At 54.1% G+C, this 1,123,732-nt stretch overlaps 23 protein-coding genes across 81 annotated transcripts; 10 read left to right on the top strand and 13 right to left on the bottom strand.

The window, feature by feature from the left end:
- Nucleotides 1-11,286: 11,286 nt before the first annotated feature.
- ACTG1 (actin gamma 1) lies at nucleotides 11,287-14,870 on the bottom strand. 2 transcript variants are annotated; one of them, XM_024104650.3, is made up of 6 exons: nucleotides 14,714-14,870; nucleotides 13,796-13,928; nucleotides 13,442-13,681; nucleotides 12,725-13,163; nucleotides 12,357-12,538; nucleotides 11,287-12,250 (listed from the first exon to the last, which is right to left on the bottom strand). In XM_024104650.3, exons 2-6 carry the CDS (start codon nucleotides 13,916-13,918, stop codon nucleotides 12,107-12,109), a joined length of 1,128 nt encoding a protein of 375 aa, XP_023960418.1. In that variant the 5' UTR covers nucleotides 13,919-13,928; nucleotides 14,714-14,870; the 3' UTR covers nucleotides 11,287-12,106. The 2 variants fall into 2 exon arrangements, with proteins under 2 accessions (XP_023960418.1, XP_008165885.2); XM_008167663.4 differs by having other exon boundaries at nucleotides 13,796-13,931; nucleotides 14,714-14,869.
- A 13,633-nt stretch (nucleotides 14,871-28,503) lies between these two features.
- On the top strand, nucleotides 28,504-35,459 carry FSCN2 (fascin actin-bundling protein 2, retinal). The gene is made up of 5 exons (XM_005282980.4): nucleotides 28,504-30,275; nucleotides 33,478-33,634; nucleotides 34,009-34,130; nucleotides 34,474-34,641; nucleotides 34,729-35,459. The coding sequence occupies exons 1-5, from the start codon at nucleotides 29,453-29,455 to the stop codon at nucleotides 34,932-34,934; spliced, it is 1,476 nt and encodes a 491-aa protein (XP_005283037.1). The 5' UTR covers nucleotides 28,504-29,452; the 3' UTR covers nucleotides 34,935-35,459.
- A 7,016-nt stretch (nucleotides 35,460-42,475) lies between these two features.
- FAAP100 (FA core complex associated protein 100) lies at nucleotides 42,476-59,316 on the bottom strand. Of its 7 annotated transcripts, none has more exons than XR_010591931.1 (10): nucleotides 57,795-57,908; nucleotides 57,265-57,459; nucleotides 54,774-54,892; nucleotides 52,540-53,504; nucleotides 50,688-50,841; nucleotides 48,917-49,701; nucleotides 47,191-47,338; nucleotides 45,273-45,389; nucleotides 43,723-43,812; nucleotides 42,476-43,268 (listed from the first exon to the last, which is right to left on the bottom strand). XR_010591931.1 is itself a non-coding variant. In XM_065563743.1 (10 exons), the coding sequence occupies exons 1-10, from the start codon at nucleotides 58,025-58,027 to the stop codon at nucleotides 43,143-43,145; spliced, it is 2,982 nt and encodes a 993-aa protein (XP_065419815.1). In that variant the 5' UTR covers nucleotides 58,028-59,316; the 3' UTR covers nucleotides 42,476-43,142. The 7 variants fall into 7 exon arrangements, 4 of the variants coding, with proteins under 4 accessions (XP_065419815.1, XP_065419817.1, XP_065419818.1 ...); XR_010591929.1 differs by having other exon boundaries at nucleotides 57,734-57,832; XR_010591930.1 differs by having other exon boundaries at nucleotides 43,723-43,809; nucleotides 57,734-57,832.
- Nucleotides 59,317-67,047: 7,731 nt separating this feature from the next.
- On the bottom strand, nucleotides 67,048-110,036 carry NPLOC4 (NPL4 homolog, ubiquitin recognition factor). Its single transcript, XM_005282977.5, has 17 exons — nucleotides 109,834-110,036; nucleotides 105,749-105,829; nucleotides 102,257-102,369; nucleotides 100,167-100,349; nucleotides 97,414-97,462; nucleotides 96,297-96,391; nucleotides 94,959-95,082; nucleotides 94,057-94,236; nucleotides 91,124-91,210; nucleotides 89,502-89,573; nucleotides 88,364-88,490; nucleotides 85,568-85,728; nucleotides 76,576-76,647; nucleotides 73,690-73,785; nucleotides 72,249-72,365; nucleotides 70,439-70,541; nucleotides 67,048-69,761 (listed from the first exon to the last, which is right to left on the bottom strand). Exons 1-17 carry the CDS (start codon nucleotides 109,846-109,848, stop codon nucleotides 69,604-69,606), a joined length of 1,833 nt encoding a protein of 610 aa, XP_005283034.1. The 5' UTR covers nucleotides 109,849-110,036; the 3' UTR covers nucleotides 67,048-69,603.
- A 1,660-nt stretch (nucleotides 110,037-111,696) lies between these two features.
- Nucleotides 111,697-118,200, top strand: TSPAN10 (tetraspanin 10). The gene is made up of 3 exons (XM_005283130.4): nucleotides 111,697-112,006; nucleotides 115,440-116,044; nucleotides 117,034-118,200. The coding sequence occupies exons 1-3, from the start codon at nucleotides 111,878-111,880 to the stop codon at nucleotides 117,356-117,358; spliced, it is 1,059 nt and encodes a 352-aa protein (XP_005283187.2). The 5' UTR covers nucleotides 111,697-111,877; the 3' UTR covers nucleotides 117,359-118,200.
- Nucleotides 118,201-119,333: 1,133 nt separating this feature from the next.
- PDE6G (phosphodiesterase 6G) lies at nucleotides 119,334-133,172 on the bottom strand. 5 transcript variants are annotated; one of them, XM_065563735.1, is made up of 5 exons: nucleotides 133,036-133,122; nucleotides 132,034-132,192; nucleotides 121,148-121,353; nucleotides 120,209-120,249; nucleotides 119,334-119,541 (listed from the first exon to the last, which is right to left on the bottom strand). In XM_065563735.1, the coding sequence occupies exons 3-5, from the start codon at nucleotides 121,291-121,293 to the stop codon at nucleotides 119,465-119,467; spliced, it is 264 nt and encodes an 87-aa protein (XP_065419807.1). In that variant the 5' UTR covers nucleotides 121,294-121,353; nucleotides 132,034-132,192; nucleotides 133,036-133,122; the 3' UTR covers nucleotides 119,334-119,464. The 5 variants fall into 5 exon arrangements, with proteins under 5 accessions (XP_065419807.1, XP_065419808.1, XP_005283033.1 ...); XM_065563736.1 differs by lacking the exons at nucleotides 132,034-132,192; nucleotides 133,036-133,122 and adding exons at nucleotides 122,019-124,026; nucleotides 124,267-125,088; XM_005282976.4 differs by lacking the exon at nucleotides 132,034-132,192 and having other exon boundaries at nucleotides 133,036-133,172.
- Nucleotides 133,173-133,272: 100 nt separating this feature from the next.
- Nucleotides 133,273-139,004, top strand: CCDC137 (coiled-coil domain containing 137). The gene is made up of 6 exons (XM_024104643.3): nucleotides 133,273-133,431; nucleotides 134,500-134,630; nucleotides 135,007-135,217; nucleotides 135,911-135,993; nucleotides 137,647-137,726; nucleotides 138,033-139,004. Exons 1-6 carry the CDS (start codon nucleotides 133,343-133,345, stop codon nucleotides 138,243-138,245), a joined length of 807 nt encoding a protein of 268 aa, XP_023960411.2. The 5' UTR covers nucleotides 133,273-133,342; the 3' UTR covers nucleotides 138,246-139,004.
- A 10,382-nt stretch (nucleotides 139,005-149,386) lies between these two features.
- On the bottom strand, nucleotides 149,387-161,571 carry GPRC5C (G protein-coupled receptor class C group 5 member C). Of its 12 annotated transcripts, none has more exons than XM_065563724.1 (6): nucleotides 161,246-161,559; nucleotides 159,586-159,717; nucleotides 156,265-157,321; nucleotides 153,465-153,559; nucleotides 152,558-152,704; nucleotides 149,387-151,611 (listed from the first exon to the last, which is right to left on the bottom strand). In XM_065563724.1, the coding sequence occupies exons 3-6, from the start codon at nucleotides 157,277-157,279 to the stop codon at nucleotides 151,579-151,581; spliced, it is 1,290 nt and encodes a 429-aa protein (XP_065419796.1). In that variant the 5' UTR covers nucleotides 157,280-157,321; nucleotides 159,586-159,717; nucleotides 161,246-161,559; the 3' UTR covers nucleotides 149,387-151,578. The 12 variants fall into 12 exon arrangements, 11 of the variants coding, with proteins under 11 accessions (XP_065419796.1, XP_065419799.1, XP_065419797.1 ...); XM_065563727.1 differs by having other exon boundaries at nucleotides 159,586-159,670; XM_065563725.1 differs by lacking the exon at nucleotides 161,246-161,559 and adding an exon at nucleotides 160,822-161,022.
- Nucleotides 161,572-172,383: 10,812 nt separating this feature from the next.
- On the bottom strand, nucleotides 172,384-178,903 carry GPR142 (G protein-coupled receptor 142). Its single transcript, XM_008167732.4, has 2 exons — nucleotides 177,784-178,903; nucleotides 172,384-174,312 (listed from the first exon to the last, which is right to left on the bottom strand). Exons 1-2 carry the CDS (start codon nucleotides 177,923-177,925, stop codon nucleotides 173,432-173,434), a joined length of 1,023 nt encoding a protein of 340 aa, XP_008165954.1. The 5' UTR covers nucleotides 177,926-178,903; the 3' UTR covers nucleotides 172,384-173,431.
- A 20,467-nt stretch (nucleotides 178,904-199,370) lies between these two features.
- Nucleotides 199,371-204,915, top strand: BTBD17 (BTB domain containing 17). Of its 2 annotated transcripts, XM_065563723.1 has the most exons (4): nucleotides 199,371-199,572; nucleotides 201,537-201,813; nucleotides 202,926-203,994; nucleotides 204,805-204,915. In XM_065563723.1, the coding sequence occupies exons 1-4, from the start codon at nucleotides 199,479-199,481 to the stop codon at nucleotides 204,901-204,903; spliced, it is 1,539 nt and encodes a 512-aa protein (XP_065419795.1). In that variant the 5' UTR covers nucleotides 199,371-199,478; the 3' UTR covers nucleotides 204,904-204,915. The 2 variants fall into 2 exon arrangements, with proteins under 2 accessions (XP_065419795.1, XP_023960408.2); XM_024104640.3 differs by having other exon boundaries at nucleotides 199,374-199,572; nucleotides 202,926-204,915.
- A 778-nt stretch (nucleotides 204,916-205,693) lies between these two features.
- On the bottom strand, nucleotides 205,694-234,745 carry KIF19 (kinesin family member 19). 3 transcript variants are annotated; one of them, XM_005283126.5, is made up of 20 exons: nucleotides 234,239-234,745; nucleotides 230,655-230,735; nucleotides 221,983-222,093; nucleotides 221,029-221,116; nucleotides 220,437-220,573; nucleotides 218,635-218,760; nucleotides 217,923-218,117; nucleotides 215,841-215,987; nucleotides 215,341-215,463; nucleotides 214,793-214,940; nucleotides 214,273-214,447; nucleotides 213,783-213,966; nucleotides 212,542-212,812; nucleotides 212,028-212,149; nucleotides 211,447-211,604; nucleotides 210,594-210,699; nucleotides 209,788-209,884; nucleotides 208,661-209,067; nucleotides 208,162-208,306; nucleotides 205,694-207,363 (listed from the first exon to the last, which is right to left on the bottom strand). In XM_005283126.5, exons 1-20 carry the CDS (start codon nucleotides 234,275-234,277, stop codon nucleotides 207,212-207,214), a joined length of 3,012 nt encoding a protein of 1,003 aa, XP_005283183.3. In that variant the 5' UTR covers nucleotides 234,278-234,745; the 3' UTR covers nucleotides 205,694-207,211. The 3 variants fall into 3 exon arrangements, with proteins under 3 accessions (XP_005283183.3, XP_065419794.1, XP_065419793.1); XM_065563722.1 differs by lacking the exon at nucleotides 208,162-208,306; XM_065563721.1 differs by lacking the exons at nucleotides 230,655-230,735; nucleotides 234,239-234,745 and adding an exon at nucleotides 223,302-226,149.
- A 5,343-nt stretch (nucleotides 234,746-240,088) lies between these two features.
- On the bottom strand, nucleotides 240,089-259,716 carry DNAI2 (dynein axonemal intermediate chain 2). Of its 4 annotated transcripts, none has more exons than XM_008167652.4 (14): nucleotides 259,585-259,716; nucleotides 257,859-258,049; nucleotides 256,183-256,344; nucleotides 255,903-256,024; nucleotides 254,665-254,807; nucleotides 252,695-252,808; nucleotides 250,226-250,365; nucleotides 249,791-249,913; nucleotides 244,664-244,887; nucleotides 244,034-244,169; nucleotides 243,301-243,447; nucleotides 241,929-242,153; nucleotides 241,062-241,106; nucleotides 240,089-240,216 (listed from the first exon to the last, which is right to left on the bottom strand). In XM_008167652.4, the coding sequence occupies exons 2-14, from the start codon at nucleotides 258,039-258,041 to the stop codon at nucleotides 240,208-240,210; spliced, it is 1,773 nt and encodes a 590-aa protein (XP_008165874.2). In that variant the 5' UTR covers nucleotides 258,042-258,049; nucleotides 259,585-259,716; the 3' UTR covers nucleotides 240,089-240,207. The 4 variants fall into 4 exon arrangements, 3 of the variants coding, with proteins under 3 accessions (XP_008165874.2, XP_023960405.2, XP_023960407.2); XM_024104637.3 differs by having other exon boundaries at nucleotides 257,859-258,046; nucleotides 259,585-259,710; XR_010591927.1 differs by lacking the exon at nucleotides 240,089-240,216 and having other exon boundaries at nucleotides 241,929-242,262; nucleotides 243,245-243,447; nucleotides 257,859-258,046; nucleotides 259,585-259,709.
- Nucleotides 259,717-263,067: 3,351 nt separating this feature from the next.
- TTYH2 (tweety family member 2) lies at nucleotides 263,068-305,535 on the bottom strand. The gene is made up of 14 exons (XM_065563720.1): nucleotides 305,342-305,535; nucleotides 286,800-286,972; nucleotides 281,823-281,934; nucleotides 277,854-278,074; nucleotides 276,484-276,579; nucleotides 275,242-275,314; nucleotides 274,459-274,528; nucleotides 273,849-273,904; nucleotides 273,236-273,328; nucleotides 272,757-272,849; nucleotides 272,463-272,605; nucleotides 270,871-271,056; nucleotides 269,850-269,928; nucleotides 263,068-265,574 (listed from the first exon to the last, which is right to left on the bottom strand). Exons 1-14 carry the CDS (start codon nucleotides 305,474-305,476, stop codon nucleotides 265,494-265,496), a joined length of 1,611 nt encoding a protein of 536 aa, XP_065419792.1. The 5' UTR covers nucleotides 305,477-305,535; the 3' UTR covers nucleotides 263,068-265,493.
- A 10,099-nt stretch (nucleotides 305,536-315,634) lies between these two features.
- RPL38 (ribosomal protein L38) lies at nucleotides 315,635-596,584 on the bottom strand. Of its 3 annotated transcripts, none has more exons than XM_065563718.1 (5): nucleotides 596,578-596,584; nucleotides 323,835-323,867; nucleotides 323,487-323,547; nucleotides 320,555-320,677; nucleotides 315,635-315,713 (listed from the first exon to the last, which is right to left on the bottom strand). In XM_065563718.1, the coding sequence occupies exons 2-5, from the start codon at nucleotides 323,835-323,837 to the stop codon at nucleotides 315,688-315,690; spliced, it is 213 nt and encodes a 70-aa protein (XP_065419790.1). In that variant the 5' UTR covers nucleotides 323,838-323,867; nucleotides 596,578-596,584; the 3' UTR covers nucleotides 315,635-315,687. The 3 variants fall into 3 exon arrangements, with proteins under 3 accessions (XP_065419790.1, XP_065419791.1, XP_008165873.1); XM_065563719.1 differs by lacking the exon at nucleotides 596,578-596,584 and adding an exon at nucleotides 547,744-547,748; XM_008167651.4 differs by lacking the exon at nucleotides 596,578-596,584 and adding an exon at nucleotides 324,083-324,184 and having other exon boundaries at nucleotides 323,835-323,868.
- SDK2 (sidekick cell adhesion molecule 2) lies at nucleotides 568,479-743,726 on the top strand. 12 transcript variants are annotated; one of them, XM_065563703.1, is made up of 46 exons: nucleotides 568,479-568,601; nucleotides 569,635-569,704; nucleotides 667,159-667,318; nucleotides 690,547-690,653; nucleotides 695,376-695,523; nucleotides 700,586-700,719; nucleotides 703,196-703,307; nucleotides 704,001-704,191; nucleotides 704,614-704,697; nucleotides 704,796-704,990; nucleotides 705,801-705,917; nucleotides 707,196-707,363; nucleotides 707,707-707,809; nucleotides 708,796-708,972; nucleotides 709,542-709,678; nucleotides 710,129-710,276; nucleotides 710,374-710,514; nucleotides 710,658-710,839; nucleotides 711,329-711,444; nucleotides 714,173-714,368; nucleotides 715,032-715,130; nucleotides 715,890-716,081; nucleotides 716,430-716,551; nucleotides 716,748-716,857; nucleotides 717,473-717,623; nucleotides 718,446-718,683; nucleotides 718,810-718,925; nucleotides 719,986-720,175; nucleotides 721,027-721,125; nucleotides 721,773-721,967; nucleotides 722,092-722,293; nucleotides 722,597-722,700; nucleotides 723,131-723,201; nucleotides 723,820-723,955; nucleotides 725,140-725,193; nucleotides 725,552-725,653; nucleotides 726,077-726,192; nucleotides 728,485-728,671; nucleotides 730,227-730,364; nucleotides 731,903-732,064; nucleotides 732,365-732,490; nucleotides 733,289-733,453; nucleotides 734,206-734,346; nucleotides 736,445-736,721; nucleotides 737,636-737,783; nucleotides 741,754-743,726. In XM_065563703.1, the coding sequence occupies exons 1-46, from the start codon at nucleotides 568,494-568,496 to the stop codon at nucleotides 742,105-742,107; spliced, it is 6,789 nt and encodes a 2,262-aa protein (XP_065419775.1). In that variant the 5' UTR covers nucleotides 568,479-568,493; the 3' UTR covers nucleotides 742,108-743,726. The 12 variants fall into 12 exon arrangements, with proteins under 12 accessions (XP_065419775.1, XP_065419780.1, XP_065419778.1 ...); XM_065563708.1 differs by having other exon boundaries at nucleotides 725,137-725,193; nucleotides 736,583-736,721; nucleotides 737,657-737,783; XM_065563706.1 differs by having other exon boundaries at nucleotides 725,137-725,193; nucleotides 736,583-736,721.
- LOC135974812 (serine/arginine repetitive matrix protein 1-like) lies at nucleotides 583,338-828,221 on the top strand. Its single transcript, XM_065563710.1, has 2 exons — nucleotides 583,338-583,363; nucleotides 825,215-828,221. Exon 2 carries the CDS (start codon nucleotides 825,605-825,607, stop codon nucleotides 828,122-828,124), a length of 2,520 nt encoding a protein of 839 aa, XP_065419782.1. The 5' UTR covers nucleotides 583,338-583,363; nucleotides 825,215-825,604; the 3' UTR covers nucleotides 828,125-828,221.
- CDC42EP4 (CDC42 effector protein 4) lies at nucleotides 754,844-773,030 on the top strand. 3 transcript variants are annotated; one of them, XM_042840969.2, is made up of 3 exons: nucleotides 754,875-755,093; nucleotides 764,970-765,174; nucleotides 770,017-773,030. In XM_042840969.2, the coding sequence occupies exons 2-3, from the start codon at nucleotides 765,123-765,125 to the stop codon at nucleotides 771,078-771,080; spliced, it is 1,116 nt and encodes a 371-aa protein (XP_042696903.2). In that variant the 5' UTR covers nucleotides 754,875-755,093; nucleotides 764,970-765,122; the 3' UTR covers nucleotides 771,081-773,030. The 3 variants fall into 3 exon arrangements, with proteins under 3 accessions (XP_005283028.2, XP_042696903.2, XP_023960403.2); XM_005282971.5 differs by lacking the exon at nucleotides 764,970-765,174 and having other exon boundaries at nucleotides 754,844-755,093; XM_024104635.3 differs by lacking the exons at nucleotides 754,875-755,093; nucleotides 764,970-765,174 and adding an exon at nucleotides 755,825-756,022.
- LOC101937238 (cleavage and polyadenylation specificity factor subunit 4) lies at nucleotides 778,937-786,635 on the top strand. Of its 3 annotated transcripts, XM_005282970.4 has the most exons (8): nucleotides 778,949-779,538; nucleotides 780,081-780,131; nucleotides 781,072-781,224; nucleotides 782,461-782,556; nucleotides 783,336-783,429; nucleotides 784,103-784,145; nucleotides 784,903-785,088; nucleotides 785,884-786,635. In XM_005282970.4, the coding sequence occupies exons 1-8, from the start codon at nucleotides 778,977-778,979 to the stop codon at nucleotides 785,950-785,952; spliced, it is 1,254 nt and encodes a 417-aa protein (XP_005283027.3). In that variant the 5' UTR covers nucleotides 778,949-778,976; the 3' UTR covers nucleotides 785,953-786,635. The 3 variants fall into 3 exon arrangements, with proteins under 3 accessions (XP_065419783.1, XP_042696905.2, XP_005283027.3); XM_065563711.1 differs by lacking the exon at nucleotides 783,336-783,429 and having other exon boundaries at nucleotides 778,937-779,538; nucleotides 782,461-782,530; XM_042840971.2 differs by lacking the exon at nucleotides 781,072-781,224 and having other exon boundaries at nucleotides 778,944-779,538.
- MTNAP1 (mitochondrial nucleoid associated protein 1) lies at nucleotides 786,767-795,033 on the bottom strand. Of its 3 annotated transcripts, none has more exons than XM_065563716.1 (5): nucleotides 794,863-795,033; nucleotides 790,505-792,094; nucleotides 789,926-790,033; nucleotides 789,375-789,491; nucleotides 786,767-788,091 (listed from the first exon to the last, which is right to left on the bottom strand). In XM_065563716.1, the coding sequence occupies exons 2-5, from the start codon at nucleotides 792,084-792,086 to the stop codon at nucleotides 788,063-788,065; spliced, it is 1,836 nt and encodes a 611-aa protein (XP_065419788.1). In that variant the 5' UTR covers nucleotides 792,087-792,094; nucleotides 794,863-795,033; the 3' UTR covers nucleotides 786,767-788,062. The 3 variants fall into 3 exon arrangements, with proteins under 3 accessions (XP_065419788.1, XP_008165865.2, XP_008165866.2); XM_008167643.4 differs by lacking the exon at nucleotides 794,863-795,033 and adding an exon at nucleotides 793,024-794,216; XM_008167644.4 differs by lacking the exon at nucleotides 794,863-795,033 and adding an exon at nucleotides 792,616-792,987.
- VCF1 (VCP nuclear cofactor family member 1) lies at nucleotides 795,039-808,183 on the top strand. Of its 3 annotated transcripts, none has more exons than XM_065563712.1 (4): nucleotides 795,039-795,394; nucleotides 798,485-798,581; nucleotides 805,240-805,302; nucleotides 807,543-808,183. In XM_065563712.1, exons 1-4 carry the CDS (start codon nucleotides 795,348-795,350, stop codon nucleotides 807,774-807,776), a joined length of 441 nt encoding a protein of 146 aa, XP_065419784.1. In that variant the 5' UTR covers nucleotides 795,039-795,347; the 3' UTR covers nucleotides 807,777-808,183. The 3 variants fall into 3 exon arrangements, with proteins under 3 accessions (XP_065419784.1, XP_065419785.1, XP_065419787.1); XM_065563713.1 differs by having other exon boundaries at nucleotides 795,148-795,394; nucleotides 805,243-805,302; XM_065563715.1 differs by lacking the exon at nucleotides 805,240-805,302 and having other exon boundaries at nucleotides 795,149-795,394.
- Nucleotides 808,801-822,816, bottom strand: COG1 (component of oligomeric golgi complex 1). Of its 2 annotated transcripts, XM_042840970.2 has the most exons (15): nucleotides 822,373-822,816; nucleotides 821,507-821,751; nucleotides 820,480-820,661; nucleotides 819,775-819,945; nucleotides 819,481-819,637; nucleotides 818,049-818,259; nucleotides 816,966-817,754; nucleotides 816,452-816,598; nucleotides 814,093-814,254; nucleotides 813,091-813,218; nucleotides 812,090-812,198; nucleotides 811,072-811,181; nucleotides 810,892-810,970; nucleotides 810,356-810,394; nucleotides 808,801-808,966 (listed from the first exon to the last, which is right to left on the bottom strand). In XM_042840970.2, exons 1-14 carry the CDS (start codon nucleotides 822,799-822,801, stop codon nucleotides 810,371-810,373), a joined length of 2,943 nt encoding a protein of 980 aa, XP_042696904.2. In that variant the 5' UTR covers nucleotides 822,802-822,816; the 3' UTR covers nucleotides 808,801-808,966; nucleotides 810,356-810,370. The 2 variants fall into 2 exon arrangements, with proteins under 2 accessions (XP_042696904.2, XP_005283179.3); XM_005283122.5 differs by lacking the exon at nucleotides 810,356-810,394.
- Nucleotides 828,222-847,930: 19,709 nt separating the features above from the next.
- Nucleotides 847,931-858,640, bottom strand: SSTR2 (somatostatin receptor 2). 2 transcript variants are annotated; one of them, XM_042840975.2, is made up of 2 exons: nucleotides 858,503-858,640; nucleotides 847,931-850,399 (listed from the first exon to the last, which is right to left on the bottom strand). In XM_042840975.2, the coding sequence occupies exon 2, from the start codon at nucleotides 850,314-850,316 to the stop codon at nucleotides 849,201-849,203; it is 1,116 nt and encodes a 371-aa protein (XP_042696909.1). In that variant the 5' UTR covers nucleotides 850,317-850,399; nucleotides 858,503-858,640; the 3' UTR covers nucleotides 847,931-849,200. The 2 variants fall into 2 exon arrangements, with proteins under 2 accessions (XP_042696909.1, XP_005283025.1); XM_005282968.5 differs by lacking the exon at nucleotides 858,503-858,640 and adding an exon at nucleotides 852,052-852,304.
- Nucleotides 858,641-868,099: 9,459 nt separating this feature from the next.
- SLC39A11 (solute carrier family 39 member 11) lies at nucleotides 868,100-1,123,176 on the top strand. Of its 8 annotated transcripts, XM_065563738.1 has the most exons (11): nucleotides 868,224-868,241; nucleotides 869,872-869,995; nucleotides 870,264-870,397; nucleotides 872,027-872,065; nucleotides 892,071-892,229; nucleotides 944,633-944,777; nucleotides 998,252-998,422; nucleotides 1,056,098-1,056,167; nucleotides 1,117,876-1,117,974; nucleotides 1,119,823-1,119,981; nucleotides 1,121,360-1,123,176. In XM_065563738.1, exons 3-11 carry the CDS (start codon nucleotides 870,290-870,292, stop codon nucleotides 1,121,436-1,121,438), a joined length of 1,029 nt encoding a protein of 342 aa, XP_065419810.1. In that variant the 5' UTR covers nucleotides 868,224-868,241; nucleotides 869,872-869,995; nucleotides 870,264-870,289; the 3' UTR covers nucleotides 1,121,439-1,123,176. The 8 variants fall into 8 exon arrangements, with proteins under 8 accessions (XP_023960400.1, XP_005283024.1, XP_065419813.1 ...); XM_024104632.3 differs by lacking the exon at nucleotides 869,872-869,995 and having other exon boundaries at nucleotides 868,100-868,241; nucleotides 944,633-944,756; XM_005282967.4 differs by lacking the exon at nucleotides 869,872-869,995 and having other exon boundaries at nucleotides 868,100-868,241.
- Nucleotides 1,123,177-1,123,732: the final 556 nt, after the last annotated feature.

Raw genomic sequence — 1,123,732 nt, 5'->3', positions numbered from 1 at the left:
ACTAGAAGTGGGGCTTAAAAATAAACAACCCCCCCCCCAACCAGAATGGAAATGGTTTCATGAATAATTTTGTTAATTTCTGTTTAAACCAATTTTTAAAAAAAGTTTAAACTTTCACCCAAAATGCTGGGGGGCGGGGAGAGGAATCAAACGTTGCAACTCAGTGCTGGTGCAGGAGGGCTCTTTAATATCACGCGCAACCCAGGGTGCAGCAAAACCCAGCTGGTGGCAGCTGAAGGGAGGAAATGCAAACTGGCCATAAGGCGTGCCCTTAATGGTGACTCCGGGAAGAACTTACCAAGGGACACCGGGGAGGCTCCGGGACAGGAGGCCTCACATGGAAAGTGGCCACCTCTATCTGAGAACTGGGCTCTAGTTCACCCACCGGCTACTGGGCTCAAGGCAGGAAGCACTGGTGGGATCTCTGGCAGGATGGTCCCAGGGGCTGAGCTGTGAAATCGACCAGAACCAGAAAGTGACACTTGTGCTCCCCCGTCAGTCTGTCTGTCTCCAGCTGGTGTCTTGTCTGATTATTGGATCGTCTCTTTGGGGCAGGGACTGTCTCTGTGTCGTTTGTACAGTGCCTAGCACCGTAGGGTCCTGGGCCATGCTGGGGTTCCTCGGCACTGCACTGGTACAGATAAAGAACAAACCAGCAATACGGCAGCTTTACCTAGCTAATGGGAGTCTCATGTCGGAAATTCTTCCTGCCCTCCCAGGCTGGAGCTCTCAGGAGCTGATCGAGTTGAGGGTGGTGCTTGAGTTGCTGGCTGTGTTGAACTCTCACAGCCCCGCAGAGATTTTTCTGTTCCTAGCACAGGGGTTGGCAACCTTTCAGAAGTGCTGTGCCGAGTCTTCATTTATTCACTCTGATTTAAGGTTTCGCGTGCCAGTAACACATTTTAATGTTTTTAGAAGGTCTCTTTCTAGAAGTCTATAATATCTAACTAAACTCTTGTTGTATGTAAACTAAAGAAGGTTTTTAAAATGTTTAAGAAGCTTCATTTCAAATTAAATTAAAATGCAGAGCCCCCCCGGACACTGGCCAGGACCCGGTCGGTGTGAGTGCCACTGAAAATCCGCTCGCGTGCCGCCTTTGCCACGCATGCCTACCCCTGTCCTAGCAAATAAATGACAGGCCAGACAGACAGACATTGGCCCAGATGGGACGCAGCAGCTGCTGGCTCCGTGTGACCAGTAGCTCCCAGGGAACCGAGTGGGAAATGATCCCTGGTCTCTTCTAAGTTACCCCTTCAAAATCTTTGAAAAGAGACCAAAAGAAAAAAAAAAAAAAGTCTAAAACTGCTCCCTGGAGCCGCGTGTGGGGGTACATCCCCCAAAAGCCGCAGCGGCTCTCCCCGGTGGGCACACTGGGATCCCTACAGACAGAGGCCAGGGCCAGCCCATTCGCCAGGCTGCCAAGCTGCAAACCCGCAGAACAGGCTCCAGCCCCCTGACTGTGGGAACGGAGCACAGGATGGGGGGGGGGAGCTGCAAGCGATTGGCCTTTGGTACGCAGGGCTCTGTGCTTCTTACCCGGAGCCGGGCAGGGCCTGGGAAGGGTAGGAGGCCAGGCTGTGGCAGGAGAATCGCTCCCAAGGGCAGTGCAGGAAGCAGGTGGCAAGGGAGCTGATTTTTATACACGGGGGGGCACCGCACCTCTCCTGGCACATCTGCGCCATCCCTGTGACCGGAGCCAGTGTCCCGGCTGGACCCCACCACATGCCCGGCTGGTACAATGAGACGCCACCTGGACCATCTCCCTTTACCAAGGCTGCACATTTTGAGCACGTTAAGCAGACATTGGCCTTTAATGTCCATCGGTGGCCAACTGGCCCCTTGGCGCAGCCCCCCCCCGCCCGCCTCCCCCACCCACCAGGACCTGGCACCGCGGGCCTTTGCTGGGCCGAAGCAGCCTCATTAGCGGAAGAGAATCGATATTTCCCTATAAAAGGGGAGAGCAGAATTTATTAGACAGACCACTCTGGGGCTCCACATGGGACATCTGGCTGCTGAATTCTCCGATAGGACAGGCCCTTTATCCCGAGACAAAAGAGAGGCCAGGCAGGGAATGCCGGCGCCGTGGGGACCCTGTCAGGCCCGGCGCGTTGGGAACAGAAAGAGCCCGGAATCGAGAGAGCAACGGGAGGCCGGAACACAATGTCGGGCTCTCTGCAGCCACTCTAATCACATTACCCACCGGCTTCTCGCACACAGCTCGGCTCCTCGGCCAGGCAGCCGTCACCACCGACCTGCTCTCCCGCCCGCCCACGCGCCCCGGCTCATCCAGCGGCACGCTGCTGCCAGGCTGCGGCGAGGAAAAGGTGCTGGGAGAACTTTCATGAAGCCAACTCTGCTCCGGGGATTCGCTCCCAGAACGAGCCCAGCGCTGACCCGAGCCCCGTCTGGTGAAATGACAGCGCACGCTCTCAAAGCCCCACTGAGAACGCCCGGGGACTCTTCGGCAGAGTGGGGTCACTGATTTTTTTCTTTTCTTTAAATCTTCCCGTCAGGCGAATGGTTAATATGAAGAGAGGAGGAGGAGAAGAATTCCACATCTCTGCAGAGTCACCGTTGGCTCCTGAACATCCTCGGGCACCGGAGCTCGGAGGGAGACGGAGAACGGCCGTGGCGCAGCTGGTGTCCACTGCCGTGACAACAGCAGGGCTTGACCCAGAGCCCCTGGGACCGCCCGCAGGAGGGAGAGCCATGCAGTACAAGGACTTAGGAGGGTCAGATCCAAGGTGGTGATGCTATTTTGACGCAGTCTTCGCTCAAGCAGAACTCCCAGTGACTCTGGGGAGGGAGGGGCTGAGCACCAATTGCAAGAGGAAGCGCGGCCTAGTGCTTATGGCCGGTGTTGAGTCTCAGGAGAGCCAAGCTCAACTCCCAGCTTCGCCACAGACTCACTCGGTGACTCCAGCCAAGTCACTTTGCCCAGATGGGTCAAGTGCTCCACCCCCGGCAGCGACAGCAGGGGCCAGACTGCCGAGAGCCCAGGGGTTACCTCTGAACAGAAATGAACAGTGAAAAAATGTCCATGTTTGTCAACAAACTCCGTTCCCACCCTGCGATTTGGCTTCAGAACCACAATTTTTCGTTTTTTGATGAAAAAACAAAAATGAAAAAAGAAAAAAAAAAAAAAGGAATCAGAACTATTTAAGGCCTTTGCCATTTTGACTTTGTGAATGACGGGCTCCCAGCTACTCGTAACACTAACGACTGAGTAACACCTCCAGACCTGGCCCTCACTACCTCTGCTCTGCATCAACATCCCTGATGTGCAACACGCTGAGCCAGTCCTCACGCTCACGGCCCATTTCCACGCAGGCCTAGCTCCGGTGCAGCGGCCGCGGGCCTTATTCCCAGGCTGTAGAATTGATTTGCGCAGGCAGCTCTGTCGTTGTCAATGGGACAATTTTCACGGGCTGAAACTCACCCAAGGAGTAACATGTCCACGCTGTCGCTAGCCAGCTGCCATTCTCACACTTGCTGGATTCGTTTGTTTTCACTCACCTCGTTTCCCTAAGCACCAAATTAGCCTGCAGGAGAACCTTTAACACCAGTCACCTCATCTCCACCCCTCCCCTCTCTCCCTAGTCCCATTTCTCACCCCACCCCTTCCCATTCCCCCCTCCCCCAATCCTGCCTTCTCTCCCTTCCCCTCCCCACGCCTGCCTCCATCTTCCCTCTTCCTCCACTGCCCTACCCCACCCCTCCACTCGCTCCCTTAACCTTTCCCCACTCTCCACCCTCCCCCACTCCCTCTACTCCCCATCCTTGCCTCTAGTCCTTCTCCCCACCCCCAACATGCCCACATAGCAGCAGCAGTCGCGATATTGATGCATTTCACTTCTCTCAGGACTGGGGAAGACGAGTCGCTCCGTTCCCGCCAAGGCCCTGGCAGGGCAGGGCAGGGCACCCACAAATTAGTGTTTGACCCTTACCGGGTGTCAAGGCTGAATCCCCACTCTGTCACTCCGAGTGCAGAAGGTGGGGGCCTGCAAGGATTTTAAAAATTAATACTGGCCACTCCGGGCTTGTATTACACTCCCAAGGTTACAGCTTCTCTCTGACCCTGGCTTGGTAAAGCCTGCCACCACCCAAATGCAAAAACCTCTTTGAACCCAGGAAGGAGCACTTGGGAATTCCTCCTTGTGGGGTACCCTCGAGTCCTTACACACACCCCGGGAAGAGCTGACAAAGAAAACAAAGGAAGTTAGCTGTGGGTATCAGCTAATCCAACAACATGCACAAACCTCTTAGGACACCAAACATCCAATCCTGTTCTTAAAAAAGGTAAATTTGATTAAAAACAAAAAGGGAAAAAATACATGTGGAACTCAGGCTTTTTGCTAGATCTTAAAAGAAACAATTACAAAGAGGTGACAAGCCAACAAAGGCATCGGGGGTTAGCACAGAGACCCACAAACCTTAAACAACAAACAGAAATAAACCTCATTGCGTCTAGCTAAACCTTCTGAGCTACTTACGCATTAGCAGTTCAGATCCGTAGTTCTAGGCATGATCTGATGATTTATGATCATACCTGGCTTAAGCTTTACACAGCATTCCTGCTGCCCTCTGTTCCCCTCTTTCCCAGACAGCAACACAGGGAACGTTTCTTTCCCCATTTTAAAAAGTTCTATCTTCCCACTGGCTCTTTTGGTCAGGTGCCCACTTTTTTCCCCCTTTACCTGGGGGACGTTTTAACCCTTTGCAGGTAAAGCCAGTAGAGAACAGCTACCAAGAGGGCTGGCTGGTGTTCATAAAAGGAAGCTCTTCCCCCTGCGCCACGCTTCATTTATCACATCCGGTTGATGTAATAGGTCCCTGCAGTTAATGGTGGCCACTATATGTCCCGGCAGGATTCTCCTTGTACCTGGCTCCTTTTCAGTGGAACTACTGCGGAGATGGGTGCTGGCCTCATGTTCTGTGAAACCCCTCGTGGGGGTCAGCCCTTGGCAGCCGCTGGGAGAGAGCGCCAGCCCTCACCCAGTGCCTTACAGAGGGGCCCTCTGCTCTCGCCGGCCCCTTGAGCCTCCTCATCTCCTGCGGCAGCTGTCGAGCCTTCAACAAATGCCGGGCCACGGCCTCAGGCCTGGCCTATTCCTCCCACAGCCCTGGGCGTCCCCCTCGGCACACGGGGCCGTGTTCTCCTGCTATAACATTAACCCGAAACTCACAAAATGGATTAAAAACTGGACAACTGATAAGTCTGAACAGGTACTGGTAACCAGGGAATCGCCATGGTCGGGCGTGTTACCAGTGGGGTCCCGTAGGGAGCGGTTCTTGGCTCTTTGCTACTTAACATTTTTACCAATGACCTGAGAGAAAACAGAAACTCATCACCGAGGAAGTTTACCGATGACACAAAAACTGGGGAGTGGGAGATAATGCAGAGGCCAGAGCCAGCTGGTATCGCTTGGTAACCTGGGTGCAAGCAAACAATGGGTGTTTTAATACAGCTACATGGGACTACACATCTGGGAACAGAGCGCTGGCCATGCTGCCCGGCTGGGGGGCTCTGCCCGGGGGAGCAGCGACTCTATCAAAGATTTTTTTTAGGGAGGGAATCAGTCGAACGTGAGCTCCTGGTGCAACACTGGCCAAAAGCGCCGATGGGATCGTGGGATGCACAAATAACAGGCTCTTCAGTCTAGCAGGGGAAGGTCTCACACCATCCTGCGGCTGGACGCTGAAGCTAGACCCAGTCAGCCTGGGAATAAGGTGGACATTTTTAACAATGAGGGTACTAACCACTGGAACAATTCCCCAAGGGGCCTGGTGGATTCGCCATCATGGGCAATTTTTAAATCAAGACTGGGTGTTTTGCTATAAGCTCTGCCCTAGGGATTGTGTGGGGCAGGTCTCCGAGTCTGGCCCGTGTTACCTAGGAAGTCAGACGAGGTGATCACATCGGCCCCGTCTGGCCTTGGAATGTAGGAACACAAGCTTCTCCAAAGTCGGGTCATTCCACTCTGCCCAGCCGACCCAGCGTGCATGGGGCCAGGTCTCCTGACTCCGCTTAACCTCTCCCCAGGACAGCTACCCCCTCAGACCCAGTCTAGCCCCAATTCCTGGCAGGGGTTTTAGCTGCTTGATGCACATTCTGGTTTCTAGTATATGTACTTAGATTGTCAGCTCTTTGTTCTGGGTTTGTACAGGGCCGAGCGTGATAGGGGCCTGGCCCATGACGGGCGCGCCTAGGTGCTATGGTAACACAATTAAACTGACATGGCTCAGACTAGTACAGAGCATTATTTGTGTGTCTTGCTGCAGTGCCTAAAGGAGCCAACTGAGAACAGGAACATGCAAGTAGCGAGACAGTCCCTGCCCTCAAGAGCTTGCAAGCTAACTGGCCAAAGCCAGGAGGACAAGCAATTGCTCCCAGTCAGTGGCTGCGCCGGGAACAGAACCCAGGTCTCCTGAGTCCCAGGCTAATGCCCTAATCCTTGGACCGTTCTGTTTAAGATCAAGAGAAAGGGTCTCTAGGACAGTAGTTCTTGAACGTTTGTACTGGTGACCCCTTTCACACAGCAAGCCTCTGAGTGCAACCCCCTTATAAATTAAAAACACTTTTTTGTATATTTAACACCATTATAAATGCTGGAGGCAAAGCGGGGTTTGGGGTGGAGGCTGGCAGCTCACGACCCCCCATGTAATAACCTTGCAACCCCCTGATGGGTCCCGACCCCCAGTTTGAGAACCCCCGCTCTAGGGCATAGTGCCTGGGTCCGGCCCTTAGACAGGGGAACGCCCACCTAATGCAGAGAGAAGCAAACAGCACAACCCCCCTTTCTCTGCAGGAGCCGTCACACACTTGTGTTAATTCAGGATTGGGATCACTAAGAAATCCCAGCATAGGGCCAGAACCTCAGCTGGCGTAAATCGGTGTAGCTCTACGAAGCCATGCAAGTCAACCGATGGAGCAGCTGTCCCACAGGAGTTAAGAAACTGCAACCCCCCCCACGTCGTTCTGAGGGCTGGCTCAGCGTATCCCTTCCCTCCCCGCCCCCTTGCCATGCAAACCCAAGGTGCCTTGGGAGGCCCCGAGTGCCTCACCCCCGTGGCATTGCCATATATGTCCAGCAAGAGAGCGACGGGCTGCGGAAAGCCGCCCGTGGCCGGAACGCCTGCAGCTCTAATTCGAAGGTGCCGGATGAGCTCACAGCTCACTGCTCTGGGATGCAGCGTACCGCCTGCTCTGAGTAACAGCCGCATCCTTCCGCTCCCACTGCATATTCCCCTGCAGACTTTCTTCCCTTCTTTTTTTTCCTGGAGTGATTAATGTGCAAACATTCTACCTAGGAGGTTAAGAACACTACATCATATCCTGGAATATGCGAACACTTGAAAGGGGATTTAGAGCTAAGGCCTTTGTGAATACATAGAAGCAAGCGACTGCCAACTAAAATTTCTCCAACAGACAGATTCCACTTATTTAGCTTGACATCTGTTAGGCATCCCGAACGGCATCTCTGAAGACTGAATTGTTTTTCCACGGCAGAGGAAATCTTCCTGCCCCGCAGAATCCAAACCCAGCCTTCCACTCTGGTTGGGCGTTAACCATCCCTCTTGTTCATTTTTCAGGATATTTATGGATGAACAAAACACCTTGACTCTTCCCCCCCAGCTCCCTGGCAAATCGCACAGCAAAAAGCCAACGTGAGACAGGTTATGACTCTATTATGGCACCAAACAGCTTGGCAAAAATTGCCACCTGGTCTTTTTCAAATCCACCCCCACAGTGAAAAGCTAGTCGGCTGTGCCAGTGGAAATGCCTAATGCACCAGACACAAGGCACTTGCCCCAAGCCCTCCAGTGGGACTCAGCACACAGCACAGTACATGTTCTTAGTTACTTTTACCCACCAGAAACAACTGGTTTCTCTTAACAGGTATGCAAGAACTCACTGCCACAAGTTAGAACGGAGACCAGGTGCGTAAGAGGAGTCAAAAGTGCGGGACTGCTCCCGTGTAGACACTCCCTTCGTCGACAGGAGGGGTTCTTCCGGAGGCATAGGTACTCCCCCTCCCCGAGAGGCGGCAGCTAGGCTGACAGAATTCGTCGTCTGCACCGGGGATTAATCGGCTTAACTACGTCACACAGGGGTGTGGATTTTTCACACCCGAGTGATGTAACGTTTTAGTGTGGACCAGGGCGAAGAGCTCTGGCTCTGGCAACCCTCATGCTCCAGGGCCCAGCTGAGCTCTAGCTAGTGGGAGTCAGGAAGAAACTTTCCCTGGGGGCAGGTTGCCTCATGCAGGGTTTCTTCCTCTGAAGCATCTGGTGCCAGCCACTGTCAGAGACAAAACACTGGACTAGAGGGACCCCAAGTCTGATCCCATCTGGCCATTTCTAAAACAGCGATGGACCAAGCCATGCTTCTTTAAGGTAGGATCTTGCATGGAAATACTTCCTGTTGAAAAGAAGCTGCCCCTCCCGTAGTGTTTTGTTCAGCCCGGAGATCTAAAAGCTTGGTTGGTTGGAAGCTCTCAGCACCCCCACCCCCATCAGGGAAACGGGCCTGGAAGTGAAGTTTTTAATTAACATTGGTATTTGTACCCAGCTGCCATCAGGAGACAAGACCAGCAGACTCAGGCAGGGTGCTCAGTCTCTCCACGTCAGCGGGGAGCCCCTTGCCTCATGGAAGCGATGAACTCCAGGGCACGTCCTTACAGCTGGGGCTTCACAAAGCATTAACCCCTCTCCCTGTTGCTAAGGGCCCGTAAGAATCTCTGTAATGCTGGGAAAGGCAAATGCAGAAAAGCCCTAGGCAGGAGGCCTTGGAAAGGGAGAATAAAAAAATCGAAGGAAATCAGAGGCCCCGGAGAACCTCCCAAACAGCGCCCAGGTTCTGGCTAGCAGTGAGTGACAAGGGCCCAGATGGCCCATGGAAAGGAGGAGCCCAAATACCTCTGTGGAGCTAGGCCAAGCAGCCTTGTTGAGTTCTGCTTTTCAAATCATGTGATTTCACTCTTCTCCTTAGCCTAGGATTCCAAAATAGCCCAGTCCGCTACCCCCGCAACCTCCACAATACCCTGCGCTTATTGCCCTCCCTGCCCCAGCCCCACTATACTCGTTACCCCACAATACATGCCCCAGGGGTGGCTGATCCCCACCTTACTTCTATTTGCAAAGAGAGACTCAGGCTTGGTCTACACTAAACCCCCAAATCGAACTAAGGTACGCAACTTCAGCTATGTGAATAACGTAGCTGAAGTCGACGTACCTTAGTTCGAACTTACCGCGGTCCAGACCCGGCAGGCAGGCTCCCCCGTCGACTCCGCGTACTCCTCGCGGCGAGCAGGATTACCAGAGTCGACGGGGAGCACTTCTGAGTTCGATTTATCGCGTCCAGACAAGACGCGATAAATCGAACCCAGAAGTTCGATTACACGCTGGTTCGGCGGCAGGCAAGTATAGACAAGCCCTAAGAGGCTGAGAAGCAGGCAGTTCATCCAAGTGCTATCGTACAAAACCCAACTGCACCGCTGATTTGCCACAGCAGCTTGTGTGCGACGAGGGAAGTTATGCTAGACTGTAAGCCCAGTTGCCATGGTGCTTTAACACAGCAGCACCGCTGTTTAACATTGAACCGCAAGGTTTTGCACAGTGGTACAGCAGTAATTAGAGAAGCAAATGCAAGAACCTAATTGCAGCTCTGCCACTGACTCACTGCATGACCTTCAGTATTTCAATTAATTAGCCTCTCTTCTTCTCCCCCGTTCAAGTTGAGAACAATACTTACCACGCAGAGATTTTGTACGAGTTACTGCTGTTTGTACAGCACGTTGAAATTTACAGCCCTCTGTCGAATGCTCCATGTTCTGGAAACCATCCAGTTTTCTACATGGCGCCTCTGCATATGGCTGAAAACTCATCTCTTTTGCAACAAGGCAACTGCCTGCCAACAGGAAACTCATGTCTGCTAAGCCCTAGAAGTGAGCTGCATATTTCAAACCCCATAGGGTTCAATCCATCAGAACTTTCAGCCTTATTTATGCTGGGCAAAACAAGGCCCAAACTCCTTGAATTCATCAACTTCCCCCGATCCTGCCAACGAGCAATTGAAGTTTGAGCCACATACAAACTGAAATGAGTTGTTTGCAGGATTCCACCTGAACACAGGCCAAGACCTGTACATGGGGCATCAAGGCCCCTAGCTCTTGCAACCATTACACATGCAGTAAAAGGAAGGTTCAGAAATTCCAGGCAGTGAAGCACATTAACATGTTTATACTACTTGAGACACCAAACCGCTCCTTTAAGACAAGGGGAAAGCTCTGAGTGATGCTCCCCAAAACCAGCAGCTGAGGAGTTTCTCTGATGTGGGAGGGGAATAATCAGGCATCTAGTTATTGCTCTGGGCACCAATATGGCAACAGCCTGAGTCATCACAGGGAAGAGTTGAGTCAGCACTGCTAGGGGGTTGGATTAGCTCTCCAGCCAAGCTCCAAGGACTGTGGTTCTGTTATGGTGCCCCTTTCACAGCAGGATCCCCCTGAATACTGGGGTGACCCAATCACCCCCTTTCCCACTAAGCTTAGGAATGGGTTAGTAGGGAGGAAGGGCTGTTCTAGATGCTTTCTTGCCCCTCCATTAGCTTTGAGGGGGAGTTAGTGAACTCAGGCTTGCTGGCCTCCACTCCTTTCTTCAAGAGCCACCAACTGATGTTAGTTACAGCGCTGAAGTCTTGTGTATCCTAGAGGCCTATTCACCCCGCTTTACTCTTTACGCAAAATTCAAGCTGGTTTAACAGCAGTTAGAAGCCATAATGGACATTCAGTTGCCCTTTCCCACTGCATAAGCCAGTAGGGCCTGATCAATGTTGATCAATTTTGCTGGTAGTGTCAGTTAGTGTCACTCAACCACAGAAGCCAGGGGATGTTTCTCCTACCTGCACTAGGGAAAAAGGGGGAGACTAAGAACTTAATTATTCTGAAGCCTGTCCATCTAGACCAAGGGAGGCTTGAGACATTGCCTAATTAGATTTTTCTTGGAAAGGAAATTCCATTTTTAGATCTCTAGTAGGCTCCTGCAAGCAAGATTCAAGAGGATCAAGTCATTGTCTGCACAACAGCTGGCAATTAAGGTAGGAAAGGAGAGGTTTGGCTTTAGAGCCAGATTAGGCCATGGAAGCCAGGTTTAGCTTGACAAATTGAGCATTCGAGGATGGTTGTCACAGTACATGTTTAACAAACCTTGCATACTACTTAAATCTAACCCAGTACTTGGGACTCCAAGATCCTTCACCCCTTCTGAAGAGACACACCCATGGAGTAGTTTACTGCAGCGCTTTATTTTTCCTTACACAATGATGTGTTGGGCATTACAATTTCTCAACTTCAGGATGACTTACAAATTTTGGTTTTCTACAGTCATGTGAGAACATTAAGGCAACATACAAAAATCTTACATAAATTAAACTTGGTGTAGAATTTACAGGTGTAAATGCAGAGTTTCAGCAACTCAAGTTGAGTAACTTTAGCCCCAAAGATGTTCTGCTGGAATACAGGAGGGGTAAGAAAATGAAAACTGGTTCATAAGGCTTGGATGTAATCTTTTCCAGCCTTGCTAGAACGGCAGCAACAGAAGTTAGTTCTCCGATGAACTCCTACCAGCCTCTATACAAAAATCTGGAATACTTAGCGCTGTGTGTATTGGATGTCTGACCTCCGATACCCTGTACAAATCAGTCTCAAGCCCTGCAGAGTTTAAACAAGGTGTCACTAGTCAATACTAGCCAGCTACCTGAACTACAGTGGCACAGGCCAATTCTCTTCCACAAATACAAGTTAACCTAGCAGTTAGGTCACAGGAGTGATGGCACCTGTACCAAGGTTTAGGTCAGATATGTACAGGGTATTATGCTAAAATGTACATGAAGGGAACAGTTAACTTGAATACAGGGTCAAATCAGTGACAGCTCAATCCAACACTGATCTTTGTCTCAGATACAGACTTTCCAAGGGCAAGTTTCTTTGAAAGAAGGCTTAATTCCAGTTTTATGAGGCTAGCATGAAGTGTATAAATTTGCCCAGGCAAAAGTATACTAGTGAAAATTCATGCAGCAAATGCTGTGCATCTGCTAGCAGTCCATTTAGAAGCATTTACGGTGGACAATGGATGGGCCAGACTCATCATATTCCTGCTTGCTGATCCACATCTGTTGGAAGGTAGAGAGAGAAGCCAAGATGGAGCCACCAATCCAAACAGAGTATTTACGTTCAGGTGGAGCAATAATCTAAAAAGGTAAACAAGAGGAGACATTAGTCAGTTGCCAACATTGCCCTTTCTAGATAGAGCCAATGAGTTATTGATGGTGACTATTCTTTCAGAGTTTTATTTACCTTAATTTTCATTGTACTAGGTGCCAGAGCGGTGATTTCCTTTTGCATTCGGTCAGCAATTCCAGGGTACATTGTGGTACCCCCAGACAATACTGTGTTGGCATACAGGTCCTTTCGAATATCTACATCACACTTCATGATAGAGTTGAAAGTGGTCTCGTGAATGCCACAGGATTCCATACCTAGAGACAGGATGGTCAGACTTTAGTACACAGGTAGTTACACCAACTACAGAGCACCATCCCAACCCCAGCTTTAGGTTGCAATCACAGGCTCACTGCAAAGGTAGCACTTGCAGTTAAGTGGTCAGTCAGCAGTGTTCCAGACAAGGTGGGATTGGTCCTCAATATGGTTTGGCAGATACTTACCCAGGAAGGATGGCTGGAAGAGGGCCTCTGGACACCTAAACCTCTCATTGCCAATGGTGATCACCTGACCATCGGGCAGTTCGTAGCTTTTCTCCAGGGAGGAAGAGGACGCAGCAGTGGCCATCTCCTGTTCGAAATCCAGTGCAACGTAGCACAGCTTTTCCTTTATGTCACGTACAATTTCCCTTTCAGCTGTTGTGGTGAAGCTGTAGCCTCTTTCTGTCAGAATCTTCATGAGGTAGTCTGTCAGGTCTCGGCCAGCTAAGTCCAGACGCAGGATGGCGTGGGGCAGAGCGTAACCTTCATAGATGGGCACAGTATGGGTAACACCATCACCAGAGTCCATAACAATACCAGTAGTACGACCAGAGGCATACAGGGACAACACTGCCTGGATAGCAACATACATGGCTGGGGTGTTGAAGGTCTCGAACATGATCTAGAAAGAGAAAAGTTGTATTTCACTACAACAAATAAATCTCTCAAACAAATGTTAGAAAACATGCTGGCATGCAAAAATTGATGTGTTGAGAAAGGAAAAGCAAAGAATGCAGGCAGAAATAGACAAAAAAACCTGAGACTTCAGGAAGGAAATGCCAGGAGTACAGAACCCTGAAAATATTGAAAGAACACTTGGTTTTTAAAAGATGTCAACTCAAAAGAGATGGTTTGAAAAACAGATGAGGATAGATCACAGTTGTACTGCAGCAAGTGTACCTGTGTCATCTTTTCTCTGTTGGCCTTGGGATTCAGGGGAGCTTCTGTTAGCAGAACAGGATGTTCCTCAGGTGCCACACGAAGCTCATTGTAGAAGGTGTGATGCCAGATTTTCTCCATGTCGTCCCAGTTGGTGACAATGCCGTGTTCAATAGGGTACTTCAGAGTCAGGATACCTCTCTTGCTCTGGGCCTCGTCACCAACATAGCTGTCCTTTTGCCCCATGCCAACCATGACACCCTTTAACACAAGGAGACAAGCTGTAAGTTTCAGAGAAACATCTGGCAGTATTCTACTAAAGACATCAGAATACTCTTCTTTTTAAATGAGACATTCCACTGCTTGGCTACTAACCTGGTGTCTTGGGCGTCCAACAATGGAGGGGAACACAGCACGAGGGGCATCATCTCCGGCAAAGCCAGCTTTGCACATACCAGAGCCATTGTCAATGACGAGCGCTGCAATTTCTTCTTCCATCTTGGAGAATCTGCTGGAGACAGGATAGCCTTTGTCAGCGAGACTTTAGGGCCAATGCTCCTCCCGTGCACCGCCTGCCACTTAGCCACTGGCCTCGGGACTCCACTCCAGCAGGCCAGGGGGGCTGGGCGGGTTCAAAGGTCACACTCCTAAATAATGCAGCCTGCCCCCCCCCCCCTATTGGCCACCAGAGGCTGCGCTGGCAGCTTCCAGGACCACGCAGGGCCCCACCCAGCACGTGTCAAATCAAAGCCGCGCTCTGGCAGCTCCCAGCAGCAGGGTCAGGGCTGGGGCCCAGGGCAGCAACCTCCCCTCCCCCATACTGCAGGGCGCCCCACCCAGAGCCCCAGGGGCCCGTTGCCAGGGCAACAAGGAGGCTGGTGGCTGCCCCGCCCCCTCCCACAGGGGCCATCCCAGCCCCGCCCGACGGAGCCTCTCCTGCGCCCGGCCAGGACCAGCCCCGCCCCAGCGCTTTCCCTAGCCCCCCCATTCAAATCTCCCGCGCCATGACGTCACCGCCAACAGGACCAATCACAGGCCCTGCCAGGCCAGGGCCCGCCCACGGCCTCGCGCCATTCAAACGGCTGGCCCGGCGATACCACCGCGAACCGGACCCCGGGGGGAGCGGGAGCGCAAGCGATGCCCACGGGCCGGCCGGGAGAGGACCCCGTGCCCGCCCCTCTGCGGCGAGGCGGCCGCAATGGGCGGCTCCCGGGCTCGAGTCTGGCGGTTGGGCCGGGTGCCCCGCGGGCGGGCCGGCCCAAGGCCCCGCTGGCCCAGGGGAGCGGGCCGTACCTGTGTGGAGGCGGCTTCTCTCGGGGCTGGGAGATGCGAGGCTGCTAGGTCCGCTGCCGCTGGCTGAGTGAGACCGTCCGGCGCTCAGCCCCGCCCTTTTATACCCGGGGGCGCCGGCCCCGCCTCGCCGGCCGAGAACATAGCCATATATGGAGATCTTTCAGAAACACGCGCTTCCATTGGCTGGCGCGGCCCAGGCCACGTGGGGCAGCTGGCAGGCCTGGCCCCGCCTCCCTTGCTCAGCGCGCCCCGGAATCTGCATCGAAAACGGGCCGGGGGAGGGGAGTTCGGGGGTGCAGCGGGGCCCGGGGGTCCCGTTCCCCCGGCAGCCGCGGCGGGGTGCGCCCTGCCCGGCCCCAGCGCAGCCCGGCCGCCGCCACGGCCGGAGCTGGGCGTCTCAGACACAGCTCAGCCCACTGCCAGCCCCCCCAGATCCTGCACCGTGCGCCCCAATAGCCCCCCCAGATCCTGCACCGTGCGCCCCAATAGCCCCCCCAGATCCTGCACCGTGCGCCCCAATAGCACCCCCAAACCCTGCACCGTGCGCCCCAATCGCACCCCCAAACCCTGCACCGTGCGCCCCAATCGCCCCCCAGATCCTGCACCGTGTGCCCCAATAGCCCCCCCAGATCCTGCACCGTGCACCCCAATCGCACTCCCAAACCCTGCACCGTGCGCCCCAATAGCACCCCCAAACCCTGCACCGTGCGCCCCAATAGCCCCCCCAGATCCTGCACCGTGCGCCCCAATAGCACCCCCAAACCCTGCACCGTGCGCCCCAATCGCACCCCCAAACCCTGCACCGTGCGCCCCAATCGCCCCCCAGATCCTGCACCGTGTGCCCCAATAGCCCCCCCAGATCCTGCACCGTGCGCCCCAATAGCCCCCCCCGATCCTGCACCGTGTGCCCCAATCGCCCCCCAGATCCTGCACCGTGCGCCCCAATAGCCCCCCCGATCCTGCACCGTGCGCCCCAATCGCCCCCCAGATCCTGCCCTGTGCGCCCCAATCGCCCCCCAGATCCTGCACCGTGCGCCCCAATCGCACCCCCAAACCCTGCACCGTGCGCCCCAATCGCACCCCCAGACCCTGCCCTGTGCGCCCCAATCGCCCCCCAGATCCTGCCCTGTGCGCCCCAATCGCACCCCCAGATCCTGCCCTGTGCGCCCCAATAGCCCCCCCAGATCCTGCACCGTGCGCCCCAATAGCCCCCCCAGACCCTGCACCGTGCGCCCCAATCGCACCCCCAGACCCTGCACCGTGCGTCCCAATAGCCCCCCAGACCATGCACTGTGCGCCCCAATCGCACCCCCAGATCCTGCACCGTGCGCCCCAATAGCCCCCCCAGATCCTGCACCGTGCGCCCCAATCGCACCCCCAAACCCTGCACCGTGCGCCCCAATCGCACCCCCAAACCCTGCACCGTGCGTCCCAATCGCCCCCCAGATCCTGCACCGTGCGCCCCAATAGCCCCCCCAGATCCTGCACTGTGCGCCCCAATAGCCCCCCCGATCCTGCACCGTGCGCCCCAATCGCCCCCCAGATCCTGCACCGTGCGCCCCAATCGCACCCCCAAACCCTGCACCGTGCGCCCCAATCGCACCCCCAGACCCTGCCCTGTGCGCCCCAATCGCCCCCCAGATCCTGCCCTGTGCGCCCCAATCGCACCCCCAGATCCTGCCCTGTGCGCCCCAATAGCCCCCCCAGATCCTGCACCGTGCGCCCCAATAGCCCCCCCAGATCCTGCACCGTGCGCCCCAATCGCACCCCCAAACCCTGCACCGTGCGCCCCAATCGCCCCCCCAGATCCTGCACCGTGCGCCCCAATAGCCCCCCCAGACCCTGCACCGTGCGCCCCAATCGCACCCCCAGACCCTGCACCGTGCGTCCCAATAGCCCCCCAGACCATGCACCGTGTGCCCCAATCACACCCCCAGATCTTGCCCTGTGCGCCCCAATAGCACCCCCAGATCCTGCCCTGTGTGCCCCAATAGCACCCCCGGACCCTGCACCGTGCACCCCATGGCACCCCAGGCCCTGCACTATGCGCCTCATGGCACCCCCAGGCCATGCGCCCCAATGGCAGCTCCAGACCCCACATCGTGTGCCCGAATGACACCCCCAGGCCCTGCACCATGCTCCCCATTGGGACCCCCAGACCCTGCACCATGTGCCTGAATGACACCCCTGGGCCATGCGCCCCAATGGCAGCCCCGGACCCCATATCGTGCGCCCAAATGACACCCCCAGGCCCTGCGCCATGCGCCCCAATGGCACCCCCAAACCCTGCACCGTGCGCCCGAATGACATCCCCAGGCCATGCAACGTGTGCTGCAATGACGCCACCATCCATAGCAGGCACTGGGTGCCCCAGAGGTATCAGTGCCCCGTGCCAGGCACTGGGTGTGGTGGCACTGTGTCCCAATGGCACGGCCAGCACATCCCAATGACACTCCCACCCCTTTCCAGCCCTGGCATGTCCGACCCACAACACACTGCAGTCGCGGTACGACCCCACCACACATCTTCATCCTAATGGTGCTGCCCTCATGTGCCAGCAACAACGCCATCCTCGAATCCCCCAGCGCCCCATCTCACTCTGACAGTGCCCCTGCCCCTATGCCCAGAGCCACCCCCCACTGCCTCTTCAGCCACATTCTCACCACAGCCCTGCAATCAGGCCCTGCAACGTGATGGCTTAATTCAGGGCAATTAGAGTCCTATAGTGCCTTTCCTTCCGATGGATTCCAAAGCCCTTGACAGGAGGGACCGGTGTCTCTAGATGAGGGCAGCCTAGTGTTTGCCTTGTGTTTAATATTGATTGCCATCTTCAAAGGGCTTTACAAACATTAACTAATTCATGTTTGGATTTGGTTGTTTTCATGGGCTCTTGGCGTGCCTCAGGGAGCCATTGCTGGGGACGAAATACCATGCAGGCGTCTCCTCTTGTGCATCACAGTTGCAAGATAAAGCAAATACCGAGTTGCTCGGGTTTATTCAGGCTTCAGTGCCCAGCCCTACTTTCGAGTGCAGTAGGCCCTCCGCTAGGAGATTATGGGAACATTGAATAAATATGGGTAATGGAGGACATGGCCAATGTAATTAAAAACCTCGGGGATGTGGAACAGGGAGTTTTGCGTAAATGTGATTTGATAAGCAAGGTTGTCCTGAATATGCAAAAAGCAGCAGTGACATGCAGCCACCTCTGGAGTGAAGGGTGACCCAGCAGGCCCAAGAAAGAGCATCGTTGTGCCCAAGCACATCAGGGTACAAAGTGTCTTGGATGTGTCCGTGCAGCCGGAGCTCAGCGTCTAACGCCTCTTCCCAGAGTAAGCCGGGGTACCCAGCGTAGCTACACGGATGGGAAGAGTTTAGCCTGACCTGCTGGGATCTGCTTCTTTGGTTCCAAGGAATCTAGGTCAGTCAGGCTGGGGAGATGATTACTAATTGTCAATTGAAATCTCTCCGTAGGATACAAATAGATAGACAGCGGGACGTGCGTACAGGGGCTGGAGAGAGAATGAAACGTGGAATGTGACTCTTCGCAGGGCTGTTCTGCCTGTTAGCCTATTGGCCGGGTGAGTCGGTATCTTTATCCCCACTTTACAGTTGGGTAAATGGAGGCCGAGAAAGGTGAAGCGTTTTGTCCAAGGTCAAAGGTCAGCAGGTGAGTAGCAGAGCTGGCGCCTGATGGCTAGTTACCACGGTCACCGCTCTGGCTTCAGGGCTGTCGAATGAAAACGCTGAACTGATTCCGGGCATGGCAGTGTGCGGACTGCAATCCTCTGGCCAGAGTGAATGCTCTGGAGGGGCAGCCCCCTGTATTTGTAATCTCACCTTTCTTAGTGCGGAGACTCAACCCCCGCGTGGAGAAAGGACCATGTCTCCTTGTCTCCCCAGCCCTGAGCACACACAGGTTGGTGCTACATCAACAAGTACCTGTCATTAGTGTTTAAGCAGGAAATGCAAGATTCATTATAGCAAGCCAGTGTCTACAAATGGAATAATACACGGCTGGATTAGGTGGAGTAGTGACCTACCGAGGAGTCGACAGTATCATCTCAGAGGGGGCGGAGCTCAGAGAAGTTCCTGGCACCAGGTATGTAGGGATCTGGGGTGGGGCTGGAAGTTTGGATGAGATCTTCAAACGGGGGTGGGGGGCTGTGTTCTTTAATATTAGATATTGCGTGATGAATAACCAGCTGGTTTGGCGGGCTGTCCTGTTGGGTTCCCTCTAACAATAGAAGAGGCTGTTTTCCTTTCCTGTTACAGCCCGGGACACCTCCAGTGCATCTAGGAAAAACACATAATCTTCCATCACTCAGACCCCTGGGCCTTGGGGGGAAAACGGGTTAATCACCTAGTTAGAGGAAACCGCCATTATTCATCGCCACAGCACTAAAAGGGTTTTACAGCCATACTCTAGAGGTGCTGATGGAAACCAGCTATGCCTGTCGGGGTAGAGCAAGGGAGAGGGGCAGCTGCTGCTGTTAACTGTTTTCCTGTCCTGGCTGAATGGCCTGCAAAACCTTGTTTGCAGACAAGGGCCTGGATAGCCTGTTGCACACAAGCAACACTAGCACCCGCCAGGCTGGGCCCTTCCCATCCCCACTTTCTCCCCACACAGCCAGCTAACCAGCCCTGGTGACTCGTCCCCTCCCACGGACAAATAACCTGTTTCGCTTCCTCTTGTCCAAACTAGAACGCAGATTGCCAGCCCCGCCAATCCCCAAGTAGTCAGTGTTAGTGCATCTGAGTAACTCCATATCAGATCCTGGGAGGGGCAGAATGACCCACTGCTGGGCAGAAAACTAATCTGCCTTTTAGACATACAGAGAACTGCTCAGATAACCAGTCTGACCTGCTGCCCCTTTACCCAGATCAACTTGGATACCACCTTCCCATCCTTTAAATCCAGTCCTCCTCGGATATGGCTACCTTCCTTCCTTCCCACCCTCCCCACTTCGGCGGGCTGTGGTACCCATCCTTCTGCTGGAGCAGTCAGGGGGCAAATGGGCATCAAAGGTGCCGCGGGGATATCACCACAACCCGCTGTCTGGCTCAAGGTTGTGTGTGTCATTTCTGCCGGGCATCAAAGCCAGCGACCCCAAGCTGTGTTAAAAGGACCTTGTCAAGGTTTCTCCTACTGCACTGTTGTTTTCTCCCTTCAGGGACCGAGCTTTTCCCTGCCATAGTTATTTAAAAAAGAAACAAGTGGCCAGAAATTTAGCAAGAATACAAACAAAATGTGTGACTTCTAGGTGGCCGGGCAGACAGCCTCGTTCAGCCTGCAGGGAACAGTGAGGGTGCGGCTGGGGTCTGTCAGGTGCCGTGTGTTTTTTCTGCATATTTGTCCCTTTCTGGCCACTTGAAGACTCAAGCTGCCGGAGGGTAAAGGGGAACTGCTTTCTGGGGCAGCAGGCCTGACACTGCGCCGACTTTGGAGATTTTCTTGCCATTTTTTAGAGGTTTTTATTTTGAAAACGAAAGCGTCATTGGTTCCCCCGCCCCCAAAAGAATGAACCAATGCCAGCAGCCCGGCACTCAATAAGAGAGAACCCCCCAATACCGTAACCGTGCCCAGGACGGTGCTTGTGAGCGACCCCACGGAACTAAAGGAGAGTGAACAGCTCACTTGAGGCTTGGAGCCAGTGGGGATTTGTGAACCCCCAGGTCCCAAACAGTGGCCAGGCGGGTGCAACCCCTGCTGAGCCGGAGCGCCAGGGCCAGGCAGCCCCTCAGTCAGCACGGGACATAACCCAGGCGCCTGCACAGTGCCCGTGACCCGAATGCTGCCTGCCAGCTGCTCCGCGCTGGTCGCTGCAGCCCTGGCTCTGTACCGGGCTGTGGTGGGGGGCAGAGCACTGGGGTCTGCATGGGGGGCAGGGGAGGAGCAGGGGCTCGAGTGAGGCTCAAGGGGCACTGGCCTGGCTGCTGCCTGGGGGAACCTGCCAGGGCTGAATTCGGAACCGAGAGCACGAGGGGCAGAACTGGGTCACGCTGTCCCTCCTCCCCCAGGGTATGGCAGGAAGGGTGGAGCCCTGACCCTCCAACCTACTATGGTTTGGGGTATGAGGGGCAGCCCCCCCCCCATGGTATGGGGTATAGGGGGCAGAGCCCCAACCCCCCGGTGTAAGGTATGAGGGGCAGGGCCTGACTCCCCCCCCCCCCAGTGTGGGGTATGAGGGGCAGGCCTCCCAGGAGCAGGGTATGGGAACAGCCCCACCCTCACCCCGCCGGTAAAAGGGAACCTGCACTGTTTCGCTCTGCCGTGCCGTGCCCAGCTGGTGAGGTCCCCGCCCCAGCCAGGCTCCCCCCGGAATGTGTCACTCGCCGGCAGCCTGACTGCATCGAAACCTCGTGGGTGTGGGTAGCAGGTGGAGCTTGCTCAGGTGGCACCAGGAGGCAGGACAGAGCCTGTGGCATGTCTATATTTGGTGATTTCAAGCTGCTGGCTGGGAGCCAGGCCTGTGAGAGCTGGGAACCACCCACACCTTGCAAACACACCCGGCTGGCTCCGGGCCTGGACTTTCGCTCCCCGCCTGGTGATGGGGAGAGATTGGGGGCAGATAGGTGCATTCTTAAAGCAGGCGTCATTCCAGCAGGGCCCTAGGGAACAGCCCCGGTGCCAACTCCCCAGGGAGAGCAATAGGGCACCCAGCTGCCCCCAACATCTCTGCCCTCCACAGCCTCAGGGGCCCCGTGGGTCACCATGACACACCCACCGGCCATGTCCTCTGCCCTACCAGGAGCTGGGGGTGGGGGGTGGGCAGGAGTCAGGGGAAATCTAGGGGTGAAGGAGATGTGGGGAGCGAGGGAGAGGCAGGACAGGGCCAGGGGCGATTTGGCAGGTGGCAAGGTTTGAGGGTGCGGGGGGAGATCTGGGGGTGAAGGTAGTCAGAGATTTTCGGTATGGGGGAGGGGGAGTCTCTTCCATTTGGTCCTTTCCTGTTTTCCCCCAGACCGTGCCGCACCGTGAGCTTTCCTGGGGCGCAGCGTATGGGCAGGCGATCCTTGTCCGTGAGCGCCAGTTTCTGTAGCGCTGGGAGAGGCGTTCCTCAGTGGCGGTGCAGAGCAGAGCCCTGAGCAGATGCCTGGCCCCTCTGGGGACAGATCAACTGGCACTTTGGAGGAAAGGAGCATCTCTTGTTCCTCACAAGACACCCGCCCCCCCAGACAGCCCCAGGCGGTTTGGGGGACTCTCTTTGCTGGAAGTAGCCATGTGATGGTGGGAGCATCGGAGCCACACAGCCCCTGATGTCTGTGTCACCAAGTTACCTGATCCCGCCCAGCCAGCCTCCCATGCCACCTGGCGTGCTTCCTGCCCAGCGCCCACCCTGCGCAGAGGCACCGTCTGCTCTCCCAGGCTTGCCTGCTTCCGGCTCTGCCGCCCAGCTCTGAGGAGGGGAGTGCTGACCCCGGCTCTCACCCAGGACACCTGGGAAATGGAGCTGGGTTGCTCTTCCCTGGGGCCTTGTGATTGCTCACCCCGTCCCAGACCTGGGCTTGCTTGCCGTGTGCTGGGCTGGGCTGCCTTGGTGCTGATCTCCAGGCCCTCCCCAGGGGCGCAGCTGGAGGGTTTGCTGCCCAGCCCACGGCTCTGACGGGCGGGCTCCCGGCGGGCACTGCATAGCCCTTGTGATGTGCAAAGTGGAGTCTAGCATGCCAGCTCCGTCCGGAGCCCCCCTCTGCAGAGGATCGCGTCCCCCAACTCTGAGCAGGGATATCTCGCTGCGGAGGAGGGGCCAGGCTGCCTGGAGAGAAGGAACCTTAAAGACACATGCTGAGCAAATAGCATTTCAGCGTTGAGTCATCTGCAGCTTCAGGGCCTATAGCCGGGGTCAGGAGGAAACTCCCTGCCCCACATCCATGGCTACACCACCACAGGCACAAACCCCCAGTGTGGCACCTAAGCAAGGGGGCCTTACGTGGCATCCCATTAGGCCATGGCAAAATGTTCAGCCCAGCTGTACGATGGGGTTTTTCCACCTCCCTCTGCAGCAGCCAGTGGCAGGACTCTGGGCAAGAGGGACCGTTCGGCCCCACTGGATTCCCCACTCACACGGCTGAACAATTTGCTTTGTGCTGAGCCTCGACTCAGCAGGGCCCTGCTCTCCCCCGCGCTGCAGCTGAGCAGGGAGGAGGAGGTCTGGCCCTGCCTCCCCTGGCTGGAGCAGCATCGTACATCAAATTGGCACGAGCCTGCACCCGTCGCCCGCCACAGCGATGCTGCCCGGGGGCAAGTCCGCCCCGATGCTGGGCGGCATGTTGGAGGAAGACTGGAGCAGATCAGGGCGGGGGATCCCCAGTGCCTCAGACAGGTGCTGCGAGCTGGGTTTTGCCCCCGGCGAACAGCATATTTCAGTTCTGCAAATGCAGAACAGCAGCAAGTCACTGCTCTCTGAAAGCCCCACCACCACGCCCCCTGCCCCCCTTCGGCGGTTTCACTGGCAGTTCTCCTCAGTGAGTCTCCCTGGGCCTTGGCTCCGCTGGGCGGAGCAGCCAGCTATTTAAAGACCATGCCCCAGTCTTCTCGCCAGCAGCTTTCCCCGCCACGAACAGGGGCTTTGTGTCTCCATGTTTCCCAGGCGGGGAGGGGCAAGCCACTCCTCTCTTGCTGCTCAGACCCCAGGAGCCAGGGAGAGACATGGGCAGGGGGTGGACATGAACTCAGGGCACTCTCCAAAGGCCTGGGGATGCCCCCTGGAACGAGCCACGGCCGGTTCCCACCCTCAGGAGGGAGGTTTTTCTCAGGTGACAGCGAGAAGAGTTGTCTGCCGAGAGATCCGATGGACGGCCCTGATTTTTTCCAGCAAGATGAGTGTTTACAAAGTGCCATCCAAGTGATTTCCCTGGGTCCCAGCCAGGCCAGGCCAGGCTGCCGCTCTCCCTGGCTCCTGTCCTGGGACAACTTGGGTGTCACTAACAAAGAGTGGAAATAGCTTGTGAGATAATCGCTTTGGGTGTAAATTCTGTTGGGTCAAGACGGGGTTAAGTCCTTGGGATGGAAGAACTGACCTGAACCTTCCCCTGGCCCAGAGCAAACTCAAACATTGCCAGCCTAGAGCCAGGACCCCAAACTCAGATGCCAGCTGTCAAGTGTGTTTAGAAAGAACCCCCTGTCCCCAATTTTGGGAAGATGAAAGCCCAATACCCACCCATGTGGCGTCTCTGCCAGTCTCCGCATCCCAGCCCAGGAGGTGTTGGGTGCTCACAAGAAAGCCAGACAGATGCACTAAAGTGGTTGGAAGGAGCATCTGAACTGACCCTTGCAGCCCATGTCCTGGGTTCAGCAAGGCCTGGTCTGCACTGCCTGGGCGTGGAGCCCTCTGTACCCTCATACGTGGGCCTGGCTGGGGGACGCAGTTCCACCTGGCTTTATCCTTCACACTGCGGGCAACGGGTGGCTGTAATGTCTGGAGTGAGTGTTCATGCCCATGGCTCTTTGCCTGGGACCAGGTGACCCCTGGGATGGGACCCACGTCAGCTTTGCATACTGGGCTGTGGAAGCTAAAGGCTGCCACATTAAAATCTCCACCCTCTCGTCTCTAGGGCAGTGCCCAGATGTGCTCTCAGCCGTGGGGCTAGAGGGAGGGAGGGATCGGCGTGTAGAATGCACTGATTTCCTGCCTGGGCCGCTCGAGTCCCACCACGCTATCAGCCTGCTGCCTTCAGCTTTCTGGCGTCTTCCTAGCAGAAGCATCAGATTGTAACAGCCGAGGTCCTCTATGCAGCCGGGAATCTTACTTCCAGGAACGCCTCCGATGACGCGGCCTCTTCCAAATGCCTTATTCATCGTGATGCAGCTACTGGCACCGCAACCCCCTTGACCTCGGTCTTGTGCCGATAGATCGATAGCCCTGGCTAGAGACCCAATGCAGGGAGGTGCCGCTCTGCTGTTGGCCCCCGCCCAGCTCTGTCCCGGCCCAGCTGTGCCGATGGCCTGGGGTTGCCCCTTAGCGCTAGGACAGAGCTAGCAGACACTGGTCACTGAGCCAGCCTGCGGGCCCTCACTAAGGCCGGCGCTCAGGGACGGCGGAGTCACTCCTGATTCACCCCCAGCCCCAGTACAGGGTCAGGTCCCCACTGGCTGGGTTTGCCTGAGGAAAGCACAGATAGAAATGATGTCTGAACCGCCCCAGAGCCGAGCCCAACCGCTCTGGTAAGCGTTAGCCGCCCACTTCCCAGGGGCCGGAGAGCAGAGGGCCGGGGGGGGCTGGGGCCATGGCCTAGGCAGGGTTAATACTTTGCTTCTGACCCTCCCCAGCCCCTCTGGGGTTGATGTTTCTTCGGGCTCCGGAAGCCAAACAGCGGATAAGGAGAGAAGCTCCAGGCCTCACCCTGAGCGGGGCCAAGCTCCCACAGAGCTGTAGGTGTTCAGCACCCCCAGGACCAAGCCACGTCCCCATCTAAGGACACTGCTCCCCTCCCCCGTTTGCAGAGACCCTCTGGCAGCCCAGGCACCCCAAGGGCTGCTGGCCATCAATCGCAGGCCCCTGGGGCTGGTAATTTTCAGGACCCACCCACCCTGGTTAACACAGAAACACATACACCAGTAAGGGCCCACCCAGCCCCTTGTGCATTACGTCATTTCTGGCCAGCCCCACCCCAGCCCATCCCCATTGGCCCAGCCAGCGTAGGGTCTGCCAGGAGGATTTCCCCAGAGCCTGATTCTGCCTGTGCGCCCCCCACCCCCGGCTGCACTTGGGGGAGATCTCGCTAGCCGAGCGCGGTTGGGCCTGCTCCGTGCATGGGTGGGAGCCCCCACGCCTCCTTGCCTCATTTGCACAAAGTGAACGGAAGTTTCTGGGTTGGTTTCACGCTGCCTTTGCACGGGTACAGATGGCTCCCTAAAACTGGGGGTTGACGAGACTAGAGGTGTTCTCACTGCTCCCCAGACAGCGCCCCCATCTGCGCCCCGCTCAGCTCCCCTCTCTCCGGGAGAGCGCCGCGCTCCCCAGACAGCGCCCCCCTCCGCGCCCCGCTCAGCTCCCCTCTCTCCGGGAGAGCGCTGCGCTCCCCAGACAGCGCCCCCCCTCCGCGCCCCGCTCAGCTCCCCTCTCTCCGGGAGAGCGCCGCGCTCCCCAGACAGCGCCCCCATCTGTGCCCCGCTCAGCTCCTCTCTGCTCACACAGAGCCTGGGGCCAGGGCACTGTAGTTTCGTGTGGAAGCCACCAGGTGGGTCCCTGGGTTGACACAGCACAGCCTGGTGCCCGACAGCCTCACCCCTGCTGCAGTGTGTGGCACATACAGGATGGCGCGCGGGGACCTCGTTCTGAGGACAGCCGCGGGGGTTTGCAACTCTTGCTACCAGTGACCTGCGCCCAGCTCTGAGGAGGGCACCAGGCCAGGGCAAAGAGGAACACAACGGGATTAAGGGGAAGAGCAGGGCACGTTGGGAACAACCCCAGCTCCAAACCAGTGACATGGGATGAGTTGCTCAGTTCTCAGCTTGTTGCTTCTGGAGTTGAGCTGGGGTGGGGGGTGGTTTGTCTCAGACTCTCTGGCCTGGGAGGTTTCAATAATTCACATATGCAGGAGACTTTATAGATGGTTTATAGATGGTTAGCTCAGGAATCGCTTCACCTGCCACAGAAATGCAGCCACTTCTGGGGTAGAACCCAGCAACGATTTAACAGCCACACAACACACCAGTTTAGGACAGGAAGTGAACCCTGGATCAGACACTGCAGGGGCAGTTTGGATTCCTCCACTGTAGGCTGGCTAGAAATGGGATCAACTAAGAGGTGGAAGAGGGATTTTTTAAACTGATCCCGCTCCTATTCCTGTCCAGACGGGGGCTCAGAAATGTGCCTTTTGCCATCCTTCCAGTGGGCAGGTGGCAGAGACGTCTTCACCCACTAACAATCCTTGAGAGGTACCCAGTGGGTGGGGGAAGGGAGCAGGCATCCATGGACAGACATGGTGAGGTGCCCGCCCAGGCGTGTGTGCTCACACCCATGCACACTCACCCTGCGATCCCAGCTACAAGGGACGGCGCTAGCTTGGTTTCTCCTGCGGCTCTGATTACCCACGGTCGGATTCTGCCCTCCGCTCCAGCCCAGCAACCCCACTGGCTCCTGGTGCTGAATTTGACCCATGTGCTTTTAGCCTCTTCGAGCCCAACAGAAACCCAGGTCCCTGCTCATTCCCTCCCCCTTGTAACCGGGGGGCGTGCTGGGGTGGATGGCGGGTGTGTCCGAGGAGCAGGGCTGGAGGGCAGCAGTCGGCCCTGTGAAACACTGGCGCGGCTGAGTTCCAAACATGCCAGCAATCCAGCGCTGGCCAGCCCCCAGCCCAGCCCGGAAACACAACCTGCCTGCCGCAGATACATTACAGCACCGCCTCCCTTCCAGCGGGCGTGACACGCGGCGGTTACACTAACCCGTGGCCGTGCGGCTCAGGTAACGTGCACCTGGCTTCAGGCAGGCGAGGAGCTGGCCGCGGGCGGCTGTAAGCGGAACCGCCAAAGAAAGCGAGAACTCAAGCATGAAAAAATTATTAGGCAACCAATCCCCGGGACCTATTTTCAGGAACAATGGCTGCCTCTTGGTCCCGCTGCAACCCGAGTCGCCCGTCAGCCAGCGGCTGCCCGAGCAATCAGAACCTGGGCCCAGACCAAGGGAGCTGCTCCCGGGGCCCGGCACAAAGGAATCGGCCCCTCCAGCTGAGCCCGACGACCCAGCAGAGCGTGGCTGAGTCCCTCGGCTTCCCTGCTGCCTACAGCGGTCGTTAGGGCAGCCCAAGGGGGTCCGCGGCGTGACCCCTCTCCAAGTGTGGCATAGCTTCCCCTTCAGCACCTGCAGCTTGGTGCCCAGCACTGGAGGTCCCGGCCAGGATCAGGGCCCATTGTGCTCGGAGCTGCACAAACTCACAGTAATAGACCCTGCCCCAAAGAGTTTAAATCGCAACAGAGATGGGCGGGAGGGGAAACTGAGGTACAGAGCAGCGCAGCGAAGTAACAGTGCCCCCCCACGGCGCTTGTACCCCATTCGGGAGGAGCCCATGGAACCCCCTGGCACCGCTGCAGGCTCAGACACCCACTGGTTTGGGCCCCCTCTGCGGGCCAGGGCCACCCCTGATCCCGTTGGAGCCTCTCCCTGAATCCAGTGGGACAAGGGCTTATCCCCGAGCAGCCAGCGTGGCCATGGGTCAAGCCGAGCTGCCCCACACGCAGCCAGCCCAGCTCCCAACACCGCAACCCACGGTGCTGCCAGCACTTCCGTGCCAAGATGCCCTGGCCCTGCCTCTGGGGTCAGCGCTTACCCTGCGCAGGGGGGCGAGCGGCCCCAGCCCGTCCAAACCCCACTGTGTGCGCCAGCCGGGACTCGCACCCCCAGAGCCCAGGGGAGCGACACCACAGGGCTGGGGACAGCCAGGCCAGGCCGGAGCGCAGGCCCCCTGGCTTGGCTTCATCCCATGCCCCCATGGGCCACCCTCCTCCCTATTCAGACCCTGCCGCCTGCCACCCCATCCACACCCCTTCTCCCCCCCCCCGCTCTTTCCTCATCACCGGCCGTAGCCCCTTCGGCTGCTCTTCTCCAACCCCCCCGCCCTCCCCCGGCTGTCAGGCTCCGCCTGGCTGCCAGATGGGGGCAACGGCTCAGCTGGGCTCACACCCCAGGACCACAGACATGGGCCCTCCCCCCTGCCCCAGGATGGCAGCCACGCCGGCCCTGGCCTTTTGCAGCCCTATGTCCCATTGCAAACTCCTCTCCAGCGTGCCCCCTCGCCCCCTGCTCCCACGGCCCCCGTGCTGAGGTGACTGTCCCCCGGGGTACTAGCTGCCCTTAGCCAGGTGGAGTTCTATGTGGGGCTGATCCCCTGCGCTCACGGCCATGGGGCAGCGCCGGGATCCTTCCTGGGCGCCGCCTGGGCCGGGGGAGGATTTGGAGCAGCAGGGGTTGCAGGACAGATGGAGGCCAGAGGCCCAAAGAGGGATAAACGGTTTAAACTAATCAAAAGGCCGGGCTAATTGTTAAGGAGCTTAACCAGCCAGCGTGCGGCTGGAGGTGACCTCCTGCCGAATCAGAGACGCCCGTAACCCTAGCCGGGTGCCCACGGGAAGGCAGCGCGGCCCCGGCAGGGGCGGATCGGGTTGCGGCCCAAGTTTTCCACCTGAGACTCGGTGGCACAGAGGAAGGTGGCAGGACCTGCCACCAGGGGAAGAGCCCGCCGGCCGCGGAGGGGGTCAGGGACGCAGACACCAGCCACGGCCCCAACCCCAGGCCGGCCCAGCGGAGCCGAACACCGGAGCACTCCATCAAAGGCCCATTGTCTCCCGCATCAACCCCCTCGCTTGTGTTCGCGCAAGCCCCACCGTTGGCTGCCGAGGGCTCGGAGCCCATTGAAATCCAGGCGAGCTCTGTAATCGTAGCTGGCCCTCACTAACCCCGGCTGCAGCGCGGAAGCCCGTGCGTTTCCTGGCCTGCACCCCCGGCCCGCCGGAGCGGGAGAGGTCAGCCGGAGCAGCCGCGCAGGGGCCAGACGTCCAGACCAGGTTGGCATTCCAGGCTGCAGGTTAGATGAAGGCAAGCGAGGCTGCGCCCGGCGGAGAGGGACCAGGAACTGGGGCAGCGGCAAGTCAGTGCGGCTTGGCCTGAGGCACTTGGCTCTAATCCAGGTCTGCCTGGGGCCGGCTGCGCGTGGGAACGAGTGTGCGAGCACGAACCCACCGGTGTCCTCAGCAGGGCTGGGAGAACCGCGACTTGCGCCCCACTCCCCGGGAACCAAGAGAAGATGCCAACCAACGGGATCCACCAGGTCTTGAAGATCCAGTTTGGCTTGATCAACTGCCAGAACCGCTACCTGACGGCTGAGAGCTTTGGCTACAAGGTCAACGCCTCGGCGCCCAGCCTGAAGAGGAAGCAGATCTGGACCCTGGAGCAGGATGAGGCCGACAGCTCCGTGGTCTTCCTGAGAAGCCACCTGGGCAGGTACCTGGCCGCTGACAAGGACGGGAAGGTGTCCTGTGAAGCCGAGAAGCCAGGCAGAGACGGGCGCTTCACTATTGTCACCCAGTCAGATGGGCGCTGGGCACTGCAGTCTCAGCCCTACAAGCGCTTCTTTGGGGGCTCGGAAGACAGGCTGTCCTGCTTCGCCCAGGCCGTCACCGAGGCCGAGCTGTGGACCGTCCACCTGGCCATCCACCCGCAGGCCAACCTGCTGAGCATCAGCCGGAGGCGGTACGCACACCTGAGCGCCTTGGAGGACGAGATCTCCACCGACAGCAACATCCCCTGGGGTGTGGACGCGCTCATCACCCTCACCTTCCAGAACCAGCGGTACTGCCTGCGGGCCTGCGACAACCGCTACCTGCAGAACGACGGCGCCCTGGTGCCGGAGCCCGGCCCGCGCACCGGCTACACCCTGGAGTTCAAGGCAGGGAAGCTGGCTTTCAAGGACTGCAACGGGAAGTACCTGGCGCCCATGGGGCCCACGGGCACCCTGAAGGCCGGGAGGAGCTCCAAGCCGGGCAAGGACGAACTCTTTGATCTGGAGGAGAGCCACCCGCAAGTGGTTTTCCTGGCGTCCAATGGCCGATACGTCTCCATCCGGCAAGGTAAGTGCCCCCCCTTTGCCCCCTTCCCTCCCCATGGGCAGCTTCCCTCTCTGGGGGGGAGGGTGCCCTGCCCCCATACACCTGAGCACCTAGAACCGGGAGATCCCGCTTCCTGGGTGCCACCCTGCCTGTTGCAAAGACTCTTCAGCCAAGCCGGCTTGGAGGGACCCGCCGGGGGCTCCGGGCCCTCTGGGCTCGTGCAGGTTCGGGGCTGCCTGGTCAAGGCTGTCCTGGCTCCTCCCCCTTTTCCCACCCCCCTCCCTTTCACAGTGGCATTTCAAGTGCACTCCCCACCCCTTCCCGAGCTCCCTCTCTGTCTGGGGTGGGGGCACGCCCCACTCACACTGGCAGCCCACGCTCGGGCCCAGCCCCCCCGGGGTCAGATTCCCAGTTAGCCCTGCTGTGGGCCTGGCTAGCGGGGGGCAGGGGCTGACACTCACCCTTTCTCCAGCTGCGCTCCTTAGTTGGGTTCTGCCCCATGGGGGCGGGTGCAAAGTGGCATTGGCTTTGCTAAGAGGGCGAGGGGCTCTCCTGCCGTCTCCCTGGTCATGAGCAGCCCCTCTGGCTGGCACCCACGCAGCGGGGTGGGGTGGGGTGGGGGACGCCAGTCGGTTCTTCAATAAACCACATCCCTGGGCCACCAGGAAGTGACCAGCTCGCTCCCTGCTGCACCTGGAGACCATCAGCCCCGGGGAATGTGGTGTTCGCTCCTCCCACGCAGGAGCAGCCCAGACTGGTCCTTTTGCCTGGTGTCCTGGTAGCTAATAACCCCTCCGTCCATGGCACGGCCCCCAGAGGGCCCCCAGGAGCAGTGACCCGTCTTACTCAGCATCCTGCCTGTCCCGGAGCCCACCTCAGCTCGTCTTTCTCCAGCCCTGTTTGCCACAGGCGCGAGAGCCGGGCCCAATGCACCTGGCCAGGTGCAGACTGTGGTTTCCAGGGGAACAGACGAGGGTTCTGCTGACAATCACTTTCCGGGCACCACAGCCCCATGGCTGCAATCCTCCCTGTGCAGCTGCTGTTGTTACTCCCAGGGTCTGCCTGCCAGTGCCTGGGGCCAGCGACAGGCATTTCAGGGGGCAGCGTCTTGAGCGAAGCGGGAGACTTTTCTCTCTGCAGAGCAGCTCCCTGCATGCTGAGTCCCCGCCGGGCCTTCCCAGAGCCCAGCCCTGGCAAGCCGAAAGGCTGTCAAAGGAGGCCCCCAAGCTGGTCCCTTCCCCTCCAGGAGCTGCCCTGGAGCCGGAGCAAGCCGTGCCCAGCCCTGGGTTGCCGGCTGCCCCGTGTGAACATGGGTTACGCTCACCCAAGTTAGTGCCGGCTGGAGGCCACCGCAGGCCTTTCGCCTCCGTCCTGCCTGAACTCCTGCAGATGGGCACTTGGCCAAACCCAGCCTGGTCCCGCTGTTTAAGGGGGGTGGGGGTCAGAGCAGTGGGGTCCGGGACATGGGCTGGCTCCCCTGTGGCAGTCACGGCTCAGGTCCATCCCTGGCAGATTTCAAGGGAGCTTGGGGGGGGGGGGGGCAACATGGGGCAGGCCCCCTGGTCTCCTAGCCAAGCCTGATCCCCCGACAGCCCCCACAGGGCCCATGGGGGGCCACGCCCAATTGGGGGGCTGCCCCTCCTGCCCCATCCTCCCCACCAGCGAAGGAGACCCAGGGGGCGGGGCTGCCTTTGCACCGAGCCGCCTCCTCCCCCCACCCGGTGAGTCAGGCTGGGCCATATGGGCCCGACGGGAACAGGTGGCAGCAGGCGACGCTCCCTCCGCCGAGGGGCGTGTGCAGGCGGCGCGTTGCTCGCTGCTCCATCGCCATAGTAACCCGGCCCCCCAGCCCGGCCTGCGCACCGCGCAGGGGTGTGTGAGAGCAGGAGTCTGGGTGTGTGTGCACAGGTGGTGTGGGTGTGTGTACACGTGAGTCTGAGTGTGTGTGAGAGAGAGCATGGATCTGGGGGGGGGGGTGTCCAGGTCTGAGTGTGTGCGCACATGGGGGTGTGTGTGCGTGGGGGGGGGTCTGTGTGCATGGGTACACATGGGATGTGTGTGTGTATAGGGGGATCTGTGTGCATGTGTACACATGGTGTGTGTGTGCACATAGATGTGTGTGTGCATGGGGGGAGTCTGTGTGCATGTGTACACACGGTGTGTGTGTGTGTGTGTGTGTGCACATAGATGTGTGTGCATGGGGGGCTCTGTGTGCATGTGTACACATGGGGGGGTGTCAGTGTGTGTGTGTGGGTCTGTGTGCATATGTACCCATGGGGTGTGTGTGAGAGAGCATGGGTCTCCCCGAGCCCCTCCTGCCAGCCGCGCTGCACGGCCTGGCGGTGGCGTTGTGCATGGGACAAAAAGCTGGCGCTGGAGGGAGACCCACCAAATTCAGGACCCTGGTGAGGGGAGACCCAGCAATCTCCCGGGGTGCGGCAGCCAGCCATTGCCTCGCCCTGGGCTGGCCTCTATAACCCAACCCTGTGCCCCCTACAAACTGCAAACACCTCCTGGGGGCAGGGCCCACAACCCCCGGGCTGCAGGCTGAGCGGTGGCTCTCTCGGGCACAGGCAGGGGGGCTGTAGGGCACCCCGTGGAGCGAGGGGCGGTGGGGCTGCCCCATGCAGCCAGCTAACAGCGCTGCTGCGCGCGGCCCAAGCGGCTTATGTGCGGGTGACGCTGAGGGCTGAGTTATAAATAGGGGGTTTGTGTTTCTGAATCGCTAAGCAGATGGAAACAACAGCAATCAGGTTAATGAGCCCAATTAGCGCCGATTGTTTGGGAGGATTTGCGGGGCGGGGGGCGCCCGCAGATCAGCTGCTCGCCCAGTGGAAAGGAGGGGTGAGCGGGGCGTGGCCGGGGCTGTGACACAGGGAATTAGGGCTCTGTGACCTGAGCGGTCAGCCATGCTCTGCTCGCCTGGCAGCAGGGGCTGGCGAGGCTGGCTCCTGGTGGGTGCCTTGCCGGGATGCTGGGGGGCTCCCCAGTGCCCCTCCGGCCTGAGCAGCTACACAACGCCAGCGAGACCCAAGGGAGATGGGGCTGTGCGTCCATATGAACAGGGGATGGGCCAAAAAGCCACATCCTTGTTCTCTATTAATCCTGACTGCAGCCCCTGCTAGCCCAACCCTGGGCTCTGCCTCCCTGCAGCTCTGCCGCTGCCCCTCAGTCCTGACCCCCAGCCTTGCCCCATGCCCTGCGGCCTCCTCGTTCCCTGCAGGTGTCAACGTCTCGGCCAACCAGGACGAAGAGATGACCCACGAGACCTTCCAGATGCAAATTGACAGAGAGACCAAGAAGTGCGTCTTCCATTCCAACGCGGGCAGCTCCTGGACCCTGGTGTCGCACGGGGGCATCCAAGTCACTGCCACCAGCGTGTGAGTATGCGCGCCGTCCCGCACGCTCCCCGGGCACACTCGGCCCGACTGCAGTGCTCAGCGCCACAGCCCCAGGGGGCACCGGGACAAAGGGAGAATCAGGTCTGGGGCCAGCCCTAGGGCGCTGAGTGGCAGAGCACGCATCATGGGAGTTGTGATCAGGCTGTAAAACTCACTGGGGTCTCTGGCTGCTGGAGCACTGTGCTGGGGGCAGGTGCTGGCACCTCCTGGCGGGTACCTGCCTGGGCCAGTCTGCTGGGTCTGCCAGGCACTGAGCACCAAGGAGATTAGCCGCTGCAGGTGCCCCTTGCCCTGCCCAAGCTGCCCCTTCCAGAGCCCGTCTCTGACTCGGGCTGTCTCACTCGCCCCCCCAGTGCCGCCAACAACATGTTCGACATCGAGTGGCGCGGCCGGCGGGTGGCCCTCAAGGCCAGCAACGGCAAGTACATCTGCGCCAAGAAGAACGGGCAGCTGGCCGCGGTTAGCGACTCCGTTGGTAAGTCCCGCCTCAGCCGGGGGGCGGGTGGGGGTGGGCAGCAGGAGGCCCTGCCGCGTCCCCGGGGCCCGGGGCTCAGCACCTACCGGGCCAGGCCGAGGGCAGCGTTGCTGGGGGGCGCTGGGTGAGAGGGGTTTGCAGCTGCGATGTCTACCCTGTGCCAGCGAGCTCCAGATGCTGCACCCCCAATGGAGGGTGACGTCCCCCTGGCTGTCAAGTGGCTAGGCTACTGGGCAGAGCAGGGGGTGCCTGGTGCCCAGGCCCTGGCAGAGGGGGTGGCTGTGGCCCCACTGGGCAGGGCTGCCTCGCGAGCTGCTGCCCACAGCCCTGCCGCGCTCCCCAGGGGAAGACGAGGAGTTCGTCCTCAAGCTGATTAACCGGCCCATCCTGGTGCTGCGGGGCGACCACGGCTTCGTCTGCTGCCACCGCGGCTCCAACCTGTTGGATGCCAACCGGGCCACCTACGACGTCTTCCAGCTGCTCTTCAGCGACGGGGCCTATCACATCCGGGGTGAGTGCCGGGCTGGGCCGGGCGGGGGGGGGCGGGCGCGGCCTGGCAGGGCCCTGCCCTCACCCGCCCCCTCCGCTCTCTCCCCAGGCCTGGGCGGCAAGTTCTGGTACATCGCCAGCAGCGGTGCCATCTGCAGCGACGGGGAGATGTCCGAGGATTTCTTCTTCGAGTTCCGGGAACGCGGGCGCGTGGCCGTCCGGGGGAAGAACGGCAAATACCTGCGCGGGGACACAGCCGGCACCCTGCGCGCCGATGCCGACTCCCTGCCCCGTGCCACGCTCTGGGAGTACTGAGCCCGGCCCCCACCCCTAGCACATAGACCCCTAGGGCCCACGCCCGCTAAGCCAGCTCGGCACGCGCCCAGCGACCCCTGCTGGGCTCTCACCTGCTGCGGGGCAGGGACGGGCACAAGGGGGCATGCCCCCCCACCCCCCGCCGGGCAGCCGTGTTGGGGTGGGCTGGTGGGAGGGGCTTGTGGGCTTGCAAGAGATTGACATGGTAGATGCCTGGTGTTAGTGCTGTCCTTAATCTCCCCCATTGTGGCGCCCACCCCCTCACCCCCCCCCTCGCTGAGCTCATTAAAATCCGGTTGAGTTGCACCCTGGGGGGGGGGTCGCTCGTCTTCCTTCACCAGCAGTGCCCCTCAGGGCCCCCGGCACCGGGCCGGCAGACACCGTCCTGGGACAAGGGGGCCCCGCCCGTGCCACCGAGCTGCCCCATGGCTAGTGCCGTGAGCCATAGAACCACAGCTGGGCGGGCTGGCACCAGGTCCCCCAAGGCATCGCCCGGCCTGGGCTCTGGGGAGGGATGGAGCTGCCTGCCACTCGCTCAGCCCCTCGGCCGGGGGCTCCTTGCCAGGCCCCCCCTGCTCCCCCAGCCCTGAGCAGCAGATTCTGCTTCCCTAGAGCACATTTACCAGCCATGCCTGGAGCGTGGGGGGAGGGGGATCGGGGCTGCGGAGGAAGGAGACTATGGGGGAAAGGGATTGGAGCGGGTGGGGGAGGGGGAAGGAATGTGGGCTGTGGGGGGAAAGCGGTGGGGGGGGCTGTGGGGTGGGAGTGGAGCCCAGGGATGGAGCGGCCCCAGTCCCAGCCCCTTCCTGGGCATGTGGGCAGAGTTAACCCTGCCCGAGGAATCCCAGCTATGCAGCTGCTGGGAGCTGGCCATACCCGGCGCGTCCTGCCCGCCCCACCCGCTGCCAGGGCTGCCCGCACTCTCGGCCCAGGGGCCAGCAACTGCCACGGTGGCTCCAGCCCAGAGGTGGCTGCACCCCGCTGGCTCAGCAGGCTCCGGCAGGGGGGCACTGGGAGGCCCGTGGCGGCAGGCGGCCCGGGCGCTGGGCTGTGGTGTCCCACGCGGTGCCGTGGCCACGCTGGGGAAGCCTACGGGCACCAGGCTTCCTTCAGGATCAGGCAGGAGAGATCCTGACCTGACTCCTCCCAGCCAGGGCGTCTCCTGCCCTGGGCCCCGCTCGGATCCGCGGCTGCTGCGAGCCAAAGCTGGTGCTGGCGCCGGGGCGCTGGAAATGCAGGGGCCTCACTGCCCAGCCGTGGCCCCGGGTCCAGAGGACAGCGCGGGCTCCGGCAGGTGCCACCGGCGCTGTTCTCCAGCCTGCCCCCTCGCTCGGCTGCCCCCCGGAATGGGCTCTTGGGGTCCCTGCGTGGGGCAAGCCCAGGTGCAGGGGGGGACAATGGGGAACTCACCATTTCCTGCTAAGCAAAGAACAGAGGAGCAGCAACAGGGGACGTGTCAACTGGAGCAGCTCCCCCAGCAGGCCGAGCCAGCGCCCCCTTCCCCGGGGTCTCCCCCCAGCTCCGCCAGCGCCCCCTCCCCTGGCTCTCCCCCCCAGCTCCGCCAGTGCCCCCTGCTAGCCCCCTGCCCCCGGCTCTCCCACCCAGCTCCGCCAGTGCCCCCTGCTAGCCCCCCCCAGGCTCTCCCCCCTAGCTCCGCCAGTGCCCCCTGCTAGCCCCCTGCCCCCGGCTCTCCGCCCCACAGCTCCGCCAGCACCCCCTGCTAGCTCCCCCCCGGGCTCTTCCCCCCCCAGCTCCGCCAGCGCCCCCTCCCCCGGGCTCTCCCCCCCAGCTCCGCCAGCGCCCTCTCCCCTGGGCTTTCCCCCCCCAGCTCCGCCAGCGCCCCCTCCCCCGGGCTCCCCCCCAGCTCCACCAGCGCCCCCTGCTACCTCCCCCAACTCCGCCAGCACCCCCTGCTACCTCCCCCCCGGGCTCTCCCCCCCAGCTCCGCCAGTGCCCCCTGCTAGCCCCCCCAGGCTCCCCCCCAGCTACACCAGTGCCCCCTGATAGCCCCCCAGGCTCCCCCCAGACACCCTGCACCCCTGGCTGCTCCCAACCCTGCATCAGGGGCTGGGGGCCCTGAGCTGTCACAAGGGCAGAGGTTATGGGGGCAGCTGGGGAGCAGCAGGCCCAGTGCACCGGAGGCCCAGCTGGTGCCCCCCCCCCCCTTCCTGGCAGCTGGCTGGGATAAGGGAGTGTGGAAACAGCAGCGGAAGTGAGGGTCAGAGGGAAATGGCAGGAAGAGCAGCTGGGGGGACGGGACCTTCCACAAACATGTCCCCCCCCCCTTCCCCTGGGGTGGCCAGAGCCAGCTTCACACTCTGAGTCAGGATGGGGTGGGGGGAGGGAGGGGATGCGTGGGGGGAGCGCAGGAGGGGGCAGGGGGAGGGAGGGGATATGTGGGGAGCTCAGGAGGGAGCGGGGGAGGGAGGGGATATGTGGGGAGCGCAGGAGGGGGGAATACAGGGCAGGGCCCATAGTGCCCCGGGGTTAGTGCGTTTGCCTACCCAGCCAAGTCCCAAAGCTCACAAGTGAAGTGAGTTGGGTGGGACTCGGAGAGCAGCCGCAGGCCAGGACCTGGCCAGGGCTGTGGGTCGGGATTGAGGGGCACTGGCGGAGCTGGGGGTGGGGAGCTGGGTCAGCTCAGAACAGACCGCAGGAGTCCTGACCCCCAGCCCCTCCAACCCCTAGCCCTTGTTTCCTGCCCCCAGCCTGCACCATCTCCCCGCCCCCCGGCCTGTAGCGGGAGGGTCCCCGTATTGGAGACCGCAGGGAGCAGGAGGAGCAAGGCTAGTCCCCAGCCCCGCCCTTGTGCTACTTGGCTGCTGCTCCCACCCCACCCCAGAGGCAGTTGCATGGTGTGGACACCGAGGAAGGACAGGGCCGCCCACAGCAGGCCCCCGGCGCTCTTCCTCCCTGGCCCTGCAGCAGCTGGGCCGAGCCTCATGTGGCTCCCTCCTGTGTGGAGCGAGGGGCCTTGGCCCTGGCAGGCCCATGTCCCCTGAAAGGCAGCCCAGGGGGGCAGGGCTCAGGCAGTCCGCAAAGGGCCGAGGGACACATCAGCAGCCCCTGGGCTGGGGGTTTGGGGCATCCCTGGGGGGGAACTGCTGGGCTCTGTGTCATAGCCCCTGCACGGAAGCCAGCGGAGGGAGATTCTCCTGTAGCTCAGCGGGCAGGGGCCGTGCCTGGGGAGAATCTGGGTCTGCCCCCGCCCCTGCCAAGATGCTCAGAGCAGCCCAGCTGGGTTCGCTGCGGCACGGCAGGGGTTAACGATCCAGCCGGGGCGGGGGCTGGGTGCCGGAGGGCGTAGCTCTGCCGCCCTCTAGTGGGGGTCCAGCGCACTGCAGCTGCTGGGCCCGCCCCATTAACCCCGCCGCGCCCGAGGCCAGCAGAGGGTCCATTGGGGGAGGAGCAGCTGGGCAGAGCCCCCCACCCCCCAGGCTGCAGGAGCTGATCCTGCCTCAGCCCAGCGCTGGGGGCCCCCCCACCCCCAGGGATGCTGTTTGCTCAAGCGCCTCCTGGCTGGGGCCCGTGGCAGCACCATGGGCATCGGGGCACCCGGGCACCCCTCACCTCATTGCAGGGCCATTAGCAGCCCGGGCCACGGATGCGCTGCCCGTCACAGCCCAAGGGTCTGGATAGAAAATCAACAGCTGCCCAGACAGGTGGCTACCCCTGGGGCTTCCCACCCTGCAGAGACACCTCACTCCCGACCCGCAGCCCCCATCTCTCCCAGCCCCGGGCACCCCACACCCAGCTCTGCTGGTCCCCCTCACTCCTGACCCGCAGCCCCCTGTGATCCCAGCCTCGGGCACCTCACACCCAGCTCTGCCTGTGCCCCTCAATCCCGACCCACAGCTCCCTGCTAGACCAGCCCCAGGCACCCCACACTCGGCTCTGCCAGGGCCCCTCACTCCCAACCAGCAGCCCCTGTGATCCCAGCCCCAAGCCCCCCGACCCAGCTCTGGTGGTGCCCCTCACTCCTGACCCGCAGCCCCCTGCTATCCCAGCCCTGGGAATGTAGCGCTAATGGGTAAATTACGATGAACAGCTTTGAGCCACCAGTGCCGGAGCTCTTTAGGAGCGGCTGGTCTAGGAGCTGCTTCTCGGGGTAACTGATTAGTGGGGAGCAGGCTGGGCTGTCCCGTCTCCCAGCAGGAGCTCGATCTCCCCCGCCACGAAGCCGCGCTCTACCCCACACTGCTCAGGGCTGGGTTGGAAGCTGCTCTGGGGCCAGCCCCTGTCACACAGGGTGAGACCTCTCCTCCCTGCAGGCACCTGGGCTGGGCCCCCAGGCTGCCGGAGGCCAGGGCCCCTCGGCTGGGGGTCCAGCTCAGTTACTTTTCCTGTGCCCTCTTCACTCCAAGCTGGGAACGGGAGTCCAGGCCCCCCTGGTCCGCTGGCTCCCAGCACGTCCACTGCTTAGACCTCTCCAGCCAGGCCTCAACCCAGCCCCAGTTCCCACCGCTGCCCCACTCCAGGAGCGTGGCCCGAGCCGAGCCAGAGCACCCCCCCAGCGCACTCCCTCCTGCTTTCCGGGCCAGCCTCTCTGCCCCGCAGCTAGGACACCTGCAGAGTGACTCAGCACCACCAGAGAATACAGCTCACCATGGGTGTGTCCCACCTGGGTGCATTAGCTTCCTGCAGCCTGTCCCCCCCCCCCCCCCCCCGTCTGTCTCACCCCCGCGGGGCGGCAGGCAGCCATACCCAGGGCAGGATGGGATGAAGGGGGGCTGGGATTCAGGAGAAACTGGCCCACGCCTGCCCATGCTGTGCAGTCTCTCCTCCACCTGCCCCTCCCCAGGCTGCCCGCACCTACGGGGAGGGGTCTCCCAAAGGGCCTGGCTGCTCCCCGTGTCCCCTTGCCCAGCGAGCCAGGAGCAGCAGTGACAGCAAAAGGCCAGAATGTCAGGCCTGGGGCGGGGGGAGCACCAGGAGACCCAGGCTGAGCTGCCCCCCGGGCCAGGTCACTGAGGGCTGGGGCCTAGCGCCAGGTGAGCCGGCAGCCCCCCAGGGACAGAGGGCACAAAGGACCTGCTCCCAGTGCAGCCGTGGTGGGGGTGCAGCGTGAGGACTAGTCATGCTGGGCCAGGCCTCACCTGGCATCTCCTAGCCCCGGGCAAAGCAGGGGGAAGCGCCATTGAAACACAAGATCCCGCTGGGCAGGAGCATGAGACCCCCAGGCGGTCCCCTGCCCTGGGCAGACCCTGCCCAGCACAACGCGAGGTCAGCGGGGGCTCTGGCTGCACCTGGCTGGATCCTCCCAGCTCCGCGGAGGGTGGGATCAGACAGCAGTGGGAAGGGGGACGCAGCTATATCCCTACCCCGTGCTGGGATGTGGCTCACAGCACCAGCGCGAGGGCTGCAGCGGGTCCGCCAGGCCGGCAACAAGGATCAGGCTGCAGAGGGCCAGCCCGTGGGGAGCGCGAGTGCAGGGTGCTCAAAGGCAGGGCAAGTCAGTACCAGCTGCAGGGAAATCACTCTGGGGAGGAGCGGCCGAGTCACACAGTGCCAGAACTCCCCCTGCTGCCAACCCAGCCGCAGTGCAGCTGCCTAGCCCCCGGCTGGCATTGCTTGGAAGTGCTCACAACTCCATTGACCGGAGCTGCTAATTCCACCGCTGGCCAAACCATCCAATCAGCTGGCAAGCCAGGGGCCTGGCTTGTGACTCTGTGGGGCCCTGGCTGGCACATGTCAGGTACGGGGGCTCTCATGGTAGGGAGGAGACAGCAGGGGTTTGCACCTGGACAACATCTGTATGCAAATAAAATCCCCTGGCAGGGCAGAGCCCAGCCTGGTACGCTGGTGCCCAGGGCAGGTGGCCACGGCCAAGGCTGCAGGGGAACAAGAATTAAGTTCTTCCTTTGGGGGGTGGTAATTGAGCAGGTGGAGACAAGCGGTTAGTGCACAGGGCCAGGGGCGCGGACGCCTGGGTTCTAGTCCTAGCTCTGCTACTGGTGTGGATGCGCGAACAAGAACGAACCCAGATTGACTCTCAGCTCCCAGGCTCGCGACCAGCCCATGAACGGCGCTGTCAGAGCAACCCCCCACCGGAGCCCGGGAGTACCCGGCCGCTCAACCCTCCCGCTGCAGGGGAGCAGGGCTCGGAAACCGTGTGAGCAAGCAGCTGCTCCCTGGCAAGGGCCAGCGGGGCGGGCAGCATGTGCTCTGCCCCCTCGTGCCGCTGACCCGGCCCATCTGTAAGCACGCCGTGCGCCCTGAATACAGCAGGCACCAGCAGCTCCGCAGAACTCGTCTCGCTGGGCTCGCTCGTCTCTGCCTGGCAGCTGGCCGAGATCCAATTAGGTTAGCCCTGCAGGGACTGAAGAGACCCAGAGACCCAGATCTGTCAGCTCTGACTCCGTACCACGCGCAGCGGAGAAGGGAGCGAAGGCAGCGGGGTGGATAATTACATCAGACAGAACCCAGCGCAGCCTGCCCACCATTAACCTTTCCAAAGCCCGGCCTGCTGCCCCCTGCCAGCGACACGGCCCCGGTGCCGACAGCAGCCAGTGTGGCCACGGGCTGTTGCCTCCTGCCACTGGCTCTCCTCTGCCCAGGGCCGGCCGTGCCGGGCACTGTGCGAGGCTGCCCACGAAGGCACGGTCACGGCAGCACAAAGCTCCCACGCTGCCGACAGAAAGGGGCAGTCAGGGCTCGGCTCGGGGGCACCCAGGGCCAGCTGCTGCGTTCGAGGTGAGGCGCAGGAGGAAAGCGCGTGTGCGCCCGTGGGGGGGTGTTACTTTGAGGCCACTGGGACTCTGGTGCCAAGGCAGCAGGCCCCAGCTCCGCTTTGCTTAGCCAAGGGGGGAGGTTCCCACAGCCCAGCCAGGCACCAGCCAGCCCTCGGCAGGGACAGACCCTCCGCCGCTCCCACCCCCTCGAACCAGGAACATCCTGGGCTGAGTTAGCCCTTTGCACGGCGCCTCCCCCCAACGCTGCGGGGTCGGGAAGCCGTGGGACGCTGGGTCAGACAGGACCAGCCAGGGGCAGTGAAGCGGGTAACACCTCACTCCGGCCAGGCTCGCTTTGTTCTCCGAGTTGAGCTGGTGCTCAGGGGAGGAAGCCAAGCCCTGGACGGGACGGGCTTTGTCTGGCAGGTGCTGAGCCATCACTCCACTCAAGTGTCCCTGCCCTGCCAGCACAGGCCCTCAGCACCCCCGCCCTGGCAGTGCCAAAGGGCATCACGCTGCCTGGCAGGCTGGGGAAATGGTGTGAGCGGCGAAGGATTCGAACCCAGGTCTGCAGAGGGCAAAGGCCGCCATCCCGCCCCTTTAGAGCCATGGCTTTTCTCCCCTGCCCCAGCTTGCCGCGGGAGGGGCAGCGGTAGCATGCTAGGGGCGCCAGGTCCCAGCGAAAGGCTGCTCGTGGTGAGTCAACACAAGCACTGCTCGCGGCCCGCCCAGGGCACAGTGCTCAGCCCGCGTGCTGGGGAACTGCCCCCGGCCTCAGCGCAGCGCAGCGCGGGGCAAGGCGCTTCGGAGGCAGCTTTCACCAGGGCGAGAGCTCGGCTGCGACGGAAAGGAAAGGAGACGGGCACAAGCTGAGCGGCAAAGGGTCGTTTTCAATGGCACACGACAGATTTACAAACACTGGGACGTGCTGGCTTGCCACAGCACGGCGAGCAGGACGAACCTGCCCCACGGAGACACGCGGCACAGCCTTTTGAGAAATGAAAAGGGGCCCTGCAGGTTGGGGGTGGGAACCCGGTGAGCCCGTCAGGCACCCTGAAAGCGAGACGCTGTAGGGAGGCATAGCCCTTTCTGGAGGGGGGGAGCCAGCCGGAAAGCACCGTGCGGATCATTCCCTGCGAAGATCCGAGTGCCCGGCAAGGGAGCCGGCTCCCACCGCTGTGCACAGCAAAGTCACGGCCATTGGCACGAGACAGAAGCTAAACGAGCACGTCGAGTACAACCCCAAACACGCCACCTACTCTGGCTGCCAGCCACACACAACACAGCTCAGCGACACTCCCGCCTCGGCCAGGAACTCTGGAGCCCTGGGAACCCCCCACGCTGCTTAAAACACATCCACAACACACACACAAAACCCCTGATCTCAGCCTCGGGCTCCCCACTCGGGGTGGGGACTTGCACTGCCTCTCCCCAGTCCTGGCTGGGTTAACGAGCATGCCTGGCTCTGCCCAAGCGAGCGCTGCCTGGAGCCCCGCGTGGAGCGCGCTGGCCCCAGCATCTCAGGCCGGCCCCGTGCTCACAGGAGGATGAGGCTGGGGTTGCGCAGCTGCCTGTAAACGTGCAGGAGCTTTTCCGCCGTGGCACTGGCGTCGTCCCCGAGGCACAGACGGTCCCGCAGGGCCTGCACGTCCTTTAGCAGCATCTGCCCGGCAGAGAGGAGAGGGGTTAGGAAGCTGGATCCGCCGCTGCCTGCCGGGCCCTGGCCCCTCCGCACAGGCGTCCTGCAGCCACACCAGGGCCCAGCTGCAAATGTCAGGGCAAGAGAGCCCCCGGCCTCCTGGCTAACACCCCCAGCCCCGCTGCCTCCTGGCTGCCAGGAGCCAAGCACTCAATGGGACCACGCCGCGCTGGGCCTGGAAGCCTCTGCCAGTCTAGTGTGTCAGCCTCTGCCGGGTCTGGCTTTGCTGTCCACGAGCAAGGAGCCCCGCCTGCGTGGGCCCACGGCAGGGCTCCGCTCGGCGCCTGGGCTCGGAGTTTCACGCCCCGCAGTTCGGGAGAGGGGCGTTCTGCCCCCCTCTGCGGCTACACAGACGCACTCGCCCACTGTGCAGATTACCCCCCGCCCGCTCCACGCGCCCCCCGGGAACACTGCCTACCTCGTGATTGGCTTGGATCTGGCACAAATACTGCATGCGGAGGTCAGGGGGACCGGAGCCCTGGGCCGCCTGCTCCAGCACCAGAGTCTGCTTCAGAACAGAGAACGTGGCATTAGAGGGAGCTGCTTTCGTGGCGCACTCGAGGCTGCCCCTAGGCAACGCTCGCCGAGGGGGGCAGCCTCGCTAGGCCAGACACCTCGGGCATGGCTACGGCACTGGCTGGAGTTCGGCCAGGCCTGATACTGCTCCTGTCTTGTTGGAACTCTGCCTGCCCGGGGCTGGCCTGCTGTTCCTAGCAGCCCCTCCCAGCCTCTCAGTGCCGCACCATTTGAAACACTCCCCCGCCCACCCAGCCTAGGTTTGAACGCATTGCAGCACCGACTCCCACTCCCGTAGCTGCGTCAGCCTCCAGGCTTTCCAGGCCTCGGCACTCCCCACTGACGGACCCCTCTGGCACCCTGCTCCGCCCACGGGGGCTGGGTATTTCTCGCGGCCTAGACTGGCAGGCAGGATCCTCGGGCACAGGACAGACCGTGGCACACACTGCAGGTGCCCTGCTCTGCTGCAGCGACACCCTCGTTCCCCACGGTCCCCCTCAGCCGGGGCTGCAGTGCTCCGCACCACGCTAGGAACTGACTGGCTGGTGCATCTTGTGCAAGGAAGCTGGGTCCCCGGGTGGCTACAGGTGCCCGGCTCCATTTAGTCACTGCCCTGAGCAGGGCCCACTCTTGTTTCAGGCTGCTACAGCCTCCAATGGTGATGGGGAGCGTGTTAGCCAGGGCCAGCCCAGTCACGCATTCCCCGGCCAGTGCCCCGCTGATTTCAAGCTGCACTGTCCAGTTCTGCCACAGGGTGGTGCCAAGGAGAGCCCGTGTAAAGCAACTGCTCCAACCCAAACTGCACTGGGGCCCCTCTGAGCCCAGGGCTCAGGTCGCTCTGCCTTTGCCCACGCTCGGCCCCTACACAGCCCTGGTTCTGCTGGCTGGTCACGGCCTGCAGGCAGCGCAGTTCCTTGGCCCTACAGCCCTGGCGGGAGGAGCAGCTGCTGCACTGTGGGCAAGGAGAGGCCACGCACAGCAGCTTATGCAGCAGGCTGGAGTCCGTTCTGGGGCCACGCTGGTGGCGAACGCGCCAGGTGTCCCATCCCAGCAGGCTTGGGGCCTGGGATGACCACGTAATAGCCGTGCAGCCACGGGAAGGCCTGCAGGCTGGACAGCGCAGCGCCATTCACGCTGCCCACTGGGAGCACATCCTGGGTGCATCCAGCACAGGCAAGGAAGGGTCGGACGAGCCCAGGCAATGAGGGTCAGAAGCAGCAACTCCAGAGAGCCGAAGGGCTGGGGGACGCCAAACCCCTCTGACTGGTACGACCCGGGGACCCCACCTTAGCTCAGAACCAGGCCAATGGCGTGACAGAGGCAAAGCTCACTCCCAGCTAAACGACCCCCAAAATAGAGGCGGCTCAAACAACCCCCAGGGCAGGCTGCAATGGGGCAGCTCCTAGCCGCTGCAAGCATAAGCCCCCTCTCTGTCGGGGGTGGGATCGGCACCTGGATGCGCCGGATCACGGCTTGATGCACTCTGCACATCTCTGCCAGAGAAGGGCTCTGCATGAGGATCTCCACGGCCTGGATAGGGCCCGCTGGGCAGAGATTGTTCACGGCCACCTGCAAGAGAGAGGAGATCCTCACTGCAAACATTGCCAAGCCAGAGGCGTTGTCTGCGCAGAGGGGGGGGGGGCAGACCCCGGGGGCACCCCCTCGGCCACACAGCACAGCTGTGGATGAGGAGGGTTAGATGTGGATCCCAACAGCCAGAGAGATCTGTGCTCTAGGGGCAGCGGCATGGGGCATTCATTCCTTGCCCCTCCCCGTCCATCGCTCATCTGCACTAGGAACACCTCCAGGCTCGCGGCAGCAGAAGAGGGGGACGATTCCCCCAGCCAGGCTGCCCTGGCCCAACCAACAACCTTAGAAGTAAAAGGTCGTTTGGTCTCCTGAACCGAGACTACACTGGGGCCTAGCTCAGTGCAGACTCATGGCATTTGCCGGGAAGCAGCGTGGAGCCCAGCAGGGGCAGTACTGCAGGAGGCCAGCAGGCTCCAGCCTGCCCGGCAGCGTATGAGATGATTCGATGGCCATTCCCCAACGGATTTAATCCGGGAGGCTTAGCCTGAGCAGAATTAACGCTGGCACTAATCACATTGGCAATATTAACGCTCTCATGCATGAAGCAACCTGAAGCAGGTCATCGCCAGCGTACGGCCAGCTGGGGCTCTCTCGCCGGAGGGTTAACCGGCCGTGGCAGGAGAGCCGGTTCGCAATTAGTCTTTTTCTTTTGCACTTAGAGAGGGATTTTCGCATTAAGGGAAAAGCCGAAGCAGATCAGACCTAAACCAGCATCCAGCCACATTTCCCCTCACTTTGCAGAATTAGCAAAGCACAGCGAGCCGGATGAGCAGCTAAAACCAGAGCTTTGCTGCTTCCCAGCTCCACGGATCCAGCAGCCAAGTCGTGATGCCGAATCAGCGGGACCGGGAAGGAGCAGCTGGGCTGAGCAGGAGAGACATCCTTATTCACACCAGTATTGGTAACAGCAGCCAGACTGGGGGGGCAAGCGCCGGGGGAGGCATGGAGAAGAGCCCTCCCAGAGCCGCTGGCTCCGTTCACATTCTAGCTCGGTGCCTGGCGTCTGAACTCCTCAGACACGAAGGGCCGTAGCCTTGGACCAGGCTGGGAGCGATCGTCAGCCCCACAGGCAGAAAGGAGGTTGTGGATTCTAAGGCATCGCACTGGGACCTGGACAGTGCCCTGCTCTGCCATGCACCTGCGTAAGCTTGGCCAAGGCGCCCACCTACCTGGCAGGGCTGGGCAGCGCTGGCACCACAGGGACGAGGGCCAGATAAGGCCACTGGCAGATCTGACGCATGGCTGAACAGACGCAGAGAGAGCAGGGCCAGGACAATCCCATGGACAAGGGGCTGTGTCCCCTTCGGGTCTGAGAAGTGAGGAACTCAGCTGACCCGTGGCCACCCCCCAGTCCCATAGGCAGCAGGGGGACAGCACAAGCCTTTGAAGAACCCGGGGGGCAAAGGAGGGGGAAACAGCCAGTTGGGCTTTCAACCATTAGCACGCCAGATCCCCAAACCCGGCAATGCAGCCAGGTCCATGCGGCTTTTCACTGACCCCCCCGGAGTGCAGCCCCTTGACGCCCATGGGCTTGGGCACCCGGTCCCAGGGGACGTTGCCAAAGGGCGTTTGTGAGAAGGGGTCAGCGCTTTGTCAAGCCCTGAGCGATGAAGGGACCTAGACCCTTCCTTCCCTCCCCACCGCAGTGGTTCCCTCTGGGCCTCCACAGGCAGAGCCCGGCCCCCGGCTTGCCATTGGCTGGTCCCTTGCCCCAGGACCCTGGGGCAGAAGCCGGCTCTTCAGGGGGATGGGTCGGGGGCTGTTTCCCTGCAGAGCTAACCCATTCCTTGCCTCTCGGACGAGCAGCTGCACCTCGCCTCCACGTGGGGCCAGGCCCCGCACTGCCGACACATCCTGGCTCCTCAGCGGCGCGGCCGCAGCGTTCTCCGCCAGCAGCCACCGCAGAGCAGCGCAGCAGAGCGGGGCTCCTGGGGGAAAAGGAGACAAAGCGGAGCCGGTCAGGTGGCTGCACACGCTTCCCTTCACAGCAGCAGCCGGGGTCTCTCCAAGCACGAGCCCGGCACCTCCCCCGCACCGCTGTCACGTTAGTCACACTACACGAGCCCACTCGGAGAGGTCTCCCCCGGGCACCCCGCCACGCCCCTGTGGCACGAGGGAGGGCGGCCACACACACCACACGACGGGCGGGGATCAAGGCCTCCATGAAACAGCCCCCAACTAGTGCCACAGGACGCCCATAGGAGCAAAGGAGACAGCAAGTCTGGGCCCTTGCGGCCGCTCCTTTCTGTCAGAGGCAGATCCTTCCCATCCGCTCTCCCCGGGGAAGGGGATCCGCGGACACAAAGGAGCTGCTGTGAGGGCTGGTTCTGTGTGGCCCCAGGACGCTTGCTCTGTTAGACACTTCCCCTCCCGCAGCCGAGTGCTGCCCTGTGGTTATGGGTTTCCACCGTCCCGTGGGAGACCCCAAGGTCTGATTTCTCACCCTGGGCTCTTGCGCACAGAGGCAGCGCCTCCTGGGGAGAGGAGAAGAGGGGATGACTGTGTTGCCAGCGTGCAAGGCACAGGAGTATGGTGGGGTTAACTCCACCCCAGGCCAATTTTAATTTCTCTGAGATCAGCGTTCGGCTCTGGCTAACGGCGCCACCAGAGCGAATGCTCCACGCACTGGCACGACGGACGGACCCTGCTCAGGAAGCCAGAGGGAGAGGCGCGTTGGCAAAGCTGTGCAGGCGAGGTCTGCATCACACCTGGACACACCCTGTGCAGTTCCTTCACCCTCACCCACGTTGAAACCCACTCCGTTCGGACACAGCTCTAGCTTACTCCAATGGTGCCGTCACCCCACCTCGCACAGCCACTTCGAGAGACTAATACAAAGGAGAGGGTGAGTCCTGGCATTGCCAACAGCCCAGCAGGAGACAGACTGCCTGCTCTTCCCCAGGCAGAGGGGTGGCGATCCCACGGACTGGCCAAGAAGAGATGCCACCCCACTACAGCAGGCCTGGATGGGCTCCAATAGGGGCAGCAGGAATGGAATTCCAGCCCCTGGTTTCCAGACTGGTGGGCTAGTCCCTGTCGGTGGGTGTCCAGGCCAGATCGCGCAGCGGTGGCAGTGCTGCACAAGGGAATGCTATGTCACAAGCTCACAATCCAGGGGGTCATGCCCAGGCACAAAGCATCAGCAGCACCAGGCAGCCGGCCTGGGTCTGGGCTTCTCGCTGCAGACACAGCTGGGACAGAGACCGACTCGGGCAACCCTCATTTGATCACTTCAGCTGATCCGCACAGGCGGTATTTGAATATTTGAACACCCAGGCAGGCCAGCCACGTAGCTCCCACAAGCCTCAACGTTCGTTATCCGTGGCCAAGCAGCCCCCCAAACAGCCCTGGAAACAAGACAAATCAAAGAGCCTCTGAGCGTCCGAAGGGAACGACTTCTGGCAAGCAATCACAGAGCCCAGCCCTGCACAGGGGGAACCACTGCAGCAAATCCACCCCAGGACAACGCTGCCTGGACAGAAACACGCACTAGGAGAATTACCAACCTTCACAGAAGCTCTTCAATGCATTTTTCAGCAGCTCCGATGACACCTTGATAGAAGCCACTGATGGGGGTAGATACTCATCTCCTAGGGCCTTGGGAAGCAGCTGGTCGCTGACTTCCACGCTGCTGGGGTCAGACTGCACCCTGGATACTTTCAGGAAGGTCTCCACCGGGTCTGACAGGGTGGCGATGGAAGGAGGGGCTCCAGGCACTGTGCTGTCATCCAGACGAAGGCACTGCAAGATGTCGATGGTGCATTTGCTCAGGGGCAGGCAGATCCCCTCTTTGTCTGGGGAAAGGCCAGGAGAGTCATCAGGAAGCAGGTCGTCCAGTGACTCATAGGAGTCCGACGCACTGTCCAGAATCTCTCGCAGGCTGTAGAAGAGAGCACAGGAGACGGTCAGAGGCAGCTCCAACTTGGGGCCTTCGGCTGAGCCAAGCGGCAGCGTCACCTCCCTCTTGCTCCCAGGGAGGAGCTGGTCGATTGGAAAGGTGAACGTGGTGGCCGAATCAACAGAGTCTTCGTCGAAGGCACAGGAGCTCGTGAACAGCTGAACGCAGAGGGTCCAGCCTTGCTCCAGGCTGCATTCGCTCCAGTTCTCCAACACGCAGGAGATGGCCCAGGTATCTCGGAGCAGCAGACGGCTCCAGCTGGCGGTAACAGTGCAAGTGACGGGCTTCCGGCCGTCTTGGTTGGACAGTAAGGCAGCACTCACATTCATCACCTGGTTCAGGCTCGTCAGCGCTCGGTTCTTCTGGTCCACGGCCTTTTTCAGGAAAGAAACTCTGTGGGGAGCAGGGGGAGAAGAGAGCTCACTTCCCGCAGAGATAACGACTTTGGGACATAGAGCTAACGAATCAGAAACGCAGCCAGGCGAGGTGGCCAAAGGCTAGCACACAAGGCTACACACACCCAGGGCAAGTGGCACTCTCACTCAGGTGGAGAAGCCAAACTTCCATGGATCATTTCATGAGCCCTTCTAAACTCCCCCGGATATCACTGCTCTGGAACTTCAACAGCCGAGAGCACTGGACAGGCTGAGTGCCCCGTCGTCCCCAGAACCCTCCTGGGACCTGGCCAGCCACAGCATTGCTGCTCACAAGGATTTGGTGCCCCAACTGCCCCCTTTCACATGGAGCACCAGATCAGCCTGGGCCCGTTCAGTTAACGCAATGCTAGCCAATCGGGGAGGCTGTGTGATCCCACTCCCAGCTGCTTCCCCGGGAAGGCTCCTGATTTCAGCTGTGGCGGCTACAGAAGCAGCTCACAGCAAAGGCAGGTACCTGGCGCTCTAGGAAACACGCGCACAAACCCCAAGGAGAGCGGCTGGTTTAAAATAAGGCACAGATGAACGTTCAGGCCTAAGGCACACATCTGCCCTGCACGGGATCCCCAAACGGGCATCCACTTTGGGATGCTTGGGAGTCACGGGCATCTTGCCCTCCCACCTTCTGTTGCAGAGGCTGTGAACACCAGGCCATTCTCGGCATACAAGAGCTCTCTGGTTTGAAGGGAAAAGGGCAGCGGGCAGCACTGGCTGCAAACAAGGCTTTTATTATCCCATGGGGCTGGGGGCTTCTTCCCAGGCTGTCTCGACTCCGAATCACTCAGGAAAGGCAAATGTTTGAGCACAGCAGCCAACTAATAAAAGCACTTTACAGCTAACCTCTGAGCCGGGAGCTGATGCAGGAGAATCTAGTTCACCGCCAATAAAACCAAGGAGTTCACAAGCTAACAGCCCACTCACACCCATTAGCACGCTGCCCTTTACCTCTCCGAGGCGTTGCCTATCCCAGACAGCAGTTCCTTTATCCTTTGGCCAGCTTTTTCTGGGGTCAGCCTGACGGGATGAGCGTCATCAGGACTACATAAGTCACAGCTCATCAGTCGGCCTTTAGCAGAGAGAGCCAGCAGCTCCGAGTCACCTGGAGAGGGGGACACGCAGAGAGAACCAGGTTAGCCGTCAGCAAACAGACCAGGACATCACACACAGCTCCCCGATGCGCACATTATTCATTCTGGCTGGGCCCTGCACCCAGCCCTGAGAGAGAGGAGCCATTCCCCCTGAAGATTGCAGGGACAACTGGGGCCCGCAGACTGTACCCGCCTCAGCAAGCCGGCTGGGAGGGGAAGCTGTGGTGTGAGGAGGCAAACGCCTTTTGCAGACAGGGCTGTGGGTGTAACTCTGCTGAGGAGTGTCTGATTAGTCCCTACATAACGAGACAGTCCTTTCCAGGAGCAGTTTGGGGACTGGGGAGTTACTGCTCCAATCATAATGCCATTACTACAGGCTCACCTCTCGCCCCCCCACACCCATCCAGGGCCACCCCAAAATACCAGGTGTCCTACAACAGGAATTTGGAGAGAACTGTAGACACAGACTGCGAATGACTGTCGACGGGCTACAACGGGAAACCAAATACACAAAACGTTACACGGCGTGCCCACAAAGAGTGCCCCCCAAGCCACCAGCCCCCTGCAGGCGGTTCCCGCAGAGCAGGTTCCTGCAGGCGGGATGCACTCACTCCGCTCCTGCCCCTTCCCTCACTCGCTCTGTTACCAGGGACACATGCATGGGAAGTGGCTCCATGCTGCCCACTGCTCCTTCCCTGCCCCAGTGACTTCAGGAGCCGGGCGGCGCCGCAGGATGACGACCGCTGCAAAATAAGCAGCTCCAAGGATGCAAAGAGTCTGTTTCCACGCAGGTGCCCTCTGTGATCAGGAGACACGCTCAGGCTCTGCGTACAACCAACCACTGCTGGGGCAGGCTGCTCCCTGAGTTCTGCAGAGGTGCCAGCAGCGCCCTGCCTCGCCCCACTTGTTCATGCTCTGGACGTTTGCTTTGGCAAATGCCACCTTACTCTCTTGCCAATTCTTTAGTGCCCATGTGTTCACAAAGCCACCAGCGCATGGGGCTCCAGTAAGAGCTAACAGGGCTCCCGAGCTCCTTCTCTGCCCCCATCTCTATGCATGGCAGAGAGCAATGAGAACCAGAGCACTTTGGACTGTCCCCAAAACGCTGCCCAGGCCTGGGTCTACAAAAGCACCCCACTTTGAGAAGGCAACCCCCCTGCTTCCCCAGCCCTCACTGGGAAGCAATGCATGGACACAGAGCTGTCAGGCAGAAGAAGGAAAGGAGCTTACGGACTCTGAACGGCTGTGTCTGGAGCTCTTCACTGCGGAGCCCTTTGTCCAGCCAGCCGCGGTGTTTGTAAATTGCCTTTTGGGAAGCTTTTCACTTAGGTCGATTTGGACTTGCCCCCAGCGCCACTCCACGCAGGATCCTACCTCTGACACAGACACAGCATAGAGAGCACAACCCCTCCGACCGTGACCACACCGCCTACTGCTCCAAGGTGGGAGAGACACCCACACAAGGGACACCACAAAGACAGCCACATGGGGAGTTGATCTCTGAACACACATGACATTTCCTCTCCCATCCAATTCCTGGCTCGGCATGCTTGATGTAAACAACTTACAATAACGAGGGTGAGCCAATGGAAGCCGGACCTTTAACGAGGAATGGTGGAGAGGTAGAAACGGGAATACGCAGTTAGGACAAAGCTATCCCTGCCCATTTCAGCCCCAAGAATGACAATTTTTTTTACTGCTGGCAGTACCTTCTGAGGCCCGAGAAGACAAGGAAAGCGCCACAACGCTACAGATACTTAAACTGGCTGGAGACAGAACGGGAGGCAGGACGTATGCAGTGTTATCTATGCTCTCGGGGTCGGAAGCGTTGCTGACCCAATCCAGGTCGACCGCGGAGATGTCCGAATGCGTGCTGTAATACATCCGGCTGCCGCCACCACAGGCGGCGCACAGGATGGGCCCTTGCAGGTAGTACTCCCTGACCTCTGGGACCTTGGCCTCTTCTCCCCGCTCTGCCTTCATGGCCACCATCTTGCCGTAGTGCCCGACCACCACAACGCAGTCGCAGCCCGAGTCTCCAAACAGCTGCTGGTCATCGGGATCGTCAGGGGCTTTGTGTTCTGTTCTCAAGGCTCCAATGAAGACAACAGGTTCTTCCAAATGGTGAAGGATCTTCACAGGCGGAGCCTGGCCTGCAACCTCACTGCAGGCGTCAACGGTTTCAGAAGAATTGAGGGCCTTCAGCGGCACGCAGCACAGCTGCCCGTCCGGGAAGCCACAGAGAATCATGGGAGAGTCGAGCATGGCAGCGTCTATGCCAAAGAGCAGGCTGAAGAGGGGCTCCTCCAGTGTGAACCCCCCCGAACACCACAGACCCTCCCCGGGCCCGGCTGTGCCTGGTGCGGACGCACAGCACAAGACAGGAAGGAAGTGCGAGGACAGCGCATCCCCGTCGTCTCCGGTTTGGTCGCAGGTGGAGAACCCCACTTGGCTGATCTGCCGACAGGGCTGGCTCTCCTGATCGGGGTCCAGGAGCACGTGGAGTTTCATCCACCACTGGCCCTGAGCCTGGGAGAGGGTGACGAGAACGTCGTTCAGCAGCGTGAAGGTGCACAGCGTGACGTCTGGGACGACGCAGGCATCGGTGTCTACGGGGAAGACGCTGGAAGGGCAAGCGTCCTCTTTGCCATCGCCATCAGTCTGCTTCATTAACCTTCAAGCAAACAAGGAAAAGCTTTCAGTCAAGCCACAGGGCAAAGCCAGCGCTTCCTTAGCTCGCCTCTCCCCCCCGCGCTTACAGACAAGCTTACAAAAGGAGCATCCGCTTCCAGGAACCGCACTGGGTGCCGTGATCTGGAGAGAGCAGGAACAGCCAGTGCTCCAGAGGGGCGTGTGGTTTGGAGCACCTTAACCCTTTCAGTAACTTCTGGGTGCATGAGGCCGTGATGGAGAGCACCTGACCCTGCCATCCCACTCCTCTGCTATCCCCCAACACCAGCGGCTGTTGGGTGTGTACATGCTGAAAGGATGAAGCAGGGGTGCCAGACACAAGGCTGTCTGCATGGGCGGTACCGGTCTAGTCACACAGCCTGGGGACTTTAGTGTCTAATCAATCACACAAACTGCGAACCGGCTAACCTAAGGGGAACCAAGAGCTTGTGCTTCGAGCTGACCCCTGGTGGGGTCAGATAGATTTTCCCCTTCTCCCAACATGTAGCACTGCACAGGGGGCTAGGAGCACGGCTGGGCTGCCTCTGAAGCCCCAGGAATCAGTCAATGCAAGACGCAAGTCACCACTCTCAACGGACTGGCGGTCTGACCTGTGGATGAGATTTGCTGCCGGGACAGTGCAAAACCAGCCTGGGAGCCGAGCCTTTTATGTTTTTTAGTGGATTTTAACAAACAGGCCTTGAAACAAGCAGACACCCACACACGAGGACGACAGCCCCATTGGGAGGGCCAAAACTCTGCCCCATCAGCTCCCCTAGGATCACGGGGAGGGGGCCACCCCCACCACTTATCATGAGTAAGTAAGGCATTGACAGTGACTAGACATCTGCCAGTGCCACCACCCTGATCTCTGGAGGACTCCTCCAACAGACAGCCTAGCATGGTGGAGAGCGCACTGCATGGGAAGGGCACCGCGAGACACTCCGCTGCCAGGGGTTTGGTTCTTTTGGGGCGACTCAGAAGAGCAGGTGTTTCCCCTCTGAAATGTGAACCCTGCTGCAGTTCCTTCAGGGCATGGTAACCGCACAACAGTTGGAGGCAAACAGGAGGAATGTGTAGATGGTCACATGGAAATCTTGGGGTCGGGAATGCTTGGAGACCACCATCCTTCAGGGTAACCCCTAGACTCCAGCCAGGTCTCGCTGCAGAGCGCCGGAAGCATGTGCCATTAAACCACCTGCTACCCTCGTTAGGACTTTAATGAGCAGAGACAAACTTCATTGTCCCTGCCAGGCTGCATCCCAAGTCTCACCTGCTCTGCTGGTCCAGGGATACACAGTAAATGCCGTTTCCGGCACACAGGATGTAGAGCTGCCTACGAAGGGGGAGGAGTTCCACGTGCCAAACTTGATCGGGAAACCTATAGATGGCCTAGATATCAGAAAGGGAAAGAGAACGTCAGTTTCATGCCGCAAGGACGGAGGCTGGAGGAAAGGTTGCTCCTGGTTTTTAAGCAGGCTCCCAGCTGCCCCTGCAAGAGCTCACCACAGGGACACAACTTATCAGAGCAGCAGCAAACAGAACCAAAAGGCATTGGGGCCACCTAGCCAATGCCAGCTATCACCATCCCGCCTCCCCTTAAGCAGCCCCAGGTCCAGCACCACCGCTGCAGTGTGTGAAGACAAGACCCGCGAAACATCAACAGAACTATGCCACTGACCCTGATGGAGGATCTGGCCTCTCGAGTCTCCCCAGTGCTTACTCGAGAACTCTATGTACAAGTACGGATGGGGAGATAACCGGCCAGCGCTGCATGAGGCACCAAGTTACGCTCAGCATTCCGTACATGCACTTGGACAAGTGATGCTATGTGAGAACATACATGTGTGACTGCACATATGTCAAAATTAGCCATTCAACACAAACATTTGCAACCTTCCTAGTTGCAAACTTCTCTCACATGAATACAGGAAACATTAGCAGGATCATATTTTCCCCTGGTCAGTAGCTGAGGATGCACATATAGAACAACTGCAAGTTAAAACAGCCATTTTCTGAATATACTAATTGCCAGGAGTAGAACCATTAATGGGTAATATTGCATGTGTATTTCCAAATTAAAAACAATCACTTTAAGACCTGGTTTGGCATTCTTCACTTCTAGTCTAAACAGTTGTGTAGTTGCTGCTGTGTGCTGTAAGCAGGTGACACTTCACAACAGAGGTGGCTGCATGGCTCTGGTGATGGAAGCAGTTGTAGCTTGTACAGTGTTTTGGGACAAGTGGTGCTATAGGATTGAAAGAGTGGCGTGTACACACACACACACACACACACACACACACACACACACACACACACACAATTTCAAAGCAAACATTCAGTGTTTTATGCTAGCTGAGGATGGAAAAAAGAAAAAATCAAAACCCAGAGACGACCTACTTCCGTGAGAAAGAAAAGACAGGTAGGAGGCTAATCCTGGTATCTCACTGACTACTTCCTTAGAATGATAAAAAGAATAAATTAAAAAAGATGACATGTCTCACTTGGTGCTAAAGCTGCTGCTTATCACAGCAAAGAAAAGGGAAAAATCCATGGCGCACAAAACTCAAAAATCGTCATCTTGTTGAAAAAAGGAAAAAATCTTTCAAGAATTGAATTAAATGGTTTGTCCCAGGAAATGAGGGAAAAGGTCAAAGAGCACCCTTGATTCACCAATGAAAAGGTTATTTGAAGCCATACTAATGTTTCACTGATGTCCAAACTCTGCTAACTGGACATACATGGAGCTAGACTTGTGAAAACGGATGGAGGAAGCCGGGTGGCTAGTCACTGGTGGCAGGAACTACGCCAAGATTTTCAAACCTGCTCCTAAGCAAGTGGTCTAATGTCACAAGTGCTGAGAACCCAGAGGTGCCCAATGACTTTGACGGGCACTCTGTAGTTCTGAAAATCAGTCCACTAGGACTTCGGAGCCAAGCTTTAGGCAACCACAAGGGCAAACCCTGCCCTGTGCCTTGATATGGAAAAGATTCTAGAAGCTACAGAAAGTCACTGACGTTTCAGCCATCCCCCCAGGAACAGAGGACATGTCTACATGAGTGCTCCCTGTGTGGCAAACGGGGGCGCAAGTCAACAGTGCCCCAGCCTGCCACACCGTTCAGCTGTGCGGATCCTGCTCCTTGTGACGCAGTCGGGAGCGGGGTGGATTGACCTGGGAATGTCGTTTAGATTTACTGGGCTGTCTGCATGGGGGATGGGATAGCAGGGATGACTTTAGGTGAGGGACGGTACCTGAGCCTGTTACCTGAGCCAAGAAGGGGATGGGGAGTTGACACCTTTGCCCGGGAAACTGGACAAAGGGAGAGCGCCTGCTGGAGGGGTTTTTGGTTTCAGTTTTGGGCTGGCTGGGAAGAGGCAGGGAACCCCAAGTCTGGGGTCTAAGATCCTTGCCCCCCAGAGGGACCTGGCTGAGGGGTCCTGGTTGTACCTACAAGCCCTGCTTGGGACTGTGTTCCTGTCGTCTAATAAACCTTCTGTGTCACTGGCTGGCTGAGAGTCCCGGTGAATCGCAGGAAGTGGGGGGGTGCCGGGCCCTGACTCCCCACACTCCGTGAGACTCCTACACGCGAAAAGTCCCTTAGTGTGCACTGACCTACTCGTACTGTGGTTTGCCCTTCTCTCAACGGGAGCCCGTCCCGTCTAACCTCAGGCTTTAGCCCCTCTCCGGGGCCCTGTTCTGGCTGCAGAGTTACCCCGGGGGTGGGCACCTGGGGGAAGAGCGGACGGCCCATCGCTGCGCTCACCTTCAGCACCTTCCCTTCCTGGTCATACACATAGACGAACTCGCTGCCGTTGGACAGGTAGACCTGGTTCTCGTGACACAGCACTCGGGGCTTGCCCGCAGCCAGCCCCCCGACCGGGCAGCAGAACCCAGCCAGGTAATCCACCTTGTGGCCCACGTGCGCCATCCTCCGGCCGGATGGGCAGCCGGTGCCAGCCTGGGGGGAGGGAACGGAGAGGGTTATTGGAAGGGGGGGCCCATCCCAGCGCCCCATGGGGGGGGCACAGAACTGTTCCAAGGGGTGCTGGGGGGAGGGGGGCAATGCCCCCCCGCTGCAGGGGGCCCCCCAATGCAACCCCCCCAGGGGCCCCAGCTGCCAACGAACAAACCCCCCGGGAAGGAGACGCCGCCCCGGGAACTGTCCCAGCTGGGGGGGGGGGCAGGGATCTATGGGCGGGGAGGGCCCCCCCCGCGCCCGCGGGCCCCCAAACCTGCTCCCCAGGGTCCCCTCCCAGCCCGACCCCCGCCCGGGGGCTTCGGGGCCGCAGGTACCGGGGCGGGGGCGTCTCCGCCTTACGGCTCCCTCCGCGGCCGCCGCAATGGGGCGGGGGGCGTTTGCGACAGGCCGTAAAGCGGGAAGGGCTGCAGGGGGAGGGGCTCGCTGGGACACCCCCCGGGGCGGGGCAGCCAGCGGCGGCTCCCCGGTGTAACCAGGGGCCCCCACTCCCCTCCCAGAGCCGGGAGAGAACCCAGGCGTCCTGGCTCCCAGCCCCACCCCACCCCATTCCCCTCCCAGAGCCGGGAGAGAACCCAGGCGTCCTGGCTCCCAGCCACCCCTCCCCAACCCCACTCCCCTCCCAGAGCCGGGGAGAGAACCCAGGCGTCCTGGCTCCCAGCCCCCCCGCTCTAACCCACCACACCCCACTCCCCTCCCAGAGCTGGGAGAGAACCCAGGAGTCCTGTCTCTCTCTCTCTCTCTCTCTTTCTCTCTCTCACACACACACACTCTCTCTCTAACTTCCACTCCCCTCCCAGAGCCTGGGAGCCAACCCAGGCGTCCTGGCTCCCAGCCCCCTTTCCAGGTAGTGCTGATCCAGGGCTCTGTTGAGTGCCCTGCAGTGGGGCTCAGAGACACGTCCAGCGCCACACAATCTGCAGTGTGAGCCCCACGTTATCAACCCCCCTTTTCTTCCAACACTCCCTGGAAGGAGGCACAGGACAGAGAGACCTGCCTGCAGGGGGGTGATGCCAGCCCACCCCCTTTGCACGGCTCTGGGGCACCACGAGGGGGCACCAAGCGACTGCCGCAGGGGAAGGGGCGGTTGAGGGCTAGCCTGAGGGAGGCCGCTGGTTGCCCTGAATGCAGGGAAGCCATGCTGTGAGCACAGGGCTAGCTCCAGCAGGAGCAGGGTTGGGAACTGGGCCAGGCTGAATGTTTCCAACACGCTCTGGCTGGCGGGAGTTCCCCTGGAGAGCGAGGGCAACGCAGAGCCCTGGGGAGGGCATAAGGCTAGGAGTGGGGAGTCCAGGGTCCACTTCCCAGCTCCAGCAGACTTGCTGTACAGCTTTAGGGACAGGCCCTTCCCTGCCTCGGTTTCCCCAGCGGTGGAAGGAATGAACCACCACCCTTTTGTGAAGCACTTGGGATCCACGGATGGCAGAGTGCCAAGCGGTAGCCCTCTGTTCACCCCAGCACAGGGGGGAGGCAGTGATGGTCTCCTATACACCCCACCACCACCCTGCCTGAGAAGGGACTTGAGTGGCTGGCCAGATCAGCCCCGGGCTGGCCTCACTGCTGAGATGGGGGCCAGTTAGTACTGCTTGTGGTGGGGATCTAACGAGGAGGACAATGACCTGGGGACGCCTGCCCTTGGCTGGATTTAAACCAGCAACCTAGAACTGAGAGGCCGGACAACCCACTGCCGGGCCCTTCCGCCCTCAGAACTCGGCGCTGGAAAGGGCTGGAACTAAGTCTCCGAAGGTTTCTTGCGAGAGCTCAGGCTTTTGCCTGGCTGAAACCGACTCAACAGCCTGCGTCACGGCCCTCGCGCCTGGCTGGCGTTCCCGTGCGTATGCAATGCAATGCTAGTGGTAACTAGCAGGGCGGAGGCAGCTGTCTCTCCTCCGGATCACAGCCGTGCTGGCCTCTGGCCGGCCGGGGGCGTTTGCTGACTTTTCTGTTACGATTCCAGCAGGAGAAAGTGGTGACGGTAACAGAAAAATCTTTATTTGAAGACGGTACACAAACTCCACCCTGCTGCGCCCTGGCCCCACGTGCGCAGGGGACCTGGGCCGCGCAGCAGGAAGGAACGCCCAATATACTTGTGAAAGCGAGAGAGCAGGAGCTTGGGATTACAGCCAGGCAAAGCGACAGGCGAGCCCTGGCCCGCAGCGTCCCCAGGCCTCTCCAGTTGCACTAGGGACTGGAGCGAGGCCCAGACACCGTTATTTCCTCTGGGTCCCCAGCCAGATTTGCTCCAAAATGCTGGTGCTTTGAGCTTCCTGCACCTCACGGAGTTGAATGAAACGCAGGCTGAGGGGGCCAGCGCCTGCAGCTCTCACCCCAGAGGGAACAGGCTGGGCGGCTGCATCGCTTGCTCGCCAGCTGCGGCGTATCAGGGCGAGTTGGCTACGTGGCAGCTTGGCGTTCCGCTGTCCCTGCTGTCCCCCCCGTCTTCCCGCTCATGGGTTCTGGCTCCTGCAGAGGGGCGGGAATGAAGCAAGCGGAACAGGCAGGTCCTTTAATTTCCAAGATTTTTTTGTTTGTTTGTTTTGCCTCAAAACTTGAACGTTCCAGAAACTAGGGCGTCTCCCCAGTGAGTGGCTGGAGGGGCAGCCAGCAATGTGGTGCGAGGGGCGGGTCCTCCCTCCCATTGAGGGAAAAAATCCAGGAACGACTCATTTCCCCTAGAGCCCAGCAGGTTAAGCCCAGCCCCCCTCCCGCCCAAACCCACCATGGCCCAGGCTTTCGGAACTGCCCGGGCACAGCTCGCTTGCACCTACAGTCCCTGCCCTCGCTAAGCGTGCCCACTGCTGGCCAGTCCCGCACCCCGTTGACGGGTTTCCTAGGGCTGCCTGTATATAAGGCCCTTCCCCGCACGCACCTGTGGCTAGGCCTGGCTGATTTCAGATTGGCTACCCCGGTTGGGTTCTCAAGCCCAGGGGAATGCTGCTGTGGGACATGGAGAGCAGGTCCGACTAGTAAAGAATTCTCCTGGCTGTGCAAGCGAAGGGCGAGCTAGGCTGACCTGGGCTTTGCAGGTGCCCACCAGCCTCCCCCACGCACCCAGGCCAACGCTCCCTCTCAGCCCCTGGCTCTGGTCCCACAGCAGCCTGGGCCAAGCAGGCCTCACAGTTTATTTTGTGCAGTGAGGAAATTGGGGGTATGGGGTGGACTGAGCCCAAGACCCCCTAAACTCACTCCACCTGCGAGAGGCAAGGGCCTGATCTGCTGTGCTGTCCAGAGCCAATGGGCACCTTTCTCCCACCGGCAGGTGGCAGCCCAGCGTCCCCCATCCCTCCAGCTCCCCTCCCACAAGCCCCAGCGTGTGCTTCAGTACAGCCAGCGGTGGATTAAGACCAGCTCGAGTCTGGATTCAAAGAAACCCATGCCCCCTGCAGCTCATGGCCCTGCTGCCTGGTCCCGGTCGGGGGCACAACACCCCGTCGGGGGGTCCAGGCGCTCCCCCCAGAACATGATCCAGTGGTGTCTGCCTGAGTCCACCCTGCTGGCACCACTGCAGCTGCGGGGCAGTGAGCGGGAAGTGCCACATCGTGCCCCACCTAGGAGCTGGTGCTGATTCAGAGGGCAGGGGAATGCCCGGGGGCCCGGCTCCCGACTGCAGCCATCTGCGGGGAAACGTCTCTTTAGGGAAGAAAGAAAGACACATGCAGCTTCTAAACGCATGGGAAAGTCCGCGGCATTTCTGGCCCCAGGGCGTGCAGCTGGGGCCGGCCCTACTGAGACCCATCCCCTGGTTGCTCCACGGGCTTCCGGTTGTTCCTGACCAGGACCCGGCGGCGTTTGGCGGGGGCCACCGGTTTGTCAGCCTCCGGCTGAGCGGCCCTGATCGGAGGCTTGGCCGGAGTCTGGCCTCGGCTCGTGTTCATCTCATCCACAAAGGCCTCCACCCCCTCGAAGCGGGTGGTCAGCTCCCCGAGCCGGCCCTTCAGCGCGTTGAATTCTTTGTAGAGGTCATCGAGGGCTTCGGAAAGGGATTTGATCCTATGGCGGGACAGTGAGGGAGGGAGTGAGCTTCCTCCCAGGCTTCACAGAGATGTACAGCCCCCCCCCCCCCCCCCCGCAACAATGGGGGAGCCCTTGCTGTCCCCCCCGCCCAGCACTGGCTGGTTCAGGCATAGCCAGGGCAGGCACCATGCGAGCTTCCCATCCCACCCCCTTGGCCTGGTCCAGACCAGCAGTGCCCTGTGGAGCCTGGACACGCGTCCATAAACAACTAGACCCCACAAACGCCTCTCACTTGGGCCCACGTCTAGAGTGGGACCCGGGCCCGGTGAGCTCCATGCCCGTCAGCTTGGGTCAGCATGCGGCCGGCACCGGCACAGGCTGGCGTTGGAGTTTCCCGGCGCCCCGGCTCACCTGCCGTAGTCGGGGAGCACGGTTTGGTGGTCGTACAGGAGCAGGTTCTTGATCTCCGTCACGATGGCGAATTTCCAGTTGTCCAGGACCACGGTGAGGTTGGCACAGCCCCTCAGGCTCACCTTCTCAGCTGGGAAGGAGACAAACCCAGGGGAGCACCTGGGCCCACGGCAGCCCCGGCTGCTGGGGGACCTGGAGCCAGTGACTAGAGCTGGGGAAGGCTTGCCGAGCCCACAGAACCCCTCCCCTCCCTGCCCCCAGGACCACGAAGGCTCCAGCTCTCGACTTCGGCCACGTTCCTCAGAGACACCATGATTCCCACGCCCATTGCTTGTCCCTAGCGCTGTCCAGCCGAGGCTCCCAAAGCACATCACAGATGCGCTGATTCCCTTTCCCAGCCCTGGGGGGGAGCACAGCTAGCGGGGAAACTGAGGCACAAAGGGGGAATGAGTAGGTTCAAAGTCACACAGCACGGCACTGGCGGAGCTACCCTGGAACCCAGGAGTCCTGGTCTGAGCTAGCGGCCACCTCTCCCTGGCAGAGCCCACAGGGACAGAGGTGACTTGGGGTCAGCTGGGAGCTGCTGCTCCGTGGCTGGGCCCCCAGCCCTGTGTCTGCAGCCACCCTGGGCCAGACGATTCAAGCCGTGCTGAGAGTTTGGGGGCGGCTTTACCTTCGGATCTGTAGTCCCATTCCGCCGGCTGCTGCCTCTGCTTTGCAGCATAGCTGAGAGCCACGCAGAGCAGGACGGGGAGAAACCACTTCATGGTCCTCTGGGTGCAGAAAGGGATTAGGGAGAGCTCAGTACAGACAGCCCCACCGGCCCTGCCCCGAGTGGGCCCCCCCCACAGGCCCTGGCCAGAGGGCACCCTCCCCACAACCACCCCCACCGGCCCTGCCCCGAGTGGGCCCCCCCAAAAACCACCCCCACAGGCCCTGTCAGAGGGCGCCCCCCGGCATCCCCATGGGCCATGCCCCAAGCATGTCTCCACTTTGGCTGCCTCCCCCCACCACTGGCCACACTCCCAGCGTGCAGGATGCCAACCCTTCAGGACTGTCCTGCAGCCACCGAAGATGAATCTTGAATTAAAGATTGCCCTGTGATGAAAGTTCCAGGAATACGTCCCTCCGGGGGAGGCAGACACTCAGATATTGGGCCACAAACATCTCTGGCCTTGGGCAGCCTTTGGCCTGTCCCCTCTGGATTCCTGATTTTATGAGCGTCCCACCCGTTAATCTCCTGGTGGGAGCCCTGCAGGAACCAGGCCCTGGGCACCGTGGCATTGGGCGGGGTAGGCAGGGGACTACCCCGGTGCTCAAAGTGGAATTGCTTCACACAGCAATTTCTGAGCTGCCTGGGGGGAGCTGGGGACAGAGCATTAGCCAGAGGCTGGCCGTGAAGGGCCCCAGGGTCCCTCGGTCTGTCGGTTCCCTTCCCAGCTCTCACCACCTTTGCTTGGAGACAGGATCTTTCTCTCTGCTCAGGCCCCTGGCTCTAGTGAGCTAGCAGAGGATGAGTGGCAGGGCACTGCCCCCGGAGAGCCCCCAGCCCTGCTAACACCAGGCAATGCTTGGCCAGGGCCTGGTCCCCCTTGGAGCACCCCCCCCCCCCGGTGCCAGCCCTGAGCCGCTCGTGTGGAACCCCTCACCCTAGCCAGCAGCTGAGACGTCACACAGCCGCCGAGTGCTCTGCCCCGAGCCAAGGGGGGCTCTGGCACGCACCGCGTGGGGAAGGGCTGGTGCCGTGTGTGAGCCAGGCCAGGACCAGCTAAGCCAAGGGGAGTTTTTCCCTCTCCTACCTGCTGCGCTGAGATCCTGGGCCGATGCGGAGAGAGGCAGCGGCTGCCCTTTCTAGTCTCGGCTCCCCCTTCTCTCTCTGGCTCCGAGCTGCCTCCCTCCGTCCCCTTTTAACACGCTGCCCTGGAAGGCGGCCAAGCCAGATGTGGGCCTGGCAGCTGTGCGGCTGATTGCAAACAGACCCGCTTGGCCTGCCGCGGGCTGCACTTTCCTGCTCCCTGGGGAAAAGGAAGGCATGGGCAGAGTGCGGAGCATGGCCGCGGGCCCCTCCCCAGGCGGTGGGAGCTGGCCAGGGAGACCGCACAGCAGCTGGCAACAGCAGGAGGTGCAGCGCTGCGGTTACCGCAGGCTTTGCTGTGGTTTGACTTCGTTCAGGGGGTGGGGAGGGGGCTCTCATCTCGCCTCCGCCCCAACACCAACTCTGGCCTTGGCACGCGGTCACGCTCCCTCCCAGGGCTCCAGTTAGCAGCAGCAGCGACCCTTTGCCCCTGCGCCAGGTACAGCACGGCCAGTGCAGAGCCAGTGGGGAGTCCTGGAGGAGCTGAGGCCGTTGTGAACCCCGATGATGCCGAGGAGGCGCAAATGGCTGGAACCTTGGGCTGGGGCCTGCTGGCAGGTTCCCAGGCTGGGCCAGGCCAGAGGGGAGACTCAGAGGGAGAAAGCCGGGGCTGCAGGAAGTGGGTGGGCACATCCGGAGCCAAGAGCCATGCCAAGGGTGGTCCCGGCTCAGAAGGGCTGCGAGGGGGGTGGCCTCTGGTCACTTGTGCTCTAAAGAGCTGTTTTGTAAGAACTCTGGGCCTCCTCTACAGCCTTTGCCCCGCTGGCCCGGCCGAGTCCAGGCTGCCTTCCGCAGCCTCATGCTCTGGAGAAGAGATGGTCCTTTGGTTCCTGCCCTCGGCCACTCCACTGACGTTCTAACAACGCCACATCCCACCCCAGAGGCAGCTGCATTTTGATGGCAAGGGGAGTGGTTCTCCTCGATGGCTTGTGATGCTGTGAAGCGTCTCGCTGCCTTGTCAGTTCATGCTGTGCCTTGAATGTTGATAGCGTTCCATGTAGCACCCAGAACTGACCCCGCCACACCCACTGCAGCCACGTCGTCACCTCTGTCCTGGGCAGAGCTCTGCATGCAACGGGGGCCATGAAATGACCAGGTGTCTCTCGGAGATGTGGCATGTGCTCACGGCAGCAGAGCGCCCCTCTCCCCGAGCCGATGCTGGCCGACAGCGGCCACCCCACACTGCTCCACCGCCTCCTGCCAGAGCGCCTCACGTGTCTGGAGGTGGCTTTTCCCATCAAGGGTTCCCACCACTGCTGCATCACCCCAAAAGCTGTCTCAAGAGGCACCATTTCACCTAGCCCTATTCGGAGCTGCTGTGCCCAGCGCTGGCGCCCGCCCTGCACTGCTGTGGGCAACCGGGGGAGTCCCGAGCATGGACGTGGCTTCGCAAAGGCCGGGTTCAGGCCTTTGTTCTGCATGAACCTTGGGTGCCCCTGGCGCCCCGCTGCAGCCCCCCTCAGCTCAGCTGCAGGGGAGAGCGGTGGTTGTGGGCAGATCAACAGAGTGCCCTAAATGATGCCCATGTATCTCGCCCCCCCCCCCAATCCAACCCAGGAGCCAAAACTTCCCAGGCACAGTTCCGCCCTTGGCTCCCTCCAGCGTCCCAGCGGAGCTCAGCTCTGCTCTCTGTGCGCAGAGGCTTGGTGAGCCGGGCTCCCGCCTGCACCGGGGATGCTGGTGGTTTACACATAAAGATCAGAGAAAAAAGCCACTTTCAAAATGCTTCCTAACTACTGCGTTGTGGCTAATTCAGTCAAGCTGGAGCAGGTGGTTTGTGGAGCAGCCTCCCTCGGACCAGCTGGATTGTAACCTCCAGTGGCCCGGTGCAGCCGGCGGAGCTGCAGCCTGGGCACCAGTCGCTGGCTGAAGGTGGCAGGGGCAGCGGGGAGGCAGCCGGGAGGAATGGTGCCTCGGTGGGTCAGCTCTGCCACCAGCCCTCAGGGTACAGCAGAGAGCCCATCGCTCGTGAAGGAGGGGTGGTTCCAGGCGCTCACGTCATGGCTCCTGGGGACGCTCTAAGTTCCTGCTCAAGCCCGTTCCCCGCCAGGGCCCAGCCGGTGAAGAAACCCCCGTTACGCTGGCAATTGGGGCTGGATTGGCCATAGCAGGCGAGTGGCGTAGCAGCGCGGTTGGGGAGCCCCCGCCACGCAGCAAGGCCAGTGTTCCTGTAGAGTTCCCACCACTGTTTCGGGGAGGGACCCTCCTTTCAGCATCAGGCCACGGCCCGCTGGGCAGAGGCCTGCCGAGGGCTGCCGGAGGAGAGGTACAAGTCACCCAACTTGAGGCCCAGGCCTGGTTCCTTTCAGGCAGCCAGGGCTTCTAACCCCTCCTGCGAGGGTGGCAGAGTCAGACACTGCCCCGTCTACTCAGCACGGGCCGCAGCCCCAGCTCCGCTCCCCAGCGCCGGCAGGTGGCCCGGGGCAGACTGAACTAACCGAGGAGCCCATTTTGTCACCCCAGCTCCGGCCCAGGGCCAGCCCTTTACCACCGCCAGCCGGCCCAACCCCGGCCACCACTTCCCTTTTTAACATGTCAGCTGACCCAACCGAAGGCCGGCTGGGACCGGCTCCCGGTCCTCGCTCCCTGCAGGACAGCCGCCTCCTGCCTTCGCTGCTGTTCCTGCCCTCGGCTGTATCAATCCTCACCTGCCGGCTCAGGGTCTCCAGCACTGCCAGGCACCTGCCTCCGAGCAGTCCTGGGCCCTGGCTAAGTAGATTTCGGCTGGCGCCCTGGTGGGGGGTGGATAACTAACCTGCTCCGGCTGCTCTCGCCCCACTGCACCATCCAGCGGCTCCATTCTGCCTCCCCTTTCCCCTCCTGTCCTGTGGCCATCCAGCTCAGGTCACTGCCGAAGGCTGTTTCCATTTGTGGTTACGCCACATACAGCAGGGGCCAGGCTTCAGGGTGTCAGACTGGCACATGAGCAGAAGTGGCTGCAGAATTGCTCCACCCAAACGCAGGACTCCTTGTAGCCCCTAGCAGCAGGTGAGCTGTCTCCCCGAGCCTCAGCCCCGTCCCCCTGCTCCCAGGCACTGCAGCCAGGAGGGTTGGATTGTTCCTTTACCTGCTGGACGAAGCTCCCTTGGGGCACGGTGAAGGATGCTCCTTGGGAGCCAGCGTAGGCCCCATGGGGACGCGGCTTTACGTGCTGACAACACAGGCCTGGCTCTCAAACCCCTCGTGTCCCCCCCAGCCTACACAGGCCCACGGCCTCACTGCTGCCAACTCCGCCCTGAGCAGCGGTGGACACAGGCAAACAGGTTGGAGGCGGAGACATCGGCTCAGCTCGGGTCCGAGAACCAAGCAGGATTCCGGGTCAATAAACACAGCAGAGGCCAGCAGGCGTGTTCACATTTCAGGTGCTTTTATTAGATTTTACTTGCAGGGCTTTAATGAAGAGAACTCCAGTCCACACCCAAGACACACACCTCTGCAAGCCGAAGAGCACAGAAAAGCAAGAGCAGCCCCCCCAGGGAGCTCAGGAGACCCCCCCACACACAAACCCAGTGCCGGACAGAGGCGCCTGCAATCGACTACTCTTCAAACAGCAGCAGGACGGCGCTAGGGATCCTTCAACTGCAAAGGGCAGAAACCACGTCACTCCTGCCAGCTGTTCATGGGTTGCAGCGAAGGGAGTGGGAGTGCAGGGATGAGCTGTGAGAAGTCAAACTGTGTCGTCCGCTTGCCCACCCTGCTACTGGCCTCCTGGAGAGAGGGGACCAGGGGAAAAGCCCCGCCTGATGGGGTACCAAGGGTCTGTTTGACCCATTATGATCAGCCAGTCCTAGTTCCCCTATCAGTCTGGGAGGAAACAAGCATGCAGCATTATCCTGCCAAGGGGACCCACTCCTCCCCTGGTTCTCTTTGGAGAACGAGAGAGAGGGCCTCTCTGAACAGCTGGGAAGGGGTTCCTTACAATGCAGCTCAGGAAACGTTGGGGCGTTTGAATGATTACAACTGGAGAGAGGCAGTGAACCCCAGGGGCCGGGTGCTGCTCCGGGAATGGCAAACAGGCCAAAGTTCAGCTAGACTCCGGGAGAGGGGCAAGGCAGGCTTTCGACTGGCACTGCCCCATGCTAACAGATGCCTCTAGCCTGGGCTCAGGGGCTGGCCAGCTGGGCTGTTATTAAGGTCACTAATGCGCAAGCAGAGGAAGAACAAGACCTGCAATTCTGCCCCAGTGTGGTTAAAAACAGCAGCAGCAGCTGTTCTAAATTTAAAGGGACAGCAGAGAGTGGTGATTTAGTGGGAGATCTGCCCCTTGTGGCCTGGCCCCCACAAGCACCCCGGCTGTGGCCCCCAAGGTCAGCTCTGAACTTCAGGCACTAGAGAGCAGCTAACAAGACTGGATTTGCTGTGAGGAGACCCAGGCAAGTTGGAAGGATGGAACATGTTTGCTATGGCGCTCAGTTCGCTCCAGGGGAGCGGATCAGCTGCTGCAAAGTAAGGTGTGGGGCTCTTCCCTTTGCTTGGGCACCCGGGCTCTGGCTGCAGGACTGGGGCTAACTACCAAGCAGCCGGCCCAGGCCTGGGGGGGTCTAATGCAGAACGGGTGCTGGAGCCAGGCCCTGCACTTGTTAACGCAAAGCAGACTTACGAGTTACATTCGCTTCCTAAGTGCCACAGCCTCACTCTGCAGAGGGGGGCCGGCCAAGGAAAGTAGCTCCCCCAGCGGCTGGCAGATGGAGGAGACGGCACTAAATGCAGTGGAAGGAGCGTGCACCCTGCGGGGGGCTGTGTCCTTAAGGGAGACAGGTGGGGTGAAAGGCTGCCTGCTCCAGAGCTGGGGCGCCTGTCCACCAACCGCTTTAACAAAAGCGATAAGCCAAGGTGCCAGCCCCATCTCTGCTCTGGGGCAGCGAGCTCCCGCTGCTTGTTCGTCGGCCCTTGGGAGATCTAGCCAGCGGGAGCGGACCCAGCCCTGCCCTGGGTGCCATGACGCTCCTGGAGCCGAGGAGCGACTGCCAAATCCACTTTGTGGAGAGGCAGCTCAAACTCATCTGCGCACCATGCTCCTGGGCTGCAGTGAGGGGTCACCCCGGAGAGACAGGGCTCCGGGGTACGCAGAGGGACGGATACCAAGCGCACGTCAGAAGCACTGTGGATGAGTGCTGGGGGTTGGCAGCTTTGCTTCTGGTGCTCGTTGTACGTTCTCCGGCTGTCGACCATTTAGTCAAAGCTGTAATTATGGTGGAGGCTCAGCCGAGTCCGGCACCGAGGGCTACAGAAAACCCTGGAGAAGAGCCAATTGCTGACAAACCAACCAGGCATCGGAGAAGGAGCGCTGGGGAGGGGGGACAGCGATCCCCTGCTAAGAGCGGCCTGTGGGACCACGCCATGCCTACAGCATCACTTCCTCCCAGGCCATCTCCCGTGTTAAGGTTGCTGGGACAGGGGAGCTGCACATCATGCAAGCTAATCGAGGGAGGTCAGCCCCTTGCTGCCATGCACCTGTGGAGATGGCCTGCCCAGCCACCCCGCTTTGCCTTGTGCCCCGGAGCTCGCTCAGCTCAGAGGGAGAAGCGGCTGCTGTCGAATGAGATCAGCACAAAGCCTAGAGATGGCAGGAGAGCCAGTCCCAGGATGACAGCGTAGGGGGATAGCCCGAGTCATGGCGGGGGGAGCTGAGTGTGTGGACACTGAAGCCAAGGGTCTCCTCATGCTGCTCTAACAGCTGAAATCCCACCAGCGGCCGGCCTGCCTCCCCTCCCTATCGCTAGGCCCCAGAAAGGACAGTGCAGAGCGCTCTGCAATCAGACACACAGACCTGGCAACCCACCCCCCTCTCGGTCTGCCCCTTGTGGCGCATCATTACGGGGGAGGAGGGCATGAGAAACCAGCCTGCTTTTTAAAGGGTTTGCCTCTGTATTTGTCAGTCTGCCCCGAGCGCCAAGCAGCGGGGGCTAGGTCCTGGGGAGGCTGCACATCTCGCAGTGGTCTGTGCCAGGCTGGTTCATGAAGGTGCAGTGTTGGCAAGCCCACATGGCCGAGGACGCAGCATGTGTTGAACTGCCCATGGCACCATATTCATGTAACCCTGAGAGCGGGACCCCAACCGTGCCTGTAAGGGGGAAACAGAGCAGAGGTCAAGGCTGGGAAGAGGGGAGGACTGGGGGCAGGAGGAGGTTCACATGGGAGTTTCTACATGTAACGCAACACTCCGGGACAGGGGAGTGGCAGGGCCTGACCCTGGGACCTCCGGGTCTAAAACTAGCAGTCTCCCCCGCCTCGGCTTAGACGCCAGAGAGGTTCATGCTACTAAACCTGCATTCCCCACGCCTGTGCCTGTGCCCAGCCCGCTGTCTGGGGTCTGGGCACTGCCCGGCAGACTGCTTGCTGCTGTGGTGTCACAACACCCGTCACAGGCAGCAGACTGAGGCAGACAACGGCACCCAGAGATTGCCGGTTCTGTCTCCCAGCTCTAGGATTGGCTCAGATAACTCAGCTCAGTCTAATCGTACTAAGACCAGCGACTCCAGGGCCACCTCCCTGCCACAGAGTGCGAGGATTGAGGGTCTCTGCTTCATGCCACAGCTCTCCGGTGGCGCTCCTGCCTTTGGCCCAGGAGATGGGTACTGCTTGGGCCCCCAGTGCTCTGAGCCCCTGCAGGCCTTGGGAGCCAGCTCATTCCCTGTGCAGGAGCACGGCTGTGCCACTCAGCTGGGAGCCCAGGCAAAGCACTTCGGTACTCCCCACTTGTTGGTCACAGGAGAACAGCAGGTAATTCTGGGGACTTACTACAGAGCTGTTCAATGGTGGCCCATTGCTCCGATTTCTTCCAGGTCTGTGCCAGCTCCTCGTTCCTGGTCCTCACCGCCTCCAGCAGCAAGCTGATGCTATCCTGTAGAAGAGAGCGCGTACGTCTCAACCAGCGCACACGGACCAGGGCTGGGCTCCCGCCCGCCAAGCTCCATAGTGAGTTTATTCCCCAGTGGCCGCTAGGAATTCTAAAAAACCCCTTTCGTTTGATATACCTATCTCATAGAGCTGGAAGGGACCTTGACGATCATCGAGTCCAGCCCCCTGCCTTCACTAGCAGGACCAAGTACTGTCCCTGACAGGTTTTTGGGTTTTTTTGGCCCCCTCAAGGATTGAACTCACAACTCTGGGTTTAGCAGGCCAATGCTCAAACCACTGAGCTATCCCACCCCCCTTTCACCCTTTTATAGAGGTGCCACTCTGGGGACACAAGCAAGCGGACACTCCCTGCCTGGAAGGGGCTAGTCAACAGCGTTTGATTGGCTTTATAAATCCTGCTTCTAGTTTCTCCCCAGGGCTGACATGTTCCCTGAAACTTGGCCAAACAGAAGCTAGAGCAATTAATTCAGGGCGTGTCTAGATCAGATCAGATGATCACAGTGCTCCCTTCTGGCATTATAATCTATACATGAATATATGTTGGAGCCAAGTCACTTGTTGCACCCCTCTGCACAGAAAAGTGGGCCAAAAGTGTCTGGTAACTGTATTAATGTTGTAAAATTTAGCAGGATTGGATGAAGCCACCATACACCTAATCAAGATATGGAGACTTTACTCAAGAGGTCAAGGGCTGGAATAGCAGGAGGGCTCGGACAATAGTTTTGAGGTGTATGGGTAGGTTTACGCAGGGGAAACTTGTACAGTGCCTACCTACATTAGGTCTGGCTCTAGCCATCACCACTAGCCCCTCATTTCAGGAGCACTAGATCACCTTCAGGGAGTTAAAACAGCCAGACCACTGGCCCCCCCAAATGGCAGCTTTTGCCCACTTCTGCAGTGAACCTGCAAGAGAGCGAAGGCTCGCTCACACTTTTATCACAAAGAAAAAAAAAGACTGGACAAAATTCCAAACACCACACACACAAAATCCCCCTGATTGGTCCTGATCTCCAGCTGCCCACTGGCAGCCCAGCTGTGCTACACATGCTCAGTTTGCGCAATTCTCAAAGCCTCTGGAAAACACATGGCTTTTCTTGTTGGTATGTTATTTAAAAATGGGAAAATCTGAGTGGTGCAGATGTTAAGGCAGGGCCTGATACGCAGCCAACTCCTAGTGCCAAGCCAACACAGCCAGAGCTGCAAAGACAGGAAGTAGTTGTCCTGGAAGAGATTTGGTGACTCTGATCTTGTTATCATTAGAACAGGAATTTCTGATTCCGATACTTTTAAACCTTTCCAGCTACCTGAGCCAGAGCCAAGTGGCTGTATCCAGCCTGGGACCCTGCTCACACAGCCACCCCCGACTCACTGCTCCCAGCCACGCAGAGGCTGAGCAGGACTTCCAGAACGCCGATAAATCTCGCCTCTTCCCATCAACCAAAAGGGTCACTGAGAAGGAAAGACAGTTGCCAAGCTGTATTTTCTCAGCAGGAACTACAGAGAAACCAGCCAACAAGCTGCGTCTGAGGACTCAGACTGGGCGTAACAGACGCACGGCGCTTTCCACTGCACATGCAACTGATGCTCCTGCCTTGATTCCTGAGGAGGAGACGCTTGGTGCTGGTCTGTAATGCGATGCTCATTGCAAGCCCTTTGTCATTAGCCAAAATCATTTTCTTCTATTACATACCTGCAGAGGCATGACCTCATTGGTGACCAGAAAAAGGAGCAGATGGAAATCAGAGATGACGTCTAGGAAAACAGAGGAAGTGTTTTGAGATAGGTACGTGGCCAAGCTGTGGAAGTCCTGCAGACATTGGAAAGGGGAAGAAAAACAATACAGAAGTCATATTTCCTTACCCCAGTGCGATAACTTGATTTTTCCATTCAGATACACTGACAAAGATGACACTGGTAAAATTCCTTCCTCTATCAATAGACACAGTTGCGATGCAGACTGACATCCTGAAATCAGAGAGCCTTGCAGACTGAATCGCAGCTTTTCACATTTCCAGAGAAAGGGAATCTGGAATGATTTAGACATCTGAAAGACCCCAGGGCAGAGAGAGCTGAGCCCAGACGCTGGAGCATCTCAGAGCCACGCCAGTTTGGGGCAGTGAGGGAACAGGGGCCAGGGGAAGATAATGCCCCAGTGGCATCTTGGTGCCCCAGTCAGGAATGAGTGAGCTGGCTAACAGGGTCATGCTCTCTGAAGCCTGCATCAGCCAATTGCGCTGAAGTGGAGTAGGCTCGCCAGGTGCGGAAGAGACCCAGGCCTCACAGCCAGGTGGAGAAGGCCAGGGTCAGGAATCCTTTAACTGTACAGTCACGCTGCCCACACAGCGCTTTGCAGAGCTGACTACTTCATTATACAGCAAAACCCCGGAGCTGCTACGTGACACGTTCCAGTTGCCTCTTTCACAGCTTCTGCAGGAGTTTGTGTTTGTGCAGGAACTATTCACTCCCGATTAATTTTACGTCCAACTATTTCAGAAGAAATCTTTGCTACTTTCCATGCCGATCCCTTTTGAGAGACAGACCCTTACTATTACCAAGAAACCAAAAATGCCCGCTGATTTGGCCGGCTCACATGTGGCTTGGGCAATTTGATAGCTGCCCCTTTCTGGAATGAGCAGTTCAGCTTTTTAAAACCATTCCCCAAAGCAACCAGCATTCTCGGTGTCAGCACTAAACCCAGGAGCCACTGTAGGCCCGGCATGTTGTTTGACCCACCCCTAGCAGTGTGGTGAAGCAGCGCAGTTTTGTCACAGACAGGATGCACTCTTCACTGATTCTTGATCAAACACACACCATGGAATTGGCAGCTTCTTTTTTAGAAGTTACTTGCAAGAGGCAATTCTTGGCAAGCCAAACGGCCTCATTCAGATCACGGGGACGGGTGGGGACTGGCACATCCAACAGGGGTGATTTATAGGGAGGTGCAAAGCATTCAGAGAGGGAAGTTTTGCTGAGCGTATAGCCAAGCGTGGCTCAAACAATGAGGAGACGGCTCAATGCAACAGCTGCTGCAGTCTCTACTGCCGTTCCCTTTCAGAGGGCTTAGCGTAAGGGAAACATGTAGAAGATTACATACACGTGTAGGACTGTACAGGTAGGAGACACACACTTACCTGAGTTTCTCCCAGCACGTCACGGTTCTCAATAGGGAACGGATTTTGAGAAATAGGAAAAGTGTAAACTGGATCCTTGGGGAAAGTCGTGGTAATCTAAAAATTCAAGGAAGAGCTATTAGAACAGGGTGCTGGGATGCCGAGTAGACAGGCCAGGCCTGGTTCACAGGCGCCGGAGACCTCGGCCCACTGCCGCCAATAGCTGAGAAACGCCACTCACCGCACAGCGCAGTGATCAGCCATGAGGGTCACAAAGTGATTATTATGTGGAACTTGCAAAGCCTTTTTCACATTTCAAAGGATATTTGATCAACACTTCCCTTTTTCAGGGCAGCCCCAGCACGGCCTCCAACGCTCTCCTGAAAACGTACAGGCTCACAGCCTGTGGAAGCCCAGACCTCCTCCCCACCCCGCCACTGATCTGACAGCTGTGTGCCTGATGCTGGCAATTCGGAACTGGCTCTTTTTAGGCACTGGAAGAATTCCACGGAGGAGGTTGGATTAGAGAGGAACGGGGAGGCATTGCTGAAATCTGCAGCTGGGACTTGGGGCAGTCTGAGAAACGAATAAAGAGTTCACCCAGATCACTTCTTTACATACAACTGTTTTCTCTGCACTGCAGGGCCTGCCCTTGAGCACAGCCCAAGGAAACAAACAGCATGAAACACTTAGGCCATGAGACCAGGCCCTAACCAATAGTCTAAGCTAGTGAGGTTACAGGAGCGCCCCCTCCTGGCTCTGAGCGGTTATCACCTGGACGGGGGTGCAGGCTTTGAACACCCTGGATAGAGGGGTGCTTTGTCACACCCAGCGTGCTGGAGAAGGGGAACTTACGGCAAGTGAACTGAATAAAAATACGGCTCCTTCATTTCTTGCCAAGGAAGATTAAGGAGCCAGAAAGTTGGTGCCTTATCGAGAACTTGGCTTTTGCCAGTTGTCTCAGTCCAGTCTGAACCCTTTCAGCAACACGAGGTGCTTCGTGCAGTGCACAGTCAATACAAAGGCACACTAGAAAGAGCAGCAAAAGCACTGAAGCGGATACCAGCTTTCATCCACATGGTAAGTGACTCCAACTGCTTGCGCATCCAAGGAGGACCTCCCGCCCGTCTCTAACCTCGTGCACCTTTCTGCCACAGGACTCGGCTCTTCCAGCAAAGGACGAGAGCCCTCTCTGATGCAGAGTTTCCCACAGTCTCCGCCTAATCCTGGAATCCCCTGCCATCGATACGCTCTTTGGTCAGCTCGCCCAGACCCCCCAATACCGTCACTGGATTGGCGGGGACTTTGCCAGATGCAGGAGAGAACATGGCTCAGAAATCACATGCATCCCATGCCAGCCAGCGGGCTCCCTAAGTTCTTACTGAGCCACGTAGGGCTCAAACAAACCCTTTGCCGTCCTCTTCTGGTCTTGTGCCTTTTGTTACATTGAGCTTTACACGCACTATCCTGGGACTCACTAATATTCCTCCTCTTTGCCGCTTACATCACTTGGAAGGGGGGTGGCAGGTGGGCCAGAAGAACGTGCGGGCCAGCAAGGTGCCTTCATCCTCTGATTCTATGGCTATTAAAGTCTTATTAAAAAAAACATGAGCTTTTCAATCAGGGATGTGTGCAGTTTGTAGCTGACATCAAAGATGCAGAAATAACATCCATTGCAATATTAACCAGAAAAATACCTGGTTAGGGTGTTTTTTTTTTTTTTTTTTTTTTTTTTAAGATGCTTCAGAAATTCAGATTTCCATCATTCCAGACTCCTCGTAAGTGCATGTTCTGTCAATCTGTTTTCATCTTAATTACACCCCAGGTAGTCCCAAACCAGATGCCTTTATTGCTGGGGTAATAAATACGTTCCAGTGCTGTCAATTGGAATGGAACGTCGACGGGTGCCACACAATGGGTCCCATTGTTCCAAACACAATATTTCACTGCATGAATCACGTGTCAAAGGCTTCAGCCCAAACACAGCTTTGATAAGTAACACACCCCACAGAAAAAAAACAACAAAGAGGAAGAGTGAGTGTTGGTTTCCAGTCCACCTGCTTCCCCACATCTGGGGTTTCCTGGGGCAGTGCTTGGGACATTTGTATTCACGCTAGCAGCAGCTGGAGTGGACCAGTTGCTTTGAATGGATTTAATCATTAGTGGCACCACTTCCACTCCTGCAATATTTTCTGTCATCTGAATTATCTGCCTCCCAGTCTCCCATCCAGGAAAGGCCCCCATTAAGGTTGAAAGACAGTGGCAGAGTTTTAACGCTGCTCCCAAGTGCGTTGGCAACACTTACTAAACAAGGCAGGGCTCTTAGACCAGTTGCCCTTCGGCTCCCAACACTCAAGGATGCATAGCCCAAGAAACAACGCTGCTCCCTGGGGGGACACATTCAGTGGTAGGCAGATGGGTCCTGAACACAGAACTGCAACTAGGAAAAGCATTAGGAATTGGCAATGAAGGAGCTGTAGGCCTTTTCATAGTACAAACCCAGCTTGCTTATCACTGGAATGAGCAGTGTTCTTAATCACTGCTACGAAAGAGACAACTGGAACTTTCTAATTAGCTCCCAATGATTTAATGCCCAGCATGTCCATGGGGCTTACTGCTTCCTTCATTTGATGGATAAATTCTGTTTCATAACAGCAATAAGACACTCCAAGCAGCGCCCTTTGGAGAAGTAAATGCATTTCTCTGGCATCACATCACCACCCACCCCAGAGTGCTGCACTCACGCTAAAGCGTGCTGCCTGTTGCACTCCCAGGTTTAAAGAAAGCAAACTCGAGTTAAAACCTTCAGCCCCTGTGGGCTTCTCAGAAGGTTCGGTGGTGCGAAAGGAACGCTGCCTCGATTCTACAGCCAGCTGCAAATGAGCAAACACTGCAGCGAATACTTACATCTATGATTAGATACTCGACAGGGAGCGGGCGAGCCAGCTGAGTGATCTCGTTGCCAAACTTGTCTATGTCCTGAAATAAGAAGAGCGCAGTTAATGAACTGGATGGGACTGGTGTAGACCATATGGATCCCTGAGCTGGAACACCCGGATAGACTGGGGGCTTCTAAACCATTGGGATTGTTTTTCAGATTTATGAAAGACACAGACAGCGATTCATTTTCCTCTGTCATTTTGTTGGGTGCTAAGTTACTGTTTGAAGGGCAGATGTGGAGCTGTCCCTGCAGATGAGGCAATGCTGGACACGATAGCTGCCCTTCGAACAGCTTCCCTGCTTCTCAGAGGATTCCACCCCAGGTCTCAGTTGACGTTTGAAGCAGACAAGCCAAAAGGTGCCGTGTTCCTAATGAAATGTCCCCTTTACACCACAGCTGGACACAAAACTGACTTTCTGCACAGGCTGAACTGTCAGGTCAACACGCTGGAGTCTCCACTCAAATTACCTGCACTTGCGCCCAGCAGGTCTATTCATGGCCATTGGAAAACCTGCCACTTTTTCTTAAATACACAGACCCGGAAAAACCATACAATCTGCCAAAGCCAAAACTTGTTTGGCTTTGTCAGACGAATTGAACATAAAGTTTAATTATGAAGAAAAACGGCCAGCATATGTTCATTAATCATGAAATGACAATTAGACTTGATTTATGTCAAACACGCTGAGTTCAAACAGCTTCCGAAATAAATGAATAAGAACTGACTCTTTTCATTACAGATTCGGTAAGAGGGGACTGTATTTTCTACCTAAATCATCCCTTCCCGTGATATAAATCATTCATTAAGCCACACACAAATCACACATCCATGATTTCCAGGCACAGACCTTACGGAAAAGTTCAGTTGCTGAGCAATCTCAGCGTGGCTGGGAGGCAGAGCCCATGACAGTTACAGACTCATACATGGCTCTCATCCTGGCACACACGCAGACCCATACATGGCTCTTGCTCCGGCATGCTCAATTTACTTCCTGGGGAACGCTGTAAAAAGGCCATGAAATTTGTCCCTCAGTCCCACTGCAGACAGAGGGGATGTCTTTTGGGGTTTGTGAAGCACCCCTAAAACAGAGCCAGCAAGCAAAACACTTCAGAGAGACACTCATGGACAACACCGTCCCTTTAAAAACTACATTTTCTGCCTTTGAATATGCTGCTACGCCCCTACTAGTAACATTTCTCAGTTACTCTAGTACAGTGATTCTCAACCTATTTACCACTGTGGGCCACATATGCAGCTGTCTATGTGTTATGTGGGCTGCAGCCACACAATATAAATATACTACCTGTATGGCCCTGAGGGTGTCACCTGGGCCGCAGCTGTGTGCTGATTGGGCAGCAAGCGGCCTGCAGGTTGAGAACCACCGCTCTAGTATTTATAGATCAGAAACATGCAGCACTGTGGCCAGCACCCCCTGCAATCGCTCCGGACGGTCCCCACACGCTCAGTCTGTCACATGCTCAAGCATGCGTTGGCACGCTACTTGGCTTGGAGAAGCCAATGGCACCCCTAACACCATGTGTCCCTGGAAATAGTTCCCCCTTTGTAGAAGCAACCGTCCCGTCTTTGAAGTTTCCTTTACAAGTAATTCTGATAAGAATCATTTCTCCTTGAACGTGACAGGTTGTTGGCCCAGTGGTTATTTTAGCAACAAGCCTGGTTGCTTGTGGCCTTAGATCTCCCTGGCTCTGACAGCAGCAGCAGGAGCCGTGGAGCCTGTTCAGAGGGATCACAGGGCCCGAAAGCCAGCCCGTGTCTAGAGCTCAGCAATACTGCAAGAATTAGGAATCAAATCCAATCAAGCTACATCAGTTCCCCAAACACTCTCCTGCCCCTGCAAGAAAGAACCTGCAACAACTCACACATAATTAGCCCATCTGGAATTCATTTTCAAATCTAATTAAGTTCTAATATGCAGAAACATTTTTCCAGCACCTGTTCGCTTTAATCTTCCCCTCTGGGGATTTCCATGTTAAAAGCCTTCTTTTTAATGTCATGCTACGGAGGCCTGAAAGATATTTTCTAAAATTGTTACTACCAAATTGACACCTTACATCCCCCAGCTAAAGGAAGTGTCTGTGCCTCCCTCCCCGTGGAACGAAGTAGGCACCTTCCTCCTCCCCACATGTACAGTTTTATTAGGCAGTTACATTTTATAGCTTAACAAATGTCAAGCTGGGAGGATTGCTACGAGATCACTCCAAATTTGGCAGTCGCCAGAGCCCTAGCAGCCTTTATCCACCATAGGACTCTGGGGTTCCCGGTGCCATGCAATGCCATGTGCTCTGCTTAGCAGCCACGGCTCCAAAGGGAGTTAATGACGCTCAAATTCTACTCACTGTCTGGACAAGAATCAAGCAATAGGCCCCAGAGGAATTGGGCAATGAATCATCCTAGAGACAGGAGTGGAGATCAGCTCCTGCAATCCCAACATTTTGAAACAGTTTGACCTAATGGTCCTGCAGCTTCTGTCTCCCAATAGGAAAATGATTAATCCACTGGCACGGAGAAATATGATTAACCAAGGAAGTTACTCTCAAGTTTCTCATGCTTCTGCTGGCAAGCTGGCTGCAGGCTTGCAACATGGAGAGGACAGCTCGCGAAGGGTTCAGATTCTCAGTCATGATGGACCAACGTACGTACCATCAGCCACCCACTAAGGGTGAGGGCAATACTCCAAACTCTCCTTTGCCACGATGCCTACAAAAAAACTTGACAGCAAATTGGACTGCTAGTGATCTGAGACCACCTACCACTGCCCAATATCATCCCACTTGTATTCCCCGCTCTGTCTGTATCCATCTATTGTCTCTTGTCTTACACTTAGATTGTCCTTGCAATAGGGACTGTCTCTGTGTTCTGTGTTTGTACAGCACCTAGCGCCATGGGATCCTGGTCCATGACTGAGGCTCCTGGGGTCTACATACAACAACAAATGGACCATGACTCCTTATTCTCCAAGGGAAGAACCTTTTCATATGGACAATCATTTACACCGATGATAGTCTCCCTCATGATCAGACCTTCCCTGAGTTGACGCTGCTTATGTTGCTTTGGAGTTAGACCAAGCTTATTTGGGTTTTTGAGTACACTGTGACTTAGCTCCCCCCTAGCGCTTTCCGCCTGTAGGTCTCCGAGTTACACTACGAAGGTAAGCATCATCCTCGTGTCACAGATGGGAAATCTGAGGCAGAGGTGAACGACCTGCCTACGCTCACACAGCAGGTCAGCGACAGCACTGGGAGCAGAACCCCGGAGAGTCCTGACTCCCTGTCCAGAGCCACGCTGCGGTCTCCCACAGGGATACTTCTGAGACTGAAGGGAGTCGCTCCCAGCTCCAACACGGACAGCTTGGAGAAGGCCAATGCAAGCGGGTATTAGTAGCATATTACATGCACATGCTTCCTCTTAGCACAGACCTAGGAACAGACTTTTCACTCCCAATCAAAATGGTATTCTAATGAGAACTCACTCACTCAAGACGCTGTAAAAATCCATGGGGCCTGCTTTTGATGATTTAATCTTAGCCAAACTGCTATGGGCACAGGACTCTACACTCAGGGAAGCTCCTCCCACAAAAGAAAGGCATGCACAAGAGGAGAACCTTTGTGGTATGAGGCTTGTTAAGATTAAGATGGAAACACCCCCCGGTCCATCTCTGGCCGCTCCCAAGCAATGGCCGGAAAGAGCAGCCACCACAGCACCCTTCTGCAGGTGTTAAAGGAAGAAGGAAAATGGGTTGCCGAGCACTCTTTTCTCCACTTCCGAGAACTTCCCTCCATCTTTCCGTTGCTCAGAGAATTCCCGTCATCATAACCTGCAGGGATTCCTCTAACGAAGGCCAGAGGTGCAGTTGTGTTGTATGTAACAATCATCAGACAGGAGGAGAGGGAATTTATATATTGAGCACCTGTAACGCAGTCCAGTCCGAGACTGGGATTGGGCTAGGAGAAACTGGGGTTGGTTATCCCGTCTGGCCTTAATAAAAAGTGGCAAAATGCTGTCAAGTCACTCCAAGAGCTGGATGGAGGGGTGTTTTCCAACTGAAACGATGCTTCTCGTGGCTGACGCTGCATGAGGCTGAGCAGTCGTCCAAATGCAAAGACCAAACCCACTGATCTCCGGCAGGAGGGGAAATGCCCCTCTTGTAACACAAGTGTCATTAAAAAGGGCTTCAATCTTTTCCCATCCCAGAGCAAGTTTCTTGGACATTAAAACAGCCATAAAATGTAACGCACTATAAGGATGACATCTTGTTTGTGCTGAGATCCCACGTCTTTGCCTAAAGTTCACCGGAGAACCAAGTCCCACAAAAGTACCAACCCATGACTACTTCGAAGGGTCTATAAAACTCAGCTCTTGCATTTTTTTGCTCCACCTGATGGACTGTTGAGACATCCATGAAATAAATCCAGAGCTCGAGTCCTGCAGTGCTACCACCGACTTCAAGACAGCGCTGCAGCCTGGGGTTCGCTGGGGTGTACAACAAAATGACACAGCTTGATAATGGAAAGCCATGAATTCTGCAGACTAGCTCAAGACAGCTTGAAGAGTTTGCGGCATTCACACACAATGCGCAGCAATGGACATAAGCACAAAGCACACAGACGACCGTAAGGATACATACACCATCAAATTTCCAAAGGTGTTGAGCACCCACAGATCCCACTCACTTCAATCCCATTATCAGGCCCCTAATGTTTAAGTTACATTCCTAGCTTAAACAAGATGGATAGATGCATTTATTTACTTCCCAGAAACACACAAAAAACAGTGAGGAGACAGAGGGCCAGGACTTCTAACCTATTAGGATAAACCCAAGCCTTCTGCAGTCTTGATACAAAGTGGAATCTTTAGCCTGCCCATACTGCTGGAAAATGAACTAAGGAGGAGGTTAACAATACCGTGGTCTCTTGTGCTAGAGGAGAGAACGGTTACCACCATAATTACAGCCATTGTGTGTCTGCCTATTGAGAAGAGAGGGGGCCTTTAGCAGATTTGCGTGGAGTTACTGTTGTTGAGAAGCGCTAACCAGTCTTTCGGCAACATCGTAATAACACAGAATGTTGCACTGCAACACCTGATAGTCCTCACTAATCCCGCACCTTGAACCGCTGGGTTTAGCAGTGGGATGGTTTTTCCTTTCGAGCTGATCACGATAAGAAAATTATTTGGCAGAGTAATTTATATTCCTGGTCCCGAAAGCCCCCGATTTTCACTCCAGAACACATTTACAGCTTTCACACTCCATGGACTGAATATCCACTCAGAGAAAGCGCCATGCTGCCAGTGCTAATGGGATGGTTTCTGAGAGTAGCAGGGCAAGAGGCCAATACAAAGAGAAAGGTAAAGACATACAGGAATCATTAGGCAAGCAGCTAAGGAAAAATGCTTTGGTTTATGAAACAGAGCAAATCTGGTGCCATCAGTTTTCCTGTTTTCATGATATTTAAGACATGTCTACAGCTGATAAACCATTGAGATGAGTCACACTGGTTCACGTGGGAACCTTATTTTCAGCAACAGCTGTAACACACTGAGGGGTATACTAGCCTCTGACCCCATTCCACAAATGCATCTTGATGTGCGCCATACAAGAAAGCCTTGATGAGTGAAGAGAGCTGTTATTTTGCCTTGAAGCACCTCTTTGCCTGCTTGCCAGAGTCCTCGAACCTGTAACACTCTCATTAATTTCTCCCAGCTGTATGGCTTTGATCCCTGACATAGGCTTCTATTTCTGCAGCATTACTAATTCAGAGACATTTCTTAAGTCATTTCAAAAGCAAAGACGACACATACTAAGAGTAAAGATACACGATCTTTTCCTTATGTGATGAGCAGACTGTAGTACACTTGCAGCTTTCTGTTTCTCCAGTTTTACATACATCACCTTTTCCTACTGGCAGGAATTTAAAACGCATCTACTCCTTTATGCAACTAGTGGAGACGGGAATTTAACAGTTCCTCCTCCCACATTCGGATGCTAAATTGTTCTATAAATATATTCTACACTACACAAACATTAGCTTCTTGGTTCTCATCCAACCATCACAATAAACTTACATTAATATAGCCCCTTTCATCCGAAAGTGCTTTCTCAAGCTGATCCACACATTATACATTATGGATGATTCTTGCTCACCAGTGAAACAGCCAACGGAGGTGAAATGTGGCAGCGACTTAAGAGCACACAGCAACCCTGCATGACAGCTTAGGGCAGGACGCAAAAGGCTGAAGGGTAAAGGTAGGCAGACTAATTATCAAGCTGGACAATGCTCTTGCTATTGTGCTGACAGGAGTGGCCAGGGTGTTACATTACTAACCCTCTTTGTCTTCTCACTGCAAGGCCAAACCTACTCAGGACGCTTGCTCCCAACAAAATGCTTAAGCAATGCTTTGCCAAGCTTGCTGTCACACACCCAGTGACTATGAGGTAGTGTCTCTGAGCTCAGGCCTTTTTGCATTTAATGAGACCCAAATGGTCTTTTAAAACCAGAAGTGACTAAGCTTCCCATCAGTTTAAAAATGTTCCAGAAAAAGTAAAGGTACTGCAGCCAAACATGTTTGAATTCAAAGGACAACTACACCCACCAGAGCGCTCCTCAAGCCTTCCCAAAGCACAGAATGAGAAAGACAATTATGGGTACGAGTTATAAAACATTTGAAATAAGCTGAAGACTGACCCAATGAATCACTGGTTCATGGAAATTTCCACAGAACGCTGAAGTAATCTGTGAGCATTTTGTTTACCTCCGTCAATTCGGGTTAAAAAGTGGAATTTAGAACTTGCTGGAACATACACTGGTTTCTCGTGACTCTGAATGTCTCACTAAAGTGCAGCACTACAATGCCTCTGGACCGGAGACATGGGCTGTGACCAATGCAATGCTCTTCCTGGACCCGAGCTGAGTCTCTGCTTTCCAAGATGGAACCCTGCATGCGGGGATCTGCAGTCAGCATGAGCTGCACCTTCACATTCAAGACAAGCGCAATTGCACCAGCTTTATTGACTCAAATTAGGCATAGCCCATGGCCTCCTGACAAGGTCCCAGTGAGACCTTCAGTTGGCCATTTGGGTACCCTTGGGGAATTGCCTGTATGATGTTGTGGCGGGGACTTAGAATCAGCTTCGTTGGTGAGAACACACTTTACAAGCAGCACAAGTGGGAAAAGACTGCTAGAGCGATGAAGAGATGTGGCTAGAAGGTGTTTCACAATTTCAGGTGGCATCAGGGCAAGCCAATAGTGTGGTATTGACAGGAAAAAAGCGCGCAGAGTAGCTCACCGATCAGCAATTTCCTCAGCACCACTTTGGGGCACACAGAAGTATTCCTGCAAGATTTGCTATCGGTGGTGTACGCTGCCCTCATTTTAACAGCGCCAAGCAAGGTAGCCTGGCCTAGCCGACACTTCTCAAATAGGAAGTGTCACAAGCAGACCAGATCGCAAACGTCAGATGTAAACAAAGATGAGAGAGCTGGCTTGGATGATGGATGGCCAATTCGTTGGCAAGCATCTCCAGTAACTTAATTTTCTCCATCCCTGTTCGTGAAGCACCAAAACACAGCAAACGGGATTTCTGAGAAGCAGAACCATTATTCTCACCGAGATCCTATTCTTACCTTTCCAACCCAATTCTGGAGAGGCAAGAGGTTTGAAAAACTCTAGGAACAAATATCTAAATGGAATACTCATCTCTAACAAAAGCTACAGAATCCATACATGCAGTAGTCCAGTTACTGCCAGGGCTTTTGCATGCCACACTGCACATACGGTTCTGATGGCCTAGTCCTCTTGTAGATTCCCGCTCTGAAAGTGGGTTGCCTCCACTGTGTGTCAGAAGGGGCTTCTGAGGCTTATCATGTGACCCAAGAGAAAGGATCTAATAGCAGACACTAACTGCAGCACCAGAGAGAGAAAAGACAGGGCTGTGGATTCATTCCCAGGGGGTGTTGTGAAAGCCAAAAGTATAACCACATTCAAAAAAGAACTACATAAGTTCATGGAGGGTTGGTCCATCAGTGGCTATTAGCCAACGTGGTCAGGGAGGCAACCCCATGCTTGGGGTGACCCTAACCCTTTGACTGCCAGAAGCGGAGAGGGGAAGACAGAGGTGGCTCTATTCTGTACACTCCCCTGGAAGCTATGGGACTGGCCACTAGCAGAGACAGGCTACTGGGTTAGATGGACCATTGGTCTGACCCAGTGTGGCCACTCTTATGTATTCCTGTCCCTGCCCTTTTTTTTTTTTTTAAATCTACTAACCCCTTCCTTCCCTGCTTTTGTACTCACAGGCTACTGGTCCCCTTTGGTTGGGGTATGGTTGGTGTCTCTCTCCTCTGGCTGGCGCGCTATTTGGGCAGACAGAGCCTTATTTTCCATTTTCCTGCTCAGTGTGTTATTGTCGAGTGCCTGATGCTGTTCCGTAGGTGTCTTATACAAGTATTACAGACGATAAATTCTCACCAGCTTGTTAGAAACCTGCTTTTATTTCGGCTTTAACTTGGTGCATCACTTTGCTTCAGTGCATACTGTGTGTAAATGTAATTGGGGAGAGGAGGAAGCAAATACACTCAGCGGGGGATTAAAAGTCAACAGAGAAGCGTGGCAGCCACTGCCAATAAACACAGAAGATGTGGTTAATTCAGAGTGCCTGCTACAGGCCCTATATGGATCACTGCAGACCTCATTTACAGGCTAGATAGCCAATGGCTACTACTGCACTGGAAACCAGAATAGCACTTTTAGGAGGAGGAAATGAAGCTTACACAATTACTTCCTGTGGACATGCGGTGAATGGTTACTACCAAAAATAGTTCAAAACCTCAAAGCGTCCTTTCACTGAGTTGGACACATCGACTTTTAGACCCTCAGCAGAACCAGCCCACATCGTCTCTTTCACACACACTTCAGCTGTTCTCTTTAGTCTTAACCCTTACCTTATAGAATACGTCAGGCACATATTGCTCACTGCTGGACTCCTTCGCGTAGCCGAGCTCTGGTGCATCCCGGCACGGCAGCAGGCACTCATCCCGTACCAGTGCCATGCACTGATTAGAGACTTGGTAACCCTCAAAGTGGACCTGGTTGTCGGGACCACCTAGAATAGAAAGTTACTTTGAAACCACTCCAGTGGAGGAATGGACTTATCCTTGTAAGTCACCACTGGACAGCATTATGGTTTAATCAGCCAGGTTAAACATGACATTGGTTTTAGATATTGACGCAAGTTGTGTGCATGGTTTGCTATATTAGGATGTACTTTTAAACAAGGATTCCCATAAATGTCCTATATTTACTTTATACTGCACCCTGCTTCAAAAGCATTTTCCCAGCCAAACTAATGGTATCAATTCCTGGGGTCAATGGGAGTTTTGCCATTTATTTAATTAGGCCAAGATTTCAACCTAGCGTCAGATCCCTCAAGCCTCCCTCTTCAGCAGAAACACTCTCCAAAATCAAAACCAGGACTATAGTCCCTGCTGTCCTGTTTTATTTCTGTGCACTAGGCATAAGGTCTACACAACAAATTCCAGGCTACAACTTGGGTTGATCACCTGGCAAACAGGACTATGTGCAAAAGCATAACATTTTCTCAGCCAGGAATGGATGGGTCAGGGGAATTTTGACACACAAAACCAGAAGCCAAGACACTAGCTTCAGGTGGTTTTGTCATGGATCAAAAAATCAGTGCTTTAATTTGGCTAGTTTAAGCATTAGCAGGCTGCCCGCTATTAGAACATGATGAGATATCAGAGAGAAAATCAGGCACATATAAATGGTAAGAGTGTGTTGCTAATCTGTGACGCCGGATGCTGCGAAGGGAAGTGAAATTAATCCATGCAGGGGATCTTAAAAAGGCAACGTGATGGTGCAAACCGCACATTTACATTTATACTGCATACAAGGAACAAACCAAGTGCTTGTACAGAAACCCGACGGGCTGATTTAACAGAACAGAATGAAATTATCTGGACCAGATGATCGGGAAAGGAAACATTCATTTCCTAGCCTCAGACTCCCTCTGCTCTGGGGCAAACACTCCCAGAAATGAAACGCGGGCCAAGACACGAGGAAGGCCTGAACAAAGGGAACCACCATTTCCTTAGTAAAACACCTTGTTTGAAAAGGGATATACACATTTATCTTGTAAGAAAAGATGAATGTGTTTAGCAGCCCGGAATGTGTGAGGCAGCTGTCTGGTCACATGGACCTTTTACTGAAAAAGGCCCCAGAAACATCTATAAAGCTTGGGGCTCGGAGGAGGCAATATCATATTGCACTTTAGTGCTTTACATTGGAATTCATGCTTTTTTCATTGTTTAAAATAGACCCCAGAACCTGGTTCAGGGAAACCTTAAACGAATACATCTGTGTCATCTTGGAGCTGAATGGCAGATTGAACTTTTAATGCTGTAATTTCCCCACCACATGCCAATGCCTCCATGAACTGGCCATGTGTATCAGAGTATTCTACTGTACTCTTCAGAGGACTGAAAAATTCTCATGTGACAGACGCCTGCAAGATGCTTTACTTTAGACATTTTATTTAGTTGACAAAAACATTTCACACACTTAGGAAGATTCTGAATTTCACTTGGAAGAGTTTTTCTAGTATCTGTTTCTCACTGATGGATACGCGAGGGAATTAAAGGTCCCTGGCTCTACAGTGAACCATCACAAGCAACTTCCAAGACCCCAAAATTCTTGTGTACCAGTACTGCAGCCTCCATCATTTCAGCTTACAGGGCCGGTACATAATACCCTTGGGAGCTAGAGAATGGTGTTCCTCAAATTGTCTAGAATACTCCGCCACTGTTGGGTAGCAAGAGCATGGGAATCAAAGCCACTTCTCATGCACAGCAGTGCTCTAACTGATACTCTGGCCTCTTCCAATGGAGCTAAACTTAGAAGAGATTAATTAGCATGGTGTAATGGACTGAGTACTGGACAGGGAGTACAGAACTCCGGAGTTCAAGTCCTGGCTCGGCAGCCCATGGACAGTCACCATCTCTGGGTCTCAGTTCTTAATGTGGCCAATACTCATTCCGTACCTCCCTGGAGAGAGGCCGCTGTTAGTGAGTGCAGAGTGCTCTGAAGATGTGACATGTGATGCAAGCACTAGGTATTATCATTCTGTTAGCTAGAAGGAACTAAATAAGAGATGGGGCACTTGAGAGAGAAGTGCCTCCCAGAGCCCAATTGCATTCAACTGGTTGAAAGCTGTTTTGTGAATCGGGTCTCGAGTTCCACAAGTCCACGCCCCGTAAAGCATGTTATGCCAGGGGCTCGGGCTACTGCTTTTTGTGGAGTCTCAAGAGCAGGTGTAACATTTAAAAAACAAACAGGCAGTCACCCTTTGGCCACACGGTATTTGTTGTTCAGGCTAATTTTTTTCACTCCTGGTTGAAAATTCTATGGAGGTGAAGTAAGAGAGTGTGTGTGGAGTGGGTCTATGGACACTCCATTGGTCCTAACTGCATCGAAGGGGCCTAGGGAAACAGTTGGAAAAAGAACAGTTAGAACACTGAGTAAGGGAAATCTATTTTATTTGATGGGCTTGAGAATGACCTAAAACTTGTTCCTAGGACTGACGGGAGACAGTTTGAAAGATTTCAGGTGGTCAGGACAGTCTGTAGCTTGATTGGGAAGAAGTGCATGTTCCTTTGGGGTGACCACAAGAGAGAATCCCAGGAGAAACGAGGGTTTAAGGGCAACTCTGTGCCAGTTTATACCTGTAGCCATAACAGTGACAAATTTGGATCCAAAGTGACCATCTGGAGACAGGCGACATATGTTAGGATGCCGGTTCTGAAAGTTTCCAGCAGTGATGCACTCTTCTGCACTTAAAAAATATGTATCCTAGGAAAAAATAAAAACAAACCATGGCAAGATGATGGAGCTATGAGATGTGCCCCACCTCCGTTTCACTGGGCTGCAACTGAAGATGCCTTGTTAAAAATATGCTTCTGAGTAAAGCATTTGTGAAAGTGGTGAATAGAATGCTACAAACAGAGGGCGTAAAGGACTGAATACAGGGGACTAGCAGTCAGGAAGGCCAGAGTCCTAATCCTGGTTCTGTCTGGGATGGTGTGGTCCTGGGTAAATCATTTCACCGCCCAGTGCCTCAGTTTCTCCATCTGGGAGACAGGGATAATATTGATCTACATCACAGGGACATAGGAAGGTTGAAGTTTGAAGATAAAAAGCACCATTCAGATATTACACTATACCAGGGGTTCTCAAACTGGGGGTTGGGACCCCTCAGGGGGTCGCGAGGTTATTACATGGGGGGGACGCGAGCTGTCAACCTCCACCGCAAACCCCGCTTTGCCTCCAGCATTTATAATGGTGTTCAATATATAAAAAAGGGTTTTTAATGTATAAGGGGGGGGGGTCGCACTCAGAGGCTCGCTATGAAGGGGGTCACAAGTAAAGACGTTTGAGCGCCACGGCACTACAAGCACTCTGAGGTTCAGGCAGCAATGCAGTCTCCACAGGAGGCAATGCTGATTCGCTCACCAAACTCTCACCCCTTACGTGAACGTGCGCCTGCTCCCTACGCTCTGCCAAAGTGCCTCAATCCATCGTTCTGTCTCAGGAGTGGGGGAAGGAGACTTTGTGCTGCTTCCTGTGCCTGTGGCGGGCTCCCAGGCAGCGTTCACTGATCACACTCCTACTCCTTCAAATGCCTCTGAAGACCCAGGTGTACCCCGAAACCTTGTAATTACAACAGACACACCCCATTCTACACTGCATTGGCTCAACTTGTGTCTTCCATTTCAGCGCCTCAGGGCAGGCTTCTGCTGGGCAGAGCGGGCATTTAGAATGCTCCATAAACAGAAAGTAATCACTGATGCTCTTGCTCCTCACCTTGTTTCTGCTGTATCGAACAGTCCCCTTCCGTGTATCTTCAGAGACCAGGTCCGTAAATATCCAGCCAACCTTTGAATTGAAACAAAACAAAACACACACACACCCTTTTTTTAAAAAGGGCAGTCTCTTTCACTCGACAGAGGTTCCTTGGACCTCCCTGCGAGGGCCTGCTGTGCGGCACCCGACTGAAATTACTCTCCCAGCTGCGTCATGCTCAGCCGAACACAACTTACACATCTGCAATGTCAGCTAGCTAGCCGAGGGGACTTGCAGTTCTTTATGTCTTGCTGGGGAACTTTTTCATGGAAAAACCTGGAGGCTGCACGCCTTCCTTCACCTCCCCCACAGCAAAGAGCCTTTTGCTGTGCAATATTCAGAGTGAAGCAGCATCAGCCACACCAGTGATCTCGTTTTCTGACACTAGCAGTCGCTCGTTAACATAAAGCTAACATTTCCCACTCAATTCTACTGTATCCCCAATCCCAGCCTGCTCTGCTCAGAGCAGCAATTTATTCATGCCTTTTCACTGCACATATACTACAGATACACTCTTTATTCAAATCCTCCCTTGCAACTCACTTCTACAATATCAAGCCATTCAACTAAGAAATGCGGTTACCCACTCGCAGGGAGGCCATGAGACAGATGAAGCATGCACTAGAGATCTGCAGCCAACAGTAACTATGCATTTTTAACCTGGGTGATTTCAACAGAACCAATGTGAGGACCAAAGGAAAAACTAGAGTCAAATAACATCCACAGATTCCTTGCTTCAGACACTGGCAGTAAGACACAGATTTTATCTTGAGAGAGCAAGAGAGCTCACCACAGACGTGCGAGTATGCCTGCCTCTGAGCAAGACCTCCAGCTTGAAAATATTCAGCATCAGAAAATCTCAGAACATTCAATACTTAGTGGTAGCATGGCATTGTGAGCGATACCCTCAGACAGCCTGGAAAATTAAGTATAGATCTGAAAGTCATCTGCATACAGAGGACACTGAAATCCATGTGTCTTGATTAAATCACTGACAGGTTGCAGATACAAGAGAAATAAAGGCCTAAAAGCTGAACTCCACATCTAAATTGTACACAAGATAATTCTTGCCACATATAGCCCCAAATGAATACTGAGAGATAGGCACTGTGGTTTTGACAGCTGGAATCTTGACCAAAACAAACAAACAAACAAACAAACAAAAACAAACAAACAAAAACTCCACAGAACATCTCAAAGAAAGAAGAAAATCCACAAGAAAACTCAAACCACAACTGTGCCAAATTAGCACCTGCCAGAGATGCTGCGGAATGTGTTTATCTGAGGGGAAAGCAAGGCGAAACTTCTAATCCCTTTGATGTCGTTCAAGACAGAGGATTGTTGAGTTTGAGCAGAACAGCCCTGCTGTACTGCTCAATATTTATGCAGAGAAAAATTCTTATTTTACTTTAACACCTACAAGCGTAAGAGCTATTGGCCCCAGTAAACATAAGCTAGATTTCACAATGTGCCCAGCCTTCATTTTACCCCGTCAAGCCAGGTACGAGAAGGAGTGACTGCTGCACAGAGAGACCCAAGAACCCCTTCTCCCAGACACACGTTAGCCAACAACATTTTGCTACCTTTCTCAGGCCAAGTTTTGCAGCAATCTCATCCACCACCTCGGCTTTCGGATCTTCTAGGAGCTCCAGGCTGTTCTGTGTACCAATCTGTAAGCAAACATCAAACGTTCAGACCAGTTCCTATCATTCTGACCATTTCAAGAGAGGCTGTCTAGTGGGGGAGGCAGGGGGCTGGGAACTCAGCTGCTGGGTTCCATTCCCAGTTCTACCACTGACTTGTGAGGACCCTGGGAAAGCCAGTTTATAGCCTCGGGACTCCTGTGAGGTGGGTTAGTCTGCAAAGCACGAACAAAGGGGCTCTATCTAGACAATTACAAATCGAGCCCATCACTATGGTCTCGGAGCACTTCTAGAGAAAGGCACAGATGAGACCATTTTTTGAATCCCTGTGCGACTTGGCAGGTCTGAGCTCACGTTGTTTGTTCGAACGTTAGAGCAGCACATAGGAAGGAACTTGGTGAATCCCAGAGCCCGCTCAGGCTTTCCTCCCAGCTCTGGAAATCAAGACTCAGCCATGTGGGTGTGCTTTCAAAGGCAGGAGTTTTTGTTGTTGGGTTTTGGGCTGGGGAGGAGGAGGACCGAGACGCTCTGCCAGACAGAAGAGCAGTGTTTTCTCTCTCCAGAACAGTGGAGGAAGCTGCCTCGCTTTTACCTTCACACCATCGTGGTGCTGGAAGAGACACTACAAGCTGTACTGGCTTCCAATGCTTGTGTGTGTCTCTAAAACGTATAAAGGGCTTATAATGACTGGCTGTGCTGGCATTTCATAAAACCAGCAGAGTTGTTAAACGCTTGAAAGGCTATTCACATACACATGCAGTAATCACTTCTCAAAGAGCTGAATGATACTTTCAGTACTGACTGTGACTTTACTCCTAGCGAATCCAATGACAAACCAGGATTCATGAAATTCACGCTCCATGCCTCCCTCCACAGTGTGTACATCTACATACTATGCCTAGCACACACTAAACACATACAATTTGAATTCACTATAGAGGGGACGTGAAGAGTCAAACTTGATCCAAAATCCATCCTTGGGAATGGCGGCTTTCTCTCTCTTTCTATGGTGCAATATTGAAACGGATGAAGATGCCAAAGCTTTAGCACTCAGCTTCCTAGATTGGGTGGATTTCAGGGAGATCTTTAAACATGTCGTGAAGGCAGTTGTGGCTTGACAGAAATAGGACACCTGCTGCTTTTCATGATAACCCTACGGGGCTCTTTAGTCCTTAAAAAGAGAAGTTAAATACTACTCCAGCTTCACTTTTTGTACCCTTACTTGCAGATGAAGCCTTGTGTATAATGCAGCCCTTCAGTGAGCACCTCCAATATCCTTTGCTAGTCTTAACACTGCTAAAGAGACTAAGGCTCCGTCTACACTACGGACCTTACAGAGGCATAGCTGCACCCTTGTAAGGTCTCCTGTGTAGCCGCTCTTTGCCAGCAGGAGAGAGCTCTCCTGACAGCATAACTACACCACCCCCAATGAGCAGCAGTAGCTGTTTTTGCCAGTGAAACTTATGTCGGTCCGGGGTGTGTTTTTTCACAACCTTGACCGACAGAAGTTTTACCGACAAAAGCGGTAGTGTAGACAAAGCCTAAGATCTGGCCGCTCAGTTCCATTCTAGATCAGTAGGAAGTCAGGCACTTACAAAAAATCACAGCCTAAGATTTCTGAATGCCCTTGCACACTGCGATCCTGAGGTACTATTCTTACTCTACACTATTATACAGTGTTGTTGTAGGTGTGTTGGTCCCAGGACACGGGAGAGACAAGATGGGGGAGGGAATATCTTTTATTGGACCAGCTTCTGTTGGTGAGAGACAAGCTTCTGAGCTACACAGACCTGGAGAAGACCACAGAAATTAGTCCAATAAAAGATATTACCTCCCCCACCTTGTCTCTCTATAGTGCTAGACATTTTCAATTACATCATTCAACTTACACAGCTTCAGCTTTTTAATGTCTGATTCAGTTATTAAAATCTATTTTATGTATTTGGTTTCGCTGGAACTATTCCTAAAACAGGCTGTGGTCCAACACTTCAAAGATAAGGCCAGAAGGGTTCTCAGGCAGTGACCAGCGCCACCTAGTGACTTTTACAAGCAACAAATCTTAAATCGTTATTTTCAAGTTCACTGTGTATTTATGGCCCTATACACAAACAAAAGACAACCCAAAATGCCACAGTAGAAGTTAAAATATGAAACTGGTGGTCAAGCTAGTGCACCGGACCAGTCTGCAATAAGGTGTTGGCCAGCTCATCGCCAAACTTCACAGAGTTTGAAACAAGAACAGCAGACAGAGACACAGCGTCAGGTAAACTCAAATGCTAATTTACACTCTTCTGAAATGCAGGCTACCGAGACAGTGTAAAGTTAAAACTTGAAATATTTTGCTCCAAACAGATCTGGCCACCCCCGCATAGCAACAGTAGATTTCTGCATGGCTGATTCTTACCTAATAAAGAGAAACAATGCAATGTTGACCAAGAATGTTGGTTTTGTAGACGTTTTTACAACGTTTAAGGGCAACAGAACTATTTCCATGAGCAGGTTTTGAAACAAACATTTCCCCCGAAGCCTTTTCAACCCAAACAATTCCACAGAGAACCTGACAGCGAAACCCATTCTAAGGAAGTCACTTGCAGTGTGTTTCCTTTTGCATTTCCCTGTGCTCGGGCAACTAAAATCATATAACACAAACAGCGAAAAGTAAATCTGAATGGTAATTTCAGTGGTAACAATCTAAGACGGCACTATTAATACAGACATTTATTCACAATATATGATTTTTATCTTGACAGTTTCCCTGTAGGATCTACTGCAGGAAACATCACGTGATTTCCTGAACAAAGTGGGTTCCACGTTCCCTGATCGCCATCTTTAAGAAATAAAGCTACGACATTCTTATGCTGAGTTATTTTTACCTGTGGAGGTTCATAGATGGCAGCTACCTCAGCCCTGATACCGAGGGGGATGTCCTTGTGCTCCGTATATCGTCCGTATAAGTACCCAAAATGCTGGTTCCCTGTCTTTCTCCAGAAGTCGAGGAAGCGATCTGCAAGCGTGTGGTTCTCAAACATTATGTTGTCAACGTGCCTGTATTTCTGTTAGATAGAATGCAAGAGTGCTTTAGGCCAACGCCCGGATTCCAGACCAATGTAATCAATTAGTTTGCCTACTTCCAGTCCAGTCACATCTCTCCAGACCTGCCTGGGGTGTCACCCAACAATGAAGGAAAAAGTCAGAATCCTGCTGGAGCAAGGGGAGGGAAGGGGAAGCTAGCTTGCTCCCTGCCTCATCCTTCCCACGACTGCTCTATCCCTCCCTGCTCCAAGCTCCTGCTGCAGCACCACACATCTCCCCTCACCAGAGCAGAACGCAGCGCAGGCAGGATGAGGGGAAAGCACTCCGAATACCCAGCACCCAAAATCAGTTCTGGCTTCTTGCTAGGACCAAACTCCCACAATCCTTTCTGACTGCAAAGCGTTGTGGAATTTCCATGGGTTGCAACAAGAAGTTGCAGGTGGTTTTTCGGGTCCCATGTGGACGGAGAGTTGAGAAGCACTGTCCCAGCTCAGGTCAGTGCAAATGTCCTCGTCACTATGGGGAAATGACTGAACCCAGCACGTTTCAGAGTCGCTCTCTGCAGCGGCTAAAGACATTAACCAGCCATTTCCCTAGCAACTGCCAATATGCCAAGGATCCCAGACTCCAAGATGGCTGCTCTCCTGGACGTTTTCTCTAGTTCAGAAATAAAAAAGGTAAATAACGGCTTCTCTGCGTAGAAGAACAAAGAGACCTCAGCACAGCCAATGCCAAGACTCACCTGTCTGTTGAGTGTGATAGCACTTGGCTGACACTTGGTGCAAATGCCTTCTGGCCAGGGAGGATGCCCCTCGCATCCAGATTTAATCTTGCAGCTGATGTTTTCCAGTGCAACGAACTTCCCCCTGAATAAATCGGAAGAAAGGTGGGTTTTCTTTAGCATATTAGGATACCTTTTGCCTCCTAGAAAGAATCTAGCAAGTCAAGCACCTTGTATGTAACAAGGCACAGAACAGACATTGTGCGCCGATACTTTGCACCTCTCTAGGACGCTGCAACTTGTCCACAGTCACACAGTAAATTCAGTAGCAGAGCTAGCAATGGAAGCCAGGAGTCCTGGTCCTTCTGCTCTAACTACTGGACAACTTTCCAGTAAGCTGATGGCGCCAGCAAAAGTGTCAGAAATGCAGATAAAAGTCATTTGGCTGTAGTTGAAACAGTTTATATTGCACATGGCAAGGAATGTGTTACACTGCACGACCAAAATTAGTTTCCTTTTTTGTGCATAAAATGTATTGCAAGCTGGAGTTCTCTTAAAATGAGAATCCATGCTTGAGTTTCACTTCAGCAAGACAACCTCCCCAGAGAACGAGGGGAAGGTTCCCCTTGTTTCCTCTTTAAAGGAAAGGCATGCTGGAATACGGATGGGTTCTCAGCCCTTAGCTCCAGGGAAAGGGACATTGTCCTTCACAGAATGCTGCGGATCGCGTCAGTTTGCGGCCTGGCTTTGGAGCCATAGGTTTGCATCTGACATCCACTGGCTATCTGAGTGGGAGAACTGCACAGCGTGTTCAGCACCTCCTCCGCCTAAGGTACTTACCTGGGCCTCATAACGGCATTATCTAAAGTATCTAAACTAGTAATGAGTTTATCCTCACAACCCCATGAGGGAAGGAAGTGCTGTCACCCGCATTTTGCAGGCAGAGAACTGATGCAGAGAGTCTTCCCAAAGTCACACAGGGAGTCCCTGGCAGAGGGGAACTAGGCCCCAAGGGAATCGGCGCTTTGATTTTCTACCAATCTTAGTACGGAACTGAAAAGCAGAAGTGGATTGTGGCTAAAAGCTCTCCTGATTCACCAAAGCACTGTCCAGCCCACCCTGAGGTCGACTCCTGCTTCTTGATCATACTGTGCCCTTTCTTCCTTCTACCTGATCTTCCTCCCAACTTCAGCAATGCTGCTTGCAAGCAATTACCTTGCCACAGTTTAAAGTGAAGCTACTTCTTAGGATTCATATTCCCAGGGTTACCATATAATAGCTATTACCAACAACATTCATGCAAGGTTTGTGTACTTTGTTGTAGCTACAAGGTTCCCTTAATTGCATTGAGTTTCTTACTTGTCTGCTCCTCCAGTCAGCTTCCTGATGTAGGCATGGAATGACATATGCTTCACAGGAGGTTCCAGATGGTTTAAATAATCTTCATCAAAAGGCTGCCAAAAACACCACACAAAGGAGAGCCAGGTCAGACACCTGTCTGATAATACATTGATCACTGAACAAATGGGTGTTCTAGATTCAACTTTCCACTGGCTCCCGGCGTGGAAACAATCAAGAAACTCTGGGCTTTTTTTCATGGCAGTTATGGTCTCATGCGACAGGTACAGTGGGACTTCAGTCTTTTTAATATTGCTTCATACTTGCTCAAAACACAAGATTTTCTCCACAAATCAGAGCGAGCCTCAAAGGCACAAGACTTTTTAAATAATGACAAATAAAAAGACCAGCTGATCTAAATGTTCTTTATGAGGTTGTTTGAACTCACGGGCTGGAGGAGACCACACTCATTTGAGTAGGCTTTTGGGGGGGAACCATTTCTGCACGCACCAGGCAAACAGTTGAGAGTATCTGTTATTGTGCAAAAAGAAGAACAGGAGTACTTGTGGCACCTTAGAGACTAACAAATTTGTTAGTCTCTAAGGTGCCACAAGTACTCCTGTTCTTCTTTTTGCGGATACAGACTAACACGGCTGCTACTCTGAAATCTGTTATTATGGTTATTTTCAATCTAAATAGGGTGCGGTGGAAATCTGAGGAGACGCATTGAGATCCCTCTGGGGGAGGGGAAAGGAGAGTGAAATGAACATAAGGAGAGGAACAGAGATCCAGAGTGAAAGTGAAGAGAAAAGAAAAAATCTCACACACAAAGGTTTGCCTGGGGGCTTTTTAAAATATTTTCTGTTAAATCCATTACAGCAGAAAAACAAATGCCTTAATCATGATAAATCCTAGGGCAGCATTATAGCCAAAGGACCAACTTTGTTTCTTTAGCTACTGTTGGTGTGAACAGGAGGCCTTGGGTAACATATCAGACGTCTGCCTCTCAGAAGTGCTACCATTACACAGGCAAAGCATCAAGAAGCGTTTAAGCAGGTACAGAGAATTTAGAGAAAAGTTTAACTTCAGAAAGTAACATAAATAAGAGATGGTTAACGTGTTTAGTTTGACTCCTTACCTCTAGTGGTACGCAATGCACACATTTACCCAAAGGGCCATGTCGACACCTGTGTGAAGAGAAAACAAAAGGTCACATTTAAAACGGGAAAGACACTCCGTGCCAGACTTTACAATCTTTGTATAGCGTAGAGATTTGGAATGTTTGGATAACCATTTGGGCCATGAGCATCTCCTGGTACATTATGAGATAGCCATGGGGGAGAGGAGGGAATCAAAAATAATTTCACATACATTGGGAGCAAGATCTTGGATTTAACCTACATTCTTAACACACTTGTTCCACTGCCAGACAGTTCCACTAGTTAAACACCTCTATGCCCAGGCGTCAGATTATAATCCCTGAATTTGTAGCACTCTAATTCAGGGCAGTGTTTCAAGCCAGAGACACGATGCTTTGTGGTGTGGGTGGGTGGTGGGGGGAGGCCGCATCACTTTGAAGAAATGAGGACCAACACACTCAGCCTTTATCAGGATGCTCTTGGAACACAGTGAAATATGCCCTTATCTAACTGACAAAATCCTGCTGTGCCAAAGTTAAGACAAGGAAAAAAATCCCCTTTTGCGGTGATCTCCTTAGAAACCACGGGAGCCCTGCCAGGGCATTAAGAACTGGTCAGTACTGGTTCTTAAGAGCAAACCCCAGCAGATGATCAGGGCTGTTGGCTCTCACTAGGAGGATATGGATGGGAGCCAGGGCAGCACTGCTTTTAATAAGGTTGTATGAACATTATCTCCCACATTAAAGGACCACTATGGGCTGCTAATGCACTCAGCAGAATGCCAGCCTCCCATCAGGTTTAGATTGATATGCAGCCACAAATACAGGCACAACCCTGGACATACATTTTTTATCATCATAAATATTTGTCATTGTGCTTCGACTCCCTGCTAAGAATACCTTTCTTCTCTTGAAAAATGTGGTCACGTTAAACCCAGGTTTTGGTTTGGGGTTTTTTTAAACCAAGAAGTGAAGAGTTTTGCCTTTCTTGTTTGAAGATGAATGTGCCATTTCCCTCATTTATCATCAGCTCGAAAAGGTTAGACAATATTTTCCATTTAAAGGCTACGCCTTTCTGATCTTCCCTTCTGCTGCAGCACTAAAGATTAAACCACGTGGGATGACAACATAACAGGGCCGGGTGGGGCATTCAGGTTAAAAAAAGTCCTGCTCGTCTTTAAATCTTTGCTCAACACCTCTGAGAAGTTACTTCACAAAGGGGGATCTAGTCCCAAGTCTGAGGGTAAGTGAAAATAGTAATTAGTGTTGGCAATTATTGCCATATATTTTCCCCAATTAATGCTACGTGACCAGCCAGGCCAAAAACATTTTGTTAAGGTGTGTTTAGATTTAAGGCATTATTAAAATACCTTAATGTTTATTTTTATGGGAACAAATACTACGTTGCTTATCCAGAGTTCCTCTCAGCCAAAACCAGGAGGCAGTATGGTCTAGCAGACAAAGCATTGGACTGGGAGTCAGGAGACCTGGGTTTTACTCCCAGGTCTGACACTGGCTTGCTGAGTGACCTTGAGAAAGTCACGTCCCGCCATGTGCCTCAGTTTCCCCATCTGTAAAATGGGGATAACGGTACCTGCTTTGTAAAGCACTTTGAGATATACTGATAAGCACTATATATAAGGGCTAGGATTATCTAAAAACACTTTATAAACACTACGTCTCAACTTTCCCGTTAGCTAAGCAGGTAACCTCACTTTATAGAAGGGTAAACAGAGGGCACAAGAAATTATTACAGTGACCCGGAAGGGAGCTAGGCATTGTGCCCAGGAGTCCTGACTCCCAGTCCCTGGGCTAGCCTGTAAATAACACTTCCACACACGCCTTTGACTCCTGTGGTTTTGCCGTTATCAAAACTGCTGGACCTGAGATGACAAAGGTTCCCAGCAAGTCCAAGAATGCATTCTGGAAGGGCCACACAACCCCCCCCCACCCTGGCACACAGGTATCTTGTAACAAGGGATAGCTGTGGTGGCTTAATCTGAGCATGAGGGAGAACATTAGTGGGCTGGGGGAACAACCAGAGCATCTGACCAAAGGCGTCCATGAACTATTTGCAACTGAGATCCTCTGTTATTCCTGGACGCCTAGGTAGCAGCCTTGGCTAAAAGGGATTTTTTCCATTTGTGGCTTTCATGTGGAATCCAGACTATGCCACAGTTTATCCACGCCTGTCACCTCGAGCCTGGATTAATGTAACACACACGATAGGAAATACACACAAACCATATGGAAACAGAAGCTACTGCAGAATGCAGCCCGCTGCTTATTAGGCAGGTGTCACACTGGGAGCATATTCCAGAATTGTTCCGCACTCTGCACTAACTCTCAGTACATGCCAAGGTGCTGATTTGAATCTGTATAGCTGTAAGGGGGTTGGGAACAGAGAACATCATCAGAGGCACTTCAGCTGGAGCCACCTTGGTTTAAACAGGAGGTGGCTGTCAGCAGGTCCTTCCAGGCAAAGGCCCTACAGTTTGGAATCTGCTTGCAGCCTTGGCTTGCCAGAGCCCAGATTTTAACTTTCTAGGATAACAGCAAAGTCTATTTTTCCTTGTGGGTATTTCAAAAGGGGCGGGGGAGCTAACGAGCGGTGTATGGTTTAGAAGGAAGGCCGGTCATTTAACACACTTACTGGTTATCCGTTTCGTACTGAACGTTATTTTAAATTTTGTTAAGCACCAAACGTGTGGTCGACACTATAGAATCTAGTCAGAAAACACAGTAGTATTTACAGTTGCTGGTCTCGATTCCTGTAAATCTTCCCATCCTGTTTGATTAGGTACTGGTCGATCTCATCTTCCACCACGTGAGGGACCCCCAAGGGGCGCAACAGCCCTTGGGACATAGAGGTGTCCATGTTCTCAGAGGAAGAGCCAGCAGGGCTCGAGGGGAAGAGGAACAACATATCACCATGCCTATGTGGGGAGAAAGAGAAACAAGCACTGCTTTGGAATGTGCCTAACCTCCTACATACACAGTGGGGCTACAGCTGTTAGGAAAGCGTCCGCTCTGTAGGTTAGGGTACAGTTCAACGTACATTACCTTCACCTTCCTTTCTTTCAGCAATAACTTGTTTGACCGTGATTTTCACTGTATCCACCCTGAGGAACCTACGGCTTCTGTCTGAGTTACCTGGTGAAATTTCTAAGCTTCCTTACTGGCATTTAACTATAAAATGTGCCTTCATTAATGCACATCTCCCACAGCTTCCCAGGTACCAGAACCTGAAATCTGGAGACACGAGTAGTATAAATGAACTAGCACAACACTAACAACTACCTTCCAAAGCCACTTCATTAGCTAACTAGTGCGCTTGCTGTTTTGCCCATTTGCATTAAGAAGTTGCAAGATGCCCTCAAACACTGGTGCTGAACTCTGCCTCTTAGCACCAGCAAAATAAAGAGGCACCTTTCACCAAGAACAGAGCCAAAGAAAAAGAAAGAACAGAGTGGAAGGGGTTAAAAAGAGAGAAACAACAGCTTCAGCAGGGCAAAGGGCTCACTAGGTTGCCTACACTTGTAGTCAGATGTCTTCCGAAGGCGTTTTGTGCACTATTAAGGAACACAAATGAGTTAGCTTTGTTTGGTGCCCTTCCTTTTGCACCAACACCCACACTAGAAAAGGTGATGGGCGGCTGAAAGAACATTACCAATAGTCTCTGACGAGGGAGGGCTGGAGCTCTGGCTCATTCTCAATGGACTCCGGCAGCAATGCAGCGTGGGTGGAGGAGTGCAGAAGATAGGGAGGAGGAAAAAATGATGCAATTCCCTCTTGGTCATAGAGGAGCAAAAGAGGAGTCTGGTACAGGCTTACTACAGCGGTGGGCAGCACTATAAAACCCTAAGCTAGGTGGCTACCGTGGGCTACCACAGACAGTAACTTTTGGTAGCCCACATTTCCACAATACTGCAACCAATCCAATCTGCCTTGTCACTAGTGACAGACCTGACACGGATGTGACGAAGTGGGGATTTTCCCTGGTTATGTTGTATGTGAGCCTATGTGAGTCTTACTGTTTTGCATGAATGCGGTGTGTGCCTCAGTTTCCCTGTGTATTGCACCAATGTCCAGGTGGTGGGAATAAGGGGGGCGACTTTTGCGGAGGCTGCTCCAGCTGCCTTCACCGATGCTCTAGCTGCCCTTTTGTAACCTGAGACCCAGGAGGGGGATGCGACCCAGGTGACTCTTGGCCTGGAAACTGAGACAAAGGCCGGAGGAGGAGCAATGGGCAGGGCAGGGGCCAGGCAGCTGGAAGTGAGTCAGTGTTGGCTGGCTTAGGGGTCAGGGGGAGGACCAGAGCCCTCAAGTCCCCCCCAAGATGGACTTGGCTGAAAGTCACTGATTTCTGTAATAGCACGCTCTGTTCTACGCTGTGTTCGTGTCGACTAATGAACCTTCTGGTTTACCGGCTGGTTGAGAGTCACATCTGACTGCAGAGTTGGGGTGCAGGGCCCTCTGGCTTCCCCAGGAGCCCCGCCCGGGCAGAGTCACCGAGGGAAGTACGGTGGGTAAGGGGATGCTGAATGCGCCAAGGTCAGACCCAGGAAGGTCGAAACTGTGTAGGCTTCTTGCCCTGGAGACAGTCTGCTTAGAGAGAGGAGGCTCCCCCCAGAGTCCTGACTGGCTTCATGTGGAGTAGCTCCAGAGCACTGACTCGGTGACAACGGACAATTGCAGGGAATACTGAAGCTCATAGTTTTGTCCATTAGTTACCACATAGGCGCAGAAGGGAGAAGTCAGACAGGTTTGCCAAAAGGGGTAAGGCACATTCTACTGTACAACGTTCTCTCTGCATCCCTGGTATTCTCTGTCAAGAACTTACTTGATTTTCAGTAGGTGAAGGGATTTGTTCTGTGCGGCTGTGATCTCACCAGTCCTGTTTCTATTGACGTACACAGAAAAGCCATTATTCCTGAAGCCAAACTCTTTTGCGACCTAGGAAATAAGAGATGAACGAGACAATACAAAACACTTCACATCTGTGTCCTCACGGTGGGGGAGAAAATAGGAAAGGGCTAGCAGAATTCTCTGCTACAGATATTTTAACTGAACCCATCCTCCGGTCGTGTAGAGAAGATTGTCAGGGAGCTAAAAAACACAAAGCCTAACAAGGAATTTACAAGAAAACAAGAGCAGACAGAAATATGGAGCTCTACTGGTCATAAAGACAACAACGAAAGTAAATAAAATACATATGTAACATTTATCAGAGGGGTAGCCTCAGATGGAGATGCATCTGAAGAAGTGGGGTTTTTTACCCATGAAAGCTTATGCCCAAATAAATCTGTTAGTCTTTAAGGTGTCACCGGACTCCTTGTTGTTTTCATATGTAACATTGAGTGTTTGCTATAAAAATAGGTGACCTTCACTTGGGGTGAGGAAGCATCAGTCACTATTATCCAAATCTCCACTCTCCCATGCCAGCTTCTGCGGAATACTGCACCAACCAAGTCACCTTCGCCCCAACCGACCCCAAACCCCTTTCCTTCCTCACATTCATCTCTGCTCTCATTTCTCAGTCACAATTTTCCACACAATCTTCACTCTCTCCTGCTCCCTTTTTCATTTCTTTACACTGTTGGCCATGTGCCTTTCTTTATGCTGGACTTTACGCTTGAAAAAGCCTCTTCCTTCAGACTACCAGACAGCTTCCCTTTCATCCTTTAAGTGCCTCAATTAAAACCTACTTTCTCTTAATCTTGCAATGCTGACTTCAGTTAAATAGCATCACTGCCCATTTATACATCTGATCTTTTAAGAGCTAGTCTATTTAAAAGCTGAGTTAGAAGTAGCCTGCTGCCCTAAGTCCCTATGCCAATTTCTGTAGCTTCATTTTTTTTATATATAAAAAATATTTCTCCCCCGTTGCTTTTGTCAAACCCACAGACAGAGGAAATGGACTACACACAAACAACAAGGAGTCCGGGGGCACCTTAAAGACTAACAGATTTATTTGGGCATAAGCTTCCGTGGGTTAAAAACCTCACTTCTTCAGATGGACCACGCACAGGACAGTCAAGTGCGTGATACACAAAATGCTGCCAAGCACACAAAGTAAAATGGAAAACAATAGATTACAGTTTGTTTTCTCTAACTTCTCAGTTATAGTGAACTGAGGTGTGAATTTTAGCAAAAGAAGGTAAGTTATTCAGAGGAATGCAATTTCTAAATTGTCCCTTTAACTTGTCTGAGGCGAACCATCAGCTCTTCAGGTCAGAGACCTTGTATATAATGGAGGAAGCAAATTCTACAGCTATGAAACACAATTACAGGTTTTCCCAAGTTTAAAGTTCTAACTTGAAGATAGACGGCCTACTGATTCTGCCCTTGCTGCATGAAGCAGAGGAATTCCCATACTAGATCAGACCACTGGTCCATCGAGTTCAGTAACCTGGCCTGGGATATCAGGTGTTATGTGCTCTGAAAGATGGAGTGCCAGGACTATTAAGTGCTTATGGCATATCATTTTGAAATTAATACAGTATTGTGCAGGATCAACTAAGAGGAGATCACAGGCCAGGAAGGAGTAAAGCCCTGGTTTATAAACCAGATCCTCAAGAATTAGCAAATGCTACAAAGAAAGTTATGACAAATACAGTGAAAAGGAGATTTGTGTTTTGAGCAAGGTATGTTTGAAAGTTCTTCCAATAAGCAGGTACTCCTTTAACAGAATTCTGCCTGTCCCTCATTTTCAGTCGACACAAGCTTTTCTTAAAGTGTCAAGAAAAGATTACATTTAATCAAACAGAAAAAGCTATAATCTGATGTTTAAATTACAACTGTCTAGTTAGATGTAACACTCACTATATATTGGCATTTGAGTAGTAAAATCTAAACCCATTAAGATTCAAGAAGCCTAGTCACTGATGTGTTACAGCCTGTAATGTCTCTCTCAGAATAAATCCTGTATCAGAAAGAAAAACAAGAGTATCTCCCCACAGCACAAATCTCAGAATGCTTAGTTCATCCTCCCTAGCAAGGTAAAGTGAAATCCAGGCAGTTTGAAGGGAAGGATTAAGAACACAATAAAACAAGATATTCCTCTTGCTAACAGAAAAGTGCTGAGCTTAAAGATTCCATGTTACTCCCAAGGTCCCAGGAGATGGAGAGGAGAAAAAAGATTGTAGGAGAAATGCAAAATATCTGAGATTCTTGCTCCCTCTAAACAATGAATTTGAGACACTAACTGTCTATGTCTCAAACAAAAGATGACCAACTGACACCCAATATAAAATTAATTCTATGTGCTCCTCACATTTCCAATTACGGGATTAGTTCCCCCAGCAATCTGTTCCTTAAAGACTACATACGGATCTCAAAAAGTTGCTCAATATCTTTCCTTAACCTCCAAAACTACGCTGGAAGAGCCCCTGTGACATGCAAAGAACACTGCAAGAGAAAACACGAAACAGTACTCAAGGAGCAAAGTAAACAGCTAACAGTTAATTTCCACTCAAATTACGTTTAGAAAGGCCAATCACTTGTGGCAGATATTGAATATTCTCTCTATATTTCCCATTTAATGCTCCCCCACAATCCCATTATTTATAGTATTTAACATAATGTTGTGTGTATACATTGTAATTCTTTCCTTTCAGCCTCCTCCTCAGGTCTCTGATTCATTCAGTGACATTGAATCAGGGTTGATGTTGGTGACATGACTGAAAGTATCAAGGTGGAAAAGGAATCAGATTAACTCCCTCTGCACACACTGTTTGCAACAAGGGGGATGGAACGTGAATGCATGTCAGTTTAATGCAGTTTTGATAAACTGTTATAGGATTTCCCTTTATTAATTCCTGTATAGATGTACAGACCAACCAATATACAGTCCAACCCATTTAAAAAACAAATCATGTCTCATCACCCAAAGTAACAGTTTTCAAACAGTGGAGTATAACTGATTTTCCAAGCAACCATATCTTAAACACCTTCTCAGTCACTGCCTTACCAGAATTTTAAAACAACAAAGAAAATGACACCTGAGAAAGTTGATGCAGAGAGGTTGAATTTGGAGGAGGGTGTCAAAACTGAGTTTATAACAGAAAGCCAGTTTCACTTTAACTGTGGAGAGATTGTTCTGACTAATGCATGCTGATCCACACAACTACCATCAGGCTATCCTGATTAGGTTGAGCATATATCATTCATTCAAGAAAGTCTCTGTGTATACACCCAGTAAGCTAGGTAGTTCCCAAAAGCACAGCCGTCCAGAGTGGCTAAATTCTGGGCAGGCAGAGCACTACCCTAGCTAGGCTCAGAAGAGAGCAGGGAAGCCGGCAGATAAGTGATGAAATGCTGAAAGCCAGGATACCTTTTTTAGAAACATTGCAACTGTTTCTCGTTTTGCTGCCGTGATGCGCTTCACCCCCTCCGGTGACTGGACACGGATTATCTGCGGAGAATTAAAAGGTATACCAGGTCACACAACAAAGCAATACCACGGCCTGTCCTGGTTTTGCTTCTGAGCAATAGAAGTTCCCCACTTTTGAAGACATGAAACAAAGCGAGTATCATCACAACCTCTCACCCTGACCACACCCTTTTCCCATGACTGAAGTCATTCTTAGTATACAATTACCGAATTGGGGGGGGAGGGGGAGTTTACCTACCATATCCAGAGTATACAAACCAATACTTTCATATTATTTGCTAGATGCATTACTCCAAGATGCAAGGCATTTTTATAAATAGATTTAAAAAGTCAATAATGGCACTGAGCTTACTTTTCTGATGAAACTTCTGGATTTAGACATGAAGCAAAACATGCAGCATTACTAGAGGATAACTCAAAGCTTTTATGAGAGCGGTTTAGTCAATCCCAGAATTTCCTTTACAGAGGAATTGGGCTAACTTGCAGTATTAAGGGTCATCTTCAGTTTTATTTCGTTTCAACAACATTACTGACAGTTGGCATCTCTCTCCAATAAAGAGAATTAAGTCATTGAGGCACAAGGCATCACTGGGGGACGTTAATAGAATTTCCATTGCAAGCCTCCATTTGAAATGGGAGAGATGAGTAAAGCCACCTGCTTTTGGGAAAAGGGGCCAAAGGCAACTGTTCCCATAAAGGCAGGCTTGGCTGTGCATCAGTGGCATAACCGTCAGTATGTCTTACACTTCTCAGGAGTGTGAAAGTGACTAACCTCAGAGCTGCTGCAAGCCCAGAGTACAAAGCAGCAGGAGGATATGCAGTGAAGAGCCAGGCTGCGGAGAGTGCTCTTACAAACACCAATCTGCCAATCTGAAGGACAGCAGTGCAGAGCTTGACACGTGACAGCAAGAGGCTGCCAGAGTGCTCCAGAATGCCCTCCTTTTATTTTCTCACGTATCACCGCTCCAATGTTGTGTGAGAGAATACATGGAACATGCTAGAAACAGGAAATGTTTGTAACAGACTACTCTTTCGTTTGAGTGCAAGTTGCTGCACTCTCTCTTCCCCCAGAGAGGTGTGCACAACACAGGTGAGGGCCAGATTCACAGGGCCGGCTCCAGGCACCAGCTTGCCAAGCAGGTGCTTGGGGCAGCCACTCCGGAGAGGGGCGGCATGTCCAGCTATTCGGCGGGAATTCGGCGGACTGTCCCTCACTCCCACTTGGAGCGAAGGACTTTCCGCCGAATTGCCTCCGCAGATCGCGATCGCAGCTTTTTTTTTTTGGCCACTTGGGGCAGCAAAAACCCTGGAGCCGGCCTTGCAGATTCATTACAACTATATTTCAGGGTGCACCTTAATGACTATGGGATAACCCCACCTTGCTTTGATTTTTCAAACACACATTGCATTTCCTGCTTGGAAAGCCCCCTACTTACATTTAATCAGCCTAAGAATGCCAAAACAAGGCTCTAAAGACCTTTTTAAATGTTCAAGCGTCTCCCACTTGTGGGGCTTACTGAGAATATTTGATGGGCTAATGGAACCCAGGCTGTTGAACACCCTGAAGCATTCTCTCTGCCAGTGGCTAAGAGGAGGATGTCTCCACACAATTCCCAGGTGGCACTGGAGCTAGCCAGAGATCAGAACAGACAATTGAATATTTAACCACCTGGCACTAGCATGGCAGCATACAGCTATACCACTGGGTCCTAACTCAAACCTTTTCTATAGCAATATATGACCAATCAGCTGTGTACCTTATTTTGGTGCATTCAACTCAGGACAGTGTTTCAAACAAGATCTCCAGCATCAATGTCACAGTAACTAACACGAAGTGTGTGGGGGAGAAGAGGAATACTTTGCCATAACCCAGTTAAAAAAAGGTGTTTTCTGCTGCTCAGGTGAGCCAAGAAAATGCTAAAAGGAAGAGAATATCAGTAACGTCCACATGTTGAGAGGAAGGCAGCTGCCAGTTGCTGCCTCACCATAAATGCCCCCGAGAACACACACACAAGGTCTAATAGGATCTATTTCCTGGATGATGTCACTGTTGGGCAAAGTCTTGCCTACAAGAGTAGCGTAGATGCTTGTGATTTTGGAAGTCAATGGAGACACTTTGTTTTCAACAGCAGGGCTTGCCTGGCAGCTTTAGAAAGAAAAATCTAAATACAAACCCTGTTTTGTTGCAAGGTTCCAGAATTTTTCAAACACTTTCAATAACTGTTTTGTTTTGTCAGTTTCTACACCCAGTTCTCCCTCCATTGGCAAGAGAATGACTAAGGGGGAAGAACACACCAGAGGCCAATGACTGACTGGGCTTCAGCATGCAACAAATGAAATCAATTGATTTAGCAGCCTAACAACTGGCAAATTACAGGCCTATTGAGATAGACCTTTACAAAGAGTAAAGGAACTGTGTTTATATGCAGTTCCAGTTAAACCAGTTTCTAGCATGGCTGATCAACTCATGTGGATGAAGCCAAACTGCATTCAAAGAACAGCATTCTAGCCTAAATTTTGGCTAAAGCAGGGATCGGCAACCTTTGGCACGTGGCTCGTTAGGGTAATCTGCTGGCGGGCCGGGACAGTTTGTTTACCTGCAGCGTCCGCAGGTTCGGCCCATCGCAGCTCCCACTGGCCGCAGTTTGCCACTCCAGGCCAATAGGGGCTGCGGGAAGCGGCAGCCAGCACATCTCTCGGCCCATGCCACTTCCCGCAGCCCCCACTGGCCTGGAAAAGCAAACTGCGACCAGTGGGAGCTGTGATCGGCCGAACCTGTGGACGCTGGCAGGTAAACAAACTGTCCTGGCCCACCAGCGAATTTTCCCAATGGGCCGCGTGCCAAAGGTTGCCGATCCCTGGGCTAAAGCCAGAAGGTAGCTTTCGAACAGAGTTTTAACATGGTTCTGCACCCATCCAAAGGGACCTTTGACTTGGGGGACTTTGGGGAATTTTCCCACTACCACTTCTGGACACCAGTATTTTCATCTCAGCGTCATCTAGACAACACGGTGGTAAACATACTGGCAGTTGCTCCAAAATTAGTACTCCCAACACTGCTAGAACTGGTGCTGCAGCACTGGTGGGAGAGTTTTAAGAAAAAGTTCAGAGTACACAAAGGTTTAGGCACTGTCCACACTGGGATCATAACTGTGCTATGAACCATCTTTGCACATGGTTGTCAATAGCAGTTTCCCTCACTAGTGCAGATACAGACTGTGGCATAACATGTCTGTTGTATGTGCCGGATGGAGATTTAGGGGGGGAAAGAGGGAGGTTACATTTAGTCTGATTTTGAATAAGCCTATCAAGGGCTCCAGGCACCCATGCAGACCATTTCATAGGGAAGATGTATTTTAATGTTTCCAGGGGATATTGTCCTTCTCCCCCAGCCCAATGGAACCACTACTTTAATAGACACACCACCATCCACTAACATCTCCATCTCAACCCCCACCCCACAACTTAAAAGCCGGGGGGGGGGTGAGAGAAGCCTTCAAATGGGCCCTAAAGTTTGAACAAAGTTAGGCTCTGCTAGAGCCAGGCTGGAGGAAAATGGGAAGAGGGTGAAAACGCCAAGATCTCTATGGAGACCGTCTCTTGGTGGGAAAAAAAAATCGACTTGTTGCTCCGGGGTGGGAGGGGTTGTGAGTGTTTTAGGAAGGCTTCAGGGTCTCACTTGACTGCCTCTGGGGGGAGGAGCCGCTGGACGGATTCCCGAGGCGAGACCCGCTCCGGGCAGCTGGGGGTCCCCTCCCTTGGGCTCCGCTGTTCCCGTCTGAGGGGTGGGGTGACCGGTGCAGGCCCCGGTGGATGCTGAGACAGCGGGGCCGGTTCGGTTCGGGTCCGGGGGGGCTCTCCCCGCTCCCGGCTCGGGGGCGCTGCCGGGCGGGGAGCGGCTCTCCCGGGGACGGGCCCCGCCCGGCTGCCCCAGGGACCGGGCCCGCCCCGGCCGCGGGGGTCCCCGGCTCGGCGCCCAGGGCCGGGCCGATCTGCTGCCTCATCCCCCCCCGGCCCCGACTCACGATGGTCTCCGCCATGGCGCTGCCGGCCCCGCCCGGCCTCCCGCGACTGCTCCCGGGAGCGGTTCCCGAGCGGCCGCCGAGTGCCCCGGCTCCGGCCTCCAGCTCCCCCGCTCCGTGCGCCGCGTCACCGGCCCCGCGGCCGCCAACCCCGGCAACAAGGTTCCGGGCAGGAACGGTTCCGCCCCCCCGGGTCCCTGCGGGGAGCGGTAACCCACCCACAGACCCTCCCACATCGCCCTCTAGTCCCGCCCCAGAACCCCTCCCCCCGGTCCCGCCCCAGAACCCCTCCGGGTACCCCACAGAACCCCTCCCCCCCGGTCCCACCCCATAACCCTTCCCCGGGTACCCCACAGAACCCCTCTCGCCCGGTCCCACCCCATCACCCCTCCGGGTACCCCACAGAACCCCTCCCCCCCGGTCCCGCCCCTTTGGGTACCCCACAGAACCCCTCCCCCCCGGTCCCACCCCATAACCCCTCCCCGGGTACCCCACAAAACCCCTCCCCCCCGGTCCCGCCCCATAACCCCTCCGGGTACCCCACAAAACCCCTCCCCCTGGTCCTGCTCCATAACCCCTCTCCAGGTACCCCACAGAACCCCTCCCCCCGGTCCCACCCCATAACCCCTCCGGGTACCCCCCAGAACCCCTCCCCGGGTACCCCACAAAACCCCTCCCCCCCGGTCCCGCCCCATAACCCTTTCCCGGGTACCCCACAGAACCCCTCCCCCCCCCGGTCCCGCCCCTCCGGGTACCCCACAGAACCCCTCCCCCCTGGTCCCACCCCATAACCCTTCCCCGGGTACCCCACTGAACCCCTCCCCCCCAGTCCCGCCCCATAACCCCTCCCCAGGTACCCCACAGAACCCCTCCCCCCCGGTCCCGCCCCATAACCCCTCCCCGGGAACCCCACAGAGCCCCTCCCCCCGGTCCCCCTACAGAACCCCTCTCCGGGTACCCCACAGAACCCTTCCCCCTCTTTGGATCTGATGAAGTGGGTTTTAACCCACGAAAGCTTATGCCCAAATAAATTTGTTAGTCTCTAAGGTGCCACAAGTACTCCTGTTCTTTTTGCTGATACAGATTAACACGGCTGCCCCTCTGAAACCTATACAGGTACAGCTACCCTGGCAAATCATTCCTAAGGTAAATCTGGCTTTAAAATTCCTAAGTCACTTAGGCACCTTTGAAAATTTGACCCTAAGAGTGGGATTTTTAAAGGCATCTAAGGGAATGAGGTGCCTAAATCTCATTAACTTTCAATGAGAGTTGGGTGCCCAACTGCTCTTTGTGCCTTTGAAAATCTCCTTATAAGTCACTTTTGGAAATTGGATGGATGCTCCTAAGTCACATAGGCTCATGTCCTTCAAGGTATTTAGGGAGCCAACGCCCACTGATTTCCTTAGGTGTGTTTGAAAATGGTACCAATGACTGCTAAAGAAATGCAAAGCACCTGCTTTCACAGGGCCAAATGGATGAAAGTGACGTCAGTGGGAGCACGGGTCAGCTCTCAGCCTGCTTCTATCCCCTGGGGATAGTAAATTTGACATCACTACCTACCTGCAACTGCTGCAGGTAAACCCCAGGCCTGAATAATGAAGCTCCGATTGCCTCCAGGGGAAGGACACCGCTAGAGAAAGGATGTTACAAAAAAATAAAATAAACTACAACCAGCCAAATGACAATAAGGAAGGATGTGGGGGGATCTCTTGAGAACCCTGTTCTTAGTAATCACCTGCCACTTACAGCCCTAACATGGTCACTTCATTTCTTTTTGCAGTCATTCATTTAATCAAATAACCTTGAAGTATGCACAGCTATGTGGCAAGACAGCTTCTTAGAAGCTCAAGAGCTGGTATGCTCAGGGCACGCAAGTCAGCGTGGGCCTCTTTAATTGCAGGGGCTACTTAAGCCATGAAATGTGACTTCTCACATGATAGGAGCCTGACCGAAGTGTCTGCCCAGCCCCAGAGCTCTGACTTTGCTGCTCACAGCGCCTCGCCTGTGGATCCTTCTGCCGGCTAAAGCAGGGGACGCCTGCAGCAGGATGACATCTGGATATGGCCCAGCAAGCACAGGAGAGAAGCTCTTCATGCTGGTCACCCCCTTTGCTACGCGGTTTTCCTTCAAGAAGGTGAAGGTGGAAGAAGATGAGAGGAGCCCCTTGTTACCAGAGGTAAACCCTGGGTTTGTGTTACACGCTGGCCTGGCTTTGTGCTTCTCTTTGGAGTAGGTGGGGGTCACGCTCTGTGACTCAGCTTAACTTCAAACCCGGAACTGATTTCAGGGGTCTTAGGAGCTCCTGAAAATAAAAGTCTGCAGTGTTCTTCGGGGAGGGAAAAATGGACGAAATCCTTTGGCCCTAAGCTCTGTTCTTCGTCAGGGAGGGGCACACCTGGAGCATCTCCACTGAAGTCAAGAGCCACTCCTGACTTGTGCTGATGAGCCAGATTCTTGCCCTGGCTTAAATCTCGAAGGTTACAACATGTTCCCAAAGTCATTCCCTCCCTTCCCCCCACCCCCGCAGTTCTGCTCTCCATCTGCTCCGTGCTTCCCTTCCTGTGCTTGCCACTAACGCTAATCACGTCTGGCATCAGGCTGAGCAAACTAAGGTGGACCTAGAGGCCTTGTTTGCCATGGGGTGTCATGAGGCTGGGTTCAGCTTTCTGTCTCCAGCACCTGGGCTGGGCCTGGGATGGAATTGGCCTGCCTACCCCTCTTCTGGTGGCGGCACAGGGTTCTTCCGCCCAACATCTGTCTGTCACTCAAACCCTTCCGCTGGGCTTCCCAGTGAGTTGTCATGACACAGAGGCCCGTTGGTGGTTCACTACTCTGTCAGCAAGTCCTAGTAGGCCTGACAAACTCGCCACACCTAACACTCTGCGGTCATGGTGCTTACCCAAACGCTGATGCAAGGTATCAAAGGCTGGCCGATGGCACGCTGGTCACTAGCATCGTAAAAAGAAGAACAGGAGTACTTGTGGCACCTTAGAGACTAACAAATTTATTAGAGCATAAGCTTTCGTGGACTACAGCCCACTTCTTCGGATGCATCACTGGTCACTAGCATCGTAGTGAACTGTCTGTACTGAGACTGTACAGGGAATTGTGTATCTGTTTGGAAAGAATGTTTTCACGTCTGGAACAAGGCAGAATGGGACAAACAGCTGTTCTGCCAGGCACAGAAAGTGTCATTTGCATATTAAGTCAGGTTGGGAGGGGATGTGAAACTGACATGGCAGAGCAGACTGGAGTGTGAACGCCAGGGGCCATCCTGACTGTGGGAACAAAGACAATAAGGAGATGCAAAGGAACATTTTGTTCTCCATTTGCTGGGGAAACCCCTTGGAGGGCGTGGGGAAATCAGGACAGCCTGGATCCTGGTATGACTGAAAATTGGCAGCTCGGTCAAAGAGGGAATCCTGGGAAGAAGCACTCCTGGACTGACTAGGAACGGGAACCACTAATCAGTTTGTTGTCTTTGTAACCATTCTCTTTCCACTGGCCGGGCCCGATCCGCATGTGACTAGGTCAGTCTCAGCTCTTTGTTCATAAACACATATTTGCTTTCATCATAACGAGATCACTGTGCGAAGTTATTACAAAGGTCCTGATCCTTGTAGCCACCCAGTCCCAGCTGTGTGTACGCTGTCTCTCCAGGGACAGCAGCCTTGGTGGTCACTGTGAGTGTCCAGTTCCAGGGCTGGACACTGCAGCAAGAGGCTTCTGAGGCATTCGGGGACTGGTGTATGCCAAGCGCAGAGTAAAGGCTGGCAGAGCTTCCAGGCAGATTGTCTGGGAGGCAAACAGGCTGGGGGGCTGACCCCCACTTTAGCACCAGCACGTCTCTCCCTTGCTGAAGCAGGGGGGTAACAAGGTGACCCACAGTCCTGGCGGCCCGAGGGAGCGTCCCAGTGAAATGTGGGAGCTTGGAAGGGAAGGCCAGAAGGGAACAAAGCAGAGCACTGTATTGCTCTGTCCTATGGCTCCTGAGTTTGACTGGGGGCAATGTAAGCAATGACTCACTTATGCTTGAGTAAAACCAATAGATCAGAGCAAGGTAAAGCAAAGCCACTGTCCACCATGCCACCCACAGGCCTCTGGGGCTGTCTACGGCTTCCACTTTGGCTTTTTAAAATGGACTTTGTATTAACAAACAGGTATAAGGCAGTAACCGCCTCGTGCAGCCTTGATCAATGCAAACCGGGAGAACCACCGCTAAAGAAACACTGCCCTCCTTCTGGTACTAGAGCAACGACTAGAGAACAGGCTACAGGGAACAGCCTCTTCTCTTAGCCGTATTGCAGCCCAGTCCTGGCCCGGACCCTGCAGTGCCCCCTCTCCGCCCCTCTTCGGAGCTCTGAAATCTCTCTTGCCACGGCTGCTCTTTTTCAGTTCAAGGTCTTTTCCCCTGCACCTCCCCATAGGTTTCCGCTGCAGCTAAGGAGCCTGGCTCCTTGTTTGCTCATGGCAGCGAGGGATCCCTGCTCCTGCTCTCCCAGCTCTAGCAACAGTGGTGAACCGCTGGTGCAAAACCAGACGGGCGCACTCATAGCTTTGGAGAGAATGGCCAGCGTTGGACACGTTTCCTTCTGGGGACTTTAAAAACACCAACCCTCCCCCCATCCAGAAAACTTGCAGGACATTTGGCCCTGGTCCCCTCCCCTTTGCTAACTACCCCATACCCGGGCCAGCTGTTGGCCCTATGCAGGATTGAACCTCAAATGTTCAAAAATCAGGAGATTGGCTGTAAAGTCAGGAAATGATGTAAAAATAATAGCTGTGGTGTTCTTTTATTGGCCTTCTGCTTTCTGAGCCTTTCGGGTGCACTGGGGTCCCATTTGGAAGTTTTCTGCACAGCCAGGAGGGCTAGAAACTTACTTTTCCTTTAAAGAATGAAGGCTGGAATCATCCCATATCCACTTGACTCCAGGAGCTGGGGCTTTAAGGAAACAATAATTATCATGAGATTCATGGCAAAATCAGGAGAGTCGACAACACTGCAAGTACGTTACTGCTTGCTGTGCCCGGGGACTCCTCACTCTTCTGACACACAACAGTCGGTATTTGAGAGCTTTGAAGTGGAGCGTTAGACCCATTTCCTACAGCATCTTGCACAATAGCTGCAGATTAGCGGAGAAGAGAGGCTGTTCAGGAAGCCCGGTGCTGACTGAATGGGGTGCCAGTTTTGCATGAGAAGGAATTAAATAGCTAAAAATCTAGCTCTTGCTTCTATGACTTCATAGAATGGCAAATCCAGATAGAGTTTGCATCTCTTCTGTACCCTGTTCTAGAACGAAGGGCTTACCATGCTAATGAAGGCCATTTGAAACGTTCGCTTCCTTAAGCAATAGTTGTGCTGGGGGAATCGATCCTTAACCCAATGCATTAACATCCTACATAATCCGGGAGGCTGCAAAAAACAACGTTTTGAGGGGGTGGGGGAAGCGACAAAGTTTAAGTGCAACCGAGAAAAACTTTAGCCAAGTCGGAATCTTGTCCAGGAGCCCCAGTGGGGCAGGGCTTCCCAGAAGAGAGGACACGCTTGGGCGTTTCTGCTCCTCACTGAGCCAGGAAATGATCTGTTCTCTCTCTCTCCCACCAATCAGGCACGCCGACTGGGCAAGCTGCTTTCTTCACCCAACGTCCCTGGCCCCCTGTTCTCTCCCGCTGGAGACCCAGACACTGGATTGCCAGAGAAGCACCCAGGACAATGGGATCTTCTGCCGCCTCCTGGCCACAACCTGGATTCCTGCAGCTATTGCATTAAGTACCTGACCTTCCTCTGGAACCTCTTGTTCTCTGTGCTGGGTTTGCTGATCTTGGCCTTTGGGATCTGGGGGCTCCTGGACAAGGAGTCCCTGGTAAGTGAGCGTATAGCCCACCTGGGCTCTGACCCCATGCTCTTCTTTGTCCTGGTGGGTCTGGCCATCAGCACCATCTCTCTGACAGGCTGCATGGGAGCCCTCTATGAAAACACCTGCCTGCTGAAGTTCTTTACTGGGGGAGTCATCACTTTCGTCATCTTGGAGATTCTCGGCGGGCTCGTACTGTATTCTCTGAGACACCAGATCAAGGGCTCCCTGCAGAACACCATGCTGGTGGCGGTCCTAAGGTACCAGGATGACCCAGATCTGAGATTCATCATGGACGAAGTTCAGATGGGCTTGCAATGCTGCGGCGTGGAGTCCTACCAGGACTGGAAAATGAACATGTGAGTACAAAGGTTTGGGCTACAGCCACGTGGTCTGGCTCACTTGGGAGGTAGTGGAAAATCTCGGCTTTGGGCAATCCATTGATCCAGGCTAGCAAAGCACCAAGTGCTCCTTGCATGCAGGAGAGACAGCATCAGCTGACTCAGCTCCTGGCTACAGGCTCATGCTGCAGCTTCCTAGGAGGTCAGGCTGAACACTGGCAAGAGGCGTGTTACAGCCACATGCCTTCAGCCTCGCTTGCAAAGCTCATGGAAACTTACCAGCCAAGGCACAATCTGCGCTCCCCCTCCTTTCTGTACTGGGAGCCAGGATAGATCTCCACAAGGCGGTTGTAAAGCACTCCTGGGCCTGGCCTCCGTAGGGCGGCTCCGTGTGGACTGAGAGCCAGGTGGGTGGACAGACACTAGAGGAAAGCTGTTGTGTTCCCGCGAGGAGTGAGCTGATGAGACTGGGCCATGGGAAGATGCTGGTCTACAGTGCTGGAGCCCCGAACTTCTCCACGTTCTCCTGCAAGGGAGGCTCTTTGCTTTGCTTTTTCTTCTTACAACCACCCAGAGAAACTGCAGGGCAGGGCAGAGCCTCAAGGCTCTGGGCCCTCCCTCTATGGCTTGGCTGGCACGTGCATTTGTATAGGGTGGGGAGTCTTTATCTCCTGGTGGGGTGTGGGAGCGGGGGTGGGCTGAGGAAATGACACCATTAAACCAACCTGAGAGAGGGGCTGGCAGGTAACGTTCCCGCTCAGGTTCCAACCGCCAGCCCCAGACTTGTGCTCCAGGTCCGATTCGAACCCAGTGCAGCTTGGCCCACGTAACAGAGTAGAACCGCTGCAGCCTTTCCTGGCCGTGGGAAATGGACCCTGAAGCTGCAGCTCAGGGGTTCTCTCTGCTCGCAGTGAGCAGCGCCGGCTGCGGCGATGGTGAGCACCAAAGCACTGGGGTCCTCCAGTCACCCCCCAAGAGACTGACGGATTCTCTTTGGTCCCTCGCAGGTATTTTAACTGCAGCTCCCCTGGTGTGCAAGCCTGCGGCGTTCCCGCTTCCTGCTGTCTGAATCCCCTGGAGAACGGCACCATCACAAACTCCCAGTGTGGCTTCGGAGCCCTCGGCATGGAGGAGTTTGCGGCTCAAAGTATCATCGCCCTCGGCGGCTGCGCGCCCCAGCTGAGCCGGTGGCTTCACGGCCACGGGGGGGTGCTGAGTGCCTGCTTTGTGTTTCTGATCCTGGTTGAAGTTGGAGGCTTCTTATTGGCAACCAAGTTACTGGCAGACCTGGCACTTGCCAGAGCGCGAGGGCGGCAGCCAGGGGCTTGGTGACTCGCCGCCCGAGGCTGGAGGTCAGGGCTGGATCCTGGGGTGGAGCTTCAAGCCGATGTGATAGAAACGGGGGCTCCGAACCGCTGTCCAGCAGGGCAAGATGGACGGGCTGGGCTCGCTGCTGAGTTCGGGTTCTCTGAGGCCTTGCGCTGTGGGAAAGGCTGTTTGGTAGAAGCTCCGGTGTGAATCTAAGCTGGGCTGGTTGTCTCGGCATGACCCCCTCGGTGGACACGCTGATTCCAGTGTGAAACGGCGCTATCGTTCCAGCTGGTGTCCCGTGAAAAGGGGGTGGAACCATGCCAAGAAAAGCCCCTCGTGCACTGGCAAGAGGGCCGCTGGTGGGAAAGGGGGTTAGTTCTGGGACTAGTCTGGCCCAGGCAGGGAACTCCACTGGCCCCACTGAGCCTGCTTCAGCGGCTCCCTGGCCTGCGGGAGATCAGAGTTGATCCCTCCGTGCCTGGCTGGAGCAGCAGGGCGTGCACAGGAGAAACAGCCCACCTGCACCTGACTGCTGCTAGGAGACCCTCTCTCAGCAGCTCTGACCTCTGTCACGGAGGGGGGAACCTCAGGCCTTCAGCTGAGTGCAAGGGTTCCTATGCCCCCCGTCTCCAGGCCCTGTGTGCTGCCTGCCTCCCATCTCCTGCTTGCTGTGGGGAGGCCGTGCCCTGCCCAGCTGGGGCTGGAAAGCTTTGTAGTTACCTGGCAAATAAATCTCTACCTGTACCATGGCTGTAGAGGAGGGAGTGCCTGGGAAGTGCCTCCCCCCCCCAGTGAGATACCATGCAGGGCAGGCAGAGCAAGTGAGCCCCTGAGGAGTGACAATCGCTGAGTCCAACTGCTCTGATCTCTAGAAACCAGCCTCAGCCAGGCCTTGCAATGAGATGCAGCCTGCAGAACAGAGCCGTGGCCCTGCTTGCCTGTGCAGAGCTGAGCCTTGAATGCCGGTGCTGGCTACCCCGGCCCGGCTGACTCAGAGGCTCCTAGCTGGCCTGCTTGGTGCAGCCCCTATGCTGCAGCATCCTCTGCCCCCGGTTCCGTCCCCTCCCGCCCCCAAGGGGAATCTCCAGGTGACTAATGTCTGCCCGGCCCCTGCAGGCTGTGAAGTGCTCAATTAGGGCTTTGTGCTGAGTGGGAAACTGGCCCAGCTGCTCCCTCTGCCTCGCCTCTTGGCACAGCTGTATCAATTATCCATGGGCAAAGGAGGCCGGGCTCCCAGCTCCCAGAGCCGCTTACACAAGCAGCATCTCAAATCAGTACCACAAAACACCCTGAACCTCAGCCCCCTCCTTTCACCCAAGCAGCGAGGGTTTATGCTACCTCTGTGGAGCCCACCCCCTGCAAGCAGGGAGTTCTCTGCTCCTCCCCATAGCTGGCTGCATTTCCCTGGGGCTGCCTGCTTCTTGCCTGAGAAGCATGTTTTGAGACAAGGGGCAGGGGAAGTTTTAAGGAGGAGAGCTGCCTGGCCTTCGGTGGGGATGTCTGTCTGAAAGCATTTTCACTGAGAAATGGGGAGGCTTGGGGTGTGTGTGTGTGTGGGTGATGCCTGGGTTTTGACAAGTGCTGGTAATTAGCCCGTATAATCCACCCTCTGCAGCTTATGGTAATGTAAAGCTACCCTGGCTCCTGCCCCCGCCCTAGGCATCTGTGAAGAACATCACACAGACAAGGTTGCTAATCCACAACAGAGGGAGGATCATTCTACACCTCACACTGCGGCCCCGGCTCCCCCCACTCCCTTGTTTGCTGAGTCTGCAGCCCTAGTGAAAATTCCAGGGCTTTCTAACAATTAGCACACGTTAAATGCCAAATCCCACTGGCCTGGCTCCAGCGGGCTGGGCAAGCTGAGAGGTGAGTGAGACTGGTGATACACAGCGTGTTTGGGGAAATCCCGGGTTAAGCAACACGTCCAAGCTGCATGGGAGAGTCAAGGGTGGCATAGAGCTGGCTCGGAAAGCCAGGTCAGACTCAGAGCAGATTCGGCTGAGCGTGTTTATTTTAAAGAGCTTGTTCAGGCTGGTCTGGTCACTAGCAGCGAAAGCGCTGCAGCCCCCTCTGTATAAATAGTGACAATCCGAGGGCTGCCATGAGACACACGCTCAGGGCTGGCTAGATGATGCCGTACTGCGCCAGCTCGTGGAGTTCCAGGTGACTGAAAGCTTCCCAGGGGCAAATCACGGTGATGTCTGAAAGGGGAAAACCAGAGAGAGGCAGGTGTCAGCGTGAGACAGGGTCTGGCTGCGGTCTGGGCAAAGCGCTCTCCCCAGCACTGCTGCTTGGCATTGTCCCTGCTCTGGGCGCCCCTAGTCCCAGTTGGCTCGTTCCATGCCAGCGCGTCCTGCCTGTCCAGTGGAGATCGGTGCCCTGGGGCTGGGCGCTGTTTACCCAGGGCAGAGCTCTCCCCCGGGCACTCTGCCTTTGTTCTGGAAGTTCATTCTCTGGTGCAGGGGGAATGGGGCCTGCAAAGGGGGAGGGACGGGGCGGCACAGGGAATTAAGGCACAAGTTCAAGTCCTGCTTTAGGCCATATGTGAAATTGACCCATGTGCAGTCCCTCCTGGTTCCATTTATCCACAGCAAACCCAGCCAGGGCTCAGCTGGCAGCCACTTCTCTGGAGGGGACCAAGGGGGTGGGAAGCTGCAGGTCAGGGCTGAGCGGGGGGGGAGTCCAGCACAAGCTGTGGTGGAAATGCAGAGGAGGTTCGATATCTGCACAGCTGTGAGCCTCTCCCCAGGGCTGAGGTGCCTCTGCAGAGCAGGGTGGGGGCGGCCTGGCCCCCGACGTTAATCTCTCCCTTTCATGTGCAACACATTCCCTATTTCCAAACCAGTCAAGCACCAGCTGCTCGGTTACCTGTTCCCAGCCCCTCCATGCCAGGGATGTCATCACCGAACCTGCAAGGAGAGACACCATTACATCACTCTCCCTGCCCTGGGCTCAGCCGGGAGCATCCCTGCCCACCCCCAGCGAGCTGTGACCCCCAGCTCTGTATGGAGGGGTGTGGGACGAGAGGCTGGACAGAGGGATCCTCTCCAGCAAATACCCCTCGCTGGCTTACTGGCCAGAAACCCAGCCTTGAAAGAGCCCATTGCCCAGCACCGTAGGGCCGTGGGGTGGCTGTGGTTTTGTCCCCTAAGAGAGAACTGAGCTCTAGGCAGTTCACTCCGGGTGTGGAGCCTTTGCCGAAGACCTGACGCCCAGTCTGCTCTGCAGAATCCCACTGCTGCGGTGTCCTGCATGAACTGCTGAGCCCCCACCTGGCTGCGTCTCCCTGGACGTGGTCAGCGAACGGGCGAGAGGGGTGAGACGACCTTCACGACTCTGGTTCTCGGTGCAATGGGTGGTCTCCTCTCATTTCGCTGCTGTTTGGGGCACTCCTTTCTCTTTGTTAAAGCCCCCACCAAGGTCTCCCTGCTCTGTTGCCAGTGGCTCCCCTCCATCCGCATTGTTGGGCTGTCCTGCCACCCCGACCCGCTCGAGTCCCCTCTAGCCTCACATGGGTTCCCCTAAAGACACTGTTCGGGGGGGGGGGGGGAAGTGGATGGGGGCAGGGCTCTGCTGTCAGACTGCCCCGCCCCTGAGCTCTCTGGGGATTAAATGCTCAGGGGTTGCAGCTGTTACAGCTGGGGGGCAGAGCCCAGGCCCAGAGGTTAGTCCTGGCCAGAAGGGGCTGGCGGTGCACTGAGCCCCTGGGCTAGGCAAGTCACCGTTAGCATCTTCCGGGGACTGCCTGCTCACCGGTACAGGGAGACCAGACTCTGCGAGAGCAGCACTCCCACCCTACGTGCTCACCCTTGGGTCCCCTTCTTGGGGGGCTTGCTCTTGAACTGCCTGGTTTGCCTCTGCTTGAATTTGGGAGGCCCTTTCCTGGGGGTGACTGGCCCTCCAGTCACCCTGGTGGCCGACTTGATCTCCAGCTTTGGGGGCTCCAGGCTCATGGCTGCGGTGGGGTGTCAGCTGCTGGTGCAGTCCCCCTGGCTCCAGGTCCCGGCTTCTCCCTACAAGTCACACGTTTGGAGGCAGAAAGAAGGAAAGAGAATTGGCCACGTGAGGGGAGCAAGGCGATGGTGGTCCCACGGTGCCTGCTGAGACGGGCCATCAATGCAAACGTACTACTGCCTTCCTGGGTGGGCTAGCGGCAGCTGGAAAGGATCTAGATGCCCAAGTCTCTGTGCCTGAACTAGACCCACCCCTCTTAGCCCAGGGTGTAGCAGCAGGCCCCGCAACCCAGCTGCTGCTAGAGGGGGGACGCAGCAGCACCCCAGCGGGTGTGGGTCACCCAAGGCTGCTCGCTCCTGGGAGCAGGGAATCTGGGTGCAAGATGGGTGGTGCATGGGATCACACCTCCCTCTAGTGGCTGACTCACTCACTGACAGCCTGTTACCGCTTTCGCTTGTGGGGCAGGGGGATGCGCTTTCTGGTGCGGAGCAATCCCCCCCCCCCCCCCCCCGTGACCCTGGATGGAGATTTTCAGTGCCCGCAAGGGGCCGTAGCTACCCAGCTCCTGGGAACGAATGGGAGCTGGGTGGCCAACCCCCAGTCAGCTCTGGCCTGCCTGCCCAGGGAGCTGGTGCATACAAGAGGCCAAGAACAGTGCTGGCTAGCTAGGGAGTGGGACGCAGACCCCTCCCATGCCTTTTAAACGAAAGCTTTAGCCACTCACCCGCCCAGAGAGGGCCAGGGCTCCGTTCCATGGCTCGGTGACCCACTTGCCAGGCCCCCACCCCTGCTGCAGAAGAAAAGCTCCTGCAACCTTGGAATGAGCTGAGCTCAGCCAGCTCTAAGCTCATTACTGCAAGGACATTGACATGGGACAAAGCGGGGGCTTTAGCGTCTATTTCTTTAAACAGCAAATCCCGGCAGTTCCAACCGTTTGCTCCTTCTCCCCCGACCTCCACCATCCCGACTCTCATTCCAGGCCTGGCGGGAACCTGGGGCAGAGAGGGCTGAATGAATCTGGGAGGCTCTTTGCGGGGTGCTGTTATTGCTTCTGACACTGGGTGCTGGGAGCAGCTGGCGTGCTGGCGTCCTGGCAAAGGGAAGATCTGAGCATGCAAGGTCAGCTCGGCTGCTGGGCCCAGCACTGTGCAGAGGTCTCTTCCCGCCGGTTCGTGTTCAGAAAGCCCTGGGATCACCCGCGGATAACGTGCCCCAGCGTGTTAACAAGGACGGGAGCAGCACCTGCGGGGGACTGAAATGTCCCTGCTGGTTTGTTTTAAACTGTGCGTTCGCAAGGACAAAACAGGGCCTTTCTCCCTGGGACTGCAGGCCCTGAAGTCTGTGCTCCAGGGCGCTGATCCAGCACATGTGTCCGTATGGGCTGCTGCAAGCACAGGAGTTATTGGGCCCAATTGAGCTAAAAGTCATATATATTCCAAAAGACAGAGATCCAGGTCTACAGATAACGCGTCGCGAGATTAGCATTTAAAATGAGCTCTCGGAGACAGTTCACTGTGGATGCTGCTGGTTGCATTTCCCTTCTCTTGGGCTGTGAAAATTGCCTAGTCGAGAGACAGTTTGATCATGTAATGAGACTGTCCCACAATACCTACCCCCCAAGGGCAGAATTAAGGTTACATGGGCAAGCTTAATTCTGGCATTTTCTAGCGTTTGAGGGAAAGGACGGAGCTGTTAGGAGATAAATATAAAGGGACACGATGAAAGAATACAACAGAATGACTGGAGAGAGAAGGCAGATAGGTGATTTCAGTGTATCCTTCAGAGCACAAGAAAAGGCCACTCAATCAGTGACAAGCAGCAGATTTAAAACCAATATGAGGAAAAAGTTTACACAGGGCCCAGTTATCCTGCAGAACTCATTGCCACAAGACCACTGAGGCCACAAGTTTAGCTGGACCCACAGAAAGGCTGAACACTTCTATGGGTAATGAAAACATCCATGAGTTAAACACAACCTCCCCCCTACCCAAAGTTTGGAAGGGCCCTAGCCCTTCATGGTTCAGGCCATGAACTGACCTTTGAAACGAGTAGGTGGAAATGTTATCCTAGAATTGCCTGGGGGCGGGGGGGGGGGGAAATGTTCTGAAAAAGCTGGGTCTGGCCACTGGCGTAGATGGATCCCTCCTCTCGCCAGCCTTAATGCTGTTCTTTTACCAGTAGCTGGGGGGGACACAGCGCTTTCACTATTAGTTCCTGTGAAACACGAGACCGGAATAACTGAGGGGAGTGCAGCATCCATGACTTCTCCTCCGGCCTTAGCGTCCGGCCTGATTGTACCTGGGAACCCAAACTCGCCTGCAGGTTGCCAGTTCTCATGATTTTATCACAAGTCTCAGAGCTGGTGTTTTTCTTAAAGCCCCAGGCCCCCTGCATCATGCCATTACGCAGGGATTTCAGCGTAGTAATTTTCTAGCAGTGGCATATGGAACACAAACCCTAGAGACCAGAGAAATAATGGAAAAAACCCTCTCATGATTTTTTTTTAAGCCAATCTTGTATTTTCTGGAGAGGGGAGGGCGCTGACTCATGGTTTCTTGAATGCTCGGGGTTGGTAAATTACTATCACTCCGTTGTTTCTAATGGTTTCTGCAGCAGTGTCAGTCTCCTGTCCCCAAGAAACGTCTCCGTTCCGGGGCGAACCAAGCAAAGCATCGCCCGTTCCAGTCACTCCCCAGTAAAACCACAGGCGATGTAGCAAGGCATATCTATAACTTGTGAAAGGAGAAATGGGTTTTTAAAGGCCAGATGCTGGTCTCCCAAAGCCTGTGGGCTAGTATGCTACCCCGCAAGCAGCCCTCCCCGGCTACTCAATAGCCTACTAGCCCCTGGGCATCGAGAGGCCAGCGTCTAGCCCCTACGGTTTATTTCTGGTGGATAAATGATGAGAGTTAGGAGGTGCCTCCAATGAAGCTTGGGTCTTCAACAGCGAGTGCGGTTATACAGCCCCTTACCTGGGAGGGATTTCAGTGATCCCCGACACAGCCACCTGTGCCGTTCCCAAACGCTGCCCCTTCGAAAGACTGTCCTCCCGGCTTCTCCAACGGCAAAGCATCCCCTTCACCCCACTCGGTGTTCTGTAATCAGGGGCATTCCCTTCCGTTACCAACGCCTCAGTGCGGGGCTGGGCTGGTCTGCCAGGCTGGAAAGGGACCTGGGGCTGCGAGTCAGGAGACTTGGATTCTAGCCTTGCCTTTGCCATATCTTGATTACGTCACTTCACCGTGCTCTCTACCCCGCTGGCTGGCTGGCGCATTCAGACTAAGCTGCGTGTGCTGTGCGGCCCCTAGCTCACCGGGGCTCTGATCTGGCCAAGGGCCGCTAGGTGCTATTGCAATGCAAATAATAAAGTTAAGCATAGGTGTAATCTATTAAGCAGTCTCCCGGGCAATAGGGCAACACGTGCCTGTTTGGAGGATCGGGACCAGGGTCAGCAGCTGTTGCAGGTCCCCTCTCTAGTAAGGCTTTAGTTTAACTAGTGTCTCAGAAACATTTGGGGACTGATCCCCAGCCACTGAAGGCAGTGGGAGTCTTGCCCTCAGCTCAGGGGCTTTGGAGCAGGCCCTCAGCACCTAATCCACAGCAAGCCAGAGGAAAAAACTCCTGCAAACAACAACTGGACAGATTTGTGTATCCTGCCTCCTCTGCAAATCCCCAGAGCAGCACCAATCTGAGTGGCCGGTCACCACTCTCCCTTTCAAAACAGTTTTCAACAAAACCAGCCTTTTTGCAAAAGGAACATTTCCCTTCTCTCTGAAATTTTCTATGACACCCCCCTCCCCCCAGCGCCATTTCCAGGATCCACCCACCCCACTTCGCAACTGGAAAAGGGGAAAGAGCAAAAACCCAAAACATTCCAGTTAAAAAGAATCCCATAAAATTCATGTTGTAAAGTTTTTCTTTGAAAATTCACCCATCGTGACCAACTCCAGTCCTGAGCCTTTGGAAACGGACCGAGCTGCCCAGAGGTTTGCTACGGGCACTCGGCGGCTCCTTCAGCAGGCTGGAAGTACGAGGACAACTTGGAGCACCCCAGCTATTATCTAGTTTGGTTCTTCGGTGCCTGTCCAGACTAGCTATCTTGGACCAGTTCATGCCAACAGTCTGATAAGATTCGAATCCGCCCCACATCGGCTAACGGCCCCACGGCCTAGAGTAATGACCCCCTTCGCCCCTCAGAGCACAGCGGAGGGACCGAGTAGGATTTTAAAGACCAAGGAAAGGAAGTACAGTCTCACGCAGGTGGCAGAAGTAGACCGAGACAGGGACGTGAGCGAGACGAAGGCTGGAGCACAGGCCCCTTACGTAAGACGCTGAAGAACAGCTACACTCGGTGTATTGAAAGCAGTGGGGATTACTTACCCTGCTGCAGCTGTTTCACAGGGCCAGCTGCACTGGGCTGGCACTAGCCCCAGCCACCTCTGACACTCCGCGATGGATCCGTGTCCTATAGACGACACTCTGGATGGTTCTTGCAGGCGGGTGGGTTTATTCTGCTCCTGGCTAATAGGATTATGACCCTTCCTTTAGAAATGGGTAAGCTGATCTCATTTCTAATGGTATGTACATCGGTCGGGGTGGAGGAGAGGAGCATGTGGGTGAGAGAGAGGGCATTGGGGTAATGCTATCGTTACACACTGTCCGCTCCCGCCCGTTTGACTGTGTATTTTATTGTCCCAGAGGGGCATTTGCTCGTCTCTCTGGCTCTGCGCAGTATTTCAGTGGGTGGTGTGTTTGGGGTAGAACAATTCCTAGCAAATAATTTATCGGCTGGATTTTGCCTCCCCTTCAGTTTAGAAGCTTGTTGTTGGGAGATCCCTGGCTGGCAATCAACGACCCGGGAGTTCTCATGAGCAGACTTCAGCCTGCAACTCGGCCGTCACAAATATCCCAGACAGCAGAGCTAGACTGAGCGCAGGATCCTCGACTGGCCCTTTCAGAACCTGCTGTTCCAGCTGCCAATTTAAAATGTGCTTTGCACAAATCTGCAATATTGGGGTCAAATGGGCCGATTCTCAGAACGCCCCTGCCATGAACCACATTTGCTAGAAGACCGTGCAAAGCGACTGCAATGGGGCTCAGAAAGTGGGCCCAGATCTTTGCAGTGTTCACCAAGCTCGGCCTATGGGCACATGACATTTCCCTTCTGACTCATTATGTGTATTGCCCTATGGTTAGAGGGCCCACCCATGGATCCTGGCCCATTGCGCTAGGTGCTGCATGCACGTGTATTCATCAGACAGTCCAAGGAGCACACAAGCGGAGCAAAGATATTCATTAATAGCAGATATAGTGCAATTAACGTGTGACAAACAAACCAGGAGACGAAGTCCCTTCCCCGAGGTTCTTATGAGACAGGAAACCCCATGATAACGAGGGATGGGCCCCAGATTCAGCCCATATGGATCCCAAGCTGCTGTTCGATCTTGAAAAGCAGTGAGGTCACCAAGGGCCTGGGACTCTGGCATGCTACCTCATCTGACAGCATCCTCCTGGCCGAGGCTAGCAAAGCTGTAAGAACCCCTCCTGTGCCGATGAAATCAATGGAAGCCACAGGGCCCCGAGCCACTTGGAAAAATCAGACTAGTTACTTAGCAACCAAGCATGGATTCAGGTGCCTACCTTTGCAAATGCTGGCCTTGGGTACTAATGCAAGGGGCGGGCGTTACTGCTGGGTCATTTGCTGTTTGGTATTCTTAGAACCCTAGGAATTGCCAGAGTGGGGCAGAAGAAAGGGTCCTCGTGGCCACTGCTAGGGTGCTTCAGAGGATGGCACAAGAGGCTACATAATGGGCAGGTTATTCCTTATCTGTCCACTGGGGAAGTTTCTTCCTATCCCCGAGTAGTGAAGCATGAGAGTGGTTATCCCTTCCCTATTTTAATCCCATCTACTGTCACGGCAGATGTTCCCCATTCTCCATAGGACTGTCTAATCCTTTTCTGACCACTGCTAAGGTGTTGGCCCCACTTGACAATAAATATCTGTGACAGGGAGTCCTAGGGGTCAACTGACTATCAAGTATTAAAAAAAAAAAAAAGTACTTCTTCTGATCCCTGCTCAATTTCTTGGCCCAGGTTTCCTGTGGAAGCCCCAGTTTGTCTGCTGGATGAGTATCATTCCAAAGCTAATCCCCTGGCACTAAAGCAATTATAAAAAGGCATAATCTCAGTACACTTTAATTGAGCTTCAGGCCCTTCCACTAATTACAATTAGTCAGGCTTCAGCCAATAGGATTATGCGAATCCAGGACTGTTTTAAGGACCCCAGCTGAACTGGTTACTTTTCTGATGAAGACAAGGACCCCATCTTGAGTTTTAGGAGTGCACACTGCTAAACAGCTAGCAGGTCTTCGCGGCACCCGACTTCATTAGCCAGATTCAGCAGCTGGGGGGGGGTTGGTTTCCGTCAAGACTTCATTAAGAATCTCAGACTCTGCAGCCAAGCGCAGCAAGGGCACTGCTCTGGCGGGCAGAGCTGTAGGGGGGCTGGTGCTTTCTGACACAGACCCCTTAGCAAATGGGAGGAAAATGCTGGCATTTAGCACCAAGAATGTGGAACAGATTCCTCCGCAGCCCCTCTACAGCACTCCAGGGTGCATGTGGAGGGGGAGCAGATCCGTGGGGCCAGGTGCGGCAGGAAATTCTATCGGTGCAAAGCACTGCACCACCCCAGGCAGCTCTGGGGCAGCTGCCCTGCCAGGAGTGGTACAGGAGGTGGGGCTCCACAGCACATGCCACTACAGAGCTTCTGTGCTGCACCAGGTGGCACAGCAGCCACTAGGCAGCTCTTGGAAGGTGCTGCAAAATAGAGCAGCCCTGCAGCTGCTCTTATTTATGCCTGCGCCATTTTGACCACCACAGCAGCCCCGAGGCACAAATGTAGCTTCAAAGCCACCCATGCCCCTTGCATGCCAGGCTATGCCTCCCGGAGGCAGGGAACAGACTCTCCACCATCCTCCTCCATTCATACAGTGCGCGTTCCCTTCACAGATGCACAAATCCCGGAAATGCAGCCACATCTAGGGGAGGAGCACCACAGCCATTTGCCAGCGAACCAGTCTCAGAGGAGACAGCGAAGTCTCTGTATGCAGTGGAAGCCACAGGGTGGATTTAAGGAGGCAGCAGGCAATTGTTCAATCGGAGCGGGACTCCCCAGCTAAAAATCACACACTGACCTAAGACCTTTACCAACCTGAGCGGTCAGCAGGCTGGTTTTAGATCCCACTTCAAAAACCTGCACCCGCAGCAGCACAGAGCCCCCTAGCACCACACTGGGGCAACGGCCCAGCACTGACCTCTGACACTACCTGGGTTTTCACTGCAGGTCCCCCATGCAAACGCGGATTACCCCTGCTCTTGGTGAGAGAGCCCGACATCCCATCGCACGGCTGCAAGCCCCTATTCGGCAAAGGCCGGCACTCCAGCTCTGCACTCAGCTGCAGTTTTGATTGTAAAATCCCCCAAGTTGCCTTTTGCTGTTTATTGAAATGTAATGTGGCTAAATGTCAAGTCATGCACATTGGAAAAAATAACCCCAACTATACATACAATATGATGGGGGCTAATTTAGCTACAACGAATCAGGAAAAAGATCTTGGAGTCATCGTGGATAGTTCTCTGAAGATGTCCGCGCAGTGTGCAGAGGCGGTCAAAAAAAGCAAACAGGATGTTAGGAATCATTAAAAAGGGGATAGAGAATAAGAGGGAGAATATCTTATTGCCCTTATATAAATTGATGGTACGCCCACATCTCGAATACTGCGTACAGATGTGGTCTCCTCATCTCAAAAAAGATATACTGGCACCAGAAAAGGTTCAGAAAAGGGCAACTAAAATGATTAGGGGTTTGGAAAGGGTTCCATATGAGGAGAGATTAAAGAGGCTAGGACTTTTCAGCTTGGAAAAGAGGAGACTAAGGGGGATATGATAGAGGTATATAAAATTATGAGTGATGTGGAGAAAGTAGATAAGGAAAAGTTATTTACTTATTCCCATAATACAAGAACTAGGGGTCACCAAATGAAATTAACAGGCAGCAGGTTTAAAACCAATACAAGGAAGTTCTTCACACAGCGCACAGTCAACTTGTGGAACTCCTTGCCTGAGGAGGCTGTGAAGGCTAGGACTATAACAGGGTTTAAAAGAGAACCGGTTAAATTCATGGAGGTTAGGTCCATTAATGGCTATTAGCCAGGATGGGTAAGGAAGGGTATCCCTAGACTGTTTGTCAGAGGGTGGAGATGGATGGCAGGAGAGAGATCACTTGATCATTACCTGTCCTGTTCACTCCCTCAGGGGCACCCGGCATTGGCCACTGTCGGTAGAAGGATACTGGGCTAGATGGACCTTTGGTCTGACCCAGTACGGCTGTTCTTATCTCTCTAACAAGCAAGGAAACCTCCAGCCCAGGGAAATAAATGTTACGTTCTCATCTCACAATTCAGAGCTAAGCCAGGCTGTTCAGTGCACTGGACTCAACTGAGATGTTTTGGGGGGAGATCTCCAGGTCCAAAGTGTCACTAGGGATCTATCACCCCCTTACAGAACTGAAAGGGGACCCACAATCAGCCGCTGATTTATACACTCTGCCCCCTGGTTCTACTGCAGTGAGAATGTCTGACCAGAAGAGGGTGGGATGGACACAGCCACCTCCGCAGAAGGAGTTCCCTCTCCCCTCCAGGAAGAGAAGAGAAACCCCAGTTGCTGTTTCTTCACAGGAGGGAACCTCCCCCATTCTCACAACCAGCTGCAAAGTAACAGGTGAGGGAGCAAACTCACTAAAGAGACAACAAAGTGAGGGCACTGCCTGGTGAACAGGGTTTTAATCGTGTGTGGACCAGTGTAGCTTCCCTTTACTAAGCGCTAGCAAGCCTGGCAGAGTGCAGACTAGATCATCAGTGCAGGCTCAGGCGGCCGCGCTAGAGCGCCGGTATTAAATCTTTGCTGCGAAGGGATACAAAGGGCCTCAGGTTTAGTGAGGCTTAGCAAGGTTCTGCCCTGTTGCTAACATGAGCAGATCCAGTTTTCTCCTTGCAGTTTATCCCATCTGCAGTCAATGGTCTAACGTACACACTTCATCCATCCAAGATGCAGATAAAATCCACGCACTCACCGCCCGGACTGGGGACTTTGCCCCGACTAGGCTGGGGTGCCAAAAGTCAGTTGCAGCCATCAAGGGTTAACCAGAACGAGCAGCATGGCAGAAGGCTGGTGCCATTGCTTGGTAGCTGCTGAAACCCCCTTGTACAAGGACAGGGACCCACGCTGAATACAGTCACCTCTGAGCCCAGTGGGCCAGCAAATCCCACTGGCCCACAGGAAAAACCATTTCCTCAGGAGGAGGATGGGACAGGTTACAAACCCCAGCGAGGCCTCCTCTGAGAAGAAACACTGGGCTCTGGCAGCCAACCCCATCTGAGAGGCCGACATGCCAGAAAGCCTCAACAACAAGTGCTTACAACATGCTGAAGCCTCTAACAAGTGTAGAAAGACGCAGCAAACAGGGTGGTTCTAAAGGGCTCCCAGGGAATCGGCGGTTATGCACTAGGCTCTTCACCTCCAGCCACCAAGCCGCTGGGTGAGGAAGCAGTGCTGAGGATCCGGAGGGGAGCCCAGCTGGCCGTGCATCAGGGGGGAGAGAGGACTATTTATCTAGTCTACAGCAGGGGTTTTAAAGAGGGCTAAGGGACTTAAACGCCCAGAGAATGTGGGATTTGGGTGCTGAATTCTTAGTCCCCTTTGGGGAGGGGGCGGGGCTCCGGGATCAGCCGGAAGTGGGGGCAGCCGGTCCAGATGTTAAACAAACGCTATTAAAGCAGTGTGCGTCAGGAGCGACTCCACTGGAGTAAGCGTGAGACAAAACGTGAAGTAGCAGCAGCTAGGAGCCCAAGTCACGGGCCAGGGCCCCGTCACGGTAGGCGTTGCACAAGCCCAGAACAGAGAGGCAGGCCTAGAAGAGGTTCCCATTTTTAAGCACACGGGTATGAATTTATTCTCACCGAATTTCCGCCAAGTACTGTAACTCATACCAATAAATAATGGCAACCCTTTACCAACTGGTCGTCAAACTGGGTTCTCAAGCTTAAAAGGAGATGGACAAACGATGTTAAATGAGGAGCCTTTTTGGAGAAGGGACAATAAATAAATCTTGGCTCGCCCGCTCTCTGGAGTTTGTAGTGCCATGGGAGAAGAGGAGCCATGCAGTGCAGGCTGTGAGCATCAGTCTTTCTTCATGCGGAATCTGATTTCCATCTTTAAAATCATTTTAATGTTCTCATCGTCTATGTGCTTTTCCACAGCTGCTAAGGCCTGTTCCCCCCCATCCTGGTAGTGTTTCTGCAGCTCCTCTACATATGCAATCCAAACGCAGTTGTGGCAGCCACTCATACAGCAGTTAGTGGGGGGAAGCAGCGTTGGGTGCTTGGAAAAGGGGGGCTTTGTGTCTTTCAAAGGCTCTGAGCCCCCCGCAGCGCAGGGCTCTCCGTCGCTCTGCTGGGGATCAGTCTGAGAGCCATCTCCTCGGGTGTCCGAATGGCTTAGATGGTGGCTAAAATCTGCTTTTGTCAGGTCCACGGAAAAGCTCCGAACGCTGCAGAAGCAGCTTTTTAGGTGGTCTCTGCGAGGGAGCCCGTCCCAGAAAGGAAACCCACATCTCTGCAGTCTCCAGCGCTCCGTGCACCTGAAGAGTTGTAGATTTACCTGGCGATTAATAACAAACTTACAAGAGATATCGAACGGTCACACGCCGAGGGCTCCGCACAACCGGGTCTGGTCCATCGTTCTGATGGCCATCTGCGCCAATGGGACTATCCACGTGGCCCCTGGGGTGGGCCCAGCAGTGCGCAAGGCTCACAGCCTCCCTCACAGTGCCCCAGGAGCAGCTCGGGTGCAGGGAGAAAAGCAGGATTCGGTCCACCAAGTGCACTCGATAACTCCGTATCGGGGATGGAGGAGATGGGTCCAAATACAGGCAGGAGATCCCTCCATCCCCAACCAGCCTCCTTCCCCTCCCCCTCATACAGCCCCCCTGCTCTAACCCCAGCCCCCCAACCAGCCTCCTTCCCCTCCCCCCATACAGCCTCCTCCCCATACAGCCCTCCTGCTCTAACCCCAGCCCCACAACCAGCCTCCTTCCCCTGCCCCCATACAGCCCCCTCCCCATACAGCCCCCCAGCTCTAACCCCAGCCCCCCAACCAGCCTCCTTCCCCTCCCCCCATACAGCCCCCTCCCCATACAGCCCCCCAGCTCTAACCCCAGCCCCCCAACCAGCCTCCTTCCCCTCCCCCATACAGCCCCCTCCCCATACAGCCCTCCTGCTCTAACCCCAGCCCCCCAACCAGCCTCCTTCCCCTCCCCCATACAGCCCCCTCCCCATACAGCCCTCCTGCTCTAACCCCAGCCCCCCAACCAGCCTCCTTCCCCTCCCCCATACAGCCCCCTCCCCATACAGCCCTCCTGCTCTAACCCCAGCCCCCCAACCAGCCTCCTTCCCCTCCCCCATACAGCCCCCTCCCCATACAGCCCTCCTGCTCTAACCCCAGCCCCCCAACCAGCCTCCTTCCCCTCCCCCATACAGCCCCCTCCCCATACAGCCCTCCTGCTCTAACCCCAGCCCCCCAACATCCCCCCTGCTCCAACCCTCCTCCCCCAAACCGCCTCCTTCCCCTCCCCCATACAGCCCCCCTGCTCTAACCCCAGCCCCCGGACCAGCCCCGGTGCTCACCTGGGGACAGGCCCCGGCCGCGCTGCTCCGCCCCGCCAGGCCCCGGCCGCACCAGGCCGCCCCCTGTAGTAACATCCCGGCTGCGGCGCCCTGACAACCCGCCTCGGCTCCGCATAACCAGCAGCTTCCTCAGCCAATAGCCACATCGGTTCCGCTCAGCGCGAACCAATAGTTGGAGGGGGGCGGTCCCTGGGGACGCGGGCCAATGGGAGAAGGGGATTGGAGGGGGCGGGGCTCCGGGGTCAGCCGGAAGCGGGGGCAGTCGGGCACGAGGAGGACTGGGAGGCGCACGTGGCTCTCAGTCCCGATGGGCAAACAGCCGCCGCCGCCGCGGGGGGTCCGGGCGGCGCCGGGTCCTTCGGGCCGCGGTGCTCGGGGGCAGCCGCGCAAGGGCAGGTCGGTGCCGCCCCGGGCTCGGTATCTGGGCTCGATGCGGGAGGGGGGGTGTCCCCTACGGGCTCTGCGGGGGCGGCCGATCTGCTGCGCCTGTCACCGCGGCGCCTGGTCCCTTCCCTCGACCTTAACGCGGCCCATCGCGCTGGGCTAGTGCGAGCTCCTGCCTAGCGGACATCCTACCCCCGCCTCCAGTGACGCCTGCAGCCAGCCTCTGAAGTGTGCGACTGGCGCCGCCTTATCGCCCTGGGATGCCCTCGCCCGCTCTGGGCCTTGCCTTGGGAATCTGCCTCCGGGCAGCCACTACACCCCTGTCCCCGCCACGTGTCGTGAATGTGGGACTCTTGTTTTACCGGCCGGTAAGGCAACACCCCCGTCCAGTCCCTGAGAAGAGGGGTGCAATGTTGTGTAGCTGTTGGGCCCAGGATAGGAGAGAGACAAGGGAGGGGAAGGTAATATCTTTTGTTGGCCCAGCTTCTGTTGGTGAGAGAGAGACAAGCTGTCAAGCTTACACAGGCGTAAGAACTGCCATAGTGGGTCAGACCAAAGGTCCATCTAGCCCAGTGTCCTGTCTTCCACCAGCGGCCCGTGCCAGGTGCCCAGAGGGAATGAACAGAACAGGGAATCATCAAGTGATCCATCCCCTGTCGCCCCTTCCCAGCTTCTGGCAAACAGAGACTAGGGACACCCTCCCTGCCCATCCTGGCTAATAGCCATTGATGGACCTATCCTCCATGAACTGGGCTGGTTCTTTTTTGAACTCTGTTATAGTCTTGGCCTCCACAACATCCTCTGGCAAGGAGTTCCACAGGTCAGCTGTGTGTATTAAACCTAGTGCAGAGCTCTGTAAGCTCAAAAGTTTGTCTCTTTCTTCAACAAAAGCTGGTCCACTAAAACATATTACCTCCCCTGCCTTGTCTCAGCGAGAAGAGGGATGGTCAGGTGGATACTGGGCCTCTCTCTTAGCTCAGACCCTGCCTCCCATTTACTTGGCTGTCCGTGCTGCAGCAGTGAGTTCTGCACCTTTCCCTGTCCCCGGCTTCTGACCTCGGTACGTCTCTTCCTTTTCAGCCAAGAGAAAAAGAAAACCAACTCAAAGCCCAAACATCTTGATGAGCAGGAAATCCCCTATCGGCTCCGGGAGCTTATGAAGAGCAGAGAGGAGATGAAAAACCCCAAGAGCAAGAAGAGAAGGAAAGCAGGTAAAGGCCAGCCTCCCTGGGACCTACCTTATTAACTAAAAGATTAACTGAAAGATCCCACCAAACACAGACTAGGCCTAGTTTACACCACTTACGTTGACTTCACTGAAAATGGGACATGGCCCCACCACAGGGGATCAGACCATAGGTCCCTCCCATTGAATATCCTGGTTCCAGTGGTGGCCAGTTCTGGCATAATCTGCCACCAGGTACTGTTCCTCCTACCCCATGTCCGTTGACAGTTGTCTCGTGCTCTGACACAGGAGGGTTTACAGCTCTTCTTAGGAACCAAAAAAATCTGAGTTCCAAATTCCCAGAGCCCACAGATCTTTCTTCTCCCTTCCTCTGGCAAATGCTGTTATGATCTTGGCTACAGTGAGCAAAAGGAAGCCTGCGGCCCCAGATCCTGCAGCCCAGGGTGATATTCCCGTGCCCAAGTTCAAGAGGCGGAAGCAAGAGTCGGTGTCGGCTTACATCCAGCGCATGGAGCAGGAGACCCAGCATGTCCTGTTCCTTACCAAAAACCAGCTGCAGCGCGAGCCTGAGACTGAGGAGCCGGCCCCAGAGAAGTCACAGAAGAAGAAGGAGTAGGTCTGGGGGTTAGCTCATGCGGAGGCCAAGGGAATGCTCCGATGTTGCTGCGTGGGACCCAGTCACGGCTCCTAGTGGCTGCGTGGGGCCCAGTCGCGGTTCCTAGTGGCTGCAGCAGGGGCTTGCCTGAGCAGCAAATGCAGAATCCGCTCCTGCCTTCAGAAATCGCTGCTTATCCTGTTGGCACTGGAGTTGCATTACTGAGGGGAGGGGAGGAGACCAAGCCAGTCCCCAGAGGGAGCAATTAACTGACACCAGCCATGGCAGAGACGGGTCCTATCCTCCCCCTGGGGCCAGTACAGGAACTTTCCCTCCGGGGGGCAGCATCGCCCATCATCAGCCATCCAGCAGCTGGTACTGAGCTCACGCAGGGCAGCCTGTGCAGACCCGCTCTGAGGAGGCTGCTGCACCTGCGTGATACCCAGAAGGCTGGGGTGGGGAGGGAGTGGAGTTCAGCTCTTAAAGGGATAGTGTCAGGTTAAAGATCAGGGGCCCTCGGTGCGCAAGGTGCTGCACACACAAGTAGTAAGAGACGCCCCCTGCCCCGGAAGCTCGCAGTCTGAGTCAGATTTAAATCCTGCAGATGGGACTGTTCTAATCAGAGCATTAGCACCCTTCCTCCCACCCCCAGCACCCTTTCATTAACAAGCTCTCCATCCCCTCTAAATGACCCATCTCGGCATCCTTAGATTTCAGAATAAACGACTGGAGAAAATGCGAAAGAAGCGAGAGGAGAAGAAAGCAGCGATGCTGGAGAAGGCCTTGTTCCAAGGTAGGAGCGGGTACGGATCGGCAGTCCTGTGCTGGCTTCGGGCTGGGACATGGAGCCCTGGCCCTTCGCCATACCCAGGGGGAGGGGTGTAGAGGAGGTTTGCGTTACCTGAAATTTGGTCCCAAGTTCTCTTGCTTCCTTGGCTCCTATTTTCCTGGCTCCGTGATGGGCTGCATACGCCCAGGGAGCTTCCTGGGAACACACTGTGGGGCCCAGACAATAGCTTGCTGATGGGGCAGTACTTCCTCCAGCCTGCCTCGCGAAATGCTGCCTGCAGATCCTTGTTAAGCTTGGGATTCTGCTTCACTCCCTGCGCTGTGCTGTTCTGCAGCGCTGTTCAAAGCGGCTCTCCCCAGAGGCGGCCGCATTTCCGTAGCAATCACTGTACATACTGGGTCTTTAAAGAGCTTTGGGGTGGTGGGAGCTGTTGGGTGTCTCTGCTGACTCGTGTTGACCTGAATTTGATGGGTTAGTTTTTATGGCTTGCCACTGATCGCATTCAACCAGAAGATTTATAGGTTTTTATCCAATTTAGACTACAGAGTTTAAGAACTCAGAGAGTTCTGTATTAGGAGAGGACTCTGGGGGTGCTTGGCAAGAACGCATACACTGAGGACAATACCAAATTGATAAAATTTTTATTGCCATTAACATAAAAATAAAGAATGCAATGAAACTTAACTGCAAAACTGTAAAAGAATTTCAAAACTTCTGGGGGTAACATTTTTATTATAAGTACCTTAACCTAACATACTCACACCTTTCCTCGAGAGCCTGGTAATAGGAGGTGAAGGACCAGCCTCACTTCTGGCATGCCTGATTACACGATGGTGCTGGCTTCCCTAATGGCTAGGAACGTTGAGTAGTTCTGCTGCACAAGCTGAGGTGACAACGTGATAGAAGATAGAATAGATAGATAGATGAAAAGCACTCCAAGAAACCGAAGCTCTAGGAGTTAAGAGCTTAGAATTTAGAGGAGTGAAAACTAACCTAACTTACTAAGAGCTCTCTTACAAGGTATTTTATAGGATCCTGCCCTATGTAATATAGGCCCAACCTACTATACCCACATCTTATTTCTGTACCCTAAGAAATTTATGGGGACCCTTCTCTTATAGGTTAGTGGATTATGACACTTACTTTCTAAATATATTAATAAGGATTATCTCACTCCAAAACTGCCAATCTAGGCTCTCTTGATGGCCGCGAGTTGTGGTGTACCCTGTAGTTACCAACCGGTTGCAGAAGCCGGATAAACCTGTGATGTGATGTGGATAGTTCCTCCCTTTGGTTCCCCAAAGTTCAGGGACCATTCTTATCGGTGCCAAGGGTTGCCAGCTTTTATGCTGACCTATTCATAACTAATTCTACTTTTTGCTGTAGAGCAGATTTTACAGGCCGATAAGTTTTGCTGAAATGCAAGAAGCCTATTATTACGCAACACATGTCTCAATGCACCCTAAATTCCAAGGAATTAATACTGATAAAATATAAGAATAAATGGATTAATTTTAGAAAACGAAACATGTTAATTAATACGGCTGGCTGGATTAGTAGGATAGAATAGCTGGCAAAATAATGCTATGGGCTACACTCGCACCACGTCCAAGATCTCGAGCAACATCCGTCTCCTCCCCTGCCCCTTCCTTTCAGATCCAGTCCAGTTTGGCGAGGTCGCCATGCAGCCGCCAGCGCTTACTGTGAAGCCCAGAAAGGGGGTAATCAAAGAGAAGGTAAGCTGTTGCTCCCATCTCATTTCAGCCCTGAGCAGAATTTGCAAGTTATGGGGTTGCCAAACTCTCTTGCTAGGGCCCTGGACTTGAAGCCAGCTCTCCGGAAGGACAAAAGCGGAGTGGCACCAACCTGCTGGCACCATGGTGCCTCTTGACAGTAGAGACTTGGAAGCCCCTGGCATCAGTTGCTGCCCTTTGGCAGGTGCCTTCTCCCTGCGCCCCGCTCTGCGGTGGGCTCCGTTCCTGGCATTGACCCTCTGTCCCTTAACGTGTCGAGTCTCAGCGGCTCTCTTTCCATTTCTGTAGGCTGGTCCGAGGCAGCTCCTGCTGACGGCTCTCCTGGCTCCTGGCCACGTGGCTCCTGCCTGCAAAGTTGCCCCCATGTCCCTCGCTCGCCAGCGCATCGTGGAGGAGGAGCGGGAGAGGGTCATCCAGGCCTACAGGAACCTAAAGAAACGCAAACAGCAGCAGGCGCCTGAGAGCTGCCTCGCGGGGGACAAGCAGGAGACGCCAGTCTGAGCCCTCGGGCAGCCAGTGCCGTCCTGGGGCGGAGACGTGGCTTTGGTCTCTCAGTACATGTGGGGATGCTGATGTGGTGAGAGGTGTCCTCAGGTGTTCCAGGGATCTGCTGTAGAGGGAGGAGCCCTCCCCAGTCAGTCTGACTGAGTCACCAGGACACAGGCCCAGGAGGATCTCTCAGCCCCTCCCGCAGTGTGTGGAGCACAAGGCTCTTAGCCAAGCACCCACAGCAGCCAGCCCCTCACCTGGTGCAACATGCTGCATCAGGCCCCAGAACTCTGCTCTGCCCCCTTCCTGCCAGAGCAGAACCACCTGGGACGGGAGGGTGCAGGTCACTCCAGCCCCCAGACCCAGCCTTTGGGATCCGCTCCTTGTCGCTCGCAGGCCCAGCCCAGAGGCGACACGGTGTTAGCGGCAGGAGGCAGGCACAGCGCCATGGCTTGGGCTCTGTGCGGAAGGAAGGGTAAAGGGAGGCGCTGGAAAAGCCTATTCGTGGCCATGTATCCCTGCTGCTCTCCGAGTGCTGCCTGCCTTCTCGGCCGGGGGAGCTCACTGGGCCGGCGCCCGGAGGTGCCGAACCCGCTGATACGAAACACTCGCGCTGAGCGGCCTGTTTGTGTCCCTTAGCCCCTCACCCTCACCGGGCACATGCAGGGCAGGCCCCCGGGGTGGCCGCAGAGCCGGCAGGCTGCTCCTGCCACCCGCAGCTTGGGAATGTTTGGCTGAAGGAGCAAACTGAATAAACAGCAGGAAAATGAATGGAAATCTCCCCCGCATTTCTTCACCCCTTTGAACCCACCTTTCCTGCCCCTAATCCCGGAGCAGGGGTCTGCTTCCTTCCCTGCCCTGCAGTAGCAACGACTCCCCGGCAGGTGGCAGTCTGCACCCAGCAGCATGCCCTGGCTAGCCAAGCCACTGGCCCCCTCCCCTTGACCTGCATTCCCCAACGTGGGCATGACTGCCGGCCTCTGGCAAGGGGAGACTATCACATGGATACTGCGCCCATCGCTGCAGCTCCCGCTAGGTGCACGGCTTGTTCCATAGCCCGAGGCAGATTGACCGTGCGCTAAAGTCGCTGCTTGAAACTCAGGACTCCTAGGCTCTCTTTGCCGCCTTGCTGGGCAACTGGTGGGCTGTGTGTGCCCGTGCCTCAGTTTCCCCATGTGCTATGGAGAAAACCAGGGTTTGAGTTGGGATTCCCTTAGGCAGGGTGTGGTCTGACCGTCACGGGGTGGTGCTAGACAGGGCAGCATGTCTTTGGCCTGCCCCCTGCAGGCCTGTCTGCACGCACAAGGGGGGCCCCCATCCAGACCCTGCCCCAGGTCGGGCGGAGTTCCTGCCTCAGCTGCTCCTGAGCCCTCTGTCTGCCTCCGTGCTGGACGCTCCTCCCGCAGCTTCTGCCTGTCGCTGAGGCTGGGGTCCCCTTACCCAGCACCTCTGCTCCCACCCAGAGAGGTGGGGAAGAGAACGGCTTTGGGGCATTTCCTCAGCAAGCCCCTGTTTTGAGTAGGTCCTACACGCATGCCGTTCCCAGCCCTCACCTCCCTGGTCCCTGAGGGGGTTCCCCATCAGTTTTAACAGCTTTTAGTTCCCCTGGGTTCCTCCCTTTCTAACCACTGAGCCTCCCCCATCCCAGCTCCTTGGCACCCCTTGCAGGAGCAGGGTGGCGAGGCTGAGCAGAGAACTCTGTCTGCATTCAGTGGGGCTGGGGCGCCCCCACACCATGGCGTTAGAGAGTGGATCCCGTTCTTGACGCCAGGAGTTCCAGTGCCCCTGGGGGAGGCGAGTGGCAGCTTGTTTGGGGGGGGAGAGGCTAAGCTGTTGGGTGTCCTGATGTTTGCTGGGCCAGACATCAGGCTGCCCTTGACTGGTCCCTGCTGAGGGCCCCCCCACTTGTCCCCCAGACACACTCCACCAAGGAGAGCACTCCCTGTTTGTTTGAACAGACGCTGAGGCCTTGTGCTGGGACATGAGCCGCGCTCCACTCGTCTCTCCAAGGGGTAATTATGGCTGGTGACGGTCAGGCTCTTTCCTGATGCGCTAATCACAGGCCTGGGCACTGCCAGCCCCGCCCCACAGAGACAGATCAGCTCCGGGGCTCAGCCCCTTGCCCCCACTCCCAGCCCGACTGCAGTGACCTTCCCTGGCCGGCGGGAGGCTCACGTTCTACCCTGGCACAGCCTGCAAAGGGTTGTGGTTGGAGCCTCTGCCCGCATAACCCGGAGCCAGCCTGGGCCTGGAGACGGGGGGCAGGAAGGAATATTAATCCCTGCCCCCTGGGGTGCTGGGTCTGCCTGCTCCATGCCCTATGTAACCAGCCTAGTGCCCCCAACCCACCTCCTGAGGTAGCATTGCCAGGTAAGGTAGCCCAGCAGCTGCCCCCCTTCCACCCACGTTCACTCTCTGCCCCACCCTACCCTTCTCCAGACCACGGTTCATGGGCTTGAAACTGCCCCAGGTTCCCCTGAGCCCGGGCAGCGTGCTGCACCCCCGCCCAGCACACTGCCGGAAGGAGCAGAACCTGGCTGCTGGGCGGATCTATGGCCCCCGAGGTTGGCACGTCAGGCCGAGCGCAGAGGGCTCCTGGCACAGCAGCTGTTTGTGACGGAACCGGCTGGGGGAATCCAACCGGCCCTGCAGCCACCTGGGTGGGGGGAGGATTATGGCAGGGTGGGGTCGGCGAGCAGAGGGCGCTTGGCACCTCCCTGGATCGGGCCCACCGAGCCCCTGCGCCAAACTCCGCTCTCCTGGGCAGTGTTCTTTGGCCATGGCCTGGGCCGGCCAGGCCCCCGCTACTTCCATAGCTCAGGCTGGCGAAGCCGCCGGAGTGGGAAACATCTTCCCCCTGCCCCTGCCTGTTTGTCTCGCTCTCTGGGCTGAGCTCCTGGGCCGTGCACTCAGCCCTGCCCTGCAGCCCAGCGGGGTGGGGCACCCGTCCCAAAGTCAGCAAGATGAAAATCTGGCAGCTGCTTCCTGTGTCATCATGGGGACTTGGCAAAGGTGCTGGGCCAGCGTGCCCGGGAGCCCAGTGAGAGGCCCCACACGCCTGGCTCCAGCTGATCCAGCCCCTGCTCTGTGTCTCTCTTTGCTGAGGGCTGGGACACCCCCAGGTGACTGCCCCCTGCCCTGCCCCATTGCAGTGACCAGCTGTGGCAGAGCAGCTCTCCCCCACCCCCCCCAGCACCGTGGGGATCTCCCGTGACTCAGCTGGGTCCCCCCCTTCCGCGGTCACCACTGTCCAAACTAAGCGTCCCAACCTGTCTTTACCACAACCAAACCCCTCCCTCCCGCCCTCTCTGGGCTATTCCTCAGTCTGCCTTCAGGGCTCAGCTTGCAGCCCCCCTGCAAGAGTTCCGCCCCAGCCCCTGTAGTCCAGAGCTAGGTCTTCTGCTTTCCCTGGGCCACTTCCTACTAAGCCTCTTACATTCTCCCCAGTCTCTTCCCTGCTTAAGCCGGGTCTCTCCCAGGCCTCCCTGCGCTGAGCAGCCTACCTGGTTCTCCCCCCACAGCTGGGCTTCATCCCCACTCAAGCCAGGCTCTCCCTCTCCCCTGCAGCCACCTTCTGCCCTTTATAAGGCAGTGCCCAGGCCCCTCAGGTGGGGCTTGTTCTGTAATCAGGTTGGCGTAGGCCCCGGCTCTGTTACTACCGAGGTTGGAAGCTCTTTGGGGCAGGGACTCGCCCTTGGCTGCGGGAGTTCCTGTGCCCAGCTCCATGGAGGGCCCCGACCCCGAGCTGGATCTACAGGACGCCTGCGATACACCTGACGTTTCCCACACCAGTGAAGCGCTCGCCCTACGTGACGGCTGGTTTCCTCACTTTTCCAGGGTCATTTGACTGATCGGGACCAGCCAGCTCTGTTCTTGTTGGGCCTTTGGGGAGGTTTCACCAGGGTTCATTGAAAGAGAGTTTTTTCCCGTGTCTAATGCAGCTCTAGAATTTGGCTGTCGTGTGACACGCCCTGTCCCGACACAGGGCTTGTGTCAGCTGGGAACAGTTCAATTAGCGCCCGGTGCTTGTGCTCTTGGAAGTGAAGGCTTGGTGCATCCCCCTTGGGCTCCTGGGCTCCCTGCACGCACCACTCCATAGAAGCCCCTCATTCCCCTGAGTTTTTACCTGCATGCGTCGGCCTAGCTCCCTGCTCGGTGCATTTCCATGCATGGTTTTATGTAGGGACGTTGATACCTCTGCAAACCTTACCGCTGCACTGCAGGAGGCCCGCAGCGAGCAAGGCCCCTTGAGCGAATACAGTCCCTGGGGCTTCAGCACCCTGGCTCCGCCGTGCCGGGGAGGGCCTGCCTGGCTCGGGCAGCAGCTCCATGGATCGCAGGGCTTGCTCTGTGCTGGGCAGGTGTCTGTCCTGCTTTCCTCTGCAAACCCTGGGTGAAGCAGAAGGGCCCCTCCCCCAGCCCCGGCCGCTGCAGGTGTTTGTACCAGGTGCAAACAAAGAGACCGAGTTCACCGGGAACAATTACAGGGAGCCCCAGGGGAGATGGAACTCGCTGCAGCTCTTGCTGCTCCTCCAAAGGCAGTTAGTGCAGAAGCAGAGCCAGCCTGGCGGGGACGGCCGGGAACGGCCCCCCCCGAGAGCAGCCTGCGCCCTCTTGGCAGGCTGGCGTGCGGCTGCCTTGCTCGTGGGGCTCTCAGCTCACGCCAGGTTTCCTGCTAATGCTCTGGCAGCTCGGTGGCTCTGGCAAAAGAGCTCGGGGGTGGGGGGAATTGCATGGCCCGGTGCAGAGGTACCCCGAGATCCTCCAGCAGGGGTCGCCCAATGTGAATGAAAAGCTGTGGACCCCAATAGCAGGTGCCCATGGGGTACGCTCTGCCAGCCACCTTGGGACCGGCCAATTCACTCGCCTGCTGACCCACTTTCTCCTCCAACAGCAACCAAGGATATAAGGAAAGAATCCAAAGCGTGGGCACTGGCCCAGAGCCAGGCAGTGGGGGCACTGAGCTCCCGCCCCTGTTGTGGTGGATTCCCCAGCAGGGGTCCCTCTTGGCAAGGGGAGTCGCTAGAAGCCAATTTGCTTCACCTGCTGCACCTGGACAAAGGCAGGGCTGTTCCGCCGACCAGCGGAGTGTCACTTTGGCTTTGCTCGCGGTGTTTGCACAAAAGATTTCCTGTTGGTGTTGATCTGCTCCGCAGCCCCTGCCTGCCTGGGTCTGGCCGGCTCTGACGACAGCATCGCGTCACTCCATTCTTGGGTTTTCTTTCAAACGGAAATTCAATGCTGGTGGAAGGTGCTGGGCGGACAGGCCTGCCGACTGGCGTCCTCTGTCGCCCCACAGATACAGGCTGGATAAAGCGGGTTGTGCCCAGCGCCGCAGGGCCCAGCTGCAGGGGCGAGTGGAATCCACATAGCTGCATTGTCCTTTGCATTCAAGCAACAGGAGCTTACGTTCAAGAGCTGTGATTTTTACCCAAGCACTGCACAACACCAAAAGCCGAGTCTGCTTGGAGCCACAACCTTCCACCATGGGGGTGACCTTTGGTCGCTGCAGCCGCGCTCTGCAATGGCCTTGCTGGACCCTGACATCTCAGCTGTGCCAACGGGGTGCCAGCTACTGCCCAGGTTTCCCTAGGACGAGCCCTTGGAGCTGGACTGAGACCCACCAGTGGCTTCAGGACCTTAGTTACATTCCGGAAGAGCAGCGGGCGGTGAAAGCGGCCAGGTCTGTGGGCTAATCTTCAGCCTTGGCCACACTCTGAGAACCCGGAGGGAAAATCCCCATCTCTGGTGGGCATTTTCGCACTGGAGCCAGCACTTCCCTGCCGCTTTGGACGGGGCCTCGCCTGTCATTACTGGGGTCGTTCCCCTGTGCCCCTCACTCTGCCCAGCGTGTCCAGGGGATTGGGTATGAAGCAAAGCCCCACTGGCCGCGACCCCGGGCTGTCACTGGCTGCAGCTGAGCTGCCCAGCGCTATGCAGATAGCCCCTGGGCTGTGCTGTCTGAGACGCCCAGAGACCAGGCTCTCAGCACAGGCAGGGCGGCCGGACGAGCCCCTCAGCCAGCTGGCTCATTGTTTATTCCCTTCCCTTCCGAGCCCCAGGCAGCCAGGCGCGCGGCCAGAGCCGTCTGTGCCACGCGAGAGGGCACGGCCAGGGTCCGCATCAGCTGGGCACAGCCCCCGCGGCCGGCGGAATGAACAGAGCGAGCCCTGCCTGCCGGGCGCGAGAGGAGCCGTGCTGTTCACACACCTCACCTGCTGGCAGCCCCGAGCCGTCTGCTGGCAGCCCAGGGAGCCCAAGGGCAGGCAGGACAAAGCGCTGATCGCCGTGCCCAGGAAACAACGGGCTGGGCAGTAGCCAGCGTGGGAGCCTCTGAGCGCTGATCTCCCCTGAAAAATCCACCCCCCGAGAGCCGGAGCTGCCAACCTAGCCCTACGTACGGAGCGTCTCAAGCGTCGACACAGCCCACGTCAGCCCGAGCCCTCCCCAGGCAGATTACGGCCTTTCTGAGCAGCTGCTGCAGGTCAAACCCCGCTGGGCTAGTCAGACCCATCTGGAGAGCGCAGGTTACCCCCACCCTCGCTGTATTTACCCCCGACGCTCTGGTCCGTCACTTCCGCCTGTCCTGAGCAGCCCCCAGGGCTGGGCCTGGCAGAGAAGGGACTGGCTAATAGCAGCGGTTGGAAGCTGGAGTCAACTACCCGCAGCGGGCTCCTTGCACCGAGCAGGGCTCTCTACCCCCGGACGCCCGTCCTAGATGTTAGCCAAGGCCCCCCTGGCCAGGAGGGCTCGGCCCGCCGCTGGGCCCGGTCCCAGTCCCACGCTCAGCCCCAGCTGGGCGTCTTGGCTGAGATCTGGCTTTGCGTGGCTCAGGGTGGAGGGACATAAACAGTACCACGAACGCCGCCCATGGCATCAAAGGCAAGCGCTTGGGAGTGCTGGAGGCAGCTGGGTTTCCCGTCCCCTCTGCCCTTTGCGCTCCCTGGATGGGCTGTTGGAAAGGCCAGCGTGGTTTGTTTATGAGGCCAGCTCGTGGCCACGAGGAGCTTAAACACACACTCGTTGCTTGGCTACCCCCATGCTGCTGGCGAGGTGCCTGGTAAACACCAGCTGGCTGGGGTGCGGGGCTGGGGCAATCCCATGGCAGCCCCCTCGTGAGCCTTCGGGCTGGGCCCGGGGCCTCGCCTGGCGTGCACCTCGCAGAGCTGGAGGCTGGGTAGCGGTGGGGAACGGAGCCGTGCTGCAGCGGCGGCTGGCTCGCAGGGCACTGTTCGGTTCCCCAGCTGCGGGATCCGTGAGGCTGGGAAATCAGTGTCCTTGCAAACTAGCCCAGGCGGGTCCAGGGCAGCCTGCACCAGGCAACTGACCTATGGCCTTTCCCAGCTCTGGGCTGTTAATATGTTACCAGAGCCACTGATAACTGCGAAATCCTCCCCACTTCCCATTTTCTGCCCTTCCCCCATGGGGCTGGGGGTGAGGCGGGATGTGTGGGTCACTCCGGGGTGGGCAATGCAGGGGCACATGTCCACTAGCCCGGTTTGCTTGTCGGCCTGGAGGGTTTAGCTGGGTGTAGTCAGCTGGTTACTGACTCAGATCTGGGCTTTCGGAAAGGGGGATCCAGAAATCCGTGGGGCCCTGGCTCCCAGCCCCTGCATGGTGGTTAGACCAGGGCCCCTGGGGTCATGTGGGGCCTGGGCTGAGTCTGGTTTGCCTGGCCAGGGCCAGGGCCAGGGCTGGTTCAGGATTTCCGAGTGCACAGAAAACAAAGCAGCCCCATGTGGCACGGTCCAGAGAAGAGAGCGGGAGTGAGCGCTAAGCAGAGAGAGAAGATGGGCGGAGAAGGGGGGCGGCTGAGTGACGCTGCGCAGTGTCGCACCACGTCCCCTCTGGAGGAGGGACCCGAGCGTGGGATCTGTGACCCTGGCACCCGCGCCCCTCTCACCTTTACAGAGTCTGACCCAGTGGGCCCAGGGGCTGCTCCTGCTGAGCGAATCCTGCGCCCCGTGGCTCAGAACCACGGGAAACCCACCAACTCCCACTCCTGGGCTTGTGGTGCAGATCGTGGGGTTAGTTCCAACCTACCCCACCCCCCGAGCACAACCATCCGCCCCAGCAAGCGGGGCCGGGCAGAGCCCTGGGGAGACGCGGAAGGGCCTGCGCTCCTGCCAGAGCTGGTGGGGCTACAGGAACGGCTGCAGGGCGAGGGGGCTGCCCCACTATAAACCCTGAGCTGCAACTAACCTGCAGGAGGCAGGGAAGGGAAAGCCAGAGGCTCAAATCGTGGCCAAGAGAGCAGCCCCCTGCCCGGCTTTGTGCCTTTCCTTTACAGACCAGCTGCTGCTGCCCCCGACCCCTCTGGGCCGGTCTCACCGGCGGGGGGGGACCTGCCCAGCCCCACTTCTGAGCGTGCCTTCAGCTCTTCTCTCAGCCTTTGCCCCCAGGGTTACTCAGTAACCGGGACACGGTCTCTGAGCAGACAGCCCAATCTGCACTGGCAATCGTGCCAAGAGTGGGCAGTGAGCGCACACACACCTCCTCGCACACGCAGGAGCGCCCCTTCCACCGCAGGACTGGGAGAGTGCGGGAGGGCCCTTGGGTGGGTGACAAGTGCCTTTGCAATGGGGCAAGTGCAGATAAGCATGTGCGCACTTGGCAGGCAGCTGTGTGAAAGAGCGATGGTGAGTGTGCCGGGCAGTGTGTGCACAAGTGTGTGTGTGTGTGAGCACGTGCAAGGGTGAGAGGGTGGGACAGAGTGTAGGCAGTGTGTGTGTGTGAGCAAGGGGCAGGCTGTGCATGACTGTGTGGGGGTGCAGTAGCGTGTACCTGCAGCACCAGGGTGTACGGCTGTGGGGATGTCAGACGTGCCCAGTCCACCCATAGCAGGCTACAACCCTTGCCCTGAAGCTGCCTATGAGGTGCTGTGCCCAGGACCCCATCCTGGTCCGTGCCCCTCCAGGCAGGGGCTGGGAGATTAACTGAACAGCCTCGGCCCAGAGCTGGGCCGTGAGCCGAACCCCAGGCAGCCCCGGACCCCCAGGCCCAGCAGAGCTCCGCTTTGGCTCGACAAGCCCGTTTCCTGCCTGGGCTCCTCTTATCTCGGTGCAGCAGCTATTGGCAGCGCGGTCGGACCCTGCATGCGCCAGGCTGACATCGCCTCTCACACCCATGCCCGGTGCCCTTCCTCTGCTAGGCCTGGCAGGTCTGCACCGGGAGCCAGAGGAGGAGGAGTCCGACAGGCTCTGCCTGGAAGCTGCTCCTGACCCAACGCCCGGTTGCCTGCTGAGAAGGGGTGGGCGCTCCATTGCCAGCAGGGGACACACTGGCATCATGCCCAGGATAGGTGGGGGTGGAACGGCTGCCCAGGGCTCTCGCCGCTGCTCCCTGCCCTGCGAGGGCTGCGTGCTATTGGCCGCAGTGCCCCGGTTAATGCCGCCCGTGGTACGGCCGCCCACGAGCCCCTTTGCCATCCTCCGGGCAGCGGGCTTGGAGACAGAAATGGCCTCTGGGGTCTCTCCTTGTGCGGCCCCAGGCCCAGCACACGGCTCCTCCCGCTGGGCCTAGCTGATGGTTCCTGGCTCTGGCATTACAGGGAAGGGCCCACGGGCACGTCTCAAACATGGAGCCACTTCACCTCACTGATCTGCCCAAGCCCGAGCGCCGCCTCCAGCACAAAGCCGTTAAGGGACTTGCCCCGGGGAGAGAACCCAGGCGTCCGGAGCCCCAGTGCCATGGGGTAAATACCTGACCGCAGTCCCTCCCTCTGAAATGTGGGTTCGACTCCGGCTGCCCAGGGGCTGACGAGCAGCTCCCCAGCCGCAAGGCCGGCTAACCTGCCTCACCCCCAGGGTGCCCCCGTCTCAAGGAGGAAGAGGTCGCAGGCTCACACGAGGCCTGACTGAGGAGCTCCAGGTGCTAAATAATTCATGGAGCCACTATTTGCTCAGGCTCCCGCTTCCTGCCTGGCCGGAAAATCACTGCAGAGGGGGAAAGACAATCCGGGCAGGAGAAACCACACCTGACCTTGGTACGTCCTTTACCACCCTCCCTCCCCCAGCTGGCTGGCCGGATCGCCCGCCCCAGGGACACAACATGCAGCCAAGCAGCTGCACCCGCCTGGCACCTCTGGGGCTCCAGTTCAGAACGTGCATGAGAACCGCCAGGGGAATGAGTTTGGTAGGTCTCAGCCCTGCTTCCCTGTTCAGGCCCGTGACCCGCACCTTTGCTCATCTCAGCCTGGCTAACGGCCTCCACTCTGCAGAGGGGCCCAGCAGGGGAGCTGCAGGTCAGGAGTGAGGGGCATCAGCAGAGGTGTGGGGATGGGGAGCCCAGGTCAGGGATACCAGGGGGCTGCAGGGCAGAATTAAGGAGTGGCAGAGTGGAGGGTCGGTGGCTGCAGGGTGCAGAGGGGTGGTTAGGAATAGAGGGAAATTGGGGGAGGCTGGAGAGGACCCTGCCTCAAAAAAAAAAAAAAAAGAGAGGAAGCCAACCTGCACTGTCCGGGCTCCCTGGGAAGGGCTGGGACACCCTGTTTCCTATAACCCATGGCAGGATCCCACCCCTGCCACCTGACTCATCCACATTCCTCCTGCTGCAGGCCAGCCTCCTGCAGGGCGACCCGGGGAGCAGGGGCAGGCGCTGCCTTCGCGGGAACGAGGCCGAGCCGTGCCGGGAAGGGACGTGCTCGGCGGCACCGCGACTCGACCCACGGAAGGAACAAATCGGGCCATGGGGCCAGCGCTTCCTGCGGGGGAACAAGACGGCGAAGGCAGGAAGCTCAGTGGGGTTTACAACCGGCCCCAGGAAAACGTCGTTGACTGGATGAATTCCACTAGGGCAAAGCAGGGGCTGTCAGAGGCTGCGGCTTGGCCCCTGGAACGGTGATTTCCCCTCAGCCCCTTGCTCCAGGCACTTGGATTCAGTCTGGCCCTCTGAGCTCCAGCCACCACCACAAGCAGCTCTTCCCCGCCTCCCCTTCCCTCCTATGTTATTGCGGGGGAGAGATAAGTGAATTCCCCAGGCAGGAACCAATTTTCCCCTCCTCCACTCAACTGGCCTGCAAGATGTCCCCATTCCCTCTCCCACTTCCCCCCCAGAAGACCTACATGTGCAATGCGCCCCCTCCCCTCCGTTTCACATCTATTCAACCGAAGCTGCCCTCTCCGAGCCGGACAGGGACCAACCACTGCACCACGTAGGAAAAACCAGCTTTATTCTGCAAACACAGTGACCGAAAAAAAGCCAAAAGTCACTTGAAAAGGCAAAGGGACAGTTCCGCGCTGGGGGAGGGGGAATAACATTCGAGTCAACAGCACGCTCGCTCCAGCACCCCTGCGGCCCTGGGTACCCAGTCTGGGGAGGATAATCCCTGTTCTCGGTGGCACTGCGGTGATCCCGGAACGCCGCTGCTGACACCAACATGGACTCGCTCCCCCTGGACGCCGGGGCGAACGAGAGCAGAATCTGGTCCTTTGCATGTCGGAGACCAAAGATGGTAGAGGGACTGGCCACGCCCACATGATGTAGGCCACGCCCATCCCATACAATTGCGGGATCGGTAAAAAATCAAATGATTTGACAGTCCCTGTAGGAAGGCCCTGAATGCGGCACTCTGAGAGGCTGGAGAAGAGGCCAAAGGGTTGTTCAGAGGGGGGAGGCGGACCAGGCTGTCAAGAACCCGGGACAGCCCTGGATCTCGGTCTTTCCTCACTCAGTCTCCTCCCCTTCCCCCACACCACGGCCTGTTTCTTGCCTCTGATCTCACTCTGTGCCAGGAGATCACTCGCCCTCTCCGCAGCCAGCGGCATGGGAAGGGGATCAGTGCCGTCATCCCTTCTTGGCAGATGGGGAAACTGAGGCACAGCAGGAGTCAGGGCTGGGTGAGCGCTGTGGTGCTGCTGGTTCCCCGGCCTGCATTCTGACCCCAGCCCCACACCTCCCACAGCTCCACGCCTATGGTGGAGGAGGGGAGGGATCCCGGGACAGCTGAAGCCAAGAGGAAGCCCTGGGAGACCATGGCAGGTCTCAGAGCAGCTGGCTGGCAGCGCAGGGTGCTCACAGGGTGGGAGGGGGACAGGACCTCAACCCCAGTTCTGCTCCACCTGCATATCCACACGAGTGGGCTGCCAGGTTTTGCTGCCCCTGCCCCCATGCGAGACCGTTGCCAGCTCCCCACACAGCACGCACCCGGCTGCAGCAGCTCCCCCAGGAGCCACCGCACATGTGCATGGGGCATCTTGCTGCTGGCCCCAGTCTGCACCTGGCTGGGGAGACCCCCGCTTTGAGCACCAGCTGGGGCAAGAGAACAGACAGCAGTTGCTGCAGAAGGGTCAGTTCCCATACAGCAGTGCAGCAGATCCGTGAGCAAACACCTCTATGCACCTCGCTCTCCAAACCCAGGACGGAGACGCCCGGGAGAAAGCACCATGAGGTCTCCTGCGTCAGCTGAGGGGCTTACCGAGAGAACGCGTCTCAGAGCCAGGCAGGGACCCAGCCAGAGCCTGTGCTCTCCTGGCCAAGACGTGGTGGGGAAGATACCACACGGGCTTTGCAACAGGAAGGAATGGACCCCAGGGCAGGGCCTGTGGAGGACGCCAGTCGTGGGACCCAGCTTCTTCCATGCTGGGCTGAATGGGCGTGGCTCTGGGGCAGGGAATGCCACGCAGCCCCTGGAGGGCCCCACACCAAGGGCAACATCGGGGAGATCTGTGTGGCTCTGTCCAAGGCAGGTCCCAGCCGAGACCTGCTCAGCTCGGCTCCCTGCAAGCGGAGGCTCCATCAGACAGAGCTGCTCGCCGGTCTCCCACGTGAAGCTACTGCCTTCGAAGCCTGCAGCCGGGTGGTTCTCCTGCACCCGGACACCGAGTGGCAGATTGTCCCGGGGCTTCAGGAGGGGACGGGGAGCGAATCGATGGAGCCAGCGGGGAGAGCGGGCCCTGCAGCAAAGCGAACGTGGCTCATGCAGCCAAGAGGCGATTCCCACGGGGACGAGGCGCCAGGCAGCACATGCTCACCGCTGCCAGGAGGGTGAACGCTGCCAACAGGGACCGTTCCCACGTTCAGGACCCAAGCCCCTGGAGTATCCCAGCTCATAGGCAGCCTGTGCAGTCCAGCGTCCCCAGCAGGAGGATCAATAGCACAGCGGGGTTGAGGGCCAAGCCAGTGTTTTGCAGTCTCTGGATTCCCTCTGCGGATGGCTGGGCGGGGAAGGAGCTGGATTCTCTCTCCTCTCCTGGGCTTAGACCCAGCCTGGCTGGAGGCTCTAGGATCAGTTCCCGTCGTTGGCCTTGGCTTGACTGTCCACGGGTGGGGAAGGAGACAGGTTCCCTCTTTGGAGGAAGGGGATCGCCGGTGATTTCTAGAGCAGCAGAAGCCAGGGCAGGGATCCCTACCACCTGCTCTTGCTGTACGGAGAGGGAGCCTAAAGCAGAGAGACGGAGATCAGGACTCCGCAGCCGGAGCGTAGACCTGGAATTCCCCTAGACATGGCCAAGTTGGAGTCAGCAGGGGTTTGCCCAACGGCCTCTCACTTTGTCACACGCCCAAGTCTGGGCCTTGGTTGAAGTAAACAAACCGATTGTTCTGAGAATCTAGAAACGAGCCAGTTCCTGGCCGGGACAGGTCAGACCCCATCAGAAAGGCAGCGATAAGAACCCCACGATGCCAAGGAGAATAGTGCGTTCTAGTCGCACGCAGGTGAGGGCTTTGCGGGGTTTCATCTTAGGGGGGATTTATTGGAGAGGGGAGAGGCCTGGACACACAAACCTTCGGCTCGCTGCATTCAGAGAGCAGGGAACAGCCCACTTCCACCGTCTCTGAATTCTAACGCAAGAGGGGCAGGGATGGGCTAGGGTTAGAGCCAGGACTCCTGGGTTCTATTCCAGCTCTGCTACTACTTGCAGTGAGGAGGTGGGCAAGGCCTGTTGCCTCAGTTTCTGCATCGGAGACACCAGTCCTGACCCCCCCGCGCAAGGGAACCGGGAAATCTCATCCCCAGCTGTGGAAGGAGGGTTTTTATTCCCAGACCCTTCGAATGAAGCATGATGGATCTCCGATCCCTGCAGATCCCCAGGCCAGCTGGGAAGGCTGGAGTTAACAAGAGGATGCAAGGACGATGGGTCCCAGTAGCAATACAATCCCTTGGATTTACACTCAGGAGGCATTTCCACCAGGAGCTCTCCAAACACCTTCACAAAGGGGGGTGTCTGTCTAATCCCTATTTAACAGGTAGGGAAACTGAGGCACAGAGCACGACGGCCCCATAGGGAGACAGTGGCAGTAGAATCCTCCGCCCCCGATTCCCAGCTCCCCCTGCTGTAACCACTCGTCATGCTGCCTCAGTGGCACAGCTCCACATTATCACAGACCTGGACGCCCTTGCCATCCTTCTGGGCTGCTGCGTGCCAGCTCTGTGCCGCGTAGGCATCCTCTGCGCGCAGGGTGGAGTTGGCACTGCTGGTCACCTGGCTGCTGGCGCTGGCCCGGGGGAGAATGACGTTGTAGTTGCCTTCGGACTGGAAACAGAACAAGTGAGGACAGGGCTGAGAAGAGACATGGCTGGCACTTCGGAGTGGCTTACCTACCCCCCAGCTTCCCCAAGGGTCTCCTGGCTTGCCACCCAGCCACCCAGCCCCACCCCTGCACCCAGCCCTGTCCCTGCAGGGAGGGGCTCTCCAGGCACCAACAGGGGCCATTCAAATCAGCTCTCACAGTCTAGGTAGAAAGTGCACAGCCTGTCCACTCACCTCCCTCATCTGCAATGGGGCTAGGGATGCCCAGGTAAAGAGCACCTGGTGCAACCCGCCCCCAGCCCAACCATGCCAGGCTGTGCCCGGCTGCACCCTAACGTGACGGGAATCTGGAGCAGCTCACGGCAGGGTGCTGGGGACCAGTTTCTTGCTCAGTTCACTCCCGTAACACAACCGAGATCAGGGCCCACCGTGCCAGGCGTTGCAGTCACCGCGTGGGAGACGATCCCTGCCCACACGGCTTCACAAGCTGAACAGGCCAGACAGGCAGAGGGCGGGAGGGGAAACTGAGGCCCAGAGGGAGGAGCGACTTGCCCAAGGAAGCTCAGCAGGCTAGCAGCAGAGCTGGGGATGGGACATACACCCCCCGGCGCCCTGCCTCGCTTGGCCACAGCCTCGTGTCCTGGCCGGACAGCGGGGCCTGTGCTGGGACATTATCCCGTCCTGCGCCCAGGGGATACCCAGGCAAGCAACCACCGGCTGGCTGACGTGGGGAGAACACACACACAGTCCCGGTCTGACTTACGGGCCCTTTGTGCATCAGAGCCATCTCCGTGGGCTGGAACACGCTCGTCACCAGCTGCCCGTTGTACCCACTATAAGGTGACACCGGTTTCTTGCCTGCAAAGAGAAAAAGCACCGGGCACGCTCAGAGGTGGAGTCAGATTTATTGGGGCTCTGAGCACAAAGAACATTTGGGCCCCCTGCATGCCGGGGGCAGAGGTGCCTGGCCAGGTGCCCATGCCCACCCACTTTAACATGGGCACAGTCGCCTCGGGCAGGCGTGGAGCAGCGGCGGCAGGGGAGCTGATCCAGCCTCTTCCCAGGGGGGCAGGGACACGGGTCAGGGGCTGTTCTCAGGCTCCCCCATCCAGGGCTCCCCATGGCAGCTTTTACCACTGCCCAGCTCCAGCTTTGTGGCCTGGCCAGGGGGTGGGGTCCCGGGGAAGAGGAGGAGCAGGGGACGGGGTCACAGTTCGGGCACCGGTGCTGCCCCCCCCCCCCCACGTCTACAAGGTTCTGGCATTCCTGGGACCCCCAAAGTGGCCGGGGCTCCTGGGCACAGGACCCATGGGCCCGTGCGTTAATCAGCCACTGGCCACGCTGAAAGGGAGTAGACAGACTTCTCTCCGGAGGGCAGGGACCTCCTGGCTGGACACCGGCATCGATGGCTGCGGTCTGACACAAGCCCACTGAAATCAATGTGCTGTTTTTCACGCTGCCTTAACAACCGGGCAGCCTTCCAGCGCGGGCAGGTGGCAGCACTCAGGAGGCGACATACAGACTGTTGAGTCATAGAATCACACAGACCTGGGGCTAGAAGGGCCCTTGAGAAATCACCCAGTCCAGCCCCCCGCAGCAGGCAAACCTAGACCACCCCAGTGCACCAGCTGGCTTAGGCCTGCTCCACGCACTGGGAGAGCCACGTCAGCGAGAGTTACACCAGTACAACCCCACGTGGGGCCGCAGTTACGCGGCGCTCCAGGGGCTTTATACTGGGATCTTTTAGGGTTATACATGGGACTGCCTGCGACAGCAGGAACTGGACTCAGGGACCCGTCTACTCCCATGTTCCTATCTTATTCCCCAGCGGGTACTGGTACCAGCACCTGTCCCGGTCTGACTACGGCCCCTCCCTAGACCGGTGTCATTAATGGGGTACAACGTGCGTGCGCAGACCAGCCCTACAGAGCAGGAAGCAAGGAGCTGTTTATGGCACCGCACGAACAAGCAGGTTCTAATGAGCTCACTCACAAGAGGGCCTCCCCCCGGGGGCGAGCAGCTGGGGGCTGGAGGCCAGGCTTGGTTGGCCCCAGTCCCAGCAGCAATTAAGTCACATGCAGTCTTAGCCAATCAGCCCCAGTCCATGTTAATTACACGCAAGCAATGGCTTGTTATCGTAGGGTCACCTGGGAGCTCTGGCCTGTGCACACGGCTGGTTATGGGGGGGCTGCGCACGCGTGGCAAACACAAGTGTGTTAGTGTAGGGTGGCTCGTGAGCCCTCGGTTACACGTGCTGCTTTGTTCTTGTCCGGCTTCTCGATGGAGCTGTGGCACCGCACAGGTTTGTTCTTGCAGGGTCTCCTGGACGTTGCTGGGCTTAGCGGGGGGAGGCCAGAAGAAGTAGCAGCTACACTCTCTCTTAGCGGAGGAAAAGCCCGTGAAGAACGCTGTGCTCTTGGCAACAGGCACAAGGGAGAAAACAGTTGGGCTCCCAGCTGTGAATGTCCCAGGCCAGCACGCAGCCGGTGTGTGCTTCCGGAACGACAACAATTGAAGTCATTATTTCAAACCAGTCCAGGTTGGTAGTGAGCAGATATCTGGCTGTTCCCTCACCAGATCCAAGCGCACAGGTGGTCTCTGTCCAGGTCCTGCTGAATGGACCGTGTCACAACAAACCTTCCCACCAGGGCAGGCTGCCTGGCTGACAACTGCTCCACAAAGAGGTGTTTGTATTGCTGTAGCACCTGAGGGGCCCCCCGTCAGCATCAGAGCTCCGCGGCGCTAGGCGCTGCACGCACACAGGGCCCTGCCCCAGAGAGCTCGCCGCCTAACACACCAAGACACTACCTGAGTGGAAGAGGCAATGGGGGTGAGGCGGCCCGAGGGGAGCAGGGAGAGAGACAGGCAGCTGCCCAGGGTGCAGCCTAGACCTACTGAGTCACACAATTAGAGAACATAAACAAACAAGTTTGATCTCAGTCACGCCCCCAGGCACTGGCCCCGCCACCCTCAGCGGGGGTAACATCAGACACGTGGGTATCATGCCAGACATAACCCTCCTCGTGCACCGGGGCCCGTAGCCTCCAGTTCCCTGCCAAAGCCACGGCTCACAGCCCGCTCTGTCCATGTGATGGGCCAGCTCTGTCAGCGGCAACAGCCCTAACACCACCGCTCCCTGGCCCCGTCCCAAATATTTGGCTAATGGAGACTGGGAATGGAAGCCGCCCTGTGTCGCAAAGGGCTCAATCCTGCACGGCGCCGAGCTCCCCCGAGAGGTGCTATGCAGCCAGCTCCCATGGAAGTCAGGCGGGCGGAAGCTGCTGAGAGCCGTGCAGGGCTGGGCTCAGGGAACAGCTCACAGGCCGGTCCCCTGACCCGAGGCTCGGCTCCCATAGGACGGTGGTGCTGTCGGGCAGCTCACGGAACACACGTCCGTGTGCACGAGCACATGTGCACACGAAGGACAGACCCCGAGTCAGCTGGAATGTGCCGCGACAGTGGAACCGCCACCACCGCACCCCAGCGGTACAATCACTCAGAGCCACGGCTGCCTCTCCGCCCCCAGTGCCCGCGGCCCCCTTGGCCAGAGCTCTCCTGCCTACCTGAGGCGGGTTCATCCATGGAGAAGGCCTTGTTCTCCACAAACATGCTCTGGGACTTCTGCTCCTTCAAGATGGTCTCATAGCCCACGCCCCTGGTCGGGTACATGTTGTCCTCGTAGGCCTGCTCTGGGCCCGGCCGCGTCACCTGGGAGACCTCAGGGATGATGTAGAAGAAGACGAAGACGCAAGCATTGGCCACCAGAGCAATGGCCAGTGTGGGGTCGTCCCAGGCCAGGCCTCCCCTCTGCTGGTTCCCGTAGAGGTACATGATGATCCAGACCACCCAGATGGTCATAGACAGGGAGGTGGTGAGGAGGATGAAGACGACGTGCTTCCTCCAGTGCTTGTAGCGGCCGCACAGGGCTGGCCAGGCAGTGGCGAAGGCGGCCAACAGGAGGAACATGACGAAGATGAGCGCCATGACGAAGTCCTCGTTGGCCACGGTGCAGGGGTCCTGGGAGGGGCCGTTGCTCCTCACCAGGGTGATAAGCAGCCACTCGGCGTTGATGATCACCTCCACCAGGGCCAGCAGAAGGGCCACGCCGAAGGTCACCCAGCCCTGCAGCCCATGGTTTCTCCTGGCCAGGAAGTTAAGGGTGAGGGCATGGGCCACCAGGCAGGAGAAGCAGATCCCGAAGAGGACCCCGAAGAGGAAGCGCCGTGAGGCGCAGGTGGAGAAGTCTCGCTTGACGATGAAGTCGAAGGTCAGGCCGAAGAGGCCGAACGTGCCCAGGAGGAAGAACGCCTGAGTCCCCACCAGGCTCTTTTTCCTGGGGTCCTGGGCGAAGGGCAGGCTGGCCACCAGGATGATGGCGAGCACGAAGCTGGTCACCGCCCCGAAGCTGGCCACCGCCTCCAGCACGATGCCCCAGGCCGCCGACAGGTCGCAGAGGTTGTAGTACAGCGAGGCCAGATCCGTGCCGCACCCGGACGGAGGGGTCTCCTGAGCTTGGCACACAGGGAGGAGGCTCAGCGGGAGCCACACGGACATCGGCAGGAACCAGGGTGCAGCCATCCTGGGCTGTCACGAAGGCACCGGGCGGGGTTCCCAAGGAGCCTGTAAAAATTGGACAGATGGCGAAACAGAGGTTGGTAACCTGAGAAAACAATTCATCAGCCCTGGAGATCGGGACCCCCCCAGGGGCGTGGGCCTGGGAGCCAGGCTGGAATCTCTCCAGCTGCTGACGCCTGTCCCGGGCTGCTGCTCAGGCTTGCGCCACGGCCTGCTGCAAGTTTCCCAGGCTCTCGGGGGGTCGTCTCCCTCTACCTGCCAGCAGCACCTGGCTCTTCCAGTCACCGAGCCCCGGCCTCCCTCACCTGCACGCAGTGCTTTCTCTAGCGTGTCCTGCAGGCCCAGGCCAAGAACCACCCGACTGCACCTTCGCCTCAAACTGCCTCAAACTTCCTGCTCTTCTCTGCCACTCGCTCTGTTTTTGGCAGACTCCGTATCCCCGGGATTCACACACTCCCCCACCTTGATCCCCGCCTCCCCCGTCACTTTCCCAGCTCCACTCCACCCAGTCGCTGCAATGTCACCGCTGTACTCTTCAAAATCAAGAGCCGTGACTTTAATACAATTGGCTTCTTTGCCGCCCTGCCCCTCCCGTCCCACTGGAAGTTACAGCGAGCTGGGATGCTACGGTGGCCGGTTTGCACCACCTAGTTAAGGCTCCTGGGTTTGCACCTTGCTCCTCCTGGATGTGACTTGGCAACTGTGTCCCCTCTCCAGAGTAGGGTGACCAGGTGTCCCGATTTTATAGGGACAGTCCTGATTTTTGGGTCTTTTTCTTATATAGGCTCCTATTACCCCTCACCCCCGTCCCGATTTTTCACACTTGCTGTCTGGTCACCCTACTCCAAAGCTAAGTAGGCCTGGCCCAGGCCGGTGCTTGGCTAGGAGACTCACAGTGCCCTAGGGGGAGAATCAGTAGAGAACCCTGGTACTAGGAGTGCTGAAGCGCAGCTGTTTGCGTGAGATCGCTTGCGATCACTGAAGATCACACAGCCTGGATGTCCTGGCCAAATCCCAGTCTAGGGGACTGCATCCTTCCTAAATCCCTCCCGCCCCGATCCAACCGGACGTGGCTTCCTGTCCTAAACGGGCCGAAGGTGCCTTGTTAAACGGCTGCTCTGGCTCCGCCCCAGAGGTGGCTGTGAATGATGGATTCATTCTCGTTGGGACAGCTTTCCCTGGACAGGCGCGTTATCGTACGGAGTCCGCCAGGGACGTTGCTTTGTCCTCTCCCAGAGGAGGAAAGCGAAGCCTGCAGGGGCTGGATGAATCCAAGGCCCCAAAGAGAGACAGTGGCAAATCCAGGACTCAAGTGCTCGGGAGATCCCGGTTCCCAGGCTTGTGCTCTGACTGGTTCGCCATCGGGACACACGGGGAAGCACTGGGGAGTCGGACTGATCCGTCCCTTCCCCAGGCAGCAGCTACGGAGCCTTTCCTATTCGGGAGGAACAGGCGCCACACTTAATCCTTTACACCCCAGGACAGAAAGATCCCTTCACTTTCACTTGTCTCCTAGCAGGCCAAACCCAGGCCCGGGGTAAAGCTCATGCCAATGTTTGCCCCACGTACGTCAGCCTGGCTTAGAATTTCCTACGGCTTGGATGCCATCACGCTCCAGGAGCTGGTTTGGCACAGTCTAGGCTGATGCCATTTTTCTCCAGACTTTTACAAGCAGCATGTTGTGTCCGGGGAGGGGAGCAAGGACAGAGCCTTGTGGGAGAAGGATCCGGCCTACAGAACGGGGCAGGTGGTTACTACTGGGTTCCACACGGGCTGGTTTCAGACCCAGGTCTGGGCAGAAAGGCCCCTATTCCTGCTTCCACCCTGCACCCAGCCCACAGGGAGATTTTCTTACCCCTCTAGTACATTGCAGGCCCCTCCCAAGCCCTTTCCTCCACTAGCTGGTCCCTCATTCCACCCATCCCCATCCCCCTCTCCCCTGCTCTGTGAGGCTCTGCATGAAGGACACATTTCTTTGTGCTTAGCACAAACCAGCCATGGGCAAACGTCTCTTTGAGGTTTCACAGCAGAATCGAGCCACAGAACGTGGGCGGTGAAACAAGCCTGACCCAGGCTCTGCGGGCAGCCCCCACTGCCCCCCAGCCTCTCCGGTTCCAGGCACCTCGTGCTCACACAGGAGCCAGGCAGCATTTCCGTCTCCCACCCCCTCCCCGGGGGGCTGGCTGTGGCCACCGCATCCATCCTGGATTGCCTGGGTCTGGCCATGGGGGTGGGGTGGATGTGTATATGACAGAGGAAAGATGGGGAGAAGAGAACCACGTCCCCTCCTGTCCCCATAAAACACCTACCGGGACAGAGCCACGGCCTCCCTCCACGCAGCACTTCCCTTTTCAGGGTGTGTCTGTCACTCCGCTCCTGATACAGCTGGGGAAACTGAGGGCCAAACAGGATAAGCCACTCACCCAAGTCACATGACAAGTCTGTGGGAATAGAACCCAGGAGTCCTGACTTCCAGCCCCTCTCCCGCGCTGCTCTAACCGACTAGCCCCCAGTCCCCTCCCAGAGCCAGGCTGAGAACCCAGGAGTCCTGGCTCCTAGCCCCCACTCTCCTCCCAGAGCTGGAGATGGAACCCAGGAGTCCTGGCTCCCAGCCCCTTCTGCTTTAACCACAAAACACATTTATCCTCTGAGCCAGAAATAGACCTCAGGAGCCTGGAGCCCCAACCCCCCTGCTCTAACCCACCAGCCTCCACTCTCCTCCCAGAGCTGGGGATGGAACCCAGGAGTCCTGGCTCACAGCCCCAGCCCCCCGCCCCCCACTCTCCTCCCAGAGCTGGGGATGGAACCCAGGAGTCCTGGCTCCCAGCCTCCCCCCTTCTAACCCACCAGCCCCCACTCTCCTCCCAGAGCCGGGGATGGAACCCAGGAGGCCTGGCTCCCAGCCTCCCCCCTTCTAACCCACCAGCCCCCACTCTCCTCCCAGAGCCGGGGATGGAACCCAGGAGTCCTGGCTCCCAGCCCCCCTGCTCTAATCCACCAGCCCCCACTCTCCTCCCAGAGCCGGGGATGGAACCCAGGAGTCCTGGCTCCCAGCCCCCACTTTCCTCCCAGAGCCGGGGAGAGAACGCAGGAGTCCTGGCTGCCACCCCCCCTTCCCCCCGCTCTAACCACCAGCCCCCACTCCCCTCCCAGAGCCAGGGAGAGAACCCAGGAGTCCTGGCTCCCAGCCCCCCTACTCTAACTCACCAGCCCCCACTTTCCTCCCAGAGCCGGGGAGAGAACCCAGGAGTCCTGGCTCCCAGCCCCCCCTGCTCTAACTCACCAACCCCCACTCTCCTCCCAGCGCCAGGGATGGAACCCAGGAGTCCAGGCGCCCAGCCCCCACTCTCCTCCCAGAGCCGCCCCCTTGTGCCCCAGAGCATGGCGCCAGCCCCCCCGGGACTGTCCCAAGCACGCCCAGGCGGCCCCTGCCCGTCCGGGTCCGTGGCACTGGGGGCAGGGGCCGCTCGCTTCCAGCGGGGGAACTTGCCCCATTGTTCGTAGCCGCCCCGGCAGCCGCGACCCGCTCGCCGCGGAGAACTCACGCCCGGAGATCCGGATCCGGGGTCTCCCCGCTCCCCCCGGGGGGGTTTAACGAGCCTCCGCTCCTGGGTCCTCCGCACCGCACCCCACGGCGAGGGGCGCTTGGGGCCCCGGCTCTCTCGGCTCCGGCTGGGGCGGGCTGGCTGCAAAACCCCGGAGCCTGCCAACTTCTGCCGCCCAGCGGCGCCGGGGGGCGGCCGGGCTCCTACCTGGGCGGTGATCGCGGCGTGCGCGGAGCCGGGATTGGCCCTTCGGGGGAAGCGGCCCCGCGCGGCGCACCCAGCCCGGGCCCCGGGCCCCGCTCCCCGGCCGGCCGGCGGGGGGCTGCTCGCAGCTCGCCCGCTCCGCTTCCCCAGCCCCCGAGCCCAGACTGCAGCCCCGCACCCGCCAGCAAGCGCAAGCCGCGGGGGACGGGGCGTCTCCTACCCTGAGACCGGGTCCGGGGGCTGCCTGCGCCCTGCTGGGCTGGGGGGGCTTCGGGATCTCCCCGCACTCAGCGCCTCGCGCTCCGGCCCTCGCCCACCTCGCCGCCGCCGGCTTGGCCACGTCACAGCTGATTAGCCCGGCCTGGGGCGGCCGTGCCCCGCACCCAAAGGGGTTTGTCCCTGGCCGGGGGGCAGAACCTGCGAACGCCGCGTCCCAGCAGGTCCAAAGTTTCGGGGCGTGTTCTGGACACACAGCAGCGGAATCCTAGGGGGGGGGGTCGGAAACCCGCAAATGGGGAACACAAGGAGAGCCCTCCCCCCCTCCCCCCAGCATGTGTCTAGCACCGCCACAGCTAGTGCCTTCCCCCGGAACAAATACCCTGGGCCCTGCTCATCCGCCCAGGGTTGACACCCTGCATGACTTCTCTTCCAGATAGGCAGTGATGGGGTGGGGGAGAACAGGGCACACATGGGGTGACAACACGGGACCCTGGCACGAGGGATGGGGGAATGCGGGGCACACGGAGACATTGGTGGGTGTGTGTGGGAGCAGGGGGAATGGGGGCACACACACAACCCCTGGCACCGGGGAGATAGGAGGAGTTGCGGGGAGTCCCTGAAATAGAGGGGGAGGGGAGAGACGTACACAGTGGGGGAATGGAGGGAGCCCCTAGTACAACGCTCCCAGGAACTGTGGGTGCTGAGCTCCCCCCCCCGCCCCGACAGATCCCAGGTGTATCCCGCTGGGGACCCACAACCAGAAAGCGTCAGCCTCCCCCATTGTCCTAGCCCCTCGTCTGTTGCTCTCTCGCTTCACTCTGCAATCGGCCACCGTCATCCACGGGAAACTGCAAAACGAAAGCCACGAACCTCCTCGCTGCCCATCATTTCTATAGGTCCTACAAAAACCCTCCTTTGCTCCCCCTGCAGACTGCAGCAGACGTTTACTCCGGCTATCTGCAGGCCTGCGCTGACATCGCAGTGAGGCGGATACACGAATGGCCCAGAGAGATACTGTGTAAACTTTCATCTGGGCTGGCAAAGGGGCTGTACAAAGTAGGTACATATGGCACCCATGGAATGCAGCTGACTCTGGGGTGGAGGGTAGCAGCTATATGACTGCTGGACAGCACATAACTGGGCGAGGGCCAGGGAGGGAAAATTTGGGGCAAAACACCAGTAAACACCCCTTGTCTTCCCCGCCATGACACCGAGTTGCCAGCACCGTTGAAGTGCATGACAGTCACTTGACGGACACCGGGCCGAGCAGAGCCTGTGGACCGACGGGGTGGGTGTGTCTCACACCCCGGGCACCTCAGCCAAGCTCAGCGGTGCGACTGTGAGCTCCTGTGTCGCGGGGCGGATTTGATGGCGCCCGGGGGATGAACACGCCCTTCCCCCTCTGTCCTTCTGCCCCGGCAGACTCCGGCTGGCGTGGGGCGGTTTCACGGCGCAGCAGGCCCTGCATCGCTGCTGGGTTACCGGGGAAGCAGCTGCCAGGCCGCTCCTCTAGTCAGCGGGTTCCCGAGGGCCTGGCTTGGCTCTGACCCCCCACTGCTGTCTCTGGGGAGGACTATGGGTACGAGGATGCAGAGGCAGCGTCTGAGAAACCCCAGGGGGCCCCATGGCTCCCGATCGCAGGGGGGAGGCCCCAGCCCTGCCCTCATGTACAAGGGGGAAGCGAGTGGAGCTGAGGGCAGAACTGAGCCCCCAGCGTTGACCCCACCTGGCCAGTGCCCGCATTGCCCTGTGGGGTGGGGACAATGCAGCTGGGGCCTCAGAGGCGATTCACCCCTCCCCCTCGGCTCCTGGGGCACAAGGGGGCGGCTCAGTGGGGCTCCAGGGACTTCCACGCAGGAGGGTCTCAGTCCTTCAGGAGTCTCCTGCTTCCCCCTTAGAGGCTTCTAAGCGAAGAGGAACCAGCCAGCAGCTGGGGGCGGGGGAGGCCGCTTGGGGAGATGTAGGTTCCCCAGCATCAATAAACCACTCAGCCCCCCGTGTTTGCACTCCCGACCCAGAGGCGCTGACCCCCAGGGCCACAGCTTCCACATCCCTGCCAGCCTGGGTCCTGGTGACCCTCCAGTCTTAGTGCCCTTTGGCCTGCTCCCCCCCCCCCCCCCCCCCACATACAGCCTGTCTACGGAGCCACCATGCTGTCTCTGGCATGTGGGGGATGGCGGGATTCCTGCAGGAGGTGGGGGGAGGGATGTGCCAGGGGGTCCTGGGAATGGGGTGTGCTGGGGGGGAGGGGCAGTAGGTATTAAGCAGAACATGTGCTTGGCTAACATGCAGACAAAGCTCTCAGAACCCCCACAGGCCAGGCGTAACGAGCGTGACAATCAAGGAGCTAACGGGGAAGTGGGGGGAATAGAAAGGAAATAATGTCAAATCCCCCATTAGCTCAGATGTCACCCACATACTCACGCGGCGCCGCACTGGAGCAAGTCTGTCCCGCGCTGGGCTGCCAGCCCCCAGCTCAGGGTTTCGAGGTTCCCTTGCTGTAGAGCGGGCACAGGAGGCCGGATAACCAGTGCAGCTCCTGCAATGGCCTGGGTGATCTGAGTGCAGACACAGGTCTGGTGGGTCCGCGGCAGGAGGAAGCGTTCACCACATCATTTGTTTGAATGCAAATAGTGAGGGGCTGAGGGGCTCAGGGATTGGGAACAGGCTGAAAGGGCTTTCACATCCGGCTAGGGGCACTCATGCCTATCAGTTGTTCCCAACGGGGGACTGTTTGGGTGCAATAAGCTGTTGGGGTCTCAGCCCAGTTCTATATAACAGATAAGCTACAGCCCAGTTGGTACTGATTGGTGAGCACAGGGGTGAATGGAGGCTGCACTACCCTCTCACCCACACAGGCTGAACGCTGGCAGGGGGCTGCGTGTGGGGAAAGCTCGGCCTGTGGCTGCCCAGGGCTCGGGGACATCACACTCCTGAGAATCAGGCACCTTCCCCCCACACTGAATGATTCAAGTCGAAAAGCAGGATAATTGAAAAAGTCCACACGTTCGTGTAACACGTTTGTAAAGTACAGGCCACGCCCTCGCTCCCGGCGAGCCACTTGGAGGATAACAGCCTACTACTGCTACGCATTAATGGAGTTACCCCGATGGCTCAGGTAGTAATAGACTCTGTGCTTCCAGGTGGAAAATCCCAGGTTCAAACCCTGCTGATGATCCCAGATGGGGAGTGTTGCAAAGCTGCCATGTGAATGGGAACACCCCCAGCTCTGGGGGGTGGCGCCTAGCCAGCGGTGCATGCAGCCTCCACTTACTGGGCTGTGAGTGAAGAGGCCCAAGAGAGCCCGGGTAGAGCCCTTTGCTACTGTCGCACGAGGCTGGGGGGCTCCTAGGAGCTGGGAAATGCTTGTATGGAAAATCACCTGACTGTGGAGAGCCTTTGGCAGGGCACAGGTATAATTAGAAAAGCTGGCCTTGGCAGCCGGCAGCTCTCTGCAGCGAGAGGCCAATCCAGGAAGAGCCCCTGGAGTGGGAAGAAAAGCCCGTTGTTGAAGGAAAAAGGGAGGTTTTCGAAGCCAGTACTGCTCTGCCCTGCGGTTAGCTGGGTCAGCGGCGCACGCTCAGCCCCAGGGGAAGGGAGAGGGAAGCCAGAACCACGCGAGGAACCCAGACAACCCGAGGGCTCCCAGTCCTAGGTGGATGTGCCCCTGTGGAACTGGTGGGGCCGGGGGAGTCCAGGGAGTCAAGGCTGAGCCGTGGGAGGCTGTAGGGTCAGATGCCCACTGCAGCACAGGATGTGGTAAACCATCACCGCTGCTATTTCGGGAGAGTGAGGCACGAGGGTGAAGGATTCAGCTGAAATTTCAACCCTACTATGGCAGTTTCTGCTCCCCCCCCCCCCCCCGGGGTTAGAGAGTGGACACACACTCCCTCCCTCCCCTCCCCTGTAATCCCTTTAAATTGAGACCGTTTGGCCAAGCAGAAAGTTGTTCTCAGTTCCCCTTGAAATCCCTTAATCTCCGGCGCTGTATTAGATTTCAAAATACGACTCGCTCTCCCGTGGTGCACTTTGGTTTGGTTTGGTTTTAAACAAGGCTTTGCTTTTAAGCAGGGCTTGAAATGCCTTTGCCTCCCCCATCTGCCAGGACTCCCGGCACAGATTGGTTAATGCAGGTGAGAAAGCAGAAACTGGAATCCAGCTATGCCCCCATGAAAGCCATCTAGGAATTCACCTGCGTCCCCAGGTACGTCAGAGTAGGACGAGTGGTGAGAGCCAGGGGAGAACTGGGCTCGAGTCCCAGCAGCGCTAGACGCCCTATAGGACCTTGGGGAAGGCCTCTCTGGGCCTCAGTTTCCCCATCTGTAAATGGAGGGATACTCCCCTACTTCACTGGGGGAGGGGGCTGTGAGGATCAGTCCATTCATGAATGCAGGGTGCTCAGACACTAGAGGATGGGAGCAGGGCATGGAGATGCCAATCAATAAATGAAGCAAATCAAGCCGTTATGCCAGCGGCCGTGAGAATCAGCAGAGATGGGTATTGCCAACAGCCCTGCCCGTCCCCAGCTCGGCCACTCATGGTGCTGGGGGCTTTGCTGTTGGTGCAGGGCAGGCCCAGACCAGACCAGGGTGCGGAGGTGGACGGGCAAGGGGGTGGAGAATCCAGGAGCGTGGCCCCCACAATAGCTGGAGCCCCCAGGGCCTGCACTTGTCACTGCCCAGAACAGGACGGGGCTGGATTTGGGGAACGGCAGAACCTGCTTCTGAACAGGGACCCCTGAGACATGTGGGGAGGCTGGTGGGACAGTCCCCCTGGGGCTGTGTGCGGATCGGGGGCACTGGGGGGGAGGGAAGACTGAGAGGGTTTGTGGGGAGAGGGAGGGAATCTGTCCGTTCCACCAAATAACCTTGCTGGGGCCCCGCATGTCCAGTCCTGGCCTAGGGAGCCAGCCCAGGGGTGGCAGGCGTCTGGGTAGCTGCATCTCCTCCCCCAGATTGAACTCCCTCCCCCTGGCCTAGGCACCGGGATGCTGCCCCCTGCCCCCGTGGCTTGGTGCAGCCCCGTGCTGCCCTTGGCGCTGAGCAAGGCTTTTGCCCAGTCTGGCGGCTGCTGCCTCCCCAGAAGGGTTTTGTCCTTGGCTAACAACAACAAACAGCACAATCTGGCCTGGCTTCCCTCTCCTGCCGGCCGTAAGTGCTGACCCATCACCCCGGCCCCGGCTAGCACCACACGCGGCTTCCTGAAGCTGTTTCCTTCCGCAGCCCGGAGCCCGGGTTTATTTTGCCAGAAGCTGACTTAGCCCTGCACCTGACACTCGGCCCGACCGGCGCCCCCGGCCGGTAAATTCTGTTCAGGGCCCTGTGTGGAGGCAGTGCGTCTCCGCTCCCGATGAGGGCGAACAGATGGCTTGAGAGGGACTGAGCGCCGAGCCAGGCTGTGCACTGAGGGATCGACCTGTAGCTCCTACCCACCAGCCAGAGGTCCAGCCGTCCATGGTGCCGCTGCTCAGAGACCGCGTCTAGGCTCCTCCAGGCCTTCCCCCTGCTGCTATCACAGGGGAGGCTTCACGCCCCATCTCTGGCCATTCACAACCTTCCTAACATGCAGGCCACCATTTGTATAGGTCCTTTACAAATGGGGAGGGATAGCTCAGTGGTTTGAGCATTGGCCTGCTAAACCCAGGGTTGTGAGTTCAATCCTTAAGGGGGCCATTTAGGGATCTGGGGCAAAAATCTGTCTGGGGATTGGTCCTGCTTCGAGCAGGGGATTGGACTAGATGACCTCCTGAGGTCCCTTCCAACCCTGATATTCTGTGATACAGAAACTATCACCCAATTCCCCCTGCTGAGCCCAGCCATCTGCTGGTTGGTGCTAGGGTGACCAGATGTCCCAATTTTATAGGGACAGTCCCAATTTTTGGGTCTTTTTCTTATATAGGCTTCTATTACCCCCCACCCCCTGTCCTGATTGTTCACACTTGCTGTCTGGTCGCCCTATCACCAGCAAGGAAAATACACAAAGAGATGCAAAAGAACTTGGAGCCATTGCCTAGCACCACGGGCTTGGGTTGCGGGAGCAACTGGCTGCAGGATCAGGCCCTAATAAGGAAAGAATTTCCTTTCCCTCTGCTAAGAAGGAGAGACTGAAAGGATTCACTCTGCTAAATCAAAACTGGTTGCTGGATTTCTTTGCAGGCTAAACTTTCCTCTCTAGTCATGCTGGTTTGGGTTTTATCTAGCATAGAAAATCAGCTAGCATATTCAGGCTTCCTGGCTCTTATCGGCTTGTGTCACCACTCCATTGTTATTTGAACAATTCCTTTGTTTGTTTTAAGCAAGCAGAAAGACTCACCTTCAGGAGAAGGTGATAACATTTTACTGTGGACGATGAGTGGCCCATTGCTTACATTGTGGATTCGTGGGCACATTCCTGTCTCAGCTGGGCTTGTCCAGAAATCAGCCCCTCGGTGGAAACTCACAAGCCTTGCAGATTTTCCTTCTCCTCTTGCAAAAACAAAACACCGTTGCTAAAACAAAGGGGCAGGGGGGATTGGGCAAAATTCAGAGTTATTAGTGTACTATAGGAGCACCCAACCGAGAGCAGGGCCCCGCTGCACAGGCATGGAAGGAGAACCAGTCCCTGCGCCAAAGGGCCTACAGTGTAAACACACAAAAGGGTGAAAAAACAGGGAAAAAGTGATGTGGCCAAGGTCACCCAGCAGGGGGGTGGCAGAGGCGGGAGTAGACCCCAGGTCTCATGAGCACCAGGTCAGGGCCTGAGCCACTGCTCTTGCTGCCTCCCCTCTGGGAAGTGCCCCCCTGCTTCTCAAAAGGTCCCCCCCACAATACAGTACCCCATAGCAGGCCCCCCAGACTCTCCATTGCCAGTTGCAGCTTGTTGACTTATCACTATAGCAGCTGTATTCATCAAGATGCACGCGCCCCCCCCTTCACCAGCACCTCGACCTGCACACGTGACTCGCCCCGGCCTGGTGCGGCACGGAACTGGACACAGCGCTAGCAAATCCTCTGGAAATGTTTATGAGATGCGGTTACTTCGCGCGGGCAGGCACCTCCTCCCAGCATTTCATAGCGAGCTAATCTCTTCACAAATGTCCCTCAAATGCCAAAATTAATGGGCCGATCACCTGCCAAATATCACTGGTTCACTCCAGGGCATTCCCCCCACCAGTTATATGAGTGTGAACAAGGGACAGGGCCGATTCCCAGACAGCATCGCACCATCGGCTTCAGCTAAGCGTCTCGCCCAGGGGTGCCAGCAGCAGGGCAAAAGCCAATGCCCCCGTAACCAGACTGGATTGATGTGCCGTGAGCAGCCGGTGAGGGGATCCTGGCAGCTGTTTATGCCAAGGCCCTGGGCTACCCAGTCAGCACTGGGTGCAGGACCGCAGGGCAGAGAGGGAAGATCGTTGGGTCAGATGCTGCTCTCACCGCTTCAAATCCGGAGCAGCCCGTCTGAAGTCCGTGTGCGGGCTGAGAAGCCCTTGTCTCTGATGGGTGCACAGCCAACCCCTGGCTCTGGTAGCCTCCTGTGGGCCAGGGCAGCCTGAGAGGAGAGCGGATGGCACACAAAACCCTGGATGGAGACTACGGACCTGTTACGCCCACGGCTGCCCAGGACTGGGTTAGGCGGGTCAGCAGGTCCCCTCTGCCCTGGGCATGCCCGGCTGCAGATGCCCAGGGGCACTGACAAAAGCAGGCATTGCCTTGTGCGTCCGGGTTTCTCCCACGGCTGGCCCCATGGGGTGTGGTAGCTCGCGGCAGCCCCGTGTGCAAGCAGGACTCCCAGGGTGCCGAGCTGCATGGTTTATGCAGACTTAACGTGGGAAGCACGGTCTGGCTTGGGGAATTACTCGGCGGGATTACGCTAAGGATCTTAAAGACGACTTAGGATTGGAAAGTGGGGCAGACAATCCTGGTGCGCTGCATGGCTGAGCGAGCCCACGGGGGCGGCAGGTGAGCTGCTCCGTACAAACCAAAATGCAGCTGCTCCCGATTTCCTCCCGCCCAGTCACAGCCCAGAGGGGCCAGGGCAAGACTCCATCAGCTACGCTTCCCCGTGACAAAGGCCATCCCGGGCTCAGCTCCAAGACAGGAGCCCTACAATGGCACCAAGAAACAGTGCCCCGATCCCACACTTACTCCAGTGTAACCCCCCGATGGCAGGAGAGGGGGGATCTAGTGCGTAGAGCCCGCTCCAGGCCTCAGCCCCCCGCAGCTGTAAACCAGGGCTAACCGCATGGGCCCTGGCGCACAGCGATGTGTGAGGCTAGACACATTAAAGAGTGTCAGGTGTCCAGATACCATGGTGATGGGAGCCTAAAGTACTACAGTAGGTGCATCCACAGTGTTCCTCTGGCTTCACGCTGGGACAGCAGAGACCGGGCCTGGGCTAGCATCCACCTCTGGATTAAATATACAGTGGGGAAAAATCAAAGCAATAATCACACATGGCATGTACAGAATTCCATCCATGCGGATCAACGCCCTTCACAACAGCCGCCTCCCTGCTGCAGGGGAGGCGTCTATCCCCCTTTCACAGAAGGGGAAACCGAGGCACAGAGCGGTGAGGGGGGATTACAGCTCTCGGGGCAGGGCCCATCTAGGTCCGACACTGAAGCCCCGCTGTCTTTGCAGCCCCACCTCCCACGGACACAAGCAGGATGATCAGGGAGCAGCTTTCTGTCTCCAACCCCATTAGGACCCGGCGTCTCATCAGCCCGGCTTTAGGGACGGCGGAAATGAGGCCCAGAGAGAGGACGGGAGGTGCCCACGGTCACTCAGGAGAGCCGGGCTAGTCCCCAGGTTTCTCAGCTCCCAGCCCAGCACCTGACCCATTGGGCCACAGTGTCTCAAAGGGCAACATCAGGCTCCACACGGCGCGGGCGGAGCAGCCGGTGCTGCGCTCCTATCCCAGGAATTTGGCCAGCTCCGTCCCCGCTAGCGAAGCCAGAGCCCAGCCTGGCTTTGGGAGGTGGAGACAGGCAGGGGCAGCTCCAGCCCAGGCCGTTTTGGGTTCAGGGGGCCCCAGCGTGGGCCTGGAATGACTGAGCGGCACTGGCCCTGGCCTGGCGGTTTTCGGGGGCTCACGAGGCGATGGCTGGCAGCTTAGCAGAGGCTGGCTCCACTTCACCTGGCAGCCGAGTGCTCCCTGCAGCCGCCCCATCACCAAGGTGACATCTGGAGTCCCGGAGATGGCACAGTGCCAGGCCTGGGCTGGAGGGGCACATGCCACTTGAAGCCTTAATTAAACGCCGGCAGGAGTGCTGGCACCTCCTGTCCGCACCTCGGCAGCTGCCTGTTTGCAGCGTGCTGGGGGGCGGGGGTCAGCGAGGGCTGCAGCTGGGTGTGCAGATAAATATAGATACAACCTCCGCTCCCCCGTCCCTGTAACACACCCCATCCCTCCCGCTCCTCCTCCGTCCCACCGCAATGCCGCAGGCCTCCCTCTTCCCAGGGTGAGGAGCCTTTAAACAAACCCTTTTCCCATAAAAAAAGCAGATTCCTGCCTTTCCGTGGGGGCTGCCAAGCCAGCCGCTGCTAAATATCCCGCAAGCGTCCTCCCTGCTGCGACGAACCGGCAGGAAAGACAAGGCCCTTTGTAAGGGCTGCAGGGCAGGGCTGGGATCAAGGGCGTCTCCTCCAGGGGGTGAGGGGCGGGGGGTTATGGTGGCAGGGCCGGATCCTCAAGCTCGGTGCACGGCGGTGCTGAGCTCTTCTGAAAATCAGGCCCTGTGGGTGGGTCCAGGGCGCCTGGGCTCCCTCCTGCCTCTGCCCCAGACTCACCACGGGGCAAGTGGGTCGCCAGCTTCTGCCCGCCACTCATTCATGTGTGGAAGGTGCTTGGTGAGCTTCCTCCGGAAGGTGCCAGGGAAGCCAAGGGGGCAGTTACTCGGCGTGGGGAACCTGCCCCAGCCCTGCTGAGGAACGAATGATAAAGGCACCTGCTGTTTCAATCCCAAACTATGCCCAGGGGAACGCTGTGCCCAGCACTGCCATGCAGCCCCCTCTGGGGTGGAGCGTGGCTGCTGTTTATCTGCCATGTCCAGGTGGTGGCAATGAAAGGGCCGGTCTGCGGGGCTGTGAAGGGACGGGTTTGGGCTGGGAGAGCAGAGCGCCACTGAGGGTGACATGGGGAGGAACAAGTGACTCATCCGTGCCCAGCTCCAAGGCAGGGGTGGGAGGAGGGAGGGGGTTCCTGCAAGGAGCGTCAGGCCTTGCCCTCCCTCCTGCTTCGCTGGGAGAACTGGTTCATCTGGCTGTCCCGGGGCTGCCGGGTCTCCTGCCCTCTGCTGGCAGCCGGGAGATGGATCGAGCTTTGGTCACCCCCTTCAGCCGTTGCCATTAGTGTCTAGGGAGACCAGCTGGAGACCCTCTGGCCTGGGAACTCAGCCCCCCACCCCCCCGAGACGAGGCCCATGCAATCGGGCTGAGCAGCCACGGGTGAAAAGTCAGGCCTGGATTCCCCAGCTGGCAGTGGGCTGGTGTAAAAGTCCCGGGGAGTGAGGGGGCATTGGGCTGGGAGGCATTGGCTTGAGGCAGACGGCAGAGGGGGAGCCCAGGGCGCAGGAGGGGTCAGTCGCTGGCACTGGGCTCTGGGGGGCAGGGAGGAAAGCTGGGCTCTGGCCAAGGCGACTCTGGGGGAACCTCACTCCCCCCCAACCTGAAACTGCGCTGGTGACGCCCCTCAGTCCTGACCCGCAGCCCCCTGGCTGTTCCAGCCGTGGGTCTCTTCTACCCCCCCCCCCCCGATCTGCCAACGGCTCACAGTCCCCACCCACTGGGGCAGGCCCCATGGGATAGGAGAGAGCTTGAGGGGGAACTTTGAAGCGAGGATTTTGTTATCGGAGGGTGACTTGTGAGCGCCAGGGCTGTGCCTGGTGGGTTATTGTGGGGGCATTCAGGGCTGTACATGGTGGCATGTTATTGTAGGGTCTCTTGGGCCTGTGCTTTATTATAGGGTCACTTGTGGGCACTGGGGCAGCCAGTCGAGGATGCGTCATGGAGCCAAGCCTGTGCGTTGCAGACCCATTCGGGCTGGTTCCATACAGCCTTGAGTGGGAGGGAGGCCAGACCCCCCCCGGCCCCCCAGGACACGGCGCCAGGTTCGCTCTGGGAAGAACGAGATCCAAAGCGAGCATTTTGATCATGACCTGGAGGTTTATTGGACTCGCCCTGGCAGTGTGGGCAGGGCCCTTGCCACGGCCCCACCAGCACCAACTCTGCCCCGCGCTCCCGGCTCATCCTTGGCAGCCAGCCGCCGTCCCTGGGGCTGCTGCCCGGCTTCCCCGGGGGAAGCTTTGATAGACGGTGGCGCTCACAGACGTAGCGCAGCTGGTCCCAGGGCCCCAGAACATCCAGCAACACCGGCGTCCTGCTGGCCGAGCACCGCGTGCGTAGCCCTTTGCTTCAGGAGCGATGGGCAATAAAGCAGCGAGAGATGAAATGCTCCGACCTGACTGAACTGGCATCTGGGGGGGCCAGAAGCGGCAAATGGCCGGGTGAGCAGTCTGGCCTAGTGGTTGGAACAGGGAACCGTTTGTCAGGATTCCTGAGCTCCATTCCCATCTCGATCACAACCTTGCCAGTAACTCTGGGCATGTCCTTTAGTTCCACACCATCTCGGCTTCCCCACCTGGCAATCAAACGTCCCTGGGATACGTGTTACAACCGCAGGGCCTCCTGTGGGATGCTAAGGGCTTAGCACCCCCTGCAGCATCCCCAAACAACAGTGCGTCTCCTCCCTCTGGGCCCAGGCATTAAAACAGCCTCCCCACAGCCTGACCCTTGCTGAGGTCCCGGATGGACCTGGTGGGAGACCGGCATTGGATGGAGCAGCCTAGTGCACTGGGCTTGGCACTTGCCCAGTATGGTGTCATGGGCACAGGATCGGGCCAGCCTGGTTCCCTTCCACAGCCATAACATGAGTTCACAGCAATCACAGATGCCTCAAGTCAGGCCACCAGCTCTGCGGTTCCTGCTCTGTTGGGGTCCCGGTACCAGCTGGCATCTTGCCCATTCCAACTAGTGCCAGCTGCCTCCCCTCCAGCCAGCACACTGTAACCCACCGCCTTGCCCTGGCTGCCGCACGCCCCATCTCGCCCTCAGCCCAAGCCCCTCGGGGACACGTGGGAACAGGGTAGCCGGGCTGCACATTCCGGTGACTGGGAACCCTTCGAGAGCAGGACCCCACCGACTCCGTTACCCTAAAGGGACACATTCTCCAGCAGCCCCAGCGGTTTCAGAGCCGAGTGCAGAAAGCCCCCGTTCGCGGGCGGCTGGCCGTGCCCAGTGCAGAAGGGACTGCAGGAGCGGATCACCTCGCTGGCCGTGCGGCGGAAGGTCTTGCTGACGAAGCAGTAGAAGAAGAAGTTGACGGTGGTGTTGAGCATGGCAATCATGTTGGCCAGGTTCAGCGCCATGTGCAGCCTCTGGTCGTTGTTGGTGGAGCCCATGTAGAGGTGGAAGAGGATAACGAACGTCCGGGGCGCCCACAGCACGGTGAAGACAGTGGTGACGGCCATCAGCATGGCGATGGTCTTGCCCACGCGCCGGCGGTGCCCGTCCACCCGCTTCCCCCACTTGAGCTTGCAGACGATGACGGAGTTGGTGGCCAGGAAGATGCTGCAGGGGACGAAGTACATGGTGAAGCAGTGAACCCACTTGAGGACCTTGTCCACGGTGGTGGGTGGTTGGGAGTCGTGCCAGATGTCCAGCCACCAGTAGAAGGGGATCCCGGTGGCCAGCGCTGTGCCGAAGACGGCAGCGATGATCTTCCGGGTGCGCTCGGGATAGGAGAGCATGCGGTAGCGCAGCGGGTGGCACAGCGCCACGTAGCGGTCGGCCGTCAGCAGCACGGTCACCCAGATGGAGGCATGGTTGGCCGCAAACTCCAGCACGTTGACGGTGTGGATGAAGGTGTGGGGCACCTCACGGGCCAGGATGGCCATCTGCAGGATGAAGCCCATGAAGATAATGATGACCTGGGTGAGGATGTCAGAGGCGGTCAGGGCCAGCAGGTACCAGTAGGACGATTTCTTTGTCCTGGCAGCCAGGCGGGACAGGGCGATGACCGTCAGGATGTTAACTGGAATAGGGACAAATCACAGGCGTGTGAAGGCGTTTGCCCAGCACAGAGGGAAGGTCTGAGATTGGCCGGATCTGGGGATGCCCGTGCTCCTAAAGCAAAGCATGGCTCCAGGCAGCATCTGGGGTAACCTGAGCATCTGCCACCCTGTCTCAAAATCTGCAGGGAGATGCCACCTGTGAAGTTACTGCTTGCAAGGTAACCCGGCGCTGAGCTGGAGAGAGGAACCAGCATCCTCCCCTCTCAATCTCGACATTCGCTGCTGGGTGCGGGGAGACTGCCAGCCCCTGCATTGCTATGGGGGGTGTCTTGGGCTGAAAGCCAAGTGCCAGGTGCTGGGAATGGGTCGGGGGTAAGCTGCACCTGGGGATGGAGGCTGGGCTGGGCAGCTATAAATACCACCGCGCAGGGCGCGTTTGCTGGTTAATCTCTCCTCTGGGTCAGCCTGAGAGATGCAGGTGCCGTCTGTCCCTGAAAGCTGCGGCAACTCCGCCTCTGCTCACCCAGGTTTGACGGCCCTTTGGGCAAAGCAAGCCAGGCAGAAATTAGCCAACCTTGGGGGGCCGCCCGCATGGTGCCCCCTCCTGGCAGCCCCCTCCTGGCAGCCCGCTGTAATTGCAAGCTCAGTGCACAGTGAGTGAAAGTTCAGGTCACCGTAACCTAGGAGAACAAACGTTGCTGTGCAAAGGTGCAAAGGGGAGACAGACAGACGGACTTAGTCCAAACAGGCCATAACTCCCGCTCCTTGAGTTATCTTGTGTCTCCCCCGCTTCTCCCAGGGTTCTTTCCCTTCCCACCTGATTTCTTCCCTTCCCCTCTCTCTCTCCTTTTCCCGTCTGTCTGAGAAGTGTCTGGCTTAGCCAGCCACAACAGTATATTTTGCAACAGTGCTGCGAGCCTCTGACCAGAAAGGCAGCGAAATGCAAGGTCCTAAACAGCCCGTCGCTGGTACAAGTTTGCCAGGTCTCAGGGTGGCTGATCAGATCGTGGGCTGGGCCTGGGGTTTCCCAGCAGCGAGGATGCAAGTGAGAGTTAACACCAGAGACTGAAGCTGCATTTTCTCTCATCGCTGTTCTTCTCTCTCCCCTTTTGTGGGTCTTTGTCTTGTTTTGTCCTCTAGGAAACGGGATGGGACTTTACCAGCAGCGCCAGCTCCAGCTCCCCTCAACTAAAGTCATCCCTTTCCCCAAAGACCGTTATTACCGTCTTAACCCCATCGAAGAGACGGTCGGACAAGGGGGGTCTTTGTAAAACCTCTCTCCAGCTAAAGGGAAAGGGAACAAGGGCTGTTGTCAGACTGAAAGCTTTACTCAACCCTTTCTATCCCAAAGGCTCTCACTGGTTTTCCTTCTTTTCTGTACCGTTACTAACAGGTGAAAAGGCTGTTCGACGGCGTGTTGCCATGGTGCTAAACGGGCTCAGGTCTCCGGGTACCAGCCCCCAGACTGGCACCGTTTAATGCTGGACAGTGACTGGGTCACGTTAACGCCTTTGGCTCTTTGGGCCCGCATATTCCATCTAAATTCACACACCAGGCCCTAGCCCGGCAGGTCGGGGAGGAAGCTACCGGCTTGCTGGGATGTAGCTCCACAGATTAGGGGCCTGAATCCCTCTCTTCCTGAGATCTGCCTGGGGTGTTAACAGGCCGGGGGTGGCACTTTGGGGGGCTCTCGGTGCCGCCTGTCAGCCCGAGCCCCTGGGATTGCCTAGGAGCTGGGGTGAGAGCCGCCTGCACCTGCCCCCTGGGGATCGGTTAAGCTGATCTCTGCTCAGAGGCTCAGTGACAGGCATGTTCCAGAGACTAACCCTGACCCAGAACCTCCCAAGCTGCCCTGGAGATGCCAGCCGCCTCCCGCTGTGTGTGCTCGCGGCTCTCCCCAGTGCCAGGCCCTGGTCAGCACAACAGCCGGCTCCTGCCTGGCAGCATCAGGGCTCCCTCCTTCCCCGGGGGCTGGCGCACGCCCATGCCCGCCGTCCCTGGGTGCCCGTGACCCATCATTGCAACTCCACCTGCTGGCGTGCGGGTGTGGTGGGGAGGCCCAGGGAGCAGCTGTGGATGCCGTCAGTGACTGGTATTGGCCTGGCACAGTGGGACAGTGCTGGCAGAGGGCGCTCTGGGTGCAGGAACGGAGGGGAGTTTGCAGCACGCGCCTTTCCGACATTCTGCCTGGCCCCATCAGTTCCTCCGCCCAGCGAGCTCTGAATTCACCCAGCAGGTGCTAACAGAAACCTACAAGGCTGCGAGTGCCCCTGGAATGGCCAGAGGATGTGATCACTACACACAGACCTTGCGATCCCGGCTCACCACTGAGACGTCACAGTCAAACAAGGAGCCGTCTTAGCTACCAGGCCTGCCTCTGCACAGCCTGGGTGGGTCTATGGGCCGGGGAAGGAGGCCCAATGTTACCCTGAAATACTCCCCTCACCAGGCCCTCGGCGCACTCACTGGAGCTGGGCAGGAGTTTTCCAAGGAAACATTTTTTTCCTTAGCGAAATGTCAATTCATCACAACGGAGCTGTCTGTGAAGGGGGGTCCCACCATCGCCAGAGGCGAATGTTTTTATAAAGAATGAAACGGGTTGAAATGGAAACAAAATGTTGCAAAATGATCAGAAGGTTTCGACGGCCCCGACCCGACGTCTCGGTTCGCAAAAACATCTGAGTTCTGGGACGGGGAAAAGCCCCCAAATGGCGAACACTCCCAGGCCGGGAAAACCACTTCCCACTCCGGCAGACCTAGCCCTTGGGGTGCAGCGGGGGAGTCACGGCTCAACTGGCCACAGGAGGGCGCCGGGACAGGCCAAACGCAGGGATGGAAATGGCAAACTAAGGCACCAGTGTCTGCTCTCCGTCCTGGTCACAGCTGTGCCCTCGGGTACGGGCCTGTGGCCTTGTGCCTCTCACAGGAGCTCAGCCCCTCTGAGCGAGGGCAGGATGTGATGCCCACACCCAGCATCCTCCCTGGCTACCCCCCAAAGGGGGCACAATTCTCAATGCCAACCCACCGGCCTGGGCGCCAGGGGGCCCTGGGGAGCCCAGACAGCCTCACACCCTCAGTCGCAGCACCCTCCTCTCCTCCCATGCTCCAGTTTGTGGGCATCCCTCGCTCGGGCTGCCCAGACCCCTGTATTGCCCCGGCCCATCACTCGTCTCTGCCCCAGCCTGATCCAGACACACAAGGTCAGCACAACCCCCCACTGAGATCAGGGGGCCCAAGCCACCCAGGATCAGCCCTGCTAGCTCCAGGGAAGGCCTTCAGCATACCTCTGGTGCCGTCAGCAGGGCGGAGGTCCCCTCTCCGCCTGGCCTTTCTGTGAATCCCCTGGGTTACGCAGCCTCACGGCAAAACGCACCACAGCCAATCATGTCCTTCCCCCCGGGGGTGAGGTGGCGGCTGTGTCTTGGGCAGTCCCGAATCAGCACCCGGCCCGATGGGGCAAGGGAACCCTCCCTCCCCCGTCCCAGCCTTACCAGGCAGCCCCAGGCCGAGCAGGACGCTGTAGTAAATGACAGGGATGATCCCCTCCACGCAGGGCGACCGCTCCTCCCACTCCAGCGGCTCGGCGTGGCTCACCCGGGCCCCGGCTGTGCTGTTGGGCAGCAAGAGCATCATCCTTCACCATCGGCAGCTGGCGGGGGAAAGTCAAGGGCATCAGAACACACTGCGGGCTCCCCAACCGCCTCTGCTTAGCGCCAGAGCGCTGGGCTCGAACCCTGCCCCAGGGGCATGGCCAGGCCCCAGCAATGCACCTCACACGGCCAAGCACACCCGGTGTCTCCGGACTGGAGTAGAGGAGTTACGTGAGCACGTGTGAGCACCCACGTGTAGGCGCCAGATGCACAATTCATTAGCTGCACACAGCATATTACAAAGTGGGCATTTCCCAAGCTAGCCACGGCCAGTGAAGCTTTGCAGTGATGCTAGCCACGGCCAGTGATGCTTTGCAGAACCTACAGGTCCCCAGTCCCAAAGGTTCCTTTCTGGAGTAATGGGCTGGTGGCCTAGGTCCAGCCCTGGGTGATCTTGGGCTTCTCCCCCTCCCTGTGGTACTTCCCCTCTCTGGGAGGGCTGGGGTTAAGCGCCCAGGCAGGCGAACACTCTCGCTGTTTATCTGCTCAACCCCGTTACCGACTGGGAGAAAACTGGATCAAACCACGTGTGCTGGGGATGCAGCTACGACTTCCCTAACGTCCCTGCCCAGCGCACGGTGCAGTCCTGCTCTGCTGCGCCAGGGACGCTCCAGCCATGCAGACGGAACAACAGCCTGTGGTTATTTTTAGCCTCATCTCGCGGGCCGGGAATATTTGCAGTGGGCGATCGGAGGCGGAGCCAACACAGAGAGCGGGGGGCTTATGACGGGCCCGATTGGAAGACGCCAGTGCCAGCGTTGCTGTTATTCACTCGAGTTACAAAGTGGTCTGCAGGGCCAGGCGGCTCAGGCCCCGGGTCGGTCTTGCAAGGGGCAGGGCGTGGGGAGGCAGATTGGGCCCCTGCAGTGTAGCAGCTCAGATTGACAGCTGGCTCCCCAGGTGCGAGGCCTGGACTGAGCCCTGGTGGGCCCGGTTTATTCACAAAACCACGGCACTTTCGCGATTGGCTGAGACAGGGGATTTTCTAAGCCAATCAGAAGGTAGCCCTGGGGTAAGGGACAGGTAAGTATCTGTCATTACTACAATCAGGGTGAGGTGCTTTCGGATTGGCTGGCCGGCTCGCCCCCCGCTATGCACCTCCCTTTGTTCTCACTGTAGGGAAGTCTAGTAGCGCAAAGTTAAGGGTGCCCGGCGGGATCTGGTGCCCTTCCAGGACATACAGCGCTACGGCCTGTGCCCAGACAATCCGCCCTCTGCCCTCTTCGAGCGATGCCCCAAGACGCCCACAGCACAACCCTGCGCTCAGCCTTTGCGATAGTGCTGGGAACAGGGCACGTGGCCAGTCTGGGATGGAGCCTAGCGCCTTCTTCGCACGTTTTGTGAAGTTCAGGTGAGCTGCACTGCCCAGCCGTGCCCCAGAAATAACCCCACACCTGGGGGATTTCACAATGCCTTTGGCTTACCCAGCACAACGCCCACACACCAGTGGCACGTCCGGCTGGCCAGCCCCATGGTGCACTACTGACCCACGCTGTCCAGCTCTGCTGAAGTGAGGCAAACGGCATGCCGAAGAGTATCCGGGCACCTGTTTCCTTCCATCACACGCACAGGGTTCAGGGCAGGTGCTCAGACCCCCCTGCCCCACTACGGGGCAGGGCCCCCCCAGATTGCCCTATATCACAGTCACAGCTCTGCCAAGCTTCGCCACCAAAGTCCTCTACCCACAGAGAGTGCCTGCGGCTGGAGAGCATGCAGCTAAGTCCCAGCGGCTCCTGCTAGCTCGCAGAGGGCAGAGGGAAGGTTGCTGGACCCATTTCTTCACCCTGTGGGGCCTGGTTTTCTGAGGTTTTGCAGAATGGGGCAGGCTGGAAGCACTGGGGATACCAAGGAGCGATCTTAACGCAGTGAATCTTATTGACTCCAGCCCAAGGTCCCAGCATGTGGTGGCCTCATGTCTGGATAATGGTAGCGCCCTGTGGGCCCCAACTGAGAGCAGGGCCCCACTGTGCCAGGCGCTGCACCGCCCCAGAGGAAGAGACAGTTCCTGCCCCAAGTTGCTCCCATTTGGCCTCTGAAACTGTCAGGGTTTCACACTTCAGGGTCTTGTCCTGCCTCCCGAGCGCAGGGAAACGAACAAGCCAGAAGTGTTACAGCGGAGAACCCATCACGTCAGCAAAACGCTTCAGCCGAACCCCAGACTGGAGCACGGCCCCTGCCAGAAAGGACCCCCCAGCAGCTATGTGCCATGGAGAATCCACCTGACACGCCACCTGCCTGGATTGCAACCAGCCACCAACCCGGGCAGGGAGAATGAAGGTAGATAGATAGATAGATAGATAGATAGATAGATAGATAGATAGATAGATAGATAGATAGATAGATAGATAGATGGGGTGGATGGAGATAGATAGATGGATAGATAGAGTGGGTGTATGGGGATAGATAGATGGATAGATAGCTGATGGGGTGTATGTGGGGATGGATGGATGGACAGACAGATTGCAGGGTAGGTGGGGCAAGAGAGAGAGATAGAGGGGTTGGATGGGGATGGATAGATAGATAGATAGAGGGGGTGGAGGGGATAGATAGATGGATAGATAGCTGATGGGGTGTATGTGGGGATGGATGGATGGATGGATGGATGGACAGACAGATTGCAGGGTAGGTGGGGAGAGAGAGAGAGATAGGGTATGTGTCAATCAAATCGGTAAATCATATCTGTATAATCCACCAGGCAAACTCCTAACCCTCCACTCCCACCCAAGAGATTCCTTTATTGACAAGCCGGTAAAATAGGACCCTCTCGCCTGTCTTTAGGTCCAGCCCTTCCCGCGGTGGGCTCTGGCGGGCGGGCTCCGGTCACGTGCCCTGGTCTTGTGTCCAGGGGACGCGTCTTCCCCTCACTCTCCCCTGCGCTCACCATCTTGCCCTTGGCTCTTTGACAGCAGCTGGCCCTCGGCTGCAGGGTCTCCAGCGCCCGCTAGACGAACTCCCCAGACTGCTCCGTGGGCCCCACCTGGATCCACGGGCTCTTACCTTGGTGCCCCTCAGCAGCGCCTGTCCTGGGGTCTCTCGCTGGCCTCACGCTACCCAAACAGCTGTCGTCACTGATCCTTGCTCCCCGAGGGCGCGCCCAAGCATCTCACCCCATGCACCGTCACCGGGGAAGTGTGTGCACGGGCTCCTGGCAGCCAGCCTCCAGGGGGAGCGGCTGGAGGAGATGCTCGAGCGTGTGTGTGTGTGTGTGTGTGTGTGTGTGTGTGTGGGCTGAGCTAATGAAGGCAGGGGAGGGAGCCCCTGGGCAGCGGCAGGGCAAGCAGGCTGGGGCCAGAGTAGCCAGGCTTGTCCCCCTGGGCCTGGGATGAAAGTCTCCAAAGGGTGGTGGGGGGGAGAGCTGGCAAAGCCCTGGAAGATGCCAGGGATCGGCCCCGCACTGGTCAGGCTGATGGGCATCAGGATCCCCTAAGCCAAGCCCAGAGCTCAGCTGACACCCGGGGAGCGACGCTGATGGGTCGCAGTCAGGCTGCCCGGTTTGTGCCCAGGCCCCGCCCTGGGGAGGGGCTGCCGTTCCCAGGGGCGTGGGGAGGATGGTGGGGGATTCTGGCTGCGCTCAGGGGAGTGACTCGCCAGGCTGCTGGTTAGGATTGTAGCTTTGGTAGCTCAGAGCAGCGGCCTTGTTCACCTGCCCTCTGGATGGCCCTCCTCCTCCGCTCTCCCTCTCCCACCCCCAGGTGCCCCTGCTGGGTTTGGGGGGGGGGGTCGTTGGGGCAAAGCGGGGGCTGAGACACAGGCACTGGAACCCTAGAGTCACAGAAGGGACTGGAGAGGTCGAGTGGAGCCTCCCTGCGCTGAGGCAGGACCAAGCGTTTCCCCACTGGCAAGGGCCTCCCGGAGCTCCCGTGCACCCTCCTCCCGCGGCAGGCTCAGCCAGGGCTCTGGCGCACACTCGTGCGCATCTGTGCAAGATCACACCCACCCGGCGGGAGAGCTCGCTGGGCGTGCGGAGCGTGTGCCCACCTTGCCACTACAGAGAGCTCAGCTGGCATGTGGGACCCCCAAACCAGGGTGCCTGGCCCCGCACCGAGCGCTCAGGCTGGTAATCCCAGTGCTCAGGTATGGAACCGGGCACTCCCAGGTGGGCTCCCCAGATTGAACCCTGGGTGCGAGGTGTATTCCTTCCCCACACACCCCGTGCACGTACCCACCGATCCCACCTCTGCGCCGACCCAGGTGCTGCACTGCATGCTGGGAGCTGGAGCCTCTGTGGCCAGCAGATCTGATTTAAAACTAACCGCAGCCGCCATCTGCTCCTCACTGAATACAAAGCCCTCGAGCTCCTGTCCGGTCACCAATGCATCTCCCACCCACAAGCCCCACATTGCACGAAAGTGACCCTGCTGTTATGTTGTTCTACATACAAAGAACAACCTTCCCTCTTCGGTTCATCCTAGTTAGCGGCGGGCTGATGCCCGGAAGCCTGGCAGGTTGCAGAGCTGTTCTCATGAGCCATGTACATAGCCAGTCCTTCCTCCAAGTCCTGCTAAGCCCTTCGCTCCGAAATACGTCCTGTGCCGGCAAGTTCCCCAGCCACGAGACGGAGCCCAGAATTCGCCTTTGAGCGTGTCACCCTGCCAGCAACGATGCTCACCTGACACTGTGCTGCCCGTCCCCTGGCAGGGGTGGGTCCCCCTGCTCTGCCCCACAGTCTCCCCAATCCTGAACTGACCCGAGTGACACCTGCCCCGGCACTGCTCACGGCCCCCCTGTCCAGCTCTCTGCATTAAACCATGTGGGGCCTGGCCCAGACCTTCGCTGTTCACCTGGGCGAAAAGTCGGCTCTTTGCGTCCGGCCGCCGAGCCAGGGTTTCATCCCTCCCAGCATGGCGGGTCAGGCCCCGAGTCACCAAACCACGAGCTTAGCCCCATCCCCAGTCCGGCCTCCCAGGCTGCCCCGCCGCCCTCGGCCCCGGCTGGACTGTGGAGTTCCAAGGACCACGTCTGGTGCCCGCTGCCCCTCGCCAGCCCTGAGATTAGCCTGTGCCAACAGGCAGCGCCACCCCTGGGCTCGGCAGCCCAGCAGCAAGGTTTAGCTAGGCTCCCAGCACCAGGGCCGAGGCTGGCGAGAGCGGGGGAGGTTCGGAGCCGCGCGTTCCCAGCACATTAGCGCTGCTTGGGTCCAGGAGGAAATAGGCTGGTTAATCAGTTGGGGGTTTATTGCCACGCTTTCCATCAATCTCCACCTGCCCATCCCCGGCTGTGCAGACCTCCCCCAGGCTGGCCCGGGCAGCGGGAGCGTGCCACCGAGGGCATTTCATCTCGGCAAGCCAGACCCCAACGCTTGTGTCACTCCTGCCCTTAACAGCTGCAGGCAAACTGGGGAAGCTGCAGGCAGGGGGTGTCCAAGATCCTCCCCCCCAGCTCTGCCGGTGCCCCTCAATCCCGATCCGCAGCCCCCCTGCTAGCCCAGCCCTGGGCTGCCTGTGAGCAGATTGCCAATCGTGCAGTGATTTTGTGGGGCACGTAAACGAGGTCTAGAACGCCCGCTCTTGCTTTTCTCTCTAAGCCGGGATTTGAACCCACAGCATTGTTAGCAGCTTGTGAGCAGCCCAGGGCGCTGATCTCCCAGTCTAGATGCACCGTGCTGGGGAGGTTGGCCCGAGTCACTCCCGGGCACTAGTGCGCCCTGCAGCTGACAGGCCCTTTCCTCTCTCCTCTCTGCCGCTGTCTCAGTGGCCCTGCAAGGGAGGAAACCCGAGTTAACGCCTGGTTACTTCTGGAGTCTTTGGCTAGCTGTTACAGTTCATTTGCCAGAGTCTATGCTCCTTTCCATTTCCCTCACTAGGATTTAACTTCCACTTTTCGAAGGACGCCTTTTTGCCTCTCACGGCTTCTCTTACGGTGTTGTTTAGCCACGGGGGCACGGTTTTGGCTCTCTTACGATGGTTTTAATTTGGGGGATACATTTAAGTTGAGCCTCTATTATGGTGTCTTGAAGAAGTTTCCACGCAGCTTGCAGGGATTTCACGTTTGGCGCTGGATCTTTTCATTTCTCTTTCACTAACCTCCTCGTTTGTGGGTAGTTCCCCTTTCTGACATTAAATGTTACAGTGTTGGGCCGCTGGGGTGTTTGCCCTGCCACAGGGATGTTACATTTCATTATATTCTGGTCACTATTACCAAGCGGCCCAGCTCTATTCACCTCTTGGACCAGATCCTGGGCTCCACTTAGGACTAAATCTACAATTGCTTCTCCTCTGGTGGGTTCCAGGTCTAGCTGCTCCAAGAAGCAGCCATTGAAGGTATCAAGAAACTTTCTCTCTGCCTCCCGTCCTGAGGTGACATGGACCCAGTCAATATGGGGAGAGTTGAAATCCCCCATTATTATTGAATTTTCTTGTCCTGGGGCTCCCCTCTCCGTCCCCACAGCCCTGTGCGATCCAGCCCCACAACTGCTGCAGAGCCAGGCAGGACAGCACGGGGTAAGCCACCAGCGACTGGCATGCTCCGAAGGATGCCGAATGCAAGGGGCTCTCAGCCCAGCCCAGCCCGGCCCTGCCCAGCCTGGCCAGGGGGAGGCAACTCCCATCTCAGATGGTTCCCAGAGACTCCCCGCTTGGCTCCTCTCCCCAAGCTTGTGCTGGTGTCCCCGGGGGCTACTGCTGAGGTCTCAGCTGGGGTAACCTGCCTGATGCACCCCCAGGTGCCCAGCCCCGTGGTGGGCACTTGGCTCATTAGACCCCATGGTTGGCAGCGATCCAGCCAGGCTGTCACCCCGCCCCGCCAGCTGTTGTTTTCCAGGCAGGCCGTTAAATGAGCCGTTGGCAAATGCAGCCTGAGCCATTAACCTGCAAAGAGCAGGCAGGGAGCGCAGCGTCCCCCGGCATCCCCCTGCGCTCCCAGGCAATGCAGGAATCCCAGCACGGCCCTGTTTGCGCACCCCCAGCCTCACTCGCTCCGCAGCAGATAGCATGTGTGCATGGGAGCTAATGCCGGCCATCTGGAAGGCCAAGGGTCAGCAAAGACCTCACAAGCCTTTTGTCCCCTATCTCTCCGTGCCTGCGTCCCCCGAGGAGGCTGGGCTCTGAGCTCAGCAGATCAGGTGAGGAGATATTTACACAAGCACCTCTCAGCTCAGCCATCAACCCCAATGGCCAGTGCTGGGGGTGATGCCACAGGCTTAGGACATATTGCAGCCAGAGCTGGGGAGTTCCTTGCTCACCATGGTGGGTCCAGCCGGAAATTCAGGGCCAAACCTCTTCTAGGAACTCAAAACCCACACGAGGGGAGCGTCCCCTGCTAGCGGCTGGGCGGTAGAAGAGGATAAGAGTTTACTATAGCTGTCAGCTAGTGGAGCTACTCCTTCAGACTCTGCTGTCAGCTCATTTAGGGTTGGTATACACCCAGCGAGCAGGTACTGCCCAGGTGGCAGCACCGTACGCTCCCTTCCCCCCAAGCCTCCATCCCCTGCACGGAGGCCCTCGAAGGAGAGGGGAGTTCAGTTTCCCTGCCCCATCAGCTCCTCATCCCCAGGCTGCCAGCAAGGGGGCTGGGTAATGCCAAGGGTGAGCCTGGGCTTGCAGTGTGGGCAAACGTCCACTAGGAGCCGCTCCGGCCCCACCCGGCAGTTCAAAGGGGAGTGGCTCTTTGCCCCTACGGCCCTGGCCAGGATTCGAACCTGCCGCCTACAGGGTCTATAAAGATTAGGGCACAATTCTGCTCTTCACAAAGAAGCAGAAGGAAGACGTGAGGGCCAGCTGGGATCTCAGGTCTCCCTTGGGGAACAGTCAGCACAGCTTTTGTACAAGGAAATCATGCCTCACCAGTCTATTAGAATTCTTTGCGGGTATCAACAAGCATGTGGACAAGGGTGACCCAGTGGCTATCGTGTACTTGGCCTTTCAGAAAGCTTTGGACAAGGTCTCACATTAAAGGATTTTAAGCAAAGTCAGCAGTCATGGGATAAGAGGGAAGGTCCTCTCATGGATCAGTAACTGGTTACAAGATGGGAAACAAAGGGTAGGAATAAAGGGTCAGTTTTCACAATGGGGAGAGGTAGATAGTGGGGTCCCCCAGGGACCTGTGCTGATCCACATATTCATAAATGATTTGGAAAAGGGGATAAATAGTGACGTGCCAAGGTTTGCAGACGATACAAAATTTCTCAAGCTCGTTAAGTCCAAAGCTGACTGCGAAGAGCTACAAACCTGTGAGACTGGGCAACGAAATGGCAGCTGAAATTCAAGGTTGATAGGTGCCAAGTAATGCACATCGGAAAATCCCAGCTATGCATACAAACGTATGGGGTCTAATTTAGCTGTTACCACTCAAGAAAGAGATCTTGGAGTCATTGTGGAGAGTTCTCTGAAAACATCCACTCAATGGGCAGCGGCAGTCCAAACAGCAAACAGAACATTGGGAACCATTAGGAAAGGGAGATGGGGGTCCCCGCTATACGTCTCCGTCATTTCGCGTATCCGGTGTTCATCAACAGGGGAACGTGTTCTGATACACGTCAGTCCTGATCCGCATCTCTGTCACTTCACCTTTTGCGTGGCTTTTCTTTGGGTGCTTCCCCGGGATTCAATAGGCACTGGCAGGGAGGGGGAGGAGCGGGGATGGGGCACTGTGACAATGCGGTTCTGGCGGAACCCAACTGAGAGTGCCAACTCAGGACAAATTGCTCAAACAGGGCAGTTACAGCCCAAGGCTGGGGTTTTTTCCACCTCTAAGGCAAACCAAACCAGCCAGACTAGGACTTCGGTCTCACCCCACTGGCTAACCGCAAGTCTCACAAGCAATCTCCTTAGACACCCCAGTTTCCCAGTATTACCACCAGTGCCACTTGTTATGGGGACAAATGGTTATGAAAACCAATACCCCAGTAAAAGAAAAAGGTTCTCCTGATCCCAAAGGACCAAGCCCCAGACCCAGGTCAATATACAAATCAGATCTTACCCACAAATCACGCTGTTGCCAATCCTTTAGAATCTAAAATCTAAAGGTTTATTCATAAAAGGAAAAAGATAGAGATGAGAGTTAGAATTGGTTAAATGGAATCAATTACATACAGTAATGGCAAAGTTCTTGGTTCAGGCTTGCAGCAGCGATGGAATAAACTGCAGGTTCAGATCAAGTCTCTGGAATACATCCCCCGCTGGGATGGGTCCTCAGTCCTTTGTTCAAAGCTTCAGCTTGTAGCAAAGTTCCTCCAGAGGTGTGAAGCAGGATTGAAGACCAGATGGAGATGAGGCATCAGCCTCATATAGTCTATTCCAGGAGTAAGAACACCTCTTTGTTACCTCCTTACAGCCAAATGGAGTCTGGAGTCACATGGGCCAGTTCCTGCATACTTCCCTGAGTTACAAGGCGTATCTGCCTTCTCTCAATGGATCCATTGTACAGCTGATGGTCCTTAATGGGCCATCAAGCAGGCTAGGCAGCGTTAATCTCAGCTTGTCTGGGATGTCACCCAGAAGCATAGCATAAGTTTGCCATACAGACAGTATAGAGCCAATATTCATAACTTTAACTACAAAACTGATACACACATATAGACAGCATAATCATAACCAGTAAACCATAACCTTGTCCTAGACACCCCATTTGACCCCCTTCATACAAGATTTGGGTGCCACTACAGGACCTTGGTTGCAACAATGATCTAGACGATCCCAGTTTATGTCAATAACGTCACACCCCCAACGCAAAATTGATGCAGGAAGGGATGACACAAACATCGCTGACTGCGTCCCAAGAGCTCCCCATCCTGGGTTCTGTCTCACTACAGCTAGTATTGGGTTAGAAGCCATACCAGTGTATAACAGAAATGGTTTATCAAAATCATGTTCAACCACATGAGTGAACCTCTTTACAACCTCAAGGTAAAACTTAGTTAGAACAATAGTGGATTGGATCTGCTCTGGCAGCATGGTTCCTGTATGTCTCATGTGATCTTGCCAAGAGCTAAAGAAAACAGCTACTTTATCCATACCAGCTCGGGCAAATGTTTGGAACCCCATTAACATCGAATAAATGCAGATATTAATGTTCTTCATAGTACAGGAATCTTGGCATTTAGCCATGAAAGCAATATGGTAGTGTGCCTCCGTCTTCCTTTTCATACAGCACATTAGGTCTGGAATGTCCTTTTCCCTGTGAAAAGTTCCCATATTGTTTATAGGCATTACCTGTGAAACACCAGTGTAACAAGGCCTTTTAACATAACGTGTGTTCTCATGTATTCTTTTTAACATGTTCAAGGGATTCTCCAAAAGATTAGACACATTGTACATTTTCACAGTTTGTGGCAATAGCAACACATTCATTACAAAATTTAGCAATAACAACAAGTTCATTGCAAGTGTCCATCTACAATCATGTTTGTCATGCCACCCCTTTGGCTCAACACCATTGGAGTTTGGGCATTTTAGGGTTAACCTGTGGCTTCCCTTTGCAAAATTCAGTGTTCTCTTTCCTCCTTGTCCTGCAGGATCAAACCCTGATTTCTCTTGCTCAACAGAATTCACTGGCTGATGGGGTGGGCCCTCTTTGCTAACAGCTATTAGCAAGTCCTTCCTTTCCCAGCCAGGCAAGTAATTTGCACTACCCCAGACCAGAGCCAGTCCACCAGTTTTCATATTCGTACCTGTTATCATTTCCAAGGCTGGACTCTGTCTTAAAGCGATACCACACAAATCCAAAGAGTCTGCGGGTGAGAGTTTGCTTGCTCTCCCCTGCATCCTCAAGCATTTAGCCATAAAACTGCTCTGCTCTGACACATCAGTAACCAAATCTGTCCTCAAACCCTGAAGCACAAACTGCTCATTTAAAGAATCAGAAAGGAGACATTCCTGTTCCAACACCATTGTCTCCCCAACAAGTTGGCCACACACAGCCACTTGGTTATAGGGATGCCTCAATTCCTTAACAACTTTTACTTCCTCTGAGACCTTCTCAAAGCTACCCACACTGGATCTTTTACAAGGAAAGTTAGTGGATCCCTTCACAACAGACAATTTTTGGCTGCTAGGAACTGAAACTTCCTTGATTAAATTACTCTCACACCCTTCAGTTGCAGGGAACTGCTTGCCCAGATTACCATGAGGATTCCTTTCTCCAGGAGCTTTTCTAAGCAGCAATTCACCCCTCACAGAAATTCTGCCCTTACCCTCTTCACCTAGGGCTTGCTCTAAAGGAACACTTTCCTGAGCAACAACAGACTCTGTCTGGGTTTTACTTGCATTCAGGATCACCTTTGGCCCATCAGGCAGATCTCTACACAATCCCCTTTCAGGCGAACCCATAGACTTCCTAGATAAAAGGTTAGAAATACTTCCCTTCTCTTTGCCACACACCAGCTTAGGAATTTTTTCCTTTTTGCTACAAGTTGTTAAACTGTCCGTAGGTACCACAACCAAATTACCTTTCTGCTCTCCTTGTGCCCTGGCTAGGGTATCACCCTGATCAGACAGAGTTGTTACACCCTTCTCCAACCACACATGAGCAACAGGCAAAATACAAGCACCAGAATTGTCTGGTCTCTGGGATTTTGCTAAGACACTAACTGGATGCAACCTAGTTACAGTGCCATTCTCCCCAGCAGATGCAAACTTAGGACCATTCCCTTCCTGGGCTTTAGTTGAATCCAGAACCAACTCTGAGACAACTGCACTATTCTCAACCATCACAGGCTGAAAGGCACCTTCTGTCTGCCCCACAGACAAAGAAGAGTTGGAGACGCATTTTCCTTTACTAGACATACGGTTTGGGATTTCATTTCCCTTGTCCCAGCACACCGGGCTGTTCACAGACAACTGCTTGGAGACTGGGGTAGCTTCCTCCATAGGCAAGTCAATACCCCTGACAGACACAGGCACATTTCCTTCACTGTCACTATTCTTCGCACAGGAAACAGATAAGGTATAGGGACACTCATCTTCCACTCTCCTTGCCTTCCCAAACTGCTGACTAGATAAAGCCATCAGCTCACAAGACTGCCTAGGCTCATCCAAAATCTCCTTGTCCTCCTCTCCCTTCGCTTGATCTAATTCCAGGTTTACTTCTGAGACATTAGATAGACATTCAGAAACTTCATTCACAGCCAAACAGCTACTTTCCAAAGACAAACTTTTGGAGAAACCCTCCATAGGCACAACCTTAGGATCAATCCTCTCCTGTGCCTGGTTTGTATTAACTTGACTGACCATAGCTTTAATATCATTTCCAATCATAATATCCTTAGGGATTATGTCTTTCACTCCCACAACCATGGTGCCCTCCAATCCCTTCCATTTCAGGTGGATTTTAGCCAAAGGCACCCTGACAAAATACTTAGATAAGGCTACAACAGTTACATCTTCACCTGGCAAATAATCTTCCTTCCTGACAAGACTTGCTTTAACCAGAGTAATATCTGCTGCGGTGTCCCTCCATGCCATACACCTCACTCCATTCACTTCTGCACTGCTAATAAACTCTGCGTTATTTCCCCCATATTTAGCTTTAATGTGAGTTTTAAGGTCAAATTCTTCCGAGACCACAGAAACAGCATTTGCACACAGGGCACCAATGCTGGGCTCTGTGTGGCTTGCCTGTGAGTTTACAACAACAGGGTTAGCATTGGCCCTGGCATTTGGGGTTGCTGGTTTTGGGCTGCCCTTCAGTGTCGGGCAGTCTGGTCTCATGTGGCCCAGCATACCACAGTGATAGCATGTAACCTGTTCCATCCTCGGATGTGAGTTCCTACCCTCCGGGCTCCCTTGAACTCCTTTAGAAGAGTCAGGTTTATTTTTAAATCCTTCCCTCCTCTTGAACTGGGGAGAATGGTGATTAGTTTTCCCCGGGGTTTTACACCCTTCTCGAGCCCTGTTTTGGGTATGGGCATCCGCAATCTCTGCTGCCCGTAGGACTGACTCAGGGTCCCTGTCACACACAGCTGCTCTCACATTGTCAGGCACAATGTCTAAGAACTGTTCCAAAGTTATTAAATCCAGCAGTTTTTCAAAACTCCCATGCGCCTTAGCTCCCATAACCCACTTTTTAACAAAACCCATCAGCTTATGAGCACATTCTACAAAAGTACAATCCTTAGACATTTTAAACTCTCTAAACTTAACTCTGTAAGATTCAGGAGTAACCTTGAACCGCCTTAACACAGAATCCTTAAACCGCTCATAATCTAAGGCTTCTTGTTCCCCCAAGTCATTAAACACCTCCCTGGCTTTTCCAGTCAGTCTGGTCAGCAGGACAGGCATTCGCTGACCCTCAGGGATCTGGTACAGATTGCAGAGGCGTTCAAAGGTAGACAAAAACTCCTCTATATCCTCAGTATCATTGTAAATGGGACACATCCTTTCCCAGTTTTTCTCATGGCGGGGGGGAAGTGGAGTACCAGGTGGGGATGACTTTCTCCGCTCTTCCATTACTTGGAGCTGAAGTCTGGCCGTCTCCTGTTCAGCAGCGAGCAGCTCTAGACGTCCCTTACGAGCTCTCTCTTCTCTCTCATCAGCCTCCTTCTTTCTTTGATCAGCTTCTTTCTCTCTCTCAGCAGCCTCTTTCTCTCTCTCAGCAGCCTCTTTCTCTAATTCTGCTATTTTTTGCTTCTCCAGCAATCGAAGATCTGCTAGCTTCTGTTCATGCTCAAATTGCAGTTTACTTGTCACCCTTTGCATCCTAATTTTTTCTGCCTCTTCTGCAGCCTCAGGTAAGGGCTGTGCTCTTGCCCCCTGATCACTGGCTATTAACAGATTTCTCAGTTCTTGATTTGTAGCTTTCTTTCTAAAGCATATCCTCTTTTCTGAACACAAATTTTCCAGGGCTTTTTTGCCAAGTCCCTCATATGCTCTTTGCTCAGCCATTGCAGCAGCTCTTTAACCAACAAACTCTCAATCCCAAAATTCAAATTTGGACAGCGTGGGGTTCTGACCCAAAGCTTGATTGACCTGGTTCTGTGGATCCAAGCACGACTACGCCACTGTGACAATGCGGTTCTGGCGGAACCCAACTGAGAGTGCCAACTCAGGACAAATTGCTCAAACAGGGCAGTTACAGCCCAAGGCTGGGGTTTTTTCCACCTCTAAGGCAAACCAAACCAGCCAGACTAAGAGGACTTCGGTCTCACCCCACTGGCTAACCGCAAGTCTCACAAGCAATCTCCTTAGACACCCCAGTTTCCCAGTATTACCACCAGTGCCACTTGTTATGGGGACAAATGGTTATGAAAACCAATACCCCAGTAAAAGAAAAAGGTTCTCCTGATCCCAAAGGACCAAGCCCCAGACCCAGGTCAATATACAAATCAGATCTTACCCACAAATCACGCTGTTGCCAATCCTTTAGAATCTAAAATCTAAAGGTTTATTCATAAAAGGAAAAAGATAGAGATGAGAGTTAGAATTGGTTAAATGGAATCAATTACATACAGTAATGGCAAAGTTCTTGGTTCAGGCTTGCAGCAGCGATGGAATAAACTGCAGGTTCAGATCAAGTCTCTGGAATACATCCCCCGCTGGGATGGGTCCTCAGTCCTTTGTTCAAAGCTTCAGCTTGTAGCAAAGTTCCTCCAGAGGTGTGAAGCAGGATTGAAGACCAGATGGAGATGAGGCATCAGCCTCATATAGTCTATTCCAGGAGTAAGAACACCTCTTTGTTACCTCCTTACAGCCAAATGGAGTCTGGAGTCACATGGGCCAGTTCCTGCATACTTCGCTGAGTTACAAGGCGTATCTGCCTTCTCTCAATGGATCCATTGTACAGCTGATGGTCCTTAATGGGCCATCAAGCAGGCTAGGCAGAGCTAATCTCAGCTTGTCTGGGATGTCACCCAGAAGCACAGCATAAGTTTGCCATACAGACAGTATAGAGCCAATATTCATAACTTTAACTACAAAACTGATACACACATATAGACAGCATAATCATAACCAGTAAACCATAACCTTGTCCTAGACACCCCATTTGACCCCCTTCATACAAGATTTGGGTGCCACTACAGGACCTTGGTTGCAACAATGATCTAGACGATCCCAGTTTATGTCAATAACGTCACAGGCACGCTCGGAGGAGAGGGTGGAACTGGGTGGCAAGAGGCGGGTCAGAGGTGAATAGGGGGGCAGGAAGAGGCAGGGTGGGCCATTATTTCTTATGGGGAAAAATTCCCCGTATCCGTCGCCCTTTTCAGGAACACAACCCTGATGTATACTGGGGACCCCCTGTAGCTAATAAGACAGAAAATATAATGCCACTGTATAAATCCCTGGGACACCCACTTATTGAATACTGCCTGCAGTTCCGGTCACCCCACCTCCAAAAAGAGATTCAGAATTGGCAAAAGTACAGAGAAGGGCAACAAAAATGACTAGAACAGCTTCCATCTGAGGAGTGATTAAAAAGCCTGAGACCGCTCCGCTTAGAAAAGAGATGGCTGAGTATGCTAGGGGTCTATACAATCACGACTGGCGTGGAGACAATGAACAGGGAAGTGTTATTGACCCCTTCACACAACACACGAACCAGGGATCCCTCATGAAACGAACAGGCAGCAGGTTTAAAACAAACAAAGGCGGTATTTCTTCACACAGCGCTCAGTCAACCTGTGGAACTCGTTGCCAGGAGATGCTGTGAAGGCCAGAAGTACAACTGGGTTAAAAAAACAAATTAGATAAGTTCCTGGAGGACAGGTCCATCTGTGGCTATTAGCCAAGATGCCCATGCTCTGGGTGTCCCTAAATCTCTGACTGCCAGACGCTGGGACCAGACGACAAGGGATGGCTCACTCGATAACTGCCCTGTTCTGGTCATTCCCTCTGGGGCGCCTGGCATTGGCCACTGTCGGCAGACAGGACACTGGGCTAGATGGACCATCGGTCTGACCCAGTGTGGCCGCTCTTAGCTCTCCACCCCCCCAAACCAAGCAGTGAATTAATCCCTTAGGCCCACAGCTGGCACCCACTTCGGGAAGGGGGTTTCTCCCACAGTCCTGCTGAAGTGGTTGCAGGTTTTCAGGAACCCGGAGGGAAGCAGGATGCTGTACCGGAGCTGGGGAGGGCTCCAGGGAGCGGTCTCCGGGCGCGGTGACCCTAGGCAGCACACCGGCGCGATTGCTCTGCATTAGCACCTCCAGCTTGTTGACTCAGGGTGCTTATCTCCAGCTGGAGGGGCATTGCTGGAACGTGCTGTCTCGCACGCCTGGGATGGTGAGAGCCACGTGGCAAGCGAGAGCACAGAGCTCACGTACCGTGGTGCTGGGTGCAGGACAAAGCCTGGAATGTTAACCCAGCCTGGCGCTACCCGTGATCCCCATGTGGCCTTGCTCATGCTCTGGCCCCGGGGAGCCACCCATGGGCGCTTTGCCATGCCCTGGGGACCCCGGCCCAGCCTGACTGCCAGACCCTGCTGCTCCGCCAGCCGGGCAGGACTCAAGTTTTGCTCAGGGTTGCAGTTGTAGCTCTGGCTTCCCTGCACTGTCCCCAGTGAGCACTGCCTCTGGCTGGCACAGGTAGTGGTGGCAGATCCCTCCTGATCCCCCCGCCAACACCTGCCCCGGCAGCACCTGGCCACGTACCTGCTGAGCCCAGGTGGGCATGAGCTCTGGTGCCGAGGTGCCCTCTGGTGGGCAGATGCATGCGCTGCACTCTAATGTTCTGTAGGTGCGGTTCACGGTGGCCGACCTTGCCAGCCTGCTGCCCTGAACCGGGCCCTGGCTGCAGCAGATGTACTCCTGTGAGTAGCGCTGCCGGATCGGGCCCTGCCTTTGAACGGATTACTTGGCTGCGTTTCCTTCCAGCCGCGCATCGGCACCGCCACGCGCCTCCTGCGCCGTTCCTGTTCAAAGCAAAACGACCCCCAGCAGCAGACTGAACCTGGGGCTGCCGCTCAAACAGCAGGAGCCTCGCACACCGGAGCCAGAGGAGCGACCCTGTTACCTGGCAGCGGTTGTAGGCTCTTATCCCCGTAGGGGACCAGCCACAACAGGAAGCTGTGACAGGCCCTGGGCTAGGAGCTGACAATCCATCTTCCCACTGCAGCTTAGCGGGGTCCCCTCCCCGAGCCCCATGGCAGACAGCCAGATACTCAGGAAGTACGTCAACATCTGCACAAGCAAAACATCTGGCAGCCCTGTATCTAAAGCCTCCAAGGATGCCCAGGACTGACAGGCCTTGGGGGGACGGAGCAGGGCTAACGGGGAATTCACGCTCTGCAATGGAGCGCTCCGAGGCAGCTGGGGGGACATGGGGCAGTGCCACCCAGAGCAGGAAGATGAGACCAGCTGCTCACCCCAGCTGCCAGGGCCCCCTCCATCTCCTGCCATTGGGTCACACCTTTTCAGGCAGCCTCACCCTGTGCCCAGAGGCTGGGCCCTGCTGTCCAGTGCTGAGGGCCTGCGGGGGTTCCCTGGTCATACAGACCCCTGGGCACGTTGGAGGCTGGGAGCAGAGGGTCCCCCCTGACCTGCAGATGGTGCCGTAGACTCCCTGGGCACCCCATGACGAGCTCCCACCTGCCTGGCAGAACTCGGAGAGCAGCAGCAGCTCACGGGCTCCAGCGGGTCTCCTTGTTGAGGCTGGATGAAGCAGGGCTGCCGTGACCGGGCGCTAGCCAGCGTTCAGGGCCCTGCAGGCTCAGAGCAGGAATCGCGGGTGCAGAATCCGGATTCCCTTCGGCCCGGTCTAGACCACAAAGCTGCTGCGAGTGCCCTAAAGGTCTGATTGGAAACTGAGTTAGAGGTGCCACGGCTGGGCCTGGGTGGACAGGTGGATTTCAGTGGTGAGCCGACGAGCGATCTGTTTAGAGCAAACCGAACAAGCTGGTCGTGGACCCAAAGCGAGAGCGGCCAGCCAGGGCTTTGCCCCCCTTCACTAACCGAGCTCCACATTGCAGCGTTGGCTCAACGGGTGCGTGTGAGTGCGTGGACGGGGCCTCGCTGCCGTGGGCTGAGTTACAGAATATACCTCACTCCCGTGAGCGGCGCCAGCCACATGCAGCAGAAAGCGGGTCAGGCCCCTCTGCCCTGGCCCAGGACTCCCACAATTGTCCCTGCATTTTACACCTAGGGGATCCCTGCTCCAATGCAACTCAGCTGAGTCCAGGTGGCTTTCCCAGGTGAGTCTGGGCCTCCAGCCCGTGGTGGGCAGCAGTTTCTGCAAACCTCCAAGGCAGCAGAATTAACTCACCATCCGTCTGGGGGGGTTCGATACGTCCAGGACCCCAAAAGGCGCCCCTCTGAGCGTAAATGCAACAAGGACTCGTGCTTACTGCTTATCCCAGGGTGCTTGCCTCCCCCCCCTCCCCGCGCCGCGCGCTCGGCTGCCTCTGGGGTGGAGCGCAGCACCCGTGGCAACGCCCAGTCACTTTGGACGGGGCCCGGAGAAGAGTAGCAGAGCCGCAGGGTGACGTCCGGCTAGCGGGAGCCTGGCCGGAACGCAGGGGTTCAGACGCCGCGGGCTCTTTAATGGCCGCTCAGGGTCAGGGACTCTGCCAAAAGTCAGAGCTGGGTGAAAGGGACTGGCTGGCACTTGGGGTGGTGAAATCTGGGCAGGCCTGGCAGAGCCATTGTGCCTGCTCTGCACGGCGGCCGGGAGGGGAGGGGGCCATACGAGGCTGGCCAAGGGCTCCATTGTCTTCTGTTACTGATCCGGAGAAACAACTGGCTGGTTGCCAGCGTGGGGAGGGGCAGGAAGGGGGGAGTGAGCGGGCAGCGGAGCCAGGCGTGAAGCGCACACCAGCCGGGCAGGGTTTTCACTTCACTTGGCAGCTTCGGACAAAAGCCGCACTGAAGCAGATGCCAGCTCTAATCCCATCAGCCCCGACAGCTACTCGATACATGGGAACGGGCTAATCTCTCCCCCCCCCCCCCCCCGTCCCGCGGCACCGGCCTGGACTGGCTGCTTGTGAGCGATGAAGGTCACAGCAGCTGTTCGAGCAGTGCCCTGGGGGAGTGGGGTGCGTGTGCGAACCATTGAAGCGGCTGTCTGTTCCCGTCCCCAGCCCCATGTGACTGCCAGCAAAGGCACATTCTGCTGATCCTGCTGGGGGCTGGGGGGGGGCAAAACAGGGGCCCCTTGAGCCAGGAGGAAGGGTGTCCTTGTGGATAAGGCACCGGGCTAGGCACCTGCTCTCCCATAGACTCCCCCTGGGACCTTGGCCACATCACTGCATCGCCCCCGGGCCTCAGTTCCCCCATCTGTAAAATGGGCAGAATCATTTGTATTAAAAAACTGGAAGAAGGGGTCCCCTGAACGGGATTAACAACCGGCAACCTGACAGGGCTCGGAATGTAACTGGGACCAGGGAATCGCCATGGAGCGGGCGTGGCTCCGGTGGGGTCCCGCAGGGATCGGTTCTTGGCCCTTCGCTATTTAACATTTTTACCAGTGACCTGGGTGAAAACAGAAACTCCTCGCTCATGAAGTTTGCAGGTGACACAGAAATTGGGGGAGTGGAAATAACGAAGAGGCCAGGTCACTGAGACAGAGCGATCGGCATCGCTTGGTAACCTGGGCACAAGCAAACAATGGGTGTTTTAATAAGGAGACTTGTAACTGTACACATCTGGGAACAGAGCACTGGCCATGCTGCCAGGCTGGGGGGCTCTGCCCGGGGGAGCAGTGACTGTAAAAGATTTGGGGAGGTGGGGGGGGAAATCAGCCAGACGTGAGCTCCTGGTGCGACACTGGCCAAAAGCGCTGATCGGCTCGTGGGATGCACAAGCGGGAATCTGGAGGAGGCGCAGAGAGGTTATGTCACCGTGTACTGGGCACTGGTCCGACCCCTGCTGGGATCCTGTGTCCAGTTCTGGTGCCACAGTTCAGGAGGGATGCGGATGAATCGGAGACGGGGCAGAGAAGAGCCACGAGAATGATCAGAGGGTTAGAAAACCTGCCTTGTAGTGACGGACTCCAGGAGCTCGGTCGATTTAGCGTAACAAAGAGACGGTTCGGGGGGACTGGATCCCAGTCTGGAAGTACCGACCTGGGGAACTTGGATAACGGGCTCTTCAGTCTAGCAGGGGAAGGTCTCACACCATCCAGTGGCTGGACGCTGAAGCTGGACCCAGTCAGCCTGGGAATAAGGTGGACGTTTTTAACGGTGAGAGTAACTAAGCACAGGAACGGTTCCCCAAGGGGCCTGGTGGATTCGCCCTCACGGGCAATGCTGCAATGAAGATGGGATGTGTTCCTCAAAGCTCTGCCCGAGGGATTGTTGTGGGGCAGGTCTCTGGCCTGTGCTCTGCAGGGGCTCAGAGGAGATGACCACAACGGTCCCGTCTGGCCCTGGACTCGATGACTCTCCACCTCCCACCTTGGCTCAGGCTGAGAGCTCTTTGGGGCAGCGCCCGGCCCAACAGGGCCTCGGTCTCAGTTTGCTCCCGTAATACACAGAACTAAGTAGGATGGGAGGGGGCCCCTCTCCCTGCTCAGCTAGCAGCCCCACCAGGTAAAGTGATACCGGTTCGTTACCTGGCCCTCACAGCACACGAAGTGCTTTGCAGATAAGGTGCCTGCCCCATTGCCCCAGACGGTGGGGAGAGGGTTACAGTGCCTGGGCTGGGGGAGACGGGGCCAGTGGGTCTCCCAGGCCGGAGCAGATGGGGACAGTTAGCTGTGAGGGCTGGAGGGAATGAAGGGGGCTGAGGGCATGGTGGGGGGGCTGAGTGGTGTGGGGTCTCCTGGGCACTGGAGTGGGGCTGGCCTGTTGTCTGACCTCTGGAGACCTGGACTTTCAGATTAGCCACCAAAGCGCCCCCCGATGCCGGGGAGAAAGCAGCGCCATCACGGCTGCCGGCGCCAGCCTCCAGTGCCGAGCTCTGCCGTCCAACGGGGGGAAGCAAGGACACGTGATCAATGGCCCGGCAGCCCAGGCCCAACCGATCGACCGGCTGTGCTTTGCCAGCCGCTCCGGCTGCAGCAGGACACGCTCACAGGAAGGTCAAACGCCTTGTGTCAGCAGCTAGTGCCCCTCACCCGGGCAGGCTGGCATCAGGCACACCTCTCCCGGGTGTGCAGTGAGGAGACCCATCTGCACGGCCCAGGCCCGTCCTACCAGGGCCCTGGAAGGAGAGTGTCGTGTGACGCCAGCGTGCTGGGCACCAGGCAAACGGTCAGCTGCCATGGGGGGGCCAATTCCTGACCCTGGCGTAAATCCGGAGCGACTCTGCTGACTGCGCTGCCCCGTGACCCTGGTGCAGACGGGCACGAGCCCCTCCAAGCCAGCGGGGCTGCCCGTGCGAGCTGTGCCCACGCCCGTCGAGCGCAGAGAGTGGGATCAAGTGGGAACACGCAGGGACGTTTCGTGGCCCGAACACACGTGGGCTGCCTGGCGCTGGCGGGGGGGGGGGGGGGCGCCCAGGATGACCCAGCCACCCCGGGGACGAGCTGCCAGCGGGTGGGCGGGCGCGCCACCGTGCTGAAAAGGAATCAATTCACCATCTGAAGGGGTTTCCTTGGTAACAGCTGTTGTCCGTTTCCACCAATCAATGGCGCGGGGCTGGGAGGGTCAGTGTCCTACATAAAGAGTCAGGGCGGCACATCACCCGCTCAGTGCCGGGCTGATTCCCTTTGCCGGGCGCGGGCAGAGCCATGGCTGGGCTGCTGGGGGCCAGGCCGGCCGTGCCCCGGCGAGGGGGCTGCAGCTGGGCCACCTTCCTGCTGCTCCTACTCCCCGTCCAAGCAGGTAAGGGAGGGCGCCTAGCTGCTGAGCTGTGGGGGCAGCGCCAGGGAGTGATGCGGGGTGGGGGGCCGGGGTGGGGCAAAGCAGATGGCTCTGGGGAAGGGTCCCGGCGAGCCAGACCGTGTTCCTGGCACTGCTGGGAAAGGGGCTGCGCTGGCAGCCAACGGGGGCCACAGAACAGCCAGACAGGGGCATCCACCTTGACGTCGCAACTTGGGCCATTCAGCTCTCAGCCGAGACCGCGCCCCAGCCAGGCCTATGGGCGCAGCGAATCCGCGCCAGGACGGAGCGGCCAGGCCCCGAGCTGCGGTGGGACGGGAATGGCCCCCCGCCCCTCCGGCCTGGCTTGCAACCAAGTTGCTAATCCCCGCTCAGTTGGGCTTAGTGGGGAGCTCGTCTGTGCGGGGAAGGGTAATCCGCAGGAGAACCGCCGACAACGTGGATTTAAGAGCTATAATAGCGGGCCAAATTCACTGCGGGTGCAAGCGGCTGCGGCTCCAGGGAAGTCAAGGCAATCGGGCCTGCCACGTAGGCCAGTGCCACGGGGTGGGGTGCCCGGCAGAGGGAGCGAATCCAAAAAGAGCCGACAGGCCCTGCAGTTGGCGCTCAGAGGCCATGCCCAAGTTGGGGGCATTTCCTGCTCTCCGGATAACAGCCACAAACCCAGTCGCCGCTGGCTTTTCGGGACGGATCCCCAAACAGCGCGAGTTCGCCAGGAGCGATTCCTCCCCCCAGCCCTGCATCTCCTCCCCTCCTGGCTGAGCAGCGGGAACAGGAAGCAGCTGGAAAGCAGCGAAGTGAAACTTGGCTCGGCCGCTGGTTTAATTCATCCCGTTAGCCAAGTGGCAGCGTTTTCATTGAGTTAATGACGGGCTGTGAATCAGAGTCAGGGGGGCTGGGAGCCAGCGCCTTGGGCTTAGCCAATACCGGCTCTGGTAGCCGGGGCCTGGGGGAGTGGGCTCCTGGGCTGCCCCTGGGCAGCCGGCACTTGGGGGGCAGCAGAAGTGTGTGCCGTGCTCCCAGTCACTCCACGGGCTGGGCGGCCAGTGAGCCCGTGGCCAAGGCAAGAGACTGGGCTCCTCTGGGAACAGGCCAGCTGCCTAAGCCGTTTCTTCTTGCCAGGGGGTTCCCCGCAGCTCAAGTGGGCTACCCAGGGGAAGGGCGCGGCCCCGAAGCCCCACAGTCGAGTAGCCTCTGGCTACCGGGTCTGGAATTGGAACCCGAGGCCAGCTGGCAATCTCCCAGCCCCTGCCAGTCCCGCACTGGCCTGAGCCAGCCCCGCGGGGGTTGGGAGCCGCGTGTCCCCGTCCCCGGGCTCGGATCGTGCTCTGCTGCGCACACGTTATGCTGATCTTCCAGGAGCTGTTCGGCAGGGGGCCCTTCTGCCGTCCGGGGAGAACGGACTCGCAGCACGATGATAACATCCCTGGAAGGGTTTCTCCTCCCACTGCCCCCCGAGAGACCCGCTCGGCACCCGCATCAGGGCCTGTGATCAGAGCCAGCTGGGACCCAGGCCAAGCCCAGGAATGGAACGGGTCATGCTGGCCCGTTGTGGTTCCTCTCAGGGCACCGGGGGGTGCGGGCTGAGTCCTCCGGGGCCGGGGAATGGCTGGACGAACTCCTGGGTCTCTTCCAGCCCTGACTTGGGGGCGTTTGTATCTCATCCTAGAGGACTGCAGGGGGCTGGGCCAGGGGGCCGTGAACCCTTCGCGAGCTGTGCAGAGGTGTTGTGGGTTACAGCACTTTGTGTTGGGGCTTCCTGTGCCTGCCCATAGCCCCCCATCACGTCCCCCCTGTGCCCATCCTCCTCCCCCCGCCCTTCCTCCCCCAGCCCCCACCAGCCATCGCCCCCAGGTGCCACAGCACCCATCGTCACGGCCTGGCCTGGCACCCGCTCTCCAAGACCACCCCCAGCCCCCTGCACATACCCTGCCCGCACAGCTCAGCGTGTCTGTCCCCCCGCACAGCCCAGAAAGTGGATCTCAGCGGCGAGGCCGCCGGGGCCACCATTAACCACTCGCTGGCGCTGATCCACCGGCTGCAGGAGCTGCTGCAGAACGGCAACGCCAGCGACACCACGCTGCGGGTGCGCACCGCCGGCTCTGACGAGGTCAAGGTCTTCCACACCCACCAGCTGCTCCTGGTCCTGCAGAGCGAAGCCTTCGAGAGCCTCCTGCACAACCAGACCGTGGTGACGCTGCACGAGCCGGCCGACAACGCCGCGCTCTTCGAGAAGTTCATCAGGTGTGTGTGTGTGTGTGGGGGGGCTCTGACTGCCCTGGGCAGGTTGGGGGGAACCTCCTCACACAGGGGACCAGGCCATGGGCACCACTCCCCCATCTGGAGAGAGGCTGGGCACAGGGAGAGCCGGACAGGCCTGATGCCAGCCACAAAATGAGCCAGGAAAATACTGGCAGAGGGGCTGAGAGAAGAAGGGAGGGAGGGTATCAGGGCTACAGGGAGCTGGGCTCAAACCTTCATAGGGGAGCTGTACAGAGATGTCCCAGTCTGCCCCAGACCACACCAACAGTTTAGTTTAGGGTGACCGGATGTCCTGATTTTATAGGGACAGTCCCAATATTTGGGGCTTTTCCTTATATAGGCTCCTATTACCCCCCACCCACTGTCCCAATTTTTCACACTTGCTGTCTGGTCACCCTTGTTTAGTTAAAAGATTGGAGATTATGCCAAAGAGAGACCTAAGGCTGGGATAGCAGGTGACCGTGGGTCAGGAATGAGGGTCACTGGAAGAGCAGTGTGTGGGGGCAGCCCAGGGCTGGGCTAGCAGGGGCTGTGGGTCGGGAGTGAGGGGCACCGGCAGAGCTGGGGAGGGAAGCCCAGGGCTGGGCTAGCAGGGGGCTGTGGGTCGGGAGTGAGGGGCACCGGCAGAGCTGGGGGAGGGGAGCCCAGGGCTGGGCTAGCAGGGGGCTGCGGGTCAGGAGTGAGGGGCACCGGCAGAGCTGTGGGGAGGGGGGAGCCCAGGGCTGGGCTGGCAGGCGACTGTGGGTCAGGAGTGAGGGGCACCGGCAGAGCTGGGGGAGGGGAGCCCAGGGCTGGGCAGGGGCTGTGGGTCGGGATTGAGGGGCCCCAGCAGAGCTAGGGGAGGGGAGCCCAGGGCTGGGCAGGCGACTGTGGGTCAGGAGTGAGGGGCACCGGCAGAGCTGGGGGAGGGGAGCCCAGGGCTGGGCAGGGGCTGTGGGTCGGGAGTGAGGGGCACTGGCAGAGCTGTGGGGAGGGGGGAGCCCAGGGCTGGGCAGGGGCTGTGGGTCGGGAGTGAGGGGCCCCAGCAGAGCTGCCCTTCCCCGTGAGGTGTGGGGAGAGCTAATGCCGGGGGTGTTGTGTCACTCTGCGCCCAGGTATCTGTACTGTGGGGAGATCTCCATCCTGTTGCACCAGGCCATCCCTCTGCACCGGCTCGCTAGCAAATACCGCGTCTCCACGCTCCAGCGCGGGGTGGCTGAGTACATGAAGAGCCACCTGGCGAGCGAGTCCAGCCAGGGCCACGTGGTCGGCTGGTATCACTACGCGGTGAAGATCGGGGACGCGGGCTTGCAGGAGAGCTGCCTGCAGTTCCTGGCCTGGAACCTCTCAGCCGTCATGGGCGGCGCCGAGTGGGCCACGGTGAGCGCGGAGCTGCTGGCGCTGCTCCTGGAGCGCTCGGACCTGGTGCTGCAGAGCGAGCTGGAGCTGTACACCGCCGTCGAGGAGTGGGTGGGCCGCAAGCAGCCCGAAGCCCCCGTGGTGGTGAAGGTGCTGCGCTCCATCCGCTACGCCATGATCCCCCCCAGCCAGCTGTTCCACCTGCAGAAGCAGTCGGCGGTGATGGTGCGGCACTACGGCGCCATCCAGGACCTGCTCTTCCAGGCCTTCCAGTTCCACTCCGCCTCCCCCATCCACTTCGCCAAGTACTTCGACGTCAACTGCAGCATGTTCGTGCCCCGCAACTACCTCTCCGGCTCCTGGGGCTCCCCGTGGGTCATCAACAACCCGGCCCGCGACGACCGCAGCACCAGCTTCCAAACCCAGCTGGGCCCCAGCAACCACGACGCTAGCAAGCGGGTGACCTGGAACGTCCTCTTCTCCCCGCGCTGGCTGCCCGTCAGCCTGCGCCCCGTCTACTCAGACTCTGTCTCCGGAGCCATCCAGTCCATCCGGATCGAGGACGGGCGGCCCCGGCTGGTGATCACCCCGGCGATGACCAGCTCCGACTTCGCGGGCGTCAGCTTCCAGAAGACCATCCTGGTGGGGGTGCGGCAGCAGGGGCGAATCTTCGTGAAACACGCCTACAGCTTCCACCAGAGCACGGACGAGCTGGCCGATTTCCTGGCGCACGCCGACCTGCAGAAGCGCACCTCCGAGTACCTGATCGACAACTCCCTGCACCTGCACCTGATTGTCAAGCCCGTCTACCACTCGCTGATCAAGGTCAGGAAGTAGCCAGGCGAAAAGGTGCTGGGGACTGGCTGCTCAGGGTGACCCCGTAGCCTAGCGGGCTGGGCCCAGACCCCTGGAGAGGGCGGCCTGTGCCCCGCGCAGAGAACCGCTGAGCTCACAAAGCTAGGGGTGGAGGGGTTCCTAGGTAGAAGTGAATTAAAGCAGCGAGATTGTTTCCAGAGATGTACCTGCTCCGCCCCTTCCGACTTCAGGGCCCCTGCAGCTGGGCGGGGGACAACCATGATGCCACGTCTCCCCCAGGCCGGGCTCTCGGGGTGCTGGGAGGGTCAGAGCCTGCGGATACAGGCCATGGAAGAGGTCCCGCCCCTTGGGAGCACACTGAAAACCAAGCCCCTGAGTGTCTCTCTTCAAAATTCAACCTCCGCCCCCACCCCCTGCCCCTTTAAAGCTAGTTCTGTTGTCCGCTGCCTGCACCCGTCCCCCAGCTCCCAAGAGGGTCCGACACACACTGGCACGCCAGGCTTCGAGCAGGGAGGGCTTGTCCGCACTGGCAGGTTCCACCGTGGGAACCAGCTGAGTCCCCACCCAACGCTCCCATCGCTGGCTCTCCAGGCGTCCCTCCGGGCCAGTCATCCCGGCTCCCGGCCAAGGCAGGCGGCGCGGCGGGAGTGCCAGCCTGGCAGTGCTAGTGCAGGGCACCCTGGTGGGGGTAACCGAGGGAATTCAGCACGTTCCCCACTTGGCTCCCCCCGGTTCTGCTGCACCTTCTGAGCCCCCCTGCGCTGCATCACCGGGCTGGGAGTTCCCAGCATGCTCTGCGTTCTCCTCTCCTCCTTCCAGGGACCTGACGGACAGACAGACACCGGCTGCTTCTCTTTGCCTCCCGGGCGATGCTCGGGGCCTCCTGGACAAACGCCACTTGCACCAACTTCCAAATAAACAGCCGAAAAAGAGCCTCTGGGTGGTGCTGCTTTCAGGGGGGCTGACTTGTAGCATCGCAGACGTTCCCTCTGTCGGGACGTCGGCCTGAAACACTGCTCACAACAGGTAGCAGGGTGACCTCCGGCCTTCTGCCCTGGGGGCTCACCAGTCCCTTCTGGCTTTGGGGCCTTTCTGATCCAGTCTGACCTGCCTCGCCCAGGCCAGAGCCCCTCACCCTGCCTGGAGCCCAGCGCCTCTCTCTGGTTCGAACGGTTCCCACAATTCTGGGGGCTCCCGCCCCAGTGAACATGGCAAACGCTGGGCAGACTCGCCTAGCACGGCACAGCCGGGAACGGGTCCCGCCTGGGGGTAAGGCTCATTTACGGAGGGGTAATACATGATGAACAGATGGTTCAGTTAACGGTTAAATTGTTAGGGGCCAAGGGACTGTTTATACCCATGTGTAACGCCTCGTACCGCTGGGCTTCCGGAGCCATCCGGAACGCACACTAGCCATGGCTGCTAGCGTCTAACAGGTAGTGCTTGTTATTAACCCTTTATACCCAGCGACCCACCCCGAGACACAGGGAGAGGTGACCAGCCCTGTGGAAGGGGCCGGGCAAGACAGTGGAATTAAATGACTTGCCCAAGTCACACAGTCAGTGGCAGAGGCTGGAGCAGAGCACAGGGCTCGTTGCCAGCTGGGTTGGCCCTCAGAGCGGGCCCGAGTTGGGTACTCGTGCCAGCCTCCCCAAAGACAAGGAAAACCAGCAACCGAATGCTGCAGAAGCACAGTGGAACCGGGCTGTAGAATCTCAACAAATCACTTTTAATTTAGCCTTAACAAGAGGAATAAAAAACAACATTGCCAGGTAAAAACCCCAGGTTTGGAGTCCCTGGACATACCCCCAGAGACCAGGGCGGCCCCAGCAGCCCCACAGCCAATGGGCCAGACCCAGGCGCTGAGAGCCCCTGGATTGCGCCCAGCAGTGAGTCCCCCTGCCCCAAGCCCCTGCAGGCTCTCAGGCCTGGCTGCAATCCAGTGCCACCCCAGCTGCAACACAAGGGCCTGATCCTGAGCGCTGCAGGTCCCGTTGGCCGTGCTAGGGCAGGATCGGGCCCCGGCCAGGTGAAGAGTTTGGCAACACGATTTATTGACAGCGTAACCAAGCCAGCACCAGGGTCCACACCCCTCCTGCCTGTTGGCCACGCCAGGGAGATCCCCTCCCTGCCTCCCCTCAGCCCAGGAGCTGGGAGGGCTGGAGACCACTTTGGGGGCACCCCCTGCCCTCCCCCCCAAGACACTCGCAGACAATCCTCAGCCACAGCTGGCCCTGGGGGAGCAGAACCGGGGGGCCCTGAACTCCCCACTGATGGGCCCATGCACCGTGGGTTCAATAAGGGAGGGCCGGGGGTGCCCCCTGCCAGATTCATGGCCACCAGCTTTCCAGCCACACTCCCTTTGCAGCAGGCCAGTCCTGCTGCTATTCTGCCAGCAGGGGGTGCTGCTGAGCACTGCGAGACCCTCCAGGGACTGGGATCTGCAGCCCCTGGGGAGCAAGGGAGTGACATGGGGGGCTGGAAGCCCGAGGCCAGCGGTGCAGGCAGGGCATCGGGGAGCTGCAGCACTGACCGGCCGTGCGGGGCACCCGTGGGGCAGAGCCCTGGGCGCAGTGCAGCCGGCACGGTGGGGTAGCAGGCAGGGGTAGATGGGTGGCAGCGGTCACAGGAAGCTCTGGGGTGCGTAGGGAGCGTGGCACCCCAAGCCCAGCCCATGCCCGGAAGCCAGTGGGAGGGGTGGGCGAGACCAGCAGTCCAGAGGGAAGGCACAGGGCAGCAAACCACAGGGCTTGAGCTGCATGGGTGCCTGGCGTCCGTCCACACGGGGTCAGCGGGATGCCTGGCGCGCCATTGCCCCCACCTGCCCCACGGCAGCTGAGGCGTGGGGCTGTGAACAGAGCGACCTGCTGGGAACAGGCGGCTGGCCACCAGCCGAGCCACTCTTCAGCTCCCCATAACCCTCGGCAAGGGGGACGCGGCGGTCTGAGCGCTTCCCGGGCGGAGACGGCTGGACGGAGGGGTAGAGAGAACGTGTCCAGACGGCTGCGGAAGGGACAGACTCCAGCAGCCAGGGCTGCGGGGCAGCCGGGAGGAGGGAGAGAATCGTCCGTCCATGAGAACTATATTGGTAAACCCCTTTCCTGCTGCCGGCTCTGCCCAGAGGAGCCCCCCCCCGGCGCCCTGCTCGCCCCACCAGCCCTGCAGCAGCTGGGCATGTACCCCAGGCCCAGGCCCTCCCAGTCCGGGGCTGTCTCCTCTCAGCCCATCAGTAGCGCCGGCTCCTGCCGTCCTTGGCGTAAGCATTGGTGCCGTTCAGCGTGATGTAGCTCAGGCGGGGGCGCTGGCTGGGCTGGGGGCCTTTCTTCAAGCTGCCGGGCTGAGGGAGGGGGAGCGGGAGAGACGCCGGGTCCCCCGGACCTGGGGGAGAGGGAAACAAACAGAAGAGGTTTGCAAAGCGGAGCCCGGCCCCGATCCGGGTCCCACGGCAGCTCCCCACCATGGGCCGCGCCCTCAGCACGGGACAGGAGGACACGCGACGGGCAACGTGGCCACAAGGGCGGTAGCAGCCAAACAGAAAGGGCCAGCAAGGCATGCTGGGAAAAAACAGCTCCTATGTAAAGGGCCGTGCTGGGCTGGGGAGACTTAGCAGGGCCTGGAAGGCGGCAGGGAAGGGGCCCTGGGGTGCGGCTGCTCCCAGCTCTGCTGTGCCAAGGGTCCCTGGCTTCCGTTCTCTTCTTCCAGAGCCACAGGGCTCGTTGCGGGAGGAGCAGAGAACTGGCCCATGACACAGCTCGTCCTGGGGGAGGGATTGGACAGGCAGGACTGGGGCTTTCGCCGCCCGCCGGCCTGGGGGCACCGAGGCTGGGGGCGGCGTCAGTGGACACAGCATGGCCAGCAGAAGGAGCTGGACGCTGCCCCCTGAGGTGGGGCGGAGGGACGCTGGGAGGGCAGCGGGTGAGCGGCTGGCTCTGCTGTGGGCTGGGCAGTGCCCGGTGTGTGAGCAGAGAGAGGGGCTGAGGGAGCTGCTCGGGCCCGGCCTGGGACACCAGGCCCAGTTCCAGCAAGCCAGGGTCCCGCTCTGCCTGCAATGGAGGTGGGACCCCATGCCCGTGTGCTGCCCGCAGCACGCTGCCACTGGCACCGAGGGGGATGCCCAGGCAGCAGTGACTGCGATGGCCGGGCGCCCTGGCCCCAGCCAGCCCGAGGCTCACCCACCTGCATGCTGGCTCTGCGGGAGCCTCCCTTTGGCTTTGCCAGGCGCCCGGGGGTGTGGCACCGGCGGCCCCCCCGCTGGCATCCTGTGCTCAGAGTTGCTCTCGAGAGGGCGGCACCGAGTTACGTTGGGCTTCGGTCCTGGGAGCTGCGGGGGAGGGGAGGGGGAGAAATGGTCACAGCGGCTCGGGGGCAAAGCTCAAACCAGGGGGCAGCTCGGTGACTTGCCGGAGCCCTGGGACCTGGATCCCAAACCCTGAGCCTCGGATCCAGGGTTACAGCTCCCCGCAAAGGGAGCCCAGCATGCAGTGCATTGTGGGTAAGCCGCAGGCTCGTCCCTGCCTGCCTGGCACCTGGCCCCCACCCCCAAACGCACAGCCCCAGCCCCTCCCCCGAGTCCACACAGACCCGCTCTGCTAGCGCGGGTGCCGGGGGGCTGGCCCCAGAGGGGCTCTGCGGGAGCAGCTCCTCGGGGATCGGCTGGCGTGGGGACGGCACGTACCCTGTGGCCGGTGACCTCGAAGGACCTGGACCGTCGCTTCCGCCTTTTGCCGTCCAGCGACTCCTCCCTCTTCCCCAGCTTCTTGCCACCCTTCTTGTGCCCCCGGAGCCAGGGCCCGGGGGAGTGGCTGGGGTGGAGGCCCTCGGCCCGCGAGGCCGTCTCCCCGGTGCTGCTGGACAGGTTGTCCTCGCTGGCGGCATGCTGCAGGCCGGGGCAGGGCGGGCGCCGGGGCGCAGGGGTCTCCGGGGAGAGGGGGTCTTCGCTCTCGCTCAGGGAGTGCAGCGACAGGCTGCTCCGCTCCTTCATGGGCTCCAGCAGGTGCAGCCGGTCGGACTCCAGGACCCGGGAGCGGCGCCGGGCAGCCTTCACTGCAATGCTCTTGGTGCTGCTCAGGATCTCCCTGCGCTCTGCAAAGAGCGGGCGCCGGCGTGAGAGAGCGAGGGGTCCCCCCAGTCGCATGGTCCAGATCGGGGGGGGGGGGTGGTTGGGCCCCTCCCTGAACCCCCCACCCGGATCTGCAAACTGGAAGCATCATACCCTCAGCCTCATCTTCACCGTGCCCGCAGTGCCCCTAATGCCCGGAGGGCAGACAACCCACATCAGGGAAGAGATCCATCCCCCCAGGGCTCTGTGAGCTGCTGCAGCATTTTGTGGAGGGGGGGGGGGAATGGGACAAGCACCGGCCACCCTGGACCCTGCGTTGGCTCCGTGGCTGTGATCGGACGGGCGGGGTTGGGGAGGGGAGGAAGATGGCCCATGGCCAAGGCCTGGGGCAAACACTGCAGCTGGTGTGCTTGGGCCGGCAACGCTACACGTCATAGTCTGCACCATACTGGGGGTCTGAGGCTCCCTGCCCAACCCCCTATCTCCCCACAGTCTGGGGGCCTTGCAATGGGATGGCCCCAAACCCAACCGAAGAGCGTCCCAGATGGGGGCAGCGTGCCGGACACGACCCCACCCCCACGTTACCCAGAAGCCCCTGACCCTTAGGGCTCGGGGGGCTCTAACAGGCCCCAGCGTGGGCAGCGGGAGCTGTTTGCCACTGCCTGGCACCGTCTGTGCCTTCCCTTCCCCAGAGAGGAAGTGACGGCGCAACTGGGCCCCACCCCGCCCCGAGAGCTCCTCACCGCTGCGCGTCAGGGCGACGTCCGAGCAGTTCTCGCTGCTGTCCGGGGAGGAGTTGGGGTGGCTCTCCAGGCAGGCCAGGCTCCCCTGGTGCAGGTACTGGGGGAGAGACGGGAGGTGAGCGCGTCTGGCCGCTGCCTGTGGCAGAGATACCTGCTAGCAAAGGGCGCTGCTCTGCACTCGCTGCCTGCCCGTTTGGGCTGGGATAGGACTGGCGAGGGCAGGGCAGGGCAGGGCAGGGCAGAAAGGCGGTAAAAAGCCCAGAGCCCAGCCCTGCCCAGGGTAAACCCAGAGCAAGCCCAGCCGGACGCCAGGCAGCGTGAGCGGCATCTGGCCAGGTTTCCATTGGATTTTTCGGTTCTGAATCACTCACACTCGGTAACCGTTGTCGAGCTCAGAGCCCCGGGGGGCGGGTTCTGCTCTAGGGTGACCAGACAGCAAATGTGAAAAATAGGGACGGGGCTGGGGGGTAATAGGAGCCTATATAAGAAAAAGACCCCAAAATCGGGACTGTCCCTATAAAATCAGGACATCTGGTCACCCTATTCTGCTCAGACAGTGAGGAACAGCTCCTGCCCCAAAGAGCTCCTGGGCCAAAGAGCCCAGGCTGACAAGGCGGAAACCGAGGCACAGTGACTTGCCCAAGGTCACCCAGCAGCCCAGTGGCGGAGCCGGCAGTAGCCCCAGGACTCCTGGCTCTGTGCAGCGCTCCAGCTACTAGTCAACGCTGCCTTTCACAGAGGCGCGTCCGTGCCCTGGGCCCCCAGCCCCTCCCACACCAGGGCCTTTCCCACGCTGCCCCACGCACCTCTTGGGTCACCATGCCGTTCACGTGGATCGGGGGCGGGGTCAGCACAGCCGAACTCTTGATCTGCCGCACCCGAGGGCTGGTCCTGAACACCTGGGCCGGGTCGCTGCCGGAGAGGGACAGACGCCCGTCACACCCAGAACAGAGAGACGGTGGGAATTCACACGCACGGGATGCTGTGCTGAAAGCGGCTAATGGCTCCCGTCAGGGGAGTCTTGGATCCAAAACCCAGCCCAGGCCTCGGGAAAGCCGACGGCTCTGCCAGCTGCCCCAGTGCAGGTTCAAGGAGGAGCAGTCAAGCCCACGTATCTAGCAAAGGCAGCAGCAAACTGGAGCTGCCGCGTGGCAGGGCAGAGCCCAGCCGCAGGGACAGACGTTTCCCTAGCTGCAAACGCGGGACTAGGCCGTGGGTTGCAGCCGGGCGTTGCAGCAGGACGCCAGGAGCAGCAGTGGCGTGACACGGGTGGGAAGCAGAGACAGAGTGGCAGGAGGGGCGGCCCTGGGGGTTTCTGAGCTAGGAAGCTGCCTGCAGCTCGGGGGAACAGGACAAAAACGTCGCTGACTCCGTGTCCATTTCTCCTCCCAGCCCCACACCTCAGGGAAGGGCAGCGAGGAGGTTCCCTTTGCTCTAAACGTGGCCTCTTAACCCCCCCGGCTCTTCCTCTGTGGGCCTAGCTGAGCCCGGCAGCCTCCTCTCTGCCCACCTGCTGCATCCAGCCGCTCGTGCCGCCTCAGGATCACGGGCAGACAGAGCCCGGGGCTGAGTCCTAAACACAGACACCCACGGGTGCTGGACTCTCCCCGGGCCAGACGTGTGGCGCTCGGCCCCTCCTGCCCCCAGGCGAGGCCCTACCTCTCTGCGTCCGGCACGAGGGGCGGCAGGGCGTGCCTGCGGGAGTCGCGCTGCAGCAGCAGCTGGTGCTCCGAGCCCAGCGTCCTCACGCTCTCCTGGTCGGAGTCCAGGGCGCTCTCTGCAGCCGGGAGCTGGGGGATCTTGGGCAGAGACGTGTCCTGCGGGGGAATCAGCCGCTGTTACGCCCAGCCCAGCCCAGCTCAGCCCAGTGGATTAGGGGTCCCCTGGGGGGCGCTGCAGGACACAGCCCTTCACTCACTGGTGGATTGGCTCTGTGGGGCTAGAGGGAACCCCTCCATATTGAGCCCCCCAACCCCCTCCCCTGGAAAATTACCTTGCTCTCTGATTGCCTCCTCCCAACACCCAGGCGCCCCCTGCTCCCCACTGTGTGTGCTGCACATCTGGGGGCTGGAAGCAGCACTCACTTTGCCCAGGTTGCAGCTGGTCACCCCCTCCTGGGCCAGGGTACATGAGGGCCCAGAGAGCACCCAGGGACCCGCTCTGTTTCCAAGGGGCGGAGCGATGTCCGGACCCCACGGGGTGTGAGTTGAGAGGGACGGACCAGCGCCCCCCACAGGTACCTTCAGGGCTTTGGCGGCCACGCGGTCCAGGCTGGCGACCCGGTCCAGGCTGCCCTCCTCCAGCTCCCGTAGGTAGATCTCATACAGCTCCTCCAGGTGGTGCGGGACCGAGAGGTGATATTCTGCCAGGGACAGGAGTAGATGGAAGGGGGGGGTGTCACAGACTTAGGGGAGCACCCCCCCTACCTACACAGGGCCCCCAGCCCTGCATTAATCCGGACACAGGTCCCTGGGCCAGAGGCGAGCCCGGGGGGGAAGGGGCTCGGGCCAGGCCAGCAGGAGACGGGGGCGCGCGAGATGACATGATCACGTCGCGACATGACATCACCACGACATAGCCCCGTTGCACGGCCACACAGCCTCGCCACGTCATGCCACGGCAGCAGCCCATTGCGACGCAGGTTCACGTCACGACAGCGCCGCGTTGCGATGTGACCCCACGGCACCGGCCCCAGGGCCCCGCAGAGCCCCCTGACCCCCCCCAGGGTCCCCCCGCCCGGGGGGGGGCCCGCACCGTGGATGATCTGCCTCTGTTGCTGGATGATGCGGTCGCAGAGGCTGCGGTGCTGCTCGAAGCGCCGCACCACGTAGTTCTTGTGGCGGATGACGTTGTCCTTGAGCAGGGCGCTGGACTGCATCTCCGTGTTCTCCAGCTCCAGCTCGTGCACCTTGCAGAGCAGACTCAGCACCTCGCGCTGCTCCTCCGAGCTGATCCGCCGCGGCAGCACCTCCTCCAGCCGCCGCCCCCGCTGGCGGATCTCCTTGAACCGCTTCTCCAGCTCCGCCTGCGGGTGCAGAGCAGCCCAGGGGCCGCGTCACGGGCCTGCCCTTCCCAAGGGGTCACAATGCCATGGACTGGACCCCTGGCCAGATGGACCCCGGCTTGCCCAGCCCCGGGCGCCCCACATCCAGCTCTGCTGGTGCCCCTCGGTCCCAACCCACAGCCCCTGCTAGCCCAGCCCTGGGCTCCTCCCCACAGCTCTGCCAGTTCCTCATAATCCCAACCCACTTCCCCTGTTATCCCAGCCCTGGGCTCCCCACACTCTGCCGGTGCCCCTCAATACCGACCCACAGCCCCCTGCTAGCCCAGCCCTGGGCTCCCCACACTCTGCTGGTGCCCCTCAATCCTGATCCACCGCAGCCCCCTGCTAGCCCAGACCTGTGCTCCTCCCCACAGCTCTGCCAGTTCCTCATAATCCCAACCCACTTCCCCTGTTATCCCAGCCCTGGGCTCCCCACACTCTGCCGGTGCCCCTCAATACCGACCCACAGCTCCCTGCTAGCCCAGCCCTGGGCTCCCCACACTCTGCTGGTGCCCCTCAATCCTGATCCACCGCAGCCCCCTGCTAGCCCAGCCCTGTGCTCCTCCCCACAGCTCTGCCAGTTCCTCATAATCCCAACCCACTTCCCCTGTTATCCCAGTCCTGGGTGCCCCCCCTCCAACTCTGCCAGTGCCCCTCGATCCCAACCCACTGCCCCCTGCTAGACCAGCCCTGGATGCCCCACACCCATCTCTGCTGGTGCCCCTCAATCCCGACCCGCAGCCCCCTGCTATCCCAGCCTGGACCAATTCTGACCAGAATCTGGCAGTCACAACAGCTGATGCCAATTGAGCGGTGGGGCGGGGGCGGGCTGGGGGGCGGGACCCAGCACTGGGCTGAGACCCACCAAACTCATTTCCCCCCCATCAGGCCCCAAATCCCAGTCCCACATCACCTCCCTCCAAGCTCTCCCTCACCCCCCCACCCCAGGAACCTTTTGCTTGCGCAGTTTCTTCTGCTCCCCCATGAGGGCGGCGATGTTCTCCCTGGCCGAGATCACGTCCTGCGGCTCCGGCGCGTCCGGCTGCTCGTCCCCGGTGTCCGAATCCTTCTCGCTCTCGTCCTTCCTCAGCTCCTCCCTGCACTTCTGGGCGCGGTGCCTCTTCTCCTGGTCCCAACTGGAGCCGCCAGCGGAGAGCGCGAGCGTCAGTCGCTGGCAGAGGGCAGGGCCCTGGGCCCCGGGCTATGCCCAACTGCTGACACGTGGCGCTCCTCGCCCACTGACACAGGGCAGTAAACCTGGCTGGGCATTACCTGGCTATACTGACCAGCCCCCCCCGCCGGCTGCTGAGCCAGGGCGATATCCCCAATACGCCCAGCCCGCCAGGCCCCCAGGCCAGTTCTATTATACAGGGAGGGGGGAGGTTTCCGGGAGCCCCAGGGACACCCCGGCTCTCTGGGGGGCTGGGCAGGGCCGGGCTTACTCTGCAATGGTCAGCAGGTGCCGGGTGCTCTCCATCTGGAGCTCCATGGAGCTGTTCTCCAGCTCCATCAGCTGGCGCCGCACGTCCATCTGCTCCTGGAAGGCGCCGATCAGCTGTTCCCGCAGCTGGTCCATCTCCTGCCGGTCGCAGAGGGAGCCGTGGAGCTGCACCTCGGCTGTAACACACCAGGGGTGGGTTTGGTCACCGTGGGGGCGCCTCCTGCCGGATATGGCACGTACAGAGCAGCCACCGTCCCTGGGACACTGCACGCATGGGGGCATGCAGGGATCCCTCCTGGGTCATCAGAACCCCCCTCCGCCAGGGAGGGGCGCAGCCGCTTAGGTGCCTCCACCGGGGAGGAGTCGTGGCTGGGAGCCCAGCCCTTGGCTCTGGCGGCAGCAGGGAGTGGTGCCAGCTCGGTGTGGCACGGAGAGGGCAGTGCGATCGGGCCAGGCGCAGCCCGTGCCCCACGAGCGGTGGCGGGCCTGCCAGCGGGGAGGGCCGGCCCCGTGGGCGTTACCTTGGATGTGGCGGATGTCGCCCCGGGCCGGGCGCGGCCCCTGCGAGTCGATCTTACACTTGAGGCGCTGGATCTCGCTGCGCAGGTCCGAGATGATGCTGGTGTACTGGGCAATGTGGTATGAGACATTGAGCAGGTTCCGCTTCACCTGCAGAGACAGGGGGCGAAGGGTCAGCGCGTCGGGGAGGTGATCCCCGCCAGCACCACACCCCGACCGCTCCTGGGGAAGAGGGATGAGAGGTCTCTCCTAGAAGGCAGGAGGGCGGCGTGCTGTGTGCCCAGGCGAGGGGGAGGATCAGGATGCCGGGTGTGGGGGAGGATTGGGGCACAGAGTGGGGGAAGGGAGGGCAGGACACCAGGTGCCCTGGGACGGGGTGCCGGGTGAGGGGATGGAGGGCGGGGCGCCGGGTGAGGGGATGGAGGGCGGGGCGCCGGGTGAGGGTGGACAGAGGGCGGGGCGCCAGGTGAGGGTGGACAGAGGGCGGGGCGCCAGGTGAGGGTGGACCGAGGACGGGGCCCCGGGTGGGAGGGCCAGGTCCCAGCCGTACCGTGGTTTTGATGCTCTTGGCGCGGTCGGCGTAGGTGAGGGTGCTGCGTGACTCCTCGAAGGCACTGCTGGCCGGGCTGATGTGCGCGATCATGACCGTGCGGCTGTTGCCCCCGAGGGAGTCCTGGTGGCAGAGGATTGTGGGGCTGGGTGTTTGCCGGGGCTGGAGGCTGCAGCCCTATCCCCAGCCCCTGCCCTGGAACGAGCTGGGCCCAGGCCCGTCTGCTCACCCCCAGCCTGGTGCTCTGGGCCCGCGCTGTGCTGGCCCCTTGGCCACGCATCGGTGGTCCGACCTCCCAGCATGCATTGCACCCTGGCTGACGTGGGCCAGGCTGAGCCGTGCAGAGCTGGTGCCGTGTGACCCATGCTGGATGCTCCAGCCCTGGGTCCCCTCCCCCGGCCTGCACCCAACTGCCCTTGGCTTGGTCCGGTGCCCACTCCAAGGGGCTGCCGATCGCCCTGCCCTGGCCCAGGGTCCGGCGGGCGCTAGTCCCGCTGTACCTTCAGGAGGCGGGTGAGCTTGCTGTCGCGGTAGTTGACGTACTTGGGGGCCCCCTTGTCGCTCAGGGCGTTGATGCAGTTCCCCAGCGCCAGCAGCGAGCGGTTGATGTGGGCTCCCTCCTTCATCCTCTGCCCGCGGTTCTGGGTCTGTGGGGGCAGGGCGAGGGCATGAGGCAGGGATTCGGGGCTTTGGGGGAGGGGCACGCGGGGCTTTGTGCATGGCCACGCCCGAGCCCGGATTACACCCCGGCTCGCGGGTGACTAGCAGCACATGGAAGAGGTGGCTTGGCCATAAGAACGTCCGGCAGAGCGACAGGGGCTGCGCGGGCATCGGGGAAGGCGCGGCGCAGGGCGCGGGTTCTGTACCTACTGTGCTGCCCACACGAGCCACCGCCGGAACCCCCTGCAGGGCATGGCGCGGCCAAGGGCCCCATCCTCCACTGGCAAAGCACTCGTGACTAGGGGTGTTCGGCTGTTTGGAAACATTCCCCCGCCCCTCCCTGCTTAAATGGCCTTTTTCTTTTTAAAGGAGAGAAAATCAAAGCCAACAGCCCAGCTCTGAGCAACAACAAGCCGGTGCAAACAAGCAACCCTACAACAACAAACCAGTGCCCATGAACAACCCTACAACATCAAACGAATACACACACGCAACCCTACAATAACAAATCAGTGTGCACAGCCCAGTGCCCACAAACGACCCTACAACAACACACCAATACTCACAAGCACCTCTAGCAGACCCCAGTGCGCAGTGCCAGCCCACCGCTTGCGGGCAGCACTTCCGTAACAGAACCTCTCCTAACCCAGTGCTGGCACTGTCCCCGCAGGTGCCACCTTACCACAAGCCGCAGGCGAAGTTACAACACGAACCAGCCAGGAGTCCAGGCATCTGACCTGGCCCCCTACGGGAAACCGCCAGAGCCCCCCTGAAATACATGCTGTGCCCAGTAAATGGAGTGTGGAAAAGGGGATTGGTCTAGAGGGCTAATCCCAAGCCTGGGGCACTAGGGGGCGCTGCGAGCTTGACTAAACCCGGGCAGCACCAGCTGGCAAAGTCCATTGTTCTGCCTGGCACCAGGACTGCGTGGGCAGAGCGGATCCGGGAACGAGGACTCCAGTCCCCCACGCAGCACCGGGGAGCGCAGCCTGCCGACGAACCCGGCACACGAAGTCGCCTGAGACTGTGACACATGGGGGCCCTACGCCCCAGGACTGATCCAGCCCCAAAGCTCCGGCGCCTGTCAAACATACAGTCTGACCCACGGCCCCCTGGAAGCGCCAATCACCGCGGTATCTAGGGGCCGAAGGTATCCATTGTTGGCACACCAAGCGGGAGGCAGCGCGTGTGTTGTCATGCCCATGAGCCTGACCTACTCCTGGTCCATCACCCAGCTGTGCCGGTGCCTCTCAGTTCCGACCCACTGCCCCCTGCTAGTCCAGCCCTGGCTCGCCTGTGCCCAGAGACTGGCAGCAGTGTACCCACAGCACAGCACAGCACACGGGGGACGTCCGACCTAGACCAAGGTGGATGCATTTGGCAGGCCCAGCTTTCCGGGCAAGGGATGGGTTCTCTGCCCTGCCTTTCACACATTCCCTCTCTCTCCATTCAGGACATGGAGGGGCCAGCCCCACGCTGCAGAGTTGGGGGGCTCTGGCAATTGGGGGGGGAACCCCTGAACCCTCCCTTCAGCGACTGATTGTGTCAGAGCCTGTCTCCTGGCCTCAGTGACCCCCTCGCTGAGATCTGCAAACCCCAACTTGCAGGGCAGGTCCCCGGCCCCGTCTCACAGACACAGCCAGGGGACGTGGCTCGACCGTGGCTGCACGGCCAGGCTGCAGCAGCCCTGGGATTAGAACCCACCATCCTGGCTCCCGGCCCCAGACCACGTCCCCTCAGTGCATCATGCAACTGCCACATCCCCAGCACCCGGGCTGAGCCTCTCCACCCCACCCGAGAGCCTGCCCACATCTCTGTACACCCACCCTCCTGGGCACCCCCACGGTGCGAGGAACTGTGCTCCCCCTGCACCGCCCGGCCGCTGGCACCGCCGGGCTCCCCCCGGAACCCGCTCTCCGTACCTGAGACGCCCTCTCGGAGCCAGCCAGGTCGATCATGAAGAGCCGTCCCACCCGCACCTCCTGCATGATGTTCTTGATGCGGCTCTTCTGGCGGACGGTGACCTGCAGCACGGCGTGGGACCGCGACGACGTCTGGTTAGCGGCCGTGGGCTCCTGCATCCGCTGCTTGTTCCCCTTCAGCAGTAGCTGCATGACCTGCGGGGCGGCAAGGAGGCGAGAGGGAGACGGTGTGCGGGGCGAGAGAGAGGCAGAGTGGGACACGGCCGGTCGCTCTGCCACCCAGCCCCTCCAGCAACCCGCTGCCCGTGGCATCCTCGCGTCGCCGCTGGGCACCCCTGCAGCACATCCAGCCTGTGTCCCTGAACATTCGTTCCCCTCTGTCCCCCAGCCCAGCGTGCCGGGTCAGTACACGCCCCGCCAGTGCCCAAACAGGGACCCTGGGTCCCCCCTTCACAGGATGTCACTTCAGCACCGTGGCAGGCTGTGGTGCCACACCAGGACAGCGCGCTGACAGGACTCGGAGGAGGGGACTGCGGGCAGGGCGCCCACGGCCAACAGCCGAACCACGGCTCGTCCAGACCCAGCTCCGCTGGCCCGGCATCCAGGCATGGGGTGAGTCTCTAGGCTCCTACACTCGGGGCCAGGAGAGGCTCTGCTGGGTGGGGGAGCTGCAGGATCGAAAGTCGTACCAGGGTCTGTGCCCCACGCTCACCTCCTTGGCGTTGATGGTGGAGACTTCTGTGATCCCCGCCACCTGGATCACTCCCTTGGCGTCCTCCCGCAGCTCCAGGAAGCCCAGTGACGGGTTGAGCAGGTCCCGGATCATCTCGTTGTAGATCTAGTCGTGGTGGGCGCAAGCGGGTGGGGGTTGGCACGGGGGAAGGAGAGCGGCAGCCAAACAACCCTCCCCCCATGCCTTTGGCCATGGCAGGGGTGAGCCATCCCATGCCAGCTGCAGGGGCACCACCTTGGGGCCTCCCCATGCCAGCCTCCCCACCCCACCCATCCGGGCTGCAGCAGATCACCAGGGAACCCAATGCACCCTCCACAGTCAGCCTGCCTTCACTCCCCATCAGCCCTGGCTGCCTGGTTCTTGGGATCAAGCCCTGCCACGCTGAGGCCTACAATGGGGCCAGCGTGGGACATGCCGAGGAGGGGCCTCACCTTCCCCCAAGCCGAGGGCACCCCCTCCTTGGGGGGGCCAGGCAGAGCGCCAGGCGGCAGCCGGGAAATGCAGCTGATATGCAGGGAAGGGCCAGGACACTAATAGCAGCTGGCGAGTGCTGCGTGTGAGCGCCCGTGCCCGCCAGCGTCTGCACCCAGGCACGCTGGGCACCGCTGGCTGATGGCTTAGAGGCTCCAGGGCCCCGGGCCTGGGCCTGGCTCCCAACCCCCCACACTACTAGGGATGAATCGCTCAGAGAAGGAACATGAGCGTCCTCTGCTCCTTGGCACCTGTGAGCTCCCCCAGGCCCAGAGTCTGCTCCCCACCCTGCCCTGTAGCAGCCCTGGCATGAGGCTCCAGGAGCTGGCACGCTGCCCTCAGCCCTGCCCCTCTGGACCAGGCTGGCGGCAGGACTGGGCTGGGTCCTGGCTGCACGAGGGAGCTGGGCGTGCCCCCGGTCCCTGCCCAGGCCCCGCTCCTGGATATTTATCCTCTCGGCCACCCCGGCCCGGTTGCCTGGCTCCCAGGGAGTCTTTGTGGGTGGTTCCTCCCCGGCAGCCTGGCTGCATGTGTCAATATTGTACTAGCCCGTGCAGGCAGTGAGCTGGCGGCGGAGTCCCCGCGCGTTACCATGGCGATTATCTGCCCGCTGGGCACCGAGCGGGTGCTCGCTGGACCACAAAGCCGGGCGACTGAGATGGGCAGGGGAGGCGGGGCGACCCCGGGGGCTCCGCGTCAGCTGGGGGAAGGGGAAGCCAAGTCCCCGCAGTCCCTGGCACCTCCCAGATCATACACATGAATGCACATTACACACCCCACCCGCCTGTCTGTACGCACGCGTGCACACACACTATGCAGACTCTGTGTATGAGCACCACACACACAACCCGCCTGTCCCCACGCACGCACACACTACACACTACACTCTGTATGAGCACCACACACACAACCCGCCTGTCCACACACACGCACACACTACACCCTGTATGAGCACCACACACACAACCCGCCTGTCCACACACACGCACACACTACACCCTGTATAAGCACCACACACACACAGTATATACAGACACAACCTGTAGGAGCGCCATACACACCATACACACACAACCCACCTGTCCATACATAAACACACTATACAACACACCCTGTATGAGGACCACACACACCATACACACACAACTCGCCTGTCCATACACAAACACACTATGCAACACACCCTGTATGAGCACCACACACACACAACCCACCTGTCCATATACACACACACTATACAGACACAACCTGTATGAGCACCACACACCATACACACACAACCTGCCTGTCCTTACACACTCGGGCCTTACCTCGAGATAGGACATGGACACCTCGTACTCCATGTCATCGCTGGTCTCCTCAATGGCTCTGAACAGGTCGTGGAGGGTGCGTGCATAGATGCCGGGCTCGTGGTCTGTGCCCAGCATGGTGTATGTCTTCCCACAGCCTGGGGGGGCAGCAGGAAGGCAGTGTGTGCTCTCTGCGGGGCAGGGGACCCCGTGGGTCCGTGCCGGGCGGGGTGGGGACGGGGCATCCCCCGCGGGTCCGTGCTGGACAGGGAGGGGACGGGGCGGGAACGGGGCATCCCCCGTGGGTCCGTGCTGGGTGGGGAGGGGACGGGGCATCCCCTGCGGGTCCGTGCCGGGTGGGGAGGGGACCCAGCCACCCGTGGCTCGCAGGCATCCCCTGTGGACACCTGCTTCATGCTGCCCCCTCCCCTTTGTGGCTCTGCACCGACTCCTTAGCAGGCCCTGGGTCCCTCCCAGACCCTGCCCTCCCGCCACCCCGGTGGCGAGGCTGAAACGCCGCCATCCTGGCCAGAGGGGCGGATGGCGACTGGCCCGTTCGGCTCCCTGCATCGGCCCCTGCGGGTGAGCGTTCCCAGTGCCGCGCGGCCCTTACCGGTGGGGCCGTAGGCGAAGACGGTGGCGTTGTACCCGGAGATGACGCCTTCGATCAGGCCCTTGGTTGTGGCGCGATAGACCATCTCCTGCAGCCAGAGAGCGCGGGAGGGTGACAGGCCCCGGGCAGGGAGGCGGCGCAGACAGACATGTCAGGATTCACCCCCCTGCCCTCCCCGTGTCCTGTCACCTCCCCACTCCACAACACCAAGGCAATTACCTTGGACCAACCCCCCTCAACTGAAAATGTGGAGTGCGCATGTACCATCCAGCCTCCCCCCGGGTCCCAGGCCCCTCCCCAGCTGTTCAACCGCTTTTACTGACCTTTCCCCTGCTCTACTCACCCACCCGCATGCAGCCACCCCTGGTGTGCTGGGACAGACCCAGTGCGCAGAGACAGAGCTCAGACCCTCCTGTGCCCCATGCCTTGGCTCCTGCCACCCAAGGTGCAGGAGAATCGCCACTAACGGGGGGGGGCAGTATAGGGCTGCTGACACACAGCTGGGCAGCTCTGATTCCATCCACTAGATGAGTTCCAATCCCCTTCCCCGCCACCCAGGGCCAACGAGGGGCTCAGAAACCTGCTGAAGGGCTGGTCTCTGGGCATTGGAGGAGGGGGGATGCACGGTACCCCCCCACACACGCTCTTCCTGCCCCCCCTTGTCTTGGCTGTCAGAAGGGAGCGGGGGGGCATTTGATGGGGGCAGCCTCTCCGGTGTCAGCGTAGTGTGGAAATTAGCATGAAATGGAGCTGCTGAAACCAGACCCAGGGCCTGGCCTGGCCTGGCCCAGCCCCGCTGCCCGGCCGCTGTGTCGCACAGATGGGGCGGGGGCAGAGGATTCTGGGATAGCAAGGCCCCCCACCAAGGGCCCCCCCAATCCTGCAGACTCGGGGCTGGGCGGCCCATACGAAGGGTTTGGAGCCTGGCAGGATTCCCAGGGCCCAGCTCCTCACCTGAGTTGCCGTGAAGTCGAAGGCCACGTCGAAGACGTAGGATTTCTCGCGGGAGCGGTTGGCTCGCAGGATGTCCTCGGGGTCCTCCATGGGGTCCATGAGCACCACCACCTGCCGGGACACCGGGTGCCAGGGGTCAGCGGGGTGTGGCCACGTGCCAGCCTCCTTTCCTGGGCATCTCTGGGATCAGGCCTGCCTGCCCCACACGCTGCGACCCGCACTCTCCTTGGGAAGCCGCGTGTCCCGGTGCAGCAGTCGGGGGGACGAGGGATGGCGAGAGGCTGGCACCTGGGCTGCGGCATGCGCTGGGCTGTCATGCACCTTCTACAACAGGATGGCAGCGAAACAAACCTCCACTGGGTCTCTGGGACAGCCCCCGGCTTGCCCCACTGACCAGGCTGGGCAGAGACCATCTCCCAGGGGGGCCGGCTGGGGCAGGGGGCCATTCCGCTCTGCGACAGGTAAGCAGCTCCTTGTGACTCCTGGAGAGCCCCTGACCCAAGAGACTCCCCAACAGGGGAGACACCCCGAGGCCGCACGCCAGGGGGAGGGGCCCGCTGGGGGCGCAGGCCCTTGGTGCCAGCTCGCAGCTACGTGGCCTGGGAAGTGGTGCTGCCCCAATCTGGGGTCAGTCCAAATGGTTTGTTTCCATATTGGCCATGTTTTAATGTTACATTTGGTTTATATATATAAAAACCACAGTCACTTTCCAAATGAAACGTCCGTTTGAAAACAAACCCTGGCAAAGCAGGACGTGTCGCTTTGGTCAACGCTTCTCCCCCGACATTTTCCAAAATGAATTTTTTGTCAAAACAGACACGAGTTTGAAAAAAGAAATTGGTTTAGTCAAAAAGGTGTTTTCCGAGGGGGATCTGTTCCGCTGACCGTTCCCCAGCCAGCTTCACTGCTGACATCAGGGGAGCGCCACGTGACAGCCGGCTCCATCACGCCCTCCGAGATGGCTGGGTTCCCGGCTCTGTCATGCCCCCCGCCCTGGCATGGCTCCATCACCCCCTGCCCTGGTTCAGCTCCCAGCTCCGCCATGCCCCCCCGCCCTGGCATGGCTCCCAGCTCCAGCATGCCTCCTGCCCTGGCATGGCTCCATCACACCTCCCACCCCGGCATGGCTCACGGCTCCATCGCCCCTCCCCTCCCCACCTTAGCACAACTCCCAGCTCCATGGTGCCCCCCACCCTGGTACAGCTCCTGTCTCCGTCTTGCCCCCGCCCTGGCATGGCTCCTGCCCTTCCCTTTCTCAGTCTCTGTTTGCTGCTACCCTCCCCTGGGGGCTCAGGGTTTGCAGCCTTTTAATAACTGACCTGATTCAGAGATGTGAGACGGGCTGGCCCCTGGGGGCTCGGCTGGCAATTAGACGGCGCTAACCTGGAGCTCAGCTGCACTCCGGGGAGATCTCTGCAGGCATGTACGGGGTACGGATTGTCTAGCAGGGACCGACCTCTGCTTTGGCCTCTCCTCCCAGCAGGGACAAATGGAGAAGGTAGATCCAGAAGGAGACGGTCTCCGCGCTCCCCAGGGAACGCTAGCCAGAGACCTCCCTGCTCCCGAATGGGGGTCACCCGGGAACTGGGCCTGCAGGTTAACGTCACTGCTGCTCTCTCAGGGGAGCTAGGAGATCAGGTTTGCCGGAGTGGCCTTTATTTAAAGATTAGCTGGGTCTCAGGTGTCGGCTGGGGAGACACTGCTACAGCTGGGTGGTGGAACCGAGTCAGGGCCCTGGAGCAGCAGCTCCGCTTTCCAGATGGCACCAGGCAGAGGAGAACAACGGCGGGGATTGCGGGGGGCTGCGGGTCCCAAGCAGAGCTGGGGCCGGAGGGTGCGAGGTCAGGACTGAGAGGCAACAGCAAGGGGCAGAACTTGGCTCCCTGGTCCAGCACGAGCCACACAGAATCCAGAGGCGAGTGCCAGGGGCTGCAGGCTCTGTGCGTTACCCAGCGTTCCTCACCCACCCAGCCCCCGCCAGGGAAACATTTATCCTCCTTTGTCCTCCTGTGAGCTCTGCTGCCCCCGGCTCCTGCTCCCGGGCGCGGCCCAGGGCTGCGGGGGAGAGGACAGGCCCATACTCGCTGCTGGGACATCCCTCCCCATTCACAAGGCACCTGGCTGTTTGCTGAGGCCCCACGGGAGGAGATAAGCTGTTCTTCAGGAAGGCGGAGGCTGGCTCTGGAGTGGGTGGCTTAGGGGGCCTGGCTGTGCCTGGTAGGGTGACCAGACAGCAAGTGTGAAAAATCAGGATGGGGGTGGGGGGTAATAGGAACCTATATAAGAAAAATACCCCAAAATCGAGACTGTCCCTATAAAATCGGGACATCTGGTCACCCTAGTGCCTGGGTCCGTTGTGGGGAGCCCAGCAAGGCAGATTGCCCAGAGCACTGAAATAAGGAGGAAATGCAGGGGGATGGGATGGGGGGATCCAGGGATCCCCGATGGCTCTAGGTCCAGGGATCCACTCCACTTGCATGCACCACACCAGTGGCAGCTGGGAAAAGCTGGAGGCCAAGGGTCCAGGAGAGTCCAGTGGCTATCGCCCCAGGTCCAGCTCCGGGGGCGGTTCCCCTGGAAATGCAGCCGCTGCCGCCTGGCATCAGGTTCCTCTTTGAACGGGTGGGAACGAGGCTCGGGTTGGGTTTCAGAGAAGGAGAGAACAAAACCGTCCTCAGAGCCTCTTGGCCGGGGCTCAGCGTAATCTGATCAGCAGCCACCAGCCCGGCCAGGCGAGGCACATGAGCGCAGCAGGGAAGGGGCCTGGCCAAGGGACCACCAGCCTGGCATCCCACCCCGTCGCCATCCCAGGCAGACGGCAGAGCTCCCCAGTGTTGGGGCAGGAGGTTTCAGAGGAAGCCGTAAGCCCCCAGCAAACACCCCCAGCTCTGCAGTGCTGCACAGGGGACGGCCCTGGAACCCCAGCAGCTGATCTGATGGTGCCCTCAAGCTGTCACTAGCATGCTCACCAGCATCCTGGCATATGCCAGGGCTAGTCACAGAAATGTACAACCCCTAGCTCTTCTCCGGCGCTTGCCATCAGTTGATCTCAATGCACCTTACAAAGGAGGCCGATATTTCAGGCCATTTTACAGATGGAATCTGAGGCACAAAGAGATGCAATGACGTGCCCAGGGTCACCCAGTGGGCGGGTGGTCAAAATGGGATTAGAACTCAGTTCGGTGCTCTAGCCACTAAAGCCTCCCTCAGCTTCCAGCATATCCTGCTGCAGCAAGTTCCAGAGGTTAACAACCTTCTGCACATAAAGTAAGCGCATACATACAGCGAGTCCCAGGCACTAACGAGCCCCGGCTCATTCTTACAAAGGGCTTGCTGTATCCATGCTAAGACTGTTGCCAAGGCAACCAAGAGATGGCAGCAGAAGCTACAGGGGTCTTGCGAGTACATCCCCCTCTGAGGTGTGGGGGATGGCCCGTCAAGCTCACAAGCTGGCGGGAGACAGTACTTGTGCCTGAGGTTGCGGGGGCTAAAATGCTTCAGGCCAGATTTCCAGCTGGCATCAGCCAGGGTCTCCAGCAGGCCGACGGAGCTGCCCCGCCTGACCCCCGCTGAGGTGCCGTCCCCTCCAGACTGACCCCTGCGGGGACAGCGGTGGGAAATGCAGGAGGCTGAGGGACAGGGCAGAGCGGGCGGTGGACGGGCTGCGGTGAGGACGTTCGCCCTGTGCTGGCTGCCAGGCCTGGGCGAGCCAGTACTGCCGGGACAGCGGCACAGGAGGGACGGGCTGCTCTCCCGTTGTGCCTCCTGAATTGGGGCATTGTTCCCGGGGCCAGGGCCGGCCCTTAACGAGCGCTTTGTGCACGGTGCCAAGAGAATCCAACTGTCCTCCCCTGCGCCGATCCGGGCTTTGATCGCAGTCCTCTGCGGGCCAGCGACACACAAAAGCGGCTCTGTGCCGCGCAGGCCGCCCCGGGCAGCGCCAGCAAGGTGCCCTCCACAGGGGGGACAAGCAGGGAGCACTCCCCACACACTCTGGCAGCAACACAGCGGAGGGAGTCGGGGTGGGGAGCTTTTCACGCTGGCCGGGGGTGCTCTCCCCGACTCTCCCCCTTGGCCATGCTACACCAGGGAGGGAAGGGCTGGATCCACCAGACCACCCGACCCATAGATGCTCCCTCCCCACCAGTCCCTGGCCCCTCCACGGACACTTCCTCCAGCCCCTTCCCCCCAACGACGATACGGGGGGGGGGGGCACACAGCCAGCGCAGCACTGCCCCCTTCCCCCGCCTCCCACTGCCTTCTCCCCGTCTCCCATTTCAATGCAGATTTTGACCTTTCCCGAGTGCCGGGCTGGCAGGCTGGTGTCTGTGTGTGTAACCCTACCCCGGGGGGAGCGGGGGAGCGTCACTCCACCCCACCTGCCCTACTTCCAGCCTGGCCAGCATCTCCTAGGTGAGAAACAGAGTGCCCCCCCCCACCGGGCTGTGGGCATCCCCCTGCCCCAGAGCCACTTACTGGGGTGCCAGGTCACCAGATAGGGGTTAACATCACTCCCCTCGCCCCAGCCCCTGGCATTCCTTCTATCGCAAGGACTTCTAGGGCTCCTGTAGTGTCCCGCTCTGCTTTGGTATTGTAGGGTCTCCCATAAGGACAGAGCTACGCACACTGGTTTGTTATTGTAGGGTCTCCCATAAGGGCAGAGCTACACCCACTGATTTGGTATTGTAGGGTCTCCCATAAGGGCAGGGCTACACATGCTGGTTTGTTATTGTAGGGTCTCCCATAAGGGCAGGGCTACACCCGCTGGTTTGTTATTGTAGGGTCTCCCAGGGTGGTGGGCACTGGTTTTTGTTATTAAAATCCACGTTTGTATTATAAATACAAAGAGGAGAAAGAAGTCCTGCTACCCGCCCCCTGCCCTCTAGCACAGGGCAGCGACAGGGCCCCGCACGCTGGCTCCCCAACAGAATGGGTTCAAGCAGGAACTAGCAAGGGCAGAGCTGGGCAGGACAGATCCCTGACACCATGGGGACGGCGGGGGCAGGATCAGACAAGCTGCAAGGAAGCCCCCGTAGCCCCCATGCCCAGGTGCTGGGATCAGGAGAGATCCTGTCCAGGCCCCCAGGCCCTGGCATCCCTGGTCCCCCCAGATCCTGACGTGGCAGCTGGGTTTGTCTCCAGAAGTTCCATTGCTTGGAGCCAGCGTTGACCCCCCCGTCCCCCGGCCTGCGCACAGTCGTTGCCACGGCGACTAGGTGCTCCGATAAACCATGCCAGTGCACGTCTGAGATAGCATTGTCCCCTGGCCGGAGCGGGGCCCACGCCGGCCCCTGTGCACCCGGGGGAGGGTGCACATGCTAGCCAAGGCAACCCAGAGAAGCAGCTTGCGTCTGACCTCCCCCCCCACACACAGGAGTGGCCAACACCCCCCACTCTCATCCCCCGCACGGCGCGGGCAGAGCCACGGGCATAGGATGGCTGCTTCCCCTGGCCTGGCCTTTGTTCTCGGTTTTACCAGGGGAAGAAAATCAGCCAAAGAGGCCCAGAAGGGGAGGCTGTGGATTTGGCATCCCGGTGAAGCAGGGGCGGGCACTCCTTGGAGGTCAGTGGGGGGCACTTTTTCCTCCTGGCTAGTGAACTCGGTTGTGCTGGCACCTCGATCCCAGACCCGTCGCAACCCCCTCCTATCCCAGGCCTGGGCTCCCCCCACAACACCCCGGGACGGACGTAGGGCCCTAACATGTCAGGTCACCTCTGTTCTCACTTGCAGCAGCCCCTGCTGGTCCAGCCCTGGACAACTCGCCGGTCCTCCAGCTCTGGGGCTGTCTAGGACAGACCCCACCCTTGTCCTGCCTGGTGCGCCGTGCGTGTGTGAACAGACTGTGCAGAGGAGACCACACGTGAGAGCCGGAGTGCTTGTGCAATAGGGAGCCATCCTGCCATGCCCTGGGAGCTGGAGGAGGAGAGGCCTTGGGGACGTGCCTACCCCCTGTTGCTGCAAAGAAGGGAACGAAGGAAGGGGAAAAGAAAGGCAGGAATCCTAGAGGGAAAGATGGGCCTGGGGATGGCACGAGAACATGACAGGGAACACGTTCCTCCCAGCACCGCCCCAAGGCACCCGCCATCTGCCCGATTCTTATCTGACACCCAGGGCCTGGGTAAGGCCGAGGGCGCCGGCTGCCAGAGCCTCGTGATTACAGCAGGGCCACAGGAAGTGTCTAGCTCTTGTGAAAACAAGGAGGGGGCCTGAGGCAGTCGCTTAGAGTGGGGACGGCCCCTGCATCTCCGTGGGGCATTACCTCTAAAACCGGCTGGTCTGGAGCCTGCCAACCTACCCCGCAAGCTGTGTAACCGCCCCTTCCCTGTCCCCATGGTCCGGGCATCAGCCAGGCCCTCCCTCGGGAGTTCGGAAATGTCCCATTGCAGCCTTTTTTGGAACAAAGCATTTCACGCTGCAAAGACCTTTTCCTTCAGAAACGGGTTACAGAAGGGAATCCAAGGGTGCGCTTTTGAAACAACGCCAAAAGCCAAACAAAATGCTGCTATTTTGACAAACCCAAACGTTTCAATTGCCCCCAGAGGAATTTCCCTTCACCGAGGCTTTGGGGATTTGGGAGGTTTTGCTCCGTTACAGAGCGAAGGCAGACGTCGAAATCCCCAAATCCTTTGTGAAACAGAACGTCCGTTGTCCCCTGCTGGCTCTGACAGACAGCCCCCTCTCCCCCCGCAATCCGGCGGCACCTCGAAGGGGGCCTGGTCTGCCCAGCTCCCCACCTGGTCAGCCCTGGGCCCAGCCGCAGCTCTACTTCCAGCCCAGCCAGTTACCATCTGCCTGGAGAGTCCCCTAACGCCGTGCTCAGCCCAGGTAAACACAGATGGCAGAGACAGCGCGGAGCTCACGGCCGCCTGCTCTTCCCGTAATTGCTCGAGGGGAGGAAAAATATCCTGCTAATAAACGCAGCTTAATTTCCTCCTGATATGAGGCCGCACTGGGGCTGGCGAGCGGTGACCCGGCCCCAGTGCTTAGAGCTGGATCGATAATGGAACGGCGCGAGGGGAAGCCGAAGGGTCAGACAGCGCCAGGGGAGATGGGAAAGGTTGATAGGCCCAGACCCTCAGCCAAGGGCCAGATCTGGGGAGTTTGTTCCAAGGGTTTCTTATACTAAAGAGCAACTTCAGTGCCATGAGCAACCCTCCATTAACAAACCAGCGCGGGCAGGCCTGGGGCTCACACGCCACCTAGGACAACAGACCAGCAGGGGCAACCTGGTGTTTCTGATGAACCCTACAACAACAAACCAGAGAATACCTGGTCTCCTATAGCTACAGGTGGGCTACCCAGAGCTATCACCTAAGGTCACGCAAGGCTCAAGAAGGGGGAAAGGAAGACGCAGCGGTTAATCTTTTCTCATCCGGCTCCCCGCCACTCCCCTCACTCATTGAAGGTAGGGATTGATTCTGGGGCCGGGTTCTGTTTCCCTCCCTTTCAGCGTTTAGTTTTGGCTATGCCAATGCCCGGTAGCTTCTGGGGGTGGGCGGCTGATCTGAATTGTGACTGATCAGGGTGAGCGATCGACTCCTCACTGAACCCATCACGAGACATTTTCCTTTATCATTTGCATCCTGCATTCCCACACGGCGTGAAATACACCCCACCCCTCCAACAACCTGCAGTGCTGGGCGTGGCACGAACACATTGTGAGAGACAGGCCAGGCCCCCAAGAGCTCACGCACTAACCAGACAACGGTGCGCTCAAGGAAAGATAACAGCCTCACTTTCACAGATGGGGAATCGGGCCCCCATCTCCAGAATCCCAGCCCAGTGCCTCATCCACGCTGCCGCCCTGCCACCCATGCCCCTGCTCGGCGAGCTGCGGAGAGCACGCGCAGGAATTGAGACAGGCTGCAGCTGACAACCGGGAGCAGGAATTGTAATGCTCCAAGGCAATTTGCCACGTCGGGGGGAGGGTCCCCAGGGTGCATTTAAAAACGCTTCTTCTTGGGAGGGGGTTTTACTGGCTGGTTTGGATTTTAAAGGAAAGCCAGAATGACCCCTAATTAAAGCCAGTGGCCCCTATGGGGTGGGGGGCTGCTGGAGTGCTGGGCAGTCCAGCTGTATTCAGATGCCCAGCAGGTGCGCTCTTTGTGGGCACATGGGCCCAGGGGGTACAATTCTACCTGGACTTCTCTAGCACCTTGGGAAGCAGGTGATTCAATGCAAAACTAGCAACACAGGAAACCGAGTGGACCGGCATGAAAACACCTTGCTCTCTGCTTTTTAAAGGGCATCGAGAAAAAGAGCTCCTGGGAGATTTTGCTTGTTGCATCCCCGTCTCCCATCACAACCCTTAGCAAGAGAGACACTGCCAAGTATCCTCCATTCACACCTAATGTGGGAAAGGGCAGCGCGAGCTTCCTCCGTACGCTGCTCTGCCAATGCACCTCATTCTTAGCTTGCAAGCCCCTCCTTGCTAGCCCAACTCTGCCAATGCCCCTCCATCCTGACCCGCAGCCCCCCAGCCACACCATCTTTTAGGTTCATTTCTCTTTAGACTGGACACCGCGGGCTTTGCCAAAATGCACCAGAATCACAGCCACTTACTCTGACCTGAGGTAGGATTTGAACTTGGATCTGCCAGGGCGATGTCCCCGACACACGGTGCCAGCAAGCCCCCCCGCTCGCCCACCTGCCCTGAATGCTCCTGCCCTACCTGTTCATCCACTTTATGAGCTATGAGAGTAGCTCCTTCCTCCAGCTCCACCATGCTGATCGGCCGGATCCGAAGGGCCACCTGAAAGAGAGCGAAGAGAGGGTGAGAGATGCAGGCGGGGAACGGAGCCGGTGGAGGGAAGGCAGAAGAGACGGGGAATCGGCACCTGCACGTGAGCCATGGTGCCGCCTGGCACGGAGAGTCTCTGAAAGTTCCTAGCACTTAGGAAGCCGGCTGAGTGCGAGCCGCCCACCTGGCGCAGCGACTTCGCTGCGATGTCCATTCCCCACCCCACGCCTCACCTGAGGCATCGCCTCTCTAGCGAGGCAGCGCAGAGGCCCTGGCGCGCCCTCCCCGATGGCCACGCATGCAGCAATTGCAGCTTTTTCCTGGAAGAAAGAAAACACCGCTGGGAGCAGATCAGCGGCTCCGGCTGCACACACCAGCCCTGTCGCGAGTTTAAAGGGACAGCTTCAGCCAGTCTGTCCACAGAGGGGCTTTTCCCTCCCTCTAACCCTGAGCTCTTCGCTGCCTGGCCAGCCGCCGGAAGGGCTGGGCTGCAAAACGCTTATCAAATCCATCAATTAGCGAAGCTCCCCGCTAGCTGTTTGATCCATCAGCCCAAGGTGCAAAAAAGTTTGGTCTGAGAGAGCTAAGGTGCTGACGGCTAGTGATTCCTGGTGCAGCCGTGCAAACCAGACGGGGCAGCCGTGTCCAGACCAGCTCCCCAGACACTGTGGCATCGGTTCCCTCCTTTGCCTCATTCACCCTGTGAACACGGCTGCTACTCTGAAACCTGTCACCCCGTGTGTGTTTCACAGCTGAGCGGGTCCCCTGCGTGTCTGGGGGAGAGTCTCTCTAACGGTCACGTTCCCTATAAAGGGACCAGGAACTTGGGAAGAGGCCGAGTCCCACCCAGAAAGTCCAAAGCCAAGTGGGGTCAGTTCTGGGCCCCCACTCATCACTGGTGCTAATGGGGGTGAGGCCTGGGCACTGAGGAGGGGAGAAGCTCTATATTTGGGAGGGGGTCAATTCAAGTACTAGTGGGTGTCTGAGCCCTGGAAGTGCCCGCAATGTGCCAGGTGCTGGCTGTATGCCAGGACACAGCGCCAAGCTCTTCATCACCCAGTGGCAACACACCCGGATTTGTAACCTTTTGTATCCTTCATGTTGAAACGGTCCCAATGAACATTACGTTGTTAAAGATAAAGATGCAATAAAACCCAACTTAGCTTTCAAGTTTGAGCCCCTAGGGCGGTCACAGAACATTTAGGTGATAGAGAACCACTAGGAACGAGCCAACCAAACTTTATTTAAAAAAATGATCCGTGAAGCAAACAGGTATCGATTTCCACATACATAATGCTACAGTTATACGCCCACTCAGCAATGAAATAGTCTATCAAGGGGGTCAGTCCCCTGACAACAGCGTGAAGTACAGTCTTATAATCCCAGAGCCTCACCGGATCCTTTGGATGTTAATTGGCGCTCACTTGCAATTTAGCAAAACTGCTCCGTTTCTACTCCATGATACTACTCATTCATATGAATCTGTCCTTTACTCTCATTCTGTCTCCACCACTGCACTTTATCTAGGTGAACAGCTGCATCAGCGTCCTTCCCACACTGCCAGCACCGAAGCATTTCAATAAAACATTCAAGATTCTCAACAACACTGCTTAGAAACCTTGCGTGAACAACTCCCAACCCAGGAACCCAACCCTGGGGCCCGGCCTTGCTAACTTGTACCTTCCCAGAATGCTCTGCTTCCAACTTACCTTCAACTCTCTTGCGCGAGCAACTCCAATTTCCCAGACTCCTCTGCACTTTGGCTGAGTTAGTCTCCGTCCCTAACGTCTACTTATCTCTTATCCCAAACCACCCGATAGGCTCCCCGCTGTAAAACTGGCAGAACCCATCCCGCGGCGGAAGCTTGGTGAGTAGCTAGGGCCACTACTCATTTGTAGCAAATACTGCATCCCCGGACCTGTGTGTTACCCCCACACCAGGCCTGGCTTCCTAGCGAAGTCCAAGCTGAGTTGGGCACTTAAACATCATCTATGTTAATGAAGCACGAGTGTGTGAGCACAATCGGTGGGCCGCGGCGCTGACCAGAATCTCTTGCATGAACAGATCAAGAAATAGCATCTTTCCAGCCACTGACGCACATTGGCACATGTGGGAATTGTGTGGGGAGCGTCACCTGAGCCCTGCTATGGGGGCAGCACCACAACTCTGCAGTGCAAACGGACCCGTGGGTTATTGACACTGACACGCTTACACAGAGACACTCCAACGCAACCGTACAATGGAGGCTGCCTCTCCCCACAACATATGAACCAAGACGGGGCTGGGGAGGTGGAGAGGGGCTGGTCATAAGAGCACGGAGATAAAAGTCCAGCCATATCATTATGCACTTTGGGAGATTACACTCTAGGGCATGCGCACCTACACACACACGATACAGCATCCAGTGCACACTTTACAACGTGCACTGCTTGGCCTCAGATCCCACAAGTGCCCCCAAAGGAAGTTGAGGACACTCTGTGTCATCCAATATTGGTTTCTTATTGTTCCTCTTACATTCTTTGCTCTGCAGTATCTTTCTCCTTCTGTTCTGAAAAACAGGAAACCTGGAGAGGCGCTGGGATTTTTTAGAAGACAGTTTTACTGCTCTCCAGTAAACAGTTCCTTTAAAAATACTGGCATCATCCTTTGGTTTGTGTGTGTGTGTAATGCTGCTGCAATTCATGACGGCAAACTGTAGGAGGACAAAGGCTGCAAAATCCAGTCCTAGGAGGCTATAGCAAGTACTCACAAACAAATATATATTGGTATAGTACACACACACTTGTGCGCACGCACACACACACACACTCGTGCACACACCAACTAGATTAGCCACATACACACGTTATTTTGCATATACGTGCACACCACCACCACGCTTACACAGTGGAGGTCTGTAGCACCGAGCATCTCTGATCACACTGTGCGGCTTTATTCCAGGTGTGTAAGAGCTCCAGAGGGTTACACACACACACACACACACGTGTCAATCGACGTACCGCTCTATACACCTGTATGTTACCCAGGTACGCACACACCCTTTCCCCAGCTCTCTGTGTACAGCAGCGGTAGCGTTTCAAGCAACAAAGGCACGATTACTACAGTTCCCAGAGAACCTGCCCAGCCAGGAACGAGCGTGGGGACAGAGGCCTGGCTGCAGCCCACTCATTACATACAAATGCAGCTAGAGACACTTCCAGACTGAGCAGGGGGCAAGGGAAGACAAGTGACTAGCGCCCACCTTCCCACCCCCAGCCGCTGAGGCCAACATGCAAACTCCAGCTTTGGCTCCCGTTCTGACCAGCCACCCAGCCCTTTTCACCCTGCCGGACAGGACGCGAGCATCATTAACCAGCATGTACTAGGTAGGCAGCGCGGAGGGGAATTTCCCACTCTCCCCGGGTTCCCTTGGTGTGCCCGCCGGGGCATCACTGGGCACAGTGGGCAGCCAGTCCCTGCCAGCCTTACTCCCCCCACCCTGAGTGCTAATCAAGTGACAGAAAAGAAGAACTTACCGTGAGTTGCTGGTCTCTGGACTCCTTCACCTCCTTCATGATCCTGGCAGGTGCACAGAGGGGCTAGAGGGGCGGGCCGGCAGCTGGCACAAGCATGGCTCTCCGGCCCCGCAACCGCCACTTCCCCCTCCACAGCCCTGTCACTTACATCGGCTGTTTCCTAAACAACCTGAGACTTAGGCTAATCCTCCCAGAGACAAAGGGTGGGGGGACCGCCAGCCCTGCCTGCCCCTTTCCCATCCACGGGCTCAGGGCCTTTTGTCCTCTCCACCCCCCTGGAGGCTACAGAGCCACGAAGGGCTGGGGTGCAGCATTCCTGCTCCCTTCGGGGAGCTCTGCCGCTCTCTCCAGCTGACTGGGCTGCGCTCAGGAGGGCCAGCCCAGCTCTGCCTTGCTGCTTTCGCTGCCTGCGGGATCTCGCCAGGTCCCCTGGAGATCTTTAAACTGTACACAACAACCGCAGCGCAGCCGGCTCCTGGTGACACCGGAGCACACAAGCGGCTGGGCTGGGCTCTGCTGTGCTCAGTCGCCCTCTGGCGGCAAGTATAGGGTGTGTGTGTGTGTGTGTGTGTGTGTGTGTGTGTGTGTGCCCTGCAGCTGTGCCACGGGGAGCTGGGCGTGGCATGGTGTGTGCGCGCGAGTGCCCTGCAGCTCTGCCACAGGGGAGCTGGGCGTGGTGGGTGTGTGTGTGTGTGTGTGCGAGCCCTGCAGCTGTGCCACAGGGGAGCTGGGTGTGGTGTGTGTGTGTGTGTGTGCCCTGCAGCTCTGCCACAGGGGAGCTGGGTGTGGTGTGTGTGTGTGTGTGCCCTGCAGCTGTGCCACGGGGAGCTGGGCGTGGTGTGTGTGTGTGCCCTGCAGCTGTGCCACGGGGAGCTGGGCGTGGTGTGTGTGTGTGTGTGTGCCCTGCAGCTCTGCCACAGGGGAGCTGGGCGTGGTGGGTGTGTGGGTGTGTGTGTGTGCCCTGCAGCTCTGCCACAGGGGAGCTGGGTGTGGTGTGTGGGTGTGTGTGTGCATGCCCTGCAGCTGTGCCACGGGGAGCTGGGCGTGGTGTGTGCACGTGCCCTGCAGCTGTGCCATGGGGAGCTGGGCGTGGTGAGTGTGTGTGTGTGTGTGTGTGTGCCCTGCAGCTGTACCACGGGGAGCTGGGCATGGTGTGTGTGTGTCTGTGTGTGTGCGCGCGAGTGCCCTGCAGCTCTGCCACAGGGGAGCTGGGTGTGGTGTGTGTGTGTGCGTGCCCTGCAGCTGTGCCATGGGGAGCTGGGCATGGTGTGTGTGTCTGTGTGTGTGCGCGCGAGTGCCCTGCAGCTCTGCCACAGGGGAGCTGGGCGTGGTGGGTGTGTGTGTGTGTGTGTGCGAGCCCTGCAGCTGTGCCACAGGGGAGCTGGGTGTGGTGTGTGTGTGTGTGTGTGCCCTGCAGCTCTGCCACAGGGGAGCTGGGTGTGGTGTGTGTGTGTGTGTGCCCTGCAGCTCTGCCACAGGGGAGCTGGGCGTGGTGGGTGTGTGGGTGTGTGTGTGTGCCCTGCAGCTCTGCCACAGGGGAGCTGGGTGTGGTGTGTGTGTGTGTGTGCCCTGCAGCTGTGCCACGGGGAGCTGGGCGTGGTGTGTGTGTGTGTGTGTGTGTGCCCTGCAGCTCTGCCACAGGGGAGCTGGGCGTGGTGGGTGTGTGGGTGTGTGTGTGTGCCCTGCAGCTCTGCCACAGGGGAGCTGGGTGTGGTGTGTGGGTGTGTGTGTGCATGCCCTGCAGCTGTGCCACGGGGAGCTGGGCGTGGTGTGTGCACGTGCCCTGCAGCTGTGCCATGGGGAGCTGGGCGTGGTGAGTGTGTGTGTGTGTGTGTGCCCTGCAGCTGTACCACGGGGAGCTGGGCATGGTGTGTGTGTGTCTGTGTGTGTGCGCGCGAGTGCCCTGCAGCTCTGCCACAGGGGAGCTGGGTGTGGTGTGTGTGTGTGTGTGTGTGTGTGTGTGTGTGTGCCCTGCAGCTGTGCCACAGGGGAGCTGGGCGTGGTGGGTGTGTGGGTGTGTGTGTGCGTGCCCTGCAGCTGTGCCACGGGGAGCTGGGCGTGGTGTGTGCACGTGCCCTGCAGCTGTGCCATGGGGAGCTGGGCGTGGTGAGTGTGTGTGTGTGTGTGTGTGTGCCCTGCAGCTGTACCACGGGGAGCTGGGCATGGTGTGTGTGTGTCTGTGTGTGTGCGCGCGAGTGCCCTGCAGCTCTGCCACAGGGGAGCTGGGTGTGGTGTGTGTGTGTGTGTGTGTGTGTGCCCTGCAGCTGTGCCACACGGGAGCTGGGCGTGTGAACTGCGTCTATGCAGCAAGTGGGCACGCGTGGTGCTGGGCATGAAGGGTGGCTGTGCGGGAAGTGCCTGGGTGTGGTGTCTACATTCTTACTGCAACCCAGGCCGCGTCTGCACTGCACACCGCTGGTGGCAGCGTGTAGGGGGCGTGCACAGCAGGCCGGGTCCACACTGCGGTGGGGAGCTACTCGCCTGTGACGGCTCCGGCTGCGGGGAGGCAGAGGGGCACTACGCTGCTAAAACCAGCCGTGTCCACGGGGGAGGCACCGCTTGGCCGTGCAGGGGACACACCATCTGCCCGGCTATCAATGTCTGTGCTGGGGAAGGTGCAGCATGTGCACTCCACACGCCGCGGTAAGATTGGTGCAGTGTAGATGCACCTTAAAGAGAGAGACCTGTGCTTTTGCATGCTTTGAACCTGTGCTTGCTCCCCTAGCTGGGGTTCTTCTAGGTTAAGACCTCTGGGGAAGGTTTATGTGTGGGGACTGTCAGGGGTGGACAGAGGGTTGGGCTAAAAAAGGTGTAAAAGTCACGAAGCAGCTTCCAGTGTAGACGCACCAGCCAGCGTCTGTGCAACGTGGAGAAACAGAATGGACAGATGCTATAAATCATCAGCAGGATTTAACCAATAGCTTGGAAGAACACAGCCCGGCCAGAATCCAGATGTACCAGAGGGTTTCAGACTCAGAAATCAAACCAGGCTCTTTTGAAATAAACAGAAACAGACATGTTCCTACAGAGGGAGGCAGCGGCTGTCCCTCCGCAGAGCCCCAGTTGGACAGGACGGTAGGAGGCGCTGTGGGGTTTGATTGGCACCCGTGTGGCCTGTGGGAGCTTCGTTAAAGGTGTCTATTTCAGCAGAAAACAGTGGCCATTTGCGGAGCTGGCGTCAAGCTCAGACGGAGGCGGGCAGGGCTGCGGGGTTAGATCACCCAGCGTTTGCGGGACAGCAGGTGAACTGGCTTCTGGGCAGAGAGTTTTATTTCCCATAAAATCACTTGGTTGGTTTCCCAAGCAGCAAATACATCCAGTGTCTGGGTGTGACGGAAAATTGAGGCCGGGCCTCTTGAGGGAATCAAAGATCCCCGGGCACATGTACCAAAAGGAGGGATCCTGTCCAAATCTCTCTCTGGACATTACAGGCTACTAACCTAACTTCCCCGGCAACCTCCATCAGACAAGGACTCTTCACTTCCTGCCCTCGGACTGCTGGGCTGGGTTGCTGTGCGCCTCGTTTCACCCCAGAGCTGGCCGCATCGCATGCGATCCCAGCAGCACAATCTGGGGGCTGCTCAGTCGCCCCAAAGTGCCGTTGGGTTTCTAGGGCGCCTGGCCTTGGAGCAGGAATTCGGCCTCACAGCCTCAGCGTCATCCCCCTTTACAGCAGGAGAAAGTGAGGCACAAGGAGGGGAAATGACTTGTCCAAGGGCACAGAGAGCGAGAGGCAGAGCTGGGTGTAGAACCCAGGAGCCCTGGCTGCCACCGCCCCTGCACCGCACCACCTATGACACTGGCTAAGGCCCGGGCGGCTGAGAGCTGGGAACGAGCATATTCCCAAGGGGAACACAGCTTTGCTGGGGAGGGATGAGGACCCCCCCCCTCCTTTCTTAGCCTGGGCTCCTTTCCCAGCTGTGGGGCCAGACCCCTCCCCTCAGGCTAGGGCAAGCAGGGGGGAGGGAGAATCCGCACTGGGGAGATTGGGCTAGTGGCTGAGAAACTGGTGCAGGGAGGGTCTCCATCTAGCTAGCTCATGCAGATTCTTTCTGCAGAGATACGGCCTTCCCTGTCCTCGCCAGGCTCGCAACCTCTCGATCTCCGCAGCCTCCTTTCCTCTGGCCTCGCCACGTGCTATCTCCCTGCTTGTCTCCTGTCAGTGATCCCGTCCCTAGCCTGGCGCTTGGAGCACGGAGCCCCTCCGCCAACTTGCCCTTCTCTAGCACAGCGGCTCTCAACCTTTCCGGACTCCTGTCCCTCGTTCAGGAGTCTGATTTGTCCTGCGGACGCCAAGTTTCACCTCACTTCAAAACTGCTTGCTCACAACATCAGACACACAAACACAAAAGTGTCCCAGCCACTTACTGACAAATCGCGGACTTTCTCCTTTTTACCACAGAATTATAAAATAAATCCAGTGGAATAGAAATACTGTCCTTCCATTGCAGCGTGTAGGACATAGAGCAGTACAAACAAGTCACGGTCTGTATGAAATTGTAGTTTGTACTGACTTCGCTAGTGCTTTTAATGTAGCCTGTTGTAAAACTAAGCAAATCTCTAGAGGAGTTGATGTCCCCCCAGCAGACCTCTGCGTACGTCCAGGGTATGCGTACCTGTTCTGTGTTTGTACAGTGCCTAGCGCACTGGGCCCCTGCTCCACGACTGGGCCACCTGGGGACTACGGTGACACAAAGAATAAATAGCAGCAATAACAACACTCAGATGGGAACAGGCGTGGGGCAGGAGGGGGGAGGAGCGAGGGGCCAGGGCTACTGAGGGACAGAGTCTGCTCTACCGGATGCAGTCAGGACTCCTGGGTTCTATTCCTGGCTCTGGGTGAGTCACTCCCTCGCTCCGTGCCTCAGTTTCCCCATCTGTACAAAGGGGATGACTACACTGACGTGCCTGAGAGGCCACATGGAGAAGGGGCTCTGTACAAAAACGCTGGGTGAGCGGCCCGGAGAGCTTCTTTCACTTTCCCAACTGCAAGACACTGGAAAGGCCTTTCCGCAGGGCAATGCACGGGAGCTCCGCAGCTCTGAGCTCTCCCCGCGGAGTAGCAGCTTCAGGAGAAAGCTCCTGCCCGGAGCAGACTGAAGTTACAGCCACGAATGTGCAGCAATCTCCCCATCCCTGCCTGAAGTTTCTAGCCAGGTGTGCACATTCCCGAAGCAGTGCACCTGTATTTATACAAGGGGGCTTTGCTTCTGCCATGATCATCTTCCCGCTACTGCTACACAGGCACTCAGTCCCCGCTTCTCCGGGTCACATGCACGCCTGCAGCCAAACACACACACGCGGTGCATCCTCGTACCCCTCCCCGGGGAGTATTCCAGCGCCTGGCCCCTTTGCTGTCAGCAGGAGAGTGGTGAGTGTGCCTGCGGCTTTGGAACCAGCCAATCAGTTCCACGACCGAGGCAGATCCCGCATGGATGAGTGTCCCAGGGGAACCTCGACAGACTAGACAGGCCGCCCCAGCTGGGATCGCTAGGCCTGGCGAGCTGGCGCAGTGGCTGCCAGGTGCATGGTGGGACAAGGAGAGGAGCCAAGTGTTTGACCAGGGCTGTTTGGCCTTTTGTCATGTCATAAAACCACCTGGTTATTGAGGGGAAGGGGAACGTCCCCTGCTCCTGTGGGCAGGTGGGTGAAGGAGAGCAGGCGGAACAGAACACGGCACAGACCTCCAGCGGCTGCTGCTGCGGGTCTGCGTAGGGGAGGCAGCACGGTCTCTAAGCAGACAGCGGCGCCCGGGGAATGGCTGCCCGCCTCTTCCATCGGTCCAGGACGCAAAGCGGATTGTGACATACAGATCCCGCCACCCTGACGTCTGTTGGACCCAACCAGACATGGCTTAAAATGCTGCAGTTTATTAATCCAGTCTCTCTTGTAGAAAAGATCCAAAGGGGAAAGGACCTGCACCGGTACGAGAATAAATGAAGTGCGACTGTGCGATCCACACGCCAGGCTCACTCCTCCTGCGGACAGAGAACAGGGGTTAGGCCAAGGAGGATCTCCTGGGGCCCAGAGTCTCTTCCCATAGACAGCATCCCAATGCCCTGCCAGCCAGGGGTGGGGGGTTCCAGATCTGTTACAGATGCAGTGAGCAGGCTCACAAGACAGCGGAGCTGAATCCACGCTTCCTCTTTCTGGCTCCACAGGCTATGCTGCGTCATCACGCAGGACGCCGGGGTCCGGGTCCGAGCACTGCACCGGCCCCACGGCAGCTGACTGAAGGGATGGGATGGGGGCCGCCTTAGAGGGGGCTGACTGCACGGAGAGGTAGTGTTAGCTGCTCATGTGCAAGGGGAGAGGGGAAGTTCATAGGGGAAAAAAGCAGCGGCTGAGAATAAAGGATTGGCCAAACCTGCCTGGTATCCTAAGGAAGGGGACCGGCCCCACAGCATATCCCGAGTGGGGCTGGTCGGGAGGAGGAAGACAGGCTCCTCCCCCTGAGAATACACACCTTTCAAACCCCTCCTTTCCCACAGCACCCAGGGCTCCAGCTACACTCTGGGCGCTGCCTTGTGAGGGGCCCAGGTACCCGGTTCCCTCTTGCGGCGCAGGCGAGACGGGCTCGCGCTCCCCAGCTGTGCTGCAGCATTAGGCTTTGTACGGCTGGGACAGGGGTGCCCCTAATTTTGGCTCCTGTGTGAATGTCACATGGGGATTGGCGTGTGACTGGCAAGCTGGGGTGCTCAGAGGAGGAACACTGAAAAACGCTACAGGGTGCAGTGGGGGGGCTTTTCAGGAGTCTGGGGGGGTAGAAACGGGGGAATCAGTCTACGGTAGGGAAAGGGGGTACCCTGGGGTGTAATCTGACCTTGTAAAGGTCCTCGTCCTCGTTTTCATCTGTAACTTCCTTCTCCTGAAAGGAACGGGGAGATTGTTGCGTTCCAAGTCCCCAGGCATGGAAAACCTGCTCTTACCGACCCTCTTTCTCTCTGAAACAGGCTCCCTGCCCAGCTCTGCGGCTTTGGCCTTTTATCAGCGAATACTTAGAAACGGTATAAAAATCAGCCCCCCGTTCTTGTGGAGTCTGTGCCAGCCCGGCAGAGCTCCCCAGAACGGGCAGCACACTGGGAAATGGGACAGTGCAGCTTCTCCATAGGAGTGCAGTTGATTCTGTCCAACAGCCTGTACTTTCAGGGGGGAAGCCAGTACTGGAGGGTTTAGTGAATAACTGCAGACGTTCAGTGACAATGGTGTGAACCATGCAGTGCCAGGCTCACATCCAGCAAACCTACAGGACACAGCTAAGTGCTTGTCAGAGGGTCGGGGTTCCCTGCAATGAAATGAAAGCAAAGGCAAACAGACCATAAGCCTGCAACAGCGGTGCGTTCCTTGGGCTCTCCCTGCCCTGCCATGTTCTCAGGCAGGAATCCTGTAGCTTGACAGCTGATATAAATGTCCCAGGTCTAAGACACATGGCAGGACTGGTAGGTAGGGAAATCACTTCTGACTTTTAACTGAGTCCACCTGATTTGGAATCAGCAAGTCCCTCATCACAGGGACCTAGCAGAGCAGAGCTGCACTTCCATGTGGTCTCCTCACAGCACGTGATGTGGTGCGTCCTTCCCCCGCCCATCCCGAGCTTATCTACTGGCCTCCTAGCCCCCAGTTCCAGGATGCAGCACCACGGTCAGACAGCCACACCCCATCCCTTTGGCAGACCTGGTCTCTGTGCTACCTGGGCTCTCGACAGCTTGGCTGCCCGCTCCTTCCTCCTGATCTCTGCTTCGATGATCTCGAAGAACTCCTTCTGGACTCTGGCCAGCTGCTCCTCAGGCTTCTCCTCCTCCGTCTCCACCTTCACGTCCTCCTCCTTGCCCTCGGCCTTGGTGCGCTCCTTCAGACGCATCTCCCGGTGCCGGGCCTCCAGGATCTTCTCTCGCTTTGTCTCTCGCTCAAACATCTGAGAGGCACAGGGGGCAGGAGAGGGCTAGGGCTCGGGCTCGGGGACCTGGGCCCCCAGCGACAGGGATGTGGGGAGGAATCCTGGCTCCTGAACTGAAGCAGAGCCCCTAGGAACCCATGCCGTTAGCCCCTCCTGCCCCACAGCAGGCCCCGCTGCTCTGTGCACACATTAGCCATGCCCTCGGCATGCCTGCAATCCCCCTCCCTCCAGGGATCAGCCACAGGTCTCCTTCACACAGCACGGGGCGGGGAGTCCCCGCGAGTGGGGTCTCTGGCGCTTTGGCCCCCGCTGTGACGCAGTTACATCCTGTCGGATTAGGGTGCCTCAGGATGAGCTCCAGGGCTTAAAGCTCAGCACCTAACCCTACTCCACGGGCCGCGCCGAGGAGCTGCCACAGCGGCTGGGGGTGCTCAGCACCGTGGAGAAATCAGGTCACTTACTTAGGAAGCCAAGTGTTTCCCCTGGTGTCTGCCACCAGGGGTGAGTCTTTGACTTAAAACTCCTCCACACGCCAGGGGAGTGGAGAGCGCCAGCCCCGCACAGCGCAGAGGCGGAAGGCTGGAGAACGCAGGGGTCCATGTCCCTGGTGTTAGTGAGACCTGGAATGCCACCAGAATGCCCCCCTTTTTGCAGCATGGGCCCAGGATAGCCTACCTCTGTACCCCTCCTGACACTGCACTGTCCTATTGCCAGAGAGACCCCGTGGGAAGCCTGGACTACACTCAACGCTGCACTGGTTTAACAGCAGGTTTGATTTGAAACCCATTTTCAAACTGGTGCAACGTTGTGTGTGGATGCTCTTACCTAGGTTAGCTACGCCTGGGGGCAAAGTGAAACCCACGGAACCAGACAAACAGATATAAGTGCATCCACACAGGGCTTTGCACTGGTTTAACTAAATCTGGTTTAAATCCAATTGAAGTTAAACAGGACAGCTTCTGTGTATCGATGATCTGGGTGCCCCAGAGCCGTACTCCCAAACCGCTAATGACAATCCATGCCAACCGCTTGCATCACGCCAGTTTCTATTGGCAAACATTACGAGGGCGACTGGAAGCGTCCGGGTTCAAAGCAGACCCCGAGCTCACCTGCGGCGGTGAGCGCAGCCAGGCCCACGCTGCCAGTCGCAGCACGAGACACTCACCGCCGTGGCCAGGTTCTTCTCGTTCCTCTGCAGGGTACAGAGCCCGGAAGAGACCTCCAGCAGGGTCACGGTGCCCAGCTTAGAACCACAGCCAATGAAACGCCCGTTGTCCTGCAGACGCAGGCTGAAGAGAGGCTCGTCACAGACCTGGGGAGGAAGGACCAGTTGGGGAGTTTACTGCCCATCACCAGAGAGTCAGGGCACCTGTGTCAGGGCAGGCTCGGCACGTCAGGACTGACTGACACAAGCGCCTCAGGCACTAGTCATTAATACTCGCTGCAAATGATTTTAAAAGATGTTATCACATACGTGTGACGTGGCCTAAATGGGGGAGGAGGGAGGCCTGGCTCCTGCAGACGGGAATGCCACTACGATGATGGACACATTGGAGACACGGACATTGCAAAAGCTTGGCGGGAACATTTCTTTCCTACAGGTTTGGGTTGCCCAAACAGTGAGACACTGGTGAGTGCCTGTGTATGCACCAGAGCTTAGGCTGACTACTTGATTTCCTCCACGGCCGGGCTGGCCAGGATGTGTTTGCTAACTCACTTCTGCTGCAGAGCTCAACACAGGCAACTCAAATCATTGCCGGGGTGCAGCCTTCCACCGGCCTCGGGAGAGGTCTGCGAAGCACCTACCACATCCCTGCAATGGTTCAGATCCCCGCAGCTCCCACCCAACGGGCGAGGAGGAGACACAAAGGTAAAAGAAGACGTGTTTCTGACCCAACCTTCACGCTGAGGGAGGGGTTGTTCTGTTTGAAGAGGAAGTCCCAGACATCAAGGGTCCCGTCCATTTTGGTTGTGAAGAAGACAGCTGGCCGGATGGTGCTCCAGCACCCATCTGTTAGGTAAGCCATGTGGTACCTGCCAACAAATCCAGCAGCTCTCAGAACAACTCATTCACACCATTTGGTGCTGAAGAATCCATGTGAAAGAGCTATGCTACATTGGAGTAAGTGCCACATAACATTCCCTGAGTGCGTAGCTTTTACACGCCATGCACTGCTGTGCTAGATACGCTAGGCAGCTGCCTCTGACATATACAGGGGCTGGGACATACAACTGGACACAGAGTGAACCCAGGTCCCTTCACTCCTGTTCTGCTTCTATCTTCACTACGTGGCTCTGCAGGGGGATATCTAAAGAAACCTAATTGTCGAGGGAGGAACAATTTCCTGCCACCACCACTCGCAGGGGCCGCAGGCAGGATTTCCAAAGCCCAGTGATTCAGCACTGAAGTGCCATTGAAATTAACTGAGAATTGTGGTCCTCTGTCACTGAGATGCTTCTGAAACCCCATCCTGTGCCTATAAATCAGGGACAGAAACAGTAAGTGCAAAATAAAACCCATCGCCTACTTGGTCCACATGATGGATGATTCCTTGCTGTCCTCAGACCAGATCCGAGCAGTCCAGTCCCCGACTGTCAGGAAATTCTTGGGGAAGAAAGGGTTCCTTGCCAGGGCGTAGATGGGGCCATGGTGCCCACTGTATGTGCCAACTATCTTTTCCGCAGGTGTCTTGGCCTTGCGGTTACAGGTGATCACCACGCCTTGTTCCGTCCCCACCATGAACTTGGTCGGCTGTGGTTGGAAACACAGTGGAACGCAACTGTCACTGGGTGTGGGGATGCTCTTCCAGCAGGAGAGGATCTCCCACATGAAGGGCAGGTCCTAGAAGGGGGTTTGTTCTCCTCTAGATGAGTGGAGGGCGAGGGTGTAGTTGGATCCAAGTAATGCCCGTAGGAGTTATGCGGGCAAACTTTCTTCCAACGTGCATCAAGAGGAGAAGTGAACCCGGCATTGAAAACTGGCAGGTGTACTATTAACTAGAGCGCTGTTGGCGAGATCCACTGTTCTAGGAACAAGCCCAACTCCGGCTTCCTGAAGCTGGCAAAAGTAGCGTGGAATCCGCTGAAGATCAAGTGACTGCCTAGAATACTGGCATTTCCCTAGACATGCACCAGCTATTGTTTTTGCCTACGCTTCATGTACTGTGTGTGTAAACGGAGGTTCATTTCTTGATGCCTTGCTGGAGAGATGGAGTCTCATCCAACAGGCCTTCCCCAGCCCTACATGGTCATAGACAGCTCGGCTCCTCTGTCTTCAGGGCTACACTTAAAGCAAAGGCACTTCCATGTTTGCTCTGCAGTGCCAGTGTCAAAGCAGCCCCCCAACTCTAGCCACTGCTGGCCTCATCGCTTTGTAACCACACAGAGCAGGATACTTATCAACTGCGGCCCCCCCACCGGCTCGACGCACATTCTCAACGACTACAGCACGGCTTGGCTTGCACCACAGAGATAAAGATGCTTATCATGGCTAGACCCCTGCTGGCTCTGGAGATCAGAGATCCCTTAGAGTCTCCAATCTGGTTTTTCCTGTCTCTGACAGCAACCAACTGCAGGGATAGCAGGGAAAGGGAAGCCAAAACACAACCCTGGATAATTGACACTTACTAATGGAGAACCCAGCAGGCTGCCCAGGGAAGAGCCCTGCGTATGCTGCAAATACTCTACTTTAGCAACAAACAACCATCTCACGCCATTATCACCCCAGTCTTCTAACAGAGACCTTCAGTTGCATGCCAAGATCAGGAGAAAATAATAAATTCCTGGCTTGTTAAGTGCTGGTTCCATGAAGGAAATCCATGCTGTGCGCAGAGATTACCACCTGCAGCATTCGAGATGCTTTCTGGCACTGGCCAGCCTCTCTCTGAAATCCAAGCAGATCTGTACACAACCCATGTGGGCCCACATCCTGCTCTCAGCACCGCTGATGTAAATCCAGAGTAACCCCATGGCAGCCAGTGGAGTTACTCTGAATGCAGACAGATGTGGTGCATGGTAATGAAGCATGTGAACGGTGTGGAAGCTCCGGCAATCGACAGGTTTGAGAAATATAAACCAGTGTGTCGAGAACCTGGTTTGCCTGCTGCACCCTATACAACGCCAGGACCGTATGAGATGTCATACTAACTGGGCCTACAAGTGTACCCTAGGCGATGCTGGCAGGCCAGGTGCGAGCTCATGCCAAGGTCCCCCGGTCTCAGTTGAACACTGACAAATACTTAGCAGGCATCTGTCTGGCTCAACGGAGTTAGTATTGTTAAAATAGGTATGAGAGTTTTACAAATGCATTTAGTGTTTAGACTTTATTGAATATTTGGGACTTGCAGCCGGCATTAAGCTCACTTATAGCATCCACATCCCCTATTGTAAAGTAATATTTGAGCAGTTGTATTGTGAACCTCAGTGACTGTGTCAATCACCAGACAGGAGAGAGACATTAACTAGTGTGACGGGTTGACCTTCAACAGAAGGTGTCATGCCCTTCCCAACAGGAAAAGTCCATCAATATCAGATGGGCTATTGTGGGATGCAGCAGCTGGAATTTCCCTACATACCGTCAGGGAGAGGACAAAAGACTTTTTCTGTTATTCTGCCTCCTCCCCATGAAGATAAGTCATGGCTCGGACTCCACCCATCAGCTGAGCTTTGCAACCAAAAGAGCAGGTGAAGAAGAGAATAAAACCCCTAATGAAGAGGAACTGATTATCTCTGTGCTGCGTGGGACTCTGGGGAGGCAAGTTTTTCTAGGCATAAGCAAGAGATCCCCAGCTGCGGAGACTGAGTTAGCTCTAAACAACACGTAGAGTTTGCTTATTATAGAAGTTTCTACTATCTTTTGAAACTTAAGATTGTAATTCATTTGTGTTTCTATGTCGACCTGCTTTCACCTTGTAAATAACCCTCTGGTTTCCTTTTCTGATTTAATAAATCTTTAGATAGTTTATTATAGCATTGGCTACAAGCGTTGTCTTTGGTGTGAGATCTAAGGTGCAACTGACCTGGGGTAAGTGACTGGTCCTTTGGGGCTGGGAGTAACCTGAATATTGCTGTGGTTCTTGGTGTAAGGGACCATCTATCGCAAAGGCAGGCTGACTTGGGTGGTGAGGCAGATCGGCGTACCCAAGAGAACTGTCTGTGACTCCGTGTTACGGCCGTTATAGTGCCTGGGGAGTTTGTACTTGGTAATTGGTTGGTGAACAATAAGGTGAACAATCATGCCCTGGTTCCTAATAGTCTGCCCTGAAATTGGTACTCACGCTCTTCAGCCCCTGCTCACCCTAACTGTGAGCTCAGCTGTCGGGAGTGTGTGAAAGTTCATAAGATGTCCCAGTAACCGGTAATAACAAGTGCTGATGGGGAAAGCTGCAGAGGCAGACAGACTGAATTAGTCCAAACACAAAGGCCTCCTGATATAGCTCAAGGACTGTGTTAAGATCATGCTGAGTAAACGAGAAAAGTGTGGAACCAGAAATCAGTGAACCACAACTGATGCGTTGGAAACTAGGCCTAACTGGTGGACAAAATAATGAGTGGACAGGCTATTCTGCCCATTACAGCCTTGTGGGGTCCTCGAAGAAAGACTTTGGGAGAAAAACAGTCTGCTGGAGTGAGCTTCACCATCATGGCTACCATCCCCACCGCCTCTTGGGACCCTGGACCACCTTAATTCTAATCCTGAGAAATGTCCTGGCCAGAGTGGGGCAGAGAGAGGGACTCAGCTGATGCCGCCACTTCCCCCTGGCTGAATCCCAAACACCATCTGGGTGTGTGTGTCTCTCCCTCTCTCCCCACACCTCCGTGTGTCCTTTTCCTTCCCTGCCTTATTTCTTCTCTTTCCTCTCTCTCTCTTTCCTTCTGTGTAATAAGAGTCTGGCTGAGCCATCCCAAGACGGTACATTTCACAATACTGCTGACAGCCTCTGACCAAAAAGGCAGCTAAACCAAATGCCCTAAACTGCTCCATGCTGGTAAAAGTTTGCCGGAACTTGGAGTGGCTGATAAGACCATGTTCTGTGCCGGTGTTTTTCCAGCAGCGAGACTGCAAGTGAGAGTCAACGTCAGAGACAGAAGCTGTTCTTTTCTCGCCCCCTTTTCCGGGTATCTGTCATGTTTCGTTTAATAAAGGAAATGGGACTGAACTTTAACAACAACAGTGACAATGCCAGCTCCAGCCCAGCTCAACTCACTTATTCTCTTTTCTCCCAAAAGAACAATTATTACCAGCTTTAATGCTGTGGGGAAATAGAGCAGGGGGGACCTTCTTTTTCATAGCCAGAGCTGTGAATCTGAAAGCCCCAAAATAAACCCTCCAACAGAGATCTGTTATGCTAACTACCCTTACACAAAGCAGTACAGGCCAGGGCCCAAGCCAGGGCCTGAACTAGACTAGACTGCACAATTCCCTGCCAAACGCGGTCAAGGGTCATGACCAGAGGGGAGGGGGGGCAAGGAGGGAAAGAATAACAAAAAGCCCCAGCAGCAGCACTAATGAACTATGTTCATGACTAATGAAATATAATAACCACTTGTGTGAAGCAATAGGTAACTTTAGCTAAATGCAATTTCTTGACTCATGCAGCTTCTCCTTTGGGTGATCTGTGACCCACTCCGTGATTCCAGCTATCTGCAAAAATAGCCAATCATAGCCTCTTTAGGCGTCCCATGGAAACCCCCCCCCCAAATCTTTAACCAAAAGACCCCGGAAAATAACACGTGTCTTGAGAAATGTACCCAAACTGGTGCCAAGTACCACCCCTGGGGAAAACCACCAAGCGCCCCTCTACCCAAATAAACACCCACTTCTCGGAAATTAATGAGGAAGGTACCAGGGGGGAAGGGGGGGGAACTGACCCCGACCCTAATTTCTTAACTTGCGATTTGGGGGGGGGACTGACCCCAACCCTAGTTTCTTAACTCATGACGTACTGTTTGTACTTTGCTTGTGGTTTAACGAAATAAAAACCCGCCTGCGAGCGGTCCTCGGTGTGTCAGTCTTTGGACTGCACCCCAGTGCACTGGTATGTATGTCAGTAAACTGGCCTCAGGCTTGAGTCTTTGAACTAAAATCACTGCGTGGGTGTCTTTGACCACGACAATGCCATCTAAGAGCCTGTCAAACAAGGGGGGTTCCCTTTAAAGACTCTCCAGCTAAGGGAAAGGGAACAAGGGCTGTTTTAAAATGAAAGCCTCATTTAGCACTTCAAAGGTTTTTACCGTTTGCTCTTCTTTGCTGCATCTTTAATAAAAGGTTAAAAGGATTCCTAACCGAGTGTTTACCAGAGTACTAAGCAAGCAAATGCCTCTGTATACCAAACCCCAGACCTCATTTAACACTGGTTAATGTCAGACAGTAATTTTGGCCCATTTATTCCATCTAAATTAATACAACAGACATGTACGTTCCCTCCTCCCCATCCCCTTGGCCACAACCCAAGCCGGTGCCTAAGGATTCCACCGCTGGGTACGTCTTCCCTGAAGCGTTGCATCCTGCCCACCATGCTTCTGGCCTAGCAGCACTGCACCCTTAGCCTGAGTGGGAAGTGACATGGGACGCCTGAGGTCTTTGGAACAATGGCTACCACAGGACAAAGCCTCCAACGTGAGCTCTGGTGGGAAAGACAGCAAGCGGCACTCACCATGGTTGGTTCAAACTCCAGCGCGATGGCTCCTAAAGCGTTCTCCAAGACTCCTTTCCTGCTGATGTCCATCACCAGTGTCTCGGTTGGCTCAGTCAGCTTACGGATATCCCACCACAGGACCTGGCGGAGGGGATGGGAGACATCAGAGCCGCTCGCTCTCATAATCCCCAGAGTGTCTCTCTCGTACAGAGATGCTGGCATTTTTACTACCCAGCATCAGGTAGCAGCGGCTCTGGACTCAAACACATGAATGACTGGACCTGCAATGGCAGGACACACGTACATCCACGCTTCCTCTCTGTGGGTGGGAGGCAGTAGAGTGCTCTCCTCGGAGCAGAGACTGTCAGTGCTACCAAGTCCAACGTGGCCGTTTGGTGATGCCAAGCGCTGGCCGTGCAGAGACCACAGCCCGCCTTGTCTCTTGGCCTTTACCTGCCCATCGGTAGAGGCGGAGAAACACTCTGTGCCAGTTTTGGATTGAAGCCAGATCATTCCATACACGGGGTCCCTGTGGCTGAATTCTACGGTGGAAAGCTCCACCGGCTGTCCTCCTTTCCTGGTGTCCCAGTAAGCTGTGAAGGGGAGGAGACTGTCAGTTGTCATATCCCCTGCCCCGCTCCATTGGTTGCAGTTCCCAGAGAGGACCTGGCGAATAACCATTTCCCCCCAGCGTTTTGGTTCTGCTCCACCTGGCTCCCCTGGGTTGTTTCTCCTCTCGGTGCTTTCTAACGGGATGAAGAGAACGTGGAGTTTGTCTTCCTTCGGCTATCACTTCAGCAGCGCCCCAGTGATGCCAGGAATAAGGAGCAGGGTTTGCGACTACCTGGCACTTACGTTGTGCATTTCATGGCAAAAGAGCCATCAAACCAGCCACTGATTTGGGCCTCGCCTACACTGGGGGTTTTTAGCTGCCAATAAACTGTTGCAACTCCTAGTGTGGATGGGCTGAATAAAGGCTAAACTGTGGGTTCCCCGGGGCAGCCTGAAGCTGGCGTAAGCAAGTCACTGATGCAGCTACGCCAGCAGCCAAAAACTCCAGTGTAGGAAAGTCCAAGTGTCCCAACTGCCCTTGGAGAGGCAGGGGATGACCACTATCCCCAGTAGAGATGTATGCAGCCACACCCCAGTTCCCATCTACTCCAGCTGGTGGTCTGGGTGCCTGGCCCTTCTAAATCCAGCCACTCCACAGCCTGTAACTCATGCACCCTCTAACGGCTCTGCAGGAGCACAAATCAGCGGAGGTCCTACGTAAACAGTGGGTGTTATAGACGCACATCTCTGCGTCAGACAGGCACAGATGCTGCTGAGGGGAATCTCTAGTGCAGCACAAAGGCAGCTTCCATTTTGGGTGTAAATGACTTGCCCGGCCCTGCTTTGGCCAGGATTAGGCATCCGGGTTGATTCTCTGCGGACGTGGCAGAGGGGCACTCGCTTGCTCTTGCTCGGTTATAATTAAACAATTGAATGTGACAGCTTGTGCTCTGCTGGGCCATCAGCTGCACGCCTGGGGAGCCCTGTGAAGGATGAGGTGAAATCGACTCTCTCTTCCATCACCTAAGGAGCGCATGATAATGCCCTTCTAATGTATGCCCTGCCAGATCAGATTGCAGCTGCAAAGGGCAGCGAAAACATAAAAATGAGCGTAATTAAATTGAAAGGCTTGCGTGGCTGAATAAACAATAGACTCTTACACGGATCTGGCAAAGGGGGAGCCTCTTTTAATGTTTAAAACAAGGGAACAAAAATTATTCTCCAAATGAAATGAAGGCAATTATTCCAAGCTTTTCTAATGCCACCGCTCACTTCCCGAGGCACTTCAGCGGGGAAGCGAGCAATAGCAGGTAACACTATCCACCAGCAGCTACCTGATACACAGTGTTCTGTACAGCACGTGGGCTCGACAACACAGCCTCCTGTCCTCAACTCTAGCCTGCTTGATGAGACAGTGTATCTACAGCCGTGCCGCCGGGAAGGACGCTCTGGTTAGCAAAGACATGCCCAGGGCATCGCCAGAGAGAACATTTGTGTTGGCGATGGTAGCTATTTGAACACAATGGATCAGAGTCATCCCAGGGTGGGGGACAGGGAGGTTCCCCCACTGATGTCAATGGGATACATCTGGGCTACTGCTGACAATAAATAAAATGTTGATGGGTGTTGGTGGACACAGTTCTGCTTCTAATGTCCACATCTCTCTCACACACACCCCTCCTGTCCCCACTGCACTGACTCCAGCAGGTGAGAGGCAGAAGGGACAAGCGCCCACAGGCAGACTGGATGGACACAGAGCCCCACCTGCCCATTCTCCATAATGGGGCTGAGTCACACTGGTGCCAGGGAGTGCGTGTAGAGGGCACAGGAAGCTCTTACTGACACTGTTTGGGCTGTACCTGTTTTATGGACAAGCATGAGCCTCTGGTCCCCAGGGACTGCTGATTTCACTAGCACTGAAGTTACTTAGTAATTCAGAACATTCCTCCAGCTACATCCGTGTCTGTTTCCCACCTGGAAAGTGCCTGACACGTTTTGAGGGATAAGCAGATGAAATGGCCACCTTTTTTTAAAGTGGGTGTTCTAGGAAATAACACAGCCTCTTCGTCCAGGGCGACCCACCTCCGCCACTGACAGAATTGGCTTCCCCCGGATCACAATCGCATCACGGTGAATTATCTAGCCACATAGCCTGCACGGCCACCACCTGCTGCCTAATCAGGTGAACGTGTGTTATCTCATGAGTCATGCCAGTCCCAGGGCTCCGATTCCAATTCAGTATTCCAGGCCTTGGAGCTAATGACACTAAGGAGTCTTTGTGCAGATTAGCACTGGAGCAAGGCTAGCGCAGAATTAAAATTAAGCAGTTCCCCTGGTAGTGTTGCTTTATATACAATCCATGTCCCTTACCGATCTGTCCATTATAGCATCCTCCAACCAGGATGTGAGAGTCTTTGGGGTTGTATTCCAGGCTCACAAGTGGGGATGATGGCCTGAGAACCAGGTCTGGTCTGTTGGGATTTTCTATCGGGAAGGGACAAAACAGAGAAAAGCAAAGTTTGAGTGAAGCCCAGAAGGAAAGTAACATTTCCAACTAATTCAGCTCAGGAATGCTGGACACTAGCCAGTGACCTCCAGCACCCATGTCTGCCCAGCATCAATGCTAGCGAGAGGCAGGGTAGAAACCATTACTACAATGTACTCCTCTGGAGTAATCTCTGTCTAGCACCTCTGCAGCACTCGTCACCTGAATTCTCTCCGTTGTACAGGCGGAGGTAGAGAGAGGAAATGACTTGCCCAAGGTATCACAGCAGCCAGGAAGAGAACCCAGGAGCCCTGTCTTCCAGTTCTGGGCCTGAAATAGACCAGCAATTCCTCTCTCTGTCTCAGATAAAAATGCACCTTATCGTCTCCCCCCAAAACAGACTATTAGCCATGCCATGTCTTGGGGCAGAAAGAGGAGGAGTGTTGCATTGAGTGCTCGCTTTCTGCCTCCATTCTGCAGGACTCTTCTCCCATTTAGCACCTTGCTTCTAAAGGGGAAAAAAAAGCAGATGGGACCATTACCGAGAAGCTCCGAGCTGCTGGGAATGCAAGTCACTAGACAGACAGCTGGGAGAAGAAGGAAGGTATCCAGCTCCCTTATCTGTCAGATTGGGGTTGCAGCCCCCTGTGGCTGTGAAAGGTCTAGTCACATGTGAAAGGATGGCGGGAGGAAGAGGTGTCCATTCCTCACACTCCACTGCCACTGCCCCGTTTGCTTGCCATCCTTTTGTTTTTCAGTGGTGGACTGAGTCCTGCTTCTAACGTCCACATCTCTCTCACACCCCCGTCCCGTCCCCACTGCACTGAAGTTCTATCCACCTGGGAAGTTCCACAGCAAGACCATTTTCCCAACCCAGGGCTTCTGTTGCTTCTTGTTTTTTAACAGAATGGGCAATTAAGTTACTTCAACAATCCAGCGTGTCTGGAAAGTGTAACTGAGCTCATTGGGAAAAGTGAGAAGGGCTCTATCCTGGGAAGCCAGAGAGTAAGGGCCGGATTTCCAATTAGGCACTGGGGGCGCCGGTGTTCTAGGGGCGCCTAAAAGTTAAAAGTGGGTTAAAAGTTAACACATACAGCTCCCCTGGGGGCGGCCAGGCTCCTGGTGTGGGTTGGTGGCTGCCCAGCGTGTGGGGCTGGAGCAGGGTGAGCATCCAAATTAGCCCGCCTGGGGGCGCTGTGAGCCGTGGCTGCTGAAGGTGCTGGCTGGGAGCATCCCAGCCCCTTCCCAATCTCAGCCACCCTGTTGCCTCCACCCCATGCCAGTGAGGGAGAGGGAGGGGCGTGGCCAATGCCTCATTCATTTACATGGGCAGAGCTGGAGCGCGGCTTCCGCGCCAGGCTGCGGGAGGGACAGAAGACACCTGGGGACTGCTCGCCATGAAAAAGGTACAGTCCGCCCCCCCCTTGCACCTTTCCTGGGGCAGGTGGGCTGCGCCCCGGCTCAGGCTGGGATTGCCATGCGTGGTGGAGGGTCTCGTGCCTTCCCAGGGAGGCTGTGTTTATATTTCTTTTCGTTTCATTTTTTACGAAAAACACCAAGGTCAGCTGTAGGCAGTGGGGGTCCTGAAGATGCTGTGCCTAGTGGCACGTAAGGTGTAAATCCGGCCCTGCAGAGAGTGGGTCTTTATAGGTTGTTTTCCATATTTTGGTCAGGGTTCAGATACCTTAAACCCCAATTCTCATTTCCCCATGTGTAAAACGGGAGTCAACCTCCTCTCTACTCTCCCCGGAGGGTGTTGTGAGGATTAGTTAGTTAATACTTTCAGAGCACTTAATAGACATGAAGGACCATGTTAGTGGCAAGCATGACTAACTCTAGCATTTTTCCTTCTTACCAAGATCCCATATGTATGACTCATAGCTCATATCTTTAGAGCTTCGTTGGAACTCCAGGCTGGAATAAGCTACTGCCAGCTTCTTGCTTCCATCTGGGTGCCAGGAGAGATGCGTGGCTGTCCTTTTGATTACATTTGGATCCCTTTTTGATAATAAAACAATAGCATTAACTTGCTAACAATTCTGTCATGCTCCAGGCTATGCAATAGTTGCCCAAGGGATGTGGCAGGAACCTCAATTAAAACAGGTTAAAACCCTTGAGTATTGATTACAGGAAACAATCCTGCAGTGGGTTGTGAAAGGAAGACCTAGATGAGCTAATAAACCTTTCCAGTTAGAAATTTATAGAAATTCAATTACATTCCGGAATCTAACTTTTAAAAGTTACTACTCAGGCCCTAACACTGAAAAAAATCTTCGAGAAACAAAAGAAGGAAGATTCCTTTGACACTGTGTGATACAAAAGATATTAAAACCTGGGATACTCACTGAAGAGCCCCATAATACCCCAAGTCCATTAGATCCTCCCCATATGAACATTATTTGACTGGTTTTTGAAGGACATGTTAATTACTGCTCAAAATACAGTGAAGGAAAAACAGTCTGCTTTCAGCAACAGAGGGTCCTGTGGCACCTTTGAGACTAACAGAAGTATTGGGAGCATAAGCTTTCGTGAGTAAGAACCTCACTTCTTCAGATGCAAGTAATGGAAATCTCCAGAGGCAGGTATGCTCCCAATACTTCTGTTAGGTGCCACAGGACCCTCTGTTGCTTTTTACAGATTCAGACTAACACGGCTACCCCTTTGATACTAGTCTGCTTTCAGTGATCGGAACAAATAACCAGAGTGAGGCGGGGCATTAAACTCTTGTAGTAATTGCCACCCCCAGAAGAATTGTTTGGAAATACCTAAAGGAGCATCTATATTTATATATTCCTCTCCAAGGATGAAATTGACAGGGTTGGTCCGAGTGCAGAGAGAGACTGTCTCTATCAGGAGAAAGGCTATACCTAGAGCTTCCATTCAAATAGCTGGGACGTCCTGCAGTTCATTCTGGTTGAGATGGACTGCGGCTAGGACCTGCTGCTTCAGTTACGCCTGCTCCTGTCAGCAAATGCAACTTAACAGTGCAGGCTTAACTGAAGTAGCCGCCTCAGCTGGCCCAGTGGTCAGTATGGACTGGAACAGAACAGCGAATGCGTAGAGCACAGCGTAGCACCTCCTGGCTGCCAATACCTGAAGACATTGATGGTTTTTGCAGACGGAGGCTCATCTGCTACGTCTGCTGTCTCCTCCTCGTCAAAGTACTCCTCGTAGATATTGATCGCATTGTTCTGTTTGATGCAATGTTCCATCAGCTGTGAAGCAAGCCATGCAAATAAGCCGTGATGTGACATTTGGGAAAGCTACGGTCTTGGGAGGACAGGCAGCAAGCAGAGCATGATGGGAAAGGGAGCTGTAACACACGCAGACAGGCAGAGGGGGAGGAAGGGACGGGACGGGACAGTGGCCTTACACTGCCGAGCTGTATGATGGTGTTGACATAGTTCTCATCTTTCTCCACTTTCTTCCGGAAGCGAATGGTCTGCTCCATCTCCAGCGGGTTGACGTCTTTTGGCCACCCTCCTTCCAAGTGGTTAACCCCCTCATTTTCCATCTCAAATCTCTCCGTGTTGACCTGAAGTGTTACACAAAGAGAGAGAGAAGCAAGATACAAAGCTGATGGGCTTGGTTTTTAAAGCTGCTCCGTGAGGTCTAGCATTTACTCCCTCGCTGATTCCAGATCCAGCCAGTGCTCAGACTACCAATCAAGATTTCCCCGGCTTTGTCAGTGCTGCAAACTCCACCTGGGTTCTCAAAACTCAGTCCTCTTCTCTCTGGTTCTTATGCCATCGCCAAGACTAAAGAGCCAACAGTCAGAATAGAACAGGCTGTTCAGTTACTGATGCACAAAGCAGACTGGAACCCTGCACACTCCTCTCCGGCTGCACTGCTCCTGCACGGCAAAGGGGAGTAAACACTATTTTCATCAGTGCCATCAGCAGATCTGACTTGAACACACACTCACGCAGATGGGGAGAAGCTGCCAGCATTACAGTCACTTTTCTGGCCATAACCAAGTGTTGAACTTGTAATCCCCTTTGTGGCTAACAATGGAATTATGGACAATCACTTCACCAAATGTCCGTAGTGCTCACTCAACTTCCATCTACTGGAGTGCACTGGGGATCATGTAGCATTACACCTTATAACTGAGCAATCCCTTATTGTGTATACTGGGCAAATTACAAGGGAGCACAGAGTTCTTCTGGGAATGTTAACAAATGGGACTAACAAAGTTGTTACTTTTATTACTCCGCACACAGGAAAAGGGGTTTCCAACGACGTGATTGCAAACGGGGCCAGCGTTGGAATGAAGAATTATTGGCTACTTCTCCACTGTTCAAACCCAAAGTAGCTTCTCACATCTTACCCAAGCGGAGCAGATTGGCTTTGCAAAGGATCAGTCCGACTCTGGGAGCTCTTAAGAAATCATTCATGAATCGTTTTCTTTATTTACCATCACTGACTGCAGAGAAGTGAGAACCCCCCAACCGCCCCCTTTTTTCATGGAATTCCAGGTTTGCAACACACTAGTCTCTTTCCTGCTATGGCAGTGGTTCTCCTCGGAGGATCTCAAGCCATGCTACAAACATCCACGGAGCCTCACACCTGCTTTCCTGTGAGGTAGCTAAGATCAAATCCACTTTATGTCTTAGCATCTTAGAGCTGCCAAGGTCACACAGCGAATCAGAACCAATAGAACCCTGTCTCCTGCTTTAACCACTAGACAAACTCCGAGCTCTTAACTGTCCTGCAGGAGACAGCAATGAAAACATTAGCTCCATCTTGTGAATTTTGGGATGGGTGAGAACCCGGAGATAATATCATTGCAAACTTATCTGAATACTGTACCATTATTACACCAGCAGCACCACTGTATTTCTTCCAGAGGAGATCTTGATACCTATATCCTCCTCCTACAAACGGGGTCCCAGAAGATCTCCAGTTTATCACTGACTACGGGCACCTTGCATTGTGGAGCATACCCAATTTTGCAACCACCTCAGCAACACATCCCTCTTATCCTGTCAGAGGGAGCCTTGCAAGCAAGTATTCATTAAAAGAGAGCTCTGTTTGCTCCAACTGTACCTCATGCTCTGACATATCACTGGCACACTGTATTGCAGCATCAATGGGGTCCCTCTCGATGAAGTTTGTGGCTTGGCTCGGGTCTGGCTGGATGTCCACGTTGGTCTCAGCCGGCCGGTCGGAGAAGTTGCATTGTCGGCCAAACTCGCTGCGCTTCTTCACATACACGTAGACGATCTCCATGGTGCCTGCTGAGGCGAGGGAGAAGGAAACGTTGCACCTTTGCACTGCTTCAAACTTGCCGTTTTACTGCTGTGTTGCACAGCAGATGCTCCATGGGGGACACAGAAAGATGTAGTCCCTACCGCAAGGGATTACACTCTGTGTTTAGAAATGATGAGAGAGTTTAAATTAGGGAACAATCCTGGACTGGATGATCCAGTGGGTCTTGCCTCTCTGATTTCTATCGCTCTGTTTTGTAAGCGTGTCCCTACTTCCTTAAATGGATCTAGCATGCAACAGGCTTTCCCACCATTTCCTTTGACCTATGATTGCACAGTCATGAGATGGGGGCCTTGGCCTTTAAAGAGCAACCCCTGGTCTACACGGTTTCCCCCCCATTTAACTATTTCAGTTGGGAGGCGGTGGGTTTTTTTATTGTTAAAACCATACACCCGTAGCATGGACGCAGTTATGGGAGTATAAAGGTGCCTTACGCTGGTAGAGCTTATTCCTCTAATCATGATTACAGGAGTGTTTACAGGAATAAACTGAGGCAAGCACCTTTATGCTGGTAGAACTGTGTCCATGCTAGAGGGTCAGACCTCTTTAAGGATACAATTTCAAACCAATACAGTTAAAGCAGCACAAACCTCTGCGCCCTCAGCCCCACACGTGGCTCCTAGCAGAGCGAACCCAGGAGTCCCGGCTGCCTGCCCCACTCTGCGCCCTCAGCCCCACACATGGCTCCTAGCAGAGCGAACCCAGGAGTCCCGGCTGCCGGCCCCGCTCTGTGCCCTCGGCCCCACACATGGCTCCTAGCAGAGCGAACCCAGGAGTCCCGGCTGCCGGCCCCACTCTGCGCCCTCAGCCCCACACATGGCTCCTAGCAGAGCGAACCCAGGAGTCCCACCTGCCAGCCCCGCTCTGCGCCCTTGGCCCCACACACGGCTCCTAGCAGAGCGAACCCAGGAGTCCCGGCTGCCGGCCCCGCTCTGCGCCCTCAGCCCCACACATGGCTCCTAGCAGAGCGAACCCAGGAGTCCCGGCTGCCGGCCCCGCTCTGTGCCCTCGGCCCCACACATGGCTCCTAGCAGAGCGAACCCAGGAGTCCCAGCTGCCGGCCCCACTCTGCGCCCTCAGCCCCACACATGGCTCCTAGCAGAGCGAACCCAGGAGTCCCGGCTGCCGGCCCCGCTCTGTGCCCTCGGCCCCACACATGGCTCCTAGCAGAGCGAACCCAGGAGTCCCGGCTGCCGGCCCCACTCTGCGCCCTCAGCCCCACACATGGCTCCTAGCAGAGCGAACCCAGGAGTCCCGGCTACCGGCCCCGCTCTGCGCCCTTGGCCCATGCACTGCCCCAGCAGAGCCCTAGTGCATCGGCGCCTGAGGGTGCCCGCTGTGCCAGGCGCTGCACGAGGGGCGCCCCAAGGCAGGGGGCAGCAGCGCTGGGTAGGAGAAAGGGGGGCAGGGCTGACGGGGGGGGGGCTGAGCCACAGGGCCCCTCCCTCCCTTACCCGGGGGGGGCCCCCGAGCCGCAGGGCCCCTCCCTCCCTCCCTCCCTTACCCGGCGGGGGGCAGATCCGCTCCGGGCCCGGCTCTCTGCAGCCGCGGGCAGCGTGTCCCCGTTGCCCAGCAACGCCGGCGGGGACTGCAAGCGGAGCAGTCACGTGACGGGCCGGGAGCCGCCGCCGCCATCTTGGGGGGGGGAGGGGAGGGGCAGAGCAAGGCTGTTACAGGAGGGAGCAGGGCGGGGGGGGGGGAGAAGAAGAAGGGGTATGGCTCATCCCCCAGTCCCCTCCTCCCCCAGTGCTACTCCCCCATCACCATGGCCTAGGCCCCTGCCCCCGCAGGCCCCACCCAGCCTGGCCTCGCGCCCTAGGCCTGCCTTGGGGAACACGCGGCGTGGGCTGGCTCCCGGCACGAGGCCTTTGCAGGCCGGGAAGAGTTGGTGGGACCAGCCCGCGAAGAGGCTCTGTGCTGCCCTGGGATGCAGCGGCTCCGACAGCCCCGCCTGGCCCCCAGACTAGTTACTGGCCCGCACTACGCCGGGAGGGGCGGGGGCCCCGACGGCTGCTCCGACGAGCCGCGGCACGGCAGGCGGGAGGGTGGACGGACGCGCTCGGCCAAAGCTGGGGGTGGAAGAGGCTAGAGGCAGCTCAGGCCGGAGTGCGTTAGGACTGCATGGAGGCCCAGGGCTGGAACAGTAGGGGACGTTACACCTTTGGACTGAGATACAGCGGCAGAGTAGCGGCTCCCTCTGTACCAGAGCACAATCCCCATTTACATCAGAAAGAAGGATGGTCGGGGCTCCGCCCATCTAGCCATACAGAATGATGATCACACACCCTTGGACCAGGTCATGACTCCTACCTTAGGAACCTAGGAGCTGAAAGAAAACTGGCTGCACGTTGGTGCACACGGACCGTTATTTTCATCCATTAAACGGCAGCCAAAATGTAAAACTCACTGGCGGCCTAGGGGAAAAACCCCCCACCACTACTCTGAGGAAGTTTTGATTGAAGTGAACAGCTTTCAGCCCAAGCCCACCACAGGGACTAGATCTCATCCCAGCCAGCTGTTCAGTGCATAGATGAGGGGCTTTACAAAAAGTCAGAGGGAAAAGCTGCTACTTTTTTTACATTATATTAATGATTTATTACAGCGCTGAGTGACGCAACAGCCATGTGCTGCCAACATTTATAAGCAGTTCCATTCGCTATCAAAACAGCCATTATCTACCCCCAGCTTATTTCCAGACACTACTGCAAGGAGCGGGGAGAGATGGAGCAGAATACATAATAAGGAGAGCTCAATGTGAAAACTAGATGGCATTGGAAACCATTCAGTAAAAGCATGAGTCACTGAAAGAATCCTGGGATACCAGAGGAGGAAGATGGAGAATGCTGAACTCTACTGCAACCCTTAAGACAGCACAGTCAATTCACCTGACACCATGGCTGTGGCTAAAATCGCTTTTAACAGCTAAAGGAGGAATGTGCATTGCCTACAATTTGCCATGGCCCCCTTTTTTGGGGTGCGTGGGAAAGAGCTGAAATCCCCCCACCCCTATTTTGTCAAATTTTTTTAATCCTGTTATTCAAAATTGTACTGTACTAATGGGATATAGAACCTTCCCACAGGTGACCACCTGTTCAAAGCTGTCCCAGGTCCGCAATGATCAGATGTTAACATCTGATTTCCTTTCTCCATAAGCAGCAGCTTGGCAATCAATAATGCATAGTTAGACTGTGGAACTCACTGACAGGGTATTGAAGCCAACAATTTAGCAAAATTCATGGAGGAACTGGACATTTATATTGATAACCAAAATATCCAGAGTTCCAATACTAAAAAAAAGTTTTGATGGAATAAGAATTTTTATGCTTCAGGACTTAGGCCAATCATGGTTAGATGTGAGGAGACTTCCTTAACGAGAAGATGATCTCACTGCATCTTATGGGGTTTCTTGCACGTTCCTCTAAAGCATCTGGTGCTGGCACTGTTAGAGAAGATAATGAGGCAGATTGACTATGAGTTTGACACAGTATGGGAATTCCTGGGAAAGGCACGGCTCTGTTTAGAGCTGCCCATTTAGTACTACCTCACAAAATCAGCCATTGTGATAGCCAGGCCTGCTGGCATGTCCAGCAGATAGGTCAAGAATAAAATGGGCCAGAGAGACTGAGCTGTCCTCAGACACCCAGGTCCCAGTTGAGGCACCACACCTACCTGCGTTGTAAACTGCTCCCTGGATCCCACATTCTGGAGCTTTTACTGCCATCCTTGTTAGCAGCAATAAAACCCAAATTTGATATCCTGGCCCTAAAAAACAGCTTTGGTAATAACCATGACACACATGGTGCCATTTCAGTCTTTTAAAAACCTAGATTAATATCCTTAGATACTGGCATGTGTCTAATACAATTTAAAAACTAAACATTTGCAACGCTCAAGTGGGTTCCGAACATGAATTAGAGGGCACTAACTGCAGTCGAGGTGTTGGGAGTGCGACCTGGGTGTTTTTAATTTAATGCAAATTAAATACATTGTGCGGTATCCATCTACAGCAGAACCTCAAAGTTACGAACACCAGGGTTACGAACTGACCAATCACCCACACACCTCATTTGGAACCGGAAGTACACAATCAGGCAGCAGCAGAGAGAGGGGAAAAAAAGCAAATACAGCACAGTACTGTGTTAAACGTAAACTATTACAAAATCAAGGGAAAGCAGCATTTTTCTTCTGCGTAGTAAAGTTTCAAAGCTGTGTTAAGTCAATGTTCAGTTGTAAACTTTTGAAAGAAGAACCGTAAGTTTTTGTTCAGTTACGAACATTTTAGAGTTACGAGCAACCTCCATTCCCGAGGTGTTCGGAACGCTGAGGTTCCACTGTATTACACAAACAAGTTAGACCATAAGGTGGCACTGCTCTCTGTATCAAGTAGCCGGGCTCTAGCATCCTTATATCTGGAAGAACTTTCTCATGCTCTGAAATTAAACAATTAGAGCTAGGCAAGTACTGGGGGGGGGGAAAGACCCTGCATTCCAGAGATTTTTTAAACAACTTTCGTTTAACTACATTTGTGTTCCTTGTAAACACTCTAGCAAATCCGTTTGCTGGTGTGAATATTTGCAGCAAAGGCAAACCATGAAGTGAATATTGTAGTCTATTGGCAGAAAGTCAAGTTCAAATCCACAGATCTATGTGGGTTTGAATAGCACTGTAGGACTAGGGCACCTCAACATTTAAATAATCCGTGCATGATTGTGAGCATTTGCAGCAGAAACCTGATTATAAATGAGTCAGTCAGGGAATGGAAGCAATAGCACGTGACCTGTGCCCAATCAAAAGACATCTTGGATTGCGGAGATAAAATACTCAATTCAGCATTTGCGGCAAACTGTTCCTGCAGCTAACTGTTGGCTGCAGTGTGCGCCCAGCTCTGGAGACCAGGCTAGGATAGACTGAACCCTCATCTATGCAAGTCAAGGAAGATGTTGGCAGACACCATCTTGCCCTAATAAGGATCAAAAGGAGATGAATGTTTAGTCCAAGTTTTTATTGTCTCCTTCCTGGAGGGTACATACAAATCAAGCCGGACTCCCAGTTCCTCCAAGGAGCCCAGAATGAGGTTAATTCACATGCGTTTAAAAACAGCTCTTCTACCAGTACTGTTACACTGAAACATTAAAAGCAAAAATGAAGATTTTCAACCATACCCTACCGCTAGTCACGCGTAACATGGACGTACAAACAATGTTATGGTGCCTGATATGTACAATTATCTTTAAAAGACCCAGGTAATAAAACCTCCACGAGGCGTCTGCATGCCTGGGAGGGCAGCTCCGCACAGTTGAGGACGAAGAGCCTGTTCAGTTTTAGCATCGCAACCACAGCGTTAGGCTAAGAAGAGCAAAAATGAATGCGGAAGGATAGCTCAGCACCAGCAGGGCAGGCTGGGCCAATGCCATCCAACCAACCTGGCACGATCCAGGGTTGAGAGTTTCTGTTTTTTTGTGCTTGGGTGGAACGAACCCTGGACCAATTGCTCTGTTCTGAGGTGGTGGCTGCAGGCTGGCTTTTCTCCCTGTTTGAGAGCACAGTCTTGTCGGGGGTACAGCTCCACAGCTTAGGAGGAACCATGATTCAAATTCAGTTCTGGTGCAAGCAGATGCAACCTCATTGATTTCAAATGGAGCTCAAATGCTTATGCTAGGGCTGTATTTAACCATGGGAAGAGGACGGACCCAGACGGATCAAGTGGGTAGAAAAATCTCTCTTTCCATCTGGGTCTTTTAATCCTGTGAATCCAGAAATTAGCATTTCTGCTGACTGCTGACTAGGTATTCTCTCCTGTCCCAAAGGAGAAGTGAGGAGGATGGCAAAGGGTGAACCTGTACTTTCTTTGATTATGGAAGGGAGAGGAGGTAACTGAGGTCTTGTCTACACTAAGAGAAAATAGTGTTGGCAACAGCTGTGTTACAAGACTATTGTAGCTAACAGGTTTCTCTGATCAGTGTGAACAGGGGAGTTTTCTTGAGAACCTTCTGTTGGGTTTAGTCTATAGCACTCTTTAGCTCAGCAACGTCCACACTCCTCAGAATTGAAAGAAGTGCCACATACCACTTGCTGCTAACACCATTTCAACGGCTGTGGGGACGGAGTCGCAGAGCTGCCACTTCCCACCACACGATGGGACAAAAGTGGCTGCTATCCGCCACGCTGAGTGGCAGGAGAAAAGGGCCTGAACGAGATGCAGCCTCTCACACGATTCTTAAAATTATCTCAGGGTTTGGATTAAAATATTTTCTAAATATTTGTTCTAGGAACAAAAAATCGGTGCCAAAAAAAATGACAAGACCTGCAAAAGATTTTTATATAAAAACCATGCAAAACCAAAAAAACCCTTCTAAAAAAGGCAAAAAAATGTGCTGTGTATGTCTGTTCTTTGGATAGTCGATAAAACCACTGGTGGAAAAAAGATACCAGCAAAAAATAATACAAGGACAAATAATTATTCTACTTACTGTGAAGTCTCGAACACCAGAGACCATCCTGGCTTATTCCAGTAGCAAATGGACCGCAGGACAGGTGAGGGGAAGTGTGTAGGTCTGGTATCATACATACCAAACAGGTGCTACAGAGAGTGTGGGGAGGATGCCGTCATGATGCAAGCCCACCCACTGGGACCCTCAAAAGGAAGCTGGAATCACTAGTGGTTGGTATTGCATTGCTGCAGGAGTGAGGAGCATCTCCCCACTTTGCAAGGTGGTTGTGCGCGATACTGAACAGTGGATGTGCCTGTGTTCTGTGTATTTGGACAGTGTACTGGTCTTGTTATTCACACCTAACTAGTTATAAAAGGAAGCCCGCCAAAGGCCCTCCAATACATAAAATAACCCCAAGTTGGTGCAAATAGGAAGCAAAGAGGGACCCACCCCATGCACAAAGCTGCTTCAGTCTTCAAATTGGCAGCGGCTGTCATGCTAGAAATGGCAGAGAGCCATATCCAGCCCCCCAGGCCGGCGAGGCAGAGAGGTGGCAGCACCTAGCCTGTTGTATCACAAGCCAGCTGGAATCCCTGCTCCACGCGGGGGATGGGTGGAGAGAGGGAAACCAGGTTTCAAGCGAAGGGCGTGAGGGACGTTAGTTGAGAATGGAGGCTGTGGGCACCGTCCCATGTGCACTTCAGAGAGGAAGACTAAACGTGAGCAAAAGCTGCCAGATGATACAGGAGGGATCTGCAGAGCACACGGAACATGCTCTGGGCTTCCAGCAACCATCAGCTTTTGACCTGCAATTTGTCCTTCAGCCAGAACCAGCTCCAGATCTCTCCTGTTGGCTCCTGTCCCTTCTCTTCTCCAGCAAGAGGCCTTTTTGTTTCATGCGCTTTCCAGTTGCCTTTGGTTTCCGTTGCAGAAATGCTGTTCATGTTTTCATCTCTTGGAAGTTGCTCAGGGAGAGCACGCGTTAGGCTGGGAATTCGTTGCCATAATGTCTTATATGCTCATCGTTGACAGAAAGATACGTAGCTCGCATGCTGGGAGAGTACTGTGGAGGAGAAGAGGGAGATTAAGAAATATGTTCTGGCTATGGTCAGTAATCAGGTGAGCCGCTTGGTAGTAGAAGCTGTGCTGCTGAACTTGGTAATGTCTGTTTAAGACCCCAAGTCAGTACAAGAGTAGGCTTCAGTTGCAAACCTATCTATCTGAGAGTTTTATTCTGCCACCCATCACCACAGTATCTGTGCAACTTCCACATGAAGTCAATAGCAACAGTGAAGTCCCAAGGGGATTTGCGGAAGTCTTTGCGTTTTAATTTTTGAGTTAGTCCTTTATTGATCGGTCAAGATCCCGTGAGTAAGAGGAATTTGATCCTATTTATGGGCAAGTTTCCTAGCCTGGTGAAATGAAATCTAAAGTGTTATCTGTAAAACGAGATTATTTTATTTATGTCTTAATTATCTAATTTTACCCCAATTCCAGCATTTCTTTTTCACTCTGCTGGGACAGCGAAATGAGATCACTCACCTTTGTTTTCAGATTTTCAGGCCCTAGCTCGGAAACTGAACTGTAAATACGGCAGGGGAAATTCTAAACCCTAATTAAAAAACTCCACCGCTCTCCCTTCAGTTCTTTAAGCCATAAGAAACCCGAACGGACCCAACGGCAGATGGGTGTGGGGTCTAAGCCACCCAGCAGTGCCTTAGTAATGAACGGGTCTCCTCCCCTGCATCATTTGCAATTTCGGCCGCCCAGGAGAGACAAGGACAGTTGATTTAGGTGGCTCACAGGTCATGGTACATGGAGGAGGAATTGATTTGAAAGTATTTTGTTCTACTTTTATTTTATGATGATAGCACCAAGCAGCCCCAGTGTATCCAAATGTTCCTTTCAGGTTCACATACTAACTGCGCTGAGGTGAAGGGATTTTAATGAGAGGTACCGTCACTCATTACAGTAATTCTGTCCTGACTATGGCAACACGTATCAGTGCTTGGTTTCCAGGTCTACCAAATACGATTTGGACAGTGGCAAGTTGGAGGGCAAAGGGGTACGCCTGCTGGGATGACCCCTCCTTGCAAAGAACTGTGCCATGCCGGGCTGCCCCCCGGAGCAGAACACACTGCACGTGACAAGAGGGAAAAGGCACAAATGCGATGCACAGAGTGTGTGCACCAATCACTGAGTGGGGCACTGAGGGAGAGGAAGAGGAATGCACCGAGACACGCCAGAGATAGTGTGAGGATGCCACGGCTCACAGAACTCCCTCTATAGGACGCAAGTTTGCCGGCTGACCTTCTGTTGAATTATTAGTACATGGAGATTACCAGTTCCAATTCTAGTTCCCATAGGATGAGACAGGCAGTGGGAAAAGGTAATGAAAGCTGGCTTCACACTCGCCACCAGACTAGCACCGACAGCTCCATCAGTGGGAGCACTGGACAGCTAACCCTGCTCTGAATAATCCTAGACATAGCCTAGGTCTGTCTTCACTGCAGAATTAGCAGGCTCTTACTCAGGTGTTGCCCCTCTCCCATCCACACACAAAACTCACTGACCCCAAGTTCAGCAGTGCTTCCAACCTGGGCTAGCTGGCTCCTCTGGGGCTACAAACTAAAACCCGTACTGGTCACCCGCCCACTTTGCAGTATGGACACAGGCCAAGTCATTCAAGTGCTTATAGTCCTCCAGTGCCTTCCCACAATTCCCCCCGTTTTCCCACAATTGTGAATGAATCAGAATGTCTTAGCACAAAGAACGATGCGATACCACAGAGGCCCTGAAGGTGCGCACGTGGGAGCGCAGAACCAGTGGAGGACACGGTAACTCCAGCAGGGCTTTGCAGTGTGGCTGCTCACACCTGGGGTAGGCCAACCTGGGCGTCGCTCGCCCGAGCTAACTCTGCAGTAGGACATGAGCATTGCTCCCAGAACCAGGGGGACTGGGGCTGGCTGCCCTGGAGCAGGTGCAAGGGTGGGAGATTTGAAGGGAGAGGATAGAGCAGACAGCCTCAAGAAATTCCCATCCCAACAACAATGCAAAAGGAAATTCTCTCCCCCATTTAGTTTAAAAGAGGGGGAGGGGAGGGAAAAAGGTCCCCACCAAGGCAAGGCATTAGGGAAGATTATTCAGGGTTTGTTATTTTGGAACTCAAAAGCTTGAAAGCCCTTCCTCAGGGACCTCAATTAGACTGTTCAGTGCAAGGATGGCAAAGAGCCGGGCGGGGCATGAGCTGGCCACAATGGCCTAGCGCCTAGCCATAGGCTACATGACACCGGCCCGGGGGGATTACAGCCAGAGATGGAGGTGTCTAATGGGATTTCATGGACAATGCCCATCGTCTTCGGGGGAGGGGGGGAGCAACCAATGCACGGAAGAATTAATGAATGATGATGCTATCGAGGCTGGAGCTTAATGATTTCTAGCAACCATTGAAAGGCACGTGCGCTCTAGAGGTCTGGGTTCAAATCCTCGAGTCAGGCTCCGAGGGTCAGATGAGTTCAGCAGGTCTCAGCCTAGTCCCCATTTGCAACCCCCCAATAAACCACTGCGCAGCAGCCTCTGCAACAGGGTCCGGTGAAGGCATTCTGGGGCCCTGGGCATGCTGTGGCCCCACCCCTCCCGGGGGCAGTGGTGGCCATTACACAAGCGCCACCTGACTGGGCAGGGCTGGCTGGGCCCTCTTTGGGCAGAGCTGAACGACAGGCCTGCATTTCAGCCGTTAACAGGAAGCCCTTACACCTAAACTGACACTGCTTAGTACAAAGTGCTCGCACAGCTAATTGCAAGCCGCTCTGGGCAGGTGCCAGATCTCCCTAGTCATCTAGAGCACCAGTGTCTGAGCAATTCCAAGGATGGAGGCTGTAACTCACTGCAAGGGGCATCCCCTTGGCACAGCATGTTCATTCCCAGAAGAAGCCGGTGGGGAGCAGCTCTGAGGAATATTGGCTGGGCAAAGAGGATCAGATACTTAAGTTATTTTCTAAAAATTCCTTCCCAGCGTTACTGCCACCTCCTCCAGCTAGATTTACTCCAGCTGGGCTCAACGCTCATCCTGGCTTCTGGTCATATTTCACTCAGACAGGGCAGGGAGGAGACTATTAAGGCAGAGAGAGGTGGAAGCAGTATTGGGCGGGGGGGAAGCGTCCCCCTTTTCTGTGGAAAGGGCATTTTGATGGAGATTTTCCAAACAGCCCCCTGATCAGTTTCAGTCCCTGGTTCTAGTTAGTTTCCCTTCCTGACATAGGAGCACAAGGAGAGTGTACTGAAGAACTCAATGGGTTGAGAAAATCTGGGAGCCCTCCACACAATCCAGGCGGATTCAGGCTTTGGACTGGTGTTGAGATACACAGAACCCCTGGGTCTGGCTCCAGAGCCCCTACTGTCAATGGTTTCCCATTTCTGTTCCAATGAAAGCAAAACACGTACAAAGAAAATATACAAAATGGCAGACAGGACAGCTAAAACGATGGACGTTATTAGGGGAACAAAATGACCATCCCAAAACAGAAAAGAAAAAAACCCCAAACTTACTCTTGATGGGCAACTTAGCTCCAAAATAGTTGATGCAAAAACAAAGCAAACATTAGCAGGCAAGATGTTTGTAAAGAACATTAAGCCAAACACTCCAGGTAAATGGAAACAGGTTTGGGTTACAGTGAATACATTCTACAAAAATCTTGGGAGAAACAAACAAAATTAAAAGATCAGAACCAAAGCAAATGAAGCAAAACTTGAGTTTGTCTTCTGAAATGTTTAGGACACCTCCCCCCCCCCCTTTTTTTTTTAAACAAAAAAGCCAATGCTTGGAGAAGAAATCTGTTAACGAGTTAGATACGGATATATTTGTTTTTAAATATGGCATCAAGCAGAAGGGCATGACAAGATGCAATAAAATGAAGCCATATGACGTATCGGTGATGTAGCTGGAGAGCCGTGGGGAATGAGTCACCTGCTTTTACATGAGCCATTTTCTCCCTCTTGCTCAAGTGGCGTATCAAGAAGTTCCACCTCCGAGTCCAAAAGGCGGGACTTCCTGTCCCAGCATTACATTTCTGAACGTGCCGATTCCTGGCTTGGGATTATCATTGCCAGAGGTACCGTGTTCAAAGGACAGGGTACGTCCATTAATGCCCAAGAGCAAGAGGGGCTGGAAGAGGAATTGTTCACGAGCCATTGTCACTAGCTCAGCAAACAAACCCCTTTGGTTTCTGATGAAGTGGAAGGATTCCCCATCACTTAGCAACACGATTAAAATAATAAAAACTGAGAAAGCAAAGAGGCCCTATTATAAAAACGACTTGGCTTCAGATGCCCATCGTACCGTAGGGGGAGGGGAGCCTCTTCCAATCAACGGGACATTTTCATAACGTGGGTTTCCACCGAAGAGCGCAGCCTGGTTCCTGCGGGGAGATGGAGGAAAAGCCCTTCAGAGATGGAGACCACACGTTGACCGAGCACCACCCCAGAAGGACAAGTCTGCTGAATGGACCAGATCTCCCAGGGCTCTCGTCTTTAGCAGCACCAGGGGGAGGGTGCGCCAATTCCCTCTCTCCTTGGGTCGGAGGACAGTCATGGAGTGGGATACCGCACCTCCATGCAAAGGGGATCTGGGACACTCCAGAGCCCTCTACAAACACTGGACTGGTTCTGGGACTGGTTGGAGGAGGAAGGCAGAGGGCTGTAAAGCAGACAAACAGTGGGGTCGAGAACGCCTTCAGCACTCATGGACGGTTGTGGGGTTTGCGGTTTTCTAGCACCGTGCATGCCACGGTCAGAGAGCTTTACACACTGACACCTATCAGTCCTCTCTCTCTCTCTCCTACTGAGGGGCCAACAAGGCGAAGCGACTTTCCCAAGGACGGGGACTCAATAGCCAAGTGAGGCACAGAACCCATCCCTCCCAAGCAGCAGTTCCCTGCCCCAGGACATCCCCCCAAGCGCTGAGCCTTCCCCCAGGGAGAAGTCAGCAGTGAAGCGAGACACAGCGAAGGAGGGGCGGAGAGGTGAGGGGGCCGCACCAATCTTTCCCAGGAGCCTTCTTCCTCTTCACACCAGATCCGAGCACAGGGCTCTCACCCTTCTGAGCTGGAGAGCTGTATATTCCCCCACCCCCCCATGGGGAGGGGTGCTTCTGTCTGTTGATGCCTTAAGGATCCGCTCTAAGCCTCCCCAACAGCCCCCCGAGGCCCCTCCAAGCAGCAGCCCCGGTGCCTCTAGCTGTCCCGCTGGGGAAGGACTGGAGTTTCTGAGCGTGCGGTTTTCACAGCCAGTCCATGAGCACCCAGCACCCCGGAGGGGTTCCCCAGCGGGCGAGGGGGGTGTTGAGGACGGAGCAGCCTTACATGTACTCAGACACTGGGGCATTGGAGATGGTCTGTGCTGGCGGGTGCAGGCTGGTCTGGCTGCCCAGACTGCTGCTGTAGCTGCAGAAGCTGCGGAGCTGCCCGCGGGTGGGGTTGTGGGTGGCGATGCGACGGGCCTGCGGGTTGAAGGGGTCTTCCTCGTCGATGTCGTCGTAATCCCGATCCCTGGAAGGAAGGGAGGAGGGGCAGCGCGGCCCGTTAGTCACCCTCTGGCGACGCGGGAGCACGGCCGGCCCAGGGGGGCAGCCCCCGGGGACGGTAAAGGGGCCTCTCTCTGGGCAGCCTCAGCACAGGCACCGTGACAAGAGCACGGCCGTGGAGTCTGAACCCGGGCCGAGCTCGCCCGGCCTCATGCCTGCTCTGTGGAGAACAGGACCCGCAAACCTGCCCTCCTCCCATCACCCCCGCTCAAACCCGCCCTCTCCCCGCCACCCCCGCCCCTCCCATAAACCCGCCCTCCTACCCTCACCCCCGCTCAAACCCGCCCTCTTCCCACCACCCCCGCCCCTCCCAATAAACCCGCCCTCCTCCCCTCACCCCCACTCAAACCCGCCCTCTTCCCGCCACTCCCCATAAACCCGCCCTCCTCCCCTCATCCTCACACCTCCCCTCAAACTCGTCCTCTTCCCGCCTCCCCCGCCCCTCCCCATAAACCCGCCCTCCTCCCCTCATCCCCACACCTCCCCTCAAACTCGTCCTCTTCCCGCCACCCCCGCCCCTCCCCATAAACCCGCCCTCCTCCCCACACCTCCCCTCAAACCTGTCCTCTTCCCACCCCCACCCCCCCTCAAACCTCCCCTCTTCCCACTCCCCCTCCAAGCCGTCCTCCTCCCGCTACCCCTCCACCTCCCCTTCTCCCCTCCCCTCCAAGCCACCCTCCTCCCGTCACCCCCAACCTCGCCTCCAACCTGCCCTCCTCCCGCCACCCCCGCCCCTCCCCATAAACCCGCCCTCCTCCCCTCACTCCACCTCTCCTCAAACCCACCCTCTTCCCACCCCCCCCAAACCTGCCCTCCTCCCGCCCCTTCCCTCCAAGCCGCCCTCCTCCCGCCATCCCTCCACCTCCCATCCAACCCGCCCTCCTCCCCTCACCCCCCCACCTCCCCTCCAACCCACCCTCTTCCCACCCCCCCACCAACCCACCCTCTTCCCGCCACCCCTACACCTCCCCGGGGAAGGCAGGGCCCCAGGGCTGGGAGAGCTGGCACAGGGCAAACCCACGGCAACTGGACGCCATGGCTTTGGAGGAAGGGACCAGCCAAGAGACATGACCCGGTACTGCCACTGCCTGAAGCGTTCAGGGCCCAGGCCCAGGCGGCGACGCTCCCCAGGATTCACCAGGAGCCAGAGGCAGCCAGTGTGCCAGGGAAAGGCGGCTCAGAGAGCCAGCTCCTAGGGCAAGGAGACACCGAGCCAGATCACCCACCCTCTGTGGGCACATACTCCCGGATGGTGCCTGGCCGGCCACACGCAGCATTACAGCTTGGCTCCCCAGAGCGGTGGGGAGCGAAACGACTCCCACTTTCCCCCTAGAGCGGGCACCGGCGGCGCAATCCCAGGACCGAACCCACCTGTCGGCAAAGTGCTTCCAGGCCCGCGGCGTGGCACAGATGAGAGTGGAGAAGGACATGGTGGCCAGAAGGGAGAACAACGCCAGATAGAGCAAGCCCTCCACCCCGTCGTAGCAGACGCCCATCAGCCCGTCCAGGTAATCCTGCAGTGGGGACAGACCACACCATCTTGCTCCTTTCCCCCCGTGCTCCCATTGGGCTAGCAGGCAGCACCGTGCCAGCCCCAGGGTGAGCCATGTCACGGGAGGGAAAGCTCCCCCCGCCCCGATGCCCTGGCAAAGACGCCCCACCCACCTTGTGCAGGCCCCGGCAGTCCAGCATGGCCGTCAGCTGGTGCAGGCTGGTCTCGGAGGAGTTCAGTAGCTGCTGGATTCCAAGCAGGTCTTTCTGCAGCCGAGAGAGGAGGGGCAAGGCAGAGGCACTGAGGCCAGCTGGTGGGCGTGTGGGGGAGGGGGGGCAGGAGCTGATGCACAGCGCAGGACGGGCTGGGGGGGGGGGGGGTTAGGATTGCAGGATTTAGGGTGGGGCTAGAACGCCTCCCTCCCCTCCCCGGCTCTCAGCCCAGGAGGCGCCGTGCCCGTCCTGCAGAGCGGCCGGGGAGAGGGCAGCCAGGTGCGCTGTGGGCTCAACGCTGGGCACACACGGCGGGTGGCATGCACCGCTGTGCAGAGGGAACGGGATGGGTTTCGGTTCCCGGTACGAGGAAGCACGGAGCAGCCTCTCCTCCCCACCGCTGCCCCGGATCTGACTGCCCAGCGCAGGCCCCGCCTTACCTCGGCCGTGGGGAAGAGGGGCACCGCAAACTGCATCAGGCCCTGGATCTGAATCTGCATGGTGGTGAGCGAGCGCTGGTAGATGGTCAGGGCCTGCATGGCAGAAAACAAGACCTAGTTCTATGGCACTGCCCATGCCACCCGCAGGAGGGCAGGAAGAACAACCCCCCCCTCGACCCCCACGCTGTCAAGACCCAAAGGCCAAGCCAAGCTGGGCATTGTAACCCTGGAGAGGAAAATCCAGCCCGTGCCAGCCATGCCCGTTCTGGGCCTGGGATCTGCAGAACAAGCCCGGGAAGAGAGCTTGATGCCTCGATTTTTCCACCCCAAGGTGCCTACGTGGACTTGTCTTGTGGCTGTGGTTGGCGCTGGCAATGCCTGGAGCACTGGGATACAAGGGATCGGGAGCCGCATTCCTGCCCCAACTCCCATAGGAGACACTGGGCTCCTCACCAACCCCTTCTCCACGCTGGCCCCCATCCTAGGCAGAGTCAGCCCCTGTCCTCCCACCCCCCGCAGGCACGGCAAGGGGAACACCCAGGCACGGGCTGGTTTCCTTTCTGGCGCTGGCCTCTGGGGAGAGGGGCTGCAGGAGGGGCTGGGGGCTCCGTACCTGCTGGAAGGGGTTGCTCAGGTTCTGGCTGCAGTACAGGTAGTAGTGAACCACTTCTGCAAGGCAAGCACAAGGGGAGACGTCGGAAACCAGGGGGACGTGCGGCCCGCCCCTCGTGGGCACCTCTCAGCCAAGCCAGAGAGATCCCTCCAGCCCTCCCAACAACCCACCGCAGCACCAACAGGGTACCAGGCCCCGCGGCACGGGAGCAGGGAAAGCAGCGTCTCTGCACAAGAGAACCATTCGCCTCTCCCGAGCGGCCTGGACGAGACGGGGATGGGCGGCTCTGCTGGTGGCTGTCTGCCATGGACGGCACCGGGCCAAGTCATGCTGCAACGTGCCCGCTGGTTTCAGCTCCACTCCAGGTGGGGACGCGAGCAGCAATGCAGCGTAACTTGCACCAATCTGGCGTAGCTGGAGAGAGCTATCTCTGCTTACACCAGGGCTGAGGTTAGCCCTCAAGGAATCCCCGATGGCTGCAAGTTACACGGCCCTGCCTCTTACCCCACTCGGCCACCCACGGGCGTCCCCGCAGGCGCCAGAGCCGCACCCCGCCAGGCACGCTGGGCCCGTGTCTAAGCGCTACGCACAAGAGAGGCGATTCCGTCACCTGCACTGAGATCGCCCCGAGTTAGGTTCATGATGAACTTGTCCGGGGCGACGCAGAAGTCACTGGTGCCCTGCAACAAGCAGAGAACACACGCTCACCGCACTGCCCGGCCCCTCGGAAAGCACCCGGGCCAGGGGGCAAAACGACAGCTGGTGGGGGGGGGGGGGGGGAGAGCACGTCGCTAGGAGCTGCCCCAGCCACAGCAGCTCCACCACACACAAAACTGGGCCCATTTTAACAGATGGTGGAGGACCAGTTTTATAGTGTCTGTCCCCTAAGCAGGTCTCCCCATGCCTCCCACAGCGGACACCAGCCCGATTCCTCTGGCCTCTCCGAACCCTATTTACACCCGTGCTCCGGCACCACCTCGTGCAGCCCCTCCTGCATGGTGCCGCCAGCTTGTGCGCACAGGGCCCCGTGCCCAGCGTGAGGGGGGAGCGCCCCTTTCGGCCACCACCACCCTCGGGATCTTGCATTTAGTCCCAGGCGCTGCAGGATTAGACCCCCCCCCCAGAGCAGAGCAGGGGCCGGTTCCTGAGGGGGGAGAAACCGACGCAATAGACGCCGCGCCCCTGCACCGCCGTGGGTCATCGCCGCGCCTGCTCGAAGCACGGGAGAGAGACGGGGATTTGGCAGCTGCATGCCAGTGAGGGCCCAGCTTCCCCAGGGAGTGGGCAGCAGCTGCGTGGTGTCCTAATGGGATCCAGGCCTTGAGCTACTCCTGCTAACACCCGCTTTGCGGCACACACTGCGAGGCCAGCCGCTCTGGTCCTTCTCACTCACCACAGCCGCAGACGTGTCCACAGCCAGGGAGGCCCAGCTGAGGATGAGCGTCACCAGCCCGCAGCACAACATCCTACGGGAGCAAGGGAGACAACTCAGTTACGGGGACCCGAGATCTCCCAGTGCCCAGGCCAGGGCAGGGGGCGTGGTCTCGACTGGACAGAACACGGGCTGGGCCTCTGCCACTGACTCACCAATGACCTTGGGAGAGTCACTGCTCCGAGTCCCCATCATGCCACGCTGCACCGGGGCCTTGCACGCTTACGTGAGCAACTAAGGAGTGGTGCAAAGTGGCACCAAGTGGCTCCAAGGGGAGCCCTGTGCAGCCAGATGGTCTAATGTGGGGACAGGAAACCCACCATTTGCCATTGAGAGAAGGCATGTGGCCCGTAAGGGTTCAGAGGTCAGGAACTTTGACCCTCTGCCCTCCTGCTGCTGGTGCACCCCACCTACCCCTTGCAATTCCAGGCTACGATGCACAATGGCTGCCGGGCCCTTGGCTCCTCATAACTCCTAGCACCCAGCAAGCTGCCCACCCCTGCTGGCCAGGGCAACCCCGGGGTCTCGTGTGCCAGGACTGGGCCAGTGGCAACAGCTGCTCTCCTCAGGGCTGGGCTGGCGATGGCCATGCAGGGAGAGCGCCCATGCTATGAGATTGAGGGCAATGCCCAGCTGCCCGCCTGGCCTTTTCCCCGTCTCCTGGCCAGCCAGCAAGTGACCCCAAGGACCGGCCTGTTCAACAGCTGAATTATTAACAAGCGCTGCAGTCGGGCTCTGGCTTTATCCCGTTTGCAGCTCGAGCTGCTGCGCTGCAAGGATCCATCCTGCCTGCTCTCCTGTCCCAGGCGGGCTCTGAGCCGGACACTCTGGTAGGGGGCGTCTGCCACGGGCGGGCTGGGAATTGCAGCACTGTAACGAGCCACCCTGGCCCAGTCTGGGAAGGGGTGCATGACTCTTACCGAGCACTGACTAGAACGGCGCTGTCCTGCTGCTCGCGGGGGGAGCTGACCCTTGGGCAGAGCAGGGCTCTCGGTGCTGCAGCAACGTCCATCTTGCAAGTGCGTCAGGCCCCCTGTGCCAACCCAAGGGAGGCAGGCGCAGGGCCAGTTCGAGGCCTGGGGAAGGGCAGGTGCCCATCTCCCCTCCCAAAGCTAGCAGCAGCCTCGGCGCAGCGCAGGAGGGCGGGGCCGGACGGGCAGTGCCCACCCCCCGCCAGACAGTGGGGCAGAGGTGGCTACTCACGTGGTGAGGAGGCACCTGGAGCGCTTGGCCAGCCCCAAGCAGGCGATGAGGCAGATGATCAGGTCCAGGATGAAGAGCAGGAGGTAGGAGAGCCACCTGGGCCCGGGGGAGGAAGGGGAAAGGCTGTCAGAGTCCCTGGAGGGCCATCTACCCCAGAGCCAGCCGCACTCCCCCGGAGAGGCCAGCACGTGAGCTGCAGCCGCAGGGACGCCAGGAGATGGGGCGAGATGGACTCTGGCCTGACCCAGTCTGGCTGTTCGTACACTCAGGGTGGGGACGGCAGGAGCTCTGCAGTCTCTGGCTGGATCTCAGCCTCTCCCCTCGATGGCAACAGACGTGCACCCGCGGCCCTGACCCGGCCGCTCTTCCATTGTGCCTGTCGCACGCTTCACGCCTCTGCCACAGGCGCTGGTTTCGGAGCAAGGGCTTCCCCCCTGCCACGGAGGCAGATGGGACGGCACTGGCTCTGGCAGGACGGGTGTACAGGCTGCCCACGTGGGCGGGGATGGAGGCGCATTTGGTCCTATCAAGTCCAGCACCCCAGGAGCCAGGCCAGGTCAGCTCCCTACGTTAGACCCCGAGGGGATGGGGTTTCCTCTGCTCTCCCTCGGGGGACACAGACTAGCTCAGAGCTGCAGGCACCTCCCCCTCGAGGTTCAGGCTAAACTCTCTGCTCCCCGGGTCAGACGCTGCATCGCTGAATACAACCCGAGCGCGCCGGGCAGCGACGGGGCTGAGCACACACGCCAATTACAGCCCCCGGGTGCAGCCAGTTCCCGACACCAGGCGCAGTGGGGCTGGTGGATACGGCTGCAGCAGCCCTCGTGGGGCACAGGCGGTGCTGCAGGCTGGGTCTGTGGGGAGCCAGCGGGAGCGCCGGTGCATGGGGGCAGGAGGGGAGCACACCCTGTCTCTCCCGAGGCGCAGGAGCCCAACGGGCGCTCCGGTTTCATTCTGGTTCGTTAACCCTGCAGGGGAGGGAGAAGTCAGCCCGTTTCTGCTCATTAGAATCTCTGCCCAGAGCCAAGGAGCCAATTAAAATCCTCAACTCCAGCGCAGTGGGGCGCACGCTGCGGACGGCTGCACTCACAGCTCCGGGGTCTGCTCCATTTGGCTGGGGAGCTCCTCCCCCCTCCCCCCGCAATACTCCCTCCCCTGCCATGTCTGCAACAGGACGGTGAAATCCCCAATCGGCAGAGCCCCCAATTCAGCAGTGTCATCACCACAGCAACCCGCCAGGGCACTGGACAGGAATTTACCCTGGCGCAGCTCTGGGCTCCTCCCCTACCCAGCCCCACGGTGCCGTGCTGGCCTGGCCCAGGTGGTGCAGTGCAGACCCCGATCCGCCCCCCCCCCCCCCCCCCGCTCACCTGTAATACTCCACGTAGCCCACCTGGCTGGCCACAGCCATCAGGTCAACGCTCACGTCCTGCCAGACCGGCAGCCCCGAGAGCTGCAGGACGATGTTGCCAGCCATTTGCTGCAGGAACTTCAGGGTCTGCACATAGTCGCCCCGCATGGCGAAGATCTCGTTCAGCCGAGCCAGGTGCTGCTCCAGCCCCACCTTCATCTGCACCGTGGTGCCAGAGACCTGCCCAGGGGAGAGGAGCAGGAACAGTGAGCGTGGCCCCTGCAGCCCGTGTGCTGCCCCATCCCACCCAGCGCTGGCCCAAGGGACCCCCTGCAGGACAGAGCCCGTGGGAGCGGTGCCCACCTCGGCGGGCTGTGCAGCGACGGAGAATCAACAAGCCGCTGACGAGCGACAGGAGCAGAGCTCTTCGCAATGGGGCGGGTTCTCCCTGATCTACGGATGGGGTCACAGAGCCCCAGGGACCTGCCGGGCGAGTCCTTGGGAACAGGCTCCGGGCGTGACTCAGTGCTCATACCAGAGCATCTGCTTCTCTGCCTCTCCAGCCCCGGCGCCCAGTGCACCCTGGGAACAAAGGGGCTCCTCGTACAGACATTTCCCCCACGCTGACCAACCCGACCCAGGGCAGGTCACGTTGCCCCAGTGGCAAAACTGCCGGTGCCCAGGTCGCCACCACGGGCGCTGGCATGACAGCGGGAGATCTGACAGACAGCTCGGCGAGGGCAAGGCCGGACGGCGTGGGCAGGAGAGGAAAGGCCTGGCTGGTCGCGTCGTGGCGCTCCCCCAAGCCAGGGGCAGACGCCACAGCTGGCACACCAGCTCCTGGGGTGGGAGCTGCCTGTGCCTTGGGGTGGGGAAATCAGCCTGTAGGGAGCAGCCCCCTCTGCTGGAAAACCTCCCAGCTCGGCATCTAGCGACGCGGTGCCGCAGAGAAGCAGTTCTGCAGCTGGGGTCTGACCTAGATCCGTCACTCAGCTGACTGCGACGCTGCCTCCGGCTCTGAAAGAAACCCGCCGCTCCAGCGGGGCCGGCTGCCATCTCCACGCGGCCTGCACAACGGCACCGTGCTGCGCTCCCCGGACGCCAGGCCCAGCACGAGGGCTAGACGCTCCGGGACCCGGTGCTCCTCCAAACAGAGGGAGACAGGACGGGATGGCATCACTGCCGAGTGCTCGTGTTCCTGCCCCCATGGCATCTCCAGGGGTGTTGCACCTGCTTAACAGAAGCAGCCCCCCAATTCGGGTGCCTCTGCCCAACCTGCAATGCCCTGGGCCTGGTTTCCAGCGCTCCCGCTGATTTCAGCTCCGTCCAGGTGGCTGGCCAGCCCCTGGCTCCCTGGGGGCTGAGAACATTTGGGAGCTTTGGCTTAGGCCACTCGTGTCGGTCACACGGCGTGTCGGGGAAGATGCAAGGCACGGAACCCAGGAGTCCTGCATCCCCCTCTCGGCTCACCCCACAAAGGGGAAACAGACACCAGAGGGGTCACTAATACCCTGTTATTTGTTGGTTTATCCGTCCAGGTGCCCCTACCAGCTCTCACCAACCATCGCCAGCCCGGACCCAGGCCTGCTAAGCACAGAACCAGCAACCACCGCCTCGGGCACCGAGCTCGGCTCTCCCGGGCCCAAGGCCAGCCCCGACAGCCTGTAGGGAAGGCAAGTACCATTCTACTCTGCAGCAGCTGGGGCAGGGCCTGCTGCCCCGCTGGCAGGCAGGCTGCCCTCCCTTCTACCAGTTCCATGGCCAATGGTCCAGAGCCTGCCAACAGAAATCTCCCCAGGTGCCATCTAACGGGCTGGCACAGGGCACCATGCCCTTTGCCCCACCACTGGGGATAAGGATGGCAGACCCTGTGCCTGCCTCCCCCCGTGCATGAGACTCCCGGGGATTCCCGGGCACGTTCCAGAGAGCCCTGTGGCCCCCGGGTACGTTACCGTGGGAATGAGACTGTGCCAACGCGCTGACTCGGCTGTCAGCGGCGCTGCAGCTGAGCCAAACTGTTTGGCCGACGCATCTGAGTCGTAGTCAGCAGCTCCCCTGTTACTCCCATCCTGGGCTCGCTCCTTCACCCTGCCTTCCTCACCCCTCAGCTCTGCCCCACAATCCCCACCGCTGCACTCCTCGTGAGCGGGGACCTCGCCGGGCAGATGTGCAGACCCTTCCCAGCCTCGTTGGCCATCAGGACAGACTATTCCGTGCACGGCCGTAGCGCCAGGACCCCGCTGCGCTAGGTGCTGTACAAACAGGTCCAAGATGGCGCGAAAGCTGTCTGAGGCAGGGATTGAGTACGAGACAAGAGACAACAGGTGGATCCAGACACACGAGCGGGGAGCACGGGGAGCCAGTACTGGTCGGCAGGACGCATAGTGCACTCAGCTCACCAGCTCCGGAGCCATTGCCAAGTTTTCCCACTGGCCTCCGAGCAAGGGGGCGTTCTGAGGAGGGCGGGGAAGGAGGATGAAGAGGGAGCTTTGTGGATGGTCTCAGGGAGCTCCTCCGAAGCTCCAGGGGCAGCGTGGGAGAAAGCACAAAGGGGCTGGTTTGAAAACGCAAGGGGGCGCCGGAGGCTGGGCTCATGGGCTGATAGCTCCTGAGAGGGAGAGTGGGGACAGACAGTGAAGGGCTTTGAACGTGGAGACAAGTAGTTCCGTGTGATGTGCCAGAGAAGAGGTGGCCGGATGCACAGAGACGGGTGCCACGGTCCAAGCACCAGGCTAGGAAAAGGATCGTGGCAGCAGCATTCAGAATGGAGCCGAGCGGGGACGAGAGAAGAGAGAAGAGCAGAGAGAAGGACGCTGCGGTGATCGAGATGCAAGCTGGCGAGTGCCGGAGCGAGAGGTTTCGCTGTGTGGATGGACAGGAAAGGCAAGGCCGTAGCTCAGGGACGTCAGGCAGGGAGAACTGGCGAGATTTAGACACAGGCTGGATGGGAGCCACTGTCGAGGGGTTTCAGGTGAAGAGGACACCCAGGTGCGGGCCTGAGTGACAGGCATGATTGATCAACACAGGAGGTAGCGGGGAGAAGATGGTGAAGAGCCATGCTGAGCTCGGGCGGGTGGCCGGACACCCCTGGGGAGCTGTCAGAGAGACAGGGCTAGATCTGCGTTTGGCCAGGAGACAGGCTGGAGCAGAGGCAGATCCGTGTGTCGGCAGCACAGAGATGGCAGCTGAACGGGGGTTTGCGGAGGAGATCACCCAGGTACAGAGGGAGGAGAGAAGGGGATGCAGGACAGGCCCCGAGGAACCCCCGCAGTGTGCCGGAGAGGGGATGACGAGGATTCTCCGCGTTACCCCCTCTGCCACGCCTGGCGCTGGTGGCTCTCCAGAAATGTCCAACGCCGGGAGCGCCGCCTCGGCCTACTCCCTCTCGCTGGGATAAACCCCTGGTTTTTCAGAGGTTTAATTTCTCAGCCAGCTTAGCAGCTGCAGGAGGGAGTGCCAGCGCAGCCCCCGCAGCAGAGATGCCAGCTGATCCCCGTAATCTCTGGAGGAACACAGCTGTCTCTAAGACAAGGCCCGTCCAAGAGACCCACCGATTAGATCATCCGAGCAGCTTAGAGCAGGAGCGAGGATGGAAAAACAGGTGAATGCAGCAAGCCCATGGCTGGTAGGAAAACATGGCCAGGCCAAGCAAGGGTCAAATCACTTTCCTGCTCTGTGCCTTGGTTAACGATACCCACCAGCTCTGTAACAGACTGAAGGCCGGGGACTGAGAGCCAGTGATGGTTTCTGCTACGTTAGCGTCTCATGCCTGGCGTCTTCCCAAAGCCCCACGTATCTGCCACCCAAGCTAAGGAACTCAGGAGAAGCATCTCACCCCGCAAGGGGCAGTCCTGGGCTCTCCCCAGGCCGCAACGACCGACCCACCAGCCCCAGCGCTTGCCAGGGAGCACGACCAACGGCAGCTGCTTCGGATGCGGGTGGAATATCCCACAATGCACCTGTGCGGCTGACCCCAGCAGGCCCTTACCAGTGTGTCGATCCCAGAGAGGGTGTGGTTGGCATTGTCGAGGGCATAGATCAGCTGGTACACCCCATCGTTGGTCTCGCTGTTCCCATAGAACCCGATGCCGACGGCAGCGCTAGGGACGAGAGAAAACGCAGGTTAGAGGAGAAGGAAACGGCACAGCTGGCTTGAGGTGCCAGGGGCATGTTATCCACTGCTGACCTGGCACTGCTGTAGCAGAGGAAGGCGAATGAAAGGCAGCTCTCTGAGCACCGTTACAGCACGTTTAGTGTGTGCACGAGACGTGACTCACCCCAGCTGGACGGGCCTCCTGGGGGGAGCGGCCAGTCCTGGGCCTCCAACACGGCCAGCTGTGCCAGCGACACCAACCCACTGGGAAATGGAATGAAGTCCCTGCAACTGCTCGCCAGGGCAGCAGGGTCCCTGAGGGTGCCACCAGGCTGTATCCAGCCAGTGCCCTCCTCCAGAACGGGGCGTCACCAGGAGTGGTGGCTCAGGGCTCGTTAAGGGGAGGAGCCGAGGCCAACTATACCATCGCTTCTCCCTGCCCACCCATGGGTTTGGTTCAGAGACATCAGGACTGAATCGCCCTCGGCCCTAGAGGCCGCTGAGCGGGAGAGCGAAGGTTTGCCCCATCGCTGCCCCGGCTGTACCTGCTCTGCGAAGGGAGGGCGTCGCCCGTCACCAGAGTCCTCCACGCCCCGCAGCAGCGCCGCTCACGGAGATCCCCACCCATCAGAGCTCCCCTTCGCCCCACACTGGGACTTCCTGGGGCGGGGGCGTCATTTACACGAATGGAAAAGCGGGGCAGGGCTGGAGGGGGTCCAGGCTTGAAACAAACTCAATCCTCGATACAAAGCCATCAATAGCTTTCAGTGCAGCCCAGAGCTGCCCGGCCAACGATCTCGTCGCCTGCCCCTGCCTCTCTCCTGCCCTTCCCCAGCCACCAGAAGGCGATCTTTTGCTCACCTGTGCACAGGGAGCAGGCCCCATTCGAGACACAGGCCGGGCAGAAGCAGGGTAGGAGATACCGGGCACCTGCAGAACTGTCAGTACTGCCCTGCGCACCCCGGCCCAGTGGTTCAGTTCCCTGTTACACGGCCTTGGGTGACTCACTAGGTCTCCGTGCCTCAGTTTCCCGTCTGCACCAGTGTGTTGTGAGGATAAATCCACTGGAGGTGCTCAGAGACTGCAGCCACAGCAGCCACAGAAATACCCGAGACCGAGCTGGGCACGAGCATTCAGGTGCTTCAAGGCGGAAGTGCCAACAGCCCCGATTTGGGTCCCAGGGAAGGCAGCGGTGCCCCTCCGGGTGGGTGAGAGGAGATTCTCTGCTCCCGCTGGGGCTTAGCGAAGCTCGAAGCCAGACACACAGGCTGGATTTGAAGCCAGCCCCTGCGAAGGCTGCGAGATTTAGGCCGCAAAGCCTGGCCAAACAGATTACGAGAATCTGTCAGAAAAGAAAACGCTGCCTCGGATGAAACCTGCTCCTTGGTTAATCCCCAGGAGGGGACAAGGAGTGAAAGCTGGGTCTCCCGCTAGCCCCTCCTCGGCCCTGCGAGCCAGCTGGCCTCTGGGACCCGGAGCAGAGCCCAGGAGCCATGCCACAGGCACCCGCTCAAGCTCCAGTGACGTCAGCTCTGCTGCCTGCCTCACAGATACCCCCAGCAGCGTCCCCTCCGCATCCACCCCGGTCTAAGTGCCGACCGCCGAGCCGAGCCGGGCGGACGAAGGGGTCTACGGGCTTTGCTCTTGTCCCAGGTGCTCCACTGTATCATGTGCACGCTTCTCCCTGCCCCCTAACAGAGCCATCATGCCTCCCCCAGGGTCCTGAGCGGGAAGGCAGGGCTATCTCACAGCACCGGGCAGCCAGAGAGCTGGGTTCAAGCCCCGCCTCCGCCTCGCCCGCCCCAGAAAGGCGAAGGGAGTTTCCGCTGGGTCGTTACAGGGTTTTGAGGGCCTCCCAGAGGGAGCGCAGGGCGTTATTGTGGCCTACAGACCTGTCTTGCAGGGGCCCGGCCGCCGCATGGGGTGAACCCCGCAGAGCAAGGCGAAGGGCTGCTACTGCTCCCAGCTGGGGAGCACGCACACCAAGGACAGGGCCCCCGATAGCACCAAGCCCAGCGGCTCCCGCGCCCTCTGCGCGTAGGCTAGGCTCAGGCTGGGCTGCTGGGACCGAGAGCCTGGGGGGGCCCTGGAAGGGAGGAGCGGCGAGTGCTCGGCCCGGCTCCTGGAAAGCAGGCCCTCGCTGCTCCCGCACTCCCAGGTGCAGCTATCAGCGACCATGCTGGACAGCAGCCAGCTCTCCCCATTAGCCTGGTAATGGCTGCGCTCTGCTCCAAAGAGGCTCCACTTAGCCATGGATGGGGGTTTGGGCGCCTCTGGAGGGATATAAAGCCCCGGCTCGGTCTCCTCCCCAAGCCACAGCACTCCACAGGCCCCCACGGCCCGGAGCAGCGCCAGCCGCCCCCAGCACTTCTAACGCGCACGGAGCGAGGGGCTCACAACCGCCACCTACGAGAGCTCTCCAGGCACCGGGCAGTGCCAGGGGACCCTAGCAAAGGGAGTGCTCCGACAGCCCCACCCGTCCCACCGTGTTCCCCCGGGGCGACAGAGGGTTAACACGCCCCTGGGAGCTGCGTTCAAATCTGCCTTTGCTCACCAATGAAATGACTGAGTCCTGCCCTAGTCCTTACCGGGCAGCTGGGTATTCTGTGCTCGGCAGAGGCCCAGCGCGGTCATGGTAGGGGATTGGGGCCCAGTGGCACAGCTGCGGGGTAGCCTGACACCAGAACGGCAGGGGATTGGGCACATGGGCTCGGCAGCTGTGGTGGAGCCGAACTTTGCAAGGGCAGGTGGTGCAGCACCCGCAGAGCCATGGGGCCACTGGCATGGCTACTGGGGGGGATGCCAGCTACAAACACCGCATTCACCCTAATCTACAACGCCAGAGCCCAGACGCGCTCTCAGTGGGGCACAGCTGCTGCCCGTGGCACTTGCGAGCCTCTTGGGAAGCCCCAGGGGAGTGAGGAAGTTGGGCAGCATTTGCTTGTCATTGGAGAAGAGGAAACGCTGATTCCTCTCCAAGCAGCTGGCAATCAGAGCCGAGCTGTCCCTGGAAGTCACATGGAGCGGTGGTGGAATGGGCCCAGGGAGTGGGGGGAGCCGGCTGTCACGGGAAGGGCATGCTGAGCTAATCAGCAGCGTTTGCTTCCTCTTTAGAGCGTGTCTATTGCCATACACTGAACGCTCTGTCTGGTCTAATGGGAGGGAAGAACCATCTCTTTCTTCCCTTCCCATGGGAGCGGATCACGCCGAAGCAATCAGGAGACGCCGCCGCCTGGGGCAGGAGCCCTGCCTGGATGCACTGAGAAGGGGAATCCCAGCAACGCAAAGCAGAGAGCAACAGAGCAGACCTAGCCCCAAGGACACTACCTGCGTGGTAGGGCGAGGACGGGCTGACGAACCGTCCGGATTTTGTCTCGACCAGCCTGGGCTGCTGGCAAATTTTCTTACAAGCTTCTGAAACCGGGGGAGGGCTTAAAAATGCCTCCGGTGAGGACATGCAACTACCAGGCAGCAGGAGACGGGCATCAGCTGCCCGCCCACCGCAAGAGAGCCAAGCGGCAGATTGGAGCAGAAGTGCCCAGCGGGTTAGCGCCGCAGAGCTGAGACGGCGCCATGCAGGGCAGAGCAGCGGCTGCGGGAGCGCCTGGGCCTCTCCCTGCCCCAGGAAGATTTAGATACAGACACGGACCCAGAACCGGATGAGCCACTAACTCCCCTAGAGCCCCCCCGTCACTCACTGCTGCCCTGGCCTCAGAGCCGTGCCACTCCTGGCCCCTCAGGCCTGCCGTGCCAAGCAGAGGCCAGTCGCGCCAGGCCATGCCAGTCACAGGGATGTTCTCTGCCAGCACCCCAGAATGGCACTACCCCCAGCAGGACAGCAGAGCCTCTCCCAGCCGCCTGGGATCCCTCCGGGGCCCACTCCCTGCCCCCCCATTTCTAACTGACCCAGCCTCCATCTGTAATTAACCCTGCACCTCCTGTGACCAAAGGCTGCCAGCTGTGTCAGGCTGCAGGCTGCCATCTGCTTCAGGACTGGGATTAGTGACCCCAACTCCCCGCTGCCCCCCGGGATTAGCCAGCACTTCCAGGAGGCCGCATGCACACGGGGCCCAGAGCCACCAGCTACAGCAGGGAGGGGAGGTGCAGCCTCCGCCTTCAGCCCCAGACCGAGGAGCCTACGCCCAGAGAGGAGCCATCGGTATTTAAGCCTCTGAGAGCTGGATCTAATCAAAGCGATTCACGTGCGCGGCTGGCCCACAAATCCAGCGCCGGGCGGGAGACGAAGCCTGGGTCGGAAGGCAGCTCAGCGGGGAGAAGAGGAGAATCCTGGGCACGCAACAGGGATGACGGGGAAAAAAAGCCGCCTGCCTCTTCCCCCTCCGCCAGCGACTCGGGCTTGGGGGCTAGCCGCCCCGAGACCCGCTCTGAAGGGAGCTGGGCTGGCTCACACAGGCACGCTCCTTCCCCTCTCCGGGCAGCCGCCTCCCCGGCTGCAAGACAGTCTGTGTTCCGCCCATCACCCCGGCACCTGGGCGGGTTGTGAATATCAACTGCTCGCGAAGCGCTCAGTGACGTGCCTCTTTTTCATCAGGTGTCCCACTAGAAATTCCTTCCCACCGAGCGATGCTGAGAACGGCCAGGAACCTCTGCCTGGCGCCTGTCCACTTGGCCTGGTCCCCTGCCTTTCCTGCCAGGACCTCAGCCGTATTCCCCCGGGAAGTGGTGTTTGCCCCTCCTCGATAGGTGGGGGACTAACCCAAGGGCACACAGCAAGTCAGTAGCAGAGCCCGGAATAGAACCTAGGAGTCCCAGCCTTACCACTGGGCCATGCTTCCTGTGGCCAGCGGCTGCGAGGTCTCCCCCAGCCCTGGCAGCTGGGCTCCGAAGGCAGCAGTCACACGGGACACTCACCAGCAGATGAGGCCAGCCACCACAGCCGTCCAGGTGACACAGCAGGAGTTGGGCCGCTTGGTCTCGGACTCCTCATCTCGTTTGCAGCTGCACAGGCAGATCAGGTAGATGGTGAGGAAGAGCAGGTTGAGGCCGAGGCAGACGGCAGCCACCAGGCCCAGGAACAGCAGGGACTAAGCAAGGGAGAGACGCCAGAGTCAGTGCACGCTCCATGCAGGCTGCACAGTACCACGGCTCGGGACGCGAGAGCAAAGCGAAGGCGCCCGAGGTCCTTGGTTTGCAGGCTCCCTAGAAAGGGCCAATGCCGGCAGGGGGCTGCTCACCACCATCCGCTGGGCTCCAGCGGTGACCAGCTCACACTCAGCACTGGGAAAATCCGCAGCCCCCTCCCACGGCTGCGAAGAGCAGCATTTGATGAAACGCCCCCGCCCCAGAGCTCCAAAGCACGAGGCATCTCCCAGCCCACGGCGAGCCACTTCTGGTCTAGGCGTGCCCAGCCTGGAGAAGGGGCCCGTTCACACACACAGCCCAGACAAGCGCACAGTCAGGTCCTCATACGGCGGCAAAGCGGTCAGAGTGGGGAGGTCTCTGACCAGAGCTGCCCCAGCCTAAGAGGCCGCAGCTCTGTCCTGGGCTGGAGAGACGATGCTGTAGAAAGCGCCCGATCCAGCCCTTTTAGCGAGACCTCCCCCAGCCAGTGGGCACCTCGAGACTCAGTGATCCTGGCCGATGATGGGCGCTTGCCCTCCCCAAGGGGGTACTCCGGCTGAGAGATGGGAGCGGGTGTGTGCGTGTGTGATGCAAGCGCTGGAGCCCAAAGCCCTCTCCACCCATGGAGCAAGGCCAGCCCAGGCAGCTGTCGTGCAAGCTGCCCGTAGACCATTCACCCTGCTAGCACACCTCGCCCGGCCCGTAAGGAACAGCCTCGGGACCAGGGGTGACGTGAGGTTCAATCCACGGCCAATCAGAGCCTATGGGACAGGGAACGGCCGAGGGGAGCTGCACCGAGCGTGGCAGACAGATGGGAGCAGCTCTCCGTCCCTGCCAACTGGGCCAGACCCAGCCGAGTAGCCTAGACGGGAAAGGCCCCTAATCCCACTGCACTGAGCCAGCCATGCCTCCGCCTCGGCTGTATTTAAAGCATTTGCTAGCGGTCAGCAAACATGCCTGTCCCTTAGTTGGTGTGTGCTGGGCATCGGGCTCTTTTCCTCGGGGAATTCACTTGGTGCATAGTTCACGAGCGTCCTGGTGCTGCCTCATCCCAGCCAGCTCTGAAGCCTCAGGGAGATTTCTGTGGGTGCACTCCTCCCCCGGGCACAAACACGCAGCCCTGCCAACTGGCACCCAGCACGCATTTACCCTCCGCCAGCATTCAAACGGTAACAGCATCACAGGGCTGGGAGGGACCTCGAGAGGTCGGCTAGTTCAGCCCCCTGCACTCATGGCAGGACCAAATACTGTCTAGCCCATCCCTGACAGGTGTTTGTCCAACCTGCTCTTAAAGATCTCCAATGCTGGAGATTCCACCACCTCCCTAGGCAATTTATTCCAGTGCTTATCCACCCTGACAGACGTTTTTCCTAATGTCCAACCTTGCTGCAATTTAAGCCCATTGCTTCTTTCCTCTCCTCAGAGGTTAACAGGAACAATTTTTCTCCCTCCTCCTTGTAACAACCTTTTATGTACTTGAAAACTGTTATGTCCCCTCTCAGTCTTCTCTTCTCCAGACTAAACAAACCCAAGTTTTTCAATCTTCCCTCACAGCTCATGTTTTCTAGACCTTCGATCGTTTTTGTTGCTCTTCTCTGGACTTTCACCAATTTGTCCACATCTTTCCTGAAATGTGGCGCCCAGAACTGGACACAATAGTCCAGCTGAGGCCTAATCAGCGCAGAGTAGAGCGGAAGAATTACTTCTCGTGTCTGGCCTACAACACTTCTGCTAATACATCCCAGAATGATGTTCGCTTTTTCTGCAACAGCGTTACACTGTTGACTCATATTTAGCTTGTGATCCACTCTGACCCCCAGATCCCTTTCCGCAGTACTCCTTCCTAGGCAGTCATTTCCCATTTGTATGTGTGCAACTGATTGTTCCTTCCTAAATGCATTTGTCCTGATTGAATTTCATCCTATTTACTTCAGACCATTTCTCCAGTTTGTCCAGATCATTTTGAATTTTAATCCTGTCCTCCAAAGCACTTGCAACCCTGCCCAGCTTGGTATCATCCACAAACTTTATAAGTGTTTGCTCTATGCCAGTATCTAAATCATTGATGAAAATATTGAACAGAACCGGACCCAGAACTGATCCCTGCAGGACCCCTTGATATGCCCTTCCGGCTTGACTGTGAACCACTGATGATTACTCTCTGGGAACGATTTTCCAACTAGTTTTGCACCCACCTTATAGTAGCTCCGTCTAGACTGTATTTCCCTAGTTTGTTTATGAGAAGATCATGCAAGACAGTACCCAAAGCCTTACTTAAGTCAAGATATACCACCTCTACACTACCCCTCTAGTCACAAAACTTGCTACCCTGGCAAAGAAAGCTATCCAGTTGGTTTGACATGATTTGTTCTTGACAAATCCGTGCTGCTACTTATCACCTTATTCTCTTCTAGGTGTTTGCAAATTGATTGCTTGATTATTTGCTCCATTATCTTTCCAGGTACTGAAGTTAAGCTGGCCTGTCTAATTCCCCGGGAGTTTCTTTATCCCCCTTCTTATAGATTGGCACTATTTGCCTTCTTAAAGTCCTCTGGAATCTCTCCCATCTTCCAGGAGTTTGCGAAGATAATCGCTAATGGCTCAGAGATCTCCTCAGTCAGCGCCTTAAGTATTCTAGGATGGGTTTCATCAGGCCTTGTCTAAGTAATTTTTAACTTGTCCTTTCCTTTCCTGTCAACTTCTCCCGGTCTCGTCTCACAGGGTACAGGTACAGTTACACTGCATACTTCTGAGGGAATTCTGTGCCAAAATATTAAAAATTCTGTGCACAATATTTTAAAATTCTACAAGTTTTATTTGTCAAATCAATGTGGAGGCTCCAGCCTGGCATTGGGGAGCACAGGCCACTGGTTGCACAGAGGTGGGAGATCACTCTGCGGCTCCCCCCCAGGACACGGACTCTGCAGTGAATCTGCACCCAACCCTGACACAGCTCAAGGACCGGGCCTGCCCCAGAAACACCCAGAGCCCTGCCCCTCCATGCCAGGTGTGGGCAGGCAGGCTCAGCAAGGCAGGATCCAGGTGTGGAGGGGCTTAGTGTGGGGCGAGACAGTTCTGTGTGGGGCAATCTGGGTGCGGGCAGCCAGGTGCGGGGGGGATCTGGATGCACAGGGGCTTGTTGGGGGTTCTGGGTGCAACAGTAATGGGACTCTGCAGGGGGTCCAGGTGAAGGTGGTTGGGGCACGTCAGAGTGGTCCAGGTGCAGGGGGAGTGGGGCTCATTGGGGGGTGAGGCTCAGTGGGAGGGACTGGGCATGAGGGGGTCTGGATGCACGGGGGTTGGGCGGATGGAGGAGCAGTTCCCTGTACAGGGATCCCTCCCCCTGCAGCTGAGGTGCGATGGGTGCAGGAAGCAGTGTGTGTGTATGTGGGGTGGGGTGTTTGCAGAGATTCCCGCAACTGGGGGAGAAATCTGGGGGTGGGTCTGACCCAGCCCCCGATGCTGTGCAGGGAACAAGGAAGTTCTGTCCTCCCTAGTCTAGCTGGGACTAGCAGCTGAGCCTGGCACAGGGTAGGAGCCACCAGCTGAGTCGTCTCCAGTCTCACCCCCTGCCCCACAGTGATATACCTCTCTGCTGGCTGCTCTGGGCACCTGAAACATACGGCTGGGGAGGGTCGCATGACCACTCCTGGGGCTTCCCTGTCAGAAAGTCATTTTTCTGCAGGGAAGCAAAGACATCTGCGGGGGACATACATTCTGCGGATGTGCAGTGGCGCAGGAAAAACAGGAGTAACTTGGGAAAACAAAGGGTGCTCTCGACTCAGGTTAGCAGCTTGAGTTCAAACCTGTAAGGCAGCTGGAGGTGGAGCTGGAGCGGCTACCTGGAGCTAAAAGCCATTGTGGTGTCTGTGCTGCTATTTGAACCCGAGTTCAGAACCGCCCTGTCTGCAGTGCAGACACACCCTAAACGGCTACGCCTTGCGCTGAAGCTCCATGCTACGCAAGCGCTGGCTGCCCAGGAAGCAGCTTTCCCTTGCTCAGCGGATGTGCCACATGCCGAAGTCTTGCTCCCCGCGTCCCAGACCAGCTGGTGGCCCAGCTGAGCACGGCAGCCGAACTGCCGTCCCGAGCACGTCACGCAAACAGTGACAACTGGCCTTTCCCTCCAGTCGCCTGGCTCTGTTTCCAGGTGCTCACCATGGAGTCAAGAATAACTGCTCCCAAGCCAGGGCCGGGGAGGTGGAAAAGTGCGGCCAGACACAGACACTGAAGAGCCCAGGCACAAAGCCAGGAATGCGCCCCAAGGTGCCTACTCACACCTGGCGGGCGATTTACCGGTCACCCCGTTACAAGGGGACGCCGCAGCCAGCATGAGAGGCAGCAGGCAAACACATGAACCCCAGACACCGGTTATCTTCCCTGCCCGGCTACCCCAAGAGCCAGCACCATGGCCCCCACTCCAGAGTCAGGAGCATCTCCTCCTGAGCCAGGCCCCAAGACATGGGACCCCCCCCGGGAGGTCACCTTCCCTTACAGATATTTATCCACCTGGCAGGCAGCAAGGCAGCTGAACTGCTCTTGGGCACTTGCTCAAATCGCCCGCCTGGGCCCTCCCCGCAGGCATCTCCGCCCAAGAGCGAGGAAGACAGTACCGAGCACGGCACACTGCTCAGTTCCTGCATGCAACGTATCTCACCCCCCTGCAGCCACAGCCCCCGCTCCCTACACACCCCCTGCAGCCCGGGCTGCTGCGATGGGCTCGGCACATCGTTCCGTCTTCAGCCGGCGCAGGATGTGCTTGGCAAGGCGCGCCTGTTTCACACATGGAGCCTCTGGCTCCCCTGGTTTGCGAGCTGCCAGTTCAGGGGGTCTGGTTCTGATCTAAGGCCTGCCACGTTGAAGGCACAAGAGCCTCCGACCAATCTCTGCCCTCAGCGGTCTCCATTAGACATCGAGTGAGACGCACGAGCCGATGACCCTCACCCCCCATTCGACATTGGGGAAGGCAGCGCCAGATGCATGGGATCTCCCCCATCCCAGAGCAACGCCACCTGCATCTCCTGTCCCAGGCTCTCCGGCTCAGCTGTTCCTGTTGCTTGTTCCTCCCCCCGGACTCCCCCTGCTCCTCTCCATTAGTGGCTGCATTAATACCACAAGCAACAGCAGGAAAAGAGTGAATCCGATGAGAGCCAGAGTTGACGCAAGTGAAAGCTGACACGTGACCAGACAATACCACGAGCATAACTGCCCCCAGCCAGTGCATCTGCTAGCTTCCCGTCCAGCAAATTTACCAAATCCAGAGGGCAGGTCACCGTCACGGGACCTAACCAAGACCTATCTTCTAGATGGAGGCCAGCAGGACCCATTCCCGGCCCATCCCGCATGAGGCATTCTTACTGGGTCACGTACGGCAGAACCCCTCTTTTACAAACTAACGGGGGATTGAGAAGTTCATAAAAAAAATTGACAGTCACAAAACAGAACATCCCCGAGTTCCAGCCGGCGCGCTGCGTCGCTGCTCTCCTGCCCGGCGACCACGGCGAAGCCACGGCCAGCGCACGGAACGCGAAGGGACGACGCCCTGTTCTCCACCAATGTCGCTGTTATGGGATTCCCCACCCCAGTCCTGGTCAGGAGAAACGATTGGGAGAGATGGGCACCTGTAAGCGTGGGGCTCACAAAATCGAGGTTCTGCTCGCAGATGGTTGGGGCTGGTTCTAGAGCAACATTTGTCAGGGCAGGGGGGGGGTTAGTGGAGGAGCAGCCTGTCTGGGACAGACCAGACAGCAGGGAAACACACAGTAACTAGGAGGCAAGAGCACATCCACTGGCTCCCGCTCCCCCGCCTTCCTGCCCCCCCCGCGTGACCCAAGGCGGGACTGTCCCCACTTGAAGGGGTGTCTCCTTTCACCAGGTGCTAAGGATTCTCCAAAACAGCAAGCACATATTAAGCGCCTCCAGCACGCTAATCACCCTGCAAGACAGACAGTGGCGCAGTCCCTGCCACAGACAGCATGCAATCCACCAGCTAGAGTGCTCCAAGAATCGGGCTCCAGACTTCCCGAAGGATGCCTGGAGAGGAGGGCGTATCTGGTTGAATTGCCTCTCGTTCGTGCTACAAGTCGGTTAGAGCGTGGGGCTGCTTCCTGGCTAGTTACAGGTTGCCATTAAAGAGATCGATTGACATCTTAATGGCTTGTATCATCCCCCTGAAGCACAGTGGCCTGCCGTGACCTTTTCAGTATTCCACATTTTGATTAAGTGGCGTCTCAGGCCCCTCTGTGCAGGCTGTTGAAGCCATAAAGCAGGGAGCGGGTCACTGAATTCGAAGAAGGGCAAAGTGGTCCCATAATTCAGGGAGCACATGACACATTAACAATAGAGGCCTCGTTCATTACAGGGCTGGACAGGGCAAGAATGGGTTTCTAGTGAAAGGGATGTAGACCCAGCGCCACTCATCCATCTTCCCCCATGACAGAGAGAGACTGTGTGTGTGTGTGTGTGTGTGTGTGTGTGAGTGTGAGAGAGAGAGAGAGATCCACACAACAATCTTTACACTAACGGTGGCTCACATTTGCAACGGTTCCAGTGTAAATGGCTGGTCACACAGCGAACCCCCTCCTGGATCGAGGGGAAGAGACGCACAGCCCCAGACCCAACACTGACTCTGCGCAGCTCTGCCTCAGTTTCCCCACCCATGAAGCAGGGCCAGTCCGTTCCCCGCCCGGCAGGGGGTGCGTTAGGGTGTGACTCTTGCTGTCCCTTTCCACCAGGGACTTCCCACCCCAGATTTTTGGTCCTGCGGAGCTCTCACCTCCCACCCAGCGTGGGGCCAGCCAGGGAGGAGATACAGAGCCAGAGCATCGTCAGCGCGTCGCGCGTATTCCACCGCCGTGTTTCCCGGAACCACAACATGGCGCCAGTTCCAGGGGGCTCCGCAGCCCTGGAGCCTTTCATGAAACTGTCGTTATGTGGCTGAAAGGAGAAAGGGCCCAAAACATCCCCCAGTGCAGTGTGTGGCCTCGGGGCAGCCGTGCTGGTCCCAGGATACGAGAGAGGTTACCACAGCCGCCTCATCTCTCTTTAAACTATCATTCAACTGCAGCCTGAAACGAGTCCTGGGGGAGAATCGTGGATTGAGCTTCCAAGCCCAGATGGGCCGGGGTTCCATGGAGCTGAACCTTCCGGTGTCAGCCACATGGGCCCCCCCTCCCTGCGGTTCTCCCCCCGCCCCTCCCCGCAGTGCTGTGGGAACTAAACACACGCTAACAAGTTGCAGACCCTGCTACTGCACCCCCCCCCCCCGCCTGCCCAGCCATTTCCCAGCACCGAGGGCTCCAGGGTCGTTAGCGGCCCCGCTTGCCTGCCAAGCCCGATCGAATCTAAGAGGCTGGCTTCGATTACTCCAGCTAATGCAGGCCAGAGCGCGGGAGGAGGCTGCTGGGGAAAGCCACGCTGCAGGGCTCTTTGTTAAGGAGTTCTCCGCCTGAGCGGAAAGGGAGAATGCACCAGCAGGAATCATTTCTCTCCGTAACGGGCAATTACTCCTGCAGTCCTAACGAACAGTGCCAGCGCCTCCCCGCCCAGGGCTCTCCATTTCCAGAGCTGTAATTCCCCTATAGATGGGCTGGCCCACGACAGCCATCACAGACATTCCAGCTTACGTGAGGGCCTCAACATGGTGATTCAAGCACAGGCCCCCACTGATCGGGGCCATCTTTACCAGGGGGTGGGTCACAGAGAGACGACAGGTCCCAGCATGCAGCGCTCCAGCTTGAGCGGAGCAGCGGATTGAGGGTTGCATGCTATGTCTGCCAGGGTCAAACCTCCATGGTCCAGATGTGGGCAGCTGAGATTCATTCCCACGCAGGGCCAATCGGGGCAGGCCCCAGGCTCCTGGCATGTTATCAACACAGGCTCCCTGCCCTCCACCGGGCAAGGACTTGGCACTGCCCCAGTGACCAGAACCTATCGAAGAAAAGGGAGAGGAGCGCATGGCATGCAATCCACACCGCAGAATGTACAGCTTCACCGAACGCTCAACCAACCTGCGGAACTCATTGCCAGGGGATGCCGTGAAGGCCACAGGTATAACTGGGCTCAACAAAGAATTAGACCCGTTCCTGGAGGATAGGTCCATCAATGGCTATTAGCCAAGTTGGTCAGGGACACCAGGCCATGCTCAGCGTCCCGAAGCCTCTGACTGACAGAAGCTGGGGCTGGATTGCTCAACGATTGCCCTGTTCTGTTCGTTCCCTCTGAAGCACCTGGCTCCAGCCACTGTCGGAAGACAGGACACTGGGCTAGGTGGGCCGTCCTTGTGACGCACAGCGGGCATCCCTGGAAGTTTCGTGTCCTCAGCCGGGCCCGGGCAAGGCCTTCCTCAGCAGCACCGCACGGCCCCTGCCACAGAGGCAGGCAGCAATCACCCTGCAGGGCGTGACCCTCTCCCAGGGAGGCATAGAGGGGAGCTCATCGCAGGACGGTCCCATGGGTACGGCACTGGACGGGGCCTCAGAAACCGCGGGTTCTACCCCTGGCTTGGCACAACCGTGGGCAACTCCCTGCCCTGCTCTGTCGGGTCTGCGAGCTCACTGGGGCAGGGACTCTCTCACCCTGCACACTGCAGCCCCCCTAAGGCATTACACTGGTGCAATACAAGTCCTGACACACAACGGCCCAGGCAGACGCCACCTTCCTTTAGCTCCCAGTTCCCCTATATTTAACGCCTCCCTTCCCGGGTCGGGAAACCTCAGAGCGTGACTGGCTGATGACAGCGACTCAGGTTAACTCCTGATGCTGACCCCCTCCAGCAGGGATCTTCTCCCACTCCCTTCCCCAGCCAGAGGCAGGCCCACGTCCTGCCTTTTTTTTTTGGTGCACTTGTCACTGCATATTTTTATTCCAACCTTTGTCAGCCGTTCACCTGCTCCTAGAGGCAGGGAGCAGCCGCAGCTCTGCACTGCTCCGGGGCAGCTAGCGAGGAACAGAGTGAGCCCAGTGACAAGGAGAAGGGGAAAGCAGCTCTGATCACCTGGCTCTCACACAGCGACAGCCAGTCTGGTACCGAGCGGGCAGCTTCCATCAGCCCGAATTTCCGCTCCTCCATCTCGCTTCCCGATAGCGGCTCTCTGAAGGGGGGACGCCCCCACCCCCTCCGGTTTCAATAAAGCCCCGTTTGTCCCGTCGGCTCCCCACCTGCTATTGCATTGCTGTTTTGCATCAAGGGAGGAGCTGGCACCAGCCCAGAAATGGCAAGGACCAGGGGCTCTCAGCTCATCGAAAGCCCCATGCTACGGACCCAGCTCCCAAGTCCTGGGATGATCGGCACGCGGACCGGCCGAGGCAGCATGTCGTTTTGGACTTGCTTTGCGGGTGGCTCTGGCCGTTACACAGCACTGCGAGTGGCTGGTGAGAGGCTCTTAGAATGGGTTAGACCAGCACCGGCCCTGGGCTCGGTGGAGCCGGTGCCATGGCAGGAGATGCATTAGAGGTGGGGGAAGAGCGATGCCACTGCTGCTTAGGACCAACCCAACCCTACAAAGCGTGAAAGCAAAGCTGCACCAGCGGGCCGGAAAGGGGAGAGGCAGCCGACAAAGTCACAGGCAGGAGAGGAGCTTGGAGCAGCTCAAAGCCGCTGAGCGGACTGAGCCGGATCCCAGCGGGAAGGGTGTGAAAAGGTGTCATTTGGAGGCAGGGACAATGATTAACCCGAGGTGACAGAGTACAGGGACCCGGCTTGTTCTGGGGACGTCCTTGGTCAGTTCTTTGCAGTGGGAATCCTGCACCCAGACTGGAACTTGCAACACACTCGCTGACCAGAGGGAGAGTGAGGCCCAGGTCCGTCCCTCCGTTAAAACAGAGCTTTCAGCGAGCACTGGGGCAGAGTCCAGGGGCTGGGGCTGGGATCTCTCCGTGAGGCTAGACCCTTGAACTGTGCTGAAGTCTCTATTAGAGAGAGGGTGAAGCGAGGGCCCCGCCTTGTACCCGGTGCTTTCACCTCTGGGGACCCCGGTCAGGAAAAAGAGCCCAGGGCTGGAAGAGCAGGGGACTGGGGGGTCAGGATTTGAGGGGCATCCGCAGAGCTGTGGGGGCGACCCGGGGCTGGAAGAGCAGGTGTGTGGGGGCCGCAGCCCAATCAATCCACTGCAGCCCTGGGATTGTGCGTTATGCAGAAACTTTTCCTGCGAGGACCTGGCTCGAGAGAGCCGCTCTGAACAGAGCAGCGATGTTCCAATCACCTGAGCCGCTGCCCTGGTTTCCGCAGCCCTCCCCCAGGCTAAGCCAGTGCCCCCCACCCACCCAGGGGGAAGAGTTTTCAAACACTTTCCCTGCAGCTCCCAGGGGACGTGGACCCAGCAGCCTGGTTGGCACAGGAAGTGACACAAGCAGCAGCGGACGCCCCCGGGGGCTGCCGGGCGAGCAAGTGCTCGCTGGGAGATTGGCCTCCGCAGATCCCCTCCCTCGTGGTGCAAGGGGCAGCCAGTGCGGCCTGGGCCCAGCCAGTAGCTCAGAGCAGAGCTGCGGGACGCTGGGGTTGCACAAGAAAGTTGTTCCCGCCACGTCCTCTCCCTCCCGCTGCACACGCTCCTCTGGGGGGAGGTGGGGCTGATAAACAGGGCATCGGGGTCATCCAGCAAAGAAGCGGCGGTTCTGTTGTAGAGCAGAGACTGGTCGTTCTTCCCTGGAGCCCTGGGCTTTCCCAGCTGGACTGGTACCCAGGCCCCCCCGGCACACAATGTCCAAAGGGAGTGAGACAGAAACCTGGCACATCGGGGGTTAGGACTTAGACCTCCAGCTACGATCGTCGGTTAAACCACGCCCGTGCCCATGCGAAAGGCGCGCCGTCACACCACGCAGTACTGCGTCGGCACCAAAGCGTGGCACAGGTCCAAGCCAATCCTCACACCCCTCCAGGAGAAAGGCAAGCCTCGCTGTGCCTGGGCACCACGGAACCGGTCTGCCCCCGGCCCCATACACATCTCCCCGGGCACCACAGGACCAGTCTGCCCCCGGCCCCATACACATATCCCTGGGCACCACATGACCAGTCTGCCCCCACCCCATACACATCTCCCTGGGCATCACAGGACCGGTCTGCCCCCCGGCCCCATACACATCTCCCTGGACACCACAGGACCGGTCTGCCCCCAGCCCCATATACATCTCCCTGGGCACCACAGGACCGGTCTGCCCCCGGCCCCATACACATCTCCCTGTGCACCACAGGACCAGTCTGCCCCCGGCCCCGCACACATCTCCCTGGACACCACAGGACCAGTCTGCCCCCGGCCCCATACACATCTCCCTGTGCACCACAGGACCAGTCTGCCCCCGGCCCCATACACATCTCCCTGTGCACCACAGGACCAGTCTGCCCCCGGCCCCATACACATCTCCCTGTGCACCACAGGACCGGTCTGCCCCCGGCCCCATACACATCTCCCTGTGCACCACAGGACCAGTCTGCCCCCGGCCCCGCACACATCTCCCTGGGCACCACAGGACCAGTCTGCCCCCGGCCCCGCACACATCTCCCTGGGCACCACAGGACCGGTCTGCCCCCGGCCCCGCACACATCTCCCTGGACACCACAGGACCAGTCTGCCCCCGGCCCCATACACATCTCCCTGGACACCACAGGACCGGTCTGCCCCCGGCCCCGCACACATCTCCCTGTGCACCACAGGACCGGTCTGTCCCCGGCCCCATACACATCTCCCTGGACACCACAGGACCGGTCTGCCCCCAGCCCCGCACACATCTCCCTGTGCACCACAGGACCAGTCTGCTCCCGGCCCCGCACACATCTCCCTGGGCACCACAGGACCGGTCTGCCCCCGGCCCCGCACACATCTCCCTGGACACCACAGGACCAGTCTGCCCCCGGCCCCGCACACATCTCCCTGGACACCACAGGACCAGTCTGCCCCCGGCCCCGCACACATCTCCCTGGGCACAGAGAGCCAGGCTCAGACTGGAGCTGGCAAACTCCCGTCTTTACGCCTGTGTTCGAAGAGGCTGTGTAGAAGAGAAACCAGATCCTCGGGGCGTCTGCGAAAGTCCCCCCAAGAGCACCGGTGTCGTGTGCCCGCAGCAGCTTCTGCCTGACGCGAGTGGACAGTGCTGCCACTGCCAGCGTACTCAGCCTGAGACCCAGTCCCAGCGCCAAGCCCTCGATTCCCGGCAGCCACAGGGCCAAACCCAGCCAGGCGGACGAGCTGTGCTCCTTTCAATGGAGACCTTGCCACAACCCTGCAGGACTTCCCCTCCCACCCAGGTAACAGCGCTGCATACTGGCTCATCCCCACTATGGCTGGCTTCCATTCCCCCCCCGCCCCGCCGCACGCTACCCCAGAGGTGGCCGCATTTCTGCACACTGCCTGTAAGGTGCTATGAAAATGTCATCCACGACCTACATCCCCAGCACCCCCCCTCCTCCCCACGAGCAGCACCGTGCACTCACTCAGCAGCAGCCGCTGGGCTCCGAGCAGCAGAAAACCCGCCCGACACCTTTGCACGGAAGGTGAGAGGGCTGCAAAGGGCTTCCTGTGCGCAGCTGTATTGTTTGAAGGTTTCCTTCCTGCCCGGCCTGGTTTGGCACAGCCATGCTTATTAGTGAGCAGATACGATCTTATCGAGGCAGCTGGAATCGAGTGCACCACCGGTTCCCGATGGCACGAGACCAAGCAGGAACCGCTCCCCCCAAATTATCGATGGCAGATAACGGGCAGCCTCCACAGCGCTCCCTGGAGAGAACCGCACGGGATTCAGAGCAAAGCAAGGGCTGGTGCGCTTTGCAGTTCTGAATACACTGCAGCCGACTCTACCCCATTGAGTAGCCCCTCCGAAAGGGCTGTGGGGTGCCGAATGGAGCCGGGAGGGGCGCTCCTCCTGGGGAGCGGTGGGTTCATGGTGGGGAGGATTAAAGAAGAAAAGTCATAGCCGTACACGTCTGTATGGTGTCTTTCAGCCATGAGTGCTTTGCAGACTATATGCAGGCAGCACCAGGGAAGTGCGGCCACCCCTGGGGAGGAGCGCACCGAATAGGGGTGCGAGCGGTGTGTTTTTAGCAGAGGACAGCGGGACAGGCCCCTAACTCATGGGGACTGGTGTCCACAGGCAACAGACCGGCGCTTGGGGCGGGGGGCAGAGCTCCATTTTGGTGGTGCTACAACTCCTCCTGGCTGGAACGGGCCCTGCTGCAGGCCGGAGTGGGAGCAGGCGGGGCCCTGCAGACAGGAACTAAGCCCCAGCGAGGGGGCTGGCGCACAGCGCGAGGGGGAGAACAGGACGGCTGCTCTGGCAGAGAAGCTGGTAACGCCGAGGCGGGCTCTACCTGGCTCGGTGGGCTAGTCCCTCCCGAGCTTACCTCGGCTTCCCGCACAGTGCTACATTCAGTGTCCACAGACCCCGGGACACTCTCCTAAGGGCGGCCCTGGGCTCCCAACGGATCTCAGAGCCCCTGTGCTCTGATCACCCAGAGCCGCTCCAACGCTGCAGGGCCAGGTCCCGAAGCCGGCAGCCAAGTCCCATGTCCACGTGGCACATCCTGAGCAGGCCTGTATCCCAGGAAGGAGAACTGGGGCCCACCCACCGCGTCAGGGACGGAGCCACACGCACCGGGAGGGAGGAGTTAGCTCTCGCCCGGGTCCACGCTCCAGCTGACCAGCACCTCATCCGCATCGGTCACCTTCTGGTTATAGCCCTGCAGGCCTAGCACCGCCAGCACCCCCCTCCATCAGCAGCAGCCCACACCCAGCCCCCCGGGGCCTGTCCAGCACCGATCAGAACAAGCGATTCCAGTCACAGGCACCCCACCGCCCACCTGGTAGCTACTCAGAGCCGTGCACTGTGCTGCCAGCGACCTCTAGCTGCTTACCAGCCCCCATTAGCTTCCTCACGCCGCACCACTTTTCCCTGGTGGAGAAGCTCATGGGAGGCAGGACCCCCACCCCAATGCACCAGTCAGGCTCCAAATTACCTTGTACCTTTTGTTAAACAGACACTCAGAGCCACAAACCAAGCCAGGGTGGGCACTAGGAGAGCACGGGGAACTTCCCAGCACTTCACCAGCACCAACGGCCGGGCATTTGCCCTCCACACAGCCCAACAGTGCTTGAAGGGACACGCCAGGCTACCCAGGTTGCTCAAAAAGAGCCATCTTTGCAGGTGTTTGTGAGCAACCCAGCAGGCGAAATCAACAAAGGAGGGGGGGAAGAACTCGAAGTGGCTTTTCCTCGCAGAGGGACCTGCTCCCTGCATTTCGCCCAGCCAGGCCGGTGAAGTGGACCAGTCGCATCCTGGTTCTCGTGCTCCAATTCTGACGTACCGACCCGCCTGGCCTTCCCGTATTGCGCAACGGCCAGACGGGGTCCCAGCGCGAGAGTCACTGCTCGAGCTCAAAGCTGAGATCCTTGGGTTTCAGGTGCAAATTCAAAAACAATGTTCTCAATTAGTCCCCCCCTTTCCCTCCCCCCACCAGCCATGCCACTCCCCATTTTGCCAACAGCCGCCATTCAAGCTGTGTGTGGAGCTAGCTGCCTTCATCTCCCAGACAGGTAGTAAGAAAAGGACGCATCTAACCCCACAGGCTTGTGCTTAAAGCCCTGCATTCAATTAGCACGGGTTGGAATCAGCAGGTTTTCCAGGGTAATTGGAAACCTTTGGCCACTCGCTGTCAATCATCGACTGTGTATAATTTTTTGCGTTTCTATAATGACTTGCAACTCAAAGTACTTTGGGAATTATGCCGAGGCGGCACCCCTGAAATGCAGCCACCTCTGGGGTGGAGGGTGGCAGTCAACCAGCAAAGAGTACAACAGCGTCATAGGAAGGGGGATAATGACAATGCAGTAACTTTTAACGTTTCATCCAAGGGCCCAGCCCCCAACAAACAACATGGCGCTGTCTGAAGGCCTTCGGAGACTCTGGGAGTCAGCGCCATTGGGTTTCAACCTGGGGTTCTCTCCCGGAGGTGACTGAGCTGTCCCCTGCCAACAAAGCACAAAAGCCAAGACGCTCTCTGTAGCACACTCACAAGGACAGGGCTGGCAGTGCAGGGCCAGGAGGGCTAGCGACGCACAGAGGAGGGACAGAGTAGCAGCCGTGTTAGTCTGTATCCGCAAAAAGAAGAACAGGAGGACTTGTGGCACCTTAGAGACTAACAAATTTATTAGAGCATAAGCTTTCGTGGACTACAGCCCACTTCTTCGGATGCATATATATATCCGAAGAAGTGGGCTGTAGTCCACGAAAGCTTATGCTCTAATAAATTTGTTAGTCTCTAAGGTGCCACAAGTCCTCCTGTTCTTTTTTTAGAGGAGGGACAGGTAGGACTGGCAGTGGGAGGGTGCGAAAGGGTCAGTCAGAGGGACGGAGCTAGTAGCAGGACCGATGGCTGGAAGAAGAGCTGCGCCATTGCCCACGTCCCCCGCTTTCCAGCATCCCTCGGTCACCGGCTGCATCCTCTGCTTTGCTTTGACAGGACAGAAGCCCCCCACGCGCCTTGCCGCACTGGAAGAGTATTGCGGGGGGGGGGGGGGCAGGGGAAAGGGGGTGTACAGTACAGTAGCTGCCCTGAGAGCCACTTGAAGGGGGCTCCAGAAGATGAACTCAAGTAGCCCTTGCACTGCACATCTCCTAACCGTGGCTAGGGGCACGTCCAGGGAGGCAGACGGCTACTCCAGCCGATCACTCCTTGCACCTACAAACGGTCTGAAAACACCAAAGGGCAGGAGAACACCTGGGCAGCTTCCCACTGGCCCCAAAACTTGTTCCATCCAAAACCTAACATTAAAAAGAGTGGCAACTCCCCTCTTGTGGGGTGTGTTCAGAGGAGTGCGACAAAGGCCCTGCTAGCACAAGAGAGCCCTGGTTTCTGGGTGGCACTAATGGAATCCAATGCTTTAGAGGCCCATGGCGAGCAGAAGAGAAGCAGTGATTTAACGCCCCTTTGTTTGCTTCCCTCCCCCTTCATTCACAGCAGAAAGACTGACTAGACAGTTGCCATTTCTGCTTTTCTTCCCAGCCTGGGGCAAGGCCTGGGTTGCAAACCCTGCAAGGGGATGTTTCGCTGGGAAGAGAAGAACTTTGCATTTTAAGAAACATTTTGCAGATTTTTTTCTCTCAATAACTAAGTTTGGCCAAACCTTTAATGTGCGCACTACTCCTACAACGCTGGCCCTGGCTAGCGGCTCCCTGCAGCCGCCGCACTCAGAGACACAGCGGAAACGAACAGAACAGGTTCCAACATTAACACAACCGAGTAAATCTCTGATTCTTGCACACAGGAAAGCGTGGTTAGCAGGCAAGAGCCGTTACCTTTGTAAATACCATTTCAGGTGACAACATAATCTGTAGGACTCGGGGAGGGGGCGCCATCCGTGGCCTAGAAATCTGTATTCTCTGCTTACCCTACAGGTTCTTCCCCAGCAGGACACCCCCCAGGAGATAAATATCTGCTTCCCCCCCCCCCCTTTTTTTTTAATAGAGCAAACAAAAGGTCCACATGCAGCATGAGTGTGGAGGAAAAAGGTACCTGGAAATTAGAAATTTTCCCATGGGAAACAGGGATGGATTCCACCTCCCCTACCCAGAGCTCCCTCTGATTCCCAGCAAATCCATTTTGTAGCCAGACTGAAACTTTCCAAAGGCGATTCCCCATCCCCCCCTCCACACAGCCCCACAGGCAAAGCCCGGCTGGGTTGGGAAGGTTCAGAGCCACGGCCAGGCTGGGGGCAGAGGCCGGATTTGGGGGAAGGCCTGGGATGCATTAATTTTATTCAGGTTCTTATTGGCGGTACCCAGGCTGCAGGTCGGGGGAGTGGGGGGTAATGAGAAGGGGCCAGCTACTGCCCTGCTAGGGCAGGAACGGGGAGCTCTGGGTACCAGTTTTCTGGTTGCTCCCCTACTGGGGGCGGAAGCTGCCATGGGTTGGCAAGGGGGTGGCTGAGGAGCGGCCGAGCCCGCAGGGTAGGGCGCATGCAGACTGCCCTGGGCACGGGGTTAGCGCGCCAGGGAATCCGCACATGCGGGCGCTGCCCCGGGGAAGTTGGCAGCACACGAGGGTGACCCCGGAGCTGCCCCCCAGGTTCGCAGTGTGCAGAGGGGGGGGGGGGGGGGTTACACAGGAGGAATGGCCCTGAGATGGCAGGTGGGAATTGACTGCACTGGGGCTTGCAATGCAGGGGGTCTGGGGGAGGCACTAAGGGGGTGGGGGAGAAAGAGACTGAGGGAGCAAGGGCTGAGAGGGCAGCGCATAAAGCTGGGGCGCAGGTGCCTGGGAGGGGGAGACGGGGGGGGGTCAGGTGCACGGGGGCTGCCGGGGAGGAAAGTCCAGGGAGAAGGGGAGCTGGGTGCACGGGGGCTACTGGGGGGAGGGGGGCTGGGTGCACCAGGGCTGCCGGGAGGGAGAGTCTGGGAGCTGCCGGGGGGAGGCGGGCTAGGTGCACGGAGGAAAGGGGGGGCCTGGTGCACGGGGGCTGCCGCGGGGAGGGTCTGGGGGCTGCCGGGGGAAGGGGGGGGCTAGATGCACGGAGGGAAAGGGGGGCGGGTGCCCGGGGGCTGCCGCGGGGAGGGTCTGGGGGCTGCCGGGGGAAGGGGGGCCGGGTGCCCGGGGAGGGAAGGGGGGCCGGGTGCCGCCGCGGGGAGGGTCTGGGGGCTGCCGGGGGAAGGGGGGCTGGGTGCACGGGGGGGAAGGGGGACCGGGGGCTGTCAGGGAGGCCGGGTGCCCGGGGGCTGCCGCGGGGAGGGTCTGGGGGCTGCCGGGGGAAGGGGGAGGCCGGGTGCACGAGGGGAAGGGGGGCCGGGTGCCCGGGGGCTGCCGGGGGGAGGGGGGCTGGGTGCACGGGGCGGAGGGGGACCGGGGGCTGCCAGGGAGGGAAAGGGGGGCGGGTGCCCGGGGGCTGCCGCGGGGAGGGTCTGGGGGCTGCCGGGGGAAGGGGGGCTGGGTGCACGGGGCGGAGGGGGACCGGGGGCTGCCGGGGGAAGGGGGGCTGGGTGCACGGGGCGGAGGGGGCCCGGGGGCTGCCGCGGGGAGGGTCTGGGGGCTGCCGCGGGGAGGGGGGGCTGGGTGCACGGGGCGGAGGGGGCCCGGGGGCTGCCAGGGAGGGAAAGGGGGGCGGGTGCCCGGGGGCTGCCGCGGGGAGGGTCTGGGGGCTGCCGGGGGAAGGGGGGCTGGGTGCACGGGGGGGAAGGGGGACCGGGGGCTGCCGGGGAGGGAAAGGGGGGCGGGTGCCCGGGGGCTGCCACGGGGAGGGTCTGGGGGCTGCCGGGGGAAGGGGGGCGGGTGCACGGGGCGGAGGGGGACCGGGGGCTGCCAGGGAGGGAAAGGGGGGCGGGTGCCCGGGGGCTGCCGGGCGCGGACCCACCTGCTGGTAGTCGGGCTGCTGCGGGCGGAAGGCGCTGGGCACGGGCTGCAGCCGCAGGTTGACGTGCGGGAAGCGGTGCAGCCAGGCGGCCCACCAGGGCGCCAGGTAGTCGGCGCGCGCGGCCAGCAGGGCCATGGCTCCGGACCGGCTCCTCCGCGCGCCCCGCTCGGCTCCAGCGCCCGGCCAGGCCCCGCCCACCCGCGCGCACCCGCCAAGCCACGCCCCCCGCGGGACCGCGCAGCCAGCCCCCCTCCCTCCCCCCAAAACCTGCTGGGTCCATAGGGGCCCTGCCCTTTCCTCGGCAACAGCTATAGGGGCATTGCCCCCCCCCCCCAGCCTGCAGGCTCCACAGGGGCACCGCCCTCCCTCCACCCTCCGCTCCCCACGTGCCCCACGGGGCACAACCCTCCCTGCGGGCTCTATGGGGCACCACCCCCTCCACCACCCGCTACCTGCGGGCTCTATAGGGGCACCGCCCTCCCTCCGCTGCCCACTACCTGCTGCGGGCCCTATGGGGCAGTGCCCACCGCTCCGCCGCCCACTTCCTATGGGCTCTATGGGGCACCGCCCTCCCTCCGCTGCCCGCTATCTGTGGGCTGTCTAGGGGCACCGCCCTCCCTCCTCCGTCTGCTCCCTGCGGGTTCTGTAGGGGCACCGCCCTCCCCCCTCTGCCCGCTACCTGCGGGCTATATAGGGGCACAGCCCTTCCAAAGACTGGAGCCTACATTTGCAAGCCAGGCCGGCGCAGAGTTTTCCCCGAAGAACGTTAGAGCCATGGGGAAAGCTGCCGGGGAGGGACATGGCCTGGTTTTAAAATGGGAGCTATAAAGGGCTGGGGTGGGGGGGATCCTTGTGCGCAGCGCTCAGGGAAAACGAGCTAGAATCCTACTCAGCTAATGCTGGATAATAATTAGGCATTCAAATCGGAGCTGAGAGCAGGCCCTGCTGCTGTACTCAGAGCCCGATTCAATCCCCACCGCTCCCACCAACAATTTGGGCAACACTGCAAAAATGCAACCCCCGGGGGGGCAGGATCAGTAGCTAGAGCACAGGCCTGGGGCTCCGGACTCCTGGGTTCCTCTCTGGATTCTCCCACTGACTTGCTTCATGACCTTAGGCGAATTGTTTCCCTTCTCTGGGGCTCCAGCACCTCCCCGTTTGTAAAAGAGGGAGACTGATACTCACCCCACAGGCCTGCGGAGAGGCTCCCTTCATGCCTGTCAGGAAAACACTCGGAAGGGCACAGTACGGCCACACAGCACTACCAGTGTCCCGGCTTCCATCACTCCTGGGCTGAGAAGTGACACCCCCTCTCTGCCCCCAAATGGACTGAACTCTAGTTTTCCTGATGCCAAGTGTGCTGGCTGCTTCCAAACAGTTTCTGAAGCAAGCAAACGGAGCTCAGAGCCTGCCCCTTTTCCCTCTAAGGTCCCTTTTTGACGCTCTGTACCTTGGGGGGACACCCTACACCCCCACATTCATCTTTATAAAATGATGGTGTGGTATCCAATGCAAAGTTTGTCACGTCAGGTGTCTTCGGGAGGCTCATAATGCACTGAGCATTGCTGTTACAGTGATGTTATAATGATATATGAGGCTGAAAATGTATCCTCATGGCTTAACGCAAGCCCAGGCAAAAACTCTCCAAGAGCAGAGGGGCAGTTCACACCTCATCAGGGCATGGATAGGACAAACCCAGCCCAGCCTCACAGGAACAATGGACACTGGCTTAGGCAGCAACAAAAGAATCTGTTAGACCCTCGAGGGAGTCACCCCCTTCCTTTGGGCAGTTTGGGACTGCGATGAGGTAATGCTCACCTGACGCTGAAGGGGGAGCGGGGGGACAAAGCCAAGAGGGAAAAAAGGGCGTGATAAAAGGAAGAGACGTTTGCCATGCTCTCTCTCTTCCACCTACATCTACAGACATCACCACCAAGCGACTGAAGCGCTGATCAAAGGCAAGAGCCTGGCTGCAAAGTAACCAGCGAGCCTGCGGTGAGAAGCATCTAAGTTTGTAAGGACATTGAAAGTGTTCAGCTCAGCTTAGAATGTGTTTTGCTTTTATTTCATTTGACCAGATCTGACTTGTTATCCTTTACTTATAATCACTTCAAATCTATCTTTATAGTTAATAAATGTGTGTGTTTTTTCTACCTGAAGCAGTGCGTTTGATTTGAAGTATGTCAGAGGCTGCCCTTGGGATAACAAGCCTGGTACATATCAATTTCTTTGTTAAATTGACAAACTTATATAAGCTTGCGGCATCCAGCGGGCATAACTGGACACTGCCAGACGGAGGTTCCTAGGGTTGTGTCTGGGAGATATTGGCTAGTGTCATTCAGTTGCACAATCCAAAGTGCAGCTCACATGCCAGAGGCTGTGCGTGAACAGCCCAGGAGTGGGGGTTCTCACAGCACAGCAGGGTAAGGCTGGCTCCCAGAGTCGAGGATTGGAGTGGCCTAGCAGATCACCGGTCCAGATAACACCAGAGGGGAACATCACACCCTTCCTAGCCCTCTGCCCCCCGGCTGCAGTGCGCAGCATTGGACCTTGCTTCTACCAGCAGGAGCAATGTTTGAATGAACACACATGTAAGTTTTTTCTCATCCTTCCTCTGGCTTGTCTTCCCTCTTTCTCATTCGGAATATTGACCCCTGTACATGGACGGTGGGTGAACCCTCTGTAGGGGAGGCTAGGCCCCTGGCCCTGCCCCTTCTGCCCAAGCCCCCCCATAGCTAGAGTGAGCCCCCTCCTGTGCCTGGAGGAGCCCCAGCTCCCCTGCCCCTAGCCAGCCCTCCCCAGCCACCCCAAGCCCCAACCGGAGTTCCAGCTGGCTTCAGGGGAGTGAGGGTGGGTCCACGGGGCAGAACCACAGCCCGGGGTAGGGGAGGTTTAGTTACGATACCCGCCGCCCTTGCCCCTGTGCGACAATGAGGTGGGGGTAGCTAAGGTAATTGCACCTGAAATGGTCTCAGTGCTGTTGCTGATGTTTGTATTTCATGCAGTGCTGAACGGTATGGTGGAAATTAACCAACAGCAATTAATTATCTGCCAGCCGCTTGCCCAGAGATACCCGCAGAAGGGGCTCCGCTAGAGGGCATGGGTTGATGCAGGAACCACTGGGTGACATTCTCCGGCCTGCATGCAGAGCTCAGACTAGAGATCACAACGGGCTCTTCTAGGCTTAAGTTGACAAAAGCCATGCAGAGGAAGGGGCAGGAGTCATGGTGCTTTTCAATACAAAGCGTTCGGATCTAAAGGTGCAGATCCCATTAAGCGCCGACTGACTCCACTGGAGCGCTCCCTGCTGAGATACACAAACATGACAGCAGAGAACGGAACAAGTGTCTTTCTTCCGGCTAATAGAGTCATTGAACTACTTATTTTATTTTTTTTTAAACAAAGAGCCCCAGGCCCCACAGGAGATGAGAGACTAGCAAAGACAGAGAGTTGCTAAGGGTCCGTGGGCAAAGAAATCCTGTGTAGGGAGGCAGGAGGGGACTAAGGCAAGAGCCTATTTTTGCAGGAAGAAGAGGTGAGATGAGGTGTTTCCCCAAAGACTTCGGACTCTCGCTGAGCGTTTGTGCCCTTCCGTGGCAGTGAAGTAGGATGACCAGGCTGCAAGGGTGAAAAATCAGGATGTGGGGGGGGGGAAGAAGGGTAACAGGTTGCCTATACAAGACAAAGCCCCTAATATCGGACATCTGGTCACACTACAGTGAAGTCACCACAATGAGACCTTGGCGTTAACATCTTGCAGAGGTGAGCGGGATGGAGGATTGCAACAGGCACCTTTGCAGTGGCTGGGGCAGATAGAGGCCCATTAATGGGCTAGCAGGGCCTGCCCGGGCGCTGGGGACACCTCCAAAAGGAGAGAGCGAGAAACCGCATTTAAAAAAAAACAAAACCAAAAAAGTAAAAGTGTTGCAGATTCTGCAGGAAACAAAGGGCAGGAAGGGCACGCAGGAAACCAGGAGTAGGCTTAGGCCAGAGTTTGCTTCGTTCTCATGGACAAAGGAGGTTTGGAAGGTTTTATCTAAATAAATTGTCTTTTGTTCTTTCCCTTGAAACTCAGGCCGTGGCTGTGATGGAAGAGTCTAGAGCCAGTGGAGACTTGGGAGGAAGGATGGTCCAGTGGTTAGGGCAGTAGCCTAGGATGCGAGACCCTGCTCTGCCATAGGCTCCTTATGTGAATCACTTAGCCCCTCTGTGCCTCAGTTTCCCCATCTGTGAAAGTGATAATAGCTCTGCCACCCAGGGCAGTTGGGAGGATAAAGACTGTAAAGGTTGTGAGATGCTCATCTATTATGGTAAGGAGGGACTCATCTGGTCTGCCTCAGAGATCTAGTCATGTTCTAGCAGCCCAAGGGTTGAGAGCCCAGACATCAGGGGAAGCGATTTTTATCTGAGTGCATAGAGATGGTTTTTAACACCTATGACTAATGCCGTGGGGCAGGTCAGGGTGTGAGAGCTAATCACAGAAATGGCCTGACTCCTTGACATCCTGCTCCTAAACTTAGACCAGACATTACCGTACAAATTAAGCCGAGAAAAGGGCTTTTCCGGTGCGAACGCTACCCTCGGCCCATCTTTTGCCACCATACAGCAGCAAGGGCAGGCAGAGACCCAACTGCTTAGCAAAAGCCGGGGGAGCTACAATTTTCCACAGGCACTGCATTAGCATAAGAGCCACTTGCACAGAATCATCGGCCAAAGCACGTTGCAGATCCCCTGCACTCTCGGGCTGGCTCGACTTGCACCCCAGTAGAATTCGGCCTGGTAACTACACCGATAACTTATGTACTAAACCCAGGACCCGGCCTGAAACATAGAGAAGCTTCCTTTTGCTAGTGTTTCCTCACGGCCCTGCTGTTTAAAAAGTGGAAGGCGGGCAGACTTGCATCAGCAGTGTGGTCCCAGGCCCGGTAGGACCGACAGGCCCAGCTCCAGAAGAGCAGTGTTTAGCTTTTGAAATCGGAGAATAAGACTGATGGTGCTTTGCAGATGGGGAGGGAGGAATGTGTGCAGGGTTGCCTGTCCGAGGCACCCCCCGTTTCATAAGAGCAAGGGCTGGTAGTTCCCACGCAGTCTCACACACTCACTAGCAGACTAAGGAAGACAGAAGTGTGTGTGGGGGTTAACTTCCTGTGCTGAACACTAATAGCTGGAGGGGGTAGCTCTCTGCTGTGGGGGTGAAAGCTGTTTCTAGGCCACATGGAAGGAAACATCACAGTGGATACAAATGAGCTTTACCTGCCATCTTGGCGTCCTTTGCTCGCACTTACTTACCTAATGAGTTCAGCTTGGCAGTGCCTTCCCCCGGGAGAGGCCTGAGATTGCAGATTCTGAATGTCACATTTTAGGCAGCTGATTAAACAAAGGACTTGTCCTTTACCAGGACAATGAGAAAATGCGTGAAATCAAAGCCCCACACTGGCAGGGAGCAAGTGCGTTATTAGCCCAGCCAGACCCTTGGAGAGGGGAGATGCTCTCAGAACCAATAACCTCCGTTTTGTAAAGGATCCATAACGGAAGCGGAGTTGCAGGGTCAGATGGGGGCAGGGGTTTTCCCCACAGGAAGGAGAGGTTAAGAATGCCTTGCAGTGTACACAATCCCATTTTACTCGTCTGTAGATCTCAAAGCACAGCAACAAATTAAATCTCAGACACAGACGGAAGGAAACAGCATTTGGGAATTGCTTTGCAGGGGGAGTTTGGGGTAGGTCCCAGGCTGCTCCAAGCCAGAACCATCCACTCTCACTGAGCCCTGGAGCTGGGAAGAGCAGAGAACACAAAGGGCCCATTCTAAGTCCTGTTTTCACCACCCCGTGATCACCTTTGAACTGGCACTTGCCACATCCTGAAGTCGCAGTTGAAAACACCACCAAGGACAGCTAAGAATTTTCTGAGGCTTCCTGCAGGGGCAGGAGTGATTCAGCTGGGCTGGGAAACCACAATTTAGCTGCACAGATAGTCCACCACGCCAGGCCTCAAAGTTCCTGCACCCGCCTACGGCCTCCACTCATTACATTTCCAGTTCCATGTGCCTTTTAAAGGGAAACAGAGACAGGCTCCCCCAACCTGGGCATCCGGCCTGCAGAGAAGACAGCATCTCTGGAACAAAAGCTGAAAAAAAAGGTCTGACAATTGGAGCCCGTAGTACACATCCCAAAGCATGTGAAAGCACACGCAGGGGGCTATGGTAGGTGAATGCGGGGAGGTGTGGCTCTGCTGAATATGGTTAAAAAACCATGTCTCCAGCCAGCTCGCATCCCAGGTGAATAACAACGGTCATTATATTATATATATATATATATATATATATATATATATATATATATATACACACACACACACACATACATACATATATATACACACACACACATACATACATATATATACATACACACACACACACACACACTAAGCCAGGGAAATGCCCAAACAAGAAACTTTGCTAATATGGGCTCTGTGGTCCAGCATCCTTTTAAAGCCAATCTCTGCAAGCTGTGACAAACTAGGAAGTAAGCAGTTAAGTCATTCAGCGTCTTATCTACACTCATTTGATCACCTTGTCCTAAAGATTACAGAACAAATCTAGTAGCTGCTATTTGCAGTCTTACACCATCCCTCACTGACTGCCCCCCTCCTCCAACTCCACCCTGAAACACATTAACACCAACCCCTAAAGGCTGGAGTCCAAGCGTGTCCACTGGCTGTTCAGGGAGAGAGCAGCGATTGGAAAGGATTGAGGAGTGGAGTAGAGGGGATGCTGCAGGACTTGCATGCTTGTTACAGTTTGCACTGGAAGGGGAAGGATCTACAGCATAGCTACCTTGGCTCAAAGTGGTTTTGCTTCTAAAACCAGACCGCACAAAGATCTTGAGACTCCACTGCCAGAAGCAATCCTGTCATGGGTGCCAGGAAATGAACCAGCCGACCCCATAAGTCTTCCTCCCCCACAACCTCTGAGTCACATGGTTCACAGTTGCCTCACTCCACTTGTATTGCTTCCTACACCCAGACCTAACTGTGTGTCAATTTCAAGACTCGGCAGCCGGATGTCAATCTCCAGGCTGATGTAATGAATGCGCGGTTATAACACCATTCGTCAAACGCTGGGCTGCTTTCTGAAAAATGGCAGTTGTCTGGCTAGCCAGATGGCCCTTACCCCTGCTCACTCCCACTTGCTCCTACACACCTTCTAATGCATGGTGTGTTTTATTAAACACACCATCTCGCTTGTGCTGGGATATTATAAACAGTAAATTACAGCAGTATAGAATATCTTCTATACATCATACCTGTGGTTCTACTGACAAACGCATCTAGTTTCTCATGTGGTTTATGTTGTCACCACACATCCTTGATAAAATACTGTCCTTTGTCATGGTTTATTCGGTATAGCTCTGTTCATGTGCATTAGTAATAGCCATACTTCTATCCGCAGACACAGTAAATTGGCTCTAAATCAGGAACTAGGACAGAAAAGAAAAAAAAAATCCACAATTCTGTGATTTTAGGGTTATGATTTTTCACCAAAAATTGTAACATTAATTTTAAGATCCCAGCCCTTTCTGTTGCATACATAAGGCCAGCCCCCAGAAGCACAGATCATGAGAGTTTAAGGATAATTTAACCCTTTAAGCGGTCCATAGCAAAAGGAAGGCAGTTTTAATGAGACACTGGAACAGAAACACTCACGCAAGCCCATTCAGAGTTCAAATACAGCAGAAAAACGCTGTCACAAAATGTGATGTAAACTGTGCTACTTCTCCAGAGACTATTGAAGTGATCTACCAGGGAGCACAGACTAACCATCCGCTCTGAGCTTTCCTGCTGTTTTAATGAGAACATGCCAGTCAGATGGGGACCATAGGATGGGAAGAACAAAAATGAATCTCTGGATGCAGAGACATTAAAATCAATCTAAAAAAAATGAGGAAGATTGTCATTGGTTCTTTTGGCTCCTGTAATTTTCTACTAGCCCGTGCAGATTCTCCATTTCACAGCAGCAGAACAGCCAATTGCTCCTAGGGACAAAATTAGCCATTCAATCTTCTGGCAAGTTGTCTCAAATTTTTCTCAGCTCCCTGCTCAAGATGCATGTATAATTTGCAAGAGACAAGGTTGGTGAGGTATTATCTTGTATTGGACAAACTTCAGTTGGTGAAAGAGATGAGCTTTCTTGCCTTTCTGGGGCACTTGATAGCTCATCTTTTGCATCAACAACAGTTGATCCAATAAGATATTACCTCACCCACCTCTCTCTCTCTCATCTCTTGGGACCAACAAGGCTACAACACTGCAAATATATTCATTTGCACTTATTATTGTATGGTGCCACCTAGTGGCATCTTGTACTACATCGGAGTTGCCCAACGATACTACTCAAACCATCAATTCTTTGGCAGCAGCACAGAACAGCTGGCGTGAAGGAGAGTGCTTTGGAAGCCTTCTTGATGGAATGCAGCATATGTGGGGAAGAGAAGAGGAACTGAACCTAAAGCACTGACCTGAATCTCCCACGGTGTGAGGTTGAGCCATCTCAGCTTAATCCACCCGGAAATTTGCACAAATCCAGCACACTGACAACAGGCAGATCCACTCTGCCTGCTGCAGAGAACTCCGCATCCGGGGCAGGTCAGTTATTCAGCTCAACCCGTCTCGCCAACCCACATTTGGCAAGAGAAGCTTCAGAACTGGGGCAGAGCTAGGAGGCACCCATGTGTGAGAGACATGGGACACTTAGCCCAGAGCTGTATCGGTGCTGGTGGAATCGACTGCCAGGGAAAGGCTCTTCAATGCAGGCCTGCTAGCACTTCAACCATCACTTATCTACCCCTTTGTTCTGCTAGACTAAGCTTAGCAAAAATCAAGCCACTCTGAAAAGCATTAGCACCAGAAGGTCGCTAAACGGGGGCTTCCAAACTGGTTGCAGAGACTGCTGGTTACATGGTGCTGGCACCTCCAAGGTCTCTGGCCGCTAAGCCATACTAAAAAGCTAAAAATACAACAAACCTCCCAGTTTGCCATGCAGTCAGCCCGTGTGCAGGGATGCCATGAGATTGCAAACCTGCATATGTTCGGGAGGGGAGGAGCCCATAGACACTTGCTAATCTGGGTTCAGTCTGTGCTACAGAAAACCACAAACGCCAGCGCTGAACTGTCAGAAAGTTCAGTACACAGAGCTCTGGGTGAGTAAACGTCTTAGGGCAAAGGCTACAAGACTAAACAAACATTGGAAGCAACACCCCTGTGCTTAATGTCTCTTAAGAACTTAAGGCACCATTGCCTTCTCAGCACGGGGATGGAAAGCTTGGCAGATCAAGGGGTTCTATCCCTTTAAAATCAAGTTGGCCATCTTCTTTCCTCAGTTGGAGAATGATTGGTACAGCAGCAGCCGCCGGATCCTGTGGGAGGGGAAACGGCCATAGTGCCCGTTTCCCGGCGAGTTTGAAGGCATCCAAGCGCTTTGCAGGTCAGGCCCTGAGAATGCAGCATTTTGTGCTTAACTGAACACTAGACAGGGGAACCGGGACTAACAGGGCCAACGACTGCAGCCCCAGCCCATGGGAAGGAAATCTCAGCATTAGAGCCAGTGAACCTGTGGGATGCGAGCCACGAGTGCTTTCCTTGGATGTTAGCACTAGCGTGGACACACTGCAGTCTACAGAGCTAGGCCTGGCCTACCCTTAGTTTGGCCAGCGTATACATGTCAGTTAGGCGCATGGGGGACCCCCCCCTCCCCGACAGCTCTGCCAGGACAAGCCCCAGTGCAGGTGCAGTTATACTGGCTCAAGGGTCTCTACTAGAAGGGTGGAACAATATAGCTACGCTGGCCAACTTTCTATCATAGGCAAAGTCTGAGATTGGTGTCAAGCAGCAATTTCCCACGCTGGTCTAGTGCCTTCATTTCTATTCACCTCTAGAAGTGCCGGCTGCACTGGGCAACAGAGACCCAGCACATTCGGATGCTGTTGATAAATGACAAGCAGACCATATGGCAGCTGATCACTTCATTTGAATAGACTGAGGGGCCGACCCAGCATGTGACCCATGTATCATTGGCCAGCAAGCCCTGGGCTACCACCTCTTTCAGTGGAGTCCAGGTGGCACAGGCTTGGCTTCTGCAGCTTCTCCAAACTGCCGTGGGGGAGCACGAGGACTCTAGCCATGCTCAGCTGGTCCAGAGCCTGCCCATTCGATGACATTCCTTTCGGAGCAGTTACATAAGCAGCAATAGGTTGGTCAAGTCATCCTTCAGAAAAGAGAAGCCAGACATGCGAGAACAGTTCCCTCTTTTATTATCATACATGTGAAAAGCTCTGGGCACGACTGGTTCATTTCAGCTCCTTCACAGCCAAACCTAAAGAGAAGGGAGGAGAAAAAAAGGTTGAGTAGCTAAAGAGAGACTGATCCTACTCATTATTTCTGCTTGTCTGGCTGTGAAACCCTGGAACAGTTGCACTGCATCCTGGAGACAAGCAGCTGAAATGACTGCAGTCCCCAATGAAAGGTCAGGAGTGGATTTCTCTGCCTGCCTAGAGCCTCCAGACTTGTGAAAAGGGTGGCTCGAGACCTTGCTCACACAGCTTTCAAAGCAAGAGCATTTGCTCAGTTGCTGCATGGCTAGGGCCAGATAGTCTGTTTCAGAATTAATACTGGGAAAGAGGCCACGATTTTAATACAGTAGGCGGGTCAGCAAACCCCATTGCTGGCCCAATGCAGGGCACTTAGCCCCCACACCTGGCATTCAGCACCGAAAAGCCACTTGAATTGGGCTGACACATCAAGAATGGTTCTGCTGATCTCTGCAACTCCATGGGATGGGCAGGGACGGTGTCCTTAGCCTGTTTGCCAGAAGCTGGGAATGGGCGACAGGGGATGGATCACTTGATGATTCCCTGTTCTGTTCATTCCCTCTGGGGCACCTGGCACTGGCCACTGTCGGAAGACAGGACACTGGGCTAGATGGACCTTTGGTCTGACCCAGTGTGGCCGTTCTTATGGCAACACCAGAGCCTCTCCTACTAGCAGAGGGCTGTAGCAAGAGGGAATTACCTCCTTCCCCGCTATGGGAATGGGACGGTCCCTCCATCATTCACTTCAGGGCAGGACTTGCAGTTCAACACTCTGCCCATGAGTGCATGTGACACCAGGGGCCCCTGGAGGAGCACTGCCAGAGTATCAGTGCTCTAGACTATCCTTTGGGTGTTATCAGATCTCTATTGCTGGGGCCTCAACCACCTCTCGGCTTGTTGGCTCTGGTTACCCCACATGTATCTCTCATTCACCCTTTTAATTGAAGACCATTACTTTCTGCAATGACCCCTGTGGTCAGCCTCATAGTGCCCTGTATTATAGCATCTCTCTTACTGCTCTCTTTAAAAAGCATCACTTTCATGACGTTACCACATGAAACCAGTGACTGCAGTGCTGGACACTTCCCTTTGTGCTTTGCCAGAGTCCAGGATCAGAGAACTGCCAGGAATAGGGGATTCACAGCCAGAAACAGCAAGCTCCCAAGACAATGGGATACGCACAGCATTCAAGTGGTATTAAAGTGAACCAAAATTAGACAGACAGGGCAACCCTGCCCGCAGTAGTTCTCTCTATGAGGTGAGGTTTAAGGCATAAGGGCCATATTTTGGAGCTGAATGAACACACCCTACACTCACCCATGCGGGATATCATTTGAAGCTTCTTTAATGTACATGTAGATGAGGTGTGATGTGAGGCTGTCAAATGGGGCCATAAGCCTGTAGGCACAGTGAAACAGTGGTACCCAAAGTGAGGAAGTCTCCTCCTCCGCTGTTCAAGAAACACTACAATGACTGACTATAGGTTTTACTGTTTAAGTTACACACCTTAATGTGGTGTTTACTGGTCAAAGATTGTCATTGGTTTTGCAAGGGCAATTTTCTCCCTACAAATAATGCTGCTTGGCATGTGACAAAAATGGCAGCTATCAACATTTTGCCATGTATTACGATGAATTGGTTTCATATCACATACTCTCAATTGTCCAAGTATCTCACAAGTGACTGCAATAGTCTGATATTTTCATTTCGAATTTGCTGACCAGATCAGCCTTACACTGAAGGTTGTGCAGCAGTAGCAGTAGACTGCATGTGTCCATAGTTTGTCCTGCAGAGTGGGTAGATACAATGTATGTGAATTCCTAATGTAATGCCTCTCCATTTGTAAGCTTCTGTACATACAACGCAGTGTCTAGTCTGTAATATCTATGCATGTAGTCCTAGCCTTTGAAATAGTCTAGAACAGCAGTTTTCAACCCGCAGCCCAATTAGCACGCAGTTGCGACTCAGATGTGTGCTAAAGGCCGGCGGGCCCCACGGGGTCTGGGTCCAGGCTGCTGTGTGGCTGCCCTGCCACCCGGTAGGGTCTGGGCTCCCTGCTGCCCGGCCGTCCACCCAGGGCTCTGCTCCTGGTCCCACTCTGTGGAGGAGTCCCTGTGTGGGAGGCGCTGGGCATAGGGGTCTGGGCGGGGAAGAGAGGGGGGGGACGCGGAGAGAGAGGGAGAAGCGACACTGTGGTTCTCAACCTGAGGCCCAGGTAACACATTGTGGGCTGCATATGCAGCCCACAATGATAAACGATTGAGAACCACTAGTCTAGAAACTAGCTTTTTAATTCAGTGACACTTATGCACAGGTCAGCATTAGTGTTAGAGATAACACATTCATATTATGAATATGCAAAAGCTAGGAGAGAAAGAAATGTCCTGAGAACTAGTAGTGAAGACAAAGTCCTCAAACAAGTCCTTGCCTCTGCACTGAAGAAGAATAAAGATCATGTTACAGCTCTTACTAACCACTGTCAGTACCAATGACAAACCCATTTGACCCTGAATCACATCCAGAGGTGCTTATCAACATATTATTGGCACATCGGATGTTACATGCAGTCAAGAGTTTACTGAAAACATGAGATTTGATAGCAGTGCACTTGATTTCTGATCGGATCCGTACCTTCTTTAGTCCAGCCAAGAAAGCGGACGTTTAGTCTAGCAAGGGAGGGACAATCATTGCAGCGGTCAGTCCACAAATTGCTTTCCACAGAGCCCTGTCCTTAGCAAACGCAGGGATGATGTTTCAATGGCAACTGTTCTTAGTTGCCCAATAGGACCTGTGCCTATGTCCCTCTTCCAACGCTGATGGAACAATGAGAACTGACACAGCTGAATTAGGGCATCAAGCTGAAAGAATCTGCGTGTTAAGAACATGCAACAAAGAAACCCCAGTGTGCACCAGAGATGCTGTGGCTGTCACACAAGTCATGGCTACAGAAAATTACACGCATTCAATGAATTGCCTGCTAAGTACTTGAGGCAGGCCCGAAAAGGATTTGACAACGCTAATTCTATAATCAAAGTTTTTGCCAGATACGACAACAGTAACTGTGAAAAGTGCAGAAAGTGCCAGACAGGATGTAAGGTTAGATACAGGCGTTACCAGATGACGGGTAGACACCCTGCTCCTCCATGGAAAAAGTTGAGAAACATGGTAGGCAACAAGCAGGCACTTGGTAAAATTACTCTGTGAATATGCAGCTGAGAGTGCAGGAGCACACCCGCTCCCTCTTGCTGGAAGCTTTTCCAATGGTGAAGCAGCGAAGTCCATCACCCGCAGAGCGGCTTCTTTAGCACAAGGCTTGTACAGTACTCACAAGGAAGCTTCTGCATGGTGTACGTGCCAAGATGACTTGTGTATCTCGGTGTAAAGGAACCGTAATAATTAGGTCCCTGATTCAGATATTTTGGTCCTTGCTGTTCGCTACTTTCCAAAAATGGAACACAGATAACATGTGGATTGAAACATGTAACCCTTACTAGCACAACTGACTAGCATCACTGCATACCTGTGCATGCAACTTTTGACACACTCCCTCCTGACTTCTGCTGTACACATATTAACAGATGTGACCCTGAGTCATCCATATTTTGTATTGGGAGAGACAACTGTTTAATGTTGTCAAAGCAAACTGAGCTTACTGCTTCAGCGACCTTGCCAAACTGGGAGAGAGATGGGCAAGCCGCAATTTCTGCAGCAAAGAAGTTGGTAGCAGTGCATGACCAGAGCAAGAAAGAAAAGGAGACCCCCAAAGACCTCAGTTGCTTGCACCTCAATCTAGCCATCAAAAAGCAAGTGTCACTGGCCAAACTCCCACCACGTCAGTAGTTTTGAAGAGCACGTCAAGACACCCTCTTGGCAAACAAAGATTTGGATGCCTCTGCACAGATATTGGATCACCACTGCAACATGGATGGAAAAAATGTGGATGAACTATTTCCTGTATTCTTCAACGCCCTGATGACATCTGAGCTTCAACAAGACCGTATTTGTGCCTCTACCAATAAGAGTTGCCAGACAATCAACTGTTTGTAGTCAGGACAATTTTCTGTAACCTACACACCCTTGAGAGAGATCATGATGATGAATGAGATGATCATGACGTTGACTAGAAATGTCACCGGTGCTATTACATTTCAATATTACCTGTACCAAATTTGTTTTACCCTTTAGATTGTTGTAATGATGCTTTGAGGTCAAAGAAACTCAATTTTATGTCTTGAAATAATACACAGTCATTAAACTAACAGAAACGAATGCAAATATTTCAAAGTCGTCATTTTAGCATGTTGATGGGGGTCATCATTTATCTGTTTTTATGATAACAGCAGTGCTTGACAGCACCACACATGCTACCTCATCTTAAACGAGACATCATAAGCTCTCAAACGAAGCCTGGGATGTGTATAGGTGTAGAGGGTACGGTAAGTTGACCAAATCAGTGGTGTCTGCTGCTCCCCTATTTCCTGTACTGTAGAATACTGTGAATCCCCACAGCTTACAGATCTGATCAAGCTGAGGGAATGAACGGTGAGCCAGAACGAAGGTCTGTGCTCCATAACGTAGCGCTACCCTACATCAACATGCGTGTATTCTTGGGCAGCTCTTGTATGCCCAGAAAGAGCCATCTCACACATCCCCCTGCTCAGCCTAGCAGAGGGAGGCTCTCAAACGTAGAGCAAACAAAGGGGGTCCCAAAGCCTCCACTTTCCTATCCCACTTCACGGCACAATGAAAGGGGCCAGCTCACCGGTAACTCTAGATAACGCAAGAGGCTGGTTATAAGTACTCCAAGATCTGAAAAAGCGCAATATAAAATCCAGAACTCAGTTACCTGGTGGCAGGGACTGCTTCAATTTCTCAGCCTTTTCCTTGTCTGTGATGACCAGAGTGTATAGGTACCGGCTGCAACGCACCTTAAATTTCACATTGTCTTTGTTCTTCTTGATCTTGACAGCTGCAGTAGAAAGAAGCTGGAGTTAGCACAGCATCATTAGTGCCTTACACACACAATAACTGTTGCAAGCCACTCCAGCCAGCCAAGGAAAGTCCCAGGAACCCAGTGAAAAAAGTAGCCCTCCCGGTATAAGGCCTTACACACCAGTTACTCTGCCTCTCAAATAAATAAGAGAGATAGTTTGAGTGTTAGGAGGTTGTATTTACCATTATGGTATTTTTGCACATAAATAACATTTAAAGCTCTAACACCATGTTTTACATACAATTCAAGTTATCCAAGGCTGCAGAAGGTGCTTTAAATCCATTTCCCCCCCCCCCCCCATCTTTGTCTTTTAGGACCAATTTAACTACACAGTTCCTTCAAATATATGAAACTGTGCTTCTTAGCCTCCTTTCTTGAAGGAGAGCATGGAAAAGCACCAAGAGTTCCGCTTTACAGAAGCTACTGGAGGTTTACAGAACCCAGAACTGGTTGAAATGCTTTTTAAAAACAATACTACCAGCCATGATAATGTTTCAAGTACTACACCATGCCCTCACCCACACAATGGGCTTTACAAAGCCTATTTGCAGGGATTTTTCCTCTTTGCTGCAGTGCAAGACCCACACAATGGAACAGTGTAAACAGGGCTCTCAAACTGGGCCATGACATTATGTGGGGCTCGTGAGCCGTCAGCCTCCACATTTCACCTCCAGCATTTATAATTGTGTTAAATATTAAAAAAAAAAAAGTGTTTTTAATTTACACTGGGAGGGGGGGGGGTTGCACTCAGAGGCCTGCTGTGTGAAATGGGTCACCAGTACAAAGGTTTGAGAACCCCTGGGAAACCATATACAAAGCACTGTCTATTCAGTTTGCTTTTAGCATTTGAAATTTCTCATTTTGCAATTATAGTCATCTTAGGTGCCACCTGAAACAATAGCAGGTACGACAATTACAGGCAGAGTGTGATTTAATGGTGCCCCTTTCAAAAGAATATGAAAAGCTTTTGATATTAAATCTGTGGCTGAAAGGCTAGATGGAAATCGACAAGAAACATGATCATACTATATTTGCAAATAGTTTCCAACATCACTTATTTGCCAAAACCCAAGTGCAAGGTTGTGTGTCCCTGTTCACCACATTCCCAGGAAGGGAAGGAGCTGCACTCCATACAGTGCCCCGATAGCATCAATTCTTGCAGGAGAAAGGAGTCCTGAACTTGGGTCATGACAAAATAATCACAAATGCAGTTTAAGAAAAAACAAATGAACATTGGTATCACCGCACAGTCAGGCTCTCTATTTAACAGACATTTCAATTAGCCTCTAAGTTATGAGCTCAGATGCTGCTAGATTTACTTAGTGATTGCCAATTCCTGGATAATGATTTTTGTAGCATTCAACACAAGATATGAGAAAAGTATTGTAATCTGCTCCCTATCTTACACCATTTAATCAAGGTCACCATGTTAAGTACCAATCCAATGAGAAAGTCCAGAGATGAGCAACAAAATGATTGAAGGTCTAGAAAACATGACCTATCAGGGAAGATTGAAAAACTTGAGATTTGTTTAGTCTAGAGAAGAGAAGACTGAGAGGGGACATAACAGTTTTCAAGTACGTAAAAGGTTGTTACAAGGAGGAGGGGAGAAAAATTGTTCCTGTTAACCTCTGAGGATAGGAACCTCTGAGGACAGGACAAGAAGCAATGGGCTTCAATTGCAGCAAGGGAGGTTTAGGTTGGACGTTAGGAAAACGTCCTGTCAGGGTGGATAAGCACTGGAATAAATTGCCTAGGGAGGTTGTGGAATCTCCATCATTGGGGATTTTAAGAGCAGATTAGACAAGCACCTGTCAGGGATGGTCTAGAGAATACTTAGTCCTGCCATGAGTGCAGGGGACTGGACTAGATGACCTCTCGAGGTTCCGTCCAGTCCTATGATGATGCTAAGAAACAGCTTTCAGATAGAGCTCTTCAGGGCAGGAAGTGCATCTTTACTTGATGCACGTACTACTACATATGAACCTTAAACAATTGGATAAGTCATTAACATTCATTTGTGTTGGGCTTCTGGGGAAGAACAGCCGCCCGAGCTTGTTACAAGTGGAAGTGGGTGGGTCTAGACCAGACTCAGGTTATGTCCCCTACTAGGACCAGGATTTACCCATTAGTAGCAGACGTAACAAGATTTTGTCAGTTATTTTTAGTAAAAGTCAGACAGGTTGTAGGCAATAAACAAAAATTCACAGAAGCCCGTGACCTGTCCCCTGGGGGTGAGAGAAACTGAGCACATCCACCGCTGTTCCTCAGGTAGGGGGCTGAAGCCCCAGGGGACCGGCCACCTGCTCCAGCAGCCCAGGGGACTGACAGCTGCTCCAGCTATGCCCCAGACAGAAGTAGTGACAGAGGTGCTGGAAAGCCATGGAATCTGGGACAGAATCATAGCCTTAATGATGCTGAATAGGATCTACACCGAGCAGTCATTCCTGGTAGGTCCTGGGTCATCTAACTTAGACTCTATATAGCTGCCCTTGGACACGAAGTGGTATCATGTGGGCAAGCCCCCGACCAATGTCTCACAGGCTGCAGGAGTCGAAGTCCCAACATTCCTCCCTAGCAACCATGTGGCCATAGATAAACATGTAAGCAAGCAGACATGCTGTGGGGCCCACGCTACGGTAAAGAGATTCCCTCCCTTCAACGCCTACAGAAGAAAACCCTCTTTAGCGTTCAACAGGAGATCGTTTTTTATAAGACAGATGGAAGCCACGCAGACACCACGTCGGGCTTCAACCCAGCACCGGGGCAAACCGATACTACTCACATTTTGCATCCTTTCTCCTGGCTGTGAGCAGGAAGTCTTTGATCTCTTCAATTTTGCGAGGCTGGAAATAAATAACAACAACAAAGACTCACTAGCTGAGCACAACTCAGCGTGGAGCCGTGGGAGACACGCCCTAGGCCTGTCAGCTGCCCCATTAACGCACCGCCGGGTGCTCACACCAGGGAAATACTCCGCCAGCCCCTCTGGCCCGTGCCCATCCTCCTGGGCACCGGGGGAGCCGGGCGCGAGCCCACGTCCCCGGCCCGCCTCCCCTCCCCACGACCAGGGTCCCCCCAGGGCCGGCCCACCCGTGACCCAGGCGCGCATCACCGCCACGTGCCGGCTCACCATGGCGACGGTCCGGGCTCCGGGCAGCTGCTGCCTGCGGGAGAGAAAATCCAAGATGGCGTCAGCGCGATGGGGGGGGGGAGCTAAGAACCCCCAAGTTCGCCCCTCCTCGCCCCCACCCCACCAACGGGCCCGCCCGCCTGGCCCCCCACTCGCTCCCCCATGTCCCTCATCCCCTCCACGGGAGCCCCCCGCCCGGCCCCGCCGAGGATGCCGGCGGATCCAGCCCCGCACCCCCGCACACTCACTCAGGCAGCCACAGACGCGGTGATAAAAAGGAACAAGTACTTCCGCATCCGGGCACTTAAACCAGATCCAGGCGGCTACGGGTGCCGAGAGCAGACAAAAGGCGCAGGAGGGCGCTCACAACAACGCAGTTGGGTAAGGAGAGCTAGCTAGCCAGCCAGCCAGAGAAGTGCTGGTTTATTTGGGAACCTAGGTTTCAGAGTAGCAGCCGTGTTAGTCTGTATCCGAAAAAAGAACAGGAGTACTCCGAAGAAGTGGGCTGTAGTCCACGAACGCTTATGCTCTAATAAATTTGTTAGTCTCTAAGGTGCCACAAGTACTCCTGTTTTTTTTTGGGAACCTAGGTTTAGACAGGAGTGTGTGTGAGGGGGTATTGCTGGCGTTTCTTGCTATTGTATTCATTGACATGAATAGCTAATGAGAGTGCTATCGATTGTTATTACAATTATACTCATTTTAATTAATGATAAACAATTAATTCACAACTCACGGTTGGGGGGGGGGATGTATGTTCCTTATCATATTTCCATTGCCGGTTAGTCCATGTCTACTAATGTTGCATAGCTCCCAGCTGGGGGTCATGGTCGACATGACCACATTTTTGTTAATACAGAGTTGAATGCCATGCACTGCAGTTCCTTGGCTGACTGTTACAATCTCTGTTTGCTTAGTGCTGTGATCTGGGTAATCCAAGATGTTATGGGCTGTTATAAAGAGGATGGGGATCAATTGTTTTCCATGTCCACTGACGGTAGGAAAAGAAGCAGTGGACTTAATCTGCAACAAGGCAGATTTATGTTAGATGTTAGGAAAAACTTTCTAACTCCTAAGGGTAGTTAGGCTCTGGAATAGGCTTCCCTAGGGAGGTCTTGGGGTCCCCATCGTTGGAAGCATTTAAAAACAAGTTGGACAGACACCTGGCAGGGATGGTATAGGTGTTCTTGGTCCTGCCACAGCTCAGAGGACGGGACTGGATGACTTCTCGAGGTCCCTTCCAGCCCTATGTTTCTATGAAACAAGAGGAGAGAAGATGCTTTTTTGTGGCTAAGGCAACCACAGAAGGAGCCTGGGTTCTGTTCTCAGCTTAACTCCAGATGTCCAAAATCACATAGTAAAAGTCAAATCCACCTGTTATATGCCTCAGTTTCCCCATCTGTAAAATGGGAGTAATGGCATTTCATATAGTGGCTGCAAGGCTCAATTCACTAATCTGAAGTCATCAGAGGGAAGCTGCTAGAGAAGAAGAAAACAGGGTGTGGTTAGGGCTATCATTATTTATCAGGTTTATTATAGCAGTACAGGGGGGCCACCTGAGAATGGGATGCCATCGTGCTAGGCACTGGACAGACAGAGTCAGAGAATCCCTGCTCCAAAGAGCTTACAATCTGAATAGAGCAAAGGGGAGGGGAAAGTTTTAGAACGTAGAAGTGGAGCCCATCTGTGTTTGTACAGCGCCTGGCACAATGGGAGCCTGGTCCATGACTGCCACTCCTAGGTGCTGCTGCAATACAGATTATAGGACCGAGTTGGTGGCAAACGTCATGTTAGGTCTGGTGGTGCCATTGTCTCCTTTTGACTTCTAAGGCAGAGAACCAGTGGAGTTTTCAAAACAGAAAATATTTCAGGCCTCCTTTATCCATTAGATTGGGCACAACTAGTTCCCTCCCCCACCGTGTAGGATGACCAGTAGCAAATGTGAAAAATCGGGACAGGAGGTGGAGGGTAACAGATATCTATACAAGAAAAAAAAACCCAAATCGGGACTGTCCCTATAAAATTGGGACATCTGGTCACCTTACCTGGCCCCAAGCTGTCCTGTTCAGGGCCCCCTTAAAAGATCCGCATGTCAGGGCTAGGGATGTAATTGAACAGTTCATCCACAGGAGGGAGCTTTAGCAACACTTTAGCACCTTGGCACAAAGTAATGTAAAGGGCAAAGCAATCTCGTTCCAGGTATTGCACTGGGGCATGACCCTGGGAAAGGTTAACCCTCCCTAACAGCCATTGCCCAGCCATGGCTTGCTTTGTCCAGAACAGTAATCAGGGTCCTTCCACACGGCATCCTCAATCCATCGTTCTGCTGCCATCCAAAGAGCAGCTGCGGACTGGGGCGGCCTCGTAGGGAAGCTGGATCATTTGCTCAGGGCAGCAATGCAGTGTTGATTTCTTTGTTGGGTTTAGTGCTTCGCTGGGAGTTTAGGGGAATGGGGCGGTAACAAGCCGACAGGCCCAGGGAGCTGTTTGATGCACACAGCAGGGGCCTGGCTGTGAAAGTGACATCCTCCAACAAGGGGATCACGTCAGGAATCTCTCCTGGGTGTGAGTTTCTCTCTAAGCACCCTTGCTCTGATTCTGCATTCTGGGATTTAGAAATGCCTGGAGCCCCGCTCCTGGGGGGACAAGGGTCCAGCTGGCTGTGAGGGGATTGGCAAGGGACAAGGGGAAGGAACAGACGTTTCACTGACAGTGTCTGTTGTCTGTGAGGCTGCATTGTTGAAAAGCTGCTTCTGCCCTCCTCTGTGGGATGCATTACTGAGATCAGCCCTCCCAGAATGGGGAGTTTTGCCACCAGCGAATGAGTCATGAATAAGTAGGAACTGCAGGGGGGGTGTGTTCAAAATAGCTGTCCAGAGGCTTCACCCACAATTCCTTTCCCTTCTGGTTGTACCTGTATTTCTTCTAATGCATCTGGAGAGACCCTGTAACCTGCTCCCTCCAAACCCCCAGTCTCCCCTCCCCCTGATCACTATGGGAAGGGGAGGGTGACGTTTGTTAATACTTCGCTTCTGCATCAGTTTCCATCCTTTGATCTCAAAGCACTTTACAAAAAAAGGCAAGTCTCATTGCCCTCCCCCCCCAGATTTCAGGTGAGGAAACTGAGGCCCACAGAGGTGACAGGGCAGGTCAGTGCTGGGAACAGAAGCCAGCGGGGCTGTGAGACCACAGCTCATCTGTCAGACAATTGTACCAGCCTGGAACGAGTGGGGGGAGAAGATTGAAAGCTCTGGCTTGGTGGCTCAGGCTTTGCTGGAGTGATTTCTCCTCTCTGCTCCCAGCCAGCCCTAGGAGGGAGAGACACAGACTTGTGTTTATCATGAAACACAGAAAGCTCCATGTGGGGGGGGGTCAGGCTGGAAGTCTGGGCAGGTGAGTTGGGACACTGGCGGCATAGTTTCCGCAGCCCTACAGCACAAGCTCCCCGCCCTCAAGACAGCACCAAGACTCCCTGTGAGCCGGAGCAGCCCCTTGGGCCAGGAAACTGGACCATGGCACGACAGAGACAGACCAAAACCAAGACACCAGCAAGGAACCGCTTTGAGGAACTTTGCACCCTGATCAGCATCTAGATGTGAGCTTTGCTCCAGCCCTTTTCTACGGTCTGGGTGAAGCCCTGGAGCCAACCCCTGCCTGTAATCAATCCATCCAACCTATCAGCTTTAGAGAAGATTGGATCTGGATCAGAACTTTTATCTCCACACTGGTTTTTCTACCATACCGATCACCAGAGCATCTGGGCTTTTCCCCTCTGGGCTCTTCCTTACAAATCCTGGTAAATATCTACCGCTGGGACAGAAGATAAATTAAACGGACATTTCTACAGATCTAGGAAAATTATACTGGAGCGAAGGAGAATTCATCTTCACTTTAAGGGACAAAGAATTTTCCTATCTATCAAAATGTGCCTGCGAGAAGGAACATTAGATCTACAGAAAGGGACAGACCCTTTCGACTAAGGGGCAGGGGGCCAGCCTATCTGCTTGTATATATCTTATGTTATGCAGCAGGAGAAAGGAAATCAATAGAGCTGTCAGGGCTGTAATGCATTCAGTATTGCAAACTCTCCGATCACCGGAATCACCAGATGGATGTTTCAAATTAATAAAAAAAAAAAAGGGAAGATAAACACCTGCCATGCCAAAGGGGAAGTGGGAACAGGAGTAAGTATTGGGGGAAATTAAAGGCCATAAATCATCAGAACCTGCCCAAAGTCCAGGACGTGTTATTTATAGGACAGTCCCTTTAAATTAAAAAAAAATTGCATTAGCACCACAGGGTCACTGGCTGTTGCAGCTCGGGCTTGAGCATGGTCTGTCCCTGTCAGCGTAAAGCCCTGTTTCTCAGCACCTACTTTTAGCTGTAGCATGGCAGGGAAAACCGGAGCCTGGGAGAGCCACTCCTAAGGGGTTCTAGGAGCCTAGGGAGCGTTAGAGCCTGCTGCCCCAAAACATAGGCTCCGAGAACTTGAGACACCAGAACGTTGCTGTGGGATATGATCAGGGGGCTGGGGCACATGACTTATGAGGAGAGGCTGAGGGAACTGGGATTGTTTAGTCTGCAGAAGAGAAGAATGAGGGGGGATTTGATAGCTGCTTTCAACTACCTGAAAGGGGGTTCCAAAGAGGATGGAGCTCGGCTGTTCTCAGTGGTGGCAGATGACAGAACAAGAAGCAATGGTCTCACGTTGCAGTGGGGGAGGTCTAGGTTGGATATTCAGAAACACTATTTCACTAGGAGGGTGGTGAAGCACTGGAATGGGTTACCTACGGAGGTGGTGGAATCCCTTTCCTTAGAGGTTTTTAAGGCCCGGCTTGACAAAGCCCTGGCTGGGATGATTTAGTTGGGGTTGGTCTTGCTTTGAGCAGGGGGTTGGACTAGATGACCTCCTGAGGTCCCTTCCAGCCCTGATATTCTATGATATACCAATAGCAGGGCTTTTAGCCTTCTTGCAGACCAGACACTAGAGGGCAATAGTGAGCAGGTCTGGTATTAGGCGCAGAGAGGGCACTGGTGAAGTACATTCCAGTGTAGGGCTCCGTGTCTGTCACGGCGGTGGTGGATGTCTCAGATTCCGTGACTTCTGTGACCTCCGTGACTTCTGCAGTGGCCAGTGTGGCCGAGCCCAGCGCCGCCCAAGCAGCTGCCTCCGGGGCCAACTGCTCACGTGGCCCCCAGCACAGCCACACCAGCTGCTGCTGAGCGGCCCCGGGGACAGCCACACCAGCTGCTGCTCCAGCGGCCCCCGGCAGCAGTCCCCAGGACAGAGCAGCCACGGTCCACAGCCCCCAGCAGCTCGTGCCGCTGGCCCCAGGTGCCCCTGCAGCAGCAGCGCCCCCACACCTCCCAGCAGCCTCCCCCCCCCCCCCCCCCGATTTAGTCACGGGTATTTTTAGTAAAAGTCATGGACAGGTCGGGGCTGTGAATTTTTGATTATTGCCCGTGACCTATCCATGACTTTTACTAAAATTACCCGTGACTACATTGTAGCCATAGTCATTGGGGGAGAAGGGACAGACCCGCGGACAGCAGGAAGAGGGGACTTGAAGATCATCATGGGGTGTAACTGATTTAAAGCGTGTTGCCACTCTCATTCTACCAAGACTGAGGCCCCCTTGTGCCGTGTGCTACATGGACTCCTAGCAAGAGAGAGCCCCTGCCCCAAACAGTCTAAATAGACGAGACAGACAAAGGGGAAACTGAGGTGCGGAGAGAGGGGACATTGCCCTGCATCAATGGGAACAGAATCCAGGTCCTAAGTCTCACTCCATTGTTCTGCACACTAGAGCACACTGCCTCCAAATAGACCGGAGGCATCATTTCAGGGTCTCGAGGGGGATCATAAAACCCAGGGAGGATATTTTGAAAGTCAGGTTAAATGTGAACATAAGAACGGCCATACTGGGGTCAGACCAAAGGTCCATCTAGTCCAGTATCTTGTCTCTGACAGTGGCCAATGCCAGATGCCTCAGAGGGAATGAATAGAACAGGGCAATTTCGAGTGATCCATCCCCTGTCGCCCAGTCCCAGCTTCTGACAGTCAGAGGTGTAGGGGCACCCAGAGCATGGGATTGCATCCCTGATCATCCTGGCTAATAGCCACCGAGGGACCTGTCCTCCATGAACTTATCTAATTAGTTTTTTAAGCCAGTTATGCTTCTGGCTTTCACAGCATCCCCTGGCAATGAGTTCCACAGGTTGACTGAGCGTTGTGTGAAGTACTTCCTTATGTTTGTTTTAAACCTGCTGCCTGTTCATTTCATTGGGTGACCCCTGGTTCATGTGTTATGTAGAGGGAGTAAATAACACTTCCATACTCACTGTCTCCACCTCAGTCATGGTTTTATACACCTCTATAATACCCCCCCTCAGTCATCTCTTTTCTAAGCTGAACAGTCCCGGTCTTTTTAATCTTTCCTCGTATGAAAGCTGTTCCATCCCCCTAATCACTTTTGTTTACACCTTCTCTGTACCCTTTTCAATATATCTTTTTTGAGATGGGGTGACCAGAACTGCAGGCAGTATTCAAGATGTGGGCGTGTTTATACAGTGGGATAATGATATTTTCTGTCTTATTATCTATCCCTTTCTTAATGATTCCCAACATTCTGTTCACTTTTTTGACTGCCGCTGCACATTGAGTGGATGTTTTCAGATAATTATACACAAAGATCTTTTTCTTGAGTGGTAACAGCTAATTTAGACCCCCATCATTTTGTCTGTATAGCTGGGATTATGTTTTCCAATGTGGATTACTTTACATTTATCAATAGGGCCCTACCAAATTCATGGTCCATTTTGGTCAATTTCACGGTCATAGGATTTTAAAAATAGTAAATTTCATGATTTCAGATATTTAAATCTGAAATTTCATCATGTCGTAACTGTGGGTCCTGACCCAAAAGGGAGTTGGGGGGTGGGGGGTTCACAAGGTTATTGTAGGGGGATTGTGGTATGGCCACCTTACTTCTGTGCTGTTGCCTTCAGAGCCTCAGCTAGCAGCCGCCACTCTGATGAGGGACTTTGTCAAAGGCTTTCTGAAAGGCCAGGCACACTGTATCCCCTGGATCATCCTTGTCCTTATGTTTGTTGAACCCCTCAAAGAATTCTAATAGATTGGTGAGGCATGATTTTTCTTTACAAAAGCCGTATTGGCTTCCCCAACACATCATGTTTCTCTATGTGTCTTATAATTCTGTTCTGATAGTTTCAACCAATTTGCCTGGTACTGAAGTTAGGCTTACAGGCCTACAATTGCCAGGATTGCTTCTGAAATCTTTTTTAAAAATCAGCCTTACAATCTTAAGTCATCTGGTACAGAGGCTGACTTAAGTGCTAGGTTACATACCACAGTTAGTAGTTCTGCAATTTCATATTTGAGGTCCTTCAGAACTCTCGGGCGAATACAATCGGGTCCTGGTGATTTATCACTGTTTAATTTATCAGTTTGTTCCAAAACCTCCTCTACTGACACCTCAATCTGGGACAGCTCTTCAGATTTGTCACTTAAGAAGAATGGCTCAGGCCTGGGAATCTCCCTCACATCCGATCCACCGCAGTGAAGACTGATGCAAAGATTTCATTTAGCTTCACCCCAACGGCCTTGTCTTCTTTGAGTGCACCGTTAGCACCTCGATCGTCCAGCAGCCCCATGGATTGTTTGCCAGGCTTCCCACTTACAATTTGCTTGGCTGTTAGTAGAGAATGAGCGGGGCGGAGCAAAGACACAGAAACTGTCACTCAGCAGCTTCCTGATTATTTTTAAGAGCTTGTAGCTGGAGAGCAATAACTGGAGCCCTCACGCTGCTTTACGAGGCAATAACCCCGCTCCCCGGCTCAGGATAATACCCGGTAGCCTCTCATGGGGACTGGCTTACGGCCCATTAACCATGGGGATGGGCTGTTATCACTCCTCTCAGCGGAGACCTTCACCAAGGGGCATGCGCTTGGAGCCAGTGCAGGGGCAGGGGAGTGGGAAATGTAGCAGGAGAATGGCGGTCCGGAGGATGAGCTGGGATGTCTCCCTTCCACCCCACAACTCCTGCAGCTTAGACCCAGAGACAGCTCTCAGACCCCCATTTCCCTGGTGACGTGAGAGGCTGAGCCCATCTGTCTCGCTCTGGCCCTTGGAGAGCTCCCAGTTTGGAGTGTGCCAGGATGGAGCCCCCCCCGTTGGTGCTGGAGCCGGAGCGCCCCCCTCTGCTTGTAGCTGCCGTCACCAGGAGCAAGGTGGGAACGGAGCTGGCCTGGATGTCGGAAGCATGAGCTGGGAGCTAGCGGAGGGACTGGAGGCGGGGTTGAGACTTGGGCAGCGGGGAGGGCAGAACTGGGTTACACCTGCCAGTCATCAGCCACGGGTGTGGAGGTCCTGGCCTGACACTTCAGCCTGGCAGGGAGGGAGCTTGCACCTTACCGGGACCCGGGTACAGGGTGGAGAAGAGCTTGGGGAAGAGACTGAGGTGGGAGGGGGTTAGGGATGGGAGGCAAATAGAGAGGTCACTGCCCTGGGGACGGAGGAGGCCGGCAGGAGTGAAAAGAGGAGACCAAAGGCACTGATGGTGTTGGCCCTGTGGCCTAGTGGTCAGTGCTCTGAGTCACCACGGGGGAGATTATGGGGGAGACCCTAAGCCCCGCCTAGCCTGACCCCAGCTCAGCTCCAGCTCTGCCATTCTGCCCAGGCATCTCAGCCGTCACCTGGGCCAGAGACCTGCCTCCAGAGCTGAGGATGACATGGGCATCTCCATGGGGCCAGAGAGGCCCACAGACCCATCTCTCCGGGAGAAGACAGACACAAAGGCGCAGCCATCCCTCATCTTAATGAGACTGAGATGAGCCTCGTTTGCTAATGAGGAATTTCATAGTCACAGCCTGACAAGTGCAGCCGCAGTGGGGACCGTGAAGGTCAGCGCTGTAAGGAGTGAGTGTGGCCAGCCCGGGCAGGGAGCTGCTTCTAACGCCCAGGCCGCAGTGCCAGGCAGCGGCTTCTTTCCCTGGGCCATGCCAGAGGGGTTTGCCGAGCCGCTGCTGGGCACGGCCAGGGGCAGCCTCTGCCTCTGGCCCGGTCATTGCAGCAGGTTGCCTGGCTCGGCTGTGCTAAGCGTCATATTTGGCACGAGCTTTCCTGGTGTGCACATGCAGTCTGTCATGGGATGAGCTCAAAGGACTTTGAAAACACCAGCAAACTGAACTATTAGACCCATTCGATGGATGGGGAAACTGAGATACAGCAAAGGCAGTGACTTACCAGGGCCACATAGTGGCAGAGCTGGGACTGGAATCCAAGATCTCTGACTGTCAGTTCCCTGCTCCACCTGTTAGACCATATTCCCCTCCCAGAGCTGGGACTTGAACCCAGGAGTCCTGACTCTAGTGCTAGAATGGTTAGAACACAGGGTTTTTTTATATTGATCTTCTCCTGTGACAGATGGAGTCTGTCGTTGAAAGAGGGACTCAAAGCACTTAGCAAAAATCATGGGTATAAAAACCACCGCTTCCACCGCTGAAACGCATCTGCCCCCGAGGCGGAAGCCACTGGCTGTTTCCCAGCACAACGTAAGAAGGAGAAACCTATGCCCAAGGTGAAATGTAGGGATGCAGAATGTACTGACGTGAGCTGGAATCCAGCCAGCCCAGCGAGGTTAATAATGCACTTATACAAAGCACTGCCGTGTCTTTAATGGTTGCAAGTGGTTAGAACTTCAGTTTTATGTCTCCTCCGAAGCAGAGCTCCTCGGGCAGCGCAGTGCCGCCTACCCCAGGATGAGGAAGCAGAAGAGCGTCGCCTACGGAGCGACTAACACCACTGCAGAGGGAGGTTTTCCATCAAGGTCTCCCCTCCAAGTACAGACCAGGCCTGTCCCTGCTGAGCTTGCGAGCCCAGATCCAGGCATGGGTGCCAGAGAGAAGTCAAAGGGGATGGGAAATGATTTTTTCACGCGTAATCTCTGCAACCAACGACACTTTGCTTTCCTTGTATCGATCGCCTCCGTGGCTCCTTCCCAGTCGTATCGTTACAGAAGGACTTTTTCAATTGGAACAAAATAGCTTCCCCTTGCAGAAGGAGAAAAGCCAGAACCTCCAAATAACATTGTAATAGATCAGGCAACAGCGAGGCTCTAAATAAACCTGGCAATAATTGTAACTGAAATTCAATTCCGGGCAAGAGGAAGCGGGGAGGGCTGGGCTGGGCGGAGCTGATCTTTCCTTAAGCAAGGCCATTTGATTTGCCGCCTGGGATCAAGCCAGCGCTGAAAAGCATTAGCTGCAGGGACTGGATGGCTCTGAGCTGTTGCAAGGGGCTTTCTGACCAAGCTCGCTGGTGGCCAAAAGTCATTGCCATTCTTAGCTCTTTGGTGACCTGTGTGGAACAAGTCTGGTGCGTCAGCCACTTCCTGGAGGACAGCGTCCACATCCCAATCACCAGCATGGCCTAAGCACTGACTGGCCCTCGTTGGCAGTCTCAGCTGAGTGGGTCCGTGGAGGGTGAGCTTGCCCCTCTTACCCTAGGAGAGTTTGTGCGAGGGGCTCCCTGGATCCCTCACGAGTGGCGCTGGCAAGGGGGAGCCCTCGAAAGGGAAAAGAAGATCACGAATGTATCTCACCCTCCCTTTTCTTTCTCCAGTGCACCCTCAGCCCAGGATGGGAATGTCTCCAGGTGCTAAAGGGTTAATCCCACAGTCTGTCTGGGTGAAGTTCTCCCGCCACGGGTGACCCAGAGCTGGGAGGGAGCCGCTGAGCCTGAGACACGAGACAGACGCATACCAGCACCCACCCAACCCACGCATGAGTGAACACCCACAGACGCACCCTAACCATCATGCACAATGCCAGGCACACACTAGTGTGCTGAAATTCACATCCAGATCCACAAGTGCAAACCTTCCCCGCCCCCGTGGAATGGCACCATTAAAGCGAGATTGCTGGAGCTGCAGTAATTACTGCTGTGTACCTTGGGGAGACATGCGCAACTCCCTAAAGCCCAGCTTTTCATTGCAAACCTATTAAACAACCGTGTTTAACAGAGAATGAGGGATAACGGCTCTGCAGAGACACCGCCATTGCATTGTCTGTGAAGAAAATCTTTGGATCTCGAATTCCTCTTTTCTCTGCACCCCGGCCTGCTGGATGGGAGCGTGTGCAGACGTGTGTGTGTGTGTGTGGTCCTTGTGCCTCCGTGTGCACAGTGTGTGTGTGTGTGTGTGTGTGGAGTCCTTGTGGCTCCGTGTGCACTGTGTGTGTGTGTGTGTGTGTGTGTGGAGTCCTTGTGGCTCCGTGTGCACTGTGTGTGTGGCGTCGTTTTGGCTCCTTGTGCATGTGTTTCTGTGCGTTTGCACATGGATCTGTGTGCATGAGAGTGTTCATATCTTTATGGGTGGGGTTTGTGTGCGTGTGTTTGCATATGTGTGCGAGTGGCACAGAGGGCCTGTCCAGTGTGTGTGTGTATGTCCAGCCACCTCTCCCTGCTCCCTCTCTCTCTAGTGCAGCTGTCGCCCTGCTCTGGGTGAGTATCACTCACGTCAATTGTGAATCATAAAAATCACAATTGATGTTTCAATGAGTTATAATTTATAGAGCAATTACCTTTAATTTCTCTTTTATTGTATTTTAATGGTTTGAAATTTCTTGATGAGATTTGAAGGCGCCGCTCCCATCCCGGGGCTGGGGAAGGGGCAAACCGCCCTCCCGATAGCCCCCATGTCCCAGTGCGGTGGGCTTGGCCCCACAGAGCCACCTTGTTACCCAAAACCAGCTAGATAATCTCCGTCTCCCCCATCCCCTCCCACCTGCTGAGTGTCAGCGTGTTCCCAGCATTGAGGCTGGCACTAAATTACCTTGCTAAGGGGAGGCTTTGGGATAAGAGAGCAGGACCAGGCTGCCGTTAATCAGAGCGCCGGCGGGGAATGGGGGAGCAGGGGGCTGGAGGCTGGTAAGATGAGGAAGCCAGTAAGGGGGGCTCTCCTCCCTCTCCTTGGCAGAGCCCAGCCGGAAGCTTGGTGCCAGTGTGGGGGGGCTTGAAGCGAGGCTGGCGAGGTGGCCAGGCCTGGGGGCACTGTGTAAGGGTGTCTGGGGAAAGACTTGGCCTCTGAGACACATGCAGCAGGGACAGAGGCTCACGACTTCCAAGGAGAGGAGGGGGAAGGCTGCCTGCCACCCTCGCCGTGCCCAGTATGAGCCTCCGACTTCCCTGGATCTTGTCCCGCTCTCCCGCCGGCCCCCGGCGCTGCAGCCCCTTTGCGAGAGTCCTGCCCCTCGTGTTGCTCGCCCCAGTCGCTGCTCTTGACAGTGACCCTGTGGAAGCTTGAAGCTGACATTGATCCCTGGGCCGCGTACGCTGGTTTGTTATTGTAGGGTCTCTCTGGAGCAGTAAAGTGCATGCACTGGTTTGTTATTGTAGGGTCTCTCTGGAGCAGTAAAGTGCATGCGCTGGTTTGTTATTGTAGGGTCTCTCTGGAGCACTAAAGTGCATGCACTGGTTTGTTATTGTAGGGTCTCTCCTGAGCGCTGGGCTGCTGTGGGTGCCCATGTGCAGACGCCTACGCCTGCTTTTCAGACACATTTAAAAGCACGATGATTGTGGAGCCAAACCCACAAAGCACAGCAGGCTCCTTTGAGCTGAGCTAGGAAGCTCGGAGCCCCACGTCCCGTGCCAGGCAGTGGGGCTAATACAGCTTCGGAGATCACAACGCTCAACTCTTGCTCCAGGGCAAACTGCTTTGAGCGGCTGCAACTTCGACAGCTTAGAGCTCCTTGCTTCGAAACAACTCTCTGCCTGGTGCGCTGGGGAGGAGGAACTGAGGTCAACATGCAAGAAGAGAAACAGGCCATGTGCCGGGCCGTGGCACTGAAATGGTTAAAACCCTGGGGGTGGGAGTGGGGGATGGAGAAATGCTGCTAATTGCCAGTTTGCAGGCCTGTGATATATTTTTCTCTCTCTTTCTCTTTCCTCACAGGTAGGGCAGGTGGTGGGTTTTCTTTAGCTGTAAGAGCCAAGCCAGATCTCTGGGCTATTCATCTGCAAAGCCTTCACTGTGGCCCCGAGGCACACAGATATCTGTGCCGGCCTGGGGAGCGGATCATGACCCAGACAGCCACCAAAACACGTTTGAAATGAAGAAGCAGGGGAAGGAAAATGGCAGTGACGTTTTGCGGAGCCGGTTGGGGCTGGGGGTAATCAAAGAGCTCATGTAGCGCAGGGCACAAAAAGGGAAAGGGACTATTGAGGATGGCTTGTAGGAAGCCTGGAGTCAGGTGGGCAGAGCCTGAACTCCTGGGTTCTGAGGGATAGAGGCAGGACTCTTAGATTGTGAATGGTTAGACCCAGGACGCCCCAGGTTCTGGGCCTGGCTTGGCTACTGGCTCATTGTGTCCTTAGACATTAGCATAGTTGGTGACAAAGTGGCTGACTCCTGGCGCCTCACTGTGCCTCAGTTTCCCCCACCTATAACATGGGAAGAATGATACTGGCTCAGCATTGGAAGGACCTTTGAGATGCTGGTGGAGGCCCATTATGACCCATCCTGCTTCGAATGGACAGAATAGATGTAGCCCAACTTCTGTGATTCCCCTTTCTTTCGCTCTCAGTCCCTCTCCCCTCCATGCACGTCTGACTGGAGCTGAGCGACATGTGGGATTTCTGAGGTCAACTCAATCCCAAAGGGAGCTTGGTTTGGAGCCTCTCCAATCTCCGGCCTCCCCAGAGCGGTCTGAGGCCAGTGCTTATAACCACAGAAGGGGTGTGTGTGTGTGTGTGGGGGTCATTGCAGGGCCTTAGGAGAAGGGCTGGGCTGGGGAGAGGCAGGAGAGGGTGCCGGGATCAGCCCCCCTCCCTTACATCGGGGGAAATACAGGCAAATCAAACCAACAGACAGGCCGATGGAGGTGCCAAATTGGCCAGTAGGTGTCAGTGTGTGTTAATAGATGGGAGCTGATTCCTCGGCGGAGTTGTGTGTGTGTGTGTGCGCGTGCGTGTGTGCATTGATCAGCAATGTCTGGGGACACTAGCACACACAGGCGTGTCCAGATCCATTCATCTGCCCTGCAAATGCGAAGTGCTCTCCCCACCCGTCCAGAAGTGAGAAAATATCCCATTCACTTTCCCGGGCCAGGAACAATTGCAGAGGAAATCTCCGTGAAGCTGGAGTCTTTGGACACTGACTCTGAGCCGGGCACAGCCCACGCCTGTGGGGCACAGCATGCCAGCTCTCTGCCCATGGCTGTCGCGACACACAGCCCGGCAGGGAGCACGCGCCCCCATCTACCTGCCGCCGGTAAAACGCGTTTGATGCTGTGGATACAAGGGGGAAAAGGCTGAGACGCAGCTAACTCCTGAATTTGAACCCAGGCCGCTGGTGGTGTAAGGCCAGGGCGTGCTATGCTCTGCCCCACCCAACCTCCCGGCCCACAGTGCCAGCGGTACCCTGAAAACGAGTTGGCCGCCCCCCCCCCCTTGCGGCCAGGGTGCCTCTGCTCTTTCTTCTCCCTCTTCCAGGTCTTTTTACACAGACGCCACACGCTTGCTCGTCCGAGTACAGCCCTTATTGGGCTCCGGGCTTATTCCACACAATCAGCTCAAGTTTGACGCTAGGGGGGATCAGCCCCTCTGCCCCCAAGGCACAAAAGCCGTCTTCAGAGTGAGAGTTCCCCGTAGGCTGTGGACAAGCTCTGGTTTACGGCGGCAATAGCAACCCTGGCAGCCCCCAGATCCAGGGGGCAGAACCAGAGGGAGCCCCACTCGTGGCTGGTTGGAAATGAGCGGGGGCCCCAGGAGCGGGGCAGCTCCCTGGCGGGAGTCAGCAAACACAGGGCAGGCGGGGCCCATGCCGGTAAGAGGCAGAGGGCCTGAGCGTGACCGTGACCGTCCTAGAGCAAACAGCCACCCAGCGAGGGAGCGAGCCAGGACCAGCGCGCGTGAGAGACAGGGAAAGCGATCCAGGGAGAAGGGAAGCAGAGAGAGGGGCGGACGGAACAGGGCCAGGCTAGAAGAGCAGCAGCGAGTGGGCCAGCCGCACGCTGGCTGAGAGGTTCACGCAGACAGACCCAGGACAGGAGGACACAGCGAGGGGAGAAGTCCCTGTGCAGTTGGTTTATGTTTCCAGACTCCCCCAGGAGTATTTCTGGTTCCGAGCAGCGCCTGGGGCTGCGCAGGGAGGAACAGGCTCAAGGAAGCCTGAGGGGATTTGGGCACCTACATTTGAAACCCCCCGTTCTCTGCTTGCGCAGGGCTGTGATCTAACCACCCATGGGGTGTAGTGGAAGATCATGTGAACTGAGGGCTCGGTCCTGGGGGCGTTCCAACCCTGCTCCAGCCAGCCCCGAGTGGAGAAAACACCATGGTGCCCCCGTACCAGAGGGATAAATAAATGGAGATATCCCATCTCCTAGAACTGGAAGGGACCTTGAAAGGTCATCAAGTCCAGCCCTCTGCCTTCACTAGCAGGACCAAGTACTGATTTTGCCCCAGATCCCTAAGTGGCCCCCTCAAGGATTGAACTCACAACCCTGGGTTTAGCAAGGTAATGCTCAAACCACTGAGCTATCCCTCCCCACAGGCAAGGCCTTCCCTGCACACGCCAAGCTTGTTCCATGATCAGACTGGCTCTTGGCTCGGTTTCATGGCGAGGTGACGGAGGTTTCCTCATGTTGCAGGCAGACTGTCTCTGGCCTGGCATCTGGAATCACAGTCCATCAGAAATCCTGACCCTAACCAACCCCTACTGCACACTAGGGGCATAAAAATCCCAGCCGTCCACCCAGCTTGAGTTCCCGCTTTGCCTGCCTTATTTGCCATGGTCTCCTGCCTGGAACGCTGTACCACCCACAGCGACATCTAGTGATTGAATGACATGCTGCAAGTAACCGTGGCATTGCTCGCCTCATTGTCTGTGGGGAGGGATTATAACATAGGGCTGGAGGCACTTTCAGCTGTTCAGACAAAAACTCCAAGGGAAACTCTAGCGATGGGAACCCACCTGAACGCCAACTGAAAAGGAATTTGCTGGACGCAGATGAATAAAGTTTATTAAGTGCAGCAACAGCCACTTGCTACTAATAGATCGGGGCCCCATTGTGTCAGGTGCAGCACACACGTGTAGAATAAAAACATCAGCCCCTGGCCCAAAGAGCTCCCAATCGCTGCTTGCATTACAGCTGATTGCAAGGGTTGGCCTGAGAATAAGACTGGGAGCCAGGAGCTCCTGCATTCGAATCCTATGCCTGACACTGACACTTGCCTGGGGCCTTGGGCACATCACTTAGGTCAGAGTTTTCAAAAGCAGCCCTTTCTCTTGCATGCCCGGTTTGAGAACCCCAGAGCCTGATTTCTCAGAGGTGTCCCGCCCCATGAGGCCAGCTGGGGCTGCAAGCACTCAGCATCTCTAAAAATCAGGCCCTGGGCATCCTCAGTTGGGTGAAGGGAGGCGCCCAGAATTTGGAACCATTGGCATTAGCCTCCGTGCCTTGATTTCTCCATTTCTCAGTAACACTGACCCGCCTCCCCTGGGAGCGGAGAATGTCCAGGAAGCCTTTGAAAGAAGCTAACACTATGACGAGTCCTGCAGGGTTTCAGTGCACGGGATTCTGGGGAGCGAACGGGCAAGCGTGGCTCACGCCCACAATGACAGATCGCAGAATGTCTTGCCGCGTTTACAAACTTCAGGCTGAACCAGCTTCCCTGGGTTCAGAGACCATCTCCCCGCTGCCCCTGCCGGCTCGAGGAAAGCACCAGAAAAGCACAGGGAGCTCCCCCACCAACCTTGTCCTCTCGTTCAAAACGGCCCGTCGGCGGCTCTCATTAGGGAGAAGAGAGAGGAATCAGAAAGCGCCGGCGTGGTATGAATCAGCACCCAACTGACCCACTTTCCCCACTGTCTCCAAGTTAGCGTATTGATAAGCGTTGACTGCCTCCCGTTCTCCTTGGTGAATAGCACAGAGGGGTGTCTCCTGGCGCGTTGCTAGCTAGACGGGCAAAAATAGAAGGCAGGGCCCTTGCAGCCAGCCAGCAGCAGCTCCGCGGCACGACGCTCGGTTCCAATTGATTACGGGGGCGCGCTGCGTGGCAGGAAAGAAGGCCCCCAGGTAAATAGAGCAGAGCCTGGAAATGGAAAAGGAACGGCGCCGGCTGCAATGAGCCGCAGCGCGGGGGACGTTTGCCGGGCTGGAGGGGCCGACGGGAACAAGTTAATAAGAACCATGAGAAAAGCAGCGGCCGGAATGATCTGGATCCTGGGAAGATGGATGGTGCTGGGGTGACGAATGCACACACCCGGGGCTGGGAATGAAAACAGAGAGCTGAGGGAGCCTGAGGGGCTGCGGGGGGAAAGGGCCCGGGAGTGGGGAGGGGTTAGTGGAGGAGGAGAGCCAGGAAGAGCTGGGCTCAGAGCTGGGGCGCGGTAGGAACCGCCGGAGCCAGGATCCGGATTGAACTGCCCGAGCCATCCGCTCACAGAGCTCCCTTTGCTGCGATGGCGCAGTCCCTTCACCAGGCCTAGAGAGTGTCTCCTGCCGCCCATCACCATAGCCTCTGGGAGCTTCCCATGTACCGTGATAGCAAGATCCCTGGGGGGCGCCCGTGTTGTCAGATGTTTCAGGCCCCTGAAAGCTCTGCTCAGTGTGGGGAACTAGTGGGCTATGAATGGAAGGGAAAGTGCAGGCGGTCCGAGGCTGTTCAGAGGGACCCAGGTCCGAGCTCTGGGCCGGCGTCCTTCTCCAAGGGCGGCTCGATCCAAAGCCGAGTGTGTTAAGCCACATGGTGCTGCCTGCAGATCAGGGTGTCTTTGCTCATCCCCTTGAGTCATTGCTCAGGGACGGGCTCTACATGCCAGATCCGTGCACCCCGGTGATGGTGTCACACCTGTGGGACTGGGGGGGCAGGGGGAGGGCAGGCTGGAGTGGAGAGGAGTGGGCTCGAGGGAGGATCAGCTCTGAATCAGTGGGAGCAGAAGGGTGAGGAATGTGAGTGCAGGTTACGCCAGCGCTGCACCAGTAGGAGGAGCTGCCCCCGTCGCCATCCCTGCAGCCGATGCCGCTCCGTTTCCAGTGCATTGCTGCATCGGGATCCACAACACGACTTGGGAGGAGTGTCCCTGCTGCTGCTAGCCTGGGCTCCCTGCCCTGGCCTGTCAGCCTGGGCTCCCTGTGCCCACCTGCTAGCCTGGGCTCCCTGCCCTGGCCTGCTAGCCCTGGGCTCCCTGTGCCCACCTGCTAGCCCTGGGCTCCCTGCCCTGGCCTGCTAGCCCTGGGCTCCCTGTGCCCACCTAGGCTCCATGCAGGAGCTTTCTCGTCGGCTGGCAGCATGTCCACAGGTTGCTTTGGACCCCCCTTTCTGGAGGGGAGGCCTGAGCTAACGGGAGGCCTCTCTGACACCCTCTGGACTTCTGACCAGGGTTGTGGAACAGCGGATTTAGGGACCAGCCCCAGAGAAGCCAGCCCAGGGCTGGGCAGCCGGGGAGCGATTCCCAGTCCTTGCAGCGGCCATGGGAGTTCGCCCCCACGTTTGATTTAAGGAGCTCCCGGCCCACAGCCGCTCCCCAGCCGGACATGGCGCCGAGCGCGTCGACAGCGCGATCCCAGAGATGGCGTCTTGCCCTGGGCTGAACGGGGAACAGCTGCCGGTGCCTCCCCGGGTTTAAACTTGGAGATGGAGGCTTGTGAAAGAGAGGAAGGGAAAGCACTTTACAGTGAAGGCTTCCAGCCAGGGCTGGCTGCCCCCCGCCCCTCCCCGGCGCAGTGCCCCAAGCTCCATGCAGCGCAGCTGGACTTTGCTTCCCGGCCTGGGTCACCTCAGCAGTTTCCTCCATGCTGTGGCCAGCTGGTTGCTCAATCGGGGGGGGGGGGGTTACATTTCCTGGAAGATTCCTGAGGCCAAGCTGGGACCCGGAGCCCAGCACTCGCCACCGCTGGCCCTGGCCCTGGGAATCCAGCGATTCCACGGGGGGCGGGGGGGGGGGGGGTTAGGTCTCTTCTTGCCCTCTCATCAATGGGAGGGACTGGGAGGAGCCAGGCACTGTATGGGCAAGAACTGTGCATGCTTCCTTCATGCAGCTCACCTGTGCCAGACCTGCAACCCCCTGCTAGCCCAGCCCCCAGCCCTGCTGGTGCCCCTCAATCCCAACCTGCCGCCCCCTGCTAGCCCAGCCCCCAGACCTGCTGGTGCCCCTCAATCCCAACCTGCCGCCCCCTGCTAGCCCAGCCCCCAGCCCTGCTGGTGCCCCTCAATCCCAACCTGCCGCCCCCTGCTAGCCCAGCTCTGGGCTCCCCCCATCCAGATCTGTTCATGCGCCTGAGTCAGAACTGGAATCCCCATTTAGCAGACAGGGAAACTGAGTCACCAAGCGGGGAGGTGAGGATAGAACCCATTTCCCCCAGCCCGGGGCCCTGCCTCCTCCCGTTGGCATTGCTGCGTTTCCTATCCGTGCCTGCAGATCCTCTAGGGCTCTGGTTCACTGCTCCTCCTTTGGCTCACGCGATAAATTGCCCTGTTTGTTTCGTTCTCCCTGAAGCACCCGGCACCAGCCGCTGTCAGGAGGCAGGATGCTGGGCTAGCTGGGCCATCTTCTTATGTCCCTGCTGCTCACCTGCCCCGGGCTCGCTGAGCTCTCTGCGCCGGGGCATGGCAGGTTACCGACACCCTATCGCGCCGGCTCTGGTCCTGCTCAAATCAGGGGGCAGAGTCTGCACTAACGTTTGCCCAACAGAAGCGGCTGCGGGAAGCATCACTCCAGACAGCAGCCCAAGGCAAACCCTCCGCGGATTAATTCTCACCTCACTCCCTCCCGCCTGGGCAGCAGTGTGACGCTGCCAGTGGCTGGCATCCCACCCCTTCGCGGAGAACGGGAAAGCTGCTAACAGGATTAAACAGACGCCCCAGCTGCTTGGAATCCCTGTTAGGCCACCGGTGCCCGCGGGAGAGGCACTTGGCCGCTCTGTGCCTCAGTTTCCCCTTTATAACGTGGGGGCAGTAATTCTTGCCAGGGGCCTGGCTTTGCCCAGCAGGAGGCTCTGGGTGCTGTGAAGTTCCAAGTGGCCCTGGAGTGCAGTGCAGTGACACCGTGGGGGCTGCTAGCCGGCCGGGGGGCTCTCACAATGCCCTTTATTCCACAGCACAAAGCCGGGGTGTGAGGCCTAACGACCAAGCGCGGGTGCAGTGCTATGGAGAAGCCGCACCTGGGCAGTGCACTGTACAGGGAGCCCCAGCTGCACCTGGCTGGGGACGAGCCATCAGCTCCCGCCTTGATCTCCATTCCCCTGCAGGGAGCGTGCTGATCATTACTACAGGCAAGTGCGTGGGAGGAGCATTCCCCGGCGGGGAGCTGGGCTGGCCAGAGTCACCGTTTGCAGGGGATTGAACCTGACTCTCATCGCTGAGAGCCGGCAGTCAGCTCACAAATTCTAAAGCGACTGCACCAGCGCATGGAGTCTTGTGGTGCCTCCCTCCTCTGGCTGGGGCACAAACTTCCTCTGGGGCTCGGGGGACTCCAGCAAAACCCAAAAGGCCCCCCCCTGGAGCCAGCGGGCCTTGGAGGCTCAGGCCCCCCTGGTGGAAGGCGGAAGTTGACCCTGTGTGGTGGAAGTTGACCCTGCCTGTCCCTGTCAGGGGACAGCGATCGCTGCTCAAACCATCGAAATATAGCAGAAGGGAGGTGGGGGCAGGTTCTAGGCCACACCCTCAAGGCACAGCCTAGCTGGAGAGGTGCCAGTGGTGGCTTTCTCTGCGCCCTCCAGATACGGGGATACGGCCTCCAGAATAGATTAGAGCAGCCCTGGGGTTGGTCTAATTTACTGCGAGCTCCCAGGGCTGCCTATGGGCTGTGCAGCCCCTACAATGTTCCATGTTACTCTTTCCCCACCCTGCGCCTTGCACCGGGGGCTGCCTAGGGGGAATTCTCCCCTGGCTACTTGCAGCCCCTTTCCCACCCCCGCGGAATGGCTCACCGGGGCCAGGACAGGGCCAAGCATCTGCTCCTAACTTCTCTCCCTGGAACACGTCTGTAGGGCTCTACGGCCGGGTGACCACGGAGCGGAAGCCATGGGAGATGTAGATATGGATGTCATTGGCAGAGAGCATTCGCACCAGGTAGGCAACTGGGGCTTCATCCCCAGAACCTCCAGCCAACGACCGGGCTGGTTCTCTGGGGACGTCCGATAAGGCTGGTCTAGGGCTAAGTAGCTAACAGTCATCCACCTCCCCAGAGGGAATGTCCACAAACGGAGACTGAGGGAATCGCAAGAGGGAGCCGGGCTGGGCTGCTAATATTAATGAGCAATACTTTGCCCCCTGAATGTCCTGGAGGCTCTCAAAGCAACTGTGGATGATTGCTCTGTCTCATGGCGCCCTGCAAATGTAGGTGAGCAGCATTAACCCTGTGATGGGTTGCCCCCCTCTTCCAGGGTGCCACCCGATGTACTGGGGTACCACTGAGCCTGCCTGTTGCACCAGCCTGGGTTCCCTTACATTGCCCTGCTGAGCCGGGCCCTCAAGCCTCCTCCAGCCCACACAGGCAGGGACACCCCCACCTGCAGAAAGACAGACGCTGAGATCAGCTCTGCCTGGGAACAGTCAGCTAGGGAAGTGCTCAGCCCTCAAGTGCACCCCCCCCCCGGGGTGCAAACCCCAAATTGTATTGTCTGGCGCTGCACAGCAAACGGCACCGCGCCAGCTCAGGACATTCGCCCCCTCCCTCAAGGTGGTGGAAGAGCTGCACAGTTTCTTGCCTCCCCAGTTATGAATTCCACAAACTGGTTTTAGAGAAAACAAAACCAAGTTTATTAACTACAAAGGAGAGATTTGAAGTGGTTATAAGGGATCGCAAACAGAGCCAAGCAGATTACTGAGCAAATGAACCAAACATGCAAACTAAGCTTAATGCACTAGAGAAACTGGCGACAAGTGGTAATTTCTGACCCTAAGTGTTGGTTTTGGCAGATTGCAGTCGTTCTTGAAGACAGGCGGCTCTTGCTTGTGGTTTAAAACTCCAGGTATTTCCTTCACAGACCGGACACCTTTTCCAGCCCGGGCTCAGGCCTTCTCCCTGCCTGTGTCCTTGTTTCTATGTTTCCAGCAGTCATTCTGGGTGGGGATTCAGTGAAGAATGAACACTGATTAAATCACTCCCTGGCCTTAAATAGGTTTTACATATGGTGGGAACCCTTTGCTTTCCAGTGTGGTTCCCCCCCCGCCCCCGCAGTGGAAAAATACTGGTATTCTATCGTGGTGTCCAGTACCAGGTGACATGATCACATGACCCTGCAGTGTCAAAGCAGTCATGAATCAAAGGCCCCATGTAGCATCCCAGGAAGGTGGGAGATTAGCATCTTCAAAGACCTATTGTCCTCCTTAATGGCCCATCCAGACTGATTGCATTCTGTCCAGTGGGCGTTCCCCAGGTGTGAACCCACTTGTAATTGATACATAATCAATATTCCTAACTTCCGATACAGAAATAATACATGCCTACAAATAGGATAATCATATTCAGCAAATCATAACCTTTCCAATGATATTTGAAGACCCACCTTGCATAAAACACGTCTTAGTCATGCCATATTCACATCATAACAACATCTCTATGAAGAATATGGGGCGTAGTGTCACAAACCCCACTCAGGTGTGGAAACTGAGTCACAGAGAGGTAACGTGACCTGCCCAGTGTTACACACCGGGTCAACGGCATTTCCTTGCAGTGGGATTGGCAGCAGGCAGGGGTTGTGAATGAAATTAGTTCCTGCACTAAAATAGAGCGCCCGATTATTCTTTATCATGCCCAGTTTTAGCATCAAGCTTCATGGTAATGATCCACTTTCCCAGCCAACACCTGCGAAGTGTCTGTTCAACGGGCCGGCTGGAAAACGGTCCCTCCGATTCCACATGCTTGTTGGGCTCATGGGGCCTGTCCCAGACCCTCTGCTGCAGCCGTGAGCACCTCATCACCCCGGACACGGTGCTCCCTCCAGTTGGTTAGAATTTGAGCCATTGCAAAGGAACGAGCCATTTACCCATGTAAATGCTCTCACACTGCACGCCTCTCACACAGGCCCGGCTGCATGCCCCACCTTAGCTCCAGGGCCCTGCTGGGCATTGACTCAGGGGGAAGAACGTACCAGCCATTCAACAAACCAGCTTCCTTCAGTGCCCTGGGGTTGGTCTCCCACCCAGGACTGGGCAGGTGCAGCCCGAATTCGCATGTCACAGCACCGCCGCATGGTGGCAGGGCGTTACTGCAGTCTATTGCCCTATTTCTGAGCATTGCTGCGTGATGATGGTTGATGGCACCAAGACATTCAAATTTTAATGACCCGCTGGTTTCAGCGCTCCCACTGAATTATCTGCTGCTTGAATTAAAGCAGGCAGGACGGCTCACTTGGGACAGGGGAGCAATCTTGCTGCTAGGGTAGACGGTAACAGGTTCGGGTCTCGTCTAGGTGGCCCTGCTGTGGGGAAGGGCGTTCTTTGGCGAACTGGTAGCTGCTCAGAATTTGAAAGGAGCAGAGTGGTAACCCTGCTGCCTGGGCCAGCATGCATCCCGGTGCCGCAGGAGCTCCCAGCCCGCTGGGCTGGGTGCAGCGTAGCAAGCACAGCCATCACATTGCTGGTGTGCAAGCCGTTGTGGGACACCTCGCACGTGCCAGATGCGAACGGGGCCAATGGCTGTTCTTTCCTTCCCTGTCAGGACGTGGTGCTGGCCAGGCGGTTCCGTGGCACTGCGCTCAGCCCGGACTCCGTTGCCTGGTTATTTCCCCCGGGTTGTGCCAGTTCTGCGTGTCGCCCGTTTGCACTGCCCACGCCATCTGGGTGGCAGGAGTTCTGTTCGTGTTCCTGTTTCTTGGCCTTTATGTAAACGGCGTGTGTGCAAAATCTGAGTTGATTGTTACTTTTTATTTGTATGGCTGTCACATCTAAGCGCCCTAGGGACCCGGGACCCCGCCGTCACAGCTAAGAGCCCCAGCCGGGGACCCGGGACCCCGCCGTCACAGCTAAGAGCCCCAGACAGGGACCCGGGACCCCGCCGTCGCGGCCAAGAGCCCCAGCCGGGGACCGGGACCCCGCCGTCACGGGTAAGAGCCCCAGCTGGGGACCGGGACCCCGCCGTCGCGGCTAAGAGCCCCAGCTGGGGACCGGGACCCCGCCGTCACGGGTAAGAGCCCCAGCCGGGGACCGGGACCCCACCGTCATGGGTAAGAGCCCCAGCCAGGGACCCGGGACCCCGCCGTCGCGGCCAAGAGCCCCAGCCGGGGACCGGGACCCCACCGTCGCGGCCAAGAGCCCCAGCCGGGGACCCGGATCCCACTGTGCGAGGCACTGCGCAGCCACAGCAAAGACACTGGCCCTGCCCAAAGCAGCTCACACACTGACTCTAAAGGTGGCCTGGGCTGGGAGTCCGGGACGTGCAGGGGGTTGACGATGGCCCAGGTAACCTTTCGGCGCCAAGCCTGTGGCAGCAGCGGCAGAAAGCACTGTGATGCAGCGAGACCCGGTGAACCAGGGAAGCTGGCCCTGCCTGTTCAGTGGGCTTCTGCCGCCCCCCCACCCCCGGTGTGAAATGTGCTTGAAAAAGAAACATAGGGAGGGGGGGAACCAAGCCAGACTGCAGGTAAAAGACCCCAGGGATCTAAAGAAAATAACGGCCCCTCCTTTCTCGCCGGCTGCTGGGGAATGTGTGTTCTGCACTGTTTAATGTGCAGCTCCCACGCACACTGGGAAAATTAAATTTAAAAAAAGAGAGAGATTGCTTAGACCAGGAAAATTAAAGACCCCCCCGCCTCCCCCCCCCCAGCCCTGTGACTGAAGGCTCCTTCCCTGCTGCAGCACACGTGATCACTCGCTATATATAACCACGTCTCCGTGCCCAACGGCAATGCTCGTTTCATCCCATTTAGATTAAAAGGTGGAATTTTCGTCGGGGCGCCTGCTGCTCCCGGCTGCGGCTGGATGGCGGAGATGCAAGGTGCTCTTTCCCTCTCACGCGCACACCTCCTCCCTGTTACTCCTGCCGGCTGTTGTGGCAGATCCCGGAGTCACCGTGGCCACCCGGATTTCTATCGCGGCTGTTCCTTATGGACCCTGATCCACGTTCCAGGCTGTTCTTGCTACTCCCCCATCTCGGGGGGCTCGGGGCGGGGGAAGGACCCACTGGAGCAAAGAGGGAGAAACGCGGCACTTTGCAGGGCACTCAGGAGGTGTCACGGGAAAGCGAGAAGGACCTGAGAGGTGTTGCTGCTGGAGAGGCCTGAATAACCCCCATGTAGGCAGCATGTAGGGTGGGAAGAGCCACTCGTCAGGGCCGGCTCCAGGCACCAGCGCAGCAAGCAGGTGCTTGGGGCGGCCAATGGAAAGGGGCGGCACGTCCGGCTCTTCGGCGGCGGGTCCCTCACTCCCTCTCTGAGCTGCCACCGAAGAGGAAGAGAGGGAGCAAAGGACCCGCCGCCGAATTGCCGCCGATTGAGCTGCCGAAGTGCTGCTGATTTCCGCTTCGCCGCTTGGGGCGGCAAAAAAGCTGGAGCCGGCCCTGCCACTAGTCCCTCGAGTCCAGGGGTTCCCCGCCAATGGAGCAGGCCCCCAGGGTGGGTCTCCAGCTGGTACCTCGTGCTCCCCTCCCGTTCACTGACGCATCTCTATGCTGGGCGGTGCAGAGCCGTGCTAGGTGCAGTGGGGCCTCACATCCCCTTGGCACCTCCAGGCATGACTGCCATGCTAATGACGCCAATGCCCGTGGCCCAGCCCATCCTGCCAGCTCCAGCACGTGGCGCCGGGTCCCGGCACTGGGCTTACTGCGATGAAACGGTTGCACTGACCCCGGCTCCCGGCTGCCTCCCTGCTCACAGGGGCCTGAAATGTCGCCTACCTCTGCTTCTCCGGGGCTGCGGAGACACGGCAACCTCCCAAACACAGAAGAACGACAGAGCCGTGGCCCAGGCCCAGCATCGGCAGCAGAGCCCAGGAGTGGGGGGAGGCCTTCACCTGGTCCCACTCAGCGCTCGTCGCACGACTCCGTGCAGGGCGGGGGTACCAGGCACGGCGGCTCGGCGAGCTCTCCATGGAGCCGGGGGGCTCCGTTCCCGACAGCAGGGGAGCACAGCCCCGATGCCCTTGTTCTGCCAAGACAGCAGGGTGTTCACAGGGTGCTTGAGCATTGCCTTTTAGCCCATTTCAGATTCTTCCCAGAGTAAATTCAGAAGTGACAGGCCGGGCTTTAGCCACGAAGGAAAGACTGGGACCCAAACCTCCCTGTGGGTCTGGAGAACTTTCACAGGGATTGAACTGGGGCCAGCAGCACTGAAAGAACGGGCCAAAGGCACAGACCGGTCAGAGATCTTCTCTGGTGCAGATCCCACCGGGCAGTTGATTTACAGTGGTTCACTCTGCCACCTGCCACGTACTAGGGCAGCCCCAGTGTTAGTGTCCTCCAGTGTTCCTGAGCTGCCTGCACAGGTGAGAACTCCCATTTGTCTGGCCATGGTAGCCTCTCTCTCTCTCCTGCTTCTCTCCCACCCTTCCTTCCTGGGCTTTTTTATCCACTTAGCTCCCTGGCCCCAGTCTGATCTGGTCATCAGGAACTGCTCTCCTGAATCGGCCCCTCCCCGGGGAACTAACTGCTTAACGAGTGACCAGAGTGCTGGTTCAGTTGCTGATTCCCAGCACTCTGTCACAGTCTCCCTGCTAGCTGGTAGCAGTAGTAGGCTGTTATTCTCTTTCGTGGACCAGCCACCAGGGGGGACACATAACACACACTGGGGTTTTAACCCAAGTCCATCCCAGTTCAGAGCAGAAGCCCGAGCAGAATCCAGCTACAAAGGGGGTATGCTGGTTCTGAAATCCAGGCCCTCGTGTGACGTTTGGGGCTTGGGTCCATCTCGGACACTCCCCACAAAGCAATGGGTCAATTTGCTTCCCACTCTAGGATGGATCAGCCCGTCTCAGGTGCCCCTGCAAATCCTCAGCTTGCCCATGGAACCCGGTCCTCCTCCCCGCTGCTTCCCCACACCAGCCTAACGAGGACACGTCATGCCAACACCTTCCCCAAGGCCTGGTGCAGATGGGACGAGTCCCCATCATCCCTTGTGTAATAGTCCTCTCCGTGCCTGGTCAGCGCCGCGTCCCTTCCTGCTCCCCGTGCCCGGCCCCAGTTCAGAGACACCTTCCCTCACTCCTGCTGCCAGGGCCAGGAATTCTGAGTGCACTGCGCTTGCAGGGAGCCGGTGCCGGGGGAGGGGGGCCGTTTTGACAGCAGAAGCCCCCCCATTTCTGATTTCTGTTTGTTTTAAATTGGAAATGGGCCCCGAGCCCCCAAACATGGGGGCAATTTGATTCAGGATCCTCACACTGCAGCTGCCCCCCCAGCCCATGACGGACCAAACCAAGTGCCCAGCTCACGGCACCAGCAACCAAGGCTGAACTCTGCGAGTTGGGCCCCATTCCTCCCCGGGGCGGTGGGGGGGGGAGCTGGGACCAGTAACATATCGGGGCTAAGGAACAGCTTACTGGGAAAGAAGGAAGGAGGGGAAAGGGACCCCCCACAACTGCTTGGCGGGGTCTCCCCAGGGTGCGTGTGCTGCATTCTGGGACTCGGACACCCCTTTTCCCGCACCTGTGGTGAGCAGCCAGCAACGCCCTCACCTCCTTCAGCTCCCCACATGCATGGGGGGGGGGGGGTCCCCAGAGCCTCCCTTGGTTCCCTTCCCCTCTCAGCAGCCAGTGGGAAAGGGCCATTCACACAAACAAAGACCAAATAGCAACCACAATAACTAATAAGCTCTAGTATGTGTAATAAGATTTCCCAGGGATGTGGCTTTCGCTGAGGAGCTAAATTCTCTTCTGCTCAATCCATTGTTCCTCGGGTATGTGACCTACTCGGTATTATTGCACGCCGGTTATTATTACCATAAATCCTTCCCGTTTTCCTCATTCCATTTACATTAAATATAGCTCCTGTGACGTTGCTCAAATTAGCTTGCAGATGAGGACGCTGTCTGCATTAGTTAAAGCAGACGTAACCACCAGGACAGAGGGCTGGGGGGCTGTGTGGAGCTGGCGTTTTGTTTTACAGGGGCGGGCGGCATTTCCATGGGGCTGCTGTCCTTGGAAGCTGGGCTCCTGAAGAAAGAGCCCCCGAATATTCAGGGAACCAGATATTTGAAAACCAGAAGGAACCGGTGTGATTATCTCGTCTGACCTCCAATAGCACAGGCCAAAGAACCTCCCCCAGCAATTCCTGCATCCATCCAGCCCATAGCTGACGGTTGAGCAAGAGAGGTTTTGTAGCTCACGACATCCAATTAAAGAGTTCAAGTGAGGGGGAATGCACCCAGGTCAGACCCTGGGGGAGACTGCGGGGAGCGGAAAGCAAAATCCGGATTATTTCTCCCCTGCCCTGGTCCTGACAGCACAGAGCAGAAACATTTCATTGATCTATTGAGATTAATAAGCAAAGTGACAAGTGGGGCCTCTGGGGAGCTCTGGCGCCTCAGACAATTGTTGCAAGCACAGTCAATCAATACAGGCGCAGCAAAGCCTCATCCAATGCCCTAGACCAGCCCAGCACAACAGCTGGCCGCTGAAATCGGGCTGACGACCTGGCCCCATGGACGTCAGAGGCAAAACTCCCATTGACTCCACCGGGGCCAGGATTTCACCCTGTGTCTGTAGCAAAGCCGCCTCCCAGAGGAGAGTTATTTGCTGCCCCTCCGTGGGCACGTCCCTTTATTTATTTGCCAGGCCGTGCCCGTTCCCAGCTCAGGTACAGGCCCTTCCCGCTGCTCCCGGGGCTTCGTTCTCTGCACTGACTGTTGGATGGGGGCCCCTGTCCGGTGGGGGTGGGTTGAACTGAGACCCAGCAAACTTATGACTCCCAACTGGGTTTGATTTCTTGCCCTAGCGACGGTGAGCGAGTGTCCTACCGACCGCTCCGTTCCCTGCCTCCCCGGCCCCGGAGACACCTTCCCCAGCCCTCAGGCCAAGCCGCTGCCTCCGAGAGCCACCTGGGCCAGTGGGGCCACCCTGTCAGCTGGGAGGCGCACAGGCCTACTTTGCAAGGCTCTGCTGAGAGTTGCCGGCTCGCCCTGTCTGGTCTCCTTCTGGTCAGTGGAAAGCACTTCATCTTCATTCTGCAGCTTGAGCCTCTGCTCCCAAACACCCTGTCAGGAGCTGTGCGTGGCCGGGCTGACCTTTCGCTCCGGGGGAGTGATGGATGGCTGCTCTCAGCCTCCACAGCCCAGCCATCCCTTCTGTGGGGGACCCCTCCTCCCTGCATACCACCCCCATTGCCCTCCGCCATCCATCAGCTCCTACCCACTGGCCAGAGAGAGGTGAGGGATGGAACTGATCTGAGCCAATCAGCTAAAATGCACGGGGTGGAGTGTGTGGGGGGAAATCCAGTGAGCAGCCCAAAATCCAGTGGCCCGAGGGAAGGTAGGAGGCTGAACTGGCAAATTGCATGGGGATGGGTTTCTCTAAAGGAGCTTGGCGGTTATTTTGGACCTGTGGCTTCGCACGACTGTAGGGATGTAATCACGTGTGAAATGTGAGTGTGAAAGTGAGTGTGTGCACAAGAGCGGCTGGGCGTGATGATGACTGTGCCTGTGTACGACTGACCATGAGTATGTGAATGAGGTCACGTGCCTGCGTGAGTGCATGTGGGGGTGAGAGTGAGCATGTGCACGAGAAAAGCTGCTGGGGAATGCAGAAAGATGAGTGTGAATGCAAGTGTGACTGGGAGTGAATAAGGATGTGTGTTTGTGCCAGTGAGGGTGTATGTAGCTGTGAGTGTGGGTGAGTGTGCGTGTGTGAGAATGGGTGTGTGCACAAGAACAACGGCGAGGTGAATGGGCCCGTGTGTGACTGTGTCCTCGTGAATGAGTGCCCATGGCTCTGAGTGCGTGTGTGAATGAGTGTGACTGTGTGGGGCTAGACATGATTGTGTGTATGAGCCTGACCGAGAGTTTGATGTGTGTGAGTCCATGAACTTGTGTGCCTGTATGTGCGTATGAGCATGTGTGAGCACTAGTGTGTTTGTGTGTCGCATGGTTAGAATGTGTGAGTGAGCAAAGAATCTGGCTTGGAGAAAGCTTCGGGGTCAAAGTGCTTCTTCCAACAGAGATTTTTTGGGTGGGCCGATCCTTTTCCCCCAAATGAGTTTTTGTAATTGCTTGATTTACTTAGCTCGACTCAGATTGGCCGATCTACTCGGCTGCCTTTTAATTGCTTGAAAAGTTATGCAGTGTTTCATGTTTTAAGGAGTGCTGAATTGTATAATTAAAACACTAACGGTGTTAATCAACAGTGCAGAAGAAAGACAGCGGAGAATTAAGCAGGCTTCTCGGCATCATAATAAAACCAAACCGGCATGAAGAGGGTCTGTTATGGAATCAATGCTGAATACTAATTCTCTGGAGTTTGGTGGGCTGGCGGGGGGGTGGGGAAGAGAGTTCTCGGAGACCCCCTCCCCACCAGCACAGCAAGGGAGTGAACGGCTGGCATGTGCTGCGGAGTTGAGCAGAAGAAGACTATTCGCATGAGAGTCAGCAAGCGGCTCAGGCATATGGTCGCGAACAGGATGGGACACAGAAATTGCTTTTAATGAGGGTTTTCTTTCAGTGGTGGAATTGTCCTTGGCACGCTGCGGCCCAGATGCTGCAGCAAATTGGATTGGGGTGGCGGTGGCTGCCAACTCCTCCTGCCCACTTTACACAGTGCTTTACGGGACCGCGCAGGCGGGCGTCCCGCCTCGTTCGAGCAGCTCCCCGTACTTGGGTCCCGCTCCCCCAAGGCGGAGCCAGCTGTCGTGGGAGCAGCGAAACTCAGGAGTCCCGTAGTCATGGCAGGAAGGGAGCTCGGGGGCTGGCCGAACACAGCACGCCTGGAAGGTTAACACATTTGGTCTAGTGGGCCTGCCAGGCCCACAGCGGAGAGTTGTCTCCATGTCTGGCCACCAGCCTCAGGATGGCCAAGTCTAGGAGCATCTCAGTGTCGTCTATTACAACGGCTGTTAAATAATAGTCAGACTTAGCGCTTCCCTAGCACTTGACTGTGAGGTGCTTTGTGAATATTAACCTGGTGAACGGGAAGGGCGGGTACTGCGGGGTGCAGAGAGAAGCTCATGACAGGGTTGAATCCTCAGAGGTTTGGGGGCTGGTTAGAACCTCTTGGCCTGCTTGGGACCAGAACCTGTTCATGACATGGGATGCCCTCCTCTGGCATCAGCTGCTGTCCGGGGTCCCAGCCCTCTCTCCTGTCCTCGGGCTCCTGGAAAGGACACGGGTCCTGTAAGAGGGGGCTCTCTAATCTAGTCAGCTCAGCTCCCGCTCCCCTCAGGGGCCAATGCAGGACTCAGCCGTTCTCTAGCTGGGGGGAGCCGGAGAAGGGAACCCCGAGTAAGCTGGCAGGGTTTGCCCTAGCAGAGTCATCCCAGTGCTCAGCAGACTTCGGGTCCTGGCTCCTTGGGCAGATCCCCCCTTTGCTGCGGGTGCAGGACAACCCTCCGCCTCTTTGGCAGCTGCCCTCTTCTGTCTGGGCGGCAGCCTCCTGCCCCACCTGTTGCTGGTCAGCCAATTAGCCACATCTGGGGAGGTGGCAGCTCCATCCCTCAACCCCTTAGTGGCGGGGGCAGAGTGGGGTTTAGACTCCCCATCACTGTTGCCTTGTCTATCCCCTCAGGCTGCGACTCCATGTTCCTGAGGTCGGCCTGTGACTGATGGTAGCGGGCAGGGATGAGGCCAGCACGAATCCCAGGCCAGCTCTGTCCCGGGATGCGGGACCTGCTTGCTAGCCCAGGGCTCTGCAAAGATGTCAACAGGTCTCATCTTGCTGGAGCAGGCTACCCCGGGAGGTTCCAGGGGGTTCCTGCCGCCAGGTGGGCTGGGGACAGCATGAGAATGGCTTCTTGGGGGGTGTTTCGGGGAGCCCCTCTGGGCTGAGATCAGGGAGAGTGAAAATAATGGATGAACACAAGAGCTGAACTTTCACCCCCAAACGGTGCGACTGCCGTGTAAGGAGAAGATGAGCCCAAACCAGAACCTTGGATTGAGCCTTGAACCTTGGGAAAGTCCCGGTGCAGCTGGGAGTGCTGGGGCTTGGCCCTTCGTTAGCAATACGACCAGGGCAGGCGGTTTGACAGCCCAGTGAGCTGGTACTTGGCACCCTAGATAAGAACTCCCCTGCCGGAGCTGAAACCCAGGTCTCCAGCGCGACTGGTGCCTCTTGGCTTGGGCCGGACTGGAACCTGCATTCCAGTTAAGCCACCTTTGCTATTTTTGCCCCATGTCCTGCCATTAAACCCGCACCGGGGCCTTGCCCCCGGCCACTGCAACGCACCCTTCTTAGGCTGTGGCAATGCAACCAAACCCCCCATCCCCAAGGAGACCGGTGGACGTACGGACCAAGGCCCCTCCGCCTCCCGGGCCAGTGGCAGCCGAAATTCCGCCCTCTGACTGGTTGAACGGGCTGCAGGAGTTCTACGCCAGCTCCCAGGACGTGCCGCCTGTCCCGGACGATGGAATGGGGAGCACCCAGGGGCCACCCTGGGAAAAGGGGAGGCTGGCACAGGTCTAAACAGCGAGTTCCTCCCCATTCCTGCTGGTCCGGGGGTGGGGGGCACACAGCCCTCTAGCTAACTAGCTATTGCTCTAACGTGGTGCTGCCTGTCACCATAGTATCGGAGCACCTCTGGCACCGTATGCCTCCCCTTCCCTCTCCCATCGCTGCCATCTTGTCTCACCCATTGCACAGCTCCTGGCGCTTCCTGCCCCCTTTCCTCTCTTGTGCCTAGGGGTTGGGTGCCCCCTCCCGAGACCCCTGCTCGCTCTGCAGGGTAGCTCAGTCCACAGGGTCCCCTGGGGTTTCACATCACGCTCCCATGCTCGGATATCTGTCCCTTCCCCTCCCCACACTTCACTGCCGCTCTGCATATTCAGCACGCTGCCTTGCGGGGGTGGACATGATAAGCAGCCCTTCACCAGAGGGGGCGTCCAAGAGTCCTGCAAAGCCCCCCTTTTCCTTACCCACAATCCCAGCGAATACACGCAAGCTGCCGGTGCTTGCGTCCCGCGGGCTGCCCAGCAGCTCATCCCACGAGCCGCACCCCGCCTGGGATGTGCAATGGGACACCAGGCTCTGCCGCGTATTGATGTGCTGATGCACTATTATTTTGCATCTCTACTGCGCCCGGTGATGGATCGTTCGGCTATTGAGGATCAATAAAGACTTTATCGTGTTTGCACGTTTATGTTGTTAAGAAGTAGTAAGTCACGGCGCCCAGGCTAGCGGAGATGGGTTTTCGATGCAGTCCCTTCGGATTGCCCTCTGTCCTCGGCACAGGCCGAGATAACTGGTATTGATCGCCGAAAGAGACTTAACTAGCCTAATGGAGCCACAGGGAGAGCGAGCGAGCCTGCGCGTGTATGCAAAGAAATAACCATTGATTACCAGGCGTGTGTACTTGGCTGGAGCGTAGGGAGTCTGGCCACATGGTCTGGTGGACACCCAGACTTGCTGTGTGGTGCTTGTTCCCTTGCTATTGGCAGAACTAAAAGACAACGCTCCACAATGTCGCCGGGGGCCTACAGAAATACACCCGGCATCTGCTCGCTTTTCAGGCACTTTCCCCACTGGCTGCGGAGCTGCAGTGATCCAGCAAAAGCGATTGGTGGAGGTGGAGCCGCGGCGATGTCGTTGGCGACGCTGGGACTCAAATTAGGAAGTGAAGAAAAATACAGACCCGCAATGAATTTCAGCTCCATGGGAAGGCAGCTTGGTCTAGGGCAGTGGTTCTCAACCAAGGGTATCCGGTACGCAGATGTAGAATTTGTTTTGTTACACAACTGCACTCAAAAACAAAACTATTAGGGTGTCGATTAATAGCAGTTAACTCATGTGATTAACTCAAAACAATTAATTGCCATTAATCGTACTGTTAAACAATAGAATACCAATTGAAATGCATTAAATATTTTTGGATGTTTTTCTACATTTTCAAATGTATTGATTTCTATTACAACATAGAATACAAAGTGTACAGTGCTCACTTTATATTATTTTAATTACAAATATTTGCAATGTAAAAATGATAAACAAAAGAAATGGTATTTTTCAATTCACCTCATACAAGTACTGTAGATTTTTTTGCGTTACCTAACTGCACTCAAAACCAAAACAATATAAAACTTTAGCGCCTACAAGTCCACTCAGTCCTACTTCTTCTTCAGCCAATTGCTAAGACAAACAGGTTTATTTTCATTTGCAGGAGATAATGCTGCCCGCTTCTTATTTACAATGTCACCTGAAAGTGAGAACAAGCATTTGCATGGCACTGTTATAGCCGGAGTTGCAAGGTATTTACCTGCCAGATATGCTAAACATTCATACGCCCCTTCCTGCTTCGGCCACCATTGCAGAGAACATGCTGCCTTGCTGATGATGCTCATTAAAAAAATAATGCGTTAATTAAATTTGTGACTGAACTCCTTGGGGGAGAATTGTATGTCCCCTGCTCTGTTTTACCCACATTCTGCCATGTATTTCATGTTATAGCCGTCTCGGATGATGACTCAGCACATGTTCATTTTAAGAACACTTTCACTGCAGATTTGACAAAACGCAAAGAAGGTACCAATGCGAGATGTCTAAAGATAGCTACAGCACTCGACTCAAGGTTTAAGAATCTGAAGTGCCGTCCAAAATCTGAGAGGGACGAGGTGTGGAGCATGCCTTCAGAAACCTTAAAAGAGCAACACTCAGATGCGGAAACTACAGAACCCGAACCACCAAAAAAGAAAATCAACCTTCTGTTGGTGGCATCTGACTCAGATGATAAAAAACATGCGCCAGTCTGCTCTGCTTTGGATTGTTATCGAGCAGAATCTGTCATCGGGGTGGTTGAAGCATGAAGGGACATATGAATCTTTAGCGCATCTTGCGATGCCGGCTACAACCGTGCCATGCGAATGCCTGTTCTCACTTTCAGGTGACATTGTAAACAAGAAGCGGGCAGCATTATCTCCTGCAAATTGCAACCCGACTTGTTTGTCTGAGCTTGATTGGCTGAAGTAGGACTGGGTGGACTTGTAGGCTATAAAGTTTTACATTGTTTTATTTTTGAAGGCAGTTATTTTTTTTGTACATAATTCTACATTTGTAAGTTCAACTTTCAGGACAAAGAGATTGCACTACAGTACTTGTCTGAGGTGAATTGAAAAATACTATTTCTTTTGTTTTTTACAGTGCAAATACTTGTAATCAAAAATAAATATAAAGTGAGCACTGTACACTTGTATTCTGTGTTCTAACTGAAATTAATATATTTGAAAATGTAGAACACATCCAAAAATATTTAAATAAATGGTATTCTATTATTGTTTAACAGTGCAATTAATCATGCAATTAATCGTGATTAATTTTTTTAATCGCTTGACAGCCCTACTTATAATGATATGGTAAAAATGAGAAAGTCAGCAATTTTTCAGTAACAGCGTTGCTATGTCACTTTTGTATGTTTATGTCTGATTTTGCAAGCAAGTAGTGTTTAAGTGAGGTGTAACTTGGGGGTCCGCAAGACAAACTCTTCCGCAGACTCCGGAAAGGGGGACAGTCGTCTGGAAAGGTTGAGAGGCACTGAGCTAGAGGGATGAGCACTCCACTGGGAGCAAGAAACACCCAGCCCACCACAACAATTCTTGGTGCTGAGCACTGGAGAATGTGACCTTGAGCTCTTTGGAAAGTCTGGCCCCATGTCTGCGTGATTTCGGGTTGTTCACTTAACTTCCCTGTGACTGAGTTCCTCCCTATGCAAAATGGGGATGATGTTATTTATTCACCTGCCTTGTGGGAGTGGAGGGGAAGTTGAGGGATTAATTCAAGTTTGTGCAGGGCTCTGAAGATGTGAAGTGTTAAGCACAGTTATTAGCGAAGGCAGGAGAGGTGGGCATCAGTGTTTGCTGGGTAAAGAAGGGCGAATTAATCAGGGAACCGGCGGGTAATTTTCACCTTCCTAAGAAAGGGCTTTCCCGTTACAAGGAGGAATAAGCTCTGTTGGGAATTTAATGCAGAGTTACAGAGTAAGACTTCTCCATCTTAAGCCCTGGGATGGGAATCCCTCCTAGGGCATTTTAATAAATATTTAAAATAAAGCTGAGTCATACCATTTTTCATCTGTCTTCACCAGGAGGGCAATTATGTTCTAGAATACAGAAAGGGTCCTGTCTCCTCTTGACACATTCCAAAGGGGAGTGAGGAGGCGGCTGGCTGAGCGGGGAGATGACCCATCAGCACAGTTATTATTAGATCGGAGTCCAAACTGGAATCCAAACTTCAGAGCCAGACTCCAGCTCTGCGGTTTGTGTGAATAAATCCAGACAAGAGGCACAACTGGCATCTAAACCGCAGAAAGAAGGAGCGGGCGTTAGAACTTCTGGCCTTCAGTTCTAGAAACTCAGCCTTCTGCCACTTGGATTTAAGGAGAAGCTCCTACAGTAGTCAGCAGTAGTAGGTCCCTTATCCTCACTGTGGTCAGCGTGGCTCAGCCACACAGGTTTCACATATCACACGTTGGGTAATAACATGAAAGGAGGCCATGCTTGTGAAACTAAACCAAACTGGCTCTTTACTAAGAGAACTATTTACAGAAGTACTGCAATTGCAGTGAGCATTCCAGCCATGTGCACACAGACTGACTTCCCAGTGCCTCCTCCACACTCTTCCCTTCTCCAGGCTACGCTCCACCCTCCAAGTTCCATGCACGTTACTATAATACACCTAAAGGTTATTGTTCTTGGCCTTGCTAATGGGCTCAAGGTGCCACAACCAATCCACTCCTTACTGTAACAGTAGCTACTGGCATCAGGGTATGTATCCTGGTTGTGGGTTGGGGTTCTTTTACACATGCACGCACACGCACACGCCTGCGATAAAAGGCATGTCACGCACGAGTGTTGGTCAGACACTAGTCTTTGTGTCTCCTCCAGTCACCCGGCATGGGTCGAAGGTCCTCAACGGTTAATCCCTTCCACGTGGAAGAGGGTCAGAACCCACTGATTTCGGAGGTGCCAGCCCAGCCCAGATTTGTTGCAGGTCCAATCTGCCTGCAAACTGGGCAGCTCGGGCCTGTCCCTGATGATGTGGCAGGGACGGTGCCGACTTCTGCCCAGTCACGATTGCTGAAGACAGCTGAGCTGTTAAGCCATTAAGGGGTTGCTGTGGAGGCGCTGAAAGCTCGCAGTATGTCATCCCGCCCACTGGCGATCGTGGCCCTTTGTTAAAATGTCGGAGTGATTTTCAGGCTCTTGGACGTGAAAACTAACCACCCCCATCAGAGGCTGCTAGCCTCGAAAGCAGGCCGATCAGCCGCGAACGCGCCCTGGGTTATAACCCTGGCCACCAAATGGAAATCAACCCTGTCATTTCAGAATTGCAGCCAGGAAAGGGATTGCTGCTATTAGGCCCAGCTGTCAGCGGAGCAGCTGTTTCTTCATTTCAGCCCGCCCCTCCTGCCCGTCTCCTCTCGCTCGTCCTTGGCTTGCTGCCTCCTGCAGACTGTCCCTCGGGTGCCTGCAGCGGGCTGCCCCTCCAGCCCAGCCCAGCCCACCGAGCTAAGGCGTGTCCTCCAGGTCGCATGCTGATCCGCGCAGTCAGGCAGAGGAAAGCTTCTCTCGGCTGCATGGCCCTTATTTCCAAACAACCACGGCCGAGAAGTCCCTCTGGGGGGCGAACACGAGATGACACATGGCAGAGAGAAACTTTTCGGGACTTAGCACTCTTGCTGCACGTCCCTGGGGAGAGGGGAGGGCAAGAAGGGGTGGCGGCGAGGCTTCCCACCGTATCCGAGCTGGGATGGCAGAGACGAATGGTGTCAGCCGGCTCCCCAGCTCATCAGCAATGCTCTTCCGCAGCACGTCTGAGCAGAAAAGAGCCGGTCAATGTCGCGTCTGAGCAGAGCCGGGAAATCCGGATCCCGATCACAAGGCAGGGCCCAACTGGGTGGGTGGGTGAAGGGTTTGGCCGGGTCACTGGAGGCGTCCCATTGAGTGGCCCTGGGCTGTGGTTGATGGTTCTCAGCCTCGTTCCCAGCCCCGATGCTTAGCTGGTGCACATCCCCCTGGTGCGGTGGATGTCAGTGTTCATGGCACAGAACCCGCACTGCTATTCCCCTCCTTCTTCGCTGCCACTCTGGGCAGAGAGGCCAAGGACCACTGGGGCCCAGAGATTGAGCTCCCCTCTAGCTCCCGGAGGCGATGCCCCACACCGAGGCAGAGCCATACTGGCAAGGGGCGGCAAGGTTACTTCAGCTACCCCCTGCCTCAGTTTCCCCCTGCATCCTTCACTGGCAGGGGGGTTGGGAAAGTAAATTTTTTCAAACCAGTGAGATGGGGCCCACAGAGAACCCTGGCTGGGAAGTTAAAATAGTGATTGCTAGCCAGGGGCCTGACTCTCATCTTTTCAGCCGGTCCTTTCCACCCCTCTGACAGCGTAAAGAGCCTTTGAAATGTGTGAACATGTAAATACGTCCAGTTCACGGCCCCTTGACAGCGGCCCGAGGGTACGAGAAAGACGGGCTCGGGCGCACGTTCCCTGTTCTCCCCCAGGAAGGAGTCGCTTTCTCTTTATTAGTAGTATTTCAAGTCAGAGTGGGTGTATAAATCAACACAAATAATTCATGTGGCTTTAGCTCCTCCAAGACGGGCTCTTTTATGACCGGCATTAAATTTAAAAAAATTAAAAAAGCCTGAAACTGAAGTGTTTAAAACACATCAAATGCATTTCCTCCCCTCCTCCGCGGCGCCTTCTAGCTAATGAAATTAAATTAGCATCTTTAATTCACCCTCGGGCTACCGGTTTGATATGAAAAGTCGATTTGGTTCTGCTTGAGAAAGGAGATGCCAGAATCACAGAGCGTTTAACCTCGCTGCATGCTGGGACGCCCGCTCTCCTCTAGACGCGCTTTCAAGTTGCCGCAGCAGCCGTTCCCATGCTCCTGGAAGGGTTTGGCTGGCTGGCTGCTCTCCTCTCCCCATCCCCAGTAATGAACGTCTCTCTGAGAGAGCCAGGGACGTGGGAGAATTCCGTCCTCCTTCCTAAGTCCCCTCTTCCTCTCCCCAGCTGCTGGCCGGGTGCATTGAGGCTGGTCCTTTGTGGATCCCATGCACAGGGCAGCCACGTGGGAATAAACCTAATGGGGGTGGCTGGGGAAAAGGAACCGACGAGGGGTTGCCAGCACCTCTTGGGGAATCAGTGACCGGCTGCAGCCAGCTTCCTTGCAATGTGCCCAAGGGCATGTCTACACTGCAATAAAAACCCCACAGCACCTAGTCTCTGAGTCTGGGCCAACTGACTTGGGCTTGCAGGTGAGGAATAGCTTAGTGGTTTAAATGTTGGCCTTTTAAACCCACGGTTGTGAGTTCAATCCTTGATGGGGCCATTTAGGGATCTCGGGCAAAAATCTGTCAGGGACAGTCCTTGGTCCTGCTGTGAAGGCAGGGGACTAGACTCCATGACCTTTCAAGGTCCCTTCCAGTTCTATGAGAGAGGTATACCTCCATATGAAAAAATACACCACTACTCAGCAAACCCCTCTGATGACACAGTCCAGAAACTCAGGGATGGGTTCCCAACCCCTTTTGTCTTAGATGGGGGCTTGTGATGAACTTAGGTATGTTAATTGCAGGCTGCATTCACACCCAGGCTCAAGAGGTTTGTGATCCAAGCAGTCATTGGTACCTCGCAGCATAACCATGCTAAGAATGCAGGTGGGTAAAAGTGCCACTTCCCTCAGATGGCTGGACTCTGAACTGCTCAACTGTGTGTCACAGGCCCTATACTGCTAAAAAGCTAGTGGAGAGTCTGCTATCACTCAAGTGGCAGGCACCTGTGCTTTAGGAGCAGGAGTCTCTGTGTTCTAGCCCGGCAAAGTGCTTAGCGGCCTCGCTGGCTTCACATTTATTGCAAAACTTTACCCAACTCACAAGAGGCTGGGAGGGGAAATGAACATTTGTAAAGCTCTGCTTGTGTGCTGAGGGTTGTTATTATTCCGCTGCCCTAGGCAGGCTGGGAAATATCTGCCTCACGCAAGGCCTTGTCCTGCGCGGTGCTGAGCGCTCTCCACTCCCGCTAGAGCCAACGGGAGCAGAGGATGCTCAACAGCTGGTAGGCTGGGGCCTGGGGTGTATATACTTTCCAGGGCAGCTGCAAGTGCAGAACGCTGCATTTTCCCGGGAACGCTAAGTGCTGCTCTGAGTGGAGCCGGCCTCCTAGGGGGCTGAGCGCCACAGGGCTGCACAGGGAATGCGGTTGTCATTCTGACTTGCTGCTCTAAACGTATTGCTGGCTTTAAGTTTGTTAGTAGCTTTCTGGACGCCTTCCAGCGCTCCTGGTCACCCCTGAATGTCTTTCATGGTGATGATGATAAATATGTAGCGAGTCGCAGAATCTAAATTTGCTCAGCAAGGAGGAGGCACTCTGGTGATAACACGGTGAATCTTGGCCTGAGCTCCTGAAAGCCTGACTCAGGGAATGGGAAGTGGCTGGCACTGCCGCCCAGACGCTAGCTGTGGCCAAGACTGTGTTCTTTGTCCTTTTGCCCTTGGCTGGCAGAGTGTGACTTTTTGTCCATTGTCCCTCCCAGGCTGGGTGGTTGCAATGTGTTGTCCTTGGGGCTGAAATACAAGGGTGTTGGTTCCAACTTGAAAAGCTCTAAAACGCTCTTAGCCGTATAGAGCTCATGACACAGATATGAACAGTTCTGATTCCAACCAGTAGAGGGCAGTGGAAGCACAGCCACATTAGCTAATCCTTACTAGCACTTTCACACGAGGCCCACAAAATTACATCGGGCATTGGGGGCCACCCATTACTCCTGCAGATAGCTCAGTGACGGCGGGGCCGTAACACGTCCCAGCAGACCAGCCCCAGCTCCCACCCCTGTGAGCGAGTGCTCTGTGGATTTGTCCCACGCGCAGCTTTACAGGCAGGGCTATGATTTCTGGTCTGGCAGTGGGCAGCGCCTGTGAAGTGAGTGGTGGGATTGCTGTGGAATATTAAGAGCCTTCTCTGTGACTTGATGCATGAGCATCCCTAGGTGACTGGAAAGCAGAGCAGAAATGAAAACAAGGGCTTGACATCCGCTCTGGAGATTCACCTCCTTGATTAGTTTTAAGCACAACCTGCTGGTACCTTAAAGGAACAAACTCCAGCATAACAGAAAGAGAGATTCTAATGACCAGGGAGGGGAAATCGCCGGCATAAACATGCGAGCGGGCCTTACATCTCATTAGGAAAGGAATAATTAGCTATCAGACAGGAAGCCGCTCTGACGAAGCAGGACAGGAGTCGCAAGTGTTCTCATAGAGCCAGCATCTCCTCCTGGGCAACTCCCCTGCTCTTCTGCTCTCCCATTCACGATGGCGCAGGCCTCGCCTCGCCTCCCATTCATGGTGGCGCAGGCCCCAACTTCCCTCCCATTCACGGTGGCACAGGTACCGCCTCCCCTCCCATTCATTATAGTGTAGGCCCCGCCTCCTCTCCCATTCATGATGGTGTAGGTCCCGCCTCCTCTCCCATTCACCATGGCACAGGTACTGCCTCCCCTCCCATTCATTATAGTGCAGGCCCCGCCTCCTCTCCCATTCATGATGGTGTAGGTCCCGCCTCCTCTCCCATTCACCATGGCACAGGGCCCGCCTTCCCTCCCATTCATACAGTGCAGGCCCCGCCTCCTCTCCCATTCACGATGGTGCAGGACTTCCCTCCTCTTCCATTCACGGTGGCATTGGCCCTGCCTTCCATCCCATTCACTGTGACATAACATCCCCAGCAATTGGCTATAATAATAATAATAATAATTTGCATTACTGTACCGCCTGGGAGCGCAGCCGTGGGCCAGGACCCCATTGTGCTATGCTCTGTACATGGAACACAAGGAGAGCCCCGGTATGCGAACGAAATATTAGCAAAGCATTTAATGCACGTTCAGCTTCTCGCAATGGCAGCTGGAACTGAGGAGGAGGTGTCACCCCATAGGACCAGTCGGCTCTACCCAGACCACCCGCCACTCGAGAGCCGCTGGTGCAGAGCAGAGCCATGTTGTTATTGTGTCTCCATGTCTTCCAAACAGGGCCATGTTCTAAGGAGCTAAAAGGAGTGAAATTCAACTAGTCTTGGGCACTGAGCCGTACTGGAAAACCCAGCCAGGGAGTGTATTCCTTAAAGCAGGGCCTAACCCTAACCATCAGGGCCAGTCAGAGAGAGAGTGTGGGTGGGTGTGGTAAATCCACAAGAGATCAGAGCTCCTGCTACCTCGTGAGACTTCATTTGCACCAGCCAGTTTAAAGAGTTGCATGAACAGCAAGCGAGCCGCGCGTGTGTCATCCTGGTGATTAGATAATATCATCTTATCGGAGGCAGCAGCACCAAGAGCATTTTTAAAGAGAGGGGAAATAAAGAAACCAAATCAGTGTTTCCCCCCCCTCCCTTTTCATAGGTCTGAGTAAATGTTAAATAGCAGCCAAAGATAATCTGCTCCGGGTCCCATTCGTCAGCGAGATTGGTTCCAACCTCCCAGCCCTTCTGCTTCCAGCCATCCTGAGTTAAGAGTCACCCTCACTCCTTGGAAACCAGCCATATGTTTAACATGGTTTATTGTAGAGCTGTGCAAGCCAGAAGGGCTGTTTGCAGAAGGGTACTCAGTCAAATCTGTGTTTACATACACAAGGGCAGACGTATTTTTATTATGCATAATTATACTCTCCTTAATGTAGTTGCAAACCATTTTTTTCTGGTGGAGGGAGAGAGCCATTACGCAGAAGGGGAGATTGTTGCTTATCTTCGCATTAATATTACCTTGAGGCTATTGAACATTCTTCTGTATTATTTTATAGATATACATACATATATATATGACTCACACCCATACAATGCTAATTCGATGTCTTTCTATATAAACGCTATACGAGTAAAGCTATCTTTCCATCAGTGGAATCTAGTATCATTAGAATCCTCTTCAACTAGAGGACAAACACTTAGGGCCAAATTCTGTTCTGCCATCGCACGCCACTTGTGTCTTGGCTGGTGCAGCGGAGAGCGAAATACGATGCTTTCTATCCTGCCAGTCACTACTGCAGACCTTGCTTGGGCTCACTGCCAGGGGTTGCTTGAGGAAGGACGGCAGGATCAGGTCCAAAACAGGGGTGGGGGGGACCCGAGGCTTCTTACTCTGATGGGAGAGAGAGGCCATGCGTAGAGCGAAGCTTGCAGCCTGAACTGGGGAGGATCTAGCTTCTGTCACTCAGTGAGAACCGGGCAGTGGCTGCACAGAATGGTATGGGGAGTGGGGGGACATGGTGGACTAGAGGGATCCTGGCCCTTCCCTCTCTTAAAGGGACAGGAAATGCCTCAGAAGGCGAGTGGCCGTCACCTAGCAATGGCTACAGAGTCAAGTCAGGGTCACTTTTAGCCCAAACAACCTTAATATTTACTTAGATCCGTGGTTCCCAACTCGCAGCCCATGGGCCGCTTGCTGTCCAATCAGCACACAGCTGCAGCCCATGTGACATCCCCAGGGCCATATAGGTAGTATATATATATGTATTCTGTGTGAATGCGGCCCACATAACACATAGGGAGCTGCATATGTGGCCATAAATAGTGTCGGAGAAAAACACAGTTCTCACTCTTTGGTTGGGTGCAGCAAAATCAGCAAAGTCTACTTCCACAATAGGTTGAGAACCACTGACTTAGATTGACAGCTCTTTGGAGGAGGGACCATCTTTGTGTTCTGTGTTCATACAGCACCTTGCACAATGGGGGTCCTTTCCCAAAAGATTTGGTCTTTTCCACCCCAGGAGCCAAACACTGACTGTTTCGCTCATTAGTGCGATTTCAAACGAACATGGCTCCATTCTGTTTACTTCCACATTAGCAGGTCCACGTATTAGCCCCGCTCTGGGAACAGTGTTTGACTGCTGCCAGCCAGCAGGGGGAGCCAAGAGAACGCACCTCTGTGTTTGTGTAGGTCCTATGAACACAGTGACTTTTGAAAACACTAGATGACGATGGGCTAAAATAGGATCGAAAATCCCACCATCTTATAATAATTTTGGACCCCATCTGCCTAGCCATTCTGGCTTAAGATTTTCAAAAGTGGCTAGTGATTTTGAATCCTTCAATTTTCGGGTGTCCAACCTGAAACACTTTAAAGGGCCCTGATTTTCAGAGAACAGCACACAAATGAAGACTTCCCACATTGCTAATCGCTTTTAAAAGTCATGTCCTTCCCTGGGGCACAGCTAGGAAGCTGCCATATTCAGACACTCGCTACCACTCCAGCCCCAGACGGCACAATAGAAAAGCAGAATACATCAAGGCATAGATATTTCCATGCAGTTCTTGTTATGGCCTTACAAAATTGGGGGCCCTTCTTTACTGCGTAAATGCGATGGTGCTGGAAACTAACATGAGGCGGGTGAGGTGGGAAATTGACAGAGTCAATAGAAGACATGAAAGGACAGGTTTGGATTGAGATTCCCCTATTCAATGAACAAAGTGCATTAAAAATTGATTCCCCCCCTGTTTACTATGTTTTCCCCCTCCCTACCCCTCCCCCCCCCCGGTGCAGAGAAGAAAGGCTTTGCATCAAGATTAGCCGCTCCAAAGCGAGTGCAATTTGCTGAATGCATTTATTATTATCAGGGACTGAAAACTATTCACAATCACTTGGTATTTTCTTTTCTTTTCTTTTCTTAAAGAGAAAACTGTCCTACTAAGCAAAGCTGGTGAACAGCCGATCAATTCATTCCTAATGTCAAGGCAGATGCCCTATCATTCATCAGCGAGAATCTTAAAGAGCAGCTGATGCTTCGCAGAGGACTTTGGAAAAAACCCTCACCCTAAACCATTCCGTGACTAGATCGGTCCCCTGCCTGTCCCCCTATTTTTTGTCTCTAGGTGGGGAACAGGCAGCAGGAGCAGATGAAATCCAAAGAAACAAAGATCCCGTTTTCACGCAAATGTTCTGAAAGTGAGAACGAATTAGGGTGGGGGGAGAGGAATAGAGAGAACGGGCTCAATTCCATTCTCCTGTGCAAACACAAGTGTCGCACGGGGACCACGAGCCAGCCCTTTACACGATAAAAGGCGAATAAACACTGTTCAAAGTTTCCCCTGAGGCATCAGAAGCTGTTTGAAGAACTTGAATATAATTTTGAAATAGGGCCAGGCTCAGGGCTGGATTCTGAGCTGCGTGACAGCAGCGTAAATCCGGAGAAACTTCCCTGAAGTCAGCGAGTGGCTCTATCTTCGCTGAGATCAGAATCTGGCCCTGCAGTGGCTTTTTTTAACCATTTGGAGGAGCTCAGAGAGGCTGGGATGCCGAGGGTTTAATCTGAAGTGTCACTCTACCAGATAAGCCATTTAATACCTGGATACTCCATTATCAGGCCATGTTCACCCTAAGTGGTTTCTCTCTCACTGTCATCATGGACATGAAACATACCAGCCCCCATTTTCCACTAGGGTAGTCACAGCCGGCATGTAAAAAAAAAAGAAGAAGAAAATCAGTGCCGGTGTTTGGGAAAAACCTCATCCTTCCTCTGCTGCCCTCTTGGCACCGGGATCTCAATCAGTCCTCGCTGAAAGCAACTTTCCCAGTGGAGCGTGGGTGTGACGAATTGTGCTGGTCTCAGCAGGCTGCAAGGAACCGAAAGCTCGGGATGGGATTGCGGGGGACCATGAGAGAGGGAAATCTTCAGTCACACCAGGGACGCAGCCAACTCCAGACTGTCTGGTAAGAACCCCCAGAGGGAAAGATATGTGGGACAGGGGAATTAGCTTCTCCTTCTCCAGGAACCCAGAAATGTTCAGAGACACCGCCTTTGGTCTTTCATTAGGGACATGGGAAATACCTGCACTAGTGAGACCGGCCCACCATTTACTGTCCCATTGGCTAGTAGACACCATCTCTGGTCCTCTCGGGGACTTGGCTTGGTTGCTGTGGGGAGTCTAGAAGTACCTTATGACTGGTGCAGTTCGAACACATGGATAATGTAGCCAGAGATCACAGTGGCGGTTACACACCAAAATACCCGCATTCATAGGACCACATCCTTGGCTGGTATGAACTGGCGCTGCTCTGTCGAGTCAGGTTGCTAGGATAATATCAGCTGAAGTCCATGGAGTTACACCGTTTTACACCCGCCGTGAACCTGGCCCCTGACCAATAATAATTGGTGAGTGTGCTCAGTTCTTCTGCCCCGGCGAGAACCAGACGTTCTTTATCTCCTGCGGATGGTGGGCTTGTTGCTGACTTTCCCCTTGCAATTCTCTTTGTTCTTGCCTGTGCATTTAGAGGTCAGCCGTGCTCTGAACACGCCAGAGCCACAGGGAGCCTGGCAAAGCGAAACTTTAAAGGGCCTGTTGCTTCTTGGAGATTAGGAGAAGGAAGAAGACACCCACCTACCATCTCTCTCCCTCCTGAGGTTTATGAATTTTCCACACGGTTAAATTGCCGGAGACCACAGAGGCGCTAATGCCATGACTCCAGCATGGCATTAAATACGCTGTGATCCACACACTGCCCGCTTCCAGCCAAAAATCAATAGCGCGGCGTCCCTTTAAGCATAAGAGTGAGGCAGGCAGTTAGAGCAGGAACAAAGCCCAAAGCTCACCAGAGAATGGGGAAGTCATTTTGTGTGTGTGTGTGTCGGGAGGGGGGAGAATGGTGTTTTCTGTAATGTTTCAGTTATCGCTGGCAAATCACAGTCACACACACAAAAGAAACAGGAAAAAGTAGGACAACAGCAGCGGTCTAGTTAAACGTTTGCTATTAGGGGCTCTAGCTTTTTGCTCTCGGTTGCCGAGTCTCGCTCACCTAGATCATGTTCTTATTTTGGAACTGAATTTACAACAGCATCTCCCGGCTGGCTGCTCAGTTCACTCACCTGGTGTTCCACTGTCCTTCAACAGCTGGGCAGCTCCTGGGGTTCTGGCTACCACAAGGGAAGGCTGGGCTTGCGGGTAACATGCTGGACTAGGAGGTGTGCGCCTCTCTTCTGAGCTTGGCTCTGTGTGACCTTGAGCACGTCGCGGAATCTCTGTGCGGCTTGGCTCCCCAGCTGTAAAATGGGGAACATGATTCTGACCCACCTCCAAGGGGATGATAGATATGAGAGTCTCAGGTTTTCTATAAAGGCCTAGGTAGATACAATGGACTCCTCTGTATTGGCTGGGGCAGACAGAGAACTGGGCCTGTTAAGCTGATTCGCAGCAGACTCCATAGTGCCAGGAGATGATTTTCTTGCAGGAACTACTTTAAAAATAAGCAATGGATGAAGCCTCAGACCATTCAAAGAGACGGACTTGGGCCTGCTGAGTGGGTGCAGCGGGCGCAGGGCGTAACCAGAACTGAACAAAGGGGATACAAAGTGGGAGGGTGATAGCTGGAAATGCCTTGATCCCCGCTGTCAGCCGGCATCCGGCATGCCATTTAAATGCACCCGATGTGCCTTTTCTCCGTGGCATGGAATTTACCGCATCTACCGTAAGGGGCAACAGGGTGGATTCTCATTGACTAGCCAGGATGCAGGCTGAACGCATGACAAAGCACAGAGAAGTTATTGGTGTAAAACTCTTGTTTCTGATGTGGAGGGCAGGGGGAGAGAAACAGCTTGGGGAAATCTGAATTCCAGCTGTGGTTCATCTCCATTTCCAGGGCTGGGTCTCGCTGGCTGGAGTTCACGTCAAGAAACAAGAGAGGAGAAACTTGTCTCCAAGTTCATTCCTCCGCGCTAACATCGCTGGCCAGTCACAGAAACAGATCCGTCTCACACTTCTGCTTCACGGCTCCAGCGTCTGCCGTGCAAATCCGCGCTGCCGGATGTGGCCAGCGCTCTTTAACGAAGCACAGCAGGAGAGTGGCCGGTGTGAGCAACGTCTGTCCTGGTCAGAAAAGCCCTGCCAGTCGAGCACAGGGAGGGAATCCTTTAGGATCAATGTAAAATAGGATTCTTGGTAACATCTTGCCCTGAAAGTCTTCTTGAACCCAATGGACTATGCAATTGAATGACATTCCAGAGGACAATGTGCTGCCTTGAGTGCAGAAGAAGGGACTAGTCTAGGACACCTCTCGAGCTCCCTTCCAGTCTTACGATTCTGTGACAGCCCCTGAATAGGAACCGTCAGGAGAGTCGAATACCAGCCTGTCCTGTCCGCTATAGACTTTTTCCAGGCGTCTGTTATGCAAGGAAGAAGCTCGTTGGAAAGACCCACAAAGTCACCTCACTGGCCTCCTTCAGGTCCCTTCTTAAACTCTACAAAATGCCCCAGCAGCAGCTGCTGTGCTCGCTGTCTTTCATGCCGGCCGGCTTAGACTTGTGCTTTCCCTGTGCCTCCCCCCAGCTCGCTGGTCGTTGTAGCCACCTGTTGTGGAGAATCGCACACTTAGACTGTAAGCTCCTGGGGGCAAGCGCCCGGCCTTTGTTATCGGTTTGCTCCGCGTCTAGCACAATGGGGCCCTGGCCTCTGGACGCCACCGTAACACCCGCTGTTAGTAATAACGAGAGCCCTGGAGAAACACACCGGGGGTCTTCGAGGGAACGGATGACGTGGGGGCTGGAAATGGGAAGATGGAGCCATTCGGTCCAGAGGTCACTGGTCTCAACCCAGGCCAGGCTGGTTGGGGCCCAAATTTTGTTCCCGACCCATTGCCGATTCACAGGCCCGTGAGGACGGAATTGTCTCATTGCTGCCATCAGGCGTCTGCGTCAGAGGAACGGCGATTGTCAGAGGGGCCAGGGCTCAACGGGACACGGAGGCTGAAGTCCCCTGGTGCCTACAGGTGGTTTCCTCTGGACAGCGCAGAGAGGGGCTGGCTTTGGTGCTGAGGGCACCCCACACTTTGCAGGAGGAGCTTGCTCAAGAATCTGGCAGGAGCAGGAGCGCGCGGGACCGTCTGAGCCTGGCCCTCGACTGCTGCATCACCCTCATCGGGTGTGTGTAGTCCCGGCACTTCCTGGGAGCTTTTCCCTGACAGCTCCTGCCTCTTTTGGAAAGCTGCAGCAAGACATGTGTTCCCGTCAGTAACCATTGGAGCTGTGCTACAGGCCAGATGGGCTGCTCTGACTGATGGATGTCGGACCCCAATCAAACCAGGAGACACAAAACCAAAGATCTAAATAAAACTCCACCTGAACCCGGCAATGGAGAACGTAAAAGGGCGAGCTGGGACGCCATTGGCCAGGCACTTCCCCAGAATACATCTGCCGGGGCGCGGACTCCCGGCTGCACACGAAGCGGGATGAAGCAATGAAGCTAGAATGCAAAGCCTGTGGGTGGAAGAGGGGTGTGCACATGCGCAGGTGTGCTGCGGAGGGGGAACCACGAGGCAAGCGCTTGAGCCGCAAAGACATGGAAACAAAACCCAGGTCTCCAAAGAGGCTCTTGGTCCGTTCAGTGGGGAGGGATGGAGGGGAGGGAGATTAAAGGACTCCAGCTTCATTGCATTGCATCCCGGCACGCTCGACTTGTAAAGACTGTACTGCTCGGAGCTTCATCCCTGGCTCCCCGTTGCATTATTCTGGGCCTCGAGCATTTAACTAGTGCTGGGGTAGGAACCAGGGACAGAAGAAAGTTGGGTTCCTTTTGCCACAGAGCAGGAAGAGGAATTTGCTAGGCAGCTAGTAGCGTGTCGCACTAGCTCCCATGTCATGTTTTAGGGCCGGCTTCTCGGGTGCGTTCCAGCCCCATTAACTCCATTCCAGCAGCACACAAGCCAGCTGAGTAAGGGAGCACTTAGCGCCGCAGAGATGGCTTCTCTGGTTCCTGTCCCACCCCCATCTTGAGTTTAGTGGGGTGTCCAGTGCATGCCCTGATTGGCTATCCCCAGTATGCCTGTGGACCACTATCAACTGGGATAGACTAGAGCAGCCTCTAGACTGCTCTAGCCTGTACCACGGCAGGCGCAGAGCTGCCCTGCGACTCAGGGAACTGTAGCATAGCTGTGCCCTCCCCCTGGGGTACCAAAACAAGGTGTAGCAGAGAGCGTGGATCTGAAAAACTCCTGTGTCTTGCAGGAAGGCCGGAGCTCTTTTTTAACAGGAACTCAGTGTGATTCAATGGAATTCCCCTTGCAGAGCCGGAGAAGAAAGGGGTTTTAAAGATCCGGTACTTTGAATGTTCCCAAAGCCATGACTGTAGTTTGGGGGTGGAAATGCCCTGCTGGAGACGGCCTGGATTGCACCTGCCATCTCCCTGAACGATATACAGCCGCTGGCCGCTGAATGGCTACCGATCGGATTCTTGCTGAGCCGCCCCCATGCAGCCAGCGAGCCAGGCTATGCAATGCTGGATGGCTGCGTGTGTGGACAGGCACCAGGGCTCTCAAGTAACCGTATCAGCATGGCTTGGGGAATCTATCAGGCTACGAGCTCCCTGGTGGGCTGCAGCCTCCCTTCAGCCTGGCTCGTTATGGGTGACTGGGTCGATCTGGGGCATAGGTCCAGTGGACACCCCTAGAGAGAGGATGCATTCCCCGTTACCGCAGCCTCGCGTGTTCCCTCTGCTGACACTGCAGTGCATAGTAAGAGCCCGATTGTCAAAAAACCCGAGCCCCCAGCAGGCCCAGCTGAGAGCAATGCAGAATCCCCCCTCCCCCCCCCGCCATCCCCTGAGAACAATCCCCCACCGCCCATCCTGCCTGAGAACAATGGGGGCTGGTGCGGGCTGAGATCTCTTAAAACCCAGCCCAGGATGGAATTTTCCAAAGCCCCGGAGCACAAAGGACATTGCCTTGCCCTGCATCCAAGCCCGGCCTATTTGGAAACGATGCCATTAACAAGAGAGGCCTGTCCTCCGCGCCCCGTCTCTTTTCTGGAGACGGGCGCTGCTGGCCACCGCCTTGAAGCCAGCATGCGGCTGCAAGATTGAGGCCCGCTGCGGTGCCAGGGAAAGCGGCAGGCAGGGCTGTAAGGTTAACCGTCCCCAGCCGGGAGCTGCAGAAGGCAGGGCTGGGAGCTCAGTTTCTGCTGCTCTTGCACCAGCCGAGCTGCAAAGACGGGGAACGGTGCACCATGGCCGGAAGGGGGTTTGCAGAACAGTCAGGCCATAGGCTAAGGATGGGGAAGCTCCTGCAGTCGGCCAAGATCTGCTTGGTGCCACCACATGTGCGTTGCTTTCATCTCCGAAGCACACGAAAGAACAACCAGCAACCTCCTTCCAACCTCCGAATAAGATCCCTGTGTTTCTAACCCGGCCCAGGCCGCCTGGATTCCGTCCTCCAGAGGTGAACATATCCAATAAACCCTCCCAGTGATCCTCGCTCCGTCTCGCGCTCTCCCCCTGCCTGAGGGAGGGCGAGAGAATTGAAAAGCTTTATCTTCGTTAGATGATGATGGGCTAAACTAGGATCGAAGAGCTCTGTGCTGTGTTTTCGCTGCTCATGGTTACAGCAAGCTGGCCAATATCACACTCCATTGTCCTTTGGCGTCGGCTCGCCGTGTTCCAGGGCTGTACGTGCTGCCAATTCCTTCCTCCGCTTCACCACTACATTTACCTTTTGACTAATCGCGCCGGCCGGGCTCAGGGCAGAGTGGATGGATTGCCTTGTCCGGGGTTATTTATCTTCGGAGGTACCCACCTTTCTATTTATTGCCTGCGTAAACACAAGCCCAACAAAACAAATGGCCTTCGTGAAAAGGAGACGGGTGTCTCGGTGCGCCCGCTCTGGGGCGGCCATGTCAGTGCAATGCCAGTCTGACGAGCCCTGGCAGACCGCTGCTTACCCACAGACCAAGCAGTACATGCAGTGGCGGTGCCAGCTTCCCCCCTGCGCAGTCTGCATCAGCGACTGCATCCAAGGGGCAGATTGGAGCTCATTCTCCAGGAGACATTTAGTTCCTTGGCCTCTCTGCTGAGATGCCACTAAGGGGGTCAGTTAGCACCAGCTGTCTGCTTCTTGTCCCATCTGCCTTCAGAGCTCTGATGTGTTTATCCCCAAACTAAGCACCTGACAATATTCCCCAAGCCAGCAGGAGTTTCCTGGGATGCAGCCACCTCCCCCCGAGGAGCTGGTCTGAGACCCGTTAGCTCCACGGTGCATGGGGCACCAGCCAGCCAGCAGCGGGTAATAAGTGGTCTCCACTGAGCCGAGCTGGGTCCAAATCAATGTGATGGGCGTCGTGTACAGATATCAACCCCTGATCCATCCACTCCCCCAGCTGCAGGGATCTGTGGTGCGGTTCTTGTGAAGGGCCCTGGTTGGATGTGTATAGGATGCAGAGCATTAGATGCAGGAGACCCATTAACATGGAGGCCAAGTGCTAAGTTGCCCCTGAAAATATCCCTCCCTCCCCCCGGTCCTGCTGTCTGCTCTCCACACCACCAGTCCCCGGCCTGATCCCATTTCCTTATCAGCCTGGGCGTGGGTACTTTGGAGCGGAGGGGAGAACACTCTGTGGGCTGATGGATGTGGCCATCTAGGATGACCAGTCTCCCTCCAGGGTAGGACAGCCCCTCCCTTGGTCAGAGGACGCTGCTGGGTGTGGGGTGTGATGCCTGTCCTGGGATTGTCAGGACACACCTGAACCCTGCTGGCTGGGCACACAGGTATTGGCCCAGTGCATTGCCGTAGCCTGGCGGCAGCGTCGCCATGCACAGAACAAGGGGACGGCCCAAAGACGCAACCGCAGCGCCATCGCACAGCAGCAGCGACGCACTAACGTTTTCTCCCGCAGGCCACGTGCCCCGAGGTGGAAACTGTGGGGACGCCGATCAGCAGAAACTCCCCACACAACTAAACGGCAGATCCCCCACGAGAAAACCTCACCAGGCTTCCTCGGCGTGGAGCAGTAGGGCTACCAGCGCAAGGCCTCGCGGCTGCGGCACCAGGGAAGACTGGAGAGACAACCCTGGCGTGTTCTGGTCATAACACGGCGTGGGCTGGATGAGTGTCTTTGATTCAGCGCTTCCCAGCGGGCGACGGTCTGGACTGGTCCCGGCAGGAAGGAGGAGATGGCGCAAGATGACCCCCGGATCAGCTTCCACTTACTAAAGCCACAACGCCAGAACCGCTGGCACCGGCTCGGTCACCCACCAGCCTACAGGGCTGACAGGAGCAGTAGGGGTCAGAGCCTGCAAGGACTCGGAGAAGCTCCCCGAAGAACAACGAAGGCTCGGAAGGTTTAAAGGACACTCGCTGGCAGGCTCTGACCTGGGAGTCTGTGAGGGGGACTGGAGAAGCCAGGCCTGCCCAGGCCGCCGTTATGGGACAGCAGGAGAGACCCACATGCCTACGGGCTGTTTGTTGTTATAAATCCTTCTCTCGCGAATGCTTTGGTCCACGTGCCCAGAACCCCCCTTGGCGTTGGGGTTGTGATAGGGCTGGGTGCAGGCTCCCCCAGGGGAGGAAACACAGGTGCTGAAACCTATTTGGACCTGCAGGCTGGAAGCAGTTGGTGCCCAGGTTACTGAACCAGGTCCCAGTTTAAAGGTGGAAGAATCAGGAGAGACATGCAAGGGCAAGCGCTGGGCGCATTCAGAGACCAGCAAAGGGACAGTAAAGCACTGGACTGGGACTCAGGAGACGTCCACCTCCGCCACCGATATCCTCTGGGACCTTGGGCAAGTCACTCTGTGCCATTGTTCCCATCTCTGGACAGGAGCTAACAACACAGCCCAACCCCACAGGACTCAGTTCTAACAGCAACGGGGGCCACATCAGCCCCGAGACAGGCAGGATATGTCTACTGCTGCCTGGGGAGAGCCGCTAGCCAGACCAGCCTGCCGCGCCACCTGGCTCCAAGCCCCCAGTCGCAGCTCCAGTCAAACCGGATCTCATCCTGCAGAGGAAGATTATGGTAATTCTCCCCCCCCCACGGCCCCTCCTCAATGCATAATTGTCAGAGTCAGCGGCAGCAGAGTTTCCGTGCTGAGAGATCGGGGGCTGGGCATGTCACCTCCGATTCGATTGTCCTTTTTATTTCTTGATTTTTTTGAAAACCATCATCAAAATATGTACCTCTCATTAGGACAATTACAGTGCAGGGGCACAACCCCCCCAAACAGTAAACCCACACTGAAATGGGGGGCTGGGGTTTTTTGGCTTGGTTTGCTCCAGACTGGGCTGCTCACTGGAACAGTGAGTGCACACGGAGACCCAGAGGCGAGCGCCACGCCCACAGAAGACACCCACGAAGCAGCAGACCTGGAGGGGAGAGAACAATAGAACGACAACGCACAGCCCCATCTGCAGCCCGCATTGGTGGTGTGAACGCGTTGCTTTGGGTGGGGCTCTGAGTGCACGTTGGGGGGATGGAGCTGGGTGGGAGCGTGCGTGCGTTGCACGACGGAGGGTACTGGTTCAATCCTCAGCAGCCCTCCTGAGCTTGGTGGCCTAGTGACCATGAAACCTAGCTGAGTTCTTGTCCCCGTTCTGCCCACGACCGTGGGCACATCTCTTACCCACTGTGCTTCGGATTCCCCTCCCACCGTTTGTCCTATATCTGCCCGTAGTGCGGAGCACAGCCAGTCTTCCCCACGCCGCTGGCCCCAGCCCATGATGACCGAATCCAGGAAGTGCCATGGCCCAAGGGAAGCTGGGAGTTGTCAAGAAGCCATGTAAAGAGCTCTGGACTAGAGTCCTTCCTCCAACATGGGAAAACGTCCTACCCCAGGGTGGGGAGGCGAAGAACCAGCACCGGGAAAGGAGCAGCTCTAAACTGCGCAGTGTGACCAGCCTGAACCCACCCTCCGCTACGGAGCTGGCTGTAAGGCCATGCCGCGCAGGAGGGGTCGCTCTCAGCGGGGAAGGGAATTTGGCTTTGTCAGGAGTTGGTGGACTGACAGCTTCTATCCACAGAGCAGGAGGAGGCCGGGCAGCGTCTGCGGGTCCTTCAGTGGCGCAGGGCAAACCCGCCGCAGGCTCCCTCTGGCTGGAAGGTGGCAAGCGATGGGGGAGACGGGGCAGAGACCACAGCTAGTCTGTCTCGTTGGCGATTCAGCAAGCGGGCATCGAGGAGCCCGTGAGAAACGGAGCTGCCGCTTGCTGCCCCACAGAAATGCCCGTCTCTGCCGGCGTCTCCGAGCGCCTGATTGCTATTCTACCCCCGCACAGCAGCAGCTGGCTCGAGGGGGGGCGACTGACGGCTGGTGACAGGTAACACCCGCCGTCACCGGGAGAGAGGCAGACTGAATCCCAGCAGGGCAGGAGGCCAGGGCCCAGGCGTGGGGGAGACGAGGCTGCAATCCGTGCCCTTCTCTCTCTCTCCCACCCCTGGCACGGGCTCCCTCAGGCCAAGCTGTGCCAGCTCCGCGGTGGGACAATCAGATGTGCTCCGGGGAGGGCAGGGCGTCCGCCTGCTTCCCCTCGGCCCGTGGCGCGGGTGGGTTTCGCCGGCATGGTCCCAGGCCCAGCAACAGCCTCTCCGGTGGTTTTGGCTGTGGGCTACCCCCGTGGGCTCTGGCTCTGCCACGCAGATGACAACAATGCCTCAGACCCAGGGCACGGGGCAGAGCTGCCTGCCGCCAGCGTCCCACGGCTCATCGATTCGCTAGGCTGCCCCGGGTATGCTGGGGTGATAGGGACAGGCCTGCAGACACGGGGCCTGCCCCAAGGGGTTGACTACTGTTTTTTCTGGCTGATTTCTGAACGGGAGGGGCAGTGGTACCGGGGGAAGCCTGGCATAAAGCAGGCAGGTGCTGGGCAAGGTATGTTCACACAGCTCTGCCAGTGCCCCTCAGTCCTGAGCCGCTTCCCCCCGCCCCCGCTATTCCAGTTTGGAGCACCCCAAACACACAGCTCTGCCAGTGCCCCTCAGTCCTGAGCCGCTTCCCCCCGCCCCCGCTATTCCAGTTTGGAGCACCCCAAACACACAGCTCTGCCAATGCTCAGCAGTCCCTGTGCCGTTCCCATCCCACGGGTAGTTCTGAAGGATCAGAGCTGTAGGGGTGGGATGGGAATGAGCAGGGGGCCGGGAGCTCTTTGCAGCGGGCGAGGATAACATTTCCTGAAAGCCAACCGGCTGCGGCAGCTGGAACCCTTTTTGCAGCCGGTCTCTGGCAAGAGCCTTGCACCAGTTGCAAAGATTTAGTGACTATGAGAGCAGAAGTTCCCAAGCTCCCCCTGGGGAGACAGCCAACACCAAACCTTGCTGTAGGGCTTTGCTGCAATCTGGGAAGCAGCCGGTGAGCTAAAGAGCTGGACTCCCACACTCCAATCAGAGCATAAGACACAGCAGTCTGCTGCGTCCCATCCCAGAAGAAGAGGGCCCAGGACACGCACATTTGTACGGCTCCAGTTATGAGCTCAAGGGAAGGAGTGACTAGTGGTTAGAGGAGGAGAGTCGTGCATCAGGATTCCTGGGCTCTAGTCACATCTCTGCCATTGACGCTGGTCTTTGGGCAAGTCACAAGCTCCCCATGCCCCAGTTTCTAGATTTGTAAATCTGAGATGACACCCCCTCACGAGGGGGTTAAACGAGATGTAATTCGTGCAGGCTTGCCAGACTCGCTGAGGCCCGCGGAAGGAAGGAGTAAAACATGCAATGTCTTCTTGTCCTTAGGAATGCATACAGCAGTGTACGTTTCCTTACGATCCCATGCACAGAACTGACTGCTTCTAAAATACCCTGTGCTGATAATACAACGAGAATGTTCTCTGTGCTTTGAACACGAGGAAATTACAGCCAGGATAGAACTGGGATTGCAAGGGGAGAGGGGAAGCACAGAGCTGGTGCAACCCAACTGAAGAGAGAGGGTTGGAAGAGCCCCGAGATGCACCTCTGGCGGCGGGAACCGAATTCCTTTCAATTTCAGAGAGGGATGCCTGCTGTGACTCCATGAATATCATGGCTGTGTCCTTGACCAGGCAGTGGAAGCCTGTAATTAACGTACTGTGTAACTCCTCCTCCCTGAAGGAAAAGAACATGCAGGTTTATTGGCTACAGCGGCCTGTCCACACAAAACTAAACTCCCACAGTGATCTGCCCCCGCGTGCACTGAGCTCCGTGTCAGACCCGGAGCTTGCTGCTGCATTTGTCCAAAGCCCAGGCCTGGGACACCAAGAGCAACTTTCTAGCCCAGGCACCTGTCAGCTCTTTGCTGTGGTGAGTGGCACGAACAGGGACGCAGCAGGCCAGTGGTTTGCTGGCCGAAAGGGTTGTCAAGACACCGCATGGGTTCCCCGGCTCCAGGGCAATTGGGAACGGCAGCGTGGTCTTTCCTGTAGCGTGCTAGCGGAGTGGAGAGATACCGGGTCAGCCGTGAAGTGGATCGCACTGCCGTTGTCTCTATGCATGAGCAAACGTATCTGTAAATACACACTGCAAGGAGCTTCCAGTCATGGCATTCTGGGGCTTATGGATTTGCCATTCTGGCAAGCAGGCAGATGGTGCTAATAAAGACAAGGCTGGAGGTATGTATGCTCTGAATGGAGGCACATCAGCCTCTCGACAACAATTTTGGAGGAGGGAAGGGCTGTGCAGGGTGGAGGTGTGGGGCTGTGAAGGACCCTTCTTTCCCGTTCTACACAAGAAAGGCAGCATGGCCTAATGGCTAAGGAAGTGGACCAGGAAACTGAGGTCCTGTTCCCAGTTGATCTTCTACTGTACGGCCTAGCGCTCAGCCGATGGCCAACTTTGAGGAACAGTCTGGTGTAGCTGCAGCCACAGGGAGTTGGTTCGAGTTAGTGAGGCAGGATCAGGGCCGATTGTTCCAGCAATCGGCACTTTGTTAACATGACTTCGGACTCGTCTCACTGTAGCGAGCAGCGCCTGCACCCCCCTGTCGCTCACGTCCCTCAAACATCAAAGGGGCTGGTTCTGCTGGTGCCTGGCTCCAGCCATCGATCCGATGAATATGCATCAATTAAAAAAAAAAATCCAAACAAAGCAACGGGCGCTTGCCAATCTATCAAGCTGCAAATCTCCCACGTGGCAGAACAATCGGACAGGGTGGAGCTGGGGGTGGGGAGAGGCCAAACAGAACCTTCTGTAAGGACAATTAAGGGAAGTTCAAATTATCGAAACCTGTGATTAACACGGCTTCCAAATCTGCATGAATATTAAAAGGCCGCCTTGCCCAGACTCCCCACACAATGAATTCTGTATGAATCTTAAGATAAATCATTTGGATAACTTAGCAGCAGCTGTACTCCCTTGCTGCCAACTGCCTCCAAAAATCATTTCAAGTCAGGAGAGAGAAGAGAGACCAAATGAAACCTGGTAATTATGATTCCATGCTCGGAGGCCTGGGATCAAGGCTGGTAAATGCAGGTCGCCTGGAGCTGTTTGGGAGGGGAATGGAAAGGGGGGGTTTCAGAAACTGGTGACAAATCCGATTATTTGCTGTGATTGTCTCGGCGCTCTTATATTAGGTTCGTGTGTGTGTGTGTGTGTGTGTGTGTGTGTGTGTGTGTGTGTGTGTGTAGGGGGTGTTTGTTTTTCATCCGCACTGCTGCATGAGAAGGAGCTGGGGAGATGAAATCGACAGGGATGTCGTTACTGTGGACAGGAATCTCCATCTCTGGAGATATTTAAGAGTAGGTTAGCTAAATGTCTATCCGGGATGGTCTAGCCCAGGGGTAGGCAACCTGCGGCACGTGTGCCGAAGGCGGCACGCGAGCTGATTTTCAGTGGCACTCACGCTGCCCAGGTCCTGGCCACCGCTCTGGGGGGCTCTGCAATTTATTTTAATTTTAAATGAAGCTTCTTAAACATTTTAAAAACCTTATTTACTTTACATACAACAATAGTTTAGTTCTATATTCTAGACTTATAGAAAGAGACCTTCTAAAAACATTAAAATGTATGACTGGCACGCAAAACCTTAAATTAGAGTGAATAAATGAAGACTCGGCACACCACTTCTGAAAGATTGCCGACCCTGGTCTAGACAGTATTTGGTCCTGCCATGAGGGCAGGGGACTGGACCCGATGACCTCTTGAGGTCCCTTCCAGTCCTAGAATCTATGAATCTATTAATTTACTGGAGGAAGGAGCATTCTACTCTGCATTAGTGATACCTACACATGTGGGAGTGAGACTGCCCTATGCTGGATGGCACCCCAGACCTGCCCAGCGAGGACGGCTGGGTCACTCCCGAGCACCGGGGCACCACGAAGGACAGGACTTTGAATACAGCTCCAGTTATTAGTCACCTGTAGCTCAGCTGGGAACACTGACATTGCCAGACTAAATCAGACCTGGATCTCCTCTCAGACAGTGGGCAGCACCAGGCAGGGCCGGCTTTAGGAAGTGCGGGGCCCGATTCGAACAGTTTTGACGGGGCCCCAGCAGGGATGACTAAAAAAAAAAAAAACCACGTAAAAAAACACGTGGGGCTTGTACTTACCGGGCGGCGCTCCTAGTCTTTGGCGGTGGGTCCTTCACTCGCTCCGGGTCTTCGGTGGCACTGAAGGATCTGCCGCTGAAGTGCTGCCGAAGATCCGGAGTGAGTGAAAGACCCGCCACCGAAGTGCCGCTGAAGATCCGGACCGCTGCCGGGTGAGTAAAAATTAAAAAGGAGCCTCTAGCCAGGGAAGGGATTCTCGGCCACTTGTCCCCACCCTGGCGGCCCTGCCACTGGGTGCGGGGCCCTCTTAGGCGCGGGGCCCGATTCGGGGGAATTGGTGGAATTGGCCTAAAGCCGGCCCTGGCACCAGGGAGAGGTGGGTAAACTTTCGGGAAAGTTTTGTGCTTATCTCCACTCATTAGAGTTTGGCTCACGCCTCGAAGCATGAGGGTTTATTCCCCTTCCCAAACTCTTGGTTAGCTTTGTCATAGTTACGATAATAGCTCTGGACAGTCTCCCCATCCACAGCAATGTCCACTCCTTTTTGGAATCCTGCTAAGTTCTTGGCCTTGGTGCACTCTTGTGACAATGAGTTCCACAGAAGCACTGGGTGAGAGAAGGATTCCCGTTGTCCCATTCAAAGGTGTTTCTTTTTGGAAGTGAGCACCAGCGCTGTTAGAGCGGACTGCCCTGGGCTTCATTTGTTTGTCTGGAACTATTTTGTGCTCTATGCTGGAGGAAAATGGACTTTGTCCACTTGAGTCTCTTTGTGGAGCATGACGAACCTTGGAAATGTTTCTGATCCATTGAGGTGAAACAAATCTAGGGGTCGTGCATAAATACCAGGATGCTGTTTTGCAAGAGAGCGCAGCCTGCTGCCCATCTACCCCCCTCCTCTGTCTTCCCCATGGACATGTCTGGCGTTGCTTTAATAAGATGAATAGACTCCGTCCACAAGGGCTGGACATTTGTCATTTCACCATTAATTATGTGTTGCTCTGAGCGTGCTCAGAAGGTCTCTCCAGACACCGCTCCTTGGCGGGAAGAAGCGCACCGCACTCTTCCTGCACCGCAATTCCACTGCCTTAGCACAAGCCGGAGCTCACAGATTTCCATCGGTTGGAGATTTTGGAGGCATCCTTGAGCACTGAGAAATCACGTGGCCTAAAAGTGTCCCAAAGCTCCTGTCACCCGCCACTTCCAGGATGGGTCAGAGACAGAATACAGGCGAGGTCAAAGTTCTCACGCACTGCCAGGCTTCCGGGTCCAGAAATTCAATGGAGGAATCAGGCCACGGAGACAAGGGGCTTGATTTCCTTTTCACACAGTTTTAAATCACTGAGTTACTCTAGATGGGAATCAAAGTAACATCCAAAGCCAGAGAATAATACTTACAACCTCTGCCTCTGAATACAGCACTTTTCATCACCCATGCTCAGAGCTCTTTACAAAGGAGGTCAGCATCATTACTTCCATTTTGCAGATGGGAAAACTGAGGCAGGACATCACACCCCAGCATCACCATGGCAGAACAAGGACTAGACCCGAGATCTTCTGAATCCCAGACCCATGTGTTATCCACCAGGCAGGGCAGGAGCTTCCCCCGCCCACCCGGCACTCCTGCTGGGGAGCGGGGTTGGGGTGCGGGGACTTGCCTCGCTCCACTTGCCCGGTGCTGGGGAGCGGGGGAAGCCCCCGTGACCCGATCCCGTTCCCTGGCAGGAGTGCCAGGCAGGAACAGGGGCGCCCATTTTTCTGGGGACCCCCAATTGGCCAGGGCCGCTGGGCACCGGCCTCGTTGGCCCAGTGGCTAATTCGCCACTGCCCACTCTACCGGTCTTATGTCCTGTCTGTTTTCCCAGTTAAAGGCACCAAGAAAATGAAAGCTGAAATAAAGCTTTTAAGCCAAAGTGCAGCTGCAGAACCCAGCGGCTCAGGTATCTGTCACTTCAGTTTGATGACAACGTTGTGGACATTTTCCATCACAGCGAAGTATTTGTTATGCAACCAGCAGGGAGGGGCTTGGGAGGGAGACATTAAATAAAAGGATTCCAATCCCTTTTTGATGCAGCTCTAAGACTGCTGTCCAACCAATCAGCTTGCATTATGCAAATTTCCATACCGTCATCCCTTTTCCTATGAGGCTAGACCAGCCAATCAGCTTGTACTGTGCAGGTTCATAGGAATCAGAGAGTATCGGGGTTGGAAGGGACCTCAGGAGGTATCTAGTCCAACGCCCTGCTCAAAGCAGGACCAATCCCCAGACAGATTTTTGCCCCAAATTGCCCCCTCAAGGATTGAGCTCACAACCCTGGGTTTAGCAGGCCAATGCTCAAACGACTGAGCTATCCCTCCAACTCAACGCAGCCCTACCCTAACCCAACTCAACCCTAATGCTAACGCTAACCCTAAGGTTCTGAACGTGTCTATTACTGGCCGCAGTAAGAAATAAGATGGGCAACATGTGGAGAGCCATGCTCCCGTCACGGAGCAAGGAGTCAGATGGGGGATGGAGACAACATAACAGGCACTGGTAGCCAGCCAGACCTGGACTCTAGCGTTGGTTACAGACCGACAGAACTGGCGGGTATCCCTCTGGCTCTGCCATTAGCATGATCATCATTAAAACACTCCTTTGGGAAGTCCTGAGCAGCAGAGATCTATTTCAGGGAGACACAAGATGGAAGGGGAACCCTGTGTGACCAAGGAACCTTTGCATGGCCAGTCCCAAGATGGCCGCCAACAAGGCAACGGGGGCCATTTTGGGACGGCCCATGCTATTGCAATAGGGTCTCTCTGAATACTTAATACACTTCCAGGGCCAAATGCTCCCGGAGCGGGGGTGAGAAGAGCAACACCTCGTTCCCATGGTCTGGTTTATCCTCCAGGGACAGCCCCATGTTTGAAGGGTTTTAGAACCTAGGAGATTTCCCTGGGGGGCTGATTATCCCACACTGCCTAGTGCAGTTTCTTGCACCTTACTCTGAAGCAACTGGTGCTGGCCACTGTCCAAGATACTGGGCTAGATGGGCTGCTGGTCCGATCCCGTCGGGCAGTTCTACGTTCCTCTGGCTCTTGTACTAGGACAGGGCAGTCTCCTCTGCCTTCTTTCTTTGGTTTTGAAAGGTTTGGCCAGTCTTTGTGTGTTCAAGGCTGCAATGTATGAAGGGTCCAAACCCCGAGGCCTGGCCTGTCGTTCCAGGCTGGTCTCTGACTCCAATCCTCTGCGATTTCATCAACCAGCAAAATGCCATCACAGTTTTCCCAGGGGATCACCACCGGCCACTTCCTGTCTCCCCACATTGTCCCTCAGCAAGGTTCTCCCAAGATGATGGCCAGATGGTGCTCTCGGGTACAGTCATAACCACGTCTTCCTAGCAGAGCATCAGGGGTGCACTCGAAGACAGGGCCAGTCCTCCTTGGCTGCACTAAACGGTGGGTAAAAACACCGCAGCGTCTCGTGGACTGGGGAGATGCGACGCAGTCCAGTGGTGGTGAGGATAGGCAGGGACCGGAGTGTCTCCGTCTGTCTGTGTGATGCCTTGTCAGTATGGTACTGGGGTCTGCAGTGATTGGCTCCAGTGTGAAATGGGTCATAACTAGACAGACATGTGACCCAAAGGACTGAAAGAAGAGTTCATCCCCCCAGGGATTGTCACCCCAGCACCTTTCCCTGGATTTTTGTTTTAAATTGACTCCCGAGACAAGCTGCTGCTCTTTAAAGAGAATTCACCAGGCTAAGACATGTGCTTGGACCCCAGCTCCTAGGGTCATGTGATAATAGAGAATCTCAGCACCCATTTTTCTAAAAAAAAAAAAAAAGCCCTTATGGTTGTGAAGAAAAGCTTGAAAACGTGGGCAGAGTGACAGTGGTGCAGTGACATCTGCCTGAGTGTGCCGAGAGCCTGAAGCAGTAGCTTCGAGGGGGGAACTGCTCAGTGCATCTCAACGGGGAGTTTGTCACAGGGCATCCCTTCACCTACCCCATGACTCCCGCTGCGTAGGCTGTCCTTGGGGTCTCCCGGCCACAAACACCTGCATGCCGTTACTCTGTCACCACACGTTAAGCTTCCGTTTTAAAGCGTCACAGAATGTCGCACAGGTTTACGGCAGGTGGAGGCATTCACACAGCTACCACGCCTCTCCCAGGCTCATCCGCCGAGCTCCCCTTTACTCCCTCGTCCTCCCAGAGACACATCCTCCCAATTACTGAGCCAGCTGCCTCGTTAGCTCTGCAACTGCCACCCAAGTGTCAGTCAGCTCCGACGGAAAGTGGCTAATTGGCATCAATCAAGCCTGCAATCTTCCCACTGATGCAGCGACCTCAGTGACCAGGGAGTTGCAGCTGGCACCCTATCACACATGTTCATGCCAAGAGCGATGGCTCCGGGGAGTGCCTGCACACCACCCCAGCAGGGGGCTGGGCATGGCGGGTGGAGAAGAACTCAGCAGGCCAGAAGCCCCACCCAAGCAGGTCCCCTCATGCTGCTGGGGGAGGTATAAAGGTGCCCCACCCCTTGCTACTATTTCTGCCTTTCCCGGAGGAAGAAGGGCCCTTGCATCTCTGGGAGAGGAAGCGGTGGCCCTCTCGCTTCAAGTGGTGGGGATCAGGGCCACACCACAGGGGCCGGGCCAGGCCCTGGGTGGGGATGTGGAGGGGATGTTGCGGTTCCCCTTGGGTCCCTTAATGCCTTAATCCAGATTGTTTGTGAGGAAAACGCCCAACCCTCCAGGTTTGAGTCTGCCCGTGCAGCATGGGCGGCCATCTGTCCCTTGTCTCTGTCTGTCTGCGTGATACCTCGTCAATGCTCCATTTCCTCTCTGCGGCTATCTCTAGCACCTCACCTCCACTGGCCAGACTATGCATGTATTAGTCAGGTATCTAGAAAATGGCCAGCATGCCGATCGTGTAGGGGGACCAGACAGCAAGTGTGAAAAATCGGGACAGGGGGTGGGGAGTAATAGGAGCCTATATAAGAAAAAGACCCAAAAATCGGGACTGTCCCTATAAAATCGGGCCATCTGGTCGCCCTACGATCATGTTACCTGGGTAGGATGCCAGCCAGGGTTTCTTGCCCTTGTGCCTATCAATGTCCCCTCCCAACACCGGGTTTAACGCTCTCTGCAACGCCCCCCAACCCCATTCCCTCACTCCCCGGTCTAGTTTGTGAGGTTGGTGCATGCTTCAGGGAAGGAATCCATTTCCACTCCTTCAGATGTCAAGGGAATTGAAAGCACTGCAAATATTTCCTTGATCTAAATTACACCGACCCCAGCAGGCTGCACTCGCGGTATAATCCAGGTTATGAATTGTAAAGCAGGCACGATGCAAAGCACCTGCAAAAATTCAATAAGCCTACGCCCGAGCTGCCCCGCGCAGGCCGGCTGGCATCAGCCGTCCACGTGCTCAGCCTCTCCCACTGCCGCCCGCCTTGGAACAGCCACGGAAAACTCATTTCCCCGCTACGGGAAAAGCTGCCGTCAGGGCCCTCCTTAGGATGTACGGGGCCCTAAGCAGTATTATTAAACTGGTGCCCCTCCGCCGGCACATTCAGCTCTGAGAATACTGGTGCCCTGTACTGCCCCTATACTGGTGCCCCTCCGCCGGCGCATTCGGCTCTGAGAATACTGGTGCCCCCGTACTGCCCCTATACTGGTGCCCCTACGCCGGCGCATTCGGCTCTGAGAATACTCGTGCCCCTGCCTTCTGCCTAGTAAGGAGACTGCAGCAGGAGCCGATCCGCTCTTACCTGCTGTCCCGGTCATAGGCGCGGCCTCCGTGGGTGGGTGCTCTGGGGCTGGAGCACTCACGGGGCAAATGTAGAGCTTACAAACCAAAAGCGGCTGCTCTATAGTGCAGGGCCTCCAAACCTTCCCCAAGAGAAGAACCCTGTTTCTCATAAAAGTTATGGTGTCTTGAGACCTCCTCAGGTACCAGATCTTAGCCTTGTTGCCTTGAGCTCTCTTCATTCAGCTCCTTTGGCGCCAACCCAAAGGGCTGGGGGAGTTTTGGTCCCCTGGGCTGGGATACTGGAAGAAGGGCCAGTGGAGGAACGCTGCAGTTGTAACATGTTCACACCGGGTTGCAGCACGAGTGGCATGCATCACCTGTGTGGATACCGTTCCCACCTGCGCACTGCAAAGGCTCCATTCTTAATGAGACAGAAACCTGCACAGACTCCCAGGGCCAGATCCAAAGAGGTGCCGAGCACCTGCCACTCCCATTGGTTTCAAGACAGCCCACAGGCGCTAAGAGATAGCAAAGCCCCTCTGGGTACAGTGTGTCCCCTCCTGACCCAGGCCAGAAGCGGTCTAGTTATAGGACCCGATGGGGAGATTCCCGCTGTCTGTGCTGAAGGATGATGTCGCCAGAACCAGGAACCTGTCAAGTAGCTGACAGAATGCAGTCAGATCAATCGGTAAATCAGTTGCAAATGACAAAGGAAGATTAAATCAGAGAGGAGCAGATTGAATCAGGGGCCATTAACAGATTAAAACGTTACATGGCATCAGATTAATGCAGAAAAATGTGAAACTAATGCGGCTCAGAGGCCCCGGCTCTTGTGCTTTCAATTTACCTTTTTTCACCGAAGAAACAGCTAGTTCTGCCCCCAAGCCATGATGCCCGGAGGAAGCACTTACCTGTGCTTTACAGACAGCTGCTAGGGTGGCCTTGTGAGTCTCTGAGAAGCAGGCCTGATGGTCCCCATGGAGAGGGTGAAGGGACTTGGACAAGGCCACACAGCGAGACGGTGGCAGGATTAGAACTCATGCCTCTCTTCGAGGTGCTAACTCAGCCTCCCTGTTTGCATGAGCAACTCATGGACTCATAGGCAAACCTGACACATTTGGAATGGAACAGAATTTTTCATGCAAACATTTTTATTCCATTCAAAAAGCTATTTTCCATCCAAAAAAACCCCCAACCTTTCCACTGGGGACAAACCCAAACATTTAACCCTTGGCGGCTGTTGAACCGGAAATGTGCACTGCCCAGCAAACCCAAAATGGCCAGCCATGGAGGGGTTAATTTGGGACTCTGCGGGAATCTGCCTCTAATGCTTTCATTCCGCCAGGACCTCCTTACTACCCTAAATCCACACAGGCCCAGGAAACCGGGACAAAGTCTGAGCCGTTGCAACAACACCTGGGAACAGGCATTATGATGTGGTGTGACAATATTTGATGAATTCATATGCGCCTAGGGGAAGAGACTAAGTAGGTGAATAAAGTGAGAATATTCTCTGTGACAATCAATATCCCTTCAATTGAACCGTCTCTACAGATGTGACATTTTGATTTTTCTTCTTTGGCCGTATTAACTGGATTTATGTCTTCTTAAAGTTGAAACAGCAGGGATTGGGAGAGACACCAACTGGCCCACGTGAAGCCATTCGGAGGGCAGGCAAAGTGGAACTGCACGTTCATATTAACTGATTGATTAATCCAATCCCCCGTCTCCATAGCCATGGGGCAGCCCTGTTGCTGAGGCGACCAGGAGGAAGCCAGCTCATTTGAGAGACTAGAGCAGGAGAGGGAGACAAGTACGAGATTATGGGCTCAAAGTGGCTCCAGAGTCCAGGCTAACCCCTTGAGAAGCACTGACGTCAAGGAGGTGGCTTCTCCTTTGTAGCCGAAGCAAGTGAAGCTAAAGGGCCAAATTCTGCTGTCACTTACCCCAGCGACACACTCCAGTGCAGTGACTTTGATGGCGCGTTCCTCCGTGTACCTGAGAAGGTTGGGCCAGACCCCTGGCTGGTGTAAATCACTGTAACTCCATTGGCTTCCATGGACCAGCCGAGGATCTGACCCAGTTATTCGGTCCAGAAGGAAGCACAGATTAGTGATGAGCTCAGGCAGTCCCCCACTCTGGGATTTGGATTTTGCATGTAATTAGAACGATTAATTATTTGCATGACAGACGTGCAGAGAGGTTCCCTTCGTCCGGGATGTTGTGCAAATACAGTCAATATACACACACGCGCGTGCACCACCCCACACACACCACGAGTGTGGGGGCACAGCTGAAAAGATCGTACAGTTGGGTTCCCTTCACATCAGGTGCTGATCCAGAAGTCCATTGCTCTGGAAGTCTCCAGCGAGCACCAGCACAGGTTGGGGTGGGACAGGCAGGAAGCTAGAGAAATTCGGACTGGAAAGGAGGTGAATTAACCACTGGACTAGCTAACCAAGGAACAAGGGGGCTTCTCCCCCACCTGAAGGCTTTAAATCAGGATTGGATGTCCGGGCGTAGTGCACACAGAAGTTATGGCTAGCTGCAGGAACCACTGGGTGTGGGTCACTAAGCAGAAGGTCAGAGAGCATGATCACAGTAAAATCAGGCTTAAAAATATATGCCATCGTGTGCCAGCAATGCCCCTCTGCCATGTACATTGGTCAAACCAGAGAGTCTCTACGTAAAAGAATAAATGGACACAAATCAGACATCAAGAATTGTAACATTCAAAAACCAGTAGGAGAACACTTCAATCTCCCTGGACACTCAATAACAGACTTAAAAGTGGCCATTCGTCAACAAAAAGACTTCAGAAACTGACTTCAGCGAGAAACTGCAGAACTGGAATTAATTTGCAAACTTGACACCATCAAGTTAGGCCTGAATAAAGACTGGGAGTGACTGGGTCACTACAAAAAATAATTTCCCCTCTGTTGATATTCACCCCTTCTTGTCAACTGTTGGGAATGGGCCACATCCACCATGATTGAATTGGCCTCGTTAGCATTGACCCCCCCCACACACTTGGTAAGGCAACTCCCATCTTTTCATGTGCTGTATATTTATACCTGCCTGCTGTATTTTTCACTCCATGCATCTGATGAAGTGGGTTCTAGCCCACGAAAGCTTATGCCCAAATAAATGTGTTAGTCTCTAAGGTACCACAAGGACTCCTCGTTGTTTTTGCTGATACAGACGAACACGGCTACCCCTCTGAAACCAATAAAATCTCGGACTCTCGGCGTGTACTAGTCCACCCGAGGACACCTATGGCAGGCTGGTCTTTTCAAACCTAGCAAATGCCAGAGGTCCCAGCAAAGCCATGCCAGCCTCTCTGCTGCTCTGGACACTGGGCGGAAGCTGCACCATTATGGAGGCAATGCGACCAGAACAGGTCCCCAGCGTATGCACACACCTCAGTGGAGGCGCCCGAGCTGCAGCAAGAAAAGGCTCGTAACCTCTGCTCTAATGACCAGAAGGGTGATTCTAAGAGGATGGAAACAGGATTCTTCTCCCTCATAGGATGACAGGCTTAAAAAGCGAGACAGCTGGTCGCACATGAAAGTCCTACATGCACCATTAAGCGGTTCTTTATCGTTGAGGCTGCTGGACACAGACAGGCCCTGTGGTTCTCCCTAGCTCCCAGAGTGGCTATCACGGGCCGGGCTGTTTGGTAAAACCATTCCAGATCTACTTCAGTCCTGGCCTGGACTTCACTACGGTCCCCATCTCAGTTCCTTGATATCTCAGGCAGAGAGGGGACGGCGTATCGTCCTCATGGAGAGGGCAAAGACACAATGACGAGAGCGAGGAGCTCAGGAGGAGAGATCCGAACCTCAGGCAGATCTGATTGTCCTGTGAGGTTGGGGGAGCGAGAGATTGCTTTTGAAAAGACCAGCCAAAGAGAAGGTAGCTTGTTCTGGATCTGCCTGGTCGGAAGGGCGGGGCGTCTGGAGGAACGGTGCGCGGTGTGTGGATGCTGTGTTATCAATTGCTGGTGATGTAGTTACACCTCAAGGCCCAGGCAGGGATCAGGGGCCCGTTGCACTCGGTGCCCACACACAGCATGAAAAGTGCAGCCCTACGTTGAACCGAATTAGGGTAGCTTGCCCCCATTGGTCGCTGCCCACCAGAGGCCGCCCATGCCAGCTATAGAAGAACTCGGCGAGTGCCAGGCTGTCTGCTCCTCACAACAGCTGCCTGGCTCCTTGGCCGCTAGGTGCTGTGCTGTGTATGTTCTCGGAACAAAGCCTGGAACCGGAGTCTGGTGGGAGCGTGATCGTGTTCCGGAACAGTCCCTGCCCCGGAGAACTTACTGGCTCAGGATAAGACGGAGCCAGCAGGCAGACACAAAGGGTGACAATGGGCCGATCACAATGAAGGCTGGATTTCAGAGTTGTGGGTTGTACCAGCAAAGTCATCTCCCGGCTGCTGGAGTGGGCTTTCATGGGGGTTCCTGCCCACCGGAGAGGAGACAGACCAGAAAACACACAGAGTAGATGCTCCTTTTGGGCTAGGAGCAGAGTGTGGTGGGAGGGACGGGCGGCATTCACAACCTCATTACCTCCAAGCTGGCTGGCAGAGAACCTGGCCTGCCATCCCTTCCCATCGCTCATTCCCCAGGATAGTCAAAGTCAAATTAACCACGGCTTGAGCACTCAGCATGGGCAGAGCCATCCGGCTCTAATGGCGTGGTCGCCAACTCTCGCATGCTGCTGATGGGCTTGGATGGGGCTGGCAGGCGAGGCCAGTGGCTGGTGGCTCTGGACCCTGCACCAGTGCTGGTGGCTCTGGACCCTGGGTTGGGTCGGGAGAGGGGAATGTCCCACGCCTTAGCATGCGGGTTGGGCATGTCTCCCTCATGACCACCATCCTGCTCCCCGGCTCTTGGTTCTCTAGCTAGCATCTGTGCATGCAGCACGTTCCAATGGCAGAGCAAAGGACAGAGCTGGGATTAGCTCCTTGGGCCATTTCCATCAATTAGGAGCAGAGAGAAGAGGGGGGCTAGCTGGCAGAAAGCAGCGAGGCCAGCTAAAGAGGTCTCTGGGGGACTCTTCTGATTTCCATGTGAAAGGGAGAGAGAGACGTTATTACATGCAAGAGCCAAACCCCACTCCAGTAGCTGCCGGGACCTGGCAGCCCAGCGCGTGAGCCTCGAGGGGCTGGTAGCACTACGGGTGGCACAGTGCCAGGTGGTGGACACTGCCAGTGTCTCACAGGGAGCACAGAGGCAGGAGGGAGTAGAGAGGACTGTGGCGTGATTTAGGGATTCTCTGAGCATGATACCCCATCTATGCCCAACCGCGACATTGCTAATGGAATAGCATTGCATCCGAGCCTGCTTCCTCGAGAATGCCACGCTGTGGCGTCTTTCTCCAGTGCCCTGCTTGGAAAGCGGGCAATGGGGTTGGCTTGGAGAAGAGAAGCACCTTGTGCATTGCTCTTGAATCCGGAATCCTGATCCAGAAGCGTCGTGTGCAGACTCTGGAGGGACGCACGTTGGCTGGGTCTTTCAAAGGAAGAGATGGGGAGATGCCCTCAGAACCAGCTGAGCATCAACATGTGATTGGCATGAAAACTGCTGTGATCAGCAGTGCTGTCGACTCCCATGATTTTATGGCGAGTTTCCCAATATTTAGTGTTTTACTTAAAGATCCAGCTCCTGGAGTCATGTGAGTGCAAGGGAACCTCAGCTTTCATAAGACAAACCAACAAAGTTTGTGTGGTTTCAGGGGAAAGCTTGAAAAGGTGGCCCAAGGGCAGCCCTACAGCTCAGCCCTGGGATGGCAAAGAAAACCCCCTCACATTTTATTTTTTAAGCCAGTCTCATGGGGCCTGACTCCTGGTTTTTGAATGCTCAGGGTTGGCAAGGTCAGTTCAGGTCAAGAACACCTCAGCCTTTTAAATGACTCTTGATTTTAAACCCTCTCTCTGGTAGTAAGAAATAACTCCTGCGTCATCCACATCCGTCTTTTTGTAGCAGCTACACAAACACTGTTTCGCTTTTGACCATTACATCCCCACCGCCTTTCTCTCCCGCTGTTAACTGGTAGGCACTGCTTCCAGAGCTGCGTGCACGGGGCTTGATCCTGCTGGGCTCTGAGCAACTCTGAGAGTGGCCATCAGTGGGAGTTGAGTGCCCTCAGCACGTCCAGGTGCTGCGTCTGAACTGGGAAGGATCTGAACTGGCTGATGTCGGTACACGAACACAGCCAACCAGAGCAAGCCGTGGATTTGGCTGGAAACAAAGGGTTAACAAGAAACCAGCCTTTCTCAAATGCAAAAGGACCCAATCAACAAGGCGAGCTTCCGTGCAGGCGTCACTAATAAAAAAGAGCAAAGAGAGAACCCTTGACATTCAAACTAAAAATTGCAAGAAAATAATGATGTTTTTCTAACTGTTCTTGCTAGACACCCTTTTAGGTCCTTATCCAGCAGAACACTTAAATCCCTGAGCATCCTCTTACTTTGCAATGGCTTTGAGGCCACGTACAGTATAGTCCTGCTATGGTATCTTTAAAAAAAAATAAAGCACCAAGCAGCGCAAAGCAGGATATACTCACTAGACAGACAGATCGAGTAGCTGAATAAATGTCAATCAGATCTCAGCTGCCACTCAGCCAGCTGCAGTTTCACTGCCACCCACATTCCACCCCTCCCACTGACTGGTGCACAAAGGAGGTTTGTTTGGAAAAGACGACAAATACAGTAAACTGGAGGGCAACAATGCACCTCTGCCAGGCGCTGCTGGCGGGTTGTTACCTTCTGGTGATGACAGACTCCGGGGCCAAGTAAGCATTCCGCCCCTGCTGGAAACACCCTTTGCTGCGACCCGTCATGGATGAGGGCTAAGGTTGGAGACCGCAAAGCCAACACCTCGCTTATTGCAGCCTGGATCCTTTAGCAGGCTCAGCAGTGACACAAAATGCCTGGGCCCCTTGGAGTCACAGAGCAGCCCAGCACCCGCTGGGGATTGCCCGAATGTTCCCTCTTCTTGAAGTTGGCTTAAACAACAACAAACAAACTTCAGACTGAGTTACAGGCTCACCTGGGCTGTTCCTAAGGTTTTTCTCATGGTCCCCCCTGCTTTGGAGAGAGACTCAACCCTTTTATGCTCACGAACTGCAGCTAATAAGACCCAGCTGGTCTGGCTGCTGGACACACTGCGGTTCTAATCTCACCAGAGGCCTCTGGAAGTAGATAGCTGAGGTACCCAGAAGTTTACCCTCCAGAGGGCCTTGGTACTAGCCCGTATACATAGCAAGTTCTGTTACTCTGTTGGGGAATGATGGAGCCCAGGGCAATTCTGTAAGAGGAGATTATTTCCCCCAAGATTCTTGGCCGAATGTTCCTCTCCCCACACATCCTGGTGCCTGCCCCCTCTTCTACTCGCTTTCAGCTTCCAGCCCCCTGCAAGGGAGGCCGCAGGTGCAACTCAGAATGGCTCAGCGGAGGGCAGCGTACCCTGGAGGGCAGTGCAGGCCGTTCATTGCATTGAAACCTGGAAGCCATTGACGCTGGCTGTATTTCGCTTGGGAAGCACTTGTTGCTGTGGAAACGTGAACAGATTTGTATTTAATTGTTGAAAGAAAATGTTTCCCAACGGCTGGGGAAGCTCCAAACTGTCGGCGTGTGGACAGCCGCTGAAAATCCCAGAGCTGCACTGGATTTTGGGAAGGCAGTAACCCGGGATCACCCCGTTTCACCTCCTTCTGTTTCGGCACGACCACGTCCCAGATCCTGTGTCACTTTCCAGACCCAGATCCCAATTTAAGAGCTCTCCTGCTAGGCCACTGAGCTCCCCCATCGCCTGCTGCGCACGCACTGCTCTTGAGATCTGCAAACACGCCCATATTCTCCCTGCCTGAAAACCTGCCACGGCTGTAACGATTTCCGTGATCTGCCTTTTCCCTCCTTTGCGCCCAAGGAGTTCAGAGAGAGAAACAAGCTTCCGCCTCCGCCCGCAAATGGCCTCTAATCGCATCCCCCAACCTGTTGCATGTGCTAATTTGCTGGATATTCCCCGTGATTCCTGTCACACCACCCAGCCTCTAAAACTAATGACTCATCCCCAGCACGGCCATTTGTTTGGGCTGGCTTCAGACAGACTAATGTTTTTAATGGCACATAATCATTTCTCAGAAGTCATTTGATGCCACTAATCATCTCGGTAATATGCCACCATGGAACGTGTAATGACATTCTGATACTCGGCTCTTCCCTAAGTAATCTATATTTTACCACATCTCTCTACTTAATGATACTTACCACTGTTAATAAATGGCTACTTAGACTCTTTTTTTCTTTTCCTGAGGGCGATAATTTCGGATTAAAATATAGAAATGGCAAAGTGAAGTCATGGATCAAGCGTTTGGGGTTGTTTTCCCCGGCCTCTCAAACCAAACCACCCTGGGCTGCCATTTTAATCCCTTTCTCCTTTGTCTAACTAATGGCATAATGACTTATCGCCTAGCTGAGAGGAGAAAGGAAGCCCTCTGATTGGTGCGCCGGATCACCGAGCGGGGAGAGTAATAGAACAGTAATTTTCCTGCTCGTAACTTATTAGCCACTTCACTAAATTAACGAGTGTTAAAAAAAGAAAAAAGTTAAAATAAAACATTTTGTAATGAAATTTTATAATTGCAGCAAGAGGTTCTTCTTGGCATTGTGCCCAACTTCTTGGGGATGAATTAGCGCACTGTTATTCATGCTCCAACTCATTTTATTGCTTAATTAAAGGGACGCTGTCAGTTTAAAAAAAACCACAGTTCTTTTAAAGAACAAATCTTCCCTGTGTTGCTAATAGCACCTTCGATTATTAAAAGTGAATGAACTTTAAACATCAAACATACTATTTGTGCTGCTATTCTTATTTATTTGGATACATTTCAGAGCACGCTAAATGCTTTAAAGACAGATTTGCAAACGAGATCCCAGCCCCAAAGAAGTTATAATCTACCAGCCTTATCCAGCGATCCTTGCTCTTGGATTGCTCCCTCCGCCAAAGAGCTCACCGTTTTTTTGTGGTTGCACATTATTCCCAAGTGGCTGCTATCCAGTGCCTAGCACAATGGGGTTTGGCTTTTAGGTGCTACTGTGATACACCTAATTAGTAATAATAGTATTATCACCATCTACTTCAATGGGGTTAGTTGCAGGAGTAAGGAATACTCGCACGAGAAAAGGGAGCAGCACTGGGCCTTAAATAGAGAAGGTAAAAATAAAACAACAAGGCCTGGGAAGTGACAAAATTCGTTCACTTTTTGCATTTCTCCCAGCTCAGACCTAGTCTGTTTCACTTTTGGTTATGGTCATTGTCAAGTCAATTTCACTTTCAAGGTCTCCTGCACTAGCCCACGGTTGCTATGCTTCAGTCACAAACACGTTAGGGGAATGATTATTTTTATGGGAGGGTGGAACCGTTGCCACTGGGATTAAATAAAAACGGAAGGAACCATCTCTGTGAGGCTAAGAACTTGCTTTGAAGTAGTTGAAATTTTGGGTCGAGACCACCAGATAGACATTTAAAGTCTGGCCTAAGCTATCATGGAACATCCTTGGGGGATTATCAGTTGGAATGTGAGTATATATAGTTCCTCACAGAAAGGGCAAGGCACCTTCAGCTATTAGTAATTAAGGGCTCTCTTTCAGCTGGAAGATGTGGGTTCTAGTCCCCTGTGTATGTGAGTTATTTAGCAACTGTGTCTGTTGTCTACAACATGTATCTCATGCAAACCCTACAGTGAACAAATTGTTAAGGGGCATTTGCATTGGGCACCATCAGGCACTTGGCATTCACTCCTCACAGTAGATAAACCTACGTTAGCGTCTCCCAGGCTAGCTACATGGAACAGAATACAGGACAAGGGTGTGGCTAATGACCACCGGAGGGCAAGCGGCAAAATGGCAGAACACAGGGCTACGGGTGGAAGCTGGAGCTAGACAAATTCAGACCAGCAACAAAAAGCACATTTTTTAGAGGGAGGGCAACTTACCACGGGATGTGGTGGGTTCTCTGTCACTCGACGTCTTTAAGTCAAGACTGGGGGTCTCTCTCAAAGAGATGCTGTAACTCAAACAGAAGTTTTGGGCTTGATTCAAGAACTGTTTGGTGAAATAATTAATGGAGATATCCCATCTCCTAGAACTGGAAGGGACCTTGAAAGGTCATCGAGTCCAGCCCCCTGCCTTCACTAGCAGGACCAAGTACTGATTTTGCCCCAGATCCCCAAGTGGCCCCCTCAAGGATTGAATTTACAATCCTAGGTTTAGCAGGCCAATGCTCAAACCACTAAGCTATCCCTGGTCTGGCCTGTGTTATGCAGGAGGTCAGACTAGATTATAATGGTCCCTTCTAGCCCTAAAAATCATGGATCTATGAAGGGGACCCATTGTGCCTCTCTCAGGGTAGCTAAGGCTAAAGAGAACGTTGGTGCCTTAATCCTGGGTAAGTGCCAGGTCACACATCTATGGCCAGGCTGGTGCAGGAGGAGGATTACCTTTGCTTACAATTGTAATCCGGGAGTAATTACTTGCTGTGTTCATTGGGAGAATACTAAACAGCATGGCCGTCTCTCTGTGACGCTCCTGCAATAGGGACAGTCTGCTTCAGCACGTCCTTGCACATACAGCAGAGATGGATGGTACCAAGCACCGACTGCTAAACAACAGGGGACAGCCCTCCCCGTGGAGTGACCCTCCTCCAGAACTGGTTGTGGGGCCCCACGTCACGCTCTCCTCTCCCCACTCCACTCCCCCACCCACTGACTTTTTCAGTAGTGATCAGGACAATCGTTCTGACTTTCCTGGACAATCAGCCCTCCAGCGACTAATTCGTATTGACATTAGTGTTGGACCGATGCCAGGGCCCTCTGGGGACCAGCCCTGATAGCTCAGGAAGGAACCCCAGCCCTTCCTAGACTGGTCCCCTCCATCCTGCATCCCGCCTGACTGACATGCACATCGGCTGGGGGCATGAGGCCTTTTCGGGAGCTGCACAGCCAAGCCGCAGTTATCACACAGTGCCGGAGGAGGAAGAGTCACTGCTAGGATGCTGCCTATAACGCGGCGTGCACTCACTGCCGCGGCGCCTCTTGCTGGTCAGTCCAGGAATTAGCTCAGTCCAGCCTCAGAGCGCCTCCTGCTGGCCGGGATCTCCCTACAAGTACCTGCTTCATCGTCACTCTCCACCACTGTACTTCAGGCACTTCAGGCCCCCTTATCTGGGGGTGCTGGCCCGCAGCAGCGCCCCCACACTCTGAGTCTCTCCTCCCAGGGGAGCCCTCTCTCCCTAGGCCCACCTTGCCTCAGTGGCTACTGCCAGTCGTCATCTAGCCCCTTTTCTCTGGGGCAAACTGCAGTCTGTCATGGCCACTCATCATTGGCTAGGGGGTTGGACCAGCTGCACTTCTAGCCCCAGCTCCCTCCCTGCAGCCCCAGTACCTCCTCAGGCCTTCCTGCCACGCCTCAGCCTGCGAGGTCGCCAGGCCTGAGCTCCCCAGCTCAGCTTGTCCATTCCCCAGCACCGCTCTGTCGAAGGTACCCCGTCTCTCCCAGGCAGCCCGGTCCTTCTCACTCCAGGGCTGGAGGGAGACTCTCTAGGCTCCCTACTCACAGCCCTCTTATCAGGGCCAGCTGTGCCCTGACTGAGCTCCCCAGCCAATCTCCCTCAGCTGCTCTCACTCCTTTTATCCCAGGAGCGGGGTAACCGCCCCGCTACACCGCCCATTTCCAAGACGTGCTGGTGTGCAGAGACTCGGTGTCTGGGGAAGGCGGACTGAAGGCCAACGGGGTGGAATTAATCCCGGAACTGGGCCCTGGAAAGGGGGCAGCGCACAGAGAGGCTGCCCTGAGGGGTCAGCGTTCCAGCAGGGAAAGGAGGAGCTGGGAGGACCCCGGGAGAAGCCAGAGGCGTGGGGACCAGAGGAGAGGCTGTGGGAAGCAGCACAAGGGACTCAGGGCTAAGAAGCGGCCCAAGGAAACAGCAACGTCTGAGGGAGCAGGCCTTGCGGCTCAATACAGGGTCCCTGGGCTGCAGCCCAGAGCTGAGGGTGGGCCCGGGTCCTCCTCCCAGCCCTGAGGAGGGTCTAGTGAGCCCATGGTGGGGCTGCAGAGTAGCCCTGGAGGATGGGCCAAGGAATAGCCCAACAGGGGACAGACGGATCTTATATGTTGGGATGTTTTTGCATTTTTGTTTGCACTTTTGTTACCCCGGAAGGGGAGAGACTTTAAAGCGACCTGACTGAGTCTGGAGAAGAGGCCACCCGCCGCAGGGCCTGGAGCAACCAACAGCATAGGGCACTAGAGAGGAAAGCTGGCTACGCCACTCCCAGGCAGGAGGGGATGCTCCAGGGGTGAGTCATTCTTCCACGGCTGGTTGTTATTTGAGAGCTTAGGAGGAGCGGCAAAGAAACCCAGAAGCATGCCAAGCACTGGGCAGAGATGGATCAAAGCAGAGGACATCCTGTTTGCTCCCCTGGGTGAGCTACCACTGGCAACCCACCCTCAGTGTTCAGACCACCCCTTGACTAATATTCACTCCCTTCCCAGGCCCACGAACAGCCCTGCTCAGGCTTCAGACACTGGCTAGTTATCTCCCAGCTTTGATCCTGGTAATTCCCCTAACTCATGAGCAAGGACACTGTAGCAAAGCTAAACCCACTGCACTTCTCCTGGTCCAGTGTCCTCCCTTCTATACCCCTGGAGCACAAAATCTGCCTGACCCAGGGGGTTCCGGATGGTAGAAAGCTGGAATGACGAAGCCGGAGATTGCAGTGCGCGGTGTCCATGTGGACGCTGACATTTTGGCCATTTAATCTTCATCTGCTGGGGAATTATTAACTGTCTGATCATTTCAGTCAAATGCCAAGTTTGGGAATGTGGTATTACATCTTCCAATAGGTCAATTCCAGTTCACGCAAGCCGCAAAAGGTCTTGTTAGTGTCTCTGCCATTAACCAATCCGTACACAGGTAATTTGCTCTGCTCTTGAAATTCACAGTTAAATGACTCATCATTATCTTATTAATGAAATCAGGGGCTGGAAATGAAGCCGAGGAGATGCTTAGGCATGAAAGCAATTTCAGAGCACAGGGACAAGCCTTGGAGATTGCTGTTTATCATTATCAGTGGCGCATTCTCACGCTCTTCCCTCTCCCTTTCTCCTCTTGTTCGCCTCAGCTACCTCTCCACTCCCCCTCTGCACCCTCCTCTTCCACTCCCCCAGGTACCATCATTCCCTTCTCAGATGCAATTGACACTGAATATAAAACTCTCGGCATTCTGAGCCATTGCCTGGTTTCTCTGACCCCAGCTCTGCTTTACAGGGAAAACAAAGGCTCTGGGCACACGCCCCTCCGACCAGACTGGATAACACTCTGTCTGGAATCAACTCTATTGCCCTCTGTACCTGCTGCTGTACATTGGTTCTGCTGATTGCACCTTTACAGGTCAGCTTCAAGCACCCAGACATCACCACCCTCCACAGCGATGGACAGCAACGCGAATGACTCTCCAAAGGCCGAGCACATGCAAAGGGCTCCAAAGGATTTCCAGGTGCGTATCTTCCAACCCCAGCGGCATCCATTTGTGATCAGGACACATACAGCCCTAGAACCTACCAATGGTGTTGTACTAGTACAAATGCTTGTGAGAAACCCAGGCTTGTGAGTGCATAGTCGTGACGAACAAATTTGGATTGGCTGCCTGCGACTATGCCTAACAGAAACCTGTGAACTGAGAGCTAATGCAAGGTTATAAGAACGGCCAGACTGGATCAGACCAAAGGTCCATCTAGCCCAGTATCCTGTCTTCCAACAGTGACCAGTGCCAGATGCTTCAGAGGGAATGAACAGATTGAACAAACATCAAGTGATCCATCCCCTATTGTCCAATCCCAGCTTTTGGCAAACAGAGGCTAGGGACGCTCAGAGCATGGGGCTGCATCCCTGCCCATTCCAGCTAATAGCCATTGATGGACCTATCCTCCACTAACGTATCTAGTTCTTTTTTGAACCCTGTTATAGTTTTGGCCTTCGCAGGCATCCTCTGGCAAGGAGTTCCACGGGTTGACCGTGTGTTGTGTGAAGAAGAACTTCCTTTTGTTTGTTTTAAACCTTCTGCCTGTTAATGTCGTTGGGTGACCCCTAGGTCAGTTCAAATAGAGATGGAATAAAGCCAGGTCTCTAATATGACAGACCCTCATCCAGTCTGAGAACCGAAAAGGCACCATGTGAGTCACGTGACCAGCTACAACTAAGCAATGCAGCGTGCATGGCGCACCAATGAATAAATGGCTTCTCTCTCAGTAGCACCTAGGGGCTCCAACCAAGCTCCGGGCCCCATTATGCAAGGCGCTGCCAGACACAGGCCCTGCCCTGAAGAGGTGGCAATCCACACCGCCTCTCAAAGGACAGTTGTGAAACATTTCACGTGAGTAAGGCAAATCAGTGTAAAAACCTGCCACCCGAACAAAGAAAACAAAACAAAATCCCTCCAGTAAATGTTTCCATCTCATCTGGAACCTTGTAACTGCATTTCCCAACACAGCCTCTGGTCTTGGCTGTACAACCTGACACCTCAGAGGGGCCTTAAAGTGCCGAACACCTGCGCTCTGCAAATCAGGCCCCTTCACGGTGTCTTAGGTTGGACACCCCAGGATCGAGGCACCCAAAATCACTAGTCCCTTTGGAAAATCTTGACAAACCTTTGTGTCGTATTCCCTCTGGACTAGTTTATCCAGCCCTAATTGGATTGCTGTCCAGTGCCGGTTTCTTGCTTGGTGACCCAGAGCCACTGAATTTGAAAAGCGATTGTCTGCATCAATTCTGCACGTTTCAGAACCAAGTTGCTTCGTATGCCAACCCGAGTCCTGGGACCAGCCGCCGCCGAAGGGAACCATTCTGAAAGCTTTGCTCTTCATTATACATGTTGAAATCACGGACGGAGCGTCTCCTCCTGGTGTTGAGTATCAGAGCTGCCAAATCCAATTTGATCGTCTCCTTCTTTCAAACTGATTCCAGATTGCTGCCTTTTGCCACTCTCCCTATTTCCATTGTAAACGAGGGCTGGGACTGTGCTGAGAGCCCATATTTGACTAACTGCATTATTCAACCAACAAACCGAGAGGTGAACTGCTGATTAGAGAAGAATTTAAAATGTGCTTTCATGCCTACAGGTTCTGCCGGTCTTGTTTAATGCCTGTGAATGCTGTAATTAGCCAGTGGTTTCAATTGATAGACGACATATTATCCTTTCCAGTTAATTATGGTTCCTTTTATTCATACGCCAGCATTTCACGCTAGATGGTTGATAGTGCCGGTAGCCCAGGTGTGACCACACCTGGAATTCTGTGCTAGGGGATGGTCCCTGCAGGATAAAAAGGACACAGAAAACAAAACACAAAACTCCCCTGAAGGGCTGAGAGCAGGATTGGAGGATGAGACTGCTGAATTTATAGGACTGTCATGGGACTCGCCACCGGACTGGCGCCTCCTCCTGGTCACTCTAAGGATTAGCCCAGGGACCCCGTAAATAGCAGCCTCCTGCAGCGTCTCTTTAACGTCTCTTGATAGTGCTCTATTTCCCTGGAGGTTTAGAGGTTTTTAAGGCCTGGCTTGACAAAGCCCTGGCTGGGATGATTTAGTTGGGGTTGGTCCTGCTTTGAGCAGGGGGTGGGACTAGATATCTCCTGAGGTCCCTTCCAACCCTGATATTCTCTGATGATTCTATGAGCCACTTCCCCAGGGCCCCAGCACCTTCTTCACCCTCACCTCCGGACACTCAGTTGCTCAGTCCCACAGCCAGCCAGGAGCTCCCTCTTACTCCCCCAGTCCCTGCCAGCAGCTGCTCTGTCCAAGGTACATAGTTTTCTCAGCCCTCCAGGGCCAAATTCCTTATTCCCTGAGCTCCCAGCAGCAACTGACCCACTCTGGCCCTGCATCTCTTTTTATGTGAGCCCCTGGGCCTTGATTGGTTGCTTCCCATGCAGCCTCTCCGGGCCACTTGGAGGACTTGCCTCCGCTGCTCCTTCCGGGACAGGGCATGGCTGACCCTTTCCATGCCTGTGTAGGGTAGGCACCACTTCTCAGAGAACCTCCTTTACGAGTGTGTACAAAATGTGTGCGTACATCTCTTTGGGTGTCCGGGTGCCGTGCTCACATGTGCAACTGGGTCTATCAATGCCTTGATGGAAATGGAATGAGTCAGAGCCCCAGGATGTGGGAGGACGAGGAGTCACGGCCAATGTAGGAAAATGTCAACTGGAGGTTAAGAAAAAGGTTTCTATGATCAGGAGCGATTGTAAGGTGGAATGAAAGGAGGTGGAGGAAAACTCTTTACTGCAGATAGTCAATTTACACTGTGAGTTCTTTGGGGCAGGGACTGTCTCCTACTCGGATAATCAGGGTCATTAGGCACTGCCCGAATGCTACTAATAAACAATAACAGTCAGAAATATTTAAGAGCGATGTAGGGGGTGAGGTTGGATGTGTGATGGGTTACCCCTCCACTTCGGGGTGCCACCTGATGTACGGGGGTCCCACTGAGCCCGCCCGTTCTTCCACCAGCTTGGGCTCCCTCACACTGTCCTGCAATGCCCGGCCTTCAAGCCTTCTCTAGCACACACACAGGTAGGGCCACACCCAGCTGCAAAAAGACCCAGACACTGAGATCAGCTCTGTGTGGGAAGACTCAGCTCAGGGATTGCCCAGCCCTCAAGTGCATCCCCCCTCTGGAGTGTAAACCCCAAATTGTCTTGTTTTGCACAGAAATCTGTACAGCGCAAGCTCATGAAAATTGCCCCCTCCCTCAATGTGGAGGAAGATCTGCACAGCTTTTTGCCCCCCTTCCAGTTATGAACGGCACAAACTGGTTTATAGAAAACACAAACAAGTTTATTAACCACAAAGGACAGATTTTAAGTGATTGTAAGGGGTAGCAAACAGATCAAGGTAGATTACTGAGCAAATAAATAGAAATAATAGAAATGTAGGGCTGGACGGGCCCTCAAGAGGCCACCTAGTCCAGGCCCCCACCTCTGTCCCCTCCCCACCCCATGCTGGGGTAGGATTAAGTATACCGAGACCAAACCATGGGAAAATACACATTTTCATCATTTTGATGCAAAATCCACTTTGTTTAAAAAATGGGCCTTGTTTTGTTTGAAACGTCACATATTTTCTAGGAAAATGTCACACTTTTTGGCCCACAATGGGTCACTTTTCACTAAGAACTGCCCATTTTTGAGTTAAGATGTAAGGCGAAAGAGGGCCTTTTCCAGTCTTCTATGGAGATGCTAAAACACTCCCATGTTGAGTCCTTTTCTGTTTTGCTGTGGAAACGGCACACAGCTTTGACATACTTGGCGTCTGTTGGTTGCAAACACACCAACTAAGCTTAATACACTAAAGAAACTGGCTACAAGTAGTAATTACTCACCCTAAATGATGTTTTAAGCAGGTTGCAGAGATTCTTGAAGACAAACTTCTTCTGCTTGCAGCTCAGAATTCCAGATATTCCCTCACAGGCCAGACACCTTCTAGCCTGGGTCCAGCTCTTCCCCAGTTCAGTCTTTGGTGTTTTTAGCCGTCATCTTGGGCAGGGATTCAGTGAAGAACTGATCCTGATTAACTCACTCCCCAGCCTTAAATAGGATTTACATATGGTGGGAATCCTTTGTTTCCAGGTTTGATCTCCACCCCTTTTCTGGAAAAATACTAGCAGGCCAAGATGGGGTCCAGTACCAGGTGACACGATCACCTGACCCTGCAGTGTCAAAGCTGCATCCCAGGAAGGTAGGAGATGAGCATTTTCAAAGTCTTATTGTCCTTCCTAATGGCCCATCTAGGCTGATTGTCTGCTGTCTGGTGGGCATTCCCAAGGTGCAGACACTTTTGCAATTGATACATAGTCCATGTTCCTAACTTCCGATACAGAAACGATACACGCATACAAATAGGATAATCATATTCAGCAAATCATAACCTTTCCAATGATACCTCACATGACCCATCTGGCATAAAACATATCTTAGGTATGCCATTCAGATCCTAGCAGATCTCTATGAAGAATATGAAGCGTAGTACCACAGGATGTTTTCCCTTTTCCACTCTTTTAATTTACTGACACGTCTCCTGGCAGCTCCCCTGTAATTACTAATGACCTCAGTGTGTGGTTTCAACAACCCCTTGGAGTGAGAAGTTTCCAGAGACCCAGGAAGTGGGGGGAAACAAATCCACCATGTAATTGCAACAGCTACTAGACAAATCCAAGGAGGAGAGAAAATCTAAGTCACCCTCCTCCCATGAGAGAAGTGGCTGCAGGCTGAAAGAAAGCATGCATAGATCATCCTCCATGAAAGATACAGCCTCATGGGATGAACACATGGGTGAGCTGTTCATAGACTGGATAAACACTGACCTGCTGTGTAAACTTGGGCAAGTCATTCCCCCTCCTGTGCCTCAGTTTCCCCTCTCACCCCTTGTCTGTCTGTCTATTCAGACTGAGCTCTTCAGGGCAGGGACTGTCTCCTTCTATATGTATGTACAGCTCCTAGCATGGCGGAGTCCTGATTCCATCTGGGTCTCCAGGCACTACTGTACTACTACTAGTCTAATATACAGTAGAGAATTCAGTGGTCGGGGAGGGAAGGGTGTGGAACAAGGTTACCTCATAGAGCTTTTCAGCCGCCGGTCTGTATGATACTATGTGTGCCTCCTTATTGGTCTCTGCGCAGTATTCGTTCCCTCTCCACACACCTGACCTGCCTGGCTTCTGCCAGCTGTGAGAATATTTATCCTGTAACCCAGTGGATCCAAAACCATTCAAGCCAGTTACTGGGCTGGTGTTGGCTTTTACCAGGCTAAGATTTTTGCTAAACCATCCACAGAGCCCTCATCACCTCCCATTCAGCTGCATGAGCCGGAACCGGCCATTCAGCTTGGGATTCTCCACACAGAATAGGCTTGGAACGGCATAAACGCCATCCCAGAGCAGGCTGTGCCCAGTCGAGCAGCAGTGCATTGGGCGCACAGATGTTCATGTCTACTCGAGAGAGGAGACAACAGGTGCCAGTCAGAAAAAGTCCAAAGGACCAGTTCGTGTGCCAGCGGAGGGGGGCCCGGGCTTTGCCCTGCACTCATTCACAGGGAGCTCAGCAAAGCTGTTTTGTAAAGAAACCCGTGAATAAAATCCAAGCCGCTTCAACAGCAGTAAAAATACAGACCGCGAATCCTGCGCTGACCTTCCGCCACCTTGTGCGTGACACGAGCTAGAAAAACAAAAACGCTGTTGGTGAATCGGGTCATTCGCGCCACAGCCAACGGAAATCAGCCGTCGTGCCTGGCGCTCCTGGAGTTATTGCCCACCAGGAAGCCAAAGGGTGAAGAAGCAGATTCCACAACATTCACTACCGTCGCGGTCCCCTCCTTTCGTACTGGCATCTCACTCTATTCGGCTTTTCTACACGAGTCTACTTAATGCATGAATTAGAGTTTGCAGAGACAGTACACAATGGCTTCTAATCTCCTGTGAAAGGAAATGGAGGATGAGACCTCGCAAAAGCTGCCAATTACTTAAAGAATATAGTCACGGCAACACCATTAATGTCATGGCAAGGAAGGATTCCAGAACCATTCACTCCAGGCCGTTCAATATTACAATTAATGTCGCAAAGTTGACTTCAGTACCTAGCTCCTCTCGCTGAGCGGGAGACAGGCTTGGGCCATTAACCTTCCCAGTGTCAAGGTGTTCCAGCTCTCATATGCAGCTTAATTAGTCTCCAAGGTAATATAACAAAAGCCCACTTCACAAGGGAAGCGGTGTAGGCATCACTGACTCCTCACAAGCTCTAAAACACACTGCAAGGAAGACTTTGAAAAGGAGTAAAAGCAGGTGCAGGAGGTAGATGTGTTGCTTTAGAGACACACGCTCTGGGAGACAGAGATACCAGGTGGGCACTGGCTTCCTGACCCGAGAGGGCCAGTTTCACACCTTTCTGTAAACGGGTGCAACTTTGTCGGCATCAGAGAGCAGGGCTGGAGGGGGAGGAGGCCCGGGATTGCAACTGTGACTGCTTTGGGGTGGACATGCTAGAGAGGGCAAGGTGGGGGATTGGTAGCCCGCCCACAGGGATTTGAAAAAATAACTGCAGAGCTAGGCTGAGATACTCTTGTTGCCAGAGAGAGGAGACCTCAGCACCCCTTTGGGGTGAGCTGTACAGGGGAGAACGCATCAAGTCCTTAAGCCGGGCCCTGACCTCTCTGTTCCCACAGCTCGGACTCCAGCCCTGCTCAGAAACCGTAGAGGCAAAGCGCGCTCTGAGCAGGGGTGTGCAGACAGGCAAAGCGTCGGATCCCAGCTGACGTCAGAAGCTCTGGGTGTGGCAAAGAGCTTTCTGTTGAGGGCAGGGTCCATCCAGGCTTGATGCGCGTCCAGGGCCATGTTTAGTCTCCAAAGCTGTCCTGGGTTTGTGTACAAGCAGAAGTGAAGAGCTAAGAGGAGCAGCCAAGCAGCCAACTGCACTGAGCACCACCATCCCCGGCACACTTCGGAGATAGCTCCAGGTATCTGGTGGCAGGTACCACCCAACACAACAGCCAGCCAGCCAGTGAGAGCCATTCGCCCAAGAGAGCCACCGGGCTGTGGTATGTGCTGAGCCATTCTTCATTTGTGCCTGTTAGCATGTGCCCCCCAGACCCTTTCTATGGTGTCTAGTTATACGGGCACTAGAAACTTCCTCTGCCAGACTAGCATCGTCCCCCCTCCGTGCTACTCCCCGGGAGATACTGGAGTGACGGGGAGGAAGCCCTGTGTCCTCTGTGTGGCAGCCTCAGGCACGTTACGATGAGCCGCTCCTCCGTTGCTCTGTGTGCCCGGCTCCATGGGTTCTCAGCGTGAGCCAGCGAAAGCGCTCGGCTTGGCTGTGTTGCCAAATTCAGTCACGTAGAACTTGGCTCGGGAGCTGTCTCCCACTTGCATTGTGTGGGGCTGAGCAGAGAAAGGTGCTAATAAGACAGAGTGCTAATTAATTGCAGCACAAGCTCACCGAAGAGCCCTTGTAAGAGTTCCGGCTGTCAGACTGAACGGCAAGCCGAGATGCCGCGGTCTCGAAACGGCGCCATTCCAGATCTCAGATCATTAGGAGAATGAGAGCCTGCAAATGAACAGAGGGCCCCCCGCCTCTGAAGGGGAATCAGCCACACAACTCCCTTCCGGCCCCCACGGCTCATCCTGTAATTGTGCAGTGACTGGCAGCGTGGGCGTTAGGGGAGGGAAGCCAGGTTGAAAGGACTCAGTGGGGTGCTTTAGCCCTCTCACCTTCTCTGTGGATCAGGACACGTGACACGCACCAAACGGTGGGTTACTCTCGCCACGCACTGTGCACGCCTGGGCCACGCTAGCATCAATGCATGAGACATAGCCTTAAAATCCACCCCGCTGCCTCGCCCTCAAACCCAGCCATCTGCGGCGGGGCTGGGGCACTCGGCACTCATCTGCCAACCAGCTCCAGTCCAGTGGTGGCTTTTCCTCTCCATGGGTCTATGTTTTTTCCCCTTCTGCAAATCACTTTGAACACGGCCTCTATAGCTGGTGTGACTCTCAAGGAGTCACTCGGTCTTCTCTAGTCATCGTTCCTAATTAATTAAAAAGTAATTACGTATGGATTCGGCTTTCATTATTTATGCCCCCCCCCCCCCCCGGCTGCCAGGATATTGCTTTCTTGTCTCGTTGGTGCTCTGTCTCTAGGCTGGTTTGCTACAAAGGGTTTAAGCATCTGGGACTTGACTCATCCCCAGTGTAACAGCACTGGAGTCCATGGCATTACCTTGGAGGAGACATTCCCCCCGTTGTTGTTATGGCTCAGTGGGTAGCAGTCTTGTTGCTGAAGCAGAAGGCCAGAGGTTCAAGTCCCACGACGAGAAAGGGCTTCAGACCAAACACTGCAATGCAGCAGGACACGGGCTGTGAGGTCAGAGCTGCTGTACGACTTCGATGGGAAGTTAAATTCAGACTCCTTTCTTGTTCCGCCCATGTCCTGAGGCCTGTTTTGAACGGATTCAGAGATATCCCCAGCTTCCTCTGACACTCGAACAGGCTGTAAAGGTCCAGGTGCCGGGAACCCATTGCCAAGTGCAGGCTGCCACACCGGAAGTCCTCAAACTTTCTCAAGGCTCAGACCACATTTTAATACAGAGATTGTCTCATGAAGACTCTTCTCCCCTAGGTGACTCGGGGCTCTTCTTCCTGGCCCTATGCAGTCCCATAACATACCTGTGGCCACGACACAAGAATGGTCTGCGATCTGGAAAACCTGCCTCATACGGAGAGACTAACAGAGCTCCTTCTATTTCATTTAGTCCGGAGAAAGTTACGAGGTGACTTGATCACAGCCTACGAGCACTTACATGGGGAAGAGCTTTCTGATAGTCAAAGGTTCTTTAATCTAACCGGAAATGACCTAACGAGATCCAGTGGGTGAAGGCTGAAATTAGGCATATTCAGATGGGAAATAAGATGCGAATTTTTAACAGTGAGCATAATTACCAATTGGACAAGTCTAGGGAGGAGTGTGGTGGTCACTGGTTTCTCCATCCTTTGGGGTCTTCGGGTGAAGACTGGACGTCTCTCTCTCAGCTAGAGCTCACACAGACGTTACGGGCTTGATCCAGGAATCCCTGGGTGAGGTTCTCTGCCCTGCGTTATGCAGGAAGTCAGACTAGATGGTCATACTGGTCCTTCTGGCCTTGAAATCTAGAACTCCATGAATGACACCAATTGCTTGTACCGATCAGAAACACTGGGCAAGGGCTCGGTGTCCTTTCAGCCTCTTTTTAGGGGACGGGAATAAAGGAAGAGACAGCATCAGGTGAGCAGCCAGCTCTCTGCAGAGCACCCAGCCCCAAGTGCTCCATGGACTTGTTTGGGGACCTCCAGCGTCACACCGTGGCTGCGGTACTGTTGTCTGTCTCACCACATGTACCCTGAGCGTGACACGGCTATGGAGACCTCTGTCGGTGTCCCCGCTCAGGACATAGAAGCTGGAGTATGTTTTATACAGGAGGAGGCAAGGATGTGCCATCCCAGAGGTGTTTGTGGAACGAAGGGTTCTTCCATTGACAGGTGGAAGGGTGGAGGGCGAGTGTCAGGGAGGTGTCCATGCAAACAAACAGCCTATGCATAAGGGTATATACCCCTTAAAGAGCTCTCTTGTCTTCTGCGGTGCCTGTCTTCTTGCAGCGTGAGCACTTTTCGCTAGCAAGAACAGTTGTAGGAGAGAGATCTTTACTGGGCACGCAGAGGGGCTGGTGTCACATATTGGCTAGCAGCCCAGCTACCAGCCTGTCCATGGTGTCTCACCAGAGTGGGTCCCTCCTGAAAGCTGACCTTCTTTCCCCTGTTCCACTTTCCCTTGTACAAGCACCACATGTAATTAAGAGGTGTCAGAGTCCATCCCAAATGCAAGTGTTTCACCGGGAACAGGGGCTGGGGTGGAATAAGTTTAAGTGCCCATGGCACCAGTCCTGGGGGGAGGGACCATCTGAGCATGGTCCATTTAATCCTTCCCCTGCTGAAAACAGGCTGTCCCCTCCACCCCATAGTCTGATCGCTGATCAGTGGGCTCCCATGTACCGGCTGATAATTGTAGAGCTGGCAATAGTCACATGTTGTTTGAGGGTGTCCATCAAGGAGACGTACCCAATCAACCTCATCCGATGGGACATCCTGTCTCCCCATGTACTTCTCTGACCTCCAATAGTGACATTAGCAAATTTCTCCTAGCGAGGCAGTGGCCCCTCACAGAGATTATGTGACTCCCCCAGGTAGGTTTATGGCAGGGTCAAGGAGTGAGTCGAGGCCTCCTGAGTGCTGTTCACAAGATCATCCTTCCCCTTGTCCTGTAACTGAGACTCAAACCGGAATCCTTGTAACTCACAGGCAACGTCTCTCTGATGAGGCTCCCCCGGGAGAGCCGGCACAAGCATCACAGCTAGGAGCCTCTCTCTGCAGAGCTCACAAGCGTTGCCCATTCCCGCTTTGCGGCTGTGCTAATGTGTCCACTCCTCCAGCTGAGCCTTTGTTCTCTTCCGAGCTTCAAAACAAATAACCAGAAAGGAGAAAAAAGGGCAAGTTTAACCACAGCAGGGAGAGAAAAATCCATCATTTCAAGTGTGTTTGTTTTGTGCGGGTACCAACAATAGACATGGAAATGAAAAAAACAAAAAACCTTGCCACGGATCTAACTCCTCTTCAAGACTGGAACTAGCTTAATTTTACAGTCTCGGCGTGTCAGGGACACTGCTTATTGCAAGTGCCTTCGTTGTCATCTTTCAAAGGAGACCCTAGGGCCATCTTGGTTTATCTCCATTTCAAAGCAGCACAGGGAATGATCAAAAAGTCAGCCCAACAATAGAAATAAAGTCACGGAGCAGCAGGCAAGATTTGGGTTTGATTATGTTAATTACAAGCAGGGAGAACCGGCCTCTTTTCACTGACTCTCAAAGCCATGGATGTTTCAGTTCTCACACGCCCTCGTTCCACTCAGAAGTGAAGCAGGCTAATTCCCTCTAAGTCGGGGGGCGCATGTTTCCATTCTGTAGCGGTCCAAACATCCTGCAGGGATAGCTCGGCGTGCAGCAGGAATGCTGTGGCCCGCTGCAGTGCTTCGCATAATTACTGCACGCGGGAGGATTTTTTATTTAGGGAAGTGCCGACAGAAACAAACCGCTGTGTGATTCCCTATATGCTCCCACGCCCCCTGTATTGCTCTGAAACCTCCATCGGCTGCAGAGCATTCTGGGTAATGGCCAGGAATTGGATTGGGTGGAACAAGCAGCCAGGTAGTCTATGATAGGTCGATGAATTGGGCATCCTTACTGCTGGCCCTGGAGAATTCAAGTTTCATTAACAACCTCCCTGCCAAACAATATTTGTGTCCTTCTTGGATGGGAAGAAAACTCGCAAGCATGCCGCCGGGCCCTGCTGTCTTACCGAGTCTGCAGACGTCCAGCCAGAGGGGTGGGTATGGGCAGCAGCGTAACCCCATTGAGTTGCCAGCTAAACCTCTCATGCAGCGTTGAGGAGGCACTGGGCTAGGCGGAGACAGCTGGCGATGGAGGGGTATGTCGGATTTGAGGGAGCTGGATGGTGGGACAGGAGGGGAGAAGCTCGCCAGTTACTGGGACCTGCCAGCAACGCAAGGCACTTTCTTGAGCGCTATAAACAAGTGTTCCTTCCCTGGCAATTTCTCTGGGATGCCCATAGCGGCCTGCAGCCTCTTGGGTCTCCCGTCGTGCAGGAACAGCTCCCGTAGAAGGCAAGTGCATTAATGGGCGATGTCCTAGCTGTTTCTGGCTCTTTTAGGGCCGTGTTTTATGGGTCTCCCTATTTGCCTGCAGCTACGGGAAGCAGTTTGTTACAGAATCAATGCTGAGTTAATGGGGACAGTTTATTAGGAAGCGTGTGGAGCTATAACCTTTACGCTGCTCAAACCTGCCTCCAACCAAGTGGCATTTAGGACTCCGGGGACTGCACGTTCTGAGATGCTGAGCGACCTTCGTCCCGTCTCCGGCGGCTTTATTCACAGCGTGCACCGTGCCAAAGGTGCCCGGGGCATGCGGCAACTCATGGGGCGCGCACAGCTCAGAGATGGTGTCGGGCCTCTGGTGGGGAGAGTCCTTGTCACGGGTGGGCCAAGGAATGGAAGCAGAATATGGTGCAGCCCAAAGACCTGAAGGCCTGATTCAAAGCCCCCCATGTGAGTGACGAGTGGCTGGGGTATTGCACCTGGAGCAGGGATTTCCGGCACAGGAGGTGGCAGTGCCGTCTTTGCTATCTTTACGCTAGCGGAAGTTTCCCCTACCAACCAGCATTACTTCAGTGCAAATTTCCAGCCACTTGAAGTTGACTTTAAATCATCCTGCAAGTGGCTGCGTGTGGACTTGGTGGACTGGAGAATCTGTCCCAGGTGGTCGAGGTGAGATTTACTGAGCTCGGTGGGGCTGCTGGTTTGCTCTGCTACAGACTGATTATTTTCCCCACCATCAATTTTATTACATTCCAAAGGGGAAAAAAAAAGCCACCTTCCACTAAGAAAACTGACTCGGGTTGCTAAGTGACAACACTGCAGTAATTCATTGTATCATTTACAAAACTCCAGCACTTAAGAAAGCAAGGAATTGTATAGCTTAAGGACATCATAAATGTTGTGCTGCCTACATAACGCACTGGTTTTATCAAGTACAAAAATGCGTAGTTCATCAGAATCACCTTAACTCTGACCTGTGCATGGTGGCTGGTTTTTTAAAATGTATTTATCTTGATTTCAGTATCTAAATATTCTCTTAGAAGGGATATCACTGAATGGGGAGTATCGTTTGCTAGTATATGTAATTGACAGATTTTTGGGGGAGGATAAAGTACTTTAAATGGCTCTTTCTTGAGAATAATGAGGCACATGTAATTTAACAGGAAAGTATTATAACATATCAATCACTGGTTCAATTGGATATGTATAGGGACTTGCATTTGAGCCATTCAAATATGTCTTCCAGTTTCAACCATTTTCTTGACTTGAGAGCTATTTCCTATCCATGTGCTGAGGTACACCTGGCAAACCAGTAAAACTTTCACACCACAACCTGTTGACTTGTGGCAGTGCGTGTCATTCATTCGAACCTATACAATTGACACCTTTCTTTTTCCAAAGGGTTTCGTATTGGGTTTATGTTTTGCGCTTACTGGCAAAAATCACTGAATTTCTTTTGGGGCAGCGTTCAGATAATGCGGTCGAGATGAGCTGGGTATCTCCTTATCTTCCATACAAATGCGTTTGGTGATGAGCTAGGCAGCGAAGAATATGGGATGCCCTGTCTAGTCATTCCCTTGCCTTTGAGGGCATGGGTTTGCGCATCTAACTCTGCCCATCGGAGACACTCCCTTGCGCTCTTTCAAGAGAAGATCTGACCGACCAGAAACCGAAGACAACGATCCCTAGGGAAGGTCCCAAGCAATGAGAGATATCGGGGGCTGAATGGTAAAACGCCTGTGCATGGCTTTGCATTTTCATCAGCACAACGCTGACCTCTAGTGGGCAGGGAGTGTTCGCAGTAGCCCAAGGTGCCCGGGAGGGCAGCAGCGGCAGGCCCTGCATATGGCACCTTGATGACTGCCCCAAGGAAGACAGCCAGAGGGGCAGTTATAACTTTATTAAGTGAGGACACTTCGTTCCCACTGGCATTTGATGCACTGCGGGCAGCGCGGGTGGACCCCATTGCTAGAGATTGATTCTGGCACAAAAGCGCCTGACAAGTGATTTGTAACTTGCGGATAGAGTTTGAGCGGGCAGCATGGTGCAGATAGAAAGGACTTTGGGAGCAGACACCAGGCCAAACATGCTGCAATATGCTCCCTACAGTAATTCATCCTCCTCTCCCCATGGCAGGTCAGGGGGGGGCTTGCTGGCTGCCGGCACCTGGCAAAGGACAGCAGATCAAACTAACGTCTTACCCACACGTGTCAAAAGGATGCCCCCATCTTCCTAACCCCCCTCCCCCCCCGTACTGACTTCAGAGGAGTTACTCCAGATTGACAGAGAGCAGCTCGTGATCTTAGGTTTCCAAGCACAGTTGTGGTTCTATATAACTAAGGCAACGTGACAACTGGAGCAGGGCTACTTCTGCTGAGACAGACGCAGGACTTTCTATCTCAGCAGCCACCTGCGTAGTGCAGGTGCTGCCAATGCTCCAGCAGCCAGAAGGGTTAACCCAGAGACAGGGGTTAGAGAAAGGCAAGGGCGTCCTTTTTCTGCAGGTTAATGGGGTTTTCCAGTGGGCCTCATTTAATAAAGGTGAAGGTGAATCTCTTACAGGTGCAATTACACACAGGGAGGGAGACGTTATAACACCCTCCCTCCCCACATCACTACTTACTCTCTCTGCTACTATTTAAAAAAAGGACAAGGGAGGTAAGCAAAGTGCAGGAGGATGCAAGGAAGTGAAATAAGCCCAGACTTTAAAATCCACAAGAATAGTGGTTCTAGGAACTGCCATAAATAATCGTGGCTCAGAACAGAGTGACTGATGGAGAGACAAGGGAGTAGGAGAAGAGGAATTTTCTCTGATAATTGAATTCCCTAAGAGCAACTCACTTCACTTCCTTGAGAATGAACCCTACAGCTATTATGCCTTGGAGACTCAAACGAACAGAGAAAACTCATGTTCACACCGTTCCATACAGGGTTAATTCTGAGCTCCTCACACCAGTGTCACACTATGTCATTCCTCTGACTGGTACAGAGTTTCTGCTCTTTTACTCTAGGGTAAGATTAGAGTTAGACCTAACAGACGGCAATTTGAAACCATCTCTTAGACAGGCAGCCCCTAGACTAACTCAGAGAACCCTGAGCAACTCCCTCACTATAAACAGGAACTTATATAGGGAGTTGCCTAGGCAGAGCTCCTCCCAGGGTGCACCTAAACCCCGCCTCTTCCTGGGGTGGAGGATAAAAGGCCAGTTGCAGAGCACTGTGGTTTTCCCCCTGTTACTGAGTAGGAGTTTCAGAGTAGAGGGACTGATGGGAAGGGTTGTAGGAAGAAGTGGCTAGGGGGTAGCTCTATTTTACCAGGCCTGCCAGTAAGCTTTGAGAGCGTGGGTGGGAGCCTGAGAGCTGAGACTTTTTCCCCCTTCAGTCTTTCAGCTTCAGGAGTAAAGGGTTTTCCTGTGTCTGACTCTTCTCAATGAAAGGAGCCTTTGCTTGGGGGGGGGGGGTGTTGTTCTGTGTCAGGAAAACCCAAGCAAGAGGCTTCTGCACTCAGAACATGAGCATAACATGAGAACCTGGGAACCTTCTGCTTAGACGGAGCTAGATTGAGATGACTCTCACCTGTCTCCCAGCCTTTCCTTAGTGAAGGGGGATGACTGACACAAGCTTTTCATTCTTCAAGAAGGAGGCAGGCAGCTCCCTTATCCTCAGGCTTCACCTTCTCTGGTGAGGTCACTCTGGTGCTAGGAAATAAATGCATTGGCAGCTGCAGACTCATTCCTTATTTCCAGCACTAACTACATCACACTTCACCCAGGAGCTGAGAGACTAGAGTGACCAGTGTTCGAACCGTGTTTATCCCTCTCGCGACACAGAAAACGAAAGCCTTGTAGTGTGTGAAGTCCCTGGTCAAACAGAGCTTAGCTGAGCTGCAGCCAGGGTTTCCCCCTCTTTCTCCCAGCTTTCTAGAGCACCTGGAACTGGCCCAGCAATCCATCTAGAAGGACTTAAGAGACCAGAAGTCTCCATATCCTTTATGGCATCCTTCCTACCCTGTCCTGAAGCATCAGAAAATCTTTTTCTGCCCTTTGATGCAATGAAAGGGCCCTACACTTAAGGCAAATAAAAGAATATACTGTTATGTAGTGTGAAGTCAACTGCTGGAACTCACTGCTGCAGGAGGTGATTGTGTTAACCATTGTGGCTAACAGGCTGGCTCATTTGAGGGCAAGTGTTTCCTTTTCAGTTAAGTGCTGTCTGTGTATTGCACTGTAACAATAAGTAACCTTTGTAGTTATGCAGCCTAGGAAAAAGGTAATTCCATGACCGACTTTAGGGCGGGAACTGACTGCAGTTAGGCTAAGGTAGCATTGCATGGAGGTGTGTCTAGATCGTGATCATGTTAATAGTTGCATTGCCCCTTGGGAGGCAGTGTGCAGGGCAGAGAAGATATTTGACTGGAAAGACCCCCATAGTCCAGCCTTGCCCCGCTTCTGGGCACGTTCTCCTGGCCCCAGCACCTGTAAACTGAGCTCTGCAGCCTTCAACTGCCCAGTGCTTGCAGAAGTAGACCCTTCCCTTGGGCATCCCCTTCCATGCCCTGATAACGTCCCTAAGAGCTGCTCTCAGCCTCTGCCTAGCTTACTGGAGTTCATTATCCCAGCAGGAGAGCCAGCGCCTGCCCAGTTGGCCGGGTGCACCGGGTTTGTGCACGACCGCGAGTTACAATCAATCAAGTCACCAGCCCTTCTCTGCCGCATCTGTGCTGCCGGCCACTGCTGGAGACAGGGCACTGCATTAGAGCTGCGGGCCCCGAGGACCAAGCCTGACAGTGCCTACGTTCCAAAGTGGCATGCACAAGTTTCTGTCTGAAGGTGACATGTTTGGAGACTGAACATGTGTGTGCGCTCGGTGGGCGTGTCCAGTCATCTCTGTGATCAGCCGCAGACAAGGAGTCAGCACCTGGCTTCAGTCCCCCAGGTGTCCCCGGTGGGGTGGTACAGTGGAGCTGGGGATTGACAGTCCCACAGATACTACAGGGATGGGGGCCATAGGAGAGCCGAGCTAGACAGAAGGGCCACGAGGCACTCGGAGACAAGCCAGGGAATGTTTCTCAAGAGGCAGAGGGGGCGAGATCTCGGAGACGGCGGAGCACTGTTAGTCAGAGGGCTGGATCGGAGCCTTGGCTGAGTTCTTGCAATTTGCTTTCCTGTTTATATATAAACACTTTTGGTTCCATTTATTGTAAGCTGGCCTCTTTGAGACCTCAGCGTAAAAACCACTGGGGAGCCAAACCTGCTGGCTCAAAGATATTTGCTGTGGCTGGATCCATTCCACTGGCCTTTTCTCATCCTCTTTTTATATGTTACTTCTACACACGCACAATCTGTGTTTCCCTTTGGAGACTAAACAGAATATGCATCATGGTGACAGAGTCACTGCGTTTTAGTCCAAGTGCTCCTGACTTTCCACCCCACATCTCTAGCCAGCTGATCTCATTTCCATGCTGTGGATTTACAAAGAAGGGACTTTTTAAAAAAGAAAATGCACAAGCGTTGCCTGGTTGTTGGTTTTTGTTGTAAACCTGGCTCCCTGTCAGCTATGCTCCAGTTTGTGTCGTGTAAAGATGTCTTAATGGTTTGGTAAATATCCCTCCGTTTGATCAGCGTTTAGGGGGATATTTTCCCATCCTCTGTTATAAATAATTTGGCAACATAAATATTGTCATTGCTAATTATCTGGGTATTCCAGAAACCTTAAAAAAACGAAACCAACCCACGAGATAGCCGAGTGCTGCTGGGTATTTTGTGTAGAATTCAGGAGATTTGATAAAAGTGCTGACAGCTGGCAAAGCCCCTTCTGCCTTTTAACTGAGAGCTAATAAATATCCCTGAAGATCAAGGGGGAATACGGCTTTTTGTTGTTGTTGTGCCTTGTTCAATCCCTGGCTCAGTTAAATGCAGCGGAGTGGATCCATAGCTTGGCCATCTGCTCCTGATTGTAAACATGTGGCTACAAAGTGAGTGTCACTTATGCTAATTCAGGGAAAGGTGGCAGCTCGTTATATGTCCCTGGAAGTGATTGCATAAAATCCTTTCACCCATCGTGGTGGGCCAGGGTGACCAGAGGGCAAATGTGAAAAATCGGGACGGGGTGGGGGGTAATAGGAGCCTATATAAGAAAAAGTCCCAAATATCGGGACTGCCCCTATAAAATCAGGACATCTGTTCACCGTAGGGTGGGCTGGCAGCATTGTGACCCCCACAAGAAGGGTCTCTTCCCCCCCCCACTCCAATGGACCAGGAAACGGGGGGAAGACATAACAGCCCGACACTGCAATCGTGTGTATACAGCTGCAGAGAAGGGATGGGAAGGGTGCATTGGTAAGATGCCACAAAGCCTTTAAACTCAAGGTCACCGGTTCAATTCCAGCCCCAAAGGTGTTGCTGTCTAATGGCAGTTTGGAGGCCTGTGTGAAATGAGTTTGAGGGGTCTCAGCCCAGTTCCCAATGGGCACGTGTCCACACTGCAAGCACCTCTCCTCAATGGGTTCTCATTGCTACCCAGAGAGGGCAAGGGCTGAGTGCGTCAGAGGGAGCTGATCCTTCTTGGAAACGCTGGCACTTGCAGGTCATGGGCATGCTGGTGGAGGGGCGAGTCCTTGCCCAGCTGCTGCCCAGCCTGTATGAGCTCTGTAGATGGACAGGGATGTTCAGTCCCCGGGGCTGCCCTCCTGGCGCATTTCAGCAGCGTGGTGTTTGCCGTTATATAGTGATTAAAAAAATACCTGTCAAAAAAAAAAAATAGACCAAGGAACTGAATAGAGTCTGTATCTAAACTCTTAACAATGGAAAGGGTTTTGAACAAAGCCTCAAGAATTGATGTTTTCCCGAGGGAGGGAGAGAGACAGAACCACAAAAACACGATTAAATTCCCACTACACGCAAAGAAAGTGCTCCCAGCCCCTGGGACACAAACAACCCATTGTCTGGATTATTCCTTCCCCCGAGGGCTGATATGAAAAGCAGCTGTCACAGGTGGGCGGTGGACGGGCAGCCTTATCCTCCATCCTTCGTGCCCCAGATGTCAGGGGGGCACCCTGTGAGGTATATTCATCAGGTAAAAGATCCTCTGAGCCCCTTTGGGACGGGAGGTGATGGGGGAAGAAGGAAGCAGATGGAGGGGTGGTGGGAGCAGGCGTGAAAAAAAGCTCTTCATGGCTCAGAGGATCTGCCCTAGGGGACAGAAAGATCCACTGAAGCTGAATTGGTAAATGGCACTGAAGGAGCAGCTCCCAGGGGCTCAGGCAGAGAGGAGAAAGTCCCTTTGGCTCAGACGGTTGCGCTATTGCCTCTGAGCTGTGGGGTGCCCAGTTCAAATCCCAGGGTGAACACGTGTGCCGGGCATGTCTAGGAGATGGATGCTGTTCCCTGGTACAGCAGCGTCATGTTACCAGACAGGGCGACCTGTTGCCAGGGAGGGGAGGTTAGCCATCTACAGGGTATTTTCCGGCTGATGAAAGGTGGTGGATACAGAGCCCTGAAAAGGGAAGTTGTCTGTATATCCCTAGAGCACAGGCAGTGCCATTCTACCTACGTGTCCCAGCCCTCTTCTGCAGGTACGTGTCCCCTGGCCCAGCCAGCCTCCCCTCTGGCTATTTATGGAGCTCCAGAGAAGTACCAGTGGCGTCTCTCCATTTCCAGGATGTAGGAGGAATAGCTGGTCGGGGGGAGAGAGAACTCATTGTGGGGTGTCCTGTCAGTCATTGTTCCCTCCTGCAGCCAGCCAGAGCTCAGTGGAAGGGCTCTCTTGCATTCATGAGCACCCCCCCTCGGGGTTCATAGTTTCGTTGATCCGGTGGCTGTCCTGGGGGATCTGTCTGGTGGCTCTGGCCCGGTGTTGCACATCAGGCTGAGACCCTACACCGGACTCTGTGGGGAGCCCTTTGCCGTGAAGTTTTCATAGCGATCTGCGTTCTGTACCCTGTGGAGCTTCTCCTCCCAGAGGAGTTGTCGTGATCCATGATCCAGCCAGGAGGTCGCCGGTCAGGTCAGTATCTGACAGGACGGGCTCAGCTGTCTGCCCAGTCACTTTCTGGGGGGAGGGATAGCTCAGTGGTTTGAGCATTGGCCTGCTAAACCCAGGGTTGTGAGTTCAATCCTTGAGGGGGCCACTTGGGGATCTGGGGCAAAATCAGTACTTGGTCCTGCTAGTGAAGGCAGGGGGCTGGACTTGATGACCTTTCAAGGTCCCTTCCAGTTCTAGGAGATGGGATGGGATGGGATGGGATGGGATATCTTCTGTCACCAGATCTTTGGGCACTGACTGATGACCCAAAATGGCACCAAGGAAGTGGAGCAGTTTACCAATGTGAGGGCTGGGAGCTGTCCTGGAGGAGGCAGGATCTCTGAGGTGACTCTTCCTCCGACCTCCTTTACCTTCCTTACTCTTGCCTGGGTCCTCTTCATCTACAGCCCTGGGTTCTCTGCCGGGACCACCACCAACCTGCCAGCGGCTGCTATTTATCAGTGGGCCTGTCTGCTGGGGATTGCACCAAGAGCAGTTTTCTCCGGCCGGCAAGAAGCAACTTACTGCTGACGGAGGTTGGAACCGAACCGGCGAGGAAAGGGTTGAACCCCGATCATCAGTTCTCCAAGCTCTCCTGTCCGTCTGCAGGAGCCCTACCCTGCAGTTGGTTCTGATGAAGGAATGTTTTGTGTGGGGGTTTTTTTTTTTTTTAAAGTACCATCTCTTGGACCATAAACCCCACCAGGGGAATCCGACTTCTCCCTCCTGCCCCTCCCCACTAGATAAATAATGCAGGCCGTTAACTGTAATGACTTTAAAGGGAAAGTTGGTGAGGTCACTGGTGGAAGGTGGAGAAAACGAAAAGACTGAAGGCAGCCGAACAATCACTCCAGCCCAAATCCCTAATGAATCACGGTGACACAGATACATGGAGTGACGTTGCTGCCTCATTAAAAGCCGGACTACAACAAGGCGAGAAAATAACTTCATTTGGGCTGTATTGGCCGTGCTGATTGGGGGTGGTTTCCTTCCCCATGCTGGGCGAGTGTCTATAAAATCGTAATTAGGTTTCACATTTGGAACGGAGACTGATCTAAGCCTTTGCCTTAATGGACTCCCGTCCCCTGGGATGTTGAGGCCCCGTGCACAGGACGGCATGGGGATGGAGCGGAGAGCGGAGTGAGGAGAGCTCTCTTTCAGTCACAGATGGATGGCTGATAGCTTTCGGGCTGTCATTTTTTTTTTTTTAATCTAAACCTCAAATTGGACTCAAAGCAGCTATTTATAACCTGTCAGGGGAAGCTGGCATTTCACTATCAAATTTCTATTGAATGAATTTCTAACATCCTTTTCCTGCGGCAGATAAGTAGGGGCAGAGACAAGAGAGCCAGGTGGGGGGGGGGAGCCGGGAGGTTCCCCCAGGGACAAGCTGGTGTGTGGCAGTCAGGGAGGGCTCTCCCCACCCAGCAAGTGTTGCCTGTGATGCCGCTGGGTGAAACTTAAGGCTGCTTTTCCCCCCAAAGACCTGAATCCCAAGGAATTTGGTACCTAACTGGGTTCCTTTGGGAATCCCAGCCTAACATGGGGTCCCCGAGGAAAACCCACGAAGAAGGTTGAGAGTGTATCAGTAACGGATGAGTAAAACGCAGAACGGCCCATTCCATACCTTCAAATGTCAGGAGGGCGTCTCCCCTTCCCCTGGCAATCATGAGATTTGGTTTAAAAATTGTGAGATTTTTAAAAAATAAAAATAAATTCAGCTTCTTTCCATTTGTCTTCTGGTGTCTGAGCCGTTAGGGGGCAGCTGGGTCACACTTTCGAGGTAGACCGTGCTCCGTAAGTCACGTCCCCCCTACTGGGCCCTCCAGAGCCCCTGGTCTGCTGACCTTGAAGGCCTGTTGCACGGCCTACTCCTTGCCCCAGCGGAAGGGAGCGGGTGGGTTTCTCCCTCCACCATTTGCAAGAATTTGGCACAACTGTCATCTATGTAGGGGAATCACCTGGGTTTGTTGCTCCCATAGGTGAATCGGGAGCTCAGGGGGCAGTTTTCTTGGTGGTCTTTCTGGGCAGATCCCCTTTATTGTACGGGATGTCCTGCGCCAGGGCTGAGGTAACTGCAAAGCCCACCTGGGGGCACCAGCATGCGCCCCGAGAGTTTGGAAACAAAACTCCTCAGAAAGGCGAGTCTCAGGCCGAAAGCCGGAGTTGAGGCCAATTTGCCCTCACTGTGGCGGAGGAGGGACAGTCGGCCCAGCGCCAGCCTTCCTCGGCGAGGGTCCCAGCTCAAAGCACCCCCCAACTCTTCAGCTGCCTTGCAGCATCGTGCCCTGAGATCCTACAGCGACGAACTTCCCACCTCAGACAGTTCATCCCCAGCCCGGCGCTGGGGTGATCCCCCGGGGGTGGCTTAGAGCAAGTTCCCTGAGGATGGGTCTGAGGGCAGAGTCATTAAGAAGTCAAGAGCCAACCCGTGAGCAGAGTGGGAGGAAGAGAGACGCTGGGGGAAGAGCCGGTCGTCGCATAGTCTCCATGTGCTTCTCCCGTCTGTGTGGTGTCTTTTGTTTTAGGCTTTGTTCATAAGCTCTTTGGGTCAGGGAGCATCTTTCCATCATGTTTGTGGACTGCTCCCCACACAAGGGGTCCCTGGTCTATGACGCGGGCCCCTGATCCTAACCCTCCCCAGGGTGGGCGCTATAGACCAGTAGCTCCCAGCAGCCTCCAGGTGGGAGCCAGAAGGGGCTGGGATTCTCTTACGTCTGAAAAAGGAAATCGACAGCAGATCCGCGCCACCCGTTTCCGACTCCGCTCCATCAGCCTTGGGTCCCCGCAGCAAAAGCTCCGGGTGTGAGTGCGAGTGCTGCAAGTGGCCTTGGATGGCCATGGAGGAGCATTCCCCTGCATGCCTCTCTGACTGGTAGACCCCATTCCCACCGCCATTGGAACGAGCTTGCCCCCACCGCCAATGGGTGAAATGCTCGCTCCTGCAGCCTTTAAGACAAACAAGCCACTGGGTGAGTGGATTTCGGAGACCAAAATTAAACAGCCGCTGGCCTGAAATAGCCAAGCGCACAGCTGCCACGACCTGGTACCTCCAGCTCCCCACGGGGGTTGGGCAGCTTGCACGCAGCTTCCGCCTGAATGGCTGACAAGACAAAATACCTGCTCCATCAAATATTTACTGCACCCTGGGAGCGTCCCTGCCTCCTCACGCTCCTCTTCTGAAAGGCTAGCGGGGGGGCTAACTGCGTGCAGGCTGGTTCGCCTCACAGGTTTGCTTCCCGCCTCGGCTGGGCAGCTGGGAGAACTGACGAGTTTTATCCCACGAGCAATGCAAGGGGGGAACCCAGCCAAGCCTCTTTGTGACTGGAGTCAAGAATGGGGCCTGTCTGCTCCCTAAAGCCTCAACTCCAGCTCCCCCCAGCTTTGCACAAACCGTTTGTGAGCTTAAAACGGAGCAATGGCAAAGAGTTGGCCCACCTAGGTTTGGAGTCCTAATACATGCGCGTGCGTTGGATACCTGAGAACTCACCCCCAGGCTGCTCGGTGGCTGAACAGCGGAAGAGACACTGTAGGCTGAGCAAAAGCCAAGTTCAGCAGGAGTTAAGGTTGAGTGTATGTATCAGTAATTTAGCACTTACCATGACAGTGATGTTGCAATTGTCCCCAAACCCAGCATTATAAACCCTAGAGAGTCAGAATTAACCATAAGTTTAAAAGAAATCCAAACATGCTATGGTCCGGAAATGCCAGACAACCTTAACTCTTAAGGTTAAATCCCTTCTCAAGTGACCTAAGCTAAACTGGGGGAAGGAAAGCCACCCTCACACTGGAACAAGAGTGGCCACCTGGGGGTTATACTGGTACAACTAGATGGGTTTAAATTCACACGTTGGGTTATATTGGAAAAACTTTCCCATGTAGCTAAGGCCTTTGATTTTCAGTGTCCCTATCCGTCCTCTTCACAAGTTATGAAAACACAGTCAGGGGATGGGTTGATGGCATCACCTCAGGTGTTCACCAAGTATCTCTACAAATGCTCCTCCTAAATTCCAGGAGGTCCTCAGACAGTGCCAGTGAAACTTACAGGTGGCAGCAGTGGGATGAAGTAGTTATTTTGGGGGCGGGACGGACAAACCAGATCTGAGACGATAACGGTCCTGACCCTTCAGGGAAGCCTTTGTGTGGTTTGTCCATCCCTGTGTGGTTGGCCCAGAGCCGTGCCCAAAGCAGGCAGGCTTTGGCTCCTTGGGGCCCACATGAATCCTTTCCTCTTGGTTCTACTTTGTGTGGGGTTCACGGCCACTGTGCTGTGACCTCACACTCAAAACAGCCACGCCCACCAAGTCCTGCGGGGGGTTGGAGCTGAGCCGTAAGCCCGCCCCAGGAGCCCTGGAGGGGGAGAAGAGTTTGTTGCAGGTTGGCTCAGGTTTGTTGGGAAGGAACCTGGGCTCAGTTCTGGTTTGTAAAGAGACTCAAAACCAGGTGAAATTCGTCATGGCCCTGACCTTTGCATGGGAACAGTTTGCAGAGCTCCAGTTCTGGCTCCTTTAGCATCCCAGCTTGTTAACAGAAGCCACTGGCATTTCTCACCCCACCCCCAGGCACTGCCTCCCAGTCCCACAGCATGGATCTTTGATGAATTTTAAACTTGATTTTAATATTACATGAGCTGTTCGTTTCCCTGTTTGCTGAACTGCAGCAAGAAAGAGCGTGTGTGTGATGCTGGAATCTCAGCAAGAAAGTCCAAGCTGTTATTAGCGTGATTAATGTTGGTATTATCCTGAAGGGATCCCCGTTTCCTGCCCTGAGTTCTCCCACCTGTCACCTCAGTGAATGGTCTGTTGTGGGAAATGTTTTGTTTACAGCATCGTTCCAGTTTGCATCCCTTATGGGGGCTGGATTCCAAAGAGCTTGGTGGTAGCTTAAACCAAATGAGTCCCCCCCGTTCCCACAACCCGTCACAACAATAACAATGAGTCTGACATAATCTTACATTAGCACTCGCCCTCTGAGAGCTCAGTGCCCCAGGACCAGGAATGAATAAAGCCACACAACCCTTCTATGGTTGTATAATCCCAGGGTATCATCCCCATATTACAGATAAGGAACCTGAGGAGCTAAATGACTTGCTGTGGTCAAATTAGCGGCAGAGGTGGGGAGAGAACCCAGCTGTCCTGATTTCCATTCCTGGGCTGAGTCACTAGACTGGTGGTCTCCTTTGACCTACATTGATGATGATGTTTGATGTCATGGTCATAGAGTTCTGCCTTAAATGCAGCATCAGAGAGACGGAGGGAAACCTGGATTGAGAAGGAGCAAACTCATCTTCTGCTGCACATGGTAGTAATAACTGCCCAACAATCGGGAGAGGGGAAGAGAGCAGGCGGCTGGCGAAATAAATTGCTTTTTTGTGTATAACGTGTGTGTGATTCTTTCACGCTGCCCCAGTGATAAGGTCCCACCTGTATGAGCTTCACACTTCATACAATTGAAGCTAATGGAAGGTCAACAAGGAGCAGGCCCGGACAATCCAATGCCACGAGAGAGAGCCCAGCGAGGAGAGCAGCTGCTGGTTACCCAGCGCGGGGCTAGCAAGCTGATGTACGGTGCTTAGCTGCATGCCCCAAACCATGCACCGGCTGAGAACGAGGGGAGTTCAACTCCTTGCAGTGGCTGAGAACGGGCAGCAGGCAGTGGCCAGACATCAATGGGAAGCCAGTTGTTACTACTTGGGTGAGCAAGTACGATTAAAGCTGTACAAACACATCCTCACTGGGGGAATCTCTGCAACTAAAGAGCCAACACACCGTTATTTCTGCTTCCTTTAAACCGAATCCAGGTCTTAGGGCAATCACTGCCTGACCCATTATGTGTAATGATCATGTAATAGGTGGGATTAGTATGTAGCCACAGCAGGATTTGGCCTGGGGTATTTCAGTGCTCCCATGTGAGCAGAGAGAACCTGGCTACACGGCATTAAGTAATATTCATGTAGCATTCGTGCCCTGGAGCCAAAAAGAAGTAGGAATAAAACACCCATTAAATGAATTTGTGGCTTTGAAACAGCCCCCAAGGCTCCTCTTCAGCTCCCGTCCACCAGCTGCTCAGCGTTTCGTGCGGCTGGCCCCGCGGAGTGGTGAAACGCCGGCCCAAAGCACAGACACTGCGTGGCACAGAGCAGCTCGTCAGCCTGGGCCCTGACCCCTTGGAAACTCCGAATGCGGCGAGAGCTGCGGAAGTGTCCCGTCCAGCCCGGACGTGGAAAAACGAGTTAGACAGTTGTATTAAAATGCAAATTTCTGCCTTGCTTGCTGGTTTATCATCTGCAAAGTTTATGCAATTTGCCAGTTATAGAAGAAAAATTATCATAATGGGCCCCCAGGGTAAAAAGGATACCAAACATAACTTATCCTGCCATTCCACTACAATTATCTACCACTTTTGTGCTTTATTTCCCCCCCACCCCGAAAATTGAAACCATCAATAGGAGCTGTGTACCAAGGTGGAATGAATGTAGCATTAGCAACAATCAAGGCATTTGTGTATGTGTGTTTTCCCCCCCGCCCCCGAAGTATTTCCCCCCATCTCCTCACCCCTTTATTTTGCTTGTTACGTCATCGCCTGAAATAAAGCATCTTAATTGTTTGGAGAAATGGAGGTTAAGGGCATCGGAGACCCCTCTGAAAAGTGCATCAGAGAAATGTCTGTAAAGCTGTCAGTAGAGACCGGTGGAACAGAGGGAATAGGGGTGTGTGTGTGTGTGTGTGTGTGTGTGGTGGGGGGTTTAAGGAGCTGCATTTCTTAAGCAACAACAAGAGAACTATTTAACACGTTGTGTAAAGGGAATTCAAGAACTAACTCTCTCTCTCTCTCTCATTCCAAGGAAGCAATTGAGCTTTGGCCTCCATGAAGCTCTGGGAAATAACTGTTTCCACTTGGTTCTGAGTGTTTTGGGGTCCGCGTGGCACCTTTGAAAGGGAAGCAGTCTTACCACAGACAAGATTCAGGCGTAAGGCAAGCAGGAACTGCGTTAGCTGCCTTCCTCTCGTGAGTTTCGGTCAGAACATCATGCAGCACTAAGGCCTATGCCTCATGGAGTCTAAGGATCCCATGTCAACCCAGTTCCCTTTCTCAGTCAAACTTGTCCTCTCATCCAAAACGATCAGCAATCTTTAACCCTCTGCTGACTGCGTCCCATTTTGTGTTGAATACGCTGAGTTCGATTTGAACCCTTCCTTTGGCCTCCTCGTTGTCTGGATCAGCCACACACCTCCACCAGGATCGGGCCCCTGTTGTGCAAGGCACTGCCGTGAGAGACAGCCCCCGTCCCAGAGAGTTTGCAGTCTCAATGGACAAAGGGTGGGGGGAGAAACTGAGTCCCAGTGAGGGGAAGAGACTTGCTGAGGGCCACACAGCAGGTCCGGGGCAGGTCTCCTGAGTCCAGGTCAGTGCCCTATCCACTAGGCCCCATTGCCTTTGCAGCGGCATTCCCTTGCTACGTCTTCAGGACTGACTGCAGCAGCTCCCACTGCTCTGCAAAGTTCCCTGCTGCACCCTCCCCGGATGAGGCTCTGCGCAGCACTCCCCTGACATCCAGCCAAGGAAGGGGCCTGCCAGCCAGGAGCCTTGGCCAATAGCCCGCCATCGGCCAGAGGAATGTCTGCTGCAGGACACGCGGGAGGCCGCGCCTCCCACTCAAGGGCCGCTTGTCCCCGCCGCACTCCCCTGCCTCTGGGAAGTTCACCCAGGTCTGCTGCGTTGCAGTGCAGCCGTGCAGGCTGGCTCGGGCGACGCAAGGGAGAGTGTCCTGAGCCCGGCTCAAAGGCAGGGCCTCGGAGCTCCTACAAGGGTCCGTCAGAGTCTTTCTGGCCAGGCAGCAGCTGGCCCCTCTTTCCCAGACCCATAAAACAGCAACAGCGAGTGCCAGCCAACAGCACTGAGTGACCTTCAAGGGCGGGCAGGAGACAGAGCCGGTGACTCATAAAGCGCCTGCCAGATCCATAAAGCACAATATGACTCAGCCCCTCCGTCCCTCCTTCGCTCGGGCAGTGAAGTCTCTGTTCCCTTCCTGCAGCACCGCCCGGGGCCGAGACGGGCTCCTGGGCGTCTCGACGTGCGGGACTGGGCGACAGATGGGTGCAGGGAAACGGGTGGGAGGACAATCGCCGTGTCCCCGAGATTTCTAATGCTGCAGTCCTGGGACACTGGGCATTAAGTACGGGGGCGGGGGGCACGGAGGAGCCTAGGATGGAACGAGACAATGGAGAAGGGGAGGAGAGAGAAACCAAGGGTGTATTTCCATGCAGCAGGGTGGTGTGCATGGGGAAGGAGGGGTCAGTAGCACGGCTGTGGGTGTGGCCAGCGTGCAAGGGGGCGTGGCACATATAATTAAAGGAGCCGCGAGGGGAGGAAGCATGGGAGGGTGACCAGAGAGCAAGTGGGAAAAATCGGGATGGGGGGTGGGGGGTAATAGGAGCCTATATAAGAAAAAGCCCCAAATATCGGGACTGTGCCTATAAAATCAGGACATCTGGTCACCCTAAAGCATGGCGTCTGGCAGTAGTGCATAGGGCATGACGTTGGAGGAACAGGGGCTGCTTCGCACCAGGAGGAAGTGGGCTGCCCCCTCCCCATCCCCAGGGGTTGAGGACCTTCTATATGCCCAGCGTTGAGCTGCAGCACCTCCCGGGGATGGATGCTGCACACAGGTGGCTAGATCTGTTCATAAATATGCCAGGTCTTTGTTAGCGCCAGCCAAAAGCAACGCCACCCTCTCGGAGACGCCGCTGTCTCCAGCAGGGAGCTGACCCGCGGTTCCTTGTCTCTGAAGCATCAGACAGACAGAATGGGGGCAGCGCGTGCTGTTCCGTGCGCTGTATGCCATCGCTGCGCTGCTAGATGGGGCCTTCGAAAGGCACAGCCATTTAGGGCGAGGAAGAGGAGGGAGGCAGCCCAAACAGGGATGAGAATAGACAGCAGCAGGTGACGGAGCAGGAGTGCCACAGGCTGCCCTTGGGGACACCCCTGGGCCAGCAGGAGGTTGGACTTCAGAAGCGGGGGACGTCCTGTGGCTAGCAGATCCCTGCCTCCCCCTGAATAAAAAGGGAAGATTGGACTGCAGTTGGCTATTCCTCCGCCGCTTTCAGAACACCTGGCTTCTCACTGGCTTTGCTACAAATATATTTGGACCAATAAGTAAAAGCGAACCAGCCTGAGTGTGAGGAGCCCCGGGGCCCACGTTTTATAGGCTCATTGTGTCTTTCTCCATCACACTTCTAGGGAGCAGTTGGCAAACGGTCTCTTGGGAGGATGTGGCAATAAGCGGCACGGCCCAGCAAGGATCTCAAAGCACTCAGAGGGGTAAGCCCGGCCCAAGCCACCCATCAGGTGAGTTAGGGAAGGACTGTCAGTGATGTTTTACAGGGGGAAACTGAGGCATGGCAGGTGGGAGAGACTCTCCCAAAGTCTTGCAGTGAATTGGTTGAGGAGATGGGAGTGCAATCCAGAACTGACTCCGGGTGCTGTGCTCTAAGCACATTCACACTGCACCGAATCCGCTCGGAGCCTCCTGAATCCAGGCCATCTGCAGCGCCCCCCTCCCTGCTCTCCAGCCAGGACCTGGTGTCTCCTTTGGAACCAAGCCCCCAGGCTAGCTCAGGTCGTGAGGGCAACACAGACTCCGAATGAAATTGCTGCAGGGCTCTCTTTCCCCGGCCAGTTTTCGCTAACTTGCACGTGTCCACAGTTCTCTGCAAAGCCAGATCCATGTCTTGCAAGACCCTGACTTCAGCCTGCTTCTCAGTTCTATCACAAATAACCCGGCCTCCAATTAGTCCATTTGCTGGCTGTTCAGATGCTTGTCACTTGGTTTCATTGCGTAAATCTGTCACTTAGTGGTCAATGGGCTCACCTGGCAGCTGCTTCCTTGTAAAGAAACTGTGTCTTTCTGAAGTTACACTCCTGCGTGGATCACGCTGGTTTCAACAATTCAGGATGACTGACTAGCAGCCGAGCTTGCAGGCCCCTTCACCCTCCCGCGGGAGCGGGCTGTGGATTCCCAAGGCCTCTGCGACATGCAGCTGTGGAGAGGATCTTCATCCTCGCCGATTTCTCTGCAAAACCACCTGCTTCTGGGAAAATCCCCCCTCCTCCGGTTCTGGGCCAGCTTCCCATCCAGGCGGCTTCCTTCGCTTCCGCCTGGCCAAAGAGTCCATCTTCGGCCAACGCCATGTGAGAAAGAGGCGACACCTAAGAATGCTGGCAAGGGGCTGGCTGTTGATTTCTTGGCCCTTTCAGGGCTACAAAGGGTTAATAATGGGTCCAGCGGCTCTCAGTAGGGGATAGAGCAGGAGACTGGAGAAGTGCAGGGAAGTCCTAGTTCCTCCCCCATCCCAGAGTCTCCACAGCGGCAGTGTAACTGGCCACAGAACATTAGCTCCACATTACAAAGTTATGTACCATAAAACAATGCATTCCCTTGACGACAGTATTTTATAAATGACATGCACGCCAGAGACTGGGGGAGGGGGGAGGTAGTGCCTGTGTCTAGTTGTGAGCCGCGTGGGCTGGGAAAGAGAAGCCAGGCGGTTCCGGCCCCTGTCCCACAAACAAGTGACACCTTCCTAGGAGAAAAGCACCTCCCCCAGTGTGATTAGCATCTCTTCTCACCGGATGGGGCGCGGGAGGTTTGGTTCTCAGCCAGAAGTTTGCCCTTCTCTTAGCTCCTGAAATCCAAGGATCGCAAAGCGCTTTATGGACGTTCATGAAACCTCACAATCTCCCCCGCAGCAAGGTGGGCTAATTCATCCCTATTCCCACGGCACCGTCAAGGGCACATGGCATCTGGCAAACAAACAGAAGTGTAGTCCCGGCCTAGATGCGAGTTGTTCCAGCAAAGGTGGAGGGGGAGGGATAGCTCAGTGGTTTGAGCATTGGCCTGCTAAACCCAGGGTTGTGAGTTCAATCCTTGAGGGGTCAGGGGCAAAAATCAGTACTTGGTCCTGCTAGTGAAGGTGGGGGGCTGGACTCAATGACCTTTCAGGGTCCATTCCAGTTCTAGGAGATGGGATATCTCCATTTAAAAACAGGTTTGAAGTCAGATCCAGTGCCCCTAGTTCCTGAGGCAAGGCTGGCCTTACAGTTAAGGTGTGGGCAGCTAGGAGGGGGAACTAGGTTCAGCTACCAGAGCCCCGGGTGTCTTGGGCCAGTCACTGATTCTGTCTCTGTTCCCAATCTGCATAGCCAAGCATGATAGGAGTGCATGGTTTTATACTCTGGGCCTGGTGGCACTTGAGGGATTTGGCCCTGACAGCAGGAAGATCAGGAGCAGGTGACAAAGGGGGAAGTTGCAGGGTGGTGGTGCTGGGAAGTCTGGTATTACAGTCCTGCTTGGCGGAGAAAGAAACCCCATTTTGTGCAGCATCCCCCCACCTTTACAGCTCTGCCAATGCCCCCCAACCCTGACCCACAGCCCCCCTGCTATTCCAGCCCTGGGCTCCCCTGACACAGCTCTGCTGGCACTCCTCAAACGGGGCCTCAGCCCCTCTGGCTGAGTACAGATGACCCATTATGCCAAATTGTGGTGTGGTTTTTGTGCCATCCACTGGGAACGGCAGCTGGGAGAGAACCAAAGCCATTCTCACTTGGGCCCCAGTCCAGGTCTCCAGAGGGGAAAGGTGGGGTGCCAACCCCCTTCCAGCCCTCCCCCTCCCCCAGACCCTGTGCCAGCTCATTCACATTCCACTGCTCTCTCCACGGACGCCTGCTTCTGTCTTGCCTCGGTTGCCGTGAGAAGGGGAAAAATGAGCTTGATTCCGTGCATGTGTTTCTGACACTCAACGCCGCTGCTAATGGCATTCCTGCAAACAGGCAACGACTGGCACGCCGTGAAATATGCATGTCACTGACAGCAGCGAGAGACGAGACGAAAGGCACCTTCCGCGTCATTCGGGCTGACAGGTGACGGCTGTGCTGAACCTGACAGGGGGAAATGTTGGCTCTGCCGCTGGGAAAATGGCAAACAGCCACGGAGTGCTGGGCTGGAGGCAGGAGTGATTGAGTGAGGGTCCTGGCCCGTGCTAGGCCGGAGGTCCGACTAGGTGATCACAATGGTCCCTTCTGGAACTGAACTTATGGATCTGTGAAAACCCCCATAAAACCCTTATCAAAAGACCTCAAGCTAAAGATGGGCTGTTCTCCACCCGAACACACTGGCCATTTCATTACAGATTGGCCCCGGGATCCCTCTAACCTCACCCAGCTCACAGCCCCGAGCTGGAGTTGTGCAGCAAGAGCAGGGGCAGATCTTGGGCCAAAGGCATCCCTGGTCACTGAAACACCGCCCTGGGGGCTAGCCCATTGGTGCTCACGACTGGTGTCCCGACTGTCAAGCTGTCCTGTGGGACTGGGTACCAACGCCAGGGCAGACTGTTAGTAACCAGGGCGCACACCCCAAATGGGCTGCGAGTTCACCAACCAATTACCAACTGCAAACTCCTCGGGCACTAGAACAGCCAAGTCGCAGACAGTCCCCTGGGGTACAGAACAGAACGGGGATCTGTCTCACCACCCAGGTGAGCCTGCCAAAAAGATGGTCCCTTACACCAAGGATCACGGCAGTATTCCGGTTCCTCCCAGTCCCAAAGGACCAGTCACTTACCCCAGGTCAGTTGCGCCTTAGATCTCACACCACAGACATCGCTTGTAGCCAATGCTATAATTAACTAGCTAAAGATTTATAAAGTAGGCAAAAGAAACCAGAGAATTATTTACAAGGTGAAAGCAGGTAAACACGGGTATCATAGACTCTCAGGGTTGGAAGGGACCTCAGGAGGTCATCTAGTCCAAGCCCCTGCTCAAAGCAGGACCAATCCCCAACTAAATCAGGGTACACACACACACACACACACACATTCCGATCTTAAATTTCAAAAAGTAATAGCCGCTTCTAGGATAAGCAAACTCCCTCTGTCCTTTAGGGCCAACCCAGGCTAAGTACTGGGGATCTTTGCGACCTCTCCCCCGAGTCCAAGCAGCATAAAGATACAGTTCCTCCTTGCTAGGGGTTTTGATTCCCTTCCCCACTTCTCCTTTGAGCTGCAAAAGCAGCTGATGGGAGGAATTCACTTGCATGACTCATCTTCGGGGGCGGGGGGGCAACAAAGTCTTTTGTCCTCTGAATTGTTCCACTCTAGTTATCTGGTGCCCATAGGCCTAGGAGGGGGGCAGGGGAGGGGGCACAGAACACCGTTTGTTGGAGACTAGCATTTCACACCAGTTGTTACTGTCTCTGTTGCCGGGTGATTTACAGTTACAAAGGCTTACAACGCAACTGCTCAAATATTACCTTCCAGTGTGGGATACGGACCCTCTAAGTGAGATTAATGCCGGCAGCAGCTCACAAGCATTCAATAAAGTCGAAACACTAAGCACAGTCTTATCATTCCAATATCCATTTCAACCCTACTAACCCCCCAGATGAGCTGGACTGATTGCAGCTGAATTTGTCAGGATTCAATGGAGGCACGGGGGACCTCGGCATGAGCTGGCATCTGGTCTGCCAGCGTCACAGATAGTTTGTTTAATGGAGGTACCTGGAGGTCCCAGCTGAGATCCGGACCCCTTTGTTCTAGACACATAGACCGAGACAGTCCCTGCCCCAAAGAACTTCCAGTCTAACTAGATCAGACAGACAAAAGGCAGGTGGGGAAGCTGAGGTAGGGAGAGTGGCGGTGACTTGCCCAAGGCAACACTGCTGTCTCCACAGACGCTTGGAGAACTGTGTCCCAGAACCGTTCCCAGGCCTCGGATGAACTGGGCTGTGCAGTATGCCTGGTCTCTGACATTCCTACCCCCACTCATCAGGTGATATCTGGGCACCCTGGAGATCCCTGAAATAAAATATATAATTACCCCTCACCCCGCGTTCTCGGTGCAGTGTCCCCCAGCCCTCGCCATGCAGGGGGGGGGACAACTACATCAGGATCATCTCCTGAACAGGAATGATTTATAACCACTCTCCCCCCGAGGACCGTCAGCTGCTCCAGACGCTCGCAGCTGGTGCTGTCGAGACAGGCACTACTACGGAGGAAGGGTCTGCATGGGAGGAGTATTTTTAGCTTTCTCATTAACCGAATGCTTTCAAATTAGCCTTCTATTAACCTCAAAGTAAAATGAAAGCATTTGAAAGATAGTGTTTTTCCTTCCAGGGCTTAAGCCTCCTGCAGAATATCAAGGTTTTCGTGATTAACGTCACATCTGCCTTGAGGCGCTAATGAAGTGGAATTTTATAATATTCAACTTCTATGGAATAATTGGTCTGTATTAAATGGGTGCCAAGAAGGCTGCACGCTGTCTACAATGTGGCACAGCATGGGTCACTCTCATTATTTTCCCCCTGCATTGCTCCTTAGGTTGAACACTAGCTGTGTTATTTGTAGGGTTGCTCGCGAGCTCTGGGCTGCTCCAGCTGGTTCGTTGTTGTAGGGTTGCTCAGATACTCTGGGATCCTGGAATTCTGTTTCAATAAAAACAGCACTGGGAAATAACTAAAAGCAAGAGCAAACCACATAAGTTTCTCAAGAATCTCAAGGGCTGCATGACAGAAAAGAATAAAGAAGATAGATGAGATCTGGGGCTTCTGACCTGTGTCTCTGAAAAATGGTTTCTACTGCCCTAGGCGTTTCAGATCACATTGGGATGGGACGAGAGAGAGGAGCATCTATTTTTGTTGGTCCTTCCTTCCCATCCGAGGATCATACACCGCTCTGAGCAATGTTACGTAATAATCCGTTATATGACACTTTTCACAGAAAAGTGCCCACTGCTGGGAAGCTGTTTATTTAATTAACATGTTGCTAAAAAGATAAGCGGATGATTCTCTGCCCCTGCTGGATTATAGTATTACAGGGAATTATAGATGGGTGAAACCATGGCTTCCATTTGCCGAATCCCCAAAGTTTGCAGTGACTCATATAAGTGCTTTGGCCTATTCCTACAATGCCTTTCTGCTGCTGACATCACAGGGTCCCTGCCTTTGCCCGTGCAGCACGTCCTCACTTTGACAGATGACATCAGTTGAAAATACACTTCACCTTGGCTGGGCATGGGGTGGGGGCGTGTCACTCGCACATTCCCAGAATACCGGACATTCCGATACTCCCAGGAGTGCCATGGGCCCGCCCCTGCCAGTGTGACCTTGCTGGCGTGCGAGGTCACGGAGCAGGGTGCTTTTCATTACGGCATCCCCCGTCCCATGCCGGACAGAACCACGGAGTTTTGTCTCCATTACGAAAGCAGGACTGTCCGGTTTACAGCTGGCTGAGTGGCCTGCGGGCCATCCGTCCGGTGCATTGCCTTTTGGGACTTATGGCAGTGCATTGTGGGATACCAGAGCTCTTCTCTGGAGTTTGAGGTCAAGTTCCCACACTTCCCTCTGTTCCATTCCACAATTTGCCCTTCCTTTTGCTGGTTTTCAATCTCTCCATCATCTCGCTGCCAGAAGCATGGAGGCTAAAGAGATCAGCAGCGCTGTCTGGTCTGTTTTAGAGACAGGGCGACAGATTCTTCTGTGTTTGCGGAACCGCAACTACCCCAGTGGCTGGGCGTGGAGCAGTGGGCACGAGAGAACTGAGGAGGCGTAGATGATGCAGACTGTGAATGAAAGTCACCAGCTGCTGCAGGCTTTCACTGAACAGCTGCACATCATGGACCGGCACTTTGGGGCCTGCGTGAAACAAGCATCGAGTGGTGGCATCTGCTGAGCTGGGGAGAGACAGGACTTGCCCTTCCCTTGCATGGCAGCTCTGGGGGAGGGAGAGGGGAAGAGATCAGACCCACTTCCAGGTACCTTTTGGGTTGGAAACCCCATGGTTACAACACTGTGAAAGTTCAGATGTAAACAGCTGAAAACGTGAACTTGACCAATTTAAAAACCCTTTGGCCGTGAAATTGATCAAAATGGACCCTGAATTTGGTAGGGCTCTAAGCATAGCCTTTGTGCCATAATACTTAGGGAGGGTCTAAATCTGCTTGAGGAGCTGCATGATGTCTTGAGGAACTTCTCGACGCACTTTTTGGTTCTTCTGCCTGTCCTCCCCCAAGCGTTCCCTGAGCTCACGGGCGCCCGACTCAGAATTGTTGAGCTGCTCAGAGGACATGTCCTCTCTTGTGTGTTTCTTCTTCCTCCTTCTCCCCGTCAGGCTTTCAGCAGGCATGGAAGGCGGGGCATCCAGGGTACCCCAGCCAAGGTCACTGAGAAACACCCACCCAACCAGCCATTGTTCGATTTAAGAGGATATCAGACAGCAAAAAATAAGTGGCTAAAACATTTCCCATATAGATCTGCATAAATATATGAATGGGGCACATTCAGACCTGCTGGCTTCAGGGCATGTGACAGCACACGCGATGATGGGTATATAGGGGAGCATTTCAAACCCTCTAGCCACAAGGAGTGGGGCCAGGGGTGGTACTCTGGGTAAGTGCATAGTACACTGCTTGGCTTATTCCAGGCAGGGGTGATCCTGGCAGATACAGCTCTCAGGAGGGTGCCAAAGACCCACAGAAGGAAGCTACTTGAGATGCGTCGTATGCTGCTGACCTCTTCCCAGCGATGGAACCTGCCAAACTCATGGTAGCGTGTCATGGGGAGAGGTTGTACCATGGTGGGAGAAATGAGGCCGCTCTCCGAGAAATGTGCGGGCAAAGATCAAACAATATTTGCTTGAAAGTGTCCGTGGAATTGTGCCAGAGAACAAAACCGGGGTCCGGACCAAGACAGACCAGAAGCTCCATGAGCGGAGAAGAGTTTCTGATCACCAGCTACTTCTGTGAGCCAGTCTAAGCCCAGCCCCTCGTTCTTGAATCTATGCAGAGCAGGAAAGTAACTCGCTTTAGACTTGGACTCTGGGACTTGAAAACCAAAATATTGTGCTTTGGACTAGAAATCCTGCAGCCAATCCATTTACCATAGTATTTCTGCAAAATCATGTCATCTGAATGCCCAGACACTGGATTGCTTGCAAGCATTCTTCTGTATTTCTGATGTATTTCATTTGACTGCTCAGTTATTGGTTTGTGTGTATTTTGTTTTCAGCTTTGAATATATTGGATTATATTAGCATTGGTTTTATCTGAGTAGATTTTTTTTCTGCCTGCAAAAGTTTTTCCTTTGAATGCATCAAAGGGTTTTGCTAACGTATGGATTTGGGAATGCTTTGGGGTTGTTTACAGTGTTATTGCTGTTGTTTTTTGCCTATTACTGCCAGTGTGGCACTTAAAATAACCCAAGTACTTTAAAAGAGAATTACTTTGTTCCTTGCTTGCACGTGGTCAGCCACCATTGTGGGGAAGGGGACACGGAGAGAAGAGGGTAAGTGTTGGGGATCACAAAGAAAGTTTTTTTTTTTAAAGTGTGTGTTACTGAGGGGAGTAAATTACACCTACCTGAGTCCTCTTTCCCTTTCCTCGGTGGTGTAGTGTATTGAAAACTGTTAAAATTTTAAGCCATCATTTTAAATTCTCTGGGGTTTTCCTGATCCTGCTTACAGGCTAGGGGTCTCTGTAGGGAAGCATCAAGGGTGTGATCTGAGTCTTCAGCAGTCCATCTGCAAACAGCCAGCCTAGAGCAAGGTGAGGTGAGTTCTCTGCCTTACGGAGCAGCCTGCTTTCTCTCTCTCTGTTTTTGATTCCTTTCTGTTAAGGTTCCAGATTTGAAGAAATAAAGTAGTGTTACACTGCAGCCTTCCAGAAAGATAAAACACAAAATACAAACAGAGAACTTAGAATATGCCATAAACATACCTAGTGGGTTCTCTCTGGGTTTGGCTGGGTCTTGAAGAGACCTTGGCTGTCCGTGGGCTCTGCATCCCCCATCCTCCCCACCTCAATGACCACTTCCTCACTGCCGTCCTGAGGTCCCTTCCTCTGCATTGTCACTCTTGGGGTGGTCTGGGGTCCCTGCTCAGTACAGCATCCAGATCCATCTAGAAGCGGCAGCTCGGTTCGGGGGGGTGGGGGAGGGAGGGCAGCACTGGATGGGGCATCATTAGGCTCCTTTGCCTTCTGCTTCTTCCTCTTCGCCTGGCATTGCTGCTCATCCCAGTCGTACCTCAGCATCTACATCTCCTTTGCAAAGTCCAGTTAACATCTTTATTCCTGGGGGAATTCCACAGCTGGGATTGCACGGCCCCTTCCCACCACAGGAGTAGGAAATCCAGGCCTCCCTCCCTGGAGCAGGCAGTAGCTAGAGGTGTCGCTGCAGCTTTATGGGGAGCCATACCTGGGGGATTGCAGGAAGAGGCTGGAGCTATTAAAGAGGGTGGGGGCAGGCAGGCTTCCGGTCACTGTGACAGCAGAGTTTAAAAATTCAACCAATGTGGCCCCTGATGTGGAGACAGAGGCATGGTGGGATTGATGCTGGAGGCCTCCTTCGACTGGGACAGGTAATGCAGCATGCACGCAGGCACTGGTTGGCTGGCAGAGGGCTCATGCCACTCTCGGAGGAGGTTTAACTTGACTGGCCGACGCCCCGGGTTTTCTCAGCAGGACTCAGAACGGAGCAAAGCTGTGCTCACCGAAGGCAAGTTTTACCCATACAACGTTGTATTGTAGAGCTGGCTTTTGTCCCAAGGCCCAGGTCTCGGAGCCTCTCTCTAGGCCCCTGATTCGGCACAGCACTTAAATACATGCTTACCGTCCCGTTAACGGCAGCAGGTTATGTGCGCTGTGCTGCGTTGAATCAGGATGGTTTGTGGAACTGAGGCCAACTGGAAGAAATAATAGACACGGCACTCAGTAAATAATAATAATAATAATAATAATACCTGGGTTTTCAAAAGTGCTTTTCATCCCTGGATCTCAGCCCCCAACTCTATCTCAAATTGCAGATAATAAGGATCTTCCTTTCAGGGGGCAATAAACACGTGGAGCCAGATGTGACTGATCATGGCACATTCTGCAAAGCCTATAAAATTCTTCTTTACTGACGCGAGCGAGAAGCTGTTTCCTCTCCGCTTGCTCGCTGCCTCGTTGTCTGTGTTGTGTTTTGTGGCTCTCACCTGATGCCAATTAGGGAGCGGAGCAAGAAAAGGGGGTTTGAAAACATTGAAACTCCTGCCTGAGTGTTTTGCTGCCTCTCACTGATGTTATAAACCTCTCTAGGTCCTTTGCACAGGAGGAATGAATCCTGTTGGAAGGGACTCGACTCGGACCAACCCGGGCAGCCTGCGGGAATCTTCCACACTGTTGGACGAGGGGCTGGTAACTAGGGCTGGCTGGAAAACAAGAATTCGGTTTCACAAAAAATGTTGAGGGCTCAGGTGAAAGCGACAAGCATTCGAGCGAGCGGCACAGAGCTCCGCTTCAGATCTGGAGTGTCAGACACTCTGGTTACAGCACCTCCTGGCCTGAGGTTCAGCTCTGTGAAGCTTCAAAGCTTGGTGCTCCTTCTACCAACAGAAGTTGGCCCAATAAAAAAGCTGTTACCTTCCCCAACTTTTCTCCCTCCTTTCCTGGGACCAACAAGGCTGCAATGACAATGCAAACATAGTGTATAACCACACAGGGTTTCCTAAATCCTGGATGTAGCTGTTATGGAAAGGGGTAGCTGACTGCACCGCAGCCTTGGTGGTTTTTTTGCAATGGGCATTGCAAACCCAAACCCGGAGTCCCACACCCTCGAACTCTGGGCTCTGCAAAATCTGGAGCCAGCTCTGTGGCAGTGCCCAGGCAGAGCGGCACTGGGGGGAGCAGAGATCACCTTTCCAACTGGGATACAATAACACACAGATTTCTAGCTCTAAAATAAGTCACACACATTCCCACTCTCTCGCAGCACGCAGTCCTCGGCAGCCTTCTCTTTTGGGCACTGGGAATTGGAGGCAGGGCTGTCATTCCCGGTGATGGATGGTGGCAGATTTGTCCACAGGTTCTGTGTGTGCAGTAAATCAAACAGGCCTGTTGGAGTCCTTGTCAAATGGTCTTTTGAAAAGTCTGTTCCTCCCAGTGCAAGGGTGCAGGGTTACACCCATCTGACTCTTGTTTTTCTTATTCTCCAGCATCTCTCTCTCTCTGATCTCTCGTTCTAATCTCTCTAGCTAATCTATCTGATTTGCAATCCCACTGGAAAATGAAAACCACATCCATTTCTGCAGCAACCCACCTCTTTAGGAGGCAGCGAGAGCTCAGGGGACGCCGGGAGTGAGCTTTCCGTGCTCTCGGAATGAAAACGAACATTATATAGTTATGAACCGGAGATACAGGGCACAGCACTGTCATCAGCGGCCATAGCTCAGAGCTGTATTACCACCAGGGGCAGCATTTTCAGGGCTGTGACATCCGAGCAGCGTGGTGGTGGGGAGGGGGACCTGAGGCCTCTTTCGCAGCAGCGTAACCAAGCGGATGGCAGTATGCAAATGACTCCAATCAATGTTGCGGTGGTTGGTGGAGTTACTTCAGATATCATTAAGTCATCGGCCAACCAATGAAGAGTTTCTAATGAAGTGGCTTGGAATCAGAGTTTAGAATAATAACGTACCTGTTTTCTCTCCTAATCATTATTATTACTGGTCCTGCCGGGCAAAGGGAAAATAAGTCGTCAGGAGGGCTGTGAGCATGGGGATTTTCTGGGCATGATTTCCATATATTAATAACTGCTTCTTGTTATTATCATTATTCTTTGCATTCAGTAGCACCTAGAGGTTCCTGCTGGGACAATGATATTGCCTGGGACGTTTCATCAGTAGATCTACAGAGGAGGTTAGTATTGTTTCCCAATTTAACAGATGGGAAACTGAGGCATGGAACGGTGACGTGACTTGGCCAGGATCACCCAGCAAATCAGTGACAGAGCCCAGAGTAGAAACCAAGTCTTCTGAGTCTTAATCCAATGCTCTATCCACTAGGCCATACTGGTGGGTCTGTCCGCCCTTGGGCGAGGCATCGTCTGAACACAGCCAGCCCATTCCAAAAAGTTCCCAATCTAAACAGACAAGACAGACAGAAGGTGTGAGGTCACACAGCCAATCGGTGGCACAGTCAGGACTAGCACAGAGATCTCCTGGCTCCCAGCCCAGTGCTCTAATCGCTGGGCCACTCTTCTCTCTGCAAAACGCTGCTGCGATGCTTCGGACATGTCCATCCCAGCAGAGGACAGCTAGGACTCCTGCGACGGGCACACGTGGCTGTATGGCTCCGGGTTCGACAAGCTGCTTTCGGCTGTACTCTCGTGGGAACCACTTGAGGTCTGGGCTTTCGCTACCAGAGCAGTTCCTTGGGCAAGATCCCCTCTCTCTGTCTATAGACGTGGCACTGAGGGGGAAAGGAGAAGGGAGACGGAGCTTGCAGGTGAAATGGGGGTTCTCTGTCTATAGAACACAGGCCAGATCTGCAAACCCATTACTAGTTGTTAGTGTCTGAAGTCCCCATTCCCTGCCTGCCTGCTCAAGTTCAGCAGCCAATCCAGTTTGGTATCCACCTCTCGGCTGCATCAGATCGGATTGTGCACGCCTTTAGTCCATTAAACATCCTGGCCCCAACAGCCGGGGCAGGGAGCCGGGCCGGGGAGTGGGGACACCACGCCAGCGCAGCCATCCTGACCTCACCGCTTCCTCAGCTGGCTATGGGTCTCTGAGGCCCCACTGCCCACCCCCACCACAGCCAGAGTCCTGGGCGCAACCTGAGCTCCCTCTGCACCCCAGGCTGCTTGGCGCACACCCCCAAACCAATTCAAGGCAAGCTGCCACCACCTCTGTCTGACAGTGGTACTCACTGCTGGAGGGTTCAGAGGACAGCATAAGGCAGCTCCCGCGGCAGTAATATACCGGAGGCTGCAGTTCCTTCCTGACCCCCAGCTGGTGATCAGTACCTGCCCTGGAGCATGAAGCTGGAGAACCCTTGTCACTATTAGCTTTATGTTCCAGTATAAACACCTCCGTGCAGAAGTCTCTATTGAAAGCGATGCTCTTTCCGGGCCCAGCACAAGACCAAGGAATTTAAAAGGCTCCTCGATGCACCATCAATGGGGTTAACAGAACACACAGAAATTAGCCTCGATAGCGGGAGCACATCAATCCGAGGCATTTGCAGCACGTTCCAGCATCCAAATGGCCTCGAATCAAAGGACACAAAAAAAACCCCAGGTTGATTTCCATTAAATGCAAAGCGGAAAATAACAAGATCAAAGTGAAGCTGGGAAAAAAAAGACCAAAAAAAAAGAAAGAAAGAAAGAAGAACTGGGGTGAGGGGGACAGGAGGAGGGAAGAAAGGAAGGGAAAGGAAATGTAGGCAGCAAACGACCCGTCTGCAAATTGGGCCTTCTTCTTGTTGGTGTCCACGGGCGACCTGCCAGATCAATTGATTACATCTGTGGGCAGAGATGCCTTTTTATTTCACACCAATTTTCACGGCCGGCGTTAGACAAAAATGGAAGCGATGCAGAGAATGGCACGCGGGGGGGACAAAAAAACCCGACTGAATGTTGATGTAAAGGGGGAATGGGGGAGGGAAGGGAAAGACCTGTCCAATGGCCACAGACAGAGAGATGGTTTTGAAGAGGTTTTGCTTCCCCCCCCCACCCGCCGCTACCCCTGTGACACTGAGCATGGGGGGGGGGGGGGGGGGGGGCTGGAACAATTTTTATAGTGGGTGGGGCTGAGAGCCATTCAACCAAACTGTGAACCCCGTATATAATGGAACCACTTCAAGCCGGCGGGTGCTACAGAACCCCTAGTTCCAGCACCTCTGCCTAAGCACGACTCACCCCCCGGGCAAGCCAAAAGGAACTCCCCCTGGCTCCGGGTGAAGGAATCCCTGCACCACGTCCCTGGGGGTCCTTACCCCACCCTCCCAAGACAGCCAAACAGCAGCAGCACCCTGACAGGCAGTGTGGTCTAATGGGTCGAGCCCTGGACAGGGCAGCAGGAGGTTTGGGTTTTGTTCTTAGCTCTGCTGGGTGAGCTGATCTCAAGCGTTGGGGAGTCTCAGGGAATCTCATGTGGGGCTCGGCCCTATGGGACATATCCATGGAGTCTGCTGCTCAGGGCATGAGATTCAAGGGAAGGGCAGGACCCATTGAAGGGTAGTGCTGTCCTGTTAACTGGCAGGTCAAGGAAACTCCACCTGAGTCCTGTCGCTGGAGTTGTTGACAGGGTCAATATTATCTCCCACAGGGGGTGATGCTGGGACCTCCCATGCCATACCTCCCATCTTCACCCCAGGGGGACGTCCCAATTCCAGGAGGCTTCATGGGCTGGGAGAAAAGGGGGGGGGGCTGATGCCAGGTTGGCTGCATAACATCCTCCTCTGACAGGTTTAGAGCCAGCAGGAAGGGATTCCTTCTTCTTTCATACCCCTTTCCCCAGCATGAGTAGTAGGGATATGCTACGGTCCTATATGTATGGTGATCAATTCACCATCACTGAAATGCAGCCACTTCTGGGGTGGGATGTGGCAGCTGCTTAACGGTGCCCAGTACATCAGGATCAGAAGCGAAGAAGAATGTTGGCTCTGCAGGGAGATTTGAGGGAGGCAAAGGGCAGACTTTTCAGAAGTGCGTTGGTGACTGAGGAGAGTGGCTCCATCTACTCTTAAACCGCTCCAGTGTAGACGCTCACTGCACCAACGAGGTCGCTCAGGGGGTGGATTTTTCACACCCCGAGCGATGTAGCTGGGTTGACTGAGCTCTTTAGTGTCGAGCTGGCCTCAGGCAGGGTCTACACGTCGGAACCTAGACTGACCTAGTGACGCAGCCTACACCAAACAGAACACATCTTTCTGTCGGGGCAGGAACGCTATCTCCATGAGCGACGGCAACAAACGCCCGCTTCCCTTGGCAAAGCTGTGTCTACCCTGAGGGTTTCGTTGGCATTGCTGCACCAGCCTGGGGGGTGGTTTCACACCCCGACCCATGTAGCTACGCTGAGATAACATTTCAGTGTAGACCAGCAGTTCTCAAACTGTGGGTTGGGACCCCAAAGTGGGTCCCGACCCCATTTTAATGGGCTGGCTTAGACTTGCTGGGAGAGCCTTACTCGGCATGCATCCGACGAAGTGGGCATTCACCCACGAAAGCTTATGCTCCAATACATCTGTTAGTCTTAAAGGTGCCACAGGACTCTCTATTGCTTTTTACTCTCCTAAGTTACCAACGGGCTGAAGTCAAAACCCAAGCCCCACCGCCCGGGGCTGAAGCCCAAACCCCACCACCTAAGGCCAAAACTGACGGCTGAGGGGTTCAGCCCTGGGTGGCGGGGCTGAGGTTACAGGCCCCCTGCCGGAGGCTGAAGCCCATGGGGCTCTGGTCCCCCTGTCCGAGGCGGTGGGGCTCGGGCTTCGGTCCCCGCTCCTGGGGTCGTGTAGTAATTTTTGTTGTCAGAAGGAGGTCGTGGGGCAATGATGTTTGAGAACCCCTAGTGTACACCAAGCCCAAGTCCTGTTGCAAGTCAAAGAGGATTTAAGGTCCAAAGTCACTTAGGTGCTTTTGAAAATTTTACCCAGCATCTCATCCTCTGAGTTGGAATTTGGCCAGGACCCCCAGGATTAGACTCTCCCTCTCTTTACATCTCGGCTGAGAAACGAGAATGTGGAGAAATCCTGAATTATAGCACCTTTAAAGAAGGTCAGATTTAGGGTTTGTCCAGACAGCAGAGCGTCAGCCCCACATGGGGTCCTGCAGGACCTCCAGCTTGCTGCCCGGTGAATTGTAAATTTTGGCATGGAAAAAATCTATAGTGAAATCAAGGTTATGTAGTCCTGTGCTGCCAAGATGGATTATCTCCTGCAATCCGTCATTTGCCAGGATCCTATTGACGTGTCTTTCGTTCAAAGAAAACATTTTAAGAGACCTTAATAACTGTAGAAAGATGCTGTGAAGGAAGCAGAAATATCTCTCATTGTTATTTGGTTGTGCCTGGTAACAAGCAAGTTCAGGCATTAAATGCAATGACTTTGGGAATTAAAAAAAAAAAAAATCCCACGTGACTTCACATTAAAACCAGTTCCTCTTTCTGCCGTTTAATGGCTCTGAAGGGGGCTCGCTCTCTGCTGGTAATAAATGTGGTCTCTTGCTCCTGCGCAAACGTCTGCAATCAGGCAGGGCTTGTTTCTAAGAAGTGGGGCATCCTCCCTCAAGGTGCGAGGAACCCCTTGCTCCTTTGGCCTGAGTGGTTTGCCTCTGCCCATGGCCTTGCAGGGTCTTTTCTGTTAGGAGGAGAAATTAACGCTATGAGTCGGGGATGTTTTGGTTCATTTACAAAAATGCACCCAAAGTCCTGTTCCCATGAGTGCAGTGGAAACAAACAACAGCAGGCAGATTCCTAGCTCTGAACCCCCCCCACATTCACTCCTCCAGCGAGCTCTGTGCCCAAGTAGCTCTGTCTCTCGGCTTCCTCCCAGGGTCACACTCAGAACTGCTTCTCCTGGCTTCCTGTTCCAACAGCGCATCAGGCTGCAAAACCAATCTCCAGTCTAGCCCTTGTGTTTGCAATCTGGGAAACCCCTGAGCACACACCTAGCTCAGACTTTCCATGTGCCTTGGGTGGTCCCTCCATTGTTTGTAGCTCTCTCTACTACATAAAGGGGTTTGGTTGCTCCTTCTGATGAATCTGAATGAGCACTTGGTGTTGCCATTGACATTAACGAGGCCCACGATTGTCTTTGGATCAAAGATGCATTGGTTGGCAGCCATTAGCACCATTCAGCATAACTCTACCCAGGGGCTCATAACACAGAGAAGGGTGGGGCATGATGCATAAATAGGGCACAACTGTGGGGTGTGGGTGTGGAGACAATGCCACCAAAATGCTTCCTCCAGTCCTGGGGTTGGTCAGGAATTGAGCAAGCAAATTATGGGCACATGTTAGAGCAGCCACGGGGTTGCTCTAACTTACATTAGCTGGAAGAGTTCCTTCAGGAGCATTCCACAAGCCAGAGATCCCTGGAGTGCAGCACAGACCCCCAAGCCCACCCCAGAAGGTGCTCTGTGTGCAGTGGGGGAAAGCGAGTGTTGTAGAACCAACAACTTGGGCTCAACCTCATTGGGGAATTCCTGCTGCTTGTTTAGGTCTCCTTTGCACCACACTGCAGTAGTCATGGGTTAACAAGCATCGGTTTAGTCCTGGATGGCCTAGCTTCAGAAATGCAGAGCGCTCACAAACCACAGGGCAGCCCTTGGGCACGCTGCATGTGCTCAGAACCGTCTGGGAGCCAGACTATGGAGTTTGCCTGGTTTGTCTGCATGTTGCATGGTTTGTTGCTTTGGGGCTGGGTTTTGTGCCTGGTCCTGGTAACAGAATTAGTTCTTCCCTCAGGGTCTGGACATTCTCCCGCTCTCCTCTGCTCTGTGGAGATGGGTGGGTGAACAGTGGATCTTTTCTTCAAGGTTTCAGCTGGTCTCTTGTGTTCATACAATGCCCATCAGTTTGAATGGGCAGTTCCCTGGGGCACAATTAGCATCAACTAGGTTAAGTGTGTGTATGACTCCGGCAGATAACCTTAGCTCGGAGCTAGCAGTTTGTGGGTTCAAACCCCTGCCATGGCTACACCTCAAGTGCAGATAAGGAGTTGGTGTGCTGCTGTATGCACTCCCCCTGATGGGACTCTAAAACCATGTGCCCTCTGCTTCTGCCTGGGGGCTGCTCTCCAGTTAGAAGTTGAAGTTCCCACTGTGCTTGGTGGCAAGCTCTGTATTGATCTGATGGGCCCTAGAGGTGGTATGGCCGTCATGATTCTCCTGCAGGAATTGGGAGACATTACAGGGATAGCTGTAGTCACGACCCCCTTTCTCTAGTGTTCTCACCATTGGAAGATTTTTGTTCTCCCAGGAGTGGAGACTTTGCTGCCTCCCTGTGATCGGTATCCCCGCACAGCATACCCGCACGTTCGTGTTCACGCTTGGGGAGTTTCTCTATCTCCTTTCCTTCTCAGCGACATAATCGCTGTAGATTTCAGGGCGGAGGGTGCGGAGAGCATGCCCCGGGAATGCAGGGATGCCGGCGTCGTCACGGTGCCCAGATCAAATTGTTTTGACAGTTTTGCCAGATTACAAAGTAGAGGCCCCCGTTTTGTGATGGAAAAAGCATTAACAGCGCCAGGAAGTGTGAGCAAGTCATTCGCTGCTACATGCGCTGGTAAGTGAATTTGCATCCACTTAGTAATGAAGCCAGCCGGCTGCTCTGGGCTCCGGCTGATTGAAGCAAGGGGAGTTACAAGCCCACGGATTTTGCTGGTGATGGCTTTCTTTTAAATGTTATTTCTTCTGTTGACAGAACTCGGATTAAATAAGGACACTGGACTGCGAGAAGTACCAGGTTGTCTCTAGTTCCTTGTGGGTGCTGGGAAAATGGGGGTGGTGGAGGCCTTCGCCAGGGATTGGAGACACCTTTCCGTGTGCTCTGAGCAATTATAGAGTGATCCAGCCATATTTAGATCCAGCGGGCCAAAGAAACAGTCCTGAACTCATGAGCAACCCTACAAAGATATGCGAGCATGTGCACGTCCCTGGTGCACCCCATGTTACCCTACAGAAACAAACCAGGGCCCATAGCCCAGCATTTCCACACCACCCTGCGATAACTAACCCACACGAGCCACTCAACTGCAACAACGGAGTGGAATGTTGGACCATCCCCACCTCCCGACAAAAGACCAAGGAACCAGATTTCAAGCTCCTAAAGGGGGGTACGGCCATGAGCCCGAGTGAGAGCCCGATCCAATGCCTAGTCAATGGGTGTCTTTCCGCACACTTCTCCGGGCATTGGAGCAAACCCTTGGCATCTAATTTCACCTGCCGCCGGATTTGCCTTTCTTGGTAACTCAAAAACAATCCCAGCATGACCTAAGCTTCTAGGGTTTCCTTCCAGGACCTCCTCTATCCTAACTCCCCCTGCCAAAGAGACATTCCCTGCCCCAGCCAGCAGGATGTGCCCTTTTGGGAGTTCATTGCAACCTTTCTGAACAGCGGCTAAGGACAAATAGCTTCGTGTGCTAAGCACATCAGGCCTATGTTATATTGCCAACATGCTGTTTGGATGATCGATCCAAGCGACCAAGCACCGGCCCCTCTCCCTATGTCTGGGTGTTTCCTCGTGGATGTACCCGGTCGTAGGGGACTTGCAGATTCCTTTTGCAATGCACGTTTGAGCCGCACAATGGCCCTGGAGTGCCGGGCGGGGGGGAAGGGTGAGCAGTGGCATCAGTTATCGTATTCTTGTCCACTTAATCAAGCTGTCCTACAGTGGCACTAGCAACCTCTGTGTTCCAGGGCTCGGTGCAGCTAGTGGCTTGACCAGGACGAATCAAGAATCAGGACGTTAAATGACCCGTCAGCAGGTACAGCCTAGAAAAAGGCAATGGAAGTTCTGTGCCCAGAGCCTCTGGCATGAGAGAGAATGAGTGATTTCGTCTCATGGCTGTGGGAGCTGTGGGCAAGAGGCCAGAAGGCGCGAGAGACAAATGACTGCACAGCTCTCGGACCAAGGCAGAACCACGGCTGCCCTGGAGGCCAGAGAGACTTGGCCCATTTTAACCAGGAAGGCGGCGGCTGCTAGACAGAGCTTGTTCCCCGGGTCTCCCTCCATCCTGCAGGATAAATGAGCCGGGCTGGGCTGGTCTGACCTAGATTCCACACATCCAAGGCCTGGCACGAGGCGGAGGAGGCTCTTCGGCTCAATCAGGCCCAGTCATGGATTCCAAAATGGCTACTGGCTTTTCGCTCTCCTCTTGACAACTGACTTTTCCTGCCCATCAGAGGGCTCTGGCTGGCTGGGGCTGAGGTAAGGCCGTTTAAATGTTGTTTTCTTCACAAGCTGAAGATCTTATTTCCTCTTCCCCGCCCCCGCCCCTGGGCTGGGAGCGACAGGTCAAAATCAACCTTTTCTCTCCCTCCCCTCGCATCGGTTTCCCACTGAGCGATTTCTTCTAGTCAGCCTCTCTGACTTGCTGTCAGGAGGGAAGAAAGGTCACAGGGCCTTGATCGCTGGTTGTGATTAGCAGCTGGAGAAAACCCACAATCCGACGGGGAATTCCTGGCAGAGACACACTCCGGGGATGTCTGGGTTATTGATAACTGAGCTTCAAAAGGGGCGTCTCTGCAAAGGGCTGGAGTTGGAGGCCGTGAATGGCAGCCATAAATATTGGCGGGCTCACAAGGCCGACAATTTTATTGCTGTAAACCAAATTCCTATTAGGAGAATTGTTCGCTACATGCCCTGGCCCTGGGTAATGCTCCCTTCCCTGCCTGCTTTATTATCCCCACCGTGGCGGTGATGTTAATGTGACCAGGCATCTATTACTCTGCTGGGGTCCCGGGTCTATGCCGGGCCATTTCATTAAGGCGGTTGATTGTAGAGACGCGTCACTTTGTTTGACCTGGATGTTGTGTCCTCAAGTCACCAGGAATCTTTAATTGAGACGCTGAGACTCAGGCATTGAGACAAGTGAGCGGCTTTATTGGACATATTCATCCTAGCTGGAGGTCTCGGTGGAACTGGCTTAACCACACCCCGGGAGGGCTAGGTTCTGATCCATCGCACCGGGTAACTCCACTGATATTGGGGGGGAGCTTCCTACTGGTCCCCATTGACCCTTTCCCTAGGATGTGTCACATCCTAACACGTCGGCACATGCAGCTCTGTGGAGCTCGAAAGCTTGGCTCTGTCTCTTCCACCCACAGAAGTTGGTCCAATAAAAGAGATCATCTCAACCACCTTCTCTGGCTCCTGTGTAAGTGCAGGCAGGCAAACTGTGGGGTCAATGGGGACCAGTAGGAAGCTCTGCTGTTACTGGGCAGCAACGGTGTTGGACAGGGTCCGGGGAGGGGGTTTGTGGTGCGATTTAGGTGCTCAGACATCACAGCGATGGACACAGTATAACTATCTAGAAGGCTGGATAGAGATATGGATTGACAGCTGGATTTAGCCCTGCGTAGTCAGGGCATCTGGAGCCTTCTGCTGAGGTGTTGCATGCTCTGGGCTCACTGCCCTCTCCACAAATCTCCCTTACAAACCCACCTGGTGAATATGTCTGAATAAATCAATGGGCTGTAATATGATGCATACACGCTTGTAGGGGAGACGGAGTGAGTCCACCTGGGACCTGTTGCCCCAAGATCCGTATGATGTCCCCCAACTCAGGTGCCCAAAAGTGGTTCCAGGTGACCCAGGAGAATTTATTCCACGGCTACACCTGTCCCCTTGACTCCTCTCCCAGGTAAAGACCCTGTATGGGGTGAGGCTCTGGGGATGCTGCTTCAGGATGTAGGACCAGTGTTGTGCCCCCCCAAGCATGGGACCCAAACCCACCCATGTCTTTGCAACCCCCTGTCGCTTGGAAGCATTTCCAGGACACCCAGCCCTGCCAACTTCCCATGAGCTGCTAGTACCCTTGAGCCTGGGGGAGGGATAGCTTAGTGGTTTGAGCACTGAACTGCTAAATCCAGGGCTGTGAGTTCAATCCTTGAGGGGGGCCACTTAGGGATCTGGGGCAAAATCAGTATTTGGTCCTGCTAGTGAAGGCAGGGGGCTGGACTCGATGACCTTTAAGGGTCTGTTCTAGGAGATAGGTATATCTCCATATATTATTATTATTTCCCTCTGAGTCAACACTCAGTGGAGGCTCAGGGGATGCTGCGCTGCTGGAATTGCCGCACTGTGAATGGGACAAAAAGCTGTGGTCCCTGAAGATCCCTCCGCATGTGCTTGTCCTGGCTGAATTCTGACACCAGTATCCCTTGCTGGACACGATGTCCTCCTCCAGATTGTCACAGGCCCCGGCGCATCAGGAGCAGCGTTTCCCGTTAGACATGGAGGAAGTGGCCCCTGGGTTGCAGACATACAGGACCAAACCCTGCGCCCAGTTACACCAAAGTCAATCTGGAGTAACCCTGCTGGTTTCAGTGGGTGAGGGGGGTGTATTAAACCCCGGTGCGTGCATTCTGCCGCCCATCAGTTCCTGTCAGCACAGCCTCCGTAGCCGGGCACTGCAACCCAACGGCCCAGCCAGCGGCATTGATGCCAGCCCGCGGCGAGGCGTTCCACCAGCTCGGCTCCCCTCCCCGCCGGCTGCAAAGAGGCTTAGCAGAGTAAGCATCGTGCACTCAGGATAGCCCTGAAGAATTAAGCGGCTCTGCAATCAATTTTCTGTTTGACAGACACGCTGGTGGAAGGGCCGGCTCTGGAGCGGATGCCCTTTGTTGAAACAAATGGACAGGTTCACTTTGAAAACCTGTCTTTCTTCCTTGCCTCCAAATCATCTTTGCTCACTCCCCCCCACCTCCGCCGCTCCCCTTCATCCTCTCTGTTTTTCCCTGCCAGGTTCAGATACATTTTTTAAGGCAGGCCTCAGTCAAGCTGTTAACTGTAGGTCGATACGCACGCCGCGGCTTACCTGGGGGGGAGCCTCAAAGAACTTAACTTTCTCTGAGAACTCAGTGAGCGCCAGGCACGCAGGTACTGAAGACGAGATGTGAAACTCCAGCAAACCCAGGGCCGTGCAGGAAACCTCGCCTTCCCCAGCCAAACCTTTCCTGGCCCTCCGCGGAAGGAGGAAAGAGACAAAGGTCCAAAGAGAACCGGGGCATCCATGGTCTAGAGCCACTTCTGAGATTGTGCCGGGTGCTTCCCTGCTGAGCTGACGGTCTGAACAGAGCAGACAAGCACACAGTGGGAGAAAGGAAGGTTGTTATCTCCGTTTTACAGATGCAAGCTATGCGGCCTGTCTCTCTCTACCCCACTGCCTGCTCTGCCTCCTTAACATGCCCCCCTTCTCCTCTGCCCTCTACGCTAGGCCAGTTGCAGCATAAACACCTTCCTGCTCCTCTGGACAGAGCAGTCGCGTTTGGAAATGCTGCCCGCTGGAGGTGTAAGAGGTAGCGTTGTGTTGCTTTGGGGGGCAGGGGATGTGGGGGCCCGAGTGATGGGGCAGTGGGGTGCCTGTCCAAGTACCTGGGAACAAGGAGTTGCCAAGCCAGGAAGCTCCCAGGTGGATGGGGAAGGGCCGTGCCTCCGCACACCAGACGAGTGGCTTAGTTCATAGACTCATAGAACTGTAGGGCTGGAAGGGCCCTTGAGAAGTCATCAAGTCCAACCCCTGCACTGAGGCAAGACCAAGCCAACCAAGACCACCCCTGACCAGGGTTTGGCCAACCTGTTCTTACAAACCTCCAGTGACCGGGATTCCACAGCCTCCCTTGGGACCCTGTGAGCTTAACAAACCTGATAGTTAGAAACCTTCTCCAAATAGCTAACCTAGCTCGCCCTGGGTGCAGAAGCCCATTACTACTTATCCTACTTTCAGTAGACACGGCGAACAATTGATCGTCGTCCTCTTTATAGCAGCCTTTCACTTATCTGAAGACCGTAGGTCCCTCCTCAGTCTCCTTTTCTCAAGACTAAACATGCCCCGTGCTTTCAACCTCTCCTCATAGGTCCGGTTTTCTAAACCTTTGATCATTTTTGTTGCTCTCCTCTGAGCTCTCTCCAGTTTGTCCAAGCACGGTGCCCAGCACGGGGTGCAGCACTCTCGCTGAGGTCAGCAGCGCCACACAGAGCAAGCCAGTTACCTCCCGTGTCTTACCCCCGACGCTCCCAGAAGGGTCTTAGCCCTTTTCACCACCGCAGCACGCTGTTGGCTTCTATTCAATTTGTGAGCCGCTCTCACCCCCAGCTCCTTTCCCGCAGATATTCCCCATTCGGGGAGGCCGCCAGCGAGTGAGGCGAGGACATTGGCTTTGCTTCAGCTGGCTGTTTTCAGAGCCTGCAGGGGCATTCTCAGCAGCAGTCATGTGTGCGCGACAGCCACCAAATGCTGTTTGGACAGGGCCAGTTTGCCGCCTAATTGCACGAGTACGGGAAATAATGAGGCCAGTGGCTGGAGCCAAGCCTGGCAGCGAGAATCAATAACAGGGAAACAACCTCTCACTTTAATAAGGAAATAATTCTCTTCGCCCGAATCTTTCTGTCAGCAGCTTTTATGAAAAGCAGGACCAGCAGCTCTTCGGGACACAGAGGGACTCTGATGCCAAAGAGATTGGTCTGCTGCACCCTGCATTCCTCCTTCGTGCCCACTTTGCTCACTCAGGTTGGTTAAACCAATTAAAAGATGGTAATAAAGGGACAAAAATAAACGCCCGAAATGCAGGAAAGCGAAACAAACCACAGCGTGTCCCTGCATGGATGCTTTCCCTCCAGCATGCACTAACTCCTCCGTGCTTAGCACGGCAGAGCATAGATCGCCTCTTACGGCTGCATGGAATAAAATACAGCCGCAGATCTGCAGACAGGATAACAGCAGCGCGGGAGGGAGGAGCTAAGGGGGAGGGAGGGACAGCAAGGCTCCCATTGAGCTATGGAATGGGGTAGGGTCTGTGGGGTGGAGAGAGGCAGGAAGACGCTCCTGGCGGCAGAGAAGGAGGCTCTTGCGCCTACGGGGGCAAAGGAGAGATGGAGTCCGTTGGAGCAAGTCTGCAAAAAATGCTCCTTTCTCAGCCAAAGAAAAAAATTCCTACACTAAACAAAAATGGCAATTTGGGATGTTTGGTTTTAGGTTTTTTTCTCTCCCTTTCCATCCATAAATCAGAACAGTGGGTGGGTCTCTAGACGTGCTGTCTGCAGGTGGCTTTGCTGCACCCTTTCAGCCGGAGTTACACCTTGGAAGGCCCGATCTCAGCAGGGGCTGCGTGGCAGGCATCGGCATTTCAGCCTGTAATGATTAGACCTGTCAGTCAATTGACTCTGCTAATCTCAGCCAGCGAGCCTCTTAAAAATATACTACAGGCATTACGTGAAATGGTGCCTGTGCGCAGGTTACATGAACTTTCACCCCAGGAAGGAGGAAGGATGCTGCCAAGAAACGCCCCCATGAATATTCACGGGCTGTATTGATTGAAAGGACCTGTCCATTTACAACCAAAGGGGAGACTTGCAAGAATAGGGAGATTCTTCTTGCATCTGAAGAAGTGGGCTGTAGCCCACGAAAGCTTATGTTCTAATAAATGTGTTAGTCTCTAAGGTGCCACAAGTCCTCCTGTTCTTTTTGAAGAATAGGGAGAGGGTGGTAAGGGCTTGGTGCTGACAATGCACCTTGATCACAGCACTGGATAGGAGCAGAGCAAGGCATTGGGAGAGCAGTGTGGCCTGCGGGCATGATGAGACAGCCAGTCAGCTCTTAGCTCACACTACTTCCTCTGCTGAGGGTCCGGATGCTGGCGAAGACGCCTTCTGCGGGGATAGCCTGAGGCTTTACAGAGGATGTCTGGGGGCCAGGAGAGCTGGCGTTGCCACCATGACCATGGGCAGTCCCGTCCCCGCTGCGTGCCTTGGTTTCCCCACCCGTCCAAGGGGGGTGACTATTCCCTGGGCTGGGGAAGCAGAGGCTGTCACGGAGTATTGGGGAACTCAGGGCCCTGCACCCCCGGCTTCCTGCGATTCACCATGACTCTCAGCCAGCCAGTAAAGCAGAAGGTTTATTTGGATGACAGGAACACAGTCCAAGACAGGTCTTGCAGGCACAGACAACAGGGCCCCCCTCAGTTAGGTCCAGCTTGGGGTCCCAGGGCATCCCAGCCCCCCCCTTTGGGGGGTCAGAGCCATCTCTGCCTCCCAGCCATCTCTCCAGCCTCCTTCCAGCCTGCTTCCAGCACTCTGCCTTCAGCGACCCCTCCCACAGCCTTTGTTCAGTTTCCCGGGCCCCGGAGTCATCTGACCTCCAACCCCCTCCTGGGTTCTCATGTTACAAGCTCAGGTATGTTCCCTTGGGCCGGCTCCCATCCCCCGATGCAGACCATCCTAGTCACACTCCCCTGTCAGCATTCACACACCCCAGCAAGAACAGTCCCAGTTCGTCACATCTCTCCCCCCTTCGAGACCGAACTGAGCGGGGTCACTTTAGCCAGTGACCTGGGGAAGTTCGAACCTACCCCCGTTCCCATGGATGCCCCCGCATCCCTCCAGTTCCTTGGTGAGAATTACACCAGGCCCCTTCCGTTCCACGCCCCCCCTTAGGTCGGGGGTGCTTGATGGCACTCGCAGTTCGCATGTGGGAAGGTTTATGCGGCCTGGGCCCTTTTCCCACCCCCATACCTCTGGGGTTCCAACTGGGCTGTGGTCTTCTCCCAGCGCTCCAGTCTGGAGGTCTGTGCTTTGGGCTCTCTTGGTTTAGAGCCGCCCTTTTAACCTTGGCCACCCTCTGGAAAGGATCCTTTATGCTGGGCAAGGGTCCTAAAGCTCTTTTCCCCTTGTCCCAGGCCTTCCTCCCCCTCTGACAGGGGTCACAGGATCCGCAGTACTGTCGGACAGTAACAAAGACCCCAGGCCAGTAAAAGCTCCGTAGCAGCCTCTGCTGGGTACGCCAGGTTCCCTGGTGCCCTGAGAGGGGAATGTCATGGGCCCGGCACAGCAGCTGGCGGCGATACTTCTGGGGTACCACCAGCTGCCTCCTGATCCCCCCTGACTCCATTTTCCCTGGGGGAGCCCATTCTCGGTACAGGAACCCCTTCTCCCACAGGAACCTTTTCCGGCCACCTCGTTCCATGGTCTGTACCGCATTGAGGTCGGCCAGGTCCCTTATCTTCCGCAAGGAGGGGTCTCTCTGTAACTCGGCCTGGAACTCAGCAGCTGGGACAGGGATGGCCACCTGCTCTTTCTCGCCCGCTGGGTCCGAAGCTGCAGCCTCCCTGAGCCGCGTCCCTGGGCGTTCCCTCCCCACCAGGTTAGGGTCCTGCGCCTCAGGCAAGGCACCCCCCCCAAGGCCAGGGCGCAGGGCCCCTCGCCGGCTCTGACTGCGGGTCACAACCAGTGCCTTTTGGGGGTTGCTTGGCCAGTTCTCCAGGTCCCCCCCCATCAATACCTCAGTGGGCAGATACGGGTGTACCCCCACATCCTTGGGGCCCTCCTTGGCCCCCCACTTCAGGTGTACCCTTGCCACGGGCACTTTGACTGGTGTTCCGCCCACCCCCGTCAGGGTCAGGTAGGAGTTGGGCACCACCTGATCTGGGGCCACCACCTCGGGCCGGGCCAGCGTCACCTCTGCGCCCGTATCCCAGTATCCATTGACCTTCCTCCCATCCACCTCCAGGGGAACAAGGTACTCTCTCCGGAGGGACAGCCCCGCGCCCACCGTATAAACCAAAAACCCTGAGTCTGGGGCATCCAGCCCCCTAGAGGAGCTGGCCTGGGGCCCTTCTCTCTCTTGAGCAGTTGATAAGCTGCCAGCCCCTCTTGCGTGAGAAGCCTGCCCCTCGTCCGTCTGGGCCTCTACCAAGTTAACCCTATGCGGGTTCGGTCTGCTCAGTCTGTCCTTGAGCTTGGGGCACTGGGCCCGAACGTGGCCTCTTCGGCCGCAGTAATAGCAGCTCATGTCCTGTGGGTCCCCTCGAGCCGGTCGGTTGTCCCTGACGCTGGGCATTCCCCGTGGGAGGGGATTCCCCATATTCCCTCTTTGGGAGGTCCCAGGGTGACTCTCTCTCTGCATCACGGCGGGCCTGTTCCTTTGGGGCTCCTCCCTGCCACCCCCTGACCGGCTCTTTACAAACTCATCAGCCAGCTGCCCGGCGTGTCGCGGGTTCTCTGGCTTTCTGTCCACCAACCACAGCCTCAGGTCGGATGGGCACCGCTCATACAGTTGCTCCAGTACCAGCAGTTTAATCAGGTCCTCCTTCGTCTGGGCCCCACCAGCCCACTTGCTGGCGTATCTTTCCATGCGGACGGCTAGTTGCAGATATGAGATCTCAGGGGTTTTATCTTGACTCCGGAACCTTCCCCGGTACATCTCAGGAGTCAGCCCAAACTCACGTAGCAGGGCCTTTTTGAATAGTTCGTAGTCCCCTTTCTCTGTCTCTCCCAGTTGGCGGTACAATGCCACGGATTTGGGGTCCAGTAAGGGGGTAAGGACCCGGAGTCTGTCCGCGGGGTCCACCCGGTGCAGCTCGCAGGCCGTCTCAAAGGCCTCCAGGAAGTCATCCATGTCCTCCCCCTCCTTGTATGGGGCCATGATGCACTTATCAAAGCTCCGTGCAGTCCTGGGTCCCCCCTCACTCACCGCAGCCGGGGGTTCGCTGCCCCTCAGTCTCGCCAGTTCCAGTTCATGCTGACGCTGTCTCTCATTCTCCTGTCTCTGTCTCTCTTCATGCTGTCTTTGTCTCTCATTCTCCTCCCGTTCACGCTGACGCTGTCTCTCTTCACGCTGATGCTGTCTCTCTTCATGCTGTCTCTGTTGTTCACGATCCTCCAGCTCCCTCAGTTTTAGCTCTTTCTCCCATTCCAGCCAATTCCGCTCCCCGGATGCCGAACGTCGCCGGGAGGCTCCTCTGCTGGCCGGCGGGCTTCGCCGGGGGGACCCCCTGCTGGCCGGGGGGATCACGGCGCCTTCGGTATTTGCTGGGCTCCTCCCCACCCTTCCCCTAGGCATAGGAAGGAGGGGTCTCGGGAAGCCCTCAGCAGCCGGCTGACCACTCCCAGCTGGGACAGACACTGGTGCCTGCGCTGCATTTGCCAGGCTGCTTCCCTGAGACACAGGGATCAGTTCATTCGCGCGATCTTCCGCCTCCAGCTGGGCGATGAGCTGTTCGTTGGTGAGCCTCCCAATGCGCAGCCGCCTCTGCTTGCACAGCTCCACCAGGTCGCTCTTAAGCCGCTTGGCATACATCTTCCTGCTGGCCACTCACCGGCCTGTGTGCTCACAGCTCCCCACAGTTTGCAGGGGGCCCCCTAGTGTGCCAGCCCTTCTCGAGGTCACCACCTCTCTGCCAGGGTCGAGCTGCAGACTCCTCCGCCCCTGGGACCACTCGCTGTGATCCCACGGGGGACCCTGTTACTGCAAAAGTCCTTCTCGCTGGTCACACACTCCCAGGGGTAATAACCGTCTCTCTCCCACTCTTCAGCAGGCCTGGTCCCCGTCAATCCCCCTTCGTTTTACTGCTCCCCAGTCACTTACTGCAGGAAGCGCCGTCCACGGGGTGCAGTAGATCCCACCGCTGCCACCAGTTGTCACGGAGTATTGGGGAACTCAGGGCCCTGCACCCCCGGCTTCCTGCGATTCACCATGACTCTCAGCCAGCCAGTAAAGCAGAAGGTTTATTTGGATGACAGGAACACAGTCCAAGACAGGTCTTGCAGGCACAGACAACAGGGCCCCCCTCAGTTAGGTCCAGCTTGGGGTCCCAGGGCATCCCAGCCCCCCCCTTTGGGGGGTCAGAGCCATCTCTGCCTCCCAGCCATCTCTCCAGCCTCCTTCCAGCCTGCTTCCAGCACTCTGCCTTCAGCGACCCCTCCCACAGCCTTTGTTCAGTTTCCCGGGCCCCGGAGTCATCTGACCTCCAACCCCCTCCTGGGTTCTCATGTTACAAGCTCAGGTATGTTCCCTTGGGCCGGCTCCCATCCCCCGATGCAGACCATCCTAGTCACACTCCCCTGTCAGCATTCACACACCCCAGCAAGAACAGTCCCAGTTCGTCACAGAGGCGCTTGCTCTTTCTGTCATTATGTGAAGTAACGTGCTTTGAGATCTTTGGATTTAATGCCCAATGTCTGGCAGCTGCTGTAAACAAGCAGAAGGCCCTTCATTGTACCCTGTCCGACCCACCCACCAGGCCCACGCTCCCTCCTCTGCATCCAGCACTGTCCAGCAGTGGGCAAAAGCCCTGCTTTTGGATGCAGGGGAGTCTGCACCTCTGACCTGCCAGGACGGGACTGTCTCCTTTTTGCAGCACGCACCAGGCATCTGATTAGAATCCAGCCTTGCCCCGTGGTGCGGAGCTCCAGCAAGCTCATGTCCACCCTCGGCAGCTCTGCTGCTGTCAGAGGTACCCGGCTAGGCCACACGCCTTCCCCGTAAATAATTCACAGCTTCTAATGAGTTGTCAGACAGTTTGTGGGTTGCAATTAGATGGTTCTCATGGCTCAGCTGCCCCCGCCCCCAGTGTTCTTCCCATCAGCCGAGGCTCCGTTCCAGCATAACCCAGGTTCACCAAGTGTGGACAGGAGCACGTGAGCTTGTCCTCTGCTGGGACCTCAGCTTAATTAATCTTCTGTCGAGCGCAGAAGTGAAATGGTCCCGGCGGAAGCAGGCGGGCTGATTGTGCTGGAGCCAGACAAAAGAGAACAGTTAGACTGTGACAGCTGATGTTAAAATGACTACAACTCACTTCATATCCAGTCAATGCATTATATTCCTTATAAATAATAGGTTACTCCAGGTTAAGTGTCTGTTGCTGCATTCCAATTGTTGATATTTAATTAGCTCTAAAATTAAAGTCTGCTTTTATTGCCGTGCTGTTAGAACGGCTTTATTTCCAACGGATTGAGATTAAAGTGTCTCCTGACAATCTTGGCTTCCCTTTGTTGGGGTGGGAGGGTGGAGAGAGGATTTAATGGAAGCATTAGAGGTTTCGAAGGGTGACAAATTAAGGCGAGAGGGACTGTTTGATTATATTTTGCTACCAGTGCTCTGATGAGCCTGGAAAAGTTTCTTAACAGCAAAGAAGTCAGTGTGGGTGCGGGGGAATGTTGGTTATTCTGTTTGTATTTAAAAGTTTTGGCTGGGAGAGCCATTCTCAGTTTATTGACAGGTCTCGCTAATTGGCCTGCTTGGCCTTTAGGGGAAGACATTTTGTCCACCCACGCCAGCACCAGAGCATGAGGACCGCCTCTCACCTCACAAGCAATGTTAGCATGACCTACCACCAACTAAAATGATTAGGGGTTTAGAACGGGTCCCATATGAGGAGAGATTAAAGAGGCTAGGACTCTTCAGCTTGGAAAAGAGGAGACTAAGGGGGATATGATAGAGGTGTATAAAATCATGAGTGATGTGGAGAAAGTGAATAAGGAAAAGTTATTTACTTGTTCCCATAATACAAGAACTAGGGGCCACCAAATGAAATTGATGGACAACAGGTTTAAAACAAATAAAAGGAAGTTCTTCTTCACACAGCGCACAGTCAGCTTGTGGAACTCCTTGCCTGAGGAGGTTGTGAAGGCTAGGACTATCACAGATAAATTCATGGAGGTTAAGTCCATTAATGGCTGTTAGCCAGGACGGGTAAGGAATGGTGTCCCTAGCCTCTGTTTGTCAGAGTGTGGAGATGGATGGCAGGAGAGAGATCACTTGATCATTACCTGTTAGATTCACTCCCTCTGGGCACCTGGCATTGGCCGCTGTCGGTAGACAGGATACTGGACTGGATGGACCTTTGGTCTGACCCAGTACGGCCGTTCTTATGTTCTTAACTGCTGGGCTGCCATTGTCAAAGGGACGCGGGCTGGCAGGGAGCCAGGGCGCTGCTCAGAAAAGGCTCTTTTCTGCTACCCCCATTGTCACAGCCCCCGTCCCGGCAAACACTCCTCACCCGCTGCACTAGTTTAGTTGACCCACCGTTGGGGACCTCCCCATGGACTCAAGTGGACTTTGGAAATACGCACAGTCACCCGCTCCGCCCCGCCCAGGCTGGAATGAAACGCAGAAGGGCTGAGTGTGACGAAGTGGGACTGCTCTTAATGTTTCCTCTGAATACTGTGCGAGTACCTCAGTTTCCCCCATGCATTTCTTAAGTCTCTAGGGGGTGAGATTGTTGCAGAGCAAAGGACCAGTGCACATAAATGGCCGACACTCTGTCTCCTGGCAACTAATGGCCGGGGCCCTTCCCCCCTGCAAGGGGATAGCTAAAGGTGCTGGAGAACAAAGAGATCAGGTGACCTCCTGGCCCGGGAAAGAGAGAGAGGCCAGAAAGGAGGGGCTGGAGGGTTTCAGTCTTGGGCTGGCTGGGGAATCGTAGAGAACCCCGAGGTTGGGGGCTAAGTTCCCTAATACCCAGAAGGACCTGACTAAGGGGGTTCTGTTTATGCCTACAAGCTCGGGTGTGGACTGTGTTCCTGTCGTCTAATAAACCTTCTGTTCTACTGCCTGGCTGAGAGTCCCGGTGAATCGCAGGAAGCCGGGGGTGCAGGGCCCTGTCTCCCCCACACTCCGCGACACTGAGGTCCCAAGATGCCAGGATGCAGCGCACTAGCCCAGGGCCCGTGGGACCCCATGGAACAGCCCGAGGTCCAATCCCAGAAGGTTTGCCCCAGGAAGCAATTTACAAATGAAATGGGGTCAGCTGCAGAGAAAGGTCTGGAAACCTGACCCCCTAAAGGAGCAAACGCAGAAGGCAAATAGAAGGATCCTAATGTTTCCTATTTTGAAGGCAGTCGGATGATTTTTTGGCCCCTCATTCCTGATTTTTTAATAGAGTTGGCGACGCTGCCAGCAGGAGCACTTGGGATTGGTTATACATTATTTGCTTCTGACCATTCGTTTCCCGACGGAGCCAATCCCATCTGCCCTTTTCCTCTCCGTTGTTCTTTTCTGAGCTCCTTTTAGTGTCATTGATTGTCCGCTGGTCCTGAGGGGCCCACAGCTGATTGCCGTCTCCGGGGAGGGGGGTAGGATGATGGTGCCCCCGTGTGAAGGGGTGACCCTCTCTCTGATCCTCCATGGGAAGTGTCTACTCCAGCATCGCATTGGCTCTTCCGGCACCACATCACGTTTCAAGCTCGGATCCAATCTGCCGCTGGCTGCTGCTCCAGATACAAACCACTTTCTCCCCCTGCCCCCCAAATCCTGACCCTGGGCAGGGTCAGGTGACTTTGCAAAGTCCAGCAACCTATGCATTTGCAGAGCCTCCTTAGCAAGTTCCATGGAGACAAAGGAAATAGATGGGCTCAGGGGCTCCCCGTCTCTGGTAGGAAGCAGGCAACGTTAGCAAATGAACTGGAATCCATCCCCCCAGCCGGTGGCTGTAAAAGTATCATGATCAACAGTTGAACAGCACAGCCAGCCATTCTCCTCACTGGGGCAGGGAAGGGAGGAAGGACTGAAAATCGTCTCATCCCACATCACCGTTATTGAAAATCACTGGCTGTAAAGCTCCTATCACAGCCAGCAGAGGAGAGGAAATTGAGAGAGAGTCTTAGAAAGGCAGCAAATTGGAACATCAGGGAGAGTGGGGGGCTTCCAACCCTCAGCCTCCAGCAGCTTCTCGTATGCTGAACGGTGCCTGCCCCGGCAAATCAGCCGATCGCAACCGTATGAGCGCCGATACCAACAACAGCCCCTTCTCTGGGCTCGTCGAGCTGAGACGATTGTCATTCCTGGCGCGCAGCGGGAAGGCCCGGGCTGATAGGGCCACATCAGCTGCCACTGGCTCCTCATTCCAGGCAAAACCGTCTCCCCCTCTGAGATCGTGTTCGGTTCCGAGTACAACAGGGCTGGCATGAGACTGAGAAACCTGACGGCGGGCAGGAATTGCAGGGAACGGTCGTAGAATCATAGACTATCAGGGCTGGAAGGGACCTCGGGAGGTCATCTAGTCCAACCCCCTGCTCAAAGCAGGGCCAACCCCAACTAAATCATCCCAGGTCAGCCCATGGCTCAGCGCGGCTGAAAGTGCTAACCCAGGGGTGGCCAACCTGAGCCGGAGAAGGAGCCAGAATTTACCAATGTACATTGCCAAAGAGCCACAGTAATACATCAGCAGCCCCCCATCAGCTCCCCCCCTCTGCTCCCAGCGCCTCCCACCCACCTATCAGCACCCCCCACACACACACCTCCCGGTCACCTGTTTCATGGCATGCGGGAGGCTCTGGGAGGGGAGGAGGAGGAGTGAGGGCACAGCAGGCTCGGAAGGGGGCAGGGCCTGTGGCAGAGCCAGGGGTTGAGCAGTGAGCACCCCCCGGCACATTGGAAAGTTGGCACCTGTAGCTCCAGCCCCGGAGTCGGTGCCTATACAAGGAGCCGCATATTAACTTCTGAAGAGCCGCATGTGGGTCTGGAGCCACAGGTTGGCCACCTCGGTACTAACCGATTCCCTCGGGGTTACATTCCCAGGAGTGCCAACCCGAGAGTCAGAAATCAGAGGGTTGGCTTAAAATCATGAGATTTTAAAAAAATAATCATCATACATGTTTGCTTTAATTTGCCTCCTGGTTTTTGATCCTTCAGGGTGCACTTGGGTCTGGTTTTTTAGTTTCGCTCTCTGCAGCCACAAGGACCAGAAACGTACTCTTATTTTAAAATAAAAGCAAGGATTCTCAAGTAATCACAGGACTCCAGGAGCTGGCGCTTTAAGGGAAAAAAACACAACTAAATAGTGTGGGATTTGTGAGAAAATTGCCAGAGTTGGGAAGGCCGGGTTCTCCCCGTCCCCCACTCCAACCTCTCAGAACTATCCCATGGATACGTTCCCATTGATAGAGTCAGCCCAGGACTGGAATAGCAGGAGCAGGGGCATTGGCAGAGCTATTGGGCTGCTATAGCTGGAGTGGGGGAGTGGGCTGGGACTGAGATGCATGAGATTTGTGTTGGAGGAGCCCAGACCTGGAAGAGTAGGGGGAAGGGGCCTGCCGGCCAGAGCTGTGTGTATGTGGAGAGCCCAGCACTGGGCAGTGGGTCAGGAATGAGGCGCACCAGCTGAGCTGTGTGTGTGTGTGTGTGTGTGTGTGTGTGTGTGTGTGGAGCCCAGAACTGGCAGCGAAGGAGAGGAGGGGGGCCTGCATAAGGTCGGATTGAGGGAGCGGCGTGGGGGCCTTTTTCTGTGCGTTGCTCTGTATCCCGTGCGCCGAGGCAGAGGAGTGAATTTCTATGTCTCACTAAAGGGGGAAATTATTACCCATCTGATCCACCTGAGATGAAATTTAACCGCCTGAGGTGGGCATCCGGCTCTGATAAAAATCCATCTCACTGCGAGCTTAAACGGCCGTTTAAAAAGCTAATGCATAATTTAAGCAGAGCAATTTATAGCTGGTTCATTTGTGGTGCTGGCTGGGAAGAGCAGGAGGGCAGGGGGAACCCCGAGTGGCATGACTGGAGGCTGCTGTCTCTTCTGCACAGTCCTCAGTCCAAACAGGGGCGAGTCAGAGCACCCTGGCCCTTTGCCGTGTAGTGCTCCCCCGGCAGACGGGCGGATGCGTTGGGACATGTGGAAGGGCACACGCTGAATGCTGCGGGCGTGTAAATATTCTGGATGGTGCCAGGCTGCCAATCATCGAGTGTGCCTGACAGGTGCCAATCACTCAGAGCAGCTGGCCAATCAGCAAGCACATCCTGCCGTGATCCAGGGGGCTGGGCCCTGGGCCGGGATGCTAATTGGGACATTGAATTTACCTGTACGATGCCAGGCCAGCGGAGGTGCAGCCCACCTCCTACAGGCAGGCCCCTTTGGCGAACCTCCCCTGGCAGTGCCAGCCTTGAGCCCTTCCCCCATCACAGGGCAAGGTGGATTCTAACCCGTCGGCTGGGCTGGGTGAACCAGGGCTCCCCGGGAGGGTGGGAGGTTCTGTCATTTCGGAGGCTGGGCGGCTGCGCTCGTTTTGGAGAGGTGGGCGTTGGTACAGCGGGTTAATGCGCCCAGCACGGTGAACCTCACGCTGGGCTGCCCGCCTGCCCTCCCTACTACCAGCCCTTTGTCTGCAGGCCCTCCCGGGGAAGCCTCAGGCTCAACCTGAGAGCCCGAGATTAAAGCACCAATCTCTTGGGGTTTTCCAGAGACTTAGACCAAGTCAAGTCAGCCTTCCCCTGCCCCGTCACGGCCAGGGCTGCCGAGAGCGGGTTCGGGCCCTGGTGAAATTTTTTTTTCGGGCCCCCCAGCAAGGGCGGACCGGCTAAAAAACCCGAGAAAGACAAAAACATATGCAACATAGTTGGGCCCCGGGCCCCCTTCCGGACCGCCGGGCCCCGGTAATTTGTACCGGCTTCCCCCGCCTCTTGTCGGCCCTGGTCACGGCCCCCTCTCTGCATCGGGCCCAGCTGCTGTGGGTCTCAACCGTGCTCGCCTCCCAGCTCCTGCAAGCGGGCCATGCAGCTCAGGAACCCGGGGCTTTGTCAGGCCATGGGAGAAAGCCAATCCTCTTACAGTGGCTCTCCCTCCAACCCCCACCATGGCCCCCATCTACACAGCTGGGAGCTGTTAGCTCCCGAGCCCCTGCTGATCTCCAACTGGGGAGGCAAAGCACGCATGGGGAAGCAGACAGAGGCCCCTCCCTGGGCCAGGCATTCCTTGTGAGGAGGGCAAAGTGCTGTTCAAAGGGCCCTCGAGGGCAGATGCCCTGGAAGCTTGTAATGCCTTCTGAGCCGCGCTCTTCTCCAAAGCAAACTCGCTGCTGACGGAGCCGGGTCTGGTGTCCAATGCTTGATAGCACCCGGCCAACACACCCACCATCAGCTGCTTAATCCGGTGAGAATCGCCTGGGGCCAGACCGGAGGGCATCTCTTTGCTGTGAGATAAGCCAACCCACCAGCCCAGGAGCACAGCTGGTTTGTTCAGTGAATTCAGTAGGGGGATACGGCTAATCAACTGCTACTCTCCTATCAGACAGGATGGGCAGGGCTGGTGTCCCTAGCCTCTGTTTGCCAGAAGCTGGGGATGGGCGACGGGATGGATCACTCGATGATTCCCTGTTCTGTTCATTCCCTCTGGGGCACCTGGCATTGGCCACTGTTCGAAGACAGGATAGTGGGCTAGAGGGACCTTTGGTCTGGCCCAGTGTGGCTGTTCTTATCACGCGCAGCACGTGCCTAGCCAGGGATGGCAAACAGGCCTGCTCTCCCTCAATGCAGAGAGCTCTGTTCAGTGGGAGTGCCCCTTGTCAGGGCTTCCCCTCCCCACCACCTGCACACACAGGGAATAAAGAAAGCCGCACGCCCTGGGAGAAGCTGGCATGTTTCTCATCTCTGCCAGTGGAGACCGGGGAGGCCCCTGTGGCTTCATGGGGGCCCCTGTGGCATGGGGCCCCAGGCAATGGCCCTGATTGCTATCCCCTAACGCCGGCCCTGGCTTCTATATGCAGAAAACCAGTTATTGTGGCATAGGTGGGCCGTGGAGTTTTTATAGCATGTTGTGGGGGGTGTGGGGGGGTGGCGGAGCTCAGAACGAAAAAGGCTGAGAACCTCTGCTCTATGTGATAGAGCCGGCGTCCCTAAGCACATCCGTGATCACCAAAGCAGGTGGAGTTTATTGGCAGAGCCGTATTCCTCACCCAAGGTGAAAGCGACGTATGGACTGCAACGATGAAAGATTTACTGTGCCTGTCATCAGTAATACAGGGGCCGGCTGAAATGACTGCAGCTAGGAAGAATTGTGTGCGAGGAGCTGCCCCAGGTATTAATTTGTGAAGGGCTTATCCTGTCAGGACTATGTAATAAGGATGGTGTCAGGAATTGACGCTTTAAAAGGTCGAATGCCAACTGGAATGGAGCTCGGAGCTGGAGTTTTCAAGAGGCTCTGTCCCCTCTGAAAGGATTTTCAATAAGTTGCGGATGAAAAGTGTGACACTGACACCTGATATCGTCTCTGGAGAAGCTGAACCCCGGCCCGGGCTCATCCGTTTAACTTCGCCATGAATCACTCGGCTCGTTCACAAGCACCTACTGCAACATTTCTCTTCTGGGGCCTCTCAACTTCCATCAGCCGAAGAACAGGAGCAAGGGAGCTGCCGCTGGGGGTGGGTTTTCATTCCTGGCCCCTCAAACATACTGGCTAAGGGCTTATCTACACTTGGGATCTGCCCCCATGCAGCCAGCAGCAGCGGCAGATCCCAAACGTGGACAGGGAAAGGCTCCATTTCCATCGCTTGGCTTTCCTTGTGCACCCTGAGGAGTTGCAGAAGCTGAGCTAGACCGTGGGTGGCTGGATCCCACAGCCCAGGGGGGGTGTACGTGCTCTGCCCCGGTGCTGTCTGACCTGCTCGCTTGTCTGTGACTGCCGCCTCCTAATGGCTGGGAATGCAGCTGAGGGTGAGTCCCTTAAACTGCAATGGCCTAAAGCGCCGGCGGTTGGGTCCTGCGTGCTCAGAGCAGCCGGCCCCGTGTTCTTGCCCTGCTGCCAGCTGTAAACGTTTGGGCCCCAGGGAATCATCTCTGCACCTATGCTGTGAATAGGTTCCACAGTTACTGTGTGTCAGCTGGACTAGATCCAGGCCCTTCAGAATCCGTCCCAGGTCTGGCGAGGCTCCGTGCAGCCAGCGCTGGGTAGCGGGGAGGTCTGGTTAATCCTGTGTAGATACCCAGCCCCAGCAGACCAGTTCAGGGCAACCCCCGTAATCCTCCGTCAGAGCGTCTGAGCTCCAGGGAATGCCTGGGGCTGGCCACCGTCACCTGGCTCTGTGCTTGAGCTGCCCCCGGGACGGGGTTTCTTCCCCTCCCCTGCCTGACAGCCGCTCAGAGCCCAGCTCCTGAGCAGTGGGCACTCCAGTGGCATCCGGACAGCTCCCTGCGTCTGTGCCAATGGGGTGATGAAGCCCAGATGGAACCAGGCAGGGCAGAGGGGTCAGGGCGGTGGGTACTCCAGCTCAACTAATGGCACTATGGCCCTTGCTAACACACCAGCCCCTCAGCAAAACAGCAGAACCCTGCAAATCCGAGACTGGTGCAAACCTCAGTAACTAGGTCCTTAGCCCATGGCCCTTTCCCTTAGCATAGCCGCTTCCCCGGGGTTGTCTAAGTGGCACCCCCTTGTGGCCCATCAGGGCACAACTCCGCCCCCCCGCACCAGTCCTTGACGGTCCGGTATTGCCCCTCACAAAGCCAGAGCCGTGGTGCCATAGCACTCTGGCTAAGGCAAATGGAGTCCTACCTCTTCTGGAGAATTAGGGTCCAAAACAAAAAGGAAAACAGTGAACTATAACCCAGGGTCATGTGAGGCTTAGTCAGCCAGACCCTCCCTTCTGCTCCGGGCTTGGCTCCATGCAGCTGGTCCCCTCTTGTCTGTCCTCCTGGGTCTAGTCATCCCATCCACCAAAGGGCTCGTCTAGCAGGGCAGGCCTCGCTCAAGTAACAGAGCTCTGGACCAGCTGGGTGAGGTCTCCTCCTCTGCAAGGCTGCAGGTGTAGTGGCCTGGGGTCAACTGGCCCCAGAGGTGCGAACCCGCTCTTGCCAGTGTGGGACCCACCTGCCCTCTCACACCTTGGGGAAAGTGTCACCTTCACATTACTGTCCTGCAGCGCACTGGGCTGCTGACCTCCACCCCAGAAGCAGCTGCATCCCAAGGGTGGTGTAGGGATTGAGTGGACAAATCATTGTGGGATGCTTTGAGAGGAAAGGTGCTGCATACATCTCATCACAAAAGCCCGCAGCAGCCGAAGGCCAGCAAAGAAAAGGTTACTGTTTTGCCGCTCTGCACTGGCTAGACGTAACTGGGACTGCGTTCATAAAGATCTCCTCGCAGGGTGCAAACTCCTCCAGCCCCTGAGCCGAGACATTTAGAGACTGCCTTAAAAGCACAGACACAAATGAGTTCGTCTCATTCCTAATGAGGACATCAAATGCCCCATTAAACTCCACAAGACAGCTGCAGAACACGGTCGTGCCAGGCAGGGTGTGCGCATGCCGCTCCCAGGCTGGCTGGGAATGGGATTTCCGGGGAGGCAACGCACTCTGCTCTGCAGAGACGCCCCCAGGTGACTTGTGGACCAGCCCACGAGCGGCACTGAGCTCCGGCGCATCGCCAGGCCGATGCACGACACGACCCAGACCATGGCCGAGCAAACGAAATGTGAAAATCCAGACAAGAATTCATCCGCTTCCTTGTGCTAGTGAGGTCTTCTGCTTCCACTCACAAACCTCCCTCCCACGGGGACCCCGTCTGCAGGCTCTCCCTGGATCTAGCCCCCTTTCCACAGCCCACCACGGGGATCAACCCTGTGTCTGCCACCTCCCTCAATCTGCCTTCCCCAGGCCCTTCCCAGAGAGCCGGAACTCCCTTCCCAGGCTGGGTCCTCTCCCTTCAGCTGGACTCCCTCAGCCCCTTAAAAGGCCCAGGTGCCTAATGGGGCTTTAGTTAGCTCCACCCCCTCTGGCCAGGACCCAACAAGCGTGACTCTAATTGTTTTTCCCCCTTTCCCAGCAGGGGGTGGGGGTTCACCCCATCACAGAGTCCCCAAAGCCAGCCCCTCCAGATCTCGGGGTGTGCGCGGCTGCCCTGTGGACGGCAGGGTGGGGCATGGGGACTGGTAATAGAACTTCAGGTGCTGTTTGACTGATTTCAAGCTAGCCCAGGTGGGTCGTGGCCAAATATCCTTATTGACTTTGGCCCAAACTTGAGCTCCTAAAGTTACGCTCCTAAACTTATATTTAGGCTCCTACATTTTTAGCGGTACCAAGTCCCTGCAACTCCCATTGAAGCCAGGATCCTTTTGTTTGGACGCCTAACTTTGCTGAATTCACACGGTCGCATGTTTTTACAATGGAAAAGGCACTGTAGGATTCCCGCACATCCATCAGATGGGGCCAGAGGGTTTGGGCAAGGCACTCTCCCGACTGGAGCTGGCAAAGGGGCGTCTGGAGGGCTGTAGGATCATGTGGTTTTGCTACACTACACACACCATATCCTGAAGACCCCTGTAGATTTCTTGAAGAGGCACCATCTGTATCCAGGTGCCAGGAAGGGGGGCAGCACCTGAACCGGGGCACGTGGGCACCTAAGCTTGGAGGAGTGAGCCACCTGCTCCCTGGTAAGGTCAGGCCGAGTGACTGGCTAGGGCTCCCATTTTGAAGGTGAGAGGTGCTGGGTTGGAGCTCAAGAAGTCTCCTTAGTCAGGGAGAGCGCTTTGCCCACGTTCCTGGCCTGGGAAGGGGAGCGGAGCTTGATGGCTGCAGGCCATGCGGAGCGCAGAGACACGTACGTGCATTGAAATCAGTGCTCTGCCTCCCCGGCGTTGCTCCCGCCATGAGCTGTGTCCTTCTGTGGCAGGGACGGAAGGGCAGAACAGATGGCCGAGTCGCTGTTTAAAGTGCTGTGTCCATTAGAAGAGGCTGCCGGGGGGGGGCTGGGCGTTATCAAGGGAAATCAGCATCACTGTAGCAAATCAATGCCCAGGAAAATTGTTTTTCAGGAGAGCGAACGGTGTCTCGGTTACTGGCGTCCAGGGGGCCAGTGTTGTGCTCCAGGACAGCGATCAGCTGTCACTGGGACCTTCTGCATGCCCGGGGGTGAGAGAACAGCAGCGGGATCATCCATTGGGGGCCGCCACTGTATTGGGGGACGTGGCACCTGCAGGCAGACAGCCTGTCGGGGGGCTGCTGTTCCTAGGGGGCACTGTATGTCCCATTCCCAGCTGGTATCACCGTGCATGGCTGTCGTGGACGGGACATAGGAGTCCGACTAGGCAGAGCAGTGGTGGTCAGAGTAGGAGTCGGGAACCAGGGTTCTTAGCTGGGGCCAGAGCCGGTGCCGCCCTAGGTCTGCCTGGTCACCTACAGACCTGGGTCCAATACCCGTGATTCCTTACAATGCTCCTCTGGAAGTCAAAGCATCAGCATCCGGCCCCGTACCTGGGCACCTACTGAATGGCTAGCTTCTGGCAACAGCCATTACCTAGTGCGTTCTGCAAACCCAGCCCTGCCCCGAAGCGCTCATTGGCCCCCCTGCAACAGCCTGCCTGGTTTTCCCCTCACTGGTCAAAGCAGCCTCGCTGCTGTGACCTCGCTTGTCCCCGCCTGAACACACACCCTTTCACCCCGAGACGCTAGTCGGTGCACAGACAGCTTTCTCCAGGCACAAGGTGATGGGAGCAGTGTAGCTAGAGAAGGTCGATTAGATTAAATAGGTAGATCATGTCCATGCTTAAAAATTTGCCCATCTCAGCACAAAAGACTCACATATAAGCTGGAGGGGGCAGAAACCCCCCCAGTTAAAAGAATAAGATCTGTGTATCAAATGGTGAAATATAAAAACTACCTGACCTGCTAAATGAATTAACTTGTTAAATGAATCTATTTGCATAAATCTGAATAAATGAATATGCTATGCCCAGGCCAGACACTTGGCAAACCCCTCATCCAAGGAAATACAAGGGAGGAATAGACGTGATGAAGGTATAGATTTTGACTGTATCCTAATGGTTTGCCTTTTGGTGCTCTTTGCTGTCTACATTATATTTATAGGTCACAGGCACACTGTTACCGCAGGGAGTTCATGCTGAACATTTTAATGGATATTAGTAGAAATATGGCAATGAATTGTTTTTAAAAGTAATTTACAGGAAAAGAGGGGTTTTTAGTTTGGATTTAGGCTGGGAGCATGCAGGAAGTAGGAACCCAATCTCAGTGAATTCAGTGGGATTTTGGTACTGAATTCCCTTAGGTTCCTTATCTGAGCCTTGCAGTACCAAGCAAGTGCAGGAGACCCCAAATGGAAACTGACTAGAAATAGAAGGGAAACTGAGTGGGCTAGTTTTTATTGTCCAAGGCCAGTGACATTCCAAGGGTAAACAAACAGCATAAATAGAGGGAAGCAAAAAGTCTTTCAGTTCTATGCCAGTCACACAGGCATAAGGATTTTATTTTGTGATGTCTTTTAACCTGGCAGTGTCCCTTAAAACACGCGCGCACACACACCCACCCTATGCATTTAACAAAAATTCCTCTGAAGGCTGAGGACTCGAAGGAGCAGTAAAACCATCTCATTGTATAACAACAGCGAGCAATCGGCATGACATTTAAGTAAATGCTCCAGCCATTTGTAAGTGTTCATTTTCATGGGTACCCCATCTATTACATGACAGCTATTTGCGTAGCATCCCAGTGTGAATTCACTTGGTTCGCAGATAAGCTGTTTAGCAGGGCAGGTATCAGGATGTAAAACGCTATAATACGGACAATTTGTTACCACTGTACCGATCCCCGCTGTCATTATGAATCTGCAGATTGGAGAGGCTGGGATACACGTGGCGGTTTCTTAAATTTTGAGCTAATGGGGAGAGAAGTTGGAGGGCGGGGGCGGATGTGCTGCTTGGGAAGGACAACGGTGTCTCAGGAGTGCTGCAGTACAAATTGAGCGGGCTAAGGTAGAACTAGGGCTGACTGGAGCCCACCTGGGCACTGCACTATCCATCCGTCAGCCCGTGAAGAGCTGTTTCAGACATTACAAGACAGAGCAGCGGCAATGAGACGATTATGGGAGAAGGGAGGCGTTGAGGGCCAAGGGCTGGATACAATCCTGGAGTGACTCCATCATCACCGTCAACGGCGGAGCTCCAGATTCACACTGCTTGGCCTGGGTGGAGTCAATCCCCCGTTTCAAAAGAGAAGGGCAGTGTTCTTCTTGGCCTGGCGACGTGGTTTAGCCTCTCTGCCGTCCCACAGAGAGATCAGTTCTTGGAATCCTCCGGCCTTGGCCAGCTGCTCCAACTCACTATTGCCTCGGCGAGGAGAAATTCAGAGACTCCAGGACTCATGATTCATAACTCACTTTGGCAGCTCGGGCACTTCCAGCGGAGAAATGAATAGCCTGGGCAGGGAACCTGGAACTTCTTGGGCTAGCGAGAGCAATGCCAAGAGACAGACGGCCTTCTGCCTTTTTAATGGCAACCAAATTGGGTTTGTTTTTTTTTTTTTTAACAGATTTTCCTGTTTTGTTTTTAATTTATATGTATTGTGGGAGAAAAGGGAGGGAAACTGAAACCGAAAATAATATTTTTTCCCCCAAAAAATCTTTTCAGTACTTTTTTGTGACAATTTTCAAAACAAAACCCATTGCTTTTGGAAACCTGTGGGATGAAAATGATTTTGAACAGTTTTGTAATAAGGGCTGGGGATTTTTTGTGTGGCCCTACTCGTTACGGGACAGATGGGGTCCCAGAGACTTGAGGCAGAGCTGGATGAAATCCCAGATCATTTATTGCCAGGCATCATCTCTCCCCGCGCCCATGCAGGTGGAGAGAGGAGACCACACGCTGGTCAGTGTTTAGTCGAGTCCAGCTGCAAACCCAGCAGTGACTTGTGGATTTTGCCACAGTTTTGTGCACTTTCACAATTAAAGGGTGGGTCTACCTGGGGAGATGACAAGGCGCCCGCTGTGCTGGGCAAACACCGGGCATGTAGTGCCGGGACCGGACCAGATGACCTATCGCAGTCCCTTCCAGTCCTACATTTCTATGGTTCTACGCTGGAATCCACACTGAGAGCAATTTAAACAAGAAAGACAAAACCCAGTGCCTTTGCATTTAGAGCAATAAGCTTTGCCATCTCCAAGCTATTGAGGCTACGTCTACACAGGGATAAAAAACCAGTGGTTGGCCCGGGTCAGCTGACTCGGCCTCACAGGGCTGAAAAATGGCTGTGTAGACGTTCGGTCTGAGGCTGGAACCCGAACTCTGGGACCCTACCGGGGTGGAGTCTGTCCGAGCCCAAACGTCTACACAATGATTTTTAGCCCTGCAGCCTGGGTCCGCCGTGGCCATGCCACTGGTCCTTTATCCCTGTGTAGACGTACCCGTAGGGTGTCAGTGCTGCAGTCAGAGGTGTGGTCGCCGCCCGCGTAGATGGACCTGTGCTAGCTTTTATCTAACCATGGGGTGTACAAGCTCGCCCTGCCATGGGCGCGGACAGGCTGGCTAACCCACCCAGAAGCCCGTGCGGCTGCACCTTCGCTGCTGTTGGCATCCCGCTAGCTAGATGTCTCCACGTGCTGCAGTCATGTCCCCGCCTGCGGTGCAGACAGACCCTCAGGGCCAGACTCCCTGCAGCTCAGGAAAGCACTTACGCATGAATTTAAGTGCTTTCCTGCCTGCGGTCCTTGGCTCTGAGGCCCACAAAAATCTTAGCTGTGGTTAGTCAGCTGATGCACTGACTGTCAACCTGACCAATATTGCCTCCTTGTTTCCTTGTGCTCCCCTGTCTGTCCGCCTGCATCCAGCTGTCTTAGATTGCCAGCGCCTTACAGCAGGCCCCATCTCTTTGTTTTGGGTTTGTACAGCACCTAGCGCACTGGGGACTTGGTCCAGACCTAGGGCTCCTAGGTGCTACCAGAATACAAATGTACAGTAGTAGTAAGAAGAAGAATTGTGGGTCACCCTCTCTTTGGAATCTCACTGGATATTCAGGGCCCGATTTGGGTCTCACCCCGATGTAAGCCAGGAGCCACTCCCCTGAAGTCAACAGAGTTAGACGGGCAGAAAACCAGCTGTAAGTGAAGGGGAAGGATCAGACCCGAAACATGCCGAGGGAGCGGCTCTGTTGAATAAGAAATTGCTATTTTCCCCAGTCACTTTTTAGTGCAGAGCCACCCTTAAAGGTAGCCCCAAGATTTTTAGAAAGCAAAGTTCACAGCTCTCGAGAAAGGCTTGAAAATGTTTTAGTAAAATAAAATAACAATGACAGTAAATATGACCTAGGTGTCATATTCAGTACCTACCTTAATCAAACAATGTCATCTGCAAGGAAATGGATAGCATTTATGTATCACAGCCTGCTCGGCCCTCTCTGGGTTAGAATTTCTAATGGGTGGCTCATTAATACAGCACTCGGGAAGTTTATGTTGTGTCTAGACTCCTGAATCAAAGCCTAACTGCACTGGAATAGTTAGGGGTATCTTCCTAAAATGTAATAATAATTGCGTCCTCCCTGTGACGTTACACCCCATATTCTTTATGAAAATATGCTTATGATATGGATATGGCATAAGAGATCTTTTATGCAAGATGGGTCTTGTAAGGTATCATCGGAAAGGTTATAATTCACTGAATGTGGTTATCCAATTTGTATGCATGTATCATTTCTGTATCTAAAGTTAGGAATATTGACTATGTAACAATTACAACTGGGTGTGTATTTGGGAGCCAGCCACCAGACAACAGGCCATCAGCTTTGATGGGCCATTAGGAAGAAACAATAAGGCTTTGAGGATATTAATCTCTCTCCTTCCTGAGAGGGGTCCTGGGAAGTAGCTGTCAGGTGGTCCTGTCACCTGATACTAAACACCATCTTGGACTTCTGGTATTTTTCCACTAAAAGGAGGGGGAGGTCAAGACTGGGAAACAAAAGATTCTCGCCTTCTGTAAATCTTATTTAAGGCTGGGGAGTAAGGCAAACAGGACTCTTCTCCATTGCCTTCTGGCCCAAGAAGAAAGGCTGCTGAAAGTACCTGAAGAGACAAAGGAACTGAGCGGTGGGAAAGGTAAGGGCTGAGTCCAGACTAAGACAGGAGTCTAGTGTGTAAAGAGAAATACCAGGAACTCGAAGCTACAGAAACTCTGCAACTTGCCTAAAACAACATTTAGGGTGAGAAATGATTTCTTGAAACCAGTCTCTTTAAGATCTTAAGCTTAATAGGTGTGTTTTGTTTTATTTGCTTAGTAATCTACCTTGTTCTGTTTGCTATCCTTTATAATCACTTACGTTTATTAACTATAAAAGGCAGATTTTGTTTTGTTTATTATTAAACTCAGTTTGTGCAATTTCTAGCTGGGGAGGGGGCAAGAAGTTGTGCATATCTTCCGCCACATTGAGGGAGGGGGCGAATTTATGAGCTTTATAGATTTCTCTACAGCACAAGACAATATTATTTTGGGTGTACTTTCCAGAGTACACTGCACTTGAGTTGTGGGCGATTTCCTAGCTGAATCTTCTCATAGAGAGCTGCTTGCAGACTTTGTGTGATTCAACAGCTGGTGCGTCCCTACCTGTGTGTGTGGGTGTGCTACCAGAGGCTGGAGAGCCTAATTCAGCAAAACAGGGAGAGGGGGATCAGGCAGGCTCAATGAAATCCCAGCACATCTGGTGGCATCCCGGATGGGGGGGTCTAACCCATCACACTCCCCTCTTTAATTGTGAGTGGCTTTTTGTGCGTTCCAAGAAGAAATGGGCTAAAATAGTGTTGTCAACTCTTGCACTAGTTGGGGTATTTCTTAAAGCTTCAGCTCCTGGAGTCATGTGACGACTTAAGAATCTCAGCTTCCATTTAAAAACATGAGTTGATTTGATGCCCTCATGTTTGCAGGAAAAGCTTGAAAACATGATCTGAGTGCACGCTGAAGGTTCGGAAACCAGAAAGCAAATGAAAAGAACACAGAATTTATTTTTGGTAAAAATCTCATGATTTTTAAGCCAAACTCATGATGTTGGGAGCCTACCCCAGGACGTTTGATTGCTTGGGGATGGCAATGCTGCTAATAGCATAAACGCTGGTTTTGTGGTTAAGCACAGAGGCACAGAACTCCTGGAGTCCATTCCTGGCTCTGCTACTGACTTGGTGTTTGATCTTGGGTGAGTTACTTAACCTCCCTCTACCTCAGTTTGCCCATCTGTAAAATAGGGATAACACTTCCCTACTACTCAGGGATGTTGTGCCCCTCAATTAATTAACATTTATAATGTGCTTTGAAATCTTCCATTGCCTACAAAAGGATAAAATATTATTGGGAAGCCAATAACAGGTAGGTGGAAGTCAGAGCTGGGCAAGAATTTTCCTAGTCATAGCTCTGCCGAAGAAGCACCTCTATCCCAACCCACAGCTCCCCACTTCTGCTTCTTTCCCCCAGCTTGGATGATGCCCCTTAATCCTGAGTTTGCAATACCTTCTCCTCTTCCATCACTGTCTCCCCATCTTCTCTGCTAGCTCTGCTGATGCACCCCATTCCTGTCCAGCAGCATCCCATGCTATGTTCCCGTCCTCAGTCCTGTCCTGAGAAACAGCTGTTCATGTGCCAGATAGTGAGTTGGGTTTGTGATTTACAGCCACGTTCAGCAGGAGCTGAGTTTTCAGAGACCCCTCAAACTCATTTCATTTGTGAGCTATCCAGAGACAAGTGCATTTCTCCAGAGACTGAATGCAAATGCACCAATATGCCGTTCCCTACAAAATCCTGCGCCCTAATTAAGTCTCATCTGCCAAGCGCTTCCCTGCACCCCATGTGTATACACCACTGCTCAGAATATATAGAGCTCTGCAAAAGGCGAGTAATTCTGCAAAATCTGCACACACAAAAAGGGCAGAATTTATGTCCCCACTGAAGGAGAAATGCTGCCGAATGGAAATAGAAAATGCAGAGCTCCTGTGCCCTTCTATTACCGCTGGGTGTCACAGGCAGTGACTGATGGCAAAAAGCGAGATTGCAAGCCAAATCACTTTCACTTTGCACAAAACCAGCTCCATTCGAGGATGGAAGAGCTCGGCAAATCTGCAACTCACAGAGCAGCGCTGGAAAGCAAGGCCATGGAGGGGCCATAAACTTCAGTCACGCTTTGCCAGGTGCCTCTGGAGCCATCTTTCCTCTGCTGCACCACATTGAGGATGGCATCACTGGAACCCATGTGACGGGTTGGATCATAGAAACCTCCTTGGCAGTTGCCATCCAATGTGCCAAGACTACTTTTATTCCTGTTTTCCCTGCCAGCTTAGGTCTCCAGCACCCTGTCTTGCTGAGCCAGACACTCCCGTCTGCTCCAACACAGACCCAGGGTCTGAATTACCTGCCCCAAAGCTGCAGGTTTACCTGAAAACAGCTCACAGAAGTGTGCTTGTCTCTAGCACTCAGATGCCCAACTCCCCATGGGGTCTAAACCCAAATAAATCTGTTTTACCCTGTATAAAGCTTATACAGGGTAAACTCATAAATTGTTCACCCGCTATAACACTGATAGAGAGATATGCACAGTTGTTTGCTCCCCCAGGTATTAATACATACTCTGAGTTAATTACTAAGTAGAAAGTGATTTTATTAAATACAGAAAGTAGGATTTAAGTGGTTCCAAGTAGTAACAGACAGAACAAAGTAAGTCACCAAGCAAAATAAAATAAAATGCGCAAATCTATGTCTAATCAAACTGAATAAAGATAACCTCACCCTCAGAGATGCTTCAGTAAGTTTTTTCTCAGACTGGACACCTTCCAGACCTCGGCACAATTCTTTCCCCTGGTACAGCTCTTGTTGCAGCTCAGGTGATAGTTAGGGGATTCTTCATGATGGCTCCTCTCCCTTTCTTTCTTCTCTTTCACCCCTTTATAGATCTTTTGCATAAGGCGGGAACCCTTTGTCCCTCTGGGTTTCCACCCCCCCTCACTGGAAAAGCACCAGGTTAAAGATGGATTCCAGTTCAGGTGACATGATCACATGTCACTGCAAGACTTCATTGCCCACTTGCCAGCACACACCTATACAGGAAGACTCCCAGGTAAACACAGCCATCTGCAGACAATGGTCCTGGTTAATGGGAGTCATCAAGATTCCAAACCACTATTAATGGCCCACACTTTGCATAATTACAATAGGCCCTCAGAGTTCTATTTCATATTTCTAGTTTTAGATACAAGAGTGGTACATTTATACAACTAGGATGATCACACTCAGTAGATTATAAGCTTTGTAAGGATACCTTACCAGAGACCTTTTGCATGAAGCATATTCCAGTTACATTATATTCACTTCTTATTATGTTTTTATAAAACCATATAGACTGCACAACGTCACACCCAGGTAAATACAGCCAGAGCTAGCTTGTTGATCTCAGTTTCCAGAGCCCAAAAGCCACTTTAAGTGCCATGTCCTTTGCTAGGGGCTGGTCTATAGAGGATAGCAGCCTACTACTCCTTTCGGCTTATGGTGCTACTCCTTCGAGTGGCAGAGGTCTATTCTGCCCTGCTGGCTTCACAACCCACTGATGACCCCAGAGGTCATTACGCATCTGGTTGCTTTCAATATCAAATTATTATTGTTTAAAGGCCAGAGGAGATGAAGTTTCTATGGCAAGAACATGGTGTGGACATCTGCTTTGCAACAATCTGTAGCAACTCTGAGAACAAAATGGCCCCTGTCCTGGAGACATTTAAAGGTGCAGGACACGGAAAGCCAAAGGCCACCATATTTCACAGCTCTACACAGCATGGTTTTAATTACAGTGCGATTAGCTTTTACCTCTCACCCCTTTCCTTTTTCCCCTCTGCAGTTATCCCCCGGGCAGGTCGCTGTTGCACATTATGGTGGGGACAGGAGAAGCCCAACCTCCCTCAGTTTACTAGCACATGGCAATCCCGCCGGGTCAAGACGAGATAAGTCTGCGGGAGAGGGGGGGCAGGTCTGTCTGTCTGACGCAGTCCAACTGTAATATATGGAGGAGAACATTAATGCTAAACTTTACGGAGTCTCTTTCATTCCAGAGCATCACAAACACACTTCAGAGATATGTATCAGAGGGGTAGCCGTGTTAGTCTGAATCTGTAAAAAGCAACAGAGGGTCCTGTGGCACCTCTAAGACTAACAGAAGTATTGGGAGCATAAGCTTTCGTGGGTAAGAACCTCACTTCTTCAGATACACTTCAGAGAGTTAATAAGAGAATCACAGAGACTTAGAGAATAAAAATGGACAAGAGTAATAGAAATAATAAACAATATGCTTACAATGTCAAGGGCTACAGTCACATACTGTCCATAACACACGTCTGGAGGAGCGGGAGAAGAAAGGAATTAGGATGGGAGAGTTATTTGTTTCCAGATGACATGTGTAGAGCGAGTGAGAGTGATGGAACTGAACAATGAAGGGAAGATGCTCCAGGAGAGGTGCAGCAGAAGGCTCTTGTGCCCGCCATGGTGCGATGGCGGACAGAGACAGGGCTGGATTTCGGTGCCTAACAGGTATGGATCCTAGGATCGACAGCACAGCTCGCCGTGTCCATCTGCTCTTGCTTTGCATCTCCAGCTGGCGGAAGAATTTCAGGCAGATTTCCTTGAGCGCTTTCATCCTCTCTCTCCTGTTGTTGAAGTGGCACAAGTCAAGGTTGGCGAGACCACAAAAAAAAAAAAAAAGGCTTCTGCTTTTAATAGCAGTTCCCTGTGGGGCTCTCCCCTCCTGGGTCCTGCTGGGTTGATTTTTTCAAAGCCAATCCTTTCTGTGGGGATGAAAGTCCATATTAGATTCCAGCCGGGGAGGGAGACCCTGAGAAATGGAACATCAGTTTAGCTGGAAAGCCCAGCATCAGAGCGACACGTTGAATGCCCGGAGACGGTGAATTAATGGTGTTGAATAGGGCTTGCTGGCATAAAGCTCCCTGCGGTGCACCCTTTTCATGTTCCCTGGCTTCTAAACAACTCACTCTCACTTGACTATAACCCTAAAATGTTTGAATGTGGTTTATTTTCAAAGCAGTGCCTGGCATGGAAGTGCCTCACTCCGTTCGCTCTGGGCTCCTGGGTAGGGGCTAGGCAGTGGGGAAGAGTTGTCTGCCTGTGAAGAACTGGGGGCGGGGGGGGGTTATACTGCAGTAACATCTGGAGCCCCCAGTCTGTATCAGGGCACCCATTGCATTGGGAGCTGCACATGCACCCAGGAAGTCAGGGTCCCCGCTCCGAAGAGCTCTCAGTCTAATCCGAGCCAGGGATGCACTGAGTTAGGAAAGCTCAGAGGGCGGAGAAAGGTGGCTGCCCCTCTCAGAAGAGCACAAGGGGGTCTCACGTGCCCCTTACCCGCTCCTGGGGATTCTCTCGTAGCTTCCGTGCCAGGGGTCTGCGCTGGAGGAGCTGAGTTCCAGGGGACCCACCCTGCTGCAGAGCCATGCAGCCCCACGTGCCCGGAGCCATCGCAGTCAGACCTAGGCAAAACCCTTTTCCGATCGCAGTTTCACATTTCAGAGAGAACGAGGCAGAGACGCTGTCACAAAATCCCCCAACCCCACCCCGGCAGGGTATTTTCAGATGGGGAACAGTTGTTGGTCTCGGAAACAAACGGCCAGATTGCAACTCTTAAGGGAGCACCCTCCAGGGGAGAGCCCTGCTCATCGGGAAGAAGCCTGGCTCAGTGGTTAGAGCACCTGCTGCGGGCTTAGAAAACCTGGCTTCAATTCCCTGCTCTTCTGCGAGCTCCCTGCTTGACCTCTGGGCCCAAACTGAGTGCCTCCGTGTATTCCCTACGCCGCTAATTGGGGCCATATAAATCCCATCGCAAGAGGGTAAATCCATTGTTCCACGCACTAACCTGCCCAGGAATGGAACCAAGGCAGCAGCCCGGAGTTAACCAGTGGCTGGTTATGGAGTTTAGCCTTTATTGGTTATCAATCCACTCTTCATGGAGGCCTCAGCTCCAGGCGTTGCCCCAGTAACACAAAGACATGCAAAGCAACTTTAAAATTCAGGTTAAAATTCAAGAGCCGTCAGCCCCTCACTCTGTCCAGGGGTCTTCTCGCCATGTGTTTGCAGGTTCAATGTGAATTTCATGCTCTTTATTCTTGGCCACAGACGAGAGAATTTCATCTGATCTCAACCTATTAAAAATGACTGACTCCCAGAGCAGCGTGCAGCCTGGTAGCACCTCCTGCGAGCGTGTCTGATCTCATGGTCAGGAGATCCTGTGACAAGCAGGGGCAGACCCAGTGGCAAAGGCTGCCAGACGCCATAACTATTGTCCTTATGCTATTGTCTGCCACTGGGGCAGATTTTCAAAAGAGCTCCGCAGGTTGGATGCATGGTGGGTGCTGGGCCTTGAAAATCTGGCCCTGCATCTTCACTGTTTCAGGGCTCAAATTAATGCACGATGGACAACTCGAAATCAGGGGAATCTCGAGGCGCAGCAGAGGGGTTATTTCACCTCTGCATTTGGCTGCCGGAATCTTGTGTCCCGTTCTGGTGCCCACAATTCAAAAAGGATGTTGATAAATTGGAGCGGGGTCAGAGAAGATCCATGGGCATGATTAAAGGATTTGGAAACCTGCCTTATTGTGATAGACTCAAAGAGTTCAATCTACTTAGATACCAAAGAGAAGGTTAAGGGGTGACTTCAATACAGTCGCTAAGTATCTACATGGGGAACAAAGATTTAATAAAGGGCTTTTCAGTCTAGCCGAGAAAGGTCTCTCATGATACAGTGGCTGGACATTTAAGCTGGAGAAATTCAGACTGGAAATACGGAGTATATTTTTGTCAGTGAGAGTAACTAACCATTGGAACAATTCCCCAGGGGTCATTGTGGATTCTCCATCACTGACAGTTTTGAAATCAAGATTGGATGTTTTTCTAAAAGCTCTGCTCTGGGAATTAGTTTGGGGCCTGTGTTACGCAGGAGGCCAGATGAGATGATTACAGTGGCCTTGGAATCTATTAATTTAACGAAACCTTTCAAACTGCAGCCTGCACCCGGCTTGTGCTCCTGGCGCGTCTAGAGGGAAACTTCTCCTCCCCTCTGCTGCTGTTGTTATTTTTACTATTTCTCTTGCAGTCGCTCGTAGGAGCCCAGCCCTGGCCCAGGACCCCGCTGCGCTAGGCTCTGTACAAAGACCGAACAAAAAGCCAGTTCCTGCCCCAGAGAGCGGCTGATCTAATGGCACTGCATTCCGGGATACTCCCTGGTCCTGAGTGCAGTTCAGGGCCCGTTGAAGGGGGAAATCAAGGGAGCCCGGAGGGGAGAAGTTGGATGGAGCGGGAGCAGGTAGAGACAACAACAGGGGAGGGAGGGGATGAGAGCGCCTGGCTGTGACTGGCGTCTGATGAATGATGGATCCCAGGCACGGACAATTTCACCAAAGCCTCTGCTACCACATACATGCCCGGCCTTCCTCATCTCTCTCAGCGGGAACCATGTGGGGCCAGTGTGGGCAGCGGGGGGTTAAACTGACCCATGGCAGACGGACTCCCCAGCCGGAAAGGAAAGAGGCAAAGAACCTGCAGCCGGGCAGCCTCCCCACGGCCCTCCGCGCCCGGCCTGTCAGCAACACGCTGGCGCTCCTGGGCTCCAGGCTCCTCGGTTCCCTCGCCCTTTCCTGTCCATGGAAAATCGATGCGCCGCAGCAACGCGTGTGCTGGGGCGGGGGCAGGCGGGGGCTCTCCGGATGCTATTGTGTGGGAGTGCAGGAGTGTTGGGAGCTGCCTAAGAAGCTGGGAAGAGGGGGCGGAGGAGAGGATGTTATCACAGAAACCTGATTTCTCTGCACACTCCATCAGCTCCCCATCTGTTCCTTGATTGAATGGAGGGGCTGCGTGCGCTCGCCGCACACCGACTGCCAGCCCTTGTCTCCAGCGCCTTGATTGCATCTACGGAGGGAGAGTCAAGCTGCACAGATGAGCAACCTTATCGATCAGGCATCTGAGCCCAGACAGGCGCTGTGGAATTGCCATTTATTTCTGAGAGGAGGGAAGGGGGGGCTCGCCATGGGGCGCTGTGGGGTGGGGGTGTGATAGGCAGACACCCCGCCCCTGCTGCTAGCAGGAGGTTTATTTAGAGATCCACTAGGTGAGCACGCATTGACGCAGTGTATGGTCTCTCCCCCGCCCTGATGCAGAGGAATCGTGTATTTTCTACACTAGTCTGAGCCTCCTGGGCTGCAGGGTCAGGGTTCGACCCCAAGGACACTGGCTGTGCGGCCTGTAGAAATTGCACCCCGCAGATCTGGCAGTGCAAGTGCCGGCCAGCACCCGGAGCCAGCGCCCAGAGCTTTGTGGGTGGAAGTGAGGGAGTCGGTGGAACATGCTAGGTGTGTGCTGGGCTATGGAGGTCAAACCCCACTGGGCTCAACCCCTCCTCCTGACTCCTCGCAGTACTGGTGAGCAAACTGGGACTGGGACTCCCGCAAGCGTTGGGTACCTGGGATGGGCCCCCAGGGGAGCATGTTACACACTTAGAAAGTGGGTGGTCTCCCGCCCCCAGGGGCTAGTCTCCAGACGATAATAGCGTACTACTACTGCCAGCTAATGGAGTTACCCCTTTAGCCCAATGGGTCCTTCCTGGTCCATCACTGAGACTCTGAGGTGCTACAATAATAGGAATAGTAAATAAGTACCAGAGTTCGGTGCTGCATTCAAATCCTGCTGTGATAGGGTGTGTACCCCACCCCACTCGGTCCCTGAGTGGGTTAAGGTGGGCCAGTAGGAGTCAATTAACCATAGATGTCATGCTGCACCTGGAGGGGAACCAGGGCTTGACAGGGCCAAAGGACAGATGGGGCGAAGCTGGACTGAGCCTATCAAGCCAGGAAGTTGAGAGCAGAAAGGGGCTGCAGGTGGTGAGAAGGAAACGCGGGAGGCAGAATAAGCCTACGACCGATGGACGGGGTGCCTGATGGGGAGAAAGCTAATTCTCAGACTTAGGCACCAGGAGACGCACCAGTAGTGAGCGGACCCCTTCGCGCCGCTGCAGCGCTCTGGTGGGAGTTCACACAAGCACTGTGCCAGTTTACTGGGGTGTGGGGAGCTGGCGTCTGGCCTCAACAAGCTGTGCTGTAAAGCACGACACTGGCTAGCTTGGCTATTTGGGGGGACATATGGGGTGTAGTGACCAGTGCTGCGGTCCTTACTCAGCGGGCCTGGCCCATGACCCCGTGGCTGCTTAGTGCAGTGCCCTTGAAGTGAACGGGACATGCTGGGCTGTTCATCTCCCGGCTGCAAAGGGCCGATCTAGGCCATGCAGGGGCCAATGGGATCTCGCTGTTGATGCTCAGGGACAGAACCAGCCTTGTAGCAGGCCCTGGGAACGTTCCTCCGGGCGAGGCATCGGATTCGTAGCACCGCAGACAGGACGGGCTGTTCCAATGGTGCCTCCGTCAAACGGTGCGGATCTGCAGCCCCCCAGATAAGGAGAGTAAAGCCAGATCTCTGTGCAGGCCTGGGCCCAGTCAGGACGGGGTGCGTGGCCAGATGTGAGGCAGCTACAAAGGTGGGGTGGGGAGGCAGTTTATGGCTGGGGCTGGGGGGTGGCTCAGGAGCTAACAGACTCTACATGACTTTTATGACTTAACACACAGCCAGGCACACAGCTCTGCAGACGGATTTATTGCTCGTTCTGTGATTTGACCTTAACATCAAAGCCTGGATGAAAGCCAAAGAGGGACGGATTGTTTGGGCATGAGCGCTAGCAGCCTGGCATGCCTGAGTCCTAATCCCGGCTCAGATTCTGTGATCTCAGGCAAACCACAGACCCCAAAGATTTCCAAACCACAGAGTCTTAAAGTTAGGCATCTAAATCCATACTGGGGCACCGGACTAGGCATGGCCTGATTTCTAGGGTGCACCGTGTTGCCGGCTCTTGCAGTTTTATCCAGAGCCTCATGTTGTTTGGTGGTTTTTCTTCAAGCCCCAGCTCCTGGAGTCCTGTGATGCCAGGAGCATCCCAGTTTGCATTGAAAATAAAAGTCATTCTCTTATGGCTTCAGAGAAAAGTTCGAAAAGGTGCCCCCTCATGGTTCAAACCCCCGGCGGAGAATAAACAGAGCCCACCGTTACTGTCTCTAAAATCTCATGGTTTTGAAGCCACTCTGGTGAATGCTGAAGGTCAGAGCGCTGCAGGGGCTGGGCATACCTAGCTCCCATCAAAGCAAAGCGGAAATTCAAGTGTGCAGCAGCTCTGAATATTGAGGCTTTAGTTAGGCCCCTTGGATCTATACGTAGGCACCCAACTTCAGGCACCCAGGCTGGGAAATATTGGCCTTCCCCTCTCCGTGCCTCGGTTTCCCCATCGGTCCAATGGGAATGATGCTGCTCACCTGCTCTGGGAGGGGGGGTGGGGCTGATGGAATGTTTGTGCAGCTGGCTGGGGGCGGAAGAGTGCTGAGTACCAAGAATTGCAGCCAAACGAGCTGGTGGGTGAAAATGGGTTTTGGTGGCGCTGGCTCCAGGGTGTCTGGGCTCCCTCAGACTGTGGCTGGGAATACCAATGCCCAGGACTTCACTCTTCCTCCTGGGATGCTCCATGGTAGGGCCGAGCAGAGGGGGTGGCGGTCCAGGGATGGGGGGGGGCGACTTGTTAAAGGTCACACACAGCCAGGATTAGGACTCAGGCGTTCCAGGCCCGTGCTCAGGCCAGTAGATGCCACTCGTGCATCTACACGAGCCCTGCACACCTGCACAGGCCCCGAGCCTAGACCCTGGGCGGGCCAGGCACCCAGCATCCTGCCCTCTGGCCCAGGAGAACCAAACCATCTCACTCCAAACCGGTTCGTTTATCAGGTCCCATCTCCTCCCCTCCGCTGCCAGGCAGGTGCTTCCCATCCCGCAGCCCTGCTGAACCTGGCAGGTGTCCCTTCCCTATTCCGCAGGGCACCAGCCAGGACAGGAGGAAGCAGGCGGCTGGATGCGGGGGACACACAGCACCTGCTTTCCCTGGCAGGGCAGGACGTCTCCTTCCGTCTCTTCTCCTTGGGAAGCTGCCTTGGCTGTTGACTTGAATTCCTTAAGTTATGTGTGCCCTTTCCACTGGCTCATTAATAGACCTGTCACGGGGCAAGTCCTAGGAAGCTAACATTGATATAGCCGTTAGCGTGCGTGGAGACCGAGCGGCGCTGCTGTCAGAGGCAGCCGCCCGCTCCCCTCCATCCCTGAACCCCCCCGCGCTCAGGGCAGGCTGCGAGGGGACGCGCTGTTGAATGAAGGGCAATAATCGCAGAGCTGATGGAGGCCGCGGCCTCGGGTTGGTGTCTGCAGGCGTCGAGCCGGTGTTCATCTCGCAATGGGAAACCGGCGTGACAGCGGTGCTGCTCGGACGGCTGCCAGGGGTGCCCGTCATAGGCACCGACTTTTACTTTTCCCCAGGGTTAGGGTGACCAGATGTTCTGATTTTATAGGGACAGTCCTGATTTTTGGGTCTTTTTCTTATATAGGCTCCTATTACCCCCCACCCCCTGCCCCTGTCCTATTACCCCACACCTCTTATTACCCCCCCCCCCTTGCTGTCTGGTCACCCTATCAGGGGTGCTCCACCCCATGGCCCCGCCCCCACTCTGCCCCCTCCCCAAGGCCCCGGCCCACCCGCTGTTCTCTGCTCTCCGCCCTCTTCCAAGCCCCGCCCTGAGCAGCCAAACAGCTGTATGGCAGTGCCACCAAGCAGCTGTGGCTGGTGGGTGCTGTGCACCCACTATTTTTTTCCATGGGTGCTCCAGCCCCGGATCACCCACGGAGTCGGTGCCAATGGTGCCCACGCCTTGCTGGGGTTCTCCTAGCCCCCCGGCTCCAGCACAGCTCCACTCCGAGCCATGTGTTCTGCCCCATGCTTGCGAATGCCCAGCAGTGCTCCTGGACCAGAAGGGGGGCGTTTTATACCCACCGTGCACTGGTGCTACGGACAATAGCATAGGGCACCTGGCGTCTGTCATGGAGAGAGCCACCCAGCTTAGCACAGTTCCTGTAAACTCCAGCTTACCACCCTTATAATAATAATCAGGAAATCTAGCTCATCTAGGGTTGTTTTTTTAAATCTCCAAGCACTTTACAGATGAGGTGAGCAGCATTACCTCCATTTTACAATGGGGGAAACTGAGGCACAGAAAGGGCACTGGCTTGCCCGAGTCCCCCGTCACACAAATCCATAGCATAGCTGGGAATCACTGCCCCCGCACCGCCACCCTCCCGGCGTACTTGCGTCCCCATTCCAGTGAAATATGCCGTTCCTTCCAAATCGGCGCTGTACTGCTCCCCCAGTGTTTGTCATTTACCAGCCTCAGGATTAATTGCATGTCAACGTGACCTTTACAGAAGCGTCTCTCTTCATCCCAATGCTGCGTTGCATCCCAGACCCGAGTGCCAAGAGAGGTGTGGAAATCCTGGGGCCGTGTTGCTCTTTCAGCGTCACGGGGAGGCTCAGAAGCTGCCAACGGTGCCACCGCACCTGCTCCCCCCCACCCCGACCCCTGACAGCACATCACACACACACACACACACACACACACACACACACGGCCTCGCCAATTACAATCCATCCAAAGAACTTTCTGATAGTTCGGAGCCGGAGGAAAATAACGTCTCAAACTGTCGGCAGCACCAGCTTCACCTGGCAAAGGGCGGGGGGGGGGAGCTGCAGGGGGGAGAGGAGCCCTTAAAATAACATAAAGTGTTTAAGGATGTAAGATCCGTATTAAGGATCAGGGGAAAGGAGCAATTATGCTGTCAGCAAGGGTGATGCAATTTTGGAGAGTTAGTTTCACAACTGTGATCCCCCTCCACCCCCCATCACTTCTTCCCTGGGGGGATTTAGTGGCCAATTATCTGTCAGGCTGCTGGAAGGTGGTGCTTTAAGGAGCGGATGCAGCAGGCCTAGTGGGAGAGGTGTAACTCTCTCCAGGCTAAGGGCTGGGTTAGCTGCAGGTGTCCCAGGTTTCGACGGCAGCCCCGGCTGGCAGGGGCTGTGGCGTTTGGTGGCTGGCCTTGCTGCCCCGTGTTCTTTATTCGTTCGAACGGTACCGCACCAGGGTGGGAACGCCTTGCACCGTATAACCAACACCAGTGCAGGGGGCAGTGGAAAACCAGAGCTACTGTCTGCAGTGGAGCAGAACCACCAAGCTCTGTGCCATTCAGGCACTTCCCCAGGCTGGTTTTTAGCACTGTTGGCCAGCCCCACTGCAGCCCTAGAGGACAGACACCCACCTCTGAAGCTGGACAGGAGGAGAAAGCAGGGATGGAGTCGGGTATCTTTAGTGCCATCCTGTTTATTTATAAAGAATGGACAAAACCCTGTTTCCCTGGCCCCGGCAGGAATCAAACAAGGGGAGGCAGTGTCTGCACTCAGAACTCCAAGCCCCTTTCGACCAGCACTCTGCCCAAGAGCTCTCTCTCTCTCGGCTTTCCCAGTGCTTTCTGCTCCTTCTCTGGGGCTGCTCCTGGGCGGTTTCTCTCTCTCACACACACTTCTCCTAAAAACAATCTCCCCCCAGCCCTTCTCCCACATAGCTCAGATTCCTGAGCAGGCCCGGAGGGGCCTGCGTTTGGAGTCGAGGCCGCTATTGTTTCATAAAGGAGCTGAACTCTCTCTCCCAGCTGTCCTGAAGCCGCAGCAGGTCCACGCACCAGCAGGTGGACAAGTGACAAAGTTGTGCTGAAGCTGGAGAGAAACGTCCTAATGGTGAAATCCAGCGCGGAGAGACGTAATTACCCAAGGGAAGCACTGGGAGCCTCAGGGCTTGGACTAGTGCTGAACACGCTCTCGAGAACAGCCCCACGCTGTCCGAGGGGTGAGTGTGGACTGGCCGACCCGGATGGGCCATTTCCCTGGGTAACTTCTCGGCTGGAGCAAGCAAAGTTTTCTCCCGAGTGCCAGGGCTGGCAGCGAAGCAGGCAGATAGCTGGTCTGCAGTCTCTGGCAGCAGGGCCAGGCTAGCCGCAGAAACCAACTAACAAGATGTAGGCTCCCAAATGGCAGCTGAGATTAACAGCCCCGTTTTCCAAGTGCGTTTGTTCCCCGGTTGATCCCTGGCGAGGATTGTGCCCCCCCTGGCCCAGGGTCTCGGTGCCGTACAGTATATTAAGCTGCCCCAGTCGCTGGTAGCTTATAAAGATTCGATGCAAACACTGACTCCCTTTGACCTGGCCGCACAGTGGCTCGCCTTTGCCAGCCACACCCCTTGATGCAGCCACGGGTGCAAGTCCTTGTGGCGCGGGCCAGATGCTACCCTGCCCGTGGGATCTGGGAGCAATGCAGAAGAGACGGGGCTGCCAGAGACACCCTCGAAATTCTAATGCTCTCTGCTGGCAAACAGCCCACCCTGTCCCCTGTCTCTGGATAGATGGGGGGAGAGAAAGGGCTGGGTGTGCCCCGTGGTGCCAGCACAGCTTGGCACCGAAATTCAGAAGGAGGACGTCGCAGGGTTCCAGGCAGCTGGACACGCCACGTAGCTACCAAAAAAAAAAATAGACCAAAGCCAGAACCCATCTCCCTCGCTCTCTCTGCCTGAGCACTCGCTGCCCTCGTTAAAAACCAACTAATTATTATTCTGACTCATTAGCAATTATAAATCTCCAGCTCTGGTACTTCATTTTTTAAAAAATGACAAGTTAGCACTTAATTATGTTCCCCAGCAGCCCGCAACGCAGAAAGCATTAACCTGCCCAACCTCAGCCACCCGCCCGGGCAGCTTTCATTAGCTCGCCAGAGCCAGCCAGCGGTGGGCATTAAAGGGGACGTGTCTCTCGGAAAGCGCAGGCCTCAGATCCACCCCCAGGCGTCCCTCGTTGGAGGGGCTCAGAGCTGCTCGGCTGGAGGAAGGAGGCTGGGCCCCGAAAGCTGGCTAGTCACTCAGGGTAACACTCTTACATTTCCTCCTCCTTCACTGAGAGCACACTGAGCAGTTCTCCCCACGTGCCATGCACCCCGCAGTCGAGAGTCCGTAGCCCCCGCTCCCTCTGGTAGATGCTCTGGACCACTTGCACCTTAGGCACGTTGGAACAAGGTACTGTACGTAGAAATGGTATCTGAAAAAACCCTCCCCGCCAACAACTTCACCGCAGCCAGAGCAGCACCTGCTCCTCCCCTGCTCCTGCCCGCTGGCGAGAAACTGGAGGAACAGGGTCAGGTTTCTGGAAGGGGCCTAATCCGATGGGTCACCTAGCACTCAGAAATGACCTGCCCCTGGTCAGACCCAGTCTTCTGCATGGAACACCGGCCTCTTGGCGCGCTCGGTGAAGATTTTTCTCCTTCAACCCGGCCGGCTGCATCGCTTATTGCCAACGGGTCAGCAACCGCACAAAATCCCCCGCTGCGTTTCAACTTCCACTGCCCCAGCCTCTCTCAAACCTAGGGCTGCCGACCCTCCGGGAGTGCCCCAGAATCTCCAGGAACTAAAGACTAATCTTTAATTAAAGAGTGTGATGTGATGAAACCCCCAGGAATAGGGCCAACCAAAACTGGCAACCCTTCGCAGACCACATCCACCAGCTCGTGGAGGTGGGGAAAGTTGGCTACAGTATATTTCATTTAGACCTTGTAGGCTGGGTTCTGATCTCAGCGCACCGGGGTAGCAACACGGACTTCAATAGAACCACTTCAGACACCCGGCCCTTTCAGTCTCCTTCACTGAATGCTGAATCGGAGCTGTGGAAGATTGTTCCCTTTGGGTTTCCGACCGAGCCGCCATGCTACCAGGGGGTGGGGTTGATTGTTACCAAGGCAATAGGGTGACCAGATGAGATGTATGGTTAGGACTGGAAGATACAACCCCTCTGTACCTGGGCCACTGTATAGTCCGAATAACCCAGGTTTGCTAGGGCACTACAGCTACCCCCAAGCACTGACGCCAAACAGCCTCCCCCATGCTGAGCCGAGTCTGTTCTGTTTCTGAGTTGTGTGGGCCTGGGTGGGCCAGTGGGAAGCAGTTGTCCCTCCGCAGCCTGGACATCCCCCTTCCCAAGCGGGGCCTGTGTGCTGGCATCTAAATACCCTGCATTCCCCAAACAGCCGGGATGGCTGTAGTGTCAGCGTTCCCCCTGAATTACAGAGCGCGCCTGTGTGTGTTCAGATCACCCGTCCCGGGGGCTGGGACTTCACTGGCCTCGACGATGCTAAGCCATTGCGTTGCAAGACCAGGCGGCAGGCTGTCACGCCAGACAGGGAGGGCTACATGCATTCGGAATGAGAACTCATAGAGGGAAACCGGCCATTCTAGCCTCTGCTGCTGCCCTTGCTCCTCTCTGTAATTGTATCGTTTAACTCTGCAAAGGGCTTGGAGGATGCAATTTGTATGAGCCGTGCCGCACAGGAGAAAGGGGCTTTGTGTTATTTCATATCCCCGTGGCCAAGTGGGACGCCTGGTGCAATCGGTCTGGCTCAGTGGTGGTTATTACTCTTATTAGTGATTAGCTTGGTGTGGCGCCTTCTTAATTGGAGAATTGGTCTGAAATCAACAAGATGAAATTCAATAAAGAGAAGTGCAAAATCCTGCTCTTAGGAAGGAAAAATGAAATGCATAGCTGCCAAACGGGGACTAACTGACTGGGCGATAGTGCTGCCGGAAAGGGGGGTTTCTAGTGACTCACAGATTGAATATGAGTTGTCAGTGTGATGCAGTGGTGAAAAAGGCTAATTCGGGGAAGTATTAGGAGGAGTGTTGTATTTAGACACGGGAGGTAATTGTCTTGCTCTGCTGGGCACTGGTGAGGCCTTGGCTGGAGTACTGTGTCCAGTCCTGGGCGTTGCACGTTAGCACAGATGCGCACAAACTGGAGAGAGTCCAGAGGACAGCAACAGAAATGATCAAAGGGTTAGAAAACCTGCCCTCTGAGGGAAGGGTAAGGTTGAGACTGGTGCCCCCTTGCGTTTGGCGCAGCACACGCACCCACAGCGGGAGCTATCGGGCCTCCCCGGGAGAGACGGCAGCCAACATAGAGAAGACAAAGAGAAACTGAGGCACCAAAAAATTAACTGACTTGCCCAAGGTCTCCCAGAAAACCTGTGGCCTAAGTGCCCTCAATCCCAGGCATGCATGTGTCACAACAGCAGCCCCTTTTGATGTCCCCTGGAGGTAAGCCAGTGCCATCAGGGTTTGCAGACAGGGGCTGGCGTGAGTTCATCGTTCCATTTGCCGTGAGCACATCACTGCACCTGTTCACCTGCTCTGGCCAGCTAAGGGCTGTGTCTGGCCCCATCCCACCTCCACCCAACTAACGGCTGTGGCAACAGCGCGAGGCAGAGGCGTTTTCACCCTCGGCAAGGTCCATAAGTCAGAGAAGAAGGCCCAGCTGTTCAGCTCACGCCACCCGGGACCCTTTGTAATTGCATTTCCGAGGCGGGGACGTGGTGCCAATGCAGCCGTCCAGGTTTGGAGCCGGGGAAGCGCGGCTCTCCTGGCAGACAGCAGGGCTCCTCGCTGCTGCTGGTTGCTCCTGTCGCACATCACAGCCCTCTCTTATTTGCTTCCATTGCATTTATTCATTGCTTTGTTCTCTAACTTCTCGGCGTGTCGGCTGTGTAAGAGACCAGCCAGCGCAGCCAGGACTCCTGCGCTCTGTTCCTGTTTCTGCCAGGAACTTGCAGCGTGAGCTTGAGCGTCCCACGTTCCTCTCTGTGCCACAATTTCCCCATCTGTAAAATCATAGAATCACAGGACTGTAAGGGACCTCGAGAGGTCATCTAGTCCAGTCCCCTGCACTGAGGCAGGACTAAGTATTATCTAGCCCATCCCTGGCAGGTGTTCGTCTAACCTGCTCTTAAAAATCCCCAATGATGGAGATTCCACCACCTCCCTGGGCAATTTATTCCAGTGCTTAACCACCCTGACAGTTAGGAAGTTTTTCCTAATGTGCAACCTAAACTTCCCTTGCGGCAATTGAAGCCCATTGCTTCTTGTCCTATCCTCAGAGGTTAAGAAAAGCAATTTTTCTTCCTCCTCCTTGTAAAAATCTTTTACATACTTGAAAACTGTTATCATGTCCCCTCTAAATCTTCTCTTCTCCAGACTAAACAAACCCAGTTTTTTCAATCTTCCCTCATAGCTCATGTTTTCTAGACCTTTAACCATTTTTGTTGCTCTTCTCTGGACTCTTTCCAATTTGTCCACATCCTTCCTGAAATATGGCGCCCAGAACTGGACACAGCACTCCAATTGAGGCCGTATCAGCGCGGAAGAATGACTTCTCGTGTCTGTCTTACAACACTCCTGCTAATACATCCCAGAATAATGTTTGCTTTTTTTGCAACAGCGTTACACTGTTGACTCATATGTGACCCCCCAGATCCCTTTCCATAGTACTCCTTCCTAGGCAGTCATTTCCCATTTTGTATGTGTGCAACTGATTGTTCCTTCCTAAGTGGAGTACTTTGCATTTGTCCTGATTGAGTTTTATCTATTTACTTCAGACCATTTCTCCAGTTTGTCCAGATCATTTTGAATTATAATTCGATCCTCCAAAGCACTTGCAACCCTCCCAGCTTAGTATCGTCCACAAACTTTATAAGTGTACTCTCTATGCCAGTATCTAAATCATTGATGAAGATATTGAACAGAACCGGACCCAGAACTGATCCCTTTGGGACCCCACTTGTTATGTCCTTCCAGCATGACTGTGAACCACTGATAACTGCTCTCTGGGAATGATTTTCCAACCAGTTTTTCCACCCACCTTATAGTAGCTCCGTCTAGATTGCATTTCCCTAGTTTGTTTATGAGAAAGTCATAAGAGACAGTAACAAAAGCCTTACTAAAGTCAAGATATTCCATATCTACCACTCCACCCCCACCCCCCATCCACAAGACTTGTTACCCTGTCAAAGAAAGCTATCAAGTTGGTTTGACATCATTTGTTTTTGACAAATCCATCCTGACTGTTACTTATCACCTCATTATCTTCTAGATGTTTGCAAATTGATTGCTTAATTATTTGCTCCATTATCTTTTCGGGTACAGAAGTTAAGCTGACTGGCCTGTAATTCCCCAGGTTGTCCTTATTTCCCTTTTTATAGAGGGGCACTAGATTTGCCCTTTTCCAGTCATCTGGTATCTCTCCCATCTTCCATGACTTGTCGAAGATAATCGCTAATGGCTCAGATATCTCCTCAGTCAGCTGCTTGAGTATTCTAGGCCCTGGTGACTGGAAGACATCTAATTTGTCCAAATAATTTTTAACTTGTTCTTTCCCTATTTTAGCCTCTGATTCGTCCTCATTTGCACTGGCATTCACTATGTTAGGTGTCCAATCACCACCAACCTTCTTGGTGAAAACCGAAATGAAGAAGTCATTAAACACCTCTGCCATTTCCACATTGTCTGTTATTATTTCCCCCTCCACCTCAGCGTTCAGAGATAGCTTTGGGTGGAAAGTGCTAGAGAGTTACACATATTATTGCCCTGAACAACTCCTCAGAGGGAAGTTCACCGCTATGGGAAACCTTGGTTGGTGATTCAAGCCTCTGGGTTGCTTTTATAAAGTTAAGGATCCTGTATTTAAACAAAACCCAAACATCCTTCTCTGAGCTAGAACATCTGAGAGCATTCACACTCAGTTTCAAAAATAAAATTGACGACGCCGTCTCCCTTCCGCAGATCGCGAAGCCTGTGAGAGCTGGGGGAAAGCATTCTGGATTGTGGGGATTGGACCCTGGAACAAACAGACAGAGGCGATCAGCCCAGTCCAGAGTCTGAGCAGCTTTAGGAAACACTGCAAAACATTCCTCTTTGATAAATGCAAGTGACAGGCACTGCAGAAGCTCCCCACATCCCCTCCCCCAAAATCCCTACCATAACCAGCACTTGATCAGGGAGAAGAACCAGTAACTCCATGGTATCTGCTAGAGATTTTGGTATTGTCAGTCGGTTTCAGATAGAAACCCTCAGACCCTGCGGTGATGGGCACGGACAAGACAGATAGATCATACCAATGTTGCCAGCTCTCACAATTTGTATCCCACAATATTTGATGCTTTCCTGAAAGGCCCAGCTCCCAGAGTCCTGTGATTACTTGGGAAATTCAGCTTTCATTTCAAAAAATGTCTCTGGCCCTTAGATTTGTGGAGGAAAGCTTGAAAATGGGAAGTGACTTCACCCCCGGGACTCAGAAATCAGAATGGAAATGAAATGAACCCCCCAAATTATTATTACTATTTTTAAATCTCTTGGTTTTTAAGGCAATCTTCTGATTTTGGGGCCTGGCGGGTAATATTGGAATGCTGTTGTGCTGTGTTACCAGGGGCACATAACCCCCCGGGGTGGGGGGTGGGGGGCAATGGAAGCAAAGGGCAAACCGATCAGTTTCACTTCCGAGCTCTCAGGCACCAGCACCAGGCGGCAGCATTCAGGAGGCAAACCCAGCAGGTGTGTGTTTAAGCCCGAAATAAATGATCCTCAAAACGTTCTTGTAGTCTTAAACTTTCTGAAACCTTTCTACAAAGCCATAGCATGGGGCCTAAATCAACCTGATCGCGTCCCTTAAGGGGCACTGAGAATGCCTGCCTGGGTATCATCGTACTGACGTGCCTTTCGTGGGAGTTGTGCGCACCGAACACGTGTAGGCTGTGTCGATCAAGTGATGCTTTCCGCTCGCCCGCCCGCCGGGGTCTCCGGCTGGCAGCTCCACCACAGCAGCAGAGCTCAGCTCACTCCGGCACCACGTCATGATAAATAAAGGCAATTAAAATAACCACACGAATCGTGATCATCGGCACCCCCAGTATTGCTGTAATACTGCTGTCACTGGAATTATTAATCCCCAAGGGGGCCTAATTTGTCAGATCTTTGGAGTTGAACTTTTATCATGGAGTAAATGATCGGCTTAAAAAAGAATTAAATGAAAAGGGAAGGTAGAAAGAATTCAACCCGCCCCCCCAAAATATTATCACATCTCCTTTAGAAACATAGTTTTTAAAAATTAGTATTTTGATCCATCTCTGAGTTCCTGTACTGCATTACTAGGCTGGAGCAGTTGTTTTAAATGATTATGCTACAAAACCCTTTTAAAGATTGATTTGAAACGATGATTTGCTGACCTTGATATCCAGCCGTGCATTCTGTTCAGCGGTTAGCGATCAAACAGGGTCCATACCTCTGAGAAGAGGATGGAGAGGTTTTTAGCTTGCAGGCTGCGTTAATGGCTTTATTGTTTGGAAAAAAGAGCTAGACTTTATAATTAACTTTTACAAGTTAATCTGAACCCAATTTTTCAGAAGCTCCAGGGCTAATTCTCTGGGCAGAGGCATGACATTGAATTACTGCCACCTACTGGTGGACAAGTGTACTGGCACTTGCATTTTTTTAATGAGGACAATTGTTTCTCCAGAGCATTGTGGGTAATAGCACTCAACCCAAGTTATTTGTCTTTGTACTCCCTTATAGGAGCTAACGGCAACTTTCTGTTAGGCTCGTTCATGTGTAGATTACGTAGTTATAGGATTTCTGCTGGGCTGGGCTAGTATTTTTGACTCACCGCAAATGTCATAATTTTTCTAAGTAGAGAAAGCTCAGCCTGGTGGCTATGTAATATTGACTGAGACTTCTTGGTCCAGGATCCTTCTGCACAAGGCCTGGTTTGGAAAACAGTGTGACCTAGCAAACTGAGCACAGGACCTGTGGGGCACCTGCCATTGGCCACTGTCAGAGCACAGGACCTGAGACTCTTGAGTTACGTTGGGTGACGGGGCATGGATCACTTGATGATAACTTGTCTGTTCGTTCCCTTTGGGGCACCTGCCATTGGCCACTGTCAGAGGACAGGATACTGGGCTTGATGGACCTTTGGTCTGACCCAGTAGGGCCGTTCTTATGTTCTTATGTTATTGTTTCTGCCACCGACCTTGGGTACATGCCATCACCCTTCTGCATCTGTTTACCAGTGTTCAAAACTGTACCTTCCTTGGAGAGGGGCTGATGACTGGTTAGGCAATGGCTGTCTGGCAGGTTGAAGATGTGCAAAGTGTCAACCATGTTGCTGGCTTCTAAATTCACCGTAAGCCCTCGGGGAAAAAATGCCTGCAAAGTTGTGTGGATAGCAACATGGAAGCCTGTGCTCAGTGCACAGCAGCAGATAAATAAGCAAACAGCGGCGAGGTGCATAAGGGGCAGGCTAGGCAGTAATACTGAAAATATTACCATACCATTATAGGAATCAGTGGGATGCTCTCTGCTGGGGTACCGTGTTCAGCTCTGGCCACCGCAGGATGCAGGCTCAGAGACAGTAATGGCAATGATTAGAAGCCCGGGGAGATTTCCATATGACGAGAGATTGGAAAAATTGGGACTGTTTAGTTTTGAGAGGGGGTGAATAAGAAGGGACATGGCAGCGGCATACAGAATAATGAACGGTGTAGAGAAAGCAACGGATGCTGCTATTCACCCCCTTTCTCAGTACAACCACAAAGAGGCGGTCAATAACATGGGAAGGCAATACGTTTGAAACCGAGCCAAAGATTATTTTTTTAACACAACACTCAATTAACCAGTGGAACTCATTGCCACGGGATATCATCTTTATGGCCGGATTGAAGAAAAGATCAGACATTTGTTTGGATAATGGCAACGGCCACAATTACATCAGACAAGGTAAAATTGTCATGCGTCAGGCCAGCCACTACCTGACGGAAAATAGGAAGACGCTTCCCTAGGAGCAATTATTCCCCTAAGAGTTATTCTGCCTACAGGGGGTTCTTGCCCCTGCCTTTGCAGACTCTAATCCTGGTCACTATTAATCAGGGTACTGGACTAGATAGGAATTGCTTTATAAAATCAAACCAATGGTCTAAGTGTTCTATTGGCAGTATGCTCTAGGGGATAACGCACAGAGTCTGGGTGCAGGATACCTGAGTGGTATTCCTGGCTGGCTCTTATTACCCCCATTTTACACACGAGAGCTGAAGTGACTTGCACAAGCCAGATAATAAAGCGATAGCGGACCTGGCAATAGAACCAAGGCATCCTGCAGAGTCTTACAATCTAGCTATTAGGCCAGGGGTGGGAAAACTACGGTCCACAGGCTGCATCTGGCCCATCGGACCTTTTAATCCGGTCCTTGAGCTCCTGCCAGGGAGCGGGGTTGGGAGCTTTCCCCGCTTCCGTGCTCCAGCTGGGGAGTGGGGGGTGGGGCCTTGCCTTGCTCCGCTCTGCGCATGCAACAGCTCCGCCCAGCCCCCAGAAGCAGGGGCAGCCAGGGGACTCCGCATGCTGCCCCTGCCCCAAGTGCCGGCTCTGCAGCTCCCATTGGCTGGGAACCGCGGCCAATGAGAGCTGCGGGGGTGGTGCCCCATGGGCGGAGCAGCGTGCAGAGCGGCATGGCCCTGCCTCCGCATGGGAGCCAGAGGGGGGACGGGCCGCTGTTTCCAGGAGCCACTTCAGGTAAGCACTGCCCAGATCCTGCACCCCTGAGCCTCCCCCGGCACCCCAACCCCCTGCCCCAGCCCTGATCACCCTCCAAACCCTTTGATTCCAGCCTGGAGCACCCTCCTGCACCCCAAATCCCTCACCCCCAGCCCACCCCAGAGTCTGCACCCCCAGCCGGAGCCTCACCCCCCTGTGCGCCCCATCCTGTGCCCCAGCCGAGAGCCCCCTCTCCAAACCCCTCCATTCCAGTCTGGAGCACCCTCCTGCACCCCAAACCTCACCTCAGAGTTTGCACCCTCAGCCAGAGCCCTCATCCCCCCCCGTGCGCCCCAATCCTTTGCCCCAGCTGGCCCTCCACACAATTTCCATACCAAGATGTGGCCCTCGGGCCAAAAAATTTGCGCGCGCCCCCCCTGTACTAGGCAATTCTTCTTCACCAATACTGGCCCAACTGGCTGTGAGCAAGGCAGGTGGACTAACCCAGGCCCCCAGTCTCCAAATCCACAGCTGGCCCGCTGAAACAGAGACGGCACTAAGAGATCGCTTTCTCGGCATACGCAATGTTCCTTGCTGTCCTGTTTGTCCTATTCCTGAGTCTGGCAAATGGCCTAGAGAAAGGTGTGAACATCATTGAGGGGAGTCTACAGTTTACAATCCAAGCAGCTCTAGACAGGCCCAGCTAAAAAGAAAAAAAACCCAACCTTACCCTATTATTTCTCAAAGGTATAATTACATTTAATTGTCAATTACTAAGCCAGCACCGATGCAAAGTACGCACAAGCTCCTGGCGTCCTTGCTTCTGCCTGCAGCATGGCAAAATGAGCCGGCGTTGTGCTTGCGGCTCTTTCTAACGGCGCTGCCATGTGCTTGGAGCTCTCGGGTGGCAGTGCAAAGCGGAGGGGGGTTTGGTACGCCTCTGGGTGCATACTGGAGCCAATATTGCCAACCCCCAGCAAGGGCCCCCCAGAATCACTAGCTCAGCTTAACAATCAGGGGATTTGACGCAGATAATAAATGCTAGCGTTTTCTTGTTTGATCCATTCCAGGTCACCGTTTCCAGCTTTTCTCCACAGCCGGGAGGGCTAGAAGTTTGGTTGGTTTTTAAGATTCTCGCATCATCAGAGGTCTCCAGGAGCTGGGACTTGAAGACAAAAATCTCCAAATAGAGCAAGACTTGTGATAAAATCCCCAGAGCTGGCGACGGGGCAGAAAACCGTCTGCATTTCCTGCTCATTGGGACAGGCTGCCAGAGAGGAGTGGTTATTACTTAAGTCCAGAGGCCCCAGCCAAGATCAGGACCTCCATCATTCTCCCATATTAGGAGGGAGACGTTTGATTTCAGAGGGTGAAAGCAGAGGGGGCAGATATGCACAGGCTCTGGGCCTAAATTGTCATCGCTGTTTGAAATCGGTGCCCTGGTCAGGAAATCCAGCTCTTGAAAGAGGCCGTTCTCTGCGGCTTCCTTCTCTTGTGCAGCACGTATTAAAACCACCGTGGGAGCAGCCCAAAAGGCCAGTGGTTTTGGTGGCGGTGACACTGACGCGAGGGGGAGGGTCTTTTTAACTATCGCATCATTTCATTTACAGCTGACGTCGCTATGGCCGCAAGGAGGCCAGGGCCGGTTCTCAGCTGCAGCCGCCCATCCTGCCACGCAGCCTGTAACCCTCACCTGGCCACCTTTTCTGAGCTCTCCGGCCCCGCCCCGCTTCCGGGCACAACAGCAGCAGGTGCGTCGCACAGCATCCCTGGAGCGATGTGTGGACAGCGAGATAAATGGGCAACGGCAGCTCGAAACAATTATTAACTTAAAAATCTAATAACCCAATCACAACACCACTAACACGAGAGCGAACAGGCGCCAGCGACACAAATCTCATTTTCAAATTCCAGCCCTGTGATGTTCAGAGGATAAAGTTCTGATAATTGCACTTCGTGGGGTTTTTTTTTTGCTCCGAGTTCTAATAATTGGGTGCTGTCTCCTGAGCTCATCTTCTCCCGGCTTCCTGAAAGGAGCGTTGCAATTAGCAGCCATCACCCTATAATAAAGCCTGTAATATCCACTTTCACGGCTCATATTACAGTCATTCAGGCCTGTCCCCTCTCCACTCAGGCTGACAAGCGCCGGGGCCGCGGATGTGCACCCCAGAGAGAGACAGCAACGCAGAGCGGAAAGGCTCTGCCAGCGCAGTGTTCCAGCCAGCCAGCTGCGGGATTGTTCTTTTGCAAGTGGACATTTGCCCCGCTTGGCTAGCAGTGGGAGGGAGTCGATCCCAGCCAGCCAACGCGCACCCCCACGACTGCAAAATTCCAGAGCGTCTCATCATGTTTTGCCTGCGTCCATCTCTCTTTCCAGAGCCTCCCGTCTGAAATCTTCTGGCCGTGAGAGGCAAGGGCGGCGGCAGTCGCATGGTGCTGCGTGTTAGGGGATGTTTCATAGTGCCACGGTGATGGAGGCATGGACGTCATAGGTGGGCATGAAACACATGCGGCGGGCGGGATCCCGAGTGCACACCACTGACCTCTGCTGGTGAGAGTATGTTAGACCCGCTGTATGCAGAGGTTATTGTTGTCTCTATTACGATAGGGCCTACAAGTGCCAACCGAGATCGGGGCCCCATTGTGCGAGGTGATGCGGTGAGAGATGGTTCCTGCCCTGGAATGATTATAAATAGAGCAGGCAGACAAAGGAAGGGTGGTTATAACGAGGCCATAGTCATCTTTCTCCACATTACCTACTTATGTCACATTGGTGGGGAATCTGATACACCAAGCGTATATCAACACTGGAGTTAAAACCCCGCCGCCGGCCTGTTCCAGCTGTCTCAGGCTAAGGGGGTGTTTAATTGCAGTGTAGATGTCTGGACCCCAGGCTCTAGGACCCTGAGATGTGGGAGGGCTGCAGCCCAAGTGTCTACACAGCCCCTTAGCCTGCCAGCCCGGGGTTTTAGTTTAGACAGAGCTGCTGAGATGAAGCGACTTGCCCAGGGAGTGTGCAGCTGACCTGGGAATTTTACTTGGCATTCCCAAGACCCAGTCCAGAGCTCTACTCTCAAGGCCAAGAGTCCTCTGCAAGAAGCCATCTCCTGGGTCCTTACTGAGGAGCGTCTGTGGCCATGGTTTTTCCTGGTGAGCCAAACCACTGCTAGGTGGAGGGGAGAAGAAAAGAGACGGGCTGTCTGAGCAGGGGCTGGAGAATTGTAACATCACAGCTCAGCTGGGCCCTCTCTGTCCTTATCTCTGGCTCCGAGGCCATCTGCGAGGTGGTCACACGAGACAGCCAGTGTTTGTTTGGCTGGGCCAAGTCAGTCCTCTGGCAGAACCCTGAGCGCTTGTTCTCAGCGATCACTTGGGGTTCGCTCTTCAGATGCTTTGCCAGGGGATCAGAGCCGCTTGGCAGAGCCCGGTGAGTTCGGTTTCTGTGGGACTGCCTGGATTGCGTCTGTGCTGGAGGATGGGGGCAGCGTGGAAGGGGAAGGGCAGCAGAGCGGTTTGCAGGGATTTCACGGCTCAGGCCTCATTAACGGAGCCTTTGATTGTGACTCTCGAGGGCTGCGCGATCCTGGCATTTGTACAGAGAGAGGGCTTTATAGGAACGGAGTGAGGTCCTCCACCATGGCAGCATGCTCCCACGGTGCCAGAGCCAGGCAGGGAGCGGGCAGGAGTTTCCCCAGCTAAGCAGCAGGCCTGCATGTCCCTTGCATTAGTCCTTGAACAAGTGATCCTGGGGCCACAATCCCTTGGGGTCCAGTTATCTGCAGCCACTGAACCTGGGACTTCTGGATCACAACACATGAGCCTCTACTGCTAATGACCAAGACCAAGTCCGGCCCAAACAGCCCTCTCTGGCTAGGACACAGATAGCCACGCTGTGTTAGCACGGGTCATCCACGCACAGTCCTTGGACAGCGCTCCCCGCTGCAGCTCGCGCAAAGGACCCAGACACGCCGGAGACGACTGGAAGCTGCTACTCCCTTGCAGAGAGTCGGCTGTGGAGGTAGCGCCGCTGGGCACTGCTGGGTTTCACTCTTAATCTCCTCTGGAGTCAGTCAAGGGAGGGAGGAGATCCCGAGAGCAGTCAGAGCCACCCCCACTTTCCTCTGCCATGTCCCGTCACTAGCGCATTCATTGAACAGAGCAGAGGCAATTGTGAAAAGGAGCTTTGCACAACCAGGCAATTTGATTTGTAGGGATGGCGCTGGTAAGAGACCTCCGATCTCAGCGAGGAGGCCAAGAACTGCGTAGGCCATGGCAACTGGTTTCCTCCCTCCGTCCTGGATTGGGGCCCTTCCTTGAGCGCAGGGTTGAGGCAAGTGGCTGGGGGGATCTTGCGTGGTTGCCACCTGCGCGTTGCCTCTGCTGCGGATGAACTGCCCCATCACTTCATTAACAGAGCTAAGGCTGCCCGACGCTGGAATGTGGCGAGTGAAAGCTCTGGAAAGCAGGAGCTACAACGGTAGGGTACACCTTGTCCACGCAAGTCGGCCATAACCCTGCCCCGGGAGCGGAGCTAGCCGCCGGCTCAGTAAGGGGGTACGGGGTGCCATAAGAAGCAGACCCAGGCCAGTGCAGAGGAAACGTGCCTTTGTGGGGTTGTGTTCCGCAGACTGGAACGCTAGCCCCGGGTGTGGGCAGGAGGCCTCAGTCGGCAGGTTGGGGCGTGTGGGGTGAGCTGGGGCCAGGGCTTAGAACTTGGAGCTGTTTCTGTTATTTCTCTTTTTAAACACCCGGGATACTGCAGTGAAGGGAGCTGTATGCGCACAGGCATAAGGGGTGCTGCAGGTCGGGCCACAGGTGAACTAGCAGAGCTGGGGGGGACCAGAGCTGGGATAGCAGGGAGGTTGTGGGGCAGGACTGAGGGGCACTGGTGCAGCTGTGTGAGGAGGGGGAGCCCAGGGCTGGGCTAGCAGAGGGCTGCGGGGCAGGATCGAGGGGCACTGGCAGAGCTGTATTTGTGGGGAGCCTAGGCCTGGACTAGCGAGGGGGCCATGGGTCAGGGTTGAGGGGCACTGGTGCAGCTGTGTGACGGCCTCGGGATTGCACTTGCATGAGCGCTGAACTCCTCGCAAATTTTTCAAAGTGAAAATCCCTGCGTCTAAGCCCTGGCTGGGGCTGAAGCTGCTTAACGTGGTTTATTACAAACGCTCCACACTCAGGTAATTATGGTCGGAATAATAAATGTGTCAGTCCTTCCGGAAATATTTTTCCTTAGAGCATGGGGGAGGAGGGGAGCCCAGGCCGTTGGTTCTGGAGTGGCTGCGCGTTACTGTACATATTAATTAACTGAGCAAAAAGCGCTCCAACGTCGTGGCACGTCCATTATTTATGAATGTCTTGGGGCTGCGGTAACTTATGTGCTCTCCCGCGCTCAGCGTTGTGTTTCAGTTCCCTTGATTTCCTCTCTGTGCGTGATGCTGCAGCGTCTCTCGCCGCTCGGCTTCTCTCCCGTTTGCTGCTGGGCCCTCGTTGCTGCACAGGGAGGACCCTGGGACGAGCGGGCCACAGACAAACATCCGACCAGAGAAGATGCTGAATTACCAGGGAGAAGTAGCTAGAGCTTAGCTGCTGTAAACAGGGGATGGGGTTGCCCTGGAAGGACAGGCAAGCCCCTGGCTTTATTCCTCGAGCTCTGCAATCCACTCGCTCCCTGGCGTCACTGACCAATCCCTCCTGTCACGATGTCCTCAGAACCGAGCTCTGCAGGACTTTCCCAGGCCATCGAAACTGCCTTTGGAGCCGATGTCACGGCCCACCATCCAGCGGGGACACAACCCGCCGCGCGCCGTGGAGCACAAAGCGGTCAGGGCGGAGTCTGCGTCGGTTCGGCCGCCCTGCAGCGGAGAGCCGGCCTCCGTGCCACTGAAAAGAGCTGTCGCAGCCGGGGGATCGTTTCACAAAAATGGGGTGCGGGGGGGGGGGGCAAAGGTCTGGTGGGACAACTGCCCCCTTGGCTCCTAGCAAATGACGCCCCTGGCTGCAGCTCTGGCAGGGACTTGGGTTAGCCACCCGCGCTCGGGCCAAGCTGCAATGACCACGCGTCTGTGCAGCCAGGCCGGGGCGAGCCGCTCTCTACTGCGGGCTGGGCACTGCCGATGAGTGGGGCTCCGGAGGGGCAGGAGGAGCCGTTTGGTTGGGTAGATCATGAAGGATGCCTTCCACACGCCCATGCTCTTTCTCCAGGGATATGCTTCCCAACGTGCTCTTCTGCATGCAAACCCCAGAGCCGTCCCAGGTACCTGGACAGGACCCTGCCCCCAGGGGAGTGAGAACCCAGGCGGAGGGGGACGGCATTGCAATTTGCCCCGTTCCCAAACTCCTTCCTGGGCTGGCTTCCATCCAGTGCTTCATTTGTACTGGATCTTGCCAGGGCTGAGCCCTGGCACCTCTGGGCCTGGCAGTTCCTAGCCATGGCCGCTCTGGGCTTGCCACGTCAGTTATGAAAGTAAAATAATTGCTTGAGCCCTGGCACCTAATTGCCCCTCTTTCATTACCAACTAAGCCCTGCTTCCGTCCCGGAAGAGGCCTGTGTGGGCACAGGTTGCATTGCTCAGCTTCATTCCATCTCTTTGGGGGGCACAAGGTGGCTCTGGACGAGGTGGTCAAAGCCGCCTTTTGCCTTTAGGATGCTGATGCAGATTTAGCTCCACGGGGTTCCAGAGCTGCTCCCACGTGACGGCTCCTCTGTGCCCTTGAGGAACAAATTGTTGCATCTCTGTCTGGTTCCCAGTGGACAAATACCCACGTTAACTGACACTAATTGGGCCCCTCCGTTGGCAGGCTGAGCAGAGAGATCCTGCCACGCCTGCCATCCCCTCCCAAGGCTGCAGGCCAGGCGAGTCGGCAGGGGTGGGGAGGACAGCAATTCTGTCTCCGGGGCTCTCGCTCTGGTAACTTGCACTAGTTCTGAATTATTCACGCACCCTTTTTGGAGGCCGGAGAAACCTGCTGATTGACTGGTTGCCTTGTGCTGGTTTGTTCCTGGCCCCCAGGGAAGTTGGCCCACTAGAAAATAATTAGCTGTGTCGTGTTGTTCTGTCCCGTCTCGTGTGTCATAACAGGCTGGCTGAGATCTGACGCGGAAATGCAATTATCCCAAGCAATGCACGCACAAACCCACAACTGTAATTAGGACTCCTGTGAATGGCGGCTGCTTGCAGCTGGGCGATGGGTTTTCCCCCCCGGGATGTGTTGCTTCCTCACGACGCGGGGAGCGAAGCTAGGCAACTGGGGGGACCAAGGTCCTCCAGACGCCCAGGCCGCGGGCAGGAGTCGGAAGCGTGGCTATTTCTACATGGCACCGCGTGTCGTGTTTCTGACAGCTGAGCTCCAGGATGGAGAAGGGACAGGCGGGCTCCGCAGATGCTCCAGGGACCCCATTAATAGACACGTGCCTGCAGGGTTTTGTTTCAAGGAACGGGAGAGAAGAAAGGCCCCCGTGCGAGGTTCTGCTGAGGGCTGAGCAAAGGGCACTGGAAAGTGAGAATTCAGGCTGTCTCCTAATGGGCACACTCCCGCCCGCTGGGCCTGGCCGTCTTCATCGCCACGTGCTGGGAAAGAGCCTTTGACCAGCCCTCCCTGAGAACAGAACACGGTGAGGAAAGGGCTGTGCTCATGGTCCTCGTCACTTCCTGCCTTTGTTTCCCATGGTCCCGTAGGATCTGCCCCCACTCAGCCCCAGATGGGCAAGGGCACTGGCATGCCTGCTTCGAGAAGCCACGTCCAAAGGTGATCCAGCTTCCGGGCCTCCTTGGGGGACCTCTTGGCGCCTATCTTTAGGGGCTGCTTCTGTGATATGGGACAGGTGTCTGCTGGGGATTCGCAGCATGAGACACCGCAAGTGGGCTGGGAGCGGAAAGGGCTGTGTACCCCGTTCTCCATCTTCTGAGCCGTCCAGTCCTCCAGTAGGAGCCTTTGAATGAAAAGGTAACATCTCTTCCCCAGACCCATGGTCCTCTCCATCCCCCGGATCCCACAGCACCCTCCATATGCACAAAGACCACGGCGCCCGCCCACTGAAGTGCAGCCACACCTGGGGTGGAACGCAGCCGCTCTTTAACAGCTCACAGCGACTTGTGTTTAGGCGTGGCCATGAAGAAGAGCACCCGTGACAACAGGCCCTGTGGAAGAACAGACCATAGCGTTGGCCAAGGGAGAGCCTTGAGTTGTGGCTCTGGTTACAGGATCCCAGCCCCCAGCCTGATTATAATCTGACCCGGCAATGGTCTAGCCATAGGCCAGGCTATGATGGAAGGACCTATGGCGCTAAGAGAAACAGTCTGGGAGCCAGGGACGCAATCGGCCAAATTGGCACCCAACAGCTGCAGGTTCGCAGGGCCCATGGCTGCTCATGCTCCCATACCACCCTGGGCCAGATCCTGCCAAGGTCCTGAGTGCCTCCTGAGGGTGCTTGTCTCCTGTCCATCTCCTGCTGAGATCAGTAGGACTTGCAGGCGCGCCGCAGCTCTCCGGATTGGGCCCCGGGTGACGGCTGATGTCTGTTGGCTTGTTTGTTTATTTCTGAGGTCATTACAAAGCAATGACCCTGCCTGCACAGCGCGTCCCGGCTGCCTGGCTTAGCTCCAGCCAGCAGAGAAGCTTGAAACATCGCATCTGCTGGCAGCTGTCTCCAGCCAGACCCGGTTTGCTTCCTTTCGCCTTTGCTGTCGCTAATGCACCGTGGCTTTTGCAGGCGTTGCCGGTGCCCCGAGCATGGCAGAGGAACGCCAATGCCCGAGCACCTCCCTTGCCTGGCCAAGGCCACTGATTTTCCTTCCAGGTCAGTGGCAGGTGGGTGCAACTCACCCACTCATCGCCTCACCCATCCCCACCGAGACGTGTGCGTTCCCAGACCCCTTGCCCCCAAGGGGACGGCCTGTGATTCACGGGAAGCAGTGCGAAATGGTCCAGTGTCCAAAATGTGCCTCGGGACCCAACAGAGACCTGCACGTTGTCCTTAAAGTTCCTAGTCTGTTTCCACAGCCCAGATCAGCCCTGTTGTGCTAGGGGCTATGGATGCATCGGGACAGACAGACACTGTTCAAAGAGCTCACAAATAGAGAAGACAAAGGAGAGGCCGTGACTTGTCCATGGTCACCCAGCGGGGCTGGGAATAGAGCTCAGCTCAGGTGAGCCCCGGGGCAGTGTCGTACCCATTAGGCCATGCTGCCTTTCACAGTCCTAGCACTGCCTCCATCCCTTCCACTTGCCTGTCGCATCTGGTGTTAATTTAGATCATGGTCTCGGTGGACCAGGGCCCGCCTCTCTCAGGGGGTGTGTACAACACTCGCACAATGGGGCCCTGATCCGGCTACTGCCCTCCAAAGACACTCATACTCTGTTTCCAGTATAACTGAACGGGCCAGGTGTGTAGGGCATTTTAGGAGCTAGAGCTGGAGACACGGGTTCTGCTCCTGGCTCTGCCAATGACTCCAGTGTGACCTTGGGCAAGGCGATTAACTGTTCTGTGCCTCAGTTTCCCCATCTGTAAAATGGGAATGATACCCTCTCCTCCTCCCCATCCTGACTTCTGCTGCAATGCCTGTAAGAAATCAGGCCCATGCATGAACAAGGCTCTGCCATCCCCGTCAATCCTGGGCTGCTCTTGGCACATCCTCTGTGTTGCTAAGTCCCAGAAGTTTTCCCAGAGTCCTGGAGAATGGAGGGATTCTTTCCTTCGGCCCCTTTTGCACATTTCTCCAGGTGCCCAGTGGCACACCTACCATGGCAGATGCTCCGGCTTCATTCTTAGCTCATGTCCTAGGCGTTTCCCATTGTCTCTTCTGGAGAACACCAGCGCTAAGGGGTTGATGCGCTCTCTGATGAATCTCAGCCTTTGTTGGAAATTCACTGGATTTCATTACCTCGTGTTTTCCTACAGCATCGGCACTGAGATGTCTGTCTGCACCTCTGGTGGATTTCCGGCTTTCCCATCCTTACGTTAAGAGGGAAATGCCATTAGGGTGGATGGGCAATAGCTGATAGTCATTGTCTTTCCTTGTGTATTTAAGGGACTCTGGACACAGAACTCCTGACATCTGGAAGTGTCTGAGTCCCTTCAGGGGAGGAGTGAGGCCTGTTGGCTTGGGTTTGGGGTGGGTCTCGGCTTGGATTCAGCCCTGCCCAGGTAAAACTGAAGTCTGCAAATAGGCAGCGTGGCCTAGTGGTTTGGTTTCTGACTTGGAGGACCTGCCTTCTATTCCTGACCTCCTCCGTCTCTATTTTCCCTCCCACCCTTGTTGAGGCAAGTGGGTCACTGATCTTGTTCAGGGCTTCTCTGTGCAACTACGTAACTGTTACTAGTCGCCTCGGGCGCTAGTCAATCAGGCACTTGCCCCCAGTTCTGTAGCTAATTGCACCCTTCACCGGTGCAGCGAGCGTGCTGTATCGGCCGCCTGCACCAATCAAGCTCCCTTTGAGTTTGGAAACATCTCTGCTCCCTGGGGCGTGGGGATCCCTGCAACCTTCCCGTTGGCTAATTACAACACACCACGTTCCTAATGCAGCCATAAGGGGAAAGGGAAGTCTCCAGATACAGCTCACCGAGTGCCCCGACGCACCGAGCCCTTGAAAAGCAAGACTCTTAATTGGTGACCATACATCTTGCATGGTCATTTGTCAGGCGGGGAGGAAGGGCCCTGCTTTAATAGAATTACTCCAGGCACTCAAAGGAGATTGGAGGGAGGCATAAATAAGCATGCAAATGGCACAGCAGTTCAGAAGGGCACTGGCCACAGGACTGCTCTGCATTTTAAACATCCAGTGTTCACATTCGGAAGCTGAAAATAATCATCCGTTGCCCTTCCCTAGCCCCTCCCACTAATGGCGCTGGAAGGTCTTCAGACATGTGAATGCAGTTGGCTCTGCCACACTTGGAGCAGTATCCTTCGCTTCGGTGGGGAAACTGAGGCACGCAGCAGTTACATGGCTTGGCCTAGTCACACGGCCACTTGGCAACCGGGCTTGGAACAGGCACTCCCATCTGCCAAGCTGTGTCTGACCCACCAGCGCACCCTTGAAAATCCAAACCCCTTTTCTCACCAACAGGTTTCTCCCCCTGCCGTTTTTTACTTCGGCAGGTTGGCTATTGTAGGGTTGCTTGTGCGTGCTGCCTGACTGGCTGTGCTGAGAGGGGGTGTGTGTGTGTGTGTATAGCAATATTGTGTGTAGACTGATGATTGTGTGTGTTTGTGTCTGTATTGCATCTTCTAGATCTACCTACTTACCTGATTAGCTAATGAAACATTGCTATAAAAATACAATTGCCAGCAACGCTGAAATCCAAGTATCTACGTTGGAATATGCGTCCACCTCGGAGCTCCGAGACCACCCTGAGTTCTGCTGGGGAGATCTCTGCGGCGAGGGCTCCAACATTATGAGATCCCAGTACAATCAAGCTCGTCTCCATGTGGCCTAGCTGCTAGCCGGGAGATAACGCACATGGGGGGGAGACTCCAGGTAGCAAAGCGGTGGGCTGAGGCTGGTATCTCTTCACCCCACTTCTCTGCCTTCCCTTGCAGTGTTTTCTGCCATTCCCTCGGCTCTCTAGTGCTCGTCACGCCGTGCGCTATCTCCTCCCGGAACGCCCGGGAGCGGCGGTGTAATGCTTCTAAATAAGAATGCAATTTAAACCTGAGCGGCAGACAGCTTATACAAAGCCGTGCTATTAAAAACCCATCTTCCGCCGGTGATAGAATTACCTCGCGGAAAAGCTCCAAGATTGGAAAATAACCAGCGAGATGACAACATCCTGCCTCTCTCCACCGAGGCGGGGGCAGGGAAGGGATTTCTCCGGCACAACTGCGGGGAAACGAGGCAGTCCGGTCCCGAGGCCTGGGTGACAGGACTCCGGGGTTCTAGTCCCACTGATTCCCTCTGTGGCCGCGGCTGTGCCCTTCCTTCTGTAGAAAACCTGGCCCATGAGGAGAGGTTGAAGGAATTGGGCCTGTCTAGTCTAGAGAAGGCTGAGGGGGAACCTGAGAACCCTCTTCAAATATTTAAACCGTCACAATAAGGAGGACGGCGATCGATTGTTCTCTGGGAGCTGGACAAGAAGTAATGAGCTTCATCTGCAGCAAGGGAGATGTCGGTTAGATCTGAGGCAAAACTTTCTAACTCTAAGGGTGGCTAAGCTCTGGGACAGGCTCCCAAGGGAGGTTGTGAAATCCCCGGTATGGGAGGTTTTTAAGAACAGGTTGGGCAACCCCCTTCAGCACTAGTCTAAGGTTATTTGGTCCTGCCTCAGCATGGGAATGACCCAGATGACCTCTCGAGGTTCCTTCCAGAATGACATTTCTGTGATTCCAGGGCCTCAGTCCCCCCCCGCCCCCGGAGAATGGGGATCGTGATATTTAACCAGCTTTGAGACCCAGGAAGGAAAGGGTCCTAAGAACAAGTCTGAGGCCACAGCAGAAGTGGGTATAACCTTGGGTCCCTGCCCAGCTCGTTACCTGACCAGACCGACGAGGAGGTCTGCGGGGGGAGCGTGAATCATGAGGGAGGCAGCGTTTGTTGGGAGAAGTCGCTGCCTGGGGTGGATGCTGGTTTAGGAGCCTCTGCCCGGGAGATTCTCACAGTGCCAAGTGCTGAGCACGCAGTGGTGTTTATCAAGCACTCACCATGCTGAATCCCTCAGCAGAGGGACACGGCGCGGTCTCTGAGCTCCGAGGACTAAGCCACCGGCTCATTCCAGCCCAGACACCCTGGGTTTCCCAATTGTTGGCAATTGTCTTTTTATTGCAAAGGCCACTAGGCTTCCTAGCACGGCTCTGTCCACTAACTGAGTCTGCACGTTGCTCTTCCAATCCCCTAACCTCTGTCTACTTGTCTGTCCTTGCACGGGGAGCTCCTGACTGTCCCTTCCTGAGCGTTTGGACAGTGGGTCCTCCCATGAACATCAACAATGGCGTGGAGATGAGCCTGCCTGAGACACAATGTTTGACTCGGCTCCAGAGCTGAATTTTCCTAGCGTTGGAGGAAGAGTTGGGATTGGGAGTTTGGTTCGAGCCCGTCTCAAGCACCTGTGACTCACTCTCAGGCTTTTGGACCTTGCAAGGAGATACAGAGCCTTTCTGCTTACTCACCCCAGCAGCCAGACCAGATGGGTCTCATTAGCTCCAGCTCCGCAGTATAAAAGGCTGTTCAGGGCGAGCATCTGACTGAGGGACACAAAGAGCTCAGGAAGTCACAGAGTCTCTAATTTATGTTGTTTGTACGAGGGGCTCCCAGGCCTTGAATTCCCTCCAATTTTGCTGGACTTTATCAGCCGTTATCTGCTCCTTTGGTTCTTGACAGAGCAGCAGGCCCTGCTCCCACCCCACTTCAATAAACGTCCAGGATGCTGCCAGGCACGTCAGGAAAAATGCTTTGAATTATTGACACACCCTTTTTTCGTCAGGGATGGCCTGGCTTTTCCATCCGAGGGGTAAAACAGGGAAACGCTTTCTAGCCCTTGAAGCTGAATGTACTGGTGTGTGGGATCTCTGTAATCTGGGCTCACTGCTCTGGCTTCTCCTCAGGAGCACGTGGCTAAGGTACCTAAGTGCTTTCCACCACCTCCACCCCTCAAAACCCCCTGTCACGGAGGGTGGGGGGACACAAGGCCCTGCACCCCCGGCTTCCTGCGATTCACCATGACTCTCAGCCAGCCAGTAAAGCAGAAGGTTTATTTAGACGACAGGAACACAGTCTAAGACCGGTCTTAGACAGACAACTGGACCCCCTCAGTTAGGTCCATCTTGGGGTCCCAGGGGCACCACAGGCCCATTGAGGGGTCAGAGCCCCATCTGGGCTCTCCTTCATTACACCAGCCAGCTCCTGAAACTCCCACTCTCTCCAGCGTCTCTCACCCAGCCTCTCCTGGGCTCCTCCCCCAGCCTTTGTCCAGTTTCCCGGGCAGAGGTGTCACCTGGCTCCAACCCCCTTCCTGGGTTCTCATGTTACATGCTCAGGTATCTTCCCTCAAGGCCAGTCTCCCATCCCCCAATGCAGACAGTCCCAGCCAAAGGCCACATTAAGAACAGTCCCAGTTCGTCACACCCCCCAATGCCAGACAAGTGCCCCATACCCCTGGTTAGCACTCACATGCATGGGCAGCAAGTGGAGGGGAAAAGAGCTCTAGCTAATGTGGATCCATTGGGGAGCCCGACAGCTGGGGGTGAAGGATTCTGCTGATCCTGGCCTAGGGTCCCTTTCCTGCAGCCGCAGCTCTGTCTATTGCTCTCCCAGCACAAGGCGCGCGTCGGACCCGTAACGACCCTGCCCGACCCATCCATCTCGAGAGCACAAGGAGCAGGCAGGCCCGGCCGTAATGGCCTTTTGCATCTGAGAGAACAACGCGAGCGTTAAATCAAAGAGTCACCTTGTGACCTTTTTCCTCGGCTACGCCGGGCCCCCGTGTGCGTATTGAATGGGTGTTATTCCACACAAGGCGCGTCGCGGGAGACTAGCGCAGTTCTGAGAGCGACCTCACCCCTGTAATAAGAGCAGACGTGGCCTCCCGCTCCCTGCTCAGCCTCTGTAAAATCCAGCTGCGCATTAACGCAGAGGATCGGTTCAGCTGCTGCCACGCAGGGTGTCCGGGAGCTCGCAGGGCAACGCGTCCCCATGGGACGGACTTGACCGGGGGCTCGGGGGGCTGGACGCATCTAGCGCTGGCTGGTAAACGGCCTGCGGTTTTACCTGGCTAGACCCCATTTGCAATGGAGTCCAGCCAGGCCCTCAAAGGGGAGCTGGCTGCAGTGAAGGTGGGTGCATTGCATCTGTACCCAATTCCCGCCCCTCCCCACCACCCCAGCACCACCCCCAGGTGGCTCGGAAGGTCTGGCGCAATGCAGCTGGGTGTCTGCCTGCATGGGGTGAGAAAAGGCCCTGCTCTGGGGAGACTGGCGGGTGGTCGCTTGTTAGGCCTAACCCTCTCCCGTGGCTTGGCGCCTGCCCGGGTTTTCTGAGGAGGAGGCTGTGGAAGAAAGCGGGAAGAACTGGAGGCAAGGAGAGGATGCCAGAGTGAGATGTGGCGGAAGGAGGCGTCCCTGGGAAGGGTGCGTGGGAGCCAGAAAGAGAACCCTGCGAAGACTCTATAAATCAGGGGTTCTCAAACTGGGCATCGGGACCCCTCATGAGGTCGCAAGGTTATTATATAGGGGGTTGCGAGCTGTCAGCCGGCACCCCAAACCCCGCTTTGCATCCAGTGTTTCTAATGGTGTTAAGTATATTAAAAAGTGTTTTTAATTTATAAGCGGGAGGGGTCGCATTCAGAGGCTGGCTGTGTGAAAGGGGTCACCAGTACAAACGTTTGAGATCCACTGCTATAAATCATCGGCGGCATTTAAAAATGGGATTTGTCCTCCCCGGCTTTGCTTTGGAATGTATTCGCCGTTTCATTTCCCGAGGTAATCATTCAATATTGCACCCTGAGCCAGGAGCGGCGCTTCCCTTCCACACCCTGGCAGCCGCGCTTTTTTAGCCGCGTCCTCCTCCGGTCTAGCACTCGGCAGAGCCCCCCAGGTGCTGGGTGACAGATGTTCTGTCCCAGCCAAACCCCAACCCCTCCGGCCCCTTTTTTAATGTTTTGACATCCCTTGAGCCAAGGCAGCCGGGGACACGAAGTTCAGACAGCTCCAAGCTGTGCTGGGAGAGAGCCCTTCTGTCTGAGCAACGATAGCTGCTCTTGGGAAGGGAAAAACCAGCCGCAGGACGGGAGGCTGCAGCACTGGCTGCCATGAACGAGGGAGGCGCGAGTGCCCTTACGTGACACGGAAGGGGGTGGGGAGAGAAACCCTCGCAGGAGGGAAACTAGCCAGGGGATGGCAAATAGCCCCTCCCAGGCCCGCCCGCTGGGAGCATTGGTGCAGGGTGCTGTATCAGGCCCCCAGGGCTGCAGGATGGGCTCTAAAGGGGACCGCGGGGGCTCTGCAGAGGGACACGTGTGAGTGGGGGCAAAGCACGGGAACTCCCATGAGGTTGTCGTGTGGGTCTGGTCCGGGGCATGTGGGATCTCTTGGGATGCTGCTGTCCTAGTGTGAGCCCAGCTCAGGGAAGCTCAGCTATGTGGCCAGGAACCCGGGAAAGGGACTCGTTCAGAGCGGGGAACAGCTCCGTCCCCGAAACCCACGGCTCTCGTCCGGCATTGGCACCACCCCGCCTCTCCCTCTGCTCCCCTGGCAGCACCTGGCCGTTCTGAGTGCCGGCTGCCCACTCCCAAGGCTGCTGCCCGCTCCTCGGCCCCTGTGCCCGGGGCTCTCGGCACCTCCTGCATCTGCAACGTATTTGTCAAAATCGGAGCTGAGCGTCAGGCTGCTAATGGCTTGGCGCTTCCCTCCGTTAAGTGATTCCAGCCCGTTAATGGGGAACACCTGTTCGTTCCGGGTTGGGGGAGGGGAGCGCAGGCACCAGAGAGACGATGCCTCGCTGCCCCATCTGTGTGGCACTGAGAGCGCAGCGGTGCCAGCTGGTACTAGAGGGCACGATGCATCCTACCAACACACAGCCCCCCCTCCTCTGCCATTGCCCCATGTGGTACCCTCCCCTCCTTCCCACGCTGCAGGGTCAAACAGTGAGACCCAGAGCAAAAGCCCTCTGCCCCCGCTGGCTGCTTGCGGGGGCGAGTCAGCCCTCGGAGCATTACTCGTGGCTGTGCCCAGCTCCAGAAAATGAGACAGTAAAGGAATGTAGGCACCTGGTTCTAAGCCCCAGCTCCCGCCTGGCAACATCGCTCTTCCACCATCCAGATGGGACCCCCATGCAGCAGGCAGCTGTGTGGTGCACAGTCCACTAGGGGGCAGCAACAGTGGGAGGGGGATTTCTGGGTTGTGCCCACCCTTCCCGGAAGAGCCCAGCAGCCCCAGCGAAGGTCTGAGGGTCCCTTTTGGGTGTGTCTGTTGTTGGCACGTCCAGCCAAAGAGGGTCACCGCGTCCTGCCATGGAGATGAAGCCACCCACGGGAGTGCTGCTGGAAGGGCCAGCTGACACCGAGACGATGATGCCCCTGAGCCCACCGGGTCCCAGAGCTGCCAATTCAGAGAGCGTTTGCCATTCAGATCTTTATCCTTTTCAAGCTACGTGGGCCACCCTCCCCGTCCCACTCCCCTGCCCTCAGCTGAGAGGCCAGGCATTGAATGGGCCCAGGCTGTGAGCGCCCCTCTCCCTCCATCTAGGCTAACTCACGCTTGCAGCGGGCAGGAAGAAAACTGGTCTTGCTGGCTGGACAGGGGGCTTTATACTCCAGGGCTCTCAGTCTGGCACCGTCCCCCAGCGTCACAACCCACATCTTAGAGAACCGACCACCACGGGATTCTTTTCCCCCAAGCATTTTCTTAAATTAGGAGACTTCAGAAGCTACTCCACAGCCCATGCATCTCTCCAGAGGCCTTCAGGTGAGCCCGGCAAAGGAGCCGGTGAGGCTGGTCGGTCAGTTACCAAAGGCACTGGGCTCGCTGCATTACAGAGCCCTTATGATAAGTAAGTGGGGCAGGCGCAGCCAGAGATTCCTTGACCACAACTTACCATACATAAAAACTCTCATGCCGCTGTTTCCCCAAGCCCTGCTCAAATGGGCCTGTCGTGTCAGCGGAAAAGGAGCCGCTGTATTTCTCCCCTGACAGGTTTGCTCCACCATAATTAAGTCTTCCCTAAGCCGATCAAGAAGAATTTTTGCTGGGGATTGTGTAATCCTGGCCTGAAAGGGAACCGAGGCTCCAATTTTTAATTTGCTTTACAGCCGTGTCGTGCCCGGCTCCTCTCCTGAGGCGGAATTAGCAGAGGAGTTTTGGTTTGGAGGCGTAGGGGGGGTCACCACTTTGGTGGCAAAACAAAGCGTGAGGAGGTTGTAAGGTCATCGCTCCTGGCAGAGCTGTGCTCATGCTGGAGAGTCAGGAACCAGCAAGCGGATGCAGCAGTCAGCCGCCAGCTATCTGGAGCAGAACGCTGTCTTGTATCAGCATTTAGCGCTCTGCCCTCCTAACCAAGAGCCTGGACCAAGGGCATCATCTGAGTTTGAACCTGAGGCCTTCAGGACTAAGAGCACAAGCTGGCAGCTGTAGTTAACTTTTATCCTCTTACCCAAACCAGCCAATAGAGGGCGACAAAGAGCATGTGGTGGGTCCAGTCTGGCAGACTCTTGGAGTTGGTCCCAACTCCTGAAAATATTTGAGAGAGGGGGAGGTAGGAGGCTGATCAGAGGTTTAAACCGTGTCCCTGTTCATTCTGCCCAATGTTGATAGACATAAAAACTGAGGACAGAAGCTCCTGCCCCCAGCGAGATGATTAGCCTTTGATATTTTGGTCATACTTTGTATTAATCTCCCATTTATTAATAGTTTATAAAGTGTTAATAAATGATTAATAGACACTTTACAGCAAACTGTAACCATTCATTCACTATTTATTAAAGTACAATAGGCTGTTTGTAATCATGGCTTGTAACCGTCTATGGCACATGCTACTCATGTTTCTAATATGCGCATAACACCTATAAATCATTTAAACCACCTTTATAAAGATAACCTTCCTATCATCTGTAATCTATCAGCACCAGGCATCAGACGAGCCAATGGCTGGAATCTGACTCCACGGAAATTTAAATTAGAAATCAGGCACCAATGTTTCACAGTCAGAGTGACTGGCCGTAGGAACGAACTCCCAAGGGAAGTGGTGGGTACTCCGTCTCTTGATGCCTTCACATCAAGACTGGATGCCTTCCTGGAAAAATAGCTTTAGCCAAGCACAAGTTATTGGGCTCAGTACAGGGGTAACAGGGTGAAATGTAATGGCCTGTGTTTTACAGGAGGTCAGAGTAGATGGTCCAGTGGTCTCGTCTGGCCTTAAACGCTATGAATAAAGCAGGACTGATCTCTCTGTGTTACACTGCTGTTGCCAGTTCTCGTGGTTCTATTGCGGGCCTCGTGATTCGTGAGGTTCTTAAAGCCCCAGGGTCTGGAGCCAGGTGATTATTTGAAAATCTCGGCTTTGATTTTTTTTTTTAAAAAAGGAAGTTTTTTCTCTAATCGATGAAAGCCAGCGTAAGTGTATGTACCCGGGCAGGGGAATCACACCCCTAGCTCATAGTGCAGACATAGCCTGCGTAAGGAGTTCGCAGTTACCGGCACTGAAGTGAGTTGAGTTACACTGACCTAAATCCTTTGGAAATGAGATCAGTATTGGGCCTTATTCATGTGGTCAGCCTTTTATCAATGGGGTTGTTTATGTGTGTGTGTGTGTTTGCGCACATGCACGTATACACACACACACACACACACACACACACATATATATATATATATATATATATATATATATATATATATATATATATATATATATATATATATATGTACCAATGCCAAATAACAGTAGAGCATATTTCTCCCAGCCTGTTGAACATATTGCAAGAAAGGAATTGATCCCTGCTGTTTCATTTATTAGATGGTGTAATACCACAAAAATCGTTTCCACAATATCCCAAACTAAATCATTTATTCTTGACAAAAATCCAATAAAGAGCTCAATCCTTCTCCATAGGCAGATAAAGCACAGATTAATGGGGCTGCCTAGATCAAAAAAAAATGCTGGGAAAATGAAAGTGAGATAGAGAGAATGCTTCTTTCTACCTTCTCTCTTTCCCAAGGCTGCTACAGCTCAGGGTTTTATTACAAAAAGCCGCCTAAGTATTACAGGCTAATCCGTAAATCCCAGCCTAGTAAAATATGTGACGGATTTTGTAAATTGTGCCCTTTACAAATCTGATTGAACTTTTTTCCCTGTTAGTTTTCTTTTCTTCTCCTTCGCCCCCTCCCCTTCCCTGGCTTTTATATCCTGGCTCAGTACCACGTCCTCTGCATTCATACCTTGGTTCTGTGACAACCCAGTACCGCCCGGACCTGCTCCCTGGCCCCATTCTAAACTGTATTGTGAGTGGCAAAGGTCTTCTGCTACAAACAGGTGCTTAGCAAGGGCTGAGGGGGGGAGTTTCCTTTAAAAAATTTATTAAGATGATGTTAAAAAAAATAGTGAACGGAGTTTGAGCATAGAAGTTTCTGGTTATCAGGGAATAACATACAGATTACAGAGGGTGCAAAATTTGGTTTAAGATAAGGTGGCACGAGGAATACATAATCTGCAATATCCCCGATTGGGGGTAAAAGGTTGATGGGTCAAAGTCCAGACATTGAGATATGAGGCTATGAAGTTCATAAAGTGGCTATGTTCGGGTGTGGATTATAACGAGTGGATATGATGAGGAGGATGGATTGACCCTCATTTGGTGAGATTTAATGTTTAGGGAGTTTATGGTTCCAGTTCATATGATCCAACGGAGAAGGTCACTTGGTCCCTTTCTCGTAGTGGGAGAACAATGTCGCTCTGGCTCACGCCTCCTGGTACTGTCGGTGGCTGGTGATGGGCTCGATGTAGATGTCCCTATACTACAGGTTTATCTCAGCCTGTGACGTCCCCGCAGCCATTCCTAGGGATGGGCCCATCCCCAGGCCAATAGTTCAGCTGTAGCGGGCAGTTCTGGTCATGCTATTGAGAGCATTGTGAGCAGAGCCCATGCAAGTGACAGGAGCTGCGGCTCAGCAAGGCACAGAGGCCTGTTGCTTAGAGGAGAGAGGGGGAGCCCAGGGTACTTTGCCATCCAGCCAGCAGCTGATGATTGCTCCAAGGAAATCCCCAGCCTCTCCCCTGCCCCCCAGCCCCGTCCCCGCTGGCCTGCCAGAGCCAGATGGCCTGATGTGCCGGCTCTCCTCCTATACGCCCATCCCCAGTGCATGCCTGGCATGTTATCGCTGTGTGCGGGGCAAAGTGATCCCTGGCCGGCGGATCAGGGGTCAGCTCCGTACTCCATCCTGGGGTCAAACGGGGAAGAAATACCTCCCACAGCCTCTTCCCACTGCATGGCTGCCTGTCCCTCTTCCTGGCCATGCTCCATCCCTCCTCCCTCTTGGCCCCTCGGCCATTCCCTGGTGAAAGGCGGGGCAAGGAAGGCCTGGAGCTCACTCGCAGCTGGAGTCGGGGCAGTTGGGGGGCTCTGCCCAGGAGAAGGAAGCCGCAGCATCCCCTGCTGGCCCGTGCACTGCAGGCAGCTGCTTTTCTGCCCCAGTTCAGTCTGAGTCGGGACCACCTCTCGGGGGCCCCCTTTGCAGCTTGCACCCTGCGGAATGACGCACAGCTGGGTGGGGAGGATACAAGTATTGGCGAGGGAGATGTTGCGCTGCTAAAAGCAATAAGGGCCATAGATGTATCGTAGCAACATGAGAAGGGCAGGGTGGTTACAACCAGGGGGTGACCCCCCGCTCGACATGAGTCAACACAGCCCGTCCCTTGCATGAGCACAGAGCCCCATTGAAGTCGGGGCAGGGGCAGGGGCAGGCTTGGGGCCAGTGTTTTTACATATCAGACTCTAGCAGCATGCTGGGACCAGGAGCTCAATTCTTTCTATCTACTTCTTAGAATCACTTCTCCGTCTTTCCCCGCAGCATCGGGCTGAAATGCAACTGTGATGCCAGGAGCCACAGCGAACCCCCCCCAGCCTGGATCCGGGGGGGGGGGAGGGGGGGTTCCAACTGGCCTTGGGTCTGGCCTGTTGACATTCGTTTTCCTTTCCCCAGGGGCCGTTTCCTTGGAAAGGGAGCACCGGCGGCTTTGCTTTTATTGGGCCTGAGCATGCAAAGAGCTGAGCCCTCTCGCCTCTCATCGGCTTCAACGGGCCTGCCAGCATCTCACGCAGGGCGCTAACACCTGGCAGGACTTGGGCTGCGCTGGGCAGAGGGGTGCAGAGAGAAAGCTATGGCAGCCTATGAAGAGGCAGGACAGGGCAGGCGGGGAGGGCTGGTAGAGCTGCCCGGGGCTACGAGATCCCGATGCAACCTCGGTGTCAGATTTTCCTGGGCAGATCACCCCTCTGCTCCGAGAAGCGTCTGCACTCCTCACCGCCGCGTCAATGGGACCAGGAAGGAATGCTGCGCTCGCTGGGAAAACGTGCTGCACAATTCTCTGCGAATTCCAAGGTGCTTTGGCGTCAGCCAGCCGCTGCCTGGTCCCGCTGGATGAGGGGCTGGGCTAGGCTGAGATGGTGGGGGGCACTGTGGTTTGTGCTAGAATGTCAGCACAACCCCGTGCAGAAACAGAGGGGAGGCAGGGCTGTGTAATGGGCAAAGCAGGGAGACTATGGGTTCAATCCCTGGCTCTGCCACTAACTCAATGGGTGACCTCAGGCAACTTCCTTCTCCTTTGTGTGCCTCAGTTTCCTCATTTAGACAATGGATCTAACAATAAAACGCTCTCAGTGATCCTGAACTAATGTCTGTAAACACTGCGATAAAAGATGCTACAGACTTAAAACATATCACCAGTCACGCTCCAGCTTCTTCCTTGCTCCTCTGTTGAGAACATTTTGCCCGTCTGTCCACGCTCACGCCAGGAGGCCTGCCTGTGCACCTTAGCCCCGAGACACATCTTTGTGCAGCTCCCAAAGGGCTGAGTATCGTGAGTCCCATTTTCCAGATGGGGAAATGGAGGCATAGAGGGGGGAGACAGCGAGGCCTTAATCTGTCATTTTGGACACCTAGAACAGAGAGGGCTGGTACCACCACGTGACAAATATGCAGCCATCTAAGGCCTGGCTGAACTTCCCAGCAAGACCAGGGATAGAACCCACATCCTTTGGCTTCAGACGCACAGGCCCCACCACACCAGACTCTAGATAATACTTAGTCCTGCTGTGAGTGCAGGGGACTGGACTAGATGATCTCTCGAGGTCCCTTCCAGTCCATGATTCTACAGTTCTATAATTCTGTGCCCATGCCACTCCTCCCTTCCCCAGGGTGGCTGGCACTCAAGTTCTGAGACGGAATCCCCTTAGGTCCAATCCCACATCACCGGAGTCAATGGGAGCTTTGCCATTGACTTTAACAGCGCCAGGTCGCACCCTTGTTCCCAGATTGATCAGGGTAGTTTTGACAATCTCTCTCCTCCGCTTGGGGCCAGGGTCTGGAGGATAGAATTCCAGGTCACACCAAGCCTGGGTCAGAGAAGAGATCTGAGACGATTGCAGCACGCGGGCAGGAGGTGCTGAATGTCTTTTTTCCTCTTGTTTGCCCCCCAGGATATAAACTTTATTGGGTTTCGCATTGCTACAAACAAGAGCCCAGCACAGGGAGAATTAACTAAACAATTGGGGTCTGTCTGCCATTAAGTAGTAAAGCAGAAAAGGAGTGTAACTGGGTGGGCTCCTGGCAGAGATCTGCGTCCTTCAGTGTCCCAGCTCCAATGACCTGTGCATCTCATAACACGAGCGTCTTCAAGGTACAGCTCCCCACATCTTCCTGTCCCAGCCAAATTCAACACAACAATGAACAGCCAGCATTTATGGAATGCGGAATTTCAAATGCTTACCGCCAGCCTAGTAACTGAACGCACTAATCACGCCCAATTAGCCACTGAGATACCCTGCGCCGTTGCTTGGACTTGCGGGTCTCCTTTGAAATACCAGTATTGCTGCTGTAGGAGGCACTAAGTCCCTTTGTTATGACAATGCCATGTGCTGGGGCTGATCTGTCTTAACCAGCTCTGATTGTCCTGTACTTGAGACCTTCTGGGCTGACATGAATGACTCGGTGCCCCTTAACACGAGCTTCTTAAAGATACAGTTCCCCACGGGCTGGATTGCTGGATATTTAGGGCTTGAGTCTCATTTAAGGAGACCTCAATTATTAACGAGTAACCAGACGACACCACTTTGCCAGTGTAAAGGCACCTTAAAGTTAGAGTAAATATAATTTATTATTATAAAATAATCCAGTTTTACTAGTACTATTTTAAAATACTTTCCCACATCGCAGGTTTTTTTTTCAATAAGTGAGTTTCTCCAATGATATCTTGGTTTAACAAAAACTGGGAAATATTGTTGGTAGAGAATCTCGTTTTTCTTCAGCTGATCATTTTGCAACAGAACGACCATCGAGTGAGTGGGACAGTCGTTCTTCTTCTGACAAAGATTGTTGATTTCCCAGAGGAAGTCCTAGTCACAAGCTCAACAGGTCAGCTGATCAATTACGATTGGCAATGGAGGTGACTCTCCTCTCACGCTGGTCTGACTCAGGAATAACGTCATGGGACTCGGTGGAGCTGCACACGTGTGAATGAGCCAGTGAGTTCCGAGTAAGATAAGAGACAAGGGCCACATCTTCTACTGACTCCATTCCCCTCCAAAAGGAAGTAAGAAGAAAGTGTACGTTGACGTGCGACGTGGCCCAGTTTAACGCACACCTTCTCACGCTCTCCTTGGGGTTGTATCTTCTCCCGCCCTCATCTCTCCTGCTCCCTCGGCACCTCAGTTGCACCAACCGACTCCCCCGAGTCTCCCCAGGAGGCTGGGTTCTCCAGAGATCAGTGACCCACAGGCATGGCCCACGGGAGAGGAGCTGTAGGCTCCATGGGGTTTTGCCTACACTCCCATTTCCAGATTCTCACTGCCCCACAAAAAGGCCTGTAGTGGGGCGGCTGCCCCACTCCTGGAGAACAGGGATTGAGAGCAGCTGAGGGAATGGCTGCCCACAGGTGTGGCCAGCTCAATCGGGGGCCAGCTGGCCCTGATAAGAGGGCCAGGGGCCAGCAGCTGAAGGAGTCTCACTCTAGCCCTGGAGTGGGAAGGGCTGGCTGCCTGGGAGCAAGGTACCTGAAGCAGAGCAGTGCTGGGGAAGGGCAAAGGGAGCTGGGGAGCTCCAGCCTGGTAAACCCCCAGGCTGCAGGCCTTGGTGAAGGCCTACAAAGGTACTGGGGCTACAGAGGTGCAGCCCGGGAATAGGCAGAGACAGCAGGTCCTAACCCCTTGCCAATGATGACTGTCGTCTGCCCCAGAGAAAGGGGGTTAGATGACGACTGGCAGTAGCCACTGAGGCAAGGTGGGTTTAGAGGGTTGGGGGTTCCCCTGGGAGGGGAGACCCAGAATGTGGGGCTACTGCAGGGCAGAATCTCAAGGGAAAAGGGCACCGGGGTCCGGGAGGAACACGGGGGCCTGAGGCAGGTGAGACACCGGCCAGCAGTGGGCGCGCCGAGGGCTGGAAGAGCTAATTCCCGGACAACCAGCAGGAGGCACCATGCCGGTGAGTCTTCGCTTCGCTACATGGCTGCATAAGACGCGGCAGGAGAAAAGGACGTGCTGCCTGAGCCCGGCTGGCTATGCCTGCACCACTCCGTCTCTGCCGGCGCTTGAGGCAGGGCGGACTGTACCCTAGCAATAGGTACGTCAGGCTCGAAACTTCTCCTAAACAAACCAAGGATCAAATTCCGGCTTCCAGGATTGATACGGGGGGGAAATGAATGCTGACAGGAGCCAACGGCTCGGCACCGCTTGTCCTCTTCCTTTAGAACTCCTTATTGAATAAGATGTTTCAGAGACGAGTTAGGTTCCTTTGCTCAGTGTTTCTTCTTGTTTTCCCCCCAGCCCCGAAATGGGATCCGCAGGCGTTTGCGCTAAGTGGGTTGAGAGATTTATCTGGTTTCACCCTCTGCATCTGCCACAGAAATACAGTTGTTGGGGGAATTCTTATAGGGAGAAACCCCAGGGGTCTGCCACGGGAGAGCCCTACGCTGCCTATAAAGGGAGGCTGCCCAGGCTAGGGGAGAGAGCCCTGCCCGGCCCTCGGAGTCAGGACACCTGGGTTCTAACCCAGCTTCGACCACTGGTTTGCTGGGTGACCTGGGCAGGTCGCTTCCCCTCTCCCCACTGGTCTCTTGTAAGCTCTTTGGGGCAGGGACCATGGTGTGCTATGGATGTTTGTACATATGGGCCCTCCAGATGCTACTAAATACGAAATCAGAAGCCCGGTGCATGCGCTACAGTCAGGCCTTGCTTCACTGATACACGCGCTAAATGTGGGTTGTTGATGCTAGGTCAGTAACCATGGCAACTAACAGCGTTTTGCCCTGGCTGATCACCGAGGCAGGCAGTTGTCTCTCCGTAGCCATCCGAGCCCCCTGTGATACTGCGGCGCATGCGGGCCCCCCTCTGCGCGGCTGGGCCTCCTCCCCCCAGCTCTCTGTGCAGCGAGGAGTCCCGCAGTGCGTCGCCCCACGGCATGTCCTCTGGGCTCGCTGTCCCCTGCTGAGGCACTGAGAGGACTGCCCAGATCTTCCCAGCATGCCCCGAGGCAGGACCCTGCTCTGTGGACCCAGCTCACAGCACCTGTTATGCCCTGGCCAGCTGCGAGCTGGTTATAGAAACCCAGTTGCACTTGTGGTGTAGACAGGAGCTGGGATTCAGTCCCTTCCAGGATCCCAGGCAGCACAGGCTGGGGGAGTCAGACTGAGAACCACAGGGTCTGTCAGTGGCCTTAGCCTCAGCTCTTCACCGCAGGGAGACACTCCAGGTCCAGCCTAAGTGGGTTGCTGGTTTCTGACCACATGGAGCCGGATGTCGCTTGGCTCCGACAGCCGAGCGGGCGATTTCAACTGAGACCCGGCGTTCGCGTTTGTACAGATCCAAACGCAAAGCCAGACTCGGGGCACGTGGCAAAACAACCGTCCCAGTTGCTGAGCACAGGACTTGAACCCAGGCCTGAGGTAACAGCCGCGTGACTACTGCGGGCGGGGGGGGCTGAGGAGGGCGTTTCTCACCTCACTTGCCTGCAGAGCCCTTTGTGGCTGCCCCACTAGCCCATTAGCCGGCCCACCCCTCGGCATCCTTCCCCCCACCAACAGAAACAATCCCTCGCCAGTCGTTCAATGCGACATCTGCAACAGCTTAACCACGGTGTCTGGCCCAGACCTTTCCAGAAATAGCTTATTGGTATTGGCTCGCACGCCGCCAAGTGATGTCATTTGCTTTCGTTTCCCTCTCCCCCAGCTCCAGACACGATACACTTGTTAGCCGGGTTCCTTTCCGTGGGAGTTTGATTGGCTGCCAGTCAGTCCCGCGCTGACACAGACCCTCAGCTCTATATGTGTAATAAGTGCTCCTTATGCGGGAACATGCTGGCTGGGAGCGGTTTGTTTTATTGTGGCAGCCGACACGGTCTCCCTGGTTTCCCTGTTTCGACGGGTTCAATGGCGTCCAAACTTGTTCCCATCCCCCCCGCCTCCAGGAAGGATAATCTGTTATATCTCCCGGAGAGAGGGAAGCTGTGGATACCAGTACGGGCAGGACATTTACCTCCTGGAGCCCTTCGTTCTGCATCCAGCTGTGCTGGGGTTTTGCTGGGTCAGTACCGGAGTGTGGCTGAAATGGCCTGATCAGGGAACAGCAAACGTGGGCCCCCCTTGAACGTGTCTGGTGAAATCCCCAGAGTTTCCCCCTCCCGCCCAGTCGAAAAATGAGAGCCACACAGCACTTCCAGAGACAGAAAACCAAGGGCAGCTCTGGGTTCTCTGGACCTCATCAGCCAGGGCTCGATTTCGCGGAGCTAGCCCCAGCCCCAGCCCCAGCCCCAGCCCAAGGATCATGGTGCTGTTGTGAGTAGGCGAAGGAGGTGGTGTTTGGATCTGAATTAGGGTTCAGGGTGGGGTGCGATGCCCCTGGACCCTCCTGTGACCCAAACATCCCAATGCCAGGGGGCACGGGGCTCAGTGGATCGGACAGGGCGTTTCAGCTAGGCTGAGGTCTCATTAGAAGAGTAATAACACACTGATCATTGGCATCATGTGCCAGCAATGCCCCTCTGCCCTGTACATTGGCCAAACCGGAGAGTCTCTACGTAAAAGAATAAATGGACACAAATCAGACGTCAAGAATTGTAACATTCAAAAACCAGTCGGAGAACACTTCAACCTCCCTGGACACTCAATAACAGACCTCAAAGTCACAATTCTCCAACAAAAAAACTTCAAAACCAGACTCCAACGAGAAACTGCAGAACTGGAATTAATTTGCAAACTGGACACCATTCAATTAGGCTTGAATAAAGACTGGGAGTGGATGGGTCATTACACAAAGTAAAACCTATTTCCCCGTGCTAATTTCCCCCCCTACTGTTACTCACACTTTCTTGTCAACTGTTGGAAATGGGCCATCCTGATTATCACTACCAAAGTTTTTTTTTCTCCTGCTGATAATAGCTCATCTTAATTGATTAGTCTCGTTACAGTTGGTATGGCAACCCCCATTTTTTCATGTTCTCTCTGTATATATATATCTCTCTCTTCCTATTGTATTTTCCACTCCATGCATCTGATGAAGTGGGCTGTAGCCCACGAAAGCTTATGCCCAAATAAATGTGTTAGTCTCTAAGGTGCCCCAAGGACTCCTCATTCTTTTTGCTGATACAGACTATCACGGCTACGACTCTGAAACACTGATCATTAATATTCTTGTGTGGTGTACGTGCAGTGAATGTCCCAGGGACTATACAAACATGGAGGAAATGTGAAACTAAAATGTGCTCACCAGACAAGTCCAGGAGCGGGGAACAGGTTCTCCCAGACACAGGACAAGCCAACCCTTCCAGACAGGTGTTAGCGGAGGTGATTGGCAATCACATGACAAGTGGCCATGCATTTGCATGGGAGGGGGCAGGATCGCATCCAGTCGCATTTTAACAAACACCAGAGGGGGAAGAAAGCAGCATGGGCCGTCCTTCCCCACCAGACTCCATGTCTGAGCTCAGGACCTGTTGTGCTAGGAGCTGTACATACACACCGAGAGACAAGGTGGACAGCGAGTGGGAGAAAGGGAGGATTCATTCCCTCCCCCACCCTGCCTTGTTACAGCTGGAGGGTGAAGAACAAAGGGGGGAAAGTGACTCACCCAAGATCACCCAAGGGGCCTGTGACCGAGCGAGGAATTGAGGCCAGATCTGAGTCCTACAAGCGCATCCTCCCTCTCTTTCTGGCCCCTCAACGCTGCCCTGACCGGCGCCTCTAAACACCCAGGTCAGATGCACGGAAGAAGGGCCATAGCTGTGCCTGGTATGTTACAGGCAAAGCGGCGAGACATCATCCCTTGCCCGAGGAGATTACATCTGAGAGGCCTGATCTGGCAAACTCCCCTGGCAGCAGGAGTCCCATTGGCTTCACGCGAGTCAGGGTTTAGTTCGGTGCCTACGGGGGAGACCCCTAGCGCCGCAGAGAGAGGGGGCCGAGATTCAATATGGAGGCCCCTGAGAAATACAGTTTGAATGTCAGAAGGGGAGGGGGCCCAGCAGAACTCCAGGGCAGGGCTGTGAGATGAGACTGAGAGCGCAGGTGAAGCGGGACTGGCAGGTCTCTGAAGGGAACCTTGGAAGGTGGCTTCTGTTCACCCACCTCTGCGGCTGCGACACCGCAGCAGGGATGGGGGGCCCGAGCCCCAGGACCAGTCTCCAGGCACATCCGTCATCTCTGAGCCAACCAGCGCAAGCCACTGGCTGACGCCTGTGCTGCTTTCAGATCCCACCGCCCTCGAGGAGGGGCGGGGGCCCTGATCTTTCCCAGACATTTCAGGGCTGGAGCTCTGCTGAGTCAGACCCTCTCCCTGTCATTTGCTCATTTGTCAAGCCCTCATTTTCCCGGCCGGGTTCTCTCCTTCCCACCAGGAGCCTGCTCAAAGGAGCCGGGCCCAGACATACTTCTTCCGGGGTCTTGCAAAACTGGGGCTGGGAAAACATCTGGGAGGAAACAAACAATTCCCCTTCCAAAGCCCCACGCCCACCCAGCAATTAGCCGGAAAGCGGGCTCATTCCACGCTCCTCCGGAGCAGTGCCATAGAAACCTGGGAGCTCCAGGCATTAACCGGCAACGAGAGGACTTTCGCCAGCTGGAGTCTAGCTGGGGCTATTTTAAGCGACTTCCTGAAATGAGCCTTCCTCAGAGGGTGGGGCAGGAGTGGGATTATCGGTGCCATCGCAGTGGGCGTGCAGCCTTTGTGGTCGCTCTCAGCCTGCCCGAAAATGACAGCTTTGTCCCCTTCGGTGGCTGCTTGCAAGTACCCCACCCCCCCCCTCGGGAGCTTGGAGGCTGAATAGTTATCCTTGCCTCTGTCGCACTCTGCTTTGTTCCTGCAGGGCTGCTCAGGAGAACTGGCCTAGCCCAGACTGGTTTGTTCCCGAGGGAGGCTACGTGCCTCCCAGGCCAAAACCGGAGCTGGATGAATGAGCGCTGGACGGCCCATTCTGGTTTCTTAGTATCGGCCCAGCTGTGGGCATTGTGCTGTGGGTGTTGGTTTGTTAATCGGGAGGTTGCTCGTGAGGACTGGTTTGTTGTTTTAGAGTCCCTCATGAGAGCTGGGCTGCACACGCTGGTTTGTTATTGTAGGGTTGCTCACGAGTGCTGGATCTGACCTATTGTACCTGCCCATCTCCTTCTTTTCTTGGAGGAGGAGGGAAACATTCCAGCAGGAGCAGGAAAAGTCCCTTGATTCGAACATCTCTTAGCTGGAGAGTGCACATACAGTTAAAGCAGGAGCTGGTGGTTATAAAGTACCACGCAGCATAACACACATGGAGCTCTGGGCTTGTCCCATCAGCCTGTTCAAACTGAACACTAGCCGGCCAGCTGGCTGGAGCCCCCTCGTTCATTCCCCAATTACCAAATCATTTGTCAAGAACAGTTCCAGAACAAGCGAGTACACTTAGCAACCGCGTCCCTGCCAAGAACTTATTCCGGCTCCAAACCCCGATCGTCGCCAGCAACTTGGCCTCTCAGGGGTCACCTCAGTCCTACAGGTGACCCTCCCATGCTGGTTTGAGATCTATGGGCCATCATCCACCGGCACCTGGGCAAACTGGGACGGGTGGATTCTGAGGGCAGAAGACTTGCTCTGATGGAAGGATTGAAGTGACCTCTCTCATGTACTTCGCATTTTTCTGGAGGTGCCCAGCCCTGGACCACTGATAGCCCCTCGGTCACCAGCGATTAACCTGGCTGCACCTGCTCAGTAGTCACCCTGTGACGCTTTTAGATGCCTTGCTGTCTAAGCGTGTTGGTGGCGTTGTCTCTGGGGCCTTTCATCTGAGGATCCCAAAGCGCTTTACAAACATCAAGGAAGGCAGCCTCAGAACCTGCTTTGTGCAACCATCCCTGCTTTATAGAGGGGGAAACTGAGGCACGGGGAGGAGCCTTGGCTTGCCCAAGGCCCCACTGCCAGAGCCGGGAAATAGAACTCAGGAGTCCTGAGTCCCACTGCCCCCTGCTCTAATCATCAGCATGTATGTATGGTACATGCTGCTTTCTCCGCAGAGCGGTAAGTGATGATAGCCAAACACAGAGCTCTTCTGAAAGCGCTTGTAGGAGAGCACGACTGAGCGGCAGGTGGGGTTCAGAGAGCTGAGCCCGATTCCTGGTGGAGAGCTTCCCACCCCCAGCCAAGTCCGGAACTCGTGGAGGGAACCCACCCTAATCATCTGCCCGCTTGCCAGCAGTCTGGAGAGTTGGACAGGCTGTGGGGACAGAGCAATGCTGTCAGGCTCCCCGAAGCCCTGTCCCGTCGGGCGTGCGGTGGGTTGGCCGGTGGTGGCAGTGTGCCGCCTGCATTGCCGCTGCCCATGCTGTGCCTAGAGAGATCCCTGCTGAGCAGCATCCATGCTAGTGCCACGTGGCACTGGGGCCTGTCTCGCTGGCTACGGAACGCCAGCCCGCCGGCCGATGCTGGCGGTGAGCCATCGATGGTGTGTTTGCCTCTCCGTTTCGGAGCACTCTCGGCAGGAGGCTCTCTCCCCTCCCTCTCTGGAACAGGGTGAGGGGTTTTCTCAGGGATGTCACCTCAGTCACCCAGACGCCCCAAGAGGAGCTCATCACAGCATGGTCCCAAAGCACAGCCGGGCACCCCAACTCAGGGTAACGGGGTGGGCTGGGCAAACGGCCATAATGCTGTGGGAACAACGGCAACCTCAAGCTAGGTGGATGCCAGACCTGCTGACGTCCTCACTCCAGAAGATGGAAGGTTGAAAGAGAGATGATCTCCACTCAGTGCACGTGGCCAGCCATGCAGTACCGTGAACCTGGAGAAGCGGGCTTCCCCTCTGAACCCAACCCCCGGCACAATCAGCTCTGTCCTGACTCATTGCAGCCCGAAGAGCGAGGAGTGTTCTGAATGGCCAGGGTGGGGTCCAGCCAGATTGGAACCTTACACAGCACGGATATCCCCACCGTCTTCTGAGATGCCATGGGGGAGCGCCGCACTCAGTTTCCCTAGGAACTCCTGGGGACTCCCCATCTGGCCTCAGCCAAGTCGTTTCACCTCTTTGCATCCATGAGGAGCATTGCTTCATCGATTCCACAGCCAGAAGGGACTGTCATTATCAGCTGATCTGACCTCCTGCATCCCACAGGCCAGAGAACCTCCAGTAATCCCTGCGTCAAGCCAGAACTCCTCCTTGTGCGACAGCAGATCGTTTAGCCAGACATCCCGTCTTGATTGAAAGATTTCAGGTGATGGAGAATCCACCACATCCTGTGGCAAGCGGTTCCAGTGGTTAATTACCTTCAGCGTTAAAAATTCGCGAGTTCAGTCTAGTCTGAATTTGTCCAGCTCCAGTTTCCAGCAATCGGTCTCATTAGGCCTTTTTCTGGTGGATTAATGAGCCATTTACAATCAGAAAGCTCTTCCCCAGGAGGTACTCGTAGACTGTGATCAAGTCACCTCTTACCCTTCCCTTGGATGAACTAAGCAGATGGAGCATCTGTCGTCTGTCTGGACAAGACATGTCTTCCAGACCTCCAGTCGCTCTTGCTGTGGCCCCTTGGCTCAGGTCTTGCTGTGCCCTGAGCCGACTGGGGGCTGGGGCAAGTCTTGGGAGGTCTGTATTGCTGAGTGGGATGGGGAGACCCTGCCCTGCATGAATGAGGTGATTCTTGCTCAATCCCGTGTCTCCTTATACAAGCCCATTCTTCTCCGCCCTGTCAGAGTCTGCATCCCGGAGAGCAGGGCAGCGAGTGCACGGAGGGTTTGGGGTTTCCAGCATTTCCCTGACTCAGACCCACTCCCAGCTCCCCCCTGCACCGTGCATGAGGCTGTTGTATTCGGCCTTGCAAGAGCTCAGCCAGGTTCCTCTGGGCTCTTCCGGCTCTGCCTCCATCCTGGCCACGCAGACTCTGGGCTCTCGGGGACGGGGGCCGCGCGGCCCTTGATGGGCTCATTTGCAAATGCCGATGCTGGCAGAGTGAAAGCTGTTGCTTTGTTTCGGCTTCGCAGGCCATGCATTGAAGGCAGATCATATGGCCAGAGAAAATGAGCCGGCTCCCATCTGTCAGCACCGCGGCTGCTGTCTGCTCAGGCAGCCTGGGTGGAATTAGGAATTCAGAGGGAGGGATGGGGAGTGGGGAGGGCAGGTTTTGTCCTTGCTGCCCATCACCGCCCAGTTCCAAAGTGGCTGATCACAAATGCAGCCACCCTCTAGTTCTCCTGGTGTCTCGATCCCAGGGGCACCGCAAAGAGAAGGAAAATGACAGCAGCAAGCCACCTCTGCCCACTTAATGAGAGCTGAATGCAGTGTGTGTGTGCGGGGGGTGTTCCCCATGGACCATAGAGGGGCTGGCGGGACCCAGCGCATTAGGATGCATCTCGGCAGCTCTGTATGTGTTTGATACATGGACTGAGAACCAGAGCACAGAGGGTACGTGCTAGGCAGAAACTGACTGTGCCACAGGGCTGATCTCTGCTGTTAACTCACAAGGGATCCCCTAATTACTTGGGTACCAATCAAGGTCTGTGTCAGCTTCTCCCCCCCCCCCCATTGTATTCCTGGAGATTGAGTGGGTGCCATTAAAATCCCACCATCACTCACTCAGCAGCGGTGGCTGCACCACAGGGGTATTATCATTTCTTATCTGCTTGTAGTGGGGTCTGCAGTGTGGTGGGTGCTTCCCAGACATCCAGGGAGGGATGGTTTCTGCCCTGGACAGCTCCCCGTGCAGGGGCAGACAGAGGGCAGGGGAAGGGAAATATGACCTAAAGAGACTCACTGTAGGCACAAGTCTTTAAGAGGGTCTGGAATGTGGACAGAGGCCTTGCTGGTGTGTGTGTGTGTGTGTGTGTGTGTGTGTGTGTGTGTGTCCTGCAATAAAGGCACATTCTCCCTAGAACCAGTGTTCAAAACATACTTGGTGCTTTAAAAGGGCCAGTTTCAGAAAGCTGAAAACAACCCTGAGACAGATGGGGTGGGAGGAAGAATTTAAATAGAAGAAAAGGGAATGATAATTGGGAACTGTTAAAGAACATTTTACTAGATGCCCAAAAGCCACAATATCACAACAGTGAAAGAAGGCCACAGGTTAAAAAAATAACCTGGCTTAGAGGGGAAGTAAAAGCAGCTGTAAATATCAATAACAAAGGGGAAGTTGATAGCAATAAAGATAAATCAGAAGCTAGGAATTGTAGAAAAATGATAAGGGGAGCAAAAGGACAGGAGGCGAAAGCTATGGACAGCAGAATTAAGGATAATAAGGAGGAGTTTTAAAGTATATGAAGAACAAAAGGAATCCTAACAATGGTATTGGTCCATTTCTAGATGGAAATGGTTCAATTGTCAATAGCAATGTAGAAAAACAGGAGGATTCAATAAATATTTCTGTTCTGTATAGGGGAAAAAGCCAGATGGTGTAGTCATAAAATATGATGATGAAATACATTCCACTGCAGCAGTAACTAAGAAATATGTTAAACAGCAACTAACATGTCTAAACGGGACATTTCAGTATTGTTAGAACTTTCTTTTCTGGTTTTCTGCCAATATGAAATTCCAGCAAGTTTGACCCGATACCGTAAAGTGTTCTGATTTTGACAGAACCACATTTTTTGAGGGACTATGGTTCCATCAACACTTCTCCAACAGGCACCTGTAAGGAGCTCTATGCTCCCATCTGTTGGTGAACGGAGGTAAGTACAGCCACTGAGCTACTTCATCTGCATAAACTATTTACCCAGAACTCCAGATGGACAGAAGCTCTAGAGGGGAATGAGCTTTCCGCCACCATCTATTGGTGAATAGGGGGAAGTATGGCTACAGAGAAAGCTTCATTTGCATAGGTTTTCTACCCAGAATTCTTCCAGTGATACTTTGGGAGTCACCATAACTGATTACAAACTTACAATTGGTTGGGTAATGGTCGGTGGTATAGCTTCAGGACAGAACCAAGCAGTAATTTGCAAGGGACTCCAGACTGGCCTGTCCTAATGCAGGTCAGGGATCTGGGCCTGTGCTATACACTGATGCCAAGCCATGAGTGGGGTTCATTGGAGGGGGAAGAGAAAGGTAATATGGTAAAAGAACTAGTATTTTGTGAACCCAGAAGTTCTCGCGGGGACTCAAGTTGGTGTTAAGAAGGACCCCTTAGCTCTTTAAACCCAGCCCCTGCTGCTGCCAACAACTCCTGGAGGAAGGGTACATTACCACTTGTAGAACCCCTTCCTCGGTTTAGCGCCCCATTTGCGAGTGCTCCTTCCTGCCGCCTTATCCCGATGAACCTGTTGTCTGCTTCTGAGCCAGTTGGCTTTGAAAGTTTGGTGTCTTTTAGTCCTGTTGTGTGGCTGGCTGTCAGCTGGGTCACATGCTGCTCCCTGGTTGGATGGCTGAAACTTTAGGGCCATAAGAAGAATGAATGAGGAATTGCCGGTGGTGAATTTCCAGACGCAGAGCGCTTCGTGCTAAAATCTTGCAGGGCTGTGAGGATTCGCCAGCCCTTTCCGACAGTTCATCAGTGGCCGCTCAGCTACTCGGGAATAATGAATGCTACACCCCATTGACTCAGAGCCCGCCATCCACTACCCTTACTCACCAACCAGCTCTGGTTCCTGAAAGAATTGCTCCCACTAGACCCCTGGGAGCAAGTTGATCCTGCACGGCAGCTCGGATGCTATGGCAGTGGGGTTATAGCAGTGAATGGATGATGATTATCTGCACCACAGTAGTGGCTAGAAGGTCTGGGAGAATAAACTGCACCCTATTGTAAAACGCAGTATCCTGACTGGCTGTATCGGAGTCTCTCTGAGACATGACAGAGGGCGGTTGGATGTATACTGGTAGCCGGCTGTTTCAGTTCACACCTGTTGTAGCTCTCTCTGCCAGCAGCGCGTGTGCTGTATTGATGGGCTCTGTCTCCTGGTGGGGACTGGTAGTAGTTTAGAGGTTGAGGAGAGGAAGGAAGCATGTTACTCCATTGGCGAGGGAAGGATTTCTGTGTGTCACTTGAGTGCAGGGCGTTTGGCTTGGCTGGGAGCAGGGCTGGTGGGGCGGTGTCCTCACCAGGAGGGATGCTATTTGTTTACAAAGCGGATTCTGTGTGGGTGAAAGGGGCGGAACTGAAGAGCACCTCTGGGTATCCTCAAAGCAGGTGCAACGCAGAGAACAGCAGGGCAAGCTGCCCATGGCCTGGCCTTCTGGTCACCACGGTCACCCACAGCAGCCTCCCATTGAACCTCCAGAGACCATTGCTTGGTCCTTGGTCTCCCTGCAGAGCCTGCCAACAAGGGGTGGGGCGATTCTGGGACATGGACACTTATCTGCTGGGAAGTGGATGGAGACTCACCAAACCCCACTCCACACAGGCCACTGAGCAGTCAGCTTTGGGGAACAATTGGCGCTCCCACTGGGCTTGGTTCTGGTGGCCGAGAGCTGAGGGGCTCTCTTATCCCATTGCTAGGAAGGAAAACAGGAATCAGACTAGAGGCACATCCAGTATCCCGCTTCCAGCACCCACCGCTACAGAGGAAGGGACCAGAACCCCGGCACTGGGCAGCTCGGGCATAAGGAAAATTTCTTCCTGACCTTTGATAATCAGAGGTCAGCTCATGCCCTGAAGCATGAGGGTTTCTATCCCTGATCTCCTCAACCATCCAACGCCTCAGGCTTTTTAACCCTACTGTGTAATGACCTTGGGGTAATTAGTGTAAATAAACAGCCACTCTGGCAATGGAACCCACTGTTCTGGATGAACAAGAAAAGGCACAACACAAAGACGGTTCCCATCCATTCCAGGTAACAGGCTGAGGCTGTGAGGTGCTGAGCCCCCATTGGCAGCTGCGTGGGTTGTGGTTTCTCAGTGTTTCAGGCTGTTAGGCCCCACGCCGTATCCCCTCTCTGCAACTTCAGCCGAGCAAACGGGGATTTTAAATGGACAGTAAACTCCTGACAAGTCCATTTGCACCTCGCTAGCAAAGCTGCCCGCACGCTGACATCGCAGCAGAAGTGTGAATGAATTCCTTCTGGTCTCCTTGTCACGTGGCCCTGTTCTGACACTCTTCATCTGGGCCCAAGTCACTTGCAACAAGCGGTGCTTAGCCCTCTCTCCAGGTACTGCTGTGGCCCTCGTCACTTTGGCCCCTTGCAGGGGCACTGCCACTTTGACAATAAGCTTACGTAAGCCGGTGTAAGAGAGACCGTCTCCTTAGCTCAAGCTGTAGACCCTGGTTGATAACGTTAATAGTGTCGATGCAATTCACTGAGACGTCTCTAAGGCCTTTGACTTGGTACCACAGGACATTTTGATGAAAAAACTAGAATGAGATAAAATCACCACGGCACACATTCAATGGATGAAAAGCTGGTTAACTGAGAGGCCTCAGAATGTAATTGCAAACAGGGAGGCATCATAGAGTGGGTGTGTTTCTAGTGGGGTCCTACAAGGCTTGGTTCTTGGCTCTACGCTACTTAACATTTTTATCAATGACCTGGAAGAAAACCGAAAATCATCCCTGATAAAGTTGGCAGACGACACAAACATGGGAGAGTGGGAAATAACACAGAGGCCAGGTCACTGTCAGAGAGCGAGCTGCATCGCTCGGTAACCTGGGCGCGGGCAGACAATGGGTGTTGTAATACAGCTACATAGCAATGGATCTGTCTGGGAACAGAGAGCGCAGGCCATGCAGACAGAGGAGGGAGTCTATCCTGGGAAGCAGGGGCGCTGGAAGCGATTTGGGGATCATGGTGGATAATCAGATGAATGAGAACTCCAGGTGTGGCGCTGTGGGGAAACGGACTAACGCAGGACTCTCGGGTAGGAGCGGAGAGGTTCTCTCACCTCTGGGTGTGGCTGTGGCGAGACAGCGGCTGGAATCCCGGGTGCAGTTCTGGTGCCCACAATTGTCGACGTTGATACATTGGAGAGGATGATTAAAGGATTAGAAAACCTGCCTTAGAAAGATAGACTCCAAGAGCTCGATGTATTTAGCTTACCAAAGAGATGGCTAAGGGGTGAGTTCGGACAGTCTATAAGTACTAACCTGGGGAGAAATGGGCTCTTGGGTCTAGCTTACAAAGATCTAACCTGATCCCAGGGCTGGAAGCCGAAGCTGGACACATTCAGATTGGAAATCAAGGGTAAGTTTTGAACAGTGAGGATAATTCACTGAGGCGCGTGTGGATTCTCCATCTCTGGCCATTTTTAAATCAAGATTGGATGTTTTTCTGCCAGATCTGCTCTAGGGATTATTTTGGGGAAGTCTGATGGCCTGATGGACTCTATGCGTATAGCTCTGGAGGTCCCTGGTTCAAGCCCTGCTATGGGCTATGCTGGTGGTCACCACCCTCAACCTGGGTACCCTCTTTGCTATGCAGCGAGTGGCCCCTGGAGACTACAGGTCGCCATGTGCCATTGCTCTGTCTTGATGCAGGTGGCAACCTGGGCCGCCAGGTGGTGGGTGTGCTGCAGAAGTCTATTGGTTGCGTGTGGTCCACTGGCTGACCCCTTCGGCCTGCTTCCCTCCTGGTTCCGAACGTTCCTCCTTATCAAAGCTGAGCTGTTAACGTCTTCTTTGCACCCCAGGTACCGCGCGTCATCAACAGCAAGGCCCAAAGCTTTCCCCCGTGGGTGGGCGGTGAGGGAAAAGCCCCTGCCTCTCCCCCACCAGGGAGATGCTCTGAACCCGCAAGGTTGCATTTACTCACATTTCCCACCCACAGACACAGTAACAGACGTCTCCTGTTCAATTATTTAATTTCTCAAATCGTTCCCTTTTCCCTTTGCTTTCTCTACAGATTTGTCATTATTCCATTAGCCAGACGCTTTGCTTTCACTTCATTTATTCATAGACCTGACGGTTGCTTTCCTGGTGGTGATTAGAGTCGAGTCAAGCCGATCCCGCTTTTGTTCGTTACCCAGCGCGAGATGCACCAGACTTAAGGAGTCGCAGACATCCGGCAGAGGTTGCATCACACACCGGACTGGAGCCAGGGGTAGAGTTGGTAGAGGGGGGGATGACATTCGACTCTGGAATGCAGGGCAAAGCCTCATGCCTTTGACATTGTGGCGCATGTTAATGACGTGCATTGGCAAAGGAGAATGCCATGCAATGGCGCATGTACAGTCAGTGGACTCTTCCTCCAACACAGGCACTATCAGATGGTGAGGACTTTGTTCGCGGAGCTCCGAGATGTGCACGTTGGCCCGTGGTTCTGGAGATGCTCGTGAGCACCAGGTTCACGCACACTCTTGTTATGGCAGGGTTGCTGGTGAGGCTGGACTGTACACATGATGGGTGTGATATTGACCGCTGGTAGCTAGAGCTCTGCCCAGGCCTGCATGCAGCAAGCGTGTGCTTCAGGGTATGCATGGGGAGACAGCTAATCTGCATTTTCCTGGGACTGGGTGAGAGTCAGAGAACAAACTGAGAACTACTAAGTCTGGGAGCATTTATATTAACAGCAATCCCAGGAATTTAAGGAAGCAGCATTTGGAATCTCATCCCCGGGGCCCTCTTATCCTTCCGCATCTCTGTGCTACCTGCCTGCCACACATAGCTCATCCGCGCAGGGATCATGCACCCAACCGGCTCCCCCTGTTCCATGCCGGAGGCACCCAGATCCGGAGAAGGGGCCCGACCACACAGCGCTGCAATGACATGGAGAACGCCTAGAGTCACGATAAGTGATTCCTGTACAAGCAAGACAGCTACAAAGGAAAGCAAGTAAACCAATTATGGAAATAGATCTGATCATCCCAGCTTGCCTCCAAAATGCAGCCGCTCGCACGAGGCAAAACAAGCGAGTGAGGGAGGGGATGCGCAGCCCGGCAAGGTATAGCATGTCCTAATTACACACTCCATTATGACAGCTAATGTCAAAAGATTAAAGGGATCAAACTAAGGCACTCCATGGCAGCGCCCCCACCCCCACAAATAAAAGCTATTCAAATGCTAAGATAATGGTTCGGGTGGGAGATAATTTCCTCAGCTCAGTGAGGTTGGGGCCACCTCGCTCTGCACACGGTGTCTCAGGAACGCATCCTTTCTTCCTCCTCTTCATGAATCAGACGAGTCTCCCGTTGTCCGCACCCCGTTCAGCAGCAGCAAAACAAGCAGGGGAAGATCGCGAGATGGCAGCGCAAGGGGCCACTGGGTAACTTGTCCGGAGCCCCTGCCTCTGTCCCTCTCTGCATCTCTCTCTTCCTCCCCTGGCCCTGGCCTAGCACAGCTTCATCCACCAAGACTCCAGCCATGAACATCAAAGTCCTCCACTGGCAGCTACACGTCTGCACCGCTGGCCTGGAGAAAAGGCGCCAAGGAAGGAGAGCCAGGATGGAGGCCCGGATGGCAGCCAGAGGGAGCCAGCACCTATTTGCCTCTGGAATTTCAGCGGGTTAGCTCCGTCTCTGCTCTCCCATCTTTCTAGCTGCATACAGAAGAAACCACAAGGGAGGAATTAAAGATAAAAAATTGGACATTAGGAGGAGCAGTGCACAGGCTGAGCCTTCCCCGGTTAATGTGGAGTATATCCATTACCATAATAACTAACCACTTAATAACTGGCTTCCCCACTAATTCTAATTGAAACATATCATGCTATTTCCAAGCAAGAGTGGCAGTCTCAAGTCACCACTGACATCTCCCAGGGACTTGCTTCTGCTGTGAAAACCAGTGGTCTCCCGGAGTATTCGGGCAGAATGTACATAGGCAACAGACAGGAGTTCTTGTACAACTGCCAGGAACCGCAGCTGATGATAAAAGCCATTAAAGGTCAGCAGGGAATAGAAAACTATTTATGTTAAATGTCACAGATTATACCACAGACACGGTCGGGGGAATCGGCATCGCACTTTGAGGGACGGCGTCCGCACGTGTCAACTCCCGGCAACAAACTCCTGGAGCATCTTGGAGACACCGTAGCATTCGGGGGCACAGGATTGGTCCAGCCGGGCAGCTGTCCAGAGTTGCTAGGTGATAGGAACTGGGAAGAATACCCTGGTTGCCATCTAGACTCGGGCTTTTTTCCCAAATGTATTAAGTTCCCACCCCCATCCCCAGCCTCCTATCACCATCCATGTGTGATCATGCCAACGCCTAACACTTTCTTGACCTATTTCCTAAAACATTTTGCTGCTTTGCGGCTGTTCGTAATCCATAACTGGAGCCTTAGCCGAGGGCCCGATCCTACGTGGAGCTGAGCACCGTCAACTCTCGCTGATTCCTCACGGAGATGGGAGAGCTCAGCACCCAGCAGATCCGGACCCCAGCTAAGTGTCTTGCATCTACTTTGGCTGCGAGTGAGAGGTCAAAGGGAGGTCGTGAGGACCTCTTTCTACTCTGCTCATCTCCCCCGGTCGCTCTTCTTCCTGGCTAATGTCTTTAAAGACAGGGTCTTGCCTGGTCTTCCTGAGTTGATGTAGGTAGAGGCCTTGAGCCAAGATTTTTCCAAGTGACCAGTAATTCTAGGTGCCCAACTTGGGGTGCCTTAAAGGGGCCTGTTATTCAGCAGGTGGGTGCTCAGCACGTTCTGAAATTCAGGCCCCTTTATGGTGCCTCAAGTTGGAAAATCTTGACCTTGGCCTAGTTCCAAGTGGGCCAGTGGCCACAGCACCTGTCTGAGCAGAGAGACCCAGGAACGAGTGGGTCCCGGGCACGGAGGCTTGCAGGCGCGCTCGGCAGTGAGATGAGGGAAGAAGCTTACCAGGCTCTACCTCTTCATGGGATGGCTTTAGTGACTCGTGCCCTGTTTATGCCACTCCCCATTCAGTCGGCGAGGGGAGTTTTACAGGACCTGGTCCTTCAGCTCCACCAACAGGGGCTCCTGCTTTAGACCCCAGACTCCCTGGTTCAGTTCTTGCGTATGACCCATCCAAGGCACCAGCACCTCGCCTAGGAGGCTGCATGCAGACAAGTTATTGGGTGTCTCCCATCTCTCAAGCCAGAGCAGGGCTGTTGGCTATTTGGTGCAGGGTTTTAAATGACTCCTTCCTGCACGAGGCTGGTCAGCTAAATTCTGGAGCCGGGCAACGGGGGAAGGGTTTCTGCCCATGGGAACAATGCGTCCAGGTCTCCAACTGCGCTGGCAGCCGCCCTGCGGATTTCTCGCTCCCCCTCTCTTCTCCTCCAGACTGAGACGCCAAAGAAGCAGCGGAGGTGGGGGAGGAACCGGGCAAAAGGGGGCGCATTTTGCTATGCACGGGCAGCCATGCTGCTTGTGGAACGTCGATAATGGCACTCTGCCCAGCCTTTGAGCAAGGGAAGCCGAGTGCATAGACCGGCTAAGGAGGGGCCAACTATTCTGGGCCAATGGATCCCACACTAGTAAGAACATAAGAATGGCCAGACTGGGTCAGACCAAAGGTCCATCTAGCCCAGTATCCTGTCTGCCGACAGTGGCCAATGCCAGATGCCCCAGAGGGAATGAACAGAACAGTTAATCATCAAGTGATCCATCCCCCGTCGCCCATTCCCAGCTTCTGGCAAACAGAGGCTAGGGACACCATCCCTGCCCATCCTGGCCAATAGCCATTGATGGACCTATCCTCCATGAACTTATCTAGTTCTTTTTTGCTGACACATGCACCCATCGGCGTGGCTGGAACCAGTTCTGCCTCCAAGCTGTGGTGCGACCTGGCACAAGTCGCTTTCCCTCCTACCCCTTGTTTATTTACACTGTGAGATCTTCCAGGAGGGGACCGGTGCTCCTTACGTGTCTGTACCAAGCCCAGCACGAAGCGGGACTGATCAACGCAGGGCACAGTTTGTTCTCCCAGTCTCCTCTATTGCTGAGACAGGCTGCCTCGTTAGCAGACCCCACGGAGCGAGGTGGGGAAGTGCCGGGGGGTGGGTGGAATCGGCATGGGTTTACTGCACCACACCAGGAGTCAGGACTCCTGGCTTCTATCCCTGACCCTGCCACAGCCACGGGGCAGATGCTTCCCCCTGTGAAATGGGGTTAATTCGACATCCCCGGCGTGGGACCTGCAGGAGACGTGCCAGACGCTGAAGACTGCTCGTGTAAGACTTAGCGCAGGGGTGGTAAATCTAGCCCTGGCCGCGTCTCTGCCAGTTGGGGCTGCCCCGTGACAGCTTACCATGCCAGTGGGCATCGGCGGGAGCCAGCCACCTGATCACTTCATCAAGGAAGCCAATCAGAACACAGGGCAGGTTTGCCAGGGCTTTCTGTCTGGCAGCGGCAACGTCCTGGCTCATGGAGTGGCCACGCAGCCAGCTCCTCAACAAGACACACACACCCCCTGGGCCAGACCCTGCCCTGCCTCCAGCGCTCTGCCGGGCTTCACGTGGGCAGCAGCCATCCGGGGCACAAGCAACCCTGCTGCAAAAGTGCCGGTTTTTCGGGGAACTAAAGCAAAGCCCAGGGGTTCCAGTCAGCCGGAGCTCTCGGGAGTGGGGGGGTTTGACAGTGGGGGGTTGCACTGGACGACGGGGGTGATCCCAGCCCCTCTCCTAGACAGAACAGCAGGAAACACTGTTGCTGTGACATCCAGCTCCCCATCACATCAGCAGCTCCGAGGGCTGTACAGAGCAAACCGCCCAGGGGGTTTCCACGTCCCTGGCTCTTTCTCTTCCAGTGTTCTCCTGGTTCCATGCCTGCACCCCACAGATCTTCAGCCTGCTCCCCACCAGGGCCCTTTCTCTCTCCTCTCCGTTCCTTTCCTATTCAGGGGTGCCCGGGGTGCGCCTAGGGTCCCAGCCTCAGCCGCCTTACCCCTGTCCATGTCCTCCCCCTCCTGGAGCCAAGGCCCTGCTCCTGGCCCCAGCTCTATGGGTCGGGGATGGGCGCAGACAAGGGTAAGGGAGGGCGCAGCTCAACCCCCCCTCCCCCCCACGCTAAAATCTGTTCTAGCGCCACTGTCCACATGCAGGAGAGGGAGGTGAGCTGATAGCCCCAGACGTGGGGGAAGGAAGGGGGAAAACCACAGCAGGGAGGGGGATCATAAGGGAAGGGCAGAGATGTCACTTAGTGCTTCATAGGCTCCACCGTGCAATTCATGGCGCTGGATGCAACTGGCTGGGTCCTGGCGACCTCAGCGACTGACCTCACTCCGTACTGGCCTTTATTGGTATTACAGGAGCCCCAGCAGAGATCAGGGCACTGCACAGACACAAAGCTCTCACTGTCTAAACAGCCAAGGTGCAAAAGGAAAACGAAGCATAAGGAAGTGAAGTGATTTGGCCTGGGTCACCCAGCACAGCCAGGACCAGAACCCGGCTCTCCTCAATGCCTCAGTCACTAGCCTGGGCGTGTACTCACCGCTTGGGCACACTCACACAGCTGTGCAGTCCCCTGCGGCACGTCGACTGCCGTTTATTTATTCCCCACATGCAAAAGTAGCACATAACTCTTATGGCCACACAGATTACATTTCCGTTGCTCTCCGGTCTGCGCCAGCAGCCCGTCTCGCGGCCTATCATTCAAATGCCTCGACCCAGGGAGGCTGCGTCAAAAAGAAAGAAAGAGGTTTGCCAAGGAAGCTGAGGCTGGCACCAGGAATCAGTATTTTAAGCCCGTGCCAAGTCTGTGAGATGAACGCTCTGAAAATCCCGCATTAATCGATCAGCCAATTTGGGGCTGAAGCGATTGGTGTCCTCCAGCGCCGGCCCTTGCTGGCCAGTAGCCGCTTCCCCTTGATGCCAGTTCTGTGCAGCCGGGGAGCGAGGAGCAAACCTGGCGGGTCTTCTGCGAAGATGAGAACTGAGCTTCTCTGGCGCAGATCTGCAGCCAGCCCCTCCAGAGACACCGCCGCTGATTGAAGGGCGGATTGGTTCTGCCCTCAATGAGTCGACGGCCCACGCCTCGTCCAGGCGTAAACGGAGGTGCAGCATGGCCTCGCCTGCAGCCTGTGTGACAGATCCTCTCCCCGCCTCCCTTGGCACAAGTGCCTGGACCCTGCCTGCCTCGGATTCCTGCGTCCGACACCACGAGGCTGGGCTGCGGCATCCCTTGCGAGGGGCTGTGTCGAGGGGAGGGTTTTGGATAGCGTGCTTCCTTCTGTCTTTTAGTCCCTGATATGAACAGGGCTTTGTTATTACTTGTTTGTAGTGTCACAGGGCCAGGAGCCACTGTAATGAACCAGGATATCGTGGCACCACAAACACAGACCAGTCCCTACCCCACAGCGCAGGCAGTCCAAATACAAGAGGTATCGTACACAAGGAAACCAGGAGACAACATTGGTTCTTACGCTGGCCAGTGTCTCAGCTCACCAGACGTTTGCCTCCGTACACTTGCAGCATCATAGAAGTGAGCTGCACAAGTTCTTCTAGCTCATCCCAGCCATTTCGCAGCAGGGTAAATATCCCAGCAGGACATTTTTGAGTGTCTTGTCCTGTTTAGTCTAAATCATCCAAGGAGGCAGCTTCCACCACTTCCCTGGAGAGACTAATTCAACTGACAACTCAAGCAACACCCTCCACTAGCCAGTCCGTTGTTCCACACTGCATGGTTCCCGGAGCTGGACCCAAACGAGACTCCACAAGAATTTGGGGCAATGTTCCCCCAGGGCAGAGAGCGAGCACAAGATGTCAGAGTTGACCTTATATGGCACCCCAGTTCTCCCCCTGCATTTGGGCGGATATCACCAATAAAGACAACAGGCTGGCTCCCTGGTTTCTGGGGGTCGTGTTAGTTCAGATTTTAACAGGATGGATTATTGGAGAGTTTGCACCCGGGTGTGTGTTGTTTGAAATTTGCTACGGCGATCCATTCACGGAGCAGCGACAATATCACACGACTTAGGTGACCACCGCCCCAGAACTCATGAGCAGCAGTTAGGTGAAGAGAGCAGAACGTGAGCTCTGCGTAGGCCAGGGTTGGTTTGGGTCAACTCTCCACAAATCCCCCAAGGCTCTGTCTACACTGCAGCTTCCAGCCCGGACAGCCAGTTCGTGCTAGCTAGTGTGGACCATGTGGCACTGGATGAGGTTCCTCCACACAGTCCTTTTGAGGGCTCTATCACGGGCCCCTCTAACGTGAGTCTGTCTCCCCGGGCTGGGAGGTTCACTCCCAGATGCGGGGTAGACAAACCCACGGGAACTTGATAAACTCACCCTCACTCTGAGTCTTCACACCAAGACTGGACCTCGGCCACAAGTTACTGGGCTCGGTGGGGCTAACGGATGTTAATGGAGAAGTACAGCTCCCTCTGCTGGGGGAGGCACGGGGGGAGAACTCCCCGGGCTGGGCTAGGCAGACATCGACTGATGTGAGCTGCCCAGATGTGGCTGCAGCCCCCCGGCACCTGAACCAGCAGGAGGCCAGGCTGATCATGGTTGGCCCTTAGGCCTTGAAATCCACAAATGCAGGACGCGTTCCCAACAAGATCTGATGGGCAACAGGCAGCCCCCCGAAGAGAGGCCGACATTCCATGGCTGGAGCGTGTAGGGAGCTCCATTCCTGCACTGTGGCGTCTACTCGCTGGTCCATATCACTCTGGCCAGACACTTCCAAGGGAAGCTGTTTACTCTGGGCTCTTGTCGGGGTGGGGGAGGGAATTGGAGCTGGGTCTGAGGCAGTCGTTTCCCCGTCTCAAATCTGCTGATCCGCAAGCTACCCCGCTGCAGGCGCTGCTCCCCAGACCAGAGTCAGCAAGCCCAGGCCCCTCACCAGCGTGATGGAATCCAGCCCGGGTCAGCGGGTCACCAGGGCCCGTTTCCCTCAATCCCCCAGAGATGCACCGCTGAGCCAGTTGGCCAGATAACAGACTTTGGCGGCTTAATCTGAGATTAACGCGGTGACCCCCTGCAGGCCTCTGCTTCTGGGGGAGAGAGAGGATGAGACGCTGCAAGCCCAAGACAGGGCGATTTCTGCCATTTCGATATGTCCCCGACCCCTCAGCAAACCCCGCTGGGGGAGAGGGGAGCCTGGGAAAGGGCAGGGAATGAAAGCCAGGAAAGCCATCTCTGTACCCAAGATCCCCGATATTCCCCCCTCCCCCGCTGTGTCTGGCTAATATCCTGGGACCAAGGCGGCTACAACACCGCTGCAGATTTCTGTAACCAAGGCGCCTTCGCCCAGTGCCATATGGACACGGGGGGGGAGTGAGGAGAGGTGTTATCCCTCTACAGAGAGAGATCCTCTGACCCCGGGCTGGGATCAGCCTCAGGACCTGCTAGACCAGATCAGTCTGGTGTCCTGCCACCAGCGGTGGCCAATATTTGGCCCTGAGGGTTCAAAGGAAGGTAAAATCCACCGCAGTGCACCGCGTGCCTTGCAGCTCACTGGGGAAGGGGGTGGGGAGGGGGCTCCGTTCTGCCCCCCCGCCGCCCTGGAGCTACTTCCTCGCTGCCCTGAAAGGCACGGCAGCGAAGTTCAGGCAGCTGCGGACGCTGTGCCCTGCCTGTCCCAGAGGGTGTCTCAGCCCCTTGGGTTGGGCTGATTCTCATAGTGGCCCCGCCCTGCCGCCCTACCTGATCCAAGGCGCTGTTTGTGTCAGTAAGGGGTGCAGGATCGGGCCCTGGGGCTGGGAACTCCCAGCCACACTGCATCAGACACTGGGTTTTGGCCAGTGAGAGGCCCACCCAGCTGAGCTCCCCTGACCCCCACCCACTCTGCCGTGCACTGGTGGCGGGTGCCCACGGGGCTGCAGCGAGACGGCAGGGGAAGCCGTGGCATAGCCGCCCCGTGGCGTTCCGGGGCGCTGCCTCCCGACCCCGTGGCACTTCAATCCTATTTAGCTCTTATGGGTAAGTAGGCTGCAGCCCAAGCAAAAGAAGCAGGAGGAAATAAGAGGCAGGCTTAATTGGAGCTGGTCCTTCATTACCCACACACCTGTTCCCAAGCACCATATGGTCCGAGGTAAATAGACGATAATTGTTTATCCAGAGTCGCAGTTTCAAGGCGGCATGCGCAGGCTCTTGGAAGAAGTCCCCTTCCCCTCTTGGGCAGCCAGCAAGCCCAGAGACCAGGTGACAGGCCTTGTGGTCTCCCCCGCTTCCTTCTGAGCTCCTACTTCTCTGCGTTGATCCGTCTCCGGGGCCCCTCTCGGAAGCTTGTCTCCCGCCGAGCCCATCCTTCTGCGCTCGGCAGCAGCTCAGAGTGGCTGTGGTTTTGTTTGCTTCTCGGCCTGGGTGCCTGTGTCGTTAGCATTGCCCGCGGGAAAGTCCATGCGTGGCTTTGGTTTATTGGTTAGCTCCGGCAGGGCTGACAGAGCTAAGGCACTGGGGCGGGGAAGGGGCTTTTCTCTTGTCACCAATAGTGACTTTGATGATGGAGTGGCAGAGTTTGAAACTGATGCCATCCCTGTACATTTTGCCAGGGGACCAGTGCCCACTTTGAAGTTGTCGGGTACGATGGCCCCAGAGAGCAGGCAGCGATCCTGGCTGCGGGATTGTCCTATCTCGCTAGGTAAGGGAGGCTGGCCCAGGACAGTAGTGGATGGAACCGCCCAGGAATGGTAGGAAGTGGGGAATCAATAGGTGGCCCTCTTCTCTCAGACCCACTATTGGACAAATGCCCCGATATGGCACATTGAGGTAACACTCCGATGTGGCGTTAGGGGGACCAGTGCTACCAAAGACGCCCTCTTCAGGAGGAGACCTGAGGGCCTGCCAACTCGTGGTCTTTACAGATCCCATAGCACGGCCTTTCTCAAACTGGGGTCCCTGAGGGTACTCCAGGGGTCCGCAAGTCCTGCTGATCAACTCCTCCCCCTCCCTCCCAGCGCCTCCTCCACGCCGGGAAACAGCTGTTCAGTGGCATGCAGAAGGCGCTGGGAGGGAGGGGAGGAAAGCGGTGGGGAAGAGGAGGGGCGGGGTGGAGCAGGGGCGGAAAGAAGTGGGGTGGGGCCTTGGGGAAGGAGTGGAGTAGGGGCAGGGCCTAGGGCTGAACAGGGGCCTAGGGGGATTGCAAAAGATTTTAAATCAAAATGGGGGTCCTCAGGTTGCTAAAGTTTGAGAACCGCTGCCACAGCACATTTTGTAAGAGTAGGGCATTAATGAGTTATGTTCAGTTGGATACCTTATTCTTTACTCCCTATCCTAAGCTGTCATGTGGTGTTATAGTGCGCTGTTAAACAGCTTCCACGTTCCACCCTAGAGGTGGCTGCATTTCAGCTGTAAAAAAATTGAAACACTTTCCTGACCAAGGTTGTTGCAATGTTTAATTGCTAAATGTTTGCAATATGCTTTGAGACCTTCTGGTCAAAGGTCCTAGAGTGTGCTTGTTTCAGTCGTCAGCTGGGCCTAGGCCTTTCACATGATTTTCCTCTCCTTTTTTGATGCTGCGAGCAGTCAAACCCTGCCATATATTCTGTGGGAGGGGTGAAATGGCGGCACGCATCAACTCCTGTAGGTGCGGTGAGCCATTGCTCTCACTGGGGCATGTGTGTGATTGAACCAAGCAAGGCAAGGAAGTATGTCTTGTCTTTTTAATCTGCAAGCAGTTAGTCCTTAGTGTGACAGAAAGTCTGTGGTACTTTCAGAGATGATTAATCATCAGCAAAATAAAGAGATTAATTTCAGCCCAAACTGTTCCTTGGGTAAGCTGGGAGCTACGCGTTACAATCTGTACACTGTCTCCGTGCCGTCATCTCCAGGAGATTTTTTCCCCACTGCCCTGAGTTTGTACTCCTCGGCTCAGTTCTTCTCCGTGTGTGTAAATTTCGTTTTGTTTTATTTAAGCGCAGGCGTCTCCCTGAGCACCGGCACTCACGTACTCAAGGGCGGCGGATGATTTACGGAGAGATGATATACGACCTGCTTGCTCATCTAAGTTTGCAGCTAATATTGGAGCTAAGATTTCTCTGCAGAGGAAAGGGGGGGGGGGGAAAAGAGCTTTTCCTAGTAAGTTCTCTCTCTCAGCAGAACACCGGCCTTTTGATTGTGCCATTTGAATAGAGACTGGGATACAGCAGTCAGACATTCTGGCCTTGCTTGAAAGCTGGCGGTTTAAAAAAAAATGAGGTTTTTAAACAGCCTCGCAAATCGATCCCCAGCCACCCATCTCCTCGCTCTGCCTGGGGTTAATGGCAGCCTGAGAGGGCCCTGAATCCACTCCCAGCTCGCTCGGCCTCTTCCCCAGGGTCATCATTAGCAGAGGCAGAGAGATCTGAGAGAGCGTTACTGCTCCATCCCCCTCAGTCCATGAGCTGATTAACTGATGGATCTTTGGGGGACGCACTCCAAGCTTTGCTCTGGGGAGAGGAACAGTGGGTACCTTGCGGCTGGACCTGAGCAATCGGCAAGCTCCGAGGTGGCTCAGGGGAGGGCTATACCTCCGTGTTTCTCTGGGCGGGGGGAAGGCATTGAAGTACATCCCGCTGGCCGACACCCTGAGAGCCCAGGGCTACGAGGTCCAGATACACACCCTGATCATAGGAGCCCTGATCATGGGAGCCCCACAACGAGCCGGTACTGAAAGCGTGCGGAGTTGGTCGACGCTACGCCCGGCTCACGAGACAGCTCATGGTGTCCGACACGATCAGGTGGTCCAAAGACATCTACACGGAGCACATCACGGGACACTGTCAATACCAGGTTGAGAAATCGAGACCGCCGAGCAGGGAAATAACCCACTTCCTTCCCCGACGAACCAAGGGACGCACCCCACCCATGTACTTATTTGCGACACTGATACTGACTTGGACTCTTAATACATTCCCTGGGTGGCGTAGCCGAGCCCACTTATCCACTGACGCTTTAAAAACTCCCGCACCCCAATCTGGGTCTATGCCGGTTATGTGATATGTATGTACCTTGTGATCCTTGTAACCGATACCTGTAATCCCTCATAACTCGAGCCAGACCCCAGATGTACAGTACCTTCCCTCTTAACTTGTGTATATTTAATTTTAAACATGAACTTTAATAAAATGTTTAATTCTTTCCCACGGGTGCTTAGAGTCCCTGGCTAAGATCAGGGCCCCGCTCTGCTGGGCACTGCCCAGACATACCGTCAGGGACTGTCCCTGCTTGAATCTGAAGTCAAGACAGACACTGGAAGGTTCCCCTCTGCACGTGGGCCTTTGAGCAAGGCTGCATTTCACCCGGAGGGGTTATCTGCCAGTGGGATGTGTCTAGCAAACTGCAGCTGCGCCTTTTGCCTCACTCCACAGATCCCAGTCATCAGGCGGCCGGTATCTGATACCCCAAATCTGACCTGGGGTGCTGAGCTCTGAGTAGTCCCCCAAGTCACATGGTATTGCTCTTGTTCCCAGAGCGCATCAGCGTCACCTTTCTGGACATGTTGCAGTTCCTTGCCTGGGCAAGTTGCACACTTGCTCCCACCCCATCTTTGTGCCAGTGACGCTCCAGGTGCTTGCACCCGCCGGGGCCAAATGCAAACGGGCCCCAAACCCGTGAGTTAATTCGCACAAATAGTCACAAGGCAAACGCAGCTCAGTATTCGCCCAGCGCTGCTCCAGTCTGTGTCTGAGCAGGGACGGGCCAGTGAGGAGAGAGCAGTAAAGTACCGGGTGTGTCAATAAAAGCAAGTTCAGTGAGCCAGCCAGCTAGCAACGCCCCCGATAGATATGTGCAGGCACCGTGGGCTTGTGTTTGTATGCAAATACTGGGCCAAAAGCTCAGTGGGCTAAATGCTACCTCCCGTGACTTCAACCGGGCAGCTTCAGTTTGCACCACCTGACGAGCAGGCCCATTGTGTGTGTGTGTGTAATAGCTTTATACCATCTAAAATGGAAAAGACAATTGGATGTCAAAACCAATTTGAGGAACACATTTATACCCACTGACTTTTATGGAATCCCCACTGATTGATTCAAGCCCCATAAAATTTCCCCGGGCCACTTACACACCTTCCCAGCCTGTTCCTTCCAGCCCCGCGTGACACTCTATTGAATAGGAACTTGATTGACTCCTCTGTCTTTAACAGAATTTTATCTGGGATCCCTGTTATGAGGAGCCTATTTTCAGCTTTCCATCAGAGGCGCACTCCAGCTAAAGAATGCAGAATATATGCGGCTGTGTCAGAAAACGTACACAGAGCCCATCCATCATGCTGTCAAAGTATCAATCAGGAGAGAGAGCGCATAAAGCGGACTCAGGATGTTGTTAGGTTGGGGGTTGTTTTATGGTTTTCCAAGGAGAAAACAAATATGGGAAAGTTTTGCTTTGAAATCACTTAATCCCCTCATGTGGGTGAATTTTCCACTTCCCCGAGCCAAGTTCTGATAGTTCAGGGCTGAGCCCAGGATCGTGAACCAGGAGCTCCCTGCTACGCCAGTCCTGGAAACCCACGCCCACAGCTCGGCCGATGCCTCTCAAGCCCAGCCTCTGCTCTAAGCACTAGGTAACATTGCCTCTCACAGAAGATTTGGAGAAGAAAGGTGGGATGGAGAGGAAACCGAAAATGTTTGTCCTCCTGCCTCCGCACCCTACCAGAGTGGAGATCGGATGGAGACGCTAAGCGAATGGGCCCAGAGGAACAGCCTGTGGCCTAGAGACAAAGGGCAAAGCCAGGAACTAGAGATGCTGGCTGCTGGCCTTGGTGGTACCTACCGGCTTTCCCTCCTGCCCATCTCTATGATGGTCGGCGGCACCATGTGCCAGAGAGAGCAAAGCTCTCACCGCAGCCCTCAGGCAACCTGTCAGGTTCGATCATTGCAACTGCCCTTGTGTGAAATGAGTGTCAGGCAGTTTGGGGAAGGCATTAACGCTGCTCTTCGGTGCGATTAATCACCATCATCAAACCCAAACGGGCCCATCAGAGTGCAAAGACCTGTGGGCAGGGCATCGATTGCCCCTGAGGGTCGGGGGAGCCCGTGGGGCACCAAGGGGCGGGGTCTTCAAGGTAGCTCAGCTCCCACACAAACAGCTGGGAAGGAGCCGCAGTTACCAACGGTCTGGAAAGTCGCTGGGCTTTTCCTCCCCTTGCCAAGAGCAATGTGGGGGAGAGATGTAGGCCCGGCTTCTGCAGGGGGCTCGGCCACTGGCATCGCTGGGCTCATGCAACCCCCTGACGCAGACGTGGCTACACCCGTGCAGAGGCCCCGGGTGGTGAGCTGCATGGTGCAAATCACACTGCACTGGTGCAGGTCGCACCATACTGGTGCACATCATGCCACGCTGATGCACAAGACCCCTCCCACTGTGCCCAAAGCCAGAGGGGTGGCAGGCGGGGAAAAGGATCGGGGAGGCAGGGATAGCGGAGGTGATGCCGGAGCAAGCGCTTTCCAAGCTGCTGGCACTTCTCTTGGCCGCTGGCATCAAGCAGATGTGGTAGGTGGCAGCTCCCACCACACACACACACTCTCCCTCCTGCTGTTTAGCACATTAACCTCTCCCAGCAACTACATTTTAACACATTTTCCTCTGGATGCATCATCATTTAATCCCCCCCCCCGCCACTGGCACCCAAGTCCTTCTGGCTGCCAGCACCTTGTCTAATCAGCTTCCCGAAGGAGGGAGAGAGGTTGGGAGGGGTGGAAATGCCCCCTCCCCACTGCGCCGCGGCCCTGGTCCCCCCATCTCTCCCCTATCGCTCCAACTCGCCAAGTACGTAGCGAGAGCGCCAACACAATCAGGCCACTTAAATTATTACGCAGGGACTAATCGCGAGCTGTTTCCAGCGCCCGTCTTCACATTGCATCCCCCCCCACCCCACCCCAGGAGAGGTGACAGCCATACAGTGAATGGACCTACCAATCAGGAGGCGGGGGGCGGGGGTTGGTATGGTGGGCAAGGGGAGACATGTCATTTTCCCATCCCTGGGCGCCGGTGACCAGCCATATTAACCCACTGACTCTCGTGGGGGAAGAATGAGACCCCTGGGATTTTTTCCTGCAGGGTCCCAGGACAGGAGGGTACTTCCCTACTGTGTCCCAGCCCCTCCTCCTGCCCCCTGGTCTGGAGCCTGTGTGGGCTGGGGCGTCAGCCGTGGGTGGGTGAGTGGGCAGCAGAGGTTGGGCACACGGTTGCATTAGGGAAGGAGACTGCTCCGTGGCTCTCACAGCCATACCCGGGGTCTGGGAAATGTCCCACTGGCGCCCAGGCCCCCGTAACTCAGGGATCCGGTTCTGCTGGGCTGCCAGGGAGGGGGGAGTCACTGCTGGGCATTCCTGCAGGGCCTACAAAACCGTGGTGGTGCTGTGACATTTGTAAAACCGGGGGCCAGGTGCAGCCCTGTGGGCCCAGATGGAGGAGCGGCCCCGCCAGCCCCCACCACACATTCTGTTACCCAGAAGCCCCTGAAGCCTCAATGCCCCATTCTCTGTCACCCTTTTGCCACCCCACAGAGCCCGTGTTGCCTTCTGGAGTCCAAGCACCCTTCTTTAGGGCCTTTCTGGCTCACCAGCTCTGCAAAAGGACACTTCCGTTTGGCTGCTGAGCAAAAAATCCCAGCGAAGCGATCAGTGGGGCTGCTCTGGGACGGCGTGCTGCAGGCCCCATCTCCCCCGAGCTTCCCTCCTGTATGTCATTTTTTCCCGGCTCCTTCTCTCTTCCCACCCCTTTTGGTCCTGTCCCCCGACCTCCATCTCCCCCCGGCCCCTTCCCCATTGGGCTCCCTTCCGTCGGCGTTCAAACCCAGGGAGAGGAGCGGCGTCTCGGAAAGGGAAAGGGCCACGGGGAGCTGCTCCAATCCAATCCCTCGGCCTCCCGCCGAAAAGCGGGCTCTTTCCGGAGGTTTTCTGTAACCCTCTCGCAGGTTTGAAAAGGGCTCCGGTTGCTGGGCTTGGTTTCTTGACAGCTTGTGCCCTTAAAACAAAAACACAACATGACTCTCCCCCTCCCCCTCCACCCCGCGCACCCCCTGCCTCCAAAGTGGTGTTCTTTTCTGGCGGGGCGACCTGTGACCCTGGCGGTACTTGGAGGGGATGATTCCCAGCTCTGGCTGGGCTCGTGATGAAGATGGAGCTGCCCTATTGATCAAATGTCTGGGACACCTACCAAAAAACCCTGGATGTGAAATCGATAGTGCTCTGCCCTGACATTGTTGAGAGCAATAAAGAAAAGGGAAGAAGCTGTCAGAGGAGAAGCCTGGCATGTGCTGTGTTCCCCCTCCCCCCAAAAAAGCAGAACAGGCCTTTAGATTATCCATCAGCCCTGCAGGTGCCCATTGAATCTCTGCCACCTACCGGCACTCCCCGCGTGAGCACCCGGCCGTTCCGGAGGAGCCGGCCAGGACCGAATGCACCCTCCAGGCCCAGAGGCCGAGTTCCAGCAGGCCCAGGTTTCCCTTTTTACTTATTTTAACAGATGTGGGGGGGTTTCAAGACGGAAACCACTTCGGCGCATGAGATTCTTGGGGTTGACGCTGGCGAAATGAGCTGGGTCCCCTGCTACAGGCAGGTCCACATAGAGGTTAACAGCCTACTACTGCTGTGAGCAAATGGTGTTACTCCTTTAGCTCAAGTGGTCGAGGGTTGTGCTGCAGGTCCTGGATTTGGTCCCTGCTGACTGCTATGCCAATTTACACCAGCTGAGGATCTGGTCCTGTATGTTTTATTATATAAGAGCGGCCACACTGGGTCAGCCCAATGGTCCAGCGAGCCCGGTATCCTGTCTCTGACAATGGCCAGATGCTTCAGAGGGAATGAACAGACCAGGGCAATTATCGCGTGACCCATCCCATCATCCAGGCCCAGCTTCTGGTAGTCAGAGGCTTAGGGAAACCTGAAGCACAGGGTTGTGTCCCTGAGCAGCTTGGCTATTAGCCGTGGAGGGACCTATCCTCCAGGAACGGATCGTTTTCTTTTTTTTGGGAACGCAGTCATACTGGTTGCAGATAGAAACTTAACCTGGGCCGCTAGCCGGATGGAGTAGCAAGGTATGGGACTAGGGTGACCAGATGTCCCGATTTTATAGGGACAGTCCTGATTTTGGGGTCTTTTTCTTATATAGGCTCCTAGAACCCCCCACCTACTGTCCCGATTTTTCACATTTGCTGTCTGGTCACCCTCTATGGGACTGAGGGGTACGGCAGAGCTAGAGCCAGGGGACGAGGAGGGGTAGATCTGCCAAGAGGAGCCCAGGGAATGAGTGCTTTGCTTCTCCCTGCTGATACACTAAACCCGGGCGCTGCATTCCCGTCATGATAATGCTTCAGGAGGTGTTCGAATGCTCAAGACCAGACTGGAGCTAGCGGAGAAGAGGTGTCATTGCCGTGAGCGGTGCGATTGCTGGGACGACCTGATAGCAGCGGAGAAAGGGAAATGATTACAGTCAAATAATATGGAGGGGAGCGTTTCCTGAGCGTTCCTGACACGGAGCCACCGGTGAGCAGAATTCGACGGGCCGGCAGCGCTCTTGCAGGCAGGAGATGGGGCTTTAAGGAGAGAGCTTTGATGAAATGGCAACCTCAAGGGGGGAAATATATACCCTTGATTCCCCACCCCCAACATGCTTCCTCCCCCCAGCCAGCCAGATACACACATACCCTTCATTAGGGAGCAAGAGACAAAACACAATGAGGCCTTGGCCTGGATGTCTCCCAGCTCCTGCCTTACTAGAAACGCTAGCTAATAATCACAGTGACCCCGAGTGAGGCCAGTGGGGGCCCATTCAGTGCTGAACCTCTCCTCCAAGGCTGCCCACGAAGAAGCCAGTTGTGGCCACTCGAGGAGGTGGTTTTGGCCACATGTCTAGCTGGCCCGTGAAGACCTGGGCTGAGACCCACCAAACTCATTGCCCACGGGCCCCATGTGATGGTAACGCTGCCGTCCAGAGCTGGGTTTGAAGACCGGAGACAATTCATGGGGGAAAGGAGCTGGTTTACCAAGGGAGCCTGCCTCTCTGGGGGGCGTTTGATTTTTCACGGGCTGGGGCCAATTACCGCTGTGGCAGTGATGTACTGTGCTGGCTGAGTTTCCCTTTGCTGAAGAGGGTATTAATTTCAGAGGAGAGAATGTAGCAATTAAGGGCACTAGCAGATCCGCTGGGCTGGGGCTGGGAAATGAAAGTGACCAGATTTAAATTAATTGCACTGGCTGCTGATAGTCCTGTCAGCTTGGCTAGTGAATCCATCCATCTTGGCTTTAACCTGAGCGCAGGCAAAATACCTAGCAAGCCAGCCAGCTGTCTGTGCTGGGTAACCCCGCGCAGAGGGGCGGGGGGGACATGCTACAACACAAGCAGAAGAGAGACCGGCTGGGAAGAAGGGCGGGAGGAATTCCTGGGCATTACTGTCATGTCTGGAGCAGCCGCAATTAGTCAGTCTCAGGAGGGGAGGATGAAATCTTGCAACTGAGGCACTGGACTGGAACTCCAGAGATCTGGGATTAAGTCCGAGTTCTGACATTTCATTTCTGTGTGTTTCAATCTGTACAATGGGGAAAATAACCCTTCCCAGCCTCTGTCCGGCTGGTCTATCTAGACTGCAAGCTGCAAGGGGCAGGGGCTGTCTCTCACTATATTCCCCTGACACACATAAATAACAATGGGAATAATGACCTGTGGGCCTCTCTAGATAGGGAGCCAGGGTACTGCTCCCAGATCCTGCCGCCCGCCCCATTGGAGGTAGACATTCATGCACACAGTCCTAAAGCGGAGACAATAATCCAGAGAGGAATTGTGAGGTTTAATTCATCAGCGGTTGGACAGTGCTTGGAGATCTGTTCCTACTGAGCTAGGCCTTTCTACGGCACTTGTCACTGGCACTAGAGAAACGTGGGATCGGCTGTTGCTAAAACTATTCTGCCTGGGAACTGGCTGACGGAAAAATTTCTATCAAAAGTGTTTTCCCATGATGCACCAGGGCCAACGGGCTCCCATGATGCACTGTCCTCTCAGCAAGAGAGGAGAGTGTGGTGCACCCTGGGAGATGTAGTCTGATCAGGGAGCCAGTTCCATAGAATAGAATGGTGGGGGTGAGACTCTCAAACTACAACTCCCAGGAGGCACCACAGCTGCTTTTCCACTTTGAAATTTTTGGGTTTTGGGGTGAAAATTTTTGATTTTTCACCAAAAAGTCACATTTTTTCCCATGGAACCCCCCAATTACTGAGCAGCTCACGCAGGAGTGGGCATAGGACCCATGCGATGCTGGGGGGGGGCGGTCTGTTAAGCGGGTTAAATGCGGCACACATTCCCTGGAGAACCAAGGACCTCGGTCCTGGGAACATCCTGCTCCTGGATGAAAGAATCTAAAGACACCCTCCATCCTGCAGCCACAGCCCCTGGAGGTCCATTACACTGGGCGCCCTCACTTGGCCTCCCAGGCCTGGTAGCGCCTGAGCCGTCTGTTAACCGGTGCTAAGCAACGTCGCGGCGCTAAAACCCTTCGCGCCTGCCCCTGATGCTCCAAACAGCGGGAGGCACTTGAGGTTAGTCCATAGAGCCCGACGCTGCTCACCCTACACCAGTTCACCCTGCGGCTCGGCATTCAGCGCCAGGCGGGGGTAGTTCTGGGGTAATTGTCTAAGAGGGCCAGCCTTGGAACCAGATCAAAGAGAGAGCCCCGGCCCCCCAGCTCTGCGCCTCGCCCCCAACCGCAGCAAATCCTGTCGCTATCCCTCGCCCAGCCTGGCTGAGCTGACACGCTCGGGAGCCAGCCCTGGGGCACGAAGGAGCCGTAACTCAGTGCAGTGCTGGTTCTGCTTTTCCAGACTGGGGCCGTCATCTCTCGCCATTGTCCTAAGGGAGAAGGCACTAACGGGGTGCGTGGGCGGGTGACGCACGTCACAAGCGTGTGTCATGACAGATTGTCAGGCAAAGGCGAGCCCCTCTCAGGCCAGACGGCTCGGGCCCAGGAGGCTGAAATGGCCAGGGTCTGGTTTCCAGATGTGAAGCAGCTGGAAGCCCCTTTCCCAACCCATCCTGGGAGGTCCCTGGTCCCGAGAAGAGACAGATGTTGTGATGCCAGAGTCCGAGCTGACGGATGCCGCAGGGAGGGATGTGCGTTGCAAGGAGAGGGCATCGGCCGTAGCCCAGCAGGAGAGGAATGGGCTGCGATGTGAGAACCAGGACTATGTGGGTTCGGTATCAGGAGGCATTTCATGACTGCGAGCTCTGGGACAGTGGTGGATCATCCCAGGGGAAGGCGCGGGAGCTCCATTGCTAGGGCCGGTCAGAACTGGGCCAGGCAATTAATGGGCCCTGCCATTCCTGGATTGGGGAGAGGGAGTGAAGGATAAAGCTGGATCATTCGCGTACAGATGGGATCCTGAGAGCCGGAGCAGGGTCACATTATCTTTGTCACAGGCCGGGGGCCCCTGGGTGCTGGTACGCAGCAGCACTTGTGTGCCATTACAGAGATGTGGACACTGCTCCCACCTCATCTATGGGATGGCAAAGACCACGTCCAGGACGCAGGACGCTCCCAGCGCGCGGATCGCTGTTAGCAACCCTGGCCATCTCCCCCGTCAGCCTCCGGCACGGGCTCCCGGCTCCTCCGGGGAGTAAATGTAAACGGACGGTGAGCTGCACCCCGGTTAATGACACCCGAGCCGGCTGCTCTCCCTGTCGTTAACACGGTCTAGAAGGCAGGTGCACGCACAGTGTGCCTGACGGGAGACTGTAGGTGAATCTCCTGGGAGCTGGAGCGATTTGATGGAAACGCACACGCCGCGTAGGATTGCTGTTCCGTTGAATACCCACGTGCATGCCGCTGACCCTGCAGCTGCTGTACATGCCCAGAACGGATGTGCACACGCCCCAGGTCGCGCTGTGGGACATTTATAATGGTGCTATCATCACACCTCGAGCACCTTCCTCTGCAGATCTCAGAGTTCTTCACAGGCATTTATGGACCGAGCCAGGGAGGTCTTTGGGGCCGGGACTGTGTCTTCCTATGTGTGGGCGTTGTACAGTGCGTAACGCGGGCTCAGTCCTGAATGAGGCCTCCGGGCTCTGCCAAAGCTGAATAATGAATAATGACAGCTGCAGTAGGGTCACCTACTATTGTTGTTTATTTTGGCTATTGCAATAGGGCGGAGGAGCGGGGCTCCAGGATGCTCGGAGCTGCACAGACACAGAACAGAGCCCGCCTGTGCCCCAGAGAGCTGGCGATCTAAAGCGGAGATGAGAGGCAGTGGGGAAGCCGATGTGGTAGAAGTGAATCCAGGAGACCCGTTTTCCCACCGATGACTGTCGGAATTGGGTTGTTGTTTTCGGATCCAGCCCGGGGTTCTTCGTCCGTTGCTTGGTAACCCCCAGTGTGGTTCCTCTCTGCCTGTCCGCATGCCAGGCCCCATCCCTGCACAGGCGCACGGCCCTGTATCACAGCCACGTCTGTCTGCGGCGGCGGCTCAGGCGTCCCAGGGCCCTGCCTGTGCGCGTGCTCTGAGCGGGATCGCCCTTTGAGCCATCCTCCGTGGGGCCGGGCATGTGGCAGCTGTGGCTCTGCCAGCTCCGCAACAGGCTCCAGCAGCGCCCTTGGCACTTGGCGACTGAGCAGACAGCAGGAAAGCTGGGCCAAGATCTGTTCTTCCATGGCACGCAGCCCCCGGACTTCCAGGTGGGGCTTGGTCAGGGCCACTGTCCTGCCATGAAGAGATTCTCCAGCTGGGGCTGGCCCGAGTGCTGAGGTCAGGAGGGTTCAGCGGGAGTATGGGAGCCCCTAGCAGCCCTCGCCAGGTGCAGGATTTCTAGAGATGAGCTCCAGCCGCAAGGCTCAGATCCTGACTCAGCCGTCCCCAGAGCTGGGGGCTGGCAAAGCTCAGCACGGAGATGAGGCCAGGCAGACATGAGGTCTGAGCCCAGATCTCCTCTCGCTCAGAGTCCAGGGGACTTTGGTGTGGGCCCTTCACTGCCATACGCCACTGCAGAGGATTTCCAGCTCAAGGAAAATCCAGCCATCGCCTTCTTCCTTCTTATGGACCCTGTTCTCCCACTGCAAGACTTGAATCATTCCAGTAGGAATTCCTTGTATCCCACATTTTGGAGCAGAGGACGATCAGCTCTCAGTGGCTCTGGGAAGGTCAGATTTCCACGGCCTCTATCACACATCGCACCTTGTATGAAGAAGACGTATTTTTTACCCCTTTATAAAATGCGATGCGCCGGTAATAAAGAATTTAATAACCCGCTGTGCCTGTGTGGATAGAAAACTCATTTGTTTAATAGGCTGCAGTTTGGCTTTGTCATGTTCATTTAGTTTTTAATGACGCACAGTTGTGCCAATATTGATTTTAGCTTATAGGGACTCAAAAAATTTACTACCTGGAATTATCTGAAATGTAACCATTTTATCTTGCAGTCAGGAAGACGGATCTCCCCCATCTCACTCCGAGCACCCTGAGCTGTTTGTTCCGGCATCCATCTGACCCTTTCCAAAGCCCACCCCCGCTTCTCTAAATCTCACCCCATCAGGCAGTACTGCGGTCGCCAGGTGGGGGCTGGTGCATAACGTATTTTTCACCTTGCAAAGCATAATGGGAAAAGAAAGAAGTCAATTTCCCCAGCTCTCTGCCCTGTTGTGTGTGTGTGTTTAATCTCTCTCTCTCTCTCTCTAATTCTGCTCTCTCCTGCGTCTCTTTGGGATCTTTCCCCTTTATTGCTTTCCTGGTATGCACACACAAGAACTCGGCTGCACCTGCAGGTTGGGCTCGGTAGCTGCTGGCAGCCCTCAAGCATGACTCTGATTCTGCTCCAATCCGTGTCGGGTGTACTGTTTCGAACGGAGGATCTGAAATATACATGGAAATCAAGAATTGCCCCGGAGGCCTCTCGGATTCCAGCACATTATGGAACCTGTGCTAACAATAATAATAACAACCCTGAGGCTGGGTTTTTGTCCAGGTGTTTTAATCTTTAGCCCTGGTGGAGAAACTGAGGCACAGAGGGGGAAAGTGAGTTGCCTAAGGCCCCGCAATGAATCAGTGGATGAGTTGGGAATAGAACCCAGGAGTCCTGTCAGCTCTACGCTCAGGCAAAGGCTGTGCTTCCTATGGCGTTAAAGGAGGCGATAGCCATGTTCTTAGAGAGGGACGGGGCCCCTGGGCCAGGCCGGCTCCTCCCAGGCGCATTTGAGTGGGTTTTATTTGCCATTGCCGGGCTGTGCGCTCCAGAGAGGAGCCCAGCAGGCCGCAGAGTCATCAGAGCGATCGGCTGATTATCAGACAATATTTATGATTCACTCAGAGCGCTCCGTGGGCCCAGCTGTCTGAAACACCCGGGGCTGGCACAGAGAGCTGTCCTGCTCTAGGCTGTGGCTTCCCGGGTCGCTCTCCGTGACAATAATACCCAGCGCTTCACGGGCCTTCCAGGGGGACGTTCCGTTACCCCCCGACCTACCCACCGCAGCGGGCACCGGGCTCCAGACCGAGCCAGCGGCAGAACAGGGAACTAGTGAAACCCAGGCGTCTTGCCTCCCATTCCCAGACACCGTCCATGCCCCCTCCATTCCTAGTGACCCAAGGACTCATTCCTAAGGAGCCCACATGGAATGAACTGGGGGGTGTCACGGAGTCCCCGGGCGATGCTGTGGAACTGCTCCCCACAAAGCCAGTCAGGACTTTGGGGAGCCTCCTCTCCCTCGGAGCAGACTGTCTTCAGGGCAAGAAGCTCACACGGCTTCACCTTCCTGGGTCTGACCTTGGAGCATTCAGCATATGCCCCTCCGTGCGCTTCCCACAGCGAGTCCGCCCCGGCGGGGTCCTGGGGAAGCCAGAGGGTCCTGCACCCCCACTTCGCAGTCAGACATGACTCTCAGCCAGCCAGTAAAACAGAGGTTTATTAGATGACAGGAACACGGTCTAAAACAGAGCTTGTAGGTACAGAGAACGGGACCCCTCAGCCGGGTCCATTCTGGGGCCCAGCGAGCCAGACAGCCCCATCTGCCCTCACTCCCCGTACCCAGCCAGCTCCAAACTGAAACCAAAAACCCCTCCAGCAGGCTCTTTCCCCCTCCTTCTCTCCCACTCTCTCTTTGTCCAGTTTCCCGGGCAAAGGTGTCGCCTCGCCCCACCCCCTTCCTGGCTCAGGTTACAGGCTCAGGTACCGTCCCTCACCTAAAGTCATCCCCTGCTCTCCCATCCCCCATGCAGACAGCCCCAGTAAATCTAAACAACATTCCCAGGTCAATCCACCCTGCTCCCTACTGCGTCACAGGGGGGCATTGTGGCTCCCAGTGGACAGCTGACCCCATTACCGCAGTCACTGGTGCCCCTTCGTGATAGGCTCAGGAGAGCCGGCGACAGGATGAACATGGAGATGGGAACTTCTTGCCACCCCAGTGACTGGTGCTGGTTCCTCCAGCCCAGAGATGAGGCATAGCGGTGGGGGGAAGGGGTATTTATTATTCTTATTGCAGTAGTGGCTACCAAGATCAAGGCCCCATTGGGCTAAGCGATGCACACACACAGAGTGGCAGACAGTCCCTGGCCTGAAGTTTTCAGTCTGCGTAGATAAGACAGACAAAGGGGTTTTAGCCTCATTTTACAGATGGGGAAACTGAGGCACAGAACGGCGACTTGCCCCAGGTCACATGGGAAGCACCAGGAACTGAACGCAGATCTCCAGATCCCTCACCGCTAGCCTGTCCTTTTTCTCCAAGCACATCTCGCAAAGGGCTGGGCAGGGAAAAGTGCCCCACGCTGCTCCTGTGTCGTTTCAGTTGTGCAGATTCCAGTCTTCCTGTCTGTCTGTCTGGTACATTTCACCGGCATGAAACTCACTAAGCAAACAAGGGCTGGAGCGTTACATTGATTTGCGCGAACACAACTGCCTGAAATTAAATGGGCTGATAAACAGCCTGCATTAGCTTTGCTTATATTTTTATGAATCAGCATTTTCTAGGTCAATCCGTTCCCCCACGCACCTGAACCCATTAGGCTTGATACTGTACAAAGTGACAATTGACAGCAAATTGTATTGACAGAGTCTTATTGAACATAATTACTCCACAGGAACCATCCTGAATCCATTATCCAGAGTGTAACACAGCTGCCATTCTGTGGGGCTCTCCATGCTCAAAGAAAAGATCAACGATTACTGGTTTTGTTTTTTCCTAGTTAAAAAAATGAAAGGTGGTCTGGTGCAATTCACCCCTGGGAGCACCTGAGAGCTATTCTGGGGCTAAGCCCTCTGTCTGGCTCTCTATATTCCACATGCATTAACAGTTCACCAGTCAAAACCAAATCCAGTTTTATGAGAACACCCGGTCCACCACCCCAGCTCCATTATCATCCGTGTAGACAGTTAAAATAGAAGGTGTGGCAACCGATCCAGATTTCAGGAGGATCTATTATTCCCAGATCCAGGCTTTGCTGGGGTCAGGGCACCAGCTACATTTGGTGTCCGCGTTTAGTAGGCAATACAGTTTGCAGGGCTATCGCTAATAATTGGCTCAATCTCGCAAGAACCAGATGCTGTCTCTAGGATTTGGGGGTCAGGTGTTTAGTCACCTGAAGCTATCAAGGGGGTTTGACAGAACCCTCTGCAGATAAGGCACCTAACTCACTTAGGCACTCTTTGCATCTTTAGGTATCTAAATACATTGGTAGATTTGGCCTTTGGTTCCTGTATTGCAGCAAGATGTCCTGGGAGCTGGAATTTTCCAGCTGAGTTTGAACTCTGCCTTGTTTATGATGTTAGTCTGTAAATATATTATTTACTATTTTCTACTATTATTATCTATTATTTATCACTTAATTCTGTAGCTCCTGCAATCCGGGCTGCACCGGTAAGAATGACGATATGGAGAATAAAGTGCATTATTAATATGTATTATGAACAACAACATTGAACCAAAAAAAGAAGGGGACACATTGAACCAGAACTGAGATCCCCCTAACCCTTTGGCATGCCGAGAGCACCGAGAGACTCCGGCGAAGTGCTGGGCTCTGCACAAACACCGAGTGAGAGACCGTCCCTGCCCGCGGATAAACGAGGCCGATAAAGGGTGGGAGAGGAAATGGAGCCACAGAGAGGGCAAGTGATGCATGTGAGGTCCCCCGGAAGGTCAGTGGCCGAGCAAGAATTATATCTCTGGTCACCTCAGACCGCGTCCAGTGTCCTATCCACCAGATCCTGCTGCCTCTGCAAAAGCAGAGCTAATGTGCAGCTGTCTTCTGGCCCAGCTGTCCCTACCCAGCTGCCAGGAGCATGAATGATCTGCCGGGCTTGCTGGATCAGAAACAGGTGGCCCGTGCCCTCTGATCCATAAACCACAGCCCAGAGTGCCGCTCTCTGGCTCCCATTACGCAGGACCTACCGAGCAGCCCGGTTTGAGAGACAGGACTTCCGTGTTCCTGCAGCCCATTCACGCAGCACCCCAAGAGGTGGATCAGCGGTTTGCAACATGCTGTTTTCTTGGCTAAAATCCCTTCCCGGGAGGCAAAGGCTGAGCCTGTCCCCACGTCCCGTGCTGATCACGCCCCGCACCTGCCTGCAAGCGGCCATTTCTCTGCACCGCCAGAGCGAGCGCTCGACGCTGCATTGTGTGGCACCAACCTTTGGTATCCCCCGATTTCTGAAAGGCACAATCCCAGGAGGTGAGATACACGTGGCTCAGCTGACCGCAGCGCAGAGAGGAGGAAAGCAAGGCCGGAGCTCAAGCTCGGCGCACTGAGAACAACATGAAAACTCTGCCAAGCAGGCGTGAAGCAGATGCGACCGAGGCTGGCAAAGTGACAGTAAAGCCGCTGTTACCAGCGCGGCCTGCTCACCGGCACGCTGCCTTCCCCAAGCCCCAGGCTAAGAGAGCATAGAGGGGCCAGTCGTTTCTCAGGCCAGGTTTACACTAAAAAGTGAGGTCAACCCAGCTATGTTGCTCGGGGTGTGAAAAATCCACCCCCCTGAGCGACGTCGAGCTAAGCTACGTCCCCATGTAGACAGCGCTAGGTCAGAGGAAGAATTCTTCAATCGACCTAGCTACCGCCTCTCGGGGAGGTGGAGTGTGTCCGCCGAGGGGACAGCCCCTCCTGTTGGTGTAGGAAGTGTCTACACTGAAGCAGCATGACCGGAGCTGTGCCGCTGTCGTGTTCCAAGCGTAGACAACCCTCAGCAGGCAAGGTGCGTGCAGCAGGCCTGATCCTCCGCGGCCCTAAACCCGTGTCACTCCACGGAAGCCGATGGGAGCGCCATTGATTTCCACCAGCGGAGAATCCGGTCCAGTGAGCGAGGAGAGGCAGATGCAGTCCCTACACCATGGAGAGAACAGGACAGGTGCTTCTGCAGCTCCCTTTCCATGCAAAGCACCCTGAGCTAGCGGACAGCGCGAGGGGGGCTGGGAGTCTGTTCCCAGCCCTGCCACTGAGTTGAAAGGCAACCTTGGGCAAGTCACTTAGGCCAAGGTTTTCAGAAGTGGCCACTGATTTTTTGGGTGCCTCTGTATTTCAGGAGCCCAAGTCAAGACACCTGGGGACCCTGTTTTTCAGAGGGGCTGAGCCACTGAAAATCAGTCCCTTGGGGGTCTCAGGTTGCCGGGCGGGATTTATTCACTGCCACGGAGCTGAACGCTGTGAAGACCCCAACCCCTGTAGCACAAGGGTGGGGGGCAGGGACATGGCCAGTGTATCCATGGATCTACTGGCCAAAATTAGAAGTGGGCTGGGTGAGGGCTCTTGCCCAAGGGGAGATGACTGGCCCGGCCATGGCCCATGGCAAACCCTCTGAAAAGCCCATTTCCTTGGGAAGAATTCACCCTGCTCCCTCCCTCTGCCTGTAAATCCCACGAATAAAAGCCTGGGTCAGTCCTGGCTGCTGGAGTCGTCGCCAGCAGCTGGGGCAGGGGCTGGTTGGCACGTCTGAGCATAGAGATTCCCACCTGCAGTTTGCTTTTCCCTGGCTCTGATCATTAGCGGGCTCTGTAGCCGCGTGGCTCATAGCGTTGCAATTCCACGTTGCATCGTACCCAGCAGGGGCCTTCGGGCACGTGCCGCTTCCCAGTTAACAAGGCAGAAACCGCAATAACAGAACCGCGGCAAATAAAGAGCGGTAATCCTGCGGATTTGCTTTAACCACGAGATACCGGGAGAAACAAACACACGGAGCTCTGCAAACAAAGGGAAGCGCCCCCTCTTCCCCCCCTGCACACCCCTCCCCCCTTCCCCAGGCCTTTGCTTCCGCGCAATCGAAGAATTTGAACTCGCTCGTGAGAGGATTGTCGGCACCATGCAGGCAGGATGTGAGCAAGCTTCTCCCATACGCCATTGCTTTGCACGTACCTCTCATTTCTGACCTGACCTCTGCCCTGGGCTCCCCCCGCCTGCCCATGCCCCTGAGTCCCCAACAGGATACATTCTGCCTCAGTGGGCCTGGCTGGTGGGCTGGGGCGGTATTTCAGTTTCTGTGTTCGTTGTAATGGGATTCCAAGGAACTGATCCTGTTTCCATCCGCTGTGAATTCAGGCCTCAGGCTGAGCTGTTCTCGTCTGTGATGCCAGTTCGTGTGATGTGGACACCGGTCCACTGGGGACCGGACTGAGATCCACCAAACTCCTTCCATGTAGACTTTAAAGGTGAAAGGCTCCGGGGCTGGCACTTGTGAGTTAGGCACTTCCATCACACTGAATCCCTTCTCTCTCCTTCCTAATTCTCTGAGCCATCCACTCCCCTTCGCCCCCTGGGAAGTAGCTTGTCCTGGGACCAGGCTGTGTGCAAACCATGTGAGAAGACCCTTCCCACGCTGGCCGATCAGGAGTTAACAGTCATGCAAATGTCTGACCCACATGTAATCGGCAAGGAGAGCGAGCGGGCGAGCGCTGATCTCTGTCAAAGAGAATAACGCTGTCTGGGGTCAATCTCCCGTCACTCTCCTGACGTGCGGGCGATGTTGCTGAGAGGTGTTTGCGAAAGGACTGCTGGCCACTTCTGGGATTTCTTTGCAGTTTTCTAATCCCAGCCTCGACGCATGGTGCAAGGAAACACCGGGGCTTCTAGGACACTGGGGGAAAAAATAAAGTCTTGATCCGCAAGGTTCATTACAGAGGGAGGGGCCGTGGCCCTCCTGAGCTGTGTGACGCTGATGCGGAGAGGCAGGCCTGCTCGGTGCCGGCTGGTGTGCGAATACCACGGGAGTCTCCCGTACACCGTGCTTTCTCCTCCTCTGCCGAAGCACAATTGGCATGCTACGTCTGGGCCGGGGGCAATTTATGCTCCCGTAAAGACTTCTGACATGTCGTCGCCGCACTGCCCTGGTAGCCCAAAGCCGGTAGCAGACTTAGCACCCGGTGTGTGGTCCAGCCATGTGTACGTGTGGGGTACGGCAGGAGAAGGGGATGGGCTATGCTGTACTGGCAAACAGCCCTGCCTTCCCCTCAGGGCTGTCTGGGATCCAGAAGGCCCAGGCCAGTGAGAGCAGAGCAATCGCCCCATGACACGGGCAGCCCGCGGGTAAGTCAGGTGCATCGCAGTGGTGAAGCGAAGGGTTCGAGGTGCCGTTCTGGGTGAAGCTTTGCCCATAGCCATAGTCTCAGGCTGATCCGACCCCCAGCTCAGGGGGATTCAGGCCGATCAAAGACGCGTTTCTAAGAGACAAAATTCCCTCCCCCATTTGTCAGCACAGGCAATGGGCAGACCCCAGGCTGCCAACTCGTGTGACTTTACTGTAGTCTCGCAAGAGCTGGGGTTTCAATTAGAGACCCAGGTCCGGGAGCTCTGTGATGATGAGAGACTCTCCGCTCTCCTTGAAAAACAAGAAGTAAGTTTCTAGACCTGGAGGTTGTGGAGAAAAGCTTGAACATGTGACCCCTAAACCCACAGGAGACAAATCGAAAGAACCAGACTTGATTTATTTTTTAATCTCAGGACTTGTTAGCAAATCTCAGGATTGGGGGAGGGGGGGGCTGATGATTATTTTTGAACATTTGGGGTGGGCAATTCTGCAGACCTGGGGTGTCACTGAGGTTTCTAGTCATTTGGTGCCAGTCCCTCCCCTGACAATCACCCCAATATCAGAGGGGGTGGGGTGAGCGAGTGCTTAGATAGGCCTGCTGCTGCCCGTTGGACTGAACGGGGTGTAACGTCCCAGCTCTCAGACGCTAGCACGAGGCTGTGGTGATGGGGTAAGAAATGGTAAAGGGGAAAGTTCAAAGCCAGACAACAAGCCTGTTTCCTTGGGAATTTTAAAGAAACTGCCTGGAGTTTGTAAAACCGCAGAGGGCTTGTTGGTTTTGCAGAACCTGCTCTGTAGGCCAATATGGTCCCACAGGGACCAGCTGGGCCAGCTGACCTGTAGTCTCTGGGGCCAGCCAGACTCAGGGAAGCCTTGGCAGGAAATTTTGCAAAGGCACACCTGTGCTGCTCATTGCCTGAGCCTCCGGCACACCTGTGCAGAGGGTGGAGCTGTTCGCTGGATCTGTACCAGGAAGGATGTGCTCCAGGAGGAAAGTGCTGTTTTCTTTTCTGAGCTGGGCCCTTCTTTCAGATCTGGGGCTTGGGCCTAGCCCGCAGGGAGCTGCAGCCGTGTGGAGGCGGGTGTGCCCAGCAGGAAACCGGTAAGAGTCTTTTCCATTCACACCACTTCTTAAAATTGCTCTTTTAGTCTTCGCTTCCAGGCTGCCTGCCAGCTCTCCCCTCCCCATGCCTGGGCGTGGGCCGAGTCCAGGGCTGCCGGGGGGACAGTTTGTTAAAAATATGGTTTTATAACAACAAACAGTGAGATGCTATAAAAAGCCCAAGTGTCGTTTGGCAAGTGTTCCTAAGACGTATCGGAGCCATTTGCTCTTGCTTCTGGGCCCAGGTACAACTCAAAAGCCCATTGTCCCAGCATCAAAGGAGGCTGCTGAGAGGGAGAACTCAGCCCTTTTCAAAAAGCCGTTCGCTGCCACTAATCCAGCTGCGGGGGTTGGCTCGAAGAAAGCCGAGCGTTGGTCTCTGAGGCGGTAGCTGAGCAAAGCTCGGGGTTGCCAGCTGTGGCGATCTTCGGTGATGGCTTCTTTTAAAACCCGAGCTCCGGAGATGAAGTGAGAATCTCAGCCTTCCTTATTTCAAAAAAGAAAACAAATTCTCCAGCCCTGGTGGTTGCAGAGAAAAGCTTGCACCCAGCTCAAAAACAAGTAACTATGCCAGGCTGGGAATTTGGGGGGGCTGGACTGTGGATTGTGGAACTCTAGGGGAGACATCTGAACCCCAAGCAGGTGGGCAGAGGAGGTCACTACCCCAGTGGTCACACTTCCATCGTTCAAGTAACAAAGAGAAATCCCCGACGTGCCTTGGGGGTTGATTCTGGGGTGGTGGTTTTTCCTCCAAGCACAATAAGGAAAACTCAGGTCTCCGGGGCAGGTAGGAGAAGGCCAGCGAGTCTGTGATTTTGGAGCTGCTGGGAGGAATTTTTTGCCAGGATCTGGAAGAATTTGTGCTGGGTTCAAAAAGTATTTGTATAATAATAACAAATCGGCCCTGCTCGTAATCCTGCAGCTGCCGCTTTAGGTTGTTTGTACGAGTGAGGGCACGTGGGAGCCGATGTTCCAAACAAGGATTTCTGACTCCGAGCCCCCTAATGGGAAAGACACTGGAGGCTGACGGTAGTGGTAACAGACTTCCGCCCTGAGAGATGAGACCTTCCACGTCTCCACGGGCTTTCTAAACGCTCTTTCCCCCAGGGATGTGGGGCTGCCGTGATAACTGGGGGCTCCTTCCTGTAGCCCGGGGCCCCGCCCTGGGTGTCTGGGGCTGGAAGCTGTTGCACAGGAGGATTGGGGGGACTAGCTGGACCTGCCAGCAGCCACTTGGGAAGCTGATCAGAACTTTGACTGAAGCAGATGCTTCTCCTGCGGCTTCCGTATCCCTGCGCCCCTTGAAACGGGCTCCCCCCCTTCAGTGCCATTTAATGGCCTCACCCCACTAGCCCCCAAGAATCCCTCCCTTCTCTCTATGTTCCCATGCAGCTTTACCTGCCCTCACCCCTTCGTGTGCGCCCCCACCAGGGAGCCCCGGTGAACAGCTCTCCCCGGTGGTCTGGTTTGGAGCTGCCCCGCCCGGTTTCACATGGTTGGCATGGGCCTCTAGGGGACAGCAATAGGTGTGCTGTCGCTGAACGCAACCCAACCCTCACCTGGGGCTGCTCCGGCCCTGCCTGTGTGCTGCACGGAGCAGGGCAGGATGACGGAGTGGCCAATCTGCCGATATTTAATCTCTAACGTTGAAGTCTAACCTCTCCTACTCCTGAGCAAGGAGAGAGGCAGACAGTGGCGCTCCGTCAAAACTTTAACCAGGTTCACAGAGGAACTGGGTCAGTTCATGGAGGAGAGGTCTATCGATGGCTATTAGCCAAGATGGTCAGGGCTGCAACCCCATGCTTGGGGGAGACCATAAGCCTCTGATGGCCAGAAGCTGGGAGGGGAAGATTTCTGGCTTACGCTATAATTGCCCTGTTCTATACGCTCCCCATGAAGCTCTGGCATTGGCCACTGTCAGAAGCCAGGATACTGGGCTAGATGGGCCATTGGTCTGACCCAGTGTGGCCGCTCTTGTGTTCTTATAGGTCCTGCTCTGCTCAGATGAACCCTGGTACAGTCGGGGGGCTGTGCTTGGGGACAGGGGCGGCCCGCATGGGGCAGCGTGCAGGATTGGGGTCTTGCTGTCTATCGAGCACCCTTCGCTGGGGGTGTGCATGCTTTGCCCCTGAAAGCTCTGCTGAGTTCCTGATGGCATGGGGTGGGGGAGAGCTTGTACACCCATGTGACCCTTCTGGTGCCAGCTGGTCTCTTCCCAAGGAGACCAACTGGCACTCAGGGTGTATTTGAGTCCCAGGCATGATGGAGCCAGCCTACCCTTCCATTTGGTGGCAAAGCTCTTTGGAGAGCCGCCCACCTCGGCGATTGTCAAAGAGCCTTTGGAGCTAGGTGCCTCCACTCCCCAGGGGAGAACAGCGCTCCCAGGGGCACATGGGGCCTCCCTGACTCCCAGCCTCGTTGCCCTGAGCCGGGCGCGTCATGCTTGGTCTGCATCACCGAGGTCTAGCTGAGAGCGCCCCCGCCCGGCCTTCGCTTAGCTCGCGGGGCTGCGTGGGGCGTTCTCACTGAGCTGCAGAGCAGGCCTCGGCGAGGGCTGGTGCTTGACGCCCTGGGGGGAGGACGGGTGTGTTTGTTCGGTAGCGAATGCTCTTCTTGTTGCCTGCTTCCCCAGGGGGGTGGATCACTAGGTGGATTAATGTCTGGTATTCTTTTTCCTTTCAATCAGCTCCTCTCGGAGCGCCTTGCAGGCTGCCGGGGCGGCATTCAGCCCATCGTGGGCTCTGTACCTCCGACTCGATGTGTTTTGGTTTGAGTGCCTGGAAAATCGACTGTCCCCTTGGATCGCTCCTAACTTCCAAGCCACTGCCTCACGGCGTGGTATCTTCCCACCTTCCTCCCCAGGCCCGGGAGTTTGGTTCTGAAAGGCCTGGAGGCAGGTTTGGTTTTAGCGAGATCTTGGACCTGCTGGCGGGGCTATTCCACAAAATGCCTCCTCTTCGCCCTGTGTTCTCTTGTGTCACCGTGTGGGTACGTGCTTCCTCTTAAGGAGTGCCCGGAAGAGCTGTGAGCGGCTTGCTGCTGTAGTTCTGACATTTCCTGAGTTTCATACTTATTATTCCTAGTTTGCCGAGAGTGTCATCGGTTTCAGACTGTGGTCTCCGGCGCCAGGCCTCTGTTTGAGGAAGGGATCGGGCTAGCGCGCGCAGGCGCGTCTCCCTGCTCCTCGGCTGACAATGCATTGACATTGAAAGAGCTGAACAATAAGCAGATATTGACGGGCGCGAAGGGCAGCGAGGAGATGCATCGGCCTGCCAGGTGGCTATCGAATGAGGCAAGTCCAAGGTTGCTGCTGACCTGGAGGGATAATAAATAAATATTGATAAGAGCCGATAATGGGAATCGATAGCTCTGTGGTTAGACGTGTCCTGCTGCCTTTTGCAAGCTATTGGCGGGAGCACTGGCACCCCCCCCCGTACCCGGGGAAGGCGAAGGAGCAGCCCTGATAGATGCCAGTGGATGCTGTGTCCAGATCTCCTTGTTATATCGCATCGGGGGGAAGTTCTAGGTTCTTGGAAGCCCCACGCCCAGGTCTAGCTGGTTGCTCTCAGCCTGGGCCCCCAGGAGATTTGGTGTATTAGCCCCATTGCCCCCATTTCTTCCCTACATCCCATCTTGGGGGGCACATCCGTTGCTTGTCCGAGCTCAAGAGGGCTGTGGGGGTGGGGTGGCTTCTGCCTTGGGGCGTTCAGGACCCGGTGGTGCAGAATGCCAAGCCGTCTGGCCAGGGTTCTTGAGTGGCACTTGTCTGGGGACCTCCAGCTTGCTGGAAATGCAGCGCGCTCGACACCCAGCTGAAGTCACTGCCAGGGCTCAGCCCTTCTGAAAATCAGCCCCCAAGTGTCTCTGAAAATCCAAAATCCAGCCCCCAAATCCAAAGGCGTCTCCAATGATGGGCCAGACTATTCCCCGGCCAGGGCCTTTCTTGCAACATTACTAATGCAGGGGGCAGATTCCCTTCTCTGCTGGGTGAGGGCATGGCTCGTAAAGCCAGATGCTGTGCCCAGCTCAGGTCTGTGCTTGCTTCCCATGCTGCCCCCTGTGCCTGGCGTGTTCTCCCCACCCTGCTGTCCCAAGCCACCTCCTTGCCCTCATGCCTGTCTCTCCTAGACTGTCCTCTTCCTTGATGCATCAGAGATGGGACACAGTGGGCGGGATGGCCCAGGGCTCGGATCTGGCACCGAGCTTGGTGCTTGGCTGGTTCGTGTTCATGTGCCAGGATCTAGCTGATCGCCACGTGTGGGATCAGGAAGGATTTCCCCCCCAGGTCAGATTGGCAGTGGCCTTGGTGGGGGGATGGGGTCATCTTCCTCTCCAGTGTGAGGCCCAGGTTGGGTGCTGGGTTCATCTCACTTAATCGGTTTGCGTGGCCTTGGACATTAGTGACCCTCAGCCCCTCTTGTTCTCTGCGTGGGGCACATCATAGCTCAGTCTCCTGAGGGCGGCAAGAACTTGGTCTCCTTCCAGCTGTTGGGTTTAGTGCGTAAGGGGTGGAAGGTTGGGCTGCAGGATCTAGTTGTCCCTCCAGGTTTTGAATTTCTGATGCTCATGGGAAGGGAGCTGATCACTCACTGTTTTGCTTTGTTGAATGGTTCTCCCAGTGCGTCACGTCTCCTGCGTCCATCTGCCTCTCGGCTCCTGTGCGGCACCGTGCATGCAGCTGGTGTGATAACCGCCCGTGGGGTCATCGGCAGAGTTCGAACCTCTCCCCTTCAGCACAGTCACCTACCGCTGGAGCAAGAGGAGCGTCTCCATTCGCTGGCAGCAGCAGTGAGCTGTTATCCTCGATGAGGATCTGCCACTAGAGAGGGACATGAGCCAAACAGTGAACCTGTGTCGAACCAGCACCTGTTGTCAGCCCTGCTTATTAGAGATGAGACCGGGAGCCAGCCTGACCCTAGCCGGTGCCCTCTGAAATGATGCCCCTTGGGGCTGTAATCATTAACAGACTGCTTCCTCTGACCTCCTGCCCCAGCAGGTGATCCAGGAATAATCCTGTGGGCTTGAAGTGGTTTCTCTTCCCCCTCCCACCTGCCCCCCGGCATGTTAGCTCTAGCTACTGGAGAAAGACTAAACCGCTGAGCTCCCCTGCGCCTGGCGCTGATGACTGCAGAATTCAGTTACTCGCGGATCAATCTCATTTCAGGGTGGAAGGTAGATCTTAATTGGCACCGAAACTTTCAGGGCGTCTGTCTGGGGTGGGCAGTTCTGGCCCAGGGGAAAGGAAATTGGCATTTGACTTGGTATCCAAAGAAGATCTTTAAAACATGTTGTTGTTATCTTTTTCTCTCTGGTTTCTTTGTTTGGTTTTCTTTTAAGCCCTCAATTATTTACCATAAGCCTCTGTTTTGCGACAATTAGTTTAGAGGGGTCCCGTCGGAGGCACGACAGTGCAGTCAGAGGAAATTCAAAGCATGACCCCAGCATTCCCAAATGGGTACGTGCACCTGCTCGGCTGTTCCCGGCCCCCCACGCTGGGTTGTGTGTGTGTGTGGGGGGGGGATCCTTGGGAGTGGCTGTTTCTTTTCTTTCTTTCGCCGTTCCGAAATTCAGGAATTATCCAAAAGGTGCACGGGCTGGAATGTCCAATCCCAGGTGTAGCTCGAACCCATGGCTGGTAGGAAGCCGAAAAATGAAACCTGGCTCATGACTCCCCAGAGCTTTCAGGGGGTGGGGCCAGAGGAAAACGGCACATAAATGGTTTTTCAAGGGGCTGTCCCTTCAAATAGGAACGCGGACAGCTAGGTTCTCCAAACCAGTCAGTGGCATGAGGAGAAGACTGTGGGGTGGGGTGACTGCTTGTGGCAGACTCCCCAAAGCGGCAGGGCTGCTTGGGCCAAGACAGGGCCTGCATGTGGTCACGCTGGGCAGTGTGCATTGGCATGGGAGCTAGAGCAAACCACAGGGTCGGTCTGTACCCAGCAACCTCAATGGATGCCTCTGCATTCACCACAGCAGAATCTAGTCCCTCCTGTCGTGTGTTCTAATCCCCGAAGCGTCCACTCCACCTTTCACTCTTCCGTGCTGGGGAAACTGATCCCCATGCGATATACTGTGTCCATCAGCGCGGGGTTTTGGTTCATCTGATTATCTGTATTGTAGTAGCATCTAGAGACCCCAAGTGAGATCAGGGCCCCATTGTGCCGGGTGCTGCATGGACACAGGGGGAGACGGCCCCTCCCCTAGAGAGCTCCCAGATGAAACAGACAAGTTGCCAGTTTGTGTCATTTTATCTTGTCTTGTGATAGTTGTTTTTTTCCTTTGAGCTCCAGAGTCCTGTGACTTTGGGGGGGGGGGGGCAGGAGGGGAATAGGCAGCAGGTTTAAAACAAATAAAAGGAAGTATTTCTTCACACAACACGCAGTCAACCTGTGGAACTCCTTGCTGGAGGATGTTGTGAAGGCCAAGACCATAACAGGGTTAAAAAAAAAAACTAGATAAATTAATGGAGGATAGGTCCATCAATGGCTATTAGCCAGGATGGGCAGGGATGGTGTCCCTAGCCTCTGTTTGCCAGAAGCTGGGAATGGGCGACAGGGGATGGATCACTTGATGATTCCCTCTTCTGTTCATTCCCCCTGGGGCACCTGGCATTGGCCACTGTCGGTAGACAGGACACTGGGCTAGATGGACCTTCGGTCTGACCCAATAGGGACATTCTTTTGTTCTTATGAATCTCGAATAGTGTTTTTATAAAAGGAAGTTTCTCGCCCTCGTGACTGTGAGGACAATCTCAGAACCCTGTCGCACATCCAGGATCAAACCAGACAGCAAAGGAAAAAAAACCACACTGGTTATATTTTGAACATCTCGTGATTTTGGGGGTGTCTGATGATTTCTGAATCTTGGGATTGGCGATACTGGGTTTATCTTCCCCGTTTTACAGCTGGGCGGAGCCGAGGCCCTGGGAGTTGGGGTGACTTGCGCAAGGTCACGCTGGGAGTCTCTGCCGGAGCTGAGAAATGAACCCGAGTCTCTTTCCCCCGGTGCCTTTCCCCCAATTGTGGCTGGAGGGCTCCACCCTGCACCAGTGCAATGAAAAATCCACTAAGCACAGCCTTTCTGTAGGGGAGCTGGAATAGCCGTCACGTGGAGAATAAACCTCCCTCAATAACGCTCAGTATTGCTTCCTAGCTTCACAAGAGCGCAGCCCGGGAGCTAGAGAGCCGGAGAGAACGGATTTTGTATTGACTCCCCCCCACACCCTACCCTACCACAACGCCAGGCAATATCTTCCAAACTCTTCCCTGTCTGGAGCCTCGATGAGCGGCAGGCTAGCGCATGCTGCAGCTCGTCTCTGAACAAGCTGTTCCAGCTCCTGTTATGTTTGAAACGAAAGGCCGAATGAAAGACTAAATAAATAAATAAAAAGCCGACGCGTATATTTGCTTCTATCTTAACAGAGCTTGATTTTTGCCTCCTGGGGCTCCAAGGTTAAAGTGTTCTCTGCAAAGGGCCTTAATGTATCCTTCCAGGGCTTCCTTCAAAGGGCACTTTCCAAACCTGGGTCATGAGCTGCTGCTTTCTTTGTGTAGGACAAAGTATAATTATGTCCCTTTCCCCTCCCCCAGACGTGCCCCCGCTGTTTAATTTCATGGTGACTGTAATGAGAGCAAGTGGGGGGTGCACATGCCTGGGAAAGCCAGAGGGAGGCTGATGGAGTGACAGGCTCTAGCAGGATAATTTCCCTCCGTTTAAGCAGCATGGAGTTATCAGCACCATGCCCGGGACCCTGATTCAGCTCTCCGGCCCGGCACAGGGCTGTGAGCACTGGTAAGGCAGAGGCTTGGGGACGCCTTGAGTTGCATCTGACCCCTCCTAGTGCGCTGCTAAGGCGCGCCGTGCGACAGCGTTGTCCCCTCGCATCCCGTCCCGACACCAGCGTGTTGCAAGGTTGTGATGCAAGTTTTGCAGGCCTTGCAAGTGGTTTTTTTTTGGAGGCGGAATGGCACTGGAATTAGAATGATTAAAAATATGGCACGGGGGACAAGCCCCTGTGGAACTGCGTAGCCAGCAGCAGCACGCCTCAGTCTGGGGATGGTCACATCTAGCCCTCCTTAACCGGAAGGAGAGATTGACCTTAGTGAGCAGGCAGGGCTGGATTAAGGGGCAGGCGACTCAAGCGACGGCCTGGGGTCACCAGGCTCGGGGTGCTGCAAGATAGTCACAAGTTTGACAAATGGGAGGGGGGCGCCATTTGGGCTACGACAGGCCTTGTGAGCCGGGAGATCTGAAACAAGAGATTAGTACTTTTTTAGGCCAGAAGGAATTTCTCTGAATTCTTGTTTGAACCAGAGCAGATCTAGAAAAACATCCAATCTGGCCTTAAAAATATCCGGTGATGGAGAATCCACCTACGACCCTGGGTAAATTGTTCTAATGGTCAATTACCCTCGCTGCTAAAAACATGCTTTTGTTCTAGTCTGGATTTGTCTAGCTTCAATTTCCATCCAGGGGAGCCCATTAGACCTTCGTCTGCCAGCTTGAAGAGAGCTCTGTTATCACATTTCTATTTCCCATATAGGTACTTTGAGCCACTCCTTAACGTCCGCGTTGTTAGACTCAAGGAGCTCGGGCTATTTAGCTTATCACCGTAAGGCAGGTTTTCTCATAGCTGTTCTCTGAGCCCTCTCCAATTTATCACCATCCCTCGTAAATTGCGGACAGCAGAACTGGACACAGGATTCCAGCAGCGGTCGCACCAGTGCCAAATACAGAGATAATCGAACCTCCCTGCAGCTACTCGCGATTCCTCTGTTTATACATCCAAGATCACACAGATGATACAAAGCGTGTTTGTCTGTGTCCCATGCTGGTCTCTCTTCCTCTTGACACGATACCACAACCCCTATGAATGTCAGTGAGCCAGGCTGGCTGGTGTTCTAAATCAGCGGCTCTCAACCTTTCCAGACGACTGTCCCCCTTTCAGGAGTCTGATTTGTCTTGCGGGACCCCCAAGTCTCACTTCACTTCAAAACGACTTGCTTACAAAATCAGACATAAAATTACAAAAGTGTCCCAGCCACTGTTACTGACACATCACTTCCTTCCTCCTTTCTACCATCTAATTATAAAATAAACCCATTGGAATAAAAACACTGAACGGACATTTCAGTGGACAGTAGGTAGAGCAGTGTACACCAGTCATTGTGTGAAATTTTCGTTTGCACTGACTTTGCTAGTGCTTTTTCTGTAGCCTGTTGTAAAACTAGGCAAATCTCTAGATGAGTTGATGTCCCACCTGGAAGACCTCTGCGTACCCCCAGCGTACCCCTGGTTGAGAACCAGTGTTTTAAATAGCAGGGGGACAATGGGATATATTCAAAGCAGAAAGTTTGGGAGTTCGGGTGTGGGAAAAGGAAATCCATTTCTGTTGCTGTGTTGCCCTCCAGTATCACAGGCCGGCAAATCCCAGAGTGTCTGGCATGTCAGGGAAGATTTTTCCATTTCAAATAAACCCTTCATCTTTTTTGTAACTTGCCTCGGTTTCTGGGAGAAGTTTTAATTCAAACCCAGCAAAGTATTTTGGGTTTGTCTTTGATGCGCCCTCTTCAAGCAAAGAGCAAAATAACAGCTTTGAAACCTGCAAATAGCGTACAGTCAGCCCATTTGCCACATGCCACATGGGTTACACAAGAGCTAACTGGTCATTAGGGAGACGGCTGCCTTCCTTCCCCCCCGGTTTAAGATCTTACGTTTCTGGCCGAGCCCCGGAGAGCCTGTGCAAGGATTCAGATACTCCTCTGGGACTGGGAACTGTACATTGATCCCTCTTCTGCAGTGCTGCTGCTGGAGACAGAGGCCTCTTGTGGGATTCACCCAGGGGAAGATTTCTACAGAAAGTCACAGGACAGCCAGAAACTACCTGCGCCTCTCGACTGGCACCTTCCGACGCCTGCATTTCCCCCTTCCGGTGCAGTTCCCAGGTCAGGTCAGGGCAGGTGACGCAGCCACACAGCATTGATCAGAGCTGGTTTGCGTGTCCAAAACATGACCGTTCCAAGGTTAATTAAACATAAAATGGCCCCAACGCCTGGCCTGGAAGGTGAGGATGCTGGGCAGGTGCGGTTCCAGAATTCGGGGGTGAGCCCAATACTTGCATTGAGAGAGAATTAGAGTCCTGGGGACAGGGGTTCCTATTCTTTCCGGAACAAGACCTTGATCCTGGAAAGGCTTATGCAGAATGACCTAGGACAGCTTGTGTAGCAAGCTTAGCAGATTATGTCCCGCTCTAGTGGCTGGTCTACTAGAGGATAACAGTCTACTACTGCTAGTGGCTAATGGAGTTACTCCTCTAGCTCAGGTGGTAGAGGCCTGTGCTGCAGCAGTAAAGCTGATGAGCTGCGGGGCAGGGGGCAAGGCTTGCGCCCGTTTCCATGACACACAAGCCGGTGCACTCCTTGATCCCAGGAGGTGTCACTTTGTTATCAGCAGGAGTCATGGGCAGCACGGACACATCTGGGTCTGGGTCTGTGTAGCCCCATTGCTTTAGTCACCAGCACCAAACCCAGACATAGAATTGAAACCAAACCGGGCGGGGGTGAGGGTCACTTGATCCTGGCTGATTGTTTCAGCAGGGAATGGTCGGCTGCTGAATCCCTAGCTTTAGTGCCCCCACTGTCTGCAGGCCTGGGATTTCCTGTCACTCCGGGTGATGACTACATCGTTCCAGCCTCTCTGATTAGGCTCCAGGGGTCTCCGAGGATGATAGGGCCGGGCCGTTACCTCCATTGCACAGAGAGACTAAGTGGCTCACCTGAGGTCACGCAGGAAGTCCGTGGCGGAGCAGGGAACTGATCTCGGGTCTCCCATAGGAGTAACCCCAATCACTAGACTATTCTCCTTCCTTAATACCATAACAATTGCCAGACCAGACCGATGCAGAGATCCCTCAAGCAGCTGAGCTCCCATTTTTGTCTAATGTAGCTTCGCTTCTCACTCCTGGCAGGAGACTCGCTTGTATTATTAGTGGCTTTTTGAACTACACCCCGACCGCCTGTCTGTACGTGCTGGCACCCATCCCTCCACCAGACCTTCAGCGAGATGCCGTTGTTCTTAAGTCTGCTTGGAGAACTGCGACAGATGAACCTAACCTATTATCTATGCCCCATTCTCAGACCGGGAACATCTCCGGTGCCTGCTTGCATTCAGGGCAGGAATTCCGTTCCTGTGGTCTGGGGTGTGACACCCCGGCTCATCTCCCGACAGCCTTTGCTCCGGTCGCTCACGTGCTCTTGGACAAGAGTGCTACGGCCCTTTTCCATGCATGGGTGATCGGTGCTGCCAGAGGGGAAGCATGGGGGAGAACGAGTCGAACACAGCAAATAAATTCTGGAGTCCATCGTTGCACCTGCCTTCTAGTCTACTAGATCATAGTTCCTGGGTCAGGCTCAACAGGGTACTCTGTGGCTTGACCAGAGTTTTTCATCTGTGCACCGGCTTGGCCTGCTTTCCTCCCCACCCTGTGATGGCAGGGCAGCGTCGCACAGACAGTAACTTGTGGTGGAAGAGTGCCCAGTCCAACATCTGCAGGGCATTCTGCACTGCCTCGCTACCCTAGGTCCAGAGACTATCCTCTGGCTACAGAACCCGGCGTCTGCATAGGAGAGAATCTAGTCCTGTAGCCCATGCTTCAGTGGAAAGTGGGGAAACCTCAGTCTTGGAAAGTTATGTCCAGATGGATCAGGGCCAGCTCCAGGTTTTCTGCCGCCCCAAGCGGCGGGGAAAAAAAAAAAAGCCGATCGGCGGCTCTGGCGGCAGCTCAATCGCGCCGCTCCATTCTTTGGCGGCGGGTCCTTCACTGCCTGTCTTCGTCTTTGGCGGCACTTCGGCGGCAGCTCAAAGAAGAAGAGAGGGACAAATTCCCACCGAAGACCCGGACGTGCCGCCCCAGTAGCGGACGGAGTGCCGCCCCTTTGTATTGGCCACCCCAAGCACCTGCTTCCTTAGCTGGTGCCTGGAGCCGGCCCTGGTATGGATGTGTATGTATTTCTTCCTAAACCCGGGCACTAAGTGGTTGGTTTTCTCATGAAACATGAGGGTTGATATTCCTGTTCGGAGTTTATCCTGTTTACTTAGTTACTACTTTACTTTTGGCCGACTCCCAGCAGAAGTCCTTAACCAACACAACATTCATCCCTCCACCAAATTGAAGATCTACAACACAGTGGTCCTGACATCTCTCCTGTACGGTTCTGAGACATGGACTCTTTATAGACATCACATCAAACAGCTTGAGCAATTTCACATGCGCTCCCTCCGCTCAATAATGCGCATTCGCTGGCAGGACAGAGTGACCAATATTAAGGTCCTTGAAAGAGCAAACACAACCAGCATTGAGGAAATGCTACTGAGAGCACAACTCAGATGGACCAGTCATGTCATCAGAATGGAAGACCATTGCCTCCCAAAACAGATCATAGAATATCAGGGCTGGAAGGGACCTCAGGAGATCATCTAGTCCAACCCCCTGCTCAAAGCAGGATCAACACCAACTAAATCGTCCCAGATCTCGTATGGGGAGCTGAGGCAGGACAAAAGAAAGAAGGGACATCTGTATAAGCATTCAAAGATAACTTGAAGAGCAGTCTCCAGTTGGCTGACATCAATCCCAAAGAATTCGAGCAAACGGCTCAGAACAGGACTCACTGGCGGTCTCTGATAAGATCAGAGGTTCTAGCCGACCAACAAAATCGTCTCCAAGCTGCATGTGAAAGGTGCCACAGAGCTGCATCATCAAACATCATGGCCAGGGACTTCCCATGCCCTCTCTGCGGCCGACTCTGCGCATCAGGGTTCGGACTTCAGAGTCATATGTGTAGTCATAGATGAGAATTGTGGCAATATTGTCCCCATTGTAAGCAATGGACGACTACTACTACTTACTTCTAATACAGTAGTGCCCAGAAGTCACAGTCACATCTACTGTGCATGGAGCTGTACAAACATAACTCAGCGACTAGCTTATTTCTACAGGCAAAGTCCCACAATCCTGCTGTGGGTGGACCACAGAGCCCCTTGTCAGACTGGGACCTGAGTCATTGGAGTATTTTGAAGCTATTAACGCGCATATGTCTAAAGCTTTTCTTTTAAATCCTTTTAAGCTGGCTTCTTTCACAAGCAGTGAGTTCCACTGGCTAACTGTGAATTTTAATGTTGTGGTTTTTTTAAAGTAGAGGGATTTAAAAAACAACAACCCAGCAACCCTCCACGCCCGATCGGAAAAGAAAGGACAGAAGCTATCCCCGACTAGCGCAGGCTCAAAACATAATCCCTGTCTCCTGTTGGTGTGACTGTTTCTAGGACTGCTGCAGGCTCGCTCCCCTGGTTTATTCAATTGCCGAGCCGCACCAGCTAGTGAGAAAACTCCCCCTTTGCAGGCGCTGCCAGTCTTTTTACATGACAGGTTTCAGAGTAGCATAGCAGCCGTATCCCCAAAAAGAAGAGGAGGACTCGTGGCACCTTAGAGACTAACCCATTTATTTGAGCATAAGCTTTCGTGGGCTAAACCCCACTTCATCGGATGCATAGAATGGAACATAGTAAGAAGATCTATATACATGAGAACATGGAAGTAGACAGACCAACTGTAAGAGGCCAATTAATTAAGATGAGCTATTGGCAGCAAAAAGAAAATCTTTTGTAGTGATAATCAAGATGGCCCATTTTAGACAGTGTGAGGATACTTAACATGGGGAAATAGATTCAATGTGTGTAATGACCCAGCCACTCCCAGTCTCTATTCAAACCCAAGTTAATGGTATCTAGTTTGCATATTAATTCAAACACAGCAGGTTCTCGTTGGAGTCTGTTTTTCAAGCTTTTCTGTTGCAAAATTGCCACCTTTAAGTCTGTTACTGAGTGACCAGGGAGGTTGAAGTGTTCTCCTGCTGCTTTTTGAATGGTACGATTCCTGATGTCGGATTTGTGTCCATTTATTCTTTTACGTAGAGACTGTCCGGTTTGGCCAATGTACATGGCAGAGGGGCATTGCTGGCACACGATGGCATATATCACATTGGTAGATGTGCAGGTGAAGGAGCCCCTGATGGTGTGGCTAATGTGGTTAGGACCTATGATGGTGTCACTTGAATAGATATGTGGCCAGAGTTGGCATCTGGCTTTGTTGCAAGGATAGGTTCCTGGGTTCCTGTTTTTAACTGTCAGTTTTATCAGCCCTGCGTCATGTGGGGGACAAGTTTCATCCCTGCTTTGCAGGAAAGCTGGGCCCTGAAGGGGAAGCCCAGGCCCTGAGGAGGCAGCACCCCCCCCCCCGCCCTAGGGACCTCTGAGCTCCCAGCGGCGGTGGCCCCAGACTCGTTCCAAGCGCACGCCCCGCGCCCTCTCCACGCTTGGCCACCGGGTAGCGCTGTGCGCCTCTCCGTCTCCCCGCCTCCCCCGGCCCCCAGTGCTCGCGGCTCTGCTGCTACCAGAGCTTCGGCTCAGTCCGCTGCCAGCGCACGGAGCGGCGGCACCCGCCGGAGAACCGAGGGGAAGGGCGAGCGAGCCGGAGAGGCGGGAGCCGGGCAGCAGCGCACCCCAGGCGGCGGCAGGCAGCGCCGGAGCGCGCCCGCCTCCCCACCTTGCCTCGCCGCCCTCGGGCACCTTTCGGGGCTCCGGGAGCGCGGGTGGCAGGAGGAGAAGCCCGAAGCCACCGGCCATGGGGATCGCTCCGCTGGCGGGCTAAGGAGGGGAGAAGGGGCAGCGCCCCCCTCCCCCAGTCGGATCCCAGCCCCCCAAAAAACTTTTCTGGCTGGATGCGGAGCGCGGATTTCGCCAGGAGTGGATAAAACTGCCGCGTGTCAGCGGTGGGGGGCTCCCCACGCCCCGGGGCTTTGCCATCTTGGGGCGCCCTGCGAAGCGGGGGCTGGGCGCGGGGGGACCTTGTGCTTCCCCCGTTGGAGCAATCGGGGGATCCCCGCGGTGGCGAGCCCCGGGCCGAGGCGGGACCTCGTGCGGACAAGTCAAGGCAGCGCTACGTGTCCAGACCCCCCCACCCGCCTCGGGAACTGGGAGCGGAGCCTTTTCTCGCCCGGTGGTTGGGCGGCGCCGGCTGCGGGCCGAGGGCAGCGCGGATGGGCCGTTTCCCTTAAGATCGCCCCCTTCCCCGGGGGTCGGCGGCTGGTTTTCGGGGCGCCCCAGGAGCCTGCCTGCCTGCCGCAGCCAGCGAGACTTTGCACGGGCGGGAGGAGCAGCCCGAGCCGGCGGCGCGGACCGGGGAAAGGATTATAAAAGTCGGGGAAAGTTCCCTTCCCGCCCCCCCGCGGACCATGGCAGGGGGCGGCCGCTGGCAGCCCCTGCTGTGCATCCTCCTCGCTCTCCAGGGGACCCCCGGCGCCGGGGCTCAAGGTAAAGCGGAGGGGGCCCGACCCTGGGGGTGGGGAGGAGGGGGGGCCCTTTCCAGACCAGCCCCCACGGGGCATGGAGCAGCCTGGGAGCGCTCAGGAAACCCGAGCCCTGCTTTTGCATGGTTCATTATTTTTAATTGTGGGCTTGACTTTGATGCTACCGAAAGCTCAAGAGACGCGCAGCCCCCCCTGTGCTCAGCCGCGCTGTGGAGGTGTCTCTTTTATGTGCTGATTGAATCTCTGGGGATGTCCCCTCCCCATGCCCCTTTCCCCAGGCGTTTGAGTTTCTTGTCCGGGCAGCGTTTGGTCCCGGTGCTTGTTTTAAACAATGTTCTGCGTTGATTCTGGAAGGAGGAGGGGACCTCGCCTTGCTGATGGAGAGGAGGAGCAACCGGTTATGGAAAGTTGTGTCTGCATGATGGAGACTGTGGGTATAGATGAAGAGCTCAGAGGGATGGGAAAGGAGACATTGGGGGGGGGAAGGGCTGCAGAGTCCTGGGACTGGAGCCACAAAGATTTGGAAAAGAGAAAAGAGAGAAATTTAAAAAAAAAAAAAAAAAACCCTGAAATCCAACTTGAATAGAAAGGCCCCGGGTGGGGGTGACGTGCGGGAGACAGATCTTTCTGCCTGGCTCAGAGCTAGCCTGCCAGGTTGTGACTAACCGTCAAAAAATGAAAACCCGGTGTAACATTTGTAACCTTGAGCCATGGAGCCCTTTCCAGACAGGATGTTGTGCCCGGCTCTGGGTTTGCCCTCTTGGGCCTGGTCAACGGTGTTGGGGTTTTTTAAATCTGATTGTGTCGGGTGGAATTGAGTGTGTTCGGGGCTCCTGCAGATAGCCGAGAGGAAGCAAGAGAGCAGAATCGGGCAACGCGTGAAACCTGTGATTTCTCTCTCCTTATTCCTCCTGTGCCCCAAAATGTTGGTGTTATTTAGGAGTTGTGTGCCTGCTGGAGAGGAGTTGTATGTTAATGTGTATACTCTGTGTATATATATCTATATAGAATGGTTTCTGATGTATGCTGGTCTTTAATGGTTTAAACAAACTGGCTTTTGTACTGTAAACTGTGACCTCCATCTCCCCAGGTCCTCCAATCTGTTGCCTGAAGATAAGGTTTCTAGCTGGTTACAGGTGGGCGTGTTGTTAATAGCGGTAGCAGCAGGAGCACGGCAAAGCTTGGCCAGATGATGGCTTTGGGGGGGCACGAAACCCTGCCCCACGCCCGCTTTTCCAGAGCTGCCTCGCGTGGCTGGCTTCCTTAGTTGACTGGTTACGTGCCATGCAGAGGAGATGCGCTCTGGTCCTTTCCCCAGGCTGCAGACCCTTCTATCTGGTTCCAGTCACATGAAATGGTTAACTGTGTGAGATCAGCGAACTGTATGGGGATGTGGAGATGTATCTGTAGAAAAGTGTTGATTTATCCAGTGCATACTGGGAAGCCCTGTTTACGCCAACCGTGACCTGAAAAGCAGACTCCTGGTCTGATGTCGTGGCTGGAATCGGAAAGTTGTGCATTCCTGGGGGCTACACGCTTGGAGAAAAAGCCACTCGAAAAAGGCACCTTTGAATATTTGATTGTCTGACGTGGAACTGAAGAAGTCCCTTGCCGTGCACTAAGGAAGGTAGTTGCCTCTCTCCCTCCCCAGAGCTCACCCCTTGGAAAGCTGCGGAAGCTCTTTTGGAAAGGGATCGGATATTTGGTTAGCCATCCAAACAGCTGCTTGAAATGACTGGGAGCCGCTTTACATAGTGTGTATCTCTCCCAAGCACCTTCCTCTCTCTCTCTCTCTCCCTATCTCAAGACCGGCCAAGATAACAGTACAGCCAGGAGAGATTTATATTCAGGAGGCAGGAGAATGTGGCCAACTGAACCCTGGAAGCTTATTACGGTTCCTTTAGGTAGGGGGTGAAAAGGGGGGGGGACCCCGACAACCCAACTTTCTTCCTTTCTTCCAAGGTCTGGTGAGAACTGGCAGCTCCTGATAGCAGTGTCTTGTTCAGAGAGAAGCATCGGCGCAGGTAGCCCTAGCAGGCACCGACAGGCAGGCTGAATCTTAACGGAAACCGTATAGGGGCAGGAAGGGAGGCATCGGGCGAGGGAAGGCAGAGCTATAAATACCTATAATGGGGAAGGTGGGTTGTGCAGTAAAATGCTACAGAAACTTGCTGGGTAGGTGGATGGCAACTGCCTTTGTTGCATCCGATTTCCCGCTCTTGAATTCCTGTGTCCGTGCGCTGAGGCTTCTGCTAAGATTAACCATCTGTGCAGACTGGGATTAGACGGGGTGACAGCCCTGGAATGCATTTCCACCCCTTGCTTCGAGAGGCCCCGTTCGGAGTCTGGGGGCTTGAGCTTGCCACCGGTTGCTGCACGCTTGTGTTGTAAAAGGCTGGCCTGCGATATGTGTTCCTACACTGCCCGGCTGTCCACCCCCCCGCTCTCCCCTCCCCCGGGCTGGAGTTGTACCCGTTGAGCTGCAACAATGTAAGTAAATTAGAGCTGCAGTTTAAAGGGGATTCGAGGCAATGCTCAGTGAGCTAATACTGGGGGCAGCGCCAGCCCCGCTGATAAGCTAATCGCCTCCAGGATGCTTGTGTGTTGTGGAACCTATTTTCAGCTGCCTGGGTTATCTGAACGGGCTGAATAAATAGTTGCCTGGTTCTCCAAGGTACAGTGCGAGTTCACGAGCGCGGAGCAATGCCAGCCCCTGGACGCTGGGAAGGCCGGGCTGAAGGGGAAGGGGGCTTTCGCTGGCAGAGGGAAGCCCAGCCCTCTTGTCCTTTCATTAATTAGGACTTTGAGGAAGTACAGAATCTCCTTGCTCAACAGCCACGTTAGGTTGCAAAGAATCCAGGGGTTAAGCTGCTAACTCTGGGGTTCATCTCCTGCCTAGGCGTGCTGGATTTGCGTGGCATCTTCTGGGCTGCCTGCATCCCAGTAACAGTTAGGGAGTCTCTCTCTCTGCAGGTGCAAGGGGGATGTCGTATGATTTGAGCCCAGGCTTCAAATGAGGAGGAGAAGCTATAGGCAGAGTGTGCTATGGGATGGCTGGTCCAGGCGGTGGGAGCTGCCCAGGAGAACCCCTTGCGCCAGCAACTGTGAGATTGTGGGACTTGAGTTGGATAGGCAGGAGGGAGGGATAGAAAGGAGGAGGGTGTCTGATGTACGCAGAGCAGTTGTACATCCATGGAAGGTACATGGGATGCACACGTGTGTTAAAGCATCTTGATCCATGTAACAGATTTGCCTGAGATCTTGTATTACTGCTTGACTCTAAACAGCTCTGTAGCCGCACTTAGCATCCCCCAGGTTATGGGTGTGCTGGGTGGGATCGGACAGATTTGGGGAATCTCTGACAAGGGGAGGTCGCTTGCCCTGGATCCGGCCTGTAGAAGGGGATGCGGGTGGGTAAGGAGGCCTCTGAACCCCTCCCTGAGACAGGCAGTATTCCAGGACTATAATATACTCTCCCTCTAAATTTATAGCCATCGTTTTCAGCAGCAAATGGAGCCAAAGCCCTCTCTGCCCCTGGCTTCAAACTCCCCATCCGCTGCCTCTCCTTAGCACCGGCGCTATAATTTCTCAGTAATTAAGTTCAGAACATAACATCTAAACTGGCAGTCTATTATACAGGCAGTCCCTGTGTCGGAAGCTGTGAAGGTCTCTTTGATTGATTCACTCTCTCTCCGAGTTTCTCATCTCCTTGTCTTTGAATCTCTGTCTTCCAGGTTCCCTACAGCTGCGTTTGTTCTTTGCCTTTGGAACTATTTCCTGGCATTATGGACTTGCCTCCTGTTTATTTTAAGGGCTCTGGGGGGTTCTCTGTACAGAGCGTGACGTTTGGCTTAGGTGCATAGTTTTGCCTTGTTTAAACGGGTCTGGGTCAAAAGTGGTGATGGGGGTTTGCTTGTTTGGTTGGTTTTCCCCTTTCCCCTCCAAACCTATTGTTTATTGAATTGAACTTTTCATATTTAATTCCGGGGACGCGTTGGTATAAATACGTGTGAGCTTCAGTAAATAGAACAATTGGGGGAGGGATGGGAGAGAATTTGGCTGTGAGGCTTAGACAGTCCTTATTTTTAAAACACTTCAGTAACCGTCCAGAATACCTCTGCTTCACCAGGGCAGCTGCTGGGTCATCGAGCTGTGACAGAGGAGAGCCTGGCCGTGTGGGGGAACGCTCGCTGTCTGCAGTATCGGTCTTTCTGCGCAGGGCTCTCTCGGGGCACTGGCCCTTTGCGACCGGGTTGGATTTTTACTAGCAGGTGCTTGGAGCTGGGTTACTTGGGGCTTGCACAGGGATCTGGGCGTAGCGGTATCCCGATGCAGAGACTTGTTCCTTGCCATCTCCTTGGCGCTGTGAGCACCGGGTAACCTCATGGCGTCCGTAGAGCAGTGGAGCGCTGCCAGGGGTGAAAGCCACCTTACTCGCCCCAGAGGCCGGTAAAGAAGCCCAGGGCAATGCACTGGGAGTGTAGCTGGAAGAAGGGGAGAGGGAAGCCTGCTGGAGCAGACCCCCAAGGGGGCTTTGGGCCCCAGAGACTGCGCCTGCAGCTCCAAGGTATGTACAGATTTCCAGTGGGGGCTGCTGGGAGGAGTCCTGCTGGAGCCAACATGGGCACGCTGCAGGCTAAGAGAGGCGGTGTGGGATCCAGGGGAGGTTGAGGTTGGAGCATGAAGCCACTAAAACCCTGCAAGCTGTCATGAGAGTTTGGTTCCAAGTGGGAGAAACCTCCCAAGGTCACAGTCTGTCTCTTCAGCTCGCGGCTGGGCCAAGCCCCGTGTGATGCCAGCCGCATCCGAACTGGAAACTGCTCTTCCCCACCGACTCGGGCCCAGAACCATGCCGGACGCTCCGCTCTGAGCAGCGGCCCTCTCCCCTCCTCCGCCCAACACACAGCAGAAGGGGTTTGGAGCTGGGCTTCCGGCTTCGGCTCGTTTCTGGTGGCAAAGTGCCGTGTCCTTCAGGCTCTTCTCGTATGCCCTTCTGGGGAATGCCTGGCTGGATCTCGCCTGCCTGCACTCCCTTACCTTGGCTGTGACCCCCGGGGCTGAGCGGTGCGTCTTTAGGCAGTCTCCTGGGGCTCCCAGTCTCGGTGCTGCCCATGTGAGCTGTGTGGGCCCCAGGGATGGAGTGAAGTGGAGCCGTGGTCCAATCCAGCCCAGCTGCATGGTGTTCCCAGCTGATGGCTGTTTCGCTGTTACGTGGCAAGCTGGGTTGTCCCGGTGAGTAGCTGACAGCAGCCGGGCCCCTGATGGGCAGAGAAGCCGAAGAACACGTGAGCCAGGGAGACAGAACTCCTCTCCCTGCGAGGAAGCGCCTCCCTCTGGATCATGAGTGGCGTGTGGGGGAGCCCGTACCCGTTCTCACAGGAACCCGGGGCCTTTGTTCTTCGGGGCTGTGTCTGGGACCAAATTCTGTTCGATAACGTTTGACAATGGAAGAAAATAACCGAGCAGCGTAGCGAGTTGCTGTTTGTGTGCCTACACCCTGTGCTCTGGGGCTGGGGGGGGGTCAATTGCCACCTGTATCCGGGACTTTCAGCCCCCTAGTGCTCCCACAAGCTCCCCTGGACCCAAGTGTGGGAAGCGTGGAGGGGGGGTGGCCGCCGCACCTTCCTATTGAGCCGAGGCGAGCAACGTGCTTTTGTGTGCGCTCTGTCGATTCAGCCGGCTGAAGAAAGACGGATCGATAGAGCGAGAGCAAGGGAGGAAAAGAATGAAAAAGTGAAACCACTCAAATGCTGAAAGAGGGATCGCTCCTGCCCCAGAGGTGCTTCCCGGCACCGGCAGCCGATTCTGCCGTCCCAGCTCCCGGGAAAGAGGAGTGAAGAGTTTCTCACCGGCCGTCACTAAAACAAAAGACACCCTGACACCTGGGGAAGAGGGAATGAAAGTTTAATTATAGCCTGGCTGTGCCATGTAATTATTAATTACCCGCGGCAAAAAATAACGTATTGATTAGGGCCTCTCGCTAATTACTCAGCAGAATGCAGTGCTCGGCACTGGCTAATCAGTCATGAAGTGGGGTGCTGGACGGAATGCCTCCGCACCCCATTCCCGTCCCCATCTGCTCTGCCTCCTGTGGCAGCTCCGAGTTGGACTTAGGCCCTGACCCCGTGATCGGAGCCCTGTTGAGTGCCAGGCTTCATTGCAGGATTGAAGCTGTGATGGCAAGGTCCCTGGGGCGAGGCCTCGGTCTTGTTGTGTTTGTACAGCTCCGGGCACGCTGATGCTTTGCAACAAATGGAGCCCCCTAGTCTACCCGTCTAGGGGACGCTTTCACCGTGGGGACGTCCGATGCTTGGTTTGTCAAGCCTTTCCTGACCCAAGAGTTTGTTTTGTCCAGGACTCAAAAGGCCTTGTCGGAAACAGCCGGGGCTGGGCAGCCGGGCGGGTCAATAGAGCCTGTGGCTGATTGACGTGGTGGAGTCCGTGGCAAGATGTCAAATGTTTCAAAATGTCACTAAAAAATATTTGGGGGGGAGGGCAAAGAGAGGGGGGAATTTGTTTGCAAATTTCAACCTTTCATCTGATTCCATCCAGCAGGGAGCCCTGCCAGACCCCCCTCCTGCTGATCTAAGGACAAACCCTGCATGGGGACTTGTCTCCCACCCGGTCCTGGGGGGAGGGAGCAGCGGTACCCCTCCCAAGGGCAAAGATACTCTTGGGATTTAAACTGCTGCGGTCAGGCCTGCAAGGGATTGGAGGACTTAGGGCTCCAGACAGGATTGGTGGTGAGGGGGCGGGGGGGCGGACCAGACTAGCTCCCCGGCTAAAGGGGCTTATTAGTCGGGATCTGAGGCACCTTCTGGCATTCACGGGCTTTGGGCCGCCCCACGGCTCTGCACACCCATGTTTGCTGGTCTACCCCCTCTCCGGCCCCCGCCTAGCCGTCCGGCTCCACGCAGGGTTCCGGGCTACTGCCATGTCTTGCCCTCCGGGTCCGCTTGTTTGACTGGGGTTGAACTGGAGGGGGAAGAGAGGCCCCTTCCCCCAGCAGGCAGGTCCCTCTGTGTAAGATCAGTACCGGCCGGCAGGTTAGTCCCATGCTGCCCTTAAACGGCGCTGCGAATTTGCAGCTGGGGTTGGGCGTGCCGTGAGTTGGAGCTGGGCTAGCTGGCCCTGTCCGTGGCTTTGCCAGCGAGCCTCGTCCGGACCTGCCGGGCTGCCTGCTGGTCCGTGCCTGGGCTCGCCTGAGCAGAGGCAGCTGACAGTCCCGGGCTGAGCGGCGGGTTTGCGAGGCAGCCAGTTTGCTCGTGAGATGGAGACTGTCTAGGTGGGGGATGCTGGCCTAGAAGCGGCGTTCCCTGCTGGCCTGCAGTCCCTCCTGCGCCCATGGGGAGGCGCTGTTCCCGGCTCTAGAGCCGCACTAGGCTCAGCCCCTTGTGCTGGGTTGGGGGGGGGGGGGGGGAGGATGCACGTGAGGAGGAGGTGACTGGGGGGGACTCCCCAGCAGGCCTCGCTGCCTAGGTACCTGCCTGACCCTGGCTGCCATAGGCTGAGCGCCTCCCCTTGCCATGTGCTCTGCCCCGTCTCGGTGCTTGAGGTTTCAGCAGCCGGGCTGCGCTCACCGGTTTGCATGGCTTGCCGCACGAGGCAGCGTCCTCCTCTGCCCCTGCCACGCTGGGTTGGTCGATGGGGCCCTTGGACAGCTGGCATAAGGGCCGATTATCCGCCCTCGCTGGTGCAGCAGAACTGCTGGCAAGACTGGGTGCCCCCCACCCCCGTGACTCTGGCGCTGCCCCTTACCCCCGATCAGTGCCGGGCTCCTCCTTCCCCCAGGGCAGGGATGGGGTTGCTGCTTGCAGCCTTCCTCCGCTTCGCTTCCCGCTAGGCTGAGATCTTACCCTCCCGCGTCGGATCGATTTTTTTGCTGCTGCTTAGTACAATTTCCCGTAGGCTGAGCCCTCTTGTGCCCCTGATGCTTCTGTCTGTCCCCCCTGCCCCCCCACGCACAGACCCCTGTGGGTCTTTGCCAGGGGATGCCCGTCTGGGCCCCTCAGTGCCATGAGGCGGGTTGTACTGTACCGAGCTGGCAGGCCCAGCGTGCCCAGGAGAGGCCCAGCCGGCTGTGTCGTTCGCCGATCCAGTTTCCACGACAGCCAGCGGCGGCTCTGCGCCAGTGGCCCTGCTGCCCAGCCGGATCGCGGCCCCCGCCCGGACGGATTGGCCCCCTCCTTGCAGCGCTGTCTCTGATTTAAGGTGGGCGGGCGTGTGAGCCGCTGGCCTGGTGCGGAGCGGCACAGGGAGGAAAAGTGGCTTTCGGGGAAGAAGGGGGTGAGGGAGGAGACAGGACGATTAAAATTTGATGCTGCTTAGAAAGCCATTAGTGGCCTGCAATGGCCATGAAATTTTGATGATACGATAATCGTAAGGGGAGGGAATATTATTGGCTGCAACGCAGCCTGTTAATGACTGTGGGGGGGAGCTCGGTTTCGAGCAGAGCCGGGGGGTCGTTCGGGTGGCTGGGAACACGGGGCCACTGTCTGTAACCTCGTAGAGCCGCTCCGGGCTGGTCTCTCTCTCTGGTTCTTTTGGTCTCAGCCCCCCAGCTGTAACAAGAGAAGCGTGATCCTCATCTGACGTTCCACCCCTGTACGTAGCAGCCCGGGTCACAGGAGGGGCATGGCCTGTCTTGGCAAAGCCAAGTGCATAGGGCAGAGTGCCCACTGGACACAGCAGGAGTGCCGACCAGGCAAGCGCTTTGGGATCTGACGCTGGATAACTGGCTGCAGGGGCATGAAGGCCTAGTGGGCACCACGTTGGTGAAGGGAGCACCTTGGGCATGGCGCCAGGGGGTGCTGAGCAGGGCTGGCTGGATGTAGAGTTTCCTGGGGGTGAGTCACTGCCCCGCCTCTGTGACTCAGTTTCCCCACCTGTAAAAATGGAGGGGCCTGAGGCTTAGCAAGCCCATGTCTGCCAAGCAAAGGGGCACCATACTTACTATTGCTTATCACGATTTGGGTCCCAGAGAGGTGCCCTTCGTAGCTGCGGTTCCCAAGTGAGCGAATCCCCGTCGCGTGTATGTAGCGCGTGCAAACGTGTGACACGGTCCCTGTGGGTGGAAGGGGCTGATGGTGGCGGCTTGAGTCAGGGGAGCTGTAAATTAATGCCCCCTCCCCTCTGCCAGCGCGCCCCAATCCTGACCGACACAGTCCCCCCTCAGCACCAGCCCGGGGTGGGGGCCGTCGGGCTCGTTCGCAAGGCAGGGCATGGAGAGCACCGAGCGAGGGCATCCTTGGCAGCATTGGGGAGGAGTGGGCGTCCGGTAACCGATGTCCTAGGCTTAGGGACACTGGCTCTTCTCTCAGCACCGCAGCTGGGGAGGGTGTGCGGGGCCTCGATGGAGTGGGGTCAAGCGGCTCCCCTGCCTTACTGATGGGGATCCGGCCGCCAGGCAGCGCCATTCAGCGGGCGTCAGAGGAGGGCGCTGGAGGTGAGAGCTGGCGGACTTGAATAGGACTCTGGAGAGACCAGAGCCTGTGGTGGCTGGCGCTGTGTAAATATCTGAGAAATGATGCAGTGATTCTAGAGACTCTAATGCACCTCTCCAGCACGTGGCTCCTGTCAGTCCCCGCTGAGCAGCAGGCAGCCACGGCGGCCCGATTAGTATTGACGTGACCTCGCGAGTCATTTAATAGGGGGGGGGTTTGGAATGTAAATGCATGGCCTGCAGCCCTCCTCTTCTCAGAGCTCATAAACTAAGCAGGGTCAGGACTCGGACTGGGGCGGGGGGGACTTCCAGGAAAACCCAGCATGCCCCAGGCCAAGTGAGCAGGGGTGGCGCTGTGCCGTCAGAGGTGCTGCCTTTCAGATCAGACGGAAATCCAGGCCTTCAGCAGGACATTGTCTGGAGCCAGCGGTGTGAACCCTGGAGCCCTGGCTGAACCCCAGCAAGGCAAGTACAGCGGATGCACGATCCCTGGAAGTCCCTGAACGCTCCAGCTGGGTCCCCGTTCCTGCAGTGTGGCTGTTATAACACATGCTGCTTCCAGCCAAGGCCTCAGAGATGGGCGATGGCTGTGTGGCTACGAACCACTGCGCGCTCTGCTCAGGATGGAAAGGGCTGGGTGAACAAGGAGACATGGCTGCAAACAGTCTAATGTTGTTATCAAACTAAAAAGCCATGGGGCAAGAGGGATGGAAATGCCCCCCCTGCCCTCTCCCGGGCTGTTCTGTGGCCATCACCAGCACTTCCCTGAAGCATGGGAGAGCTGGCGTTGGAGGCTGCAGGGGAACCCAGGAGTTCTGGCTCAGACCGCTAGAGACAAGCTGAGCCAGCCCACGATGAAGTGGTCTGATCACAACCTCTGTGTGTAGGAGCCACCTTTCTTCGTGAGCCGTTCGGCCCTCCAAAGCCCTGGGACTAAGCTCCTAACATTGTACGGCTCTGTAGGGTGTTCTCCGGTGGACTGGAGCTGGGCCGCTGGTGGCGTGTGCGCAGTTCGGCTCTCAGTTGACTGCGCGGCTGGTGCGGTGGGCTAAGGGAAGCAGTGGAGGCCGGCTAGCAAGGAAACATCAAGTGCAGAAGCTCTGTCTTTGAATGGGAGACGGGATCAGCTTGTCTGACGCGCGGGGCTGTCGTTACAGCCGTGAGGGTTAGCAGGACAGGCGAGAGGCCTTTCAACGCTCACAATAAAACCCAGCCGCTCATCTGCACCGGGGCTGCTTTGAACGCCAGGGGAAAGCTCTGTGGACTTGGCGACATATGAAAGCAAATGGGCTAAATTAACGGCGGCCGAGGGCAGCGTGCGGCTGCTTTCAGCTCTCGGATCTGCGTTTGCACAGGTTGCTCTCCGGCTTGTTCCTGGCAAGCAGCCGGCCTGATGGGAGGGCCAGGTTACAGTTCCGGGGAGGAGACGTAGCTGGTGGCTGAGGCAGACCCAGGCGTCTGTGGGCCAAGTGCAAGCAGGAAAGGCAGCGTCGTTAAGGGGCTTCAGTCCTGCCTCTGGTTTTGCACCCCTGTCCGTAGCTGGAGCAATCGGGGGGGTTGGGCTGTCTGAGCTCTGACCTCCGTGCGTGCTGTGAACTGTGTCCGGGTTGGAGTGGGTGCATGGAATTGAGGCTGTGGCCAGACTGGGATCGGAAACCGGCTCGTCCATCCTTCCTGTGAGAGGTGACCTGATGTCATGGGGATGGGCTTCACATAAGAACCTGGGTAATTCAAAATCAAACCCCCCCTTGGCAGCGCCTTTTTGAAGAGACTCTCTGCCCCCTTCTAAGGCCCTGAAAGTATCCAGCTGGGATAGCCGGCTTCCCTCCCGCCCCGCTGGTGCTCGGACACCCTGGGCCGTTTCTCATGCCTGTGGTTTGACGGCTCCCCTCTATCTTTGTGGAGGGGCAGGAGCGAGAGTGTGACAGCGCAGACTGCACGGTGCCTTGCCAACGGTTGATGCCCTGCTGCCGAGGCGGCCTGCGGGCTCCGGTACATAATGTCTGGCGGTTCCAAGCATGCCGGAGGTGCGTGTTATGTGAGGCGTCACAGCCCATCGGCAGCCACTGTTCAGGCAGCCTCTGGTGACCGCGTGGAAGCTGAGGCAGGCCCAGCTGCAGCAGGGCTGGAGGGTGACTCCTGTACCTAAGGAGTCATGGGGAAATACCTCCCGTCTCTTCCTCCATCAGCCAGCGCCCCCGGGCAACGTGCCGAAGGAGTCTGCCCCGTGCACCTCACGCCCGGCTGGAGGGCTCGTTCCTACCGCGCCCACTGCTTAAAACAGCTGCTGGCTGACCTCGCCGTGAAACGCTCTCCTGGCGTGGAGGTGCAGCCCCCAGAGACCGCGAGTCCCAGCGTGCAGCGCCCTCTCTCGAGCCCAGAGGCCAGGCTGCGTTGCACGGTGGGATTTGTAGAGGCCGCTTGGCAGTGAGAAGGATGGTGCTGCGGGCTGGCTCTGCTCAGCGCCAGTTAGGCCTGGACCCTTGGGCTCTTTGCAAGTTGCCAGAGTGACCCTCTGTTGTTCACGCTCTGAATGCAGCGAGCTTTTGTGTGAGTGGCCCTCAAAATACAGCCAGGTCAGCTGCCAGTGCTGCGGTTAGCCTTGTAAGTTGCAGGGCCCTGTGTAGCCCATTCTGAGCCATTGCTTTAAGAGCGAGTAACTCTTCCCGCTAAATGTCCGTGTCTCCTCCTCAGCCCATTTCCAGGGGGGCCAGCACGGCCCTGATCCCACCAAAGAGGGCCATGGTGTTTTTTCCTGCTGCACGCCCAGGGATGTTTCAAAACAAAGGAGCCAAGGGGCAGCTGCGTCCTGGCGTGTAGGAAGAAGATGCACTTGGGAATCGAGCGTGGTAGCCGGGAGTCTTGGGGTCGCCCACCTGGAGTTGATGAAAGCTCTCGGCTTCCCCATATTTTTAAATCAAAAGCGGGTCACGCAGCCCCATTGTTTTGGAGTTTGCCCATCGAGCGGGGGCCAAAGACACTCGCCTGGAGTAAGAGCCTGCAGGAAGCAAGGAACCCGCGTGGATTTCTTCTCCTGTATTTATTTAGTGAAGCGCTGGGTGGGAAATCCCCAGGAGTGCTGCTGGCAGCTGTGCTGGGGATAGGAAGCTGCAGGTGCATGACGCACACATCTGGCGAGGCCTGTCCAGTGTCCATGTCGCTAGTTCTGTAGTGATCCCCGCTCCCTCACCAGCCCTGCCTCTTCTAGGGCACATCCCCTGAGATTTCCCCCCTACAGCTCACTCCATGGCATCCAGGCCAACGCTGCTCTCCTCTTTGTTTCCTTATTGGCATAAGATGGGAGGACTTGTGCTTGCTCTCTGGTTGACCCTGTGGGAGCAGAACAGGGCCTGCCGTAGGGCCTACGGAAACAGTGGTGGTTGGGCTGCCTTTAAAGTTTCTCGGCAGCTCAGGGCCGTTCCGTTTGAATCGATCTTGGACTCCAGAGGGCAGGCCTCACATGTGGCAGGTTCTGCCGCGTACGCCAGACCTGGAGCCCGAACTATGCAGAAGTGAAATCCTCTTTCAGCCGATTGGGCTTGTGAAACAATCGACACCTTTGTTCTCCCGCCGCGCCATGCACGCACCCTCGGAGGGCAGCCCGCTGGCCAGCGAGATACCAGCTCCCCACTCAGAGCATGGAGCTATCGGAAGGGGCTGGGTGCACCCCTCATTAGCAGAGCTGCCCTCTAAGCTCATTATCAAGTTGCGCGTTGCTGGGTGGAAAACAGTCAGGGCTGGGACCATAATAAATATGCCGCTGTCAGTGTTGATGTGATTGCACTAATGAAGAGAAATCGGCCACGAAAGGGAGCTGCCGCTCTGCCACAAGCTCCCTTCCCCCCCGGGCTGGGTGCACTTCGCCCCTTTTTCCCGGGGTTCCACAGAAGAGAGAGGAAGTCAAGGGAATGTGACAGGCGGGTGGGCGGAGGTGGCGGACGAGCAGGAGGGAGAAAGCGGGGGCTGCTCTTGGGGGCCCATTGGAAACGTGACGGGACGCTGTCGGGAGTGGGGAACATGGGATTAGAGCTTGTCTCCCGAGTGCCTAGCGCTTCCCGCGCTCCGGCTCTTGCAGGGCACTTTGCCGGGTTAGACACCAGCCGCGTGGGCAAATGCAGCTCGGCCCTTGTGCGCTGCCCGGGGCGCTGGGAGCTGCTGCTTCGGGAAAGGGGTGCAAAAGGAGGGTTTCCGTCTGCTGACTTTGGAAAGCGCCATGGGATCTCTCAAGCCTCCAGCCAGACAGCAGCTCCCAGAGGCAGGCAGGGAACCCTCTCCTGGGAGAGATGCACCTTGCCTGGGGACAGGAGGGAGGTGGCCAGGCTGACTTGGGACTCAGACGTATGTGGACTGTTCTGCCAAGCATCCTCTGGGAATTCCTCCCAGGGCTGCCTCTCTCTGTAGGGTCCTTAGACTCAGGCCTAGGGGAGAATGACTCTCCCTGGGAGTGGGGGCCAGACTTCAGAGCAGAATATTCACCAAATACAGCTCAAACCCTTGTGCTGGTTGAATGCAGGATCTGCGGCTCTGCCTCTAGGGGGCGCTGCTTTGGGCTGCAGGGTTCTCGGGCTCGTCAGCTGTTCGCATTGCATGGCCCAGGGACAGTGCTGCTAGCCAGGCTCTGGGCCGTCCAGCCGGACATATCTGGCATTCCTTCACGCCCTTTCGCCCCGGTGAAGGGGCTTGCAGTCCAGGGAATCCAGGCAGTGACTGTCTGTCTGCTGGGCATAGGGCAGGAACCCTTCTGTTCAGCCTGGTGCTGGGACCGAACCAGAACCCTGCATCCAAACACTAGAGTCCATCTCAGACAGAGCCAGCCCCGGAGAGGAGCGTGCCCAAGCGTGCCGTAGGAGGCAGGATAACAGATGGGCCGATGCTGCGCGCGGAGAGGAGTCACCCTGCTGCTGGCGGTCCGCGCTCCAGGGCGCCCTGCAGGAAGGCGGTTTGCTTTCTCCGAGCGGGCAATTAAGCAAAGCGCCCGCAGAGCTCCAGTGGCTGCTTGGCTCCCAGCGCGCAAAGCTAATGGGTGGGCGCTCTGACTGCAGCCCGGGCATTAGGCGACTCCACGGCTCTCTCGTGACCTCGCCCCGCAGGCCGGCTCCTGGAGTCACGTGCTGGCCAGTGGAGCTGACTCCTGTGTCCATGTGACCCTGGGCTGGGTCCGGGGGGAGGCGGGGAGAGCTGCCTCGCTTGCGTTAAATTCTCTGCCCTTTGAGGGACAAGGGGTTCCCCTTCAGTCCTCCTCTACCGGCCCTCTTGTCCTTAGGGCAGAGGAGGGCTTGGGCGCTGCTCCCTCTGGAGCCGCTGTGCGCTGCTGCTTCTGGGGTGGCTGGACAGTCTGAGGAGGGGGCATCTCCTGAGCACCAGGAGCTACTGCCCCAGAGTCCCCACGTCTGCAGCAGGCAGGAAAGGCCTCAGTACCGAGTGGAAGGAGCTGTCAGAGCATCACTTTGCAGCCCCAAAGCCGCCCCGCCATGCCGCTGGGAGCAGCGAGCCGGCGAATGCTTTGCATTCCTTCCCGGCCCCTCTTTCAGTAGCCTGCTGTGGGCCACCTGCCTCCGGCCAGCCTCCTCCCGGGACCCTCAGGAATGCTTCTGCTGCCGAAGTCCTGGCTGGGGATTGAGTTGGCTGGGAACTCGGTAACCTGATCCTGCGAACTGGGGGTGGGGGGAGACAAGGGTGGGGGGCTATGGACGTGACAGCAGCAGCAGGTGTGTTGTCCCCGCACTGTCCGGCCTTTCTTGTACTCTCTCTGGGTCGGAACAGCTGGCTCCGAGCACATGGAATTAGCCGCCGGAGGGTACCCAGGAGCTGGGAGCAAACCTCTCAGCTGCAGCCCACCTGCCATTGCCCCGCTGTCTCTGGCCCGTGGTGACGGCTGAGGCCAGGAGAACCAGCACCCAGCTAGGTGGGCCCAGCAGGGCCCCAAGGGGGCTGCCGGCCGCCTCGTCTTTGATACAGAGGAGACTCTAGGGTCTCCATTGGGGGCCACTCTGAGCGAGAGCGAGAATTGCATGGTGGGACCGGCCGTCTCCTCAGAACAAGGGCAGCTGCAGCCTACGTTATTTTGTTTGTCGGCCAGGTGCCACCTCCTGGCAAGCAGCCGACGCAGCCCACAGCCGGGCAAAGCCTGAGGAGCCCTTGGCAAACACCTTCTTGGTGCTGGCAGCTGGCAAGGGCCCAGGGTGTGTGACATCTTCACGGCCCTCTGAAAACGCAGGGCCTGGATTCCCCTGGACTTGGGAACGCCGGCTCCCAGTTCTTCCCCCAGCTCTGCAGGGGCCTGCTGGCTCTGAAGCAAAAACCGCCCAGGCTAAATAGAACCCCTCGCCCCATGCGGCCCCCTCGCCCCATTGGGACCCTGGCATCATCCCCACGGCAACCAGGAGCGATGTCCCAAACGGGATTTGACGTCAAGCGCAGGAACAAGCAGCCAGATCAGACTGTAATTGTGAAGAGCAGAGATCTTGTATCTGTCGGTTTTTCTCCCCATCCAAGCAGCCTCGGTGGGGGACACGTATAGAAACACAACGGATTGGGGCTTGCTAGAATGCTTCAGAATGTCGACCCGGCGACCCCGGATCCCCCCACACCGCCCCGCAGGCCTGGCCCGAGAGCCTGCGCACCGCGCCAGGCCCTGGCTGGCCGAGGAGGCCCCAGCGAAGCTGGAGAGAGGAAGGGGTCGGACAGAGTGGGGAGCTCCCAGTGGGGGAGAGCGCTCAGTGCCCCAGAGCAGGACGAGCTTGTCAGTTGCCTGGGAAGTGCTGTCAATGGAGGAGGAGCTGGGGGAGCCATTCCCGCCCTCTGGAGCCCCAGGGAGTTCCCCCCCCCCCCCCCCCCCATTGCTCAGCTGCTCCATGGCTTTTATTCTGCAGGTCACAAAAACATCAGGTCAGACCTGAAAGGGTTAAACAGGAGCATTCCTCCAGTGAGATGAGCCTGTCCGCTTCTGGAGCTGCAAGCACTAGTCCCTGTAACCCTCCCTGCTCTCATTGATGCAGAGGGGGAAACTGAGGCACAGAGGAGCAGCAACTTGCCCAAAGTCACCCTGCAAGTCAGTGCCAGAGTTGGGACTGGGACCCAGGCGTCCTGACGCCTGAACCAGGACTTCAGCAGCTGGACCAAGTGTCCTCTTCCGCTCAATGCTGCCTGCAGGAGCGCGGGAGACTGATGGGGTTTAGTCTGAGTTGCTCGGGCGCCGTGTGTGTGTGCACGCGTGTGTGTGCGCCTTGTTCAGTTCTGTCTCATAAATCATTCCCAGCCCTAATGTGAAAATGCCGCGTTCCTCGGAGCCGGGGAAGGGAAGGAAACCTTGACGGTTTCGACCATTAGCGGCAGGAAGTCATTGATCTAATTTTAGCTGCGATCGCTAATTGCCTTTTACGGCGCTCGGTGAGGTGACTACCTGAGAGCCCTCCCTCCTCTAACCTTGAGCGCTTGTCCTGATTCACGTGTGGCCAGACATCCCCATGCCACATGCGGCGCCGGGTTTTTGGTACAGAAAAGTTGGCCGGTTCCCCTCTGCGCCCCGGGCGCTCGGATGGAGAAATGGCTTTGCTAGCGGCTGTGGCAAATGGGCTGTTCCCAGCTGCGGGGGCAGCCCTGCGGTGGCTCCTGGAAGAGCTTTGCTCCAGAATGTTTGGGACGCATGAAGCATCTGGAGGCAAAGCGGCTCATTGGGCCCCCTTCCAGCTACGCCGCTGCATCTCGAGTGCCGTTGTCTGAAACCGGGGCACAGCAATGCCCAGGCAATGCGGCGGGATGTGCTGGAGTCTGCTGCATGTTACTGCAGCGAGCTGCCTGATGCGGGACCTTCTCTTCCCTCGCCACTCACTGCACCGTGGTATCTGGGCTCCGTACGTAAGCAGTACTTCTGGATCCGAGTCTGCCTGGCATGGGAAGGATCCGTGGGACTAGACCAGGGGTCTGCGGAGCTTGGGGTAGTTGATGGTCCCAGGAGGCCCCACTGAGACACATTCAAAGAGCATTGTGGTGATTAGGTGTTGCAGGAAGTACCATCCAAAGAGCCCAGGGCCGCAGCACCCGTGACCTTCTGGTTGGCCCATCAGGGTCACTGTTTAACCCTGGGGGCTGCCCAGGAATTGTCTGGGCGATCATGCAGACCGCGGGCCTGCTGCGACGCCAGACCTCAGCTCGCTTTCTGCTCTCCAGTCTCCGACCCCAGCTGGACTCTGCCCTTTGATCCTGGCTCTTTGACTCCTGCCTCGGGGCTATCCTTGACTTGTGGATGCCAGCCCAGCTGTGACCACTAGCCCAGACTGCCTGCGCGGGATCCCTGACAGGAGAAGTTGGAGGTCGATGCACATAACAGGTCTAATCGAGCATCGCGCCCAGCCGCAAGCAGCATCTCCCTGCTCTTACTCCAGGTTATCGGCCAGAATTGCTGCCCCCTTCTCCTGCTGCCAGGTTTGAACCTTCCATCCGGCGTGAGCTGCACCCGTTGGCTGGGCCAGGCGCGGTGTTCGGACTGCACAGCCCGCCTGGGCAAACGCTACCCCGTGTCCAATGCCAGCGCTCCAAAGCTGGGCATTTCCTTTGCATGCCGTTACCCCGAATGCCCTTCCAGCGCACGGCCCTTGTGCAGGGGGCTGGAGCTTGCGAGCTGGGGACAGAAGCTGGCGTGTGTCTGCAGCGAGTTCGTCCAGATGCCACCTGTTGCCCTATAGGTGGATGTTCTTTGGCCCCTCCCTAAGCAGGGACGGGGCCAGTTCTGTTATTGTGGGGCATGGGGGGAACAAAACCCCTCCACGGACGCTCCAGAGCTTTCCTAGGCTAGTTCTGTCTGTCCGGGGGCAGCAATGCACGCGGCTGGCAATGGGCATGTGGTTCTGCTGCCTTGGCAGATAGGAGCTGGGCCTTGTGCCAGGTGTGTGGCACCTGTGCCCGGAGCACGAGGAGGAGAACCAGGCTAGATGCTGGTGAGCCAACAGGGCTGCACATCAGCTGGGTCCCAGCGTCTCCTGCCAGCCAGGAGAGGGGCGAGGGCAGAGCGTCCAGCAGCATTAGTGTCAAGTATCAGAGGGGTAGCCGTGTTAGTCTGAATCTGTAAAAAGCAACAGAGGGTCCTGTGGCACCTTTGAGACTAACAGAAGTACTGGGAGCATAAGCTTTCGTGGGTAAGAACCTCACTTCTTCAGATGCAAGACTTGCATCTGAAGAAGTGAGGTTCTTACCCACGAAAGCTTATGCTCCCAGTACTTCTGTTAGTCTCAAAGGTGCCACAGGACCCTCTGTTGCTTTTTACAGCAGCATTAGTTTATTCATGACTCAGAACAAGTTGCTGGAGTGGAGCGCTATTTTTAGAGCCCTTAACTGATGGCTTTTTTGTGGGGGTTTGCGTAGGTTTCCTGTCTCACGAGCGGGCATTCCATGGGACAAGGAACTCTGCTAGGCGAAGGAGGAGGAGAACGGGGGGAAGAGGGGGCAGAAGGGCTTGAGAAAAGCAACATCCCCGTGATGCATCTATGAAATGTAGCTGGCGCTAACTGAAGGAGACTCTTGCTGTCTCTGGCTGTGTTTTGGTGACAGGCCCAAATTGCGCGCCCCCCCTCCCCCCCCCCGCTGCTTTAGATTTGCAAACACCCCAACGCTGCTCCTGATTTTGTCAGGGGCAGCTTGAAGAGAGAGGCCCCAAAATGAGAGAAGCTGGGCTCGATCTCTGGTCTGGGTCATCGGTGTGACCATTTGGGCCACCCACCTTCCACGTGGCTTCCTGACCCCCAGAACTCAACAGCTGGGGCCGTGCCGGTGACTGACCCTCGCCCTACCCGCCTGCCAGTCTGAACACTAGGTTCTGTTCCCATGTCCCCCCGAAGAAGCCTCCTCCAACTGGGACATTAACCTCTCGTGAACCCCGGCGTCCTACCGCTCCTCTCCAGGCGGTTCCAGCGTGGAAGCTGCAGGCGCTGGTGTTTCTGACCTACGGGTCATGCTGCTGGCTGAGAATCTCTAGTCTGTGGCCCTCCCAGGTGCCCCCCAAGGTGCCCTGGCTTTATCCTGACTAGTATGTAAAGGCTGCATCCTGCTAGCTACCTCCATGTAACGCCTCCTAAAACACAAGTCCGGACAAGGCGAGTTGTGCTCTGGCTTAGTGGAGCTGAGGCCTAGGGCGCTGTTTGTGAGAGCCATGTCCATAGACCCCCCTGCAGGGTCCTCGTTCCCTGGCGGAGAGACTTTAGCAGGGCCTGGCAATCAGGGGCACGTGGGTGCGAATCCCGCGCTGACACTCCTGCCACGGCCGTGTCCTCGTCTCTTAACCCCTCTGTCCTGCTTCCCGAGCACCGCACTGGGGATAATGGCTACCTGGCAGGGAGGATTAATGAGGTGTCTGGGAAGAGTTCGCTGCGCTGCACAACTGAGTGTTCTGTTCATGCTTGTCCTTGACCGCCCCCCCCCCCCCCTTTTTCAGGCCCGGCTTTCCCTTTTTCGCCAAGGCGGGGGCTTCTGAAGCAGAACGGTGCGTCGGAGTTTAAACCTGCAGCCGGGCCTTCGGCTCCAGCCTACGTTTTCTCCGTTCGCTGCCGATTCCCCGCTGGGGAGGGGGGCCGGGCTGCCAGCTCTAGGGGCAGACTGGCTGGGTTTAACCACAGAGCAGGTCCAGCAGGAGCAGATCCCCTATGCTGCCCGCCCCCCCCCCCCCCCCCCCGTTGGAGGGTGGAGAGGGGTCGCCAGTCCTTGACCTCTCCACTAACCAGCAAGAGGATGCATGAGTGGCAGCTCTAGATTCCTGTCTGCCGGGAGCTGGGCTGGGGGTCCCAAGGATCTGGTTCAGGCTCCTGGAGCCATTCCCCGCGATCTATCCAGGGCTAGTCAGACCCCCTCCTCCTCCCCTTCCTTTTCAAGACTTTAAGGTCAGAAGGGACCATTATGATCATCTAGTCTGACCTCCTGCACAACGCAGGCCACAGAATCTCACCCATCCACTCCTGTAACAAACCCAGGTCTGAGCCAGTGAAGTCCTCAAATCATGGTTTAAAGACTTCAAGGTGCAGAGAATCTTCCAGAAAGTGACCCGTGCCCCACGCTGCAGAGGAAAGCGAACCCCCCCAGGGCCTCTGCCAATCTGTCCTGGAGGAAAATTCCTTCCCGACCCCAAATATGGCGATCAGCTAAACCCTGAGCATGTGGGCAAGACTCACCAGCAAGACACCCAGGAAAGAATTCTCTGTAGTAACTCAGATCCCACCCCACTAACATCCCATCACAGGCCATTGGGCATATTTACCGCTAATAGTCAAAGATCAATTAATTGCCAAAATTATACCATTATACCATCCCCTCCATAAATGTATCAAGCTTAGTCTTGAAGCCAGATATATCTTTTGCCCCCACTACTCCCCTCGGCAGGCTGCTCCAGAACTTCACTCCTCTGATGGTTAGAAACCTTCGTCTAATTTCAAGTCTAAACTCCCTGATGGCCAGTTTATATCCATTTGTTCTTGTCCACATTGGTACTGAGCTTAAATAATTCCTCTCCCTCCCTGGTATTTATTCCTTTGATATATTTATAGAGAGCAATCAGATCCCCCCTCAGCCTTCCCATCCCTGTGGGGCATGATTGGGATTCTTTGTGTCCGATTCCCTCTTGTGCGAGGTGGGAGCAGCCTGGCCTATGACTGCGGTGCTGACCGGGGTTGGACGGGGGTGAATAAGCCCGGCTGTGTGCAGGAGGGCTTGCTGTGCCTGTGTGACTCCGCTTAGTGCTGCTAGGAGCCAGGCTGGAGCCCTGGGTCAGGAGCCCGCGGTCGCAGGGCGGAAGGGGCTGAGGTACTTCGAGACTTTGTGTGATGCAAGAGGCGGGGCAGCCGGGTTCCGAATGAGCAGTGACAAACAGCGCAGGGAGCCCCAGCTTCGCCCAGCCCGGCAGCGGGTCGGGGGCACCCGACGGGCAGAGAGCGGAGCAGAGTTGAGCGCTCCGCCAGCTTTAAGGTGGATGTGTAGCCCACGGAGTAGCAGCCAGTGCTCTTGTTCCAAGGAGCTAAGGGGCTTAGGACCCCCCGCTCAGGGAAACTCACTTCGTCCCAGGGCTGTTGCATGGATTGCTGTAGGCGTAACCCCCGGGGCCTCGGCGAGGTCTGCCTTCCCAGCCAGAATTAGCAACGCGGGGTGGGCAGGAATGCCATTCCAGGGGGATTTAAGACAGGCCCGTTCCCTGCTGGTGCGATTGACTGACGCAGTGGGGGGGAGTGGTCGGGGGTGGACACAATAGCTCCGGTTTCAGAAACCCGCATCCTGAATGTCTGAAAACAGCTGACAGTCATGAAGGGGGATAAAGTGGGATTAGCCCATCCTTTCCACAGGGAGACTAGTGTGCAGACAATCACAATGCACCCGCTGTCCCGCCGGCTTCACGCTTAACTTCTCAACCCCCCAGTCAGATGTGGGAGGGGTGGGGGGCGGGGGGGCAATTGGCCGATGCACTGCCATGAGGTCGGGATGCTCCTGCTGGCCATAGGGGCCCCTGCGTTTCTTCCCTTCGCCAGCTTGTTACAATCAGCTTTTCCTCTGCGAACAGACAACCCCACCCATCCACTCAGGAATTTCTCTAGTGTCTGGACAGCCTCTTACCCCGCAGCAGCCACTGCCCCTCTCTGGAGTAGGGATCGAGGGCTGGTGCATTGCCATGTAGGGAGATGGCCGTGTGCGGCCGGGGCCGGGCATGTTGTGGGGATTGCAAGCTGGGTTACTCTGGGGGAGTGAGGGAGCAGCCTCTGGTGTTTCTGGGAGTGGTTCCTTCTGATCCTTAATCCGCCCTCATCAGCGTGGCCCCTGAGCACCTTCCAGTGGAGTGAACTAAGGGACCTGACTGCCTCTCCAGCTGACGGGCAGGGGCATTTCTCCAGGCCCTGGCCCAGAGTGGGAGGATGGCGGTAATGCGTGGGGGCACTCCTCTGGGAAGGGCTTGCTAAAGTTATTCCGAAGAAGCATTTCTCTTGCAAACGGCTGATCCTAGATTCAGGGGAGCCCAGCGCTGAACCCCACATCCAGACTGCCTGGAACTTCGGGGGCAGTTGGCAAACTTGACCCTGGGTCTCCTCCGAATTGAGTAGCTTGCATGGGAGGGCCGGGCGGCTGCTGATCCCACTTAGATTCCCTCTTGCACCACACACACACAAGGTACTTAGCCCGACCCTGTAACCTGGACCACATCAGCTACAGCACTCTTCCTGCTTGGGTTGGGAGCCCAGGAAAGGCGCAAGAGAGGCAGGCTCTGCCTTCTCCTCCAGCTTGCAAAGGGCCTGGGGTTTGCTGCTCAGGGCTCTGTTACTTTAGCAACGCTGCAGGGTGAGGAGTAAACTTCAAGAGGGGACCTGTAGCGCCTATTGATTTTGTAAATTGCAGAAGAGCAGAGACGCTGGGGGAGGGAGGGGGCTGCAGCAGGAGGGATTGTCGCACTTAGTTCATTTACAGCTGCAATGCTGTTGAGATGTGTGGGGGGGGGGGGTTGGTGAAATGAATTGATGTTTATTTTGATAATGAGTTCTCAGTGCATTCGCAAACTAATAAAATCAACTCATTAGGCAGCATGTTTAATTCAAAACTCTGCTGTTGGGAGATGTCCCCCCTCCCGGTGGCTGATGGGTAATATTAGCACCCTGCCTGCGTGTGTCTGGATTGTGTAGCCAGGTGTGTGCCTAGACAGTGAGGGTAGTGTAAAAGGGAGAAGTCAGACTTGAGCCCTTTTTAAATGGTGCTTGTTGATCATGTAGAAAGCAGGGCTGACCGCTTTAAAGGAAGAATGAAATCCAGGAGCTAGAAGACGAAGCGAAATCATTGCAGCCTAGAACGAAGACACAATATTTTAAGGGAGGGGAATTAACCACTGGAAGGAATCACCAAAGGGAGTGGTGGATTTCTATCTAGATTAGGTGTCTCTGTCTATGAGACGTGCTCTAGCTCACCCACAGGATATGGACTTGATGCAGAAATCTCTGGGCTAAATCCTCGGGCCAGGAGGTCAGACTAAGTGCTCACCGCGAGCCCGGCTGGCCTTAAAAATCTATAATTTGGTATAATGTAATGCAATCATTCTGCTCAATTTTTATATTACCTGGGTAACCTGTTGGAGCCTGATTGGCAGCAGTGATGGCATGACAAGAACCAGGAGAGGGACACTGAGCAATTCAGTGTGGAAAGGATTTTTAGCCAGACTATAGAATTGTGGTTGTGTTGTTTTAAAACAACTAGAACTGCAACGACTGACTAACCTTCTGGAGCAAGGAAGTCATTGTTAAAGACCCCCTGTTCTCTCCCTAAACCCATTCATTCAGAGCCATTCCCTGGGTGGGGCTGGCAGAGAACTGGATTGCCTTGTAGGCCGCAAAGCATTCAAAAGCTTCCAACATAGTTTTGTGCTGGGTTTTTTCCCCACACAGGAGCATGTGTGAGTAGGAAACTGGGCCCTGTGAGCATGTAGGGAGCCTGCAAAGCATTTGCAATTCCTTTGGGCTACAAAGTGGGGTGCTTGGGCCCCACATGACGAGCTGGGGTTGGGGTGTTTTCTGTGCCGAAATGCCGTTTTGTTGCGATTTGGTGGCAGAACAGAAATGCTTCATGGCTGCAGAACGCGGCTGCGGAACTCTGCTGCTTCTATGTGCGATCTCACGGGGGGGACAGCGAGCATCCGTTCGGCTCAGCTCCAACGCTGGTCCACGTGAGCCGTGGCACACTGCTCTGGGGGGACGCAGTGTCGGCATTTAATAACACTGACGCTTTCCATCCACCTCAACGCACTTCATAGCGCTGGCTCAGGGGAAGCAAGACTCCTCCCTCCTCCATCTCCTCATGCCCGTTATCCCATCCTGTGGATAAGTGACTTGCCAAAGGTCACCCAGCAGGCCAATGGCAGAGACCGGGAAGTAGCTCAGGTCTCCTGACTCCCATCCCAGTGCACAGTGTCTCCTCCTAATAGAGCCAGAGGTGTGTGCCCCACTGACCCCCTTGTGGTGTGACCCCTGGAGGCAGGAGACCAGCCCAGAACCCCAGGCGGCTCCATGTGTGTGCGTAATGGGGCACCAACCATCTGCAAGGGCTCATGCTCTCTGCACGGAGCGTGTTCCCAGCAAAGCTTATCGCAGGCGACGTGACCTTTCTTCCGCTGAGGCTGTTAGAGCCCCGGCGCTGGGCACTGCCGGGAGGATCCCCCGTCACCTCGAACAAGCGTCAGATGGACAGTCGGGAGCTGCGCTCTCTCCCCCCTCCCCCACCCTCCCGGGGCATTTATTTTTAACACGGGCCAGAGAAATAAACGTGAGCGGTTTGACTGCAGCCAGGGCGCTGCTCCTCGTGCACAGGGAGAGGCAGACACGGACTCGGCTGGTGTGACATTCCCCCGCCTGCCCATTCAGCTTCAGCCATGTCTCCATCCCCCATTGCTCCTTGCACATCCACAGAGGGGGAGGCCTCAGTCTCTCCTTCCGGACCCTTGGCTCCTCCCAGCTCCCGGGCTGTGGGGTGATACGCCGGCTCGGAGGCTCCCTGAATGTAATTTGGGAGGGGGCATCAGGGGCTGGGGTTACACAGGCGCCTCGAGCGCTCTCCTCTGCTTCCCTTGCCTCTCCCCTCCCCTAGCGCTGCAAGAGGCACCCCTGGGTGGCCCAAGCTGTTGTGCGTTGGCCTCTCTGAAGCGCCGGGCGCCTGTGCCCCTCCGTCAGGGAGCCGTCTGGGTCACCGCTTCCCAAAGCACCGTCAGCTCTGGGTTGTGCCACTCTCACCTGTTGTCCATGCCCCTGAACTGGAGGCTTCTGGAGTCTCTCCGACAGCTTCCTCTCCCCAGGGGATCCATCAATGCTGTCCCATGGCCTGCGGGTGGTCAGATTGGATGATCACAGAGGTCTTTATAATCCATGGAAAGGGCACCAAGAGATCCCTGCGCCCGACCAGGCAAGAGCAGCGTGTGCCCCCAGGCCAAGGGCGCCTGGCAGGGCACAGCTTGTGCCATGGCCCTGCTGCGGAGCCCGCATGGGTCGGGTCTGAGGCGTCGCCACGTGTCCCAGTGAACCGGAGCACAGACCCGGCGGGCCGGAGCCAGCCTGGTGTGAGGCTAGCTCAGCGGCTCTGAACCTTTCCAGACTCCCGTCCCCCCCGTCAGCAGGCTGATTTGTCCTGCAGACCCCCAAGTTTCACCTCACTTCAAAACGACTTGCTTACAAAATCAGACACGCAACCACAAAAGTGCGTCAGCCACTGTTGCTGACTTTCTTTTTACTGTAGAATTATAAAATAAACCCATTGGAATATAAACACTGAACGGACATTTCAGTGGACAGTAGGTAGAGCAGTGTACACCAGTCATTGTGTGAAATTTTCGTTTGCACTGACTTTGCTAGTGCTTTTTCTGTAGCCTGTTGTAAAACTAGGCAAATATCTAGAGGAGTTGATGTCCCGCCCTGGACCACCTCTGAGTGCCGCCGGGGATACGTGCGCCCTGGCTGAGAACCGCTGTTCTAGCTGGACGGGGACTGTCACGTCAGGATTGTACTACCCACATTGTCCTATGCAAGGCCGCTCTTCACCCTCCTGGCCGTCAGGGCAGAGTTCATCCCGCTGGGGCTGAGTGACTCGCGCGCCTGACCCCGACCCCTCTCCACGCCGGTGCAGCTCCGCGGGCGCAGTGCCAGGAGCAGAGCTGGAGGAGCCGGCGGGGGAAAGGTCGGTGCCCTGGGCACAGCCGTGCCCTCTCTGTTGCTGGGGCAGGGGGGCGCGTATCTTGGCAAAGGCCGAGGGCCCAAGTTTCCTGGTTCTTGGCTGCAAAAGGGGGCCGGGAGAGGAGCTGGGGAGGAGGCCGCCGAGTTGCGCTGCCATTCAGAGGAGCGGGCAGAGGCGTGAGGGCACCATAGGTCGCACTTTCACAGGCAGAGATGGTACCCCCCGCCCCACCACCACCACTGAAGAGCTCGTGGGTCTCTCATGGCTCCAGCTCGGATTCCTAGAGTCCAAGGCTGGAAGCGACCCTTGTGATCCCAGTCTGACCTCCTGTAAACACAGGCCAGCGACCTGCCCCCAGCCATTCCTACCCCAGTGCCCCCCGCCCTTGCCCTGGGGAAATTAGCTGGTCCCGTTGCCTTCCCCCCACTCTGGCAGAGCCTTAACTACACTGAGTCACCGCTCTGAGTCACGGAGCCAGCGACTGACCCAGATATGGAGAAGCCGGGTAATCGCAGAGTCTGAAGGATTTGGCAGCCTCTGAAGAAGTTTGAAGGCATTTTGGGCCGATAGCCGGAGCCGCCAAGTGATTGAGAACAAGGGGGGGGGGGGGGGCTGCTGGCCCCTGCCCGGGCTGCGTCTTGGCTCCTGGCTGCGCGCCTGGGTACACAGAGGGGAAGTGAATGTTAATCCAGTCTGGGGTTAAATCACAGTGAGGAATCTGGTGCCCCCCCCTCGATACACCAGCGCCTCTGGGGGGCACCCCAGCCCCCTGTGAATCCCTGCAGACTTGGACCCAGCCCAGGCAGGGTCTCAGTGCGTGGTGACAGGGCTGCGAAAATGGGACTCCCCCTCTGCCCTCCTTGGCCCCCCAGGGCAGCGGGTTTTGCGTGAGGTAGCGGAGTCCAAGGCTGGCAGCGTGGAGCAGGGTTTAGGGACCGTCTGTGCTTTGCACTGGAAGCTGCCTTCCTAACTTCCTCTGAGCCCTGCATCTCTTTGCCCCCTCACTGCCCTCCTTCCCCCACCCCGGCCCCTCTCTCTGCTGCCACCGCGGTGCCCATCTATCAGACTGTGGTGAAGGTGAGGTGGCAGCAGGTCAGGGCACTATTTTTAACCCAGGTGCATCCGCGAACCCGAGCTGTGAATTCACAGCTCCTTCCCCTCCAGCCGGGGAGGGGAACAGCTCTGGCGCTGGGGCTAGACTCGCCGGCTGAGCCCTGCCTGGGAGATCGGGGTCAGCGTCCTGGCCTCTGGCCTTGTGCATCTGAGCCTGTTCATTTGCAGCCCTAATCTGGGGGCCGGGGAGCCGCGGTGCTAACCTGGGAGCACAGATTCAGCGGCTGCTGCCTGCAGACACAGCCGAGCTGCGTCCTGGCGTACCCAGAGGCAGCCGATAGACTGGGTAACCGAGCAGGGTGGCCATGGCACCCGTCATCTCCGGCGCCCATGCTGCACGCTTTCTGCAAACACATCATTTGTCCTTCAGCGGCGGAGCTGCCTGCAGGGGATGGAGGGGGGCTCAGAGCCCCTAGCTTAGCTTGCGGAGGAAAAACCTTGGGTTTGGCAGTGCATACGGGGTTGTCTCAACAGCCCCTGAGCTCTGGCAGAGTCCTTATCTGCTCCCCATTGTGGCACTATCTGAGCACCTCACAGTGTAATGGAGCTATCCTCACACACGCCCCCGGGCACCAGGGAAACCGAGGCACAGAGCGACTAAGAGCTGTCTCCACGGGGACGCGACCTGGGTGAAATGAAACTCCAGCAAAGTCAGGCCGGCTCCCAATGACAGTGGCCGCACGGGGGTTAGCGCACTTCAGCTTCGCGCCTTCGGCCAACTCCAGCGAGTGTGCGTGTAGCCACGGCGCGAGTGACCCAGTCGCACGGGCGTCTGGCAGGGCAGGGAGGCGAGCCCAGGCTCTGAGCGCTGGGCCGTTCTGTCTCTCCGTAGGGCCGTACACACAATGCTTTACGCCCTGTTACTGACTGGGGGGCTGGCAGTGACTCCGTCTCCCACCCCCTCCCTCCCCTGCCCCACACTTCTCCAAGGAGCGGCCATTTTCCATCTCTCCTCCCTTTGCCAGACCTGCGGTGTGACACGAAGCAGCACTAAGAAACACGCGTGCCAGGTTCGTGGGAAGGTCGGCGGGGCCGGGAAGGGCTTGGCGACCGTGAGACCCCGTCAGTGTTAAAACAGCCCCTGTCCCAGCCCAGCGCCCCCCCCCCCCCCTCGTCGCTCCCTGGAGCGCAGCGTCCGTATCTGTCGTGTCCGCCTAGCTGGTGTCAGGGCTGATTGATCGGGTGGGACGGCTGGCCAGCCGACAGAGCGGGCAGCCGTTCTCAGCCCCGTGCGCTGATGCAGGCTGACAAGTGAATTTGCCGAAAATGTCGACTGTAATATCAGTGGCACTTGGAGGGGGCTAGTCAGGGAGGGGAGCGGGGGAGCTCTGGGGGAGGCCGGGAGTAACTGCATGAGCAGATGAAGATTCAGTGTTGGCTGGGGTCTGCTCCAGGTGCAGACCTCCCCTCCCCGCCCCCCAGTGCTGCACCCGCTCGCACATCCCACGCTGGCTCCGGGATTCTCCAAACAAGAGGCAGGGGAGCGGGTCCCCCTTTTCATGGTGAAAGGGATGGGAACGGGCTTCCGATGGGGGCCCACCCACCTGGCTGCTCCCAGGCCGGCGACCCTTCTGCCCTTGCCGCTGGTGCCTTTCCAGCACGCTGCCCTCTGCTCATGTCCACGGCCGCCTGACCTGCCGACGGCCTTGCAGCGATGAACCGAAGTGCTCTGGGCTGGGCTTGTGGGGGGCTGTGAGGGGCCGGACCCCAGCACTTTCCAACCCCCCAGTGGCATTGCACACGGAGCAACTGATCCTCTCTGCTATTGCCCTGAACAGTGGGAGCGTTATGGAGGGTAGACAGGGCCAGCCAGCCAGACTCTATTCCTGCAACCGTTGGGTGTCTGTGTAGCCGGGATTCATCAGCGGCCCTGTCTCTCTCTCACCTGTGGCCGCGTTCACCCTCCCGCTCTGCCATCCCAGGAGCACTTGGCACCCCCGGCTGCAGCGTGTTTTTAAAGATCCCGCTGGGCATGTGCCATGCTGCGCCCCCGGCTCGGTGCGAGCAGGAACGTCCTGTGGGAGGAGGGCAGCACTGGCTCCTGGCTCCCCTGGCAGTCGGGGCTGAACAAAGGTGCCAATGTGCATGCGTGTGCGTTCCTTCTGGGGGAAAATATTGGTTTTTCCAGGGCTGGGTGGGGCTGGCGTTTCTGAGACAGAAACGTGTATTTTCCCCAGCTTGTGTCAACAGGCCGCCTGGCTGAAAGCGACTCTGTTTCCCAGCCAGGAGCGAGCCTCCTCTCCCAGCTACGAAGCGGTTGCAGGCTGGGCCAGACTCGGCTCTCCACGCTCGGCCCCCTTCCTGCATCCCACCCCGGGGGCAAAAACACAGCCGGCTGCCCCACCTTGGGATAAACACGGGTCCCCTGAAGGGCCCAGCCCAGGCCCCTGCCAGCCCAGGGCGGGCTGGGAGCCTCGAGGGCCGCTCTTTGTGGTTCAGCCTGCCCGTTGCCCCACATGTCGGGACTGGGGGCTCTGCCTCCCACAAACTGATCGGCGCCGAGCGTGCTGCTTCCCAGCCCCGGCCAGCCGGGTTTGACAGCTGAGGGAGCACCGACTCCCGGGAGCGAGGGGTCGTTGGGGGCCCAGTGGTCCTGCTGGCCATAGTTCCGAGTCCCTGCGCCGTGGGCCTAGCCCCAGAGGGCGCCACTCCCTGTGCTGCCCCAGAGCTGCTGTGTTGGAAGAGGGCAGCTCCGGGGAGTTCGATCCCTGGGTTTGGCAGCCTCGGTCACCGCTTGCAGCTGTAGGGTGCAGGGGCAGGGGGGTCAGAGAGAGGCCCCGGAAGGGGAGGATGGCTTTGAGTTCCTGGGCGCCATGTGGCATGGCTGCCTCCATGCAGCGGAGCAAAGCGAACCGGAGCTGGCTGGAGCGCGGCAGGGGGATGAGCCCGGCCTCCGCCCGCCCTGCCCGTAGAGCCGAGATGCGCGCAGCCCCCAGCCCTGCTGCCTCAGACGCCAGATCTGTGCGAGGCTGGGCGAGGTGAACCCGAGCGCCAGGCTGGGACGTTGGATCCCGAGTTCTAATGCTGCCTCCGATCCGACTCCCTGCTGTCCCGGAGCATGTCTCTCCCCCCCCCCGTCTGTTCTCCGTTCACCGTCACAGCTGAGCTCCGAGACCCTCCTGCGGAGGGGGCAGCAGAGGGGCTGTGCACTTTCTCTAGGCTGGGCCCACAATGCACGGGGCTGGAGTCTTGCAACGCTGAGGCCTTGTGCCATCCACATGCCCATTGTCTCTCCAAGGATTTAGGGCATAGCCGGATAGCCGCAGGGACAAGCCCACGGAGACGGGAGGCGTGGCATGGCTTGCAGATGCAGCCTGTGGTTTAGTGCCCGGAGCCACTGCTGCCGGGGAAGATGGAGCTGTTTGCTTCTGGGATCAGCCTCTCCTGTGCAAAGGCCATTAACGCTAGAGCCTCCTGGCCCTCCAGCCCATATTCCCCGAGACTGCTGGAAGTGCCAGGCTCCGGCTCTTTCTGCAGCTTGAGCCCGGTTCTGTTGGATGTGGACCTGCCCTGGTGGGGCCCCCAGCCTCTGTGCCCGCGTCCCCTCCCGTCTTCTGGGCCACGCTGGCACTGGCTCGCTGCCCCCTCGCAGAGGATCTTGTTATGAAGGCAGTCTGCTTTTAATTAACAAATTAAAATCCTCGTTAACAATCCAGCCCCAGGGCTGTTGGAGGGCAGGAGAAGCCAGCGCATTTGTTATGGAAACAGCAGTTAATTAAATAAATAAATAAATAATCCAGGCCCAGCGCCAGATGCACCAGGGGAAGGGGGAAGGACCGTACGGCCCAGCTTGGGAACGGCCAAGGCTGGGCTAGTGGGCAAAGGGGTTGTTGCCGGCCTGGCCCTCGTCACTCTAATCCTTCCCCCGGGGAAGCTCTGGCCCCTGGGTGTGGATGGTAGGGGTCAGATCTTGCCCTGGTGTAAATGTGCCAACTTCCGTGGATTTACACTGGCATAACCGCTCGGGGTTTGCAGGGCTGGGCAGGGCCGCGGATAACTGGTGGCTTTGGCCTCGACCCAGGGAGAGGAGCTGAGGGAGGGCTAGTGAAGTGGCTGGTGGCCGATAGGGAAGTGCTCTCCGGCTGGCAGCTCGCCCGGCCCCTGCAGAGAGCGCACCTCCAGCGGGCCGTTGAGCGGGCACCACTGGGTGCGTGGCCGGAGCATTCGTGGTGCAGCAGACGCTGACCCCCGGAGGCAGGGCGGAAGCCGGCCTCTGTCTGCACTATGAATTTTACTGGGCTGTGAAGGAGTTAGAGGAGTAGCTAAAAGTGGCTGATGAATATGTTCACGCCGTGCACCCAACATCGGCGCGGCCTTCGCCCTCCGGAGTCCCCGCCTGCAGCCTCCTACGCCCCGCAGAGCTGCCGGCGGTGACGCTGGCGCCTTAGACCCAATGCGGCTCAGTCTCTAGCAGGATGGGAAGTGCAAACCCCAGGTGCGTCGGGCCCTGTAGGTGCCTTTCATGAGTGCAGCCTTTCCCGGGAGATTCGGGGAGCGCCCTGCGGCCCCTTATAGCCTGCTGTGAATGGGGAGGAGGGACGCAGTGTGCTCAAGGCCTGAGCCGAGCTGGCCGGGGGCTGTGACGCGGCAGGGGAGGGAGACCGTAGCCGGGGGGAGGTGGGACTGTGTTTGTATGTGTGAAGCGAGCCCCGTCAGCGGAAGCAGCCCCGGTCACGGGCAGGGCCGTTGTCAGCCTGGGAGCGCTACAGCTGTCCGAGCAGCCGTTCCCGCGTGTCTCCCGTGACAAGGTCAGGGTGCTCGTCTCAAGCCAGCCTCAGCCTTGTCCTGTCAGCTCTCCTGTCAGCACTGGGAGCTGTCACTGCATCCCATCCCCATTGAGGGGGGCACGGGAGACAGCCGCCCCCCCCCCAGTGTCGCCTGGGCTCTGCTGTAGGCAGCTCGACCTTTCTTGGCATTGCCACTGGGCACTCGTTGAGGGAAGGGGGGCGCACGGGATTCCAGCCCGCAGAACGAGCCCATTGCATGGGGCCTGTGCCAGCAGAGCCCTCTGCTCTCCCTGGGTGGGGGGCATTCCCCTGCAAGGTTGGCAGCGCCGAGCCTGGCTCCGTTACAGTGCCGGCGCCTGCTGTGTCCTTGGGGGGGGGGGGGGGGAGGAAGCCAGGACGGTGCAGCCGGGGTGGGTGGGGGAGGGAAGTGGCTGCTGTGTCAGGAGTTTCCCTCCCCCCTGCGGCTGCTTCTGCCCCCTATGTGGGTGCCCTGCCCCTGGCTCGCCCCTGGTGGTTCACACCTCACCAGGGGATGAGGCTCCTGCTCCCCAGAGCGTCTGGGAGAGGGAGCAGTGCAGCCAAGGGGCTGTGCACCTGGGTCCCAGCTCCCCAAGGTCACGAGACCCTGCCCCAGCCCCACTGGCTCCTGCCCTGCCCATCGGCCAGCTACAAAGCCAGGTGGTCGTGCTGGGGTATCCAGGCCGGCCCGAGACACTGCCCCCCCCCGCCCCCCCTGGCATGAGCCTCCCTGGCAGCTGGCAGGAGCCGAGGCCTGGAGATTTCTGGGGACCTCAGATACCTCCTTGGCAGTCACCATGGCAACCCTACATGCTGCAACCAATCTCACCCCCACTCCCAAACTCCAGCATCTCCCTGGATCGTATCCCCTGTGTGTTCCCACTGGGCAGCTGATGCTATCCGGGCTCTGTCTGCACATGGCCGTGCGGCTCAGCGCTTCAGCCAGACCCCTGGGGCTCGCATGAGGGACCTCTCTGAGGGTGGGCTCATGGGCTTCCGCTGCCAGCACAGCTGTTTCAGTGTGGGGGAGTGCGGGCTAGTGGCTAGAGCAGAGGCCTAGGGGTCAGGACTCCTGGGTTCTGTTCCTGGCTCCGTCACCTTGGCCAAGTGGCTTTCCCCCCTGTGCCTGATTCTGTACAGCAGGGCTCGTGCCCAGCTCCCCGGGGTGGCGTAAAGGCTGGCCCATGCTAGACTCTAGTGCCACACAGACACTGAGCAGTGCCAAACGCGCCGGGAGCCTGGGCTGGAGGGGCCGGCACCATTTGAAGACAGAGTTGGGTCCTGAGCCTAGCCGGACTAAAACGAGCTTTTTCTGGCCATTCACAAACATTTGGGATTTTTGTTTTGTGGGTGCCGGGTCACTTCTGCCTCGCCGTCCCCTGTCACAGCTGTAGGCTGGCACCTCCAGCAAATGGCACTCACAGGCTCCGGCCCGCGAGCAGCTGGCCTTTCCCAGCGGGAGCTGTGGCTATATAGCAGGGCGATCCCAGGAAACATGGAAAACGCCCGGCTCAACCCCCGTTCCTGGATTCTGTCGCCAGGACCCACAGTGGGACAGTGCACCCCCTCCCACCCGCCCCACAGCCTGTCAACTTACCGCCCCTCTGCCTGCCCCGATCTGGGCCCAGACACAGTTACCATCTACGGAACGAGACCAGCCCATCGCTTTCCAACGGGGCCTTGCACCCCGAGCGACTCGGGGCAGCAGGGGCCGGACGAGTTTGCGGCCTTGCCCCTGTTGCATTGTATCCTGCACCTCGTAAGTAGCAGGGTCAGGAAGGGGGCTTCACCAGCTAACAGGGGGTCCGATCCTGCACATCCCGCCCTAATTAGGCTGCTGTCCGGCCTTTTCACCGCAGGCTCTTGTGTTAAAGAACCGTCAATGCCAGAATGCTGGGGGCACATCCGCGGCTTCCTTTGGGCCGTAGCTGGGGTGTGATTTGCTGGCCGCTGAGACAGCAGGGCCAGGGCTGTCACCTTGGCCAGGCCTCGCTGCAGCGGCTCTGGGAGCAGGCAGGGCTCGCTGCTCTCACTTCCTGCAAACCCGCCAGTTACTTAAATGGGGCTTTCCTAGCCAGCAGCCCCGTGATACCTGGGCCATGTGACGGCGCCGAGGCGGGCTGTGCACGCCCCACCCCAGAGACAGCTGCACCGAGTCCCTGCAGCCGGTGCCCCCTTGTGTAGTGTTTGGAGGGGGTTCCGAGCTGGCGTCTGAGCCTGGCACTGTGGCGACCTGCGGGTCATACCCCTGCTCTGAGGTCTGCAGCTGGGGGGGGCAAGCGAGCTGTGCGGTGGCCCCCTTTGCCAGGGCCGTCAAATCCTCCAACACGCGAAGGGAGAGGGAGCCAAGCAGCGTCACCTTTCCAAGGGCTTAGGTTGAGAACTCAGTTTAAAAGCCGGCTCTGCCAGCCTCACGTGGGCAGGAGGCTGCGTGGTACGTACCGGCCGCTTCAGGTCTGCGCTGCACTAAACCCCAGCTTGGCCAGCTCAGGGCTATAAAACTGCAGGGCAGATATTCGGGCTCGGAGGGACCCTGGGCTCTGGGCCCCTCCTCCCTCATGGGGTCCCAGCCTGAGAAGCTGCACCGCAGTCTTCTAGCCCCGCAGCTCCCGCCCGCGTCAGCGGCTCCAGGCCAGCCGCAGGGGTTTCACTGCAGTGTAGACGTGCCCTGTGAGTCTCTTGGAAGCCTCCTGCCTAATCCAGTTAACACCCCTGCGCAATCCGATTACGCCGTGTCAGAAACCCCCGATCTCATCAGCGGGAGTCATGTGAGTGGCTGCGGGGGAAGCTGCTTCAGCACCATATGCTCCTGCGGGGGCCCCGCTGGGAACAGTTCTGCTGCCTGTAAGTGCAGCCCTGGCTCCCCCAGCAGCCCTCGTCGTCCTGCAGACGGAGAGGCTGAGGGTTAAGGGGCCGGAGATTGGGGTTTGTTTCCCTGTAGAACCTGCCTAGGCCCTGGCTGTAAAATTGGGTATCCACCCTCTGCCCTTCTGTGTTTGGACACAGCCCAGGGGCTGCCTCTTGCTGTGTTTGTGCAGCACCTGGCGCGGTGGGGGCCCTGATCTGGGTGGGCAGTGCTGTACTACGCACACCTGCTTCCATAGGGTTTCATCCATCTGCCCCGCACCCACCGAGATCCTGGCTGATCCTCACTGAAGGGGCGTGCCTGTAGTCACTCTCCTAAGTCTGGGACAGCTGCGCTGCTGTCAGCCCTGCGCGTCTGTGATACAAACACTGAGCCTCACATCCTCTTACAGCTGGGGAAACTGAGGCAGGGGGTGGGGCTAAGTGACCTGCCCCAGTGAGTCAGCAGTGTAGGATCCAGAAGTCCTGATTCCCAGCCACCTTTCTCCCCAGCCCTGCCCTGCTCTAACCACTTTGAAATGCTTCCCTCTCCCTCCCCCCCCAACACACTTTGTGGTGAGCATTCAACTTTCCCACCTCTTCAGCGGGGAGGCGGGGCTGTGGCTGGGACCGGTGTGCTGGTGTGAGCAGCTGGGCATGTTCTGTGCACACACACCCCGTGCTGTGAGCAGCTGAGAGAGAGACCAAGTGTTCTGCGAAGTCACAGGGACAATCATTCTCTTTGGAGGGAAGGAATCGGGTCAACCTTTAGCCAGCTCGGGGGGTTGTGTGCAGAGAGAGAGAAAATACATTTCACAGCCAGACATATTATCCCATATGAACGGCCAGGCTTGTCTCCCTGTTTATTATTTGCATTGCACTGTCCACCCCCCACACCCACACGGACGCACACACACGCCCCCTCTGGAAAGCTGGCCCATGCCCCAAGCAGCTCTGACCAGCTAAGAATAAGACCTTGTCCGTATGGGAAAGTTGCATCCGTTTCACTTAAGCAGGTTTTGAATCCGATTGTTTTCAGGCAGCGTCACCCCGTGTGGATGTTGTTCTTGTGGGTCCGAATCGACTCCAGATCAGCCAGGCTGAAAGCGAAGGCGGAGCGTCCACACAGTGCCTTGCACCTGACTAGTTACATCGGTTAAACCCCTGCGGGTGTCTCTTGTAGACCAGCTGGAAGAGACAACCGGTGAATACAACACGCCGCCGCAGGGAGGGGCCCAAGGTGGCAGGAGCACCTTACAAGGAGTCCTGCCGTTCCCAAACATTGACAGCAGCTAGCGAGTGTCCGGTCAGGGTAACGGCCCAGCAGCTGGATGTAGGGTGACCAATGTCCCGATTTTATAGGCACAGTCCCGATATTTGGGGCTTTTTTTTATATGGGCTCCTATTACCCCCCACCTCCTGTCCTGATTTTTCACACTTGCTGTCTGGTCACCCTAGCTGGATGGTGCCCAGTTGGGTGCTCTTTGCTGGTGGCGTGACACCAGTCACACACCCAGCAAAGAGGGGTGGATGGGGGCAAACTGTTCCCAGCTCAGGGTGGGCGGTGGGTTCTGAACCAACATGCCCTTGCTGCCACCGCCTCGCTCCTCTTAACCTTGGCAGAGCTGCGGGCTGCCACGCTGCAATAAACCCGCCGGTGGACGGGTCTCCGCATGAGCCTGTCAGGTTGCAGACAGATCCATTTCAGTGAGCAAGGTACGCGTGTGGTGCGCTGGCACTGGCAGATGGCTAGAGGGCACGGGGGGTCTGGCTGAGCTGTGCTGGAATAATGGCGCTAGCAGGGGAACGTCGATGCAGGTTAGCTGGCCCGGGCGGCTGACTCAGCCTACCGTTCATGCTTGCTTTTCGGATTAGTCCTCCTGTTGGCCACGGGGGCTGTTCAGCGGAAGGGTTTATTGTGCAGCCCAGTGATTAGGATTGGGGCTGCCTGTGCTGTAACCTTGAGACCAGAATGACGGTGGGGGAGGAGGGTTTGAAATGCAGCCGGAAGGCACATGCCCTCCGTGGGCTGGCATGCCTTGGGTGGCGGGCGGTGGAGAGCCCCCTCGGAAGAGATCAGCTCCTCCTGCAAGGCTGCAAGTCATGGTGCAAACTGAGAAGCGCTGTCAATAGCATCTGTTTTCCCTGGTACGGGGTGTGTGTGTGTGGGGGGGTAATAACGTGGGTGGATTTAGCATCTCTCCTGGTCACTGGCACGTCTAGATGCTTGTGAATCTGTAAAAGCAGGTAGCTCGGGTCTGACCTAGCCGGTACCTTCAGGCCCTGGCGGGGGGGGGGGGGGGGGGAAGCGGGGAGGGAAATGGGTTTATTTTTAGAGCTGGCTGTGATCTCATGCATTTGGCACTGAGTGAGGGGAGATCGCTCTGTCTCTTGAAAACCCTCTTAACCGTGCTTTGCGCTCACTGAGAATAAACGGCTCCTTTTCGGTGTGGCCCAGGGAAAATAGGTGTGAGCTCCCCCCACTGTCTCTGCCACAGCACGCTGCCGCTTCCAGGGTTCCTCCGTCTGACCTTGGTGCTGAACTAGAGGATCAGAGCCCAAACCTGCTGTGTTCACGGTGGATAAACTAGGAACGCGGGAGGAGGCGGCGGCAGGGGCATGGTTGCCAAATAGAAAAATGACCAGCATGGGTGGGGTTTCCAAGCTGGGTTATAATCCCCAGCCCCAGCGTGGCAAAGAAATGGCAGCTCCGGGTCCGTCGTCATGTTTTGGTTCACAGTGAATAAACACACCCCACCTGTAGGACCTACAGTGTGGGTTCATTGTGGCTCCTACCTGACCTGCAGATGGAGCAGAAGGGAGTGAGAGAGGGCAGGTGTGGCGATTGGGATAGTGTGTCTGGTGCTGATGGTCAGAGGGGAAGTGGGGTAGAGGCACTGGACTGGGGCTCTTCAGATCAGTTCCTAATGGGGCTGACAGCACTTCTTTTCTCCCGCCTGGGATCTGTCTCGTCTGTTCAGACCGGGAGCTCTTTGGGGCAGGGACTCTTGTTCCGTGCAGCGCCCGGCGCGATGGGCCCCGACCTCTGATTCTGACAAACGATTTCATAACCATGCTGGTGCCAAGAGAAGGAAGCCAGGAAAGTCTCTGTGTGACTCCTTCATGTCCAAAACCAGAGCAATTTGCACAACGCTTGTGACTTTGGATTGTTTCAGGTACACTGCGGTGTGTGCGTGTGTGGATTTCTAGGTGTGCTCAGTGTGTGAGTGCGTGCGTGCATATATACCCAGTACTTTTTGCATGCTTCCATTTGCAAGGTCTGTAACTTTTCCCTTGTCACCATCCAGCATTGCAGGCTTCCCGGCCCCCCTCCGTTTGTGGCAAGATCGTGCCTGCCCATCCCCCCCGGATACTGGTGCCAGCTGCGCACCAGATGCACACCTGCAGTTATGATTGATTATCCCGTTCTGTCAGGCAGCACGTGCTACAAAGGGCAGGAACAAACGTTTGCTTAGAGTCCCTTTGCATGTGCACCTTTGAGAGCCGGCTGCGCTGCCGCGGCTCGGGGAGGTGGCTTGGATGGTGAGGTGGTGGAAGCTGGGTCTGTGGATGGGGTGGGCAGGGAGGGAGCCCATCTCGCGGGGCTGTGGCCTGTGCCCATGGCTCACTGAATCCTCTTCTGCACCAGTAACTGCTAAGCGAAAGGGGATGGGGCAGGAAAGGATGTTGCAGAATCTCGGGGATTTGGATGCCAAGAGGGACAGCTGCGGGAACAGGCAGTCGAGATCAAACCACTCCGAGCAGCCCCATGGCACTGGGGGCTCTTAGACGGCCCAGTTCTCGCCTGCCCTTGCCCTCCCTGCCCCGGCACAGGGTCTCCAGAGCTGCCTGGCCCACCACCCATGAGGCGGGGCTCGAAGGTTGAGCGAGAGATGCTCCGAGTGGGAGGCTGGGGTTTGAGCTGGCCTTTCTCGGGGGCCCAGTGCCAGAGGAGGACGATGACTATGGGCTGGGCTGGCAGAGGGGCAGGGGCTTGGGGACCCCCATCATTGTGTGTGTGTGAGAATGAGGGGCCAGCAGCTCTTGGCCTGATGCTCACTTCACACACACACACACACACACACACACACACACACACACACACCGCCTCTCTAGGGCCCTGCTCGTGTGTCCGCAGGGGACGAGGGCACTTGCTGCACAGGGCTCCGGTAACCAGAGAGGGGTCGAGCTGGCAGGTGGATCATCCTCTGCCCCCTTTCTGCGTTCTCGCCCTCCTTCAACCTCCTGTTCCCAGCAAACAGCTTTCCGGACATGCCAGGCCAGTCTTGCCAGCAGGACTGCCCAGGCTGGCGGTGCTGGGAGAGAGGCAGATGGAGCAGTCTGGCCCCAGCAAGGACAGAGAGCAGCTGCCCTGTGGCACAGACACTGGCCATGTGCCTGCATGGACAGCGGAGCCTGGCTATGTGGGGGCCTCGTGCTACCCCCCACATGGCACCCTCCTCCCCCCAGCTCTCCAGACTGCAGAGCACTTCCAGGGCTAATGGGAGCTTCCATCAGTGCTCTTGGGCGGCCAGGACGTGTTTCACGCTGCTTTAAAAGCTCTCTGGGTCATGCCGAGAAAACCTCTTCCTGGAGCCGCGCCTGCTGTCGTCCCTCGGCTTCTCTCGTGCGTGTGACCTCCTCCCCCTTCCCCACTCAGGGGGAGCCCCTGCCTCTCGGCACCTCTCTTCCGGGCCTGTGCCTGGCACTCAGCCTTTGGGGGCCAGGCCAGTGAGACCCACCCTCTGGCCTGGTTCTCTGTCACGGGTGGGTGCTCGGCAGGCCACGGAGGGAGGGGAAGCTTGGCCTGGAGCTGCGTTGGGGGGATAGCTTCCTAGCCTAGCACAGCCCCCATTCACCGCCCTACACTCTCCTCGTATCCCTCCTTCCCTCCCTCCTGCAAGTTGCCCCTCCCGGCCCAGGTTCTCCTTGCTTGAGGAGCCTCAATGGACCCCACGGCTGCTTTGCTCTGAGGCGCCTGCCCCTTCACCCCCGGTCCCAGCGCCTGCCTGCCCCCAGCGAGGCGTGGAATTGCGAGCGGGGCCGTGACAGGGTGAAAGTTCCCCGCCCGCCTAGCAGAGGCCAGAGCCCGCTGAGCTCAATGAGAAGATTCCCCCAACTTTGGTTCCCGTTGGATCCTGCTCTGAGTGGACGACGCAGACTGCGCTGGGCTCTGTTCCTAGTGATTTGGGGTACAGCGGTGCCCGGCCGCCCCCGTTGGGATCCGGGGCCCTGTTGCAACGGGTGCTGAATGGACACGACAGTGGCTTCCCCAAAGAGCTGGGAATCTAAACTCTCAGCCACGGACCCGGGGGAAGCCCAGCGTGTGCCTATGCTGACGTTCAGTCTCTTGGGTTGCCAGCCTGGCACCTTGGATGCGCTCAGCAGGTTGGCCCCGGTTCCCACGTGGCCCCGGAAGCCTGCCCTTTCTGGACTGGGCCCATGGGAGGTTTCATGCGCCGGCCGTGGGTTAAGGTTGCCATCTGCCTGTCGGAGAGAGGGAGTGGGGAGGACTCAGGAGCTAACGGAGGAAGGGAAAGTTCCTGGAACTTCTCCTGGAAACTCGCGCTGTGCTGAGACACAACCCGCCCGCTCCGCTGTACTTTTTAAATAATGCAAAAATGTTAGAGCCCTCCGCGGAGACTGCGTCTAAACGAGGTAAATGGCTGAGAAATGGAGCAAGCGTTCGGGGAGTCCCTTCTGGGGCTCTGCGCGGACTGCTCTGTCCTCCACGTCTTGTTTCGCAGCCGCCAAACATGCACAGAACAACCCCAGGCAAAGCCCCCAAAATACCGGCGCCCCAGTAAAGAGGGGATGTTACTGACGGAGAGGCTGGGAATCCAGGTTAGGGAAAGGGGGTGTGGGTGGGTGGCGTGGTCTGTTGGAGCATTGGAAATTACATTTCACAGCCCGGCGGGCTGCGAAGTCAACTCCCGCACTGTGCGTTCAGAGCGCGGAGAGGAGATAAGATTTGATTAAGAAGGCCGCTATTAATTTATGGCAAGTACACTCATGATAACAGAGAGGTTGCTTTTAATTAATAGCCAGAAGGAGTTTGAAAGCTCTTTGTCTCAGCAGGGGGAGGAAGGCGAGCTGGGGGATGGGGGAAGAGAATGGAGCAAAGTAAGTTACAAAGATTAATGGACACATCTGCAATTATCTGCCTTTTTGTTAGTCGAAGAGACGCGGGCAGAGTGGGGGTCGGAGCGCGCGGAGCAGAAGGAGCCCTGGGTTTCCTTTGCTGATTAGTTTTTAATTGTGCTTTTTGTCCTGTTGCAGGCAGAGCGGGACGCAGGGATGGGGGAGAGAGGAGATGGGGCATTGGAGAGGGCTGTGGAGGGCAGTCCTGTCTGGCAGCCCGGGCTCCCTTCCTGGGCTAACCATGCGGGGCCCAGAGGCCACATGTTCCTCTTCCCTCTCCCCCCAGCCTGCTCCTGGCAAGGGGGAGTTGAGCTTTCAATGCTCCCTTGTGCCGCCAGCAGCCCGCCCGCGCTGCCCTGGCCTGGTGTCTTCGAAAGCTGTCCCAAAGCGTCACGCCCCACATGGCCCTGCCCGGGGGACTTGCCCACACGGGTCCTGCCTCCAGACCCAAGAGGAAACGCTTGGTACTTTGGCTGAGGGCTTGCACCTGGGCCTGCCCCAGCTGGACTGTGGATGCTTTAACCCCTGCTGTGCTGGATGGAGGGCAGGGCTGGGGCCTGGGATTTGAAAACCCAGGGTGTATTCTGTGTACGGTAATTGAGAGGTGCTGGCGGCACGTCCGCCATCCAGAGAACTGCGGGCGGGCACAGTGATAGACGGGCCCTGTCCCACCCGAGCTCAGGCCCCCTTGCGCCGGGCACTGCACAGACCCACAGCGACAGACTGTCCTGAAGAGTTTGCACTCTGAATAGACCAGACCAACGCTCAGACTGGCCCAAAGTCACCCAGCTGGCAAGTGGCAGAGACAGGAACAGAACCCAGAGCTCCTGAGTCCCAGTCCAGGGCTCACTGGGGACAGATGCAAGCTCCCTGTCAGCAGGGTTGTACTAACGACTGATGACTTTTAATGTAGATACATCGCTGGTCGTGCCAGCCCGGAAGTGATTGACTGGGGCCTGCTGGCTGGGGCAGGAATGGTCATCGGAGCCAGGAGGCCTCCTGTGGCACTTGGGTGACTTGCCAGTGGAGGGCCAGGCGGGCGAGGATTCTTGTTTCCTCCTTGGCTGGAGAGTTGCCTTTCCACAGGGGAGGAGAGCCCACGGTCCGAGATTAACCCGATAATCCGTCTGAATAAGCTATTGTTGCCTGGCTCTGCCGTGAGCACAGATGACGTGTGCGGCCTGCCATGCCCGTTATGCCAGGTGGCTTATCTTCCAGCAGCTCTAGTGACATCACCACACAGCGCGCTGCTCCGGTGCGAGGGAATCGTCCTGCTCCCCGGCGGCAGGCAGAGATCTCTGCACGCATGTCCCCTGGCCAGCTCTCATCCCAGCCGCACGTTCATTCCATGGCTCGCGCAAACCTGCCGGCCTTTAGCAGGTGCCTTGGCCCTTTGATGAACGCAGCTTCTCCCCTTCTTTGGCTTCTGGGGTTTGATTTGTCCCGTGACGTTCCTGCCTTCCCGGGCACGGTCTCAGGATGGGCCTGGGTCTGTACCCCTGAGCTCTCCCTCTTGCTGGCTGTGCTTGAGCGGGCTTAGCAGAGCTCGGCTTCCCGTGGGAGGGGCGAGGAGTTCCTGCCCGCCTGTAGTCCTAGCACAGGGGGCCTGCAGTCTGCATCCAGCAGCCCACCCGCGATGGGCTTGCTGAGCCTCCAGAGATCAGCCACCAGGGAATGGCTGCCCTTCTTCAGTGAGTAGCTCAGTGGGCTGTGATGTGCCCTAGGGACTAATGGGTCCACTGTGCTCCTCGGAGCACAACGACTGCTCCTGGCATCTCCTTTCTGGAGGAGTTCCCACTGTGCTGCTCGGGGTGGAACTGGCCAGCCGTGCCCAAATGCCAGCTGCTTCGTTCTCCCCGTAGGCGGGGCAGGATCAGAGTTTTATCGGTACGTATCGGCAAGAGTCGATTTCACTGGACGCTAACCGGTGGGAAAATATTTCCATCGGTGCTGGAGAGAGACGGCAGGCAAAGTGAGTGCTGCTGGAGAACCGGGCTCTCGTTTCAGGCTAGTTACCTTGTATGCGCTGGCGTGACGTGGACAGTTTGTGGTTTAGGAGTTATTAAGCTTTCGTTTTTGAATCTCAGCGTCCACTGTCCTTAAATAACGGTCCCGTTCCCCTCATTTCTTGACACACACACACCCCTGTAGCTTCCCACAACTAGGACAATTTCAATAGCTACATTGAGAAAAAATGCTTAAAAATAACCATTGACATTGTCCGTCGCAATGATTTGAAAACTAACCGGTGAATTCCGCCCAGCCCGTCTGTCCAGTGAGTTCTTCCCTCCTGCTTGTCACCGTGGGCTCTGAGCACCTTCCGGCCGCGCAGTACGCGACGTGACCACACCTCGGCCTGTGCAGTTTGCTCTCTCCCCATGGGAGAAGCGCGTGTGTCCGTACTGGAACCCCCCTCGGCAGCCAGCGCCTGCCGGGTGCAGAATGTGGCCTTGACGCCGATTGATTTTTCAAGTAGTTGACACCTCAGTCCAGTGTCACCTTGACCCTTTGTGTTCCAGACCAAATTGGGCCAGGCCAGCGGCTCCCTCACGTCAAGGAAAGCAGCCAGGCGAGGGGCAGTCACACTGGGATAAATGGGGGGGAGACATACCAATCTGAACAGATCAGACCCTTTATCTTGAAGCAGGCAGTGGGAGAGCTGCCCACCTGACAAACCCAGCAAGCCCGTCATGGGAGGAGAATCCATTGTCTCCTCCCTACCGCCTGCGGGAGCCAGGACCTTTCTTCTGTCTGTCCCCCAGCCTCGTTCCTCTGAGCACTCCAGCCAAAGGGCTGCGCCTGAAATCCACATCTCAATGGGGCCCTGTCCCAGAGCCACGGCTGCAGGCGTCCCCTCCCAGCCTGGGTGTGTAACATCACCCTCTGTAAGTGTTTGCATTTCCCCATCTCACCTCTGCACCGGCCCAGCGTTGCTAGCTCTGGCCTGCAGTCGCCGCATCCTTTTCCTCCACCCCTGCCAGTGCCTGCGGCTAGGGGAGAATCAGGAGTCAATTAGAGAGGGAATTGGGTCCCCTTGGGAGACGCCCCAAGCGCTAGCAGCCTGGGAGCCGCTCCTGGGGCAGGGTATCGCCAATACACCACGTGCCTCTGGTGCGTGGCGAGAGGCTTTTCCGCGTTGTCTGCAGAATGTGTTTGGTGCCAGCTCCCTGGAGTGTTTCAACCGCCCCACCAGCCACGGGGCTGGGATCTCCTTGGCAGGTGCTGACGTGCAAGGGACTGTGTGAGTCTGATTGTGCTAGGAACACACCCGTGCGTATCCCCCCCGCGGGGCAGGAGGAGGCGTGATGCCTTGCGCTCAGGACACCTCATTTGTTTGCCGGGGTTATTGATGACCTAACTCCGGAGTGGTGGAGCGGCACGGAGCCCCCGGGGAGCCACGGAAGGTCGTTAATAACACGTGGCGATAAGCGATGGAGCCGGCGTCGGCCCTGCTGCATGGAGGCGAGACCAGCTGGTGAAGGAGCTTGAGGAAGGGCTGGTGGCTGGGAGGGGAGCACGGGACGAGCGCTCCAGGTGCTGGTTGCTGTAGGGCCAAGCCCTTTATCCCGAACCAGGGGGTGGGTAGCGCCAGCCCTAGAAACACGCCGGCCGGGAGGGGAGGTGGCTCACGGCTGGCCATTCGCTGTGCCAGCTGGGACGGCTCTTTCTCATTTCGCTCACCTCCCTGCCCTGATCCGAGCTTCTGTAACTGCCCTGCAGAGTCTGGGCCCGGGCGGTCGCCTGGGGCCTGTGGGGCATCATCCTGCTCCCTGAGGGGTCCGGGCTCCCCCCAGCGGCTCTGGCTGTGATTGCTGAGCAACCCCCGTCCTAGAGGGCCGCGAGTCCCCTGCTCTCCGGGGCGCCTGCGTCGGCACTTTCCGCCCCGAACCCCCAGCGGGGCGTTTGTGAGCGAGCCGCTCCCAGTTTAGGAAGCGTTGTTCTGGTTTGGCCTCGGTCCGAGGGGTCTTGGCACCTGCCCACCCCCAGCTGCTGTCCCGGCCCAGCGAGCCAGGGAGGCAGAAAGCCACGCCGGTCCCTTTGGAGTGGAGCTTGGTTAGTGGCGGGGGGTCTGGCGAAGCTACCACTCTCTGCTGAGGGAGGAGCCCTTTGAACTCCACCGCGACGGCTGAGACAAACGGGCTGGCCGAGCCCAGCTCTGAACAGCTTTGCCCACAGCTCTGTCACACACCCTGATGCACCCGCCCTCCGTGCCAGACGGGAAGGGTCCAACAGGGGCCGACGGGCTTTGCGGGGGCAAAAAGGGCTCTCTTTCCGTGCGCCGAGCCTGGCGAACGTGGCGTGAGGCCGGAGGACCAGTGCTCTCCCTGGCGCCTGGAAAGGGTTTGCCGCCAAGTCCCAGTGGGTGGGTTCCTGGTGGAGGTGTCCCCGTGTGGCTTGGCCGAGTTGTACGGCCCAGCACCGCCTGCCGGAGCCGGTGTCCGGGAGAGCGAGGTGCTGCTTGGGATGCGGAGACCTGGTGTTTTCTCCCTGCCGAGAGAGCAGTGCCTTTGTGAGGGGGAGCGAGCTGCTGAGGAACGAAAGGGCCGGGTATGAATCTATTCAGCACGGCAGCTTCCCACTTCAAAGCGGGCGCCTTCCTCAGAAGAGCTGCTGCCTTTTGTCTCGGGATGAAAGCCGAGTTCCTGCCGAGGCTCCGTCTCCGCTTGGCCCCTGCCTGTCTCCCTGGATAGGGGGTGGCCTCGCACGCCGAGGACACGAGCGAGTCCCTCTTCGGTGTCTGTGCCGGTTCAGTGCCGCCGGCGGGTGCGGGGGCCGGGCTGCTGGTCGCGCAGGGATGCTCTGACCCGTGTACCTAACGCTGGTTCGGATCAGCCCTGCCTCGGTGACCGGCGCTCCCGAGCTCTCCCGCCGAAAACTAGCTCGGATCCAGCCCTGGCTGGTTTTTTTGCTTTGGTGGCTTGTAGCCGTGCAGGGAAGTGGGTCTGCTGATGTGGTTCCGAGCAGGGCATAGTGCAGCCTGGCCCTGGGCAAACTGCCCACGTATGCTACGCTGCCGATGCACCTCAACCCTGACCCGCAGCCCACCTGCTTGTCCAGCCCGCCCCCCAACTTGGCTGATGCCCCTCAGTCCTGACCCGCAGCCCCTGAGTGCTTCGACCCCCCGCACCCTGCTGCCCAGTCACGTCCAGTGCCTAGCTGCCGGCACGTGTCCGTTACCGAGAGCGACGTGCCCTGAACGTCTGGGGAACTGTGCCAGCCGGTGGCGCCAGCTGCTGCCAACGCTGCAGAGATAGCACCAACCCCAGCCTGCTGCCGCCACCCCCTGCCGAGGGGAGAGGTCAGGGGAAGGGGGTTGCGAGCGGCCGTCGGGCAGAAAAGCACGGCCAAGTGGGCGTGAGTGGCCGTCACCACCTGGCAAGGAGCTGAGATGCCCAGTCCTGCGTGGCAGCGAGTGGAGGGGAGAAGGGCAGGCGTTACAGTGCAAAAATCTCCTGGGGGATGGGGCACCTGGAGCTGCGGCCTAGGTGGGGCTGTGACAGGCTCCTCTCTGTGGATCGGGCATGGCTGGGACCTGTAACACGCACTCACCAGTGACCTACTCCAGCACTGGTCCCGTACTGGTAGATATGGCCCATCTAGGCAGCGAGAGGGCAGGGGGCAGACTATTGCATGGCTCGTTTCCTCTTCCCTTCTCCTGCAAGCTGCACCTTTGCAGCATGTCCGTGACTGATGCGGGGAGGAGAGGCCAGGGCCGGGTCTCCTGCGTGGCTGGGCCTGGAGCACGATGCTGTAACTTGCCGGAGCAAGTGGGTCTGAGCTGGGTGAGGGTGAGACCGGATCTCCCCCCGCCGTGCCCCAGCTCCGTGTCACTCGCTGCAGGGTGGAATCCGGCGCTGTCAATCCGCGGCCGGGCTAAGGGGGTGGCAGAGGGAGGTTCTTTCAACCTAGGCTGTGTGGTTCCAATGGGATCAATCAAGCCAGCCTGAGCTATGCAAATGAATCCTGCCTCGTCTTGCCCAGGAAGCGCTTTGAGCGCGGCAGGCAGAGCTGGAGCGGCGTTAATGAAGACCCTTGGCACCGATGCCAGTGAGGGGAGGGAGAACCACTCCTCTTCCCCGCTAGCCCCAAGGGCGGGGGGCTGCCTGGCTCTGCAGGGGACTCACCCCCCCCCCGAGACTTGTGCCAGCAGGGACACTCCGCATCGTTGATCTGAGCCCGGTGCCGCCCTGCGTAGCGCTGTGACGGCAGGACCTTCTGCCCGCCAGCCTGCCCGTCGCTTACAGCTCAGCCCTGGACAGCCGTGTGTGGATGGACAGAGTACTCCGCGCACGGCAGCACCGGGAGAGCCCTCTCCGTGTTTTATTCTTCCTGGTCCGTTGCCTGCACCGCCTGGCTGGTGTCAGAGTGTTGCGTAGGAGGTGTGGGCTGTGGATGCTGGTTTGTTATTGTAGGGTTGTTCCAGAGGCATGGGGCTGTGCAGGCTGATTTGTTATCATAGGATTGGCCGGGGGCCGCAGACGCTGGGTTGGCCGGGGGCCACGGGCGCTGGTTGTTGTCGTGGGGTTGGCCGTGAGTTGCGGGTGCTGGGTTGTTGTCGTGGGGTTGGCCGGGGGCCGCGGGCCGCGGGCGCTGGGTTGTCGTCGTAGGGCTGGCTGGGGGCTACGGGCGCTGGGTTGTTGTCGTGAGGTTGGCCGGGGGCCGCGGGCGCTGGGTTGTTGTCGTGGGGTTGGCCGGGGGGCTACGGGCGCTGGGTTGTTGTCGTGGGGTTGGCCGGGGGGCGCGAGCGCTGGGTTGTTGTCGTGGGGTTGGCTGGCAGCCGCGGGCGCTGGGTTGTTACCCAATCCCCATCTGTAACAGGGACACTGACCCTGCCTTTCTGCTGCTCTCGATCTGTCCTGGCTCTGCAGACTCGGCCCGGGTCTCTCTCTGTCTGCGCAGCGCCCAGCCCGGCGGGGCCCAGGGCCCGTCTCTCTCTGCGTCTGTGCAGCGCCCAGCACGACGGGGCCTAGCAGCATGCTCCGCTGAGCCAGGATTGGGTGGGTTCCCCTCCCCGCATCGCCCCAGAGGGGAGCGCCTGGGCATAAACAGCTCCCTGGCTGGATCGTTCCCCCAGCACCTGCCTCCTCCAGCAAGGGTGATGCTGTGGCCACCCCAGACCTAGCTCTGGCTGGTGCCCCTTTGCCCCAGGGGCAGGGGACGCTCAGAAGCTGCAGCCATTCCGGGTGGGATGGGGGAGGGGAAGGGCCCCTCGTTTCAGTAACGAGCCCCCCCCCCCCGTATTGCGGCCGGGCAGGACATCACGAGAGGGTGCAGAGCTGGGCTTGCACCTAAGTGAGCCATAACGGGTCTGGGTGGTCATTAGCCAGAAGCAGCACGTGCAGCTCCGAGCGCGGGCCGGGCCTGCCCACGGAGACGGGTCACTAACCCAGAGCCAGGCCCGGCGGGAGACGGCCATTTGTAACCATGGGGACTCCCAAACAGGCTTTGGCTCCCACCTGGGGGCTCGCGGAGAGCTGGGATCCGGGTTCTGATCCTGGCTCCGCTCCGGCCCAGCCCAGCCAGAGCCCTCTGCCAGGGCCCGACTCGCCGAACCTGAACTCGGCTCTTTCACATGAAATGTCCCAAATTCATCTCAGAGCAAAGCAAATGATCCCCACCGCCGCCCTTGGATGGCAGGGCCTCGGGCCCGCGGCCCACTGTGCTGCTGCCCCTTGAAAGGGTGCGTGGGAGCCTGAGGCGTGGCTGTGGCTTGGCTGGCGGCTGGCGTAGGATGTGGAAAGCCGGATCCAAGGCCTGCGCCCAGCTGCAAATGGCTCAAAATCCTCCTTTGCCCAGCATGGCGGTGTCCCCCTATGGCCCTGCCTGTGCCCAGGTCGCTGAGCTGCTGGAGGGCAGAGACAGGGAACTGGGGGCAGTTCCTGGGGTCTGCAAGGGGGAATCCAGGGGTCCCTGCCCCCCTGAGATTTGCTCTCATTACCCGTACCCCCCAATCTTGAAATGTCATGTTCTGGGCGTCCCCCCAGAAGAACACTCAGGTCCGACCCCCCGATCCCGTCAGTCGATCCGGAGCGAGGTGCATTGGCAGCACTGGGGGGCGGGAGTCGGTCAGAGCTAAAGTGCATTGGCAGAGCTGTGTAGGGTCCCAGGACTGGGACAGCCAGCAAGCCGTGGGTGCATTGGCAGAGCGTGCACTAAAACATCTCTAAAATAACGACCACTCCCACAGCGAGCGCGCCCAAGGTTTGAGGGGGGCTAACTCCGACTCTCCGTAGGCAGGGCGCCAGCGCCAGCCCCAGGGGCAAAGCATTTTCCCCGCCGGATCTTTAAACTGCGGCGTCCGCGCGGCAACGTTCCCTTTAATGTTCGTCGCTTTAACAAATGCATAAAAATTAAACAAGTTCCTTCCCTCCAGCTATATTTTATTCTTTAGCAAATATTTGCCGAGGTTGGTTTTGCCGGTGGCGTTTTGTGTGACTGAGGAAGATTAGAGAGGCCTAAAAGGAGCTTTCGCTTTGTGATTTGCCACTCGTGGAATACGGAAAGAGGGGGACAAAAAAAACCCTTTACAAACAGATATTGCTGATGAGTCTTGGTTTTCCAGCCAGTCTGTGCCATGCCCCGTAGCCATGTACAGACACACACACACACACACGCTCTGTGCCATGCCCCGTAGCCATGTGTGTATACACACACACACACACACACTCTGTGCCATTCCCTGTAGCTGTGTATATACACACGCACAAACTCCATGCCATGCCCCGTAGCCAGGTGTACACACACACGCACAATCTCCATGCCATGCCCCGTAGCCAGGTGTACACACACACACGCACAATCTCCATGCCATGCCCCGTAGCCAGGTGTACATACACACACGCTCTGTGCCATGCCCCGTAGCCATGTGTGTATGTACACACACACACACACACTCTGTGCCATTCCCTGTAGCCGTGTATATACACACACACACGCACACACACTCTGTGCCATTCCCTGTAGCTGTGTATATACACACGCACAAACTCCATGCCATGCCCCGTAGCCATGTGTACACACACACACGCACACTCACTCCATGCCATGTCCCATAGCCATGTGTACATACACACACGCTCTGTGCCATGCCCCGTAGCCATGTGTGTATGTACACAGACACACACACACTCTGTGCCATTCCCTGTAGCCGTGTATATACACACCACACACACACACACTGTGCCATTCCCTGTAGCCGTGTATATACACACGCACAAACTCCATGCCATGCCTCGTAGCCATGTGTACACACACATACACACACACACACAGGGACGTGCGCCATTTAATCAACGCGATTACTCTACCAACAGCCGATGAAATATTAATGGCTCCTAACCGCACGCTGACATTTACCAAGCAGCAAGTGTAACGTGCACGATGCAGCGCTCCGCTGGCCCTAGAGCAATGACACGGCTGAACACGCTCCAGTCCCCGGCCTTCTCTCCTCCACTGGCACCTTGACTCTCCGGCTCTCTGGGCACCTGCGAGGTGAAGGGAGGGGTGACCTGGAACAGCCGTGTGTGGTAACCTCCTCTGCCAGGCTGTGCGGCGGAGCCAGGCGGGGTTGGGGCTGAGGGGTCCAGGCACGAGCTCTGAATCCTGGACTTGCTGTTCTCCCAGAGACACCTGGCTCGGCCCCCGGACTCAGCTGGAGCAGGGGTCAGGCTGGGGAGCCGTCTAAGCCAGTCCGCGCCGGCCGACTGCGTCAGGGCAGGTGCGAGAAAACCCCCCCCCCCCCCCCCACCGGGGTATTTGGGATAACCTGCCCCAGGGACACTTTCTTGACCCCTTCTTTTCCTGGCTGGCTCGTGCCCTGAAGCATGAGGTTTTTCTCTTTCCTGGTTGTTATTTTGACCCCGTGTCTCTCTGGCCGTTCTCGTTGCCCGTACCCCCATCCTAGCTGCCTGTGCAGTGGGTAGGGCTCTAGTCCGTGGCTCCGGAGACCAGAGTGCCATTCCTTGCTTTGACACAGATGTCCTGTGGCAGGTCACTTAATGTCTCTGGGCCTCGGCTCCCCATCAGATCACTGGCCTGCCGTGCAGGGGTTGTGGGGATAAACACGTCACAGTTGGTGAGGTGCTGTACAGCAAGGGGGCCGCAGGAATTCCTGAGCTAGAGGGAGTAGTGATATCCAGCTCCTCAAAGCACTCAGCCTGCACGGTATCCAGTGGCAGTGAGTTCCACAGGTTAATTGTGCCACTTGGACAATGCAGTCCATGGACCAGAAGCGGGAGCAAAGCCAATCCTTCCTGCCCATCCCCTCTCTGGCACTGAGGTTTGATTGCCTGGGTTTTAGTTGGTTGAAATGTGGGGGGTTTGTTAAATAACTTCCGACACAAGCCAGCTCGTGTGTATGTGCACACCGGCAGTAGCCCGGCTGTGACATGCTCCCGAATGCACGGAGGACGGGGCAGGGAGGGGGGCTTTGCTTTGGGAGCAGAGCTGAGGCTCCGGAAGTGGGGTTTGGCGCAGCTCTCCAGCCAGAAGGGCTGGAGCGTCCGCACTTGGCGGGCGCTCGGTTCGCCTGGGGGAAGGAAGCAAGCGTGCAGTTGTGAACCTGGGAGCCTGGCCAAGCAAGGCCACATCTGGGAGCAGGCCCCGTACACCCGAGCGCCGGCTGCCGAGCTATTTTTGGAAGAGGGACGGTATTGTTACTTGGAACAACTCCGGCTGGCTAAATAAGGCTTTGGAGCGGGGCGAGGGGAACAGAGATTGCTGGGCCAGGCTTTGCCAAGGGGAAGTGTGTTTGGGGTGAGCCTGTTCTCCAGGCCGCAGGAAGGGCTTGGGCCAGGAACCTGCAAAGTCCTCCCAAGCCCCCAGGTCCCATGCAGCCCAAGGACGGCCCCGGGTCAGCTTCGGGACTGTGCAGAGCCTGCGGCGCCCTGGGGGGAGCTCTGGGAGCGCGGAGCGGGCGCCCCCTTCGTAGCCGCGGGAAGCAGCGTGGCAGAGACCTGCCGCCATGCTGTTCTGTGCAGCCCATCCCCTCGCGACGTGGGCGGGAGGAGCCAGCCTCTCCCTTCTGACGTGGGCCGGGGGTGTCTGGGAGTCTGAGGGGCTATTCCAGGGCTCCCCCCTTGGTGCCCCCCCCCTTTGGATTCTGCAAGCTGCCCCTTCCCAGCATGAGGTTCGCACCTGGTTAGCCTGCGGGCGGCCAGCAGGGAGTGATCTGCGGGAGGGGCGCTGAGCCGGAAGCTTGGCCCTGGTGCGACATCCGTTTTCCAGGGAGGCTCCAGCTGGAGCGGAGGGAAGAAGAGAGCTCAGTTGGGCTGGGATCGGAAGGCCACCCCCAGGCTGTGCCCTGCCTAGGGAGGTGAGGCACACAGGAGCGCTGCGGGGAGACCGGGCTGAGAAATGTGAGGTCTGAAGCAGGATTCAAACCCTGCTCTCGGAGGAGGCAAAAGGGCTTAACCCTTTAATGCCTCGGCAGAGGCGTGTGCATGCATCCACCCAGCGTGTGTGCGCGCCCGCGCATCCCTCCTCGCCCTACGCCCACGGCGCCGGCGCTGCCTGTTTCTCCAGACGCGCATCCCCTCTCCTCGAAGTTGTCTCAGCGCCGGGGAATGACGCCTCCAAGATGTTGCACAAATGAATAATAAAAACAAAGGAAAATGACCCTCTTTATGGAAACTCATTTTATGAATAAAACAATTATTCTGGTAATTGAAAAAATGTGTCGTTAAATTAAATGCAGTGGTTTCTATTAAAATTTTAGTGGATTTCTTTTTTTTTTCTTCGTTGCTCTCACGGCTGGCGGCTAAGGGCTGGTAATTATAGCGGAGGTTTCGCTCGCTCTTTATTGGTTTTTAATCTCTCTCCGAGCTGTGTGGCTCTGATGATATTTTGATGCCAAAGAGACTTAACTCCATACCTGAGGAGGGAGAGAAGAAATGGGGGTGGGGCGGGAAGGCGAGCGTAGCCGTTGTGTGAGCTACTTGGCTGGAGGCGCTGGGGATGGACGTGGCCATTGGGTCTCTTGTCTGTCCATGAGACAGGTGGCGGCCAATGGTCGCGTGGGATTTTCACACCTTTGCCGCTCCTCCTCCTCACTGGCTCCCTCCGCCGGCTCCCCCTTCCAAAGAGTCTTAAAGAAAATCATCCCCAAGAAAGAACAGAAGTAAAGTGTCCGTGGCGAGAGCGCAGTGTGGCGGTCTCCTCTGTCACAGGCTGTGGCATTTTTGAGGCCAAAGTGGCTGCTTAGAGATTTAAAGGTGGGCGAAAAATCCAGCATGTTTTTCCGGCTCCGTGCGCCAGGCAGACCGTCCCCTTCCAACAGGCAGGAGAGGGCATCCCGAGAGAGGGGGGTGACACTGGTGTGGAAGGCCGACCCTGGGCAGGGCGACGGCTGGGGGGACCCAGCTGTGAGCTGTCTGAGCTGCACTCTCCTGGCTCTGCTCGTGTTGGCAGCCGCACTAGCCCGGTTCTCTGTCTGGTGGAGTCTCACCAGCACGGAGGGGCTTGATCCCCACGTTGGATGGGTAGGGGGGTCTCATCTCCCTTCTGGGGAGGAAGGGGGCTGGCCCAGATGGAGAAACCCTTCCCTGATCCGGAGCTTTTACATGGCGATTGGATGTTTTCCTATGAGCTCCGCTCTCGTTCAGCCAGGACTTCATTCAGGGGCGTCCCTGGCCTATGCTGTGCAGGTCAGACTGGCCTGAGATGCGGTGACTCTATAGGAGACGGGGGGGTGGGGGGTGACACACGCGGGCCCTGCAGGCAATGGTGTCCCCCTGCCCCCAGTGCCCATTGGCGAGGGGGTCCCCCGCTCCCTGTGGGCAATGCCATGCAGCGAGCTCAGCAACCAGGCACACTTCCCTCCCTCTCCCTGGCACGTGGCCCACACCCGCGCGGTGCATGCTGGGAAGCTGGAGGTGTGTGATTGGGGGGGGCTATACAGGCAGGAGCAGAGTTGCCTCGGGGCCCCTGTGGGCACACCGGGGCTCGGGTGCTGGTGCTGCTGGAGGGAACCTGCAGCTCAAGGGCCACTGGGGAGCTGCCAAAGCCGGTGGCAAAGGCCATGGCAGGGGGACGGCCCAGGCTGCAGTGAGCCCCAGTGATGCAAGAGTCTCCCCCAGACTGGGTGCGTGGGGGCTTGGAGGAGCCTTGGACCAGGGGCCAGCCCTGCCTCCAGGCCCCGTGGAGCTCGCCTGGGACAGTGCCCGGGAGCCTCGCCCCCAGTGGGATTTGGATGGAATTTTTTGCAGCCATTTCCTTGCTCAGGTGCTGGGGAGCTGCTGTCCTGGTGTCTGTCCAGATCCCTGGGGGCCGGGGAGGGGGCCCTGCCCCACTGCCAGAACAAGGGGCATCAGGAAATCTGGCCTCTCAAGTCCCGGGTTCCTCTTGCACTGGGCACGGTGAGCCGGATTCCTGCTGCCCAGCCAAATCCCATCCAGAGCCCCCATCCCCACTCCTCCGAGTCCCAATCGCTTACATCTCCGCCTGAACAAACCAGACCGACCCCCCCGCCCAGAAACGCAGTGAGCAGGTGGCAGCCGAGTGGGCAAATTGCACCCTGCACAACGGGACGGGGAGGGGGGAAATTGCCACGGACCCAGCAAGGGTTCTGGGATCTTGGGCTCCTGGCTGTTTCCCTCCCTCCTGACCCGCAGCCCCCTGCTATCCCAGCCGTGGACCCCCCCTCCCCCCAGCTTAGCCCTGGGATGAGGAGGTCCTGGTTGGGAGGGTGTTGCACATTCCACATGGCTTGCTGTGTAAATTCCTGCTGGGGGGGCTGCTGGCTCTTGGGAGGGAATTGATATGTTAGCGGACCTGCACTATTGATTTAACAGGCTCAGGCTTTATGGTCCAATAACCCCCGAGTTTTCATTGCGGCCACATGTTCTCCAGCTGCTGGGGCAAGGCGTTCTCTCTGGGCTAGCGCCGTCACCTCACCGCGTCCTGCCTCACCCGATCGGCACCGCGAGACCGGGCCGGCTCTGAGCAGCGGGGCCTGCTGCCCGGAGGAAGACCGGCCCGCCCCACCACGGCTGGGGAAGGGATGGTGGAAGGCAGCTGAGAGCCCGGGGAGGAGAGACCTCGGAAAGATCCGCTCCCAAGACTTGTTCTCCTCCCCCGTCCCCTTCTGCTTGCAATTAGGAGCGCTCTGCGAGTACCGAGTACCGGAGTCGACTTGGCTTTTAACCAGCTCCCTGGATGGGAGCATGGGTATAAATAGAATGCAGGCTTCTAGGCAGGCGCTAGGCTGGGGTGCACTGCTCCTTGCGGGACAGATGTTCCAGACGCAGCGCTTGCTGGTCGTGCCCGGGGGTGCGTACCTTGGGCACCTCGTGGGGGGCAGCCCAGGCTCGTAGGCACCATGCCAGGGGCAGATTTAATGGCCCCTCGTGCACAGGGGAAAGGGGGGAATTTGCTTTTCTTTGCCCTTTTTGCCTCACTGAAGGGTCAGAAGGTGAAACGCTGACTCTCCGAGCTCTGGGAGGTCCAGGCTCCAGACCTTTCTGCCAGATCCCCCTTGGGGGCTGCTCTGGGGGGAGAATGCTGCTTGTCTGGCTCTGTTTTGTGTGGCAGGGCTGGGTCAACTTCTCCTGAGCAGGAGGGAAACAACCCGACAGGCCGCGTTTGTACGGCTCTCGCAGAGAACCAGGCTTCTCGCAGGGGCGCTCTTCTGTGGCTGCCTGGTTGGGATGAATGTGTGTGTGTGTGTGGCGGGGGGGGGGGTTATATAAATCACCTGTGGAACTTCCTGCTGCAGGTGTGATGGAGGCCAGGAGCCCGGTCTGATTGCAAAGCGTTCACTGGCTATTTGCAAGGCGGGTGAGGGGAGCATCTGCAGCCGGGCCAGCTCAGTGGCAGCCAGTGTTGGAGTTATGAATCCACATGCTTCAGGGCAGAAGCTGGGGTCAGGAAGGAACTGCCATCACAGCAGCAGAGCCACAGGCAAACTGGGATGGGTGTTACCGCAGCCGGGGGAGGTCGGGGTGGGGAGTCTCTGCAGAGCCCCCCTCGTGTCTCAGCTCTAGGCATGTGAACTGCTGCGTGTGACGAAGACACTTCTCTCGCTGCCAGCAAGGGAGCAGTGTGGCCTAGTAGCTAGAGGAGAGGCCTGGGTGCCCAGATTCCTGGGGTCTCTTCCCAAGGATCCTGTGAACTCTTCACTCCCCGGCTCATGCCTGCTCTCAGTTTCCCCCCAGTAAAATGGAGACGATACCCTCTCCCCTGGGCACATAATGATCCGGACTCTCCCTGACGAGGCCCCTCCCTCTGCTGTGCCAATGTGAGCGTGTGATGCCAGCCTTAGCAGAGCGGTGGGGAGGGGCCATGGCGGGACTGGCCCTATGTCCATGAAGTGCTTTGAGATCCTTGGAGAGAGACGGGCACATTGTATCTCCCCCGGACCTGCACCCTCCCCTCCTTCAGCCTCCATGGGCTGGGAAGGCAGCTAGGAGCGCGCCTAGCCCCCCCAAGCAAGGGGCTTCTTTGACAGGGGGCGGGAGGCAGGCGTGTGCGCGGCGTCTAAGGGTATTTACCACGGTCACGTTTCCCTCTTGTCACTGTAACCTGCCCCTCCCCTCCCCTCGCTGAAGCTCCTGTCAGAGCTGAGCCGAGGTCAGCGGGATCCCAGACTTGTCACGGGCAGCTGCGTGCCCGGCTGGGGCGCTGCCCTGACCGCACGCGCCGGGGAGAGCCTCCAGCAAGCACGGTCTGCTCCCTCCTGGGTGATGGGAGAAAGCGCAGTGCCCGCCCCGGGCGGGGTCCTTGCAGAACTGGCGGCTGTTTGATTGAACCTGGCCTCCCTGGCCCGCTGGCCAAGAGCAAATGCCAAACAGCAGGGACAGCTCTGCAAAACCAGCGGGAACGTCGCGGGGGTTCTGGGCACAGGACCGGCTGCCTACGGGCTGAGCGTCAGCCGGGTCCAGCCGCTGCCCTGGTGCTGGCAGCAGCCTGGGGCGAATGGTGCAAGAGAGATGCCCCCCGCCGCTCCCACTTCACCCTGGGCACATCTAGTGAAACCACATTATAGGAGGGTGGAGATGAGAAATCCTCATTGATCCACCTCGCCCCCTCCCGGAATGTCCCTCCCCACCCTCGGGCTCTCCAGCAGGGCTGAATTACGCCCCCCTCCCCGGACGCTAGTTATCATTATTCATTTTACAGCTGGGGAAACTGAGGCACGGGCAAAGTTTTAAGTGGCTTAGAATCCTAGAATATCAGGGTTGGAAGGGACCTCAGGAGGTCATCTAGTCCAACCCCCTGCTCAAAGCAGGACCAACCCCAACTAAATCATGCCCAAAGTCACACACCAGGACAGTGGCTGAGCTGGGGATAGAACCCAGGTGTCCTGGCTTGCAGGCCCGCAGTTCAGCCAGGAGAGAATCTGCTTCATCTATTCCTGCTCAAGCATTGAGGCAGCTCTCCACGGGGACTGCAGCCCACAAGGCGTTTGCTGGTGCGCCCAGCGCCGGGACGTGTGGCCCTGACCTCGCCCCAGGCGGGCTCCATAAAGGCTGCCGCAGGCGCACGCAGCCAGAGCAGAGGGGATCAGTGCCAATGTCCATTCCTTCCCACAGGCTGCTTGCTGCATTTCGCTCTTCCGCGCGGGCTGGGGGTGGGGGAGTTTTGTCCCTTGCTGAAGTGGTTCATTGCACTGGAGTTACTGTAATGAGCGCGTGTGTGTGTGTGTGTAATGAGCGCGTGTGTGTGTGTGTGCGTGTGTGTGTGTAGACAGGGCTGCAGGGAGCTGTGTGCGGAGCTGACACAGATAGAGATCACGCTTGTCACCGATGCCTCTTTTGTTAGCCTCTCTCTTTCTTCTCCCCACACACAAGCGGATTTAAAATCTCTCAGCTGAGGATAAAGCCCAGATCTGCTTGTCAGAGCTGAGCCACTGTCAGGAGCAGCCCTGTTTGGGGGGGGGCGGGGGAGGCTGTCAGGCTGGGCCGTAAGTCACTCTGCAGGCAGAAGAGAGCTCCCAGAGATGCTAACCCCTGTCCCCTTAGCCAGCAACCCAGCGTACGCGCCGTCTCTCTGCTGCTGTTCTCCACGTTCCTCAGCGCAGCCTCTTGCTGGTTTTCTGTTCGGTGTTAGCAGGATTTGGGGAGCCCATCCCCCATGGGAACGGGTCTTGGCCTTGTAATGCATCTTCCTGCCAGACACTGCCGTGGATAATGGTTTGGATTCTATTCTTGTCTAGGGGTTCTCCTTGCAGCACCTCCTCCCTCTCTGCCGGTAGCTCCCTCGGCGTCAGAGAGATGCTCCAGGACTGGAGCTGATAGGGCCCACCTGGTCTGGCTGGCGGGATGAGTCAGCGGAATAGTTCTGCATCTCTGTGCTGGGTCCTATTGCTGCTTATCTAACCCCAGGATGTCTGATAGCTTTGTGGGTGTCGGCTCTGTGGGAGGCAGCGACCTGCTTTGCACTGGAGCAGCCAGGTTGGTGTAGTTACCCGGCGGCCACACAGCATCGCTCCCCGTGTGTGTGCGTGTGCACACGAAAGGCCTTGAATATACACCCCCCTTTGCAAAGACGAGCGTTAACGAAGGGACGCACAGGAACCAGCATTGGCCGGGGTGAGCGCACGGAGGGCAAAGCCGGGCTTTGTGCAACCAGGACACGTGAATCCCAATTGAAATGAGATTGAAAAATCCAGGCAGCCGCCCCCCTTTGGAGACTGATTAGGGAACGTCGGGAGGTGGCAGGGGCAGTGGCTGAGTGATTAGCAGAGCTCCGGCACAGCCGCACTCGCTAATCCAGCTGTTTCTTAGCCTGATTAATATCAATTAGCGGGAAGCAGGCGCCGGGCTGCTTCACTTCCTATAAATCAACCTAGCCTGGGGGGCCGGGGGAGGATAATTCTGCAGGGCCTTACACTTGAATGATTGCTCTTCCCGTCACGGGAGGTGGGCTGTATGGAAACCTGTTTTAGATGGGGGAAACTGAGGCACAGAGCAGGGTGGCACCTCCCCCCACAGTCCCACACTGAAGCAGGAGTAGAGCCCAGTGATGGGTCACCAACCCCAAGCTCCTTGCCCCCCGTGCTCCCGGCCTGCAGCGGGGACCAGCAATAGCGAACGCTACCCAGTGCTGGGAGCCGGGGCCACTCTCCCTACTGTCCCCATGGGGAAACGGAGGCACAGAGGGGCAGGGATTCCCCCATGCAGTCACGGAGCATCTGCATCAAGGCCGGAGTTCCCCTCCTCCGGGCCATGCTGATGCCCGCGCCCGCCCCTTTCCTCGCTGGCAGGGAAGGGTCCCGGCCTGGGGAGGGCCTGGCTGTTCTGGGACCAGCCGCTCACCTCCCTGGCTGCAGACAGGCAGTCGCCTGCCAGCCTGGTGTGTGCTCAGTGCACCCATGGAGCAAGCCATCCGGCTGCAACCCCGAGTCGCTCTGTCGAGGAGGCTCCTTGACGCGCAAGGAATTTGGCCACCCCCAGGGCTGGAGCAAGGACCGGAGCTGGTTTCTGCTTGCTCCGGGCTGAGCATGCCGGGAAGAGCAGAGCCCAGAGGGGGCCTGGGGCCAGGGGGTGCTGGGGTCCGGTGTGACTCCCCACCTGCCATCCTCAGACAGGGGGCAGCGGCTGCCCCTCCATCCTCCTGGCCTGCTGGAGCAGAGCACAGGAGCGAGGGGCCATTCCCTGGGCTGCGGCAGGGGTTTGGAGGGTGCAGCTGGGGCTGGGGGCTGGCTTGGGGGTAGTTCTGCAATTCACAGACAGCGCCCCCCCCACTGCCCACGATCCCTGTGCACAGGGATCTGGGGGGCTCCCTGCCCTGCATGCACAGTGCCCCGGGAGGTCAGGACACAGCCCTGCATGTCCTGCCACCAGCAGCAAGGTCCCAAAGCACCCCAGGGGTGGGGGACGTTCCCAGGATGCCAGGAGCACCAGGCCAAAGCTCATGGGTGGCAAAGGATGGGACAGAGAGAGCAGGACAGGCTGGCAGGCTGTTTTGGGGTTCCTGGCTGAACTGGTGAGTGGGCGCCTGGGGAACCAGCCTCGCTCAGACGGGCTTTCTCCATGGGGTGGGGAGGTGTTGGGCTGGGAAAATGACCAGGGCCCCATCTCCAGCCCGAGCCCGAATGTCTACACTGATTTTATAGCCCCCCAGCCCGGCCCGTGAGCCTGGTCAGCTGACTGCGGTTCAGATATACGCTGTGCAGCACCTGGCACAATGGGTCCCGATCTCGGTCACTGTCTGTGCAGCGCCCAGCCTGACGGGGCTGTGATCTCGGCTGTTGTGTGTCTGTGCGGCGCCCGGCCCAACGGGGCTGTGATCTCGGCTGTTGTGTGTCTGTGCGGCACCCGGCCCAACAGGGCTGTGATCTCGGCTGTTGTGTGTCTGTGCGGCGCCCAGCCCAACGGGGCTCTGATCTCGGCTGTTGTGTGTCTGTGCGGCGCCCGGCCCAACGGGGCTCTGATCTCGGCTGTTGTGTGTCTGTGCGGCGCCCAGCCTGACGGGGCTGTGATCTCGGCAATTGTGTGTCTGTGCGGCGCCCGGCCCAACGGGGCTCTGATCTCGGCTGTTGTGTGTCTGTGCAGCGCCCGGACCGGCGGGGCTGTGATCTCGGCAATTATGTGTCTGTGCGGCACCCGGCCCAACGGGGCTCTGATCTCGGCTGTTGTGTGTCTGTGCGGCGCCCAGCCTGACGGGGCTGTGATCTCGGCAATTGTGTGTCTGTGCGGCGCCCGGCCCAACGGGGCTCTGATCTCGGCTGTTGTGTGTCTGTGCGGCGCCCGGACCGGCGGGGCTGTGATCTCGGCAATTATGTGTCTGTGCGGCACCCGGCCCAACGGGGCTCTGATCTCGGCTGTTGTGTGTCTGTGCGGCACCCGGCCCGACGGGGCTGTGATCTCGGCTGACACTGGTAAGAATACGGTGGTAAAGAGGAGCTGTGATCTCTGATGCTGTTGGAGGGTGCACAGATCTCGCCCTCTCCGAGCAGCGTGCTAGGACTCATTCCCTGCTCGCGGGAGGCTGGTGGGGACATCCCAGGGGTGGTGGTAGCGCTGGTCGGACGCACGTGGCTTCGCCCTGTCTCCTAACTGGGTGAGCGTTGTGCTTGGCCTGGGGGCTCTGGCTTGCTGGATTTGTGTTGGTGCTTCCTAGGGACCCTCGCTCCTATTTGCCTCTGTTTCCTCCTGGTAACCCTGGGAGGAATCGAACACGAGGGGGCACCTCCAGTCCTGAGACAAAACCAGTTTCTGGGCATTAGCTGATCATCCACCCCCTCCCCGCCCCTGGAGGGCCTGTGACTTGCACACATCCACGCAGCAGCAAAGCCAGGAATGGAACCCAGGCGTCCTGGCCGCCATCCCTGTCCTATGCTTCCTGTCTGGTCTCTGTGTGACTTAATAAGCGGAGCCCGCCAGGAGGTTCGGGAGCAGCTGAGAGAATCCTTTAGTGTTGCAATAACAGAAGAGGTTTCTCAGATGCAAGCTCATGAATTCGGGATTGACCTTTGACCCCCTGGGGCCAGCCCTCCAGCGGCAGCCAGATTCCCTGCCCCGCCTGGTGTTTAGCGGAGCAGAGCAGGGGCGGGGAGGGGGGCTATCCCCTGGCCTGCAGCGGACCCTCCGGCTGGAAAAGCGTCTCTCAATTATCTGGAACGTCGCGCGTCTGAGCTCCTGGCCGTGTCTCGCTGCGCCAGCGCTCGCTTTGCAGTGGGAATTTCTTCTGCTGGCTCCAGCTTTCCCTCGGCGGGGTCCCGGGGGCGGCCCCCAGCCCTCCCCGCTGGCTTTAGCCCAGGAGGGGAAATGAATTTGGTGGATCTCATTGCGGATTCCAGTGGTCACGGTGTGAAATTGCCACTTGGACGCTGCCGGGCACGGCTCAAGGGGGGGTGCTCTCTCAGCAGAGTTGTGTGCAGGGCATCCCAGGCCTGGCATAGTGCGAGGGGAGGGTGTTAGGAACGAGGTGCATCAGCAGGCCTGGGATGGGGGGAGCCCCGGGCTGCGGGTCGGGAGTGAGGGGCTCCGGCAGAGCTGTGGGTTTGCCTCTAGAACAAAGTGAAAGTACCTAGGAAAAGGGTCCAAGGCAACATGGTTTGGATCGAGGCTGGTGCAGCCCAAATGGGCTTCGTGGCCATGGGGGGCTGCTCTGCCTTGCCCGTGTCTGTAGAGAGCAGAGCCTCCTCCATCGGGACATGCCCGCTGCATGCCCCACCTTCCCCCAAGCCCCCTCTCATGCCCCCGCCCCTGGTCGCTTGCGCCGCCCGCGTCTGGCTTCGCCTCTCCCGGGCTCGCTGCCCTTTCCAGGCAGCTCTGGGTCTGTCCCTGCTGCTGCCCGCGGGTCCCCGGCTCAGTGGCACGCAGCTCCCGACAGCTGCGGGAGGATTAATGCAGCCACCGAGACATCGATACAGGCGCGGCATGAGGGGCTGGCTGAGCCCATCCCAGCGTGAAAATCCCCCCCTGCACGGAGTGACGGGGCCTTGGGGCTGGGAGGGGATGTGCGGGTGGCACAGGGCAGTGGGAGGCAGGCAGGGAGGGTACCTTGGAGGGTTCCCCTCCGTCTTCCTTGCCTCCTCTCTGCTGACAGTACCTGCGCAAGCACTTTGGCAGGCCAGCACCAGCCTGGCTCTCCAGGTGCCAGGGCCATGCCAAGCCCGGCACTGCTTTGTTGGGTTGCCTGTCAGCCCCATGAGTGCGGGCACCAGGGGACCTCTGCTTTCTGTGCCCTCCGTGCACGCTCCTCGACTCCTGTTGGTTCCTTGCCTCCCCTCCAGGAGAGCCCTGGGGTGTTTGTCTGAGATGCCCCTTAGCTGTCCTCCTCCATCGGTCCTGCCCCACCCGCCCGACTCCCCTCTCCTCACCCTCCTGTTCCAAAAGCCAGAGTCGATCTTTGCTTCCCGAACATCTTGCTGGAAACAGCAGAGCCGAGCAAACAGGCCCCTGCTTAGCCCCGGCCTGCAGAGCTGGGGGGTCGGATGTAGAGGCCCAGCAGAGATCAGGGCCCCATTGTGCCAGAGGCTGCACAAACCGGCCCTGCCCCAAATACCTGGCAGCCTGCTCGGGTGGGCAGCGCTGGGCCAGGAACTGCAGAGTCCCGGCCTTTGTGCTGGAGCCCCTGCGTCCAAGGGCACCAGTGAAAAATCTCCACTGTTCCCAGGGCCAAGCCGCCGCCTGTCCTTGGAGCTGGGGCCCAGGCCGGGAAGCAAACCCGGCCACGCTGCCCGCCAGGGGGCCATGCGCATCTCTGCCCTCACCGAGTCAGCCCCCCCCCAGCCAGCGGGGAATGGAAAGCAGAGCCACGCTGGCGGGGGTGTCCTTTCAAGGAGAGGCCCGGCGTGGAGCGAGCCAGATCGATGCCCTGGGACGAGAGCCCAGAGACGCAGCATTAGCCAGCTACACAGTCAGCCGAGCCTGGCTGGAGTTGGGGCCAGGGGAGGCTGCAGGACAGAGACTGTGTCCTCAGCCCCTCCAGCTCTGGGAACCTTGGCAGGGGTCCCATGGGCCAGGATCTGCCTGAGCAGTGACTGCCCCAGCAGCGGGGTGAGCTGCCCCCATAACCAGAGCTGAGCGCAGTCGGGGGGGAGCTGGAGCTGCCCAGCCGGGCTCCTGGCCGTGCTGTGCCTGGCTCGCGTGGGCTCATTGCTCGGGGCCACGCCCTGTCCACCCAAGATGTCCCTGCGCCCCGTCCCGCAGCTCGTCAGCACGGCCAGCAGGCCTGGAGCAGCCAAGCAAGCGAAGGGGAATTCGGTGTCTCTCTCTCTGGCTTTGCCCGGCACTGCCGAGCCGCCTCGCAGCCCGGTTGTGCGGGGCCATTGCCCTTCCCCCTCTCCTGTGCCATACCCAGGGACCCGCAGGACACCAGCTCTGAGCGCTCCTCTGCGTGTGGCCCCTGCTCCCCTCCCAGAGCTTAACTGGTGCCCAGACTTGCCAGGGCTGAGCCCGGCACCTCTGGCTTTGCCGCATCCGCCATGAAAGTAAAAAAAATGGCTTGTGCCCCGGCACCTCTCATTCCAGGTGACGCCCGTCCCCCTCGCCCTCCCCAGCTGACCCCGCCGATGGCGAAAGGCGCCCGGTCAATAACCTGTCCTCGCCGGCTAAAAGCACCTGGGGGCGGGGGGCTGCGAAGGACACACAGTCGAATCGGCAGATTTAAAATCTCCTTTGCTGCCCGTGGGTTTATCTCCCTCGACCTGAGTGGAGCCTTGGCAGGAGTTCAGGTTTGGTTTCTCGGGGCTTAGAAGGCGGCGTCCGTAAAAGGGGATTTTCCCGGGGCAGGTCGAGGGGCTCTCTCGTGGGGTTTAGCTGCAAAGCTGCCCCATTACGGCCAGGAATTAGGCTCCATTACTCCCTGTCGGCGCGGGGCCGGGGGCAGCGAAGCGTTCCCTTGACCTATATAAACACTCCCCTCCCCCTGTGCTAATGCACAGAGCGCTAGTCCACAGCACGGCTCCTAATGCCCGTTGTGTAAATAAAGTGCAGGGGCAAAGATTTTTATCCCATTACGAGGGATTAGTGCCTTACAGGCTCTGGCATGAAAGGGGCAGCGGGGAGGGAGGGCTCTGCTCTCTTCCCGCCCTTGCGCATTCCTGCGCATTCACTGGGGTTCCAGGCCCCCCTTAGTGTCCCCGTCCTCTCGGGCAGTCTGGCTTGTGTGGGTGAGCACTCCCGCTGGCTGGGACGGAGAGGCTCTCGCTGGCTTTCCCTGAGTGCAAACAGCGGCCATGAGCCGAGAGCAGCCGCTGATGCTAATCTGCACCAGCCGTGTGAAAAGCATCTGGTGCCCGTGGCTAATTGGACCAGGAACATGCCAGTGGCAGCCATCTTCCCCATACACACCTCTGCCATCCCGATCTGCTGCCCCCGGCTATCCCGGCTCCCCCTCCCCCCACACATCTGCTGGTGCCCATCCCAACCCACAGTGTATAGACATATTTTTTAAGTAAGTGCAGGTCGAGCTTGAGGGGCACTGGCAGAGCTGGCGGCATGGAGCCCGGGGCTGGGCTAGCAGGGGGTTGTGGGTCGGGATTGAGGGGCACCGGCAGAGCTGGGGGGAGGGGGGAGCCTGGGGCTGGGCTAGCAGGGGGTTGTGGGTCAGGATTGAGGGGCACTGGCAGAGCTGTGGGGAGGGGGGAGCCCGGGGCTGGGCTAACAGAGGGCTGGGGGTCGGTATTGAGGGGCACTGGCAGAGCTGGGGGGAGGAGGGAGCCCGGGGCTGGGCTGGCAGGGGGCTGCGGGTCAGGATTGAGGGGCACTGGCAGAGCTGTGGGGAGGGGGGAGCCCAGGGCTGGGCTAGCAGAGGGCTGGGGGTCGGTATTGAGGGGCACTGGCAGAGCTGTGGGGCGGGGGGAGCCCGGGGCTGGGCTGGCAGGGGGCTGCGGGTTGGGGTTGAGGGGCACCGGCAGAACTGTGGGGAGAGGGGGAGCCCAAGGCTGGGCTAGCAGGGGGCTGTGGGTCGGGGTTGAGGGGCATTGGCAGAGCTGGGGGGTAGGAAGGAGCCCAGGGCTGAGCTAGCAGGGGGCTGTGGGTCGGGGTTGAGGGGCACGGTGTTAGGCCAGGACCAGTGTCGCAGGGGGGCTACTGGCCAGGACTGGTATCGCAGCGCCAGGGCTGTGTCTGTCTGTCTGCCTGTCCGTCCTAACGGTGTGTGGGTGTCGGAGGGGGAGGGGAGAGCTCCCGGAATCGCTGGGCACCAGTTTGATGCCCCGCCCCCAATGCACCCTGGTGCAGGCGCCCGCGGCACCAGTTTGATGCCCCGCCCCCAATGCACCCTGGTGCAGGCGCCCGCCCCAGCAGGGAGCTGATGTGCAGATGTTCCAGGCGCCTGTTCTCCCTCCTCGCCGCCGCCTGGCTTTGGAAAGTGATGCATTCCCGCACCAGCTAATTAGTCTCTAATTAGCCAGTGGTGTGTAAACAATCCCGGCAGATGGGGGAGAAGGCGGCACTAGCGATAATGACCCGTCAGTGGCGGGGCTGCCTCTGGCGGGCAAAGTCTGGCTCAGCGTGTGCGGCCTCCCTGGCTCTGTCCGTCCGAGGAGAATACGCTGATGGATGTCTCCAGCATGGGCCTAGCGTGGGCTACGTCTGCCTGGCTTTTGCTGGTGGAGATCTGCCCAAGGCCTCCACCTGCTGGCGTGCGTGTGCGTGCGTGTATGCACACACGTGTGTGCCCGCCGTATGCACGTGTTGGCGGCCCGGGTGTAACGATGCGGTTTTGGCAGGACCCAACTGAGAGTGCCAATTCAGGACAAATTGCTAAAACAGGGCAGTTACAGCCCAAGGCTGGGGTTTTTCCACTCTAAGGCAAACCAAACCAGCCGGACTAAGAGGACTTTGGTCTCACCCCACTGGCTAACCACAAGTCACACAAGCAATTTCCTTAGACACTCCAGTTGCCCAGTATCACCACCAGTGCCACTCGTTATAGGGACGAATGGTTATGAAAACCAATACCCCAGTAAAAGAAAAAAGGTTCTCCTGATCCCAAAGGACCAAGCCCCAGACCCAGGTCAATATACAAATCAGATCTTACCCACAAATCACGCTGTTGCCAATCCTTTAGAATCTAAAATCTAAAGGTTTATTCATAAAAGGAAAAAGATAGACCTGAGAGTTAGAATTGGTTAAATGGAATCAATTACATACAGTAATGGCAAAGTTCTTGGTTCAGGCTTGTAGCAGTGATGAAATAAACTGCAGGTTCAACTCAAGTCTCTGGAATACATCCCCCGCTGGGATTGGTCATCAGTGCTTTGTTCAGAGCTTCAGTTTGTAGCAAAGTCCCTCCAGAGGTAAGAAGCAGGATTGAAGACCAGATGGAGATGAGGCATCAGCCTTTTATAGTCCTTTCCAGGTGTAAGAACACCTCTTTGTCCTTACTGTGGAAAATTACAGCAAAATGGAGTCTGGAGTCACATGGACCAGTCCCTGCATACTTTGCTGAGTTACAAGGCGTATCTGCCTTCTCTCACTGGGTCAATTGTATAGCTAATGGTCCTTAATGGGCCATCAAGCAGGCTAGGCAGAGCTAACACCAACTTGTCTGGGATGTCTCCCAGAAGCATAGCATAAGTTTGAAATACAGACAGTTTAGAGCCAATATTTATAACTTCAACTACAAAATTGATACACACATATAGACAGCATAATCATAACCAGCAAACCATAACCTTGTCTAGATTTGGTGCCACTACTGGACTTTGGTTGCAACCATGTTCTATATGGTCCCAGATTATATCAATAACGTCACACCGGGTTTGCCGAGGCCCTGAGCTGCCTCTGGCCCCATTGACATCAGCAGGAGCCCCTGGGCGCACAGCCCCTGGGAACACCCCTCCTTGGGCACGCTGCCCCCCTGCATGTGGCGGTGCCGCCAGGGCTTGTGCGTCAGGCGTGGCCCAGGTGCGCTGCGGCTGTGCACGGGGAGCGCGGGGTGCCCAGAATGCTGCGTGGGCATGTCTTGCCTGCGTGTTTTAGCCGCAGCTGTTTGGGCGGGGGGGGTGGTCCTTTGAGCCACCTGCCAGGGGGGACAGTCCCCTGTCTTGCCTTCACCCCCTCCCAGTCCCGCGTGGGATCCTTAGCTTGACATGTGTCCCCCACCAATGAGCTTCACCCGCCAGGGGCCGGAGCCCCATGGGAGGCGGGTGGCTGAGGGCCAGGGGAGCAGGTGGTGCAGACACTGCCCTTCCAGGGTGCCCAGCAAGACAGCTGCCACTCCCATGTCGGTGAGGGCAGAGAATCACCCTACAGCGGGCCCCCAAAGACCCCCCAGCTCTGACCAGCGCCCTCCCCCTCTTACCCTGCGTCACATCTGTAGGCGACAGCGTCAGGTGTCACAGGGAGGCTTGGGGGAGGGGAAGAGGCAGCTGGGTGCGGGGGGACAAACCCCGGCTGCTCCTGGGGAAGGAGCCGGTGCCGAGGAGTGAATTGGAAATGGCCTGTTGATACACTCAGCCCATCAATCACGCCCGAGCCACTCACGTCCCCGCCTGTCAAAGTGCCAATCATCCCGCGGCTGCACGCCTGCTGCATAATGGCACTGTCAGTTACCATTAACGCTGCCCGGGGCTGGGGGCTGCTCCGCGGGGGACACGGCTGGGGGCCGAGCGACCGGCTGGCTGGGGAGCAGGAGGTGCGAAGGGCCGGTCAATGCAGTGCTGAATCCTGGGGCGGGGGAGATCGGTGTGTCAGTCTGTCTCCATACACACCCATCTAGCGATGCATGTATCAACCTCTTCTACTGAGCCCATCACCATCACGTCAAGCCTTCCTCCCGGTCTCCTGGCCACTCTGAGCCTGCCCGCCAGCCCGCGATCACCTCCCCATCCCGACCCGTCTGGGCAGGACTCGAACCAGCGACCGAGAGGTGAAACTCTCTGCCTGGCTCCCTGTCCCTACACTCCTCAGCAACTTTCACCCCCTGGGTCGCCCTGCCGGGCAGGCAAAGACAGCAGCTGCACTAGTCTCACTAGTGATTTGTACCACGGCGGTTTCTGGGACAAAGCGAGCAGTGCTGGGCCCTCTGCAGGCTACAAGGCGGCTCCCAGACCCTTGTGCCTGTCGTACACGCTTTGTGCACGAGAGCACGGGTGTTATCCCCATTGCACCAATGGGAAACTGAGGCACAGAGCTATAAAGCCACTTGCTCAAGGCAAAGCAGGGAGATGTCAGAGCAGGGAATTGAACCCAGCTCTTCCTAGACCCAGGCTAGTGCCCGAACCCCCCAAGATCCTTTTCGCTCACCCCTGCATGTTCCCTCGCATCATCTCTCCGTTACCAAGCCAGGTTTTCTTCTCTCTCTCCCATCAGCATCTCGGAGTAATTTTGTATTCCTCTCCCCTCTGTCTCCTCCTTTTCAAAGCTGAGCCACCCAAGTGCAAAAATCCACACGCTCTGCCGTCAAACTCCAGGAGCTCGCGCTCATGTCTGGGGGCATCAAAAAAGAATCTACATAGAAAATTTCCAGGGAAGGAACTTTGCTGCATGTAAATTGGAGGCCCAGAAATCTCCCGGCCTCAGATCTCGCTTTTATTCCAGTTCAGTAACTAAACTGATGATACCTGAATTACAGAGCTGCGCCTCGGAGCGCTCCTCCGGCTCAGACCCAGCCTGTGCTGTCTCTCGTTGCTCACTCGGGGGAGTGTTTTATTTTTTCTTTTATGAAGACTTTGCTGTTGCAGGCTCCTTGCTCGGCCTCGGCCGGGCTGTTCACGACGTCACTCCAGGGCGCCGGGTTCCAAGCGCGGCGGCAGCGAGGCAGAAAACGAGGAAAGCTGGGGTGGCAAATCGGCCTCGATTTATTATTATTAATTGTTTGAATTGCAGCGTCACTGCGAGGCTGCCGCTGAGATCGAAGCCCTGTTGTGCGAGGTGCTGGATGGACACCCAGTGAGCGAGCAGCTCTGCCCCAAAGGAGGGATCAGTGGCCTTACAGGGGGCCCAGAGACAAAGTGAGGTGCCCAAGGGCACACGGGGAGGCAGTGGCAGAGTCGGGAGCTGAACCCGGGAATCCTAAGCCAGAGCCTTAGCTGGCAGGCCCATTCCCCTGGTCAGGCACCTCCAGCTGGCGACGGGCTGAGCGGAGCAGGGGGCTGGACACCGACACGGCCCTGCTGTCTGCACCCCTCCCGAGCTGCCCTGGCATTCAGAGGGAGCCGAGGAGACAGCAGCGCTCCGACTCAGGCCGTCAGGGCTGAACCTGCTCCCCGTGAAATCTGGGGGGGTCTGGCTCGGTTTCGGCAGGCGCCAGAGCCGGGCCAGTGAGGGGAGATGGCTGGGGCGGGCTGGGAGCGGGTTAATCTTGCGAACAGCCTGCCTCCTCCTCCTCTGTCACTTCGGGCCTGTTGCAGGCCTCCGGCTCCCTCTGACTCAGGTTCGTTGCTTCCTCTCCCAGCCCCCCCTGAAATCCCAGCCCCCCTCCATCCCCACCAGCTGCCTCATCATCATTTCCACAGCAACCATCCTCGTCATCACAGAGGGGGGCTGCAGGACTCCAGTGGGAAAGGAGCAAGTGAAATCCTCAGGCAGGAGGATGCCCTCAGCATGCAAACGAGGAGCCTGTCTGAAGGAGGATAATAAGGGTTTCAGGTAACACTGTGCCTACATCACTCAATTGCAGCCACCTCTGGGGTGGAGGATGGCAACCGCCAATGCACATCACAACATCATGAAGACTGGAAAGCCGGGCTGGGGAAACCCCCGCAGTCCCATGAAAGACGTCATGGGACATTTGGTGTGCCAGAAATGCAGACAAACCTTGGGGAACTCGCCCAGAACTTGGAGGAGCTGCGCAGGCTCAGTCCAAAGCTGGCTGCATTTCAGCGCTGAGTGAGTAATCTCTGTGCAGTGTTGCTGTGTGGCAGTTAAATAGCTGCTGTGCCCCACCCCAGAGGTGGCTGCATTTCAGCGCTGAGTGAGTAATCTCTGTGCAGTGTTGCTGTGTGGCAGTTAAATAGCTGCTGTGCCCCACCCCAGAGGTGGCTGCATTTCAGCGCTGAGTGAGCAATCTCTGTGCAGTGTTGCTGTGTGGCAGTTAAATAGCTGCTGTGCCCCACCCCAGAGGTGGCTGCATTTCAGCGCTGAGTGAGTAATCTCTGTGCAGTGTTGTTGTGTGGCGGTTAAATAGCTGCTGTGCCCCACCCCAGAGGTGGCTGCATTTCAGCGCTGAGTGAGTAATCTCTGTGCAGTGTTGCTGTGTGGCGGTTAAATAGCTGCTGTGCCCCACCCCAGAGGTGGCTGCATTTCAGCGCTGAGTGAGTAATCTCTGTGCAGTGTTGTTGTGTGGCGGTTAAATAGCTGCTGTGCCCCACCCCAGAGGTGGCTGCATTTCAGCGCTGAGTGAGTAATCTCTGTGCAGTGTTGTTGTGTGGCGGTTAAATAGCTGCTGTGCCCCACCCCAGAGGTGGCTGCATTTCAGCGCTGAGTGAGTAATCTCTGTGCAGTGTTGCTGTGTGGCGGTTAAATAGCTGCTGTGCCCCACCCCAGAGGTGGCTGCATTTCAGCGCTGAGTGAGTAATCTCTGTGCAGTGTTGCTGTGTGGCGGTTAAATAGCTGCTGTGCCCCACCCCAGAAGTGGCTGCATTTCAGTGCTGAGTGAGGAATTTGGATCCGTGGTATTACAGAGATTAAGCTTGTCAGATCTGTCTCCCCCAGCATCCCGCTCTCAGTCTTGGCACATGAGTTCCCAGTGTTGCTGAAGTCCCCACTGCTTGCTGGTGGCTCTCGGCAGATGGGTCTGGGGCGGGGGAACCCAGAACCAACTAGCTGTAAAAAGGCAGTCGTGACCTTCGCGAGGACATCACCATGGCATGATCAATAGTGGAATTACGCGCCTCTTCTCCGCCTCTGCGCTGCGTTTCACCCTGTAATGCAGAACAGATGGTGGAGGGGCTTCGAAGCAGCAAGAAGCGAGTGTGCTGTTTGAGATCACATTCGGAGGTGTGCGCAATCGCTCCGTGCCCCCCACACCTGGAGTGGGGTCTCAGCTTGGCACAGGGAGGGGCTGCCTGGGTGTCTGAATATGCCAGGCCTCACCGCTCGAGTGTCTCGGACCAGCCCCAGGGCTCTGCCGCTGCTCGAAGTCCGTCTGCTGCTAGTGGCCTGCGCCTTGGCCGGGGGGGGGCTGGTCTCAGCCAGTCAGCAAATAAAGCCCGGGCCGCCCCACCCTGTCGAGACTGGCGCTGGATCCCGTGGCAGCCGGAAAGGGAGACTTGGGCTGGGGGGTCCTGGATTGGGGTGGGACTATCAATTGCCTCCACACGCACCCTACGCCAGCGAACATCCTTTCCCCGGGCACAGGGCCCTGCCCATCCCGAGGCCAACTGCGCACCCTGGCCTGTGCTGTCCACACTTTGCAGGTGGTGGCCTCTCGCCCCTCAGGGGGAGCCCCCCAAGCCCAGCCTGCCCCCCCCCCCCCGCCACTAGGCATGGAGCACAGGCTGAGCACGGGGCCAGGGCCAGTGTCTGTAATTCCCTCCCCATGCAGACCTCCCTGCAATCTGTATCCCCCCCGGCTGGGTTTTCTCCAGCCATTCATTTGTAACCAGTCCATTTGGGCCTTGCTCATTTCAGAGCTGCCGCCCCCCAGCGCCTTCTGCCACCCCCCTTCCCTTTCCAGGAACGTGCTGGATAGCGACAGACGGTCCCATCTTCCCCTCCGATCTCGCTCCCAGCCTCACGATTACCCGGCTGCCCTGGGAATCGGCTTTGATTAACTGCTTCGTCTGGAGAGTGGAGGGGCTCTGCCACCCGCCTGGAGTAACGGCTTTGCTGGGGAGAGAGTGTGTTGGGGGGGAGGGGTCATTCAGTATAACCCCCGCCCCACCCCGCCTCGCACCCAACCCCTCTCCTGCCCTCCCGGGGGCAGCCAGGACAGGTGCAGTAGGACCGGGAGCAATGCAGGCTGAGAGGCCACTTATCCAGGGACCGGCTCTGGGTACACCAGCAGCAGTCAGTTCCTTCCCCGGCTCGTCCCATCCGGGAGGCGAGACCCAGGATGTCAGTGGAGCAGCTCGCCAAGTTGTCATGGAAGGCCAGTTTTCCCAGCTCTCCTGACTTCTCCGGGAGGCAGCCCCCCGACGAGCTGTCACATGGGTTTGTGAGGGTGCAGCATGGTGGGACTTTCTAGTTCATGGAGGGGACCTGGGTTCTAGTCCCAGCAATGCCACTGATTCACTGGGTGACCTTGGGCAAGTCACATCCCTGCTCTGTGCCTCAGTTTCCCCATCTGTAAAATAGGGCTTATGCTGTTTGCTCTCCTTTGGGTGCGAGCCAGCTGCAAACTCCTCAGTGCCTAGTTTCCCCACTGAATCCCCTGGGATTTCCACATGCAGGGGGACTTGTGGGGCCAGATGCATTGAGATGCGCCAGTGAAAGTGGCTGTGTTGGGGCCAGACATCGCTGCTACTCGTCCCTGTCTGCAGAGGCAACTTTTCATAGCAGTTTCTTTGCAGGCTGTCACGGAGTATTGGGGAACTCAGGGCCCTGCACCCCCGGCTTCCTGCGATTCACCATGACTCTCAGCCAGCCAGTAAAGCAGAAGGTTTATTTGGATGACAGGAACACAGTCCAAGACAGGTCTTGCAGGCACAGACAACAGGGCCCCCCTCAGTTAGGTCCAGCTTGGGGTCCCAGGGCATCCCAGCCCCCCCCTTTGGGGGGTCAGAGCCATCTCTGCCTCCCAGCCATCTCTCCAGCCTCCTTCCAGCCTGCTTCCAGCCCTCTCCCTTCAGCGACCCCTCCCACAGCCTTTGTTCAGTTTCCCGGGCCCCGGAGTCATCTGACCTCCAACCCCCTCCTGGGTTCTCATGTTACAAGCTCAGGTATGTTCCCTTGGGCCGGCTCCCATCCCCCGATGCAGACCATCCTAGTCACACTCCCCTGTCAGCATTCACACACCCCAGCAAGAACAGTCCCAGTTCGTCACATCTCTCCCCCCTTCGAGACCGAACTGAGCAGGGTCACTTTAGCCAGTGACCCGGGGAAGTTCGAACCTACCCCCGTTCCCATGGATGCCCCCGCATCCCTCCAGTTCCTTGGTGAGAATTACACCAGGCCCCTTCCGTTCCACGCCCCCCCTTAGGTCGGGGGTGCTTGATGGCACTCGCAGTTCGCATGTGGGAAGGTTTATGCGGCCTGTGCCCTTTTCCCACCCCCATACCTCTGGGGTTCCAACTGGGCTGTGGTCTTCTCCCAGCGCTCCAGTCTGGAGGTCTGTGCTTTGGGCTCTCTTGGTTTAGAGCCGCCCTTTTAACCTTGGCCACCCTCTGGAAAGGATCCTTTATGCTGGGCAAGGGTCCTAAAGCTCTTTTCCCCTTGTCCCAGGCCTTCCTCCCCCTCTGACAGGGGTCACAGGATCCGCAGTACTGTCGGACAGTAACAAAGACCCCAGGCCAGTAAAAGCTCCGTAGCAGCCTCTGCTGGGTACGCCAGGTTCCCTGGTGCCCTGAGAGGGGAATGTCATGGGCCCGGCACAGCAGCTGGCGGCGATACTTCTGGGGTACCACCAGCTGCCTCCTGATCCCCCCTGACTCCATTTTCCCTGGGGGAGCCCATTCTCGGTACAGGAACCCCTTCTCCCACAGGAACCTTTTCCGGCCACCTCGTTCCATGGTCTGTACCGCATTGAGGTCGGCCAGGTCCCTTATCTTCCGCAAGGAGGGGTCTCTCTGTAACTCGGCCTGGAACTCAGCAGCTGGGACAGGGATGGCCACCTGCTCTTTCTCGCCCGCTGGGTCCGAAGCTGCAGCCTCCCTGAGCCGCGTCCCTGGGCGTTCCCTCCCCACCAGGTTAGGGTCCTGCGCCTCAGGCAAGGCACCCCCCCCAAGGCCAGGGCGCAGGGCCCCTCGCCGGCTCTGACTGCGGGTCACAACCAGTGCCTTTTGGGGGTTGCTTGGCCAGTTCTCCAGGTCCCCCCCCATCAATACCTCAGTGGGCAGATACGGGTGTACCCCCACATCCTTGGGGCCCTCCTTGGCCCCCCACTTCAGGTGTACCCTTGCCACGGGCACTTTGACTGGTGTTCCGCCCACCCCCGTCAGGGTCAGGTAGGAGTTGGGCACCACCTGATCTGGGGCCACCACCTCGGGCCGGGCCAGCGTCACCTCTGCGCCCGTATCCCAGTATCCATTGACCTTCCTCCCATCCACCTCCAGGGGAACAAGGTACTCTCTCCGGAGGGACAGCCCCGCGCCCACCGTATAAACCAAAAACCCTGAGTCTGGGGCATCCAGCCCCCTAGAGGAGCTGGCCTGGGGCCCTTCTCTCTCTTGAGCAGTTGATAAGCTGCCAGCCCCTCTTGCGTGAGAAGCCTGCCCCTCGTCCGCCTGGGCCTCTACCAAGTTAACCCTATGCGGGTTCGGTCTGCTCAGTCTGTCCTTGAGCTTGGGGCACTGGGCCCGAACGTGGCCTCTTCGGCCGCAGTAATAGCAGCTCATGTCCTGTGGGTCCCCTCGAGCCGGTCGGTTGTCCCTGACGCTGGGCATTCCCCGTGGGAGGGGATTCCCCATATTCCCTCTTTGGGAGGTCCCAGGGTGACTCTCTCTCTGCATCACGGCGGGCCTGTTCCTTTGGGGCTCCTCCCTGCCACCCCCTGACCGGCTCTTTACAAACTCATCAGCCAGCTGCCCGGCGTGTCGCGGGTTCTCTGGCTTTCTGTCCACCAACCACAGCCTCAGGTCGGATGGGCACCGCTCATACAGTTGCTCCAGTACCAGCAGTTTAATCAGGTCCTCCTTCGTCTGGGCCCCACCAGCCCACTTGCTGGCGTATCTTTCCATGCGGACGGCTAGTTGCAGATATGAGATCTCAGGGGTTTTATCTTGACTCCGGAACCTTCCCCGGTACATCTCAGGAGTCAGCCCAAACTCACGTAGCAGGGCCTTTTTGAATAGTTCGTAGTCCCCTTTCTCTGCCTCTCCCAGTTGGCGGTACAATGCCACGGATTTGGGGTCCAGTAAGGGGGTAAGGACCCGGAGTCTGTCCGCGGGATCAACCCGGTGCAGCTCGCAGGCCGTCTCAAAGGCCTCCAGGAAGTCATCCATGTCCTCCCCCTCCTTGTATGGGGCCATGATGCACTTATCAAAGCTCCGTGCAGTCCTGGGTCCCCCCTCACTCACCGCAGCCGGGGGTTCGCTGCCCCTCAGTCTCGCCAGTTCCAGTTCATGCTGACGCTGTCTCTCATTCTCCTGTCTCTGTCTCTCTTCATGCTGACGCTGTCTCTCATTCTCCTCCCGTTCATGCTGACGCTGTCTCTCTTCACGCTGATGCTGTCTCTCTTCATGCTGTCTCTGTTGTTCACGATCCTCCAGCTCCCTCAGTTTTAGCTCTTTCTCCCATTCCAGCCAATTCCGCTCCCCGGATGCCGAACGTCGCCGGGAGGCTCCTCTGCTGGCCGGCGAGCTTCGCCGGGGGGACCCCCTGCTGGCCGGGGGGATCACGGCGCCTTCGGTATTTGCTGGGCTCCTCCCCACCCTTCCCCTAGGCATAGGAAGGAGGGGTCTCGGGAAGCCCTCAGCAGCCGGCTGACCACTCCCAGCTGGGACAGACACTGGTGCCTGCGCTGCATTTGCCAGGCTGCTTCCCTGAGACACAGGGATCAGTTCATTCGCGCGATCTTCCGCCTCCAGCTGGGCGATGAGCTGTTCTTTGGTGAGCCTCCCAATGCGCAGCCGCCTCTGCTTGCACAGCTCCACCAGGTCGCTCTTAAGCCGCTTGGCATACATCTTCCTGCTGGCCACTCACCGGCCTGTGTGCTCACAGCTCCCCACAGTTTGCAGGGGGCCCCCTAGTGTGCCAGCCCTTCTCGAGGTCACCACCTCTCTGCCAGGGTCGAGCTGCAGACTCCTCCGCCCCTGGGACCACTCGCTGTGATCCCACGGGGGACCCTGTTACTGCAAAAGTCCTTCTCGCTGGTCACACACTCCCAGGGGTAATAACCGTCTCTCTCCCACTCTTCAGCAGGCCTGGTCCCCGTCAATCCCCCTTCGTTTTACTGCTCCCCAGTCACTTACTGCAGGAAGCGCCGTCCACGGGGTGCAGTAGATCCCACCGCTGCCACCAGTTGTCACGGAGTATTGGGGAACTCAGGGCCCTGCACCCCCGGCTTCCTGCGATTCACCATGACTCTCAGCCAGCCAGTAAAGCAGAAGGTTTATTTGGATGACAGGAACACAGTCCAAGACAGGTCTTGCAGGCACAGACAACAGGGCCCCCCTCAGTTAGGTCCAGCTTGGGGTCCCAGGGCATCCCAGCCCCCCCCTTTGGGGGGTCAGAGCCATCTCTGCCTCCCAGCCATCTCTCCAGCCTCCTTCCAGCCTGCTTCCAGCCCTCTCCCTTCAGCGACCCCTCCCACAGCCTTTGTTCAGTTTCCCGGGCCCCGGAGTCATCTGACCTCCAACCCCCTCCTGGGTTCTCATGTTACAAGCTCAGGTATGTTCCCTTGGGCCGGCTCCCATCCCCCGATGCAGACCATCCTAGTCACACTCCCCTGTCAGCATTCACACACCCCAGCAAGAACAGTCCCAGTTCGTCACACAGGCTGTCTGTCTCTGCTAACCCATGGCCATAGTAGGTCACAAAGCACATGCGGCTACTCGGTTCCTAGCTAGCATCTCCAGAAATGAAAGGCGGGCAGGGGCTGAGGGACTGTATCTGTCATGTTTATTTCCTTCCCTTTCATTTGGGAGCCGGCCTGTCGGAGCAGCCAGCTCCAGCCGGCGTGTTTCAGCCAGCGGAATGGGCGCGAGGGCCTTTCATGCCCCCAGAGACGTGTTTATCCCATGCGCTCTCTGCCAAGGGGCATGCCTCTGATCCCCCTCCACTGTTAGGAATGCTGCTGGATGGCAGACAGAGGGCATTTGTAGTGCAGATTGGCATCAATTTATTGTTTTCCTCTCAGTTCTCAAGACTTAGCAGTTTTGCTTAAGCTAAAGAGCTTGACTTATGCCGGGGGGGAAGAAAGATGAAGGCGTTTTCTCTTTCTTTCTTCTTTTGCTTTTCTTTTTCAAGAAAGATTAGATTGAAAATAAAAGTGAAGGAAGATTAGCCAGCACTGGAGACTCTGGGGGCAGACAGTCCGGCGGCCTGGCCCTCGGGGCCTGGAACCAGCAGAGGATATGTTTAGGGGTGAGTTTGAAACCCCCAAGAGGATGAGGCATGACCCCTCGCTGCCATGCAGGGCGCCCCGAAACACACCAGGATCCCGTTAGTTATTGGCCTGTTCCTCGGTGCGGCTGGGGCTTTGCTGTCGTCGGAGTGATCTGGGCCAGGGATTCCGGCCGGTGCCCTTTGTCCCTGGGTTTGCCAGTCATCACAATGCACCTGGTAGTTAGCTGCACCCTGCAGGGCAGTCTTAAAGGGCAGAGAAGGCAAATCTAGGCTAGGGAATAGACCTCCTGTTAGTTGGGTGCATTCAACCCAGACCCAGTCCTTGGCCAGCTAGCATGTGTTCAGACTAGCTTCCCCGGTCTGTGCTGGGGCGGCCATAGCCTCCCTGCTGTGCTGTGAGCGGGGCTGGTGTCTGCTGTCTTCCGGGCATGGGGGGAACCACGGCGTTTGCCTGCCCTGGGGTGAGAGCCCGACGCCTTCGGCGTTAAGCGCTCACTGGAGACATTCTGCCGCCTTTACGCCGACGGTCCTGAGTTTGGTCCGCGGACGAGAGAGGCCAGGAAATCCAAACGCCCACCTCCGAGCGAACTGCCCCGCATGAAAGAAGCGGAGAGCCGTTTAGTGCCATGCGCACCCCCTCCTGCCCCCACCCTGTTGTTTGCTGTGAAGCGGGCCCCTAGGGGGAAGGGGCATTCAACCCCCGGGGGCCAGGGCCGCTATTGTCTTCAAACAAACTGCTGCTGACAGGAACTAAGGGCAGCGGGTTTGGTGCGCCGGGGTTTATTTTCTCCCCCCGTAAATAAATAAATAAAATAAAACTGCAATTCAAAGCACACTTGAAGGCTGCTGGGGAATATGAATGTGCCTTTGAAGTACAAGGGCTTCCATTTGTTAAACCGAAAATGGAGCTGTGTGTTTCAATTTAGAGGTTCCTTAGCAAAGCAAACCAGAGAGGAGCGACTGTTTCTTCTTCTCTCACTCAGCCTGCAACTCCCCAGCCCCCGGTGTGAAAAGTCCAGCGCCGTCTGAGCCGCTGCAAAGGGAGCGGGGAATAAAGGAAACAAAGCAGCTTAAATAAGCCCTAGATGGACTAAGCTCTTGTCGATATGGCTGCAAAAAGGGCTTGGAGGGAGGTTTCTGAGCGGTGTGATTACTGAGGTGGCCTCTCGGGGTAACCAGATTAATGTAGACCTGTGTCAGCCACCCCTGGTTTAAAGAGTGACTGCGGGGGGTTCATCTTGTAATGAATCTAGCTGGGTCTGTGAGACCTCTAGTGGATGGATCAGAAGTGCTCAGCTGTGTTTCATAGGACCTGTACTGGTAATCACTAATGGAGATTCTCCTTTAGCTCAGGTAGCAAGATCCGAATTCTGTCCCCACTCATGCCAGGATGTTCCACCGGCAGTGGAATGACAACTGTGACTTCCTTGGTGTCCCAAGATTTTTTCCACTATTCCCAGATCAAATTGGCGCGGTTTGTGTGTTGAAAGCAGGACGTCCTTAGTGGTGTTGGATCAGGATGGCCGGTGGTTTCACTGCTGCACAGAGGAAGAGCACCCAGCTCACACTCGTCTATCTGTGTCGGCTCAGGCAGGGCTAATGGGAGCATGAATTGGCTTGTGTCAGTAAAGCCACTTCCACAGGGCGTCCTGCTGGAGATGGGCTAGGACTTGAGTGGGAGCCCTGTGGAGCCTCAGCTCTCAACCTTTCCAGACGACTGTCCCCCTTTCAGGAGTCTGATTTGTCTTGCCGACCCCCAAGTTTCACCTCACTTCAAAACGACTTGCTTAGAAAATCAGACATAAAAACACAGAAGTGTCCCAGCCACTGTTACTGACACATCACTTCCTTCCTCCTTTTCACCATAGAATTATAAAATGAAGCCAGTGGAATAGAAATACTGTCCTTCCATTGCACCGTACAATCTATAGAGCAAGATCAAGAAGTCATTGGATGAAATTTTAGTTTGTGCTGACTTTGCTAGTGCGTTTTATGGAGCCTGTTGTCAAACGAGGCAAATCTCTAGGTGAGTTGTTGCACGCCCGGGAAGGCTGCTGTGTACCCCCAGGGGTATGCGTAACCCTGGTTGAGAACCACTGCTCTAAAGGCCCTCACTGTGTCCTGTGTTCCAGGAGACACCAGAGCCCTGCCGGAGAAGCAACTTGATTTGTCCTTTAGGGCTACCCCAGCTATGCCTAGAAACACCTGCCTTTTCCCCCGCACCCCCGAGTCCGAGCAGCACAAAGATCCTTGGTTCCTTTGGTCTGGGGTTTTCACCCCTCCTGCCATGTGCTCTGAGCAGCAAACTCAGCTGCTGGGAGGAGTCCACTGGCAACACCCATCTTCCCAGGGAGGAGAGCAATGATAGAGTCTTTGGTCCTTTCGTTGGCGACTCCCCAATCCAGACGTGGGGAGTTTCCACTTGTCTGGACCCAGCGCCCATCTGGTATTGATGGGGCTCCTCTTTTGGGAGGGGCAGAACAATTTCCCTGGAAGAGCAGCGCCTCTTCCTATGAATGTCCCTCCCCTGCAGAGTCGTGCAGCCGGTCGCAGAGACTCACGCTACGCCTGCTCGCACATTGCCCCGCAGTACGGAGCACAGACACTGCCAGGGAGATTAATTCAGGCAGCCGCTCACAAGCGTTCGACAACGTCCGAACACCGAACGCTTCCTTCGCATTCTAATACCGGTTCGATCAATATTAACCCGCCAGTGGGCCCGGCGGATTCCAGCTCCAGATCTGTCAGTGTCCAGTTGAGACGTGAGGGCCTTGGCATGAGCTGGTGCCTGGTCTGCCAGTGTCACATGGGTGAAGGCCAATGGGAGAGGAGGTGCCGAATGTGAGGGGTGGTGGTGTCCGGCAGACAGCCAGAGGGTGGGGAAGTGCCGAATGCGAGGGGTAGTGGTGTCTGGTTGGTGGCCAGTGGAAGGCGAGGTGCCGAATCCGAGGGGAAATGGTGTCTGGGTGATGGCTAGTGGCCAGCGAGATGTTCACAGGACACTGTCTATTGCCGTGTGCCCCCCCACTTTGCCTAGGATAGAGCGCTTGGTTTAACAGCCTGAGCTGGGTCTGGGAGCCTGGGACGCCTGGGTTCCATCTCCCCCGTTGTGTGACTGTGGGTGATGTCCTAGCGGGTTCCCCTGTGCTGGGAAGCAGGGGTACAGCTCCTGCCCTGCCTGGCGGGGTGGGGGAGAGGTTTGCAAAGGGCTTTGAGATCCCCTGGCACCAAAGCATCGTTATCTCCCCGGCCGCAGCATGGAAGTCGCCACTGTCAGCACAGAAGAAATCTTCCCCGGGGCAAAGACGTCCCCAGGTCTCATCTCAGCCTTGGCAGGGCTCTTTTAAGCACCAGGTGGCTGGAAAGAACAAACCCTTCAAAGTCCCCTCACTCCTCTCTTCTCTCGCTTCTGTTTTCCTCCTCCATCCCCCTACCCTCCGGTCCCTTTTCACACCTCCTCCCCCACCCAGCCGTGTGCCAGGGCCGCTACCCTGCTGAGGAGGAGGGGTCAGGTTGGCGAGGTGGGTGCTTCCAGAGAGCGAGGCTGGGGCTGAAATTGCCTCACTGAGGCCCAGCCCAGGCGGGTCTCGGGGGGTTGCGCTGGCTTTTGTTGGTAGGATCCTGACAGCTCCATCCTGCGTATGCAGAGGAGAGAATTGGCTCCGTCTCTCAGCCACCAGCCCAGCCAGACCGCGGCACTGTCAGCCAGTGGAGTGACATTGGGGTAGACCCCCAGCAGCTCTCTTGAGGGGGTTTTCTCTGTGAAAACCCAACCCCCGCCTCTCCCGGTCCTGCCTCCCTCCCAGCCCCGGCATAACGAGCTACCCCCTGTTCTGGCAACAGTGAGCTGGGCTTGTTAGCCTGGTGACGAGGGAGGTTAGAGCAGGGGGCTGGGAGGCGGGTTAGGGCGTGGGATTGAGAGTCCAGGTTCCTGGGATTTAACCCCGTTGAGGGAGGGAGACTGCTCTGATGGTTTGAACAGGACTCCTGGGTTCTCGTCCCAGCTCTGTCCCTGACCCTGACCCGTGCCACCTGCCCTTGGTTTCCCCAGCTGTAAAGCAGGACTGAGACTAGCCAAGGTGTGTGGTGGGGCCCGGGATGGCGCAGGGGGTCGCTGGTGAAGTGCTGCCCCTGTGATTGGCAGCCCTGGGAGAGGGATCAACTTCCTCTCTGCCACTGAGTGCGGGTGTGCCCCGGGCAAGGCTCTTCACCTCAGTCCCCCCTGTGTAATCCTTGCGCCCTCCCGCCCTGCCTGGGACAACAGGGCTCTGACCGTCAGGCTGAACGAGCAAAGAGGAGGCTTCAGTCTCAAGCCAGCCCAGGGCCCAATGCCCGGCGGTGCCGCCCCCACCTCCCTGCAGGGCGGCTCTGCTAGAGTCAACTGAGGCATGTGCCAGCAGCTCAGGGAGGCAGCTGGGCTGGCGTGTGCCCACCTGATGGGGCTGAGGCTGGTCTTGGGAGGCGGGTGACTCCTGGGAGGGCTGAGGGAGTCCCGCTCCGGCCACTTGCCATTCAGCCTGGTGTGTGGCGGCTGCAATGCCGTGGGTGCCGTGGGGGGGTGGAGGGGATGGGGGCCACATGGGATGCTCTGGAGATCCAGTGGGTTTAATTTTGCCCCCTTTGCCTCTCTTTCTAGATGACGTTTCGCCATATTTCAAAACGGAGCCGGTCCGGAGCCAGGTCCACCTGGAAGGGAACCGCTTGGTCCTGACCTGCATGGCCGAGGGCAGCTGGCCACTGGAGTTCAAGTGGCTTCACAACAACAAGGAGCTGACCAAGTTCTCTCTGGAATACAGGTGAGCGAGCCCCTGCGCCCGCCTTGCCCTGCTGTGGCGGGGAACTGCCGGGACCTTTCACGTCCAGACAGCCGCAGCAAAGGGGCAGGGGAGCTTTGCGCGTCTCGACTGTTTCTTCTGCTCAGGCTGTTGTGGGGTAGGACGAGGGGAGCCGGCCGGGGCGTCCCAGGTGCTGGGGGATCCCAGGTGAGGGCACACAAGCGTCCTGTAGAGCGGACGAGTTCCCCCGGGGTCTGGGTGCGCAGCGGGGGTGGCTTGCTGGGGAGGTGGGACGCAGGGACAGGCTCGGAGCCAAGATGAAATGACGTTTCCCTCTCCCGGCCTCCCTGGGCCCAATCCACCCGAGGGCAGGAAATTGCTAACAGTGTCGCTACCCCTACGTCCCCGTAGCCTGCTCAGCAATCGAGGAGCGGGCAGGGCCATCGGGATGTCCCGGGATGCACCGGCTCCCACATCCACGGCACTGGAGAGCGGCTAAGGGACCAGGGCTGAGGAAAAAGGGAAGAGTGGCAGGAGACGTCTGTCCCCCTTTGCTCTCCACGCTTCTGTCCCTTGCTAAAGGTCCAACTGGACAGCGAGGGGGGCAGGTGCTGGCGGTGGTTTTCCTGGGGTGCAGGCAACTGCCCTGCGCTGGCCATGGGTGTCCAAGAGACCTGTGGAAATTGCCAGTTCATTCCTGGATTCACCCCCTTCTCCCAGACACTACGGTCTAGTCTCAGGCGTGTGCCCGTTGGGGGCAGTCTGCCCACCTGCTGCCCTGCGGGCTGCCCCATGAACACTGTGGCAGGGGCGTTTGGGGAGGTGGCTGGCCAGGAGGGTGACCAGACAGCAAGTGTGAAAAATTGGCACCGGGGGGGGGGGGGGGGGAGGGAGATAGGAGCATATATAAGAAAAAGACCCAAAAATCGGGACTGTCCCTATAAAATCGGGACATCTGGTCACCCTACTGGGCAGGGACTCAGGATCACCAGGGACGAGGTGGCCACGGTGCAGCCTGCAGGCCACACCCTGTCCAATACGATCTGTGGCTGCCATCCCCTTGAACGCGGAGTGCGGCCTGGGGAGACTACAGGTCCCAGCATTCAGGGCTCCATCTTGGCCCAGCACAGGGGATTAAGGGGGAGCGTTGCATGCTGGGACTTGTAGTCTCAGCTGGCTGGCCCTCTGCAGGAGATGAGAGCAGCTGGTACCAGTAGGGTGACCAGATGTCCTGATTTTATAGGCACAGTCCCGATATTTGGGGCTTTTTCTTATATAGGCTCCTATTACCCCCCACCCCCGTCACGATTTTTCACACTTGCTGTCTGGTCACCCTAGGTATCGGCCACATTTTAGGCAAATGACGTGCCCCCCCCACCCCCGCAGGTTCCTCGGGCCTGGCCCCTGGTTCTGGTCCATCTGGGTGGGAGGGAAGGAGCCGTGCGTGTGGTGCCTTGCTGTGTCTGGAGAATGCGCTGGGGCGGGGAAGCACAGGCCGGCGTCGGGAGGAAGTGCTCAGGCGAAGCGGCATGTGGGCGGAGGCGGGGCTGCTGAGGTCCCTGCTTTCCCAGGGGGGTTTAAAACCCGCTTCCCAGGAACAGTCTGGCTGTGGACTCCCTTTGCCCCGGACCAGCACCGCCCATGGCGGAGACGTTCCCAGGGAGCGAGTGCGGGACTGGGGGGCATGGGGAAACCCATTGGACATTGAAATATTATAGTGCAGTAGCACCTGGAAGCCACGGGTAGGGATGGGGCCCTCACTGTGCTAGGCTGTCCCAGGCTGACCCCACCAGGGACTGATCAGCTGCCGTCCACTGAGACTGGGACGCCAAGGATCCGGTGATCCTGAAGATCACCCGGTCCTCATAAAAGCGGAGCTCGTGCAGGTAGATCCTGCACGAGCCGCTGGGACCGGATTTCTAGTTGGCTCAGGCAGGTGGCTGCAAAGCGTGATTCTGCCGGGAGCAGGCTAGGAAGGAGAAGGGAGCAGCGAGGCCTTTGACAGCCAGTGTGGGGTAATTCCAGCCAGGAACCGGCTCCTGCAGAAGAGGATTGGGGGGAGAGGATCTAATTGACCCGTTGAATTTACGTCAAGCTGTTTGATTTGGAAGATTCAGAGCTGAGGCCTGGGAGAAAAGGGACGGGGCCTGTGTCAGGAGAGCACGCGGGCCAGGGTATCCGCCTGGTGGCTTCCCCAGGCACCGGACCCACGTGTAACACAAAGACAGTCCCTGCCCGGGTGGCTGCAGCAAACGGAGGCAGAGGACGGGGGACTGCTTTGGGTCAGTGAGATCTGTGTGCAGCGTGCACCCCGCTCTGTTAAGCCATTAACGCCGGGCGGAGCGCTTTGAAGATGAAAAGTGCCGCATGCTAATATTACAGCGCTGCGTACTTAGCCGTCGCTCGCCATCTTCACGCCGTTCGTTAGCTGTCCCGCGCTTTGACCATTATCGATAGCTTTCGCCGTGATTGGCAACGCCACCCCCTCCAGCCCGGCGGCGACAGCCCCTCCCACCGACCCCGGGGCCCATCGTCAGCTTTATTCCTCGCTCCCAGTTCACGTGGCGGGTGGGAGAAATCAGAAAGAAAAGCCACTGGTCCGGAGTCACAGCCGCTCGAGGCTTGCCTTTAAACCAAGCCGGGCGCCTCTCCCTGTGTGTGTCATCCTCTCTATTGTAATCAATAATTCAGCCCTAGACCAGCCATTCCCCATTTCAAGTAATCAAATACAAAGGCTTCTCGTTGCCGTAGCAACTCCTAAGTGGTCCAGGACCCTGGGAGCGCAGACAATGGGCCCGCGTGTGAAATCCCCTCCCTGACAGCCGCCTTGAGGGCCCCATTGTTGGCTGCTGGGCCCACGGCCTGCTATGAAGGGAAATAACTTTGTTGTGTGTTAGCCGAGGAGGTGGGTGCAGAGGCCCCAGGAATGCTGGGCTCTACCCTCGCTACACCGGGTGGCTGGGCTGGGCTGGGCTGGGCTTTTGCTTTGAGGTTTATTTTTCCAGTTGAGATTCTGGGGTTGCAAGGAAAAATGCCGAGCTGAGAGTCAAACTACCCCTCCCTGCTGTGCGCAGACAGGCAGCGAGCTCTGGGCAGGCCGGAGTCACACCCCGTCGCACTGCACCCAGGGCCCATCCCTGGACTCTGTGCTCCAGCTAATCTCTCGGGGCATCTGCCTGAGCGAACAATGGCTCCGTGGCTCCAATCACCATCGCATCTGGGCACCGCACCATCATTAATGAATTTGTCTTTACATAAGCCCCTGGACCTGGGCCAGTGTCATTTTCCCCATGTTATAGATAGGGAAACTGAGGCACAGAGCTGCAAAAGGTCTTGCCTGCAGTCACAGAGGCAGCTGGCTATTGAACCAAGAGCTCCCAAACACCGGCTCATTGCCTTAGCCACACTCCCACAGCGAGTGTAAGACCCTCCAGACTTGGCTTGCAGTGACTCGCTGGGGGGGAGGGGTGTCACTCATTAAGCAAACAAGCGTAGAACAAATTGCGAGCGAGAGGGCTGGAGTGAAGCGGGTGCTGCCCAGTGGAGTTGGGGCCAGGTGGGTGAGGAAGTACCAGCACGAGGCATGGGTGTTTCACACGCAGCCCGTCACACGCCTCAGCCTTCCCTGCCCCCTGCTGTAAGCACAGACACCCCCCTCCCCGGCTCTTGGGAGGGAGGCACCACCGTGATGCCCGCAGCAGCCCCGTGGAGTGTGTAGCGGGGGGGGCCTGTCCAGGGCAGTAGAGCCCAGTAGAGCCCCAGCCTCCTACACTGCGACCAGTCACAGGAATACAGCTGCCAATTCGAGGGAGCTTGGGATCTGTGGGTGCAAATGCTCCCATTCAGGCTTCCGACAACCCTCAGGCCCCAGGAGACCCCCGCTCTCCCAGCTTTCAGCAGCTCCTGGGGCAAACCCACCAGGACGCTTAGCGCAGCCGACTCAGGGGACTGACAGGTCGGGGGAGATGGGGACTTGAGGGCGCGGTGGGAGTGGGGGAGCCAGGTGAGCGTCCCGACCGGGGCATGGACCCCCAGATGGAGTGCGAGGGCTGGGAGCTAGAATCGGGCTGGGTTTGCTGCTGTAAACTCCCCTTCGATGCTGAAACCTCCGGGAGGCGACAGAGAAGTCGGCAGTGCTGGGGGTGGGGTGGATCTCTGGGTCACTGAGGGGGCTGGGGATCAGAGCGGTGAGCAATATGGGGAGCCAATTAAACAGGGCAGCGAGAGAAGTGCCGAGGTGGATGCCGACACGACAGCTTATCTGGCAGCTGCTGCGGCGGCGTTTCCAAGGTGGGTTTATTTATTCATGTGACAGGTGCTGGGGCTGGGATTGTGGCGTGCACACAGATCAGCCCGGAGAGGAGCCAGCCATTGCGGCTCTTAAAGGAGAAGACAGGAAACAGGCTCCTGGTTAACGTGTTACGGAGCAGGGCAGCATGTCAAGGGGGCTCTTCCCGTCCACTTGGAAAGTCCCGCAACAGCCGCATTATGCAAAACCGGGCCAGGGAGCCACTTGCTGCCCCCTCGCCCGCAGCGCCGCCCCGCTGGCCAGCGTAGGTGCTGCGGTGCATTTCGATACGGGCTGAGAACCAGCTGGTGTAGTCCTGTCTTTGTTAGTGGCATGGGGAGGGGGAATCGAGGCCTTTCCCCGTGGAAAAGAGTCCCGTGGCTAGGGGAGGCTTGGAAAGGCGAGAGGGATGTCAGGAAACGTCAGTTTCACCAGGAACCAATAGGTCCATCAAGGAGAAGTGAAATTTACAGCTAGGCAAAGTAAGGAAAATGCTGCTTGAGAACTCGTTTGCGTTGGAATTAAGGTTACTTCCTTTGTGTGTTCTGACATGGGACGATGACAGGTTGTGTTTTAAGGGTTATAGAGCAGCGGTTTTCAACCTTTCTTCATTTGCGGACCCCTAAACATTTTCGAATGGCGGTGCAGACCCCTTTGGGAATGTTAGACATAGTCTGTGGACCCCAGGTTGAAAACCACTGTTCTACGGAAACGACCTTTCTCGGATCCTTTACACATAGTCTGTGGACTCCCAGGGGTCCGTGGACCCCAGGCTGAAAACCACTGTTAGAGACCTTTCACTTTTTGAATCTCAAGTCTACTGTCATGAAATAATTGCCTGGCTCCCCCATTGTCTGACCCTCCCACCCCAGAATTTCCCACAAGTATGAAAATGTACATTGATAAAAATAAAAAAAAAACTGCTTAAAAATAAACATCACTGTTATCTGTCAAAATGATACAGAAACGAAAATGGGATTCTGCCCAGCCTGTGGTTGGGGGGGAGAGGGGGAAGAGAAGTGATGCCAAGGTGGGAGGGATGGAGGGAAAGGATAGTGTGTGGGGGACAAACAGTAAAGATTAGACCTTCTCCAGGGTCTTGTCCAAGGGACAAGTCACTCAGCCTGCTTGCACCAGTTGGGCACCGGAGAGAGAGTGCCTCTGAGCTGCTGGAGGAAGGAAACCTTCCCACTTTGCCAAACGGCAGCCAGTCACTTGTCCCGCGTGGAAAGGCAGGACTCCTGATGTAGCCACTTCTCCAAGGACACTCTGGTTGCCAGGGTCCAACTCCCAAGAGTTAACCCATTAAATTCCAGCCCCGTCTTTCTCTCCCTGGCTGCATCGGACCGCGAGTCCTTGCAGTGATGGGGACGTTCTCTGGATTTTATGGGGCTGTGGCTGGGATTCCCAGGTTTAGCTGTCAGGAGAGCAGGGCTGGGCTGAGGACGTCAAGCCAACGGGCTTGCCCCTTGGTGACCTGGACACATTGGAAAACAAGCACCGGATGCAAAGTGAAAACGATCGTCGCTCTAATAACGAGCCGTACCTCTGCGGCTCCCCACAGACATCCCGCTCCTCAGTTAACAGCGACAGAGCCTGGAGTTAGAAGCCAGGTCTCCTCTGCCCTTTCTGCTGGACCATGCCGCTGCCCCTGCCTGTGATGCACGTGGTCAGTCGCACCAATACCACCTTCGGCTGGTGAGTCAGCGGGCCCAGGGGAGAGGATCCTTCCTGACCCCTGGGGAGGAGAGACTGCAAAGGAGGTGCTGAGGTCACAGGGACGAGGCCGCCCCAAATGCATCCTGCAGCATCCACCACTGTCGTGTCCCGGTGCCGAGAGTGGGTGGGTCGGGTTTACTACAGCCAGCGTGGCCTCCTGATTAGCATAGGAGACCTGGAGTCCGGACTCCTGGGTTCTGTTCCCGCCCCTGGGCTGGGCAGTGGGGGGCTAGTGGTTAGAGCAGTGGGGCGCTGGGAGTCAAAATGCCTGGGTCTGCTTCCTCGCTCTGGGAAGAAGCGCGGTTTAGTAATTAAAGGACTGGGAGCCGGGACTTCTGAGTTCTATTTCCAGGTCTGCCACTGACTCATTGGGTGGCCATGGGAGAGTCACCTCCTAGCTCCGGGCCTCAGTTTCTCCATCTGTAAAATAGGAGCAGGGCCCATATTGCTGAAGTGCTTTGAGATCATTGGCTGAAAGGTTTCATATAAGTGTGACGGTCACGGTTGTCTCACGGGTGCAAAGGTGACGATTTCCCAGCCCTTGAGAAGGCTCCAGATTCCCCGATCCAGCTTCCAGCCAGAGGCTTGTGAGAGAAAACAAACCCGTGCTGCAGGGAAAGGCAAACAAGCCAGCGCGCTGCTCTGCGGCTAATGAAGCAAATCACTGCCTGACTCTAACCCTCTTCTCCAGCCGGCCCTCCGCAGTTCGGTGCAGCCTGAGTCTCCGTGGAGACGGACGCCATTGAGACGAGGGTCCGGGCCTCTTGTCTGGAAGTTGGGGGCTGCTTGTGAGGAAGCAGAAGTGCTGGAATTAGTTGTTCAGTTAATAGAGATGTAGGTGGCACTGCGCCAGTCAGAGGGGCGGTAGTAATTAGCAGTTAACGAGTTTAGAAATGGTCTAGTTTTTGGGGACGGCAGGGCTGGCCTGGATGCGGGAGCAGGGCTGGGAGATCCCTTTATGCCTAGGGCTCCCTCCTTTCTCTGACTCTTGGTTGGGTTGCGCCGGGGTGCGGCCATGGGCACCTCTCCAGCGGCAAGCGGCGAGCGGATCGGCGCCGAGGAGCTGCCATCAGCTTGCATCTGAAGAAGTGAGGTTCTTACCCACGAAAGCTTATGCTCCCAGTACTTCTGTTAGTCTCAAAGGTGCCACAGGACCCTCTGTTGCTTTTTACAGATTCAGACTAACACGGCTACCCCTCTGATACTCGCTCCCCAGATGCTCCGGCGGTTTCGTTCTTTGCTGCCGGTTTAGGCTGGGCAGAGCTCGCACCCGCCGTCCATCTGTGCTGCCCTGGTGAAAAAGGAATGAGGTAGGCCCCCCGGGTGCGTCCCCGAGGGAACCCACTTTCTCCTTCACTGCCTGGGCCCCGGCATGGCTGGGTCATTGCAGCGGGGTTTGCTTGGGCAGCTCCTCCCAGCGCTGGGCAAAGGATGTGGAGCTGCCTGGGTCTCTGCTACGCATCAGGTGGGATGGCAAATGGAGGGGCAACCCACCGCCACATCATGACAGGTTACAAAATCAAGCTCCAAGCCAGGCCGGCGACCTCTTCCCAACATCCCCTGGGTGGCTGCCCCCCTCGGCTTGCCAGGGGCCTAGCGACGAGCAGAGCCATGTAGCTGTGTGGGAGTCACTTTGAGCATCGGGACTGATCAGGCAGCCCGCCTGGGCAGAGCTAGCCCCCGTAGCAATATGCTCTACCGGGCCTAGTCAACGTGCTCCGGGTCCGTCCGGCGCCTGGGACTGTAAGTCAAGCAGCGTGCACCGTACGGCTGCCAGACGCTCACTCCCACTGGGCTGCTTTGGGGCTTAGCCGCGATGCCGGAATGTGACCTGAAACCCAATTCTGCGGCTTTCTTTCCCCTTTCTCCGGAGCCGAGTTTAGCCAGCCCTGCCAAGAGCTCGCAACTAATGGCACAATTACTGCGCTGTGCAGCCCTCGGAACGGGAAAATCACTCACCGTTTTTCAGCAAATACCGGTTTCAGGGTGGAAAAAAGTAATTACGTGGGTCAAAATTGTTTATCATCTTTAGTTTTCTTCACTAGCCGGGGTTTCTGCTCGGAGCAATTGCTTTACCAGTGCTCCTTAGTGAAGTTATTTCACAATTAACAATGAATTCTGCCGCCGCTGGAGAGAGTGTTTTCCCTTCAGGTACGTTGGGAGGAAGGTAATTGGATTGTGGATTTTACTGTTATAATACTTAGTACAGGGGACTCCTGGGTTCTAATCCTGGTGCTGCAAGTCGCTGGCCTTCCTCTGTGCCCTCAGTTTCCCCTCTTGCTAAGGGATTCTCGTAGGAGGGTGTGGGGCTTAATGCACTCGTTAAGCGAATAGGTGCCGCTGGGTGGAAGGAGCTTTCAAAATGCACAACGTGATTATTTATTTGTATTGCGGTAGCGCTAAGAGGGCAGGCCCCAGGCCCCAAAGGTATTTAGGCACCTTGGTTTCAAGGGGAATTAGGCACCCAAATTCCATTGAGGAGCTGGGCCCAGGGACCTGTTATGCTGGGCCCAATACAACACCAGTCAGGGTCCCTGCCCCGAAGCGCCCAGTTTCAGACGAGACACAAGAGGTGTTGACAGCAGACCCCAGAGGAGCACCTGGGAGCCGGCAGACAGCGACAGGACGGGGTGAGCGCTGGCCGTGTATTCACTCTCTGAGCGGTTCCATGGCCCGGGCTATGAACTAGTGCCCAGTTTGATCTGTGGTTGTTGTTTAAAGTGGCGCAAGGGCGGCTCGGTTACCAAGCCAGCTGGGTAATCTCTGCGCCCTGCTCCTCCCGTCCAGGAAGGAAGCAGTTCAGGGAATTGTCGCCCGGTAGCAGCCCCAGGTGCAGCTGGAGAAGAGAAGCACCGGCCGACTCCTGGCTTGGTCGCTCTGTCGCTCCATCCTCTCTCTCCATCCAGGCGTTTGCCCCGGGAGGCCCGGCTGGGATCAGTGGAGATGCAGGCCAGAGCGTTTGGAGTTGGCTGATAGCCTAGGATTTGATGGCTGCCCTAGACATTGGTTATTGTCTGTGTCACCGTCTGGCCCCAGGACCGAGCCAGGACACTGTTGCGCTAGGTGCAGTGCAAACACAGGACAGAAAGCCAGAGCTGGCTGCCTGCTCCTGTGAAACTGGGGTGTCCAAGGTGCCAGCTTGCCTGCCCAGTGGGAAAGGCCTGGACTGCGAGATGGGAGTGCTGGATTTGGGTTGGCGTCTTGTTATCCCTTGCACCCCCCCCTCCGGGCTAGAATAGCTTTGGCGCAAGGCTCTCTGTGGAACGGCTTTACCCAGCTTCGCAGAGTGAGGCAGTGGCAGGGCTGGCCCAGGATCCCAGGTGTCCTGTTTCTGCCTGGACTCCAGTCCCTCTTGCTAATTCCCAAAGTGAGCACCGTGCCCCCCAGCCTGGCTTCTGCTCCGTTGCTTTCGTTTCCCACCTTGCACCAGATCCGGGTGCAGTCGCGGGCAGCCCATCGTGGGTGGAATTACCCTGGCATCCTTCCCCCCGCATACACCGAGCCCTCGAACCGACCGAAAAGAGCAGGGGTCGCCCAGAGACGTGCTGGGGTCCTACCCCCGGCAGCGGAGTAAGAAGGAGCGGGGGCACAAAGGCTCATTAGCCCAGCGAGGGGTCCTGCGCTGCCTTTCAGGCGTTATGGCATTTGAGACTAATAAGTTCACTTTTTTTCTTTTTAAAGAAAAGAACCTGTCTCCCAGTTTTGCATCGCGTTTCCATAGCAACTCCCCTTTTCTTCCCTCCATGAGTCAGGGCCCGGCACACAAAGGGGAGCGACTTGTGGAGGTGCCGAGAAGGGCGAGGGGGAAGGATGCGGGTCAGGGGGTTTGCCTCAGAGCTGGCGAGCTTCCCCCGTGAAGCGTGCTGGGCTCACTAGCTCGTTGTGGCTCTGATCGCCCGGCCTGCAGGGCGCCGTGAGGATACAGGAGATCCCTGCGCTGGTTAGCTTGCTTCTGTGCACCAGTCTCTGCAGATCAGCTCCCACCCTTCCCTTTTACCTGCCCGGAAAAATCCAGGGGAGGCTGCCAGGGAAAAGCTCAGAGAAGGGGTTCGTCCTTCCTTAAGGAGAAGGCAGCTTAACCCAGCGTCTCCAGAGAGTTTGAGGCCGAGAAGTTGGAAAGATTTTGCCTAGCGTGTGCTGCACTCGCTCTACCCCAGCCCCGTGTGCACACACTCCTATAGCTCGGGGCTAAGACGTTTTTCCGTGGTGTCTCTCTCCAGCGGGTTCTCCGGAGGCTGGGCTCTTTTCATACACGGAATCATAACATGCAAATCAGGCCGTGCGAGGTCTTTAATGAAACCCTCCGAAGGAAAGAGCTTCTCTGGCGGATTGAGGATATTTATTTCTCGTGCAAGAAATTGAACATGCAGATTGGTTAGGGCTGGTAATTTATCACATGAGATTGTCGTATTAGGGTTTGCAGTGAGTCCTGCTCCCTTCTGAAATTACATCGTGCATCTATTAGAATATGGACAGACAGGCGGACGGACTCACACACACGCCCCTTTCCCTCTATTAAATACATTCTCATTCCGCTTCCATCCTTTCTCCCCTCCACATCTGGTGCAGGACTCAGCGCCCACCTAGAGGATTGCCCGTGGCTTCCCACGAGCCCAGAAACCTTCTGCCAGAAGCGTGGAGACTAGGAAAATTTAATTAGCTCCTTGGCTTGCATATTAGCTTCGTCAGACACGTCGCTCACCCCCCAAAACGTTTTTGCATGACTAATTCCCCACAAGGCTCTGGTTTGGGTTTCCTTTGCTACGGCACAGCCCCCACGCCGCCTCGCTTGGGCCGGATGCCTGCGGGTTCTCTTTCTGGTACAGGCTTGTCGTTTTGGCTCTTGTAAGACCTTTTTTGGAGGAAGCTGGGAAGAAAACGGGCCCGGTTCTGCTCTCGCTCCCACGTAGGGTGACCGGACAGCAAGTGTGAAAAATCAGGACAGGGAGTGGGGGGTAATAGGAGCCTATATAAGAAAAAGCCCCCAAAATCGGGACTGGCCCTATAAAATCGGGACATCTGGTCCCCCTACTCCCACGGGTTTCACTCAGGAGTGGCTCCGCCCGAGTCAGTGGTTTTGCACCAGTGCGAAGCTGACGCAAGCGAAAGCAAGAATCAGCTGCTCAAACCAGCGAGCAGAATCCCAGTTTGGTTTCTGGGCTCCTTCCTCAGGCGTTACAAGCAAATGGGCACCAGCCGTGGGGATCTGAGCTGAGCAAAGAGCTCAGGGTTGGGCCGTCTGATCGGAATTGACCACAGAGATGAGGGAAATGCAGCCAGTTAAAAATCAGATGCATCCCAAACCCTGCGAGGATCTTGAAAGTTCAGTGAACTTTACATTTAAAACAGAGGAGGGAGGGGGAATGTGAAGGGTGGGGAGCCCAGGACATGCCTTGTCCATGAGGCTTTGCCCTGCCTGTGGGCAGCCAGAAGCTTGTAGGGCCACTTTCCCGTGAGCCAGACGGCACCGCGTGCCTCGTCTTGGCCAGGTTTTGCCAATCCAGGGATTGGGGGCGGATTGGAGAAGCAGCGGGTTTGCAGTCCCGGCTCCAGCTGGCGTTCCCCACGCACGGTGGTGAGTCCCCACCCCCTCCCTACGGGAAGCTGCTGATCCTGCACTTTCTGGGAGTCGTTTAGTTTTAAGGGTCTGCTCAGTGCAGCGTGTGTGTGTGCCAGTGCCGTGTACTGGGGGCAATCGGAACCGCTCTACTGTCTGTGACAGGCCCTGTGCTGCTCCGAGGTAGTGGAGACTTTCCTTTAACTCACGTGGCAGGGAGGCGTGCTTCCGGCACAGGGGGTTCTGAGTTCTAGCCCCATTGCTGGCAGGAGGGTCCGTGCAGCCGTGGGCTGCAGCGCAGGGTCCCCATCGATTTATTGAAGGGGGATGTTTCCCGATTCTATTTGGAAAGAGACGCTTTATTGATTTTTAGGTTTTCTCGTGAGCCCTGGCCTACCGAGCTTGGTATGTTGTTGCAGGGTTGCTCTGGAGGGTGGGGCTGCGTGTGTTATTGTAGGGTAGCCAAGCTGCGCGTGTTGATTGGTTACTGGGGAGGGGCGGTGTCTGTGGAAGAGCGGGGGTTACAGAGCCAGTGTCGATTCGTGAGTTTGGAGCAGCAGGCTGGGAAGGCACTCACCCCAGCGGCGCAGGAAAGTAGGACATGTTCCCGGCCTCCTGCCCTGACCTTGGCCACGTCCCTTTTAGATACTGAAACATGAATCGCCGTCTTGTTATTTGTGCCGCTCTCCGGCCCGACGTGGTGGGGCTCTCCGCCCCCTGCGCGCCTTAGGAAGCCAGCGGATTAATGCATGTGTATAAATTATTAAACAGCTTATTGTTCTAGCCGGACCAATTGAGCCGGCGATTTACAAGGCCGCCGAAGTTACTGGAATTCCCCTGACCGCAGCAAAATGCCTCTTTGGCAGGCGCCGCCAAGGATGGCTCTGGCCGCCTGTGTCAAACTGCAGCCTTCTCCAATCAGGAGCTAATTGAGATTCAATAACACCGTTAACACGACCTGATTAAATACCGGGGGGATGGTTAAAAACACATTGAGTGAGGCCCCTCTGCTGCGGCGGGCCACTGCTCCTGGCATGTGGGGAGCTGGTAAATCTTGCTAAGTATGTTTTAATGCTCTCTTGCCGTTTCATTATCACACAATAACGATTCCAGGACATGTCCCCCTGTAGGATTCGTTAGTCGTTATACAGTATGTTAATCAAAGGGGCTGTGCCAAGGCTCTGAGATCCCAAATCTATGGAGCTGCTGCTTTCCGTGGCCTGTGTTTAAAGCGTCACACGGACCTTGCAACGTTCTGGTTTTTAATTTGCCAGGGCAGATGCTTCAGCTGTGACGTCTCCTCACCCCCTGAAATAAATCAGCCATGAAACTTCCCTACAATAACAAACCAGCCTGCACGATCCTGGGCAACCCTACGATAACAAAGTGAGTGTTAATATCCCAGGGCTCGTAAGCAGCCGTATTGTACAATAACACACTGGCACTTGCAGCCCAACCCTCATGAGCGACCCTACGATAACATAGCGACATGAGCTTCGGGGTGATGTCTTGGGTCAGGCGGCCACACCCCAAAATAGCCCAGATGCTTTTGCATCGGACTTGTTGCCACAGAGGGACGGGCTAGCCACGGTTTCTCGTTGTTTCACCTTCATGGGAGGAGAGGGCTGGGAAAGGAGCCCACAAGGGCATCTCCCACCCGAACCAACGGAGCAGATGAGCCTAGAAATCCCCGTGTGTTGCCTCCCCTGGGCAGAAGAGGCTGTTTTGCCAGCAGGTTCGCCCAGGGGAGCGGGTGTTGGTCATCCCCCTTTTGGAGGGGAAAGGCTTTGGGAGATGGATTCCCTGGGGCAGCTCAGGGGCTGCCTCTCTGCCTCTTGGCCTTTGCTGCCCCAGCATTGAATGCAGCATCATTCTCCCAGGCCCGGAAGAAAAGCGCCTGCTGCATGGATTGATTTGGTTTAGCCCGTGGTCAATGGGATTTCAAACGGGGGTAGCAGCGCGGTGACAGCCCCGGGGGCTTGGAAAGCCACTGAGCTCTCAGGGGCTCCAGCCTGGTGCTTCAGAAAAGCCATGAAGCCACCTGCATAATCTCTCCCTCCGTGGGCTGATCTCCCTTCCTGAGCCCTGGGCCTGGAAGTCTGGCTTGGCTTTTCCTTCTAACTCTCGGTCAGCGCTCACGTTTGCACGGCCCAGACCGTTCTTCTCTGTGGGCATGGATTCCCCCCAGGAACAATGTTCTCTCGATCACTGAAAAGCCCTGAAAATCAATGCCAGCAGCCCGGCACTATGGGCGACCTTCCAATAACAAACCAGTGCATGTCCCCGCCCTTGTGAGTGACCCTACAATAACAAACCATCGTGTATCCCCGCCCTGTGAGTGACCCTACAATAACAAACCAGCATGTGTCCTCACCCTGTGAGTGACCCTACAATAACAAATCAACACGTGTGTCCCCGCCCTGTGAGTGACCCTACAATAACAAACCAGTGCATGTCCCCGCCCTTGTGAGTGACCCTACAATAACAAACCATCGTGTATCCCCGCCCTGTGAGTGACCCTACAATAACAAATCAACACGTGTGTCCCCGCCCTGTGAGTGACCCTACAATAACAAACCGGTCTGCCCTAGCCCAGTGCTGGTGAGCAGCAAAGCAGCACCAAACCAGGCTGTGCCAGAGGACAGGCCGTGCTGCGAGGTTTCAGTGCCACCCCTGAGGGTTTATACCATAAACAAAACTTCCTGCTTAATGATTTCAGAGCTGCCCACCTCTGCATTGTGGTCCCCGATTAATTCCCGTCCCCGTGAAGGCAGCCCCGGCCCTTCGTCAGGCGAGCGTCTGCACTCGGTAACGATCCTCCCAATGCCAAGGGAGATCAGAAAGAAAACAAAATTAAAGCCAACGTAGAGAAAAGCCTTTACGGAGGCCAGCTGTGGAGCACAGAGCCCCTCCTCTGATTCGGTTAATAACTGCAGGCCAGGCTGTGCTGAGCAATTTGTTTCCTTTCTCTGGGCTATTTCCATCCATTCAGGTGCAAACCGGGCCAGCTCCTTAATGGCCCCTTTGCCTCTGGTGGCAAGGAGAAGAGGCCCGTTAACTGGGGTGTCTCACATCAGGAACCCAGCGGAGGATCTCTTCATTCTCTCCTCGCAGGCCCAAGGAGACGGCGCCGAGGTGCTTGCTGCACTCCACAGAGCCTGGCAGCTCCAGACACTGACACGCTGCTCATTTGATAGAAAAGGCCGGCAGGGGAGTGAGCGGGGAGATTGAATTCAAATGCGTCTCTAGCCCTGGCTCCCCGGGGCTTGGCAGACCCTGCGCTGGGCCGCATTAATCAAGGGCTTGGAGTGAATTGGACAAGGGGTCTGGTACCCTCCAGCACACAAGAAAACGCGGTGGGGTGAAGCAGCGTAAGAGTTTTGCATCTGTCTGTGCACTTACACACAGACACGTCGTACGCTCGTCAAGCAGAATGCATACGTGTGCAGTGCACACGCTTGTGCATGCACACGGCACGTCCACGAGCAGGCTGCATGTGCACCAGGCATGATGCAAGCCCAGGTATCATGTAATGGGTGCTGCTGAGGATCAAACCAGCGAGAGTTACCCATACGCCAAATGTGATCTGATCCTCTGTGTGAGCCGGCAAATATACGCAAGGCAACTCAGGCCACACGGGTGATACTCAGCCCTTCCTGTTTGTTTACATAGCAGTTTGCGTGCTCTGAGCCCTGCACAGCCGCTTAAGGCAACCGGGCGTATTCTCATCCCCCTTTTACAGATGGGAAACTGAGGCACGGAGCGTGGACATGGCCCCAGGTCACACAGTGAGACAGTGTCGGAGCCAGGAATGCAGCTGCAGAGTCTTCCAGCTGGGCCAGCCGCAGCACCCTGCCCCCTTCGCCCTCCCCCCGCCAGCCCCACACCAGGCCTTGGCATGTGTGTTTCCGGGCCCCGGTGTGTGCACATACGTGCGTGTGCATGTCCGTGTCTGCGTGTGTGTGTGAGCACGTCTGTCTCTACGCCGGCGTTGGGGGTGCGGATGAGATTTATTACCGAGGACAGTGCAAGGAGAGTCTGCCCATTATTCCTGGTGTCCGCCTCGGCTCCTGACAGCTCGGCGGAATTGAAATATCTCATTTAAAGCCAGTCAGGATCTTGGTCGATATCGGGCGTGACACTCAAGGACTCTCTCCCATCGGGCACCGGGCGTGCTCCCCGCAGGGTCAGGCGTGGGCCGCAGAGCTGAGCCGGCTCGTTTATCCGGGCACCTCTTTGTCTTTGGAATGCCACTGCCAGCTCTGCTGTGCCCACCCCGGCATGGACCCCGCAGGCCCAGTTCTGATCTCCCTGAGGCTGGCGTCAGGCAGGAGAGGCTCCACCCAGCTCAGGACGAGACCCCCTTGGTCTTCTCTCCTTCCCTGGCCCTGGCAGCGCTCAGACCCCAGGCCTGGCTCTGGACCCCAGTGGGGCACACAGGCCCTTGGGGGGGACTGCTGGACACCTTCACGCTGCCAACACCTGCCGGGGGCTCGTCCCGGGCAGCTCGGTCAGACGTTTCCAGCAAAGGCCAATGACAGCGGGGGATGGGGGCAGTTACCCCGTGCCCAAGGGACTGCTGGTCACTGGCCCAGACGGGGTGGGGGGAAGTGGGGGGATTTGGGCTCTCCTGCTTCTCTCCTGGATGCCGCTCGCTCGCCGTGTCTCTCCGAACCAGTCACTGAGCCACGGCAAAACGTGAGGCAGGGACAAGGCCGGGGGGCGGTGGGGTCAGCAGCTCCCCCTTAGCGAGCCATCTGCCCATGCTCAGCGCAGCAGGAGATCCAGGGCTAGGAGGGGGAGGCAACCCCGGATGACCCTCACCCACAGCCCCACTTAGGTGGGGGAACGGTGGCGTCGCAAGCGGGGTGTGGGCAGGCAGGTCGGGAGGAACGGGGCAGGGGCAGGAGCGACAGCTGGGGGCTCAGCTCGCTCCTGTGCAGCGCGGTGTGTGCCACTGGGTTAACGCCCTCCACCCCAGAGGTGGCTGCATTTGGCGGTGGAGGCGTGCTGGGATTGGCTCAGCCGGGAGCACTGTGATCATCCGCGGGGGTGGGGAGGGTGCAGCGGAGAGGGAGGTGTTGCAGGAATGCAGGGGCCTGGCGGTGCTCCCTCTGGCCCAAGACGCCCGAAGAGCCGGTGACAGCGACGGCTGCCAGGGAGTCGCGGCTGCTTGGGCTAACGAGGCCGGCCAAGCTGGGGCTTCGAACTCCGGGCGTGCTTAGCTGCCGGTGGAAAGCAGGGCAGGGGGAGAGCTGGCAGGACGCTGGTGGCACCTGGCCTGTCCATTGCGCTGGACAGCCTGAGCCGAGCCCTCAGGAAACGGTTTAGTGGCCCAATGGGGGTCTTAGGCTGCCACCTAGGGGCTGGTCGGGGACCCGGTGGAATTTCAGCATGGTGGTGGCTCGCACACGCTGGTGGCTCGCACGCTTTTAACATTCCGTCTGCTCTCGGAACAGCGGTGCCCTGTTTTTAAGACGAGGCCTGGCAAGCCGTGGCGATTAACTCTTGTCTCTCAGGACCCAGGGCCTGCTTGTAGTCATGCACACCAGGCCAGCGTGCGCCTGTCCCCAGCTCCGATCTGCCTATCTGCTCTGTTCCTGTGAGCCGGCAGGTGATCGAAATACACAAGGATCCTGCTCTCAGACACACTTGGACAGTGCTCGTCTTATCTCTGCAAATCCCCTGCCAGCTCCCAAGGCCAGGGCAGACAAGCAGCGCGGACAGGAAGACGGCCCGGCATTCACAGCCGACGGCAGCCCTGGGGTCCTCCAGGCTTGTCGATCGTTGTGGAGAGACGGAGGGGTCATCTAGGCTGTGGTGGTGAGTGCCATGAGTTTGCTAGATCTCAGCAATGAGCGTGCCCCCGAGCAGAAGGCCTCCTGTTCCCTATAGCACAGGGATGGACTTTACATTGGGGATGAGCTGCGTTGGCAGATGTGTGTCCGTGAAGAGCGGGCAGCGCACGAGTGGAATATCACAGGGCACTGCAGGGTAGGAATGAGGTGCGTCTGCAGAGTTGGGATGTGTGGGGAGCCGAGAGGTGGCATAGCCGGGGGCTGTGGGTTGGGATTGAGGGGCACTGGCAGAGCTGGGTGTGTGGGGAGCCCAGACCTGGCATAGCCAGGGGTTGTGGGTCAGGATTGAGGGGCACTGGCAGAGCTGGGTGTGTGGGGCTCAGAGCTGGCATAGCCGGGGGCTGCGGGTTGGGAGTGAGGTGCGCTGGCAGAGCTGGATGTGTGGGGAGCCCAGACCTGGCATAGCTGGGGGCTGTGAGTTGGGATTGAGGGGCACTGGCAGAGCTGGGTGTGTCTGGGGCCCAGAGCTGGCATAGCCAGGGGCTGCGGGTCGGGAGTGAGGTGCACTGGCAGAGCTGGGTTTGTGGGGAGCCCAGACCTGGCATTGCCAGGGACTGTAGGTCAGGATTGAGGGGCACTGGCAGAGCTGGGTGTGTGGGGAGCCCAGACCTGGCATTGCCAGGGACTGTGGGTCAGGATTGAGGGGCACTGGCAGAGCTGGGTATGTGTGGAGCCCAGGAGTGGAACAGTGGGGCGGGGAGGTATTTTGCTGCTTGGGATCGAGGGGCATCATTGAAGATGGAGCGGACGGGGGAAGCTTTGCACAGCACGTCCCCGCGATATGACTAGCTCTCCCAGCTATCAACCCACTGATGCACATCTAGGTTATCTCAGGCCCCCTGAGAGGTTCCTTGGGGTGAAACAGCCACTTCCTCGACTCCATTAGCCCCCCGCTTGGCATCAGAGCCCTGGCACGGCAGAGCGCTGCCGCTGCTGCTCCCCCCGGCTCTCTGTGGGGCCTTGAAATGAAACCTCTTCCTCTTTGTCACATCAAAGGCTCCCGGCTCCTGTTCTCCAGCCGCGCGTGGGGCAGATTAAATTCCTGGTGTGGCAGCACAGGGACGAGATGCTCAACTCAAGCTCTTGTCTGGGTGCCGGCTGACCGGGTGGGGGGGTGTCGATGGGGGGCAAGGGGGCACTGGCAGTGCTGACGCCCGCAGCGGCTGGGCAGGGGGTTTAATCTGTCAGGCAGCAACTGTCCGTTAGTGTCTTGTTATTAAAGTTTAATTTAAACTGTGTATCAAAAGGACAAAACACAGCTGAATCAAAGCGGCCAGCGGCACTTTTTAATACTTGATTGGATTTCAGGGGGGAGGCTTGCGTTTCCTTATTTATTTACTCGTCCCTGTCTCCGCTTTCTCTCTGTTCTGAACAGAAATAGTCCAGAGGAGGCCCGGAGGTTAATGCTCCGGCTGCCACTCATGCCTTCCAGCTGGGAGGTGCTGCTTTACCCTGCGACACTGCTGAGCTGGGTTCCGGTCCTAGGTCCGCACCCCGCTTGGGCAAATCGCTCTCCCTTCCTGTGCCTCTCTGTCCCCCTCCTGCCGGCTCTAGGCTGTGGACGCTTTGGGGCAGGGACTGTGGGTGCGTCGTGGGGCCCTGATTGTGGTTGTGGCCCCTGTAATCCCCATATGATTAAATCCAGGGGGGCTGAGTGTTAAATCCACAGGGAATTGGCACCCCATTGGGAGCTGGGGCGAGTGGGGCCTGGCTGGGACGGAGGAGGTAAGCGCTGGTGCCCAAGGGCACCGAAACGAGCCAATGTACATTTATTTTCCTTATCTCCTAATAATCTTCTGAGGCTAGAGAGGGAGAGATAAGCACAGCAGCCGCGGGTGGCGGGGGTGATAAGCAGCTTGGCTTGCAGCTCGATCCAGACTAATCAGAACCGCGCCGGGCTGGGTGACCTTGCCGGGCGGGCCGGCCCTGCTGCCCGGGCAGCCTCACTGGGCCCTCTCCTGGGAGCGGCTGGGCCTGAGGCTGCGTCCTGTCTCTCCAGTCACTGCGGGCCATGGACTCACGCCGGCACAAACTGGGTGGGCTGGGCTGGGCTGAGCCATGAGGGCCTTTCGAGACTGGCGGCACAGCGGCTCAGCCGAGGAGCGGGCAAAGGGCAGAGTCTGCCGTGGGCCACCGGCAGGAGGCAGTGGCGTTTCGGGGACTAGAGCGAGTTTGTCTGAGTGATGCCTGGCAGCGTGGCTGCTCAAGCTGGAGAAGTTGCCTGTTGCCCCAGGCTGGCAGAGCTTGTCTCCCGTCGAGAGCCGGAGCTGGGAAGCCAGGGTGCTCCATATTCCCCACCCCCAGGGGAAGCCACTTGCTGCTTCCGAGCACTCCTGGGTTCCCTTCGTGTCATGCCGGGGAGCTGTCCCGGGTCCCAGGAACGGCCACGCTGACTCACGGCTCGCTTCTCTTTGAGCTGCAATGGGATCGGATTGCTGTGCTCAGAGCAATGCTCGGACTGCAAAGCGAGCATTGACCACGGAGTCCGGTAACCTCCGTCTAGCCCCAGGAAAGGGAGAACGCCACTGGCCAAGCGGAACCTCGCTCTTCTGGGGTTCCTGCTGTGTTTGGATTGAGCCTCGGGCCGCTGCGGGGTTGTTTCTCCTGGCTGCCTTAGCCGAGGGGCCGGAGCTACATTCGTAGGAACCTTCGCAGACAGCATGTACGAATGCTAGAGGGGAAATACTAAGACGGGTGAGGTAGGGTGCCTGGCGTGAAATGAGGCCTTGTGGAAACTGGGTGGAACGAGGATAATCCAGGGGACGCAGTAATACCAGGGTACTACCAGGAATGGCAGAGTAGGTCGTGCTGCTGGGGGATTGGCACTGTATGTGAAAGACGCATCGAGTCAAAGAAAGTAAAAGGGCAGGATGCAGAGAGAAAATCTCTGTTCCTTGGAGCAGCGAGTCCTGGAACCCACAAGGCGGGCGGCTGTTCTTCATTTAGTGCGAAGTGTCACGCGGGGTCTGGTCCAAGAGGTGAATGCAGCTGAACTGCTTGATAATAGTGACCAGGAAGTGCTAAATTTAACAGCCTGGTCGGGGGGGAAATGCCAAAGAGCCCCACCACTTCCAAACGGGGAACGACACGGAAAGGAGGAAGCTAATTAGAGGGCACTCGACAGGAGCAGTCGCCAGAGTGAAATGCCTGCAAACTGCATGGAGACTATTTCAAAACACCATCATAGAGGCCCAAATACAAAAGAAACACTCGGGGGGCCAAAAAATGCCTCCAGGGCTCAGCAGCGGAGTCAAAGGGGCGGCTAGAGGCAAAACGTCCTCCTTTAAAAATAGGAGGTCAAATCCTCGTGAGGGAAAGAGAAAGGAGCATGGACTCTGGCCAGTCGAGCGTAGAAGTGTACTAAAGTAGGCCAAGAGAGACTCTGAAGAGCGCCTCGCTAATGGCACAGCGCAGCCCGTTACAGCCACTTCCTCACCCTCGGAAAGCGGGCAGAAGAGGGTTGGTTTCAGAGACAGCCCCCGTGACTTTGCTTCGTTTGAAGCTGATGCCTGGAGGTCAAGTGTGATGCACTGACCTGCAGCACCAGCTCCCAGTGTCGGCCCCAGGCCTTGGCGGGAATCCTCCAGGCCAGGGGCCCCCACAAGCACCAGCCTCCCCCGCCGTGCTGAGCGGCAGGTGTGGGGATGGCGGGGCCATTAACGGCACAGCAGCGAAGGGGAAAAGCACCTGCGTTAAAGGCTGCAGTCCAGAATGGGGGGGAAGGAGCCCTGAGCCCGCTCCCCTTCCCTCGTGGGGTCAGCGGGGCCAAAGGTGCTCCTTCCCCAAGGCCCAGAATAGACCTAAATGTCTCTGTGTCCTTGCTGGGGGTCAGAGCTGGGCAGCCGGGCGCCAGTGACTCAGAGCAGTGCTTTGTCGGGAATTCATTTGGCCTCTGTGAAGTTCGGAGGCTGCAAGCAAAGGTCAGGAGTTCTGGGACAGCCCCTCCAGACGTCTCTACCTTTGACAGCCTGCCGCCTCTCCATCATGTGAATCGCCTCCTATCCCCGACACAGACGGACACGAGCCGTGGGGGCAGCTGGTGAACACTGCTCGTGTTTCCTGGCAGAAATATGAACTCGACACGTGTCTGCGTTGTGTCCTGTACTGTGAGAAGCGCCGAATCCTGCACCAGGGTGCCGATTTCACCGCAGCAAGAGATTTCTCCCAGCCCACACTTGGCATGGTTGCTTTTTAAAGGCACGCAATCTACCTGAGGTGTGTTAGAACAAGGGAAGCCACGTGGATGCGAAGCCCATAAGAACGGCCATATTGGGTTACATAGGCACTGACTCCTTGGGGTGCTCCAGGGCTGGAGCACCCACAGAAAAAAAATAGTGGGTGCTCAGCACCTTCCGGCAGCCCCCTGATCAGCTCCTCCCCCTCCCTCCCAGCGCTTCCCACCTGCCACTGATCAGCTGTTCAGAAGGCACCGGGGGAGCAGGGAGTGAGGGCAGGGTGCCATCGGGCAGAGCAGGGGTCAGGAACCCCCCAGCAACTCATAAAGATGGTGCCTATGTTGGGTCAGACAAACTGGGGTTCATGAACCCTTGGGGGGTTGTGAAATGTATCAGGGGGTTCTCAGAAAAAAATCTGTAATGACGGACAAAGCTGTCCCTAGGGTCCCCGGGCGCGGGGGCCGGCAGCCCGAGCCCCGTGACCATGACTTCCTGGCAGAACCAGTTTAAGCTTTGTTGTAGTGGTGCGTTGTTTGCGTGGACAGCTCAAGACCTGAATGCTTGTGGGAGGAACTCTTTCTTTGAGCTGGCGTCTTAAATACCTTCCTGCTGTTTCACGTCTGATATCTCTGGATGAAACATGTAGGAGGCTTAATCGAATGATATGAGCTACAAAAGTGAAATCTTGGAAGAGTGTTGCCATTTTCATAACGTAATAAAATGTATAATGTAATGATAAATAATAATGCATTAATAAATAGTGTGTAATAAGCGTGTCATAAAAAATCCAAATGATTTCCAAGATCACTGCTTCTATGATTTATGCTCAGGTAAGGGAGAAAATCCCTGGAAATATTCATTTTTAGGAGGGGGGTTCGTGAGATTTGATATGTCCGTGAAAGGGGTTCGCAGGTTGTTAAAGTTTGGGAACCACTGATCTAGCCCAATATCCTGTCTTCTGACAATGCCCAGTGCCAGGTGCTTCTGAAGGAATGATCAGAACAGGGCAATTTATTGACTGATCTATTCCCTTATTGCCCAGTCCCAGTGTCTGGCAGTCAGAGGTTTAGGATCACCTCTGCAGCATGGGCTTGTGTCCCTGAGCATCTTGGCTAATAGCCACTGACTGATCTATGCTCCACAAAGCATCATGGGTAAAAAAATGCAACTGTACCCTGCAGGCGGTGTTCCTGTAATACCATTTGCTGCCAGCAGGGGGCGTTCTCTTTTTCCGTCCCTTCCCCCACCCCTCCAGCTGTCTCGTGGGTTGGGAAGTCTATGGTCGTGGCTTTGGAGAAGTAATGGGGACCTGGCGAGTGACTGCAGATCACTGTGGATGCTGGTCGTGCTGGTGCTGCACAGAGAGACGTAAAGATAGTAGGAACTTGGTTAGTCTCTTGGCTGACGTGACAGATTGTGGCTGGCCTCCCAGCATATCTAATCAGTTGGGTGTCTGTATCTATTTAGAGACTAACACATTTATTTGGGCATTCGATGAAGTGGGTTCTAGCCCACGAAAGCTGATGCCCAAATAAATGTGTTCGTCTCTAAGGTGCCACAAGGACTCCTCGCTCTTTTTGCAGATACAGACTAACAGGGCTGCTACTCTGAAACCTGTATCTGTTTAGTCACCTCTCCCTTTCTCCCTCTAGGTACATGATCACATCACTGGACCGCACCCATGCTGGCGTCTACCGCTGCATCGTCCGCAATCGGATGGGGGCCCTCTTGCAAAGGCAGACGGAAGTCCAGGTGGCATGTAAGTCACACCCTCCTCCATGTCTCCGTCGGTGGGTGAGTCTTTGCCCCAGGAGCTGGAGTGCCCTGAAGAGCCCACCAGAGCCCAAACAACCTTCATGGCCCACGGTGGGCAGATGTCATGGTTCTGAATTATGGTTCTGACTGAGGCCGGGGCCCCTCTGCGCTAGGTGAAGTACGAACACAGAACAGCAAACAGTCCCTGCCCCAAGGAGCTTCCAGTCTCATGTCTCTGCATGGGCAGAGCCCTTTGTGAGCAGTGGTGTCCTCAGGCTAAATACCTCACCGGGTGTACCTCCCCCGAGTCATTTCCACTCTTGTCGTTAAGAGATGCTCAGTGTGGTAGATTCCGGTGGCTCAGACACTGGCTAAGAGACCAGCTACAAAGGGGTAGGAACTGGAGCTCCGTTTTCGACACACTCACGAAGGGGGCATCCTGGGACTGGCTGGAAAAGGCGGGGAACAGTGAGGTGCCAAAATGTGCAGATGACCCAAATTTGTACCGTTTGTCAGGACACGGGAGAGGGCGTGAAGAACCTCAGAGGGGCCTAATGAAGCGAGGGGAACGGGCAGCATGACGGTAGATGGAATTCACTGCAAGACAATACACGCTGGAAGGAATCGTTTGAGCCACTCGTACACACTGCTGGGCTTGAAATTAGCTGCAACTGGGCCATGAGTCGGGGGTATTGGCAGAGTTGTGAGAGGTTTCCAAGACTGGGATAGCAGTGGGGCTGCAGGTCGGGATTGAGGGTCACTGGCAGAGCTGAGGGGCGGGGAGCCCAGGGCTGGGATAGCCAGGGGCTGCAGGTCGGGATTGAGGGTCACTGGCAGAGCTGAGGGGCGGGGAGCCCAGGGCTGGGATAGCCGGGGGCTGCAGGTCGGGATTGAGGGTCACTGGCAGAGCTGAGGGGCGGGGAGCCCAGGGCTGGGATAGCCGGGGGCTGCAGGTCGGGATTGAGGGTCACTGGCAGAGCTGAGGGGCGGGGAGCCCAGGGCTGGGATAGCTGGGGGCTGCAGGTTGGGATTGAGGGGTGGGGAGCCCAGGGCTGGGATAGCCGGGGGCTGTAGTTCAACATGAAGGGAGCATTGACAGAGCTGAGGGGTGCATGGCCAGACTGGAATAGCAGGGGGGGCTGTGGGTCAGGATTGAGGTGTTTTGGCAGAGCTGGTGGGGGCAGCTTGCCCCACTCCTATCTCAAGTCGGCATCGTCCAGGCTTCACTCAGGAGTAAAATTCACCCGGGAGCGAGAGAAATCCGTTCCTCTGAGTAGCCTTCGACAGGCGCCCAAAGTAAACAGCGTTTATAATCATTATGGAAAGCAAATGCAAACGCTGGTGCGGGGCAAGCCGCCCGCATAAATCAGCAGCCAGGCAGCTGCAGGCGCCCTAAAGAGCGGGAAAGGCTGGAAGGAAGATGATGGATTTCAGGCTGGCGTGAGGCGCGGGATTGCCGGATGGCTCCTGCCGAGCCGTGTGTAGCTGGCGAGTCTCGTCCGTCAGAGAGAGGGGGAAGAACTGGAGCAACGGGGCCCAGGAGCGTGGGGCTGGGAAGCAACGCCGGCAGGGGCGCGGCCCTGACCCAGACAGGGGCCCTGTTTGCCAGGCGCTGCACAGACACCTGGTGAGAGTCGGGCCCTGCCCTGAAGGGCTGATGGTGTAGAGATGAGGCAGGCAGGATCAGGCCCTGAGGCTGGCGCCCAGCGCAGGAGGCTGGGATGGCCCCTCTCGGGGGCGGGAGGGGAGCGCTGGAGCGGGGCAGCCCTCTGGGCTAGTGAGATGGAGGCCGCATGGCAAGCCAGTCTCAAGCGTTTTAACTGTCGGGTCACCTGCCCCTGCTCAGAGCCCCGTCTGCGTGGCAGCCTCCCCTGGCAAGGGGGGTGAATTACAGCTCCTAACTGGCCCAGCCTCTCCCTAGGAGCAAAGCTCTGCTAGAAAGAAAGGGTGGCCCCTGAGCTACGACTCCAGAGATCCGGGTTCAGGGCCCAGCCCTGCCACAGCCTTCCTGTGTGCCCTTGGGTGAGTCACTTCCTCTCTCCGGGCCCCGTTCTCCAGCTGTCCTGGGGGAGAATGATCCCCCGTCGTCTGTTTAGATTTCGAGGGACTGTCTCCTGCCACGGCTAAGTACAGCGCCTAGCGCCACAGGGTCCTGCTCTCAGCTGGGCTCTGCGTGCGACAAATCACGAGCCGAACCAGCCCCTTACCCTAGCCCCAGCCCAGCGTGCAGCTAAGTGGATTGTCAAGGCAGCGCAGACCGGCTGAGGTATAACAAGCCTGTTGCAGACAACAGTTTTCAAGGTGAAATATAAAAACAGCAGGACGAGGTTCCCTCAGTCGCCGTCCCTGACACACCCGGCGAGGGCTTTCACCCAGCCCGAGCTGCCCCCGTGGGACTCATAGCTGCTGGATCTGAACATGCAAACGCTCGTCTACGCTTTAGTTTGGGTAATGGAACCGCTCGTTGGCTTCTTTGAAAAATGTGGTGAAAAAGCCACAGTGACAGGCCCGGCGGGCTCTGGCTGGGAGCTGGTGGGAGAACAGGCTGGAAATAAGGCGCACGCAATTCACCGCTGTGACAGTATAGCTAGGGAAATGGGGGACATCCGAGTCACCGGTTCTCAGCAGTAACGAAGGGAAAAGCAAGACTCTTTCTCAAAGCCACGCTCTCGCTTGGCCAGAAGGTGAGGGCTGCGTGCTGGAATCACGGGGGTGAGGGTGTTCAGTGACGGAGGAGGTCACATTAGATGGTCCCCAAGTGCCATTTGAGCCTTACAAATCTATGAATCAAAAAGTACCGGCACACCCAGGTGAGCTCTCCTGGGTTCCTCAGAAACTCGGCCCACCCTCCGCAGTGCAAGGGATTTCCGGGCCGTGGTAATGAGCTGAGGAAGCTGTCTGAGCAAGGCCCCGCTTGTGTCTCCGAGCAGTGACAGAACGGTACAATCGAGCTGAGCGGTAACGGGGCCTTTGCAGCTCAGGCCTTGGTGCAATGAGTTTGGTGGCTCTGTGTGTGGACTGGGCTGCAGTACCTCTGCAGGGCTCTAGCACGCGATACTTAATCCTGTGGGTTAAAGCAGAGCTCAAGCAGTGCCCTGGGTATCGTGCTGGCCCCCTGCCCAGCGGTGATTTCACTCCAGTGCTGAGGGACTGGCTTTCTCCTCTGGTCGTTTGGATGTGAGCCCCACCCCACTCCTGAGTCACCCCCAAAGCTGGTCCCAGCCAGATCCCCACGAGCCCCGCTCCCGAAGAGTGATGACAAATCAAGAAGCTAATGAGAAATTAATAAGGCAGCTGTGCTAACAACTAATGATAATGGCGAAGTCGTTAAAAAAAGATTCTTTACATGTTTTTAATTACAGCAATTAAGGGAAGTCAGTAAAATATCTCCCCTCCCTCCCCTCTTCCTCACACACCCTAGTTTACTCCTATTTTTTTAAAACCGCGATAAATTTCCAGGGTGCAAACGGCTGAGCAGTAAGAAGGCAGAGTGAGACTCTGACCTTGCTCTCAATGCCACAGTCGTGAGTTGGCTCGAACCGTCCACACAACTGGCCTTTCACAGAATCCTAGAATCTCAGGGTTGGAAGGGACCTCAGGAGGTATCTAGTCCAACCCCCTGCTCAAAGCAGGACCAATCCCAACTAAATCATCCCAGCCAGGGCTTTGTCAAGCCTGACCTTAAAAACCTCTAAGGATGGAGATTCCACCACCTCCCTAGGGAACCCATTCCAGTGCTTCACCACTAGGGTGACCAGACAGCAAATGTGAAAAATCGGGACAGGAGGTGGGGGGTAATAGGAGCCTATATAAGAAAAAGACCCAAAAATCGGGACTGTCCCTATAAAATCGGGACATCTGGTCACCCTATTCACCACCCTCCTAGTGAAATAGTCTTTCCTAATATCCAAGAGTGGATATAAATAGTGTTTCCTCCTGCTTCTGTAACTCACTCAGCCCTGTCGACTTCCCCCCATGTGTTGGAGGGCTCGGGGGTTATCCACAGAGGGTTTGGAGCCTTGAATGGGTGTGCCTTCATTTCCTCAGCTCGCCCTGCACGCCGCTCCCCAAGGTGTGCTCAGCGGGCAGGCTGAATGGAGCATGGGGGGGTTGTCTTCGGAGACTGAACTCATGACCTCGAAGCATGAGCCTCTGCCGCTTGGGTTGCAGCACCAGGTCTATTAGTGTGGCAGCAGGAGGAGTTCACAGCCCTCTATGGGTCACCCCAATATGCTATTTCATTGTGGCACCTGGCCCCCAGTGCGCCAGGCGCTGTACAAACCCAGAACAAAGGGACGGTCTCTGCCCCAAAGCCTTTCCAGTCAAAGTCAAAGACATGAGACAAGGGATGGATGCAGACAGGTGGATGGGGGTGAGGGGGGAGGCACAAGGGGACAGTGAGGCAGTACCGGTCAGCATGTCGGGCTGTGGTCTCTGCACACCAGCAGCTGAACCATGGCCGAAGTTTTGTGTCGGCATTGCAGCAAAGGAGAGTCTAGCCCTGCCACGAGTCGGAGACAAAGAGCCGCCCGTGTCCTTCTGAGCAGCGAGGCCAGGACAGCCACGTTGGCCCTGCTCGGGATGGGGGCGAGCGGCAGGTCCATGCTGTGGCAAGGAGACGGACACAGACACTTCCCTCCTTAGCCCACGCTCCGGCGTTGGGCTCCGAGAGCACCTTGCCGGCTCCCTGCCGGCCCTGACGCCTTTGTCTCTGTTTGCTTTCCAGACATGGGCAGCTTCGAGGAGAGCGAGACGCACCAGAGCGTGTCCCACGGTGAAGCGGCCGTCATCCACGCCCCCCGCATCGCCAGCTTCCCCCAGCCCCAGGTCACCTGGTTCCGGGACGGCCGGAAAATCCCCCCCAGCAGCCGCATGTGAGTCAGGTCGGGTCCCAGCCCCAGCCCTGGAGGGACGCCTGGGGGCGGGGAGGAGCCGCTGACTCTAGGGAGTCCAAAGACAGGTGCCCCAGTGGCCCAACGGCACCGGCTGGAACGGGACGGGGTGAAGGTTTGGGGCCTGCTGCCTGTGGGGGGGGGTTGTCGTGGCCTATGCAGGCAGGGGGTCGTCTAACTAAATAACAGAGCAAGGCAAGCCTACCCCGACTGCACAAGACGACTTCCCCCCAGGCCGCCCGCACGGCAGTACTGGGCGCGGTCCCCAGGGCAGCAATCCAGCCAGGCACTAGGGCAGCGCTCACTCTGCATCCTACGGCGCCCCCCTGCAGCAGCGTGGCCCCGCAGGGCACGCTGGGGGCAGGAGTAGCGTACCGAGCACACTGGGACGGCGGTGTGGTGGCAAACACCAAGCCTTCCTCCTGCACGTGTCCACGCACCAGCTTCTCTCTCCTCTTCCCCGTCTTCCCGCTAGCATCACCCCTCTGCCTGCCAAGCACCTGCTGCACGTCAGGAGAGAGAGAAACTCCTGAGCACGTCCCCCATCGCCTCCAGGGGCCCTGTACTGCACCTTCCCCTGGGGGAGTGTGCGCTCCGGCGTGTCCTCCCCAGCAAACAGCCCTCTGGGGAGCCAGCCTGCCTACCAGTCCCCCGCCTCCTCCCCGGGCTCTGCGCACTGATTCTATTAAACGCCCGCTCCATCCCCCTGCCCCTGGCAATTCCAGCAGATTAATATTCATGGCGGAGTTCAAAGGGGTCCTTGGGAGCGAATCGGCTGGTGTCTGCGGGGTGGAGATACGGATCTGATGAATGCTATCAGGCTGGCAGAGGCAGGCCAGGGTGGCATGTAGCCACCAGCCCTCGGAGCCCCCTATCTGACCGGGAAATTCGGCTTCCTGCCCCCTGCCTGGTGATTAGCAGCCGCTTATCAACCCACTAGCCATGTCCTGCCCACGCCAGGCCGAGCACGGAGCGGGGAGGGGAGCAGCCGGGGGCGGGTTTGTTTAGTCGTTTATTTATTTGGGATTGATTCGCTTTTGTCCCCTAATTAAATTATCAGGCGGCTGCAGGAGCTCGACTAACTAACTACAGAACCCTGTCTCGGAGAGTAGGGAGAGGGGGGAAATGTACCCATGGCAACAATGGGTACCGAGGCGACGGCAGCTCTACATTTATTTAGCGCAGGCTCCAGTGATGGAGCTGCTTATGGTGACAGCTCGCATCCAAAATGCAGAGGATTCTCCCCATTTAGCATCCCCGCAGCTCTCCCACTCCTTACCGGCCTTCTGGCATCGTAAGGCCTTGGCCCCCTGGTGCCCCTGGTTCCTTCTCCACTTCCAGACAGCACCTGCACCGTGCCACTCTCTGCAGGATATTCAGTGCTGTCATTTTATCTCTTGATACACTGGTGCGTGGAAGGGTGCCACACCAGAGCCGCACCCACACATACCTCGGGACCCACCAGCGGAGCAGCACTGGGTCCGAGGGTACGTCTACGCTACAGCGGCACGGCTGCAGCGCTGTAGGTGTGCCGCTGTAGCGTCGACCCTTCCTACGCTGACGGAAACGGTGTTCCCGTCAATGTAGTTCACCCAGCCCGGCGGCTCGGTTGATGGAAGAATTCTTCCGTCCACCTAACTACGTTGCACAGGGCGTGAAACGTTTCCCAGCCTTGAGCACCGGAGCTGGCAGCGTTGACCAGGCCTGAGAGCAGCTGGCGCTGTGTCTTGCCTTGTTTGCATGCAGGACACAGACTGACTGACACTTTCCGTTTTAAACTGGCAAACGCAGGAAGGGTTAATTTCCTTTCAATGGAGTCACCTCCGAGGCAACAGCCAGTCGCCCCAGGCACTGGGCTGTTCCATACAGTCACTGCCAAGCGGTATCAGTGCAAAGTATTTATTATTATTGTCATTACATTCCTAGAGCCCCTTTCATCCCCGGGATTCCAGGGGGCTTTATAGTCTGGTCTTAGAGCCATCACGGCACCCCCACCGGACAGCAAACCGGCGCGCCAGCAGAGCCCGGGAATACGGCAAAGGGGCTGAACGCTCCAGGGGAAGCCCGGAGCAAAACAGAACCAGGCCAGGACACTAATAACCCAACTGCTGCGGCACCTCCTAATGGTGCGTCAGGGCATTGCTCAGAAGGTATTTCAGAGCAAAGAGCACCCCCTGCTGACGGACCCGTGGAGTGCTGGTTCTTCCCAGCAGAGGGAAGGGGATAGTCCTGCAAAAGGGAGCCACGTTCCTTTTGATCTCCAAGATCTCTGTAGCGATTGGGTTCCCAGCCTTACGCAAACCCCCAGTCCTGGGCGCCTGCTCGTTGAGGTCCCCTGCCTTCGGGATAACCCATCCCAGCATGCATCAGGGCCCAGCAGCCTTCCACAGCTGGGTGGGATTCCCAGCTCTGATGGCTCCATCCCGGCCGACCCTGAGTGCAAAGAACAAGTTGGCCCCAAGCTCTCTCCGGCAGCCCCAAGGTGAAAGAATTAGCCCAGGCTGGTCAGTCTAGAGCTGCCACTTTTTCCGGGATTTTGTGGGATCGCACTTCTCACCAGCTCGGCTGGCACAGCTGTTAACGGGATGCCCAGATTATTCAGGGCTGCCACCCCATTGTCATGCGGCTTCTCAGCCTTGAGACACGCTGCTGCTGCTATCAGGGCCACCCAGAGGATTCAGGGGGTCTGGGGCAAAGCGGGGGAGCGGACATACTCACCGGGTGGTACTCCGAGTCTGCGGTGGCGGCGGCGGGTCCTTCGGTTGCTCCGTGTCTTTGGCAGCACTGAAGGATCTGCCGCCGAAGACCCAGACCGCCGTCGGGTAAGTAAAAAGGCACCTCTAGCCAGGAAAGGGATTCTCGGCCAGGGCTCACGGGGCCCCCCGGGCCCTGGGGCAAATTACCCCACTTGCCCCCCCATCTGGGTGGCCGTAGCTGCTATGCCATGACATGCTGCTGCCTCCCAGCATGTGACACCGGTGTCGCCATTGTGCAGTGAGCTTGTCATGCGTGACAGGGTTGTTTGGTCCGAGGGCTGGTTTAAAGTCTGGGCATTGTAGGCCTGGGCCACAGCTCCTGGAGTCGCACGATGAAGAACATCTATATATTTGTAGCTCTCATGCATGCAAAGAAAAGTTTGAAAATGTGAATTGAGCATGACTATTGGTTGCCTGAGTCTGCAGAGAGCCTGAAACAATAGCTCCAAGATGCCTCATTCATCTTAATTCTGAAACCTGCTGCCACTTGAGGAAAGGTGGGGCCACAGCAGGGAGGTGGAGCCATATGGGGGTGTACCTGCATCCCTGGATTGTGCTAAATTGTGGGTCAGGCTGCTTTGAGATCAGGCAGACAAAGTACTGTTTCCTGGACCATCTATATTTTGAGGCCGCAGTAGGGCATTTTGGACTTCTCTCGCAGCCTTTCAGACGCGTGTCAGACATCTCGATCCCCCCTCCCGCCAACCCGACTGCAGGGAGGCAGAGACATTAGCAGAGTGAATCCATTCAGACCCTGCCACGCTCACCTAATGGGAGAAAGTGAAAAGAACTCGACTGGATTTGTCCTTGTTAAACTAGCATTAAGGATGCTTAACAGATGTCGCGGGCGCATCACATTAGGATCCGGAGATAGACTTGACAAACTAATGGTTTTGTTTATCATTGAGAAAATGAATTAAAAAAAAAAAGCGGGAGCCAGACAAAATGGGAGAGGGAAAGCGCTGGCACTCACGCAGGCTGGAATAGTCTGCTGGGGGAAAAATGGCTCCCTCTCCCCACACAGACAGATACATTCATAGTGAGACATGCATTGTCCCCTGGGCTAGTCCTTAGGAAAGATCGCTCTCATACCAGTCTCCTCTTGGCTTGTGTGCTCACCTACCTAATGCACACACACACAGGTAATAGCGAGGTGGTGCCCAGCCTCGGCCATGCGCATGTACATGGCGTGTGTAAACATACATACCAATATTACATGCTATAGCCCCGCACACACGTAATCGTTCTGGATTGCATAGCCTATAAGACACACACAGATAGAGACATTCCATACACACACACACACGTGTAAGCATGGGTAACGGCCCCTCTGCTCTGGGCATCCTTGGGGGTTGAACTCTGAAGCCCTAAAAGCCTGAACGTCTGCTGCTTTAGCTAAAGGAGCATCTCCACTCACTGGCAGCTGTAGTAGGCTTGTAACTTCTTATGCAGTCCAGCTGCTAGAGGAGCCACATGCTCCCAGTGTGTGTTTCACACTCCCATGTGTGGCTATATAAATACTTACACAGTGGACACACACTTGTCCCCATGTCTCCGGACCAGAAATACACACCCAGGCAGACACTCCCACGCAGTCTCTCTCTCTCTCTCTCTCTCTCTCTCTCTCTCTCTCTCACACACACACACACACACACACACACACACACACACACACACACACACACACACACACACACACACACACACACACAGAGTGGTGGCAGCAGCATTGGGCGCCGACAGCCGCAGCGAGCTGGAATTGAATTTGTAACCCACATTATGTGGGAATTGAACTGGTCTCTTTTCTATTTGCAAAGCAGGATTGAGGAGATAAAACTCCTTTATCTCATATTTAATGGCAAAATATATTCCTCAAACCATTTTATGTTTCCAGCAGATTAGATCATTGGGTAAAAAAAGAAAAGAAAAACCTATTAATCGGCAACTGTCCGATCTGTCGCCCCCTCCCTCAATGCTTAGGCACTGGGCAACATAAAGACAGACGTGATCAATTGTGTAAATTCTGCTCATTGTCCGAGATTAAGGGTTTTGCGGGCTTGTTAATTTGTGGCTTCCTGCGCTGCGCTTGGCACCTGCTGGGGTATTTTACCTTCTTAGTGAAACCCGCGATGGGAGTGTGTGAACTGAATCTGAGCTGCCTTCCCCACCAGCCCCGGATCCGAATGTCCGCAGGGGCCCCTGGACCAAAGATCCCTGAACTTGAGGGCTGTCCCCCCCACCTTTGCTCCCCTCCTCTCACGCTGTCTCCTCTGCGCTGCCCCTTCCAGAGCCATCACGCTGGAGAACACCCTGGTCATCCTTTCGACGGTGGCGCCCGACGCCGGCCGGTACTACGTGCAGGCCGTGAACGACAAGAACGGGGATAACAAGACCAGCCAGCCCATCACTCTCACCGTGGAGAGTAAGTGCCGGGCTCCAGGGGGGTGTAAAGGGAGCCGGTTGGAGTTTCCAGAGGCTGCCCCAGGGGCTTGTTCCTCAAAGGAGAAATCCAGGAATCGCAGGGAAAGAATACGTGCCCTGCTGGCCCAGGGCCAGATCCAGGGGGCGGGGTGTTGGCATTGGGTTGGAGCCGCAACCTCCAGACTTGGTGCAATGTGCTCGGGGGGAGGGGAGGACAGCCTGAGAGAGAGGAGAGGCAAGGGGTGACTGTGAGGCCAGCCAGAGGCTTGGGGTAGCTTTTGTGTGCAGGCAGGCGGGAATGCAGGCGGGCGGGAATGCAGGCGGGCGGGTGTGCAGGCTGGCGTGTGTGCATGGGTGGGCGTGTGTGCATGGGTGGGCATGTGTGCAGGCAGGCGGGTGTGTGTATGTGCAGGCGGGCAGGTGTGTTTGGGCGGGCGGGTGTGCACGGACGGGCATGTGTGTTTGGGTGGGCAGGTGTGCATGGGCTGACCGGTGTGTGTGCACAGGTGGGCATGTGTGCACGGGCAAGCGTGTGTGTTCGGGTGTGTGTGTGTGCACAGGCGAGCGTGTGTGCACCTGCGGGTGTGCACAGGTGGGCATGTGTGCAGGCAGGCGGGTGTGTGCACGGGCAAGCGTGTGTGTTCAGGTGGGCGGGTGTGTGTACACGGGTGGGCATGTGTGCAGGCGGGCAGGTGTGTGCGCACTCTCTCTTGTCTGTGTAGAACAAGAGGAGGGTGATGGGCCCCCCTGCTCAGCCTGGCATTAACCAGGACTGCCAGGGAGCAGGGAAGCCTAAATGGGGACGCTGGCTCTGTAGTGCCGTTGGTGCCGGGGCTGGGGGGAGCAGCCGGCCACAGAAGGTGGACCGGGACGTGGGGGTTGCAGCTCGCTCCCTACATTCTTTGAGGGACTGCTAATAGTTCTCCTGGCTCTGTCAGGGCCCCATCCCATCCCATTGCTCCCCACCCAGGAGGGTCCCCCCAACTCCACAACCCCAGTGTCTCCAGGCCATTTTACAGGGCTGTCTCTGTGCATCTGGCTTTCTGGCCCCCGCTCCTGTTGGCTCAGGCCCAAATTTAATTTGCAGTAAATCTCTTCGGAGGCTCCGACTTCTGCTGACTTAACAGCTCAGCCTCCTTGAAATTTATTTCGGCTCTTTGGGCCGTGCTGCAGGAGCCGGCAGGCACTAATTATATCACCAGTCCAGCCCCCTCCCCGTACGCCCTCCCTCCGCCACAGGCTGCCCTGGCCTCAGCACGGCACATCCCCTGCCCTGTCCCTGGCGATGGGGGCGGTCTGGGCAGCGCCCCCTTGCAGAAAGGGCTGGATTTCTTTGCAAGTGAGCCGCCCCTCCCCTGTGGCTCTCATGGGTTCTGTTGGTTCCAACATTTCCTGCCCACGTATGCGGGGCTGTCGGCAGGGACTGGAGCTCCGCATGGGGCAGCTCCGCCCCACTGTGCAATTCCTGTCCTGGGCTCTGCATCCCAATGGCTCTGCCGGTGCCCCTCAATCCTGACCCACAGCCGCTGCTTTCCCAGGCCGGGGCCTAGCCTGCCAGTTGTGGTTTTGCGCTGAGCACTGGGTTCCCCTTTGACCTCACCTGGCCATGGCCCTCCCTGGCCAGTGCCGAGTGACCCGTGCCCCGGAAAGAGCCCAGGCTTGGTACAAAGCGCCCGCACGAGCTCATCCCTTTGCTCTCTCCCTCCTGCCGTTTGCTCTGCAGCTGCTCTCTGGCTTTCCTTGCCGGGCTTTATCTGCCCGGCCCAGCCTGGCGCGCCATTAATCCGTCGTGCTGTACTGATGTGTCCCGCCACGTAAATAAACAACGCCAAGGCCTGTTTATGGATTCAGCGAGATCAGCAGCTTTCACGCCGATCCCATTTTTACAGCACCTACATGAGGGTTTTTTATCATCGCAATTATTTTGCCTTCTACACTTCCCCGCTCCCTCCTCCTCTGCAGGAGCCGCGGGCGGCGCGGGGCTGCCGAGATTACCCCAGGGGGACCATAGCAGGGGGCAGGGATGGATACCCGATGCCCTCCAGGGCTTGTAGGGACTGTGCGGGAGGGTGGGTTACAGAACCCCCTGAACCCTTTCCCAAAGGGGATGGCCAGGCACTCAGCTAAGCACTCTTGGCATCCCTGACCGGCTGGGCACGGGACCCCCGGGTCTGGGCAGCTGGTGGGCCAGACCGTGATGGAGAGCAGGTGGGTGCCAGCCCCCACTGAGCCGGGAGTCGGTGTGGGGCAGAGCGGAGCCGTGTGGAGCCTGGGGAGGTCTCCGAGGCAGGACTGCGGGGCTCCGACTGACTCGCCTGCTGCCTGTTCCCAGCCACCGAAAGCACAGCCCCCTCCCCCTCGACTCGCACCGGCTCGCTGGCCCTCCGTGCTGGTGCATGGCCCCGCCCCGCGAGTCCCGTCGGCCGAGGAGGCGGGCGCTTTCTAACAACCTGCTCTGCCGCCTCGGCTCCCCTTAGATGTCGGCGGCCCGGCCGATCCCATCGCTCCCACCATCATCATCCCGCCCAGGAACACCAGCGTGGTGGCCGGCACCTCGGAAGTGACCATGGAGTGCGTGGCCAACGCCAGGTGGGTAGCTGCCCCCCAAGGTCCCGGGGGCTGGACTCGTCTGAGGCCTATCCAGGGGCGGATCCTGAGCAGGCTCCTCTAGGAGTGAGGTGGGGTTCCTGACATAGGATTAGTGCCGCCCCCCATCTGTGCTGCCAGCTGCCGGGGGACCCCGGTTGGCATGGGAAGCTGGCCCAAGATGCGGAGAATGTGCCCCAGAATGGGCCCTGCCCAGGGTGGGGACGGCTACAAAGGCCCCTTGGTGTCCTGGTGCTGGGTGATAGGGGGCGCTGCTGGGTCAGGTCTGCTCTGCCTGCCCCCGCCCCATAGCGAGGGAGGTCCCTGGCTGGGCCCCAGAGCCCCTGTACCAGGAGAGAGCTCGAGGGATGCAGTGCAGAGGGGAACGCTGCCGGTCGAGACCGGCTCCAAACCCTCCTCCCGCTGCGGGCGTGGGAGACAGCCCAGTGACATGGGCAGGTATCCTGCTGTGGTTGTGGCCAGAGACTCCCCTCGGGCTCGGGGTCCCCTTCTGCTGGGCCCTGCAAACGTAGAGGGACCAGATCCCTGGCCCAGAGCTGCTCTGAAACCTCCTTCCCCCTAGGATGCCTGGGTCCCCGTTCCCCTGTGGGCTGGGAGGCTCCGGTTGCAGTGGGATCCACGGGGGGTGGGGGCTGTGTCCGGGGCAGCTCTCCTACGCTCTCCTCACCCCCCCAGGCCGCTGATGAAGCTGCACATCGTCTGGAAGAAGGACGGGGCGCTGCTCTCCAGCGGGCTCAGCGACTACAACCGCCGACTCACCATCCTCAACCCCACGCTGGGCGACAGCGGGTACTACGAGTGCGAGGCCGTGCTGCGCAGCAGCAGTGTGCCCGCCGTGGCGGAGGGCGCCTTCCTCGCCGTGCTGGGTAAGGGCCCGGCTCTCTGGCGGCCCAGGCGAGTCTGGGGAGGTCTCAGCGCTGGCCCTGTCGTGCTGGGTCACCGTTCAGCCACTGGCCAGGCTCCTGCCTTTGCTCCTTCTGGGGTCTCAATGCCAGGGACCCGTGGGGAGGAGCGTATCAGCGCCAGCGCCCGGGCTGTGAGTTGAGGGCTGCCGGGCTCTCTCGGGCGCGCTCCCCAGGGCTGCACAGCAAGGCAGTGGGGCCCCCCCGCAGCCCCTCCGCTGCCTCCAGCACCTCCTGTGGGTCAGCCAGGGCCCCTCCCGTGGCTGGGGCCCATCAGAGCCAGGCCCTGGGGGTGCCCCCGGTTGGCTGCTCCGTCCAGTGGCCGGGGAGAGGGCAGCGGGCTGCTCCGGTTGTTCCTGTCTCCACCTCTGGGGGTCTCGTTGCAGAGCCGCCCCAGTTTGTCCAGGAGCCGGAGAGGCACGTCACGGCCGAGATGGAGAAGGTGGTGACCATCCCTTGCCAGGCCAAAGGTAACGTGTCTCCTCCCACCCCCGGTGCCCTGCTGCTGCCCAGACCCGGGGCTGCTCGTGGCTAACGCTGCCTCTCGGGGGCGGGCTTTGGGTTGCAGGCGTCCCACCGCCAGCCATGGCCTGGTACAAGGACGCGGCCCTCGTGCACGTGGAGAAGCTCTCGCGGTTCCGGCTGCTGGGCGACGGGAGCTTGCAGATCAGCGGGCTGGTGCCCGATGACACCGGCATGTTCCAGTGCTTCGCCCGCAACGCCGCCGGCGAGGTGCAGACCTCCACGTACCTGGCAGTGACCAGTAGGTGCCAGCTCTCAGCCCTGCAGGCCAGGGAATAGCGCCCAGCAGTGGGCCCAGGACTCTCGGGTCCTGAGCCCGTCGGAGCCTGGCACCAGCCCCTCGAGCGTGCCACAGGCTGGGAGCCCAGCAGGGACGGGCCAAGGCTGCCCCTGGCCGGGAGACCTCCAGAGAGTATCTGGCTAGGCTCTGCAGGGAGTGGGGTGGGTGACTCTCCCGGCAGTCAGTGCTGACCCCTGTGCGGAGCTAGGGGGCGCTGTGCTGTGGGGAGCCCCAGTAGGAGGCGCTGACCCCAATGCCCCAGTGTGGCGCTAGGGGGCCTGTGCTGTGGGGAGCCCCAGTAGGAGGCGCTGACCCCAATGCCCCAGTATGGCGCTAGCGGGCGCTGTGCTGTGGGGGTGGGGATCTCAGGAGGGGGCGCTCTCCTCTGGCAGCCAGTGCTGACCCCAGTTCCCCAGCACAGGGTGCGGGAGATGCTGCCTGAGGATAAAAGGGGCACTGTCCCCGGTGCCCCTTCACTGCCCGTCCCGTGCTGGGCAGTGCTGCCCCGCCCCTCATGCAGCATGGAGGGAAGGAGGGTGCCGGACAAGTGCGAGAGCAAAAGCCACTGGGGCGCGGGGCGTCTCCCCAGGCATGGGAGGGTGCTCAGGGTGGCAGTGGCTCCCAAGCCCTTGGCATGGGTCAGCCCAAGGGCGAGGTGTTGAGAGCCCGAGCGGGCCAGGGGCTGCCGCAGCCTGATGGTAGCTGCTGGGTCACCCCGGAGCTGGGCCGCAGGAGCCGCTTCACAGGCTTCTCCGTGTCTCCTCTGCTCAGGCATCGCTCCCAACATCACCAAGGGCCCCCTGGACAGCACCGTGATCGACGGCATGTCCGTGGTTCTCAGCTGCGAGACCTCGGGGGCGCCGAGGCCGGCCATCACCTGGCAGAAAGGTAAAGGCGGCCCACGGGGAGGATGGGCCACGCCCCAGCGCTGCATCTCTGGGCGCAGTCCCCTGGGGTCCTTGTAGGGCCCAGAGCTGCGAGCACCCCAACTTCCCCCAGCCAGAGCCCCGCCCCATGGCAGAGCCCTCCTGTTGCCCCATGCATCATACCCATGCAGAGCCCTCCCTCACTTCCCAGCCGGCACCTGGCCATTCTCCCAGCTGCCCAACCTCCTGCTGCCCAGGGCAGCGCCCCCCTTCCACCCGGTCCCCACCCCACTGCTGAGGCTGGGCCCCCCTGCTCAGACCGGGGGAGCAGTCAGAGGGTTAATGCCAAGCCAGCGCAGAGGGTGGTTCATAGTATCCCATGTGCTGGGGGGGTGCAGTGGGCATTGGTCTAGTGTGACCTGGGCAGGGCATCGAGCCTGGGGCAGGAGCTTGGGGTTGGGGCCGTGTTCTGGTTCCTCCTGCCCCCTGGCTGGAGTGGGGGGAAGACAGTGGGTGTTGCCCCAGTTCATTGCAGCTGGCAGCTCCCAAAGCTCTGTGCCATGCCCCCGAGCCAGAGGGCAGTGGGGGGTGTCGGTGCGTGGGCAGAGCCTGTGGGGGACTCAGTTGGGCTCTCACTCCCCGAGCAGTGCCCTGCCCCATAACATCGGGCACGTGGCAGCCAAGCCAGGTCCCATTGCTGCCGCCCCCGGCATGTCCCGCTTCTAGGAGCAGCGTCCGGAGCTGCGGCATCTTGCCCTGTTCCTGACATGCCAGGTCACCCGCCCCCTCTGGGAGGACAGCTCAAGGTTACTCTGCTTTCCCCGCAGGCCCCCATCACTGCCCTGTCAAAACCCGCCCGGCGCCCGCTCTTAATGCCGCAACGCTCCTTGTGAGAAGGTTCTTGCTTCTTGTCCGGGGCAAAGCCAGCGCTGCCCGCCCCCGGCTGAGTGCCCGGGAGACGGGCAGTGTCTCCTGCTGGCATTTCCAGCCCGGGCCAGACCAGGGGGTCGGCTCGGTGAGCATGAGATTGAGGGGCTCAGAGCCAGGCACAGAGCAGGTGTGATGGACCCTGCCCAGCTCCGTCGATGCCCCTCAATCCGCAGCCCCCCTCTTATCCCAGCCCTGCAGGACTCTGCAAACTCATGTCACTTGTGAGCGGGCCGGTTTGCAGGCAGGTCTCCTGGCCCTCTAGCTCCTCCCCGTGTGGCTCGGAAGCACGGCGCTGGGCTGGCCTCCGGGCGCCAGGCTCTCCCTGGCCATCGCTTCCCGCGGATGACGGGGTTTTCCCCTCTCCACACAGGGGAGCGGATCCTGGCCAGCGGCTCGGTGCAGCTGCCGCGCTTCACCCTGCTGGAGTCGGGCAGCCTCCTCGTCAGCCCCACGCACATCGCCGACGCCGGCAGCTACACCTGCTTGGCCACCAACTCCCGTGGGGTGGACGAGGCCTCTGCTGACCTCGTCGTGTGGGGTAAGGCCGCTCCGCCTCTGCTGGGCCCCGCCCCATCAGCCCCCGCTGGGCCCCAGCCAGACCCAAACCGACGGCCCCAGCACCAGCTCTGCACGGCTCTCGCCACGGGGCCTGGTTTCCCCAGCGCCCCCTGCTGGCCCCGTTGTGAGGCTTACGTGGAATTCGACCCCAGGCCCCTGGCATGGCAGGGCAGAGCACGAACCCTCCCCCTCCCCCCAGCCAGGCTGTGACGCTCTCTCCTGCCCTCCGCCCCAGAGCCCTGCCGGGGCTGGCCCCCTGTTGGCAGAGCCCCCCCCGCATTCCCACGAGTGGGGGCTGCTGCTCACTATGTGTCTGTCCCCAGCCCGCACCCGCATCACCAGCCCCCCTCAGGACCAGAGCGTCATCAAGGGAACCAAAGCCTCCATGAGCTGCGGCGTCACCCACGACCCCAGCGTGGCTGTCAGGTACGTGGCCTTGGCTTAGCAGGGATCCGTCCTGGGAACCCCGGCTCCCAGCCCTGCTCCCGGAGCTTCCCGGCAGGGCGTCCGGGGGGTCCCAGCCCTGCTCCCGGAGCTCCCCGGCAGGGCGTCCGGGGGGTCCCAGCCCTGCTCCTGGAGCTCCCCGGCAGGGCGTCCGGGGGGTCCCAGCCCTGCTCCCGGAGCTCCCCGGCAGGGCGTCCGGAGGGTCCCAGCCCTGCTCCCGGAGCACCCCGGCAGGGCGTCCGGGGGGTCCCAGCCCTGCTCCCGGAGCTCCCCGGCAGGGCGTCCGGGGGCTCCCAGCCCTGCTCCCGGAGCTCCCTGGCGGGGAGGGGGAGAGGTTGGGGGGTCCCAGCCCTGCTTCCAGGGGAGTGGGCAGGGACTTCCCCATTCCCCCAGGCAGGGCAGAGATGCAGTGGGTGAATTAACCCCCCCCACGCCCCGAGTGCTGGGCAGGTGGGAGCCAGGGGACCCTCCCTGCAGAGCCAGAGACCCCAGCCCTGACAGATCCGCTCCCCTGGCCCCGGTTGAGTATCTGATGGGGGGGATAAATGCTGCCTTGCTGCGGGAGCCCCCCCTGCCATCTCAGGTGCCCCCCCATGCCCAGCGTCCTGAGCCGTGGCATTGCAGTGCTGCACTGCCACCCGGTGCCCGACCTGGGAACAGCGCCTATGGGAGGCTGCGAGCCGTGCCATGCCCCTGCCGCCGTCCCCAGGGCAGTCAGCGTTCACGGGGCAGCTCATGCGCCGCGTCCCGCCGAGGGGCCAGTAGGACTTCTCCAGAACAAGGGCCGTCGCCACGTTACAGAGAGACAGGGCTGGGTCTGGGGGCTACGTGGGGGCTGGGACACCTGGGTTCTCCCCCAGCTGTCGGAGGGGAGTGGGATCTAGTGGTTGCCGCAGGGGGGCTGGGGTCAGGACGCCTGGGTTCCATTCCCAGCTCCAGCCCTGAAGCCCGTGGTGGCCTTGCGGCAGGTACATCTGGGAGAAGGACGGCACACCCGTCAGCGTGGACAGCATCCCGCGGCTCCGGCTGGACGAGGAGGGCACCCTGCACATCTCCCAGACCTGGTCCGGGGACATCGGCACCTACACCTGCCGGGTCCTCTCCGCCGGGGGCAACGACTCCCGCAGCGCCCACCTGCGCGTCAGGTGAGGGAGCTGGGACAGGAATGCAGGGGCTCATCCTCCCACCTAGACACCCTCCCGGCTTCCTGCTGTGGCATCTCCCCCTTCCCCCTGCCACAGGGTCCCCTCCTGCCACGGCGTACCTTCTGTGGCATTCCCCTGCCCACGTACCCTGCCTCCTCCTGCCACGGGGTCCCCTCCTGCCACTGTGTACCTTCTGTGGCATTTCCCTGCCCACGCACCCTGCCTCCTCCTGCCACGGGGTCCCCTCCTGCCATGGTGTACCTTCTATGGCATCCCCTGCCCACGCATCCTGCCTCCTCCTGCCACAGCATCCCCTTCTCCCTTCCGATGCGGCTAACCGGGACACTCTGCAGCCAGGCCATAGGCTCCAGGGCCCCTGTGCCGTGGCAGCCTGGCAATATAGGCAGGCTTGCCCTCGCGATGCCAGACCCCACCTGGGTGAGCTCCTGTTACCTGTCCCAAACACCCTCAGCTCCCTGCCCCACCTCCTCCCTGCCTGCCCCCCCAGGGCGGTGTCCCCTCTGAAGCTGTCCCACTGTTTCCAGCGCTGGTTTCTCCTCCCCCTCCAGGCAGCTCCCCCATGCCCCGGAGAACCCAGTGGCCTCGCTGAGCCCGCTGGAGAAACGTGCCATCAACCTGACGTGGGCCAAGCCCTTCGATGGGAACAGCCCCTTGCTGCACTACATCCTCGAGGTCTCGGAGAACAGTAAGGCCCCTGCCACCTCCACCCTGCCGCGGGGCGCTGGGAGCGGGGCGCCGGGGCTGGCGAGTGGGCACAGGCGTGGATGGGCCTGGCCCGCCCGACTGGGCTCCCGATGGGGGAACCTGCGAGGGGCAGGGGAGAAGTCCAGCTACCAGCGTGTGTGCAAATGGCCACACACCGCTCCCTGGTTTGTGGCAGTAACCGCACACCACTGGGACGGGGCCTGGGGCTCGCCCTCGACACCCCAGCGGCTTCGCTTGCAGCACATCGTGCAGACTGGCTCCTGTCAGCCGGGAGCCAGCCAGGGACCCCACGTGTCCTGTGCAGCCGAGCAGCGCAGTGGGCGCCAGGCCAGGGAGCGGGGATCGGGCCTATTGGCGACTGAAAGGACCGTGTTTGCCCCCCAGCCCCGTGCCGGCTCTCCGCTCTACCTCTCCCCTCTCTGCTCCGCAGACGCCCCCTGGACCACCCTCATGGCTAGCGTGGACCCTGAGGCGACCTCCGTGGTGGTGCGAGGCCTGGTGCCCGCGCGCTCCTATCAGTTCCGCCTCTGCGCTGCCAACGACGTGGGCAAAGGGCAGTTCAGCCGGGACACTGAGAGGTAAGGTGGGGCCGGGTGGCTGCCTGCGTGGCCCAGGAGCTGGCCAGGGCAGGGCGCTGGGGGCCTCACTCTCCACCTTCGCTGCCTCCCCTCCCAGGGTGTCCCTGCCGGAGGAGCCCCCCACCGCGCCCCCCCAGAACGTCATCGCCAGCGGCAGGACCAACCAGTCCATCATGCTCCAGTGGCAGCCGCCTCCTGAGAACCACCAGAACGGCCTCTTGAAAGGCTACCTTATCAGGTAGGCCACTGGGGGGGGGAGCCGGCCCTCCCCACCCGGCCGGTCCCCAGGGCGGCATCTGCCTGGCTCCCACTGGATGGGCCTGCTGGAGCCAGAGGGGGCGCGGCTGCCCGCTGGCCTGACTTGCCCTCCCCCGCCCCCAGGTACTGCCTGGCCGGCCTGCCCGTTGGCTATCAGTTCAAGAACATCACCAACGCCGAGGTCAACAACCTGCTCCTGGAGGATCTCATCATCTGGACCAACTACGAGATCGAGGTGGCGGCGTACAACAGCGCCGGCCTGGGGGTCTACAGCGCCAGGGTGACCGAGTGGACCCTGCAGGGAGGTGGGCGAGGAGGGGGGGGGCTTTCCCCAGCTCCGGGGGAAGGGGGCTGGGTCTCCGCTGGCCCAGTCTGTGCAGGGAAGGGCTATGGGGCGCGGAGCCCCGGGGGATTCGGGAGCCCGGCCTCAGCTCACAAGCTGCTGGGGGCCAGGTGATCAGCAGTGGGCTCCGGACCCAGATCACCGCCCTGCAAAGCAGCATTTGCCAGGCTGCTCGGGCAGCCGTGCTGCTGGGTCCCCGGAGCGAACCTGTCCTGCGGCTGGGGGAGAGGTGCCCCTGTCCCCAGGGGTTTCAGAGCTCACTGGGGAGGGGTGGCCGCGGGGCGCTGGGGTTCAGCGCAGCTAGGGAGGGGAGCCCAGCGTGCCGCTCCCTGCCTGCCCGGTGCTGTGGCTGGGAGGGAGTGCCCCTGACCACAAGCCCAAGGCCCAGGCAGCACCTCCATCCCGCACAGCGTCCCCACCCCCATGCTAAGCCTGCCCTCCTCTCCTGCAGTTCCCACCGTGCCCCCGGGCAACGTACAGGCCGAGGCCACCAACGCCACCACCATCCGCTTCACCTGGAACCCGCCCAGCCCCCAGTTCATCAATGGCATCAACCAGGGATACAAGGTACGGGGGAGGGCTCCCCAGCTCCAAATACAACACAAAGTACAAGATGGCACCCACTCCTTGAGACACCCACCAGCAGCACTGGCCTCGGGGGGGAGGAAACCCAGCGTGGAAGAAGGGCCTGATCCTGGGAGCTACAGCCAGTCCATGTCTCATCCCCTCTGGGGTGAGAGTGAAACAGCATCCCCCTCTCCATGGGTCATCACTGGGATCTCCAGCACCAACCTCTCCCATTGAGCTAACAGAGTAACTCCACTAGCTGGCAGCAATAGTAGGTTGTTATCCTCAGTGTGAGCCAGCTGCTGCAGGGTGGGCAGGACACATTGTGCCCGTGTGTTGCAAACACTCAGGGTTGTACTAGGAGACGCTAATCCATCTTTGCTCTGAACTGCGGTTCGTTGGATTAATTAGTGAGAAGGCAATGTTTATGACTCAGTTTCCCCAGGAACGGTGCCACCATCTTGGATTCTCCGCCAGGGGGGCGAGCCGGCAATGTGAATAAAATCAACAGCATCTCTGCTTAAACCCTCATTTCACACTCGTGGCCTCAAACTTTCTAAACCTCTTTCCGAGGAAAAGTCTTTCCTGTGTCTGCTTCCCAGACCCTTAACAAAAATGGCTTCCCTTTGCATTTAAAACCCCTCAAAAGCAGGTATTCTAACTGAGTCAAGCCTGACCATTCAAATAATATTTACTAAGAGTTAACACTTACAGAGAACCTCAGCCTCCAATGCTCCGTAATTAATTCCAAATCGTAATTAATTCAATTTTACATTCATTACATTGAATTAAAATATTATACTTGTTTCTTAATCTACTGCAAAGAAGTTCAGGAATTTAATTGCCAACAAACGAGATAACCAGAGTAAGCAGGATATTTAACATACTTATTAAATGCCACTTAGTATTTTTGATTAGTATTTTAGGGCCTAATTAGTAGCTAATTAACTTGCTATAGGCTATCTTCCACGGTCCCAATTTAATGCCTAGACGTCCCGTCTAAATGTAACGCCAGAGCAAAGCAGGCTATTGTGCATTGTTATCGGGGGAGTTAATCAGCTGTCTATTGTTTTGTACGGATAAATACAAACGCTTATTAAAACGCATCAAGTGTTTGCTTTTCGCCATTAATTGATGTTTAATCAACTCCGAATAAATGAGAGGCTCCGAATGAAAAGCTTTGATTTGGAGATGCGCTAGAGGGTTTGCATTGTCCTGAAGAGAAGTGTGGGGAGACGCTCCCTCCCCAAAGGAAATCTCTATTCCTTTGGGGAAAGCAAAAACGTCCCCCACGGCTGGTGAGTGAAAAGGCAGTGGGAGTCCAAGCACCTCAGAGCTCAGCTTGTTGGCTGGTGGCCGTACGCGGTCGGGAGCCGGGAAGTTTGTAACGCTAAGCACTCCGAGATTGCCCGCTGTCTGGGACAGTGGCCGTCTCTTCGTTCTGTGTTTGTAAAGCACCTGCCACCGCAAATAATAATAATACAGAGGCTGTTTTTAAAATGCTCTTTATTAAAGGTTAAAAATCATATATTCAAAAATAATCACACACCCCCGACACGACCCGTGTTGCTAACAACTCCTTTGATTGTTGACTGCAACCTGGTTTTAAGCATCAGATTTGCCTTTTCCCTGTTTTCTGGTCTGCCCTTCACTGAGCCCGGGTAATGAAAGTAGTCGGGTCCCTTGCCCTGGGTGAGTCTCCTGCCAGAGCCCAGTGCTGCAGTGTTTGGGGGCCAGGTAAACCCAGCGCTGGGAACGTTTCCACCAATATTGCAAAGCCGCTCCACACGTCCCTTCTGACAGCGCCCTGTGAAAGCTAAACTCCCGTGTCCTGGCCAGATGCAGGAGCAGGCTCGGGGAGTGAGCTGAGTTGAGAGGAGATCTAGGATCTTACGCCCAAAAGACACACTAGCTGGAAACACGGAAACACGGACACATCAGAAACAAACCTGACCGGTGCTCCCAAGGTCAGGACTCTGCCACAGCTGAAAGTAGATTAAGGCATCCTTGGCTTATCTATCACCATCTGGCTCTGTCTACCCCTGTCAAACCTTCCAGTCTGTCTAATTAAGTATCAGGGCAGGTTACTAAGGGGGGTTGTAAATTCTCCATCACTCAGTGTCTTTAATATATGGAGATATACACCTCATAGAGCTGGAAGGGACCCTGAAAGGTCATTGAGTCGAGTCCAGCCCCCCGCCTTCACTAGGAGGACCAAGTACTGATTTTGCCCCAGATCCCTAAGCGGCCCCCTCAAGGATTGAACTCACAACCCTGGGTTTAGCAGGCCAATACTCAAACCACTGAGCTATCCCTCCACCCTTTTGAATAGAGACCGAAAGATACCATGCTCCTTCAGGCACAAATGGTTGAGCTTAAAGCGGGGATCGCTGGGCGAGGGTCTCCGGGCTATGTTACGGAGGAGGTCAGAAAGACTCGATGCCCATAATGGTCCCCTCTGGCCTTGAAATGCCCCCCATGCACTCTGCTTGCTAGCTGGAACCGTTTGTGGAGCCCCCACACAGGCAGCCCTTCCTGCTGTGGGGCTGGGGCAGTGATCTGGCGTCTTGGTGTCCCTCTGGTCCCCATGATCAGTGGACACCCCGGGCGTTTCCGTCACTCACCCACCCGTCCTTTGGAGGAGAGGCTGCTGAGGGGGCAGCCGTGGGGCTGAGGGCTGGTTCTCCCCACCACGCGGGGCTGTGACCCTGTTGTTTTGCCCCCCTAGCTGATCGCGTGGGAGCCAGAACAGGCGGAGGAGGTGACCATGGTGACGGTGAGGCCCAACTTCCAGGACAGCATCCACGTGGGCTACATCGGGGGCCTGAAGAAGTTCACAGAGTACTTCACCTCCGTGCTGTGCTTCACCACGCCGGGCGACGGCCCGCGCAGCCCGCCGCAGCTGGTGCGCACCCACGAGGACGGTACGGGGAGGCCTTGCATTCCCTTGTGACACAGGGTGGGGCGCGCAGCCCAGCCCCCAGACGCGCCTGCAGAGCCAGGGGCCTCAGCCCTAGAACCTGTCCCTACTCCCCATGGGGGATACCCCGGGGATACCCCCCGCTCGCTCCAACTCCCCATGGGGGATATCCCAGGGAGATCCCCGTTCGCTCCAACTCCCCGTGGGGGATACCCTGGGGAGACCCCTGCTCACTCCAACTCCCCATGGGAGATATCCCAGGGAGACCCCCTCTCTCTCCAACTTCCCGTGGGGGATACCCCCGCTCACTCCAACTTCCCGTGGGGGATACCCTGGGGAGAGCCCCCCCTCGCTCCAACTCCCCATGGGTGATATCCCAGGGAGACCCCCGTTCGCTCCAACTCCCCATGGCAGATACCCCGGGATGACCCCCCCAGCTCCAGCTCACCCTGGGGGATACTCCAGGGAGACCCCTGCTCACTCCAGCTCACCCTGGGGGATACTCCGGGGAGACCCCTGCTCACTCCAGCTCACCACTCACTCTCACTGGCCAGCGCCCTGGGGAGACCCCGGCTCGCCCCAGCTCACCTCGGCCTGGCCGCACAGGGGGTGCTGAGATGTGCAGTTTGCTCCACTCTAACTCTTGGCGTTGGGGTTTTTTGGGCAGCGCCTGGCCCCGTGGGGCACCTCAGCTTCAGCGACATCCTGGACACGTCGCTGAAGGTCAGCTGGCAGGAGCCCCTGGAGAAGAACGGCATCCTGACCGGTAAGGGGCTCCCGGGGGGCAGCTTGCCGGAGCCTCCCCCGGCCCAGCTGAGCTGCAGCCTGGCGCTGCCCAAGGCCGCAGCCGGGAACGCACTCTGTGCCGCAGGACAGTCCTGTCTCCCCAGACGCCTGCACCTTCCTTCCCACATGCGGGAGGCCTAAAGTCCTTGCAGCTTCTGCCGTTCTCCTGGAGTGCTTCAGTTACCGCATTTCCACCCCGCTCCTCTCGGCCCCATCCTCCGCATCCCAGACACGTCTGGCTCCCTCCACGTCACGGCGTGCCAAGGAGGCGCTGGCGTGGCCGGGGCAGCGCCCGCTACACCGGGCGGATGTTGCTGTGGACGATGGTGGGGAACTGGCTCCGTGGCGAACACTCGGTGGAGAATTCGGGGCAAGAGCCGGCGGGTGGGACCTTCCCAACCCTCCCCAGGCGGCTTGAACATCCCGAACCGCAGAGGGGTTGGCAAGCGAGGGGTGTGGGGCAGAAGGGACCAGCGTTGACTCAAGGAGCTGGCTCTGCCTTTTGGCCTCTGGCTAGTGGCCCCTTGCGCTGGGCTGTCAGGCTGCTGGGGGGATCTGGGAAGTGAGGCCCCTCTGCCGGCAAAGCATGAGGGTGGCACTGCATTGGCTGGGGCCCACGCGGTAGCCTGGGGAGGAGTGCGGGCAAGTTGAAGGGTGTCTCCCCCGGGGGGGCGAGGGGGAGGTTCCCGCAGTGAGGGGCTGAGTGTGACCTGCCCGTGTGCATGTGGCTGTCTTGTAGGCTACCGGATCTCCTGGGAGGAATACAACCGCACCAACACACGGGTGACGCACTACCTGCCCAACGTCACCCTGGAGTACCGCGTCACCGGCCTCACCGCCCTCACCACCTACACCATCGAAGTGGCCGCCATGACATCCAAGGGGCAGGGCCAGCTGTCCTCCTCCACCATCTCCTCCGGGGTCCCTCCAGGTAAACCCGGCTCCCAGCCCCCTTCTGCTCCCATCACCACCGTCCTGCTGCCCTGGGTGGAGGGCACCCCACGAAGAACGTGCTGGGAGCGGGTCTGGAGCAGGGGGTCAGGTTGGGCCCGAGCAGCACAGAGCAGGAGCTCGTGCTAGGGGTGACTCTGCCCCTAGGGCTGCCTGGGCGTGGGCATGATGCTCCGGTGGCTGCGCCATTCTCCCCTACGGTCCCCCCCACTGCTGCCAGAGGCGCGGGTGCCCAGGTGTGGGCATTGATGGGAGGGGGAAAGCCGGCCACACTTGCCCCCCGGCCCCACGACAGGACGTCCCCTCCCATCCTGTCCTCTCCCTGCAGAGCTCCCCGGCGCGCCGACCAATCTGGGCATCTCCAACATCGGCCCGCGCTCCGTCACACTCCAGTTCAGGCCGGGCTACGACGGGAAGACCTCCATTTCCCGCTGGCTGGTGGAAGCTCAGGTGAGGGGTCTCTGGAGAGGGAGGTGAAGGAGCCGGGGAATCCAGGCCTATTGGGGGGTGTACAGCACCTTGCACTTGGGAGCTCTCGGCCTCCGCCGCCTTGGGCTGGGACATTGCACCGACAGGAGCGACCGGCACGGCCCATGGTGCAGCGCAGGCAGCACCACCGCCCCTCACGCCACCCCCTTGTCCACAGGTGGGTCAGATCGGCGAGAACGAGGAGTGGGAGCTTATTCACCAGCTGGCCAACGACCCCGACGCCCGCTCCATGGAGGTGCCCAACCTCCACCCGTACATGTACTACAGGTGGGTGCTGGGGACCAGCGCTTGGCGAGTGCCATGGTTACTACAACCCCCCTCCGCGCCCGGCAGACAGCTGGTGCCCACCCTGGGTAGCAAGGGGGCCTGGCCCTAGGGTGACCAGATGTCCCGATTTTATAGGAACAGTCCCGATTTTGGGGTCTTTTTCTTATATAAGTTCCTATTACCCCTGAGCCCCGTCCTGATTTTTCACACTTGCTGTCTGGTCCCCCTACCTGGCCCTAATGGATCTTCTCAGCCCATCGGGCGCTGGGCTTTCCTCTGCCAAAGACGGGTATCCCCAGAGGGGCTGGGCAGAGCCTCTCCTCCCTTAGCACTGTACCCCCAGCGTCAGCCCCCACCTGGGGAGGTAGCGGAGCCCGAGAGCATCAGGGAGGGGAACTCTGGGTCCCAGGTGTGGTTGAACCTTCCCCCAGCAGCAGCGCCCCCTAGTGTCCCCCGGAGCACAGCATGGGTTCAGCGTTGATGGTGGGGCGCCCTGAGCTTTGCACTGACAGGGGTGGGGGTTGTATTGTAGCCCCGGGTCAGGAGCTTGGGGGGTGCCCCCAGCCCTTCTGAGTCCTCTCCCTGCCCACGGTGACTCAGCTCCGCTCCTCGCAGCTTCCGTCTGCGGCAGGTGAACATCGTGGGCACCAGCCCGCCCAGCGTGCCCTCCAGGAGGATGCAGACCCTGCAGGCTCCCCCGGACGTGGCGCCCGCCAACGTCACCCTGCGGACGGCCAGCGAGACCAGCCTGTGGCTGCGCTGGATGGTGAGTGACCACGGGGCGCGTCCTGGAAACCCCAGGCCTGTGCCCACCCCCTGCCCGGGATGGGCACTGCCACCACGTCTACCCGGGGCGCTCCCTTGGGTGGGGAGCCGGGAATGAAGCAGGGAGAAAACGGCAGTCACAGGGTCTGGGGGCTGCAGCCCTGTTTAATGCAGCGTTAGCCACTGTCTTCCCGGGGTGGGGAGGGGGTGGAAGCAGCCTGGCTGTGCATTGCAGTGGGGGTGGGCAGTGAGGGGGGAGCCAGCACACAGGTTAGTGTGGGCAGCGCTGGGTTTGGTGAGGGGGTGAACATGGATGAATGGGGGGCTGTGTGAGGAGTCCAGAAGGGAGGCGAGGTTTGTACAGATTAGCTGGGGGCTGTGTAGACTATGGGGGGAGCAGTTAGGTTGGGGAAGGTACGTGGGTTAGCGGGGGCTGTGCTGGGTGTGGGGGAGGGTACGTGGGTTAGCGGGGGCTGTGCTAGGTGTGGGGGAGGGTACGTGGGTTAGCGGGGGCTGTGCTGGGTGTGGGGGAGGGTACGTGGGTTAGCGGGGGCTTTGCTGGGTGTGGGGGAGGGTACGTTTGTTAGCGGGGGCTGTGCTGGGTGTGGGGAAGGTATGTGGGTTAGCGGGGCTGTGCTGGGTGTGGGGGAGGGTACGTGGGTTAGCGGGGGCTGTGCTGGGTGTGGGGGAGGGTATGTGGGTTAGCGGGGCTGTGCTGGGTGTGGGGGAGGGTACGTGGGTTAGCCGGGGCTCTGCTAGGTGTGGGGGAGGGTACGTTTGTTAGCGGGTGGAGGGCTGGTGCTGAGCGTCCTCCCCTCCCCAGCCGCTCCCGGAGCTGGAGTACAACGGGAACCCGGAGTCGGTGGGCTACAGGCTGCGGTACACGCGGGCGGACGGGCGGGGCAGGACGGTGGCGCACGTGATCCACGACCGGGTGGAGCGGGAATACACCATCGAGGACCTGGAGGAGTGGACGGAGTACCGTGTGCAGGTGCAGGCCTTCAACGCCATCGGAGCCGGGCCCTGGAGCCACGTCGTGCTGGGGCGTACCAGGGAGTCAGGTACCTCCCGCCGTGTCCTATGCCCGGCTGCCCACTGCCCCCAGCCTGGGTGTGCCCTGCCCGGCCCCACTGCCACAGGGAGCAGCCGGGCCGGCTTCTGACCTCCCTTTCTTCTCCCCTCGCCAGTCCCCTCGTCCGGCCCCACCAACGTGTCCGCGCTGGCCACCACCTCCAGCAGCATGCTGGTCCGATGGAACGAGATCCCTGAGGCAGATCGCAACGGGCTCATCCTTGGCTACAAGGTGGGTATCATCCTGTGTGATCCCTTGTTCGGACCCAGCCGCCCCCTCTGAATAGCTGGGCTGGTGCCCCTCAACCCCACCCACAGCCCCTGTGACGCAGCCCTGGGCTCCTCCCCACCAGCTGTGTCCCTCAATCTCGATCCTCAACCCCCCTGCTATGCCAGCCCTGGGCTCCTCCCCACCAGCTGTGTCCCTCAATCTCGATCCTCAACCCCCCTGCTATGCCAGCCCTGGGCTCCTCCCCACCAGCTGCATCCCTCAATCCCAATCCACAACCCCCCTGCTATGCCAGCCCTGGGCTCCCCACCACCAGCGGTGTCCCTCAGTCCCAACCCACAACCCCCCTGCTATGCCAGCCCTGGGCTCCTCCCCACCAGCTCTGCCCCTCAATCCCAATCCACAACCCCCCTGCTATGCCAGCCCTGGGCTCCCCACCACCAGCGGTGTCCCTCAGTCCCAACCCACAACCCCCCTGCTATGCCAGCCCTGGGCTCCTCCCCACCAGCTCTGCCCCTCAATCCCAATCCACAACCCCCCTGCTATGCCAGCCCTGGGCTCCTCCCCACCAGCTGCGTCCCTCTATCCCAACCCACAGCCCCTGTGACACAGCCCTGGGCTCCTCCCCACCAGCTCTGCCCCTCAATCCCAATCCACAACCCCTGGGCTCCCCACCACCAGCGGTGTCCCTCAATCCCAACCCACGGCCCCCCTGCTATGCCAGCCCTGGGCTCTCCACCACCAGCTCTGCCCCTGCCCCTCAATCCCAACCCACGGCCCCCTGCTCCCCCAGTCCTGTGGCCCGTGGCTATTCTATTCTTGGGCTCCCTGAAACATGCCTGTGGATGCTCCCGCCGTGGCAGTCCCTTGGGGAGAGGCTGCCCTGCATGTGGCGTGGCACTCTCACGTGGGGCCAGAGCAGTTGTCCCCTGGTGACCAAGATGGGGCTGTGAACTGAGAGGCCATCGTGTGCCCGGGCCCCATTCAGCCTGGGAAGTGGGCTCGGCTGGCATGGCAGGGCAGCCGCGGGGTGGCTCTGTGGGTTTCACGTGGGCTGTTCCAGGTCGTGTACAAGGAGAAGGACTCGGACGCGCGGGCCCGGTTCTGGCCGGCGGAGGGGAACGCCTCCCGCAGCGCCCAGCTCGCGGGCCTGGGCAAGTACGTGCTGTACGAGATCCGTGTGCTGGCCTTCACCCGGATCGGAGACGGCGCGCCCAGCTCCCCGCCCATCCTGGAGAGGACTCTGGACGACGGTAGGCGCCGCTCCTCCCCGCCCATTCCCGCTGACGGGGGTGCTTGGACCGGGGGGCCCTCGCGGCGGGTGACACACGGGGTGAGGCCGGACAGAAACGAGGGCCAGTCTGTGAAAGGGGTAGTGCCCCCGTCACGCTGGGATGGGGAGAAAACGGCGTCTGGTCGGCCCTCGCCATGCTCCGTGCGGACAGCCACCCCTTCTGTCTGTCCGTCCTTGGAGGGCTCCGGCAGACGGGGGTGGGGGTGCCAGCCCTAGAAATACAACGAGGGGACGTAACAGGGCAGGAGAGAGCATTCCTGACCGTGTATCTGGGCCCCGGGGGGGGGGGGGGGTGCCCCCATGCACACGTGTGTGTATTTGCTCGTGTGTGCCCCCGGGGAATGCTGAGGAGGGGATGTGCATGCCCCTAAGGGGATGTGTATGGATGGGGGGTCCCTAACAGGGTGTGTGGTGGTGGGTGTGGGGAGGGTGTCCTTAAGGGTGTGGAGGGAGGGGCGGTGTTTCTCTCTAAGTGGGGGTGTCTCTGTCCCTAAGTCCACGCGTGTGCGTGTGGGAGTCTTTCTGCTCCGTCACTCAGAGACAGGACGTGGGCAGTTTTCAGCGGGATGGCTCCCGAAGGAGGGAAACACCGTTCCCCTGTCGCCCCGGGTGCCCTGTGGGGCGTTTGCACCCAGGTGCACCTGGAAGAGTTGTGCGATGGAGGCCCTGCGGTCGCTAGCGTCGGGGTTTGGCCAGCGGGCTCCCCCACCGCTGGGTTGGGACGGGCTCCGTTCCCCGTTTGCTCCGGCCGAGGGCTCTGAGCCTGTTTGCCCGTCACCCAGCGCGCCCTCTGCTCTCGTCCTGTCCCAGTGCCCGGGCCCCCAGTGGGCATCCTCTTCCCAGAAGTGAGGACCACCTCAGTCCGGCTGATCTGGCAGCCTCCAGCCGCGCCTAACGGCATCATTCTAGGTAAGCGCTTCTCCGAGCGCCCTGGCATGCGGGTAACGGTCCCGGAACCCCGAGGTGGGGGCCGCACTAGGGATGCTCGGCAGCAGGAGGGTGTGACGTTGCTTTGTGCAGCTGTGTGTGTGAGCGACAGGGCTGGGGCCGGGGGATGGAGCTGAGCTGAGCCCTGCGGGGGGAGGGACATGCTGGGGGCCCACCTGTGCTCTGCATGGCATGGTCTCGCTGGGGGAATGGCAGCTGCTGTACCAGGTACTCCAGGAGCCAGCAGCCTCGGGCCCCAGATTCGCCCGAGCTGCTCCCCTGATAAACTGCAGAGCTGGCGAGCCCCATCCCCTCCCCTTCTCGCTGGCCCGAGCCCAGCCCTGCTGGCACCGAGATGGGCTGGGCACGGGCGCCATCTTCCCGCTGGGGGGAGACATGGACAGTGAGCCCCGAAGGGCCAATTGCAAACATCTCACCCAGCCTGAGGCAGGGGAGCCAGCCCCCGGCTGGGGTCACCTCCCGGGCAGGCCCTAGGGCCAGACCCTGTGGGGGGAGCTGGGCCCACGCGTCCCCCCGGCCAGTCCTGGCTCCATCCCGCGTCTCCTGGAGCAGCCTTTCTGCCCCCTTGCCCGGCGCTTGCTGACCGCCTCCATCCTCCTTCTCCGCAGCGTACCAGATCACCCACCGCCTGAACACCACCAGCGCCAACGCCGCCACCGTGGAGGTGCTCAACCCCAGCGCCCGCCAGTACACGGCCACCGGCCTGCAGCCAGAGTCAACCTACCTCTTCCGCATCACGGCGCAGACCCGCAAAGGCTGGGGCGAGGCGGCCGAGGCGCTGGTGGTGACCACCGAGAAGAGAGGTAACCGTGCCGGGGCTGGGGGGGCAGGGGCGGGCACTGCTCCGAGCCAGCCACGGGCGTGGAACTCAGGCCCTGCCCGCGGGGGGATGGGGCCAAGCCCTCACGCCCCTCTCCTCCTCCTCAGACCGCCCGCAGCCCCCCAGCAAGCCTGTGGTGCAGCAGGAGGACGTGAAGGCCCGCAGTGTGCTGCTGTGCTGGGAGCCGGGCAGCGACGGCCTCTCCCCGGTCCGGTACTACACCGTGCAGACCCGCGAGCTGCCGGCTGGCGAGTGGACACTGCACTCCGCCTCCGTCAGCCACAACGCCACCTCCTTCGTTGTGGACAGGTGAGGTGGGGCCTTCGAACCGGGCAAGGCCTGGTAGGGTCTGTGGCAGGGTGAGGCAGGCGAGAGGCAGCGTGTCGTGGGGGCACTGGGCTGGGAGTCAGGAGGTCTGGCTTTTATTCCCGGCTCTGCCACCGACCTTAGGCACCGTTCTGTGCCTCAGTTTCCCCACCTGAAACGAGGAGAATGGCTTTGTGACGCTCCTTGGGCGATCTCATTCCCCCACGGCCTGGCCAAAGCAACGCTGCGCCATTTCATACCCTGGACCCGGTGCCTCACGCCCTTCCCCTTCCCCTCCTGGCCCAGGTTGAAGCCCTTCACCTCCTACAAGTTCCGCGTCAAGGCGACCAACGACATTGGGGACAGCGAATACAGCCCGGAGTCGGAGTCACTCACCACCCTGCAGGCCGGTCAGTCCCCCTTCCCCGCAGGCCTGGGCTGGTGCCCCATTGCTAGCCAGGCTCAGCCCCGGCACCGGGAAGGCATGGGAGACGTGGCACATGGAGGCTGAAGGCCACCGGAGCCGGCCTTGTCTCTTCAGGGGCAGGGTGCAGCCCACGCTGGGTCATGGCTCCCAGCGCACTCCAGGCTGGAGCCTTGTCTACGGAGTGAGGGGGTCTGTCCAGTGCTCGGCCAGGGGGCCAGCTGGTGCTCTTTGGGGCAAGGTGGGGGTTGGTCACATGGGCCCATCGGCTCACCCTTCCCAGCAGTGGCGGGGATTCGAACCAGCGACCATGCGGACGGCTCCAACCCCCTGAGCTGCGCAGGAAGGGAGCCGGAGTCTGGAGCCAGGGACCCTCGTGCCTCTCAGCATCTCACCTGTGTTTCTTCTGTCCTCAGCCCCAGAGGAAGCCCCCACCATCCTCTCGGTCACGCCTCACACCACCACCTCCGTCCTGATCCGCTGGCAGGTACCGTGCGGCACCGCGCTGCCCCCGCCCATCTCTGTAAGACAGCGGCTTGACTCCCAGGAGGGCCTGGGAGCTGTGTCCCCTCGGCACTGCAGATCCCCTTGCCCTCTGTTCCTGGCCGCACTGCTCTCTCTGGGCAGGGCCCCACTGGCTCCCCGCACCCTGCAGCTGTGCCACCCGGCGCTGCATCCGCTCCAGAGCTCCCGCACGCCGCTGTTGGTCGAGTAGGACGCCGGCATTCTGGGCGCTGAGTGCCTGCTGCAGAGAGGGGCCAGAAGCAGGCTAGCCCCAGTGGGTACTGCTGCTCCCCAGTGGGCTCTGGGGACCTGCAGGGGCTGGGAGCGCTGCGAAGGTACCTTGCACCTCTCAGGATTGAACCCTCCTCACCCCAGGACTGGGCTCTGCAGGGACCCCAGGGCCCGCCCTGGCTGTAGGGAGCCCCCTTGCAGCAGGGCATGGCGGGGGCAGCGAGCGAAGGAGGAAATCCCACAGAGGGGTGAGGGCAGCGCAGGCTCCGGGAGCGGGCAGCGCCGTGCACATCGATATGAAAGGCACCGTCTCCATGGGCTGCCCCTCCCTGACTGCACCCGCCTCTTGGCTCCTGTCCCCCCCATACAGCCCCCCAACGAGGACAAGATCAATGGGATCCTGCTGGGTTTCCGGATCCGCTACCGCGAGCTGGTCTACGACGGGCTGCGCGGCTTCACCACGCGCAGCATCAGCAGCCCCGGCGCCAAGTGGACGGAGCTCACCCGTGAGTGCCCTTATTCGGCTCCTGCGGGGGGCAGGAACAGCGTCCCCTGGGAACGCAGACAGGGGGGAGGGGACGTCAGGGGGGGGATTCCTCTCGCCCTGGCCCATGGGGCTCTCCGTGACGCCCAGCCGCACCCCAGCCCTGCCTTGCAGCCCCCCCAAGCGCTCTGCGTGTGAACACCAGCCGGCTGGCCCCAGAGCCTCCTGCGCACCGAGCCGAGCTCCAGGAGCTGTCCTGTGCCGGCGTGTCCCGCGGGGCTCGGGGCAGCGTCACCCTCCACGGGGGGTGCCATGGCTGGTGGTGTGAGTGCTGACGCCAAGGGGGGGGGTCTGCTCTCTGCTGGGCGGGGGGACCTGGAGAGGGCTACGAGGTCAGAAGCAATCAGGGCACTCACGGCTTGAGAAGGACGTGGTTAGCTGGGGAGAGCCTGAAATTTGACCTGGTGCTTTTTTCCCCTTTTCCCTGTTTGCGAAGTCTCTTGTATGCTGAACCGGGGGCCGGGGGCCTGGGGCAGGCAGGGGCCAGGGGAGTTGGCCAGGGGCTGAGGTTCTCCCCAGACTTATGCTAAAGCCCCCCTGAGAGGAGCCCCAGCCCCCAAGTCCCAGGGTTGCTGTGCTGAGGCCTGTCAGTCATCTCTGATCATGGCGCCGACCCTGGCACTGTGCTGCGCACTCCCTGCTGGCACCGGTTAATGCCCAGGCTGCTACGCAGAGGAGCCGCACCGCTGGGGAGGGCTGCAGCCCATGCCCTGGGAGTGGAGAAGGGGAGTGGGATGGTAGGGCAGAGGCCACCCAGTGCTAAGTGGGTAGCAGGCAGCCTGGCACTGCCAGCTGGGCTAATGGCAGTGCCAGAGGAGCTAAGGCTGAGGGGCAGAGACCGGGCATGCCGGGGCCAGGGAGGCAGGAAGCCGTGTGAGGGCAGTCCCAGGGGCGTACTCACACAGCAGGGCACAACCAGCTCCTGTCACTCCCGGGCACTCCCCCGCTCCAGCTCCTCTGTACCCCCGGTGGCAGCAGTGAAGGTTTCTTCCCCCTGCCCGCTAACCAACGCTGCCCCCTGCGCTAGCCCTGGCAGCCATCCCGCCACTCCATGCTCCGCGGGGCATCCGCCCTGCTTGTTCTGTCTGTGTGTGACTAACCCCACTGACCGCTCTCCCCTGCGCTCCCTCTCAACGCCCGCAGCAGGGTACGCCGTGCGGAACCTGACCGGAGCCGACCTCACGCACCATCAACTGGACAGTAAGTCTCCGCTCTCTGCTTCGGGGCTCGTCTCTGTCCGTCTGCGTGTCGCTCCCCTCCTGACTTCCCCACCCACCCACCCCCGCATTCCAGCGACCACCTACGGGCCCCCTCCGCACTCCACCGACGGGCGACCGTTAGTCACTTCACTGCTCCCCATCAGGGAGGGGGGGCAGACGTACCGGCAGAGCTGCCCCCTGCGGCTGGGGTATCACAGCAGGACAGGACATCCCCACCGCCCGGCCTAGCCCCGAGGGGGCAGGGAAGGGGTTAATGGGAGGGAGTACTCCTGGCCCTGTGGATGGGCCCCTGCCCGGCTCTCCCTGGCACCCACTTCCCCTCCTCTCACCCCCTGCAGATCTGAGCAAGCACAGGCGTTACGAGATCCGCATGAGTGTGTACAACGCCGCGGGCGAGGGGCCCTCCAGCCCCCCCCAGGAGGTCTTCGTAGGCGAGGCGGGTGAGTCAGGGCTGCGCGGGCATCTCTGCTTCCGGGCAGGCTTCGAGCTCCCCTGTTGGTCACTAAGGGCCGCCCCGTCCCTGGGCCGCGTCCGGCGCTCACCAGGGAATTCACAGGCCCTGCCCAGCCGAGCGAAGGGAGCCTCTCTCAGAGGGGTAGCAGCCGGGGCTGCGCTTCCCCGCAATGACCCAGCCTGTGCCCACGGCCTTCCCCACTCCTCAGCTGTCGGCCAGCAGCAGGACGCTGTCTGATGGATGGCAGCACAGCGGCTGCAGGAGAGACCCCCGGTGTCCGCAGGGAGAGGGTGCGATCAGATGGAAGAGGGGCCGTCCCCTTCTCCCGCCATACCCCAGCCGCCATGCCGGGGGACGGGAGTGCCGGGGGGCTCGGGCGCTCTCACCCCAGCTCGCTCTCCTTCTGTAGTGCCCACCGCCCCGCCGCAGAACGTGGCCGTTCAGACCGCCACAGCCACCCAGCTGGACGTCACGTGGGAGCCGCCATCCCTGGAGGCGCAGAATGGTGACATCCAGGGCTATAAGGTACTGGCCCCCCATCTCCCGCTGGCTGTTACGATCGGCACAGCACCCAGAGGGGCACGTCGCTGCGGGGAGCTGGGCACCCAGAACTCCCATTGGCTTCCCTCTCAACACCAGCCGTGCCTCAGTTTCCCTCTGATGCCAACGAGGCCAGGAGCACTGAGCCGGGTGTGTGAAGGAGGGACTGAGTTGAACTGGTCGGTGCTGGGAGATGCTCGGGTAGAAGGCGCTCCAGGAATACAAGGCACAGGGAACCTGTTTGATTCGAGGCCATCAGAGCCAGCAGTCAGTGGCATCGGGATTGCAAGGGAATGGGGATGGGGGATGCAGCCACCCTGCAGCTGCATCCCGGCCAGCTCTGGGGCCGTGGGCATCGTTAGCCCGAGCTACAGGGCAACATATCATATCACACACACACACACACACACACCCCAAGGAATCGTCACAGCTGAGCGCAGTTCCCGGTGTGCTCAGCAGGTGGCGCGGTGTCACTTCCAATCCCGCACCGGCCCTTTTCTCCTGCCCCTCTCAGGGGTCTGGGCACTCCCTGCAGCAGGGCATAGCTGGGATTCGGGGGGTGGGGGGACACCTGGCATGTCCACACGGGCCGGACTTCTTTGCCCCGCAGCCCAGGGGTGGGAGCTTGCAGCTTGGCCGGCCACCCAGCCACCCCATTGCATCCCTCGTCGGGCCAGGGTTGGCCTGCCCCTGAGCGTGGAGTGGTGGGGGTGCACCACTGCGGGATACTGGGTCAGCGGGCGGGGGCAGAACGGGGGCATGCCCAGGCCATGGGGTGTGCTGCGGAGGCCCGGTTCTGGGCAGCGGCTTTGCAGCTCTCAGGGAAGCGGGGCCGGGGCAGGATGGCTGGGACCGTACAGCCTCTCCCTGGATATTTGGGCACCGCTCAAGGGTGACCTCAGCCCGCGTTTGAGTCTCTGGGCTCAGCCAAGGGATCTGGGTCACATTTTCCACCCAGCGTGGCCTGGAGCCGGCGCGTCCTGCTCCCCCCTTTCCTCTGGACGCAGGAAAGCCCCTTCTCTGACTCAGAGCCAGAGACGTGTGTGCGTCTTCTGTGCTCCCGGCCTCCCTTTGGATCCCAGAGGGGCTGCGGGCGGTGTCGTGGAGTGTGGGGGGACACAAGGCCCTGCACCCCCGGCTTCCTGCGATTCACCATGACTCTCAGCCAGCCAGTAAAGCAGAAGGTTTATTTAGACAACAGGAACACAGTCCAAGACAGGTCTTGCAGGCACAGACAACAGGATCCCCCTCAGTTAGGTCCATCTTCGGGTCCCAGGGCACCCTAGCCCCCTTGGGAGGTCAGAGCCCCGTCTGCCTCTCCAGGCAGCTCCAGAAACTCCCTTCAGCCACCCCTCCCACAGCCTTTGTTCAGTTTCCCGGGCAAAGGTGTCACCTGGCCTCTAACCCCTTCCTGGCTTCTCACGTTATATGCTCCCATGTCTTCCCTCAAGGCGAGTCTCTCATCCCCCAATGCAGACCGTCCTAGCCAACCTCCCCTGCCTTCCCAGCCAACACTCCCCACTCAGCATTCAAGACCACATTAAGAACAGGCCCAGTTCGTCCCAGGGGGTTTCTGGAATGGAGACGCCTCTGGACCCTGGGATTGTCCAGACCCAGACACTGCAGGCCTTTATCGTCGAGGGGCTGACAATGGAACTTAATGAAACCGGTGCAAGTCCCATGTGGACACACTCGCTTCGCTTTGTGGTGTTTGCCTGAAACTGATCAGGAGGCGTTTAAGTTAAACCCAGAAAAGCCGCTTTTGACCTGCAGCCGATATCCCCTCACGGAGGTTTTGAGAAATTGGTTGAACTCCCCTGCCCCTTCCCTGTGCCAAGCGAGTGCGTTTCCTGTTTGGACCAGCCCCAGGAGAGGGCACCAGCCTGGCTACACCGCTGTAGGAGCTTTCCTCTTTCTGGAGCGTGTCTGAACGTGTCCCACTGAAAGATGGGGCAGGGGTCTTTCTTGGGGGTCAGGGGACCTTAACTATAAACGGCCCTACGTCTCCTCCACCGCAGAGCAGTCACCGCCCCGGTCGCTCCACCAAGGGGCCACAGCGGGTCCGTTTCCCGGTGCGCTCTGCAGAAGGAGAAGCCAGGCAGGCTGGATCTGGGGGAAGTTGAGCCTGCGCGTGGGGAGCCAGGAGCCCCAGCCCGGGGTGGTCAGCGCCGGGAGCAGGCTGTGAAGGGGAGCGCCTGGGCCTAGCAGCTATGTCGGGCCCCTGCCAGCACTGGGCCTGGCCTTACCCCGGCTCCCGTCTTCCCCGTCCCCCCGCAGATCTATTTCTGGGAGGCCCAGCGCCAGAATGGCACGGAGCGGGTGAAGACGCTCTTCCTGCCCGAGAACGGGGCCAAGCTGAAGAACCTCACGGGATACACCTCGTACCTGATCACCGTCTCGGCCTTCAACGCCGCCGGAGACGGGCCCCGCAGCGCCCCCGTCAGGGGCAGGACGCAGCAGGCAGGTGGGCTCCATCCTCCTCTCACTCATGGGGCCGCGAAGCAGGAGGGATCGCACAGCGACCCACGTGCGCCATCCCGACCTGCAGCCCACCCTGCCCCGCCTTATCCCAGCCCTGGGCTCCCTCTGCCCAGCTCTGCCAAGCCCTGTGTGCTGCCACCACATCCCTCTGTGTTCTGGGCCTGTCCTGAGCAGAGGCTGGCCAGGAGTTGTGCTCCTGCTTGGTGCTTCTAGGTTGAGACCTGACAAACTCGTCCCACTTTTGGCCCCAGGCTGGGATGGAAGCCAGGTGGGGGTGGGGCTCTGCAGTTAGCAATGCTGCGGGGATGCCTGGCTGCTGAAGTCCCAGGTGCCCTCCCTTCCCATCCGAGAAATAAACCAGCCCGTGCGTCCAAGAGCTCCAGGTATGGAGCCTTCTCGACACAGCACCAGGGAGGAGGCTGAAAATAATCACCCCAGTTCTTTGTGTTGGATCTGCCAAGGTAGCTCCGGGGCTCCCCGCTGCGGCAGGCACCCCCTCTCGGCCTTTGTGGGGGGCCTGAGGGACCAAGTCCCAGAGACGCTCTGCCAGGCAGGCTTCGAGCACGCTGCAACAACGCCTCGTTCTCCTTGACTGTTCCCGGACAAAAGGGGAACGGGGGCATTAACCCCTTTGTCCCCTCACCCGCCCACGAGGTGTCGCGTCAAGATAGGAAGTAGCATTTCCCCAAAATAACCCAGACGTGTGAGGTGTCTTGGCAGGGAGCTTGTCGTCAGGGAAACCAGAGGCGCAAGGTGCGCTGGTGTCAGGAGGAGACACAGCCCAGATGCGCCGGGGGTGCGTAGCTCTGTAGACTGGGGAGACACAGAGGGGCCCGGCAGGGCCGATCAGTTGTTTCCGATTGGGTCTGGAGCGCTTGTGTCTCTCGCTCTTTTCTGGAGTTGTGGTGGGAAGAGGGGGGGGCGGAGGAGTCCAGCCCCGCAAGGGGGGTGTTACTAGGGATTTGGCACTGGCGGGATGGGTTTGGAGTTCTCAGCTAACTCGCTGTACCACGGGCAGCCACCTCCTGAGGGCTCCCTCATGGCCCAAGGTCGCTCCAGCATGCCCTGCCCCTTGAGGGCCCTTTAAGAACTCACTCGGTCCAAAAGTCCCTCAAGTGACCCCCTTCCAGGGTCTGTTTACTGAGTCCTCCAGCACATGCTGGCCCTCCAGGCCCCAGCCCCAGTCCAGCTTGTCTCTCCTGGTAACCCAAACTTGGACAAAGTCTTTCAAACACAGAACACAAACTCGCACAGTCCCCGCCCCCCCGGCTCCGAGGGACTGCCTGTCTGCTTCCCACACCTGCTCAGGGGCGGGGGGGGGGGGGCAGGGAATTTGGGCAGGTCACAGACACACACCCGTTAATGCTGACGGCGTGTGACTGAATCCATCCCTTTCCCACGGCCTCGCTCGCCAACCGCCCCACCCAGCAAACCCCAGGACGAGCTGGCCGAGGAGCGAGGGGGGCCAGCAGGATCCACGCCCCTCTCCTCACTCGCCCGGGGGAAGTCTGCAAAGCCCCTCTGCTTTCTCCTCGCAGCCCCCAGCGCCCCCAGCACCATCCGGTTCAGCGAGCTGACCACCACCTCGGTGAACGTCTCCTGGGAGCCACCTCTGCTGCCCAACGGCATCCTGGAAGGGTACAGGCTGGTCTATGAGCCCTGCACGCCTGTGGACGGTAAGGGCCCTGGGCTGAACAGGCAGGAGTGGGGTGGAGGTGGGGCAGGGCCATTCACTGCGGAGGGGAAAGCTGGGGAGGTGTGATGAGGGGTCGGGGGCCTCCACTTCCTGGGGGGCTGGGAAACAGAGCTGGCAAAGGAGCCCGGGAGGCAGGAAAATCTGTTTCTAGGGAAGGATTAAATTTACCCCAGGCCAGGTGGATGTGCTGAGCAGTACGGGCTAGAATCTCTTTGTGGCCCCCTGCCACACGTCACAAGGGTTTGGGGACCAGCCCAGTGTCCCGGCCCAACTCCCGCTTGTGCCGTTCCCTTCTGCTGCCCTTCACTTTACAACCGTTCCCGGGTTCCTCCCCAGAGGTGGCTGCAGGGCACCTGGGTTTGTCCCGTAGGTCACTGTGCAAAGGGATTGGAGATACACGAGGACGCACGGTCCTGAGCGCACCCGAAGTGTTGCTGCGGGAGCAGAGGGGGCACGTTCTCTCCCGCCATTTTGATGGTGAAAATGGTTTTTTTCAACAAAATGGAAATTCTGGCCAAAGTCTCTTTGTTGGTGAAAAGTTTCAGGGATTCAGAAAAAAAACAAACCAAAACAAAACTGAGCAAAGAGCATCTTCAGTGGAATCTTCACGGGATCAAAACATCCCGGTGCAGCCAGCTCTCATGATCCTGCATCACGTCTTCAGAGGGGGTCTAGCACCTCCCTCCTCCATCTCTCTGCAGCCCTGCAGTGCCCCATGTAGCCCGGCCCAGCGCTGCCACCACACCACCTCCCGTACCCGAGCTGTTACGTTCCAGAGCGACAGACAAAAGAGGGGGAGCGTTGGCTCCCTCCTCCTCCCCGAGCGGCCGATGAGACATGCAGAGCGGGCAGGAGAGAGCCTGAGAACGCAGCGAAGAGCACGGGTGGGGTGGCCGGGGGGACAATGGCTGCTCAGTGTTCCCTGCTGCCACCTGGGCTTCTGAGAGTCGGGTTCAGAGGAAGTGCTGTGAAGCGAGAGCTCGGGAGGAGGGCCGCAGTGACCCCAGGGAGCAAGGGCTGGGGGGCTTCTCCTTTGAACCCGCGCCATGCAGGATGTCGTTTGATCCTGCAAACCCTGCTTGCCGCCCACAGCACAGAAGGGCCTGGGGTTCTGCCAAGCAAAGGGCATGCTTCAGGGCATGTGCTGATCCCGCAGGGTCAGGAAGGCTCTCCCTGCTCGTGCTGTGCCAGCTAGAGGGGGACATTGTGTGCTTCCTGCAAAGCAGGGTACTGGAGGCAGGATAGGGGACTAGCTGGGCCAGGTAGGTGTGTGTTAACGGAGCCAGCCTGTGCTATGGTGCAAGAGACCTGGGATCCAGTCCCCAGAGCAGAGACGCCAGCCCGGCTACTCCGGATTTGTGCTCCAGGGAGTCGCTCCTCCACACAGGCCTGTGGGTTAGTTTGGCCACACTCAGCATCAGGCTTGCAGTTCTCTTCCCCAACACCAGGTCCTGGCACTGTGAGGGAGGGTGGGCGCCAGGTTTTCTGCATGCCACGTCCGTGCCCTCTGCCCCCCAGGCGTGAGTAAGATCGTGACGGTGGACGTGAAGGGGAACAGCCCCCTGTGGATGAAGGTGAAGGACCTGGCAGAGGGCGTGACGTACCGGTTCCGGATCCGGGCCAAAACCTTCGCCTACGGGCCCGAGATCGAGGCCAATATCACCACAGGGCCGGGGGAAGGTACGGCGCTGCCGCGCAGGCTCACACTGCCTCTCGGGGGCAGGGGGGATTTGTGCTAGGGGGAGGGCCCCCCAGGATTCCCACAAGCGGAGATCTCTGCGGCGGGAAGGACTTACCCGAAGGGCCCCATGGGCAAATGCAGTGGGAGGCTGGATGGGCAGTCAGGGTTGGAGCCATGGGGGGCTGAGGAGAGAGGCAGGCTGGGGGCTGTGTAGAGGCCTGCCACACACCCCCCAGCGATGTTAGAAGACGGTTGTGTTTTTTCTCCCCGTGATTGCGTCTTTTCCTCTGGTTTCCCAGGTGCCCCCGGACCGCCGGGCGAGCCCTTCATCTCCCGGTACGGCTCAGCAATCACGATCCACTGGGCGAATGGGGATCCCGGCAAGGGGCCCATCACCCGATACGTCATCGAGGCCCGGCCCTCAGGTACCATATGCTCCCCCACCCCCCCTACATTGCTCCTCCCCTCCCCCCGCCATTGGCCTGTCAGGAACGCTGGGCCCAGCTCTGCCCCGCAGCTGCCATCCCTGCAGGGCAGGACGTGGGCTGGTGGCCTAGCAAGGCACCTGGGCTGTCCCTGGGGCCCCAGGCAGGACCAGGCCCTGCGGGCACCCCCAAGCACCTCCCCAGGGCCTGAGAGGTTGCTGCAGTGGGTGATGTGGACAGACGCCAGCCAGGGAGGCTGAGGTAACCCATGCTAACCCACGTGGGGCCTTTCTACAGTGCGGGACCGAACTGGGTTAAGCCAGGCAGGTTCTACTGGGTTCTACCTGGGTTCCCCAGCCCCTTCGCCTGGCAGAACCGTGGCCAGGGCAGCCCTGCTTTTGTAACCCCACCGGTGCCACGCACACCAGACACGCACACAGAGCGGCAGGTGGGGGAGTGGGGCAGCGCGCTGTGGGACGCCTCGGCGCCCAGAGCGCGGGAGGGAAGGAGGGCCAGCCGTACAGAGCGTGGGAGGGAAGGAGGGCCAGCCATACAGAGCGTGGGAGGGAAGGAGGGCCAGGCGCCCAGAGCGCAGGGGGAAGGATTGCTCAGGGGAACTAGGCTGCCCCAAGGTGCTGACTCCAGACCCCCATGCTGTGTGTGCCATTCAGCCAGGACCTTTGCACCCATCGCTTGGGGCTGGGAACTTGCTGCCCTCTGCCCTCTCCATGCACCCACCCCCTGCTCTCTAGGCTGCTCCCTCCCCTAACCGAGCTGGGCGTCTCTCCTCTCTTCCAGACGAGGGGCTGTGGGACATCCTCATCAAGGACATCCCCAGGGAGGTGACCTCCTACACCTTCAGCATGGACATCCTCAAGCAGGGGGTCAGCTACGACTTCCGGGTCATCGCCGTCAACGACTATGGCTACGGGACGCCCAGTGCACCCTCCCCTTCCGTCTCAGGTGCTGGGGCTGGGGGGACGTGCCCCGGGCTGCTCTCCTGGCCTGTCCTATCTAATGTACCCCCCTCCCTGCAGCCCATGCTGGGGGGCCAGGAGGGGAGGGGATCTGGCACTTGGGGAAACCAGCAGCAGAGGAGGTGGGGGGCGGCAGGTGTGGTCAGCGTACTGGGGGTAGGGGCCTGGGCTGGAGAGTGGGGGGCTGAGTTAAAGGGCACTGGAGCAGCCCCTCCCGCGAAGGGGGTGATCTCTCCATGCGCACAGGCACCGGCTTTCTTGGAAACAAGAAAGCTCTGGGCAGCTCCGTTCCACTGCCTGAAAATGGGCGGATACGGCCAGGACACCTGGCAGTCACCGTACTGTGATTCCCCTTCCCTCCCCACAAACACTGCCAGTGCCCCTCACTCCCGACCCATCCCCCTGCCAGCCCAGCCCTGGGCTCCCCACACAGCTCTGCCAGGGCCCCTCAATCCCAACCCACAGCCCCCTGCTCACCCAGCCCTGGACTCTCCCCCTTGCTCTGCCAATGCCCCCCACTCCCAGCCCCCTGCTATCCCAGCCCCCCAGTTGAAGCAGGTCTGTTGTTTGCAAGTCTATTGGGGTTCCCCAGGAGCAGAGGAAGGGTCCCCGGGATGAGACAGGTCCCATCCCAACACACAAACAAGCTCCAAGCCCCGCCAGCACCCAGGACAGGCCCCAGGGTGTGAGCCGGCAGGGTGGGTGGGTGACCCCCTGCTCTCCACGGCTGCCTTCCAGCCCAGAAAGCCAACCCCTTCTACGAGGAGTGGTGGTTCCTGGTGGTCATCGCCTTGGTCGGGCTCATCTTCATCCTCCTGCTGGTCTTCGTCCTCATCATCCGCGGGCAGAGCAAGAAGTATGCCAAGAAATCAGACTCAGGTGAGCGCCCCTGCAGGCAGGGCAGGAGCTGACGCCCAGTGGGGCTGCTCGGCCCGGCATAGGGGGATGTGGTGCCACGGAGGCCACAGTGCGGGAGGAGCGGCCCCCAGACTCACCCGGCTGGGGACAAGGTGCTGGGAACCAAGGGGGCTGGCTCTGAGCCGCCCCGGTCTCAAAGACAGAGGTGCAGCGCTGGGAGCCCGGGAGCTGTGCCTGGGTACGGGAGACGAGGGCGTTTCGCCTTCCCTGTCTGCAGCTTCCACCCCCCGTGGCTGTGGAGCCAGAGGGCCTGGCCCGTGGCTGGGGTAGACCAGCGCCGCTCTGCTGGAGGTGTGCTTGGATACACTGGTGGAGGGCCAGGGATCTCCTTCAGCTTTTGCCCTAGTTATTATGGTTCACGTCACGGCTGGCCAGGCCTCTCCCTGCACCCCCTAACACTGGTGTTAGGGCAGAATGTGGCTCAGCTGGTGACTCCAAACCCAGGGGAGCCAGCGTCGGGGTGCGCACCGTGCTCCTGGGGTCCCTGGGCGTGGTGTGGTGCCTGCCCCGGCCACCCAGTGCTGGGAGCTTCCCCGAAGGCTCCACCCAGCAGCCTTTCCCTTCACTGCCCTGGCTCGCGGGTGAGACCCTGCCACCTTCTGCCACTTCCCGCCAGCTGCTCTGCTGATGGGAGCGACACCAGAACCGTCCCCCAGCACAACAGGCCCATCCCGCCCCTGCCCTGCCCGCAGACACGGGTTAGAAAAGCGCGTCACTGGCCGTGTTAATGTCGCTGGGAGCTCCAGTTCAAACAACCGGCTTCTGTCATGGTGAGCTGCCAGCGGCAGGAAAGGTCACGGGATTAGTAAATGCAGCTCTGTTTTCTTAGCCAAATGAAGGGCTCAGATTGTGGGGCTAATGCCGCCCGCCCTGCTGTGTCAATACACTCGTGTAGCCGAGCCAGGGAGAGACGCCTGGCGCTGGGAGCCTGGACTCTTGGCTTCTAGTGCGGGCGAGTCACACCCAGAGCCTCCAGGGCTGGTGCCTGGGTTCGTGGGGCCCAGAGTTAGAAGCCCAGGGGCCCGATTTGCCGCCCCTCTGCTGCTGGGTGATTGCTCCCACCTGGGGCCGTGAAATGCCGCCGCACCGTTCGCCCCACCGGTGCCAGTGTCCGACGGCAGCTGTGCCCCAGGAAACGCCCACACCGTCTGGAAGGCAGGGGGCAGTTGGGCCCCAAGGGACTAGAGCCAGGCAGCTTGTGCAGCTGTTTGCAGCAGAACCCTGTGCCCAAACCCAGCACTTGCCCTTCAGGGATCTCAAAGCACGTTATAGCCATTAACGGGTTAACCCCTGGGGGAGATCAGGAAGCATCAGTACCCCCGTTTTAGGGATGGGGAAACTGAGTCACGAGCAGAGTGGTGATTTGCCCAGTGAGCTGCTGGCAGAGCTGGGACGCAGATCTCCTGATGCTCAGCCCTGATTTGCCCAGGGCCTGCTGCCCCGTCGCTGGGCACAGCATGGCGTCAGCCCGCTGTCTGCTCGAGGGCCTGGGCACTTCACAGATTGCATGCCGGGCGGGATTTTACCATGCCCGCAGCGTGACGAGCAGGGCTGGCCAGACGCTGAGCTGAGACCGACGCCCAGCGGAGCACCAGCCATGCGGTCCGCTCCTCACGCCTTCAGCTGCCCAGACGGCTGGGCTGGCACGGGGAGCTCTGCGTAACCCGTGCCCCCTGGCCACGCTGGGGACCTGTGAAGAGCAGCACCCCGGCCTTGAGCCCCACGGAGCCGCCTCAGCCCTGGCGGGATGGCACCGCACTGGGATACGAGGGCTGGCTGGAGAGGGGGTGAGCTCGTCCCCCGGAGCCCTCCCAGCCCAGTTCAAAGCTGGCGCAGACCAGACTGAGTGATGAGACGGGACGGGTGAAGGCTGCCCTACCCCTTCATTGCCACTGAGCGTGCTGGGCGTGGTGCCCGCTGGCTGAGCTGGGGGGTGTCCTATGCCCACGCATCTGGGGAGAGAGGGGGGTCATTGGCCTGGGGAACCCCTGGCTACAGTGCACCTGCCTGCTTCCCCTTTCTCCATCAACTCCCTCCAAATCCCATTGCTCGTCTCCAGGCCTGTCTCGGGGAGCAGGCAGGTCCAGGAGGGTCGGCCCAGGAGTTCGAGCTGGTTCCGTAGCCGGGTGTGTGATGTGCGGGTTCCCCCCGGGGCGGGGCGCTGCCCCAGCTGACGGCTCCCCTCCCGCTCCGACAGGGAACAACTCCAAGGCGAACGCGCTGAGCCACGGGGAGATGGTGAGTCTGGACGAGGGCAGCTTCCCTGCCTTGGAGCTCAACAACCGGCGCCTCTCCGTCAAGAACTCCTTCTGCAGGAAGAATGGGATCTACACCAGGTACCGGCCGTGGGGCTCAGGGCTCTGTGTGCCCAGCCAGAGATCTGGGGCCAGGCCCCCGCCCCCACTGCACCCCACTGCCCGGGTTACTGGTGTGCTGGCACCTGCCGGACACTCACCGACACCAACTGCCCCCACAGGTGGTTCTGGGTGGGGATGTGGAGCCCGGAGCAACAAAGGGGTTGGACGTGGCTCCGGATCGGGCTCTCCGCCTAAAGCCATCGGCTCCACTGGGGCTGGCGCTGCTCCCCCCCCACCCATGACTGTTGTAGGGGAGCCCGGGGCTGGGATAGCAGCGGGCTGCGGGTCGGGGTTGAGGGGCACTGGCAGAGCTGTGGGGAGGGGGGAGCCCAAGGCTGGGCTAGCAGGGGGCTGTGGCTCGGGGTTGAGGGGCACTGGCAGATCTGGGGGCGGGAGCCCGGGGCTGGGCTAGCAGGGGGCTGGGGGTCGGGGTTGAGGGGCACTGGCAGATCTGGGGGCGGGAGCCCGGGGCTGCGGGGCGGGAGTGTGGGGTGCTGGCAGATCTGGGGGCGGGAGCCCGGGGCTGCGGGGCGGGAGTGTGGGGTGCTGGCAGAGCTGTCGGTGTAGACGCTTGCTCATGTCCTGCCCAGCTCCTGCTTTCGAGCACCAAGCCGGCTCTCAGATTGGAGAGGGCAGGAGAGGAAAGCAGTAGAAGCCGGAGCCGCCGGGACCCCGCTGGTTAATGGCTCAGCCCCAGACAGGCCAGCAGCCTGCAGTGGGGAGGGTTTGGGTGCGGCCCCACGGCCGATGCTCTGAGCAGCCCTGCTAGCGCCCGAGGGGGTCTCAATGGGCTCGGGTGGGGCCTGCTGGGGTGGCCGTGGCTGGGCTCCCCAAGCGGGACCCGGGGGGATCAGCTCCAGCGCCAGAGTTCTCCCTTTCCGAACGAAACGTAGAGCTTCCGTGTCCCTGCCGAGGTCCCCGCCGCGGCCCAGCCCCGGGAGCCTGCATTACTCCGATGAGGACGTCACCAAGTACAACGACCTCATCCCGGCCGAGAGCAGCAGCCTGACGGAGAAGCCCTCGGAGATCTCGGACTCCCAGGTGAGGGGCGGCTCGTGGGGGCCGGAGCTCTCATCTCGGCAGTGCCGGGGGGCAGCAGGCGCTCACGGCAGGGCCTGGCCGGAGGGCGAGAGGCGGCTGCAGCACAAGGGGTGGGGGGCAGGGGGCAGACAGGCCTCCCCACCCCATTCAGCCATTGGCCCCCCCCGGCGGGAAAATCGCTCTGCACCCTGTGCCTGGGATCCCCAGGCTGGCTGCCCCCGTCGTCTCCCGCAATTCCTGTCCCCTCTGTCAGCTGCATCCCCTTGTCTTCATCACCTCCCCCCTCCCCATAAAGGGGATCGGGGACAGGAGTGTGTTCCAGTGCATGCTGGGAAAGGGAGGAACGATACAGTTCCCCACCCCCGACTGATTCCTGCTAGAAGCCCCATTGCTGCCCGGGGTTCCCGCCGTGGGGCATGCCCCTCCCCCCCCTGTTTGCGGGCATGGGTCACCCCCTGAGCACCCAGGGTTGTGGTTTAGCATCTCAGCTGGGCCTGACAGACACAAAACTCCTGTCCCCTGGCAGGTGCCCCTGAGATTGTTTGTTCTGCCCCAGATGGCACAGCCCATGGGTGACGTCGGAGGCGTTGCCCTGTCCCCGATGCACCAGCGTGCCCCTCAGACAGACAGACCCCTAACAGGCTGCCCCGCAGCGACCGGCATGGCCAGGGCACAATGGGACCCTGGCTTTCCTGGTGTCGGAGGGGGGAGCCGGGGGGGGAGCGCAGTGCGGGGGTGAGCACAGATCCAGGAGGTTGGGATCTGAGCTGAATATACCCAGGGACAGTGGAAACAGGCCCTCGCCACGGGCTCTCTCCACGCCGGTATCACACCCCAGCTGGCTACCCTGCAGTGCCTTGGAGCACGCCATGAGCTGCCGGGTGGTTAGCCCGGCTCCCTGCAAAGGGAACAGCTGCTCCGGGACCCCAGGGCAGCCTGTGTCCCCGTCTGACCCCCCTCTCTTTGGGCCATGTAGAGCAGTGGCCGAGGGTCCAGGCCAGGGTTCAGGGAGATGCTCTGCAGCGGCACGCCTGGGAACAGGATGGGGCTGGAGAGAGACCCCAGGAAACCGCGTATTCCCCCAGGACCCCCCGGTACAGAACCCGGTTTCTCCTGGCCATGCGTTTCCAGGCGCAGATGCTGCAGCTGTGGTGGGACTGGCCCTAGCTCCTCCAGTGGCCCTGGGGGCTGAGATTCAAATGGCTGCCTGGAATCCCCGCTCCATCTGGGAGACTGTGAGAGCCAAAACAGAGCCTGCCGCTCGGCTCTCGCATTAGCCCCTGGGCTGTGGAGCGGTCATGCAGCACCTCGCGCCGGCCACGTGGGGCTGAGCAGCGGGCCAGGGGGCCCGGGCCTGCTAATCCCACTTCAGCCACTGTCTCAGCTGGGCCACTCAGCTCCCTGGTGCATTGGTTCTTCCCGCCCTGCAGGACCCTCGCTTGGGGGTGGCCAGCGCTGAGCGCGCCTAGGGACTAACCAGAGCCTCAGGGTACACGCAGGAGCAGCGGGGAGAGAGGATGGGTCAGATCCTTCTGTCGGTGGCAGCCGGGCAAATCCGCGCTGAGTTGGGGGGGACATGAGGGGTGTAGCCGAGATCTCACTCTGGCTCATAGCACCTGCTTCTCTTTCACACCAAGGTCCCTTTGGCCTTTCCCTTTACGCTACCGGAGCGCTGGGAGTGGGAATCTGACCGACCGGCTCTTTCCTCCCTATTCCTTGGAGGGCTGTAGCTGCGCGACCGAGCACTGGGAAGGGGCAGAGGGAGCCCGAGCGGGTGGAGACGCGGGTGCTGCGTGAGCACCAAGCCTGCCCGTGTACCCCCACGACGGGAGCGCCTGCAGGTGCCCCTGGAGATCAGGACCCCCTTGTCCCACGCGCTGGGTGGCCCCGCACGGAGAGGGCCTCGCACGCGGAGCAGAGCAGACAAAGGCTGGGTTATTATTCCTGCAGGAGAGCTGGGGCCCCGACAGGTGCAGTGACGCTTACTCGGCCATCCGTGGCCCAGCTGGGAATTCCCTGGCCGCTCCCATCACCTGAGCCTGGTGCAGGCTCGTGTGTCTCAGAGCCGCGGAGGGGAACAGGCAGCTGAGGGCTTCCTGCTCTCCAGGACTTTGCAGCACTTCACAACCCCCCAGCTGCCCTATAGGCCTGGGCCTTGCCTGGCCTTTCCTTTGCCTGCAAAATGGAGGCGAATCCAAGTTAACCCCCCTTTGCCTTGTCGCCGGTTGAGTGTCTTTGAGGAGCTGTAAGAGCTGAGCTCGCTGAAAGCTGTCACTTGATTGCTTTCCTGGCCGCCCGAGCTTCCTCATGAATGGGGCCATTGTGCCTCGGGGAAGGGGGCAGCTGAATTCAGTTATGGAAAGCAGAGGGCGAGTTGAAAGGAGGGACGTGAGCCAACCCAGCCTCTGCCTGAGCTCTTTCTTCTTCCCCCGTCCTCCCCGCCTGACAAAAATAGCTCCGGCTGCTCCCAGAGACGGCGCGGAGGGTCGGCGCTGCCAGGGCTTGCGCTGGGACTGGTCATCGGGGAAGGAACGCCAGGCCGGGATGGGGTCTGGATCTGGTTGTCGGGGAAGGAACGCCAGGCCGGGATGGGGTCTGGCTCTGGTTGTTGGGGAAGGGACACTGGGCCGGGGTCGGGATCTGGACTTTGGGGAAGGGATGCCAGGACAGGCCAGGACAGGTGCTGGGTCTGGTCATTGGGGAAGGGACTCCAGGCCAGGCCGGGTGCTGGGTCTGGTTGTCGGAGAGGGGATGCCAGGCCGGGACGGGCGCTGGGTCTGGTTGTTGGGGAGGGGACACCAGGCCGGGACGGGCGCTGGGTCTGGTTGTTGGGGAGGGGATGCCAGGCCGGGACGGGCGCTGGGTCTCGTTGTTGGGGAGGGGACACCAGGCCGGGCCGGGCGCTGGTTCTGGTTATTGGGGAGGGGATGCCAGGCTGGGACAGGTGCTGGGTCTGGTTGTCGGGGAGGGGATGCCAGGCCGGGCCGGGCGCTGGATCTGGTTGTCGGGGAAGGGATGCCAGGCCAGGCCGGGTGCTGGGTCTGGTCACTGGGGAAGGGACACCAGTCCGGGACGGGCGCTGGGTCTGGTTGTCAGGGAAGGGACACTGGGCCGGGGTCGGGTTCTGGCTGTCGGGGAGGGGACGCCAGGCCAGGACGGGCGCTGGGTCTGGTTATTGGGGAGGGGATGACAGGCCGGGACGGGCGCTGGGTCTCGTTGTTGGGGAGGGGACACCAGGCCGGGCTGGGCGCTGGGTCTGGTTATTGGGGAGGGGATGCCAGGCCGGGACAGGTGTTGGATCTGGTTGTCGGGGAAGGGATGCCAGGCCAGGCCGGGTGCTGGGTCTGGTCACTGGGGAAGGGACTCCAGGCCAGGCCGGGACAGGCGCTGGGTCTGGTCCCTGGGGAAGGGACGCCAGGCCGGGACAGGCGCTGGGTCTGGTTGTCAGGGAAGGGACACTGGGCCGGGGTCGGGGTCTGGTTGTCAGGGAGGGGATGCCAGGCCAGGCCGGGTGCTGGGTCTGGTCACTGGGGAAGGGACACCAGGCCGGGACAGGCGCTGGGTCTGGTCGTGCTCAATCACCAGCTTCCCCCAGGGCCCGATTCTGACCCTCCCTTACTCCAGTGCTGTTCCGTGGAATCACTCTGGACTCACACCAGTATATGGGAGACCCCGGTTCCCTGAGCTCTGTGGATACACAGGGAGGGGCTGCTGCCCACCTGCCCACCCCCTCCCCTGCCTGCAGGATGGGTGCGGTGGTGCAGGCTCTGATGTCATGCAGGGTCACGGTTTCCAAGCTGCCTCTCACAAGGCCAGTGCCCAGTGGGCTGCTGGTGGCACTGCCCGGCGGGTGCCCCCTCAGCTCCTTCTGCTAGCGCCGTGTCCTTGCGGGCATGTGCTTGTCGGGCCGGCTGAGTGCTGCGGCCAGGCACTGCCAGACCTGTAGTAACCCAGCGCTCTGTCTCTGCAGGGGAGCGACAGTGAGTACGAAGTGGATCAGAACCAGCAGAAGGCCCACTCCTTCGTCAACCACTACATCAGCGACCCCACCTACTACAACTCCTGGCGGCGCCAGCAGAAGGGCATCTCCCGGGCCCAGGCCTACAGCTACACGGAGAGCGATTCCGGCGACCCCGACCACTGCCCCTTGTCCAACAGCACCAGCACCCAGCAAGGCAGCCTCTTCCGGCCCAAAGTCAGTAGGACTCCAACCCCCCAGACGCCCGTCAACCCCCCCAGCCAGCAGAGCACCCTGTACCGCCCCCCCAGCAGCCTGGCGCCGGGCTCTCGAGCCCCCATTGCGGGATTTTCTTCTTTTGTTTGATGGTTTCAAAAGAAATAAAGAAAAGCGAAAAAGGACAAGAAATCCCAAACCCACGTTTACGTCCAGAGTTATTTTTTCCGAAGCAAAGGAGATGTCCCAGCAGGGCGAGCCCAGCGCCGGCCGGGGAGAGACAAGCGGACCCGGTTCGGAGTCTAATCATTTGCTGCTTCCAGAGGCGCATGGAGCCCTATAGAAGGGGCACCCCCTGAAAGGACCTTTGCAAAACCTTGCAGGGCCGCGAGTCCGTCTGTGGGGGGCCTTCTCTTCTCTTCGAGGCTGAGGCGCGGAGAGGAAAGTTACAGGGTCAAGGACGGCAGCTGGCGGGCTCCCGGCCGATGCTGGTGTCTCCACAGGGCGCTGGCTCCTTGCGGGCGGGTTTACTCAAGGGCCTTTGCTGACAGGACAGACCCACCCCTTGTGGGCCAAAGCTTTCTTTGTGCGCTCCCTGAAAGGCCAGCCAGCTAGCGTCCAGAGGAGCGGGGCGTGCAAGAGCTGTCGGCCAGCGTGGTCGCACAAGACTTCAACCGGCAAACCCACGCCAGTGACCAACGGTGTCCTCGGCCCAGCACCGCAGAGCCTGACGTGGGATGGGAACGGTGCTGCTCTTCCGCTCAGCGTTAGGTGGGAACAACGCCTGCAGGCACCTTGCTTCCCAGTGGGCCACAGACGTGCCCGATGGCCCACATGCTGCACATGGGACCCGCTTTGCCAGGCTGCCCACTCGGCTCGCCGGTCCCTCCTCTGCCAGTCTCCCCATGACACGCCATGTCAGAGTGTGGAAAAGTGACAAACCGAAACACAAAGCCCGTAGGCAGCCGTTTGGTTTGCTGCATTGGGGCGGGATGTGGGGGGTGGAGAGTGGATTTGGGGGGGACGGGGATGCTGGAGTTGTGATCGATTTACTTGAATCCTTCTGGAGGAGACACCCCCCTCCCAGCCCCCCTTATCCCTGGCGAGAAGCTGGGGAGGGGGCCTCTGCGGTCGAACTGCGCCACGGGGCAGGTGACCAGCACGGGGGCATCGTTTATCGGCACAGCAATTCATTTCTTCCTTCCTTGGCCCCATCCTGGAGAGGGGGAGGGAAAGGAAAATGCCCTGGGTCCCGGGATGGTTGTGGGGTGAGATGTACCCTCCGCCTACAACGTGGTCCTCTCCCCCTGGCTTGGGACGGACACCGCCCCTTTAACTCCAGCAGAACAGAGTGGGCGGGGCAGGGCTCTGCTGGCGTGATGGACTGGCAGCCGCAGTCTTTGTTTTGTGTTGTTTTAGTGCCCAGGTTTGGCGGGGGATGCGAGGGGAGGGGGCCAGAATCGGGATGCGGGGGATCGGTGGTGGTGGTTGTTTCCAGCATCGCAAAACACACACAGTGCCTACTTGTCAGCTGGATCCCGAACTCCTCAGCCGTCTTCCCTTTTGCGCGGGTGCGAAGTACGAGCTGGAGGGTCCGGCTGTCTCCCGCTGTGTCCCCAACCTTCTGCGGAGGGGGTCCGGAGCTGTCACCGTGGTGATTAGCCCCACGTGCTCTCGCCCGTATTTGCACATTCTCGGCCCAGGCTGGTTGACAGAGGATTGAACCTGGTGCGTGGGGTCCCTTTAATAAAGACTCAAAAGCACTGGAATCGTTTTTTGGTTTATTTCTTTCACCCCAAAAACAGAGAGAGGCGCTCAGGAATGACCCTGTACCCTGCAGCACTTGAGAAAGGGATGGAGCTGGGATCACCCCGAACTTCCCAGCTGCCGGTCCCTTTTGCAGGCGTATTCCTGCAAGGGAGGGTGATGTGGGTAAGTAGTTGTGGCCCACGGGGTCTCTCTCGCCTCCGTTCAGGTGCACGGCGAAGGAGCGATGGTTTCTGTGCAGGTGACCGAGAAATGGGTTATCCTGGGAAAGTGCTGGCCAGAAATCGGCTCTACAGTGCTGTCTGAGTGCTCCGGGCAGGGCTAGACAGCACGGTGGCTAAAATACCCGTGTCCCCCAGAACCTTGGCTACACTAGAGCTCCCACGGGTGGAGCTTTACAAATGCAGTCCTTGTGGAGAACTCCATTAACTCCAGGGAAAACCCCTTCTGTCGCTGTAGGAAGCACCTACCCTACGGAGCTGTGCCGCTATGGCATAGATACCCTGTCGCCACGTCTCTACCTCCCTGGGATCACAGCTGTGCAGGAAAGAAGCGTCCAGTCAAACCCACAGCCCCCCTCATTGCAAGGCAGCTAAATCCTCATCCCCTCCATGGTGCTCACTGGGGACAGGGCAAGTGCTGGCTGCTTCCCTTGAGCCCAGGATTTAATCAGCACCTTCTAATACCCTGAGGTCACTGAGCCTGGCTTGCAGGCCAAGGCGTGATTTGGGATTAGCCCCGAGCCAGGAAATAGGTAATAAAGAATCCCCAGGGGGCCGGCTGGGAGTTTAATTTGCAGATTCCAAACCCATTAGCAGCGGGGCTGGTTCCTCGGTGGGGTGAAGGGGTATGTGGGGGGGTCACTCTGGATCCAGACAAGGAGCAGAAGGACCCAAAGCCGGCGGAAGTCAGTGGGGTAACTCCCCGCACTGGAATCCGCTTGAGTGGTGAGGTCAGACCTTCCTGTGCAGCTGACACGCCCGTCCTAAAATCTGCATTGCCAGAGCCGGGACTGCAAGAAGGACTAGCAGAGGGACACAGGGTGCACTTCCCATGGCGCGTGTCCTTTTTCTAGCTAGACAGGCCTCAGCAGTGGATTAGAAACTGGTTAACGGCCAGCTCACAAAACGTCATTGTAAATGAATCATCATCCGAGGGCGGGAGGGGGTTCTCGCAAGGATCCGCCCGGGACCCTTCAATAGCTTTATTAATGATCGGGAAGAAAATATAAAATCATTGCTGGGGAAGTGAGCAGGTGGAAGGTAAATGATGATGGATTTCGCGCTAAGGTGGCTTCTTTGAACACCGGGCATTTGAACACGGCCCAAGGCAAGGGCCTAGATGGAGAAGCAAAGGCTGTAGGTTACATGGGGAGGGTGGGCGACACGACCCTGGAATGCAGTGACGCTGAAAAGGACTTAGGGGTTCTGGTCGCAAGTAACTGCACATGAGCTCCTGGCGTGAGGAGGCCATACGGAGGGAAGTGGCGAGCAGTAGAGCGGGGATATGACATTAGTGAGCCCATTTCGAGGATACTCTGTCCAGCCCTGGGGTCTGCACTGCCAGGAAGGTGGGTGAAAAACTGGCAAAGATTCATAGACTCATAGAAGATCAGGGTTGGAAGGGACCTCAGGAGGTTCTAGTCCCACCCCCTGCTCAAAGCAGGACCAACCCCCAACTAAATCATCCCAGCCAGGGCTTTGTCAAGCCTGACCTTAAAAACCTCTAAGGAAGGAGATTCCACCACCTCCCTAGGAGTCAGCAAAGTGCTACAGAAATGACACCTGGTGTGGAAAACCGGCCTTAGAAAGTTATCTGGGAACATCTCACCCAAGGAAGGGGTGGAGCCTTCGTCATTTGATGGCTTTAACTCAAGCCTGGCTGTAGCGCGAACGGGAGTGACAGGCTCGAGGCAGAGGTTCTTGGCGGAGGGTCTGTGGCCTGTCACGCAGGTCAGCCCAGATCTTCATAAAGGGCCCTGCTGCCTGGCAGGTGGTAAGTATTTATTTGCATTTTGGGTTTGCCTCCTGGGAGCTTCAAATCGGCTGCTGAGCCGCGCGTTGGAAGCGCTAGGAAAGAGCTGGGATTTCGATTTCCGCTGCCTTTCCTCTTGTTTCCCATCCACTGGAAACTGCGCTGAGCAGTCTACGCTTCAGTCCAAGCAGAGAAAATCCCACCTTGTGTCTCGGCCTGCCCCTTGGCTCCTGCTCGTGCTGGCGTGAAGCCCCAGCCTGGCCCCTGAGAGATCCCTGCGACCCACCCATCCCTAGCCCCCATGGGCTGCAGACCGGCGAGCAGCACCCCCACCCAGAGCCTGCTGGCCTCCTTGGAAGGTGGTGGTGCTTATGGGGCAGCAAAGCAAACAGCTGGAGCCCCCCACCGCTGAGTTTCCCCACTGCCACTAGCCGGTGGTGTGTGAAGGGGGGAAAGGGGCTTTAATTCAGGTGTGGGCTGAGCCGTTGCGCGTCATGACCAAGTTTGACTGGAAAAGTACAAGCCTAAAGGGAGCCCAGAAGGACGTTGGTGACTCTGCCTGAGGATGGGGGGCCTGGAACCGGCTGCCGAAGCTGCCTCGGCAAAGGCCCCCTTTATTGGCTGTCCGGCAGGATGCGTTTGCAGCTGGACTGAGATTCGGGGGCCACACGTCTCCTTCCTTCCAGCCCCTGCTTTCAAAGGCCAGTCCCAGGCCTGGGCGATTGTGCATCCAGGCTGGCCCCGTCCCTGGATTAAACCCTCCTGCGAGGCGCTCGGGGGGAGGGGAAGGAACGGCGGGCGAAATGCAATGCCAAGTCCAGCGTGAGACAAATCCCAGGCCTCCCCCTCCCCCTCCGAGCACCAGCCTTGTGGCCACTGCACTGAGCATCTGCCGTTTCCACGGCAACACATCTGGAGCGGCCCTCGTTCATCGCCACATCCCAGCCCGGGTCGCTTGGTGAATGAACCTCCCCCAGGCCCTTTCCAGGGGCCCCGGGGGCTGCTTTCCAGCTCTGGGTAAAGCCCGATTCTCCAGGGAGGCCTTGCTGCTTTGATGTCTCTGCACTGCACATACAGCCAGAGCCCGGCTGCAAGCGCAGTCACTCGACAGGCACCGGCCCCTGTCCGCTAAGGTGCTTCTGCTACCCGGGTGACATCCAGCCCGTGCAGAGAGCTGGCCCAAGGCCTATGCGCTGCTTAACGCCTTGGGCTGGCCCTCTGCCCTGGGCTGCACTGCACCCCGAATGAGAGGCACAGAGACCCCGAGCCCAACTGCTCTGGCGGGAGAGCTCGGAGCAGAGCAGCTGTATCTGGGAGCGGTGCCCAGTCCGAATGCCGCAGGCAGCTCATTGCCGCTAGCAGGAGTGGCTCTGTGGTGGGACCTCTGTTGAATTTCGCTCTTTGCTGGTGCTGACAACCTCTGGGAAAGTACCGGGCGAGGGGAAAACCTGACCGAAAGCCCCTGTTGGTCCAGATGGTGTTTATAGTGTATCTGTACACACCCACACACACAGAACTGTCTCACTGGCTGGAGCATAAGACCTTGTGAGCGCCGCTCCCCTGGAAGGTACCGCTCTCTGCGATGGTGCCATCGCTGCTCAGCCGGATACGGAGAGGATTTCTGCCCAAAAGCGTTGTGACCCCCGGCTCACCGTCAGCATTGGCTTCAGTGTCCGTCCAACCCCACCACCGGGAAGCTTCATCTTTTTATTTCAAATATTGCAACTGGCGACGGCAGGGTTCGTTTTGACCCCTCTGCCCCATCAGGTGATGGGCTGATTGCTAGTGCCCCGTGTCTGATGCTGCCTGAGACAAGACACCCCCCCATGCCCGTACAAACAGTGCACGCTGCGCCCGGGACTGCTGAGAAACAGGGAGGCAGCTTGACGGGGGAGCAAGATTTATACGACTCCCCCCCCATACAACCCCCACACGGCCACCGGGAATTCACCAGCACGGGTCTTAGACTGTCACTTGCCTTTACGGAGACCAGATGTCCTGATTTTATAGGGACAGTCCCAATTTTTGGGTCTTTTATATAGGCTCCTATTACCCCATCCCGATTTTTCACACTTGCTCTCTGGTCACCCTACTTGCCTTGGCATTCGCTGCCAGGCACTGGGCTTTGCAGACACACTCAGCCCGTGCGTACAAGGGAGTAACGGGAGAGCGAGCTGTCTCCTTGGATCAGCGTGGGGCCTCCGGAGTTTTGCACTGTTATGACTTGAGCTTCTCCCAAGGGCAAAACACAGTCGCTTATCAGCAGTTTGCAAACCAGAGAAGAGGGGAAGGTGAGCAATTCCGCAGGCAGAGCTCTGGGGAAGGGAGCGGTCCTGGCAGACCAGAGCCCCGGCCCCCTGCTGCTACCTTATCCGGATGCCAAGAGGTCAGCGCTCACACCACTAAGGAAAAGGCCGGGGCTCCCCTTCTCGCAGCACTCGGGGGATTGTGAACCAGTCACTCAGATCCCAGGCAGCAGGGTCCTCTGCTCTGGCTGAATTGTGCTCACTGCGGATCAAAAGTGGCCTGATGCCTCCAGGCTCACCGAGGGGCTATTTCCCAGGCCATGCACCCTGTCTTGGCGACTAGGCGGGAGTGGAAGCTGGATCTGTGCCTGCCTGGCACCTGCACAGGAGGCACCAAACAGCCACTTGCCCTGTAGTGTTCTGGCTGGGCGTATCGTAGGTATGCAAAGGAGGGCATGTGGTAGTAGAGCCGATGCCCCATGTATGCAAACCTCAACCCCGGCCTTCCTTCCGGACTGGCAGCCAAACCCCCATCCCTCTGATGCCAGTGGCGGACTGGGCTCTGCCCACAGGCCAGGACCCCAGCGGTTACGGCTCTGCCACGAGGCAGTTGATAAAAGGCTTTGAGATTCCCAGGGTTGCTTTAGATTCAATGCGATGCAGCCCTGCCCTGCTGCAGAACCCAGGGCGGAGTCATCTTGCACCTCACTTGTCCCGGGGCTGCCCTGATTCGGTCTGGCGCCTGGCCCCAACGGGCCTCCGGGGATGGGCAAAGGGACCCACCCCAGACCTTGAGCTGGCACTACCCAGCACCAGCTCTGTCTAGTGACGCCGTCCTTCACGGGAGGGACGTGAAGCCAAGGTCTCCTGCACCGGCTAAGGAGCAGCGAGGTTATCTCCTGCCCGGTGTTGCCCTACAGTATCAGCTCTAACGAGGATGCCTGTTCCTTCGAGCCTCCCGCCCTGCGCCACCAACCACGTCACGTCACATCATGTCAGAAGGAACCCGGCTTGATCCTCCGATGGCTCCCTCCAGCTGCCGTTGGAGCCCCAGCCGTGACAGGCGCGACCCAGGGATTGGGCCCTGCGGCGGCTCCCGCTGCTGTGAATTTTTGGTGACATTAGCAAGTTTCCAAGAGCAGAACTTGGCTTTGGTGTAAGTGACTACGTCAAAGGCCCGGAGCCTTGTGCCGTGAATACAATAGTAAGGGGGGGGGTGTCCCCTGGGTACCTGGATCGGCCCCTTCAACACCAAGGATCCTAATCTGCTTTTCTCCAGGCTGGCCAAAGCAAACAGGTCCCTGAGACCACAGCCTGCAGTCACACCCGTGTGGGCGAGAGTTACAGGTCAGCGCCCCTTGCACTTTCCTGGCCTGCAAGCAGAATCACTTGCACTAGTTTTGCTTTTGTGCGAGGCAGACAGTGCAATTCCTGCCCGGCGCTAGGAGAGGGTGAATGTAGCGTGGCAAGCTGAACAGGTCAGGGTATGACAAGGGCGGGGATTCTCAGTGAGGCTTGTCCTCCCCTGGAGGATGTGGACAGGGGGGGCTCGGGGACAGAGCCCCACCCTGCTGTAATTTAGAGCAGTTTCAGGGCTGCTCTAACGTATGCCCAGCCTCCGCTGCCCAAGATCCCCTGGGGATCAGAGACAAGCCATAGGGCAGTGCAGTCATGGCCCCAGTCTGTCCCCTGCGCCACGAGGGAGAAGCAGGGCCCTAGTGCCTGGGGAACCTCCAGCACTGGGGGTCGGGGAGACTCTCAGGGGGATGGTCACGGCCACTTTAAGGCCTAAAGTGAACCCGGTGACCTTGGAATCGAACCCAGTGGGTGACACGCAGGGAAGACGTGTGGGGTGGGAGGGGCCGTCCATGTGTAAGTCAGACTTGGTTTGCACCATCCCTGCCCATTTTTTGCGTGACCCGCGCCATTTACACCCCTGGGGGATTAGCCCCAAGGTTTTCCACAGGGGTTCAAGCAGGCCCGGCTCGTGCCCCCTGTCAGAATGCCACCCCGGCTGGCTGGAGCTGCCCGGCCATGCACCAAGCCTGCAGTTCGCAGAGAGACCGTGCAGTGAGACCGGGGTAAAGCCCACAGCTGCACGGCCCCCTGTGCCTTGCCCTCCGCTGCTCATGGGCTACTTAGTCAGCTCCCCGCTAGGCTGCGTCCCTGAAGGAGCCCGGTCCTCACACAACACTGGACTGTAGCTTCAGCCCCCTGCCCACCCACACTCATCCCCCCCCCCCGAGCAGAGATTGGAGCCAGCTCTGCGTCTCGGCAGGCATGTGGCTCTGTATGGAATTTCGGCGGCTGAGTTTGCATCCTGGCATCACAGTCAGACCCATTGCTTCATGCTACCGGTGAAGGCAGGGATGGGTGAGGGATCTATGAATCCAACATGTGCACTCACTCCAGTGCACACAAGCACTCACCCACAACAAAGGGACATCCTCTAAACCGCCGTCCCAGCCAGCAGGGTTAAATCCATTGATTTCCCCTCAGTCCTTGAACAGCTTTTAATTAGTCACGTGGTAATAGCTGAAGGGCTGTTGATAGTTACCTATATGGCTGAGTCTGTACATCATTCCCTGGAGCTTGGATATTTTGCCTCGGGTGTGGCGAGCGGGGAGGTGCCCCAACAAAGCTCTGAGACCAACATCACTCGTCCGTCACCACCACCATGGAATTCACTCCCCCATTTCAAAGACTAAACAAGAAAAGCCCACCCAGGTGGAGAAGAGAGCAGGGACAAGCAATGAACTCAAAAGGTGGCAAATTCAAAACTAGGCACAGGAACTGCTTTTGGCCCAGCGTGTGGTTAGCCTGTGGAACTCTCTGCCACAGGATGTCATTGAGGCCAAGAATTTACCAAGCTTCAAAGACAGATTGGACATTCATGTGGATAACAAGGACCGCCAGAGTTGTAATAGTGCATGTGAACAAAAGCGTGTTAGAAGGGAGATTTAAAATCCCTCATGTTCCAGGGTTTAAACCCATCTCCATTAGGGAGCAGGCTGAGGCCTTCAGGGGGAGCCAGATTATCCCACAGCTGCCTCCTGCAGGGTTCCTTGAACCTTCCCCTGGAGCATCTGGTCCCTGGTGGCGAGCCAGACTGCCGAGCTAGGGGCTGATCCAGTCTGGCCATGCCTATGCTCATATGTAAACCAAACCGGGTTCGTTCTGGTTTTCCCATGTGGGCTTGATGGGAAGCTGCCTCTCTCCGGCTGTGCTGTTCTGAAAGGGCCTCCGGTGCCCCTGACAACAATCTAGTGAGACAAGCCTGGCATGCCATTGTCTTGCCCGCTCAATTACAGTTCTTGGAGGAATGACGGGGCAGCAGCTGCTGCCATGGGCTGGCACATTCTCTTTGGCCTTGTGAGCAGCGCTGTTTAATTGGTTTCTTGACACTTCTTTTAAGAGTGTTCCGAGAAGCCGTGAAAGAAACCCAGCAACGAGCTCGGGGGGTGGGGGGGCGGTTATTGATTCAGCTCGCCCCGCCCACACCCCTGCTCCCGAGCCTTGAAACACCAGTGCCCGCAGACAAACCTCGCTGCTGTTCCCGCAGGCTGGGTCCAGGAGGCTCTGTGCAGCCTGGAGCCAAAGCAGAGCTGGGGCGGGTTGGGAGCGCCCGGCGCTGACTGGCAGTTTTTCGAGGTCAGTGGGTGCCTGCGCGTTGCACTCCTGCAAAGTCCAGCTGCCCCTCCGGCTGCAGCCTAACGTCAGCCGTCTCCCCACCAGCCCCGCTCGGGCGATTGATTCTAATTCCTCCTGACTGGGCTGTGTCATGTGAACACGCTCTCCTGCCAGCGCCCCGCGATGCAGCAGCTTTGGGCTGGGAGGGTAGAGTTAAATGTAGTTAGCACTGTGTATACAAACGGTTATTTATCAGCCAATGACCAGGGAACCAGCGTGGGGCAGTGGGTAGAGCCCCAGGCTAGCATTTAGCCAAGGTGGAGTCCAGTCCTAGCTCTGCCATTGGCTCAGCCTTTGCCCGTGGGAAAGTCACTTCAGCTTTCCTCTGCCTCAGTCTCCTCAGCTGTAAAATGGGGATAATAGTGTATATCCCTCCTTTGCAAAGTGCTTTGAGAATCCTGGACCTTTCACCGTAGGCACTCACTACACGCAGCACACAGCCAAGGACGGCCTCAAGGCAGGGGTGTATCCTTCGGTCCCTGAGGTCTGATGCATTCCTTGTCTGCAAAGCCCAGCCGTGCACCGTTTGTGCCATGCTTTGTTCCCGTGCCCGTGTGAGAAACAATATGGCTCAGTCATAATGAGCTAATTCCCCAGAGGCAGAGGAGCCACCATCAGTAATAAACAGATCTAGCAGATGAGACATTAAACTGAGTTTGCTTTTGCAACCCTCCAGTGGCTGCCATCCTGGTGAAAATGGAAGAATTCCTTTTGCAGTCTCAGAGGACAATGCTAACGTCTGAGAGGCAACTGAGTTCGAGGACAGAGCACAGGTCTGAGCGCATTCTAATCCCTGCCAATGACTTGCTGTATGCCCACAGGCAAGCCACTTAACTTCTCTGTGCCCGGACCTGGGCTACACTTAAAAGTTACATCGAACTAGCTATGCTGCTCGGGCCCTGAGCACTACAGTTAGATCGACCTAACCCCCGGTGTAGATTCAGCTCGGTTGGTGGAAGGATTCTTCCGTCCACCTAGCTACTGCCTTGCAGAGAGGTGGGTTAACTATAGCAACAGAAAAAACCCTTTCCACCTATGTAGAAAGTGTCTACATTGCAGCACTACAGCAGCACAGCGTCTACACTACGGCACTACAGCAGCACAGTGTCTACACTACAGCACTACATCGGCACAGCGTCTACACTACAGCAGCACAGCATCTACACTACAGCACTACATTGGGACAGTGTCTACACTACAGCACTACATTGGCACAGCATCTACACTACAGCACTACAGTCAGCATCCAAGGCTACACGTGAGCTCCTGCTGGGTGCAAATCAGCTTTTGCTGCATTTGCATGCATGGGCACTTAAAAACAAAGGACCTGCCAGACTGGAGCAGACCCATGGGCCACCCATCTCAGTCGCTGCCACCAGAGACTTCAGAGGAAGGGCAGGAAACCCCACAGCAGGCAGATGTGCAATCATCTGCCCCCCATGAAGGTCTCATCCTAATCCTTAAGAGCTTTGCTAAACCCCTGAAACATGACCGTTTTCTCTTCCTGTGTTTTGTTAGCAATAACTCAGAACTTCCCCAGTCACACGCAGCTTTGCAATGACAGTATTTTCTCATAGCTCCTTCCACTTGAAGTTCCCAACGTGCCTGGTGAGTGAATAACAGCTCACAACACCCCGCAGTGAAGAGCGCAATGAATATCTTTAGGCCCATTTTAGAGACCGAGAAACTTAAGGGGTTTCTACAGCACAGCTGGCAGCTTGCTTCCCAGCAGAGGCAGACAGACGGGCTAGCTCAAGCACAGTGATGTGAACGTTGCAGGCCGGACGAGTACAAGCTCGTCCAACCCCTTGGGTCAGTCCTCGGGCTGCACCCATGCCGCTGTTTTCACAGCGCTAGCTCCAGCAGAACCAGCAAGTTTCTGTCACCCAGGTTGGGGGGGCTTGCTCCCAGCTGTAATGTGTCATGAGCCTCATGATAATTATTGTTTCCTTGAAGCCCCAGCTCCTGGAGTCAAGTGGATATGGGATGATTTCAACCTTTATTCCTAAAGGAAAAGTAAGTTTCTAACACTTGTGGCTGTGGAGAAAGCTTCCAAACGTGACCCCAGTGCACCCGAAACGCTCAAAAAGAAGAAGGCCAATAAAAAAAGAACCTCACGTCTATTTTTTTACATAATCTCATGATTTTAAAGCCAATCTTGTGATTTTTGGTGAGCCTGACAATACTGGATCCCCCCCACCCCCCGGCCCCCCAGCACAGAGAGGGGAAGGGATATGCCTGTAGTCACACAGCAAATCTGTTGCAGTCTAGCATAGAAGAACCCAGGTGTCCTGACTCCCGGTGCTGGGCTGGAGCCACAAGGCCATGAACATTGGGGCAATAAAAATAGAGACATATATGACAGTACAGTGTTTGTTTCTTTGTGTGTGTGTGTGTGTGTGTGTGTACAAACTCTACTTCATACCCAAAGACACTCACTGCCAGCCCCGAGACAGCCATGGGGTTAATAGAAAGTTGAACACTCATTAGGCCGGGGGTTCTCAACCTTTTTCTTTCCAAGCCCCCCCACAACATGCTATAAAAACCCCTCTGTCCAACTGTGCCACAACCCCTGTTTTTCTACCAGGGCCGGCGTTACGGGTTAGCGAGCAGGACAATGGCCCAGGGGCCCACACCGCAGGGGGCACACCGTGAAGCTAAGTTGCCCAGGCTTTGGCTTCAGCCCCGGGAGGTGAGGCTCGGGGACCGGGCTGTCATCCCACGTGGCGGGTCTTCGGCTTTCTGGCCTGGGCCCTAGCGAGTCTAATACCAGCCTTGCTTGGCGGACCCCATGAAACCCACTCACGGCTCCCCAGGGGACCGCAGACGGCCCCCTGCTTGAGAACCACCGCGTTAGTAACAAGTATCAAGGGTAGCCGTATTAGTCCGTATCCACAAAAACAAGGAGTCCGGTGGCACCTTAAAGACGAACCGATTTATTTGGGCATAAGCTTTAAGGTGCCACTGGACTCCTTGTTTTCTTCGCGTTGGTAACAGTGTCTCTTTGTTCTCCAGGGTTTCAGACAGTTTTGCCTCACCCTGCTGCTGGGAAAGCACTGACTAAGTGGCATGTGTGACCCCGTCTGCCCCGCTCTCCCCTCCCTCCTGATGCAGAGCCGTGTGAACATGACTCGGGGCAATCCAGCATTGGGCAACCCGGCTCTCCAAATGAGCTGGCCTCTTGCTCCCCTCCCTGCCCGCCACATGGACCCGAGAGTCGGAGCCATGCACGGTTTGAATGGAGGAGCCCGGGGCTGCCCCTGTGACGCCGCCGAGCCCCATTGGCCCTGGCCGAGCCATGACATCATCCCCGAAGGAGTGGGGAGCGCCGGGATGATCCGTTTCAATCCGGAGCCGAAACAAGCTTGGAACCTGACATGGGCTGGAGAGACGGGAGGGGAGCGCGGAGCACTGAGGGGACAAAGCCTGCCTGGGAGACGGGCAGGGGCTTGTGACTAGGTAGGTACCCACCCTGCACAGCCCCGGCGGGGCAGAGGGGTTCCCAGGCTTGGGGGGCGGGAAGGGGGTTGTAGGGACACAATGGGAGTGGAGCCAGTTTGCACTGCGGGGACTGGCTGCAGAGGGGTTCGTGCCATGGGATTTTCCCCCATCGCTGCTCTTTGCTCAGCGGCTTCAAGGGAAATGAGATTTTTGGGGGGGGGGGGAGCGGCAGGGTGGGGGAGGGGCTGCCTTTTGCTGGTCAAAGGTGTCCCTGCTGAGCTTCCAGGCGGCTCCTGCAGACCCGGGCTCGCCTTGGGGAGGGCTGGGAGATGGTCCAAGCTGGTTCTCCTCGGGAACCCGTGCGGAGTCCGCCCCCCCCCCCCCTTGTAATGAAAGAGACATTGATCCAGCCCCGCCCCCCCTCCAAAGTCAATGCTAACAAACTAGCAGCCGCTGGCCCTTGCCCGGAATGGGCTTCCCAGAGCCTGGCCTGCAAAGAGCAGCGATTGCAAACGGCGGGGGCTCCTGTAACGCATCGGCAAAGGATGCACTCGTCCCCCTCCCCAACCCCCTCTCCCCCCCGGGAGCCAGAGGCCCTCCGCTGCCGGGTTTTGGCCGTAGCCAGCGGGCGGGGGAATCCGGGAACGGGGGGGGGGGGGTTTGCTCCAGGTAATTTCCAGAGCGGGGCTCTTTTGTCTGGCTCGCCCTGTCTCTTTAACGCCGGGAGGGGTGGGGACTGGCCGGGAGATTTACTGCGGTGGTTCTGGCTCGCGCGCCGGGCAGGAGCAAAGTGCAGGGGAGCGAGGCGCGGGCGGTGGCCCGGGAGTTGCGCGCCCCGGCTGTGCGTGCGCTGGCAGAGGGGTGCGCAGCGCGGCAGAACTTTGCGCCCTGAGAAGCTCGCGCAGAGGAGGGGGCTGCTGGGGGCGCCTCCGCCGGGAGAAAAGGAGGTGCCTTGATGGGGGGGGGCGGCCCGGTAAAACCAGCCCTCGGGCAGGCGGTGGCTGAGACCCAAGCGCTGCGCTTGGGGAGGGGCTGTTTGTGTGAAAGCGGGCCCGGGTTTTCGCGGGGGGGCAGGCACCGAGATGCGCGCAGACCGGGCCCGAGTAGGTCTTTGTGCGCCCTCGGCCCCCTTGCCCCGGGATGCCCAGGCGGGGCTGTGGCAGAGACGGGCGGCAGGAAGGGATTTCCTGGGCTAGGAGGAGAGAAAGGTGCCAGGGGCCCCTTGCAGGCTGTGCCCGCCCTGTGCCCAGGCTTGCCAGATCAGCCTTGATTCCTCTTCTCATCTTATCCCCCTCCAAACAATGGCTAGCGTGCAGCCCACCCCCCTCTCCCCCCAGTGCCCTGAGCGAGGTGCCCGTGGGAAGGGGCTGCTCCTTGCTGGGTGCCCTGGGTGACTTGCCCAGCTGGCTGGCGGAGTGAAATGCGATGGAACAAAGGGCTGCAGGCCCAGGCATACAAAGGCCCTGCTAGGGTTACCTCTTCCAGCAGCCCTGCCAAGCTGTGGAGGAGAGAGGCTCTGGCTGGGGATTCGGGCTGACTTGGGGAGGTGGGCAGCGAGAGCGGTTGGTTTCCCCGACTCAGTGACTCTGGCTAACTTTGTTGCTAACTCGGGAGTGGCTCTGAGTTCTCCAGGGCTCTTGCAAAACAAACCGCTGGGGCTGGGGCTGGGTCATCGAGCTGTGCGACAGTAACCTCCGACTCCGGCTAACTCCCAGGGCCTGTTGGCACTAGGCTAAACAGGTGTAGTTTTAGCCAACGGGCTAACCCCGCCTTGTGTGGCTGGGGCGAGCTGTATGGCTGGTTGTGGTGTAGCCAGGCTTTGCCTTGAGCGGCAAACACACCTGAGAATTCATCTGAACTTTGCAGTGCTGGGCCTCTGGCCTTCACCTCTTAGCCTGGCTTGGCCACACCGTTGTGAGCAGCCCGTTTCTTTAACTGCTCTGGGGCCCGTCAGCTGGGGCATCCCCCAGCCACCATGAATTATTTAGCTGGCCACTCGTGGGATGCCAGAAGGGTTCAGAATAGATGCTGGGAGAACACGGCCTTTGCTGTGTCAGTGCTTGGGCTGGCTAGTTACCACTCAGGTCTCTGTCGCCATGGTGCCCACAGCCACTCTTAATTGGTGGGACCCAGCAGCTGGCAGAGGGAGGTGGGTTACCAGCTTGCTCCTAGCCTGGGCTTGATTTTTCCACTGCTGCGCCAGGAGTACCATCTCTTACAGCTGTGCAGGGGGGTAAGACCGTAAGGGTGGCTATCGTGGGTCAGACCAATGGCCCATCTAACTCAGTGTCCTGTCGTCCAACAGCGGCCAGTGCCAGGTGCCCCAGAGGGAATGAACAGAACAGGGAATCATCGAGTGATCCATCCCCTGTCGCCCCTTCCCAGCTAGGGACACCCAGAGCAGGGGGTGGTGTCCCTGCCCATTGTGGCTAATAGCCATTGATGGACCTATCCTCCAGAAATGTCTGATGTGTTTAAATGTGCTCCGGGTGGGTGTGACTGACTAAATAGGGGGCCAGGGGACCAAGCCCCCTCTCCACCCCATCTGCCCTCTCGGCTTTCTCCTGCTGCAGGAAGAAGGCTTTGACCTCTGCCCCCGTGCATGGGGGTTAGCCTGCCTCAAGCTAGACAGGGAGCTCACAGCTGGGGTGCTGGGAGCACTGAGCAGTTGCCCCTTGCCAGGGGAAGGGAGGTGGGGACCAGTGCAAGGGATTCTGGGGAACATCTCTGCAGGATCCATTGTGAATAACTGAGAATTGGCTGCAGTTGTTGGTTAAAGGCACCTGAGAGATACCTTGCACCCTGTGATGTATTGGCCCCTTCCAGGAATGCTTGGAACTGCTGATGTTGGGTTGTGTCTGGCAACATCCCTGCCCTGTAGGGCGAGAAGGGGGCTAGTTGAAGGTCTCTGCAGCCTATTGTCTGTATTAGAGCTGTGCCAGGGCTTCGATGAAGACTTCAGTCTGAGCGGAGTTCAAGGGCCTGGAGTGGAGCTTCCAGGCTCGGGCTCGTCTCTGGCTTAATGGCTCCACATCTCTCCGGGGGACGTAGTGAGTGCACGGACTTCCCTGGGGAGGGCTCTGAACCTGGCGCTCTGCCAACCGGCGGAGAGCTCTGGGGCAGTATCTGCTCTGCGCGCCTCAGCTGCCAGCAGCATGAGAGATGGGACTAAACGGCAGCTTAGCCCCGGCCTGAGTTAGACATCTGTCCCGGATGTAGCAGTTCTTTGATAGTCCTCTTCATCCATAAATCTCCAAGCCCATGTTCTCCCTGTTTTACAGATAGGGAAACTGAGGCAGGGGGAGGGCTGGGACCTGCCCAAGGTCTGCCAGTGAAGGAGGGGCGGAGCTGGGACCTGAACTCAGGTCTCCTGAGTCCCAATCTAGTGCCCAATCCACTAGGCCATGCTGCAGGCAGTGCTAGATCTTGGTTCTCGCTAGCACTGTGGTTTGACTCCAGGTGAGGTCCAGAGAGAAAACGATTCAGTGCCTCCCTCTTGGCCCCCAGTCGGAAGGTGCCTTCATGTCAGAGGCTGGCACGGAGCCTGACCTGCCCCCAGCAGAGCCCTCGCCCTGGGATGGCGCTCAGCGAGCAGTGCCCGGGCCATGCTTTATGTGGCGAGCGATTGGCAAACCAGTCCAGGTCTTGATGGAGTCCAAGCTGGATTCTGCTTGGGAGCAGAACTGGGGTTTGCCTCCTCTTGGCCACAGCCGATGTCTGTGAAGGGGAGTGATGACCTGCTGGTAGGCAGTACCAGCGAGCTGCATGCCCACTGCTGACGCAGAGGGAAAGATACCCTCTGCTAACAGGCTGAAGCGGGGCGGTTCTGTAACTCAGGTGAATCCTCTACTGACCCTCCTGACTATAGGCCGCATGACACAGCAGGTTATTGTATTCAGGGTGGGAGTCATTTAAAAGGGCTTCAGCTGATGTGATTTCTGCTGATTGCTGCAATCTGGCTCCCATTGTTCTGTGCGTTTGTTCTGGGGTGGGTGAGTTGGTTAACCAGTTCCCTGGTGAGATATCCCTGAACTGCCTTCAGTCTCCCAACTCGAAAATTGTCTTAGCTTACCATGGTCTTGAATGGGCTGTGAGAAATCTGGCTGCTCGCTCCTCACCCTCCCACAGCCACAATATGGGGACGCAGGAATGGCAAGATTGGAGCAGAGCAGCGGTCTGTCTAGTCCAGTATCTTGTGAAAGACACTGGCCAGTATCTGCTATTTCAGAGGAACTTGAGACAGTTAAGGGATAACCTTGCCCCAGGGAATGTTTCCTCCTGACCCCCTCCCTGTACTAATTAGAGGTTGGCTCATGCCCTGAAGCATGAGAGTTTATAGCCTTTCCCAAACTCCTGTTGTCTTTGTTAGTACTTAATGCAACTCTGGATATCCTTGTCATCCCTAGAACTGCCCAGTCCTTTTGGAAATCCTGCTAAGCACTTCAGGTTGGTGATATCTTGTGGCAGTGAGTTCCACAGGTTAATTGTGTCTGTGTGTGGAAGATTATGCTGGCAAGAGCCAAGATCCCTGTCTCCCTCTGGGTCAAACACTCTGGATGGGGATCTAATTTTCTCTGCCTGATATTTTCCACCTGCTTTGCAATAGGTGCTGCAGATGCTTCTGATAAATTAACAGCATATCAGCTGTTTTAAAGTCTAGTCTGTCAGTCCTACAGATGTTTCTGCCCTGCCGCCAACACTGGCACCTCCAAGGAGGGTGCAAAACTGTCTCCTTTCACCCTTCTGCCTGGGTGTCTTTGGGCTTTGCCCATGTCTTTGCACTGATGGCTGGAGGATGGGCCTCTATCTTCAGGGCTGGGGCCTGCTTGGCAAAGGGTAGACAAGGATTGCAGCTTCTGTCTGCAGTGAGGGAAGATGATGATTATGCGACTCTCCACCTGCTGCTATTCTGTGTTGGTAGCTCTGTGGGCCGGAGGTGGTTCTTTGTTTGGGTGTTGAGCTCAGGTGTGCAGACAGGCGCTGTAAAGGGGCAGAGATTCTTGTTGGATAGTACAGGGCTGATCATCTCTTGGACGCGCTCGCTTTCCCTCCGCCAGGTTTCAGGTGGAGCTCTCGCTGTGCAGCCCAGCCCAGCCCATGCTCCAGTGAGTCTGACGGAGGAAGGGGGGTGGGGTGGAACCTCCTGCGATCTCCTAGCTTCAGGGCGCTGCCTCGTGAACCAAAACCCGCAACGGAGCTGGCGGCTCTAGTTTCACGCCAGCCAGTCTTGTGAGGGATGGCAAAAGAGCGCGCGTCCTGGTGTCGGGGCGAGGCAGAGCCAGCGTAAGTTAATGGGTCAGGAAAGCCCCGAGTCAAGGCCCTTGATTGCTATTGACTTCCGGCTTGTCACTCCTGCCTGCCGCCGTGTGACAGCCTGCCCTCTGTGCAGCTCCATGGGGCGGAACTGAGAGCAGGGCACAGATCCGGGGTTGGGATTTCGGAGCTCCTGGGTTCCAATCCTTGCTCTGCTGCAGACTCTGTGCCCGATTGTGCCAGGCGCTGTACAGACGTGTGGGCTGAACTGTCGCTCACCCAACACCTCGTGGAGCTGCTGGCACCGGTGTGAAGTGCTGCCCGGGTGTGAAAGGCCACAAGGTGCGGGTGATGGAGAATGGATTCGTAACAAACAGATGGTTCCTGCCCTGAGGAGCTTGCAATCCAAGTCCCTAAACCACCTAGAGCAGCAGTTCTCGGCCACAGGTCTGAGGCCCCCCTGGGGGGCTTTGATCAGGTTTCAGGGAGTCCATCAAGCAGGGATCCTCATTAGACTCACTGAGGCCCAGGGCAGAAAGCCAAAGCCCCTTGGCCCTCAGCCCCACCACCCTGGGCTGAATCCGAAGCCTGAGCAGTTTAGCTTCGTGGGGCCCGCTGTGGCGTGGGGCCCTGGGCCAATGCTCTGCTTGCTACCCCCTAACACCAGCCCTGGCTTTTATCTGCAGAAAAACAGGTGTTGTGGTGCAGCTGGGCTGTGGAGTTTGTATAGCAAGTTGGGGGGTGGGGAGGCAGAAAGAAAAAGGTTGAGAACCCCTGACTTAGAGAGCAAATTTAGCAGGCCTGAATTGGGGGAGGAAAAGGGTAATTGACTGGTCTCTGCTCCCCTCGACCTCCCCTTGCTACGCCACCCACCCTCTGAAATGGGTTTTGGCAGTAGGAGCGAGGCTGTGCTCTGGGAGGGCAGTTGGCACCGCCTGCCCCTGGACGCAGGCTGCTGGCTGCCTCTTTACCTTTGTCTCGGGTTACACTTGCGCTTTCTCAGCAGATTATTAGGAGGCGGCTGTTAAGGTTCTCCGGGCTGGTTTTCTGCTTTTGTCAAAGCAGCAGCGGGAATGTCACGGGATCTTGTCTCCTTCCTTTCTCCCTGTACTAAAACAGAGAAAGGGGCTCTCTCCCGCGCCGAGGCAAGCCCAGCACCCCTGCTGCAGCCAGAGAGCTCTGGAAGCCTGTAGTAGAGAGAGCTCCCTGCAGCCTCCCGCTCTGTGAAAACATCCCCTCTCCCGCCCCATCTTCCCCAACTGTCTCGAGAGTGAAGCTTGCCAGGGGAGAGAGAAGGCGCTACGAATTCGCCCCTTTCCTGCTAGCTAGGAGGAGGAAGGCCGTGGCTTGTTCTGGGCCCCTAGCAGTGTGGAGGCTTCTGGAGGAGGGCAAAGCTACTCAGTAACGTCGGTAACACTTGAGTCTCCTGCTGCCTTTAGCCAAGGCTTTCAAAGTCTCTTAGGAACGCTAAGGAAGCAAACTTGCCCCCATGGTTAGCTGTTAGGGCTGGGTCCGCAGCTGGCCTAAATCAGCGGATTGTCATTGACGTACACCGGCTGGGGAGCTGGCCTGGGGGGGGGGGTTCCATGTCTTGTGTGAAACCGAAGGCCAATAGAAATGAAATCAGGCAAAGGAAAAAGATGCGTGGGCAAGTGTGTAATCCTCTCCCTGCATGCAGCAATGAGCTAGGGCATGAGAACCTGGCAGGGAAACTGATTAGAAACTGCCTAGTCGGTTTTTCCATTACTTGTAACTCCTCCGGGCTGGAGAAGGACCAAAAAAGGCAGGCTTGGTTTTCAATCCGAGGAGATGTTAGTGACAGATAAGGAAATCGGACACCCCAGCGAGGGGGGAATTGGTTAGACCAGTGGTTCTCAAACTTGGGCCGCCGCTTGTTCGGGGAAAGGCCCTGGCGGGCCAGGCCGGTTTGTTTACCTACCGCGTCCACAGGTTCGGCCGTTCGCGGCTCCCACTGGCTGCGGTTCACCGCTCCAGGCCAATGGGGGCTGCGGGAAGTAGCGCGGGCCGAGAGACATGCTGGCCGCCCTTCCTGCAGCCCCCATTGCCCTGGAGCGGTGAACCGCAGCCAGTGGGAGCCGCGATCGGCCGAACCTGTGGACGCGGTAGATAAACAAACCGGCCCGGCCCACCAGGGGCTTTCCCCGAACAAGCGGCGGCCCAAGTTTGAGAACCACTGGGTTAGGCTTTTCCCTGCCTGGATGGATTAAACCTAGTTTATGGATAGGAAACTGACACCAAAAGGAGAAGTGTGTGTGAGAGAAAGTAAAGTGAAGTGCCGGCTCGCACTTCGACCCAGCCACCAACTGTGTGGAACCCAGGAGTCCAGGCTCCCCTTGCCTTCCTCAGCCACTAAATGCTCACCGCTCGTGTCCAGTGACAGACTCTGTAGGATTTAAATCTGTACAGTGGGGTGTAGGAACCAACAAACGGAAATCAGACCATGTAGCATCTCCTCAGATACCACGCACAGCACCTTGAGAGCTGCTGTTCAAATCTCTGCCCGACCACAAGCATCCTGTGGCCAGTCACTTAGGGTCCGTCTACACGGTGCCTAAAACCCGGCCGTGAGGCTCAGCGCGGGTCAGCTGACTGAAAAACAGGGCTCAAACGCGCAGTGTCGATGTTTGGGGTTCAGGTTGCAGCCGGGGCTCTGAACCCCAGCAAGGGGGGAAGGTCTCAGAGCCCAGGCTCTAGCCAGAGCATCTACATTGCTATTTTTAGCCCTATGGGGTGGGCCCCGCAAGCCCGAGTCAGTGGATCCGGGCTCTGAGACTTGCTTGCTGTGTAGACGTTCCCTTTGTCTCTCTGTGGCTCGGCTCCCCATTTGTGAAGTGAAGATAATATAGCACTGGCCGGTCTCACGAAGGTGGTGCTTTTCCTAAAAGACGTGCGCTAGGAAGGATTACGGGGCAGGTCCCTGGCCCGTGTTACACAGGATCAGATGAGGAACCCGAGCCTGTGGTGTTAGTTTGTGTGGTGCTCAGACGCTGTACCAATGGGGGACACGCAAGTACCGGAAATGGCTGGTGGATTGATTCCTCTGAACGGCCTGGGAGGGGCAGGCGGTTGGCACGTTCTGTGTAGCTCATTTTCTGTAACCTTTCAAAGGACGCTGGGGAGAGGAGGGAGTTGCAGCCTTGCTCAGAAGAGCTGGGAGCCCAAGTACTTGGCGCTGTGATGAGAGATTGTCTAACAGGTTATTGTTTAATTGGGGTAGAAGCTGGAGAACAGTTTGAGCCTTGTACGCTCTCTGAAGCAAGAGCGGCGAGATGGAAGTGATTGCAAAGCAGGAAGTCTGCCCTGCTCCCGCTGAGCAATGGAAGAGCACTCAGGGTGTGTCTATGGGGACGTCTACACTGCTATAAAACACCCTCCGCTGGCCTGTGTCGGCTGACGTGGTCTCGCGGGGCTCAGACCAGGAAGGATCCCAGAGCCCGGCCAAGCCCAAATATCTACACTGAATTTTATAGCCCCCCAGCCTGTGTCAGCTGATCCAGGCCAGTTGCGGGTGTTCGATTGCCGTGTAGACGTACCCTGGATCTGTGGGGGAAAGCAGGGGACCTGCAGTGCCGCAGGGCGGGCTGAGCGGGGGCGGGGGGAAGGGGCCAGCGAGAAAGCTGCAGGGCGGGGGAAGCGGTAATGGAGAAAGGGTCAGGACTTTGCTCCAGCAGGGCAAACGGAGCAGACTTCGGAGGATGCCAGGTTGGCTCATGAGTACTTGCTGGCTGCAGCCTCTTGTGGGGCTCTGTCTCTGTAGAGCGTCCCCTTGCCTTGGTCACCAGCAGAAGGGGGCGGGTGAAACCCATTACACGGATGCTGCCTCTATCAGTTAGTCCAGCAGGGCGGGCTCTGACGGCGAGGTCTTGATGCCCCAGCCTTGGGGGGGCCCCCGGCATTGTGACAGCGTCTCCCCGGGTCTGGCAGATATCAGCACCTTGGAGCACTTTGCTGGCGGAGCAGCCGGGTCCGAATCTGGACTGTCCCATAGAAACCTGGAAGAGAGGGAGACGCTGATCCCTGCTCGCTGCCCCAGGACAGGCACGTGGAGCGCAGCCACTGGAGTCTTTCTCTCGGGGCCGTCACTGGCGCTCTGTGGCCCAGCAAGGCAGGACAGTCTGGGGAACGTTTCCCCCCCTCCGAAGCCCAGCGCAATCTCTGAGCGGGGCCTCCAGCTTGTCCGGAAGTGGCAGTAAAACGCATGTAAGAGGAGCAGGAACGGTGCTCGCCGCGGCCCGTGGAACAGCCGACTCTGTCAGTGAGCGGTGCCCATGCCGTGTGGGGAAGGCTGACCGTGACCCTGGGCTAAGATCTCTGGATGGCTCACCAGAGCAAGTGCAGGGAGAACAGGCTTCTGAGGACCATCCGAGTGCAGGCCAGTTCTTGTATATCCCGTTACTCAGTGCATGGAGAACAGGTGTTGGATTGAAAGCCCTGAAGATTGTTATTCCTACCACAGACGCAACAACTGAAATCACAGCTCCACTGTGCTGGGTGCTGCACAAGTGAGAGATCGTCCAGGTCCCAAGGAGCTTTTCCAGTTGTCTGTTTAGACACGGCTTTGCTGCTGTCCCTCTAGACAACAGATTGGAGACAGGCTGTCTCCTTTTCCCTGTTTCCTAGGCGTGGAGGGAGGCCCAGAGAGGTGAAGTGACTTGCCCAAGGTACACAGGGAGTCAGTGGCGGAGTCAGGAATTGAACCCAACTCATCCCCGCCTGGTGCCTGAACCACAAGAGCATGTTTCTGTCTGCTGAAGTTCTCCAGCACAGGAGAGCATGGGCAGCAGCTTCCCCAGGACACCCTGTATCCCATGCCCTGCAGATGTGGGTAAGACCTGGCCTGGAGGGACCCTGCATACTAGCCAGAGGGCAGTGGCACTCCCATGTCACAGCCAGTCCTTGGTCTTCTGCTGAGACTCACAACCAGAGGGCTGGTCACTGCCAGCTTTGGGAGGCCCTTGGGCGGGAGGTGTCATTGCTTCGCCACAGCGAGCTGTTCAGAAGCTCCCAACTTGTATCCCATCAGCCCCTGCGGAATCCTCTCGTCTCTGCCCGGGGGCACGGCTGAGCTGGGCTGGATCTGAACCGGCTGCCTGGCAGCAAACGGCTCCGTACCCCACTGCTGATCTCCCCGTTCCTTAGAGCTGCTTGGAGCGCGTGAGAGCTGGAGCCATTGCGCGCCGGGAGGGCAAAGGGGTCGTGAACTCCACAGCTGGCTGGGCTGGCCGGGGGGTATCCTGTAGCCCCTAAGACGCACAGGTGTGGTGGGTGGGCATGGGCATGGGGATGGGGGGGGGCAAAGAACCGGAGTTTGCCAGTACTAAAGTCAGCTGGAACCAGAAACCGGTGAGGCAGAGTCCCCCCATCTTCCTAACCAGAGTCCCAGCCACCTCGGAGTCTGGGACTTGGGCAGGTTCTTGCCCTGCTCTGCCAAGCCCCTACTCTGGGGGCAAACGCGAGGCAGCTCCGTCCATTCCCTGTGGCTGGGCCGGGCCGGGCAGACTGTGCCCCAGGGGTCTGGAGAGGAACGAGTCGCAGGCTGGGATGCCGTGGGGTTGGGAATCAGAGGCTGGTAAGGGGGCAGGGTTAATGCTGCAGAGGTGGGGAAGGAAGCCAGAGGGGGGAGAACTGCCTTGGGTGAAGGGGCACTGGGATGGGTGAACAGCTGTGAGTGCTGGTGACCCTCTGGTGAATGGGGCATGGCTCCCTTCCCAGTGGGGCGGGCAGCCCCACAGCCTTCGGCAGGCCAGTGGGGCTCTAAATGGCACAGTGGCATTGCGTGAGCTGGGTTGTGGGGCACGGAGGATGCATGTTCGCCCCTTTCCTGCTCTTCTCTCCCCAGACCCAGGCAAAGGGTCAGTGGAGCCAGACGCCCTGCGTTTGCTTCCTGCCGTGCGATCGCATCCCGGCTGTTTGTTGCTCCTAAATTAAACATTCAGAGTCTGCAAGTCCGTCCCCGGGGGCGGGGGGCTGTGTGCGAAACGCTAGGCTACGTGTGTGCGAAAGGCTACCAGGAGAGCCGATCAGCGAGTGGAAACAAGCCTCTGGTGCATCCTGCATCCTCTCATGTCGCTGTGGGGCTCTTCATCCACCCCCTGCCTCAGCCCCCAGGGGTAGAGAGAAAAGAGCCTCTGTCCCATAGCACCCAAAACAGCGGGAGGTCTGCCAAAGCTGGAGGGAGAGGATGGGGAGCCCAGCTGCATAGACTCCCGGCCTAGTCCTTCAGTCCAGCTCCCCTGTGCCGCTTTCTGGCTTCTGGAGACCTCGCCTTGCGTCCTGAGCCGCGGGTCTTGCTCAGCGTTCGAGGTGGCGCTTGGACTGTACAAAGGGCAGGCCTCTTGGTGCGCTGATGCCACGGCCGTGAGCATGGTATTAGCACGTGGAGGGAGCACTGGAAAGCCAGAAACACCAGGAGACCATCTCAACACCCTGGTGAGCTAGGGGTGATGGGCACAGAGGGCCTGTCCCTTTAACTGGGGACAGGTGTCGCTGGGGGCCCCTAAGATAGGGAGCGGGGGTTTCAGAACGGCTACGGGCTTTGCGTGAGCTGGGTTGTGGGGTGTGGAGAACGCAGAACAGCAGGACATGGGCTGCCTCGTGTGTAGGCATGTGTGCGTCTCCCTTTCTCTCTGATGCCCATCTGCGTTCCAGTCACGGCCTGCTTCTCTCAGCACCTGCCTCTCCTCTGTTCCCCCTCCTCCCCTCCCGAGCCCAAACTGCTCCCTCTGCACAAGCTGTGGGGCGGCGTGTGACCTTGGAGAAAGCTTTCGCTCCAAAGGGGCCGCTTCTGCTGATGCAGGCGCTCCCCACGGAGGCCTCCTCACCAACCCCTCTTGGGAAAGTCCCAGCTTCCGGGCCAGGGAATCGCCCCAAGCCCCTGGGATGGGCTTAAACAGTCTCTAGGCAGCATGACTCAGGCAGTGATGGGGCAGGGAGGAGAACGGTGCAGTCTGCCCCCATCTACAGTTCTGCCAGTCCTGGCTGCCTTGTGCACAGACTGACCAGGGCAGAACGGTGCCTGAGCCCCTGTGCTCCCAGCCAGCCGCCGCCACCAGCATCTGCCTAGATAATCCGGCTGTGAGGATGCAGCAGAGTGCAGGGGAGCTGGCACGGAGCCATGTCACCGCTGGGGTGGTTCGGTCTCTCAGTAGGGCTGTGGAAGCCGGCGCAGGCCCACGCGAAGCCGGCTCTGACCCATGGGATCCCCCTTCCACTGACGCTGGCGGCTGGGCTGCTCTGCCTCTGAGAGCCAAGGAATCCAGTGCACGCGGCCAAATGCAGTGGGATGGGGGAGGGTGGCGGATGGAAGCCCGCTCAACTAGGAGCTGGAGCCAGGATAGTTTTCCCCCCGCCTGGAGGAAGCACCACAGCCACCGGGGCAGCTCGGACGGTTTCTTTCTGCCCCACTCCACACGGCTCGTCGTGCTGAAAACCCCGGCCTGGGTGCAGGCGGCGGTGATGGGCCTGTCGCTGACTGCCCAGCTCCTTCAGTGGCTCTAGGGACCCCTGGGGTTGGGTGGAAAGGAAACGTGTCCATTGTCCCTTGCTACCAAGGCACCTGGGGAGATAGGGCCCGGACCACGCTGCTCCCAGCCCCCGGGAACCAGCAAGGGAGCTGTGGCCTCCTGCGGGGCCATCTTCTCTCCTGCACCGCTGCAAACGCTGCTCCACCCTCATCCTGCTCCCCAGCCTCCGCCCGTGTGGCGGCCGCAGCTAGTCCAGGGCTGAGAATCTCGGGCCGGGTCTGCACCAGTCTCTGCTGGGAACGCTCCTGCCACGGCAGCCCCGCCTGGGCTGGCCGGCCTCGGAGCAAACCTAGATGCTTGGGGTTAAACCCTGTCTGCACGAAGTGCTCTGCCTGGTGGAGCTGAACCTGTGCTAGTGCAGTGGGGAGACGTCCTAGGGTAGACACGCCCGTGCCGGTCAGTCTCTGTTCCTGAGCAGTCTGTCCTTCCCAGCCAGAGCCCCCTCCATGTATAGCAGGAAGGGGGGTCTGGGCTAGCTCCCAGCTCGCTGGGGGAGCAGGGATGGAAAAGGCCCAGAACTGTGTTCTGGATCATTCCTGTTCAATATGGTGGTTGGTTCCAGCCCTGGTGTGACGAGCCCCAGGACAGCAGCGTGGGGAGCTGGAGGGATCCTTCCTACCAGTTCTCCTTGGGTCCCAGAAACTCTGAGCCCCTTTCCCTCCGATTGAAGGCAACTGCCTTTCTCCTAGTTGCGTGGCGGAGCCCTGAGCTCGTGGGGCCTCTCTGCATTTTCCAGCCCTCCTTGCGCGCTTCCTGCCGTCTGTTTCCAATTCCTCCCGGCGGCTGCTCCTCGCCGCTTGCTTTACGTGAGAAAAATCCAAAGCATTTTCTCCATGTGGCTTTGAACAAAGCCGCCACCTTGCCACCCGCCCTCGGTAAGAGGCGCAGGGCCGCAGTGGGGTGAACTGTCCTGTCCCTACAGACTGGCCAGTTCTGTGGAGTGCACCAGGCTCTGACTTCCTCAAAACCCCTCGGGTTCACGGCCTCAGTTTCTCTGGTACTCACGTTCCTCTCCGGTGCGGGGCGAAGATTGTTCCCACAAGGCTGCTGAATGTTAACTGCCTCTAGCTCTGGGTAGCTGTGACTTTCCTGTATTGTGGGTGGCCCCTCTTGTGCCGTGGGGTGCAGCGTGACTGTCTTTCACCCCACCCTGAATAATTGGGATGGAAATTTTACCCCTATCCCAGCACCCTCAGTGAACTAACAGAGGCAGGGAGCTCACTGCTCTGGGGTGTGGCATAGCGGCTTCTCAGCAGACCACATCAGTACATGGCCGTTTAGCACAGGAAATCGAGACGAACCCTGTATCCAAGTGACGCTGCAGGGCAGGGGCCGAGAACGAGCTGGAACGTGATTAACGGCAGCTGATGCCAGCTCCAACACCGGGGGAATCTGCCAGGCTGGAAAACGGGCTGGTAAAACCCATTCCGCTGGCACCCCTGCTCCGTGGGGCAGGGACAGTCTCTCCAGAGCATGCCTGCTGCTGTGATAACATTGTCCCCTTGAGCCTCCCGTTCCTGTGGCCCAGCTGACCTGTCCCGGACGCCTCACCCGGCCAGCACTGTCTGCAGAATCAGCTGCTTGTGGCTAACTGCGTTAGTGGGTGCAAGTCTCCCTCCCATACCCGCTCAGTCTCTGTCCTCCGACACCGGCCGCTATTAAAGAGCGCGGGATGGGAAGGAAGGGGGCCTGGTGGCGGGGCCTGCAGTCTGGACTGAGCCAGGCCCCCCTGGATTGGTCAGGGGGGAGATTCTGGAGGTAGGCAGAGGCCTGTTTGCTGGGAGGGGGCGGGGGAGAGACTCTCGAATTCACTGTTGCAGGGGCTGAGCTGAGCCGCTGGCAGAGCCAGCGCATTCCAACGGCCAATGCACGTTTCCCGGCCCCCGGGGGCTGAGCAGGAAACGGGGCTGGGGCCTGGCCCTACAAGGGAGACGCCGCTCTGGGTTGTGGGGGTGGGGGGAAGTACTCTGTAGAGCTGCCAGCGCTTTGTGGTGCAGGGAGCGGGACACGGTAGCCATGGCTCCTGTGGGGAGTGGCCCAAGGGGTGGCTCTCTCCGCTGACTATATGGTGCTGGTGAGGCGGCCTGAGCTGCTGTCTGGCTCCCCCAGCCTAACCCGCGTCCTCTCTTCTCTCCGTGCTGTAGGTGAGTGCTGCTGGGGAGGACAGCGAGACCTCGCCGCCCAGCCCGGCCCCCGAGGAAGTGCCCCCCTTGCCGGGACAATGCCGATCCTGAAGCAGCTCGTCTCCAACTCGGCCCACTCCAAGCGGCGCTCGCGGGCGGATCTGACGGCTGAGATGATCAGCGCCCCGCTGGGCGACTTCCGCCACACCATGCACGTGGGCAGAGCGGGGGACGCCTTCGGGGACACCTCCTTCCTCAACAGCAAGGCCGGCGAGCCGGAGTCCCCTGAGGAGCTGGGCTCCTCCAAGCCCGGCCTGCTGTCCCGCAAGTTCCGCAGCAGCAAGAGGTCGCAGTCGGTGACGCGCGGCGACCGGCGGGACATGCTGGGCTCCCTGAGGGACTCTGCCATCTTCGTGAAGAACGCCGTCTCCCTGCCTCAGCTCACCGAGAAGGAGGCAGACAAAAGCGCTGGGAAGCTGCCCAAGAGCCTTTCCTCGAGCCCTGTCAAGAAGGTACCGGAGGAGGCGGCTGCCACCCCGGAGGAAAAGCCGCATCCCAACGGCGCAGCTGCCCGCCCCCAGAGTCCCGGCCTGGACGAGCGTGACTTTGGGGACCTGACGGATCTGCCCGTCGTGGTGCCGAAGAGCAGCTATGGCATGAAACACGCCGAGTCCATCATGTCCTTCCACATCGACCTGGGGCCCTCCATGCTGGGGGACGTCCTGAGCATCATGGACAAAGACCAGTGGGAGCAGGATGAAGACTTCGGCTCCGTGGTACCTGAGGAGCTCCGAAGGGATGGAGGCCCTACCTGGGTACCTGCAGCCCACCGGCTCAGCCAGGAAGGGAAGCCCCTGCCTGATGCCCTGGTGACGGCGCCAGCCTGCCAGGACCAGAGCAGGAACCAGGTCAGCAGGGACAGCAGTTCGGTTTCTAGCTGCACGGCACAGGGGCTGGAGGAGCGCCGCCTATCACCCGAAAGACAGAGCTACGGGATCCCAGATGGCGCCCGGCCCGGCCCCCCCAAGCGGCACGACAGAGAGTTCTCCTTCGCGGATGAGGAGGACGACGAGATCAGAGTGTAGGAAGGCGGCTGATCCGACGGGTCTGGTGTAAATTTGCGGTAGCTTGGGCACAAGAAGGGATAACCTGAAACTGACCAGGTCAGAAGAAATGGCACCGGGAGACACTTAACTCAACTCCTTTCCCTTTCCCTTTCCCCACGGGCTGTGGCCAGATTCCCCTCCGCTCCTCTCTGACGTCCCTCCAGGGACCGGGCGAACCTGTGGAACGGGAAGATAGATGTCGTGGGGTTAGTTTTTGCTATTTTGAGGTCGCTGTGGGAGAGGGAGAAACTTGGGTTTAAAGTCATAGTATTACGTCGAACAACCTCTTCCTGTAAGGCTGCTGATCTCTGCGAGCCGGGGAAGAACAGCAGGCGGGAGAGGGAAGAGCCCGCTAGCCTGTCTGGAGACGATTCCTTTCCCAGAAGAAAACTCCCGTCTGTACTGCAAGGGGGAAACGTACTGTCGTTTCCATTGGACTTGGGATATTCACTTGATCTACTGCCCACATCAAGTAATACAGAGTCAAGTGACCAGGACAAGGCTTAGAGCCCCAGTGCCCTTAGTAATATATATTTTCCCCCTTGTGTTTTTATTGGTCTCGGATTTGTACTGGTAACTTTTTAACAGCCGATGAGGGGAAATTCCAGTCTGAAAGAACTTGGTTCAAGAGTTTAGACTTCTGCATATTGTAGAGTGAAATGGCATTGGAAAGCCAGCGGTTTCTAAGCCTGCAATTGATGGTACTTCTCTTTGGGCAGAGCGCTGGGAGGGCCGGCAGCTCCAGAGGCGGGGGGAGGGATTTTTTTACTCTTGTATCTTTTTTTTTTTTTCTTTTTTCTTTTTTTAAAGTGACCTCTGTTGCAGCACCTCTGGGCCCACGGGCTCTCTGCAGCCTGCCACAGGTGCTCCTACATATTGGACCCAGACCTCATCCAGCCCCCCCCCCCCCCCCCCCCTTGAGAAACCCTCTCCTGTCCCTGCAGCAGCATCACATCTCTGGCACTGCGATGCCCGGACACACACCCCGACGCAGAGCTGTAACGGATGCCGCGGGCATTGGAGCTGCCTGCAGGTCTGGCGCTCTAGAAAAGCACTATGGTGCCATTACGAGGTGTGTGGAAGGTTACGGCAGAAGGAGCTGGAGGTGCCTTCTGGGGAATCCCCTTAACAGGGCTGGGGCAGAGATGTTGGCTGCCCCCCCCCAGCTATTCTATTGCTGGCCCCTGGCCTGCCCTCCGCTCCAACCCCTCTGTGCCCTTCCTCTGCTGCATGAGCAGATGGGATGCCCTGGGAGGCAGCTGTTGGTGGGGTGAGACCCAGCTGCCCTCTGGCAGGAATGGAACAGAGGGGCAGGGGGAAGGAGGTGAGCCCACATTCCTGGACTTAAAGCTTAGGGGGATAATGTCTGGCTCCTCGCCCGGCTGAGCCATGGGAGCCAGTCTGCACACATGGGCACGATGGGTTCAGAGCACTGGCACAGCGTCCTGAAGCCCAGTGGTCTGGGAATGGGCAGCGTGTGCAGGAGATGCAGACTCGCTCTCCTCTGCCTGGTCTCCTCCCAAGGGAGATGCCCCCCGGGCAGACGCTCCTGAGCCCAAGAGCGGCCAGGGGCGGCCTGACTAGGGGTGAGGAACCATCCTACCTAGGACTCACAGCTGTCAGCACCACGCTGGAGAGATGTGTCCTCGCCCCCTGGGCCCTGCCCTGCCTTCCGCACGTCGTGAGTAGCAATAAAACACTAACTTGGACCTTTTCTAACTTATTTTCTTTTTAAATGTGGTTTTGCGCTAGATCCCCTCCCCCCGGGTTGAAAGCAGCGGCTGGGTGCCCCAGGGCGTGGCCTAGCCTTGCCTTGTGACTGGGGCTCTGTCCCACGTGCTGGGAGCTGTACGGTACAGATGAATGGAGGAAGTGGGGGGGTTATGATGTATGTAAAATGCAGAACAGAATTAAACGGTAGTGAAAGCAGTGCCTGGCTCCTTGGGGGTCTTTGATGCTGGCTGGGGGGGGGGGGGGTGTTGTGTCAAGAGACTCTTCCCTGTTCTGATTTCTGAGGTCACTTCTGCTACGCTGGTGAAAATGTCTTCTCCTCGCCTGGCCCCTGCCCCGCGTGGCTTAGCTGCAGAGACCTAGGGTGACCAGATGTCCCGATTTTATAGGGACAGTCCCGATATTTAGGGTTTTGTCTTATATACGCGCCTATTACCCCCCCCCCCCTGATTTTTCAAACTTGCTGTCTGGTCACCCTACGGAGACCTCTGGTGCCACCGTAACCTCCGTCTGGAGGGTGGGCCGAGACCAATGGTGAGTAACCAGGAGCTGCTCTCATGTCTAGTGTCCCCAGGGCTGCCCAGCAACTCCACCCGCCCTGCTCGACGCATTGCACCTCCCTCGGCTGGAGTGCAGAGGCCTCTTGCGCTGCGGAGGGAGAAATCCACCAGGCTAATCGCTCCTCCTGGGGATTTCTCCTCCTGGCGGGAGATCAGCCCTGCCTCCGGTTCAGACTCCCTTTCCCTTTGCGTGGGTTTGAAGGGGAGACGGGCGAGGCAGTGCTGCTGGAGTGGGGCAGGTACGGGGAGGCGGGGGGAGAAATCAGCTGGCTAACAGACGAATGGACCAGGGGGAAGCAAAGACCTGAGCTTGCAGCCGTCGAACTCACCAGTTGGCGACTAGCCAGCAGCCAACGCTCCATGGCACGTCCCTCGGGCGTCACACAGGGAGCCTCGCCTTGCTCTTAACCACCCTTCTGCCAGGTGCCAGCCTCTGAACCATGGTCTCCCAGGGAGGGGGCCCCTGGCAGCGCCACGTGGCCTATAGGAGCTTCGAGCACTGCCCTGTGCCCAGTGATGGGTCCAGGTTGCCTTTTTTTACGTGGGACTCAAGCAGGTCTTGGCACCGCCTGCAGCCAGGTAAGGGTCCCTGCGCCTCTGCGGGGCTCTTCTGATCCCCCCGGGAAACTCTTATGTTGCCACTGTCCCCTGCCGGGGCATGGCTCCCTCCGGCTGTGCCTGGGAACGCTGCCGCTGACGGCTCTCCTGGGCCCATGGGGGTAGTCCCCTGCTGTGCTCTCTGCAATGGAGTTGGAGGGGCAGTGCCAAGTCTGGGTGCAGCAAAGGGGCCTGCACTGGGCAGATTGGGGGGAGGGCATGAGGTGCTGGCTGCTGGGGGTTGGGCATGTTCCTTCCCCCCCTCCCTGCCAATCTAAGGCATGAGGCTGCCAAGCAGAACCAGGAGCCTGGAGCTGGCAGGGGCAAGGGCTGCGAGGCTCCAGGAAAGAAACAGCAGCTTGCTGCGATGCAGATGTAAGTGCTGCGTGGTGGCTCTCCCTGCCAGTGGCACTCCTGCCCCTACAGCATGTATCTCTCGGCCTTTGCTGCTCTTCCACCTACCCCCCGTTCCAGACCAGTGCCTGGCATGTCTGGCCCTCGCGCTGCCGCAGAGCCCCAGATACGAGCCAAGGGGGAAACTGGCCCAGGGTGGCTTTAGCTGCAGCCGCTGCTTCGCAGGCTCTGGCCTCCTTGTCCCTCCCCGAGGCGCGCTTGGCCTCGGCGCATAAAGAAACTCTTTCAGGGAAGCTGGGCCCGGGCACAACACAGCCAGTGTTTGGATGGCAGCTGCTGATTTCATAACCTTCAACCCCGCAAGGCTGTTTATCTGATTCCCGCGCCTCTCCCAGCATGGAGTTCGGGCCCTGGCCCCAGCCACGGAGCAGAGCCCCAGAGCTGGCCCCCACCAGGGCGGCTGGCCGGGCTCGCTCCCCAATGGCCTAGTGGGGAGAATGGGCCCTTTGACGCTGGAGAGGCTCATAGGTTGAGGTCCACGTGTGGGGAAAATCAGTCCGGCCTCAGCAGAGTGGGTCAGGGAGATGGATGAGCTGGTGGCCTTCGCTGTGGGGGGAGCTGGGGCTGGCGTGTTAGGGAAGGGCAGAGAGGAGCAGGCGCTGAACTGGGGGGAGGAGCAAGGGCTGCGGCAGGTGCCCTACCAGAGCTGGGGGTGAGGGGCATTGGCAGAGCTGTGCGTGTGGGAAGCCTGGGGCTGGAGTAGCAGGGGACTGTGGGTCGGGACTGAGGGGCATTAGCAAGGCTGATTGGTGGGGGGAGAGACCAGGCCTGAGATGGGGCATGGCTGCTCCGGGGCCATCAGTCTGTCCCGGTGTAGAAACGCAGCCCGTTCTGTACGAGCGTCGCGTTATAAAGCAGGAGGGAGGCCAGAGAAAGACCAAACCCCATGGGGCGGTGTGAAGGGGTGAATGTGAAAAAGCCCTGGTGTGCAAGAGGTGAGTGTGAAAAGGGGGGGCAGGGTCAGAGGCCTGGACTCAACCCTCCAAGGAGCCAGGGCGGGTAAGTGCCTAGGGTGAGGGAAATGCACTCGCGCACAATGCAGGATCTATGCAAAAGGCAGCAGCCCATACAATGGAGCACTGGGCTGGGACATTGGCCTATTGTTCTGGGGAACGAAGCACCACAGCAGCTGGCCCGGGCTCCAGGACAGGTTAGCCCTCTGTTGTTTCTTAAAGGGCCAGCGTCTCATTGTACCTCACTGGGGAGGTTTCATGTTGCCTTGTGTTACACATCTCCCAGGGGCAGGGGAGCCAGGAATGTATGTATTAATAGTTTGTATGAAAATGGGACCCTGCCTTGCTGCCCCAGCAGGAGCGAATGGAGCCGGGGCAAAGTTTCAGAACCCGGAGCAGCCGTCAGCCAGGTGGATCTGGATCCAGGGGGTTGCGTCGAGTCTCTCCCTGCTTAGCACCAAGGGGATAGTAGGGACTGAAAGAGGCTGTCCTACCCCAACGAAACTGCCTCCCTGCTCCACACTCCCATCCCAGCCTCCCTTAAACCCCCAGGCGATGCTGCACTCGCTTTCCCCTCCTCACCCATAGCTTCCGCCTATGACCTCCGGTCCTGACCCCTTTGCCAGCGGCCCAGCGCCTCCGCCCAGCCTGACGTTCCCCGGCAGCGTGGGGGCTCAGTTCCCTGCCAGAGCTGGACAACAACGGCGTCTAAAACCTCAGCGCAGGGGCAGGCTCGTGAGTTTGTGGGCGCAGTGTCTCCCTCAGCCCTTCCTCAAGGCTGCGTTTCACTTTCTAGGAGCTAGAGGCCCCCACACGGCGTAGGGGGGTGCCTAGGGGATCACATCGCTCTTGTCACAGATCTACAGGAGCGGGGCTACCCCCCCCCCCCGGCTTTGGACCAGTCTCTTGGAGGACCCCTCAGTGTGCCGGACCTCCCCAAGAGGTCTCACGCCTTCAGGTCAGGCCACCCGGCCTCACTGCCTCCCAGGGGTCTCCAGCTCTCCTGGTTCACACCGTGGGAGCTCTGTTCCGCAGAGATGTGGCCGTGTTGCAGGGATCAAGGCACCGCACCAAGGGTTTGCCGTGACACTCACAGAATGGGGTTTATTAGCTGGTCCTTAAGTCAGCCCAGAGAACTGAAGGTTAAAGCCCAGCTCTGGGTCATTGTGGTCAGCCTAGAGCCCCGCCAAGCTCTGACCCCCATTGGTCAGGCTCTTTTGGGCTCAGTCTGACCTCCTTGCTCAGATCCCAGATGAGAGCCCGGACTGCTTCCAGGTGCCAACTCTTACCCTCACACCTCTCCCTCCTTAGCTGGGAGATTTTGGTGTTAATGTCCCAGTGGTGGGCGTTGCCATTTTCAGACACTCCACTGATGTGGGGCTGGCCTTGGCCTCGAATGACCCATCCTGCCTCAGACAGCTAGGCCTGCCCAGAGACCAAACACTGAGTAGCCAGCTGAAATATAGGGGAAACTGAGGCACGCATAGGCATCATAAAACTCTTATAAGAAATTCCCACTTCATCGCAGCCCTCTAGGGGCTGCAGCCTACGATGGCTGTAAGCCCTACCACCGCTGCATACTGGCGACGTGGCCATCCCAGTAACTACAGAATAGATTCCTTTGACCCTGTCTCCTGTGCTCTGCCCACTCCCCGAAGGTCACCATGTGTGCCCGGTTCATACCTACATTGGTAACAGTTCCTCTTCGGAGCAAAGCAAGATCTCAGCCCTTCTGCCCCTGGGCTGTAGCCGCTGGGCCTGGTCAGCTATCTAAAACGGGCTTTCCACAGGCGCGGGGAGGCCACAATTCTGGCCAAGTCAGAGGGAGCTGTGGTGTGGGGGCAGTGCCTCTGGAAAACAGGCTCCCAGTGTTTTTATGTAGGGCTCCCACTGGGACGGAACGGGGGATCTGTTCCCCAGGGACCATGCTGTCTGGCTTTGAGTGCTCCAGGAAGCAGGGTCTGCTCCCCCCAATCCACCTCATGGACAGGCGCCACTTGCAATGTCAGGGCCCAGGTACCCCAGGCAAAGCGTGCTGTGCGGTTCTGAAGTGACTGTCCCCTTTTGTTCTCCTGCCGCAAGGCCAACCGGCTCGCTCTGTCTCCTCCTGTAGCTTAATGAGGCTCTCACCGCAGGCGGGAGCAGGACAGGGGAACCCAGCCGCTCTGCCCTCCATTCTTGTGGCTAGACCGCCCCAGAGCTGCTGCATTGTCTTGAGCCCGCGCACGGGAAGCCGGATGCCCCTCGCTTTGGGGGGTGGTGGAGTGGGAGCAGCACCGAGCCGCTGGGGAAGGCGCCCGCCACGCGACCCCCTTCAAACATCAAGCAGCCGCCCGCTATCGTTCCGACGCCTGTCACCTTCAGCGGCCCGTTCGAGAGCACCCGCCTGCCTCATGCTGACAGGGCAGAACGCACACCACGGCTGGCTGAGCAGGCAGCGGCGAGGGCCCTGTGCTCAACTCCGGAGGGGGAGAGGGAGGCACTGGCATGAGCGCACGAGGCGGCCGTGCCCGGTGTCAGCAGGAGTGCAGGGAATATGGCGGTGGAGGCTGAGAGGCCCACATCACTGAAAGCCTCTGTCAGGGGCATTGTGGGAGGGTTAATACCCACGCCAGCACCTCGTTGGTCATTCAGCCGCTCGTTTGGCACAGGACAAAGTGGGAGCAGGTGCCACATGGCATAGGCCATGGCCCTCAGGCTCTGTACAGAAGAGGAGACATGGGCAAGGCTGGCATTGGGCTGAGGAGACTCCGGTGCCTCCATCCCTGGATTCTGCCTCTGGCCTTGGTATCGCTTGGAGGATGCCCCTATGAGCGAGGTTGTGCCCAGGCCTGCTCAGAAGCCTCCCAGAGCTCAGCAGCACTCGAGCTGGGTCTAGCCCGGCTGCACTGTGAAGCCCTCAATACACACAGTGCTGGGTGGCATGTCTCTGCCCTCCTGAGTTTTGGGGCAGGGGAGGCAGCCGTGCCACCTTGCAGCTTGGGCGCTCGGGGGCACAGGAGTGACACAGGTTCATGGCACATTGATAAGTGCTGGCAGGTCGGGTCCATCTTTTAGTGGGGTGTTTGTACAGCACCGTGCGCAGCACGGCGCGGGCCACGACTGCAGTTCCTGGGCTCGCCGCTGATCCAAATAATAAATAATACAAGTTCTGGCGAGATGAGAGTGTTTGGCTGTCGGCTTTCAGAAGCAGAGGTGGCTCTGACCTACACAGTTCGGTGCCAGATCCAGATTCAGGGGGGTTCCGTACCAAGTCACCAGCTCACCACAAAAGCTGCTCTCAGGTGATGCGATAGAAACAAGGTAGGACTGGACCTGGACCCAGGCGACTCCCCAGACGGGCTCTGCAGGAACTGCCCTCTGAGAGGATCCAGCAGCCAATGACCGAGCTTGGGAATCTCTTAATGCCCCACAGCTCAGCTCTGTGCAGCTCGGAGCCTTGGCAGTGAAAGAGTTAATGCAAAGCGCTCAGGGGGACCCTGCGGTTTCTTGTGGGAGATGCTGGCCAGCTGGTCTCCAGGCATAGCCAGGGCTGGAGGCTAACGCAGTAAAAGCAGATGGCTGTGCAGAGAGCCATGGGGAGGGGGGGTTAATACGGCAGGGCTGCTTGGGGCCCGGGGATGATTTCCCTACCGCTGGGGCACAGCCCCATTCAATCACAGCTGCAAATTGAGACCAGATGCTGGGAGTTGCCCTCCAAACCGCGGCCTCCTTCACCAGTCCCCTCTGCTTGCTGCCGGAGAAGGGGCTGCAGATTCCTGGGGGCTCAGCAGGGGAGGGAGCTGGGGGCTCAGCCCGGTTTCCTAGCCGGCTCGGAGAAGAGGAGTGCTGGGAGGTGCTGGGGAGGAAGGCTGCAGAGGGGTTGTAGCACCCAGGCTGTTAACTCGGAGCAAGCTGCAGGAAGGAGGGGAAGGGCGGATATGGGAGGGAGGGAATTTGTAGCTGGCCCCTTCTTCAATCCCATTCCTCAGCTGGGGCTCTTCAGCCTGCCTGAGGCAGAGGGGGAAGGCTGGCCTGGCTCCACTCTGGGCCTGGGGCCTGGCTGGGGGTATCTCCCGCGTCCCGCTGGCTGGGAGGAGATGCAGGAGCTCATTGCTGGGGTGGAGAAGCTCATGTTTGATTTAGAGCGGGATGTGGAGCACCAGCGAGGGGCCCTGCTCCTGCCCTTCCCAGGCATGGACAGTAAGTTGGGGTGGGACCTGATAGCCCTACCCCACCCCCCAGGTCCTGCCCCAGCTCTGTGTTCATGCTCCCAGCTTCCTGGAGCATCTCTCGCACCTACAGCCAGCCCCCTTTGCTAGGCCCAGAGAGGGCTCTGGCTTGCGATGCACAGCGGCTTGGTAGGATTTGCCCTGGGGCTGGTGAGGGGCTCAGGGTGGAGTGCTGGCGTCGGCAGGGGTATGGGGGGGACGAGGGCTGCATGGGGTGTGGTGAGCAGAGCGAGGCGCCCCCTGACATCCAGCCTCTCTGTAGGTGGTGACTCTAGCAGTGACTGGCACCCAGGTACCATGGTGATGGGCCCACCCCAAGATCCCAGAAAGACTCAAATGGGGACAGATGGAAGGGGAAGAGTTCCCCATCCTAGTTAGTGTGTTTGGCCCAGCCCAGGGGGTCCCATCTCTGCAGAGCTGCAGGCGATGCCTGGGATCGTGGTGTCCTGTGGGTGGTTACGAGTGGGTGAAAACACTCCCCCCCCCCCCCAATAACTGCATCTCCCCTTCCAGAGTCGGGGGCGTCCGTGTGTGAGTTCTTCCTCCGAGGACTGTGTGCAAAGGGTAAGTAATGGGAGCCCGGGGGGAGCAGGGATGCTGTTATTTCGGAGATTGGTAGCCTGACAGGGAGCCTTTCCTCTCCAGCTCCTTACACAGATTCCAGTACCAGCCCCTGGGGCTTGCCCCCTGCTCAAAGGCCAGCGTCCTAGGGGTTGGTGGATCTCAGCCCGACCGCCAGTGGTCAAGTGCCATCACCATGGAAACAGCCATCACATCTGGAATAAGCTGGCCCCTTGCCAGGCATCTGGGCAGCGATGGCCCAGAGTTAATGGGCTGCTTGGAGCCGCACACCGCCTCTCCCTGACTTAGAGGGGCCCCTCCAGACTGGGGTTGGCGCTGACCGAGCGCACAGGCAGGACACGGGTGCTGGGGAGGTTCGCCTTGTGACCATGGCACCGGCTGCTGCTCTGGAGGCCTGGGTTCTGTTTCTGTCACTCCTGTTCTCTGTGCCTGTCCTCCTCCCGCCCCCAATATCTGTGCCGTGGGGCTAGTGCCCTTCCCTGGCTCCTGAGGACGCTGGGAGGATGCCCAGGTACCACGGATGGGGGTGGTACAGAAGCCCATAGGCAGGGAGTTCTAAGCATCAGAGAACTGAGCTCAGCGGAGTGATTCCTGGGCTCCCACCAGAGCCTCGGGCCCCACCCCTGGGAGCGTCTCTCTGTCTGGCGACGCCAGCGAAGTTGGCGAAACCCTGGTAAGAACAGGATTCTCATGCTGTCCGCTGTGCCAGTGACACCCCGGCTGCTGGGATGCTGGAGCGGGCTGGGGGATCCTCTCCCAAGGAGGCTTGTAGCACCAGGCTTCGGAGGGGACTAGAGTCTGGTTGCCACGCCCCTGCCCTGGCTGTCCTGGGAGCAGGATAGGGTGACTCTGCGGGAGGAGTGGGGAGTGGGTTCTTCTGGGCAAGGCAGGGACCAAGGCGTCTGCTCTGCTCTGCGTCCAGGCCTGATGTGTCCTTTCCGGCACATCAGCGGGGAGAAGACGGTGGTGTGTAAGCACTGGCTGCGGGGGCTGTGCAAGAGGGGAGACCTCTGCGAGTTCTTGCACGAGTACGACATGAGCAAGATGCCGGAGTGTTATTTCTACTCCAAGTTCGGTAGGTGCTGGGAGCCGGGCGGGGGCCTGGCACTTTCTGGGCAGGGTTAGGAGAGCTCTAGCAGGCTAGGGAGTGCAGCTACCGGCCGGACTCCATCTGAGCCAGCTCTTGGCCTGTCTGGAGCCCACGTTAGCTCTGCCAGTACGGGTGGGTAACTGCCCTGGCGAAGGCACGTTCCGATCCTGGCTGACCTTACTGAGTGCTAACCCACCCCAATGCCCAGTTCGCTTGCAGGGCAATGCCCGATTTCTAACTATGCTGGAGAATGGTAAGCTAGTGCCGCCTGCTGTCTGTGAGGAGAACTGCCCTCTGGACTCCTTGCTTGTCTCTGCTGGGGAGCCAGCCCCCCTAGCCCCTGTTCTGCAGCAAGTTCCCATTTCGCCAGATCTGGGAATTCCCTGCCGGCCACGCCCTGCCCCGAGCCAGCTCCCTGCAACGCAGCAGAGCCAGTCCCTTGGCGAGGGGCGTTTCTCAGCCGGGCGTTTCATGTTCACGTCGGCTCTGTGGGCCAGGTTCAGGGGGCTTGGCCCTGATGTCGATGCACCCGTGTGGGTGGAGGCCCCTCTAGCAGAGCGAATGCTGCACCCTGGAGGGGCCTGTTCTTGTTCAGGGTGAGAGCTCCAGAAAGCCCCATGGGCGTCTAGCAGGGCCAGCAGCTGGGGTGGGAGGGAGTGTGCTAGCCAGAGCCCCTGCGGGGATAGAGGCTGGAAGCACGGTGTGAGCGACTGGCAGGCTGGGGGGCTAATGGAAACCCAGAGAAGGAGGGAGGTGATCTAAGCATCAGGTAGGGAGCACCTGGAACCCCCCACCCCGGGGTTATCTCAAGTTTGACCCTGTGTCAGTGCTGACTTGACCCTTCATGCTTTTGCTGGGGGGGGCAGGAAAAGCAGGGCGTCTCTGGCTTGGGACTTTAAGGACCAAAGCCCTGTTTGCTTTGTGTGAACACGTGCCTGTTTTCCGAAGAGCTGAGGCCAAAAATGTCCTCCTCCCTTCTTATTGTGCAGCATGGTCTGCGCTAGCTGGGGGCTGCGTTCCAGCCCAGAGGTGGCTGCCTCTCAGTGGCACTGTGTGCACAGCACTGAAGAACTTTGGTGCTGTATAAACTGCTGCTGTTATGGTACTTTGCAAGGGGGGAAGTGCCTGAAGGGGTGGGAGATCTTTGCCTGACTCACCTGGAGGGGCAGGCGTACAACAGGGTTCCTAAAAATCTTTCGTCTCCATAAATATTCTCTCCAGGCGAGTGCAGCAATAGAGAGTGCCCCTTCCTGCACATTGATCCAGCGTCCAGAATTAAAGACTGTCCCTGGTACGACAGAGGGTTCTGCAAACAGGGTGAATACCTTGCGCTCGGTAACGAAGTGAACGGGAGCGTTGCCTATGGATTTGAGCCAGGAGCGCAAGTGGCAGGACTCCTGGGTTCTATTCCTGGCTCTGTCACGGATAGTCAGGCGCTGAGCAGCCTTTTTTGTGCCTCAGTTTGCCCAGTTGTAAAATGGGCCTAACACTTGCCTGGCAGTATCCTGGGCTTATTGACTGCCCTTCAAGGGCTTTGAGATCCTTCAATGATAGACGCTATAGAAGAGCAAAGTGTTTATTAGATAATTCAGCAACTAATGATTGTTAATGAAGCTTAATTAAACATTTTGCAGCAAGCATCTGACTAACCGGAGCTAGAGATGGAAAAGGGGGTGTGTGTAACCAGACCCCCTGCTCTCAAAAAATGCAAGAACGTTGGACATCGTCTGTGTCTAAGCAAAGACCTCTGCCCTTCTCTATTCACCTTCGGCCGCTTCCCACCACTAGCTGAAGTTCAGCTGTCCCATGTGGAGACCCAGTTGGTGCCTGGCTCCTATCAATGGCATGCATGATGCCTGTTCAGTTGGCATGCATCCTAGTTGGAATTCTGGGCACTGAGGGCAAAATTGGGGAGATGGGCTGCAAAGAAAGGAGGCCACAAACTCCCCACGAAGAGGGGGGAGACCTAGTCAATCAGACTCTCCATTCTCTGGTCCCAGGAAGGTGCCCACCACTGACCCAGCCCAATTTGTAGCCTCGGATCGATTTTGACGCTGACTGACATCTCTCCCTCTTTGGGTGTGCGTATGTGGCAGGTCCTCTGTGTAAATACAAGCACACCAGGAGGGTGATGTGTGTCAACTACTTAGCTGGCTTCTGCCCCGAAGGACCCAAATGCAAATTCATGCAGTACGTATCTGGAGGGGTAGGAGAATAGATGTGACCTTGGCAAGGCCTTATGGGTGTGTGTGTGGGGGTGTCTCTACCAAAGCCCAGAGAGTGGGCTGTCAGTCTCTCTGACTGTGAGATGGGTGAGCTGAGCTCCAGCCGGGGGTGCGACCTTCCTCTCTGCAAAGCAACTTGATTTGTGGCGTTCAAAAACTTGGTTATTCCTTCCCATGCACCCCTTGCCAATTCTGTTCTGTGGCCACGGTGCCATCTGCTGGACAGGGCAAGTGGCTGCGGAAAGGAGCATGCACCCTAAAAATATAACTTCTGGGAATGCCGAGCCTGTGTGGCTGGCATCCTTTCTGCCCCTTGCCTCCCGCCAGCATTCACCCCCCCCGAAGCTGGTTGAGAGTCAAACCCAGGATGCACAACGCATCCTAGCCAAGCCCAGCAGAACTGCATGTGGCAGAGGTTCGCACAGTACCTGCCGGCTCTGCTCCAGCCTTTTTCAAATCTATTGCTTGATATGACTGGAAAGCGCCAGTTTTCAACTAGAGGTCTCTGTCAACCCTACCCCTTAGCCCTGAGACAGTCTCTTCCCTTGCAAGGGTGCAGAGGCCTGCAGTTACAGGTTGGATAGATAAATATTTCAAAGGAGTTAACTGCCTTTTTTTTCCTTCTGCACCTCCAATAGCCCCAAGGCAGACCTGATGCAGTGTAACTCGGATCTCTCCCAGGTAAGGCATGGAAAGGAGAGCTGGGTGGAAATTTTTTTTTTCCAGCGACTGGCTTGTTCACCCCCAAAATTCTGTTTCTATCGACCCGAAACCATTCACAGATTTGTGTCAAGTTCCCTGAAAAGTTTGGGCTGAACCAAAAAAAAATCAAAATGTTTCAGTAAGGGTGAAACTGAACCTAAATTTGTCACTTAAATGTTGGGAATTTTTGCAGAAGCTCAAGGACTAGATTCACAAAACACTCGGGGGATGGGAGGTGGCCCTGACCCCTTGTAACCTTCCGTGGTCAATACCCCCCTCTATCTGATGTGGAGATGGGATTTGAACTGGGTCTCCCATGTTACAGGACACTGTCACAGCTGGACTTTGGGATATTCTGGAGAGGGTCTTTCTCAATCTCCCTTGTTGAAGCTGTGCCACTTCTTATAAATAATTAGTCATTGGAACAGGGACATGCGTGCTCTCATGACCCAGCTATAGTCATTCTCTCTCTCTCTGGCCTAGCGACTATCCATCGTCATTCAGAGTGGCAACTCACCGCCATTCATGACCATGAAAGTTGAGATCTTGTGTAATAACATGACTCCAGCAGCTGGGTCTTTAAGAGGGAAAAAACATCGTGACAAAATCACCAGTTGCCAAGGCTGGAAATCCTGCTTTGACACCCTGAATGCTCCTGCCCTGTATCTGTGCTCCAGGTGGTACCAGTCCTGCCTTGATTCCACCTCTCTTGACTGATTCCTCTTGTGTGCTTCAGGGGCTGCCACCGCCATCCCGGGCTGTTGATGGCAAGAGTGTTCACGAGCAGCAGGCCCCGGAAGTCCTGTTGCTTTCTCATCAGCCGGGGGCTAGGGCTGCCCAGTGCCAGAGGAAGAAGGCACAGGAGGCTGGTGGCTACCCCTATGGACTGCTCCGGCCCCTTGGGCAGGTCACATGCTTCAAGGTTAGTGTCTGGAGCTGGTTGGCTGGGACTCTCTTCATATTGCAACTAATGATTCCCGCCCCCCTTCCAAACAGAGACGTCCGTACTTGGTGCAAGACTCATGTGGCCTTATTCCTGAGGCTACTGCCCTTGAGGGACCAGTGAATCCTAAGCTGTTACTACCCCGCTGGTGTTCCTCAGGGGATGGAACAATGTTCTACTTCAACTTAAAAAGCACTTGGGTTTACTGATTTGCAGCACTCTGCCCACTAGCCCCTTGTCAACACATGCTCCTCAGACCTCTCTGTTCTCCTGGGTTTCCCAACCGTGTTCTCATGCAGCCCACAGGACTGGGGGGGTCTGGATTGGCAGGAAGGGGGCAGTTGTCTTAAAGCCAAAATATTCTTAGACTGCAGTGCTGTAGGATCAAGGAGGCAGGATGGGACACTAATGCCACTGAGGGGACTTTTGTCAATAGTGTGTATGATCTTTGGGTCAGTACGTTGAGTGCCTCAGTGACCCACTCATGGCCCACGTGGGACAGACTATCAGTCCTACCGCCAGGGAAAGGACTTCATTTACCCAAGAGTTACTCAGGCTGGACTGTCAGCATTCCTGCATAAGAAGAGCCTTGCCGGATGATCCCAACCCACTATCTCCATCTCTTATGCCAGGACAAGGTGGGGGGTGGTGGTTGTTTTTTTTTTTTTTTTTTTTTAAATCTCCATCATGAACAATTGCTGTCTGCTGTACTGGGTTGATCTTGCTCAGAGGGGCTACACAAAGTCAATGTCCTCCTATTTTGTTCCCTTGCAGTGTGGAGAGAAGGGTCACTATGCCAACAAATGCAGCAAGAGTCGGCTGGGAATCCAACTGGGGAAATGATTTGCGAGAGTTTCCGGAAGAAAATCCCGAGGAAGATGCTGTGTTGTGATATAGTATCAACGGGAGGCCAATCAGGGCAGTTTTCTTTGAATGTAGAGCCCAGTCAGAGCCGTCCTGCTCCATGCAGGTTTTTTACAGCTCTGCTAAGAGAAGAGGAAGGGGGAAATGCAGTTGCTCTAATGTAACTGTAAATTGGATGTTTATTTTCTGAGCCCATGCTGCTGGGTTGGCAGGCGGCTCAGATCTCAGACTGGTGTGTCAGACACTGATAATCATGCTAATGCTAAAACACGGTTTTTAAAAGGCACAGTAGAACAGTCGGTCTGGATTCCGGTTAATATTCAGGAGACTGGTGTGTGGAGGGATAAGAAACTGTTTCAGTAGGAGTGAAGTTGAAAGAGTAGCTAGTGGCTTCTAAACTACAGTTCATCGCACTTAGCAGGATGCCCTGTATTCAAGGCAAAATCAAAGTTATTCCCTCTCCAGTTACCTGAGACGGTCTTCCTTGAAAATCTCATGCAACTTTCTGTCAAAGGCTTTTCTAAGAAATTGAGAAAGAAGCTGACTTTGCCAGAGTTTGGAGTGGCTAGAGTACAGGCTGGGTACCAGAACTGGGTTTCATCACGGACTCCGACTTGACGTGTGACCTTGGGCAAGTCACTTAATAGCTGTGCGCCTCAGTTTCCCCATCTGTAAAATGGGGCTAACACTATCTTAGAGGGGTGTTAAGGCTTGTTAGCTGCTTTGCAAATTAAGCCTCCAGTGGAAGATGTGATAAGTATTGCATTTTAAGAGAACACATACTAAGTCAGAGTTTAAAAAAACACAGGAGATTTATTGGGGGGGAGAGTTAGTTCTTGGTGAAATGTGGTTTTACTCTTGTTCTGCTTCCAAAGAGGAGGAGTTTTTTTGAATGCTTCTGTAACTTATTTGTAATAAAGCTTTTTGCCAACAGTTCTTCTATCGCTCATGATCGCATTACATTTTTACAACCCCTGTCCTGGAGAAGAAACAATATCTTAGCCAGCTCAAGGAGGCTAGAATCCACACTATTCCAATCACTCTGGTCTGTTCTAGAAGGGTGATGTTCTACCCCAAGGGCAGCCTAAATAGCGAATACTATGGCTTGTCCTCTGCCAGCACTAGAATGCTGCAGTGCCTCTTTACAGGTCATTACTGAAACAGCCCTTGACAGACTAGCATGTTGTGTACAAAGGAGAGACAGGGCCATGTGGATGCCACCCTTGTGTTGCAGTGGGTGTGTGAAGTGAGGTGGAGAATGGCTCTTTCCTACCCTGACTTCTAGGCTGTCAAACCACCGGTTTGTAACTCTCCAGCCCAGATCTGTCTTAGCTTGTACAGTGCTTGACTTGCCACCATCATTATCCTTACACAAGCCAGGCTTTGCCGAGCGTGAAGTCTGGGCCTAACCCTAGTCCCTTACACTTTCATGCAACCCCGTGACAAGCGGCATGCCTTGCTTAACGCTGATCTGCATCGATGCGATCTAGGACATGGACTGGGAGCAGAGGTTATAATACTTCCCTCCAAGCATCCATAACAAGCCCCTTGTACCATCCTAGCTTTACAAGTGAGTTGGGGGATGGGAGCAGCTAGTCCCTCCAAACTACTGCTCTTCCTCTTATTGGCCAGGACCCTCTGCCAAATATTCAAACCGGAACCTGCAATTCAAATGTAAAACATCTGGGAAGCAAGAGCCTGTAGTCCCCCCGTGAGTTGTTCTCATGGGTCTGGAACATAGAGAACCAGATTCAGGTTTGATATGGGCTAAAAGCAGTAGCTATTGGGGTTTGATCCTCCAGTTTCTGCCGCTTAGATACTAACCATCAACTCAAATTTCCTGCTAGTGCTCTAAGGAAACTGTCAGTCTATGCAGAATGTGCCCCTACCCTCTCTGGCTACTGGTACATGATATGGGAGGGTAAATAAAAAGCATTCCATTTAGCAATAAATTAATTACAACAGATGAGAGAGCTGTCCTGCAATCCCTTGTGTTGGGTTCGAATGCAGATCGTCCGATCCATGCCTGATTCTCATGCAGCAGTCCAGTATTTTCTGTCTCTGGTCCTTGAATGCCCTTGTGCCTTCCTCAGTGATACTTGCGCCAGCGATCTTGTTCTTTACAGAGCGAGAAATACAAAGTTAACGCTACAATATGTTACCCCTGGTGAAAAATAGTAATGTTTCTCTGGTAGTGTTTAAAGACCTCCTAGATATTCAAAGGACCATAAATGTCTAAACTGCTTTATTGGAGTGGGGTTTAACTGATCTTTTTGGTTTACCATAATTGTCTCCTGCAGGTTGACTCTATCATGCATCAGCTGTCTGGCATAGCAGTTCAAGGAGGAAGGGAAGAGAACACAGTGGCAGGAATGAAGAGGTTTAAATCCTAATTACACCCAGCTAGTAGCAATAAGAGTATTGCTACTCGTCAAGCTCAACTGGTTAGATGTTTCCATGTATCTGTGCATGTGCCCAGCCCAAGAGCAAGGCACACTTCTTTCTGCTTTCCCCAACATAAATACACAGCCACGTGTATATTAAAGCCCCCCGCATCCTACCAAAACACGACACTTCACTGCACGTGCTTCTCCCCTGGGAAGAGACTGAGAGAACAAACATGGGACGGCCATGTAGTCGCGTTGCTCAATGCAGTACTGGAAGGTGCTGAGATGGTGACGTATGCAGCATGGCACTGGCCTTTTTGACACGAGCTGTATGACTGAAAGGGGACGGCGGCTGGAAATTACGTTTTTAAATAACGTAATGCTTTTCATCTTCAAAGCGTTTTACAAATGTTAACCTTTAACTCAGAGTCTACAGCAGCTCTCTCAAAAACAGTTGCATGATAGGAAGTTGCTTAAATTCAGCAGTGTGAGGAAAGCCCTGCCCTAGAAACTACATGAAACAGGAGAGATGCAGGATTTATGTCCCAAGGGGGAAGGGAATGCAGTATGTTCTCAATCCCTCTAAGCCAGCACCACAGTTACCAGCCTTCTGGACAGGGTAGGAATAGTTATCACTTTCTTCAGAGCTCATCACTCCCTTCATAGACCAGCTGTCTCCGAGCTGAATAACGTAGGGTATTCCCTTCCACCAGCTGGGGAATGAGACCACTGCCTCTGTAGCATGCCTGGTTCCTGCTGGGCAGGGTATTAATCACAGGGCATGAAGCCACCAACCAGCCTGGGCTAATGTTCACCACCATGGCAGCTTTTGCTTTCCTCCAGAAGGCTTTACAATCCATAAATAATGGATAACTCTCATCAGCTCCCTGACAGGGAGCTCCAATAGTCGTGTTTATAACCCTGAAATCACTTGACTAATGACGAGATTTTTTGGGCTCTAAAACGAAAGAAGGATTTGCTTGGAAGAGACAAAGGCCAAGAAGAAAACCTTACTCAGATGCTCATATCTCCAGCCATAGCTGAGGATGCAATATCCAGCCAACAGCATGGAGATCCCAGCAGCTCCACCCTTCTTTACGTCGATGTATTTGTTGTAGTAACTGCTCCAGGCTGTTGAAATAGAAACGTGGGGCCAGCTTGGTTATTCATCTCAAATTAGGGCTATAAATAAATTAATGGAGATATCCTATCTCCTAGAACTGGAAGGGACCTTGAAAGGTCATTGAGTTGAGTTGAGTCCATCCCCTGCCTTCACTAGCAGGATCAAGTACTGATTTTGCTCCAGATCCCCAAGTGGCCCCCTCAAGGATTGAACTCACAACCCTGGGTTTAGCAGGCCAATGCTCAAACCACTGAGCTATCCCTCCCATATCATGGCTGACTGATCCAACCATTTGGCTTTTAAAATTACAGTAGTCTACCAAGCCACTTCCTTTTACATGAAGATAACTCATGCCAAATAACTCCTATTGTCTCTCACATCAACATACTACTCCTACGCTCCAGACAAGTTAACAGAGAAGAAGCAAGTGATCCCGGCTCACCTTTCTGCACCGCTCCGAGCAGTCCCTTTGGAGAGAAATCACAAGCTGCCAGCCAGGCAGGCAGCTCCCTGAGCTTTACCTCCATCAGACGTCTTTCTACGAGGGGAGCTACAAAACAGAGAGTCACAAAAGTCAGAGGTGGGAAAACAGGGCTGGGTATTTTGCCCACACACACCATGATCTGCAGACTGTACTCTACGCACGGACTGGTCTCTAGCATAGTTCAAAATGATTCCAACAATGGGGCTTTCCCCTGCTACTTTTGGGGAGGAAAAACATACAACCCTTCCCCCTGGACTGGAGAAATCTTATGCTGCACTGAGGTGTGTCCTGTCTAGGAAAAACAATGCCCACATTGAGGGAAGCCACCTTGCTTTTCCATGGAAAGCCATGCTATTCCTAGTGAATGCAGTTATGGTCCCATGTGACACCTCATAAATGAGTGCTCACTTAAAGAACAGTCACCCAATAAGTCCCTGACCCCCCGTCCCCAAATCCTGATTTTATATAATGGATGTAGCCCATCAGCGGTCGCTATGCAGTACATCTCAAAAGTGACGATTGAAACCCTCCTTTTACCTTGCGGTCCTTCCAAGAAGCCAGGCTCTATCTTCTTCATCTTGATCTCCGCGTCCCCCCGGAGAAGTCTCCCTGGAAACATGCTCAGCCTCTGATAATTAGGATACAATTCTGGAAACCACTCCAGTCCAATGGATCTTGCCTGTATGTTCCTGCCAGAAGATTGGAACAGACAAGGAGGTTGGTTTTCAGAGGTGGAGCACAAGTGTTGTTTCAAAGCCAGCTCGCTGTCTCTTCTCCCTGTATTCAGAACAGACTCAGAAAGTAAGGCAACCTGCTTTTCATCCACCAGAAGCTGTTGCACACAGGCTAGGTAGTTGCTGGCTATTCCTTCACTAGCTCCTCTGAGAGTCTCTCTCACTGACGGGTGGGGCTTCTCAGCGAGGGAAGCAGAGAAAGAGGCCTTAGAATCCACATCACCATTTAAGTAAAACTGCTTCTCTTCTGTCTCACTTTTAGCCACTCCGTCCAGCGGAACGAGGCCACGAGGGCTCTTTCCACAGTCAGCCTTCCCAGGATCGCTGAGTACGTGCATTCCAGTTGCAGTTAAACGATTGCCTTTTTCTCTCTCTCCACTCAAGGTATTACTTTCTGCAAACTCCAGACTAAAAGCATTTGTGTTCGTGGCCCCCGTAACGTTCATGTTCTTCCAGTGGTCAGACTGGACTGTGTCTGCATGGCTTTCAGAGCAGTCTGGAGCCAGCATTTCCAGATACCATCCCTGGGTCGCACAATTACCTGTGGTAGCGCTGTCTGCCAGAGTGCCCTGAATTTTGGATTCATTCCTACCTCTTAGCACTTTGACGCGATGTTTCTCAATAACTACTTTTGCTCCCTCAATAGCCGCTTGGGGAATACTTTCAAGATCACAAGTGGGTAAATCCAGAGAACCAGCCACCTCCTGTGTTGAAGACCCTACCTTCCTTTGTTTCTGTTTTGCAGATCTTATTGGGTCATCAGGAAACTTTGAAGCAGATTTTCCATCCTTATTCACAGAAGAAAGCTCCAAAATGCCACCAGGTGCTGAATTCTCATCGTGAGAAGTATTTTTACTTCTGCTTTTCTGTTTGGTGGGTAACTGCTTTGCACGCTTTGCTTTTGAAGTCCTCTCCTCTGCTGCATTCATGTGCATTCTGGCCTCTTCTTGAACTATTGTCATTCCTTCAGCTCTGTGTGTCCTTTCAGAAGTCAGTTTCATTTGCCGCTTTGTATTTTTACCTGGCTTTTCTGCAGGCAAGTTGCTGGCTATTTCTGTTCCAGCAGTACTCCCTATTTGTAAGGGGTTTAATTTGCTTTCTACTTTGTTCCCTATTGTGTCAAGGGATTTTTTCTTACTTTCTCTTTCTGAGCTATTGTCTGGGGTTGTGATCTTCTCTTTGCTTTGTCCCCTTTTTTTCTCAGTGGCCAGGAGTCTAACTGGCTTGGACTGAGACGCTTTCAAGTCAACAGAGGCCATCTTGCCTAAGTCAAAAGCAGCTTTCATGTCTCCTGCCATCTTACAGTATGGCAAGTGGGACTTCAGTCGCTTAAATGGCTTTTTACAATAGGGGCACAGTTCCATTCCTGGGGGGGCACCTGCCATCTTTCTGTCTGGAAAGGAAAATAAAAAGCATTATCTACTAGCATGTGTCATAGCAAGAAGAAATTCTGTGATAGGAATTATAGTGAGATGCTGTTCAGGAAAGGTAGGCAGGAGAGGAAATGAGGCCAGTAGCAGGGTCTAGTTAGCACGAGGAAGTTACATTTTATCCTGTTGTCTGGTATGACAAGGTAAATAGAAAGGAAAGGACACACAGTTAAGGGGAAAAAAACACTCCCAAGTAAAAATAAGACAGTGGCTGAGTGAGATTGAGGTACAAAGGTAGAGAAAGCCCTAGACTGGCCAAAATTGCAAGACTCATACAGGAATGCAACTTGCCAGGGTCACATGCATAAAACATGTCCTTACTTAGGCACGGCACTTGCCTACATCCTGCACTAAACCTTGAATGATTGATCCTTGCCTCAGCTATGGGTGAGCTTTGCACTTTTGATGGTCGGGGTCCCTGAGCAGGATAACTCATTCATGCTGCCATTTCTGCACCTTCTAAAAAAAAAAAAACACAACCAACCTCAACCCTGGTGGAAGGAGATTTTGTTTTGCAATGCCCGAAGGCTCCTGCTGAGGTGTTGTTTTCCCTTCCCCCTCCTTGAGCAGTTAAGAGGCACAAAACCTCAAAGTAAAAAAGCAGCAATGTTTGCCGGACTGCTAAGCGTCCTGCAAGGATAAACGCACCGGGCGCAGTGGGGAGAAGAAAGCAGGGCTCAAAGTGCTGCCTGATCTGTCTGTGAGCCAGACGTGAAAATAAAAAGAACACCTCCCTTCTCCAGCCTTCTGTCACGGTGAAAGTTGCTCTGAGAGCAGTACCCAATTTCCTGCCTGAGCTCTCTCCCTCCCCTTACATGCCTGCAAAAGCAGCTCCCTGCCCCAATAATATCCCAGCTCCTCCTGCAGCAGGACCAGCTGCTCCCATTCCTACCTGCTCACTGGGGACACAGGGGGATGTGGCATATGGGGGCAGCTTTACTTCCAGCCCTGTGCTCCAGGAGCCTTTCGGTTACAGCAAGCAACAGCATTTCCTAGGGGAAACACGAGCCCTTCTATAGTGGTGGCTGGCTGCTCCAGCCTCTTCCCCCGGCTCTGAGAGGTGCTCTGCTCAGTCTTAGGTGGTGGTGTTAATAAAGCTCTTGTTGAAGCTTGCTTGACCCTGTCACGTGACATGACAGAAACAAGGGTCTAGTTCTGACTGTGTTGCATCAGTGTTACAAATGAAACCACAAGAGCTCAAAAATTTTGATGCCCTCCAAAGCCCCCCCCCCACGCACGTTATGAGATTGGCCTAAAAATCATGAGATTTTTAAAAAGAATACATTTTAGGGGTTGGGGTGGTTGATTTTTTTAAATTCGCCTTCTGGGTTTTGAGCGGGGGGAGGGGGGATTCCAGCTTTTCTCTGCAACAGTGAGAGCTAGAAACATATTTTTATTTATAAATGAAAGCTGAGAGTATCATGATTTCAGGAGCTGGAGGTTTAAGCAAAACAACAAAATACCACGATGTGTGATACAATCGTGAGTTGGGTAACTCTGAAAGCCGCTGCTGAACCTAGGCCTTCTGATAGTGACCAGCTTTTCAATGTGAAAAAATAGGACAAGAAGGGGAGGCAGGATAGTATCCTGATGATTTGAGTTCCTCCCCAGGGGAGAGTAGTGACAATATCTACCCCTGCAGTCCCTTGCTGTTATCTCATTTGCCAGTCTCAAATCTCACATGGGAGATGCTCAGAGGCGAGGGTGATGGGCACCAGTAGGAGCCTCTAAAAGAAACAGAATAAAGCCATTGGAGACAGGTGACCCTTAGGGGTGTTAATAAAGCTGTTGTTGAAGGGAGACCCTGATCCACAGAAGGGGGGGGGGGTCTGTTTGCCCGAGGGTGTCGATAAAGCTGTTGTTGGAGGGGGCCCATGGGGGGGCCGTTTGCTGGAGGGTGTCAATAAAGCTGTTGTTGGAGGGGACCCATGAGGGGCTGCTTGCCTGAGGGTGTCAATAAAGCTGTTGTTGAAAGGGGCCCATGGGGGGGCTGTTTGCCCGAGGGTGTCAATAAAGCTGTTGTTGAAAGGGGACCCATGGGGGGCTGTTTGCCTGAGGGTGTCGATAAAGCTGTTGTTGGAGGGGACCCATGAGGGGCTGCTTGCCTGAGGGTGTCAATAAAGCTGTTGTTGAAAGGGGCCAATGGGGGGGCTGTTTGCCTGAGGGTGTCAATAAAGCTGTTGTTGGAGGGGGCCCATGGGGGGCTGTTTGCTGGAGGGTGTCAATAAAGCTGTTGTTGAAAGGGGACCCATGGGGGGCTGTTTGCCTGAGGGTGTCGATAAAGCTGTTGTTGAAAGGGGCCCATGGGGGGCTGTTGGCCCGAGGGTGTCAATAAAGCTGTTGTTGGAGGGGGCCCATGGGGGGCTGTTTGCTGGAGGGTGTCAATAAAGCTGTTGTTGAAAGGGCCCCGGGGGGCTGTTTGCACTGCGGGTGTCAATAAAGCTGTTGTTGAAAGGGGACCCAGCGCAGGCCCTGCGGGGGCCTCCCAGCCATTAACCTCCCCCCCCATTCCGCTGCTGCGCTGAGCCCTTCCGCCCAACCACTAGGGCACCTCCCCTCCCCCCCCGCGGGGTGACGTCAGTCCTTCCTGATATTAAATGCCATTGTCTGAGGCTGTGCTACTGGACCAGCCTGGCTGAGTCCCTGGGCGGAGTCACGTTCCTGTCCGGAATTCTCATCTCCGATTCAATAAAAATAACATTTCCGGACAGGCAAGACAGTGGTCACCTACCCGTCTAGGCGGAGGGGAGGCGCATGCGCAGAAGTCTCAGGCACCGGCTGTGGTGAATACGCATAAGCACCAGATCGGTAATCTGGCCTTTAGACATGCGCATAAAAGCAGCACGTAGACAATGCGCACGCGCGATACGGAAATGCTGCGTAGGGCGTTGGGGGCGTGGTCAGTGCGTCTACGCAGGACGGGAGAGCGCTGGTGGTCGCGCCTGCGCAGGCGGGGCAGTGCCAAGAGGATGGGACAGTGCGCCTGCGGGGAGGACTCAAGAGAGCCGGCTGTGGGCAGTGCGCCTGCGCAGAGGAAAGCTGGGCGGGGGAGAGGGGGTTGAGTATGGCCAGTGCGCCTGCGTAGGAGGCGGAGACGCCGGAAGCGGCTGTGAGAGCTGAGGAGGGCCGGGGGCTTAGTCTTGGCAACGGGGCCGTGGTCTGGGCTTCGGCCGGAGACACCCCCCGCCTCTGATCCCAGCCCCCCGGAGCCCCGCCATGAGCTGCCGGCAGCCGCTGCCGAGCGAGCGGGGAGCGCGACAGAGGTGAGCGAGGGGGCGGGCGGCCTCGGGCTGAGGTAGCGGGGGGGCAGGACTGCATGGGGGAGGGGCTGGGGGAAGGTTCCAAGGGGGGGCTGGGGCAGCGCGGGGGGGGAGGACTGCATGGGGAGGGGTAAGGGGAAGGTTCCAAGGGGGGGGCCCTTGGGCAGCGCGAGGGGGGGGGGACTGTATGGGGGAGGGGCTGGGGGAAGGTTCCAAGGGAGGGCTGGGGCAGCGCGAGGGGGGGGGGACTGCATGGGGGAGAGGCTGGGAGGGAGACTCCAAGGGGGGGCCCTTGGGCAGCGCGAAGGGGGGGCAGGACTGCATGGGGAGGGGTAAGGGGAAGGTTCCAAGGGGGGGCCCTTGGGCAGCGAGAGGGGGGAGGACTGCATGGGGGAGAGGCTGGGAGGGAGACTCCAAGGGGGGGCCCTTGAGCAGCGCGAAGGGGGGCAGGACTGTATGGGGGAGGTGCTTTGGGAAGCTTCTAATGGGGGGCTCCCTGAGCAGCATGAGGGGGGCAGGACTGCATGAGGGAGGGGATGGGGGGAGACTCCAAGGGGAGGGGTTCCTGAGCAGTGCGAGGGGGGCAGGAGAGAGCTGATAACATCACAACAATGGGGAGGGGGCACATTGAGAGACTGCGCCCTTACACTGCTGTTGGTTCCTGTACCCTCACTTGGCCTTGGTCCCCCACTTACACTGCCCCTAATCCCTGCTGTGAACTCCCCCCACCCCTCCCCTTACACTGCCTGCCGAGGGTATGTCTACATTGCTGTCAGATACAGCAAGCCTGCAGCAGGCCTGTGCTAGCTGACTCAGGTTTCTTGGCTCAGATGAAGGAGCTGTTTAATTGCTGTGTAGGTGCTAGGGCTCAGCCTGCATCCTGAGCTCTGGGACCCTCCCACCTCACTTGGTCCAGCCCAGAGCTAAATGTCTACACAGCAATTAAACAGCCCTTTAGCCCTAGGAGCCTGAATCAGCTAACACAGGCCAGCCACAGGTGACTGATTGCAATGTAGACATAACCTAGGTGAGCAGCATAAGGGTGGGGGAGTTCACAGCAGGGCCTGGGGACAGGGTACCATTACACAGCCTCTATCTGACAGCTAGCGAATGTCTAGTGATCAGCTCAACATGGCTGAAACAGCTCTTAATCATTCCCTTTCCACTATGTCTTTGCTTGCGTGCTCACTATGGATAACAAAAAACCATCCTGCCTATAACCTGGTTGTGATCCTCGCCCCAGGCCTCTCTCTAGGTCCTCACATCCAGACTGTCTAAATCTTGCAGATTCCTTCCATGTAACATCTCTAAGGTACGGTCTTTTGCATCCATCTAAACAGCTAAAAATCTTGCCCAGGCTCTCAGCCTCTCTCGCATCTCAATGACTGCAACATCCTTTCCTCTGGCCTTGACAAATGCAATCTGCCCCCTGCTCGTATCATTTCAGAATGGTGCTGCGAAGATCACTTTCCTAGCCTATCACCGTGATCATGTATTTCTTCTCTTATCCCTCAACTGGCTCCCTCTTCTTGATCATATCAAAGAAGCTGCTTGTCTTTACTTTCAAGGCCCTTCACTACACAGTCCCACTCTACCTATCCTCTCTCAGTATAACAACATTGACTCCCACCTCCAATTGGCTCTCATGCCAGCCTGTATCACCCATGTGTTAGCACCTTTCTCCCATGCTGCCTCATATTTGGGAGGCGTTCCCCATAAACATCCATAAAGCAACCTCATTATCCTCCTCCAGATCCCTCCTCACAACTTTCCTTTGCCACAGTGCTACAAAAAACTTAACAAGAGTTAGGCTGCTGGTGTGCTGAAACCACATCATATCATACTGATCAGTGTTTTCCCGTGGCTTCCTTTTACACCCCCATCAGTTCATCTGTATCCATCTCTTGTCTTATACGTAATCCCTGCCCCAAAGAGTTTACGTTCTATCTCTGTTCTGTTTGCACAGCATGTAGCACAATGGCTTCCCGCTCCATTAGTGGGGGCTCCTGCGTGCCACAAAAATACAAATAAAGCGGCACTATTATTTTGTTATCCAGAAGGCACTGCCCAAATAACAACCTGGCTTTTGTATTGATTCTGTCCTTGTAGACAAATTCCAATACAAGTGTTTTGTTTAAGCCCATCATGTGGTGTGTATTGTTTTCCAGAAGCTAGAATAGCTTTGTCTAGATACTGTACAACACCTAGCATGTTGGGGCTCTGATTCGGACTACCTGCTGGGTGCTATCATCATTGTATAAATGACGGGAAAGGGTTATGTGCCACTAGTATTAAGGTTTTGCCAATTTATAAAGAGATGGCAACATCTTAAAATGTTAAATACCTCTTGGTTGCTGTTATGTTTTGTCTTCATAATATCATGAAGCAACAATGATGTCATAAGAGGATGGCAAAACCATCCCAAACAGTGAGGGACTAACAGGACTGGCCTTTAATGTTGTGTTTTTCAAAGCCTCACTTGGATGCTTTCATTCAGTGTTTAAAGAAATGTTGACCAGGAACCTTATTTAACCTCTCATGCTGTCAGAGTTGAGAGAATAAAGCAAGTCGTCGTGGGTGTCTAACTGCAGGATCTATATAAGCAAGATGAATTTAATTGGGTAGCTTCTGAAAACTTAGTCACCCCCATCCTTTTCCCTGCTGCTTTCCTTCTAGTCAGGTGTCATTCAGAAACACCAGGCTTATTTTTTAGAAATGTCTGAGTATTAGAGAAGTGTCTTATATGTATGGCTAAGACTTTCAAAGCAGTCTAGAGAATTTAAACATATTTTTCTCTCATTTTAATGGAAGATGAGTCCAAATCCCCTGGACTACCTTGAAAACTTCCAGCTGGTTACATAGAGAGGGAGATGTATTTCCCAGTACTCTGTGGTGAGCAGTTGAGGAAAAATATGAAAAGTCATAAGCAGTTGTTGGGGAGTTCTTGAGGAATCCAATAAGTAGTTATAGTGTATGGTTTTTGCTGTTTGTTCAGTCACGGATTCATGGGGTTGACTACAAAATGAGGTAATATACATTGTGAATGGGCTGCTAACTTTTTTTTTTTTACTCTTTTCCCATGGATTTCTTTAGGAAGAGGAGACGGAATGGCAGTGAAGAAGATGGCCATGTCCCACAGACAAAGCGTAGTACCAGAAATGCTGTCCTTCAGGACTCTTGGGATACTGAGGTGAAATGTTTTCCAATTAGATTCCACATTTCACTTCTATCTGGAATAATTACTGCAATGTGTATAATCACATTTATGGAGAACAGCTAAGTTAAACTTAGTAGTTTTTTTCATTACATATTTTGTATATAAAATTCTGAGGCTTGGCACAAAATTGCGCTTCAAGTATTGAATTCTGTTAACACAATTTGGAAATCAGCATGTTTTCCATTGCAGTTGACTATTTTTCATTTAAATGGTTTTGTGTTTTATAATTTACTTTATTAAATTGGATGCTGTGCAAAAATATATTTTCAAAGTATGCTAAGCACTTTACAGCTAGAAAAGAGACATTTTCTGCCCCCAGAGAGTTTACAGTCTGAAATTAGATGTAACACAATCGGGAAGACAAGAAATGGAAGGATTCAGTAACAAGAACATGTGGTTGCTTTGTCTAGCTGTTCACATTACTTACGAATTCAGCCTTCTTTTTTTTTTTTAAATGTTAGTAACAAATGATTGAAAAGTGATAGAACTAATGAGCACTCTTCCCTACGCTAATGGTTCTATTAGCCTGGTAAGTGTTGTGGTACACAGTGCTCTGAGTAAGCAGTAGTGCTCATTTAATGTTTGCAAAGCCCTATATTGATGCCAAGTATTTCAGTTTTTTGAGAAAGTTTGGTGGTTCATATGGGACTTGGACTTGAGCTTGCTGGATTCTCCTCCTACCTCTGCCATGTGTTTGCTGGGTGACATTGGGTAACCTCTTAACCTTTCTGTTCCTCAGTTTTCTCCATCAGGAAAACATTGTTAATAGTTGCCTAACTCACAGGGGTAGTGTGAATATTGAGGTGAATACAAAGGCTTCCATTGATTTCAGTGGGTATTGGATCACATCCTCAATTAGCTGCTTTCACAGCACTTTGAGATCCGCACAAGGAAGGTGCTATGCAAGGGCAAAGTTCCATCTTTCTAGCTTTGAGACTTATTTCCACTGCTTATTCCCAAACTGTGCTACTAGTGTCCAGGGCTGCCTAAAGCATTGTAGACGTTAGTGTACGTATGTCTGAATTGCAGTAACTTTCTACTGCAAATGGACAGGGAAAGGTGTGCAAAGGAAGGAGACTCCTTCATGTTTGGGACGGTAATGAGATGGTTTTCTAAATGTGTTCAATGTTGCGGGGTTTTTTGTGTGTGTAGACCACTTATTTTTAAGCCCGGCTGTTTGTCAAGGCAAAAAAAGAGGCGTGGTACATATTTCAATTCGTATAAGCTGTTAGCCTTGGTACTGTATTTTGGCCATACAAAAAGTTGTGTGCTTCGTTATTTTAAGCAAAATACTCTTTATTGTCATAGTTCTAAACTATTTAAGCAGCAAGACTTGTCCATCAGTTTAAAATTAAAGGTGGCTGGTGTGACAGACCATGACTTTGTTGAACTTTTTCCCTACAATCAAGCTGTTCATCATGAAAGCCCATGGCTTCTTTGATTATCCTTTCTCTGGAAGTAAGACTTCCTGGGATGAGGTTGCCCTTTGGTTCTTGGGTATAACAGCAGTACACAAAACATCTGCTTTCCATTTGACATTGACTTACTTATCCAACAGGAACATCTCTCTAGGGGTGTCAGGCAGCTATGGGCAAACCAAACTTTGTGGAGGGAGGAGGAAGAATTTAGTGTGTAGCAAGGGTTTGAACTAGGAACAATGAAATTAAAAATATCGGGGGGGGGGGAATCATTGAGTGGCTGAAGCACCTTTGCTTGTCATATTAACACTTAACATTAGACTGGGCAAAGCAGTAAAAACATAGATGGGAATAATCTTGTAGTATACATGCAGAGGCAGAGAGTAGATGACATAATAAAACTTTGCTATCGCTAACTGCTATGATTCTAAGAATTGTCTGCAAACAAACAGCGTAGGCATGAGCCTTGAGTGGATTCTCTACCTGCCATTCCAGCAGTGAAATCAAACTGTTGAATCTAATATTGCAATGCAGGTGTTTGTGTGAAATGGCAACTTCAGGTCTTTTCAGCTTTGGCAGTAGAATTAAAAATACCTCTGCCCATATGAACTAAACGTCACAATTTATGTCACTGATGCATGCAGTTTAAGCAAGAGGCTAATTTTCAGGCCTTTCTGCCCTTTCTTCTGGTCTCACCAAGATTTTTAGATCACTGAATCAAGCATGCCATGAAATTAGATTAATGTTATTCCAGTATCTCTCTAAAGACTTCCCATGCCAAGTTGTGAAATTGAATCTTCTGCTTATGGTGCATGGACATACTTCTAATTTATATCGCTTTGAGGGTGCTGACCATATGTAACATCTCTGCTTTGTAACTGACAAATCAGCAAGAAAACAAGGCAACCTCTGCTTGATGGAATTTCAGAACAGTTCCAGGCTGCTGAATTTGGGGCAGAGGGGAGTTGTAACTCTAAACTTGGTAAGAATGGAGGGGAGGAGAGTGCTTTTCCTCTGAGTGCATGCACTCAAAGTATTTAAGTGAATTCTGATTTCTTCTCCCCTGCCTTCAGTTTGAAGACACAACTACCTTCTGTCTTCCAATCATCATACAGAGCTTGATTTACTTAAAGGGATGTTGTCAATTTGAAAATCTTATCTATTTGACTATACCTACTAGTACAGTGGTTCTCAATCTGGGGCCGCTGCTTGTGTAGGGAAAGCCCCAGGCGGGCAGGCCAGTTTGTTTACCTGCCCCGTCCGCGGGTTTGGCTGATCGTGGATCCCACTGGCTGTGGTTCGCCGCTGCAGGCCAATGGGAGCTGCTGGAATCTGTGGCCAATACGTCCCTCGGCCTGCGCCGCTTCTAGCAGCTCCCATTGGCCTGGAGCAGTGAACGGCGACCAGTGGGAGCAGCGAACGGCCGGACTTGCGGACGGGGCAGGTAAACAAACCCGCCCGGTGCGCCAGGGGCTTTCCCTACACAAGCGGCGGCCCCAGATTGAGAACCGCTGTACTAGTTAGTATTATAACATCAAAGATTAGTAAAACTGAAAAGTAAGTTTGGCAGGATATTTTTCTCCCTTCCCGTCCTTCTCCCGCGCCCCCTTCTCCCCCCCGCCACTCCCCTCCCAGTTCGTTTACTTGGGTCACTTGACAGCAGTTTATATACTGTTTTAAAAATCAAGGTGGTGGTTCCTCTAGATCAGTGGTTTTCAACATTTTTTCATTTGCAGACCCCTAAAAATTTTCAAATGGAGGTGTGACCCCCTTTAGAAATTCTAGACAGTCTGCTGACACCCAGGGGTACGCGGACCACGGGTTGAAAACCACTGCTGTAGATGAAGAGAAATCACTTGATTTTGTTAGTGGCAGTTCAAATCTACTGTTTGGCCAGTAGATTTGTTTTCAGTTGTCTAGGTGAGCTAGATCCAGTCCAAAGGATTTTTGCTGTTCCACCCTGTTGGACGATCCTTTCACATAGACAATGCCGTTGACTCCAACTACACTAAATCCTCCATCAGAAGTTGGAAGATTCTCTTCAATCTGTCAGCGCGACTGTTTGGCAAATTTAAGTAGTGAGGTGGGGTTCTTCCTCTTTCCTAGAACTGAGCATGCTCCTTCCACAACACTCCTAGACTCTGCTAACCTAGAGGATGAGCTGAAGTTTCTATAGTAAAGTTCGGTCCACAAATGCACGTTACACAATAGCTATATTAGGGCATACTGCAAATGTTAAATCTTGGCTATTGCACTAGCACTCTGAATGCTTTGATGTGTTTTCTGTCCTGCTCAATATTGTGGTTTTGCATTTGCGCAGAGGTTAGCTTTGTACCCATTAGTCTTGCTTAAAAATATCCATTTATAAACTAGAAATTTCGGTCCTGCCTTCAGATGCACATGCATGTATTTTTACCTCTTGTATAGTCTGTTATCGCATATCTAGATTTGCACTGTACTGTAGCTGATCCTATAAGTTGCCTGGTGTCAAGTGGCCAATTCAGGAGCTTATAGGTGTGTTGGATGGAACCCTTAATGAGGAACAGAATGGTCAGTGAGGAGCACTAAGAACTTTTTTCTCCTGAGGAAGAATGGGGAATCTTCATTATTTTGGCTGACTTATGCTTTTCCTTCGTTAACCCCATTTCCTAACGGTCCTCCTATCATTGGTTAGTCAGGCTGAGGACAGGACACCCTGGATTTTAGAAATACTGCTCCATCAACTGAGTGGGTTACTGTTGTGTGGGTTTTTTGGTACTGCTCTGAGAATCTGAACATGGTTTTGCCAAGCACTGCAGCGAGGCTAGCTCCCACAAATGTTACTGTGGTATCTGCAGCTCTTAATTCCGATCCCAGAATAATTTACTTAGTCCTACTCCCAAACTGGTCTCAGAAGACTCTGAGAATGATGGTCTAAATCAGGGATTCTCACAACAAAAATTTTGGTGGTCTCAGAGTGCGGCCACCAATTCTTGCTGATACCCCCCCCGACAATTTTTCCTAAAATACTTTAGGAAAAACAAATATGTACATACACCTGTCCAAATCATTGTAATTTATTTATTTAGGGCAGAGGTCGGCAACCTTTGGCACGCGGCTCGCCAGGGTAAGCACCCTGGCGGGCCGAGCCGGTTTGTTTACCTGCCGCGTCCACAGGTTTGGCCGATCGCGGCTCCCACTGGCCGCTGCAGGCCAATGGGAGCTGCTGGAAGCGGCCAGTGGGAGTCCAAGTACCTGTGGACGCGGCAGGTAAACAAACCGGCCCGGCCCTCCAGGGTGCTTGCCCTGGCGAGCCGCATGCCAAAAGTTGGCGACCCCTGATGTAGGGCTTTTTTGCAGACTCAATAAAAATAATGTACCATTGTCTCTCTTCTTTACTGCAGTGGCTCTCAACCTTTCCAGACTACTGTACCCCTTTCAGGAGTCCGATTTGTCTTGCTAATCGTCAAGTTTCACCTCACTTAAACTACTTGCTTACAAAATCAGACATAAAATACATGAGTGTCACAGCACACGGTTACTGAAAAATTGCTGACTTTCTCATTTTTACCATATAATTATCCAATAAATCAATTGGAATATAAATATTGTACTTTCATTTCAGTGTAGAGTATATAGAGCAGTATAAACAAGTCACTGTATGAAATTTTAGTTTGTACTGACTTTGCTAGTGCTTTTAATGTAGCCTGTTGTAAAACTAAGCAAATCTCGAGATGAGTTGATGTCCCCCCCTGGAAGACCTCTGCGTACCCCCAGGGGTACACGTGCCCTGGGTTGAGAACCATGCTTTACTAGACTTAAACAGAATAGAAACAAATAAGGTGCTTTGCATGTTCTTGTCTTTTTATTTCTTTTGCATTTTTAGACTAGCTAGCAAGTAAGTCTGTTTCTGTGAAAAGTGATATTAACAAACATACAAATATCACTTGTCATAACAGACTTACTCAGCCCTGGCAAACCAGGGGACAAATTAAGCCCTGGATGCAGAGATGGGTAGGGAGGCAGCAGGGGATGGGGGTGTGATCCTGGGGACGAGGGCCAGAGGACGCAGTAGGGGCCGGGAAGGTGGGGTGGGGGTGTGAGCCCAGGGCCAGCACCTGCCACCGCACAGCTGGGGGACAGTGCAGGGCCAAAACCTGGGGCCAAAGAACACAGTGGGGGTTGGGGGCAATGGGGACGGATGGAGCCTGGGGCCCGCACCTGCGGCCGGAGGCAATGGTGTGTGTGTGTGTGTGTGTGTGTGTGTGTGTGTGGTGGAAGTGTGAGCCTAGGGCCAGAGCCCAAAGCCCCCTAGGCTGAAGGCCAACCCCCACCGCCCCCGGGAAGGTGGGGAGCTCACATCGGCTGCTTGTTCTTCTGATGTTTGTGGCCCAAGAGGGGGGTTGGGCCCAACCCCTGCTAGTGGCCCTGGAGGAGGGCCACTGCTCCTCACCACCCAGGAGGCTGTGGCCGCACGAAAAGCTCCTGGTGGCCATATGCGGCCACGGTGTCCGCATTTGAGAAACTCTGGTCTAAATGGCTGTTTGCCTGAATCACAGAAACAAGCATCGCTTGGTGCTCCATTACAGAACGGCAAAGTAAGCTATATACTTAACTGATCATTTGTGTTCAAGTTCTGTTTTATAATTGTTGCCAAACTGAAGCATTACAACTACTTGGTATATGTATTGATATATAAAGTGGGGTAGATGTAACAGAGGAATTTTGAAGATGCCCTTTAATATTGCAGATGTTTGTAACCCTTCTCCAGATACTTCTCCTTGATCTTGCATTTGATAGCAGTCTATTGTTGTGTAGATAATTATTATGATTTCAGCAGTGATATTATAAGGGACACTATTTGCCTAATTATGGTCCTGTATATAAAGAAATTGATTTACAACAAGCTGATCACAAGGTATGTCTTTAATGTGAGTTGGGCAACAAAGAGCTTCACGTTCTAGTGACTTTTGTATCTGATTTTTTAAAAAAAAAAAATGGAGAATGGTCTGACGACTGGAGAGACCTGTCAACAGCCTTAGAAGTAGGAAACACGTCCCAGGACACAAGCTCTGCCGTATTTTCACTTAACAGTTACAATTAGAATGCTTTTAGATCCTGGAAACGGTCTTCAGTCAGTACTAATGGCCCTAAAAATTGTGTTCTGTTAAGACTTGGTAATAATCAATATTTAAATTTCAAGTACTGATCATAGTTTTTACCTTGATTTTCAGAAGGTGCCTGTAACGAAAAACTGTAAGGAAAGCAGACTAAAAGAAAACACAGTGTCCTGTGCGGTGGGTTTCTCTCCAAGGCTGCCGTAACTTGCTGAGTGTAAAAGTGCACAGTTTATTTTGTATGCATTAAGTAGTTTATGAAAAATAAGGTGATTTAGCAAATGTGGATTAGTGACCACTCCACGCCCTTCTTGTGTAACCTCTGTAGAAAAAATAGCCAGTCACTCGTACAGCATTGACTGATCGTTGCATTCTTAACAGAGTACATTTGAAATCTTTCTTTTTAGTTGACCTGGTTAATTCTAACACTCAATGCTCTTGCATTGATTTCAAATGCCCATAATCCAGACTCAACAATTCTGTCAGCCTCAGCGGTTTTCTTGCTTTTCTATTTATAGTTGGGTTAAAAATCAAAGTGGAATCCATTGCTGTTCTGGTGGAATCATTCTAACCTATTGTATAAATCAATGTTATGCACTCTGCCTTTATAGTTTGTCATAGTCCATGTCAAACACTTCTTTAGATAGTGACCTGATGAGCCTGGATAATTCTGGCTGATTATGTAAGTGGCTTCTGTTGCAGTCTGAGATTTGTGAGCAAGCACTGCTCCAGATCTTGGAGTAAACCCCCTACAGTGTGTAGTAGACTCTCTTTCAAGGTTATGCCTCCTTGAGTACAAACACACACTAGATGTACACCTCTGCCCCGATCTAACACTGTCCTCGGGAGCCAAAAAACCTTACCGCGTTATAGGTGAAACCGTGTTATATTGAACTTGCTTTGATCCAGCGGAGCGTGCAGCCCCGCCCCCCCGGAGCGCTGCTTTACCGTGTTACATTGGGTCGCGTTATATCTGGGTAGAGGTGTATCTTATTGGGCTTGACTTAACATTGCTGCTGACTGTTCTAAAGAAATGGTACTCCACCAAAATAAGTTATATAATGGCTGCCGAATCTTGATTTATACAGTACAAACATTAGTTGTATGATGGTACCTCATACAAAAATCTGTAGTGGCTTTGTAATCAAGCTAAGGGTTGGGGGACAAGATGGACTTGTTACAGGGATATGTAGATATTTGTCAACATTTCTCTTCCTTTTGGCCAAAATAATGTATGCCAAGATAAAGGGACACTTTCAGGCGAATTTTTTTTAAAAAATTTCTTTAATTTACTAACAATACTTTTAGATTAAAGAATATTTAAAGTCTACTATTTATAAAGCTCACTTAAGTTTAATTCACAGTGGATGACAAATTAGATATTTTCACTTTCTGATTCTCAAGCACTGAACAATGCACGAGAATAACAAAACAGGAAACTGTTTAACTGCAACTAAAGCAAATCCATGAAAATATTGGCTATCCTTAAACTTGTTTAGCCTAAACCACTTGATGTCTCTTGAAACACAGAAAATACACTTTGTGTGTGTGGAATACTGACAACATTTGATTGGTGTCACGACCATTAGAAAGCGTATACACATTTTAATCTGGTTAAAGAAAAACACTGTCCTCTTATGCAAGCCAAATCATGAGTTCTGTCTTACTTTCTGCATGTGAAAGTGATTTAGTGGCTTGCTGCTTAATAGCCTTGAGGCTAATGTATCGAGATCTCTGTAACTGTTTCTCACTGCAATACTGCAGTGTAAAGTGCATTATGGTGCAGAAAACTAAGAACCGGGATTGAAATCTAACTTGTAAACAATAGTGGAAATGTGCTGCAAGTATACCCCAAGTACCCTCGTGCATTAATGTTTTCAAGTCTCACGTCACTTTGTATGTTTCACTTCATATGTGCTTCATGTAACATGCATAGCTGTTCTGAACTTGTTTCAAACCAAATTTTGACAAATGGGAAAGGGGAATTTTATGAAACTTTTCACCTAGCTCTAGAGACACATGAAACTTACTAAAATCTTGTTCTTTCTCTTCCAGTTCTTAGCAGGCAAAAATTTTATTAAAATTCAGTTGTGAAGTCTAAGCACCTGATTAAAGAACTGTTAACCTGTGGTTTTTCAATAAGCTGGGTCAAACAGCCCTAGTGGTTAGTGGACACAATTGCACATCACCTGGACTTCCTGAAATTTCTCATTGGTCTGACAGTCACTAAAGCAACTGAATGTGCCTTCTTGGCATTCAGTGGATTTACTTCCTGAATTGTCCATCGGCCTACGTGTGACCCATGAAACTCTGTGGGAGGGAGATATTGAGAACAAAAATTTCTTAATCAAGCTGTATAAATATGCATAGGAGAAAAATGTAAATGTTACCTTCCTGTTAACCTTCTCTTTGTTTCATAGTCCTCCAGCAGTGATAGCAGCAGCAGTTGCAGTAGCAGTAGCATCAACAGCCCTGACAGAGGAAGTGGTCCAGAAACCAGCTTAAACCAGATAATTGCAGCATCCAGTCCTATTACCCCCCCATCCTTCCATGAGCAGTCTGCACTAAGTCAAGGTCCTTACTTCCACATCAACCAGATCCTGAAGGAGGCACACTTTCACAGCTTACAGAACCGTGGACGCCCTCCTACATGATGAACCAGCAGTTCCTTGCCTTCTGTGAAGGGACAGCACTGTGTAGATTTGATATTTCAACTTAAAGTTTGTTAAAATGAAATTGCACAAAACGCCTGTTGCCTTTTCAGTCTATATTTGAAATAACAGGTTAACAGGAAATTGTTTACTTGTGGTTTGCTGCACTATTGCAATGCAAAAGGGGCTTTGAAGCAATTTTTATAGGATTATTTTTTGGGGTTGGTATCAAATACATGTACGATGAGTCTGAGGAACCCACATCTGTATTATAGGCGTGCATAATGAGTCCAATTCAGATTGACTGCCTAATCTGTTTGTTAGCAACTGTTGCTTTATGTAAAGTCCTTTCAAACGTTCATCTTCAGTTTTATAAATCTTTTTTAATTTCAATAAACTAGTGAACAAGTTTCCATGGTCAAGTATTATTTGCAAAAGTTGAGAGTAGTTAAAGGGACGTTCACTGAAAATGTCTAGTGTTACAAGCACCACCCATGATTACTATAACTGGAGAACTCATGTAGCTTAGCTTGTTTAGTCTGTCATGCAACAGTAAGACAAGAAAATCCTTCTCTAGAACAAGGCAGAAAGCTTGAATTTCAGCTGTTTGTTATGAAAAGAACTTCAGCATATAACCACTTGAGAGGCAGGTAGTATTGGGTATGTTCAGAAAGCATGCTATGCCACGCCACTCTGAGATCCACAGTAAAAGGAAAGCTGATTTCAACCCTCCAGAAGATAGAGTTTATATGAATGAATTTTTCTTCTTCCCTTACCTAGGGTTAAGTGATAAAACTGGGAAAGGGGGAGAAGGAAGGGTAAGTGCATTTTGTTAACTTATTGCTTCAGTAGTCACACTGCAATATCTTAACCTACTTCTAGTTTAAACACTATAACACATATACTGTGGCTGGGGGAAAGGGATAAAAGCATGCTGTCTTATTTTCTTACTACCTAATCCTGAGCAGTTTAGCCAGTACAGGCCTGGGCGAGTGTGTTCTGAGAGGAAATGAATGTGTAGGCAAACTTAAGTGTTTCATCTTTTTATTAGCTCACTTGGTCATGCTAGAGAGCCAACCCAGTTTGAACAGGGATGGTGCAGCTGTGTCTTCCTCCTCTGTTGCCAGCTGTCTGAACAAGGAACCAGGGCGGAACGTTTCCTCTTCTGCTCTTACGACCAAAGGAGGTGGAACCTGTTTGTTTTAAAATGAGAGAATCGGTGACTGTTATACTGCCTCTTACATTGATGCCACACCCAGCCAGTAGTTAGCAGCTGCAGGGAGGCACAGTAAGGTAAGAGAATCAGGAACGGTATGTAACTGAGTCCAACCTGAACCCCTGCCTCTCCCACTACATGTACAGGATTACTCCGCCTATTAAGCCTTATCTACACTACATTTCTAGTATTGGAGAGGGGATTCTAGGTCAGGGGTAGGCAACCTAAGGCACGCATGCCAAAGGCGGCACGCAAGCTGATTTTCAGTGGCACTCACACTGCCCAGGTTCTGGCCAGTGGGCCGGGGGCTCTACATTTTAATTTTAAATGAAGCTTCTTAAACATTTTAAAAAACCTTGTTTACTTTACATACAACAATAGTTTAGTTCTATATTATAGACTTCTAGAAAGAGACCTTCTAAAAACATTAAAATGTGTTACTGGCACGCGAAACCTTAAATTAGAGTGAATAAATGAAGACTCGGCACAGCACTTCTGAAAGGCTGCCAAACCCTGTTCTAGGTTCTGGCATCGTAGAGCTGCTCTCTTCCCGTGTGCAACTGGATTGGTATGCTATTAAATAGTTAAGATTTGTAAGAATCACTTCATGTGATTGGTTTTATTGCCTAGCCCAGGAAAGGTGGCTACTCCATTTCTCTCTTGCTTTAGAAACAATAAAGGCAACAATGGTATTTTATACCTAGACAATAGTTTTTGATTAAGTACTCTATACAATCTTTGCACAATTCACTATATAATAGGATCTGAGAAAAGGCAGAGAGAGCATATCTGCTAGTAATTGAGAAAAGGGGCTTTCTATGAAACAACATCTACACGCATCACTGCAGCCACAACTAGTAACACACGGGCAGCTATGGAAGACACGTCACTCTGTTTCTAAACAACACTAGATACCCTGGGGGCAGGAGGTCAAGAATATCTTTTTTTAAAGTTGAATTGTTTTGAAACAAGTGTGCTGTTTGGAACAACTCAAGTCAAGATGTTCTCCCCTTGAATTCCATGTAGTAGCAGAATGGGATAGGTCGGCTCCCATTTAGGTAAACATCTCTACTCTTATAAAAGAGCAGTGGATCTTTATCGAATACAAGCAGTCAGGCCTGTGCCCTACTGCACCATACTGGGGTATAGGTTCACTGACTTGAAGGGATGAGTGCATTTAGGAATACCACTTCCTGGAGCTGCTAGGTATTCCTTGGCTCTCCCAGTCCTCAGCACAGGACCCTGGGGAATGGGTATCCATGTATATATTTTATGTTAATATAAAATTTAATACAGAGCAACTGGACAACACTAAATGCTGTTGTAGGTGAAGCAAGCCACTCAGAATGCACACAAGCTTAAATACCCAAGCAAGATTTCTTCAGGAGTACGGGTCGTTGTCAAACTGGAATGAAGTTTATAAAATAGTTAGACAGCATCCCTTAACAACTTAATGTTCCTTACTACTTCCCTTAAATACAGATGAAGAAGCTAAATTTTAAGTCTTCCGTGCATAAACTTAAATCACTACATGCCATGATCTGTCAGCTGGGGGCTAGAGGGCTGGAATTTTGTGCTACCAGACTTGCTTTTGGCAAATCACTTATGAAAAATGAGCTAATCAGGTTTTCTGTTAATAAAACAAAAGGGGTGGGGGTGATTACTTACTTGCAAATCGAATGTGAGGATTAGGATTTGTACAGTATTTTTTAAAAAAGCAGTCATACTTGGGACTGGTGGAAGAGTACTTGTCTCTTACAAGGGACTGCTGACTTAAATTTTTTTTTTTTTAAAGTATCCTCAGCAAGCCTGGAACCCTTATTTACAATGCTGCTTCTCTGCTCTGGGAACGCAGTAGGGATCTGTGGTAAGAGTAGGATGGTTTATAACAACTTCACCAACCTGAGTCTGATTTTCTGTGTTTTTAACAGCAGATTTAGTCTTTCGAGAGCTTGACATACTAAGCGGTAGAAGTCCAAATCTTAAAGAGAGAAATACGGAAATGCATTCAGTCATACTGAAGTATCCGTTCAAGACACTTCGCTTTCTAAAAAAGTGAGATCTGCATCATGAGCAAATTACCTGATTTGACTAGATGCTAATGGCAAGATATTGTGAGGCTCCTGGGAGCTCAAATTATTGCTTCTAGTGGTATACTGATTCTCTGCCCCAGTGAGTAAGCCAAACAGGACCTAGAAGACAGGAAATAAGTGCCCTTTTTAAATTCTGGTGGTTGAGGATTCTGTAACCCAGCAACTGCTCAAGTAACAAGCCTGCATACAGAAGCTCTCAAATACACACAGAAGTGTCTTTATAATGCTGAATCCTTTCCCCAAACATGCTTCATTTTTGCATTTCAAGGCAGCTGACTTGTCTCCCCTCACCCTCTTAAACACGTTTCCTTTAGTCAGGGCGTGTCTAACTTACACGGCTGCAGTGGTGCAGCTGCAGCATCTTCACTAAGAACATAAGAACGGCCAGACTGGGTCAGACCAAAGGTCCATCTAGCCCAGTGTCCTGTCTGCCGACAGTGGCCAGTGCCAGGTATCCCTGAGGGAATGAACAGAACAGGTGATCATCAAGTGATCCATTCCCAGCTTCTGGCAAAAGGAGAGCTGCTTCTGTGGGTGTAGGTACTCCACCTCCCCTAGAGGGGGTAGCTAGGTTGATAGGAGACAACCTCCTGTGAAAAACAGCACTAACTATATGGCTCCACACCCCTCGGTGACGTGGTTATACCGAGAAGTTCCTAGTGTAGAGCACGCCCTCAGCTAGCTGCCTGCTATTATGGTAGCAGAATCTGGGGCTGGCTGTGTGGCAGTTCGTATTTCACAGATTCCAAGGACTCCCTTTAGTTACAAAGGGAGAGCGCCGAGCAGGAGTGCGCATCCATCATGCTATAGAGAACTCGCTCCGAAAGCTACGCCTAGCTCCAAATATCCCACCCGCAATGCTGAGTGCGGGCCAATAGGTAGCTGCTGTTGAACTGCATAACGTGAGGAAACGATCCGCCTGCCTGATAACTGCAGTAGAAGAAAGCAGCAAACAGGTTTTGCACCATTGACTTCTGTTGCAGGGAACTACTGTCCCCGGAACTTACAGAGGTTCGTTGCACCAGGTGGTTAAGGCTGCTATTTAAATGTGGAGTAAAAACATCCAAGTCAAAGGGATCAATGTTGGCTTCTAAGAAGTCTGTCACCGTCTCAATCCTGCACCAAGACCAAAAAGATGCCATTACAAATCTTAAAAGTAGATTACAAGGTGGACAAATGCTTATGCTGGGGCAAGTGGAAATTGCTGTTGCAGGGGTCCCTCATGAAACTGAGCTGCTCCCCGCTCACCTGACCTGTCTGGAGTACAAGCAGGAGGCACAGATCAGAGGAGCAGCAGTTTTCAGTTGCACAAGGCTTCCCCAGTCCATTGTGACAGAGGAAAAACTTGCACTTGAGTAGCCTCCTACTGTGTCAACACTTAAGTGCAGCAGGAAAGAGAGGAAAGTCCTTTAATGTAATTTTGAAGGCTTTTCTATTCCTATTTACAGAACACTCTTTGAGCGTAAGCCATCTGTTCTGAAGTGTCTGAGTGGGATTTGTGCTCCCTACTCTTCTGCTTCACACACCTGTTGCTAAACAGGTGTGTGATTTCTCAAAGTAAGATTCTTCAAGACTGGTTCCATGACCAGGCAGAAGAGTTCTCTGGAGGTATCTGTTCGCGATACCAGGGCTACCCCCATAGAGGAGACTGGTTGGCCTGGCTCAGCTCCAGTACTCCACCCTCATCCCACTCTGACATTTTTAGACTGCGCTTAAGAGTTGGTGAAAAGGTGCTGGAGACTGACACTTCCCATCCATGGGACAGGAACATGATGGGTAGTGGTAGACATACCAGTGCCCCATATGCTGCCCTACAAGGCTTCTAGCTTGCCCTGACGAACTTCTCTGTAGGCGGCTTCTGTCACAGAGTGAGGCTGAATGAGCCACTTTCTGCCTTTAAGGTTGTGATTGCGTGTGAGGACGTGGGTGTCAGAACTGGACTGAACTTGCTTCAGGGACTGAACAGCCTTTCTCAGGCTTGGCTTAGAAATCTGGCAGTACACAGTACCTGGAGTCCTGCTTGCTCTTGCTGGTTTTTGCTTCCTCACTCTTAGCTGTTAGGACTATATTCAAATAACGTAGATCATAGAGCAACTGCAACGCCCTGTTCTGAGTCATTGGGAACGTGCCTTCTTTCTGCAAGGAAAGCAGAAGGGGACGTTTCAACATTCCCTTTATAATAATTGTTTCAAAGGTTTTCCGAAGACAGATCAAACAAAATACTTGGCCCAATAAGCAGCAGGCTTAAGTCAAACAGTTCAGGTAGCTATCCTAGGCCACAGCCACTCCTGTCACATATTGTATGCGCCTCAGGGCAGACACTGCCTTGTTTGTGAAGTACCATGAACGTCTTTGCCCTAACAGTTCCAAAGGCTTCTGGACACATCAGCAAAGCAACATGGAACAGAAATGACCAAACCAGTCCTGCCAAGTATCTCCCGGAGCAGAAGAAAAGACTTAAGTATGTTCTGACACATGTATTGGACAAAGAAAGTGTTCACTTCAGTGTCTAAGAAATTGAATATACAGATCTCCTGTCTAGTCTGTATTATTGTAGTAACTCCAGGGCTTCCCTGGAACTGCAGCCATCTCTATTAGCATCATACTAATGGGAAAGTAGGGCCTTACAAAGCTCTGCTTCCCTTTCCGAGGCCTTTGCTGGCCATCCAGGCGGACAGGTGGAAGAACTAGAGCATTGCCCCTGGAGCATGCAAGCAGCTACTTGCCTTTCCTACATAGGCTCTCAAGGGCTTACAGCACTTTACAGTCTCAAAACCCCTGAAAGGAAGGCTTGGATGATAACTGCAGGTGGGGAAACAGGCACTGGAGGGTAGAGATTTCGCATCGAGCTGGATCCCAGTCCAGGGCTCTGCCCCATAAAACATTTAAATTTCTGGGGGTTTCTCAGAGATGAATTTTTGGGGTTCCCTGATCAGCAGGAAAGACTGACTATAATAGTGACTGCACATGCAGACCCTTTTTAGTACAACCATAAATCCCAGCTGCATACCTTCTCCTGCTTCTCTTCAACAAGCTTCTCATAGCCAGCCAGCACTTCTGCCAGGCAGGTCTTCAGCAGCAGCTGCAAGGTACGCTTTGGCAGAGCGTGACCTCCAACCCGATTGACTTCTTGACACAAGCTGAAGAGGAGGCATTGAACATACCAGGATGGCTGTTGGGGGGGAAAGAAAAACACCCCACACACCAATGAAAGCTGATATTTTCCTGACCTTTCTGTATGGGATGTTGGCATTATCAAGGGGAATGATAGAGGTTATGTGAATTCTGGGTTTCTCCTGGTATCTTCTCCTCCTTCCTCATCACCAACCTTGGTCTCTTGCCTTCTCTCCTCACAGAACCCTGCCCCAGTGCTCCCATCCTGTCCTACCTCCTTACTCTTATTGACCCTGTACATACCCTTTCCCCCTCATCCTCCTCTGGCCCTTTCCCCTCATGAAGCATGTCCTGGTCTCCACTATATTCAAAACCATCTGTTAGCCCCATCTGCCTTTCCAGCTATCATCCCCTCCACTCTAAGATCAGGAAATATGCAGTCTACAACCAATGCACTGATTTTCCCTCCTCCAGGTCTGCCTTGTGTTCCTTCCAGATGGGCGTTTATCTTTTTTCCACTCTACTGAAACTGGTCTCATTTTGGTCTTCAGTTACCTCTTCCTGGCCAAACCTCAGGGCTTCTACTCTACCCTCCTCCTAGAGCTGCAGCTCAACCTCTCCTTCCTGACATCTTATCCTCAGCAGGGTTTTGAGATACTGTCCTCTCCTGGCTTTCTCCTCTGTGTTTTTGGGTGGGGCCAGCTCTTCCCCTGGCTGTGGGGTTTCCTCAGGGCTCTCCCTTTGCTCTTTCCCTTTATGGTTTCAGCCATCGTCTGTATTGCTGATAACTCACAAATCTCCTTCTACCACCGGCCTGTCTCCTATCCAATCCCACATCTCAACTTGTCCGAGGTCCTCATAGGCATCAAGTGGTTAAATGCATTAGAGGTTATAAGGTGCTCAGATAAGTACTTATCTGGCTTCCATCACTGTACTAAGACAGATCTTAAATTGAATGTAGACAAAAACTGAACTTGTCTTCCCTCTTTTTCTATCACTGTTCACACCATCCTCCCACTCACTCAGGCTTACAATCCGATGGGTATTTTTTACTCCTCCTTTTCCCTTGCCCCACACTTGCAAATCATTCCAAATCATGTTACTTCCTTCAAACTTCTGTCCTTTGCTCTCCCCCACCACAACCAAGTCTCTTGTTCAGGCCTCATTATAGCCTGCGTTGCTTACTGCAGTATCTTCCCTCTTCACCCCAATCTCTCTCTCTCTCATCCGCTCCCTTCAGTCTATACAAAATGCTGCTGCTTCTAAACTCCTCTTTCTTGCCTGTCTGATCACGTAACTCCTCCCGTTCTTCAATCCCTCGATTGGCTTCCCAACCAATATTGCATCAAGTTTAAGCTGCTTGTCACCACCTTCAAAAGTCTACATAGCTTTCTCTCTCCCTACTTATCCATCCCTGTCCCAACTGCTGCCCAATCTCATCCACCTGTTTGTCAGATTTATACAATCATCTCCTTGCCTTCTTTCCTACAGCACCCGATCACTTCATCCTTGTCCACCTTTGAGTTTGTCTTAAACTCACTTCTGCTGCACTGCCTTTAAGGAATCTTATGGATTTGTACATTATAAGCTGCCTATTTTAATTCTCCTTTCTCTGACCTTTTCTCTACATCGGGAGCATCTCAGGGCAGGGACTGTTCTCCTTAAGCGTTACCCAGCACACAATGAAAGGTACCGCAAATAATTAGTAATAAAGCCAAAGAGTTGGGGTGCAGGTGATGTAGTGACAGTGTTATATGAACACCAGCCATTCTGGGTACTGCACCAAGTCAGCAACATGGACTTTAGGGACCACTTTTAGTAAGAGAGGGACTGTTGGCCAGGGGCTGGCTGGGGCTTATCCCTCCCTGCACATTTAGATTCACCTTCTCATAGAGGACAGACCTCAAGAGGAGCTCTGTGTAAGCGCAAAACCTTGTCTCTTACCAACAGAAGTGGGTTCAATAAAAGATCCCTTTCTCTATAATATCTTGAGACTCAGAGAGCTACAACACTGCATGCATATTCTTTGGCAGAAGTCCTAAGGTCTTCAAGTTGCTGCCTAGGACTTGGATACATGACCCTGAGTGCAGGGAGATTTCATAAGATAGGAGTGAATTCACTGAACCCTCCTTTAGTGAAATGCAGGTTTAGTGACTATTTACCAAGGCAGCAGTCGTAGACATTAATGCTACTACTAGCTTTTGGCCTCTTGAAAGATTCTTTCCCTGCATTCCCCCAGAGGACATTGCTCACACCTGTACGGGGAGTCGGATCTTCGACGTTACGCTGCTTCCTGTTTCTGTCTCTTCCTGAATTTCAATTTCCTCCCAGTTGGTGGCTGTAGCTAAGATGGAGCCAGCAGCATCTAGCAGCAAAGTTTTGGTGAAACTGTGAACCAGGACCTGGAGGGGGAAATATAAATATTTAGTAACAGCCCAATGCAGGGGCGAGGGGTCAGACACTCTATTTACAGCTCCCTTGTGGTTTTCACTTAGTGAATCTGCTGAGGAGACTGAGGTGGGCAAAGTATTTGCCAATTGTCTTTAAGAGCATCACACCCAGGGGATCGGGCAGCTCAGAGTGTGACTATTTCAGAGCCATATTGATTGGAAATTGACCAGGTCCCCTAACGCTAGTAGTGGCAGTGTTCTAATGAATGGAAAGTCTCTGAAGAACTAGTAAGTTACACGTGCAGCAGCGGCTGTGGGCAGCTGTGAAAGAGAAGCCTAAACAGGAAAGGAGTGCGCCCAAAGAAAACTGGCTACTTACTTTGATAACAGCTGAGCTCCAAATCTGATATGCAAATAGGCTCTGTTGCAGGAATTGTTCTTTCACTTCCTGCCACTTGGCCTGCATGGGATTCAACTCCTGGGCTTTCCCTTTCCCCAGCTTTTTAGAAGACCGGGTCTCCCTCATTACATTCTCTGTGCTGCCTGATTTACCCAGAATGCACTGCTTCAGGTGAGGACACAGTTCACCTAGTGACTGACAAAGTCTTGCCATGAAGAGGACGGCATTAAGTTTGGCATCGTTCAGAGCGTCTGTGTGTCCTTTCAGCTTGTCCTCAGCGCTCTGCAGCTCTTCTCTAACACAGCTCAAGACGTACTGGATGCAGGTAATGCAGTGATCACGGAGCAGCTCTTCTACCATGCCAGCATCAGCATATCTATCAAAAGCAGAGCTCCTGGACTGCACGCCCAATATCTCCTTGGGTGTGGGAGAGTCAGAGGGAAGGTAGGACAGAAGGTCATCCAGTTTGGCCTTCAGTTTGGTATCCAAGGCAGAACAGAAGCTCTGCACACAGGGAGTGAGAGCCTGGGCCTTCATGGACAGGCCACTCTTTGCAAATTGGCTGCGGTTTGCCACGTTGACCCAGGCAGCATCAGAAGGCATGTCGCTGGGGCTCTCTGACCACAGAAACAAAGCCATGTTGTGTTCAAATTGGATGTGCTTGCTGGGGGCGGAGGTGCTGGACTTGACTTCAAGCTCCTGTAGAGCTAAGGTAAGAAGCTGTTTCGAACTGCTGGAGATGGAGTCAAATCCTTCCTTCGTCAGGGTCTGGAAAAGAGAATTTTCCTTTCTCAGGTCTCAATGGCTGTCACAGCACCCATTTTAAGAGTGCCTCTATGGCTGCTGAAAGGTACTGTGGACAGCCCTGGAGAGCAAAGACCTCTTGCCACAGATAGTACCACAAGGGGAGCAGCTCTGCAAGCTTCCCCATGCATCACCAGCCTCTCCCGCACCCAGCTAACGTGTGCTCCTTATGACCTGTTCTCTGCTGAGACTGCCAGGCTAGGGAAGCAGACAGACACTGCCAAAGTCAGCCTGGCCAAGCCCCTGACAGCATCTCACCTGTAACCTGTCCAAGAAAAGCTGCCGCAGCAAGTCCTCCCAGAAGGAGATGGGCTTGTCCAAGAGTCGATGACACACAGTGTCCCAGTTCTGGCTCATGGACTCGCTGGTGAGCAACTCCCACACAGCGTCACGGATGCCGGCTAGGCCTTTCAGGCTCTTCACATAGCCCAGCAGAATGACGAGCCCAGATTTGATATCTTCATTACACCTGAAAGCAATATTCACTTCAATCCCCTTCCCTCATATCACAGCTCCAGACAATGCAGCAGAACACTTTTACTTTACTGTTCTAGGCTGGATTACAAAGGGATTCTTACGGCTTGGTGAAAGGATGGAGCAAGGAGACCCCTGGCAGGGCTGAAAATGACCTAGGAAGTTACCTGCCACCTCACAGTGATCCAGTCACTTGCACTCCTGGCCATGTTAACCCACATGTTGAGTCATCCCCAGGAACTCCTAGCTGCACATTATGCTCTCCTACAGGGTCCCGGCCCACGTAGCTCAGTGTCCTGGACCCTAGGCAGGGAGCACTGTACCAATGCTGGGTGAAAACCATCACGTTACTCCGTAACAACTCCCCTCCAGCCAACCCAGCACACGTGGGCCTTTGACAGAGGGGCTCTTTGGAGGATAAAATGGGGCAGCCAGGCAGGGAGAAGCTTGGGGGTAGGAACGCCTCTCAACCAAAGAAGGCCTCAAACTTCAGTTTAAGACTGCAAGTAATAGCTACCATTTGATTACACTTTCATGGGTTTCATAAGTAGAGGGAAAAGTCACATGGGGCTGATGGAGCCACTAAATAGGGAAAGGGAGGCCTGACTGTTACTCTCCTCTTGGCAAGGCATGCTGGGAAAGGGGAGGAGCCTGGGACCTTTATAATGTAGGCTCTGCCAGCTCTCTCTCACAATGCTCAGGAGGCTAGCAGTAAGAAAAGAGATGCTGAAATGAGAACTACCTCAGGAAGGAAAAACTGAAGAGTACAGGTAAGAACCAAGAGGCATTTTTCTATTTGAATAAGAGTTTGGGGACTTTATTTTCTGTAATGCTGCAGGAACTCTAGACACAGATCACATTGGAGGGAAGTGGTCTGTGTAAAATCTGCTGCCTTATTGATTTATTGAACAACCTGGCTTTCGAGAGAGCTTTTCGTCTGTATCATCCTCTCTCAGCATTTCTGTGGCGGACAAGCGTGTCCTGATAGGCTTCTAGGGGGGGTAACAGGCAGGTGAGCAGACTTGGCTCCATTTTACAACCCCCGGCCAAGGAGGGTTGTTGAGCTACTTAAGTGCCACAGAAGCACTCTACGCTGCCAGACAGATCTAGTGGTGTCCGATTTCGCCTCGCTCCCTTTCACTAGAGGAGGAATACAGGGATCGAACGAGTACTGTCCTAATCCATCTCGTAGAAGAAGCTCCCTCTATACACTCACATGTTAATCCACTTCTGAAGAGTGTCTCTCAGGTAGTCCTGGCTGATTGGATGTGCCAGGGTTCGGAGGGTTGGCTGGAACTCTACGATGGAAGGTGGTAGATATTTGAACCAGCTGCTCAGTTTCATCTCCTCTTTCAAAACTTTGATGCCTTTACCTAGAAGAATTGTGCCACATGAGTGGGGTGGGTTCACTGGGGTCTCGGCTAAGCCCTTGCCGTAGGAGGAACATGCACAGATGGCCCTTCGATAGTGAAGCCAATCCCAAACCTCGTGGCCTGAGCCGGCTGCTCACCTCCTGGATCCTGGCCTGTTGTGGTCTCCAGCATTGAAAAGAGCAAGCTGCAAGGCAGGGACGGATCTGAGGGCACCCCTTCAGGCAGCGTGTAAAACAGCGCATGAGCTTGGTACAGGGTGGTGGTGAGCAAGTCCATCAGTGAACACACCTGAGCTTTTATACCAGCACCTAAAAAGAAAAATGTCTTCTTAATAGAGGCAGAAGCTCTAACCTTCCTCATTAAGCAGTCCCATAATAAGAACAATGCTGACCAGAAAGGACAAACATTTTTCCAAGGCAGATGCGTAGTTACAGTGAAGAGAGATCTACACTTAAGTGCCAGATACCAGCTATCTGCTCCCACAGTTAATAGAGATGGGCCTACTATAAGCAACTGAGCATGGAGTAACTAATCCATGCAGCCAAAGCAGAGTTAGTGTGATGGATCAGTTAGCTACAGAAGTACCTCTGAGCCAATCACCCCTGTCCTGTGATAACGGAGTCTCCCGGTCCAAGCTATCCTGTTTGGCCACTACTGTTTTAAAGGATCAAGGGAAATAATTAGCTATCTGTTAGCCCTCATTCAATGCAACCAAGTTCCCATGGAGGCTACAAAATAGGACAAACCCCATTCCACTCAGTTTCTGCTCTTTCCTTGAGATGGGAAACAAACTTTAGAGCTTCCTTTAACATTAGCTCAGGAGCGAAGCCGCTTGTACTGACCGTGATGTGGCTGGTTCAGAAGCTGCTGAACGGCTGACTTCCTGGCCAGCAGGAAGTCTGTCAGGGCTTGGCGCGGAGAGCTGTCCTCCAAAAGCATGATGGAGCATAAGGCCTCTGCCACTGCTTGGTCAGAAACGGCCTGGCATTTTAGCAGTGACTTGCTTTCATGCAGTATGGTGGATCTAATAAGGAAACAAGTCAGATGCAGTCACCAGGTGTTGAATAGGGTTGCTAACTTTCTAATTGCTGAAAACCAGACCCCCGAGGCCGTCTCCAGCTCATGCCTCTCCACGCACACCCCCATCGTCACTCGCTGCTCTCCCCATCCCTGTTTAAGATGGAACAGTGCAATCTTAAAAGGGTGGTTTAAATTCCATAATCTTGCCAGCCTGGTAAGCTAACACTATACATTCATACTCTAGTACACAGCATTTTGCACCTTTCAAAGTAATAACTCTCTGCCAGGAAACTGGCAAAGGTGTCAGAGCTAATTCAGCCATCCAATTGGAATGGACTGTCCTGCATACAAAGGGCTCATGTTGACATCTTGAGTTGCTCAGGGGATGGAAACGCTTGTCTGCTAGTGGGAAGGCAACAGCTCACTTTAAGCAATCCCAGCTGACCCATTCAAGAGTGATGCCTGACAAGCATAGAGGGTGCTATGTTCAGCCCTTGACTTAATAGAGAGAAAGTAGGGGAGGAAAAAACGCCCCCTCGCCCCACACACACTTCTCCTTCCTGTGAGGAAGGAGAGATCTAGAACAGGGCACTGGGAATCCAAACTCCTGGGTTCTATTGTCCGTTCTGCCAGTGGCAATCGGTATGATGTCGGGTAAGCTGCTTCACCTGTCTCTCCGCTCTTGTGCGTGTGGAACAATAATCCCTACTTCCCCTAGGAAAAAGAGAGTATAGGAGGCTATGTTTGTGGGGGACCTTCAAGTAGATTAAAATATTACAGCAGTGCAATGTTCTGACAGCATCTGCAAACTGGCTCTGGCGGGGCTGCAAACACCAGCAAGCTGCTTACCTGAAGTGGCTGGCTGCTGCCACTTGTCGTACAAGGATGGGGAAGCGTGCAAGGATGGGACTGTAACGGGAGCTGGAGGAATCCAGCTGCAGGAGGCTGTGGAGATGGCAGCAGAGCAAGTACAGATGAGTGGCGCGTAAGTACTGAGAGGCCTCCATGGCACTCCAGATCTTCTCTGGAATCTCAAGCAGCAGCTTGATCTGCGCTCCGGTGCTACAGAACTTCTCCTGGGAGTGCAGCATAGTCTGGGTAGGAAAGGAGAGGCTTTGACTACGGGTACAATCACACTTCCAAGGGAACCACAATGGCAGTAATTCTGCTAACTTCAGAAGCCACCCGAGCTTTGTCCCTGTACGTTTCTGTGACGTGACACCTAACAGCCGAAAGCAGCACAGAAGTCAGTCCTGCAACGCGCCCCCCCCCCCAACGGCCTCCCGCAGCGATGCCCGGCTCAGGAGCTGGTCTCACAGGACGTTCTATCCAACCTCGCAGGAAGAAAAAGGCAGAGCTGGTGCACGGGGAGCTGTGGGCCCCCAGGCAGGAGTGGCGCTGCGATGCGGCAGGGTCTCGCAAAGACCACTCTGGTCGCTGACAAGAATGAGGGGCTCTGGGGCAGGGGCACCTCTGCCCTTGTGGGGCTCCAGCAGTGACACTAGGGTGTAGCCGGCATCTACTGCCTGGCTGGGGGCCTGTCCTTGGCAAAGCCTGCGCGGAGCCTGGCTTGTTCAGGCCCCGCCCCCTCGCTCACCTGGGCGCGCAGGCCCCGCCCCCTCGCTCACCTGGGCGCGCAGGCCCCGCCCCCCGGGCGCCAAGCGGCCCTGCCCCCCCCGCTCACCTGGGCGCGCAGGCCCCGCCCCCCCGCTCACCTGGGCCCCCTGGCCCTCCCGGGCACCCCGCGGCCCCGGCGCCCCGCGCTGCAGGCCCCGCACCGCCCCCAGCAGGTGCTCGGCGCTGAGGCGCATCTCGGCGATGGTGTCGGCCGCCTCGATGAGGTCCCGGTAGCGCTCCCCCACCATCTGCCGCAGCTCCTCCCGCTTCTGCTCGATGCCCGCCCGCAGCCGCCGCTCCACCTCGCGCAGCTCGACCGTCGTGTGCGCCTCGAACAGCGCCGCCGCCTCCGTGCCCCGCGGCAGCCCGGGCCCCGCCGCCGGCCCCGCCATCTTGGGCGCGACCCTGGGCGGCCGCCGTCCGTCCCTGGGCGTCCCTTTACCCGTGACGTGTCCGACAGGTGCCGCCGCCATCTTTGGGAGGGGCAGCGACACTTCCGGGCACTGGGGAGCATCGCTCGGCGCCATCTTTGGGAGGGCACGCGGGACTTCCGGTCAATTGCTAACCTGCCTCAGGGACCGCCATCTTTGTGAGGGGCAAGGGCAACCTCCCCATTGAGCCCCGCCCCCTTCCATAGGGTCTCCACGTGCTGAGCCCCGCCCCCTTCCATAGGTCCCCACATGCCATAGGTGATCCCCCCCCCAAATTTACCTCCCCTTCCATAGAGCCCCCTCATCTTCCCCTCCCCCTCCATAGAGCCCCCTCATTCCCCCCAACAGCCCCTTCCTTAGGGGCACCCTCACTTCCTCCATCCCCTTCCCCAGGGCCCCCTTGCTTCCCTTCCCCCCTCATCCCCTTCCCCCAGCGCTCCCTCACTTCCCTTCCCACCCCCCCATCCCCTTCCCTAGGGCCCCCTCAAGTCACCATCCCTTTCCATAGGGTGCTCACCCCCCCCTCCACCAGCCCCATCCCCTTCCCACAGAGCCTTTCCTCCCAGAGCAATGGGCAGGATCAGCTGTCCTGGCCCCCTCAGAGAGGCTGATGTTATCCTGTCCCATTCCCCTATGCCATTGTGGGGATGCTTCCTGGGCCCGGGATGGAGCAAGTCACAAAGAGATTTTAAACCTGAAAGAACTCCTCCCATTTGCTGTTTATACCAGAAATGCCCCCACTCCCTTGTTTTTCTCCCTCCGCTCTTTCTGCATTTCTAATGCACCCACCATTGTGGAATCAAGACACTGATTTCCACCAAGCAGTAATCCACCACAACTTAAAAAAAACCCCACCCTTCCTGAGTTCTTGAAGCTTAGTCGTCGTCCACTTTTCACAATCGTTTGTTTTACAACTAGGTGCCCTTGAATTTAGATGAATCTCTTAGAGCCTGGAAGTGCATCTCTAATGTTAATCCGTTAAAATGCTGCTCGTTTACATTTTTTGCCATTCTACTTGGAGCTTGTGCAATACAAGTAGACTGGTCCGCTTTGGTTTTTAGTCAACGTATGTATTTCCCCATTGCAGGGGAAGGTCTAAATCCAGCCTAAAACCTGGTTATATTGAGTTTTTCAATTGCAGTTAACTAACACATAGTACTGCCTTATAATATATACTTGTATGCATCTTTAAAATATTTCTGCCAGCATCAAGGTAGAAATATGAAAGATCTGCTTTAATCAGACCCAAGTTATTGGGCTCAGTACAAGGGTAACGGGGTGAAATTTAATGGCCTGTGATGTACAGGAGGTGAAACTAAACGGTCCCTACTGGCCTTCAGTTCTATGAAGGTGTTTATGTATCTAACTTCAGGATTAGGTCCTAAATATGGGCTCGGATGATGGTTGCATAAGAAAAAAACCCTGCACAATCTGTCCCTACGTGTGAAATGAATTGTGATCGTTTGTCTTCAGCCTTTTGAAATGACTCTGTGATAGAGTTTGTGGAGTATATTTGTTTGCAGCGTGGATGGGGTCCCAGGGTAGGTGAGGCGATATCTTTTATTGGACCAACTTCTGTTTCTGAAAGGAACAAACTTTTGAGTTTCACAGAGCTCTTCTTCAGGTCTGGAGAAAATAACTGGTGAGTGTCACAGCTATATACAAAGTGGGCCAGATTAAACAAGAGATCCACCTGTGTTGGAGGAGACCACTTAAAATGAAGTGGGTAATTAACACCTCTGCATTCGTAGGACAAAGGGAGCTGGGAGGGTTACAAATTGTTGTAATGAGCCATACAACCAGCATCTCTGTTATGTCTGTGGTTTTTAGTGTCCAGCAGAGTTATGAATTTCAGTTCCCAGGCTCCTCTTTTGAAGGTGTTGTGGAGTATAGTTGGTTTTGTTTTCTAATTGAGACCATATGTGATCATACATGTTCCAAGCACCAGCTAAAGGAACAGGTGATGTTAATAGTACTCCTCTGATCCCGCAGGAAGTAAACGTGTGAAATCTGCTCTGGGGGGAGCAATTCAGCTGTTAACTTCCCATCCCGGATAGTTCATCTCACTGTCCTGAAGATGCCACTCTTGCTCCACTTAAATCCCTCCTGGTAGTGCCGGTGGGCTCTGAATGCTCTGCTCAGTTTAGGGCAAGGATGGATGATTGGATCTAATCCTTCATGCGTGAAATGCACAGAATCTCCCTTAAAGCTAAGCCAGCTGTGATGGGCTGGGGAAAATGGGAAAGGCATCTCAAAGTGCAGTATTCTGGTACAGCGCTGAGTTAGAAACAGGTACCTGAAGGTTAGGAGGCATCAGAACTCCACTGTGTATTTCCCCTCCTGTCTTTGGTTAGTTGGTGCTTGAAGGCCATTTGCCCTAGGTACAAAACCGTGCTAGCAGCCTGTGGATGTTCAGCAAGCCGAATTAACCTTCCTTGTGTCCTCAGTGGAAGGTTTCAGGATGAATTTGCAACTTAAGTGGTACAAGTTTAACCCCAATGATATCTAGTTTCTTCTTCGAGTGCTTGCTCATATCCATTCCATTAGGTGTGTGCGCGCCGCGTGCACGATCGTCGGAAGATTTTTACCCTAGCAACACCGGCGGGTCGGCTGTGGAGCCCCCTAGAGTGGCGCCTTCATGGCGCTGAATATATACCCCAGCCGACCCGGCGCCCCCTCAGTTCCTTCTTACCGCCCCTGACGGTCGTTGGAACTGTGGAGCGCTGCTTAGCTGTTCTCCACTTTCCCTAGCTTTTCTTGTTGTATCATAGTTGTAGTTATAGTTATAGTCTTAGAGTTTGTTGTAAGTTAGTTAAGTAGTTGTAAAGTTGTTCTAAATAGTCCAGGGGGTTAAGGGGGTCGTCTCCCCCCTTTCTCCCCCGGCCGCGGGGCCGGGCTCATGCCCAACGCTCCCGGCTTCAAGCTGTGCGCCTCCTGCGCTAAACCTATGCCCACGAGCGACCCGCACGAATCTTGTCTGAAGTGCCTGGGAGAGTCACACCAGACAGACAAGTGTAAAATCTGTAAGGCCTTTCGTCCGAGAACGAAGAAGGAGCGGGACTTTCGGCTCAGGCAACTTCTGATGGAGGCGGCTCTTAGCCCGGACGCTCCTTCCACGAGCAAGGCCCCGGCACCTAGCACCTCGGTGCGCAGTGCCCCGGCGGCACCGGCTGCGACGACCACGCGAGTGGCGTCAGACAAGCCTCCCCGGCACCGGACCTCGTCGGCACCGCAGACACAGCAAGTGCCTCGGCGCCGGTCCTTATCCCCAGGGCATAAAAAAGCCCATAAGACGGGGACATCAGTGCCGAAGACGCCAGCTCCCCCAGTGTCGGGGGTAGAGCCGCGTCCACCGGTGGAGCAACGGAAACAGTTGCCTCCGGCACCGTCGACTCCGGCGCCGAGGCCGTTGAGTCCGGTGCAAATAGCGTCTCCCCCCAGGCCGGCGGTGATACAGTGCCTCCCGTCGACTCCAGAGACCTTCGCGGCGGCGAGAGACTTAATAGCTCTCACGGAGCCGGCACCGCCTCAGCCACCGGCACCGACTGCACCGTTGACTCGCCCGGTCCAGTCGAGGGGGAAACCTGCTTTGATGCGCCCACCATCACAGGGGCTGGAACCTCGGCACCGGTCCAGGTCCCGAAGCAGGTCCCCACGCCGCTCGCAGTCCCGGCGCCGAATATCGTCTCGGCACCGGTCGTACTCGCGGCCAAGATCTACTTCGCGGCACCGCTCCACGTCTCGGCACCGCTATGATCGTCGGCACCGATCAACGTCGAGACGTAGTTCTCGGCACCGCTACGGTCGGCGCTCGACGTCGAGGGGTCGCTCCCGGCACCGGGCATACTCCAGGTCCTCGTCGAGGTCCAGATCCGACTCCCGGCACCGACGAGGTCATCGGCACCGGTCGCGGTCCCGGCACCGATCGCCGGCACCGCGCGGAGATAGATCATCTCCGGACCGGCACCGTGCGGCACCGCAGCCCACCGGGATGGTTTCATCTCTCTCGGCACCGCCATGGCCGTCTAGATCGGTGTCTCGCTCCTCGGAGGACTTGTCGAGATCGGCATACCCCCCTCAAGGGCGCGCCGATGAACAAAATTTCGGCCACTGGCAGGAGATGGCAGAGGACCAATCTCATGGACCATCTCACTGGTCGTTTTGGACCCCGTGGGCATACCACCAAGAACAAGGGGCTCCAATACCATCGACCTCTCGCTCGGGTCACTCGGTTAGAAGGGCCCCAGAATCCACCATCTCTCGGCCTCCGCCAGGAGGCATGGAGGCTTCGGTGTCCACGCCACCCGACACCAGGGACCCAAGTGCAGGTGATGCCCCGGCCCAAGAGCAAGGGGATCAGGACCCCCCCTTGGATCCGGTACCACCGGAGGCATCCTCTTCCTCCTCTCCGGACGAGGCAGTGGCGGGCACTTCATGTACGGGTCCCCCTCCGATAGATCTTCGGGCTCACCAGGATCTCCTGCGTAGGATGGCCCGTAATATGGACCTGCAGGCGGAGGAGATAGTGGAGGTGCACGACCCGATCGTGAACATCCTTGGAGCAGATGCCCCATCGAGGGTGGCGTTACCTCTGATCCGCACGATCCAATCGAATGCGGATACGATATGGCAAACTCCTGCCTCCATTCCACCCACAGCGAGAGGGGTGGAAAGAAAATACTTTGTCCCCTCTAAGGACTATGGGTACTTGTACACCCACCCCCAACCGTGCTCACTGGTGGTGGAATCAGTGAATGCACGAGAGCGCCACGGCCAGCAGGCTGCAGCGCCTAAATCAAAAGAGGCTAAGCGGCTCGACCTGTTTGGCCGTAAGGTCTACTCAGCCGGAGGGCTACAACTGAGAGCGGCGAACCAACAGGCGTTACTGAGCCGCTACAATTTCAACTCCTGGAACTCTATGGGGAAGTTTAAGGAGTTGATTCCCCAAGAGTCCAGGGAAGAGTTTGGAGCCATGGTAGAGGAGGGCAAGAAGGTGGCTCGGACCTCCTTGCAGGCCTCCTTGGACATTGCAGACTCAGCGGCGAGGACCCTGGCTTCGGGCATCGCTATGCGCAGGATCTCCTGGCTTCAGGTTTCGGGTTTGCCTCCGGAGCTGCAGCAAACCCTACAAGATCTGCCTTTTGAGGGGCATGGATTGTTCTCGGATAAGACGGACTCCCGCCTGCAGAGCCTCAAGGACTCGAGAACAATCATGCGCTCCCTGGGGATGCATGTTGTGGGCCCCCAGCGCAGGCCATTTAGGCCGCAACCTCAGCGCTTCTACCCCCCCCCGCCTCGTCAGAGACAAGACTCGGCCCGGAGGCGAGGGCGAGGTGGTAGAAGAAGGTGGACCGGCCCTCAACCCGGCCAGAACCAGGGGCCACCTCGACCACCTTCAGGCCCCAGGCAGAACTTTTGAAGGTGCGGTCGAGGACGGCGCCCCAGTCATCCCCCAGGATCCAGCCCCCTCCTTTCGGGATCGCCTCTCCCACTTCCACCGTGCTTGGTCCCTTATAACTTCGGACCGTTGGGTCCTCCGCACGGTGGAGAGGGGATACGCTATCCAGTTTTCTTCTATCCCCCCCTCCTCCCCCCCTTCCCCGTCCCTCTTCAGGGACCCTTCTCACGAGCAACTTCTTATACAGGAAGTTTCTACGCTCCTCGCTATGGGGGCCATAGAGGAGGTTCCAGTGGAATTAAGGGGCAGGGGATTCTACTCCCGTTATTTCCTCATCCCCAAGTCCAAAGGAGGTCTGCGACCCATCTTGGACTTGCGCGGACTCAACAAATTCGTAGTAAAGTTGAAGTTCCGCATGGTCTCTCTGGGGGCCATTATCCCTTCCCTCGATCCTGGAGACTGGTTTGCCGCCCTCGACATGAAAGACGCATACTTTCACATCGCAATTTACCCGCCTCACAGACGCTTCCTGCGATTCCTAGTAAGCAAAGTGCACTATCAATTTGCAGTCCTTCCCTTCGGCCTATCCTCGGCCCCAAGAGTGTTCACGAAATGTATGGCTGTTGTGGCAGCGTACCTTCGTCGGCAAGGGATACAGGTGTTCCCGTACCTAGACGACTGGCTGGTACGCGGTCGTACCAAGGAACAAGTTCGCGCTCACGTCCACATAATAGTGCGCACATTCAACAAGTTGGGTATCCTACTCAACAAGGACAAATCCACTCTAGAACCTACCCAGAGAATAGAATTCATCGGTGCGGTTCTAGACTCCAGACGCGCACAAGCCGTCCTGCCAGACAATCGCTTTTGCACCATCACGAGCCTCATCCAGGGACTCAAGGCCTTCCCAACTACCACGGTGAGGTCGTGCCTTACCCTCCTGGGTCACATGGCTTCATGCACGTACGTAACCAGGCATGCCAGACTTCGGCTTCGCCCACTCCAGACCTGGGTGTCATCAATATACCGCCCACATCGGGACAGCCTGAATATGGTGGTCACAATCCCGAACTCGGTCCTGACCTCCCTCACATGGTGGCTAGATCACAATGTGGTTTGCGAGGGGATGCCGTTTCACGCCCCACAACCCTCTCTGCACCTGGTCACAGACGCTTCATCTCTGGGTTGGGGCGCCCATCTCAACGAGCACCATACCCAGGGCCTGTGGACTGCACCTCAGCTAGCCCTACACATCAATGTTCGGGAACTGATGGCGGTGCGCCTGGCGTGCCAGGCATTTCTCAATCTCCTACGTGGCCGCTGTGTGTTAGTTCTCACCGACAACACCACGGCCATGTTTTACATCAACAAGCAAGGAGGAGCACGTTCGTCAATTCTATGCCAAGAGGCCATTCGCCTGTGGGACTTCTGCATCGCCCACTCAATCCATCTCACGGCATCGTTCCTCCCTGGAGTCCAGAACACTCTGGCGGACCGGCTCAGCAGGTCCTTTCAAACGCACGAGTGGTCTATCCGTCCGGACATTATACATTCCGTCTTCCAGAAGTGGGGGTTTCCCCACATAGACCTGTTTGCATCTCGAGACAACAGGAAGTGCCACGTGTTCTGCTCCCTGCAAGGTCGAGCTCCGGGCTCCCTCTCGGATGCGTTTCTCCTTCCCTGGAAAGACCACCTGTTTTATGCCTTCCCTCCGTTTCCTCTGGTCCACAAGGTACTGCTCAAATTGCGCAGAGACCAGGCACAGGTAATTCTGATCGCTCCAGCGTGGCCGAGACAACATTGGTACACCACGCTGTTGGAACTCTCGGTTCGGACACCGATCCCGCTTCCGTTGTATCCGGATCTCATCACGCAGAACCACGGCCGGCTGCGTCACCCCGACCTGCAATCACTCCACCTCACGGCGTGGCTGCTCCATGGTTCACCCAGGCAGAGCAACAGTGTTCTCACTCTGTCCAACAGATTCTGCTGAGCAGTAGGAAGCCCTCAACACGGACCACATACTTGGCCAAGTGGAAGCGGTTCTCCTGTTGGTGCGAACAGCGAGCCACGTCCCCGTTGCACGCACCTATCCCTCTCATTTTGGAATATCTCCTCTCCCTAAAACAGCAAGGGTTGGCGATATCTTCAATTAGAGTTCACCTGGCCGCTATATCGGCCTTCCATCCAGGAGAACTCGCGTCCTCGGTATTCTCTAACCCGATGGTCGTTAGATTCCTCAAGGGCTTAGACCGGATGTACCCACAACAACGTCACCCCGTTCCGACGTGGGACCTCAACCTGGTTCTCTCCAAGCTCACAGGTCCTCCATTCGAGCCACTGGCCACCTGTTCACTTCTGTACCTGTCCTGGAAGACAGCCTTCCTCGTAGCCATCACCTCAGCAAGGCGCGTTTCTGAACTCAGGGCGCTTACATCCGAGCCCCCTTACACAGTTTTCCACAAGGATAAAGTGCAGCTTCGTCCACATCCTGCCTTTCTCCCTAAGGTGGTTTCTCCATTTCATATCAACCAGGATATATTTCTCCCGGTTTTTCACCCTAAACCACATGCTACTCGCCAGGATCAACGTTTGCATTCCCTGGACGTGCGAAGGGCCCTGGCCTTCTATATTGACCGCACAAAGCACTTTAGAAAGACGACGCAACTCTTCGTTGCAGTGGCCGACCGAATGAAAGGCTCACCGGTCTCCTCACAACGCCTATCCTCCTGGATTACGTCTTGCATCCGGACTTGCTACGACCTGGCAGGTGTCTCAGTACCACACCTCACCGCTCACTCCACGAGAGCCCAAGCTTCCTCGACGGCTTTCCTGGCGCAAGTTCCGATCCAGGACATTTGTAGAGCTGCGGTTTGGTCGTCAGTCCACACGTTTACAGCTCACTATGCACTAGTGCAGCAGTCCAGGGACGATGCTGCCTTCGGATCAGCAGTTTTGCACACAGCAATGTCTCACTCCGACCCCACCGCCTAAGTTGGGCTTGGGAGTCACCTAATGGAATGGATATGAGCAAGCACTCGAAGAAGAAAAGACGGTTACTCACCGTTGTAACTGTTGTTCTTCGAGATGTGTTGCTCATATCCATTCCAAACCCGCCCTCCGTCCCCACTGTCGGAGTAGCCGGCAAGAAGGAACTGAGGGGGCGCCGGGTCGGCTGGGGTATATATTCAGCGCCATGAAGGCGCCACTCTAGGGGGCTCCACAGCCGACCCGCCGGTGTTGCTAGGGTAAAAATCTTCCGACGATCGTGCACGCGGCGCGCACACACCTAATGGAATGGATATGAGCAACACATCTCGAAGAACAACAGTTACAACGGTGAGTAACCGTCTTATCCTGCAACCTCCAGACTCTGCCCCCTGCCCCGTGGCAAAAGGCTGGGACTGCATGTGCTTGGAAATATGTTACCAGTGGCCCATAGTCAAACCGTTCAAAAAAATGATTTGGGCTCCGGAACTAGGCCTTATATTCCTTCATTCTCACTTTGTGCACTATTTGCTTAGTAGCTGGAACATCTGTGCTCTTGTAAACAGTGAAACTGAAAACCTAGGTTGCCCATCACATAGGGGTAAGCCTGGTTTGCCAGCCAGCAAGCTTAGAACTGAACTTGGACCCTCTGGTTGGAGTCTATTTCCACCTATTGTTCTGTTTCTAGATCATTTCTTTCTGGTGTTTATAAATTTAATAAATTAAAGGACTCTGACTTATGCAGGCCAGTAAATCAACACTACTATTAAAACAGAACACTGCATGTATGTTTCATTACGTGCAGATACTTCAGCTGTTAATGGAGACTGGAACCCAGTACTTTGAGCACCAAGAAGAACCCACATGTCTTTTAGCAATAAGTAGTAGGGTGACCAGATGTCCTGATTTTATAGGGACAGTCCTGATTTTTGGGTCTTTTTCTTATATAGACTCCTATTACCCCCACTCCCTGTCCCGATTTTTCACACTTACTGTCTGGTCATCCTAATAAGTAGCGAGCTGTTATAACTGCTGGGGCCAGACACTAGAAGGAGACATGGTTCCATATCAAATCCGTATCTAACACAGTCCCTTCCAAAACTGTACAGTGAATTAAAAGAAAAGGATATGCTAAAATAAAGAGTTTCTTTGTATTTAAAGGGGGGGAGAGAGAAAGTAGCCCTTTCTGTTTCTCAAATAACCAATCAGATCAAGGAAAGCAAGAGTTACAACTTTGGATTTAACTCTATCGTCTGTAAATATGTACACTATGGACATTGCCAAATATGTACTTGCACAGTAGGGTAAAGTTTGCCATGCTAAAGAAGGCTTTCAACCGAACAATTGTTAAGGCGATTAGCTTTGCAACAATACACTGCTCTCAGGTATGAGCAAATATTGTGTGAGCAAAAAGTACCTGGGTGTGTATTAGTTTATTTTTTCCCTTTTTTCCCAAACAAAAATTTCTCACACCCGAACCACGTATTTCAAGAACTGCAGCACAGAAATATTTGAATAGGATGAGAACATCTGAAATGCTGCAAAGACACAATGAAACCAGCCTGCTCTAATAATTGCTCGGTTTGCAAGAGCTTCCCAGGACAGTTACTGGATTACACCTTGTTACAAAGGCTGAACACCTCCTGATTGAAGCAGAAAGGTCTCTGACTTGTCAGATTTCATATATGAGTCTGCCTGGAAGAAACCTCTAGGGCTACTGCACATATATTCTAGTCAAATGAATGCATCTCTTTAGCAGGTAGTACTGTCTGCCCCAGGAATATTATGTGATGTAACAATATCTATGCAAGGTGTTTTCCCCAGGTGTATGCTCACAGATTACCTGGTTGTGGGTGGTTTTTTTTTTTTTTTTTTTTAATGGTGATGGTCTGAAAGCAGCAGACTGTGGAGTAAGGGAGTGGGAATAGGAAGGAAGCATGCTGTAGAGTTTCCTAACGCTCTTCCCCCCCACCATGGGAAAAGAGCAAACTCCACTTGAACCTAATGGGCCATGCTTGTGTCTTGTGGTGAGAGAATAGGACCTCTGGAGAGATGCCCCTGCTATTATATTAGGGTCCAAAGAGCCTCCAAACTTCAGTGCAGTGTCAAGAAAGATCAAAATTTCATAGCTGACTTGTGATGGAACAAACCGACCTTCTCCTGAACCTGGCGGACGTTCAGATCTGGCTCTGATCCAGACTTTGCAGCTTAGACCGATTTGACAGTAGGTTCACTTGGTGGCTTTATTCTCTCCAAGACTTCTTACAGCCATTGGTGCAGAGCATTACTTCATTAGCAGCACTCTCTGATTTCAGATCTAGCTGTTCTTCAATAAGTCCTAGGAAGGCCAATTTATTTACAACTGCAGTAACTATCTCTCTTCATTTCCCTGGTAATACAGTATGTCTCTCACTCAGGCACACACTCTTTTTTCCAACAGATGAGCTTTCCCGTGACTGTAATGTTACAACAGTTCGTAGATGAAAAGCAGTCTTAGCACCACTTGCTTGCACGTGACATGCATGGGCCTGCTTAATATTCATAAACGTGCTCTTGTTATACCAGACCTTGCTTCATTCAGAGATGAACCATCCAAGGGTCGGTCCTGGGCCCGGTTTTGTTCAATATCTTCATTAATGATCTAGAGGATGGTGTGGACTGCACCCTCAGCAAGTTCGCAGATGACACTAAGCTGGGGGGGAGAGGTAGATACGCTGGAGGGTAGGCATAGGATACAGAGGGACCTAGACAAACTAGAGGATTGGGCCAAAAGAAACCTGATGAGGTTCACCAAGGTCAAGTGCAGAGTCCTGCACTTAAGACAGAAGAATCCCATGCACTGCTACAGACTAGGGACTGAATGGCTAGGCAGCAGTTCTGCAGAAAAGGACCTAGGGGTTACAGTGGATGAGAAGCTGGATATGAGTCGACAGTGTGCCCTTGTTGCCAAGAAGGCTAGCAGCATTTTGGGCTGTATGAGATGGGGCATTGCCAGCAGATCTAGGGAGGTGATCATTCCCCTCTGTTTGGCATTGGTGAGGCCTCATCTGGAGTACTGTGTCCAGTTTTGGGCCTCACACTACAAGAAGGATGTGGAAACATTGGAAAGAGTCCAGCGGAGGGCAACAAAAATTATTAGGGGGCTGGAACACAGAGGCTGAGGGAACTGGGATTGTTTAGTCTGCAGAAGAGAAGAATGAGAGGGGATTTGATAGCTGCTTTCAACAACCTGAAGGGGGGGTCCCAAAGAGGATGGAGCTCGGCTGTTCTCAGTGGTACCAGATGACAGAACAAGGAGTAATGGTCTCAAGTTGCAGTGAGGGAGGTTTAGGTTGGATATTAGGAAACACTTTTTCACTAGGAGGGTGGTGAAGCACTGGAATGGGTTCCCTAGGGAGGTGGTGGAATCTCCTTCCTTAAAGGATTTTAAGCCCTGGCTTGACAAAGCCCTGGCTGGGATGATTTAGTTGGGGTTGGTCCTGCTTTGAGCAGGGGATGGAACTAGAACCTCCTGAGGTCCCTTCCAGCCCTGATAGTCTATGGTTTACCATGCTGTGTGCCAGCTGCACCCTTCCCCTGTAGGGAGCACTTACAGGCTGATAAACGTGGATGCAGAGAACTAGCCCCTTGGGCATCTCTTTCCTTGAAGGCCAGTAACTTTATCAAAACTTCTTAAGAAAAGATTTCAGACCAGTCTGTGCTCTGTGTTTGGGTCATCCAGGGTTCCCGAGCCAGTGACTCTCTGAGCATTCCCTTGCTGGTGAGCCTTGGGATATGTCCTGGCATTCCCAGTGCTAAATCGGTCCAACTGCAATCATCTCTCTAACGATTGGAGCTGGTTGAAAAATGTTTAATAGGAAAAAAACGTTCTCAGAGATTTTTGTTGGATTTCTTTTGTTGTTGAAAATCTCAGGCACACTCCGCTGTTCCAAAACCGCCCCCAAATGTGTTTCTTTTGAAAAGCCAGAATTTCAACCAGTTTTGCTCTAGATGATTGGATTAAAACTGCAGGAATTTGTGTTGTTCTTGTTTCATGCAATACTTTTTTGGGAGCTACCATAGGAACTGGCAGACTGGCTCAGATCCACGGACTGTCTAGCCCTGAAACCTGCCACGGACAGTTGCCAGTGCCAGATGCGTCGGGAGAAGGTGCAAGGAGCCCCACATGAGGCACCTGTGGGATAATAACCACCCCCCAAGAAGGTCTCATCCTAATAGTTAGAGTGGCTGAAGCCTGACGTTTTATCTCCCTTCCTTTTTTGGGGGGGGCGGGGGGAGCATCATGATTAGGGCAGCAGGTTTGTCACAGTGCAGAAAAAGTCATGGATACCATGATTTCTCTGTTTCTGTGACTTCCTGCAGGAAGGCTTTAGGTGGGTCACCAGCCCAGTGTGGAGGGGAGGTCCTGGGTTGGGGGGGTTGGAGCGAGTCCATCCCACAGTGGTGGCTCCTATGTCCCCCAGGGCTGGGACTAACTCATTGCTTCGAGTGTTGCGACCTGGCACATGGAGTCACAGCACCGCTCACTCGAATTTGGCACAGACACCTGCCTTCCTTCCTCTCACCAAACATGACACTCTGTCCATGTCTGGGATGAGTGAGGGGCAGGCTCACTCTCCTGCCCCCCGGAACCCCTCTCTGCACCCAGCCAGGATGAGGGTGGCAGTACCAGGCCAGAGGGTGCTGCTGCGGGTGGTCAGTGCCCCCTCATTTGTCAGGGCACTTTTTGTTTGTTTGTTTAATCAGAAATCACAGAGCCGTCCCTAAGCCCGGGACTCTTACTAAATTTACCATGACTGCTCCCTGATTTTCAATTTAAAGAATGCTGCGACAAATTTCCAGCCCCAATTCTTATAACTGGACATTCTTCTTCTCCAGGGTTGTGTCCCGTTGAAGGCCAATTGCATCCTTCCAGCATTCTGTAGCTCCACTCACCTGTCCGTTTATCTCCCTGACTAATTCAGCAACAATAAAATGGATGGTAGTCTAGATTTGGGCAGGCTGGAAATTCAGCTTTTAATAGGGGTTGAGAGGAGAGAGAAAGAGAGAGAGAGGAACAAAATTCCAGTTTTCCCCCCATGCACACACCCACGCCATTCTTCACGAACATCAGTGAGTGGCCTGGTGACTGTCATCTAGATAACACTTCAGCCTGGTATCTTCCAAAGAGCTTAAGGGCATTACGTACCCAAATCACTTTTGTGGGAGTCAGGTACACAATTCTTTGTCTCCTCAGTTCATTTCAAGGCACCGGGTTCGCCTATAGCGCGAAGCATTCTCTGAGCTGTTCACACTCTGTCTTATTGCAATGGAATCTTCACTGTGGGGCTGAAATGTGACAGAGGCTGTACTCTATGGTAAATGTTTCACAAGGGGAATTTCCCTTCTCTCTTCATCCCTGCAGTTACGAGCTAGATGCTACCACTTTCACTCACCTTGCTTGGCAGCTTGTTCTGTATTCCACCCCAGGGATGGATTTCCATAGGGCTGCTTGAGGAGTGCCCTAGCAGGAGAACAGGAAGCAGAGTCCAGCTCCCTGGAGCTGGCGTCCCAGTCTTTGGGGGGAAAACTGTCCGCAATTGGGATTTTTATTTAAGTGTGGAGGGCAGAATATTGGAGGGAGGGAAGCTGGGAGGTGACATGAGCTCAACCTCCACCCCCAAATACATCATCTTAGGTTTGTCTCGAATCCACGGTGTATATAGGGTGACCCGATGTCCCGATTTTATAGGGACAGTCCCGATATTTGGGGCTTTGTCTTATATAGGCGCCTATTACCCCCCAACCCTCTCTCCCAATTTTTCATACTTGCTGTCTGATCAGCCTAGGTGTATATCTAGTCCCTGTTCTGGTGCATTGCCTGGGGGGGGGAAGAGATGTCTGCAGCTGGCGGGGCTGTTCCAGAGGGGTTATTTTCACCCCCTGCCACTGCTTTCCCTGACCTTTCAGTTAATCGTGTAGGACCAGACTCATCCTTGGCAAGGAGTTCACAAAATGTAACTGATGCGTATACATCCTTGCACCCCTGCACGGGCTACATGGAGTTTGGGTCTGGGTGCAGCCCACTTACGCCCTCCAGGGGGCAGGTGGGCAGAGCTGCTGCTCCAGCCCCCTGCTGGCCAGAGTAGCCCAGCCAAAGAGGGATGTAGTAGGTTTGCTGGTGGCGTAGGCCAGCAGTATATATAGCTGCCCCTGGGAACAAGGAGCAACCTGGGAGGAATTGACTCAGCAGGGTGCTTGAGTCACAGCGCCTCCTGGTGCTACTCCACCATTAGTGCACTGAATGCCCCATCCTGTGCTCAGGGCTGGGCCTACCACCACAATCTCCCCCCGAGGTAAAATTTGATTCCTTCTTATAGTCGAGAAAATGTTAATTTATAACATTTTTTGGGGGGGAAACCAGAGACTGTATTAACCCCCCCCTCCTCTCCCGCAACCAGCTTCAGCTTCCATGTGTACAGCCAGGATACGAGACGCCCTCTCCCTCTGCAGAGGCGTTGGTTACTCATTCAGACACCTGTACACAATACACTTCCACAGAGAAACAATTAGCCAGTAAAGTCACTTTACTTCTGGTGTTACAGTCCTAGAAGTCACAGCTGGTATCACAACCGACACACACATACATCGCATAGAGAACATAAATAGAGAGCCGCTGAGGGATACAGGTTTCGTTCTGAGTGAAAGAAGGTTCCCCTGCCCTTACTCGGCAGAGAGGCTATAGCTGTTATTCCACTGTGTAACTGGCACAAAGGCGAGGATGCTGCATCCCTTACTGCCTGAGTGCCTCTTACTCCAGAGCGTAGTCCAGCTGTAGTCCAGGCTTGCAGGGCTGGGTCCAAAGGCAACACGGATTCATTGGAACCACACAAGGAGGGTCTGACCGTCGCACACAAACACCACACATGCAGGGGTAGACTCGTACACTCGGAACAACAGCAAAATAGCGGGGTACAAAATGCCCAAGTGTCTCGTCGCTACAATAATAATAATAAAATGTGTTGCTATGTACGGTCTATACACCCCTTCTCTCCTCTCAACCAGCCCCACAGCGAGGATGGGGACGAATCACTGCAGCAGTCAGGGCTTTCCGAGACTTTGGAACAAGGGGATGTATGTCCTCACGCCAATGTAAACCCAGCGGACTTGCTCCTGCTCTCCTTGCCACTGGAGTGAATGGGCAGTCAATGGGAATGTGGGCCCAGGGAATCAAAGAACCAGAGGGATGAAGCAAGAGGATTGGTCATTGTCATTGGCTGTCCTTTGGGTAGAAAATGACAGCTCAGGTTAAAATAATAGGGTAGAAGCACTGGATTTAGAGCCTAATTCTGCCGGAGCCTTCCCACTGATTTAAGGGCCTGATCTAAAGCCCCTTGAACATGGTGACCAACAGGTGTAACCTGTCTGACTTCGTAGTTACTCCTGATTTACGCTGGATTAAAGGAGGGGAGAGCCAGGGCCTGTGTCTGATTAGGGGACTTTACTCCTTGAGAGTGACTCGGGTTATGCTTCAGTGGGACTGAGAAGTCCCATAAGGGCTCAGATAAAACAGGTACTAAGTGCATGGAGGGGCAGCAGAAGTGCCAAAGCAAGTGTACTGGCTTTTTGGAATGATGCACGCCGGAAAGCACACATCCACATGGACTTGCCCCTCTTGTAACGGACGACCCTGATTGGGACTACGGTGTAACTGAGCACAGGGCTGCAGCCCAGAGGTGGAGCTGAATTCTCCACGATTCCAAAGCTCCTAGGACCACTGTCTTGCTTTGCTAGTGCCTGCAGTGACCCTTTCTGGGATGAAGTATTTCCAACATTCTCCATGGGAAATTGCGGAGGGAGAGGTAGTTCAGGCATCGCCTTCTTCTGGGAGCCATTTTGTTCCCAAATTATTAACCAGTGTGAAGCTACTACATTCAAGCTGATTGCAAAAGGGCTGTACCAGGAAAGCAGGGGTTCGCTCCACTTCCTCTTGCAGAGGACAAAGGATGCAAAAATGGGTGCTTGGCAGACACAGAAGAGAATTTGGGGCGTCACACCTCACATTCGCTACCTGGAGGCTGAGAGTTCTGCTGCCGGTATTTCTGTTTCCTTCTTTTACTGCCTTGTTCTAAAACTGATCGCTTTTAGACCAAGGCCTTCCTGACTGTAACTGGATACATACAGACGTATTTTTCCCAGTTGAATCATTATATGGATGATCCTTCAAATAAACCACAGCGATGGTGTGAGACCTGGATGGGCAACTCGCGTGAGATCACAGCACGGGCGGGCGTCCACGGGCACGTAGCTCTTGCTGCTGCATGAGCGAATCTTGGTAGAGAAGAAGCTTAAATTGAGTGGACGGGGAATTTGTTCTCCGCAACAATGTGGATGAGCTTTTTACCCCCACAGGGCAGAGGAGAGGACACTGACATAGCAAGGGGATTCCATTGACCGGTGTTGGAAATCGGTCTCTTCCAATTTGCACCCCTCAGGCAAATCTCTAGGAAAACCTTCCGGAAAAGGAAGTAACCAGGCAACAGAGCAGGGTGTAATCAAGGCAAAGCTCTGCTACGCTGGTCTAGTGTCAGCACGAGGGACCTCCCTCCAGGTTCTGCGTTCGAGTGCTGCAATGCTGGGCTTGGGGACTATGGAGCCAACATGCTGAGCCCTTGGGGTGAGGGAGGGGCAGAGGTGGTGCTCAAGCGACCCCACTCAGCCAAGGAGTGGGGTAGGTGGCACTCAACGGGCCCATCCTCAACCAGGTCAAGTGCTCCCACTGTGGGACCCGGGAAAACCTGGGTGGTTTGGGATCCCACCCAGATAAGCCAATAACCAAGCAGGCAGGTTTTAAGGCTAGTTTTGAACTCTGGGCCTATACCATACATGGGAGCGAGTTCGGGGGGTGACGGGTCCCCCCATCAATGGTAGGGAACTCAGAAAGACCAGAGCACAGAGGTAGGGCCTGGAGAATCAGGGCAAGGCTTCAGGAAGGTGACACTGACCTGGCCGAAGACGCCAAGTGCCCCTTCTCCCCCGTGGGATTATTCGCACCCGCCTGGCTAAGTGAAATGGAGACCGTGCGCTATGACTAACAAAGGAGGGGGCATGCAGGTTCTCTCTCTCTCTCACCAAGGCTTTATCCTGCCAGGTGCTGAGTGCCCTCGCCCACCAATGAGCAGCACTCAGCACCTTGCAGGGCCCAGTTCCGAATAAACGCCAAGCTCAGCTACTCTAGCACCTGCTGGACGGCTGTCTGTCCCTCTGTCCTCCTCGAACTGAAAACGCTGCACCTCTCGCAACGTGCTCGCCCGCGTGAAGCTCCTCACGGCTTAACTGCAATTGTGTCAACCCCCGGGGTGTTTCGGGGACCCGTCCTATCATGTCACTCAACCCCTCTGCCTCGGTTTCCCCCCCCCAAAACCCAGGGCTAATGAGTGTTACCTCCCTGGCATGGGAGGGCCTGGTTAATGTTCAGACAGCGCTTTGCAGTGGCAGCACACCATGCAAGGGTTAAGCGTCCGTGGCCCAAAACACAACGGCCCCCAGTCGTGTGACTGCAGGGAGCGGAGCACCCCGCGACGCCGGGGGGATGAGAGGGGTCAGCCCCGGGTGGACAGGCCGGGCCTAGGCTGTTCTCACCGCTCTGAAACATTCGGGAAGTCGTGGCTCTGCCGCGACATCGCCATGGAGACGGGCAGTGATGCTTTTGCTCAAACAACGCTCCGGCTCCCCTTCAGCTTAGCGAGGGATGCCGAGGCTGGGAAGGCAAAGACAAGTCACTAAGGCAGCTCTGGCTCAGGGCCCCGATCCTGCTGGGAGCTGAGCATGCCTGACTCCTGTGATGTCAATGGGCCTGATCCTGGGAGAGGCTCTGAGGTGCTTCCCAGCAGTTCAGAGCGTCAGGCCCTGGAGGAAGGGCCAGTAGCCTGAAGAGAATGGCCAGGAGGATTTTCTGAGCCTTTGGCTCCTGCATCAGGGAGGGGTGAGAGGGAGAGGTCTCTCCCAGTGGCTTTGAATTAATTCTGGGTAGACCCCAGGAGGTCCGACTAGAGGATCACAGTCGTCCCTGCTGGCCTTGGAATTTCTGAATCTTCCCTGCAAAACCCGGGTGGATTTGCTAATCCCAGGGCAAAGAGGGAAGGTCTGTGGCTTTTTCTAATAGTGATTCATTGGTGCTGTGAGTGCATCAGGGGCCCTGAGTGCACCGGGCGCCGTACGTATGCACACAGCACAAACGGAGGGGCCCTGCCCTGAAGAGCAAAACCATGCTCCCTTTGCCCAATCCTAAATCCCTCTTTTTGAAAAGAATCCTGCAGTGCCCACAAGCCCCTTCTCGACGGGCTGGGCAGCTCCTGGAGCCCAATGCTGCAGTCGGACCAGCAGTTCCATTCTCCCCCCTCTGCCCAGCTGAGAGAGACGGTACTAAGTCAGCGGTCATGGGGCCAGCTGAGGCTAATGATGTAGATTTGCCACGGCCCTGCACCTTGCGCCAGCATTTAGGTGTAAAATGCGACTGCATCAGAGCGGAAGCCAATTGGGCTCCCTTTGCAATGGCTTCATGAGGCACAGGGCTCCTTTGAGCATGGACTCCCTGATAATGCTTTGCATTTCCCCAGCGCCTTCCAGCTACAGCTCCTCCAAGGCTTTGCAAAGCTGGGGAACCAGAGGTGCAGAAAGGGGACGCGCCTGGCTCAGTGTCACACAGCAGGTGGGTGGGAGAAATGGGACTAGAACCCAGGAGTGCTGACGCCCACGCTCCTGCCCTGACCACTACACTGCACTGCCCCCATTTAGTTGTCCTGCTGGTGGGAGGTGCAGGACTGGAGAAACTGTGGAGCGTAAGCTCAGGATAGTCCAATACAGATGGCAGAGAAAGGGCAGCTCATGATACTCTGTCTTGCACAGATGGCCTCCAGGGTGCCCTGAGCATTGCCAAATCTATGGGCAGGGGTGGGGAGATTCAGGCCTTGGATATTGGAAGGAGACACAGATAAGAATGGCCATACCAGGTCAGACCAATGGTCATCCAGCCTGGTCGCTTGGGCCAGTGCCTGATGTTTCAGAGGGAATGAACAGAACAGGGCAATAATCGAGTGACCATCCTGTCGTCCAATCCCAACTTCTGGCAGTCAGAGGTTTAGGGGCACCCAGAACACGGGGTTGCTTCCCAGACCATCTTGGCTAATAGCCATTGGTGGACCTGTCCTCCAGGTGCCTTTGCCCTGCCGTGATGCCGTTGCCCTGCAATGAGGCTGAACAGAGATCGACTCGCTGGCCGTCACTCCAGCATCACTCCTTGTTCAGAGATTGAACGAGACGCAGCGGCCTGCATTGCCAGTCTCTGCTGCTGTCAATGAGTTGGCAGAAAAGCCCTGCCTGTGTTTGCAACCTCTTCCTCTCTTTGTCTGAGATTTCGGGGATCATTTTTCCCAGTGCACTCAGTTTCCCTGACCTGAGATGTCCTCCAAAGCTGTCTGGCTATTGCCAGCTAGAGACTGCTGCCTGGGGCATGGTCCGGTGAGAAGCAGCAGGGGTTAGTGGTTAATGCAAAAGACTGGGAGTCCGGACTCCTGGGTTCTCTTCTTGGTTCTATGACGGCCTCGCTGTGTGTTTTGAGCAAGTCACTTTCTCTCCCCGTTGGTTTCCCGCTCTGTAACGCGGGGGTGGCACTCATCTCTTCGTTCCCAGGTGGGTTGTGAGGATAAATGAATTCCTGTTGCTAACATGCTTTCAGGAGGTGCTGGAGACATGCACAGTATCCCTGCTTGACACATTCAGTCCCCTCAGCCATGGCTATGCGGCCACACTGAACTCAGAGGCTGCTCAGGACAGATACACCAGCTGCACGACGACAATACAGAGGTTTCCTGCTTTTCATCTCTAGACCTGGCTTATCCTTCCTCCGATTCCCAATCAAGGGGACTTGGGCTGAGGCGCTCAGCACCTCGCCGGACTGAGTTCTGACGGGATATTTGTCCATGTCACAAAACCACTATGCAGCCTGGCACAACAGCTAATCCCAGAGCGTGCCCAGCCCAGCGCTCCCAACCAGCAGTCCTACAATAACAAACCGGCCTGTACAGCGACCAACAATAACCAACGGGCACTCGCCAGCAACCGCACAGTAATCAAACCCATGTGTGCTGCCCAGCATTCCCGACAATAAACAAAGCAACACAGCACTCACAAGCAACCCTACAATAAACAAAGCACCTATAACCAAATAGGAGTGCAGGGTCAGGCCCATGCTGGATAGGAGAAGGAAAACACCATTGGGAAGGATGGCGTTAGTAGTTCTCTCTCTGCTTCCCAATATCCTTGAGGTTTACTGTGCTCTGCTAGGACCGAGAGGAGTTTTAATTAACCTCATTAATGAGCCCTGGGGGCAGTCCAATGTGTGAAATAGCAACACCCCCGCACACCAACACGAGACTGCCAAAATCAACACGCCTGCTGTAAATCTCCTGGTTAATTTCACTTGCTGGGGGCACACCAGGCTTTTCTGAATGTACCATCTGTCAGGACAAATTCCCCTGAAAATCAAGCGTGTAAAACACATCAGCGATGGAACTGCCGTTGCTTAATTGCAAGCATGCAAGATGGCAGAATCTTTTGGGGAACAATTTGAAGGAAGCCAAACCAGCTCTCCCCCCAGGCAGTAAAAATTCCACCGGGAGAGTATAAACAGGTGAATTTAGGGCTTAGACCGCTTAGCGCTGCCACAGCTCATACATGCGCTGCACCTCGGCAGCGCTCACCCATGCATCTCAATCCAGACCTGCAGCAGTCCCTGCGTTTCCGGCCTGGGGCCCTCCCCCAGCAGGCGCTGTCCGGGACGCAGCCCGGAGTGGGTTTTATGAGCTGCGGGAAGAAGATGAGACTCCCCCATCATGGTTGTGACCCGAGTTCTGATCTGAGCCTAGACCGTGGGCACAGAACCCCTCCCTTTTCCCAGAGTGGGTTGTTCCTGACGGCGCTGCAGCCCTTACTCCAGGGCGAATCCTGGCCCTCCAGACCTGCAGGTGGAGCACAGGCAGACAGCACAAGCGCCTGCGCAAAGTGGTTACCGTGCATTGGTGGTTGAGGATGCACACAAGGGTCGTGGTTCCCTGCTTCAGGGTGGGGCCACTGTGCACATGTGTTTGCTGGGCATATGTCTGTCCCTGAGCAAACCCTGCTGCACACTGGACATGGGAGCCTAAGACGTTCCTATTGGCTCCCCCACCCCACCCCCTTGCAGCTGCACAAGATGCTCCCACTTACTCCAAATAGCCTTTGGAGGCTGCACCCACCTGGCAGGGGGAGGTTTCGCTGGAACCCTCCCCCCACCCAGGTTGAGGCGCCGAGTTCCCCAAGGCTGAAGATTCTCACCCCCGGGGCGGCAGGACATCCCACTGCTTTCACATCATAGGCGTTTGGGCTGAGTCGGGTCCTGGATCAGGCCCAAACCATTTCATGGACAGCTTCTCTTGCCTCGAGCGTGTCTGGGGGACAAACGGAGCTTCATTAAGTCATCCTCATTAAGGCCCAACCTTTTTAAAAGTGGGACCTCAGTTCTTGGGGCCAGGCCGACTTTCAGCACCCAGCGACATCAGCTGCAGTTGTGGGTGCTCAGCCCTTCAGAAAGCCAGGAGCAAGTGGGGACCCCAGAAAAATGAGGCACCCCTCCCCATCTGGGGCATCTTCTGGGGAAAAGTTGGCCTTAACTGAACAGTTGTTCCCAGGAGCAGAAGCTCAGCCCCATGGTTTGTACAGCGTGAAGTAGCCAAGCATTTAACTTTCCAAAAGGTTTTGCTCTTAGACGAGACTTCTGGGCACACTTTACAACGAGCCAACTCTGTCCATCTCCTTCCCTTTTCTGCCATTCGGAGCACGTCCACACCAGCAAGCTGCATTGGTTTAACCCTAAGGTGCAATTTTTAAACCAAACTGGTGCTAACGGCCACGGGTACACTCCTATTGCGTTTAAAACCAGGAGCCTTATTTTCATTGGTCTAAGTCAACTGGGAGCAGGTGTAAACTAAACCGCTGTAAGTCCCGTTGACACTGAAAGAAGCGAGTTCCCACCATTTCCATTGATTAAAAAAAAAAAAAAAAACGACGTAAGTCAAAGAGGTGCCGTTTCTGCGTGTAGACAGGACTCAGCGTTGCTACACAACGCAAGTGGCTAGCAAGCTCTGGATAAAGCTGCGGTACAGGTTTCTGCGGGAGAAGTCCTGCAAATATTCATCAGGAGAGAGATGTTGAAGCAGACCTCTCTCTCCCCACCGCTACTTTCTTTCCATACCAATAACTCCCACGCTACCCACGAGATATTCAGCACCCCCAACCCAGCTGGTGCACTGCCAGTGCTGTAACACTAAACCTGCACCTAACAAAGCCTCAAGCCTAGCAATCATGACACCATCTTTCATTTTAATGTGACATGTTCCTCTTGGTTTTAATCCCAGGAGCATCAATAGTAGATTTTATTTTTGTTGTTGCAAAGCCTTGGTTAATATTTACTTCCTCCTTATAAAAATGGCATATAGCAGAATACCTCAGACAGGCCAGAGATAAAACGGGGTCCTTGTCACCTGGCCAGCAGCAAGCTAAAGGGCTGCGGGGGGGGGGGGGGTGTTTGTGTGTGTGAAACTTCTTGTTCTCTGTCCTGTGTTTGAAAAGACGGGGGGGGGGGGGGAGAGAGAGATATTGCTTACACGCGTGAGCCCAGACGTCGATTACCCTCTCTGAAGGCAATGGGGTTGCATATCGGTAACTGCGGGCAGAATTTCACCCCTGAGCAGGTGTTAAATGTAAATTGAACAGAGCGGAGAGGGGAATACATCAAGATTCTGGTTCAAAACAAATGAAGGGCACATTCATCTGATGGAAGCGACTGGGCAGAACTCTGCTTTGCACCAGCAGAACGCTAACCTATGCGAGTTCAAATCCCGGGGCCAGATCCTCCATGGCTATGCACCTTGTGGAGCTATTGCCCCCAGGGTAAATGGTTCCTCGGCTGACTGAGGAGCTCTGTCCGCCCCATTGCACTTATTTCGCACTGCTGTAAACGACCGTGCCCAGGGGTGGGGTTCTAGGGAATACGGCCTGTAGCACTGTGGGCTTTGGAGGCGTGGTGCTAGGCGGAAGGATCGGGGCTGGCTCCAAAGGGAGGGGGGAGAAACCTTGTATTTGAGGCACAGGACTGGGAGTGGGGAGGCTCCCAGCGGGAGCTTGGGCACAGCCGTAGCCAAAGTTTTCCAACGACTCCCGCTCAGCTGGGCTGCTTTCACTTTTGGGTGCCCAGCACGTCAGCACCCAGGGAATGGAGTCGGCCCAATGAGAACCAACGTTGGAAACCACTGGCTTTAGCTTCTGCAGGGCTCGGTTTCCTCATCTGTAAAATGGGGCGGGAATGATTTGTAAAGCTTTCAGACACTAGGGTGACAAGTGCCACCGAAATGCCTCTGACCAGAGAACAAGGTGAGAGCTGGAGGGAGGCCTGGCTGTGTACCTGGTGAGCTTTCTTCCTCCAGAAAATGGGATTTACATACTTCCCCTCTGAAATCTATACGGCCGTAATGCAGGCGTCATTTCTCTAGCACTCCACAGCACTGGAGAACAAACATTCAGCTCCCCTCGCTGCTTCAGAAGAGGTCACTCCCATCTCCCCAGGGCTTCCTCTTCTCCCGAAAGCACCATGTCACCAGAGACCAGGTCTAGGCTGCTGGTTATACTGGTGCAATTGGAGACCTACTGGCGGTTTAAAGAAAAAAAATGTCTGTTCTGTCTTTCCCCCCCCCCCGATCAGACCCCTTAAGACACGGGGTCTATTCCCTACAGTCACTCTGCCGGGGTGGATTGGGAGTTTGGAGCAGATCTGATTAGCATCAGTAGATTTCTCTACAGGTGAACCCAGCAATTACCATTTGCTCTAGCCTCCAACATGTGATCCTCACTGACCCAGCTAACGTATTTACATCTATCACCATAGTATCTTGGCACCATGGCTCCAGACTCCCCCAAGCACTTTACAGCTGCCTTCACAGGGGTGGAGAAGCTGGACTCTGCTTTCTGAAGAGAGTTAGTCCAGATTTACATCACTGTAACTGAGAAGACAATTTGGCCCGGCAGTATCACAGCTCATTCCCCAGAATCCGAACCCACCCCCCAGTGGTGACTACATTTTAGAACCAAGCACACCCCAACCATGCCTGGCATCTGTCAACATGTTAGACAGAGTTGTCAAATATCCCTTAGCCTCTCACTTGTACCTTCTTTAGACAACATCTGCAGCGTCAGAAACGTCCACGCTCAGAGCAATGGCAAAGTAAGGCATCCACCTTGTAATAACTGATGGCCAGCGGCTTGTAAATTACAACCCCAGGAGTCTTGCTAGCCAGCCTTCGCCCAGGAACATCAACAGAAAACATGCATGTGGGACTTAAAGGCCTCACTGAGCAGCCAAAGAGAGAAAGCCAATGGATTCAATAGAGCCTTAGTGTGTGTGTGTGTGTGTGTGTGTAATAACACCACACAAAGCACACGTACACCTCCGCAATATTCCAGTAGCTGTTTCACTCAGAGCACCATGAATGCTGGAACTGAACGGCACTCAGAATCTGTGTGTGTCTCTGCAGCTTAAAAACTTGCAGATACTTTCCATGGGAAGGATGCTGCTGCTAATCTCTGACGCCTCTCAGTCAGCCTCTCGCTAAAAGTCCCTGCCATATTCCACTCGAGGAAAACAACAGAAAAGCAATGGCTGTGTGACTATGGGAACCCACCACTAGCCCAGGACTGAAGATGGCCCATGCCGCCCGCTGGAGCAGTGTTTATAGTTCATTGCAGGTGGAAGAAGGGAAACATTATACATTTGAGGAAGAAGAGAAAAGCTTTTTTATGGCAAGTTGATTTAAGCAGGGGGATGGAGGGAGGGAAAGGGGCTGTATTTGAAGCTGCTCTAAGGTCTGGGATGTGAGAAGTAGCGCTGGATAGATGGACTGGTGGGCAGAGTCCAGGTCAGGTGATCAAAGGTGCACCACAAATATAACTGCTCACGTATACACCACCACCATGTATCCGACTGCACAGGTGTGTGTATATAAACAGATTTTCCAGGCTGCCTCAAGGCTTCAATTTTAATGGGAATTGGGTTCCAAATCTCTTAAGAGATCTAAGTCCTATCTGTCCATCCTCTCTCTCTCACACACACACACACACTGTACTGGGATATTTTCCTTCCGATGTGACACACACACACACACACACACACACACACACACACACAGTACTGGGATATTTTCCTTCCGATGTGATTTCTTTCATTTTGATCTGTTGCTTCTCCGGTGGCAGGAAAAGCAACTTGTAAATAAATACAATACTAGTCTCATAAAACTAGGGGAGCTTCAGGAGATTCATTCTTAAAAATATAAAATGTTACTAGTTGGGTAATAAAACGAAATATTTTTCATGTCCTAGTGGAGGATCTGTGTGTGTGTGTCTGTGTGTGTGTGTGTGCTCTGATTCTTAAGACTTCTCTCTCTCTCTCTCTCTCTCTCATATTCAGCTGAGTCTCCTGCTTTGCAAAGAAACAGACATGAATAGCTCTGTCTAGACATATGTGATCTATGCTGTATGGAGCATGTTGGTATGTGTAACCAAGTCTAGCAGAAATGCCTCCACGTGTTGCCCTCAGTTACACATGTGCAACTCTACTGAATTTGCCCATTTACATGGTTGTGGTTAGAGATGTGTGAACATGTTCTGAATGTCCAAACACATCCCTGGGGGTAACACCAGTGCAGCCAATGCAGTTGCAACAGGAATGAATTTGGCCCATGACTTCATGTTATATATTTAAACACGTGTGTGTGTGTGTGTGTGTGTGTGTGTGTGTGTGTGTGTTTTCTCCATGTATGAAGTTGCATTTGAGCAGCATCTTTCTGAATATTCAAAACCTACCTGCCTTCTGCTGAGAGGCTACTCCTGGTACAGGCCCCCGTCCCCGCATTACCATCCCCTAAGACAAGCAAACAAAGACAAAGTACTCTTGACCTGACTTGCTATGTGCTACTGCCATATAAAGGAGTGGGGAGGAGGAGGAGGAAAGAGGACAGGTGAGAAGGGCAATCCTGGAGTCCTCTCAGATGCTTGTCTGAAGGTCACCATTGAGCAGAGTCCTTTGAGTTTCCGTGGTCTCATTTAGCCTGGATTTGTCCTGCTTGCTGTCGCTCCTGTCCGCATCATCCATGCCACTGACCTTCACCAGGCAGAGAACGTTCTGAAAGCTCTTCTTGAAGTTGTCGGACAAAAAGGCGTAGAGGATGGGGTTGGCACAGCTGTTGGCATAGGTGAGGACCACGACGAAATCGAACATACCCTTGAGGAAGGGCGTGGGGGTGATGAAGACAGAGACGGAGGAGACGTTAAATATGTAGAAGGGAAGCCAGCAGAAGATGAAGACTGCCACTACAATGGAGACCATCCTGGTGACTTTCTTCTCTGACTTTTTTCTCTTGGAGGAGCCCACTCTGATCCCAGAGGACTTGACTTTGATAATGATGAACAAGTAGCAAAGGCAGATAATGGTGAGGGGCACCAGGAAGCCCAGAATGAAGGTATAGATGATGAACCCTGTGTACCACGCGCTGGACTTGCCTGGCCAGATGATGGTGCAGCTACTCCTTCCATGGGTGTTTTGGATCCCGGCATAAATCATGATGGGCATAATGACCAGAAGGGAAACGCCCCACACGGCCACGTTAATCATCTTGGCTGTTCTGGGCCTTCTCCACTTGGCGGATTTGATGGGGTGGACCACAGCCAGATACCTGTCGATGCTCATGACGGTCAGGCAGAAGATGCTGGTGAACTGGTTGATCCCATCCACCGTCATGACAATCCGGCAGATGGCTCTGCCGAAGGGCCAGTGGACCAGAGCCACCTGCATGGCCAGGAATGGCAGCCCCAGCATGAAGAGCTCATCTGCGATAGCCAGGTTCAGGATGTAGATGTTGGTGATGGTCTTCATCTTGGCATAGCGGAGGATGACGTAGATCACCAGGGTGTTGCCGCACAGGCCTATGATGCACACCCCAAAGTAGATGAAGGTAAGGATGGCGTTGCTGGTCAGGTCAAAATGCTGGCCCGTAGTGTTCTGGGAGGCGTTGGCCGACATCTCCGTGGAGAAGTTGTCGAACTGGGAGGCCGAGGAGAACCAGAACTCAGTGACATTGGGCAGCTCGTAAGCCAGATCCATGGTACCGTTGTTCACGGGGCAGGTAAAACTCAGATGAAATGAGTTCTCATCTTTGTTTGTTTAGGGGAGTGGGGCAGAGAGATCTAAAAATCAAACAGAGAACAAAACAAGAATAAAGAAGCGCCTTTGGTATTGTTTAACCCTCCTGCTTCAGGGCTTAAGACAACTTCTTGCTGATGGGGTTGGGGGGGGGAGGGGTTCAGCAGAGAGGAATGTTCCCTGGAGACAGTTTCTCCCATGACTACCTTTTGCAGTTTTTCTTTACCTTCCAATGTAGCCTGTGTCCTATTCAGGAGGCTGACCTAGCTAGACCACTGGTCTCAGGCAGGTTAGAAATTTCTTCCTTCCTTCCTGGTGTTTTTGTAACATCTAAAATATTACTGGCCAAACCCCGTCCTGAGGAAAACCCATCGACGGCAGCAGAGTTACCCCAGGAATGTCGTTGGCCTGGCAAATCAAATACAGTTGTAGCATGGACGAGCCTTAGTTCAATGAAACCAACTAAAATGTGCCAGCAGTTTTTATGACGACTCAGGGGCTAAGAAGGAACGGTTGCGGCAGCCGGTTCCTGTGGAAAACCTGTTCTGCGCCCTTTCGAACGCTCAGGGAAACGCATGCACCAAGGCAAATCGTTTTCATTTTTTTATAAGTACCCTGAACAATCTTGCATGTTTTCCAATTGCACTTCCTCTCCCTTCGCTCCCCCCAGTCCACCATCCCATCCTCTCGAACTCCCCCAGACAGTCCTCTCCAGCAGCAACTTCAGCACAGCCTGTCTAAAGCTGTCTGCTGTTCAGTCCAAGCACGAGCCCCTTGCTAGGCTGATGTGCATCTGCTCCAGCTGCGCTGTGGCGGGAGCAACAGGACGCTGCTGGATGTCTTAACTGGCACCTTCAGCAGAAGGGCCACCGCTGGCAGAGAAGCCCCTCCTGGCTCCTAGCCCTCCGGCTTCTCTTGTGCAGATCCCCGGGAACTGGGCTCCAAAGGGGTAAAGGGGGGAGCCCCCCCGGGCTTGGCTCATGGAGGGAGGGGCTGTTCCCTGCCTTGGGCACTGGCTTCTATCTCGCCTGGGGCAGGGGATTAGTGGGGCGAGGCGGAGGGTAAGGAAAGCCAGCGTGGGGCGGGGGAGGGAATGAGACCTGATGGCTGGGGGGGGGACACGAGCTCGCTGGGGGGCCGTCTCCTTGCCAGAGCCGCTGCTGAGACCAGAGGAGGGGGGCAAGCCTCAAAGGGTTCAGTGAAGATGGGGAGGGAGAAGAATGGAAAAGGTGGGAGGGGGCACAGAAAAAAATCAAAAGGAGCCCCCCCAACCTCCCTCCCTCCCCAAAACGCACATGCATCGTTTCCCCTCCACCCCCACCAGGAGCAAGTGAAGGACTCTGCAAACTCCCCCAGCTCCTGGTAGCAAACCGAGACCCATTCCCTAAAGAGCCCCCCCCCCGAGCTATTCCCCCAAACCAGAGCCCCCCTCCCGCAGCTAGTCACAGGCTCCCGAGCAGGGAAGAGCCGGCCAGCCCCCCTCTTCCCCTTTGCACCAAGCCAGGCTGTCCCTGGCTCCAAACAACCGGGGGGGCTGTTTCTCCGGAGCCCCCCAGAAAGCCCCAGCCTGGTCAGATCTCAGCCCTGCCTTGCAGCCTCCCCCAGCGCAGGTCCCAGAGCTGCCTTCCCCCTCCAGAAGTTTGCACCTGCTGCAAGTCTGGCAGCCCCAGCCCAGCTCCCCTTCGCGCTCACTCACATTTTTCTGGTCCTGGGGGGGGCGTTTCTCCTGCCGCAGCTTTGCCCCGGTTTGCAGGGACTCCAGCTCTGCCCGGGGGGACGGGAGCTCCGCGGCTGCCTGCCTGGACGAGGCGCCGGGAGCCAGGCGCCCGCAGCGGGCTTCAGGCTCGCACCCAGGCGGAGCTAACGCCGCAGGAGCATCTCCCAGGTGCTCCTCCAGCAGCAGAGGCGAGGAGAGACCCTCTCCTCCCCCTGCCCCTGCCCCTGCCCCACGCGCAGCGGCTGCGTCATGCAAAGCAAGTGCTCTCTTTGCACCAGTGCACGGGTTCTGTGCCGGGGGGAGGCAGCGTCTCTGGGCAGGGGCCGAGCTTTGAGCACGCAGCCCCCTCCCCTGCCCCTCCTCCCCGCTGCAGAAGGGAGGGGGGCCGGTTTGCCCTGCAGGAGGCAGACGGAATTGGACGTGGGAAAATCCCTCGGCTCTGCCCAGGGATTTAGCAGCGGCAGGGCTGGCAAGGGGGGGGGGGCGCGGGGGTGATGCCACAGTGGCATGCAGTGGGGCCAATGCAGCTGCCGCGCCGCGTGTGCAGCTCACAGCGGGTGGTGTGCTCGTGCCCAGACGCAGCTGCATTCTTGGGAGGAGGATGACCACCCCGGGGGGGGGGGGGGGGGAATCGATGCAGGGTGCGTTGATCTGGACCTAGGGAACTAAAGGGTTGTCCCCCTCCCCATGTGGCCAGAACACAAGGAGAGGGGGAGGGGAATGCAGCTCCCGCTCCTTTGCCTCAAATTCAAGCCGCTTTTAAAACCCCCAGGGAAACCAATTTTCTCTCCAAGAAGGTTGTCGCCCCCACAGCAAGCCCAGCATGCAAGAAACGAGCCGCGTTCCTCTGAGCTACGGTTTAATCTGCACAATGGTTTTGCCCCCAAAGAAGGAATTTGTTCCAAGCAATCGCTGAGTGGCTAGAGCACCTGGCAAGCTGCTGAAGAGCAGAGGGGGTTGGTTTTATTGGGGGGCAGGGTGGTGAGGGGGCTAAGGGAGATGTGCAGCACTGCAGAAAGGGAAGGTAGCCGTGAGACCTACATGCACCAGAGACAGGGGAAGGATGGGGTGGGAGAGCCTCAAATGAGAGGCGCACCCAAGTAGGGAGCTAGGTTTCCCCTGCAAGAGGCACTTGTGAGGATGGGCGATAAGCCTGTAGCCAGCGCCGGTTGGACGTCCTAAGCAGGCTCTGTTCGGAGTGCAGCAGGTGAGCACCAGTCTGGCGTGGAGCAAGGCAGTGTGGTGGGGTGAAGGTGGAAAAACATGAATGAAGGAGAGTGAGGTTTTTCCAGGATCGTTTTTTAAAGATGAACCATGGAAGGGAGAGCGAATCTCATCTACTTTCTCTGCTTCTCTGCGTTGGAGTTTTTAGTTTCACTAGTTTAGGCTCGTTGGTCAGAAAACAGTGTCGTGTTTCTACAGGACTTTTCCCTGATCTGAGCAAACGGGGACTGGAAAGAAAAGGCCTCTGAAAAGAGCTTATATTGTTTATCCAGGGGAGAGCCATCAGGCCTGCTGTTCCTTTCCATCCTGACTTGCTTTCCTTTGGGTGTGCTTAGTGCAGGGGACTGAGACGAACCAAAACTCCTGGGCCAGTTGATTCCCAGCTGCGTGACACAAGGAAAGGGCCCAGCCTTGCATGTGTGCTCACATGATTTGTCCTTGCTCGCTGCAGCAGACATGCTGACTTCAGCAAGGTGCTTTTGTGGGTGTAGAGGATGCAGGATCCGGCACTGAATCACTCACCCTCCTTGTGCCTTGACTTTCACCGCTGTTGAGTTCTCTCCCCTGAAGCGGGTGTTGTGAGACTCCATTTCTTTTCATTATTGCTTCCAGATTTATTTGAGGCCAGCGCCATGACTCTCCTTGGCACCAGGTTTAAGACAATAAACCCAGACGTGCGGGGGAAAAACACACTGATGCGTCTGCTACCGCTGGAACTGCCTGCTGCAGCAGGACCGATCAGACCAACGTGTCACTTAAACAGTCTTGATGGCCCTGAAATGGGGAAGTAATCCCAGCTGGGAAAGTGCACAGACAGCACCCTGGCCCCATGAGTTCAACTCCTGGGGCTAACAAGGGGTTCCAGGTCCCAGCTGTCCTGGCGAGAGCACAGGGAGAGGTGGAGAGTGTGATGCAACCTTTGCAAAGTGCTTTGAGATCTCTGCTTGGAATGTGTGATGTGCTGAGAGCTATGGATGGGCAGTCTGTCTTCCACCAAGAGTTAGTTACCAAATAACAATGACTTGAGCTGGGTTGGGGGAGTTAACCTCTGCTCTGGTTTGTTGGAGAGCTTGGATGCAATGAAATAATAGCTACTTTCCTGCACCCTCCTTCATCGCTTATCAAAGAGACAAGAGAATGCAGGAAATGCAGAGCAGCTTGGACCAAAGACCCGGGCGATTAACCCAGAGCGGGGCTGAAATTCCCACTTGTGGTTGGAAGTTCACGTCCCAAGGCAGAGCTGAAGCCCTTGGGGTGCAAAGGAAAATCATTAACAGTCTCATAAATCCCAAGGAGGATGGAAAAATCCATTCCCTGAAATAAACAGCCTGGAAATAAATATCCCAATTAGGCTCATAAACGAGCGCAGGGTATCAGGGATCTGAGAGAGCAGATGGTGCAGCTGTCAGCATCCTAGTGAGAGGGTTATTTGTACCTTGCTGAGTCCCGTGTGTGGTGCTTTAGATGCTGTCCTTGATCCAGGCAGCTGCTCTGTGGGGAAGCCAAGGCCGGGCGCTGACGTTTCCTTGGACTTAGCGGAAGGCGGTTTGCACGTTGTTGTCACCCGCCCCCAGCCATGGGAAGAACCTTTCCTTTCCATTCGGCATCAGTTTGAATGTCCAGGCCGATAACAGCAGCTGGACACAGGTATGGGTGGGTGCCTGCGCAGGGCAAGCAGCCCTTGCATTGCAAACCCCTTTGCCAATGCAGCCCTGCAGCCACCTCTGCTGACCCAGGGCTGGGGCTCTCTGCTGCATTGTCAGTGTCAGTCCCGGCCCCCCAGGAGCAGACAGCTAATGGGAACTTTCTGAGAAGAGGACAAGCTCGATGACCACACACTGCTGCCTTCTCTGGTGACTTCAGCCAGAGCTGACTGTAGGGCTCCCTTGGAGGTCAGCACAGTATTTGGGAATGCACCTCCGTTCCCACAAGGGTTTAGTTATTCCTTACTGCTACCGACGAGAGGGGTGTGACCACATACAAGGGGCTTATCCTCTCTCCGCTGGCTCCCCCCGTCAGGAACGGAGGAGACTAGGCCAGCTCGATGCTAAAAAGTGAGGTTCACCCAGTTACGTCACGCAGGGGTGTGAAAAATCCGCCCCAGACCTGAAGGGGAGCTCTGTGTAGCTTGTCTTTCTCACCAACAGAAGCTGGTCCAATAAAAGATGTCACCTCACCCACCTTGTCTCTTGGGGTGCTGTCAGTTCCCTCTTTAGATCAGTAGGGGGCATTCCATTTCTCCCCCCACCCTAACCCCCAATTTGCATTGCTAACGAGGTAAACAATTCCACATGCTCTGATCATTCCAACTCCAGGACAATACACTCTCTCTTCCTCTATAAGCTCCCTATCCATAGACTTGTGTGCATGCCCCAGCTAAGTTCCTTCCTTCTATGACAAATTCCACTGCACCAGGCCTGATGTCTACATGCTGTGTGACTTTCTTAGTTGCTGATTCTCTCTGCTGACCGATGCTTTATTCAGTGCCCTGAAGCCCAATAGCACCTGCTCCTTCTTTCCTACTGAGCAGAGCGCGCAGAGATTTGCTGTAATTTGATTCACACATCTCTGAGCTGTTGAAATGCATTTAGCATACACGCTCGCGTACAAGCCGACCTGCATCTAAACCAAACCCCTGATCCAAAAACCAAACAAAAATGACTGACTAGCATCTACGTGGCTGATTGAAATGGTATTTGGCCAGCGATGGTGAGCAGAGTCTATCAGTGTTTGTGCTGAGAGGGTCCTTCTAAGCTATTTTAGATCCTGTTAAGATTTAGGGCTGATTTCTAACCCAGCGTAGGAGCAGATCCTGTATATTTCTGTGAATGCCGGTTCAGAGGAGATGGGCTGTTATGATTTCACCCACCCCTGCAGCCTGTTCCATATGCAAATTCAAAATCCTGTGTGTAGCATTAAAACCATTTGTGAATAACTACATGGGATGTCCCACGCGGGTGACAGGCAGGGGATGTAGGCGGGAGAAGCCAGAGGGGGTTCTTAAAGTCCGATCTAGTTTCCATGCTGATTTGACGAACAGTAAAACCAGTGGGAGAGAAATGCAGAAGGGAATATCTGACCGGGAAGTCGACTGGCTTCTAAAAAATAGAGGCGCCCAAACTTGGAGGCCAGAATGTCTTTGCCAATTTGTGCTCCCCCGGCTAGCAGGCAGACAGGCTTGACAGTAGCTCAGTTAATATATTGCTCAGACTTTACCACGATGGTTTTCTCCCTTGGTGAGATACACTGGGGAACTGACATGCAGTGAAATCCTGGCCCTGTGGACATCAATGGGAATGTTGCCGCTGGTTCTGTTAGGACCAGTATTTCACCCTGGCTGTTGGAACTCTCGGATGGTGCATCAGGAAAGGCCGATTTCCCAGGGTGGGCTTCACTTTTCTTTGTATTGCTCTGTCACCAGCCGAGAAGCACAACCAGCTTGCAGAGAAGTTGCCAACTGGAAACAGAAGTGTTTTCCTTTTATCAACACCATTAATGCTCTGGATGGAGCGGTTACGCCCCCTGCGCCGGATTCTCCTCTCTTTTTCACATCGGGGGCGCTGAGTCGACTTCATTGCAGCTACTACTGTTTTCCTCCGGTGTCAGCGAGAGCAGAATGGGGCCCATTGTGTGTTACAGGCTTGTTGTTAAATTGCTGACGGGTTTAATTAACTGAGTATAGCTTGGCATGAGCCAGCACATTCCTTGAGCGTTTAGCTTCTCGACTCCCCATGGGGGTAACGGTTTGTGTTTTGGACAAGCATTGCCAGTGCTAGGAAGGGGATTTTATGCGACTATTTTATGGCGTTATGCGTAGGTTTCAGTTTAAAAATAAAGCTGCAGTGGAACCATAGCTGGGGAAATCTCACGTGCTTTAGAGGAAAAGGGAGCAGAATCTGGATTCTCTTATCAGGCGAAAGCGCAGATCTGGGTGAGTAGATGTTGTGTCAGCCACAACAAAAGGCAAAGGGGTCATTGCAGAGGGTCCTCCCTCGTTCGGACAAGATTCCACTGAGGTTCTGGGAAATGATATTTTCCACCCCTGCCGTAGTTGTCTCCGGATGATCGTAAAGCATCGTGCAAGAACTAACGAAGCCTTACCCACACTCCTCCCAAGAAGTAGGTCAGGGTTATTGCATCTGAGCGATGGGGAGCCAGACCTAGAGCAGGAGTGTGGGTAGCAGCTCAAGGACTCACACTAGTGCTTGGCAATGATTGGCCGCCACTGGAGATGGGACATCAGACAGGGTGGATCAGGGCTCTGAGCTGGTAGGCAAAATCCTCTTTATCTGATGCCTGGCTGGTGAGTCTTGCTCACATGATCGGGGTCATACTGGGCACCAGTTTGGAGTCAGGAAGGAATTTTCTGCAAGTCAGATTAGCTGTGACATTGGTTTTTTTTTCCTGCCTTCCTCTGCAGTGTGGGGTGTATCTCACCAGCTGGGAGCACCTGAGTATGTCCCACCTAATCAAATCCCTGGCATTGCAGGGGCCTCGGTCATTGGTGGCAGCTTGTTCTCTTCCGTTCTCTGCCTCTGGCATACAGCTGAGCCTCCTGGGGAATGAAATGCTTTAGTCTAAGCCAAATTAGGGCTCAGTATTGGGATGACTGGGTGAAATTTAATGGCCTGTGATATGCAGGAGCTCAGACTAGATGATCTAATCATCGCTTCTGGCCTTAAACTCTGAAACTATGAAATTGGTGGCAGTAGTGGGATTATTCTTCAGGTGCTGTGGCCCCTAGTGCAGCAGTCTGGTGTGTTTTCTTCCCCCTGTGCTTCAAGCGTCCAATCTGCCCCTCATCCTGACTGCTTAAGCCTCCAGCTACCCCTGATGATGAGCCAGACTCTTCCAAAGATTCTCCCCATCTTCCCTCCCAATCAGTGCCCCTTCCTGCCATCTCTAGCTGCTAATGCCAGCACCAGATTGTGTAGGAACGGTTCGCCCCCGACCACGTGGATGGGGCCCTTTCTGTCGTTCCCTTTCAACCCGGAGGCATTTTAATCATTGTTCGCTTGTGTGGATTTGGCACCACAGTGTGGCGAAAGGAGCCGACAGTCTCCCCTGAAGGAACATGGGGGAGCGGATGTCCCCTTGAATGTTAACTGAGAATTAATTACACACACGCTGAGGGATAAACCATAGCCCAGAGGTGCAGAGCAGTGACATTAACGAAGGGAATACGCTCACCCAGAGCAAAACTTACCAGAGTGCCGGCCTGGTTGCTGCTTATGGAAATCCCGGTGCAGGCAGGGGGCCTCTCAACCAGGCCCATCCCCTTCCACCTAAATGTGGCTCCTGTCCTGTGACTAGATAGTCTGGTGGTCGCCCCTGCAGCTCCGGCTGCTCTCTGCCTTGTTAATTATTGACAGCAGAAACGCCGGGTCATCGCTCTGAGGCTTGTTTATGCTGGAGGAATTGATCCATGGTCATTTAAAGCTTCCCCTTTCTCCCCACTGGAATCCCCTGGTCTGGGGGATTCCCCGATGGCCTCACTGGGGTGGGAAGGCTGGAGCCTGCACGCCAGAACAATGGGTAAAAGAGAGCTTGTGCCAAACGATGGGCGTAAGAGGAGCAAGCCAAGTCATTAGGCCTTCATTGCGTCCCTCACGGCACGGCCGGCGCCACGCGCCGCAGCCTTATCACCTGCCCTACGCAGTCCCGTAGCTTCAACACAGAGAACGAGCCAGGAGCCAAGGGGACCAGCCGTTCTGGTTCCCATGGGCCCGTCTGAGAGGTAGCTAAGGCCCTGGCTCAGGGCACCGGAGATCTGGCTTGCCATAGAAATCTGAGCAAGTGACTTTGATGTCAATGACGTGATCCTGATTTATGCCATCAGAGAAGCTGGCCCTTAGTTTTGTTCATGCCTCGGTTTCCCAGTAAAAGGGAGCTAATAAGCCTCCCTTGGTCTGTCTTGTCCATTTAGATTGAATCTTTTTGGGGCAGGAACTGTTTCATACCATACTTCTATACTGCATGGAGCGCAATGGCCCTTGATCTTGGTCGGGGCCTCTAGGCACTACCGTAATTCACACAATAATCCTCCTGGTGGAATAAAGCAATTCTAGCAACGATTTAGCAGCATGCTAGTGAGCGGCAGCTCTGTCTTTGGAATGAGTGCGTCATGGCTATTTAAATGCACCACAATCTAACTGCCCCTGTGGGAGAGAACGCTCGTATCTGCAATCGGAGCGGGGGCTTGGGTGGTTTGTTTTTTCACTGCTGACGCGCCACTTTTCTCACCAAAACCGAATGTGTTTCCAGTGTTTTGGGATCTGATCTCTGCTCTGTGTGGGCTCTCCTCTGACATTTTTGGAGGTCCCTGTCACAGGCCTGGTGGGGTCTCTCCAGAGGCCAGGGCTGCAGAGGCTCTGGAAGAGGCCAGGGAACCAGGACTGAGAGGATGGTCTCCTGTATCAGAGCTGGGGTGTATTGTGTGTGTTAATGGAGACATCTTGAAGTGTGTGTGTGTGTGTGTGTGAGATCAAACTGACTAGACCAAGGATAGGAAGGGACCTGAGGCCTGGTCCAGACTAGTAACATGCACTCATATGTGAGTTAAACTGGTGCAAATCTCTAATGCAGCCACACTTACTCTGCCTTAACCTTCGCTCCTATTGACTTAGCCCGTGTTGGAAGCTATCTTGCTGCACCCATCTAGGGGAGAGTTAAACCGGTTTAAGTGTGCCTGCATTAGAGGTTTGGACCGGTTTAACTAGATCAATTTTAGCCAAATGGGTGTAGTTTTCTAGCACAGACAGGCTAAAGCCAGGGGCCGGCAGCATACAGGGGAGGAATAAAGCAGGGCTGTGAATAAGGTGTTCTAGACACCTCGTTCTCCCAGCTTGTTCTGCGCTCTCCCCGTCTGATTAGAGTGTTTCAGAGGAATATGGGAGCTCCCCCCGCAATGCCCCCAGTTGCCCAACAGGGGCACTCAGCTGGCCCTCTCATTCCAGCAGCATTATAGCATTGATAAGGCCGCTGCCGATAATGATGACTGTGTCATTTCATCTCTCACGAATGCCTAGCAGTGCGCTGCCCTCTCTGCCTCCTATACCCGTGTTGCTGTCTGCACATCCGCCTCCTCTCCGGCTATCGCTCAGACACAGACCGGCTTTGGCTTCCGCTGCCAACGAGAGCTACCTTTAATAGCGTTCCCCTGCTTTCCTTCCATTTGGAAAATAATTGTGTTTGCCACAGTGGCTCCAGCTAGTCAATTACGTCACCGACTGGGAAAGGAAAAAACTTTGCATTTGCTTCTGAGCCTAATAGACAGGCCTGGATCCTTACCGCAGCACCCCAGACACGCAGAATCAATTTATTATTGAGCCTGTAACATTAAAAAGCGTGACCACTTAAATGAGAAATATCTTCTTTTAGGGCCGGATTCTGATCTCAGTGACTTGTCTGGAGCAGCCATGTTGATCCATCGCTGTAGGGTTACTCTGGATTTACATCAATGCCCTTGAGGCCAGAATCTGGCCCTTTGTTTGGACATAAAGTCCAAGCCAAATAAAAGTGGAGTGAAAGAGCTAAACATCCAGCCCCTTTGCCCTGAAATGTAATAAACGAACACGTGGCCTGTCCCTGTTTTCCATGCCAGGAGAAAGGGAGAGGCGTGTTAATTTCAATCAGAGTACAGTTAAAGGCTCGGTGTAGCCCGGCTACAGGAAGTGTGGGTTTCAATTTTAATCCTCCCCTCACAATCAGGATCAGGGACTGGGTTTTGTTGTTTTTTTGTGGCTTGCTGGTTAGAGCCAGGCACAGCCCAGAGACAGGGGGTCGAGCTGCCCCCCCCCCCATCTCTCTGCTGATCCCCCTGATCCCCAGCACATCCGGCCTTTCTAGTCTTGGGGTCTCCCCCTCCTAGCTACACTTCTTCCAGTGCTCCTCAATCCCAACCCACTGGCCCCCTGTCCTGGGCTCCCCACCCCCAGCTGTGTCATTGCCCCTCAAGCATTCTGTTGTTTCTCTCGAGGCTTTGGAAGTGAAAGGCTTGTGGGGAAACTTCATGCCTTATTTGTATTGCAACAGCACCTTTGGCTCCCAGCCACGATCAGGGTGCTCTCCGGACAGCTAAGCGGTCCAGGTTTAAGGGCTGGTCTACACCGGGAACTTACCCAAGTTTGCTTAAGTCGTTAAGGAACTGGCACAACAAAAAGGGCCAAGGGAGCATGTCCCCAGCAGGGCCTGCACTGAGCTGGGTTGGTTTCTGGACTGATTCGGTTAAATGGATGCTCCCGGTGCAGTGAAACCAACCCCCAGCCTCTGTCCTCTCCTCTGTGCTTGCAGGGGCGGCGCCGTGTCTGCATCCATCTACGTCTCCCTCTTACACTGCCCTGTTTCCCTGCGTGGCCGTTTCCACGCAGCCCAGGGAGCCCAGGCCGCACAGTGTTCTGTGCAGATGAAGGCAAAGCGGCTCTGGGTGAGTTAGGTTCCCAGGGGCTGGGGGTCCCTGACTGCGCTCTGGAGCACTGGGCTGTTGATACCTGCTTACCCCCCTCGCCACCTGGACTGCACAGCTGTTCTGAAGGAGCCCCAGCAAGCCTCTAAGCAGTCATGCATCTGCAGCCTTCTGCTCACCAGCCAGCCATGTGAGAGCGCTCTTCCCCGCCAGCCCCCTCGCCCCCATGCGGCTCTTTGCCTGTGCTGAACTCACACACCCGGCACGTGCAGCTGGACTGGCCGGGTTTCTTGTCTTAGCACATCAGCGACTGCTGCATAATAACCACGTTCTGCCTTGATCTTCGGGGAATAGAAACAAGGCTCAGAGATGGTCACTCAGGACTAGGTGGGCCTGGGAAAAGGTGCCTGTCTCCTCCCCGAGGGCCTGGTCCTGTGCACGTGGTACTCGGGCAAAACTGAGGCTGGGGGGGAGATCTCGCTGACTCGGCTGTACTTCCCCAGTGGGGTTGCCCCTCCAGCGGGAAGGGGGTGGAGTGAGGGTGTTTCTAGCAGGGGCTGTGTCCTACCTTTCTGGCCCAGGAGAGCAGGAGGCCCAGGCTATAATCACAGGCTCCTGGTACTAATGCATGAGCTCCCCAATGAGGGCTGGAATGGCAGCCACGGGTGTTGGTAGCTATTGACTGGTGTCGGGGAGGGGAGGGGGAAGGGGAAGATCAGGGTCTTCCCAGAAGGTCACAGGACCCATCTCAGCCTCCCTACGAGAGGCCTTTGCACGGTCTCCCCCCCAGCACTGGTGGAGGAAGCAGATCATGGGGGGTCTCTTGCCCCTTGCTGCTCTGGGGGGCATCACTTGCTGACCCTTTGCTGCTCTCCCCAGGCTGAGTGCACGGCTGGAATCAGCGGGGCACCAGGACGTGCCATGCTGAGCGCTCCCTGCCAGCGGGTGTGTTTATTTTATCCATTAAACAGCACATGGCAAAAAACCCCAGAGTTCAAAAGGACTCTCCCCTCCTGCTCCCTTGTCTCTTCTGCATCCCCGCTGGTGGGGTGAGAGCCTTCTCCTGGCTGAGCTCGCCGGCGGACATCTCTTTCCTCTCTTGCTCATGCCTCGCAATTTCTCCCTCTGCTCTCATTTGACTCTGTAATTAGATTATTGATCTCTGCCAGGCGCTTTGGGATGGGGCTGGCATGAAAGATGCCGCACGAATTAGGCATGAGTCATAATTATAGAGCAATGGCTCTATCAAACCTTTAACAACCAGCCCCTGAAATGTCTTCTCGCCTCTGGTCTCATTCCCCCCTCAAACCCACTGCTCGACCCTCTGTTCAGCTCGGACGAGACGGGACGTGCTGCTTTGCTATCTGTCTCTCTCTCTCCAGCTCCGAGGTCCCCAGGCTTGCATGGCCTGTCCGCTCCCTGCTCTCTAGAGCGCCGGAGTCGCGTCCAGATTCATCCCGACGCTGGTACGGATCCTGGCTGAATCATGCACCGCTACTACCCGCCTGGAGCTGGCTCGGGTTAGAGCAGTCCTGGTGTTCCCGATGGGCCATTGTACCCCTGCAAAAGAGCCAGGGCTTAGGCCCACCCCGGCCATGCCCGCTGTGCCAAGGGGAGAGCTGCGTTTTCCAGGGCAGCTGCCGGCAGCCAGGCGCCTCTACCGCTGCTTTGCAGGCCCTTCTCACCAGCTGAGCTGCCACCACAAAGGGTCATTGTCCCAGGCCTTTTGCTGACAACAGTGCAAAGTAACAGGCGATGCCCCTGTGCTCAGAGCATGCTGTTCACTTATTGTCCGTGCGTGGTTACCACCCCTGCAAGGGGGGCTGACTCGCTCCTGCTTTGCGGGCCGGCAGCTGGACAGTGCCGAAACCCGCACGCCTGATTGCTCGTTTGCCACCAGTTAACAGGGAAGGGAGAACGCAGAGAGCCCCAAGAAGCACCAGTGGACAAGTGGCACAAGGGTTTGTGCCATCTGACTCAGCAAACTCCACCCACAGCCTTGCATGTCTCTAACCCCTTCCATCTGAGGATCTCAAAGCACCACACACCCTGGAGCAGTAGGTGAGACTCTTTGGAGGGTGAGGTGCAAGTGACTTACCTATGGTCTCACAAGAGTAAGTGTCAGAACCGGGAAGAAAACCCTTGTCTGCTGACTTCCCATGTGTCAGCTACAAAACTGCCCTGTTTTACAGCGGGCCAGGGGGTGTAACTGATTGCTGCTGTGAATCGCCTGGCAGGCTTGCGTATGATGTCATCTCCCCCTCTGAGGGCACCAGGAGTCAGAGGGAGAGGGCTGCCCCCAGGGGAGGGGGCATTTGGAGGGCAGAGAGCGGCTGGCACCCTCATTAGTGACTGTTAGATGGCTGATTTGCCCTTTCTAGGAAGCCAACAACTAAAGGGTTAAAAGAGTTCTGGGGTGGAGCACCTGGCTGCAGTAGCCGCATGTGTCCGCGGCATCTGCATTCACACTGGCAACAAGTGCCTGGCGTTGGCCATCTGGAGTGGGTGAAGGGAGGCAGGCGGGTGACATAGGGGTGGGTGAGTGGAGCAGACGCTAGGAAGTTGCCTTTGCATCTTATAGATGTTCAAAAAGGTTGGGGGAGAAAAAATACCCCAAGGACTTTTGTACAGTCAGAAAATCCCAGTAGCACGTAGGGACGGATTCTGGTCTTGTTTTCACTGGTGTCAATCCGGAGTGACTCCATTTTATTTAAGGGGCCGGATGCATCACATAGTTATTGCCGTAAATCCGACATGACTCCATTGTAGTTAATGGGCTAGCGTCTCCTCTCAGTTACTGGTATAATGCTGGAGTGAGTCCATTGTAATCAAGTTACTCTGGCTTTACCCCCACCCTGGGTCAGGGAGATCCCATTCTGGCTTAGGTGCCCCACATCTGGAGCCCACGACAAGCCCAGAGGCAGCACGAAGGTTTGACTCCGACTCCTCCATGTCTGTTGCAGCATTGCTGACCTGAGCGCTGAACTCTGCCGTGCCCCCCCAGGCATGGCGTCAGTGCCTGTCTCTGTGATGGATCTGGGAGGAAGAACTGGGCCCCAGGCAGGCACTGAGGGAGTAGGGAGGTCAGGCCTCGTTATCTCGGCAGCCATCTCCTCTCTCAGCTGGTACCTCGCTCACATCTGGCTCATTAGAAGAGCTAATGAAGGATGCAGGCAATCATGGGGGAAAATTGATTAAATGATAAATCATGGAGCCTTCAAATCGCTTTGGTCGGCGTCACTCCTGATTGGCACCGATGTCAATCAGGAGCAGAACTGGTTCTGTACAAGGAGGCCCATTTTCTCCTCCGCCCACCCATCCACCCTTGCTGATCTGGGTTACTAGCATCAGAAAGTCTCTGTCTTGAAAACTGCTGGTGTAGAGTTTATCTAGGGAATCCCCGCTCCAGCCTGCTGCTACGGGGAAGGAAAGCCAAGCCAGGACTGGGGTACAACCAGGGGGCAATGTGGGTGAAGACAGAAGAGGTCTTGCCCGCTTTGGTGGCCCTTGTGTGACGTGGTGTCGCATTGGCTTGTGATGGGGGTGCAGCAAGGGGCCGAGAAATGAAATGGATTGGGGATGAGTTCCTGTCTCCCGAAAACCCATAGCCAGCAGTGCATGCATGTGTGTGTGTGCTCGCGGCACCTGTTTCTACCACGAAGGAGTCACACACAATAAATAAAATGGGGCGTTCATATGATCTCTGTTATAGTAACACCTGGGAGCCGCTCGCCCGGACCAGGCCCCCATTGTGCGAGGCGCTGTACAAACCCAGCCCCAACGAGCTAATGGAGTTTGTGCCCTGGGGAGCTCTGCACACCCCAATGCAAGCGCCTGCATTGGAGGTTGGAAGACCTGTCAGAAGGAAGATTGATGCAGACGGCTGCTGTGCCATTAGGCTCTGGGCTATGTATTATTTGCCTGCCTGTCCCCCTGGAAGGGAGCTCCTGGACAGGTCTCCAGTCTGGTGGGGATGGGGTGTGGGCCTGAAGCCAGAGGACGCTAACAGGGTCACCCCAGTGCATGAGGTTACCTGCCCCGGGGGAAGCCCGTTGACGAGTCCGTCTTTGAGGGGCTCTCAGATCTGTCTCTACAGCCATCCAAGGGGCTGTGGTGTAAAGTGAGTGGAACCCCCCCGCCAGCCTGTCGGCCAGCAACACTTTGAGGAGTGCCGTGTGCTCCGCTCTGAGGCGCCAGGCATTTGGAGAGGCAGCAGGATTCGCCCGCTCACCCCCAGCAGTGCTAGGTCTGCGTACTTCCCGCTAGGCAAAGCGGAGCTCAGCTCTTCCCAGTGGGGCCAGCAGGTGTCACCTCTCTGAGCTCCCCCCAGCCTGGTTTGAACCCCGGGCTGAAGGTGGAGTGCCTGGGGAACACGGCTGGCAGGCACACCACTGCTGTGGGCTAATTAACAGCTTCATCAGTTAATAGAGCAGTGAGAAATGGCTCTTGCGGCCGGGGTTGGGACTCCACAATGCTACTCAAATGCCCTTTTGCTCCATCGCAGGGCAAGGCCCTCTCCCGCGGAGGGCTGCTTGGTCAGTCTGCTGGTCAGGGCAGTGCAGTGTTTAGGGAAGACAGGCTCATTAATGACTATTAGCCAAGATGGGCAGGGACGTAGGATTTTGTACCCAGAATAAACGATGATGGCAAGGCTCTCTTGCTTAACGCTGTTCTGACATACTTGTATGTGTGTGTTAGCTTTAGACACGAGGCAGAAGACACGCGAGAGGAGAATACCTGAGCTGAAAGGAAAGAAGAGCGAAAGGAAGCAAGGAGTAAAGAGGAAAAGATGAGGAGAGAGACGGAAGGAGCAGGAGAGAGATAATGTTCCCCCCATTAATTTTAACAACCATTCTCATTTCCCTGACACCGCTGCTTATTTGCTTCCTTCACACTTTCCCAGTTGTTTGCTTCATTCCTTGGGTCTCCTCCATTCGTGGACACAACATCTGAATTCTTCTTTGTCTGACAGTTTCCTTTCCAACACCGAACAGACTCTGTGGTGCCCGTCTTGAATTCCTCCCCTGTCTTGAATTCAGGTGTGGGTTATTTAAAAACAAACAAGCTGTCCATTGGAACTGGGACCGGGTATCCTGAATACAGGCGGATTGGAGAGCAGCCCTTTGTGGTGTTTGCCCAGGGAGGTCTGATGGTGCCAGGCGTTCAAAAGAGCTCAGCACATTGGGGTCTCTTTCGCAAATCTGAACAGGAGAATCACAGTGGGAGCTGATGGGTGTTGAGCCCTGGAAGATCTGCCCCAGGGGAGCGGTGTCTTATGCTAATAATTCACTGTGGGTAGGGAAACATATTGAACATAAATATAATCCCTGTAAACTTTTTGGGGCAGGGAGCTGGCTTCCTTTTATGTCTGCCCAGCACCTACGTTGTGAGGGCCACGGGAAATACATCAGAGGGTCCTGTGGCACCTTTAAGACTAACAGAAGTATTGGGAGCATAAGCTTTCGTGGGTAAGAACCTCACTTCTTCAGATGCAAGTAATGGAAATACATATTTATTATTATTTACGAACTCTCACAGGGAAAGAAAGAAAAAAAGAAAGATCAGTATTGCAAAAGTACAGGAAAAATCAGCACCACTCCGTTAACCAGCAGTAGCTATTTACTTTTAACTGGGAGGAAAGGGAAAAAAATATATTTTCTTTCTGTTTCCTGCTTCTAGCTGATAGATCATTTCCTAGCCAGTAGAGTGGATTTTTCCAACACTCCCCTCCATGGCCTGGAGCCTGGTAAACGCTCCATATTTGTGGACTGATCCCTGCACTTTTATGCACCACCCAAACACTCCCAGATACCTGGGCACCCACCCACTCACCTTCCCCATCACCTCTACACACCCTCCCTCCCTCCCATCTGCAGTTACCCTGGTGGGTGTATTGGCCATACTCTGAGGTTTATGGTTATGTGCACATAAAGTAGGGTGATTTGCACAGCAGGTCACAGGTGGAGCTGTGCCGAACGTGGCAGCTCTGTCAACATAGCAAATAAAATAACAACTGGCCCAGGGCGCTGCTTGCTTCGGATTCAGACCCGTGGGTTGTAACCAGGCTGATCACCCGTCCCTTACTGGGTGCCTGAATCAGGCCAACCGAGGCTGCCCTTTGTCCCTTATGGAATCTACCTCCCTGCACAGGATCAGACAGCACAATGCCAACGGAGGAGTTTGCACACTGATCCTTGCAATAAGCTTTGTCCTGCGTGTTTGCACGGCCGCTTTCCTTCCTTGAATCTCGTTCAGAGGTTGCACTGCCACAGCAGCCGAGGGAAGCGATCCAGCCCGGCGTGCCAGGAGCAAAACGCATGACTCGGCAAAGCAGTCTCCTCGAGAAGCGCCCGCCCGCTTCGCTTTCCCAGCCCCGCGCGAGGCGAACCATAGACTCGAGCCTCCCTCCTGATTTGTCGCGGCAGAAGAAGTGGGCGGGCCCCGCCGGGGTGGCTGAGAGACACGTGGGCAGGGGGGAGCCGGAAGTGGCTGCAGGCGCTGGAGCTGGTGGCAGTGGCTGGGGGTCCCTGCAGTGCATGCAGTGAGTTGGGGTTTTTCACGTTTCCAGGGGGAGTTCAAGGGCCTGCTGCAGACCAGAGTAAACAGGCCCCCCTGGACCTGCACGAGCTGTTTAGGAACCACCAATATCCAGCCAGCCAAGTAACCCAGGGGCTCTAAGTGGGGTGTTTTAGGGAGAAAAGCCCTTCACGCTGGGGGGCAGCAGGGCTGGCAGGGTTTGAACTTGCTAGGCCCTAGCTGGTGGGTGTATACAGGGGCCCTCCTGAGTGTGCAAAAAGTAGTAACGCCCAGGGCCAAGCCACCCTGGCTGTGAATGCCTAGGAGCAGGTTGCAATGTTCCAAGGTAGCTCATTCATTCACGTCCTGGTTGTGTGAGGCTGTCTGGGCGTGCAGGCTGGGTCAGTGTTTTCTCCAGTGCCCCTGGTGTGGTTTGTAGGAGAGCTGGACGTGCAATAGGAGCGGCTTATTAATGATGTGTGAGGTGCTCGTGGTCCCAGGGGGTGTGAAACTCTTGGAGTAGCAAGTCCTGGACTGTTATAAGCCACCCTCGTGGGGTGCACTTAGTGAACTTTTGCTTAAGAGTGAGATTGTCTTGTGTGTGTGTGTGAGTGAATGAAATTATAAGACTTCAGTTTAACAGGGCCCTGCTCTGTTTTGGTTTTGCAGCAAGACTTTTAAAAAGAAAAGGGACCTTTAAAAGACCGTGTCTGACGCTGCGAGCCATGCATTCGCATGTGGGTCGGTTTGGACCACGAGAGTAATTTGAAATCTTTAGGGTGGATTGTAGAGCTGGGTTCTGCGTTGAGCTTGTGTGGTGAAGTAGGGAGTGAAAGTTGGAGCAGTGGAGGCTGGCATTTTTGTTAACCTTTAACTTTAAGTTCAGCAGGTAGAAAGAATCTGCACAGATCTCTAAAGAGATAGTGCAGAGATGTGCTAATACTTGTACTTTTTTTTTTTTTTTTGGTAAGTCATGGTTGGCAGAGAGAAATAGCTCAGTAAATGTCTCCTTGGGGGTGTGTGATATAACTACTTCACATTATCTAGGCATTCCTCAGATGAAATAATAAAACATCTGTGTTTCTTTCCTTACATGATTGGTTGCTCCTGAATAATATTATTTCAGAAGTATCCAAGTACCCTATCTATTGCTGGCTTAGCTCTCCTTTTCCTGCACAACTCAAGCGTCCGCAAATTATTCGTGCAATGAAAATAGTGCTGTGAATGCACTAATATTCAAAATGCTAAAGTGGGGTAACACTGTCTTAGGCAAAAGTAGGTGGAAAGTGGTGTGCGTGCTTTGGAGAGGTCTAAGCAGACACTTCTCTGGTGCAGTCTAAGTGTAATGGAAAAGAGCGAACGCATCCTTTCCCTCAGGATGAGGAGGGTGTGCAGACTTAATTGCATCTTGCTTCTCATTTTTGAGGGGTGAACGGAAAAAGTGCTAGAAAGGGAAGTGGGAAGACCAAAGGTGGCCGTAGGAAACATGCTTGTGGAGGTTGGACTGACATGGTACTTTCACTTGATTATGGAAACATTCTAAAATATCAACACTGCTAGGAATGTAACGGTGGGTTTTTCTTTTTCCATCACTCCACATGTTGACCAACCTTTGTGGGCCTTGATCCTGCTCTTGGATTGGATCACCATCCTAGTCTGTGAGGAGCTGCATGGGCTCGAGTCTGCCAATGGCAGGATTTCAACCCCCCCAAAATGCTGGCATTCTGCCAGCCTGCCTGAACCAGAAACTGGCCATACACAAAAGTGAAAGGGACCAGGGTAGGTTCATTGTTGGTGCGGTGTGAAATGCAGGCAAGCCTCCTGGGTAGTTGATGTAAACTACAGCTGTCATTCGTAATAGAAGGGCTTGTTTTTTCAGTAATGCTGAGGACTTACAGCTCTGTAGAGAGCAACAGGGACTTAGCCCTTCTGAGAACCAGGCCCTAAGATGCTGCTGTTAATAACAGGGAGGGGATGTCTTGTCCTCTGTAATGCCTGAGTTTTATGTTGCCGCTGTCTCTCTCCTAATGCACCAAATCTCTTCTAGGCCAGTAAAACCCGTGTGTGTTCAGCATGATCCAAAACTGCAGTCCGGTGGTCCAGGCGCTGCTCGGGACTTTATTTACCTGGGGGCTGACAGCTGCCGGCTCTGCGCTAGTCTTTGTATTTTCCAGTGGCCAGGTGGGTGTTGCCGTCCGGTTCTGAAAACACATTCCTCCTTCCAGACCAGATTTCGGTGTGATCAATACAAAATAATTAGGCCCTGATTCTGCCTGTATGGCTCTGACTTCTGGATGGGAAGAGGGAAGTCTTAATTTGCACATTATGATGTTGGAGGGAGTCTCTCTCCAACCCCTGCTCCCTTGTAAATCCAGCTCTCAGGTGCATACCTAGGCATTTATGCCACACAAGCAAATACCGTTTGCATTTATTTTCCTCTGTGGGGCGGGGGAGGAAGGATGGAGGGAGGGGAAGGAGGAAGATTGGTGTTAGCCATCTTTACAGCCAACTGTAAAGTCATCAAATGTGATTCGTCGCAGGAAATGGGATGTGGAAAGACAGCTTCTTCCTTAGTGGCTCGTACTCCTGCTGGCCCTCTGGAGCCAGTGCAGCGGTGGGAGAGGGAGCTAGATTCTGTTCCAACTCGTGCATCAGCTGTGATATTGTTGACCAAGTTCCAGCGGCTTGGCAACATTTTGTTGCTGGGTGTAACTGAGTGGCCTACATTGCTGGCGGTGGCACATGAGAAGGAAAGAACCCGCTTGGCCCTCCGATCCGAGCTGTGTTCGGTGAGGGAGCCTCAACTCTGGAATAGCCCGGATCTGTTCACCATCGCAGCGTCCTGCAAGGGCAGCCCGCTTTCTCAAGCTTTTGGGAGCAAGGGATGAGCGGGCGGCTGAGATCTGCAGCTGGAGTGGATTCTTCTCTGCTGCCTTTACGCCGGAGCTGTCCGGCGACTTTATTCGGAACTTGGGTCAGTTCTGGGGTTGAACTAGTTGAGACTCTGCTGTGGGCCTTTGTCTCCGAAGCTGCCTTCTGAAAAGCTGCAGGCCTGTGTCAATGTTTCCTTCGGAGGCCATCCCGCTTTCCCAACCGATTTCTTATTTAAGCTCTTCTCGGATGCCCTATTGAGGAGCCTGGCTTTGAAGGGAGAGTCCCTTAGCGGTAGTATATTCAGTTTTTCCCCTTGAGGACGGGTGAATCACCGTGAGTGAGCGAGGCACCAGGATGTCCTGAATCATTGACAGGCTGGACAGTCAGCTGACTGATACTCGGGTTTCAGTATTTGTTGGATACAAACCAAACTTGAGAGAGAACTGAAGAACTGCAGACAAACCGCTCACCTGACAGAGGCAAAGCCCAACCTGAACTTGAAGCCCGTTCTGCGGACCCCCTTCATATAGCAGCACACTACCTAGGAAGGTGCTAAAGACTCATTGAAGTCAAAATGGGACTTAAGCATGTGCTTAAAATTAATCCTGAGAAGTTAGGCACGTGCTTGAAAGGAAGGATGGCCTAGTGGTTAGGGTGCCAGCCTGGGGTTCAGGGGACCCAAGTTCCCTGTTCTACCAGAGACCCTGTGACACTGGGAAAATCACTTAGTGTGTCTGTGCCTAAGTTACCCATCTGTAAAGTGGGGATAGTTGCACTACTTCCCGTGTACATTAAAGATTGGGGGGCACTCAAATACTGCAGTAATGGGGGAGCATATAAGGATCTTAGAGTCAGGGCCAGAGCTGCGAACTCCCCTCAGCGCCGCTCTCATGCCGTAAGCAGTTGGTAAATTAAATGCTCTGTTTTAATTTTCAGAGGCGGATCCTAGATGGAAGCCTGGGCTTTGCCGCTGGGGTAAGTACAGCGCCCACTGGGACATCCTAATTCTGCTCATCCTCTGCTGCACGTACTCTCCTAAGCCACCCCCAGGCCTCATCTGGCTGTGTCATCACATGGACGTTTTGTGTGTGTGTCGAGTTCTAATTAGGGCTACGGGAGGCAGGGGAGGAATCTGGTAAAGCACTGGTTCCAAGCTTTCGCAACCTGAGGACCCCCATTTTGATTTAAAAAAATGTGCGGACCCCCAAACTCCCTGCTCAGCCACAGGCCCCGCCCTTACTCCTTCCCCAAAGGCCCTGCCCCTGCCCCACCTCTTCTTCCCCCGTTCCACCTTTGCCCCTCCTCTTCCCCACTTCTTTCTGCCCCCTCCCCCAAGTGTGCCCTGTCCCCACCCCTCTCCCTCCCTCCCAGCGCCTCCTGCATGCTGGGGAACCGAGGGTACTCCAGGGGGTCTGCTGGCCCCACTGATCAACTCCTCCCCCTCCCTCCCAGTGCCTCCTGCACACTGGGGAACAGGTGTTCACTGGCATGCAGGAGGCACTGAGAAGGAGGGGGGTGAGTTGATCAGCGGGGCCGGTGGACTCCCTGGAGTGGGGTCCGTGGACCCCAGTTTGAGTAATGCCGTGGTACAGCATGGTTAAAGTCCTGTCCCAGGTCAGTGCCTCCTAGGGGAGGTTGGAGGTAGTGCAGCGTGGGCAGATGCAGGTGTCTGTCTGGCCCAAAGCAGGATTTTTCACCTGTGGTGGGTGTGGCCTTCACGTTCAGTGCTGCTTGTCTTGATTTTCTGAATTGTGCCCCTCGCAGCTTCTTTCTGCGGCTAGGAGGCGCGAAAGAACCCGCATCCTGCGGAGACTGGCACACGTGCCTAACTTGGTGTCTGAGTATCCCAGTGAGCTCAAGTGCTTGAAGTCCTCATGGGGGAGCAGGGCGGAGTTGAGCCTTTACATGATTCAGGCCTAAATCAACAGCCTCATGTAAACGGAATGCTTATTATGAGACTGTGTGTTCTTGCAAGGCACGCGGTCATTCAGGGGACGTGTTGAAGTGCTGGCTTCAACTGCATCAGGGCAGGCTGGCGGAAAACCTCCGGAGGATTCGGGTGAGCTTGGTCTCTTGCATTCTGAATTGGGAAATCACTGGCTTGTCTTCTAGGAGCTTGAATGTACGTGAGCCGCTGAGCCACCAATGTAGAAATGTCTCTGGCTCTCGGTGCGTAGAGGAAACTGCTGGCCATTTCCCACTTCCTTTGCCCAGCTTGCAAGGTACATGTGGCGATGGGGAGAAGCCCCGGAGGAACACTTTGGCTCCTGGCCCTGATGTCTGGTGCAGGAAAGGAGGTCAAGATGTTCGGTTGCAGTGCATTGTGGGGGTGAAAGTGTTACTTTTTCAAGGCTGGCTCTGTGGCCACCCAGCACCGGGCACCATGTCTTGTTTAGTTGTCTCCCAGAATGCTTTGGGGTCTGTGTTCCTGGCCAGTGCCGTAATAGGGTGGCAGGTAGCTAGAGTTTTGGCTTAATTCAGACCTTCCTGGCTTGTCCCTTTCAACCACGCCTCTGTATCACTGTTCTAATCAGGCCTGTGTGGCTGAATGATCGCTAAATGACTCTGCAAAACATACAGATCCTGGTTGGTTGTGTATCCTGTATGTGTCAGCAACTCCTGGAGCACAGCAAATGCCCATCTGTGCTCGAGGCAAACTGGAAGCCCATTCACCTGTCAGCAGCGGATTTCTGGCTGCTTTGTTTTTTCGGCAGCAGTTAATCACATTGCTAACAGCTAAAACTACCCGAGGAAGCTCCGGTTGCTGGCCCGGCCCTCTCGGTGGAGCGTGCTGCACAAAAAAAGAAAACCAGTTCCAAATTGTCCAGGCTTCTGGATGGCATTAGTGGGCCTGAATTGCCAAAGTGCCATACAGGGCAGGGTTGGGTTTAATTTGCTGCTTGCCTGCGCTGAGCTGTGCTGCTCTGTTGGACTGAGGTTTCCAAACTGTGCTTGCTGGTGGTCTGCGGCCAGCCAGACCCCTCATTTCCCGCTGGTAAATCACGCTGAACGCGGCTGGAAATCCACGAGGTGCTTTCCTGATATTGCTGCTCGAGGTTGCTAGTTTCGGCAGTCCCATAGCCTCTTGGTGGCAGCTGCAAACGAGGAGCTGGCTGCTGGATTTCCCTCCCATCTTAAAATGTGGCCAACTCTGCAGAAGTCTGAGAGCCGCAGCAGCAGGACATTAACCCCCTGAAAGCATTTTTGTGCAAGTGTAGCGGGGTGGGGGAATGGCTGGTCTGCTTAATGTCTGTTATCAGAGATGAGATCCTCACATCTCTCAACGCTCCTGCGTCCTGATGAGCCGTCCTGATGAGCCGTTGGCTACAGCAGCGTTGTCTCCTCCGTGTGTCTGCCTCTCCAGCTGTCGCGCGTGGTCTCTTGTACCCTTCTGGGTTTGTTAACGGCTGCATTGCCTATTGGCCACCTCTTGCCCCATCTCCCAGCCTGTGAACCCCTCCCCGCTTTTCCTGGGCGATAATGGGACCTCCCTGTAGCAACTGCAGCAATTTACTTGGATGGGGAAGTGTCAAATGCATTGTTCGCGCCCCTCAGATGAGTCTTAGCAGTTGGGAACGAGGAGGAGAGCCAGCTGTGTGTGTCTCCAGCCAGCTCCCCGCGGCTGCACGTGAAGAACGGCTGCGGCAGGAGATGGATGCACAGAGTTATTTTTGTGGTCATTGCTCGTCTGAGTGGGATAGAATGGCTGGGCTAACATTGGTTGCTTTGCCTTTGTTCTTCAAAGGTGGCATCTGAGATTTCTTCTCCCTTCTTGGGACAGGGAGTGTCTCTTTGTTTAGTGTTTGTACAGCGCCTAGCACGCTGGGGTCCTGGTCCGTGACCGGGGCGTCTTTGGGTTTCAGTAATAGAAATAATACTCTTCGAAGGGTCTCGTATTGCAGCAATCCTCTCTCTGGGGATGGCAGGGGTAGTCGCTCGAGAGCAGTGTCCCGTTCTCTAACTCTGCCCCCAGCCTTTCTGCTTGCCCTCTGAGCTGAATCTTACGCGTCATGTTTTTCTCCTATGAAAACATGACTCACCCAGGTGTAGCGTACACAGGTGCTGGGCGCGTCCCCCTTGGGCTCTGCTGATGCATCTCAATCCCTGAGCCCCGGCACCTTCTGCTATTCCGGTGCTGCGCTCTTGGCAGGTCAGACAGTGGGTCTCCATCCTGATCCCCGGATTACCCTCAGTCCAGCCCTGGCCCTACCCAGCTCTGCTGATGCTGTTCAGCCCGAGTTACTGAACCCCTTCCCTGCAGCAGTTCCTTCTGCTTTAGCCTGGGGATCCGCCAGAGCTGTCCTGGCCTTGATGTTTCTGTTCCCGGACTAAACGCTTTCCCGGTGCTAACTGTCAGACTCACCAGACGTGACCTAAGCAAATGCCCACCTGCAGCTAGGCTGAGAGCCCTGTTCTCCTGTCACCGCATGAACTGAACGGGGGTCCCGTTGCCTTAGGGGTGCGGCATCCAGTTCTTTCTTCTGTCACGTGTACCAAATTCACCAGCCATAGTGGTTAAATAGATGCTGAAGAAACAGATTTGCTGCCAGCAGCCTCCTGATGTGAGACTGGGCTGAGCATTGCCTTCAAATGTTGCTGTGGTGTTTATTTAAAGCGTCATGGGTTCAGCGACTTGCTACTGCGTCCACGTGCTTGGCATTAGCCGCGTCGGCCAGACTGCCCAATGCTGGGATAGGCACAAGTTGGGGCCCGTCTCCTAATCTCGTAGCTCTGTAGAATGGAACTGGCAGCCACGGGATGATGGTTGGGGGGCTGCTGTTTGTCAGCGTCTCGGGCAATTATGGAAAGACTCATGGGAGGACCGGCAACTTACACTGGTCATGAGGTAGCCTCCTGGCAGCGCCGGAGATCGTTTCCGATCAGATGAAACGCGCAAGGAATGTGCTGCCTGTTTTGTCTTTGCTAGTGGGCAGGTCTGGCGCAACCCATTAGGCGACCTAGGCAGTCGCCGAGGGTGCTACAATTTGGGGAGCGGCGACCGCGGCGGTATTTCGAGGGCGGGACCTTCCGCCGCCTCTGTGGAGGGCGGCATTTCGGGGCAGGACCTTCTGCCGTCTAGGGCGGTAGAAAAGCTGGCGGCGTTCCTGCTAGTGGGCTGGCTAGTCGGTTATCACCATGAGGGGTTTGTCCGTGATGGGTGGAATCTGACCTCGAGATTCGGACTGCGCTGGGTATAGCCATTTTAGAAACCAAGCAGGATGCTTGCTATTGGTCAATGTAGCATTTGCCACTCTGGATCTGTGTCGGCTGCTACCCTGATACTGAGAGAGGTCTGTCCCAGATGCTTCAGAGGAAGGTGCGAAACACCGTGTAGTAGACAACTACAGAGTAACCTGTCCATGGGTAGAGCTCTCCCAGGATGGGAGCGGTGTGTATGCTGGCACTCCGTGGAGGCTGTAGGGCAGTGGTTCTCAGACTTTTTGTACTGGCGACCCCGTTCACACAGCAAGCCTCGGCGTGCGACTCCCCCTTAGGAATTAAAAACACATTTATATTTAAAAGTGATATTTGTATGTTAATCTCTTTTCGCAGCAGACTTACTAGCTGGGAGGAATGTACTCGGGACCCCCACGTAATAACCTCACGAGCCCCAGTTTGAGAGCCCCTCCTGTAGAAGGCAGTGGTGTGGCTAAAGCCCCAAATGTTGCGATGGAAACGTATTCCTTAATGTCTGTGTATACCTCTTCCTGCAAAATCTGTGTCGGATGGCTGTATTTGTCTGGTAAACGAGCAAAATAACTTGCTCCCAAGGCTGTTCTGAGCCCAGCTTCTCAGACACTTCTAGTGTTGTACAGCTGTTTATTGCTTGAGATGGTTTTGTGGCACGGTGCCCCTGGGCGATAGGATTCACTTGCATTTTAGTGTGGATTCTCCCCCCCCCCCCCCAGCTGGCTCCTGAAGAACAGGAGACTGGTCTGAGCAGCTCTGGAGCGGTTCCCTAGGCAGCACAGCTGATGGGAGTTGGAGCGTCTGCTGGAGTTGCCTTTAGTTTTGGATGGGTGGAGGTCCTGTGTTTGGTGCGGGATGCTGTTCCGAGTTCTCCACTCTCGGGAGAAGTTGGGGGGCAGAGTGGCATGGTCCATGGAGCTGGGGTCTTGTGCGCTGGCGGGTAGTAATGTCCTGCCCTAGCTAGCACCTTCTGTTTGAGGATCTGAAAGTGCTTTACATGCATTAATAAACTAAGCCTCACAAGTATTCGTTCTCCCCATTATGCAGATGGGAAAACTGAGTCACAGAGGTCTTGGGTTACATGCTCACGGTCGCACAGGGAGTCTGTGGCAGAGCCGGGGATGGGACCGTTTCCTGCCTCCTAGTCCTACTTTTATACCTTTCTGTATAAAAACAGCTGCTCGTGTGGCTTCCTGGACCTAGACGGTGCAAAATGAGAGCAAAGTGGTGCTGAGGGTGCTGTGAGCATGAGACCAGCTGCCTTCTGAGATGCATCCAGCAGTTACAAATCAGCTGTGAGTTACCGTGGGCATTCTTTTGAATCCCTAATGACACGACACTCTAACCTTTCCGAATCAGTTAGACGCTTCCCGCGGACCTCCCCTCTTTGTGTCGGCGTCAAGCTTGGGCAAGAATAATTAATCTTCCTCTTTTGGAAAATCGCCATCTCCTGCGACTCGGCATGCTGTGCGAAGGGCTTTGAAATGAGTATTAGCTGAGCACCAGGTGGCTTGCGTGGAACCTAGAGAGAAACGAATTGGCTGGAAGCCGGACTGAATTCCACTGTGCTGCTTGTTAATAAGCCAGGCTGTGAGTTCTTCATTGCAAATCGAGAATGCCACAAGCTTTGTGGTATGCGGACTAGCTGGAGCAAGACGGGCTATTCACTGCTCCTATCTAGTCTCGACCTGCTTCGTTAAGTGACTAGAGGAGCAATACAAAAAGAGATTCATTTGCAAGCGTCCTTGAGTGCTTTCCTTCCTATTAAAAAATAGGATGGGAAAATAGACGATTTAAAAAAAAAGCCGTGCGTAGAGAATTGTGCTATTCCTTAACACTCCCCTCCCGCTCCTTAAAAGCTGTTTCTTCAGGTTGTGGTTACTGTGACACTGCCACAATCTTGGGTTATTTTGATCAATATGTTTCTGTTAAACCCTTGTTTCTCCCTTTGATGGCGAATATGTAGTCAGTGTCTCTTGCAGCCAAGGCAGAGAGGAAGTCTGTTTTGCTTCTTGTTATATACAAAGCCTCTTCCACAGAAAATGTTTGCACATTCAAAAGCAATGAGCGGCGGGCTGTGATTGAGCAACCCTACAATAACAAACCGGCGGGACCAGCCCTATTGCTCACAATCAACCCCGATAGAAATCGCTTTACCAACAGGCCAGTGTTTGTTCCTTTAGTCAGACTAGTTGCTCCTGCTTTGCTGGGTTTTCTGCTAGCTCCGCTCTAATCTTGGCTCCCTGGCATGCCCTGGGGTTAAATCCATGGGAAATAACGTGATGGAGCGTCATAGGGTGATTGCACTACAGTATCCAGCCAGTGTGTATGTGCAAACCTCTTCTGCGCACAGACCTATACCAGGGACTGGGAGAAGAGATTTCTGCGTCCATAAGGATGGAAGAGCTAGAGGACGCCTCTCTACAGAGATGCAGATTAGATGCTGACCTTGATTTTTCTGTGCTAAAGCAACCTGATGCGTGAAGTGCTGAAAATTGCTTTGAGCTTTGGCCTCCACTGCATTTTGTTCAGTGGATGGAGGGAAGAGAGGCAGAAGTTAGCTTTTCTTTCTTTCTCTCTGTTTTGCCTTCAGACATCCTCAGTCTCTGGGTTTTGAAGTGAAGATTTGGATCGGAGGATCCAAATTAGGTGCAGATATCGAGAATTTGAGTTAGCGGTCCATTACTTTGTCTTGTCTTTTTGGCCTTGCATTGCCAGCTTTTCAACTCTATAATAATTTCCGGTCCTCTTGGTTCATGTCACTGGACTTTTGGTTCAGAGGAACGCTTCTAGACTGGTCTTGGTCCGTATGTAGCTTCGGCCCAGTGGAACTTTCAGTCCTGGCAGGAGTAGAGTCTGAGTCCGTTGCTCTTTTGAAGAACACAAAGTACATGATCTAAACGGCGGCAAATGGCTCGTGATTTTTGGGTGCTTGACTTGGGACATCTACAGAGGACTGTTTCCGAAGGTGGGTGCTGGGCACTTCCTGAAAATCAGGCCCCTTTTTAAGATGTTTCGAATTGAGCACCCAAAATCACTAGTGAGTCACTCTTGAAAACAGATGCCTGTGCTTCCCAGAGGGCAGCTCACGGTCTTCTGAGTGGAACATCATGCTTGAGGTGTTCTTGCCCGTTCTAGCTGGGATTTTGTGTTTTACCTTTGGTCCTGGCAGGGGGGCTGGAACAACTTGTATAGTGGGGGTGCTGAGAGCCATTGAACCAAACTGTAAACCCTGTGTATGATGGAAACCGCTTCAAGCCAGGGGGTGGAACGAGTACCCCTAGTTCCAGCACCTATGAGCCCTGGAACGTCTTAAACGAAGCTTCAGTACAAGATTTGGTTATTGTATCAACGCCCCTCTGAAAGGAGAACGGCAGCCTGGGACTTGAGAAGCCAGGGTTCAATTCCCTGCTCTGCCACAAACATCCTGTCTGACCTTGGTCAAGTTACTTAGTCTGTCTGTCTCAATTCCTCACCTGCAAACTGGGGATAATAGCACTGCCCTGCCTCTCAGGAGGGTTGTGTGTACTGAAGACTGAGGTGGTTAGTTACCGTGGTGATAGGGTCTTAATAACCTGGAGGTGGGCATCTGATGTGGGATCCAGACATCATGTGCTCCGAGGGCGTGAGTCTGAGAAGTGCTGTCTATTCCCACTGAAGTTTATCATACCTAAACGCACAGTCAGCTTCCCAGGGGGCCTGATGTTCCATCTTCCCTCACTGCATTGGCGTTCAGTTCACTGCCCTCGGAAAAGGGGAGAGCTTTAAACAGCGCCTGGCTTGTCCGGCGTTGAATCTTCCCTTTCAGGGCCAGATAAAACCGGGTTGGGAACATGCAAAGCTGAGATGCCTTCCCAAGCGCGAGGCCCATTCTTGGTATCGGCACCTTAATGAGGCAAAGTTTCTTCGTGCTGAAAAGTTTGGCCGATAAAATGTTCTCTTGAGTGTCTCCCTCCACCCCACACATTTTCTTCTGCTGGAGATCTCCCTTCTCCCTCCCTTGCAAGACTTGTGGCTCTAATCTGGTACATCATTAAAATTGCCGCTGCCGATGAAACCCTGGCAAAAGCCTGCGTTCTGGTCTTGCGTCAGCCCTGTGGTTTGGTGACAACGTACCGTGCTGCTGCTTAGCAACAGATTGTCTTCGCTCCGAAAATGGGGGTGTGTTTTTTACAGTGCATCGAGATAGCTAATGTGATGGAAAATCCTGCTGCAGACAGGGCACGGAGGACTGCTTTTAACTTGGTATCGAGTGTCAAGGGCAACCCCGTGTGCAGTCACCTGGGTTTTACTTTGGCTAGCTACACCAAGGTGGGAATGACAGTGTCTTGTCTCCGGCGCATGGGAGACCTCTCAATGTACAATGCACTTCTCGTTTGGGATCTCCTGGTCGCTGTGCTGGCACCGTGAAATCGCAGGGGGCCCCCCTGGCATGGTGACTGTTACTTGTCCCTGATGACAGTGAAACTCAAGGTCCCATTAGTGGGGACCCTGGAATTGAGCTTTGGAGGGGGCTGCCATGGGACAAATGCCACCACCGGTGCTGACAAGAACAGGTGTGTTCCCCCTGGCAGGGAGGTTTGCATTACCATAGAGTGGTCCTTCTCTGACAGATTGTTGTGCCCAGACTTTGGCTAGATGAAAGCTCCTGGTGCTAAGGAAGGATGGTCTAGTGGTTAGGGCGCTAGCCTAAGACTTGGGAGACCTGAATTCAATTCCCAGTCTGCCACAGACTTTGTGGCCTTGGGTGAGTCACTTGGTTGCTCTGTGCCTCAATTTCCCCATCTGTAAAAGGGAACTAGTCCCAATCTCCCGGGGGTGTTGTGAGGATAAACACACTAAACATTGCGAGATGCTCCAATAGCATTTTAATGGGGGCCATAGAAGTACCCAGGAAATAATAGGCAGGGGAAGGTTCGTTTCCCTGGTTAAAATTGGTGCATGGCACAGCCACCATGTGAGTCTGGCTCTGGGAAGCCCCGTCTTTGCTAGGGAAGGCTGGTGCACACCTGCCGCTCCACCGGCATTGAGTTATTGAGCTAGCACATTAAAACAAATCCACTCTCTGGCTTTGTTTGCTGCTCGTTCTCAGGCTGGCAAGAGATGCTGCCATCTCTGGTTACTGTGACACATTCAGCAAAGGTGTCTGGGCTGCCAGAGACCTCTTTGTATTAAAATGCCCAGCTTCCTTTCCTGCCACTCTTCACGCTCTCCCTTCCCTCCTCTTCCTCCTCGGGTTCAGAGCAGCCGGCGGATTCATGGACATCATTCCGTCTTGGCTCCGGAGCATTCAGCGTCTTGTAATTAACATCTCCAAATTAATGCTGTTTCCGAGGCATTCTAAAGCCGTGCATGAGCATACAAGGGCCAAACTCTGCTTTTAGGTGCATGCCCAGCTCCCATTGCATGTCTCAGTGCACCCTGTATGTTTGGATTGCTGAAGATCAGCTGAACCTCTGGTTCTGTCTCTGTCTGGGCCCTGGCTAGCTGTAGTTCCAGTGGTAGCCAGTCACTTAGAATTGTGGGGGGTGGAGGGGGTGGGGCAGGGGGAAGGGAGGGAAGGGGGGGTGGTTGTTTTTTCTTTTCACTCCCTTTGTACTAGCCCATTGGTGCCTCTTGGTTTTCTTCCAGTTGGACATTGCATTGGATGGGAACTCCCACTGGCATGTCTGATCGATCCCGAGGCAATGTCTTGTGGAGTGGGTGGAGCCACAGAGCTGGGAAATAGGAGTCGGTTTTATTTGTGCCTCTGCCATAGACTTGCTCGGTGACCTTGGGCAAGTCACTTCACTTGGCTTTGTCTTGTTTTTTCCCTGTCTGCCGAGCGGGGCTAAGACTTCCCATCTCATAAGGGCGTGTTGGGGTTGGAGGCTCGAATGCTTGCTTTGAGCGACTGGTATGAAAGGCGCTCCAGAAGCCGGAGGGTCAGCTGGGTGGATGACCAAGCCGGCCATACGCATAGCAGGGATGAGGGCTTCCTAACCAGAACCTCTGCAAGGGATGTGCTGGGAATAGAGGAGCAATACCCTCTCCGATCCCAGCAACAGAGGTTACGCAGTGAATCTGACCAGGTGTTTCCCTCTGGCTCCTCTCCACTGAGGGCGGCAGTGATGGGAGCAGGAGTGCAATCAGGGCCCTGGTAAGAATCCCGGTACCTACCCGTGCTCAGACCAGGTCTGCATGCTCTAGTGCTAGAACTCGTACAAACACCGTACGAGAGACGGCCCCTGTCCCAAAGAGCTTGCAGCAGAGAAAGGAAGTGTCCCTTATTCCCATTCTGCAGATGGGGTATTTGAGGCCTGGAGAGATGAAGTGACTTATCCAAGGTCACAGGTGGGCTCTGTAGCGGAGCAGGGAACTGAACCCTGGTCTCTTTAGTTTCCATCCTCCCTACCATTGTCTGCCTGCTCTCTATAAACACCAGGGAGGGCAAGGAGTTATTTACATTAAGGGCCAATGTTGGCACAAGACCCAAGGGGTATAAACTGGCCATCAGTATGTTTAGGCTGGAAATTAGGCAAAGGTTTCTAACCATCAGAGGAAGCTTTGGAACAGCAGTGGGGGCAAAAAACCTAACTTGTCTCAAGACTGAATTTAATAGGTTTATGGAGGGGATGGTACTATGAGACCGCCTATGCGGCCTCTCCATGACTGCCATTAGCAAATATCTCCAAGGTCTGGAGGTGGGACCCTAGATGGGGAGGGCTTTGAGCTACTATGGAGAATTCTTTCCCAGAGGTTGGGCTGGTGGGTCTTGTCCTCGTGTTCAGGATTTCACTGATCACCAGGGCTGGGAAGGAATTTTCCCCCCAGGTCAGGCTGGCAGAGGGGTTTTCACCTTCCCCTGCAGTGTGGGGCATAGGTCACTAGCTGGTTTAACTACAGTAAATGGAGAGTCTGTAACTTAGTGTTTAAATCAAGATGTGAGGACTTCAGTAACTCAGCCAGAGGTATTCGGCCGATTACAGGAGTGGATGGGTGAGGTTCTGTCGTTTGCAGCCTAGATGATCGTGATGCTCACTTCTGGACACACAGTCTGGGCTAGGAAAGAAGCAAAGTACGATGGCCCTGGGCTGAACTCAGCCCTTCCAGCAGAAGGGAAAAGAAACCCGATAAATGTCTGAATTCTGGGGAAAGCAGATGAGCATTGTATTTCGAGTGCAGGATAACAAACCTGCTGCCTGGATGTAGCGCTTAACTAGGAAAAGATTATATTTGCTGGTTAGTGGGACGTTCTCATGAATAGGCAGGGGGTCGGAGTTTGACAATTACAAGGGCTGGCAATTGGGTATCGCATTCTTAATATGATTGGCTCTCTGGTTCTCAATTCTAATCTTTGTGTTAACTTGTGAGCATCTTGCATGAGTGGCTTAAAATGATAGCGGTCAGACAACCACGGATGCTTTTCTTTTTTTTTATTCCCCTCTCCCCTCGTGTTGTCACTTAACATATTGGGTCAAATCCTCTAGTCCTTGGGCAAACGCCATTGATTTCTGTAGTTAGGTGAGCGTCCTCCATAGACACCAGAGACTTCATTGGATTGGCTGCAGCTGTAGATCAGCGTAACTAAGATAATCTCGTGCATCTGCTCTGAGGTGCAGTGGAAGCTTTGCCTGAGTGAGGACTGCAAGATGGAGCTGATCTGGTTATTGTTTCCCCACACTAGCTATTTGCAAAGATCAGGTGAGGTTTAGGTAGCTCTGTCCAGGTGCTTTGCACTCAGATAACTGAGGTGCTGCTGTAGGACCACCTTTGCCATACCGTGACCCTATGTTCTAGCAGAAAAAAGTGTTGGGATTCCAGTCCCATGTACCCATAACAAAAGGTTGGGAAGGGAGGATAGAGGATAGGGTGCCCCCAGGCAGGGAATCCATCTAGGAGGTACATCTGGCGTGGGAGAGACAGAAGATGATCATTTATTTGTGGACCAGGACCCCTCTGTGCTGGGCATTGTACATAAACAGCACAAAGACAGTCAGTCCCTGCTCCAAGGCGCACTACAATCTAGGTTTTCCTTCCGAGCAAGTAGTGCCAGTTGTTGGAAATCCAGCTCGGCGTCTTTGTTTAGGGGTGCAGAGATAGCAGGAAGCAGTGTAAAGTCTATCCCTGGAGCCTGGTCCTGCCTATGTTGACGCTAGTAGAAGTTTGACCATTGTCTTGAGTGTCAGCAAGATTGGAGATTGGGGACAGGAATGAGCAGAAACTGACCCGTTCTTTTCCTGGGAGAAACAATGTTTTCCCATAAAGTGACGATGTGATTCCACTGAGCTTTTCCCTCGGCTCGTGTTACGGTCTTCCCTTTTTTAGTTTTGGTTTTTAAAGCGGTTTTAAAGAGTATTCAATGACAGCTGTGGTTGTCTAGTGTAACAGCCCATTTTCTTACCAAGTGTGGGAAGTTAAGACTACAAGATCCCCTGGAGGGCTGGGGTCTAAAGCTTCTCTTAAAAAGAGACTTCACATGTCCCAGTGGCTCAGTGCATGCTTCTTTGCCATAGGCAGATGCTCAGGCCATAAGTATAAGGAAGGTGGATTCATTCTCTTCTGCTTGCTGACGGTTCTTGTACACAGGCTGGCAAACTTCACAGGCTTTAAGGCATCTCCAGTTCATTGACCACTTCACTCTGTATTTTCCTAGCAGAAGAAACGGGAAGCGATGCCCGGTTGGGTCCTTGCTTGTGAAAGGTTGTATCTTGCAGCCTCTTTCCTGGTGCTCTGTTCAGGCCAGTTGCATACTGAACAATGAGCCTCTCATGACTTCCCCCAACAGAGTAGATCTTGCTGTTAGGAAGTTTTCCTTTGATGAATTTCATCCTCTCATCCCCGGGGCCACTAAACCATCTCCTCTCTGACAGAGCACCCATCCCTGGTGAAAAGAGGTTAAAAATGGCCATTGTGGATTGATCAAGAACAAATCATGCTAATCCAACCTAATTCCCTTCTCTGACAAAGGTTACTGGCCTAATGGATGCGGGGAAGCACTAGATGTGATATATTGTGATTTTTTTAGTAGGGCTTTTGACACAGTCCCACATGACAGTCTCATAAGCAAATAGGGAATTGTGGTCTAGACGAAATTACTATAAGGTGGATGCACAACTGGTTGAAAGACTGTACTCAGAGTAGTTATCAATGGTTTGATGTCAAACTGGGAGGGATGTACATAGTGGTGTCCCACATGGGTCAGTCCTGGCTTTGGTACTAGTCAGTTTTCTTTGTTCATGATTTGGATAATGGAGTGGTGAGTGTACTTATAAAATTTGCAGATGACCCCAAGCTGGTGCCAGGATTAGAATTCAAAATGACCTTGACAAATTAGAGAATTGGTCTGAATTCAGCAAGATGAAATTCAGGAAAGACCAGGGCAAAGAACTACACTTAGGAAGGAAAAATCAAATGCACAGCTGCAAAATGGGGAATAACTGGCTATGTGGTAGTACTGTGGAGAAGGATCTGGGTTGTAGTGGATCACAGGTTGAATATTGAATTGAACATGATGCAATTGCAGAAAAGTCTAGTCGGATTCTGAGGTGTATTAACAGGAGTGTCGTCTAAGACGCAGGAGATAACTCTTGCTGTATTTGGCACTGGAGTACCGTCTCCAATTCTAGGAAAGATGTGGACAAACTGGAGAGAGGGTCCAGAGGAGCGCAACAAAAAACGATAAATGGTTTAGAAAATGCGACCTATGAGGAAAGGTTAAAAACACTGAGCATGTTTAGTCTTGAGAAAAGAAGATGGAGGGAATGGGACCTGATAAGTCTTCAAATATGTTGAGAGCTATTACAACGAGGACTGTGGTCAATTATTCCATGTCCACTGAAGGTAGGACAAGAAGTAATGGGCTTAAATTGTGGCAAGAGAGATTTAGGTGAGATATTAGGAAAAAATGTCTAACTCGAAGGGTAGTTAAGTTCTGGAACAGGCTTCCAAGGGAGGTTGTGGTATTCCCATTATTGGAGGTTTTTAAGAACAGGTTGAACAAAACCCTGTGAAGGATGGTCTAGGTTTGCCTGGCCCTGCCTCAGCGGAGGGGGCTAGACTGGATGACCCTTTCCAAGTCCTTTCCAGCCCTGTGTTTCTATAACTTCAGCCTCAGCTTCTCCCTGTTTTTTGTTCAAGGGAGGGTCTAGAAAAGTGCCCACTTGGGTGCTGGGAGAAGGCCTGGCTCCAGAAGATGGGTTTGATCCCAAACTGAGGAAACTTTTCTGTTAATTCTTAAGCGTTTTTCTTAGCTGATATTTTTCTCAGGCCTCAGACTGATTTTACTTTTTAAAAAAAGAACTTAATTTTGTTTCGTGGCAAATGAGAAGACTCCCGGTGGAGTCTGTCACAAATGAGTTTCCTTCCATAGCTGAATGGCTCCAAAAGCAAGTACTGTAGATCGTTGGGGGCTGAGGGGACACCAAACCTGCTGAAGGCTCTTAATGGGGCTGATTATTTTTGATTAATCCAGCCCGGTACATCTAACACCCGAGGGAGTGGGAGGGGGGAGAGGAGAGGAGAGGAAATGAAATGAATAAATTGATGAAGTCTGTATTTCTGCTGCATATTGGATGTGTATTTGAGGATCTGATATTTCCTTTCTTGCTTAACTGTAATCTGGGGAATGGATTTCTCTGCTACTTTAATAAAGCTTTTATGGGCCAAATGTAGACTGGGGACTTGCATCTCCACCTGGCACAACAGTGGCCAGGGAAGGCGTCCTGGGGCAAAATGGATCCATTGCAGAGGAGTGTGTAGGAAATGTTCTTGCAGCTGTTCGCACTGACCCCGTTATCTTGTGCTTAAACTGATGCCAAAGCACCTGCAGAATTCCGTGCGGTCTCGTTTATGAATCCCACCAAGCCCTACGTTCCCTGTGGTTGGAGTTCAAGGCTGCCCATTGGTGGTTCTAGGATATGGGTGAAGAGATGTGCATTGTGCTGGTGGAAGGAAAGTAGTTGAGGTTAGGGGAAGGGAACAGCCAAGTGGCACCTAAATGGGTTGATGAAATGACTTGACTGCTGCTATCTCCTCACTTGTTACTATTTTCATTGGTGTGATCAGTACTTTTAGCAAGGAGTAAACTTGTGCGCGCATGTGTGTAAACACAGAATTCCTTTATCCAGGAAGCTGCATAGAGGATCTGGGTGGGTTTCAAACCCAGTGTCCTGTGGTCATTTTGATCCTGCGCTAACAGGAAGAGGTCTGTGCATCAAGCCTAAAACTATTCCATACTCTCTTGACTTCATTATGGACTAACCCTAAAGAGATTCAGGGCATCCCGGCAGATCAGTGCAGTATCTAGTGTCCCCCCTCCCTCAGGCCTGTGTCTGTCTCTCCCTTCTACCCCTGCCCGCTCAGCTGGTCTGTTTATAAACAGCCACAGAAACAAAAATATCCTAGGGGAACTGGTGTCTTAGCGATTCCCCTTCGCTGCAGTGGTGCGGCTGGTGGCTAGATGGAGGAGGTTGGAGCACTTGGCCGAAGGGAAGTCTTCTGTCCAAAGTGAATCTGCCTTCAAAGACACAACCAATAGAACAAAGAAATCTGGGACAGTTGTTTCCCTTCCCTTTCTAGCTGACAAAGGCTGTTGGATCCTTTGACTACTGTATTGATTGTGACCAGAAATGTACCCTGGTCCTATAAATCTACAGTTGTGCCTGCTCCGTTAGCCAGAATTCTCTGAACGGGGTGTTAACGGGATGCTGTAAAGACTCGGCAGGTTATTGAAACCTCATGGGAGGATCCCAGTCCAAAGTTTTGTGCTGGGCCTTTGGGGACTTAGATGAGAGAGCTGACCTAGATTGGGTTCTGCTACCATTCTGAGCCTGAAGAAAGGGGGTGTGTGTGTGTGGGTGTGTGTGTGTGTGTGTGTGTGTAGGGGGATGAGTGGTGCAAGCACAGTAGCTACAGGCTAGAACAACAAAATACTTCTCAACAAAACTGGAAAGCAGCCAGCACCGGCGCTGGCCCTGCATCCCGTCTGCGCTTCCCAAAGCTCTCGCTGTTGATAGCGTTGGACATACAGACGTGGCGATGGGGCAGCGACCCGGACGATATAACTGACTCCCTTCATCAACAGATCTTCAGTCTCTCTTCACGTTCTGTTAATTAGCAATCTCTACCTAGTGTTTGGAACCTCTGTGCCACCCTGGAATAGGGGGCAGCAGTGGAAACGTCCTCAACCCCGGTGTGGAGGGAACCGCTCTAGGAGTCAATGGGGAGTTGTGTCCTCGTGTCTTGTCCTCCCCTTTGGAGCCAGCCTCTGGCTGAGATCAAGAAGAGCCGTGACCGAGACTGCCCGTTGGCTGGTGGGTTTGGCGTCTAGTTGCCATTTCGAGACCCCCTCCAAGCTCCTTTCACATAGGCCAGCCAGCAGTTGCCAGTTGATGAGAACACTTTTTGTCCTGAGGCTGGTTTCTAGGTAGGCTTTAAATACGATGCCCGTCACCGGGGTAACGGAGTACACGGACACAAGTAAAACAGGAAGTGCCTGTGGACGTTGAGTGCCCACCTTGGGGCTGACTTTCAGAGGGGCATGGACACCCACAGCTTGAGCTGAAGTCAGTAGGAGCTGTGTGGGTTGTGCCCTGGCCAGAGCAAGGAACGTGTATCGGTTGAGGCTCCTGGATTTGAAGCAGTGAGCACGGGTTAGCTCTCTTTCAGAAGGAATGTAGATCTCTCTCATTGTTTTCTAACACTTCCTCTTTTTTCGGGGCCCCGGGGAGATGAGCCGAATTCTCCCTCGTGGCTGGTGTCATGCCATGTCATCTGGGAAACGCTGCAGAACAACTTGTTCTTTTTTCAGCAACAGGCGTGCTCAGCGTGGGGAGCTGAATGAACAAATGTCTGCTTGGATTCCTGCCTTCCCCTTCCACCTGTCGACTCAGTACTGTTCTCTGGGGATGGAGGCTGGGGCGGGGTGGGGGTGGGTGCCAGATTGGATCCGCTCCCCTGCTCTTCTGGTAACTGATCTGCAGGGCTAGTAGAGAGAGTGCCATATAACTAACCCCGACCCCTCTTAGTGGATTGGAGAGTCTCTCTCAGGTCACTGGAGCCCTGTGGATTTTGATCGATTTCCTGCCTGCCATGAGGGTCAGCTTCCATGCATAACTGAAATCAACCCATCTTGTGTCTCCCATGTATCTGAGCGCCTCCCAAGAAGTAATGCATTTATCCTTGCCACAGAGAGGCCTTGTTATCCTCACTTTACAGATGGGGAACTGAGGTACAGAGAGACAAAGGGACTTGTCCGAGGACACCCAGGACATCTGTGGGGGAGCAGCGACTTGCTCCTGTGGCAAGGGTTGGGTCCTGTATATTGCAAGAGGGATGCACCTCTCTCTCTGGATTGGGGTCCCTGTGTAGTGTTGTTTTTACAGCCCCAAGAAACTGAGCTTCACAGGAAGACACTTCGGAGTGGGTGGAGCCTGTGTCGTGCACAGCGCTACGTTCTGTCCTCTGCTCGCGGTGTCTTGGAGAGGGCGATGTGGGAAGGCCCCATAACCCATGGAAGGAGGGCAGTGGAGGCTAAGCAACTTCCCGTGAGCTCAGGGGAGCCCTTTTCTGAGCACCACGTGCTGGGGGCGGCTCTCTGGTGCCTTGAGGAGCAAGGCTGGCATCCTGTTAGGGTGGAGGGCAGCAAGAGGGGTCACGCCCTCATCAGTTGCCCCAGGATGGGGAGGGTTGGAACCTGACTTTCCCATAAATCTGGGCCCTTCCGTATCCCTCAAATCTTGGCCTCTCAATTCAGCTGCAACGTCTTCTCTTCAAGGAGAGCCTGAGCTTCGTCTTTCCCACTCCCATATGCTGTTCTGCAGAGGGCGTGTGCATGTCTGTCTGTCATTCAGGCTTTGGTGACACTGTGGGGTTGCTTTGTCGCTTTGCTTGAGGTGAAAATCCATTCTGCGCAAGTCTCCTGGAGGAAGCGGTTTCTTGAGGTTGGCTTGGCAACTGCTCATGCTTCCGAGCTGGTGACTGGACAGTCCTAGCGCATGTTGACTCTTTTGATAATCTGTCAAAATGCATGATGCTTGAACAGACTGAAATTAACTTTCCTTGCCTTTTTCTTAAAGCCTTCCCGCTATATTATTTAAAGACATAATCTTAGCTTGATTTAAGCTTGCGATTCCGGTTTTAGTAAAACCAAAGGTTTGCAAAACCTTAAAGCCAGCGGAAGCCTCCCCCTGCCCCAAAGTACTTCAATACCAATGGAAATAAGGTTTCAGAGGGGTAGCAGTGTTAGTCTGTATCCGCAAAAACAACGAGGAGTCCTTGTGGCACCTTAGAGACTAACACATTTATTTGGGCGTGGGCTAAAATCTGATGAAGTGGGTTTTAGATTATGCCCAAATAAAATGTGTTAGTCTCTAATGGAAATAAGGTTTTTATGTGTGCTGGGAATCAAATATTGGCCTGTGGTGTCCATGTTCCAGACCCTGCGTTGCGCGTTAATGTCAGTGCTTAGGTACCTGGGTGATAGGAGCCGTGGGTAGATCTGAGAGCTAGTCGGTGAAATTGACTCATCTGGTTTCAATCACTAACTGGTCACTTTTGGCATTTCAATCTGCATTAATGGTAGAAACCCAGGAGAATGGTTTGGCCATTCGTTTTAATAACACAAGGTGTTGATTGTTAACACCCCAGGCTTGTGTTACTATGTTTAGTTCAACCTGGTGGGGTCTCTTTGAAGCATCCCTGAATGTGCTTTGTGGTGAAAACAGGTGACACAGATGAGAAGACATTCATATTTTAGTGTGTTGTGCAGAGGCCTCTGTCTCTGGCATTCCCTGTCGTCACTAAGAACTGGTATGTGGATGGGATCCAGTCCTCCTCCTCCCCTCCCGCTGCTCCCCTCTGGGAAGGGTTATTACGGACGTGTTAATCCTCAGAAGGATGAGCCTAGCAAGTAAGTGTGCGCACGTCAATTGTTTTCCTGCCTCACGGCTGGCTGGGTGAAAACTGATGGCTTTGCACCGCTCACGCTTAATCCCCTTCTCCTTTCTTCGTTGTACTTCAGTGACGGCTCTGTGCAGAAGTTGGCTCGAATCTCATCGGTCAGTCTGAGTGGTCATGTCACACTTTTCACGTTGCCAAGTGCGATGGCAAAAGCGACAGTGAATAGGCTGGAGCGTTTGTGGCTGGCGTGAACGGAAGCCTGCTAGGTGTGCGCCCTGGCAAGCCGCTGTGAGTGCTGTTTCAGGGCCAGTGCTATCCAGAAAGCTGGAGGCAGCTGGGAGTTTGAACAGTAACTAAGCGCTATTAGCAGAGGCGTGTATTAGCGGAACAGTGCGGGCGATGTCTGTACAATGTGCACGCGCCCATTTATTTAACTTCTGGTGTGTTGTGAATCTGCTCACCAACCTTAAGTGAGCAGAGGTCAGCATGGTGAATCCATGAAGGGGGTTTGCTCTTTTCCTCCCGCTAGAGGAGGGTTATTAAGTAACCCGGAGGGAAGTTTTTTGAGTGTGGGTTGTTGGAGCGAGGTGGTTGGAGGGAGTTGGGGTTATTTGTGGTTGAGAGGCAGCGTGCTGGGAGTCTAACGAAACCCTTGGTGTTGAAGCAGAGGCAGTGTTGTCCAGTGGGCAGGGCACCTGATTGGGCATTAAGAGACCTGGCTTCTGTTCCCACCTCTGCACTGAGCTCTTGTGAGAATTAAAGCTGGTGACCCTCTGCCTCAGTCCCCCCCACCACCTTTGTCCTGTCTCTTTATTGCGTGTATGTACAGCACCCAGCGCATTAGGGTCCTGATCTCGATTGGGGGTAATCCCATAACCTGTATGAATTGGTTCTGTTCTCTGTCCCTTAGGTCATGTTAGCTGCTTCTTACTGGTCCCTGCTGGCCCCTGCCATTGAATTGGCTGAAGATTCTGGGGATTTCGGGGCTTTTGCATTCTTCCCGGTAGCTGTTGGCTTCACCCTGGGAGCAGCTTTTGTCTACTTGGCCGACCTCCTCCTCCCGTTGCTGGTAAGTAGCAGTCTGACTGTCCGCTGTCAGTGGCCTCGGGCTAGTCTCCCACCCTGTTTGCGTCCGGGACTGTGGGCCGCTGGAAGCCCGTTTCTAGCTGACTTGCACGTTACCGGATGCACGAGGGGGGTTACGTGTTGCTCTTGAACGCCTGCCTTTCACACGGCAGAGTAAAGTCTGGTCTCTGAGCGGGCAGCGCCGTGTGTGTGCTGTCACCACCGCCGATTCCCCCCTCTTGCAGATTCCCTAGGTAGCAAATAGAGGTCTGCTGACCTAAATCGAGTGCTGTCTTAGGGGAGTGGCTCGTAGACTCGTAGAAAGGTAGGGCTGGAAGGGCCCTGGAGAAGTCACTAAGTCCGCCCTCTGTGCTGTGGCAGGACCAAGTAAACCTAGACCGTCCCTGTCAGGTGTTTGTCCAACCTGTTCTTAGACCCTCCAATGGCGGGGATTCCACAGCCTCCCTGGGGAAGGTTAGAAAGTTAGAAACTTTATCCTAATCTCTGGCCTAGCTCTCCCTTGCTGCAGATGAAGCCCATTACTGCTTGTGCGACCTTCAGTGGACACGGAGAACAATTGACCATAGTCCTCTTTATAGCAGCCTTTCACATCTCTGAGAACTGTCATGTCCCCTCCCCCTCCGTCTCCTTTTTGCAAGACTAAACAGGCCCCGTTTTTCTGACCCTTTCCTCCCGGCTGAGGTTTTCTAAACGTTTTACCGTTTTTGTTGCTGTCCTCTGGACTCTCTCCAGTTTGTCGACATCTTTGCCCAGACCTGGGCTCAGCACTGCCGCCGAGGCCTCCCCAGCACCCAGTAGAGTGGGACAGTTCCCTCCCACGTCTAACGTGCGGTGCCCCTGGATGGCCCTGTCCAGCAGCAGTGGGGATGTAAGCGCAGCTGGCTGCACTGTCCCTTGGGTTGGTTTAGGGTTGGGGCTTCCCTCAGACTGTTCCCCACGGTATTTGGGGATCCCCATGATGGATTTTGCATGGCTTCCGGGTTTTGCTATGAAAGCTGCGCTCAGCTTGGTGAAGTGTCGCCAACCCCCACTGTTCAAAAATCCTGAAGCAACCCTCAAAAGAATCATGAGATTTTTTAAAAAATCCCCCCTCCCCTCCCTTGCATCCTGTTTTCTGAGCCTTTAGGGTATGTTTGAGTCACACTTTCAAGCTTTTTCTCTGCAATCATGAGGCTAGGAACTTGTTTATTTAAAAAAAAAAAAAGTGATATTTTCGTTTTGTAACATGACTCCAGGAGCTGGAGCTTTAAAACACTGACTACTGGGAGATTCGTGAGAGGTGGAAACGCTGCCCTTGTTAAACCTTCCTTCAGCTGGTGCAAGTGAAAAGGATGAACCACAGTAACCAGTAGGGCCTGGTGATAAAAACACAGATTTCCTTGGCTTTACTAGCTGTCTAGAAGAGCTCTTCAAAAGGTCTGAGGTGGCTATTTGTTCGATAGTAGTGCCAGGCAACAAAGCATCAGGAGTGTTGATGTTACTCTGTGTTTTGGCTAATGAAGTTAAATGGATTTTTTTCTTAACCCTCATATCAGTTTCCATTCTGGCAGAAGCCAGATACTAATCAGTTTCTGTGGGAGATTTAATGACTGCATTTCCCTGGGTTTCTCTAAGTCAGTGTCTGTGCTGAACATGGCTTTAGGCCACACACATGAAAAGTGTCGGCTCTTTCCTTTTTCGTTTTGTTTCTTTAGCTGGCAGTGGTTTCCAAACAGTCCAGGTGAGACCTTTGTTTCAATCCTGAGATGTAATTTGCAGCATTGGCAACACCAATCGTTCAAAAATCATGACTCAGTCTCCCCAAAAACCATGAGATTAACTTAAAAAATCAGAGTGCTTGTCTTTTTTGTCTGCTGGCAAAGGAACATTTAGGGCAGTGTTTCTCAAACTGGGGTCGCTGCTTGTGTAGGGAAAGCCCCTGGTGGGCCAGGCCGGTTTGTGTACCTGCCTGTCTGTAGGTCCGGCTGATCGCGGCTCCCGCTGGCCGCGGTTCGCTGCTCCAGGCCAATGGGAGCTGCTGGAAGCAGCGCGGGCCGAGGGATTTACTGGCCACCGCTTCCAGCAGCCCCCATTGGCCTGCATTCCATGAGCCCCTCTATGGTAACATGGGAGTTCTTTAAACTTCCATTTGTTGCTTAGTTCCTCTCAGAGTTTGGAAGATGAAAGTCACCAGATTGTCGTGTATTTGAGTGGAAGGAGCATTGTCCTGGGGTGTAAATGACATTGGGTTAGGCATGTCCTGATATCAGGGGCATGTAAAGCAACCCAGCCCAAGATCCAGCTCTGTCACGCCACCAAATGAATGCAATCAGCTCTCTATTGTGTGAAGGTTATCGTCCTCAAACACCCCTTTGTTTCACTTAGGCCCAAGTTTAAAAACAAAAGTATCTTGCCTGTATTGGTGTTTGCAATAATTGCCTCTCATTATAAGGGACCGAAGGGATGTATTTGATCAGCTGCCCCAACAGAGAAAGTAAACAGTTCCGCCACGCAACCCGCTTCTAACCAATGTCTCTAACGTTTTTCTCTGCCTATTGGGAAGAAGCCTACGTCGCCTGTGTCTGCAGGGTGGGGTGGGAGGAGGCGGGTACGGGACTGCATGGGAAATGGTGGGCTAGGAAAGAGGGCAGGAGGAGTGGACAGAGCAAAGTGATCAGGTTAGAGATGTTCCCTGATTGCTGCTGGGTTAATCCATCTGGCGCTGTCCATCTCTCACTTCCAAGCCAAGTTTTGGTCCTCAAAAAGGAAAAAATCCTCCCCATTATTCCATGCTGCTGTTTAAGAGGGTCCCCTTTCTAGAGAGGTTTTGATTTGAACCCAGTTAAAATAACATCAGGAGCTGAACTGACTTTTTGCTTCCACTCCATGCATTCGATGAAGTGGGTTCTAGCCCACGAAAGCTGATGCCCAAATAAATTTGTTAGTCTCTAAAGTGCCGCAAGGACTCCTCATTGTTTTTGCTGATACAGGCTACCACAGCTACCACTCTGAAACCTGAGTTTTGGCTTGTAGTTGATGCCTTATCGATGTCTACTTAAATCAGAGGAGCGGGTGGGTCCTTCCACGCTCTTCCCTTAGAGAGGGGAATACAAAGGGATGTTAATACACATCGTCATTATGAAAGAAGATGGTGATGGATAAGGAATTTGTGGGTTTTTTTAGTGGACTGTTCTTTATGTAAAGACGACTTTGCTTTGATGTGCTTGATGTCTCTCCCTAACTGCTTTGGAGTGTAGCAACTCTTCCCCCCTTTCAGGCAGTTCACAGAGGACTGGTACGGTTACTAAAGATACCTAAGGAAGTGTTTGTGTTCCCCAGTGGAGCCCGGTGGGACAAACTGGCTAATGGGGCTGAACAGTTTGTCATTAGGTTCTTCATAAAGGGCAGGATCTAATCCAGTAGATTTTTAATTTGGAAGATTTAAACCGTCTGTTCCTTCATTAGTTGGGTTCACTGAGGGTGAGACTCTGGTTTGGGAGCGTTTCCTGTTGAGTATAGGTGATAACCCGCCTGGAGGTGAACTGGACAATGGGATGCTGTCGGGAGGAGCTCCAGAGAATGAGCCAAGTGTGCTCAATGTAAACCAGGAGGAGCTATGCTGCGATTGCATATAGAGACCTCGACATTTCAAAATGACTATTGGATGGAACTTGACAAGCATGTCTCCATCTGCCGCAGTGGTGCAAACTGCGGCGTGTCGGTGCGGGTAGGCGCCTGCCCAGTTAAACAAGGCCACGTTCTAGTTCCCTGTAGGATGTTCTGCTAGTTCTGAGCAAATAATGTCTGTTTTTATACTTCCCTTCCACCAGCTTTGGTGACCCTTTAAACAGGCTCCTCATTTGAGGCCCAGCAGATTCCAAGGGCCGAGTTGTCTCTGTTTTAGGTTTGGACTTTTCATTTAATTAAAACAAAACAAAACAAAAAACTTGATCCTGAATTCTATCCTGAGGATTCTAGGTCTCCCCACCACATTCCCCCAGGCAGACGACTCTTTTCAGAACATCTTGGGTGCTGAAAAATCGTTTAAGGAATATGCTACCGTATTGTTTGTTTTTATGGAGATATCCCATCTCCTAGACCTGGAAGGGACCTTGAAAGGTCATCGAGTCCAGCCCCCTGCCTTCACTAGCAGGACCAAGTACTGATTTTGCCCCAGATCCCTAAGTGGCCCCCTCAAGGACTGAACTCACAACCCTGGGTTTAGCAGGCCAATGCTCAAACCACTGAGCTATCCCCCCCGCATATAATGCAGGAGAGCCTCCAGAACTTGTGGTAATGCCACTCAGAATTATGATTAAACCCACCCATGAGATGGTCTTTCAGCCCTGCCTGCTCAGTTCTGTCTTTTATCGGGAAGGGGGCAAAGCAGAATGAGTTGCTTCTTTCTCACCCCCTTTTCAGTCACATTTCTGTGGTTTTTCTTTTCCCTTCTCTCCCCCCTCTCCCTTTTTCTCTGCTCTTTGCTCCCATCTTAACTCTCAGTATCTCACAGCCCATGAACGATTAATACAGGAACCCTACAACATTCTAAGACTAGCTTCTTTAGCATAAACGGCATTTTATATCATCACCGCTTCGGCCTTCTTTTGCCAAGAGGCGTGGAGTGGGTTAGTGGTGAGAGCACAGAACTGGCTCCGGCTTTTTGTGAGAGTTCACGCATGTTGTTTCACAGGTCTGTGCCTCAGTTTCCCCAGCTGTTAACTGGAGATACTACCACTCACTTCCCAAGGTAAGGAAAGCACTCAGACCTTGTTAGGTGGATGGCACTGTTTGGGTTGCTTTTAAACGTGGCTACCCCAGTGGTATTTATGTTCATATTTAGGCATTTTGAAAACCTGCCCAATTTTTTTTTTAAAGGAGTTGGGTACCAGAAGCTGCTATGGAAATCAGTGGGAGCTCTGGGTGATGAAAATCCAGCAGTTTTTATTTATTTGACTAAAGTTAGGCACCTAGATTTGTTAACTTGGCTCCTGCGTTGCTAATAACGTACAGATATAGCTTCTAACAGCCGAGGGCCAAAGACTCAGAAGCCCAGGGTTGTGTAGAACAGCGGTAAGTTTGGAGCTCGACTGGACTCCTTTCTTGGTGGCACTCTGAACTGTCCGCTTCTGCAAGGGAAAAAGAGTGTCTCCCTTTCTGCCACTAACTTCCATGCTCTGCTTTGCTAAGTACCATCGAAAGGGTTCCGAGAGCATTATTCTTGTTTTAGGGCGTGTCTGCATGATGAGCGAGGGGTGTGATTCCCAGCTCGCATAGATGTGCTCGTGCAAGTGTAAATAGTAGTGTCGCACGGGCAGCGGCTGTGCTGAGTCCAAACCCGCGTGAACCCCGTGGGTTTGCAATTGCTACCTGTGCTACTGTAGCTACGTTCCTTAAGCTAGCGTGAGTATATCTGCCTGAGCTAGGAATTATACTCCTCGCTCGCAGGATTGTGTGGTATAGAGGGACAAAACTTTCCCCAGGGCTGTTCTAATTCTCCATCATATGGAACCAGAAACAGTGTCAAGACGTGGGTTTATTATTGGGACTAGGAAGGAGATCAGGGAACGTGAGCCTTCTCCCTCGCATCTGGTACTCTATTGCACACCATCCTGGCAGGGACTCTTGCTATAATGCGCTTGGATTGGTGTTTTTTTTTTTTTTTTAGCAAAGGCTGCCAGTATTTGACGGACAGTGTAGTGTACGTTGGCATGCGGCCTGCGAGGAGGAGATTTATCTAGCTCAGAGCATCTTTCTTCCTTGTTTTTTCAAAGTGCCTGTGTTTAGCGTAGCAATCAGAAGAAAAACCCCTCTTTTTCCTTTCTCCTGCTTCCTTAAGAGCATCGGTTGGGCTGCAGAGACAAAACCACGGTGTGGTGGAAACTGGAGCATTTGTCTGAAAGGTTTGTCAGCCCTTGCCTCTGCAAAGGGCGGAGGAGGGGGAATATTAAAGCTGTTTGCTAACGTTGTTTGACTAGCTGCCAGACTGCTCCCTCTCCTGGTTTGAAGGAGGTGTATACAGAGACAGTGTTGTCGAGTGGATAGGGTACTGCCCTGGGACTCAAAACCTGGGTTCTGTTCCCGATTCGGCTGGCTGACCCTGGGCACGTCACCTTTCCCTGACGGTTTTTCTTCCCGACCCTTTGTCCTGTCTGTGTAGACAGTAAGCCGTTTGGGGCAGGGCTGTGTCTTAATATGACTGTATGCAGAGCGGGTCCCTGATTTTAGCTGGGACTTCTAGGCACTGCTGCAAAACAAATATTTGTGTTCTGGCTGAATGGACCGTCCCCATAGTCGCTCTTTTGCCTTTTTTACCTGAATGGACAAGACGTCCCCCCGCCAGCCGTGCAGGTGGCAGATTCAAGGAGGTGGGTGTAACCTCTGGCCAAATAGCAAAAGTGCAAATGGTTGAGGACAAAGCCACTGCTTGCCGCAAATGTTCTGGACGAGTGCATCTGGCAGGCTGTAATAGACAGGCGTAAGCTGCCTTCGGCAGTACTGCAGTGGTTTGTAATTCTACATAAATACCGAACAGTGATTTAGGGATGTTTTGTTATGCGAGCGTAACACTCGATGGAGGTAACCTCGATGGAGGTGCCTGCCGAAGTGGTCTCGATTCTGATCTGGGTGTGACTGACCGCAAAATCCGGCTCTGTGAGAGTTGTATTTAAACTACCTATTGATCACCCGCGATCCTGACTTCTCAGAATTGCTCTTTCCACTGTAAATCGAACACTGTTCTGGAGTTTAAGGGCAGGTCTTCACTGGCAACGTTCAGGCGCTGCCTCGGCCGTTCTTTAACGTGGCTTGTGTAGTCGGGGCAGAGCGCTGGGAGAGAGCTCTCCCACCTCCACGAGGGGCGTAGCTCCCAGCGCTGGTGCACTGTCTACACTGGCACTTTACAGCGCTGAAACTCGCAGTGCTCAGGGGGGTGTTTTTTCACCCCCACCCCGAGTGAGAAAGTTGCAGCGCTGTCAAGTGCCAGTGTAGACAAGCCCTTAGTTGGGCGCTTTGTCCTTGTTCTCTGGGAACAATCGGTACAGATTGGGACTCAAACCCATGGTGGTGCTGGATGTAGTCACAGAGCCACCATGCCAGCGGGCTGACTTAGGGTTGCCAACTTTCGAATCGCACAAAACTGAACACTCTTTCCCCACCCCTTCCCCGAGGCACCTCCGTCACTCACGCTCACCCATTTTCAATGGGTTGGGGCAGGGGGTTGGGATGTGGGGAGCGGGGTGTGGGCTCCGGCTGGGCGGCGCTTACCTCACGTGGCTTCCAGTCGGCTCTGTGCTGCTCCCGGAAGCGGCCGCCATGTCCAGCTCCTAGGTGGAGGCGCGCTGCCTGTGCCCGGAGGCGCCTCCCCTGCAGCTCCCATTGGCCGCAGTTTCCGGCCAATGGGAGCTGCAGAGGCAGTGCTTGGGGTGGCGGCAGTGCGCGGAGCTTCCCTGATTGCACTTGCGCCTTGGGGCCGCAGGGACATGCTGGTTGCTTCCGGGAGCTGTGTGGAGTCAGGGCAGACAGGGAGCCTTTCTTAGCCCTGCTGCGCTGCCGACCGGACTCTTAACAGCTCGCTCAGTGGTGCTGACCGGAGCCGTCCAGGTCCCTTTTTGACTGGGTGTTCCGGTCAAAAACCAGACCTCTGGCAACCCTAGGCTGACTGTTTCCCAAGTTGTGCCGTAAAGGGGGACATTCATAGGTTTTAAAGCCACGAGGGACCCTTCCGATCCTTTAGCCTGTCCCCCTGCAAAACGCAGTCATCGAGGAACTTCTGCAGAACTCCTGTTTGAAGTAAAGTAGAGCGTTTAGCTTGACATCCAGCCCTGACGTTTGAAGACTCCAAGAGAGGAAGCCTCTAGCACATCCCTAGATAGATTGTTCCAGGGGCTAATACCCTAATAGTTTCTGCCTTATTTCTAGTTTGAATTTATCCAGCTCTTGGATCGCATGGTGCCTCTTTGTGCTAGATTAAAGAACTGCCCACGATCAGAAATCTCTTCCCCATGTAGGTACTGGTAGGCCGTGATCAACCCCCCTCTTAACCGTCTCTTGTCCTGGCAGGCAACTCCGAGAGTGAGGAGGCCTTTCTGAGTAGGTCATGCTTTATGGGTGGGCCTAAACTTACTGTGCAGAGTACAGACACTGCATGCCCGGCTAGCACGTGTCGCACCAGTGCAGACGGTGAGGGTTAGGGTTAGGAGAACCCTGCGCATCTGAACCCCCAGGCTAGATACGCTGCATGGCTCTCTATACACCAAGGCAATGCTTCCCGTGCCAATGCTGCTGTTTTTAGCCGTGTGTAGTGTCTGCTACCAGAGCCTTTCCCCTCTGCCGGAGCCTTTTGCTGCAGTATGTTGCTACACATGTAGTGCCTGTAACTCTACATGCTGCCATAAGTGCGGATGTAGGCTAAATACATATGAAGCCTGCATTACCAATCTGGTTTAGAGAGCTCCTCGGTCTCCAGCCTGCCTGCCCTCCCCTCCTTCCAGGCTTCTTGCTCTGAATGCTACTGGTACGGAATTTGGAGCCCGCTCTCCCCGCTGCGCTTGCCAAGATAGGGAGAAAGCAGATCTGTTTTAACAAGAGGCTGAGTACTGTGAAAGGAGCCTGATAGTTTGTGTGTCTCCTTGCTTGTCCCCCACGACTATTAACTATATTATTCTTTACCACCCCCCTGACTGTGTGACACTCGCTTTGCTGGATGATTATTGCACTGATCAGGATAATGAGGTTTAATGTGTGTTACTCGCCTGCCACTGGATTTCACTTGGCTGTGTGATTAATCTTCCGTCCGAATGTTAAAATGCAGCACATCTCCAGCTCCCTGGAAGGGGATGCTGCCAGCAGTGGCCATGGCTGGAGTTGTTGCATTGCCGGTGCATAGTGTGTTGTGTCAGAGTCCCTGCCGTGATTTGCTGTGTTCCTGTCAAGCTGCTAATAGCTTCAATCCATTTGGCATCAACAGATGCCATTGTGCAGGAGTTACTGCTGTTGGGATGCTGCTGGACTGAAACTTCCTCTAAATAATTAGTGTGGGCCATTCAGAAAACTTTGGGGAGGTGTGCATGGGACCTGAAGGGACAACCAGCAGTTAATTTCCAATCCTGCATGAGAGCTGATGTGCCATAACTCAGTTATAACTAGGAGTCTGTCGGTATTTCCAGTATAAAGGCCGATATCAGTGGAGGAAGCGTATCTAGAGAAGCAGATTGAATCCCACCTGACTGAACCTTTATCAGCTAAGACACAGGATTTTTTCCCTCAGCGTACAGTGTAGATCAGTAAAGCCATGTTGAAGGCTGGGATCATCCCTCGCTATTTCTTTGAAATGCCTTCTTGTATTAGCTGTAGATCAACCTGGAGTGTGTATTCTGCAGGCACAGAAATTTGCCTGTATTTTGCTTTATGGAAATATTGATACGATTGATTTAATTTGTAGTGTCTTGCAGGGCCTCAACTGTTCTGTAGGCGTGAGCATTTCTTGGCTACTCCTGGAATCTCCCAGGCGGTGAATTGAATACATATTTTAATTAGCAGGCTCAAGTGCTACAGGTTGAACGAGCAAGGTACGGACTATTCAAGAGCGGACAGTTTATTTGTGCTGTAGCATGAAGCAGGGGTCTCGTTTAATCCCGGTGGAGACTTTGGCCTAGGAAATTAGGGTGGTGTAACCATGTCACTCAGAGGTGTGAAAAATCCGCACCCCTGAGCGATGCAGTTAAACCGAGCTAACCTTGGTGTAGACAGCACTAGGTCCACTGAAGAGGAATTTCACCCTCCTAGCTACTGCCTCGGCATGTCGAGCAACTGATCTGGGATGATATGGCAAAAAACCAAAAATGCACAAATGTTTGACACTTGAAACAGTCATGTAGAACGTTGTAGTTTGGCTCTTATTTTAGCAAACAAGTTTCGGGGCAGGGTCGTTCATGGAAATTGCAACGTTTTAAGCAACTGTTTCAGAAACAAATTCATAACTTTCAGGGTGAATTCTCACGTTAAGGACACCTGTTGTGGCTAGACCAATGTGCAGCCAATTTGAGGGTAGACACGTACCATGCGGATCTGTGTACTGTTGCTTTGAATCTCTCTCTGGAAGCCACATGGGAGGTGAGGTGGGCAAGTTCAAGGTAGAAGCTCTACTGTGAAGCAGAGGGGGGAGAGTGAGGAACTTTGGGGCCTGTACTGTGGTTTTTTGTTTTTTTTTTCCTAGCAAAATTCCTTGTCCAGAGTTACCTTTTGTGGTGTAGACAAGGCCTGTGTCTACACTGGCAGAGTTACATCAGAGAGCGCTGAAGGGAAGCCGCTGTTGTGTGTTCACACTGTCAGTTGCCTGCACAATAGTGTGTTCACGTGTGCGGCACTCCAGCGGTATTCGGAGCGGTGCACTCTGGGCAGCTATCCCACAGAGGAGCACCTCCTCTTCTGCCGCTAAGAGCTGTGGGAAGGTGGAGGGGGTCGCGGGGCATCCTGGGTCCTGTCCTAGTGCCCCGTGATGCATTCCTTCGCATTGGTGCTCCATGACGTTTTAAGAGCCGCTTCGTTCTGGCGCGCCGCGTTCTCCTTTTGGTCCTCGTCTCGCTCTCCCGCCACTCCTTCAGGTCTTGTTTTTCGGCCACGGAGGGCATCAGGACATCACGCAGAAAGTCCTCTTTAGTTCTTGGTGGCCGCTTTCTAATTCTGCGCAGCCGTTCAGCCGGCGATAACAAAGAGGGAGGCTGGGCTCCCAAGGTCATCTCGGTGAAGCCAAAATGCTACATTTTACCGAAGCAGTATTGTTTGCAACACACAGAAAACACGGATTTAAAACACAGCCACTGTTCACATATCTGTCACTAACTTGCTGACCCCAGGCAAGCACACATGAGCCAAAAGACCCCCAAAATGTCGAGTAACTGCGGGGGCAGGGGAAATCAGTGTTCAGGGCCGTACAGTACACTGGCCACATGGCCCTTGGGGAAAGCCAGCACTGTAAGGGGGGGGCCTTATAATCATTCCTGTCCCCACATTTTCCACAGGCTGTGTTCATTATGGAAGATACCTTGCTGCTGAGGGTGAGCAGGGAATCGGTGGTGCGGGGGGGAGGAGTTTCTCCAAGATTGTGGCTTCTTCTGCCCTGGCCCTTATGCGGCTCCCCTGTGTGTAGCAATGGTCCCCCAGTGACGGCAGAGCGGCGCGGGAAAGTTACCCTCAATGGGGCAAGAAACAAAGCAGCTCTGCCAAGAACCTGCGGCAGCGGATTGCCCCATATCTCCGTGAGCGTTTCGTGGAGATCTCGGAAGCAGATTCCCGTGAAGGGAGGGAGTCAATCAATACCCTGTTCCGCCGCTTAGACTAGGCATGTGGTGGTACGTGCATCATACAGACAGAAGCCTGGTTTCTGTAACCCTCCTGCCCCCAACAACTCGCTTCAGTGATTCCCCAAATCAAAGCCACTTACCAGGGGCCTCCTGTCTTGTTTGTGCTTCGCCAGGCTCCGACAGCTGTGACTGGCTAGTCTCCTCTGGGGTAGAGAGGAGCTCCTGACTGCATGCATCTCTGACCTCCGAGTCGTCCTCTGCCTCTGCATCCCCCTCCCCCTCCACATCTTCGTCCAAGATTTCCTCCTCCTGGCTCGGTCCACACTCGACTGGCCATCAAAGTATTCAGAGTGGCCTTTGCGGAGGAGGTGGGGTCGCCACCGAGTATCGCGTCCAGTTCTTTGTAGACCTGGCAGCTCATAGGCGCAGCACCGGAGTGGCAGTTTGCCTCCTGCGCCTTGTGGTAGGCGTTCCACAGCTCCCTCACTTTGACCCTGCACCGCTGTGTGTCCCGGTCATGGCCCCTTTCTGTCATGCATCGTAAAATCTGTTCATAGGTATCCTAATTCCTACGGCTGGAGCACAGCTGGCACTGGACAGCCTCCTCTCCCCAAATGCTGATGAGGTCCAGCAGGTCGGCATTGCTCCAAGCGGGGGGTCACCTGGAAGGATGCGCTGAGACCACTGCACGCGTCCCCGAGCAAACAGGAAGGGGACTTTCAAAATTCCCAAGGAATGTACAGGGTGGGGCTGATGGTTGGTCACCTGAGGGCAGGGCAGTTGAGTTCAAACCGATGACCAGAGAGGTGAGAACAGGCATTGTGGGACACCTGACCTGAGGCCAATTGCAGCCTTGTAATCAACCAGGGTGTCTAGACTGGCACCGCAGCGCTGTAGCCCCAGCACAGAGAGCTGTACGCCTTTCATCAGGGTGGTTTTTTTTTACGGAGCTGCAACTCCGCAGTTTCTGCGCACTCCATGGCTGGGCAGTGTGTACCCCTCGGGAGTTCCAGCGCTCAAAGCTGCTTTACTGCGCAGAAACTTGCCAGTGTAGACAAGGCGAGTTTTGTCAACAACAGGTATGCTGCTTTTCATTAAAACATCTGTTGCACGTCCACACTAGCTCCTTGGGTCAGCAGAGCGCACCCACACTAGCAGCTCTTGCATCGACACAGAGAGCAGAGCACTGTGGGTAGCTATCCCATTATGCAACTGGCCGCAGGGTGCTTTGGGAAGGGTTTGCAATGCCTCCTGGGGCAGGTACAGCATCACATGATGCAGGTTTCTCAATCCCATCCTTCCAGGGGCATCCTGGTAGATTGTCAGCTACTTTTCAACTGAAGTGGGACAGCGGTGAGGGAGAGGAGAGTGGTGTCTCTGACCGGGGAGACAGCAGGGCTGACCAAGGGAGCAGCACGCTCCGCTGTCAGACACTTCCTGGAGCTTTGAAAGGGGAGGGGCGCATGCCTGCAGGGCAGCAGAGATCCAAACAGCAAGGCCGGCATGGTGGGATGCTGGGGGAAGCCAGTTCTGTCGACATAATGTACAGCAGTGTCTACACTGACCCTTTGTCGCTTTAGCTTTGCCGCAAAAGGCTTTATGCCTCTTGTTGAGGCGGTTTTATTATGTCGGCAAAACAGCAGAGTTTTGCTGCCAAAAGTCGCTTTGTAGTGTGTACACCTCCCCAGTTTTGTCGGCCCGACAAAACTTTGTAGTGTAGACAAGGCCTTAGAAGAAAGCAACACTAATTCTTTACTGTTGTCACATGGCACAATATGATCTGTGTCCAGCCAAAGCCACTCAGACTTTGACTTTTGGATGCTCTGCTCACACTCGAGAGACAAAGACTTGGTTGTGACTTCTCTGTGGCTCAGAAGGGCGTCTGTCTGTCAGCACTAGGCTTAGAACGTGGGAGCTCTTATATTCGGACCACTGGGCAGTCTGGCACCCGTGAGACACCAAGCTAATAAGGCAGTACGATCACTAACGCAGTGGGGGCAGTTAGAGAGATCTAGTGAGAGAGTGATACGAAGTCTCCTGGAAGAACAAATTCATCAAAAGGAATGGTCCCCCGGGAGATGCGTTGCTTGCTGGTGGCATATGCCCACATACACCCATGCTAAGATGCAGAGCTCTCTATAGCAAGTCTCCCATGCGGATTCAATGGGCTAATTATTCTGCGATGCTGAAAAGATTCAATTGGGCTGAGTCCTCGCATTAGTACATAATGGGGATAGAGGTTTCTCATATGCAATTTCTTAAGTCCTTTGAAGCATGCCCCTTAAAAGTTCCCTTTAATTTGTTGTGTTTAGCTCCTTCCAGGATGCACAGATCATTAGCTGCACATCCTCGCTGCGGGTGGCAGGCAAATCTTTATTCCAGCCATTAACCAATGGACATGCTTGCGTCTGTCTCTGTGCTTTTTGATTTAAGTTCTTCAGGACGGGACTGGAACCCCAGCCAGAGCGGCTTTGGAGACCTGATTCTGACATTCGCTAGGTTGCTGCAGGAGGTCTAACAGGCTGGCTTGTGTGTGCTGCTCACTGCTTTCTTCCGAGACTGACTGAATAGGAGGGTTAGAGTGAGTGAGTGTCTCCGTGGACTGTTCCACATGGAGCAAATCTCCCTCTTTTGTATGTTCAAAAAGCATAGCTCTGAGAGGGAGCATTGCTCTTAGAGGATTAAATGAAGCAATATGGCACCACCCGAAACAGAGAGGGGCAGGTACTCTGGCTCAGGGATTTTATTTCTTCTTTGAAATCTGGGGGTGGGGAGAGGTGGTGCTGGATGCAAGTCTGGCATTATTGGGTTGGTCTGTTTTATAGGCAGTTTGTAAGATAAGGCCCCTGCCGCAAGGAGCGAATACTAAATCAGGTGGCAGCCAATAAAAATGACAGCGGACCGCGGCGGAAGGAAAACGAAAGCACAGAAGTTGCTGTCGTAGCACACAACCACCAGTAATTCGGGGACACCTGCCGACCAGACATGTGCTAAGCAGGGAGGGAATGGTTACCCCTCCCCAGTAGTTAGAGCAGAGGACTGGGAGTTCTCTCCAGTGGCACCCCTTGATGTGTGACTTGCCCATGCCAGAGTTTTCCTACCTGTAAAATGGGGACCGTTCCCACCTGTGTGAGAGGCTGGATGTTTGTGAAGGGCTTTGAATGCTGAGTTGCTAGAGAAATACCAAGCGTTCCATGGCGCTTTGCAACTAACCTACGCTCGCTAAGTAGTAATCAGCGTTGAAGTGCACTGGTAGGGTTACAGGGCTAACTGCACCTCTGGCTGGTCTCCGAGTGCACCCAGCTCGGGGGATAGGCCTCTTGACCGTGCATGTCTGAGTTCCACCCTGAGACTGGGACCTGTCTACACTGCCCTGGGACACCAGCTGCTGTTGCCCTGCAGGACACGCTAGGTTTCAGGCACATGCATTTCCTCCTCGTGGGAGCCAGTGCTCAGTGCTACCGGGACCAACTGTCTTTCCTCAAGCAAAGTCGGTTTCCTAGCACTTGGATCAGAGAGAGGATTTTCAAACACACAGTCCCTAGCCACCCACCATCTCGTCTCCTCCTTCCAGCCAGGACGCATCCTAAGGTCCGTCTGTCACTGCAGAGTTAACGTGGGTGGTGAGCTGCCCCAAGGCAAAGCCTGCATTGAGCATATCCACGCGACTGCGTCCGCACTGGTGCTGCACTATAAACCCTGTATATGCTGGAAACCCCATCAAGCCAGGGGCTCCGGCAGCACCCCTAGTTCCAGCACCTATGGTGTGGACAGGAGTCGGCTTAGAGCCAATGCCCCAGTGAGAGGTGGGGTTAACTCTTCCGTGAAGCCAAGCCCACCGACAGGGCCCCTAATGAGAAATACTTAAACTAAAACAGTCGTACAGAAAACACCCTCCCAATAATACCACCTAGCTCTGATAGAGCAGCTATCGCTAGAAATGAGAGACTTTACAAAGGCGGGCGCTATCATTATCCCCATTTTACAGATGGAGAAACTGAGGCACGGAGGTGAAGTGACTTGCCCAAGGTCACCCAGTGGCCCTGATCACTCAGGACCTCACAGCTCTCAATGGACCATATCCCCAACACAGGACAACATCCAGCAGTAATACGTTATTAAAGGGCACTCCATCTTCATGGATCATGCCCTTTCTGCAGTGTGCTGCTAATTGGTTTCCTGAGGACTGAGTAACTCTGGGCCAAGCCAGGGGGAAGTGCGCCGACCACACCCCCTTTCTGCCGTTACATCTAACGTAAAGCAGAGACCAGTTGTTAAACATGCATCGAGCTTGGCTCTGATGTTTTAAACAGCTTTCAGAAATATGGTGGGGGGAGGTGAGGGGGAGGAAACTTGTCACATTCCTGTCATTGGCACCAGGAAAAGATCAAGATGCAATTTTTATATCACTAGACCTGATCAGAGAGAGATGAAACTGACTCCAGCATGTAGTGATATTTTGTTCACCTCCCCGCAACTGACACCAACTTTTCAAGGGTGTGCTGGAGTGGAGGTATTTTCGGGAGACAGCTTCACAACACACAAGGGTAAAGTGGGAAAAGATTGAATCCCCCACCCCCAATTAATGTGAGTCAGAGCTCGCTCTCTGCATTCTTGATTTCCCCCTTGTTTCTCCCCCCGTCCCCCTACGCTGAGATCAATAAAAAGCAGCCCTTCCACTTTGTTCTTCATGGCTTCCCCAGGGGCTCTTCCACAGGGCATGAAAGCACAGATTCTGCTCCGATTAACTGAATAGCGGAAACCTTTCTGGGGAGCTTAGCTGGGGAAACTGTCATCAGGAAATGCTGCAAAACCTTCCTCTTTGGAAAGACCTTGTGCCTCAAAAAGGAGACTCCGTTGAAACCACCTTATAGCCCAGTTGACCCTTGAAACAAATCAGCCACATTAGATTTACTTAATTTATATTTTTTAAAATAAACCCCCACCCCAAGCAGAGGTTTTAACCTGAAAGGAAAGACGCGCCAGGACTTCTCTATTGCTATTGATTTTATGTGGCAGGTGCTCAGACACCATGGTGCCGGGCAGCAGCGTAAAACTCTAATGTGGATAAATAAGAAAATTTCCATCAATGCTGTCTTTATGGTTTGACTTGCAGTACAATCATTAAAATACATACAACAAGCTCTGTAGCCAAGGGGTGCAAAGGGCCAGCACAGGCACCTAGATCTTCATTGGTCTTGGAAGGGGTTGTGCTGGTCCCTTCTGCAGAGAGGTAAATGTTTCCTATGGTGCATGCTCCAGACACAGGCTAACCAACGCCTCAGGCATGCTCCCTCAGAACGGCTACAACACACATTACCCAAAATTAAACTGCAAAATAATCACCTAAATCAATACGCCGAATCCACTGAAAGCCGTAAAGACGTTAGTGGGAACCTGTTGATTTCAGTTTGGCCCCGGATTTAGTTTTCGTGGAAACCAGATGCCCATTGAAACGTTCCTACAACTTGGGGGTTTTCATTTCAAATTCCTATGAAACCTTGTATGGGTTTATTTTTTTTAAGACCTCCCCTTTGAAGCCCAAACATTGTATCCCTAAATCCGAACGTGAAATGGGCTAGAAACATAAATGAAATTGACTCTGATTTTTCCTTCTCAAACTTAAGAGAAATGGAAATAAATAAAAGGAGCCCAGAGACGCTGTAGAGTTCTCTGCCTCTAGTAACGGATAGTGTTCTTAGTAATGCAGGTAAAGTAATACTTGCTGCCAGTGTGTGATTGTTGATAAACTGGCTGCTCCTTTAATTAGTGTCTATAGGTTGCTATTATACAGCAAACACTCCGAAAGCCATTGCATCTGAAGTCCAAAGGTAAACAGAAGTGATACCCTGAATCCAATTCTGAGCTAAATCCCCTTCTCCAGCACTTTATGCTTATTTATATACACAGTGGCTAGACTGCCAGAAAATGAAAGCTATACGGGAATCCCCAGCGTTGTTCTAGAAATGGTCATTGGAGGTTTATGGGTGGGAAGAAGTAAAAAGGGTTTATCCCCACAAACCTGCAGCCAGAGAACCCAAATTTAATTCCACTCCTTGCGGTCAGCTCAGTCCCCCTTGTCGCGGTAAGTGCGAGGTTTTTCCATTATTCCTTTCTATTTTACTTTGCATTTGCAATCATGATAAAGGGCTTATTTCCCTGCAGTTCAGCCTGATTACTTCATTCCCCCCCCCTCCTTCTTATCATAGGAGATTTTCTACTCTATAGCGCAGGCCTTTGCTGGCTGTGAAATTCAATTATTGTTGGGGGCTTGGCACAAAAATTGTAAAGGCGACGTTTGCCAAAGTGTTCTGGGTTGATTCGGTACTCCTAAGGCACCTAACCGAGGCTGAGTGGCCAGGCCATGAGGAAAATACCCTGTGTAAAGAATAATTTGGGGTAGGTATCAGACGTCGTCTTCTGATTTTCTTTTCCTTTCTCTGCGGGTGAGATTGGATATGAACAGAGTATCTTTTGCTGCTTAAGCTGTCACCCGGAGGTTTCCATGTCCCCAGTGGGTGCTGGAGTGGTGCTGCAGGCAGATAGGAGAGCACCTATACTCTGGGGTCTGCACTGGCTAGTCAGGGAGCTGGGTGGGGTGAAGCACCTCTGAAAATCAGGCTGGGGGCGTTTCAAGTTGGGCACTCAGTATTAGTGGCACCTAACCGGTGGTGGGCTACCCATGGTAAGGAATCGACTCTCCGAAGGGGGCTGTTCGGTGCTGAGCTCTGTTTGAGACGGTTTACAGGACTCACTGGGCTATTTCAAGTGGCAAGGTTCTGTTTATCCCCTGGCAAGCAGACGGGTTGAGCTTCTCTTTGATCCTGTGCTGCGTGCGAATTCACAAACAGGTGCCAGGCCCAAATGAACGCATCTGCCGTGAAACAGAAACCTGCCATTAAAATGAAAAAAGTGAGTAAGATTGCAAGCCCCGGGTGTTTGAACATGTCAACGAAAGGAAAATGGCTTTTATGTAGCTCACCAAAAATATATATATCTTAAAAAAGGCAGCACAATGACAACTCGTTATCAGAGTAAACTCTGAATCACTCAGCGGATTCATTTGACGAGCTGTCTACTTTGAAGACTTATTATAAAGAGCTGCCATTCATGCAAATGTTACACTTTTCGATTTGAACAATAAGCTCTTTGGGGCGGGGGTTGACTTGGTTTGTGGTAGCACCTTAACCCCATTGTGCTTGGGGCTGTATGCATGGAGGAAGGATGGTCCGGTGGTTAGGGGTTGGCCTGGGACCCCAGAGACCTGGGTTTGCTTTGCCATAAACATTCAGTTACTTTCAGCAAATTGCTTAATCGCTCTGTCTCTCCGTTCCCTCATCTGTGAATTGGGGATAACACTGACCTACTGACCAGGGGTTTTGGGGGGATAAATACATCAGATGATGAGGTGCTCAGATAATACAATCCTGGGGCCATTAAGCCAGCCCCTGCCCTGGCGAGCTGACAGACGAGAGAGGGGTCTCCGGATGGGGAGAATAGCGAGGGAACAATGAGACAATTGACATCGGCATGATAAGCAGCACCTGCAGCACGCTCCCTGCGAGGCCCCACCCCCAATTGTGGAGTTTTTTGGGTATTTGCATCTTGTGCAGCACAGGGGATGTCATTGGTGGTTTGATAACATTTTACAGTCGTTCGCTAATTAAGCCAGCGTCCCTTACATAGAACAAGAACTTTGGTCCCACTTTATATCCCGCGGGAGCAATTCTCTGCGCCCGTCGGAGATGCTTGGAGTCTCACTGGGGTTTATTGGATGTGCTTGGCTGGCGAGGCAGCAGGAAGAGACCGGAACAGCGTAGCTGTTTTATACGTGGCGCTGGGTGGACTTTATTTACAATGCTGAGCAGTGCTCTCTCTGCTCAGAGAAGTTGATTTGCAGCATACAGTGATAGCGATAAGGCCGCAGAGATTTCCCTTTGAGAACACTCTGACCCAGGGTCTGCCTGCGGGCTTCTCTAAACCCTTCCGCGGGCTTCTCTAAACCCTTCCGCGGGCTGGAAGCTGAGGCTAGACAAATACAGACTCAGAATGAGGTGCATGGTTTTTAACAGTGTGATGGGAACTAACCACCGGAATCACTTACCTTGGGATGATGGGATGGATTGTCCCTTACGGGAGATTTTAAAATCAAGATTGGATGTTTTTCTAAAGATGTGCTTTAGGTCAAACGGGAATGAATCCAGGGAAGTCGTATGGTCCGTGTCAGCTAGGACATCAGACTAGATGATCACAACAGTCTCTCTAGTGTGTGGTAGAGCAAAGAATCTAACCCAGATTTCTTGTGTCCCAAGAGTATCCTTCCAAAATGTGAACGGGGCTTGCTTTTAATACAGTTCTAAATGGTGTAGCCTCCTTTGATCCTTGCTTAGACGTGACGTGCTTCAGTTACTTCCATCTGCCTTTGCCTAGTACCCAATGCAAGGGGATGAAGAGAGATTTGACAATTGCAATTAAGAAAAACCTGAGGATCATGACAGCATTTTATCTAAACTGTGTCAGTCCTGCCTGATTTAGCTGCATGCCTTGAACCATTTTAGACTTTAGTAGATCTTTAGAGGCATATGTTAAACACACTTCTCTTGGTCCAGTGACGAGACCTGTCTGTCACTCCACCTTCCAGAACTCTAGTGCAAAAGACACATGCCACAGAGTAATTGCCTGATTTGCAAGTGGCTTCTTCTCGAATATATATCGGGACTTAAACGCTGGCAGAATGTGCTTGTGACAGGCTTGCAGGCCAGGGCTCTGTAATGACGAGGTGAACCAGGCATGACTAGATCATGATACAAACGGGGCAGAAGTCCACATCAGGAAATAGCAGGTCCCTTGAACCAGGTACATAAGCCAGTATGTAGGTTTATTCAGGGCACAATCTCAGGAACCCAAATTAAGATGAACAGAAAGGTAGGTCATTTCCTCCTCAGAGCCTTATCTCCTCTCGCTGTTCCAAGATTAGGCCTTTTAAAATAGGTTTAGTGGTAATGCGCTTGGTTCTCCTTTCACTGACATCGGTACAAATCCAATGTAAGTCCACTCACGTTGCTGGAGTCTTACCAGCGTAAAGCTGGTGAAAGGGAGAGGGGAATTGGACCTGTAATTCTTACCGTGTTTGAGTTGAGGATGCGAAACCTGACTGAGGGTAGCTCGACCTCAAAGGGATTCAGCGTGGGTGGAGCAGACCGTGACATTCCCTGGGTCGTTAGAGGCGCTGTGAAGGATTTTATGGAAGTACAATATCCAGGAGAAGGAGAGAAGCTCCATTTTTTGAAGCGGGAGCAAGAGTGAGCTTGTGACAATGTACTACCGCAATGACTGTTTGTTGTACCAGATGACCTGGTCACGTCGATGTCGTATGGATGACAGAGACACAGCTGATCTCTTCTTCCTTTAGTAGACTTGTGTAACCCCCATGTGTAACTGATGCTAAGAAGAGTTAGGGACGTGTCATCCCTTGCTGGACTTTAATGCTGCCCACAAAGGTCAGTGAGTGCTTAGGGGAGGGGACAGGAGACCTGGGTTTTCTTCTCGCTGTGGCACTTTGGGCTACTCATAGCTGCAGTTTCACCATCCCCAAATGGAGATAACGTTCGCCTAACTCACAGGGAAGCTGAAAGGCTTAACTTCTGGGCTCTGGTGTCCCTGGGTGGATGTGGCTCTAGACGTACAAAATGTTACCAAGGCCAAGAAATTTAATACTGTACACTGAGAATGTGGTTTGTGAGACATCTGGAAGTCTGGAGGGGGAATACAACCCCTAGTCCCCAGAAATACATTTGATGTTGGCTTTGCTCTCCAGAGGCCACGCTGCCGCCCAGGGTCACTGCTATTTCGTAATGTAGCCGAGCAGGCTGTGGGGAAGGGAAGATGGAATGGCTGTCAAAGGAACGTTGGTCGCTCTCACTGCATTGCCGTCTGTCTTCCAGAGAGCCGACGCGAGCTGCCTGATCGAGCTGCTCGTGTGTTGCTAATCGTGATTCTCAGGGAAGGTAACATTTAAAATTAAAAGGTTCGGTAATTGAGTGGTGCTGAAATGACTCAGCTCTCCGCTTCTGAGGGCTGGTCGATAACCAACTAGTTAAGCCGCTTTACTTGTGCTTCTCCGCGTCACGGCTTTTACTAGAAGCGATGCCGTGATGGGTCCCTCACCCAGGCCTCCGCTCTGCAGTATTTATTCCCCACCGGGACTTCAACTGCACATGGATTAAATTATGCTGAGTGCAGTTTTCATCCTAAAGGAGCCCAGACCACTCTGACTATATGTATATTGCCAGGTGTACACCCCTGGTGTGGACTTGTGGCCTGTGGATTAAAATCAACTGTGATAGCTGTTTAATGACTGTAAGGGAAACCATATATATGTTGACAGGTTTACTAGCTGTGGCGATGGTAGGTCTCCATCTTTAGCATCTGTGTCCCTACAGCCTGCGCACTGCAGAACAGTTTGCAGGTAGGCATCCTGCATGCAGAAGAGATGCCAGTTTATTGGGAAACGTCAGTGCAATGCATCGGGGTGGTTGGGTCCTTCTGCTGACGACCTATGAATAGGCATTGGAACCTTTTGCAGGGTGATTGCCGTATCCAACACGCATACATGGGGGCCTCTCTGTCCAAGACCTGAGCTCCCCCTGACCAAAGTGTCACGCCCTCCTCCAGGATAGTCGGTGGAGTTAACGAGCTACACGTGCCGCAGCGACTCAGCAGGAGACAATCACTTTATCCACCACTGTTGTGCAGCCCCATTTGGAGGGTACTGCAGCTGCTGGCCAGGCTGCTAGAACGCTCCCCATAGTTCAGGAGAGGAAGTAAGACGGGGGTTCGGCATGCCCCGGGGGAGTGGAGGTACGCTGAACACAGTAATCCAAGGTACCAGTTGACCAGTTCACTGAGACTGACACGCCTACTCTTGCAAGGGAAGTAGTGTGAAGGAGTCTGTACCGAGGCTGGAAAAAACACTCGCAGTTACACACCAGGGTTTATCCTGCTCTGTCAGGGAGATGGGAGTCACTTCTGTAGCCCACGAAAGCTTATGCTCAGATAAATTTGTTAGCCTCTAAGGTGACACGAGTCCGCCTGTTCTTTTTGCGGCTACAGACCAACACGGCTGCTACTCTGAAATCTGACTCCTGACTTCTGTCATTCTGCTGACTTTTAGTGGCTGAAGCTGGTAAGGACCTTCTGAAAGCCGGCCCCCTCCAGTCGCTCAGACTCCCGACTTAGGTTTGGGCATTGGCTATGTACAGACAAGGGAAGCTTGCACGTAGTTACACTGGGGCAAACCCCCTAATGTAGACACTGCACCAGTGCACAATGTGGCACTGATGTAACCTACGAGGGTGCAAATTTCCCTAAATTAGACCAGTTCTCGGTGGAAAGATTGGAGCATCTGAATAGCACCTAGGTTTACCTGGAGAGCTACTTGACTCAATGTGATCTCGATTTAGCTCATGGATATGATGAATATGACATTTGTGTGACTGCTTTTGTCTTTCTCCAGTTCAAAGCATTTATGGTATCACGCCATTAAGCAAGAGCCTGGGTCCTTGTTCTTTTTTCTCCCCCATTAATTTAATCTCCCTTGTTAGCAAATGATTACAGAAAAATATTGTGTAATAATGAGCTGTTAATCGAACTTCTGTTTGCTTTCTTTTTTATCCGGGTGCAGCAAAAAGCCGTGCATAATAAAGGGGCTATAAAAATACATGTTGCTATGTTACAAGTCTGCGGGGGGAGGGGAGCTAGTCACCCTCCGACTTTATGAGCCATGCAGAGAAAATGTTCTTCGTTAATACCAGCCAAAGACTTATAGGTTTATTGCAAACAATTACAGTCTGGAATTGTTTGTTATTATGGTGCTAAATGGATGCAGCAAACCTTTATGTTGTGTATTGCTGAACAAACCACATTTTGTAGCTGTGGTGGCGCTAAGATCTGTCCCTGTGAAAATGCCTATAAGTATCTAAATCCTGTGCCTTAATATGACAGGGCAGGTTTTCCTCCTAGAACAAATGGGGTTATATATCTTGTGGGCGGTAGCCGACCCTCCATCCCCATGTGTTCTAAGATCTCTTTAAAGTTTGCTTACATTCTTGGTCCGTTTTGGATCAACTATTCTGTTGTCTCAGGAGGGCAGTGTGCAGCGTCTCAGAGAATTAGCTCTTTGAAAACTGCCCGGAGCCATTTTTCGTGCAGTAACTAAATGCAGTGGCTGTATTTCATGGTATCTCTGAGCTTCCTGGGGCGCAAAGGGTTGGGGGAAAACGACACGCTTGCTAACGACACTGCAATTCTCAATGAAATATTTGTTTCGTGGGGTCTTTGGTTTTTACAAAACGTAGCATTGGCCTTTCTAAATGGATTGGGAGTTGCTGATGGATGGTGTGAGACATGAAGGAAAAAGTAAACGGCTTTCTTTGAGGTGTGAGCACTAACAATTCCCGACATTCTTGCATGGAAAATGTTGCAGCTACAAAATGTCGTTTTGGCGTAACCCCCACTGTTTTAGAATATCTAAAGGGGCTGAGGGGATCGTGTGTGTGCAGTTGCCTTTATCCCTGATCCTTTGTGCCCTGGAGTACTGCGCTCTGTTGGAGCCACTGTTCTCAAGGCCCTCCTGCTTGAATTGTTTACAGGTTCCCTTTGAGTTACACTGTCCCCAGTTGGAGACGTTGGCAGATGTCTTGCCACATCCTGTGGCAGCCCGATGTGGGAGTGGGAGCTGGTTATGTGTTGCATGATAGGACTAACCATAAGCCAGTGGGGTTGGAATCGGTTGTGGGGTAAACCCTTTTCCGGTTTATGTACAGATGACCTGCCCCACACAATGCTAGTGGGTTTTGCGGGAGGGGCAGACGTGGGCTCTTTCTGAGCGAGGAAGCTGCTGGCTGCTTGTTCCTGACCAGGGGGACAGGACTTTGTGTGCACATGTTCATAAATAAACAAAAATGTCCTGGACTCGCAGCATCGATTTCTCCTCTTAGCAGAAACGAGCCTGCCGGGCCGTGGATGTTGGCAAACAGCTCAGGCTGGGAGAGGCAGCCGTAACTTTGTGTTAATGTGCAAATGGCCTATTCTGATGTTGGGATGTAACTCGTGACAGTCTGGTGTGCGGCCTCTTGTGAAAGTCTTTCCCCTCCCCTTTTTATTTACATAGATTAATAGAATCGGAGCGTGGCATCTCTGCTTGAACCCTTTCAAAGCGAGGCTGGGGTTTTCACGCAGCTAAACTGCATCGCATGCTTCAGCGTCAGGAGGCCAATAGAATTAATGCGACGCATCAGCCGCATGAAATGCCAGCCCTGGCTTTGCAGCTGGGCTGAGACAACAGTAATAAAACACAAGCAAGATCTGCTCTGAAAGGAAATTGGACATTTGGGGCCAATGGCAGAGTCACTTTCCTCTTAGAAAACTGTTGGAAGCCTAGAGATTCTTCAGCTCTCTTGTCCTTTTCCTGGGGAAAGGGGAGTGTTAAACTCCATAGATGGATGGCGAGCCTCTGCAGGAGGTTGACTAATCTGTTTGTAGCAGGGCAGTAGACTTGTCTCTGGGCATGTAGAGCTCAGATTCGGAAAGGAACTGGATGTCAGGGGTCTGCAAAGCAAGGCGGTGTAAGGGTGGGAGTCTTACTCACAGGAAGCCGCTCACGAGTTTTAAGTGAAACATTGATTGCTTCTGGAGCACCATTCACCTGTCATTTGTCAGCTGGCACGTCGGTTTTGCTGCTCCGGGAATTAGCAGGTCCACGGGCCGTATTGGGAATTCAGTAGGGAGAAGGACTGATTCTCGCTGACTGAGGCTTCTTCTTTCCTTAACCAAAGCTCAGCCCTCATCTAGTTCCTGTGCCGACCGACAATGAGCAGAGAGTCTGTTTGAGTCGTCTCTTTGGGTCAATGCCTTCTGTCTCTTTCTGCTGACGTTTCTTCAAATAGCTCCATTTCCCACTGTTTGCTTGAGTAGCAGACACTGCCTAATGTGCTAGACGCTGCTCCGGCAAGCAGCCCTTGGGATGCTGCAGTTAGCGTTCAGTGTGCTGTCACTGCCGTGGGCCCGTGAACAAGCAACGGCTAGAAAGGGAAAGACAGTTTGGAAGTCTAACATTTATATTGCAACAGCAATCAAAGAATAATAGTGAGCTCCAGGCAGCTATTGGTTTCCCATTGTTCTTCCTCTTCTGGATTTTCAGCGGGTGAATAATTTCCATCTCGTGTCTGTTTGACCCATGTGGAATGGATTTGTGGGTCAGTTCTGCTCACCGTGGACCAATGTCCCACTGCCACCAGGTAGCACAACAGCATGCTGGCAATCCCAGACTGGGTTCCTGAGGCACTTTAATTGTAGCAGCACTCCTGGATTAGCAGGGTCAGTCTGTCCCTTGAAATCCAGCTCATGGCCCCAAGACGAGGGGTTGCCTGTTGCATGCAAAACACCTGTACTTCCACACCGAGCAAGGGACATAAAAGGCAATAAGAGGTTCTTTAAATGTATTAGGAGCAAGAGAAAGATGAAGGAAAATGTAGGTCTTCTACTAAGTAGGGAAGGAGGGCTAATAACTGACATCAAGAAGGCTGGGAATGGGCGACAGGGGATGGAGCACTTTGACGATGACCTATTCTATTCATTCCCTCTGAAGCATCTGGCATTGGCCACTGTTAGAAGACAGAATACTGGGCTAGATGGACCCTTGGTCTGACCCAGTATGGCCGTGCTTATGTTCTTAAGGCTAAGGTGTTCAACGCCTATTTTGCTTCAGTTTTCATTAAAAAGGTTAATTGCGATCAGATACTCAATACAGTTAATATTAACAAGGGTGAAGGCATGCAAGCCAAAATCGGAAAAGAACAGGATAAAGAAAACGTAGATGAGTTAGATGTATTCAAGTTGGCAGGGCCTGATGGGATTCATCCTAGAATAATTAAGAAACAAGCTGAAGCAATCTCTGAACTGTTAGCCATTGTCTTCAAAAACGCGTGGAGACCTGGCGAGGTCCCGGAGGACTGGAGGCGCACAAACATAGCACCTATCTTTTAAAAGGGGAACGGAGAGGACCCAGGGAATTATAGACCAGTCAGCCTAACTTCGGTACCTGAAAAGATACTGGAACCAATTATGAAACAATCCGTTTATAAGACCCTAGAGGATAACAGGATTATAAGGAATAGCTGGCACGGATTTATGAAGAAAAAGTCATGCCAAAACAACCTAATTTCCTTCTCTGACACGGGTTACTCGCCTAGCAGATAAAGGGGAAGCAGTAAACATGATATATTGTGATTTTAGTAATAATAATAATTATAATTAATGGAGATATCCCATCTCCTAGAACTGGAAGGGACCAAGCCCCCCTGCCTTCACTAGCAGGACCAAGTACTGATTTTGCCCCAGATCCCCAAGTGGCCCCCTCAAGGATTGAACTCACAACCCTGGGTTTAGCAGGCCAATGCTCAAACCACTGAGCTACCCCCCCCCCTTAAAAGTAAGGCTTTTGACACAGTCCCACGTGACATTCTCATACGCAAACTAGGGAAATGTGGTCTAGATGAAATTACTATAAGGTGGGTGCACAACTGGTTGAAAGACTGTACTCAAAGAGTAGTTACCAGTGATTTGCTGTCAAACTGGGAGGACGTATCTAGTGGGGTTCCACATGGGTCAGTCCTGGGTCTTGTACTAGTCAGTATTTTCACTAATGACTTGGATAACAGAGTAAAGAATATATATGCTTATAAAATTAGTGCATAGTGCACCAAGCTGGGAGAGGTTGCAAGCACTTGGGAGGACAGGATTAGAATTCAAAATGAACTTGACAAATTAGAGAATTGGTTGGAAATCAACAAGATGAAATTCAATAAAGATCAGTGCAAAGTCCTGCACTTAGGAAGGAAAAAATCAAACGCACAGCTGCAAAATGGGGAATATCTGGCTAGGTGGTGACATTGCTGAAAAGAATCTGGGGGTTGTAGTGGCCTACAAATTGACTATAAGTTGTCAATGTGATGCAGTTGCAACAAAGGCTAATATCTTTCTGGGGTGTATTAACAGGAGTGTTGTATTTAAGACACGAGAGATCATTGTTCCGCTCTGCGTGGCAGTGGTGAGGCCTCAGTTGGAGTACTGTGCCCAATTTTGGGCACCACGCTTTAGGAAACAGGTGAACAAGCTGGAGAGGGTCCAGAGGAGAGCAACAAAAACCAATAGAAGGTTTAGAAAACCTGACCTGTGAGGAAAGGTTTAAAAAAACCCTGGACCTCTTTAGTCTTGAGAAAAGAGGACTGAAGGAGGACTTGAGAACAGCCTTCAAATATGTGACGAGCTGTTACAAAGAGGGTTGTGATCAGTTGTCCTCCATGTCCACTGAAGGTGGGACAAGACGTAATGGGCTTTATCTGCAGCAAGGGGGATTTAGTTTAAATAATAGCAAATCCTTTCTAATGACACCACTAGTTAAGCTCTGGAATAGGCTGCCAAGAGAGGCTGTGGTATCTCTGCCATCGGAGCTTTGTAAGGACAGGTTGGATAAACACCTGTCAGGGATGGTCTAGGTCTGCCTGGCCCTGCCTCAGCGCAGGGAGATGGACTTGGCTGACTTTTCAACGGTCCTTCCAGCCCTGCACTTCTGTGATTCTATTATTCTAGAACAGGATTGTGAGACTGAGAGAGCTTGGCTTGTTTAGCCTAGCAAAACGAGGGCCGAGTGGGGATTTGATTGCTCTCTCTAAATCCATCGGGGAGCGAGGGGTGAGCAGCAGGCTGGGAGAAGGGTGATTTAAGCTAAAGGACAATGTTGGCTCAAGAACAAATCCATATAAACTGGCCATGAATGAAATTAGGTTTCTGACGTTCAGAGGAGTGAAGTTCTGCAACAGCCTCCCAGTAAGAGCAGTGGGGACAAACAACCCACCTAGTTTTGAGATGCAGGTTGATAAGCTTGTGAACGGGAGGCTATGACAGGGTTGGTCTGTGATAGCAGGAGACTGGACTCAAGGACCCAGGAGCTCTCTTCCTGTCCCATGTTAAAGGAGGCACAGCCATGGTCGGATTTGGGACTCTGGTCCTCCAGGGGTTAAGATGATGAATGCCCCAGGATCATTCCCTGTTTGGGTGATGGCAGATGTGGATTAGGGAAGAGGGAGCACAAGGAATCATTCAACACAGGAGTGATTAAGGCTTCTGTTTCCAATTTACAAGCACTATGATTTAGTAAAGTAGCCCAGAATTAGCAGTGAATAAAATGTACTCGCAAGAATATGACATTAGTTACTGATAAACTGATTCCAGGCTTGCTTAATATTCACTTATGCTTCTCTGTTTCCAGTTATTAGATGTAAGTTTTTTGGCATCTTGTCAGTGGCCAGATAACGCAGCTGGCATCAATAACAATGAGGCTTGATGATATCCAAGCTGTTTGCAAGACACTGTTGTAACAAATCCAGAGCTAAAAAGCTGTTAATTGTTGAGATCAGGCTGACCTTTCCCTTCTTCACAATGAATAGGAACCACAGCAGTGGCAGTGTAGCTACAGCTTCTCCTCCACCTTGGGCAAGACGGCTCAGCTGTATGACAGAATGCAGTAGTGCAGAAAAGGCAGGGATGGAAGATTCTCAGTGGGAGCTGTCTGAATACAAAGGGCCCCACCCTGTACTATCGAAGTGCCTGAGAGTTTTTTGCTCTTATAGGGAGCAAATTGTCACTATAGAAAACCATGGTACACCGACACCTGGAATACAGCATGCAGTTCTGGTCACCCCATCCCAAAAAAAGATATATTAGAATTGGAAAAAGTACGGGGGGAATTAGGGATATAGAACAGCTTCCATCTGAAGAGAGATTAAAAAAACATTCCCTGGTCTATCTTAGAAAAGAGACAACCAAAGGGGGATAGTGTTGTTTATTGTTTCACATAATAAGAACCAGGGACCACCCAATGAAATTAATAGGCAGCATGCTTAAAACAAACATAAGGAAGTACTTTACACCAATGGTTCTCAAACTAGGGCCGCCCTTGTTCAGGGAAAGCCTCTGGCGGGCCGGACCGGTTTGTTTACCTGCCCCGTCCGCAGGTTCGGCTGATTGTGGCTCCCACTGGCCCCGGTTCGCCACTCCAGGCCAATGGGGGCTGTGGGAAGCGGCACAGGGCCGAGGGATGTGCTGGACGCCCTTCCTGCAGCCCCCATTGGCGTGGAGCGGCGAACCGTGGCCAGTGGGAGCCGCGATCGGCCAAACCTGAGGGCGCAGCAGGTAAACAAACCAGCCTGGCCCGCCAGGGGCTTTCCCTGAACAAGCGGCGGCCCTAGTTTGAAAACCACTGCTTTACACAACACCGGTTAACCTGTGGAACTCATTTCCAGGGGATATTGTGAAGGCCAAAGGTATAACTGGGTTCAGAAAAGAATTAGATAAGTTAATGGAGGATAGGTCCATCTATAGCTATTAGCCAAGATGGTCATGGATATCACGCCATGCTCTTGGTGTCCTGAAGCCTCTGACTGCCAGGAGCTGGGCCCGGGGCATGAATCACTCGATAATTGCCCTGTTCTGTTCAGTCCCTCTGAATGCATCTGGCACCAGCCACTGTCGGAAGGCAGGATACTGGCCGAGCTGGACCATTGGTCTGACCCAGCGTGGCCGCTCTTAAGATCAGCTCCAAAGGATGCACAATTGGAGCTTGTGCAGCACTGGTTTGCAAACGGAAGTTGTGATTCTGCTCAGCGCCTTACCCGATTGGGCCCCTAAGGCACAATTCTGCAGCTGGTCTTTGGGAATCCCTTTCTTTCCTGCATGCCAAGTGACCTCCGAATCGGGTCCTTTCACCTTCGCACTAAACAGTTTCCTGAGCTAATCCTGCCCACCTGACTTAGTGTTAAGACTGACTCCTATTGAAGTCCGTTGGTTAGCGAGCGCCACTGATGAATCTCTGCAGGGGTTCTCGCTATAACTGCCAAGTCTAGCCCTGGGACTGTGAAAAGCATTTGGCTTCCAGAACTCTCTTGGTGTGTGAAATTGATCTGATCTCTGCACGCGGCTGCTCTCCGACTGTGCAATTCCACAGCTTCCCCTCTGCTCAGTCCATCCGGACTGCCAAAGGGGAGAAGGAAAAAATACTGTCAAGGCTCCAGAGAAACGGCCCGTGGAATAAAATTCTGGGCTGAGTTTGCATAGACTTGTTTGAGTTTCAGATGTGTTACAGCCTGATGTAGGGTGAAGGCGAGGACTGGAAACAGGGCAGCTGTCTCACCTGAGGTGCTATTTCTCTTGCATGGATTGAATTGTTTTTTTTAATACCTAGGCGTTCTCCTCCTTCGTATTTCATCTTCTCTCCTGCTGCTGCTTGATTTGGTGGCTCTTTGAAACATACCAGGATCGTTGTGATTGCGCATGTTCTGTTTTAGGTTTCATGAATCTGTGAATAATTTCCCAACAAGGGAGGGGTGGGGGGAAAACCCAGCCAAAACCCCGTAAGAAGTGCAGCCGTTTCAGCCGGCGATAGACCACGCTAACCTACCTCTCATCAGCAAACCTGAAGGGAGCTGGCTTTAAAGGGCGCTTCTGCAGACCTTGCCAGTTATTGCTCGCCGACTGTTACCGAGCTTTGAATGGAGAAGATGCAAAACAGGATTCACCTAAACACTCAGACCCGTAAATCTCCATCTGATGATGGACCAGGCTTTCTGCTCTCATTATATAAGGAGTGCTGTTAAGGTGATGGTATTGAATAATAGCATGTAGTTCTCTCACCCCCATCCCATCCTGGATTTAAACCAGGTTTAACACACTTCCAAGTGCGATATATTAGGGGAAAGAAATGGCAAGGCTGTGGTTATTCTTATTGGTTAGGGAAAGGTGAATGGGGCTGGCATAACCATCCCTTGAAGATTGGGGTCATTGTATGCACATAGCAGTGTACAACAGCAAGGAGAGCTAGTACACCCCCTAGAGAGAGAGGCGGAGGAAAAATCCTGGCTCCAGCCCCCACATTTGGGTTGGGAGATTAGGGGAGCTCAGGGCTGTGTCTGTATTTATGAGGACCCTCATAAAACAAGGCAATTCCTTATTCGGAACGAGGTTGTACAGAATCTGCTTGGCACGTAATTGGAAATTAGCAGTCGATAACAGAAGGCACTGTCCCTGACGCCCGCCAGGGCCATCAGATTGCAATGGCAGAAGAGTGTTTGTAGGGGGCTTGCTCAGACCCAGTCAGCTGTAGGCTCTCGTGCTATGGGCATGAGCCAGTGGAAGTAGGTAGACCGAGAGCTGGAGAGACAGATCTATTGTCTGTCAGCTCTCCACAAGGTGTGCAGCCCCCAGGCTCTTAACCTGCAGAACTCAGATTCAGAAAGGGGCCCAGGAAGCGTGCTGTAATATCAGTTTTGAGAGTCTGTATTGATGGGTTTCTCTCTGATGGAAGTAACTTTGAGTCTGAAGGAGATAGAGGGAGGCTGTAGTCAGTATTACTAGTTCCCCATTTTTCGGAGACTCCAAAGTTCTGTCTCTCTCTCTTTGGGAGAAGGTTAATCTGGATTTTGAAGTGTGGCCCCCGCTTGGGAGTCACCTGTGCCATCATGATCTGCTGGACAGGTGAGCTCATGTCAAGCCATCCTTGGATGTAGAGAAAAAAGACAGAGAAGACAAGACTGGGGAAATATATGTCCTGGGTTTAATCCTAGCCCTGCTGAAGTCCATGGGAGTTTTGCTGTTGATTTTGTCAGTTAGACTGTCACTCAGTGTATGAAAAGATGGAACTTGTCAGCATCTGGCAGAAGGCAAATTCTGATGGTTCCCTTACACTCAGCCTCTGTTATCTAGCAGCCGAGTACCAGGATCAGGGCTCGCGGAGCTAGATGCAGTACATGTCATCGAAGGAGACAGTCGTGTCCTTGGAAAGCTACGTTCTAAAGAGACAAGACAGTTGGGGTTATCCCCCAACCTACAGATTGGGCAAACGGGGCACAGCGAGGCAAGAGACTGGCCCAAAGTGTCACACTGAGTCGTTAGAGAGACAGGATGGGGGAGGGAATATCTTCTGTTGGTGAGAGAGACAAGCTTTCGACCTGCATGGAGCTCTTCTTCAGGTCTGGGGAACTCAGGTACTCAGAGTGTCCCAGCTAAACACAAGGTGGAACAGATTGTTTAGCGCACATGGTAAGAGATGATTCACGGGGAAGTGGCCCATTAATATCCCTGAGGTCATAGATCAGAAAAAGGGGTTTTAGTGGGTTACAGAGTGTTGTACTGAGCCAATGAATTACTGACAGAACACGATACCCAGATCTCCTTAGCCTTGCTTTACCCTTGAGACCATCCTTTGTCCATTTGGTCTTGGGGTTTTAAACCAAGCACCGTGTTGTGTTCCCACCGGTTGGAACTGCTGGCCACCAAGCCAGCCTTGCCTGTTTCGTGTGCCCTCTGACTCGGATGGCATTTTCCTTTTGCTCTCTAATCCAACCCTTAATTTCTTCTGCACCATGGCTGAGTGACTTGGCTCTGCTCTCTGTACTGCCTTGACTTCACCTGCTTAGTGATATTTCAGAAGCCAGTGCCTGTTTATTTCCAGGTGACCCGGTTCCTCAGCCTGAACGTGCACATGGGAAGCCTGCTGTAGGATTTCTAGTTATCTGGGTTTTCGCTTTTCAATCAAACCCTCAATCAGCTAAAGCTTCAAAACCTCTGCGCAGCGCAGGGATTGGTTTGTTGCGCTGCGCATTTCGTCACTGCTGCTCCTGGCATGTGACCTCGTCACTGGCTAGCTGGAACTCCGCATCCCAAAGCCCTCTTGCTTTACGTGTCTTCTCCTGTGGGTCCCGGGGAGGCTAAATTGTCTAACATGGTTCCACCAGACATCAGCACTGTCAGCCGTCAGTCCCGATGCTTTTGCTTGCTGCTGTTTATCATCTTGCTACCGCGAGACGGTAAAGGGACTGAATATTTTGAAACTGACTAACTTGAAAAGAAAAATCTGGTTTCTGCTAGAGCCCCATTTTAATGCCATATCCTGTCACTTAAAACAAATTGTTGAGAATGTTTCTGTAAGGGTGGTTTGCTCCCATGCTGATGTTTAGAAAGGTCTTTACAGTGAGGGAGCGAAAGGACTGATTGGTTACAAGGGAAACAGTGAAACTGGTTATATGTACAGAGGGCTGTCAAATGCACAAAGTAAATAGCCTAGAAACCCCCCCGCCCCCAATAATAATCTCTCTGCCAAAAGGATTTGCTAAAACTGAAAGACACCTAAGGATTGCTGATTTAACTTCTAGCTTCAGTAGGTAGAAAATTTTCAGGCAGAAAGTTCAAATTGACATTGTCTGCCTCTGAAGATGCGGGGAGCCTCATCTGAGAGCAGTCTGAGAATCCTGCATCTGCACCATTTATTGCTAGTTATCCACAGTGGTATTCTGGAGTCCTGCTCCCTCCTCAAGGAATATTCACTGCCGCGTCTGGCTAATGCTACCTTCAAGTCTGATTCTGGTTTATTAGGAACATAGGAATGACCACGGTGGATCAGACCTATGGTCCTTCTAGTCCAGGATTCTGTCTCTGACACCGGCAAATACCAGCTGTGTCAGAAAATAAAAACCATGCAAATAGGCAGTAACGGAATAGCTCACCCCTAGAGATTTCCTCCTGACCTCGATAGTCAGAAGTTCGCTCATGGGCTGAAGCATGAATACTCCTGATATCACGAATCATTTAATATGATTTGCATTAGCTTCAGGTTTTTTTCAGTCCTTTCTTCTGCCGTGTGGAGGTGTTTCATAGTTTTGCCATTTTCAATTATCACTGGCTTTCGCAGGGGCTGCATTTTAAGTTTTTCTTTACAGAAGGGTTTTTTCCCCTTTGGGAGAGGTTAATGTGAACTGTAGAATTGGGTCATCTTTGCTGGGCAGCTGATTCTCCTCTGTATTATACAGCCAGTGCTTTATCTTCACAGCCTCCAAGGCTGTGCCTGATTTGTGCCTAGAAGGGCGTGTGGTGATGAGTTACTGCACTTCAGATGGGCTGTGCATTGAAACTGAAATGCAGTCAGGCTTCTAGCTAGGCGACCGGTCTGTGCTCTCTAAATAACTTCAGTGAACATTCCCGCCTGCTTGACTGTTTTCACGCTGCAAATGAAGGTTGAATTCCGTCCGGTCTCTGAATAGCAACGCTGAGCCATGCACTCTGCGGTTTAATTCCAAACGACTCCCTGTCCAGCCTTTGTTCTGGTGCGGTGCCGCAAGCGGATTTGTCACAACCAGGCTTTGGTGTTTGTTTTTTTGTAAATGATGCGTGTTGAGAAATGGAGGCAGGGAGCAGAATAAGCCGTGTAATTGTATAGCTCTTGGTGGTTTTTCCAGTATCCTGGTGTCTGGCACTAGTTCCCTCCCACCTGTGGATGGGAGTTAGGGCTGGTCTATCTGGAAAACTCACGTTGGCATAACTACGTTTCTCAGGGGTGTGAAAAAGCCACCCCCCACCCCGAAGAAACCGAGCTATGCTGACCCTAACTCTGGTGAAGACAGCGCTAGGACAACAGAAAATATCTTCTATTGACTTACCTGCTATTTCTCAGGGAGGTGGATTAACTACGGCAATGGGGGAAACCCCTCCCTCCCTATATGTTTAAAAACTGTGTGTTTTATCAAGCAAATTGCCTGTGTTACAAATGACACTCTTCATAATTTCTTTTGCTTCTGCTTGTTTCCTTTATGCATGTCCCTGGACAAGGAAAATCCCCGTTTCAATTTGCGAGTTCTTTCCAATTTCCTACAGAGGAAAGTTTGGCTTAAAAACAAAACAAGAAACGTTGCCGCCTCTGGACTTAAAACCTAACCAACAAACAGAACTGCATGAAAGCATGTTCTTGTTGGTCTTAAGTTTGTTAAAGTTTGAACCTGAATTTCGGAACAAATTGGCCTGATGATGTCTCATTTAATTAAACCTAAACAAAGCCAAAATAGGAGTAGAAACTGAATGGAAGGCCGTTTTTTGTGATGACTCACTTTTTGCATTTGTCAGGTTTCACTGGTTTATAAAAGAGTCGAGCTGGCACAAAAAACTCGTCTACGCTCTGCAAATGGACAGAGCCTTACTTCTGAGAGGTCATTAAACTAGTGTGTTAAACACTGGATAATTTAAACGAATTACTTTTTAAAAAGCTATCTTGTTTTGTGGCTGATGCGTGTCCTAGTTCACTGTTTTTTTCTAGTTCTATTAGATTATATAAGGCAACATACAGCGATATTTTTGTTGTGTAACCACTGGCTTTATTACTGGTAGTGAATCCTGCATGCAGACGTGGAGTAGATGGAAAATTATCCAGTGAATAAATAATTATACGTACTAAAACTGTAAGCTCTTTGGGGCAGGTGACTGTGTCTCACTCTCTGTACATCGTCTAGCCCAGTGGGGCCCAGACCTGGCTGAGGTTTCTGTGAATTAGAACACAAATAAAATGCACCCGTGTGCGTGTGTGCGTTCTCCGTGTCATGTGCACACACAAAGGCAGGCATACTAATCTGGTCCCTGCTAAGTGTTTAGAACAGGCCAGGGATATGAGAGGTGCAAGGTGACCTGCAGAATATTTTAAAAAACCTGGGCTTGATATATTTTTTTTTTTTCCTTTAAAGACACTGGAGTCTCACTGGTATGAGAGAGGGGAGAATCAAGCCTTCCGTCTTGCACTATGTTCCATGCTGCCTTAGAGACTTGGGCCTCTGGGTTTGAAGGAATAATACTTCTGTTCTTCTGGGTGGAAACTGAACTGTAAGAGGCGGTGGATGGGACCTGCCTTGCAGTCCAGAATAGCACACAGTTTGCAGGTACCAGCGTTGGGGAGATGTCTGAGCAGCGTGAAGGGCCCTTGGCAGGACCTCTGGAAGCATGTTGCTGCTGTAATAGTTTGTACAGGCAGCCTTAATCTCCACTCTTCCACCCGCTTGCACAAGTGCGCGGTGTGGTCTCTGCTTTAGATTTGTTCTAACGAAAGATGAGTGAAGTGTCATCTATCACAAGTGGTTATAGGCCCTTTCCGCCTCTTGATGACAGGCTTGTGCTCAGCTGGGGCTCTGCTGTAGAGATGAATGTGCCAGGAGTTGATTTCAGTGTCGCTGGATTGAAATCAGTTGAATGTTTCCCAAGCCCTCTTAAGTAGGTGGGTGGGTCCCAGGGGAACTTGGGTTGTGGAGGCATGTTAATGTTTCACACGCTGTTGGGGCTGCCACCTTGGACTCATCCAGCTGAGAAGTGAAAACAAACCTTTTTGAAAGCTCCCCAAAGCCTATTTGCCTTTCTGATCTCCGCTCACTCTTCTGGCTCCTTTACCCTTCAAAGCGGTTCTAATCCAAGTAACGTGCTTGCTTGGGAGGATGCGCCTTTGGTACAAAGATGCTACCTAATAACCTCTGGAGGGGCAATTGCAGGGGTTGAGCGTGGAGCTGGAAGTCAGGACTCCTGGGTTCTGTTCACGGCACTGTCACTGACTTGCCTCGTGACGTGAAGTCGCTACCTTTGTGCCTCAGTTTCCCCATCTCTAAAATGGTTACCCACCTTTGTAATATGCTTTCAGAGCTATAGGTTGAAAAAACTCCCCCCTATATGAATGGACCAATATTGCCATCTCTGATTTGCAATGCGTTTTGTAGCAGAAAACAGCCTCTCTCAGATCCCAGCGGGTCATCTTTCCGTCTGTTTTTTCCCTCTCAGTCTCTGAGCTATTGCAGCTTTCTCTCTTTCAGTTACCATGAAATGACTTATTACCATCTGCGTTATTTTTCTCCTAGTGTTCACCCCTGGATGCACTATGAACATTTAATTTTTTTTAATACGTGAGTTAAAAGCCGCTCGCCCTGTTCTTTTCCCCAGTAAGGTGTTTGCTCGTATGGTTTCAGTGCATTAGGGAAGCAAGGGCATAGCTCTCCTTCACCTCCCGTGCCGAAAATGTGGCTTCATCCATCTTGTTCCGGAACTACTGCTGCTCCCATTGGGTTCGTTAAATAAAGGTGTAGATGGACGGGGCTCCATAAACATCAGCGGAGCTATGTTGTTTGACATTAGCTGAGCGTCTGGCCCCAAGTGATTAGCATGCCAGAAACCCACTTAAACTAGTTTTAATCAAAACCCCCCCGGAGATTCAAATTAATCTAATGTACAGAGGCAAAACATCCAGTGCTGCAGTCATCCCCATCGCTAAGCTAATTTTTCATCTCCTTTTGCGGGGGAAGGGTAGCTCGTTTAATTTGTTTGTTTGCATGTATAGACATGATGCGGGGAGAAATACATCCTACAAATTCCACAGGCATTGAAGGTATTTACAGACCAATCATGAATTTGGTATGTATTTTTATCTCCCTTCAGGCTGTTCCTTGGATCCCCTTTCCGACTTCGTGTTTTCTCTGTGTAGGGACCAGCAATGCATGTGATATTCTGGGCAACGGGGCTATGGGAAGTGGTGTTTCGTATGTGTGTGAATACGTATATGGCTGAGAATAGCACTGGTTGTTTGTTTTTGTTTTGCATTTGGTTCACAAACAGGCTCTTAATCATCTTCCAAGGCCATTCTTAAACCGTGACTACTCTACGGGTGATACCATGGTCCAGCTGCAGCCCTGGTGATGAAGATGGTGTCACACGTCAATGTAGTAGTACAAGGATTCAGCAAACACGATAAGTGAACATGTATGTGTGAGGTCAGACCAGTGCGAGAACCACAGATGTGGTTAGATGTGGGACAGACAAGATTGTCCATGACCATTGCAGGCTGTTGTGTCCTTGCTTTGTGCCGTTCACAATTTTCACATGTTAATGTGCCTTGAGAAATCTGCCGCCACCTTGCTCTGTCGTGGGCTGTTGCTTCCTAGTTCCTGGGGTCAGTCAGTCTCATGTACTTTCAAGTTGGACTTCAGTGTCTCTTTAGATTGACATGCTGGCCACCACGAGAATGGGTGCCTTGCTTTACTTACGATGAAATCTGGTCTTGGGTATTCTCAAGTCGGTCATATGAATGAGATGCTCACACCAATGCAGCTGAGCTTTTATGAGCATGCTTTGAATGCCAGACATCCAACAACAAATGAGGATTTCAATATTGCCAACCGTATCCCACTATTTGACCCTGCGAAGGGACCGAAGACAGCGCATATGGAACTGGTCAAGTTTCCTAATGTGGCGACAATATGCTGTTCATGATTCACAACCATGTAGAAGCCTAGTGAACACTACCGCCCAATAGACATGTTAGCTTAGTGCTTGTTTTGATGCCCCTATGGTTCCATAGATGGTGTGACAGTGTTCCAAATGCAGAACTTGCCTTGGCTGTGCAATGGGCAATCTCATCATCCGTTGTGGTATTCTGGGACGGCTACTCCCTACGTAGTGAGGCGTCTCCACGGACTAGAGGGGAGCGTTGTTGACCTTTATAACTGGGTAGACATGCACATCCCCTGGCGCAGGTTGGTACAGTATTTCTGTTCTCTTTAGGCTGATTGTGAAACCAAAGCGACTGACTGCATGACCGAAGTGATCAATTATAAATTGAATTCCATCAATCAAGTGAGCAGTCAATGCACAGTTGTCTGCAAATAAAAACTACTTAATGAGTAAATCAGAGACTTCGTGCGAGAACGGAAGCGTTGCAAATCAAACAACTTCCCATCATTACGGACCTGGATAAATACTCTGTCAATGTTGTGAAATACACGATGGGGTAGCCAAACAAAGTGAAGGAAGAGACTGGGAGCCAGTCAGCACGCAACCTTATTTGGTGCCAGTGGTGACTGGAAAGGGATCTGATACCCCACCACTTTCCACCACTCAGGCCATCGTCCCATGGTGGAAGGACTGAATGAAATTTTGCAGGGCAGCCAAAGATGAACAATAGCTTCCAGAGTCCCTCCTGATTTACCGAGTCAGAAGTGTTAGCTAAGTGGAGAAATGCCAGACGAAGACCTCGGTTTTGCTCCTGGCACTGGTCCTGCAGCTGATGGGCTGTGACGATCATGTGTATAAGAGCTCCATCCAGAGTGAAATCCACATTGAGATTTGGGAAGGTTGGTTGCCACACTAGAGGTGTTGCATCTAGTCAATGTGACCCGTGCAAGAGTTTTCCCAGCAACAGAGTGTACGGAAGAGCAGCAGTGATTATCACAGGTTGCTCAATCATCCTTATGTTTATGGAGGTGGATGATGTGGAAATCCTGTGGCATCGACTCTTGCTCTCAAATAATGTGGAAGAGCCATGTGAGGTACCTTGCCATGTGGTAGCCACCCTGCTTCTAGATCTCTGCTGGGATGCTGCCAGTCCAGGTGTTTTCCTTCATGACATCTGCTTGATTGCACTTATGATCTCATACCAGGTGGGGGCTAGTACAGACTTCTCTGTTCATGGGTGTTAAGAAAGAGCATTAATTGCTTCTGTGGAAATGTTGGAGGCTGATTTGAGAAGCGAACTGAAATGTTCTATCCATCCATCAAGGCTTTCTGTTTGGTCAGTGAAGAGTCGATTGCTATCCCGGGCACATACCGGGTTTAATGTTTTGCCCTGATTTTCACCCGTTTTTTAAATTTTTGTAATAAACACTGATACGTTCCCAGGGAACTGGAAACAAGATAAAAATGGAAAATGAAGGGCCTTGTTCGTGGCACAGGCTGTAGAACTTCTCCAAGATCATTCCCATTCGAGCCACAGCATCTCTTTTTTTAGAAAATCATGTCGTCCTGATTTTCAAATGCCCAGTGAAGGAGAATCCATTACAGATTGTTCCAGCCATTAATTATGCTCACTGCTAAAACGGTTCCAGTGGTTAATTACTCACTGTTAACTTCACCTGCCAGGATAGATCTGAAAAGGGTGTTTTGTTTTTAAAACCCTTCCTGAGGTGAAATGTTCATTCTGAGAGCCTGGCCCAGAGCTCTTAAGCGCAGATCTCACTGGTTCTGTGGACTTATTGGGATCATAGATTGGATTCCCCTCCCGCCCCCAAGTATTCTTAAAATCACGGCATGAGATGATCAGTTTCTTAGATCTCTGAAGGGAAATCTTCAGATGACAAAATGAAGGAGACCGGCAAAATTTCTTCTTGGGTTTTCAGCACAAAAGCCACAAAGAACAGAGCAGAACCGCTCAGAGAGCAGCTTCTAGTGTGTTCACAAGTAAAAAGAGGGGATCGTTTGGCCAGATTTAGCAGAAAGTTTAACAGCCAGGACACAGGCAGAAAGCCCACTGGGATTGCATATAGCCAACTCACTACAGCCCGCCGGCAGTTTTTCCTTTGAGCGTCTGCAGTAGTAGTTAAACTTCAATTCAACTTTCCCTAGGAACAGGAGATCATGAGGCCAGGAGCCAGCCTGACCTTTCTCCAGTCACTCTCAGCTGGGGCTACCCCCAAGCTATTGCTCAGGGGAGCAAAACAAAAAGGAGAGGGAAGGTCAAATCCAGCCTCTGCGCCAAAGTCAGAGTTTGAAAAACTTGTGACACTTCAGATTCTGAAAGGTTTCAGAGTTGCAGCCGTGTTAGTCTGTATCCGCAAAAAGAAGAACAGGAGGACTTGTGGCACCTTAGAGACTAACAAATTTATTAGAGCATAAGCTTTCGTGGACTACAGCCCACTTCTTCGGATGCATATAGAATGGAACATATAATGGAACAAAAAACATTGTTTTGTCAGGAATAAGACAAAGATGCAGAGGCAATTTTAGCTCCGTACAGCTTGAATATGGGTTTAGCAGGGGCCGGGGGAGAGGGGATTTGAAATCAATTCTGCAATTTCCCACCTTCCATTTGGTGCCACTGCTCACAGAGCAGAATCTAGCAACAAGATTTTCCCCAGCCCCGTTTACGTTGAAGACATAACCGCTCATTACGGGGAATTTATTCCCATGGGAGACTGGAAGCAGGGAGGGGAAAGGGGATTTTGTATTTTAACCCTTGCTGATAAATACCCCATGCTTTGCCCAATATCTGTAGCTTCAGCTTAATATATTCCGGGTGTGTAAACTGCATACAGCTGCTCAAATCACTCCTTTGAGGCTCAGGGATGCTTTCAGATTCCCTTGCAATTCCAAGAGAGTCTGAGTTCCACCTTGTCAGAGTAAATTTGGGGTTACATTAATGCTAATGAGGATGGAGGGATGCAGTGCCATCTCATCAGCTCCCAGACACGCATTCAAGCCTTGGCTAGTCCAGCAGCCTACGTTCAGTTTACTCTCTCAACGTCTCTGCCAAGCGCGGTAGGGAGTGAGTCTTCTGGGAAAGGCCTTGCAGGAGTTAAAACAGGTGCCCCGGACTCATTTTCTCCCCTTCCCGCTTCAAAACTTGCAGAAGGGAAGAAGCCCCTTTAAACCATCCCTGGCGATCCACCTCCTCTGCCCTTCCAAAAGGGTGGGTCTGCATTCAGGGGTGAACTGGATCATTCAGTTTGAACATTACGCAGATCGACTCCTGTGCCCTGCTTAAGTGAGATTCCCAGACGTGCCTTTACATGCCAGCAGGAGCAGGTAATTACGTCTCTTAGAAGGCTTTTTCCCCCTCCCGTACATTAATGACAGTAATTTAGAGAGTCACTTGCAAAGCCAAAAAACCCTTATTTCAAAAAAGAATGACAAGGAACCATTGTGATGTAAATACCAGAGCAAGGAGACAATGCGCCTTCCAGACTGATGTGATAACAGTGTTTGCTAGCATGCAAGCATATTCTTTGTAATTACCCCAATAATTCCCTCCCCACGCTCCCCTGAACTGGTTTCAGTGAATTGTAGAGCATATTAAAATGCTCCAATTAATCATACAGCATTGAAAAGGTCATTTAATTTTGCTTTTAAACAAGCAAGTGCATTAACCCCCCGAAAGGACAGACAGTGATGGAACGAGTCCAGGCCCTGTGGAAGGTGAATTAAGTCTTGAGCATTGAAATAATAAATAGGGGTGTCACCAAGAATGATGGGCTGGCAGGGGCCGCAGAGTAATCTAATTTTTAACATAAAGACTCAGCAAGCCTGCCTGACATGATGGCTTTATGTAGGGCCAGTTTAGACTCGTTCCCTAGGGACAAAACCTGTTAGAGAAGAGAGGCCTTTTGCTTCTCAGGGAAAGTAAACTTATCAAAAGTTATCCTCAGGCAGGGATTATACAGAACAAAGGACCAAGAGGGCAGACATCTCAGGGTGCCAGGAATCTATTGCTTTAAGAGAGCAAGCATGGTCCAGTGGTCCGAGCAGTAGCCTAGGACTTGGGAAATCTGGGTTGAAGTTCCTGTTCTGCTACAGACTTCCTGTGTGACCTTGGGCAAGTCACTTAAGATAGATGAGGGTGCTGATAGGGGAGATGTAAAGGGATGTAATAGCAGGGCCGGCTTTAGCAGGTGCGGGGCCCCACGCCGGGACGCAAATTGTCTCGTGCCCCACCCCCTCCGTCCCCTCCCTGCCCCATTGGATCCCTCCCCAAATCCCCACCCTGGCCCCGCTTCTTCCTCAAGTACGCCGCATTCCTCCTCCTCACCCCTCCCTCCCAGGCTTGCGCTGATCAGCTGTCTGGTGGCGCAAGCCCTGCAGGGAGAGGGGAGAAGCAGGACGCGACTTTTTTTTTTCCTCGCTCCGCCGGCAGCCCAGGATGTTGCAGGGCCCTCTTAGGCGCGGGGCCCCATTTCGGGGAATCGGCCGAATTGACTTAAAGCCGGCCCTGTGTAAAAGGTACAAGCTAGATTTAGTAGTGTCCCAACAAGGAAGGTGGCTTTAAAAGCAGAAATGGGGGTGGAGGGGGGAATTGTAGGATGAATTGAGTGCTGGTGAAAGGCACTGGAGGAAATATTCTGTCATGCAATGCACAGACTATGGAACTCATTGCCACAGGATGTTAAGGCCAAGAGTTTAGCAAGATTCAGAAAAGAATCAGATATTTTTATCTGCAGGTCAAGACTATCCAGAATTAGAATCATTAATGCCAACAAAAACTGAGTGGGATATTAAACTTTCAAGGTTTAAGCCAGTTTCTGACTATTAGAGATCAGGATGAGCCCTAATGTAGGGTGCAGATTATCCCCTATCTGCCTCCTGTAGGATTCTTGTACCTTCCTCTGAAGCCACTGTCAGAGACCGGATACTGGGCTGGATGGATCTGGGGACTGATCCAGTCGGGCAGTTCTTGTATTCCTGTTTCACATGGGCCACCTAACATCCTGGAAGAAATCTACTGAAGAAGAATGTCCTTGGGCCAGTGGCGCTTTGTATTTCCTTTGCTATTATTTCAGATATTTACCTGTTTTGAATAAGAACGTGTTCCCTTGCAGTCTAGCTCTTCCTTCTGCGTGCTACTGCCGTGTAGTCTTACTCCTGTTTGACATCACGCTCCACAGCCATAGTAACGAATGTGATGTCACCGAGGAAGTATGGGAAGGGGAGGAGCAAAGAACTTTGTTAAAGCCCGTCTTTAAGAATCAGAAAGGGCCTCAGGAATCACATTTGGAAGGTATCCCAGACACAGCTCTTCACGCACTTTTAAAAGTTTCCTCCAGCTCCTTTTTTAAAACGGGTGAGAATTTCCTGGCTTTACCGTGGGCACTTTGCTGAGCTATGCACATCCTCCCCGCACATTCCTTCCCTCCTTGCTGGTAAATCAGTACCAGCCATTCCCCTGCCTGATTCATATTAGAGCGGAAAGCATTGCTTGCTGTGAGCACATCAGGAAAGTCAACAGTTGCCGTTCGAATCTGGTTCTTAGTGGTGCCAAAGGATCAGGGGCTGGTGTTCACAGGCGTTCAGACGCGGGCGGTTTGACCTGGTTTCTTTAGCAGCAGCGCGAGCAGAGTTTTCCTTTGGAAGTGTAATCACAGAATACGGAGAGAGATTCTCAAGCTGGAATCTGGGGCGCGATTGGACAAAGTAGCGAGACTTCTGTTGTCCCTGCCATTCAGACAGATCTATTTCTCCCCCTGCCCATCTCTTCTTGAATGCAATTAATGAAAATTAAGCACCAGATCAGTTCGCTATCCACATGGCCAGGAACGCTAGACGGTAACCTCCCCAAGTCATTTGGCTGTACGGTGGAGGAGGGCTGAGGTGTGAAGAAGATCCTATCTGAATGACAAGAAATAGCTGTATTAAATTCTTAAAGGGATTCTGCTCCTGTAGTGTGGCACATGAGATTCAAATACCAATAGTTCACAGGCAGAAACTTGACCGTAGTAGGCATTGCATCAATCACAGTCCCTTTTTATAGCACTACTGATGCTTTAGGGGATCTATGTATAACTTACGAATTCTAGTTGATGTTCTGAAGCTGTGATAACACTGTGTTGTGGAATGCCGCAAAGTGGGTGTGGAGTCAGCCATCTGCTATCAGGGCGCGAGCCCAGGGGTTCTCAAACTGGGGGTCACGAGGGTATTATATGGGGGGTCGTGAGCTGTCAGCCTCCACCCCCAAACCCCGCTTCGCCTCCAGCATTTATATTTTAAATATAAAAAATGAGTTTTTAATTTATAAGGGGGGGGTCGCACTCAGCGGCTTGCTATGTGTAAGGGGTCACCAATACAAAAGTTTGAGAACCGCTGCCTAGCAGGTACAGTGGTGGGTCGTTAGGCCTTTAATGGTTTCCCATTCAGCTGGAAACACCTTGGAGCAATGAGTTGGCTGAAGCCTAGGGTAACCCAGTCCACCACGTTCCTTTGCTGGGGGAGTGGAAAGTCCCCAGCAGCAGACTGAAGAAGCCAGGGGTTGACGGTGGGACATAAAAACTTGAGGGACTCATGGGAACGGATAAAGCTTGGGCAGGAGAGGGGGGCATGCTGTCATAGCAGGTGGGGCCTGTTTAACTGCAGGGCAGCCCTGTACTAAATCAGGTTGGCTGTTGCTAGAGCAGTGCTCTGGTTGCAGGGTCAGAGATTTTTACCGATATTCACCCAGGGCGGAAAAATGCCAGGGGGAAAGAATCCGAGCAAAGCCCATTTACTGCTGCTGGAGGAGCGAGCGGGACCACTTGGGCCGTCTTTTTCAAAAAACCGAAGCGGGTTGAAAAGCGAAGGGGATTTTTGGCCAAAGGCTGGGGAAGCCTCTGAAACGGCTTGAGCCAGGCGGCAGTCAGCCAAGCCGAGCTGCTGTCTGTACGTTTGACCCCCGCGGGAGATGGAGAGTGCCTGTGATAGGCGTAGCTGCCCCTTGTCACTTGGCTTTTCTTGGCATTTGTGATGGTTTGTTACGCATCGTAGGCTCTCACGCTCTTCATTTGAACTGCAGACAGGGGTGGGGGAAAGGCAGGGACTGAGGAGTGGCTGTTCTCAAAATCGGCTGGCAGCCGGCTTTAGAAGCATAATCCAGCAGGGAGGTGTAAAAGCATTGCGTTAAGGAATGAGAGCAAAGAATTAGAGGAGGGTTTCCTTCCTATCCGCTCCATTGGAGATAGGAGGAGCTGGTGACTGTCAGCGGGGAAGCCTTTTTGCTCAACAATTCTTGAAAAATACTCTCTTGAAGGCAAGAATGCAAAAGCTCAATATATAATCCCTAGCTCTTGTCTAGCACTTCCCCTTGTAGGTCTCAGTGTGTTTTACAAAGAAGGCAGGTATCGTTAGCCCTGTTTTACATTGGGGGAAACTGAGGCACGGGCAGGGGAAATGAGATGACTTGCCAAAGATCATCCAGCAGGCCAGTGATAGAGCTGGGGAAAGAACCTGTTTCTTGAGACCCAGCCCAGTGCTCTAAACACTAGAGACTTTGGGTCAAACTTTCACAATGATTTAGCCTCCTAAGTTTCGTGTGGAGGAAGGCTTTCTGTCAGTGAGAAACCAGGAAGGAAAGGTTCTTGGGAACCACTAAACCTGAAATGGCAGATCCATACCAGCCTCCCGTGGGGCGGCAGCAGGATCTGATGGACAGGGTACTGCACTGGGGCTTGGAGACCTCTGTTCCCAGCTCTACCATGACTTGCTGCGTGACTCTTCTCTGGGCATCCCTTTCCTGTCTCACCCATTTTTCAGGGGAGCAAGAAGCCAATCATGTGTGAGACCTGCACGACCCGGGTTGTCACTAGGATAGATGTTGACATTTTCCGACCGTTCAGAATAATTGTAGGTTTGCTTTAGGAGTGTGTTTGTTGTGGCAGTTTCTTGGTAATAAAAACGGCAGCTGCTGGTTTTGCCTGGCCACTGTGTCTGGGTTGGAGAAACTGCACGGTAAATAACCCGAGTGGCACCATGTTGGGTTCTCTGGCTTGCTTTATACTGGAGGATCTAATGGGCCCTTCTGTCCTTAATATCGAAAAATGAAACAATTTTACTGGGACCTCATGCACCAGAATAATTTTCTCCAGCTGTAGAGATCTTCCTGTCCACGTCTCTCATTCACCGGGCATTGTGAACTGCACTAGCCCCTGGTGTGTTTTCACTTAACTCTAATTAGCAGCATGAGCTAATTAACATGGGCTAACATTTCCTCTGCCCTTCCTCATGCTTTTGGAATCCACTGACATGTTCTAATTAAGGGGCCCAAGCGGGGAGCAGATTGGAGTGACTCAGAGCACTCGCAGTTGGAATAAATCAAGCGCTTTGCGGAAGGTCACTGATATTTTTCAAATTGAAGAAGTTGCGTGTGTGTGTGTGTGTGTGTGTTGGTAAGGTCAGTATGTCTCTGTTGACAATAAGCATCTGAAACGGCAATATATTTCCCGGTTACCTCTATTTAGGCATGAGCGGCACTGGAAAGCTTTTGATACACTCAGCTAGGGATGGCTTTTTATCATTGCCAACTGTCAGGCAAATGCATCTCGACTTCAGAAGTAGATGGCTTGCTCGATTAGATAGATCTGTAATGCTAACAGCCTGGTGGGTGCTTACGTGGATCCTTTTCTTTTCATTGCAGTCTTCAATTTATGGACTCCTGCATGTTCTGGTCATGCTCTGTGCTTTTCATTTTGTTACCCTTTTGTGCTGACAGGACAGAGAGGAGAGCCCGTTGTCTTTCTGGTGCCAGCAAATCAGCTGATGATAAACTGTGCAAAGCTGCTGTTTGTCTGATTTGTTCTGTAGCTTCAGGCTTGCTAGGCGCTCCTCTTGATGCAGGAGGACAGATTGTGGCTTTGGCGAGCGTACGGCCTCCATGAAGACATGACAAATGAGAGTAGTGACCAACGTAATCAGGGTGAGAGTAGGACAGGATTACATGAATAGGTTCATGCAATCATTTAGACCAGTTGCGTGCACTTAATAGTTGAAGCTTTATTAATATCACCTGAATCTTCCTCATTAATTCTCACCAGATTAGGTCACTTCTTGTGGGCCATGCTGCCAAAGTGACCTTTTAGGATCAGAGGCTGACCCTGGTAGGTTTTAGGAAAAGTGTTCCTTGCTTGGGGAAGTGGAAGCCTGGGACTAGGCATGGAGGTGGCAGTGGAGAGGCATCTGAGGGGCTGACAGAGAAAGGAGCGACAGAGGGAGAGTTCTTTTTAAGGTGTGGATGGGTTTTTACCCAAGTCTTTCAGTCACTTGAATGTCCTTCCCTCCTGCAAAAACCCATGTTCTTCCGATCAATACCTTTGCTGAAAAAAAAAGTGGCAGCTGCTAAACCGTTCTGCCACTTCTGTGTATCTCATCTGAGCCCTCGTTGAGCTCCTCCATAGCAGAACAGTTCCCTCTTCTTTCCCCCCCTCCAAGTTAATTTTAATCGTTGGTGAAAGATGCAGGATCTACCTAGCGCTTCTCTTTATCCAGACACCGCCCAGCATAGATAGCAGCAGGGCAAGTTAGCCCCTTCCCAGCCAACGCCATATCTGGGGAAAGCATCTTTCTTGCCACACCTGATCAGTCCGTAGCCTCACTCTGATTCTGCTGACAAAGGTTTTGATGGTGGGCTTGCTGTGAACAGGTGTCTGCATCACTGGGAACGGACTGAAGTCATCCACTCATTTCACACCCAATTGCCTCTTGGGCACAGTCGACCTTGGTTCTCTTTCCTTCCCAATGTTGGTGTTTGGTTTTTGCGGGCAGTATACAAAGGGTTTTAGCAGTGTGTGTGTTTGTTTCTGCCCAGCTTACCGAGTGGGAGGGGCGGAGTTATTTCAAGTATATGATCCAAATCGCCCTGGCTGAGTGACCCGTCCTCTTCGTTATTTACCAGTCCCCCAAGTTTTGTGTCATCCACAAGCGTTGTCACTGATGTTTTCCTTCCAGGCATTGATGAAAATGTTAAATAGCACAGGGCCAAAAACCGATCCCTGTGGGGTCCCACTGGAAACACACCCCGTTTGCAGTGACATTTTAAGACCTATCAGTCAGTTTTTAATCCTTTTAAGGTTTACCATGTTAATTTTATAGTCTCGGTTTTTAATAACAATGTTGTGTGGTACCAAGTCGAACACCTTACAGAAGTCTAAATCTGTTATATTAACACTATTACCTATCAGCCAAATTTGTAATCTCATGAAAATATATCCGGTTAGTTTGAGAGGATCTATTTCCCATAAACCCGTGCTGATTTGCATTAAGTGCATTGCCCTCCTTTAATTCTTCATTAATCAAGTCCTGTATCAGCCGTTCCATTAGCTTGCCGGTGATCAATGTCAGGCTGACAGGCCTACAGTTATCTGGGTCATCGAACACGGCTCCTGCAGATCCCCAGTTCTCACAGGTAGATGGAGAAGTCAGAACTCTGAGTGCTTTCAACTCCCATTCCAAGTCACTATTGTTGTTAGCAAGGACTAAAAAGTGATGATGCACTCAATGAAGAGCAGATTTTCCTCCATCCGCCTGACTTTTTTTTGTTTTTTAAGCCTCTCATTAGTTTTACTCCGTTATCTCATTGTGTCTGTTCTGAAGTAACAGGTCTGGGTAAGGTCAGCTTTCACAGAACTTAAGTATTTTCCTGTTTCGTGTTTGAGTGTGTTGCACAATCACACACCCTTTTTGGGGGAAGAAATCTCTCTTTGCTTTTGAAGTCAAACACAGATGAGGTTTGGAAGGCTCTGCCACCCCCATAATAAACACCTAAAGGGTAGGGAAAGTAACAAATGCTTTTAGGTTAACCCATGCTGTGCAATTTGCATTGAAACAGGCTTCTGCTTTGCCTTTCTCTTGTTTTGCCAGGGTGATTTGAGCCCTGGTCATGGAATCTGCTCCCAGTGCCCACACAGACAACTGGGGCATTCATTGGTTCTTGTTAAATGAATGCTTCCTTTAAAAAATTAGATTGATCCTTGACCCTCTTCTTATCCTATGTTTAGTTATTGTGAATTCATATGCTTAATGTGAATTAAAATGTTTAAACCCATGAGGTTATGGAAAATATTGTGAAATAAGGAAATTAACTGCATTGTTCCAAACGTCCTGCATTGCTGATTTTTGTTCCTTTGAATGCCAGGAATTCTGCCGTCTGATTTAGAAGAGAGCAGTGTCTTACTTTCCTGAACAGTTTGTCAGCATTTGCTAATCTGGCATTTCAGGGTGTTGCATCCAATTGATTCAATTTATGGATCTTTGTCCTTTTTAGTCCATATCAGACTGTGGCACGTACATGAAGTTCCCCTCTGTGCACACCCTTCCAGTATTTCATGGAAAATGTTTACACCTCCACATGCTTTTTTCATCCGCTCATCACATATTCTGTAGCACACCTGATCCTACCGCAGCCCAGCTTAGACGGACTCCCACGGAAAATCTGGGAAATGCTGAGAGGAAGAAAAGACTTGTAACATTTTGCTAAGGAAAAGTCCTTTCTAAAAGAAGAGCGCCTCATCAGTACATCTTCTAATTGCCGGGTTAATGGAAGTGAAAGCACCCTGATTAAACTGCAATAGAACGATGATCGCAAATATGTGATTAGCATTAATAACATCGGTCAGAATATATTATGCAAACGAGGGGATAATCGTTTAATTATTCATCTTCAACCTTTATATTTTTTTAAAGTCACCTCACTCATCAAGTTTCTCATTGCTAGCTCTGGTGTATGTTAGTTTATATTGCTGCGCTCTGAATCAAAGCGCCAAAGCCACGTTGCCACTCTCCTGTCTCAGGCAGAACGAAGACACTGATGTCCCATGCTTTGAACAGCGATCCCTTTCTTGACACTTTATGTTCCTCCAGCCTCTGCTTTGCGAGTACATTGCCATCCGTTTTGTCTCTAGGGTTAAACCCTTTAATGAATCCAGAACCTGAAAACTGTAGGAAGAGAAGTAGCAATTTCCTGGGAAACAAGTAGCGCTGAAAGGAGCTGTAATATACAATGTCTGATGATCTCTGTTCCAAGGGGAGACGTACTGAAATCTAACACATTCTCCAGTCTTTCCTCCCCTCTCCTCTATAGGGTTTCTGCGACCTTTTCCAAGCTGGATATTTTATTGTTGCTAAATTCTGTGACAAGCAGAAAGTTGGATTTAAACAGCATATATATATATATAATGGTGGAGTTGTGCCAATGAGACCTACTGAAATGTAGTTCTTTACTGCCACATATAGTCTTCTAGTTGAGTGTGTCGAGGTCAGTAGTGACACCTAGTGGCCTGTCAGGTTAACCTCCGCTGTGAATTTCCTATATACGTTTGATGGTGTGCCCGTGTCTCTTGGGGTGTCTTTTGAATCACAATTTTGCTGTCTCACTGGGACTTATTTCCCCGGCCTATGGTATTGCAAGTTCCTACTGTCTATGGGAGAGTCCATTTGGACTTACTGCAAATCCAACACTGACCTGGAAACATGATATTGTCTCTGACTGGTTCAATGAATTTCCTCCTTGGACAATGTCTTTGGGTAGGAACCCCATTCCTGGCCCAGGACCCCGTTGTGTTTGTACAGCACCTACACATGTATTTTGTTTTTATATGGGCACATTGTCTCCTCCCCACACCTATGTACATTTTGAAAAATAGAAAGCTGTATCATCAAAATATTCTCAACGATGTTAAAGGTCTGATCGTACTCTGGAAATGATTCAATAAAATTACATTGTATGGGTCCTTATTTATTCTTTCCCTCAATTCCAAGGAAATATGCTCAGTTTTGAGTTAGTTTTCTCTCTCTAATTGTCAGTGCTGCAAACTCAGGCCTCAATTGAGAAAAGCCTCCTTTTTCAGAAATGCACTTAAATACGTGCTTATCTTCTGTTGCAGTCAATGGGCATCAGCAGATGCTTAAAGTTAAGCATGTGTTTGGTTTTTTTTGTGCTCTCCTGAATGGGGCCCCAGATCTGAGGCCCCAATCCATCAAAACATGAACCTTAAAGTGCTCACATGCTTTGCAGAATCAGGGCCTGGGAATCCAACTTGAATGTTTTCTGCCTGCATTCCTGATGTGCAGGGCAAGGTTCCACATGCAGTTTTGACTGTGCATGAGCCAGAATACAATCCAGTTCACTCTTCTGTAGTTGTATTGGCTCAACAGCGCTGACGGCAGCACACGTTTTGTCAGCAGAGTAAGGTACTGTATGTTTAGATGGTTTTCTCACTGTAACTACACTTGAATTATGGTTTTTTTTTTTTCTTAAAAATAGGTGGCATTTGGAGTTTGTTTTGAAACCTGATGTGTATATATACATGAGTGTGTGGGCATGAAATTAACATCTCTGTGTTTTTTAAAATCCTGTTCCCTGCAGCTTTTTCACTGCCAGATCCATCCCTGTATATTGAGTGCAGCCAATGCAGAAGCTTCTGTGAAATGCATGAGGTTTGCAGATGAAGGATGGAGTCAAAATTCCAGTTCTTGCAAATCCACAAAGTCTTAAAACTGCCACTTTGTGGAACCGGCCCTATGAAACCTGACAGTTTGGTGAAACCTGCCTGGGTTAGTTTTTAACTACATAAAGTTTTTAACTCAGGCCCAGTTTGTGGAAAGACATGTTGAAGGTCATCAGGCTTCTCAGTGAGCTTGGTTCTGTCTTCTTGATTTGCAGCGAAACCCTGCAAAGCTTGATGGCTTCCCTTTGAGTTGGTTTGAATCCAAAACTCGAGGAGGTGTGAACCAAATCCAAAAGCAACTTTTGCATGAAACCCTGAGAATCAAACACACTGAGCAGTGCCCAGATCTGCCTTTAAAACCTGTGCTGATTCCGAAGTTGTCTTTGCGCATTGGGTAGGGGGGCAATGTAGAGAGAGGAAGACGCCCACTCTCAGATGGAAACAATGTTAAATTTCCCTCTAATCCATTTCAGGGCATCAGTGAACCTCCCCACGCCGCCTTGTCTAGGAGCTACGATCCGAGAGCGGTGAAAGAGAAGTATGACCCCGAGCCGACTTATCACCAGGACTACGGGAATGAGCTCTCCATCCGGATAGGTAGAACTGGGCTTCATTCAGGCAAGCATCCTGTCATATACCAACAGCAGAGTTAGAACTCTATTAAATTGGCTCATAGACTATAATATAGATATGCTCGAAATTTAATCCACTTCGGTGCGCACACATGCTTTCTCCCTCTCTCTTTCTTGGTGCAGGCTGGCATCTGGCCCAAGAATCAGTGCTTCTGTTTCTCCTTCAGTTCTCAAAACCACTTGCATGAATTATTAATAATTAGACATCTAATTTGACAGTGAAATGAAATTCACTTATCTTGAGATAATAGTTTTTCAGCTGGGAAGGAGTGGGTGGCTGGGTCACGTTTGCCTCCCCATGCTGAATTGTATGCACCCATGACCCTGGTCATGGCTTGCTGTAATTATGGGCCATGACTGATGGTCACTTTGTGGCTCCTTATTTTGGAGGATAATAGAAGTGGTAGCTGTTAGAACGTGGAATAAAAATGTCCTGTCTTGGGGAATATTTATTTGTTTCTTTTTAACAGTTTTTTAAAAACCAGTGGGAACTTCTGATCTAATTTTGTAATCGGAAAGCATGTTAAAGCTTCCCACTTTTAGGTGAGCGTGTTCAGTGTTTATACGGCCCTGTAACGAAGATCAAGTGTTGCTCCCATATCCTATCTGATGCATCTTCTACAGGGGGTCTAGATCCTTCCCTCGTGGGAAGACTAACTTGATCTAATCGGATTTTCCTTCTCTAGCGACTGAGAGTCTGCACAGGGCAGAAAAATGTAGTTTGATAAATGACTAGTGAAAAATAGTCTCACTGCTTTGGTATTTTTCTTGAGTTTAAGTGTATCTGGTACACTAGACGCTACCCCAATTTCTCCCCTCCCAAGTATGGAGATGGGAGCACATCAAATAAAGAAGTGAGTCTTTCTGCCAAAATTGCATTAGCTCCTCAGGCGGGGTTTTATTCTTTATTATATAATTGCATTCTTTATGTAAAACTGTTCTGAACCAGAGTGCTTTTAACTTTTTAAAATTTTAGACGGGTTTTGAAAGGAGCCTAAGAGGGTTAGGTGTCCAGTTACCAGGGGATTTAGATGCGTCATGTCTTTAAGCTCCTTTAACAAGTCCAGACTGATAGCCCAGTTGATAATTCTATTACTTTGGAGCATTGAGCATGCTGGCAATTTTATGTCCTAAATGTAATTTAATTTCACTCTTAAAATAATCATGCATCTTTCTGTAAGTTCAGAGCTACTCTGTTTTGTACATGCATCTGCTCTTGGTTGTAAATGAAAACCATGGAAGTCGTTTTGAGAACAGACACTTTCCATTATGCACTGTTGGTTTGCTCTCTCTGGGGAAACTTTTTAAAAACGACAACAAATCAATACCCTTTTATTCTCTTCCGTGATATTTTTCTTCTTAGTTTTTTGCTTGTTGGGATGAACTTGCTATTTTCACAAGACCGTGTGATTGCCAAGAAGACCGATGGCAAATAGAGACAGACAGCAACTTGTTAATTAGCAGCCTTCACTAAGCCCATCAAGAACTTACCAGCTGTGTTCTTGTGAAATTTCTCAGGGCACATAATGGGTATTTTATTAATGTAAATGGTGGTACTTGCTAATGTCAATTTTGACATTAGTCACTGTTGAATTATTAATTTAACTTTAAAAATCCCAAACAAGTAAGCTTAAAAAAACCCAGCCCCTCTTGCATTATTCTGCAATTGACTTAAAAGGTGGAAGGTGGTAGTGATGAGTGGAGTGGAGAGACTGATATTGACTTGATTGAAGGGGCATGAAAGTGCAAGTCTCTCCAATCCTGTGTAACCAGGGCCCCGATCCTGCAAAGAGGTGCAGAGACTTAACTTTACTGCCATGAGCATAAGTGTTCACAGGATCAGGGTCCTAATTACTGCTCAGTCATGCTTAGCCGACATGAATCTTCAAGTCAATGAATCCACTCAGTAAATGGGAAGATTCACCCCAGAGCTTCATAAAAGATGGGTGGGGTGGAGGAGGAGTCCAGTGAGCAGTAAGACCTTGTGCTTTTCAATAAGTTGGGGAGGCTGCTCCATTTCCTTCTATGTCTGTCTGTTGCCTTCGTGCCCCCTTGTCTGCATGTTGTTCCCACTGGATGAAAGAGTGGCTGGAACGGGAGTGGATACCATCTGGGCTGACCTCTAGTGAGCGCTCTGCAAACATGTGATCTGGGTTTTACTTTCCCCCCAAGTATTGAACATCATCTTTCTCTTCGTGCTGACAGTGCTTTGACCTTCCATCTTCAGGTATTAGCTGAAGCAGTTCTAAGGTCGGCGGGTAGTACCCAATCGGCGGGTAGTAATCGATCTATCGGGGATCAATTTATCGCGTCTCATCTAGACGCGATAAATTGATCCCTGAACACGCTCCCCGTTGACTCCGGAACTCCACCGGGGCAAGAGACGGAAGCAGAGTCGACGGGGGAGCCGTGGCCATCGATCTCGCGCCGTGAGGTAAGTCGATCTAAGTTACGTCGACTTCAGCTACGCTATTCTCGTAGCTGAAGTTACGTATCTTAGATCGATCCCCCCCCCAATGTAGACCAGCCCCTAGAAACCAGTTTTATAAGCTTCTGCCCATGGGAAAAGAGCAGTGTTCATTTTTATGAGTGCAGTTGCAGAGGTCTATACAAAAAATGTATCCGTTACTTAAAGCAGTGTTGAAAATACACATGCTTCCTTTGGAGCAATTTTGCCTGTACTCCGTCTCAAGCAGACGTGTAAAGTGAAGTTTTGTGAAATGCACATCTCTAGTCTCGGAGTGTTAATGCAATGGGGGTTATGCATGCAGGCTTGATAACTGTTATCAACGTATTAAAGTCAAGGCCAGATTCAGTCTCCAGACATGAGACCGGTGTAATTGCCTCTCCCCTCCCATCGCCAGATGCACAGTCATGCTGCAGAGGCTGTGTTAATGTTGGTCTGTATTCCTTGACACCATGAGAAGCGCTCCCCTAAATGGTAAAATCCAGCCATGTGCAGAGGGGCCATGCACCACTTATGGCCTGTGTAAGCCCTCCGCATGGGTGTGCATTTCACCCACAGTGATTAGACTCTGGCCCAGCAGGAATTGGGTGCACAGGGTCAGTTCAGCTTGTGTATGCGCCAAAATGCATTGCACCCTAAGTCCGGCCCTGGAATGTCCCTCCTCTGGCCTGGTTGCAGAGGAGGTTGTGGAGATGCACCTGTGTGGATTAGGAGGAAGGGCAGAATCAGAGCTGGTACTCTGGTGGCAAGGGCCTGCTTCTGAGTGTGGAACACAATGCAGGCTGATTCCTATTTTAAATTTGCCATTTGCTTGCAAAGAGTGTCCTCGCCTCTAATATATTCTATTTACTATTGCACTTTCCCTAGGATCCGCTGTTATGCCTAAAATCAAAGAATTGTTAGATTTGCCGTTCTGGAAATGACGTGCCCATAGGCTCTGATCTTCAGATTGCCTAATACCAGCCCACTTGTTCACTTTTTGGTTCCCACTGCTGGCCAGGCAGCTACTGGTGAACCATGAGCCCTTGCGGATTTCCAAGGGTGATGCCTCTTTGGGGCTTCAGCAGCTTCCTTAATTGACTGGTTTGTGGCATGAATCAGATGGTCCTAAACAGAAAGTTCTTGCCCAGATTTTTAGCCTGATGCTCGGTGCTTGAAACCTTTCTAGGTTAGTTCTCTTAATTGATTGTCTCGGTGTAGAAATCTTCTTTCGAGGCCATGGAAGTGTCCAGGTCATTGAAGGGAAATACCCTTCCCTGTGCAAGGTCTTCGGAGAACAGAAAATAGCAGCCGGAGCCCCTTGGCGGCGGGGTTGCCTGCGGTTACAGAGGACCCTGTACTCTGAGAATGCTTCACAGAAGAGAAATGAAAGCCCTGAGGTGCTTGTTTGATTTCTGTCCCTCCAGGGTGGTTGAATTCAGCTAAGTTCTCCTCGTTTTCCAGTCTGAGCAGCCACCAGACTCTGCTCGGTTTAGAGGTTGTGTTTCAGATCCTCCCACCTCTGAATATCTTCGTCCCGGTGGCCCTTTTCAGTCTGCTTCAAACCTCCTGAGTGAGGCTTTTCTCATTAGTTAGTGCACCTTGGCCCGTTCCTTCCTTTTCAGCAGCAGCCCCTGTCTCGGATTGTGCTTTACTTGCTCTCGTTTTTGTCCTGAGTGACTTGATTCCCCCCCCCCGAGTTGTTGGGCTCATTGTTTGAATGTCGATTCTATCATTTTAGTAACCCATATATGTGCAGTGGGAGCTCTTAGGAAACAACAAAACAGATCAAGTCTATTCCGGCAGCAGACTACTTTGCTGGTGTCTGTCTTCTCCAGGCGTTTCCCTATAAAAGAACAAGCTATGTTAGCACGCATTGACTTTGCAGCCCTCTTTTAATTGGCTCGTATATTCTACCTTCCCTGCGAATACCCAGAGTCTGCACAGATGATTGTCAGGAACGCAAGGAACGTCAACGTGGACTGGTGCCTAGGGACATCTCTGCAAAAACATGGAGACTGGCAGTGGAAATCCCCTCTATTTGAGGGCTTGTGTAGCGTCAGCTCAGCTGAGTTTGACATCAGGGTCAGGGTTCAGTAGGTGGATAGGCTGTAGTTTCAGGATGCATAGGTATCCTGAGGCCAGAATTTGACCCCTTACATCACAGCTACATTTAGGCTTTGCTCCTGTTTAGGTCTCAAGAAGGATTTGCAGACAGCAGTGTGTCTAGAAACTTGAGCCATGAATCCTGGTTATCGAAACTATATATTAACAGTACGGGGATAATTGTTCCCAGCGGTTCTCCAGCGCAGAATGATTCATGTTGCTCCAAATTAGACAGACGAGAGTAGGAGGGTGATGCTACTCCCCAGCCAATCTCTTAGTCTTTCTTCCTCCTGCTTCAATTATTCCTGCTATAGCATTGTAGGTGAAGCATCCGTTATATCAAACAAAATGCTTTCTGGCTGGTTCCAGTTGCACTGCAACAAAGGCTCTTACACCGAAGTCCCTGGAGGGTCCAGAATTAGATGTTGAATATAGTTTCGGCATTGGGAGCCCAGAGTGTTCCCCTGCCTTCAGAGAGGCACTGTCTGCTGGTGGGAACGTGAATCAGCCTGGTGCGTGCGGAAACCGTGTCTTTGCAAATCAGGAGTCGTCATTCTGCAGGCTGAAGCGGCTGCTTGAATGGAGCTGATTTGGGGGTGTGTGTGTGTGTGTATACACGCACGCACCCATGCCTGCACAGAGTTCTCCCAGGGGAAGTCAGTGAGGAGTTGCAGAAGTGAACTAGGCCAGTAACTAGAAGGACTATGAAGTGCCTCAGATGCCACCTTGCAGGTGGGATTCACCGCACAGATCGCTAACGTTCCTCCTCCGTAGAGTGGACTGAAGTGAACATAGTGACTCCTACAGAAGCTGCACTGTGAGGTGGCTTCTCGCTAGGGATTCCCTCATTTCAAGTGAGTCAGTGGAAGGGCGCGAGAGGTATCGTGCTTGGGCTCTGCGCACAACTCTCTAGTGATCCACACAGAGTCATGAGATCGAGGAACAGCGGAAGGGAACTTTCCTGACTCCTAAAGCCTGGCTTCTCTGTGGTCCTGGCCCACGCAGTGAGGCCCCCATTCTGCACAATACTTAAGCACGTGCCAGACTTCAAACACGTGAATAAGGATCTGGCGGTTATGGCGGATCAACTGCAGAGCTACACAGCACCTTTCATCTGAGCATTTCAGAGCATGTTACAAATGGAGAAACTGAGTCAGAGTGCAGTGAAGTCATTTGCCAGGGGTTGCTTAGGGAGTGAGTAATGCAGCTGGGATTAGAACCTAGATCTCCTGACCCAGGGTCTTAGGCTCTGAATGACACAGTGAATATAATCTAGGTGTGTTGTCCTTATGACGGACTGTGCACTGTTCTACCTGTTAAGCAGTTTCTCTTCTTTCTTGCCATTTCTCTATTGGTGACTTTTATAGCCACCTTCGAAAACTGATGATCACATGCCAGGCTGTCGTGCTAGTTGGTTTTGTTGAGGTTTGCTGATACCAGCTCCAACCCTTGGTCTTCCACTTGGTCGTTTTTTATCCACGCTCATTGCAAGAGCCATCCTACCAACACGGCTCTTGGGTCTCTGCTGGCTGTGCCCACACTAATGCAGCCTGGCCTTCCTCAACTTGTCTTCAGCTGACAAAACCTGCCTTAGGTCCCTTACAACCTCATTTCATTTCCTCTCGTGGAGTGTCCAACCGTGCGACCACCTCAACATCTTCATTTCCGTGGCGGTGAGCGCACTGATTTCTCTTCCAGTGGTTCCAGGTCTTGGTTCGGTACATGAGGATGGATCGAATCACACTTGGATGCACTCTCTCTTTTACCTTTAGTGGCATCTTTCTGGGGTCCGCTCCTGCCATTTGCACCAAGCAGCTTTAGTGCGTTGCCTGGTGTCAGTCCGGAGGGCTCCACATTAAGCACTTTCCAAGTCTGGATTGGACCTCGGTCACGCTTTCCCCTCGCCGGCAGTGGTTTCAGCGGTCGCTGCTTTTACCTTCCACCCCTCAGAAAGAAAACCCCTTTCAGTCAGAACCTGTGCAGCAGACAGTACAAGAGAGCCCCTTGCCTCGTTAACCTAATGCCCCTTTTACAGCTTTGAAGATATTGGGCAAAACTCTACAAGTAACATGGGGATGAAAGAGGGGAAGAAATGGAGGGAAAGGAGCTAGTGAGATAAAAAGAGGAATGAGATAAGGGGACCCCTTAAACCAGCTGAGAGATGGGGTGAGCTGAATTCTGGGATGCACATTTTTGCCCCAAGTGGCAATAGAACTATAATTCACAGGGAACGAACGTCTCCAGTATGTTACCTGGCTGCGTCCTAATCATGAAATCCTTCCTCTAAATTGACCCCCTTCTCTCCTGTCTCTTCTGAAAGCCCGGCTTGTCGTCTGCCTCACAACATCCATTAACTCCAGCAGAAGCAAGTGAGGATTGTTAGTCTTTTCTGTGCATCTGCGACTTGAGTCAATAGAGCGTGTACGTCCCTGCCTTTCAGTGGTGACTTCTGAAATACTTTATTATATTCTTGCTTTTCAAAGCCCTTCTTGGTCCTGGGAGAAGTGCATCTGTAATGGTTAATGGAAGACTCCCGTCCATGTTTTGAGCTAGACTAAGACACATTCAGAAAGGACACAATGACCGTACTGAGCGGTGCCTCTCACTCTTTTCTAGTGACGCTTTGACATGACCTAACACACAATCCTTCCGACAGGAGCCCTTACTTCTTTCTGTGAAAAACTTTAAGGCAACTCGTAGTGATGAGTTGTAGTAACTCAGCTAACCAGACCTTTGCTGAAGGTGATGAATGCACTGCGTTTAGATGGCAGAGCCAGTGGACTTAATCTGGATTTACTCCAGTATCAAGAAGAGCAGCATTTATCCCAATTTTTTGTTGTTGCAAGTTTTACAATTGCTGTCAGTTTCCTGGGTGATCCTACAAAACCAAACCAGGTTCCCCTTATATTTTTTCCCCTCTCTTTGATTGGAGAGGAGGGCAAATGCTCCTGTTGCAACAGCCCTCTGTTGGTGCACGCCTCCTGATTGCAGTGTAGACACACCCTTTGTTGTAATGTGTCTCTGCCGGTGACTTGGGAGCTGGAAGAGAGTCCCTTGCAGAGTTCATGATGTCTGAAGTGATGAGGGTGGAAGTTTGCAAAAGCTCACCACGTAAACGCTCTTCTTTCCTTGCTCCACGTATGTGCAAGATGATGGAGTGTTGGAGGAGGGGACAACCTTTGCAGCGGTGAAAGATTGTTTGATTCATTGCCATGATTTTCAGTCGGCACTGGGCATATGTGAATGAAATATTCATGAAGGGGTTACAGCTTACATAATGGATGGGCTCCTTATGCAAAATGTAACATTTACTAGTTGGGAAGGTCCCATTACATTCGTAATCATGTTGACAGATTCGCACCACACTTGGTACGCTACTGAGCTTGGAAAAATGCCACTTACAGCACCCATTGAGGCTAGCTATTAAAATCCAAATGAATCAAAGATGAGTGCCTCTGGTTAGATTAGTATCGATTTAAGAAAACTCTAATGCCACATAGCCATTTAAATGGCTAGTGATCTATAGCACCTTGTTTTTAAATCATGTTTAGCCTTTAAATTTCTATTGAAGAAGGAAAACGTACATGCATGCTAAGCGCCTCGGTAATACATACCCTGGACCAAATTCTGCTGCTACACCAATGCAGATCTAGAGTAATTCATTGACTTCAGTAGAGAGAGTCACTCTGGATTTACTTGGTAGCTTGTGTAAGATGAGCTTATTGCATGCACCATTGCTCCCTGCAACTCTCCACTTCCCCCACAAGCTAGCTGGGTGCCACCGTCCCGTCCTCTTCTATTTCAGGGACTCCTCGCAGCTCCCCCCATTCTCCCATAATCTCCCTGATGCCAGTGGCTCTGTGTGCCAGAATTGCTCCCCATTCTCCCCTCCCCCATGCCAAGGGCTGTGCGCACACACCCAGATCCTCCTTTCTCTCCTTCCTTCTCCCCCATTATTTTCTCTCTCTCTCTTTTTTTTTTTTTTGCCAGAGTTGTCACTCGGTTTCAATGTGTTAAATTCTATTGGGAGGATGAACAGGGGTATAATGCTGGAAGGTGTTAATGGGTGCCATCAAGAGATGACAGCAGCTCCATATATTCCCCGTTCCCCCTCCCTCCGCCCGGTTTCCACCTCCCCAGATCAATAGAGTTCTGGCTCTAGGTGCCTACAACATTCCTGGACACTTTGGAACCAATAGGATGTGGCGTTCAAAAATTACTCCGTTACGCAGACAGCCAGACAGACACATGCCATTGAGTCTCATGTAAGGCCTCGCAAACTCAGCCCATTAAGATTCCCGGCAGATCTCTCCCAGCCAAATAGAAACTCAGTTTTAGGAAAACTTCAGACTGTGTTCTGCCTGCGTATATATCCTCTATTGCTGTTCTCTGGTCTATTGCTAAGGGAATTTGAGAATAGGAGCTTTCTTGCTTAGTTCATCTGTTTCCTGATGCTCAATCCCCACTTGACATCAGGAGCCGAAGACCCTGTTTTCATAAATGTCACGTTTTAAATGATTATTTCTAGGAAGAGCAAGCCGTGGCAGAACTTTCTGACACATCAGCACAATGACTTCTCAGCTAGCTGTTTTTCAGCACTCCCCTCCCTCCCCAAGCGGGTGCTAGGGGGTGAGAGAATCCATGTGCCATTTGTCAGGAAAGAGAGGTTTTTAGCTGGGAATAGAAAAAGCTGCATCGGGCGCCGGGTATTTTCTCGCTTCAAAACAAGGCAGGGATAAATCCGATGTCTTTGCCCTTCCTTTCCATTTCTCAGGAAAACAGCATCCTCGGCTGGGTGTGAGCGATTTGCTGATGCGTAGAGCTGCTCTATTTGCCCACGGAGTTGCTGTCTTGTCCACCTCATCGCTTTAAAGAGCCCTTGGGATGCGAAAGATGCTGCATAGATTATTTTAAAAAAATCCAACTCTTTCCAAATTAATGCATGTGAAATCGCCTCTTGGCACCTTTTAATATTGTGTCCTGCCGTTCCGTGCAAGTATCGCCTTTCATGGCCTTCCTGTCAACACATCCTTATTTTCTGGGCTTTTGCCAGTGCTCTCCAGGATGAAATGTGTCCTACAAGTTCTTAGCTCAGCAGCGGGTTTTTTTTTCTGTCTTTTTTTTTTTTTGTTTAAATCTTTTCAACTGTTTTAAGTTACAGGAACTCCTATAAAGCAACAATACTATTGTGCCTTTGGTGCAGAACAGGACATTTGGGTGTTTTATTCTATGGAGCGAGGCCGGGCGAATTGCTACCACCTTTCCTGAGATGTGGCTGGGGTGGGAAGCAGTGAAGAGAGCACAAAATAAGTTTGCTCGGGCGTGAGGTTTAATACAATGTCCAGTTAGTGTGGCTGGGGGACTCCCGGTCTGCAGAAGTTATCCTGGGCTCTTTAATGCCCATCAGTCAGCCGGAGGTTGTGTCCCCGATGGATCCCTCCCACAGTGTGCGCGCCAGGCTGGGGAGCTGGCTTGGGCGCTATCAGGAACTACAGAGGCTCTGCCTCTTTTTGTAGCAGCTTCTCCCGTTAGCCCAGGGAAGCTGGCACAGCCCAGGGTTAGCAGTTCCGGGATGTTGCTTTAGGGTTTGTCTCTCCGTCTCCTAGAATCCAGTCATGTCTCTTGGCTCTGTGTGGGAGGTGCTGGCCGTTGGCAAGTATGGGGATGTCTGCGCTGCAGTCACGGGGTCTGGTTGCAGCTCATGTGGACGTACTCGAGGTAGCTTTAATCTAGCTGGCTCAGCTACCAGAGCTGCGAAGCTGGGCCGTACGGGCATCGGCGTAGGCTGTGCAAGCTCGCCTAGAACCCTGGGTAGTTACCTGGGGGGTTAGCCGGGGCTGCCGCGGCTTCGCTTCTGTGGTATCTGAGCTAGCTAGAAGAGAGCTAGCGTGGACGTGTCTGGTGGCACGGTGATCGCACCCCAGGATTGCAGTGTAGACAGGCTGGGGTGAGATCAGGTGAATTCTCATAGCTCCTACGGGATGTCTCCTTTGAAACGAGTGGGGGATTTGACCAGCTCTCTCTCTGTGGCCCTGTGCAGTTCTCCAGCGCCATGATGTATTCACAGCCGTGTGAGTGATAAAGGCAGCCCCAGCTTTGAAAGATCCCACCCCCAACCCCTCTCCCCAGCCCCTCAATCTGTTTGCACAGCATGTGGTTCTCTACGGAGAGTCAGCCGCCTCGCCAGTGAGAAATGAATGTCGCGTCCCTCACAGCGTGGCTATTGGGCTCTGCACCACTTTTGAGTTAGCCAAGATTAATTAGTCTGAGGCTAATTAAACTCAGTTGGGACCCGTGCAATGAATTCAGGTCTGCTCACAAGTGTGGAAGGTACGGAGATGTTGACTGTGGTGTATGTCTCTCTTAAACAGTGGAGTCAGTTCCCAAATTGCATTTGCTAGCTCTTGGCAATATTTTCCACTGACTTAATTTCCTAGCTTCACCTGGCAAACTATTATTAGGGCTCTAAATTCTATTTATATGCCATGTTCCACAGCTACTTAAATTAAGAGCCCACTGGATAGCTCATTTCCCATCCCTCCATTTCTCTTATAATGTACTCTGCTGGACTCCTTGTTCATTACTGGGATCGTTATGCAATGTGTCGCTCAGCAGTTTGTCTCCGTAGCCTAGAAGTGTTTTAGCAAGAAAGTTGAAGTCTGGTAGAGGATCAAGCTGGATTGTAATCTCCCCACCACACCCCTAGTAGGGTTGATCACGTGGCGTGACGTGACTTTCTGTACGTTGTGACAGACCCAGACCAGTGGGGTACAGTAGTCTGGTAGAGGGCAAATATACTGGTCACTGGATGAGTAGTTTTCTGTTCCCTGAGTGACCAGAGCAGGGGCTGCACTAGAGTAATCAGGAACCTGCTAGAACCAGGTAAGGCAGGCAGGCTAATTAGGACACCTGGAGCCAATTAAGAAGCTGCTAGAATCAATTAAGGCAGGCTAATCAGGGCCCCTGGGTTTTAAAAAGGAGCTCACTTCAGTTTGTGGTGCGAGTGTGAGGAGCTGGGAGCAAGAGGCGCAAGGAGCTGAGAGTGAGAGGGTGTGCTGCTGGAGGACTGAGGAGCACAAGCGTTATCAGACACCAGGAGGAAGGTCCTGTGGTGAGAATAAGGAAGGTCTTTGGAGGAGGCCATGGGGAAGTAGCCCAGGGAGTTGTAGCTGTCATGCAGCTGTTACAGGAGGCACTATAGACAGCTGCAGTCCACAGGGCCCTGGGCTGGAACCCAGAGTAGAGGGTGGGCCCGGGTTCCCCCCAAACCTCCCAATTGACCTGGACTGTGGGTTCTTCCAGAGGGGAAGGTCTCTGGGCTGTTCCCCAACCCACATGGTGAATCTCTGAGGCAAGAAAATCCACCAATAAGCCCAGGACCCACCAAGATAGAGGAGGAACCTTTGTCACAACGTGTGAGTGAGCGTGAAGATGCGATCAATGTGATCATGTGAATTGTGACATGCATGAAGATTGCAACCTGCAATATCCTTGTGTGGGAGTCAGGGCGGGGGTGGTATGCATGTGCGTGTGAAGATGACTGCAGACCATGTGCATGATTGCAGAAAGTCTGGTGCAAAGTGACATGATGGAAAAGACACTGGTGTGATCACTTCTGGCTTCCACACGTGACCTGCCACTAGCATACAAGGCATCAATCAAGTCATTAAGATACCAAAACATCCTTCCCAGAGGCAGGCACATGTGCACCGCACCAAAAAACTTCTGTCTGTGTGTCACAACCTGTTTGTCTCATCTCTTGGAAGCTGCCTGGACTGAAATAGCATCATCTCCGAAGAGTTAAATGGAACTTGGATAGCAGAAGGGGAAGCCCTGTTAAAAAGGGGGAAATAGATTTCAGCAGTATCGAAGAACCCCTTCAATCTCCAATTTCATTGCAGTGCACTCTGATCAACTAACCCATTCAGCACCTCTCCCTCTGCTTCATTCATTAAACACAATCATTCATGTATTTTCTCTATATGATTTCTTCTTTGACTGGGGATGCGACTCACTTTTCGTTACTCTGAGAATGATAAGAGAAATGAAAGCCAGATTTCTGGAGCTCAAAGACCTCAGGAATATTAATTCAGGAGAAATTTCAGGGCAGATGTATGAAAGCATATTGAGGGCTTTTTTTAAAAGATGGGATTTATTCCTTTAGCAACGTGGGGAGGATCCGTTCCTGCATTATAAAGACATTGTAAGGATAATGAAGTGATTTGTAAAGCCATAACCCAGTTGTGCCAAGAATTATTTGCGTTGGCTTCAACTGTGCGAACAAACTCTAATGAGCATCTGCAGTGCAGTTTTCAGGTTTGCATCTGGGATGCCAAAGGCTGGAACAACAAACGGACCAAAATATGGAGAACAAATTTAGCTCCCCCGCACCCATGCAAGGTTTATAAACATCCCTCTTTGGGCACTCCCCGATTCTCCCTTATTGGGCTTAAATCTGTGCAGGGCAGCCGAACTGGATTCTGCCATAAAGTGAGGAAGCAGTTGTACTGTCGGGTGACCTGTTCATATGGTAGAAGCTCCAGGGTGACCCGGTGAAGAGGAAGTTTTTATATATGAAAATATAAAGTGCTGCTTTGGGGTTTTCTCCTTAGTCTTTGGTGGGGAAGCTTGGGACGTGCTTAGGGCTGGCAGGCTCTGATTGCTTTTCCGGTGCGCAAAGCCAACCCTGAGCAAGTCCACAATCCAAGGACAAAAGGAAAAGAAACCTTTCCGGGTGCAGACGAGTGAGTGTTGGGGGCATTGTGTTACAGAATAACAATGCGTAGCACTTGTGCAGTGCTTTCCCTCTGCATGGTGCTGAAAAAAACAGCCTTACCAGGGTGTTAAGAACCACCCCCATTTCAGAATTGAAGGAAGGAAAAACCGAGTTGGGGAATTTGTGACTTGATCAGGGCTTTGCAACTCATTGAGGGCAGCACTGGGATTGCAACGCTGGACTGCCTGAGGACTGGTCCTGTGTTATAGCCTCTAGACTGTGCTGCCCTCAGATGCTAGTTCCACGGAGCCATCTGTTTAATTGATGTCAGCTCCGCTCCTGTCCCAGTCATGCCAGCGGTGAGGGAGTTGCTATTGAGTAGGTGTCCAGCTGTGCATGTGCTGTCAGAAAATAATTCCTGGTGACTTGGTGGTTCTGGAAACTGGCTTTAAAAATCTTAAAATTTTCCTAATTATGGGGCGCTGTCCTGCAGTTTGTGCTGTCGATCTTTCTCCTCTGATTTCGATTTTGACACATTTCAATTTGGCGTTTCTGTGTGCTAAAACCAGACTGTTTGTGTGAAGGCCTCTTTTGAATGTGGTATATGGCACAGGATGATGGAATATGCCTTTTCACTAAAAATCAATGTTTTATTTCCCCCACTAGGAAGCTTTTCCAGATACAGCTATTGATCGTGCTGATAAGAGCCACGTTTGCACCGTAATTGCTCTTTAAATCATTGGCCCTGGTGGTGTGGATACAGCTTACTCTCACCAGGAGAGCTTAGAAGGTTGATTATTCAGTGTTTGTTCAAAGACTTACAGCACAGAAGTAATCCTAAAGATGGGGGATTTAGTTCTACAAAATGGCAAAAGAAAACAAAATCCAAACTTATTTGTCAAGTCTGACTTGTTAGGTCAGCTGACAGGATAAAATCTGGGTCTAAATATACTCCCTTTTAGTTCTTTCTAATCTTTTCTGCCTCCACCTTCAATGTTGGTAAACTTAATGTTAGGTGGACTAGTCTGGAAAATGTAATACATAGTTCTTATCTAGTGCTTTTCACCTGTAGATCTCAGGGGTCTTTATAAAGAAGGTCAGTATCATGATCCCCATTTTATAGATGGGAAAACTGAGGCACGGGGCAGTGACGTGACTTGCCCAGAGTCACCCGGCAGATCAATGACAGAGCTGGGAATAGAACATAGATCTCCTGATTCCAGGCTGCATTGCTGTAATGATGCTGGTTCTGGCAGGACCCAACTGAGAGTGCCAGTTCAGGACCAATTGCTTAAAACAGGGCAGTTACAGCCCAAGGCTGTTTTTTTTTTTTAAAAAAACCTCTAAGGCAAACCAAGCCAGCCAGACAAAGAAGACTTTGGTCTCACCCCACTGGCTAACCACAAGTTACACAAGTAATTTCCTTAGACACTCCAGTTTTCCAGTATTACCACCAGTGCCACTCGTTATGGGGACAAATGGTTATGAAAACCAAACCCCAGTAAAAGAAAAAAGGTTCTCTTGATTCCGAAGGACCAAGCCTCAGACCCAGGTCAATATACAAATTAGATCTTACCTACAAATCATGCTGTTGCCAATCCTTTAGACTCTAAAATCTAAAGGTTTATTCATAAGAGGAAAAAGATAGACCTGAGAGTTAGAATTGGTTAAATGGAATCAATTACATACAGTAATGGCAAAGTTCTTGGTTCAGGCTTGTAGCAGTGATAGAATAAACTGCAGGTTCAATTCAAGTCTCTGGAATACATCCCCAGCTGGGATGGGTCCTTAGTCCTTTGTTCAGAGCTTCAGTTTGTAGCAAAGTCCCTCCAGAAGTAAGAAGCAGGATTGAAGACCAGATGGAGATGAGGCATCAGCATTTTATAGTCTTTTCCAGGTGTAAGAACACCTCTTTGTCCTTACTGTGGAAAATTACAGCAAAATGGAGTTTGGAGTCACATGGGCCAGTCCCTGCATACTTTGCTGAGTTACAAGGTGTATCTGCCTTCTCTCAATGGGTCAGTTGTATAGCTGATGGTCCTTAATGGGCCATCAAGCAGGCTAGGCAGAGCTAACAACAACTTGTCTGGGATGTCTCCTAGAAGCATAGCATAAGTTTGAAATACAGACAGTATAGCGCCAATATTCATAACTTCAACTACAAAATTGATACACACATATAGACAGCATAATCATAATCAGCAAACCATAACCTTGTCTTAGACACCTCATTTGACCCCCTTTATACAAGATTTGGTGCCACTACAGGACTTTGGTTGCAACCATGTTCTATATGGTCCCAGTTCAAATCAATAACGTGACAACTGCCTCACTGGGAAGTCCTCTGTGCCCACATGGCTCCATCAAGTGCTGCAATAGTGCAATCTCCCCTAGCTCCCTGCCCAGGAGCCATGAGTTCTGGTCTGTAGGTACCATCGCTAAATGTGAGTCCAGTAGTTGTGCCCATGCACTCCTTGCCCTCTCTGAGACGTTTATTTGTGTTGTGGTAGGGCAGTCCCAGTCGGGAGTTAAGATCCCCTTGTGGTAGGCATTACGTGTGCATGTAACAAAGAAATGGCCCCAGAGACCTTATAATCTAAGTAACTAGTGCAGTTAATGGTGGATTTTATATGCATAGAGACCATTTCACGCAGGCTACCAAATAACCACCAGACGGGAAACACTTTTGACCTCTTCTGCTGGAGCAGAATGGATTACTAAAGCCAACCTGGGAAGAGAAAAATCAGCGCAAAGGAACATGGGGAGAGCAGCAACTTGAGCCTCAAATGCAGTATTTGGGGTGTGCTTTCTGTAAAAAAAAATCTTAAAAAACAACAACCCTATTTTCTATTTTAATATATTTAAAAAAAAAATCCGTGCTAACCATTTTTGGTAAAGTTTTAAACCCTCCTCTGCAACATCTCTGTGTGGAGTCCGAGTAACCATGAGCTTTGCACTAGTGCATGTGGACCCGGAAGTGAGACTGAGCAGTCTAATTTCACAATGCAGACTTCATGGGTGGTGGAATTTATGGTTCTAATCCCCTAAAGGATGTCTAGACTTGAATTTTTAGTTGTGTTAATTTACACAATTGTAAATTCTGGTGTAGACCGGGTGAATATATGTCCCTAGTTGTGTTTAACCCTCTACTGAAGTCCAGGAGCGAACATCTGGTATAGTGTCTACACTAGGATTTGTAGTCCTGTTGTTTAATACTTGTTAAAACACAACTTTAAAAATGCAAGTGTAGATGCACCCTAATTTATTGTTAGTTGCACAAGTAAGGAAACTTTACACTATATGTTTAATCTGTCCTTCCATTGAATGTAATTTTTCGTTAAATATTGTTACGTGTAATATGCAAGGGCAATATAAATAAATTAGAAAGATGTTTAATAATTAGGGTTTTGCAGAGTTCAAAATATCATGCCACTAGAGAGGAGTCAATGAGTTACTATCCAAACAGAGCAGATCCGGATCCATAGCCCCTGACTATTTTTTAAACTCATTTCAAATGCTCTGGTTCCAAGTTAACTTAGCTCTAGGCACAAAGAGACAGAGCCGGGTCTGCCTTGCAATGCAGCGTTGTTCTTTTGTGAGCATCTTCAGTTCCACTTTGATGCCAATATATGCTGCCTCTTAAATGGTCGTCGTCCTGAGGTTTGTGAAGGCCTCATGCCTGGCTGCTTTGAAACATGCAGAGTGGCACCGGCAGCAAAGGCGGAGGGAAAATATTGCTGAGAAGCGCCTGCATTGTGCTGGTCCTCCCGCACCACTGGATAGCGCTGAGCTGTTTTAGCATCCTGCAGGTCGCTGATAGAGGCCATGCCCCTCTGGCTGATTACAAGACAAAGAGCGCAGCAGGTATGTGACGGATTGAGCAGTGTCCTCATTTTTCTATTGCACAAATATTGGGATGAATTTTAGTCCTCCTCATGCAGAGACTGACTGAATAAAGCTGGCGAAAGCCAAGAGCAGAGAAATCTAAGGCGCAGATTTCCAGTGTGTCTCCAGCGTAAGATATGCATGTGAGTGATGGCTGCACCTCAGAAGATTGAGGCTTTGCATAAACATACAAAACAACCAGATACTTCTCAAAAGTATTATCCAGACCCCCTTAGGAAAGCTCATTAAGTTGACCAAGGTGATGCCATTGTGAGTGGGACAGGAGTACATCAGAAATGAGGTGGAAGCCACCAAACTCATTCCACTTACTAGTTTACATGTATACTTCGGTGGTGCCTAAAGGCCAGCCGTGTCTGGCTTCATTGTTCTGGGCACTGTATAAACATAGGGGAAATGAGTCCCTGACCAAAGTGCTTACGATCTGTGTCCTAAGTCAGATGTGAACCATGGTTTTAGAAGTCTGCCTTTCCCTCTTTTATGGCTTAATTAAAACGTAAGTGTCTGGGTCCCTATTTCCAACCTGTATTGAAATACTCCCTGGTGACGGGCTGGTGAGCGTATCGGGGCGGGGGGGGGGCGTGTTTGCTGAATAACCATTGGACACTATGTCCCTTGCATGTGGGAGGATGGCTTGAGGAGAGAGGCACCAGCCTGTAAGAACCCACAGGGTTGCCATAGAGATGGAGTGGAGGGTATGCACCCAAATACACATCAGTTTTGGACACAGAGATATACCCATGCAGGACCATTGTCTAGTGTTTGAAAAACGAGATGGGGATGATACGGGTTCTGTTCTTGACCCTACATTGCTGTATGACCTTGTGCAACTTGCTTCAACTTTGTGCCTCAGTTTCTCCATCTGCACATCAGGCTTCGATATACATACCTTCCAAGGGGGCTGTAGAGAGATTTTCATGTTTATCAAGTGCTTTGAGATCCTTGGCTAGAGTATGCTAGAGACGTGTAAAATTGTTATAATTTCCAGATCCAGGGGGTTTGGATAATATTTTGGAGAAGTATCTGGTGTTCTGTATATTTATGTAAAGTCTCAAAATCTTCTGAAGTGCAGCCATCACTAACGTGCATATCTTGAATTACATCAGGGAGGCTTCAAAAACAAACAAGATGTAGAAACTTTTTTTTTTTTAAAGAATATTTTTCATACACGCATTCCTGGCAACCCCCTGAAGGAGACTACTGGACTCAGAGGGCACCGTGGTACATGAATTCACATCTACTGATAAGTGCTACATAGCAAGGTTTCCACTCTTACGTTGTGCTGCCTTTTTGCTCGAAGTGGTATCTAAGATTCGAAAAGCTACTGTACAGCTCAGGGGTCTGCTTGTGCGTGTCTGGGGCTGTGGTGGCAGAGGGGAAAAGTGCTCCCACCTGTTAACCATGCGACCCGCTCTCTGGTGCAACATTTGATGAAGAATGGTTCCAGTCAGCCCCGCGAAGAAGGCTGGCTGCCTCGACAGGGAATGAGATCACAGTAAAGCGACTTTTAGGACCTTTTCCAGTTGGAACATTTAACAGTTAAGTCCCAGACTTCGTTTCAGCAGGTGGCTTTCACTCGGGGGTGGGGGGGAACCTGCAGTAGCAGCTGTGGGATAATCTGGCTTGTTGAGTCTCATCCTGGTCTCTAATACTTAAAGGTTGGCGTCAACCCTGAAGCATGAGGTTTAATATCCCTTCTGCAAAATGTATCATTAATCCTGACCACTCTGGATATGCTTGTTTAGAAATGTCTAATCCTTTTTTAAGCTTAAATTCTTGGCTTCATTGACTTCCTGTGGCAGTGAGTTCCACAGTCTATTTATACATTGTGCAAAAAAAAAAAAGTCCTTTGATGGTTTTGAATTACCCACCTTTTAATTTAATTGAATGTCACCTGGTTCTTGTGCTTGAATCATGTATGCCTTCCCGTCGCCATGACTCTGTATTGTATTCCCTTGCCTTATTTCTTCCCGCATGCCCCCCTACACACATGCAAGGTGCGTGCACACCAGTTTTGGGATCTTTAACCGCCGTAAACAAGCGGCAGTGATCAGACCTCTACACTCCCTTCCTGTGTAAATCTGAAGACTTCTGCGCCTTAGTCCAACCTGCTCAGCCTTTCTGCCCCTTCAGGATGTCCTTACGGCAAGGCAGCAGAAAATGTGTGAGTGGGTGCATGTAATATGCTACTGAGAAAGGAGGTGGTTTTTAAAACGACTAGCAGTGCGGTGATTTCTCATTCTGATCTGTTGGAAGCCTAATTTAAGTCAATCATTTTTAAGGACTGCATTAACTGCGTTAAAACTCAGGCATATTTGTCATCATCTGTCTCTCTTTACATGATACTACAGTGTAGTTACTCTGGGCTCTGATTCCTCTCCCTCCCAAGTTGAGAGTGTAAGTGATGATACGCTCGGAGGCATGTGTTACTATGTGATAACACAGACCGCAAGAGCATTTTAAGGAATGAAGCAAAGCTGAGAATCTCTCTCCAAAGCCCTGAGAAGTGTCTATAGCAACAGATGTGGGGGACTGTCTTAAAGTCATTAGGAGATTGCAAATTCAGTGCTATGTTGTGTAATTAAAAGGGTGGCTTTTTCCTTTAAGACTATGGATGGTTGACTTTTGCCTCTGCTAATACAAGAATATGTTCCCTGCTGCAATATAATTCTGTGAATCCTACACATACAAAGCAGGAAATTTCAGGACCCGGAAGTTATCAGATGAACTTTAAAGTAATTAATTAGTAAAATACTCGGGATTGTATTAGCTGTACATGGCCAATATTCTTTTCCTAGCATGTTGCCTTAAATGGGAACTGCAGGGGCTTGGATACATTGTTTAAAAGGTCGGTCCACTTTCCTTACAGCTTTTTCAAGTGCCTCTGTCTCAAACTGGTTTTTGCTTCCTCCTACAGCAATGCCCCTCCTAAATCACTCTCGTTCTCTGATCTTTCAAGTCTCACAGCACACCTCCAAGCTCCAGTCCTCTCTCCTTCCTCCTTCTCCCCTGACTGCCTGAAACAGGGGGTTTCATTAGGTTCCTAACGAGGCCTTAATTGACAACAGGTGCTCCAATTAACCTGTGGCAACCCTCCCTAGTCTACAGGGAACCACGCCTTAACTAGCCTAGCGCTCGCCCACGTCCCGGTGCTCAATAGGACCACTCTCCCACTGCTCCCTGGCCCTCCTGTATCACAGCCACCTTGAGCAACGTTTTACTAAGGGTACCGTTTCTGCATTCTCCAGTGGCCCCAACAGCTGCTGTAGCAGGGTCCCACCCCTCTGCACGCTGGCACATAAAGCACTGAACTTGGGAATGCAGCGCCCAGCGCTGTGTCCTGTAGGCAAGATAGCAAAGGTGTAGTGAACCCAAATCTAGCTCTGCAGGACTGTCATTGCCTTTCCCAAATCTATCCAGCTCTGTAGCTAAGTCGATTCAGTCCAAACCAGAGCTCTTTCCTGCTCCAAATGGCCCGTCAAATGCAGCTGATACAAACAGAGAGAGACTGAGTGTGCCCCCAGAAGCCTGTGACCACGGCTTTGTGTTGGAAGAAACTTGCAGTCTCTTGCTTTAAATGAAGATCTCCTCCTCCTTGTCCTGTTTGTTTTGATCCTGCCTTGACAGAGCCGTATTTCCATGACAACAATGATCTCGGTGTCACAATTAAAGGCATAGGATGATGCTGTCAAGTAGAAGGAGAAAGCCGGTGATGCGGCCTTTCCACACACACCCCCTGAATTTCTTGGGCACAGGTCTCTGGCACGAGCGTGTGGAATATCCGAGTCCCAGCTTGAGCTCAAGTAGGCAGGATGTTGGGTGGTAATTTAATGGATGTTCCAGGCACACGTTGAGTGGAGAAGAGACCTCTGATTATTCGGCCTTCTCTACAGCTTCTGATGCTGTTGACCTTTGTGCTATATTGTAGTCTGGCCTTGACTTCTCAATGGGCGGTAGAAGGAATCAGGCAGGCTGAATAAAAATCCTGACGTTTCTATGTGTAATTTCTTCTGGAGTCTTTCTGTCTAAACCCAGGGCTGATCTTTCTAGTTAAGAGAATTACCATCTGTTCTGCATGGCAGCAAGGCATCTGAAATGCGTGACTGGTTAAAAAACTCCATTTGCGTAGGAGAGAGAAGCATTGTCTGCCCGGAGTTACAGCCCTGCTCATATTTGGGGTTATTGCTCGTGCACATGGAGTTCTATCACTCCGGGTCTGGTATGCCTATTAAACTTTAATTACCTCCTACGCCCTGTTCATTTATATAAATTTATTGCTGTTGTAATTCTGAAGTAACATCGCTGACTATGCTGGAGTCCTTCCGTATATGCCCCATTGTAACTGAGAGCAGAATTTGGCCACTGATTTCTACGTTTTCTCCTATCGAATTGGTGCTTTATTCAACATCTACTTTGCAAGAAGAATGGTTCCTTTTTTGATTGGAATTAATCATTTCTATGGGTTTAAAATATTAATCATTTAGGAGCTAATACCGAGCTAATCTTTGGGTCACAGTGTGGAGTGGAAGACTTGTAAAGCTCTGTAAAAATAGCCCTTCGCAGGGTTATAATACCGAAGGGAAATGAAGAAGTGGAGTTCTTGTGCTCCGCGGTGGAATTGTTTTGCAGCTGTGTGGGAAGGAGGAGAGCTAATGCCATTGCGCAGCTGAATCATCTCCACCCCCCCATGGAGAGAGAGAGGAAATGTACAATGCGTTGGCGGTGGGGGCACCAGAACACGTGCCATTGTAAACACTGATTGATTTCCGGGGCGGTTCTGTTGCCTTCACGCTACCCACACCTCTGCTCAGTTGGATGCTCAGAATCCATCCAGACATGCCTGTTACGTACATGAGTAACGTGGCCGAGTCTATGGAACTGATGGCTTGAGACGATTACCCGGCCTTAGAGTGTCTGCAGGGTGAGATGATTGCTGTGCACGGATGCACGCAGATGCCTTCTCTCTATTAAGCTTCCACCCACCATACTTTCCCCTTATTGCTTTCACTGACTCAGGTCCACCCATGCTGGCGATACGGGTCTGGACCAAAGGCCACTGTAGCCAGTGTAGAGACCTACATTGACTTCAATGGGCTTTGGGTCTGGCCCCATGTGAAACTGTCACCACGATAATAAAATGTTTCTAGTCCTCCCTTGCAGAGAGAGGAGCAGGGGCACTCGGGCTTTAAACCGCCAAGGAGCCACTTCATCCTCTAAGATCCTCATCTGAGGAGCAGAATAGCAGCTGATAACAAATTACTCTTCATTACAGCAGCGTTGTTGACCGCGAAAGCAATCAAAGCTGAGCTAGCTACCATCCCAGATGTTGGGATGCGTGTCACTGTTCGGCCATCCAGCTTTATCTCAGCACCTCGTGCTCTGCTCTTGTGCACAGCTGCAGAGACCCACAAGAGGTGTGCATTGAGGGTCACAGCAGTAGGGCACTGAGAGGCAGCATAAGTGGCAAGCCTTTGTGTTCATCTCTGAGACATGGAGAAGAGAGAGACAAAGTGTGGAGTCCAGGCTAGCCGGGGAGAACGCCCCTGCTCTATTTCACTCTGCAATGGTATCGAAGCGATTCTCTACTGTTGTTCCCTTGTCGGGGGGCTGAAGTGATGGAGGCAGAAGATGATGATGGATCGAACTGAGGTCCGAGGGACAGAAAAGATTCTCTGTTAAATAAAGAGCAGTTTCAAAGTCGGCAGTTCGCTTGCCCTAAGGTTACCACTGTGGTCCACAGTTTTCAGTTTTCAGTCAGACAGAGGTTGCTTATTTGTAGCACTCAATCCACTTTCAAGGCTGGGAGGGGGCTTCATGGTGGCGAAGCAGAATGCAGCCTAACCCTGTTTGAGCTCCCTTCGGCCAGAACTCCCATGGAGCCAGGACACTTTTCCACAAACAGGGCCTGCTTCATGTGGTTCCCTTGTTTATCCACATCTCTCTCTTGCTGAATGTTTGACTGTCTTCGGAGAGCCCTTGGGAAACGGGCTTGTCCTGTGCTGCGTATAAAATGTAAGCCTTCAGTCCGTTTGCAGCGGTAGGATTTTCAGTGTTTGCCTTATCCTGTTTGCGTAAGGAAGTGAAGATGTTTCTGAGAGAGCTTCTGCATTGGCGGTGTGCTCCGGTGGGCAGGGAATCGGAGTCAGGATTGGGAGAACATGGTTCTCTTCCTTGCTTTATCACTGACTGCACTCAGGTTTCAATGAAAAGTGCCCCCGCATTGCTGCAGCTCAGAGCAGCTTCAGAGAACTCTGGGATAAGAGCCCTGGGGTCCAGTCTGTTCAGCGTTCCCGCCTGTGGAGCCGCACAGATGTTCCAGCAATAAGGGGGCTATATCAGAGAAACCTCAGTATGACACTAAGCAAGTCCGCTTACTTCCCTATAAAAGAGTGAGGCTGATACCCAGGCTTTCCTCTAATAGCACTTGCCTTTCTTTGCAGAGCTCTTGGAGATCCTGGGATGATAAATATCATGTCAGTGCTCTGCCCCCTTGAAGCTCATTGCGGTAGAGTTGAAAAACAGGAAAACTGATGCAAAAAATACTCCCTTTTCGAAACTTGAACTTTTCTGATTTGCTCTGCATTTCAGGATCTGTGCCTGTATTAAGATTCTGTTGCTTAGAAATGGTTTGTGATTTCTTCAACAGCCTGGTGTGTCTCCAAGAGGAACGCTAGGCATACCCCAACTTACTGAAAGAATTTAAAGTGTTGTGTTTCAATGTTCCATTGTTTTAAGAGAGCATCAGGATGAAGTCAACCGCTTCCGTGTGCCTTTTACTTTAAATTAACAGCTTGAAAAAAAATTCATGTCACCGTAACCTGCTTTCATGTTTGTTTGTAGATATTTGTCCTTTCCAGGGGCTATTTAAGGAATAGTGCAGCAAAAAAATCCCCACATTTTGGTCCCTCCTTCTTTGACTGAGAGCAGTCTACAGGGAGGTTTCAGGCACTTCTGTGTAACTTATAAATGAGCTGAGTTTGAAGCAAATGTTGATCGTCATTACGGGTATGAGATGTGCTATCTGCATTTCTGCCTTACTCCTAACCTCTGAGATGTGTTTTGCATTGTGGTGAGCGATGGCTCAATTGTCTCCCATCAAGAGATAATGATGTAGTTCTTGACAGAGGGGGGGAAAATGGATGAATTGTGAAGACTTACCACTCTCTCTTAAAATCGAGATTACAAGAGAAGTGCTACTCTGACCACAATGATGGAATAACTTGCTACTGTGGTGTTCTCTACTTCTTAGAAATTTATGCAGCCTTTTAAACTTAATACATCAGGCAGCTGTATTATAAAGAGCTTTTTCATCTTCAGAGTGCTTTTGTCGACATCTTCCTCATAAAACCTTGTGAGATCCTGTAGGTAAAGAAGAACTATCCCCAGTTTACAGATGGGGAAACTGAAGCCCAGCAGGTGGTTTGCTAATCTTGTCAAGCTCCCTTGGACAGATTCTACAGTTCTGCAAACAGCAATTTAAATAAGTGCATATTAAGCAGGGGTGGGTCGCAATTCCATAGTTAAGGTTGGGTCCATTTTGCACTTAGCGCGAGTCTCCTTCCTCTTCGTAGCTCATTGCCGAGCTGTCTGTTCATTACAGTCCAGTGACCTATTTTCAATCCATTAAGCAATGGTGGTGGTGTGTGGTCTGGAAATCGGAGAAGGGAGAAATGTGATACCACTGGGCTATCACATTCCAGAATGTAGCCGTCTCTGGGACGTACCATGTGCCTGCTGTCCACTCTCCTGTATTGTTCTACCAGCAGCGAGGTGACCATTGGATTACCCTGGTGTGGTAGGCAAAGAAATACGAAGCTTGCTCCTTCCAGGGGAGCCTGGATTGATTTGGCTGGTCCTAGAGCTGCATTGCTGAGCACAAAGGAGCATTTTATTTATTTTCTGAGAACACAAGCGTTTATTCATTTCGATTTTTTACTTTGAAGGTGATGGAACAGGCTCTTTTCTGAGTTGCATCTCACTTCCACCCACCATATTCTGTAGTAATGCCTGTGCGCCAGCTGCCCGGACACTGGCCATCTGGAGTGGAGGATTCGCTCTCCCTGGTGTGCTCAGGTGTAGAGAGGCACTTCTACGGTCTGCCCATTGAAGTCGATAGGAGTCTTTTCATTGGCTTCCATGGGCTTTATATCAGGCCCTTATGTTTTGCTTATTGCCCAGGATTTGAACTGCAGATGCTGGAGACCTATTGGATCACCCAGCCCCATCTCTTGGCTAGTGCAGTGGTGTTCTGTGTATATCACCCCCCTTCACTCTCCCTGCAAATAAGGGCATAACCCCAAACCAGTGGCCAAAGGACAGAATTTGGGGGCTCCGTTTCAGAACGTTCCTGCGGCGCTGCTAAAGAATCTGTCCTCGCCAGCACAGATGGCTCCAGAGGCGAGGACTGTCAACAATCAAATTAAAGTGAACGGCAAGATCTGTAAACAGATCCCGGAGAAAGCTGCTGTGCGAACACCGTTCATTACGGAAAGGAAGCCGCAGTGGACCATGCTAGTTCCAGAGTCTGCAAAGCGCAGCTGCTTCCCTTAGGAGTGATTGGTTTTAGTCCCTGTCTCTGCTCTCCAAATTTGTGCCTTGCTCTGCGTCTGATGCTCCAGATCCTTCGTAAATCGGCCCTGCTGTCATCCATCATGCGAGTGGGATTGTCTCGCGTTTTTCTTTTTTTAACCATTCGCTCATGCCACTGATTTATTTATATCTGAATCTTCCCTTGCTGCCGGACGTCGCTTCTGGCATGAACAAAGCTCCACCATCCCTGTCTTCCTTGGGTTGCGCTTTCCACGTCCTCTGTATTCTTGAATCACTAACATTTTCCCTCTCTGAGTACTGCTCGGTGGAGGACTTCTTTCGGTCAGCTCCTTTTGCGTGTTCCTACAGCTGCCCAATGGCATGCAAGATGCTCTGGGTTGTTACCACATCTCAGACATTTCTGTCTTCTGTTCCAGATAACTTTTGGGATAAGACGTTGAACTCTGAGAAATCTCTGCCTTTGTTAGAAAGTCATTCTATTTACTACCTAATATTTTTCTATGGCATTTACTTCCAAAGGCATTTAGGTGTCTGACTGTGCTTTTGGTGAATTTCCAGCTTTCACATTCATAAGTTTGAGAGAAATAACATTTGTGTTGAAGGTTGGTAATTTCATCTTTCAGTTGTAGATTTTTTTTTTAATGACCAGATCTTGTTTAAGCTGATAAATCAGTTGCCACCTTCCAATTGCCGACATGATTCCCCTCCTGGACATCCCCATTGGCTTGAGCTTTGCTGCCAACATATGTAAATTTAGACATAGTGCCTGTTCATTAAATTAGCTCAACTTGTCCCACAGCAATTTTCTGTTGGTTGTCGTGATGCCCAATGGGATGGGCACAGCTGATTGGTCTAATCCTGAACCCAATGAAAGAGCTGTTTGGTACTGTCCTTCTCTAGAGTGGATGGAGAGATGCTGTCCTCCGGGAGTGTCCTCCTTTCTGGGTGGACTCCCAGCCCTGTACTTATTCCTCTAGCTCACGCTGCTGCTTTGTTCAGAAGCAATGTGAGGGATGTTGCTGTGTTACAGTTTTAGGCCTAGTTCCATGTGCTCCTTTCACCTCTGGTTCCTCATTTATTCATGGTTTTTATTTTGAAACAGTTTTAATTATTTGGAAAGAGACCTTCTCTAGTTGAAACCGCCACACCCCCTTCAAATTGACAGGCGAACAGAAATTGAAATAGGCACGCTAAAATAAAGGAAAATGAGAAAAACGGCAAAATTCTAACTGTACATTATCTCAGTTAATCTTGTTCATCTAAGGCTTTGCTTTTAAAAATATAAGCCTATAAGGGGATGTTTTCATAAAAAGCAAATCGCAATAAACATGCAGGACTCCTCCCCCCCCCCCCGAAATAATAAAAGCCACATGGTTGTTCTGACTAAAGAGGCAAAATTGAAACCCTGGGCATCAAAGCTTCAAACTCCCTTTTGTTATGATTTTTTCCAGATTTCTGTATTTGGTCAGCTCAGTAGAGCATGCATATAAATAGCCACCATTTGGAAATTGTACCTGGCATATTTTCTGCTCTGTGGATTTCCATACTTGCATCCAGCTTTAATTAAAAAGAGATGTTTTACATTTGTAATGGAAAATGGTCTTGGTGCCAGATTGCAAATAGGCAGATAAAGGAACAAAATGGAACGACGCCTGCTCTTGTGGAGGGAAGGAGGCAAAAGACAGTGAGAAATCCACATGCCTGCAAATGGCACCCAAGGAACATGATGGGGTGAATCGGCATTTGCTAATATTGAATTGGCTTTTACTTGTACCAGTGTAAATCCAGAATATCTCCAGGGAAGTCTTTCGGCCGGCTCTGAGGTGCAGGGCGGTGAAGGATACTTGGCTTTTTCACTTCAGTTTGAGGGGCTGATGTCACTGCCTTGTTCTTGGGCTTCTCTTTATGCAATTCGTGCTTTAATCTCCCTTTGCTATGCGACCCCTATACAGTCACTTCTGCAGCAGCCAACTGGAATGGCACAAACCAAGGAATCGTGCAGCGAAAAGGCAGCGTGAGCAGATAAAAACAAACATCCCCGCAAGGAGGGGAGGGGAGGCTCCCAGAGCCCGGGCGCCAACCCAAGCTCAAGCATCTACACTGCAATTAAACAGACCCATAGCCCGAGCCCCAGGAGCTGACATGGGCCAGCTGCGGGTGTTTCATTGCAGTGTAGACATACCTGAGAAAACAAACCCTCTTAAAGAGCAGGCACGTGTCCCAAATGCCATGCAGTGATTCTGTCCTGTTTAGGTTCTTGCATCATGCCTGTCACCACGGTGCCTAAAGGATCCCAATTGGGTCCTAATAAGGTGTCTGATTTCTCCTCCCCTCCCCTTACAAGTTGTCTGTATCTTGGCAAGATAATCATCTTGGTAACTGGCCCTCTCACAATTCCTGTGACAAGCCTTTTTCCATTCAAGCAGGTAATGAGATTTTTCTTGCGTCAGGAAATTTGGTATGGTTAATCTCACTAAGATTAGAAGCTGCGGCTTGCCAGGGATCGGTGTTCCAGGCATAACTCAGCCCTCTGAAATGAAGTGATTAAATTAACTTGAGTGAGTAAAACTTCAGCATAAAATGGTTTCACAAAACGCTTTAAAGACTTCCAGGCAGTCAAAAAAAGGCTCTTGGAATGTAGCGTGAATTAGTTTTTTGAAAAGGACTTCATGCATCCAGTTAAATTCAAGAATGTGCTGTTGGTTTCATCAAAGAAATTACTCTTTAAATGCTTTCCAAATATTGAACTGTGATTTCCCTAGCACTCCTCTTCTCCCTTAACATCATACTGTGCATGCTGTCGTAAGGGAACGATCCACACTTTGATTGCATTAATACAGTAGGGTGTATCAGTGTCAGCTTTTTCGCATTGAAGTCTGATTATTGTATAAGAAGGCCTTATACTATATCATGGGAACTTGTCTACCGTCTATCAAGGAGTCTATCAGCTAGAGTTCAGGGCGGCCCTGCACGCTACATTGCAGGAAACCAATATTTTGAGTTTGAAATTCAACGGTGATAATCTTCCGTGTGCTAGGGAAGAGCTTTCCTCTTCGATCCCAGGGGATGCGATTCTCATTCTTGCTAAGGGCATCTTAGAAATCTCCTTTTGGTGCCCAGCATTTGTGATGGAGGAGGAAGTCTGTGCTGGGCAATTCAAGCTTCTGGGACGTGGCCTTGGGTCAGCATGAGGAATGGATGACTCGAAGGTGCTGCTTCCATGAATGGGAAAAGGGGCTGAAACACGAGCAGCCCAGTCCTGTACTGCTCTGAAGAGAAGATGCTGCACCTGGACTGTTTGCTCGTTCACATCCAGCAGTTTCCAGCTCTAGGTTCTGGAGTTTGCAGCCCTGTCTGAAAGGAAATGGAAAGTAGAAAGGGCGGAGTTGTCTAATTGTAGGGAGGGCAAACGTGTCTCGTGGGCAACAGCAGCAAAGTGTCCGTGTCCCTGGCCCGGCCTGACATTCTTCTGCTGTGTTGCATTCCTTTTACCTTATGCTGGAACTGACGGCCGGAGCACCTACATTTGTGTTCCACCCCAGCCATGTGCGTCATTGTGATGCTTGTGAGAGTGAGTTACAGCGGGTCAAGAGAAATGGGCTCATTCTTCCCTTCAGCAGTTCTTGATTTTATGCAGACAATTGCTTTTGTTTTCAGCTATCTTATTGGTCCAGATGGGCCAAGCCAAACTTTGACAACCTGTATTCTTTTTTCCCCTCCCTCCCTCCCTCCCTCCCTCCCTGTCACATCTCTTTGCAAAGTCTGTGTAATTCTTCATGCTCTTCCCCTCTCACTGGATGAAATGCTTCACTGCTCCTGTTGTCTAGAATAAAATATGCACAAATGAATGTCGTTGGGTCTTTGGGAGCAATGCTACGGGAAGAAATTGCTACAGCAGCATGCCTGCTGAAAAATAGTCTGCCATAGAATAGAACACAAGGTGGTACAATGTAGTACGGCTGTATTTTGTGTCATGTGTCTTTCTACATACAAAAGCTCAAAATGCTTTAGAGATAAACTTCTGTGGTTTCAGAGGGGAGGCATGCAAGGGATGAGGAGGAATGTCAGGTGAGATTTGACAGTAGAGGGATGGCTCAGTGTGTAGCAGGGTGCAGGAAGACAGACCGCAGGAGCAGCAAGAGAGAAGAGGCGTGCGCTGAGATCATGTGAGAGGACAGAGAAGAGGAGAGGAGAGGCTAGTGTTTTAGATAAGTAGAGAAGGCTGCGAAGGGAGAAGAGAGGCCTGAAACAGAGGGGGAGGAGCAAGTTAATGGAAAGGTTTCAGAAACAGGAGGGCAGCTTTGAGCTGGATCTTGAAATGAGAGGGTGGGCTGCTGGGGCATTGGGCAGCACTGGGTGATGTGCTGGTCTCTTTTGTTTCTGTGTTTGTAAAATAAATGAGTCAAACTTTGGGGATTGCGGGAAGTGCAGGGGCAGCAATGGAGCCTCTGGGGGGAGCTAGCCATAGGGGGCTGGCTCGGAGTCCCCCAGGCAATAGGTGCATCTTCAGATGGAGTCATGCTGCCAAGGAAGGAAGGAAGTGTGTGTGTGTGTGTGTGTGTGTGTGTGTGTGTGTGCGCGCGCCTTGCAGTGTTACCCACGCTGTACCTGTCCTGTAGGAGAGAGACTTTTCATTCCCAGTGTCATTATCTTGGTGATCACTAAGGCTCACTCAGAAATACAACGATCGAAAGCCCCTCGCCCAGAGCGGCTCATTGGTGCCTGCCTCTCTGGGGTTAACGGGTTTCAAACGTAGCCTCTCTGCCTGACTTTGAGAACTCGGGGTGGGGAGCCAGCGATAATGATGAATTTGAGAGCAAGTGGCAGTTACTCATGATGAATTAAACAACCTTTCAGGAAAGCTCGTGAGCATGCTTGGATAAAAAGAGGCACCTTCTTGACAATGTGTCATGACGCTCTCCATTTATCTTCCCAGCTGAAAGTGTGAGCCGATAAAGCACGAACCCTTCTTATCCACCAGAAGTACTAGACATTAATTTGCTACAGCAGAGAGGATTTAAATACAAGTGAGATCCGCTAAGGAATTAATTCTGAGATCAAGCCAGCAGGACTGGATGCAGAACTCACCATAATAAAGAAAACACATGTTTCAAGTTGTTTTTTATTATAACATGGGAAACAGGATTATTTCCTGGCATTGAGTCTAGTTCCTAGGGAGCTAGTATCCTCCTTTAAAACCAGCCAATATCACGAGGGCACCTGCCCTCGTGGCCAGCTGAGCAGAGACGCAAAGATAGAACGGGCTCTGGAGGCCTGGGCCCTTTCCAAGGAGTAGTCGTGGAAGGTTACAGTATGGGTGGGATGATGTCCAGGAGACACCACTGCCTGTTCTGTACCTGTGTCATGGAGTTTGGTCCCCAGATGGGCCATCTGTCATTTTCTCACCAGTGCTAAATTAACTTTAAAAATATAAAATACAGTTACTTGATTGTGTCTTATTGGCTCCAAGAGGTTCTGCGTTTGAAGATTCCTTTAACTATACATGACCGAAGAGACCGAGCTTTCTTGCTTCTGAGACGTTCTTCCTAAAGTTCATCCTGTGTAGAGTCTTATCTGCTGTCGCTTCCACGTGCTGCGCAGTGTGGGGTGCTGTCTGGTGATTAGAACAAGGAATCGGCACTCCTGGGTTTGGCTCTCCAAATCTGCCATTGACTTGGTGTGTGCTGCAGGACCCATCACGCAGGTGCTTTCTTTACCTGTCTGTAAAATGGGGATAGTACTTAAGAGGTACTGGGAGGTTTAATTACTCGTCGTAAAGTATGAAATCCTCTTATGACAGGTGCTAGATAAGTCCAGTGTGCCGTGGTGAGTGGCAGTGAATGGATGATATAGAACATCCACCCGCTCTTCAGTACGGAAACACCTCTTTGCCCACTGAAAATCCACTCTGTTGGTAGAATAAGGTGCGAGGGAAAGAAAAGTATCTAAAATTGCCTATGGCAACCCAAGCGTTCTAACTTGGAAGGCTATCCAAGGGCACTGTATGCTCGCCTTACTGTGCATTCCCATGGCAGGACAGCCCCAAATGGAAACCTTACTGGGAGTTCACACTCCCTGGCTGAAAATCAAGAGAGCTTCCTCTCTGTTCTGTTGAGGCATTAAGGCTTAAACAGGAGATGCCGTCATGGGTTTTGTCATTTTTAAAAGGTGTCTGTCTTCAGTGGAACTGTTACTGGCTCCTCCTCAAACATTTGCATAACTTTGTTTCTTAGTCCTACAAAGTTCTTTTTGGATTTCTTCTCCTTAACGTTCACCTAGAAATTTTCCTGCTTTGGTTTCAAGCTTGCTCATTACTCCTGATCAAGGCCTTGGTGCCTAATGTGATTAATACAATTCATGTATTTATTCAATTTATCTTGACATCCCTTTTTCGAATTTGTAAGCAGTGTGGAATCCGGCAGGTAAAGCTTTCTAGATGTTGCCCTGATAAAGTTGCAGGCCTGCGGGCTTTGAGAGAGTCCCCTTTGAAACTCTGCCTCCTGGTAGTCATTAACTTGGTTCGTCGTGTGCTTTTCTGCACATGTTCTCAAGCTCAGGGAAGATGACACTTCTACACAGATGCACTGAGTCTTTCTCTTTCTTGGATCCAGTCTGCGTTGTATGCTCTTCAGCAGATTAGTTTCGTTCTGAAATCCTTATTTAACCCTCCAGATTTTCAGGATTATATACATCTTTTCTTCCTCATCTGAGAAGAGAATGTATTCCGTTATTCGGGCAGGAAGCCGTTTGTACAAAAATGTAAACTTCTGACACCCTCTGTGGTCCTTGAAGGGCAATGAGTGAGTGAATAGCTGTCTAAACAAGTTGCCTTTTCAGCCCAGGAGATGATAGTGTCTGTGGGTCAAAGCAGAGGGTCTGAGTGGCAGTGATTTAGCGTCACATCTTCCCCTCCCTCCACCCGACCCACCTTCTCCTCAACTCGCGTTGTGCCAGCATCCCATGTGGCATTAACTCCACTCCTTTGCCATCGTGGACCCACTCACCCTCTCTTTAGCTCATTTGCTTTTTTTTTTTTTTTTTTAAGGGATCCTCCCCCCCCCCCTTTTTTTTTTTAATCTGCCCGGAAAAGGTCATTTTTTAATGTTTGTTTGTAGTGCAGAAATGAAAAGCCCTTTCTAACGAGTTAGTCCTTTTTATTGGCTAATGACACAGTCCCGCTGTTAAGTGCTTTTTATAAACCTCTTAAATTTTCAAACATAAAAAGGCCCCCTTCCCATTTCGCTCCACGATCGATCGTAGGGAATCCATGAAAGAAGCCAGCAACTGCAGTGTGCCCAGCTGGTGGGGTCATTAGGTCCATGTTGCTCTGCCTTTATAAAAGGTGCTGGGTTTGGTTTTTTTGAGGTTTTCTTTTTATTCTGCTGCCTCCATCCTTGCACTTAGATTCATCAGGATCGAGCTGTCAATTAGCTCTGTTTGCACCAGTGTGTCGTGGGAGAGCGGCACAGCTTCAGACCCAAGCACTTGTCAGTACTCTTTTATTCAAACCACTGGTGGATTTTTTTTCCTTTACATTTTTTTATTTTAAAAAAAAAAAGGTGATCATTGTTGTCCTGTTGCCGTGATGCAGAGCAGTGCGTGGGCGCTGCTGTCTGTGTCTGGCTTGGGTTCTGGAGACTGATTTCTATGCAGTTTCTCTTCTGGCAGGCTGGGACCTACCCAACGATCAAAAAAAAAAATAGAAATCAAAAAGGAAAGGTGGGCTGCAGAGGCTCTGGGGGGAGAGGGTGTCTCCAGCCAGTCTCACTTCTGTAGGCCGTTGACCACTGTGGAAAAGAGATGCTTTTTAATAGGCAAAACCTCCTCTGTGTCCCAAGCTACTTGGTTCTTAAATCGGTCCATGCCCTCCAGGGGGAGTACCGGGAGAGCCCTTTGCCTTGCACTAGACCTGGCTGTGCCCTAGCAAGGAATGACCCCAAATCATTGATGCTAGAGGTGCAAAAGACCCATTTGACCGTCCAGTTCATTTCTCATCCGGTGTGGATTGTTCCCTACAGCAGGATTCTCAACCTTTTTCTTACCGAACCCCCCGAACCCCTATGCTATAAAAACGCCACGGCCCACCTGTGCCACAACACCTGTTTTTCTGCATATAAAAGCCAGGGCCAGCGTTAAGGGGTAGCAAACAGAGAAATTGCCTGGAGCCCCACACCACAAGGGGCACCACAAACCTAAGTTGCCCAGGCTTCGGCTTCAGCCCTGGATGGTGAGGCCCCAGGCTGCAATCCTACACAGTGGGGCTTTGGCTTTCTGCCCTGGGCCCTAGCGAGTCTAATGCCGGCCATACCTGGCAGACTCTCTAAAACCTGCCCGCAGCCCCCCAGAGCGCCCTGGCCCCCTGGTTGAGAACCACTGCTCTACAGTATGGTTTTTGTTCAGCCCAGTTTTAAATATCCCAAGCGATGGGTGCTGGAGGGAACTGAATCGAGCTCTGCTCATGCAGAAAGACAGGTCTGCTCGACAAGGGACCTTTAGCTAGCGTGGTGCGGGGCGAGGGGAGTGGGTTTGAAAGCCATGCCTCTTGTTAAAAAAACAAAACAAAAAGAAAAACAAACACAAGAGCCCGAACCCCTTGGCGAGAGAGAGTGCTGAGACGAAGCTTGGAATGTAAAATGGGCTGGAAAGGTTTGGGAATCTGTTAGCTCTCTGCTGGGTCCTGTCTGTGTGCGATGCGAACACAGAACTCTCTGCAGAAGAACTTGCACAGAAAATAATAGACGCTTTCTGGCCTGGGGACTCTCATGACTGCAGCTTTAGTGCAAAGCCTTTCCCGAAATACGAGTGGGAAAAGGGCTTTCTACCGCACTTGGCTTATGGAGATTGTCAGTGCTTTGGGCCGGGACTGTCTTTCTGTTCTGTTATCTCCACACTGATTTATACCTGCCTCTGGAGATTTCCATTACTTGCATCTGAAGAAGTGAGGTTCTTACCCACGAAAGCTTATGCTCCCAGTACTTCTGTTAGTCTCAAAGGTGCCACAGGACCCTCTGTTGCTTTTTTCTGTTCTGTGTTTGTACGGCACCCAGCACGCACTATAACACATTGGAGTCCTGCTCCCTGGCTAGAGCTTGTCGGCACTACTGCTTTACAGATAATAAATAACACTGAAGTGCAATTCCATTTTCATTCCAAGGCCCACCACGCTCTTAGATTGCAAGCTTTTGGGGGTAGAGACCTTGTGCTCATCATTTCTGTTGGTATGGCTCTGTTTCCATCTCATGACATGATGTAGCACCTTACTGAGCTAAACTTCTGTCCAGACTGGTTGAAACAATCTTGAAACCTGAAGAAGAACTCAGTAGGAGATGGAAAGCTTGTGCCTTTAACCAACAGAAATCAGTCTGGTAGAAGATATTACCTCACCCGCTTCTTCTTTGAAACAACCCTGTCACTTCCTTATGCATGGAAAATTACGGGAAAGTGATCTTGGTCACACAGGGTACATCTGCACCGCAGCTGGGAGCGTGCCTCCTGACTGGGAAAACGGATGTGCTAGCTCTGCTCGAGCGAGAGTGCTAAAAATAGCAGTGTGGTGGTTAAAACAATGAGGAGTCCTTGTGGCACCATAGAGACTAACCAATTTATTTGGGCATAAGCTTTCATGAGCTAAAACCCACTTCATCAGATGCATGGAGTGAAAAATACAGTAAGGTGTGTGTGTGTGTGTGTGTGTGTGTGTGTGTGTGTATACAATGGGGAGTCCTTGTGGCACTATATATATATAGTCATGGAAAAAAAAAAAAATATATATATATATATATATGTATAGTGCCACAAGGACTCCCCGTTGTTTTAACCACCACACTGCTATTTTTAGCACTCTTGCTCAAGTGGAACTAGCACATCAGTTTTCCCCAGTCAGGAGACACGCTCCCAGCTGCAGTGCAGACGCACCCTGTGGGACCAAGATCACTTTCCCGTAATTTTCCATGACCCCCCACTTGGTAAGGCAACTCCCATCTTTTCATGTGCTGTGTGTATATATACACACACATACAGCACATGAAAAGATGGGAGTTGCCTTACCAAGTGGGGGGTCAGTGCTAACGAAGCCAATTCAATCAAGGTGGACGTTGGCCATTTCCAACAGTTGACAAGAAGGGGTAAATATCAAGAAAGGGAAAATTACTTTTTGTAGTGACCCAACCATTCCCAGTCTTTATTCAGGTCTAATTTAATGGTGTCTAGTTCGCAAATTAATTCCAGTTCTGCAGTTTCTCGTTGAAGTCAGTTTGACGTTTTTTTGTTGAAGAATTGCGACTTTTAAGTCTGTTATTGAGTGTCCAGGGAGATTGAAGTGTTCTCCTACTGGTTTTTGAATGTTACAATTCTTTGTCAGATTTGTGTCCATTTATTCTTTTGCATAGAGACTGTCCGGTTTGGCCAATGTACATGGCAGAGGGGCATTGCTGGCACATGGCATATATCATATTGGCAGATGTGCAGGTGAACGAGACCCTGATGGTGCGGCTGATGTAATTAGGTCCTATGATGGTGTCCCTTGAATAGATATGCGGACAGAGTTGGCAATGAGGTTCGTTGCAAGGATTGGTTCCTGGGTTAGTGTTTTTTGTTGTGTGGTGTGTAGTTGCTGGTGAGTATTTGCTTCAGGTGTGGTGATTGCAGCCCAGGCAATACCACGGGCTAGCTACCAAAGTGCAAGTCTGCTCGGCCTCTCCTGGGTCCGTTCACGAGCACAGCGAGTGTGTATCTGTCTACCCACGCTGGGAGGCTTGCTCCGGGTGTAGACGTCCGTTTTGGGTTTCATGGGGCAGTGGTATCCCAGACAAGTTTGGGGCAGGCTGTGAATGGGAGGAGTGGGCCTAGAAAACGCCATCTGACTGTGACAGCACATGTAATAAAACTCAGCCTGATTATTGTTAATGGTTAAAGAGCTGCGGACGCCTCATGGGTCCGTGCTTCTCAGCCTTTCGGCCTGGATCTCTCCGATTTTGCCCTCCCCGGGTGCTTTGCGATGCATGCCTGGGGTCTCTCTTCTTCAGCTCCTGCCACCTGTTCCCAGCCTGTGCTCAGTGAACCTCGTCGAGCTGCGCTAGGATTCCAGATGATGCTGATCCAGAGCCCAACTTGTGGCTGTTCGTGGTCCCGGGGCTTTTCAGGCACAGGTGGTGTCATAAGTGTGACCTCAGGTGGTGGGGGGAAGGGGCCAGCGGCAGGAGGGCTGGGAACATTCCGGCCCAATTTCCAACGCCAGCCTGTGATCTGCAACTGGTTTTGCGGGCACGCCCCTGAGCTAGCGAGGTGGGGGAAAGGGAGCAGGTAATGCAGCCTGGAAAAGCCATGCAGTCAGTGGAGGAAGGAGGCGGTGAGCAGGCGCTGCCTGGGGAAGGAGACCCCTCCCGCTGTGCCTCTTCAGAAACGGCTGTTGGTAATCTACCCACCGGCCTGCTCTGCTGCCTGATTCATGGCTCGTGTTTCCCCCTCCTCCTGTCCAGGGCTCTCGGCTGCTTTCCCTCAAGCAGCAGGGTCATGCTGGGGCTGCTTCTCCGCCCCAGCTGGCTCCCTGGGGGAGGAGGTGGGGGGCCAAGAGGAGGTTTATTTTAACGTCAGCCTAGCAGCTGGGATTCTGCTTGTCTGCCCATGGGGGGGCGCTCTGTTGGCATCGGCACCTCCTGGGATCAGGGCCTCTGTCTTGTGCTCCTTCTGTGACCGGAGCAGCTGTTTTGTTGTGCATAAAAGCTGCTGTCTGAGCAACTCCGCTGTGTGTGGCACTGGAGATGTATTTTCTGTAGCCTGTCTGTCCTGTAGCTTTCCTGCAGGATTAGTTATACACTGTGGGGAAGATGAGACCGTGGTGCAATTCTAGGTCGATTAGTCCACCTCCATATACTCCCCCCGACCCCAACATTTTTGATTGAGATCCCATTTCCTGTCTGAACCCATTGCTGTGCCCTGTTGAAAAGCTGCCATGTTTCACCTCAGAGGTGGCTGCCTGTCAGTAGTTGGCAAAATGAGTTAGGGGCCTAGCTGCCCTGGAATGTTGAGGTACAAGCAGCAGGAATGTAAATAGTAAATAATTTATTCTTTAGAGGCCGGGCATGTGCTGAATCTTCTGTGGAGATAGATACACACATGCAAACACGATCCTGTGTTCAGTCATTAAAAGAACAGATATTGTTTCAGAGAGGAGTAGCATTTTCTTAGTTCAAATCTGCTAACTGGAGATTCAGGAGACCCGGGTTCAAGTCCTAGCTCTGCCACAGACTCCATATATGACTGTAGGCAAGTCATATAGTCTTTCTGCTGCTCAGTTCCCCACCTGTAGAATGGGGATAACTGTACTGCCCTGCCACACAGGGATGTTGCTCTGTAACTATGTTAAAGATTGTGAAGTGCTCCGGTACCATGGTAACTGGGCCATATAAGTATTTGAGAGAGAGAAACGTGGCTAATCTAGGCTTTGAATTAAAAATATTCCCTGTAATGTGTTTGTCTTTCTGTCTGAGCTGCCTGTTTCTTATATGCATTAATACTGAGCATCTTTCTGAATACCTTGCTACAATTAATCATCATTTAAAATAAAGCAATAAACCAGCGCTCAGCGCATTCTCATTTCCCATCTCCCATGTTTTCGAGACGGGACTGACAAGTTTATAAATCGTTAGATTTGGGGAGCTAATTTGTTGCTCACAGACTTAATCTGAAAAAATAAGCTCTCTGGAACCTCCAGACAATTTTGCTTCATTAATAACAGTCCAAAGATTTCTCTGCTGTCTGTGTTTGCACCGTCATTACAAGAACAGATACTGTTTTGGAGAGGAGTCTTGTGATGAAAAGTCAAGGAAAAAGCCGATGGGAAAAGATGGATGATTTGAGGAGGAATTTCAGCCCCGTCGGTAATTTCTCTGCTAGCATCTCCAGCCCGGGAGCAGCCAGACTTGGATTTTTAAGTATGGGTTTTGCATTTCAGATGCTTCGCAGACATAGCCTGTTATCATCCATCTCTTCTCTTCAATTCACCCACCTCCCTCTCTCTCCACCCCTCTGCAGAGTGCTTGCAAGAAAGTGGTGGTGGTGGATATTACTAACAATAATGTGAAGCTGCATATGTTGCTTTGAGTGAGCGAGCTATCTTGAGAAGAAACAGTTCTTAATGCTTTGCCCAGATTTTCTGTAGAGGCACCCACGCAGCAATATTGGAATGTAGGGGTACAGAGAAGCTCTGCATTCCCTCTGTTCTTGGTACTCTCCAGCGCTTGCTGCCTTGTGCCGTAGGCCATCTAGCTCATGTGGTGTGGAGACAGTATTTCATTCATGCAGAGGAGAGACCAGGCTAGACCAGGGTAGATAGGTTCGGCCACAAGAAGGTCCATTAATGTATTCGGACACTATGGAAGGTGCCTGGGTGGGAGAGGAACCTACAGTAAGTAGGTAGAGTTGCAGACAGATGTGAACTTGAGGGGCAAAGGTACACAGGCAGGCCTTATAAACTGATATTGGCAGAGAAGGCTACAGACGCAGCCCTTTCTCTGGCAAGGCGGAGTGTCACTATTGGTCTGAATATGCTGGGACAGAAGGGGCTCATGCACAGAATGCAGCAGGGTCATCTCTCGTTCTTTTACTTGAAATCTGAGCTCTGCCTGTGAACTTCCCCATCCTCCAAAGATGCTGCTTGAAGGCAGATGGCCAAGGACAGCGCCACCTTGGGAAGTGACCTCTTACATCTGCACATCTCAGAGGCTCGGCCATCTGTGCCTTTGCCCAAATCCAGCCTTTGTATTGGCATCCCTGCACAGGGGCTGACCTGGAAGTGGACTTCAGGCAGAGCTGAGCAGCAGAGCTGTCTGGAGAATTTTGGTGAGAAAAATGTCATTTGGATTAAATCAATTTTGCTTTTCAAAGTTGTATCAGTTTTGATTAAATTTCTCACAGCTTTTGGAAAACTTCATTTAGAAAAAAATATTTTATTTTACTTTCATTTTTGTATTATTTTTCGTTTACATCTCCTGATATGTCAGCAGTAGAGCATAGGATTTGACATATGCCATGTTACGTGCTACTACTACTTACATGTTAAAATGGTAAAAGTAATATAAAATATAAAATTTCTAAACAAATATTCATGTTGAAACAAAACTTGGAAATGTTTCCGAAACACAACTTTCCAAAACCAAAAATTTTTTGGGGTCTTCCATTTCATGGGAAATTTTAAAAATATTTGTTTTTATTCCACTTTGGAGCAAAGCAAGTTTTGAAAGATCAAAATTTCTCATGAAGTGGAAATTTGAAGTTTTTGACTAAGCTGTAGTATTCAGCTAAATGTGACCAAAATCTAACAAAGCCCAATACTATCTCCAGTTATTTGCATGGATACAGCAATAGACATTTCATAAATTCCAAGCACAGAATCCATGTAGAAGAGATGCTGGAAGACAGTGTACAAGTTTCCAAGGACCCAGTTCAGTGAAACATACAAGCACATGTTTTAAGTCCATCCATATTCAACAAAAGCACTTAAAGCATAACTGGATCAGGTCCCGAATAGAAGGGGAACAGGCAAGCAGGACCAAGCTCATGTTTCCCCAATAGACTAAAGTTTGAATTCTCGAAGAACTTTAAAGAACAACTTGAATAAAGGGCTGGGGGTGTGACTAGCTATTGATCTCTCTGTGTGTCGCTTGCAAACACAATAATGCTGAGTTAGCAGCTGGTGCCAGAAGTTTTTATTGAGAAATAATCAAAAATTAAAAAGCCATTTCACACACTGCTGAGAAGTCAGTTGCCTTCATAAGGTGCCTGCAGTTCAAGCCACATTTGAAGCCGTTTATCTCTTTCCAGTGCTGGCTGCAGAGGCTAGGAAAAATGTAGCATGCTGCACACATGTAATTAAACTTTTGGCAGAAACTTTGCCCTACAGCTTTCCTTTGAAATTCAAGAATGATAAATCGAGTGGAATATTTAGAGGCGTTTTTGAGAACACAATTTAAAATAATGTACATGGCACACTTAATTATATGCCAGGTGATTACACTGGAAAGATACTTTCCAGCACCCTCATCTAATTGCACCTGCTGCTCCTGCCAAAAACAACTCATCATTCCACCTTGCTAGCACTGCTGCAATTCACTGTTGATGCGCTTCTGATTTCGAACCCAGGCTATATTTAGAAGCATTTCAATCCTTGAATGTTTTGGGTGCTGTATTGTCTGTACTATCTGAACCCCAAAGAATCCCCATTTCCCTGCTTCCCTTGGCTATGTGCACCATTTTCAAGGTGAGCCTACACGAAGGATTTGCTGCCCATAGGCAGCCTTCTTTCATAGACAACCATTTGTGACGTGGTTTGGCACAGTGGCCTTCTGCCTCCAATTTCTCCGTATCTTAGCGCTCAGGCATACCTTAGAATCAGCCTGGGCAAAACTCTTGAGACAGCTGAATCAATCAGACATCTAGTAAGAGGGTTTCCTGGAGAAGCTAGCAAAGGTTTTCATTCCTTCGTATTTGTCGTTCTGTTTCTCTTTGATACAAGATGGAGGTTCAGACTCATTATTCTCTCTGTGAGATCCACTGGTATTTCGAGTGGGCAAGGTGTTTTCGGCATCTTCATTTAACAGCTCACTTCAACTAAATTTGTAACAAATCAAATATTTATTACGCCCCAAGCTTTTGTTCGTTTCAATAATGCACAGCGCAGGCTACTTTTAAGTGTAAAAATTGCTTTTAATTTGCAATGTACCTCGGTTCTTGGAATGAGTACGCATCTTCGCAGGTGGCAGGCTAATGTGCAGCGGAGGGGCTGGACTGGGCATTCGTTTTCGTTAGCAAGAGGCATGTAATGAATCTTTTATGGAAATTTGGTAATGGGGAGAGGGCTGGTAATTGTCATCATAATGGGAATAGCTGACGTTTTCCCACTTGTGCGAGGTTTCTAATTTATTGTTGAGGGTGTGTTTTGTGGGCATTTGTATCTCATGCTGTCTGAATAAATGAGGCAGTGGAATAATTTCATTATACAGGGGGCGGGTAAAAATTTCACAACCATGGGACTTAAGTTCCTACGTTATGCAGGCACTTCTGAAAACGTTGCTCATGACATTTATCTCCATTTGTTTACAAGCACTTGAGTGGTGTTTGTTCACTTCAATATTCTGGGTTTGAAGAAGACATCACTACCGCTCTGAGGACGCTGCCATCTGTGGGATGGAAAATGCTCGGGCGGGGTGAATGTATCTATGCATATGTGTAAAAGGGTTGTATATTCTTAAGGAGAGAACATTGTATGTGAACCCCCCCCCACACCCCCCCATTGCATCAGAGTCACATCTGGGACACCCGTCCACCTTGCAAACAGGGAAGCTGCATGCATGTGTCTCTGCTCTCGGTGCGCAGCAACCAACGTAACTTTTTTCCTGCTCCCCTTTGCTTTTGTAGGAGCCCTGATCGTGTGCAGTAATCACCCTTTTGTAACTCCCAATGAAAAAGTAGATCTCAAAGTGTTATACAAAGGGAGGTCAGTATCCTCACCCCCCTTTTACAGGTGGGGAAACTGAGGCACATAGCAGGGCATGATTTGTCTAGGGTCACCAAGAAGGCAAGGGGCAGAGCCGGGAATAGAACCCAGGTCTCCTATGTTCTAGTCCAGTCCTCTAGCTACTAGGCAATGCTGCCTCCCAGACATGTTGCTTATTACACCACTGGAAGGTGCATAGATACTGGGGGTGATGAGCAAGATATAAGAAACTCTGTGGAATAGAATAGGAAAGGACTTGCGTGTCAGGAAAGGCTATTGATTTGCAAAGCAGGGGCCTATTGTGCAGTAATGGAGTGGGTTCCACAGCGTCCCAAGCCCTAACTGGGCAGGGGGGCAGAGACTGGCATTTGGACCCAGTATTCTGCTGTGCTGCTAGGTGCTAACTGTGAAGGCGGCTCAATCAGGAAGTCTTGGAGCCAGAACAAACAAAAATAGGTTAAAAGGATTTAGGTGCTTGAGTGACAGACTGTTCTTTTCCCATGGACTTACCAGTTTTGACAGCCGTATTGAGCTGTAACGTGAACTGTCTGTTCTCTTCTCCTGGGGTTTTTGTTGAATGGTGCAGGGGAGAGAAGAGGGAGTGTTGGCTTTTTGGATGTCTGATGCTCTCAGAGCTGTCTCTCCTCTTCGATGCTAATTTGGGCAGAGCTGCCGCTCCAAAAGCAATAGCATATGAAAAATAGCTGAAGGGGGAGCCTGGAATGAAAGAAAAAGAGATTAACTCGCTCTTGAACAGAACAGGCGCCAAAGCAAAGTTGTTGACTTAGTTTTTTTTTTGCTTTGAAAGTCAAATTTTGGCAATGGAGGTAATTTTTCAGCTCTTTTCACTGCCAAAAGAGAAGCAGCAGCATGGGGGCTTCGGAAATAGGAAGGACAGTCTGCCGGCCGAAACGAAGGACTACAACGCGGGAGACCTGGGTTCTGTTCCCGGCTCTGCCGACGGCCGGCTGTGTGACCGTGGGCAAGTGCAAATCCCTTCACTCTGTGTGCTGCAGTTTTCCCATTTATAAAATGGAGGTGACCAGAGATTCCGAGGGGAAAAACGAATGCAGGCCAAAGCCTCTGGGTAATGGTCAGGTGTCCCCAGTGCCATGCAGGGCTAGTTGTCGCTCAGGTTAGCTATGGAACACGTCCTGTGGGAATGTCTGGCTCCCCGAATGTGCCAAGCAAACCCCTTGTTCCTGCCTTCTCATTTGCTTTTTTGTGTCCCTTAGTGCTGGCACTTGTTCTGGCCGCCTGAGGATGGACCCATGTACTCTCTGTGGAGCGCCCAGTGTGGGCTGCATGCAAGTATCCCCAAGGTCGCTGATAAACAGAGGGTGGCACCTGGTGGAGCACAAGCAGCCTTGGCTGGCGGAAGCCTAACGAGGCTCTGTTAAGTAGCATCAGCTCCAATTAACAGGTGTTGATTGCTCTCTGTTTTGCGGGCTGTGCTGGTCTCACAGAGGTGCTGTTACAGGGAGCTGGATTAATTTCCCAGCGATAAGCAGCTGTCAGCCTGCAACTGCCCTGTTGCAGGAAGCCAGCCTTTTAAAATGGGACATGACTGAGAGGAGAGCATCCAGCAGTCAGGCTTTGTCTGACTGCGTACTAGGGACACCCTGTGTGGTGATGTTCAGCAGCGCTGCCTGCCAGCTAGAGAGACAGGACCTGATTCAGGACTGGGGCCGAGGGGCTGTGTCTGGAGGCTGATTTGGCCCTCAATGCAGATGGGGTTGTGCTACTTTGCACCCTGGCAGCTGGGATGTCTGAGCCATGGCTCTCCTGCCCCCAGAACACCCCTGCAACTGGGCTTCTGTGTGTTTGGAGGGGTGTAGCCGGCCCGGCAAATGCCAGTGCTTTTTATCTTCACCTTTATTTAACTAGTAACCGTGTTAACGCGCCGTCTTCCTTTTCAAACATGCCCTGTGAACTGAGTCCCTGAGTGTTGGCAGAGTTAGCCGGTTCACCCAAAGCCAGCGCCTATTTTTTTGGAGTGCGTCACGCACCTTTTTCAGCGAGGGTCTGCCTGACGCCTCGTCTGCCTGCACTGACAACTCTAGCCAGGGCCGGGAGGTGGGTGGCGTGGGGCCTCTCTGTCCTCTATTCAAGTCGATGGGAGTTTCGCCACAGCGTTGAGTGCAGCCCCGTTTTCCGTGGTGTGTCTGTAGTGCAATCGGGATGGAGGACTGCAGCATGGATAGACGTGCCCTTGATCTAGCTAGAGCAAAGCGAGCTCGAGTAGCATTAGCAGTGAAGTCGTGGCAGCCCCCCGAGTATGTACCCAGCAGAGTCCTAGGTGGGTGGGGTTAGTTCGTGTTAGGTTTGATCAAAGCCAGGTTGGTCTGTGTGCGCGCTGCAGTCATGCTTCCCGACTGCTGTGTAGACACATCTTGTGTGTGTGTCCCTCTAGCTAGTGCACAAGGGCTCTTACAGGGACTGAACTCGTGCTCCCGCAGCTGATGCTTGGACGCACAGGAAGAAACATAGGAAGGGGAGTTGCAGCACATTTAGCAAAACGGTGTAGCCCCACACAGCAGATGGGAGGCCTTGGGCATAACAAGTGCCTGCTGATTGGCTGGCTAACATTTCCATTCCTTGAATACCGCTGATCAGGGGAGGCATTTTCTCCCCCATCTCTTAGAGAAGATTTCCCTCCTTTCCCGCATTGATTGGGTGTGTGCGGCAAGGAAGCCGACCTGAGGACGATCCCATAATGGTGATGCTGATGAGGGAGCTTGCTGAGAGAAAGCTGCCTTTGTGCTATGGGGCTATGAATTGATGCACTTTCTTTGATTGGGTCAAATAGCTCTAGGCAGAATATTGGGTAGCAGACGCATCTTGATTTTTGTCTGTCTGTCTGTCTCTCTCTCATCCTGGCCCTTTAACTGGGCTTCAGACAGGAGGACACAGGGTATCAAATAAAGCTCATCAAGGATTTTATCCTATTCCTTTATATTCTTTGCTTCCTAACTTTCTGCCAGAGGAGGAGGTGGGACGGTGTGATGAGGCGGTATTTGTTGTCAGACGTCACCGGTGTGGTGCTCTGCTCTATTCAATGTTGATAAGTCGGCTGCGTGCGTGTGTTCCCTCTGTGTGCTGCCCTGGCTCTGTGCAGATCGCTGACACAGCTGACCCCGAGAGAACCCCCAAAGACCACAGACTCCGATAAGGTACGAAGGCACCCGGCCAGGTTTATTGTCAAACGAAACACGGTAATAGTTTCCCACAGACTCTACAGGACATATTACGAATTTGTGCCCCTGACAATGGACCGGCTCAGTCAGTGGCAGGATTCTTCACTGCCCCCTAGGCCGGACAAAACAACTCCTCAGGGGTACAGGTACAAACAAGTTACACGTTACTCCTGACGTATAGAGGGGCAACCCCTTTACGTGTTAGGGTGCTGCCTCTCACCTTGTACATGTTGGTTAGAACAAAACAACTCTAGCCATCGTATTACCCTCCTGCCCTCAATTAGCCTCTAGGGCTCTCTCTGCAAGCAATGATTAACCTTCTCCGTACCCCAGGAGATGACTACCATCGCTACTTTAGAGATGGGGGAAACTGAGGCAGAGATATTGGGCTCCCAGTCCTGTGTTCAGCCTCTTGGCTCATTGTACATTTTAATCAGTGTTCAAAGATCAGAAACGCTAAGGGAGAGTTAAGGGCAGGTTGCACCTTGAAGTTTAAATTAAAAAAAAAGTATCCATGAACATTTAGTGATGCAATCCTCACGCTCTTCCTTTCTCTGTGTTCAGTAGCACCCATCAATACACAATATTAGATGAAATGATTATATAAGAGATGAAAGAGCAGGCAAGGGAACATTACCTTGGTTCAAGTTAGGGGTGTATGTGTGTGTTTTAGTGTCTTTTGATCTGGTTTAAAAAAAGTAGCAACAGTGATATTGGAGTGTGCATTTATCGTACACTCACATGCAGAAAGGAAAATCCATAAGGGTTGCTATAGATACACTTCATCACATGCCCCAAGCAACACTAATGCTCTGTGTTGCAGTTACGCTTCATTTGTAGGCTTTGCATAATCTGATTCTGTTACTATAAAAGGAATCGCATAATAAGGTAAAACGGATGAAGGGTGAGGTTACAACGAAACCAGCCCTTCTAACCACGTAATTAGACTTTGGAAACCAGCTTGCTACCCAATCAGTGGCCCAACAGCTGTACAACCTGGACATCTGAGAAGGTTAAACTGCTTGAGAAACATGAGCATTGGTGGAAAGTTGAGCCCACTGTCTGCTTGATGAGCTTGCTAACACGTCTGGGTACCACGTAGGTGCTTTGAATCCAAATCCTTAGGCAACAGATTGTCTTTTGAATATTCGTAGAGGTGCTCTGCTCCCCAGACGATATTTGCATCTTTTATGTGCGATGGCGGAAATGTCTCACCTTGGCCAATGAGGAAAATCTGTGTGCTAGAAAAGGCCCAATGCAGCGGTTGGATGAGTTGTTGAATTGTAGGTGAGAGATCAGAGGGGAAGCAGTTGTATCAGACGAGGGTATTCTCTTGCTGAGCATCCAAGATCTCAAAGCACTTTCCTGGCATTAATGGGTGAATCCCCACAATATTTGCAGCACAGGGATGTTATGCCCGTTTTCCAACTTGACCGGTAGAGGGGAGAGAGCACGGCTGGGATTTTCAAAGACGTCTGAGAAAATTGGGCACCTACCCCCCCCCCCCCCCCCAATTGAATTTCAGGAATTTCACTGTAGGTCAAACGGGTAAACCATCGCGCAAAATGTCTGAGCTCACAGGAGGACATTTGCAAAGGGAGAATACTGGAGGCACGAGCACAACTGAGATCTTCGAACCAGCCTATCTAGAAAAGGCGGGCGAAAGTCCAGAGCTTCAGATAGTGTACATCTGTGTAGCTCCACCGAGTGCAGCGAAACTGACTCACAATCAGCTGAGGAGCTGGCCCCCAAAATCTTCAAATTTTCAATAAAAAAAAAAATCTTCTAGCGACTAACCTAAAATCTCCTCTTCCTTCAGCTTTTGAGGCCACACTGCAGCAAACGAGGATTGCAAAATTGCATCTCAAACTCCATTTTCCCTTTCTTCTGCTCTTCCTGCTGCTATCAGATGCTTTTCCAGGCGTTTTATTACTACTTTTAAAGAAAACAAATTCTGCAAGGATGGAAATAACTTTGTCACTTGAATTTAAGTGCTGTTCTCCACAGCTCGGCTACATGGGTTTTCTCTCACTACATAGCATTTTTTTGACAGAGTAATTCCTACTCCCGTGCCTGCTTTGTCGTTTCAGGAATTTCCTCAGGTTTGTTTTTACATGGGGGCATTCATTACCCCTCCCCAGCTAGTTACAGCGAAGAGAGCTTTCCATAAACATCATCAATGTTGCTGTGTCTTCAGCTTGCCTTCTTGCTCTGAACCCTGATGTTGATAACTTAGAGGATGGATACAAACCCTGCAGAGTGATTGGCTAAAATGAGTTTTAGAAGAGGTGGAAGGGATCTTTCTTTAGAGAGGAAGGATGGTCCAGTGGTTAGAGTGTTGGCTTGGTACCTGGGAAACCGAGGTTCAATTCTTTGCTCTGTGTAACATTGGGCAAGTCACTTGGCCTCCCTGTGCCCCAGTTCTCCACCTGTACAATGCGTTGAATCTCCCAATGCTGCCTCGGAGGATAAATACATAAAGATAACGAGGTGCTCAGATACTGCTTTCATTGGGGCGGTAGAAGTATCAAAGACAGATTTCTGAGCACCAATTCTTACCTTGTCTTTTCATGGGATTTTTTCCACTGTTGTATTTGCACCAACGTGTTTGCCCCAGTGTAAACTCCAGGGTATCCTGGGTTTAAGCTATGCCAGTGCAATTGCCCCGTTCACACCAGTGCGACAGATCTACAGTAGGCATTGGTACGGCTGTAGCTACACTGATACAAAAATCCCTAGGGTAGACAAGCCCTTAGCATTATGGGTGTGTTAGTGGCTCCATTTCCTTTCCTGCTAGGTGTACCACGTGATGGCTGGGTTCTGTCAATACAATATTCATTTTGTCTGAGGTTTTCAACTTCTTCCTCTCCGTGTAGTTCTCCCCATTTTTTGCTCCCCACATCCAGCAATCCCAATATTTTTCATCACATCTTTCCAGGCTGCATCTTCATTGGATTGAGTATAATCCAGTGCCTCTCTGGGGGGTGTTTTTATGGGAGCAGATAGCCTCCCTGCTCTCCTCCTCGCCGCCTGCCTGTTGCTTACCTCCCCGCTAGTCTCCTTGCCATTCGTCTGGTGTCCCCCACCCCCCCGTCTGCCTGACCGCTGCTCTCCTCCTCGCCATCCACCCGCCTCCTCACCCCATCCCACCTGCCCGCCTGCCACCCGACTTGCCGTTCGCCTCCTCACCCACCTCCCGCCTCACTTCCCCGCCCGCTTCCTCACCTGAATATTGGGACAAATGGCGTCCCCATTGTACATCAGTCGGGACGTGGGACAAAGGGCTAAAGAGCGGGACAGTCCCGATTTTATCGAAATGCAGAAGCTCAGAGACTGGTTTATTTTAGGAAGCTGGGCACACGCTCTCTTAAAAGCCAAAGTTGAGCTCCCTCCTCTCTCTGCAGAGTGTGCATCGGCTCTTGTGCAGCTCAGTCTTAAATATAAATAGAGAACGTCAAAGACCCCCTAAAGAGCTAAACGCTCACCAGCGAGAAAAGAGTCTGCACCCAGGAGAGCACGATTCAGTACATCTTCATCTTCAGCTACAGGGCTTGATAGTCCCACTGGTCCTTCATATGCCCAAACTCCCTGGTACCCCTGCTGTATTCCCTTCTCGGGCACACTGTCCACCCCATTAGCACCTGTTAAACACAGCCCCAGAAAGCTTCAGCCCACTCCCCATACACGTGGCGCTCTCTTTCTGCCATCTGCTCTGAAGGGCTGTTTGTCCCCTGTGCCCCGGCGATGGCCCATGGTGTTGAATATCTCGAGTGGTGGTAGAAGGCAGGAGGCCAAAGAGGGGCCCTACCCGAAAAGGATAAACCTGATGCACAGCGGTGCATAAGGAAGGAAGAATTCAATGAAATAGAGAGGGGACGTTTGGGCTGAAAATTTTCCTGGCAGATCTGTTGGGCTGTGGAATGGTCTCCCCTGGGAGACAGAGAGCCCCAGAGCTTGGAAATTTTGGAATTCGGCTGGGCAAAGTACAGGAAAATATCCTATGGGACACACGGCTGTCATGGCTGGGGGATAGATCATACTGAACCATTCCCATTCTGCAATTAAGTGATGCACTTGCAGGCATTACAGGTCTGGGTGAAGGCTCAGAAGATTCCATTCGCGTTTGGAGTCTTCAACCACATTCCTAGTTTATTGTAACGTCTGCTGATTATTTAGCTGGTCAGAAGAAGGGGCAGAATGGGCCCTCCCTCTCATATCTATATGAGGTTTGTGGTCATCTATGCCACCTTTCCAGTTCTATGCAGTCCCAGATTTTGAATATTTGAGTAGAATGCTCCATTGCCCAAGGACTAAGATATTGAAAAACACAAGCAAGAGCTACCCGGTTAGAAGCAAATAAACAAACTAAGCCCAGGCACTGGCTGTACATCAAAAAAGCCACTCAAGGGTTTTTAATCCCCACTATCAGGTCTGCATCACTCACTGGCTTTCCTTTCCCACTGACAAATCATGTTCTGTTTATCCTTGGGGACTGGAATGAAATCCTGCAAGCAAATGTGTTAGCACAGACTGTCGGTTTGGCTCGAGTTTTGGGCTGAGCGGGTGTCTGGTCCTGTGTATTATTTGCTAGTGTTGTGGACAGCCAGCGTGGCTGCAGATGTTGCTTTAAAAGAGAAGCGCAGGTATCTGTGAGCAGACTATTTTGCTGAGCTGGGTAACATCAGTCAGATACACCCCAGGAGCGTGGTACTTTGTAGTGGTTGCCATGCTGACATCCAGGAAGAATTGGCTGGTCACATGGCGTCTGATTTCTTTGTTTCCAGCTTTCCTGTCGTTTTTCCGATTACTAAAATGTGCTGATTCTTTGGTGTTGAAAATGTAATCCCGACAGTGTTTTTTGGTTGAGCGTCTCCTCAAAATGCTTTTAAGTGCTTTTCCTTTTTTTTTTCTATTCTAGATGGCATGAGGTGAATTATAAAATGACAACACACACACACCTCCTTGTCTCTGGTGACCGTGTGGGTCAATTTGCATGAGCACTTTGATGCAAAGATTCTTAATTGGCACTGACAATGCATGCTTTGCAATGTGCAACGCAATAGTTGAGCGTTATCCTGCCTAGAAATGGCATGGGAAGCAGTTGACATTCAATCAAAACAATTCCAGATGACTTCTTGCACTTGTTTGTTTGCCATTAAAATTCTGAGGTGGGGAGGGAGTCGGGGGAGGGGGAGAGTTAAGTGCATCTAAAATGTCAAATCTTTTTTAGTGCAAAGCAGCAGCTGTTGCCTGTGTGAGGTGCAGGAATTTCTGCCCATGTAATTTCTTGGCTTCTTCTCGCCTTTTCAAACTAAAGATGAACAGGGAGAGAAACGCTCTGAGTGGTCTTGATTATAGTGCAGGCTGTTGCTCGTTCTGTCCTTTCACAGCCCCGATGCTTGGATTTTACTGACGTGCCTTTAAAAATGCTGGCCAAAAGAGAGCCGGATGCCAGTTAATGTCCTGCTGGAAGCCTGGGTTGGGGAGAGTCTTGGAGTCTCGGCTTAGCAGGAAACCTGCTAGCAGATGAAAATGAGGCAAGTCTTTTGAAGGTGGCCGGGAGCAGCCACTGACTATAGGTAATGACATGGTCCAAACCTGGGAATAGGGCGACCAGACAGCAAGTGTGAAAAATTGGGCCGGGGTGAGGGGGTAATAGGCTTCTATATAAGAAAAAGCCTCAAATATTGGGACTGTCCCTATAAAATCCGGACAGCTGGTCGCCCTATGTGGGAATGAAAACATAACTGAATATAATGGTGCCTTCCTTCAGCAACAGATGGAAAAGAGACGACGGAGAGGGGACGTAACAGTTTTCAAGTACATGAAAGGTTGTTACAAGGAGGAGGGAGAGGAATTGTTCTTCTTAATCCTGGAGGATAGGACAAGAAGCAATGGACTTCAATTGCCGCAAGGGAGGTTTAGGTTGCACATTAGGAAAAACTTCCTGTCAGGGTGGTTAAGCACTGGAATAAATTGCCTAGGGAGGTTGTGGAATCTCCATCATTGGAGATTTTTAAGAGCAGGTTGGACAAACACCTGTCAGGCATGGTCTAGGTCAGTGGTTCACAACGCGGTGCCCACGGGCACCATGGCGCTCGCTGGGGCATCTATGTGCGCCCGCGTACTGGCTGGTGGACAAGCATCCGCTGAAATGCTGCCAACAAGCAGCGTCATCCAGAGGCGTCAGTGGCATTTCGGCGGCGACACCTCTGGATGACGCTGCTTGTCGGCGGCATTTCGGCGGCGACGCCTATTGACATTGCCACTTCTCGGTGGCATTTTGGCAGATGCTCATTCGCTGGCCACGGTCTGCAGTGGCTCGTCGTCTGGCGCCCACCAGGCGAAAAAGGTTGGGAGCCACTGGTCTAGATAATACTTAGTCCTGCCATGAGTGCAGGGGACTGGACTAGATGACCTCTCAAGGTCCCTTCCAGTTCTATGATTCCCAGGAGGCAGGTCTTGTGCGTGTGGGATGGAAATGGGCTGGTTCTTTTTCAGACCCTGTGTGACTGGGGTCCTGGGGAGCCATGTTGAGATTGCTCAATCAGGGCAAACTGCGAAGAATGGGGCAGACAATCCCCAAAACTGATGGTTATTTCAATACGTAGCTTCATCAAGCTAGACTCAAAACGACTTCTATAATACTGTACTGGTTACCCAGAAGCCAAAACACAGTTCCTTTAAAGCAACTCAGTCTTGGGCTTCCCACCCAGACAGCCAAGTCAAATAGGATGAGGATTCTTGAAAATATTGTTCATCATAGAAAAAGGTCTACCAATCCCAAAGGATCGGACACATTCCCCACCAAGTTAATGAATATGTTAGATCTTACCCAAATACACGCTTACAGCCAGTCCTTAGTATCTAATATCTAAAGGTTTATTTATAAAAAGAAAGACAGAGATGAGTTAAAATTGGTTAAAGGAATCAAATACATACAATAATTGCAAAGTTCTTGGGTCAGGCTTAAAGCCGTGATGACATAAACTGCTAACTGATTAAGTCTCTGGTTGCTCCGAAATAATTGGAAGGTCCTCAGTTCCTTGGTTAGAATGCTCCCATTAGTATAAGAACATAGTCTAGAGATCAGAGCAGGAAAGAGGACAAATGGAGATGTTCCCAGGGTCTTTTATAGTTTCTGTCATGTGGAGGGGAACTTCATTATCCCAAACAAAGCCCTCAGAGTCAGCATAGTTTGGGGGGAAAGCACAGGCACACAAGATGGAGTTTAGCATCACATGGTCTACTCACATGCCCTTGCATGCTTCAATGAGTCATAGCAGGGACCATAGCTAGAACCTCCTCAGGAAGGTCCATCAGGTGTGGATAGGCTTCTTCCATGGTTCATTGTGAGTTGTGTTTATAACTAGAATAGTCCCTTCACAGTGTGCTGGCAAAAAACCTTGTGGGTGTTACCCCAGGAGCAAACACCTTTGAAATACAGGTACATAGTCAATATTCATAACTTCAGATGCAAAAATGATGCATGCATACAAATAGGATAATCAATTCAGCAAATTATAACGTTTCCATTGACACCTTACATGACCTACTTTGTACAAGATTTGTTGCAATTATGTAACAGTGGTCGCAACAATGATTTACATGGGCCTATTTTAATCTTATAACGTCACACTCTGTAATTCCCACCCTTTCCTGTACCTGTAGTACAGGAAGGTCCCCACGTCACTGCCACCCTGCCCCTTGTTTGAAGGTGACTGGACATTGCTGCCTTATAGGCCTATCAGTTTTAACCACCACATTGTCTAGACCTGCTCAGAGCAGGTCTAGACGGCATGGTGGCTTTAATGCAGGCTTGTCTACACTAGCACTGTCTGCACTAGCACTTGTCAACCGTACAGCTGCAGTGGAACCATAAATAATGTGAACCAAAATGGAACGCTGAGGGAGGCTTGACCTTCTCCATGCTGCGGTTTGAGCAGCATCTTTCCTGCTGGTTTTTTGGTTGTGGGTGGGGCAAATGGTTCCCAGCATGAGCCTGCCCCCTTTTGAACTGATCTCGAGTCAATTTCTCTTTCCCCCTCAGACAGAGGTGAAAACGGGGAGCCCTATCAGAGACGGAAGGGTGCGGGAGCCAGCCAGTCAGAAGTCCCATCTGCATCTCAGACTTCTGGAGACAGCGCGTTGGCCCCAGGAAGTAGCAGTTGGCGGCGAATTATGCTGCTCATTCTAGCTGTAACGATACATAACATTCCAGGTAAGCACCGTGTCTGTTTTCAGTTGCAGGGTGGGTGTAGCCGTGTTTGTCGCCGGCAGCGATAGAGATGAAGCGATATCTTTTATTGGACCGGCTTCTGTTGGTGCAAAGAACAAGCTGTCAAACTTCACCGAGCTCTTCTTCCGCTCTGGAGAAGGTAACCAGAGTGTCTATCAGACCTTCTGTGTGACCCTCTTGTGCTTAACAATCTGTTCGACCTTTTCTTTAGCTTAGACACCCTGGTTACCTTCTCCAGACCTAAGGAAGGGCTCTGTGGAGCTCAAAAGCTTGTCCCTTCCATCAGCAGGTGTTGGTGCAATAAAAGATACTAGCTCATCCACCAAGTCACTTGCAGTGGCCTGTTCCTGAAGATGTCGTTCCCTCGGTTGGATGAGAGGGATAGCCTTCTTGCCACCGCATCAAGGATTTTGGAATGGCCATTTTGTTTTTATTGCTGTTTCACGATTGCAGACGCTGCCCATCGCAGTAGCATCTGGGCACCTTTTTGCTTAAATCTGCTACAGCTGGTCTTGCTTGTCTGTGTTCATGTTATTCAGTCCTATAAAGGCTGAATCATCAATATACATTAGCGGGTGGCAGTTTCAGGAGAATGGCTCCTGATTCTGCACGGTGTTCTAAATTCCCTTGGTCTCCCCCTACTGCCAGCCCCAAGTGTTTAAAAATCATGTCAGACCCCCCTCCATCCCCCCCAGATCACGAGAGTTAAAAATCATGAGCTCTTAAAAATGACTGTTAAGCTTTTTATTTGTCTGCTGGTCTTTGCGCTGATAGGGATTTGCTCTGCAACCATGAGGGACCGAAACATTTTCTTTTTGGTTAATTAAAAGAAAGCTGAGATTCTCACAATCACATGAATCCAGGAGCTGGGGCTTTAGGAAAAATGATATCACAGGACTGGCATTAAAATTGTGAGCGTTGACAACACTTAGTTGCTTTGTAATTCTTTCTTACGCTGGGGGTAAGACGGGATAACTCTTTCAGGCTGCTTTCCTTGTATACTCTTTCCCCCCTCCCCTTTCTATCTCTTTTCCTTGTTAGAAGAGCCCTTATTTCATTTAGATGTGTAACCTGTGTTATGGAGGGATAGAAGGAAACTGATCTGCATAGCTTTGATCTTGGGGAGACTGAAATGCTGGATTCTCTGTGCTCGCTTGAGAAATCAGGATTCCAAAACACGGTGACTGTATCGCTCCGTGGCAGTGAAGCTGCTACCGCATACTAAATGAAAGGTGCTCAAACAAAACAGACACTCTTCCCATCAGAACAGAGACTCTAGAAATTTCCGTGTTCTGTTGCGCGTGCTTTCTGATTTTAGGGGTGGCGTCTCGCTGCAGTGACAGAACTGTAATTTTAAATTTCATTGTTGGATGCTTCTCTGTTGTGTTGACTCGTGAAAAAGCTCAGAATTACGTGGCTTTGATCACAGCTCCTGTACCCACTTCAAGGACAGTCAGGAGCCAAATGGCAAAAAAATTATAGAAACATGAAGCTGGAGATAGTAGCCGTGGGTTGGGGGTGTGTGTGGGTGTGTATGGGTGCTTTCTGCTCATGCATTTCAAAAAATGCATTCTTTCCATCCTTCTGTTGCTTGCTTGTCTCTTTGAAATCAATTGCTTCATTTCAGCTTGTAATCATTTTTCACTGTCCTTCATTGCTCCATCTACTGTTTCTCGGTGGAGGCATTCACTTAACTAGGTTTCCTTCATCCCAAAGAGGGTGAACGATAATACCTCCGCTTCACTTTTCGTTGGATGATCTCAAAGTGCTTTGCTAACACTAATTCATTGTGCATCCCAGCCTTGTCTGTACTAGCAATTGTCAACTACGCTATATCTGCATCAGTGCTTAGCTGCAAGTGTAGGAAAAATTCTGGGGTTTTTACCATGCGCCTGTGAAAACCTGCTCTAGATTAATTGAAACTGCTCGAAAGCTTATACAAGTTTGTATCGCTGAGTGGCCAGTGGGCAAGTACAAGATTGACTGCAAATAAAATGTCATTTAATGCAGCATTGGGGTTGATGCTTTAAACTCGCAAAAGCCAAGAATCTCGGAGTTAAAATTCTCCCAGGTGCCATAAATCTAACCTGTGTGTGCTAGATCTCATTGGTTAGCACTGGCTATAGTGACATACTGCACCGAGTGTTTATTTTACAGTGTGAGCAAACTAGAGGGTGGATGAAGGCTAGTAGTAAATTCAGCATGCTGAGTCTTTCGGTCTGGAATAGGAAAACAGGAATTGCCTGAGTGGGTCAGAGGAATAATTCATCTAGCCCAGCGGGCTGTCAGCTGTTTTAGATGAAGATGTAAGAAACTCAGCAGTAGGCAGTTATTACGCCCGCGGGCACTCTGCGCCAAGAACATTTAAAATTCTGCGCACAATATTTTAAAATTCTGCAGGTGTGGGTTGAAAGGGTTCTCCGTGGGGCAGTCTGGGTGTGGGCAGCTCAGTGTGGGATCTGGGGGTAGGGGGGATCTGGATGCACAGGTGCTTGTTGGGGGTTCTGGGTGCAACGGTAATGGGACTCTGCAGGGGGGTCCAGGTGAAGGTGGTTGGGGCTCAGTGAAGGGGTGTGTCTCTGGGTGTGGGGGGATCTGGGGTGCTCAGCAGAGGGGTCTGGGGTGGGGAGCTCAGTGGGTGGGGGTCCAGATGCTGGGGGAGTGGGGATCAGTGGAGTGGGGATCTAGGTGCAGCTGGTTGGGGCTCGGTGAGGTGGGGATCCGGGTGCAGGTGGCTCGTCAGGGTGGTCCAGGTGCAGGGAGAGTGGGGCTCATGGGGGGGGTTCTGAGTGCGGGGGGTGAGGCTCGGTGGGGGGGACTGGGTATGAGGGGTTCTGGATGCACGGGGGTTGGGCGGATGGGGGAACGGCTCTCTGTACAGGGATCCCTCCCCCTGCAGCTGAGGAGCGATGGGTGCAAAAAGCTGGGAGCGGGGAGAGTTTGCAGTGATTCTTGCAGCCAGGGGAGAAATCTGGAGGGGTGGGTCTCATCCGGCCCCAGATGCCGTGCAGGGGATGAAGAAGTCCCGTCCTGCCCAGCCGGGATTAGCTGCTGAGCCCAGCACAGGGTAGGAGCCATCAGCTGGGTGTTCCCCAGTCCCACCTCCTGCCCCACAGTGATTTACCTCTCTGCCAGCTGCCCTAGGCAACTGAAACATACTGCTGGGGAGGATCGCATGACCACTCTTGTGGATTCCCTGTCAAAAAGTCAGGTTTCAGAGTAGCAGCCGTGTTAGTCTGTATCCGCAAAAAGAACAGGAGTACTTGTGGCACCTTAGAGGCTAACAAATTTATTAGAGCATAAGCTTTCGTGGACTACAGCCCACTTCTTCGGATGCATATAGCATGCATATAGCATCCGAAGAAGTGGGCTGTAGTCCACGAAAGCTTATGCTCTAATAAATTTGTTAGTCTCTAAGGTGCCACAAGTACTCCTGTTCTTTTTGTCAAAAAGTTATTTTTCTGTGGGAAAGCAAGGAAATCTGCAGGGGACATAAATTCTGCGCATGTGAAATGGTGCAGAATTTCCCAAGGAGTAAGTTACTGGAATGTCTCCTACCATTCCTCAATAGTAAGAGATCAGCTTATGCCCTTAGGCCTTGTGACTTGATATCTCAATGGACTGATGCCCATTTTCCATTCAAAAACTCTTGGTTTTGGGTTTTTTTAATACGCTGATAATTCCAGAAACTCTAATTACCCAATTAACTCTCCAGTCTTTTTTTGTTAAAATCTTCGCCTAAATGATCCCTTGTGGCAAGGAGTCCCACAGGCCAGTTCTGAATTGTGTGAAAACATGTTTCCTTTCTTCATCTGTTATGAATTTGCTGCATCTTGCTGTCTCTGATGTATCCTCTTTATAGGAGTCATTACTTCGCATACCTTTATCATGTCCCATCTGATTCACCTCTTTTTCTAAGGTAACTGGCCCTGTTCATTCATAGCCTTGCTTTAGTCAACGATAACCCTATGGCTGATGAAAATATTGTTGGTGGGACTCCATGACTGCAAGCACTGGAGACATGATGCAAAGGGCCTCGAGGAGGGAAGCTGAACTGGTGGGGTCATTGGGATTAGGGAGAGGGGTGATGATAGGCTACCTTGCCCATCACCATAGTATGTGACCCATCTTTGTCTCCTCCTGGAACAGGGATTTCCCCAGGATGCCGACCTGCTGTCGTGGCATTTAAAAGGTCCATGATGTGTGCAGCAGATGAATAGGGAGTACACAACAGTGTGGTGTAAAAGTTTCACTGACATGAGTTTGAGATGGTTGTTGTAAAAATTAATATGGTGAGATTTGCTTTAATATCATGAGATGCAAAAAACTATAAAGATGAGGTTCTTTTAGTTGCTCTCTTCTGTTGGGGTGTTTGGGGTTCACATTTTCAAGCTCTTCTCTTTAACTATGTGAACTAGAAACACTTTTTAAATGCAAGCTGGGATTCTTAGTTAATAAGAGTGATTTCAGCCGTGGGTGGCTTTAGGAAAAATGCCAAGTACCGTGAGACTTGTGATAAACTCATGAGAGTTGGCCACATGAATTTTCAGAAGCGCTAACATCATCCTTTGCATTCGGGGAGAGTTTTACCATTGAATTCAGCGGGAGCAGAGTTAGGCCAATTCTGAACGCTTGACTCTCCACCAGAAAACTCCACTTGATTGAGTCAGCGTGACTTGTGTCTGCAAGATGAGTTGTGTGTAACTTTCTCTGTATGCAAGCAACACAGGATTGGGGACTTCAACAGCAGAGTCCAGGGAAGGGTTCTGTGGCCTGCAGCATGCAGGGGGTCAGACCAGATGATCATAATGGTCCCTTCTGACCTTAAAGTCTATGAGTCTATGAGATCCTGCTTGGTCTCCCAAATTAGGAAAATCTGCTCGTGATTCCTTGAGTGGCTTTTCTCTGTCTTTCTCAGGAATTTTGTAGTTTGTGATTTAAAAAAAAAAAAATCCATTTCCACCTTCTGATGTTTTTAATTCAGCTTCTTCCAATCTGGCACATCCCATACATTATAAACCCAGTTGCTGAGTTGTAACAACTTGGAATCTGTGCTTACAACCCTAAAACTACAGTACAGGAAAACAATTTGTCTTAATTATTAGAATTCTCTGACTAATGAACTACAGACAGTGCTTTCAGAGATCTAAAATAAAATCTGTGGCTCTTAATTGAATAGGAATTTGTAAAAAAATGTTTTTTAAATAGATAAAACATTTGCTTTGTGTTGGAGATGAAACTGATTTGAATCCCTTTTAATTCAAGCAGGTGAGCAGCAGATCTCCAATGTGGACTCTTTCACCATCTGGGAGAGCCAGGGGACATAAGTTGACATATTCCTCCAAATCAGACTTTTGTTAAGATGTATTATTTGGATTGTGGTACTGTGCCTAGGAGCTGCAGTGCTAGACTTGATTGTGGTAGGTGCTGTGCAAACACAGAACCGAAAGATTGTCCCTGCCCCAAACTAAGTGCAAGCTTCTGCCAAACTTGCGCTCACTAGGAATATTGACATTTTAAAAAAGAGAAACACTGGTAATGGTTAGTTTAAAGCAAAGACGTCTCCATTTGCGTTTGCAAACCCCTCCCCTCCAAAAGGGAAACTGCCTGTCGTTGTTCTGTGTCTGTACAGCACCTAGAACAGTGGAGACCGGGACTAGGAGTGGGGCTTCTAAGCATTACTGCAAAACAAATACTAATCAACAGTGGCACTAATTGCAGTGTGGAGTGCTCATGAACAGCATGACAATAGGGCGGTAGCTGCTTTAAAGGTGACCATAGTTTTAAATAGAAACCAAAAGAAAAAGGTCACTCGCGTTTGAGTCGAAAACAGCGTAATTGGATTTTATCCCTCAGCCGAAGCTGTCGGGAAGCGCAGGAGTGAATAGGGTGCCTGCATGCATTTGTCTCTTGCTGTCCTGCGCGGCGTCTGCTAAGGAGCTGTGGACTGTCACTGAAGAAACAAACCTTTGTAAAGGAATGAACAAAGTGTCACCCAAAGCAATAGGTTAATGACCATAATCTCTCCGTGGCTTGGAAGAGGCTGTCGTAACCTTTTTTTGTTCTGACACCGCACAAAGTCCCCCTTGGGCGATTATTGAGCCTCAGAAATGATCTCTTACTTCTTAAAGGTCACAGCATTAAAGTTTAACATTTAGAGTGGTGTGGGAGAGCAGCGCCCTATGAATGTATCTGTTACCGCTCAGCAAGTGAGTTCTGTTCATCTCCTGCTGCAAGGCTCCCGGGGTAACAAATAAGGTCTTTTCCTGAGGCCGTCAAGTGCATGCAAGGCAGGGATACAGACAGCCCAAGCTTTGATGCAGCCTCTGCAGATTTCACTAACTTGCAGTGGACAGGCTGGCAAAGCGTGCGAGATGGAAACGGCCTTGTTGTTGTTGAGGCTGAAGTTGAATGGGTTTCAGTATCGATGAGTGGGGCAATGTTTATAGTGAGCTCCGTCCTTAGAAGAGTGGGGGCTCGCTTTCTTTTCCGGTTGACCTGTGTGTCTCCATTAGCACTGCATAGGCAGGCCAGCCTGTTACGCAGGGGAGGTGAATGAGTGTAACATCCGTCTCATGCTGTCCACTGAAATTGAAGCTCCCTACAAGCGTCGTTATTTCCATTTCACAGTTTGGACAACTGAGGCATTGAAAGGCGAGGTGACTTGCCCGGAGTCTCAGTTAGCGTTGGTGGTGGGAATAGAAACCAGGTCTCCTGACTCCTAGTCCAAAGCCCTGGCCACTGGACCATGCCTCCTGGGCAGCTTCCCAGCGTGCCCTGTCTAAGGAAGTGATGCGATAGCAGAGGGAGCCTCTAAGGTTGGTAACTCGCAGGCCAGTTGCAAACCCTCTGACGATGGGGTTTGTACTTATCCATCCTTCTGTTTCCAAAAGGGCATCCCTGTTTTATTTCGTGGCTGTGTTGCTCTTTGGGACCTCAACATTTATTATGGAGCTGCCACAACACCACCTCTGCACTGTTGCCAGAGATTGCGAGGGCTGTGTAGAGACCAAAGGTGTCAGCCACAGGTGAGCGAGTAGGTAGAGGGGCAGTCTTCCTCAAGGTGAAGACAAGGCCTCGAGAAGGGAAGCTGAACTGGTGGGGTCATTGGGATTAGGGAGAAGGGTGATAGTGCCCATCACCATAGTATTTGACCCATCTTTGTCTCGTCCTGGAACAGGGATTTCCCCAGGATGCCGATCTGCTGTCCTGGCATTTAAAAGGCAACTTAAAGAACTAAAAATCAGGTGTCACTGAAGTTTTTTGTTTTCCTTACAAAGCATTGTACTCCCCTGGCATTGCTCGTCGCTCAGCAGTGCCTCGTGTCATGTCTCCGGCAGGTTAAATTTGATGAGGCCTCTTTCCACCGCGCGGGGTTTGTAAACACTGTAATGTTCTCCCTTAATTATAACCCTATAAGTGGAAAGCCTGACATAATTAGCTCACACTCCTGCAGCGCGGGGCCGCTTTGCTGAGTGTAGCGTGTTACAGGGAGCGCCCTGGTGCAGAAGCTCGCGTGGTGGGTTGTTGGATTGAGCTGCTGGGTTTTTGTTTGGTTTCGTTGCAAACTGGAGAAGTTGAGGCTGGGGTGAGCGTGCACCGAGTGGATCCTGGGTAGAACTGCATGCAGTAGCCTCCTACTGCCACCCGTTACCACAATCTGGTTCATGAAATTGTGCCAGGCCATCTTTGTCAGTGTGAACGTAGTTCAATCCCATTTGTTTGGTGGTAGCAGACTTACGTGTTAGTGTCAATTGATGCTGCTGCTGCTTATGTCGAGCCTGTCATCAGAGGATCTCGGAGCACCTTGCCGAGGTTTCTTACCTCCTCTGCTAGGTGAATATTCCCCTCGTTTATCTGAGACACACAGAGTGTTGGAAGAGCAGAGCCGGGGACCCCGGAGTCCTGACTCCCAGGGCGTGACTCGTCTCTGCATTGCACATTGGGTACTGATTTATACCTGTGCTAAGTGGATGTAAAAGAGCTCCCAGCAGGGAAGGTGGAGAATTTGGGTTTGATGCCAGATTTACATCCACACTGCAGTCACTCTGCATGGGTGTACGGGCTACTGAAGGGGCAAAGCAGGGGAGACTCAGTCCCCCCCTCCCCAGTTTCTTGCATTCACTGCTACAGCGCACTTGCTTCTCTTCAATTATGGCTTAATTTTCTCATTCAATCTGTCTTGGGTTTTATGGAGAATGTTGCCTTGGAAAATCCACAGCCTTGTTTCCCTGCTTCCTCCCTGGTTGTCAGTGTAGTGGCTGCAAGGATAGCTACCTGGCCAATGATTTGTAAAGCAAAAACTTTCCAGAACTGCCGAGGGCAACTGGTGGGGCGGGGAGGGAAGGGGGAATGCTGGAAGCAGTAAATATGGTGCCAAACTACCGGAACGGCAAGTGGATTGCATTGCTGGAATGGGTGGCACGACATTCCTGTAGCTCACTGAAAACATGCTGTGTAGCATCTTCAGGACACCTGCCTGACGGCTAAGAGCGATGCTGTGTGCTGTAGGGCAAGGGCATAGGGTCAGGGCACCTGTTCGGTCTGACGGTGTGGTCTAGCGGATAGGGCCCTGGACTCTGGAGACTTCGGTTCTAGTCTGAGCTCTGCCACTGTGTCACTTCATCTCTGCGTCTCCGTTTCCCTCCTCTGCCCTGTCTGTTTACAGTGTGTGTGTGTGTACAGCGCCTAGCGCAGCGAGGCCCCGATCTTAGAGCCTGGAGGTGCTACCATTGGACATACACTAAGATTCAGCTACCAGCGTGCAACTATCCTTGTAAGGGAGTCTAGGCGGATGTGACCTGCACACTCAGCCATAAAAGAGGAGGGTAGGAGGGAAAGCTGCTAAGAGGAGGATATTAGGAGGTTTAAGGTAATGAAACCTCTCGCTCCCAGCTCCTGTCTGGGGTATACGCTAACCCTTTGCAACCACTTACCGATGTGTAACTTCCCCCGCTTTACACATCGCCCCTAAATTCTGCCCAGTCCCTCCAGCTGGTGGGTTAATGTCCATGTCATTGCAGATGCTGGTTCTGCAAAGCCGCTGCTTTTCATTAGCTTCGTGCCAGAAATGCCTGCGTAGTATGAAAGGCGACACCTCAGGCCAGCACTCCTGACAGGCAGCCTGCCGATGGTTTGGTTCAGGTGACTAACCAAAGCTTAGCCAGCATGCTGGGATCTCCCCCTCGCTCCTACCCACCCATCTGTCTCCGCTCCCCCACATCCCCACTTGCAACCCACCTCCTCCACCAGCTTCTCCCTCCTCCCTGCAAAGAAGGGTTGTGTGCCGCCTGAGGCCGTGTGAGTGTCTGCTGCCTCTTAGCAGAGTCACTTGCTTTAATTGTTTTTGTTAGGCTCAGTGCTTAAACACACCCCTGAATCGAAAAAAGAACAGGAGGACTTGTGGCACCATAGAGACTAACACATTTATTTGAGCATAAGCTTTCGTGGGCTACACCCCACTTCTTCAGATGCAATCCTTGAATCAAAGGATCTCGGAGCATTCAGCGACTATGCAGTAATGAGGCTCTGGCACTTGCCCTCCCAAGGAGGTAAGCAAGTGTTGGAATCCCCATTTTGCAGCTGGGGTAATCAAGCCATTCACTGCATTGCAGGCTCCTGGGAGCAGGGACTGTCTGGTGTGGAACCGAATGCATTGTTAGCGCTTACGTGAGCAATTTGCCAAAGTTCACCCAGCTGGGGCATTGACGGAGCTGGGAATAGAACCCACGACTCCTGATTCACAAGCTTGTGTTCTAGGTACCAGGCCGCGCTCCTTCCCGTGAATCCCCCAAGGGATGATGAGTTTGTGTTTACTTTGACCCCCTTTAAGAGGAGAGTGCCTTTAAGTTTTGGCAAAGAGACTGTCTTTCATTTCAGGCAAATCTGCGGAGGCTGACTAAAGTGTGGGAAAGATAATTGAGTAGAGAAACCTGCTTCTTGAGTTTGTTGTGTGTTGACTGGCTTCAGCAGGCCAGGCGACGATTTGTTGTTTTGTTCCTGAGCTGGAACAGGCAACATAAAGAATAAATTGGTCAGGACAGGAAATGCCAAACAGCGGAGTAGTTCCTGCTAATTAATATTCATATATGCCAAGTTCAGTGGAACATTAATTATGTATTTAATCAGACCTTGTTTATTCTGGTTCATCTTTGTACCTTAGGTGCTTGTTATGATGAGGAATTGAAAATAATTAAAGTGTTACTGGTGTGCTGGGGAAAAAAAAACAATGAGGTGTAAATTTAAAGTCTAAATGCTGCTCCCTTTCCTTTGATCTGCTTAAAGAGAGGGAGGGAAATGACACACCGGGGAATTTTGGGGCACTTTCTTCCGGTGTCATTCCCTCCAGATTCTCAAAGTCTAAGTCTTCTGCATATTCTGAACATTTTTGTGTGTGTTGTGATGGCACCTGAAGGCCACTTGTCCGGATTAGGCCTCATTGCAGAAAGTGTTGTACAAACACACAGGCAGGCGGGGACCCTGCCCCAAGAAGATTACAACTTAATTTAAAACTAGACAAAATCAGTGAGTGTGACAAAGGAAATCTGGTAACAAAACCAAAACCATATGGGATCATAGGTTAGTTAGGCCCCAGTCCAGCAAAATCTTTAAGCATGTGACTAGTTTCATGGATGGCAATGGGACTGCTTAAGTGCTTTGTGAGATGGGGGATTTATTGTGCAACTTCATTACACTTTCAGATTATTTGCAAACTCCAAAATTAGCTATTCCTCCACTGCAAAATCTGGCTGTCGGCTGGTTGGCGGGCTTCCTAGCTCCTTACCTAGGTTTGTTTTTAAATTAATAATACCGGGCGCATACGTTTTCATCTCTTCAGAGCACTTCATGGACTTGAAGAAGTGAATCCTTGTATCTTTCTTTCCCCTCCCCATGAGGCTGATGACTACCACCCACATTTTAAAGATGAGGAAACTGAGGCACGGCGTTTTAAGTGACTTGCCCAAGGCGACTTCAAAGTCAGTGCGATGTAGGATGGAAATTTGTAAATTAATGGCTCATGCTCAGCCTACAAGACCATCCCGCAGCTCTGTTTTTGTTTGTGTGCGCGTTTGGGGGGTGGGTGAGGAAGAGCTGGGTGTGAGTACAGTTCAGTGACTTCGCATGGTGCATGGTGTTAGGAGCGTGTTGAATGTAATTGCATTGTGGCACGCAGCTTTCAGGCCATTTGCTGTGTGGGGCTGGGCCCCAGCTTTGGAGCGCCTCCGTTATTGGTGGTTCTCCATTTCTGTCCCGGACGCGTGGGCTCTTTAACCATGGCCTGGGTGTAGCAAAGAGGAACCTGAGCCTTCGTCTGCCTCCCTCCGTCGCCTGAGTCGTAACCGTGAGAAATGAAAGAAATAACAAGACACAAACACGTTCTGGAGTATTTGTTTTTTAAATATGAAATTGGCAACCCTGGGGGAAGGGGGTGACTAGCGAGCAAGTGTGAAAAATCAGGATGGGGTGGGGAGTAATAGGCTCCTATATAAGACAAAGCCTCTCACATCTGGACATCTGGTCACTCTAGGTACAGTGGCGACTAGCAGTGGAAGAGCAGTTTCCCTTGCAGCAGAGATGCCCCCGCTTTCCAGAGGACGCTGGCGGAGAGGGAGAGGGAGCACCGCCTCCACCTCCTGACTCACCTCAGTGGGCCACCCAGCCTGTCTGGGCTGCGGGTGAAGGGATGCAACAAAAAATCTGGGGGGGGGCACATGACCCCATGTGTTCCCCCCCAACATATGTCACCTCTGAGAGGGATGCTGTTAAGGTGTTACAACCTTTAACTATCTCATAACTGGGCAGGGAACCCCATTTGGTACCTGGGACTAGTGTTCCCTCTAATTTTTCCCCATGCATGTGTGGAATGAATATTGTTATGTGCACCAATATAGAGGTGATGTGTGACACCTCACCTTCCTACTGGTGCACATAACAAAATTCATGTGGTGGGGGTGGGGCTGAGGGGTTTGGAGTGTGGGAGGGGACTCAGGGCTGGCGTGCAGGTGGGTGAGGGCCCCAGCTCTGGATGCGGGCTCTGGGGTGGGGCCAGGGATGAGGGGCTCAGGTTTGGGGCAGAGGTTTGGGCCCTGAGCACCTGGGTGGCACTTAGTAGGCTGCTGTGCAGCTTAGAGGAAATTTAGCCTGAGCTACCGTTGTGGGTTCGCTGGAGCACAAGAGGTTTGTGTCTGTCTTTGTGGTTGTGTGTGTGGTTGTAGGGAGGTGTTGCATGCATCTCTTTGCAGGGTCCAGCAGATATGTGGATACCTGTCTCGCATAGTTAGGTGCTGTGGGAAGAAGCTTTGACGCTGCTTTCAAATTCCTCTAATTCTGTCCTGGGGCAAGTGTGGCATAATCCCCACCCTGCTTTAATCTTCAGAAGCGTGGCCACTGGATCATTCCACAAGTCTCTCTCTCATCCTCTGCTGTTTTGTTCTTGGTTAAAGCAGTGGGCTTCATCTGCCAGTGACTTTGGAGAGTGCCCCGTTGCTTAGAAACAGGAGGTGGTGCTTTGCAACCAAGATAATGTTGCCAAGGAGACCAAGCCGTGAATTTTCTTTTTTTCTTTTTGCTGCCCCTGGGCTTGACTTCGGGGTGAAAGATCTCTGATAGTGGTGGGAAAACGGTGGGTCTGGAGTAAAGCTAGCACAGGGCAAGCTAGTGGAGATAAAAGAGCTTTACCTGCGTGTTGAGCTTTGAGCTGTTTTGTGGGTGTGGAGGACAGTTCCAAACTTTCGCCCCTCCCTCTTTTCAATAAAGAGCTCACTTCTCTGCATGCAGTCCCTAATTTGATTTCTGCCACACATGTCAAAGTCGAGAGGAAGGGTATGGAGAAAAGCAAATTGGAGACGGCCGCCCCAAAAGCCCAACAAAGGCATCACGCTGCAGAGCAGGGAGGTAACACGCTCTCGCTGGCTCGGATCTGACTGCACTGGAAATTTTATATTCCGTTCTGGAACTTCCATTACCAGGGATAACATAAGAACGGCCGTCCTGGGTCAGACCAAAGGTCCGTCCAGCCCGGTATCCTGTCTACTGACAGTGGCCAATGACAGGTGCCCCAGAAGGAGTGAACTTAACAGGTAATGATCAAGTGATCTCTCTCCTGCCGTCCATTTCCACCCTCTGACAAACAGAGGCTAGGGCAGGGTTTCTCAAACAGGGGTCGCCGCTTGTGTAGGGAAAGCCCCTGGTGGGCCGGGCTGGTTTGTGTACCTGCCCCGTCCGCAGGTCCAGCGGATCGCGGCTCCCACTGGCCGCGGTTCGCTGCTCCGGGCCAATGGGAGCTGCTGGAAGCGGCGCGGGCTGAGGGACTTACTGGCCGCCGCTTCCAGCAGCCCCCATTGGCCCAGAGCAGCGATCCGCGGCCAGTAGGAGCCGTGATGGGCTGGACCTGCGGACGGGGCAGGTACACAAACCGGCCCGGCCTGCCAGGTGCTTTCCTTACACAAGCGGTGACCCCTGTTTGAGAAACCCTGGGCTAGGGACACCCTTCCTTACCCATCCTGACAATGTGGAGACACTTCTATGAAGAGCAGCAAGAATGACCCGGAGGCGCAGGGAAATGTAACTGACACGGGAATATTAAATGAGCTAAATATGTGTCAAGTTCCCCTGTGGCTATGGACCCACTGGAAGGTGAACGCCCTGGAGGCGAAGGGGTGATGGTGGTGGCAAAGGTGGGGCATAATCATGGGCACCACTGGGAGGAGATTTACCACATGGAAATGTTAAGACAGGAAGAAACTATCCGGCTGCGACCATTTCAAGCTAGATTGGACCATAGATGAGTGAATGCACTGTAGGGACCAATCCTGCATCAGCTCCCAGAGGGTGCAATAGATTGGGTCTAATATGCCTCTTCCATCTCCATCTTCACTTGAGAGAGGACAGCCTGTCCTCGAAGGCAGATGGGCTCTCTGCTTGAATAGGTCTTTCCCATCTGTAACTATAATCCGCTCCCTTTACAAATAGATGAGACTTTTTGCTTTGCCCCTCACGATACTTTTAATTTGCAGGGGCTTGGGGGTGGTAGTTTACGCACAGGCAATTTCTTCACAACTCTGTTATTCTTAATGTCCTCTCCTCCCCCCTCCTATCCTGTAATAAAAGTCCTCGGGGGGAGAGGGGGGATGCGTGCGTGCGCGAGCACAAATAGCTTTTGTGAACAAAGTACTGCATGAGCAAAGGAAAGGTAACGTGTGCGGTGTTGTTATAGCAATGAAACACACAAATGGATGTGTTGTAGCCAAGACCAACAGCCAGCACACGCACCAGGAGTGAATGCAACAGCTGGCGCACGGAGGCGGAAAGGTGCGTTGTTTCCTACTTCAGATGCCAAGCCTGACTTAGATAAAGGCCTATCCTAAGTGGGGGGCGCACTAGGGATTCCCTCCCTTTGTGCCCCCAAGAACTCACAGCCCAGCATCCACAACCCGGGGGGAGGGATAGCTCAGTGGTTTGAGCATTGGCCTGCTAAACCCAGGGTTGTGAGTTCAATCCTTGAGGGGGCCACTTGGGGATCTGGGGCAAAATCAGTACTTGGTCCTGCTAGTGAAGGCAGGGGGCTGGACCCAATGACCTTTCAAGGTCCCTTCCAGTTCTAGGAGATGGGATATCTCCATTAATTTATATTTATATTTATTTAATTTAACCCTCAGACAAATTGTACTGGGGGAGGCTCTCCTTCAGCTGCCCCTTTCTCCCTGGAGTTCTGGCATACAAGAAGGATTCATTCCCCAAAGGCCAGATTCTGCCTCGTCCCTAAAGGAAGACTGGGGTCACCATGGAACAGCCGAAGAATCCTTCTCACCCCGCATGGTCACCCTAGGTCCCTGTGCTGGGGGGAGCATCAGGGAGCTTCTGGCCTTCTCCCCTACAAGTGCACAGCACCTCCCATGGAGCATGTAAAGCAACCCCCATCCTTTTCATGTATTTATACCTGCTCCTGTATTTTTCACTTCATGCACCTGATGAAGTGGGTTCTAGCCCACGAAAGCTGATGCCCAAATACATTTGTTAGTCTCTAAAGTGCCACAAGGACTCCTCGTTGTTGTCACCAATATGTACACCCCATAAAGCTGTATGTAGAAGCTAGTTTGCTTCTCCTCTTCTCTTCTCCAGGGACCACTGGAGTGGTGTGACTTCAGGGGCCTGAATCTTTAAAGGGTGCACAGTTGAGCCCTATTTTAACTGTGCACCAAGGCAGGAGAACAGGTTTTCCGTGCATTAGTGCATGTTTCTTGTTTCTGCTCCATTTGTGCTCCTTTCCCCTCCTCCGTTTGCACTTGCACGTGGATTTTAACGAGCTACTGCAACTCATTTTCTTTTGGCATGTAACTTCCACATCATTTGTGACCCTCCTGGGAATATACTGAATTTCTGGAAGCAGAAGATGCTGCTATCCTTTCTTCCTTCCTCCTCCTCCCCCACCAGAAAGGTGGAGGTGGGGGAGTGGAAAGGGGGAGGAAAATGAGTTGTAAAATAAAACAAATGTTAATGTGATTTGAAACACGTCTGGCTGTGACATTGGCATGAAAGGAAAACAGTGCTTGGCACAAACCCCACGCTAGAGAAAATGAAACCTGTCGGCTGCCTTGTAGTTTTGGTTTTGGCAAGTGCCCTAACATGACACAGACCTGTCTTGCTGAGATGTCTGCCAAGATGCGGCAGCCATTTGACGTTTTCTTTTCTTGATGAGTTCTTACATCTAACGGTATTAATCTCATCTTAGGAGTCTCTCATCAAGGTGAGCAGAGAACATATTGGGTTTTGGTAAGCTAGGGCCAGATTCATACTTTATGCGAAGACACCTTTACGCTGCGCGCGATGCAAAGAAGCCACCATGTTACTGAGCATCAGAAGCGTAATCTGTTGAGGCGATATCCGTTAGCTTGCATTCCAGGACTCGCTTGGCCTGGCCTTGAATAAGTGAAAGGGAACAGTCATCAGAGTCCATATGGGAAGTGAGAGAAATCAAGAGTGGTTCAAAATAAAACGCTCATTTACCCACTGACCTGTTATAAAGATCTTTCGTGGTACCCGGAGAATGATTTATTTCTCTCCATCCCCATATCAGTATGCCTACCAGCACATCTTCCATCAAAAATAAATTGCTCACTATGTATAAGAAGTTATAGGTTTCTGGTTGCAAAGGAAATGTGTGTAAGATGTTGGGTGGGCTACATGAAATGAACTGGGGGATTCATTCCAGTTCCCAGTGATCAGGAGTTAGTGATACTGGTTCAGTTTAAAGGCTCATAGTCAGATGCCTGTCACAAGAAGTCACTAAAATAAGTGCCAGATGGTAAGAAAACATAGTCTGTTTAAACTCCAGAAGAGAATTTTTGCTGCCATCGTTTATCATTTATCCTAAGCAGATACGGCCAAATGGGGCTAAGGATGTATGTGGAAAGTTTCACTTGTGAGTCTTTCAAAAGGGGCTATGCGTATGTCAGCCTTTTATGAGACCAACACAAGAATCCATAGGTATAATTTTCGGCAATGGAATAGGCACTCGGGAACAATGGTGATCGAGTGCAGTATGAGAACCTAAACAGAACAGAGACTGTGTTACACAGAAGATGAGGCTCTAAGAGAGGAATTTGCAGATGGCTGCCACCAAATTGGAGGATATATTCTCCATTGTAGAATCATGGCTTTTTGGAGGGTCTGATCGCCTACTAGTTGTTTTTTTGTCATTTGCAAAAGTTGATTGAATTCATTCTTCTGGGAGACGCTCTCTCCCCTGCACTTGTCCTCTTGAGATTAAGGCTGGATGAGGTATATGAAATCACATCTCCACTATAAGGGAAAATGATTATTTGTATGAATGCATCTCAGACATCAAGTGTGTGTAATATTAGTTTTGGATGATAGATTTCTTTGCACCGTTGGTTACTGATTGTCATATTTAATATGCACTGTGGTACCTATTGTGTTTTGGCAAGAAGTGTGAAAACGTGAGTCATTAAGTGTTGTTGATTACTGTGCTCTGGATCAATCTGTATCTCTCTTCGCGTGCATTCACGCTCGCTTTCTCTCTCGCTCTCTCTCTGAATGTAAAGTACATTTCATTCCAGTGTCGGTTCTGTTTGCTGCATTCATGCTAAGACATTTTTCGTAAGCATTTTTGAAGCTGTCTTGGTTCTGCTTCCAGAAGGCATTGTTTCTAACAAGGAAGAAGAGGTGGTTTAGGTTTGATGTAGTTTGGATTTTGCAGGAGGGTGAGGGAACAAGAGGAAGAAAAATACTCTGTGGGATCTAATCGACTCTTGCTATGCAGTTTGCTTGCAGTTCAGTGGAATGAAATTGATCAGAGATTTCCAAGATAGTTGGAGGATCCACTGAATTCAGACCAGCTCTACAGATTATAATCATGGCTAAAGGGAGACGCAAATGAATATCTGACAGGCACAGTAATAAATGCTTCATAGTGTGCTCTGCTCCTCCGAGGAAAGGACCGGACTGGAACACAGGTCTTTGGGACAGCAGCCATTGTATTTTCCACTGGGATTCTTGGGGATGCAGATGCGGCACTAAGGGAATGTTTGTTGACTCATGCAATACAGGTTGAACCTCTCTGATCCAGCACCCTCAGGACCTGATCAGTGCTGAACCAGAGAATTTGCTGAACCTCGGGAGGTCAATATTGTAGCAAGCGGGTCTCTCTTTATTTATATCTTACCGAGGCGAATAAACGGACCGCTCACAACGCCACCTAGCCAAGGCTTACTGGCTCTCTTCATAACAAAGTGTTAAGGTGGTTACACAATTTTACTGTATTGGCACAAGGAAATAAATAGATAAAGCATAAAAAAAACATAAAATAAAATCATGCCGGACCATGGATGTTTCCAGACCAGAGAAGTTCAACCTGTATAATTCAGGCGACTGCCTCAAGATAAAGGTGGTGTTAGCCTGAACGACTTGTTCATTCTTCTATCATAATCTGGGAAAACAGTGTGATATTGGGCTCCCCTTGATAACATGGGGAAATACTTCTCTTGACGTAAACTGCCCAGAGTTGTTTCTGACCATGCAAAACCAGACCTAAAACTAGTGACTTATACCAGCGAAGGCTGCTTGGAAGTGGAGGTTGGGAAATTCTTCCTGCTTTCAGTCCACAGAAGCTGGTGGCAGGAGGAATGGTGTAGCAGAGAGAGCACTGGACTGAAGCTCAAGAGACCTGGGTTAATTCCTGTGTGACTATGGATAAGTCAGAGTCTTTGTATCTCTGTTTCCTATCTGTAAAATGGGGCTAGTATGGAACTACCTCCAAGGATGCTGTCAGGATAAAAAATCATTGATGATTGCAAAATGCTCCAGGACTATAGCGATGAAGGCCAGAGAGAGAGAGTGAAGTCAAGTTTAGCCCCCAAACTGGGTAAAATGATTTTACCTACAGTATTTACAATGCAGACAGGTTGATAGAAATGTTTCCTAAGGTGGTGACTCATTTGTGACTTTGAAAGGCGTTGTGTTAAACCCCCGTTAATCTAAACCTTACATTAACAGCACATGTTTAGGCAGCTGCATGTGTTAAACAGCCTCATGAAGTAAAACAATGACTTGTTACCAGTCGCATGTTTGCTCCAAGTAACTATTCCTCTGTGAAAGAGCAGTATCCGTGGAAGGAAAGCGAATGCCAAGGTCCTGGGTGTCCGTAATGAAGTATCGAGTTGAAGTTTAATCAATGGCAGGCACTATATGCCCAACAGAACGATGGTTTTCCGGGGGCTTCTCATTCAGGTCTTTCCACCTTTTTTTTTTTTTTTTGGTAACCTCCCTTTTCCTACCAATTTGAATTTCGTTGGAAAAACGAGAAGCCAGGTTAAGTTTCAGAGTAGCAGCCGTGTTAGTCTGTATCCGCAAAAAGAAGAACAGGAGGACTTGTGGCACCTTAGAGACTAACAAATTTATTAGAGCATAAGCTTTCGTGGACTACAGCCCACTTCTTCGGATGAAGTGGGCTGTAGTCCACGAAAGCTTATGCTCTAATAAATTTGTTAGTCTCTAAGGTGCCACAAGTCCTCCTGTTCTTCTTTAAGCCAGGTTAAGCGGACATTTCCAACTTTCTTACATATCTCTTTAACCACAATCCCCCTAGTATCTAGGCACTGATGTTTCAGTTGCAGCTTCTCTGACACTTTTGACTGGTGGGAAACTGGTCCGTCATTGGTCCCCTAATCCTGAACAGTAGTAAAAGCTTTGGTTCTTCTACCTACCTCCTCCTTCCACCGCTCCTTGCTGGTATAATACTTTTGTTAAAGGATTCCTCCACCCTCTGATGCAGGGGTCGGCACATCCCTCGCCCACGTCGCTTCCCGCCGCCCCCATTGGCCCGGGACGGCAAACCGCGGCCAGTGGGGGCCACGATCGGCCGAACCTGCCGCGTCAGCAGGTAAATAAACTGGCCCGGCCCGCTAGGGTGCTTACCCTGGCGAGCCGCGTGCCGAACGTTGCCGACCCCTGCTCTGATGAATTGCTCAAATCTCAAGCTGCTGTGACTGCTCACCTCAAGAGTAGTGACCGAAATGATGGCCCATCCGCAATGAGTTGGTGGGCAAAGTCCAGTTCCTGATGGACAGATGTTCGTGTTGGGGGAAAAAATATCCTCCTACTCATTACAATTGGGCCATTCGCTGGGAAGCCAAGGACTGCCCAGTTCATGGCATGAATTCTCCTTTCTTCTCTAGAGGGGATCTCTCCCAGTTGGGATGGGGTCAGGATGTTTGTACTGCTGCTACCCTGTGTTTTAACTGTTCTTTGGATACATTTCAATTTCCAGGGCTCAGCCCAGCATCTTTCAGCCAGCAGTGAATTAATTTTGTGAAACGTTTTTATGGATAATTGGCTCCACTCCAGGGCTCAGGGCTTCCACAATTTTTCTTTCTGCTCCATCAGGAATGATAAAGCTGCCTCTGGGTTTGGCTGATACGACACACGTAGTCTGGGGCTGATGGTTTTAGACTAATAATTCCTGCTGCTTAGCCTGCCTACCTCTTTAGTCGTGGTCTGCTGAGAACTGCTGCTCTCAGCTCCTTTCGGCTTTTAACTTTTGCATGGGATCACAGGTGTGGTCCTTGGGTCTTAGCCGGTGAGACCAGCTTAATCTGATCATTGTGATGACCCTCGTTAGCCCATAAACGACAACGAGGCCCCAGCCTGGGAGGTGATGAGCACTTGTAATTCCCATTGGAGCCAGAGGGAGTTGCCAGGTTCTAGCATAACTTTTTGTTTTAATTAGCTGTTCATAATGGAGCTTCAAAGGGAGAAGGACCCCATGAGGACTGAGGGCTTCCATCAGAGAAGCAGAACGGGCTATCGAAGGACCATCGTGCACTGTGTATTTTATTTCTTACCCTTTAGGCCAGACTCACTGAAGTTTAATGGCAAAAAATTCCCATGCAGTTCCCTGGGGCCAGGATTTCACCCCACGTATCTGGCCTTTTGCACACAGTGGGGTGAAAGGAGTCGTCTCCCCCCTCCACATGCACATTTGCACCCCCACCCCGGAGGCCAGGCTCCCTATGCTCTTGTGCACAGGAGTGACCTGCCCCACGCATGCCAGCCACTCCAGAGAGGCGGGGCCATGACGTAGTCTCCTCCTCCTCCACCTGCCCTTGGAATGGGGAGCACCTACCTGGTTGAGCTGTTGGCATGGGTCCCACTGGTGACTTCAGCTCTGTACCGCCACCCAATGCAAACCAGTATTTGTCGGGCCCGACCTGGCCCTCTTACGCCAGCTATTTTGTTCTTTTTCACACGGATCAAGCTCTGACCCAAGTCATCTGAGGTAAAGTTAGTGTGTGGGAATAATAGCTCCCTTGCCCATCTTAAATGTAATTTCATGTATTACGCGGCCATGGTCGGTAAACTTTCATATAAATGCTGTCAGGGCTATCCTAACTCTGCGATGAAGTAGAACTGGGGCAGCGTCTGTGTAATTTTCTGCGGCAGTGAAGTATTACAGTGCCCTGGAAATTGGAAACTTTAAGGGACGGAGCTGGGGTGGAGGAGGCGCTCTTGATCTTTAATGAGCTGCTGACAGCAGCTCATATTTCAAGAATTAATTTGTAGGCAGACACCAGGGAAACCGGAGGAGATTCGTTCCACGGAATTGGCTCGGTGGCATCTTTGTTACTCGATGATCTGTGTTTTGTAAACCGTGCGGCTGCAAAGGTGGCAATAAAAAAACAATTAAAATATTACTTTCTTTAGTGTGAATGAAATATGGCTGCAGGGTCCCCTGGCCCCATCAGCTGCATGGAGAGTCTCCTGTATTAAACATCTGTGCGCAATAGCCTGAAAATAATTCACACGCTAGCAAATGAAACGTTAAATACCCTTGATGGGCTCAGGCTGGAGAAGAGAGCACCTGCCTCGGGATCTTTGCTCGGACAACCTGGGGAACAACAAGCTTGAATGGACCAGGTCTGGCACGTTTATCGAGAGAGCTTCCTGGGTCAGATTGTGTTTTCAGCACTGGTCAGTTCTAATCAATGGCCCCTCTGAGGTTGTGCGTATGAGGGCCAGGCGTTGATGCAGAGAAGCCATTTAGAGCAGAGTGGAGCCCTGAAGAAAACGGGGTGCATAATTGCAAATACTAGCACCCCCCCATGCTTTAAAACCAAACCATCTTTTGTAAGTATCTGGCTGTGTTAACTTGATCCTGTTGGAGGTGGATGGATGGCATGCTCTGGGCCAGGTGAGATGCATCGGCATTGCAGAGTGACTGCCAAACTGCTGCAAATGCCTTGTTTGATTAATAAAAATCCTCAAGCAACCCCACACACACACTTTTCCAAAGGGCTGAGTCATTCCGAGAGATTCCTCCCTCACCCAATCTAGTCGAGTGCATTCTGAGTGCATCAGGCGTCAAACTCCCCAGTCTCCTTTTTATTTCACCTTTATGAAAACAAACCAAGCGCAATCGGCTCGGGTAATGCTAGACCCAAGCCTGCAGTCCTTTCTCCAGCAGAGCTCCCGTGAAGTCACTGGGAGTTGTGACGGAGTGAGAACTTTGGGTTGTTAGCTGATGGTTAAAATCTGGTTTTAAACATTTGCTTCCTTTCCCCTGCATTGTACACAACAGTGCGGTTTTACCTTTTTCCGGAGCTCAGATCTGTGTGGGCTCTGCTGTTAAACACCCGGGGATAGAAGATTTCAGCTATTTGTTTTTCCAGGCAGTAGATTAACTGACTCCATAATCCATCTGCTGTTTTTTATTTACTCATGTATAACTTGGATCAGACCTGTCTGTGGATCAGTACAAAAGTGAGACTGAAGCCCACTATGTGGACCTTTGTTTTTGTCTTTCTAATTTCAAGGTGATTAGAGAGACAAGCGGAGTGAGGAAATATCTTTTATTGGACCAACTTCTCTTGGTGAGAGAGACAAGCTTTCAAGCCACACAGAGCTCTTCTTCAGGGAAGAATAATGGTCCTCAAAACTAGTCAGAAGAAGAGCTCTATGTGGCTTGAAAGCTTGTCTCTCTCACCAAGAGAAGTTGGTCCAATAAAAGATCTTACCTCATGCCCCTTGTCTCTCTAATATCCTGGGACCAAGACGGCTACAAACTTGATAAATCAAGGTGATCGAGTTTCACTGTTTGCGCGCACATGTCAAAAGCTTTTGAATTATTTCACGTGCTCTTAACTTAGTACACGATTATCTGGAGCTTTGCGGAGCCAGCTTCCTTAATGTGTATACTTGGGTGAATTTCTGTCCTTCTCTTCCTCTGAGGCATTACGGTGTAAAATAGCCCTAAAGCTGGTCTATTCCTGCTCTTGGTCTTTCAGTTCAGTGTGATTAGAATTCCCAAACCCCTGAATTGGATCATAAAACGGGACTGCCCCTTGTTTCAGCCTTTTGGATTCCCACGGATGGGGAAACACAAACATTCGGCGTGCTGCCTCTCTTCCCAACCTACAGACACTTAATAATGTCTACGTTATGAAAACCATCATGGGGAGATCTGGGGTGATTATGTTCAGTGCATGCGAGATGCATAGATTAAGCCAAATGCTGGTCTCGTGTCAATGGATACAACGCCGTTGACTTCAGTTAAGTGGCAGCAGTTGACACTTGAGCAGAATTTGACCCAATGGTTCCATATTCGGGTGGATAGCAGAATCGATTGCCGTAGTATAATGAGAACCTGAACTTCACACTTTGCACGTGCCTTTTTGGGGAACTGAATCTGTATAATCACTTCTTCAGATGTCAGTATTTGTTTACGTCCATTTTTATAAATGGGGAAACTGAGGCAGAGGTTAAGTGGCTTTTCATGGCCCAATATATTATTGCAAGAGCTGGGGTATTAGAATCTAGGAGTCCTGACTTTCATTCCCCATTCATACTGCTAGAAGTTACTACCATCTGCTGCAGATTCTTAATTGTCCGACCTATGGATGTGTTTTTTTTGTAATTTCTCGGCTATGCTCTGTATTTGTGTTTACAACAGATGACGCTTTAGTCTTCAGTTCTCTCACTGGCTCAGGTTCCTTTGCATATCCCTTTTTCATACAACACCTCTCAAGGATTTCATCTTCCACCCAGTTTATTCTGTTCAGTTCAGTTCATCCTTATCCGCGGCCGTGAACTTGCCGGTATGCAAGGGCATTGTGAGCCGTCTGCCACGAGTCCCTTCTCCCTTGTGAAGTGGCACTTGCCCTGGGAAAAGCACCTGATCGTAGCATGCTGTTTAATGGGTCGAAACTGACGGTGGCTTCCTAAAGTTGAAGGTGTTTTGGAAAGTAGGAGCCTGTTTGCTGAAAGCTGGTGTGCTGCCTGGATGGGTGTGGGGGTGCTGGTGGCTTGGTTCGAAAGCGGTCGCATGGCTGCAGCCTGGCTAACTTGCTTTTTCTGGCAAGGGAAACATGTTTGAACACTTGCATGGCCAGCAGTGTGTGGGGAGAAGGCCGAAGTATGTTAATAGCGGTAACGGTCCTTTCTGTAAAAACCTGCCTGCAATGTGCCCAGTAGCATGACCTTAAAACAGGCTATATCCCACTTGTCCTGTCCTTCCCCCACTGCTACCTCTTCCCGTGCCCCTGGCTCTATCTCCCATTGTCATAGAATCATAGAATATCAGGGTTGGAAGGGACCTCAGGAGGTATCTAGTCCAACCCCTTGCTCAAAGCAGGACCAATCCCCAACTAAATCCCCAAATGGCCCCCTCAAGGATTGAGCTCACAACTCTGGGTTTAGCAGGCCAATGCTCAAACCACTGAGCCTATCCCTCACCTCCTAGCTGCTCTCCACTTTCTCCTCATAACATTCCTCCCCCATCTTCCCTTCCGGCCCCCTTCACTGTCGCTCGGCTCAGAAGGCCTACCTAGAGCGTTACATCTTTCCAAGGTGCATGCAGCAGAGGAGTGGTGGCAAAGCAGCGTCTCTGAGTGAAACCAGCTTTGCTCTGGTATAAGGGTGAGCTGTGCATACAGAGAGAGAGAGACACCGACGGGGGTTGCAATTAAAACGTTGACAAGTTTGCTCTCTGCTCCATTGATGTATGGCCTCCCCAGTGCGCCCTCCCCCTTACCACAGGGAGGAGGCCGGTTAGGTTAATGACAATCAAATGGCCATTGTAAAGACGTCAGTGGTGGCTGCTGGCTATGCAATAAGTGGGAGAGGTGGAGCGTTCATGGAGGAAGGCTCTGGATCTCCTTACAACCTGAAATTGATGAGTCAGTCTTGCCACGGAAGTCATGTTGGCAGAGCCATCTCTTTGCGGAGATCTCTAGCAATGGGTTCATTAGAAAGCTTACAGCTTGTTCTCTGTCTCTTTTCTCTATCACAGTTCACAGATCAGAATACATGCTAGGAGAGCCCTTGCTTTCTATACCCGGACAAGTGAAACCGCCATCACCCACGCCCAGAGCAATTACAGATGCTTGCAACGAGTCCTGAAGCAGATTGTCTTCCTCTCTGTCCCTGTCCTAAAGAGACAGATCATGAGAATCTTGTAGGCTTTCCTGCCTGTGGCTTGGGTGTGTGTCCCCTCCTCCATTTCACTGCTCAGCATGAAGGCTGGTGGTCTGTAGGATTGCGGCTGCCATCTGCATTTTGCCTTCCAGGATCATGCAGGAGTCTGCTACTATTCACTCCTAGGTGATGTTTCTGCTGCATTCATTGCATCTGAAATGAGTTGCTGGGCTTTGTCTTCTGTCTAATGCACGACTGGAATTTGGGACATCTCTGAAAATTAAAGCCGCTTCCTGTCTTATCTCAAATTCATATTCAAGCCAAATCTAAAACCGAAGGACATTGTTTTCCACCCAGAGATTGTGTGGGGAATTCTCCCTTCTCACCCAGCAGCCAATGTGCATTTTGCATTTTGTCTCTCACGGTTTAAAAAGTCACCCAGACAATCGGGGTCTGCCCCTCACCTCACCTGCGTTATGGGCTTGTCCCAGGCAGGTCGCTGTGAATGGAATAACGCATGGGCTGCCCTCTTCTGTTGTTCTGTGTTGTGCTGTTCTAGGGCACAGCTGAGCGCTGGGAGGAAAGAGTCATCCTTTGCTGTCGTTTTGATGCATGTCATAGGGCTGAAAATTGGTAACCGTAGGAGAGAATGAATGGTTGATTGTGTGCAATCCTTCGGTTTGAGCATTGACCTGCTAATCCCAGGGTTGTGAGTTCAGTCCTTGAGGGGATCACTTAAGGATCTGGGGCAAAATCAGTATTTGGTTCTGCTAGTGAAGGCAGGGGGCTTGATGACCTTTCAAGGTCCCTTCCAGTTCTAGGAGATAGGTATATCTTCTCCTGATCTCTGAATTGTGTAGACTTGAACTAAATAAGTATTTTCAGGCATTCTGTGTCTTTTAGCTGGTGTGGTTATTGGCTGGCTCTGCTCCATTGCTCAGCTCCTGCTGGGTGAATCCAGTGGGTCTTGACAGACCTGCTTGCCTCTAGAGTGTGTGTAGGGGTTTATGTAGGAGCGTGAGCGGTTTTGGAAAACGTCCTAGGATGGTGATTGCCCAGGACAACTCAGTGTGAGCCGGCTCTGTCTGCCGGCGAGGTGATGTAACTGCTGCCTGGGCTGGAATACAGGAATTTGAGGGGGAACCTGCCAATTTTCAATATTGCTGCATATTTGTCAAAAAGAAAATGTCTTGTTCATCAAAGGGCTGGGGAGAGCCAGCTAAAGAATTCATAGCTTATTATAATGTGCAAATTAGGCACAAATTGATGGTCTAAAGTGGTCTTCGTATTCAGACTTTGAAATTAGAAGTGTCTGATTAGGAATTTCCTGCTAAAATGAGATTAGATTTGTGAGTGATCTAGTTATTTTAAAAACCAGTTAACTTTTAAAGCGGAGGATGTTGCCTGTCAGAGGTTATTCCAGTGTGGGAGGCTTGTACGCTTTCTGGAAGACTACATTCAGGACACCAAGTCAGCACACTCGGCATTTAACAAATAATAATTCATGATCGCTTAGCTTTTGAATGACTTCTGCTTAATTGTGTTCCCATTACAGTCTGTTGCCGGTCACCTGATCACTTTCTTTCATGCATTGAAAATACAGAAACTTTTGCACGGTTATTGCCTGTTTGGGGTGAAAATTTGTGCTTGCATTGATCAATCTGTCACACTCCAGCCTCACGACCTCAATCTAAACTGAACTCTAAACTGCAGAGGTTTTTGTAATGGGATCAGTGCTTGACAGAGTCTTAGCATGTTTTTTTTAAATGAAGTACCATGACGCTTGCTGGGGTGCCATAAAAAGTAATAAATATGTATGTTTAATACAATACAATTATGTGCGTGTGTGTATATATAATGTATATGCCCATACAGGGGCTCACACATTTTTGTGTAGAATTCAACAGCAGGAAATATGAGCTACAAAAGAGAATTTGCCCCAAGTCACACAGGGAGTCTGTGGTAGATTTGGGAACAGATTCCTTCTGCACAAGCACATTTCCTTCTTGTCATTTATGACCCTACTGTCCCATCTATGGCCAAAAATGAAATGGAATTTTCGGGATCCTGAGAGATTTGATGCATTGAAAATCCAGCCAATGGGCTTCTGCTTAGAACAAGAGTGAAAGCACGGTCGTGGTTCAGACCTGTGACACGTACTGAATTTCACTTGCTTTATTCTTTGTCAGTTTCCCATTTATTACCCATTACCATACCCCTCTAGTTCAAGAGTCATTAACGTTGTGTGCAGATTGACCCTACCACCATTAGAGCTGCATATATTCAATACTCATTATGTGCAGTAGAAGAACTGACAGCATTTCTAACATGTCGGGGTGGAGAATCTTTCTTTGAAAATGTCCCCATTTTTCTGGCCAGCTCTGTGTGTTGTCACAAGGGGGATCACTCTGGTTCTGGACTGTCAGAGTCCAGACTTTCCAATTCCTCTATGGCACGTGAAGAACAGCTTTGACCAGTTCCAGAGGGAACAATATCCAGCACAGATCAGAAGGACGGCTGGCTAGACAGCCCATCTCTGAAGATAGTAGTATTCTATCCATGCCAGTCATTTGCATCTGCAGTACCTTGCTTGCAGAGCATACAATGGTGTGCCTTAATAGAACTGCAGGGAGTCACTTTTGCACTCTCAGAAGCTAATTGACTGTACTATGGGTTGTGGGTTTGGTGAATCACCTATTAAACCAAAACTACTTATCTAGGGAAATCTTCATTTGACCTCGAAACACCACATCCCATTAATATGTATCAGCTGCATTAACGTTTTAAATCCCCTTGCAGTGTTGTACAGGTCATTTCAATGGCTCCATCGGCATAACAAGTTGCTGCTGAGTGGAATTTTTGTGAAACCGGTATTCCACAGAGCTTCCTCGTCTCTCTATTGAGCCTTCCTTGAAATATTGATAGCCCAATTAAGAGGGTTCTGGGAAGGAAGCCTAATTGCCATTGCCTTTGTGGGAATCAGCATGACCTCATCCAGTGTTCTTTGCTAATGTATTTTTAAAGGTTTTTAGCCTTTCAAAGGATGGGGTTGAAAGGTTCCCGGCACTAGCGGTCCGGTGGTATTCCCCTTTTCATAGATTTCACAAAAGACGAGATGAAAGCTCGTAGCCATTCAATGCAGGCTTCCAGTAGTCTGGTTGTGAGGAATAGGACGTGTACCCATTTAAAAAGCATATGCCCTTTCCCCAGAGGCTACCTCTCATATAGACAAGGGCTGCAATCTAATGACTTCGCCAACAGTTTGTTTGAGTGCCATGCAGATGCCAGTCATGACAGCTCCTGCCCCAAAGACCTTACAGTCTAAAATAATGTGGACGCAGCGAAGATAAAATGCATTGGGAAAGTAAGGTGCTAACTTGGGGTTTGTTTTCTTTTGATTTCCTTCCCCTCCAGTAAGGCAGTGCGGGAGTGCAAGCGGGTGTTTGGTCTGACATGGGTGTGGGCCTCGTGGTTAAAGAAATGTTTTTAAGGAGTGATTTGAAAGCGGGAAGGATTGGCGTCTCTGGGATTGGGAGCTCATTCCATGCATAGGATACTGCATGGAAGAAGCCATGAATAGGAGAAGGAAATGAATCGGGGATGAGGCTGAGGCATCAGCGGTGGGATGGGGCTAGCAAGGGGAATGTGATAAACAAGAGCTGTGACGTAGACCCATATGTGAGATCTGGTGTAGGGCCTTGAAAATGAGGCTATATTTGAATTTGATAGGGTGGGAGCCCCAGGATGGATTGGAGGGAGAGTCTGATTAAGTGAGGCAGATTGGAGAGAAGTGATGCATATCAGGGAAACTCAAAGGCGGTTTTCGTTCCAGTTACAGGCAGGGCTGGTAGCATTGTAAGATTCTGTTTTCTATTGTTTATAAGTTTGATAAATTTTCCATGTAGTTCAACTTCTGCATCTGCCTGTAACTCACTCAATTGGACGCTGACCTCTGATCACCTCCCCATGTTTCTGGTCCCCGCAGCTGTAGGTGTTTGCTGCTCTCTGCTCTAATTTAGTAACAAGCTGGTTTACCGAGGGCAAGGAGGACGGGTGTTACTGTGCAGCTTAGTCATACAAGCTGTGTGTCTTTTCAGCTGAGAATGACCTTCAGGTTCACCTTGAAGCAAAACTACTTGGACTAGCCCCACACAACAGAACAAATGACTCTAGACGGTTCTGCTCCAGTTCTGACTGTTTTAAGAGCTCCTTGTATTGATTACCTTCCTACTGCATTTTCCACTGCAGTGTTTTTGCACCCTTTACCGCATGCCGTGTCTGGTGCGCTGGTCATTAAAACTAGTAAACTTTGTACTGGTACGTCATGCCAGGAAATCCTAGCAACAGGGAGCCAGGGTGGTGCAGTTATAGCCAGCAAAATAGGTTGACCTGACTGAGTGATGAATAATGTAACAGGTAGACGTGGTGTTGCCATGCCCCAAATTTGCCCCACGTAGCCCTCCCATCTTCCCTCTGGAGATGAATTGAGGCTGCTTGATTTCAGGTGTAGAAGTGCATGCTGTAGTCTTTGTTGCACTTCCCTAGAAAAGAGGAGGGATGCTATTAGCTGCTCCAGTTTATGTCTATTGGGCATATCTTGTTGCTGTCATGATCTTCAGTAGAGCAAAGTCGATTTCCCTGCTGTAAGCCCGTCACTTCCCAGAGTTGCCTGATCATTGGGTATTACAGTGATTATTTGGCTTGGTCGAGGAGTTGGATGAGAGAAAATTGCCTATCTGAAGAAAGGGAGGGGAAAGGTGAGAGAAGGAGAAATTGCTCCCGCTTTGTGAAGGATGGCAGCAACTTTAAAAATAAACCCTCTTTTTGTTGTCCTGGGGTTGGGTAACAGACATCCTGGAGGCCTGTCTCTTTCGTTAATTGAAGGTTTCACATCAGTTGTAACGTCTTACAAATTCACTGCCTGGGAACTGGCTCATTGACGTATTTACTGAATTCACACTGGGTCCATTGGTGACCTGTGGATTCCTCTCTAAGAAATTGCAGCTTCGGAATGAGATGAATAGGTGAAAGGAGGAAGCAAACAGTAATTCAGAGAACTTGCACGTCAGTAGGAGATGAAAATGAAGCTCCTTAGTTGGGAGTTTGCATGTCAGACCCACTGGCCCTGGCCCCTCAGAACCTCTCATTGTGAGTGTTAGAAAGAGACGTGTGGTATTGGGGGAGGAGGGTAGCATCAGTTGCGGGAGTCAAAAATGGTAGCTTTTCCCCTACAGGATGTTATAACAGCTGTACAATGAGGCTAGACTATATAGTTTTTGTCACTGCAAGAAGTAAATTGGAATAACGAGGAAACTGTAGGATAATTACCTGGCCTGTTTGGGACGCTTTGTTGTGCTAGCCATGCTAGGAGCTAAGTTGTGCTAAGAGCGCTCGCTGCTAAAAATACCTGCAACTGATTGTGTAGTTAATTGAGGGCTCAGCATGGTGTCTTTATTGCCTCCGGGACTGTATTTTGAGTTACAACAGCCTATGCCCTTCAAACGGCCCTCTTAGAAATCAGTGTCGTTGATCAAGACCAATCGTGTTAAAATCCTCTTTCCAAAATTGATTTAACGATCTGTTTGCTACCGGCTAGCATTTGGTGCATCCTGGCAAAAGAGGGTTTTAACAAGTCAGCCCACAATTCCAGCATCGTTTAGCAAGCATGAGGCATCTGACCAGGTTGCCTGTTGGCCCATCATTGTATGTGTATCCTAGAATTCAGCTGGCGTTCCATAATTTCAGCTAATATGTTTTGTTCTGTCTTTGGAAACCAAACACAAAGAGCCCTTGCCCCCCACGCGATAAAACGGTGAAACTACATGCTCACTAACACCTGTGCCCCATGTTGCGCTTCAGCAGTGGGTGCAAGGGCACGCTCAAAACCCGGTAGAAGCACAAGGCCATGTACAGCGAGAGGAATTTACCACAGAAAACTTAGTGTAGAGAAGGATTAATGAGTAAATGAAATGTTGGCTTCTGTAATAATTTCCTGAAGCACGCGTGTTCATTTACTCACTCAGTAAGAAGTAACTTCACAAATCCTTTGGGGAAGAGAGAGATTAAAGTAAATTGCAATTTCCTAAATCTTTCTGCCAGCTTTCAGATGCTAAAAAGCGGGAGATATTCGGTTTTAACAGTCCAAGCTGTGTAGGGTTCCCTCAGAATGATACAGGTCACTTCAGTTACAAGGTACATGTCCAGTACTACGTAGTCGTCTTAATTCTCTGCTTTACAAAAGGGAAAGCATCAGTGCAGTTCTTATTAGCCTGATGCCACTTGCTTCATTTGATGGATGGCAAAGATTTAAACTCCACGCCCTACAAATTTGCATCCTCTGTAAATTGGCGGCACTGTGGATGGCTGGGAGTAGGTTAGTTCAAACGAGAGCTGGAAATATTCAGAAATATTCACCATAAACACAGTACAAAGCAGATCCAAGGTTGTTTTTTTCCCCATGTTGGCACGGAGGGTCCCTGTTTCGTATGAATTGTGCATAAGAGGGCATTGGCTGAATTCTTAGACTCACTGACTCCCTAAAAAGGAGGGAGGGTATTTACTCCTATTAAATCTGAAATTCTTTTTAAAGTTCTGTGGTCAGAGGTCTCTAATAAGATACAGCTATGCCTGTCTGTTCAGAAATCCAATCTTCTAGGCATACAGCATTTCAATATCTCCTTTGTAGCGGAATAGTATTTATAGCGTAATATTATTTATATAAATCCTTTTCCCTGCCCACCCAGAAACCTAAGATTCGGCCTTTGTCTAGATTGCACCAGCTTATTTTATATCAAATGTTGTTTTTAACCTGTTGGTTAAATATCACATCATTGGTCTCTAAACTCAAGGTCAGAGCTATGAAATCAGTGTGCCACTGAGAATTTTTTTAAGTGCTGCAAAGAGCATTTATAGTTTCAAGTCATAATTTCCACTGGTTCTTCGTTTTGACGTGGTTATGTGAAGCCAGCCATCAGTTACAAAGCAGGTAAAACTTTGACTGTACTAAGTGTTAGACAGTTGAAATAGGTTTTTAAAAGATCAGGATCCCGATTCACAGCTGTTCTGAGTGGGCATGACTTTCTCATAAGTGCTGTCCCTCTGGATTCCTGGCAAGCTGCTGCCATGACCCAAAATTTGAACGGTTTTAGACTTTCCATGGCCAGAAATGATCCTAGAGCAAAAGCACAAGGAAGAGTGGGGTGACCAATAGGCCCCAGTTCTGTGACTTACTGGTATGGAGTAACACTTATTCATACTCATAGGAGCACTCCTATAAGCATCAAAGAGAGTGATGCTGGTTCTGGTTCGTGCTTTGGACTGGGATGTTCAGCCTGGTTCACTGGAAATGTCGGTATGTTAATTTCTTTGATCTGGGTAAAGGTGAAGCCGCTTCATTTGTTTTTCCTTCTTCTAACTAAAGAGGATTCTCTTCAGGAGTTTTCTCAAACGGTCCATTTATTGTACACACTCCCTCTGATATCCCACAGACCAGGTCCCCAGCGATACCAAAAGCCTCTCCTTTAATCTTTATTAATCTGGTGTTGGTACATCTCCCAGATACATAGAAGAGCTCCCCTTGTGTGAAAATGCCCAGTGTGCCACGGATGTATCTGGGAGCTGCTGGCAAGATGACCTATCAGGGAGTTCAGTCTGCTAGGAGCCGATCTGCCCCAGTAGCCCTTCTTGTAGGCCCTGTTCATTTTCAGTGTGATGTGGGGAGAAAGAGGGCTCCTTGCCATTAGAGTTGTACAAGGAACCGATTTTTCAGTTCTCTTGCAATTCCAAAACAATCGAAAGAAGAAAAAAATGGAGGGGAGGGGGTCAAACTGAAAATGATTTTTTTTCAAAACATTCATTGAATCAGAAATCGCCCCCCCCCCCCCCAAATTCATTTTGAAGTCAAATCATGTTAAACCTTTTTAATTTGGGGAAATTTTAAAGGACATTTCAAAACAAAAAGTCATTTTGAATTGGGGGGAGCCCATTTCATTTAGAAAAGGTCAAAATGAAACATTTAGAATTTTTTTTTGAGGTTTTTTTTTTAGGGGCATTTGTCAACCAAAACAATTTGGCAAAATCGACACGTTCGGGAAATGTTTCGGTGTCACCAAACCTGCCACCTCCCCCCTTCCAAAGTTTTGGCTACAAAACTTTGCCCAGTTCTGTGTAGAGTGCTCAGTGTTGGGCATGATAACGCCACATGCCCTGTTTGTGGGTCTCAAATGAAGCTTTGGGACTATTTGGGATTAGTGCCTTTGTGCTGTGAGACATGAACATTGCATCAAGGCAGTGTGAAGTGTGCATCACTCCGTTGCGGCTTCTCAGGCCAGTTCTACACAATGCTGATGGATCGGAGATCTTGTTGTTCTGTCGTCTGCCACTAACAACAAACTGCACGCACGGAAATTGACTTTTTTTCATCGGCAACGTTAGCTGGGTTTGGAAGCCAGTCTATGAAATCCGGTACAGGGTCCCTGCCTCATTCCTCTCTTTGCCTGAAAACAGCTTGTTGCATCTCCATAGGAATGTCCTGGAGATGTATTTTCTTAAGTAAACACACACAGTGGGTGAGAGGAGAGATGGTTGTGTTCCAGGCACCCAGCAGAGAGCATCTTATCAAAGAAACGGATGCATGGAATAAACTAGCAGATAACAAGGATGCCCAGTAGCAATAATACAAGGTTGGGGAGCACTGTCATGAATGTGTGGACTGCTGCTTATTACAAGCTCTTTTGAGCTAGTCGGGGAGAGGACCCTACACACGACAAGGAAGGCAATGTGCAAATCATCCCCAGAGCAGTATTTTCTTCTCCACGCCCTCCGAGTGCACACATTATTCAGGGCTAGTCTACATGGGGACATCTAGGAAAGTTAATCTGAAATAACTAATGGTGTCAATTTGAAGTGGATCGGTTAAACCACATTAAACCCCTGTGTGAACACCCTCATTTTGAATTAGAGTGGACCTAATTTGGTTTAGTTGATTTCACTTCCAAAGTGAAGTGAAATCAAACTAAGGCCACTTTAATTACAAATGAGGGTGTTCACACAGGGATTGAACGTCGTTTAACGGATCCACTTCAAATTGACACCTTTAATGAATTTGGATTAATTTTCTTGGATGTCCCCATGGAGATGAGCCCTTAGTATAATTTCCCTTCCCTTGCTCTAACCCTGTATTCAAATTGTACAGGCCTAATCCATCCCGGAGGCTTAGCTTTGTCTGTTTCAGGCATCTTTTTAAAGCAATGTTTCAAAGCAAAGATGTGAAGTGGGGCTGCCTAGATGTGTCTACATGGAATGACTCAGCAGAACACCACCTTTGCTATAAACATGACAGTAGCTGCACACAGATCCCAGGTCATGATGATGCTGGTGAAAGGTGATGGAATTAGAAGCCCCAGAGGCTGAATTCCTCCATCCTCAGCACAGACAGCGCCATTCAAACTTCCCCACCAAAGTGCTTCATCCCTGCTGCTGCAGGGGGACGAGGAAACCCATTCTCCAGGGCTTGTGCAGTCCCTGGCTTCTGGCTGAGAATGCAGATGATTAGTGCCACTGCATTGGTGCATCTTGTGCTCTGGACCCGTCCAGTGGGAAGTGGATTGAGACCCACCAATGCATTTCACGTAGCAGGTGCTATGCAGCCATCAGTTGGTAACAACTTTGGGTTGCATTGAACCAGTGACGTATAGATGAGAAGGCTCCATACTCTCCCTTGCTGAGCTGTCTTCCTGACTAGTGTGACAGTCCGCTCCTTCCGTGGCCTCTTCGATAGCAACTCCTGTCCCGGGAAAATTACAGTGCTTCTGTGACACAAACACTTTCAAAAGAGTTATGAAGCCATCTTACTGTAGAATTCAGAGAGCGTTTCCAATTAATATAATAATCCCCTTCCCCTGCCTTGGACAATGTCACACAGTTTGGGGCTTTCCCGTTGGAGTCTCTACCACTCATGACATCTCTGCTCTTGCAGAGATCTCTGCAAGCCATCCCTCTGATGCCAGCTGACTGCCTGTTCCTTATTTACCTTTAGTTAATTCAGTTACAATTGCTCCATACAAAATGTTCCTATCTGGCCTTTCTGCTGTATGGATTTCAGTCTGAGAAGGAACATTTCTCCTTTCTGGGTCCCTCAAGGCTAATTGAGTGTGCAGGGAGTGGAGAAGGATAGGGTTTGAATGGCACACCAGTGAAATGGCTTCCCCATGTAAACCTGAAGTCTAATCAGCTTGGGCGATTTATTCTGAAGTTGGTTGTTACAAACTACCTCTAAATTTCTGCCAGCATTGCATAAACCATGTGCCTATTTTAGTGACTTGGAGAGTTATAATGAGCAGCTAATGCCTGATGTGGGGGATTCAGCATATTTTCCAATTTAGAAATGATTCTGCTAGATGCTGCATGTTAGATGATCCTCGGTATTTTTCCTGCCCACATTCTTCATTACCGGAGGGGTATTTTTAATGAAAACGTGACTTCCCCCACTCCCCCCTTCTAAAAGCGTTTGCCTGGCTGTTTATTTTCCCACTTGGATTGATGCTTCCATTCATTGTAGCTCATCCCTGGATCGAGTTCCAACAGGTACCGCATACGACGGGGAGGCAGGAGTCATGCATTCTGTTTCCCACTCTCTGGCGAGCTCTGCGATCTTTATTAGATCGCTTCTCCATCCCTCCACTTCCCCATCTGTACCACTTATCTGAAACATGATATAAAACGAATTCTAATGGAGAGATCCTGTTTTCATGAAAATCCCCCTTTATTATGCACAACAATGAAGAAAAGATGTGATATTGAAACAACTGTTTTTCAAGGCTGCTCTCCAAGAATGTTTTCCATGTCATTTTAAAGTAACTTAGACTTGTTGGTGTTAGAAGCAGAGGAGACCTGTTAGATCATCCATCTCATCCTCTGGGTCACTAGATCAGGTTATGGCATGACTTCTCTTGTTTTGCCCAGTCTCATCCCAAGTGATGGCACTTTCACCACTTCCTTGAGGAGACTGACAGTTTGATACAATTTTATGAAACCAAACCTGTCAAATCCCAAACTGGGATCAGGAAAGTTAGAGAACATTTCCAGAGTGGGGAAATAATGGTGAAAAGGTGCGTTGTGGTGGGGGAGCATTAACACCAGAACAAATGTACTTAGCTGACCCTTCCTAATGCTCCTTTTTCTAGTGTTCAGGGTATTTGTGTGTGAGGGGGCTTCTCAGCCACAGCCCACCTTCTTCTCCTGCCTGCCCTAGCAGTGAAGTCTTTATTCTGTGGTTTATACCCTCAGTCTGTCACTGTTTGAGATACCGAACAAACATGGATGGAACTTGCATTGGTTTACGAGCCCTTTGAGTTGGATTGAACCAAACCTTGGCTCGCTAATAGCCAAAGTCTCCACTTTTGCTTAGAGACTTCAGGGTTCATTTGAACCTGAAACTCACAATGCAGGGGGGGACGTTATGCAGAGGGGAGGTATAAACCCAAAGGAATATTTGCTACAAGTCTGTGATGAGCAGAGCTCCCATTAGAACCCCAAGACAGAACCACCCAGCAGAAACTAGGCTCTGAACAAGCCGTCTGTATTTCAACACGGTTTGGTGATACGTTTGCTTCGTGCAAACTATGGAAACATGGGACTACTTTTCTTCCTGAATCTGAAGGCTTTCCCCAGTAGGAAGAGCCTTATTTCAGCTAGATCATGCATTTCTTAGCTGCATCACTGGCACCATTTGACGCTGCCTGTGCCCCAAGGCTTCAACTGGCAACGTACCACAGTGGTTTTATTCTGGGAAATGGGGGAGCATTTTGGAGGGTGATCCCCCCTCCCCTTCCCTTTAAAAACTTCCCTTGCCCAGTCTGTTCATATTATTTTCCCACATTGAGTCTGTCTCTGAAGACAACGCTTAGAACTTCTTTGGAAGGGAAAGAGGTGATGAAATACATTGGAAGGGCTAGGCTTTCCAAAGCACTCCGTTCCTATTTAGGAGGACCCTAGGTGACGTGGTCAGAGTTTCAAAAACCCTCCGAGCTCATTGGCTGAGACGTTGAATAGGTCAGTGGAACTCGTGCTCTTAAATACTTTGGCACATCCTTCCTGATGAGAACCGTCAGAGCTGCCAGGTGCGGCGCCGCCTTGATAATCTGCTCTGAAAGCGTTAAACCTGTTCTTGCTATGGCTATGCTAAGTCTGGGGGTGTGGTCCGCCTGCTCGTGTGCCCATACTTGTGGTACTACCATAGCTATTCTTCTATTTATACATGTGCTAACTCTCATCAGGCTCCCCACGAGCAGGTGTACACGGGCAATGGAATCTCACCCTTCCTTGTAGTGTAGACGTAATCTAATAGAAACCTCTTCCCCACCCCGTACTATCCACCATTCTGCCGTCGCTATTGAGGATCCAGTTTAAGTCATAGGAGCATAGGAGACATTAAAGCAATAATCATGCATGATCATTGCAATGCCTTCACTAAATAGCGACATAACAGTTACAAAACCTTGGGGCAAGTCTATTAATATGCAGAATAATTACATCCTAACTAATAACGGTCATGTAAATAACTAATAACTATGAAATCATTGTCTAACAGGGAGAATTGCCCCACAAGGCCGCCTGAAACCGAATTAATTATTCATAAAGCACTCTGAAAGCTGCGACGTGAGTGCATGCCAAGGAGTGTCATTAATAACCAAAGAAACAAATATTAACGTTTGGTATTGATTCAGTGTCTGAAATGTTTGCATTTGATCTGAGTTTTCCAGGCAACTCTCCCCTAGCTCCATTGTGGTCATTAATTTAGCAGTATAGCTCGCAGATGGGGTTCTCACTGATTGAACAGCTGAATTGCCATTGTGGACGTGTCTGGTGGCTGCTAGTCTCTGGCTTTCTAATCTCCCATCTCCACCGCTAGAGCTGTGGCTTGCTCCTCAGGGGTATTCTAATTGATGCATGTTCTCCTGTCCACTGCTTTGGTACCTTGCTTACAAAATAAAACACCCCAATCTGGTTCCACAAGAACAAGCTGCCAGGTTTCCCTGTAACCTCCTGGCTTTCTCCAGAGTCCTTCTGGCTGTTGCTGCATTTGAACCTGAGTGACATCTATGTAAAACAGAAAGCAGGAGTTGGGGGTTGCAGCCCGTCTAGGAAACAGAGGAGTACCTTGATCTGTGACCTGCTGTTGTCAGGTGCAGCTTACAGAGATTCTGGGGAGAAGGCCTGGCCTCTCTGTCTTTGTCCTTGACATCATCATCTTGTTCTTTATTCCTGACATTTTGCCTTCTGTATTACAAGCTGCCTGAGAAGGGAAAGTGAATTTGAATTTCAAGGGTTGCTTTTGTCTCCTGGGAAGCTTGTTACAGCCCTCTACTAGGAAAGCATTCTGCTGCTGTCTCGCTCTTTATTACCCAGGACACAGTATGAATTGAACTCTTCTAGTTTCTTCACCTGCTTTCTGCTACTTGTCAGATTGTGACGCTCATTATTTGTTACCTCTGGGATTTCCAAAGGAGACTGAAGGCCTGTCCACACTTGTAAATTAATTTGGATTAAGGGAGGGAGTAAAGGAGGCCATTTGCTGCTCTCAATTAGACAGATTAACCCAATTCTTAATAACTCAGTCCATGCTGGTTGGGTGTGGCCAGGGAAGGAGGAAGAATAATACAGACCAGGGGAAGGCCGTGCTGCTCTTAGCAGAGCAGTACTTCACCAGGGAGAGCAATAGGGTGACCAGATGTCCTGATTTTATAGGGACAGTCCCGATTTTTGGGTCTTTTTCTTATATAGGCTCCTATTACCTCCCTCTCCCCCCGTCCCAATTTTTCACACTTGCTGTCTGGTCACCCTAGCGAGCGATCATGTCACGTGTTTTGCTTTTGCATGTTTCTTATGAAAAGAAATGGAGGTTTTTAAAATCAATTGACATATTCATGGAACCGGGGTGAATGCTACTTCTGTAGGACAAGCAGGCAAATCCCTTAGGAAATAAGGCTGCTGAATCCCTTGCAAACTCTCCTTTCGTTACTAGAGGTCGAAGGAACAGGGATTAAAAGATGGCTTCCCAATGGAAGTAATGAGCACGCTGATAAATTCCCAGGAATTTGCCATGGATCTGCACCACCTAGTGGCTTGAGCACTGCCCTGGGAGCCAGGAACTCCCTGAGGTCTAATCCCAGCTCTGACATCTACTCCCTCTGTAGCCTGGGCTATGTCACTTACATTCTCTGCCTGGATTCCCCCTATAAAATCATACTTGTATCGTGTGGTGGTTGAGAAGATTATTGAATGTTTGTAAAGTGCTTTGGAAACTGAAAGAGCTATAATAGTGCCATGAATTATTGTAGGGGCCGTGGCTTTGGGATTTGCAGTCAGCAGAGTCTTACTGTCTTCCAGATGGATGGTTAAGATGCATCTGTTTACACAGGCAATTCTCAAGTAAATGGGTGAGAACCCACACTGCCAATGCTTCCCCAAAAGGATATTTGTATGTGTGTGGGGGGGAGGGGGGAAGGGGGCAGAGAAGAGCTCGTGCATTTAGACAGAACCCAATCTACCCCTTTAAACTGGGAAGCGTCCAGATAACCGGGGGTGGGGGGTGTTACCGACAGTGCAAATACGATAAGATTTGACAGGCTGCATAGGCCGGGAGTTAGTTGCTCATACAAGCCAAAGCACAAGGATCACGTGTTTAATATGCAAGGGAGCCCTTGGCACGCCACGGTCCTTACATGTTGCTTGCACGTGTAATGCATGTTCCTTGCATAGCTGCATCTTGCTTCTTCCGTGCTTAATTCTTGCCCTCTGGCCAATATGAGCAAAGCCTGGGTCACGGAAGTGAGAGGAACTGGGCTTGGGAAGGGCAGTGGGGATGCCACCTTTCCAATGAGTGGACAGGTTGCTATGGCAGCAGTGGTTGCTGGAATCAGTGTATTGGCAAAAAACCCTTTTTCGTTGCCTCTGGTGTTTTGCACCTTCGGTGCAATCATCTGAGTCTCATCAAGGTTTGTTTCTGAAGCCCCCCAGTTAACAGAAGCCTGGGAGCTGGGGGGATGCGTTGCCACGTAAATACAGCCTAGCCTTTATACTGTGTCTTCATTAACAAAGGAGGCAGGCTTGGACTAGTTGCCCTTACCGCTTTTAGCATAACACCCCAAGAGAAGGGCCAAGGAGCAAGGTTTGGGCTGGGCTTTGGTGACGGAGGCTGGATGGGAGCAAGGATTTAGGGGCACAGCAGTCTTGCCATCTCTCCTTGTGAAACTGCAGCCCCAAATGGGGTGGGTGGGGAAATCTGCCATTCCTGGATTCCTGCTCACGGTACACTCACAGGCCAGGGTGATGTTTAACCAGGAACGTTTTATTAAAACTTTTGTAAGGCTGTGTCTTCATGGCAAAACAAACAAAGTGCCTGTTTATCGAGAGAGAGGAAGGATGGTCCAGAGGTCTGGGCACTAGCCTGGGAGGCCTAGGATCAAGCCCCCGCTCTATTGCAGATGTCCTGTGTGACCTGTGGTGAGTCACTAAGGGCATGGCTACACTGGCCGCTGTAGAGCGCTGTGAGTTAAACCCGCCTTCGGAGAGCGCAGTAGGGAAAACGCTGCAGTCTGTCCACACGGACAGCTGACAGCGCACTGGCGTGGCCACATTTGCGGCACTTGCAGTGGCATTGGGAGCGGTGCATTATGGGCAGCTATCCCAGCATGCAAATGACGGCAACATGCTTTTCAAATGGGAGTGGGATGGAGTGTGACAGGGAGTGTGTTGTGTGTATGCGGAGGGAGAGAGAGTGGGTTTTTGGGGGTCTGAGAGCATGTCAGCATGGTGTCTTGTAAGTTCAGACAGCAGCTGGCTCCCCTTCCCCGCTCCCCCCCGCGCCTCTCTCTCTCTCTCTCTCTCACACAGCATTCCACAGTAATGGTTGCTTTGTCTCGGAGCAGATAAGCAGACGGCTGTCAGAAACGGAGTTTTCAAAGGGCATTTCCGCATTCCTGCAGCGATTCAAAAACAAAGACGAGTGGCCACTTGACTTAAGGGGATTATGGGACGTTTCCGGAGGCCGATCAGAGCACAGTAAAGCAACACCTCATCCACACTGGCGCCGCGGCGCTCCAGCGGGGGCGCAGCAAACGTTATTCCACTTGCCGAGGTGGAGTACCAGCAGCGCTGTAGCTGCGGAGTCAGAGCGCTCTACGTGCCTTGCCAGTGTGGACGGGAAGTGAGCTAGGGCACCCAGGGCTGCTTTATTGTGCTGTAACTCGCAAACGTAGCCAATCCCTTAGTGTCTCTGGGTGTTGGTTCCCCATCTGTACAATGGGGATAATAGCATGGCCCCGCCTCATAGGCGTGAAGTGAGGATAAATACATTAAAGATTGTGAGGTGCCCAGATGCTGCTGTAATGGGGGGCACATAAGTTGGCCAGAGAGAGCCAGTCCAATGTAAAATCCTAGTTGAGACAAGGCACGGAAGCTTTTACCTCGTAATACCAGGTCGAGATGAACCCCGGGGTAGTCGGTATTGAGTTGAATAAAACCTTAAATTCTCAGGTAATCACAGGTGTCCACGAGCTGGGGCTTTGACCGTGAGACCGGAGAAAATCAGACAAGTTGGCAGCACTGCAGTGGCTTTGCTGGAGGAGGGATACTCTTCTGTCAAAACCTGGAAGATAGAAGTTGATTGGCTTGGCTTCCACTGCATTCTCCAATCTTAGTTAGTTTGCAATTATTTTTAAATGAATAGGGGTTGGAGGGGGACTTGTCTGGAAATAGCTTTCTGATCCGTGCTCTGCCGTGTAAGCTGCAATGAATAGGATTTAAAATATGAATGCGTTTAATTTAACTCGCATCTTTCAGCTTGCCTGGCCTTTACAGAGACATTTATAGGAGATAAGAGACATTTTTGATGGGATACGGGTTGGCTGTTCCACTTTCAAGTCTATCCTTTGAACTTAAAGCTTGCACGGTATTTGCATCTTGTTCATGCAAATGAACCGAACGTTGCAACCCTGGGTTTCTATGGGTGCGTCTCCGCAGCCCATGTCAGGGAGCCTCCCAATCTGGGGCGACAGACTCAGACTTGTGGGACTCTCACTACCCTGCTAAAAATGCTGTGTAGACAGCGCTTTGAAGCTGCAATTTGGGACAGAGCCCACCCCCACCCCATCGGACCTGGAGCTCCAGCCTGATCTGCAATGTGTACACAGCTCATTTGAGCGCAGGAGCGCAAGCCAACTCTGTCGATCCAGCCATGGGCTGTGTTTGATGTACCCTAAGTGGCCCTGTGCATATAGGTTGGCTTGGCTGTGGTGGCCAGCTGGTTCTCTCCCTCCACATCCAATGCTGATTTTGACCAAGTGGTTTTACAATGAACACAGACCTATTAGGGCAAGAAATGGGGCCCCAAAGTCAGCGTGCCATGATGGGCTGGTGGCTAGTTTCAGAGCCAGCAAAATAATTTGGGAGATCCTTATTCTCCTGCTGCCATGGAAACAAGGGGTCTTATGCAAGAACTAATTTCTGGTTTCTGATCCAGACCGTGCAAGTGCAGGGCTGGCCTTCTCAAAAGTGGCTATAATAATTCTCTTGCAAGTTATTTTGCAGCATCATGTAAACAAAGCAAGGTTCCTTGACTACTTTTAATTTAAAAACAACCAATCCAAACCTAGGGAAAACTTGGGTTAGTATCGCCTTCAGTAAACATCAATGGGAAAATGTCCTTTGTACATGCTCTTAATGGCAGATGTTCTCTGTGGAGCCTCCTGCCTTCACAATTTTTCTATAACTGAAACACTTGACTGCTTTTTTAAAATGATATTGGGCCAGAGTCTCTGTTCTCCTTGATCCATTCACTTCAAAAGAAAAAAGCTCTCTTCAGTAAATCTCTCATTGATTTTTTTATTCTTTTGTATATTGTCCTCATCTGAGACTTTAGTGTCACAGCTAATAGATAAATGACAGCAAAGCATCTCCTTCCAGACACAGTCACTCTTATATCCATCATGCCTTCCTTTAATCTGTCTAGTGATCAGAATAGAGGACTGCCACCCCCATGGCTGGCTTCTGTCTTACTGTGTGGCTTTGGGCCAGCCATTTAAAACATCTGTATTTCTGTCCCCCTGCCTGCAAATGGAGAATACTAGATTCCTGGATTTCTGAGCCAAGAAGGGGCTGTTATGATCATCTTGACTGACCTCCTGGCTTACCCAGGGTGAGAATTTTATCCAGTGACTTCTGCTCTGAGACCCTTGAATGGAGGGTGGTGTGCAATCCCAAGGTTTTACTGTATAACAAACGGCAGATGGAATCAGACCTTAATTTGTAGGTTGCTGGGACTCGGCATGTCTTCTGTCACGGCATCCTCCATGCGCCGTGCCTGCGAGGTCACGCCGGTGGGGGTGGAGCAGTGAACTCTGAAAAATGGCATCCTCCGAATGGCGTGACCTTGCACACGCTGTGTGCAGTGTGCCATGCTTGAGCCCCGTGTTTATACATTTAAGCACTGGATGGCATGTTATGTCAGCCAACCAGATTGCTGGATAAAGGTCAAGTAAATAAAAGTGGAGCCCGTCATCATTCACCTGAATTACAAGCAGCAGAAAATGTTGCTGATGCATTTTTATGGCTAAGTTGCTCCTTGATTCACAGGCAGAAGCACTGCAAGAGGTCAGAATGGGGCAGGTCAGTAAGACTGCATTTGGAAGCTGCTGTTCTGCCCCATTGACTCCTAGCAAATGGGTTAATTAAGTCTGCCTCAGTCATTACGTAGGATAGAAATAAGGTCATTCCAATAGGACATTGTCAAGAGGATGGTTTCTTCCTTTTCAAATAAAGTTAGTGTTCTGTGCAGGATTTGAACTTAGGGTTAGTGGCAATTTAACATTTTGTTTAAAGCTAGACACCCACTCCCCCTCCAAAAACCAAAACAAACCCAACCTCAGACAGGGGGATGGAAATCCCTCACCTGTGCAAGAGGGAAACATCTATGGAGGTCAGGAAGGAATGCCCCATATATATAGGTGGATGGGGGTGGGTTTTATATAGAATATATAATATCCACTCTGTCTAGATTAGTTTTTCCAAATTGTGTGTAGCTCAGAAACGTTTCTCTTTTACTAGACCCGTTTCTGTGGGTGAAAGATATTCCCTCCCCATCTTTCAGAATAGCAGCCGTGTTAGTCTGTATCCGCAAAAAGAACAGGAGTACTTGTGGCACCTCAGAGACTAACAAATTTATTTGAGCATAAGCTTTCGTGGGCTACAGCCTACTTCATCATATGCATAGAATGGAACATAGTAAGGATACATATATACATACAGAGAACATGAAAAGGTGGAAGTTGACATACCAACTCTAAGAGGCTAATTAATTAAGACGAGCTATTATCAGCAGGAGAAAAAAAACTTTTGTAGTGATAATCAAGATGGCCCATTTCAGACATTTGACAAGAGGTGTGAGGATACTTAACATGGGGAAATAGATTCAATTTGTGTAATGACCCAGCCACTCCCAGTCTCTATTCAAGCCAAAGTTAATGGTGTCTAGTGTGCATATTAATTCAAGCTTAGCAGGTTCTCGTTGGAGTCTGTTTTTGAAGCTTTTCTGTTGCAAAATTGCCACCTTTAAGTCTGTTACTGAGTGACCAGGGAGGTTGAAGTGTTCTCCTGCTGGTTTTTGAATGTTACGATTCCTGATGTTAGATTTGTGTCCATTTATTCTTTTGCCTAGAGACTGTCCGGTTTGGCCAATGTACATGGCAGAGGGGCATTGCTGGCACATGATGGCATATATAACATTGGTAGATGTGTAGGTGAAGGGAGCCCCTGATGGTATGGCTGATGTGATTAGGTCCTATGATGGTGTTCCTTGAATAGATATGTGGACAGAGTTGGCATTGGGCTTTGTTGCAAGGATAGGTTCCTGGGTTAGTGGTTTTGGTGTGTGGTGTGTGGTTGCTGGTGAGTATTTGCTTCAGGTTGGGCTGTCTGTAACCGAGGTCTGGTCTGTCTCCCAAGATCTGTGAGATTGAGGGACACTCCCCAGTGTAGACAGTGCTATGTACATGGGAGGGCTTCTCCCATCAACATAGCTACCACCTGTCGGGGAGATGACGTACCTACGCTGACTGGAGAAGCTCCCCTGTCAGCATAGGTAGCGTCTTCACTAAGCACCCCTGCAGCACTGTAAGTGTAGACAAGCCCTTAGAAAGGTCACGCTGTGCCCAGGTGCTGCCCTTCCCAGGAAAGGGTTAGCACCAGAACTCATGCTACTGAAATTTGAGCCTGGTCACCCATTTTTATCAATTCTTGCTGGTCTCTTTTCTGGCTTAAAGGACCCAGTTAAACAATCTGATTTCTCCCATTACTATTCCCGTCAGACCCACCATCCAGATCAGCAGGATTCAAAGGCATATTTGTTAAGTGCTGTTCATTGGCTTCTGGTGTTAATTAATTTTTGGGTTATCTCGGTGTAACTTCCAGAATGAAGTTTTTAAGCTTCGTTCCTCTTTAGTGGCATTCAAGTGTGTGTGTACGTTAAGAGAACATCTGGTTTATTGCTACAGCACAAAGAATTGTGGATCTGTGAAGCAGAGAAGTTTAAGCTCACATCACTGAGTGGAATAGTATCAGAACTAATCCCGCCTCTTCCCAGCCCCTGAGGAGCAAGGTGGACGAATGGTTAGGGTGCTAGCCTGGGACTCAGCAGTCCTGGGTTCGATTTACAGATTACCTCTGCACAAGCTACCTCGTCTCTCTGTGCCTCAGAGTTCCCTTTTGTCACAAAGGAAATAGTACTCCCTTCCCGACCTGTGGGGATCGTTGCATTAAAGACTGGGAGCTGCACAGACACTCTGGTAATGGGCGCCAAATACGTTGCTAAGATGGACCTGTGCAGTACACGGAAGCTGGGGGTGTTTTGCTCCCCAAGCAAAGATGCAGAGGTTTCTTAACAGGTAACGAGAGACTTTGCTAACTTACAAGTATAATGGACACTGGTTACTATACAATTATTCAGTATTACCCTTCAGTAATAAGTATTGGGGGTGCATGGCTTGGCACCTCCAAGAAACCCTGTGGTAGCAAATGTGTTTACAAATCAGTGCTGTCAAGCAACCCTACAAAAACAAACCAGCTGGAACAGGTGCATGCGTGTGTGTGAGAGAGAGAGAATCCATTGACACTGCTTCTCCTGCAGGGCGAGATCTTATATGCAGCTCGGTAATAAAGAAGCTCAGGGAGATTGCAGTGTTGACACCATCAAATTATCATAATTAAATGTGATACCTGTATTAATTATGCTAGCTAGGATTGTGGGGGAGGGAATGGGCCTCTTAATTAGGGGTTTGATTTAACATCTGAGCCATTCAGAGTCCTTGGATATCCCCAAATGTATGCGAGGTAGTATTCTTCAGTCATATTATAATAGACCTTAGCGAGAGCTTTTTAATCTTCAGAACGTTTTACAAGCATTACTTACTCCTCACAACTCCACTGTTAGTACTGTTCTCCTGATTTGACAGATGAGGAAACTGAGGCAGACACACCAAGACTTGTCCAGGGCCAGAACTGGGGTTGTGACTCATGGATTCCTGATTCTCAGTTTTGTGCTCAGACCACTAGCTCTTGCACCTTGGGTTTACAATGTGCCTGGTATAAGGGCTTTACCATAGGAGTGTGTTGCCTCATGCTCCAGCATGGCAGTGGGGAGCACAGACCACTGGCTGCACGAAGGTGGAGGCTCACCGTGCAGCGCCCCACCCCGGGACATGGACTCAGCGGTGAGGCTGCACCCAACTGTGACATAGCACAAGGCCTGGGCCTGCCCCAGAAACACCCTGCCTGTCTGCACCAGGTGTGGGGCAGGTGGGCTCAACCAGGCAGGATCCAAGTGTGAAGGGGCTCAGTGTGGGGGGGATCCAGGTGTGGGAGAGGGTTCTGTGTGGGATAATCGGGGTGCAGGCAGCTCGGGGGGCAGTGTCTAGGTGTGGGGGGATCTGGATGCACAGAGGCTCGTTTGGGCAGGTTTCCAGGTGCAGGGGAAATGGGACTCTGCAGGGGCTTCCAGGTAAGGTGGTTGGGGCTCAGTGGAGGGGTCTGGGTGTGGGGGTCTCAGCGGGGGAGTCTGGGTGCAGCTAGCTGGGGGTCAGGAGTGTGGGGGTCTAGATGTGGAGGGCTCAGGGTGGTGCGGGGGAGGGTTCGTCAGGGTGGGGTGTTGAGTGCAGGGTGCTCACTGGGGAGTGGTTTGGAGTGCAGGGGTGGGGGTCCAGAGGTAGGAGTCTGGGTGCAGGGAGGCTCCAAATGCAGGGGTTGAGGTTCAGTGGGGTGGGGTTCAGGTATGGAGTGCTAGGGGGGTTCTGGGCGTATGGGGTGAGGTTTGGCAGAGGGGTCTGGGTATGGAAGCTCCAGATGCATGGGGGTTGGGAGGATAGGGGAGCAGCGCCCCATACAGTGACCCTTCCACCCCGCAACTGCAGAGCGATGAGGACAGGAAGCAGGGGAGGATGCTGAGCTTCCGGCAGCTGGGGGAGGTTTCTGGGGGTGGGTCTGACACAGCCCCAACCAGTCCTTGCAGGGGAAGAGGAAGTCCCATCCTCTCCTTCCTCCAGCCCAGCCAGGACTAGCAGCTGATCCCGGCTCAGGGTAGGAGCCACTGGCTGGGATGTCCCCATCACCGTGGTGATTTACCTCTCCTCTGGCTGCTCTGGGTGTCTGACACAATGTACCTGCACTGCTAGGGAGTAGTGTGTGACTGCTCTTGCAGCTTCCCTGTCAGAAAGTCATTTTTCTGCAGGGAAGCAAAGCAATCTACAGGGGACATGAATTCTGCACACGTGCAATGGCAGTAATATTTTTATTCTGGAATAATATTTGTATTCTGTGCCTGGTGCCATGCTGCAGTGGGAGGAGCTGTGGTTCTCTTGTAGACTGTAGTTCGAAGCGTGACTGTGTGAATATGCCACCATCTGTCTGTACTGGTCTGCTTCCTGTGCATGCCTAGATTCAGTCCTGCTTATTTTATTGAGGAAAAAATCAGTTGTTTACTTCTCCTTACTCCTGGTAGCCCTGCAGAGCCAGCACTGCTACAGCAGAGCGAGCAGGGCACCTTTCCTGAGTGCCACACCATCTGCAGAATTGCTCACTAACTTCTGGTTGCAGCATCTTTACCCTGAGGGGGACGTCTCCATTGTGCCCTAACTAGATGAGTGATCCTGGAATGAGATTGTGGGGCTGGACATTAGACAGAACATCCCTTTACTTGTAAACTGGGCATAATTTGATCTGGAGTGCCTGAGAGGAGACAAACATGGAACCACACCTGAAACTCGGTTCCCAGGCTCTAATCACACATTGAAGTCATGACATGATCCAGTGTGTCCTGTATGACTTTATCTAGAGTTCTCTGATGTTTGCTGTGAGTCTGGTGTGCGTGTAAGGTCAAAGTGCTCTGAGCTCATAAATGTGGTGGGAGGGAGATGGAGTGATGAAGACCTGATTTCAAGCCTATTGAGGTTAATGCATAGACTCCCATTGACTTGCGCGGGCTTTGGGATCAGACTGAATGTGCGTGTACGCTGAGTGTCCAAGTTCTGTGTAACTGTGCTTGCCAAGCTCGCTTGCGAACATCTACACTGCAGTGGTACTCCATGCCTCATACCCATGTACCAATCTACCACCAGTCACTTGTTAGGTTATTCTGTGTAGGGATCCTTCAGCGTTGTAACTATCATGATATTTGCTGTTTTGAAACCTTTGTTCTGGATAAGGAACTAGGTTGCAAGCCTCTCTCTGCAAAAACATTGCAATCCCAAAAGGCTTGTAGGTGATCCTGTTGTTTTCGTGCAGGATTGGTGCATGATCCCGGGTTAATGCATTATAACGGGTCAGCAACCTTTCAGAAGTGCTGTGCCGAGTCTTCATTTATTCACTCTAATTTAAGGTTTCGTGTGCCAGTCATACAAGTTAACGTTTTTAGAAGGTCTCTTTCTAGAAGTCTATAATGTAGAACTAAACTATTGTTGTCTGTAAAGTAAATAAGGTTTTTAAAATGTTTAAGAAGCTTCATTTAAAATTAAATTAAAATGCAGAGCCCCCCGGGCCGGTAGCCAGGACCGGGCAGTGTGAGTGCCACTGAAAATGAGCTCGCATGCCGCAGGTTGCTTACCCCTGCTTTATAAGGAGAAAACATCTTGATGTGTAAAACCATGCAAGCCCAAGAGAGAGGCAAAATCCCATTGTTTAGGCTAAATAAGCACTCTCCTGGCAACAGCTAAGATGGTTGTCTTTTGCTTCATTTTTCTCCTGTAGCTCTGGTGAAAGGTGCCAAATTGACAGCATGGAGCCTGAAGTCCTTTCTGTTTAGCGGCACAACAAGTAGGCTGACCCAGTGCAAGTTGCCCCTCTGCCAGTGCACATGTATGTAGCTTCTACGGCAGCATCTCCTGCTCTTCCAGTCCTGGGGTGCAGGCTACCAACTGCACCAATGTCATACAATTCTAAAAATCGGAGAGGGGGGGAAAGTTCTTCTGCGGGACGTCTCCTACAGATTTGTCCTGTCTGCTTGTAAACCACCCAAGTGATGGTGTTTGCTCCCCTTCCCTTGGGAACCTATTCTATTTGAGTAGACCCTTTGCTGTTAGGAATTTTATCCTGGCATTCAACCTAAATTTTCCTTTTATTTTAATTATACACCCCGAAAAGTTTCTCCGTGTCATGGGTGCCTACAAGATGGGTCAGTGATATAGATCAGTGCCTTCTTTTCCTTGCTGTGTCTAGGAACTTGGTTTCTGAGATGTTGTCTCAATGGCAATCCAGCATGCATTAGAAAGCTGGCATCAGGGGAGGGCTTGGAGCCATGTTTGGGAAATGAAGCTAGGATAGTACATAAAGAATTGAAAATGAATTCACATCAAAAGCCGCCAAACCTGGCATAATTTATATTTAATCACTTATGTTCCCCTTGGTGTTGATGATGACATGCCAAGCACATCTTTGGTTTATGAGCAGTCACACCACCTCTTGAAGCTGGAGCGAGTGATTGCGGTCTTCCATTCAGGCAACATGAGGGAACACTTAAATGCCCCTTTGTTTAGTGATAGCAAAGGAAAATCACCACCGAAGGACTAGACTGCATGTAAGCGTGGGCAGTGGCTGAGTCATGTGGCCCAACGAGTTCCTGGGGGTCTGATGGTGCAGGAGCAGGGGATTGATTTGATTGCAGCTGTGTGTGTGTCTGAATGAAACAGAAGCAGCAGGAACACCTTAGAAGCAGACAGAGAAGGCTGCGAGGAAGCCGGAGAAGCACCGGGAGTGAGGCTGAGAGAGAGCTGTTGGGCACGAGGCTGGCTGAAAGAGGATTAGAACTGTGAGCAAAGAAGCTGCTGTTTGATTTTTCCCATGTTCCAGGAAACAGGCTTTTGCACATTCTTTATAGATAAACAGGACTGCATTAAAGAAATGCCTGATCATCATCAATTTCTCCTCCTAATGGAAATAGCCTTTTTCAGGGTCTTGCAGGTTAACTGCTCTGGCCAAAAGAGTAACAATAATTAAAGACGTGGGATTGTCTCCAGGGTTGGAGATTTCTGATTGCACCTTTTTTTTTTTTTTTCTCTTTCTCCCTCCACCCCTCTGGAACTTATTGCAAATGTGAACTCCCAGCCCTGTAAAGTGGGAGGTGTTCTGGGGAAGTAGCCACCTGCAAATGCATATAGAATTTCACCACTCAGTATTGTAGGCTTTCAGCTCTTCACAGTAGAGACCAGCATTGGGGAATGAAAGGCATAATATATAGCGATGAACTGTTACGGTAAAGAGCAATGTATCTTGGTGTCTGAGCTGTCCTGGGGTCCAGAGACCCTTAATGTAACACTCCAGTAAGTAGATTAACCAAGGAACTTAACAGCTAGAAGTCAAGTGATACAACCCTATACTTCTAAAAGCCTTTTCAAGGGAAGTGGTCTCATTCTATGAATAGTGAATCCTGTTGGGAAGCTACAAGATTCTCTCTTGGGCTGAAAAGGGAGCCAGCCTCATGTACATGGCACCACTTCCTGTGTGAGAAGTAACCTCATGTCACCACAAGGGGGAACAGGTGTTGCCGGGGTTGCTGTGTTGTCCCGTAGCTCAGACTGCTGCAGAGAGATGGGAGCATCCAGTTGCTAAAACCAGTCAATAGACATGCAAGAGGAACCGGAAAGGGAAAGCTTCTTTCCTGAGTGCAGGTTGAGGGGAAGAATTCCCATTGAGCCCGGCTGCAGTTCACCTGCAGGAAAAGAGAGAATGGTGGAGGTTGGGGTAGTTCTGCCCCTATCAAGGCAGTGTAGGCTTTTGGGTGAGGGAGATGTTACATCACCCATTTCACCTTACAGGGAGCCATCTCTCAGGCAGGGCCCTATCCTCCCCTGGAGGGCTGTTCAGTCTCGGTTTCCACCCAGCATGTCAACCATTTGGAGAATGCAGGGATCCAGCGTCAAGGAAGCACAAATTAACGTGCAGTAGCTTTTATCCTGTGCTCTTAGGAAATGTTCCACTTTGCTTATTGCCTTTCTTTTTCCCTGCTCAGTTCGTCTGGCTAATGAAAGAATCAATCACTTAGTTCCCATTTGCCAGAACCTTTCCAGAGCTCTGCCAAGCATGGGAAAGGCAGCCTAAGGTTGAGTAATTGTGTTGCAAGAACCTGCTAGAATCCGCCAGTTGCCTCGGTTTGAATTGCGGGAGGAAAATTGTTCACAAACACAGGTTCTTAAACTGAGTTTTTCAGGGTTTTCTCTCTAGCTGATAATCATACAGAAACAGCGTGGTGCAAGCAAATATCACGGCTAAGCCATGTTTATGATGCTTTTTATTATTTGTATCATTAGAGCGTTTGGGAACCTCTGTCATGGGCCAGGATCACATTGCGCTAGGTGCTGTACAAACACAGAACAAAAAAGGCAGTACCTCCTTCACAGAGCTTCCACAAAACACACTAGGTAGATACAGACAGGAGAGGGTACAAGAAATAAGGAGGAGACCATGCTGGTCAGCATGACAGGTCATGTTCTCAGCACACCAGCAGCCAAATATTGTCAAGGATTTTGAAGGCTTGGTTGTTTTTTGCCTGGGGAGCTTTAAAACCCATGTGTTTTTGTGGCAGTGCCTTGTGCTCCCTTAGGTGGCCTAGGTGAAGCACCCACTGATGTCAGCGGAGTTGTGAGCAGTAAGCACCTCTGCATCAGACTGGTATTTTGTGTAGGAGTGATCATGCACCTTTACTCCAGGTACTTCAGAAAAACGCAAACCATGTAACGTATGACATCTGACGGGAAACATGAGCCACCGCTGCGCCATCGCAGGCAAAGAGCGTGTGTACAAAAACAGTCCATGTTAAAAATACGAAGAGACTCCAGCTACCAAGGAATGACTTATAGATATGGAGTGTTCAATTAGACTGGGATGGTATTTAGCTGTGAATGACACAGAGTATTTTTTTCATTCCTATTTCATTCCAGTTTTTCCAGCTACCTAGGAGAATTCTCCAGTGGCAGAGGAAAATCTGAGATTTAGACCACGGAAAATCTGAGATTTAGACCACACACACACACACACACTTTTGCTGGTGCTCTGAAAAATGTATTCGGCAGAGGAAACGTTCTCAGTTACTTGCTGTGATAGATGCCATGCATTTAGAAGGCTTCTCCCACTTCTCTCCTGCATTTCTGATCACTGAGTTTCCCAACTTTCCAATAAAGATCATGCTGAATGTTCTTTGCTGAGTGTGAAAAGGTCCCCGTGAACAGCTGACTGTATCACAAAAGCCTTAGAAGAGAGTCCAAATTCTGAATGAGCCCTAGAGACTGAAGTAACCTCTTGACCCTCCACTCTGTTCCTCATGGGGAGGAGTATTGATGGGGCCGTTCCAGCGAAGTTGATATGGTCACCGTTTTTCTACCAGCATTAAATTTGCCTCCAGTTTGGGTTTCTTGAAACTGGATCTGTACTGCTCCTGTTGGACTGGGATTAAGTGAAACCCTAGTTATTTTAATTTAGGGTTTAGTTCTGCCAATGTCGCTGAAGCATCTGAATGACTACCACGTACAATAGATTGGCAATAACGAAGTCCCTAGTGGACTTCATGGACTTTTGGGCTCCATCACCCGGTCGCCCTTGTTGCCGGTAATCCAATGCCGGTAATTTTTACCAAGTTATAGGAAGTTCTGCTCAGAGTAGAATTTTTTTTAAAGGGAAGGGAAGGATATGTGGTAGTTGATGTTGTGAATGTCATTCTAGTTATGGTGGGAAAGTGTTGTCAGACGACAAGGTTTTGCGGTATTTCCTAATGGCCGTTGACTTTCGATGTCTCTAATCACCTTTGGAAATTTACTTTTCCATGTAGGTCCCCTTGTAGGTGAATTCTTTATCCCTGGCTCTCTTCTGCTTCGGTCTGGTCTTTGTGATCTGCTTGCCCCAGGGAGGAACGCAACGTTGCAGGTGGTCTTAGGCACAGATGCTGACTTTCAAGTAGCTGGGCCTTGATCCAATTCATAAGAGCTCCAAATCCTTTCAAACTCTTAGCAAGGCTCTGCTCCTAAACCCCGATTATTGCATTTTTGTGTATTTAACTGCGTCTCGTTGTAATTTTTGAAAGGTTCGTGTGTTGTTTACAGAGTTTTTGTAGCTGTGTGAATCCCAGGATGTGAGAGAGACACGGTGGGGGAGGTAATACCTTGTATTGGACCCACTTCTGTTGGTGAAAGAGAAGCTTTCAAACCACAGAGAACTTGTCACGTTCACCAGCAGAAGTGGGTCCAATAAAAGAGACTATTGGCACGGAGTGTGGGGGGAGTCAGGGCCCTGCCCCCCTCTTCCTGGTATTCACCGTGGCTCTCAGCCAGCCAGTAAAACAGAAGGTTTATTAGATGACAGGAACACAGTCCCAAGCAGAGCGTGTAGGTACAACCAGAACCCCTCAATCAAGTCCTTCTGGGGGGTTTAGGGAGCTTAGACCCCAGCTTGGGGTTCCCTGCGTTTCACCACCCAGCCCAAGACTGAAAAAAACCCTCCTCCAGCAGCTCTCTTCCCTCCCCCCCCCCCCCCCCCGCTCCTCCTCTCCTTTGTTCAGTCTCCAGGCCAGAAGGTGTCACTTCTCCCAACCCCCCTCCTGACTCAGGTAGCTTCCTTCAAGGGAAGTCCCCCATCCCCAATGCAACCCCCCTGCAACATTCCCAGGTCAAATCCGCCCCGCTCCGTCACAACTACCTCCCCCACCTTGCATCTTAAAGGCTCATATGTTCTGTAGCGCTTCTAATAGATTTGTATTGCAACGGCCTGTGAACACGCCTCATGTGAGCTGTCTAAGGCAGTGGAATCAACTTCTCTGTAATCTAGAAGACTAATACACCAGACAACATTTTCATGTGATTGCATAGGAGAAGTTGCTCCTTAACCAGCTTCAGTATTCTCAGGGTGTGGCTACAGAGCAAAAAACTAGCAACAGAGAGTCTCGGAGCCCGGGTCAGTTGACTTGCTTACACTATGGGACTAAAAATATCAGTCTAGGCATTTGGGCTCTGGTTGGAGCCTGAGCTCTGAAACCCGGCAAGGGAGGGGCGTCCCCCAAACCAGAAAACTGGGATTGCTTATTTGCCTGGGTCTTAAACTGTAATGATGGTTCTGTGCTTCCCTTATCCTTCTGCCCTTGTATCTAAGTCCTGTGTTTGTTTGGCCTCCAAGACAATCGTATCTGAGCACCTCCTCAACAGTGAAAATAGAAACAGCCATCTTTTTCTCTCCCTTCCTTCCCAGCCTGTAGAAGAAGTAGTTTGGTTTTGTGAAACATTCTAGAGAAGGAAGAAGGCTGGTTTTGCATTGAACTCTAAACACGGTGAGGTTGATAGCACGTTATTTTTTCACTTAACCTTCCGTTGTGCCTGTTTGCTTGTCTGTAAAGTGGGGATGATCGTATTTAACTGCTTCACATGGGGGTTGCATAAATGAATATGCTTAAGGTGCTTTGACATCAGCTACAGAAGAGGCTGAAGAAAAGTGGTGATGTTTTGTTCCGTGGTCGCTTTTTCAATATTGCAAATAAATTCTCGGCTCTGTGTATGTGCACGCCACATGTATTTGAGTGCACGTGCATGTCATTATATCCATTCTATTTGCATCCAGGACGGACAGGCAGGAATTAGGAAGAATGTGGGGTGGAACTATTCAGGGCTCGGACAGTATGTGAGTTGCGGGAGGGAAGGTAGTTATGAATCTGGACGGTGATTAATTGAGAGACTTTCAGATTGTCTCTTCTCTCAGTTGTGAGTGTAATGAGCCTGTGGCCACTGCCAATTTCTGTTCTTCATTACCTTCCTAATTTTACACTTTGGTAGAGCACCTAGTCCACAGAACAGCTTCCATCCTCACTCTGCGGCTTCTCCACCCAGCAAGCAGTTCCCCACGCGCCATCTGTTGATCTTAATTCCCCATTATTTGTGTTCCAGTGCATGTGCAATTTGTGCTTCTCTTTCATTAATTTCACCAGCAAGTTTCTTTCACTCCTTTTGACTCCCACTTCAGAGCATGGTAATTATTGCTTTTTTCTTACCCGGTGTCTAGGCTCTTTCCATAATTTAATCACGTCAGCGCTTTGGCTACTTGAGTTCTGCCCCCTGGGAGATGCACTTCTGTTCCTGTCACAGCTCAGAAAGGTAGCACCAGACTTGCAGCCATCCAAACCATCTCAATGGCTTCATTCAAGGACACAGCTCCGAGCCATTAATTGTTTTTAAAGTGGAAAACCCCCAAACAGTTTTGCTGAACCACCCACCCTGCTGTGTGAACGTGAAACAGGGATGTAGCTGCTAAGCCCTTTATCATCTGCAGGTGCAAACTATTTGGAAGTAGCAGCATTGTGTCAGCTCTCTGTTCACATCTCATGTTGTCTGCATCTATTCCAGGGGGGATATTCTTAAACACCTTGTGGAGCCTCTATTGGCATTCCGCACAAGGGTACTATCTATCTGGCTTTGGCATTGTAATGTGCCCATCACATTAGTGTTGGATCTCAGGTTGCAGTAACTCCGTTTTACTCAGTGGAATTACCATACAACAGTATTATTCATCAGTGGACACTTAAAGATTTATAACTCTGTAGCCTTATGGTTAGGATGAGCTGGCTGATTTGGGGTTCTCTGGCCTTATCCTATATCTTTGCCCAAAATTCAAACCAAAGTTTTAGAGGTCCCAAGACCTCTGTTTCAACTTCTGCATTTTCAGCTTGGAGTGGGGAAAGGGTGAAACGGAAACGCCCAAATCTATGGAACGAGCAGTTATGTTTTTCCAGCTGACTGGAAAGGTGAAAGACCACCATCGTCATGAAAAGACCCTGCTCCTCTGAGACTTTGAGCTGCAGTTTTCAGACACTCAAAGTTCAGTTAAGTTTCAGAGAAGTGTCCAGACTATTGGGAGCTTAATCAAAGTTCCGCCATCTTGGATGTTGCATCAAGATGCCTGCCCAGTAGAAGTCGGCCATTTTGTCTTTGTCAGAGGTTGTGAAAAACCCTCTTTTACTCCAGTGTCAAATTATACAAGCAAGTCCAATTTTATTTTTGCTCTCTCTCGCTTGGAGAGAAGCAATGGCAGACTGTTTAAAAAAAAAAAAAGTGAATTGTAAAGAAACAAAGTTACATTGCTCTGAAACTGTAGAGAATAATTTTTGTGTTGAAAGAAGAAAAAGAATTGCTGGGGAGGGAGCGGTTGGGGAGAGTTTGTGAAGAAAATCGAAAAGGCAGGAAGTGAACTGAGAAGAATAGGCTAATTATCCAGGAGTTGCTGCAAACATCACTTCTGGGGCTGGAACCAAAGGTACATAATGATGTCAAATTGCAGGCCTCTTGCACCTGCCTGAAGGTCTAACCACCATTCTCTCCTATTAGACTGTGTGGCCACTGTAATTAGACAGCTTTGTGACTCCTGTAGGAAAGAAAATGCACCTGCTAGAAGAGTGCCTAGCAGAGAGTTGAGAATTCGTGTGTTTCAGTAAGCTACCAATCAACCACACTGTGAATATGTCTCTTGTCTCTCTGTTGCTGTATTATAGACGCAACGTGTTAGGATGGAGCGAGGTAAATGAAGTTAGCTTACTGCAGATTTCTGTCCCACAACTTAAGGAAAGAAGTCTCTATGAGCCACCGGTAACTTATAAAGAAATGTGCTTAACAACAGGAGCATGGTTTTGCCCAGGATGTGCCATGGGGCTTTGTTCCGTGTGTGTGAGAGAGAGCGTGTGAGTTCTCCTGATGATGAAAAATACAACGTGGCTCTACCGAAACTGCCCAGCGCTCTTGTAGCTGTTGGAATCTGTAACATTTTGGACTCCGAGTGTAGAATACTGGACGGGGCCTGTGTGTGAGCATGTGTGGCATTTGTCTGACTGTATTTACGAGGAGGAGGGAATGTGCTGGTGGCAAAGGCTCTGAATTCTCCACTGAGAGCCTGACTGATTGATTTGGCATTTCTGTGGTGCACAGCGCCACAGTATCTGAGCACCTCATCTCATTATAAAAAGGAAAATAAATGACATGGGTTTAACAGCCATTCAAAGAAACTGGAAGATCAACCCACATCCCTGGTCTTGATTTCAGCACATTCATAGATTATAGGCCAGAAGGGACCATTGTGATTATCTAGTCTGGCAGAGGCTTGGTCCATCTAGCTCCTTGACTGATCTGAGTTTTTAATTTGTGTTTTTCTCTCTCTCTCTCTCTCTTTCAGAGGGTCTAGCTGTTGGAGTTGGATTTGGGGCTATTGGGAAGTCAGCATCTGCAACTTTTGAAAGTGCCAGGTAAGCTACATGGGTGTGTCTGATCCTGACATTTAAAGCTTTATGCACACTCTTGCCTCTCCAAAATATTATTCGTGATCTCGGAATGGTGTGTGAAGCTTTACAGTGTGATTGGAGATAGGCGGATGGGTTAGTTTAAATTGGTCTGGAAAACAGAAGAAATTCTTACTGCTGTTGGACTTTTCTGTTGGCTGCAGTTGAAAAGTTTTTGTCAACGATGCCCATTCTCTGCTTTCCACTACTGCTCCAGTAGGCAGGCAGACAGAGCTGAGGAGTTGATAAGAGGACAGTGAGCCAATAGTATTTGCCTGTTTGGAGGTATCTCTACACTGCAACTTAATTCCAGCGACTGGCCCGTGTCGGCTGACTCTGGCTCATGCGGTTTGGCTACAGGGCTGTAAAATAGCAGTGTAGGCGTTTGGGCTCCGAATACTCTGCAGCCTGCAGGATTGGGCCCTCAGAGAGATTCTTGCTGGGCAGATGTCCTCCGTTATGGAGGCTAGGTCCATCGATGGCTATCAGCCAGGGTGGGCAGGGATGGTGTCCCTAGCCTCTGTTTGCCAGAAGCTGGGAATGGGCAACAGAGGATGGTTCACTAGATCATTACCTGTTCTGGTCATTGCCTCTGGGGCACCTGGCATTGGCCACTGTCGGAAGACAGGATACTGGGCTAGATGGACCTTTGGTCTGACCCAGTCTGGCTGTTCTTATGTTCTTTTGTGCTGCACCATGCCTTCCTGAGCTGGTAGGAAGTAGAACGCCAGGTTCGCTTGGAGACGCCGCTCTGTCATAGTGATTCTAGCCATGACACAAGCCCAGACTTTCCAATAGCCATAGTCAGGTCATTTTAAACACATGGCATATTTTTGGAGTGGTGTTTGAGCACAGGAAAACTGAATCAGGGAAGGGTTTTAAAGAGCATACGTCTCTCCAGTGCGCACACCTGAAGGCTAGGAATTGCTAAAGTGATGCTCTAATGCCCAATAAACGAGCACCTGAGTGACTCTGATGTTTGCCATAGAGATGTTCAGCCATCGAACCGTTTCGTAGTGCAGCGCTCCTCGCCCCCAGCAGCCGCTGCGATCCTTGGGAGTGTTAATGATTAATGTCAGAGATGAATAGGAAAGCTGTGTGCATCTCGGTGGGGGAGAAGCGTCGATCTTCCAGCTTTTTCCCTCTGCCCTTCGTTTAATAATATCATTTAGCTGCCTCCAATTTCCTCCAAGCCCTCATCAGCGCGTCTCCAGTGCGGAGGAGTTTGATTTGACATGGCTGAAATTCTGACGGCTTTTCCTACTCTGGGTGCCTTTCCCCAAGGTTTAGTCAGAAATGAATGTATCAGCTGTCAGTGGGACCTGCGTCCCGCTTTCCTCTCTGCGGCCCTGCCAGGCGGGGGTGGAGGAGCTGGCAACTTCAGATGAATTAACCGAATAGACTGAAGGGCGGTCTTAGCGAGCAGCTCGCGTGTGTGGGCGTCGCTCTGTTGCACTGGGGACCTGGATGGGGGAGTCCCTCTGTAGTCTTTTCTGCTTCAGAAATGTGCAAAACGTTAAGTAGCTTGCCTAGGAGGAGCCTCTCGGCTTGCTTCCGTCAGTGTCGCCAGCCTGCTGTTAGGAAAATTTGCTCCCCGGAGGAGCAGGCAGTGCTGCGGGGTGACAACAAATCTGTTTAAACATGAGCATTCTACCCTCCAGGCTGCTCGCTGCTAAGGCCTTGCTCACACGAGTCATCCTGAAGATGACCACCATTGCTGCCAGCTCAGGGCAGGTCTGCGTGGCAAGGCAGAAAACCCTAGCATGCTATCAGCCCTCGGGCTCTTATTGGTGGAGCAGCACCTGTGGGAAACTTTTAAAGGGAAGAAGAAAGTCTCAAATGTGTAGATAAGGCATAGATCAGTAGGCAGATACATGAGCTGGGGAATAAAACTAGAGTGTAAATGCTGGCCTAGTCCTTCTCCTCAGGCCCGGCTGTAGTAACTTACAGGAGATTGCCAAGCAGGGTCAGAGTCACAGACTACTCGCAACAGCCAGTGGAGACATTTCCAGCTTTCAGCAAGAAAGGAATGGGAGAGGACATATCTTTCCCTTGAAGGCAGCGTTTCCCAAACTTTTTTGGCCACGGAACACTTTTTAGCCTATTACGGAACACGTCTAATGTTGTTTTGTAGTCGTTTGGTTTTCAAATAAAAAATTGGTTATTTATGCTCAAATATATTTTATTTTATAAAACAAAGCAAAAATACACATTTAAAATAACTCGAACTAACAATTTCTAACCAGAAAGCACATATAAAGTAGTACAAAAATCGAGTGCAAGAGTCAAAATTAAAAAGTGTTCTACTTAAAAAAAACCTGTTTTTATATATACACAAACACCAAACACATTAGGAAAATCTATTTTTATAAGCAGAAATAAGAATTTGGATTTAATGGAATTGGTGTTTCTATGTTCTGCCAAATTTAAAAATAAAAAAAAAAAATGTAAAGACCCTTTTTTAAAATGACGATTCTTTCACGGAACACCTATTCGCATCGTGTGGAACACCGGTGTTCCGCGGAACTCAGTTTGGGAAACGCTGCTTTACGGGTATGTCTACACTGCCAAAAAACAAAATAAAAAAAGCCGTGGCCACAAGTCTCAGAGCCCTCGTCTGCCACCCCAACCTCCTGGAGCTCACACTGCGGTGCTACCCATAGTTGTGTAGACATTCCCCTCGGGCTCGGAGACCCAACCCCCTCCCTGGTTTTCAGAGGCCAAGCAGTGCTGAGTCAATTGACCTGGCTCTGAGACTCGCTTCTGCGGGTTGTTTCTTGCTTTCAAAAGAAAAAGAGCTCTGCAGTTTTAGCTGAGCCTTTAGTTGTCACTGCTGTTCCTTTCCAGCCCGTTTTGCACAGAGCCACCATCTAATTGAGTTGGACAGACGTATGTTTCTAGTGCAGGTTCTTTTCCCCCCAGGAGAGTTAAAAGGCACACGGTAATCTCGCTATCCTAAATAATGAATTTGGATGAGGGAGTCTTCCATCTCTCCTGTCTCCTGAAGGAGTTCAGTGCTATCACTCCTGCTTTCATGGACGTTCATCTGCCAGGCATCCTGCTTTAGGAGACAGAGGAAAATTATATAACCTGCGATAGCAAACTTCTCTTCAATTGGGAGCAGTAATGATGTTCCTCAATCCTCACCTCCAGTCTCCTTTGTAGTCCACTCCTGGGCTTCCACACAGCTCTGCCAATAGATCTCCGTCTTCACTTGCAGTAACACTTGCCGGTTTTTGGACTTCCCCGGAGCTGTGCCAATATATCTGAGTCCTTTTATGCAAAATCCCATTATTCCTGTTCAGATCTGGTCAGGCTGCTAATTTGGTTGGATTGTGGAACGAGTGGCGGTTTTGTGCTTTGGACCCATTGTTCACCAGGGATTGGGATGCTCATCTGCCAAAGGGCTTAGGCAGACTTTATTTATATTTCCAAACAGTGTGTTGCCTAACGTTACTGAATGAGGGAAGTGGAAGCAGTCATCCTCAAAATCCTCATTGCAAACGTAAATCAAGCCTGCTGCAGCCGGCCAGAGCTGGGATTGCTCAGCTGAATGTATACATTAAATAAAGACCTGTCCATGACTTGTACTATAAATACCCCTGACTAAATCTTAGGTGCTCTGGGGAGCTCCAGGGTGCTGCAGGTGCTCTGGTGGGGCGCTCCGGCGGATGCTGCTGTGGGGCAGGGATAGCTCAGTGGTTTGAGCATTGGCCTGCTAAACCTGGGGTTGTGAGTTCAGTCCTTGAGGGGGCCATTTAGGGAGCTGGGGCAAAAATCTCTCTTGGCCTTGGTCCTGCTTTGAGCAGGGGTTTGGACTAGATGGTCCCTTCCAACCCTGATATTCTATGATTCTATTGCTAATGGCCTGTTGATAGCTGTAAATCTGTGAGGATGTGTCATAGTCTCTCTTGTCCCAACCCATTCTCCTCTCCTCCCGTTACACCATCTGACTCTGCAAAGTCTCTCTTTTCAGTTGCGTGCTCCTAGCCAGAGGGATCGCTTTTTGCTGTGGGGTGAGTCACTCTGTTGCACCTATCCTAGGGTCTGGACGCACTCAGCTTGTCTTCAGATATGACTTCACTGTCGAGTTAACTTGAGTTGTAGCTGCAGTCCCGTTCACACCCTTCACTTGAGTGCGGCCTTGCTTTTAACTCCGATTGGCTGGTTCGTCAGAGAGTATAAACTACAGCTCGAATGAGCACAACGCATCAGCTGCTAACACAACCCTGCTGCCGTGTGGGCTCAGGCTAGTTCCGTCGGAGTGGTGGCGCAGTGCCTTCCCACGATTCCCCCCAGGTGCCCAGAAAGGACAGGCAAGTGCTCCCATACTTCACTGGGCAAGAATCCTAGAGCGACTCCGCTTTCACTGCCGTGCTAAGAAGCATGGGAGATGCCCCCAGAAGTCTAGCGACACACAGAGGCTGAGAGAACTGGGATTGTTTAGTCTCCAGAAGAGAAGATTGAGGGGGGATTTGATAGCAGCCTTCAACTACCTGAAGGGGGGTTCCAAAGAGGATGGAGCTCGGCTGTTCTCAGTGGTGGCAGATGACAGAACAAGGAGCAATGGTCTCAAGTTGCAGTAGGGGAGGTCCAGGTTGGATATCAGGAAAAACTATTTCACTAGGAGGGTGGTGAAACACTGGAATGCGTTACCTAGGGAGGTGGTGGAGTCTCCTTCCTTGGAGGTTTTTAAGGCCCGGCTTGACAAAGCCCTGGCTGGGATGATTTAGCTGGGAATTGGTCCTTCTTTGAGCAGGGGGTTGGACTAGATGACCTCTTGAGGTCCCTTCCAACTCTGATATTCTATGATTCTATGATTCTATGACATGTAGCATCAATGTGGACAAAGCCGCTCGAGTGTTCTTGTCTGCATGCCTGCCCTTGCCGGCACTAGGCTACCTCGAGAGGAGGAACTCGACTTAACTCTGCAGGGAAGACATATCCAGTGTGCCCACAGTACTCCCAGCCCCTGTCAGTCCCAGATGCCCTCCACAATAGTACACAGCACTTTCCCCATAAGTACGCCTAGTCCCTATATGCCTGGGAAGCAAAAGGCAGAGAAATGAGTCAAATCCAGACCTCCTGCAAGGCATAAAATAAATCGTCATCGAACCCTTCTGGCTTTGTATTTGAATTTTATAGCAGAGACTAACGACCACCAAGCAGTGCCCCCTGCCATTCATTTAATAAACCCACCTGTTACTTGCAGTGGCTTGGGGTATGCAGCACATTCAGCCTGCGAAATAAGCCTCAAGGCTTTTCTCTATCATAGCACAAAGAGATGTTGCTTCACAGCAGCCTTATTACTCCCGTATTTTTAGAGGGAGTCCCAGGCCTAGAGCCGGACGTGGATTTCAGAACAGCCCAAGTCCCTCTTTCGGCTCGATACAAACTGCATGTCCTCGGATTCTCGAAAGAGGCAAAGTCCACATCAGGCGGAATCAAAACCTTAAATGCAAGAGAACCTCCCTGACAGGACATGTGTCTTATATACAGAACCACCCTGGAGCCATGATCAGAATCGTCCCCGAATGTTTCTCAGAGGACTGAGAGTTACAGATAATAGAACAGTATTGGTCTGAATGTGCAACTCTAGGCGTATAGGAAATTTGGATCCATACGAGAGAAAAAATGCAATATGCTGGTTTATAGAAACCTTCTCTCTAACCTTTAGAAATAAAAGGCTCCTCATAAAGTCTATAGAGACTCCTGAGATGTGCTAACAAAGGGGCTTTTTTCTTCAGAGACTGTTCAGTAAAAGGGAAGAAGCCAGGAGCAGCTGGTTCTTTCTCTGTATTTAAAGCAGCATTAATCATGTTAGATGAAAGCTGGAATCTGGTCCATGAAGAATATCAATGCAAATTTAACAGGCTGCAAAAGAGAAGGGAAAATAACTTAATCACCATCAATCTGTTTAACAATGTCATCTGCCGATAGAACAAGGCCTGGCTTGATCTAGTCGTTTGTCCTGGAGTATGTGTTGAAGGGTCCAAGAGTTTTAAGTCGTCGCTGAATTTTGGGGAGAGGAACAATGCTGCCCTCTCTCCAGCCACTGAGGACTGTAGAGAGGCAAAGCAAATGTTGGGTTAGCTAGCAAATGCAGGTAGGCAAGAAACAATCTTCTTGAACTACTTCCATCTATATAAAGTCTAATAACAGTTGAGGCAGTGGAACAACTGGCCAGGTGTGGAAGTGGACTTGCCATGACTGGAGATAGGTAAAGATGGGACATCCTTCTGGCAGGATGAAGATAGATGGAGGGGTTCCTTTTAGCTCAAATGGACCTACTTGTACTTCAGAGCAATCAGCATACTGGGGCATAACAGACCAATGTGGTGCTGATGGAGTTTTTTATAAATCTGTGGGTATTTGGCTTGGTAACTTCTACTAGAACATAATGTTTAACTGCCTTTGTGCTGAATAATAATCTTGCCTTTTGTGGAGTGGCCGTGCAATGCAAAAACTCTATAAGCTATGTCCACAGGGAAGTTCTCTATGACGTGGTCCTGAAGTGCTATCCCCTCCGAAGTGAAAGGCAGCAACCGTTCAATAGCTCAGGACCGCACAAGTCCATGTATTAGGAAGTGACACATACTTTGTCCAACAGAGAATGACGTTGGAGTGACTGATTTGGAACTTGCCTAGGAGAATGAATTTCGCTTTCCCTGCACTGGCATAAATGCCTCCTCGGGATCTTGGATCATGGATTATGACGACCTGGGTCATGTGGCATGTCCATTAGGCTTCTGATGTGAGGTTTTAAGTTATAAACCGTGATAAAATACCCCCAATCAAAAAAAAAAAAAGGGGGGGGGGGAAATAGGTGTTTATTGGATAAAAACTGGGAAAACACCAGCAATGGTTACATGTATCTAAGGGCTTGTCTACACAGAGCAGTAATGTGGACTATGGGGGTGTTGTTTCTAAAGCGCACAAATGTGTTGCGCATTAATTGTTCCATGTAGACCAGCGGCTCTCAACCTTTCCAGACGACTGTCCCCCTTTCAGGAGTTTGATTTGTCTTGCAGACCCCCAAGTTTCACCTCACTTCAAAACGACTTGCTTACAAAATCAGACATAAAAATACAAAAATGTCCCAGCCTCACTGTTATTGAAAAATTGCTGACTTTCTCCTTTTTACCATAGACTTATAAAGTAAATCCATTGGAATATAAATATTGTACTGACTTTTCAGCGTATAGAATACAGGGCAATATAAACAAGTCATTGTCTGTATGAAATTTTAGTTTGTACTGATGTGGCTAGTGCTTTTTATGTAGCCTGTTGTAAACCTAGGCCAATATCTAGATGAGTTGATGTCCCCCCGGGGGGTATGTGTAACCCTGGTTGAGAACCCCTGGTGTGGACGCTGCTGGTGCACACACACTGAAAGTTCCCTAATGTGCTTTAACATTGTGCTGTTTTAAACAGTAATAGGTTAAGGCGTATGAGGAAACGTTAATACTCATTACAGTATACAAAGAGCTCTGAAAAACCTTGATTTTTTTTGTTGTTGGACATCTACATACAACTCAAACATTGCTGAAAAGAAACCCTGAAAAAGGAAATTAATAAACGCCGAAGAACAGAAGTTCTATATATCTTGCAACGTCATACCCTCCAACACCGGGCTCTGGCTTTGTCAGTACTGACTCATAGGAAAGAGCGCCACCTATTGTATCATTAATGCTGCAGCTTTTAGGCTTTGCTTGGCAAACTCCCATGCAAAAATTAATCCAACCCTGCTTAGCTTGTGAGATCTGTCAAACTGGTGTGTCTGCAGAAATGTTGTTTGTTCATTTAAATTAGGGAAAGGGAAGAATTAAAATATTGCTCTCTTCCCCCCTCTCCTTAAAAAAATCCCTTGGATAGATCTGGCCAAATCTCTATTGCAAGATCATTTTCTTTTTCTCATGCAGCCATGAAGAACCGCACTGAACTGTTCCCAGAGGCTTGCAGTACTTGATCAAAAATTAAACATTCTTCAGCTCAGGAATAGGTTGAGGGAGAGGGTGAAATTGAGTCATGTGACTTAAGGAAAGTGCTGCCAATAGTTATATTACGAGCATTACACACAAGAGCTCCAGGTGGGGAGAATAATTCTCAGATTCCTTCCCAGGCTCCATGTGGCCTTTCATAGCGGGGGGGAGGGTGGGGGGGAAATGAGCTGTTGTGGGTAGTGATGGGAAAAAAACCAGCACAAGCCGAGAGGATATTTTTGGGCCTTGCTTTGCCTTCTCAAAAGGTCAAGACCACCTGTTTCTAAGTCTCCATTCTCTTCTCCCTCTCACTGTCAAGGTTCAGTTCTTAGAATGCTCGATTTAATTTGCAACCAAGGTAATAAAGATCTACCCTCTCCGTGAAGGTCCATGGCGAGTTAATCTTTTACCAGCCAAAATGGAAATCCTGGGTGGTTCAAAGGGATGGCTATGGCAGTGAGGTGCGGCTGCTATCCTCTCTAGGATGCCAGCTGGACTTTGGCTCCAGGTTTTTAGCAAGGTGAAGTATGTTGGCGATGTATGTGAGAGGAGGTGGCGCCCCCCCTTTATTTCTAGACAATAAGCATCCACATGGCAAAAGCCACCACCACATGTGGTATTAATTGCTGACCGTCTCAGGGAGAGGCTGAGGGCTGAATAGTCTATGGGGAACCTTCTCTCCCAGCTTGGTGATCTCCCAGGTTGGCTTGAATTATACTTGCTGGGGTTGTGGCTGGGAGGTAGTATCTATGTGTACAGCTTCCATCATGGCAGTGTTTGCGCTCTGCACTAAAGTATTTATCTTTCCAGCAGGGAGGTATTTGCCTTTTAGAGACTGGGGCACAGGGAGATTAAGGGTTGGATCTCAACACCCTCCACTCCAGGTGTGGTCAGAGGTCACTCAGCATGTCTGAAAACCCAGCCCTAAGTGACTAGGCCAAGGTCACACAGGGAGTATGTGGCAGAGCTGGGACTTGAGCCCAAATCTCCTGTTTCCCAGGACTGTGCCTTAACCACAAGGCCATCTTTCCTCTTCTTCCCCCAAGGGCTTGTCTAAATGAACAGTTGGTGAGTGGCAAGCTAGCGTGCGAATCTAAAGAGCACTAGCGTGCCATGCGCTAGCTGTCAGTGTGGACCCTGCTGCAGCCCAGTAAAAGTTCCTGTTTCAGAGTGGAGTAGATCAAAGTGCACTAGGGAACTTGCAGTGCACGGTAGCAGGGTTTCCAGGGACACTTAGTGCACGGCACCTGAGTACGCCGTGGATTCACACCCCAGCTTGCTGCGCGCAAATGGTTCACCTAGACAAGACTTAGTCTTGATCCAGCAGCTTTCAGTGGCGCTGAGTTATTCTCAGATGCATTTTCTCCTGGAAAAACAAACACACACTTGCTCTGTGTGTGTGCTGCGCTTTCGGATCCCAGAGCAGTGTGCGAGCCCGTCGCAAGAGGGGGACCAAAGACTAGAGAGCGGGGATTGTGCTTCTGAGGGAACCGCTGCCTGTTGCAACAGAAGAGAGCTTGTGCACCTGCTTCCCTTCAGGTTGAATAATTCGTGCCCATCTGTGGGATCACACATGGCTTATCGTGTTGTCTTCGGCTGGTATAGTCCCTTCCTCTACATTGATTCCTCCTGCTGATTAATGGAGTGAAAACCTTGGCATTGTCACGTATCCTTTGTCTTGCTCCTGCAGGAGAGGCAAGCCCATGCGAGGCATTAGGTAAATGAATGCACTGCTGTCCCCGACATGATGGCTTCCCGATGTCAAAATGATTGAGGTGCCCCCTTGTGGAAAGCCGTGGCGAAGTAGAACAGATGTTCACAATCCGGCCAGCTAACGTTTAATCACTTACTACCTGGTTTCAGTGCAGCTACAAGGGGTACAAATAGCTTTTTGCAAAGCCGGCTGTGTTTAAAGCCTAGGTCGGTCAGTCAGGATTCCTGGGGTCTATTGCCCATTCTGCCAGAGGCTCACAGTGGAAAATGAGGTTGACAGTATCAATCTTTTTCGCAGTGGGGCTGAGAGACTTGCTTTGTGTTTGTAAAGCACTTTGAGATCCAGAGGAAAGAGACTCTTGAAGTGGAAACCAAATCGGCTTTATTTACTCGGAGTGCTGTCAGACATGTTGCACGCTGGTACAAGTTCAGAGACTGTCCTGCACGCAGTCATGGTCTCTAGGTAAACAGGGAATTTGGCAACCCATTAGTTATCCAAGCAGTCTCGGTGCCTTCTCCGGGTCATGCCAGTAAGTGACATGCCGCAAAGATCTTAAAAATGCCATTGTCGAGGGAAGAAGAGATGGGGATCATGCATGTTGGGGTTTCTCTCTTCTCATCTCATTTCTTCCCCTCTCTTGCCTTCTATTCATCTGAATAGCAGTTTCCCATAATGAAACCTTCACTGCCTGCTGCAGAATTCTCTTTCATGCACAGCTGTTTTTTAAAAGTGGAAAATACTAGCAGCTCCATTTCGGTTTTCTACTCATTCGTTTTTATTTAATTGAACATACTGGTATTGTTGCCGTCTGTAAAACAACGTAGGGCACTTGCTGCCTTGTGTGCAGTGGGTAATACTGAAGTATCTGGGACTGGAAAGTCCAGGAAATGGACACTATCCTGGCTGAAGAGAAATGGAATGACTTTTTGATCCATCTCTTTGAAGACCTCCTGTAAATACTACTAATGCAAACAGAGCCCTTAATGGGGTTTTCTGGAAACCCGTGGAACTCATTGACATTACGCTGAATGAAAATAAACATTCTCAGCCTTGTAGTAGTTTTCCAGATCCTTTGCCTTCTTCGGGTTTGGATCCTAGACATTGTGAAGCAACTGTCTGATACGGGCCGGGGTAATATTTCCAAAAGTGCCCAACTACCATTTTCAGAAGTGACTTAGATTCTTAGGAGCCAAATCCTCATTGAAAGTCAATGGCAGTTATGCACCTAAGTCACTTTTGAAAATGAGCTCCTAACCCACTTAGATGCTTTTGGAAACTTTACCCCAGAACTTGAGATGTGTTGTTATAATGAAAGCAGCAGGCCTGCTAAATCAACCTGAAGAATCTAGTTGATACCTGAGTATTAATTGCACTGAAATATATAGTGTTGGAAAGATCTTTGACTCTTCTATTTCAAAGCATGGCTTAACTCAGTCAATTCTGTTTACAGATTTGAAAAAAAAATGCTGCTAGGTAAAACATCAGCTGTAAGACAAATGGTCAGGTTTCCTCTTTTGTACAGATAATCTTATAGGAGAGGTGAGAGCCCTGGACCCGGTTAATCTCATGGTCCTGATCCTGTCTTGTGTGCCATCTCCAAGTGAGAATGTAATTTACATCAGAGGGTGTGGCTTAATTGGATAGGCATGAAAATACAATGCCTGAACTCCTGTGAGGGAGTGGACTAGGCCCAGAGGCCCCTTGCTGGAGGCCTCAGTGTCTGCCACACCTCTCCCAGGAAAGGATCAGTAGAGGAGTCCTACAAAAACCTAGAGTGGCTCCAGGGGAAGCAGCCAATCAGGGCCCAGGAGGGCCACATAAAAGGAGCTGCAGAGCCAGAGACAATCAGTTTCTTGCTGGAGCCAGAGGAGTGTAGACATGCTCTTGGCTGGCCAAAGGGAACTGCAGCACCACGGACAGCTCAGTGCTGCCAGGGACTGGGGGAGTGAGGAAGAGCTCCTGGCTGGCTACTGGTCCTGAACATATAAGAGCCCTGAGGTAAGGGTGAAGTGCTGGGACTGCGGGGAAGCGGCTATGGGAGCTGAAGGCAATTATGCTAAAGGGACATGGTGGCACGTGGCTGCTATTCTAAGGGTCCCTGGGCTGGGATCTGGAGTAGTGGGTGGGCCCTGATCCCTGATATCTCTCCCCTCCCCTCCCCCCCCATAGGCCACTGGGGAGGTGGCCTACAGTCGTACAGAGATAAAGGGGAAATGAACTGGAGAGTTGGGACCAGAACACACCAAGAGGGCAAAACCATTGCCTCCAGGAAGGAAGCCCTGGTGGTACAGCCCAATACGAGGGCCGGGGCTGTTTAAAGACCGCAGGCACACCCAACCAGAAAGGGTGCTCGTGAGAGGTGGGTGCCACGCCATTACAGCTCCCTAGAACCTGGGGTCAACTCCCAGGTGGGTCACTTCAGCTCTTCATCCTTTTCAGCCAATGCAGTGAGTTCCATGCAGTGTCTAGTATGTGTGGCTCTTTGGCTGAGACCTTGCACACCAAGGTCCCCTTTGTTCCAGTCACAGCTTGAGTTCCTGGGGCATTTTCCCTAAGTATAGGGGTATTGCCCTTGCGTCCTTGGCCAGAAAGTTTCTCTTTCCTCTAGCCTATGCTAGTTGCCGACTTGGCTTCCCCTCAGCACCCAGAGGCAGTTGGATCACTTCCATGGTACAATGATTCATAGTTCTGTATGCCCCATGGACCCACACTTTGGCCTCCAAGCGGCTAGGGAAACGTGAGTGATTCTGGCCAGTTAAGTAAAAGGCTCAAACACACAAGACTAAATGCAGATGAGGAGACTGTGCCAATGATAGGCTTTGTACGTTTTGGAGAGACTGAAGTGCCCAGAAGTCTTGGCGAAAAGGAAAACCATTCCAAAGTTTGGTTCTCTTTTTAATCCCCCCGAAGCTTTGCAATGTGTTCTCTTCACTTCTGGAGTTCCCACCAGGCTCTCTTGAGGACGTAGTCTAGTTCCGTAAAAGGTCCGAAGGGACAGCTTAATTTTAAGCGTGTTGAAATTGCCTCACCGGCTTCCAGTGCTCTTCAGTCTGCTAATATGAAGAAAGTCCATTCTCGCCTCAGATTTCCAGAGCAAATTTGCCTGTTTTTATGTGTGTCTGCTGCCACCCAATGTTCAGAATGCATCACTGCGTCTCCCCCCACCCATTGCCGAGTGCACCTTGTCTATCAAAGCAGCAGCACCAGGATTGCCCTTTAATGACAGGTTCTTATTTCGAGGCTTGGTTTTCATTATCGATTGATTTGATTTATTGATTAGGTGAGGAGGTCACTGCATTTGATCTTTCATTGCCTGGGATCCTCTCCTTAAAGGGAGGTGATGAAATATTGTTAAGGTAAAGCAGCAGGTATAATCTCAGTGGGAGAGAATTTTTCTTTTGTGTACAAAAAAATCATAGACTCATTAGAAATGCAGAGCTGGAGTGACCTCGAGAAATCATCCAGGCCTGCCCCCTGCACTGCGACAGGACCAAGTAAACCCAAACCATCCCTGACAGGTGTTTGTCTAACTTGTTCTTAAAAACCTCCCATGACAGGGACGCCGCAACCTCCCTTGGGAGCCTATTTCAGAACTTAACTATCCATTAGAACGTTTTTCCTAACAAAAAGGAACAAAAAAACACGTTTAGTGTGCCCAGTGCCTACTGGGAGAAGTTGGTGGGACTCAGTCCAGTTCCTATTAGACAGTTATATCTAGATCTACATCTGTCAGTCAAAGAACACACACAAACAATGGAGAGTGAAATAGCGTCTCAGATCAAGGCTCCCGTATATCAGTAGAGATGATTTAGATGCCATTAGTCGCCCGAGCTGCCACTCGTGCCCCCTTCCCCTGAGCTAAATTTGACAGGGAAAGAAAGCTACAGTATGAAGCCCAACTTTCACAAGCCTCCTCCAGCCTGTCTTCCGGCAGCCTTACCTCATCCGTGTGTGGCACGCTCTCTGCTTGGCAGGGGCATTGGTAAAATACAAGGGAATAGGGGAAGCAGCTTAATTGGGGTCATCCTGCTGTTCCGCTGTGCTGCTGTGAGGAAGAGGAGCGTTCAGTCTCTGCACCTGGCCCGGCTTTTTGTTCCCAGGGCCAGTGCACGGATCCAACCAGGAGGTGAAATAGCCTTGAAGGTAGAATCTTGGAGACCATCTCTGCCCCCTTTGCCCCAGGTGAGTTTTGGGCAGTTGGTTTAATGTGAACTTGGGTTGATTTAGCTTCCAATTGTGATTCTCTCTGCTTTTGAGTGTTTGATTTCTTTATTTCTCCCCTCTCCTTGCCCTGTTCCTCAAGGCACCACCCCTAGTCGCGCTGTGAACCGCAGAGAGTTCGGGGCCGTGTTATTGTTCCCTGCTTCCTGACCTGTCACCCCAAGGGCAGCTCTGGGGGTTTGTGAGAACCTCTGAATTCTGTCCAACTAGCCAAAACACCAAACCCTTCCAAGTTGCTTTCCCATAGCAAAGCGATCCCCTCCCCCTGCTGTTAGCTGCACATGCAAGGTGGACGGGGTGCCCATGTACAGAGGAATAATAACCAAAGCGGGCGTCTTGAATGGGCCGATTGAGCACAGCAGCCCTGGAACTCAGGGAAAGTTCCCTCCAGATGTGAGCAGAGGTCTGAGCTGGCCACTGGCTGCCTTCCAGACAGGAAGGTAAAGAGAAGGGCAGCCATGTCTTTAAATGAGTTGATTTACCCCCCCCTTCCCCAGCCTCCCCACCCCTCCACTTCGTGTGGCTGATTAAAAGGAACCATATGATGTTGGAACTGCTTAGATCAAAACCGGCTGGATTCCTGCCTTCTCCAGCATCCCACACCGGGGGAAGCAGAGCGAGGGCTTTGATACCGAATCCACCGCGTCTTGGCAGTAAAACCTGGCGGAGCGGCAGAGCACGGGCAGGGCTGTAAAACACAGGTGCAGTTTATAGATGGCTTCCCAGTGTTGGATTTAAAGAGAGGGCGTCTTTGTTGAGGAGAGAGGGTCCTCCTGGGAAACACGCAACCCGGCTGCTCCGGCCATTCCTTTGTGTTGTAGCGCTCAACTCTCCGTTTGCTGAGGGCTGCTAAAGAAGGCAGCCTGGGAACTTACTAATAAAGGGCCCGATCCTGAAGGCTGTGACGCGTGGGAGCGACTTTACTCGTGGGGCAGTGCCATCGAAACTCCAAGTGCAGAAGTGTGTCCATGGTCAGGCCCAAAGCGCTTCCCTCTGTTCAAAATCCATCAGTCTGACTGTGAGAGGACAGCAGGACAAAATATAGAACCTTGACCTCTTTTTATTTTTTGTAAGGCTGAAAGTTACATTGACTCCCCGAAAGCCTGCACTGTTTTTTATAAACTAGTGTTTATTAATAATAATATTTGTTTTATATTGTATTAGTGCTTCGAGTATTCTGCTGGGTGTTGTACAAACCCACAGTAAGAGATTACTCCCTGCCCCCAAATGCTTCCAGTTCTAGTAGATGCAACGCACAAAGGACAGGAGGGGAAACTGAGGCATGGAGTCAAAGACTTGCTCAAGGACATATAGCAGCTCAGTGGCAGAGCCAGGTTTAGAATCTTGGACTCCTGATTCCCAATCCACTAGACTACAGTGCCTCTCCTCTGTTTAAAATCTGTCTGTCTTTCTCTTAGAGGACAGCCGGACAAAAATATATATATAACTCGTCCTCGTTTACCGTTTTGCTTAAAGTCACCTGCTGCTGTAAAAATATATTGGCTCTTGGTAGGTAAGTCAAGGCTGGTGCCTAGAAATGCTTCCTTTTGCAGCCTTCACTAGGAAGGGCTAGTGCCTTTTTTTCGTGCTGATGGGAGAGGGTGGGCAGATGAATGTGGCATGCAACTGCCTTGATAGCTTTATTGTTAGTAATCAGGTTCTTTTTCTTGGTTTACGACCCGATCCTGCATTATTGAACTGGATGGGAATTTTTGCCAATGGCTCGGGATGCAGGATGAGGTGCCCTGCCAAGAATCTCTGGCCTGTATAGGGGAAGGAAAACAAGTCTTTGAAGACAGACACATTGAAAACCCCAGTTTAAGCTGGCCAGACGGAAGTGTGGAAAGATTCTATCATTTAAAAAACATTGTTTTTTCATAATAGAAATTAAAATACTATGCTGATTGCGGTGGTTTTTCAGTTAATTGCAAGACAACGTTGTTACGGCCAGCTCTATTACCCAGCTAGCGTCCCAGAGCACAACTGATTTGGTGTAAATAACCTACCTGCATGGGGCGCTCCCCTTGCCCTGCATTTCAAGATCACATCTCTCTGAGAGACATGAAGGAGACCTCCCTACCTGTCTCTTGTCAGCAATGGCCAGCGGTAGCCTCAAAAGGAGAGAGTCAGTGGAAATCAAGCTCGTGCTGAGCCCTGCCTATTTACTTCGGTTGTCAGGGACTTCGAGGTGCCCTGTGACTCAGTGATGATGTTGATGACCTTGTTAAGGACAGGCATAGTTCTCCTGCATAAAAGGAGTGCGTGGCAGGGGGTTCTGTGTCCGCTGGTGCTCCTTATCTGTGGATGGAATCACACATCCTCTGGAGGCCAGCTCAGCCAAGCAGGGGTGTGCAAAGTTAGATACGCTGGGTTCTTGCAGGATTCTGGGGGCCTGATCTGGAGCCCACTAGAGTCTGTGGAAAGACTCCCATTGACTCAGTGGACTTTAGAGCAGGTCATTTGAGGGGGAGGATGGGGGGCTGGGAAGAACACAGGCAGGTGCATACTCATTGTGCACACCCATCAACCCATCCCCGTTCCCTCTAATGCCGCTCCATTAGCATTCAGCCTCCCCGCCCCGTCCCCGGGGTGCAGCGCTGCTATAGGCCATCCCTCACCGTGCCTGTTCCGTGCTGCATGAGGGCACAAGGGATGGTGGATTAATACTGCCACGAGCATGCCCGATGCTGACGCACGAAGCGTCGGTGGGCCTGCCCTGGAGTGGGGCATGCAGCTGAGTTGCTGCTTCCAATCCCATGCTAGTTTTCCACGTAAAGGGAGGTGGGAGTATCCAGGAGCACTAATGCTATACTACTGTGTGGATGGAAACACGTGAGTGGAACGGGAGGGGAAGGCCCCTGGGGGCCCTTTCTCTCTGCCGAAGGTTGGAGGCTCTTGCATTGGAGAATCGGCACAAGGAACCGTTTATCCTGGTCCCCCCACCCCCCATCCCTCCAACTCAGCGATGCACAGGCCTCTTGGCATGAGACCATGTTCTTGCACAACGTCCACTTTGTTTAGGGGGGACACCAGAGCTTTGTGAGCAGTAATGTTGTTTCTTAGAGGATGAAGCAGGAACACAGGAATGCAATTATGTTTTTCCTCCCTTATGAAGCCCTCGTGTACTTGAAGCATACTAAAAGCACTTAATAGAATGATCTCCCTCAAAACCCACAGCCATTTTCCTAAGGGGCGTCTTCTGTTTCTGGCTATTTTTTCCTGTTGGGGAGGAATTCACTATCAAGTCAAGTTCCTGGGTCATAATCACAGAACTCCTTCACGTTTTTTATTATGGTGGAGCGGGCATGAAGCCATACTTGGGCTTGTGCCAGCAGTTTTGCTTTTAACAGGGTAAGGATTTGGAAATGTATGTCAGATCTGATCCCGTCCCCCGGAGAGATTCGGTGTGGGGAGGTTTGTATGCAAACCACAGCAGTACAGAAAGTCAAGGGTTAATAATAAAAGCATCACAGTCTCTGAAAACAGATGCCATCTACACAGTGAACAATATCCTCCTCGGCCTGGGGCTGCAGAGGGTTGAGCAGGACTTTTCCTCCAGTAGCAGTTCTGGGCTGCTGTGAGCAGCGCTGCGTCTCAGAGGCTTATAAACTTGGCCAAACCTGGGTGGATTTTCACAGGGATGGAAGAAAGACTCCCCACTTCCTCCAGCCAAATTTGAAGTCCCTGCTCTGAAGCCTGAGTGAAACTAGAGTTTCTCAAAGAAAAGGCTGGCATAATTTTTTAATATGGGCAAATTGTATTTTTCTTAAGCCTCATCTTGGGAATGGCTGACCATGTTGGCTGAAATGTTCCGAAACCATTCAGCCTAAGGCCGATACCTCCCTTGGAAAATTTCTGATTCAAATTTTGGCAAAGTTTTGGGCAACTGAGAACAGGGTCTTTTCAAAGGATATATGAAAGTGAATAGAGGCCATTCCTACACATAGTTCCATGGTGCATCGTAGCTATTAAATTCCATAAGAAAGAAGCCTTTGTCATAGCCCAAGGCTAAATCCAGTCACAAGGGACAGTTTGTGCCAGAAAACAAACAAACAAAAAAAGATTTAACCACAGCAGCATTCTTCGGGCCCTGGGTAATCAGCAGGGCCTATTTTTATTTTTTTATTTTATTTTATTTTTGGTTTTAAAAAAAAAAAAAAAAAAGGAAAGAGAGAATTCCTCCAGATACATCATTTGATTTTAAGTTTGACCGGAGCTGAGGGCCCTACTCAGCCATCTTTGCTGGGCCTTAGTCCACCCCCTTCTTCCCCTTCTTCATGACCTCATGCCTCCCTCCTGCAGGTTTGGAACCCCTTGATCCTGAAAGGAAGATGCACAGACCCAAGCGCCATAAGTAACTAAAGGCTTTGCTTCTCAGGGAAATGTTCTGGCCACCCCGTTTGGGAAATAAGCCATGCTTGGTGTAGCATAGGCCTCTGGATTCCACTCCAGGGGGTATTTTGGGAGAGGCTGCATTCTCATTTCTCCAGACCTGCTGTGGAGGCAACTGGTCAACATCCCAGCTGCCTCCCCATCTCTCCACTGCAGAGACACCTCTTCCATGGCACCTTTTCCCCGCCAGTGCACTCTCCTCCTCCTATGAGTCACTAGATCTAACCCCCAATACATGCATCTCCTAAGACACTTGTTTGACCACCCCATTCCTCTTAGCCCCCATCTGGGCTCCCCTACTTTCAGTAATGCCTGTTTTTTTTTCAGTTCCTCACATGTTCCCCATCCCCATTTCTCTTCCATCTGGAGGGAAGAGATTTGTGGGTTTTTTATTTGGCTTCTTGAATCATCTTCCTTTGAGCTTTGGATAAGGCTTAGCTGCCTCCTTTACGCCAAATAGTCGGCAGCTATTTCCTGCTTCCCCCGAACAGGAACAACGCTGCAGGAGCAGAAGCTCAGTGCCTGGAACGGTGCGAAATGTACTTCCCCCAAATGCCCTGTTTACAGACCACCTTCCACTCCTCCCTCCATTAAAACACATGCATTGGGGATGAGGAGGGCGGTCACTTCTCAGTCACCGGAGCAGGGATGTAGGCTAGGTTGGAGAAGCCTGGCTTCTGGAACGCTCAGCTGGTGAAGTAAAGGAAAGAGAAGGGTCCCTTTCTGAACCTCAGCAGGTGCTTGAGGCCTATTCTGATCCCCTTTCTCCCGTTGGATAGTAATTCATGAGTAGACAGTGGGTTTGTTTAGGCTGGGAAAATGTATCGTGTTAAAAAAAAAACAGTCTCAAATATGACTGCCCTTGGCGTGGACAGTCACAGGGAGATAGGAGTTTCCATAATGGACCAGGCCAGTGGAACCAGCAAACCCAGTGTCCTGTCAGAGAGTGGCCAGCACCAGATGCTTCAGAGGAAGGTTCACGAAACCCTGCAGGAGGCAATTGTATGATAACCAGCCCCTCAGGGGAAGTTTCTTCCTGACCCCTGGTATATAGAGTTTGTTTAAACCCTGAAGCATGGGGGTTTATAGCCCTACCCAAACTATTTATTTTTTGGTATGTACTCTAGTGCTTGATATTCTTCTTAGCCATCTAAATGTCCAACCCCTGTTTGAATCTTACTGAGCTCTTGGCCTCAATGGCATCATGTGGCAATGAGTGCCACTGGCTGGTTGTACCTTGAATGATCAGTTGTGAAATTGCCACCTTTCAGTGTCATCCATGTCCTTTTGCGAGAGAGGCTGAATAGAAGATCCCAAGCTGTATACTTCTGTCATGTTCAAAAATATGCTGGCTGGTCATGGTTTAAACCCCTTTTGAGGTTCATGAAAGAGAACATTTGTGCAATAAAGTACTACCTGACATGGGTAAGGTGACCCATTCTGGTCCTCATTGGTTAAAGCCTGTCCAAAATTTTCATCAAAGTTTCTCTTGTAAGAAAAATGGGTGATGAGAGGCAATGGGTTCAGTCTGACTTTTATGATCAATAATAATAGCGCTGGTTTGGGGAGAGGAATGTGGGGGGGGAGGGGATCTCAACAAAATCGTTTCCAACCCAAAAGAGGAAAACATTTTTTGGATGAACGTTTTTGCAAAAGTGTTTCTTTTTTTTTTTTTTAATGGCTCCTTTATTGAGCTCTAAAAGCCTGGTTCCTACTGGCCATCAGCCGAAGCAGAATGGAGATGACCTTACTGGATGTGCCACAAATATGGAAAAGCAAGAATTTAAAAAAAAAAAAAAGAGAGAGAGAAATTATAAAGAGGGAGAAGAACCATAGGGAGAGCAACAGTTAATAATGGTGCAGTTGCTGCTTCCCTCTTCTCCAACACTAGGTGGTAATGTCTTTGCTCCTATCATGTATTGTAGTTCTCAGCTGATTTGGGGCTACTTCCTAATCAGGGGAGGGATGGAACAGGAACACTGGCAGGAAGCAAAATGAACTTTTTGCAGATTTCTTCACTACAGAAGCTAATGTTGAAATACAGACCCTAGGGCTACTCTTTGTGCCAGGACAGCAAGGCACAGACAAGCCGTTAAATAGGTGAACAACTTACACTGCATTGTAATAAATTACAAAGACCAGATGGTATTTATTAGGGTTGTGAAGTACTAGGAAATAAATAAGCTAGCGGAACTATTAACTATATAGAGTATAGATCTCATTAAATGAAATATTTTCTCAAGCACTGTATGGTCTGGGGAATGGATTGCAACAGGATATAGAAGCAAATAGCTTAGAAAGATTAAAAAAAAATTATACCAAGGTTAATGTTATAAGGGTTACCAGCTCTCTTGCTTTAGGGCAAAAGTTGACCACCAGCTGGAGTCAGGAAGGAAATTTTCTTCTCATGGTACTGCGAAGTGTGGTATTGCAGTTAGATGGCTTATGGGCAGTCATTTCATGTGACACTAGCCAATGCCAAACACAAGATACTGTACTTATTGGATGTCATAGGGTGACCACCGCCTGGGGTTTCCTCCTATGGCAGGCCTGGACACAATGTGCACACCTGCCTCAGTTTCCCCTTGGAATCTACCTTTGCATAGTAATGTTGTCTCTTTTAGTGGCAAATTCAAACCCTTTTCTAATCAAGTCAGATGTCAGAATCCGCAGATCCCGCATGGTAAAACAGTTCTTCTCAAAACCCAAAGTAAAGTCAGGTTACAGTTCAGCAGCTCTTCATCCCTTTCAAAGCTCCCCCACCCGAGAGTCATTAACCACTCTGTCTCGGTTCCTTTAGCCCCCGGTCCAGGGCCCCACTCTCCAGGCCTGTCTGACTGAGAGTTCCAAAACCTGTTTCTTTCCCACGCATCTTCCCCCTGTGGCCCCAATTCAGGTCTCCTGCGACAAATCTCCCTCAGTGTTCCACTCCGTCCGGCCTCTCTGCCCTGCTCCTGGGATCTGTGGTGCAGCACTGGTTCAGTGGTTTGAGCATTGGCCTGCTAAACCCAGGGTTGTGAGTTCAATCCTTGAGGGGGCCACTTAGGGATCTGGGGCAAAAATCAGTACTTGATCCTGCTAGTGAAGGCAGGGGGCTGGACTCGATGACATTTCAAGGTCCCTTCCAGTTCTAGGAGATGGGATATCTCCATTAATTTAATTTGTTTTGGGTTCAGCTTCTCCTAACCAGGCAGGTTTTTCCCAGCGGCCTGGCACAAGCCCTCCTTTGACTCACTAGAGCTTCCCCAGCTCTGATCAGTTCTCACATCAACCTGTTGCTTTTCCCAATGGCTCGCTAGATCCCCTCGCTGGTCCTCCTCCCTGGGAGTCTCCTTTTTCACTCAGGCATCTCTTGCCTGCCCATCTTTCTCTGTGTCGATGCTTTCAGCCAGCTCTGACGCACCCAATCTCTCTCCCAGGCTTGCAACGCCCAGGCTTCTGGAACTGCCGATATCTGACTCGGGAGATGAGGAAGTAGGTCGTCACTTTGTCCGTCAGAGAATTCAAACTAGAGACCGCTGTAAAGGGGTCTGATTTCAGAATGTGTCCTCGGCGCTGACTGAATATATGCTTCCATGGCACTATTTCTGTGTGGGCACCCAAAATCAAGAGTGGCTTTTAGGAATCTTGGCCCTAGGTCTAGGTCAGGGGTGGCCAAAGTTACTGGTCTTCCAAGCCACATACGACCATCTTCAGAAGTTCGAGAGCCAGGGTACACCTGCCGGAAGCCAGGGCTTGCGGGTTCAACCTGCTCCCGCTGAAGTCCCGAGCCCTGGCAGGTGCACCCCACAGGGCTGAAGCCCTGAGACTTCCCTGCCCTCTAGGCAGAAGCCCTTACCACGCCACCCTGCTTCAAGGCAGAGGTCCTGAGCTTCCCCACCCCAGTCTGGTAGGTGGAGAATGAGGAAGAAGTGGGGGGGCTCCGTGAGCCACACTTTAATGGTTAATTGAGCCGTATGTGGCTTGCGAGCCACCCCGGTCTAGGGGATCTACGCTCCAGTCCTTTGAAAAGTGCCTGTGCCTCAGAGAACACCGAAGCTGCAGCATTAACAGCCCCATCAACTGGATAATGGAAAGAAGTTCAGCAAATGAAACCTGTAGTGTGAGCACTAGGAAAGGGAAGTGGTTGAATCCCCCATCTCTGGAAATACTGCACCTTAAGGTAGGCCAAGTACTTGAACGTTGGGGGGGGGGGTGCAATCTTGCCATGGTGGCGGTGGGGCTTGATGTTTTTTTCCATCTTTAAGCTGTGTAACTGAGCATCCCTACAGTGCAAACAGCCAGATTTTTTTCTCCCATCTTAAATCAGATTTGGAATGAAGGGAAAATCCATTCATGTGGTTTCTAGCTGGCTGAGGTCTGGCATTTTCATTTCATCATGAATCCCGCTGCACTGAGCCAAAGCCCATCTGGCTCGAGCTGCTGCTTTTTCGTACCTGGTGTGTGTTTCTGAAGTTCTTAACTTGAAGGATTGTGTGTGTTGCTGAGCTTTGGCATGGGGAGATCGGAGCTCCGTTCCCAGCCCTGGTGTCTGATCTCCCACCTAGCACTCCCATGGGATGCGAGTACTCCGACGTGGGAGTGACGGGAATGGCTTGTGTAACTCCGTGACCTATTTAGCTCATTTAGGAGCGGGGTTGACCCAGGAAAGAGAGAGTGGAGACTTCACATTTTTCAGTTTTTTTTTTTTTTTTTTGCTAGAAGATGAGAACCAGACGGTGAAATTTTGTGATTTCTTTATTTGTATGATGGTAGCACCTAGAGACCCACAAGCAAGATCAGGATCGCAGTTGTTCTGGGCACCATACACACCAATCCAGTGAGACTGTGCCTGCCCCACCCACCCACACACACACCCACACACACAATCATTATCCCAGTGTGACAGATTAGAAATCAAAGCCAAGTGGATGGGTCTGTTTTCATGGAATAAAGGACTTGAGTTATTTGAGCTCGTGTGCGCAACTCTGTGGTGTTGTGTTTTCTCCTTCGCTGCCCCCCACCCAAATACGCCCATACTTATTTAGAACTTAGAACTTATTAGTTCTGCTCTCATCTGCCATGGCTTGTCTTACTATGAGTTGATACAGCGCCTAGGACAATGGGAACCTGATCGTGAGTGGGTTGTCGGGGTGCCGTGGTAACACAAACCATCAGTAATGTGAACGATGAACGGTCAGCTGCAATGGCAAAAAGTCGATTTAGATTTTTAGAAATCCGTTTAGTGTCATTAATCGCCAGAGCCGTTAGCAGCCTCAGGGAGGGGAAATTGTATTTCTCTTTCTCCCCCAGTGTCATTCTCAATCTTTCTGTGCCTTTTCTAAATCTATTACACCTCTACCCCGATATAACACGAATTTGGATATAACGCGGTAAAGCAGCGCTGCGGGGGGGCGGGGCTGCGCGCTCCGGCGGATCAAAGCAAGTTCAATATAACGGGGTTTCACCTATAATGCGATAAGGTTTTTTGGCTCCCGAGGACAGCGTTCTATCGGGGTAGAGGTGTATAATTTCTGAGTTACTTGTGCGAGTGACACTCATTTACATCTTGCCATGAGAGTTGTCAAATCTGGGAAACAAAACCACCTGCTCAGACATGTCTTTCAAATGAAAGATCCTATTTAGGGTGTGTGTGTGTGTGTGTGTTTTGTATGAGAGAGAGAGAGATGTATACAGTGTGTGTGTGTTTTTTCTTTCTCATGATGACGGTGGTATTTCTCCCACTGTAACACAATGGACCCCATTCATCAGCCCGTTTGCTGGGAATACCGGCCTTGTTTTGAACTGCTGTGCCCACAGATAGTTTCCTGTCCAGCTCTGGTAGAACAGACAGCAGAGAGGCTACGAGTTGACAGGCAGACTTTGACTATGGCTTGGAAAATATTATTCCATGGGACAGGCCTCCCACGCTGTGTCTCTCAGGCTGGAAGCAAAAAATAGGCTTGATTAATGTACAGAGATTGAAACCAGGCAGAAATGTTACACTGTTGTTTTTGAATGAATGGAAATCATTGTGGTCTAAGACACAACAGAAGACGCACTGGATTTCTCTCTCTCTCTCTCTCTCTCTCTCTCTCTCTCTCTCTCTCACACACACACACACACACACACACACACACACACACACACACACACACACTCTTCTCACTTTCTTGCTTAGCTAGATCCAAAGTGGAGCTAATGAAGAAGCTGCTCCAGGGTCAACCAAATGTGGAGATAGCTGGCCTCCCTATAAGACTGAGATCACGCACTCAGCAGTTCCACTGGGTTTAGGGTGTGCCTAGAAATGCTTAATGGGGAAGAATACATATTGCTGTTCATATGCCCCACGGGGGCTGGATTGGGGAATTCCACCTTTCCCTGAGATCTAAGGTTCTTCAGCCAGACTGCTATTTCCAGATCTCTAGCTTAAATCCTAGCATGGTTACTAAAATAAATTGCTGTAAGATGGTTATTAAGCGCCTTTTAATTAACATTCCCTGAGGTTACTTTTTTTTTTTAAAAAGAGATGGTTGTTAGACGAACGTGTGTGTTTCTCAAGGAGAGGTTTTGCACAGTAAATATTTCCCCACGCTGTTCTGCAATGCAGCAATGTATTGGGAACGTTCGCGAGTTTTGCAAGAGGTGAGAGGAGCAGCTAGCCTCTCTTTTTTAAAGGGTGGCATTAGCCCTTGAAAGTCGAAGCGCGACCGTTAATCAAGATGTGTTTCAGGTTTATTGCATGTCTCTCACCTTGGGGAAGCCATGCAAACCCTTTGCTCATTAGGTCACGGATGGGAATCGCATCTGATCTCTTGAGTCTTTTCAATTCCTTTTGAAATGAATTTTATGCTAGTTTGACATCCCTGGAGCCTGATGTTCTCATAATGAGCCAAGCAGCAGATATGGGACAAAACGCTTCCTCTGTCTGCCCTGCCATGTTTCTTGATACTGACCTGGAGTGGCTGCCTCCAGTGATGATAACCAATTTTACATGGTCTGTTCAGTCTTTGGCTTCTGCTGAGACTACCAGGAGTGGGCCAGCTAGTGCCGTATGTGGACACCTGCATTGAGAATACACACATTGGATGGTGATAGTGTTCAGTCATTGCTGACTTGAATTGTATTTGCATCATTGACCTAGAAGTGAGAGGCCCCATATCCTGTTTTTGATCCATGGAGCTTCTAACTCTGAGCAACTGCCTCTTCGTAGTGTCCTTGCCAAAAAAAAACCTCCTGCCCCCAGCTTGCACGAGGAAGCCCTCAACTTATGTCGGTGGGAGTTGCATGGACGCGCGTACCTTTTAACCTGCCCTGGCCTAAACATTGTGTTAGTTCCCACAGAGGAGATGCATGAAAAATAGCAGGGAGGGAATCTCGTATTTAACACACACAGCAGTTTCCACGTGTTTGGATTGTCTGGTGCAAATCATTTAAATACAGGTTTCAGAGTAGCAGCCGTGTTAGTCTGTATCCGTAAAAAGAACAGGAGTACTTGTGGCACCTTAGAGACTAACAAATTTATTAGAGCATAAGCTTTCGTGGACTACAGCCCACTTCTTCGGATGCATACCCGTTATATATATCGTTAATATATCGTTAAGACGCGATATATTGATCCCCGAACGCGCTCACTGTCGACTCCGGAACTCCACCAGAGCGAGCGGCGGCAGCGCAGTCGACAGGGGAGCCGCGGCCGTCGATCCTGCGCCATCTGGACTCCAGGTAATTCGATCCAAGATAGTTTGACTTCAGCTACACTATTCGCTTAGCTGAAGTTGCGTATCTTGGATCGATCCCCCCCCAGTGTAGACCAGCCCCAATGGTTTTCTAAATCCCACCAGTGGATGCCTTGATTGGCATTTAGGGAAACAAGTACCTGATTTATGCCTGAGAGCAGATTTAAACACTACAGTCAATGGGATTCCGATGTTGCCTCCTTGTTTGGAAAGCAAGTTGCCTGTTATTAAGCAACTGAGAAATGAGGGGTTTCTAATGCAAAATCACTGACTCAGTTTTATAGCAATAGATGCCCTACTCTTAACCTGGATAGGTAGCAGTTGATAAATAAGTGCGCTCCTCCCTACAAAGTCCTCGCAAATTCTTTCTTTGTCCTTAAGAAAACAGTTTTCATTGTAAACAGAAATTAAGCTGTAAGTTGGTCATTACAAGAGGGAAGCAGAATGGCTGGAAATTTAAAGTGTGTCTGGAAAGCAAGACAGGGCAAGCTTGAAAATGCTTCATCCTTGGGAGATCTGTTTACAACTATGTACAAGAAATGTGGTATGCAGTGTTTCTCTCCTTGCCTGTTTCTCTGAAGTTGAATATCTTCATAGGAGCCTTTTGCCGTCTGGGTTAGAATTTCCCAGTCTCTGATCTAAAGCATAGCAAAGGCAGCATAACAGAATACTCAATTCTTGGAGCAAGTGAGGTCTCGTAAAGCAGCTTCAAGCATGACCCCTAACCAAGGATTATGAGAACCTTGGGTTTGGCATAGCTGGGGTTTTTTTTTCTTTCTTTTCTTTTAAGTCTTTGACCGGGACAAGCAAACTTTCGGCCTTGACAAATGGAAGCCATGGCAGATTGACCATGACGTCTTTGGTTAATCTTATATCCAAGAAAAATTGTTACAGCGACATGGGTGAAGACAGCATGAGTAACTTAATCAGTGTGAAAACAAGCACAACAACATGTTCCAGCCTTATAAATTAACTCTCCCAATACGCGGTTCCTTGGCACTGGGAACCCAAACAAGCCAGTGCCAGCCATCGCTCCGTTCTGCCAATGTGAATCTAAACGTATTAGGGTTTTGTTTGCTTTCCTGCCAAACCTGAACTGCCTCGCACTGTTGGCAATATGGAGAAAAGCCTTCTTCTTTTTATTTTATTTTTTTACCATCTCGCCAGTGCTAGGAAGAGATAGGGCTTAGGTTTTCCTGATCCGTCAGCACCGGGGGCGGGGAATATAAACACAGGCAGGGATCAATCATTGTATTTTCTGTTCCCTGGTTCTGGACCGGAGAGCAAACCTTTTCCGGGTCCCGAAAACATTGAGTAGCTTTGAAGTTGCCCAGTAAAAGCTGTTCAGGCCACACATGTGGCCACCGGTGTAAAATGAGTTAGTTAGGATTTTTGAGGAAACTTCCCCAGTGTAGACTGCCTCTGGAGTGAGTCCATCAAGGGTCATCTTCCTATTTCCTTTGTCATGCTAACCAACTGCTCCTCCTCGCTTTCCCAGACACACCAGGCTACTCATGTTTGCCACTTAAAACACATGGGTTAATTTAAATGAGGGATGCATGGCTCCTTCCAGCAGTAACATTGTCATGTCCTACTGATGAACGGAAGGAACAGTGGCCAAAGTGAAGGTATACCCATAGCCCCCCAGAAAAGGGGAAGCCATATAGTTGTGCAATTGCGGTCAGGCGGAATTCCAGCTGAGCTCGACAGATGGTCTTGGCGGCCATGGATATCTTGAAAACTGTACCTTGGTCACACGACACTGATTATATTTGTTTCCAGGCTGTGGAACTCAGGGTGGGTCTTTCGCTCTTGTCTGTTAGTGTAATCTTGCACTCACATAAGCTTTGAGTTAGATGCCCAGTTATCATTCATTTTTTGGGACCTTTTCCAGGGCTACAGGGGCAGCAGACAACCGGCCTTCAAAGAGGACCGCTTTGAATGGCAAATAATGGACCATCTCATTCCATTTATTGCAGTCTCGTGAGCATTGCCGTCATTTCAGTTTTATCATTGTGCGTATCTGAGTCATGACACAGGTGCTGTACCTGCTTGTCAAGGCTTCTCCTAAAGAGAGCTTCCTTTCATTTCATTTTGATTGCAGTGGTTTCCTGGAGCCCCCGCAATATTTAAGGGACAGTAGTAATTTCCAAAAGGTAAATTAGTCATAGCAGATTGTTCTGAGCTAATGCTTTACATTACTGTGAGGGGTAATTTGCTGTCTTGACATAGGGAGTATTATCTCTCTCTCTGTACTCAAAATATCATATACTAAAGTTGTTCGTGGGCATCTATTTTGGAGCGCCTTAATGTTGTTCAAGATGGTGAAACTGAGGCACAGAGATTTTTTTCCCAAAGAGACTAATGACTGGGTGCCTCCATTTTTGAGTGCCCAATTGGAGACATCATTAAGGAGGGCTGATTTTCAGAAGAAGGGTGCTTGGTGCTTTTAGAAATTCAGGCCCCTCTGAAGTATCTGAAGTTGGGTGCTCAAAATCACTGGATGCTGTTGAAAATCTTAATCTAAGTGGCTTGCTGAAAGCCGCATGGTCATCGGCAAAGCTGGGGTAGGACCCAAGTTGACTAGACAACCCCACTTCTGTCTGGTTCAATCTGGCATCTCTGAATTTATTGCTGGCAGCAGCTATCACACTGCTAAGTGATCTCACCAGTGATTGGAAATGTGGTGGCAGCATTTATTTTTCTTTCTTTGTACGTATGTGTGTGTGTGTGTGTGTGTGTGTGTGTGTGTGTGTGTGGTGTGTCCCATCTGTCCTGAGCATCTGTGTGTATCTGCTCAGGGGCATTTCAGAAACTATTGATGGAGGAGAGAATCAGCATCTCACTCAGCTCTCATACTCACTGGGCATGTGTGTGTCTGGGCATGTGTGCATCTGACACACACACACTCACTCACTCACTCACTCACTCTGGATCAAACAGGTGGGGGGAAAGTGGAAGGGTTAGTTCGGTGGATTTCCAGGTGTTGGTGGCTGTGGGAACTCTTCAGGGTATGTTTGTACAGAGTGAAGTCATATGGGAGAACTGGTGACCTCATCTTTTGTGTGTGCGTTGTAAATTGTCCAGGCGATGCTCCTGCACTCAGATTGAGTTGGCAGCCGGTATTTATGCCTGTGTCAAGAGAGGAGAAGCCTCCAAAGTTATTTGTGAGAGTCCCTAAAATGTGGCTCTGTACTGGGCTGTTGGCTGCAAATCCTTCACTAGGCATTTGCAGTCGCCTCACCAGTTCGTGTAGAGACACTCCCACCCAGGCCCCGCAAGTGTCTGGACAGAGCATGCTTTTCGGTTCATTTGTAATACTCATGAAAGTGAGGAACTGATACCCTGGCTGTCGACCTTCTACCAAATTCTATTCAGCCTATGTGGAAATCATTTATCATCGCGTTCTTTCCGGAAAGTAATTTTACCCTGGGATGGGCGGGGGAGGGGGTAGACTGACAAGACAATGCAGGAAGTGGATTTTGGTTCCTTTGCTTGACAGCTATGATTTGACTCTACAAAGGACCTAGAAGCAGAGTCTGAACAATCTGCAATATTCGCGTTGCCTAGGAACGTCCTTCGCTCCTCAGGGGCTTCTCTTGGTGCTTTTTCCGGCTCCTGGACATTTCAAACTCCGGCAGGTTGAGTCATTGTTTGTTTGGCGCTAACTCTGGGTTGGCTCAGTGATGCCTGCTTATGTGGATTAGCCTGAGACTCCAGCACTGCTTGGAACCATTGCCCAAAAGTCATTCAGAAGGGCAAGGGCAGTACTTCACTTCTGCTGTAATGAGATCCTAGAGGGCAAACAGGCTTTCAGCCATAGTCCTTCCCAGGCAGGGCCGGCGTTAGGCCGATTCCCCCGAATCAGGCCCCGCGCCCTAAAGAAGAGCGCCTAACTTAGGCGCCTTTTTAATTTTTACTCACCCGGCGGCACTCCGGGTCTTCGGCGGCGGGTCCTCCACTCGCTCCGGGTCTTCGGCGGCGTTTTGGCGGCGGGTCCTTCAGTGCCGTGGCAGACCCGGAGCGCCGCTGGGTGTGTCATCCCTGCCGGAGCCCCGTCGAAACTATTCGAATCAGGCCCCGCACGTCCTAAAGCCAGCCCTGTTCCCAGGTCACAGCATCCTACCATTTTATGCCTTCTTGTCATGCTCTAATCTACAAAATACCATCCCCTAGAGCTCTGCCAGGTCCTGGATTGACATGCTTTCCCCTCACCAGAGAGAAGAACTCAGTACAGAGACAACCAATGGACAATCATCTCTGTGTTTCCCAGCACTGCAGAGCGCAGCGTGTGGTTCACTTCCCGAACCGGGACTTATTGCCTAATGTAAATCCCAGAATGATCAGCCTTCCCGTTTTCACCCACACAGATCAGTCCCAGAGCGGGCTGTTTCCCAAACCACCGTTCAGCACAGTTAGAGCCAGATTGTCTGGATGAGGATCTGTTTGTGGTGTCTTTACCTTGATCTGGAAGTGTCCGTGCAACGCACACATACAGACGTGCATAGTGACCCCAGACCCTATGTAAAGCAACTCAGCAACATTCACATCAATGGGTGATGCTTTAGCCGCAGAACTTGAAACCAATTGTGCTCCATGGTGGTGGGCAACGACTGTGTCTTATCTCCATTTGGTTCGGGGAGTCCCTGCTCCGATCCCAGAAGCTCCTTAACCTTTCTTCCCCACTGAAAGGGAAGTCAAGTAACAGGACTTTTAATGTGGAGTTCATGTGCCCTCTCTCCACTTAGGGAGGATTGCTTTGGGAGCCATCCAGTGCTTTCCTGAAGGGGTTTTCCAGCTCTTGAACGTTTTCCGCCCGAGTTATAACTAATCCACTTAAATGCTTTCATAAGTTGTGTCAGCAGCAAAAGGCCAAACTGTAAAAGATGTCTCCACAATGGGAAATGACCTAAGGTGTTGGGAGCAAGAGGTGTGTAACACTCCTCTACAGCAGTGGTTCTCAAACTTGGGCCGCCACTTGTTCAGGGAAAGCCCCTGACGGGCCGGGCCGATTTGTTCACCTGCTGCGTCTGCAGGTTCGGCCGATCGCGGCTCCCAGTGGCCGTGGTTCGCCGCTCCAGGCCAATGGGGGCTGCAGGAAGTGGTGTGGGCCGAGGGACATGCTGCCCGCCCTTCCCGCAGCTCCCATTGGCCTGGAGCGGAAAACCATGGCCAGTGGGAGGCACGATCGGCCGCACCTGCAGACGCAGCAGGTAAACGAACCGGCCCAGCCCGCCAGGGGCTTTCCCTGAACAAACGGCGGCCCAAGTTTGAGAACCACAGCTCTAGAGCTTATGTTATTCTTTAAGGCTTCCAAGTGGTCCTGGTGCCTGGACAGTTATCACCCCCATTTTACAGCTGGGGAAACTGAGGTGCGAATTGACTTGCCCAAGGCCACGCTGGGAGTCAGTGTCATGTATGGTTAGACCTTCTAATTCAATCCTCTTCCTAGTAGACCATAGAGTTGCTGTGCTCAGAGATAGTCCTAAGTGAAAATACAGAGCTGGGGAAGCTAAGTGGAGTAGGGAATGAACAACTTCCACCAGCTGTTAGTCTTTCAACACCAGGCCTCAAAGGGTTATTAGCCAAGATGGGCAGGGATGCAACGCCATTCGCTGGATGTCTGTAAATCTCTGACTGCAAGAAGCTGGGACTGAACAATAGGGGATGGATTGCTCGATAAATTGCTCTGTTCCGTTCATTCCCTCTGAAGCATCTGGCACTGAGCTCTTTTGGAAGACAGGATATTGGGCTAGATGGACCATTGGTTTGATCCAGTATGGCCATTCTTATGTTGTTAGGTGAGAACTGAAGTGCAGTGGCAGAACTGTGAGCATGACCCTGAGACTGGAGTAACAGTGATGGAATCTATGACCCCAAATACCCTGTTTCAGTATCCTGTTTCATGCTATTGGGTCAGCTAGACTTCTGCCTTAAGCCCAAGTGTCTGTTTCAGCAAGGCTTTCTGTAGCGGGTTTGGGGTGCGAACCCCTGAATAGGTTAAACTCAATCACATGTTCCATAGTAAGTTAACACAATCTCTCTAACTCCTGCTTTGATCTACAAAGTGCACCAGCTCTTCTTCTTTTTTTTTTTTTTAAGCCATTATCCATGTTTATTTTATCAAGATAAGACTAAATAAGGCTCACTTTCAACAAGGGATCTAGTCTTTGCAGCCGGAGTGGCCCATTCCTCTCCTTAGCGGCGTGGATTAAAAATAAACTCTCAGAGGAGAGGAAACAATTTGAATGAAGACATTGTTACTGTACAAGCTGTGAGAATAGGGCCTTTTTACAGCTACATCTGTTAGTAAATTGTCTGGTTCCAGGCTTTAGGGTTGCATAATACAGTTTGCTGTAGTCTCTTTCACATTCTTCTCCTGGCAGGGGAATATGCACATTCTTAAAGGGAGTAGGAGGAAAGTCCTGTTTATTTTAGTTTAGCTCTGTTTTAGATAATTGTTTTAATTTCCAGCTTCCCCGTGTATTTAAGTTGGGAAGTTTGGGAATAGTTAGATATCCCAGTACACGCTACAGCCCTCCACCATCACTCAGGGTGAGTACAGCTGTGAGCTTTTCTAGTGTAGATTCGGCCACAGAGATAAGAGGCAGAGAAAAATGGCAGAGCCCTGGTGATGGATGGTGCACAGCCCATAGACCTCTGGAGCTGAAGAGAGGTGGGCGGGAAGGGAGGCTGGTCTTCCAGATAAGGCACTAGAGTCTGCATGGCCTGGGGACTTAACACCCGGGTAAATATAAACCTTCTGTGGGGACCAGCTTTGAATTCCATCCTGGGGCTGCTCGGGCAGCCCCAACGCACACGCGACAATCCATCCCTCTCAAGTTTGAGCTGGCAAACACTTTGTCGCTTGTTCATGGTTTTTGGATTTTAACCAAATGCTAAATATAGCCACGTGCAGTCAGCGTTCAACAGAAAAGCAGAGAGGCGCAGTATTAATAGCCCAGCACCGGGCCTGGTAAAGGAAATTGCCAGGCAGCCGATTAGCGAGGTGCATGTCTTTGCTTCTGAGGGCCGTTGGCACGGAGGTTATTGTAGCGTCTCCCCCTTCTTCACTCAGGGTTTCTCACTGAAAATGTGGACTCCCTCAGTTAGATGTGGTGGGGAGGGGGCCGCAGTCCAGAGGGGGCCAATCAGTTTCTTGTTGGTTCAGCTGACTCCATCAATGGGCCCTTTGGTTTAGTCACAGGTGGTCATATGGCCAAGAGCTTAGCTAAATCAAAATGTTATTTCAGATGGTTAAGAAAAGAGAGAATACACACACACACACACCCTCTCTCTCCCCCTTTATTGAGCTTTGGTTCCTTTTCAGGCTATTTTCATCCAGTGATGGGAGAGGAATAATAGTGTAGTTATTAGCTGACCTCATCTTCTTCAGCTTACCTTGGGCTCTCTTTTTTCTTCTCTTTAAAGCGATAACTGTCTCTAGCATTGTGATCTCAGTGATGCTGGTATACATTGAGATTAACTCCATTGACACTAGCCCCTAACCCAATACGTTTTCTTAGTACTTCGTTCTGCACGGGAGTACTTCCCAAATTGAGCGCCGCTGCTTTTTAAGGTGGTCTCAGAACAGCAGGTCCCAGGGCAGGGTGTGCAGCGGTTGTTTGGTATGTTACCAATGAATACCATTCCAATTGCATTACATCCCATCAGTGAGGCAATTCTAACTGTATTCAATTCCAGTATTGCATGGTAGCTACATTTCCTGGGAAGGCCTTCCAGCAATTATAAAAGCAGATGGGAAATAGTCATTGAATTGTAGGTCATAAGTAAGAAGGGGGGGGGGGGGAAGAAAGACGGGAACTAAGCTAATTATTCGGCCATGACATTTGCATTAATTTTTTATGTGAAGTGTGTTTGATTGAAATATACATGGAAAGGGGACAGGGTTAACTTTTTTTGTATGAAGCTATGAACATTAATTGGCAGGTACTACTGGGATTCTTTGTCAGTGGGTCATAATCCCAACTCTGCTGTTAGACCACCCAGTCTATATGTGTATTTTCTTTTAAAATGAAATATTTTAATAACCTTTATATGCGCCCTCCAGCTCTGGAGCTACCCAGCATCAATGCAGCCACATCATTAAACTGCACTTTGTGGGGCTGTGCCAATAGGAACATTTATTTTCTATTAAAAATGTAAATTTGGGTGGAGAATTCCATGGACCTACGCAGTTTAAAATGGAGTTAGCAGGATCTCAAATGAAGGGCCTGCTACAGTTCCTAAAAATATTCCGAACTAATCACTTTTTTGCTCCTTTGTCTGAGCGGTTGAATTTGAGTGAACCCTTTATTTACCTGGAAGGAAGGCCATTGTCTTTTCACGGAAATTCAGATGATATCTTTTTGGGGCACACGTGAAAATCCAGTCGTGATCGTGCCAATTTAGCTGAAACGATACATCTGGTGTGCTGCAGTCCTAAATTGCAATGCATCGGCGGAGCTGTCCGTGGGGCAGCCCAGGAATAAACTAGCCGGAGATGTTGCAAGTTTAGCATTGGTGGAGAGAGAAGGCAAGTGATCCAAGACAGGAATACCAGGGTTGAGCTGCAGTGGCAGGGATCATGGAAGAAGCTTCTGCTCTTCAGACTTCACTTTAATTTGAGAAGGCAATTGAGGAGAATGAACTAGTGCTCTGTTTGCTCCTGACCTGTAGCATCCCCTGCTCACATGATCCTTGTGGTTGTCCAAATCTCTGCATGGAAGTACAGCTGCATTATGTACAATTGGGGATGAAATACTTGTAGCCGAAAGAACTCCTGTGTTTTGAACCAGTAGGTGGTTCTGATTCCAAATGCTTCAGTTCCACCACCACCTTCTGAATCTATCTCTGGTCCCTGGTGCCAAGACATTTATTCTTCCTGGATCCTGCCTCTGCCACTCGGAGGCTTGTTGGTTAAATAGCCCCGTAGGTGTGTGTGGCACCTTACAGGTCAAATGAAAAAAATCAAGGCAGCTGCCCTGCAGAATTTACAGTTTGAGTGGGTTGAAAACACAAGATGACCTGTCTCATGATCTGTGTATATTTACTACATTAGGAATGTATCCATGGAAGAGTTGAAAAGCAACTGTCACTCTATGGGCTCTCTCTCCCCTCCCCCCCACTCCCACAAGTTATCTGTGCATGCAGGAGTGGGTTACTTAAATTAGCTCTGTGAGCCGGATCAACTACCTGTGTGTCATTGGTTGCAAGAACAAGTCAGCCTCTTTTCCCCCCCTTCCTTCCTTCCCATCTGCAATTTATCTTTGCAGAAGTCTGTGCAGTATAAATTGGCTACTCTGCCGTTGGGAGAAGTGAAGTTAGCCGTACCAGAAACTAGACACCACCCCCCAGAATACCCGGAGAGCATCCTGCCACCTACATCCCAGCACCAAGTGGATGAAAAGGAATGACCTTTTCTGTGCTGGCCTTCAAACCTTATGTGGGAACTGTCGTTTAAACTCTATTTCACTTGTGCTAGGGCACTGGGGCAAAGGTGAAAGGGGCCCAAAATCCCAAGGCTCAATTTAGGACATGCGCTGCATTTGGTGAGCAATCACACCAGATGAATTATGCACACTTGTCTGGGGACAGCCCACAGGTCCTGCAGTATGTTTGAATGCAAAATTCACTGGATAATTTCAAAGAACAAATCTGCAAAAAATCACAGCTAAGTCAATAAAAGGGTTAAATTACCCACAGCGATTCCCTTTTTAGGTGGAGTGGGAGATTTTATTTTATTTTGCTTTAAGTCAACAAATTGTTCCAAAGCGTCTGCTGTTGGGATTTAAAGTAGCTCTTTATCGAGTAGCACAGAGATTGGGCATACATACCTTGAAGCCACTTGGAGCAATTCTACAACAGTATCTGTCAACAAGTCACCCCTTTGTTTCATAAACATTTTATGAAGCATCCCACAGAGAGCTTTTTTTAAAAGTTATTTTCTCTCTCAAGTATGCTGTTGGCTGTAGAAACCAGACATTTTGGTCCCAGGTATAATGTGCCCAGACACTGCAGTGATGGATGCCTTAGAAACACCATGTAATAACAACTTGCACTCACCCTATATAGCAGCTTTAATCTGAGACTTGCAAAGCTTTTTGCAGGCATCATCTTATGGGAAGTAGCCAAATATTATCCCCATTTTACAGACACATTGAATGACTTGCCCAAGGTCACCCAGGAAGGTCCGTTTCCAGGGCAACCTAGAGATCCTGATTGCCAGGCCTCTGTTCTTACTGCTAGCCCTGTGCAGAAGACCTCACTAGGTTTTCTTTCACTCTCTCCTCAAGTCTTAGTGGAACAATCCCTTGTTACACACGGTGTTCCCATGCCAGTCAAAATCAGAGGGCTAGTGATCTGACTGCTCATCCCCTAATGCTTTACAATTTTTTCTGAAATGCCACAGAGGCATATTTGGAAGTTGGTGGCGATAAAATGTCAGAACCAATCAGTCTTATAGACTAACCCACTAGCGACTTCTGAAGAGTTAGTAGTTAATTTTCCCCAAAGGCCAGGGCAAGCCATTCTCCAACTTCTCACTTGAGTGAGAGAAAATTTCAGCACAGCCAGGCCTGCTTTATCAGAATGATCTTGTTACCTCCTGTGATCAGGGTCCTGGTGGGCAGCGTGCTGAGGTCGCTCAATTAGGGTGAACTGCAAAGAATGGGGCAAACAAACCCCAAAGCTGGTGGATAATTCAATACTTAGATTTACCAAGCCAGCACTAAACCGCTTCTGTTATACTCAGAAGTTCAAACAACGCAGTTCCCTAGAAGCAATATAGCCTCAGGCCTCCATCCAGGTATCCACGTCAAATATGATGAAGATTTCTGAGAATCTTATTTCATCATATAAAAGAAAAGGTTCTACCGATCCTAAAGGATCGGACACATTACCTCCCAGGTTATTGACTATTCCAGATCTTACCCAAATACATGCATACAGCCAATTCTTAATAACTAAACTACAATGTATTTTAAAAAAAAAAAAAAAAAGGCGAGAGCGAGAATATGGTTAAAAGATCAATATACATACATACCTTTACCTCAGCGATTTTTCATCTCAGTCAACTGAATGTTTTAGCCAAATGTCAATGGAATTGTGACGCATGGCCAGAAAGAGTTAAACATCCTGCAAAATAAATTACATGAAGAACAGACATGAGTTCGGTTCTTGAGGTTCAGATTCATAGCAGAGATGGTGAGCTTTGTAGTTATAAAGAGTTCTTTCAGAAATAGTTCATAGGTTATAGGCCAATGTCCAGTATCATTCCAGGGTGTTCCACCTTCGGACTGGGATCTCAGTCCTTATGGCTTAAGCTTCCCCTGTATGAAGCCTCAAGCAGATCTGAGATAAAAAGGATCAAGTCCCAAGGATCTTTTATATAATTTCAGGTGGTCTTTGACAAGTTGGAGTTCCTCAAGGAACAATAGGCTCTTATTTCCTAAGCATCGTTGTTAATTATTCATACAGATTAGCATAAGGCAGTCTATTGCCGGTACTTAGCTATACGAATTAACATAAGACAATAGCCAGTTCCTTCACCATTCACTGATTATTTGCTATACATTTCAAGGAGAGATGCATACAGAGATATCCCATGTTTACCCTTCATTTAAATGCTAGGATGTTCTTTTGACCTTTGAATTATCCGAATACAGCATAGACAGGGACCCTTGGTTACATTGTTCACCATTATCTATATATATGTAAATACACAAAAACACAAACGTTCTCTCCCCACGTCTTTAAGGGTTGAATAAGAGTCATTTATTTTGCAGGATGTTTAACTTTTTCTGTCCATGTGTCACAATTCCATTGACATTTGGCTAAAACATTCAGTTGACTGAGATGAAAAATCGCTGAGGTAAAGGGACTGTAATTCTAGGGTCACTAGGGAAGATCCGTCAGCTTGATTCAGCAAAACACAAGCACTGGGCTGGTTGCATGCTTGAAGTTAAGTGCATACTTAAGTGCTTTGATAAACTGAGGATGTAGTTCTGTAGAGCCTAAACACAGTGGTGTGACATTTTGTGTGTTGAATACTGAGGAATATGAACAGTAAAAATTAAACAACATATACCAGTGATGGACACTAAATACTGTAATACTGGTTTGTAATGTTAAAGCTTTTGAGAATAATTTTAAAATGTCCAGGACACTAAACAAATAGAAATGTTTAATTTTATTATGAAAAATATGCATCCTTCTCTTGAACTAATCTTAAAATTCCCTGTGTGTGTCTACGGCTTTCAATTTATTTTGTGTGTGTGTGTGTGTGATAAATACTGCAAATGCTTTCTCTTTACAGCCTCTGTGTATAGCATCTCCAATGGTTTTGTTCTGTGATTTGCTTGATAGTTTGCTCTTTCTGACTAGAAGGGAGTAAAATATTTAAATCAAAAAAGAAAGAGAGGCAAACTGAAAATGCTTTACTTTACCTTAGCATCCTTCATCCTGGGATCTTAGCACGTGAACGGCTGCTGCATTGTCTGTTATCACCCAGTTCATAGATGTTAAGGGCAGAAAGGGACCATGATGATCATCTAGTCTGACCTTTTACAGAACGCAGGCCAGTGATTTCAGCAACAAGTCCGTACATTCTGTTTGAGCCATAGCATAGCTTTAGCGAGACATCCAGTCTTGATTTAAAAACTTCGAGTGACCGTGAATCCACCATATCTCCAGGTAAGCTACTTGAATGGTTAACTGCCCTCACTGTTAAAAATGTGTGCCTTGTTTCCAGTCTGAATTTGTCTGACTGCAGCGTCCAACCGTTCAATCTCTTTATGCCATTTTCTGCTAGCTTAAAGAGCCATCTACTCTCAGAAATACCAACCTCATCCCCACATAGGTACTTGTAGGCTGTGATCAAGTTACCACTTAACCTTCTCTTGGATAAACTAAATAGTTCGAGCTTCTTGAGTTCCTCGTTCCACTGCCTGGAACCAGCACTCAATTCTCTCGTGTTCAGTGACTTTTTTTTTTTTTTTTTTAATGTCATGTTTGTCTGCCTTTGCACCCTGCATGTGTTTGAACTGTAAGCAATGTGAAGCATAAAGTTGGCACCCTTTGGGCTCTTGTGTTGTTGCAAACTCTGTCCTCTCAGAATTCAGCAGTGGGCCTTTCGAGTCACTTGTAGGTATTTGTCTTTGACAGGCTTTTCTATGGTGCTCACAGCTGTAATATCTGAGATCCTCATAATCACTGACTCTAGCCTTGCAGCACCCCGAGGGGTAGGGGAAATGAAGTGAATTGTCCAGCGGCTGAGCCAAGACCCCCTGAGTTCCAGTCAAAATTTTAGCACCAAGACCATCCTCCTCCTTCACACACTGTGAGGAAAAGGGCTCCCGTCCTACAGGCTGGGAGGAGAGCGGGCTCAAATGATCGAGACACCCAAACATCTTGGAAGCATGTAGGTACATAAGGCAGCACTACCTAACATGGACAGCACTTGCTTACTAGATGGGGGGATTTCATCGAGGTGGCCATTCACGTTCTCACTCACGTGCACTGTGCTTTAGCAGTTTCTTCAGCTAGGTTCTGGCAAGTCTGTCTTTGGTCTCTCTCTCTTTACTGTGGTTAGGGAAATCCCATGAAGCGTTACCGTTCCAGTTCCCATACGTGTCTCTCAACAGCAACGGCTTGTTGCTCCCTTGTATCTCATGCGAAACCTAGACAGCACAGGTGTCTGATAGGTGTGCCTCAGTAAATTACCTAATGGGAGCATTATTAAGTAGCCTTTTTTCTTTGTTAGGTTACAATCACTCAGCTAGGTTTGTGCTTTTACTCAAACGTGGGCTGTTTATTCTGTAACACGGTAAACAGCCTTGCAGGACAACTTGGAGCAGGTCCCATTATCGTATCTGCTGACACTTCCCTACCAGGTGTCCTTAGTTACCTCAATATCTCACTGCTTTCTTTTCCCCTGCAATGGGTGTGGTGTTTTTCTGCAGGAGAAATGTCCCTGAGAGCATAAAGAAGGGGCAGGTTGAAAATAGCATTTTATATATAAACAAGCGACTGCTTGTCAATGTCTCACTTGCCAAATATATGGTATCTGCATTTAAAAAAAGAAAATATCATGTCCAACGTATTTGTGAAATCATCAAAATTAGAGAGGGAAAAGACCAGTTAGGTCATCTGGCTGATATCCCCCAGCAGCCACTGCAGGACTGAACTCTGCGCTCTATTAGCTAGTGCTTTATCCAGGCTTTCACTGGGATTTTCAAAGTAGCCTAAGGAAGTTACAGAGTAACAGCCGTGTTAGTCTGTATCCGCAAAAAGAAGAACAGGAGTACTTTATATGCATCCGAAGAAGTGGGCTGTAGTCCACGAAAGCTTATGCTCTAATAAATTTGTTAGTCTCTAAGGTGCCACAAGTACTCCTGTTCTTCTTTCTAAGGAAGTTAGGTGCTCAGCTCTCAATGAGTGGAAATCTCCCCTGCAGGCCAGCATCACTTATGTCCCCAGCAGGGCCTGAGTAATGCATGGTTCTTGTGCTGGCTTCTCTGCACAGGGAGTAAATGTAACCCCAGTTAAATACCCTAAAATATTTTCTGTGACTGTGTGGTCACATTTGAAAATTCATTTACTTCCCTGTTTACAGGCCCCTTTTGTGTTTCCTTTCCATACATTTCCTAAAGAAATGCATTTGCCAGCAAGATTGGCAAATAGGGAAATGACATGTTGAAAGCACAATATTTGCAGAAAGGGGATTTGAAGTTCATCTTTGTGAGTATTCATGCTGGAAACTTTATGACTTACATGTGTCTAGTCGGGGAACAGAAACATGCCGTGTGTGTGTCTGTCCAGTGAATTTGGATTTAAAATAACCAGTGCTCCTGAAAGAACAACAAAGAATTATTTCCAGAAAGTATTTGGTGAGTAACTTCAAATAACAAATTTGAGAAGGACATGATATATTCGTTGACCATTCACGAACAGAAAGAAATGAAATTAATTGAATGAATTATTTCATTGCAGTTCATTTGCCCAACTACGTGCATGTGCATAGATATGTTTGTGTACACCTGTAATATATATATTATATAACTATACAACTATATAGGTGTATATAAATATCCAGGTACATCTAGGATGAAACATGACAGCTCTTTAACTGTGCACAGCACCATTGCAATCACATTCAGAACAGAAAATGGTTAATACTATATCCAGGTGAAACTCCTAGGGATTTTCAGGTAGACAATTTGCGATTGGGTAAATTGGAATTTGTCCAGGACTCAGATTTAAACACACACTCTCTTACACTTGGTACTTTGGGATGTACAGTGACAGCAAGTAGGACAGTACCTGTTTTATGTCACACCCCAAAGATGGTACTGGTGTCTGTGTATCCAGTTTTCAACAAGTCTCTTATGCAGAATTTTCCAAGTGCCAGGCGGGGGAGGGAATTTGCTGGTACCCGCTGGCTCCTATACACAGCAGACAGATCTACTTTTGCAAGCACCTTGATCTAGAAGCAGGAGAAAGCGTCAAGCGGCGTTCTCTGCTGAGCCACTGAGGTCAAAACGTGGAAAAAGAATGAGAAAAAGTGCGCGAAGAACTGGAACGTGTGCAGCTCATGAAACATTTCTTTGTGTTTCTCAGATAGAGGGAGATGTGAACTTTTACCCTGTGCATGAGCATGACTCATAAATCAAACAGTTATATAAAGAACAGGGAAGATAAGAAGAGAGCTTTAAAAACCCAGTGGAATAAATAGCTGCTACACAATGGGAGCACTCTGCGACATGGCCCTAGATAGGAGCCTGCCATAACAGAACAATGACCATCAATCTGCCCCGAACAATGGGAGCCTCTCTTGCTTATCGCCCACTCCCGCCATCGTTGGCATTTTGAAACTGGTCTGCTTGCTTTGCAGTACATCTGAGAAGAGGGCTTAGCGTTCGCTGGTTGCCCAGGGTTGCATTTTCCACAGGCGGTGTGCTAGGAGGCCCAAGGATAGGAAATTGTTCCTTTCTCCATAGGGTCCTCGAGGTCTTGTTGGAAGAGAGTTATCATAGCCGGAGACCATGTACAGACTGGGTGGGGACCCCATAGCACCTGATAGTAATCCTGAGCCACTCTTGCAGTACGTCCCAAATGGCATATTTAAAGCTTTCTTGACTGGCTGCCATCGAGTGTTCTCCAGCCGCATCCCCAGCTCTGCAGCCCTCACTATAATGATGTTCGAATGAGCTCCTTGGCTCTGTACCTAGATGTTAATCCTCTGAGCCCATCTAAATTGATTTCAGCCCTCCAACAGAGCGACTCGAACATAGCCTTCCAACATGCCAGCAGCCTGTTGGGTTTGTGTTGGGGAGACTTGCCATTTGCCAGCTCTGTCATACAGCTGGGGGGGCAAGTTCTGAAATGGCTTCATCCAGGTACGGCTGTGATTTTTATTTTAACCACTAGTTATGCAACAATAGGACTGTGTTATTGCTGGGGAACTACTCAAAGGGGAAAGGAAAAGCCACTGCCACAAGGAGAAATGGTCTCCACTGCCTGGAACGTTGTGTCATTTAAAACTGTGTGCAGTGGGCGTGAAATGCTCCCAAGCTAGAATTCACTCACTCCAGCTGAACCAATATGGCGCATCATGGGAGTCATGGGATCTTGGTGCATGACGAGAGGTATCGCTTGGCCAGGAGCTTGGCTCATAGAGTCCAGTAGGAGGATGGGTCAAACTGCAACTCCCACGAGGCACCACAGCAGTTCAATACCAAACCAAGCCGGTGCAGAATGTTTCAATTCAATGAATCTAAGCCCCCAACCCCACTAAAGGGCCAACTCATTCTGAGACAGTAGGGAAGGGTCACTTCTCCCAGTGTGCATTTGTGTGAGTGAAACCTTTCAGGAGCAAACCAAGGATTCCTTATTCCTGTAATTATGGGAGTCTAGGCTGTTGGAAAGGGTCTGCTGTCACAAGGTTACTTTGCATTAAGCGAGTGATCGTGGGCCGTTGGGGGATGGGAGAGGAGAGTGGGCAGAAAGGATAGGTAAGGCTACAACAGTAAACAGCTGTTGCATTTTCTCCTGCTCCTTTGAGGATAGGGCTGTGGGAGATCAGAATTGGAAGAACGGGGGGAAATTCCTCTGCTGAGGAAGCTTTTCACCCTTGCTCTTGTGAGCCAGCAGTGGGCAAGTTGCTATGCACCATGGTCTCTATGTTGGCGGTGCCTTGCTTTTGCAGGGTCCTGGCTTCAGAATCTGATGCTGTTCATATCCATTAGCAGCTGTTTAGAAAGCACGAGTGAAAATGTTTCTAGTCCTGTTTTAAATTAGCCCGTGTTGAATGTAAGTGGGATGGAATTCACTCGACTTCAGCTGGGAATGTATTACACGCCAAGCTGTGTGCATGAAGGACCACTTTGATTGGGGGATTGCCATTGTGAGCTCCCTGATCTGGGGATTGGGGGCGGGGGGCAGTGTCTGTGGCAACGCAAAGGAAATTCTTTGCAGAGTCCCAGGCTATATTTTCTCAGTCCAGCCAGAGTGACTTTCTAAGGGGATGAGTGTCTGGTTTGGGGGTTTGCTAGCAAGAATAGTCTTGGCTTCCCCAAACCCAAATCTCATTCCCTCCCTTGGGTCTTGGGAGTCCTTGCCCTCTTTTCATCTTCCACCTGCCTCCATTTCCTTCTCCTCATCTCTTCCTCATGCAGTGGTTCCTCTGCAGCGCTCCGTTCTGCTGCCACCTTTCTCCCCTTTGCTGGCATTCTAGGGCTTGGCCTCTCAATCTGAGGGCCCAGTTGGCTGAGAGAGAGAGCGATGGGAAGTAAAGTCTGGTTCAGAGGCTGTCGTAGCGCTGCTAAGCAGTTAAGGCAGCAGCAGTAGACTTGGGGTTCTCTAAGCATTGCTACCTCCAGCCTTGGGGGGCGGGGGGGAAGCAAGGGTGAGGGGCCTTGGAATTGGGGAGGAAGAGAAGATCACCATGAGCTTTGCAAACCCCAAGAGCCATCCTGAAGTGAGTTCTCTCCAGGGAGGACTCTTCTGTGTTAGAGAAATGGGACTCGGGTGAACAGTTTGCGCACTAAACTCCCCTCCCAATTCTTCCATTGCGGTGTACGTCCATCGCCCGCACATCTAAGAATTCACCCTCCCTGGCAGGCAATGAACAATAGGCGTTAGCAGCAGATATTTTGACATCCGAGGCCTGGAGAGACCTTTGTCTCATAGAAACTGCATGAGTTCCAACACTGCTGTCGATTTACTCTGTCCCTAACTGGCTTGCTCGCCTGCGGTCAGTACTGAGCTCTTGGTTAGCATCCTTGCCCCCTCAGCCAATCTGCTGTTTGCAAACAGGAGGGGAGGAGCTGACGCCGTCTGGTACAATAGCTGATGGACCCCCTCCCACCACGACGATGCTGGGAATGCCACTCCGAGCATTTTCCTCTAGCCAATTAAGCCCTACCGCTAATAGTTTGCTAATTCTTCTCTATAAGGTTATCTGGCTGGTCAGCACTGCCAGCTGGGCACAGCGATGGAGGGGCCACCAGCGATGCAATAGGAACTGTTACTTTATTTTAGTTAACGCTTTATTTATTTATTTATTTTAAACGTTCATGTGTAGCTAACAAAGGCGTCTTTGTCACAGTAGACGCCTGGAGCACAACCTAAACCTAAACCAAAACGCAGTTGGAGAGAAGAAATGTTTCTTCTTATAACTAAGAAGTGCAACATAAATATAATCACTTGCAATTGTGGTGCTATATAAACACTAAATAAAAAGAGCATATTACCATGCCATTCCAAACACTCTACCACCTAGGAGTGGTGGGGGAGGGTATATATTATTGCCGCACTAAAACATGGGGAAACTGAAACACAAGGAATTTTCAGGGTCTGATTTTTTTGGATGTGCGGACGCCGTTGAAGTCAAGTGAAAGACAGGGTGCTACAACCTTGTCGAAGGCTTCACCAAATTCCTGGCAGCGCTGGGATTAGCAATCAGTTCCTGGCTCCCAGACCAGTGTTCAATTTACTAGATCTTGCAGGAAGACTGCAACGGCAACCAGCCATCAGGAAACGCATGTCCCTGTGAGGGTTTTCTTCCTGTTCATTGGCTTGATTCTGGGCCCCCCATAACAAAGCTCCGCTTGATTTCAGTGGTTCAGGATCTGGCTCTAAAATCTCACTTTTTTTTTACATGGTGGTTTTAACATCGGTTTAGTCAGAAAAGCTTTAAATAACTCACGAGAGCAACTGACTACAAAAGCACCTCTCACGGCTGTGTGTACAGCCTAGGGTGACCAGGTGTCTGGTTTTGGACCGGAACACCCGGTCAAAAAGGGATCCTGGCGACTCTGGTCAGCACCACTGACCGGGCTGTTGACTGTCCAGTTGGTGGTGCCACTATGCAGCGGGGCTGGCAGGCTTCCTTCTAGCCGCCGTGCAGCTCCCGGGTTGGGAAGCAGCCAGCATGTCCGGCTCCTAGCCTTTGGGGCGGCCAGAGGGGTCCGCGTGTTGCTCCGCCCCCTGCCTGCAGGCGCAGCTCCCATTGGCTGGGTAAGGGCAGGGGAGGAACTAGCGTTGCGAGCGCTCAGCAGGCGGCTGTTGAGGGGTCATGTGGCATGTGTCTCTCCCGCTGCTGCCCGGCCTCTTTTTGCGCTCCTCGTGTGGCTGGGCTCGAGCTGCAGCATGTGTCTTGCGGCGAACCACGGTCTGTCTGTCGCCCCATCGCCGGCACCCAGGAGTTTGAGGTGTGTGTATCCCCAGCTCCGAGTGCTGGGAATGGGGCTGCACCCCTATCCCCCTCACTGCATCCCTCCCCGTCCCATCCTGTCCTGCTTTTCACACCTACCCATCCCAGCCCTGTACCCCTTACAGCGCTCTCCCATCTATCCTCTCCACCTCCCAGAACCGCCACCCCATGTCCCTCACCCCCCATAGCCCTGCACCCTACCCATTCGCCTCCATGCACGGCTGCACTCCCATTATGTCCCTATACACCCCTGTGTCCCCCACATCCTCATGCACCTGTAGCCTTCTGCCTCCCCCTGCATCCCCTCCACCCATCCTCTCCACCTTCCAGAGCCGCCACCCCATGTCCCTCATCCCCCACAGGCCTGCACCCTACCATTCACCTCCATACACTGCTGCACTCCCATTATGTCCCTATACACCCCTGTGCCCCCCACGTCCTCATGCACCTGTAGCCTTCTGCCTTCTCCTGCATCCCCGTCCACCCCACATCCCCCCCCACACCTCCTCCTCTCTCCTTCACTTCCCCCTCTCACTCCCACCCTGCTCTCGTCCTTGGCCTCTTTCCCTCACCATCCTCTCTCCTCCACCCACCCCCATCTTTTCCCCTCCAGCCCACGCTCCTCCCTTCCCGGCTAGGTGATTTATGCAGCCCCTGGAAAAGGGTATGAAAAAGTGTCTCTGTGCAGGCAAGTGTGTGCATGCATGCATTGTATGTGTGTAAGAGACGGTGTGTCTTTGTGTAGGGAGGTGTGTATACCGCTGCATGTGTGTGTACCTGTGTGAATAAAATCTGCAGCCTAACTCTTTGACTTTTATTCCTTTCGCTGGCTTGCGCACAAAAAAATGAATGACATAAAATATGTCTCTATTTATTTCATAACAAGTTTTTAGAAGAGAAGGGAACTCTAAAAGAAATGTATTATTTCCTAAAAAGTGAATGCTGTTGACTAGTCATTGCAGAAGAGCCGATGGATCAGACATTTCTCCCCACCTTTGTCTAGCTACATTATAAACTCTTTGTTGCAGATGCTTTCTTTTTTTATGTGTATGTCCAGCACCTAGCACCCTGGAGCCCTGATCTTAGTTGGGGTCTCTAGGCACTAAACAACAATTGTAATATTAAATAATGTGGCAGTATATGTGTAAGTGCATGCTAGCTGTGTACACATGAATACACGTGTGTATCTGCATGAAGGTGTGGGAGTCAGTTTCTACAGATTTATTTCTATAGGTATCTGGACAGGTGTGCATTTCTGTGGTTGTGCTCTCTGGATTTGTATTTGGGCTTCAGGAGTGGGCCTTTAATGGACCCAGTGCAGCTGTGATAATGGGTGGTCCTAATTCCACACACAAAATTACAATAACTTTAGTGAACAAAAAACATGGAAAAGGGGAAGAGGGGAGGGAAAGAATCATGAAAACCTTTGTGAAATTTCATTTTTTTTAAAAATTACCCTTTTTGACTATTTTGCTGCCAGCTCTAGTGTCCTATAACAAATAAAACCTGAACTTAGCATAATACATCTGTCAAAACAATAAATATGCCTGTTTGGGCCCTGTAGTGAATGAGCATGTGAGAGAGGGGAGGGAGAGCAAGCGACGGAGGGAGGGGGAATGGAGTCCGTGGGTGGGGGGGTGGAGCCTCGGGAAGGGGCAGGGCCTCGGGGAAGGGGTGGGGCAGTGGGGGGGCAAGGGTGTTCGTTTTTCTGGCATTAGAAAGTTGGCAACCCTAGAACAGCCCCATATGCATTGCTGAATGAAAAGTGGCATGGCCAAGGGGAGTAGGCGTGGGAGAGGGAAGCAGGATGGTTGTGAGTTCTATATTTCACCCATTTGTGAGTGCACAGAACTGCCCCTGAACAGCCCTGAGAGCTAACGCTTCCTGTCCAAGGGACATGAGATGCCATCGTGCTGTCTGCCCTGGGTCACGAGACTACATTGATTTGAGCATGGGGAGGCATCGTCGTCCTGCTACCAACCTCCTCAGCTTTGATAACTGACCCAGTATGGGAAATTGAAACTTACCGTGAACTGTACTAGGTTTTTCTGTGCCCATTAGTCATTGTATTCATTTGTATATGATGCATTGTATCGGCATGCTTACTTTGGAAGTTAAGGTGCTTGTCAAATAAGTACATGTTTATAAATGTCATTTACCAGCAGCAGTCACTTGGCTTCACATATATTCTGCATACAAATAATCAGGATTTTTCAAAAAGCTCAAGGACTTTTTATTCAAGAGGTATAGTTCGTGTCTTCTGTTTGACCATGGGCAGTCACTTTTTTCTTTCCTGTCCATCTTTCCTCTGCCACCTCTTGTGTGTCTTCTCTGTTCCGATTGCAAGATCTTCGGGGCAGGGCCTGTCTTGCAGTGTGTGTTTGTACGGAGCTTCCCACAAAGGAGTCTCCATCTTGGTAGAGCTTCTAGGCCCTGTTGTAATATAAACACGATGCAGTAATAGTAATAATCTGTACTTCCTTGTGACTTTTGTGGATAAGCACACCCAGGGAATGAGAATACATTAGAAACCTGACAATAGGTTCTCATGAATCCCTGGGCACAGCCCTGCTTCAGACTATCAAAACGATCTGCAAGTCAGAGCAATTCTTCAATGCTGTGCAGCGCCATGTGAGCATCTACATTGCCCCCGGCCTCCCATATGCATGTTCTTAACAGAGGAAACCCCTTGCAACCGTGCAACCAGAAAAATGGGAGTAACTAGGGCTTGTATCGTGAAGAGAACGAGAGAACTCGCACTGTATTACTGAGTTATTGCTGGTGCTGGTAGTTGTTAATATTATCAATATTTAACGAGTGAGAAGATGTGCCAGGTGCTTTATAGGTAATAAAACAAGGTTCCTTTAGATTTACAATCTAAATTGGAAGCTCAATTTATTTAGTTTATCCAAGAGAAGGTTAAGAGGTGACTTGATCACAGTCTATCTGTACCTACCCGTGAAAGAGATTTCTGATAGTAGACAGCGCTTTCATCTAGCAGACAAAGGCCTAATGAGAACCAATGGTGGAAGGTGAAGCTAGACTAATTCAGACTAGAAATAAGATGCAAATTTTTAACACTTTGGACAGTTAACCACTGGGACAACTTAAGTAGGGAGGTTGTGGGTTCTGCATCATTTGAATTATTTAAATCAAGACTGAGTGTCTTTCTAAGGTCTGCTGTCACTCAGGCAGGAGTTACGGGCTGGATGCAGAAGTCGCTGGGTGAGGGTCTGTGGCCCATGCTATGCAGAAAGTCAGACTTGATGATCATAAAGGTTCCTTTTGGCCTGAAAATTGATGACTGACTAAACAATGTATGGGTAGGGGGATGGAACACATCTGGAAGGACATTGATAGGACTCAGGGATGCCAGGCTGGATCAGACCAGAAGGTCCATCTACTCTGGTATCCTTTCACCAACAACAGCCACACTATCTGCTTTAGAAGGAGGTGCCAGAAACGCCACAGAAGGCAGCTATGGGATAACCTTCTAACAGGTACAATTTTCTCCCAAACCCCAATAGTTAGAGGTTGACTTAAACCCGGATGCAGGAGGGTTTATATCTGTTCCAAAACTCTTGCTTATTTTAGGGTATTTACTGTGGTAAGTCTGGATAATCTTGTTTTCCATATAGCTGTCCGATCCTTTTCTGAATGTCGTCAAACTCTTGGGCTCCAGTATCTTGTGGCAATGAGTTCTACAGGCTAATTGTGCATCTAGTTTAGAATTACACTTCCCGTCTCCCTCACAATGTGCATTATTTGCTACTGAATTTCATGTAGTTCATCCATATTTTAGCAGTGTCGGTGCAAACCCTGCCTCTGGGAGCAAATACGCTGGGCCCTACTCTGCTATCAGTCCACCTGTCAGTCCCAGAGCGAATTAACTATCCCACTACTTACATCTAAAGCAGGGAGGATTGAAGAGAGCTCCATAATTGTGGGAAATGTGACCTGGTGTGATCAGAGCCCAGGACTGGCAGTCAGGATTTCTGGGTTCTGTTCCTAATTTGCTTCTGGCTGTTTGACCTTGTGCAGTCCTTCTCTGTATAATGGGACTTATAACACTTACCTGGTCAGAAGAGGGGGGGGCAGTTAGGGTGACCAGATGCCCTGATTTTATAGGGATGGTCCCAATATATAGGCGCCTATAACCCCCAATCCCTGTCCCAATTTTTCACACTTGCTCTCCGGTCACCCTAGCAGCGGTAGGCTTTAATTCTTTGTCATTTTTTAAGTGCTTTGAGATGAAAAGGGCTGTATAATTGGAAAAGAGAAATCTTTGGGAGTAAAACTTGCCTGCCTGTTTTGCAATACATGCCTTTAAAATTGGAACATGTAAAAATTCGGTCGACAGCAGATCTGTGCATGTGTGTGTCACCGGCTCGCTCATTCCTTGTCAGATAGCATTCAGGAGCCAGAAATCTCTCTAGTCTCCTGTGAGTCAGATTTGGAAACGAACACATTGTTCACCTATTTTTCCTCCGCCATGCGCACATGCACACTGTGCATGAGAGGTTACAATAAAGCAAAAGAAAGCCCTTGCGTGCTAAGGCAGCTGTGTGTGGAACAGGTAAGGCAGGTATGGGGAAGTGCTCAAGGCCCTGTGCTTACCACAGAGCTCCTTCCCACCTGCAGGTCCCGATCAAACACCTCGACAGGCAGCCGGAGTGGGAAGCCATGATGTAATCTTGGGAACCCACAACAATCGGCTCTTTCATGGCAAGGCGATAACAATCAAAACAGTATGTAAGGGCCTGCCATGCAAGAATACACATGCACATTATACACTGTAGGGAATTGAAAGCCGTCGTGAAAAGGGGCTTGTTAAGAATATGTAGCCTACTTTCATAATCAGTTTGTAAAAGAATAGGCCCTTGAAAACAAGGGTTTAGGCTTATAGAAGGCTTTCTGTGCCTTGACCTTGCAAATATGCAGAGATGCCAACTTTTTCTGAAAGTGAACTAGGAATTTCCCAGCATGGTGCCATACCAATTGGCAGGCAAGATTTGTAGGGTAGAAGGTCCAGCTGCGGGTATGTGCCCCCAAGGAACTGGAATAGGTTATTTTCCTCTCCCGACAAAGAGTTGCTCCTTGGTGGGGCTTAGAGAAGCAGGATCTCAGCTTTGTTACCTTTTCTTCCTTAAAATTGCAGCAAAACCTGGTCCTCTGTCTAGGGACTAGCACCACCTTGGAACAGGAGTGCAGAAATGATCCAAATTGTTTCTATATTGTGTACTGATGAGAGTCCATAAGAATGGGCATCATTGGCTTCCTTGAAAATCCCCCGTGAACCTGTCCCTTCTTGGAGTTCGCGATGATAAAATAATGCCTAGCTCTTATCTGTGCTTTTTCATCTGTGGATCTCAAAGTGCTTTTTGAAGGAGACAAGGATAATGGCCCCCTTTTTACAGTTGGGGAAACTGAGGCACAAAACCGTGCAGGGAAAATTTCCAAAAGCATCTAAGTGACTTAGGAACCTAAGTCCCAACTTCAGAAGTGGTTTAGGCCCTCAGGAGCCTCAGTCCCACTGACTTGCAGTGAGACGTAAGCTCCTTAGTGCCTGAGTCACTTAAGGTACGTCTACACTGCAGCTGGGCACGTGGGCAGGCAGACGCACGCCAGCTGTGCTGGAGCGAGCACGCTAGAGATAGCAATGTGGGTTTTGCGGCACGGGCTAACTGGCAGAGTATGGGCACAGCAGGCACTCATGGCTGTGCATTTGAGGCTGATTACTGTCCTGCTCAGAGGGTTATACTCAGTTATTCCCCCAGTCACCTGCCTCTAGCTGTCCCTCCCTACCCTGGCATACTGTAGTCACCCAGAAATGCACTTGGTTCAGACTGCTCGTACATCTGCTTTACAACGTGTTCTCTTTGCAATAGAAGGAAGCCTTCCAAGTGTCTCCACCTATTTCCTTCATAAGGAACCCTTTGTTTTCCTGATACACAATGCAGCTTTATTTGGTTCAGTCTCTTTCCTCCCAACTGTTTCCCAGAAAACTCTTCACAGAGGTAGGGAGAAAATATGAGGTGCATATGGGGACTTGTACTGGGAAGGTCAGGCATTGGACTAGAAACTTCTTCACCTCGGCACGCAAACAGCACAGGAGACACCCTCTTATACAAAGGTGACCTCTGAGCAGTGCGTGGCCGTATCCTTTCTGTGCTGTGAACCAAGACGAAGCAAGTGAGAAGAAGGGGTCTGTTCCCAGACTCCAGATGCTGTTAATGAAGTATTCGCACCCAGGTACAAATAGCAGTGTCTGGGAGACGCTCAAGGCCTGTAAGAGTATGCGAGGCCATGGCCAAGGTATTATGGAGGTGACAAGAGGCACTAACATTCACTGTGGTGGCAAGAGACAGAGAATGGGCTTCTGGAATGGGAGGGATGGAAGGGAAAGCAAGGGGACCCGTGGCTGAGCAGTGAGGGAACCAGGAGCCTAGCAGAATGTGGGATGTCCTCTACCTGAAGCCAGACCCTAAGTGGCAGAGCCAGGAGGGAGTAGAGAACGGAAAAGGCCTAGCCTTGGAATTCAGGAATTCCCCGGTTCTAATCCCTGTCCTTTCAATAGCGCCTTCGGTTCCCTATTGTCCGTTAGATGGGATAACGCTCATCTCCCTTCCACTGTAACCTGCAGGTTAATCGGGAACTGGGTTTCCAGCCAGAGTTTCCCTTTTTTTACAGTTTTAAACTACATCTGAACCCCAAATGCAGCAAGTCTTCCCCAGTTTGATCTCTGCAGCCTGTTGCCTTCAGTGCAAGCGTGGCACTCCTGTCACCCGCTAGCTTGTGTCTGCGCATAGTGCTGGCCCTTGTCCCGCACAGGGCAATGCCCACTAAAGCCCTGCCCTGTGGTGCCAGTGGAGCCTCCCACTACTGGGCGCAGACAGAGCGTGCGTGTGAGAGTCCAGAGAGCATGGACAGAAGAGGGACCCAAAGGGGGGAGTCCCACCTGGAATCATTGGCGTAATTTGACTTCTCATTTGGGGGGAGGGATAGCTCAGTGATTTGCGCATTGGCCAGCTAAACCCAGGGTTGTGAGTTCAATCCTTGAGGGGGGCCATTTAGAGATCTGGGGCAAAAATCTGTCTGGGGATTGGTCCTGCTTTGAACAGGGGGTGGGACGAGATGAACTTCTGAGGTCCCTTCCAACCCTGATATTCTATGATTCTATGTTTGGGGTGGCAGCCCAGTCAGGCCAACGGGGCCGTGCAGGGAGAAGCAAATTCCACATCTGCCTGAGGCTTGCAGTTTGGGGGAGCAACGCTCCCCCTGCCCATCCCCAAATTACTCCCGTGCCTGGAAAGGGGAAAGTAACAGAAACAGGCCGTAGGCCTAGTGAGGAGCAAACGCTCAGAGTCTTATGCTCTTGGGGAAAGAAGAGCGTCTTGATGCATTTCCACTTAGAATATACTTTAAATGAACGTTGGGGGTTTGCGTCAAGTCCTCTTTTTATTAGTGGGGGTGGGAATGGGATAAATGCTTCAGCTTTAGGCTTCTCTTAGCTATAACGAAGAAATCTTTTGGCTTTGCTAAATTTCCCTTCCCCACATCTGCCCCCTCACCTCCCTCGCGCTCTGCCCCCATCACAGCTTTCTCACAGTCTCTCCTTGTTTTAAGGCAGCCCAGTAGTGAAAGCTCAGAGGGGTCTGCCTCCCCTCTGGGGATGGTGCTGTGGGGGGAGGGGGGTTCTTTTTGTACAGACCCCTCGGTTCACACTTCCCTCTCCCACCCATTAATTTGTTGTGGTCGGAGCCAGTAATAGCTGCTTTGTGCTAAGGCAAGGGAAGGAGGGGGAAAAAACCCAGCACACAGACAGCAGCTCCACTGTTTTCTATAAGGGATGTTTTCCCTGCCTCTACCCCCCCGCCACCCCCCCCCACACACACACTTGAATAATGTTTTTGATTGTAATGGTCTGTCCTGGTTAAGGACACCCACAGCCTGTCTCTCTCTCTCGCTCTTCTGTAAACCATGTTAGAAGTTTAAACAACCCAGAGAGATTTTTCTCACCAGTCTTATTTTACTAGTAGGAACACAAGTGTTTAAAGCAGCAAAGGGAGCTTTCAGCCACTGGCGAAAGAATGACAGGTTTCAGAGTAGCAGCCGTGTTAGTCTGTATCCGCAAAAAGAAGAACAGGAGTACTTGTGGCACCTTAGAGACTAACAAATTTATTAGAGCATAAGCTTTCGTGGACTACAGCCCACTTCTTCGGATGCATATAGAATGGAACATATATTCCATTCTATATGCATCCGAAGAAGTGGGCTGTAGTCCACGAAAGCTTATGCTCTAATAAATTTGTTAGTCTCTAAGGTGCCACAAGTACTCCTGTTCTTCTTTTGGCGAAAGAATGAAACCAGCCCTTGTGGACCTGCGTTTCAGGTCTGGTCAGGAGCTGGGCAGTGCAGGCAAGGCCTTTGCTAGGACTCTCTGTCTCAGCTGTTTGCTAGAGCTGAAGTCTCTCTCCAAAGTCGGTGATGTCTGTCTGTGGGTTATGGACCTCTGGAATGCCTGCTCTGGGATTGCTACCCAGTGATCGCTGTGCCTACCTGGTCTCTGTGGCTCAGATTCACTCTGGCATGACTTCATGGACTTCAGTGGAACTGCGCTCACGGTACCAGTGTTACATTTGGTCCCCTGTGTCTACTTGGAAACTGAAGTCATGGAAAACTTGATACACGTTGGGAGAAAATCCTTAGCTTCACTGACGTTCTAATCTGACTGTCGGTGCGGAGGTGGGACCCCTTTTATTCTTGCGACACGGTGATGTGGTGCTGTCGTGACATGTTGCGCTGCTGCAGCACAACGGCTGGTGAACCAGTCTCATCCTGCTGACGGGGTGGGAATTGGAAAGGTGGCCTATGGATCAACACTGTGGCCTGGGCATCAATGCACCATCTAGCCCGTCTCCATGCACTTCAGTGGAGTTGAGCTGGTGTCGAGTTGGGTGCCCTGTGTTTATCCTGAAACCAGAGTTATGGAAAACTTCATACTTCTTGGGAGAAATCCTAGCTCCATTGATGTCAATAGAAACTCTGCCATGTCCTTTAGTGGGGACAAGATTGCGCCCCATGTGTGTGTATAGCCACGTGGTGTCTTCTCCCAGGCTGTCCCATATGTGTGGGATGTGCTCACCGTGCAAAGCCACCTCACTGTTCTCCTCCAAATGTCTTCTTTGAAACTCTCCTCGGCCGTCATGCTTACAAAAAGCTTGACAGTGGTTTGGCGCGCTGTGGTCGGGATCTTCTCACTGTTTCTTGTGCTCTATCAACTTGTTGTTTATAGTCTTACACTCAGGTTGTAAGTTCTTTAGGGCAAGTATAATGTCCATTAGCTGTTTGCACAGCACCACGCACAACAGGGCCCGGCCTCTACACACTACTTTAAAACCACTAATAATGATGATAATGCATATCCAGGCTTGAGCCTGGGACCTTCAGTGCTATCAGCCTCTGCCATTGTTGCAAAAGGAGTTACTCTGCTAGTTGGCATCTGCAGTAGACTTTCATCTCCTTATGCACACCAGGGAGAGACAGGCCCGCTTCGTCCCGGTGTGGTTTGTTTGAGCAAGTTGGCTTCTCTACCTTTATAATGGTTCAGATCATGCTGAGCAGTTCAGCCTCGCTGCCGTGTTGTGGAGCTAAATGAATGGACGCTGGTGAAACTTGCCAGTGTCCTCCCATGAAAGGTGTTGTAGAAATTCAATAGTACGTTTCACCCAGGGTAAATGCCCAATGGTCAATGCTGGTTTTCACAGCAAATACACTGATTTCTTACCTCCCCACCGACCGTAGGCAAAAAAGGCTAATTTGTCATTTTTCCAGAAGGGGAAAGAAAATGCAAAACAAAAAAACAATGTGTTGGTGCTCACTCAGGGTAGAAACAGAAAGGTGCCGGGGTTCTAGACAGGCTCAGCAGAAGGTGCTGCGGATTAGGACCGAGCTGCATTGCAGAGCTGAATGAGGTCCCAGGGCTGGCTTAGGAAGCAGCATTTGCAGGTGAGAGGGTGTGATGGCAGAGTGTGCGTGGAGGAGGGTTACTGTAGGGCAGCATTTCAGAGTAGCAGCCGTGTTAGTCTGTATCCGCAAAAAGAACAGGAGTACTTGTGGCACCTTAGAAACTAACTCATTTATTTGAGCATAAGCTTTCGTGGGCTACAGCCCACTTCATCGGATGCATAGAATGGAACATACAGTAAGAAGATATTTATACATACAGAGAACATGAAAAGGTGGAAGTACCCAGACCAACTGTGAGAGGCTAATTAATTAAGAGAAGCTATTATCAGCAGGGGAGAAAAACTTTTGAAGTGATCATCAAGATGGCCCATTTCGGACAGTTGACAGGAAGGTGTGAGGATACTTTAACATGGGGAAATAGATTCACTTAGTGTAATGACCGAGCCATTCCCAGTCTCTGTTCAAACCTAAGTTAATGGTATCTAGTTTGCATATTAATTCAAGTTCAGCAGCTTCTCCTTGGAGTCTGTTTTTGAAGCTTTTCTGTTGCAATATTGCCACCTTAACGTCTGTCACTGAGTGATTAGAGAGGTTGAAGTGTTCTCCTACTGGTTTTTGAATGTTATGATTCCTGATGGCAGATTTGTGTCCATTTATTCTTTTGCATAGAGACTGTAGGGCAGCATTGAGGCTTCTTGGCAGAGCTGCAGAAGGAGAAAAGCTTGCACAGCCTTTGCCCAGACTGTGCCCTCCAGGGTACTTAGTTCCTCGTGTTCGTGAGCATCAAACCCAATTGTCAAATATGTGTGTGTGGGGGGAGGAGGGGGGGGGAATAAGTGAAGCTTTTGTTTCCTGTTCAAGGGTAGTTGGTGGAAACCTCACATGAAAGCGATTGCAAAGGGGTGAAAATGGTGTTCCCAGACTTGTCAAATTGAGATCCAATAGGTAGATAATGGTTCACGTGAGCCCACGGTTTTGTAACAGCCGTCTCGGCACAGCCATGCCAAGATTTTTATGTAACCAACGTGGCAGGGGAGGCAGCATGCGTGTGAAGCTATCCTGAAACTCTCAGATGCTTAATGCAAACCAAGGCTCCATCCTGGTTGATTCTCCTTCCCTCCTCCTAGACATGCCTGACAGGTTTATTTACTTTGCAGTACCTCTGGGGTATGTTTAAATAGGTCTATTTTTATTTATTGTCCCTCAACAGTTCCTGGTTTGGGGGCATCTAAAGGGGCTGCTCTGTGAGCTGTCAGTGGTTTTAAAACTGGGATGCAAAAGTGACTGGACACCAAACCACAGCTGTAGTATTAACCGTGCTTAAAAAAATCCATCCTCCCTCTTTAAATACAGAAATCGGATTTCCATTTTTAGTTATTTTTCAGAAGGTCCCTACGCTGCACCAATGACAAATCCACAGAGGAACGTGCAGGACATTGGATGGACTGGTGGGAACGTGAGGCTATCCTGGGGAATTTGGGGGGAGTGGTGAGACGCAACCCCAGTTGTTATTTCCTGCATCTGTGAGGGTGCCTAGGATGATAGACAAGGGTTTTCTCCGAGTGAGTCCTCCCAAATTCCTGAGCCTAACGAAGAGGCACCGTGGTGGACGACTTTGGGAAGAACGACCTAGTCAGCATGTCTACCTGGAGCATCTAAGCCTAATTCCTGGCTCACAATTTGCTGCGATGTGGCAACCTTCCATTCTTAGGAGCCTGCACAACTAACTCTGGGACTCTTAAAACACGGGGCATGTCTAGCGCCTTGCCTGCCCTGAGTCAAGCATAGAAATCCCCCGCTTGCTTGGGAGCACAAGATATTTCTCAAGCAGGCTGGGATTCTTAAATGTTTGCAAAGGGGTCTTAGGTCGTAGGAGCACTTGGTTGTGTTAGGGGTGTTGGTTGGCTCTTCCTTGAAAAAGTGCCAGCGGGCTCTATTTAGGTTCTTATGTCTTGCCCATCTCCCTGGTTTCTGAGCTCCCTTTATGCATAAGAGGTAGGGCAAGATTTTCAAAAGTGACATAGGCACTAGGGATTTGTTTACATGACCAGCTAGTGCACAGCAAGCCGGGGCATAAATCTACAGTGCGCTAACCTGCTGGCACAAACTGGCCATGTGCATCCTGCTATCGTGCACTAAAAGCACTTGGTGTCTCCTTGAAAGGCAATAGGACACAGGCACAAAGTCACTTTGTAAAATGGGTCACAGGCTCCAAAGTCACTTAGGCAATTCTGCAAACCTTACCCGTAATCCTTAACTAGATTTCAAAGCCCATGTGTCCGCTAGGAGTACTGGGGGTGAGAGCGGCTGAGCTCTCACCACTGCTATTATTATTAAGAGATCTTGAGGAAGTCCGTTGATTTCTCTGTCACTCAGCTGCCCACGTTTGGGAGGTCTGGGAGAGCTGTTCTCAGATGCTCAGAATCAGACTCCAACGGAGGACGTATTCCACCCATCGCCACTACCAGCAGGCTAACACTCGGTAAACCCTGCCTCCCAGCCATCCCCCACGACTTGCATGTGTACAGTTGACACCTCAGCTCATGTCCTAGTGAAGAATCTTTGCTCTCTGAATACACTTCCCTCGTTTGATCTGAGGTGCTCAGAATTCCACGCTAACAAACCTTGTGAGGGAGGTAGGCGGGCGGGTGTCATTTGACCCGCTTTACAGAGAGGGGAAACTGAGGCAGCGCGAGGTTAAATCAGACAAAGTGTCAAAGCCAGGAATTGAACAGAGGAGTTCTGACTCCCCGTCCTCTGTCAAAAACCACCATCTTCTGTGCTGTTTTAGGAGCTGGCTGTCTTTCAACTTTACCCTCCCACTAAGAGAGAAGCCGCCGTTGCCCTTCACTTGCGTGGAAATGTCCAATGCACGGGCCCCGTTGCACTGTGTAGGGGCCCCTCTTTGCATGCAAGGTGCTGTTGACACAGCCGGCTGCTGTCAGAAGTGGCAGAGGTTTCATTTGCAGGAGTATGGTTTAGTGGAGAGGCAGGGTGATCCAGCGGTTAGGGTGCCCTGGACTGGAGAGAGCTGGGCTCAGATCCTGATTTGCCACAGATATCCTCTGTGACCTTGGGCAAGTCACTTTGCCTCTCTGCCACCGTCGCTCCCTAGAAAATAGGGATGATAGCCCTGCCGTCCCTCACAGGGATGTTGAGGATGAGCACATTAAATAATGTGGCGGCTCAGATATGATAACGTGAGCTCTAGAAGTACTTAAGATAAAAATAAATGTAGCATAGCAATCTGGGAGTCTGACTAGCGGAGAGATCCTGGGTGAGTCATTTCTCTGTGTACCTGTGTCCCCTTCTGCAAAGTAAGGATTAATACATCCTTATTTCACAGGGCCGGGGGTGCTCAGTGTCGTGAAGCGTTTTGAGACGCTGCAGTGGGAGGTGCGGGAGGAGGGCCAAGTGTGTGCTGTCAGTGACTTTATTCTGGTTGGTTGATTAACGCTGTGAGGTAAATTCTCTGCCGGTCTAGAAGCGGCTAATTTCCCCTCTCCCGCCCCCAAATCCTTTATAGCTACTGTCTGTGAGCTTTGCCTGGAGCCATTTCTATTGAAGGTGAGCTCAGCTCCACCCTTCTGGCTGTGCTGTCAGGGCCGCTGCATTCATTCCCTCGGAGGAGGGTGTTTTCTGTTGGCTTGACAGATGTGATAACATGCAGGAGGCCTCCTATCCCCGCCGCCCCAACACCCCCCCGCCTGGCTTGGCACCGCGTGTGGGGGTGGTCTCTGGTACTGGATTGGTTCTGTTCTGCCGTCTGCAGCCATTGAAACCTACAGTGAATCTACAATAACCTCAGGAGAGGAGAACCCCTCCCCATCCAACCCTGCCCTTGCTTTCCTGTTTCCTACCGTGGTAAAAGTCCAAGAAGACACAAATGGGGCTATGTACGTTAATGGAGTCCTGAGAGTTTAGCATTACAGGGGAAGAGGAGGCAATCGCCCTCGTTATAAAGCTTTTTTTTCCCACTTGTCAAAGCTGGGCTCCACATAGGTTGATTTTTTTTTAAATGACTTGATTACCAAGTGCTCTCGTCCTCCTTCCCAGCCTCTCTCCCACCCCCCATCCATGTGCCCTGTGTTCCAAATGGGGCTGTCCTCATTGCCATGCTAGCTGGTAGCTGCTGAGGGTGGCCTAGGAAGGCGCATGTTTGCATTTCGACCCTCCAAAGTGCTGGTCTAGGCCTGACGCTGTGGGATCCCTTCCTCAACAGCTTCTCCCCACGACAAGCTTCAAAATCCTGCCTCCTTGCAGATGCAGGGCTGCGGTTAGCGCTGTCATGAAATCCGAGGCCAACCAGCAAAACCACAATCACTTTCCCCTCTAGCTCCGTCGTTAGGAGCCAGCCACTGGGGCTGAACAGGATGCTTTCCTGCCGGTGTTCACGACTAGACGCTGGCGCAGCAGGGAAGCTGGGAGTGTTCCCTTCTGCAGCCACCCAGGACAGAGTGGGTACCAGAACGTAACTCATCGTCCTGTCTGTGCCTGTCTCTCAGTGTTGATTCCCCAGTGCTGCACTTTGGGCACCTGCTCCCGTGGCTGAAGTTGAGTGGGGCTGTCTCCAGAACAGCAAGGAGTGGAACGGAAAAGTGGGACTGGGATAGGGGTGAAAGCAGCAGCCCTGAGGCAGTTGCAGGTCTGGAACCACAGCTGCTAACACATGACTATTGAAACCTACAGGGTGAGTTGCAGACTCAGGTGCCAGTTCTGTTTATTCTGACCGCCTGCAGGCTTTAGACCGGTCTGTGCCTTGGCCATTGTTTAACATCTCAGCTGCAGGATAGTGCAAGAGCATCAGTGGCCAAATTCTCGTTTGGGGGTGGATGCTGCAGCCTTTCTAGTGCGGCATGCCTCTCCCCTCTGGGTGATCCAGGCTCTGAATGTGATCAGGGTTTCTTCAAAAGTTCTATATATTTTTTAAGCCTGTAGGTTGAAAACACACGACCCTACAGCTAGTACAGAAGGGGATAAAAGCAAACAATGGAGTGTCTGTGCAACCGTGCAGACAATGGGGGAGATGAACAGTAAATGAGAGGGATTAACCTCTGCATTATCTGATGTAGGCTGAAACCGGAGCTTGTTTGACGCGACCTCCCATAACGGCAGAGGCATCTCAGAGAGGAGGAAACTGGCCCCTTTCGGAGAGCTAGCAAAACAGGGCTGCCTCTGAAGACTTATAGGGATCCCTGTTCTCATCTGCAGGTGTAGTCCAGTGTGTCCTTTCATTCCGCCTCGTATGGCACCAGCTGGGAGGCGTGGGAGATCCATTTTGGTGGTAACTGGGATGCTCCACAAACTGGCCCCTGGATCCCAGGGCTGTTCTACCTTGGCTGTCTGATTTCCCAGAATATCCTGTGTATTGGAAGGACAGTTGTCTGAATAGGCAGTTCTCAGTGCAGCCTGGCTTGCAAAGTGGAGCAGTCAGGGAGAGTTTATTTGTACTGCACGGAGCTCCTTTGCGCCTTACTTTTCTTTCTCCACTCTTGTTAACCTCCCACAACGTAAACCAAATCCTTGTGGCTCCGCCTTTCCCCCAGGGACTCCCTTCAGCTCCCCCGCACCTCCCGCATCTTTGCCATTCCTTAGTTAGTCAGTGGGTCACTCATGAACAACTTGAGGTTCTCCCTGTTCAACGGCCAGGTCTGATCAAGGGTTCGGAGGACAAGGCTGGGAGTTCGAAAGTCTTGGGTTTTGACTGTCTGGTTGTGTCCTTGGGCAAATCTTTTCATCTCATTCTCCATTGCTTCCAGGGGTTGACGGATGGACGTGGAGCACTTTGAAGATAAAACTCGCTCTAGAAGTGCCTTGTGTTAACATGATTCAATTAGTCCCCAAGGGCTGGAAGCACTTACATTAAAGAGACGTACTTAATAACCTTTTTTTTAAGGCCTATCCTGCCCTGCCCTTCTCCTCCCAGAGGAATGATATATAACATGTTTTGCTTTTATTTCGGTAGGAACTTAGCAGTTGGGATTGGAATTCAGAATTTCCCAGAAGGCCTTGCTGTCAGCCTTCCTTTGCGTGGGGCTGGATTTTCAACATGGAGAGCATTTTGGTAAGTAGTGCTCCTCCTAAAACGTTCTTCAAGCTTTGAAACATGTCCGTCAAGCCATTTCCCAGCTGCTGTTGCTGCATGGTTGCTATGCAGTGCCTTGTTGCTAGCTCCGATTCAGGACTCATCAGGGGCTTGGCTGTGTTTGGGGAAAAAAAAAGTTCCATTTTGAAGCTTTCTCCAGCCTTTGTGTACTGGGTGGCAGCTCTGGGAGCAGTGCAGGAGACAGGATCTTGCTGGTCTGGCGTTACTACGTTCAGCAGCTGATGTTTTCGCAGTGTTCAGATGTTGTGGGGCAAGCCACTGGTGCAGCTCATATTCGTTCCAACTTTGTAGAAGGATAACAACCGCTAGTCTGTTCTGTCTCATGCGGCCACACCGCCGCTGTAGAATGGGCGAGGTTTGAACGGTGATCCTCGGTAGCCGTGGTTGCAAGTGTCTTGTGATGGGGTGGAATCCTTGGGCCAAATGAAGACGAAATAGATGAACAAAAGAGAGCGTGATGCTTAAATCGTGTTTCTGCTGCCTGCAGAGTCACCTCTCCTGTGGGCTGACCCCCTGGTGTCTGCTCTCCTGCATCACATTTCTAAGGCCATCCAGAGAGTGTTACAAATGGGTCCACCAAGGCCAGAGCCTATGACACAACTCCAACTTCCTTTGTTGCTTCAACACATGTACAGAAATTTAACTTTTGACCTTAAAGTTACCTTCCCTTCACTGTCCGGCATGGCAGGGCAATCCTTTCTGGCCTGCTTTAAGGCCTGGCAATGCTAAAAATACAACCATGTTTTCTCTTACCAGTTTTTGATGCTCTTATCTGATCGGCTCGTGCCAAACACGGTTATTCACACCACTCCCATATGTTGCCCATGTAGGTGCATGTAGCCACACCTGTCCCGCTGCCCAATTGTGTTCATCTCAGTGCATTCTGGGAAATTCGAGGCAGCTATCCCAGTAGTGTCACAACAGAGGACAACACCTGAAGGACATCAGCACAAAGCAGCATGAGTGGCCTGGGGATAGTGCATTCTGGGATGTCTGACCAGACAGAGAGCTGGGAGGAAGGAATTAGACTGGCATGGTTAGGAGGTCTAAGGGCTGCAAAGAAACCAGGGTGTTGGACCAGTTACAGGAGGACAATCTAGGCTACCAGCAAAGGCAGCACATGGTTAGCATCCACTGCTAAGGACAGAACATTAGTCATCGCACTGTCTTTAGAGCCATCCCACCAGCTGGCTACACAGTCAGCAATACCTTGTAGCACAGATAGGAACTAAAGAGGGCAAATGGACGTGTTCTGAAGGGATCCCTACTTCAGACTTACTTCAGCAGTGGACCAGTGCTTAGCTGATTCACAGGGCCCCTTGTGTGGAGAGTAGCCATAAACTGGGTGGGGGGAAGAGACCTATTAGGGGGAAAAACTAGAGGATTGTTTGCCTGCATGGAGCCAGGTGTTCCCAAGTCTGCCTGCAGCCTTTCATCACCTTCCAGATTAAAGAAGGGGACTTGTCTTCTGCTGTGTTTGCTCAGGAAGGGCTCAGATGCTCTCGTTTGTTTTGCAAGGGCTGGTACACATCTCTTTTTCTTCACACAGGTGCGGGGGTGGGAAAGCAGGTTTGCATCTGCTATGCACTCTCGAAAGCAGGGCAGCCTAATGCTAATCAGAACCTGCCAGGTGCATTCTGCATTTACAGACTTCGTACCTCCATTTAATGGGACGTATCCATGTCCTGCATGGGCCGATTGGGCCCTCGGGGTCCAATAAACACCTGCACTATGTTGGGTACAAAAAGGGGTAAAGGAAGGATTTCCTGTGTCCCTTCTGGGCTTTTGATCTTGGTTCTCTTACAGGTACGGACAGCTAAGCGGCATGGTGGAGCCTTTAGCTGGTGTCTTTGGTGCCTTTGCCATGGTGCTGGCAGAACCCCTCCTCCCCTATGCTTTGGGCTTTGCTGCCGGTGCTATGGTCTATGTGGTCATGGATGACATCATCCCAGAAGCACAAACCAGGTGAGGGAAATTGCTCTGCCCCCGAGCTGCCAACACCCTGAAGCCATGTTCATTGGCTGGCCTTTGCTTGTGACTAAATTCTCTGTCCTTCCTCGTCCCATGGAAGGGAATGTTGTAGTGCAAAGGAACTCTTTGGGGTCTGATCCACGAGGACCACAGAGCATTTGCATTGAGAGGGCACACGCCACTTTACAAGCTAGCACTGTTAAGAGCATTTCAGCCATTGGCCAACAACGGTCACCCCTCAGAGACGTGTTCTTAAAAACTGGTTCCATCCACACCCTGGCTTATACCAGGTGGCACAACATGTGTGAAAGCCCATTTCCAACGAGCAACAGGATTCAAAAGCCGTAATGAACTGGAAGGAGGTTGACCGCTCTCCTCATTTTTGCTCAAGGTGGGCAGACGTTTGCTGCTGTCATCGTTTCAGACTGTGAATGTTCTTGGAAAAGAGTTCTTTTTTTTTAATGCATTTGCTTTGCTGAAGGAATTATCGGGTTGCAAGTCACTGAACCGGTGTGAGATGTAGCAGGGGTGGCTCTTTTGGAACTGTCCCTCAATGCATGTGGCTTGAAACTGTTATCACTGAACCGTTGTATTGTGATAACGCTGTCCCCAAACCTGGTTGGACCCCATTGTTCTAAGTGCTGTATGAAAATACTAGGAAGGACTGTCCTGGCTCTGAAGAATTTAAACACAATGTAAACACAACAGGTGGGTGAGAGAAACAAATAGGGTGGGGATGGGCCCTGCCGCCGAACAGTCGGACATGCCGTCCAACTCTTCATTGGCCACCCTAGGCACCTGCTTGCTAGGCTGGTGCCTGGAGCCGGCCCTGCTATTAGCTATAAGGGGTGTCAGCTCCCCACCTTTAGCTTAGGAACTATGTATAAATAATGCAGGAAAGAATGAGTCTGTCCCTCCCTGACTCCGTTTATTGCCTCAGTGAGACTTTAAAGGAGAAAATTGCATTTGAGATCTGAGGTTAAGATTCTCAAAGCCACCTAGGAGAGTCAGACATGTCCCCCATTCATTTGAATGGAATTGCATGTCTGAATCCCCAAGATGGCTCAGCCTGTCTCTCAGAGGTGGTTCAGTGGCTGAGAGAGCTTAAGCTTAGTTGCTGGGGTGCAAGAGCTCTCAGGGGCTGAGGAAGGGAAGGGAAGGGAAGCACCCTTGACTCTGTCTCCCAAAGGAACAGCTTGGGTGAGTTTTATTTTGACTGGAGGGAAGGATCAGCATGATGTAAGGCCTTCAAAGAGATGGGGGAATAAAGAGGATTTTGGAAGATTCCCTTCTTTTCATAGGGGAGAAGTAAAGACAACTCTGCTGTCGTCTGAAACAGAGGTGCTCACTCCCTCTCCTTTCCTCCTTACAGTGGCAATGGGAAGCTGGCTTCCTGGACCTCCATCTTAGGGTTTGTGGTGATGATGTCCCTGGATGTTGGACTTGGATAAGGGCGGATTTACTGTTGGCCAACGGGAGATGACAGCCGAGCAATTTGCATGGCAGCAGTTGGAACTGGAAACTTTTCTTCTTCTAGATTTTTTTTTATATATATATTGATTAGTTTGGTGTTGATTATCTATGATTTTATATATATATATTTTGCTGTAACATAACGTTGATTGTTTTCAAAGCACAAACATTGGTGGCTCCTTGCAGGTCCTGGGTTTTCTTTGCCACCAAATTCTTTCTCTTCTCAACTGGGTCATCGATAAGACATGTATCAGCCAGGCTGCAGTTTGTGGTTTACTTTTCCTCCGATTTTGGGGCATTTCCGTAATGGTCAAAGCTCTTTTGGTTTTGACCATACTTGTTCTGTATGCAGTAAGAGAGTCACAGTCAAATGTCTAAAGAGGCTCCTGATTAAATAGAAGAACAATTGATGGGTAAGTTTGTGTAGTGTCTGAACTTCTGAACTCTCTCTTAGAAGTAGGAAGTCCCAGCACTAAGATGGGAACCTTCACAAATAGGTGTGTAGCAGTATGTCTAATACACATACTGCTGGGGCTTGAGAAATTTTCAGTGGCATCAGCTATTTTGATGGATACAAGTAATCTGAACCAACAAAAAAAGAAACCTTGTGAGAATCATATCAAGATATAGAAGCCGAGAAGATACCAGTTTTCCCTGCTGGATAAGTCTTCTTAATGGGGCCTTAACTCCAGTATAGTCCAATGGGGAATTCTTTGCCTTTCCAAAAAATTGAAAGAAGACATCTGTTTTCTAATGTGCAATCTTTTAGGATGCAAGCTGTGGTTAGACAGATTTGTTCGTAAGGTGCTACGTAACTGTTGGATAGCAGGGTTCATTATCCACTTGAGCCTATGGTTTTGTTTCATAAATTGCTGTGTTATGGTTGCTGTTTTAAATCCGAGTGAAAAACTCCATGAAGTGTTGATTTATGCTCTTCCCGGAAGTTGGCCTGTTAGCATGGTCCCCCAGTGAAGGAGTCCACGTTAGCTTTCGAAGGATAAATCTGGTCCTCACGACAACTCTCATTTCCCCCAGCATTCATCCGATTAATTCATTGCCCAACATGGACGCTCCGCAATGCACCACCTTGGCATTTTTTTCTCCCATGTTCCAAGCGTGTGTTTGGCTAACAATGGTTCCCGAACAGGCCGAGTCGCTTGTTTTAACAGATCAGCCCTGCTCCTCTTAGACGGACACGCACTCACACAATGAGCATGATGAAATTTAACTGTTTCATACTAAGCTGAATAATGAAAAGCAGAAGTCAAGATAATGACAGAGAACACACATCCCGGTTCACTTTCTAGGCAGGCTGTTCTCCCCCATCAAAATGGGGTTTGATTAGACACTTGGGCCGGCATAGTAAATCGCTGGATTGCCTGGCTGATATCTAGGTAGCTCAAGCCCTCCAGGCTCATGTTTGTAATATGTATGCCACAGAGATTCACTCTTGAGAGTCATGGGTCATGTACGCCGGAGACAGTCTCCCAGTAAACGATAAGTAGATCCTCCTAGAGAGGCTGTAGGAATGCAGCCAAGAGGACTAGGCACTAATGAACTAAGTTAAAACCATGGAATTGTGGTTCGGTTCAGTTCGTTGGCTGGATTTTGTCTGTATTTATTTGTATGTCGTTCTGAATAATATAAAAATGCTGGTTGCCAACGGACCTGACCTTTTAACTGTGATTAGTTTCAATAAATGGGAAATTCAGAGTCTTTGCTGACTTATTTTGCTGCAGTCAATCCTTCCCTTTTGCTCTCCTCCCTGCATTTTAGTACATTCCTTCCTCTTAATTCGATTCTTTCCGGTTTGCCTGAGGTCTTGATTCTGAGACAGTCCAAAAATAACGCACTTGATGCAACAAACACCTTCTTCCCCCCGCTCCCCATCACCGAAGAGTAACCTCTTCAAAGAGCAGTCCTATCAGCTGGCATCAATATCTAGATTCACTGTTCGTTGGATTTGCCATGCCAGATCAGATCATTGATCCATCAAGTCCTGCATCTGACACTTGTCAGCTCCTGAGGCTTTGGAGAAATAATAAAAAAAGAAGTGCCTTAGCGAGTAGGGGTGAAATCCTGGCCCCACTTGAGGTGAAAGCGAGTTTTTTGCCATAGACTTCAGTGGAGCCGGGATGTCATCTTTGGTATCCATACAACAAAGTCCGCCATCCCAAGGGGTGTTCATTGGCAGTTTGGTTGGCAGTCTTGGCAGAGGCCAAGGATGGAGTGGGAACAGAAGGTGATCTCTGTTCTAGACCCTGGAGGTGAT

This window comes from Chrysemys picta, chromosome 12, assembly GCF_011386835.1.
Source record: "Chrysemys picta bellii isolate R12L10 chromosome 12, ASM1138683v2, whole genome shotgun sequence".
Lineage (NCBI taxonomy): Eukaryota > Metazoa > Chordata > Testudines > Emydidae > Chrysemys > Chrysemys picta.
This window is presented reverse-complemented; position numbering and strand designations above follow the sequence as displayed.

What these genes read in the sequence shown, in the direction of transcription:
- ACTG1 (XM_024104650.3), bottom strand. Translation starts at nt 13,918, where the DNA reads ATGGAAGAAGAAATTGCAGCGCTCGTCATTGACAATGGCTCTGGTATG. An exon ending in ACAGAGAAAAGATGACACAG is followed by an intron (nt 13,164 to 13,441) that starts GTACACTTGCTG and finishes TTCTCTTTCTAG; the next exon opens with ATCATGTTCGAGACCTTCAA. An exon ending in CTTCCAGCCATCCTTCCTGG is followed by an intron (nt 12,539 to 12,724) that starts GTAAGTATCTGC and finishes TCCTGTCTCTAG; the next exon opens with GTATGGAATCCTGTGGCATT.
- FSCN2 (XM_005282980.4), top strand. Translation starts at nt 29,453, where the DNA reads ATGCCAACCAACGGGATCCACCAGGTCTTGAAGATCCAGTTTGGCTTG. An exon ending in ATACGTCTCCATCCGGCAAG is followed by an intron (nt 30,276 to 33,477) that starts GTAAGTGCCCCC and finishes CGTTCCCTGCAG; the next exon opens with GTGTCAACGTCTCGGCCAAC. An exon ending in CAAGTCACTGCCACCAGCGT is followed by an intron (nt 33,635 to 34,008) that starts GTGAGTATGCGC and finishes TCGCCCCCCCAG; the next exon opens with TGCCGCCAACAACATGTTCG.
- FAAP100 (XM_065563743.1), bottom strand. Translation starts at nt 58,027, where the DNA reads ATGGGGTGGGGTGGGGCTGGGAGCCAGGACGCCTGGGTTCTCTCCCGG. An exon ending in AGGAAGGGAAGGTGCTGAAG is followed by an intron (nt 54,893 to 57,264) that starts GTGAGCGCAGCG and finishes TCTGATATCTAG; the next exon opens with GCCATCTATAGGTTTCCCGA. An exon ending in TGCAGCTGCTCGTCCGAGAG is followed by an intron (nt 45,390 to 47,201) that starts GCAAGGAATGGG and finishes TCTCTCTTGCAG; the next exon opens with GTGGCCGTGAACAATCTCTG.
- NPLOC4 (XM_005282977.5), bottom strand. An exon ending in CTATCACACTCAACAGACAG is followed by an intron (nt 94,237 to 94,958) that starts GTGAGTCTTGGC and finishes TCTATCTAACAG; the next exon opens with AAATACAGGCACGTTGACAA. An exon ending in ATGAGGTCATGCCTCTGCAG is followed by an intron (nt 70,542 to 72,248) that starts GTATGTAATAGA and finishes TCTCTTCTACAG; the next exon opens with GATAGCATCAGCTTGCTGCT.
- TSPAN10 (XM_005283130.4), top strand. Translation starts at nt 111,878, where the DNA reads ATGACATCTGGATATGGCCCAGCAAGCACAGGAGAGAAGCTCTTCATG. An exon ending in GGAGCCCCTTGTTACCAGAG is followed by an intron (nt 112,007 to 115,439) that starts GTAAACCCTGGG and finishes CCCACCAATCAG; the next exon opens with GCACGCCGACTGGGCAAGCT. An exon ending in CAGGACTGGAAAATGAACAT is followed by an intron (nt 116,045 to 117,033) that starts GTGAGTACAAAG and finishes GGTCCCTCGCAG; the next exon opens with GTATTTTAACTGCAGCTCCC.
- PDE6G (XM_005282976.4), bottom strand. Translation starts at nt 121,293, where the DNA reads ATGAGCCTGGAGCCCCCAAAGCTGGAGATCAAGTCGGCCACCAGGGTG. An exon ending in CCCAAGAAGGGGACCCAAGG is followed by an intron (nt 120,250 to 121,147) that starts GTGAGCACGTAG and finishes CTCTCCTTGCAG; the next exon opens with GTTCGGTGATGACATCCCTG. An exon ending in CATGGAGGGGCTGGGAACAG is followed by an intron (nt 119,542 to 120,208) that starts GTAACCGAGCAG and finishes TTCCCCTTTCAG; the next exon opens with ACATCACCGTGATTTGCCCC.
- CCDC137 (XM_024104643.3), top strand. Translation starts at nt 133,343, where the DNA reads ATGGGCAAACAGCCGCCGCCGCCGCGGGGGGTCCGGGCGGCGCCGGGT. An exon ending in CAAGAAGAGAAGGAAAGCAG is followed by an intron (nt 134,631 to 135,006) that starts GTAAAGGCCAGC and finishes TCTTGGCTACAG; the next exon opens with TGAGCAAAAGGAAGCCTGCG. An exon ending in AGGGGGTAATCAAAGAGAAG is followed by an intron (nt 137,727 to 138,032) that starts GTAAGCTGTTGC and finishes CCATTTCTGTAG; the next exon opens with GCTGGTCCGAGGCAGCTCCT.
- GPRC5C (XM_065563732.1), bottom strand. Translation starts at nt 157,279, where the DNA reads ATGGCTGCACCCTGGTTCCTGCCGATGTCCGTGTGGCTCCCGCTGAGC. An exon ending in CTCTGATGCACAAAGGGCCC is followed by an intron (nt 152,705 to 153,464) that starts GTAAGTCAGACC and finishes TTCTGTTTCCAG; the next exon opens with TCCGAAGGCAACTACAACGT. An exon ending in AGGATGGCAAGGGCGTCCAG is followed by an intron (nt 151,612 to 152,557) that starts GTCTGTGATAAT and finishes TCTCTGCTTTAG; the next exon opens with GCTCCCTCTCCGTACAGCAA.
- GPR142 (XM_008167732.4), bottom strand. Translation starts at nt 177,925, where the DNA reads ATGATGCTCTTGCTGCCCAACAGCACAGCCGGGGCCCGGGTGAGCCAC. An exon ending in GCTCGGCCTGGGGCTGCCTG is followed by an intron (nt 174,313 to 177,783) that starts GTAAGGCTGGGA and finishes TCCCTATTCCAG; the next exon opens with TTAACATCCTGACGGTCATC.
- BTBD17 (XM_065563723.1), top strand. Translation starts at nt 199,479, where the DNA reads ATGGCTGGGCTGCTGGGGGCCAGGCCGGCCGTGCCCCGGCGAGGGGGC. An exon ending in CCTACTCCCCGTCCAAGCAG is followed by an intron (nt 199,573 to 201,536) that starts GTAAGGGAGGGC and finishes CCCCCCGCACAG; the next exon opens with CCCAGAAAGTGGATCTCAGC. An exon ending in TCTACCACTCGCTGATCAAG is followed by an intron (nt 203,995 to 204,804) that starts GTCAGGAAGTAG and finishes TCCTCCTTCCAG; the next exon opens with GGACCTGACGGACAGACAGA.
- KIF19 (XM_005283126.5), bottom strand. Translation starts at nt 234,277, where the DNA reads ATGAAGGAGGTGAAGGAGTCCAGAGACCAGCAACTCACG. An exon ending in CGTCGCCCTGACGCGCAGCG is followed by an intron (nt 209,068 to 209,787) that starts GTGAGGAGCTCT and finishes CGCTCTTTGCAG; the next exon opens with AGCGCAGGGAGATCCTGAGC. An exon ending in CCCGCAGAGCCAGCATGCAG is followed by an intron (nt 207,364 to 208,161) that starts GTGGGTGAGCCT and finishes CCTCTCCCCCAG; the next exon opens with GTCCGGGGGACCCGGCGTCT.
- DNAI2 (XM_008167652.4), bottom strand. Translation starts at nt 258,041, where the DNA reads ATGGAGATCGTCTACGTGTATGTGAAGAAGCGCAGCGAGTTTGGCCGA. An exon ending in TGGAGTTTGAACCAACCATG is followed by an intron (nt 244,888 to 249,790) that starts GTGAGTGCCGCT and finishes TTCCAACCACAG; the next exon opens with CCGACCAAGTTCATGGTGGG. An exon ending in TCATCCATCATGTGGACCAA is followed by an intron (nt 244,170 to 244,663) that starts GTAGGCGATGGG and finishes ATTTGTTGGCAG; the next exon opens with GTACCACATGGCTTACCTAA.
- TTYH2 (XM_065563720.1), bottom strand. Translation starts at nt 305,476, where the DNA reads ATGGCCCTGCTGGCCGCGCGCGCCGACTACCTGGCGCCCTGGTGGGCC. An exon ending in ACTGCCGGGGCCTGCACAAG is followed by an intron (nt 272,606 to 272,756) that starts GTGGGTGGGGCG and finishes TCCCCACTGCAG; the next exon opens with GATTACCTGGACGGGCTGAT. An exon ending in GAGGCTCCCCTCCCCCTACG is followed by an intron (nt 265,575 to 269,849) that starts GTACGATGGGCA and finishes TCTCCTCCACAG; the next exon opens with TACTCTCCCAGCATGCGAGC.
- RPL38 (XM_065563718.1), bottom strand. An exon ending in CAGGAGAAAGGATGCAAAAT is followed by an intron (nt 320,678 to 323,486) that starts GTGAGTAGTATC and finishes TTTCTACTGCAG; the next exon opens with CTGTCAAGATCAAGAAGAAC. An exon ending in GAAGCAGTCCCTGCCACCAG is followed by an intron (nt 315,714 to 320,554) that starts GTAACTGAGTTC and finishes CCTTCTCTTTAG; the next exon opens with GTTTGGCTGTGAAGGAGCTG.
- SDK2 (XM_065563702.1), top strand. Translation starts at nt 568,494, where the DNA reads ATGCTGTACTGGCAAACAGCCCTGCCTTCCCCTCAGGGCTGTCTGGGA. An exon ending in GTGTGCCCAGCAGGAAACCG is followed by an intron (nt 569,705 to 667,158) that starts GTAAGAGTCTTT and finishes CTCTCTTTCTAG; the next exon opens with ATGACGTTTCGCCATATTTC. An exon ending in GGGCAGGACGCAGCAGGCAG is followed by an intron (nt 728,672 to 730,226) that starts GTGGGCTCCATC and finishes TTCTCCTCGCAG; the next exon opens with CCCCCAGCGCCCCCAGCACC.
- CDC42EP4 (XM_042840969.2), top strand. Translation starts at nt 765,123, where the DNA reads ATGGGCAGCAGCTTCCCCAGGACACCCTGTATCCCATGCCCTGCAGAT. An exon ending in CCCATGCCCTGCAGATGTGG is followed by an intron (nt 765,175 to 770,016) that starts GTAAGACCTGGC and finishes TCCGTGCTGTAG; the next exon opens with GTGAGTGCTGCTGGGGAGGA.
- LOC101937238 (XM_005282970.4), top strand. Translation starts at nt 778,977, where the DNA reads ATGATTTCCCTACCGCTGGGGCACAGCCCCATTCAATCACAGCTGCAA. An exon ending in CAGAGGGTTCTGCAAACAGG is followed by an intron (nt 782,557 to 783,335) that starts GTGAATACCTTG and finishes CGTATGTGGCAG; the next exon opens with GTCCTCTGTGTAAATACAAG. An exon ending in GTAACTCGGATCTCTCCCAG is followed by an intron (nt 784,146 to 784,902) that starts GTAAGGCATGGA and finishes TGTGTGCTTCAG; the next exon opens with GGGCTGCCACCGCCATCCCG.
- MTNAP1 (XM_065563716.1), bottom strand. Translation starts at nt 792,086, where the DNA reads ATGGCAGGTGCCCCCCCAGGAATGGAACTGTGCCCCTATTGTAAAAAG. An exon ending in CTTCTTGGAAGGACCGCAAG is followed by an intron (nt 790,034 to 790,504) that starts GTAAAAGGAGGG and finishes TCTGTTTTGTAG; the next exon opens with CTCCCCTCGTAGAAAGACGT. An exon ending in GCTCGGAGCGGTGCAGAAAG is followed by an intron (nt 789,492 to 789,925) that starts GTGAGCCGGGAT and finishes CTATTTCAACAG; the next exon opens with CCTGGAGCAGTTACTACAAC.
- VCF1 (XM_065563712.1), top strand. Translation starts at nt 795,348, where the DNA reads ATGAGCTGCCGGCAGCCGCTGCCGAGCGAGCGGGGAGCGCGACAGAG. An exon ending in AGGACTCTTGGGATACTGAG is followed by an intron (nt 798,582 to 805,239) that starts GTGAAATGTTTT and finishes CTTGATTTTCAG; the next exon opens with AAGGTGCCTGTAACGAAAAA. An exon ending in AAAACACAGTGTCCTGTGCG is followed by an intron (nt 805,303 to 807,542) that starts GTGGGTTTCTCT and finishes TTTGTTTCATAG; the next exon opens with TCCTCCAGCAGTGATAGCAG.
- COG1 (XM_005283122.5), bottom strand. Translation starts at nt 822,801, where the DNA reads ATGGCGCCGAGCGATGCTCCCCAGTGCCCGGAAGTGTCGCTGCCCCTC. An exon ending in AAGAGCAAGCAGGACTCCAG is followed by an intron (nt 812,199 to 813,090) that starts GTACTGTGTACT and finishes GTCTTGGTGCAG; the next exon opens with GATTGAGACGGTGACAGACT. An exon ending in ACCTGGTGCAACGAACCTCT is followed by an intron (nt 811,182 to 812,089) that starts GTAAGTTCCGGG and finishes CCTGTCTTCTAG; the next exon opens with GTCCTGTTTGGCTTACTCAC.
- LOC135974812 (XM_065563710.1), top strand. Translation starts at nt 825,605, where the DNA reads ATGCCCAACGCTCCCGGCTTCAAGCTGTGCGCCTCCTGCGCTAAACCT.
- SSTR2 (XM_042840975.2), bottom strand. Translation starts at nt 850,316, where the DNA reads ATGGATCTGGCTTACGAGCTGCCCAATGTCACTGAGTTCTGGTTCTCC.
- SLC39A11 (XM_005282967.4), top strand. Translation starts at nt 870,290, where the DNA reads ATGATCCAAAACTGCAGTCCGGTGGTCCAGGCGCTGCTCGGGACTTTA. An exon ending in ACCTCCTCCTCCCGTTGCTG is followed by an intron (nt 892,230 to 944,632) that starts GTAAGTAGCAGT and finishes AATCCATTTCAG; the next exon opens with GGCATCAGTGAACCTCCCCA. An exon ending in ATCCCAGAAGCACAAACCAG is followed by an intron (nt 1,119,982 to 1,121,359) that starts GTGAGGGAAATT and finishes TCCTCCTTACAG; the next exon opens with TGGCAATGGGAAGCTGGCTT.